Raw genomic sequence first — 1,153,433 nt, 5'->3', positions numbered from 1 at the left:
CCCTCCCCCACAGCACAAGCTATGATGCTGACTTCCTCCTCCCCATCTCTTGGACTTATCCTTTAAATATCTTCTCCTGATTTCTTTTGAGGAGCCAGGCTTTATTCTCATTTCCAGAACTTCATCCCTCATACATGAGTCTCTCAGATAAAACCTTGCCTGGTTCAACTGCAACTAGTGCTCCCTGATGAATTCTTTCCCTGGAAGGACAAAGAACCTCCTCCTTTGTGTCAGAGCCTATAACACAGGTATCCTGTCTCCAGTACATAGACTAGGTATCAACACTTACTAATCCAGGGCCAATCCTAGATACCTTGACACTGTTGCCCTCAAACAAAAGCAATCAGTTATTCCAACAACAAATAGGACTTATTTTTTATTAAGACACAAAACGCCAAAAGAGAGGGATAATGCAGCTATCATGAGGCCCACAAACACTTCCCTGAATCCAAGTCTAACACCCCCAACCATAAAAGCTCTGGAGAACCTCCCCCTCAACTGTGCTGCAAATGGAAACAGCATAGTTTCCTGTGGGAAATGTAAGGTAAGATGGGTCTGTAGTTTGCTGATTTACGCATGCGTGGCCACTCTCTTCTAGTCTCCCAATCTCATTTAAATAGGGGCTGAAATATGTTCACAACATAACAACTATAGACCCTGGTTTTTGGACAGAAGAGCTTATTTTTTCCCACCCAAATGTGGGTATGTGTACTCATTCCACCACCTGAATGAGCCTATCATTATATTTTTAAAAATCCTCCTGTTTTATAACATCACAGAATACTGGATTGAAGGGGATCGAGGATATCAAATAATCCTTGCTTTTACTGTATAGATTGGGAGATCAAAGCCAACAATAGTGATGTGACTATTTCTTAACCCCAAAGTGACATTAATGTACTAGAACCCCCTCCACAGGTGGTTTATGAAGAACATATTTAAAAGACTTTTATGATATCTATATAGATTATATAAAAAGTAATCTCAAGAAACCTCATAGAAGAGTAAAGGAATTAACATAAAAAAATGAAGCAGCTGTGGAGTACATGGGAAAGTCAAACATATTTTATTGCATTAGGCCAGAGGCTCCCAATCTTTCTTGCTTCCTAATGCCCTTAATGTCTCAGTCATTTTTCATGGCACTCTTGGGCAAAAAGAAACGCTTAGCTCAGTATATTAAGAAGATAGATCCAAACAACTTAGTAAGTATTTATGCCTTAACAACTTATCGGTTGTCTGAAGAAATAATACACATAAAATGAATGATAGAAAGAAATGTGTATTTCATTCTTAATTCTGGTAACAACTAAGTGGATGTGTGTACCAAATGCATGCTGCATAACTTCTCAAACTTTGGAATCAGATTTCATATTGCATTCCTTATTTCCTATTCTGTGACAATTTTCACACCACACTTGCTGTCTATCACAAATGCCAAAATAACAGATAGAGGATACCTGCCATTATTAGGAAGGTAGCATGATTTAACGTTAAAACAGAACTACTTCTAGCTAGTAGTTAACACAATATTCAATAAATATTAACTGTTACTATATTTTCTTGGAAATGTAAAATATTCCATAGTGCCCTTGAGAGTTCATTGTGGGGTCCAGGAGGGTCACCCTAGCACAGGGATTGTGATCCCCATTTCAAAGTCCTTGCTTTAATATTAGGTGAGAGTGGTGACAAAGAGATTTTAAATTCTCAAAACAAAGTCGTAACTGGTTCTTTTGTATTGTAATCTATTATGTAAAAAAAGGAAAAAAAAATACCCTCTTCTATCTTTAAGTTGCAATAAATTTCCTAACTGCCTGAAGAGTTGTCTTCAGGAATGGAGTGAGCCCAGATCTGGAACAAAACTCTGAAGTCATTTAATTAGATTCATATTGCATATTGCATTTTGTTTGTCTGTTTCCTTTTCTTTCTTTTTTTTTTTTTTTGATGATATTCCAAGCAGGAAGCAAGAAGCCAGTCTGTCAGATAAAGAACAATTTCTGTTGAATTCTTCATAATAAGTTAAAATATACTTCTCTAATGGTAGCATATTTGACACTCACAACACATATGAGGCAAAGACATAATCAGTATTTCTATTTGCTCAACCATTGTCTTATGATAATGGGAGTGAGGAGTCAATGCATCAATTGATAAATCAAAAGGTTTTATTGACTACTTTCCCTATATCAGCCTTATGCCAAAAACTTATATACTAAGTGCTGCAAAAGAAGTTATACACACATAAAACAATGTTATTACTTGAAGCAATAGCAGGTAGTAGCATTGCAGAACAATTAAAAAGTTGAACAACATATAATAACCTGACAAGTGTGCTGTGCTAACAATAAATAGAATGTGAGTTAATCCACAGAGAGATCAATGTGGCTGCAGTCATCCAGGAAGTTTTTGTGATAAGGTCACCAGGTGAGAATCTCAAGGGCATTCCAAGTTCATGTACCTAATTTTATCTGGAATAACTGGAAGAACTAAAAAGAATAAGAGCACCCTCTAGTTTAGTTTTGGTACCATTGCCATAAGCAGTTAACCCATGTACAAAATTAATTTTTCCATAATTATCTCTATGTACCAGTCAAAAAATTCTAACTGTAAGCAAATAGAATCAAATGAGTCTTCTTATTAACCTACTAAAAATATATTCAGCATTTAGGGCCTCCCCTGTGGCGCAGCGGTTGAGCGCTGGGTTGCGAAGCTGCCGGCAGCCTCTGCAGCGCTAGTTGGATCCCTGGCTGCTCCCCGGCCACCGGAGGAGGGTCCCACCTGGCACGCAGACCTCTCCTGCCGCCCGCTGCTCCCCTCAGCAGTGTACTTAGTCATTCTGCCTGCTCTGCTCCTTGCTCTGGCTCTGGTGAATTCTCTCACCCTCCCGAGCTTCTGACTGTACCCAGTGCTTGTATAAATAAATAAATAAAAATAAAATAAATCTTTAAAAATATATATATATATTCAGCATTTAACATAGCTACCATAGAGCAGGATTTTTACTATGGAGGATGAACAATAGGTGACAAAGGCAGATAAAAGAGAAATCCTGAAACTGGAACTTACTCCAATCAAATTTGGGTGAAATATCACATCTCAAATAGTAATGAAGGGTAATGTAGAATAGACAATCAGTTATTCCATGGACATTTTCAGACACACCCTTGCGACAGCCTCCAGGTGGGAATGTAGACAGTTATAAATGAGGCTTAAGTGGAGTATACATTTGGGTTCACCACCCCGAGGCTAGATTTTTAGGATTGGAGTATAAATTCTCCCTCTACCATTTGGAAAACAATGAATCCATTGTTTACACATGCACACTCATGCCCACGCACACACACACAACACACCTTATCAGTTACTCTAAGATGAGTAGATTACTTGCTCTCACCTTTTGAATATTATGTTTTCTACGGTTATATCCTGTGTGCCCACTTTCCTCTTCTCATTCTGCACTATCTCTTTGGCCATACCATCCACTTCCACAACTATGGCTGCTATCTAAAGTCTAGATATTAAATGAGATGAACACAACTTTTAATCCAATAACCTGACTAAATATTTGACATCTCCATATGGCAACTCAGTTTCATTTAGAATAAATCTGAGTTCATCACTTCCCCCTTAACTTGACCTTCTCTATATACCAGTGTATTTCCAGTCTTGTGAACGGGCATGATCTGTTCAGTCTCCCATCAGAAAAATTAGAGTCATCTCTGAGGTGCTTTTAGCCACATACAATCTCTTTCTGATTATATTTCCATTTACTTTTTCTACTTTCCTTCCTTTCTACCTTGCTCCCTCCCTTTGCTGCCCCTTCCTTCCATTTTTCCCTTCTACTGTCCTTTCCTCATTTTTCCCCTTTTCCTTTCTTCCTCCATTCTTTCTTTCTCTCTATACCTCCACATTCCCTTTCTTCCATTCTTTTATTTATTTTTAAAGATTTATTTATTTATACAAGCACTGGGTGCAGTCAGAAGCGCGGGAGGGTGAGAGAATTCACCAGAGCAAGAGCAGAGAGCAGAACAGGCAGACTGACGAAATACACTGCTGAGGGGAGCAGCAGGCGTGGCAGGATAGGTCTGTCACAACATGTGGGACTCTCGCCGGCAGCTGGGGATCGAGCCAGCGCTGCAGAGGCTGCGGGCAGCTTTGCAGCCCAGTGCTCAACAACTGCGCCACCAGGGGAGGCCCTCTTCTATTCTTTTAAAAATCAACTTTATTGAAATATAATATACAATAAACTAGACATTTAATGTACAATTTGATAAATTTGAACAGGATGCATACCCTCATGAAATCATCACCACAATCAAGATATTAGTTATATCCGTCACATCCGAAAGTTTTTTTGTGGTCATTTGTTTGCAGTAAGATACTTAACATGAGATTTATCCTCTGAACAAATGTTTACAAATGTCTAATGCAATATTGTTGACTACATGTACTATGTTATATAGCAGTTCTCAAACTAATTCATTTTGGGTAACTGAAACTATATGCCAATTGAATGATAACTGCCATTTTCCCATACTCCCAGCCACTGGTAACCAAAGTTCTATTCTGTGCTTTTATCAGTGAGATTATTTTAGGTCCTTCCTATGAATGGGAATCATACAGGATTTGTTCTTCTGGTATTGGTTTATTTCATTTAGAAAAATGTCCTTCAAGTTCACTCATATCACAAATGGCATAATTACTTTATTATTTTTTTTTATTTTGAAAGTTGAATAATACTTACTGTATACATATAACACCTTTTATCATATCATTGTTTCTGTAACTTAGCTATTGTGAACAAAGGTGCAATGAATATGGGAGCGCAGATATTTCTTGAAGATCCTGATTTTAATTCTTTTGGGTTTACAAGTGGGATTGTTGGATCATATGGTAGTTCTACTCCATAGTTTCCCTTATTGGAATGACCATTTTGTATTCCCAACAACAAATTTGAAGGGTTCCAATTTCTCACATCCTTGATAATGCTTGTTATCTCTTTTGTTGTTGGTTTTCTTTCTTTTCTCCTTTCTTTTTTTTTTTTTTTTTTTTTGATGATAGGCATTCTAACAGGTATGGGGTAGAATCACAGTGTGGTTCCAATTTGCAATTTTTTGATGAGTGATATTGAACTCCCTTTGCATGTACCTATTAGACATTTCTATGTTTTCTTTTCACAAATGTCTATTCAGGTTCTTAGCTCATTATTGAATTATTTGCTTTTATGCTATTGAGTTCTATGCATTCCTTACATATTTCATATATCACCCTTTCATTGGTAATGTGGTTTGCAAATATTTTCTCCCATTCTATAGATTGTCTTTCCATTTGTTGATTGTTAATTTGTTGTGCAGAAACATTTTAGTTTGATGTAATGCCATTTATCTATTTTTATTTAAGTTGTTTTTATTTTTGATATTTAATCCAAGAAATCATTCCCAAGATCAATGCCAAGTTATTTATCTCCTATTCTTTTTTTTTTTTAGAAGTCTTCAGTTTCATGACTTATGCTTATGTCTTTAAATGATTTTGAGTGTGTTTTTGTATCTGACAGAAGATAGTGGTCATTTTCATTCTTTTGCATGTAGATATGTAATTAAAAAAAAAACTTGTTAAACAGACTTTCTTTTCCTTCACTGTGCATTCTTGGCATCCTTGTCAAAGAGTAGTTGGCCATATATATGTGTGGCCTCTCTATTCCTGTTCCATATTCTGTCTTTATGACACTATTTCACTAATTTAATTGGCATAGCTTTGTAATATATCTTGAAATCTGAAAGTGTAATGCCTCCAACTTTGTTCTTTCTCAAACTCACTTTGACTATCCTGGGTCTTTGTGGTTTCATACAAATTTTGGAAAGTTTTTCCCCCATTTCTGTATAAAATTCTACTGGGATTTTAATAGGGATAGCATCAGGTCTGCAGATTTTTGGGTAGTTTAACTTTTGAAAGTAATATCTTAATAATATAAAAGTCTTCCAATCAATGAACATGAAATATATTTCCTTTTTTTATTCTTGTAAATTTCTTTCATTGAAAATTTGTAGTTTTTAGTGCACAAGTCTTTTGCCACCTTGGTAAAGTTTATTCCTAAGCATTTTAATATTTTTGATGCCAAAGAAGAAAAAACTTGAACAAAACAATAATGATCAGGAACTTGAATCAGTAATCAAAAAATGAAAACTCAAAGACCAGATGACTCTAATGGTGAATTCCATGAAACATTTAAGAAAAAAATTGCACCAGTTCTTCTCAATTGCTTCCAAACACTTGAACAAGGGAAAAACTTCACAGTCATTTTATGAGACTGTCATTACTCTGATACCAGAGCCAGACAAATACATTACAATTACTATTATTTTCATTACTATATTATTATTTTAAATAATAACTATTTAATATGTAGGCAATAGTTGCTTTTTCATATGTAACTATGTAAGGTTACTTGCTGGCAAATATTATTTGCCAAATATGACAAATATTACTTGCTGGCAAATATTATTTGCCAGATATGACAAATATTATTATTTGCTGCATATCTTTTGTTCTTTTTTAAAAAAACAAGCAAAGTATTAAAGGCAGAATTATTTCTAAAATTCAAATATTTGATTACTCCCCTGCCAATAATTTAAGATAACATCTGAAACTCACATACTTTTAATGCCCCTCCTCCACTCTTTCCTGCCCATCCTCAGATCTCTGGCATTCTTTCCCTTCCAAACTACTACCAGTGCCTTTACATAGATGGTTCTTTTTTCTATGAGTGATCTTTCCCACAGCATTTCACTCATTTTCTACTTAAAATTTTTTACTCCTGTTTAAAAAACTTAACTGATACCTATATTTCAGGTTATATGAGACATGCACATGCTAATTCTTTCTAACACTAAACCTAATCCACATTTATTTTTATACATTCTAGAGTATACAGGAGTGATATGGATAATGCAGAAGCAAAAGTTCCTCTGGGACCACAGGTATTTAAAAAAAGGTATTTGCTTCAGTGTGCATAGAAAGAAACTCTGTCAGGAAATCACAGAATTCTTAGGATATCCTTGGAAAAAAGGACAGGTCTCAGGAAATTGAGGAAAGGCAATGTATTTAGCAATGATCAAGAGTGAAATCTCCCAATTCAATTATAAAATTTGTATGAACAGTTATAAATATCCACCTAATAATAAAGAATCACAATATGGAAGAAAGAGACATTGAAATGAGGGAGAAGACAACAATTTACTATTCTAACTTAAGTAGTGAGGTGATATATCTCCTTATGATATATTTTCTTGGTTATTTATTTATATCACCCCATCCCCCACATCACACACACACACTCACACACATACTGTAATATTTGTTCCATAGAAGCAGATACCTACATAGTCTTAACTAACATCCTAGTTTTTTGTTTCATTTTCAGAGAAAGGCACATAATGAGGACTCAATATTTCAGTGAATAATAAGTGTTGTCAGTGTGGATACAAGATCATTAAGTATGGTTGTGCAGTATACAACCTGCTCAACCACCCACAAGAGGGTAAAGCATTAAAAAAATACAATCTTGTTTTATTACTATGATTTAATCTTTACAAGGGAGTTGTAGAGCTGTAGGGGTTGAGTAAGAGGCTTTTACTTGAACCAATTTCCCCCAGAGCTGAAGATTACATGACGTATTACCTTGGCAAAAACCTTGATCGCTCTTATATTAGAATGTTGCAGTGTTATATCTGCAGAATGACAGGGCAGGGGATAGTGGTTGATTTATTCAGGAAGATAATTTAATTACACTAATTATTTTCTTATGTAATTTAGTAACAATCAAGTTCTGTAATGACGATGTTCAACACTTTTAGCCTGAGAACCAGAAGACTGAAATTCATTGAGCAATTCATAATCTAGACATACCAAAGAGTGTATTTTTCTTTTTTCAAAAAAAGGAAAAAAAGATTTATTCATGCATAGGAGAACTGGGGGGTAGGCCAGAGGTGGGGAGGGGCAGGATTCACCAGAGACTGAGTGGGGAACAGAACAGGCAGGTTTACTGAAATACACCGAAAGGGGAATAGCAGGCGAGGCAGGAGATGTCTACTGCACGATATGTGGGCTAGCTCCCTGGCCAGAGATTGAAACTCAGGCCATAGTGGTGATAGCACTGAGACTTCACCGCTAGGCCATTAGGGAGGCCCAAGGAGTGTATTTTTCTATAAGCTTACCTGGTTTACGTTGACATAAGATTCTTCACTAAATCCAGTGTAACTCACTCAAGAAATACAATGTCAACTCCCGAGAGGAATTCTAAAACTTTAAAACAGATGAAATCCAAGTGTCACAGGATACTGATTACCAAATCATTCATATTTGAAAGAAGGAGGTATTTAGTGGATTAGGAGCTTGAGAGTCATTGGCATAAGGATGAAAGTTTTTACATGGAAAATATTTGGGCCATATGTCAGCAACAAAAAGTAACTAACCTCAATCACCATTTAGTAACATTTTCTAGAGGAAGGCATCTCTGGATCTGGTATTAAACAGTTATTGCTGCCTGTATGGTTTTGTACACATTGATTAAGTCCCACAAGTCCTAAATTTTACTTCTACCACACAAAGATAAAATAAAAATAACAGCATAGCATCTTCCCACCACACGTGACACGTGGAGCTCAAATGGTAAAACTATATGGCATAATATTAGAAGCTGCACCACATTTCTAAAAGATTTGAGAGATATTGAGTACCTAACTACACAGTAATACTCCAACTCACTTATTTTTTTATTTTTTTCACAACACAAACTGTTATGAAAACACAGTAAAAATCAAATAGAGTAAGAGATATATTAATAATATGTTTAAACCTATGACTTTCTCCTTTTACACATGAGGGACACTGAGGCTCAATGTGAATTTCTGTATGTAGGTTAACAAGCAGATCTTAAGGTTGTAAGTCTTCATACCTTCAAGTTCAATTCTATTAAATACTACATAACTTAAGTATTCCTTCTTGTTCCCTCTTTCCATCCCCCTCCATGTAGCATTTCTGTTGCTGTATCTGCATCCCTAGAGGCCTGAGCATCAGCAGTCACAGCTGGCAAGAGAGATTTCTATAAAGCATTTCAGGGTAAAAGGTGCTTCATCCACCTACAATGCTATCATTATCAGTCATCTCAGCAAAATCAGAGCTGAGCCTCCTTCCAGTGTGACAGCAGCTGCAAACTGCTGATATCCTCTTGATATGGATTTCTTGATCGTTAACCTAGAGTAAAATGTATATTGCTTTGATAAAAAAATGCATGTGGAAAAGCTTCTTATTTGAAGGATTAAAAGTAAAATCTGTTTTTGTTCTAATTTCCTTCTGTTCTATTTGAACAGCAGGAGCACAGACTTATTTTTACTCTATTTCTGCTCAGGGCAATGAGATTTTGATATTAAACAAATAAAAAGGAGATTTACTTTAAATATCCAGGCCTATCCCAAGAAACTAGAGCTATGACTAAGTGACATGAAAATTGGACATTGTTACATGAGATGCAACTCTAGATATTTTTTCCTTAATTGACTCAGCGACTGCAGAAAAGTTCATTTACTGTAATCAATATTACTTTACATTGTGCCTCAATCAAAAACTACTTTTCGTGGTCAATAGCGATTAGACAGATGGTCAGAAATGGCAGCATCAACAGTGATGAAACTCAAGATTTATACCTGCTGCTCTTCTAAAAAGAAAAAAAAATACATTGCAGAGAAACAGCTAATTGGATTATATCGAATTTGTAACCTTGCAAGAGGAGCAAGAATGGACTTTGGGGAAAAAGGTCAGAAATGCCACAGGTCAGGAAGCTGAGACAAAGAAAAAAAAATTCTCTATGCCTTTATCTGATGTCTTCTTATGTTAAGGAGATCTAATAAACAACATGAAAATCACTGAAGAATCATGAAGGACACAAAAGGGATAAAAATTGGTATTTTATAGTAATTTTTTAAAAATAGAAGAATTTTACTGGTGAAGGGATTTATGGATAGTTATTCTTGGTTTTCCTAAAGAACCTTAGTTGGTGAACAGTGGAAAGATAATAAGGAAAAGGAAATCATAGCAGGAGGCATACTAAACAGATGGCATGCCAACCCACTCTACTCTTGCACCTCTATCTGCTGTTTTGTCATTGGTTTTCTGATTCTTTTCTTTGATATTTTTAAAATTTTATTCAGTGATTTGGACCAGTGTTTCCAGGAAGACAGATTGCAGTGACACAGAGGAAAAGGTCACTAAGAGTTGTCAGAATCAAGACAGGATGAGTTAAGTCAAAGCCAAGAGGATTGTCACTGGAAGCTTGAGAAGCAGTAATAGCAGTGTCTGTGGAGCTGCAACAGAGGGAGGTAGAGGCTGACGAAGTGGCCTCATTAGCACAACTGACCAAATCTAAGATACAAAGACAAAGCAATCATAAATTACTAAGGTCCTAATCCTATGAATGGGAATCAAGATGAATTCTAGTGGATGCAGTTCTTATAAACTGGGATAATGCAGGGCACCAAGACTTGGGGAACAAACAAAAGATATACATGCACCACAAGCATCATTGACTTCCTCATTTCTTGGAAATGTATAACCCACAAACTAGCAGGCTCTCTATGGGTTAAAAAAAAAAAAAGCAAACCTGGAAACACCAAACTCTTCCTTTTGCCTTCTGCTTTGAGGTAGTTATTGGACTATATACAATGCTCATAAATACTCAAAAGCACAGCCTCCTTTCACTTGCTCAAGTGACACTTTCTTTGACCATTTCAGTTATCTGGCTTCTGAACTTGTCATACTTCTACTCCATTCTCTTCATGGTCTCAGAAGAATCTTCTGAAAATGTAATGAATTGAGTAGTAACATTCTTCTACCTAAACCTTTTGTGTGCTATAAATTCATTCAAAATTCCTAATGCCCTAGAAGGATCTGCCAGATACTCCCTCCACCATATAATCTTATCTTACACTCTTTTCACTGCCTCCCCCTTATAGTTCTCAAACACCAAAACCTCTTGACCTGTGTAACTCAATCCACCAACCTCCCTTCTCTCCCTTGCATTTACAACTTTCCCACGTGCCTGGGAGTTCATTAGACTCATTTTTACTTATCAAATGATTTATGAATATTTTTCCCTGAGAGAGATAAAATAATTTAAAAGACTTGAAGATTCCCTCCTGTATTTATCATATAAAATACACATTCATGGCCAGTCCTTCTTTATTCTTGGTAGAAAAGACTCACCAATGAGCTTCTGATGGGATTTTAGGAAGTCCTGAGAGGAAGGACAGAAGGGAGTGAGATGGAAAATGCACTACTATGTGTATTAGAGATAAGTATAGAAAATAGTCAGGGATACAGATAGGAATAAGAAACTAGAAAGACTATGGAAAGAGACTGTTGTCTATAGCAAGAGAAACCTAAAGAAATAATAAGAAGAAGGAATTACCAAAGTCAAATACCAGTGGGCCTTAAAAAGTCAAAGAGCAATTGCTGAATGTAATATAGTCACACAGAGCCAGTAAAAGTAAACAATTGAGTGAAAAATATTTTTTATAATGTTTTGAATTTGTTTATATGACATAGTAGGAAAATTAAATGCACTCATATCTGAATCTTTTTAAAAATTATGATTCTAAAATCTTTGACTAGTTATAAGATTCGTGTAGAGACCATGGTCTCATTGGCCCAAACCTCAGCTGCATTAACATTCTTCTCATGTCTGAAAGGAGTAAAATAGATATTAGTGCTTCAGGCAGGTTTGCTTTCCTTCAGTTGTGCTATTTGCTTTCTGCAATGCAGTGCCTTTCATGAATGATCTGTTGTCAAAAAAAAAAAAAAATCCTCTATGTACAATACACACATCCTTATTGAAAACAGGATGGGACTTTCACTGTTCTAGCTTCATTCAGGCATCTAGTACAAGCCTGCTGTTATCTTAAGCTTATTGTGTTCCTACCTTCTCACTTAACAATGACACAAAGATCCAATTTATTACTATCCGATAGGTGGGGGCATTTCTCTCTTTGAGGATACACACAAGTGTAAGAGACACAAATCGGTTTGCAGCACTTGTCACAGTCCACTGGAAGTTGAAGATGAATCAACAACAAAGAGGACATTTTAAATTATCATTTTGATTTCAATTTGCTGCTATGCCCACAAGTCTTTGTAAGTAATAGAGCAAATAAATAATCATTCTATAACAGGAAAACCTCCCATCCTTTACACAAACCAAAAGGTCTGTAACAGTTACTGGGGACTTAAATGGGACACAATTGTGAACTAAAAACCTTATCAAGCGGTACTAATATTCTCAGCATAAAACAGATCTCATATGATTTTTAACATTTCTTTATTCTGGCTTATTCTTTTACTGGACCATGAATCAAAGCAAAGTTTGGGGGTTATGTTTCTCTGTTATTAAAGTCTTAGGGAAACAAGATAAACACAGAATTTATGTAATTTCTAAATTGATTAACTTAGAACAAAATTAGAATACAAAAATATTTTCTAAACCAGAATAATGTTTCATTCCAATTCCAGTTATATGTAATATAATTAAGATAAACATATACATAGTGGTGTCTCTGTGTGTATAATAGGTATGTGTGTGTGTGTGTGTATGTATTTATAGGTACCACATGGAGATTAGCTATTTGAAAAATAAGTTTGAGAAGGTATACAATGGTGCATATTTTCCCCTTTTGCAACTTTTTTACATATGAAATAACATGCAAGCAGTTTCTTAAAGATCCTGGTACATTGTATTTAATAAATGTTCGCCAAAAGTTTTGAATACCACTCATTGTAAATGTAGAATGTAAATGAATCATTTCTTTTTTCCTTTGCAAATGGGCATTACAATACCCAATTTACAGCAGAAAGGAGGGAAACAGTAAAAATAATTTGTTTAAATGCATGAGCTAGATCACAGTGGAGGTACAGGACTCAAGATTTATACCCAAAGATTTGACATCTGACATGGGTTGAATTGTGTCTCCCCAAACAATATGTTTAAATCTTATCCCCTAGTACCACAGAATATGAACTCAGAAATAGGATGATTGCACAAGGCAATGATTAAGGACAAGATCCTTCCAGGGTAGGATGAGTCCTTAATCCAACATGACTGGTGTGTTCATAAGAAAGAGAGAGAGAAGCAAGGACAATGGCTCTGCCATAATGGAGACCAAAACTGGAGTGATGAGTGTACAGGCAAATGACACTAATTGCCAGCAATACCAGTAGCTAGAAGAAGGATGAGTCTTCCAGAGTAGGATGAGTCCTTAATCCAACATGACTGGTGTGTTCATAAGAAAGAGAGAGAGAAGCAAGGACAATGGCTCTGCCATAATGGAGACCAAAACTGGAGTGATGAGTGTACAGGCAAATGACACTAATTGCCAGCAATACCAGTAGCTAGAAGAAGCAAAAAATGGATAATCCCTCTACAGGTTTCAAAGAGAGTATGGTTCTGCTGACCCCTTGATTTAAGACTTTTGGCCTCTTCACCTATACGTTTTTCCAGGGACCATGATATTTGACCTAGCACTTTAAGAGAGAACATGTGTGTGCCAGGTGAAGTTAGTTTAAGGTCAGATTTCTGCTTTATTTCCTTCTGTTGGTCGAGATGAAGTTGTTAATGTGGTGTTGTTCGCATAACAATAAGCTCCCTATAGTTAACTTTAAACTATGGCTAGTTTATTTTAAGAATACACATAAGAGTAAGTAAAACAGGATCTCAACATTTTAGCCAAGGTTTAAGAAAACCCAGGTGAAGCCCAAACAACCAGGTTGAGAGAGAGCAGGAGCCATAACCAAACTAAGACACCTGAGCTCAGGTCAGGGATGCCATTTGGAATCCCAAGCAACTCTAGCAATCTTGAGAGCAGTGATTCTGAGTTTTTACTCTAACTCTCTTGTCATTCATTCAGTTCTGCCTGTGTGTCTATCCACTCATTTTTCTGGTAACAATTATTGACTTCCCCCCATATTTTTCTAACATAAGCTCCAGGAAAAGAGTCACACCAACTTCTCTAATAATCATCATTTACATTTGGGCAATATTTTTTTCTACCAAACCATAGCATAGGCTACTGGCCATCCTAGTCCATCCTTCCACGACAGTCCAGAAAAAAAAAATATAGTAAGTGGGGCATTCCTAGGAATGGCTATTCAGGTGACAGTCTTTCCAAAGGACATTTGTAACACTGTCATGAAGGTCTCATAATTATATTCTCTGGTTGCAATTGAAGGATAATTTTATATAGGCATAATTCTGTCAGCATCTTGCTTTTATATCGTGATTAGCTTTTCTTTTTAAGACAACTATAAGAACTGTGTGGCACCCATGGGGAACAGAGTTTTCTCGAGTCTCTCAGACCATTATTTATCATGACCTTCCAGCACAGGTGGCCTAGTAGATAGCATGTAGCCTTGAGATGTAGTCCCCATGTGCAGAGAGCAGTAAATATTATGTAACCTTGATGTATAATTTATACATCTAAAACACGCTTCTGTAACCTAGGCCTAAATTTGGCTCTGTGCCAACTTTGTCTATAAATCAAAAATACTAATATGACTCTTCAAGGGGGGCCACTTGCTGGCCACTTACTGAGTACAGAGTCACAGGTGCGGCTGGAGCACAGGGAGACTGCCGCTGCTGGATGCTGTCCCAGTTGCTACTATTGCTGCTGCCATCACTGCTGCTGCCATTGCTGTTTTGCTGCCATTGCTGCTAGGGATGAGGGGCACATGAGAGCCCTGGGGACTAAGAAAGCTGGAGGATGCCCTAGGGAGCCCCAGGGGCCCAAGGGGCAGGCTCACTGCCTGGCGGGAGGGGACTGCAACAGCTGGAGCCACTGGGCAGAGCTGCTCCCACCAGACCAGCTACACAGATCATGCAATTGCTGCCAGTGTATTAACCGTGGCTGTAATAAAGACCTTCTCCTGGCCCCACATGTGGACTTTGTGACCTGTCTTGCAGTTTGCTACAATGAGAACTGGGCAAACTTATAGCTGAGGTCCGGCAGACTGTGAGAAGGAAAATTTAGAATGCAATGAACTTGTGGTCAAAATATTAGTGAAAAACTTTGCAAGAGTCCAGGTTCAATAAAAGCAGAGATTGAAGTGGAACACAATGTTTTTTTGACCATCTGCTCCTTAGTGATTTCTCAGAGAATGTTATCCTAAATAGCATGCACAGATCACTTAAGTTATGCTGCCTTAATTATTGACTTTTATCCAGCTATCAGTACTGACAGGGGTGTGATGACTTAGACTCAGGATCACTCTACAATGGGAAAAAAAAACATGCAAAACCCCCAGCCATGGCATTCCTATCCATGATTTTTAATAGCTTGAGTTATATATTTTTTTTTCTTCAGAAAGCAAAGCATCAGACAGAACAACTTCCACAAAATGGCTAGCTAGAAATTAAGTATAGAGCATATCCAGTTTGCTTTAGGTAAAAGACATCTCCACATATTATTACCATCATCCTTCTACTTTACGTCTCTTTTTTTTCCTTTCAATTATGACACAACTCTGAATTCCAAAGGTTCTAATCCCTTATTATGAAGCCATTTTGGAGTGAGGAAGATGGAGAGCTGACAAGACCTGGGGTTCCTAGATCCCCAAATGCAATGATCAGTGGTCATAAAATAAAGACAGGCATCACCCATGCATTGTCTGTCTTGCATTTCAAACTGTCCTTTTAAATTAGAAAATACAAATATTCCTGAGCAATGGGTAAAACATAGCAGGTTGTTGTTTCTCTGGTTCCACTTTTCAACTCTGAGTGAGTTTCCTAATAGCACCTTTGACAAGTAACATGCTTTTCCACTTGTGATCAAAATCACTAAAAGAACAGGCAGCTCTCCTCTGTCACTGCTACCCCAGGAGAATATTTGTTTCCATTCCCAAATAAAATCATCTAAGGCCACAACTTAAAGGGAGATGTTTTATAATGAGTAATTACACCAAGATCATTTAATTAACCCTTCCTTGCCCTCAAATCTGATTTAACCTTCCCCAAAAGGAACATAATTGAAAATATAGGAAATCTATAGCAACAAATGACAAAACTGAAAGAGATATGCTTGTATGGTGTGTGATGGAAAAATGCACCTTGAGGGACACTGTCTGACCTTTTCAAGAAATCAGCAGTCATAATTATGTACTAGAAGCACACTGACTTTCCAAAGAGACTTAAGGAAGAAGAGAAAAAGGACAGCATGTTACAGTCAAATACACTTATCCTTCATTTACACTGAATATTTTCTGCAGTGGTAAGAGCCAGTCAGATGGAAAGCCTGGATTCAGATTTCTCATTGTTCAAGTTACCTAGCCCATCTTATGTGCCCTGTGATAATGGAGATTGTACTAGTTCCTAACCCATAAAGGATTGCAAAGATGAAATGCAGTACTGTATATAAAGCTCTGAACTGAGAGTCTGGCACATAGTTGACCCCTAAAAACTATTAACTCTTCAAGGTAAAGTATAGGAGCCACTTCCCTGGCACTGAAGGAATTTGTTACTTAATGCAGAGCATATGTATTCTAGGAGATGTCACTGGTTTCTTTAATGTGGTTATTTTATTTCAGTTGCTTAAATGTGAAAGCATTTTTCTCCACAACCACTGTCCATTTTGTTGTAATATTACACAGTTATTCTAGGTCATTTGTCCCCTAAAGTAGAAATATGGTGGACTTTCAATGAACAACAGAGATGACCTTTATCTCATCCAATCATGAAATTCATCAGCTATGGAAAGATTTAGTAGTTTTGTAAATTGAGAAAACTGGATAATTGTAGTCAAATAGATTTGGGTATAGCATCTCAATTTTTAGTAATATTAATATATGTACTTTCTATTTGGGTCTCTCTTCCTTTATTAAGTAGGATAATACCTACACAATAGCAATAATAAGATTATTAAATATATCATTAATATTTTTTATTTTGAAATAATATTCAACTAGAGAATTCTAAAAATATTTCCTTCACTCACTTCTCCTAATGTTAATACCTTACATAACCATAGTACAAAATAAGAAAGTTAACATTAATACAATTCAAATTTAGACACTTTTAACTAATACACAACATATTATTCAAATGTCATAAATTTCCCCACAGTCACCTTTTCCTGGTACAGGATTCAGTTCAATGTTCTGTATTACATTTAGTTGTTAAGTCTGTTTAGTGTTTTTCCATCTGAGGGAATTTCTCAGACTGTTTCATAATCTTGACCCTTTTGAGTAGCATTAGTTATATTAAGCTATTCCCTCAGTTTGGCTTTTTCTGATGTTTTCTCAGGATTCAATTGAGATTATGCATGTCCGGTAAGAATCACCCTTATCACTACATCATAACAAGAGGTAAATGAATTTGGTGAGTCTCATTACTGATGTTATTAATTTTGACCACTTGGTTAAAGTGGGGTCAGCTGGATTTTCACCACAGAATATTCACCACTTTCCCTTTGTAATTAATAATTTCTTAGGATATTTTGGCCCCGTCATATTTTTGCCCACTAATTTTATTATCACTAATAATCTAACAATTACAGTGATTACTGTATAAGGGTGATTTTTTCTTCATTAATTATGCTTATGAGTTGGAATTTTACTATAAGAAAGAGCTCTCCCTTCTCCCTTATTTATTCAGTGATTTTCTAATATCAATATGAACATGTACATTTATTCTGCAGGCTATAATTCATTACTATCATTATTCATTTGATTATTCAAACTGTCAAAGATTTGGTCTTTGAGAGTTACATCAGGTTAGCCCCTATGCTATTTGAACATTCTCCCTCCATATTTAGCTTACTTTCTCATAAAAAAATATTCCAGACTTAATTTCTCAATGGTTATTTTTTTCACCTTCAGTATTGGAATGAGTTGTTTCTCTTAGGAATACTACCTCACTTTGTAGGAGATTGACATGTAGAAATCATGGTCTAGATAGTAGGATATACTAATATGTACATCCAAGTCTTGATTTCTAAATCAAGAAAACAATCTATATATTTAATCTTCGTTAATGTGGTCACATAGATAGAGAGCCTCCATTCACACATGTATAATATTACATCCATTCGCCTTTATATATATCTAAAAAAACCCCACAAATTTAGAATGATCTGATCCGCTAAAGCAGGAATTTCTATGCAATACCAGTGTTCAATTGAATATTTTTCCTTTCTTTTTTTTAATATATTTTATTTTATATAATTCTTACATCATTTTTCATTTTTGCACAATGTATGCATTTTCATTTTGGTTATATTCCCCATACAATTCCCACCCCCCTTGTTTTGACCATAATCCCTCCTCTCCTCCCCCACCCCCCATAGTGTGTCTGTATTTCTCCTTTCTTGTCACTCCTTTTCCAACATTGAGAAATGTGGCTCCTCTTCATCACAATGTATTTATTTATTTGTTCAGTTCAAGTAGATAGACAAGGCTGTTTCATATGTACTAAACCATAGTCCGGTGAAAATTAAATTTATGAATAGACAATATTTTGTAGAATTACTTTTGTCTTCAGCCTTAGGGAAAATATAATCAAAAAGCTATTTTCCAAAGTTATTTCAATTAGCAATTTTCTTTCTCCACCCGGTGCAGTGTCCTTATGTCCCTCATTTGTAATAAATTTAGGTTAATTTGTTTATATTCCATTTTGGTTCCCCTGGCAATTTGTTTTATTTCATCCATCCATCCATTCATTTTTTTGTATGTTTTAAATTTCAGAACTATAACTTAAAAAAACTATACTCAGAGAAGTGTAGTGTGACGCCCCACTCATTCTTTTTCTCATTCCCATTCTCCCATATTTTTCATTCCAATCCCATCCTTTTCCTTGACGTCATCAATTTCCTTAGTTTTTAGTTTGTTCTTCCTATATTGCTTTTATACAAATGATCAGCTACATATTTTCTTAAAACTCCTTTATTTAAAAAAAATTATATAAGTACTGGGGTATAGGCCATATGCACAGGGGGGTGAGAGGATTCACCAGAGGCAGAGCAAGGAACAGAACAGGCAGATCTACTGAAATACACTGCTGAGAGGAGCAGCAGGTGAGACACAAGAGGTCTGCTGTGCCATGAGGGTTTCTTCCCAGCCAGCTCCACAGTACAGCAATCAACCACCTGTGCCACTAGGAAGGCCCCAAAACTCCCTTTTTTTCTTACATAAAGTTAGTATACTATACCTAACATGTGCTTTCTTTTATATCACTTAACCATATAACAAAAAAAAAAATATTTTTCTCACTTCATAGAGATCTTTCTCTTTTTTTTTTTTTTTTGACAGATGCATAGTTCTCTATTCTTATGATACACCAGACTTCACTTAATCCTTGTCCTATGTGTGGACATATAACAAATTTGCAATATCGTGCATATAAAAAAGAAAGCTGCAATTAATAATCGTGTGCAGGCATGTTTTAGTATTGATGGAAGTAGTATAACATTTTTAAGTTTCTGATGCAAAATAAACATTAGTCAACCCTTCCAAGCACATAGTAGACCTAATGCCTCACTTGAGTTACATTCTAGGAACAGCTTTTTATTGGTTGTACAGAACAAGAAAGAAAAAGAAATGTTGCAAGTTGAGAAAGCTTGGAAATCAGGAGACAATCCAGGCACAAATTTTACTTTGGTTAAATGTACCCTGACATAAAGAACCTGCAAGACCATTTGAATCAAGATGTTTTGGGAGAGGAAAATCAAAGTCAGAGGAAAGAGTCTGATGCCACATTAAGTGGGGTTCTTCACAGTGAGTGGAGAACAACATACTACTGTTAAAGTGTTACAAGGGATGCACATGACTCTTACTGCAGGAAGGCTGGCATCTGTGCTCTTTTTTTAAAAAATATAAATTTCTCCAAACTATTACTGATGGAAATGTAATAGACGGTGACTACAGAAAGTAAAGTGACAGCTTATTCACATTCTGACATTTCCTATAAATGCATCTAGGGCTTCTTAACCCACATTGCTCCGTTTGAGAATTCTCCCTTAAGACAATTCTTAAATTATTCTAACTCTAAATTTATGCATATTCAAAAGAATTATTTCTGCCTGTGTGATGTTTCCTTTTAACTTTGTCCTGGTTTTCTTTAAGTCGAAATGATAGTGAGACCATAGCTATAGTAAAAGAAAACTGAAAATTGTTGAAATTTCTTTATGGAATCAAAGCATACTTCCCACTATGTGAAAGAGGTGATTGAGGGCCTCCCTGGTGGTGCAAGGGGTTAAGACACAACCTATAAAGCTATCTGTAGCAACTGCAGCATGAGTTTGATCCCCGGCCAGGGAGGTGACCCACGTGGCACAGCAGACCTCTCCTGTCTCTCCTGCTGCTCCCCTCAGCAGTGTACTTCGGTCTATCTACCTGTTCTGTTCCCTTTTCTGTCTCTGGTGAATCCTTTCACCTCCCCCACATCTCTGGCCTATATCCCAGTACTTGTATGCATAAATAAATAAATCTTTTTTAAAAAGAGGTGATTGAGGTGCTAATAAATGCATTTATCATCTTTGTCCAAATTCCAAAATAATTGAAAGAAAGATGTAAGCATCATAAAGATAGATAATAAGCCAGCAGCTCAAACACTAAAGGAAAAAATTGAAACCAACAAACAGAAACCAGAAAATCCAGATTGGGAAGTGTGATTTAGTATCTGTGGTAGATTAATGTTGTTAATACCTCATCCCCATTACAGGAGAAGCAGGAAAATCAAAGGTTTCTCTCTTGTGGGGGTCTGTCTAGCAGAAACCAGAAGCTTCCTGCTGACTGGCTGAAAAGAGGAAAATAGAAGGGATGGAGCTGAGCACCCTCAGGGACTCTTTCCAAATTCATCAATCCAATAATTCTTCTTCCATTTGCAGGCTGATTAAAGATGAAGGGAGAAGCTAAGACCCTTCTACATGAATAAATTAATAGTGGGAAATTGTTCTCTAATATTGCAAGAAAACCTTCACCTCTGGGAAAATTACTGTCAATATACATTCTTCCAAGTGTTATTTTTATAACGAAGATGCATTTTTTCAAAAGCACAGTTTTTGCCTTATAACATGACCCTATGTTAAGACGTTGGGGTTTGTTATATATTTTTGCATGAATCATAGCCATCTGGGTCCCAACCTCAGAAGAATGCTTGGTAGCAAAGCTTTTGCAAGGGTCTTTACATCTTAATCCATGATAATTAAACACTCCAGACTCCTACTGCTTCTGTCTCTCTCTTTTTTTTGTTGTTGTTGTTTGTTTTTAATTTTTTGATTTTTTTTTAATCTAATGCTGCCTTTACCTCTTGAATTAATTATTCTTCAGAGCTCCTTAATTTGTTTGCTTCATGCAGGGATAGACAGGTACGAAATTTAATTAAATATCCTCTTGTCTAACAGCTGATGAAATCTTCAGTGCCAATGATTCTGAGGGTGTGTGTGTGTGTGTGTGTGTGTGTGTATGCGTGCATGCATGAGCTTATTCTTCCACAAGAAGACTGAAAGGAAGTAATGGCCTCTATATTTATTTTAATGGCTGGGTGGACTTTGCTTTGGAAAAAATCAGACTACAGCAACACAAAATCGACGTGCCATAGGGATCTAACTGGGTGATTTATCTGACAGTGCTCATAAGTGAATAGGGCCATGTCCTCGCCAAAACCTCTTTCCTTGGCTCTGTAGTAGATGTTGTACTTCAGGATCTTTTTCACTGTCCTTTGTGCTGATAGGGATGGACACAGCCCATTGCCTGCAAGGATATAGGAGACTGTTGGAGAGAATTGTGTTGGTACAAGAAGAACAAAATTATTACAAGAGCAAATATCTCGGAGAGGACAAGCAGTGAGTGATTGGGTTCTTGGCAAGCCTTTAAATATCATCGAGGAGGAGAAAGCACTCTTATGTTTTTAATCTTATGTACAACAAAATATAATTTCCAGCTTTTTATATCTAAAGTTACAGATGCTGTTTCTTTGTTTTAGTTTATTTTTTTTAAGTGTGCATGTTGTCATTGGGGAGATAATAGATAAGAAGAAGAAATATCAGATTTAAGATCCCTTGAAATGATCTCTAATATTTATTCAACAGATAATCATGTATTCTTGGAATATTAATTCATGGCTTATCACAGGTAGTCAAGTGTTTGATTACAAGCTATAAAGTATAAAATATGCTATGACACTTGCTCATTTTTCAAAAGCATATAATTTCTTAAAATAAGCCATTTCCTATTTTGAAATCCATAATTAAGTGGCCCTTGCATTTCTTCATTTCAATAATTAAGAGATTTTTTTTTTCCTATATCATAAAAGAAATACTGAAATTCTCAAAATGGTCATGGTTGTCCCTTCTGACACCTCTTTCTTCATTCACATGATGGTATTGCAGGATTCATAAACCATATGTCTTAAACATTATTTTCCTATGAATCACCTTGAGGACATATTCATCTACAATCACCCCCAGATCTTAGATATTTGTTGATTAACTAAAGCTTGCCTGAATCACCCAATTTTCCTTACTCATTGTAACTAGAAGTCGTCTTTCCTTGAAATCTTATGACCTGTGGCTAAACCTCACTGATAATATTTTTCACACATTGTCTATAATAAATATATTGGTGTGCTCCCTATTTCCTTTAATACACCTTTCTTAAGAATAGGGATTATGTCTTCAGTGCATTGTCATTTAAATTCAGCAATCATTTAACAAATTCCTGATCTCATATAACTTTTAGCTATCAGTGGGAAGGGAAAGATAGAAAAAAAAAGAAGCAAACATATTACTACATGGTAATAATTTTTGGGGGGATGAGGTACAGTAATACAGGCAGTAGTCTGAGAAGGAATAATACAGACAGTAGTCTGAGAAGGAGGAGGAGTTTCATGGGAGGAAAAATAGGCAGAAAGGTGGTTGAAGTTAGGAAGTCCTAACAGTTGAATAAAAAGAAAGGACAGATGATATCACTGTTGGGGATCAGTTTTGTGTGTGTGTGTGTGTGTGTGTGTGTGTTTGTTTTTTTTTGTTTTTGTTTTTAGAAATAGGCACAGAAATGGTTGTGAGCCCCTTACATAGTCATGAACTTGGACAATACACAACAAAGATAAACAAACAAAAATAGCTGGTGTATGTAGCTGAGGCATCATTAACGAATGGTACAATTTGGAGGTAAAGTTGAAGGGATCTTCTGATAGCAGATCAGGACAGTCCTGTGGACTTAAGCAGAGTTCAGTTTTCATTTTCAAAGATCATTCCAGATTCTGTGTAAAACAGGATTGAAAAAGAATCAGAATAAGAAGACTAGTTATGAAGAAAAGGCATTAGTTCAGGTAAAAATGGATGGGCCTTGGATACAGTGGACTGTAGCATTGAGGATAGAGTAATATGGGTGATTGAATAAAATGAAGGTGAAGGCTTCCTGGAATGAGAATATGACCCCATTTTGGAAGCCAGGAAAATCTTAGGCAACAATATCTTTACCCCTTACCTTACCCCAATCCTAACCCTAATTCTAACTAATATAATTTGGTAGTGCGCCGGCCCCCGGCCCTCCACACTTGCAGGCTCTAACAGGATTCTGCCATCCAAGCATAAAGAGAAAGCATGCTCATAGTGTGAAAGATCTTTAATAAAATGATATTTAATAGGCACTTTCTGAAGGAGAACCACAGGAAAGTGGAACAAGGAACCAGGCTAGTCTGGGATGAAAAAGGTAAAATAAAAATAAAATCAAGATAAAAACTGCCATTTTCAGCCTCCCCAGTGTCTCTCCAGCCCTTGTTTCTTCCATGTCCCCTAAGTCCCTGGTGCAAGTCTAAACTAAGAAGCAAGTGTACCCTCCTTCCCTTGTCTGTCTGCTCTATGTGTCTTTCCTCAGGTGACTCTTGCAAGTGTTCTGTATCTCGACCTGGCTGCTCAGCTCTGCCCCTCACCAGGCTGGGTAGAGGGAACATGGAACCTCCCCCTTTTAATGGAGGTTCCTCTGTTACAAAATTAAAGGAATAAACAGGGAAAGTATACTGAGGAAAGACCTTATTCTCTTTTGGATGTATTGATGTAGGCTTTATAAAGTTGTATGTTTTTAGACCTAGATCAAAGATTATGGAGCTTATTTAGAGCAGAAAGTACATACTCTATATCTCAACTAGTATTCCTACAAAAATGAACCTCTCCTCCCTCTTTTGTCCTGAGCACATTTGAACCAACGTATGAGAATCCAGGTAGACTCAAAGTTAAATATACTAGGACCAAAAGTATAGAAATTGAGAGAATCTGTATCTTATAAAAAGTCTCTAATTGCATCAGTTGTAAACCTTGAGTTAGCCTCCCCAGCACTCTAGAAGGATTCTTTTCTAATCAAAAAGTTTGTGCCACAGTAACCAATGAATCCTCTTAAGGTGAGGATCCATTAGTCTGGTGATTGAAAGCTAAAAATTCAGAAACCAGATTCAGTTTAACAGAGCACAAACTCTATTGTCTGACAAAGCAATGGATAAGGGAGAACTTGTTAAAAAAAAACTTCTCCCTGATTTTCACTCCCTGAGGGGTTCCCTTTAATTTGGGAGACTGGTACCTCACAAATACAGCACAGAGGCTCCACAGTCATAGGCAAGGTCTCCTCTTGCACCCAGCTTTCCTGCACACATTTTGGGAAATATTCTGCCTCATTTATACCACCTTAAATAATGGTTTCTCTAGTTAGCTATGAATCTTGCCTCCTCACAGTGAAATCTTCAGAAAAGCACAGCTTGGACTTAAAATAGCATTATACTCTTGGCCAATGTAAGATTATACAAATAGCTGGTGTTCACTATATGTTTGGATGTTCTACTAATGATAAAATCAGTCACTACCCCTTAAATGACTATTCTGTACCTTGACATGAAGGAAAATTACCTGATGAAGAAAACTTCACCAGGTAATTGCAAGTCATACCCAGATGGTTATTTTCTCTAGGACTGTGGCCGTGCCCTCCCACTCAGGAATCCTGACCTTTGTTCACTGATCTTATTTACATTGAGATTTTATGACAATTTTTCTCTGCCCAAGGGCAGTGACAGGTTGATATGCTAATAGCTGGCTCCTTCTTGTGCCTGCACTACTCTTCATTCCTAAGAAGAAAGATGCCCTGTCAGTAAAATATATTCTTATTTCTTTTGCATTATCCAGAAAGAATAAGATGAGCCAAGCCACTTAACGGCCTTAAAGCTGTAGCATTCAGCAACCCTGACCACTCTGCTCCTTTAGCCTGAGCTGAATGTGAACAGTGACCTCAAGGTGAAGATTTTCATTGGCCCTTCCTAAATGCCTAACCCTCCATTCCCCAAGGATCGTGACTGTTTGCTTTGCAAATAGAAATGCTAAAAGGTCTACTTATAAATTTATATTCAGTGACCCAGCAGAAAAATTTTGGCCAAGAATTTATTTATTTGGGTGAAGTTTCCAAGCTCTGAATCTGTTGGAGGGGTGTGAATAGCTGTGAAAGATGGTTCTGGCTTCCTAAAAGGCATTGCCCTCCACCCTCTGTCTCACCTTGTCAGGCACACTGTGCCCTGCTTTGAGCTGAAGGATGAGCAGCCCATTTACTGTGCTTTGGGATGGCGTGATGAGAATAAGCCCAGAGACGGAGAATTGTAAAGATGTTTTATTAATGTGTCCCTTGACTGTTCATTTGCTAAGGGTTTACAAATGCTTTATCAATTATTAATGATCTTGATACCTAGCTTTAAAAAAAATCCTTAAAGTTGGGAAGGATATGGGCATTGAATAATTCACATCCACTGCCACTTCTACTAAACTAATACCTTTTAACAGATAAGGCCAGAGTAATCTGGATTAAATTTGTTTATCTCTGGGTTTGTTTCCTTTTTACTGCTCTAAGAATAAGGACCCTACCTTGAAGAACAAGGCATGTCATCTTGTTGTTAATATTGGAAACCCAGAGCCAAGACGTTCATGGTTTCAGGCTAATGTTTCTCCTGACCTTGGGTAATGATTGGAAAGTCATTTAATAGGTCCCTTTTCTTGACATTTTCAGATTTCTCTGGCTTTATTCTGCTACTCATTTCTAAATGAATTATTGAAGATGAATTTAACCAGCCACCCATTACTTTGCACTTTTCCTTTTCTTCATATATCATCACTGGGAGCTGGCATTTTTTCTTGCAGATTGAAGCCATGACTAGTTCTGCATTCTGACACTCAGTAGACGTGATTTTTGATTTTTCACTACTTCACACTTCCTTTTTTTTAACCAAATGCAGTTAGAAATTAAAGAGCATTTTGCATTCCGTGTGTGTGTGTATGTGTGTGTTTATGTGTAGCTATGGAATTCTTCAGGGTCAAAAAGCATGGTACATATTCAGCAGATTAACTTCAAAAAAGAAGACATTTACAGTGCAGAAGCATTTAGAGTGGGCAATGATCATAGTCCATTCTCTGAGATGTGGAATGTGGACTTGGGAAAACTAAACTGACTATAAAAACTGATCTAGGTGAGCGCTGATCTGGGAAGTTCCATGACAATAGAATTATTACCAGAGAGCTAACTTATTTAAAATGGCATGGTAACAGTAGATCTTAAGGAAAAGGAAGAATTTGCAAAACAACCATTTTAAGTTTTTAGATATTGGGAGATCATTGAATCCCAATCAGTAGTGGGAGGTGTGAAGGTTTAAGATTCAACATGGTCAGGTAGAGGACTAAAAAGTGTTGACATGCTGACTTGTCTGGAATCCCTTCCAATAGACAAATGAATCTCAAGAAGATAATTCCACATTAGTACAATCTCCAATGCAAGGCAGAAGCACAGAGGTGTGGGTTGACTCATGACCCATCTAGAGCAGACTGCTGACACTGAGTCTGACATTCTCATTCCTCTGTGTCCATGTTGAAGTTATGCTCTGCACTAGAGTACTTGATCAAATTGCTCTTCACAGGAGTGCCTAGCCTAAAACTGCAGTTGATCTTCCTGAGTTGAGCCTTTGATTGCCAATAGTATCTCCAAAGGACTTTCTCATATCTCTACACGCATGCCGACTTTCTGTTAACACCCACTTCTTGCTAAACCAATAAAAATCTTTCCCAGCATGCCACATAACTTACAGACCTAGAGAGCCAACAATTACTCTTTAGGAGAAATGCCATTCTCAAGTGGCAGGGATGATCACGACTAAATTAAATGTGAAATCTTACAACATTCTGGGACCCAGACTGCTAGTATCAGTTCTGCTGTGGTGGGGATTGATTCTGGGAGACAGAAACTTTTTTAGCTAAGGTTTGAATTATAAAAATCAGCTACTAACTTGGCAAAGAGTGAAGTTTTGATGAACAGGGCTTTCTAGGAAGAAAAAGTAGAGCCTTAAAATAGAGACTGTGCTGTATTTTTTTTTTTATAATTTTCCTTTAATAAAAAACACGTAGTGGGGTAGAGAGGAGTGGATGTGGACAAATGACTTAACCATTGATTATGTGAAAAAGGATGGAGAAATTGCTTCTGAAAATTTACGTATGTATCCCAAACCAACAGTGGGCTAGTTCATGACTTGATTTGTACAATATTCTTGTCAGGTCTCTTTTTCTCTGAGTCTTACTTAGATTGAAACAAATGATGCACTTGTATTATTTTCCCTGAAGCCCTCTCAAAAATGTCTATCACAGAACAGTTGCCAAACTTTTCTTCCCAGTATCTGATTTTAATTGGCTCACCTCATGTCATTGAGAAATCACTTTGTTTGGAATTTCAAGATATCTTTTATTCCTGCTCACACAGATATAATTAATGTGTTCTGTGCTAAGACAGCAACAGAAAATGTAACTTTTTTCTTGTTCTGAAATTACTAGCTTAGTCCTGAGAATAAATGATGTACCTTTAAAATGATTGCTATTGAAAAGGAAATGTTTTCTGGATGAATTGAATTTTTATTTGTTTTTACTTGTATGATCTTTTACATCCCCAACTCTCATTCCATCACTGAATTATGAAACAGTGTGGAAAATTATTCCCTAAGTAGTGTTCCAGGCCCTGTCCCTTTATTTAGAAAGCACTTCGTCTAAACGATGTTAGAAAGATCCACTCATTCTTTCATTCATTCAACGAATATTTATTGAATGCGAACCATAGGCCAAATAGCCAGTCCAGCCCAGGTGACACAAAGATGGAAAGACAATGCCTCTTTCCTTGATGAGCTCTCCCTCTAGAAGAGATGACAGATACAAAGTTAAAAAAAAGTAACATCCATTATGATGAGCACTTGTGCAGATAACTGGGCAAACTCCCAGCATATTTTATTTTGCCTCAGGAACTCAGGAGCAGCTTCACCAGGGAATTAACTTTTAAAGATAGCCAAGTAAGGACAGTCACATCTAGCTGTAAGTTTAAAGTATATGTTTAAAATCAAATGGGAAAATAGTTAAAATTGTTTTTACATTAAGATAGTTAAAAAATATCTATTCAAGGGATTGAGTCTCAGTACTATGAAGCTATCTGCAGCCACTGCAGCACAGGTTCTATCCCTGCCCAGGGAGGTCACCCACATGGTGCAGCAGACCTTTCATGTCTCACCTGTTGCTCCCCTCAGCATGTATTGCAGTAGGTCCACCTGTTCTGCTCCCACTCTATTGAATCACCCCCTGCACCTCTGGCCTACACCCCAACTCTTGTATGATAAATAAATGAATCTTTAAGAATATATTTATTTAGAAATACTGATTAAATGAATTGCATCTGTGGTATTCATTGGGCTTAGAAAACATTATGAAGCAGATCCAAAGTATTTACCAGTTTTTTAAAAATTTTTATTTACTTATGTATACAAGCCCCAACTTTTTTTTTAATTTCTTTTTAAAATTAGGATTTTTGTCCAAAATTACCCTTATATTCTCTCTCTGACTATAACACTGAGGGATGTGGACTGGATCTCATTGCTTCTTTCTAGTCTTCTGCTCAAGGTTTATTCACACCTTTCTTCATTACCATAGCTTTATAAAAAAATCTGATAACTTTTCAGAAATTCTTAGCTGTTCATGGACTTCACTTTTCTGAATGAATTTCACAATTACATTATCTTGTCCTTAATTAAGTTCAGAAAGGACTTTAGGGGATAATATGTAATTAGATTGAACATATGAATAAAATGACTTAGAATTTATATTATTCATATATAGTTATATTATAACATCACATATCAATATCCTTCTTTAGGAAAATATATATATATTTCCATTTATTTAAAATATCTCTCAATTCATTCTTATGATTCTATTCTCTTCCATACTAGTTTCCTCTCTTTCACTTTCTTCTCTTTAGAAGTCCAGTGGAATATGGTAGAGGACTCTAGATGTCTTGGTGCTGGGTGTGGTGTGGTAACTTATATCTGAAGAGTTGTGAATCTCTACCCCTGAATCATGCAGGTGTAAACCAACATCACCTCAAAAAATAATAATAATAAAATTAAAATGTGAAGAAAATGTCTCTCATTTTCAGAGTCAACCTCACTTTTTAATAGAGTATGAGGTGTAAAAGATCTCTCTCTTAGCTCCTCCCCCAGATTTGTCAACAGCACTTTCTTCACACTGAAAAAAGGTCTACTCCTTGGTATCAAACTATTTGCTTTTCAAATTGAATATCTCAGAATAATAAATCATAAATGAAAGACCATGAATCAAAAATGCCATCTGAATACATCCTGTGTATTTTTTCTGAGCACAGCCTAAAAGTGACTGCTACATTAGAATGAATCATCAGATAATCAACACAAAAAGCCTCATTTATGTTCATTATTCATAGCGAAAGGCTGGCTTTAAGGTCTGATACACTTCAGAACTTTGGTTTACAGTGATAATAAAAACATTAAAAGATATGTCAAACCAACCCGAGTGTTCCCATCTCTGTATAAATGAGCTGAATCCTCCCTAAACTGACCTCAGACTCCTGAGCAGCCACCTGCTCAGCACTTACCTTCCAACCATTCTCCTTCCTTGGCTGTGCCCGTTTGAGTGTTCACTCTGTGCTTTCATTAAACAGGTCTGCTCCTCATTCAAACATTCAAGTAGTTCACCTTTTTTTGTTTTTTCAAGAGTCCAATCACACCCTACCACCTGACGACAGGGAGCAGGTGAATTCGGCCATATGCTCATTCATTCAAGGTCCACTGCATCTGCCACACTGTTCTTGGTACTGAAGGAAAATAAAGGGGGAGCAGACCAGGTCTCTGCCCATAAGAACTTAGACAAAAGGAAGTGGAAGAACACTATGTTTTTTTCAGGATTTATTTGTTCATACAAGAACTGGGGTACAGGCCAGAGGTGCGGGGGGTAAGAGGATTCACCAGAGACAGAGAGGGGAACAGAACAGGCAGACCGACTGAAGTACACTGCTGAGGGGAGTAGCGGGAAAGGCAGGAGAGGTCTGTTGTGCCATGTGGGTAGCTCCCTGCCTGGGGATTGAACTTGTGCTGCAGTGGCTGCAGATAGCTTTACAGTGCTGTGCTTAACACCTTGTACCACTAGGGAGGCCCCAGAAACTTTATACATGTAGATAGTTAAATGAAGAAACAGATGTCACAAGTTGGTACCAAGGGTTTCTCCCCTGCCCTATTCCTCAACAAACCACTGAATATTCAGGGTAACAAAAAGCACCTTGGAAATGAAGGATTGGGGAGAAAAGCATTGTCTTTATAGATGGGAGGGTTCTACTCCAGTTTTATTCTTACCATAAACAATTTCAGTAACTGAGAACAAGCATCCACCTGTCTATGGCTCTGTTTACTCATCAGTAAAATGAGAAAAATTTAGAAAATGGGGGCCTCCCCAGTGGCGCAGCGGTTGAGCGCTGGGTTGCGAAGCTGCCCGCGGCCTCTGCAGCGCCAGTTCGATCCCCGGCTGCTCCCCGGCCACCGGGGGAGGGTCCCACACAGCGCGCAGACCTCTCCTGCCGCCCGCTGCTCCCCTCAGCAGTGTACTTCGGTCCTTCTGCCTGCTCTGCTCCCCGCTCTGGCTCTGGTGAATTCTCTCACCCTCCCACGCTTCTGACTGTACCCAGTGCATGTATAAAACGAACAAGCAAACAAACAAACAAATAAATAAATAAAACATGCCTCTATTAAAAAAAAAAATTAGAAAATGGTTTCTAACTTTATCTAACTTGTCTTTTTATGACTCTGTGTGACTATATTGTAAAGGCAGTCACTGTAAAGAAAATAGAACCATTTGGTGTTGCATTCCTGACTATTAGTTCTATATTCAATAAATTATGGCTATGATGAACAATCTGATTAATGCTAAATCTAAATCTAGATATTCACTTAAGATAGTGAAATTAGGGCCTCCCTGGTGGAGAAGCGGGTTGAGTACAGCACTGTGAAGCTGTCCACAGCCTCTGCAGTGCGGGTTTGATACTGGCTCGCCTGCAAGGATCCCACATGGCACGGCAGACCTCTCCTGTTGTGCTGGCTGCTCCCTTCAGCAGTGTATTTCAGTCAGTCTGCCTGTTCTGCTCCCTGCTCTGTCTCTGGTGAATCCTCTCACCCTCCCATACCACTGGCCTGTACCCCAGCTCTTGTGTAAAAATAAATAAATCTTTAAAAAAAAGATAGTGAAATTATATTTGGAGTCTAATAACTGAAATGTAAATGTAAAGTGTGCACATGCAACACAAGAGGTTGAAAAATACTGTAAAAGATACAAGCTTTGAATTAATTAAACTGCCTTTATATAAAAGTGCTCACATTATATATATTACTAATTCAAAGTCTGCCTGTTTCTTTAAAATGACTTTTTTCAGAAAAATGAAAATGCCAGTGATTTCAAATGTCTTCTTGATATATCTCTATATTTTACAAAATAAATATTACTTTAGAAATAATACAAGATATGTTTAGTAATAAGATATGTGGTAATAAGATAAAATAAATTTAAATTATTTAAAAAATATTTTTGGGAAATGTTCTTGAACAGGTATCATCTCAGTAAACAGATATTGAGTTAGGCTTCTAAGTTTCTGGAACCACCACCACCCAAACCAGTGAGCAACCAATGAGTCTTCAGTTTTCAATTTATCCTTGTTCAGTCCATGCAGCACATGAAGTCTTGGATTTCTGGTCCTGACATCACTCCACTTAAGTTCAGTGTCTGTTCACATCCAGGTAACTGGACTGTAGAAATAACGCTGCTTGGGAAGGCAATCACAACAAAGTAAACACCTGTTGACTCAAGACCTGGAACCTGGCAATCATGGGTTTCTAATTCCTTCTCCTTGGAATGTGCATTATAGTCTTTCCCCTTGAATTGCTTTCCCTTTGCTTTCCCCATTCTTAGAAACTAATCCATAGATACTGCTTTGAGAAAATAATGTTGTGATGTGTAATGTGTTGTCGAGACTATCTAGACTGCATATGTCACTGAGCAGAGTTAAAATGTTTGCCATAAACTTTTGGGATTTGGTGGGGGGTTTTTCAGGGGTAAAAATTCTCTTACCTTGAGGCCCCACAAAACAAAATCTGGTAAAATTACCCATGGTTATTGTTAAAACTGACACCTACCAATTTGGAAACACCTGCGTCTTTCTCCCATCTATCTCTACTCTTCATGATGTGACCAGTTTCAGATTACACCTGGAACACTGCCAAGTTTGCACCCACACAAATGTGCACCTTTTTCTCCTACCTGTTTTTATAAGACATTTCTCTGAAGTACCCCCCCCAATCCTGTCTACAACCCCACCTCACACTATTAAATTGTATTAAATTGTAGCTCATTGACCAACAAAATTTTGCTCTATTAAACTGTAGCTCATTGACCAACAAAATTTTCTGTGTTTGAACTTCTTTTCTCATGACCTTAATTGACCCCTGTTGATCTTTGGGGGAACTAATTCCTTTATATCCTCTTTGATGATGATAGTTTATTTTCCCAAATCTTATCTCTCTCAACTAGCAATGAATCTAGCATCATCCTTGCTACCCATTGTTGCTTTTAGATCATTATCCTACCAATATAATATTAAAAGCCTATCCCTTCGAGGCTCCTGACATTCAGTTATATCATCCTTTTCTGTTCTCTATCAACATTTATCATGCCTCTGATAACTTGTTGTCATTCATCAAAATCACTACCTGGGAAAAGTTTCCTCCCCACTCCATGCTCTGATCGCCGAAAAAATATTAGCATCCATTTTCCTGACTCATCCAAACATGCCTCTTAGTTTTTAACTCATTTCCAAGGACATTCTGCCCCATACCTTAGCTATTTCATTATTCATAACTGCTCCACCTCCCAAACTCCATTTTAAACATCTTTTAACCACAGTCTTTTTCTTTATCCAGTTTTTTTCTTTTGCAACTACTACTACCACCCCTTTGAAAAGATCTCCTTCTGGATTACTCTAACTCTGAGACATTTCTAGTTTCTCCTCTTTCTCCATATCAGAAATTTTGAATATTGTCTTGACATGTGGACATCTGGAATAGTATCAAATGTCTCAACTTTTCCTTCAGCTAGTGGTGACTATATGAGTATAACAAGAAACTTCATGTAGTATTTCTAAAGGAAAGGTACATGCCTTGCTTGTCTTGTCCTCTTTCCATTATCTTAAAAAGCACACAATAACTGGACATGAAGCAACCCAGATTTCTCATGAAGGCACTTTGAGAATGAGAGCCGTATACAGCTGGTGAATCAGAAAGGGAGTTGGGAGGGCACATAAATAGTAAGACCTACTAGATTGTTCTTAAAAATATTGGATGTCTAGAGACAGGAAACTTCTCTCTCTTTTTTTTTTAATTTTTTTAAACTTTTTTTTTATAGAGGCATGTTTTTATTTTATTTGCTTGTTTATACATGCACTGGGTACAGTCAGAAGCGCGGGAGGGTGAGAGAATTCACCAGAGCCAGAGCGGGGAGCAGAGCAGGCAGAAGGACTGAAGTACACTGCTGAGGGGAGCAGCGGGAGGCAGGAGAGGTCTGCGCGCCATGTGGGACCCTCCTCTGGTGGCGGGGAGCAGCCGGGGATCGAACCGGTGCCGCAGAGGCCGCAGGCAGCTTTGCAACCCAGCGCTCAACTGCTGCGCCACCGAGGAGGCCCAGGAAACTTCTCTCTTAATTAAGCTACTATTGTTATCATTGTAGGCTTATTGTTGTGTAGTGTTGTTTTCTGCTTTGTTTTTGGTTACCTAACCATAGCTAATACACAAAATATCTACTCTGTGTCTATTTCTGAAGAGCAGATTATTCATTTGGGCAAAAGGCAAACAGCACAGAAGTTGATTTCCATTGTAAATTTATGACACAGTTTCACATGGTCCTTTAGCTCCACTCAAAAATCATACCATAGTTCTCCCATTAACTTACTTCATCACTCTTTAGGACTATTTCAAGTTAGCTCTACCTCCTCAGACTCTCCATTTACTTTTTTTTTTTTTAAGATTTATTTATTTATTTATACAAGCACTGGGTACAGTCAGAAGCGTGGGAGGGTGAGAGAATTCACCAGAGCCAGAGCAGGGAGCAGAGCAGGCAGAAGGACCGAAGTACACTGCTGAGGGGAGCAGTGGGTGGCAGGAGAGGTCTGCGCGCCATGTGGGACCCTCCTCCCGTGGCCGGGGAGCTGCTGGGGATTGAACCGGTGCAGCAGAGGCTGCGGGCAGCTTCGCAACCCAGAGCTCAACCGCTGCGCCACCGGGGAGGCCCTCTCCATTTACTTTTATCAACTTCTTATTTTACCAACAACATTAGACAGGAACTTTTCATTTTCAAGATGTCAAACTAAACTTACCTTATCTGTCATTCCTCTGTACAAGACTATTAACTCCAATTAACTTCTCAAGAGAAACTGCACTGCCAATTACTTCTTTTCTATTGTACACTCAGTATCTCAATCTTTAATGGATGTGTCCAATGTTTTATTGTTCTGTTGTTGACACGACAATTGTTGCTATTGTGTTAAGCATTTAAATCTTTCCCCTTTTAAAAAAAGAAAGGACACTCTCACTCAAATCTCATTGCTACCATTTTTTCCCTCTTTTGTCCTCTACCTGTCACTCTCATTTGGAGTCAAGTTTCTCCAAAGAGCTATTATGTATTTCTACAACTTCATCTCACTTTCTTTCTGATCTCCGCATACCAAGGATGGAAACTGTCCTACCATCCCATTGAAAGAGCTCTTACTAATGACACCATTGGAAGCCACATCACCAAGATCAACTCATATTTTTTATGCTCATCTTATTTGACCTCCTGGTAGCTTTAGGTGTTGGTGGCTACTTCATCCTCCTTGAAACATTATTTTCCCTTAGTTTTATTATCCAACACTACTTTTTTCTTCCTTCTACATTTTTGGAAACTTTCTATTACTTTGTATTCATCTATGAGGCATTAAACAATGGATTTCCTCAAGACATATTCCTAGTCAACCAAATTTACCACCTAAACTCAGATACACATAAATTTATATATCTAGAAAGACCCTCCAGATTTTCATAACCCATTAGAGTTACCTATGTCTCAATCCCTTGGAAAAAATGCTTAATACATGTTAAATGCGATGTAAGTATTAGCCATTGCTTGTTTGTATTTCTAGCTGCATGTTTGATATCTTATCTTGAACATGTCTTTAGAGTCATTATGCTCAAAATGAAATACATTTACACTATCATTTTTCATCTTTTTTCATCATTTCTCATTCAATAAGAACCACAATATACCTAATTGTACAAATCAGGAGCTTTGATGATTTCTGCTTATTAATTTAGCAAGCAAAAATATTGTAAACATCCCTTTACTTACCTCCATCTCAATCTTTACCCTTCCTATCCGGTCACTGTCTTCTTCTGCCTAACATTGCATATTGCCTAACCATTTACCCTAACTCTCTTATTCCACGTGTCATTTTGCATCAGAAGTAATCTTTAAAATAGCTTGTGGTACTCTCCTCCATGGTCATATACTCTTAAAAACTGTTGTTGTAAGATAAGAGTGAACACCATTTAGTGGCCAAGGCCTTGCTCCTCTGCTCTTCCTCACCATCAATTTTACTAACTGCCATTTACTTTCTTCTGGTTCATCTTAGTTTCCATGCCCAATCTTACCATATATCTTTGCACATGCAATTTTCTCTACCTGAGAAAGCTCAACTGCTTTACCTTGGTAATTCCTGCTTAGCTTAAAAAAGCCTTTTATATGCTCCTACTTGGACTAAGTTCCCCTGTTAAGAATCCAGAGCCCTGTGCACACATTTCATTAGTTAGCTTTTGCCATTACCTCAATTTCACATTTGTAAGAAAACTTGATTAATAAATGCCTTTTTTCAATACCCATGAAGGCAAAGGGTCTATTCATCTTTCTATAGAAGCTTTAGCAAAGTCTTTGGCACCTAGTTAGTGATCAACAAATATACACAGAATGGGTGAATGAGTACCTGCCTAATTAACTTATCTCCTATGAAGACTATTTGAGAAATTTTCAGCTATGTATTCTGTTTCTTTTTCTTTTAATTTTTTTTTCTTCTATGAAATCTCTAGCAAGCAAAGATTTTCAACATCATTTTATTGACCTCAAAGCTGAACTTAAAATTGGGTAACATTCTTTGTAAAAGACATAGAAGTATGAAAATAGTTGATGATTCATTATTTGAATTATGGGTATGTAAGGACATAGAAGTTGTCTATCTTTTTTGCTTGTACTTTTTTCCTTCCTTCTCAATATCAAAAGTATTTTCCTTTGAAGGGAAAAAAATGACTCTGAATGGGTGAGTCAAACATTTGTGTGAATGGTATGAGAAAGGCCATGAGGACTCTAATGCTTCAGGGAGTCCATAGAATCTTTAGAGAGAGTATATTTATGTATGTGTGTATATAGTGTGTATACACACATACAGACATATATATGATGCATTTACACTATATATATGTATATGTACATAGTGTAAAACCAGTGGCACCCTGCCCAGGACTTAGCTAGTTTTAGAAAGCATAGTACTGAATGAAATCCAGCAAAATCCAGCATTCTTATTTACCTAGCACGGAAATAGATTAGAAACAACACTTCTGGGAAATATTGGAAACAGGACTCCTACATATGATCAATTGCCAAATGAAGGATAAAACAATAAGCTCTAATCTTGAAGGAGGAACACTCAGTTCAAGCTGAGAAAAATCAAGAGATTTTGTTAAAGAAAGGTACTAGAGCTGGGCATTAATGGATAGCTTCTTGCCAGATTGAGAGAATTAGAATATTACAAGCATAAGTAGTGAGGAAAACACGAGTGAAATAGCATGATGTTTTTAAGAAACAGTAAGTTGCTAAGTCTGGCTCGATTCAGGAATTTACATGAGAGATCATGGATGATCTAAAGTTAGAAATAATTTTATTGATGAGTATCTATTAAATGTTTGACTAAGGTATTTTAGGGATATGAACTTAACTGAAATCATTGAAGAAAAAATAGGCAATGGATATAAAAAAATAGGAAATATTTCACCACATTTTCCACTAATATATGCTGGATAAATTGTGAAAGGAGGAAAAAACTAAAGTTTATTGATACGTATTATATATCAAATTACCATATTTCACATAGAAGATGACATTTCATAAATATGAAATGTAAATTAAAAATTATCAATTCTTTAAGGCCCACAAATGGCTATTTAGATTTGTTACCAGAGATCACAGACATATTAAGCAGTGGACAATTTGAACCTGGATATATAGAATAATAAAACCATATTCTTCTATAATTTATCACATCTTCAAATGGAAATGTATAGGGAGAGATGGAAATGGAATTTATATTATGAAATGCAAAATAGGAGAAAGAACAATGAAAAACTTGCTTTTTGTAATAAGAAAGTGATGTTTGATTTTAAGCATGTGAGACAGGATGTGATGGAGGAACCTGTCATTGAGTAGGTGTGAGACACAGCTGGTGGTCAGGACAAGTAAGTGGAGCTACTGAATTAGGAGTTGTATCTAATGACACCATTGTGAACTGTCCCAATTTCCTCCAGGGCCCACCACTGTGATAAATAATTGAAAAATCAGCTGTTGGACTAGATTTTCCTTGGGATATAGATCTCTTAAGTTGCCTCCTAACCAGGGATCATAATTAGTTAGTCATGATTAACCTCAAATTGGATATTTTGCTGATTTTGTTCTGATCTGTTGCTTTGTTTCTAATATCAAGACTCTTCTTTGCATGCAGTTCCAGTAACTGTGATCTGTTCTTGTTATGTGAAAGTATGTCCTGTCCAAAGGCTAGACAAGTGGGCCACAGCCTATCTTACTATTAGCAGTTTTATGTTAGTACAGAAGGGACATAAATGTTCATTTCCATCAGTATTTGAAATGCTACATTAGCTACATCTTAAAAAACAATAGGGCCTCCCCTGGTGGCGCAGCAGTTGAGCTCTGGCCTGCAAAGCTGCCCGCAGCCTCTGCAATGCCAGTTCGATCCCCGCCCACCAGCAAGGGTCCCACAAGGTATGACAGACCTCTCCTGCTCTTCCCACTGCTCCCCTCAGCAGTGTATTTCGTCACTCTGCCTGTTCTGTTCCCTGCTCTGGCTCTGGTAAATTCTCTCACCCTCCCGTGCTTCTGACTGTACCCAGAGTTTATATAAATAAATAAATATTAAAAAAATGAAAAACAATATAAAGCAAAAGACCCATGCACACACACAAGCACAAACATTCTTTTGACTGAACTCCACCCTATGTATCAAAAAGTTTTTATGTACAACAAAATACTTACAATTTCTATTTAAAGCAATGAGCAATTTAATCCTATGCTCTGATCAACAAGCAGTTGTAAGAAAGCATGGAGTAATGTTTAATTTAAATTGGAGAATGGGAGGCATGTCCAGGATGGGAAATTATAAGATTGAATTAAGAGGGAAGAGAGTGGGCACCAAATCCCTAATGTTCTCCTAGCATAATTCCAATCAGTCTAATATAGGGAGACATCACAGTTACTGCAGATGTCCTGGAAAATCCGACAACAATAGGATTCAGAATCATCCCTGTCTATAATTGAATAGGAGTGGACAACTTTTGTGTGGTGGCAAATTACAACCAGGACTTGGACAAATGTGAATCACATAGCTGTACCCTCGGAACTACCAGCATGATAGTTACACAGGTCATTTCATTAACCTTGAAATAACAGCACTTCGCATTTTATACAGTTGAAATTTTTGGACTCTGTACATTGGATTATGGTAGCACGTTTTCTGAAACCATCCTCAGTTTCTATTATTCTTTGACCCTCTGTAATCTGGTTTTACTCTCTCCCACTCACTGAAACTATTTTTGTTGAGGTCAACAATGATTACCATAGAGTTAAGACTGTACAAATTGGGCCTTCCCGGTGGCGCAGCGGTTGAGCGCTGGGTTGCAACGCTGCCCGCAGCCTCTGCAGTGCGGGTTCAATCCCCGGCTGCTCCCCGGCCACCAGAGGAGGGTCCCACATGGCGCGCAGACCTCTCCTGCCACCCGCTGCTCCCCTCAGCAGTGTACTTCAGTCCCTCTGCCTGCTCTGCTCCCCGCTCTGGTTCTGGTGAATTCTCCCACCCTCCCGTGCTTCTTACTGTACCCAGTGCTTGTATAAATAAATAAATAAATCTAAAAAAAAAAATTCTACCTCCTGAAAAATGACTTAAAAAAAAAAAGACTGTACAAATCATTTGTCTTTATTTTACTTGACCTGCATTCAATATATTTGACCATATCCTCTATTTCTGACACACTGTTTTATTGGCTTCCATGCAACATTCTGCTCTTTGCTTTATTTTCCTTTTTCCTCTAGGACCATATTTTCTCAAATTTCTTTGATGTTAGCTTCTTACATATGACTTCTAAAAGCTTGAGCCTCTCCGGCTCCTTTCCTAAATCCTCTGTGTCTTTGAATGACGATGTCATTCACCTCCATGGACTGAAATATTTTTGTTGATTATTTTCAAACGTATATATTTTTGTTGATTATTTTCAAACGTATATATCTAGCAAAGAGTTTTTTATTGAATTTTAAGATTGCATTTTGTTAAAAAAATAAAACAAGGCAATAGGACCCAAATTGGAATTACTTATTCAAAGTCCCACAACACCAAACCAATACTTAATTACAGTTTTAGTTTTTCCATAAATGAAATCTTAAACCAGTCAGTCAGGATTCTCCTGATCAGCACTAGTTAGATAATCTGCCTGATAGACCACTGCCATCTCCATGAGGAAAGTGACCTTGCAGTAAACAAACTACTTTTTTTACTTAGTATAACTTCCTTTTCCCTGCTCCCTTCTGCCTATAAAAAGCTTTTCATTTTATAAAGTTCCTTGGAACTTCTTTTTATCTGCTACATTGATGTTGCCCAATTTGAATCAAATTTTGCTCAAATACTTGTTTCTTTAAAGATTTATTTACTTATGCATATAAGAACTGGGGTTCAGGCCAGCAGCATGGGTGGTGAGAAGATTCAACAGAGACAGAGTGGGGAAGAGAACAGGTGGATTAACTGAAATACACTGCTGAGGGGAGCAGTGGACAAGTCAGGAGAGGTCTGCGGCGCCATGTGGGTAGCTCCTTGGCCAGGATCAAATTTGTGCTGCAGTGGCTGCATCTCAACCCTTTATGCAACCCCTTCATAGGTCGCGTCTTAACCCCTTGCGCCACCAGGGAGGCCCTCAAGTACTTTTAAAAATTTTAATATGCCTCAGTTTTTTAAAAAATAATATCTAATTGGCATCTGTACTTGGTTTTGTCATAAACACTTCAAATATTATTAAAACAAAACTTTATTATAAGGTTGTTTTCTCTCCCTCCCACTTGTCCCTGGAAATATCCCCCAACTTCTAAATTTTCTATTTCCTATTCTTAAGAGTGCTACTTTTAGAAACTAAGTAGCACTTAGTTTCTTTCTTGATGCTTTTCTCTCCCTTTTTTCTCTGTTCAACTAGTTTTCAATTTTCTGTTGTTTACATGTATACATTGTATTTCAGATTCATCTGCTTCCTTTATTTCCAAAAAACATTCTCTTAGTCAGGCTGCAGCCATTTCTTAGCTGAATGACTGCCACATGCTACCTACTGGTCTCTCAGATGACTTCTACTCCCCTCCATCTATTCTCCTCCACATAATAGCAAAAAAGGATCCTTTAAAGTGGGAACTTAAGTAATGTCATAAAACCGCTGAGTGGTTTCTCTTTCAACTCAAAATAAAACACAATGATTTTACCTTTCCCTCCATAATACTGTCTTAGAATTGAACCACTCGCCCATTTCTCTCTGAATGCCTTACCCACCATATTTTTTAAGTTCCTCTGACACACAAGGTCTTTGTCATCGCAGAACTTTTACTGCTATTTCTTTATTGCATGATTCTTCTGTTCTCCTGTCTTTAGGTTTCAAAACAAATGCCCCCTCCTCTAAACTTATTTCCATTATCATCTGTATTAAAGCCCTCCCCCCAGAACTTTTTATCTCAGCCTTTCATGTGTTTTATTATTAGCACATAAACTAGCACCATTGTTGACACCATCACTATTGTTGACATACATGATGGGTACATAGATACATTCTATAACTGAATTGTCAAAAGAGTTATAAGGGGCCTCCCCGGTGACGCAGCAGTTGAGCGCTGGGTTGCGAAGCTGCCCGCAGGCGCGCAGACCTCTCCTGCCACCAGACCTCTCCTGCCACCCGCTGCTCCCCTCAGCAGTGTACTTTGGTCCTTCTGCCTGCTCTGCTCCCTGTTCTGGCTCTGGTGAATTCTCTCACCCTCCCATGCTTCTCACTATACCCAGTGCTTGTATAAATAAATAAATACATCTTCTAAAAAAAGTTATAGAGAAAAATTAATAAGTATACTGTTATAGAGAAAAAAGTAGATACTCTTAGACAAGAGAATTTTGATCTATGATGTTTTCTTTAGAGGATAAGAGAATCAGACCAAAGGTCAAGAGATGAACTAGAAAAATTAGATTACAATTACCTTTGAGAATTTGTGTCAATCTTGTTTTCTCCATATGGTTTGACAGAGACTGGGGTAATATAATCTCTTTGGTCTGTAAGGCCTTGACGAGTGGACACCAAATCTTCACTTATTTCTTTTCTGGGAGAAAGTAGCTCATTGACATGGTTGCATTAAAAGGTTTGTGGTGTTAGATCCCATTAGTTGTGTGTTTTTATTCAAGTTATTTGATATTTTCAACCATGAAAATGTTCTCATTTATCTAGTAGGAATGATAATATCACTTGTCTCATAATCATCCTATAAAGAATGAAAAGCATGCATAAGTGTATATATCACAATGTCTTGCATATATTAAGCACTCAATAAATGTTATCAACCACTGATGTTATATTTGCAATTAAAACCTTACTCATGAATTAATCTAGCTCTTGCCAGGCAACAGACCCAGCCTTAGCTAAGACCAACTCTATGTCATCTCTCTCATTATCAAACAACAGCTCTCTCAAACTGTGGTGTGCATCAGAATCACACAAAGAGATTGTTTAAAATGCACATTCTTTGGATGAATGCCCAGTGATTCTTTCATAATAAATCTGGATAAGGCCCAGGAATGTGTGCTTATAATAAACACTACAGGTTTTCATTTATGAAGAAGATTTCATGATCTCATTTTGGAATAAGTTGGCATGGGCTAGATCTATTTTCAATTTGTATACGGCTAATGTTGTGGGATTGAGAATAAATATTTTTTTGCTAGTTTCATTTGAGAATAAACAGGGAGGAAATTTGTTAAAGGGAGACCTGCTGAAGAAAGTCACTGAGCATGGAAGTGTCAAAACAATCTCTCGCTCTCTCTTTCTCTGAATCTCTCTCTCTCTCTTTCTCCCTCACTCTCTCCCTCTCCCTCTGTCTCTCTCTGTTTTTTTTGTTTGTTTGTTCGTTTGTTTGTTTGTTTTTTATTTTCACTCATTGGTCCTTTTTACTCATACTGTGTGGATGGGAAATAACTACATCATTTATATAATCACAGAACTGGGAGAAAAATCTATCCATATTTGAAAGACAGCTGAAGGAATACTTCTTTTGTTGTGTGGCTAAATCTTCTATATAGGGCTCTTAGTCCTGGTGGGAGCCACAGTTGCACAAATCATGAATAGGCTGAATGGCAAATGGATCTTGGTAACATCCAAGATATCTATTTAGCTATTCAATCAATGCAATCTGTATTTTGCCAGCTCATTATCTGCACTATTGGTAACTATAACCAAGTGACAATAGGGAAAAAAAGTCTCATAGTCATATACCAAATATTTACTTTTTAAAAATATAAAACACAACAGTCCTTACCAAAAATACTATTTAAATCATGACTTTTGTAAATCACCACCTTCTCTCCTCAAGGTCATTTTCTTGTATTCATCCACAGACAGATTTAATTGAATCAGGGTTGAATGTCATATTTCTGCATCAACTTTATTTTTCAAAAAGATCAGATTTTGAGAGCATTTTTCAATGTATTTAGATGTCAAAATACTGCAACTTTAATTTGAAACCTGTATAATATAGGAAATTCTTTGTTCTCCAGCGCTTTCTTAAGAAACGAGATGCACATGTTTATACTCCTTTAGCAATCACTTTGTCTATTATCACAACGGTGTTTCGTGGGTGTCATTAATGCCCATCAAAATCTAACCTTCTACTTTCAATGTGAATTTCTGCCATCTCTTTTGAGTTTGATAGTAATGAATGCTTTCATTTTAAGTGCAATAGAATATTCATCCTCAGTAAAGATCAGAGTTTCTTTGTTCTATTTACATCAAATCTTTCCTCAATTGTTGCCATTTAGCTGCCAGTATAATTGCAGATGATACCCTGTGTCTGGCTCCCACAGAATTAAAAAAAAAAATGATTTAGCAGAAGCAATTGCTAGCTATCCTTACTTGCCTTGCTAGTAAGTCAACATTAAATTGAGAAGAGGTGCTCAGGTGAAAGTACTTCAAAAATGCTATACTCTGAGGGGTATTGCTTTTATTGCCTTCAGCAGCTGCAATAGAACTCAAGTCCCTGAACTATCTATCCTACTTCTATCTATCTATCCCAACTTCCCCACTGCTGACATTTCCTATAAACCCTATGACTCAAAATGAATCAGCATAACTTATCCTGAAGGTGCTGAGTCACTGATTTATTGCAATGCAATTAACTGAGTCTACAGTAATGGGATTGTTTATTTGATGAATATTTACTTATTCCATCATGTTCCAAGTATTATGCCACTACACACTGGGAATACAGCAGTGAAGAAGACATCTATGGTTATTACTGCCTGAAATTTAGTCTAGTATATATGACCCACGATTAAATAATTAATTATATTAAATTATTTTGGTAAATACTATATAATGAGTAATGAATTATTAGAAAAATTAAAGGGCAATCCTCCTTTATTTAGTTGATTAATGCAGATATTATAAGGAGAGTGATGGTAATGTTAAAGCTGGCTTTAGGTGTTGGGAAAATAGTAAAGTATTAGAAATTCAGAAAGAGAAAACCACATGGTCAAATCCTTGTGTAGGGTAAGGAAAAATATCAGGCTTTTCTGCCTTCCCGCCATCAGGAGAGATGATGGATCGTTGCAGTCCTGAATGCATGCCTGATGGTGGGCACCTGGAGTAGGGTGTGGGCATAGGTAGATGGGATTCACCTGGGCTGAGACAGGGCTTTTAAGGGTGGCGTCATGGGGACACCAGTAGAAGCCGAAAAAGAGAAGCCAAGAGAGAAGCAAGAAAAGCAGAAACCGAGAGAAGGCCGGAGAGCCCCTAGAGTGAAGACCTGCTGGCAGGCCTCCCAGCCCCCCAGTACCTCTGCCTGCCCTGTATCTGGTAATCCCAATAAAAGTCTGCAAAACCACTGAGGACTCTGACTCCTCCTTTACCCAGTCTGCTGGATCCTAGGAAACCTGCACCATGTCTATTCCTGCCTTTACAATTGGCGTAAGTCGGCAAGATGATCCATGCAGACGGGTATGGAGCCCTCTGAAGACCTGGAAGGACTAAGGAGTAACAGACTGTGTGCCTGTGACGATGCTGGAGGCATCATGGTGGTACAGGAGAGGGACAATGTCCACGAGCTACAGGACGAGACTTTGCGTGAAGGAGACGCCCGAGAGGACCAGCCAACGACCCCTGAGGCAGCAAGAATCATCGGCAAAGAGAGCACCAAGATTCAGAGCTTACCAGTGCTGATATAGGGAGAGGCCAACAGACTTGGACTAATGGACTTGGACTGACAATCCCGCCAGAAGGCGGAGGACCTTGCAGGTTGATGTGTGTAGGGTAAGGAAAAATGTCAGGCTTTTCTGCCCTCCCGCCATCAGGATAGATGATGGATCCTTGGGGTCCTGAATGCATGCCTGATGGCGGGCACCTGGAATAGGGTGTGGGCATAGGAAGATGGGATTCACCTGGGCTAAGACTGTGCTTTTTAAGGGCGGTGTCACGGGGACGCCAGCAGCTGCAGAAGCCGAAAGAGAAGCCGAGAGAGAAGCAGAGAAGCAGCAGCAGAAGCAGAGAACGCCAGAGAGCCCAGATAGAGTGAGGATTTGCTGGGGGCTGGGAGGCCTGCCAGCCTCCTGGTCCCCCAGCACCCCTGCCTGCCATATGCCTGGTGAACCCCAATAAAAGACCTGCAAAAAACCACTGAGGACTCTGACTCCTCCTTTACCCGGTCTGCATGGGATCAGAAAACCTGCACCATGTGTCTAGTTCTGCCCCTACAATTGGCGTAGTCAGCAGGATGATCCGTGCAGACGGGTATGGAGCCCTCCAAAGACCTGGAGGGACTAAGGAGTAGAAGACTGCCTATGACAACACCGGAGGCATCATGGTGACCCAGGAGATGGACAATGTCCAGGATCTACGGGATAAGACCTCGCCCAGAGGAGGAGAAGGAGACACCCAAGAGAACCAGCCAACAACACCCGAAAGGACCAGCCAAAGACCCCTGAGGCAGCAAGAATCATCGGCAAAGAGAGGACCAGTATTTGGAGCTTGCCAGTGCTGATTTAGGGAGAGGCCAAGAGACTTGGACTGATGGACTGACAATCCCGCCAGATGGCGGAGGACCTTGCAGGTTGATATGTTTTGGGACCCTGGGGGTGGAACAGTTTTGTTTGTAAACCCCAGGAGATGGTAATCTGGGGGTGGCCAGTGGGCCTTGATGGCCAAAAGCAGCCTGTGTATGCCCAGAAGCCAGGTGGAGGAGAAAAGCCAACTGGGAAGGCAAAAGCTGGTACTGATGCTAAGTTGAGAAGCCCTGAGTGGCTGTTAAGCAGCCTGAGTATGCTGAAGACCTGTGAGTTTCGTAAAATCACCTGTGGGTGATGCCCTGCTCATTCTTGAGTGAGGGTGAGGAGCTGAGGAACCTGTCCTTGGGGGATGGGTGGGGAACGTGACTTGGGGTGGAGCCCAAGATGCATGTAGAGTTTGGATCCCTGACCCATGTGCTTGTGCAGTGGGTTGGCCTGAGTGCAGGGGTCTGCGAGTCACATTGGTGGCTATGAAGGCCGAGTGTTGGAGTGACTGCAGACAGAAACCCTGAGGGTTTCAGTATAGAATTGCCAGTCCCAGAGTGAGTGCATCCTGGGGGTGGATGCTGTGTGTGGCTTATAGCCGAGACTACAGCCAGAGGTCAGGAAGCCTGATGGCTCCTGGTGTGTTCCAGTAGATGCCGTGAGTGATTCCCCTCCATTGTTTGATCAGTGTCTTCAGCAGCAGATTTGGTGGCTCATCTGCTGGTACCAATAATTGTCTTTTGCCACTAGATTGGGGCCCTGCCTGGATTTATTTGTGTTCTGTTGTATTTTATTGTTATATTGTGATGTATTTGCTTTTGTGGGCCATGGCTGCATTGTTTGTTTGCTAAGAAAATTGTGTATATGTAGATTGTATGGCAGAAAACCCTGAGGGGGTGGACTGTAGGGTAAGGAAAAATGTCAGGCGTTTCTGCCCTCCCGCCATCAGGATAGATGATGTATCTTTGCAGTCCTGAATGCATGCCTGATGGCGGGCACCTGGAATAGGGTGTGGGCATAGGTAGATGGGATTCACCTGGGCTGAGATGGAGCTTTTAAGGGTGGTGTCACGGGGACACCAGTAGAAGCCAAAAAAGAGAAGCCGAGAGAAGGCCAGAGGGCCCATAGAGTAAAGGCCTGCTGGGGGCTTGGAGGACTGCCAGCCTCCCAGCCCCCCAGTACCTCTGTCTGCCGTGTACCTGGTAATCCCAATAAAAACCTTCAAAACCGGGCCTCCCCGGTGGCGCAGTGGTTGAGCGCTGGGTTGCGAAGCTGCCCACAGTCTCTGCAGCGCCGGTTCGATCCCCAGCTGCTCCCCCGGCCACCGGAGGAGGGTCCCACATGGCTCACAGACCTCTCCTGCCACCCGCTGCTCCCCTCAGCAGTGTACTTTGGTCCTTCTGCCTGCTCTGCTCCCTGCTCTGGCTCTGGTGAATTCTCTCACCCTCCCGCGCTTCTGACTGTACCCAGTGCTTGTATAAACAAAACAAACAAATAAATAAATAAAAAAAAAACCTTCAAAACCACTGAGGACTCTAACTCCTCCTTTACCTGTTCTGCTGGATCCTAGAAAACCTGTACCGTGTCTATTCCTGCCTTTACACCTTGCAATGAGAAATTACAACATATTCAAAAGGAGTGCAATAATGGTGTAGCATAGAATATAAAAGTACATGCAGTTTGATAAGACACTCTATAGATAGATGAAAGCTAGATTTTGGAGGAATGACTTAAGAAGTTTGGGTGGCATATCAAGAAGGAGGTTAGGTAGATTAAGTGACATCATCATAAACTTGCTGTTAAAAAGATCATTGTGAAAAGAACCTAGAGGGTGACTGGGAACAGTCCAGGGCTAAATAGGTCAAATATTTATACTTGAGATGTGAAACACAGCAATTTGAAGTATTGAAGACATTTTTTCCCCACATGATAAGACTTGGGATGGAAGGGAAGACATTGAACCAGGAACTAACCTGAGTGCATAAGAAAGTAGATGCTAACAATGAGAATTATTACTAGAAGATAGAATAGCCAATAGTGGGAATTCAAAAGCATAAAGCTTTTTGAAAGAACAATGGGAGAAATAAAACTGACCCAGGATTGGGCAGACCACACCTCCATTCTTTGCATTAAGTGTTGAGCAGGAAAATAAGTATCTTCACTTAAGTCTACTGGAAAATACAAGAACCTCAAAAGAGAAACAAGTTTCTTTTAAAGCCAGAAGTTTTTGAATTTTTAGAAAATATATATGTTGCAGGTGCTAGGAAATGTTTCTAGTTCATCACAAATGACCTTTGGTAACTTTTTGGAGCAGTGCCCAAGTGTCTGTCATTTTTATAACATCCTGAACCCAACTTCCACAGCATAGCCATCTGGTCTACTGAGTCTGTCCCATGCAAGCTTGATTATTTTCTGCCAGGCAAATCCAACAAATGTGTTTTGAATTCTATGAAACCCAGATGCTGCTCAGGAATCATTCACTTCTCAACTGTCACTTGTTTCCCTTGTTATTCTTGTTATAATCACATCATTTACTAAAGTTGTTTTTTTTTTAATTTATTCAGCAGCTTTTAAACTATAAGCACCTCAAAGGCAGAGGCTGTGTATTATTTACCTTTATGTCTTCAGTGTTTAGCAAGTAGAAATTCTCAGTAAATATTTATTAAGTTAATTAATGAAACATGTTAAGGTAAGGTATCTTGTTCTATTAGGAAAGGAGCTGCGTCCATCTTTTTAGTAAAATTAATGATTTCCCATATTTCTGGCTAAGATAAAATATTATCTACCAAGTTTCCTCAGAATATTAGCTTTTAAAGGGAAGAAATTAATATCTCTCAATAGATTTTCTGCCAAGGTGAAGGGAAACACAGATTTGAGCTCACATTTCAACTAATCAATTGGCCACCAATCCCCACCACACCACTTTGGGAAGACTTCAAATTTCTTCCAGGCATGACAGGGAAAAGTAACATAATTGATTTGAGATCTGTGTCATTGGTTAAGAATTTGCAAGTGATAGCAATTGTCCCACATATTTTTCCATTCCTAATCTAGAACTTTTTAATATATATAAAAGGAACAGTTCTTGTGCCTGCAGCAGATACATTGGTTCTTTTCCAATTTTTTAAAAAATTTTTTAAAGATTTATTTATTTATACATACAAGAACTGGGGTACAGGCCAGAGTTGGGAGGCGTGAGAGGATTCACCAGAGACAGAGTGGGGAACAGAACAGCAGATTGACTGAAATACACTACTGAGGGTAGCAGCAGACGACTCTGGAAAAGTCTGCTGTGCCATGTGGGTAGCCCCCTGCCCAGGGATCCAACTAATGCTGCAGTGGCTGCAGGGAGCTTCATAGGTTGTGTCTTAACCCCTTGTGCCACCAGGGAGGCCCCTCATTTCCAATTTTAATAACATATGCACATTCCAACTCTTACTGATCTTTCCTTTGTAGAAGTTTCAAATTTTCCTTTGTACAATCTATGTTATCAATCATAATTTTGGCTCTGGGTTTATCTTGTTTCCTCACTACATTATAAGTATTATAAAAACATCTTCTTTTCAAGCCTCCCCTGGTGGCACAGGCAGTTGAGCGCAATGCTGTGAAGCTGTCCACAGCCTCTGCAGTGCTGGTTCGATCCCGGCCAGCTGGCAAGGGTCCCACATGGCACAGCACACCTCTTTTGCCTTGCCTGCTGCTCCCTGCAGCAGTGTACTTTGTCAGTCTGCCTGTTCTGTTCCCCACTCTGACTCTGGTGAATCCTCTCGCCCTCCTGCGCATCTGGCCTGTATCCCGGTTCTTGTATAAATAAATAAATCTCTTTTAAAAAATGCCTTCTTTCCCCAATTATTAACTATTTGACTTTGGCTACGGTAATGATATCGGTCAGCTATTCTTGCATGCCAAACCACTCCAGAACTCAGTGGACTGTAACAGCAAATATGAACATGATGTTCACATGCCCTTGGGTAAACAGGTGACTTTACATCAAGCTGCAGGACTGCAAGTTGACTGAGTTAACTTAGTTACAGAGGCTTCGCTCATCATATTCCCCATTCTTCTGAGACAAGGGGACTTCCAAAGTCACATTGTTCTTATAGCAATGGTAGAAGTCCAAGAAGAAGCTGTCTCTAATGCAGGAACACATTTCAAGCCTTTGCTTGGATTATCTCTAATAATGTCTCTTGGCCAAATCAAGTCCATTGCCAAGCTCCCCAACTATGAATTATCAAAAATATACTTTACCTACAGGGAGGGAGAGTGACTGTCTTCCTGAATCCAAACCCCTTTAAGGCTCATATACTCATAATTAAAAATAGTGATAACCTGCAATGCCTTAAGATTACTTTGTGACAATTGAGAAGGAAAATGCTAGCATATGATGGCATTCAGTAAATATTTGAAGTATTGAATTTGTTTTTCTACCCTCACAGTATATACAATGCATTTTACCTAGATGAATTTTAGAAATTTATTGGACTTTGATAGAGTTGGGATTTCCAGATTCTATCTTTGCCTAAGTTTATGACCTTAGGTAAAATTTCACAAAAAGTTCTTTTCATTTTATCTTGTGGTTAAGTTACAGATCTCAGACACACTACTTATTAAAGAATATTTTGGCATTCTCTGATAATTAAGTATATATGTGTTCATGTATATCATTCATGATGTTGCAAATATTCAAAACATTAGCTTCTAGCCAGACCTCAGCAATAAATATGTGGAAACTGTCATTTTCTAATTTGTTGATTTTAAACAAAAACGACTTTCCACTTAAGAGAGAGTACAATGAACTTTTCAGCTTTTCAGGCATCAATTTATGTAACACCATTAAGAGTCCCAAATTCAAAATCTTTGACATTGAAGCTTTATTTTTTGAAACTTTATAAATATAAATAAGTTCTCATGAAGTATTAATGCATCATTTCCAGGCCACAAGGGGAAAAAAAAAGTCATAACGAATAAAGTGATTCACAATATCTTCAAATCCATAATGAAAGAGCACATTAAAAAAATGCAATAATCAGAAAACTAAGTTATTACTTGCAGGGCATTATTCAATATTTTTTCTAAAAATGTAAAAAGTAAATATTTCCCAAACATCATACACACACAATGAAAGACACAGGAGTATACATTCTGATAGTGATGTTTCCAAGGAAAGCACATTCTGTGGAAAAGTTTCTTTCCCTAACATTTTAAAGGAAACGTTTTAAAGGAATGTTTAAAATGTTAACATTTTAAAGGAAAGTTCCCGGAAGGCAAGTGTGGGTCTTCTAATCCTGAGCAGCCTGTTCAGCCACTATTTTTGTTATCTACAGTTCTTTATTCCTTTACAAGGTCAGAACTGCCCAGTCAATGAATTATGTGAGCCCAACCCCACAAGGTGCCTCTCAAATCAACCAAGAGCAGAAAGTTTGATCACCCTGGGAAGGCTATGCCTCACGACATATGACCAAGAACACCCAGGTGGCCATTGACTATGTATGACAAGGGACCCTGGAAGCTGATCAGTGGAATGTCTTGTTGATAATATTGAAACCATGGCTTGGGATCTAAGGCTTTATCTCAATTATAATAGAGTCATCAAATAGATGAGAAGTGCCTGGAAGGCAGACTCACAACCCTTGATAATGTTAGATGACAGAGCAAATTTTCTAGTTTCACCCCTCCCTTTTCTTTTTCTCCTTCTTCCCTTTACAACTGATGCTGTATTATTATTCTATCAATAAAAATGCCAGGATCTTGCTCTGCTCTTCAGCAGCACCCTGCATCCTACATCTTGTTCCACAACTCCCACTTGTCAGTGCAGTGTTGTCAATGCAGCAGACAAGGGATTTCACTCTGGAATTATTATCCATTGCCTCTATTATATTTTTCACCTTTTTCTTGGGTGTACATGTATAAATTTTGTACCAGAGAAAAGCATTGGTAATGCTAATATTTTACTTGATATGTATTAGTATTCTAAATGTGTTAACTATACTTCATAACAATCTTAAGAGGTAAATACTATTAATATCCCCATTGTACAGATGGAATCACTAAGATACAGAATAAGTAACTTACTGAAAATAAAAACCTCAGTGTCAATGAATGGGATTAAAACGCAAGCTTTCTATCTATGCTGATAAGTTAATTTGGAATATGCCTACTTCATTAGGAAGTCTTTGTAATATAGTAAATACGGACATAGGTTTTAGAGTGAACAGATCTCAATTAAAATATCATTTCTACTATATGATTCTACAACCATGGACAACTTTCTTACATCTCTAAACCTCAGTTGTTTTTTATCCCCTGTATCAATGGAGAGTATATTTACTATAAAGGGTTATTAATGCAGTAAGGAAGTAAATTTAGCAGTATATTGGCATATGATACAGTGAAATTATTAATACCATTTAGTCTGAGCACCCAGGGAAATTAGAAGGTCATGCATCTAGTTATGGAAGTGAAATCTAGTCTAACTATTGGTTCAAAGTCCAACACTGTACATTCTGGAAATGGACACACTTCAGATGTCCCAGGGCAGCCATCAGGAAATGAGGTGACCAAGATGTGAGTCCTTACTTGTGCACCTAATAATCTGAGGTAATCCCAAAGCAGACACAGAGAGAGAAATAAAGGGGAAAATAAAATGGTCTAGTCACAAAGGATTTACAAAGGCAACTAGAGTGAGAGAGAGAAAGAGGGATAGATAAATTAATTGGCCATCCATCCTGCTAACATGGGATCCCATGTTAACAGGATGCTAACCAGGATGCAGTGGAGTCTGCAGTAGCCAGAAGAAAAAAATGGGACTCCAAGCACACAAGGGTCAATTATATACCAAGTTTGGCTAGTTGACTTTCTCCTCCTCCTCCCTATTTCTTCTGCCCAGGAAATCCTGCGTAACTATTCTGGGACTTCTGGTTTCAGGTGCCTGTATGTAGGTGGGGTGAGGAACATGGTATCTCACTTTTCACAGGCATTTCTTACATGATTTTATTAGGCAAGTTGACCCAGAAAGAAAGCATATTCCCTAACAATGTAGTTACATATTGTACAGGGTGACTAGGCTTTACAAATGCATCAGGATGCTTCAATGATCCTGCATACTGGTCTCACGATTTTTCCCCAATAGATCAGAAATACTATGTAAGAAAATAGTTACAACAAAATCAGATATCTTTGTGAGGGTTTTCCAATTAAAATTGGAGGGCTCGGTTAAGTTTACATCATTAATATCTGCAGTCCCATAGTACTTTTTTCTCCATTTTCAGTTCTAAATCCTAACATCATTAATCACTTAAGAATTTTGTGCATTTATAGATTTCCACTCCTCAGCATTCATCTGCTACTTTTCTGCTTAATATAAAATTATATCAAGCATATTTAAAAATCTGTCCCCAAATTATCAAGTTATCTTTTACCCTCTCAGGTATAATAGGACAAGATGTATGTATGATGGGCATATTCTTTTTAATGGTATTCGGAATCTTTGAAAGCTATTCAGACGTTGTAGCGTATAAACTATTGTGTGCCCTTCTTATGTGTACAGCACTAAATTTATTTATTTTGCATTTAATTTCCAAGAATTCAATTAGTGCAATCATACTGACAGTGGTTTTAAACATCTTTATTGTCTGCACAGAAAAGACCCTAAATGATGTTCTTTCAAGGCATATTTTTGATGACCTCCCTGAAGCTTTCTGCAAATATTTTCTCTACATTCTCCAAGTCTGATTTGATTTAGCCCCACAGCTTTAGAAATGTCCCTGAAACACATGGGGTATAACTCTAATCGATGATTCAGCACATTTCCATCACATAAAAATCAAATTTCCAGTGGCACCACTTACTCTTTATTGTACTGAGATCAATAGTTGGAGGAACCCTTAACCCAGCCTCATGCCCATCTCTCCAACATGTATTCAAAATATCAGTCCATAAATTCAATAGAAATATTAGGTTACAGGGGCATTCATGCTCAGAATAGCAAGATTTCTTGAGTTTGTGGAGTGTGCTTCCGACAAATTTCTCTCTAACTAACCAAAATCTTCCAGAAGGAAAATGCATTACAAAGCAGAATTCTCTGAGCCACTACAACTATGCGCAGTGAATGGATGGGCAGGGTGGGTTCTGGGATATTTTTAGGATATTACATCTCATTCCTTATCTACTTCGTTTACTGCAGGAAGTGACATTCTTGGATACATCCATATTCCTTATTTGCTGAACTTATTCAAATAACAGTTCCCATTGTTTGGTTTACAAACTGGCCCCCCATAGCATAGAAAGTGGGCAAAGATAAAACAAAGAGGCAGCCCCCTCCAGATCAGGAGATGGCAGTTTCAATAAGCAGGGGAACTTGGTAAGTTTGTCTTGAGAGTCTGCAAGATGAGTAAATCACATTAAGTGACCTCCAGAATCTTATTGTTTATATGGAGCTATTAATAGGGTTCAGTCCTGATAAATTCAGCAACACCTGACTCTTTCAAAGTTATATTCCTTGGGCCTCCCTGGTGGCATAAGGGGTTGAGCACCACACTATGAAGCAATCTGCAGCCTCTGTAGCATGCGTTCGATCCCTGGCCAGCCAGGGAGCAACCCACATGGAACAGCAGACCTCTCCTGACTCGCCCACTGCTCCCCTCTGCGGTGTACTTCGGTCAATCTGCCTGTTCTTTCCCCCACTCTGTCTCTGGTGAATCCTCTTATCCCCTGTATCTCTGGCTTGTACCCCAACTCTTGTATGCATAAATAAATGAATCTTTAAAAAAAATTACATTCCTTGAAATAGGTTTGGCAACAGTTGTGGAAAGGGAAAGAATGAGGAGCTTCTGATTAACCTACTCCCCCTACTCAATGATTGACCTTGAAGATTAAGCCAAAGTCATGTCTTCTCTAAACCCCCTCCAACATCCAATAAGGCTTATCTCTCTGTTACTGCATCAGAGTGGGATTTCTCAGCACCTTTCTAGAGGTGTTGCTACTCACTGAATAGATACTCAGAGCTAACTATTCACCTGGTCCTGCTTTTCTTTTTATTCCTGTATGTTTTATGTATTTCAAATAAATGTAACTACAAATCTTTTTAATGTCACACCTAAACGCTAAGAAAACATTTAATTAGACAAGAGGCATTTGACACAAGCTTTCAAAATACATAATGTTTGGAAGTGCCTTTGAAACTTTGGTTCTTAGAACAAAAGTGAAGCAATTTTAAATAAGTTTGCTTGGTAGATTTTAATGCTTTCTGATTTACATTGTTGTTTTTTTTTTTTGAAAAAAAAATGAAGGAAAGCAGACAGCATTTTGTTATGCTTTTTTTTCAAGCTAGTTCATTGGTAAGCAATATAAATCTAACAAGTTACATTCCCCCACCTCAAAAATAGACTTTGAATGAATTTTTACTGAACTTTATTCCAACTAAGATTCAACCAAAAAGCTGTTTTCTTAAGGCAGGAAAATTAGTATGAGAAGGAAGCTATCTTTTGTTTGTTGAGATTTATTTGATGAGCCATTTTGATTTTAGATTTTAAGGCATAAACAGTGGGGAGTAAGACCAAAAAAGAAGGCTCACTTGCTATGTATAATAAAATAAGGAATACAATGTAGTTTCTGAGTGTGGCCTATAAGACCAGATGGGAGCGCTCCATGGATGAGAAAAAAAAAGAAAGTGAAAATCAGTGATAAAGACCTGGGATGATTTACAAGAGACATGGTGTCAGAAGTCATGAGACATGCAGGAGATGGTGGCAAAGATGCCTGAGGGTTTCATAAGGAGCATGCTAACATTTAATGTCAAGTTAACTATACCATGATTCTGTGTAATCTCTGTCAAAATTTTTTATTTTCATCAAAAAGTTGACTATACATAACTGTCTGTGACTGGCATTTCAAAAAAATAAAACAGTATCTGTACCCCAAGTGCAACTTCGAGTAGAGCTAAAGTGTATGGGAGAGAAGAGGTGAGTCAAAATTAAATAAGAATTTATCAGAAACAGGAGGAAAGAAGAAAAAAATAAGATAGGTGAGTAAGTATATGTGGATTTCCAGAGGAAAATGAGATTCTGGGTTTCCTGCCAAAGATGGTATTATCCCAAAAAACTCATTTGCATATTAAAACAAAGTTTGGATAAGAAGACTACAGGGCTTGGGGACATATGAATTAATATACAAGGATGTTAATAGACCAGAGTCAGAATTTAAGGTTAAAAATGTAAGGGAAGCAGAATGAATTCCCTCTTTCTTTCCTTACCACTCCTTGCTTCTCCTCATCTCACCAAATTGCTGACTACTCTCAGCCTGATGTTTCTGAGAATTTTGGTCTTGGACATGATGGGAATTAAATGTCTAAATTGAAACCTCATGAAGTGGATTAGATGTGCAGTTCTACATGCTCTTTAACTTGTCCCTAGTCACCTGTCTACCTCCCTACACACACGCACACACACACATACACACATGCACACAACATACACACACACACCTCAAAAGCGCACTAGATTATTATACATATTCAAACTGAATATTTTAAAGAGAGAATTTTATATATCAAGTAATGAAATGGGTCTTGCAAATTAGACTGAGAAAACAGAAACAAATCTAAAAATCCACTCCTGACTTGGAATATAAGCAATTCAAAAATTGTGTTATATCAGGTTTGGGTTTCAAAAGTAATAATGTACACAGGGTGGAAAGGTTTTACTCATGAATCAAGGCAAACATGTGATGACCACAGTCTGAGTTTATTAGGGGAAATTCACACTACAATAAAATAATCATACAATTCAATTGGTACAGGTGGAAGAGACACAAACCTTTTGGCAAGGTTTAAAAAATGGTGACAGAACAGATCTCCCATTCTGGAGAATTCCTAGAAGCTGACCATCTGCAAGGAGGGGTAATTCACTTTTAGGAGCAAAATTTGCTACTGGGCCTCACCAAAACCTAGAAAAGTTCTCAGGACTACAGGCATGGAGTCTATCAGATTGGCTTAAATCAGGTACCTATATTTATAGCACTTTTTAGAGGCATATTATCAGGACCACCTGTTAATTTTAAATTTCAATTTAGGTGGAACTTCTTGGCACAGTCAGGTTGATCTGTTCTTCCTTTCACAAGTCTGCTTATCTATATCATCCTAAACAAGTGATTCATTTTCAACTGATAACTTGAAGTTCCTCTGTTTCAATCACCCTAACCTTTACATTAGGGTCATTCCATTGTCAATACATATAAAGTATTGATTAGTCAGTATCATTACACTATCAATACATATGCTATACGGTGCTACTGTTTCAGAAAACATACAGCTTCCATTCCTGCAAGCACCTGTTATGGTTATGAGACAAAAAAACACAATAATGTTAATTAACTTCATTTTTATGGGCCTATGGCTTAGCTTCATTTTCCTAATTTTGAAAGTGATCGATACACTGAGTTTTCAGAAGAAATGTACACATCTACTGAAAGAGACTTCTATAAGAACATTGTAAGAGTGCAAGAGAAATATCTCCTAATCTCTTTGGGTTCCTCTTGAGCTATTCATGCAAACGCATTAACAGGGAGATTAGTAGGAGAAACAGAACAAATTTATTTACATAAATATAAATAATTTACATTTAAAAAATTCTAGAGGAATTTCCTCTAATAAATTCTAGAGGAAATTGGACAGACCGTGTGTTTATATTCTGAGCTAACGAATGGGACAGGGACCTGAGGTGTCAGAGAGGTTGATTTTATAGGATGAAACACAGCCTTTAGACAGTTGTCCTGCCTTAAAATAGAATTATCATATATAAAGTAGATCATATAAAGTATGATTGTGAGTCTGGTAATCTTCATTATTTAAGGAATTAGTGACAGTTTGTTTTAAGACCCAGGGCCTTGACTGACCTTAGCTGTGCATGCAAGGGTGACATGTATTAGTAAAAGCTTACTTTTGATGTCTTAAAAAAAGTCAATCTGAACATTTTTGGATAGGCCTGTCCTTCAACATCTCTAAAAAAGTATTAAACATTTTAAGTGGCCAGGAAAATGGAATGATGCTTTTTAGTTAACTTACTTCTGTTTGGAAAGCATTCTGTTTGGTCTTTCTCATAATCAGCTAGAACTTTGTCCAGCAAGAACCTCAACCACAGATTTTACAAGCTGTAAGAGACTGCAGCATGCATATAGTACTGCATGGATACAAAAGAGATTCTACCATTTCTTTTTGTAACATTTTGGTCATATCAATTAACCTCTGAATTCTCCTTTTCTCATCTGGAAAACAATAGAATAATCAAGAATATTTTATGAGTAAAAATGCACAATCTTTTTTAAGTAATTTCTAACAAACAAATGAATAGCTTAGGATTCCAGTTAACTTAATTCTAGACAACCCTTCCAATCTAACTTCCTCATACTGCTGCCACCACCCTTGCACATCCTGGCTTCTGCCATTTATAATAATCTGCAAAGCCAAACAGCCTCATGGGCTATATACATTTTTAATGCTCAGGTCAAGAGTCTTACTTATGATGCCCTTTGAGAGTTTTGGCCCTCCTGCCCGGGGATCAAACTCGTGCTGCAGTGGCTATGTATTGCTTCATAGTACTAAGGCTTAAAACCTTGCACCACCAGGGAAGCCCCTCTAGAACTACTTTCCACAAGCTGTATATCTATTGTGTCATGTCTGCTTTTACTATATGTGCTTTTTTCGGTTTTGTGTGTTATTTGGGGTATTTTGATAGATTATTTTGAGAGTCTGGGAATGCTGAAACTTTTTCCCATTTAAATTAATGATAATTGCTTTATTTTACAACATTTGGACTTCATAGATATGTCCTGCTGTGGGGGATCTGTCTGTCTGATTTCCTCCTTACTGGTCTCCTCTTTAATGACTCTGCAATAGCAGCTACCTTCTTCAAGTACTTGCTATACAGCAGGGCCTATGCAATGAATTTTGCATCTCAACTGTGGTACCTCACAATTATTATCTTCAATTTATAGGTACAGAAAATACATAACTCCCACATTGATCAAGGAGTACTAAATTCTGCCTGATCTGACTCCAGACATCATTTCACATCCCCTTCCAAGTTCTTTATTAGTAATTTTATTATAATATATAATAATATGTGTTATCAGGGCCTCCCTGGTGGTGCAAGGGGTTAAGCACCACACTATGAAGCAATCTGCAGCCTCTGCAGCATGAGTTTGATCCCCTGCCGGCCAGGGAGAAGCCACGTGGCGTAGCAGACCTCTCCTGTCTCGCCCACTGCTCCCCTCAGCAGTGTATTTCAGTAAGTCTGCCTGTTCTGCTCCCCATTCTGTCTCTGGGGAATCCTCTCACCCCCCTACCCCCACATCTCTGGCCTGTACCCCAGCTCTTGTATGCATAAATGAATCAATATTAAAAAATATATATATACTAGTCCTTCAATAAATTCTCAAACTGATGTCAGAAGCTTTTTTCATCCCCTTTGAGAAGAAATTGAAGTGGAACATGGGGGTCCTGCTCTGGAGACTAGAATACATACAGGCCAATGGACTAGCCATGCCAGTTCTTTGGCATCCTGCCATAAGGTCATTGCCTGCAGTTTTGGTTTCCTAATGTCTTTGTTGCTCCTTAAAGCATTTTGTGTCTCTCTGTGCCTTGGCTTCTACCACTGTCTGCTCTCTGTGGATGTTCAATGTCCCATAATTGTGATCACTGTTCTTAGTAAGTCTGTGATTATACTTCCTGCTTCAACACTCTTCCAAAGTCTTCTGCTATTTCTATTACTCTGAATTGTGTTTCTACTATTTACCTCTAGTGTCACTCTTTCTCAGACCTACTGATTCCCCAGTGCCCATGGTTATACCAATTTGTTCTTTTCACTCCAAAGCTGCCCAAATGTAGGTGGCCTCGCCTGGTGTATGGGTCTTTCCAGTTTCTCTTTCTAGTGAGCCATATAGCCTTATGCAGAAAAATCAATGAGGCATGGCTATCAGAATAACTTGTGTAAACCTTTCAATATACAAATTCTTGTGTTCAGCCCTGGACCTATTAAATTGGAATCTCTGGAAATCAAATATCAGGAATGTGTATTTTTCAGATACTAGATAATACTGATGTCCACCCTTGGGTTACAACAACAACTCAGTTTTAATATTTCATATTTCCCTTCCAGGAATAGAATCTTCCCCTATTTAAGGTGTTTATCTTGTAAGAATTCTGTAGTATCAGGAAGAAATAGAAAAATGTGACTGCATCTAAAGCATAATAATAAGAATTTTCTGAAATGTATGGGCTACTTTACCCTGTCTTAGCATATTGTTCCAGTGAGTATCAAGACCTAGGCTACATTTTTGTTTTTAAACAAAAAAACAGAATTGGTGTAATCTGAAAAAGTATCCACAAGTATTTATTTTTATCCTGAATAATAGTTGTACAGATTTCTCAAAACCTTCAGAATTTATTGTTAATTGTTATTAATGGCAATTGATGACATGTTTTATGACTTCTGAGTAACTTATTTTCCCCTAAAAGATCAATGGGATTGAACCTAACACCATACCTTATACATGGAACAACTGTTGTTCCGTTAACCTGCCTTTTTGGGCATGGAAATTCGAAACAGGAAAAAATGGCTGGTGCCAAGAAAGCTGCTTGTGGAAGATGGAGAGAAAACATTAAATTTGTAAAGTGAAGAATTAATTTATAATTACAGCAGAACAAGCTGCATAAAGACATTGGCTTCTGCTTAATGGAATTTGTTTTTCCCTCAGTGCTCAAGTTGAAAACCTTTTCTTCTTACAAAAAGGCAGGATATTTATATAATACCTTCAACCACCGCATCCAAAGGCAGAACAGAGAAAACTGTCATTTAAAGGTAACCAGTAACAGTCATTCTGTAGTGAAGGCACCTGAATAAAATGGAGCCGTTAGCATAAAGTAGGAAATCAGAAGAAAGATAAATCGTGCTATGGTTTTACAACTGATGAAGAATATCTATCTTGAAATCCTGGATTTTTTGCAATTGCATATAGAGAGACTAAAGACTGCATTTATTTTAAAAGCTGCAGTCATGGAAATAGTCCATTTTGGCAAGAGCACAAAGAGCAGAGATAATTAACAAATGGCATAAAGTCAGAAAAAGGTCTCGAATGTACTAAAGCAAAGAGAATTCATTACAGATGCCCCTGACTGTAGATTTACCATATTATTAGTGGGCCAGATTCAACATCAACAAAGTACTGTGTAGTTTGCCTTTGCTTTTCTCCATGCATATTTAAGTTAATCACTTAGTAAACTGCATATTATTGATTTTATGGTGTTTTTTAAATCACCTTTTCTAATCAATTTTGTTGTTATCCATATACATTTTGAATAAAAAAAATGTTTATGGTTATACTGAATTGGGTGGACCTAATTAGCAGTTAAGCAGACTATAGGACTATAAGTGACAACCCTTATGGAATGGTGGCTGAGCATTGCCAGGTTTTGTTTTGTTTTCTTTCTGCCAAGGTAAATCCTCCAAGAAGGCAAACACCATACATGAGGAAGAAATCTTTCTGCAAATTTGTTCTGTCTTCTCTCCCGTCTCTCTCTAATTCCCTCCATCCATTTATTCTTCCTTCGTTCCTTTCTTCTCATCCCTCTTTAATGGCCTCCTCACCCTTCTATTCCTACCATAAACATAAATTGAGTGGCAAAAACAGTGCATACTTTACTTCTTTATTTTCTTCAATGCCTAGTGAAAAATGCCCAAGAACTATCATTCTTAGTAGGTTCCTGCTAAGAGTCCAGACTCAGCCTGGATTGATGTTCTTTGGTGCATAGCTTTGCTGAGTTGGACACACATGGCAGCGCTAAGATAACAGGATACTGAGATGATGCTGCCTGTTGAACTGAAATGAGGCAGCTGCAAGTAAGAAGGGAGACAAAAGCACTTTAAAGATGTACCGAAGCATGGAGATGGGCAATCTGGCATAGCGGGAGTTCCCAGGTAATAGTCGAAGCAGACAGAGAATGGCTCAATACTTAGAAATCGAAAACTAACCAAATGTCAGATGAATGTGAATCTATAGTAGCTGATGCTGAAACTTCCTAGGACATATTTTTTTAAATATGGAATACTCTTCTAGTTGTCAACATGTACAGCCCTTCCAGAATCACCATAGTGTCAATTTTAAAAAGGAAGGCAATTTGAAACATAGCTAAATATATTGCCCAAGTGGCTTTAATAAAAACTATGAGCTATAGTGCTTTAAAAAACATTGAGAAACAGCTGCCTTATTCTGTGAAGGGTGCTTTCAGTTTTTATTTTCCATGTAGAATACACCAGGTTGTGGCAGAACCTTAAATACTTGGTAAATGAATGACAAATATAGAACCTGTTAGATAGATAGATAGATAGATAGATAGATAGATAGATAGATAGATAGATAAACATACAGAGCAGATTGGGGTTATGGCCAGTATCCTGAAAATGCAGGCAGAATGGTATACTGCAAAATATATGAAGATTAGTTTGCAGGGACTAAGAAAGTATATGGATATAAGTCAATGAACTTGTGCCCTAAGGACAGGGCACAACGTGGAATACCACGCATGACAGTATGTGGTGTATGGTGACTTGTTTTCTTGATTATTTAGCTTTATGGTAAGTATTGAAATCAGAATAAGATCTCCAACTCTGTAATTCCTTAAAAAAAAAAAAATCTTTGATCATTGCATTGTTATCTACAGATTAAGTTCATCAAATTTTACAACAATGTCCACTAGCATTTGTTTGGGATTTGCATTGAAAAGTCTTGACCTTTTAGCAGCCAAACACATTTCTTACAGGTAAACAAGTTCCCTACTACTTCAGTTTTACATGAACTCCAACTTACCTTGACACACCGCTTTGAAAGCCTCAGGCAAGTACTGGCCCTAACATAGAAACACAGGCCTTTAGCTGTGAGCTTTCAGCTGCAAACTCATTGAGGAACATTTTCAGCTGCTTTGAAATCCCTGCAGTTAAAGTAACTTCTTTAAAAGAGAAAAGTGATACATTGGAAGTGAAGATCTTTATCACAGCACATTATTTTTTTTTATAAATCCATATCTTCAAGACTTTAAGAACTCAGTTTTCATAATTATTCAATAAATATAAACTGAAAGAAAAAATTCCACCAGAATCCCAGAAGCAGAAATGACATTACAATGCTAATACAGTCAGTAGGAGGCCACAGTAATCCAGATTATCATACATAACTGTCTCATGGAAACTAATTTGACTTTTATTGTGCTGCTAAATGAAATTATTACATGATCTATAGATTATTGAGCCCTGTGGCAATGCTTAAGAATGAGGCACTGAGCTGCATCTTTTACTTTGATGGTTGCAAGGTTTTAAAAGCACTTTACCCATTAAGAGTGAGTAAAGAAGACTATAATACTCAGAAACAACACAGTGACTAAATAAATTACTTGCCAGAAACCATAAGTATGGCAGAAATAATGCAGCAAACAAAGCATTTCCTCATTAACCATGTGCATCCTATGAAGACGAGCATTGAAAAGAACTCGCATGTGAGAGCTATATAATTATGAAGACAGGGTAAGTCCTCTGATGAGCATGCCTAGGACAATATCCCCAAATGATCCCTGCACAAACCCCTAATGGACTCTGAATGTTCTGGGGAATTTGTCATCTTACTTGATAATACTGGAAATAATATTACTAGCCATGAAAATTATGGCTTTGAAGCCACTGGAAATGGTGATCTGATTAAGAATATTGCTTATTTTCTAAACACAGTTTAGGACAAAAGAGAGAACATGTGTTTGGAGATAATAAAGTCATGGTTTAGCAATTACATTTGGTCATACCAGAATTACATTTAAATACTACAAGGAACATACTTCTTGTTACAGGAATTGGCATTTGAATCATAATTAATACATAACAGCAATGGTTTAAATTATTTAAAACAGTTTAGAACAGAACAACTGTGCTTTACATCATTACTAAAGTATTCACCACATTATTACTAGTGAGGTTTTTAATACCCTTGACTTTCCCACCTTGAATGCTCTGGTAGTTCAGGGTTTGTCCTGTTAGAAATGCCACCCTAAGCTTGACCCTCTCCTTGACCCAGGTTAACCACCTTATCAGCCATTGAGGCCCATTTATTGAATATTCAATTGACTACAATTTTCCACTACCACACGTTCTAAAACTACCTAGGTCACTTCCACGTCACTTCCACACTTTGTCCTATCAGTTTTTTGCTGTCTCATCTCAAGTGGCATATTTATTCTACTCCACTTTGCTCACCTGCTCCCATAGAAACATCTTAGACCTGGACATTACCTGAAATTGTTCAAACAAATTCAAAAATATCAACCTATAAATACAGCTTTCCCTTCTTCTGTTTTTTTCATTTATTCCTGCTCTAACCTCTTAGCTTATCTAGTTTTCCTGCACATTAAACACTTTGCATTCTTCAGACTCTAGCACTCTACTTTTTATCCAGCAAAGTCTCCACAGTTATGTTGACAATATCCTTTGCTCCATTGTTTCCATCAATACTTCCAGCCAACACTGGAAATATCCATTATCTTCTTTCTCCATAACTTCTCCCCAGCAGCCTAGAACTACTTATTACCAAAAAACAAGATGATTTCATGAACACTTAAAATCATCATCTTCAAGGACCTCCCCTGGTGGAGCAGGCAGTTGACCACAGCACCATAAAGCTGTTGGCAGCCTCTGCAGCACTGGTTCCATTCGATCCCGGCCGGCCAGTGAGGGTCCCTCATGGCACTGCAGACCTCTCCTGACTAGTCCCCTGCTCCCCTCAGCAGTGTATTTCAGTCAGTCTGCCTGTTCTGTTCCCCGCTTTGTCTGGTGAGTCCTCTCACCCTCCCGGCCATCTGGCCTGTTCTTGTATAAATACATAAATAAATCTTTAAAAGAAAAAATCATCAGCTTCAAAAGGACTCTCAGTATGTCTCTGTTTAGCTCATTCTACAACTATTGGGCTGTTGGAAAAGTTATGATGCATTTTTGCTTGAAATACATAGAAAGAATATGGCATGACTTTTCTGATAACCCAATAATATTTCACAATTTCTTCACTGTCCTTAACCCACCCTTTCTACCCTCTCACTGTAATTGTTCCCCGTTTTCCCAATGAGATCTATCTCATCTTTGTAATAATAAATATCAAATTGCCCCATTTACACCTATTCTAACCTCCTTTTCTCTGATCAAAAGAGACTCTATTCCACCACTCACCTAAGGCCAGACAGTCCACCCACCTGCTCATTGGCTCTCACCTGCTCAACACTTCTTACAAACTCTGAATATTGATATTTTCTCTCTGAATATTTAATTGCTTCTTCAACTCAAACCTTTTCTCTGATATTTAAACATGTTGAAGTATCTCCCATATTAATAAAAATTCTCCCTGGATTCCCAAACCTTTCAAAACCACATCCCTTCAGTATCCCTTCTTTCACTGACAAGCTTTTAATTCCATAGCACTCATGACTAATCTGCTACTCAGGCAAAAAAAATCTAGAATCTAGTATCTTTCTCAACTACTCACTGAAAGAACTATTACTGGAATCTTAGATAAAAATAGTGTTATTTGGCTTCTCAGCAACTCCTTCTTTCAAGACAGACATGCTCTTCCACTGGTCTCTGAAATGCCTTAGTTTAGTTTTCTTCCTGCCTCTCTAGTCACCCTGTACTTTGAAAATACGTCCTCTTCTATGTAGGCATTAAGTAATTTGAGTTCTTAAAGCTTATTATCTTAGCTTCCTTTCATTATACAATATTGCTGAGGAATTGTATGCTATCCCATGGCTTTTTAGTAGTATTAATATGGCAATGACCTTCAGTTCAATTCTTTCTGAGCTCCAGACTCACATATGCTACTGCCTACCCAGTACGTCTACCTGGAAACTTCAAATGTACTTTTTAAGTGCCGCATAACCAAAACTGATTCCATGATTCAGTGTCCACATGAGGCAGGGTGGGGCGGGTAACCTGATGTTTGTTATTTAAGTATTCTAACATCATCATTCATCCTGCTACGTAAACTAGAAAACTTGGTACAACCTTGACTCTCTCATTTCATCAATTTAGATTTTTCATTTGTTGCCAGTGTCCACTCAAAGCTTTTCACAATGAATATCTTTCAAATTCCACCCTTCTTTCCATTTTCATGCTCAGCAACCCAGCTCAAGTTGCCATCATCTCTTTACCTGAACTCTTATGTAACATATTATCATATCCTCCAAATCTATAATCCTTTCTTTAAAATAAAATTAAATTTGTTATCTGAAAATATAAATATGGTTGTGTCCCCCAAATTCCATGTCTGCCCAAAACCCTTAAGTGTTTTTTTTTTTTAATTAAAAAAAAAATTACTTATAGAAGAACTGGGGTATAGGCCAAAGGTGCCGGGGTGGGGTGAGGGGTGGGGGAGGGGGTTGTTAAGAAGATTCACCAAAGACAGAGCATGGAGCAGAACAGGCAGATCTACTGAAATACACTGCTGAGGAGAGCAGCTGGTAAGACAGGAGAGGTTTGCTGTGCCCTATGTGGGACCGGGGAGCGAACTCAGGATATGGCTATGATAATGCGCAGACTTAACCCCTAGGCCACCATGGAGGCCCCCCTTTAGTGTTTTCTTATTGCTCTAAATATAAGGAAAGCAGAAAGTCCTTATGGGACTATGGGACTAAGCTCCTGACCTGCTTTTAGACATTCTAGATATACTTTGCCTCTTCTCTGGAATCTTGCCACATTAGACCTCCTGAAATCCCTCAAATGTGCTGTTCTAGCATATGATATATGTTTGAGAGAAACAGAAATTTGATCTATGTATTTCCTACTATTACATTTACTTACTCTCTTTGTTAAACAGTAAATTCATAATCACTCTGACCTCTATTCAGCCACCAATCCTGAGAAAAACTCTCCCAGTGCTACAGGCCATACCAGATTCCTTTTCTTTTAAGAACCCACCTCTTTTTCTCACACACACGATTGCATTAGTTGCTTTAGTCTTCTCCTTTCTCATCTCTGCAACCCACAAAGTCAAATGCTCCACAAGACTTGGAACAAATCTGTATAGGATTTGCCTTTAGTAAGAAATTAATACCTATCTTTTGTTGAACACATAAGCAATTTTGAAGAACAGAAGAGCATGTCCAAAACATGAAAAAAAGTGTTTTTTCTTTATTCTATTGTTTATTATATTTTAATCAAGCAAAAATTTTTAGGATGACTTTTGTTTCTAGTTCTTAGAAGAAAATTAAATTCTTTATTTTTTTTTAACCTTGGTCCTTGGGCTTTTTATATTAATCCAGTGTACTATAACAACATTCTATCTCCCAAGCCACTTGATTGCCAATTCAAAACACACTATACCACAGCAGACAAGAGACCTTTTTTTGTAATAATAGTAACTTCCTTCTACAAAAATATTTTGTGTTCAATAATGACCATGTTCTTAAAAATGGAATTGAGATGATTTATATTTATTTAGCTCAGTAAATATCACACACTTACTATATATCATTGATTGTGAAAATTGAGAAATGAATAGAACAGATATTTTGTTGGAATATTAACGGAAAAGCTGGTAGTCCAGATTGAATGAGTTATATTTCAAATTATGACAATCATTTTATTGTAACATTTAATTACTCTGCCGTTTGAATTTCCTGGGCCCTTCAAAACACTTAAATAATAAATAATATTGAACAAGAGTGGACTCTTGATAGGGCAATCCATACCCACATTAATGAATTAAGTAAATTAGGGAGTCCTCAACAAAGATATACAAAATATTATACATCACTCACTAAAGGAAAATAAATATGACTTTAATGAATATTACTACTAGTCACTCACTCTTCAAAAGTCTTTAGTATAAAGTCTATATCACAGCCACACATTTTTAAATTATTGTTATTGTTATTACTACAAAGAATCAAGATGGGGGGTGTAGAAAATATAACAAATGTTCATAACATCATAAGCATGAAGCATAGCTCTTGTTTGCTTGAGTAAATATAATTTTGGCGAGAATAAGAAATTAAAGAACAAATGGTTTAAAAATTTCAATGTCAAACAATCTGAAAGAAATATATTACCTATTGAACGAGTCTTTCTCCTATCATTTGCTTCTACCACACCATATTCCTCGAAGCAGTGATCCCAACTTCTCCAGTTCTTACCCATAATGCTTTTAACATTGATTGAGACCTTGATATATGTTAGAGAGACACTGGACTGAGAGCTTTCAGTAGATCATCTCATTTAACTCTATAGAAAACTTACAAGCAGCATAGTTTTTATCCCATAATAGCAGTGAAGGAAACTGAGGTACAGATAAATTAACTTATTCAAGATCATATAGCCAGTAAGTCAGGTTTTAAAACCATTTTATCTGACTCCAGTATTCATAGTGCTCTTGCCAAAAAAAGTTCTTAAAAATGAATTTCAATTCATATAAATAAATAAAGCACAGATTTTAGAAGAAGGAAGTTAGGTAGTCTAGAAATCAAATAACAATAGATTTCAAACTGTAAAATGTTGGAGGGTTCACCATTATCCTCTTTCCCAGGGAAAAGAGGAAGTTTATCCTGATAAGATCAAAATGGTCTCTTTTAAATGATTTAGTGGATCAGAAAGCTCCAGTTGGGTTTTAGTAAGTACTTTTAGTTCCTCCCCTGCCCCCAACGAAGTTCTAACTGATTTTAAGGGAACTACATCATTCTTTCTAGACCTTCCCTATTTTTTTGTTAAAAAGACCATTTTTAACTTTTCTATAAATCTGCAGCTTATCTCCTGTGATGGGACATGGGGTGCATGTAGAGCAGTGCAGTTGTATAGGCCATAAGAGCTACAACATGGAGCAGATCACAGCCAAGAGATCTTGCACTTGAGCAGCTTGGTCGGGCCTTCATTAAAGGGTGCTCTCATGGGGTATGGAAAAGGCTTTCATCACAAAGAGGGTCAGTTCTGAAAAGGACAACTTGCTGGGAAGGAGAATGGGGAGGTGAGACCCAGGTGATCTGATACAGTTAACTGCTTATTCATTTTAGCTACTTCACTGACAAGTGCTGAGGTCTTCAGAGCAATCAAATTTGCTTCCCTTTTTATGTCTTTATGGTCAATGCTGAACTTCGTTTTGTGCTTACCAGCAAGCAGAAAGCAAAATGAATATTAATCTGCCAACCCTGTCCAGGCATTTGCATGTGTTCTCGTTAAATACTTGGTTGTTTTTGACAAACAAAACAAAACACACACGTGCACACACGAACACACACACACAAATGTTCATAGGTGTACTTTTAACTACGATCTCCTGGAAATGGTAGTTATGGGCTGCAGACTGAAGGAGGAAGGGAGAGAAAGACAGATGTCATGTTTACAAAGGAACACAATTATTCATATTGAATAGTCAGCTTCCTCCTTTAAAAAATGTCTGGGAGGGATTGGAGTCAAAATATGGGGAATATAAAAATAAAAAAAAATTATATTAAAAAAAATGTGCTTGATCTACCCTACCACAGGGATACTTTGATAATAAATAAGTGCGAGGTTTATTCTGTCCACCATTGTTTTCCCCTCTGTCTTCTTCTCAGGAGTGACAGAAAGGGAGAAGAAAGAATATGAGCATGCAGGGAGGGAAAGAGGAATAGAGAAGGGAGGAAGGCATGTATAGTGAGATGCTAAGAAAGACTTTCTAAAATTGAACAAGAAACAGGAGTTTAAGAATATAATTTATGGTGGTTGCTTATAAATATAAGTAAAATTAAAAACTGAAAGTGAAAGAATATATTAAATTGTGCAAAAGAAGAAAAATGGTAAATGAACAAAAACTTAAGAGAACTATAGGTACACCTGGCTATATAAATAGTGGTATAAACCTCTTGCTTCTAAATCTTGTTATGAATTGCATTAACAAAATACATGGACTGATGGATGATTGGAGGGATGGTTTGGTGAATAATAGTATATAAATAGAGTAAAACATCCATTGTAAATTTTAGTTAGAGTACAAAATTTTCCATTCTATTAATCCTTTCAACTTCTCCGTATATTTAGTTTTTGTCATTAATAAAATGTTGCTTTTTTAATGACACACAAAACAAAATTTAAAAATATGTAAAATAAAATCATTATGCTTCCTTGCCCTGAACAGGTGTTAATTTATGTCAGCCACGTACTCTTGTCTCAACAAAAGGCTCAAAAATTTACCCTCCTATTGTTGGTAAAGAAGCAATTCCAGAACTCAGAGGTCTTTTTCAGTGTTTGACTCCCTTTTCTGTTGTAATTTTGTTAACAGAGAGTCTTTCAATATTTCCATTTTAGAAACTTGCCTTAGAGGTTCTTACTATTTGTCTCCAAAATTGATTCTTGGTCTAAACACTACATAAAGTTCTTTGGCCTCAGGGAATAAATATTTAATTTTTCTATAAGATTTGAACATATCTATTTTAAACTTTGTTGTTGTTGTTTTGTAAGACACTTTAACATTTAAGACCTGCTGGTGAGAAGATTACTAGAGACCTCTCAGGATATCTGTATGTAGAGCAGAGGGGAGGCAGGGAGAAGAATTAATAGGAACATCTTCAAAGAAAATGAGGTTATTTGAAAGTGCTGATGTCTGTCAGAGAGTCACTTGGTCATATCCCTTTTGTTTTCAATTCCTGATTTCACTATTAATGGTGAGGGGCCTTTAGCAAACCATTTCAACAAAAATAAGTAAAACCCCTTTTTGTTATTAGGTTCTTACATAGTTAGGTTCAAACATCCAGTGATTCTTCCTTAATACTATACCTGAGTAAGGACTTTATGTATATTTTCTTCAACCCCACTTACTTTGAGATTCATTTTTATAAAATGAGAAATATGGGTTCCAGATAATCTATGATTTTATAAAGCTAACATTCTTTTAAATCACTAACAGACTGCAGTCAAAAATGCAGTAAAACCTCAGCCTTTTTCACATTTTCATTCACAGAATTGGGTGTCTGGAGATTTGTTATTATTGTTGCTTTGTTTCTTAAAAGATAAAGAGTTGAAAACCAGCTCAATAGCTCTTCAACTTTATCCTTAGTAGTCTCTACTTAGAAGTGGAGACTTAGAAGTTTTATCTGTTAAAGTTAAAAACTAAAATTGAGGAAAATGCTAGGACAAATAAAGCAGCAAGAACTGCCCATTGGCACCCCTGGCTTTGCTTAAGCAGTGTTAGGGGAGAAGATACATGTTTAAAGTGATAAAAGATACTCTTTGCAGACTCTTTCCTTCATTCCTATATTGTGGTGCTAAAGCCTAATGACTGTGTTGGACTAAAGGGCCTGGGAAGCTAATAACTTGATAATACCTAAAGTTCCTCACAAGGCAGTATAAATCTCCTCAATTAACCTCTATTTTAAAAACCAACCAGTAAATAAATAAATAAAAATAACTAGCTTTCCAAGGCATTAAGGAAACAAATTTGATATATCTTTTTTTGTTTTGTAAGAACTGAGAGAGGATGGGCCTCCCCCATGGCGCAAGGCATTAAGACAGCACTATGAAGCTATCCACAGCAACTGCAGCACAAGTTTGAACCCCGGCCAGGATGGTAGCCCAGATGGCACAGCAGACCTCTCCTGACTTGCCCACTGCTCCCCTCATCAGTGTGTTTCAGTGGATCTGCCTTTTCTGTTCCCCACTCCATCTCTGGTGAATCCTCTCGCCAACCCCCACATCTCTGGCCTGCACGTCATCAGCTCTTGTATGCATAAATAAATAAATATTTTTAAAAAGGAAAGGACAGGGCCTCCCCTAGTGGCCCAGGTGGTTGAGTGCCACGCTGTGAAACTGTCTACAGCCTGCAGCGCTGGTTTTATCTTGGCTGGCCAGGGCTGGCGAGGGTCCCACATGGCGTGCAGACCTCTCCTGTCTCACCCGCTGCTCCCCTCAGCAGTGTATTTCGTTAGTCTGCCTGTTCTGTTCCCTGCTCTGTCTCTGGTAAATCCTCTCACCCTCCCACATATCTGGCCTGTACCCCAGTTCTTGTATAAAGTAAATAAATAAAGTAAATAAAAAAATCCTTAAAAAAAAAAAAAGAAAGAAAGGACAGAGGGAGGGAGGCAGGGAGAAGTAGACATGGGAGTAGTTTAGACATGGATGTGGACAGGGAGGAAATTGTGTTCAGTCAATAGTGTATATCAACTCATATTAAGAACCTTATTTATGTTTCTATTATGAACCTAGAGATCCCACAGCTTAAGCATGTGAGTCCACAGTCCATTAAATGTGTGATGCCTGGGATTCAATTCTACCCTGCTCTAGTATAGGTATGATTGTTTATCTAGGAAACAACCATTTCTTAGATTTCATCTTACCTTCTAACTGAGATCATATCAGAGTTTCTTTTTTTTGAAGGATAAGATGTTGGCATTTATTTATTTATTTATACAAGCACTGGGTACAGTCAGAAGAGCGAGAGGGTGAGAGAATTCACCAGAGACAGTGCGGGGAGCAGAGCAGGCAGAGGGACCGAAGTACACTGCTGAGGGGAGCAGTGGGCGGCAGGAGAGGTCTGCGCGCCATGTGGGACCCTCCTCTGGTGGCCGGGGAGCAGCCGGGCATCGAACCCGCACTGCAGAGGCTGCGGGCAGCTTCGCAACCCAGCGCTCAACTGCTGCACCACCAGGGAGGCCCAGAGTTTCTTTTTTTTAATGAAATAGTGATATTTACATTTATTTTTGATTATTCCTTTAATTATGGTAGCATCAGGAGTCTCTCCAGCGGTCATCACCACCATAGGTTACCCACTACCAAATCACCCCTATCAGTTTCTTAGTTTTAGCATCTACCAAGTGGAAATAAGCAGACACTATAAGGCTTAATATATAATTCTAGCACATTTTGAAAGTTCTTGGGACAGGCAATGGAGAGAGACTCAGGAGATATAAGTTTTAGTCTCAGCTGTGACTCTTACTTCATTTGTCTTGGTAGGTTTTTTGTGTTTCTAGAGTTATAGTTTCAATATTGTTTAAATATGAAAATCAATAGTGTACTACAATGTTCTATCTTCAGAAGGCAATTATAGAGAAGTTGGGTAGATATGATGATAAGGACAATGATGAGGATGACTATTACTAACATCAATCAGGTACTTACATCATTTGAGCACTGCTAAATGCTTTAAGAATAATATTTCATGTATTCTCACAACCCCATATAGATGAGCATTCTAAGACATATTCTCACATTGGAGATGGTAGATGCCAGAACTTTCACTGATTCTTACAAATCTAGTTTTTTAACCTCTCAATCCCCTAAACCTTTTGAGATGTCAAAATAAACTGAGGTATATAAAAATACCTTATGAATTTTAAAACAAAATGTAAGTTTTAATTGCTATTTGGATCATCATTCACTAGTGTACACAAAATCTGGAGCAAGCTATCTGCCTTTTTTCCTGGTACATTTCAATCTTAATTGCTTCTACTCTCTAGTCATTTGAACTAGTCTGTTACTTACGTCATTTTGAACATATCTTTTTATTTCTTTGGATTCCAACAAAACCTTAGACATTGTTTTGCCCCACTATTGAAACTTTAGATTGGCATCTTTATTCTCAAATTGCAAACAAATTATAGGTAAATTGACATATGTTGTTTCCCTTATAATGATATGTGTTTGTTTGTTTTTAAGAATGAAAAGAGCAGGGCCTCCCCGGTGGCGCAGCGGTTGAGCGCTGGGTTGCGAAGCTGCCTGCGCCCGAGGAGCCGGTTCGATCCCCGGCTGCTCCCCGGCCACCGGAGGAGGGTCCCACATGGCGCGCAGACCTCTCCTGCCGCCCGCTGCTCCCCTCAGCAGTGTACTTCGGTCCTTCCGCCTGCTCTGCTCCCCGCTCTGGCTCTGGTGAATTCTCTCACCCTCCCGCGCTTCTGACTGTACCCAGTGCACGTATAAACAAAACAAACAAACAAATAAATAAATAAAATAAAACATGCCTCTATAAAAAAAAATGACTTTAAAAAAAAAAAAGAATGAAAAGAGCAAACATTAGTTGACAATCTCATGTTGCATTCTCATACAAGAGGTTTATTTGGAAGGACTCTTAGGGTAAACTGTGATGGAAATAAAGTGTAGGAAATACCATTAGTCAGAAGGAGAAAGTGAACTGCAGGGATGAAACTTTGGATTTTCCACACTTTGGACCATCCTTGGTAAGACCTTAGTTCTGCAACAGGGGAAAGCCCCATAAGGGAACTGAGTCCTGGGAGATGGTTGCCTGAAGTAGTTCCAGAGGTTGAGGAACTAGTTCCACAGTAAACTCTTATACAATCTTTCCTCCTGAAGTGGTGTTTACATGTGATGCATAGCACATCACAGGTTATGCCACCTGTTTACAGGAACACAAAACTTCACCTTAGAGCAAATGTTTGGCTAGAGAGCCAAAGGTTCTTTGAGTGACCTCCTTTAGTTATGCAAATAAAAGTTTAGTTATGGCCTCCACTACCACTGCTCTAGAGGATAAAGAATGGAACCCTTTATGACCTGGAAGACTTCTTTTCCAAATATGCTTTGATATACAAAAATGGTCACTTGATAAATTTGCTAATGATCATCTTGTTGGGAAGAACAGAAGCTCTTACCTCTCTCCTTTTGAAATTTAATACTACAAGAAGCCTGCTTCTATCTAGTGAGATGTTCCTAATTGAGGTCTGTTGGCAGGAATAGGACCACTAAGAGAATGCCAAAGGAGAACTTAGGACAAAAATGGCAAACTGGCCTGATAACCCAGGTTTTTTAATGGGAAATGAAAGATTGTACTCCAAATGTTTTACTCGAGATAAGGTTTAATGATGAATAAACCTTTGTTTTTTTCCTCTTGTTAATTTCCATTTGTGATAGGGTTCCTAGCCAAGAACTAAGAAGGATAGAAGTAAATTTTTGCTATGCAACAAGGCAATAGTTAAAAATGCAATTAGGAAATAAAAAAAAAATGTTGCTATTTTAAAAACTTAGGTGTCCTATAATGTGTACAGGGATGTAGACTAATCAGGCAGTGCAGCAGTGGGCAGGGATGATTAGAACTGGGTGAAACTAATGTTCACTGGTGGCATCTTAGGGCCTGTTCATGGCAATTTAAACATTCTTTTAATAAATATTTGTTAAGTGACTAGAACGTTCTAAGATTTCATCTGGACACTGGGAATACAGCAGCAACAAAACACATAATCTCTGTTGTTTAGGAGCTTAAATTCTAGTAGCAGAGGAAAAACAAATAAACCAAAGATATAACATGGTTTAAGGTAAAATATTTAGAATGATGGAATAAAGCGAAATATGTGTATCAAAAGTAGATAGAAAATTATACTCCTGACAATGACTCTCATGAGCAAACCTTAGATTCCTCTGAGCCCTCTTCTCAACTAACTTTAGCCCCTGTCCTTGAAAACCTACATCATCCAGTATCAACAAGAGTCCTGCTGCCAGTTAGTGAGAAACACTCACTAAATAACTTGTCACATTTTTGTGTCCTTTTTTTTTTAGTGTGAGCATTTTTCTTCAGTTTGAAAAGCCAGTTATATATATTGTACTATATTTGATAATTTATCCAATCCTCAGTTTTATGCATTATCATTGACATATGACATTATTAGGTTCAAGATATTTAACAGTGGTTGGACACAGATACATATTATAAATAATTGCCACAATTAATTTAATTAACATTCATTACCGCATACAGTTACAATTTTTCTTGTGATGAGAACTTTTAAGATTGCTCAGCACCCTTCAGATACATGATACAGTGTTATTAACTATAGTCACCTTACTGTTCATTATGTTCCCAGAAATTTTTTATCCTATAACTGGATTTGAACCTTTTGATCACCTTCATCCATTTTCTCCATCCCCACCTCCACCCTTAACAATCCACTAATCTGTTCTACATTTCTATGATTTAAGTTTTTTTAAATTTCTGCAGAAAGTTGAGATCATACACTATTTGTCTTTTACTGACTTATTTCCCTTAGGACATTCTATGTGTATACTGTGCTATTTAGGTTGGTAACTCATTAATTTTGAACACATTAGAAAAATGTACATTTTTACTTCCTTCCCCCACATTTTATATATTTTTATATTTCATGTTATATCTTTATATGTATCCTTTGACCAATTATTGTGACTTTACTTCTTTTACTATTTTTCCTTTTTGTCTTCATGCTTGCTTTTTAAAAAATTGATAAGCTAATTTTACTATATACTTACTTTTACAGTGAGCTATTTTCTTTTGTGTATTTTCTTATTAATATTATTTTTTTTCTTGTAAATGCTAAAAGATCAAATGCTTTAGACATTGAGGGACACATTCTCACATAATCTGTTTTAGTTTACAACCCTTTATACATTAAAGAAAAATTATTGGAATTCATTTGTACTTCAAGTGGTGAAACAGATCATGGATCTTAATACCAACAAAAAAATGATAAGCTGGAGAGTTTAAGTCTCCTTGAGAAAGATATGTTACTCAGTTAATAGGTCCAGTTTCATCTTCCCTGCTTCCTTTCTCACTCCAAGCTTAGATTAATATAACTATGAAAAATAATACAAAACCACTGAATATTTTATAGACCTGTGAAGGCTAGTCATTATATATGTTCCTGGATGTGCCTTATTCACAGCCATTTGCAGCTAATTATAAAAGAGCCTAGAGCTGTCTGCAGAGGGTAGGGTAGGTGGTAGGGTAGGAGGTAGGGAAGGAGGTAGGGAAATGGAAGGAGCCTTTAATTGTAATGGAGATGAAACTTTGTAAATATATATAAATATTTCAGAAGGTAGGATTAAAAGAAAAATCTGCTATAGCTTAATCCACTCTCCTAGAACATCTAATATAATGATTTGCATATAATATGTGCTCAAGGACCATTTGTTGAATAAAGACATACATGCAAGAATAAGCAATGGATATCATGTGGTTCTGAGAGATATTTTCTCCTGATTTTCCATCTAGGTGACAGACTCTGTTCTCAACATCTCTTATACCCTTTTCCATTTCATCCTTTCACTGCTTTCTATGTGGCCTCTCCCTAATGGAAAAAGAAAATTTGTATCTCCCTTTGTTCCAGGGATTGTTGTGATAGGTTTAGACATAAAAAAGACTGATGTAACAAGATAAAATGGGGTTTGATTATTTTACTGATTTTTTTTCCTTGTCTTGCGTTAGCAATATAATTTCAAGGTGGTCCAAGCAATATAATTTCAAGAGAATAAATTGCTTTAAATTATGCTATCTATTTCAAGCTGAGTTAAACTTCATTCCATGGTTAGCTAGTTGCTGTGTGGAAGTAAATACATTGTAGTTACTTTAATCTTCTTGCCATGTCTTCATGCAACAGAAGAGATAATTTATCAAGCTATGGAATAATACTGTTGAAAAGATCTGAGTCAGTTTTATTTTGTCTTTAGGAAATGTGGTACTTTTAGTGTTTCATGACTTCTTTTAGATCGTTTTCCTTATCTAAAATCTGAACAGTGATGGAGTCCTTATCTCTGCAACTTTCTTTCCCTGTGATAACTTACCATTCAACTCTTTCTCCAGCCCAGTGACAGTGTTCCCACGGCCCAGTCATCCAGCAGAATTCTTTGCCATATTTATGGAAAAAAAAAAGATATTTTGTGTTGAAAGGTGTCTTTATAGTATCTATATCCAGAGATTGTCAATCTATTTCTCTTGAAAATGACAAGCTAGAAGGACTTTCACCTTTCCATGGCTTTCAAAATATCATTGCCCTTTCATGATTACAGGAAATAATTTGCTATTTTTGGAGAAGAAACATGTTCCCTCTGTTCTCTTAGGGTCTTTGGTGGGTCTGAAATTAAACTGACAAAGAGAGATTAGCAGAAGAAAAGAATACACATGTATTTAATAAAAGTTTTATGTGAGGTGTAAAATTTATACAAAGTAAAGACCTGATAAATGATTGACCGAATATTTTTATGGTAAGTTTGATGAAGAGGCAGGAAGAAATATAAGAGGTCAAAGGGTATCAGAGAGCATAAGGTAGACATAGAAACTGTTGCTCAGTTTCTTCTTGGTGTCCCTGACTTTGGAGCTAAGTTGTTACTTTCTTCCAGATATAGCGAAGACATTTCTCACATGAAAGTTTGTGACCTATTTCAGGGGAGAAGAATGGGTCAAATGTCAGAGTGATTTCCTTGCATCTGCTGTTTTCTAAATCCCTCAGTCTAAAAAATAAAATAGGTTAAATGTAATGTGTCCTAAATCCTATCACTATCTCTGTGTTAAGGTTCATCCTTAAAAGTACCTCCTCAAAATGGTAGCTATGAATAGAGATGACCTCAGAAGTCAAGGAAATGAAGTTGTAATTAGAATGCACATATTCAGAACTTATCATAGTGCACAAATGCTTGTTAACTTTGTATACCAGTTGGTGATATGAAACCCTGAGCTCAGTTAAAAGGTTTGGGGTCGTGAAATCTATTGTTTTGTAAGAGAAATAATTTATGGGTGGAATTGGAAGGATGTTGAGCCATCTTCCTTTAGATCATGTGGTCTTGAAAGACATAATATCACACCCCAGAGGGGAAAAAAAAAACTGATTCTTGCCTGGTAAAACAAACAAACAAACAAACAAATAAATGCAATGAACATCATGGAGATGACAATTAACCCCATATAATACTACTAATAATGTATAATAATGACTTTTAATATATTTAGTACTCACTTTCTCTGTGTATACATATGTACTTAATATATAACAATATGCAAATATGAATTACAGAAGCAGACAGCATAGTTATATACTCCTCAAGATGTTCATAAGGCCTCTCCAGATGCTCAGAACCAGCATTTCCAAGATTTGTAACTGTGGCATGTGGATTATTTTGAACTGAGACCAAATGAGGCTGCTCATACTCATAAAAAACTTTTAACACTACCTTAACCATCTAGTGTGTTACAGGACACCTCAAGGGGAAACAAGGGTGACCTGGGTATCTTTACCAGCATGACAAGATCCAAAAAAAAAGCAGACACATAGAGAGAACTAAAGAAAAAAGTGATATATTTACAAGGGGAATTAGAAGAGGGAGAACAGATAGAAAGAAATAGAGGGCGAGTTAAATGGCTTGTATGTGCAAACAAGAGAACCAGGCCCAACTGCCTTCTCGGTTATATAGGTACACCTGGCTATCAACTCTGCCCCTAGTTCCCAGCAGATTCCCCTCTCAGGAAGTCCAGTTTATGGCCTACTGGGCACTGTAGTCCAAGTCCCTTGAAGTTTCCTCCTTGAGGGGATTGGGATGGAGTAGTAGAGTCTCTTTCAGATGTCACTTATTGGCTTGGAATTTACTCCTCACTATTTCTCTAACACCGAAAGAATGAAAATTGAGGGTGTTACCTAGAATTGGGATTTTTCCAGCAATAACTATTTTATGGGAGAAAACTCTTTATATGACAGGGCAAATGTCTAATTATAAAGCATGTGATCTCTGTCATGTAAGTCATGCTCTCCTTGTCATGTGAGTGCCCCTCTGCTCTCCTTGAAACCCCAGGGTCCTGTCCCATTCATTTCTTAGCTCAGGACATATACCCTCATTTTGCCCCCACTGGCTTTAGAATCTACATCTATAGAGATTCTCTACAGGTATATAATTAAACCTGTTCTTTACTCCTACTAATGTGTCTGATGTTAATTTGAATGTCCAGCCTGCCTGAGAAGAACCCAGAGAGTTAGAGGAAAATTTCCTTTCCATGCCTGTAGGTGTAATTAGGAAACCGTCTAAAAATGTAATCAAGGGAGAAAATAGAGGGAAAGATATTAAGAAACACTGCTTTAGATAAAAGACTGTAAGCATAATGTACAATTTTCTGGGGATTTTCATCCTGGTCCAGTAAACAAATTAACAAGCCATCTTCATAGTTTTCATCTTCTCTGCAAAATTCTGATGCCTGCAGGTAAATCAACCTTTCAATTCTTTTAACCCCACACTAATGACCATGGAGCTGAATAAAGATGATGTAAACAATGGGTTTGCATTTCTTTTTTTAAAGATTTATTTATGTATACAAGAACTGGGGTACAGGCCAGAGTTGTGGAGGGCGAGAGGATTCACCAGAGACAGAGTAGGGGACAGAACAGGCAGAATGACCGAAATACATTGCTGAGGGGAGCAGTGGGTGAATCAGGAGAGGTCTGCTTCACCATGTGGGTTGCTCCGTGGACAGTGATCGAACTGGTGCTACAGAGGCTGTGGATTGATTCATAGTGTGGTGCTTAACCCCTTTCGCCACAAGGGAGGCCCAGGTTTGCAATTTCTGTAGGGTATTCTTTTAAGGGTAGGAGTTTGGATCCTGCATTGCATTATTCTAACATCTTTGGATGGGGCAATTTAATGTCAGGACTAGTTTTATCAAGACTAGTTAAGTTGGTATTGATGACTTCCTGTTTCTGACTCAATTAAATAAATTCATATTTATGCTTATTCAAAATAGTTTTTATAGAATAAACTCTATTGAGTTCCTTCCCAGATTGAATGCTGACTTCACTTATCTAATAAGCCTTTTTCTAACTGTTTCTGAGGATTTATTTTTCAGTTAACAACCATAAAGTAATCTAGAGCAGAGAAAATTTGCTGAAAATTAAAAGAACCAAATTAAAATTGGGAGGGGTTAATCTGGGGTAAAATGAAAAGGAATAATTTTTCTAGAAAGTGATAGTGCACAACTCATTTTTAAGTTAGGGGCATAAATAAAAAAGACTAGCAAGTTAACCTAGTAGCTCCAAACTTATGGTTAGAGATGGCATTTACTAACAGTGCTTACTGGAAATAAAGTTTCTGTGATAGTTATGTAACAGGGTGGTCCCCAGGAAAGGGGGAGGTTTCCTGCCCCACCCAAGGGAGGGTGGAGCTGAGCAGGGAGCGAAGAAGCTGCAGAGGAGACTGAGGAAGGAAGGAAGCAGGATGGAGCCAGGAGACCTGGAGGAGGTGCGTGGAGCCTAGAGACATGTGAAGAAACTGTGCTTGTCTTTTGGTCGTGGACTGGGTGACACAGATGTGGGTGAGACCCATGGGGAGGTGACAATGGCAGCTTTTATCTTGATGTTGATTTTGCTCTTTTCCTTTCCGGCTTGTCTGGTTGTTTCTGACCCTTTGCTGTGGGTCCCCACTGGAAGATGCTTTAGACTTGTGGCAGGCTTTGGGGCCTTGCTCTGGGCCATTTCCATATGGATGGACTTTTAGCCACGAGGGGATGGGTAACTTTGGGTGCTTCATTTGGAAACTAGACTCTTTGCCTTACCTGTATTGGTTCCTAGTTTTATTAAAGTTCCTTCCCATTAAAGTCTCCTATGTTTTGTATTGATGCAGCAGATGGCAGAACCCATTTAGAATAGGCAGGTTTGCGGGGTTTGGGCTGCCCCTCTCCCTGTCCTATAACAGTTAGATAAAGAATTGATTAGGTAAAGAAAGTGAGAATTCAAACCTGGGAGGAAGTCTGACATTTTTTTACTCCCTGAGAGCTGTTTCAATAAATATGAGTTTGATTTAATTTATATAGGTTGGAATAGTGAGTTATTGACATTAAGAAAGTGACTGTCGTTTTTGGAGTCTGTGGGTTTGGAGTGCAGGGACCTTGGGTTCGCTCCGGGGAGGGTTTCCACAGAGCTCCCGTTTCAGTGAAACACGGGGAGTTTCCCAGGCAAGATTCTCCATGAGACAGAGACATCAGTTATATTCAAATGGCAGGTTTATTAGGAAAAGGACAGAAGAGTAAAAGACACTTGCATAGACACAAGCGGGAAAGAAGAGCTGCCCCGAAAGGGACAGGTTTGCTGAGAGAGGCCTGCATGGTTGCACGCAGGTGGCCTTGAGGAGGTCAGTGAGGAGAAGTCCTGGCAAGTACAGGTCACAGGCAGGCAGGGAGGCTGCTGTCCTGCAGAGGGAGAGAGTTGGTGAAAAGAAGAACCTGCATAGTCACAGGTGGGCAGTGGGAGTGCTGCCCCCAGCCAGTATAGAGACTGCACCAATACAGTCTTCTTCTCTGTGGGAGGGTCACTCCTTGTGAGCCTTCAGTTAGTTGCTGATTTTGAATCACTATGTAGAATCTGAAAGGGATAGGAGATTCCACAATGGGCTCAATCTCCATATCTTTACCTTTGGGGTCTGTTGGGCTCAATCTCCATATAGTTACCCTTGGGCCTGTGCTCTAGATACTACCTACAGCCATCAGATACCTGCTTGGATTTTATGCTTTGTAATCTAGGAGTTAGCACCTAAGGATCTTGGTTTCCATAGCTGTGTCACTGGCTATGTTAATTTCTTCTATCCCCACCTCCTTGTGTGAGCCAGGTTTCTGGTCTTGTGGTGCCTCCTTTTCAGTTTTTTTCTATTTCTGTCCTTCATAACTATTCTGGTTAGGAGGTGATGTAGTTTTGCATTGTGGGGTCCTTGGGTTCACTTTAGGAAAGGTTTCTCCAGAGCTCCCGTTTCAGCGGCACGCGGCAAGTTTCCCCAGGTGCGTTTCTCCAATAGACAGAGACATTAGTTATATTAAAAGAACAGGTTTATTAGGGAAAGGAAAAAGGACAGGTTTTGCTATGAGAGGCCTGCATGCTTGCTGGCAGGCAGCCTTGACAGTCATGGGCAGGCAGGAAGCTACTGCCCTGCATAGGGAGAGAGTTGGTGAAAAGAGGCACCTGCATAGTCACAGGTGGGCAGTGGGAGTGCTGCGCCCAGCCTGTGCAGAGACTGCGCTGATATAGTCCTTTTCTCTTTGGGAGGGGTCACTCCTCCATGGAGTGGCCTGCTTGTTGCTGATGCTGGGTAACAGGCAAAACTAGAAAGGGACCAGACATTCCATGTTGGGCCCAATCTCCCTATCTTTACCCTGTGTTCCACTCCCTATAGCATCTGATACTGTTTGGGTCTCCTGCCTTGTGATAAGGCCCTGGTGCCTAAGGGTCACGACCTCTACAGCTGGGTTAATGGTCATGTTATTCCCCTCGACCCCCACCTCCTTGTGTAAGTCAGGTTCTGGTCTTGTGAGGCCTCCTTTCCAGTTTTTCTGTTCTTGTCCTCCATCAGAGGGACTTCTATTTCTAAATTGCCTACACAGGAAGATATGCTGATAGGGGAAGGAAATGTGGGGTTTAGTCTCTTCCTTTGTAAAGAATGCCCTGCAGAAATGCAGAGGCAGGGTGCTGAGGGGTAAACTACAGACAGGCATTTGCTGCCTTCTGTCACCTGCGGCCTTGAATGCATGAGCCGCTTGGGAACTTGGGCTCAGGGTACACATATTTGATTGTGGACACCTGGAGTATGGTTCAGTCTGGTGTAAGTGTGCACACCTGAGCCTAGAGCCCTTCTCACACGGAGAAGGGCTGTGGTGGAGAACGGCTATGAGAGGGCCAGTAACCACAGAGAGGCAGGACTGCGAGATGACGTCAGAGAGAGCCCAAAAGAGGAAAGAGTAAGGGTTTGCTGGGGGCTGGGAGTTCTGTCAGTTTCCTGGCCCCTCTGCCCACTCTGTGCCTGCTTGTTGGCACTACAGGTACCCATTGTTAATTTTTTTAAATTATTTTTTAAAATCAGTCTCCATGGTCAGAAGAGCAGGTGAAAAGATTGGCTTTATCTGCAGGCATCAGATTTTGCATAGCTGTTTCAGACTTTCTGTCTATGAGGGTGGCTTTGGCGTCTTGCCTGCTAGATGAGGTTAGAGAGGGGTCTCCAGAAAACTTTGTGTGTTCACAACTTTATTCTTTAAGGTAATGGTGCCAGCTTGTCTTAAAGCCCACAGGATTTCTAGCTCCACAAGCCAAGGTGGCATGTGTTAGAAAAAGCCTCTGTTGGACATCTTGAGTACAGCCTTTTTAAATATTTTTGGAGAGGCCAGTTCTCCAGTTCCTTTCTCAATTTAATTTCTCAAGATGTTATAAGAATAAACATTCTCAAATTCAATGGTGGGCAAATACCTCCAGCTTGGGAATTTTAGGGTCGATGTTTCACTAAACATTGTCAGGAATGAGATGCTATTGATACCGGAATTGTCAGGCCTAGTCTCCCAGCCAGGAACAGATCCCAGGCTGCAGGGCAGCGCTGAGCCCCAGCCACTAGGCCCCCACGGGTTGGTGTCTCACGAAGCCGCAGCAGGAACTTCGCAGACGCTCAGGCAAGCAAGCGAGAAGAAGCAGTTTGTTTAGAGAAAGAAAAAGTTTATTGAGGAGAAAAAGAACAGAAATAAAGTGGGACTCCCAGGCCAGGGAACCAGGCCTGGGAGGGGCAAGGAAGCCAAAGTGAAGCAGTGTCTTAGGGAATATATACCTTTTTTCCCTCATTATTCTAAAGCTCCACCAGTTTCTTTGTGATTGGTTAGTTCTCTGCTGTCTCACTTAATTTGCTACTGAGTGGGGGATCTTCACATTCCTTATCCAACAGCTTTCTCTTTCCCCATTTGTTGCATCTTTATCTTTATGGCCCAGTCCTCTGGATAGGCATCCCTGCATTGAAGTTAAACAGCTGCCCTTCTAATGTGTCCATAAATTAAACCACTCTCCATTTCTCCAATCTCCGCCTCCCTTTACCACCTGAAGGAAACCAGGACTAGCATTAACATTGTCCTTGGTCCTGGGATGTTTGTTTTTCCTAGTGGAATGGGTTACTTTCCCTTGGTTGTCCTTATCTCTGAAGCCTCCCTAAATTCTTCAGAGGTCCCCTCCTGCACTGTCCCTAAAACTGCATAATCCCTAGCTTGCCCTGTGTCTCACTATGGTCTCCTTAAAAGCCAAAATATATTGCATTTGTAATTTTTTTTAAGATTTATTTATTTATGCATACAAGAACTGGGGTACAGGCCAGAGGTGCAGGGGGTGAGAGGATTCACGAGAGACAGTGGGGAACAGAACAGGTAGAAATACAATGCTACCAGCTACTTAATCATCACACTGTGGCAGATCTTTCTCCCCCTGTGACCAACAGTTCCCACCACCTTTATATTGATACTGAAGAATTGCAGGATAGAGGTTGAAAGAAATAATTCAGTAAATTAGATACAGAATACTTTTAATTGGCCATATTGTTCCTTGCATGTTAAATCATACAAGGTTATCCTTTAATAGCATTATCATAAATAAATAAATTCCATGCAAGTAAGGCTATTCATAAAACTTCACTCCTACTAACTCTAAAATTCTATCATTTATGATATAATGAATGGGAGAAATTAAGGATAATTATGAGAGATTTGCTTTAGAAATGTGAGCGATACAAATGAAAATTCGTGGGTGGACTAAGAAGTTGTTGCTTATAACTTTTGGAAAACTTTGTTAAAATCAAGTTGGAGCAGCTGTTAGCATTTACAAGATGATCGTATTTCAGAGGCTGATGAACTTTAGTTGCTGGAAGTATCACTGTGGCTGTAGCAAAGATGAATGCAGTGGAAACTGTTCTCATTCCTTCCCTGTGAATGCTTCCTGTCCTGAGGCTTCTCATGAGTAAGAAACAAGACCCCTTTTCATGGCACCAACCCTATTCAAAGTTGGCAGCAGGGAGTCAGGAAAGAGGCTCTCAGCTAGAGGAATTGCCTTTATCCCTCTGGGAAGCTGCAGCTCTTTGCAGGTGCTGAGAAGAAGGTGTGATTCTCACCTTTAATGAAATCCCTGAAACTTGAGGCTTTCCGTTAACATCTGGTTGCAAAAGAAAAACTCTTGGCAGACAACTTTCCTGCTGCCGGCTGGCTGGTTGGGTCAAAGGGACTTCCTGTTCTCCTCCCCAGTTAAGGTAGCTTTTGCAAATGGTTCAGTTTCATGCAGCCCAGCAGGGGGAAAGCAGGCAGCAGGAGCCAGCAACAAGTGTGGGAGACTCCTGACAGTTGGCTCCTGCCCTTCTTAGTCTGTGCCCTCTAATCAGGTAGCTGTTCAATTATGTCCAGTGAACCCTAGCTGAGCAATTAAAAAAGAAAACACTTCCTGAGAACGGCAGAGCTGGGAAAATTGATAAATTCACCTTTGCTTGTGACTCAAAGCACAGTATAAGCTGTTTAAATGTTACATGGAGCCATGACTTAGTTGAACTTTAAAGAGAGCTTACCCTACTCAAAAGGAAGGAGCTGAAATCTACACAGGGCAATAGGGAATTCCAAAACAATCATTACAATTCTCTCTCCCCCTCATTTTCTCTTCCCAGTAAAAACTGTGTCTTTCTGTATGGATGGCAGGTATTATTGCAGTTGCTCTGCATGGCTACTTTTCCTATATATAATATTTCATCCCTTCCCCCCACTGTATCTCTTTCCCCTTATTAATTAGCTTTGATTCTAGAACTGATTAAATGAAGGGTGGTTTGCTTGATCATTCCCTTTCTCTTCTCTTCTAGAAGTCTTTTCTGCTCCTCTCGCCTTTCTGATTTCTGTCCACTTCAAATCACCTCCATGTTTTTCAGTACAAAAAGCTCAAAAAGACAGAATGCAAGGAGGGCACAGAGGGCCTTGAACAAGCCAACCCATTACTGAGGAATGACTGGGCATTAAAGTAGGGACAAAAGATTGGAAATAACTTTTCCTACCACTGGGCCTGGTAATGGATATATTTGTGTTTTCAGGCCGAGTGCTATTATATTGTGTCAAAAATCTTTAGCTTAAAATATTCACCTTTGACTTAAGAGACACCTTGTCTAAAGCTATATTATTAGGAGAATTAATATTATCTCTTGATAATCCATTAATATCTGCCAAGAATGACTATATTCAAGATCAGTGCTCTCTATTTGCTGACACAAGATAATCATGGACTATTTGGGACAAAATGTGGACTAATCATCTTACTTCTGAGCCTCATAGTGTCATTTGTACAATGATGGGGGTTTAATCAGTTAATCTTTCAAAGTGTTTCTGCCTCTAATAGTCTATAATCCTCTATGTCACCATTTTGTGGTATTTTTTGACTGAGGTAATATGGGTTTAGAATATTGTGTATGATTCAGGGGTATAGGTTGATATTTCTTCAAATGGGTATTGCAGCACTATACCCCTATGTGTATATTTTAATGGCTATATAATGATCTCTCTTCTTAATCATCACAATTTACTCCATCAATAGATTCCTGTTGACCCTTTGGTTTGTTGAAACTTTTTACTCTTGTAAACAGCACTGGATTGGCCATCATTTTTGATACATCTTGCTTATTGTATAGTCAATTAGAAAAGTTTTGAGAAGAGGAAGTTGCTGGGTCAAATAGAAAGTGTGTTTTAAAGGTTGGTATCTTATGTGCCATCTGACTTGGATTTAGTAGTACATCTATACTATAATTGTTTTTTTTTTTTTTTTAAATAGAGGCATGTTTTTATTTATTTATTTATTTATTTGTTTGTTTGTTTTGTTTATACATGCACTGGGTACAGTCAGAAGCACGGGAGGGTGAGAGAATTCACCAGAGCCAGAGCGGGGAGCAGAGCAGGCAGAAGGACCGAAGTACACTGCTGAGGGGAGCAGCGGGCGGCAGGAGAGGTCTGCACGCCATGTGGGACCCTCCTCTGGTGGCCGGGGAGCAGCTGGGGATCGAACCGGCGCCGCAGAAGCCACGGGCAGCTTCGCAACCCAGCGCTCAACCGCTGCGCCACCGGGGAGGCCCTATACTATAATTGTTAATGAGTAACCCTTTGAACTTACTTTGTTTTTTGGTCAGTGAAACAGGCATATGATGAATAAATGGTTGAGTAACTTTGTCTACAGGCCTCAAATCACAGGGTACTGCTAGGTATCCTCCCACTTAGTTCACACACAGAATTAATCCTGGCAGTGGTAGTGTTATAGAGCAACCCCGATATTAAACGGGTTCCTGGCTGTGGGTCCTCACCCGTGCGCTTTAAAGGGACTTATGAATACTCTACTACAGACACACGCAAAAGGGTTAATAAAAGGTTTATTTACAAGAGAAAAAGAAATAAGGAAAATGTACAACTCAGGGAGAAGATAGGGAAATAAAGTCTTTAATGCATCCTACCCGATCCGACGACCTGGAAACCCAAAGTCACTCTCAGAGCTGACCGGATGCTCCGAGCTGGCTGAGAGCCCAAAAATGGAGAGCCCCCAAAGCCCACGTGTCTGCCTTTTGTATCCACCTGGCTGCTTAACCCCACCCTCAGGTCCCAGCCACCTTCCCTTTGGTGGTGATGGGATTTGGAGTTCCCAGTGTCTTTGGCTTTGACCTGGGGTGGGGGTGGAGTCCACAAAGCCTATATGGAATTTGCTTTGGGACTTCCTTTTCCCCCTAACAGTAGGAAGAGAGAACAAACCCAATAAATAATATTGAAGCTCAGAGACCATTTGCCAGCAGTATATACACTATCTAATATTTAAATCATTGTTAGTCCAGTTAAAAGTTGTCATTAATCTTTTCACATTAGTGACAGCCTAAAAGTTTGTCTTTCTTCAGACTGAAAGGAAGTTATGAATTCCACTGCAAAGGTTAACCCAAAAGTGCATGGAGTATACAGGGATGCATACACATGTGCATGCCCATGCGAGAACATGTAAGAATTACCTTATTTTTATCCACATACACTTCTCATTAGAAAATTTGCATCAGAAAATTTTTCTTCTCTGAAATTCAGCATTTGAATGATTACTCCCATTCTGATAAATATAAGACAATTACATTCCAGATTTTGAGAACTTTTGAAGATACAGTATCCAACTGCCATTTTGATTGTGATACAATTAATATGTAAAGATATAATCATATTAAACAAGAAGAAATTATTATATTGTAACAGGGTGGTCCCCAGGAAAGGGGGAGGTTCCCTGCCCCACCCAAGGGAGGGTGGAGCTGAGCAGGAAGAGGAGAAGCTGCAGAAGAGACTGAGGAAGGAAGCAGGATGGAGCCAGGAGACCTGGAGGAGGCGCATGGAGCCTAGAGACACGTGAAGAAACTGCACTTGTCTTTTGGTCATGGACTGGGTGACACAGATGTGGGTGAGACCCGTGGGGAGGTGACAATGGCAGCTTTTATCTGGATGTTGATTTTGCTCTTTTCCTTTTGGGCTTGTCTGGTTGTTTGTGACCCTTTTCTGTGGGTCCCCACTGGAAGATGCTTTAGACTTGTGGCAGGCTTTGGGGCCTTGTTCTGGGCCGATCCCATTTGGATGGAGTTTTACCCACGAGGGGATGGGTAACTTTGGGTGCTTCATTTAGAAACTAGACTCTTTGCCTTACCTGTATTGGTTCCTAGTTTTATTAAAGTTCCTTCCCATTAAAGTCTCATATGTTTTGTGTTGATGCGGCAGATGGCAGAACCCATTTAGAATAGGCAGGTTTGCGGGGTTTGGGCTGCCCCTCTCCCTGTCCTATAACAATATGACTTTGGATTGTGCCTGCGATAATTTTATGATCTTACAACCATAACGTTTCCTTCGCATTATGGATGTAAAAATCATCTGAGATATGTGTTTTTGCTCCTCTCCCTGTCTTACAACCCCTCTCACTGATCTATTGTTATTATCATGTCTTCCACAAAGAAGAACACAGCTTTTGAGTGGATAGGCTAGTGTTGGGGGTATAGATTAATCTTACTCAAATAGGTAGTTCTTAGGATGGTGGGAACTGACACATCGGCTCCCATATTGCCCATTATAATTGCATAGAAACATGCTTGGAATATCTCACTTTAACTACCATGTTCACATGAAAGATATAGGTCAATGTTGTTGGAGTAAATTTTCTGAAATAAATTCCCGTGATGATTAATGTGTGGCTTGTGCGTCCACACTGATTCAATAGTCTGACCTGTTATCAAAATGACTACTGATGCCTCTCAAAACAACTGGGAATGGACAATGGTCATCCACCTCCCTATGGACTCCCCACAGCAAGTATCTGTTAATGATATCACAGCAATAAGAGTTAGTCCCTCATGTAGCCATGAAGGTGAGATAAGTGAATTCTACAATAGAGAAAGTGTATGCCCAAACAAGAATGTCAGATCCCCCTTTCTCTACCATAAACATTATCTCCTTCAGAAATTATTGTTTATTAGTGTCACACTGAGGCATACAAGATGCTGCTGCTGAAGAGCCAGAGCTTTAGCTATCCTTCTATTTCTGAGCACAGAGTCCCATCTGTGTGGGAGTTGCATAGGGAGTGGAGCATGTAAGTGTCACAGTTATCTTTACTGCAGGTGCTCTTCATCTTTCCATATGTTTTCTTTTAACTGAATTTGATAAGAGTTCTAGAAGTTACTTCCCTATGTCAAGTTTCTTTGTGATTTAGTTGCTCCATCCTGAGTCTGCAGACACCATGGAAACTTCTAGACACACCCTTTACCTTTCCCTCTTTTCTTTTAACTATGTGACAATTGCCTATTTCCCCTTTCTACCACCAGAGATTATATATTCTTATCCATTAAAAAGCTAGTTGATATAAATATTATGTTTACATCTCCCAAAATGTATTCCCCAGATCATTGTGCATATGATATACATTTGAATTTATTTTTACAATGAATCCCTGCCTCCCCCCCAATCCAATTTATACATTCTGCCCACATTTGCATATAAAGGGAACTGAAAAATCCTGTGATGAAACTTGTTAAATTTTTTGGTACAACTTAGAGTTCACCAGTTTCTTTAACATTATGCAGAAATAACATTCCAAGGACCTTTCAAAACACTGCTATAGAAAGCCAAACAGAACATTGTAGAGCCACGTCACAAAGGTTTAGTTTCTAAGGACAGTGCATAAGGTGAGAATCCCCTGTGAAAAAAAGTATTTTAAATAATAGAATTTCACTCATTGTGGTGAGACACACAAATTAGGGGTGGCAGGAGAAAACTAAGACTGACAGATTCATATGTGTGATTACTTGCTCATCGGTGAATGCATGGTCACTGATGGAAACAGTGGGCCAGGTCACCAGGGATCTTAGATCAGTTTCACTCCATTTTTCTGATTAAACATATATGTTTGATACTTAATATGCTAAACAAGGATATGTTGCAAGCTTACTTTAGTCCTTTGGATAGTCAACATACCCCCCTTTTGTAAAAACATAGTTAATCTCACAAATCTCTTACATAGCCTTCTAAGATGTATTTGAAAACCAATCTTTGGCAGAATTGTGGAATTTAGAAATAGCATCACTTTTAGACTTCTATACTCCTCTTTTCAAAATTCAATTGCCCTCCTTAAGTGTTCATACTCTAGTGAAGAGAGTGGAGGATTTTGAATCAGAAGACCTGATGAGTCTTAGCTATGTCTTTCTTAGCTACATGAATTTGAATGAGACTTATAAATTCTCCCTGAACTTCAACTTCTTCATAAGGAAAAGAAATGACTGTTATTTTTTTGCCTCAGAGGATGGTAGAAAGAGAAGAGATAAATAAGGGAAAATGCCTTATGGATGTCCAAGGTTCATATAAATGTCATCTGTGTTTATTTTTCTTCAGTTATCTAGGGACCACCACCGTATTAATAATCCAACCTTGATCAAATGCCTAGGGAGTTCTCCATGTACAAAATTCTCTTTTCCCTATCTTCCATGGTTTAAATAAATATGCTTTGCTCCTTATTCAAGGTTAACCATGACCAAAAGAAGCAAGTTGAGGAAATGATGCAAATTCAGGTACAGTTATAATAAATAATTTAGCAGCATAAAAGGGTAGTATACTTTCGAGAACTGCCTTGAAAAACTTAAAGGCATGATGAAATTCAGAGCCACTGGGAAGCATGCAGGAGAGAGATTTCAGAATGCTAATTCCTGCCCTCCTCAAATCTCATTGCATAAATGACCTCTACTCAACACTCAGGCTCCTAGGGTAAGTGAGAGAAATACCCCTGGGGTATTCCACCCAGATGCAGCCTGTCTGTGGCTTGCAGACCATGAGAAATGCTCTATCTCAGCTTTGACCAAAGAAATCAAGTTCTCAGTTGTAAAACTTGTTGGTGTCAAGTTATAGATCATGAATAAGGTAACAAGATTCAGGAAGCATAGGAGGGATGTTTCTTTTTCATGTTCAAAGTTCAAGATTTGTCTATGTGTGTTTCTATTCATTAGAGAAATCAGTTATTGGCGTGCTACTCAGGCATTTGTTTTCCTTTTCACATTTGAGACCCATCCACCTCAAACATTAACCTTGGGACTCACCTTTCTTAGCTTCCAAATGACTGCTTCCAACTTTTCCCAAGTGCTTTGATTGTTCTGATAGATTGGAAGGTGCACTACTTAAAGTAAGCAGGTTGCAAAAATGTAGCTGTGAAAAAAATGATGTTTTTTGAAAAAAAAATTCCAGTTCCTTCCAAATATTCATTTCTCCAACTACTTCTATATTTTTCTTTTTTTACACAGGAAAAAACTTTTTAATCACCAAGATCACATATTTTTGTGCTCAGAGAAAATAACCTAACCCTCAAAATACTAATATAAACTTTAAATCTTATTTTCCTAACATTTTATCCAACTGGGAAATATATATTCTGGAAACATACCTCACTTCTACTGCTAGCCTGAGGAGAAGTGAGAGAATTTTCTTCAATATACTTTAAAATTCTGTGGAATTTTTTTTATTGGTTTGTTTAGTTGGTTGGTTTCTCTTTAGAAACGAAGCATTTTTTTTTCTTCTGAAGCAATGTACCTTATCAAAGCTGAAGTGCTTTTAACAAAGTTATAAGGTGACATCATTCATATGAGCCAAGTTCATGGTGCAGAGGATCATTCCTTATTCAGTACGAGAGTAGCACCGAATCATTCAACTTCTGAGTAAACCTATGTCTTGGATGTCTGCTTTTGAGGTCCTGAGCAGCTTAATCAAGCTATACCAGCTAAATTATAAGATTATCTAAATGAGTGTGACCTATAAGGAGATCTCATTTTAAATGTATCTTTAATCTGGGTCTCCCTGGTGGCACAAGGGGTTGAGATGCAACCTGTGAGGCTGTCCACAGCCACTGTGGCACAAGTTTGATCCCTGGACAGGGAGCTACTCACATGGTGTAACAGACCTCTCCTGACTCGCCCGCTGCTCTCCTCAGCAGTGTATTTCAGTCAGTCTGCCTGTTCTGTTTTCCACTCTGTCTCTGTTGAATACTCTTGCCCCCCCACCAACTCTGGCCTACACCTCAGTTCTTGTATGCATACATAAGTCTTTAAAAAATAAAAAATAAATGTATCTTTAATCCATATTTAAAAACTAAAACCAGATACAAACATGAAGTTATTTAGTAAGAATCTTTTCTTGAGAAGTTTATAAATTAATTGAGAAGAAAGAGAAAGGCAGATGTTACTAAACATAAAGCAAAAGTATGGTTTATATAAAATATCAACTGTCTGGTATCATTATTATCCAATATTGTTAAGAATGGAAAATTCTGCTTAAACACAATTGCTTTTGCTAAAGAGTTAACTCTCATTGGGTTCCAAGCAATAAATCCAAAATCCATTCTCTTGTTAATTTATTTCAGTATTATTCAACACAGTAGTACTGTATTTCTTCTGAAATGCCAATTACAAGAAAGTTATGATGAGAAGGATATCGGTTAATCAGTATTATAATGTTTGGTATAAAAATCATTTGGATCTGTGCTAAATCATAATATATGTTTCTATATGTGAGCATTGATATATGTGAAAATATAAAATGGCAGCAGCATATATGTCAATGCAGGAAATCAGTCCCTTTAAAGTATGTAGCTTCTAATTGGTTTAGAAACTGTAGCCACTTTCCAAATAAACTTATAATCTCCATGACATTTTGACTCATCTTCAATCTGGCTTAGTGATATTTCTGAAAACTCTTTTCCTTCACTGTGATTTTCCTCCCTAGTTGCCATGTTGTACTGTGTTTCTTGAGTTTGAAAAAATAGTGATTGCCTTTCCTACGTGAATGTCATACATACTACTCCCCTTTATTTTTCTATATCATTCTTGATGCAATTATAATATGACAAGCACCTGAGTAATGTAGTCATTAAACATCAAAGTGATTTAACTTTGATTGTTATAGCAATCCAGAAAGCTCTCTGAATCCAGTTTCTTGACAGCTCAGGACTTTAATGGCCATAAGGTTATCTTCTAGTTGTAGATGTAAATATGTGCCCAGCACTGCCAGTATTCTATGCATTACCTCTTTGAATGCCAATAGAAAACTATTATTCTTTTTCTACAGTGTCTGAGAAATAACAATATATGGAAACAGAGATAATAAATTAATAGAATGAGTATTTCCTTCCATTATCCAAAAAAGAGCTCTGAAATCTTATTTATAGTTCCTCATATATTTTCCTAATTTTGAAGGATGAGTAAACTTATTCAGGGTGTTTTGTTTTATCTTGAACAAGATCCAGGAAATAATTGGCCAGAGAGTGAAATGTTGGCATCATTGGCCTTGGCGTATTATTATATTGGTGCCTGGGCTCTAATTAGTACCATTCAAGGAGACCAGATGCATCCGCATAGGAGAGAGACCAAAGGGTAACATTGTATCAATGATACTCAATGCTGATGTGGATGTGTTCATTATGAGGAATAAAAAAAAAAAAATCTGCCAAGTGTGTAGTGAAATCACAAACTTCCATCTATCATAACAGAAAATGTCTTAACAAAGAAAAAAAAATAGAACATGTTCTCTGGAAAAGAGTAAAATCCTGTTCAAGGATAGAGCAGGGTTTAGTATCAGGGTTCCCTACCTCCTTATGAAATAAAACTCAAATCCACTGATGCTAGATAATATAAATCAAAGAAGTCAGAATTGTGAGAGGGGCTGTCTTCTGGATTCAGGAAGCAAAAGCTCCACCTGAAACTTATATGTTATAAACCAATGTTATTCCAATAAAAGTTAAAATTTTAAAAAGGAAACAAAATTTGATAAAAGAAAAACCATTTTTTTTAATCTTATTGCCTGGGAAACTGCAATCTCTATGTAAAGCACATCATATTTTCATTATTTCATTTTTCATTTCAACTCCTCACACACACCATGCTCCCCACCTTCCCTCTATAACATCTAGTAGCCTCAATTCTACAATCAGCCTTCTAGGTTTTATTATTGGCTTGGTTCTATCTGAGCCTTTGTTTTATTTCTCTATATTTCCCATATCAATCATTTAGTATGTAAAAGCATACATCAAAGACATTCCTAGAGCCTTAGTAGTGGGGGAAAAAGAAACAAAACACATCTTTGGTGACACATCTACCCTTTATTTCCTATATAACCTGTGGTATCAGTAAGATTTGAATTTGGCATTACTTTGTCTTCACTATCCTAGGTATACTTGGCAATTTTCTAATTTTCTGTCTATCCCCAGGGAAAGCTATTAGGTCCCCTGTTGAACTCATTAGCATTGCCCAGTAAATTAAATGTAGGAGACAGCTTGATAGGAACAAGAGTGCACTATTTGTTAATGAAGCATCTTACCGGAACAAGTTTTTACTAATCAGGCTAGGGAAAACAAAGTTATGTTCAGCAAAGTGCCCATGCAGGAGAGAAAAAGGGAAGGAATCATTGATTGTATAAGTGAGGAAGTAGTTGATATTCAGCTTAACCAGCAGGGATGGCACTCCTCAGCTGCATTTGTGCAGGTAGCCATGGCATATTTGGTAGACTGAAATGTGATTAGAACTCAGTCCATGAGAATGTGTTATTCAACTTGTTTAAATGGAGAATTGCCAAGACATGTTAGAGAAATTGAATTTTAAGGAAACAATAGTTTCTTAGTGACAATGAAAGGCAAAATTAAGGGGTTACAAACTCACATGGATTTTAATTCAGTTTCTGCTCATTTCTGACTGTATACTGCATCAGCCAGCTAATCAGTGTCCAATATTCCTCCCTCTAGGCTGCACGCGGTCTGTCCAACCTTCAAACTCCACAGTTTGGACATGTCACTCATCTGCTGAAAACCCTTTAGAGAGACCCATAACCTAAAGGATAAAGATCAAAATCCTTAGTCAAGCAGAGAAACCCCTATTAGACCTGGCACCAGATGACCTTTTCAGTTTTATCTCCTGCTGCTCTTTACCTTGAGCACTTGAGCATTAACTATACTAAACCTCCTTAGTTCTCCGAATTCATTCCACCCTATCATATATCAGGCCATTGTAGATGCTGATTTTTCTGTCTGTAATGACCATTAAAGTCCTCCTCACCTCTTTTATTACTGGTGAGTAATTACCCACCCTTAAGACTCAACTCTGATATGATCTTTTCTAAGTGTTCATGTATACATGTGTATGTGCACATATATGTATATGTAGACATCTTTACATATAATTGAGTACACATTTATGTATGTAGAAAAATTAATGTATATGCACATGCACATTTGTATGTTTATACATGTGTATATGTCTACCTATCTACACATGGACAAATATTCACACATGTGTATATGTACGGGTATATGTATATATACACATATGTTTGTATGTGATAATATGCAGGCACACCTATATGTATACATGTATATACCAATGTGTCCATGTCTGTGTATGAATATACATCTATATACTCACATGCAGAGACAGTTTTCATGTTGTACAATATTACAGGACCATAAAATGGTCATACACGCTAACATCAAGCAAAGTTCCATGTACTTTAAATTTTGTTATCAAAACATTAACAACTGTCAGTTTCAGTACAGAAAAAAAAATAAAGTAAAATTATTTAGTGCATTGTGATTAAAAGCATTAGGAACATTGAGATGAAAAATGTTTTTTTTCTTTATAGAAAAGGGAATGAGTATTTTGAACAGTGCTTTCCCCCTTATTCTCCTGGTATAACTTGTAACACAGGACAAGCATCTTTTCAATGCCTTGGCAAATTGCCACATTCCTTTCTTAGTTTGGATCAGCTTCCAACATTTTATTCTTTGCACTTTCAATGTCATCAGACATCTCCAAGGTTTTCTGTAATGTGATGTTTTTGGCCAGTGTCACCTCCTCTGGGATATCTTCATCCTTTTCATTACTATCTCTTTCCTCATTTATGTCGGCAAGTTTACATTTTTTGAGTTCTTCATATCTTGGGTCTCCCAAATGGCAGCAGTGTCAACATTTCCATAGATAGCTATTTTGTCTATAATTTTATTTAAGTTCAATTTGAATATCACTTCCAATGGCATCACGTTTCATTTCTTTGCAAAGATTTTACATTTGTTAGCCAACTCCTTTAATTATTCATACTTATAAAATGCCACACTAATTTGTAACTGGGAGACAAAGAGACAACACAGCTACATTCTTTGTTGTCTGTGCCTGGAGCAATCACTGGTAGATTTTAAAAGAATTGATGTATTTGTCACTGAACATGATGCACATCTGTTATTTATGTTATGATTTGTAAATGGAAGAGCTAAGAGTAAAGTGTGTCCTTCCTGCAATTACTCATATTTGATGCACAGTGTGTTGTGTTTGATGTGTTGGCCACTTGTTTCACCCCAGATACTCTGCAACTGAGCACTTGAGCTCAGCTTTTTTTCACATGAAAAAGAAATACAATTGTGGTTAGCTCGGCTCAAGCACTTGTCACTACCAGCCCCAAGTTTTCCTGTTACACCAATAAAATGGGATGCCAGATGATCTGCTTGACACCCACATGCATGCTTTCCAGTATGGAAACCAGTAGATAATTTTTTACCCATTCCCTTACTTATTGCAGTTTGTGCTCAGTAATTTGTGTTGTCCCTTACAGGACATCCCTGCGATACTAACTATCTCTTGTGCTGAACCAAAGGGCAAGATTTGGTGCCTAGTCCTCACTGCTAACACATTTGGATCTGGGAATCACAGGAAGTAGCAATGACTTTTCAATATCATCTCAGTGATTTCAAGATCTTTACTTGTGATCCACACATCACAAACTGGCTCCCTCTGTTAAAGTTTCTCATTTCAAGATAAATAATTCTGATTAGGGCAGTGTATGTAGCCCAGTGAACTCAATTCTGCTACTACCATGTTACCACTTTCATATTTTCACAACAGCAGATAAACAGGTAGGAAAGGTTCATTACTTTGGGGTAATAAATCCCCAATATATGTTTATAATTGATACAATTCCAATGTAGGAAATGAGGGGTACATTTGAAATGTGGGATTTACTGAAAAATATGATGTTTCTCTACCTAGAAATAATAACACAGAATTACTAGAACCATGACCCAATAGATGTGGGTTTTTCATCCTATATGCAAGCTATGATGCCAGTCAAACAGAACACAAGGCGGAGTCCCACTTTTTTGGAGCATATAGGACGAAGATGATGAAAATCAGCAACATACTCTGGGACAGCTTCAACACCACAGAGTATAGCTTGTTCAAAATCTCTTGAAGTAAGCCCTTTCAATGCCAGAGAGTATAGCTTGTTCAAAATCTCTTGAAGTAAGCCCTTTAAGATGTGTGGCTGGTTACATGTTTAAATTTGTACCTCTGTTCTTGAGGAAAAGGTGTGGGTTATCTTTTTCTGTTTAAAATGGAGACCACTGTTGTGGAATGGGAGCTGGTCTTTTTGGTCTTTTGTGCCATCACTTGTGGTATTCAGCTCAACGATATCCCTGTCATATTGGCTTTGCCCCCCTCGTTTTGGAGGGATTGTATTTCCTGATAAAAGAAAGGGCTGTTTTCTTTGGTGTCAGCTCTGCTTGCTGGAGAGACCTTGCTAAAATCTCCTTCAAAGAGGAAAATGTACTTGTCTTTACTTATCTTTTAGTATCTATTGTAGACATGTCTATTAGGTGTCAACTACTGTTTAAGTATTTAGACTATGAAGTCATTTGGACAAAATCACTTCTTTAAAAGAGTTACAGTTCAGTGTGTTGGGGGTGGGGATCAAGAGGGAGTGATAAAAGAGGAAATAAGACATAAGGAATATCAAAGTTTGCCTGGAAGTCATTAAAGACTTAAAGAGAAAGTGAAATTCCATGTAGAATTTGGAGAAGACTAGTAGATTTCCAAGCAGACAAGATGAACGATGTACTTTCAGACAGAAGGAGTAGAGGCACAAAGGCATGAAGGCATGCTAAACATGGTTTATTTGAGATAATGGCTAATAATTCAGAAAAAAACTGGACTGTGTGAAGGATAAGGTGAGAACTGAGATAATACTAGTAGCAGGGTCTTTGTGTTGTGCAAAGAAATGGAAACATTACCATGTGGTTTCAGTAGACATGAAGAAATTTTAAGCAAGAAACCAACATAAACTTGCTCTTTAGTCAAAAACTGCTCTCAGAATATGATGAGAAGGAGGAATTGGAAGTAGGAGGTCATTGCAATCTTCTAGCTAATAGATTATGAATGTCTCAAGTAGGCAGTGGTGATGCATATAAATGAGTGAATATTTGAAGATGATTTTTAAAGAAATATTTAAAATTATTTTAAAATTTTCTTATGTTATTTAAAAGGTAAAAACAATGCTGTTTGCTAATATTTTGGGTGGTAGAAAAGGGGGTAAGGAAGGATTAATCTAGGATGATTTTTACCTTTTTGGCTTCAGTAATGCATCGAGTTAGTGAATTCTAAAAATGAACTAAGGTTTTGTGACCTCAAGATTGGGCCTAGTGTGGACTTGGTTATTTTCAAATTTACTTTCGAATTATGCTTTCTTTAACTTTCTTTAAGACTGCTGCTATCCCACCACTCTGCAAACTGACTCCCATTGAGAAAGTCTGCGTGCACTAGCACAGTCCTCTTAAGGAATAATTTAAATCTTTCTTAAATATAAATGATTAAAAAATGTTCAGCAATAAGTGACTGTTCTCTGGCCTCAGAGCTTGGATTTCACATTTATGAATTGAGTGTTCGACCATCTGGACTTTCCACATGGATCCATTTGAAAAGGAGATTCCAATGGTTTACAATGCTAAATTAACTTGTTTCAAGGATCAAGCGACAGATTTCCTTCTCCTTGTCTATCTTGACAATTTCTTTGCATTTCATCTGTGTGCCTATTTGGGGAGAAATGCATTTTTCAATGTAATTCCTGACAGCCATATTTTTTAAGCTTCAGAGTGTTTTGCCTCCTGAGAACTTGAGTCACATTTGTTGATTTTGATTTATAGCTAATGTTTGGTACTCCACTCATGACTTTCACTTAACACACTTAATGAGCATCAGTTCTCACAGTGCCACATATGTGGTCTGAAAATGTAATTTACAGCCTCTCAATGATGGGAATATCACAACAAGAGCTTAGATCTCAGCAGGCAGCAGAGTAAACCAGACTGGGATGAGCTGGGATCCAGTAACTTCTTAGATGAGATTTCTATGGGTCGCATGGCCAGAGATGAACCTTCAGGTAGGTAATATGTGTCTATGTAGCCAGATAGCACTAGTATAACCACAAAGTTTCAAAAATCCAAATGTTATAATCAAAATGTCATGTTGAAATTTTATAAATTAAGAAATTAAAGGACAGGGCCTTCTTGGTGGCGCAGCGAGTTGAGCACAGCGCTGTGAAGCTGTCTAGCCTCTGCAGCGCCGGTTCGATTCCTGGTCTGCCAGGGAGATTCCCACATGGCACAGTAGACCTCTCCTGTCTCGCCCGCTGCTCCCCTCAGCAGTGTATTTTGGTCCTTCTGCCTGTTCTGCTCCCTGCTCTGTCTCTGGTGAATTCTCTCACCCTCCTGTGCCTCTGGCCTGTACCCCAGCTCTTGTATGCATAAAATAAATAAATCTTTAAAAAAAAAGAAATTAAAGGACATTTGAATTTAACAATTAGGTCATGTGTGAATATGACAGGTATTTCCAATAGATTGCAGAAGGAAGAAGCTATTGTCAATAGGTTGATGTAAGAGTGAAAGTAAAATGTACGGTAGTAGTTATAACTTTTCTTGGAAAAATTGTAGTGTGAAAGAGAGAAGAGGGGTAAGATCATGTTTTGATGATGTGATAAGGCAACAGGGGAAAGGGAGGATTTAACAGCAGTTTCTTGTGGGCAATCATGAATCTATTTTTAGTTTTAAGGGATAAGAGTCAGTAAAGAGAATATTTGAAGAGCAAAGACAGAATAGGGGAAAGGTGAATAGTGCTGAAGAAGTGGGGGAATAGTAGGCCCTTTCAGTGACACACATTTTGTATCCGGTGGTCAAGGAAAGGGTATAGGAATTTTGGGGATCTATGTGGAATTTCGTTTAGGAAGATATGTAGTTTGGTTACTGTGGAAAATCCCATGTACAGGATAAATTACTAACCATCGTTTCAGCATAGGAGTATTTTCTGGGGATACTCCTACAACAACCCAGTTGTCTGCTCATTGGGCATCATGGCATTAGAGTCAAGTCTGCAGGTTGTCTAGTGGCCCAAAGGTCTTGTGTGACTGGCACCAAAGTATGTGGGTGATAGAGTGGAAACAAAATGAGAAATGCATGAAGTCAGAAGCCAATCTTTGGGGAAATTCTTTAAATTCTCTGGCTTACGTATGAGAAAAGTTGAATATGATCCCAAAGATAATACTTTCTAAAATTTTATATGGCTTTATCAATGAGTTGTAAAAGTGATATTTATTTATTTATTTATTTATTTATTTATTTATTTATTTATTTATTTATTTTAAAGATTTATTTTATTTGTTTGTTTATTTATACAAGCACTGGGTACAGTCAGACGCGCGGGAGGGTGAGAGAATTCACCAGAGTCAGAGCGGGGAGCAGAGCAGGCAGAAGGGCCGAAGTACACTGCCGAGGGGAGCAGCGGGCGGCAGGAGAGGTCTGCGCGCCATGTGGGACCCTCGCCGGTGGCCGGGGAGCTGCTGGGGATTGAACCGGCGCTGCAGAGGCTGCGGACAGCTTCGCAACCCAGCGCTCAATCGCTGCGCCAAAAGTGATATTTAAAAAGTCCACCAGTGGCCTCTCTGGTGGCGCAGAGGTTGAGCGCTGGGCTGCAAAGCTGCCTGCATCCTCCACAGCGCCAGGTTCAATCCCGGATGCCAGCAAGGGTCCCACATGACATGCAGACCTCTCCTGCCGCCCGCTGCTCCCCTCAGCAGTGTGCTTCATCACTTCTTCATCACTGCTTCATCATCGTTCTGCTCCCTGCTCTGGCTCTGGTGAATTCTCTCACCTTCCCGTGCTTCTGACTGTACCCAGTGCTTATATAAATAAATAAACAAATCTTTAAAAAAATAAAATAAAAAAATAAAAAGCCCACCAGTAATTAAAGCACACACTTAGTCAATGATAATAAATTCAATTATCTATTTTTAGCTATAGAAAATTACATTTTAAAACCATTCTAAGAATTTTCAAGAGAGAATATAGCTAAAATATGTAGGATAAAAAGAATTCCAAAGTGTCCAGGAATGAATAAAAAAGTATGCCATTTTTCTGCGTTTTCTGATGGTGGTGCTATTTATCACATTTTAAATAGATAATTTTTGACATAGCTTTCTCTTTATATTCATTTTGAATGTAATATTTGTAATTTTGTAGTCTCTTCTCTCTTTTTTTTTAAACTAAGAGTGTTCCCCAAATTTAATATATTGTATAAAACCTGTATCCACTGTGGCAGGGGCCTGGGTGTCCAGGTCAGAGTAGGGGGGTCTCCAAATTTAAGACCTGGGGAGATGAGCCTGGTGGCAAACTAGCAAAAATGGAAGCCCTATTGCAAATTCCCAGACTCTGGGGGGAGTGCAAATAATATTTCTAGAGCATTTCTAATTTGCAGACACTGTCGTAGACACTTTATGTATGTGTGTTAGTTTTCTCAGTAATAATACCTGACCCTTAGTAAGCATTTACCCACTTATGATATGACAAGTACTATTTAGTGCATTTTATACACATTAGCCTGTTCAATCCTCACAACAAACCTGTGAGATAAGTACTGTTGATATTATCTCTTTGCTGATAGGAACTGAGAAGAGCTCTAATTAGTAATAGAGCCATGGTTCATACACTGGCTATTGTATTCAAACTACAACCTTAACCCCTATAGTACCATTGCCTCATAGTGACATTCACAAATCAGCTCTTTTGTTAACTATGTGGACATGCAAGATCAGATAATCAAAATGACTTGTTCAAGGAATGTTCCTTGTGATGGAGCTGAATTTGAAATTCTTCTGAGTAGTTTCAAAACCCATACATTTTTCTACTCTTCCAAACTGCCACTTATTAGAGCTAGTTGCTCTGTCCTCACCAGAAAATATCTAAATATTTTTATTTAGATATTTAAATATCTAAATACAAGCATCACAAGAACTCATGGGTCAGTTTATTGAAATTCATGAACAGTGAGCCCATTCCTGGCCTGGTAGTTAATCCTCCGATGGTAACTGGGTGAGGAGGTCAGGGAGACAATCCTGAAGCCCTGGGTGTGGACAAGGAGGACAGTGCCCTTGAGGATGTCACAGAAGGTCAGTTGGAGCAGAACAACTAGAGACTCCATGGAAAGCCAGCTCTGAGCCCAGAGGGAGGGGTCAATTCAGGTTACCCTTCAATGTAGCTGGAGCTTCAGAAATGCTGTGACCCTTTTATCTCACTATAAGAAAACAATGAGATAAATTGATTCTTGTTATTTTTATTTAAAAATTGCTTTCTATTTTGGGGAAATTTTTGTTGTTTGCTTGTTATTTATTTTTAATTTTTTTCTTTTTTAAAGATTTATTTATTTATGCATACAAGAACAGGCCAGAGGTGTGTAGGGGGGTGAGAGGATTCACCAGAGACAGAGTGGGAAACAGAACAGACTGAATGACTGAAATACACTGCTGAGGGGAGCAGTGGGTGAGGCAGGAGAGGTCTGCTGCGCCATGTGGGTAGGTCCCTGGCTGGGGATCGAACTCATGCTGCCGTGGCTGCAGATAGCTTCATGGGTTGTGTCTCAACCCCTTGTGCCACCAGGGAGGCCTCTGTTGGGTTATTTTTTAAGTGAGGGGACTAGTCATTCAAATCATCTAGGAAAATATTATCATCCATATAAGACAAAAAAAATTGAAAGTAACTTCTTGCTCCCTGAATTTTTATCACAGACAGTGCTTGCTAAGGCAAATGGTAGAAATATTTTTAAAGTATATTTGTAGTGCTATCAATAAAATGTATATTAATTTGATATGAATTAACAAGACTGTGTATTACCTAGGAGTTGTATTCTAGTTTGGGATACAGACATCCATAAATAAAAATTTTAAACAAGCACAATGCCCGTCACAAAACAAAGGAAGTCAGAGAAGGGGAAAGGGTGATAACTGAAAGTGAGACTTAATTTCAAAAGTTGAGCAGGACTAGACATTTTTTTTTTTTAAATACAAAGTGAGACTCATATTATCTAGAAAAGGGCACAGGGTAAAACAGAATGCTGTGATAGAGGGCTAATAGGTTTATTTTTGTTGGAGAACTGTGGCAAAATATATTTAGTAGTTATGTTGGTGTAGCTTTTGATGCCAAATTAGGAAGTCTGGACTTTATAAAATAGAGAACTACAAAAACTTAGAGATACCAGTAGCTGTGTGGCCTATTGTTTTAGGAAAATTGATTAGGTATCAATAGTCAGAGCTAATTGGAAAGTACATGAGACCCAGAAGAGAGATTAAATGCAGATTAAAATCCCATAGGATGGGGCCTCCCTGGTGGCACAAGGGGTTAGGATGCAACCTGTTAGGCTGTCTGCAGCCACTGCAGCAAGAGTTCGATCCCTGGCCCGGGACATACCCACATGGCACAGCAGACCTCTTCTGACCTGCCCGCTGTTCCCCTCAGCAGTGTATTTCAGTCCATCTGCCTGTTCTGTTCCCCATTCTCTCTCTGGTGAATCCTCTCACCCCCAACACCTCTGGCCTGTACCCCAGCTCTTATATGCATGAATAAATAAATCTTTTAAAAAATCCTGTAAGATATTATTAAAATTTTCCTATGAGTGATAATAATAGGCAGAAGTGAGATAGAGGTGGAATTCACAATTTATAAAAAAAAAAAAGACATAACTTTGACACTATACAATGTATACAATGTAGTTGGTTGAGTGAGGAAGCATGAAAGCATTTAGAGGTGGATACTATAGGTAGGATATACTTCAGCATTGAGAGAGAAAGAGAGAGACATTTTCAGCATTCCTGAAAGATATTTCCAGAAGTATCCAAGAGACTGTCTTTAAAGGTGCACTCTATGTGTTTTGGGACACTTAAAACTTTAAAACGTTATCCACTCTCTTTCCATCTTTCCTCTGGATCCAAGTTCGCCAATCAAATTTCTACTTTTTTTATTTGGTTTCCCATTCATACATATCAGGAAAGCACTAGCTGGAATTCATGAATACTACAGACTTGAAAAAGTACCATTCTTATAAATAAATCCTTGACATGCTTGTTTACATATTTCCTTTAAATTTGATTGTCTGTATGTATTTCATTGGTTCCAATTATCTTTGAGACTTAGACAAGACTGAGATTCTTAGACCAGCTCTACATAGTGCTCAGTTAACTGAGGCAGTCATTCTAATGGGTTCTGTCTTGGTGCTCATATGCCTGTGATGCAGTGTCCTTGCTTAGGCATGCATTTCACAGCACTCTCCTGGTTAAACTTCAGTCTCCTACAGAGAAGGGCTATGCCTGTTCTGGCTATGGTGTAACTTCTCTATTTCATTCTTGAAGTCTCAGTTGAGAAATCGAACTATCTCATAAAATAGTAGATACAATTTGATGATTTGGGTGACTACGATAAACAGTGTTATCCTGATGTATGCTCACATTTTGATTGTGATTAATAAAAACATTTAATTTATAAATACATGTGACTTTTCAAAAGGAAGATCTAAGAGAATAGTCTTGAAAGAGTCTATGGTTTACAGTCTTAAGCAGCTCACACTGAACCACATATTTTCTTTGTCTTCCAAATTATATAGTGATTATGAAAGTAATCAAAAGTTTTCCTACTTATTTAAAATTTCCCTATGGAAGTTTCCTGTATAATGAAAACAAATATTACCAGTAAGTTAGGATGATGGATATAGAGATACTAAAATGACCTATAGGCTTATAACTTAATGAAGTATAAATGAACATACTCAGGACTTATATTCAATGTTAGCAGACCATTAATCTATAATCATATGAAACCCTAAGCACATATTTCTTTTTCCCTTTATTTTCTTTCCCTTTCCTTCCTTTCTCCCCCTTTCTCTCTTTCTCTATGCTGGAATCTTTGATATACTACTTCATCGTTTCTGTATCTTGATTACATTTTACAATAAGAATCAGAAATCCCATATCATCCATGAGTGTAGAGAAGAGAAGATAGAAATGAAGGGGTGTGGATGTGTGTACATATTTGTGAGATTAAAAAGAAAACAGAACAGTATCTTAGGGAAATAGGCAATATCTCAAAAACCCAAACCCAGATGTAATCAGATTTCAATTCAATCTAGCATCTTTTCAAATACTTTGCATCTAATAACGGCAGAAATGGGAGTGCGTTACATCAAAATGACATATAGAAGGGGCTCACCCAGCTGGCAGACAGAGGCTCTTTAGTGCTTGGGATGGTGTTATTTAATGTGTTTACGACTATTGCTTAAGCATGTTCAGAATTTTATAACAGAGTTATGAATAGTACTTACTGTATCTTAATAAAACCACATCTGCATAAAAGGCATATGGAAAACGAATTCCCTCTGCACAGTTTACCCTAAATTACCAGTGTTAATGGATATCCCGAAATTTTATTGGAAAAGCAAATACTGGAAATGAAAGCAACGATGTACTTGTCGGGAAGGAAGTTTTGTCCTCAGATTTATTAGTGAGGAATATTTCAAATGAGCTTCTTATTATATAATTGCAAGACGATGACCTTGTTGTGAACTATGCTTGTAATGTGGCATTATTTCTCTCAGGCATCAGAGTGATAGAAACACCCTCTCCCATGATATGTGGCTTTGTGGATCCTTTCAAAGTAGAAACAGAGCAGAGGAAATGCACACTCTTTAATTTAGACAATAAAGCTAAGAATGGACTCAAGTGAAGGATGATTCCAGGGAGAGTCAGATGACCATGTACTTTATGGCAGAATGCTGAGAGATTTTTTTTAAGAGTATAACAAATGCAAGTAATTCTTGCTTATCTAAATGACTGTGGGGGGGGTAATATGCCCACAGATTGCTTTGTATATGTGGATCAGTTTGCATTTCTCAGTATTTCTTAGCTTCTGAATTTAGGAGGTTCCCTGTTTTGCTATAACTCTTTATTTTATGGCAGCAATTTTCATGCTTTTATAGCATTTTTATGACCCACTGAAAGGCCTCTTGGTACAATGTTTCACCTCAGATGCTGTCACAAAAGAATTCACAACAATAGGGAGAAGAACATCAGGGAATCCAACCTACCCCTGCCTTAGGCCTAAAGGATCATCCCCTAGGTATCCGAACTTACCCACAGCTAACTTGATTCTACTCAGTCCCCAAAACTTACAATGTCCAGGCTGGGCAGATATTGGGAGAGCCCTTGTTTTGAGTAGGTGAATCCATAACTTGAAGCCTCTATCTTAAGGTACCACATGAGAACCAAACTTCTGTGTTCAGTTCCTATCCACCTAACGTGTTCTCTTACATAATTTCAATGGAAAATTCTGTCCTCTCCTGAGACTAGACTCTTGCAGTATATTGTCAATCATTTGACTAAATTTCCCACTTACTTCTATCCATCTAGTTCTAACCAGTTTCCAGTGCTCCATATCCTGAAACTGAGCCCTATACTCTCAAACTGAATGAAACCCTATTTGAATTTACCCAAATCACTCTGAAATGTTCATGCCCAGTCCTAAGATTGCCTAGACACCCTTGATGCCATCTATACCTCATTTGACTCAGTCCTGATTTCCATCCCTACCCCTTATCCTTACCTCTAACAACTGTCAATCTTAGTACATTCTAAATATCATTCCAAGAGCATACTCTGACAGCTCACATAATTGAAAGTAGGTAGAAATTTATTTTTCAAAAGGAGAAAGGGATCATAGGGAAAAGATCTAAGACATTCCAAATGAATGGTGGTGGAATACAGGAAATAATTCTGCTTTATTCCTAGTTCCATTACTTTGGGCCTGAATAGTACTGTCTATGAAAGGAAGGGACTAGTAAGCCAATAACGTAATTACAAAACTTAGATAAGAAGCAGACTATATATGGAGAGCTCAGTTTTTCATTCATCCCTTCTCATTCCTAAATATTTAGTTGATTGCACATTAAAAGTTAGGATTTCAATTCTTGCCTTTGAACCTGATGTGGTCTGATTTCAAATGAACTTGAAAAGTCTACCAAGTTAAGCAAAAGTTAATTCAACACCAAGACAACTACATTGTTTTACTTCCCCACAATCTCCTTTCTACCCCCAACCCAATGCTTTAGTTATACCAAAACATTTCTTTTTTGTTCCCCACATACCAATCTCTATGCTTTTTAAAGATAATTTGCTTTTTGAAGATAATACTCTATTTCTGCAACTCTTTTTAACTCCATTCCTATTCAGGGAGCTCTATGAAGTAGTTTCTAAGACACCAAATCCCTGTTTCTATTGACAGAGTAAAATCATCTTCGCTTCAGAATGTTTACAAATTGGTATTATTTCACTGTGTGGTGGTGGGGGGTATTCAAATGAATAAGTAAATTACATTATGATAACATAGAAAAAATTCTAATCAATACTTAGAGTAGATTATGATGATAGTAAAGATTCAGTGCAGAGATGAGGCAGTAGTGAATTTGAAGGATTATTTTTATTTTTTAAGATTTATTTCTTTATGCATACTACAACTGGGATATAGGTCACAGGTGTGTGGGGGGTGAGAGGATTCAGCAGAGACAGAGTGGGGAGCAGAAAAGGTGGATCCACTGCAATACATTGCTGAGGGGAGCAGCAGGTGAGTCAGGAGAGATCTGCTGCACCATGTGTATATCTCCCTGGCCCAAGATCAAACTCGTGCTGCAGCAGCTGTGGATAGCTTCATAGGTTGCATTTTAACCCCTTGCACCACAAGGGAGGCCCTGAGGGATTTTTTTTAAATTTTTTTTTTTAAGATTTTGATATAAGAACCAGGGTACAGACCAGGTGTGTGGGAGGGTGATAGGATTCACCGGAGACAGAGTGGGGAACAGAACAGGCAGACTGAAGAAATACATTGCTGAGGGAAGCAGTGGGCAAGACAGGAGAGGTCTGCTTTGCCATGTGGGGTTTCTCTCAGGCCAGCCGGGATCAAACCCGCGCTGCAGAGGTTGCGGACAACTTCACAGTGCTGCGCTCAACCGCCTGGCCACCAGGGAGGCCTGAGGGATTATTTTGAAAGAAAGAATCAGCCATGCTATTTAATTTTCCATTTCATATACATGAATGTTCAGTACATTGTTTGAAATGTGTGAAAATAATCATCTTAGTGATATACATATATATGTGTGCATGCATACTTTTTATAAACATGCTATATACAAAATATGACACTTTAAAAATAATATTTTAAAGACTGTAATTACACAAGAAATAATGTGCAAAACTGAAAAAATAAAAGGCAAAATGTAATATAATTTGAATGATGTTTTATAAAGTCGTAATTGCCTATAAAAGTCAAAGGTCTGTCAGCTACACATGGACTTTCAGAGAGCTACTTAAAACTTGATTTATACCCTTAAATCATGGGTTTGTGGAAATACAAAGACATCCCCAGAATCTTTGCTCATTCCCATGGGCTCACGTGCTCCTCATCCAGCAACTACACATACAGATGGTCATTTTCAGCCTTCATCATCTCAGGTAAAATGCTCCATTCTTTTATCAGTTTCCATAAAATATCCCATTACACCAAGCAGTTTATGAGTTTCATTGCATTCACTGAAAATAAGCGGGGTGGTGACAGGGAGGACTTACACTGCATGTACTTGAGCTTCTGCCAATTCTCTTGACTTCCACAATCCCCCCTCCTCCACCCCTGTACCCCCTCCAACTCTCATCCTTCCTGTTGCCACTTGATAACCAGGCCCTGCCTAGGCATCAATTTTTTAAATAGGTAAATGTAAATTTATTTAATATATTTTTTACATCATTTTTCATTTTTGTACAATGTATGCATTTTCATCTTGTTATAGTCCCCATGAAATTCCCACCCGTGCACTATCACTGTGGTTCCTTGTGCTCTCCTCACCCTTGTTTTGATCCTACTCCCTTCTTGCCCCCTGCAGTATGTCTCTGGTTTATAGTTGCCTGTTGATTTTGATTTTCACTTCATTATAATTAAGTTTTTTTTTTCTTTCTTTCTTTTTTTGGTTTTTTAACATTTATTTATTTATTTATATAAGCACTGGATATAGTCAGAATCATGGGAGGATGAGAGAATTCATCAGAGCCAGAGCGGGGAACAGAACAGGCAGACTGACGAAGTACACTGCTGAGGGGAGCAGCGGGTGCCACAGGAGAGGTTTGCGTGCCATGTGGGACCCTCTCCTGGCAGCCAGGGATCGAACTGGCACTGCAGAGGCTGCGGGCAGCTTTGCAGCCCAGCGCTCAACTGCTGAGCTACCAGGGGAGGCCCAGTTTTTTTTCTTGATCCCTTATTTCGATCCTCTACACTCCTGCCATAAGGGAGACCATCCAGTATTTTTCTTTTTCTCTCTGGATCAATTTCTACCACAAGGAGCTGCAAATAAATTTATGTGTATATTGACTGTTACAGTAATAATTCATTCCCAACTAATTACACATATTTGCATAGATGAAAAGCAACTTAGGCATGTACCAAAATATTAATAGCACTTAATTTTTGTGGTAAATTTAAAAGTAATTTTACTTTTATTATTTATTCTGTACTTTCTATGCTTCCAAAGATGAACAAATGCTACTTTTTTTCATTATAAAGAATAAAAAGGATTTTTAAATGGAATCGTTTGTATCATGAGATGGTAATTCTCCTAAATTAGAGACTAGATCTTAATTTTAGGGACTATTTTAGAGGTAATGGTATAGGAGGGCCCTTCTAACTATAGAATTTTATGATTCAAGGGTTGTTGTTCAGATAAAATGATATAATGAAAATGAGGGTACTTTGAAAAGTACAAATCTCCATAAAAGTATACTATTATTTTGAAGCTTTGTAGTGCAGTGATAAGTATAATGCTCGTACTGAATATAATATAAACTTCAAGAATAGGATGAGATAGAAGTTTCAGGGTAGACATATAAGATAGTGTTTTAAATCCCAAATTTCATGTTCAAAAGACATACTATCTATTTTCTGTTTCTTTCCTTCCCTTCCCCCTTGAGTCTCTCCTTATTTTATCCTAGGGCAATAGGAAGAAAATAGGGGTAATGGGAATTTCATCTCATCATCATGGCAAATCTAAGAAAAGTAATTATTGTCATGTGATGTTTTATTTATGCCTGTAACGGCAAATATCTAATCTTTTGTTATGTCTTCTAGAGCTACTAATCTAATCCATTAATTGTGCATAACATTCAATATAAGGCAAACTGATACACAGATAAAAATTAAGGAAAGTAGAAAAAAATTTTGAGGAAAGTAGAGCCCAGAGATAAGAAGATAGGTAAATATTTTGGGTTAGAAAGGTAGTTAGCTTTTTTCCCCAATTGATTCACAAAGGATTAAAATCAAACAAATCTCTTGCTTCTTGGCCCTGAAAGTATTAGGAAGCTTTTTAAATAGGCTTTTGTTGTTTTGTTATATTTTATTTTTTTAGTTGTCTAAAAAAAATTAAATAGGGGATAAGGAAATAGGAAAAAAAATCAAAGAAAAAAATCCTTAAAAATACTAGGTCCTTGTCACCATTTTCATGGAGTGTCATCCATGAATATAAAACACATTTTCAGTTCTGTGAAACCTTAGCATTAAGATTATTGCACATTTTATTGGCCTTTTCTAGGCTCTGAAACTAGAAATTCATCTGCCTCTAACCTTTCCACCCAAGTCGACTTCATACATAAGTAAAGAGCAAGTTGAAATTACAGGGAGCTGTAAAGGAATAGAAGTTCTCCGCTTTCTTCTTTCAAAACCAATATTAAAATATATGAGGTGCAATTGTCAAACTAAAATATTGCCAGATGATTCATAAGGAATGAGTGGCCGGCAGGCTAGCCCGACTGCTCCCTTGCATTACCGATTAACGGATCTTTGGGAAGGGAAATGGTTATTTTCTATCCAAGTCAGACAGCAGTGAAGGTGGGGGCTAGAGGAAAGGGATGGGTGGGTGGGTAAAAGGGCCAGATGCTGAACACAAAAGGACATTAATGCCACTCAACACAGCATGTTCCAATGTTAAATTTTTTAGTAAACAGCTTATAAATAAAACCCCAATGGACTTAATTTCCCCTTCCCCAGTTTCTTATCTCTCCCACCTGCCCCCATCATATCATCTCCCCAAGGAGGAGCAGCATACCTGTCAGGCATCCTTTTAACTTATCAGGTACTTAACTCTAACTGAGGCACTCAGATATTATAGCTAAATGGATTCACACATTTGAGGGTAATATCTGCTTCTGTTCACTGAGCCATGGCATTGGTACCTAATTTGTTGCTTACAGTAGTCACAGTAGCACTGATTATTACAACCAGTCTGCATGGAAGGCAGGGGTTTGGGATAAGCATGTGACCCTGTTCCCACATGATTTGGCAAGCAGGGAAGTTTTTCCCTGAAAAATCCAAGACCAACATCTTTTTTAAAAATTTATTTATTTATTTATTTATTTGTTTGTTTGTTTATACATGCACTGGGTACAGTCAGAAGCGCGGGAGGGTGAGAGAATTCACCAGAGCCAGAGCTGGGAGCAGAGCAGGCAGAAGGACCGAAGTACACTGCTGAGGGGAGCAGCGGGCGGCAGGAGAGGTCTGCGCGCCATGTGGGACCCTCCTCTGGTGGCCGGGGAGCTGCCGGGGATCGAACCGGCGCCGCAGAGGCTGCGGGCAGCTTCGCAACCCAGCGCTCAACCTCTGCGCCACCGGGGAGGCCCCCAAGACCAACATCTTTTTGATTTATGTGATTGAGTTATAGCAGATATGTAGCTAGAGATGTAGTATATGGTAAACTTGAAAAGAGAGCAAAGGGGATATACAATTTTCTTCCTCTTCTTTAGAAATCCCAATACCACTTCTATGAGCATATCATGATTAATAGTATTTGAAGCTTTCACTTGCTGATTACTCTGCATTGGGTATACTCATTGATGTCTTCATTCATCAAATATTTTATGACTGATTATATAGTGCTAGCAACTGTCATTTAAGACTTTGATATTTGATTCTTATGAACATGGAAACTAAACTGAACATATCTATATGAATATAAAGGGGTGTGTGTGTGTGTATGTGTTTATATCTATATATACAGGGGATGAGGGAAGAAGACTATTCTGCTGGAAGTGGGAACTGTCAGGGTAAACTGGAGATTCTCATTGCATGAAGATCAGATAATATAATGACAGAGATAGTTAAGGTATATTGTAGTAATTGACCAATGTCAGATTTGGAATAGAATAAGAAAAGGTGTTGGTAGAAATTGTCCTTTGAAGTCTTGGGAATTTTACTACTTGAGAAAATCACTTTAGGGGAAAATAAATGTGGCATACATTTTAGTACAGGCACATTCATTAAATATCAGCATGAAGAATAATTTGAAAGGAACATTGTGTGGGATTAAAGAATTCTGTGACCTAATAAATGACAGAGAAATCATACTCTGAGTGTTTACAAAAAGAGAAAAAAAGAAACGCATGCTCCAAACCCCTTAAGCAGAATAAATAACCCTATTATGGAGGGGGAAGAGACCTTCTCCTTTCCAGCATGGTGATTGTTGAAGTGAGATTGGACATCAGTAACTAGAATAGTGTAGGTGATAACAGATAGAGAAGCAACAACAAACTCCAAAACCCCAAAGATCATACAGTAGGTGTAGGAATGGAATTACGGAGTTAGTAAGTTTGGAAAACACTGGGGAGAGTAGGCTTCTGAAGAGATCATAGCTGACAACAGGAACATGTAGCAACCCTCTTTCTATACAGGAGTTGTTCTTAACCCTGGCTACAGAGTATAATCACCCAAGAAGCTTTTTAAAAAGCACTGATGCTGGGCCTCCCTGATGGCTCAGGCGGTTGAGCGCCACACTGTGAAGCTGTCCTCAGGCTCTGCAGCACGGGTTCGATCTGGCCAGCTAGCGAGGGTCCCACATGGTGCGGCAGACTTCTCCTCTTGCCTGCTGCTCTCCTCAGCAGTGTATTTCATCAGTCTGCCTGTTCTGTTCCCCGCTCTGTCTCTGGTAAATCCTTTCACCCTCCTGTGCATCTGGCCTGTACCCCAGTTCTTGTATAAATAAATAAATCTTAAAAAAAAAAAGCACTGATGCCTGAGCCCTATCCTCAGGGATCCAGATTCAACTGGTCTGAGAGTTTAGAATGCTCAGGGGTTCTGATATGCAGTCAGATTTAAGAACCACTACCATAAAGAAAAGGAGGGACTTGGTGGGCTGGTTTAAGCAGTTAGGCCAGTAGGCACTGGGGCTCAAGACTGAGCCTGTCAGTACCTGCATCCACCAACATGAAGGCACTGCTTCAGGTTGCAGTGACTTAAGAAATACAATTTATACATAAGAGATCAAACACATACACACAATGTGTCTCCAGCCAGCATATCAACTAAAATCAAATCATGTTTTGTCCTATAATCCAACATATATGTGTGTATGTATGTATATATGTATGTATATATGCACATATATATATAAAATCTAAGATTTGTTTTGGATATATATATATAAGTTTCATTTGGATATATACATACACATAAATAAATATGTATATATATATATATACATACACACATAAATATATATATGCACACATACACATAAATATATTAATATGTTCTTAGTAAATTTGCTGGAGACCAGCTCCAGCTAGAAGTCCTGTCAGGGATCTCAGAAAGGAGAGGACAGAGTAAGTGAAGTTTTTTCGGAGGAAGTGAGGTAGACACACTCTCTCTGGTGCAAGTATCTCCTGCTGTGGGTCTCAGCAGGTCTTTATTTATACCTTAAGGCCAGCGGTGGGATTACATCAGCATAAGCATTGAAGCAGAGGGAAGACAATACATATTTTCTCATGATCATGTAAAGACTCCCTTGGCCTTACACCTGTAGGCCATTTTTTTTGTAACCTAAGAACAATTAGTTTCCTAGGTACAACTCATTTACTAGCATGATCAACAGCACAACATTTGGCAACATTTAAACTTTCCCAATTACAAACATGGGTGTAAAATTCCTATTCTATATCCAATTACTAAAATCAATCTATTTCCTAGCACTCAATTAACTTGGTTAATATATTAATTACTTCAAAGTGGTTTAAAACAATTCATCAGATCTACGTAAGTTCTACTGAAGTCTAACTCTTAACTAGAAATTCCTAACCTCCATATGGCCTGCGAATTATTGACCTCATACACCAGGAAATGCATTGTTGCCGCAATAAGCAGAATAAGGCCAAAGGGAAAAAAAACACATAAAAGTATACCAATTGGGCAGAAATTAAAAACTATTATTAGCAAGTGACACAGCTTTAAATATAGAAAATCTAATCTACAAATAAATTGCTAAAATAATTAAGTTTATAATGTTGCTGAATCAGTCAATAATTAAAGTTCAATTCTATTTCTAAATACCAGCAATACTAGCTAAAATAGAAATTTTGGGGGAACAAAAAAAAAAAAGGTACCTCCCAGATTAAGCTATGGTTTCCAAGCACAGCTGGTTCAGGGCAGCTTGTTCTCCATAGTTCTCAGGGCCAAAACATTTCTTTTCTAACTATACCTTAAACAATTTTTTACTTCTTTTGTGATAGTTCATGCTTAAGAACAATAAGCCAATTGTCACCTGGGTCCGAATTCGGTTTTCACATGCCAATTTATAACTAATTTACTTCAGCATTTACCAAGAACAGAGAGGAGAGCATTAGCAGGCATTGCCATGGAGACTCCCTAGTTCAGATCTTCTTTGGGAAGTGCAAGAATTCCCCTCTTCTGGGAAGTACAACTTTCCCTCTTGGGGGAGCACAGGAACTCTCTGCTTCTCAGGAGTCTCCCCCAATGCCAGGACCTTGTCAAGAGACAGCATGGGAGGCGCAGCCTGCCACATAAATTGATCCAAAAAATTGCCTGTTTCTTTACAATGAAGATAAAATACGTATGTGTTCCAGAAAGATTTCAAGAGAATTTTTAAAGACAGGAGGGAGTGAGTAGGGAAAGAGACTCAGGGGACAAACATCTGACAATGAGAATTTGATAAAAGAAAATATTTAATAGTTTATTTTAATTTCTTCTGATTTTGGAAATAGCATCCTTTCCAGGATGATTCTTTTTGCTACTTATTTAGTACCTGTATATCTCTTAAGGAGATGCCTCATTTAATGTGGGAAACACTAAAACCATGAACACAAGTGTATCTTGGGATACACTGCCTGCAGGATTAAATTTACACTTTTTGCTCTTTTTCTTGAATTAGTATGTTTTACCATTATCAAGAATCTTCTGCACATTCAGGATCACCCTAAGTCTAGTCAAAATATCCTCTTTTCTGTTATTTGGTCTCTAAAGACATTTAAAACAACTTATAAAAGACAATTGGGAATCCCTTCAAAATCAAATACAAAGTAGTCCAAGTTACAATAAAGAAAATTTGACAATATCTATGATAGAAAATCAATTGCTTTGTCCAACATTGCCTTCCCATGTCCATGTAAGATTTTCATGAACTGTAGGATTCCTATTTCAAAGGGAGAGACACTAAAGAGAACATCTGAGTTACTTACTAAAGATTTGCATTGGAACAAGAATAAGACATTAACATACTGGCTTTCTTGTGAAGTGAATGGCAAAGGTGACTGTTAAAAATCAGGAAAATCCATGAAGACATCAAGACAGTCATAGACAGTGAGAGCGCTCTCCCAGTTTTATCCTTCTATATGATTTGATCATGATGTGAAACTTATGGGCCTTAGTCCCAACATGGAGAAGTACCAGTTTTCTAATGTAACTGAAGTTCCAGTGACATGAATTTGTAAAGTTCTGAGCATAAAAAGTACTTAATATATAGATGATATTATTGATATCTATACTTATGTTTTATTATTGACAGAATCTATTTTCCCAAATACGTTCCCATAGCAGAACTATAAAAGTTTTAAAAGATGTCAAGAGAATGAACTTTGTGAGAGTAGGCATGGTAGTGTATATGTGTGAGAGACTGACTGAATATATAACAATATATTGCGATATGTTGTAGTGGGGAAATTCTTTCAGTTTCCTTATAATCTTAGCTGGATGTTAGAATATGAGAAACAAGAAGATTCTGTGATGCTGTTTCCTGCAAACAGAAAGCATGGTGATTGTACTGGGTACTAGATGCTGGAGGAGAGGGGCAGAGTCAGAGAGGTTAGTACTACAAAATTTTCTTCTTCTTTTTTTTTTTTTTTTTTACTAGTTTAAAACTTAACCTAAGCTGGGCCTCCCTGGCCGCGGCGGTTGAGCACTGGGTTGCGAAGCTGCCCGCAGCCTCTGCAGCGCTGGTTTGATCCCCGGCCACCAGAGGAGGGTCCCACATGGTGCACAGACCTCTCCTGCTACCCACTGCTCCCCTCAGCAGTGTACTTCGTCAGTCTGTCTGGTCTGCTCCCAGCTCTGGCTCTGGTGAATTCTCTCACCCTCTCGCTCTTCTGACTGTACCCAGTGCTTGTATAAATAAATAAATACATCTTAAAAAAAAAAAAAAACTTAAGCTAAAAGATGTACCTAAAATTCAACTGCTATTTCATGGTGTATGAGGTTAGAATCAGATTTCCAGGTGCCCCATCATTATTCCAAACTAAACAGACTTCTCTTTTAATAATTCAATTTTTTTCAAAGATTCACCTTATATGTCTTATCATTCAAATGCATGTACCTTATCTTTTCTATGAAAACTAAGGGCCTCTCTGTGGATGTCAATTTCTCACTGTGAAAGGCCCTAAGATGACCATGTCAGACTATTCAAACCAAGACATGAAATGGAGAGACTATTTGGGGCCTGGGTGTGAAACCTCCCAGTCATCATGATCACAAATTCCACTGAAATTATATCATATGTTTTCAAGTACAGCAAAGCAAAATATTTAATAACTAAAGTGGATGTGATTAGTGGTTTTGGGTTGTCTACTTAACTCTCCCATATTGAGGATCTAAGAGATGATAATTTTTTTAAAGATTTATTTATTTATGCATAAAAGAACTGGGGTATAGACCAGAGGTGCAGAGGGTGAGAGAATTCACCAGAGAGTGGGGAGCAGAGCAGGCAGATCTACTGAAATACACTGCTGAGGGGAGCAGTAGGTAAGACAGGAGAGGTCTGCTTTGCGGTGTGGGTTGCTCCCTGGCTGGCCGGGGATTTAACTTGTGTTGCAGTGTCTGGAGATAGCTTGATAGCACTGTGTCTTTAACCCCTGCACCACCAGGGAGACCCAAGAGATGATAATTTTGATGTAAGGTGAAAAGGAAAAATCAGATAAAATGGCCAAGTACTATTTATTTAGAAAATGAGGAAACATTTGATACCTTTTGATATTATTTTAAATCTTAAAATTTAATTTTTTGAATCCAATATCATATGCTTCTCAATCCAGTTAGCTAGACAGTGTTATGCTTGTTTACAATGCAGTGATTTAATTAAAGCCACACATCTCTGAGTTGGAATCCAGCACCTGGAGTGGTTTGGGGCATTTTGCTCCATCTCACACGCTGCCACCTGATTGCCCCAAAATTATTTGGAGTACTTTGCTTTCTAGACTGAAAAAGAAATAAAAGAAACTGAAATATGTGTATGACTTTGAGGTTTGAAGAAATGATTTTCTGTAGCACTTTCAACATAAACTGTATAGAATGAGTGCAAAGAGGAAACCACAACTGGAAAAAGAAGCTTAAAAGGTCAAATGGTTGGAGAGGGCAGCCAAGGGAAGCCATCTCAATTTTAGTGTGCTCTTGATATATGGATCTAAACACAATCTGAAAAGACTAACCTAATATCTCTCTGACCCAGAGTTGACCCAAACCCAATCCTAACTTGCAAAAGAAGGAAAGTTGAAGTTGAAGGTTTGAGGCCATCACTCTCCTAGTATATCTTAGGTGGAAAACATCAGCAAACCCGCCAAGAAAAGGATTACTAACTGAAAGTGAAGGAGCCCAAATAATAGATAGGAATAGTTTAGTTGAGCATAATAAAAGAGTGTGAGTTTAAATATTATAAATATGTTTTTAATTGGCAATGATTTTCTGTATATGAACACACACATGCATATGTATATATATCCATACACACATGCATGCTTGCCTGAGGAAAAGTGATAGAATATTGAGGCATGGTCAACTTTTCTCATAAGGAATCTGAAAATGCAAATTATGACTGACTATATTCTCCACAGAGAAAGAACCGATCTGTTGTTTGTATATACGTTTAATTGTGTATGAAGCACTACATGCATGAAAATATATGTCCATACGTGTGTGTAGATATATTTGTACATGTATGTGTGAATGAAAATTGACTTTTACATTTTTTCTTTCTTTCACTGGCAGATGAGACAAAGTGGAATGTAGGAATTTTCCACCTTTCGAAGTCTTGACAATTGCCATTTTCTTGAGAAAGTCTCTGAATTCTAAAAGACAGGTAGAGAATGTGTCTGATTTTGAGAAAAGCATTGTCTGTAATTAACACTTTTTAAGAGCAGCTGAGCAGGTAAAAATCAAAACAAAAATGTAAGACTTTAGAAATGATTAGCTAAGTGTGATTTTCAAGAGCTTATTTTTAAAAGTCCTAATACAATGCATAGCGTTTCTTGTATTTTCCCTATATCTCAAAATCAAAAACAATATGGATATAATATGTAGTTATATTTCCAAAAACTCTTAGAATTATTACTGTGTTTGATTCTCAAAAAACATTTGCGATGTTGCTAGAATGGTTGTTTTATCTTGTTTATGGATAGAAAGACTGAGGCACTACTCAGGATTATGACTTTCCTAATGTTACACAAAAACTAAGTGGCAGGGATTAGATTTTCTAATTTCTCTACCACAATACCCTAAGTACCTTCCATGGTTTCCATGATTTCTGTAAAGATCAATCCAAGATCCTTTATAAGGGGAGGTGATAACTATTTTTCCCTTCCATATTTTGTGTGAGCTTAACGACTCAATTATATATGGGTCAGAGGGACTGCCATTTTGTTGCTGCCTGGCATCCTCTTATTCCTTCTGCCTGAGATGAAAGCTTGATGCATTTGCTCAGCTCTTCTCTTCTATGGCTTAAGCAATGAAGAAAACATTACCCTAATCATACTCAATGTGTGCTATCTCTGGGCACAGCTGTTGTGTAGCCCTTCCAAGCTCTGTCATTAAGGAGTCTTACCAATGACAGTGCCCAATGAGAGCTGCAATGCCAGATAGTTGCCCTCTAATAACATCCATTTTTGCTTTCCTAGCCAATTCCAAAAAAAAAAAAAAATTAGAGCCTGTCGGGCAAGGTTTCTCAGTCCATAACTCTCCCTTTATTGCCACTTTCCCTCTTTCCCTTGAGGGGCAGTTTGTCAGCCAACTCCCAACTCCCAAGCATGGTCCATGGAGCAAAAGATTAAGCATGAACTGGGGTCAGTCTTTTTATCAAATGAGCCCAGAATTTGAGCAAAACGTAAGCCTCCAGAAGACAGATCTTTTTGGCAACCAGTCTACCAGTGAAGATGCCTGTTAGAAAAGCAACTGGTATCAGAGACTACAAATGGCAACCTGTTCTAGATGAAAGTTGCCCTCTTCTTGCTTAGTAAATTAATTAAAATTCATTGCTAGTGAGCTTTGAAGTTCATACTACTACCCTGCAATAGTAAGGTTGGAGTTGTCTGGAAGCAGGAATAGATGATGAAAATACATGATGATAATTAAAAACTTGATTTATAAAACAGTCATTTTTATTAACTTCTTTGAAAACATAAAGATAAAAATATAGGATTTCAGTCAGATTTTAGTTCAAATCTCAGCTCTGCTCTTTACTAGTTGTGTTACATAGAACAAATTATTAGCCTTCTTTAAACTCCAGTTTCTCTCTCTACAAATGTGAGTGGGTATGACTATCTTCTTAAGTTGTAGTTTGGATGACAATCTCTATACAATTAAGTTTTATGTATTATACATACAACACATACTTCATAGAATATCTCTCAGGAAAAGGTGGTTATTATTACTTATCACAACAGTTACATACTTTAGGATGTTTATCACTTAGCAATGAGAACAATGAGGCCCAGATTTTAGGAACTTGCCAAAGATTGCAGAGCTGAAAGAAAAAAGCCAAGATTCAAACATACCACTTAATATATAAACAATTAGTTTTGTCATTCTGGAAACTCAGAAACTGAACAGATAGCCCCAAATCAAAAGGAACAGCCACTTCTTCACGTTAGCTCTCTCTCTCTCTTTTTATTTTTACTCTGAATTGCATCAGATTTTAGTTCTTGGCTGAATGTAACTAGTATTTAACAGGTATGTTACAGAATGATGAGGTGATTGGTTTTGTGTAGTAGCAGCGAAGGAAAATCTAGAAGGTGGTGTAGAAGACCAAAGACACTCTGCATTCACTTTTACTTCATAGAACAAACTTAACTCTAAGAGAAATATCCCTTAAAGAAAAAAGTATAAGGAAGACCTAAACACATATGCCAATAGAGGGGGTTATAGGTATGGCATGAGGTCCATCTATCTGAATTACTTGGAGGAAAGAAGTGAATTAGATAGAAAAAGGTTAGCTATAGGTATTAGCAGCTGTACCTTAGAATCAATGCACTTTTATACAGTCTTGTTAACTATCCATTGACAAGCTAATATAGGACAGACTGTAATGAAACTTTTAGACTCTAAAATATACTTTCAAAAGGTTAGACTCCTTTAGCATATCAAAATGGCTTTCTGGTGAGAATTACTCTAGGATTCAGGAGGATAACAGGGCCTATTCCTTAGAGTCTAGTCTCCTGAATTCTTATCATGACTATGCTGTCATGCTTCAGTCTTGTCCTCCCATACCCAAGGGTATTAACCCTTACCTTGTGCAAAACATTATTTTAAGGGCTTTACATCCACATCACACTTGTAGAAGGTGATATTAATGCTATTCCCATAATAAAAGGAAAAACGTGAAGCACAGAAAAATATGCCATTTAACTAGTATCAAACAGCTAGAAAACAATGAAATTGCATTTAAGTTTATATGGCCTAGCTTAGGGAACATTCTTATATCAACACCTGTATATCTCATGTCAATTTTTCTCAAACTCTCTATGCCAAAGACTGTGTTTGTTTTGTTCTATAATATGATGTGAGCAAATACTTCTATAAACTACCACCACTAAAAGATATCCAAAATAGAAGTCCAAATTTAAATATCATTTGCTTCAACATGCATAACAATACTCTGTAAATTGCTATAAATCTCGAAACACTTTGTCCTTGCTTCTTACTTTCTTTATGTAATATGTTCCATTTCTGACTCCCCGACCACACTATGATTAGCACTGCTTTAGGCTTAGGTGACTGAGACTGGGCACATTTTGTATCTTTGATATGAGTCAAATTGGCTACTCTTGAACAAAGTCAACACTGATGCCCTTAATCCATAAGCCTGTGCTCTCTAGACAATTGAGCTAAAAAGTAATCTACTCTGATTAAGAAATTAATAAATAGAAGAAATCTGAAGAGCTGAAATTAGGATTTATTCCATGGTAAACTGGGGGGAAATGAGTATTCTAATGTATTAAATGATAAAACAAATTTTGCAAAATTTCTGTTTTTTAAGGACTGACAATTTCCTTTCCCCAATGTCTCCTTAATTTTAATGAGTATTGTATTTCCTCTCGTTTTCTTGTGACTCAAAGCAGGTGACATATTTCCTGAAAAGTGATAGATATCCAATAAGTGTTCGTGATAGAAAATTCATATTTATTTCAACAAATACTACTCATATTAAATGTCTAGGATGCCACCATATGCATACTCCACACTCTGATATTATATACTCTGTACCTGGTTGTTTAATGCTAACAGGAAAATATCACAGAAAACCACCCTAAGTGATGATTTATTCAAATAACGCAGGAGAGGTCAAGAAGGAAAGAGTTAAACTCAAAAATGTTTACCCCTTTGCTTAATTTAAAAAATCAAATATTTTAATATCCATGCCATAAATTTAATGATCATGTTATAATAACTTGGAGACTTGAAGTAGTGCATGATTGCTCACTTAATAAAGACTATCCTCATAATAAAGTTTTGTATAAATGTCTTTAAATCAAGAGCACCAAGTTTCATGTTAGTCTTCAAAAGTACAATTAGTCATTACTTTTCTAACAAATCATAAATATGAGTCATGCATAACATATGCATGAACATGCATATGAACATGCAGGTGTCAGCAAATTAATCTCAGTCCCCATTAAATGCTGAGGACTTAACTAGGTAGTGCTGGGATGGATAGGGATGGGAAAAGGATAAGAAAAAAAATTACAAAGCTGAGTTCTGGTCAAGTGGAATATGGTTGGGCTAGGAACACATGACACAATCAGCAATCATTATCTTCCTTTTGTACAGTAGCTCTCTGCCACAATCCATACTCCTACTCATCCTGTAATCTGGTGCAAGCAGACAGTTAAGGAAGAGAGCCTGGGTTTCATGAAGCTACATTGTTTACTTAGCCCACTCTGCAAGTCTTGCTGAATCAGAGCATAGGTGAATGTGGCATCACCATAGCTGATATAGTTTCTGTTTCTTACTATCAGAGTTTGAAACACATCCGAAATTTTAGAGATCTTGAGTATAACTTTCTGGTGGAGAAGAGAACTTCAACTAAACTTTTTGGAAAGCAATGGACATTGACCCCTACATCTTACTTCCTTGCTTTTCCTGCAATATAAGGTGAACAGCAGAATTTAGGATGCTTTTGGGTATATAAAACAGCATTATCTACGTTGTGTCCCCCCACCCACATGGTTTAATCCATAAAATTCACCTCTTTTTTGAGTTGGACTTTAACTTAGTCTTTCATCTTAACTCTGATAATCTATCAGAGTCAAAACAATCTACCCTCCTTCTCATAGTCATTAGAAATGTAAACATCTGTTTTCTCCGGGAACAATAATCACTTTTCTGAAGCTTCCCTTCTCTTTAAGGAATGTAAGAATTCCTCTCTACATTTTCTTTCTGAGGTGTTTAGTTTTGTATTTTCAGCATATATTCTACCACTTGGAACAGATGTCTTATTAACACCTTACCAATACCTCTTACTTCAAGTTACACTGAATCGTTCTATTTGTGATATAATATCCCTGAAGTACAGCAGAGACAAAGAAGCATGTTTACTGTGATGACTAAATGGATTAGGGAAGTATGTAAATCTATATAAATACACCCATATTAATGTGGCTATGTAGTAAAGAAAATAGGAGAGACATTCCTCCTGATAAAACTGATTTCAAGATGAAATATCCAACATAGGTTAGACTGGGTTGTGAAAACACATAAACTCCCATATTTTAGTGAGTATATAGAAAAATAGTTTTTTTTTCCCTTCTGCAAAATTAAGTGTGAAAGTCCCTGGCAATTCCCAGTCAAGAAATGACCCTGGGATCTAGGTATCTTTTCACTGCATGGTGCCATGATCACCCTGACAGATTTTCTCCAAGTTCAGGGAAACTAAGATCTGATTGTCCCAAGGCACCAGTAAATGTAATGAATTAACATCTTTCTTATGCCTCTACTAACTATGTACCATCCTGGAAAGAAATGAGGATATAATCATATGAAAAAATTTCTGTGGGCCTCAATTTGTTCAGACTTCAGCTGTGAAACACTGTATTCAGATCTCCCTGGAGTTCTCCACTATATCCATTGTATCCTACCATCCAAAAGAGAATATTGAAGATTGTTTCTCACATGTGATAACCTAGCCAGGGGCCAATGTGAAACCCTTTCATCTGATTTCTGTTGGTCATCAATCCCCTGCCTATTTGCTCATAGTACAGAAAATTCCCATGAAGAGGTAGTGTGTTTTATTTTTTTTTAGCATCTAACTAATCATTGCCTTAGATGCTACATAGGTTGCTTTTTAAAGTTTTATCTTACACATCATTTCTTCCTGGTAGATCATCTGGCCTAATTTATATAATGTACTTACATTGATGCTTGGGAACATCATAAATGCTGTAAGAGTGTTCTATTATTGTTGTTATGATTATAATCATTGATTTGCACTTTCAACAGTTTTATTACTACCATTATTATCTGACATGAACAACATGCTATTAGAAATATTCTCCAAGACTTTGTTCCTTGAGAAAGAAAGAAGTTCCTTTAGATAGCATCTCTTCTGTTAGTACATGGTTCTGGAATTGTTTGCCAATTTATCTAATTCTCAACTAAGGACATGGGAAGACCTTTCTATAAGAGATGAGAACTGTTTCACCAGGGGAGATGCTCAGGTGGCTCAAAGCTTCCATAACTGTGACAACAGAGGCCCCATCATAGAGACGAGACAGGGAGAGTAGGACCTTCCAGACCAGTGGTTGGGTACAGGTGCTGAGTATGGGTTTGGCACAGAGAGAAATTCTCACAAGCAAATTAAGCGAATTTGAGTAAGCAGTGCATTATAGAATATCTTCCTGTCATCACTGTTCTCTCCATGCTTTTTTAGTTCCCTGGATCTTTGGTAAATTTGTTGTTTATCCCTTCTTCAGTCAATGAAATTTCATTGTCCCACTAAAATCCCTAATTCCCCAAGAGACCCTTCCTACAAGCTTTAGTGCACTCTGGTTAACTCCCAAACCCTCAATCTCAAATGCCAGTCATGTGCTACTAACTACTGAGTAGGGACCTCCCTGTGCAACACAGAATAGCTTTTTATTGTTTTACTGTTCTCAATGACCCTACCCCTTCCCCAAGAAAGACAAAACTAAAAATGAACAAAACAAACCACATTTCTACATCTTAACTGTTCAAAGGCTGGAAGTTAGAGACAGAAATATCCTCTCACCTTACTATGTTTATTTTGTATTATTATTTTTTCTAAAAGTCCAATTATTCTGTAAGCATGGATTTAGTTAACACTGAAAGTGTCCCCATTTGACAGAAGTCAGTGAAGAAAATGAAGAGATGGCTTATAATTAGCTTTCCATAGAGAAAAGGCACAGGGTATATTTTAGAGAGCAGACATTCTCCAGGACACGAGTAGGTGTGTTTCTGCCTGGGAGACAAATGTGATAGTCCATTTCCTATGACAGCTGCAATTTCCTCAATGGACTGTTCTTTCCCCTAGCCTCTAATTACAATTTCACCCGTCCTTCAGTATCTGAGGTAAATGCCTTCTTCACCTTCTTCCCCTGCCCCTCCTGTAACTTTCATAGCACTTATCTCTCTCCTTTTTGCAACTTGAGCCCTCTACTACATTAGGGTTCTTTTGGGAATATGATTTGTATCAGATTCATTTCTGTATACCTCATAGTGATTAGGGCAAATTGGGACCTTAATAAATATTTTCCGATGACTGAAGCTCATGTCAGCAATACTGCCTGAAATGAGAGAGAACAAACAGATCCAGTGTGTAGATTTATCACAAAATAAAAGGTGAATTTGAAGGAGAGTTCTAAGATGCACATAGCATTACAATATAATTATATATGGATCTTCTCTGAGTGTGTATATTCTTCCCAAAATAATGAATTTATAATTTTCTATAGTAAAATATTTGAGTATCAAAATGTAGAGAGGTATTTTTTCTCTATGTCCAAAATGAATCCAAGAATTCTGTCAGTCCTATTATGTAGATTGTTAGTAATTAATGCATTGATACCTAAAGATTATCAAGAGGATGAAGTAAGACCACAAGCATGAGATAGAATAGAGGGACACATGACCTTCTTTATGTGTCTAAAGCCAAGTCTTTCCCTTCACATTTACAAATGTCACAACAAAATTTTATTGACTCCTGACTACATGCAGGTATTAGATGTTAAACATTTCAGGATATGGCTTGATGAATCAATCCTGCCCCAAAGGAACTTCTGTCTTATTTAAAAAGACCAAGGCAAATACAAAATAATAACAATGCATGAAGTTATATAACAAATGTCATATAAACAAAATGTTGAGAGGTCAGAGAAAGGGGAAATCATATCATTTTAGAGAAATCAGATAAAAAATCATATTAGATTTTTTTTGAGAGAAACCTTGAAATAGAAGAGAATTTGACTGAAAAATAAAATGATTCAACGTAGAGAACAGTTGACAAAGGAGCCAGCAGATCCAGCCCCAAAAAAAGAAGTCAAGCACAAAGTGCCAGGACTTTCATTATGTCAAAGAATTTTTGTGACAAACAAATCTTTTCATTCTGTTTAGTATATTGTGAATTTGTAGTCGTTCCTTGGCTTTATTCAGATATTTTATTTTTTTGAAGATCTATTTATTTATGCATATAAGAACTGGCGTGTAGGCCAGAGGTGCAGGGGTGAGAGGATTCACTAGAGACAGAGTGGGGAACAGAACAGACAAACTAACTGAAATACACTGCTGAGGGAAGCAGTGGGTGAGACAGGAGAGGTTTGCTGTGCCATGAGGCTTAGCTCCCTGGCCTGGGATAGAACTCACGTTGTAGTGGCTGGAGATAGCTTGATGGTCCTGTGTCTTTAACCCCTATGCTACCAAGGAGTCCTCTATTCAGATATTTTAACTCAATGTGAGTCTGTATGAGGGCTCCGGTTGGGGGGAGGGATTGGACTGTCCCTACCCAAGAATCATTGGTTTCAAGCTCATGTCTTGGGTTTTTCCATCTTTGCCAGTTCTCACCATTTCCTTTGCTTGGAATAATTATTGTCTTTGCCTGTGACTTCTCTGTGATTTAGGGGTTAACACCTATTTGGCTTGCTGCCAAACTTTGTTCCAAGCTTTCCCTTTGGAAAGGAAAATATCATATTTGCCTAATCCATTGTCATCCTAAACTGGGAAACCAGGAGTGAAATGATCACATAGACTAAATTCCAGTTATAAGGCAAAAGATAATTTTTGGGATGTATACATTAGGGACTCATTCTTACCTTAATGTAATCGAAAAGTGCCTTATATAATCATTTTTATTGTACAATTAGGTGTAACGTAACCAAAGCTTTCCTGTACTCACCCTATTATAGTCAAGATATAGAATGAAAGTAAACTAAAAATTACTAATTTTTTTAAATATTTTTTATTTTTATTTATTTGTTTATTTGTTTATTTATTTATTTATTTATACAAACACTGGGTACAATCAGAAGCGCGGGAGGGTGAGAGAATTCACCAGAGCCAGAGCGGGGAGCAGAGCAGGCAGAAGGACCGAAGTACACTGCTGAGGGGAGCAGCGGGCGGCAGGAGAGGTCTGCGCGCCACGTGGGAGCCTCCTCTGGTGGCCGGGGAGTAGCCGGGCATAGAACCAGCGCTGGGAAGCCTCGCAACCCAGCGCTCAACCGCTGCACCACCGGGGAGGCCCAAAAATTACTAATTTTTGTAATGGAAATATTAAGAGAGCTCTAGTTCATAATTATTTCCTAGTTTATTGTCAGTTATCTAATCTCTGGGAGTATAAATAGGGATGCATTATGAAATCATTCCCAATAAACTGTGATATATTTTAAATCCATGCCAATCCTGCCCTCTATCACAGCTGTGCTTTTTAGCATGCCCAAATGAAAGGAAATCAATGACTGATTCATTCCTGCTTGGTCTCCTTTGCTTAACCTGAACTTAAATATTAATTAATCATGGTAATAATGGTACATTATAATTATTAAGAGATGTAGAAAACACAGCAATCACTTACAGAAATTCTATTTCTTCCCCAACTGTTCTTTCCCTTGGGCCAGACAGCCAACCACCACACCATCTGTTATCATTCTTTTTCCTTCATTGCCTCATCCCCTTGTCCTTTTTCCAGGATATTCTGCCTTCATTCTTTGCCAGACATTTAACATGAGGCCCTCACAAAGAAAACAAGTTTAAGAGAGAAGAAGATAAGTCCTGCAATTTCATAAAGGTGGTTGTTGTTTTCTGCACTTAGTTGAAAAAATTAATTTTCTCTGTGCACCCACATCAGAGTTGTCTGTTTTAGCAGATAAGCTCCTTGGGAGCAGGGACCGTGTTTTTCTTAATTAGGTACAGGCTTTTTTAAAGCTTTTCATCCTGGACCAAGGTCTCAAGGTCCCTATAGGTACTCAATAAATATTAAACACAGGCAATCATTGTCTAATGGCATTTATTAAGCATCCCAATGCACATACTGCTGTTCAGAGAAAAGTTCAACAATCCAAGCCCTGCCAGGTAGGAATTTATGATGAAAAATGGACAGACCAATTCAGGATTGTACGAACATGCTAAAATTAAGGAAACATTTGGCATTGTGTTCATATACACAAAGAATTAGCATAGCTTTCTTAAGTAAATATTCACACTTTTTATTTTGGTTGGCTTTCAGTCAAACCAGTTATTTGTGTAGTAAAGCTCTAATTCTGTGACAAGTTTAGATAAATATATAGCATACTCCTTATATGAGACCTCACAACTTATTCATAATTATTTAAATGACTTATTTTGTAAAGAAGTTAATTGCCAACATAAATGCTGTGACATTTTACATGACAAGTTATATGAATAAATGGAATGTGGGAGTTAGGATTTGAATGGTCTTAAGCAAATGTTGAGCAGTTTTCTTTGTTAGAGCCAAACATAGTATTTTAAAATCTAATTATTTAGATTGTTTAATAATGTTAAACATTTTAATAAAAATATGAAACCATATTTTGAAGGAACCTATAATCTAACTGACAATGTGAATCAGATCTCTACCATATTACCTATCAAATAATTTTCTTTCAAAGATGAAAATTGTAAATACATAAGACCCAGAGTGACATTAGTCTCCAAAGTTACTTTGATCCTTTAGGATTGGAAAAGTCATTTACATGGCACCATAAGTTTTAAATCATTCAATAACCTTGAAGTCACTTGTAAACTAGTAGTGATTCATGTCCAAAAAATAACATTTCTAGTTGGGCTATGATTTTGCAGATATATATTATAAGTGAAGGCAAGTTGCTAAGATATTTTCCTAAACCTTTAAAGTATTGGTTGATTACTAGAAATTACCCACAAAAGCATTCCTTCATCTCTTCATTCACTCATTCATTTATTTATTAGACAAACACTATGCAATGTCTTTTGTACTATCTACACATTATTGGACAAAACAAACATAATTCCTGCTTCATGGAGCTTCCACTCTAATTAGAAAAGCAAACGAAGCAGGAAAGAGAGATAGGGCATGCTGAGAACTGGGAGTGTAATTTTAAATAGAGTGGTCAAAGCTTTATAGGGAAAATAAGATAGCATTGATTTGAAGACTGTGAGGGAGATAACCACAAGGATGTTTGAGAGATTGCTCCAGGATGAGTCAAATGCAGATGGAAGGGAAGCTTCTATGGCAAGTTGAAGAACTCAAAACAGCAACATGAGTAGAGAAAATAACTAAAATAATAAATAGGAGTCAATAGAAGCGGTTAACATACAGAGATGTGACAGGGGAGGGAGGGTTATGAAAAGAAGGGGACCAGATCCTATAATCTATGTAGGATTTTGGCCCTTAGAACAGATACAATGACTTAAATCTCTTTCACCTCAATAAACATAAGTAGGGTGAAAATAAGGATTTTTGCAGAGGTAGAAGGGGAGGTGACCTTTGAAGGATTTTGCTTAGAGTTGAGATATGAGCTGATTAGGATTTAACAAAATTACTCAGGCCGTTGTGTCAAAATAGTATTTAGAAGAACTAAGGTAAAAGTAGGAAAACAAATTAGGAGATAACTGGAACTATTTATGTGATAGACCATATTGATACAAATATGAGTAGAAATAGTGGAGATCATAAGAAGTAATAAATTTTTGTATCTATTCTGAATGTAGACCTAACAGTATTTCCTTATGAGAGAGGGAGAGAATCAAGAATGACTCCACATGTTTTGGCCCAAGGAACTAGAAGAATCAATTGTTATTCAATTAAATGGGGGAGACAGAGAGGAGCAGTTTTTAATGGAAACACCAGGGCCTCAATATTGGATATAATCAAGGTGAGATATCTAGTATTCAGAAAAAATAAAAAAAGCCAAATAGGCAGGTGGATGTGTGATTCTGGAGTTTAGGAAAGAGGTATAGCCTGGAAATGTAAATTTGGGTGCCAGTAGCATACATATGACATTTGAAGTATGAAGCTTGATAAAATTACCAGAGGAGTGAGTTCCAACAGATGATATTAAAAAATACATGTGGTTAGAGACATATTACTAAGATAATCTAAACTCAGTTTCTTCCAGGCGAACTGAAACTCATCAACATAACTTCTACAAATTCTAACATGTTATAGTTTGCTCTATTTTTTAAATATTGGAAATTTACTATCAAAATTATTTATAAAATTATTTTGCCTTTATGACAGTTTATTTGGGAAAAATGATACAATAAACATTCTTGATGTAGGTACAAAAATAAGGTTTTCCTCTAAAACAAGGAGAGATCTCCCTGAAATTTTAATATAAACATGAAAGTTTTAGAAAACCTCCCATTGTACTTGGAAGACAAACTTTAATCATTCTCCATAGGCGTTGTTTCCACTTTATTTTCTATGAGCAGATTAAGATATATAAAGTATATGTGTAATTAAATTTTGTAATAGTTGAAGGTTGATCAGACAATTAAATAAAGCAGCAGCTAACTGGTAGGAAAAATGGTTTCTGTAACTTTAGCGGACACATCACCCTGAATTGCTATGGTGTCTCTGTGGAATTTTGTCTTTATTTGAATCATGCAGTCCCTCTGTAGAGAGTCCCTTTAATTAAAAACTATTTTATTTAAGTAACTGGAGAGAGATCCTGGGAATGAAGGCAATAAAATTAAAATTCTTTTTTCATTACACATGTGTTTCTATGGGCAAATACGTGTATGTCTAGCACTCCCTGGTTCACATATGTAGATTTTCTTTAGTACAATAGCAGTTCACCTGTAAGCAGTTCTAAGAAAATATCTGACATAATCAACCTCCATTTTGGATATGATTTTTTTTGAGATTATTATAGACAAAATAAATTATTTTGAAGAAAGATCTTACATTTTCTTGGTGGTAATCAAGAAAATTTGACTTACTCCTTTTTGCTTAGCTCCCTGAAACCAAAGCTAGTACAGCTTTTAAATGAAAAGGTGTGAAGTTTTGTCAGGAAAGGCTTGCACATACAGTTGAGCTCAGTTACTGAGTGATTGTCAAGATGGCAAGCACAAGTACTAGATCCTTTCCATTTCCCTAGCTAAAAGCAAACAGAATTTTCTCTCACTGATATTGCTTCAGTAGGAACAGACTAAAGACTACAGTAAAATCAATAATATCATTTGAGAGACAGTATGTTAGAATGAGCACAATATTTGGAAGGGAAAAATAAGAATTAAATTCTGACTTGCTCTCTTATATCCTCTGTGTCTGAACAATTTATGTAACCTTCATGAACATCAGTCTTCCCACCTGGAACCCTGAAGAACTGTTGTTAAGCTAAAATAAAACGATATATGATATTGCTCTCTATGAAGTAGACAGTCACTGTATTACTCTCGCAATTTATAAATTCAAATTTTAACATTCTTCAAAGATAAACATCATAATAAAATTGTTCTTATTTGTACTTATAAACTTATACAAGAGTAGAATGTATCTATTTACCTAATTATCATCTTATTGTAATATTTGCATTAATAGTAGCAAAGATTTATTAGGTTATACGTTTGGATTTCTACATTTAGCTTAAGGTGTTTTTAGAAAAAATAACATACAACGACACTGCATTAAAAAGATAAGTTATTGTGTATGCAGAGGAGGAGAGAAACATTTTCAAAGGATAAATTCATGATATAAAAATATATTTGACATGGGCCTCCCCTGTGGAGCAGCAGGTTGAGCACAGCGCTGTGAAGCTATCTGCAGCCTTTGCAGCGCCAGTTCAATTCCTGGCCAGCCAGGGAGATTCCCACATGGCGTGTCAGACCTCTCCTGTCGCGCCCGCTGCTCCCCTCAGCAGTGTATTTTGGCCCTTCTGCCTGTTCTGTTTCCCATTCTCTCTCTGGTGAATCCTCTCACCCTCCCTCTCCTCTGGCCTATACCCCAGCTCTTGTATATATATATATATATATAATTTTTTTCTTTTTTTGGACAGGACATAAAAAGAGAAGAAAACCACAAGTAAGCAAAGTTATGTGTCCTTGTCTTTGAGATATATGCAATTGCTTGTCACATACCAGGCAAATTAATTAAAAACTGTAGAAATTACCAAATGTCTTGGAATAGACCACAGAGTTTTCAAAGTTAGAAGAGGTTACGTGAGCAAATCATGAGTCAAGAGAATTTGTCACTCAACTGCTGAACATCTATCTGGGAAATGCTTTTAGCTGACTTTTGAGTGAGTCCATTTTAATTCTATAGTTAATTAATTCAACCAAGGGGGAAAAAAATCAAATTTACTTGACACCAAGTCTTGAATGACTCCGATATGGAAAGGGCTTCATTGGTACTGTGCTCTCTTATAGAGGACCAAATATAATTAAAACTAAACTCAATATAAAGAAATTTTAGATGAAAAGTTTGTTCTGCCCCATGGGAGAAAGTGAAGTGTAATTGCATTGATAAATGTGTACTACTTTTATTTCCTGATTTAAAAAAAAATAGAAAATTTCCTTCTACAAACAAAAGTTGTCATATTACTAGTAAATATAGTAATTTAATAACATAAACTATTTCTATGAGGAATGAGAGTAAAATTTAGATTCATATGTTTTCTTGTGTATGTTCAATTATTCCTAATGCAGATTATTGTTATATTTAAATTTGAAACTATGAGGTTGATAAGAATATGTTGCATTTTATAGTTAAGTAGACACGGAGATGTTCCATGACTTTTTCCCCTGATATTAGTTTTCTATTACATAACAAATTATCTCAAAATGTACCAGTTTGAAACATTTATGATCTCAGACCTTTGATAATCAGGAATCCAGACTGATTCAGTCTCCTGTGAAGTTGTAACCAAACTGTTGCCCAAGGTGTAGACAATGAATACTGGACTAGGACTGTGCAATTCACTTCCAAACTCACTGGCATGGCCACTTCGCTGTTAGAATATGACCTCAGTTCTTAGATTTCTCCGTAAGATTGCTTACTCTATGGCTTTCCTTGGAGCATGCCATGAGAGAAAACAGAAAGTGGATAGAGAGAGATCGAGATCAAGGCAGATATGGTGGTGTCTTTTATAATCTCAAAAGTGACATAGTATCACTTTTTTTCATGTTGTATTGACCACACAGACCAAATCTGCTAAAATGTGGGGGGGAGGCTATACAAGCAGCTGAATAACAAGAGACCCCTGAGAATGTCCCCTCAATTTGTGTCCCATGATTAAAGGCATAATTTGTATAATTGCTGCCAATTCTATTGTAAGAATTAGGGAGAAAATTAATTCTATTTAGAAAGTATATGATTGCTCTGCATCCTAGAAGGCTAAAAGATTTAGAATCATCTAATTTGCTAATTTCTTTCTAATTTTTTTTCTTTTTTTCTTTTAAAGATTTATTTATTTTTATACAAGAACTGGGGTATAGGCCAGAGGCATGGGGGGTGAGAGGATTCACTACAGACAGATTGGGGAATGGAACAGGCAGACGGACCAAAGTACACTGCTGAAAGGAGCAGTGGGCAAGTCAGGACAAGTCTGCTTCACCATGTGGGTACCTCCCTGGCTGGCCTGGAATCAAACTGGCGCTGCAGAGACTGAAGATAGCTTCACAGTGCTGCATTCAACCAGTTGCACCACCCGGGAGGCCCTTTTTTTTTTTTTTTTTTTTGATGGCAGTATAATTCTAGGCATTTCTAAAAAGACGGACATATTTCAAGCCATGCAGATGTTCATGGAGACTCAAGTTGGGGGAAGAATAGGTAGTGCTTCCCAAGCATGCTAAGCTGAAAGAATTGCTTACTAATTGCTCCTAGTCTAGCATTGTGGAGGGAGAATATTAGAAGTGTTGGCATGGAGGATATTAGGTGAATTTGGAAAGTCCATTTCTTGCCCGTGATTGTATTAGCTCCAAATCATATAATATCCACAGACAAATTTCAGTTGGTAGATGTCTAATTTGCAAAAACTGTCAGAATAATATCAATACCCAGAACTTGGACTACAGGATTCCAGTAGCACTAGCTACTAAAATAGCAGTGTACTTACAGAAATTCTTAATGGTGTGGAGTTTTATGCTAGAAAGCAATTTTGGTCCTCCATGCCATTAGGATCCTTTGAGAACTTCTTTCTGGCTTCTACTCTCCTAGCATAATATTTTTACCTCAATTTATTCAGAATCAATCTCCTAAGGATCCTTATTTTATAACTTAAATTGTTTCAATTTACAGTGAAAACAAGGACTCCTGTGCTTAACCAGTAGATAATGAATAGTATATTTGGCTAGACTCTCTCAGTTTTATTCACTACATCAAATCACTTGGATATTAGTGGATCTACATCAGAGAACTTCTGTTAGAGGTCACTGTTTTTTTTATGGGGTTATTAGAAAAATTCAGTGTGTCCATGAAACCCTGAAAAACAGTGTAATCTCCCAATCCCCCCATTAAAAACCATTGTATCAAAGCTGGAAAGTCTTCACAGAAGCGAACCTCCTATGGGTACACATTTCTAGTATCATTGGAATTAAAGAGAATTTAAGGGAATATAATCAGACAGACCTGGTTAGTATGACAGATTAAATTCCAGGTCTCAATACCTTATACTAACAAATACTTCATGCTCACAGATGTGCAGTGCCTGTTGGTTTTGGGGAAAGTTCAGTTCTTCCTTATTTTCCAGGATCCAGGTTAAGAAGCAGCTACCACAGGGGCATATTCTTATTATGCTTGCATGCAGGACTGAAAGGGGACAAATAGTACATATACCTTTAAAGGGCCTCTGTGCAAATGTGCATGTCTTTGAAAAGGCAAAATTGAGATATAGTTAAGTCCAACATTATTGGGAAAGATTAATATAATCCTCCCACAGTTGTTAGCAAGTCAGAGATAAATATGTACTAAATAATAATGTAATTTGCCATAGGTAGGCAGTAATTAATAACTGCTGTGAAAAATCATATCAAGTACAAATTTTCATATAAGTAGATGTCAGTATTTGCCCTCAGGATAAAACCACAAGTCAAGTTTACTTCTCATAAAATAATTAGGAATTCTGTCACCAGAAACTCTCAAGCAGGTGCTAGTGTATATAAGGAGAATAGTATCCTACACAATTTTTTTCTGCCAAAAAGAACAGGGAAATCCAAACTCCAGAAGACAAGTTCCACACCTATCACAAAGTAGAACTTGCACTTAGAACAAATTCAGGGAAAAATCTGTCCTTGTGAAGACAGAAGACTTGTTTCATTTGGGGAAAAAAGTAAGAGACTATGGTGACAGTTCACGGGTGTCTCAGTGGTGGTAATTTTATGGAAATTATTACATCTGAGAGGAGAATGAATGACAAAGTAAAAAGTATATAAATAAAGAAATAAATAAATATATAACTTTTTTTCTTTCAATGAAAGAATGTAGATATGATATACTATCCCGTTCTCCACAGGAGCCTATACTTCTTATGATAATAAAACCAATCAGCTATGACTCTTTTCTTTGCCTGTTTGTCCTCTAAGGCAACGTAGTTGCTCAAGTTTTGCAAAGACAACCTGTCTTACCACAGATCTCCTCACTCACTCCTCCATTACACCAGGGCAAAGTCTGCATAATAGGAATTCTTGTTGACTGTCTAGGGAAATGGAGATTTGCCCCTAAAGTGAGAAAATGATCTCCAGGAACAAATAACTGGTCAAATCAGAATCTTATTCACAAAATTTTGAAAGAAAAAGTTTTATGATTATGACGGTTAAAAATCAATTCATAAGAATTAGTAAGGAAACAGTTAACAAGAAACATAAGATAATGAACTAAGTACACTTTAATTCTTAGATATCAGGTCATCTAACAGGAAGTAAAATGAGAGAGAAAGGGAGAAAGGAAGGGAATACAAGAAAGAAAAGAGAAAAGATAGGATGAAACTGCAAAAGCGCTATGAAGGAACAATAATCATAGTTATTAGAAGTTAAACTCTGTAACTTAATATTTGCAACTATCAAATCAGCAGGACTACAAAACAGAATGTTCACAGATTTTACACACAGACACAAACACACGCAGACACACACATACAGTTTGCCAAAAGAGCAAACCAAAGAAAGTATTTTTTTTTTTCAGATTGCCAAGAGGAGAATAAAAAAGCATAAAAACAATTTCTGAGATTATGAGACATTTAAGAGGTATGAGGTTATTTGTTATGAAGTCAATCTCACTAAACAGGGAAGACATTTGCAAAGTTTGGCATTGACAGTGAAAAAGGTGCTAAGCAATCAAATATCAAAAAGAAGTTATCTTGTCCACCAGAATGATGATTAGAAAAGCTTTAATAGGAGACTCTGGAGTAGAAAGTAGGAAGAACAAAGAGAAAAAGTCTTTCAAAGTGCTTAGAAAATAAATTGTCAGTCCGCAAGGAATTCATTGGTTTCAGAATCCTAAATTCCAATATATATGTGCTGTAATACAAGAAATCAATATTGTCAAAATTCTGAGGAATGATCATGAACACGATGATGATGTTGTTAAGCGCTATACCTTAGTGCTTATTTTATTCCTTGTTTTATTCCTGAATTTTATACTCAATACCTCCAATAATTTTAATATTTAGTAAGAAATGAAATCTCCTTTCCTGTTGACTAGATCTGGCAGCCATTGAGATTTATCCCTACCAAACACCAAAAAAAAAAAAAAAAAAAAAATTAAAGAAGTATGTAAACAATATTACAGATAATCCTCGGGTTTTCACAAGAAGTCCTGGGTGCCAATACTGAGCTGTTGCTCTCTCTTGCCCCTCAGGTCACTACAGCTGACCTTGCTATAGGACTCTGATTTTGTCACTGACCCTAAGCTCCATCTCTTATTTAGTTCTGCAGGGTGGCAGTAAAATACCGTTCCCACTGCTCCCCATGCTAATCTCTTAGAACGTGACAGTTGAAGGGCCTCCCCGGTGGTGCAGCGGGTTGAGTGCCTCTCTGAAGCTTTCTGCAGCCTCTGAAGCACGGGTTTGATTCCCGACCAGTCAGGGAGAAACCCACATGGTGCGGGAGACCTCTCCTGTCTCTCCTGCTGCTCCCCTCAGCAGTGTTCTTTGGTCCTTCTGCCTGTCATGCTCCCCACTCTGTATCTGGTGAATTCTCTCACCCTCCCATGCCTCTGACCTGTACAGTTCTTTTACAAATAAATAAAATCTTTTTTTTTTTTTTTTTTTATAGAGGCATGTTTTTATTTATTTATTATATTTGTTTGTTTGTTTTGTTTATACATGCGCTGGGTACAGTCAGAAGCGCGGGAGGGTGAGAGAATTCACCAGAGCCAGAGTGGGGAGCAGAGCAGGCAGAGGGACTGAAGTACACTGCTGAGGGGAGCAGCGGGTGGCAGGAGAGGTCTGCGCACCATGTGGGATCCTCCTCCGGTGGCCGGGGAGCAGCCGGGGATCGAACCGGCGCCGCAGAGGCCGCAGGCAGCTTCGCAACCCAGCGCTCAACCGCTGCGCCACCGGGGAGGCCCTACAAATAAATAAAATCTTAAAAAAAAGTGATAGTTGAAGAATTCTAAATTGAAACTTGTAGCAGAGGGAAATTTGCTGTTTCACTGATATCAAAAATGAAGATACTTTCTCCCTTAAACAAATAATGTAAAGCGCCTTGGAGATGATCAATTAATTAATCTGTGTTCAGAAAAAAATAATGTAACCTTCTCCCATTATAAAAACTAGATGATATTTTCTTGGAATTCATATTATTTATGACTTTGTTTTCATAGCAGAAGGTAAGAGAAACTTGTAGTTTAGAAGAAGGAGGCTTCCCTTTCTAACAGTAAAACTCTAAATTTGAGCATGACTTTCTTCATTTATTCTTTGTTAAACTTAGAAATTTTATTAATAACTCAGAATTTCAATCACTTTCAGACATAAAATGTGAATAACTCATAACTTGCAGAAGTATTGAAAGAATATGTGAAAAATGCTGTGGATTTAGGAAATCATGTTTTTATATTTCTAATTATTATTTTACTCTCAAAGGACTTGTGATTTTCCATGCAATTAGCATAGCTTAGAGAAAGATTTCTACAGAGTTGAGCACCTTTCCTATTTTGGCAGCCTGGTCAATAGGTAGATTTGTGAGCTAAGTGATAGGTCAATTTGTTGGCTGGTTGAATTATATTAAAATAATTTCACCACATTTCCCCAGAGAATTGATTATAAGGTTACAAGCTCATCAAAATCCTGTTCTGTGTAATAGAAGCTGATTGGGTTGAACTGTGGTAACTTAAAAAAAAACAGACTGCCAGGGGTCTCACAGAGCTGATTGGAGTTCTGCCCTCCTTTGCCCTCTGCTTCCTTTTACTTTTGACAACTGAAGATAACAGGGGAAATTGCGATCAAGTCCAGGAAAAGACAAGTTTTCTTCCTGCTAAGATTTGGCATGTTCAGGTGCCTCGTGGAGTCACCATAAATATTTGTAGGAATGTTCAAGATGGAGGCCACACCATCCCTTTCTCTACAGTGTCTGATAACTGAGATTCTAACATTACGATTCAAAGAATGTTCTTGTCAGAGTAGTTACTTGTTGGTAAATAAATGTTAGTTAGTAAAATATGACCTCAAAAAAAAGTGTTGCATAGTCAAGTCCCATAAACACTTCCCACTTAATTTCTTCATGAAATGGTGGTGAACAATTGCTCCTCCGCTGTTGTTTTTTCCATCTTTTTTTGGAAAAAAAGATATATTGTGTGGCCATTCCTTAAATTGTTTCCATATGGAGCACATCTCTGTGGACTCAACTTTTCAGCGTGACCCCTTGCAGTAAGTCATGCAGGAGCTGTGATGACTGCCGCAGAGCAATCTGCCCAGCAGGATTTGTCTCATGCGGCCTTGGGTTTCCAAAGGATTATTCTCCTAATCATATCTATTTTCTGTAAGCTCTTTAATCAGCCTTTAATCCTCCTTCCTTCCTTTGCTGGAGCTAATTAAATCATATAGGGGAGTGGGCAGTCTCCGCGATGTCTGCAGGATGGGACCCTGGGGATGTTGTTCTGGGTTTCTGGTTTCTGGATCAGAGAGCCCACTGCCAAAGCAGTGATGACCAGTTCATTGATCCCAACATGAGAACAGAGTTACCATAATCCTTTGAAGAAGATGAAATTCCTCTATCAGGGAAGAATATCCTTTCTGATCGAACAATCAATTTTGGGAATTACAATGAAACAGGGAAGGATTCCTAGCTAGTCTGCAGATCATTGAAATCAAGCTTGGTGGTAAAGGAGAGACTGATGTGGTAGCCAGATCATTGCCACATACCTTATCCCACAGAGAGATGTTGACAACACCAGTTACATCAAAAGATCGGGCAAGGCTTTGCTTCCACTATGATTCTTATACTGATCACCTACCCAGCCCTCTTATTATTCAGACTTTTTGTAAAATAATTATAATCCATGTAGCAGTTAATCATGATGTTCCTGATAACATTTCTTATTTCATTAGTTTGAATTATCTTTTAGTTTGACGTGTCTTTATTTGTTTTTTATCGGCATTATTCAGGTATTGACATGTATCTTTAAATGTTTTAATCTCATTTCTCAGTAACCAAGTTATGCAATTATTTATTTTCTCCTTATATTCTTTGGCTAATTACATATTCAAATTTCCAAGACCTGTGTAGATAGAATGATCCCTAACTAGAAAATCTCAATGTGTTACAATATATTACCACCAGGACATCAATTACATTCTGTCCATTTATGTATCAGTTGAACTTTTACTAATGTTAGTTTATTTTTCACTAAGTTCTTAATTTATTTTTCACTAAGTTCTAGGTGATAAGGCTGCCTTACAAAAGGCACTTGCTCAAAAGGATTTGACTCTCCAGTAGAGCAGTACCATCCAATAGAACTTTCTGGGATGATGGAATGGTGTATTATCTGTACTCTCCAATTAGACAACCATTACATGAGGCAATTGAGCACTTGAAAGGTGGCCAGTGTGACTGTGGAACAATATTCCTAATTTAATCTGATTTAAATTTAATTTACATAGTTCTAGCCCATTGACCAATGGGCTAAAATCTATCATTGGTGACTCCCGACACCCCTGTCTAAAAAAAAAAAGAGAGAGAGAACAGTTGCAAAATGCAGTTTAGTTTGCAAATAAAGCTGAAGTCTCTATTTTATTTCCTCACTGGCTATTTACAATGTGAACAGAAAAGCCAGTCATGGAGAAAAGGGAGCCCAACCAGGACCATTCTGGGGTCATAGAGCTGCAAGGGAGAGCACTGACTGTAAACAGCTAATGAGCTGGCACAGGAATTGCTCAGAGAGTGAGAGATGTGGAGATGAAAGAACATAGATTGAGTTGTTCAGTGGCATGGAGTGCCTGCCTAGAAAATAATTTAACCTTTGATAGTTCACTCTGGGGAATAGGGAAGAATGGATCTTACTTTGCAAAGAGAAGTGCTTTCTTGTAATGGATCCCCACGTTGAAATGGATAAACTAGCTAGTAGCTTTTAACTAGATTGCAGATAAATGGAAATGATTATAGAAAGCCACGCAAATTAGGCAGTAACTATAACATCCTCACTGACTCCCCACAGACACCTTTGGAAATACATTACCATCTGAGACAGTTCTGCTCATTTATTACTACCTTATTTGTATTCCCCTCCTTCCAGGATATGTCACACAGGATACTTATATAAAAAAAGCAGAACAAGACAATCAGGAGAACTTTTCAGCTCCTGCTGTTAACACTGTGACATAGAACAGCACTCTATTCTGGGGGACTTCCTGCAAAGGCTGGAGGCAGCTAATGTTAAAGTTTGTCATAAAACTGGTTTGGTGTTAGAAGGCTTTGTTGAAGCTAAGCAAAGTACTCTCCTGCTTGGGTGCCCCCTTTATTTCACCTCTATACCCAACTAGTATTGGGGTTTTGCCCAGCTTGTGGCTGAAAGATCAGAAATTTACATTGTACACACAGTGATTGCAAAGAAGGCATTATTGGTAGGATTGGCTTAAATGGTAATGCTCGGAAACTTAGATTTTGAATTGATATTGTGAAAGTGTACAAGTTATTGTATGTAAAAACCAGAAGGCAAACACAGTAATGAATTAGGTAGTACAAAAACCTACAATTGTTCCCTACGTTAATGTGTAATGTTGAAGCTTCCCTGAGCACATCAAGAGAAGCACTTTGGGGAAATTCTACTCAAGCTTCAGTTCTCAAAAGTCAGGTAGACTATTTTGTGTTAAACCATCGAAACGTATTGTAACATAATTAGAACTGTTCAGAGTTCTAGGGAAGAGTCTGTCAATTCTTCCTAGATTTCATTTTTAATTTGCCTCGGGAGCATAGGAGCCACTTCAGAGTATATTTAAATAGAGACAGTCTTACACAGGTAAGAATGCAAATATCCCTGCAAGGCTAAGTGGCGATGCTAAAATAAGCTGCTGTAGATATTTGTCAACTGATTTGAACTACACACTTGAGAAAGTTTGTTCTTTGGGGAGATAAATTTGAATCTTATAATTCCCTAATAATTCTTCCCCATTCCTAAATACATTACCAGTTTTTTTTTTAGCTTTAAGTTTGTTACATATTGGATCTTATGACTGAGTACCTAAACTCCCCGGCAAGTATTCACAAACACACACACACACACAGAAACCACTCACCAAGAGACAGGTACAACAATGTTCATAAAAGCACTATCTGGAAACAACCCAATGTCTATCACAAGTGAAATGAAGAAGTATAGTGTATTGATATAATGGGATACTATACAACAATGAAAACAACAACTCTGGCTTCGCAGAAGATGGATAAATATCACTATATCACTAAGATTGTTTACAAAGAGAACAAATACAAACTATTATGTATTTATCATTATACATATATAGTTTAAAAATAGACCATTTGGGAACTCGAGTCAAAATAGTAGTAGGAGTCACCCAGAGCTATTTGAAGTTATGGAAATTTAGAAGTATTTTATTTCATGATTCAAGCTTATATTGGTGCTTTCAGTTAGAAAAATTCACTTACCCATATACTAAGACTGGTGCACTACAATTTTTTATTTTGTACTCAGTGAAAATGTACTAAGCAAAACAAGCTAGCTTTTCATTTTATTTTTTAACTAAAAAAAAGTGAAGAAACTGAATTTGTGTTTTCATTGTTCTACTAAAGATTAGATAACATAAAAGCTTGTTTTGCATATTTCATTAAAGTTTTATAAATATAAAACAAAATTTAAAAAATCATAAACATAGTATTTAACGAATTCTTCGAGGCAGATATTCCCAAGTAACCAAAATAAAACAAGCAAAATTGTTATAAACTTATCCTTCAAAGGTATATGGATCTCTGAAAAGAAATATCTTATTCTTGATCCAATTCATGATTAATACTAAATGTTTATTATGCTTATTGTCTCACAGTCTTTTCCTGTGTCTATATGAAAAGGTAGTCAAAATGACAAAGAAGAAATGAATGTAAATTTTGTTCTTTGTAATTAGATACATATCAATAACTAATATTTCAAGCTGGTTTTGGTAAAGAAAAAAAACTGCTTAAAGATAGAAATCAGTTATTATGTTGGCTACCTGGACCTTTCAATGATCTCACCCAATTTTGTCATATATGGATAGCAATTAACTTTGTTAGTGAAATTCACTAGAGACTTGTATCTTACATCTAACCTGCCTAGCTATGTAATTCACTGGAGATATGTCTGATATAATACATCACATAAGCTTTTTACATTTTGATTTCATGAATCAAAATAATGCCTAGTCAATATTATAATATTGGTCAATATTATAATACATTATGTTTGCTTCTGTCTTTCTAACTTTTCATTATTCTCAATAATCAATTAATTGAACAATTGTGAATGCTGATATTATTCCTAGCACTATGATAACACAGTGATTTAACATAATTTCTCCCAAGGTATTTGCATGAGTTGGAAGGAATATAGACACATAATAACGAAATTCTTCACAAGAACATAAATGTGCTGTATAGAGAAGGGGGAAAACACAAGTTTCATAGACTGGATGCCCAACACTTTTCCCTAAAGTGATTATCTCCTTGGCAGAAAAAAAAAACACTACTAAGGCAAAAAGATCAAATTTTCCATGAAGTGAACTCTTCCTCAGGATTCTGTAAAGATATTTTCCATCATTAGAAGGGTTCAATTATTAATTCACTAAAAAATTTTAACGTGAAGTCCTTGATTCAAATAATGTGCCAAGTGAAAAGCAAAATATAACCAAAAAATGTGCTTTATGAAAATTTTAAGTAAAGCTAACTTCTATTCCTTATTGCTAAACTGAGCCAGAATTGTGTTTCTCTTATAGTTCTGTGCTCAATTTCAATTCTGTATGATGTTCTCATTTTATATAGCAGAAGCCAACTCTTACTATTTTAAGAGAAAGTAAAACAATTTTCCAGGAGAATCTAAATGGTTCAAAGAGGATTTCTCAAGGATTAAGAATGACTTAGAAAAAAAAATCAACAATTGATTCAGCTTCCAAGTCTTAGAAAGAAAGAGCAAGTTCACCCTATCAGGACAGTTCTGCTGCCTCTACAGTGCACTTCTCTGAAGGTTGAGCACTGTTGGTGTCATTCCAGTATACCTCTGCCATCATTAGCATACACCAATAACACCACAGGCATTGATTTTGCATCACATGCTCAAGACTCAAACCTGGATACAGTGCATCGCATAAACTTTGTGTGGAGGAAAGCTTACCAGCATCCAAGGCTAGGTCTTTACTGCTGAGGTGAAGAAAGATGGAGTACCTGTTTTTCAAGTAGTCATGCTGAGATACCAGCAATGCCTCCACCAAAGGGGCAAACAAACAAAAACCACAAAGAGGGCAAGCATCCCCATCCAAGAAAGGTAAAAGAATACCAAATAGAAAAGCAACTGCATCTTTTTAATCATAAAATGATCATAGATTGTATCTGCTTGTCCCATTTTTCTTTGCTACTGCTCTGTGATCAACTTGATGGTAATAAAAGCATTCGTGGTTGTATCTCCCAGTGGCTACCAAAATGTTTGAGTTTGGCAAACAATAGAAGCTCAATGACTGTTTTATGGGTAAATGGATGAAATGAAAACAACTATTGAATTAGTTCAAACCAGAACCAGTCCTTGCATAATTTGGTAAAATCTCAAAATATGCTTATAGCTGAATATGAACTAATCAGCATTTTATGAGATCCTACAAAGCAATATGCAAAAGACTAACATTTCAACAAAATGATCAAAATACTCAAAAGAAGAACCACAATGCACATATGAAAACTGGGTTAGGTACTATTAAAATGCAAAATAAAGGAAATACAGGATTGTCTGATTACCTGGAATCTAGCACAGATCAGAGTCAACATCATTTATACAATAACCATTTATGAATATTCAATTTATTGAATAAGGAAATGACATAATTATACTTTCAACCATAAAATGGGCAAAGAATGAAAACAAAAATCACCATAGCTAATATTTCAAGTCTGTGGTGAGAGGATAAATTGGTACAACCTTTATGGAAAACAATTTTGCAAAATATACTAAAACCTTTAGAAAGTTTAACTATTCACCCAACCTTTTATTTATGAAATTAGTGTTTAAAATTAACCAAAATGTACATATTTACATATAATATTCATTTCATGTTATTATTAATATTAATAACTTGTCACATAATTTAAATGCTGAAAGATTTTTGGAAAGATTCAATTAACACATGTAAGATAGAATATTATGCAACTATTAAAACTGATGTTATCAAATGATATTTTTTGTGAGATAATGATTACTCGGATAATGTTCACAGTGTGATGTTCAGCAGGGTAGAGATCAAGGTTAAAATATTATCCTAATTTTATAATACACAGACACACACTCAAAAATTAATAGAAAAATATGTCAAATATTAAACGAGAACATTATAAAGAGATTTAAAGCAGCTACTATTGCCATTTGTTGTTTTCTATTTTTCATATTTTAGTAATGTGTACCTGTTAAAAATTAGCAAACATCTTTTTACTTCATCCTAGCCTATCAAAATTCAGATACTAAACTGCCTTCATAGTTTTTCTATCATATCTTTCCCACCATCCCCTTTGCTATGCTTTTATTCTGTCCTTATTTAAATGGAAAGATTTAGGAAGTTCTACTCCAACATTCTAAGACCCACATATCCCTATAACAATTCTGTTCCTAATCACCAATTTCCATAACCAAAATGTGTCTTAGATATCCTCAACAATTGACAACTGTTTCCTCTCTTTTCATCCCCATATATCAACGACTTCTGAATTGCCATAGCAATGACCCTCCATTATTAACTAACTCCATAATGCTGATCAAACCATACAAGCACACTTCCTCGGAGTCAACATAAATACATACTCTCTAGAAACTGTGTTCCCCCTGCTGAAAGTATCTGTTCAACTAAGATAATCACTCAGCATCTCTCTTATTGAAAAGGCTAGAGATATTGTAGCTCTAAAGTCCATCCTTGGCTGCTCCAACCAATCGCAATGGACCAAGCAGTGCATACACATGGCTTGAGATTTGAAGAAAAACAAAAAGATACAATTCTCATTAGTAAATTTGATCTTGATAAAGATTATTCATTCTCTGTAGTAACTTTTTAATCATCTTTAGCAGTGTGCTCTATGAGATCTTTAAAAGGTACTGTCAGAACTTGGACTATGCCTAGGTTTGAATCCCCACTCTGTCACTTGCTATTTAAGTAATGTCTTGAGCAATTAATTTAACTGACCATTGCCTTCATTTTCCCATTTGTAATATGAACAAGATTAATGGAAACTATGTCATAGGGTTATTGTAAGGATAAAATATATGATTATGTGTAAAGTGCTTAGATTTAGCACATACTGCAGAAGTTGTAATTCTTTTACAGGTAGAATTACAATGCCTTGTTTATTTAGCATAACTCCATATCTTTAAATAATTGATCTTCTGAGGAACTGAGGAATAAAAAGCTCTGAATATCCGGTATCATATAAAGACTGAAATGGAATGTACTATTATTGGAAGAGTTAAGACACTTTGGAATACATGGGCTGTAGGCAATTTTCAGGAAGAAAAGAATAAGGAAAATCTTATGGCTGTCTAAAATAGTAAATGAGGGTATTTTCCTGATCTATGTATCATTCTAACTATGATAAAACATAGTCTTATTACCCCTCCAATGGGAGGATTTTTCCCCCTACAATTCAGAGAGCACTTTATTTATTTTTTATTTTTTAAATTGAAGTAACATTGGCTTACAACAATGTATGTGATTTAGAGGTATTATGGGCTTTACAACCTGGAAATTGGATGAGAGCCTGGGGTTTTAGGGACCTTAACAGTTAGGAGGTTTTCAATTCACAAACCCAAGGAAGGTCTATGAATTACACTAACTATGACAACATTGATAAATGAGTAGTATTAAAATTACTATCATATAAAATGGTAATGTACATTTGCTTTTCTCTTGGTTCAAGTACTTTTCCAAACATGGAGAGTTTGTTAAGACAAACTCATATGTCCTGCAATTTTTTATTCTGTGCTGTTACTTGTTCTGTTACTTGTAAGTAATATACTTATGAATTTCTGATTTTCATTAAGTCCATCATTCTTTCATTCAGTTCATATACAGTGCAGTTGACCTTTATCCATCCTCCTGTTAGATGCTTTTTCAAAGGTAATCTGAGGTTGGTTATTCTCTCAAGGGTTAATGATGAGATTCGTAGCAATGTTGACCTCTGAAGTACTAGTAAAGGTTTGGAGTCCACAGTCTTTAACCCTTTATTGAGTTGAAGAATTAGCTTTATTCATTTAAAATAAAATGTGAGGGCCTCCCTGTTGGCACAGGGGATTAAGTCTCAGCACTATGAAGCTATCGGCAGCCACTGCTGCATGGGTTCGATCCCCCTACCTACATGGTGCAGCAGACCTCTCCAATCTTGCCCACTGCTCCCCTCAGCAGTGTATTTCAGTCAGTCAGACTGTTCTGCTCCCTGCTGTGTGTCTGGTGAATCCTCTCAAACTCTCCCCCTCCTCCTGGCCCCTCTGGCCTACACCCTAGCTCTTGTATGCATAAATAAATCTTTAAAAAACAAACAAAAAAATATTTCATTTCACCTTTTTACAAGCAGATACTTCAGACCTCAATGCCTAGTAATATATTTTAAATCCTTAGTGTTTTTCTATTGTCATTACTTTATAGTGAAAATTTTCATTTTGTTTTTTCTCCCTATAGAAATTTTCACTGTGTTATTGACTTTTGTTTTGAATATATTTTTTCAACCTTTTACTCATAAAAGGGCTGAGGTAACTAAAATTCCAGCAGCTAGTAATAAGTGCTTCACAACAAATGATTTCAAAAATATTTTTTCTTATAAAAGTTGCATCAATTCATTTTGTAGTGTAAAATCAACATCTCTTCTTCCTTTATTTAGAAATGCAGCATTCAAGAATATGGGAAAATGTAACAAGATAAAAGCAGTTTTAGTGATGCCTCTTATGTACTATATGATCCTAATCGAGGACACACATACATATACACAAACACAGAGGCAAAACTACCCACATCATTCATTTAACTTTTGAGTAGTGAATTAAACTGTGACCTTTTAATTTAATCTTTCAAGACATGCATATATATATTAATTTTTATAATGAAATTTTATTTTATATTGGGAAATAAAGAGCATTTCACAAGGCATGCGTTAATAACGAGTAATATTTGCACAATGTCTTACAATTTACAGATCACTTTCATATAGTTTTGCTCAAACAATCCTATGGGAAAATCAGTAACTTTGGATTTGATTTTTCTCATACTCTCACTTCAACTTTTTGGCATGAATTTTAGATTGGCATTTTATTTTTACAAAGAAGGGAACCAGGGCTCAGAAACCCCTTGATAAAGTATCACAGCTTGAAAGTGGTTGCCACCAAAAATCGATGTACATCTAGCTCAGAAATCACTGGGATAGCATTCCACTCACATCCACCCTGTGCAGCTCCTGCATTCTCTACAGCTGTATCTCCTTTTGTTTTATTAGGACAACTTTTGCTGTTCCTCTATGTGCCAATCAGTTTGTCCAGATCAGTTTTGCTTTGACACCATACGCTTTGAACACCCATTTCTGACCCCTCTGCAGTAAATACTTCTACTGTCATGATCAGGCAAGTGCCTCCACCAGGGCCCACACAGCTCCCAGTTGATCCTGCATACTTAAGTCCAAAATACAGACAATGACCCTGCTGGCTCAAGAAGTCGTTCCAACTTCCACAACTGAATTTTAACACGTCTGTTGAAAATTATAGGCATACTTCCTGTTATTTTTGTGAAAGCTTTATGGGTACTTTTCTAGAAAACTCTAAATAATTGAGTAACACCTTGTTAATTCTATATTAAGGAAGTTATGAAAAAAAGAACTTTAAGTATATATTACCTGATATTTTATTTAAGAGCAATAAGACATTTAAGTCAACTAGGGAGAAATAGCTACTTCAAATTCATGCTGTTTTGAATAAAACTATATCAATTTAACAAGATTTTACTGCACAAAGAATGCTATTACTACATTCTTGCATACATTAGGGGAAGGTGTGTGGAATTATGATGGCATTGGCCAAATCTTCATCTTTGTTTCAAAGGTTCTGTGACATCTGTTACCTTCATTTAATTTATTTTGAGGTTTATTTTCTCACCACGACCCCCCCCAACTCAAAGCAGGCCTCCCTCAGTGATGTTTTTATTTTCCCTACCTGTTCTTTGTCCTAAGTGTGACCCTTAATCCAGTTCAAACCACAACCCATGAAGTCAAATTGCAAATACCTACTACAATTGGGGGCCCACTTCAAATATCCTTCCCACTGATGGGGCTCTGTAGTACCAAAAAACCTTCCTGCATTGCTGTTGCACATTCCTGTGCCTTAAATTTGAGGTTGGCCTCTATAGTGCCTGAACTTTGACTTCCTCCTGGGAGCTTTGATGCATATCTCATTTTCTCCTTGTCATATGTTGCCAGTTTTGGAGTTAGGTATAAATATTTCTGCTCAAGTTGAAATTACAACTCAATCCTGGCACTCTGACTTCTGTTTTGTGACAGTTCTCTCTTCCTATACCATCCTTCAGGAAGCATTAAAATGTCTGCAGTACAGGTAGTTGCCATGGGGTGAATTTGGGGTTTCTAAGTGGTTTTGCCACAAGCATCTTTGCTGCAAACAGTTTAATCACAAATATCTTCTTGAATAACTAATTGGATTTAAGGCAATTTTGCAGTAAAGGAGAAAAGAATTAAAAAGAGAAGAGGGCCATTCTGAAGGATATGGTGAAACATGAAAAATCAACAACAAAATTAAAAAGACAAAATGTAAATTATACAAATATAAATAGATTGCAAAAAATATGAAGTATTGAATATGTCTTAAAATGTATGTAGATTCAAGACAATAATGCATAAAGGACTGCTTTTCTTACAAATTTTACCTAACTAAACACTTGTCTTCCAAGTCTTTTGTTCACAATCGTCACAATGTTATATCCTTTTTTGTATTTTTTGGTGATCAAATTTACTAGAAGTATGAAATCAGAGTGTAGAGCCAGATCACCTATGATTTTACCAGATCATAATAACACATCAGTTATCATTATACCAATGGCTCTTATTTCATAATAGAGTAATGAAACCAAGCCTTCTATCATTATTTCTCTTTTATGGCAAAGTTCAGTACCTGGTAAGAAATGTTTGTGGCAAAAGATTTTGTGCAAGATACTTGTAGCAAAACTAACTAATTCAGAATTTTGGTGCATCGGCTACTGATCCATCTTAAAAGTAAATTCTCCTGCAGGAGAAGTGAAGAAAAAAGTGGTGGCTTCTCGAATTCAACCACTGTTCTTCAGGAAATTGTATTTGTAACTTAAAACACTCTTCTGCATCCATCATCTGAATATTCCTATAATGTAGGAAGTGTTTGCTAATCTGTTTCATAGATGGAAAAACTGAAATTCTGGAGTCTGAGTGGGTGACCTGAGGCCACATGAATATTTAGATAATAGCATCCGGTTATGTTGTCTTGAAGACTGTCTTCACTTTTTCCACTGTTGCATGCTTCAGGACTTAAGTCTTAAGATCTGGAACATGAAACAGAGCCCAAATGTCAAGATTCCTTAATCCAGACTTCCTGTCAGGGATAGTGAAAGGCTGAGCCAATAAAGCTGAACTAATGGGTCTCTTACTAAAAGCAAGAGTCTTTTCAGAAGGGAGAACTCATACAGTGGATCACAAACAACAGTAGAGAGAGAGCAGAGTCCATCCATGTGACCACACAGGAAGAATTGAATATATGGGAAGTTGGAAATAGAAAAAAGGGTGGAAATAGAGTAGGTAGAAAACATTAAAGTGCCATACAATTGTTTCAAAGACTAGAGAACAATTTCTTAAATTTGGGGTGTTGCTGTGACTTCCCTCTGTGTGAAGTCTTGGTACGTCTCTGGAGCTGGATAACCATCCAGACCATGACAACACTGATATGTGGCCCTCTCCCTCCCTTCATTTCCTATTTGTGCTTGAATCTCCTTTGTTCCTTCACTCTGTGTCATTAATGCTTATGTGTTCTGTTTTATCCTCTTTCTTCTGTACCAACTATGGCTTCTGAGGCTAACAATCAGTCCAAGATTTATGGGAACTTGACAAGCAAGACAGCATCTATTCTGATTCTAAAGCATTGTTTATGGGTCTTGTTTCCATTTTCCGAGTATAGGCTGCCAGTACCACCTGACATTCTTTGAGACCCAATCCTAATCCATGACAAACGCTAACCTGCTAACATTTTTTTATGAGCATGACAGATTTTATTTTGTATATTCCAAAACATTGTAAGCAAAAAGAAAAAAAAAGATTTTATTCAGTGTCAATTAATTTGAATGATTAGGTAGAAATAAAAAGTTTCCATGGTATATTTTGGTGATGACCACATATTTTAATATATGATTCTATATACAATCTCATGCTCTTCATTGGTGAGGTGAGTGCGAGCACCATATCACTCTGGAGCAACTTTTACAAGCTCTCCTGGGTGTAGATCCCAAAGCAGTACATGAAGTTTTACTACTGACGGAGTGTATCAGCATGTGTAGCTAACATGCAGAGAGGATAGTTCCTGACTCCTCATTTTGGGTCTGTGTGGACAATGGCTTCTACATAGAGAGCTGTGATTCAGAATTCCCATATGATACCCTTTGTAATATTTGAAAGAGAAACTTGACTCTTCTCTGATTTATGTTTTGTTAAAATTCAGCTATAAAACATTCAAGTTTTTATTCAGATATAATTGATATATAGCATTCTCTTAGCAGAGACTGTTCAGAGATGGTGTAATGAGTGAGTGCTCCAGGACTTCAGCTGTGAACACCTTTTGGTATTTGCCTCAATCTAAAGTATTATAGGCAGCTAATGACTTTGCTTAGCCATAAGGTCAAGGGCAGCATAGACAAGTCAATTGCCTGCATCATATCTCAATTTGTTCTTTATCAGTAATTCACCCAAATCTCCTCTCAAATAGCTATTTCCCAACTCAGTAGGAAATGCCTACACTACTCCTATGTTTCTCTTTTATTCTCCTGTGATAATCTTACTTACAGTTTATTTGTAGATATTTCCCCCACACCAGTCCCTGTCATGAAGCCCAACAATAACCTCATTAGAACAAAAGACACCGCTATCCTGGGAAATTCCAAGGGATTTATAACTTTGTGTCATGAACATAAGCCAAGGACGAAATACTGGAACAAAAGATGTTTCTCATCTTTTTTTTTTTTTTTTAGAAAATTACAAGGGTTTTAGGGGTTCTGTGCCAGGAACAAAGGGCAGATGTGTATGTATATTTTACTATTTACACCTGTGCTATATACTTCATGTAAGACCCCCCCTTGCCTCACCTTCTAAAGGAGGTGCAGGAAGTTATAGGCAGGACTTGAAAGGAAGATACAGAGCAATTCTAATCAGCAAAAGCTCTAGAAAATTTACTACCAATAGTCCTTCCCCAAATGAGGAAGTGCTGACAAAATATGCATATAAAATTCACATACTCACATGCATATGTCAAGGAAGTTTGTGCTATTTTTTCTCCTTTTTTGCTTTACCCTTTGTTTCATCTGTGGTCTCAGATTTGGTTAATTTGGACTGTAGCCATGTATCCTTAGTGTATGATTTTCTTTCACTGATGTTTCCAAAGGCTGTGATATTTGTTTCATCTTTTACTTTTGCAAACAAAACCTCTCACATTTATTGCTGAGATTTACTTTATTTTACCCTGCCTTTTGTTTCTTTACTTTTCTCCTCTATCCTAGCTGGTTAGAATTGGCAGCTGCTTTGCCCATTCCCAGGAGAAAATCCTGCAAAGCTAATGATGCTAGTAGGGGTTCCATTCATTGTAGGAAAATGTCAAACAAGGTACTTACACACTGGAATTGGCTAGAGAATGTGGCTGTACATTATTATTTAGAGTGGAGGTGGGGAAGGTAGGGCTGTCAATTTTTTGCATTTAAATGTCATTCTTGTCTATTTCATGGAGTTTTATGTCAGATGGAATATAACTGAGATTCAGCTAGTATGAGTTAATGGAGCTACTTATGGTACTAAATACCTTTCCCCCCCTTGTTTTCAGAAGTTATATAAAAATCTGGGCAGACTATTGAGAAATCTAAGTGCTTTTATGCCTTACACACTCACACACACACACACACACACTCTGTGTAGTCACTTGTGTCACTAACTGTATGGTTTATGTTGGAAGCAAATTGTGGATGTTGCCCCCAGGAAACCTATTACACAAGTTTACTTTCAGAAGAGTTGCATCCTTTTACCACATCATCTTACACAGTCTCTGCCTCATCTGTCTCCCCAGCTGCCTCCTTGTGCTCTCCCTGCTTGTATAGAAAATCTCTATCACTTCCCTTTTCTTCATATGAAGATGTGTCTAGTTGGTCCTTGGTGTGGACTGGACTGTGTTCTCCAACATACGTATGTTGAAGACTAAGCTCTAGTGTGACAATATCTGGAGATTGACCTTTTGGGAAGTAATTAAGGTTAAATGAGAACATAAGGGTGGCATCATAGCCATTAGGATTAATGTCCTTGAAAGAAGAGGGAGCAACACCACAGACTGTTCCTTCTCTATGTATGTATAGAGGAAAGGGCCATGGGAAGACTCAGAGAAGGCAGCCATCTCACAAGCCAGGAGGAGAGATCTCATTAAAATCCTGCCCTGCCACCACCTTGATCTTGAACTTAAACTTCCAAATGGGGAGAAATACATTTATATTGTTTAGGCAACCCATTCTGTGGTATTCTCTTATTGCAATTTACACAAACTAATACAGTACCAAGAATTCACCTTATAAATTATTTCCTCTCTTCTTGGGTATGCATGTATTTCATATAAAATGTTTATACTATTTTTTGCACTCAGAATTATTTTCAAATGTTTTTGTAATATTAAACTTGATTTTCAAAACACTACCCTTGAGAAATTTACCCAACTTCCTCTAAAGTTTGCATCATATGCAACACTAGTAAAATTATTTACATAAGAAAATTAACCTGATGTGATATTATTAAATAATCTATAGGCTTTATTCTAGTTTCACCTATATTTTTCAATGACTATCTCATTGATAGTTCTGGGTGTAATTCATGAGCTCCACATTGCATTTAATTTTTATGTATCCTTTTTCTTCAATTTGTAATAGTACCAGTTCTTATGTATCTCTCATGTACTTGATGCATTTGAAAAGTAATGGCAAGTGGGCCTCCCCGGTGGCGCAGTGGTTGAGCGCTGGGTTGCGTAGCTGCCCGCGGCCTCTGCGGCGCCGGTTCGATCCCCGGCTGCTCCCCAGCCACTGGAGGAGGGTCCCACATGGCGCGCAGACCTCTCCTGACGCCCGCTGCTCCCCTCAGCAGTGTGCTTCGGTCCTGCCTGCTCTGTTCCCCGCTCTGGCTCTGGTGAATTCTCTAGCCCTCCCGTGCTTCTGACTGTACCCAGTGCATATATAAACAAACCATCAAACAAACAAACAAATAAATAAATAAATAATATGCCTCTATAAAAAAAAATTAAACAAAAGAAAAATAATGGCAAGTTTTATACAATATCTTAAAATTTAGATCCCTTGATACTTACTGAGGATTAGATTAAGGTTATGCATTTTTTGTCAAGAATATGACATGATGACATTGTGACCTTCACAATACTTCATAAAGGGGAGCATGTGATATAGACATGTCTCATTTCTGGTGTTATTAACTTTGAGGCTTGGTTAAGGTAGCATCTGTTAAGAATCTTCACTTTTTTTTGAAGATTTATTTATTTTTGCATAGAGTAGCTGGGTATAGGCCAGAGGTATGGGGAGGTTAGAGGATTCACCAGAACAGAGTGGGGAGCAGAACAAGCAGATCCACTGAAACACACTGCTGAGGGGAGCAACAGGTGAGACAGGAGAGGTCTGCTGCACCATGTGGGTTAGCTCCCTGGCTGGGCATCGAACTCATGCTGTAGTGGCTGGTGATTGTTTGATAGTGCTGAGACTTTAACCCCTGTGTCACCAGGGAGGCCCTGTTTGTATAACTTGAAATTATACCAATATCCTTTTTTCATCATATTCTTGTTCAATAATTTTAGCATCCATAGGGACTCTTTTTTCTAAAAGATTTATTTATACATACAGGAGCTGAGGTACAGGACAGAGGTATGGGGTGAGGAGGTGGATAGAGGATTCACCAGAGACAGAATGGGGAACAGAACAGGCAGACTGACTGAAATATACTCATGAGGGGAACAGTGGGTGAGTTAGGAGCGGTCTACTGCACCATGTGGGTCACCTTCCTGGCTGGGGATTGAACTCATGCTACAGAGGCTGTGGATAGAGCTTCACAGTGCTGTGCTTAACCACTTATGCCTCCTGGGAGACCCCCCAACAGAGATTCTTGACTGTAACTATTCTTTTTTTTTATAGATATGGTTTTTTTTTTAAAGATTTATTTATTTATTCAAGCACTGGGTACAGTCAGAAGCACGGGAGGGTGAGAGAATTCACCAGAGCCGGAGCGGGGACCAGAGCAGGCAGAAGGACCGAAGTACACTTCTGAGGGGAGCAGCGGGTGGCAGGAGAGGTCTGCGCACCATGTGGGACCCTCCTCCGGTGGCTGGGGAACAGCCGGGGATCGAACCGGCGCTGTAGAGGCTGCGGGCAGCTTCACAACCCAGTGCTCAACCGCTGCGCCACTGGGGGAGGCCTGACTGTAACTATCCGTGACTGCAATTATCACTAGGAAAATACTGTAGTATGATAGTTTTCCCTATCCATTATTCCTCTACATCGTATAATTGGGATTCTTCCATAAGAAGTTACTTTTCCTTTGCCCTAATTTATTTATTCAATGATTTGTTTATATCAGCATGGTCTCATGGATATTTATTTTATTTTTTATGTTATAGTCTATTAGTGTTGAATTTTCTTGTTCAGACTGTCGCACATATGCACCCTGAGAGACCATCAGTTGGCTTCTATGTCCTTTCAGCATTGATGAAATTTTTTTTTAAGATTTATTTATTTATTTACACAAGCACTGGATATAGTCAGAAGCACGGGAGGGTGAGAGAATTCACCAGAGCCAGAGCAGGGAACACAACAGGCAGACTGATGAAATACACTGCTGAGTGGAGCAGCAGGTGTGACAGGAGAGGTCTGCTGTGCCATGTGGGACCCTTGCCAGCAGCTGGGGATCAATCAAATCGGTGCTGCAGAAGCTTTGGGCAGCTTTGCAGCTCAGCACTCAACTGTGACGCCACCAGGGGAGGCCCTGCTGCATTTTGTTTTAAGCACTTCCTTACATCCTGGCACCATATGATATTCCAGGATCATCTTGTATTTCTCTTGCCCCACTCCTGTAATCAATCATTTCTTCAATGAGCCCTACTTCTTTTCAATGAAAAATAATATTCAGAAACCAATATCTGGTTTTTCATTGTTACTGGAGTGTCCATGTCGGTGGGTCCTCATTTAGACAAAGATAGTGAAAATGTATGTATAGCTGTAGCATTTTTCATTTTCCCATTTTATTATCTGTAGCTTCTTTTTCCAACAGTAAGAAACCTAGCTTTCATTATCAACTGTGTATTTACTTATTCTCTCTCTTTCTTTGTGTGTGTGTATGTGTGTGTCTATAAGTGTGTATATGTGTTTTCATTTTATAACAGACATATCCTTATGAAAACCAACTTTACTAACAAGAATGCCATCTGAGTATACATTTGTTTTTGTTGTTTTCCTTGGCATTCTTTGATTATATGCTACAAGGAAAACAACAAAAAGAAATATATACTCAGATGGCATTCTTGTCTTCCAAAGGTATTTAGTAACTTTCATAATCCTTTTCTTTACTACTCCTTGAATTTAATTATATCATTCAAGTCATTCAAATATAAAATAGTCAATGTCATTACTTATACTTTGAAAATCATTGGCATCTCCTTAATGTCCTTGTTGATATTATTTATTTGTGGAGCATGTAAAACTTTACCAGAGCTAAACAATAAAGTATATATATTTTTTTAAAGATTTATTATTTATTTATACAAGCACTGGGTACAGTCAGAAGCACGGGAGGGTGAGAGAATTCACCAGAGCCAGACAGAGCCAGAGCGGGGAGCAGAGCAGGCAGAAGGACCGAAGTACACTGCTGAGGGGAGCAGCGGACGGTCTGCACGCCATGTGGGACCCTCCTCCAGTGGCCGGGGAGCAGCCGGGGATTGAACCGGCGCTGTAGAGGCTGCGGGCAGCTTCGCAACCCATCGCTCAACCGCTGCGCCACCGGGGAGGACCAATAAAGTATATTTAAAGAAATGTTGTCCTTCATCCTTTCTACACTATTTATGTTCTCCCACTCTAACCTGCCTCTCCTGTTATGTAACCTGTTTTATCAGTTTCTGGTTTATCCTTCCTCCACTTTGTTTTAGAAATGGTCATATACATGCATATTTTCTTTGATCTCTAGCTGTCTTATATACGCTATTGTCTAGTGTTCTTTTGCATTAATTTGCAAATATTTTTATCATAAATTTGGTTATATCTCCCAGTCATATATCTCACCATAGCTTATTAAATTGGAGACTAATAACCTGGTCTTTGGTGCCAGAAGGATTTGGGTTGGAACTCCGATCCTATCAAATTCTAACAGTGTGGTCCTGAGAAAAGTAACACTTCTACGTCTTAGTTTTCTTGTAAAATAGAGATGATATCGGTGTCTCTATTATGAGGATTAAATAAGCATTATATTTAAGACTCTTAAAATAGTGCTTGACATTTCATTAAGTGTTCAAGAAATGTTAATATTTTTAGAAATATGAAATGTATTGATTCAAAAACTATTACTTTGTAATTAGCTAACTTGTTATGGCTAGCAATTTTTTTTCTGACATAATTTCTTTTAAAATGAATATCAGCTTGATTGCATATAAGTAAATTTTCCCCAGCTAATTATATAAAATACAGAATTGATCTTATAGTAAATCTAGAAGAAAGTCCTCAACTCTGCCAATTCAAGTTGCAGTTAAGTGTGTGTGTGTGTGTTTTAAGTTCATATATTGCTTGTACTAGTCTTAATCTCTTTCATTTTTTACTGTAAATTAGTCAAGCATAATATGAGCTGTAATATTTGTTGCATTTCAAATTCCATTCAGGATCCCCTCAATATCAGAGAGAGTCATAAAGCCTCCCTCCGAACTAACTTCATGTTGCTATTTGCAACAACTAAATTAAGATCTTTGTGACTAATGTATTTTTTTGTACCCCAGAAGGTAATGGTAAAGTCACCTTTTGGTAAATTTTGGTTTGTTAATCATTTGCAGTTGGGCTATTGGAGTAATTTTATTAAGTCCTTATATGTAAATATGAATTGAGAATAGGTGGATCTTCTTATTCAAACTAATCAGTTTAATTTACCTTGCGCTTGAAAATTTTAACTCATTAATATTATTAATTGTCCAACATAGCTCATGCCTATGGTAGGTGCTAGAGGTAGAACAACAAAAAAGAAATGGGCCCTCCTTCAAAGACCTCACAGTTTAGTCATCTCCCAAAAGTTATTTGCATTGGTGGAACACTGTTAAAACTGGATATATCTTGTATGCTCTTTGAGCCAGCCAGAATCTTTCTGGGCCAATCAGAACTAGTTAGGTCCACTCAGAATGAATTTAACAGGTAGTCAATTAGAATAATCTTCTCAATCCTCCTTCACACTATGACTATGTTTTGAGTGACTCTTAGATGCAAGATCTGTTACAGTAAAGTCCTCACCCTCAGAATAGTTCACAAGGCAGATAACTAGGTCAATCAACTAAGTCTCTTATGTGGTAATAAATCGTATGGATGGAATTGATGAAATATATGGAAAATGCATGAGTTTGCTATTTTGCTAAGTCAGACTAACAACAAAGCTTAGAAACCTGACTGTAGAATTGAGGCTACCAGAGGGAAAGGGAACGTGGAGGAGAAGAAAACAAATTGGGTAGGGAACACAGTGGACTCTGGGGCTGGACTATGAATACTTTGGTAGTCATGTGGTGCAGTAACAGCACCTGAAGGAGGAGATCCTATACCTCTAAAGCACTAACAAAGTGTAAACTAAGAATACCTGAATTAAAAAAATAATAATTATAGAATTGGTTTAAGAAAGACCTCTCTGACAACAGATATCCAAGCAAATATTTACGATATTGAGGGATTGGGCTATGTAGAAATCTGGAGAAAATGACTCCCCCACAGAAAATTCAGAGGCCCAGAGTCAGAAGTATGCTTGACTTATTTCAGAATAACCAAGAAATCCAGGAGGAAGATAAAAGGCAAAAAAGAAGGTAAAAAGAAAAATTAGTCCATTTGGTAGTAAAGACCAGTTTTGTTTTTTATTATTTTAAAGATTTATTTATTTATGCATACATGATATGGGGTGCAGGCCAGAGGTATGGGGGGTGAAAGGACTCACCAGAGACAGAATGGGGAGCAGAACAGGCAGATTCACTGAAATACACTGCTGAGGGGAGCAGTGGGGCAAGGTCTACTCTGCCATGTGGATCACCTCCCTGACTGGGGATCAAACTCGTGCTGCAGTGGCTGTGGACAGCTTCATAGAGCTGCAGTCTTAACCCCTTGCACCAACAGGGAGGCCCCAAAGACCAGATTCTTATCTTTGAAGGTGTTGGAGGATTTTGAGCAGATGAAAGCTATCATATGACTTACAATATAGAATGATCACTTTGGCCATTATTCTAAGAATAGGTTTTAAATGTTTGTGGATAAAAGCAGGGGGATCTATTGAAGAATCCAGGTAAGGGAAATCCACACAAGAGATGACAGATCCTTGGACAAGGTTACAAGCAGTAAAGTGTTGAGGCTGTAGGTTTGTTAAAGTGTTTTGAATATAAACACAAAGAAAAGTCACGGGGGGTGTGCAAAAAGGAGAATGAGATTAAGGATGAATCTAATGTTTGGGTATGAACTTCTATAAAACTCAGGACTGAATCATTTATTATCTATTAAGTCTCCCAATATAGAAGTCATTCTCTCATCCTTTTGGGGACTCTATATTCCATTTTCCAAGAGATGAAAGAGAAATATGCTAAAATCAAAGAGCAGCAAAATTCACAATGTTCCAAATGGATTAAGGTCTTTTAGGTGTAACACCTTGGAGATTTCCTTACCTAGGGTGACTGAATTTTTTTTTAAAGATTTATTATTTTTTATTTATGGTTGGAAGAACTGGGGTGCAGGCCGGAGGAGTGGAGAGCTAGAGGATTCACCAGAGACAGAGTGGGGAGCAAAACAGGCAGATTTATGGAAATATACTGCTGAGGGGAATAGCAGGCAAGACAGGAGAGATCTGCTGTGCTATCTATGGGTTAACTCCCTGTCTGGGGATCGAACTCATGTTACAGTAGTGATAGCACTGAGACTTAACCCCCTATGCCACCAGGGAGGGCCGCCTATTTTTTGTTTTCTTATTCATTGCATTGGACATTTTTTGATTGTCAGAATGGGGTAGAAGTTCAAGCTAGATCAGTTCTAGGAAGCCCAGATCAAATCTGAGTCAGTGTGGTTCACACCCCCATGCTGCAAACTAATTCTCTTACTGTGTCCTCTTCAGGCTAGACATATGCTATACCTTACAACCACTTGAAAATGTTTCTTTATTGGACTACCTATCTTAGGATTTATTTGCATCTCAGGAAGAACCATGTTTGAGATTATAAAGCTGTCTAGAGTGTTTGCTAAAAATGAACTTTGGTCCATTTTCCATCAGGCCAGATGTTTCCTTCAATTATAGAGGACAGGAGTTTTGCTACCCAGGGGGTTTCACAAATTAGGAAGATTTGATGTTTCTTTGCCAATGGTGGAAATATATCAGGCATATCACTTTTAATTTTATTTCTAGAAGTGAATGTTTTCTGTATTCATTTAATTTTTATAGGCTATGCTTTTTTATTGTTGAGAATTCTCTGTATTTCTAGTATGAAATGTTGTGTTATTGTTTTCACTCCACAGTGTATCAAGTTCCCTGTATCCATCCAGGTTCTTAGAAAAATAATAAGACATTTGAAGAAATGAATTTATGTTAGCTTGGCCCCTACTGCACTGCTATGTGCATTTAAATGACCCTCAGGAATTATATGTATTAATAAAAATGAATTATTAATTCTGTCTTATAATTTAGTAGTTGAAGGCTGATTTCTTAAGTTTATTTTTAGAGAGAGGTTCCATTTAGAGCTATAGTGGGCACATTTAAATACACTAATTTCTGTTTCAAATCCTGCTTTTGGAGAAGGCAGCTCTAGTTGTAAATATTGCTGTAGAATCAAAAGAGGAAACAATAGATTTGATGGAGAAGGGTTCATGCAGCTAAGGAGAATTTTGACCTATGTTACTGGAAGCGGAGAGCAATCTTGAACCTTATTCCTGGGGGTTCTAGCAATTCACATAGATGGCATAAACCCAGTGATTTTGTCAGAACTTTATAGAAACGACAGTGATTATTTACACATGGACTCTTTTTGTCCATTAAAAGCTGCAGGTAAGCAGCACTCCCACAAGGATTTGGGGCCAGATTAACAAGGAACCATGTCTACTCCTTTTACTTCCCACACATGATTTAGCTAATTCAACACAGTTAATTCTGGTGGTTTTTGGTGAGAGCATTTGAAAAAATACTGGAGTTAGAGTGAGGAAACATAAATTAAATGGTGAAACAAGTGATGGGACACATTCACATTTGAAAAAAAAAAGTGGAGCTGGAGTAAGTGATTTTTAAAACAACTTCCAAATTTAAAAAAAAAATTTTGTATCCTTGTCTATCAGGAGATCACCAACATTTCAAATGACTATTTATAGACCAATGATAACACACATTACCTATGGTCAGTTTCTTTCTTTGTTGTCAAACAGGGAAGGTTATAATTTGTTCAGGATCCATGCTGCTCTCTAGCTCACAATCACATCTGACCTGGGATGTGGTTGAAGGCTTCCAGGAAGACCCTTACTAAATTAGGAGAATGCGCTACCAGGACCTGATTTATCTTTGACACAAGAGCAAATGTCTTTTAAATATAGACCTTGGTAATTTTTTAAAACAAGCTCTGAATTCAAAATTCAGAAGGAACTTGAGTGCAAAGTTAGAATATTTTTGTGGATATCCTTTTAGGAAAAGGAAAATTAATGAAAACATGCTTTCCTCAAATCACATAATTTAGGAGCACAAACTTCAGATATTAGAAATCTTTGACCCTAAGAGATTTATTTTGTAATTTCAAACTTGAGGTTTGGTGGGTTTGAAATGTTCTCATAATTGTTTGAAAATGCCTCCTTTAACCCTAGTTGTAAATGAAGTTCATCTACTGGTGTTAGGAAAGGCAAAGTGGTGGCTGATTATTGTTTATTTAACACCTAACCACATGGCAGACTTTGTTCAACTTCTACATTGTTATTTCAGTGGTCACTATGTGCTGGGCACTATAATAATAGCAGTACATACATATGTGGCACTTTCTATATGCCTGGGTAGTAAGTGGTTTATGTGTAAAAATTAATTTAGTCCTCTAAACAACCCTATAAGGAAGGTATTGTCACCATTGAGGGATGAGAAAACTGTGGTACAAAATAACTTTTCCAATGTCATACAATTTGTCAGTAGTCAAGCTGAGTTTTGAAACCAGCAATCTAGCTCTATAGTGTCTACCTTTTATTATGAAAACAACATAGCAGTTTCCTCAAGGCTTATCACATCCTAATTTAGCAGGGATTATCATTCTACTTTTAATATCAAGAAAGAGAGGAAGAGTTTGAGTAACTTGCACAAGGTTAAATAGTGGCTCAGCTAGGTCTATAAAGGACTTCAATTTTACTTTTTATTTTTACTACTGTATCAAAAGAAAATTAGAAGTGTGCATACTTTATTATTTGCTTAGATTCTCAGAATTAGATGACTCTGATTTCAGAAGGGTGTTGGTAAATGAAAGTCATGAAGTTGCATGCATAAGAGATCTGCCCCAAACCAGAAAAATCTTCAGATCATCAGAGCTTTGTAACTCATATTTCAGGTCCTGTAGTCAAGAATTCCAGTGTGAATTCAGCTCCATCATGGAAGAGCATGGAATCTTGGGTGAGTTACTCACACCTTCTAAATACTAAAGATATTTGAACATGGAACAGATTTTCAATTCAGGATCCAAGAAAATGGAGATTCTGCCATAGGAATTAGAATGTAAGATGATGATGTTGTCTTAAGTCTGTATTGAAAGGTCTGGAACTTAAACATAAGTAAGAAAGGAAAGAAAATATTAGAGATAAGATTTGCTTATTATTACAGAACTGAATCATTTCAGTAATGATTTTTTCTCTAGGTATCCTTAAAATCACCCTGGACTTTGGGTACATCTTATTCTAGAACTAACAGTCTGTGACACCTAGTATAAGCATTCATGGCTCCATCATTGAGGAGAGGACAGAGAACCAGTTAGATATTAAGCCCTATCGTAACGAAGAGGAAAGTAAAGTGAGGTTGGCTTTGAAATGGTGATAAAAAATGTTTCTCTCTATGCTTTTTTTTTTTCTGTTTCATAATATATTTACCATCCTAGCTAGAAAACTGGGCTAGGTGAACTGCCTACCCACCACCAACTAAATAATAACTAAAAAAAATGGCATTTTTATGAGCCTAATTATTGTTATGACTTTCATCACATTGATAACTACCAAAATGGTTGACTTCTCATAACTTGTCTCCCTAGAATGAGTTGTCATGTGTCTATAATTAGATTAGAAAATGTCTAGGTCAATCACCGAGTATTAATCAAGGGCCCTGCTCACAGCAATTACATGAAGACCTATCATGTGTTTCTTTAATAAGGTCTTCTGTTTGCTGAGAAATTCATGAAAACGTTGATCTAAGCTAGACCAGCACCACCCAGAAAAATCTAAATTTTCTCACTGGTATGATAGTCAAAAATGTATGTCAATGACAAGTAAGGAACAATTGCAGTTTAATAAATGCATCTGCATTTAAACAAGTTAATGATTATGAAAGGCAAATACACCTGCAGAGAGTGAGCTTGCCCGAACTTAAGGCAAATCACTTGCTTACCAACCTCAAGGCTGAAACGGATGAGTTTTCTTCTTTCTTAACATTTTCTCTATCTTGGGTAAGATCTGATTATCAAATGGTATATGTCCAAAACATGCCACAGCAAGAAAAATTAAGCTCCTACTCTGTTTCTTCTCTTCTTGGGAGTTTTACAGTTACCCATTAACACTTAGCAGAAACAGGTGACATGCCAGGTAGCTTGTGGTACTGAGACACATCTAGGCAGAGGCACTTGGGTTACCATAGGGGTCATTCCTAAACAATACTTTATTACAGTCAAAATGCTGGAAAGTAGTGTGACTCAGACTGCTTTATCGTGTTTATTGGGAACAGAGACTAACTGAGAGCAACTTGGATTAACATGAGAGGAGTTACAGGGTAATTAACTTCTTCCACATCACATGTAAGTATAATGTGTTAATAAAAAAGTAATCACACCTCCATTGTTTCTGCAGGTTCAGCTTAATTACATGGCAGTTAGAACTCTCTCCTTATTCATACTCAGCAAGGACTCCCTTTACCATCTGCTGATATTTAATTAATATACATTAAACGCCCTGCTCTATTATTAAATGTAATTTAACAACTTCCTCTGTACTCTAAATTTGGGGCAACATGAATGGAAGACATAATGAAAAGAAAATAGCATCTACTTCCCCTATTAAAATATTATAAACACATTTATCCCATATAACTTTATTTAATCCAATTTAGGAAATACATTTTTCACCTTAATAATAGAAATATTCTTAGAAGCTTTAGGAGTTCATAGTTTACTGACATCCAAGAAAGGATTTTCTTGGTGAGCAAAATCATCTGATTGAAAAGTAGCCCCCTGTTGATCCTATTTCAAAAGCCTGGGAATTTGAAGAATTGGCAGATGATTAGAAGGAAAACAGTGTATGCCTCTTCCCAATATTTCCAGTAAATTTTTAATGCTAAAATGTTATGATGTATAGAACTCAGAGGTGACTCGGGATGGCAACAGGGCTTAGAAGCTATAGTTGTCCTTGTTACAGAAATTCAGATGTGTTCAAGGTTTGCAGCTTAACTTACATGAGCTTAGCATTGTAAACTGAAGGATATTAAACCTTCAAGTTTCTGATTTCTAAGTGAGGAAACAGACTCACACATTGGCACCCCAAGATTTCATAGTTAGCTTACACCATGGCAAAGTAACAAATCCAACTCTTCAGGTTAGGGGGAACAGTCCCCTGCCACAGGTGCATGCAAGGAGGTAGTGTGGTCTAAAGAGAAATGAAAAGAATTTTAAAGTGAGCAGAGGTTAGTCTGCTTTTTGTTATTACACAGCAGTGGCAGTTTTAATGATAAAATTTTAATGATAAAATACTTCTCAAGGGACTATGGATCTTCCCAAGTCCCCCTCAACTCCTATTGATATGTCACGACCAGAGCTCCAGATTTAGTGATTAAGTCACAATTTGCAATGCCATGTCACCTACTATAAACTAACTTCTTACAAAAGGTTTATACTAACAATATTTCAAATGGGCTGCATTAGGTTTATCTGCATTTTAGGTATATCTGAGTTAATCCTAATGCAGATACCAGACTCTGCAGAGATGTACTATCTTTGCAGATATAACTCTCAGAGCAACTCCATACTGACTAGTAATTAAGAGGCAGGCAGGGGAAGTGTTTTGGGAATCCTTGAAAATTGAAAAACCCAGTGGTCATCGTAGCCATAGAGAGCAGAGTTGAGCTTAGCATGTAAGAAAAAGGGGTACTGGGGAATTGCTCCAGGATCCCAGCTATAAGCTCTGTAAAGACGCTACCTCTTTAGTTTTTTTTTTCACCCTTGATAAGTACATTTATTTTTTTAAATTAATATTTTATTTTATAAAATTCTTACATCATTTTTTCATTTTTGCACAATGTATGCATTTTCATTTTGGTTATATTCCTCGCACAATTGCAATCCCCCCACCCCTTATTTTGACTGGTCCAACCACTATGGAGAGCTGTGTGGAGATTTCTGGACCTACTAAACATAGAGCTTCCATATGATCCAGCAATTCCTCTCCTAGATATTTACCCAAAGGACACAGAAACATTAATTCCAAAGGGCACCTGCATCCCTATGTTTATAGCAGCACTCTTTACAATAGCTAAGCTTTGGAAACAGCCCAAATGCCCAAAAATAGATGACTGGATCAAGAAGATGTGGTCCATATACACAATGGAATATTACTCAGCAATCAAAAAAGATAAACACATGCAGTTTGCAGCAACATGGATGGAGCTAGAAGGGATCATGCTCAGCGAAGTAAGTCATAAAGAAAAAGAAAAATACCGGATGGTCTCACTCATAGCAGGAATTTAGAAAACCTAAATAAGGTACCAGGAAAAAGACTAATTAATGCCTCTTTAGTTTTTAGGAATGAAATAATGAGGAAATCTAACTATAGCGTATAGGGAATATCTTCCAAAGTTTCCATTTGTCAACCAAGCCACTACTCTCATAGACCACATTTGTCTCATAAACCCACATTGTAAAACATAACAAGAACAAACAGAAAATAATATCTGAGAATGAAATCACAGAAGGGCATTGCAGAATGAACCTAGAGGTGTGTGAGTATCACTCAGTCATTTTTAAGTAAGGTACAGAAATCCTGGGTGATAAGTTCCTTGTTTGCTGCTTTCTTCTGCATAGGACATTCAGCCAATAATGTGTGTATAGAGACATTGACTGGAATGAGTGTATTCCATTTTAAAATTTAATTTAACTTGCCTAAAGATGAACAACTGATAAGCTGAGGATCTGGGGCAGGATTCTGCTGTCATAATCTCAGATCCCTTTCTCTGACAGTGTCCTACAGTATCTCAATAAGTGGTTCCATGATCAACTCTCTGTCCAAAATAACCTAATCAACTATCCCCTACCCACCTCACTTGCTGAAACTACTTCAAACACACACATATACACACATATACAAAATATGTATATATAGGTATGTATACATTTATTATATGCCAGGCAATCTGTTAATTTAGTGGGATGTAACAGTGAACATGATTTGTAATATGAAAAAGAAGACAATCATAAATCACGGTTCAAGTATAGTGAGTATTGTAATGGGGATGCAGGGTGTATGATGCTATGAGAACTCATAACCCAGAAATGGATAATTAAGCTGAGGTCTAAATTATCAGCAGAAGTTAGTTAAATCAGACAAAAAGAAAAATTTGCGTGAATGCCCTGAAACCAAACTTTGTGGTACAAAGAATTAGAAGAATAATACATGTAAGAGATGATGATGACCTAAGTGGGTTTGGTAGCTATAGAACCACCAGTCATCAGTGAACATTGCTAGCAGGTATAAGTTATGGGAAAGGTCAAGGGTGAGCATTGGATTTGTACAGGTTCAACAGTCAGATACATCATGTCTCAGTTCTTCTAGTCTGCACACATGTGCAACACATCCCACCATACCTTATATTAAACATTCTTGTTTTCATGGTGAGTTCACAGGATGATCAGATATTCTTTATATCCCTAATACTTTGTTCAGTGTCCTTGATGTAGGTCACTCCAAGTTAATGTGTACTAAATGAAATTATTTTATCAGAACCTCTGTTCTACCAGGTGTTACAGAAAAAATAATTGGAATTAAATTGTTTGTATAAAGTCACATGATGAAAGAGCCATTCCTAATTTCTGGCTGGGATTCTCTTTGCAAAGTTCAAACTTATCTATCTAGTTCTGTAAATGGTTAAATGGTCAACTTTATTTTTTCATGAATTACCTTTCAAAAACTTTTTCCTTTGCCCAATTCCCAGCAAAATTAAAAGGCCCTTAGGATGAATAATTAAAAAGACATGAATGCCTGAAAATCTCAGTTGCCTCCTCATAGATGGTGAGGGGCGTATGTTCTCCTCATCATTGCAGCTGAAGCAATCTGTCAATCATCATTGACAAGACTAGCCAGCAAAAGTCGTCCTTGGGACCAGCCCTCCCTCACTTTCTTGCTACCTGCCCCACTAGAAATGTTCAGCAGATTTTTTGCTAACCCATTTCCAGTAGTAATACAAATGTATCCAGTCATCATGATTTCTGAGTTGCTTTTATTTTTTTATTTAGTTGTTTCTTTAAAAAAATTAAAAAGTAGGAAGTCGGCCATATAAAGGGAGAAAAATATCCAGTGGAAACATTAAACTGTAATTTCTGATAGCAGATTATAGCTCTGAGCTGGCTGTCCTCTGTGTTTGATTTCACAAGTGTGAAATTGAATGCATTGGCGTTTCCATCCTTAGAGAGCATTCCGCAGTTCCACCCTGCTAGCTGCGCAGTGCCTGTGTCCAGGACACAGTGAGGACTCAGCCCTGGCGTGGGCCAGTCTCCCGGGCCCCTGCATGAAGAAGCAGTGTATTGTCGGAGTCTGGTACATTTGTTGCCTTGCCGTATGTTTTTCTACCTGCATGGATATGACATCTGAAGGACTTCTAGAAAAAAAAAAAATTAAGATTTATTTATTTATGCATATAAGAACTGGTGTACAAGCCAGAGGTATGGGGGAGGTGAGAGGATTCACCAGAGACAGAGTGGGGAACAGAATAGGAGGATTGACTGAAATACACTGCTGAGGGGAGCAGCGGACTAGTTAGAAGAGGTCTGCTGCACCATGTGGGTAGCTCCCTGCCCCGCGATTGAACTCGTGCTGCAGAGGCTGCAAATAGCTTCATAGGTTGTGTCTTAACCCCTTGCACTACCAGGGAGGCCCTCTTCCTACTATTCTTATTACTTTCCTTGAATATAACCCAGAGTAGGATACATATTTTATGTCGTAGACTGATAAAATATGCAATGTGTGATAGTCTATTTGAATATATAAAACTGAAATGCTTCTTAAGCATATTATGGGATTCCATTTTCTATTCATTTTCTTTTTTTTTTTCCTCTTTATACTCTTTCTTTCCTTTTTTGTTTTTACTTTATTTTTGAAAATATGGCATGGCCAACTAATAGTTCCCATTTCTTAATTTTGGTAACACTGCCTTATGTCACCTTAATGAATATTCCTGAATATAAAAAAATCATTTTATAGTGAAAATTTATCATTTATAACCAAAAAAGAACTTGGACAGCATTTTGGAATTTTCCTGATGACTCTAGTTGAATGAAGTTCTTGACAAAAGACCAATATTGTTTTTAGACCAACTGACAGTAGGGGACATAAAGCAGGGAAAAAAATGGTTATCAATAACACTGGCTAGGCAACACCTGAACTAGTGAGTGCAATTCTGGTTAAACTACCTCAAGAATGATATAATGAAACTGGAGAGATTCCAAGGAAGACAAATGTGTCACCAGAGATATGGCGAAAAGGGGAGATGTGAGGACAGTGGTGCCCCCACAAAGGACTCAGGCTCCCGTGGCATCTGTCCCTTTCTGGCATCACCTTGCTTTGCAGGGAGTCTAGGATTCTATTAGCTGGATATTTTTTAGATCAGGTTTATTTGGGAATCAGTGAGTTCCCTTAATTTGAAAACCAAAGAGAACAATTACATGTATATCCCACAACTACACTGTCATGGTGCTGCCTTTAAGTTTCAGGCTATCACTTCTTAATACTGCTGTCCTTGAGAATAGTGTAGACTTGTGACCTTGACATGTTGGGATAGTGTTGTGAGTGCAATCGTCTCATACAGAGGTTCATTTTTTTCTTTATTAATGAAATACCTCTGGATAATTGTAGATGAATGTATAAACAGATCCACTCTCTATACCTGTTGTCATCAGCAATTTTAGACATAGGACAGTCCTCCCCCATTGTATCTCCCTTATTTTTTGCCTCTTGAGAAAGGATACAGAGTAAATTGTGCCAATGTTAAGACTTAAATTCTTAAATTCAAAGTAGTGATTCTTACATCAGTTTTGCTTTTTTTTTTTCTTCTAATTAAACCACTAACTTTGAGATCTCTAGTGAGAACAATTAAACAGGAATTGTGCTATGGACTGAATGTGTATTCTCAAAATTCATATGTGATGGTATTGTAGGGTCTTTATGAGGAAACTAGATTTAGAGGAATTCCAGAAGGTGGAGACCCCAGGAAGTGATTAGTGCCCTAATAAGGAGATAAAAGTACTAGATCCCATTCTCTCTTTCTACTGCTTCTCTCCTTCCTTCCCTTCCCACCCTCCCCCACTCCCTTTACTTCTTGCCCCCCCCACCTCTATCCATGTGAACATGTGAATACACGGAGAGAAGACTGCTGTCTACAAACCAGAAAGCAAGCTCTGCCCAAACTCTGAGTCTGCTGTGTATTTTTGCTGTAATAGCCCAAACTCACTAAGACAAACACTGTTTTGATTTAATTTGTATCTGGGGAAAAGTAACACATCACTTCTCACCCTCCATGATTGCTTTTACTTCCTTTTCTCAATTCCCTACTTCCCATATCTACAACAGAACACAAGCAAATAGGAACCCCTGGGTAGGAGATAGGTCACCTGACCACGTCTCAACATGGGCAGACAGAGGTAAAACAGGACAAGACTATGTTCGAGATCTCTTTGTTGTCTACCATCAACCTAACAATAATAATAAGTGTGGGCCTGAACAAATATTTGGGTCAAGGTAATTGTCTGGAGACTTTATTAATTGCTCCGGTTAATGGGCAATTATCAGATCACATCCAGATGCACTTGGCTTTCCCTTTTCCCTACTGGTACACATAATATAGAAACAAATTTTTCATTTAATATACTAATAGATTTGCTTTATCTTGTGTTTCACTGGGAATTTGTTTAACCAAGACTTCACTGATATGAACAGTTGTTTAAATTGAAAAATTGCAGCACCTTCCCCAACAACCTTGATACAAGTCTTATCTGTGCGTGAAAGTGACAAAAACATATCTTTTTGTTGAGGCAGTGTTGGGACGAGCCAAGCTACACAGAGATGCTATTTTATATGTAGGTTTGGAAAAAAAGAATAGTGTAGTTCCTTTCTGGGGGCTCACCTGATTGTCAGCACAAACTTGATGTGAATTTGTGACTCTTTCCCTTCCCTCTGAATCTAGATCAGCAGCCTGACCAGGGAGGGCATCAGACTTCATGAGTTTGATATTTGGTTTTAAGAAGGAAGAGGAGGATGGAAGCTAAGAATTTTTAAGTAGTATTTAACTTCTTGATCAAGTGAACATTTTTATAGGGGCATCTCTAATGTGTTTCATTGATAGATTTTTTTACATAACCACCATAGTTAAGTCTCAAGATAATGAAAGGAGAGATCCAAAAGAGGCACTCCTGCTAAAATAAACAGAAGTTCTTGTTTTTCAACATTTTGATTAAATTTTACAGATTTATCATTTATTTACAAAATCTATTTAATCCCAGGAGTGCAGCTTCACACCTTAATATATGCACATGCTTCACTCATCCACCCTCAAAATTCCAGCAGCACCACCCCATTACATTTATCAGCCCTACCCTTTCCTCCTTTTCTCCACTTCCCCCACCCCCAATAACCACCATATTTTTCAGAGTGTAAGAGTTATTTTTATTGTATTTTTATAGTTTATTTTCTTTGGTTATTTATATTCCACTAATGATTGAAACCATCCAGTAATTATCTTTCATTTTCTGATTTATTTCACTTAGCATAATCAACACAAAATCCATCGTATCATACAAATCATAATTTCATTTTTTTAAAATATCTAAGTAGCATTCTATTCTTTATACAGTCAATTTGTTTATCCGGCCACACACTGGTGGACATTTAGGTAGATTCCAGGTCTTAGCATAATGGTACTAAGAATGGGGGGGGGTATAAGTCATTTCATATTGGTGTTTTCATATTCTTCACATAGATACTTAGAAGTGGTATTTGTGGATCATATGGTATTTCAATTTTGAACTTTTTAAGGAATTTCCATACCATTTTCCATAGAGGCTGCACCAGTGTATAACCCCACCACCATAAGAAGTTTTTGAATTTCTTTTCATAAATAAGTACCACATTCTAGACCAAAACATACCACACATCCCTCACTTATCATTATAATTTTCCTTGTTATATATGATGGTGAAACAGGAAGGACCCACAGTGTAGAGAAGAGGAAGAATGCCTGTGTGTGTGTGTGTTGAAGTGGAGCCTGACTGTGTGCTTACATGTTAGAGAGAGAGATGGGGAAATAAAAGTTGTGGCATGTTTAGTTATTAAGGGCATAAGTGGCCACATTACTAGTCTATAAAATGTCTAGAGATGGATGAGAAATGCGCTTCAGGGAATCACAGCTGGTTTCCAAGAATGACACCGTGATATATGCACTAGGAACTAACCATTTTCAGAGAAATCATTTCATGGAAGCCTATTCCCTAGGTGGCCAAGAAAGAGTAGATTACTAAGGTTAAAAAGGGGGAGGGCAGGAGAAACATATTTTAGGTCCTATACAGTGTTTACGTCTCAGAAAGATCCAAATTTAAAAAAGAGAGAAATCAGTCTCTTTGATGGGAGGCTTTCAGAACAAGTGCAGATACTTCACTTCATTCACATGTAGAGTCCCTGGGCAGTCCCCAACAAATTCATTACTATGAGGTACTTTGAAATGCTTTCAATCTGCCAAAACCAAAAAAAAGTCTACACACACACACACACACACACACACACATATACATGCACACACACTGTTGTTTTATTTCGTAGTGCTTCCTTTCATCAGCCAAATCCCCCAAAGAGCTGGCTCCCCTTATTTATTTCCTGTACATGAATGGAATGTATCTCTATATAAAAGAATATAGTTACCAGCCTTTATACAATATGAGGAAACACTATGAATCTTAGTTCCTAATGGCTCACTCCTCACTCAGCTAGCCCTCAGCCCACAAGGCATTGGTAAAACATTACTTGTAAGGAAATGAAATTTTAAAAAGTCAGGAGAGGGAATGGCAGTAGCTAAAGACATCTAGTACCTATAGGCAAAGCTAAGGAATTCCACATGTGGCTCCTCATGGTGGCAGAATTAAATGCTTTTATAGCTTCAGAGCCTTGTCTTTGCTAAAATCCCTTCAATTTTTTGCCCGCGAGGATTCAGTTCAGCATAGGATTCTGTCAGCATAACATTGTCTTTCGGTTATCATGAGAAATGTTTAAGCTCCTTGGAGGGGATCAGTATTAAAGAGGATATCTTGACTCAAACATAGAGAATGAGGGCAAGTGCATTCCACACATGTCCCCAGGGCTCACTACTGAAGAAGATGCAAATATGATGCCCTCAGCTCTGGAGAATCTCATAATCCTCTCAACAGGACAAGACATCAGGGAGTTAAGCAGTGATGAAATGGCCACATGCACTGTTTGTTTTATTTGCATTGACTTTAGTTCATGAGATAAAATTTGCAGGTAAATAGTGTAAACATTTTGCAAATAAATAAACGTAGGCTTAGGGAAGTTAATTTATTTTTTCAGGATCACCCAGGTTGTAGAGAATGGAAGAATCAGAATTTTGTCACAGGTCTAAATAATTCTAAAGTTTGCCATTACATCATAAAGCCTCTCAAGTATCAAGCTTGAGAATGGGTACTGATTTCTTCTAAAACCACTTGGCAGTCACTCTCATCCTAGTAACATAATAAGAGAAAGACTTTCTGCTGAGTATTATGGACATAATTCTGTAACCACATTATCATGGAGGAGAAAGAAACAGCATGTGGAAATTGTAATGGGTATATAACAGATGCACACGCACACAAGAAAGGAAGAAAAAGCTCAGTAGGGGAATAGGAAAGAATAGAAGGATAGCCACAAAACTAAATTAGAAAGGTAAAGGAATAAAAATATCTGGAAAAACATTTCTGTCTGAAACTATTGAGATTTGAAGCGTAGCTAAGTGACTTGCCAATATGCTGGACCCTAAAGTACTTATAATGGCCCCAAAGCATCAGTGAATTAGTGCCTCCATGTCTGAGAACTCATTCCTTGCACTAAAAAGATGATAGTCATTTCTTGAGGAATGGGTTGAATACGTCTCCTCCAAAATGTGAGCAATAAACATTATCCTACCAAACAAGCCTTGGATAAGCATTAAAGGCAGTGAACTTCCAGACAAGTGTCTGGAGAGCTGTAAAGTATAGAGTCTTATCACTTAACTGTTAGCTCAGGTAAGCTTATGGCTAACATCCTCTTATAAAAGTTGAGAATCTGGAGAAGACATATCTGTGCTCTTAAGTCCACTCACTCTCTGCCTGCCAAAATGGTCACAATTCTCTCTAAAATGTAGCTTGCAGTGGTGATAGTCAAGCACCAAATAAACTGCATACCTGCCTGCATATCTTATAACTACAATCATTTAGGTCTGAAAATATTTAAAGCAGGAAAGTCTACATACTAGACATCATCATCATATATACATACATAGATACATATATTACAGTATATACATATACATGCATATATTACAATACATACATATATCACAATGTGTGCAATATGTACATGTATTACAATATATAGATCAATATACTTATACATATTTCAATAATACTCCCACAGACTCAGAGGTAGATTTACTGTGAAGCTAGTGAGGTTTAAGTCTTAACACTCCAATTTGCAGGATCCTTCTGAGGCTCTACAAAGTATCCTGAAAATGTGTGCAGTCTATAGTATTTGTTTCTTTGTTGCTTTGAACTGTGATTTGTTGTGATTTATTCTTGCCTAAACAAACATTCACAATTACACATGATTTTTTATTTTTATTTTTTTAAAGAAGGAATCCCCACATAGCATAAATAGCTCTGCATGAATTTTTCACCTTCAACCATTTAACTTCCTGGTAGACTCTGCAAGGTGAATTGTTTGAAAATATAAGCTTAGCTAATTAGATGAATTAACTCACTAAATGTAATTATTGATTTCAAATCACTTAAATATAAAGGACCATATATCAATCATTAAATTGGTTTTATAATAATTTTTCATTCATGTGGATAGGTGACAGAAAAGTCAGTTATCTATGAAAGTCCATCCTTCTTCCTGACAAAAAAATCTGTGCAATCTATGTGTAAGAGCATTAATGCATCATCTGTTTGCTCTCAGTAGTAAGGGGCATATTTCTATTTTATCCACTAATGAGTTGAGGTTATTAAGGTCAAGATAAGGAATGGAGGGAGAGAAACACATCTCCATTTTAAATTTCTGAAAATGGAATTAATATATGATATAGCTTCTCTAATATTGATAAAGATTTTAGATGAAGGGCCTGGCCTGGTGGCTCAGCGGTTAAGCGCTGGGCTGTGAAGCTTCCCGCAGCCTCTGCAGCGCCGCTTCAATTCCCGGACCCTGGCGAGGGTCCCACATGGCGCGCAGACCTCTCCTGCTGCCCGCTGCTGCCCTCAGTAGTGCACTTCATCAGTCTGCCTGTTCTGTTCCCCGCTCTAGCTCTGGTGAATTATCTCACCCTTTCTCACTTCTGAATGTACCCAGTGCTTGTATAAACAAATAAATGAAAGAATGAATGAATGAATAAACAAACAAATAAACAAACAAATAAATAAATAATGTTTCAAAAAAAAAAGATTTTAGATGAAGAATAACAAGTCAGTAATCAGAGCTTGAAATGTGCTCCTGCATGATACCTGACAAACAATTCATGTCCATAAAGACAATGACAGTGGGAAGGTCTGTAACAGCTGTGGCTTGTATTCCTCTGGCTGATTTCTAAGTACGGTGATAAATAGTGCCATTAATTGGGGTCAACAGCAATATAACTAAACATCAAGCTTGTTTTCTCTCTGTGTAGAATATTGGCCTTAACATAAGTAACACATGATCAATAAGAGAATTGGTATATGTTTTACATGAAATTTCTAATGAGTTAATATCCGTTAATTAGAATGAATAAGGTTTGCTCTCTTAAAAATATATATAAAAAAAGGTAAGTTCTACAATGGATTCTAGTAAGCCAGATCATATTCATAGAGGTAATAAGTGAAAGAATTGCAAGAATGTGTGTCCAAAAATATCCAGAGTTGTTTGGATAGATAGAAAAGCAGAAAATCAACCCCATATTTTTAATAATTGTTTAGTTTCCTTCTAATGATGTCAATAAGAAAATACTATCAGCACCTGATTGAAAAGTGGGCATGGTGTTATGAAATTCTGGCAAAGGGCCTACTTTGTGAAACTTGGCAAACCCAGCTCCTCTGTTTTCATTGGGACTCCCATCCCCATTGTGGCCATTCAAGGTCGATGGGTTTTAATACATATTGTATTTATAGCGGAGATTTTGTGTTATGAGATTTGAAAAAAAGAATAAATATCTTAGAATAAGTACTATTTTTCAGTATTAATCCATATTTTTTCACTTTGTTACTTGCTAACCCTTGTGAAAGTTGACTCTGTCTACAGTGAAAATCTGGGGCTTACTGAAGCTGTGAGGATAGACATGATTTTAGAGTATCAGCAATCTGCTGATAATGAATTGGAAGGGAAACCTTGTTTTCAAGGATGAGAAGGAAGTTTTACATTTTAATACTATTTATTGTATTTTTATTGTATATTTTTCTAATTATAAAAGTAGTGAGTTCCTTTGAAAAACCATATGGTTTTTAAAGTTATAATTGTCCATATTCCTACATCATAGGTAACTTCTTCAGATACTGATTCAATAGCTGGGAGAAAGGACCAGGACTTTTGTGGTTTTAATAAGTTCTTCAGGTAATTTTGAGCTATGCAAAATTTGAGAACCAATTTGAATTATACATGTTATCATATTTTTATTACATCATATATCATCAAATATGATTATATAGATTATATTTTGGTTGTATGATTATGATTACATAGACATACAAATATATAAAATGATATATAAACAGCCTATATTTTCACAAAATATTTCATGAATATATTTTCATTTCATTGGAAACTCTTTCAAGGCATGAAAATCAGTGATTTTCCATCATAGGAATTATCACAAAATTTAAAATATTTTCCTATTTTTATTATGTAAATGTATTCCAATTTCATGCTTACAAATTATGAAACAGTGAACTTTCTACATAGGTATATTTCAAACCTTCTGATAAATTTCTTCAGAGAGATCCTAGAAGTAATATTGCTGAATCAAAATATGTGCATTCTTTAAGTCTTTAAAACATGTTGATAAGGTATTTTCCAGAAATTATAATAATTTGTACTAGTAGTTATTATCATGCTATTGTGACCTCACTCTGCCAGCTTTGAAAGATAAAATTATTTTTATCATTGCTAATCTGTCGGTTGAATACTGTTATCTCTTTTTGTTCTATATTTGCATGTTTGAATAGAGAGATTAAATTTTATTTTTCTATGTTCATGAGTTGTTGGTGTTCTTCCTTTACTGCATTCTCTGTCCTTACCCTTTTCTAAGACAGAGTTAAAAGTCCTCAGACTACCAGGAAATATTGAAACTCTTTACTCTCGTAAGTCTAATGAGTGCAAATGGGTTCCCAGACAGTTACACCCTGATTATAATTTAAGGGTGTTCTCCAATCCAGAATATTCCTCTCCAAGCAAAAATGACAAGAGAATCAGTTCCCATGATCATTTTCCTTCCCTTGACCGCATGCTTCCATAGACAGGAGAAAAATCATGGCCATCCAGTTGTGTGAGTTCCTGGTGTGTGTATTCCTGGTGAGACTCTATAAGCTCTCCTAGAATATCCTCAGCTTTACCACCACAAGGTAGTTAAGAGACAGGTTATCACGATGAATCCCTTCAATCCCTCAAACCCTGTACACTACCATCACCACAGGGAACTCGACAGTCTCAGATTTTTTTCTGACTTTCCAGATTCTGCCAATGCCCCCCCACATATCCCCTAATCTAAACCCATCTCACCCCCTCTCTCAGTTCCTGACACCTTTCTTCTGTGTCTTGTAAGACTCAGGGCTCCCTCATCAACTCTGTCTCTTCTTTTATTTTAAGGCCCTTTTCTGAATGATTTGTTTTCATTTTGTGCTATTGGTTTCAGGGAGGAGATAACCGCTTTTCACCCACAGCTTGCTCTGCTGGTAGCTGCTTTATCTTGCACATACTTCATAATCTTGGGCCTAGTAGCTAATGAAATCATAAGTTCTAAAACTAGGAGACTAGAATGATAACTTTTCTAAAGTCTTTTCTCTTGGACACAAACAGCATTGCATCCATTGAGAAAGCAAAAGCTCTAGATCTTTAACTTTCCTTTCTCAGCCAGTCATCATCCAAGAAAGATGGTGCATGCTTGCCATGCATTTTAGCTTAAATGGCCAACTACTTCTTGTAGAAGACATTGATCCATATCTGACTATGTTCATCTGACCCAAAGTAGTGTTTGATACTGCAAATGGAGAGGATTCTGAGGTTGTCAGCTGGGTTTGGATTGCATTGGTAAATCTGTGAAATAAAGGTTTATGCTCAAGGATTACAAGCACACTGAAGGTTATATAAGCACTGGTGGATAAATAGTAGGAAGCTACATAACTGTAGTATCACATGTAGCAATGGGAAAAGAGAAGACTCGGCCTCTAGATCTCTTAGTTTCTGCCATGAGCTGTTTCAGCAACAAGTCTAACAATAAAATACCTCCAATTGTGCCTTGAAGAACCCCTTAGAGAAAAGTCCTCAGAACTTTAGGGTTCAGGTATGTTCTCATTTGTGCCATGTTATTCACAGTCACCCTCCTTGCCAGTCATTACAAAAATAATTTTAAAATAGAACAAATGTTAGCTAATAAACTCTTTTACATTTTACTTTTTAAAGATGATAATGGTAAAGTAGACAAATCTATATTAAAACTAAAATACAAAGCATCAAGAATGATACTATAAAGAGTAGAAAGGTGAAAAATAAAAAAAAATTAAAATTCCAAAAAAATTAAAAGGCTAAAAGTTAAAAATAATGAGACAAACAGATGAGATTTAAAATAAAATATAAAGAGCAAGAAGCAATTGAGATAAAAGGTTAACACCTGAAAGTAGGAAGAAAATAGATTAAGATAAAGGCTAAAACCTATGAGATAAAAAGTTAACTATATGAAAGAAAAAGTGAATTAAGGATCCAAAATAGAATGAGGAACGTAAAATGTAAAGTTGAAAAATGTTAAATTGAAAAAGAAGAGAGTATTAGGAGAAAAATGTTATTACCTGAAAATGGAAATAAAAATCTTGAATATTAGAGACACCAGCAAACTTAAAGGCATGGGAAAATACTCCAGAAGAAGAATTTGCTGATACATGTTTCTCAGCAGCACTTGTGGCATTTCTAGTCCTCCAGTTGAATTTGTCCTTTGAAGTAGAGGCCTCATTCAGAAACAGTATGGATGAAAATCTTTTCAATGAAGTAGCAACCTTGTCAGGGCCTAGCTCTTATTTGTATAAATTAACAACAGCATGAGTTCCAGGCTGATAAAAGCAGTAAACAGTTTGGCCTCCGGAAAAATTCTAGAAAAATAATCGTGGTATATATAGCCAACACTTACCTCATGCATCTGCCTATTGTGTCAGTTTGGAAAGCACTTCCCATGTGTTATTTCCTTTTGACCTTTATACCAACTTCATGAGTTTGACAGAGATAATTTGCTCTGTCAAGAAGAAACAGAATCCTAGAGATTGAAGGTTTGCAGTGGTAGGGAGTATGGAGTCAAATAACATTCTGCTATGCAGAGAGTATCTAGATCTTGTGAAGCTAAGAGAGAGAAAACTGTGTTAACATACGCATAACACCATGGGTACAACTTCAGGTGAATAAGTCTTTTACAATTTTTGCAGTGAAATCCATTTGCTCAAGGGAACCTCACTGAATTACCTTAGTGGGAAAGAACTCTGTGTTGGGGGCTCAGTGCCACTGCACTCTAATCCTTATCCTGGTTTCTGCTTGCCATGCCATGTTCAATCTATCCCCAAGCCATTCGTGTAGTCACCTAGTGACGTTGCCAAGGCAGGAAAGAAATGAGAATATTTGAATACAGTTGTGTTCTCTGGATTTTCACGGCCGTGGCATAAAAATATTTAGTGTAGGTGCTTTCTGAGCAGTGAACTGGCAAGGAAATGTAGTCCAGTGCTGTGAGCCTCGAAATCACCTTTCTGCCTACAAGAGGCTGCCCCAGTCTCGGGGACCTGAGGAGTCTGTAAATACCAAGGCCAGCAAAAGAATTATTGTTTCCTGTGCCATCATTAGAGAAATCTATCTTCTGTGGTGCTTTTTTAGACTGCACTGCAAAAGAGAGTTTTTGTTCTTGTTTTCCCTTGAATTTTAAAGGTGTGCACTTATTAACATGGGTCAGGAAAGCTCTTTGGATTTAAAAGAAGCACCATTGCTTGTTGATAATCAAGGCCTTTTAATGTTAAGAAAGCTCTGGAAGGAGTGGGCAAAGGCAGTCATTTTCTCTCCAGTCTCCAATGTCCATAATTCTGAATTTCCTAAATACTCTTGATTTTCCTTGCTCTTGAACTGCTGAAAGATAGAAGCAACTAGGCATGAAAGGGAAAAGTTAACAAGGGCAACAAAATAAAGATAGCAAGACATTATACGTAATAGAGAAAGACTCATAAGACAATTTTATGCGGAGTCAAAGCTTACTAAGAATAATAGGTAAGCCACGAATGTCATAGAAAAATATGAAGTTTCTCCCTTAACTCCTGTGTTGTGAACTCATGTTTCTGCTCTGCTCTGTTCTGACTTATACTCCTTTCTTTTTCTTCTTTACCTTTTATTTTCTATCTTCTTAAAGACTTTACTCATAGTGTCCTTGTAGGATCGTTATCTCCAGGAAGAAACAGCATGATATAACTGCATTCATTCATTCATCTTTCATTTAACAAAATTACAGAATGCCTGAAATGTGCCACTCTATTAGGTACTGAGATTGCTAATTAAAATGAATGCTTATCTTGAATGTATGCTCTGCGCAGTAAAATAGAATGTTATTTTAGAAAAGTAGACAAGAGCTGTTGGAAAGTGATGCTGGCCCAGGCTTGCTTCACGAAGTTAGCTGATGCTGCAATCAGCTGGTTGTAAATTCACTTCAAATACCATCTTCTTTCCCATGAATTGTATTTTTCATTTTCAGGAGGAAAACATGGTTGGATAGTTCTTGTATATCACTTTGTGTCCATTTCTCATTCACCCAAATAACAGCTTTATTGACATAAAAGTTATAACTGGCATCCATCCTGTACCTAATGTTAATTTCTCAAGGAAGCTTACATTTAGAGCTGAAGATAAAAGAGAAAAAAAATTGCCACATGAAGCACATCAGATTTTCCACCCAAATAAGATATGTAAATCAAAATAAATTTTAATCACCTTCAATTCTATTCATAAATCTCATCCTGCTAATAACCAACATTCAAAGATTTGGGACTGAGATTAGACTTCATTGGATTGTTAGATTATGACATAAATGTCAGAGAGGATCGAATGTGAGGCAGGCCAGAGGTTGATAGCTTCTCCTATACTCAGTTTCCTTAATGGAAAGGGATAGGGAGAAAAATAATCTTGATAAATAGTTTACATTCTGAATTGCCTTAAAAGAGCCTATTTACTATGGTTTGACAGGATTAGCTATTTTTTCAAGGATAAGGTGAGATCAGGGAGTTATGATGGTGCTGTGTTTCAAATGCCTCTGCAGCCCTTGCATTAATCTACCTGATGCTAACTGGAACTCTTCTTAGGAAGGAGAGACATAAAGGTAGCTTTTGTGCCTACTGATCTATTAACAAAATGCTAGAGAAGAAAACAGACCAATGAGGAATATCAAATTTGGAATGATCCTAACCTTATCCTTGTAAGGTTGCTCTAACACCTTATCTTCTTAGTGAGAACTCAGGCTCACTCTGGTGAACACCTGAGAACCAAAACCAATGTTAAAAGGGCATAATTCCCCCACACACACTGTAACTAAGATAAAGGACTATTGATCAAATTCATTCATAAGTCAAATATACTTTTGTCATCCACTACCCATCTTAGCAAACCAAAAAAATAAATAAATAAAAACCTGATTGAGTAAATAATTTTTTTCTGATAGTGATAAATAGATAACCTTCTTTATACTCATTAGTATAGCAAAGGGTACTTACATATCACCTAAGAATTGAAAGAAAAAAGAGAAATTCTTAATACTGTTTGTTTCTTGCTGGTTTGAAAAAATGTAATGGCGCTGGAAATACAGTCAAGTCGAATCAGGAGACTTTTGTTGTTCTTTCATGTTCTTTACTCAAGCACTGAAATGTTTCTTACAAGGACAGGTTCTGGAGGCTTAATTAGGGGAGGAGCTCAGCATGGGACATTTGTGTCTTAGTTGGATGCAAAATCTCACCTGATTTCCAACATTGTTCGATAATAAATATTTAACAGGAAGCCATGCAGAGATGGAAGGTATTCAAGTCAGAGGAAGATGTAGCACACCAGGCCAGTGGTTAAAGCAAATTACTACATTTTTCAATTGGAGGCAGCGGATTTATAAATGAACTGGCAGAAAAATTGAGCTACCTCCTAAAGAGCTTTGAGTCTGGAAGATGTTAATCCATCTGTAGGCCTCAATGCTTTCATTTAAATGTGTAGAACATATATTTTCATCTAAACATCTTAATTAAAAAAAAATTTTCATTAAACATTTTATTTACATTTTAACAGGTACAAATGTTTCATTTAAACATGCATAACATAAGAACATGTATAAACATATATAATATGAAAGGGGAAATTTAGACTTACAGATAATGGAGAGCAGAGACAGTTGAAATTTGGAAGAAGGGCTGTGTCTGTCACCTCCTACCACAAATAAAAGACCCTGAACTCTAAATCAAATGGGAGAATCCCTGCATCAGGTGATGTTCTTGTTGATCTCCTACTTTTTTTCAAAATCTTTTCAAACACCATTACTATCTGTTTGTCTCAACCACTTCATCATTACTCATTCAGCTATTTGAAGGATTTAGGATTTAACAGGGCTACCAAGGGGTCTAGTTGTTTTTAATATTGATGAAATGACAAACATGTAAATAATATATCAAGGGGAATTCTGGAAAAGTTGTTTGTAAAATGAATTTCCTGCTATATTTGAGTTTTCTTTAACATGTTTATGGAACTTTTGTCTTTAAGGCAACACTGTCTTGATTCCTATAAAAAGCAGGTCACCTTATATCTGTTTTGTATGCTAGATTTCTACTGATTAAATTTCCTCAAGCATGGAAAATGTAAATAAATACCAATAATAAAATTCATCTGAAATTTTCAAATGATGAAGCTCTTCATTTTCCTTCTAGCTTTCTTTCTTACAGCTCTTTACTCTTTCTTTCCCACACTTTACTCCTTAAAAGGGGCTGGAGTCTGATCCCTTGGGACCATTTTTCCTGAAGACAAAGGAAAAGAGAGCAGCCTCCAACCTCCTTCCCTCCTTGCCACCATCTCCTTTTTGACCACACCCCACAAGGGACCTAATTGTCTAACATGGGTTGTATGTAGCATATTCAGCTAAAGGAAGATTTATAGGAGATGGACACTTTCCAATTAAAATTTTGAGCTATACATGTATTCTGACAGACTCTTGTCAAATAGAATAACTTCTGTTCATTTAAATTAGAATCTTTCTCTCTTCCTTCTATTAAAAAAATAAATCACGGGCCTCCCCGGTGGCGCAGCGGTTGAGCGCTGGGTTGCGAAGCTGCCGGCGACCTCTGCGACGCCGGTTCGATCCCCGGCTGCTCCCTGGCCACCGGAGGAGGGTCCCACATGGTGCGCAGACCTCTCCTGCCGCCCGCTGCTCCCCTCAGCAGTGTACTTTGGTCCTTCTGCCTGCTCTGCTCCCCGCTCTGGCTCTGGTGAACTCTCTCACCCTCCCGCGCTTCTGACTGTACCCAGTGCATGTATAAACAAAACGAACAAACAAACAAACAAATAAATAAATAAAACATGCCTTTCCTGTATAAAAAAAAAATAAATAAATAAAAAATCACTCAATTCAGGTGACATTTGTGATCCTGTTCAGTGAATATTTAAACTTTTGTACTCTACTGACACTACTCTTTTTAGTTTTAAACACTGATTTATTGAGCATCTATACTCTCATTTTACACATATACTGAGTCAATATATTTATATTCCTCTCCCTCTCCCCATTTTCTCCCCTGTCACTCCCTCTCCACCTTCCCACTCCACTTTTGGATGCCTCAGATCCATGGTCAGTTTTCAAGGAGTGATTTAAGATTTTGTCATTGTCTAATCCTTTGAAGACTCGATATTTTTAAAGCATTAAATAATATGAAGGAGGCAGGCCAGGGAGCAACCCACATGGCACAGCCGACCTCTCCTGACTCACCTGCTGCTCCCCTCAGCAGTGTATTTCAGTCAATCTGCCTGCTCTGTTTTCCGCTCTGTATCTGGTGAATCCAGATACACTCCACCCACACACACCTCTGACTTGTACCCCAGCTCTTGTATGCATAAATAAATAAATCTTTTTAAAAAATAAATAATATGAAGGAAAAGCAATGATAGTAATACTAAAAATAATATTTTAAAGGATGCTATATATCAGACACTATTCTAGTAGTTCACATGTATTAACTCATTTAATATACATGACTGTCCTCTAAGATGAGGCAAATTGTCTTCATTTACATTAATGCAGGAAAAAACAGAAAAGTCGAGTTACTTGCCTGAGGATTGATGAACTGAAATTGGCAAAGGCAGCACTTGAACCTGTATATATACCATATCCAGAAGCCGTGTTCTTAATGAAATGAGATGAAGAAATGTAACTTTATTTATTTATTTATTTATTTTTAAAGATTTATTTATTTTTATGTATACAAGCACTGGGTACAGTCAGATGCGCGGGAGGGTGAGAGAATTCACCAGAGCCAGAGCCAGGAGCAGAGCAGGCAGAAGGACCGAAGTACACTGCTGAGGGGAGCAGCGGGCGGCAGCAGCGGGCCTACCCGGTGGCGCAGCGGTTGAGCACTGGGTTGCGAGGCTGCCCGCAGCCTCTGCAGGGCCTGTTCAATCCCCAGCAGCTCCCCGGCCACCGGAGGAGGGTCCCACATGGCGCGCAGACCTCTCCTGCCGCCCGCTGCTCCCCTCAGCAGTGTACTTCGGTCCTTCTGCCTATTCTGCTCCCTGCTCTGGCTCTGGTGAATTCTCTTACCCTCCCGTGCTTCTGACTGTACCCAGTGCTTGTATTAAAAAAAAAAAAAAAAAAAAAAAAAAATTAAAAAAAAAAGAGGAACTAAAGAAAAGAAGATTCCATTGAAACATAATTATTCTCATAAACCACTTGGCAGACAGTAAAAAAGCAGGTCTTCACAGTAATGGGATCCAAGAGATTCTAGAAAAGAAAATGTACACAGTGGTTAGAGATCTTTAAAATGTGCCTGTAATTGAAAGGGATGTACTTCTTCCATGGGAAGCTACTTTAATTGGAAAAGTTAGGGAAAAGTGGTCTTCAATTGAAGAGATAGTTTCTGTTGTGTTTATAATTTGGCTACTACCAAGATTCAGGTTCAACTATTTCCAGACTACTCTAAATAGGTTGTTTCTCTACCATCTATTCTCAGTAGAAGCCAGAGTAATCCTATTCAAATATAGATAAAAATCTTTGATTTTTATGTTTCAACTCCTCCAGTGACTTCTCATCTCCTGGGAGCAAAATCTAAACCTTTACCATAGACCACAAGCCCTTCCAATTTGATCCTCTCTCACGATGCTCAGACCCCCTGGCTGTGTTTCAAATCTTTCTGCCTCAGGACCTTTGTACCTGGCTTGGAATTCTATTTTCTCAAACATTAACAAGGCTCATTTTTTCCTCTTCTAATTGGTCTGTGCTCAAATGGTTCCTTATTTTGAGTCTCCCCTTACATGCCACCCTTTGCTGCTTCTTTTGTCATCTTTGGTTCATAACCTGCATCATCACCTGATATGTTGCACATCTATTTTCTTTTCCATTGTCTCTTCCCACAAGAATGCAAGCTTTATATTGACAGGTTTGCTTTGTGTTCTTCATTGTTGTATGCTCAGCATTTAAATAGTACCAGGCAGACAGTAGACATTCAGTAATATTTGTCAAATAAGCAAATATGTTAGATGTTGCTGAGATTTTGAATAATGGTTAATGAGATTGAAAGATGGGGGGAAGCCTATTGTATTAGTCTAGAGACTGTGGACTGACAGACCCTAGGCTAAATTCAGTCCTCAGTCATATTTTGTTTTATTTGCAATTTTCAACAATATTAATCAATATTTAAATATCAAGAGTGTTCACAAAATTCCAGAAGTCTAACTTTTTTTTCCCACAAACTGCAAAGATTTGGGATCCACTGGACCTACAGTGCCACATTTCAACAATCATCTAAACTTTAATGGCAGCTGTCCTTTTAAGGCCTGACCTGCCTTTTACAGTTTGCACACATGCCTACAACTATCTCCCTAACATCAAGCCCAAGTGTTATTTGCCATTTATCATGGCTATGGCACTGTTGTATGGATTAAGGTAGAGAAATATTTCTCCATACGCATGTCTCTGTCAACAGAAAGAAAACAAAGTACTAAGAGAGCCACATGATTCAAGATGATGGGAGAGAGTATATTTCTTTGTGGAAGTAAAGACATTCCTATATATTTAAAATGCCAACATTGGGCCACTAGCACCATATATATTACCTGTCTGACCCCTGTAATACTTGGGTTTACCAGACCTGCACTTGACATAAACAGAGAAAGGCAAGGAAATATGGTAGTTGGGTATAGCCTGTCCCTTGTTAATTTCACTTCAATGACCTTCTGATCAGTATGTGTCTGTATTGGTACCTTTATATTCACTTTTCATATTTGCATATTTTTCCACATTTCCTAAGTTTCTTTTGAGAAAAATTCTATATCTTAATTAATAGAATAAATCCATCATTTATTATCTAGAACCACACACCTCCAATACTGTTAAATGTTTTTTATGTATCAGTTAGCTCATTTAGTATTCCCAACAAACACACAGTAATAATAAGGAATATTCTATTTTATATGTAAGGAAACTGAGGGATAGATAGGAAAAAGTATCTTATCAATAGCATGAGAACTTGCAAATTGCAGGGACAGAATTTAAGGACAAATCTCTCTGGCTCTAAAATCCATGTTCTTTTTTTGAAAAAAAGATTTATCTATTTATGCATACAATAACTGGAGTACAGGCCAGAGATGCAGGGTGTGAGAGGATTCACCAGAGACAACATGGGAAACAGAACAGGCAGTAAAATCCATGTTCTTAAGTATCTCCCTGTTTACCTTCATTTGATCTTGCAGTAGAGTTTCACACTCTCTGCATTATTGACATTTTGAGGTGGGTATGTTATCCTACCCACCACAGGCTATTAATAGTATCCTTGGCCTCTAGCTACTAGATTCCAGTAATACTCTCGCCATCTCTATATGACAACCCACAATCTCTCCAAACAGCTAAATGTTCCCTGGGGTACAAAGTGACCCTTTATGGAGAACCACTATGCTAAAAGGAAAATAAAGTTTTTATGTCCCTTCTTGGCCACACTAGTTAAAAGGTTCAGAGAACTGCAATCAATCAAGGCCGCAATACTTTGAACTTAAATTTAGAAACAAACAAAAAAAATTAAAAATTTATTTATGCATATAAGAACTGGGGTACAGGCCAGAAGTGTGGGGGTGAGAGGATTCACCAGAGACAGAGTGAGGAACAGAGCAGGCAGATCGACTGAAATACACTGCTGAGGGGAGCAGTGGGTAAGTCAGTAGAGATCTGCTGCGCCATGTGGGTAGCTCCCTGGCCGGGGATCGAACTCGTGCTGTAGTGGCTGGGGATAGCTTCATAGGCTGCGTCTCAAACCTTTGTGCCACCGGACGGTCCCTAAAAATGTTTTCTAAAGAAAAATTTTTAAATGTCATTTCAAAATACAGCACACAGGCTAAGAATGACAGTCAAGAAAGGGACAGATGTATGGGCATTGTGACTGTCAGTCCAATCTCGTGAATTTCTGTTTTTCTCGTCATCATGATGTCATGTAAAGCAAAAACACTGACAGCACTGATCTTGGGTGGTTGAGAGACATGGTGACATGAATTGGAAAGTTAATAGAATCAAAAGAGCCAGATATACTAAAACAGAGTAGCAATGTACTAGCTACCTAGCTGGTTTTTAAAATATGTGTATTAATTGAAAACTAGTTGGATTTACATTTAAAAAGAATGAAAACATGAAACACGCTTTTGAAAATTTCACTTTGTGGAATAAACTTGTTTTTTCTGCTCTCTAAACACAAAGATAATATAAGAGCAAATGCTGACCTTCCTTGCCCTGCTTCACTTGAGAGCAGTCACTGCTGTCACTCAGTGCCTCTGCACAGAGCTGTCCGTAGCAGTGCTCTTCCCTGCAGAGTGCAGGCAGCGCGCTTCAGAGGCCTTGCTTCAGTAATATCTCAAGTGTTATTTCAGTTTGATTGAGCATTGGTAACTTCTGAATTTAGTATGTTATAAAATTTAGATTCAATAGGATATTTATATTTCATAAAAATAAATATTTGTTGAAATATCTAAAGGAAATTCTAGCTATAAAATAAGTAGAAAACAATTGATAGAAAAAAAGTGAAATATAGCTAAAGCTCCTTTTGTGTATGTATGTTTGAGTTTCCCTTTCCTTTTCTGAGGGAAGAATAATAGTATGTGTGTGGTTTAGAAAAATAACATTTATTACTGGAGAACTATTTGACAGGTAGAGTGTGTACAAAAGTGTGCTAAAGGGAAGCATAGTGGCTTGCATGTGATCCTTGCTTTTAAGTCACAGAGGCCATCTCAACCTGGCTTAATCATAAAGGGAACTTACTGGAAAGATTCTCAGGTGCTACATAAAGTCCAAGGACCTTATTAAAAACTAGGATTCTGGAAGATGCAAGTCCAAGCAACCTAGGATTGTTAGCAGCAGGAGTTCCCTAACCTTCCTCAGAGCTGAGCTGTTCACCTTCAGTTTTCAGCCTGGAGAATCTTGTTGGTACTTCCTAAGTCAGCTTCCAATCACTGGTGCACTCAGGTGTGTCCTAAGGGTCAGCATCCCATGGTGGGGGATGGCTAGAGGACTTATTTCTTGCTGGGAGAGGGGGAAGTTCCCAGTGAATAAAGTTTAAGTAGATATTCCAGTATCTATCTGGCTTTATGGTTTTTGTTTTTGTTTTTTTGTTTGTTTGTTTGTTTTTTTAGTTAAAGCAATAAACAAATGAAATATAGGGAGAAATAGGAACTCAGACACCACGGAAGTACAACACAGTGGTAAAGAGCACAGTCTCTAAGTCAGCCTTGTTCAAATTCTATCCTAGTTTCAAATTCTATCAGTCTGGTTCAAATTCTATTTTAGCCATGCCTAACTGTATGACCTTCAGCAACCACTTAACCTCTCTATACCTCAGTTTCTCCATCTGTAAAGAAAGACAGTAATCACATCTGACTTAGAGAGTTGTTCTGAGGATTAGATAAGCTAATATAGCTGAAGTATTTCTAGTGTCTGGTTCATAGTAAATGCTAGGTGTTTGCTAGTATTAAGTTGAAGATATAATGCAGATGTGGTTGGTTGGTCATGTGTAGTCTTTGTTATTACCCTTGCACAACTTTAGATCATACCAAGCCCAAATTTTTGGGTATTTTCTTCCCAAAATTTCCATCTCCACAATATATTTGTAGAGTTTATAGGTATTAGATAAGCAGATAGATGGATAAAGATAGGTGGATGGAGCTTTCATGGGAACAGAAAGAAAAAGATACATGCAGGGCCTACCCTGGTGGTACAGGTGGTTGAGTGCCGCACTGTGAAGCTGTCTGCAGCCTCTGCAGTGCTGGTTTGATCCTGGCCAGCCAGAGAGGGTCCCACATGGCATGGCAGACCTCTCCTATCATGCCTGCTGCTCCCCTCAGCAGTATATTTCATCAGTCTGCCTGTTTTGTTCCCTGCTCTGTCTCTGGTGAATCCTCTCACCCTCCCGTGCATCTGGCCTGTACCCTGGTTCTTGTATAAATAAATAAATAAATCTGTAAAAAAACAAAAAGATACACACAAATACACATACACACATTACTTTTGTACATGTGTCAAATGTTAATAAAATGCTTACTAGAGATCTCTAGTTTTTCCTCAAATTCCTCTCCTCCTGCAAATTGTGAGTTTCTTATTTTTCCTTATGTGGGCTTTGAAGACCCTTCTAACAACAGCAGCAATTTGAGCTGACTCCTATACCTACTCTGCAGAGGGGGTTAAAGAACTTGCCATATAGTCCTCACACCTTTCATGTGGGCCATTCAGTAGCCAGACACAAATCCAACAGGCCCTGTCCTATGCCGGGTGCAGAAAGAGGGAAAGGCAAGAAGCTGAGCATGAGAGATTTTGTGGCTAAGAAAATATAGATTTTACTCCTTTTTTTTTTAATTTTAAAACTGGGAGACATAGAAATACCATTTGAGGCCTGGTATAGGAGAGATAGAGAAAGAATATTTCAAGTTATCAAAAACAAATCAACTACAATGAACCTGAATGAAAAAAACAGTTACATTCTCTCATTTTGATGGGAATGTAAAGTTTAGAATGCAGAAACCTAGTGGGGATGTGAAGAGGGGAACTGGAGAAAGGTGGGGCCTCCAATTGCTGCTGCACAGTGTGGACTGAGGACCTAGTGATGGACACTCAAGGTTGGAATCACAGTTCTGGCCTTCAGCAGTTGTAAGTCTTCAGCAAATTACTTGATCATTTTCTGTCTTCATATTTTCACCTGTAAAATTGGTATAAAAATAACACAAAACTCATAGGGTAGTTCTGAGCATTAAATGATGAAATATATGTGCAGTGCTAAGAGCAGTGTCTACACATAGCAAGAACAAGCTATCATATAATGATTGTGATTCATTATGTTTATGGTGTCTTTCCATGAGACAAAAGATGTGGGTTGGAGCGGGGTGGGTGGGGGAGGGAATCTGGTAGAGAATCTGGTATTATAAAAGCCTGTAAAATACCAAAGTGGGTTAAGAGATGGGCATTTTTATCTGATACTTAAAGTTATAAAATAATATACTTGTATAGAGGTTTTTGTTATGATCCCAACAAATTATAAATAAAGCACTTTTCACCCCAGAGGATGAGGGGAAAGGGAACAAAAGGAGTAGGCCATGGTCAAGGAAAATGTGGGTTGAAGAAGACTCTCATCATTTTACTTCTCTGTGCCCAATGACCTTAGTGTGCTGTGACTCATGGCCTCAAACTCTGCATTCTAAAAGCACCTGTAGGGGGCAGCAGGAGTTGGATCCTCTGCCGACCAGGGAGGTGACCCACATGGCACAGCACACCTCTCCTGACTCGCCAGCTGCTCCCCTCAGCAGTGTGTTTCAGTCAATCTGCCTGTTCTGTTCCCCACTCTGTCTCTGGTGAATCCTCACACCCCTCACATCTCTGGCCTGTACCCCAGTGCTTGTGTGCATAAGTAAATAAATCTTTAAAAAATATATAAAAGCACCTGTAGGATCTGGTACAGGTGAATCACAGTTGTAAACAGACATGATGGCCCCCAAGCATAGTAATCTGTTTTCATCATCATCATGCCCCATTACTAGTTCAGTGCATGCTCAAGGCACTTTTGTTTAATAAAAGATTAGACACTACAGCAGGCATTTATTCTCTTAAACTGGTGAAGAATAGATTACCACCCACATTTACTGTCAATGAACTAAAGCTCAGAGATATGTTCTCCAGGATCACAAAACTGAGCAGTAGAACAAATTTAAGTTCTGACCTTTCTTCTGCTATAATGTTTTGCACCACTTTTTTTTTTTTTTTTCCTGGAAGGAAACAAATGAAAAGAAATGCCTCCCATTTTTTTCTATCGTAGGACAAAGTTAGTAGACTCACATTTCCGTTCCTGGAAAGTTCTTATACCCATCCAACTTTGCAATTTCCTTTCAATCTGGTTTTTACTCATTTTCTCCCCAGCTGTCAAACCACTCTCACTGAGTTCCTGAGACACACATGCTTTGCCTTTGCTCTTTTCCATTGCCTAGAGCAACTTCACCAGTGGTTTTTTTGGTCAAGCCTGCAGATGATTTATCCTCTCCTTAATCAGTGTAGCATATTCTTTGTGTCTCTATTAAAACTTTTTTAAATATTTTATTTATAAAATAACTGATGTGACTATTTTATCCTGAAAACTTCTTAACAAAAAGGATCTGCATCTTATACATCTCTGTGCTATTTAAGATATTTAGTTTCTGCAGCCTCTAACAGATAGTCTTGAACAAAAGGCATATCCAAGGACTGTTGACTCAGAGAATGAACCTTGTGGATTTTGTAGATGGAATTTCTACCAAATACCTTTTAAATACCCACCCACTTTAGTGTTTTAGGCTGAAACTTCAGTGACTCTTTCCCGAACCTTCTAACTTCAGTCACCCACAAATTCATTGCTGAAGAGGTATAAACTAATTCCTATATAAATCCCTTTAATCCAGGAATATTTATAATAGCTCCATTGTCCTGCCCAGATTCAACTTAATATAAGAAAAAAATGAGACATATCTCTAAGTGATATTTAAGATATGCAAATGTCTGCATGACCTCATATAGTATTTGAGTATGGAACATGCTAAATAACTAGTAATTAAAAGAATGAAGAGTCTTTCATTTAAAAAGATGTCATTATCGGGCCTCTCCGGTGGCGCAGCGGTTGAGCTCTGGGTTGCGAAGCTGCCCGCACCCTCTGCAGCGCCGGTTCGATCCCAGGCTGCTCCCTGGTTGCCCCCCAGCTGCTCCCCGGCTGCTCCCCGGCCACCGGAGGAGGGTCCCACATGGCGCGCAGACCTCTCCTGCCGCCTGCTGCTCCCCTAAGCAGTGTACCTTCTTAGCAGTGTACTTAGGTCCTTCTGCCTGCCCTGCTCCCCACTCTGGCTCTGGTGAATTCTCTCACCCTCCTGTGCTTCTGACTGTACCCAGTGCTTGTATAAATAAATAAATAAATAAATCTTAAAAAAAAAAAAAGATGTCATTATCAAATTTTAAAACTAGGTAAAATGCCTCAATCTCTATAGACTCTTCTATCTCCATAGACTTTTATTTTTATTCCTCCTTCAGCTGCCACCCATCAAGTTTTCAGTCCACCCTTTCTCTTTCCCCTTACTCATATTTGAACCACTAGCATTCACTCAGAACCCTTCCATTCTGGCCAGGACCCTTACCTCCTGTCGGCTCACTGTGACTTCCTTTTTAATATTATTTCTATAGAAAATGCATGATCTTTCCGAATGTTCTTTCCACTGAAAATGCAATGTATTCTCACACAGAGGCCAGCAGGATCTTTCCAAACCACAAATCTGATTATATCAGGCCCACACTTAACATAGTTAAATGTCTCCTAATTGCTTTCAGAATCCAATTCAATGTAATCTAACCCAAAAATTCTTAAATTGCCTTTCAAATCTCTTTATGATAGCTCTATTCTCCATGTAAAACACTCTTCCCCTCATCTCTATGCTTTCACTATCCCAATCCCCTTTATATATCCTTTATATATGTGTGTGTATGTGTAATTATATATATATGTATCTTTAATGATTTCTTATTATTTTCTATTTCATGTCATTTTTACATATTGCCGCTGTCCCTGATGTACTCCATCCCTATACACATTCACTCCTGTGTGTGCAGGAGACACATATCTTCCACTTCATTAATCTTCATGCTTCCAGTTTCAGTTTAAAACTCACTTCATCAGGAAAGCATTCCCTGATACCCCAATGAAGTCATGTTGCTGTGTTATGAGTTCTCAAAGAGCTTCATGAAAATATTTATCACAATTGCAATTAATTTACTTTTCTGTGATATTTTATCTCTCATTTTCACTTAAAGTTTCTTAAGGGAAGAAACAAATAATCTTATATTTAGATGCACTTTACATATTTAAATATTTTTGAATATATATATATATATATATATTCTTCATAGCAACAGCACAGTTCTTCATATGTATTTTGTAGTGTGGCTGTTGTCTGTGTCGTGGTCCAAGAGTGAGCTAGTGACAGTTCATCTTCAAGACAGAATATTAGAATAGGAGCGAATGTTAACATTTATCCCATCTTTGTTTTTCTAGAAAACATAATAACTTACTGACTTATCAGGAGCCCAGATCATGTAAGGTAGAGCGGAAAAATCATAAGAAATATAAAGCATGCTCATATCCTTAGATAACTTAAGCCAATGTTATTTGAAAGAAAAACTTTGTCTATGAAAGCAAATAAAGTTTTAAAATGAAGAGATAAAATTAGTGGTCTGGATTGAATTTATTATAGACATCCAGAGACCACCACATACAGATAATTCTGATGAAAAAATGTTGGAAGTATTGCCCAGATTTGTCTTGGGACAGCTGTGTGACATTGTCAGGGAAGAAATGTACCCCCTGAAAATGATCCCCATGTAACCTGTCTCCTTAATGTTTTACAAAATAAGCATGCCTGCCCATGCTGTAAGACAAGACTCTCACAGCTCCTACTGACTTTGAGATGAGCTATTTTATTTTACACAATGGAAAATACAATATCTATTCCATTACTAATTTAAGAAAAAGGCAGTATCTGGAAAAAGAACAATCCTTCTGACTAGGCTGAAAATCCAAACAAACCAAAAGTCACCCTTAGAAACCTCCACTGCTATTAAATGGATTATATTTATGTTTCATGCTTCATTTTTCCCTCCCAACTGAAACATTAAGAATTTCTCTAAACAATTGGGCCTATTTGTCTAACAATACTCTGATGGCTATATATCATTCTTTTGGACCTTGACCTCAGAGAAAGTATCTTTTTTTATTTTAACTTTTCACTTCAAAAGAGGCTAATATTACCAGAAAAGTCTGTTCAAGCTTAAAAATTAAATAGGCTCTACCAGGTTTGGTGAATCACATATATCCTGAGCATCCACTTGTTTGGTGAAAGAAAAAAATAAACAAACAAAAAAAGCAAAAATAGAAGTCCAGGAACCTAGGAACTGCCATATCCCCACACCCTCCAAAATAGTAACCTAAAAACAGTGTCCCTTCACTGGGAATATTGTAGTGGTTGGTGCCATCAAACAAGGGCTTTAAGGAATGTGATTTCTGTTTCATTTAGCTCACCAATTTGTTAGGTAAAATGCATTAAAAACATGATTATAGATTGTTGTAAGTATAAGCAGATGGTAATACCTATTTAGAGGTAGAATATAGTAGCAGTTCTTGGTACATGACATGCAAATATGGACTGAACAAATGCTTTTTTTTTTTTAGCCAAGTCAACAACTGTGATCTAATGCAGTTTGCCTTTAGTAGGCAAAGACTGCACTTCCACTTCACTGTCTAGGCTAAGACATAAGTGAAATCTCTAGCAAATTGTCTGGAGGACCTTGAAAATCTTGATATCCCAAAGAGATTACACTGCTTCATTACATTAAGGATAATTTTCCTAAGTTGGCCTGGTTATTTCTTGCCATTACCATTTATGCTTAAGTAAAACACATTTATATCAGAAGATGACGGGTAGACCCCAATGAAAATACTGTATTTGCCACACTGATGAAGTGGCTAATAGCCCACTGATAGGGGCATGTCCAAAATTCCTTTTAAAAAGTAGCAGATAAGTCTTTGTAATATTCATCCAATCTTAAAGAGGCATGGAGTTTGGACGGTCTGTATGCATTCTGGGAGACATTACGTGCCACATTTGGATGTATTGTATAAAATTCTGCTTGTTTTGAATGGGGTCTAGAGAAGAGAGGTCTGCAGCAATAGTAGAATGCATGCAGGTTGCCCAGCCATGCATTATGTAACCTAGTAGAGCCAATGGGGTTGGAGGTTACCTGTGGAAAATACAGGTGACTTGTAGAGACTCTGATTAGGGTCTCCAGGGTTTTCAAGTGAGATAATGCTTGTTCCTATAGATATATCTTTTCTTGAAAGAAGCTGCTAGGTTATTACTGGATTCAGTAGACATCTGAATTTGGGACATCTAGTGACTTTGCAACTCTTCAAGAAGTAGGTGCTATCTGATGTGCTGAATCATAATATCAGACAGTAAAGTCATCTTCAATTGAAAAACAGAAATATTATGTTTGTGACAAAATCTAAGAAGGTTCAAAATAAAATGAACAGGTGGATCAGATTCATTTAGCATCTGTTTTCTCTGTTGCCACACTTCCTCAACCCACACATAAGATCAGTAAACAGGAGAGAAAAAAGATATAGGTCTGGTTTATGGACATGTCTGACTAGTATGTGGTTCTGAGAGAGCAGGGCATAATTGCTACATTATAGTCCTATGAAGGTTGGCTCTGAAAAGAAATTCTGAAAACAAATCCTCCAAGTACAAAGAACTTCCAATAGAGCAAAGTGGTTATCCATTTTCTCGAAGAAACATGACTTGAGGTATAGATAAACATTGATTGATGGGCACTGGCTAATGGTTTTAGTGGTCAGAGACTTGGAACAGATGGAAAGATTGATGATATGGGAGATCTATGGAGATGTAAGTAGTTTTTATTTTTCCGAAGGAAGAGAATGCAAAGATACTTATAAATGTCCACAAGAAGGCACCTGTCCCAAGGGAGATAGAGAAGATGAGACATTTGCTAAATGTTAGGCAGCTTCTTTTCATCACCACCCCCACTTTTGGCAAATGACTCGTAATTTGTTTATTTTTTATTTTTTTTGTTTTTCTTTTAATTTTTAATTTTCTTTAAAACAATAATGCTCCCCCCACCCCCTCAAGTTGAGTCCCCATAGTATTTCCTTCCCCAAGTCACCTGTGCACCATCACCACAGTCTCCTGTTCTCCTCCCTCCCTCCCTCTGATTCCTCTCTCTCCTCCTCCCCTGCAGGATGTCTCTGATTTGTAATTGTCTGTTTTTGTTTGTTGTGTTTTGTACTGTTATTATTTTCTTTTTACACTGATGTCTTATTGGGTTCCCCTGTATTCCTGTTATAAGTGAAACCATCCAATGTTTTTCTTTTTCCTTCTGGCTTATTTCACTGAGCATAATTCCTTCTAGCTCCATCCACTTTGCTGTGAATGGCATGAGTTTATCTTTTTCGATTGCTGAATAATATTCCATTGTGGATATATGCCACATCTTCTTGATCCAGTCATCTATTTGAGGGCATTTGGGTTGTTTCCAGGTTTTACCTATTGTAAATAGTGCTGCAATAAACATAGGGGTACAGGTGTTCTTTTGAATAAATGTTTTTGTGTCCTTTGGGTAGATCCCCAGTAGTAGAATTGCTGGATCTCATGGTAGCTCCATTTCTAGTAGACTGAGGAACCTCCAGACAACTTTCCCCAGTGGTTGGACCAGTTTGCACTCCCACCAGCAAGGAAGGAGAGTTCCTTTTTCACCACATCCTCAAAATGGCACATAATTTAAAAGTGGTCAGAGTGAAAGAGATGCAGGATAGTCTCGAGCTCAGTCTATCACACTATGCCACTAGTGAATGCACAAATTGCCAATGGAAGAAATCAGCGCAAAGTACCCAGTATAGCATTATTACCTTTCCAAAAAGTGGCCATCTACATGGTGGCAGATTGATTACATTGGATCTGTCTTTATCACAGACTAGGCAGCAATATGTGTTTAATGGGATCTTGGATTAGAGTGCTGTTCTGCAAGATACACCATATGCCTTAAATATGTGGGCAATATGTACTTATGTCTGCCCATAGTAAAGTGAATTGGTTCTCGAAACAGGTATACCAGTGGGAGAGGGTATTTTCATTGTAATTTAAAAGTCTTAGTGGATTTCTACTTCTATTCCCCATTACTTCGGGACTACAGTGTGTTTGGAGGCTATAAATCCCATGATAGAGCTATTCTACTAAGGAATATAGTTACATTTCTGTTCAATTAAAAGTTGAATTTGGTTTTCGGTCATTGGGTTCCTCATATAGCTCACCCAATAGATATAGAAGAATTACTTTACTGATTGGGATGATCCATCCTTATCTGTATCTACTAAGAGAATTAGATAACTCAGGGACTTCCCTGAGATGTAGCAGTTTCACTCAAATGTTTCTTCAATAATCAAACTAATCAATAGGAAATCTGGATAATCAACAAAATCTGGACCACCAAGGACCCATATGCTATGCAAATAGTGGTCCTGGCAAAGACCATCATCCAAAAGAATTGCTGACAGAAAGCAAGGGAATCCTGACATTGGTGACCAAAACTGAAAGCTTTGATTTGTAATTTAGACCATATGAGCAGATATAGAATAAAGACAGTTGCATCTACATGTCATTTTGATTGTTTTACAACTCCCCTTTGCCTGTTTTTATTTAATACAGAGTGTATTAATAAGGGCTAGTGGTTGGGGCTTTGTGTGGAAATATGACTGAAATTATACAACTCTGTAATAGGATCACCAAAGGAAGTTTGTCCTCTGTGAGGGCCACGTGGTTATCTAGACAAAGAAACAAGAAAGGATGCTGAGGGTCAAACCAATGGACTATACTACATAACTCATTTTGCCAGAATTCATATCTGCCACTTTCATTCTCCATCTTTTCTATCCAGTTTTTTAGCTTAAGAAGGTTAAATTCTATAGACTGCTTAACCTGCCTTGTTTCTGTTTGTGTTCAGCCAATGATAGGCATCTGTGGGACATCACAAGGTTGAAGATTTATGCCCTTGCATATTTTCCTGTCAGATAAGTCAAGAAAAATTCCAAGTATTAGTTTATGTAGCTGCATACATAGATGGTGGCAGCTACACTCCTCAACTAAGGGTCTCATTTCCCCTCTACCAGCCCTCCCAGAGCTGTATCCCCCCTGAGGTCTGCTAACTATTCCCTGCCCATCCTTTCTAAGTGGATTAGTAACTACTTCATCAACTCCTGATAGTGTTTATAACCTTGTCAACATATTTGCAAGCAATTCTTTCCTTAGATGATCTTCAGTTATACCTTTTCAATGTGCCATTTATTTCCTGCTGTGTCTCTGACTTGAACAAGTTCCATGTGTCATCCATCCTGGAATTCTTTGTTTCTTTTTGGTTCTTGTTCTCTCTTGTCTCTAGAGTTCAGTTAGGTTGTTTAACTCTCCTGGTGGTTCATCCTCTAATCATACTGTTAAATATACTGTGCTTATGTTTCCTTCCTTAAACTGTAAACCCCGTACATGCAATGAATATTTCCATCTTCCGATCCTCATATCCCCAGCACCTCTTATACAACTTAGTATATAACAGGTACTCAGTCAGTGTCTGGAATAAATAATACCATGCCTTCAACTGCTTCATCCAGAAAACTGTTACTGAGAATACTTTTTTCATAAAAAGTTATGGTATAGCAGAAGTTGACAATTGAAATATTGGTACTGCTTTCATTAGACATATTTTCAAACAAACTGAAGTTACCCTGTTAGCTCCAAGGGCAAATGTGTCTCTACTTCCATGAAACCTGCAGGAAAAATAGAATACCTGATGGATATGGAATGTAGATGGGTTTCTGTAGTTTCTGGGCTTTCAGATTAGAGATAAAAAGCAGAAAGTGGACTTCTTACTCCGTTTTCAACATATAGAGTTTGTAAGTTGTGGATCTTCTCTTTACAATAAGAAAAATAACTGGGACATTCCTGGTGGCGCAGGGGTTAAAGACAGCACTATCAAGCTATTGCCAGCCAGTGCATCACTAGTTCAATCCCCTTCCAGCCAGGGAGCAACCCACATGGAGCAGCAGACCTCTCCTGCCTTACCCGCTGCTTCCCTCAGCAGTGTATTTTGGTATATCTGCCTGTTCTACACCCCACCCTCTCTGGTGCACCCACTCACCCCCCACATCTATGGCTTATACCCCAGTTCTTATATGCCTAAATAAATAAATCTTAAAAAAAAACTAACTGAACAAACTAAAAGTCAGTGTATTTTCTTGTAAACAGAAGAGAACTGAGTGTGTAGGACAAATGTCCAGTGTGAAATCTGGAGAGACAGGCAAGCCAAGATCATCTCTGCTTATCCAGAACAGAGGTGCCTGGAGTAAAGTAGGTCAGAACACTTAAAGTAAAAAGCTCCCAGAAGTTGAATTCTGAAAGGAGCCCCCAAAATTTTGTGAGCATTACCTTCAGAACCTACTAATTTCTCATGGTGAGGATCAAAGAAAAAAATCTTTTTTAGTGCCGGGGGTAAACAATAATTGTGAAATACATCTAAGAATATTCTTCACACTGTACTTCAAAAGACCTACTCTTATGAAAAGGTTTTACCAAAACCTCATCTAAAATGAAGGCAGGACACGATTGCCATTCCAGACCCTCTAGCTTTGCTATCTCATCTAAATAAGGAACAAAGCTATGAAAAGGGAGAGATACTTGTGAAAAACACAAACCCAGAGACCAAAGCCCTTGAAAGACTGAGAATAAATCCTGAGACTATAAAATGCTTTCTCTCCCTATCCACCACCACTCCCATTTGTGATAAAGATTTTCCATAACAAGCAGTAGAAAAGACCTTGCTCAACTTGATAAAGAACATCTACAAAAACTATAACTAGCATCATACTTAATGGTGAGGTACTGGACACTTTATCCCCTATGACAGTAGCAAGGCAATGATGTTCTTTTTCATCCCTATTTAGCGTAGTACAGGAAGTCCTACTTACTTCAGTCATACTAGAAAAATAATACATACAGGATACACTAAAATTGTCATTGTTCCAAGATGCCAGTGTTATCTATGTAGAAAATCCCAAAGGATAAACAAGAATACTCCTGAACCAATAAGCAAGTATGGCAAGGTTATAGGATAGCATGTTAATATGCTAAAATGAATTGATATATTATATGCCACAAATAAAGAGTTATAAATTAAGATAAAATAAAAAACACAAAGCACCAAAAATTAAATTCATAAATATAAATTTAACAGAACATGTGGAATATATGTGGAGAAAATCAAACTCAGATAGAAAAAGAATAAAGACTATCTGAATAAGTGAAGAGAGATTTTGTGTTCAGAGATTGGAATGCACACTATTATTAGGATGTCATTTTTTCCCCAACTTGATTCAGAGATTTAATACAATCCCAATCAAAATCCCTGGTAGGTATTTTGCAGATATTAGCATAAACTGATTTTAACATTTATATGGAAAGATAAATAACCAGCATAGCCAACACAATACTGAAGAAAAAGAGCATACAGAACGCATACTAACATGATTTTAAGACTCACTATAAAACTATAGTAGTCAACATATTGTAGCTTGGGTTGAAAAATATGTAAGCATGTGCCTAAGAGGAACCCGGGGTCCCGAAACTGTTAAGGACTGAATGTTATAGAAGAGGGTCCAGCTATCTGCACATACAAGGAAAAATAAAGCAGAGTTGTAGTGTGAAAGAATTTTTAATAGAATTGATGTACACAGAGAAATAGAAGAAAGGATTTCAAATAATAGATTCCCAGTAAAAATTTAAAAAATAAGGACATTTGCTCCTCTCATGGGCAAATGTCCAGCCAAACAAGCTCTGGCCCAAAGTTGGGCAGCTGAGGCTTGAAAGCTTACCATGATTCTAAGATTTCTTCTAGTGGTACCGTGGCAAAAGTGTTGGGTAGATCCCAGAGAAATGGGGCAGAAAGAAAGATCCCAAATGCAAAATATACCACATAATCTATCATGAGGTCAAAGTAATAACTGCCATCACCTCTAAAACATTACAGTCCTAGGAGTAGCTTTCTCCATATGTCTCTTATCTACATGCCTCTTTTCGAAATCTTTCCTCCAAGTACCTCCTCCATGTATCTCTCCCCAAAGTGTCTCTTCTTCAAGTATCTGTCCACATGTCTTCTGCCTCCTACATTCACCTCCATTTATATATCCAGCTTGTTCTGCCTAGCTGCCCCCATTCATAAAGTCAGACCCATGACATGCTAGGAACCTGTATCCACAGCTAGAGTGTGTAAGTGGGGGTGGGGAAATGTTCCTGTTTACTGAACTGTGATGATCCTCCCCCATTCTCTGAGATGCATTCTGTGATAAATAGACACATAGATCGATGGAACATAATAGTGACTCATCCAAAAAGAGTCAACCAAGGTTCTACAAAGCAGTATGGACAACTCAGTGGAGAAAAGATAGTCTTTTTTTTATTATAAATTTTATTTTTATATTCCCCATATAATTGCGACCCCCTTATTTTGACCCCAATACCTCCCCTCTCCGCACCCCACCCCCAATAGAGTGTCTCTGGTTCATAGTTGTTTGCTGATTTTGATTTTTACTTTCTTATAGTTGTTCTTTTTCCTGGTACCTTATTTAGGTTTTCTACATTCCTGCTATGAGTGAGACCATCTGGTATTTTTCTTTTTCTTTCTGACTTATTTTCCTGAGCATGATCCCTTCCAGCGCCATCCATGTTGCTGCAAATTGCATGTGTTTATCTTTTTTGAATGCTGAGTAATATTCCATGGTGTATATGTACCACATCTTCTTGATCCAGTCATCTATTTTTGGGCATTTGGGTTGTTTCCAAAGCTTAGCTATTGTAAACAGTGCTGCTATAAACATAGGGGTGCAGGTGCTCTTTGGAATTAATGTTTCTGTGTCCTTTGGGTAAATACCTAGGAGTGGAATTGCTGGATCATATGGAAGCTCTATGTTTAGTAGGTCCAGAAATCTCCACACAGCTCTCCATACTGGTTGGACCAGTTTGCACTCCCACCAACAGTGTAGAAGAGTTCCTTTTTCTCCGCAACCTCACCAACATTTGCTGTTGCTAGTTTTTTTTAATATGTGCCATTCTCACTGTTGTAGGATGGTATATCATGGTGGTTTTGATTTGCATTTCCCTGATTCCAAGTGATGTTGAACATTTTTTCATATGCCTGTTGGCCATTTGCATTTCCTCTTCAGAGAATTTTCTTTTTAGCTCTTCTGCCCATTTTTTTGACTGGATTATTTTCTTTGTTTTTGTTGAGTCTCATCAGCTCTTTGTAGATTTTTGTGATCAGTCCTTTATCATTAGTGTTGTGTGCAAAAATGTTCTCCCAGTCGGTGGGGTTTCTCTTTGTTTTTGTTATTGTTTCTTTTGCTGTGCAGAAGCTCTTTAATTTGATGTAGTCCCAGCTGTTTATCTTTGCCTTCACTATCACTGCTTTGGGTGATGTGTCTGTAAAGATGTCTTTGATGTGCATATCACATAGTGTTTCGCCTATATTTCCTTCTATGTATTTTAAGGTTTCAGGTCTTATGTCTAGTTCTTTAATGCATTTTGAGTTGTTTTTTGTGTATGGTGTGAGGTAGTGGTCAAGCTTCATTCTTTTGCATGTAGCAACCCAGTTTTCCCAGCACCATTTAATGAACAAACTTTCTTTGCTCCAATGCATATTCTTTGCTCCTTTGTCAAAGATTAGTTGACCATAAATCTGGGTGTTTATTTCTGGATTTTCTATTCGATTCCAATGGTCTGTGTGTCTGTTCTTGTTTCAATACCATGCAGTTTGATGATTATGGCTTTGTAGTATAGTTTGAAGTCTGGGAGTATGATGCCTCCATTCCCTTCTTTTTTTTTTTTTTTTTTTTCAGGAGAGCTTTGGCTATTTGGGGTTTTTGGTGATTCCATATGAATTTCATCAATAATTGTTCTATTTCTTTGAAGAATGACATTGAAATTTTGATTGGAATAGCATTGAATCTGTAGATTGCTTTTGGTAGGATGGCCATTTTAATAATGTTTATTCTTCCAATCCATGAGCAGGGGATGTCTTTCCATTTCTTTGTGTCTTCTTCTATTTCTTTTAACAGTGTTTTATAGTTTTCTTTGTATAGATCCTTTACCTTTTTTGTTAGATTTATTCCCAAGTATTTGATTATTTTTTTGGTTCTATAATAAAAGGGATTGTTTTTTTGATTTCTTCTTCTTCAGATTTATTGTTTGTGTATAGGAAGGCTACTGACTTTTGCGTGTTGATTTTGTATCCTGCCACTTTACTGAATTGATTGATGAGTTGAATTAGTTTTTCTGTGGAGTTTTTGGGGTTCTCTATGTATATTATCATATCATCTGCAAATAGTGATAGTTTGACTTCTTCTTTTCCTATTTGGATTCCTTGGATGTCTTTCTCTTGTCTTATTGCTCTGGCTAGGACTTCCAGTATTATATTGAAAAGCAGTGGTGAGAGTGGACATCCTTGTCTTGTTCCAGATCTTAATGGAATTGCTTTCAGCTTTTCACCATTGAGAATGATACTGGCTGTTGGCTTGTCATAGATGGCCTTTATGATGTTGAGGTATGTTCCTTGTATCCCAAGAATTTCAAGGGCTTTTATCATGAATGGGTGTTGCACTTTGTCGAAAGCTTTCTCAGCATATATTGATATTATCATATGGTTTTTATATTTCTTTTTGTTGATGTGCTGGATAACGTTGATTGTTTTAGGGATGTTGAACCTTCCTTGTGTCCCTGGAATGAATCCTACTTGGTCGTAGTGAATTATCTTATGGATACATTGGTGGATTCTGATAGCTAAAATTTTATTGAGGATTTTTGCATCAGTGTTCTTTAGGGAGATTGGCCTATAGTTTTCCTTTTTTGTGTTGTCCTTGTTCGGTTTTGGTATTAGTGTAATGTTGGCTTCATAGAACGTGTTTGGTATTATCCCTTCCTTCTCAATTTTTTGGAAGAGTTTGTGAAGGATAGGCACTAGTTCATCTCTGAATGTTTGGTAAAATTCATTTGTAAATCCATCAGGTCTTGGGCTTTAGTTTTTGGGGAGGTTTTTGATTACCATTTCAATTTCGCTAATTGTAATTGGTCTGTTTAGGTGTTCTATTTCTTCTTTATCTAGCTTTGGGTGATTGTAGAGTTGTAGGAATTTGTCCATCTCTTCTAGATTGTTAAACTTGTTTCCATATAACTGTTCATAGTAGTTACTGATTATTCTTTTGATTTCTGCTGTGTCCGTTGTGATTTCTCCTCTTTCATTGATGATCCTGTTTATTTGTGCTTTCTCCCTTTTTTCCTTTGTGAGCCTGGCTAGGGGTTTGTCTATTTTATTGATTTTTTTTAAGAACCAGCTCTTGGTTTCATTGATCTTTTGGATTGTTTTTTTAGTTTCCATTTCATTTATTTCTGCTTTGGTTTTTATTATTTCTTTTCTTCTACTGGTTTTGGGGTTTTTTTGTTGTTCTTTTTCTAGATCACTGAGCTTCGTGATTAGGTTATTTCTTTGAGTTCTTTCTTGTTTTTTTATGTGAGCCTCTATTGCTATATATTTTCCTCTTATTACTGCTTCTGCTGCATCCCATACATTTAGGAAATTGTTGTCCTCCTTGTCATTCAATTCAAAGAATTTTTTTAATTTCTTCTTTGATCTCCTCATTAGTCCAGTGGTTTTCCAGAAGTGTGGTTTTCAATCTCCATGAGGTAGGAGAGTTCCTTGCCTTCTTTTTATGATTTCTAGTTTGATGCCTTCATGGTCAGAAAAGATGGTTGGTATGATTTCAATCTTCATGTGTCTGTTGATGTTTGTCTGGTCCCAGTATGTGATCGATCCTGGAGTATGATCCGTGTGTGCTTGAGAAAAATGTGTACTCAGATTTTTGGAGGTTTAGTGTTCTATAGATGTCTATTAAGCCCAAGCGCTCTAGATCCTTATTTAGAGCTTTAGTGTCTTTACTCATTTTTTGTCTCGTTGATTTATCCATTATTGATAGTAGTGTGTTGAAGTCTCCCACTACGTATGTGTTTTCTCTGATGTCTGTTTTCAGAGATGACAATAGTTGTCTGATATATTTTGGTGCTCCTTCGTTTGGTGAATATATGTTAATGAGTGTTATTTCTTCTTGAAGTATTGTCCCCTTGATCATAATGTAGTGAGCGTTGTGGTCTCTTTTTATCTTTTTGAGTTTGAAATCTGTTTTATCTCATATAAGTATAGTTGTTCCTTCTTTCTTTTTTGGTCCATTTGCTTGTAGGATTGTTTTCCATCCTTTAACTTTGAGCCTATTTTTATCTTTTGTAGCTAAATGTGTTTCCTGGAGACAGCAAAAGGTTGGATTTTGTTTCTTAATCCAGCCTTCGACTCTGTGTCTTTTTATTGAAGAGTTTAGTCCATTTACATTTAGAGTTAACATTGATATGTTAGCATCTGTATTTGCCATTTTGCTTGTATTTCCTTTGATTTTATTTATTTATTATTTTAATAACTTTTTTTTTTTTTTGGCCTTCTTTCGTTGTTATTCGTCCCTCTGAGGTTCTGGCTTTAGGATTCCTTGTAGTATTTTTTGGAGTGGGGGTTTAGTCATAATGAAATTCCAGAGTTTCTGTTTGTCTGGGAAGGTCCTTATTCTTTCTTCATAGAGGAAGGAGAGCTTTGTGGGATAGAGTATTCTTGGTTGGCATCTGTTTTCTTGGAGTCTGTTGACTATGTGCTTCCACTCTCTCCTTGCCCATAGTGTTTCTTTGAAGTCTGATGTCAGTCTGATTGGTTTTCCTTTGAATGTTATCTGTTTCTTCCCTCTTGTCAGCTTCATTACTTTTCCTTGTCCTGGATTCTTGGGAGCTTTACTATTATGTGTCTTGCTGTATTTTACCTTTTGTCATGGAAGTTTGTTGTTCTTGCTTCTTGTATATCAATTTTCAGCTCCTTCTTCACGTTTGGGAAGTTCTCTTCAATTATCTCCTTGAATATTTTCTCTATTCCTACATCTCTCTCCTCTCCTTCTGGTATTCCTATAACTCTTATATTTCCTTTCCTCATAGAGTCAGATAGTTCCCGAAGTCTTTCTTCATTCTTTTTCCTTCGTACTTCTCTTTCCTTTTCTGTTTTGGTTCTTTTTATTTCTGTGTCTTCAAGAGTACTTATTCATTCTTCCATTTCATCTATTCTGCTTTCATTACTTTTCGCAGAGTTCTTTAGCACCTCCATTAATTCTTTGATCTCCTGCATTTCTTTTACTCCCTCTTTAGGGACTCAATTTCATTTTTCTGATCACCGATTATTTTTCCCTTATCATTGTTTTCCTTTATGATTTCTGTCAGTTTTTTTAATCATGGCAATTTTAAATTCTCTTTCTGGAAGGCTCAGAAGTTCTTCCAAGTTACTGTCATTGCAATCTAGGGGGTAATTTTCTTTTTGTGGTGTGCTTTTTTCCTGAGGAGTTGCTGGGTTGTGTGTGGTTTTTCTACTCCCTACTGTCTGTTTTCTAATTTGCCTTATGCATTGGGACACTGTGTTGCTGGTACTGGCCAGCCTCTTGAGCAAACTTCCCAGCTCACCTCTGGCTCTTCCAGGAGCCATCTGCTGGTTTCAAGCAGGCTTTACTGAAGAAAGGTCCCTGTTCTAAAAAGGTGATGTGTGTTCGCACTCCTCTGCTTGCCTGATCTGCCCAGGTCTTGGGTGCCCGCTCCCCTTCTGGGCTCAGACTGCAGGCCAGAAGGGGCCTGGCGTGGGTGAACTTCCCAGCTCACCTCTGGCTCCTCTGGGAGCCTTCTGCTGGTTTCAAGCAGTCTTTACTGAAGAAATGTCCCTTTTCTAAAATGGTGATGCGGGACGCACTCCCTGCACACCCGTTCTGCCGTGGCGATGGGTTCCCACTCCCCCTCTGGTCTGGGATGTAGGCCAGAAGGGGCCTGGAGTGGACAAACTTCCCAGCTCACCTCTGGCTCCTCTGGGAGCCTTCTGCTAGTTTCAAGCAGTCTTTATTAAAGAAATGTCCCTGTTCTAAAGTGGTGATGTGGGGACGTACTCCCTGTGCTCCCGGTCTGCCCCGGCGGTCTTCAAGAAAAGATAGTCTTTAAAGTAAATGATGTTAGAACAACTGGATGCCAAGTGCAAAGAAAAAAAAAAATTACTGTAGAGTAATGTCTTAAAACTTTCACAAGAATTAACTCAAAATGAATAAGACTAAATGCAAAATGCATACTATATTATTTCTAGACTAAATTAAGTGGAAATTCAGGTAACCTTAGAGTTGATGATGAGTTTTTAGATACACTGTCAAAAGTAAGATTGAAGAAGATATTAAGTAGACATTCTTAAAATAAATAACTTCACTACAATAAATAACGTCTGATCTGTAGAAAACATTGATAAGAGAATGGAGAGACAAGCCATAGGTTAGGAGACAATATTTACAAAACACATATCTGACAAGGATTTGTAGCCAAATATACCAATAACTATTTTTTTATTTTTATTTTTTTATTAGATAATAAATTTTATTGTTATATTCCCCATACAATTGCAGCCCCCCCATTCTGACCCCAATCCCTCCCCTCCCGCCCCCGCCCCCCTAAAAGTGTCTCTGGTTCATAGTTTTTTGTTGATTTTGATTTTCACTTTCTTATAGTTATTCATTTTCCTGGTCCCTTATTTAAGTTTTCTAGATTCCTGCTATGAGTGAGACCATCTGGTATTTTTCTTTTTCTTTTTGGCTTATTTCGCTGAGCATGATCCCTTCCAGCGCCATCCATGTTGCTGCAAATTGCATGTGTTTATCTTTTTTGAATGCTGAGTAATATTCCATGGTATATATGTACCACATCTTCTTGATCCAGTCATCTATTTTTGGGCATTTGGGTTGTTTCCAAAGCTTAGCTATTGTAAACAGTGCTGCTATAAACATAGGGGTGCAGGTGTTCTTTGGAATTGATGTTTCTGTGTCCTTTGGGTAAATACCTAGGGGTGGAATTACTGGATCATATGGAAGCTCTATGTTTAGTAGGTCCAGAAATCTCCACACAGCTTTCCACAGTGGTTGGACCAGTTTGCACTCCCATCAACAGTGCAGAAGAGTTCCTTTTTCTCCACACCCTCGCCAACACATGTTGTTGCTACTTTTTTTAATATGTGCCATTCTCACTGGTGTAAGATTATACCAATAACTATTGAAAATCACTAGTAAAAAATAAACAACCTTACTTTAAAATGGCATAATGTATTACACTATATGCATACCTGTGAAGAAGACACATAAATAACAAGCATATGAAAAGATGTTCATAAAGATATATACATGTGGGGCCTCTGTGATGGCACAAGGGGTCAAGAAGCAACACTATGAAGCTATTCGTAGCCACTGCAGCATGAGTTCAATCCCTGGCCAGGGAGGTGACCCACATGGCACAGCAGACCTCTCCTGTCTGGCTAGAGCAGTGTATTTCAGTCAATCTGCTGTTCTGTTCCCCACTCCGTCTCTGGCGAATCCTCTCACCCCCCCCACCTCTGGCCTGTACTCCAGTTCTTGTATGCATAAATAAATAAATCTTTTTTTTAAAAGATAGTGTACATATGTATACTAATCCATGCATAGGCATGCATCTATAAATATCCCTAAATGTAACAACTGCTACATTAAGTTAAGCAGGAGTGCCTACTCCAATCTCCAACTCATTTCCATCTTCACATGGATCATTCTAGTTTTTTTGGTAGGAATTTCAAGTTAAAATAACAAATTAGATACCACTAACATCTATGAGGATGGTAAAAATAAAAAAAAGAGCATACAATAAAAATATAAAAACAAATGCGGGCAAAAGTATGGAGCAATGGTGACTCACAATCAGTACTGATGGAAATACAAAATGGGCAGTCACATGGGAAGCTATATATCCATTTTATATGAAAACTATGTCCACACTAATAGCTGCATTTGAATATAATAGTTTTATTCATAGTTTCCAAAAATTGGAAGCAAACAAAATGTGCTTCAATGTGTTCATATATGAGCAAATTGTGATATACAATTGAATATTTTTCAGCAATAATAAGCGAACTGTCAAGCCACAAATACACTGGAATGAAAATTAACTACAAGTAAAAGAAGGTAACATCCTGTATTATTCCAATTATGTGACCATCTGAAAAAGGAAAACCAGTAAAAAAGGTAAACACTATTAAAAGATCACTTGTGCAGGGGTTTAAGGAAAGGAAAGCTAAAGGCAAATGAGTGAAGCATTGGGGGTTTTTAGGGTGGTGAAATTCTGCATGAAACTGTGATGCTGAATACATGACACTATACATCTGTCAAAACCCAAAAAACTTTACAATACTTAATGTATTCAAATTAAATAAACATCATTTGGAAGGTCAGGATAATCCCAGGATGGAATACAGAATGTGACAAAACAATCTAACTCTATTGCAAATGTATGAAACAAACTCACTATAAGGATAGAGAAAATTGCTGACATAAGTAACTATGGAAACAAACAGTATCTGTAAATTCAAAGGTAAAAGAAAGCACATATAAGAATTGTATTCTAGTTAATAAAATTGCCCCATGGGTATAAGGACTGATAATTCTGATACTTCCACTTGTATAGTGGAATTAGACAAAGGGTAATGAGTAGTTGGAGCCAGATTTCTCACTATTTGGTTGGAAAATTATAGATAGGGAAGGAAACTAAAATGATCCATGTGAAAATGCAAATGAATAGGAGATTAGAGTAGGACTCATGTTTAACTTAATATAGATTATTACATATAGGAATATTTATAGACACATGTCTATGCAAGGATTAGCATACACATGTATAGATCCTTTTTTTGTCAGTTAAGAGGACCTGGAGGCAAGGACATGGGGTAACAATAAGAACTCCTAGTTCCTAGACCTTGGTTTCTAATACTGTTCTTCAATAAAAGGGATGAGAGTAACTTTGAAAAACTAAGTTAGAAAATAGGCAAGATGGGACTCCCTAGTGGCGCAAGGGGTTAAGACGCAACCTGTGGCGCTCTCCGCACCCAGTGCAGCACGGATTTGATCTCCGGCCAGGGAGCTACCCACATGGCACAGCAGACCTCTCCTGACTCACTTGCTGCTCCCCTCAGCGGTATGTTTTGGTCAATCCACCTGTTCTGTTCCCTACTCTGTCTTTGCTGAATCCTCTCACTGCCTCCACACACCTCTGGCTTGTACCCCACTTCTTGTATGCAGAAATGAATAAAAATAAATCTTAAAAAAAAAGAAAACAGGCAAGATGAACCTGGGATTTCTTGAAGTGAGTGAAAGGAAGGAATTGCTCAAAAAAGAAACAAAAAACATAACAAAGGGCTATGTCAAAGGAATGTGGTAATCAACTGAAAAATCTCCCATTAACCAAAACTCAAACAATTTGAGCAAGAAAATAAAATGTTATTGGATTATAATCCAAAGCATAAAATAAATACCTGTGAATGCACACTGTCATAAATAACTGATTGTATAAATAAATAAATAGGGAAAAATTCCAAATAATTTATGAAGCTACTCTGCCCTCAAGGAGGTGTAGTATAATTCCTTATTCATTAAGTGTGGTTTATGTATTGATATTTCCTTTCAAAGAGTACAGAATGGAAGAGAGGGGTTGTGGGGAGAATAGTGATTGTGCAGTGGTGAAACCTGATGACACTAGTTCTGCCAGGTGATCAAGGTTCACATCAGCACTGATTATCATGTTGTTTGTATGTATGTTTGATATGATATGATGAAAATGGCACTTCATCTCTGCGTTTTTCCTCTCAAAAGCCCTGATATTGAATATGTCCAATCATGAGGAAAAGAACAGACAGATCACAATTAAGGTGTTTTCCACAAAATAACTGACAAATCCTCAAAAGTATCAAAGGTGTCAAAAAAAAAAAGGAAAGTCAGAGAAACTCTCATAGTCAAGAAGGGCCATTCTTAAGAAGAAATAACAATTCATCAGAATGTGGTATACTCAATGGAATCTTGGAAAAATAAAAGAACATTCCTGTAAAAATCTGGATAAAGTATGAAATTTGGTTAATTAATACAGAATAAGCAAATAGTTAACATCAGCAAATGGAATTCCACTTTTAAGCCTATATTCATGTTGATCTCCAAAAATGAAATGCTATAACCTCCTCCTTTAGTAATTTGAAGTTCATTCATTTGTTAAAGTTAAGGTAGGGAGCTATTTTTCTTCAATCCTGACCCTACTCTAATCTCCAATGATCTTTCACAATAAGGACTTAGAGTAAATGTCATGCCACTTAGCTATTATTTATATATTGTAACTTCCTGTCCATTCTGATAGCTACATCTTGGCTTCTTGAATGCTCTTAAGACAAGGGGCTCTGTTTTTTTAAACTTTCTATACAGGCCAATCATCTTTCAGTACAATTATGGGCTTAAGGTATATGGTAATAAAAATTTGTAGATTAATTCTTCAAAATCATAAGTGATGTCTGATGCCCAAGATATCTTTTCTGACCCAAGAGTGTTTTGAGATTTATAAAACTGGCAGGCAAACCAGCCCAAATGAATCTACAGTTGTTTAATAGCCAAAATATAAAATCTCAGCTCCTCACCCCATCAGAAACTGAATTCTGCAAACAGCTTTAATATGAACTCTGATATTCTTTTTTTTTTTGATTATTTATTTATGCAAGCACTGGATACAGTCAGAAGTGCGGGAGGGTGAGAGGATTCACCAGAGACAGAGCAGAGAGCAGAACAGGCAGACTAACGAAGTACACTGCTGAGGGGAGCAGCAGGCGGCAGGAGAGGTCTGCATGCCATGTGGGACCCTCGCCCAGCAGCAGGGGATCAAACCAGTGCTACAGAGGCTGGGGCAGCTTCGCAGTCCAGTGCTCAACCGCTGCACCACCTGGGAGGCCCTGAACTCTGATATTCTGTCCATTTATTTATACTCTGCTTCAACTAGAAGAAATCACTTATTTTATTGGAGGAAGGGACGTTTTGTGGATTTTCATAGTCGGTTCTACTTCTACACATTTAGAAGTGAACTTCACTCTACTCTAAACACTTCCTCAATAAAGCTACTCCATACTTTTCAGCTAGTAAGACTACAGTAACTCACTATGCCCTTCCATGTTATTTCAAATTGGTATAATTATATTTACTTATTCATCCCTACAACTGTGCTGTGAGATTCTCAGTAATAGGACTGTGTTTTTTGTCATCTTTATAACCACTGTAAATCACAGAATAGTTGGCACTTAATACATCTTCAAATGAGAACTTATTGATTGAGCAAATGAATGAATGAAAATGAATATAATGTGCAAGGAAAGAACATATGCTAGCAGGTATGATCCCCAATGGCCTAAAAATCCATAGAAAGTTGGCATTGTTGATATATTTCCTACAATATTCTACAAAATGCAAACTCTAAGAAGAAATGAAAATACTTGCTAACTTTTTCAGCAAAGGGTCTGAAGTGAAAGCACAGATATTCCATGGGAACTGTGTGGTAGACACCACCCTTATTCATTACATTATATTGTGTATTCCATATTACTTTATCTTCTATAATTCATCCAGATGGTTTGGTATGGGATGTGTTGTCCACTCATAAATTTTGAGTCAACTATTCTAAATAACAGATTACCTCTTGCAATTGAAAGTTGCCTTTGAAAGTTCTCTGTGTGTTATGAGTTTGAATTACCTGAGAATGTAACCCCCTCTCCTATAAACTTCCATCAAAGCAAATGGAATTTGTCAGTATACTGGTCAGGTGGCTGATACTAGACCTAGAAAAATCCTTGAGTAGATCACTGCTTTCAAGATGTCACTTAGTACCATATATTGGAAAGCAGGAAGCAGTTTCCCTTCATTTATTTAGCACTCATTTGGAAGGCACACCTATTGTGTGCAGGTATGATGCCAGACTAAGGGACGTTTTATATAACTGAAAATAGAGACCCAGACACGTATGCCAGATCAACCCAATTACCAAGCTTATTATTGGTAGAGACTAGAAGTCAAGTCTCTAAGATTTCCCCTTTCATTGCATTCTCTAGATATGAAAGGTATGGTGAAGTTTTCAAAGGAAAAACTTTTCTTTCTAGAATCCCCATGGTACTGAGTTTCCACCATGTGTTCCTTTAGGTGACTTCTCACTCAAATTGTCTTGTGAGAAGTAAGAAACTTATAATAAATCTGTAATACTTTAGACTAAGTTGATTCTTAAGTTAGAAAAAGTTGGAGCAGCATAGAAATACTGGACACCTGACAGAAAAATAGATAATAAAAAGCAAGAATAAAGAACAGAAAGGAAAGAAAATCTAGATGATGCACCAATGTAGACAGATGCCAGCTATCTCACAACTTTGCCTCAGGCCCACCAGGCCTGTCTCAGAATGTAGTAATCAGCTGGCTGAATTCTGAGCCCTTGGTTCCTCTGTCAGAAGGTTTCCCTGTGGCTTATAAACTTACTCCTTCTGTCTATGAGTAGGCAGATCTAGTGAAAAATCACCCATGACACAGGTTTGCTGCAGAATAACAGTTACTTCATGAATGTCCACCCTGAAGTCCAAAGAACAAAGACTATCCAGTGTTGATTGCCATGTTCTCCCTTGTTTTGGGTCAGAAACATTAGCAGGAAAAAAGGAAACTGAGAAAGGAGTTTTTTAATTGTCAAGACCAGAAGAAATTCTAGCAAGAATACAACCTTTCTGAAAGACAGCCAAAATATGACTAGCCTAGTGCTTGAATATTTTACCTACAGGTTGATTAGAAACACTAGGTAGACCCTGGGTGAAAGTAGAAAAGAGACATTCTAGACAGGCCAAAGGTCAAGCTTCATAGGATGGTGTTCGGGCAGGTGGCCATATGGGTGAGTACAGGCTATTTAGAAAAAATATAGAAGAGAAGGGAATAGGAAGGCTGATACTTTGCACCTAAGAATGCCATTTTTTCTCCAAGTTTTATATAGATGCCAGCCACTAACATCTAGGACCCCAAATGATGAGAATGAACCTACACTTTCTTATTCTGGAAGGTCACATAAGCTCCCAGTGTGAAACCTTGCTGCCAGTGTTCCTCTGCTTGAAGCATGTGGTACCAAAATGTGGTGACAGGAAAAGCTCCATCCATGTGAGGACGTTAACAAATCGATTTTGTGTGGCCCGGTCTGCCACTCGCACTCCAAGTCCCTATTTCAACACTGAAAGCACCTCCTCAGAAGAGTCTGGATACATTAGCAGTTCCTTCTTGAAGAACACAACAAGAAAGATGGATTGGATACCCTTTGGTGTCATTCCATTTAGAAATGAGAACCTGTCTCCTAAGGGAGAATCACTTGTCAAAGGGGAGAGAAGGTTTAGTCTTTGAATTGGAGACTGTGTTTGCTGTGAGTTTTCATTAGAAATATAATGCCAGACACTGAATTACAAACAAGCTGCAGGGTGTTTGGTATTCTAGTGATGTTAAACCTCTACTGTACTTCCCTTCTTATGCCTGTTTCCTTTTCTTTGGGCTGTTAATTGGGGACGAACTCAAACATGAATGTGTAGGAAAGTGCACATGAGTATATTCAGATAGCCATCAGTGAGATGCAAAATAGCAAGTGTTTGCAATTCTTGTTTGTCCTTCTTGTCTCTTTTCTTTCACCTCTCTCTCTACTTCCACTTGGTGCTTTTTAAACAAACTTTGGATATCATTTCATTTTGTCATAAATATTTCAGTGTAACTTGCCTTTGCATAAGATGTTTAATTCTAAAGATTTTTTTTTTTTTTTTTTTTTTTACTGGTCCAGATATGTTGGCTGGCTTTGCTGGAGATCAGACACTGCCTTATTAGATAGCAAACCCGCTTCTCTAGGTCCACAAGTCTTTCTCCATTGACCGGGACATGCCTACAATCATCTAATTTGGAAGCTCAGGAAATAGTTAGAGACAAAAGAAGTGATCTGGTCACTCTTTTAATCCCTTTGGCTGAGTTCAAGTTTCTATGGTTTGAGTAAGGGCAGGAAGTGAAGGGAATAATTTCCTTGTGAGACTGAGTCTTAGTGGGGTTAGGGTTAGTGCCAGAGGAGTTGTTCTGGGGGACACTGGGAATGCTAATCAAAATAAATACTCTTTGGGAGACTGTGTGTGAGATGGAGCTTGGCAGAAAGCCATTTTTCTGACTTCCACATGGAACTTACCAATACTCTGAGACTTACAGAGTAATTAGAAATGATATCATTGGCATTCTTAGGCATTTATCAAAGGTGGACTTTCAGCAGTTCCCTACCATTCATTCATTGTTTCTTTCATTTATTTAATGAAAAATAATGTATTACGTCCCTACTGTGCACTAAGAGTTGTTCATGTTAATGGAATCACAGTAGAGACAAGATAAAAAATGTATGCTCACACTTTAGAAGGGAACAGTAACAATATGTCCTAAATATACAATATAATGTCAGGTAGACAAATGCTATCACAGGGAATATAAGCCAATTTAAAAAGAGACTGACTTCAGGCTGAAAGCTACCTTTCACACTCATAGCTCTATGAGAAGATAACTTCGAGAAGAATCCTGAATAATATATGGGATAAGACATGTACTGGTGGGGCCTCCCTGGTGGCACAGTGGGTTGGGCATGGCACTGTGAGGCTGTCCATAGCCTCTGCACTGCGGGTTCGATTCCAGGCCGGCCAGGGAGCAGTGGTGCCCACATGGCACAGCAGGCCTCTCCTGTCACACCCGGTGCTCCCCTCAGCAGTGTTTTTTGGTCTGTCTGTCTGTTCTGATCCCCATTCTTTCTCTTGTGGGTCCTCTCGCCCTCCTTCTCCTCTGGCCTGTGCCCCAGTTCTTGTATAGAGATGGATAGATATTAAAAAAAAAAAATACCTGTACAGATGGTGAAAAACACCTAGATCAAATGAAAATTCCTTGAGATTTAAATATGGCTTGCAGGTCTGAGAAAAGGGGGAGAAAAAGGTCACTGTAGCTATGTATAGTGATCAAGAAGAATGATAGGAGACAAGACTAAGAGGCAATTTGGATCAATCTTGCTGGGCTCTGAAGACCACCATAATGAATACGATTGTTGTGCTCTGTGCAGGACCCTTCAGTGCTTCATGACAAGGGCACCATTCACTTCCTATGACACACAGATTGCCTACAAATAATTTGTGCAAGCAAAAGTTATAGGTCTATGGCTGAGAGTTTTGGCATTTTGAGATAACCAGTTTACAACTCTGTAAGTGATTCAGAGGCATATGATCATACCTCCTCAGATGTCAGTCTCCACACCACATCCACCACCAAGGCACACACAGTCCTCTACCAGAGAGCAAGTGTCCAATTCCTACTTTCTTTTCACCCATTCCACACCTCACCCCTCACAGTTTTCTAACAGACTAACAGTTTTAAGCAAGGATATAAGAAGATATGTTTAGATTTTTAAATGAAGTCTCTGGTTTCCATGTAGGCAAGTGAGTGCTGCAATCTAATGAAAACAGAAGCCTTACAAGAATCCATTTGAACAAATCTGCCAACAAACAAACAAACACCAAGAACAACAACAAAAAAATTGAAGCTGAATAATGAGGAAATACATAGATGTGCTTAGATTTAAGCTATATTATCAGATAAAGCTAATAGGACTTTCTGGGATGGATCAAGAGACTATGGATGTGAGGGAAAGGCACTCAGGCATTGGAGGTCTGGGAAATGAGGAGGTACCCTTTACCAAGATGGAAAAGAGTAGGTTTGGGAGTAACACAGATATTTTTAGTTGCTAACAAACCACTTTGTCTCCCTGTTCTCTTTCTTCTCCATCATTAATTTGTCTCCAACATCAATATTGATTTTTCTTAGAAATAATCAAATGCACAAACACATTTCCCATATCACAGCTGTCCCCTAGACCTTCCTGGATCTACAGGTTCTGGTCCTTACAGTCTGCATTTTAATGCTCAAGGGTTAGTTGGCTGCTTCTGGTTTGGGCCAGTGAGGAAAAGAAAAAGGAGTGGGTGGGGATAGTGACAGAGGCCAGGGACTGGAGGGGCAGAGGAATAAGGAAGGGGCAGGAACAGAGAAATAACACCATAACTTGAGTGGAATATAACATTTGAGTCCGAAGGTTTCTAAAAATAGGGAATATATCAGAGTCCATCCAGTTAAATGGAAATTTTTCCACACATTTCAAACAGAAGTGATTTAGCCAGGTAATGCAAGAGCTAAGACACAACAGGTGCAGGTGATGTAGCGCAGAAGTGGAGGCCACATGCTCGGGCAGATTCCTTGCTGCCCAGCTGTATGCACTAGGAATGCATTAATGCTGCCTCTTTCCTTGAGCAAAGTAAAGCCCCTGCACAGAACACAAACAAATTCATACTTGTGGTCTCCAGAGCACCACAAGATTGATTCAAATTGTCTTTTGCTCTATTCCTATCATTCTTAGCATTTGCAGCTACTGCTTCTTTCTGGCAAAAAGAGCAAAAGAAAGAATGATGTCACTAGAGTCACACATTTGCAGTCATTGGCAGGATCTGGAACCACAGCAATCATGTGTATTTGGGGCTGGAGCCAAAAAAATTCAGAGACCCTAATCAAAGGAATTTGATGAGAAACATTCAAGATTCTACTTACTGATGGTTACACATTGACTTGGAGAATCTCATAGGAGGCAGTGATTCTCTACAATATACGTACATATGAATCACTGAGGAGACTTTTGGAAACACCCGTGCCCAGACTGTACCCCAAAGTGATTAAATCAAGGCTTTGGCATTTTTAAAAAGATCCCCAGGTGATTTTAATGTGTAGCCAGAGTTGAGAAGCACTGCCCAAAATTATGGGCTCAAAACTGCCTGCAATGTTTGAATCCAGACCTAAGGTGTTCTTCGCAGCAATGGATGGTGAAAGCCCAGAACTGCTCTGTACCATTGAATTAATTTCCTTAATGACATAGGTTGCCTGAAAGTTCCATCCCTTTAATGCTGTTTTGAGGTTATGAGCTCCAAAGACAAAAAGCCCAGAAGCACCATTCTCTGTTTGCTTTCACCATAGCAGAATAATTAAGTAGTGTGGCTACCCACATGATGCAGAGAGACACATTTTCCAGGACGCTGTGGGTCACAGCTGAGAGAGGTAGAGGGCTGAGGCTAGCCACGTGTTGTGAGGAGTGAACACAGCTGATCTTTCCTCAAACCACTAAAATGCCTTTCAGAGTGGGTCATTTTTGTGCTTCTCTAATTTGGAATATATTATGTACCTCATAACCAGGGCTTCTCTTTCTGGAGCCTGAAACGTTTGTCACTTTTAAGGAATGGAAATCTTGAGTCTATGGATCAGAAATAAGCTCCTGGTCTTTTATTGAGAATCCTGCATTTCGGGTAAGTAATTTCCCCAAGCAGCTGGGATTTAGTCAGTGTTCTTAGTTATAATTAAATGATAAATCTTCACGTGGAAGGCATCCAACACCGAAGATGTCAGTACTATCAAAGTGGAATAGAGCACAAGATACATTTACCTAGGAAAATGATTCCACTTTGGAAAACTACATTCTCTTGTCAGAAGCCAGATGACAAGCAGTTACCTATGAACAGTCAATAACAAAAAGACTCTTTAGTGGCTCAAAATGGATCTTCCACACTCTGCATCCCTGCGGTTTGTGGAAATAATGAGTCGCCCCTGCCCTCCCTGGCTGACATTTCTTTATTGGCGTCAGTGTCCCTGAGGTCCACATAGGCTGAACACTCTGTGTTGATTTAGGGATGCTGTTGGGCCAGCTGGGAGAGGAAGAACATATGGGGGGACTCTCATGTGGCGCATAGTACATATCACCTCTCACTGCTATTACTTGTACTTTAAAATCTCTTCACTAAACAAGTGTTAATTAAATACCTTTTGTGGACTGTATTTGTACTAGGCAAGGTGGAAGGTATGACCCTGGCTGTGTCTGTTTTCATAACTTGTCTATTCAGGCAGTGAGAGTGCATTTAAGATGAAGGAAAGTGGAAAACATGAAGCTGATGATTCATTTTTTTTTTTCCAAATTGAACACGCTGTGACTCTGTTTACGTGTGTTTATACATATATATTTATATGTGTTTATATAGCACTATTTGATTCACTTTTGTAATTCCCTACGTCCTAGCACCCTACTTTAACTACCAGGAATATCTACCAAGCTATTGTTGACAATACATTATATGAATGCAATAATTAACTATGATCATTGGAAATGCAGGGTGTGAAAATGAAACATGGTAACTAACATATTGTAGGGCAAGGAAAAATGTCAGGCTTTTCTGCCCTCCCGCCATCACGATAGATGATGGATCCTTGCGGTCCTGAATGCATGCCTGATGGTGGGCACCTGGAGTAGGGTGTCGGCAGAGGTAGATGGGATTCACCTGGGCTGAGGAGGCCCCTAGATGATTGAATTTTATTAATGTATTTGTCTTTGTTTTCATCAACACCACACCAATTTTAGCTTTCCAAACCTCCTTGATATCAAATAGCATAGGAAACCACCAACATTTTCTTTTTTAAAAAACCACTATTCTTTTATAGTTCCTTTTGCTTTTTCACATAAGAAAATATTTGAATCAGTCTGTCATGTGCTATAAAAGAATCCTAGTAAGATTGTGTAAATCTGTAGATAAATTTGGAGAGAGTTGGCTATGTAACAATACTGAATTTTCCAATCTATAAGTATAGTGTATCTCCATTTTTTTAGATTTCATTTAATTCCTCTCAGCAATGCTATAATAATTTTCATCATACAAATCTTGCATATATTTTATTGCATTCATCTCAGCATTTAGTATTATAAAGGCACTTTTTTAATTTCTAATTTTTATTGCTGATATATAAAAATGCAAATGATTTTTATATATTAATCTATTAATCTTGAATTCTACATGTGTGCAAAACTTACTAGTTTTTGGTGCATTTTATGGGATTTTATATATAGATGATTATATTGTCTGTGAATAAACATGACTTTATATTTTCATTTACAATCTGTATGATTTTATTTCTTTTTCTTTCCAATATTGCACTGAATATGTCTCCAATGTAATATAAAGTAAGATTGTTGTGGTCGTAAATCTTTGTCTTGTTACTCATTGTTAAGGGGAAAACATTGAATCTTACACTATTAAGAATTTCACCTAAATTTTTCAAGAGGAAGTTTTGTCCCTGGTTTTCTAAGAGTTTTTACCTTGAATGAATGTTGAGTTTTGTTAAATGCTATTTTTTGCTCCATCTATTGACATCATATTATTGATTTTTTCTCCAGTCTGTCAGTAAAGTGAATTGTGTTGATTTTCAATGGATGAATAATAATCTTTGTGTTCATAGGATGAATCCCAATTGGTAATTATGTTGTTATATATAATACGTATTATATATGGTAGTGTACATATCTCTCTCTCTCTCTCTATATATATATATCTATATACAAGATGTCTATACATACATCACTTCTGTATATTATAGGATTCAGTATTCTAATAATTTTTGAGAATTTTTGTGTTCATTTTATTGAGGGATAGTGATTTGTAATTGTCTTTTTTGTAATGTTTTATGTAGGGTAAAGCTAGTATTTTTTTATTGTTTTAAGTATTGTATGTTTTAAGGTAATGATAATGATTTTAAGGTAATGGTAGCCTCATGAGTTTTGAAAGCATTTCATATTTTTCCACTGTGGGGAAAAATTATGTAAAATTGGTATTATTCCTGCAATTTGTGAATGAAGCCATAAGTATCTGGAATTTAAATTATTTCAAATAGATAAAAATATAAATGACTAATCTTTTTACCTGCTATTTCTTCAGTGACATGGGTAGTTTGTAGCTTTCCTACATTTGTCCATTTCATCTAAGTTGTTAAATTTATAGGCAAAAAGTGCTTTTTTTGTTTTTTAATATTACTGAAGTAACAATGAATTCTAATATGTAAATTTCCAGTGTGTATCATTAAAGATCAATATCTGTTTTTACTACATTAAGGTTCACTACTAAAACAGTCTATTTTTACCCTTCATCATACAGTTATCTCCTTTCATTCAGTTTAAGCAACCGCCCTTTTACCACTTCCCTTTTTATAACCATTAATTCAATCTTATGGTCAAAGTGTTCTTGGTTTTTCTAATTCTTTCATTTGTTTGATTTCTTCATATACCATATTTTCAATTTTCCCTTTTAATCTCTGAGTGTAAGACATTTAACAATGCTTCTTTTTTTATTATTTCTAGCATGCTAATTGGTGTCTCTCTTATGTTTCACATTTTATTGCTCTTTACCAGTATTGATCATTGATTATGTTCAATGTTATGATTGCAAATGGCTTCCTATTTGTTTCAATTCCATTTTTCTTTTCACTCCTTTTTTGGAATTTTTTATGAATTGACCTTATTTCCACTGTTAGCTTATTATTGCTACATCTTTCTAAAAATATTTTAATTGATTATCCTTGGATTTATAATATATAGATTTAGTTTATCATATTTTGCTTTCAAATATTTAGTCATTTCATACAAAGTATATCTTAAATCAGTGTAATTGTAATTTCTTTTGTTTTTGTTATTGTTGTCATATATTCTGCTTTTGTACATGTTATAACCCCACAACTTTTCATCACTTTTGCTGTATTTATTCAATTATATTTTGTGTGTTAAATATAAGGAACTAAAGTCTTTAAATATCCCTTTATTTTTGTTATTTCCAGAGCTCTTTATTTCTTTTCTAGATCCGTGTTTCTGTCTAATATCATATTTTTTCCACTTAAAAAATTTTCTTTAATATTTGTTATAGTGAATCTATTCAAAATCTGTTCAAAGGAACTTTCTTCTGATAGACTTTGTAGGATTTACTTTACAAATAGTTAATTCCTTTATTCCTAATATAGAAATCTAGGTTGACTTTAACTTTTATAGCTGCCACTCCATTGTCTTCTGTCTTACAAAGATTCTGACATGATGATGCTGACTGTGATTTTTATCTTTATTCATTTGTATGCTTTTGAATTTATGGTTTTAGTTTTCATAAGTTGGAAAATAGATATGCCTAATTACGTTTGTTTGCACTTTGGTTTTATGCTGTTTGTTTTGCAGAGCTGTGATCTTGGGTTCCATGGTTTGATCTTTCATTATCTTTGGAAAGTTCCCATATTTTATCTCTTCCAATAAAGGTAGAGTCCTCATTCTTCTCTGCTGTCCCTTCTAAGATCCCAGGTACTTGTATGTTAGACAAGTTAATACCAGTTCAAATATTGTGAGTACTCAGCAATATTTTTCCTCTTTATATTATTTCATTACTTTCTATTGATCTAGCTTTAGATTCCCTAATTCTTTCTCATTTGTTTCAAATCTACTAATCAGCTCTTTGAAAGAAAGCTTCTAATATTATTTTACAATTCTACCATTCAATTTGCCTCTTTCCTATTAGATATTACTCTTTGTTAAAACTTATTTGCTCATGGATATTGACCATGTTTATAGTAGATATATCCTACCAATTAGTTATTTATTTATTTTTAAAGACTTATTTTTTTATTTATACAAGAACCCAGTACAGTCTAGAGGTGCAGGAGGGTGAAAGGAGTCACCAGAGATAGAGCGGGGAACAGAACAGGCAGACTGACGAAAAACACTGCTGAAGGGAGCAGCAGGCGAGACAAGAGAGGTCTGCTGCACCATGTGCGACCCCCGACGGCTGGCCGGGATAGAACCGGCACTGCAGAGGCGGTGGACAGCTTAACAGTGCGGCGCTCAACTGCCTGTGCCACCAGAGGAGGCCCCAATCAGTTATTTATTAAACTACTGTCCGATGATCCTCACACCTGAGGTAACTCTAAGCCTGTTTCTATTGATTGTTTTTTTTTTTATGGACTATTGGTTGTTTAGGCTTTGGTTTGTTTTTTTAATTTTATTTTTTAGTGTGTGTATCTCATAAATTTTATTAGCTCAATCATTTTATATAGAAGAGTAGATATGTCATAAATAATACTTATCTCTGAAGATATTTCTTTCTCTTCCATGAGGCATTGGAGAAAAGAGTTGAGTTAACCTAGCCAGGATTGGACTAGTGTTAGGGTTTTGTTGTTGCTAAGGTTACCATTAGTGTACCACCAGCTACAAATTCCTGTTGTGGAAGACGGTCATTGTCATGTGCCTGGAGTCTTACTAGAATCTTGCGTGGAATACTGAAGAGTTTTTCTCACTATGCCTGCTTAAGCCATGGCATTTGGCCTTTCTACATGCCTGGATAACAGGGAATTCTCCACATTCCACTACCCCAGTGGCAGGCTGTTTTTTGATTGTCACTTAATGCTTCCCTGCTTGTGTCAGGGGCAAAGTAGGTATTCTGTGTTCCTGGTCCAGCCTTATTTATAGGCACACCCTCTATTGATAAGTCTCAGATGGAGGATTTTGTCAGCATTGCTGCCTCTCTTTCCTGTGACAACCAGACTTTGCTGTTTCTCCATGGTGGATCTTGTGCAGAGGAGTTTTTCCCCTCTCCCTCATTAGTGGGAAACCTCTAATATTAGATCTTCAAACTAAAACCCTTTCCTGTTTTTCCTCTGGAAATAGATTTTTCCCCCTCTTCTTTCACTGGAAAAAAATAAGATTCCCTGCCCTTCCCAAGAAGTTTAAAGTTCTTGCTTTGAATGAGCAAAGGGACTTGAAGAAATGTCTGATGTTTTATGCCTACTCTCCAGTAGCAGTCAGGTTGGTTTTTTATACCTACAGCACTGTGGTAGAATCTCTGGTATCCTGCTCTGCTTCCAATCTTTCTCGAGAATATATTAATGAGTCCATGAAAAATAGCTTGTAAATGAGGATGAAATTTTCTTGTGGATAGGATTCTTATGGGATCTATACTTTTATACTAACCTACACTAAACTATTCTTATTACAATATTAGTGGAGTTTTTTCTTACCCATTTTATGACAACTAGTGCTTCTTCTTCCCATCTCCATTAATGCCCTCTTCTGGAAAGATTCTGTCCTTGAGTTTTAGACTGCTTGGTTGCCCTATGTGTCAGTTTTGTGATCGGATCAAGAATGTTATGATTTTGTAAATTATCTTCTTATTGTTTTGATAGAAGTGATACATATTCTAGCTTTGCACATCTTGATCAAAAGCAAAACTCATCCATTTTCTTTTATGTTAAACCAATCAGGATTTTACCTACATTCCTCCAATGAAATAATCAAAATCATTAAATCATAATTAAAATTACAGCTAGGATATTTATGAAGCCAAGAAAGAAAGATACAACCTGAGAAAACATTTTTTTAAGATTATCTGTATTTCCTGGGAATTTTTCTTAGTTGCTAGAGGAGGACATAGAACCATATAAAGATATTTTTTAGGTTACCTCAGCACCTGTCACCAGCATCTGGTGGTCTGTGGATATGAAACGACATGTGCATGACACTTCACAGAGAGCTTCCCCCAAAAGGGAAGCTTTGCCTCCTTGGAACAGAAAGATACACTCAAGGGCTTCAGACGAAACTTCCAGGACCTTACATTAACCCCCACACCTTTAATCCAGTAATTAGGCATTATCAATACAAACCCTCACTGGTAATAAATCGGAGGAAAAGGATATTTTAACCCTGGGCCATCTGCTGCTCTTTAGTGCTTATAATTAAATATTTAGCTTCTTTTGGTCTAACTATACCTCTGCTTCCATATAACCTTCTTTCTTTCTGTGCCCAGTGGAAATGAACCCTTATCACCCTTTTCTGGGTCCCAGTGCTGCTTATTGTGGATTTCCAAATGTATGATGTCTCCTCTCGCTCCTTTTATTCCCTTTGTTATTTTTCATGTGAGTCATCAGAACCTTTTGGAATTTTTATCTCTAACTCATGCTGTAGAGTTTAAGAGTACATGGGCTCTTCCAGGGCCAAATTCTCTGTTAGGATCAACTCCCCACACTTCCATGGTTACACACTGTTCCCTCCACCAGACCTGCTGATTCATGGAACCCTTGCTTTTCTGATGCACATTAAGGTGATAGCCCACCACCCTTCCTCTCTTTCTCCTTCTTGTGTGCACATAGGTCCTCCTGCATTGACAGAATTTGCTCTGACTTCTTAAGAAGATCTTGTCTTTGTTTTCCCCGCCCTGTTGCAGCGTTTCAGGGAGGCACAGTGTCAACTTGTTGAGGCAGTTTTTTTATTATTGCCTTATCAACTTGGCCTCCCCTGGGAAAGGGAACCTGCTATTCATATTTGTGCTATTGAGGGCAATACTAAGATATGATTATGCTTCAAAGAGAGTGGCAGGTTTAATAGGCCCTAACCTGTGCGGGTTGTCTAGTTCTCCTTACTCTGACCCATTTTAAAGGATGACAGAAGTGAGGCATCCTCTCTGGAGACTGGTTGCATGTCCTTAGGTAGAACTCTTTGCAACCCAGCGTCTGTCTGATTTTCAGTTTCCTTATCTACAGCAGAGAACTATTACTTCACTCTGCCTCCACTGTATGATTGTTTTGATACCCAACTAAATGATGCTCATGAAAAATATAAATGTTGGGCCTCCCTGGTGGCGAAAGGGGTTAAGGACCACACTAGGAAGCAATCCACAGCCTCTGCAGCACGCGTTCAAGTTCGATCCCCGGCCGGCCAGGGAACAACCCACAGAGCGAGGCAGATCTCTCCTGCCTCACCTGCTGCTCCCCTCAGCAGTGTATTTCAGTCCGCCTGCTTGTTCTGTTTTCCACTCTTCTCTGGTGAATCCATTCACCACCACCCACCCCGCTCCCCCCACCCTGCGCCTCGGCCTGTACCCCAGCTCTTGTAAGCATGAATAAATAAATCTTTTTAAAAAAGAAAAATATAAATGTTTATTAGCACATAACTAGGAAGTATTTTTCTCTTTCATGCCTGTTTTTTATTTGACAAACAAAAAAATTTAGGAAAGCCGCACTGTCTTTTGCTCACTGCTAATATTCCTAGTACCTAAAACAGCACCTGATACCAGATGTCACTAAATATTTATTCTACATTAAATATTTGAGGAATAACAGCATTCAAAAAAGATACTTATGTCATTCACAGCAACATGGATAAAGCTAGAAGAAATGTTGCTCAGTGAAATAAGTCAGAAGGGAAAAGAAAATTATCTGATGGTTTCACTTATAGAAGGAATATAGGGGAACAAAATAAGGTATTCAGGAAAAAATAATAATACAAAAAACAACAAAACAAAAGCAGGCAATTATAAACCAGAGACATCCTGCAAGGGAGGCTGAGGGAGAGGGGTTAGAAGGAGGGAGTGAGGAGCACAGGGGACTGTGATGATGGTGCACATGTGCATTGGTGAAGGAAATTCTTTGGGGACTACGCCTGAGGGGGTGGGGGAAAAAACAAACATTGTTTAAAAATGAATAATGTTGTAAAATATATAGAAATAAAAAATAAAGTAATAGTTATTTGATTGGAAAAGATATTATCTGAGGAATAAATGTATGGAGGAGTGAAGGAGTAAGTTCAGCTTCCACCATGCAGTTGTTATGCCTGATATATAAGGCACATGTATGGAAAAGGAGAGAAAACAGGCATGACTACAGCCCAGTAGGATTTATAATTCATTGAAAATACAGACTGCTTATAGCAAGGAAACTGAGTTTGCCTCAAGTTAGATAGGAGTGAAAAAAAGAAAAATGATACAACAAATCCTAGATCTGAAATGAAGTGAACATTTGAAGCTGACAAAGTCATCTTGAGGGTCCAACTTTTTCTTTTCAGAGTGACCCCTGATGGCTACTTCTATTTTCCCTCTATTTTATTTTATTAAGATTTATTTATTTTTATACAAGAGCTGGGGTACAGGCCAGAGACATGGGAGGGTGAGAGGATTCACCAGAGACAGAGCGGGGAGCAGAACAGGCAGACTACCAAAATACACTGCTGAGGGCAGCAGCGGGAGTCAAACCCACACTACAGAGCCTGACGACAGTTTCAAAGCACTGCACTCAACCTGCTGCACCACCAGGGAGGCCCCTTCCTCTATTTTTAAACTCAACTTATGAAACTATATCTAGTGATTTTCATAATATTAATGCATCTCTCAAAGTAGTATTCTAGACGTTAATATTTGTTTCATGTGAAGTGGATGTTGGTGTTTAATAAGCCTGAAAAAAGTTAGGGTAAATAATGTTAAACAGGATATCATTGAATTTATAGATGAATTTGGTAAGGACTGACATCTTTGAATGATTAAGTCTTTCACTCATGAATATGTATATCACTCCACTTAGATCTCTTTAATTTCAATCAGCAATATGATGTAGCTTTTAGTGTAGGAGTCTTACACCATACATGTAAGTGTTTTTGTGTGTGGTGGTCTTTTATGTTATTTTAATTATTATTTTAGGTTAAATTTTCAGTAATTTGTTACTTGTATGTGGAAATACAACAGACTTTTGTATTTTGGTATTCTATCTTCTGACTTCATTATTTCTAATATTTTTGTAGATTCTTTGAGATTTCTATATAGATGATCATGAAATATGAGAAAAAATTAATTTGTTACATCCCAATATATTTACCTTTTTATTTTTTTTTTTTTGTTTTATCATATTGCATTGACTCAGAGAATTGGTACAATGTAGAATAAAATTGGTGGGAGAGATCATAGATTTAGCGTGCTTCGTGTTTTATCCATATATGTATTGTTAGTTGTGGGCATTTTTTTTTTTATGTGCTCATTGTCAGATTGAAGAAACATTCTTCTATTTCCAAGCTATTGAAAGTTTTTAGAATAAGTGTTGGATGGTGCCGAATATTATAGTGCATCTTACATGATGGTGATACGATTTTTCTTTTTTTCTGTTACTATGTCAAGTTGCTTTGCTTGTTTTTGAATATTAAACCAATTTTGCTTTTCTTCAGTAAGCACTACTTGCTTATAATATGTTTTATATATTCTAGTATTCAATACACACATATTAAATTTGGTGTGTCTTTGTCATGAGGGATTCTTTTAAAGATTCATTCATTTATGCATACAAGAGCTAAGGTGTAGGCCAGTGATGCGGGGAGTGAGAGAATTCACCAGAGACAGAGTGGGAGAGATGTGAGCAGAAATGGCAGATTGACTGAAATGCACTGTTTGAGGGGAGTAGCAGGCAAGTCAGGAGAGGTCTGCAGTTCCCTGCTCGGGGATCGAACTTGTGCTGCAGTGGCTGAGGATTGCTTCATAGCACTGAGACTTAACCCCTTGTGCCACTGAGGAGGTTACATGAGGCATGTTTTTATGGAACATATTGAGTTTTAGAATATCTTTGTCAGACTTTGATTTCACTCTTTTGCTGGCATAATCGAACAGTTTGGTATTTGTTTTCACCTCTGGTTTCTCAAAGTAGTTGTGTAAGATTGTTCGTATTGAATTCTTTAATGTTTATAAAATTCATTGCTATAACAATTTAGATCTGTAATTTTCTTTGTGGAAAGATTTTTGATAAATAATTGAATCATTTTAATGGATATATAAGTCTTCAGATTTTGTTTTATCTTTTACCACGTTTAGAAGGTTTTAATTTCAAGAAATGCATCCATTGTGTAAAGTTGTTAAATTTAGTGACATGAAATTGTTCATAATATTCCCTTAGTACATTTAAAATCTGTGCATCTATTCTGATATACCATATTTCACTGCTGGTAATTTATGTCTCTCACTCTCATAAAAGTCTACTTAGGGATGTATCAATTCTGTTAATATTTTCAAAGAAAGCATTTTTTACTTTATACTTTCCTCTGTTTTATTTTTCTTTTCTATTTCATGAATATGTGCTCCAATTTATATTGCTTCCTTGTTTTTAATTAAGTTATATTTACTTTGCTCTTCTAACTTCTTGGGGTGTACATGAGGTTCATTGATGTTAGACCTCTTCTATTTTCAAATATAACTATTTAATCCTATAAAATTTCCATTGTGCTTCATTCCATTAATTTTGATCTTTTATCTTTTCATTATCATTAGGTAGAACTATTTGCCAATATCCTTATGGTTTGTTTGGCCCATTAGGATTATATAGACATCTTATTATTTCTAATTTGTTTTTTTTTAAAGATTTATTTATATATGAGCCGGGGTACAGTCCAGATGCGCAGGAGGGTGAAAGGATTCACCAGAGACAGAGCAGGAAACAGAACAGGCAGACTGACGAAATACACTGCTGAGGGGAGCAGCGGGCGAGACAGGAGAGGTCTGCTCGCCATGCGGGTTGCTCCAAGGCCTGCAGGGATCCAGCCCGCACTGAAGATGCTGCAGACAGCTTCACAGCGTTGCACTCAACCGCCTGAGCCACCATGGAGGCCCTTATTTCTAATTTGTTATTAATTCTACTGTTATCAGAGAACAGTGTGCAAAATTTCAATCCTATAGCCATATTGAAATGTTCAAAACATTCACAATATTAAAACTTGTTTTATATTCTGTGTATTCTTGTACAGCGTTCTAAAAACTATAAATAATTCCATGAGGTATACCATGTTGTTTAGGGCATATATGGCCATACTAATTCTTTGTCCAGTTGTTTTTATCAATTTCCAATGAAATGCATAGATTTTCTATTACTATTACTTCTTTTTTTAAAGATTAATTGATTTATGCATACAAGAACTGAGGTACAGGTCAGCGGTGCAGGCAGTGAGAGGATTCACCAGCGACAAAGTGGGGAACAGAACAGGCAGATCTACTGAAATACACTGCTGAGGGGAGCAGCAGTGAGGCAGGAGAGGTCTGCTGCACTATGGGTCACTTCCTGGCTGGAGATCAAACTCGTGCTGCAGTGGCTGTGGATAGCTTCATGGGTTGTGTCTTAACCCCTTGCACCACCAGACCCCTACTATTACTTCTTTACTTCAGTCAATATTCACATTATATAGTTTAAAGCTCTATTCCCCATACATAGTTATGATTGTTATATTGTTTTAAAATGACATATTGACAATATCATAAAAAATCTTCTGTTTAAATATCATCTAATATACTTGGCCTTGAAGTCTGCCTTATCAGATATTAATACAGATTTCTGATGCTTACTGCTAGCATTTTATTTAAGAGAGCCACTCCAGCTCTCACACTTAACACTAGCATTGTGCACTTCTTTCTTTCCAACCTTTCTTAACTTTTTCTTAAGAATTTATTTTTTCAGGGGCCTCCCCTGTAGTGCAAGGGGTTAAGCGTCAGCATTATGCAATCTGCAGCTACTGCAGCATGAGTTTGATCCCTGGCCAGGGAGGTGACCCAGGTGGCACAGCAGACCTCTCTTGTCTCATCCACCGCTCCCCTCAGCAGTGTCTTTCAGTCAATCCTCCTGTTCTGTTCCCCATTCTGTCTCTGGTGAATTCTCTCACCTCTCATACCTCTGACCTACACCCTAGATTTTGTATGCATAAATAAATAAATCTTTTTTAAAAAATTTCACAAAAAGAATTTATTTTTTTCAGGTGTCCATCACTGAAAATAAACATGTATGTATTAAGTATACCTGAAACTTACATAATGCTATAATGCAATGTTCAATAATTTTTCAAACAAAATAGGATATAAAGACATACTACAGCCTGGGAGGAAGTACTTAGAAATCATATATCTAACACAGCATTTATATCTTGAATATATATGATTGTGTCAAAACTTAATAGTGCAAAAATTAAAAGAATAAAAATAGAAAATAGGCAAATGATGTGCGCAGCTTGTTACCAAAACAAAGGTATGTCATTGATGTTTTGATTTGTGTTTCCATGATGATATATGATGTGAAACATCTTTTCATATGCTTATTTTATGGATGGTTCCTTTGGTCTTTTATCTAAAAACTCATTGCTAATTCAAAATCATCCAGGTTTTATCTTATGTTATCTACTATGACTTGTTTAGTATTGAATTTTATATATGTCTGTGATCCAATTTTAGTTAATTTTTTGTGACAAGTGTAATGTCTATGTCTGGATTCTTTTTCTTTTTTTATTTTTTCAGGTGGATTTCCAGTTGTTCCACCTGTGTTTGTATCAAGGGTAGAATTATCTCATGATGTAGTCATGCTGCTCTTGTGAAATATGTACCTTATAGCAGATGTAATGTTATTAAAAGCTCCTTCTAAATCTCCTAGGGCTTGGCTATGTGCAGAGCTGGATCTTCAGGGCAGTTTCTGAAGGAAGAAAACATAGATAATCACACAAACTCTGCTGTATAACTATGGTTTTGCAGCTGTTCATGTTCCTTAACAGCCCCTGCACACATAAAGCCTCTGTCAAAATGGGATCAGCTTATTCTTCCACTTGAATACTCTTCAGAAACAAGAGTTTATCTTTTCACTGGCTTATGTTCTCAGGAGAAGAGATCAAATTTCACTGGGGATTAAATATGTTTAACAAATCAAATTATTTTTCCAGATAAGTTTGGATAGTCAATAGAAATGTTCTGTCAGTATAATTAACATGCCATTTTGAGCATTTCTTCTATTCTAGAAGTATAGGTAAACCTATTGGGGTCCACCCACAAAGCTTAATGAAATTTTAATACTAGTAATTACTCAATGCATGCTTACCACTTATTGAATCCATATTAAAATTCTATAGCCACATTTTTTTGCTTACAAAATGATAATCATTAACCAATAATAACATTTTTTCTAAGAAGCACCTTGCTGGAGTTTTATAAAGGTGGGTGCTCGCTTCAGATGGAACTAACTGAACTTTGGTTGGTGACTACTCTTCTAGGGAGAAATACTACGGTCTTTGAGAATAATTTAAGAAGCTAATTTTGTTTTGAGACAAGTATAAACCATCCAAATTGAGGGAGGAGGAAAGAGACTGATTATAATTCAGCATGAATCCTAGAAGTACACACTGAGGAAGAAATAATAAGGCATTTAAGTAGAAATAAGACCATTGCACCTTCAAAGGTACCTGGATTTCCAAAACTGACTGGATCGTTGAAAATAGACTCCATTTATTTACAGAGCTTCACTTTAGAAGTGAAAACAAACAAAGCTTGGATGTCCTTTCTTGATTCTAGTTCCTCAGTAAAGACTGAGCCTTCCTTAAATTTTGCCTCAAGACGGGGTTTTCACTGGACCACTCTCCCAACAGAAGTCAACACTCCTAATCAGCATTTCACTTAATCTAGTCCATTAAGCATTCAAGGCAATCAGAAGGCTAAATTACACAGAACAAACACCAGTGACTGGTGTACGTGTAATAGGAGGAGGAAATGTCCCTGGAGGGCAGAGAGTGGCAGGGCTGGTAATTTTGTGAATTGTATCATTAATAAAATATATTTTATTCTATTTGATGCTGACTTTAGGAAGGTTCTTATGTGATGATTACATTTTTAAGCAGGCAATTTTTTTTTATGGCTTTACCCAAGGCTAAAGGGAAATCTAATACAAAATTCAAAAAGACTTAGCTGAAATGCCCATTAAATTTTTAGTTGTGTCCTTTTAGGAGTTTTTAAGAGCTGTAAATTCAAAGCCTCCCAAGATGAAAAAAATAATTTTAACAATTGAGTGACTCATAATGGGGATCCTACTAAAGAAAAGCATAGTTCTGAAACACTGTAGAAGTTTTAATATTCCTGATAAATAATTTTGAAGAAAGTTTGGATTTAGAAAGAGTATAATGTTATTTTTGTTTAGAATGTTTTCAATTTAATTGAACAATAAATGTTTTGATCACATTTTATATCTCACAAACCTAAAAGTGTGCATTGCCATTAATTAATTACTTATAAAGTACTTAATCTGTATAATTATAGTTTTACTGAAATCAGTGCCTTCTAGTTTTAGAAATGGTGCAAAAAACGATATAGTAAACAACATTTAGAAGAATATAAACTTAGCACTGTCTCTAATTCCTAGCATGCAATAGATTTTAAGAATGAATGAAAAGAAAAAGTATGGATACTTGATAATTTCACTGCATTTCTAGAAGCAAACCTCGATAACACACAATTACTGTTTCATTTCAATCAATAATCATATTGGCACATATTGGTCTTTATACTTATCAATTCAATATTTAATGAGCTCTTTCTTTGTGCAAGATTGTGCTCCAGATACTCTCTCTCTCTCTTTTTTTTTAAGATTTATTTATGCAGGAACAAAGAGACTCTGGAGGAGACCTGCACACAGCCCCGGGCTGGCCGAACAGGGGCATTTCTTCAGTAAAGACTTCCTGAAACCAGCAGAAAGCTCCCTCAGAAGCCAGAGATGGCTCCTGGAAGAGCCAGAGGGGAGCGGAGAAGTTCACCCAAGATGCCGGCCAGTCCGAGCAACACAGTGTCCCAATGCATACGACAAATTAGAAAACAGACAGTAGGGAGTAGAAGAACCACACGCAACCTAGCAACTCCTCAAGAAAAAAGCACACCACAAAAAGAAAACCACCCCCCAAATTGCAACGACAGTAACTTGGAAGAACTTCTGAGCCTTCCAGAAAGAGAATTTAAAATTGCCGTGATTAAAAAAATGACAGAACTCATAAAGGAAAACAATGATCAGAAGAAGGAAATTGAGTCCCTAAAGAGGGAAGCAAAAGAAACGCAGGAGATCAAAGATTAATGGAGGAACTAAAGAACTCTGGGAAAAGCAATGAAAGCAGAATAGATGAAATGGAAGAACGAATAAGTACTCTTGAAGACACAGAAATAAAAAGAACCAAAACAGAAAAGGAAAGAGAAGTGCGAAGGAAAAAGAACCAAGAAAGACTTCGGGAATTATTTGACTCCATGAGGAAAGGAAATATAAGAGTTATAGGAATTCCAGAAGGAGAGGAGAGAGATGTAGGAACAGAGAAAATATTCCAGGAGATAATTGAAGAGAACTTCCCAAAAGCGAAGAAGGAGCTGAAAATTGATATACAAGAAGCAAGAAGAGCACCAAACTTCTACGACGAAAGGAAAAATACAGCAAGACACATAATAGTAAAGCTCCTAAGAATCCAGGACAAGGAAAAAATAATGAAGCTGACAAGAGGGAAGAAACAGATAACATTCAAAGGAAAACCAATCAGGCTGACATCAGACTTCTCTGAAGAAACACTACGGGCAAGGAGAGAGTGGAGGGACATAGTCAACAGACTCCAAGAAAACAGATGCCAACCAAGAATACTCTATCCCGCAAAGCTCTCCTTCCTCTATGAAGAAAGAATAAGGACCTTCCCAGACAAAGAGAAACTCTGGAATTTCATTACGACTAAACCCCCACTCCAAAAAATACTACAAGGAATCCTAAAGCCAGAACCTCAGAGGGACGAATAACAACGAAAGAAGGCCAAAAAAAAAAAAAAAGTTATTAAAAGAATAAATAAAATTAAAGGAAAGACAAACACAATGGCAAATACAAATGCTAACATATCAATATTAACTCTAAATGTAAATGAACTAAACTCTTCAATAAAAAGACACAGAGTTGCAGCCTGGATTAAGAAAAAAACCCAAACTTTTGCTGTCTCCAGGAAACACATTTAGCTACAAAAGATAAAAATAGGCTCAAAGTTAAAGGATGGAAAACAATCCTACAAGCAAATGGACCAAAAAAGAAAGCAGGAACAGCTATACTTATATCAGATAAAACAGACTTCAAACTCAAAAAAATAAAAAGAGACCGCAACGCTCACTACATTATGATCAAGGGGACAATACTTCAAGAAGAAATAACACTCATTAACATATACTCACCAAACGAAGGAGCACCAAAATATATCAGACAACTGTTGTCCTCTCTGAAAACAGACATCAGAGAAAACACATACGTAGTGGGAGACTTCAACACACCACTATCAACAATGGATAGATCAACAAGACAAAAAATAAGTAAAGAAACCAAAGCTCTAAATAAGGACCTAGAGCAATTAGGCTTAACAGATATCTATAGAACACTAAACCCCCAAAAAACGGAGTACACATTTTTCTCAAGCGCACACGGATCATTCTCCAGGATCGATCACATACTGGGGCACAAGACAAACATCAACAGATACACCAAGATTGAAATCATATCAACCATCTTTTCTGACCATGAAGGCATCAAACTAGAAATAAACCATAAAACCATAAAAAGGCAAGGAACTTTCCTACCTCATGGAGATTAAAAACCACACTACTGGAAGACCACTGGACTAATGAGGAGATCAAAGAAGAAATTAAAAAATTCTTTGAATTGAATGACAAGGAGGACACCAATATCCTAAATGTATGGGATGCAGCAAAAGCAGTAATAAGAGGAAAATATATAGCAATAGAAGCTCACATCAAGAAACAAGAAAGAACTCAAAGAAACAATCTAATCTCGAAGCTCAAAGATCTAGAAAAAGAACAACAAAAAAACCCCAAAACCAGTAGAAGAAAAGAAATAATAAAAACCAAAGCAGAAATAAATGAAATTGAAACTAAAAAACAATCCAAAAGATCAATGAAACCAAGAGCTGGTTCTTTGAAAAAATCAATAAAATAGACAAACCCCTAGCCAGGCTCACAAGGAAAAAAGGGAGAAAGCACAAATAAACAGGATCACAAATGAAAGAGGAGAAATCACAACGGACACAGCAGAAATCAAAAGAATAATCAGTAACTACTATGAACAGTTATATGGAAACAAGTTCAACAATCTAGAGGAGATGGACAAATTCCTACAACTCTACAATCACCCAAAGCTAGATAAAGAAGAAATAGAACACCTAAACAGACCAATTACAAGCAGTGAAATTGAAATGGTCATCAAAAACCTCCCCAAAAACAAAAGCCCAGGACCTGATGGATTTACAAATGAATTCTACCAAACATTCAGAGACGAATTAGTGCCTATCCTTCACAAACTCTTTCAAAAAGTTGAGAAGGAAGGGACAATACCAAACACGTTCTGTGAAGCCAACATTACACTAATACCAAAACCAAACAAGGACAACACAAAAAAGGAAAACTACAGGCCAATCTCCCTAATGAACACTGATGCAAAAATCCTCAATAAAATTTTAGCTATCAGAATCCAACAATGTATCCATAAGATAATTCAGCATGACCAAGTAGGATTCCAGGGACACAAGGATGGTTCAACATCCGCAAATCAATGAACGTTATCCAACACATCAACAAAAAGAAATATAAAAACCATATGATAATATCAATAGATGCTGAGAAAGCTTTTGACAAAGTGCAACACGCATTCGTGATAAAAGCCCTTGTAATTCTTGGGATACAAGGAACATACCTCAACATCATAAAGGCCATCTATGACAAGCCAACAGCCAGTATCATTCTCAATGATGAAAAGCTGAAAGCAATTCCATTAAGATCTGGAACAAGACAAGGATGTCACTCTCACCACTGCTCTTCAATATAATACTGGAAGTCCTAGCCAGAGCAATAAGACAACAGAAAGACATCCAAGGAATCCAAATAGGAAAAGAAGAAGTCAAACTATCACTATTTGCAGATGATATGATAATATACATAGAGAACCCCAAAAACTCCACAGAAAAACTAATTCAACTCATCAATCAGTTCAGTAAATTGGCAGGATACAAAATCAACACGCAAAAGTCAGTAGCCTTCCTATACACAAACAATAATTCTAAAGAAGAAGAAATCAAAAAAACCATCCCTTTTATTATTGAAACAAAAAAATCAAATATTTGGGAATAAATCTAACAAAAGAGGTAAAGGACCTATACAAAGAAAACTATAAAACACTGTTAAAAGAAATAGAAGAAGACACAAAGAAATGGAAAGACATCCCCTGCTCATGGATTGGAAGAATAAACATTATTAAAATGGCCATCCTACCAAAAGCAATCTACAGATTCAATGCTATTCCAATCAAAATTTCAATGTCATTCTTCAAAGAAATAGAACAATTATTGATGAAATTCATATGGAATCACAAAAAACCCCGAATAGCCAAAGCTCTCCTGAAAAAAAAAGAAGGGAATGGAGGCATTACACTCCCAGACTTCAAACTATACTACAAAGCCATAATCATCAAAACTGCATGGTATTGGAACAAGAACAGACACACAGACCAATGGATCAAATAGAAAATCCAGAAATAAACCCACAGATTTATGGTCAACTAATCTTTGACAAAGGAGCAAAGACTATGCATTGGAGCAAAGAAAGTTTGTTCAATAAATGGTGCTGGGAAAACTGGGTCGCTACATGCAAAAGAATGAAGCTTGACCACTACCTCACACCATACACAAAAATCAACTCAAAATGGATTAAAGAACTAGACATAAGACCTGAAACCATAAAATATATAGAAGGAAATATAGGCGAAACACTATGTGATTTGCACATCAAAGACATCTTTACAGACACATCACCCAAAGCAGTGATAGTGAAGGCGAAGATAAACAGCTGGGACTACATCAAATTAAAGAGCTTCTGCACAGCAAAAGAGATAATAACAAAAACAAAGAGAAACCCCACCAACTGGGAGAACATTTTTGCACACAACACTAATGATAAAGGACTGATCACAAAAATCTGCAGAGAGCTGATGAGACTCAACAACAACAAAGAAAATAATCCAGTCAAAAAATGGGCAGAAGAGCTAAAAAGAAACTTCTCTGAAGAGGAAATGCAAATGGCCAACAGGCATATGAAAAAATGTTCAACATCACTTGTCAACAGGGAAATGCAAATCAAAACTACCATGAGATACCATCTTACACCAGTGAGAATGGCACATATTAAAAAAACTAGCAACAACATGTGTTGGCGAGGGTGTGGAGAAAAAGGAACTCTTCTGCACTGTTGGTGGGAGTGCAAACTGGTCCAACCACTATGGAGAGCTGTGTGGAGATTTCTGGACCTACTAAACATACAGCTTCCATATGATCCAGCAATTCCACTCCTAGGTATTTACCCAAAGGACACAGAAACATCAATTCCAAAGAACACCTGCACCCCTATGTTTATAGCAGCACTATTTACAATAGCTAATCTTTGGAAACAACCCAAATGCACAAAAATAGATGACTGGATTAAAAAGATGTGGTACATATGTATCATGCAATATTACTCAGCATTCAAAAAAGATAAACACATGCAATTTGCAGCAACATGGATGGCGCTGGAAGGGATCATGCTCAGCGAAATAAGCCAAAAAGAAAAAGAAAAATAGCAGATGGTCTCACTCATAGCAGGAATCTCGAAAACTTATATAAGGGACCAGAAAAATGAATAAGAAAGTGAAAATCAAAATCAACAAAAAAACTATGAACCAGAGACACTTTTTGAGGGGTGAGGGGCGGGAGGGGAGGGATTGGGGTCAGAATGGGGGGGGTTGCAATTGTATGGGGAATATAAAAATAAAATTTATTTAAAAAAAAAAGATTTATTTATGCATGCAAGAAATGGGGTACAGGCCAGAGGTGCAGCAGTGGGTGATGGTGAGAGGATTCACAGCGTCAGAGTGGGGAACAGAACAGGCAAGTTGACTAAAATACACTGCTGAGGGAGCAGAGGTCATGTCAGGAAAGGTCTGCTGCACCATGTGGGTAACTCCCTGGCTGGGGATCAAACTCATGCTGCAGTGGCTGTGGGTAGCTTCATAGGTTGTGTCTTAACCCCTTGCACCACCAGGGACGCTCTCCTGATATTCTCTTTCTATCTCCCCTCCTCATCCCCTCCCCTCCCCTTTCCTCTCTTCTCCTCTCTCTCTCAGAGTTCCTAATCTATTAAGAAATAAACATTTGTTACCAAATACCTATAATATTACATGCAAAGAAAGCAACACTCAGGAATAATACCGTGTGGAGAAATAGACCTATGTCACATGTGAGTGTGGTAGCTAAGTGTACACTCTCTAGAATCAGAATATCTGGGTCAAAACTTAAGCTTGCCAACATGTTGTTTGACTTTTACCCTCTCTTGTTTTGGTTTTCTAATTCAAAAAAATGGGGGAAGAAGTTTTATCTCAATTGATTGTTATGAAAATTAAATTAGTACACATAAGATGCTTAATCTGACTTACTGTAAATCCTCAATAAATAATGCCTATTTAATTATTCAGCTCCTAAAATTATCTCATTATTTACACCTCGGACCTATTCGTTGAAAGCATTAATAGATGACCTTAATATATATTTGCTTTAAATGTGTGACTAAGAAAAACAAAAAACTATCTACAAATAGAACTGAGTGAGGAGGAGAAAAAACAGAGATAGGTAGATAGATAGATAGATAGATAGATAGATAGGCAGATTAGTGTGGTGGGCATTGATAAATTCTAAAAAGAAAAATAAGGGAGAGAAAGGATTAGAGATTTCAGAACATTCCAATTATAAATGAGACAATAATGGGAAAACTCACTGGTAATTTGTTGAAGTAAGGACCTGAAGTAGGGGAGGTAACAAGGTTCACAACTATCTGAGGAAGACATTCCATGAAATAGGAACATTACCCTAAAGTGTGTGTGTGCAATGTGTGTGTGTGGTGGGGGGGGCAGCAAGAAGTTCTGTGGTTAGAGGAAACAGTGAGGAGAGGTAATAGGAAAGGAAATTTGAGACTTAATAGGTGAGACTGATTTATAGAACCTTGTAGACTCCTCAAAATTTCTTTTTGAGCTTTACTTTGAGTTAGGTAAAAAGCTATTAGAGGGTTTGGGGCAAAAAGGTAGTACAATCTGACCCATTTGGTTGGCAGAGGTATGACCCATTTGGTTGGCAGACCCATTAGGTATGGCAGAGATAGAAAAAAGAAACAAATCATAAGATTATGGCAATAACTCAGAGGAGAGAAAACGGCTGCTTAGGAATGGAACTTATAGTAGGCGTTGTGATAATGAAGCATTCTGAATATATATTTTAATAAAGGCAACAAGCTTTCCTAAGTGATTTCCTGACAGATTTCCCTAAGCAACTGGGATACATGCTGTTGCCATTGTAGAGGGTCGGTTATTTTTATTTTTATTTTATTTTTTTAAATATTATTTATTTATACAAGCACTGGGTAAAGTCAGAAGCACGGGAGGGTGAGAGAATTCACCAGAGCCAGAGCGGAGAACAGAACAGGCAGACTGATGAAATACACTGCTGAGGGGAGCAGCGGGCGCGGCAGGAGAGGTCTGCGCGCCATGTGGGACCCTCACTGGTGGCCGGGTATCGAACCGGCGCTGCAGAGGCTGCGGGCAGCTTCACAGCCCAGCACTCAACTGCTGTGCCACCAGGGGAGGCCCGAGGGTAGGTTATTTTTAGAAGGTACAATCTTACATTTGGTTTGGGACAGATTATGTTTGAAATGCATACTTGTCAACAGAGGTGTGAGTATAATGGAGTTGGGGAGTTGAATATGTAAGTTGGAATTCATAGGAGAGAACCTGTCAACATACACATTTGGGATAGCATATACTACTTAAAATGAGGTTATTAGGGAATATCAGTAAATTAGAAGAATAAATACAAAGGTAGAGGTTCAAAGTCTGAGTCCTACATACCTTAAAAGACAAGGAGAGGAGGAACAAACCAGAAGAGGAAACAGAAGCAATAGCCAGTGAAGGAGAAGGGGAAAAAAAACATGTGATAACCTGGAAATCAAATAAAGGAAATATTTCCAAGAGGAAGGGAGTGGTTAATTCTTTATAATTGGTTATCTTATTTATAATTTTGAAAACTTGAAGCCAGTCAAGGTTTCTCTTACTAGATACATAGATAAATTATGTTATATCTAGACAATGGAATAGTTCTCCACTCTATAAAAAAAACAAGCCATCAGGTTCATCTGAAAAGGCTACATACTATATGATTCCAACTATAAAGCATTCTGGAAAAGACAATATTGTAGAGGCAGTAAAAAAAATCAATTGTTGCCAAGTGTTGGCAGAATGGGTGCTAGTGTATGGGGAGGGAGGAGTCAATAGGTGGGAGACAGGATATTTTGGGTACTGAGAACACTATATATAATACTATAATGATGGATACATATCACTATAAAATTTGTCCAAACCCATAGAATGCACAAGAGTGAATCCTCTATAAACTATGGAGTTTATAGTTGTAGATTCATCAGTGTAACAAAGGAACTCTGATTAGTGATGTTGATAATGGAGGAAACTATGCATGTGTGTACCAGGGGATTTATGGAGAATATCTGTTAACTTCCTAAAACTGCTTTAAAATAATTGTCAAAAATATTTTTTAAAGATTTATTTATTCATTTATACAAGAACTGGGGTACAGGCCACATGCACGGGTGGGTAAGAGGATTCACCAGAGATAGAGTGGGGAACAGAACAGGCAGACTGATGAAAAACACTGCTGAGGGGAGCAGCGGGTGAGACAGGAGAGGTCTGCCCCGCCATGTGGGACACTTGCCAGCTGGCCGGGATTGATCCAGCGCTGCAGAGACTGTGGACAGCTTCACAGCACTGTGCTCAACCGCCTGCACCACCAGGGGAGGCCCAAGAAAAACTATTATTATTATTTTTAAAAAATTAATTCATTTATTGATGCAAGCACTGGGTATAGTCAGAAGCACGGGAGAGTGAGAGAATTCACCAGAGCCAGAGGGGAGAGCAGAACAGGCAGATTGGTGAAGTACACTGCTGAGGAGAGCAGCGGGCCGCAGGAGTGGTCTGCACGCCATGTGGGACCCTCACCCGGTGGCCGGGGATCAAACCGGTGCTGCAGAGGCTGCAGGCAGCTTCACAGCCCAGCACTCAACTGCTGCGCCACTGGGGAGGCCCCCAAGAAAAATTATTAATGTTATTGGGTGAGGGTGAATTTCTGTAGTGATGCCCTTGAGAAGATGGGATGATTTCTAATCCTTGGAACAGCTATGATCATAAATGAGATAACAGAACATTGTGCAAGTTTAATTCTACTTGACTTTCTCAGAAAATTAAGAAGTAAGCTATAAACTGAGAGCATTTAAGAGAGAGGAGATGGCATGAAACATCTTTTTAAGAGGGTGCTACATTTTCATAAACTTTTAATAATTATAATGAGCTGTCTAGTATGCAGGGACTATCTGTCAAGGTAGCTGGTTATCTGAAATTGTTTTTTTCTATGGTTGCTTGGATAATTCAAAGACTCAGTTTTGCCACTGTACTGTTTGATGAAAACAAGGATTACTTCTTTGCATATGTAACTGACAACTATTTCAGTATTAGCACACAGTGGAAAGTTAATCAAAGTTTACAAAATCAGTAAATATTTTAGAACCTTATTATATTTGCACACACTGCTGCTTTGTACATATATATGTGTTGAGAGTGTGTGTGTCATGTTAGTCCCTGAACCCTTCCCAGCACTAATTATGCAGCTATATCCATGATATTCTGTTTTCCTCCTAAATTTAATAAAGAAATATGTTGTCTTTAGGGGGATATTTTTAATGATCCATGCCCTGTAAATATTCATATTTGAAGATAGTCTTTCTACTAATTTGTACCCTAGGGCAGAGATTCCAACTGTTTCTACTATAAAATCAGCATGAAGAATTCTGACATTGAAGAAAGAGCATAGTGTTTGAAATCAGGGAGACTGTAATTAGAAATCACAGTCCTAATTGGAAAACTATTTTGGCACTCTCATGACTGTGTCTGGAGGCTGGGATCACATACTCAATGAGATAGTATAGTGCAGTTCACAATTAGTATATAGTACGCAGTCAATAAATTATAGCTAAGGACCCCAGTACTTTAATATTGTTTTCTTGTTTATAAGACAAGTTCTCGTTAAAATTTGTCCAGTTGAAGACCACCAGTTATCTTGGACTATGTTTTGATCAAGGAAGAATCACTTGAGTAGAACCCCATTATTACATAGATTTAAGATAGTTGGGTGCCTGATGATTCAGGGGAAAAGAATATAGTCAAATCTTTGTGTGTTCTGAAGAAGGCCCATGATACTCAATGGATGATATTTAGACAGGGTGACACACTGAACATCAATGGGTATAAGTGTCTTCACTGAAACTACCGACGATTCTGAAAGTGTTTGAACAGAAAGAACATTTCATATGAGTGAACCACATAGCTTTGTCATGGTGGGACCAGCACTGTGCTGATTGGTGGGAACACAATCAATAGCAGCAGAATCCCTCCAGTGTGGATTCTTTATAGATTTCAATCTCTTGTTGAATCTCCCTGGCTTCACAGACAACTCTGCCAAACTGGCAAGTGAGATTCAAGTGAGTTTGAATTTGAAAACTGAAAAAACAAAAGGAAACTTTATTTGATAATATTCAGTGAATTAGTTCATTACAGTTACATTATTGACATTGTTGTTTTCATAACTTTATGATCATTATTGGGTGACAACTCCAAGGCAAAGCAAAATGTCCCACCTTTCCCTTGTTTTATGATTCCTTTGAGCACCAAATGTTTCTCTGAAGCATTTTTTTTTTTTCCCAGTTCTTTGGACTAAATTTCTGGACCCACATTCCTGCCAATTCTCAGTTAATTTTTCTACCCTCCTTTTCTTCCAGACTACTCCATGGGAAGTATAAATATCAGCTGGACATTTTCACTCTTGGAGAAAATGCCAACATGTCCCATCTTCCTAGAAAAGCCATGAGTTCGTAGTAGGTAGGTACCTTCTTATGCTTGATTTATGTTTCTCCATAACATCCAGCACAGTGAGTAGATTTATGATTGATGGATTAGTTAGTTGCAAAAACACTTTTTATAGTGGGCAGTGAACCCAGGAATGAAGAAAATTTGCTGTCACAGTTGGAATTTCCAATATCCCTGTGGTGCTAATCATGACTTCCCTGTTGCTTTACTTATTTGACATATCTATTTCTTATCAGCCTTCACCAAGCCCTACTGATGTTTCACTGTTCTTTATATTGACTTTCTTTGCTGCCTCTCCTACCCCCGAGAAAAAACATTCTGAAGATATTTTTTGTGTTGTGTTTAGGTGTGTAAAGCTCCATGTCTTTAAAAAATTAGAGTTTATATAAAGACCAAAAAGAACAAAAGTAGCTGGCATAAAAATTTTATTTGATAAATCCTTTTCCCAACACTAACATCACCTCTTTTGAACCTTTCCTCTTGCCTTTGTTATTCTATAACATAAACTATATTTAGTACCTTGGAATTTCTTCTTTCTTAAATGTGAAGAAAATGTTAATTGTGTCAAAGGCTAACAGTCATTTAATTACACTTTTAAAAGAATGTTAAATTCACTGAAAATATTTAACCACCAGGTGAACTTCAGTAAAGTAGCAAGATTAGGAAGTACAGTGTTCCAATTCAGTGAGCAGCAGGCTTGATTTAAAGAAAGTAAGTGAATGAAAGAGAAAATGTGATTAAAATGTCAATCCTTGCAATGGCCTATTACTTTTCCCAAAAATATGCTAATATGGTTCCACTAGCTGTTTGTGTCACTTATCTCCACCATACACTTTCATTTTTTTGGCAAGTTAGGCTGCTAATGCAGTCTTGCAAATAGTTTCTTACTCTTGAAGCAATGGTAAACCTTCAAATTTATGTAACTGTTATTTGACAACCAAGTGCTTGAATTTTCTGTCACAATTTAACCTCCTTCTAATAGAAATCTGAGTCCCAAAACTTGCAATCCAATACTTTCAACATGATGCTCTGCTTCAGATTCTTAATGGACTGAAAAAAATGATGTGGGTAATTGGGTAAATGGGATAGAAGGACTCAAAAGTTTTGGAGCTATAATAGCGTAAGAATCGATATCCAGATCAAGCCCAAGTTTTCGCAAAACAGATGCTCACCACCATGACTCTCACTCTGAAGATGCTTTCTGGTATTGGGCTCCACCGCATTGCCTATCACCTCCACACATTCTATCGTAATTCACCATCTCCAGATCTGTGTTTTTTAAGTCTTTGCTTTTATTATAGACTCACTTCAACCACTCAAAAATATATGTAGCTAGCACATTCTTTTTCCAGCTATCATATTAAGAAATGGGAGTAGAAAAATGAAATAGTTTATGGTTCTTTTTCTAAAAGGCTCACACAAGTGTCCAAACACATTCTTATAAAAAAAATGAAAGCCTGCATCATCAAGTACAATGGAATATAGAATTAACTAATTAGTAGGACATTCCAATAATTCTGAAAAGAGTGATCAATGTTTTTATGAAGGCAATAATAATGCTTATATAAAAGAGAAAAGATATTGAAGAGATATTTAGAGTTAAAAATTCACATAATTGACTTCCATTGGAATAGAATAAAGAAAGTTTCTGACTCAGGCTCCTGAGTGATTTATGATACCTTTAATAAAATTGAGAATATAGACGTAAGAGCAAGTTTCAGTAAAAATGTGTTGTTTGGGTGTGAATATTTTCAGATGGAGTTATTTATGGGATTACTCAGGCATTGAGTTTCTGCAAGCACTTAAATATAAATGTCCATAATTCAGGATAGAGTTTTGGTCTGAAATCTTGGACCAAGAATTATCAGTAGACAGGTGATAACATCAGTTGTATCTTTGTATGAGAAAAAGCATTGTACCCTTGTCACCCACATCAACCTGTAATTCTGTCATCTTCTGTGATTATTTTTCTAACCAATTCCTTTCCTACAGAGAGCATATCCTTTTCACTATTCCAACCCAGACTGTATGCATCTTTACCCCCATGCCTTTGTTCAGGTTGCTACTTCCAAAAAAGTCCTCTTCCTCCTCCTTTACTATCAACTTGTTATTTTCTTTTAAAATAACCCGGAGTGTCTCTTAGTCTGTTAACACTTTCATGCCCAGTTCAATCACTCATGTTTCTCACTACTTTTGAATGCCTATAAAATATACTGTCTATCTCAACTATTTCTGATATGTTTCTATTTCTATTTATGTTAGTTTATAACTTAATACACATATTCATTATATATGCAAATATTTTTCTACCTGTTTTTGCAAAATTATTATATTTGAATGGACTTGGTTATACCCTATAATTTCATGTGTTATTTACTATGTGAGTACATACAGGAATGCAATATTTACTGCCAGTTTTATAATGTACCTATTTTAATAATTACACTAATAATGCTTCCAAAACCTTTTAAAATTTGCTATGAATTTGAAATAACAATATTTGTGAAAAATATTTTGTAATTTTAAAGCATTTTATAAGTTTAAGATATTATTGTTTTAATTAGGTGATAAATATATGAGAATTATATACATTATCATATCCTCAACACATAATGAAAGATTATGAAAAAGTTTGGATCCACTGACATGACATTGTAGACCAGAATGTATAGAACCCTGCTTTGGAGTCTTAGCATATTGGCCTTTAAAAGTAGGACACCTGGGCCTCTCTGGCAGTTCAAGGGGTTGAAACGCAACCTATGAAGCTGTTCTCAGCCACTGCAGCATGATTTCGATCCCTGGCCAGGGGTTCTACCCACATGGTGCAGCAGACCTCTCCTGACTTGCCTGCTGGCCCCCTCAGCAGTGTATTTCAGTCAATCAGCAGTGTATTTCAGCCTTTTCTGGTACCCACTCTGTCCCTGGCAAATCCTCTCCCCACACCTCTGGCCTGTATCCCACTTCTAGTATGCATAAATAAATAAAAAAAGATTTATTAAGAGTAGGACACCTATTTTGAGATGAGGGAAATTTTTGTAAACAAGCAATCAGATTAAAAGACAATTGCAGGGCCTCCCCTGGTAGTGCAGGCGGTTGACACAGTGCTGTGAAGCTGTCCTCAGCCTCCTCAGAGTGGGTTTGATCCCAGCTGGCAGCTGAGATACCCATATGGCACGGCAGGCCTTTCCTGTCCCGCCTGCTGCTCCCCTCGGCAGTGTGTTTCCATCAGTCTGCCTGTTCTGTTCCTGGTGAATCCTCTCACCCTCCTGCACATCTGGCCTGTGCCTGGGTTCTTGTATGCATAAATAAATAATTTTTTTAAAAAAAGACAATTGCAGTTGCTCTGGAGAATATCATGTTACTCCCTCTGTAATGTCTCTAAAATTATGCTAAATACAGACAGTGCCCACTTGTATACATTCTTTAGCAATTATTTGGTCCTAGTAAACAACCTTAAAATAAGAAGAAAGTTGGAAGCTTACATTACCTGACTTATAAACTAATTGTAAAAATTATTTTTGATTTTTTTTATTTACACAATAGCTGGGGTACAGGCCAGAGGTGTGGGAGGGTGAGCGGATTCATTAGAGACAGAGTGGGGGGCAGAATAGGCAGATAGACCAAAAGCACTGCTGAGGAAAGTAGCAGGCGAGGCAGGAAAGGTTTGCCGCACCATGTGGGAATCTCCCTGGCCAGCTGGGAATCGAACTGGAGCTGCAGAGGCTGTGGACAGCTTTACAGCACTGTGTTCAACCGCCTGCACCACCGGGTAGGCCCCTAATTGTAAAATTTTAGTAATGAAGACAGGTGGTATTGACATCATGGTTGGAAAAAATAGGATAGAAGTGAATAAACCATTCAAAAGTAAATTCACATTCATATGCTAATTTTTATTAAAACAAAATGATAATTTATTGGAAATAGCTTTCAACAAATGGTGCTGAAAGAACTGGATAGCCCTATTTAAGAAATAAGCATCAATCCTTTCTTTGCAGCTTATACAAAAATTAAACTGAAGTTATATAAGCAAAATGTGAGAACTGAAAATCTAAAACTTACTAAAAATAAAGTAGAAAATCTTAACCTTTAGTTTTTCAAGATTTTTTAAAATTTTTTTAATTTTTATTTTTTTAATTTTTTTAAAAGATTTATTTATTTATTTATACAAACACTGGATACAGTCAGAAGCGTGGGAGGGTGAGAGAATCCACCAGAGCCAGACAGGGGAGCAGAACAGGTAGACTGATGAAGTACACTCTGAGGGGAGCAGCAGGCGCAGCAGGAGAGGTGTGTCGCGCCATGTGGGACCCCTGCCTGCGACCGGGGATCGAACCAGCTGTGGGCAGCTTTGCACCCAGTGCTCAACCGCTGTGCCACTGGGGAGGCGCCAAGAATATTTTTTTTAAATAGGACACAACTCTTATGGACTATAAATGCAAAACACAATATTAAGAATTGCATCAAAATTAAAATCCTTTTGCTCTTCAAAAGATACCATCAACCCAAAATGACAAGCCACAGCTTGGAGAAAATATTTGCAAAACGTATCTGAGAAAGGATTTGAGTTTAAATGAAGGTAAACTTATAATTCAATGACAAGAAGACAAACAACCCAATTTTTAAAAATAGGCAAAATAATTGAATACACATTTCACAGAGATATATGAATGGCAAATAAATGCTGGAAAAGATGTTTGATATCATTAGTCAGTAGGGAAGTACAAATTGTTATCATGATGAAGTTTTACTACATACCCAACAGAACAGCCAAATTAAAAAAAAAAAGAATGATCTTATCAATTGTTGGTAAGAATATGGGGTACAGTCATTACTGGTGGGCATGTAAAATGGTGCTACTACTCTGGAAAATCTTTAATAGTTTCTTAAAATGTTAAACTTACCAGCTGGTGTCACTTACATGTGGAATATAGACAAATAAAAACAATAACAAACCCTTGAAATTTGGCTGTAGAATTGAGGCTACCAGAAAGAGGGGCAGAGCAGTAGAGAGGAGGTACAATGGACTTGGTGGAAGACTGTGGGGCATTTGTGTTGGATGCAGTGTGTTACCTATAATTCTATAGAGTATGGCCCTATAACTAAATCATATACAATGTTGTAAATCAAAGTTAACACAAGAAACAAATATTGTGTATTAAAAAAGTTTTAAACAGACCATACCATGTAATCCAGATATTCCATTCCTAAATATTTGCCCAAAAGAACTAAATATATGTTCCCAAACAAAGATTTATGTATGAATGTCCACAACAGTTTCATTTGTAATGGGAAAAAAGAACCACTAAAATCAATCAATATATCCATCAATATGTAAATGGGTAAACAATTTACAATATATGCATACAATGGAACCTACTCAGCAATGAGAAGGAATAAACTATGGATACATACATTAATATGAACTCATCTCAAAGTAACTATGCAGATGAACAAAGCCAGATAACAAAGATTTTTATGTTTCTATTTATTTAAAATCTAGTGAAATCAAACTATAATGGCAAGCATCAGATCAATTTATTTAAAATCTAGTGAAATCAAACTATAATGGCAAGCATCAGATCAAAAACATCAGAGCAGGAGTAGGAGAAGAAGAAAAAGAAAAAGAAAGGAGTAGAAAAGAAGCATACAAACATTTTGGAGTATGATATGTTCATTATCTTGACTAGAATATGTATAGATAGATAAAAATTATCAAATTATGCAACTTACATACACATAGCTTTTCAAATGTCAACTCTACCTTAACAAAATTATTTAAAAAATAAAAGACTAAATGTCTACTGCAAACAAAAAATATATGCATTTTTGTACACTTTCTTAAGAAAATAGAAATCACCAGAACTTCTGCTATGTCCACCAACCACCATCTTTGCTTTGTTTTCTCTTATAGCCCCAGTTTCACATTTCATATTGTACTGAGTCAGTGGAGGAGCATCTATCTAGTGATCGAGTTTGGTGATGGAGGTGATTTCTTTATAAAATATCTTTTATCAAAAGAGAGAGAGAGAGAGAGAGAACCCAGGATGGCACAGGTGTGCCTCTCCAGCCTTGGGCACTGCCCACCAGAAACCAGGATGGCACTGTGTGTGGCGGAGAATTTTATTCTGCCTTCCTGTTCCTATAGAGCAGGAAGTATTTCCACTAGCATTGATTATATAATTTCACTGATTAAATTCCTTTTGTTAGGGACTGAACCTTTACTGGTATGTACTAGAAATTGCTCATCACGATAGACCTCTATGAGACACTTCTATCATCCCCTTTACAATGTGATTCTGCACCTTTTCCTGTCATCTGAAATTCCATTTTCTGATATGTATGTGTCCCTGGTACATCAATAGATTGTAGAGATACATCACATATACTACAATAATAGTTACAACTCTAAGTTACTGAGACAATCTGAGTTGTCTCAGTAAGCAATCTGAGTAAGCAATCTGACTTCAGTTCAGTTGAAGACTCAATGTGCCTTATGTTCATGGATGAAGGAAGTCAGCGTTCTTTGGAAGAAAAAAAAAAATCTTACCAAAAGGGAACAAGCAGCTTGCTCTGTCTGGGCCTCCTCAGTGTCATGCACTGAGACGATTACTTGCAGACTGAGGCAAGCATCAACCCTGACCAAGAGCATAACCCCAGCAAGTTCCAGTGATTCTAAGGTTAACCTTTCTGCATTTAACTAGGTATCAACTTTTTATACTTGTATAATCACTGAAATGTAGCTTCCCATAACACCTCTGCTAACAGCTTATTTAGTCCTAGGGTTTGATTGTCTGGATTTTCTTATTACATTTCAATTCAGTGCAATGAATATTCACAGAAACCTAGTGAATTGAATTTTGCATTGAATTATGTTAAATCAAGGGACTACTGTGATAAATACTGACCAAAATGTCACCAGTTCATAAAAACATAAATCTAAGAAACACATGGACTTTGACCTCAGTCAACCCATACGTAAAATGGGAGACTGACAACCAGCCTTCTTACCCAAGTTACATGCCTGTATTACTACTTCCAAAATCCCACACCAGGGACCATTTGGACTTCTTGAGTACTAGTCCACAACATGTGTTTTGCCAATCTTTCATCTTTGTTTGGATCCATCTTAGAGTTATCCTTTTAATTAATGGTAATGCAGACAGTTCCTGCCTTTTAATCTTCTCTACTAGCTTGCCACAAGTGTTCCAAAAATCTTTGCACCCAGGATTCTATGGGCTATGAAACTCTACCAAATATTAGCTGCAAGAAAACCATCATGGCTCACTTCAATTTTCAGATTTGTCATTCAATTACCAGAAATACTGGGGTGGCATCCAAAATATAAATATCAAGCATCAAGAGTTTGAAAGCCAGGCAGAGGCAAAAGTCATTAAAACAAAAATGTTTGTTTTACTCAGTGTTAAAACAGAAGGAGATGATTTGGCTATTCTAGAAAGAGAATGACCAAGAAAAACAATAATTTTCTAGTGGAGTAGAATCAGGCCTGATCTTTGACAAAGTAGAAGAAATGAAACTGTAAACATGAAATACCAAAGGAAATGCTGAAGGAGAGAATTATCTATGGCAGTTATTCCTGGAAAAGAGAGAAGGGGTTATGATATTGTGCATAGGAAAAAAAATTGCAAAGATAAACCACATAATTTTATGTTGTGATGGAGTATTCAGAGAGAAGGATGGAAATAACACGGGTATATTTTTGAGGTGTTACAGAAAGCAAGAAATTCAAATCAGAAGTTTTTAATTCTGCCAAAATAACAAGTGGGGTTAGAAACTTCAGGTGACATGTGTAAGGACGACAACCTTAGGAAATTAATAAGGTGTAGAAGTTGCTGTGGGGGATGCTTTCTTGCCTCCCCCACATGTAAATAAATAGATGGAGGATTGCTGAGCAGCCAGGAAGAACTTACTGTGTTTACTTTGCATGAAAGTGCAGTGGACCCAATTATTTTAGTTCTGTGACTTTCTTTGGCTACTGCTGACAACCCAGCAGAAAGAGTGGAGACAATGCTTGATGGGGTTATCCAGGGCTAGGGATCTATTATGTAGACTTGACAGAAAGTTGGAAGTTGTGGTGGAGAAATCTAAAATGTTAGAATGCTGTCACTGAATTGTCTTACCATGGGTTCTGCTTTATAAGAAGACAAGTTGACTCAGACTGAGTAGGAGGCTACAAGAACTGGATCGTTTCAGGGATTGTGGATTATGTAGCAGGTGAAAAGCATAGCAGCAGGAATATAGGATTAGAATAATAGCCTGATAAAAAAGTCATGGTCTCTCTCTCTCTCTCTCTCTCTCACACACACACACAAAAAAAAAAAAAAAATCACAGAGATCCCAACTGAATATCTCTCAGGCATACTTACTATTATGTGACTGAAATGGAAAGAATATAAGGGTCAAGACAAATATGAAATGGAGAAGAGAGGAGATGTGTGAGATACTACATTCATTGAGGAGATGAAGGGATGCCGAGAGGCAAATAGATGAATGTGGTCAGCATAGACCATCACATAATAATTCTAAAGAAAATGCCATAGAACCTCAAAAGTTAACAAGTTTTTGAGTGAAACCACTCTCTGGAAGTAACCATAGCATGAAAGAGGTTAACAATTTTCCGACCATCCATTTGCCTCAAGAATTGTTAAGGAGAGGAAACAAAGAAGCATTGGTAAGGAATCTAGAAAAAGTATTTCTTTGGGGAAAGTCAATTTTCAATTAAAGTTAAGAGATAGAAGGAAACCTAGTGGAAGTTTCAAATCATAAGAACATCTTTTTGCTTAAAATAACACAAAATTTCCGTATAGCACAATTAAAAGAAGCTAGAAAGAGATGGGGCATGTGGAAGGGTCTGATCTAGGAAGGGTCTGACCAGAAAATTAATCAGGTGTGTGCAGAAGACAGAAAGTGTTGCTCCTAAAACAGTAAGTGTTGATAGTTGACATGAAGGAAGTGTTGTTTAAGAATTAGATATTAGTTCTGTTCACCTCATGTGCTAAATTCATTATACTTTCCCATTACTTCTTAGGGAAAATACCTTAATATTGAAAATAAAAGAAATCATGGAGGGTTGGTAGAGAAAAAAGAAGATAAAATGTAATGTGAAAAAGAAATTTAGAATTCAGTCCTATGGTAAGGAAAGTGAATTTAATGAAGTAACCTGTCCAAATTTACTCAGCTTGGGAAAAAAGTTCATGTCTTTTAACCATACTGCCCCTAATTAACTGTCAATCAAAAGTCTCCTATTTTTGCCTCTTCTCTATTAGCTAGATATCTTTAATTTATTTTTCATCATTACCTGCTTTTTTTCTTCTATTATTATTATTGTTTATGGAAGTCAGAGCACTGGATTCTTCCACAGTCTCTTTATGGTGGGAAAACCTGCCTGGGGCTATAAGCTGGCTCTCTGCATGAGGTTTCATTTCTTTTCTCAAGTAGAACAGTCAAGTGAATCTTTGAATTTGAATTCAGGATTCTTGCATTTCCACTGACAATTCTGATCAAAATTCTATTTTATTAAAAGTATATACAGATATGGGATTTGCTTCGTGGCCTGCTCTATTTCATTTCTCATACTTTTTCTTTGTGGAATAGTATGTACTACATTAACATATTTTGCCACCGAAAAACATTTGAGCTTGATCACCTGAGTTCCTCCCTCTGGGTCTCTAAGTCATTCATTTATGAGATGAGGAAGTTGTAACAAACTATTCCTTGAGCCATAAAAGAAGATGCAAGCATTAGCTACACATTTTTCTCTTTGTTTGTTTCCCATGCTTTCCTCACAAAAGTACAGTGTCAGAGTTTTCTCCAAATTCCATGGTTCAGAATTCTGGTTAGTTCTAAAATGCATAACAGACAAAATCTATCTTAAAAGCATTCCACACTAACAAATCACCCTCAAGTTGTAGTTTATACCCAAAGAGACACAAGGTTTCAGTTATGCAAGATGAGTAATTCTGGAGATCTACCGTACAAGTGATATGACTATAACTCACAGTATTATGGTGTATACAGTTGGCTCTCTGTATGCACAAGCTCTGCATCCAAGGATTCCACCAACATTGAAAGGAAAATCTGTGCAATGTCATCAGGCCAAGACAGTTGCAATGGTTATATCTTCACTCATAATATAAAGACATATTTCTCTTGTCATTATTCCCTAAAAGATATAGTAAAACAGCTATTTATACAATAGTTACATTATATTAGGTATTAGAAGTAATGTAAAGATGATTTGAAGTTTAAGGGAGTATTAGGTAGGTTATATGCAAATGCTATGCTATTTTCCTTAAGAGACTTGAACATCTGAGAATTTTGTTATCTATGGGGGTTCTGAGATCAATCCCCTGCAGATACAGAGGGAGACTGTACTTGAAATTTGTTAAGAGGGTAAATCATGTGTGTTCCCACTACTCACTACAAAAGAAAAGGGGAAAAAGGAAAGAAAATGGTAACTATGTAAGGTGATAGATAATTAAATTGACATTGACAATTACTTAACGTGTGTGTGTGTGTATATATATGTATATATATATATGTATGTATGATATATATATATCTCAAAATATCAAGTCTTATATTTCAAATTTTATGACAACCCTGTGTCAAGAAATTTTATTCGTGACATATTTCCCATAGCATGTGCTCACTTCATGGTTCACAATATTTCAAAATTTTTCATTATTTTTACATCTGTTATTATAATCTGTGCTCTGTGATCATTGATGTAACTATTATAATTGTCTGAGGCTCCAGAAACCATATAAGATGTCCATATAAGATGACAAACTTAATAAATGTTCTTTGTGTTGTGACTGCTCCACTGAGCTGCCATACCTCATGTCTATTTCTCTCCTCTACCCTCCTCTTCACATGTCTCCTTATTCCCAAAATCACAACAATATTGGAATTAGGTCAATTGACATCCTATAATGCTCTCTAGGTGTTCAAGTGAAAGTGAGAGCCATACATCTCTCACTTAAATCTACAAATGATTAAATTTAATAAGGCATAGCAAAAGACAAACTAGGTTGAAAGCCAGGCTTTTTGCAAAAGCTAGCCGAATTGTGAATGCAAATGAAAAGTTCTTGAAGGAAATGTAAAATGGACTCCAGTAAACATATGGATAAGTAAACAAAACAGCCTTATTGATGACATGGAGAAAGTTTGAGTGGATTGAATAGAACATCAAACCAGCCACAATACTCCGTTAAGCCAAAGCCTAATCCAGACCTTAGCCCTAACTTCTTTAAGTCAATGAAGGCTAACATTGGTGAGGAAGCTGCTGCAGAAGAAAAGTTTGAAACCAGCTGAGATTAATTTATAAGGTTTAAGGGTAGAAGACACCTCCATAACATAACAGTACAGAGTGAAAATCAAGTTCTAATGTAAAAATTGTAACAAGTTATCCAGAAGATCTAGTTAAGATGAAGATGGCTGTACTAAACAACAAATTTTTTAAATAGAAAAAAACAGCTTTCTCTTGAAAGAAGATACCATCTAGCACTTTCATAGTTAGAGAGACATTAATGTGTAGCTTTAAAGATTCACAGGCTGACTCTCCCCTAAGGGGTTAATGCAATTGGTGACTTTAAATTGGAGCCAATAGTCATTTACTATTCAAAAAATGGTTGGGTCTTTAAGAATTATGCTAAATTTACTCTTCCTCTGCTCTGTAAATGGATCAAGAAAACTTGATGAAGGCACATCTGTTTACAACTGAATATTTGAAACTCTACTCCTGAGACGTACTGCTCAGAAAAAAACCCTTTCAAAATATTGCTGTTCATTGACAATGCACTGGTCAGCCAAGATTTCTGATGGTGATATACAACGAAATTAATGTTGTTTTATGTCTGCTAACATAACATTTGTTATGTGACCCATGGATCAAGGAATAATTTTAACATTCAGGTCTAAGTGAAGAATTACATCTTGTAAGTCTATAGAAAGTGATTCCTCTGATGGTTCTGGGCAAAGAAAATTTAAAATCTACTGGAAAATAATTCCCATGCTAGATGACACGAAAAACTATGATTCATGGCAGGAGGTCAAAATATCAACATTTGTAGGAAGTTGATTTCAAAATTCATGGATGAATTTGAGTTGTTCAAGGCTTTCAGTGAAGGAATTTACTCTAGATGTGCAAATGTGGTGAAAATAGCAAGAGAACTAGAATTGGTATGGGACCTGAAGATGCTGACTGAATTGCTGTATTGTCATGATCAAACGTTAACATTGAGGATTTTTTTTTTTTTTTGGATGAGCTAACACAGTGGTTCCTTTAGATAGGATCTACTTCTGTTGAAAATGTCATTTCAACATTGTTGAAATGACAACAGAAGGTTTGTATATTACAAAACTTATTTGATAAAGCAACAGCAGTGTGTGAGAGGATTGACTCCAATTTTGAAAAAAAATGAGTAAAATGCTATCAAGCAGTATCAGGTGCTATAGGGAAATGTTTCGTGAAAGGACTTAATAGATGTAGCAAACTTCACTGTCTTATTTTAAGAAATTGCTACAGCCACCCCACCTTCAGCAATCATCACCCTCATCGGTTGGCAGTCATAAATATAAAACAAGGCCCTTCACCTGCCAAAAGTTTATGACTCACTGAAGGCTCAGATGAAGGCTAGCACTTTTGAGCAATAAAGCATTTTTTTTAATTAAGATAGGAACATTATTTTTGGATATAATGCTATTGCATACATAATAGACTACACTGTAGTATTTTTATATGCACCAGGAAATCAAAACTTTGTGTTACCTGCTTTAGTGCAATATTCACTTTCTATTAGTAGTCTGGAAACCAACTCTCACGATTGCCAAGATAGTACCTGTATACCTAAATAAAGATGGGGGCAAAGTTGCTCATTAATACACAGTCTAATTTGAGCCTTAATGTATCTCAGATTAGTTTTCTTGTATGCAAACCCTCAGCATTCCAGGCTACTTTAATCACATTGCACATTCTATGAAGATTCTGGGTTGACCAGAAAGTGAAGTATTTAAACAAAACACTTTATAAGAAGGTAGAATGTAGTTTTGCTTACATAGGCCAAACAGTGGCTCTCTAGAACTTGAGGAGGTGGGGACGTACACTCCCCTATGTCTTCTTATTAAATAACTGATTAGTGGGGATTATTTGAAATATACACTAAGGGAAGTGGATAAGTAGCATTTAAATTTCATTCTTTACACATTTAATACATATAATAGCCAGTAATATTTCAATATTCTAGGTTTCAATATGTTAACATACTACTAAAATATTTATAATAATTTTCAGGTTCTCTTGTATTAGTTTTCATGTTATCTAAGGGAAAATAATTATTTTTAAACGATTATAAACAAAGAATATTTAAGATTCATAAACTCAAATCACTAGAGCCCATGAATTTAATTCTTTGATATGTATTTTCAAATTCTTGTGGATGGTGGTTGTTATTTATGGAGTTTGTTTCTTTTTACTTGTTTCTTTTTTTTTTGTCCTTTCATTTTAGACTGCAAAAATATATAGAATCTAAAAGTCATTTGTCCAATATGGAAATTGTTTTATTATATATTACAATAATATAAAAATAAAATTCATACCTAGTGTGTTTTTCCAGTGCTATATCACAGAAAATGCTCCCAGTAGCACTCTGCAAAAAGAGAGCTATGAAGGACATGTGAGAATAAAAATTACCTGCAAAATGTTGGATTTCATAGCATCTGTACAACAGAATTACCCCAAATTAACTCAAAATCATAAAACTCAGACAGCATGTCTGGATCTATGTTTTAGAATTTTCCTGAAGCTGCATCTTACCAATGGCCACTTTAATTTCCTTCATATATACTTTACCTATGGAGAGATAGAAACATATGCCAGGAGCCTGCCAAGGCAAATGGGTATGTCCTACCATCACTCATGCTGAAGTTAGTAGACTAAATAATCCATTTATATGTCTTCTCTGGATCCTTGTCATATAATATGTTCCCACAATAATTAATAAGTAGAAAAGTAGAACTACTGATTCTGGAACTGATTATCCACATTTGATTCTCCTGGAGACAAAGAGCTATGTGATTCCAAAGAAAGTACAAGACAGAGTGTCTGCCTCAGAAATCCTGAGAAATGGGCCTCCTCGGTGGTGCAACAGTTGAGTGCTGGGTTGCAAAGCTGCCCACAGCCTCTGCAGTGCCAGTTCGATCCCTGGCCACTAGGCGAGGGTCCCACATGGCGCGCATTCCTCTCCTGCTGCCCACTGCCTCCCTCAGCAGTGTACTTTGGCAGTCTGCCAGCTCTGCTATCCCCTCTGGCTCTGGTGAATTCTCTCACCCTTCCATGCTTCTGACTGTACCCAGTGCTTGTATAAATAAATAAATTAAAAAAAAAAAAGAAATCCTAAGAACTTTCAGAGTTCTGTTCAGAAATATCCTGAAAACCAGCTATGTCTCCTTCTCTGGGTCTGCAGATAAGCCTTTAACTTTGAAAAAATATATATAATTTTTTAAATGTTGTTTTGCTTAAGGTAATTTTCATTACTTTATATCCTTTCATTACCAAATTATCCCTGATGAAGACACCAAGCCTATGTTTAGTGATAATAACCACAATAGTAGATAACAATTTTGAGCATTACTCTGTGTCCCAGGTTCTATTCAAATAGAGTATTTATAAATAAAGAAACTAAGGCATAGAAAAGTTAAATCACTTATCGAAATCACAGTTAAGAAGTGGTAGAGGGCCTCCCTGGTGGCACAAGTGGTTAAGCACAGCACTGTGAAGCTGTCCACAGCCTGAAGCACAAGTGTGATCCCAGGCCGGCCAGGGACCTGCCCACATGGCTCAGGGGATTTCTCCTTTCTTGCCTGCTGCTTCCCTCAGTGGTGTATTTCAGTCAGTCTGCCTGTTCTGTTCCCCACTCTGTCTCTGGTGAGTTCTCTCACCCCCTGCACCTCTGGCCTGTACCCCAGCTCTTGTATGCATAAATAAGTCAATCTTTAACAAAAAAAAAAGTAGTGGTATAGCCAAGATTCAAACTTAAGAAGTCTAGACCATGAGTTTTAGCCACAATACTTGGATTTGTATTCACTAATGCTGAAAGCAGAAAATGGCTAGTCTGACAAATTCCAAAGTAGAGAGTTTGTAAAATAAGAAGTTATGGAAAGCAATAGGAATCTGAGAGAATCAGGTCTGGAGATGCCCAGGACCAATTGCAGTGATCAGAACACTCCATTTATCACCTGAAAAGTTAGTGAATCCTTACTTGGAGCAATGATGTGGAGTGGGGTATGAAAGGTGTGCCTGGTGGAGGTAAGAGAAATGCCTTTGCTTTTGTCTTTTAGTCTCTTAAGTAAAAGTTTATAAATTAAGGCACCAGCTGATATATATAAATCATTTACTGAGTGACTAGGTTCAGCAAGTTTTTACTTTCCTTGACAGATAATCAATTTAGATGTTTTGAACTATACTCTTTTTATTGCAAATAAACTCTGAGTATCACAGTGATTGGCAAAAATGAATGAATGAATGAATGAATGAATGAATGAATGAAAAATAAATTTTTATAATCAGGTAAATCCATCAGCTGAATTTGTCTTAGCACTTCATTATCAGCTCTGGCACAGACTAAGCGTTCTGCTACCTGAACAGATTTTTACAAAGATTCTGCCACCAGTCATGCTTCTAATTTCCTCCCCTTGACAAGAGACATAGGACGCGTTGTGGAGTATGGCTGATTTTTATCCACTGCATTAAGCAAAGCACCTTTTGTTACCTCAATTATACTCTGTTCCTTTGTGGGAAACACTTAGCATGACTTACAGTACCTGATCGTGCTTATTACCTTGCACTGTGTAAGTGGTAAAATATAAATAAATAAATAAATAAATAAATAAATAAATAAATAAAGATTAGATTGAAAGGGCCAGAAGTAATAAGGATGCAGAAAAGAAATCAGGAATGAATGGTAATAAGAGCACATGACCAGTGCCCAGTAGCTAAGTGTTGAGCCTTGGCAGTGCTCCCAGGCCCCCTCTTCACATGAAGGGAAAACAAATGTCTCTACATTCTAAGCAGTAGGAAACAAATCAGTGACCCTGCAGGGAGAAATGCTCCTGATTGCTCTGTACTTACATCTAGACGTGATAAGCAGATGAGTCAATATCATTGCAGAGTATTGGGGATACTTTACATGAGCATGAGCAAGTAAACACATAGGTTAGGCTATAGAAGATAAGATGGACAGATAGGTCTCTACAAAATGTTCACAGATGGAGGCTACTGAAAAATAGGATTCATGTTTCTTTTCACCAGTGAAGTCCACATGCTTCTTTAAATGTTGGAGACTGAAATTTTGGAAAAGCTGCTTGCACAACAATGTGTCACCCTCCAGATCCAGCTCCAGGAGTCTATTTTGCTAATTTGGGAATTTCCTGAGTGTTCACCCGGGGTTGTGAGCCTTCAAATACTGCAGTAATGGCCCCTTTTCATCAACTTGGCATTTTTTTCTGGCAATTATAGAGAACTATTCATCAATTTCATAGGTGGGGGGAGCAGATGTATTATACCAGGAAGTTTTATGATCTACAATTTCCTTATCTATTAGACTCTTCCGTCATTGATCTAGGTTAGGGATTCCAGAACATTAATGACTCTAAGAATCATTTGAAGAAGGGAAACTTTTTTACAAATTCCTAGGAGGCAACCTAGGATTGCTTCCATTTGTTCTGGGCATGGTTTGAGAATCTAGTTTCTTTTTATTATTATTATTTTATTTTATATATTTTTTACATCATTTTTCACTTTTGTACAATGTATGCATTTTCATCTCAGTTATAGTCCCCGGTGAAATTCCCACCACCCATTCACCCTGTGCACCCTCACCATAGTCCCTTATGCTCTTCCCATCCCTGTTTTGATCCTATACCTTTCTCCCCCCTGCAGAATGTCTCTGGTTTATAGTTGCCTGCTGATTTTTGCTTATTATAATTAACAATTATTTTAATTAAAATTAATAATTTTTCCTGATTCCCTTATTTGGATCCTCTACATTCCTCTTATAATATACTATTTTTTTTCTTTCTGGCTTATTTCACTGAGCATGATCCCTTCCAGTTCCATCCATGTTGCTGCAAATGGCATGAATCTACCTTTTTGATTGCTGAGTAATATTCCATTGTGTGTATATACCACATCTTCTTCACCCAGTCATCTATTTTTGAGCATTTGGGTTATTTCCAGGAATCTAGTTTCTTAAGAGTGACTCAATCACTTTCGATATAGGTACCGTAAGGACCACGTTTTGGGAAATAATCTCCGACCGGGTATGTTGGGCCCATTGCTTAGGAATAACTCTGACCTGAGTTCTGCATGATATAAATTTTGTCTTAGGTTCAGAGAATACCTAAAAAACAAAAGATGAATCAACAAGAGCATCTACCACACACCCATGGTGTATCTATCTCTGTGCATGCACTGGCTGTCCCTATAATGGGAAGCAAGTCTCATTTTTGATGCAAAAAAAAGAAATTCAAGGGAAGTTCCTAGGAAAATGGTGTTTCCTAACCTTTTACTTAGATCCATACATCCTAGTGGTCAGGGTGTCACTCATTTCCAATTATATAGCCAAGATTATTCAGAATTGTGGTGACTAATGTCTTGATTGAGATCTGCAGTTTCCAAACAGTAACCCTGTCCCTTTTGTTTATGGTCTGAAACTCCCAGAGAACAGTTCTCTCATTAAGGTTGTTTTTACTTAAAGTTGCAAGGCATATCAAAGATTTTGATATAGTTGTTGTTGCTGCTTTCAAGTCAGCAAAAGTTCTACTTTTGATGAACAATGTCTAAGACCCAAGAGCTAACCTGTGATTGCTTAGTTAGTTGCCAAAGACCTACATATCCTGCGGCTAAATTTGCTCACAAATAGGCCTACTGAAAAAAAAAAATCAAATCAAAATTGGTATTTTGTAAATGTTTCATGGTAAAATGAAGGAGATTTATTAGATTATGTAATTTCCTTCAAAAAAATCCTTCTATTTTCCCATACAATAACTCCCAAGTTTATACAGCCCATTGAACAAAGCCCCTAATGAAAGTATTTATGGAACCAAACCATGTATGAAACTCAAAACCAGCCCAATGAAGTGGGGAGGTGTCTTTTATGAAGCAGACCTTGTAATCAGTTAAGTTTTCAACCCCTGACTGCCTCTGAATTAATGGAAAGATGTTTTCCTTCTTACTAACCACCAACTCTTAATGCATTCTTTTCCTTTGGAATCTAAAATAAATAGGGATACATTTTTGACTCCTAAATTGATTAGATGTTTGACCAACATTTACAGACACTATCTGTTCGGACCTATGGGAATAATTTCTTTGTGAAATAAGTACTTACAAGTTGCCTTCTATTTGCCTGAAGTGATCCTTCCCCTTGAAGTGCGATGAGGTGACTAAATGTCAGTGCTGTTTCTTTGATGGCTGACAATGAGCCTTGCTCTGAGGGCAGTGGCCTAGTCCATTCTAGATGACATTCCCTAGTAATACATCATGTCTGACACTTAACCCTTTTACAACTCAGTGGAAATGCAGACCCCTGCTGTTTTAATGCCTGTGGGAGAATCAAATGTGCTCAGGGATGTAATCACTCCTTGTTAAGGGAAGACTTAAGCCTTCAAGTAGCCTGTTTTTTAATGTTTTTCAAAAGCTCACAGCTGAGTGTAGATAAACCTGTCAGTAAATTGCTTATATTAAAATTTAACTGTATTATTTTTGCAGAATAGTGGACCACTTCATGCAATTGACTTTCATTTACATCAAATATGGCAATATGAGAAGTAGAAGTCAAAGAAACAAAAACAGAATCTTGGAATAGTAAAATGTAATAGCAATTTGGGAATGAGGGTGTCTAATCTCATTTTACAGATGAGAAAATTAGATTTAGAGAGGAGTGTCGCTGCTCTTCAAATATATCACGCTGCTCAATGACTGGTTTTTCTAGCTCTGTATGGAAATTCCAACTCTCCATCTTCCACTTGACCAGCTTCTATACACTCTTAAGATACCAAAATCAGGCTGCAAGTCCACAGCACTGTTCTTATAATTGAACACTTGTTGAGCTCTTTAGAGACAGTGCTTTGATTACCTTTTTATTCTTAATTCCACTGCAATGCATTGCACAGAGAAGTTACTGAGAAAATCTGAGTGATTGCTCAAGGTCAGACATGTACCCATGAGAGAGCCACTGATTTGCTGGTGTTTTGTAACTCTGTCCAGCTAGTACTTTTTCTGCTTCATTATGTTAACCCAGAGATTGTAGAAGAACTGGCTTTCTCCATTACACTTCTCTTTTTATTAGGATACATCTGGAAATGGTTTGAAGTATTACCCAAAAAAATGGCCAGATGCATTTTTCTGTTTTCTATGGAAAACAGGAACAAAAATGAAAAAAAAAAAAAAAACCTTAAGCCTTTAACAGCTGCTTCTTCCACTTTCTATTTTGTGAAATTATTAACTAAACTGAACCATCTACCTAAGGAATTAATCAATTTTTCTGGACATCCTTCTTTAAAGTATCAGTATAAGAATTAAATGCAATTATGTTTCTAAAAGAGGGCAAAAAGTAGGCATTTTGTAGCAGTTACTTCTTTTCTGTCTTCCCCTATAATTTGACACTTTATAATTTCCAGCGTTTTATTTTTTTTTGAACATATATTATCTCACTTGAGTCTTATGTGCAGCTTTATAAGGTGTGCAGGAGAGATATTGCCCTCTAATTGTATACAAAGAAATTACATGTTTGAGATATGTTTCTGAGGAAATAAAATTAAATGTTTATTGCATTTTTCAGCACAGCATCCATCCACTTCCAAAAATCAAAGCTAAATATTTCCATGTGCTTTATAAGCTAAATACAAGTTCCCCCTCCCGAGGATACCTGAACTTCCCAACCGACTTACAAGAGGATCAAGTAGGACTCAGAAATAACCACAGTCCAGTCTGACAAGGACTGATTTGAGTCAGGTCTACTATCAATGGGATAAGATTATGAAGAATAGTACTGAAAAACATAAATCAAGGGGTCTCCCTGGTGGCACACGGGGTTAAGTCGCAGCACAATGAAGATATCCAGCCACTGCAACATGAGTTCGATCCTGGCCAGGGAGCTGATCCCCATGGCACAGCAGACCTCTTCTGTCTCCACCGCTGCTCCTCTCAGCAGTGTGTTTCAGTAGATCTGCCTGTTCTGCTTCCCACTCTGTCTCTGGTGAATTCTCTCACATACCCCACTCCCCTGCACCTCTGGCCTATACCCTAGCTCTTGTATGCATAAATAAATAAAATAGGGCCTCCCCGGTGGCGCAGCGGTTGAGCGCTGGGTTGCGAAGCTGCCCACAGCCTCTGCAGCACCGGTTCGATCCCTGGCTGCTCCCTGGCCACTGGAGGAGGGTTCCACATGGCGTGCAGACCTCTCCTGCCGCCCGCTGCACCCCTCAGCAGTGTACTTCGGTCCTTCAGCCTGCTCTGCTCCCCGCTCTGGCTCTGGTGAATTCTCTCACCCTCCCGTGCTTCTAACTGTACCCAGTGCTTGTATGTATGTATCAATCAATCTTTAAAAAAAAAAAAATCTGAATAAATAAATAAATAAAATCTTTAAAATATAAATATATAGAAATCAAATGAAAGTACATTTATCATTAATTTGTAAATGAAATATACAAACATAGCTTTCTATATACCACTGAGTCTTCAGGCAATGGACAATTTTTTTTCCCCTGAGTCAGTCAGTCTATCTCTAATCTTGTCAATTGTCTCAAAAATACATGGATAGTTGGTGTGTTAAACCCATTAAGGTTCTAATCATCCTTTGTATAACAAACAAGATAGTAAGATAGTAGCCAAATTGCTGTTGTACAGTGTTGCCCATGATTCCTTTAAGCAGCTGTAGGCAGCAGGAGTAAGTAAATGCTCATCTACCCTTTCAGCTAGACTTGCTACTGGTAAGTGGCCATTAAGCTATCCTGAAAGGGTTGTGAATGAACATGTGCTTGGGATATAATACACATTATTTGTTTTGTTGCTCAAACTATTTCAGCTTTGTTTAGTCCTCAGTTTTGAGTTTTCTGTAAACATTTGCTATATAGTCCCATGTAATGTTTGCTTTTACTGATTGTACTTTTGATGTCATATTCAGAAAATCATTGCCAAAACCAGTGTAAGGAGCTTGTTTCCTACTTTTCTTACAGGAGTTTTAGGGATTTGGGTCTTATGGTTAAGTCCTTAATTCATTTTAATTTTTTTTTAACGGTATAAGTTAGGAGTCTAATTTCACGCTCCTGCATGTGGTTATCAGGTTTTCCCATCACCATTTATTGAAGAGACTATTCTTTCCCCATTCAGTATTCTTAGCTCTTTTCTCAAATATTAGTTGGCTGTAGTGGGGGTCATATTTCTGCACTGTCAATTCTGTTTCATTAGTCTATATGTCTGTTTTTATGCCAGTGTTATATTTTGAATAATGTTTTGAATACTATAGCATTGTAACATAGTTGGAAATCAGGAAATGTGATGCCTCCTTTTTTTTCTGTAAAAAAATGCCTTTGACATTTTGATAGGGATTGCATTCTATTTGATCATTTGAAGCAGTATAGACTTTTTTTAAACAATATTAACTCCTGAGATCCATGAATTTTGTTTATATTTCCATTCATATCTTCTTCAGTTTCTTTCATCAATATGTTTTTTTCAGTGTATAGAATTTGTGTTTTGTTATTAAATTTTGTAATACTTTTTCCTAGGTATTTTATTATTTTTATCAATGCTGTGAATAAAGCTTTCTTTTTCAGAAGTTTAGTTGTTGTTATGTAGAAATGTAACTGATTTCTGTATGTTAGTTTTATATCCTGATAGCACTAAACTCATTAGTTCTAAAGGTATTTGGTGTTGTCTTTAGGATATATTCTATGTAAGCATATAACCTGTATCTTCATTTTTGATTTGGGTGCCTTTTATTTTTCTTGTTGAATGCACTAGCTAGAACTTCTAATATCATATTGATTAGGAATGGTTAGGATATACACTCTATCTTGTTCCTTATCTTAAAAGAACAGCTTTCAACTTTTCAATGGGCAGGATGTTGACTGAATTTGTCATATTTGGCCTATATTGTGTTGAGGTTTGTTTTTTCTATACTCAGTTTGGGGAGCAAGTTATCAAAAAGGATATTTATTTTGTGAAATGTCTTTCTGCATCTAAAACATGATCATATGATTTTTATCTTTCATCATATTAATGTGCAAACTATCAATTTGCATATGTTGAACCATTCTTTAATGTGGCTGCCACATAGAATTTCTTGCAATTATTATTCCATTTAAAAGTAAATTCTTATTCACTATTGCACTGAAAAAAATACTTTTTTTTTTTACTCTCCAAATATAATTTGAAGTCTACTCTTAACTTGAAAGACAAGATATTTATTTACAGAAGAAGCTAAATGTAGAAGTGAATCTTTCCATAATGGAGATTTCCCTTTGCAACTGGGCTTTAACTCATTTTATCTGAAGTAATTCAAAGACTTATTTAGAAGTTAAAGTAGCAATATATTCATTCCTATAGAAGAGTATTAATGATCGATCTTGACAAAAATATTCTAAAATATCTAAAAAATACTGAGATAATTTTGTGACTGGGAACTCTGTTCAAATTTTGGATACAAATACCAGGGGCATTTAGAGAGTTGATCAGTTCTCTTTAGGATTGCATAGGGACTGCTTTCCTTTATGATTTAGTTATATAAATTACTAAGTTCATAGATAGATGGTACAATGAAAAAAAAAAAAAAACTTTGTAACCTCATTTCTATGCCCTCAACTGTGAGAGTTGAGCATATGTGGAGATTATAAGATTGGAAAGGATATGGCAAACTTTATTTCCTTTTTTATTTTTAAATCTCTTTTTTTCCTTGTTCCTCCTTTTCTTTGCTATTACTATTCTAATCACTAAAAAATACTTCAATAAGAAAACGTGATTATTCAGCACTTGCTGTGGCAAAGGAGTAAGCCACTGTCACTTGCATTATGACAAACTCAGAGTCAGGCAGAGAAGGAAAGCTTTGAGTGCAAAAAAGAGAAGATTTGGACATCCCTGATGGGAGGCTATTGAATGAAGGAGCTGTAGGCGGATTAACTAGAAATGGGACTATTTATGAGATTAGTTATTGACTTTCTCTGATCGTTCCTAAATTGGAAGCAGGACAAAAATTAGGGAACCTGTCAGTTGTTAAACAATTTTGGCCATTTGGAATCAATTATTACAGAAAGTATTGTGCCTATTGGATTGTTACTACAGATAGCAATCTAATTTCCTGTAGGTCTGACTCAAAGAAGGCTGGTTTCCTGAATGGGTTGCTCAGATTGTAGCCATCTGTACAGTACAGTCTTACTACTTATAACATTTTCATGTTATAAGTAGTAAGACTTGAAATCTCCTTGAAATCTTTTTCTCTGTTTCTCCCTACTGCTTAATATTTGTGTATTTTCTTGGAGGTCAATAAGATTAGGTAATGGGCATGTGAAATGTGACTGCGGTTTAATGTTTAAGGGAACATTTTGTTCATTCACATCAAGTTCTTAATAGCTCTTGCCTTAAGGATAGAAAATTTGAGCAATTTTGTTTTCCAGAATATGCAATAGTATTCTTATGAACAAATATTAAATGTCATGCTTTTATTTGTCTATGTTCAAGTATAACATTGAAGTGCCTTTTTGTACAAGTTTCCTAGAAAAATAGAAAAATAAAATCTGAAAACATCATTCAGTATTTTCTAGAGGTGAAATTAAGCTGAACAAGTTAAATTTCTCTACGCTGGACTTGCCAACACATAAAACTATTTTGAGATGAGGCAGAAGAAAAAAAAAATGCATAGTTTCCAATGTGTTCCTCCACAATATTTAATATTTTCATTTTCAGAACTATAAATGGATCTTAAGTGCAGTCATTTGATCTAACAATTCCTCCTGCATGAAGATTCACTTAAAAAAAATTAGAGAGTATGGAAGTTTGATATCTTCTTGGAATATCACCAAGTAGATTGGTAAACCTATGTGAGCCAGTGAGTATCAAGAGAAAGAAACTCATTTAAATTAAAAGCTAGAGCCAATGTTTTTATAGGATACCAGCTCCTCTGTATTGAAGATCAATGATCCAAGTGAGGAATGTAGAAATATTTCATAGTCATTGAAGATATGCTAAATTTGAGGATAATACTTTATTATATAAAATTTATTTTTAATGGAATTTTTCCTTTCTTCTAGAATTTAAAAGCCAATTAGGCATTGATATCTTCAGCTCTAAACCCCTGTAGCAGTTTCTCTGATCCACTTTTCACCCAGCATTACAATGAGTCTGTCCAGAGGAAACGAATATTTCTGGATGTCTATAAGCCAATAAGGAAGGAGGCAGGTTAGACCCCAAATCACTACAGCCTCCTACTGAACCAATGTGTCCAAGAACAGCATTTTTGAAGGTGATCCAGCTGTGCAAACTGAATCATTGCTCACGGTAATTTTACTAATGCATCCCATCCTGAATTTAAAAAGCCTTATGAGTCACTCTGTATGGCCAGCTGCTTATATTATTAAGCAGAACATGAAAGCATTTACATACTTTGGCATAATCCATTGCTGGATCAACCAAATTAACTCCTACTTTTAAAACCCCTCAGACTTCACCTGGATAAAATTAATGGTCCTTTAATCAATAGAATATGCTGGCAAGTATAGAATTAAAATGTCAGTTGTTCTATTCCATATCATATTTTGTGTCTATCTTATTCATCCATGAAAGTAGTTAACCGCTACATATGAATTTGAAGGTGAACAAAGGACTAGGGTAAGTTGTCTAATATGCTAAAAAGATGCCCATGTGAGGATATAGAAATTTTCCTGGCATAGCTTAACAAGAGAGTATACTTCCATTAATTTAAGAAAGGCTATGAGTGAACTAAATACTCTCTAGATAATGCATTGAATCTAGAAAATTTTCAGTTTCATGAGAACCAGATTTATATGAGTTGTCTTAAAGTCTTTTTTTTTTTTAAAAGAAATAGCAATGTTATTGTGTTTGAAAAAAGGAAGCAACTTTTCCCAGGTAACAATAATATCTCTATTCCTGTGGCCATTTTCTACCTTTATGATCATCAGTCATCATTTACGGTACATGGCACTTTTTATCTTCAGAACATTTGAGGCATTTTATCAAATTGTCCACACATCACTAGGCGGCACAGCTGCCTATAACATCCTGGATATCACGCCGTACTTTTGAAAAGTGTCTTGGGATTTTATTTATTGAGTCATTAATGATAGGAACAGAACATCTCTATTTATCTTCATATCTAAAAGAACACACTCAGGCATTTGTCCAATACTTGAAAGTATTTGCTTATACTAATCTCAAGGAAAAGATGTGATTGTTTCCATATTGCATTTCTTTTGATCATGCATTGCTTTCTTGTGCCTTTTTTATGCTTGCTCTGTACCTGTAACATGCCATTATGCTGTGTCTCTTTAGTATTATCCCTGAACATTTCACACTCAGTGTTCATGAGATAATAATCTCATAGGAATAACACAGTTGAAAAGAGCATTTCATAATATTTAAACAAAATCAAATCATTTTAAAGTCAGATGGATCTTAAGGAATCACTCTATCACTTGCACAGATGCTTGAACATCTCTAGCAGTAGGTAGCTCATTTTCTTAGTAGCCTTTTGGGATGCTTGTTTCTGAAGTTTTGCAGGGACCAGAATATGCATGAATATGGACATGCATGAAAGGGCAAGGAATAACCTTGACCCTTTCAAGGTAGAAAGGTAAAACTGAGATATATACATAAAATCAGAACTTTTGTAGAATTACAGATTTAGGAAATGGTTATTCTAGGAAAAAAGTCAAGATACCAGAATAGAAATTATCACAGAAGTTTGTGTTTGTTTGTTTGGAGTCTTCTATTGTTTGTGTTATTTTGGCTTAGTTTTCATACTTGGGGGGATGGCAAATACCAAAGATTTAAAACATTCACATTTGATATGTAAATTTATTATACTTCACTGGTTTAAGAATACCTATGCCCAAGAAAATAAATAATGGTCTTTAACCAGTGACAACTTTGGGGAGCTTAACGTAAAGCACTAAACCTCTCACATTCCTCAAGCAAAACCAACTAGAATTTCCCTGACAACTCTCAATATCATCTCTTAAATCAAAAAAAAAACATGTAGCACATATAAGTAAATAATATATAAATGAGAGGGGGGCTATTGGAATTAAAGAACTCTAATATCTTTATTTTTCTTGAGGAAGGAGAGGTATGTATTAATTTTTGAATTTGAAAAGTAAAGTATTTGTGTTAAGACTTAAGGAAGGGCACTAATAAAATACAGGAGATATATAATATTAAATCAGCCATGGTATGTAGTAAAATAAATAAACTCTAAAAGAAGAGAAAAAGAGAAGTAAGTACCAAAAAGGAGGTAGGAAGTACCAAATTAAAGGAAGAAATAAATCTATTTATGATAAATATCAGTATAGGGAATTGCTTTATTGGGAGAATAGAAGACTTGAAGCATATACATTATTCTTCATTATTGAATATTGGTTCTTCATTATTGAATATACATTATTGAAATATACATTTCAAGTCAAGAAGACTTGAAAAAATATCTTAAAATAAACTTAATGAGACTGCGAAGAAGGAGAGAAGGCAGGTTGGCTGAGAATCTCTGAATGTAATGAAAAGCACAGTAATGATATACTGAGTTTTCTCTTTTGCTTCATATAATCCCTTAGCATTCAAGTACCTAGCAATCCAGAAACACTAAAAAGTAAAGAGAAAAAGCCCTGCCCCCAAACCTGATTTCAACTTAAAAAAACAAAAAGGGGACAACCTAGAAAGACAGAAAACTTTGAGATGTTAGCTACTCTATTCCAGTCAAACAGCACAGAATAAACTATGACCAAACTCCTACCCATGTCAGAAAAGTTCATAGGGGAACCTAGACCATGCTCATGATGCTTGGGAAGCTGTCCCAATACCCCCCTGGGGGTATGAGGGATGACCAAATGGGAGCTGAACTATTGTGTCCTTTTGACAGTAACAAGCTCTCACCCAAGAGATATCAGAGCAGACTTCATGGGGAGCCTGCAGGTCAGTACCCATCCAGCACTAGCAATCCCTGTCTGCTGGGGCAGTGTCCGAGGCAGCCTTGTGAAGTGTCAGGTCTTCCACCATTGCCCATAAGAAGGTGTTCCCATCCTCAGCTATCAGTGGTGGTGAGTGGCATCCATGGGCTTCTAACCCCACCTATTCTAATAAGGCAGTTTTTACTTTCCCCTGCAAATGCAATGTCAAAGTCAGTTTAAATAGAAGGTCTAAATAAAAACTAGAATCTTGTAATATAATATGAAAGTGCCCCAGATCAAAGGGGAAATCATTCATCACACCAAAAATCACAAGGTTCAAGCAGAATAAAAAAATATTATATATACTAAAAATACTAAAATAAAAAATACTATATATACTAAAAATGTTATATATATGAACAGATGTGTCAGAGAATTATCTGACAAAAGTTTTAAAAAGCTCCCACAAAAATTCTTTGGTACACAATTCTAAAAATTGCTGAAAAAAAATGGATATGAAAGTCATTGGTAAAGAAATAGAAAACATAAAGAAAAAGCAGAAAGAGTATTAGAAAAGAAAAAAAATAGAGTAACCAAAATATAGATGAATGGGCTTAACAACAAAAGTAGTGTAAGAGACAAGACCAATGAATTGGAGTTATCCAATCTGTGAGACAATTGATAGAAAATAAATGAATAAAAACAAACTGACAGACATAAGACATACAACAAAGTTACTTGAATATTTAAATTAATTAAGTAAAGAATTGAATCATCTGAATTAACATCCATGCTTTTTGAGTACCTGGTGGCTATGAGAAGGAAGGTAGGCTTGAAAAAGATCAAAATGAGGGACAAGGGTGATGGTGCACAGGTGAACTGGTGGTCGAAATTCTATGGGTACTACATCTCAGAAAAGAAAGCAAACATTGTAAAAAAAATGAACAGTGATGTAAAATATATATAAATAAATGCATTATATAATTAAAAATAGAAAAAATAGCAAATAGCTCAAGAAAATAGTGTATAAAATGTTCTAAGTTGGCAAGAGGTATAGACCTACAGACAAAGGAAGCTGAGTACAACCTCAAAGGAATAAACCCAAATCAATCCTTGCCAAAACACATTGAAGGAAAAGGAAAAAAAAATCTTAAAACACCACCAAAATATGGCACCTTTTCTATAGTCAAAAATTAACTAGAGAAGGTGGGCGGAGCAACATGGCGGCGAGGAGACGCTGCGAGTAAGATCTCCCATTAAAAAAAGTTAATAGGGAGGAAAAGCGGCAGGTCCCAGTGAGAACTGGGACACGGAAGATAAACGGACGACTCCAGCAAACTGCCCAAAGAAGAAAGTTGCCATAAAAGAGGACCAGAAGGGAGGGAAGCGCAGAACCCTGCTCCCCTCCCCCGCCCACAGAGGCGGCACTCTCCGACCAGCAGAGAGGAGGGAAACAACAAACCAAAACGGCCAACAAGAAAAACGGACGCAGCAAGTGGGACTGTGAGTGGAAAGGAACTATTTCAGCCACCACACCCCGTGAACGGGAGCTGAGGCGAAACCTGCAGGATCCGCCGCGGAGGTGAGCTCCAGGTGCCATTAAAGAGAGCCCAGCCCCCCAGGAGGAGACCAGCACCAGCACACAGCCCCGGCCGCCCAATAAGCTTGCGCGGAAAGTGGCGCGGATCCGGACCGGATCGCAGCTGCCCAGGTCCCCAGCGCCTGTGACCTAGGCTTGCGGGGAGACAGCGGAGGCCCTCCCTGAGTGAGCAGGAACAAGGCGCCCAGGCAGGGGAGCGGGATTCAAAAGGCGCCATTCCAGCGCCACTGATCTGGGCTACAGCCCGCTTCCTGGAACTGAGGGCTTTGGAACTGAGACCCGGGGCACGAAATTAGGGGCTGGGGTTCCCCACGACGGTGGGGCACAAGGCAGACACAGCACTCCAAAGCCATTGAGGTGTACCCTACCATCCCCGCTCTGCTCCCTGTCCCACGGGGTGGAAAATCAGCTCCCCAAGGGCTCTAGGAGAGATCTCTGGCGCCACCTAGCGACTTGAAGCCAGCACAGGCTACTGAAGGAGCTAGTGGCCAGCTGGGGAGTTAGCCCACACCGGGCCCCTTCCAAACAAGTAGTCTGAGCCCACAGGAAGAGCGAGCACCCACAGCCGGGGCAGACCAGGCGCGCAGAAGAGTGTGCCTGAGACCAGACGCGCAGGGAGTGTGTCCCACATCACCATCTTAGAACAGGGACATTTCTTCAGTAAAGACTACCTGCAGAAGGCTTCCTCAGGAGCCAGAGGTGAGCGGGGGAAGTTCGCCCACGCCAGACCCCCCCTGGCCTGCAGTCCAAGCCCAGAGGGGAGCAGGAACCCACCGCCGGGGCAGACCAGGCGCACAGGGGAGTGTGTCCCCACATCGGCATTTTAGAACAGGGACCTTTCTCCAGTAAAGGCTGCTTGAAACTGACAGATGACTCCTGGAAGAACCAGAGGGGAACAGAGAAGCCCACCCAAGATGCCGGCCAGTCCCAACAACACAGTGTCCCAACGCATACGGCAAAATAGAAAACAGACAGTAGGGAGGAGAAGAACCACACGCAACCTAGCAACTCTCCAGAGAAAAAGCACACCACAAAAAGAAAGCCAGCCTGCAGATTGCAACGACAATAACTTGGAAGAATTTCTGAGCCTTCCAGAAAGAGAATTTAAAATTGCCGTGATTAAAAAACTGACAGAAGTCATAAAGGAAAACAATGATAAGGGAAAAATAATCAACGATCAGAAGAATGCAATTGAGTCCCTAGAGAGGGAAAACAATGGTCAGAAGAAAGAAATTGAGTCCCTAAAGAGGGAAGTAAAAGAAATGCAGGAGATCAAAGAATTAATGGAAGAACTAAAGAATTCTGGGAAAAGCAATGAAAGCAGAATAGATGAAATGGAAGAACGAATAAGTAATCTTGAAGACACAGAAATAAAAAGAACCAAAACAGAAAAGGAAAGAGAAGTACGAAGGAAAAAGAACGAAGAAAGACTTCGGGAACTATCTGACTCCATGAGGAAAGGAAATATAAGAGTTATAGGAATACCAGAAGGAGAGGAGAGAGATGTAGGAACAGAGAAAATATTCAAAGAGATAATTGAAGAGAACTTCCCAAATGTGAAGAACGAGCTGAAAATTGATATACAAGAAGCAAGAAGAACACCAAACTTCCACGACGAAAGGAAAAATACAGCAAGACACATAATAGTAAAGCTCCCAAGAATCCAGGACAAGGAAAAAATAATGAAGCTGGCAAGAGGGAAGAAACAGATAACATTCAAAGGAAAACCAATCAGGCTGACATCAGACTTCTCCGAAGAAACACTACGGGCAAGGAGAGAGTGGAGGGACATAGTCAACAGACTCCAAGAAAACAGATGCCAACCAAGAATACCCTATCCCGCAAAGCTCTCCTTCCTCTTTGAAGAAAGAATATGGACCTTCCCAGACAAACAGAAACTCCGGAATTTCATTGCAACTAAACCCCCACTCCAAAAAATACTACAAGGAGTCCTAAAGCCAGAACCTCAGAGGGACGAATAACAATGAAAGAAGGCCAAAAAAAAAAAAAGTTATTAAAAGAATAAATAAATAAAATCAAAGGAAAGACAAACACAATGGCAAATACAGATGTTAACATATCAATATTAACTCTAAATGTAAATGGACTAAACTCTTCAATAAAAAGACACAGAGTTGCAGCCTGGATTAAGAAACAAAACCCAACCTTTTGCTGTCTCCAGGAAACACATTTAGCTACAAAAGATAAAAATAGGCTCAAAGTTAAAGGATGGAAAACAATCCTACAAGCAAATGGACCAAAAAAGAAAGCAGGAACAGCTATACTTATATCAGATAAAACAGATTTCAAACTCAAAAAGATAAAAAGAGACCCCAATGGTCACTACATTATGATCAAGGGGACAATACTTCAAGAAGAAATAACACTCATTAACATATACTCACCAAACGAAGGAGCACCAAAATATATCAGACAACTGTTGTCCTCTCTGAAAACAGACATCAGAGAAAACACATACGTAGTGGGAGACTTCAACACACCACTATCAACAATGGATAGATCAACAAGACAAAAAATAAGTAAAGAAACCAAAGCTCTAAATAAGGACCTAGAGCAATTAGGCTTAACAGACATCTATAGAACACTAAACCCCAAAAAAACGGAGTACACATTTTTCTCAAGCTCACACGGATCATTCTCCAGGATCAATCACATACTGGGGCACAAGACAAACATCAACAGATACACCAAGATTGAAATCATATCAACCATCTTTTCTGACCATGAAGGCATCAAACTAGAAATAAACCATAAAAAGAAGGCAAGGAACTTTCCTACCTCATGGAGATTAAAAACCACACTACTGGAAGACCATTGGACTAATGAGGAGATCAAAGAAGAAATTAAAAAATTTTTTGAATTGAACGACAAGGAGGACACCTTATCCTAAATGTATGGAATGCAGCAAAAGCAGTAATAAGAGGAAAATATATAGCAATAGAAGCTCACATCAAGAAACAAGAAAGAACGCAAAGAAACAACCTAATCTCGAAGCTCAAAGATCTAGAAAAAGAACAACAAAAAAACCCCAAAACCAGTAGAAGAAAAGAAATAATAAAAACCAAAGCAGAAATAAATGAAATTGAAACTAAAAAAACAATCCAAAAGATCAATGAAACCAAGAGCTGGTTCTTTGAAAAAATCAATAAAATAGACAAACCCCTAGCCAGGCTCACAAAGGAAAAAAGGGAGAAGGCACAAATAAACAGGATCATCAATGAAAGAGGAGAAATCACAACGGACACAGCAGAAATCAAAAGAATAATCAGTAACTACTATGAACAGTTATATGGAAACAAGTTTAACAATCTAGAGGAGATGGACAAATTCCTACAACTCTATAATCACCCAAAGCTAGATAAAGAAGAAATAGAACACCTAAACAGACCAATTACAATTAGCGAAATTGAAATGGTAATAAAAAACCTCCCCAAAAACAAAAGCCCAGGACCTGATGGATTTACAAATGAATTCTACCAAACATTCAGAGACGAATTAGTGCCTATCCTTCACAAACTCTTCCAAAAAATTGAGAAGGAAGGGACAATACCAAACACGTTTTATGAAGCCAACATTACACTAATACCAAAACCGAACAAGGACAACACAAAAAAGGAAAACTACAGGCCAATCTCCCTAATGAACACTGATGCAAAAATCCTCAATAAAATTTTAGCTATCAGAATCCAACAATGTATCCATAAGATAATTCACCACGACCAAGTTGGATTCATTCCAAGGGCACAAGGATGGTTCAACATCCGAAAATCAATCAACGTTATCCAACACATCAACAAAAAGAAATATAAAAACCATATGATAATATCAATAGATGCTGAGAAAGCTTTCGACAAAGTGCAACACCCATTCATGATAAAAGCCCTTGAAATTCTTGGGATACAAGGAACATACCTCAACATCATAAAGGCCATCTATGACAAGCCAACAGCCAGTATCATTCTCAATGGTGAAAAGCTGAAAGCAATTCCATTAAGATCTGGAACAAGACAAGGATGTCCACTCTCACCACTGCTTTTCAATATAATACTGGAAGTCCTAGCCAGAGCAATAAGACAAGAGAAAGACATCCAAGGAATCCAAATAGGAAAAGAAGAAGTCAAACTATCACTATTTGCAGATGATATGATAATATATATAGATAACCCCAAAAACTCCACAGAAAAACTAATTCAACTCATCAATCAATTCAGTAAAGTGGCAGGATACAAAATCAACACGCAAAAGTCAGTAGCCTTCCTATACACAAACAATAAATCTGAAGAAGAAGAAATCAAAAAGACCATCCCTTTTGTTATTGAAACAAAAAAAATCAAATATTTGGGAATAAATCTAACAAAAGAGGTAAAGGACCTATACAAAGAAAACTATAAAACACTGTTAAAAGAAATAGAAGAAGACACAAAGAAATGGAGAGACATCCCCTGCTCATGGATTGGAAGAATAAACATTATTAAAATGGCCATCCTTCCAAAAGCAATATACAGATTCAATGCTATTCCAATCAAAATTTCAATGTCATTCTTCAAAGAAATAGAACAATTATTGATGAAATTCATATGGAATCACAAAAAACCCCGAATAGCCAAAGCTCTCCTGAAAAAAAAAGAAGGGAATGGAGGCATCACACTCCCAGACTTCAAACTATACTACAAAGCCATAATCATCAAAACTGCATGGTATTGGAACAAGAACAGACATACAGACCAATGGAATCGAATAGAAAATCCAGAAATAAACCCACAGATTTGTGGTCAACTAATCTTTGACAAAGGAGCAAAGAATATGCATTGGAGCAAAGAAAGTTTGTTCAATAAATGGTGCTGGGAAAACTGGGTCGCTACATGCAAAAGAATGAAGCTTGACCACCACCTCACACCATACACAAAAATCAACTCAAAATGGATTAAAGAACTAGACATAAGACCTGAAACCATAAAATATATAGAAGGAAATATAGGCGAAACACTACGTGATTTGCACATCAAAGACATCTTTACAGACACATCACCCTAAGCAGTGATAGTGAAGGCAAAGATAAACAGCTGGGACTACATCAAATTAAAGAGCTTTTGCACAGCAAAAGAGACAATAACAAAAACAAAGAGAAACCCCACCAACTGGGAGAACATTTTTGCACCCAACACTAATGATAAAGGACTGATCACAAAAATCTGCAAAGAGCTGATGAGACTCAACAACAACAAAGAAAATAATCCAGTCAAAAAATGGGCAGAAGAGCTTAAAAGAAAGTTCTCTGAAGAGGAAATGCAAATGGCCAACAGGCATATGAAAAAATGTTCAACATCACTTGTCATCAGGGAAATGCAAATCAAAACTACCATGAGATACCATCTTACACCAGTGAGAATGGCACATATTAAAAAAACTAGCAACAACAAATGTTGGCGAGCGTGTGGAGAAAAAGGAACTCTTCTGCACTGTTGGTGGGAGTGCAAACTGGTCCAACCACTGTGGAAAGCTGTATGGAGATTTCTGGACCTACTAAACATAGAGCTTCCATATGATCCAGCAATTCCACTCCTAGGTATTTACCCAAAGGACACAGAAACATCAATTCCAAAGAGCACCTGCACCCCTATGTTTATAGCAGCACTGTTTACAATAGCTAAGCTTTGGAAACAACCCAAATGCCCAAAAATAGATGACTGGATCAAGAAGATGTGGTACATATATACCATGGAATATTACTCAGCATTCAAAAAAGATAAACACATGCAATTTGCAGCAACATGGATGGCGCTGGAAGGGATCATGCTCAGCGAAATAAGGCAGAACGAAAAAGAAAAATACCGGATGGTCTCACTCATAGCAGGAATCTAGAAAACTTAAATAAGGGACCAGGAAAATGAATAACTATAAGAAAGTGAAAATCAAAATCAACAAAAAACTATGAACCAGAGACACTTTTAGGGGGGCGGGGGTGGGAGGGGAGGGATTGGGGTCAGAATGGGGGGGCTGCAATTGTATGGGGAATATAACAATAAAATTTATAAAAAAAAAAAATTAACTAGAGTGACAGTGGATACCATGTCAGTTGTGTGTGCATTCAGACATGTAGATTTTGCTAGAGTGAGAGAGAAAATAAACCAGAAATTACATTTTGTGGCAAATGCTACAAATGACTTAAAAGGAGGGAATAGAAAATAGCATTCTAGGCAATGAAGAGCAAGAGTGAGAGTAGAATTCGGCATAAACTGGTGTAGTGAATGTAGTGCATGGCCCAGCACTTTCTGAAACTCCTTCCCAGGAACAATTTTCAGTTTGGCTTTCTTCAACTTTTCAAGATGTTGTGTCTGCCTACCATCTGGTCAGGCAGAAGGTGCTCAAGCCTCCCGGACATTGGCAGTGGAGGCTTCCTGGATGCTACAAAAAGTTTCTAGTCACTACTTACTATTCATGCCATCTGAATTCAAAAACATAGAAACAGTAGGATTTTCTAACACAAGTCACAGGAAAGAAACTCAAAACAGAGGGGTTTGATGGAACTTTGCATACCAGGAGCAGAATTCCAGAGTCACAGTCCTCATTCGGCCATGCCTGATGTTTTTATATGGACAGGCTATTGCCTGGTCTTGATAAAATACCCTTTTCTCTCTGGGAGGATGAAAAGCTTGGAAGTGGGAAATGACTTCAGAAATTCAGTGGCACAGCTCTGTTAGCAGCACAGCCAGATGTACAACAGGTTCCTACCTCTCCATGCAGTGTGCCACCACACTCTGTTCTGTTACACTTAAAACCTTCCTGGTCTCAGCTCCCAGAAACTTAAACTAGAATAAATATTAAGTAATCAGTTTAGTCTCTCCCATGTGCTTGCATGTATGTGCACACACACGCGTGTGTAGTATTTGTAAATATAAACTAAACCCATATTTTTTGGTAAATATGAGTGTAAAATAGTTGCCTAAATGCTGTGACTTCCTCAGAAGAACAGCTATCCATAGCCGGAAATGGTGATAGTCTATAAGATGAATCCAAGTACTTACAGTGTTTTTACTTCAATGTGTATTCCTAATTCTGATGAAGGCAGAGATAGTTAACTAGTAATTGCCTCAGGAAAATAAGACACACAGAACATTTTCTTTTTCAGATAATGTTGAGCATCTTTCCAGAGAAGAATAAGACTTGACAAGAGGGAAAAGCATGGGAGAGATTTGTTTTTAAGTGATCCAAACACCAACTGTCAGCCTCAAAAGGAAAATAATATGCAAGACAGAAATAAAAATGAATGGTGACTTAATAAGGACATTATTAGGAAGGGTACTGAGAATATTAACTCTTCCCCTTACATATTTGTCTCCTTTCCAGAATCAAGGCATAATCTGCACACAAGTACATATATCTAGCAAGACTTCAGAAAGAATGCATGTTTCTGAGATTTAATTTTTTTTTTCTACTTTAGCAACAAGTAATTTAAGTAAACATCATTTGACTCGACTAACTTCCCTGCCTTCTTGATTGCCTAGTGCGCTCATTTGACCTGACAGGCTTCATTTTACCTTTCCCAGGACCAGCATTTTCCAAAGTATCTTCTGTGAGTTCCATTAAAATTTCAAGATATGTCTCAGAAAAAATTAAGTATATTTGAGACATGTTGAAAGAAACAAAGCTAACTGTACATTTTCTTCAGCTTTTAACAAAATGAATTATATCTCCCAAACCCATCTGAGCACAGAACACCTTTATGTATAAAGAGAAATAACACTGTTTCTTGAAACATAACTAGGGAACTAAAAATCAAGTCAAAGGTATTCACGTCAAAGTGGACTATCAGACTACAATTCCTACAATCCCCTTGTAAAAGAAAAAATATGATTCTCATTTCTCCTTTCATGTTACAGAAATGTTCCATGGGATCTGAGTCTGATGTTATTTGCCACCAAGGGTGCAGTTCTGTGCTGTTATAATTTGTGCTCCTTTAAGAACACATCCTATTTTTCTCTTCTTCCTCCTCAAAGCTTGCTTCCCACAACATGACTTCCTAATCTAGCTTTAATATCATCCAGAGTCTACACCAGAGCAGTCATCATCAATATTCTGACCTTTTGCTTTTTTTCTTTTATATGATGTATCTTTTGATATTTATAAATGGCAAATTCTTGGTCAGGATAGAAAAATCACCAACATTCAGAAAATTAAAATAATTTGATCTGATACTGTCTAAAATTTCCTTAAAGTTTCCATTTGGTAATAAATGCTTGAGAATAACCAAGAAAATCATGAAACAAAGGAACAGGAATAAAGGCAGTACTGGAATTTGCCTTACCAGAAACCAGAATATAAAAAATCTTCTGTCATATAAGCAGTATGATAATGCACTAGAATAGGTTGGGAGATAATTGAAGCCAAATAGAAAGCCCCAAAATAGATCCATCGAAATATAGTAATTTAATAAGTGATAAAGAGGCATGTTAGTTCAATGGGAAAGATTGATTTGCTTTTTAAAAGGAAACATGGGATGTGCACATAGGGAAAAGTAAAAATGTATTCCCCCCCAAGTTATACAGATATAGAAAATGACAAATTAATGTAAAAATTAATTTAAAAAGAATAAAAGCTATGAAAAACAGGTATGCATCAATGAGAAAATAGTTACATTACTTTCTTATACCATATACAAAAATAAATTACAAATGGATTACACATTTGAATTTTTTTGGAGAAACAATAAATACCATAGAAGAAAATGTAGATTACATGTTTAAATCTAAAGAGGATAAATTTTTAAGTAAGGTGAGAAACTCAATCCTATTATAAATGAATGTTATAATATATAAATAAGTAAACTCTCACATGCCAAAATATGAATTAAAGAGTCAACAGTTGAATGATTGGCTTTGAAAAAATAAATCAGATGATACACCAAATGCTTATATTTGTAACACACAGGAATTCTTTAAAAATACAAGAAAAAGTGCAACCCCTATAGAAAAACTGGTAAAACTGGGAAAAAAACAATTCACAAAATAGAAAATTCTAGTGACAAAATAATATTAATTTCATAAATCTATCCTAACATGATCATAAAATATAATTTCATGCTATTATGACTATAGATATTTTTAGAAGAATATTTATTGTTGGCAGATATAAGAGATGGAAATGTAAATGGTTACTGCATTTATAGAATATGGAAATTACACTGTCAAGAACAATTAAAAGTAAACATACCATTTAACACTGAATTTCTGCTTTTGACTGCATTTCCTATTAGAAGAAAACCACAGTGCCTCTAAATGTATATATATAGAGACGATTACTGCAGAATTATTTGTCATGGCAAAAGTGCAAATAATTCTCTCTTCCATTAGGGAGTCTAAAGAAAAAAAAACACATGGATCCTACACTAATTATGAGAAGATTCCAGGTCAGCTAAAAAATCATAACTTTCCTGGATCTGTCTGCATTGATGGGTTCATTTAGATGTTCATTTTCATGGTACCTCATCAGATACTCATAAGAAATATTGGTAACAGGACAGAAATATCGGTAACACCACACACACACACACACACACACCTGCTTTTTTAGTGAAATTATGCAGGAGGGATTAGGTACCATTCTGTAGGACAGCCCAGAGCCTCATCATCCCTAAACCCCTTTGACATTTTTCTCCCTTAAAGCTAAAGCCTTCTGAGGAAGCTAATATATTATACCTGCAGGGTCTACATAAAGACTCAGGGTGACAGGTGGAAGTATAGAAGGAAAAAACAAAAGAAAACTATGCTGTTGGTGGAAAGGCAAAAATTAATGTGTCCCAGGCCCTTATCAGTGCCAGTAGAGGTTAATGACCACTGAGCACAATTTCCAAAAATCTCTTTTTCACAAGATTTTCCAGATACAAGGAAGGCTTGGGTAATGAGAGGAGAGACCAGACTGCTGAGAAAGTGCTGCCTTTGAGGCCAAGGCACAGGGACTGCGCCTGTGACAGAAGTTGGACAAGAATCACTGCCAACAGTCAGGCCAGTACCTAGTGAAGTGAACTTAGTTGAGCAGTGGGGTTGGGGTGCAGTGTGGACATGACTATCCTCAGCACCTGAGTGACCAGAGTGAAGGGCTGGAGCAAGAACTAAGAGCAGCCCTAACACGTGGTAGGGCCCTCACTAATGCAAGGTAACAGGTTAACACCTGATGTTTTTCATAGCAGTTTTATTGATATATAGCTCTTTATTGATATATAGCTCAGGACATACAATTCATCACTTTGAAGTATACAATTCAAAACTTTTAGTACATTTGCAGAGTTGTGCGGCCATCACCACTATCAATATTAGAACATTTTAATTACCCCAGAAAGACACTGTATCCTTTAGATATTACTTCCAATCCTCCCATTCCCCCAATCTTCAGGTCTTCACAAACACTAACCTACTTTCTGCCTCTCTCTAAGTAGAATCATAACATTTGTGGCCTTTGTTACTGTCTTCTTTCACTTAGCATAATAATATTTCAGGTTCATCTAAGTTATAGCATGTACCAGCACTTCATTAGTATTTATGGTTGGATAATATACCACATTTTATCTCATAGATTATATCCGTTCTAGTTGAGAATTATATCACATTGTGGTTTTGATTTGCATTTCCCTAATTATGTTGAATATTTTTGCATGTTTATTGTTTATTTACATGTATTTATTAGGAAAAAAGATCTATATAAATCGTCCATTTTTAATTGTTTTTTTATCTTTTTATTATTGAGTTGTAAGTTTATTTTATAGATTCTATGTACAATTCTCGTATTAGAAAGATGATTTGCAAATGCTCTCTCCCAATATTTAGGTCTTTTCACTTTCTATTTTTTCCCAGCTTTATTGAGCTATAATTAATATATGGCATTGTGTAAATTTCAGATAATGATTTTGACACATATATATTGTGAAATTTTCACCACAGTAAGACTAGTTAACAAATCCTTCGCCTTATATAATTATGATTTTGTGCTGCGTTATGTTCCTTCTTTACCCAATTTGTTTAGTGAATTTTCATGAAAGAATGTTTTATTTTGTCAAATGTCTTTTCTACATGCATTAAAATGATCATTTGTCTTTCATGCAATATATTAACATGGCATCTGATATATTGAGTTGCATATGTTGAACCATCCTTGTTTCCCAGGGAAAAATCCCACTGGATGATTGTGTATGATCTTTTTTAGTGCTGTTGAATTTGGTAACTAGTACTTGGTTGGATATGTTTGCACCTATATTTATAGGGATATTTATCTATAATTTTCTTTTCCTGCAGTGTCCTTATATGACTTATTTTTATTCTTTATGTACACATGTACACACATATACATAATCAACTATGTTGTAGCTATTATTATTTTGAATAAAGTGGTATCTGATACCAATTAAGAATATGAACACTAATCATATTTATTTTACCTTCACTTATCCCTTATATTCTTTCATTCCTTGTTGCAAGTTTCTTAGTTTCCTTCCCTCTAAAATACTTCTTAATATTTATTATCAAGCAAGTTTACTGGCAACAAGTTAGTTTATTTTTTATCACATATATTCTGTACTTCTCCATCATTTTCAAGGATAATTTTCCAGGATATTGCATTCTTGTAGAGTGCAGGGAGGTGTTTCATAATGCTTTAAATATTTCAGTCCACTCCCTTCTTATTTAAAGAGTTTCTGAGTAGAAGTTGGATGTAATTTTTGTATTTGCTCCTTTTTAAGCGAGGTGTTATGTCCCTAGGACTTCTATTATTTTCCTCTGACTTATTATCATTGATTTTCTGTATTCAGAATATGCTATGCTTACATATAGGTATTTTGGGCATTCACCCTGTTTGATGATCTCTGAGTTTCCTGGATCTGTCATTTAGTGTCTGACATTTATTTGGGGAAACTGTCCATTATTCTGTTTTTCAAATATTTATTACTCTTCTCTTTCTTTTCCTCCTGATATTTCCATTATGCACAAATTTATGTCTTTTGCAGCTGTTCCACAGTTCTTGGATAGTCTGTTCTTTTTTTTTTTTTTTTTTTCAATTTTGGAAGTTTCTATTGCAGTATCCTCAAGTTAAGAGATTCTTTCCCCAGCTATGTCCAGATTGCTAATATGCCCATCAGAGGCATTCTTCAGTTATGTTACAGTACTTTTGATCTACAATGTTTCTTTTGTTTTTTTTTTCCATATAAGTTCTGTCTCTACTTATATTAACCATCTGTTCTTGCATGCTGTCTACTTTATCCATGAGTGCCCTTAGCATATTAATCACAGTTATTTTAAATTCCTGTTATGACAGTTTCAATGACACTGCCATATCTGACAATGGTTCTGATGCTTGCTCTGTCTATTCAAATGGTGGTTTTGTCTTGTAGTGCGTTGTGTGAAGTTTTTCATGATATCCAGTCATGATGTGATGAATGGAAGAAAATGTTGCTGATAGACATTTAGTAATGTGGTGGTAAGATATCAGAGCAGGGGAAACGTTGTTTAGCCCTACTGTTAAGTCTAGTCTTTTAGTAAATCTTTCCCACTGGGGTCTGAACTCCATGAGCGCTTTTCAACAACCTTCCCTCAAAAATTAGGTGTTAGGTATACTAGGTTTGCAGCCCATTTTTTTTTAAAGGCAAAGTATATGGACAAATATCTTGCCAAATACAGATTTCACAGAATATAAAAAGGTAGTTCGTTCATATGTTAATAATTAGCCATTAGGGCAATATTAGTTAAAACTGTAATGAGTTGCCACTATACATTTAGAATGGCTAAAAGTTAAGAAAGATAATAAGGCTAACAATACTGAATGCTGGTGAAGATACACAGACACAAAAGCATTCATCTTTTGCCAGTAGGATTGTAAAATGGTACAACATTGAAAAACAATTTGGAAATTTCTTTTAAGATTAAATGTGTTCTTATCACAACTACCCAAAAATATCAGTACTAGGTATTATCCAAGAGAATTTAAAATATATGTTCACACAAATTCTCTGCATGAATGCTTATAAAAACTTTATTCTTAATTGCACAAGTCATAACCATCTAAGAGAAATAGACCACACTCAAAATAATGCAATATGTGTCAATCCATTTATATGACAGTCCATAAAAGGAAGTTATTATAACAGAGAAAATAGATGAAGGGTTGCTGAAGGTTGGGGAGAGAATTATCTGGGTGTGATAGAGCTTTTAATGGTGGTGGAAATATTCCACATTTTGATCATAGTGGTAATTTCACAATTATGCATATGTCAAAAGTTCGTAGAACTAAATATCTAAAAATGTTAAATTTGTTGTATGCAAAATATGCCAAAAAGTCTTAACTTTATCTAAAGTTAGTCATTAAAGAACAGAAAATTAAGTGAAACCTATGTATAAAGGAATTTCTGAATAAATTATGATACATCAGTATCACAAAATATATTGAGATATATATATATATATACTGATATATATCAGTTGACTCAAATAATTTCTACAAACCACTGAGTGGGAAATGCACTATGCAATAACAATATAAATGTAAATGTTGTTCCCCCCAAAAGCACTAAAATACTGATACATAAAAAATACTTATAATTTAAGAAAATTTTCTAGGAATAAAAGAGGATCTGGATATGCAAAATAATAAGCAAACTCTGCCCAGGAGCATTGTCACAAAATGACCAGTATTGAAACACACCCAAGTAAAGTCTGGGAAATACTCTGACACTAGCCAGGAAAAATGATGTGCCCACTTGTGATGGAGGGGTAGGAGAGGTGAAGGGCAGCTGACATGAGACTCCTCAAAGACTGATTCAAAGATAGAAGACAGTAAAGCAAGGTAAAATGGACAGAAATAGTGGTAGAAAAAGAATTGTTTTGTTTTCTCCATGAATGATAAATTTGGCAGAAAAAGAAATAAAGAATTTAGAAAGCTCAAAATAACATCAATAATTAAATGTCATATGTAGTGGGTACAGATCGAATTCTGTCATGAAAATGAAGGATTTATTTTTCCCTTGAAGTATTAATGAAACCTTCAAAAAAATTGAACCTATAATACGCCATAAAGAAAACTTTAATACTAGATCCAGAATAGAAGAAGTCGCAACTGTAGTCTCAGAGTATATTGCAATATAATTAGACATTCATATGGGGAAACAGAAACACTATCACTTTTCCCTTTAAAAATAGTTTTGTGTTAAAGAGAAAAATAAAAATAGAATTTACAGAACATCCAGAAATAATAATATATTACACATCAGATCTTATAGGATGTAACTAGAACTTTGTTTAGAAAGAAAAAAAAATTATGGTCTCAAATTAAAAGATTAAAAAAGAGATTGAGTGTCGAAATAAGAATGGATACAATTGGTAGAATTAATAAATTAATCCAGGAGCTCTTCTTGGAGAATAGAAAAAACAATCTCAAAGATGTAACTATGGATATAGATATCTATATATAAACATAAGACATTATATACATGTATATGTATATTTTTATACAACATTTCAGAAGGTTACATACTGTATAAGGTCATTAAACATTATTAAACAAAAGGGGGTGTATGTATTCAGTGTACTCTTATTTGATCATAAAATGTGATAAGGTCCTAATTATAGGACCATGAAAACATTAGGCTAATTGAAAGAAAAATAGGATTCTATGATGTCCCTTATATGAGGTACCTAGAATAGGCAGATTCTTAGGAAACAAGAAAGTGAATTAGATGTTGATGGGTACAGATTTTCTCTATTGGGGTGATGAAAATATTTTGAAAATCAGTAGCAGCAATGGTTGTACAACATTGAAATTAATACCACTGAACTCTAGTCTTAAAATAGTTTGGCTAATTTATGTTATTTTATGTTTATATTCTTGTTCATTTTTGTATAATATTTGATTTATCCCCTCAGGTATAATGCCCATAAAATTCCCACCCCCAGATCACCTGTGAACTGTCACCATAATGTCTTGTGTTCTTTCCTCCCCCTTTTTGACCCCTCTTATTCATTTTAAATATATCAATTGTTTGGTATATAACTATTTTTAAAAATCAAAATGGCAAAATTACAGAGCTGGGGAACAGATTAATTGCTATTGTGAATGGTAAGAGGTGCGTGACTATAAAAGAATATCATAGGGAGTCCCTTTCTGATGATTGACCAGTTCTGTATCCTGATTGTGAAGGCAGTACATGCATCTACACATGGAATTAAATTGTACAGAAATAGACACATACAAAACACATGTATAACCAAGATGAAAATGCATACATTGTGCAAAAATGAAAAATGATGTAAAAATATATAAAATAAAATATAAAAAATGCACATGCATGTAAGATTTTTAATATGAATAAAGCATTTAGTTAATAGTATCAGGCTAATGTGAAATTCAAGGTTTTGACATTTTACTAGTTACAAAAAATGTTGCCATTAAAGGAAACTTGGTGAAGGATATATAGGATTGCACTATATACATTTATATGTATATTTGTACAAATACACATGATAGAGAACTTTAATACCTGATATTTAATCAGTTTTGTTAAAAATTCCATTTGTACTGCTTTTTGTAACTTTTTTTAGGTAACATTGGTTTACAGTACTGTTTATGAATTGGGATATATGTTCATACCTCTTTTTTTAAAGATTTATTTATTTATGCAGACAAGAGCTGGGTACAGGCCACAGGTACAGGGGGTGAGAAGATTCACCAGAGACAGAGTGGGGAACAGAACAGGCAAAGTGGCTGAAGTACACTGCTGAGGGGAGTAGCAGGCAAGTCAGGAGAGATCTGCTGTGCCATGTGGGTAGCTCCCTGGCCAGCCTGGGATCAAACTGGTGTTGCAATGGCTGCAGATAGCATCATAGTTGCAACTTAACCCCTTGTGCCACCAGGTAGGCCCAGTTCATACATCTTGATATGTGCTATCACACCATGCCCACCACCAAAGCACCCATAATACTTCATCATAGAGCACTGTGCTCTCTTGCTACCTAACCCTACCCTTCTTCTCTAGTAGCTTCAACCCTGTATTCATATTTCTAGGGCTTGTTTTGGTTTATTTTTTACTCTTTCTTTGTTTTGTTTCTTTATATTCCACACATAAGTGAATAATCCAGTATTTGCCTTTCTCCCTATGACTTTTTTCACTTAACCTAATGTCCTGCAATTTCATCTACGTTTTGCAAATGGCAAGATTTCACTTTTTTTTAAAGATTTATTTCTATTTATGCAAACAAGAACTGGGGTACAGGCCAGAGCTACAGGGGAGGGGTGAGAGGATTTACCAGAGTGGAGAACAGAACAGGCAGATTGACTGAAATACACTGCTGAGAGGATCAGCTGTCAAAACAGGAGAGTTCTGCTGCACCATGTGGGTCACTTCTCTGGCCGGGAATTGAACTCGTATTACAATGGCTGCAGATAACTTCATAGTGTTGCATCTTAACTCCTTGCATCACTAGGGAGGCCCGATTTCACCTTCTTAATCCACTCATCTGTCTTTGGTTACTTCTGTTGTTTCCATAACTTGGTTATGTACGTAGTGCTACAATGAACATAGTAGTGTATAACTCCTTTGAATTAGATATTTTTGTATTCTTTAGTTAAATTCCAAGAAGTAGAATTGTTGGGTTATTTGGCAGATCTATTTTTAATATTTTAGAAACCTCCATACTCTTTTCAGTACAGACTGGACCAGGCTACACCTCACTAGAGTACAAGGGTTCCTTTGTCTCCACACCCTCGGCAACAAGTGTTGCTTATGGTCTTTTTGATATGGGCCATTCTCACAGGAATGAGATGCTATCTCACTATGGTTTTGATTTGCATTTCCCTGGTGTTAAGTGATGATGAGCATTTTTATCATGTGTCTGATGCCCACTGGCATGTTTTCTTTAGAGAAGTGTCTGTTTAGTTTTGCCCATTTTTTGATTGGGTTGTTTTCTATAGAGTTGTGTGAGTTCTCTGTATAGAGATACTAGCCCCTTGTTGAATGTATGATGTGCAGATATTTTCTATTTTTAAGAAAGATTTGTTTATTTATGCATACAAGAAATGAGATGTAGACCAGAGGTGGGTGGGGTGAGAGGATTCACCAGAGAGAGTGGGGAGCAAAACTACTGAACACACTGTTAAGGGGAGCAGCGGGTGGATTGAGCTTTTGTTGCAGTGGCTGCCAATTGCTTGATAACACTGTGTCTTTAACCCCTGCAGCACCAGTGAGGCTCAGATGTGCAGATGTTTTCTTCCATTCTGTAGGGTTTCTTCATTTCAATAATAATTTCACTGTACAGAAACTTAGTTTTTTGTTCCATTTGCTTTTATTCTCCTTTCTGTTGGAAGACATCCCTGAAGTCAGTGTCATAGAATGGCTTACCTATGTTTTCTTCTATGTATTTTACAGGTGTATAATTTTTATACACTTTTGTAGAGTTATAGTTGTTTTGGTGTATGAGGAAATAGATATCATATAACCTAAAACCAATGAAAAATAAGAGAAATAAAATATATAAAATATGAAACTATATAGAAGAAATAACCAAATGATCCTAGATTTAGGAAAATCTGTTTCTAAGAGTGTTTTCCTTCCAACTTAAAGAAGTGATTTTTGAATTAGATTGATAATTGGAGCTAGGAATATAATTTATTGATTCACATCTCAAAAGTGTGCATTTTTCCCTCCATGAGAAGCTGCTACATTCATGGATGGCACCACCATTTCTTAGCTATACATTGCAATAATCTTCCAGCTCATCTCTGATTCCATCTTATGTTCGCTATCACTCTACACACAATAGCTGGAGTAACCTTTTATAAATGTCAGTCCTATACATCTCTGAAAAAGTCCCTTTCCTATATTAAAATACAAAAAAAAAATCCCCTTGATTAGCTTTTATTTTTGTTTTTTGTTTCCATAACTTTTTAAATTTCATTTTTTCATAAATTATTGAGTCAATTTTCTTCCAAACAGTTCACAATATTATGCTAGATACACTTGTTAATTAAGACTCTCTGAACATATTTATTTTTGCTGTCATTTTCATTATATAGTAAATCTAATATACTCATCAATTTCTGAGTTATCTTGTAAAATTGGTCTATTTTAATTTGTGGATCATTACCATGTTATTTGATTCCTTATTTTCATTTTAATTTATAGTATGCCATAATACCTGGTAATATAAATCCTTTATACTTTTAATATTCAACAATTTTGAATATTAATTTTTGAATAGTAAATAACATTTTTGCATTATTCTCAACCATTTTACTTTCAAATAATTATTTATTCATGCTGTTAAGTCCCATAAAAGGTTGTTTTTAATTTTCAGTTAATTTGCAATAAACATAAAAGGTAAGTTGGTAACCATAAAATATTCCATTGTCTTGTCCAAGAATGAAGTGAGCCTATGGCTTCATTCCTGGTCATTTCAATATAGGCACATTATGATACTTCCATTACAGAGACTCTCACTTACTTAACCTTTTCTTCTCCCATGGTCTTATCTTCCTCCCTGCTTCATTCAGTTCTCCTGTAATGTTACCCTAGAACTCCTATTCTGATAATTGCATCTCTTCTGTATCTTCAATTTCAAGCACCACCTCCTATCTTTCCAATTCACTGCCTTTAAAACCCAACTCCAAAAGTTCTTATATCCTTAGATCTTTAATCTTTTCCCTTTCCTCTCATGCTCCCTATACCCTCACTATTTTCTGTACACAAATTAGAAACTATGTTCTCATTAAAGATATTTCTCTTTTATAGATAGACTCGATTCAGTGGCTTTTTCTCCATTGATCTTATCCTGGAGAATTTTAACTCTAATTAAATGTAATTCTCTTCCTTCTCTTACCAGGGCTCATGCAGTAAAATGTGCTGCCACCTGGCAAATCTACTGCATATTCCTTTTCTGTTCAGTTTCTGAATCCCCTGTTTTTCATACATCTGTTATAATCTCCAATCATCTTCCCCTTCCTTCTCACTTTCAACCAATGATTATGTTTTCTTTTTCATTAAGAGAATAGAAATAATTGGGAAAGGTATTTCACATACTGCTATCAGTACAACTTCTACTCATTTAAGTTTGTAGCCTGAGTCTGTCTTTCATTCAGTTTCTAGAACGCAACTGTTTCTGTGGCCACACAATGAGTATAAATATAACTATGAACTGAATGACATTCCCTCTTTTCTACCTAAAGACATTGCTTTTTATTGTCCCAGATTTCTCCCACATCACAAACTTCCCTTTTATATTCCCATCAAGAGATGTTTTCTTCCATGTTAAAAAAAAGCTAAGCTCTTTTATAATATATTAAGTCCATTTTCACCAAACATCTCATTTATCAGCTCTTCTTTCTAAAAAAAAAAAAAAGAAAAGAAAAAACAAAAAAACCCTTAAGAGTTGTCTCTATATATGATAACCAAATCTCTTCCCATTCATCTGTTCGTAATACTCCAATTATGTTTTAACCCACACATTCCATCACAAGATCTTATCAGTATCACTAAATATCTCAATATATTAAAAATTTAATGTTCTATCCTCAATTTACACAATCTATTGCCAGCATCCGACTGATTGATTTCATCCTCCACTTTGATTCACTTTTTTAGTCAGCTTCCAAGACAACATAGTTTCTGTTTTCCTCCTTACTCTACATGCTAGTCTCCTTCTCTATTTCGCCTTAATCTGTCCTCCAACCTCTAATGTAGGACTGTCTCAGTCGTCATTCTTGGGATACTTTTCCTTCTATATTCTTGACCTCTTCCAGTTCCAAGGGTTTTTGTTTGTCTTTTTTAGATTATATCGTATGATATTGCTGCTATTTTCAGCCCCAAATCTTCTATTATTGTCAGCTGTCTATGGTTCCATTCATATGGTGCTCTCAAGTAAGATGTCAATCCTAAATCCCAAACACGGTGGCCAAAAATACCTATTCAGCATCTCTCTTGGCTTTTTAATATATATTCTACATCAACTGTTAAGGACTGAACTTCTGCTCATTTTTGCCAAATCTCCTTTCTTCCTTCTTGGACCAACCCATCTAAACCAATGACAGTTTTCTTCTTTTAGTGCGCAAAGCAAAATTATTTGAGTCACCTTCGACTTTTGACATTTTCTTGTTCTACATATCCAGGGTACCAAAAAATCCTATTGGTCCTACCTTCAGAATATATATATATATCCCTTTTCCAACCAACTTTTCATGTCCCACTCTGTTTTCATTCTGGTATTAATCACAATCATCTTTCTGCTGGGTTTCTATAGTTACCTGCAAAGTCTCCCCAATTTTACTTTTATTCTCTACCATAAGTTTTCAGCAAAGCAGATACAGTCATTTTTTAAAGCATAAGTCAGATTATTTAATTTCCCTTCTCAACATCATAACTCAGAGTAAGCCAGTGTGTTGATTTTCAGGATCATACCTACCTGATTTCCACTGACCTCAACTCCTTACACTATTCCCCTTCCCTCATTGGGCTTCAATTTTGATATTTCTCTGATATTTCAGTTGGACAGTAGTATACTACTGTACCTACTTCAAGTCCTTTTTCAAATGTTAGATTTTTAATGAGTCACCCCTACTCTCTGCAATCCTAATGTTTTTTTTTTTCATTATTTCATAGCATTAGCCATCTTCTAGCACACAAAACACAATAGTTATTCATTGTATGTATAGCTCATTTTTTAATCTAACCCTATAAAAGTACAACCTCCAAGGTTGTCTGTTTTATTTATTGATTACATTCTAGATTGAATTTTAAAATATTGTCTAGTACACATTAGGCAATAAGTAGATATTCCTTCACCCCATAAATATATATATTAGTTAATTTCAAACCTATTACCTAAGTATTATTAGAAAAAGCCATGTGATGTACTTTCTATTGATTGAACTGAATATCCACCATACAAGGTCGATGCTATTTTGTTTCTTTAATACCACCAGATATCCTTAACTTAAACTATGAACAATCCTCACTTCCCCTTTATTTCTATCACATTCCATTTATGCTTCCTTATTTTTTCATTTAGACTCCACCATGGCTGTCTAAAGTCCCAGTTACTGATTGTGTTGACATCCATATTTAAACAGAAGTATCACCATATTTACACCCTTTAAAACCTATATGACAGGGCCTCCCCGGTGGCGCAGCGGTTGAGCGCTGGGTTGCGAAGCTGCCCGCGGCCTCTGCGGCGCCAGCTCGATCCCCGGCTGCTCCGCGGCCACCGGAGGAGGGTCCCACATGGCGCGCAGACCTCTCCTGCCGCCCGCTGCTCCCCTCAGCAGTGCACTTCGGTCCTTCTGCCTGCTCTGCTCCCTGCTCTGGCTCTGGGGAATTCTCTCACCCTCCCGCACTTCTGGCTGTGCCCACTGCTTGTATAAATAAATAAATCTTAAAAAAAAAAAATTAAAAAAAAATTATAATAAAAAAATAAAAAAAAATAAAACCTATATGACAATTCACAATATAAACTTCCTTTAATAACTACGGGTTCCCTAAACCTGCTTTTACCAGAGATGAAATTCTGTAACTGATTTTTTCCCTCTCCTTAAACTTTTTTTAGCTGACACACTAAATTGATGCAAGTCATGTGATACACTGGCATATGAATCTGCCATCCGTCTTGATACATCCCAATTCAATGTGTCAGCTGAATTCATTTTCAAAAGCCCTGCAGCTCCACAGAAATGCAGCTTTTGAAAGTCACATAAAAATAATAAAAGATTTCAGGTTGGATATTAACTTCTAAAACACCATAAGCAATAAAAGGGGTTCCTCAACATGAAGAGCTTTATACCTCTCCCTCCTAATTACACTTGCCACCCTACAATGATGGTCAGAATATGGTGAATCTATCTTGGACCTCTTCCAGGTTCTGTTTTTACAGTGACCCTGAAATATTTATTATAAAGTTATCCCAGTCATACATACAGACCTCAAAGCTGACTTAGAATATAGTTAATTGTAACAACAAACTGCTGTTCTACTTGCAGTAACAAAATCTCTCCAGCCATCCCAAATGTACTGTGTAACTGACAGATGTATGTTTCTTGATGTAATAGAAATATATTGTGAAATAAGTTATAACATCTTAAATATTCATTACTGGCTCTGGATTTAGTTACAAAGGGTCAGTCAGCATTTCTTTGTCAGAAAAAAAATGCTTCAAAGAAATGTTTTCATTCTATAATGGTTAATTTTATGTATCAACTTGATTAGACCATAGTACCCAGATATTTGGTCAAACACTAGTTAAGGTGTTACAATGGATGTATTTTTAAGATGAGATGGACTTTTTTTAATTTAAATTTTATTTTTATATTCCCCATACAATTACAACCCCCTTATTTTGACCCCAATCCCTCCTTTCCCCGCCCCCCCACCCCCTATTGAGTGTCTCTGGTTCATAGTTGTTTGTTGATTTTGATTTTTTCTCTCTTATAGTTATTCTTTATATTCCCCATACAATTTTTATGATTTTATATTCCCCATACAACTACAACCCCCTTATTTTGATCCCAATCCCTCCTTTCCCCACCTCCCACCCCCCATAGAGTGTCTCTGGTTCATAGTTGTTTGTTGATTTTGATATTTTCTCTCTTATAGTTATTCTTTTTCCTGGCCCCTTATTTAAGTTTTCTAGATTCCTGCTATAAGTGAGACCATCCGGTATTTTTCTTTTTCTTTCTGGCTTATTTCGCTGAGCATGTACATATACAACATGGAATATTACTCAGCATTCAAAAAAGATAAACACATGAAATTTGCAGCAACATGGATGGAGCTGGAAGGGATCATGCTCAGAGATTGACTTTTAAATCAGCAGACTTTGAGTAATGTGGATTCCCCCACACAATGTGAGTATTTGACAACCTCTGCAAAGTGAGCAGATACAGATATAGGGTTGCATAGAGCTATGGATACAGATATGCAGAACCAAAAGGAGATATGGACATACAGTGGTAGCATCTATTGGTTCTATTTCTCTGGAGAACTTTGACAAATACGTGTTTAATTCCACTAAGGAAAAAGTTCCAAATTTATATGAAGGGAGGTAAAAATTTGGTTTTGTTTTCCATTCCCCTCTTAACACTAAGTTTTTTATCAATAAACCAACCAAAAGTTAATTTGGTTATATTTTTTAATTAATTTATTTATTTATACAAGAACTGGGGTACAGGCCAGATGCACGGGAGGGTGAGAGAATTCACCAAAGACAGAGCAGGGAACAGAACAGACAGACTGATGAAATACACTACTGAGGGGAGCAGTGGGCATAACAGGAGAGGTCTGCCATGTGGGACCCTTGCCGGCCGGCTGGGATCAAACTGGCACTGCAGAGGCTGCAGACAGCTTCACAGTGCGGCGCTCAACTGCCTGCACCACCAGGGGAGTCCCCTAATTTGGTTATTATTAATAATCAATGCTCTTAAAAAGGAAAATATTTCCTAATTTGGGGTTACAAAAAATATATAACACTTGTCACTATGTTATATGTCATATATTTATAAGTTCTTTATTAAAGCCTCCCTAGTGGCCTAGGGGTTAAGTCTCAGTGCTACCACTGCAACAGCCTGAGTTCAATCCCTGGCTATAGAGTAATCTACATGGCACAGCAGACCTCTCCTGTCTGGCCTGCTGCTCCCCTTAGCAGTGTATTTCAGTAAACCTGCCTGTTCTGCTCCCCACTCTGTCTCTTACCCCCTCACCTCTGGTCTGTCTCCCAGTTCCTCTATATAAATATAAAAAATAAATAAAATTTAAAAAATAAAAAATAAAATTATTTATTAATATAGGTTATTAAGTATCTTTTTTCAGAATAATAGAGAATGCAATCCTTATTTGTTTTTATTTGTTTTTTTTTTTTGTTTGTTTGTTTGTTTTTTGTGAGACCCTCGCCAGAGGCAGGGGAACGAACCAGTGCTGCAGAGGCTGCAGGCAGCCTTGCAGCCCAGCGCTCAACCGCTGCGCCACCAGGGGAGGCCCTGCAATCCTTATTTGACATCCTAAAATATGTTTTCTTAATAAAAATGCTTGAAATGTTTGCTTGACATTTATTCTCTATTTTTTGTTTTGTTTTCCAAAATAACCCATATAGGAAAAATAGTCTGAAGTCCGAGCTTTCTCCCTTAGGGGTAGAGAGAAGAGAATGGCCCATTTGAGTTAAGTTTGTTGTTTCTAACCATTAGGAGATAAAATTTGGCCATCTTTGCTTTGTCCTCAGAAACTATAAGAACAAAAAATCATATAAAATATTTAAAATTTCTTTTTGAGCTATAGTTTAACAGAAAACTACAAGTCATCAATATAGAGCATGGTTGTTACAAATGTATCTGAGTTTGAATTTTAGTGTTAACACTTTCTAACCATGCAAAGTGAGGCAAGTTTTAATTTTCTCTGGACCTCTACCTCTCATCCATAATGAAAGAAAATAACTTATCTTTCCTATGTTATTGTGCCACTTAAGTGAGTTTAATGCATATAAAACTTCTAGAATATAATATAACATCAGTCCATTAGGTTAACATGTATAATTTGAGAGACTCTGGTTTGCCAGTAAAATTAGATGTGGTCTATATACACAGGACAACAATAATTCTATAATAATAATTTTTAAAAAATGAAATCCTGCATTTGCAACAATGTGGATAGACATAGAGCATATTATGCTTAGTGAGATGAGTCAAAGAGAAAAATAAATATTGTATGATTTCATTCATATATGGTATATAGAGAAAGCAAATGAATTAACTAAACCAGCTTTTAGACTATAAGACCAATCAATGGTTACCAGAATGGAAGGGGGAAAGGGGCTGGTGAATTGGATAATAGGGGACAATTGTTGGGTGAAGGATAGAACTGGGCTTTTGTAGATGTCTAGATACATACATGTTAAATATACATATTAAATTTTAACATATAGCTATATATACATTTTAAAGTTTTATCATGCAACTGAAACTACTTGTTATATGGTTACTTCAATTTTAAAAATCAGTTGAAATTAAATACATTTGAGTTCAGTATAATAAACAGAAATAGTTTCTAATTATTTGGTTTCATAACTTTTGTTCAGTCCATGTGTTTGAGCCTTTTGACTAATTAAAATGCAAATTCTGTATGTTCATGTAGTGAAGTTATCTATGTTATCACCTTATCTGTAATGTAGCTTTTTAATGGGGGTCCACTGATTTCTCATGATGATGGCAAGTAATCACCTCTCCTAGACAGAGGATGTCCTTCTGAGAATTTTTCTGAAAACATTACCCTTGGGTTTTCATCCCTTTTCTGCTACATTAGCAATCACTAATAGGGATATATTTAATTTTTTCTTCAAATTCATTTTTTAAAAAAATTCTGTAGAATACTTGAATATTTTTCATTGTTCTTGTACCTCTAATCCTACCCTTGTCATATTCATGAAGAGTTGCATTCTTCTTTGTCTTTATATTAACTTCAGCTAATCTCTTCTTTTGTTAATGTCTTCACATCATAATGTCCTATTGTTGGAAGCATTTTACTTCAGTTTCTCTTTAATTTTCATTTTGTTGTGTTTTGTACCTTTTTTCTAGTGGCAGAATATTAAATTAAAAACCACATTTGGTAGTTTTATATGAGTATATGAAACATTTAACAATTACCTGCTAAATACATTAATTGAATCTTTTTTTAGCACATATCTTCCCTATTGTCTCTTTAATTCATAAAATCAAACTAAATTAATATCCTCCACCAACTACAAGAGAGGAATAAATCTTCACCTTTTTCCCCACTGTATCATTTATACATAAGGTAATTGCCATATGGACATGTTAAAAATCACATCTAAAATTATATGTATGCAGATGTTCTGCAAATACTAGTTTTGGAGAAATATGTTTATTTTCAGAAAATCTGGAACTTCAGACACGTTCCATCTTTATTTAATAGAACAGTCCAAACCTTGCTAAAATTATAACTTTCATGATTGATTACATCATTGATCAAACCAAAGCTATTTTGGCGTTAACTTCAGCTAATCAAGCAGGTGTTCTCTATGGTCTAACTGACAGAAGAAAACTTTCTCCGCTGCTTGTGGACTAATCGGGATGTGTGTGGGGATTTTGTTAGTTTGGCTATTTTGTAAAAGCCTTTTTCAAAGCAGAAGAAGGAACAATCTTTTAAATTAAAAAAAAAATATATTATATATATGAGTTTCACATACCAGATAAGTGCTTTGGTACAATGAATTCGAATATACATAATCTGCATTCTTCTTTGAGTTGGTAAATATAAATCATTTTCTGATATTAATTTCAGTCCTGTTTTAAGGGAGCATATCTGACTCCCTTTCAGCGAAATATCAGCAATCCACTGAAAAATAAGCTACTCATAAACCAAGATCTGTACCTATATGTATAATTCAATCTCTTACTAAACCTTGGCTTGTCCAAGTAAAATGTCAATAAATATATTTTTTAATTTCTTACATCATTGTTCATTTTTATAAAATGGCAATATAGAAAGTTACATCCTAGCAGTATGCCAAACTTTGAGTGATTTACAATGAGAATCTCTTCAGTTACATCCACATAGAATTTACAGGATTCCTCCAATTAATTGTGCCTTATTTCCTTAACTTATAAGAGAATAAAAAGAGAAAGAAATAAAAGAAGAAAGAAATGGGAAAATCATAATCTTTGATCTGTCTTATACCTGAGAATCTCTCAAATTGAGATAGGGTCAAAATTTACCTTAAGAAGTGTGACATCAGAAGAAAAATTTAATTTTTGTTCTTCCGTAATGTTTTCACTAGTTCTGCTTTAAATAAACCCAAAAGATACTTAAGAACAGAAACTTAGTTGAGAAATATATAAGCATTCCCCTGTTCATTGCAGCATTATTCACAATGCCCAAGTTATGGAAACAACCTAAATGCCCATGGACAGATGAGTGGCTAAAGATGACCTATAAATGAATAATGGAATGCTATTCAACTGTCCAAAAGGGTGAAATCTGCCATGTGCAGCAACATGGATGAACCTTGAGTCTATTATGCATAAGTTAGATGGAGAAAGAAAGACATGGTTTCATTCAATGTAATATATAGAGAAACAAAGCTAAGAACAAAACAGGGATTTTGGGAAGAGTGGTGGGTAAATCGGATTAAAAAGGTGTCAAGTATGGGGCCTCCCTGGTGGTACGAGGGGTTAAGATGCAACTTATAAAGCTATCTGCAGCCACTGCAGCACAAGTTCAATTCCTGGCCAGGGAGCAACCCCCATGGCGCAGCAGATCTCTCCTGACTCACCTGCTGCTCCCTGTTAGCAGTGTATTTCAGTCTGTCTGCCTGTTCTGTTCCCCACTCTCTCTGGTGAATCCTCTTACCCCCCAGCACCTCTGGCTTACACCCTAGCTCTTGTATGCATAATTTTTTTTTTTTTAAAGAAAGTATGAAGGATGGAAACTAGACTTTTGGTGGTGAATTTAACTTTGTATATATAGATTTTGATGTATAATGATGCACACCTGAACCTTATATGTTACAGTCTGATGTACTTTAATAAAATAAAATATTTAAATAAACAACCCTAAAGGAACATTAGAAGTTATAAGTTGCGAAACATTTCAGCTTTAGAAGTTTAGAAGGAAAAGGGATTAATGTCCAATACTACCAAGGGTTGAACTTCAGGATAGAAAAGCTGAGGAAATACTTGTTTTGAGCCCTGGTTTGTTTTTAGCAGCAATGAGCAGATCAGCCTTGACTCTCCCCTCCCTACTTTCTGGCCCATGACCTGCTACTAATCTCTGTCCAGGTAAACCAGTCACAGCCAAAGAAAAGCGGTACTGATGACACCTACTGAAGACAATGCTGTTAATACCATACTAGAGCTTCATGTATTCTACTGATTATCTTTCCTTACATCACCTCACTTTTATCCTCTCAATAAAACTATAAAATGAGCATTATAATGTTGATCTCATAGCCAAGGGAATGAAGGCTCAAGGATCACATGATCTCCAGAGACTAAACAATTTGTAGGTGAGCTGGAATTCCAACCCCATCTTCAGATCTCAATTAGTAGTTCTTTCTCTATTCACCAGAGTGAAGAAGGTGACTCATAGAAATGACAGCGAAAGGTCAGAAAGGATAAGGGCTGAATAAGCTGCCATTTCTCCTTCCTGTGTGTGACAAATTCAGAATAATATATACAGGCCTACAGAGGCATTTACAAAGATATTTACAGATCCAAGATGCTGGATCTCTAAAGAGGGGAGAACATCTCCAGAGACAGTAACCTGGCCATGTGACAATTGTTTGTCTCCTGTATCCATGGAGAATGAAGGAGCAGTGATGAATTTATGCTCACAAACAACCATTGAAAATAACAAAAAGCCAAAACAATTTATTTTTGTGAGTGATCCTTGCCAGATGGGACAATTACTGACCTTTACTGAAGCCACAAAAATGTTGAGCTGTATACATCTGTGTTTCACCTTAGAAATTCACAATGAGAATTAATAACAGCTTTCTTGACAGTAGGAAGGGTGAAGGGACTTTGATTTTACAGCAGGGAATTGGCAAGCCATTACCATTTCTGAGGCTCTCATGCATTATGCTAGTGACACAATTTTCCAGAGTTAGGAAAAGCTGGCTTTTCTAAGTACTGGAAAGAAAGCTCCTTCCCAGGTAAATTTTCAGCTGCAGGCAAATCTAACCCACAATATCACTCTCTCCTTTTCACAGGGAGACCACAGACTGAGCTGGAAATAAAGGAGATCTCCTGAGGTCATCTGGTCCATGCCACAGCTGAGAAATAAGAATTGCCTCTAGTTCAAAACTTGGCCCAATTCATAGCCCTACCTCTTATCCATCAACCAAGTTGCCTAGAAAGCACAGTTCTGTATAGATTCTATAGAAATTCCCAAAGACAACCTCAACTAATTAACATAAGATTTAACCCATTCTGTCTTAGTCCCCCTGAAATTATTCCTCTTTCCCCCCCTTTCTAAAAAATATTCTAATCTTGTTCACTTGTAGAATGTGTGGACTTGTGTGTTATCTTGGGACATGAGTTTGTCTTCAAATACTAGTTCTCCTACATACTAGCCTCTCTTCTATACCTATTTAGTGGTGATAATGCCAATTGAATTTTAGAGTGATTGCGATTATAAGAATATGTATAAAACACTTAGCATATTGCCTAGCACATAGCAAGTGTTTAATAAGTAGTAACTCTACAAGCAGCATAGGAATATATGTATACCACAAAGAAAAATGAAGACTAAATAAATCTCATACACCTTTAAAAAAAGGGGAAAAAAAGAACTCCTAAAAAGATTAAGTCACAACTGAATTCTAATTCTTTTAAAATTCTTCTGAAAAATTTTTAATAGTTTTAGAAATATTGAATGGAGCTGTAGTACTGTAGAGACAGGAAGGACACAGAGCAGGTTTTCTATGATCCAGCAGACCGGGTAAAGGAGGAGTCAGAGTCCTCAGTGGTTTTTGCAGGTTTTTATTGGGATTACCAGGTACACGGCATGCAGGGGTGCTGGGGGGCCGGTAGGCTGGCAGGTCTCCCAGCCCCCAGCAGGTCTTCACTCTGGGCTCTCCGGCCTTCTCTCGGCTTCTGCTTCTCTTGCTTCTCTCTCGGCTTCTACTGGCTTCCCTGTGATGCCGCCCTTAAAAGCACAGTCTTGGCCCAGGTGAATCTCATCTACCTATGCCCACACCCTATTCCAGGTGCCCGCCATCAGGCATGCATTCAAGACCGCAAGGATCCATCATCTATCCTGATGGCGGGAGGGCAGAAAAGCCTGACATTTTTCCTTACCTTGCAAGTACTATGTTCATAGTCCAATTTACATCTCTTCCATCTGCTCAGTCCCATCCCGTACTCAATGTTAACTCTCCTAATTGAACTCGTTAATACTATTGACTTGGAGAAAGAAGGTAGCAGCCAATCAGGACATGGAAGGCAAGGATTTCTGCACATTGTCCTCTATAATTTAAGTTCTAAAATTTAAAGAACTCAAATGTCTTATAGACTCAATGGACGATTCATAGCAATGTCAGCTTGGTTTCCCATAGGGTAGAATTCAATGATATAATCACACATGTGGAATACAACTTCACATACTTGAAAAAGAGAGCAAAGCTAGAATGTATTCCTTGTTTGAAGTTAATTAAAGTGGTAGTGAAACAGCCCATAAAACACTGTCTATAGCCAACTAATTCTACCATAGTAAGGATGTTGATTTATTTTGCTTCTCGTGCATATATTTTTTCAAGGGATCTTTTTTTCCTTGAATTAAGAGAGACAATGGCTCTGCTACTCAAATAAACAAGAGTGCCTTTTTGTGTGTGAAAAACTACCAGGGGCACTTAAAAACAGATTTCAAGTGCTTACTGAAGGTCTTTTTAAAGGTGCTCACTTCAGGTTACAGAAAAAGGGATATCCTGGTATATCCTTCTATATTTTAGTCTTTAACCTTTAGATGTTCACATAATCAGTTAGAGAACGAGATTATTTGCCAGTGTTTTAAGGCCATCTGGGATATAAACGAGATGCAAGTCAGCTTTTTGCTATTTATCTCTTTATCTTTTGCTTCCTGCAACCATGAACAGAGTCTGATAGGTTATAAGTCTGTAGGTTTTTTTGAGCAGATATGTAAATATCCATCCCTGTTTTGTAACTTACTAAGGTAGTCACATTTTCTCTTTATATAATCCAGAAGAATCAAGCAACTGCTAGTTGTTTCTTCAACTATGAGCTGATTCTTCTTCCCAAATTTCATATCAAGAATTTTCTCTGAATTCTTTATAATATCAAGCCCAATGGCCTAAATTTTTTTTTTATATATCAAATGCAAATTTACTGAGACACATCAAGAGAATGTTTATAGTTACATGGCTAAAAAACATTACAGTAATCAAGTTCATAAAATTAGGGGGAAAAGCTGTATAACAAAATGGTCTTTCATAAACTATTAAATGAACATATGCTATAGACAAACCAATTTTATATTTGAAGCAGCTTATAGCACCAACATGTTGGCAGGACCAGTAGAGGAGTAGGCATTGGACTGAGGTATCTGAGAGCAGGCAGGGAGCTCAGCCATCATCTACTAAAATCCTCTCATTTTTCAGATGGTGAAATGGAGGCCCAGAGAGAGGAACTGCTTTGTCCAAAGTCACATGATACAGCGACACAGGATTGGCTAGAAAATGATCCGAGGCTAAAATCTAGGCCGCCCAATTTTAGGTAAGTGCTCTATTTTAATATACATATAATTCTATTTGAGTCAATGTAGTTTTTCTTATCAACAGGTCTACCATAGAAGAAACGAACACAACTCAAAAGAAACTGGGTTATTTATTTTACCAAGAAAGGACATGCACTAGAGTTCACTTCTTGGGGGACCTAAGTAGATTTTAAATCAAAATTCAGAGGAATCACTCAAATGATACTAGCTTAGTTGTAAATTGGTTGAGGAGAAGGCAGCTAGAGGGAAGGTTTGGCACATCCTCCATGATCTAACCTATGCCTAAAAATTACTAAATCATTGGTATTTTTTTTGATAGTTTAAAGATTAGTAAAACACAAAACAGTCCAAACAGAGAGGAAGCAAATCAGGTCTTTAAAAGATAAAAATGGCACTTCTGAATTGAATTAGGTAAGGAAATTTAAAAAATAGCTAGAACCTATGGCTTGTGAACTGCCTAGTATACAAAGTGTTTTCTCTACAAAAAACTGGAGTCATGAAGTTCTGTCTAGCAAATCTTATGGTCCTGAGGCCATTGGCCTAACTTTTTTCTTATTACCTTGCTAGCATTCACATTTGGAAATTACACACACACACACACACACACACACACACGGCATTGTGCTATGTGTTTTGTAGATGCTATTATTATTCCCATTTTATTGATGAGAAAATTATTGTTAAAGAGTTTTATCAACTTGATGAAAGCTGAATTGTAGGAACAAAACTGAAAGATAGCTCATTTATTCATTATTACACTGTGTTGCCTTAATCATTAAAATTATTCAAAATTATAAAGAGAGAAGAAATTTAGAGAATATTGAATCCAATTACTTCATTTTACATATGCACATGGGGGAAACTTAGTGAGATTAAATATTTGGCCAAAGGTTTCAAAGTTAGGCAGATCTAAATTAGAAACCATATAATCCAAAATCAAGTCTGCTCCTCATTTCACAATCTAGAATGAACAATCTACTACTGCCTAATTCAATTAAATTGAAAAACAGTTTTTCAATGCTTGTATTCATTGCTAATTGATTCTACCCTTTTCCTATTTTCCTATCCCTTTATCTCTCCTGTTCCCCTTATTTTCAAATGTTTCTGTCTTAGCCAATCTTCAATTCTCCACCTTTCCTCTATTCAGCCTCTCTCCAGCAGTACATGATGGTCTTGAACTCCTTTTCTTCTTGCTCTTGTCTGCTTTGACTGTGCTCATTGTCAGTTCTCCAAATTTTCTTTTCATATATATAACTGCCCTTTTTCAATCTCCCTCCTTAACTCTCCTCCTCTAGAACTCCTTATAATGTGTTGTCCCAAAACATTTCGTCCATGGTCTTCCAATCTTTATCTCAATCATTACTTTGTCTATACTGCCACCTTTATACTAATGATTCCTAAATCTGTAACTCCACCCTAATATTCAAACTAAACCTTAATACTACCTGCAGAATATTTCAGTCAGCATAAAGTATCCATAGAACACTAATTCAACATATCCAACCTGGAACTTGTTTTGTTTTGTTTTGTTTTTTTCTTTCCCTCAGACTTGCTTTTAAATTATTATTATTATTTTGGTACATAGCACTAATCATTACAGCATAAACTAGGCCAATTGTTTGCCGATATCCATCTTCTTCTGTTCCATAGTGTCATCCTGCTAGGCTAAATTTCTTGACTCTCGGAGGTTACATGGATCGTGTGACTGAGATCTGTCTAGTGGAATATGAGTGAAAGTAATATGCACATTCTTCTGACTCTGATCCCAAAGTCTTGTGAACTATTCCATTCTGTTTTTCTTTCTTACTTTACCTGTTGGAAAGAAAATAGACTCAACCTATGAAGATCCTGCAAGGTTTTTGGAATTCACAATGAAGGAGAATAAGTGCTTGTGTTACTTAATGGTTCAGAACTGGGCACTTATCTGTAAGCTCAAATTAGGATATGATTGGGTATAAAATGCATCATTATTGTGTTCAATCATGATTAACTGAGGTTATCACAGCAATGAGTTTACCCTGACCCATCACCAACCTTGCAAGTTTAGTCATTAATGACTTATTTACATATTCACAATCTCAGTTATTCTATGTACTTTTATCTCTTTATTTTTTACCACTATTGTCTCAATGTAATTGTTTCCATTTACTCTCATGTCTGCATGTATTTTACTAAAACTAGTACAATTTATTCTCAGTTATTCTTGACTTCAAATATCTTGTCAAATACAATTCCTCTACTGTCTTTCTTCCTAAAGTTAGGGCAATATCTAAAATATCAATGCTGGGCCTCCCTGGTGGCACTTCCCCAGTGGCGCAAGGGGTTAAGACGCAGCACTATGAAGCAATCTGCAGCCTCTGCAGCCAGAGTTGGATCCCTGGCCAGGGAGGTGACCCACATGGTGCCACAGACCTCTCCTGACTTGCCCATTGCTCCCCTCAGCAGTGTATTTCAGTCGATCCGCCTGTTCTGTTTCCCACTCTGTCTCTGGTGAATCCTCTCACCCTCCCACACCTCTGGTCTGTACACCTGTACACCTCTTGTATGCATAAATAAATCTTTAAAAAAATCAATGCTTAAAATAATTTTATGATCTTAGGTGATTGGTCAAAGGGCTATAATTCCAAAATCCTTATCATAACACTCAAGCATCTTTGAAAAATTTCTTCTTTGTTTTTGCCGCTCCAAATTTTTGAGCATTTTACTCAAGCTGTTCACTTCTTCCATAACTTTAAGAATTTTAATCTTTTTTGTTTTTTCTTCACTATCAAACTTCTAACATTCTTCAAGACCTAGAATAACATTCTCTATATATTTGCTCAATTCCAAGGTCAGGAACGATTCCTCTAAATTTTGTACATGTAACTGTTATATCACATTGCTAACCTTAGTTCTAAATATGCTACTATCATCACTCAAATCCAAATATCAAAATATTTTTCAAACATTTACTACTTCTTTAGCCCAAGTTTTTTACTTAAAGGAAGTAGCTAATAAATATTTGGCAAATGCTTAAGGAAATGGGAGAATATACATTATATAAAATGAAATATGTTAGCATTGTTTTCATTTGTGAAACACATTGCTAAAGACAAGTGTTTATAAAAATGGTTGATGGTATATTTTGATTTCAAAATGATTCTGCTTTCAAATTCCAATATTTTGGAATGACTTCTTTCTATATATCCCAATTCATCAAAGATATATTGTTATATTTTGTAGTATTCATTTATCTCAAATCTTGAAGAGGTTGTAGTTCAAAGCTGCCTTGCTCTCATATTTTATGACATATTTTAATTTTTTTCTTAGACTAAGAAGAATAAAATCATTTATCCTGGAAAATGCATAAGAGATCAAAGTAAGATACCTCTGAAGAGTACACTTAGGAATTAAGAGTAGTAATATTACTATATAATCACTACAATTCATATATCTTTTAAAGTCAAAAAAATCTGCCTGTGCTTTTCAAGACCATCAGTGATCATTCCTTCTTATAAACTCATAAAACAAGTTGCACCATTCATTTGTTAATGAACCAATACCTTATTTAATGTGCTGTATTGTTGCTTGCTACTATTATTTAATCTCCTATTATTTAATTTGAGTATTCATACATCTTACCTCCTTGCTAGATTTAAACTCTTTTTGCATAAAATTGTACTAGAAAATTAGTGGTATATTCCATATTCAAATAATAATTCAAATAATAAGGTAGTACTAGGAAATTAGTGGTATATTCCATCTTCAAATAATAATTCAAATAATAAAATTTTGCATTGCTTTGTTTTAATCCTTAGACTACACAATGAAATTTTGATGCTTATTATTATGCTATATTGGGGAATAGGGTTAATTTCTTTCCCTTAGTTTGACTAATTTAATTCCATGTTATATGTTTGGCCTTTGGTATCCATTACTTTTGTGATAGTGATGAAAACACTTAATTACAAGCCCAAAATACTTTGTGTAGTTGGATTATACAGGACTGTTTGGTGGGACAATATTAAAAGGAACCCATCTATGATTTATAATATTTTTCTCAGGACTTGAATGTTTAAGCATGCATGATTCTAGGCTTGGTTCTGGGAAATGACAAGAAAGGGAGGACAAGATTTACTCAGTGTTAATAATAATGGAGTTTAAATGCCAAGTCTGATTTTAACTCACATTTTTTACTATTCTGTGCCTTGGTATAGCCAGCTATTATTTCACACATTTCCTTGTCCATGTTTGTTATATACACTATTAAGAAGGAATTTGCTTTCTTCATGGCTATGTACTTGCCTCAGATTTTTAGGTTCTGATAGTATTTCAATGAGAAAGAATTGAAGGCAAATGAGGACCTGCAGCTAAATCCTTGAGACAATTTAATATAAATAAATGATTGTATGAATCATGTTTATATGGTGACAGTAAACCTGCTCCAACATCACATGTACATAAAAGAGAAGAAGAAATGATCTCTGTTCTTTACCATCAACGGGTAAAGAGCAACTGACTGGCTCCTGCTGGAAAATAACCTACCTGTCTTCTTCACCACCTATTTTGAATTTGGGAGGCAGGTAGCAAATGAAAGGGAAAGGGCTCAATCAGAAGCCGAGGAAAGAATTAAGCAGAGCTCTTCATAAAAAAAAAAAAAAAAAAAAGAGGAAGAAGAAGAAGAAAGATCATAAGGATCAGGATTGCTAGGTATCCCTCTTTTACCCATAACAACAAAACGGCAAGTGATTCTAATTACATTTGTAATGAAAAGTTAAGGAAGTATTGGTATTCCATTTTTCTTAATTTTCTGCAAAGCAACTCCATTGCACCATTAACACTGCCATAATGCTTTACTAAGCATCCAAGTATTCAATTGGCATCACCCTGCCTGGGGTGTGATATTTTGGAATGTCAGTTTACAACCTGCTCACTCTGGCCTCTGAAGTACCTAAGCCATTAAGTCTGCTTACAGAATGTAATTTTTATACATTTTTTAAAGATTTATTTATTATTTATACAAGCACTGGGTACAGTCAGAAGCGCGGGAGGGTGAGAGATTTCACCAGAGCGGGGAGCAGAACAGGCAGACTGACGAAGTACACTGCTGAGGGGAGCATCGGGCAGCAGGAGAGGTCTGCGCGCTCTGTGGGACCCTCACCCGGCAGCCAGGGATGGAACTGGCGCTGCAGAAGCTGCGGGCAGCTTCACAGCCCTGCGCTCAACCGCTGCGCCACCAGGGAGGCCTCAGAATGTAATTCTTTAATTGAATGCTCAGAGCTCATTGCCTCTAAGGAAGGCCAAACTTCCTTCCCCACTAACACCTTACACATGGAAAAACAAAAAGACTACTGCTACTCTTTCTAAGGGATGGGAATCTTCGTTAACATTTGTTAGTAACAAGGAACTTGAAATCGTCAGACATTTCTCTCCATTTAGTCTGCAAATCTTCTCACTGTCCTTTAATTTGTAACAGTTAATTCCCAGAAGCAGCACTAAACTAACATACGACGACAGCTTCTCCCTCAGCTCAGTTTGGGGAACATGCCCTCTTAGGTTCAAAATGATGTTCTCATGTCCTATCACCAGTTTCCTAGCAGTGAGGAACAACACAGACAAACTTAATGAAACCTGCCTTGAAGTCAATTTGCATTGGTCTGTTCCCTGCTCTTTGTTACCGATAGGTGGAGCTGCTGCAAAGCAGATCAATATATATAGAATGCCTAGAGGGCTGTGTTAGAAGCTGCTAAGACTATGCAGGCTGGCATATGCAGGCCAGCATATGCTGACAAGTAGCAGAGGGGCCAGCCTTAATTCTATCACCGAAAATGATGTTTATTCACTAAGCAGGAGACACCTCCAGAAATTAAAATAGGGTATTTGCATAGGACCCAAACTTTGACCTATACTTAAATAAATCTTGACTTTTCTTTAATAATTGTTAGATCTTCTCCTTAAATGACATTAACTATAATTTGGCTCATTAAGTGTTCTTAAATATTTGTACATTGCAATTCCTTCAGCAAGTACTAATATTACAATATTATTGTTATCAGTTTATATATAGGAAACAAGACTTCATTCTCTGTTCCCCTTACCTGGCACTGTATTTCGTGGGTTTATGAGAAATATCTAATGATGTATGTATCATGGTCAAGAACAGATGCTATGACTTCAGAAATCTGGCTGTCAGTATTGGCAGAAAAAATAAAAAATGTGTGTTTATATGTGTATATTTAGATATATGCATTTCTCTTCCCTACAAAATTCATTCAGGCTTATTCATCAATGCCTTTCCACATCTTGAAAGAGAAAATGCAGTTGTTTTATTGAAATGATGTGCCTGCAGTTAAAGTGAGGTTAAAAAAATAACAACAAATTGAAAATTATTCCTGTTCATCTGAAATACAAGTTGAGTTGCTGATCAGCTAAAGTGAAGTTGAAAGAAAGTAAATGCTAAGGCCAATAACTGCCCATTGCATGCTTGTCCTCCCCACAATTTCCCCACAATTGTGAGGATCATGAATGGATAAGTGATATTGGAACTCAGTGTCCTGAAATTATAATAATGTGATATAAAACTGTACAAACACTCCCAAATTCACAATACATCTCTGAATTTGTTGCTCCTTTGGAAAATAGTTCTAGACCATCCACAATTGACTCTGAATACTTTTGCTTATAATTCTGGTAAAGCATCAATTTCCAACGACATCCAACATAATTGTCCCCCAAATCATTCCCTTCCCTACGAGGCCATTTAACTGAACCAACTGCAGAGTCAGTGGCTGTACATTGTGTCTGATTAAGTGAAAACAACTAAGTATTAGTTTCATAAGCTTGGAAAACTGAATGGCATCAGGGTACAGAGCAGATAAGACAAGAAATAGTCCCCAGTAAAGTCAGTGCAACTCAATCTTAGCTGCAGTTGCATCACCAGTGAAGTTTATTTTTTACTCATATACTTTTTATATTGCTATTCATTCTCCTCTCAGGTGTAATCCATAAAATTGCCACCACCAAGATACCTGTGAACTGTCATCATTGTCTCTTGTCCTCATCCCTCCCATGTTTTGACCCTCTGTCTCCCCCTCCCCAGCTGAACATCTCCAATTTATTGTTTGCCTCCTACTTTTGTCTTTTTTTCCTAGATCCCTTGTTTGTTTTCCCTAAGTTCCTCCTATAAGTGAAACTATCCAATATTTTTCTCTTCCCTGCTGACTTGTTTCACTGAGCATAATCCCTTTCAGTTCCATCCATGTTGCTGCGAATGGCATGAGTTTATCTTTTTTGATTGCTGAAAAGTATTCCATTGTGTATACATGCCACATATTCTTCTTCCAGTCTTTCCAAGCTCAACCTTTCTAAGGGGGTCATCTTCCCAGGAATATGAATCAGCACATTCAGCTCTTGTTCGTGCATCTAAAACTTGGATTTTTGCATCATCGATTTCTGGGAAATACTAAGGTATTTCATCGGCCAAATGTCCATGATATATATTTTAAAATATCTTGTTTTGAGAAGTGTATCTCTTCTTATGTTAGGTAAATAATGTACTTTTACATAAGGGAAATGTGATAGAATCAGGGAAACTGCTTCCAATACCCATTCCACCTCCATTCAGGTGGAAACTTATTAAATGCATCAGTCCAACATCATGGAAATTAAATCACAAACTTTCTACTACTAAACATTAAGCTTGAAGTTGGCTACCAAGTATGATATTACATGTCTTGCCAAATAACATCTTTTAAACTAATTCACTTTTCTTTATATATATATGTATATATATAAATATAGTATCTTCTATTTCTAAAAATAAGAATACTTGAAATCCAGTTGAATCCATTTTTCCTTGATAGTATAAACACCTTTAAAGTCACCTTTCCTTCAATGCAGTGTCTCTTAGGTGACAAACAACAAGAAATTCCTCTATGTCTGATCTCCTTTTCACTTCTCCTTTTGCCCCAACTCTTCATTTTCCAAATTGGATTTTTTTTAAATAAGTAAACAAAGCAGGTGTTCGGATCCACTCTAATAGATTCCTGCTCACTTGCTATGGGAAGAGATTTAAGAAACATAGATCAGTAAAAGATTATAGTTTATTGAATTTTGCTTGAAAAACACATATTTTACGATATCAATTCTTAAGATTGATGACACATTAATTGGTCTCAATGAATTTTTATTAAGTTCTTAGTCAATGGGGTCAGATGAAATTTAAAACTGTAATTCTTTAAACTAGTTTATCTCAATCATAGAGCAATATTTTTAGTAGTACACATCACCCTAACATTCTCTTATTTATTGATATATACACAATTTTTTTCTCTTCCTACTAAATAATGAAATCATTATTTTAAGAAACTTGAATAATGCTTGATATGTGGTAGAGATTTATTTATTTATTTTTTAAAAGATTTATTTATTTATGCATACAAGTACAGGCCAGAGGTGTGGCAGGATGGGGCGGAGATGAGAGGATTTACCAGAGAGAGAGTGGGGAGCAAACAGGCAGATTGACTGAAATACTCTGCTCAGGAAAGCAGTGGGGGAGACAGGAGAGGTCTACTGCTCCATGTGGGTTTCTCCCTGGCCAGCTGGGGAAATGAACTCACTGTGGATAGCTTCATAGTGCTGTGCTTAATCCCTTGTGCCACCAGGGAGGCCCTGTGGTAGGAATTTAATAATTAAATATGATTAATAAGCAAACAAATATGGCCCAAACACTCTAGTATTGCAGATGGAAATAATATAAAGTTATTTTACCTTCATTCATTTTGGGTGGGAATGCAAAACTCTATAGCCTCTTTTGAAAAGAGTTTGCTAGTTTCTTGTAAAACTAAATATATTCCTATCATATATCCCAGCCTATCTGGTATGTAGCAGTCCCACTTCTAGGTGTTTATCCAAGTGAAGTGAAAACTTGTATTCACAAAAAAAAATGTATGCAAATGTTTAAAACAAATTTATTCATAATTGCTGAAAAGGAAACAACCAATGTCATTCAACAGTTAAGTGAATAAACAAACTGTGTTACACTACACTGTGGAGTATTACCCAGCAATAAAAAGGAGTAAAAAAAGAACTATTGACAAATCTTAGATTCATTCTGCTAAATGAAAGAAACTAGACACAAAAGGTTATATTGGTATCATCCATTTATATGACATTCTTGAGAAAGCAAAACTATAGGGATGCAAAACAGGTAAGTATTTAATTGGGGTATTTGAGGAGCAGAAGTGATCAAATGCAAAGAGAACACAGAGAAATTCACAGGGTTATAGAACTATTCTGTGTGGTTCTGTTGGGTTGTACACATGGCTCTGTGCTGTTTTCAGAACCCACAGACTATGCACCACAAAAGCGAACTTTACTAAGACAAACTGAAACAAGCAAACACATAAAAAATGTTGGGGAATCTCTGGTGGAATGCAGTCTCCTACAAATGAACCTAAGTTTGTTACAAAATGTATAAAATTGGGCCACTCTGGTGGCTCAAGGGGTTTAGACACAACCTATGAAGCTATCTGTAGTCATTGCAGCACCAGTTTCGATCCCAGGCCAGGGAGCTACCCACATAGAGCAGCAGACCTCTCCTGACTCACCCACTGCTCCCCTCAGCAGTGCACTTCAGTTAATCTGCCTGTTCCGTTCCCCACTCTGTCTCTGGTGAATCCTCTCACCCCCCCACACCTCTGGCCTGTACCCCCATTGTTGTTGTATGCATAAATAAATATTTAAAAAAAAAACCTAAAAAACAAAATGTATAAAATCACATGGAAGGGAGTGGAGCAAAAGTTGAGCTGCTCAAAGTAAATTTGTAAACAATGATTGGACAGGAAAATATATAACTAGTGATAAAAAAAGAACTGTGCATCAGTAGTATAGTGTGGTTGGTAAGTTTGGTTTTCAGGGGTACAGGTTAGCAATTCTGAAAACTAGTTTACATATGTACTAGAGTTTAATGAATTCATAAATGAAATGTAAATAATGGGAACCAGGTTAGTCATAGCCAGAGAAAGATGTGACAAAATCAAATGAAAGGTAAAAGATGGACTAGAAGTGGGTTTTCCATCTAATGCCCATTTTCGAAGGGAGTTAATGTCTACCTCCTATAAAGAGGAGTACCAGAGATTTCTGGAAATAAATAAAACCACACTGACAATTAATAAGTGTTATGCGAGCAATGTTTTAAAACTATTACATATTTTAGACATTATGTTCATACATGCACATATATATGCACATACATACATATATATGCAGATATATGTATGTATGTATACACACACACACACACACACACACACACACACACATATATATATATGTAGAGAGACGGAGAGTATGGTATGTGGGCATCTTGCAGCACCAGAAATTAAAGAGGTGGCATATTTAAAAGGCATAAGAGCTTCTAGTGGCCAAACATTGGGAAAATGTAAATAAGAAAATGCTGGATATAACATAATAACATAAACGTCCATGACATGCTGATATAAATGAATGACTAAATGAATAGATGGGGAAATGACAACTATTCCTTATAGAAGTATCTCAAATAATATATATATATATATATTTATATATATAGAAGGAAATAGAAAAGGACCACTAGACAACCATAGTAAATAATGGTTTCTTTCAAGATACATTAATAGATGCTAAAATTAGTGAACATAATGTCTAAAATATGTAATAGTTTTAAAACATTGCTTACATAACACTTATTAATTGCCAGTATGATTTTATCTATTTCCAGAAATCTCTGGCACTCTTCCTTATAGGAGGTAGACATTAATTCCCTTCTACTAAAATGGGCATTAGATGGAAAACTCACTTCTAATGGGCAGAATATGTGAAGGAAAAGATAATAACAGTAGCGAAACCTGGCAAACACCAGTTAATAAAGTGCTTGAGGCTAACATCACCAGTAATAAGTCACAATGATATCATGTACCCTCTGGTATAATGTGATGATAAGGGCACTTCATCTCCAGTATTTTTTCCTAAAATCCATAACCTCCACATTATCATAAGAAAGTCCAAGACAAATGTGACCCAAAGTACATTCTACAGAATAATTGTCCAGTACCCTTCAAAAATATCAAGGTCACATACAAAATATTAGAGAGCGAAAGGACTAAAGAAATTGTTAAAGATTGGTGGAGACTAAAGTGATATGATCACTAGATGCTATGTGGAATTCTGTATTAGTTGTTAGAACAGAAAAATTGGAACTATGCAAATAAACTCTGCAGTTTAGTTAACACTATTGTACCAATGTGAATTTCTCATTTTGGATAAATATCCATTATTATATATATGATGTCAGCATTAGACTAAACTGGAAGAAAGGTATATAGGAACTCTGTGTATTATCTTTAGAACACTTCTGTAATCTAAAATTATTTTAAAATAAAAGCTTCAAAGAGAAAATCAAGTTCAGTAGTTATATATATCAAATGGGTAGTGAAGACCACTGTAGTAAACATGGATGTTGTAACAGGGAGCAGATTTGAAATCCGGTGTTGAAGGTTGGTTAGGGTTTGGTGGCCTAGAGAATTAAGAAGGTGCAATGTGAATAGTTAAAGTAGCAGAGTCCCACCACTAGATGAGGGAAATAGTCCAACTCAATCTTGGGCTGGAGAATAATGGAAGGCATTGTTAGCAGGCCTGGCTTATTGCATAAACAATGTTTTTGTAATATACAGTTTATTTTCAATATTCATTTTTCTAAATGAAAACATCTTTAACCTTATCCTACATTGAAGTGAGTTTCTTACTATAATTTAGACATTATTTTATCATTTTTGTAGCTAATAAAGATGATGCTGGTTTTGATTTGGTTTGGAGCTTTTTTCCAGCTATCCATGAATTCATTAGTGACCCAAATGGTTGATAAAATATTTGTTTAAATCAGTGTCAGAGGCAGTTTATGTGGAGAAATTGAGAACATTCGGTCTTAAATGAACTTTTATTACTGACCTAGAACCTGGGAAATGATCAGGTTTCCCCAGATCACTAAGTTTTCTAGCAATTGTAAGTCAAAACTCCTTCCATGGGCTCCTGAGTCACTCTCCTCAGGTATTAATTTTTTCCTACAACATGTTTCCTACCCAAAGGTCTTGCTTCTCTCCTGGCACCTTTGGACCTGAGGAATTTGAGCCATCTTTGCTGGAAATGTTAGTAGTGTCTGTATATGATCTCACATTTCTCTTACTTAAGGAGTCTGCCTGTAATGATTGTGACATTGTATATTTTCATATCCCCTATAATTCCTGTCTAGATATCTTCCTCAGGCACTCAAGAGCCCTCTGTGGTCTTTAGTGAGGAACATCTTTTCTACTTCAAAATTTTGTGGGGGAAATACAAAGCTGGTCCTCTGGGGGGGTTGCATGCGACTTAGTTGAAGTTAGACTAATGATAAGAACTACAGAGGAAGAATGGAAACTAATTCCCTTCACTATCTTAGTTTTATTGACAATGTACATGCTACTGGCAAAGCGATTTCAAGTATCAATCATGCCATCCAAATGCAAATACACATTGACCCTCCTCATTGCAATCAGCGCTTATGCACATTCTCCCTCACACACAGCCCTTTACCTTCATTACTGGAAAATCAAAACTGGAAACAATTGTTTGCTTTTGGAGAGGAAAACTCATTCTTTTCTACTGGTAATGAAAAGGGTAAAGTGTGTTCATGCAACCTCTGTCTTCCGGGAATTCACTGTTGCCCAAACCAAGATCTTGCTGGTAAGGAATGACTGAGCTGGGCATGTTTTGAGGTGTGGCTTCATCAAATTTCATACTAAAATTGGACAATAGGAGACAGGTAACCCTAGAAAGTGAGCATATATCATGTGTTCCTTCCCTGACATGTGCTCAAAAATGCATAACTTTTCGTAATTCTACTTTTGTTCTCAAAATTAATTTTAGACTACTCCAGAGAGTACTGAAGATTAGCTCCTGCCTGACAAGAGTGCCTTATTGTAGAGGTTGGCAGGAAAACCTTTCCTAGAATGTGGACTTAATTAAACTGAAAATACAGAATGTTAAGGTTAAAACCTTAGCCTCACAATGTGGTTTGATCCAGCAAGGCGAGGGGGAACCCACAACTTTTAATGTGAGCAGAAAACAATGGTGCAAAAGAATGGGGATTTAATGCTAACAAGGGAGTCCCAGGGGCCAGAGCAAGTCTGGTAATTGTGACCAAAAGCTTTCAGCTTATCTGCCCTGTGGGCCTGCTCCTTGGCCCTGTGGGGAAGTTGCTGCATCCACTCTCTGAACAGCCTGGTTCCCCTTTCAGACCATGACATTTCTGTGGAGGTTCAAACAAAGGCTTGTTTTTAGAAGCCTGTTTTCTTCTGTGGGCATTTCATATGCTAAAGAGAAAGGCACCACCTCAGATTTTTCCTGGATTTTCTGTGCTAATGAATTTGCAGGCATGAATTTTCTTAACTCTTCTCAGATTCCAAATACTTTCTCCCTGGACCCCCCAACATCCCACCTTGAAATGCATTGGAACTAAGAAAGTTCCCTAAGAAAACAGACACAGGCCACTTTTTTATGCATGGTAGCAAACAGAAGTAAAAATTGTCTGCTCCTATTCATAAATTCTGTTTCATTTTAACAAGAAAGCATTCTCTCTCTCTCTCTCTCTCTCTCTCGCTCTCTCGCTCTCACTCTCTTTGTCTGTCTGTCTGTCTGTCTGTCTCTCTCTCTCTCTCTCACACACACACACACACACACACACACACTTGCAGAAATGTTCTTACTTTCAACCCATGATCAATAGGAGGATACAATGCTTAGGAAAGTTACAGACTGGGCCTCCTGCGTCAAGCTGGCACCAGAAACTCTGACAAAGCTTTTCCTGAAGGAACCATCCTAGTGATCAGCATGAAGTCGGCTTTCAGTCACCAAGAGAAAAAGCGAGTGAGGAATGACAAGGGGGAGTTGGTGCCCACACACTCACATCACCAGCTAAATCTTGTTTCAGGGTATTCTGACACAGTAGCTTGACATTAGATAAATAGAGACACAGGATGAGAAATCACTGAGGAAAATAATTGCACCTGGTAGAGAGGGATAGTCTGACATTTCTGGAACTGCAACCTTCTTCTCTAAGAAAGCTCTCTCTGGCATCAAAAAGTCTCAGAGTTAGTCATCTGATAAGATTAAGGAATTTTATTCTTTTTAAAAAAATAGTCAAACAAAAAATGTTAATAGGAAAACAAAACTGTGTTTTTTTTTTAACATCTCAGATGAGAAACTCAAAAATCAATTTACAAAGACTTGCTTTCCTTGTGATTTAGTAGCTCTGCAGATGAAAAATTCCCTTCTTTGACTTCAGTTTGTGCCCCAAACCTGAGAAGCAGCTCAGCTGATGTCCTGGAAAGCTCCCTTGTTAAGCTGAGGGTAAATGATGTCCAATTTTTTTTTTTTAATAAAGTGACACCTTCCATTTTCTCCTTCTTTATGCTTCATTAAATACAAGCAAGATTCTGCACTCAAGCGACTGTGTCATCTGGTTCTCTCCAGCCCAAGTACCCCCCTGAACAATTGCAAATAGATGACAATGCAATCATTTGCTTTCCTTTAAAAAATGTGATGATTTTGTTATCTGAACTCATTATGATTACCCTTAAAGTAATCAGTAATTACCCTCTTTTAATCTTTGTTTAGTTCTATCTTGGGTTAGGGCCAAAGGATCCACAAAGTCTGAGGAATGGGTATTCTCGCTCTTGTAACAATTTGTTCTGAAAGGTATCTTTTGATGTACACCCTCTCATCCCTTCCACTCTCATTTTTAATGGATGGTGTTTGTTTTAAAATGAGAAAGGGACCTCCAGAATCAGAAAGTCTCTACCTCTTAAAAGAAAGAAAAGATCTATGTATTGCACTCACACTCCATCAAATGTTATTTTGCTCTTTCCTGTAATAAGCGTCTGAGAGGCGTCACTGATTCCAAGTTAAAAGCAAGGAAATTGGTGTCCACAGGGTGTTTGGAATGCATGTATGGCCCAGCTGAGAGGTGGGACCCCACCCAAGCTTCTACCACTAAACCCTGCTGCATTGTGCCCCTTTCCAGCATCACTAAGTGGGTGGGTGAGAAATTGCAGAAAGATCTAGGAGGTCTGAAACTGAGCGTTTTTATGTTTGATTGCCTTTCAAGTGAAATATTAAACCTTTAAAAACAGCTTTTGTAGTATTTAAATGTCAGTATTTAATATTGGTGGGTTTTTTTATAAGCCCTAGTGAAAATCAGTTCATGTAAAATAATCTTTAGAAATTAATAAATGTGCATTCTTTTTAATTCCAAGAAAATTTGCGGCAACTTTGGTCCTTTTTAAGCATCTTTTTTTTTTTTTTTAAGTGTCAAGATAAGAAAAATGGCAGAGCTGAAAACCAGAAACTTAATAGAAAGAATCTGGCCCTTTAATTACCCATGCTGAATGGAATTTTAAAAGCACATCATGAATGATGAAAAATCTTCCTTTTCCTCTTGGGAAAATAAATCTATCTTATATTAGTAACAAGAGCAAGACATATTTTTAAATCATAACTATCTTTGTGTAAGGCATCAGCAAATACACTTAGATCTAAGGCAAAGAATCTTTTATCACCTACAAACATAAATATTATCTCCATGGTTTATCTTTAAATATAATCTTATTATATTTCCCTTAAAAATCCTACTCAGCCAACAAAATTTATGGATACTGTGAATTTAAATATCATCTATGAACAAATATATACAGTCCTAGTAAGTCTTAGAAGTATACATGCTGAAGTGTTATATAAGCAGATACTCACATATAAATAATCATTCATGTAAAATTTGCAGAAATATTGAAAGTTGCTCCTTATGAACTGTAAGGTCTTGGTTTCTCTAGGGCTCAGTTTCCCCCTTGGTGAAGATGTAAAATAGTGGTCCTGTTACCACATACTAGCATATCACCTCAGAGAGGAGGGGAAATGAGTGCTTAGCCCACTGCCCAGCAGAGAGGAGGCACTTAATAAATGTAAATTACTAATATTTTATTGTTGTCACTATTATTCAGAATCCTTGCCCATAAATAGCACCTCTAGCTCTGAATGAAGGTGTATAATCTTTTCTATGGAGAAGACTTCAAATTGTTATCAGATTTGCTTTGCCACCAAGACAACTAGGATGTAAAGCAAATAGATGTGCCTAATTGATGTGCCCTCATCTGAGCTCCTGACTCTTGTCAGATTTTATTCTGGATTAGCTCTTAATTCAACCTATGAAAAGAATCTCAGAATGATTGGTCTGTGCCAAGGTAGTAGAGAGTACATGCTTTCTTATAGGCTTTCTTGAGTTTATTTTGGACCAAGTTTGTTGGTAAAGAGAACAGATAATCTAAAATGTATCTCCTTCTCCTCACATCATTGGGTACCAGGGAACACCTCTGAAACTTTGCCAACACTAACCTGCCCTACAGAGAGAGATTCTGCATCCAATGACATGTGGGGTCCACTGACATCCTGTGCCTTTCTCCCTCTTCTGCTCAATCTGGTTTTTCACTTACTAATAGTTTCTTGGATTTAGCTATGGTTTCTCTCATATACAGCTTTTGTCATCCATTCTATATTTCACCATCTTAGTGTTCAACTCTGTTTTTGTGTTTTTTTTCCACCCCTGGGACTGAATAAGATTAATTGTTGCTGCTTCTCCAGCAAAGCAGCTAAAACCACCAGCTCCCAACAATCTTCACTTCTTTATTGGTATCATACCTGATATAGTGAAGTGGGTTTGCTGAATTCAAATCTAACATTTTATCCTTATTTTATTTGGGATTACTGTAAGAAGTCTTCATGAAACAAGATTTTGCATCTTCTACAAAGTTCTCTTTTGAAGGACTTGCCTATTATTAATCAAGAACTCTAATGAGAGGACTTATGTTAGGTTGTTTTGTGAAGAATTTGGTGCCAGACACTTTTCTAAATAATTTAAATGCAAGTTTTCTCAGGTTTTGAGAACAATATAATCTATTTGTTCATTTTATTGGCTCAATCTCTGGAAGTTCAGCCGAATATAAAATTAAGTGCATTTACGGGTGCATTGGTGAAGGAAACTCTATGGGGACTACACCTGAGGGGGTGGGGAGAAGTAAATATTGTTTAAAAATGAATGATGATATAAAAAATGAAAAAAAATCAAATATAAAAAAAGATTCAGTGCATTTAAGGTTAAGTACTTAATCTAAGTCACTATTCAATTTTTGTTCCATTTTTTATAAAATCACATATTTTTTGGAAAAACCAAGAAAAAAGTGAAAACCAAAGATTTTTTTATTGTTTTTCTGATATTTTGTGAAGTCACAAATCTTTTGAAGAAACCAAGAACAATATGACAATATGTTCTTTTTTTATTGTGAGACTAAAATTTTTTGTTGTTCTTACGATTTTTACATGGATTGGACATTGTATTAATATATCACACTTTCTCAATAAATAATGATTTATTTAATGCATGTGATAATACCTCTATACATACTTGGAAAAAGAAAAAACTATGTGAAAATGTGTAGAGAGAAAATCAAGCACTTAAAAAATCTATGTATTGTTATAGAGAGCCACTGATTTGGTATATTGGTATTTTAGTTTCATAGAGATATAAAAGTATAGTAATAGTCCACCTGTAAATAGTGATTTTTGCATAAGCCACAGGGCTAGATCTTAGGGAATGCAAAATGTATAATAAATAACACTTACTTAAAGGAAACCAGAGTTCTTTTTTATGTGGCTTAAACAAATTTCATCATTACCACACATGGTTGTGGGAATTGGCCAGGCCTGCCTGGGTGGTTTCACCTGGATGGCTCCTGCCACTGCAGTTGGATAGCCTGAGGCTAGAGTCATCTGGAAGATTTTCTTGCCTTCACTCTTTCTCTCTGTGCAGATTGCCCATATGAGTTCTTTCATGGCATCACAGTCTCTGAGTAGATGAATATCTCACATGGCAACTGGCATCCTGCAAGCAAGTGTACCAGGAACTTAAAAATCCTCTTCAGGGATAAAATGATAGTTTAATGAGCACCAATTCCCATGGCAAATATTATGAATCTATTTTATTTCATGCTTACAACAGGTCTGCAAGGTAAGTACCATATCCCTCTATTAAAAATGAAGAATCAGAGACTGAAAACTGTTACCTAATTGCATCAGTCCACACAGCTGTAAAATGGGCAATCCAGTTGCAGGCCATTGTATTCAATTCAATCCAGATCACTGTATCCAATTTAAAGCCAGGTTGTTCTCTTGATACAATCCATATTCTTTCTCCTATGCTGAGCCTTCTCTCATAAAATCATGAAAAATTAAATGGCAATACAAGAGATAAATAATAGTTCAATACACCACCCAAGGGATGGCATGAATCCCATGTGATTAATAGCCAAATTAAAGTACAGACTACGAGTTCTCTAGGAGTACAGCAGAGGGAAAATTCCTTATGATCGAGTATTTCTGAGGAGCTTTCTTAGAAGGGAAAAAGTGATCTAAGTACTAAAAAATTGCACAAACCGAAGCTAATTCAGCAAGTTATTAAACATTTTATTTTTTGTTTGTCAGAAATTTTTGTTCAAAATCTGAGGTTATATCTCTCCCTTACATATTGAAATTCCCTATCTGTAAAAGCAGAGCAGATAAAGTTTTCTTTAAGTGGCTTGCATAATAACTCTGTCTTCTAGATATTTTTGCTGATTTCCTTTTCACTGTATTAGATTATATAACCATTATTATTTAAGCCTAAAAGAGAGTCCAATATGCTGATTAAAGCAGGAAAAAAGGACTATTTCATTAGAAGAGGCAGTTATACTTCCCTTTGTGGAGAGAATGATGGCCGTAATGCTAAATTGACTGAGTATTTTCTCTACTGGTTGTGGAGAGAGAGAGGCCTCGTGCAATGCTAAAATACATTTCAAACTTTACCTTATGCCTCTTGGATGTATTACTGCCAAATTTAGAGCTTCATGCTTGTGTTGGCTCTTGTTTCCTACAGCAACCCCCCCTCCATAGTAAGAGCTCCAATGATAGAATATTCCAGCAAATACAGTTTCCAAAGAGAGAGAAATGACGCGTGCTCTTATGGGACATGCAGTGGATTCATCTTCATGCTGTTTAAATTGCCCAAATCAAGTAAAATGGATCCATGACAAATTAGGCAATGAAGCCCTGTGATGGGCTTGCAAGCTGGAGTTTCACAGAACTCTAGTGAGAGCTGACATCATTTGCAGAGTTGAGAGGAGTAAAGTTGCTTAGAGAAAATTTACATACTACTATAGTCCAAGTCATTTATTCTCATGATGCTTTTTATTTCTAGACTTAGGCATTACATAAGATTTCTGTGGCACCATCCAGCGTGTTTTGGGTTGATAAAAAGTTGAAATCAATGATACACTCAGGCATCTAGACTCTCAGTTCCTGGAGACAAAGCTAGAAACAAGACAACCAGATCCTTTTAGGTGTCCAAAGTAGTGTTTGCCAGCGTTGTATTTACTTGATCAATAAATGCTTTGTGAATGTTCCCATGCACACTTTATACTCACATAACATGGAGCTCTTGAAGTTGGTTTCATGCACAAGTCATGCTCTGTAACTTGCTTATGTCCTTTGTGCTCTCTTTCTTCACTTGCCTTCTTCCACATAGCTTCAAATTTCAGCTCAGATATTTTCTCCTCCGGGAAATTTTTCAAACCCCCATTCCACACCATGCACATTTCTATCATGTCATTTAAATAGCCCACTGGAGGCATATGTATATTATGTCAGCTCCAGAAACAGATTGAGAATAAAGATCATTTTTTCATTCATCCCGGCACCTCGTTGCCTAACTCCATGACTGACTTTGAGTTTGAGTTCAGCAGTTTTGTACTGAGCTGAAGGATGGTGATGAGACAGGAACTCAGAGAGGCAAAGGCAGAAACAAGGGAACTGGACCAGCCATGAGCCACCATTCCACATCCCATGGAAATGGTTGTTTGTAGAAGAATTTCATTCCAATTAAGCCCATGTTGTCTCTCAGAAGCATAATTCCATTTTGAAACTTTCTAGAGTTAAAAACTTCTAGAGAAAATATAATTGGGGGTTCTAACAATTAATTGAATTGGTTCTGCTTTCCTTAAGGATCATGGAGGAACTAACAGGGAAGAGAAAGAAGCTGATACAACCAGAGGGTTCCATGGGTCTTAGAATAAGAGTGGGGGTTTCTGATTTTCACCAGAGAAGCACCAAATGCATCTTCATGCTGATTAAATTGCTGAAATCAAGTAAAGTGTCTCACCAACAAATTAGGTAGTGAAGCCGTGTGATAGGTTTGCAAGCTTCACAGAACTCTCCATGTTTTTAAAACTAGAATGGAAAGCCAACAGAACGGAGTGATACCAAATGAAGGGGATGTGTTATCCCTGGCGCAGGAGAAGAGAGAGCAAGCCAGAGAGGTTAAGCATAAATGGAAAGGAATTTAGTTAATTTCCTAGAAGAATTGACACTATTTGAGATTTGCTTGGACATGCCAGACTTTAAACAGCCCCGGACTGAATGGATAGTGCAGCTGGCTGTCTTCAGTGCTTCCCAGAGACTAACAGCCCATGCTGGCCTGCTCCACAGCAGATCAGAAATGAAGAGGCCTCGGCTGTTGGCTGCTCCTGTGAATGATCCCAGCACCAATCAGCAGATCACAGTTTTATTTAAGGCCAGCAGGAAACAAAGCTGGTATCAGAGCCCCCTAAGGTTTTCTGATCAGCTTGGAAGACAGGGAGGCAATGGGATACAGCAGACAGTTCTCCAAAATCAGTGAACCGTTATTTGCATCTCCTTGGGGGATAGGAGATGGTGCCAACATGAAAGGACAGGAGGGCATTTCCTTCACTGTCAAGCTGTGAAGCCACTAGGAGCTTAGTCCTAGCCTCCTAGCTCCAATGTCATCTGAATCAGATCTGCAAAATGCTTCTTCTACAAAAGATGATACTAATGCTTTCCACTGAATCTAAAGGGAAAAGAGTCAAAGGTTGCTTCATCTTCCTCAGCCTAATCATGAGTGAATAGGATTCATGACCTTGGAATGAGTGAGGTTTTGGTTTCTGTAGGTCAAATCCAGTCCATGAGAGAAGGCATGTGGGTTGCCCTGAACTGTTGAGAGATGCTCAGAGGAGAGGAGAACAATGAATTGCAGTTCCCAACTGCATACTGAATGTTTCCTATTAGCTCACTAGCCTTTGCAGTAAATCAACTTACTCTCCATTACAATAGATGGCAATAGTGCATTACTTGTCAGCAACATGCTGCAATAATAAGGCTCTTTCAGACAGCCTCTCAAATACAGATTGTGATGTCTGTGGAGAAAATAGAACTGCTTTTTAAAAGAATCTGAGCAATAGCTCCATAATAAAGCCAGATCCAGTATTTCAACAGGAGGGTACCTCTATTTTCTTTCATTATGACAAGAAATTTATTGCAACATCATGATGAAAATTCATTATTTAATTGAAAACTATTTATGCAATGAAGTCCTATTTAGAAACAGAAACTCCAAATGTTCAAGGCCTGGAGAACTACTAGTTATCTAGTGGACTCTGGCATCAGCCTCAAGACTTGGCTTCAATGCCTGCCTCTGCAGCTGTGAGCTGTGTGACTACAGGTGGTTCACTTAGACTGCCCTCCTTACCTTCTATGTCTAATTAAGGTGATAATACCTTCTGCAGAGCATTGTGGGTTAAATGAGATAACATCCCTAACATACTACAACCATGTCCCTAATACAAGTATTTGGTAAATGTTATTTATTATCTTAAGTCCATTCTTTCAAGATTCTAAAGTTGTAAGGCCAGATGCTTCATTTAATTTAGGAAACTCTTGGGATGTCGGCTCCTATCTCAGACGCTTCCCCACAATCCAATATACAGTTGAATCTTTACATAATATTCCAGTGGGGTTGATTTTAGACCTTCCCAAAGGAAGAAATAAAGAGACCAAAGTCAGTTCATCCCCATTGGATTGACATCTGACAAAGAGTTGAAGTGGCTCTGAGGCATCACAGAAAACAGCTAAAAATCACATTGTCAGCCTGAAATGCATCAAAGCTATTTTCTGGCTAGAGACACCCTAGGGAGAATCCCCATTCAGCTTAGTCCATGCAGAATCACACTTGGCCCTGGCAGGATGGGAACAAACTTCACCATCCCATATGGTTCCTGGTTTGTAGTAAGTACTTGATGAGCGAGAAATAATGGCAGTAATAACCCCTCTTTACCCACAAACAGTACTCAGTTAGGGACAGCTGTCACCGCTATCACCACTGACACAGATCCTGATATTACTTTGTGCTAGGGAACACTTAAAGCTCCTCACTTTGCAGCTAATGAGGAGGCCAGCGCCATAGACATTGGGGAAGCCCGCCGACGGTGATGAGCACGCCCATCCCTACAAAGAGCTAATATAATCACTAATATGTAAGAACTAATATAATCACAGACAAAGAACTAATATAATCACTTCAAGTTACTTTCCTTTTGCTTAACTCCACTTCGTACTATCCAGATTCAGTTTCCTCTTGGATGGGTGATAAATAAGTTTCCTCTGGGATTTATTTGAAAATCTTCCTTATTTTAAATCTTCCTTTGGGAAGAAGTTCCAACTAGGAGATCTCATGGCTGGTTCTCCAAGAATGGTCTGTCATTGCTTTCAGCTGCATGAAGTCCTGTGCCACATGTCACATAATCCTTGAGTAATTTAGCTTCTTAGTGGTCAGTAGTATACTGTATCCCTGGGACAGAGGCTTATAAGAAATATGATATTGCTTTCAGTTATCTCATGGATTTAAGGCTGTATTGCAGGCTATATCTATGCAGAAGGAAGGTGGTTGGCATTAGAAGGCGCCACAACCCTCAGGATTTGAAAAAGTCCAGCCCAATATGGAGCTTTATTTTCTTGTGATTTATTACTGGTTCTCAATATTTTGGTTATCTAGGAGGACATAAAATGTCTGTGTCTGATTATTTCAAAGCAACTAGCAAGTCAAAGTGCAATGAGACGTTTTCTTCAGGGCAAACAATCCACAATGTGAGCAGTAAGTACTAAATCCCGAATCCTGACTCTTTTTAGTGTTTGTGTCTCTTGGTTGAACTTGGTCAGTGTCTCCATGGGTTTGACACTCACATGCCTTTTCTCATTTTCTTACTGTCATTTTGCACGAAAGATTGGGCTCATAGTAAAATGTTCTGAATCATAAAATCAGCTAGAAAATTTTCAAATGTGATCTTTTTACTTGTCACTTAAAATTGTTAGCCTGCATGAACCCAGTTCCATAAAATCATGACTAATATATAGAGAACATGTTGTCTATTACCTATATTCTAAAGAGAACTAAAGACAGAACTAAAGGCCTTAAAGTGATAACAGCAACTTCAATAAGTGTGTAGTTACTGTAGAAAGAGTATGAGTTCTGTGCTTTGATCATGGTTGCCTGTCTTCAGGCGAGAACTTCCCACCCACCCCTCAAATTACCTATCCTCTGAAAGCCTCCTTCCTCATCTCTAAAATGAGAATGATAATATTCCTATCTCATAGGGTTGTCATAATGATTAAATGAGCTAATCCACAAACGACACTTAGCATGGTGCCTCCAACGCATTAAGCTCTTAGTGAACATTACCCATGATGATTCCCATTTCACTTTGCGTTTTACTGAATGTTTCCGTGTGTGTGAACATATGGGATTTTCTCCCCCATTTCACTTTTTTTGTTCCTTATCCTGAAAGGAAAGGAATATTTGAGAAATGCATAAGTATCAGCAAGAGCAAGTTTTTATTGCCTTGTCAGTGTTCCACCCTAGAGGATGTACATATCCAAGACAAGAAATAGAATTTCCACAAGAAGATAAAAGCAAAAATGAGGACTCTTTTCAAAGGAGTAGAAAAGGAAGAAGGTGATCTCACCTGGGACAGAGGACTGTACTGAACTATCTTCTGGGAGCCTGTGGGAAGTGAACCTGTCATTGATTTGATGGAGCACCAAGAAAAACTATACAGATAGTATTTATATCATTGTTTGGTTTAACCATGTATTAGCAGTAGGTTTCTAGTAAGCACAGATTCTTTGGGTAATGAAAGAATGTAAGTATTATTTGGGCATTAAGAACACATAGGCAGGTTTACATAAACTAGTTCAACTGATCCCCTTCTTCACCCTTTGAGGTAGGTAGCTTTATCATGCACACGAATAGTTTAATCACCTGGGTGGAGTCACAATCATATTTTTAATGGTGATAAAATGAAACAAGAGATCTATCCTCTTGCCAAGTTTTCAAGTGAATAGTACAGTATTGTACTATAATTTTGCTTAACTATAAGCAAAATTCTGTACAGCAATCTCTGGACTTTTTCATTTTGCATCATAGAAATTCTGTGCACATGGGACACAATTCCTCATTTATTTCTCCCAATAGCATTTGGTAACCATCATTCTACTCTCTTTTTCATTGAGTTGCCTTAGTTAGATTCCTCAAAAAAATGCAATCATGCAGTATGTATCCTTCTGTAATTGGCTTATTTCATTTAACACCATGTCCTCAAGATTCATCTGTGTGGTAGCATATAGCAGGATTACCTTTGTATTCTGGTTGAATTACATTCTATTGTATGTATATACAATGTTTTCTTTGTCCATTTTTGAGACTCTAATGAAAATCTTCCTTAAGTAGAAGGTTTCTTCTTTGGAAAAGTTCTCATACATGTAAAATGGTACATGTACTCTCTAGTAGTCTATACATCACCTGAGGGTCATTCATAATTAGGAATAATGGAAAGAGCCAACATTTCTCCACTCAGAGACTGACCTCCTGTCTAAGCAGGTTCAAGTGCCAGAATAGATATACAGAGTGTCTTACTTGGCCAAGTGTTTTGCAAACATTATTACATATTTCATGTTATCTTCACAATATTCTATAAAAGAGAGAGCATCATCCCCATTTTATAGATGAAGAAACAGATATAAAAGATTTAGGTACTTTGATATTCAAGGTCCTAGAGCTTTTAAATCACAACCTCAGAATTTGAGCTCAAACCTACCTCGTTTAAATTAGCCTCTGTGCTTACTCCTGCACTGTATTAGCTGGGATTTCATAACAAATACCATAGGCTGTGCAGTTCAAACAACAGAAATTAATTTCTTACAGTTCTGGGTCTAGGAATCTACTAGATCAAGGCAAGATCAAGGTGATGGCCGATTCAGGCTTCCTGCAAAAGCCCTCTTCCTGGCTTTCTGCTCTCTGGTCTTCAAATGACAGTGAGAGTTCTCATGTTTCTTCCTCTTCTTATAAACCTGCCATATTAGGTCCCTTCCCTTATGACCTTAATATTTGGGCATTATATGTTTGATATTTGCTAAAGGGTAAATCCTAAAAGTTCTCATCACAGAATGAAATTCTAACTGTATGAGAGATGCTAGTTAAATGTAGTGTGGTAATCATTTTGTGATATACATATGTTAAATCACTGTTGTACATCTAAAACATATTTAATGTCATATACCCATTATATGTCAATAAAACTGGAAAACAAATCAACAAACCTTATGGTGAGAAAAGCTTTTACCTGGAGGGAATGACCTCCAACCTCATTATTTCAAAATCACTTAAAGCCTGGAATATATATCAATTTTTCCTCAGGCAAGAAATGTTAATTTAGCAAAAAAGATAAGGACATGATATAAAATTTAAAAAATAATCACAGGTCTATTTCCAGGTACAGTCACATTGAGGTCAGAGCTTCAATATAGGAGTATGTTGGGGTAGGGGGATAAATATTCAGTCATAACCTGCAATATTCCATATATATATATATATATATATATATATATATATATAAAAACATTCGGGTCTCTCATTCTACCAACATATCCCAAAGACTGTACACTTTTTTGTTGTTCAACCACTGAGAGGCATTTTTGTCTGGGTAATATTTGCATGCTTAAATGGTTGATTTCCCATCCCAAGAAACCCCATGCCTAGTTGATGGTATGCTCTGGACCTGCAAGAATGGTTTTCTTGCATACAGTCAGCTTGTGGTCTCCATAGGACAGGGCTGTTCACATGCTACTAATCTTGTGTCAACATCAATGTACCGTAAGAGTTTCAATATCTGAGACTGATGGGGCAAGTGAAGTCTTATATTTCTCTTCCCCCTGGGATGGCTTTTACTGGCTAGTGTTTGAGAATCTGTGCTCATGGGAATTCAGTGTAACTTCTGATTGTAATAAGACCAAGCTGTTATAGGGCAGCAGAGGGGAGCCTCTGGACCCAAGCCTTTCATTGTATAGTCACCCTTCCAGCCTCATCTACCCACTGGCTTAAGTTGACAGACATTTTTCTTTTTTCTTTTCACATAACATCTCCTGACATGCAGTCTCAGTGATCATTAACACTTCAAGAGATTCTCTCAAATTCAATGAGCCACTTCCATGAGAATTATTGAGTCTCCTTGCACACGTTCCCCAGAGATACTCTTCAGTGCTGACTTTTACTGTAAGGCAGGGGGGCCTCCTAATCACTTCTGCTTTTATAGACTATTTTTTAATACAGAACATGTAAATATACTTACTAGCTTATTTTTTAAATTTTATATCATGTCCTTATCTTTTTTGCTAAATTAACATTTCTTGCCTGAGGAAAAATTGATATATATTCCAGGCTTTAAGTGATTTTGAAATAATGAGGTTGGAGGTCATTCCCTCCAGGTAAAAGCTTTTCTCACCATAAGGTTTGTTGATTTGTTTTCCAGTTTTATTGACATATAATGGGTATATGACATTAAATATGTTTTAGATGTACAACAGTGATTTAACATATGTATATCACAAAATGATTACCACACTACATTTAACTAGCATCTCTCATACAGTTAGAATTTCATTCTGTGATGAGAACTTTTAGGATTTACCCTTTAGCAAATATCAAACATATAATATTGTAAATTATAATTCCATGCATATCTACTCAACTAATATTTGAAAAGGGGCTGGGAAAATTAGATATTCATGTGCAAAAGAATGGAACCAGACCCCTATCTTATGCCAACCTCAAAAATTAACTCTAACTTATTAAATGTAAGAGTTGAAATCATAAAACCCTAGATGATAACAAAGTGGGAAAAAAAATCCCTTGACTTTTGCTTGAAAATGATATTTCACATATGACACCTAAGGCACAAATAACAAAAACAAACAAAACAAGTGGGACTCTATCCCTACTTATTGTTTTATGAATAAAACAATAATATTATCATACCATAATTATATTAATTATATCAGATTACTAATTAATAACATACAATGATAGCTAATATTTATTTTGCCTTTGTTATATAAATAATATGTTAAACACTTAACATGACTTGTGGAATTTAATTCTCATAGCGAGGTCATTGCTATTGTTCCCCCCATTATGTAGATGAGGATTTTGAGGTTAAGAGAGTTTAGTGACTTGCTGAGTGACAGCCCAAAAGAGATGGGGCAATCAGGATTTGAACCAAGATGGATTCATACTACAGTCTCTATTTATATATTCATAGTGTTCAGTAACACATCATCTGATATCTGCCTTTTTGCCTTTTTTTTTTGTCTTTTATTTATTTTATTTCTCGCCCTTACACAGTAGAAACTGTTGGTTTGGTTTTGTTTAAAGATTTGATTTATTTCCGCATAGAAGAGCTGGGGGGTAGGCCAGAGGTGTGGGGGTGAGAGGGTTCACCAGAGACAGAGTGGGGAGCAGAATAGGTGGATCCACTGAAATACACTGCTGAGGAGAGCAGTGGGTGAGGCAGGAGAGGTCTGCTGCACCATGTGGGTAGCTCCCTGGCCAGAGATGGAACTTAGGCTGTCGTGGTATAGCACTGAGACTTAACCCCTAGGCCACCAGGGAGGCCTGAAACTGGTGTAAGTCTTCCATTTTTTGCACAAATATTTATTATGATCTATAAGTGTGTAAGTTCAATTTCAATTGAAAGAGAGAAAGCAATTTTAAATACAAGAGGAATTATTTTCTAAACACTCCCAGATTATTTTTTTCTCCACATCTAATGTGTTAAGTACAATCTCTCTATACTGCTTTCTTCTATAAAGCCTCTGTAGCTTTTTGTAGTTAACAACCCCAATTTTAAACTATGCAGTGCTGTGCAAAACAGTGTATAAGATGTTTTAAAGAGCACCTTGGGTAACTTCTGTAATGTTTGAATCTGAAATATTTCCCCCTAAACCCACAATTTTCTATATAGTCAAGCTGCTAAATTGTCTCTGAGAGGCAGAAATTACTCTGTTGATTTGATTTCCTTTGTTTTCTTAAGCAAGTATAAGATATTACTGATTTCTTTTTAATCTTACCATTATTGCCACATCTTCCTCCACTTTTGAAACTCTAGAACATTTTCAAAAACAAGTGCTTGCAGAAATATTAACTTTTGAGGAATGGGAAAAAGTTACATGCTCCACTATTTTAGTGTGCACTTTTAACCCTCTTCAAAAATGCTCTAGACCATGTTTGAAACCAAACAGCCGCAACAAACAGGCATCAAATAGCCAGAATTCAGCATCATTGTCTTCTTTCTATGCATCTTTGTCTCCTGCTTGTAAGCAGCTATTGCAAGACTGCCTGAAGGACCTCTGTTACATTTCTGTGTGCTAATAAGTCAATATAAAAAGACACAGATCAGGGGCCTCCCTGGTGACACAGGGATTAAGTCAGCACTATCAAGCTATCACCAGCCACTGCAGCATGAGTTCAATCCCCTGCCATGGAGCTAACCCACATGGCACAGCAGACCTCTCCTGATTCACACCCTGCTCCCCTCAGCAGTGCATTTCAGTCAGTCTGCCTGAAATGCTCCCCACTCTGTCTCTGGTAAATCCTCTCACCCTCTGCACCTCTGGCCTACACCCCAGGTCTTGTATGCATACATAAATAAAAATACATCTTTTTTTTCATTTTTTTAATTTATATATATTTTGCACCATTGTTCATTTTTAAACAATTTTTGCTTCCCCTGCCAGGTGTCAACCCATAGAATTTCCTTCACCAATGCACCTGTGCACCATCACCACAGTCCCCTGTGCTCCTCCCTCTCTCCCTCTGATTCCTCTCCCTCCACCTCCCCTGCAGGATGTCTCTGGTTTGTAATTGTCTGTTTGGTTTTTGTTTTGTTTGTTTTGTTGTGTTTTGTATTGTTGTTATTTTTTCCCCCATGTCTTATTCAGTTCCCCTATAGTCTTCCTATAAGTGAAACCAGCCGATATTTTTCTTTTTCCTTCTGACTTATTTCACTGAGCATAATTCCTTTTAGCTCCATCCATGTTGCTGCAAATGGCATTACTTTATTTTTTTTAATTGCTGAAGAGAATTCCATTGTGTATATATACCATGTCCTCTACAAAAAAAAAAAAAAAAAAAAAAAAAGGAATGGATCTTTGTGATATGAACATTTGTCATAGAAGCAACACTCCTTTTAGAAAAAAAAAAAAGATTTAGACTTTTACCTTCTATGGATCAGGTTATTTAAAACGGAAAGTGAAGAAGTAGTTAATGACTGGTTTATTCTCCTGAACCAGGACCATGACACAAGTCAAGGGAATATCAAATAGGGATAATTTCTCCTAGTTGCAGAGCTAGTAAAGCATTATGAGGATTTATGCCATTTTTTTAAATCACTGAGTCCAATGATTCAAGAGATTGAATTTGATTATGTACTTGCCAAAAAAAAAAAAAAATCTTTGGTTTGTATCTGGTGTTTTGTTTTCAAGGATACATCTATTCCACTGTAGGTCAGTCTGATTGATTGTATGCTTTGTACCTACCGGAAATGAAGTATCTCCCAGTATTTTGTGCTTTAGTCAGATTTTCTATGGAACTTGGTCAGCTTTTGAGTGTCTGTACAGCTATTTTCAAATTTTATGCTTCTTCACTCTCAGAGCTGGTTTATGATTTAGGTAGATGTTGCTTTTGTTCTATACAGTCTGATTTGGGATGTTTCAGGACAAAAAGGTAAGGATTTCATTGCAGTTTAAATTAGATGCCTATTAGGGAGTGAATGTCCATGCTCTTTTGTGAATAAAAACAAAGGCAACTTGAAATTTCTAATATAAAAACACATACATGTGGATACAACACAACACAGCCTGAAGTTGATATATAAACAAAATTCACTCTTTTTTTTAAGACAACTCTTTTTTTTTTTTTTAATATTTATTTATTTATACAAGCACTGGGTACAGTCAGAAGCGTGGGAGGGTGAGAGAATTCACCAGAGCCAGAGCGGGGAGCAGAGCAAGCAGAAGGACCAAAGTACACTGCTGAGAAAGTACACTGCTGAGGGGAGCAGCGGGCGGCAGGAGAGGTCTGTGCGCCATGTGGGACCCTCCTTCGGTGGCGGGGGAGCAATCGGGGATCGAACCGGCACTGCAGAGGCTGCAGTCAGCTTCACAACCCAGCGCACAACCACTGTGCCACCGGGGAGGCCCACAAAATTCACTCTTACAAGAAAACTTGGCTTTATTTAGATTAAAATAGAAAGAAATAGAATTTACTTTTTGAGTAATGATTCTTTTAATCCAAAATACTGTTTTTTTATATTCCTGAAATTATTTTCATATTGAAATAAATCATAGCAGTTCACCAAGTAATGAACTGAGTACCATCTACTAGCATCTTATGAAGAACTTTAGACTTTTGATAATATTTATGTAAATGCTCATAATTATGAAAAATAGCCAAGAAATTAATTTGTCCTTACTGCCTACTAAGCCTTCTCTTATATTTTTGTATAGATCTAGTGGAACAGACTGTGAGTTTCCTGTTTTTGTGGACAGTGTTTTAGGTGAAAGTGACAGAGCTAAGGCCCAGTAGTTTCAGCAAGGCCTTCTTGAGTATCATAGCATCTAAACATCCCTTGAATTCTGCCACTTCTAATTATATATGTAAATATGTTCAAATTACAACTTCAGAAAGTAATGTTCTTTCTAAAAATTCATCTCAAAAATCACAGTCATTCCATCTATTATTGTAACAAACTAGAAACTACCAAAAATTGCAATATAAACATAAATTAATTAGGAAATAAATATCATTTAGTAAAAAACAGATTATTTCTCATTTCCTTGAAACAGCAAGCTTCTTTAACATTCTCAAAAGTTAAGTCATCACCAGCATTTGATTTAGCTACAGCATTATACATAGCTGTTAAATAAAATGGCATATATTAATGATGATACCTTTTATAGCTTTGTCCACATGAGATCATTGGTGACCTTGGGAAACCAACTGCAAATCTTTATGTGTTAAGTAGAAGATTGTGATGAAATGAAGAAAACTGATATAATTTACTCATGCTTTTATTTTATTTTTTTTTTTTTAATTTTCTAGAGGCATGTCTTATTTATTTATCTATTTGTTTGTTTGTTTGGTTGGTTTATACATGCACTGGGTACAGTCAGAAGCCGGGAGGGTGAGAGAATTCACCAGAGCCAGAGCAGGGAGCAGAACAGGCAGAAGGACCGAAGTACACTGCTGAGTGGAGCAGCGGGCGGCAGGAGAGGTCTGCGCGCCATGTGGGACCCTCCTTCGGTGGCTGGGGAGCAGCCGGGGATCGAACCGGCGCCGCAGAGGCCGCGGGCAGCTTCGCAACCCAGCGCTCAACCGCTGCGCCACCTGGGAGGCCCTACTCATGCTTTTATTAAAATAATATTTATTACTCTTTTTACAAGTCTGAGTATATATGGTAAAGTAAGTTAAGTTCAAAGGACAGTTTTCTGATAAAATTTCTGCAGTTGGAAAGCTATTTTATTTTTATATATTTAATTTTGAAGTTTATTATTTGGAATAATAAAGGTGTATTTTTACAAGTAATACCTTCTTGTTGACATATATATATAATCAAACCCAGGTAAAAGTATAGTGTTGAGATAAGTCATCATTGACTCTGGTCTTTGCCTGTTGGCCTCCCAGTTGCAGCCATGTATATCATCTCTTGAATTTCTTTCTCATTATTTCTTTATGTAAAGCTGTCAGTTGTGTATATATGTCACCCAATTGTTCACTGCTGCCTTGTAGACCTTCAGTAATGTGGTGGTGACACTTCAAGAGGGGGATGTTCTATAGGTCAGGCCCTAGTCTCTTAGTGAGGCTATGCCATAGGACTGTGAACTTCACAAGGATTTCTGTTTATTCCTCCCCTTGTAAGTGGAAGAGGATGGCTAGAGTACACTGGAGTTGGGTATTACCCTTTCCCCAGGTTGGTTAGTTTCTAATGAAACACCAACTACTAACATTCTGGTTAACTAGTTGCTCCTGAGGGCTGATTCCACTATGATCACATTTTTAAAAAAATTACATGTCCTCTGCTATTGAAAAAAATTGCATTTTCACATGATTGCCACTAAAATCACACCTAGTATTGATTTGTTTTCTATTATGAACATTAGAAATTTTATTTATATCTTATGGTCTTCATGCATTTTCCTCTCTCTCCTTCCTATGCCTCTGTACTCTTAAATAAACTTATATTTCTATTTAATTTGCCAGCTGTAAATGCTATCTTTTACCTCCCAGCACTAACAGTGAGGCATCTATAGGTTTATTTCATTTGCATCCTCTCACTCTCTTCTATTCTTTTTGTTAGCTGTTTTCTTTCTCTGTTATCAAGCCATGTTGTATTTCCATATGATTCTGTTACCCTTATCCCCACATTTGTTTTAATTTTAGATGTAGCTAAATATATTCATTGCTCACCACCAGTCTTTTGCTAAACTTCCCCCAGTCATTTCTTGGCTGAATAAAACTCCTATAATCATTTCTTTAAGTAGAGCTTATGGAAAAAATATTCTCTGAACTTTCTATTTTAAACCTTTGCAGTTATTATGTGTGACCTTTTAAGGTTTACATGCTTAAAAGATATCTTGGCTACAAGTCTTCATACTCCAATTCAAGTATGACCGATCACACTTAGCAATTCAGCAACCCCAATTCCATACCACATAGTCTTCACTCTTGGCAGCTCCTTAATATGCTAACCCAGGATCTCTCCTTATATCCTCCCCATGCACCCACAAGTCTTGAAAATGTTTGTTGTCTAATCAACAGATTCATTGGGATGTACTTGCTTCTTTTGGTTAATGCCAGCTGAACTTTCTGGACTTAGCGTGATGAAAAGGAATCTGAAATGGTATTTTGTCTGAGGTAATAAGAGAGCACTATTTTTCATGCCACAATTGAAACAAAATGAGTTTAAAAAATAAAAAAAAGAATATATGACCTGGAAAATAGTCTTTGTTTTCCTTTCAGTGCCAGAGCTTACTTCATTATGTTAATTCCAGAGGGCCAGCAAAAGAAAGCTGACTTAAATTGAACAGTAATCCATAGTGAAATTGACTAATCCAGTTTCACTTATTACCTACTCTGTTAAATGCAAAAAGTAGTACATTAAATTGAAAATAACAAAAGAGAAAACAGTGTTCCTAAATTGCTAATACATTGAAAAGCCAAGTTCTTCTTCTATGAGGCGTGCATGTGGCATAAGGATGTGAGTGAAAATGGAAATTAGCAGCTTATTCTTAAAACAACCTGTATAAAAACCTATAAGATTTCAAGAGTAATCTTTAACTCAGAGAAACCAAGAACCATTTTTATCTGGCAAAACTAGACCCAAGCAAAGTACAAATGGCAATTAAGAATTTCATTAGGAAAAGCCATAAAACAATACAAATGATCATTATACTACATAATGAACTTCAGCTTTGTATTTACCAGAGGTAGCTCTGCATTCCTGTCACACCTCATAGAAGTTTTTGGCATGACAGGATGTTCTTAGCTACTGTCAGAATGCCAATTAAAAAGCATTTTCAAAAATATGGAAAAATATGTAACATTTGCTGTCATTTATCTAAAGAGGATAGGGATACCTCCAAGGTATACGTGTGTATGCTTGTGTTCATGCATGTGCACTATATACATATTTCCTACATATTCATATGCATGACATATTTGCTTATATGTTGAGGTTGCCTGTAGGTATCAGGTTGGAATAAGATAAAGGAAACAATTTCAACTGAACTTCTTCATTACTTTTTAGATGTACATATATACATTATTATAAGCATTTTAAAAGTGATCCTAAAAATTAAAAATTAAATGAAATAAGTAATTCAATGTTTGGTATAGCCAGTCAGAGGGAATATTCAAGAGATTTTAAATCAAAATCATTTGGCTGCACATCCATAGTGGGATAGGTCCCTAGGGAAACAAACTGCAAATTAAAAATAATGTAGAGGTTTCCAGTAATCATGTTTGTGGTGGTAATGCTGCATTATTGTTATGAGACTATTGTAAAATGTGAGATAAAGCAAATTAGTAATGCATTGGTGCTATTGATAACTAAGATTTTGGAAATGGGGTAAATGAAATACTGATGTGAGGTCAGTGACATTAAGCAAAATCTCTATAGTCCTGATTGTTAGTTGGGGTATAAATATAAATTCAAAATGCATCTAATTTTTAAATAATATATATTTGCTGGCTCTGTCCACTGGAAAGATCTAAAAACAATAAATAACTAAATAATATGGAGGAAAATACCAGGCATTTAACCTATAAAACTATACCTTAGGGTAACTCAAAAGTGATAAAGAGGGGCCTCCCTTGTGAGACAAAGGATTAAGTCTCAGCACTATGAATCCATGGGCAGCCAGTGCAGCAAGAGTTAGATCCCCTAATAGGAAGCTACCCACATGGTGTAGCAGACCTCTCCTGTCTTACCTGTTGCTCCCCTCAGCAGTGTATTTCAGTAGATCTGCCTGTTCTGCTCCCCACTCCGTCTCTGGTGAATCCTCTCACCCCCCTGCAGCTCTGACCTACACCTGAGCTCTTGTATGCAAAAATAAACAAATCTTTAAAAAAAAGTGATAAAAACAAAATTCTCTCGATAGAAGTATTCACACTAATGATTGAAGAAGGAATGACAGAATTGGAACATTATCCTGCTACAACCGCTAGTAAATGGATGCATCTAGTTAATAATTTTCAGTTGTTACTACTGTCAAAATGAGAGAGAAAATTAGAACTTATGTGCCATCACCTATTAAGTGATATGGCAATAAATAAATAAATCAGGCATGAATATGATAATTACATTTGTAATTATGAAATACAGAGAACAGCAGACTATTTTAGCATTATGAAGATGCAGGCCTCCCTGGTGGCCTAGGGGTTAAGTCTCAGTGCTATCCCCTGATGGCCTGAGTTCAATCCCTGCCAGGGAGCTAACCCATATATGGCACAGCAGACTTCTCCTGCCTCACCCTCTGTAACCCTTAGTAGTGGTTTTCAATAGATCTGCCTACTGTGCTCCCCACTGTCTCTGGTGAAACCTCTCACCACCGCCACCACCACCACACACATACCTCTTGCCTATATCCCTGTTTCTCTAAGTAAAAATAAATAAATAAAATCTTTTGGGAAAACAATTATGAAGATGAACTCTTCAATAAAGATTATGACATACTACTGTAAAAATGATGAAATTCTATAACAATAACCAAAAAATGTAAAAAAAAAAAAGAAATGGAGAATGAATCTATACTTTAGAATTTAAGTTAGAAGGTTTGTGACCGATTATAATGCAAGGTCCTTTTTTTGGATTCCAACTCTGTAAACAAGGAGTGAAAATAATATTGAATTTGTGAAAAGTGAGTGATATAATAGATGCTGACTATGCCCCAGGAACATTCCATCACTCTCTCAGAAGTCAGAGGCAACAATTTTTTAACATGCCAGCGTCTTCCTGAGTCTCTCTGTCTAAAGATGCTTTCTGACTCTGGGGACAGAGTACATATTCCAGGACATTGTTCTCAATGCAATGGAGGGAACAGAGGACAAATGTCCATTTTCCTTGACCTTCTATAAGACAATTCTGACATGTGCCTCACACAGTTTCTCTGCTTTTCACCCCATAGTAACTATTAACACACTCTTCAATGACTATCCTTCCCATCCATTTGCCCACTTCCTTCCATTCTTTTTTGTTTGTTTTTTACAAGATTTGCATGATTTCTTCGTTCTGCTTCTGTGTGCTACATTTCATAAAAACTAAATTTTTACTATGACCTCAAGTGAAACAGAAATCGAATCTAAAGTTGGGAACAAACTTGAATACATACTTATGTTTTAAGCATTCTTACACAATATAAAGTACAAATGGTTAAACATACAACATCATTTAAGGTTTAATAAGTACTGTTATTCTATCTGTGGCCCCATCCTTATTTTCCTCTCAGCTCTATAAATAGATGTTAAATGCACACCACCAGTCCTTTTCTCCAGTCTATTAAGATGAAACTCATCACCTCCCAACATAATTCATAATGGCTTACAAAATTTTTCCTTAAGGCCTGCTGTTTTGGGGGAGTCAGGCTAAGATGCCCAGACTAACCCAGGCCAGTCATTTTATGAAAATAACTTACTTTTAAATTTCCCTGCAGTGTGATTATAGGATTGATGTTATGATGTGAAAGGGGCTCCTTTTAGAGATGCTTTCTAAATAGTTTACAGATAAAATTATATGTTGTCTGGGATTTGTTTCAAAATAACTTGTGAGAGTATTACTGGGAAATTGGGTGGAGTTATAGATACACAAGATTGGTTCTGACTTGATAATTGGTCTAGTTATGTAATGGAGAAATGGAGGTTTATTATACCATTACCACTGTGTTATATGCATGTTTAATATTAATATTTCTGTAATAGACAGTTTTTTGAAATTAAGTCCACACTAAAGTATCTCCAGAAGTATTCCTAGAAAGTAGTAAAATTAGTTGTTCAATAAGGAGTAGGAGAGAGATGTTTCACCATATGTTTGTTTATTTATTTAATTGATGTAACATGGGCTTACAATACTGTACATGATTCAGAGATATATGATCATGATCAGATCTCTTCAGATGCTTGTTACCATGCCACATCCACCACCAAGGCATCCATACTCCTTCACCATGGCTCCTTCCCACCTTTATTCTCTATCCTCCCTCTCCCCCTCTGGTAGCTGCAATTCTACAGAAGTCAGAGTTCTAGAATTTGTTATGGTTTGGTTCTGACCATTTATTTTGTGTCTCTATATCCCACATAAAGTGAAACCATCTGGTGTTTTACTGTATATAATTTTAAAATACATAAAGACCAAGAGAAAGCACTACATTTTTTTTTAAATGGGAAAAAAATGTTATGTAATAATAATACAGCTACAGAGTTAGAAGAGAAAGTGAAAAACAGCATGATTGATCTCATCAGTTTCCTGCTTAAAAACCTTTTAAATGTAACCCTTTGGTCTAAATATCAAGATCAAAATCTTTAACCTGTCCTATAAGTCCCTACAAGATCTAGTTCATGTCCAGCTGTCAAGCTTTAGCTCTTTGTAACATGGCTCAAAACTCTCTAAACACAGTTTTGTTCTGTTTTTGGTTGGTTGGTTGGTTGGTTGGTTGGTTTTGGTTTTTTGTCAATATCTTTCTCTCTTCAAAGCCTTTGCATGGGCAATTCCCTCTCCCTTAGGGAAGCATTCTCTATTCCCAGATTGCCTTCATTTCATGTACACGCACACTACCCTATTCCACCAATTATCACAACTGTGATTTCATTATTTTTATATTACATGATAATGTGTATAGTAGTTGTGGTTCTAGTTTCCAAATCTAGCTATTTAAGAACCGTCTTTATTTAATGTCTCTTTCTCCCAGACTAGAAATTCATCTTAATGAGAACAGTACTCTATCACTGTCCCTTAGAAACTCCAGCATAAGGTAGGTGCTCACTCAATATTTATTGGATGAGTTATGATGAATGAAAGGATGAATGGATGGGTGGATAGATAAATTGAAGAACAAATAAGTAAATAAATGGACACATCCATAAATGGAATCATTCTAATTCTGACCTTTATTTTTAATGCCCAAAGATTTGACTTGACATGTGCTTGATCTTTGTATTCAATGTTTATGAAAACCTTTTTGTGTACTATAAATAAACAAGGGAAAATAATAAAATTGAAGCAGAAAACTCCAAACTGCATCCACCCTCTCCCCATGTTTTGAAATAAAATTTATTCTTTCAACTCATGGAGAGAACTCTAGCACCTGATTACAGCATAGGAATGTTAAGACATCACTGCACTATTACTATGGGCACTTATAAGTAATAATGCCAATCTAAGTACTTTGTAAATATGAAGGATTTTAAAATCAAATTTAATTTGTACTTTAAATAAGGTCAAAGTTAAAATAAACGTAAAAGCTATTCTTGAGCAAGAACATTTGTAGCAAGAGGCAAAAGCAGATGGTGGAATATATGTGGAAGGAGAGAAGGAGACCAGGTTGACTGATTTCCAATGGAATTCAGTCAACACATTTCTTTTAGCTCATTACATCTCATCTCTTCAAAATCAGTCTGTCCAACAGAAATGTAGCCTCCTCTGAATTCAAGAGGAGATCCTCATTGAAGTATCCTTCTGCTGCTTGTTTGTAGTGCATTTATTTTGTAACCAAGTCAACATTTCAAAATTGCAGCAATTTGGGCCATTCTGACAGCTTATATGCATTACTGCAGCATCCACCGGGAATCACTGTATCTATAAGAGAGAGACGTTGCTGTATCTGAAAGATGGCAATTTTAGAACAAATAGACTTCAGACCTCTATTTCATATGATCATAACATCTACATTTTTGTTATTTGTCTATTTTAAATATTTATTTATGCATACAAGAATTGGGGTACAGGTCAGAGGTGCAGGGGGTGAGAGGATTCACCAGAGACAGAGTGGGGAACAGAACAGGCAGATCTGCTGAAATACACTGCTGAGGAGAGTAGCGAGACAGGAGAGGTATGCTGCGCCATGCAGGTAGCTCTCTGGATGGCTGGGGACCAAACTCGTGCTGCAGTGGCTGCAGATAGCTTCATAGAGCTGTGCTTAACCCCTTGCACCATGAGGGAGGCCCTCATCTACATTTTTTTAAAAAGATTTATTTATTTATTTATACAAGCACTGGGTCCAGTCAGAAGCGCGGGAGGGTGAGAGAATTCACCAGAGCCAGAGTGGGGAACAGAACAGGCAGACTGACTGAAATACACTGCTGAGGGGAGCAGCGGACGCGGCAGGAGAGGTCTGTCACGCCATGTGGGACCCTCGTCAGTGGCCGGGGATCGAACCAGCGCTGCAGTGGCTGACAGGCAGCTTCACAGCCCAGCGCTCAACTGCTGCACCACCAGGGGAGGCCCCCTCATTTACATTTTTAATGTAATTCATTTCTTTTTTGAACTACCTTGCAAGATCAAGTTCACCTAACCAAGCAGGGATACTTAGGAGGAGAAGAGTCACATGCTGCTAACCCACATTATTCCACAATCATTCAGATGCACCATGTGGGTTGTTATTCCTGGTGGGCCTCTTTCCCCGCTATTGCCTCCTTCTTGCAGGGCAAGCAAGCAAACACCATCATTACTGAGGAAACATCTCAGTGTCCTGGTTGCTAGACCACATAGACTGCAGTTGACAGCAACTGTCTGGAAATGCCTACTGCCCTTAAACCAAGGTTCCCAAGAAGCTTGAGGAATATGACCTGGGATTCCATGCCTCTACTTTGGAAAAATATTCCTCACCCCAACTTTCCCCAGCTAGCTCCTTGTCCAGACCACTTGGAGGAAGCCCCCAGATGCGTTTTAAAATCTTACTTCTGGCTTCACTAGTATCACCACAATAGTCCTTCATTTTAATGTCTTTATTCAAATTAGGATCTTGATCTTAGGCTTACAGTGACTTCTTGCAATTGTATAACTTTCAAGTTTATTAAATCTTCAATTTTTCAAGATTCTGCTAAGATTAAACCTTGTCTTCTCAGGTGTTTGTGTGTCAAATTATGTCTCATTTAAATCCTTGCTTTTTATTTAATTGTTCAGAAAGCACAAAAGGTGTGAAGTTGATGTTTGAAAAGTAGGAGTTGCAGAGTGTCCATTGTCATTAAATTCCACCCACCTCCATTGTACAACTCCATTAACTGTCACTGTATTTGAGGTTTTTCAGCATGATGCCACCCAGACATATGGGGGAGATTTTTCCACAGGAACAACCTGAAACCAAAGCATTAATTAACAAGGAAATGCTAGCTGAATTCAAAAAAGGCTCAGTCACTCTGCATAACTAGAGTGCAGACCAGAGAAAAACTTCACAACAGCCAAAGGCAGGTCTTTTTAGCAGCAACACTGCCATTCTCACTTAACTCTCCACTGCACATTGATCGTTTGTCATTTTGATGAATTTTGCACCAACATTTGTGACTGTTCACCAGAGAATCATGCACACACATGAATTATTTTGTCAGAACTTTGCTTTCATGTCTTATTTGTATCATGATAATGGGATCAGGAAAGGAAATACAACCAAAACATCAATTGATACCATGGCAGAAAGGCAGTGCTAAACACTGGCTTGACTCAGCGTCAACATTTTTATACCATTGATTATATATAGATATGTGTGTTTATAAATAGCCATTTACATATTCATATAGTTTACACACATATATAGGGGGTGTGTATGTGTGTACAGAATAACTTTCTGGTAGTCATTAGACTTGCATTTTTATTGGCGTGTTCAATTCTGTACTGAGCACCTTGGAATGTTTTGCATCATTTAATTACATGCTGGTAATTAAATAACTACATTCAGGGAAAAAACACACCACCAAGCAGATGTCGTATACTCAAGGAATGTCATATTTATTCTAGAGATAAAAACAACTGTATTTGTTTAAAGTATGTATACTTAACATAGCCTTTCCTATGTTGTGCTTGTGTTTTTCTTTAAACTATTACATACTCTGTGTCGGGTGTGCTTTTCCCTTTCCAACCCTAAAAGCCTCTTCCAAGTTGTCAGTGAACCATGCCTTTTTTGCCCAGTCTGTAGCATGGTAATTAAAGGTCTGTAATGAGCAGGTCACTTCCACAGCCAATATGCAACAACCCTTCTCTCTCTTGTTTATTGATTTGAAGTTCACATTTCTCAAGAAACAGACCCTTCTCACACAAATATTATACATAATACTGTTCATTTAATTTATTTCTGCCAGGTGGCTTTGCTCTGACTTGTTTCTTAGCATTTGAAATTCTGCATTGTTTATTACCTTTTCTGAGTTCACTTTATCTGTGTCGTGGTTATCATGACAACCTTAAGGCAATACGGACACTGCCTGCCATGTGTTAAAAAAAATAAAAAAAAACAACTGGTTACATTTTCAGAAGTGTTTTTCCATAATTCAACAATAATGACATTGGCATTAGTGTTTAACATTGGTTAAATGCTGTGATGCATAAATGGTGCTCATTCTTTGGAATACTCAGGCAAGGACAATAGAATTACTTTATATTATTAGGTGAAAATCACACTGACCTGACATAACAAGAACACGTAAAAAGTTCCTTGTTGAAGGCCTCCTTGGTGGTTCAAGGGGTTATCTGCGGCTACTGTAGCATGGCATGAGTTCAATCCCCAGGCAGCCAGGCAGCTACCCACATGGTGCAGCAGACCGCTCCTGTCTCCGCCCGCTGCTCCCCTGAGCAGTGTACTTCAGTCGGTCTGCCTGTTCCGCTCCCCACTCTGTCTCTGGTGAATCCTCTCACCCCCTGCACCTCTGGCCTGTACCCCAGCTCTTGTATGCATAAATAAATAAATCTTTAAAAAAATTCATTGTTGGGCATCCCCTGGTGGCGCAGCGGTTGAGCTCTGGGCTGCGAAGCTGCCCACAGCCTCTGCAGCACTGGTTCGATCCCCGGCCACCGGCGAGGGTCCCACATGGCACGCAGACTCTCCTGCTGCCCGTTGCTCCCCTCAGCAATGTGTTTCGTCGGCTGCCTGCTCTGTTCCCCGCTCTGGCTCTGGCAAATTCTCTCACCCTTCCTGTACCCAGTGATTGTATAAATAAATAAATAAATCTTAAAAAAAAGTTTGGGAAAAAAATTCATTTTTGAAATAATTTTAAGCATAATATACATTAGATATAGCTTTGGTACAAACCTATCTGTAGTTTTGCTTTAATAATGAAATTGATGCAGCTGTATTTTTATATACAGTAGGATGTTTCCTTAAGGAACCCCCATCCTCCCTTAGGAATTGAGGTATGAAGCTGGAACGTGTTCTATCCTAACATTTTAGCACAAAAGAACCAACATATATTTTACATTAGTCATGAAAGGAAATATTTAAAAAATATAATTGTTCAACCGTGGTTGATATATGGTATATCTTCAAAATTATTATATATATTATTTGTTAGTGTCATAACAGCAGAATATTTGATGACTCAAACAATGGCAAAGGAAGGATACCGATGAATAAAAGGATTTGCTAGTGTTTTTATAATTTCTAAAATAGCCACTGTAGAGAATATTCATATTGACCAGCCTTAATATGGAGGAAAGAAACAAGAATGAAAAAAAAACAATTTCTTATGTTATGATAATTAGAGGTATCCCTCTAATTCATCTTCAGTTCTCATCATCAATTTTATATTTTAAAACAACCACTTTCTCCAGAATGGCATCGACTAATCAGAACTCTCCAGCATATACATTGCACATGACAGTCTCACAGCAACTGGTAGCACTATTTTTTAAGATATTCCTATTACTCATTGTAGTAATTGAGCTTTCTTGTCTGTCAGTTACACGTCAAGTTGGAATCATTTCAGGATAAACCACTGAAAATAAGTTTTTCAACCCAACAAGGTGAGATACAACTTTAAGTTACGCACATAAAGTGCAGATGACTACTGTAGCCATTCTTTAATTGAATGCCAACATTTTTGTGTCCAGTTTAACAAATTATTATTTTGGCTATTTGCTAGTAAACAAGAAGTTAGTGGAAATGCTTATAAATAACAAGGAAGTTTACAAAATAAAGACAGAATTTGGATTTTGGACTCTCAATTTATTTGTTCTAAAATTTGGTCATTTCAGAAAATTTTCTAATACCCTATATTTCCTGATGGCTTCACTTCATCAAAATCATCATCATCTCATTGTACAGACAACAGGGCCATCTCATGATTATTGGGGCTAATAGCACACATGCTTGCAAAGAAGTAAATATCTTTACAGCAATAGAGCCAGGGCATTAATTTATTTCTAATATAATGACTGTAAGTGCAAGGAATGGGGTTTCCCCAATGATGCAGCTTCAAATGTCTAAAAATATGTATTTTTGGCAACAGGATAATTTTATTTATGTAAAAATTAATAAATAGCAAATTTTTCAAATGAGTTTCCATCAAAATATAAGTTATGTCTCAGATATATTCTTTGTTGTTTTGCTTAAGGAGGCTGACCTCCACAGATCAGAATTCTTGCAGTGAGGAATTTACCGTGAATTTTTGTCACGTGATGTATCCTGTGATTATTTATACTTTTTAAATGCTTAGATAATTGACCATCACTGTTTTTATATTATCTGATATAATATCCTATCATTACTCTTTTAGAACCTAGAGAGTTGCACATATTAAATACAAACTTGAGTTATTTTCACTGGATAAAAAGCAAGAAGCCATTGCATATTAGGAGACCAGAAGGTAGAGTGTAATGGACACTCAGAAAGACTTACCTGTCACATAGTCTTCAAATAGCGGAGAGCAGAGAGAGCTCGTGAGCAAAGTCATGTAACAATTTGGTAGCAAAGTCATGAAAATTTAGAATTGTTGGGTTGTCTGTGAAAATAAGAATAACAGAGACATCCATAGTTCCTTATGCATCTTTCATTGAAAATTTAAAAGGAAGCCTTTATTCAAGGCATAAAATGTTAAAAATTCAGAAAGGTGGAAAATTAAAACACATTTGAGAGCTAGAATGAGGTTATTGGTTCAGGATATGGGTTCCAAAGTCAAGAAAATCATTTATTACTGTTTAAGCTACTTACTGAGTTTCAAATTTTAATTACTAAATTTAAATTTCTAGGGATTTACCTTAGTCCTTTTCAGTTTATAATTTGTACAAGGCAATATCCACTTATTTTTCAATTCAGTGATTCTACAAGTCAATGATTTTGAGAACATTTATGAGGTCATGTCACTATCATAACAATTCTGTTTAAACACTGAATTCCATGACCTCAAAATGTTACCTTATAGGTTTACCCCACTTCCAATTAGCCTACCTCATATTTCTATGCCAATAGTCTCTTTTCAAAACATACTGAAACCTTTTCCCTTTTTCACTGTAAAATTTCCTATTCCTTTCCCTGCCTTTGGATCTCTGCCAAACTCAAATGATGGCGATTAACACCCTTACTATAGCAAGATCTTCATAAATAGTATCTGTTCTCTTTTAGGTTATCTTCATCAAATTTTTTAATTGGTTAAGTGACTATTCAAACTTTTCTGCATTTTTGTGGTGCTTTTTTGTCTTATAAGTTTTAACTATTATTGAGTTATCCCCAATATGTCTATAATTAATGATATGATTTGAAAATGCCTTAATCTGGTCTATAACTCATTAATTTCATTTTCTACTGGTATCTTCTGAAAATCAAAAGTTTTACATTTTGATGAAGTTCAAATTTGGTAATTCTCATTTATGGATGTCTTTGGCGCAATAGCTTATTTACCCAAGATTACAAATATATTCTGTTTTCTTTCAGAGATATTAGAGTTTTAGCAATTATATTTATTTCTATAATGTATTTTGAGTTGATTTTTATGTATGGTGTGAGGTGACAGATCAAGTTGTTTATTTGGTTTTTGCTTTAGTATGCCGATTAATTTAGCAACATTGCTTAAAATTATATTTTTATTATTGAATATTGTTGGCACCTTTGTTAAAATTAATTGACTAAATGTGTGAGTATGTTTGTGGAGTGTCTATTTTGTTCTGTCTATATATCTACATTTATGCCAATACCATTCCATCTTAATTTATATTAATTTTTGAAAGCTGGCAGTGTTATTTCTCCTAATTTGTTCTTTTCCAAAATTGCTTGATATTTATAGGTTCTTTGCCTTCTCATATGCATTTTAGAATTAGCATGTTAATTTTTACAAGTAAACCTGTGGAATGTTCATAGGGATTATGTTGACTATGTAGACCCAATTGGGGAGAATTTTATTTTTAGATTGTTCATTGATAAATAAAACAAAAACTCGATTGCCTTTTTGTACGTTGGTGTTACATCCTGTAACCTTGTACTTAGTTATTAGTTCCAATAGATTGTTTTGTAAAATCCATAGATTTTGCATATAAGAGTAGGCCATCTGAATGATCCATCTTTTCCAATCCTTATGCATTTTTACATCTTATTTTATTGACTGTAACCTAAACTGCAATATTAAATAGAAATGGTAGAAGTAGATATCCTTTTGTTCTTTACATTAAGGGGCAAGAGTTTATTATATCTGCACTGTTACAATGATAACTATAGCTATCTATTAACAGTTTAAGGAAGTTCCTTTTCATTCGTACAATGTTGACATGCTAAATCCCAATACAGGATTTTGCAAAATTATTCTTTTTTTCTGTGGTAATCCATAAAATATGAATGTTACCCTTCCACCACTTTTTATATATTGATTTAATGGCATTCATATTGCTGTGCAACCATCACCACCATCCAACTCAAGAATTGTTTCACTTTTTCAAACTGATACTCTGTACCATTTAAAGAACAACTCCCGAATCTATCCTCTCCATAGTGCTCATCATAACTACCACTTTTTTTTTTCTGGCTCTATGAATTTGACAGTTGTAGGTATCTCTCAGAGCAAAATTATATATCTGTCCAGTGTGTTTGCCAATTTCACTTTGCAACATGTCTTTAAGATTCTTTTTTGTAAAGGCATCTGTCAGAATTTCAGTACTTTTAATTCTGAATAACATTCCATTATATGTTTATAGCATAATGTTTTATTCATTTGTCTGCCAACAGACATATAAGTGCATCTATCATTTACCTATTGTGAATATTGTTGATGTGATCATGAGTGTGCAAATAACCACTTGAGGTCAATGCTTTCAATTTGTTTTTTGAAGATTTATTTATTTTTATACGAGAACCAGGGTACAGCCCTGATGCGCAGGAGGGTGAGAGGATTCACTAGTGACAGAGTAGGGAACAGAACAGGCTGACTGATGAAATAAACAGCTGAGGGGAGCAGCAGGTGAGACAGGAGTGGTCTGCTTCACCATGTGGGATTTTTGCCAGCCTTCTGGGATCAAACCTGCGCTGCAGAGTCTGCGGACAGCTTCATAGTGCGGCGCTCAACCGCTTGCGCCACCAGGGAGGCCCAATGCTTTCAATTTTTTGTGTGTATACCCTGGAGTTGAATTACTGGATCAAATAGTAATTCTATTTTTAATATTTTTTAGGAACCACCATAGTGTTTTCCATAGCAGCTGCACCATTTTACAATAAGAATAAAGGAAGGAATAAAAGTTCCAGTTTCTCCACATCTTTTTTTTTTTAAATTTATTTTTAAGATTTATTTTTATTTATTTATACATGCACTGGGTAAAGTAAGAAGCGTGGGAGGGTGAGAGAATTCACCAGAGCCAGAGCGGGGAGCAGAGCAGGCAGAAGGACCGAGGTACACTGCTGAGGGGAGCAGCGGGTGGCAGGAGAGGTCTGCGCGCCATTTCTCCACATCTTTGCCAACAATTGTTATTTTCTATAATAAAAATACTGAAGAATGCAAACAAGTATCTCACTGTGACTTTGATTTGCATTTCCCTAATGATTAGTGATATTTAGCATTTTTCATTTACTTTTCAGTCATCTTAGTTTTCATTTAGAGAAATGTTTATTGAAATACTTTGTCCATTTTTGATGTTTGTTTTGTTATTGTTGAGTTGTAGAAATGACTTATCTATTCTGGACTTTAATCTCTTATGAGATATATGATTTGCAAAGAGTTTTTTTCATTCCATGTGATTTTCATTTTTTCATAACATCCTTTGATGCACAAACATTTTTAATTTAGTGAAGTCCAAATTTTCTACTTTTTTTCTTCTTCTTTTTTTTTCTGTGCTTTTAGTATAAATCATTGTCAAATCCAGTGTCATGAAACATTGCCACTATATTTCCTCCTAGGATTTTTATAGTTTTAGATCTTACATTTATGTTTTGGATCTTTGGAGTTTGTTTTTCCATATGGTATAAGGAAAGCATTCAGCTTCATTCTAAAGCATGTGGATAGACAATATATTTTCTCAGCACCCTTTGTTGGAAATATTGTCCTTTCTTCATTAAATGAAAGTAGCATCATTGTAGAAAAATCTTTTGACTGTATGTGTTTAGGGTTTGTTTCTGGGCCCTTTCTTCTACTTTATTGTTCTATAATCTGTTATATGCTAATACCATACTGTTTTGATAATGATAACTTTGTAGTGAGTGTTGAGGTCAGAAAATGTGAGCTCTCCTTTGTCAAGATTGTTTTGGCTACTTGGAGTCCCTTAAGAGTTTACTGATGCTCACTTGATCAGTTTCTATTGTTTATCTTTTTTCCCTGAATATAGGTCACGCATTCCTGTTTTATGCATGTTTCATAATTTTTGCTTAAGAATTAGAAATTTAAAATAATATATTGTAGAAATATCCCAGGAGCCGTTCATTTTCTTTTCTTCTTTTCTCTTTTTTTAAGAAATATGCTGCCTACTCATTAGTTAGAATTTGTCCTTGATTCTTTAGTGGTTAGTCATTGACTTGGAAAGAGTTTATATGCAGACACCTGAAGCCCATAAGACTGCCATCCTCGGCAGTTATATCTTTATGTAGGTTGGAGAACACATTTAAATTAATCAGTTCCCATGTTTCTGTGCCTTATATTTTTTCTGGATTCTCTGAAGTCTCCTTTGCTTCTGTATATACCTTTTCAATCAGGCAGGTATGTATGGAAAACTTATCTCTGCTCTCCTGTGGCTTTCACCTGCCCAACATTTCACATTAATTTCAGCCTGATTGTCTACTTGCCACAATCGGGACCTCAATCTTGGTTGAGCACAGTTGCAGGGGTTTCCCCTTCATTTCCTATGGAATTTGCCACTTAAAGCTGACATAGCTATAAGATATCACCCTGCCAAAAACTGAGTCTGCCTCTATGGCAGTAAATTGATAGGAATTTTGGCCAGTCATTTGTTTATAAAGCTACCATTCTGACTTATGAAGCAGAGGAAAGACAGGAGCTTCCACAAGCCAGAAGTTCAGACTCCCTCTGTTCTTACCTTCAAACTCTTTTCATTTTGTCTTCTTGATTTGTTTCATTTCCCCCCATTTTCAGAGCCTTGCAATGGTTCATATTATCCAGTTTTATTCGTTTTTTTTTTTCAGATAAGATTTACTGACACTCAATGCCTCCAGAGGTAGAAGTATGTCCTCTATCAAGTTTTTAATACTCTGAAATATTTGCCGTATTCTGTAGCCCACCAAGCCTACCAAGTTAGATAAAACAATATCTCTATTGATTGAATTCTGTTTTGTTTCTCAATTGTATTTTCAGAAATTCTGCCCTGCAAGTGTGTCTTCAGCTGCTTTGGGACAGCTATATCAACACTAACTGAACTATTCCTGTCTACTAATTTTGTGCTGGTTTAAAAGCATTTAAAGGATATGAAACACTTCTTGAAACAGAATAACCTATGACCATCCTTGTAGGTATGATCTCATCAGTTTCTTTTCATATTTATTTGTCTTTGTGTATGGCATCTTGTTTCTTGTCCATATGTTCAGTGAAGTATATATAAAGGGGTTATTGAATTTTTATTTAAAAATTGCAATATCCGTATTTCTGAGTATTGCAGTCCTTCAGTCAGTTGATTATGTTGATGACCTCTTATTGAGGCTTATTTCCTGGAATCTGTCAACCATCTTAAAAGCTCATATTTGTCTGAGTTCTATGCGGAAAAATTCCAGTGTTCAAGTGTTCATTCTCCAAAGCAAACATCATTTATTTTTTAATGCTACCTAGCCTGTAACACTGCCCATCTAGTGCCAGTTTATTGCATGCTTTTAATTTTCTGTATCCACAGAAATCATACAATTTTGACCTTCAAACCTATTTTCAGGAAGTCTTCTTATTTAAAATTCTTAGAAACATTTTAAAACTTAGATTGTAGGTCAAAAATATGAGGCTTCTTGTGACCTCTCTTTGTTGGCAAGTGGATATTTCTAGTCTACAATTCAGTTCAGTATTTTGAAGTTCTTTATGGATATCTAGATACTCTAAAGATCTCAAGTCCTATTCATTCCTTTCTGATGATCCAAGAATTTGTTTTATAGCCCCAAATTTATAGTTAAAATATAAGGCTCCAAGCTGTGGATCTTTCAACTCTTCAGAAACCACAGCCTTAGAGTAAGCTTACCATTCAGGTTCTCAGGTCTTTATTTTAATCTCTGCATTTCCCCCTTAGTTCGAAGGGAACTCAATTATGTTCTATAGTGAAGACTGGGATATTATATGTAATATTGTTTAGGTTCCTATTTTTGTTTCTGGTACCACCAGCAAAAATCTCCATTTTTTAAAATTTATTCATTGATATCTTAGTTTTTTTCTACATAAATAAATTGATACTATTTATTTTAATAAATAAAACAGTGGTTTACAACATTGTATAAAATTTGAAGGGAATAGGTTCCGACCCCTTCAGATGTATGTTACAACACCATATCCATCACTGAAACACCCAAATTGATCCATCATAGGCCATGGGAACTGCTCCCAGATGTAGGCCTATAGCACCCTACCCACTTTCCTCCCAAAAGCTTCAATTCTACAGCCAGATTTCAAGGGTTTGTTGGTTATATTTCTATTCGTTTGTTTCATTTCCATACCATATGAGCAAAATAATCTGGTATTTGTCTTTGTCCTTGTGACTTATTTCTCTTAATATAAGCCCCTCCAGTCCCATCCATGTTCATTTTCATTTTATCACAGAGTAGTATACCATTGTGTATATGTACTACATCTTCTTAATCTACTCATCTGCCTTTGGGCATTTTGATTGTTTTCATAACTTGATTATTATAGATAGTGCTACAGTAAACATGGGAGAGTATGTACCTCTTTTAAATTAGCACTTTTGCATTCTTCAGATAGATTCCTAGGAGTGGACTTGATGTGTCATATGGTAGATCAATTATAATTAAATTTCAAGAAAACTCCATGCTGTCTTCCATGTGGGCTAGACCAGTGTATGTTCTCACCAGCAATATACAAAGGTTCCCTTTTCTCTACACCCTTACCAACAGTTGTTGTTTCTGGACTTCCGGTATGTTGCATTATCTCAGCAATGCGGTCGTACCTCACTGTCCTTTTGATTTACATTTCTCTGATAAGTGATGAAAATCATTTTTTCATGTACCTGTTGGCCATCTGTATGTTTTCTTTGGAAAAGTGTTTATTTAACTCTGCCCATTTTTTGATCAGATTCTATTTTTTTTTTGAGTTGTTTAAAATCTTTGTAGATCTTGGACATTAGTCCTTTGTCAGACATGTGATGTATGTGATGTGTAAATAAAAATTTCTCAACTTTAGTCATCTTTAGAGTTTAGTTCTGAGATTTTCTATGTAAAAAACACTGCATATATAAAATATTTCTTCACAAGTCTCCTTTTAAATAAGTATAATTTTAAGATAATGTATTGTAATGGATGAATCATCCTGAAAATTGTTAAATGACTAGAGTGATAGCATTCTAGCTCATTCATAATTTTAACAAGAATGACAAATATTTTGCTTTATAATTCGGGTTCTGGGTTTGGAAAAATTACCAGGGTCTTATTCTTTATAGTTTAATAATTTTTAGTCATAATATATGCAAATACTAGTAATCTTTTAGCACCTATTGAGATGACTGCAAAGTTTCATGTATTCAAATATTGTAATACTTCTGTCAAGTAAATGACAGCTGTTATCATCTATAGGATCAGCAGTTTCAGGATGTCAACTCACTCCTCAGTTTGGGGTGGCAAGAAAGACTCCCATATTCCTCCACCAGCCCACTGTGCTTCCTTCCCTCTTTGTTCTTACCCCTTCTCAATCCCTTCTCCCCCTTGGTCTTTAGCTTTGTAGTCAGCTTTTAAGAATTAGATTTTAAGCTTGTCTTTATCTGATTCTGAGTTCAGATGCTTTATATTCCACATATTTTTTAAATATTTATTTATTTATGCATACTAGAGCTGGGGTAGAGGCCAGAGATGCGGGGGGTGAGAGGATTCTCCAGAGACAGAGTGGGGAACAGAACAGGCAGACTGACCATAAAGTACACTGCTGGGGGGAGCAAGCAGTGGGCGATTCAGGAGAGGTCTGTTGCACCATGTGGGTTGCTCCCTGGCCAGCCAGGGATCGAACTCATGCTACAGAGGCTGCTGATTGCTTCATAACGCAGTGCTTAACCCCTTACGCCACCAGGGAGTCCCGTCACATATTTTTAATAATTTATTTATTTATATAATTTATGTATTTTCTGTTTGACTTAGTTTCTTACAAAAGCACTAATGATAATCATGGCCTTCCGATGATCTCTCCTAGAACTAGATTGTCCATCTCTAGGAGCTGGTCCATGAATTGGTATGAAGTCATCCTTATACCTGACAAGATGAGTGGAATATGTGGTTGAATTAAATTGCAAATGGTACTCTCTTAAATTTTATTTTCATTAAAATACTACTTAACATGTAAAGCAGATCTTTTATCCTTCAAAATGCATGACAGCCATTTACTAATGAATGCTTTTAAATCTACTGCCTGAACCTTAAGATATAACAAATTATAAATTCATAGTTTTTAATTTTTTAATATATTTTGCTATAAAGGTGGAGAACTGGAAGAGGTTAGTAGGATTTGGACCAGAAAAATCAAAGCTTTCTTTGAATATTGGCAATGATTCTATTTATTAAGTTTACATTTTCTTTTTTCACTTCTGCCATTGGAATCATGTAAGAGTTAATTCAGTCCTGCTTTTAAAGCATCTACTAGAGTTGTCATGCTTCATTTAGTGACAGGGATTAATTTATAGTATCTATTCCAGTGTAGAATTTAAGGGAGCTGAAGGAAAAAGGAAAATGAGAGAAGAAAAGGAAAACAGAAATAAATTATATTGCCAAGTTGGTTTTATTTTACCTTTCAGAAAAGTTATTTATTTCTTAGTGATAGGTCGATGGCATTTGTCCAAATGCCTTGTTTCTCTTAAGGGTTCTCAGATAAGCCATACCCTAAATGTGTACATTTCTTTTTATCACAGTTTGTTCCAGAGGCCAATACTTCTTTCTTTTGTTTTGTTTTTATTTGTGGGGTGTGGGGAAGGGCAGAATTCTGGTGGTTCAAGCAGGGAATGTATTCCCTTCTAGCCTCCAACTTCTGCGTGCACATCTTGTCCTAACTCTACCTATCTATTGCTCAGAACAAAGGTTCTGGTGTAAGTAGGGCAGTGTTAGTGTAAAAAGATATCTGCTGAGCTTATTCATTACTGTTTACCGGAAACTCTGCATCAAACTCTACTTTTCCTGCTTTTCTGACTTGTTCTCATAGATGTTCCAGATCCCAGGAAATCAAAAACCTCCAGGTCTCATAATATGAATGAAGGGTTGGGAGGTTGAAATGTGAGTTTGTGTCACTTATCACATTTTCACTCTTGCTTCTATTCCTGACCAGAATCTCCAGGGTAATGGTTTCCCCAGGCCCTCAATCTATTTGGAGGGTGCTGTGTGGTATATTTCTGCGGTTTAGAGGACACTAATGGTAGTCACATGACTTTGAACTATAAATGTACTTCATTTGTCTTCAGATATCTTTTCCCTTGTCTTCTCTGTCTACCCAACAAGCACAGGGCCTCCTACCAGAACAGGTAAGAGGAACAAATGAATGAATGAATGATGCCCCATGCCAGGGTGTGAAAGGAGTCAGCAGACAAAACTAACCTGTGCAGTAAAAACCTGTTATAAATTCACATCCCACAAAAGGGATGTTTGGGAACATCCTCTATTAGTAAGAATCATGTTAATTTCCTCCCATCTCCTCATATGGAAAGATACAAAGCTACTACCAAGACCAGGAAATGCTGGTGTGCAAATTGTCACACTGTTTCTAATGCTAAATGTCAAAGTTAGGTCACTCATAGGTTGCACAGTTATGCTATTATCAGAGGCTACCTCCTTTTTGGGTTAACACATCATGGTTTATTATTTTTTGAAAGCACTAATACATTAATTTTATTGCCAAAGAATTGTTTGTTGTTAACATTTTTAAGTTCTTCCATTCATCTGTGTCAGCATCTGCAGCTGAAACGCCAAGATGCCTGATTTCAGGGAGAATTCCCAGTGTACAAAATGGGGAAGGCACATTTGCCATGTCAGGAAAAAGTTGTGTATTTGGAGTTTTATCTCAGTGCCCCGCTGCCCTTTTTAAACAAACGTATTGGACTTTTGCACTTTATTGCAGCTTCATAGCCCAATATCTAAAATAGACTTCTTTAATTTTGTGTGTGAGAGAGTTTACTTAACAAACGATCCCATATTGCCTTGAACAGGGAAGGTTGTTAACCAGGATCATTGTACACAGACAGAACACTGCGTGTGAACTACTCACATCACATCACTGGCTTTTAAAATCCTTCTCCCCCATCCAACCCCCACCCTGGCTTCCAGCGGATCCAAGAATCACAAGGGGCTGTAAGCACACCATGGTGAATGAAATTCAGCATGTTCTTTGTAAGTTGCATACATTTCTAAAATGTGCTCTTCTGATTGAACAAGACCTTCCTGGAGAAATGACTGGCACTGAGTATTCCCAGTGGAAATTTGCTTGTAGACTATCTCATTTAATTGCATTGTCAAGCTCACCAGTTGAAGTTACCAGCTGTTGCTCTTTTGTCCAGTTGATTTTTGGCCTTCCTCTATGTATTATCGTCATAGTATGATTAATAGAGACAGTGGATTTTATCAGAAACATCCTGCAGGGGCAGAGCTAGAAATAATTAATTAGGTCTTTAAAAATAGTAGTCAGGTTCAGAGAGGAGGAAAGCTACAATGTTAGCATCCCAGTGTGGGACGATTGACTCTAAGTCCCAAGCCTAGGAAAGGATTTGCAATCTAAAACAGGCCCTAGAAATTGAAAGAAAGATTTTTACAGAAGATATAGCTAAAATTGCCTATGCAGTTAAGAATGTTAGGTGTTAGAGGATGCATGCGTGTATTATGGAGTTCTTTTCAGCTCTTCTTCCCCTAAGTCTTCATTCGGTGATCCCAAGACCTTGTCTTCTTCCTTTCAGCTCTAGTTGTATTCTATTCCCAAAAGGCTTGTGATCCCTCGCTTTTGATGAAATTTTAAATGAATCACTTTCTGCTCCTTGGTTTAGGGGAGTCAGAAAATTTCTCCATGCTTTCTGAAAGTTTCTATGTCTAAGGTCCTTTCTCTTACTTCTCTCTGTTTTGTCTTTAGTAATCTGATTCAAAGTATATCCCTTCACCATTTTTCATAAGTAGTCACTCACTTCCATTGATGATTTGGGGTTCCGAGGAGAAAGGCCACATCTTAGCAAGCATAGATTCCCTCCAACTTCTTGACTCCTCTTTTTCTTCTCCATCTCCTAGAACAACAATTATTCCTCCTTACTCCTGTATGATATTTTTATCTTCTTTAACTTTTAGTTTGACTGAATATTTAATTTCTTTTTCTGCAGACAATTTTGCCAGTATAGCTTATCTGCAGGGAGGAGACATCCTAAGACTTCCAGTGAATGTGTGAAGCGGTGGACAGTACCAAACCCTATATATGTTGTGTTTTATCCTATACATAAACGCCTATTATAAAATAGAATTTATAAAGACGACAGTGAGAGATAAAAAACTATAACTAATAATAAAATAGAACAATGATAACAATATAATGTAATGAAAGTTTTGTGAATGTGGTCTCTCAAGATATCTTAGTATTTTTAGATCGTAGTTGTTCATGGGTAATTGAGATTGTGGAAAGAGAAACCTTGGATAAGGGAGGGGAAACTTTGTACAAAACTTACCTTACAAATTATAGTAAAGCCCTTTAAAATATTCATTATACTTGGAAGGATTTAGGTGACCATATCCAATCTCTATCTTCCCTGCTTCGGGTTTGACATGACTCAAATATTTTCTGTTTTGTAAGACAAAGTGACTAGGAGTTATTTAAAAAAAAAATACAAAAGAAGGAAATTCTGTCATTGAGACAAAAGGAATGGAACTTGAGGGCATCATGCTAAGTGAACTAATGTAACAATACAAAGACCAAAAATCATCTCCAATAACAGAGAACAGAACTAGAGAGGGGTGGGGAGAAATGGGTGAAAGAGATCAAGATATAAAATTGTCCAGTTACAAATAAATAAGCCTGGAGAAGTGATATACAGAATGGTGACTGTACTCTAAAATATTGTATATTTAAAAGTTGCTAAGAAAAAAAAAACTTAAACATTCTATGTGTGCATTGGATGTTAACTTATTGTAATGATCATTTCATAATATATACTTTTATCAAGTCATATGTTGTACACCTAAAACTAGTATAATGTTATGTATCCTTTATATCTCAACACTAAAAAAAGGTAATGAAAAAGGTAGAACTGTTCAACATCACTTGTCATCAGGGAAATGCAAATCAAAACTACCATGAGATACCATCTTACACCAGTGAGAATGGCACATATTAAAAAAACTAGCAACAACAAATGTTGGCGAGGTTGTGGAGAAAAAGGAACTCTCCTGCACTGTTGGTGGGAATGCAAACTGGTCCAACCACTATGGAGAGCTGTGTGGAGATTTCTGGACCTACTAAACATAGAGCTTCCATATGATCCAGCAATTCCACTCCTAGGTATTTACCCAAAGGACACAGAAACATCAATTCCAAAGAACACCTGCACCCCTATGTTTATAGCAGCACTATTTACAATAGCTAAGCTTTGGAAACAGCCCAAATGCCCAAAAATAGATGACTGGATCAAGAAGATGTGGTACATATATACCATGGAATATTACTCAGCATTCAAAAAAGATAAACACATGCAATTTGCAGCAACATGGATGGCGCTGGAAGGGATCATGCTCAGTGAAATAAGCCAAAAAGAAAAAGAAAAATACCGGATGGTCTCACTCATAGCAGGAATCTAGAAAACTTAAATAAGGGATCAGGAAAAAGAATAACTATAAGAAAGTGAAAATCAGGGCCTCCCCGGTGGCGCAGTGGTTGAGCGCTGGGTTGCGAAGCTGCCCGCGGCCTCTGCGGCGCCGGTTCGATCCCCGGCTGCTCCCCTGCCACCGGAGGAGGGTCCCACATGGTGCGCAGACCTCTCCTGCCGCCCGCTGCTCCCCTCAGCAGTGTACTTCGGTCCTTCTGCCTGTTCTGCTCCCTGCTCTGGCTCTGGTGAATTCTCTCACCCTCCCGCGCTTCTGACTGTACCCAGTGCATGTATAGAACAAACAAACAAACAAACAAACTAAATAAATAAAGCATGCCTCTATTAAAAAAAAAAAAAAAAAAAAGAAAGTGAAAATCAAAATCAACAAAAAAATATGAACCAGAGACACTTTTTGGGGGGTGGGCGCCGGGAGGGGAGGGATTGGGGTCAGAATGGGGCATGTGCAGTTGTATGGGGGAATATAAAAATGAAATTTATTATTTAATTAAAAAAAAGAGTGCTAAAATAAATAAATAAATAAATAAATAGCAAAAAAAATAAAAAAATAAGGTAGAACTGTTCTATTTCTTCACCTTTATGGATAAAGTGTTAGAAAATAAACATAATCAATTCTTAAAACAAGAAATTAAAAAGCTTGAAAATTTCTACATATTGAAATAATATTACCTGCTTATAGCTAATACTTGTAGGTATGCTATAAATCAAAATAATCTAAGTTACAATGTATTTATTATGTAATTGTCCCAGTTTCAGAATGATTGATTTCATTTCCAATTTGGTTGTACTGAATATTCAAAATTATAACTTACTAGTTGAAAATGATGGATCTTAAATAGGACTGATCTCAAAATCTGCTAGTCAAACACTCTCATTTTATAGATGGAAAAATTGAGACTGGCAGTTGTTGATTTGTCCCAGGTGATGCAGCAGGGTGGCGTCCCAGCCAGTTTCCTTCTACACACCTGCTCCTTGACCAGAAACGCTGATCATCAGCAGGCTACTCGATTCATTCCTCCTAATGTGTATAGATGTTTCCCTAAATGGAAAGGAATACAACTCATATATGTTTTAAAATAGGCAGCATTAGGTTAATATGTGTTATATCAATACGTTGAACATAATTATTAATAGCATATAATTAATAAATGGTGGATAATATGTGTGCGTGTGTGGGGGGGAGATACTGAGGATCCAAATTCTCCCAATCTAGTAGTTAAATAATTGTATGGAAGAGGAAGTGAGGTGTTTCTATCTCTGGAAAACCTGATTGAATGGACACTACCTCAACCTTCATCTTGGGTTTAGAACTGCACACATGGGTGTCTCATACTGATATTTAGTCATTTACACACGTTATCATGAGCAAATCACATCTACACTTGACCTGACCCTTCTCACCTGCTGCAGCAGGGATAGGTTCTGCTCTAATAAAAATAATAGACATGAAAGCCCCATTCCAGGAGTCGAGTATGCACCGCAGGTCCTTGCTTTCCCTCTTTCTCTCTTGTCATTGCAATTTTACTTCAGTTATTAACCTAATATTAGCTCATCTATTTCCTAGTTATTGTTTTCAAAAATGAAACTGTTTTTTTCTTTTGCTTCCCTCTGGGGATAGTAGTAATCCTTAAATACTATCTCGGAAACATAGTGATTTCTTTTTCTTTTCTTTTTAGAAAATACTCATTTGTGATAGAAGTACCACATAGTCTTGAAGAATAAAGAAAGTCAGAAAATGAATGACTATTTTCCAGAAGACAGGTAAGGCATATTTGGTAGATTAATTCTCAATTCACCTTCTCAGAGGAAAAGGACAAAACCCTCATTTACCAAGATTCTAAAGAGATTTTCAGGCAAGTCCCTACCTGGTCCCACATCAGTCTTTGCTGTGAAACATCCATTCCCTAGAGCTTGCTTTTTTTCACCAGGTCCCAAACCTTTCATTGAGCTGCAAGAAGCCTCCTGGAAACAATTGGCTCCTTTCCCTGACATTCACATGTCTGGTGGTACTCAGGAGAGGGATGGCATATGTGCTTATCAGGGAATCAATCATTCTACTTATCATCCCCTTGTTCTTCAGCAGAAAGCCAGTAGCACAATTACCTCATCCAGAACAATTACCTCACTTTAAACTGTTTATTCTCCAGAGAAAGGTGTTTTGGAGCAGGTAGCACTTTGGCAAGATAAATGGATTTTTTCAAATTACTTGTATCGATATTGAGTGTGGACAGTGGGAAAATGTTGGGAAACTTATCCTTCTTTCAAACCGCAACTTCATTTTCTTTTTGGGTCAACCAGGGAAAGGGAACTCTGACCATCTGAGTTCCAGTGCTATTTGTGGGGAGGAGGGCTCTCATTTTGTGCAGTGATGTAGAGCCCAGACTCAGGGATAATTCTCCAGAGATGTTCTTTGTTTGAAACTCTGTGTTTTTTTTTTTTTTTAGGATTTATTTATTTTTATAAAAGAGCTGGGGTACAGGTCAGAGGCGCAGGAGGGTGAGAGGATTCACCAGAGACAGAGCGGGGAGCAGAGCAGGCACATGGACCGAAGACACTGCTGAGGGGAGCAGCAGGCGAGACAGGAGAGGTCTGCCACACCATGTGGGAATCTCCCTGGCTGGTTTGGAACGGATCCTGCATTGCAGAGGCTGGGGACAGCTTCACAGCACTGTGCTCAACCCACTGTGCCATCGGGGAGGCCTGACATTCTGTCTTAAGGCATTTTTTCTTAAGTTACTCCTGCAAAGGAAGGGATAAGGCAAGTAGAAGTTACTTTCAAAAGCAAATAAATAAAGATTTGACTGTCTATTCAAAACAAACTACAGTTTTAAGACAATTCTTTCCCTTCTTGTTACAAAAACCCACTATGACTCTCTTTTACCCTGATAGTTAGAAGAAAGGCACTTCCCAGGGCCCAGAGTAAAACAAACAAAACAGGAATCATCAGAAGTGAGTGAGCTTTCTGAAAAGTTAGGGGATTGGGGGGTGGGGGGAGGGGGTGCCTCAGACCACAGACAAGGGGATTACTAGGGGAAACTAAAAAAATCCATTACCTACCCCTTAAAGCACCCAGGGCTGTAATCTCCCCACTTTTTTTTTTTTTTTTTAATATTTAGCATAGCAACAAAAATGGATTCAATCGCCTGATTGCTACCCCACTTGACCTTTAAGTCTTTCTTTTTTCTTGTGAATTTTTCAGGTGTGATGGCTGACCTGATGTTTAAAGACAAGGCAGAATCAAAAGGCTGAAAGTTGAAGGAAACAGGTTTCCTGGCAGCAGGAGAGAGTTAAGCCTCGGATGTGCCCACCTCTTGGTAAGTGCCTTGGCCTCCAAAAGGCCCGCGGCTTTTGCTACCACCTGAGGCAAGCAATTGCCTCCCCAGCCCTCACGCACGGCTTCCTTGCCCGGGGAAAGAGGAGGGACCTGGGGGCGCGGGCCGCCGCCGCGGGGCTCACCTGCGCCTCCAGCCCCGCGCGCCGGCCGCGGCCACCGCCCCTCCCGCCGCCCCGCCCCGGCCCGGCTCATTGGCTGGCGTGCGGAGGGGCGGAGAAGGGGCGGCCGCGGGGGTCTCATTAGCGATGCGGACTCCCTCCTCCGCCGGGTAGTCCAGACCCCAGCGGCGGCGGCGGAGCGCTGTGAGCCGCGCGGCGGGGACGGCGGGCGGCTCGGGCAGTGGCACGGGGACAGCGGTGGCCCGGCCGTGGGAGCGATGGGAGCGCGCGCTTCCTCCGGGAGCCCAGCCTGGGGCAGGTTAGAGCGCCTTGCCCGGCTGCAGTAGGGAGCGTCTGCGGAGCAGTCACTCGCTAAAGATCCCCGCGACCCCGTCATCTCAGCCCCTGCCTGTCCGTGCCTCTCCCGGGCTCCCGGGGCTTGGAAGAGGAACCGTACTCGTGAGCCGGGCCAGGAGCATGGGGAGAGCGGCCGCCGCGGGAGGACGCGATGGAGGGGCGCGCGGGTGGCTCCCCTGGCTGGGGTTCTGTCTTTGGGCGGCGGGAGCTGCGGCTGCCCGAGGTAAGCGCTGGGCAGAACCTGCGGAGGGGCAGGGAGCGAGGGAGCGAGGGAGCGAGGGAGCGCCCGCATGACTTAGCGGGACCCGCACCTATCGCGTTGGTTTTCCAAGTTGCGCCCTGCACCTCTCTGCGCGCCTAGCCCCACCGGGTGGAATTCGGGCGAAGGACCCCGGAGGGGCCACTGCCTCCCACCCCAAGTTTGCAGTCAGCCGCAATCCTACAGGTTGCTGTGACCGGGTCCCCTACCCTTTACTCTCTTGGCTGGCTCCATTTCCCAAGCCCTCCCCAATTGCTGCAGACTGGAGTACCTACCTCCTCACTCCAATCTCGCTCTCCCCTGTCATCTCCACTACCTTCCTGAGCGAGATCGTCCAGGGGTGGGTGCCCACAGTGTCCGAGACTTTCCAGGGAGCGGGCCCGCATGTTGGGAGTCTCTTAGGGCAGACTTGAAAAGAGAAGGTGCCTTTTCTCCTTCGGGGCGCAGCCTCCTAACTGGAGCCCCTTAGCTCTCCCCTAATCTGGTCACCACTCGGGCTTCGCTAGCCCGGGGTTCTTGGAAGAACTAGGTTGTCTTTCGTGGAGGCCGCATGTGCACCGGAGCTCGGGAGGGAGGGCTGTGTGCACCATCGGTGTTTAACTGCGCCTGCATTGCCGAGCCCAGATACGCGGTTGGCTGGAGGCCGCTCTCCAGACGTCTCTTTTCCCTACCCGGTTGCCCATTCTAGCTAGGAGTTAGCGGACGGGGTCCCCTTTGAGCTGCAGGGAAACCGCTGCTTTTTTTTTTTTTTCCCCTGACTTAGAAAACGTAGACCCCCCATTGGATTCTCGGGACTCCAGCAGAGTGAAATTTCTCAACTGGTTTAAGCTCCACCTTGAGTGAGGACTGGGGGCATCAACTTAATGATAAATTCCGCGGACTTGTGTCCAAGATTATCAGGGGCAATTTCAGACATAGCTTTGAATATTGTGGCTTTACGTTTGAAGTAATGCTGAAGCTTCTCCTTCCCGCTCATCTTGACCGTTCCCTTTCCCTGTGTGCCATCCATTCGGGTTAGAATATGTGATTGCATTATATGATTTACCTTCCGTTGGACTGGCGCGTGGGACTGCGCTGACCACCTCACCTTCTGCTCTGTTGGCAACACTGAACATATTCTGAGTAACGCGAGACAGAAGGGGTAGCGGTTGAGGAGTATCACAAAAGAACAATATAATTTTATTTTTATGAAAGCTAACGGTGTGTTAAAAGCAGTTGTGCTGCCTGGAAAGAATAATTTAAAAAAAATAAATGTAGAGAGAAGCTTTCCATTTTATGATCCTGTTCACTGACTATTTGCATTTCATTTCCTGAAAACTTTTTTTTTTTCTTTAATGGAGCAGGCTTTTTATAAAGCAGCAGAGATTTAAAAATGAACCTCTGTGATTGCACACACTGGATTATGGTGAAGCACAGTTCTTTCCCTTGCTGGAAGAAGCATAAGCTTCAGCCATTTAATTTACTACGGAGAGTGCCTCTTTGAAAAGTCAGCTGAGTTGTTTTTAATACACTGTTATGGGATAAAGTGGGCCTTTTCTTTTGTAAATGTTGATCTAAATATATGAGTCCCACTTACTAACAATGATTGACTTTATACATTGACCCCTTGGATTTTGGTTGGCGGAGTTGTCTTGAAGCCAGATCCAAACAAGAGGTGGGGGCATGCCAAAAGCATCTTGGATAGAGTTTTGCTGGCTGTGAAACTAAGGCTAGCACCTCTTGTCTGCAAGCTGTTCTTTAAAGGTCTCCTGGAAAACATACTATCCACTCTGCAGCTTATTTACAACAAATGCCTTGCACAGATCATAGTCATGTTCAAGAACATGGAGTGGAGTGGTAATTCTGATTAATATTTCCTGGTAATGTTTTACTTTCGGGGCATGAAGCCATTACCTTTAACATTTGTTGGGGATTCCTCAAGAGATGAGCAGTAAGCAGGATGTGAAATCTGTGAAGCCGCATGCACCTGGTTGTGGACAGGTGGACACAATGGAGTTTTATTAACAAAGGGTGTGTTTTGATGTTGCTTAAGTGCTCCCAGCCAGGCCAGGATGGTGCTGATTCAATAAAAGCTGGTAAATTGCACTCTTGGGGCATGCTGCCTGAGGAGTCCCACCAGACTGTGGTGCTGGTCCAAGGTTGTTCTCATTTATCCTAGTAAATAGTTTTTTTCCAAATGCTTTGGACCAAGGTATGCCACTTTAAGTATACAACAGGATGTATAGAATTGTGTCATTTACTTTGATGGTAAAGAATATCAAACGATCCAATAGCCTTTTCTTTACCATTAATTTGTTTCCAAAATGATTGCGTCAACTCTTTTTTTTTTTTTTTAATTTTCATTCTGTGAGCACTTGGTGAAAATTGGGAGGCGGAATTGGGAGGTGGTTTCAGAAAATTGGCTTTGCATAAGCTCCAAGAAGAAGATACTTGGGGAAGGGACTCCCTTAAGAAAACTATTAAGATGGTCCAAGAAGCATGGTTCTCATTCCCTCTTTTTGGCAAGACTTCCCTCTTTCGATTTGTGCTCTTGATTGGTGGCATACCTTACAGAAGGCACTCTGGTTCCATGATTATTCTATGTTTTAACACTTTCCAACTTAAAAGAAGGTTGTTTAAAAGTTATTCGTGACCTTCCAAGTGATAACTCGATCTTGATCATATTGTCATACGGATTTGTTTTTGTTCTTTGAGAAAAAGGAATATTGCTGTTGATCTGATTGTAATTCCTATATTGGACACTGGACATTGTCATAATATAACCAAGTCTAAAGGCAGGGAGGAGGGTGTGCTAGATTTGTTGAGTGTTCACAATTCCTTGCTTTTAAAAAATTCCCTGGATAATGAAATCTTCCTTACAGTAACTATATATATATATATATATATATATATAGTAAATGCATTTATGGCACGAGGAGGCTCATATGGTTTGTGCATACTTCAATTATCTGCCTAGTTTTAAATCTATAGTTATTTCATCCTTAGTGAACATTAATTGTACCTCCTCATTCTGTTCATTTTCCTTAAAAATTACCCCCTGTAGTGCTATGGGAAAGACACTTCTCTCATTTCCTGTCGAGTTTGTCTTTTTTGACTCTTGGGTCGTGCTCCCAGCTCCAACAGTTCAGTGGCATCTTCTTTTCCTGTCCAACACTGTGTTCTGCTCAAGTGATCTTTTAAGCACCGCGGTTTTAAAGAAGAGATGAATTGTTCCCACCTGGCCCTATAATGGCAGCGCTCACTACCTTTTCATAGCCATATTATGAAGAACAGTAATGCCCCCCTCCCCTCTCATACTTCCTTACTCTTTGAATGGGCCTCCTGTGAGTCTGTGGTTCTTTCAGCAGTACCCTGAGTGTGGGGAAAGCCCTGGAGACCAGAGGTTCTCTGAGTTCTCTCAGGCTGTAGGATAAAATTGGGTAGGGAGTTCCTGACCCTGCTGTCTGATCAGTTCGGGAAGGACTTTTCTCTTTCCCAAAGACTTGTCAGCTTGTTTTTAACTGCCCACCTCCTGCCAATGATAGTACTTACATTATTTCCAATCTTAAAGTCTTATCAAAGCCTTGGGTGTACAGATAGTATTTGATATGCTCCCCTTGTGCCTTTTTTTCTTTGTTAATATGCAGGCTTGAGAGCTAGACCACATGCATTAAAATCGAATCTCAAAGAGAGGTATAAAAAGAAAGATGTATTCCATAACATCCCCTTAAGGTGGTGGTGGCCTCTTAATGGACAAGCGAATATATTCACAGAGAGCCCAGCTGTGCCCTCCTTCTTGATTGCGCCTTTGCCATTAATCCTGATTGTTCCCTATTCCAAGCAGCACCACTTAACCAGCTTTATCATTGTATTTTTGTCTGTTCTCCTTATTCTGGTGACTTCATGAACTAACATCAGGACTGAATCACCACTGGGAACTTTACTGACATTCTCAGCTACACACTTTCTGTAAAGACACTTGCATCTGCTCGCTCCCTCACTTGCTAAATGGTCGATGTTGAGTTGAGAACTACCATCTTTTGGATACCACTCTTTATATTATGCTTATTCCCTAGGAGAAGGCATTTTTGAGACTTGTTTGAATAAGAAAAAATAGTAATTATTCTATGTGGTGTGTGCCATTCATGATTCAAAATGCTTTATATGTATAAACTCACTTAATCTGTTAGATAACACTAGGAGGTAAGTACTATTATTCTAATTTTTAAGAGAGGACAAGAAGGGCTTAGGGAGATTACATAACTTGCTCAAGGCCACAGTTACTTTATAATGGACCTAGACTTGAACTTTGCTTCTGGGACTCCAGACCTCACCACTAGGATAATTTTCTAAACTGCTGAAAATAAAGTGACCCTAGTATTTTGGTGACAGAGTGCTAAAATTATGTCTCTATGGCTATGAGAGTTATGAGGAATTTAGAGTAACTTAAATAAATCTGTAAATATGTTCAGATAAATCTCAGAGATTTATGTTGTATGAAAACAACCACCCTCTCACCATTCAGCTTAATATACTCTAGGATTGGAATCACACTTAAAATTCTGAATGCTGGTTTCTGATATGATAGCTTGCATTTTTTTTTTTCAATTTTGAATCTCAACAGAAAATATTACTCTGATTGAATACACCATGCATGGAATGGCAGATCCCAAGAGACTATTTGTTGCCTGTCTTGTATTTTTAGCCTTGTTTGCCAGGGAAATGTGGAGCATGAGATTTGAGAATAGATTGTTAACACCAGAGGCTGCTGTTTCTGCTGTTTTGGGTAGTCCTGCTGCTGCTCTTGTGAGGCAGATGGCTAGATTCATTTATAGAAAATAGATATTCGTTCTATTTTGCATTTCCACTTTGAAAAGAACTTTTAATTGTTTGTGCCACATTGCATCGTATGGCCTTATTGTTCACATACACATGCTGTGCGTAGATAATTTTCAGAATTAGGCGGATGTTAGCGTATTCAGTTTGGACTGCATTAGAAAGCTACTGTGAACTCGGCTGTGCTTTTGCAGGATTTCTTTGGAGAGTGGGTAATGTGTGCAGTGTGGTTTGTGCTCAACATCTCCCCCCACCTTGACCTTACAGAACTAGAACTCTGGCAGAAATCCTGGGGTTGTGTTTATGGGGCTAAAGTAGAAACAATCAGCATGCATTAAGTTTCTCAGATGATACCAGAACACTCCATAAAATAGGCATAAAATATTTCCTATTATTGTTTCTGAGAGAATGAGAGTAAGGTGAGACCTGCATACTAGTTCCCTCAATTTATACAAAATGATAAAACTGGAGAGCAAAATGTTGTCTTCTACATGTGCTCAGTGACAACTTTTCTTGATGCAGCTAATGATTTTCTGCCCCAAATTTCTGGTTTGTAAAATGGAAAACCACCCTCCTCCCCAGAAAGATAGATGCCTTGGCACATGTGTCCCTCCACTCCAACTGGCACCCTGAACACAGGAGGAATAATGGGAAAACAGTACTACATCAGAGCATGCAGCTTGAATAAGAGGGAGCTTTACAGATGATGCTTTGGTATGCCTTAAATTGAATATTGCAAATTTGCAATCAGGTAAGTCCAAGAGAAAAATGGCCTTATGCAGATAATCCAGAATCCAGAAGGTAGGTGACTGGCAGGCAGATGGAAGAAGCAAGAACACAAGAAGCCACCATGAAGAAATTATCCTGCCAATGTCAATGACCCAACCAAACACTGTTTTGCTTATTATTTGCAGATTTTGATAACTTACTAAAACAAATTTATTTACTAAATATTGGATGAGAAGGTATGACTCAATAAATTGTGGTGTGTTGTTTCAGAGTTGTTTGTAGGTGATAGGTGCCTTCTGTTAGCAGCAGTACTTACTCAGCAGTTACCATCTTTATTCAAATTTAATTGAATAGAATCTACTGGGAGAGGAGGGGAAACCAAATGCTCATGGGTTATGGAAGCTAAGCTGATAATATTTGAAACTCTCAAATCAATGCTTTTTGAATGTTAATTACATTTTAATCACTGCAGATCTTTCAAAAATGCACATTCTGGTTTAGTACATCTGGGGTGGGGCGGAAGAGGGGGCTGAGATTAATACTGCATTTCTGACAGATTTCCAGATGACCCAGTCCACAGACCACCTTTTGAGCAGCATTCCCACAAATGACTGTAATTCAAGTTTTGGTTTTTCTGTATTATTTCACTTGCAAGCCAGTGCGAAGAGGATTTCATTGTTAAGACAATGTTTAAAATGCCAATAGAAGAATAGGCAAACACAAATGTCAGTTCTAACTCAGCCAAACATACAATGACTCATAAAACTAATGGATATTCAGAAATCATTACTCCAATGTAATATAATGTCTTGCTTCAAGTATTTTGTTGTCGTTTTTGTTTTTTTGGCTAAGATTTTATGTTGCAGTACTCTAGCAGCTCACTTTAAGTATTTGTAAAGGTAGATGCTATAGTTTAACAGTCTTGAATTTTATTTTGACATAATTGAGGCTTAAGTCTGCATCTAATTAACATAATGCTATGAAGAGGGAATCTAGTTCCCCAGAAGATGAACAGTTTGACCAAAGTCAGATTTTTGTTGAATAAGAGGCTATTTATTGCATTGCTCCTTCATTGCGCTGTATCTCTTGACTAGAACTACCCTTAAAAATGATCCAGAGTTCAGGATAATGAGAAAACATGGCTATGTTTAATTAAGAGGTAGAATAGAAACAGTTGGTTAAAGAAACCCAGAGCAATGATCATATGGGGTTCTGATGCTCCCCCAAAACAGCTGGATCCTTGTTGTCACAACATGGAGTGGGACCTGGTGTTTGTCTGGTCTGTCTTTGCTGCAAGATTATCAGTACCTGGCAGGGCCTTTGGTGCTCAGTTACTTACTTGGCTGTTCTGCTCCAAATGCACATACTAAATAATATTCTTTACTCTAACCTTGAGATGGTAAACTCTAAATGTTACTGAGGCTAACATACCTAATATTAACTGAATATTGTGATAAAACACTCAGGAAAATTTAGTTGCTGGAAAAAAATTAAATAGCTATTAGAGGTTTTATGTTTCCTCAACTGATTATAAAACCTGTATGTCTAGATAGTCTATTCTAGAAAGATGATTAAGTGTGAGACATGCCATTATAATAGATAGTTTTAAATAATAATTCATTTGAATGGCACTGGAAGTTTTTAAGGTCCTTTCAACAGTCGTGATTGCTTTGTTTTTTCATATTCACCCTGATATTGAATAGATGATGAAATGAAGGTTTAGAGATTATTCAACCAAGGCCAGACAGGTGATGATAAATACACTATGTCTAGAAACTGAGTCTCTGAATAATTTCTAGGACTTTTGACTACTTTACCATGTAATTCTGTTTGTTATCAAATAGATTGATTGTTACTTAAGTTGACTAATACAACAGCAGCTCATGTGGTATTTGACGGGAGCAGTGGGTGCATGTGTGAAAGAAATGGAGAGAGAGATGAATAAGCATCTTGAGTGATACCTGTCTTGTGTTCCTGGTGTACCTGGTATTATGTTTCTCATGGTAATAGACACAAAGAACCCCCCCCCCACTTGGGAAAAGGACAGTTGGAAATATGTCAGGATTGGTTGAAGAAAAGTAAAATTGTGGATATATTAAAAATGGTATACTGTAGTATAAAATAAGTTATTTGTAAAATATTCTGAGGAATGTGCTAAGCCATGCTATTTTCTTAAAAACCAAAAGGATGAAATATTCATTAAAGGAAGTGAAATCACAAATTCGTTCTGATGCAGGTTTGTTTTTAAAGATGCAATTATGAACACCAAACACTTTATAGAGATATACTAGCTCCTCAATCTGCATAGCTTTCTGAATGCCTTGCCTTTATTATTAATTTCTCATGTATGTGCTTAATTTTTTCTTCTGTGTACAGTTATAAAACTAGATGAAAGTCTTTTAATTCGTATTTGAATAGACTAGTGTAGTGGCACAATGCAATTGGACTTCTAATAACAATTTTCATCAAAGTGTCTTTAGGAATTATCTTATTTTTGTAAGAGATGGGGAAAAATACAGGCCACAAAATAAAATTCTTTGTCAGAGAAATGTGTATTATTATTCTTTTGAAAGGAGTGGGGTAAAGTTTAACTATTCCTCTACATAAATAACCCTTATGTCTTCCTCAATCTTGAGATCAGAAGCTACAGTGATTGCTGGCAGCTTACATCAGGAAATTTCCAAAGCTGTTTTCTTTGAAAATAAAAAAAAAAGGCAAGCAGGAGGTTCACAGGTTTTTTCCTGTGTGAGATATGTGGGTGGGATGTGTTTGGGGTTAGTTTTAAAGAAAAATAGTTGAATAAAAGATACATCATTTTTTTTTTTTAAACTCACAGAAAAGAAATCCATTGGCTGTTTTCTAAGTTTTGCAGACACCAGAGAAGCACATACCCCTCTGGGCTTTGTGTGAAAAAATATCTTTGCCATATCACATCCTGCAGCTGAGAAGACCATCTCTGTTACAGCCAATTATTAAGAATTGTCAAGGTGATAAGTGCTGTAATGCATGATATCTGTGTGTATGTATTATATATTAGTGGAAAGTCATAGATCATCATTATAGCAAATTTATATCATTTAAATTCTATGCTCTTAATTTAAATGGCATTAATAACACTTACACTTGAGATGTAGACACAATTTTGACTAGAATGTCAGCTTCTTAATTCTGTTATTTCCATTTCCTTTTCTCTCCATGGTACCTCCCATCTAACACTCAATTCTCAGTTTTCTCTTCCGCCCTTTCTTTTAAGTCAAAACTTTCTTCATTTAAGCAGCCACGTGTGCTGGAAAGTTCAAGATCATGGAATCTTCATGTCACCTTTTCTCTGTTTCTTTTAATTTCTAAAATGAGAAGTGGCTAAATTATCTTACAAGGTCCTCCCCACTCTACCATTCTGTGATGCTCTCTATAGCTTTCAGTACCATGTATTCAAAGGGTTGTTATAATTTCAGGAAAAATGTCTTGCCAATTTAAGTAAAGTATCAAAACATTCAATAAAAAAATGCTCTGGAAATAGAATTTCCAGGATAGTTAGTGGGAATCCAGGAATGATGCTGGTATATCTTGGCTTACACATTTTTAAGAATGTACCAATAAAAGACACACAATTTAATGTATCGATTTCTTTTAAATCTGTGTTTGAAAACTACTACATCCATATACAGCTCTACAACAGAAGTAGGCTGAGCAGGTTCATTAGTGTCCCTTCTGGGACTCAGGGGGTGTTCAGTTGGGTACGTGGGTCCACAGTTGCAAGACAAACTTTTCTTTCTGTAATAGAAAACAGATGACTTGAAATTTCATGTTAAAATTTACAGATTTGAAATCTTCTATTTTAATACACCTTTGACTCAAAACTTACAGGAAATGGCACTTGGCTTCCAATTTGTCGTAAATGGAAGGTTTTCTCCCTTTTTGTCAAGAGATTAAGGGAATAGGGACACAGTTGATCATCCTCATTTTTAATAATTCCTTGAGCTTTGCATATAAAGCTTTTTCTAGGTTGTGGGTGAACATTCTCTAAAAACAGAAGACAAAAACAGTTAAATGGCCTTTTATTTACCATTTGATCTATACTGATTTGAGTTTCTTTGTGCTTCTATTTCCCACTTGAAAAAAAAAATCATAAAATTGTATTTCTAAAAAAGTTATGAAAGAGGGCCTCCCTGGAGGCTCAGGGGTTAAAGTCTCAGCTCTATCAAACTGTTGCCAGTCACTGCAGCACCATTTTGATCCCCGGCTAGGGAGCTAACCCACATGGTGCAGCAGACCTCTCCTGTCTTACCTGCTGTTCCCCTCAGCAGTGTATTTCAGTAGATCTGCCTGTTCTGCTCCCCATTCTGTCTCTGGTGAATCTTCTCACCCCCCTACACTTCTGGTTTACACACCAGTTCTATGAATAAATAAATAAAAATAAATCTTTAAAAAAAAGTTATGAAAGATTATAATGCTGAGTAGGACCCTACAATTTCTAGGCCAGAGCCAAATATCTCATGAACAACCAAGGCTTAGGTGAGCCACAAAACAGCTTGTCTTGTATGAACAGGTCATTTCTGTCTGTGTTTGCCCCCAGAGCCAGCTTCTTCACGTTCCTGGTGTTGTTCCTGCCTCCTTTCCTTTGCAGGCCTTTAGTAACAAAAGTAATCTATAGAGGCACAAAGGAATTCCAATGGAGGTTGTGAGAAAACTGAAGAATAGTCATAATTTTGTCTTTCTGTTTAAGGATGTTTTCCTTTTAATTAACATGTTTTATATGTTTTAAAATACATTTGAAATGGGGTAGAGTTTTCTTTTGTAGCATTGTTCTTAATCATAGATGTTGGCTGTGATTTGAGAGACTCAAGTTGGTACAGTGTAGTAGAGCTAATCAATATTGTAAAAGAGGTTTGCATTATAGTTTTTTTTTTTTTCCTTCGTGTGTGTCTATGTGTGTTTGGATGAAATTTGTTCCAATTACTCAATTTCTGTGTTCTCGGTAATAAATTTGTTTGGTATGAATCCTTTCTAAACATAATTATTTTTAAAAAATCTATATGTCAGAAAGAATAGATTCACTTCCCTTTCCACTAATACTATGTGATGTTACTGGCATGAGTTAGAACAGAAAACCTTATGCTTTACTCCAAGGAAATACTTGGAGCAGAGATTGAAATACAGCTACTAATTCTTACCAGATAAATATGTTGCTTCCAGTTTCTATATTTGCTTCTGTTTCAGTCTGGAATTTGATGAGTTGTGAGAAGTAACAGTCTCCAATTTGGAAGGTCAGCCCATAACTATTGTTAAGAGATGGAATTTTTCACCTCTGAGTTGACACTAAGCAAACGCTAGGTGGAGCAGATTTTAAATGTGTACAAGTGTTTGAGTTATGCTTCTTTGAAGAAAGCTTTTGATGTTGGCAGCAGTGCACCACAGATACCCTCCAAAGGCTATAAATCTGCATGTGAAGAGAGTGATTAGATAGAACTTTAAAAGCTTCAGTTGCTGTTTCTCAAGTACTTCTATTGTTCTTTGTTTTAAAGTGAATCCTGCATCTCTTATGGCTCTGATAACTTGCAAAGAGCCATTCCTGTGGTTGAGCTGGAGCTTATAAACCTGGTGACTCTGTCGTAATTATTATTCATGTCGAAGCCACCTTGCTGGGGAAGTGTTAGACATGCAGGCTGTGGAAACCTTCTGATTCTTGGAGATTAGGCGTCAAAATATTCAGGGTTTGGTTATTTTTAGCAGTTATCACTGAGGGATCTGTGTATGGTGGTCAGGTTTGAAATGCACATATCCCTGGTCATCACCCAAAGCCAGCTTGAAGAAGGCACACATTTCTAATATTGTTATGGAGGGTTAGGTGAGAAAATCATAGCTAGGTGCCTTGAAAATATGTGTGTATTCACTTTTTTCCCTTTATGTTTGAAACTACTGTTTAATACTTCACTGTTTAAAAAGTTTTATTGAAGCAAAGTGAAAGATGAGCATTTCATAATGAATGTAACAAAATACATGTGTGAAACTTAATTTGTGAGGAGAAACAGAATAAATCCGATGTTCTCTACTGACGCAGGACCTTCATTTCAGAACAATTAAGACAAAATCTGATGGGGAGGAGTCAGTTTTTTTTTTTTTTAAGTTCCTCCGGGTGATTTTCAGTATAAGAACCCTAGATTGAAAGCCACTGGTTTAATGGGTGCCTTGATTATGTATAAACATAGAAAATGATCTTTTTTTTTTTTTTTTTTTTTAGATTTGGAGAAGGTATTAGAAAATCACTATTATAACAGAAGTGAGAGATAAAGGTAGCTGCTCATGATTCACATCCTATTTCCCCACCCCCCCACCTCTCCTCCCTCCCCATCAGGCCTTATCTCTCTTGGTTGGACCTCAGATGACTGGCATGATGAAATTATTCCCTACTGGCATGACACATTTCAGCCTCTGGGAGCTTGACTTTTCCTGCTAGGATAGAACTGAGGTGTTAATAAAAGTGATGAGATTATATGGAGAGATACTATACTAAGGGAAAAGACTTTTAAGAACACAGGGTTAGAGGTGGTACTATATGTTTCTCTTTTGGGCAAAAGCAAAGGGTCCGCAAACAGATTCTCATTTTCCTTTAACCCTCATCTAATATCTTCTAGGTCTACAGTATAAATGATAGTCTCATGATTGGCTTAATAGTTCTGTACTGTTTTGGCCCAAAGAATGTAGGTGTCCTCTGATAGTGTGGGGTAGGGCTTCAGTCAGCCTCATCATTGTTGATTAAACAGGTAGGCAAGGCTAGTTGACAACCTTTGCAGTTGAAGGGAAATTCTTCATGAAGCAAGCATTTCCAATATTACTATTCTCATAGTGGCTAATGATGCCTTATTTATCTATAAACTCAAAATCAAGCTCTTTAAAACATTTTATGGTTTATTGTTGTATATGAATATATATAGTTAAAATCAAATTAAAAGGATATCTGAATATACCGTCATACATACCGAAGGAACACGATCAACCCTTGCTCATCTGTGTTTCTCCTTTATCCCTCCCTGCCTGTTCCCCTTTGGAGTACTCATGCTTGAACTTCATGCTTATTATTTCCTGGACTTTAAAAATAGTGTAAATGGGGCCTCCCTGGTGGTGCAAGCTGTTGAGCACCGCACTGTGAAGCTGTCTGCGGTCTCTGTGGAGCCGGCCGGGGAGAAACCCACATGGAGCAGCAGACCTCTCCTGTCTCACCCACTGCTCCCCTCAGCAGTGTATTTCAGTCCGTCTGCCTGTTCTGTTCCCCACTCTGTCTCTGGTTACTCCTCTCACCGTCCCATACATCTGGCCTGTACCCTGGTTCTTGTATAAATAAATAAATCTTTAAAAAAATAAAAATAATGTAAACAAATACTCCTAACATAATTCATTTTTGCTTCTTTTTGAAATAATTTGAGTCTCAATAGTCTTCAGTGATTGTTTCTCATACCCAATATTGTGTTTTTTCTATGTTGTAGCATGTAATATGTTGATTTACGTCCCTCAAGTACAGTATTCAATTCTGTGGTTAAACCACAACTGACTTATTTTTCTGTCAGTGAAATTTGCTGTCTGTAAAAATTGTCATTAAGATATCAGGTTTTTTTCCCATTATGTAAAGTGCTACTAGGAGCATGTGCAACTGTTTCTAATGGAGCATATTTTCAACTTTTTCTCATGTAGCTGAGAGTGGCTCACAGGACTTAGAGCATAAATGTGCTAAGTTTTCCAGATAATGTCGGATTGTTTTTCAGCAGCATATGAATTCCCATCACATTACATGGGTCAGCAGTTGATATATCCAGGTCTGGAGATTTCTGTATGGACTAACTTTCCATGTCCCTGATTATTGATGACGTTTGGCATCTTTCCATATATTTCACCCATTCATACTGCTTCTGTAAATCACTCAAGTATTTTGCTCATTTTTTTTCTATTTGTCTAACTGAATTACAGGTATTTTAAATATATGTAAGTATGTATGCATTCCTATGTGTATATTTGTAATAACCTTTAATGTGTTGTGATTGGAATTTCTTTTCTTACTTTTTTTTATACTGTGTGGTATTTTCTGATTAAGTGGAACTTTTAATATTACCTTCTCATGAACTATGAAAATGGACTAATTACATCAATTTTAATATAATCAATGTTATCAATTGTTTTATGCTTAGTTCTTATAAGTCACGCTTAGGAAATCCTTCCTAAATCTCATTAAATATATTGTCCTATATTTCTTCTAAAATTTTATTTTTCAGTCTTCACATTTTTAATACACCTAGAATAGATTTTTTTTTTGTATCTGTGCAGCGTTTGAGTTAGGGATTTAATTTCATTCTTTCATGTGAATAACCACTTTTTCCAGAACGATATATTAAGGGGTTTCTCTCCTCTAATGATCTGCAATCTCACCTTGGTAATATATGAATGTCTCAAATATGCATCGTGGGGATTTTTAGTCTCTTATTAAATGTTCTTCAAACCAGTTCCAGCAAAACTTTCTGGTTTCATTTCCTCCTGTCACTTCATATATCCCTACTCAACTGGACTTCTTACTAAGCCCCGAAACTGTCACAATTTCCTTTGTTGTAAACATTTTATACTTTACCTATAACTCATTTGCTGCCTTGTAAATGTTTTCAGGTATATGTACTTCTTTTGCTTGCTGTTACATGTAAACTTTTTGAAACAGGCAGCTATTTTATCTTTGATATTCTTGAACAGAATGTGATGTATGTTACTTAATAGGTATTTGGTAAGCTGTGGAATTTTGTTGGTGTTTGGAATCTCATTATATTTGCCCACCACCAACACTGAGATTTGTAGTTGAAATGCAATGACTGGGGCCACACAAGTAGGTGTTCCCTTGATTCTTTTCTTTTTTAAAAAAATATTTATTTATGCATACAAAAACTGGGGTAGAGGCCAGAGATATGGGGGGTGAGAGGATTCACCAGAAACAGAGTGGGGAACAGAACAGGCAGACTGACTGAAATACCCTGCTGAGGGGAGCAGTGGGTGAGATAGGTGAAGTCTGCTGTGCCATGTGGGTAGCTCCCTGGCCAGCTGGGGATGGAACTCTTGCTGCAGCGGCTGCGGACAGCTTTACAGTGCTGTGCTCAACTTTTTGTTCCAGCAGGGTGTCCCTGATTCTTTTATATCTTGCGTTCATTGTATAAAACTTCATTTTCCATCCCATGAGCAAAGGCCTGAACTCTAAGACACTGTCTAGAAATATCAACAGATATGAACACACATGTGGTAGGACCATACATCATAGGCCAGTTGAATCCATTACCAGCAGTGGTGTTCATACCCAGACCCTGAGCATTGCCAGGCACACTACCAATTCACATCTCTGTGCTTCCCTTTGTGCCCTTATTCAAGGGAACTGTCTTTCTGGGCTGCTGAACATGTACCCTCTCCTAGAGATGAATTCCTCTGTTTCCATTCCTTGATATCACTTTGTTACTTTGCTAATCAGATTTTATTTTATTTATTTATTTTTTAAAGATTTATTTGTTTATGCATACAAGAGCTGGAGTGCAGGCCAGAGATGGGGGTGGTGGTGAGAGGATTCACCAAAGACAGAGTGAGGAGCAGAACAGGCAGATCTACTGAAAGACACTGCCAAGGGGAGCGGCGGGCACAACAGGAGAGGTCTGCTGCGCCATGTGGGTCAACCCCCTGGCCAGAGATAGAACTTGTGCTGCAGCGGCTGCAGATAGCTTCATAGTGCTGTGTCTTAACCCCTTGCGCCACCAGGGAGGCCCTGATCTTATTTTAGTCCTTTTTTTTAATTTAAATATTTTATATAATTCTTACATCTTTTTTCATCTTTGCACAATGTATGAATTTTCATTTTGGTTATATTCCCCATACAATTGCACCCCCCCCGCCTTATTTTGACTCTAGTCTTCCTTTCCCTGCCCCTTCCCCCCCCACCAGTGTGTCTCTGGTTTATAGTTGCTTTTTGCTTTTGATTTTTACTTTGTATTGATTAATCTTTTTCCTGGTCTCTTATTTAGGTTTTCTGAATTCCTGCTATGAGTGAGACCATCCGGTATTTTTCTTTTTATTTTAGTCCTTTAAAAAAAATAAAAAATAAAAACCTCTCTCGATTTTTCCACCTGAGGAAAAAATTGTCAGGCAGTTTTCCACCCTACTGTGTCTCCTTAACACTTAACACAGGGCTATGTTAGGTTCCCAAGGTGCTCTAAAAGCAAAAATCCAACATGCAAAAACCCAAAACCTTCAAGTGAGCTTATAAAAGTTCTGGCATTCCACCATTTAGATGTAGAATTTGTTTAGGTGAGATCCTTGTATTGTTCCCATCTACTAAAAGATAAATTTATGGGAATGGTAATGCACATCCACAGTATTAGTTGTTATCACAGTAGTCTGAGTTAGCTAAAGTATTCCAAGGCTCTTTGTCAAAGAAATTTTGCTAGGAAAAAGAAAAAGCATGCTGGGATTCTGATTGGATGAAGGTTCATAGTTAGGAATTTGTATAATCAGAAAAGAATATAAAGGTCTAGGTATTTGACTTCAATATTTAAAAAGGGGCCTACTTTAAGAAAAGGAATAGAGATAATAGGACACCAGTTACAAATAAGTCAGGTTCAACGGATGCTCCTGGAAAACATCTTGATATGGTTACAGTTTGGGAGTGAACATTCAGGAGGATTAGTAAGGGTGCTCTTTGATGCATATCATGAAGGTAGGCTCTTAATATGTGTATCTTCTAACTGCTGCTGGAGGCTTCCAGGCAGGAAGACACTCTTAGTCCTTGGTGTGAGCCAATGGGAGTAACAGCAGAATTTTCTGGAGCCGGCACTCTTTTCTCCACCATAGAAGTCACTAGTAGATTTAATGGTTAAAATAGTGCAACTAAGAAGCCAAGAGGAGCTTTCTTCATGTTTATTCCAAGTAGTTTTTCAAATGATTTTTTTTTCTGAATTACAAAAATATTATGTGTTCATTAAATAGGGAAATATAAGGGAGTATTTAAGAGAACAGAAATTACTAATAGATATCTAAAATTAACCAGCTCAGGTAGATTCTCCAGATAGAAGCTTCTTCCTCCACCACGACACTGTTCTGCAGAGCTTTGCTGGTGCTTCCTACTCTCCAGCTTTTAGGAAGAGGTGCAACCAGTTACCCAAGACAAATCTAAATACTTAAGTTAGCTTTGCTGTTAATTTCTTTTCAAAGTGTTTACTACTTGGTATACAATTCTGACCATCTCTGTTACATAACTTCAGTGCTTTGGATAATATGAAAATCATTTGTGTTTTTTCAACAACCATTTATTCCAGGGATCTAGTAGAAACACTGTTTGGTAGGACCCCAAGATCATTGGCCACAAGCTCTTTAGAAGAGTTGTGTAGTAGTAATTTAGGTTACTTTTAGCACCAGCTGAGTAAAAAGCACCAAAATCATTTAAAAGAAAAAATCTGTCAATATGAGCATGGCACTTATGATTGGATACTACTTTGATACTTAGGGCAGAGATTTTTCAAATTAAAAAAGAAATTTTAGGTCTCCCAAGGCAGATTTGAAGGATGGTTTTCCTATCCTTGGTATGTTGCCATTTACAGGTTTTTAATCTTAGAATCAAAATGATCACACGTTGGCTAATATCTGCATTTGTGAATTTCATAGACTTAGATAAGAAGGAATACAGTTATTTAGACCACTTATTGTTTTTATGTGTGTGGAGGCTGTTTCAACTGTGATGAAGCCTGAGCAAAGAGGTAGCCAAGAACAATGACATTATGACATTAACTCAAATTCTATTCTGTATTTTTTTTCTTGAGGTTGGATGGAAATAAGCCATTATAAGGGAATTTTCATAGGCAAACTTAATTAAGATTAGAGCAATTGCTTTGCCAACTCCACTTCCACCTTCATCTCACTGATTTATTGATAAAATATATCTGCAGTAATTAAGATGTGGAAAAATCTGAAGGCTATATTTTTGACAAACTGACTTAACATGAAGATTTCATTTAATCCATCCCTTCACTACCACCATCTTTCCTAACCAAAATATTTACCTCTAAATTGAAGGCTCCTTTAATTCCTAACCTCTGTGTATGTGCATATCTAGCTGATAGTTATCTGTGTAGCAAGCTTAATGTCTTAAGTTTTTATAAAGCACCTTGATGACAGAGGCTTGTTTTATAAATCTCTGTGTATTTGTTGTTTGGTACATTTTAGTAGTTCTAGGAATAAATGAATAAATGAATGCATGGTTACCAAACACAGTGATATTTGCATGTTAACTGAGCTCCGACTTGATAATTATCTATCATGTGAGTATCTGTTATGTGTCAATCATTATGTTAGATGCTTAACATATGTGTACTTTAATTCTTAAAACAAACCAATAAGATAGGCATTACTGTTTGGCTTATAAGTAAGAAAATTAAAACTCAGTTACCAACTTCATGCAGGGATTTGAGCACAGGTTGGTTTAACTCCAACACATGTCTTTTTTCCTAGTACATCATGGTGTGAAGAAGAGTCATACAAACATACAGGGTTCTTTGGATATAATATTCCTTTTATAGTGGCAAAAGTTGGTCTTAAAAAGAGTTTCACCCACAACTTCCTAGTCACCAGTATGGTGCAGCAGGTATGTGTTGAAATACATTTTGTTTTTTGTTCTGTTTTTGGCTGTTGTCTCTGGTATCAGCAGTTTATAGATAATAGTTTTTCCCAATATTTGAATGTCTCTCAACACCAGTCCTTTTTTACCCTTTGTTAGTACAGACAGTGTGCTTGGATCATCCCTGGTCGACCAGCAGACCCATTCTTTTGGTCCTGTGCTCACTGGGGACTGGACCATAACTCACTTGGTTTTTGTTGGTTTGGGGTCTCATTGATGCTTCCTCTGCATCCAGGGGAAAATTGTGACAGTATGTCCGCTGCCACGGAGTCATTGTTAGCTTTGACTTTGCTTGTGGTAAAGATCATGCATTCATTGATGTCATACTAATAGTTGCTAATATTAATGATAGGCCAAATGATCACTGCAGGTAAAATTAGTAACCTGCCTTTGTAACTGGGTTTTTAATTGCCTAAGGCTCACTGAGATAAATTAACCCTGTAGTTGGGATATTCGGGCAGAGAAATTCACATGTATTTTGTCCATCCATGTAAAGTGCTGGCCAGATTATATTCCTTTTTTATTTAGTCCTCAAAAGGAAGAAACGGAGGATGAAGAGAAGAAAATAAAATTGGAAGGTATTAACTTTTCCTGGGTCATAAAGATTGCAAATCATGAGTCAGAATTAAACAAAACAAAACAACTCTTCAAAAAATGTTTGAGTGTATTTATTAAGTAAAACATGTATTACTTTTGAAAGAGGCACTGAAGACTTATGGTAGAAGACATTGTCTCTGCATTAGACAGTTTGAGTTAGATTTAGTTTTTAGCAATTATTTTAGCTTTTTAGGAAAATTATTTGTCCTCCTGTGTTTCCGTTTCCTCATCTGTAGAACAATACCACATGGGGGTATTGTCAAGATTAAGGAAATTAATAGATGCAAAATACTGAAAACAATTATCTACTATGTAAAAAATAACACATACTGTTCAATCTACATTTTTACTACTACTACTGTGTTTGAATCATTGTCCTACAAACTGAGGTCTAAAATGAAAACAACTATAACTGTCAAGGACCTTATAGTCCAGTGGGAGAGATGCCAGAATAGAAGTTTGAAAGCTTTGTGAGAAATGCAGGGAGTGACACACAGATACTCAGACAGCACTGCCAAGATCTCCCAAATCTTAGAAGATCGAGTTTGCCTAGAGGACAAGATAACTGAGCCAAGTGATACATTTCGAGTCAGAAGGTTTGGGGCACAGTTATTCAGGGAAGCACAAATAAGGGCAAGACCTCTTCCCCTTAAAAATGTTCTTTCTTCTGCCTGATTGGACTTGAGTGTACATTTCACAGAAGATAAAACCTTTCATTCCATGGGGTCTCACCTTGGGACAGGTGACTTGGTTTGTTTGGAAGTGTTAACTTCTGCCATCCAGTTCTTTCTCTACAGTAATTTGTCATGGTGGTGGGGGGAGAGAGGGAAGAAGCAGCAATTGTTTATTTATGAGTAAACTGGGCTTCTGAATGAAAAGAAAACCTACACATCAAACAGACCTTCAGAGAAGAGAGAGCAGGACATTCTGGTGGCAGTGGCCAGGATGGGAGGGGGTAAGGGGTGGACACAGGATTTACACTGTTGTCCAAAGTAGACATTAACACTAACAAGACATTCATCATCACGATAGTCGTCTGGAAAATATTTGGTTCCATTAGAAATAGATAACACAGAGATTTGACTGGAGGCTGATGCCCATGTTTTGTTTCCCAGCCCTGGACCCCAGGGTGCTGTATGTGTAGTTTAGATGCTCTGACTACCCCCCATCACACTGCTAGTTCATTGCTGCCTTTTCCAAGTGAACACTTTAGGCAGACTGATTTACTTTTTTCCCTCCTCTCTGAAATAGAGAAGTGCTCCTTAGCACTTTTACCCTTTGAAAATATAAAATCACTCAAGGGCTTTCATATTTTCAAAGGGCAGAAGCAACTTTAGCGAGAGAGAAGAGTGCAAAAAGCTGACTGATTTTTTTAAGTGCTATAATGAAAACATGTAGAAGACATATCCTCCGGGCCTGTGTGTGCACGCTGGTGAAAGGTGGACGAAGTAAGGAGGGCGAGAGGCAGAGAGGGGTGCAGACTCTGAAAGTGAGACAGCTTTTCTGTTGCTGGCATTTTATTTTTTTCCTTTTTAACTTACTAGAAAAGAAACAATCCTTATTTTTCCCCCCATGCTTACATGAGGGCACAGATAAATGGTATCCCTCAAGATTTTAATTGAGAAAAGGACAGCTTGCTTCTTTGACATTGATTTTCCAAATTGCTGACCCCTGAGAATGAAATCATAACCATCTGGAACTTGGCAGCGTTCTTCTCGAGTGAGTTTTGCCTTCAGAGTGACAGATATAGTTATGTCTTCTCAAAAATGCAGAGAGAACAGTTCACCTGTCAGGTGAGAAACAAATAACGAAGCTACCAGCCAGACCCATTATCTTAGCCCAGCACCACACCTGCGCAGAGCGGCCACCACTGGAGCAGTCCATCATTCGAAAGGGCCATATTTTACCCAATGAGGTGCTTACCACAGGCAGCTATAGAAATGATCTACTAACTTGTGCTTTGTTGGCAGTACTACATGATAGCTTTCTGTGCTAGATGGGCTGTTTGCCTCCTCCCCAAAGTACATATAGCAAAGCATTATCTGCAGGCAGGATTTTATTTATTTATGTTTATTATTAAATATAAACTTGAACAATGGCCTATGGAGTTTGTGGCAATTGTGATTCTTAAATGCCATTTGCCAGAAATGGTGTCTTCTTTTGGGTACCCTGGGGGTTACAGCAGCAATCAGCAGGCTGAGTAATCACCCTAGCCAGACCCTTGTTTTAGAAAGGCAACCAAGGTTCTGCTGGCTGTTTCTAGAATTAGTTTGGTTAGGATGTGATAGAGTATAAAACCCATAAATTATTTTGCCATTTCAGTGACTCAGTGGTATCACGATGATTTCTCTCTCTCTCTCTCTCTCTCTCTCTCTCATGCCTTTCTTCCATTTTTTAAAGAGGCTTCCTGAGTTACGCTCTTTCTTGAATTTACTGCAGAGAAGCAATTAATTGTGAAACTATGTAAGAGTTTATGATGCTGCTTCAGATGGACTTGCCCATCAAAGGGCCACTTAAAATTCATGCAGAGTAGCAAGTGTGAAGGAATACCTAAGACTCATAAATAAAGCAAACCTATCTTAATTTATTGCCAGTACCTTCTATACCCATTGAGCTATTTAGAACCCTGCACAATTGATGTTTCTTTCTTCCAGTTATTTCAGTAAAAAATGAACTCTATTTTATGCCACACAAGCATACTAATAAACCAGTGTTTTGCTGCTTATAAAGGCAAACTGTCACCTGTTAAAATATGTAACTGTCATAGAAAGATAAAAAAGGATCATTTAATAATGATGAACAATGTGCATGTGGCATAAATAGAATCCAAAAGGTAAACAGCAGTTTATTATGCTAGAGGCAGTCTGAGCTATTCCTCAATGGAGACCTCTCAGTGCTCATATTTGTACTCTTCCTTTTAAGGGAAATAGAACCTGGCTTAATAGTGATTCCTGTGTGTGTGTGTGTGTGTGTGAACACACGCGCACGGCTGTGTGTCCTTGCGCACGCTCACATATTACATAGGCTCATTCCTACTGGTTCAGAATATGCTGTGGTTCAGAGTATGTACTGTTGCTCTTTTCATGGAAGAAAAAATGGGTTTCAGACATATATTCTTAAATGGTGAGAAAAATCTTTAGTGTTCCATGTTATTGTTTTCTAGAGCTTTATAATAGGGAGTCTTTAGAAGTTTCATTTTGCTAGTAGGTTCAGGAAGAAAGCTGTTTTTAATTAAGCTCTTCAGCTGCCTTTTTTCAATGTTTGAAGCCAAATATATCTCCACTAGGAATATGTCTGATGCTACTAAATAAAAACTGTGCTAGCAAAAAAACTAAAAAGGGGTTTATTGTAGCTGTCTGTGTTTCTTGATCTCTTTTATTGACCTTTACCAATAATACCAGTAAGGTACGGCTTTGAAAACTCTCCTGACTTCCTTTATTATTAGGCAGTGGGGCACTGTTAAATTTGCATATCTGCACAGTAAATTTTAACAGTCCTTGGGGTTCTTTGGTTCTGATGCAACTAATAGGAGATTATAATGAAACTCTTTTGTTGCTTTAGTTAATAAAGACTTTGGTTGTCATATATTAAGCATCAGGGAATTAAAAACCAGAACACTTACCACCATAAGAATTTCTCATTTGGAGTCACTTCTTTCTCCTGTTTCTGGTTAGCATGTATTTACATTGACTAATGTCATGGAAACTACAATTATGGTTGGCTAAGTAAATATTGAATGTTTTAAAGTTTGTGTAAATATTTGCCCAGTAGACAGTGCTGACTTCTTAAATATTTGGCCTTTTATATTAGGCTCAATTTGAAATGATTTAAAAGCTTACTTAACTATTACACACAGCCATACCAGCTTTAAAAAACACCTTTCAGAACATAAAGTACTGTATAGTACAAAGCAGGTTTTTACCCAAATCAGATAAGCTAAGATTGTATTGGAAGAATCAAGAAAGGCCTCACTGGAAAACCAGAGTGAGCTAGTTTCTGGGATTGAGAACTAGACTTTGTGTCTTAGGTCCACATCAAAATGACCCCCTCACCACAAGGTATCTTTTTTTTATTTAAATATTTTATTTTATATAATTCTTACATCTTTTTTCATCTTCACACAATGTATGCATTTTCATTTTGGTTATATTCCCCCTACAATGTCACCCCCCCCCCTTATTTTGACTCTAGTCCTTCCTTTCCCTGCCTCTTCCCCTCCGCCCCCATAGTGTGTCTCTGGTTTATAGTTGCTTGTTGATTTTGATTTTTAGTTTGTATTGATTAGTCTTTTTCCTGGTCTCTTATTTCGGTTTTCTAAATTCCTGATATGAGTGAGATCATCCGGTATTTTTCTTTTTCTTTCTGACTTATTTCGCTGAGCATGATCCCTTCTAGCTCCATCCATTTTGCTGCAAACTGCATATATTTATCTTTTTTGATTGCTGAGTAATATTCCATTGTGTATGTATACCACATCTTCTTGACCCAGTCATCTATTTTTGGGCATTTGGGTTGCTTCCATAGCTTAGCTATTGTAAATAGTGCTGCTACAAACATAGGGATGCAGGGGCCTTTATCTAGAAGTTTTATTTTGCAATAAAGTGCTTAAAATAATTGTTTGTCAAAGTGATTTATAGACATAGACAAGGAATCACTTCATAAATTCAAGATAGAGTCCTAGAATACAGGATACTGGAGAAGATCCGGCACCTTTGCATATCCCAAAGATCAATTCATACTAAATATCTGAAATCTATGTCTAAATTTCTCATTTTTATTATTCCCCCAAAGTGACAGCAGTTCCCTGTTTTCCCTTTTTGAAAAATACTTATTTATACATGAACTGGGGTATAGGCCAGAGGCGTGGGAGGATGAGAGGATTCATGAGAGACAGTGCAGGGAGCAGAACAGGCAGAGGGATGAGGAGAGCAGCGGGCAACTCAGGAGAGGTCTGCTGCTCCATGTGGGAATCTCCCTGGCCAGCTGGGAATCAAACCGGTGCTGCAGAGCCTTCGAACAGCTTCACAGCGCTGCACTCATCCCGCTGCGCCACCAGGGAGGCACCCTTATTTTCCTTTAAGATACAATATAGAGTCCTTGATAATGTAATTTGGCCTCTGTCTACTCCTGTGGTTTCATCCCTCATCATTACCCATGGTATACTTTCCATCCCATCCACAGAAACACATGGACACATGTCACAGTTTCATGCCTCTGCACATGCTTTTTTCTAAGACCCAAATTTGCTGACTTCTTTGTTAGACTGATGAACTCCTGCATAGTAGTCTAAGTTCATTTCAAAGTCATGCACCACTGAAGTTCTACTACTTCCAAGGAGTAGAAGAAATCACTCCTTTCTGAAGCCAGTACTTAAAATAAGACTTTTTTTTGTATTAATGTGATTAATAGATTACTGATTTCTATAAATATATATTAAGCTTTAAGGAATTGTATTTTGTTTACCTGTTTATAACTTATCTTGAATAATTAGCGAATCACTATTTCACTTTTTAATTTGTAATGGGCATTTTCATTTAGCATAGCAGTGATGAAACACATATGTAACTTTGTGTGCAAATTTTACAGTTTAGGCTTTAAAAGAATATTTGAATATCAAGCTTTGATAATGGTGAGTAGATATGAGAATTTGAACCGAATAAGTGAACTAACATAGGAATGAGAATTAGCTGTTGATTTTTTTTTTTTTTTTTTAGTTCTTCGTATCCTCCCAGATGATAATCATTTGACCACTGGTATGTCTTTTTGCTATTGGTAAATTTTCTAGACATTAACTTTCTCATTTGACAAATGAGAGAAAATAATATTATCTTTTCTAATAAACCAGTGTTTTGCTGCTGAATGCAGACTCCAGTGGTGTAAAATTGCCACAGATTCATCTCAAAATGTCCAAATCTTTTGGGGGGATATAATTAATGGCATTATTCATTTTACTGCATATTTACCAGAAAAACAATGTTTTGTTTTTTTGAGATTAAAATAACATGAATCAGTTTTTATTTGGTCCACTGAAATGCATAATCAAATAATTTATGTGATTTATAAGATTTGGTGGCATTTTGGAGAGTGAAAACATGGGCTCATTTATGTCCAGCCACAGAATATACAGACCAAGTTTACAGCAAAATCTGTAGCTTATCGATTCATTGATCTACTTACTCAAGCACTGCAGATGTTACTGCAAATGAATCGAATGATAAAATTCTTCTACAGCCTTCAAAGTGGGGTTTGCAGTATGAGCTCTTGGGTTGCAGAAAATATCTTTTCTTGGTAAAATGTTTCAACTATATAAAAAGACAATGAATTTTTTATGAGTGATTATCCATAGAGGTCTGCAACAAACTTCATCAATACCTAGCTTTGTATTTAGAAGATAATAAGATGCAGAAAGTATTTTAAAAATATGAAAGCATGGGTGAGTTCTTCTACTTGCAGGATGTGGTCCATGAGATGGCCTAGGAGAAGTGTCCTTGACAGAACCCAGAGGCTTGCAGTGAACTCTGAAGTGAGATTCTAGTCTTAATTATCTGTGTTCAAATGGCTGATGACTCATAAACATATAGTACACTGAACACTGCTTTAATAGGCAAGTGTAGATAAAAACAGAAGAAAATGGCAGAGGTGAGCTTCTTTGGATCTACAGACTATTCTGTCTTCCATATTTTGAGGAAAAACAATAATAGTCAAATCAAGTTTGACAATAAGTCCACCAAATCATTCTATTTTGATTGCAGTTAATAATAACTCCTACCCTTAGTTTATATTAAGACTATTACTTGATCATTGTATAAATCTATTATCTAATTTATTAATGTATGGAACTATACTAATTAGTAGGGCATGTCAAATTCTTTTTTTTTCTTTTTTTTCCTTTTTTTTTTTTAGAATTCAGAGCAGGGTCAGGAAGCTTTTTCTGAAAAGAGGCCACCAGATTTGAAAAATTTTAAACTTTTGACCATAGGTTCTCAGTCATAACTACTCAACTTCATGGATGAAAGCAGCTATAGGCAATTCATTAATGATTGTGGGAGCCTGTATTTCAATAAACCTTATTTTATAAAAGCAGGCAGAAAGCTGCATCTGACCTGCTGGCTATAGTTTGCTTACCCCTGTGTTAGAGATTCTCTGCTTTGCTTAGGCAAAGTAACCTGAAGAGTTTTCAGACTTAGAGATGGATATCACATATTTTTTCTAAAATGAAATTGTTCCAAGCTTGGTGAACATCTCTGTGGTATGAGTGTCACTAGATTTCAAGCAAAGTTTTTGAAAAATGATATTTGATGTTTCTCATTATAAAAATGAGTGAAAACATAACTGATTAATAAATAACTTATACATGAGAAACTCATGATAAGATAAATAAAGCAAAAATAATGAAAGCTTTTTTTACACAGTGAATAAAAATGTACATAGATAAAAAGACACCCTTAATGGGAGAAGGTATTTACATATTTGACAACTGACAGGGCTTTAATATCCAAAATATATAAATGATAAAATTATACAATTTAACAATTCAACAGATAACTAAATTAATAAAAGAGCAGCAGATATGAATGGATAATTATCAAAGATAATAGTCATAAGGCCATAGACACATGACAACATGTCCATCACGATAAGGGAGATGCAGGCCAAAACCATAATGAGGTATCATCTCACACCTTTGAGAATGGTGGGTATTAAGTGGTGCATATTGAAAAAACCCCTAATAAAAAGTACTGGAAAGAATGAGGAGGAAGTGGAACCCTGTTTATACTGGAAGGGGGAGTGTAAACTGGTGCTGCCACTTTGGAAATTGATCTGGATATACCTTAAAAAACTAAAAATGGAAATGCCTTATAGTCCAGAAGTCCCATTCTAGGGTACTATCCACCCCCAAAATAATATGCTCCACAGTGTTTATTGCAGCATTATTTACAATAGCTAGGACATGGGAAACATCTCTTCTCACTCATAGAGGATTGGATCAAGAAGTAGTATATTCACACATTGGAATACTATTCATCCTTAAGAAAGACAACATGTTGCCATTTACAGCAACAGGGAATTTTATGTAGTAAAGCAAGACAGAATGACAAAGACAACCTATTGGACATTAGATACCAGATGTTTCAACATAGTAAAATACCTATAAAAACTAGAAGAAACAAATAAATGGAGTAAGTTTTCTGAGGTTAAAAGGGAGGAAGGAGAGAGAGAGGACCAAAGGAATAAAATGGATGGTGGTCGCAAGAGAAAACCCCAAAATCAAAATACCCAATGGTGAAAATGGGTTTTTTTGGGAGTGCATATATGCCTGATTAAAAAAAAAAACAAAACACTCTTCAGAGAACATTTAAAAAGGAAAGGATTATTAATTTATAATTTTGTTGCCAAATATCATTTGTGTTTCCTATAAATTCTTATGTCCACATAGAAAATTTAGAGGCAGCATTTTATAAACCTTCTTTAAATTCTTTCAAATAATAAAATTTTCAATGATTTACAATCTACTTGTTGAAAATATAAAATTTTATAAACCCACAAATATATGGATAGTTAAGTGGTAGCAAATGAGGCAAGAATATACATTAGAGAAAGGAGAATCTTTTCAATTAATGGTACTGGGAAAGCTGGACAGCCACATATGAAAGAAAGAAACTAAATCACCATCTTATACCTTACATAAAAATTAATTTTACGTGGATTAAAGACTTGGATGTCAAACCCAAAACCAGGAAATACATTGGAGATAACAAACACTGCAACTGAGAAAAGGTATGCAATGATAAAAGTTTGGCTACCACTGACCTGGAAGATGAAGCACAGACTCATCCATGACCTCTAGAACTCTGCAGCCTGACCTGAATCCAGTGAACCAAGATCCTTTGGTCTAGTTAGATACTAAGTGGCCCTGAACAACTGTCTTCTTTCAGCCTCCCAATTTGAGGTGCACTTTTGCCTTTTCCCATGGTAACCTATCCAGTCTTACCTGCCTTCCAAGGGCTCACTCATTCACTGATATCCAACTCAGATGTGCAGTTGTCTAAGATGCCATCCTTGACTACTTTTGCAAAATTCAATTTTCCTACTCTTTACTGTTTCCACTTCTTTACTATCAGTGTGTCCTGTAATCATTTATTCATTTATTTAATTTTCTCATTTATCTTTCCCAAAAGAGTTTAAGTTTACTAAAGCCAAGAGCAAGGTCTGTTTCATCGTTTTCATCTCAACTGGTTGGCACAATGCCAGCTGCAGCCCATTTCTGTCGCTGCTGTGCTTACTGTTACATCTGATGCCAGTTTTTGCATTGGGCACTGTGTTAATCCCTTGAGTAGATTATGATGTCCTCCCAACCCTGTCCCCCATTCCTGATTTCCCTTTCCATGGTAGTAGTTACTTAGTCACCTGCAGTCTGAAAATGTTACATACAATGAGAAATTTTGAGGCAGAGACCACATTCACATAACTTTTATTACAGAATATTTTTTATAATTGCCCTGTTATTAGTATTAATTTCTTCTTGTACCTAACTTATAAGTGAAATGTTATGTGTATGTATAGGAAACACATTAATGTAAGGTTTAGTGATATCTTTGGTTTCAGGCATCCATGGTGGGGTGGGTCTTGGAATACGATAGATTATGATGAACAATGAGTCTAATCTGTCAGACTGAGTCACAGGGTAGCTGAGGAGATTCAAAGGCCTGGTGATGCCTGTGGAGTGCAGACCTGTACCTGCTGTGCCAGGTAAAATCCTGGGTTCAGTATAGGTTTAATGGCACCTTCCAGCCATCAGCGTTTGAGAAGTCTCAATGGTACAGAATAAGATTTTAAGGTTTGGAGTCTGGGGGAAGAGATACTCTATTCTACCTTTTAATTTTCAGTGTTTTCTGGATGAAATAAACTAAGGTGAAGATGCAAATGAAATGGAAGTAACCTAAGAATTTTTCTTTCCACCAGACCTGGAATTTAGTACAATATCCCTCCCTAAGGAATTCTTTTTTCCTCTAGTAATTTTGCTGTCCAATTTGAAGCAAAATTTACCTACTGAATACATGAGTGTGGTCAGGTATACTCATTAAGTGATAAGCAGCCCATTTCTCAGGCTTTAGATTCAGGATGCATGTGGTGATGCTACTCACTGCTGCACCAAGTCACTGATGTCCTTCCAATAGCCATCTACCTTTAAAGGGACTCATTCACTGCTGATTTTCTGCAGATACCGACATTATGAGAAACTGTTTCCTGAATCTGGTTCTGGTTATATTGAGTTAATTTTAAGCCTTTGTTGACCCAGCTTTTGCCTTTTTCTTTAAATAGCCTTAATAATAACAACAATAATAATACAGCAGGCTGTCCTGCTTAATTAGTTATTATGACAAATTGATAGACTGTAATTATCTTTATTGTAGTGGTTGGCACAGTTTAGTATATTCTTCAAATTAAAAGTAAAACCTTGTATCCTGTCAGATCTTAAATTATAAGATCTAAGACAGAGCTGCTCTGTTCATTTATATTTTTATGAACCTCTTAGCTCTGTACAAGTGTCTAGCAGACACCTGCTTCATGGCCATTTAAAACAGTGGCTCATAATATACAGTAAATTTATAGGCAGTCATTTCTTACAGTTGCCAACTTATGGTACTGTACTTGTGACTGCAATAAAAAAATCACTATTTATTTCCTTAACTTTTAACATCAAATTGTGCCCCTAAGGCCCATTATGGGTATATTGCTGTATTACCGGGGATGACCTTCCGCCATTTCTCATCAGTAGAGCACATCTGTTTGGGGAAATTTTGTTTTTAAAAATATACACATGTCACAATAATCAGAATTGATTTTGTAGATAGTTTAATGAATTCTGCCCTGTACTTACATTATAAGAAAGTAACCATGTTTAAAGAGAGTATGAAAACTCTTTCAAATATTCATTCAACAGATAAATGTATTGAGTGTCCTTAGTTTTCTAGGTACTGGGCTATGATGGGCAGGGATCTTCCTTTAAGTGTTTCATCACATAGATACAGAGAATAGATTGCTGGCTTCCAGAATGGAGGGGGGTATGGGGATTGATGAAACGGGTGAAAGGGGATCAAGAGGTACAAATATCCAATTACAGAATAAATAAGTCATGGGGATGTAATCCTCCAACATGGGGTCGATTCTGTACAATGTGATAATATTGTATTGCAAATTTGAAAATTACTAATAATAGAAAGGAAATAGATTTATTGTGATCTTTTTACAATATGTACAAATGTTGAATCATTATGTTGAATAACTGAAACCGATGCAAGGCTTGTCAATTATTCTTTCAATAAACATAAGAAAAATAAAATAAATTATAACTCTAACGATAGGTTTTTAGAAGCGTTTGTGACTTTGCCATTGGTAAGAATATCATGGAAAACAGAATAAGGATGGAAGCTCTTTTTAGTTGCACGTGCAGTGTAGCTTTGGTGAGGTGTAACATATGGTCAATCTACCCACAACTGAAATAAAACTCCAGAAGAATACAGCAGCTGTGGAATGGAGTTAATGTTGTGCTGTTTTTGAAATTGTTGCATTTTCAGGAAAAATGGGAGGTTGAATTGCTGAGTGTTTATGCAGCCCTAAACAAAACTGAGGAATATTTTTTAAAAGTAAATATTACTTAAAGAATAATTACAGCCATCTAGCTGAAGACTGTCATGGTTTCCCCCCCCACCCCCCATTTAGAAAATTTTTCATTTTAAGTGACCATCACAGATTGGGTCCCCAGGGTGCAGACTGTATTGTGGATGGAGTTGGGAGTCAGCTCAGGTGGCAGTGAAGAGAGTGACACTGGCAGGGGAGAAGTTGATGGGCAATTTTCCTACAGCAGAGGTCTCATCTGACTGCACAGGAACTCAAAAATTAGTGGCCCTTTTGCCTTGTTCCATATTGAAGGAGGTGCCAACAACTTTAAATATAGTGCTTTGCCCCACTTTTTCTCCCCACGGTCACCAGACTTGCCTTGTCCATGGGAAGGGTATATTACTTTGAATAAGTGAGATTCTTTGAGTAAGAAATCAGCCCAGACTAGTTTGAAAGCCATGCAGCTAAATGCCTTGTGACTCCCCTGTGGAGTCACAGGGACCCTGTCAAGTTTGTTAGCTCAAGACAAGCTTCCACACTGGATTGCTATTTTCCTTTCAAAAACAGGTTTTATCAGTCAATAATTTAAAAGCATGCACTATATGAAGGCAAAAGCAAAATAGAAAGTGAGGTAGTAGTGTCTAATCTTCCAAGACATGAAAAGTAGTGTCCAATGAGTGCTGAGTGGTTAAGACTTCAGTACTTGCTGTTTAACCTTCATATAAACAGTAGGTATCTCTTTGAATTATATAGTGCCATGAAAGGCTCCAAGAAGTAATATAGCATGAGAAACTCTGGTCTAGAGCAATCATTGACAGAGGAGGGCTCAGGAAAATTCTCTTGGCCTCCACATGTCCAGTAACTGGGGAACACATGATTTTGTCCTAAGGAGGGAATCTTCAGGCATGTTTTTTATTGTTTGTGAGTTTTTAAAACTATATTATTTTTTTCTTTAGCTAACTTTGGTATATAATACTACATATGAATCAGAAGTATAGACTCATACCTCTTCAGATGTATGTTACACACCACACCTACCACCAAGGCAAACATCATCTTCCACCATCCTCACTATTATTTATATGACTGAACATCAGGTGTCTCATTAGCTTCCTGCCAGACATAAGTCTACAGATACAAAATCAAGCAAAATACCACCTTTAAAATTAAGCAACTAAAACCAGTTAAAATAATTATAGAAGAGGGATGAGGCCTGCGTCTCATCATCATTCAGCTGCTTTCCATCATGGAAGTGCACATACACCTTTGAGGAAATATGTAGGTTTCAAGATGGATCAGAAGATAAAATTTAAGCACTGACTGAAGTCCTTGCCCTAACATTGCAGTTGAAATCTTTACATTGGACTTTGTTAGGATGAAAGAGCTTGTAGGAGGCCTGTGGTAGACTTTAGTGACCCAGCTTCTCATTGTGGTTTATTTGATTTCTGTTGTGACAGTCTTGAGCTCTTCTGAGTTTCATTTCAGAATTGTTCCCTCTCCTCCATCCCCCAGTAAAGTTGAGGACAACTAATAACGAAAACTCAGCAAAAATATGTTCAGTTTAATTTTGATATTTCACTTTTATATCATAACTACTCTGGACTGATAATACTTGAAAATTTGCTATGTGACTGATGGGTATTTATTGATTTATGTAGATGTAATTGCTTCTCCATTGTAATCCTAGGTCAGAAAACACTGTCAGAAAGCTGGAAAATTTTGTTAAATGTTAATTTAACACACTTACTATAAATTTTATTTATAACTCTGGGAGAAGTACAGGGCTTAACAACCTAAAGCATTTCACTTTTCAATAGGTTTCCTAGTATCATTTTTATGCCTATTATGAACTTTTAATCTATTCATTGCAGGTTTTTTTAAACTTTCTCAGGAATGAGAACTCATTTATCTACTTCACTGACTGAGCATAATTATGGTTTGAATGGAGCTCACTTTAACCTTTGAGAATCCCAAATCTTGTCTATATAGTTCAAAAGAGCTTGTTGGTTACCATCTGGCATTTAAAGAATAAAATTCTTTTCCCAGTCATCAAAATATATAGGTTGCCTCTGATTATAATGTGAATGAAAGTCTTTAAAGACACCCTGCTGCAGGGGGACTACCAGAGTGAAAATACCTGTAATTAAATGGTTTCTTCCAATGATTTAAGCATCTCTAGAGAATGATTTGTCTTAAGAAGCCATGTCTAAGTCCAGCATGGCAGCAGGCATGTCCAAAGGAACTGAACTGTCACAAAAGGGAGAAAAAAATGATTGTCTAGCCAAATTGAATTTGTAATCTGTTTATCCAGCAAATGTTGGATGAGGTCTAGCCCCTCAGGTTTTCAGTGTGTGAGTGTGTTTGCATTCAGTCATGTGTGTGTCTAACATAGGTTTCAGCAACAGGTGATTATTTTGTGATAACCTGGAAAGAGAACTTTCAGATCTCATTGTTTTGTGATATACACCATTTTGTCCCTTGGTGACAGAGTCTGAAAATGACATGAATTCATTATTTATCACCTCATACAGGTCAACTGAGCAGCAACTTGACCACTTAAAAGTTGATTTGTTTGTATCTGATCCATTAAATACATATTTGAGTCATGGTAGCCAGCCAGATGAAATATTGGTTGTCAAAGTGATTTAATACATTGTCTAAAGTCCTTAAACTTTATCAATTCTAAAAATTTCTTTTTGATTAATATGTAATGCCATAGGAAAATAAATCTACACTCCTTCAGTCCCCTTCCTTATTTTGCTTTCTGAATTTTGACCCAATTTTTCTTCTTTCTCTTCTTCCGTAAGTTGTTTTTCTTATCATACCACCTCCCAAAGACACAAGGTAGAAGAGATCAAAATAGTTTCATAAATAGAAATCAGTGTCATTGTCACAAATCAATGTGGTAAAATATATCTTTCATACACAGGAATGTGACCTACTTTTCTTTTCTCTGTGGCAATATAATTGAAAGTTGGCATTTATTTTCTGAGATGTTTTTTTTTTCTTTTATTCATGTTTTATCTCTCTGAAATTATGCCTATTTATTTATTTTTGTTGTTATTTTCAGATCCCAGGTGATATTTTGCTGACATGTGTGAGTTTTAGGGTGTGGCTGGTATTAGAATCTTATTTCATCTTCACCATTGATTCTTAGTGTGACATTGATGAAATCAGTGTGCCACAGTTTACTCATCTGTAAAAGGGCATCCTGATGCTTATGTCCTAGGGTGTGAAGTAGTATATAAAGTACAAATGATTTGTCACTAACTGCAGTTTTGTTTGTATGCCTTCGATTTTATATAACTCTATCACACATCATATGCATATATGTATATTCTAAATAGTTTTCATTTGTACTTTTGATTTTATTTCTCATATATAGAAGCACTCTGTAAACAAAATATTAATAGTTTGAATTTGCTTCAAGTGATTCCTAAGGGATTAGGGATCTATGCCCAGAGAAATAGGATATTTGTGAGTTTTAATTGTATATTTTGGAAGGTGAGATGGATAGAAACTTTGTAGGACTTCCTTTGTCATTGAATAGATGGTCAACTTTTTTGTTAATGAGACAAGGAAATTGAAAATAAAAGCATTTTTATTGGCATTTTATAAAGGTTTCAATGTAATGCATACCCATATAATAATTCCTCTTAAAGAATTTTTCAGATTCTCTGAAAAAGTTCTCAATACAGGGGGTTACACTGAGTTGTTCCATAATAGTATGGCTATAATGCAGTAAACTTGCCTTCTGAGTTTTAAATCAAAAGTTGACATATAGTAATTCAAAGTTAGATTTGTGGATTGGATTTTTTTTTGGTCAGAATTGCTTCCTGGCCAGCAAGATTTAATTTAGACTGGAAGCTGATTAACAGAACCGATAAATAACCCTAAGAGTGTCTGTATTCTCCAGTGCATAGAGAAGTCATGTCAATGAGACCCATGTGACAAGTTCAAGCATTGTCCCGGTGGCAATGAGCTTTAGCCAGTGGATTAATGTGTATTTGAGCCATTGGGATGACTGCATGTTTTGAGATGGTTACATCCAGCTACCTTTAGCATGTACTATAAAACTTTCTCTGTATCTGCCTCTTCCCTCCTGTTTTGATTCTATATCTACTAATTTAGTTTTCTGAGTTATGATATTGTTTTCCATGTGGATCTGCATGCAGGAGAAGCCACGTGAGTCTTGCTTGATAAAGTAGAACATTTATCTTTCACTGTTTATTAATAAATTAGCATTGGAACTATAGGTTTCTCAGTTGTAAAGGAATCTATCCTTTTTAAAGATCAGTAAATGAATTGTGTATTATCACAGCCTTTTCACCATTAAGATGAGTTTTCAAGTTCTTTGTCTCTTCATAATTCTTTTTCCATGTCTGTCTACTCTGTTTTATGTTCATTATATACATATTGGTCATTCTGTGTAACCTGCCTTCATCATCATTTGCTTTCTTCTTTTAATCTTTTATCTCTTTATCCTTTCCTCTGAGTCTTGGGAGACTTTGTCCAAGCATTTACTTTACTGATTTGATTTTTTTTCCCATAATCCTGACTTCTACCCACTGTCTTCATTGTGGTCTCTAATTATGTAGGCTAAATGTTCTATTTTCCCCTGTTTTTGACTGCTTTTCTTTATGTCCCTTTACTCTCATTTTGTAGATACAATGTTTTTTCCCTGAGTTCTACTCAAAGATTAAATTTAAAATAAATTCTTCCATTTCTTGTAACAGTTTTTCTTAGGACGACAATTACTTTGTTGATTCAAAATTTTGCTTATGTATTGGAGGAAGGTCTATGCTTTTCAAAGGTTGACAATCATAATGTGTTCTTTCAGAAATGGTATTGAATTCTTTTCAAATTTCTCATTCTTAGGTGGAAGAAGGAGGGGAAATTTTAGAAATTCAGCAGCTTGAATAAGGTTGACCAGAACTGAAGGAAGTATGCCAGGCAGCTTGACCTATCTCTCAGTTTCTTTCTATATTTAGTGTGATATGCAGGAATTAGTTAGACTACTACCTCCTTCTTTAACCTGGTATGGTTTTTCTAATTAGCAACCAGCCAGGATCGTGCCCTATTCTTCCTGTGCAGTGATAGCTAGGTTTAATGTCGCTGTGTTGCCTGAAACCAGGTCCCTGCTCTGAGTGTCTTCTACATCTATGTGACACCCCTCCCCCAAAGACTCTGGGAAAGTCATATGGGTCACAATCACATCCACACTCATTGCCAGACCTCTTACTGTCAACTAGCAGGCATTAGGAAAATCAATTTTCTGTGATCATTTCTACAACCTTCCCAGCAACACATTTCCTTCACATTTAAGAATCTCTAACAGGTCATGCTTTCCTTAATTTGATTCCACCTGCATTTTATCTAGCAAAAAGTCTTTGAAGTTTCCAGCATGAAAATATAAGCAGATTATAACTTGTTTAAAAATATTCCAGTCGGGCCTCCCCTGGTGGCGCAGCAGTTGAGCTCTGGCCTGCGAAGCTGCCCGCAGCCTCTGCAGCGCCGTTTCGATCCCTGGCCACCGGCGAGGGTCCCACATGGTGTGCAGACCTCTCCTGTAGCCCGCTGCTCCCCTCAGCAGTGTACTCCTGTCCTTCTGCCTGTTCTGCTCCCCATTCTGGCTCTGGTGAATTCTCTCACCCTCCCACGCTTCTGACTGTACCCAGTGCTTGTATAAATAAATAAATAAACAAACAAATAAATAAATAAATAAATCTTTAAAAAAATATTCCAGTCATTGGTTATTTTAGTGGGTATCTGAGTTAGGGGATAGATAGAGTTAGGTGATAGATAATGAAAGGCCACACATAAGACTATGTGCTAACTAGAGAAACATAGTTTTTTAAAGATTTATTTATGCATACAAGAGTTGGGGTATAGGTTAGAGGTGCAGAGGGGTGAGAGGAATCACCAGAGACAGAGTGGGGAACAGAACAGGCAGATGGACTGAAATACTCTGCTAAGGGGAGCAGCAGGCCGGACAGGAGAGGTCTGCTGTGCCATGTGGGTAGCTCCCTGCCCGGGGATTAAACTCGTGCTGCAGTGGCTGCAGATAGCTTCCTAGTGTTGTGCTTAACCCCTTGCCCCACCAGGGAGGACCTGAGAAACAAATATTTTAATTAAGAAAAAAGTATTATTATTTTTTATTTTTATTTTTTTAAAAAGATTTCATTTATTTATACAACAACTGGGGTATAGGTCAGAGGCACGGGAGGCTGATAGAGAGAGCAAGGAGCAGAACAGGCAGACAGACTGAAGACACTACTGAAGGGAGCAGCGTGCGAGGCAGGAGAGGTCAGCCATGCCATGTGGGTTTCTCCCTAGCTGGCCAGGAATTGAACCCATGCTGCAGAGGCTGCGGACAGCTTCACAGCACGGCGCTCAACACTCTGCACCACCGGGGAGGCCCAAAAAGTATTATTATTTTTTTTTGAGGTAACATTGGTTTACAACACTGTATGTAATTTAGAGGCATAGGGTTATACCCTTCAGCTCTATGTTATCATGCCACACCTACCACCACGGCACTGAAAATCCTCCACCAAAGCCTACTGTCTTCCTTTTCCCTCCCGCTCTGGCACCTTCAGTTCCACAGTTAGTTTTCTATTGGTTAGATTGCAATAATGCACTGCTTGTTAAATTTTATGCAGTATGGTAGGTCTTAGTAATACTGCCAGAAGTGAGTGATTATCTGTACTAAGAAAGATGTAGGGTCTAGTGTCTTGAAGAAATCCAATGTTTGAGGTTTTCTGTGCTCACTGCTCTTCGTGTAGCTGGAGAGAGTCTGTAGAGCCTTAGCAGCATCCCTGTTGTCTGCCGAAATGCACAGAGAAAGGCAAGGATGTCTCCTGAATCCTAATGATGTCATGTAAATGCAAAGTCTCTACACTCACTCATTTCGTAATGACTGATGCTTTGAGTTAAAACATCATCCCTTGGGTGTTCTCAAAAGAGAAGGGTAAATGGTATTTGAGAGTTCACATCATTGTCCGTCTGTATAACCTGGTGGATTTGTATGGGCAGTATAGAAAGGTGATGTTGGGAATAAGAACCTGCTGTTTCTGAGATACTGTGATGAATTTGTTAACTCTTGAGAGGACATAAACATAATGTACATTTTGTGTGGGTGGCAGATAGTTCCCAAGTTGACTGACCCTTTGCAATGAAGAGAAAATTGGTCAGCATTGTCTTTTTGTCATAGGTCACCATGATAATTAGCCAGCACTGATCCCATATGTAGAGGAATTAGACCTCCAGGTTACTGTCACAGTCATCATTAAGGTGTGATTGTCACTCTGCCCTCCCCCCTTCATCCCAGCTACTTCCACCCATGGATATAAATGCTGCAATGAACATGTAGGAAACATCCTTGCTCTGCTGCACACAGACATTGGGGTAGAGCCAGGCTTGGTCTGTAGTTGGCATTGGTACTCCCATAGGCAAAAGGTCCTCAGTTTCCAACTAATTAGAGGAAATCTCAGCCAAAACAGAAGATGGGATCTATAGATTCAGTTTCCTAAACAAGATAAATTCAGGATTCTGAGTGTTGTTATAGTGGAAATTGAACTTAATCTTCCTGATCATGTTGTCAGTCTCAATTGTACTGTGCTACTTTTTTTTTTTTTAATAAAGGTTGATCTATATCCCTTTCTGGGGGAATTTTGAAGATCTTTTTGAGAAGACTTGATATTTAATCATCTAGTATTTAGTGAGAGAGTCCATTGTTTCCTTTGTTACGTATTAGATCCAGAGCTGACCTTTCTGCTATTTTTTCTACATCTGAATTGATCTGTGAAATTGTGTGTGTTTGTGTGTGTGTGTGTGTGTTGTATTTGTGGGGAACATAAGATTGTTTTTTTTTAAAGATTTATTTATGTATGTGTACAAGAACTGGGGTATAGGCCAGAGTTGTGGGGGGTGAGAGGAGTCACCAGAGACAGAGTAGAGACAGAACAGGCAGATTGACTGAAATGCACTGTTGAGACAGGAGAGGTCTACTGCACCATGTGGGTAGCTCCTTGGTCAGGGATCCAACTCATGCTGCAGAGGCTGCTGATAGCTTTGTAATGCTGAGACTTAACCCCTTGTGCCCCAGAGAGGTCCCCATTTGGGGACTTTTCTCCTGCTGTCAGCCAGAACAGAGTTTATGTTCATGTGGCAATACTTGCAGCACACTTGATAATTCTTAAAACAAGTTCCATCTTAAGAACAGGCAAATTCTAATTTAGTTATGTCCCCCCTTTTCATTTTCATTGCCACCTACTTTCCTCTTGCCTACCAGCCTGCTTTTAAGTGAACTTCTATCACTGATGTCTTTCTCTACCGATTAATCCTCCCCTGGGTTGCCAGATCAATCTTCCTAATGTTCATCACTAATAATATCTCCCATCTCAGATTCCCTCTCTGTTTCCCCACTGCCTAACAAATGAAGTTCCAAAACAATATTTATTGAAAGCATATGTGTTCCTGTCTCCCAACTCTTTTTATCTCTCAGCTTGATTCTTTATACCTGTCACTCTGGGCACAGAGGCTTCTGTCTTTGCTGCCCAAGTAGAATCTGCTCAGCTCCTCACCAGCTTACCAGGTCTTGCTGGCCCTCAGATCTTTGCTCTATGATCGCACTTCTGCATATCTTCTCCCTATGGGCAAACTCCTCTCTATGCCAAACCCCTTTTTTCTTGTTTCCCTGTCCACTCACTTGTGCTGGTGAAAATTTACCTCCTTCCTGACAATACTACATTTCCTCATTTTCTCTTTGCTCTCACTCTCCTGATTCAACAAAGGAGAGGGATTTCCATGGCTATCTCCATTGCTGTGTGTGGGTACAGCAAGGGTATCATTTATTGAAGACTCTCTACTGTGCCACTCTTTGTGAATACTTCTTGCACTAAATGAGGAATTGCAGCTCTTTGCTTCTATTTTTTGGTCAAACTTATCTTCATTGGAAACTGACATCACTATTACACTTTCCCTGAAGACACTTTTAGTGTCTGGGAAAAGGGTTCTTGTTGGGTGTTCCCCTGGAACATGCCTTATATTTGAGGTCTAAGCCTGTTTCACTGCTGCCCATGACCTTCATCTTCTTCACTGTTATGAGAAATAAATCGTGCTGTTCCTTTGATACTTCTTAGTGGGTATTATTTTCTCCATTTATAGATACTGCCTTCAGTAGTTTGGCAAGTGGTGTTATGATAGTAGCCTCCACTTAAGCATCCTCCTCACTTTTACTTTCTCTGCTTATGAATTACTTTTTTTTTAATGATTTTTTAAAAAGATTTATTTATTTATTTATACAAGCACTGGGTACAGTCAGAAGCACGGGAGGGTGAGAGAATTCACCAAAGCCAGAGTGGGGAACAGAACAGGCAGACTGATGAAATACACTGCTGAGGGGAGCAGCGGGCGGCAGGAGAGGTCTGCGCGCCATGTGGGACCCTCGCTGGTGGCGGGGGATAGAACCGGCGCTGCAGAGGCTGCGGGCAGCTTCGCAGCCCAGCGCTCAACCGCTGCGCCACCGGGGGAGGCCCCTTATGAATTACTTTTATATTACTTCTTGAATACCCACATTTAATGACCTGTTCCTTCACACATACTAGCTTATTCTTTTAAGTACTAAAATAAAGTATTATTTTCCATTGCTTAATATCTATTTAAGTAGGATTTAGTTATAAAGAGAAGTTCTAAGTCTCTAAAGACTCACAGCGATTTGAGGAGCTAGGAATTTGAAGTATTTTTTTTTACTTTTCTTAAAAGAAGAGGGGAAAAGCCTGTCATAGTTGGTATTTTAAAAGGGAATACCTCATAAAATAGTGACCTTTCTCTGAATACTATTGTTGATGTCACCTCAGCATCCATGATGATAGGAGGCATGCTCTGGACTTACTGGCCACCAGGCCTTTTGAACAATTTCATTGTATACTCTTCCCCTTCTTGTACCTGGGTACTGTTAAAGTTTTAGTTGGAAATTATGTAAACATAGTACAATAGTTACACTATATATAGGACATTACATCTGCGTGTATAGTATTGATATAACTAGCAGTTATAAGATATATACTTATACTATACAGCTCTGTGACTCTCTTTAATTAATATCATTTTAAATCATGGCCAAAAATGAATCATGAGGTCTTTTCAACCTTTTCACATGTGAGGTCTTTTCAACAAATAGGAGAGGTTGTGAGGGAATTGTTAGGTGAGGTTTTTGTGTTTTTGTCCCATGTTTATGATTTTGTATAAACACCTCTATGTTACTGAACTTGATATTTAAGAGAGTTTATAAAACTTGACTGGGCACAATAATTTCTGAGGGAAATTGGCTTCCAATATTTTTAAAACATGTGTTATTTCTGCACTGACCTTTATTTGGATACCCTAACAGATCAGAAGAAAGTAACATATTTCCTTCTTCTTATCCAGAATGGAGTAATAATACTGATCAACTAACTTAGATTAAAAATGTATATACATTAAAAATGTGTGTGTATATATATATATATATATATATTTAAATTTAGAATGAAGCACCTTGTGGTTGACTCTATTTTGAACAATCTTTTACTATATGGAGATATCAGTATGTTTTTATTAATACACTTTAAGTTGACAAAAATTTCTACATTTTATAAACTCTTTCCAGCTTGGCTAAAACTAATATTCCCAATTTCCATATGATCTACACACGCTTTATTCATTTGATGATTTAATATTTTGGGAAGTGATTTGGAAGGTTTCACTCTTGGGGTTATCAACTATAGAGAATGAGAATAAGAAAGTGGTATCCACAAAAAATGGAATAGTTCACAGAAAGAAAAGATAAAATGGTGAGATTCCTTTAAACAAGAAAACTGATATATAAGCAAAATTGAATTTCTAAATACAAGTTCAAAATATTCTAGTAAAAATGTTATAAAGATAGTTTGAATGCATTGAAGCAAAACTGCTCCATCTTATACAATAGAAAATAACTTTTAATTTGAGCCAATTTGCTCAATTCCCCCCCTTTGTTTAAGAGAGCATTACCTATTAGAGTAATGTCCCCATTATACAACTATAACGATTCATTTCTAATATACTAACATCATCGCTGACTCTAGTATGTCATTGACATTCAGCATTCTGCCTTCTCTTTAATGATGTCTGAGATGAAAGATGAAACATTCAACAACTCTGTGAGTGAAATGTGTTATGTTAAGTTGCAAATTAGTCTGTGGCTGAGGTTTTCAGATAAAGGTTGGAATCACCAGGAGAGGTTTAAATACTGAAGCCATGGCCACAACTTCCGAGATTCTTAATTAGGTGTACTAGAATGGTGCTCAGGCATAAAAGTATTTCTTAAGAGTTCCCTAGATCATGAAATTGTCTAGATTCTTAAAATAATAATAATAATAATAATAAAACTTGAAACATTTTATTTTTTTTTTTTAATTTTTTTTTTTTTAATTTTCTAGAGGCATGTCTTATTTATTTATCTATTTGTTTGTTTGTTTGTTTGGTTTATACATGCACTGGGTACAGTCAGAAGCCGGGAGGGTGAGAGAATTCACCAGAGCCAGAGCGGGGAGCAGAGCAGGCAGAAGGACCGAAGTACACTGCTGAGGGGAGCAGCGGGCGGCAGGAGAGGTCTACACGCCATGTGGGACCCTCCTCCGGTGGCCGGGGAGCAGCCGGGGATCGAACGGGCGCCGCAGAGGCCGCGGGCAGCTTCGCAACCCAGCGCTCAACCGCTGCGCCACCTGGGAGGCCCAAAACTTGAAACCTTTTAATAGGAAAAAATTCTACAGGTATAAAATGTCTTATTGGGAACAAATTCATTTTAATTTGATACACTTTTTAGTGAGAATGCCAACAGAAGTTTTGGTCTTGGCCAATTCTGTGAAGAAATAGAAAAAGACAAAGAACACATGAAACTATATCAACTATATTATGCTTTTTGCTAAAATAATTGTGCTGATTTTAGAAGTTACACATATTGAAGAATTTTAGACTAAGAGCATAAGTGGCTTTTATTAAACTAATAACAAAGACTTATTTGTTGAAAATATTCAAGTTGCAAAATATTTTTGTAACTAAAAAAATTGCACTATTTTTGGTGACATAGGTTTTCTTTGCACAAAATGGCAAAAATACCTCTTTTCTTTATCTCCACCATAATTATGTATTTTTAAAAAAAAATTAAAAAGATTTATTTATTTATTTATGCATACAAGATCTGGGGTACAGGCCAGAGATGCGAGGGGTGAGGATTCACCAGAGACAGAGTAGGGAACAGAACAGGTAGATTAATCAAAGTACACTGCTGAAAGGAACAGCGGGTGAGACAGGAGAGGTCTGCTGCGCCATGTGGGTTGCTCCCTGGCCGGCCGGGCATGGAACTCATGCTGCAGCGTATTGCTTCATAATATGGTGTGTAACGCCTTGTGCCACCAGGGAGGTTCCCATAATTATGTATTTAAACCTCAAATTTAATACAGTGTGTTGGAGATATAATATTTCCTGACAATTAAAGTTATTTGTATTAGTTATCATTGATAAGTAAAGCACATCTGTTTTTGATGTGCTTCTGTTGGCATTCTCAAAACTTCTGTTGGCATTCTCACTAAAAAGTGTATCAAATTAAAATGAATTTGTTCCCAATAAGACATTTTATACCTGTAGAATTTTTTCCTATTAAAAGGTTTCAAGTTTTATTATTATTATTATTATTATTATTATTATTATTATTAGATGGTGTCACATTAGATGGTGTCATTTGGGTTTTGACATATTGTAAAGTTAATACTATCAATAGTATCACTAATTTTGTAAACAATACTTTCAAATATGTGGCCAATGTACCCCAATATATAACTAGACAGTGATGAAATTGCTTGACAATAAGTATTGTTGTCAGCTTCATAGGTGAAGAAAAGGTCCTTGGATTTCCTCAGTCCAGTCCATACAGGAGGAGACCGATTCATCTTCAGGATTACAACTTTCCCTGGGTCTCCTAAGGAGAACTGTAGCATTCATGCTAGGAACTCTGTAGCAGAGTTAAGATAACCATTATCCCAAATGTTTGCTTATCATTTTGTTTAGAAGTTGAGAAGTAGTAATTGGTTTTAGATGAATATTTGTTGAGTCCTATGTTTCTGTAAATAAAATTGTGTTTTCTCCTAAGTGATGATAGATGAACCTGCGAGTCTTCCGGATAGTATTCCCTTTGCTATTGTGTGAGAGGGAAAAAAGATCAATTGATCATTTAGGTTTATTCAGGGATCTGGAGTTAACAATTTGTTTTTTTGATACAGAACCCATAATGGTAATGAAAATCACTGTTCTACATCAAATTGAACTTCTTATTGGGGAGACCTTCCCTGGTAAGACCCAGTGAAATGTGCTTTGCCTGGAGGAAAGTTAAATCCACTTAGGACTGGGGGATCCACAAGTCTGTTCTCTCTCATCAGTGAAAATGACGATGAGGCTATTAGCTTTGCCCAGCAGCTTCAATTCTGTTTAATCTACCTAGAGTTTATTGTTTGTAAGCCTCAAAGGTGAAAGCCTGGTGATTATACTGTTAGTAACTTTTATATAACATAAACTTAAGATACAACATTAGAAACAGAAACAATAGAAATAATGCCACAATTTAACGTGTGTGTCATTTCTAAAGAAAAAGATCAAAATAATAACCATTCATGGGATTCAAGAGTTTTATATAAAGATGAAAAAGCTGTTTCAGAGTTAGCAATTCCTGTAGCCTTCTGTAAAATGTGTCTTAGCAACTGTTAAAAGGCATTATCATCAGAAATAGGGCTGCATTTCATTCTGTCAAATATAACTGACATATAGGATTTTAAGGAAGTGTGACTAGAAGGCGTGTCAAAGCAATTGAAAGAAATAACCAAAGATCAGCTTCTTCTGACTACTCTTTGGGAGAGATTTCAGAAAAAAATCCCAAACCAATGTCCAGTACCCTAAGTGAAAACTAAGCTGTTCAGAATTATCATTCTTATGCTGAGAGCAAATAGTGTATAGGAATTTCACAGATCTTTATTATTGTATGATTTCACCAACCAACTCCTCAGAAAATAAGTACCATAAAGGAAAAGTCTCCATGAGTTGATGTTATATTCTTGGTAGTCTGAGCATCCTCTGGGGCTATTATCCAGCATGAGCAGGGGTCCCTAGAACTGTTTGTGGTAAAGCAGACTGGCTACTGCAGTTGAAAAGGAAACCAGGAAATCAAAAATCTTGGTTCTGGACACGACTTTACCTGTCCATGTAGTTGGCTCTTAAATATTTGGGTTATTGCTGGCCTCTGTTTGTTTGTGCTTAAATGACAGGGGTGATGGATTGTGTGAACTTCAAGGCCATTCTAACTCTCCTATAGCTTGATTCTAAATTTCATTTCTTCCATTTCACGCTTCCGTTTCTATATTGTGAGTTGTTGATCTTTGGCTAACCAAATATAGATGTAGCTCAGAATGACTTGTTTGCTGTGAAGAAAGTACAGTTTGAAGTCTAACTGGGTACTCATTTCATATTATTTATATAAACATATATATGTATACACGTATGCATTTATATAGTGTTAAATAGTTATAATATGCTTTATGATGTAATTATATTAACATAGCACCAATATCAAAATTATAATGTATATTACTATTAAAATATCTAATATATATAACTAAATATAAAATGTATATCCAGTTACACTTCAAACTAAACCTCATCTTTACAGAACTCAGAACTATATGCAGTTCGCTGAAATTCAGCAACACAAGAAGCATATATTTGTTATGATACTATAAACATTATTATATAATATTTAGGTATATTATGGTCTTGTAATTAAATAGTATATGTGATATACATAATATATAGTATAATATATAAGTAAACTAAAATATATATAACCTGATAATAATAGTGCAGTGAACCAAATCTGTTTGTAATATGTCAACAAGCATTGGATACTTACTTGAAATGATTGCTGTTATGAGAAGATTTGTGCAACTATTCCAAAAAGTATATATTTTCCCTAACACATCCATCCACTAATTTTTAGTTCCTGAGACCACCAGTTGTCTCTCTCCATTTTGGCAACCTAACTGAGTTTATGCTGTTTCTGTTTGGAAAGATTCATTAATTCTAAGTTGGCCAGTTCCTTGGGACATCTTGGAAAGTCAAAAGAGCTGGAAGGGGTTTTAACAACTCTCAAGTTCCAAATTCCTTTGTAACTAATACATTTTGGTTTCCCCTTATTCTTTTCCTGATTTGCTGTGTTTCCTCCCTTCACTAGTTTCCCATTTCTGAAGAAGAAACTAAAGTGTCCGAATTGCATGCAAGACATTTAAAAAGAATTTGTTCTGCATCTCTAATTACCTTTATCTATTATATTATGGTTTTACTCACTTTGCCAAATTGCATTGCTACAAAGCCCATTAGAGATTTAAAAAAACAGGATTAGTACATACTGCATATTCAGAACTTTAGTTATTAATTCATTTCTAGAAGAAAAATTTTGTTCCAGTTATTGTAGCATTTCAATATTGAACATTGGTCAAAGCTTTCAGAGATGGTTAGAAAGCAACTGAAATTTATTTTAAATAAATGAGTTGACTTTAGTCTAGTGTCAAAAATATCACCTCATATACCATAATGTTTACTGCAATACTTATATTTTAAACTCTAAGGGAAATCAGCAAATATTGCCATGCCGATTTGTGCTATTCAAAGTCAATCACATAATGGTATTGATATTAATAGATTCCTTAGAGTTGAGACTCCTATGTAAGAAATTAGTTGATTTAAAAACACTTCAATTTTTTAAGTCCTGGGAGAAACAGATGTCTGGATAATGACCATCAGTGGGAAGCATATGTTTGTCTCCATTTGGTTGAATCAACAAGGGTTGACCCCAGGCAATGTAGTGAAATGTAGCAGTAACCACTTCTATCTAACCACTTTCTCTGTTCGCTCCTATGAAAGTAAATGATTTATACCTTTCATTTTCCTTTTTTACTTAGAAAAAATGGTCATTGTTTGTCATGCAAGTGCTTCTTGCCTGTTTAATTAATTTTTAAGGAAACCGTAATTCTAAATTGCGACTTAACCAGCTTTCCCATTCAATGAATTGTAGGCACCTAGATATCAGAAAACATTTGACTAGGAGAGTAGAGGTTCTGAAATAATGTGTGTCCTGTGATTTGTAACTTTATTTCCAGTGATTTGAGTTGCAGAGGAAAGATGATTTAAATGATGGAACCATATTCCTTTAGGAGATTGTACCCCTAATTGGATGGCTGTCCTTCTACTAGGACATAGGCCCAACCTGTCCTCCCTATACCTACGACCAACTCCCTTCTTAATTCCTCTAGAGGACATACTGATGAGGATACATAGAAAGGTTACAATCCTTATTGGTCTAGTATTTAATAAGTTAATGTGATAGTTGTGAATTGTGTTCCCTAGCACTCTACCGTCAATTGTATTTTTAAAAAATATTTATTTATTTATGCATATAAGAGCTGGGGTATCGGCCAGAGGTGTGGGGGGTGAGGAGGATTCACCAGAGACAGAGTGGGGAACAGAACAGGCAGATGGACTGAAATACACTGCTGAGGGGAGCAGCGGGTGAGACAGGAGAGGTCTGCTGCGCCATGTGGATTAACTCCCTGGCCTTCCAGGAATCAAACTCGTGCCGTGCTGCAGTGGCTGTGGATAGCTTCACAGTGCTGCGACTTAACCCCTTGTGCCACCAGAGAGGCTCCCCATCAGTTGTATTTTTAAAAATTTTTCAACTTAAGTTTTAATATCTATACTCAGCAAGATGCTGACACCCTTGATTTATTCAATTTTATTCAGTTTTGGCAGCATCATGATTTCCATTGGATGGGTTCAGAAATTGGGGTGGCTTTTTTGGTGTTGGGAATAGAAGGCAGAACCCTGGTATTTCATCAGTGGAATCCCCCCCTTAGTTTCTCAGCTAGTGCTGGAGCTCCCTCTGATCAGTCCGGCAGATGCTGCTTCCAGGGTTGCCTTTCTGCAGGGCTCAGGCTCAGGCCAAGGGCCTCTTCTGCTGATCTGGAAGGTGCAGGTCTTAAGGGCAGCGTCCTCTCCCCAGAGCACCTTCCCACTGGCCTGGTTCTGCATACATGCAGGATCCAAGACCTGTTACTTACAGAAACACCCCCATAACCTGGTCCTTCCTAGTCATCTTGGGAGAGCCAACTTTTTTTTTTTTACATTTATTTATTTATTTATACAAGCACTGGGCACAGGCAGAAGCATGGGAGGGTGAGAGAGCTCGCCAGAGCAGGGAGCAGAACAGACAGACCGATGAAGTACACTGCTGAGGGGAGCAGCGGGCGGCAGGAGAGGTCTGCGAGCCATGTGGGACCCTCGCTCAGCGGTTGTGGATTCAAACGGCGCTGCAGAGGCTGAGGGCAGCTTTGCAGCCCAACACTCAACTGCTGCGCCACCAGCGGAGGCCCCTGGGAGAGCCAACTTTTGCTCCCAGTTGAGTCCAACTGTTCTTTCCACCCTTTACCATTTCCCCCTCACTTTACCTCTAAATTTTGGTTCTATGACCTCATTGAATTTGTGTTTAAAAACAAAACAAAAACAAAAACTGTTAGTTCTTACTTGTGACAAGAGAAGTTCCATTTCTCTTAGGTTTAAAGACTTGGTTGTTCTTTTTGTGTGTATAAGCTGGAGGGAGAGAGGGAGGGAGTTTCTATGGCACCGGAATAAAGGATGGTATCTCAGTTGATTATATTGTTTTCTATCTCTTTGTTAGTATATGTGCTGTTGAAGTGAGCACACTAACTCTTCATTAGAATAAAGATTGATTGCTTAGATTTTTAATGTTTTTGATTATCCCAGCTTCTTTGGATATAATAAGGAGGAAAGGAAGACTGCTTATAAAATGTGTATATAGAGACCAGGGTTCAGACATATTCAATGGCAACAGGGATTGCAGAATATAGCAATAAAATGAGGGAAAGAAAAATAGTGCAGAGTTCCAAGTACTTTCAGGAGGAAAAGTATTGGAAGGATGTGTTTGGGTAGTACTGGATGTTGAATTCTGGTATCTACTCTTCTTTTTTAATCTTAAGCCTGTTTTTTTTTAAAGATTTATTTATTTATTTATACAAGCACTGGGTACAGTCAGAAGCATGGGAGGGTGAGAGAATTCACCAGAGCCAGAGCAGGGAACAGAACAGGCAGACTGACGAAATACACTGCTGAGGGGAGCAGCAGGCATGGCAGGGAGAAGTCTGCGTGCCATGTGGGACCATCACTGCTGGCCGGGGATTGAACCGGCACTGCAGAGGCTGCACAGCCCAGCGCTCAACTGCTGCACCACTGGGGAGGCCCTGGTATCTACTCTTTTGAAGTGCTTCCTGGGAGAACTGATACTTGAGCATGAATAAAGCCATTAGACTGAAAGAGATAGGTGAAACAGAGTCATGCTTTTGAATAAAGAGAGTATCATCTCCATGTCTTGTTTATTTATTTTTACCCATTTGAAAATGTGTGCCTCTGCCCACTAGAGCTTCAGACTGGAGTGAGAAAACACCTCTGCTCTCAAACATTGAACACTTGTGCAAATAAGCTAGATCTGCCTAAAGCCAACCATAATATAGTGAGTTAAGTGCAGTCAAGATGGTGTGAGTGGGGGACTTCTAGAATACTTAGGGATACATAAAATGTAAATCTGTTCTGAGGAACTGGGATTTTAGCTAAAAGGGTGATAGGAAGGAAGGTATATCAGTAGATAGTAAAGTGTGGGGAGGTGTGATTGCAATAAAAAGGAGAGTGTGAACATGATTATACCATTTGTGAACTGAGCTTAGAATATTTGATAAGTGGCAAGTTCATGGATAGAATGAGTGACAGGAGGGTAGTAACCTGGTCTTTAGTCAGTGGGATTGCTTATAGTGAACCTAAACTCAAAGCTACCTGGTGAGATCCTTATAGAATCTTCCAAACGCATGAGCTTCATTTCACATTAGGAATTTATCAAATATTTGGATCTTGAGAGTGGTATGTTTAGACTACTGTGTCAGTACTTATTTCTTCCCTTCCTTTCTTCCCTTCTAGATGATTTCTGTGCTTTGTATAGGACATGGTAGAACAAAATTCAAAAGCATATGGTGCCTTACTCTGTTACACATTGTTGGTCGATATGCAAATTTTGGTGCAGTCCATGTGGAAAAAATGATGGCATTTCATAACAAATACAAATGCACTTACCTTTTGACTCACAATTCCTTTTCTAGGAATTTAAGAGGATATATATGAATGAGGTTTTTTTATTGCAATACTATTTGCAAGTGCAAAATAAGGAAATAATCTACATATGCTCACATCAGAGAATGGTTGAATAAGTCATGTTATAGTCACACAATGGAGTACTATACAGCTATAAAAAGTAATTTCAATGTCATGCTGTTATCATTGAAAATGATAATCACCACTTGTCAAACATCACAGTAATATTTGTAGCAAGACTGATCCACTGATGTACAGATGAGAATTTGTGAGGAAACAGGACATTTGTAAAGTCTTAAAGTGTCTCCTCCAAACTATTCATTAAATTCCATATGGAAAAACAGAACTTACAATGGGAAATTTTTGAGAGCACCATTTTCACAAAGCAATGAAAATTATTATCAGAAATAATAAGGCATCAGCATCATGTGTCCCTTAACAGGAAGCACTTAGAAGGGCCCAGTATCATTTGTGGTGTTCTTGCCCACAATATGTAACTTCAAATCTAATCTTGACAAACATCAGAAAAAAACATACTGAGTGGCACTGACTTTTTTTGTTGTTGTTGTTTTATTTTTTGTACCAGTGTCAAGGTCATGAAATATGAGGGGAGACTGAGGAGGACTAAGGAGTAGTTACAGCTCATTGCAATGTGGGATCCTGGATGGGCTCCTGCAACAATAGACATTCATGGGGGTAGCTGGTGAAATTCCAAGATCTGTATTTTAGTTAACAGTATTGTACCACTGTTAATTTCCTACTTTTCCAATTATATAATGATTTTAAGATATTAGCATTAGGGGAAGATGAGTGAAGAATATTTAGCAACTCTTTTTTAAAATATTTATTTTTATACAAGAGCTGTGGCACAGGCCAGAGGTGCGGCAGGTTGAGAGGATTCACCAGAGACAGAGCAGGGAGCAGAACAGGCAGACTGAATAAATACACTGCTGAGGGGACCAGCGGGCATGACAGGAGAGGTCTGTTGTGCCATGTGGGATTCTCGCCCTTTGGCCGGGATGGAACCCACACTGCAGAGGCTGCAGACAGCTTCATAGCGTGGCACTTAACCCACTGTGCCACCGGGGAGGCCCTATATAGCACCTCTTGAACAGTGTACAGTGTATGCTTAAAATTATTGAGAGAAGGGATTGGAAAAGACAAAGTTCTGGGAGATTAACTGAGAAATTCAGCTTTGATGAGAAAGCCATGAGTTAGAGATATCACTTGTTCCTGATCAAATGGGATGAGTGCTAAGGGGAGTTTGTGGGAGGCAGAAATGGTAGAAGGGTGGAATTTGACTCTTGTTAAATCACTTCAAATAAACTCAACAGCTTGCCCTTTTATTTGAAATATTTATTTGGCATTAAGTGGCTCAGTGGTGCCATTGGGTTTCAAGGAATGAGAGAAGCTCCAAATCTCCAAATAGAGTTGGGCTGAGAGCCAAATCTGGAAAATCCTTTAATGGGAGAAATGTAATCTCTCTACTATTTCCTTTTCTTAGGATTCTGGATATTTCCTGCATTATAAAAGGGGAAAGCTAAACCTAATGCAACTGAAACGTGATGCAACAAAATGACCTTATTACCAAAGGAAGAATTGTAGGGCTTGCTACCTATTTTCTTTTTTTCCAATGCTTTGCAACATCAGGGCTTTTAGAGCATTTGGAAAAGCTGTTTTCAAGAACGTTTTTTGTATGACCAGATACAAATAGTGGTAGGGTATGTGTGTGTGTGTGTGTGTGTGTGAAATTTCCAGAGGGGTGCTATCTTAGGCAGTATGAAAGATGAGATATTATTTTTAAATTCCTTTGCATCTGGGGGAACATGTATTAAATACTTGTGAATATTTTATTTTGTAACTTATTAGAAAAAAACCTAATGGCCTGGGAAATTCAGATTATTAGAATTTGCAGGCATTAAATGCTTAAGATAAATATTTTTCCTCTGTATTAGGTAGTAGAAATAATAGAAATGATCATTTATTAAATGATATTTGAGACACTAGGGAATACTCTTCATATTTGAACATTTTAATATTTATAAAACCTTACAGTATAGTTATTTAGTCTCCCATTTGATTGTCCAATAGAAACACAAACTATAAATGGAAGCCGCACATATGTAATTTTAAATTTGTTAACCACGCTAAAATGGGTAAGAAGAAATAGGTGAAATTAATTTAATAATATATATTAAACCCAGTTCACCTACAATGTGGCGTTCTCAACATATCATCTACATAAAGCAATATCAGTGAAATAGTTTATATTTTTATTAAATCTTTGAAATTGGAGTCTATTTATTAATAGTGCACATCTCCTTTTGGATACTAAATTTTCATTGAAAATACTTGATCTGTATTTTGATTTTATAACACACACAGTTGAAACAGTTGGTTCACAAACCCAAATTATTCCAACTTTCTTAAAAGTTGTTCCAATAACTAAATAGAATGTCTGCATTGAAATTTAAATTTTAATTAATTAAAGTGAAATAAAAGTTAAAATACAGTCCCTCCATCACAATCACAGCTTTCAGTGCTTGGAAGAAAATACATGACTGATAACTCTCATAGGAGAAACGGCAAGTTTAGAGAATTAAAATTAATCACCCGAGGCTTGAGAGCCCATAAGTGCTAGAAATGACATTTAATTCTGAGTTACCATGACTCAAAATTTCAGGATCTTAACTCTAACTTGTAGTATGAACAAGATTTTGCATAGCAGAAGTTGCATGGTAACGGGAGTTTGCTTACTTGAATGCATTTCCACCACTGCTTTCAATAATTGTACTTATGCTGTTGGACTAGAACGCCTCAAGTCAGCCGTTCACTGTGAAGCAGCTTGTTTATAAGCATAAGGAGGCAGGCCTTCCCAGAGCAACAAGCAAATGCACTTTCCAGCAAAAATGCTAATATATTTCTGAGTTAATCTCCATCCTGAGCACAAGGAAAGGAGAGCAGAAAATGCAAAAGGTCAATGGAAATCATTGTAGTCCCAAGGGTGGCTCTGTTTCACCAGGGGTCCCAAATTGTACTTTATTAACAGAGTTGTTTGTCCTTGTCTTAGTGCTTTTAATTTGTTTCCTGCATTTTGTGGTTCTTTCATGTTAAAAAAAAAAAAAAAAAAACAAAGGCTAGTAGAGGCTCACATTGATCTCCCAACAGAGGAGTTTGACTTCTAAAACAAGGGAAATCTAGACAAAATTCTTTGATTGGCAGTGGGAATTGCCATAGGCTTGATTTTTTTTTTCTCCCTCTTGTCTCACTAGAGAATCATTTTGATGTCTCATGTTTTTTTTTTTTTTTTTTCACTAATAATATGTTTAAAAGGCATAAGCACACTAGTTTCATTTCTTAATACTGGCCTGTTACAGACATGATTCCCAGGCAGGGCACTAGCTGGCTGGTAATTTGCATTTTTGACAGCAAGTTTTCCTTACTAGAAAAAAAAATGTGCTGGGCAGGCTATGACAATGCAAACAGAAAGTCTGTTTCTTGACTTTGACCTTTTTTGGATGGTAGATACTTGTTTTTTTATAGAGGGAAGGAAAAGAGTAAAGGAAGAGAAGTTGGATGACATGCCAACAATTTTAGTTAATTTTATAATAGTTTGATCTCTGTCAGACAATGTAAAATGAATCATAACCTAAAAGGAAATGACTTTAATGAAAATAGTTCAGGCATGTCATTTACACTGTGTGTGTGTGCGCGCGTGTGTGTGCACGCGCGTGCATGCATGTGTGTGTTCCTATTTCAGACAGAAACCCATTAAACAGGAAGAAAAGAATAGTGAATATTAAAAGCCTGTAGTAATTTTGTAAGCCAGTGTTTTGTTTTCTCTTTAGTTTTCTTTATGAAATGTTGGATGCAAATTATATGGGATAAAATAATTGTTCTCTCCCTGAACTATAGTCACAGTGTGACCTATTGGGTTTGCTCTATTTACTGTGTCTGCAGCATAATTATGAAGACTTAGCTGCTCTCCCAAATAGTTACAGATGTGGGAGAAAAATAAATTACTTTTGCATGCTAGCCCTGGAAGTCGTGCTGTTGTAATATAATGTAATCGGCCATGAACAAAAGAAAGTTATTATATTCATTTATATTAGTTTGAAAGCCACAGAAATGTATTATATTATTTTAGACTGAAGAATTGAAGCAGTGCCATTGATGATTTTTTCCCCCTCTCATCATGCAGCTTTTACTCTGAAGGTCATCTTCATGAAATGTGATAATTTCAACCTTTTCATTTTACTTAAGACATAAGCAAATTATGAGAGCTGTCATCAAATATTTGAAGACATATGGAAGGGGAGTTAGACTTGTCCAGTATGACTCCAGATGGGGAGAAATAGGATCAAGGGATGGAAGTGACAGGCAGACAGATTTTAATTGACTGTAAGGGAGAGCTATCATTGTCAGATCATTGTTAGAACTCTCTAGAAGTTCAGTGGGATTCCTTGAGAACTATTTTGTCCCCAATGTTGTATGCCCTACTTGTAGGTCTCTCCACTTTCAACCCAGATATTTTTCAAAGTTAGACAAGTGGATTTAAGGGGGTGGGGCAAGGAGTATCTAATGTATCTTTCCTTCCAAGGGAAACCCATGAACTCAGCCCTCTAGAGGGAGTCTGAGTTTGTAGCAAAATATAGTAGAATTTTGAGTGACTTACTTGGATGTCATGACACTTCAGGAAAAATCCTCCTGTCACTCTTCCCCAATTTATGTGTATAATTTTTTTAAGAGAGGATAGTAATATCTTTGCCTTTTACAGCATAAACAGGATTAGGTTATTGTGACTTTCTGTGAGACGTATTGATTGAATTGCTGAACTTTAATAAGTAAGCCCTTCTTCAACATAAATTGTTTTGTTCTTTGCCTAAAATGGGAAAAAATTGCAGCAAATTGTTTTAAACTACAGGGAGGAGTGAACATATAATGCAGGTTAGGCCAAAAAAAAAAATAAAAAACTTTGGAACGGGTGACAAATTTCGTGTGTGTATGTTGTTTCTTCATTTATCAGGTAGCTTTAAATATGTTGACACCTAATGGTCATCCTAGCACCTACTTACTTAAAAACAGTCACTGAATTTTTTCTCAGTTTCTCAGTTACCAGTTATATTTTCATGTTCGAAATATAGTTTTATAAGCATAATTTTAATAATTTTTTAAAGATTTATTTTTATTTATACAAGAACTGGGGCACAGGTCTGAGGCAACTGTGGGTGAGAGAATTCACCAGAGACAGAACGGGGAGCTGAGCAGGCAGACGGACCAAAGACACTGCTGAGGGGAAACAGTGGGTGAGACAGAAAAGGTCTGCCACACCATGTGGGTTTTTCCCTGGCAGGATGGGAATCGAACCCACGCTGCAGAGGCTGTGGACAGCTTCACAGTGCTGTGCTCACCATGCTGCACCATCATCGAGGCCCCATAATTTTAGAAATTTTTAAAAAGACTTATTTATTTATGGGTACAAGAACTGGGGTATAGGCCAGAGGTGTGGGGGGAGGGTAAGACGATTCACCAGAGACAGAATGAGGAGCAGAACAGGAAGATCTACTGAAATACACTGCTGAGGGGAGCAGCGGGTAAGGCAAGAGATGTCTGCTGTGCCATATGGGTTAGCTCCCTGGCTGGGGATCAAACTCATGTTATAGTGGCTGCTGGTAGATTGATAGTGCTGTGTCTTTAACCCCTGTGCCTCCAAGGAGGACCAATTTTAGTAATTTTTAAGGGGAATGTTGTTATAAATAAGTCTTACCATGTTAAAATTTTGTGATTTTGCCTGAATACCATGAAAGGTATTTATTTTCTCTCTCTCTCTGTCTCTCTCTCTCTCATGCTTGTACATGCACCCAAGAGTGGCAGGGGCTGCTTTCTTTTCTAAGATCTGAGTAAACTTCTTTAATTACTTAGGTTTTACAGTCTTAACGAAATGCTAGTAACTCTTGGTTGTTAACCAGCTTGGTTACTCTTATGAGTGAACCATGGAAAAACATTACTTTAGCTTTACAAAGGAAAGTTAGAGAAGAAAAATAAAAACAACTTTGTAATAAATCATCATAATGAATTATCTCTTTTACACTGAAGAATTTTACATTGACCATCTCCTTCACTTGGGATATACTTTTAGGACTGATATTTTTCAGAGTCTACAGTTTCTTAATGCTTGGAATAGTTTAAAATTGTTTACCTGGGAATTTGAAACATTATTGATATATGACATTCATTCTGTTGAGCTGTGGTCATTTTTAGTTTGTCATTTAAGAATTAATATTTACAGTTGAAAGACAATTTGGAAAATCTGAAATTTTGTTCCTAAAATGTATTCACAGTAGGAAAATAAAAATGAATGTGAATCTCATAGTTTAGAACTCAAGCATAGGACTTTCTTTTTCATTTGATGGATATTTAATGAGAATTATTCTGGAGTTAGGGATGGAACAATGGGTCTAGACAGGTAAGCTTTTGCTCTCTTGGAATTATCAGGCCAGATGGGGAGAGAGAATATGAACAAAGAAAGAGAGACTAAGAGATTGGGAATCAAAGAGAGGAGAGAGAAAAATAATTATTACATATTTTAGGGAGCCTGCATCATTAAATTAAATGATATACTTTGCATTAACTCTTTACTGCTAGCTGATTGTGGGTCAGCTGGGCATGATTCTTTATCTGCCTGGTGCTCTCTAATATGGGTTATGCAATTTCCCAAGGGATTTAGATCAGACATCATTAATCTAAGCAGCAGCAGATATTTTTCCATATTCCTCAGGATCTTGTGACCCTAACATTTGCCTGGTGAAAGTCACTAATGGATTCATGGGAAGACCTAAAAGTTTTTCTTTGGTTAAGTGAGGAACGGTTCAAGAGAGTGAAAAGAATGGGAGTCCAGTTAGTGTACACTCATTTAAATTGTGTTAGATTTAAATGCTGGAGCTTGAAGTACAAAGAAAAGGCAGTGCATCATCAGGTGCAGTATGCCTGGTTTAATTAACCTTGCATTTCCACTCATGCAGTCTATTGGGTAGGTGAGGAGAGAATGCTCTGGGTTAGAATTGACCTTGCTTTCTTGCACATGCATATGGAAATGCCATGCAGAGACTTTACAATTAATATTGATTCAATGTCAGAAGCACAACATTGATTGCAATGGAAAAGACTGTGGGAGGGAGTCCTGAAATGTTCATTTGGAATGTATGAAAGTGCAAGGTCTAATTATTGACTTGTGTGGAGCTATTGAGGGTATGTGCTGAGACCTGTGATAATCCACTTCTTAGAGCTACAGAGACAGCATTTTCAAACCACTTTGATTTTTCCTGTTTCCATTTGTACTAAAGAAGAAGGAAATGTTTTATGGTGGCAGCAATAGAGTTACCTATCTTAAGTCTTTCTTCCATTAACATTTGCATCCATGCTAAGTCTAAACATAGACAGCATGTATTTTCTTTCAGCAAAATGATTTTTGTGATCATGGGTATCTGTGAAAAGGGCATTCGATGATCAGCAAGTAAACTTATAACAAACAGACACAAATTCTTGTCAATGGAGGACATAATGCTGTGTTCTCACCTGAGATACTATTTTGTGACAGGAGTCCAAGGTCACTTACAGTGAAACAATAGACATGCAAACATGCTTTATGACCAAACAGTCCTGGGTTAACAACTACCACAGGGAGTCTAATTAGCAAATTTATTCATTTGGGCCCTATTTACACTTCTGCTGTCAACTCTAATTACTTATTTTTGAAATAAAAACTTTGGCCTTCTCTGTGGTCTCCTGTGCCTGTCAGTGAATGATAATCTGTTTGATTCTCCTCAGCTTTATTAGAATTTCACAGGTCTGCCATCTGGTAGTAGGAACGAGAGCTCAATCAATATTTACACATACATAATGACAATTCCTGAAAGGGGTGGTTTTGACTTACATGAACTTATATGGTTCATGTTTATACTGGAAGTATAAACATAGCCATGATTTGTGAATCAGTAAGAATTATTCCATGCCATGGATGTGGTTTTGTCTTTAACAGGAAGGAGACATTATACTGTAAAACTTACAGGACGTGAAACTTGTGCTTTCACTGATTGATGGGCCAGAGAGAGAGAGTGAAATTGAGTAGCTGACAGCTTGGAGCAACACTGGCCAGTGGGTAGCAGTGGCCAGATAGCCCTGTCTGTTTATATTTACCTAAGACTTGGTGTCTTCCAGAAAAACTGTTTTCCACTAGAGCATTGACTGAGAGCTGATCCCCTGCTCAACTGGGCCATCTCTTACTCCTCCACAGTGATCATTTCTGGGGTCTCCAAATGCTTGTAAAATTCCCCCACCATTTTTGAGATTGACAAGCAATAACATTTACCAATGAACAGAATTCCATTTCAAACTATAGATTTTGAAACTGAAATGTGACTCAAATTTATGACCTTGCTGTCGGGTGCCATGCATGTTTATAGAGTAGAAGGAACTGTAGTAAAAGCCCCCATGCTGTGGTAGCAGATGTGACAATGAGGTGCAGGGACTTCAGAGGAGCATTGGATGGCCTGGTTGTGGCTTCATGGGCTCAGGGACAATGGCCAGAGACACTGTATGTCATCCAGTCTTTCCCTTGTGGCTCATGCAAGTTCTTTTTAGTATTTGTGGGTCTTTTGTTGTGTTACCTGGGAAATAAGTGTCTGGTCATGTTGCGTGATCAATATGAATATCATTTAAATGTGAGTTTCTTTGAAAACAAACAAAAAACACTAAAAAGCATATTAATAAAAAAAGTTAATTGTGGGTAGATATTATTAGTGGCTTTTATAAGTTTTTCTGGACTGAAATACTGAAATTCATGTGAATCATTTCTCTCACATTTTTGCCAATTTATAGTTTTAAAATATAAATTTAGAATATTCTTAAACTTTAAAAGGTATAAAAATCTCCTAGGGAGCTTATTTAAATTAGAGTGTCTAAGGTTATAACCCTCAGAGATTACTATTGAGTGGTCCCAGTGTAGGGCCTGAAAAATTGCATAGACCACAATATTTCTGGGTAGTTCTGTTACAGATTATTTAAAAGCACTTTAGAAGTAATCAACCTATTTAGCATATTTTGAATTCTTGTTAATTGTAAATTGTAGTGATTGTTTTATGAGATGTTGTAAATCACAGTAGTGTTTTTAAATGAAATGTACATGAGGTTTTTTTGTTGTTGTTGTTAATGTTGGTTCTATTCAAAATTTTTCCAGTCTCTGCCTCTATTCTGATAATTTGGTTTTTATACTTGACACTACTCAGATATTCCATGACACTACTCAGATATTCCATGTGCCTTTTTTTCAAAAGCACACAATGCCATAGCTATTAATACTTAACTTTTCAATTTTGTTTGTGCTTGAGCTTCTGTTTGTTCTTATATCTTTAAAAAAAAAAAAACACCAAGACACATACAAAATTAATGAAAATGAGGAGTAGAAAGGAGTTATATAAAATACCTGAAGTTATTAGGTAGGTCTTCAAAAATTACAGCTAATTTGCAAAGCTCTGGAAAGTTAAAAAACTTTATATGTTCAGCAGTAAGAATGGAGTTCTTTAAAGAGTTTTTTTAAATAATAATTTTAAAAAAGAGGGAATGAAGAATGAAAAGAGAAAGAAGGAAACAAGAAACAAGAAAGTAAGACATATTGAATACTTATAGATTATAAATATATTTGCATATATGCTTGTCTTTGACTATATGTGAACTGTACCATGAATTCGTTTCAAATTTAATTCACTAAGATTTTCAGTTATCTATTGTGTAGGGAAGAAATTAGCATGGATGCATTTGTATGAATTACTAGCCCTGCTGCAACATAGTGCCACAGGTTGATTGTGGTTTGAACAACAGAAACTGATTTTCTCAAAGTTTTGGAGTCTAGAAATTTATGATCAAGCTAACTTAGGCTTGACTTCTTTGAAGCCTCTCTGCTTGCCTTGGAAATGGATGTCTGCTCACATGTATTCACATAGCCTTCCCTCTGTGGGTCCACATCCCCAGTAACTCTCATAAGGACCAATTGGAGTGAGCAGGACCCTACCAGTAAGATCTCATTTAATCCTTAGTTACCTCCTTCAAGTTGCCATTCAGATACAGTCACTGTGGGGTTGAGGGATTCAAAATCTGAATGGTGGGAGAGGGCACAATTAGCCTATAAAGTTGATAAAAAGGGCAAGTCAGAGTTACAGATTTTAAGATAAACAATTTAATAGACTATCTGACTAAGCCATTGTCTAATATGACTGAGTCAGTCTAATATGGCATATGGCAAATAATGTGATAAATTTAAACAGAGCCTGTGGAAACCTAGTAAATAACAAAGCTGTCATATGTCTCAGGAGGAAAGCTTCATGAAAAGTATTACATTCAAAACGGGTCTACAGTGCTGGATATGACTTCGTGAAAAGAAAACGGGGTGGGGAATTGAGGCAGGTTGCACACGGAGGATATATAGATATTTGGGCGTCTACAAGAGGAAGTGGTAGAAGTGGGAGTGTGTATAGGGAAACGGTGAGTCATGAACCTGGAAGGGTTATTTCACACAATGTTAGGAAAGGTCTTGATGTTGTTCTGAGCAATTGGACCATGAATGATGGTGTTCGTTTTGTGCAGAGGTCTCATGTGATCACTGGGTTGTGGGCCATGTAGTAATAATCAAAAGTTTAGACTCAGATGTTGGGTTTTATGTGATCCATGTTGGGTGAATCATTTCGCTTCAGAAATCTTTGGTTCTTCATCACTAAGATGGGGATAACAATTGCCCCTTCTTTGTGGGACTGTTGTGAGGACTAAATGAGATAATGCATGTAAAATGTTTGCCATACACCAAAGACACTGTACAAGTTTGAGTGGAGATAATTGTTTCATTTGGCAAATACCCAATAAATGTGTATGTTAGACAGGGTGCTCAAACTATGTTTAATTATGTTAATAAATTTGTATAGAATTTAAAATATGTTATCATATCTTCAGCACCAACATGCAAGGCAAGTGGATTGAGGAGTAAGATAGTAGATAGAATAGAGAGGGGACCCCAGGAGGCAAAGAACAGACAACCACTAATTCCAGAGTACAAGGAAGGGAACCTTAGGTTAGACCCTCTGGAATTAGTAGGGGATTTTTTAATCTGTCATATCAGCAATCCTCGTACAACACTTCTGATTCCACATTGGCATAATATATTTCCATCTGTTTCCTAGAGTAACAGGGAAAAAAAAAATTCTTCACTTTTTTTTTTAATTCCCTTATTCTTTTTATAATTTCAGGCTTTTATGCTAGTGCTGTACTCCATTCAATCAGTATTTCATCCTTGGAGGTAAAGTCATGTTTCCCAAACTAACATTGTTTTTCAATTAATTAAAATCCGTTAAGAACAATTTAATTGAATGCTGTCACAAGCACCATAAATCACTGTGATGCCTTGCTGTCATCACCCAGCTTCTCAAAACACCTCTTGTGGCAAGATCCGACACAGCTTATAGTAATATCTAAAATGTTTAACCAGGATGACATAATTGTCAAATATGTAATTGTGCTTTTACTGCCTGCAGCATTCACTACCACTTGAAAATGTCAGAAATTACTACTCTTGGCAAGTTGAACAATCAAATATATGTCCAGAATACATCCTCAGTCAAGATAAAAAAGCATCTCTTCTCCTTGGTAACTTGAAAGTTTAATGCCCTGTGTGTTAATAAGTGGCTGTCTGTGTGTTCACACCACTTTTCAAGTTTGGGGAAAATGGAGGTTCTTGGAGCCCATTCATGTGATTAGGAACTATTTGGTGCTGAAATTGGATAAAGGTTCTTTTGAAGGGAATGAGGATGGGTTTATCACACCAAGTTTTAATGTGCAGTACAGAATATATAGAATATATAGAATATATATTTATAAATATGTAGGTAAATATATAAAATATATTGAAGTATATATATATATATATATCTCACTGGGTATTAAAAATTTACAACAAATAATTTCAAATTTAAAATGAATTTTGGGCCTCCTTGGTGGCGCAGGCAGTTGAGCGCTGCACTGTGAAGCTGTCCGCAGCCTCTGCAGGGCGGTTGGATCCTGGCCAGCCGGCGAGGGTCCCACATGGCACAGCAGACCTCTCCTGCCTCGCCGGCTGCTCCCCTCAGCAGTGTATTTCATCAGTCTGCCTGTTCTGTTTCCCGCTCTGTCTTTGGTGAATCCTCTCACCCTCCCGCACATCTAGCCTGTACCCCGGTTCTTGTATAAAAATTAAAATAAATAAATCCTTAAAAAATTTTAAAATGAATTTTGACATGTTCAATGGGCTTCATGACAAATGATTAGCTTCTCAGAATACTTAAGGACTTAGTGACACCAGCTATCTTAGGAGGGATATAGATCATAATACAATTTGCTGATATCAAGGCAAGTGCTGAATTTTCCATCTATTTTAGCACATAGTATTTCAATGTAGGACAGTATTTTGTAATATAGTCTCACTAAATTTTCACTGCTGTCTAACATTTATTTATTCTTTTGCTATATAATCTAAATAGTCAAATTAGCCCTCTCTCCAACTTCTTTACCACCAGCAAAGTACCTAAATATGACCATATGCACTGATTTGGCAGTTTTCTATCTGATAGAAAGACAGTTCTATCAGATAGCTCGGTATGATATTAAAATAATTAAATAGGTTGTTTGAAAGGAACAATCAGTTCAAATTCAATGGAAATTTTTACATAAAGGGAGTCTACCAGTCACCACTAAAAGAGATATTAGTTCACATTTATTTTACTGAAGCTCCCCTCTGACATGTCATTAGTACGGACTGTGCTTTTCTTAAAATACAAGGATTGCAAGCTCATGTAAATTGTAAACATGGTATAACCATTCAAATATTTACCTAGAAGGATATAGTTCCTATAATATATTTTTCTTTGTCGTTGAATACAATAATGCTCTTTCATATAGTGATTTGCTCCTGTGATACTACATTTGACTGTGCTGAACTACAGTACAGAAAATATTTGAGCATATTGTAGACTGCACATCAAGTTTTCTCTTCCATGAAATGAAATAGAACCATGTCCCAAGTGATTGAAAATCACTGTAATTATCCTATTCCACATGGAAGTTTTGTGATTATTTGCAGAAAGAAAACCCAACAACCTTTCATGCTAGAGATGGGCAGATTCTTTTGATGGTTTTCCACTGAACTTTCCTCTAAGTGGGATACCTGACTGAGGATACCACTCATCAGATATTATTCTAGTTGTTTCTTTTGTTGCTCCCTCTGTACTTGAGGATGGACACAGGATAAAGCTGTACAGATCTAACTTCTGCCTCTGCCACTTAGAACCTATGTGGTTTTGGCAAAGTATAACCTTTTTATATACCAGTTTCTTTATATTTACCTAGTATACAATTAAAAAACAAATCTTATAGGATTGTTTTGAAGATTGAATGAGTTTATTTGTCTAATAAGCTTACATCACACCTAAAGAATAGTTAGAGCTCAGCAAATTTTACTATTACTATTATTATAACTTTTGCTAACATGAATGTGTTGAAATTAAGTACTATTCAATTTTTTGATGCTTCATTGAACAGGAGAAAAGTGTCAGAAGAATGGAAATGTTCTAATTTTCTAAACTGATGCGATATTTAAATTCTGAAAATAATAGATTATTACAATTTCTTCCTTGAAATATTCTGTCAAAATTACTAGACAGATGGCTTTCAAGCACTCAGAAATAACTGGTGGTCACTAACCATCAAAATGTGTTAATTAAAAGCAAAGTCCCTTCAAACTAGCCTAATCTGATTTTGGAAAGAGTTGCTGGATTATTGGAAGAAGTCATACTTCATATGGATTTCTGCACGGTGTTTGGACCCTTTCATTACATATTTTGATCAAAATGAAGAAACCTACATCAGGTAGAGTTAATAATTCGTAGTTTGATTACCAGGAGTGACTGTATTCTCAAGGGAAGTCTCTCATAGTTTACAAGAGGACTGTTACTTTGCTTACTTTCATTCACTGTTTATTTTTGTGGTTTCTATGAGGACCCAGAAAACATGTACATCAAATAAGTAGCAGCCATTTTGGAGAGGTAGCTAATGTTGGCGACAAATGTAAGTTTAAAAACCATAGGAGGACTGATAGTTAAAATGATTGAAGTAACATTTAATAGGAATACATACAATAAAATTTCAATTTACTTTTAAAAATTCAATAGTAAAGTGGTCAAAGCCTAATGGAAATTTTATTTAAAAGCATTTTGAACCTTTAAACCACAAATAATTTTCCTTTGGAGAGTCAGTGGTTAGATAATGTTGACTTAAATACTATGCTAAAAAAAAGCAATCTAAAGTAAGACAGTAACTAAGTATCTAACAGTGCATAGTCCCTATCCTCAAGAAGCTTGTGAAATTGTGTGGTTCACAAATCTGTAAGTAATTGCAGTTCAATGTGGAAATACCACAGTGAGAAAAGCATAAAATTCTTGAGAATTCTCAAAGGGAGGTTTTACACCACATAATGGTGATAGGAAGTGATATTCAAATGAGGATATTGTTGAACTAAGCAGATTGGGAGTTTGTAAAGTGAGGGTAAGAACAAAGGCCATCTAAGTTGATAAATCGTATAAAGTTCTAAAGATGTAAGCACCTGTATATTCCAGGATTGTAGTATTGGTGGTTCAAGTAAAGCTAAAAAGTGAGTTAGAGACTATTGAGCTATAATAAGCTTATATTGATAGCATTGAGCTATAATAGCTTATATTCATAGGTCCCTGATACCTTTAAAAGTGCTTTACATATGCTATCTCATTGAACTGTGTGTCCACTAGCTTTTGCTGCCTAATGAACGAATCCATAACTTAGTATCTTAAAACAACCACCATAACTCATAAGTCTAAGAATAGCAGGCTGGGTTTGGATCATGTTAGCTGAATTAGCTCACTTATCTGAGTTCAGCTGGCTGCTCTTCTTGTTTCAATGTTCTAGAATGCTCTCACACATCTGGTAATTGTTTTGCTTTTGGCTGGGGCAATGGAGATGATTTGAACCAGTGTCTCTGGTCATTCAGGCTCATTCACATGACACTCCAAGGGTTCCAAGATTAGCTAGTGGACAAAACTCAGTGCTCAAGGATGTTACAAAACTCTGCTAATGGCCAAAGAAAATCACAGGGTCAACCCAGAGTAAAGAATCAGAAATGACTCTACAACTTTAGATGGGTAAAACATTTTATGGTCAATTTTTTAATTTATTACAAATGAAAAAAATTTAAATGAGATAGGTCCCATTATTATCACTTCTAATTACCTCTCTGGCATAGAGAGATTGAACTTGGTCAAGGTCACAAGTAAGGCAGGTCTGTGACTTAGCAGAGAAAGTCTGATTCTTATCCACTGTGCTCTGCTATTTAGTGGAGAGGTGAGAAAGGTACAGACGAAGAAGAACATTTGATGCAGAAGTTGGGATTTTATGCTCAGGACACTGGATAGCCATTGAGGATGAAGATCAGAAGACTGACCTCATCAGCTCTAAAAATGAGAAAGATAAGTTAAGCTACATGATAGAGAATGGCTTATGGGAGGGCTATAATGGCAGTTGTCCAACAACTAGTGACTTCCTTAATCTAAGATCCTGATGGAAGATTAAGATAGTAGTGGCTAGTTATATAGTTGTAACTAAATTAAACAAATATTTGTTAAAAACTTTCATACAAATATGGCACTATTGATTAGGGTGTTAGTAGCTAAGGAAATTAGAGTTGTGGCCCATAACACATTTAGAAAAATACAATTACCTTGCATTTCTTAGTCAATAAGGAATAATTAAGTCAGATGATTCTTGTTGATATAAATAAATGATTGAATTTGCAATGGAGTTGTGAAAAGAACTTTAACAAATGCATTTTATATCTTGTAAAGATGGCAGTCTTCATTCTCTCTTAGTGAAACATATATAGTAGGTACTTATTCAGTGAATACAAAACTCCTTTGCAGTTGTACATCTGCCAAACTAACTCACAAGGTGTGAAAAAAATCTACTCAGCCTCTTAGAAAAATCAGATACATTGCCCTAACTATTCAAGAATGAAAAAGGGATTTTATTATCTAGATTTAGTGATTTCTACCTGCTTGATTTCTGGGATGGTTCTTGTGAGCCTGAATGCCTGAATGAAATGATTACAGATTTAATCGAGAGTATGATTATTTAGGTTAAATTTTTATTGAGCCTGCATTTCAGTGTGATGAGTAAATAAGGTCACAGATAATGCAGACTGTGGAGATTAGGGTTTTTTTTTTTCATTTATATTAATTTGCATTTTCAGGAAATATAATATTGGATGTGTTGGCATTATTAGGGCCACCAGAGGACATGCATTTTAATCACCTAGAGCATCCATGACAGTTACAGAGCCAATATTTGAAAGAAAATGAAGTCTTTTCAAGAAGAAAAATATCGGATGGTTTTACTTATAGCAGGAATATCGGGGAACCAAATAAGACATCAGTGTAAAAAAAATAATAACAGTACAAAACACAACAAAGCAAAAACAGACAATTATAAACCAGAGACATACTGCAGGGGATGCGGAGGAAGAGGGACCAGAGGGAGGGAGGGAGGAGCACAGGGGACTGTGGTAATGGTGCATGGGTGCCTTGGGGAAGGAAATTCTATGGGGACTCAATCTGAGGGGGTGGGGGAAGCAAATATTGTCTAAAAAAAGTTTAAAAAATGATAAATATGTAGTCCCAGCTGTTTATCTTTGTCTTCACTATCACTGCTTTGGGTGATGTGTCTGTAAAGATGTCTTTGATGTGCAAATCACGTAGTGTTTTGCCTATATTTCCTTCTATGTATTTTATGGTTTCAGGTCTTATGTCTAGTTCTTTAATCCATTTTGAGTTGATTTTTGTGTATGGTGTGAGGTAGTGGTCAAGCTTCATTCTTTTGCATGTAGCGACCCAGTTTTCCCAGCACCATTTATTGAACAAACTTTCTTTGCTCCAATGCATAGTCTTTGCTCCTTTGTCAAAGATTAGTTGACCATAAATCTGTGGGTTTATTTCTGGATTTTCTATTCGATTCCATTGGTCTGTATGTCTGTTCTTGTTCCAATACCATGCAGTTTTGATGATTATGGCTTTGTAGTATAGTTTGAAGTCTGGGAGTGTGATGCCTCCATTTCCTTCTTTTTTTTTCAGTAGAGCTTTGGCTATTCGGGGTTTTTTGTGATTCCATATGAATTTCATCAATAATTGTTCTATTTCTTTGAAGAATGCCATTGAGATTTTGATTGGAATAGCATTGAATCTGTATATTGCTTTTGGAAGGATGGCCATTTTAATAATGTTTATTCTTCCAATCCATGAGCAGGGTATGTCTTTCCATTTCTTTGTGTCTTCTTCTATTTCTTTTAACAGTGTCTTATAGTTTTCTTTGTATAGGTCCTTTACCTCTTTTGTTAGATTTATTCCCAAATATTTGATTTTTTTTGTTTCGATAATAAAAGGGGTGGTTTTTTTGATTTCTTCTTCTTCAGATTTATTGTTTGTGTATAGGAAGGCTATTGACTTTTGCGTGTTGATTTTGTATCCTGCCACTTTACTGAATTGATTGATGAGTTGAATTAGTTTTTCTGTGGAGATTTTGGGGTTCTCTATGTATATTATCATATCACCTGCAAATAGTGATAGTTTGACTTCTTCTTTTCCTATTTGGATTCCTTGGATGTCTTTCTCTTGTCTTATTGTTCTGGCTAGGACTTCCAGTATTATATTGAAAAGCAGTGGTGAGAGTGGACATCCTTGTCTTGTTCCAGATCTTAATGGAATTGCTTTCAGCTTTTCACTGTTGAGAATGATACTGGCTGTTGGCTTGTCATAGATGGCCTTTATGATGTTGAGGTATGTTCCTTGTATCCCAAGAATTTCAAGGGCTTTTATCATGAATGGGTGTTGCACTTTGTCGAAAGCTTTCTCAGCATCTATTGATATTATCATATGGTTTTTATATTTCTTTTTGTTGATGTGTTGGATAACGTTGATTGATTTTCGGATGTTAAACCATCCTTGTGCCCCTGGAATGAATCCAAATTGGTCGTGGTGAATTATCTTATGGATACATTGTTGGATTCTGATAGCTAAAATTTTATTGAGGATTTTTGCATCAGTGTTCATTAGGGAGATTGGCCTATAGTTTTCCTTTTTTGTGTTGTCCTTATTCGGTTTTGGTATTAGTGTAATATTGGCTTCATAGAACGTGTTTGGTATTGTCCCTTCCTTCTCAATTTTTTGGAAGAGTTTGTGAAGAATAGGCACTAATTCGTCTCTGAATGTTTGGTAGAATTCATTTGTAAATCCATCAGGTCCTGGGCTTTTGTTTTTGGGGAGGTTTTTGATTACCATTTCAATTTCGCTGCTTGTAATTGGTCTGTTTAGGTGTTCTATTTCTTCTTTATATAGCTTTGGGTGATTGTAGAGTTGTAGGAATTAAATTAAAGAGCTTCTGCATAGCAAAAGAGACAATAACAAAAACAAAGAGAAACCCCACCAACTGGGGGAGAACATTTTTGCACACAACACTAATGATAAAGGACTGATCACAAAAATCTGCAAAGAGCTGATGAGACTCAGCAACAACAAAGAAAATAATCCAGTCAAAAAATGGGCAGAAGAGCTAAAAAGAAACTTCTCTGAAGAGGAAATGCAAATGGCCAACAGACATATGAAAAAATGTTCAACATCACTTGTAATCAGGGAAATGCAAATCAAAACTACCATGAGATACCTTCTCACACCAGTGAGAATGGCACATATTAAAAAAACTAGCAACAACAAATGTTGGCGAGGGTGTGGAGAAAGAGGAACTCTTCTGCACTGTTGGTAGGAGTGCAAACTGGTCCAACCACTATGGAGAGCTGTGTGGAGATTTCTGGACCTACTAAACATAGAGCTTCCATATGATCCAGCAATTCCACTCCTAGGTATTTACCCAAAGGACACAGAAACATCAATTCCAAAGAGCACCTGCACCCCTATGTTTATAGCAGCACTGTTTACAATAGCTAAGCTTTGGAAACAGCCCAAATGCCCAAAAATAGATGACTGGATCAAGAAGATGTGGTACATATATACCATGGAATATTACTCAGCATTCAAAAAAGATAAACACATGCAATTTGCAGCAACATGGATGGCGCTGGAAGGGATCATGCTCAGCGAAATAAGCCAAAAAGAAAAAGAAAAATACTGGATGGTCTCACTCATAGCAGGAATCTAGAAAACTTAAATAAGGGACCAGGAAAATGAATATAAGAAAGTGAAAATCAAAATCAACAAAAAACTATGAACCAGAGACACTTTTTGGGGGGTGGGGGGCGGGAGGGGAAGGATTGGGGTCAGAATGGGGCGTTTGCAATTGTATGGGGGAATATAAAAATAAAATTTAATATTAAAAAAAAAGAATAAAGGTGACAAAGGAATAAAAAAAAAAGATTTATATGTGTCTTTATAAAACAATACTTGAACTTCAAAAAATATAAAATGAGGATTTTTGTTAGCGGCTACATTATCAATCATAATGTACTATGCTTCAATTCATAATATAAGTAATTTTAAATAAATTTAATTTTTAAATTAAAAAAAAAACAAAAACAAAAAAAATACATTCCGGTCATTTGCAGCAACATGGATAGAGCTAGAAGAGTTTATGCTCAGTGAAATAAGTCCAAAGGTAAAAGAAAAATATTGGCTGGTTTCACTTTTAGGAGAAATATAGGAAACCAAGCAAAAGATTAAAAAAAAAAAAAAAGACAAAACTTGCAGGCAAACTATAGATCTGAGGCATACAGCAAGGGAGGGAGCGAAAGGGGTCAAAATAGGAGAGGGAAGAGCATAGGGGACTATGATGATGGTTCACGGGTAATGTGGTGGTGGGAGATTTAGGGGTCTACACTGAGGGGAGAAATCAAACATTGTACAAAATGAACAATAATGTGTAAGAAAATAAAAAAGTTTAATCAATTAAAAAAAAAAACAAAGCTATGTGAAAGGAAATATACACAGCTATGTGAATGGAAATATAGTTTAAAGATGTACGTGTCCATATGTATAAAGATCTCCTTTGTTGTCTTTTTAACAATAAAACCAAAGTACTTCAAATGGATACCAAATTAGTAGCATTTACAGAATCTTAAAATAAATTATCTTTGAAAGAGCAAAAAAAAATGATAAATATTAAAATAAAATAAATAAAAAAATTTAAAAAAAGAAAATGAAGTATTTTCTGCATAAAATAAATGATCTGATTTTACAAGATAAGCTAACATCTCAATTTAAAGTTAGAGAATGCTAGAGCTTTGGGAATACCTTTATACAATGTGTTTTTCAACTTTTCCAATTTATGATTAAAGATATTGAGGTTCAGAACAGTTATTTAACATTTCTAAGGTTATGGGGCTAATTGTCAATAGAATTAGGAAAATAACACTACTTTTTAGTTCCTGTCCATTGTATCTTCCACCATCATCATATGTTATTTCAATGGTCCCTAGTAGCTATGATTAATTTGTCCCCAAATTTGGGTCAGAAGAGGATCGGTATGTACCTCTTATGGGTAAAATATAGAACTCTGTCCTTTTGATGATAGGGAACAACTCTTCTTGAGTAGTTGAGTGGGGACTGAAGATGTTTAAATGAGGGCAGATGATTTGTTTTGATCACCTAATAACAAGCTGACTTCACTGGCTACAAAGGATGTTATGATATTTGTCATCATCACAGGTATGCTTTTTAAGATTACTAGGTCAAAAATTAAATGATAATAGTATATCAGCATGAGCTGGATTAAGGATGCTGAATCACATCAATATCACTTGAAAAAAGACTATGGAATAGGAAGCAGAGGGCCCAGCTGCTCATTGCAGTACAATGGGAAATGTCACTGTCAGTCTAAATAGACATTCCTTTCCACCTATTAATTGTACTCTCCTGCTTCCTCCCACCTGTTAAGCTAGGTCGCTTGGTACCCTGGAGTTAGACATAGAGTAGGTGTTGATATCAATTATTCTCAAGTATTTCCTCATTCCAAGCTACTCTTGACTATGACAATTATGTTCACCATAGAATTGTTTGCTGCTGGGACAAGGTGACTTAGTATTGGCCTGTGAGTAACACACTTCCTGGTCAGTATGAGGGCGCAAATGCCAAAGATACTTCTAGTGACTGTCATCTTTTTTATTCAAGTTCTGCCTCTCCTCTTCTCTGGATGACATTCCTGCCCCAACTCCACCACATATATGAAAATACTTCTTAAAAATATTGTTGGATGAAAGAGACAATCTCTCTCTTTAGTGGAACTTTGTATGTTTCTTATCTGATTTTAGTTTGTAACTCTCAGAAAACAACCTAATTCCCTTTTTTCTCCCAGTTCCTGAAAAAAAAATTGCTTTTCTTAGCTGTCATTTTCATGTTCTGCCTCTAGGCTGGCTTAAGTTGGAGTTCAAATAGTGCATGCATGTCAAAATACTTTGACAGGGGTTTAGATGATGAGTATGTAAAGAGCAGTTATCTTCTTGGTGCTCAGTAAGGCTCCAGAAATACTAGCCTCCCTCACCCACCCTTAATAACAATGGCACTGACAGATCACATGTCTTGAAAGCTGTGTAAAAAGTAAGCACACAATAAATATACAAGTTCCTACAGTCGATACAAAAAAGGTAGACTCAGAAATCAGACATGAATTTGAATCAGGCCTCAATTCCTACCTAGTGTGTGACCTGGTGTAGGTTTCTCTGCATCTGATCCTATTTTTTTCATCTATAATATTTTAATGATACGTACCTTTTAGAATTGTTTCTGGATTTAAAACTATTTGGTATATTTAATGTTTTATTAGTGTAACTGTAATGTAAGATTTTAGTGATTATGTATTTCTCTTCCATATGAAAACTATAAATTGTTATTTAAAGCTGGAGTAAGTAGCTTTCCATTAGATTAGACTTCATTATCTTAAGCATTGTCAGATAAGTCTGAACACATATTAGGCTCTGCCCCTATGTGACACATTCTCAATAAAAATAAACATTTTGACCAGAAAGACTTGGAGCCTTAAGGGGCAAATGTGGGTTTCTAGAACAGCTGTAAGCACTCTATTCAGAGTGTATCTGTGTGTATAATATGCAAAAATTAATCTCCTGTAGTTTCACATAGCAGAAAATCTGTCCAAGTACATACTTAGAGAAAGACCTTGCCACCATTCATGAGCAACAGCCATCTATTCTTCCTATAGGTCTTTAGAAAGAGAAAGGATTCTATGTAGGATTTCATGACTATATGTTGTCTGCATGTAATACTTTAAGCTGACAAAGTATCTTAGAAATTGGGTGCACAAGTCTGGCCATAGTCTGGATTCCCCCACTGTATGAAGTGTACAACCACACTCTAACTTCCTATTAAAATATGCCCTTCAGGTCATTTAAATACCTCATTTAGGAAAACATGAACATTTCTCCTTCAGCCCCCCACTGGCCTCCACACTGTTAACTTGCTACAGTTTTCATACTGCATTTTTAATTTGCTCTTTTACTTGTCAGCCATCGAACACATTTTGTTTTTGTTGTTGCATAAGCAGCAGCCACAAACCTTGAGGGGCTGCATGTGAGGATGTTGAATGCTTGATTCAGTGTGTGCTTGAATAAAGGTCAGATTAATCTGTATTCCTTAATAGGATTGTTTATTTCCCTATGATATAATAGGTTCTTGTCTCTCTGAAATGTGTATTTCTCTTCAGACCATTCTACTATCACTTATTTTTCCATGAGCTTCTGTTTTTTGTTTGTTTGTTTGCTTTTGTTCTCATTTAAAATGCTGGTTGGCCATTGGCCAACAGACATATGAAAAAATGTTCAACATCACTTGTAATCAGGGAAATGCAAATCAAAACTACCATGAGATACCATCTTACACCAGTGAGAATGGCACATATTAAAAAAACTAGCAACAACAAATGTTGGCGAGGATGTGGAGAAAAAGGAACTCTTTTACACTGTTGGTGGGAGTGCAAACTGGTCCAACCACTGTGGAGAGCTGTGTGGAGATTTCTGGACCTACTAAACATAGAGCTTCCATATGATCCAGCAATTCCACTCCTAGGTATTTACCCAAAGGACACAGAAACATCAATTCCAAAGAACACCTGCACCCCTATGTTTATAGCAGCACTATTTACGATAGCTAAGCTTTGGAAACAGCCCAAATGCCCAAAAATAGATGACTGGATCAAGAAGATGTGGTACGTATATACCATGGAATATTACTCAGCATTCAAAAAAGATAAACACATGCAATTTGCAGCAACATGGATGGCGCTGGAAGGGATCATGCTCAGCGAAATAAGCCAAAAAGAAAAAGAAAAATACCAGATGGTCTCACTCATAGCAGGAATCTAGAAAACTTGAATAAGGGACCAGGAAAATGAATAACTATAAGAAAGTGAAAATCAAAATCAACAAAAAACTATGAACCAGAGACACTTTTTGGGGGGTGGGGGCCAGGAGGGGAGGGATTGGGGTCAGAATGGGGCATTTGCAATTGTATGGGGGAATATAAAAATAAAATTTATTATTTAAAAAAAATAAAATGATGGTTGGTTAAGAAAATCACTAGGCTCAATGAAATACATTTATTTCAATTCATATCATGAGGAACAAGACCATATATATATATATATATATATATATATATATATATATATGATTTTTTAAAGATTTATTTATACAAGAATTGGGGTACAGGCCAGATTTGCAGCAGGGTAAGAGGATTCACCAGAGACAGAGTGGGGAACAGAATAGGCAGACTGAGTGAAATACACTACTGAAGGGAGCAGCGGGTGTGACAGGAGAGGTCTGCCGTGCCTTGTGGGACCCTTGCTGGTTGGCCGGGATCGAACTGGCGCTGCAGAGGCTGAGGTCAGCTTCACAGCGCTGCCTCAACCGCCTGTGCCACCAGGGAAGGCCCACAAGACTACATTTTGATCATGAACTTCTGATATAACTGAAACTTTGTAAAATGACCAAATATTATATGTTTCTTCACCAATATTATGTTTCTTTCACTTTCTTCACTTTTTCTTCTCATGTTCATTTCACAAATATCAGTAGCACGTTAAGACCAAGGGTGAGTTACTCTATATTTCCTGTACCACTACATATTTTTAGGCAGTGGGCTATCATGATAGCAGTTCTTCCAAATTCTGCTCAATACACAAACCCTTGACAGAAAGCAGTCCCAGAATACCATGCAACCTTTCTATAAGTTCATGTGTACCTTCTCCTGTCCCCATGACTACAGGAGGTGTTGGTGTGTAAGTTTACCTCTATAGTAATTCAATAATATGCTGATAATAGGACCAGCCAACTTTATAGGCAAATCTGGGGAATGAAGCTGAAGTTGGGATTCCCTGGGTTACCAGGTCTCCATATCCTGAGTCCTGCTGGTGAAGTAATACTAGGCTCTTCCTTTTCTCTATCTTGAAATATCTCTCATTTCACTAACCCTTATGTTAATTATAATGGTGAAAATTTTAAGAAAATCTTTAAAACTTCAGGATGGATTTTTTTTTAAAGATTTAAAGGACTGATCACAAAAATCTACAAAGAGCTGATGAGACTGAACCAAAACAAAGGAAATAATCCAGTCAAAAAAAGTGCAGAAGAGCTAAAATGAAACTACTCCAAAGAGGAAATGCAAATGGCCAACAGGCATATGAAAAATGTTCAACATCACTTGTAATCAGGGAAATTCAAATCAAAACTACAATGAGATACCATCTTATAAACCAGTGAGAATGGCACATATTAAAAAAACTAGCAACAACAAATGTTGGTGAGGATGCGGAGAAAAAGGAACTCTCCTGAAAGGCTGGTGGGAGTGCAAACTGGTCCAACCACTATGGAGAGCTGTGTGGAGATTCCTCAACCTACTAAAGATAGAGCTTCCATATGATGCAGCAATTCCACACCTAGGTATTTACCCAAAGGACACAGAAACGTTAATTCCAAGGGCACCTGCACCCCTGTGGTTTATAGCAGCACTATTTACAATAGCTAACTTTGGAAACAACCCAAATGCCCAAAAATAGATGACTGGATCAAGAAGATGTGGTACATATACACAATGGAATATTACTCAGCAATCAAAAAAAGATAAACTCATGCCATTTGCAGCAACATGGATGGAGCTGGAAGGGCTCATGCTCAGCAAAATAAGTCAGAAAGAAAAAGAAAAATACTGGATGGTCTCACTCATAGCGGGAATCTAGAAAACCTAAATAAGGGACCAGGAAAAAGAATAACTGTAAGAAAGAAAAAATCAAAATCAACAAACAACTATAAACCAGAGACACACTGGGGCAGGGAAAGGAGGGTTTAGGGTCAAAATAAGGGAGGTGCAATTGTATGGGGAATATAAAAATAAAAAGATTTATTTATTTATACAAGAACTGGGGTACAGGCCAGACGCATGGGAGGGTGAGAGGATTCACCAGAGACAGAGTGGGGAACAGAACAGGCAGACTGATGAAATACACTGCTAAGGGGAGCGGCAGGTACCACAGGAGAGGTCTGCCGCACCCTGTGGGATCCTGGAGGCCGGCCGGGATCCAACCCGCGCTGCAGAGGCTGCGGACAGCCTCACAGTGTGGCGCTTAACCACTTGCGCCACCCAGGAGGCCCTAGATGGATATTTTTAAGCCCGTTTTGTAGGCAGGACTCTAAAACCCACGTTACTTACTTCACAAATTTCTTGTGAAATACCTGGTGCCTCAAGCATAGTATATGTTAGCTTTCCTTCTTAGTCCAGAATTTTTTAGGACAACTACGGATGAACTACACATTACCTTTATATGAGCAGATTCTGTTATTAACAATTAGCCCAATTAAAAAGGTTATTTATTTACTTGGTAAATGATTTTTTTCTTTTAAAGATGGCACAACTAACTATGACCTGTTCACTTCTCAGACATGCTAAATTCCAAATATTTAATACTTTTTATTCCTTATGCAAAGATTTGAGAACTGAGGGATTTTCTTTTCCTTTAAACTAGAAAACTTTTTTTTTTTTTCTCCCCTGGAAGAGTCTCTTATAAATTGACTAAGACAAGACATGTAAATCTTCATTTTACATAGTGACCATCATGGGATTAACTTTGGATCCATCCCTCTCACTTGTGGTCTCCCTCCCTGTGTCAGTCTGTTGCTTTCACATAATACATTTTTGGATTTCCCCAGGACACTAAATGAAACCTGTGCTTTAATCCCCTCTCCCACCCTGGCTTGTCAAAGAGGTCTTAATTATGGTGTGAATAGGGAATAAGAATGGCAGTATCCCTCATTTGCAATGCATGTTGTGTCTGCCTCTTTAAATAAAGTAAAGGTTAATATGTTGATTTCCTATTTATAGGTAACTTAATGCTTCTAATTTTTCCTAATCATGGCACAAGGTTTTGGCTCAGTACTACGATTTCTTAAATGATCTTTTTAAATCGTTATAATGATTTGATGAGTTTACTACTCTCCGAAGAGGTCGGATTGACAGGTTTAAAGAGACAAATCATACAGTACCTTTTTTTGCCACATAATATCTAGTTATAGCAGCAAGTCCTTCCATTAAGCAAGCTGTATTCATGAGTGATATATCGTTAGGCTTTTTTATTTTAGCAGAGGCATCTCTGCTTTGGCAATCTAGATTTAACAGTAGGATTAATATGACCTTCACATATATCAGAATAAAATCAGACAATATTTAATTTAAAAGCTGAGGTAATACTCTCCATCAGCGAAAATAGATATTAAGTCATCACATCATTTCCATTTCTGACATTAAAAAAAACCTCAACATTTTACTGTTTTCTCTTTCTACTTTCCTTATCCCATGAATTAAACTTCAGAAATGCCTTTCTTCTCCCAGTGTGAGACTTGGTGTGAGACCATTGTGAGGAAATAATCCCTATTAGGGTTTGCCTCAACAGAGTAGTCTTTATTTTCTGGAAAGGAACACTCTACCTAATTGGAGTCTTTATGTTTTTTGTTGAGTCTACTTGACACAACCTTTTCTCTGAGTCACTTGGCTTCTAAGGAAATATAGTATACCATCTTTAATGAGTTGCAAAATTACCTGTCTACCCACTTTCCAGTCTGCCCTTTACCACTATTGAGCAATAATAGAGAATATAAACTCTGAAATATATACATTTCTTTCAAGTAGAAATAAGTCTGAAGTTTCATTCATTTGTTCAGCCAGCATTATGTGAGCAGCTGCTTGTGACAAGCATTATTAGACATTGGAAATACTCTTATAAACACCAGCTCATATGATACATAGAGTGTGTGGAGCACAGTTTTAAGCATGATCACATAAACTAATCTAGTTTCCTTTCAAGCATTTATATGGGACAGATACTCTTATTATACCCATTTTAACAAAGAATAAATTAAAGTATAGAAAGTTTAAGTTACTGGCCTGGGAAGCTTCAGAGTGGTGGCACTCAGTCTGTACCCAAGCAGTATGTCTCCATAATCTATGCTATTATACTCGGTATACTTTTGCCTACTTATGCAAAGACGATAGGTAGCAAAGTCGCTGGCTTCAACAGGCTTCTAGGATGGCAAATGTTGTTATGGAAATGACCTGCTCAATGCTCTCGAGTGCTTCTATGTGTACAAGAGTTCTGAGCAAACATAAGAATAGTGATCAGTCATTTCATCACCTCTACATTAAATGGATGTTTACTGAGTACTTACTATGAACCCAGTACATAGAAGATATTGGAGACAAGAAAGAGGAATAATAAAAATCTTCTTCCCAATTTCATATGCAATTTGAGTTGTCCATTACATCATTTTCATCTTTTTTTTTCCTGTTAAAATATTTAAAATACGTAATGTAGCTATTTAAAAATTCTTCATAATTCTAAACTGCTGTGCAAATAGTTTTTCTTTTTATTATTGTTCGCTTTATTGAACAACTTTTCATGTGCCCTTCACCTAGGAAACTTCATTCATTTGTTAATTTAATTTATATTTTATCTTAATGATTAAACTTGGTGTTTGTGGTTATGAGTAAAAGACACATACTCAATTAAAATTTCAAAACTAATATTCAATATGAGATGGCCGTGTTGCTAAATGAAAATGAATATTATATGATGAAGGAAAGCTGCAATTTACTTGGATTTCTCTATCAAATTAGCAACTTGCTTGTTACATCAAATGAATGTTAATTAGCTTTCTGTGCTGCCAAAGGCAGCCCACACCTGTCCCAGGAAAGTGTGCGTAAAGCAGACTCATTTCTTTAAGGACTAGTCTTGGTCCCTTTCCTCTGGTTCTGACATGAGAAAGGAGCAGGGAGGATCATTGGCACATGCCAGGAATGGTGCTGTGTGATGTCACTCATCACCTCATTTATCCACAATAAGATATTTATGTTTCTAAAAGTAGGACAAATTTTAGAAAGACAGATATTCTAAATGAAGTGGGCTATTCCTAGCCAATGAAGAACTAAAATTGATAATGGCTAAGTAATGGGAAACCTTTGGAATCAGGGCTAAATCAGGTAAGTAGAATCTAGTAGGGAAATGAAAGTTATCTTTACCAATGAGTAAAGAATTGGGCTTGGAGATAAATGGTCAACCAGCTAATTTTCAACAGATGCATAAAACATACATCAAGTAGTTGGGAGTTGGGCCTCCTGGTGGCGCAGCGGTTGAGCACTGGGTTGCAAAGATGCCCGCAGCCTCTGCAGTGCCAGTTCAATCCTCGGCTGCCAGGCGAGGGTCCCACATGGTGCGCAGACCTCTCCTGCTGCTCACTGCTCCCCTCAGCAGTGTACTTCGTCAGTCTGCCTGCTCTGCTCTCCCCTCTGGCTCTGGTGAATTCTCTCACCTTACCGTGCTTCTGCCTGTACCCAGTGATTGTATAAATAAATAATAAATATTTTTTTTTAAAAAGAGGTTGAGAGTTGGAGATGAAAACAATAAATGTTCTGGTTATTATTTTTGAAGGGACTTGACTTGATAATGTTTCTTAAATGTTTCTAGGTTGAAAATCCTGAGACCACAATGAAAATTTAAGAGGCTCAAGCATGTTTTTGTTGTAAAGGCAGATAAATACAATTGCTAGGATAAGGGACACAGGCATAAAAGTCAGAGTGAAAAAATTTAGAATAACATGACAAGTGGGCAGAGGCAGAGGAGGATTAGGCAAGAGTCTGTGTTAAGTGATCAGGCATGAATGTGAGTCAGCAGAGGGAAGGAAAAATGTATTATTAGGAATACAGTGGCACAGTTCTATAATTCATTGGCCTGAACAGACATGATATTATGTGTTCCATTTGGGTATCAGAACATATTCTACTAGACCATATTCAGGGGAGACTCACCACCTGTGACTAAGGAATTTGAAAGCATGTGACTGTTGAAGGAAGGATGATGATGCTTCACACAAAGTGAGAGATTGACTTTCAGGTAGAAGAGGAAACAGGAAAGTAAGAATATCTGTTTATGCCCCCTGTGTTCTAGACCCTGTAATAAATAATAAAATCCCACAGTGAATCCTCACCACAAAGACCGTATAATGGTTCCTTAGGATGTAGTCAAGGAAATGCACTTGGCAGAGGCTGGGTTAACATGCTCATGGAAGCACATGAGCACCAGGGTTGTGCCGTGAACCTTATTGGGATCTTTTGATATTCAAAGTCCATATGCCTTACTTTAATTGCTCCATCCAAAGAAGTTAAAAATAAGAAAAATGGGTAGAAACTAGGATTTTATTTTAATTATTTTTTAAATGAGGAAGGACTTATTCAAACTAAAGAAAGTCATCCCCTTGGCTGGAATGTGGTAGGAGGGGATGTTCTAAGTCCTTCAAGAGCCTCTTCACCCCTGAAAGTGTGTTTCCTACTTTTAAGAATAAACCCAGATTGGGCATCACAGTGCAGAAGCAAACCAGAAGCTGAAGAGGTGCCTGAAGGTATATACATAAGGGATAGGTTGGGGAGGTGGTCAGGAATTAGAAGACTCAAAAGACTGGATGGGGAAGGCACCTCTGGTCGTTAGGAAGCAGAAGATCCACAGGATCCCAAGGGGCAGGGTTTAATGTGGAGAAGAAATCAGATTGAGCCATCAGTGATCCTCAGGTAAAGCCCTGTATTATCGGCAGTCCCCAGTGGGATGGGCATCAAGAGAGACTGAGAAAGAGGGAGAGAGAGAGAGATACAGTGCCGTTGGAGGATGGCAAGTATATAAATGTGTTTGACTCTTGGAAGTAGCATCACTTTAATTTGTTTTAAGGTTCAGCTGTGGTGGAGTTGTAATGAACATTGCTCCCACATGGATTTACTTGTTGGAGGGAAATTTGTCTGAATTAGTGGAAATGGTCACATATGTATTTCTAAGAAGGGCAAAACACTAAGGGTGTATTACCCAAGTGCCTTGGCAGAAAAATGAACAGGAAGAATCTCCTGTTAACATTAGACACCCACGGAGTTCTGAAACATATAGCTGTAATGATATTTTCTAAACCATGTTTCCCAAAGGCTATTTCAGTGATGAGTATACAGCTCACTCATGTAAAACTATGTAAATCCTATCAGTTAATTTTTACATGAACTAAATAGCCTTTCCAAATGATTATCACGATGGTCTTTACCCTGGAATGCTTTTGCTACGTGCATGCTTCCCACACGGCTCTGGCCTGTGCATGTAACTGGCATCAGTTCATCCCAATATCCTAAAAATTAAGAATATTTCCAATGTATGGGAAATTCCGTGCCTCTCACTAGTGTGTTTTTGGCAGAAAGACCATCAGTCTATACTTCTGTGACCACAAGGGAGGGCTGGCAGAGCTCCTGTGCCAGGGCAAGTGTTTCAACACTCTCTCCTGCATTTGTTATTCCGATGTCTCCTTTGAAAAAGAGGCTTGTCCATTGTAAGGAGGACCTGGGAGGTTGATCCCTAAACTGTTTAATTGACTGCAATTATTCTTTCTGAGCTTGGCACATCTGCATTTGTAGAACCATGAACTCTCTTCCACTCCACAATGATGAATTGAAGGTGACAGCCTCAGTCAAAGTTCTAAGCTCCCAGATGGTCAGTTGATTTTACAAGTACAGTGTTGTAAGAGTCATTTATCAGAAGTGTGAACCCAGAGATTTGGATGTTGAGGTGACAGCAGTGAGCCACACTACTTACAGAAATAACTCACATAAGATTAGGATAAGAAGGTCTTTGATAGAGGACAGTGAGTCCATTTGTTAAGCCTCAATTTATGGGATTGGAAGATTGGGGTAAGGAAAGGTTTCCATGGACATTTCTACTATTTCAGTGGCAGAATAGTTTCTTCCTTTCGGCTAGAATCATAGCAGCAAAGATTTGCATGAACCCAAATCTCAGTCTTACATAATGCAGGTGTATGTATTTGCAAAGGCATTTAAATCTGTTGAGAAAAGATACCTAGAAATCATTTTTAACAAATATTTACTTTTGTTGTTTTTTGGGGAAGGGGGGCTAATACTGTAATAGTAGTGGCATCAGTGATCATTTTGAAATCCCAGGATTATATTGGGTCAAATCCTTTTAGTCACAGACAATAGAGTCTGTGACAGAGATGCTCTTTAGACATGGAACTCTTTTGTCCTGCACAGCAAAGTAAAAATAAAACAGCGTTTGTCATTTGTGATGCTTTTTATTAATTAATTAAATTTTAATTGATATGTTTAAACATTGTCTTTGAGTAGTTGGCTTTAACTCTTGACATTCATTTCCTGGAAGGGACCCCAGCTCAGTTTATTTTTGTGACCAAATAGCTCCAGTCACATTAGTGACTAAAATTCATTTTTTCCTCCACTGTAATAATTATCCAAATTATACTTGAAAGACATGTCTATGGATCTTCCTTCTTGTAAACTTTATTTGGTATTGGGCCTCCTGATGTAGCATAGCAGATCCCAAGGCAGGAAGGACCAGAATTTGAGAGAAAATTTTAATATAACGGCTCAGACATCACATAAAATCTTAATAAAGTCAGATTGGCCCGATGTGTAAACTTCTTCCTAGGCAGTCAGTCTGCATCGAGAGCTGCATTTACTCTTTGAAGCCACAGGGGTGTCGTTCAGCATATTACCATTGAGGTGAACTGGTTCTTTCATAATACATTTTTGAAGTATTCTATTTTTGTTTCTTCCCCAATCACACATACACATACTCATTATACTCTCTTCTTTTTCTTTTTCTTGTATCTCCTTGTTCTTAACCCCTGCTTTAAATCATGCATTCCTGCAATAGTCTCTTATCTCAAATCCTTTTTCTAAGATACTGATGAATGAGTTCGTAGAGTTCCTTTACTCTTAAAGTCATCTTTTCTTCCATATATTCTTTCTCTTTTTTATTTTGTGAAGGATAGTAATTTTTTTTCCCTTTTTGGCCTGCTTAATCCCTCATATATACTGCATTGTCTAATCATCATTGGCACCAATAAAATGGATATGATTTCTCTCTCGTGCAGGAAATGGTACTTAATAACTTACAGTCAGAGCCAAAGTTTGATTTTGGAATTCCTCACTTTCCAAGTCCTATTTCTCTTCCATGCTGTAGTCCCCAGTACTTCTGCCCCTTTGCTGTCATATACAAGTCTATATATTTCTGATTACAAAAAAAGATAGGACTCTGTCAGCATGTAACTATAGGATAGGTAGAGAATACTCCCAAATTCCTGGTTTCTATGGGGGTGACATATTTGGCAAAAAACAAAAAAGTAGATATCAATTTTGAAAGTGAGCATTTAGAACAGAGTTCTAATAATACCAGAGAATATATAACCACCAAATACCAGTTTCTGCTAATAATGGTCAAAGTTCCATTCATTATTTTCCTTGGCATTGACCTCTTCCCTGAGTTTTTCTGTATATTTGAACATGACCAGTTTGTCTATTACACTAGATAGCCTAAACAAACAAATACATAAATTAGATAAAAAAATCTTTCCTTGAAGCCCAGATCATTTAACCTGAGAATGGCCTCATCCTAAAGAGAAAAAAAATGACTTCTATCCCATTTGAAATGACCCCCAGGCTTCCAGAATTGTTCTGATTTCACTCCATTCATTCTTTCTCTGCAGTGTTCACCTATTACCTGAATAGGTATGGGCCAGGCTTTTTTCAACTTGCAATAATAACTTGTAGTAATATATCCTAGGCACTGTACTGTGCAAGGCAGTAGCATTACCTCACTTGATTGTTCAAACAAAGGAAATAACTAAATCACAGTAACTTATCTGAGGTTTCACACCTGCTAAGGAAATTGTCTAAAGTCACAAAGATAGTAAGTACTGAAGCCAGGTACAAACGTGATTCTTCTGATACTTAGCCCCAATTGTTAAGCCTCATTCATATGGATTTCCATTGTCTAAGTTAATATTCGTCATATATGAATTGCTCAACAAATGCTTATTGAATGGAGAAAGAAGAGTAAGACTCCACTGGAACAAGCACCAGACTTTCAGTTAGAGATGAAATTTTGAGCTACATTTGTGACATTTTTAGCTTCGTGACCATAGTTATTAACATCACCTTTCTGGACTCCATTTTCTTCATCTGTAAAGTGAAGGGAAAGCATTAAATGAGCTCTAGGATCTCTGCTAAGCTCCAGCAAATAAAACCAAAAGTGGTGACTAGAGAAAATAATTCAAAACTGCTAGCTGATGCACCAGTTATTGGGCAAATAGCTATTGCATTATTCCAGTTGATCTTCAGCTCAGCCGTAGTGGTATAATTCCATTTAGATCCAATCTAGATACATTTTTGCAGGGCCTCTATCATTCTTCAGAATGTTTGAAAAACAAAATACATTTAGGCTTCTAACCCCTGAGTTTGGAAATCTGAAATATACATAAGATGATATGAATGAAGCTGACTTTGATTACCATACAGTGGCATAGCTGGGGGCTGCAATAAAAAAACCTATAAAATTGAAGTCGAGATGAACCATGACAGGCCTCCTTAATGTGTGGATGCTTTGGCTTTCAAGTGTATTCTTTCACTGTATTATACAAAATGTGAATAAAGTGATAAGTGAGTTTAAAAATAATTGTATAAGTGAGGTGCACTATGGCACCATAAAGCATTTTGCCCCAGGGAGATCAAAAATGTAAGCAGGGCCTCCCCGGTGGCGCAGCGGTTGAGCGCTGGGTTGCGAAGCTGCCTGCAGCCTCTGAAGCCGGTTCGATCCCCGGCTGCTCCCCGGCCACCAGAGGAGGGTCCCACATGGCGCGCAGACCTCTCCTGCCGCCCGCTGCTCCTCTCAGCAGTGTACTTCATCACTCTGCCTGTTCTACTCTCTGCTCTGGCTCTGGTGAATTCTCTCACCCTCCCGCGCTTCTGACTGTACCCAGTGCATGTATAAACCAAAACAAACAAACAAATAATAAATAAATAAATAAATAAGACATGCCTCTAGAAAATAAAAAAAAAAAAAAAAAAAAGTTAAAAAAAAAAAAATGTAAGCAGCCTCATTTCCTTTCTTTCCAGTGCTTTCTGAGTTTCTTAGAGTTGCTGTTGATGGGTTTGTCTGTTTGTTGTTTGTTAAATTAAGATGATCTTAATTTTTTTTAATAAGAATTGTTATCCAAAGGGGATTTCTTGAGGGGTAAAAATACAGGCAAAGAAATTGAGAAATAAAAGAGACAGGCAAAAGAGAAACAAGAACAAAAAACAAAAATGAGAGAGAGATATTCATAAACCTATCTATAAAGATATTTGAATAGTTTAAAGGCACAAGATAGTTATATAGGGGAGGCCACTGGACTGGCTTTAGGTGTAATGATCCAAAATAAATTTAAACACATAAGTTATGATTATGGCAGCTGCCTTCTCTAGCGGTTTACAAACCTCTGAGCTCCGCTGTTGGTTCTCCCCCACCCACAGTGGCTTGGATATCCAACAGATTTCTTTGCTCCCAGTCAAAGGTAGGCTGCTTCACCTTGCAGGTAGTCAAAGCCACCTGCTCCCAATGGACCTGTAGACTGAGAGTGAAGGCAAGAGCCACATGCACTCATCTTATCTGGCTCTTACATCATTTGTGCTACTTGTGTGTTGATTTGGTGCTTAACCAGAGAGAAAGCAACTTTAGCTTACATTACCCTTCAGTTTTGCTAATCTTTGAACATGGACCAAACTTTACAATCTAACCTGACTTACATAATTTTTTAAAAACTGTTTCTTATTTATTTGTTTGTTTTTATATTTAAAGGACAGATTTATTAGGGAAGGGATAAAACAGTGAAAGACACTTGCATAAACACAAGCGGGCAGAAAGAGCTGCCCCAGAAGGGACAGGTTTGCTAAGAGAAGCCTGCATGGTTGCAGGCAGGTGGCCTTGACAGGTCATGGGCAGACAGAAAGCTGCTGCCCTGCAGAGGGAGAGTTGGTGAAAAGAGGCCCCTCCATAGCCACAGGTGGGCAATGGGATTGCTGTTGTTTCTTTTTTATTTTGAACCAGTTGTTCTCATGAAGACAGATACTAAGAGAGAAATGAACACCAAATCAAAATAAGAATGAGAAATAAAATATAGTAAAGAATGATCTTTGGACTTAGCCTTACATTCAGCTTCTATTTCTATCTTTAGGATTTGTGAATAATATATACCACCTTTGTAGTGACTTGGGAAGAGGTGATGCCAGTATGTATAAGGTACAGCCTAGCATCAAACATTTGTTCAATATTTGGTAGTAATTGTTATTATCTTGTTTGCACATGATGCTTTCTTGCCTGAAGGTTGTAAACTCTTCTTCTGTAGGAATGACTCACTCTGAACCGTCTCATGTGTGGTCAGGCTTCAGAATAACTGGGGAAGGGCCTCTTCTGAGGGCCAGCATCATAAGCTTTTTATCAAACCTGAACATGCTAAAAAGGATGCTATTGTAGGCCAATACTAACATAGCAGCTCTTACAAATAATGATGGGAAATTTGGTTTCAGTCGCATCAAATTTGGATGCCTTTATTATTCTACTGTCACGCAGAAGTTCAGCTTTACTAAAAGCTCACTTTAAAAGTTCTTGATCTAATATTCTCCAGTGTAAATCTTACAGTTCTAGTGAGAATCATGGCAGTAACAAGAAGAAACAAATGTCTTTTGTTTTTTAGTAATGTAAGGTATTACTCAAAATACAAAAATTTCATCCTCTCTCTTCTTGTTGAACTTAGAGAGCTCTAAATAGGTAAATATAATTAAATATGAGTTCTGATAGTTGGAGCATTGTTATCAAGATTATCATTTAGCTTAAAAGCAAAAATATTGGTAATTGAATAATGCAATTAAATATGAGCAGCCATCAGTTATATAGAGGTAGATCACACTTTATTTTGGGACCTAGAAATTTGACAGTTCGGCCACAACTTTAGTGCTAAATGCACACCTCTGCTCATTCTCACTGTTAATGGCAGTGGAGTAAGAAGGAAGAGTCGGGACTGAAGTGCCAGGGCTAGGAAGAGAAAGTACTGAGTCTAACTCCAGCAATAACTGAGCTGACTTGGGTACCTCTCAGAGACCCACATCTTAGTTATTCTTCTGAGCAGGGTTAACATGCAGTTCTAATCAACTGCTTGCTGCTTAATTTTTCAATCCATGTGGGGAGAGGAGTATGTCACCATCTCTGATCTTCCTATAACAAGCTGCTCTGAAATCAAAAGTGTGTTTCCCATGTAGCCAAAGACAATTTAGTTTTAAATCCTTTACTTCCCAAATCCTTACTTAATTTTGTTTAACTTTTATATCTTCAGAAGCTGAAGATGAATATTTGTTTTGTCCATCTCCAACAAAAGCTATTAGTTATTCCAACAACAAAATGGGTGTACTAGGTAAAAAACAACAGAAAAGGGCAGATTGGAAAGTGCATGTCTCATAGTGAAACTCACATGCCTGGGATTACCCAGAACCTAAGACCTGAAAACCCCTAGCAGCTTCTGTGCCTTCTGTCTTCTGCTGTATAGAAACATGGTTTCCTATCAGAGATGCAAGTCATGTTGGGACCTGTATTTTGCTAATTGCACATGTGTAGAAACTCTCTTCTAGCTTCCTGACCTCATTTCAATAAGATTTCTGTAATTTCAGCCCTGATTTGGGGGGTAATCTCTTCCTGCAAGGTCACGTTTAGGACATAGGTTGCTTTACTATATTTAAAAATGTTAAAATTATGCCGTAACTTGTACACTGTTGTCCAGTGTTTAGATCTTAGAAACATAGGGAGAGCCTCAGATGCAGTCCTAAATGTTCTAAGTAAATTTACCATCAATACCAATTGGGATTTCTCTAACAGAGCATTTTACTCTGTAGGAGAACCTTTTTTGATAATTTTCTAACTTAATTTAATATGCAGTGTGTCATTATCATTTTTATGTAACTTCATAACCCAAGGGATTGGAATTGTAGACAGTGAAGAAAATAGATTAAAAGGATGTTTTTTTTTTTTTTTTTAAGTTCCACCTAAGCACAAAGTAAGTGTAGAGATGAGATCAGAGGCAGCTGGGAAAAGACAGAAGGGTCTTCAATGAAAACAGCGGCACAGTTTGGGGCATTCACTATAGGGGCGATTTGATCAAAACTAAAATTGTCTCTCAGGATTTTTCTTGCAGGGAAGTAACAAAATCACTAATTCAAACAACAGGCATCAATTAGCCCTTTATATCTTGTAGGGTAAAATAAATGATGTTATACTAAAGTAAAACTGAATTAAAGTATGTTTCTTTTTCTAAAAAGCCTTTTTATAATATCTGAGCCCATATACTCTGGTGGTTCACAGCATGGCTTTGGAGTTGGACTGCTCCATCTACCATATCTTTTTTATTTAGGTAAAATTAAGGTACAGTAGAATGCACATATTTAAAGTGCCTAGTTTGACTGAATTGTGATCTTTATAGTCATATGTGAAACTATCCCACTTAAGATAATAAACATACCAATCATCTCCAGTTGAACCCTATGAGTCCAGTACTCCTTAGTCTACACTCCTCTTCCAGGCAATCATTTATTTACTTAGTGTTATTATAGATTAATTTGTATTTTCTAGAAATGTGTACAAATGGAATAATACCATTTGCATTTGCTTGAATGTGAAATATTTGCATACTGATTAGCTAATGAAATCCATATAATGACAATCACCCTTTGAAATGATAGATTGAAATGAGAGATCTCAGGTTCTAAAAGACCATTCATATGTTGAAATGTATAAAATGTGTAATCAGTTTAATAACAATTAGTAAATATCTGCTTATATATTGAGAGTCAGTAATAAAAAGCACTCAGATAATGTAATTCTGGAGCTTCTCCTTTAGTTAGTGTAGTAACTGAGCAGTGTTCTCTAGGTTGAGAACTAAAAACACTTTTCTTATTAGCTGTGCTGCTTTGAGAGATAACATTTAACATCTGCCACTTAGAAGAATTAGTTCCCAGCTCAAAAATGTATGAGTCCATGTGACATATTTTGTAACAAGATACTTCTTTAACCATTCTGGCACCCCCTAAATATTCTAATATATTGAGTTGAAATCACTGTTAATTGTGCCTATGTGAGTTTTATGCTTGCTGAAGAAGTATAGTATTTGAGAGCACTTATGTGGGAGCCTAACTGGGTGTCTGAATTCAGTGCTGTGATCTTCTTGGTTTGAATGCTGAAAACCACCCAGATATCACCAGAGCTGGAGCTGAATTCTCCAGCTATCACCACTGACAGAGGGTCAGAGCTGAGCAGCTACCTTTCCCCCAGTATCTTGAAAGTTGCAGAGTGTGGATAGTGCACAGACATTATTCTTTCCTCATTACTGTGGAGTAAAGCTTGTATAACCTTTCCTGATGGTGCGGTTTTTCAAACACAAGGCCCAACTAGATACAGGGAAATAGTGATTTTTCTTCCCTTTTACCTTTGAGTTTTATCACTATTTTGAATATTCTTTTCTTCTCAGCACTGCCTTATTGGAAATGAACTACAATGCTGCACTTCAGTTGACACCTGCATTCTGTCTTTTTAGCTAACAGCTGGACCAACAGATGCCAGTGAACAATGGTTGGCCAATAACCCTCGAACTATTTTGTCATGGCAATCATTTGCATATTTCATATGTATTTATTGATATGTATAGCTGCTTTTCCCTGAGTAATATTCAAAATGCTGACCCCATCATAGGGGAGTAATGATTTAGAAATACTGCAGTGGTTATAAATTCTGATATAATACATCACAGACTTCAGCTGCTGAATTTTCTTAATGTTGTCTTTTTCAGAGGTACATTTGAGCAAACATCAATGTCTTTAATAAATTTAAATCCCAGTCCCCTTCCTCCTACCTCAACATCACCATCTAGCAGTGTGCAGGAAAGGATTTTGGATGGATGTTTTAAAAAATTGTTTCTAATATTTCTTCAATTAAAATTGAAGATTTTCTTTGAGGGTTCTTCAGAGGCAAGGGAAACTTATTTGGCAGTATTTTAGTCAGATTTGGCTTTTCTTCCCATTCTGATATAAGGAAGTAATGTTTGGAGTCACTTCTGACATTTTTATCTATACATTTAGGCTACTCAGTAGATCTGCCAGAACCAAACACATATGTTGACTTCAGCTTCCAATCATCAAGAAAGCAGTTCGCTTTTCCTACCGATTTAGGAGAAAATGCTCCAGTTTGTGGGCAATTCCTCTTAGAATTCCACTGTGGTATATAGCATACATTGAACTTTGTTTCCTTGGGTCATTGTTAGAATGCTTTCTCTCTGACTCAATTTCTGATCACCTTGGTTGGAAAAACTATAAAAACCTCATTCTATGCAAATATAGGAAAAACTGTATTATCTTTCCCTGTTCTCAACAACAAAAAAATCAAAGCAGATAGCTAAGAAGTCAATTTTCTATTTAATTTCAATATTTTCAATGTGGTAATCTTATTTTTAGTTATTACCGTCAATGGTGTAAATTATTAAAGATTTGTGTTTGTGATTATTTTTCACATCTGCATTATCCAAATTGATTGGCATGCAGTCAAAATTTAATTTTCTTCTTGCTTTCTCATTGCTTTAAAATGTTTGAAGAGCACAAATGATTATATTAAAATTTTTGTACAGTATTCATAATCAGAATGTTCAAGGAAACTCAAATTAAATGCCCCAACATTCATTCCTTGGTCTCCTGGAATGTCTGTGTTTTTTCTACCTAATTTCTGTGGAGTTCAATGATTATTATTATTTTTTTAAAGATTTTGTTTAATTTTATACAAGAGCTGGGGTACAGGCCAGAGGCATGGGAGGGTGAGAGGATTCAGCAGAGACAGACCAGGGAGCAGAACAGGCAGACGACAGAAATACACTGCTGAGGGGAGCAGTGGGCGTGACAGGAGAGGTCCGCGGCACCATGTGGGATTCTCGCCAGCCGGCCAAGATCGAACTCGCACTGTGGAGGCTGCGGACAGCTTTGCAGCAGGTTACTTAACCCGCTGCACCACTGTTGAGGTCCCCTTAAATGAGTATTTAACCCAAGGATAATGCATTCTCCTTTCAGATGTAAAACATTTTTACTGGAACATACTCTCACAAAATAAGCTTCCAAAAGCCAGTCTCCCAAAAGCGAAAATTGTCCAAATTTTCAAGTGTCCAATTCTCTAGTTTTTTAATTTTTTTTAAATGTTAAACAACTAATAACTGTTGACAGAAGTGACTTTTTGTCCAAAATTCAGTGATACCTTAAACTGCTCATTTGATCGTTTGGTTTCTGTTTGTTTGTGTGTGTGTGTGTGTATGTGTGTGTGTGTAAAACAAGAGATACAAATGAGATGATTTACACTAAAATATGGTTTGACTCCTTTGGATGGATTTGAGACTTTGGCCGTCTGAGCTAAAGAAATTCATTGGGTATGTAACTGATAGTCCGGTTTTTCAATAACCAAGGACAGTTTCTATTTGAGACCAGATTACTGAAGACCCACTGCAGGATTGGTTTGGGGCCAGAGGAGCAGAAGAAAATGTCTGGATGGGGAATAGTTTCTGTTTCCATCTCTGACTTCAATATACTTGTTTCTCGATCACTTGTTGGAGATATCACGGTTTCTTCATAGCTTTCACCATTGAAGCCTGCCCTCCTGTCCTCTGGCCCATCTGTCTTCTCCAGGTCCCAGCTTTGTCCTGCCTTGTGAAATGCACCCTGACCAGCCACTTCTACCCTGAGTCACATTCCCCGTCTTCACAGGATTAGGGCCTTGAAAGCCACCAGTCATCCCTTGCTAGATCCTCTTGATAACCCTCTGTTTGTCCCTTGGGGCTGCTTCTTACTTTCTGTTAAGGCATTTTACTGAATATCATTTTGTAAGGGCAAGTTCTTTCAATATAATGCTTTCCTGCCTGAAATAGCTTTCTGATAAACTAGTTGGAAGAGAAAAGAATGAGACATTAGAAAAGAGATAAGATACACCTAATAGTATCATATAGTGAAAAGTGTATTGCCATCAGCCTCTGACTCTAACTTTGAACTACAAAGTGCTTTGCAGAGATAAAAATGCATCTGCCCACCTCTCTTCTCCTTCCTTAACTGTATCCTTTCCAGTTTCCTTTCCTTTCTTCTTTCCTTCCTTCTGCAGCTATTGAGAGTCAACTGTTTTCTTACTAATGTGCTAGATCAAGGAGTAAAAAACAAACACACAACACTTTTTATTTTCTCAACCACCTAATATTATGAGTTCATGAAATAGTGTAAAAGAAAGAAATAGGCAAACAATCACTGTATGATGTCACCAGAGATAATCTGTATGGGTCGCTAATTTCCTCACTGGTATATTATCTATTCCGACAGTGAAGTCTTCACAGAGAAAGTGTTTTGAGTTGAGATTTGAAGGATAATTGAGAATTCTCCAGGGCTTTAAATGGTGTTGGAAATTCCAGGAAGGAGGAACACAGTATGCAGAGCATGAAAGTGTAAAAGTTTATGGAGACGTAGGAATCCTGGAGTGATTATATGCTGCTGAAGCATATAGTCGTTGTCAAAATAGAAAAAGGTATCCAATTGAAAGAAGACACCAGATGATGGAGAGAGAATTTTGAAATGAACCCTGGCCTGGTCCCATTCCCACAAAATGACTTCATCACAGTATATAGTATGGTTCTCTCACAGTATATAGTATACTTCTCTGTCTCATACCAGTAATACAAGTTTCTAAGTAGAAATGCCCTTGGGAATGCCTTCTTGCTGGGCATCCTGTGCAGGATATTGTGGAATAGTGTAAGCTGTCAAATGGTAGATGTGCAATACAGTACATGACTACACGCGGACTAGAGATGTTCTTATTCTGGGTTTTTTATTAGTGACTAATTGTTATAGTTACAATATGGTCACTGGTATGGTGCGTTTGAGGGTTTACATGGGTGTTACCAACTGTGGATGAAAACAATAAGGCAGCAGATGGGGTTTGAGAAAATGAGTATCTCTGCATGGTCAATGGGATGATTTGGGATTTTCCATTTGCAACTTTCAGAGAATTTCCCTGCTTTCTCTCAGACACCTCATTCCAGAATTTTTACCTCTCCCCTTGCCTTCACAATTTGGTTGTTTGAGACATACAATTGGGAGGACAAAAATAGAATATATGTAGGCTAATGTGCATGGATAATAAATAGGATTCTGATGTGATGAACCTAGAGTTGAGATTTATGTAATAGCCACATAAGGGAATCTAAAGATTATTGATTGACTATCGATCTTGAAGCTCAGGAGCCAAAAATTTCCAACCAGATGTTAGGTAGGTGAAAGTATTTTGGCTGAAAAACTATTCTTTTGGCACCTCCTTCCTTCCTGATATCTCCTTTTACCCAAAATATATTTTTAGGTGAATGGAATGGTTTTCTGAGTCTAATATTTCATAGTTTATAAACAGTTGATTTCAGAATGCAGAAATATACCTGACCTATGATTATTGTGATAAAAGCTACATGTGATTATTTACACAGTATGTTTTATGTTGACACAACAAAATCACAAAGATATCAATTTTTAGAAGCTATGACATTTAGAACAAGCCCCTGAATTTTACTACTATATAAACCCTATTGAAATGATTTAGAATTTTTCCATTATAATTTAGAAATTTTATAATTGCTCAAGTCTAATTATAACATTTTAAGACATTTATCAAACATTTTTAATTTAACCTAAAGAAAAAATAAAAAAAAAATGGGACTTAAATAAAACACAGTTATCTTTGAGTAGAGTTGCATATTGCAAGGATTTTTAATTCTGACTTGATGTGTTATGAAGTTAATTTCACAGGAATAAATGTAGTAAGCAGTACAGCCAAAACCAAAATGATGGTGTGGAAGGAGGAATGATCGCTATAGGCCTGACAGAATTAAAGCTGATTGAACTTGTCATTGGATAGTTTTGTACCCACTGAATTTACTTCCTCTATTTTTTTTTCCATTTTAATACATTTTCAACCTGTCATCTTGATATAACCTTTATAAAAATAGTCGAAAGTTGAGATGCTTAATAATCATGTAAATTAGGCAGAACAGACACATCTTTGATAGAAATAACTAACAGTAAAACACATTCTTAACAAATGGCTGGTGATGTCACAAATATTTTATAAAAATGAGATTAATAGTAAAACATGCAGCAGTCAGCTAATATTTAAAAAAATCATAGAAAACTCAGCTTTATGAGCAAAAACAGTTTTGGATAGATGGCTTATGCAATAAAATGTAGATTTTTTTCCCTCAGATTTTTATGTGTGGGGAGTATGGGCAAATGCTGAACACTTCAATTTTATAGTGGTCTAAATGGCATGCTTCAGAGTATCAGTACTGCAGAATAAAGTTTTTCTTCCAATCCCCCATCCCTGCATCTTTAGGACTCTTGACTATCAATCTTGTAACATTCTGAAAAATTTAACACCACCTTTCTTGGAATATTTAGGGCCCAGTGGAATCTTCTATATATTATACAATTTAATGAGCCAAGTCTGTGCTCTGATCTTTCTCTTTGATCTCAGATCTCAAGTAGTTCAGATTTTGTCTCTTGAACAAACAGAAAGAATGAAAGATGCCCTTATCCTCTGATACTCTTATACATTGAGCAAGTATGGAATGAATTTATAAAATTACTTGCCATTCACCTTGTTATTAAAAAATTGTTGAATATGACCTTTTGTGATAATGTGCGGGAAAAATAGTATCTTCAGATAAGTTGTTGGTAATCTGTGCTCTGCAGATAATGGGAGAAACAACTCCATAAAACCATTCATGGTTTGGTCTGTAAAATTTTAGTATCTATTGGAATAGTTGACTGCTCTGCTGAATTTATCAGTTACTAAGAAATACTAAAGATGTCTTGAACAGTGTTTTTTTTTTTTAAGATTTATTTATCCATTCATACAAGAACTGGGGTACAGGCCAGATGCATGGGATGGTGAGAGGATTCACCAGAGACAGAGCAGGGAACAGAACAGGCAGACTGACAAAATACACTGATGAGGGGAGCAGCGGGCAAGACAGGAGAGGTCTGCTGTGCCATGTGGGACCCTCGCTGGCCAGCCAGGATCGAGCTGGTGCTACAGAGGCTTTGGACAGCTTCACAGCGCTATGCTCAACTGCCTGTGCCACCAGGGGAGGCCCTCTAGAACAATGTTTTTTAACATTTTATTTTAAAGTGACATAAGTCATCAGCCTAAGGAAAATCTGAATACTTGCTAAAGGCCCACATTTCTGGTCATAGTCCTATTGCATCACCATCTCTTGGAATCTATATTCTCCATTTAGATTCCACAGTCATTAATATTTGCTAAGTGTCCTTTATGTCTTATCTCTTTTTATTTGTCACAGACTGGATGTAGTTTTTATTGCTGTTCTACTATTACAAAGTAAGCAGCAGACAATATCACACTTCATTTCTAATTGCTACAATAAAAGGATCATTTCAACAAGTACCTCTAGAAACATTTTATATAAGCTACAATTTGGGAATGAGGCCTTTGAGCAGGGATTCCCAACTGTAGCTTGCATCAGAAGCCCTGGTAGGTCATGTTAAAACACAGATTTTGCCCCACCCTTGGAGTTTCAGATTCGTTTTACCTGGGGTGAAGACTACAAAGCTGTAGTTTGAATAAGTTCCCAGGTAATACAGATGCTGTGGTTTGGTGACCACAACTGAGGAGGAGATTCACTGCTTATGTGGACTTTGTCTGGCCAACCATGCTGGACTTCTGGGCAGTGATGCTGGAAGTAAGTGAAAGGAAATTGGTTGATAAGTACCTAGAGACAAGGACCACTCAGAGCATCTTCCAGAGGTCCCCTGAAGCATTGGTCACCATGGTCCATGGTAACCTGTTCAGGTCTCTATAATATATTAGACTTTTTCTTTCCCTGGTTTTCTATTCTGGGTCTTTATGTACAGGCATTGCTAAGGTCCACTCATTCTCTTAGTGTCTCCAGACAATTCATCCCCAAATAACCAAATTTCACATAAATTCCCATCTCATAGTTTGTTTTGTGGGTCAGGGAAGACAGACAGTCTGTCCTGCTGGAACTTAAGTACCCTTGGGAAGATAAAGTGAACACTGAAAAAGCATTTATATAACAATTCAGACTTTTACTGATGCTTGCTGAAATATGCTTCTTATTTTATTAACAATGAATATTAATTACAGAGGAATTAGAAAATCCAGATAAAAATATCTGAGTCATCTAGCATCTAGAGGTAAATATGGTAGTAAAACCATACACCAGCATACAATCCTAGCTGTGACCCACTGTGTCCATTCTAAGAACCATGTTATATTCAGAAAAAAGTCATCCATCAATTGAGAGGAATTTCAGAGTAGCACAAGTTTCTTAGTTTCATTTCTTAGACTTATTAAGGGTTAAGGATGTGAAACTTGTTAATTCACTTCTAACATGACTTGTTCTGGTCATGCACATTTAGCTGGGTTCTTCCCTAATAAAACTCCTCCTGAAAAAAAATAATCCACCATTCCAAATTGTCATCACTTACTTAAATGCCCCTTTTCTTCCTAAATGTACACAATACTAGAGATCCAAAAGCCTGATTAGCTGGATTCTTCCTTGGAGTATTTGAAAGAGAAGGAGACTTCACAAGCTGATCCTCAGTCTCTCTTAAGTGGGGGTTCGGGGAGAAAATTCTGAAGACACTAATTGATGAATAATGTATTCTGTTGCACAGATATTTATAGCATGCATTATTTTCCTGTGACATTTTTTTTTTTCACTTAGCAGTGCATTATATACTTGGCTCTTTAATAGCTATGTATGCATAGCTATCATTACTATTGGATTTCATATATTCAATTAAGAATTTAATTTATTTGCCTATTCTCTTGCTAGATATGTATGGTATTTCCATTTTTTTCTCCTACTCCAAGTTGCTCTGCATACACATTTATGTACTGACTTGATAATTTCATTAGGACCATTTGTAGAAGTGGAATTAGTAGATCATAGATTAGTAGAAAAGAGATTGTACTTTTCAAATATTTTAATATATGTTACCAAATTATCTTCCAGCAATAAACAGGCATGGTGATTTTGCTAGGACATCAAAAACATTAGATTATTTCATTTTAATCTTTTTCAATCTGATATGTAAATAAAACTATGCAAGTGGATGAATTAGTGTGCAAATGAATTAATGAAAAATGATATCTTATAAAATCTGATTTCTTTTATTACAGTTAATATTGATTTTGGGGGTGTTTTCCAGTCCTCTTTTCACTAAGTGAATTGCTTATTTTTTCTCTCTCTAGCTTATTTTTTCATTGAGATTGTAGAATTGATGTCTTGTCAGAGTATACAAAAAAAAGTTATTCATGTGTTTGGGAAATATTTCTCAGTTTGGAGTTTTCCTTTTAACACATTAACATTTTACAGTGGCCCCTTGAAGAATTACAATTTAATGAACTACTTTGGTATCTTCTTTTCTTTTTTTTTTTTTTTTAAAGATTTCTTTATTTATTTATACAAGCACTGGGTACAGTCAAAAGCACAGGAGGGTGAGAGAATTCACCAGAGCCAGAGCAGGGAGCAGAACAGGCAGACTGACGAAGTGCACTACTGAGGGAAGCAGTGGGCATGGCGGAGAGGTCTTCGCGCCATGTGGGACACTTGCCAGGCAGCCAGAGATCGAACCAGTGCTGCAGAGGCTGCGGGCAGCTTAGCAGCCCAGTGCTCAACCTCTGTGCCACCAGGGGAGGACCTACTTTGGTATCTTCTTTGCTTAATGGTTTTATCTTTATTCTGTGGCTGCCCTAGGCATCAGTTCTTGTCACGGCACATGTGGTACCATCTCCCCTATGGGAGCCATCATTTATTTTTTAGAGTCTCAGAAACAAATCACTGTATACAATTCAACACAGCATTAACTGTTTTGAATATAATGAATTTATTTGCAAATTCCACCTAAGTAATACTTTTCTCATTCTCACGGTATTACACAAAACTTTCATGAAGAATTTATATGAAGATTTTATTAGGTTAATGTAACCCTATCAAAACTGGTGTTACTGACAATTCTGGAGAATTTCAGAGAGGGCTGACCAGAGTCAATTGGGGCAATTACTTCTTAGGGGGAACCAGTGACTTGAATGGTGAGGTGTGAATAGGTAGAGAGGTAGGAAAAGACAATTCTGGGTTGATTTCTGTAGCCTTAAGCAAGAAAAGCCTCTTCCAATTCAAAGCAAATAAAGTAAGTGGCTAGGCCAGGACACAGGCCAGCTGCTGGCCTTTAGGAGCAAGATGCTACTATGTGCATAAACACCTGAACTTCTAGACCTCTCTCTACACTCAAAGCCTGCAATGGCCTTGAGTCCTGGGTCTAACTTAACAGTGACATTACCCGATCTCCTTAATGATACTCAGAGCAGATTTTGCCCTCTTCTGTATCTTTATTTCAGCATTGACTCAGATAATCATTCTGTGTAACTGTAGAAGACTGCAAATGCTATGCCTTAATATGCTGAATAGCTGTGCAGGAATATAAATGATATTTATGAGGAAGTTGGTAGTGCTTTAAATATTGTGAAAATGCTGACTTTGACACATTGGGGATAATGATGCAGAAACACTAGGCTCTTTGTAAACTGTTTAATGGCAACAATTTTCTAAATCCAAGCAATCTACACTTCCCCATTTACAAGTTCATATCCAACTACTACAGTCTATAAAGAGGTTTTCTACACTGACTATTACTTTTCTGAATTGTCATTCAGTATTTGATTCTGTTTTTTTTTTAAAAAAAAAAAAACAGAAATGTTATAAGAAGCTTGAAGAAATATAACATTTTGTTCAAAATGTCATCTTGTTAACAGACACAAATTTTTTTTAAAGAGAGGAGATTTAAAAAATCTGAATTCATTTTCTTGTTATGTTAGTGTTTAATATCCTAGATAAATATTAATACTTATATGAGTAAGTTTGTGTGCTTGTATAGAGAAATAATATAAAGTTAATGTACACATGACTCTAGTCTGTAGAGTAATGCTTTTGCAGAAGTAAACGCCAAAAGTATTACACACTGCAACTCAATTGCATTTATGTTTCAAATATGGCAAAATTTAATCTATATGTTAACTTTCATATTTGCTACATTGTAGAGATTTACCTTAAAATGCACATTTTTTCCTGTGTGAGGTGAAAACAATTCTTGTAATCTTATTATATTTGATTTTTGCCAATGCTGTTTACATTTCATATTGCCTATATTTATACTTGTCCTGCTGTATCTTCATTTAGTGCATTTTGGGGGGAAATTTTTTCATGACTCCCTTAACTTACATCAAAAGAAAAAATAAGTTAACAAAAACTATCAGAAGTATGAGTATGAGAAAAATGCCTGTTAGAAAACATTTGAGGGCATCCCCATTGGTGCAGAGGGTTGAACTAAGCACTGTGAAGCTGATCACAGTCTCTGAAGCACGGGTTTGATTCCCAGCTGGCAAGGGAGAAACCCACATGGCGCAGCAGATTTCTGTCTCGCCCGCTGCTCCCCTCAGCAGTGTATTGCCATCAGTCTGCCTGTTCTGCTCCCTGCTCTGTTCTCTGGTGAATCCTCTCACCCTCCCATGCCTCTGCCTGAACCCTAGCTCTTGTATAAATAAAACAAATCTTATATAAAAAATTATAAAAAAAGAAAACATTTGAACCTGTCTAAAGAAACCTGGGCAGAAGTTCCCTACTGTGTGCCTAGTGTCCTAGGGATTATTTCTAGAAATAAAATTCTGCTGTTTTCTACTTGGACTCTGTATATATCACATGTCTCAATGTTAGTAACTTTCCCTGATTCCACTTTCATTTTCATTTAAAAAGAGAGATTTTTTTTTATTCAAGGTAGTAACTTTTATCATTTTTGACAGTGTAAGTCATGGGAAGAAAGTAAATGTAGCTGTGTCCTCAGAAACACAATATAACGACTTTATAGCTCTAGACATTGCTATAAACTTTTATTTTAAATGTTCTTCTGTGTGCTCACAAAAATTTAAAGGTTATGAAACACATATTATATATATTTTTTACCTCAAACACTGAATAAATACTCATGCATGAAAGTGCCTAATAAAATGGATAATGTCCAAAGGAAGGAACTGGAATTTTGTGATTCTAATGCAGACCTAGTGGAAAAAATTAAGTTACAAAGCAGAGTAGTCTCTTTGAGGGACATCACCCACCAACTGAAAGATAAAGAAAGATTTGCACATTTAATTTTTGGAGATTTTAGTGTCTGTTTTTTGTTCACCCTGACCTTTTGGGTCATGGTACATACTTCCTCTGGAGGAATTCTAAGACATTTTGATTGTGCTGAAATTCTTAAAAGAGAAAAAAACATTATGCGAGTTCAAAAACTTGTTTTACCTGTGTATTCTCTGGGGATAAAGAGAAATGAATTCTAGCTTGGGGAAAAATAGGTAAAAATTTTTCTGTGTAAACCATAATATTATCATTATACAAACTCACAGAAACTGACAGATCAACTTGGAAACAACCAGAGTGTGCAACTATGAGTGAGATTAGAGACTTTCACTGAAGTGTCCTAATGAACTGTATTTATAAAGAAAGTAGTGAAAACTTTTTAGGAAAGTAAATATTTTTTTTCCATGACTATGTTTAAAAGATAATATAAAACTGGTGATGTATGAATTCCAAGGTGTGTGTTCATGTTCAATCATACGTGATACTTTACTGCTCATTTTTAATATATGGGTTATATAAGTAACATATGGACTGTAGTTGGAGTAGGCTTAATTATAAAAAGAAAAGGGAGGATAATATAGATAGGAAGAATTTTATTGAGTATCTTAACTTCATGAAAAATATAAAACTGTGACAAAAAAATTTCTTTGTTTCCTTCCCTTCACCCTCCCCTCCCTATACTCCCTCCTCCTCTTATTTTTTTTGTAGAAAATTAATTAGGAACAAGGTCAGAAATTGTAATTTTTATTTTTTATATATCTTGTCCAGTTATCCTCCAGCAATAAATACACAGACTGGGTGATATTGCCAGAAAATTAGAAACCCAAGTGATGATAATGCTATTTTAATCTTTGTCAATTTGATAGACAAATAATAGCATATCTGATTTTCTCAATCACTATTAATTATTAATACTGATGCGTTTTTGCATCAATATTACACAGTCCTTTTCATTTCATTTTATGGATATGTATACATATATGTATATATTTATCTATATGTGTACTACTATTTCATTGTTTCTCCATATAGCCAATATTTTTTTTTAAATAATAAATTTTATTTTTATATTCCCCCATACAATTGCAAACGCCCATTCTGACCACCCCAATCCTTCCCCTCCCGCCCCCCACCCCCAAAAAAGTGTCTCTGGTTCATAGTTTTTTGTTGATTTTGATTTTCACTTTCTTATATTCATTTTCCTGGTCCCTTATTTAAGTTTTCTAGATTCCTGCTATGAGTGAGACCATCCGGTATTTTTCTTTTTCTTTTTGGCTTATTTCGCTGAGCATGATCCCTTCCAGCGCCATCCATGTTGCTGCAAATTTTTAAACTTAAATGTGCAGTATTTAATACAATTAAATATTAGATGGAAAATTTTGTATAATGGTCTTGAACATACAGTGGGATTATTTGCTCATTTTGACTATAGAGAGTAGAGTGTCACTGTTCTGAACTTTAATTTCTTTGTTAGAATTACAGTGAATGCAGCTTCCCTGCGAGGGCACGAAGCCCTCACTGTTCTGCCACAGACACTTTTTTTTTTTTTTTTTAATGTTCTGTGTGTCAGTTGTTGACTTTCATGGCAATGATTTTATCCTTTTATTTGTTTTCATTTCTGTAGAACAACATTGAATCTCTTCAGAGTAACACACTACATCAATGCAGACAAGACAATTTATACAGTAGAGCACCGTAGTCATTATTCTTTAGTTTAGGTTAATTGAAGCTTGGCAGAAGTTGAACTAAAATTAAGCAAATGTAAGAGAAATGCTTGCCACCATTTAAAGGATTATCAAGGACAACTTAATGTTTTGCAAAATGGCCTTTGAGGCTTGTAATGTGAAAGTGGCAGACAGACTGTACCAATGAGCTAGTTAAAATAATTGAAATTTTTGAAGCAGAACTAGGTTCTTTGTGGCAAAGGGCCCTAGCAGAGAGTGGTTGTATGAGCAGCTGTGCTAGCTCCTGAGACCCTCATCTGTCCATGCATGGAGGAGGTTTTGTTGGGTGTTTATTTACCATTCCATTTTAGAGGTGTTATCATCCAAACATCTATGCCATGTTTTGAGAAGGAGATGATTTACATTGTGTAAGGGAAACATAACTTTCACCAGTCATTTTTTGTCTGTCCGCAGTTTAATCAAAAAGCTCACTTTTGGCCACTTTTATTCCAAATGGCTTGCAGTCTTTTCAGATATCAGTGCAATTATTTTGTTAGAATCATCATCATTGGTCTCATTATTCCCCAGCATACTAAGCTCATTTTCTTAAATTTGTGACATGATTCCTTTATGATTTCCTTAGAAGATATTTGAATGGCATCATACTTAAACTCCAACATATTCCTACTTGTTTATCCCCCTCCTATGAGCCTTGACATGGTCATAGATAGGAATGTGAGAAATGAGCTATCTCTACACAGAGTGCTCCCTGAACTTTATGATCTCCTTACTAATTTGTGATATTTGCATGATGGTTGTAACTCTGTTGAGCTCTCTAGAATCCAATTTACAATTATGTTATATAGCCATGATGTTGACCAGGACAGTTTACTATGGGTTCATGAAAATCTAACATTAGCAAAGCTAAGAATAACCTATGATGAGAACTGTGTGCAAAGAAGAGATCTTTAGTTTTATTTTATTTTTTTATTTGGCATTCTAAAGATAACAGATGTAATGTTTATTTTATCAAGTTAAACAAGGTAAGACAAAGATGTACAAGGGCAAAGCCAATCATATTCCTTCACTCCTGTCTGTCCCAATTTTCCCACCTGATAAAACTGATATTGACAGCTTGATTTTTATCCTTAAATATTTTTTATTGCTTATGCATATATACTAAAGTAGATTTAATTCCCATGCCATTGGTGGTGGTGTTTTAGCAAAATAAAATCATTCTGCATATATTAATCTGTTTTGACTTTTTCTCTAACAACATATATAATGTCAAGTTGCTAGCGCAAGACATGTAGACAGTGGAGCAAAATTTAGGGGATGTCTAGAATTTTTTAGACACAGTTGGTAGAAATATAAGTTCGATAATTACCAAGTCTATTGAGTTGCATCTGGTCAGATGGATATGTAAATTATTAATTATCCAGTAAACATTTTCTTCATTTCTAGTACTCAAAGAAGTAGCAGTGGTTTTTGGAGCTTTAGATCATTCTCTGAAAATCAGTTTAGAGTTACTACGTTGAGATAACTCTCATCTAGTCATGAGAAAAGCAACTTTAACACAACAATAATGTATTATTTGTCTGTGATCAGAATGTCAAACATTAAAAGTTCTGATATTTCCAAAAATTGAGGAGGTAGAGAAAAAGAAACCCATGTACTCCTACCAGTAATATTTAGAAAACGCTTTTTCCATACTAAAAATGTAACTGAGAACAGACGCTCTCATGTGGTTTCATTTCAGCGTGTTAAAAATTGTGGAACATCAAATAATGTTGCTGGTGTACATTTTTATCTATTAGACATTAACTTTTGTCAGTTTAAAATTATTATTTAACTTATAAACAGCAACAAAAACATAGCATAACGTAAATGACATTTTTATGAAAAATAACTGCTTTGCAAAATGAAATTTAATATAAAATTATAGCATGATTTTATTTTATATTTTTAAAAAATATTTATTTATGCATACAGAAACTGGGGTATAGGCCAGAGGTGTGGAAGATGAGTGAATTCACTAGAGACTGAGTGGGGAACAGAGCAGGCAGACTGACTGAAACACACTGCTGAGGGGAGCATAAGCGAGTCAGGAGAGGTCTGCTGCGACATGTGGGTAGTTCCCTGGCAGGTGATTGAACTTGTGCTGCAGCGGCTGCAGATCGCTTCATAGGTTGCATCTCAACCCCTTGCAACCCTAAGGAGGCCCCATGACATGATTTTGCATTTTGCAAATCCCTCAATATTTGGCTTAATATGAGACATCTAATATCTATTTATGGATCAAATCTTTTGGGGTGTGTTGTTTTTGATTTCAGTGTATGAAGAATATCTGTCCCCTTAGTGATGTTTGCTTGAAAAGAAGTGAGAATTTTAGTATCCTTCTCAAATATTTATGTTTATTCTTTTTAATACTGTATCAAAATTCGGGAAATGGTTATATCGTGAAATTTAGTGACATCTAAATCTATATCAGAATTTTTATACTCTGTGTATGTTCTGTTAAATTGCATTTTGAATGAATTTTTATCCTGACATAATTTCATGTCATCATACAAATATCAAAAAATATTGCTTCCCTCATTTCTGCAGCTTTTCCAAGTGTTGACACATTTCATAATGCAATATAAAAATCTCTCATAAATATTAACACTGATTTCATCTGGAGAATCTTTGAACATTAGAAACTTACAAATTTTAAATTGGCAAATAAAGGTTTTCGACAATTCTAATTTCAATTGAAAACACAAATTTTGCCATTGGCAATATTATCAGTTGTTTTTATTTGGAAATGACAGTTCCACTGTTTACTTTCAATAAAATTTCTGTTGAGTACCCAATTTTAACAGTAAGTTTAATCTTCACAGTAAAACATGGTATTCCAAGAAAAAAAATTGAAAAGTAACTATAACTTAATTATGCAAAGGTTTTTCTAAATATCACCAGTCTAATTAAGTATACAGCACAAGGAATTTATGCATAATTTTTGACATTGAAAAGACATGTATTCAAGGGTGAAGGCCTAGTAAAAATAATGATTGTTGGTGTTTCATCAAGTTTCTGAGACTGATACATTTTTTCTGCTGCAAGTGTGTGGCTGTAAAAGACTTGCTACTTGAATTTGGTATCATAATTTCAGTTGTGCTAAGGTGCACTTAGTTTTACCCATTGTTGATTTTACAGCCACGGTACAATGTCCACACAACAATATGAGCAAAAAATAGCACTCTGAGAAAGTAAATAACAATACAAACCCACATCAAAAATGATAAAAATCGGGGCCTCCCTGGTGGCACAAGGGTTAAGATGAAACCTATGAAGCTATCCATAGCCACTGCAGCATGAGCTCGATCCCCAGCCAGGGAGCTACCCACATGTTGCAGCAAACCTCTCCTGACTTGCCCACTGCTCCCCTCAGCAGTGTATTTATGTCGATCCACTTATTCTGCTCCCCACTCTATCTCTGGTTAATCCTCTCATGCCCCACATCTCTGGCTGTACCCCAGTTCATGTATGCATAATTAAATCTTTAAAAATATGATAAAAATCTCATTTTATTTTTTTAAGATTTAGTTATTTATGCATAAAGGGCTGGGGTACAGGCCAGAGGTGCAGTGGGGAGGGGGCATGAGAAGATTCTGCAGAGACAGAGTGAGGTACAGAACAGGTAAACTGACTGAAATACACTGCTGAGGGGAGCAGCGGGCAAGTCAGGAGAGGTCTGCTGAGCCACGTGGGTAGTTCCCTGGCCGGGGATCAAACTCGTGCTGCAGAGGCTGTGGGTTGATTCATAGTGCTGTGCTTAAGAACTTATGCCACCAGGGAGGCCCCACAAACATTTTAATTACAAGTAAAGGAATGAGGAAAAGATGACTGCATGAATCTAAAAATCAGTATAAGTAAGAAAATAGTAACAATTAGGTCAGAAACAAATGAAATACAAAAACAGAAGGCATTATTAAAGATCAGTTAAACCAAGAAATGTTTTATTGAAAAATAAAACAAAATTGTCAATCCTGTATCTAGGGTCTCTTAGAAAAGAAAAGAGAAAATCCAAATGAAAATGAGTAAGGAAAGAGGTGAAATGCAAAGAAACTGGACAATTTTTTAAATTCATACAGTCTTCCAAGACTGAACCAGGATAAAATAGCTAACATATCAGTCCTATCATAAGTACAGGCATTCAAAGAGTAATGAAATTTGTCCCTTAATACAAAACCCAAGATCAAAAAGCTTTTCCAGCAAATTCTACCAAACTTTCAAAGAGAATCTAAATATAACCTACTCAACTCCTAAAAAAAAAAAAAAAAAAAATGAAGAAGGTGGAAAATTACCCAACATATACTATGAGGCCAATTTTATCCTGATCCCAAAGCCAAACAAGGGCAGTAAAACAAAAAAGTAAACAGTAGGCTGATATCTCTGATGGACATAAGTGTAAAAATCCTTAACAAAATATGAACACAACTGAATACAGCTATGTAGTAAGAGAATCAAGTAGATTTCATTCAAGGAACTCAAGTTAGCTCAACATGTGCAAATCTGTGTATGTTATTTACCATGTCAATAAAAAGGAGGATAAAAATCATATGATCATTTCAATAGATACTAAAAAACCACTCAGCTAGATTCAGTATCAATTTTGATAAAAAAGACCTCAACAAAATCAAAATAAACAGCACTTTTTGAAACATAATAAAAGCCATATAGCACAAATCCACAGCCAAAATCATATTCCTCATACTCAGGAAAAATAGATAGCATTTGCAGTAAGATCAGGAATAAGACAAGGATGTCCCCTGTAATCACTCTTGTTTAGCATAGAATCATAAGTCCTAACTGGAGCAACAAGGCAAGAAAACAACATAACAAGAGTCCAAGTTGTAAAAAGAGAAGTGAAATTATCACTGTTCACAAATGACACGATTATATACATAGCAAATTTGAAACACTTTACTAAAAATATTATTAGAAAAAAATAAATGAAAACATTATAGTGGTAGGATACACAAGGGCCTCCCTGGTGCCGTAAGGTGTTAAGACACAACCTATGAAGCTATCCAGAGCCACTGCAGCATGAGTTTGATCTCTGGCCAGGGATCTACACACATGGCACAGCAGACCTCTCCTGACTCCCCCGCTGCTCCCCTCAGCAGTGTATTTCAGTCAATCTGCCTGTTCTGTTCCCCACTGTCTCTGGTGAATCCTCTCAACCCCCTGCACCTCTGGTCTGTTTCCCAGCTCTTATATGCACAAATAAATAAATCTTTAAACAATATGAATATAAATAAAAATAATCAATACACAAAAATCAGTTGCATTTCTATATGTAAACAATGAATTAGACAAAAGAGAAATTAAGGAAACAATCCCATTTACAATCACACCACAAAGAATGAGATTACTGGGAGTAAGGAAAGGAGGTCAAATTCTGAAACTCTGAAAATGTTGAAACTCTGTTAAAAGAAATAAAAGAACACTAAAAGAAATATAATGATACCTTGTTTTCATAGATTGGAAGAATAAACATTCTTAAAATGGCCATTTTACTTAAAACTATTTATAGATTCTCAATACCCATCAAAATCCCAATGACTCTTTCAAGCAAACAGAACAAACACTTATAAAATTTGTATGTAACCACAAAGGCCCCAAATTGTCCAAGTGATCCTGATAGGAAAGGAAAAATGGAGGCATCACATTCCCTGACTTTAGACTATACTACATAGTAACATTAATCAAAACAGTATGATACTGGGGGAAAAACACAGAAACACAGGCAGTGGGACAGAATAGAAAGACATGTTAGTAGTAGTAGTAAAATTTCTATCACTTCCTAGATTCTCTGAAAAAGGATGGGAGGCCCAATTTTCTGTGAACTACATTTTGATAAATGCCTTAGAAAAATATATGACCTATTCTCAAATTAAATGCCCAAGAATATTTACAGTGTGTAATAATAAAATACTTAGAAATCATTCTAATGCCCATTATTTGAGGATAATCAAGTAAATTGTGGTGTAAGTAGTTACATAATAGCGTTGTATTTCAAGAGCTTAATGTTAGATGAAAGAAGAGAAAGACAAAACATTATAGCAACTTGATACTTCTAATAAAATGTTCATGAGTGTGTTTTTGCCTATTTTATACGTATTTCTATCGTAAATAAGTAAAAATGCCTAACACATACAAATGTATATTTATTTAATGAATAATTTCCATAGTAAATTTTAAGTAATGCAAAACTTAATGTAATTTTGAGAAAAGAGTGAGGGAATAATAAAGTCTTTCATCCTTCCCCATTTTTGATTTCACAATTTACTTATAGTTTAAAATGATTCTAATAGTGAGCTCAGGTTTTCCAAATAAATATTTTGCCGTAATTATATTGTAACAGTCAAATTTTCTGTCTTTCACCATGCTTTTATGTTTTCTTGGAAGTGAAATTTATAGTTCATGTAATAAACCATGAAATAAGGGAATTATGTTTAGAAAATATGTAAGAACATGGTGTCTTCTGTTTTTGAGTTTGTTTTGATATCTAATCTATGCGCCTTCTTTTTTCATGACCATAAATGCTTGCAAATTGTTGTGTTTATTGTACATTTTGTGGTTTTCCGCACAATTCCCCATATTTATTAAGTAGACAATGTTCAGATTCCATTCAATGGAAAAGGGAAAATTCTGAAAATTAATCTAAAAGGTTGTTTGAAACAGACATTTATATCTAGATGCTGCATGACTACATGTTATTCTGGTGAGGATATTTTTTTTGTTGGTTTAAAAATAGCTGTGTGCGTGTGTGAGTGTGTGTGTGTGTGTGTTGAAAATACTTAAACTATGTTTAAGTTCTTAGTGGTTGAAACTTCACTGTTGTAGGTATTTTTAACAGAAACCATATTTTCCAAATGCTGGAACTCATTTTTTTGCAAAAGAGCACCATTCTTTTCCTTTTTCTCTTGTCTGTCCCCCCTCCCTGCCTCAGTCTCTTCTTACATTGCTCATGAGCCTTTTAAACAATTACAACTTTTACTAATTTTACATATTTATTTTAATTTTAGAAGACCTGGGGTATAGGCCAGAGGTTTGCGGGAGGAGGATTGAGAGGATTCACCAGAGACAAAGTGGGGAGTAGAACAGACAGATTTACTGAAATACACTGCTAGGGCCGAGACAAGAGAGGTCTGTTATTCCATAACTGGGTTAGCTCCCTGGCTGGGATACATGTCAGACAGTGGCAGTGATGGCACTGAGAGTTAACCCCTAAGCTACCAGGGAAACCCCAGTTACAGCTTTTAATGATAGAACTGATCTCCACAGATATTTCTAAAATACCCTTGATTGGGCCTCCCTGGTGGCAAGGGGTTAAAGTCTCAAAACTATCAAGCTATCTGTTCCCAGCCACTGTGGCCTGAGTTCCAGCACTGCCCAGGGAGCTACCCCACATTGAGAAACAGACCTTTTCTGTCTCCCCCACAGTCCCCCTCAGTATTGTGTTTCAGTCAGTCTGCCTGTTCTGCTCCCCACTCTGTCTCGTTAATCCTCTCATCCCCCCGCACCTCTGTCCTACACCCCAGTTCTTGTATGCATAAATAAAAAAAAATCTTGACTGTGGAATTTAAAGACAGTAAACTCAGAACACTATATATCTAAAGGTACATTTATATATTTTAATTATACTTATTTTAATTATATAATGTAGCTAGACAGATAGATGTTTATTTTCTTTTTTTTTTTTTTTTGAGGTTTATTTATTTATATAAGAACCAGGGTACAGGCCAGATGCTTGGGTGGGTGAGAGGATTCACCAGAGACAGAGCAGGGAACAGAACAGGCAGACTTACGAAATACACTGCTGAGGGGAGCAGCGGGCAAGAGAGGAGAGGTCTGTTGTGCCATATGTGAATCTTCCTAGCCTTCCGGGAATCCAACCCACACTGCAGAGACTATGGACAGCTTCAGAGCACTGCACTTAACCCACTGCGCCATTGGGGAGGTCCAACCAGTGTAGATATTTTTAAGTCTCATACAGTAAGGAAGTCACACCACCAGGATAGTATCTTCTTTGCTAAATTAGGTAATTATAGTGAGGGCCATTCTACCTTTAGTGTTCTTGAAGGTTGTAGAAACAGACATCTGTTGTTCCTTATATAAAGACTGACAATTTTTATCCCATAGAAGGGAAAGTTTCATAGCTTTAAATAACTGCCACCTAAAATGGCAAAATTTACTAATTTTATTGTCCCATTGGAACAGTCATCAGACCATTGCCTAAAATGAGGAATGGTTTGTGTTATGGAATTGTACATGATAAGTTTTTAATTTAATCTTAATTTAATTTAATAATATTATTAAAGGTCAAGTTAAAATATAGAATTGCTACTTTTCCACTTTAAAGATTGACAAAGTAGTTAAAGTTTTATTATAACCAGTGTTGATATTGGCGAGTATGATAGAAAAGGTGTGCACATATACTGGGAAAATGGTAGAAGACAATTATCTAAGTAATCTGAAAATAGGCTAAATATCTAACATTAGAACATTATAGAAATATAAAAGTGTAGATGGTTTCATATAACTATTAAAATAGAGTGAAATTCTGTAGTTATTGATGCAGCAATATGTTATTATGTTAAATGAAATGATCAGGTTTGATTTTTGATTTAAAGATTACAGATATACTTGCATTGAAACAAAAGCAGGTAAGATACACACATAAGTAATAACTGTTGTTGTGATAGAGGAATTTCCAGCCATTTGGCTTTATTTAATTGTCCCATACCCTCATTTCAGACTTTTCATAGCAGTTATTTATTGTGAATATAATTTCATCCTGATGTTATTGAGGAATAATTGACAAATATAATTGTGTATATTTAAATGGCTTAACATAATTTTGCTATACATATATATCATGCAATGATTACTAAGATCAAGATAATTAACACATCCATCACCTCATATAATTAATTTTTTTGTGCATGTGATGTGAACACTTAAGATACACTCTTATGGAAAACATTTCTCAGAATATTAAAAATAGAGCTATCATGTGATCCAGCAGTTCAAATCCTAGGCATCTGCTTGAAGAATGCAAAAACATTAATTTGAAGGGATGGAAAGATTCACTCCTATGTATATTGTACCACTATTTACAACAGCCAAGTTGTGGAAGCATCCTAAAGGCCCGAGGAGAGATAAGTGGATTAAGGTTTGGTGTGTATATCTATGCAATGGAATACTATTCAGCTGTAAAAGAAAATGAATTCATGCTATTTGCACAATGTAGAAGAATTGGAGGAGCTTAGGCTAAACAAAATAAGCCAGAAGCAGACAACTACTGCATAGTTTTGTTCAAATATGGAATATAGAGAAATAAGGCAAGTCAGACATCAAACCTAAAACAAACCTTAGAAATCTGATTGTAAAACTGAGGCTATCACAGAGGGGGGAGAGAAGGGTGAAGAGTAAAGGCGGGAAAGGGCACAATGAACTATGGTGGGGTACTAGGGTGCCTTGGTGGAGGGTGCGATGTGGTACCATACACCTGTAAAGGAGAGGTCCTATATTTCTGAATCATATACAGTTGTAAACCTTACAGTGGTGTGAATTACCTTAATTTTAAAAATTATATATACAAATGCTGTATTCTTCAGCAACATTCAAGGGTCAAATACTGCATTTTTAATTACAGTATTAGTTCCAATGCAGGTGTATATGTAATTACAGTATTAATTAGATATTAGATCCTCAGAACTTCTCATAACTGAGTTTATATCCTTCGACCTCTGCATCCCCATTTACTCCTTAGTCTAGTCCCTGGCAATCACCAAGCTATTCTTTATTTCTGTAAAATCAGTTGTTGATTTTTTTAAGATTCCTCATATAAGTGATAATTATTATTAACATTATTTGTCTCTCTTTCTGGATTCTTTCATTTAGTATATTGCCCTCCATGTTGTAACAATTGACAGACTTCCCTTTGTTTTTATTGCTGTATGATATTTTTTTGCTGAACTCATGAGTGCATATGTCTCTTTGGGCTAATGATTTTATTTCCTTCATATGTATACCTGGACTTAGAATTGCTGGATCATGTGATAGTTCAAGTTTTAAGATTTTGAGCAACTATCATACTGCTTTTCATAGGTGTACCAATTTACATCTACAGCAAGTTTTTAAGAATTTCCTTTTCTGTACATCTACAGCAATACATATTATCATTTGTCGTTTTTGTAATAGCCATCCTAAAATATGAGATCATATATTGTGGTTTTGATTTGTATTTCTTCAGTTGTAAGTGAACTTGATCACCTTTTCCTGTGTCTCTTCATCATTTTTTTTTTTTTTACTTTTGTGTAGAAGAACTGGGGTGTACATATGCGAGAGGTGTGGCAGGTGAGAGAATTCACCAGAGACAGTGGGGAGCAGAACACACTGATTGATTGAAATACACTGTTAAGGGGAGCAGCAGGCAGGACAGGAGAGGTCTGCTGCATGATATGTAGGTTAGCTCCCTGGTCAGGGATCTAACTCAGGCTGTAGCAGTGATAGCTCTGAGACTGAAGCCCTAGGCTACCAGGGAGGCCCAGGCCATTTTTATGTCTTAAAAAAAAAATGCCTAGTCAGAGGTGCTTTGTCCATTTTTAATTGGATTATTTAATTTTTGCTATTGAGTTGTAGGAATTCTCTCTATATATTGGACATTCATCCATTATCAGAGATATGGCTTGCATATGGTTTCTCTCTTTTTGTAGGCCGCCTTTTTTTTTAAGTGTCTATTTATTTATTTATTTATTTATCTATCTATCTATCTATCTATTTATTTATTTATTTATACAAGCACTGGGTATAGTCAGAAGCTCGGGGGAGGGTGAGAGAATTCACCAGAGCCAGAACGGGGAACAGAACAGGCAGACTGACGAAGTACACTGCTGAGGGGAGCAGTGGGCGCCAGGAGAGGTCTGTGCACCAGGTGGGACCCTCGCCAGGCAGCCTGGGTTCGAACTGGTGCTGCAGAGGCTGCGGGCAGCTTCGCAACCCAGCACTCAACCACTGCACCACCGGGGAGGCTCCTGTAGGCCGCCTTTTTAATTCACTGTTTCCTTTGCTGTGTAAAAGCTCTTTGCATTGGTATTGTACAACAAGTTTTCAACTTTTGTTGCCTGTGTTTTTGTGTCTTACCCAAGAATTCATTGCCAACAACAAAGTCATAAAACTTTTACTCTGTTTTCTTCCAGTAGTCTTAATTTTCAGGTATTACAGTTTCAGTTTTATTTATTTATTTATAGAGGCATGTTTTATTTATTTGTTTGTTTGTTTTTCGTTTATACATGCACTGGGTACAGTCAGAAGCACGGGAGGGTGAGAGAATTCACTAGAGCCAGAGCAGGGAGCAGAGCAGGCAGAAGGACCTAAGTACACTGCTGAGGGGAGCAGCGGGCGGCAGGAGAGGTCTGCGTGCCATTTTGGACCCTCCTCTGGTAGCCGGGGAGCAGCCGGTGATCGAACCGGTGCCGGAGAGACCACGGGCAGCTTCGCAACCCAGCGCTCAACCGCTGCACCACTGGGGAGGCCCTACAGTTTCAGTTTTAATCCACGTTAATTTTTGTGAGTGGTGTAAAATTAGGGTCTGGTTTCCTTTCTTTTGTAAATTGTTATCTAGTTTGCCTAACTCCATTTTTTAGGGACTAACCTCCCTTTTTGTGTTTTTGACATCTTTGTCAAAATTTTATTGACTGTATATGTGTAGGTTTATTTCTGAACTCTGACCCTGTGCCTGGTTTTATGACTGTGTTTCCATAATATCAGCTAGAATGTCTCCTCTTTTCTTTTAAATTTTATTAATATGTGTCATCTCTGTTTTTTTTTTTTTTTAAAGATTTATTTATTTATTTATTTATTTATTTATACAAGTACTGGGTACAGTCAGAAGCACGGGAGGGTGAGAGACTTCACCAGAGTCAGAGCAGGGAGCAGAGCAAGCAGAGGGACTGAAGTACACTGCTGAGGGGAGCAGCAGGCGGCAGGAGAGGTCTGCGCGCCATGTGGGACCCTCCTCTGGTGGCCGGGAGCAGCTGGGGATTGAACTGGCGCTGCAGAGGCTGCGGGCAGCTTCGCAACCCAGCGCTCAACCTCTGGGCCGCCAGGGAGGCCCCATCTCTGTTTTTTTGATTAGTCTAGCAAACGTTTGCCAATTTTATGTTTTCAGAAAATGAGCTTTTAATTTTGTTGATCTTTTCTATTGTTTTCTAATCTCTGTTTTTTGTTTGCTCTTTATTAATTCTTCCTTTTATCTTTAGACATAATTTGTTCTTATTTTTCCATGAATTATGATGCTACACTGTTTATCTTTCCTTTTTCTTGATGTGGACATCACTGTAAACTTCCTCTTAGAACTTCTTTTGCTGTATTTTGTAAGCCCTTGTACGTAATGTTACATTGTTGTTTATTTCAAGATATGTATTTTTATTTCTCTTTTGAATTCTATGAAGAATTTGCTGTTTGGGAGTGTGTTGTTTGATTTTCATGTATTTATGAATTTTCCTGGTTTCCTTTTAAATTAATTTCTTGTTTTAACCATTGTATCAGAAAAGATACTTGGTAAGATTTCAATCATCTTAAATTTATTAAGACTTGTTTTGTGATCTAACATGTGATCTGTCCTGGAGAATGTTCTATGTCTGCTTAAGAATAATATGTATTCTTACATCATTCAATGGAATGTTCTATATATATACCTGGTAGGTCCATTAAATTAACTAATGTAGTATTTGTAGCTATGACCCTAAATACACAAGTTATTGGAGAAAAAAAATAATAAATTTAATTGTATTTAAGAAATTCTCATAGCTAAATTCCCACCAGCAAATTCCAAAGATGATTTGGAAAAATAAGCTTCAACTTCCTATCACTGCCAAAAGGTTAATTTCTTTAAAATTGAGAATCCCTTGAAGTCAACAGGAAAAAGACCAATAACTCAATAGAAAAGTAGACAAAAGCAGTGAGCCAAGGTTTCACAAAATGGAAGCATGGATGGCTCTTAATCATAAACAATATTTAGGATTACAAAATACTTCACACAGAAACACCATTTTTTATTGGCAAAAATGTTCCAAACATGTAATAATACCCTTAGCATGACTTTGGATAAATTTCATCATTGCTTTAGTATTGTAACTTTTTATAGGTTTTGTATTTAACTTCAATAGTTTCTATCAGGTAAAATTGACAGTTTTCATCTAAATTAACAATAAATACATCTTTTGACGTCCTGGAGATGTGAGACGTGCATATAGTAGTGAGTGGTGTCTGGAAGACCATGACTTTGCTATTCAGACAAAAAGACTGAAGTCATCTCATGTTCACCATGGAGTTCTGATTAAATCTAGAGGATTGTACTTTGCATTATTACTCTATATTTTAACAAGGTGCTTCTTGATATATTCATACGCTAAAAATCTGTCGAAGATATGTTGGGAGTGGAGATGATCTGGACAATGTAAAATGATTGTGTAAAAAAGGAAAGTTACATACATCTGTGTACCTACATTCATAAACATGTAGTTTTTCTATAAAATGTTCATATATGTATATAGGTATACATGGCATATGTGGTATGTATTTAAATATAATTGTATTAAAGCGTACGTATTTCATTGAATAAAATTTTCTACAGACATGAAGAAGAAACTGAATATACTTATTGTCTCCAGGGATTTGTACTATGTGATTAGAGATAGATTTAAAGTATAAATAAAATATGACTACCCACAGTTTGTTTCAGGTGTGTTCAGTAATTATTTGCAAGTTCGTATTAAATATAGTAAAATTCATTGGAATCAAGGAATAATATTATATTTTCACCTTCATAAAATTCTAAATCTTGTATAGCACTGCAAATAGGATAAAGCAAGTGGATTATTTCTTTCTGTGCTGATGTGTTTGGTTATTTTTTCTTTCTAATCTACAATTTCTTCTGATATATTAGGCAAAGTAAGGACAGTACTCAAATACATGAGTGACAGGCTGTCATTGGAAAAGCTCATTCTGAGAATTTTTATGAGTTTATGACATCTTTGTTAATAAGCACTTAAAATTAACATCTTACACGATGTTAGAAGAGTGGTGTAGTGAACTCCAATGCAACTTGGACTATTTCACATGCATCTGTCTTCAAGGTAATGGAGTCTTTCCTGCTATGCATAATTTATTTTATTTTGCCTAGTCTATGTAGTAACTATCTTCATTGGCCTGGTAATTTTTTATGTTGCTAATATGCTTTCACTGAGGTGAGGGGGAGGTTTTTTGATACTAAGGATTTTACTAATTTTTAGTTACAACCCTAAAAAGGTGGCCTTGTCTCCTTTTTCACTTACAGTTTCCTCCCAATTATTCATTGCTGTATAAAAATCTACCTCAAAATTGAGTGATTTCAAAACAACCGTTATGTTGCTCTTGGTTTTCTGGGTGAGGATTTGAGTATGGTCTCCTTTTATGGTTTGGTTTTGATCAGCTGCTGGGCCTGGAAAATCCTATCTAAGATGACTTTGAAGGATAGCCTCCTAAAGATGTTCAGAATAAGCTTTCCCCGGCCATGTCACTTTGGCAAGTAGATTGTTTTGAGTTGAGTTCAATCAGGGCTTTGTAGTCTCATGAGAAACTTTGGCCATTCTCTTGGATACCTAAAAGCATGAAAATCGGTGGTGTTACTTAGAATTTGTATTTTTACCAGAAAAAAAGCCTTCTAAGTGGAGTCATATATCTATATGGGAGGGCAAGCATCTATTATAGAGCATCTGTCCTTCATCATATGAGCTGCCCTCTTCTCATAATGTGAGTCACCCTCCTGTCCTCGAAGCCTAGTCTCTTATCCTCTTCCTCGGGATATGTATCACCATTGTACCCTGTTGGCTTTAGAATCTATATCCATGTAGATTGTCCATATGTGTGCAATTAAATTTGATCTTTTCTCCTACAAACTGTGTGATATGAATTTGTTTTGTTGACCCATTTGAACATGACCCAGAAGTATAATTGAAAATTTTGTTTCCATTTCTAGAACTCTGTCACTCAGATGTTCCACACTTTTAATATTTTGATTCTTTCCATGTGACCTATTGTCCTACTGGGCCTTTGCATGTACCTTGGGCTTCTCACATGATGCTATCAGAGTAGTCATTCTTTTTTCATGGCAGCTGGTTTCTAAGAGTGAATTTTCCAAGATACAGGTACTCAGAGATACCATTCTCTTTAGGACTGGTTCTGCAAAATGGCCTAGAATTATTTCTGCCATATTCCAATACTAATGCAGAAACAGAGTCTTCTCAGATTCAGGGGAGGGGATACAAACTCAATCTCTTATTGGGGGTCCTATCAAGGAATATGTGGCCAATATTTCACCCACCACAACTCTTTTTATTTGAAAACCTTGGGCAAAATCTTAAGGATACTATTGGGAAGTTTTGAATGTTGTCATTTGGTTCAAACCCCAAAGTGTACCTTGCTTCCTTGTTAGCAATTAACCTGTGCTTCTGTGCCACAGCAAAGCAACCGAATGTTCTGTACCTTATTAGGAACTAACTGCCCAGAAGGGAACTCTGGAAATTGAGTTCAGCCTCTGTCCTTTCTCTTAATCTAGCAATCTGCATCCTGACCCTCAGACTCAAAGTTATGTTTATTCTTTCCTCCACAAAGCCTTTTAAAAATAGCCTTTTCTGTCTTCCATCGTGGTATGTCAAGCAGATAGTGTGGCCTTTGAGAACCTTGTGATGCAATGCCACTGTTAAACAAGTCACTGGGGCTTATTTGCAATTCCTCAGCTTTCTTGTCATTCAGACAATGTAAAGACATATGCTTTGCACCTTACTTGTGTCTGTTCCCCCATCATCACGCACCTCCAGGAATGTGGTCAGTGTTCAGTACGTTAGTTCTAGACATGAATGGTGATTATATAATGTATTTTTTCCCTCTTTAAATTCTTGTCATCCTATCTATTTTTTATTTTCTACCCCCTTCACTACCTTCTCAGTGTGGGCTGTTATTGTGGTCATCCAAAATCTCCTAATTAATTCCTTGATACCAGTCTTTTCTCTTGTCTGTCCTCTTCATATCGCAGCTGAAGTGATCACACTAATGTGAAAATCTAATAATGTGATTTCCCTGCTTATGCTTCTTAATTGACTCTGTTGCCACTGGAATGAAGTCACATAACTTACAAGCCTCGGACTTGGCCCCTGTTATTCTCTAGCCTCCTTGAGATCTAGACTCCTCTTGCTGGATATTTCAGCTGAGTGGACTGTTTGAGTTCTCTTGGTGTGTTCTGCTGATTCTGATGCCCAGGCCTGTGCCCAGTGATGCCTGCACCTTTGCCTTTCTTCTCTCCCCCTTTACATTGCTCTCACCCCTAACAGTTTGAAGTCTCAGGCCACAGGGTAGTTTATTCCAGAAATCATTCCTGATCCTGATCGGTACCAGCAGGGTTAATTCCACTTCTGCATAAAAGAAAGAATGTGTCCCTATTTAGCCTTTTGTTTTTCCCATGATAAATGTCATCACCCACTAGTGCATTGTTTGATCTATATCTTTGCATAGATAGTGATAGAGCCTGAGTTTTTGAGTGCTATATTGCCAGTACCCAGCACAGTGCCTGGTATTTTCAAGACCTCACATAGAGATCACTTGTGTGAATAAGTAAAGCTAATAGTAAATATGCCTTGCATAATGGTTCCTTTGAGCAAAGCCTTTTAGCTCATTGTCATTGACAACATGCTTTTCCTGAACCTGAAGCTAGCTATTTTATTTTATTTCCATTGCTTTTTACCCTCCCCAACTCCCTGACTGCCTCTGTGACTCCTTTCCTCCCTCCCTCCCTTCTTCACCTCCTCTTTTCTTTCTCTCCTTCATAGTATTTGAATCTAAATGGTTGAGATTTCTATTTGACTGACTTGCAGACAAGTGCGAAATTACTGTATTTATAACAGCACCTTTCCATATTTATTTTATATTTGGAGCACTAGGAAATTTTTCTCAAACCCCCAGATCTTTGCTTACTATTCCATTATTTAAGAATAATTTCCCTGTTCTATGTCTCTATACCATGTATCTAAATCATAGTATGAAATCCATCTTTTCTTCAAGAATTTTTCTAATCTTTAAGCTGTTCTGTTCCAACTGTCTCTTTCATTGTGAAACATTTTTAGATATATGATATACCTTATTATGTCCAGTGACACACATGCTTCCCTACCTAAATAGTTTTAGGAACTGTTACTACATCTATCTTTTATATTTCTATGGAGCTGATACTGTGATAAATCTTTATTTGGTAAAGTGGAAACTGGATTTTTATATGCATAAGTTAAGAATTAACCTATTCACCTATGTTTATTGCAGCACTATATACAGTAGTCAAGTATGGAAACAATCTAAGTGCCCCAAATACAGAGGAGTGTTTTGGGAAAATGTGGTAAATGTATTCTATGGAATACTACTCAGCTATTGAAAATAAACTCATGCCATTTGCAACAACATGGTTGGAGCTGGAAGATATGCTGACCAAAATAAGTCAGATGGAGAAAGACAAATACTAGATGGTGTCACTTAAATGTAGAATTTGGAGAAACTAAGCAAAAGGTCAGATAAAGTCAAACCAATACCAAATCGTAGAAATTTGACTGTATAATTGAGGCTGTCAGAAGAATTGAAAGGGGAAGGGCTGAAAGAGGCAAGAATAAAGTGGGGAAGGTGCTGTCAATGGACTCTGGTGAAGGATTATGATTCTTTTGTTGGTGGGTGTGGTGTGGTAACAGTACCTGAAGAGGGAGATCCTATACCTCTAAAATACAACCAATTGTAAATCATATTGCCTCAGTTTAAAAAAATTGAAAAAATAATTAACCTCTTTAAAATCATGATTGCCCAACAAATGCTGGCGAGGGTGTGGAGAAAAAGGAACTCTTCTGCACTGTTGGTGGGAGTGCAAACTGGTCCAACCACTGTGGAGAGCTGTGTGGAGATTTCTGGACCTACTAAACATAGAGCTTCCATATGATCCAGCAATTCCACTCCTAGGTATTTACCCAAAGGACACAGAAACATCAATTCCAAAGAACACCTGCACCCCTATGTTTATAGCAGCACTGTTTACAATAGCTAAGCTTTGGAAACAACCCAAATGCCCAAAAATAGATGACTGGATCAAGAAGATGTGGTACATATATACCATGGAATATTACTCAGCATTCAAAAAAGATAAACACATGCAATTTGCAGCAACATGGATGACGCTGGAAGGGATCATGCTCAGCGAAATAAGCCAAAAAGAAAAAGAAAAATACCGGATGGTCTCACTCATAGCAGGAATCTAGAAAACTTAAATAAGGGACCAGGAAAATGAATAACTATAAGAAAGTGAAAATCAAAATCAACAAAAAACTATGAACCAGAGACACTTTTAGGGGGGCGGGGGCAGGAGGGGAGGGATTGAGGTCAGAATGGGGGGGCTGCAATTGTATGGGGAATATAACAATAAAATTTATAAAAATAAATAAATAAATAAATAAATAAATAAAATAAATAAAAATAAAAAAAAATAAAATCATGATTGCCTATAAATGTGTAAGTACGGGCATGGAAATGGACCTAGGAATTATAAACCTTTTTAAGTGGTAATTGTATTGTTTGCTGTATTTGTTAGCTTTTATGTTTAGCTAAATCCTGAACACCTTTGTGACCCTATTTTTTTTCCTTACACATGAACTGCTAACCATTCTCAAAAGAGAGATTCTTCATACAGTTACCTACTTCCATATGGTTGTCACATCAGGCATGAAAAGACTTTATAAACCCTATAGAATACAAATCCCTTAGCATGTATCTTTATTTGTGAACATTTACATCACATTATCCGAGTCTAATGTGGGGGGATCGTGGGTCCTATGGCACTCATATGTGAATTCTGATTCTTTGAGATAGGGTGTTCTGATTAATTGAATATTCTCACTAGTGAAGTTATCATTTATATAGTACACAGATTACCTCATTTGCAATGTATGCTACAATGTAGATTCCTATTTTATGGGCTTTGTTTTCTAGTCCCTTAGCATCGAGAACAGAAGTATATTTAAAGTATTCTCTCCATTACATTCATTAAGTGGATGTGTTTCTGATGATCTTATACGGTGATTCAGAAAGTAGTATAGGATCTGAAATTGTGAATACCAATTATCATTATACCTTAAAAGCTTAGACATGAAGGTTAATGGAGAGTTTCTGTACATTAACTGCCTCTGTGGTCACTTTCCTTTTTTTTCTGAGTTAGTTGAAATCATCGAGGTAGTGTGCAAGCTCAAATAATAATAAACTAGAAATCTGACTTATTCTAGAAGTTTGTTCATGTCCCTGCGCCATACTGAGTTCCTTTTCTGTCCTTGAAGACTCTATCTGCAGCACATTTATCAAGCTCGGGTCAGATGCTATGCTTATCTTACCATGTCCTTGTGTCAGTGTTGTCTCCTTTTTTCTGTCATGTGTAAATATGCATAGCCCTTCCTGACGGTTGGAACATGTTGGGTTCCTATAATTTGCATCAAAAGCTTTTTCTTTAGTAGGAAGTGGTTTAATTAGAGAATCTCTGTACCCTAAATTTTGTCAAATGCTTCTTTGAAAGCAGCCTTTGTGAGCTTCATTAAATCAGGTTTATGGAGGATATGGTCTTTGATCTTGGGCTTTGCTGAGCTGCTGATTGGCTTGATGTGCTGCTCGGCATATTCTCTGGAATGCTGAGTGTGTTCCAGAATTCTGTAATCTGTCTTGTTTAGTGCACTGTCTATAGGTTACCAGTCATTGCTTAGAAAGAAAATTGTCCTCTCTGTTCCTTGTGTCTGAAGTTTCACTGCAGCTGTGTTGTAAGTCAAGTGTGTGCATCTCTGAATTCAATCTATTAATTTCTGCTATCTGAGTACTTACTTCAGGAGTGTGGAAGACTATATGGACGTGGCGGTAGGTAGAAACTGTGGCGGCTATATTCATATTTCAAGAACTGGTATGAAATTGTCAATCTAGTTTATAAAAACTCAAACTATAGCTACAGACGATGGGTAATTTAAAACTGCTACTGTGTTTTCTGGTTGGCCTCCCCAGATGGGAGAACTGTGATTGGAACACTATTGCAAAATAGCTGTTGCTTTAGATAGCTTTGTTTTTATACAAGTCACTTTGGAAAAGATTTTTTTTTAAATATATATCCTCAAACATCAAAAGCACATTTGGGCTCATTTTTTAAAAAGGAAAATAAATTTAATGGATGCCAAAATATCTGAAAACTACTATACTTGCCAGGATTGTGATAATGGTATGTGGATAGTGGAGGAGTTTCAGGGTGGTAGTGCATATAAAAAGAGATTTCAATCCTCTGCATGATGAAATGGAAAGAGGTCTGGGCCAGGAATGAGGAGAACTGATGTCTGGTCTGGACCCTGTCTAGGAAGTCCACCTTACTTCCTTTCCTTATACAACTGTCTCTCTGATTATATCTACCCATTATTGAATAGAGGGGCTAAAATAGATGATTTCTAAGACTTATCTTTGAATCTGTTGACTGCTCATGATCTTAACACAGGCAATAGACAAGTAAAGAAATATACAGCACAGTTTCACCTTAAATGATCAGATTGAACAACCTCTACAGAAAACATTAGGACAAAAGTGACAACAGATTAGTCAGTTATCCCTGTGTCTTCAAGATGCCAACTGTGAATGCTTGGAAATCAGCATAATGTACTGATTTCTTTCAGGTGGGATATTGACTGTCATTGATGCCAGTAGCAGAGCACTAGTAGATATACAGAGGTGTGTGAGGATGGCATCGCTGCAGCCAGCAGTGTCTGTGCAGAAGGTAATTTTGGCTCTCAGAATCATTTTTGCAGCTTCTTTCATTCATCAGAGCTAAACTTTTCTAGTCTTGATCTGCATTCCCATTAGTGTGAGTCTTCACAACAACTTTAACTGACCATCTGTGTCAGATAATACATTTTTGTTAAGTTAGATATAAAATACTCTATAAAAAACAATCCAAATTAATAAAAGATATTCCCCAAAATACACAGTCACCATAAATTGTGTATATTTTATCTACACATAGTTCTTTGTATCTCTGAATTTGAAAATATTTCTACTTCATGATATGTTTCAATTAAAATGGGAAAACCCTTTTCTCTTAATGGAAAATAGCATACTGGTACATCTTGCAATCAACATTCTCTTAGAATTGCTGGATTATGGTAGTAACCCATATCACTAGGCATGATCTGAGTCCATTTATTCAGACGATATTTGTAATGAACTAGAGACAGAAAGCCTCCATCAGTATGTTTGGGGTGTGGGGTATTGAGCAATTTTGCTAAAAATAACCTTTTCACAAGTTGCAGTTGAGTTGAACATCTCATGACGCTGATCTCTAGCCCTGGCTTGCTTACTTTACTATCTAGTAAAAAGTGTTTTTATGGAATTAGAAATCTTTAAGCAAATAGATTTTCCTTTTTTTGCAAATGCACTTCTTTACAAGAAAATAGGTGTAAAGCACTTAGCCTAGAGCTTGACACAGAATAAATGGCAACCATAAAGTGCCTTCTTGGGTAAGAGCACTTTCTGGCTAAGTGCATGGATTTTACATTTTCGTATTTAGCCCACTGCGAGGGTAACCATCTCTCACCAGAGACAACGAAGGACCAAACTTCACTGTTTTATGCCAAGGATGAATTCATCTTACAAATGACTGAGCCACTCTGACAATGGAAATAATTCGGCTTTGAGGCTAGATTATTCTTGTATTTCTCATTGAGAAGCATTTTCAGATTTAGGAAAGAGTTGCAAAGCAATATTCCTGTAAACTCTTCTCTCAGGTTCACCTAACATTTTAAAACAGTGCAAATCATCATCATTGTGACAAAAGATTAACATCTGAAATATACTGTGTACTAAAAATAATTAACAATAAATATATAAACCTGATTAAGAAATGGGTAGAGAATCTAAACAGACAGGTCTCCCAAAAAGGCAACAGATGGCCAACAGGCACTTGGAAAGATGTTCATCATCTCTTATTAGGCAAATGCAAACCAAAACAACAGTGAGAGATCACCTCACCCTTGTGAGAATGGCTGTTATCCAAAATAAGACAATAAACAACAAATAATGGAAAGGATTTGGAGAGAATGAAAGAAACCTTTATACACTGTTGATAGTAGTGTAAATTGGTATAGTTATTCTAGAAGGCAATATGAAGATTTCTCAAAGAATTAAAAATAGAAATTTGATATTATCCAGTTATCCTACTTGTAACTAATTCTCTGAAAAAATACAAAACAATAATTTGAAGAAATATGGGCAATCCTGTTTTCATTGAAGTGTTATTTACAATAGCTATGGACTAGAAAGTACCTGAATTCCTATCATCTGGTGAATGGATAAAGATGTGAGCTAAACACACACATGCACACAATGTATGTATGCAACAGCATGGATGGACTTAGGTTTTATGCTTAGTGAATTGAGCAGTTGGAGAAGGTCAGCAATGTTTGATTTCACTCATGTGGTATATAGACTAAGCAAACTAAATAAAAGTAAACTTTCAGCTTTAAGACCAATTAGTGGTTACTAGAAGGAAACAAAGCGGTTGGATAAATCAGAACATGGGGATGATTACATGGTGAAGTATAGAAACTGCCTTTCTGTGCTGAACTTTGTGCTGTATATATACATGTATTGATTTCCAATGATGTGTACCTGAAACCTACAAAATATTACTTTAATTAAAAATTAGGCTGTGATCAATATCATCAATGAACTCCAATGTCATACAATTTTTATTGCAGAGATTAACACACTTGATGCTTTTAATTTTGTTGTCTCTAAGGTCTCTGTAACGACTCTCATGTCTCTTGTAAGAGTGTTGTAGAGGATACTTAAATGAACAATAATGTTTCAAAAGTTTAATCTTAATTGTAGATGACTAGCTGGATTTAGTTTGTCAACCCATGAAATCTACAGACCTTATCTTAAATTTGGCATATTTTCTACTGAAATCTTTCTGGTTCAGAGTCTAATCATAGGTCCCACCTTGCATGGAGTTGTCATATCTCCTTAGTTTCCATTAATTTGGAACAATTTCTCAGTTTTTATATTTAATACCCTCAAAATTTGTGAAGCATTATGGCCAATCATTTTGAAGGACATATGTCAAATCGGGCTCCCCTGACATTTTTTCATATTTACACATTGGGTGTACATTTTAGTTTAAAATGACAAAGAGATAATTTTGGAAGCTTCTCTGCATAGCTATCAGGAAGAACATTATGTTTCTTTACCCCCATATTGGTGAGGCTGACTTGAGTCATTTGGTTAACCTCTTATCTGCCAGGTTTTACCACCTAAGGTAATTCTTCCTCAATATGCAATTTAAAAGTTATTATTTTCCCCTTTGTAAGTATAATTTGAAATTATGTACTCATACTTTTGCCTATTAATTTTTATGTCTGTTTCTGATTCTTATATAGTTAGTATGATGTTATTTGCTATATGACTTTTTCCTTTCATTATTCCCTTTTCATTTATCAGTTGTATTTTACTGTAAAGATCTGCTTTCCCTCATTCCTTATTCATTCATTTGTATATATTCATATGAGATCATGGATCCTTGCTTTATACTTTGGCCTAAAATCTAGTCCTGACATTTATTTTGTTTCTCAGAAGTATCCCAAATTAGGCTTTTGGGAGACCCCTCTGATTGGTTGCTATAATGTTCCCATCATTTTAAAAGTAAGTTCTTGCTTATATATATTTTTAAAATTTATTTATTTATACAAGAACTGAGGTACAGGCCAGGTATGTGGGAGGGTGAGAGGATTCACCAGAGAGTAGGGAACAGAACAGGCAGACTGACAAAATACACTGCTGAGGGGAGCAGCGGGTGCAACAGGAGAGGTCTGCTGCATGCCATGTGGGACCCTTGCTGGCAGGCGGGGGATTGAACTGGCGCTACAGAGGCTGTGGACAGCTTCACAGCGTGGCACTCAACCACCTGCCCCACCAGGGGAGGCCCAAGTTCTTGCTTTTATGGCACCACAAGATGTTCCAAGCTCATCTAGTGCTTTCCCTGCCCTGCCTTGGAATCAGAGTACTTTGCCAAGTATTCCTGCTTCTTCTTTAAAAACCATGAACATAGAAATTAGGCATGTTATTGTTACTGGAGTGCCACTGGTTCCAGGCCCCCTCACCCAACAGAACTAGAAAATATATGCATGCAAGTTTACACACACTTGGATACACACACAAACATCTATGTCTATCAGTGTATTTATTACAGTTCATGTGTTCATACTGGTTCCTCCAATTTCAATCCAACCTAGCAGAAATCTAGTCTTTCTTATGCTTTATTTATAACTCCTTTCTTTCTCAGTAAGAAAGCTGACTCCCATTGTCTATGATATAATTACTTATTCGTAGCTTTGATATTGTGAACCTACACCCTTGTTAAACAAGCCTACTATTTGTGTGCATTTTTTGTGTGTGTTTTTAGCCTTAGATTATATAGTCAGCATATTATTTTCCAAGATTAAATAGTTTACCCCCAGACTTTAATTTGGTTATTCCATTCATTTGTAATAGTTATTTATTTGTTAGCATTTGTGTACCATCCTCCTATATACATTTGCTTAAATTATTTATTGTATTATATATGAAGCATCACCAAAGTTCTCAAGTTAGAACTCAATGAAAAGTTATACTCAGAAAACTGTCATTGCTCTGTGCCTTTTACCTCAATCCTGTTTTCTCATTTCTTTCCATTCTATTCGCACTTATGCCTTGGGTATAACTATTCTCATTATTGCTGAGTATATCCTTTCCAGGTTTTATTCTATAAAAGTGAGCAGATAATGGCTGTTTTTATACATGTCTCTGTATCCAGCAGTAGGACATTAATATGTATACTTTTTTTTATTGCAGCATTGTTTGTAATTGAAAAATATCGGAAAGAGTTTCTATGTTACACATAGGAGAGAGGTTGAATAAGCTATTGCACAGTGCACATCGACACAATGAAATGATATGCCATGGTAAGAAAAATGAAGAAGGTCTCTAAGAACTGATTTGGAGGTAATTCTGGGGTATATTGTTAAAATAAAAAATAAAAAGGTCATAAGGACTAGTTTTAAGAGAAGGTCCCAGCTGGAAGTCCCTGTAGCATGTCTTTTCCTATAACTACTTTTTGTCTAAAATTCTCTCAATGGGAGGTTATCTCTTTAATTTGCAGTTTTTCTGCAACAAAAAATAAACCAAATTCAAGGGATAACACAGTAACACAACTACCAGTCACTCTAAGTCAGTGAAGATGAAGACTTTGACAAATATCTTAGTTGAAGGTAGGTGGGAATAATTTCTGCAGATACCAGTTACTGGGAGAAAGCCTATTCCACTGAAGGGAACAGAATCTTGGTATTAAGTATAATTGATAGTTTTTTGTTTTATTTGTTTTCTAGACACAGCTAATTTTAAGAGTAGTCTGATTTGCATATGTTTTATGGCGGTTGGGGGTGGGGGTTGGGGTTATTGTTAATGAACAAGAAACAGTACAAAAACCCTGACTTAAAAATTGAAATGTTTCAACTAAGTTTATATTAATTAGGGAATGAAAAAAATGTTCTCAGTTTTTGGAAGGAAGCAAAAATAAAGAGTAAGTTAGACATGAACCTAACAAATAATGATTACATGTTTAGTCATAAGAAACTGAAAACAAACTTTGTGCCATTCTGCACCCTACTCACTACCCCCAACCCAAATACCATGAGTTTTGGTAGAGTGGGGGAGAGAGGGAAGAAAGGAGAGGTGATGCAATATGAACTCCTGAGTGCAGGGACAAAATGTAGTCATACTTGGAATTAAATTCCACTGTAATTACCTAATGGCATATATATATATATATATATATTTTTTTTTTTTTAATCTGGACCTCTTAGAGTGTGTGAGGACACACAGAAGATTGATTTGATTTTCTTTTCTCCTTTTTTTATCTTAACCCTTCCTCTGATACAGATGGTCATGAACTTCTGTTTCCCCTAGTGCTCTATCTCCACTTTGCCCTATGCGCTAACCCCCAAACACACATAGTCACCCTTATTCTGACTAATTGCACTAATTCTTTATGTCTCATTTAGATGTAATTTCTCGGGTAATTTCTTCCTGCCCTTTCAGAATTGGTGAGGATTTTCTGTTTTGTATTTGTTTTGTCAATCCATCTAGAAAACTGTACTGTATTGACTTACATAAGTGTTCACTTACCCTTCCTCTTTAAAAGTTGTGTCTGTCATATATATCATCATATCCATCCTAAAACAGTGTTCACCACCCACAAGACATTTACCAAGTGAATGAATTCCACTTGGTCCAGCATATAGTATGCTAGGTAATGTAAAACCTGAATCTTCCTTTCTCTGAGTAATTTAGAAGCTATGGATATAATTGGAAATGTATTGAAAAACAGTTAATAAAAGAAAACAGGGTTATGAAAGCATAATTACCATCATTTAAGATATATTACATATTCTACTTTGTCTCATGGTAGACAGCTTGATAAAAGCCTAATCATCTAAGATTAATGGAAATTATTTTCTTATTTCATGTCATAATAGAGATCATCATCCTAGTGCAATCTTCTTTGGTACAACTCCAAGTGGGATAAGATTAATAAAATAATTTGAAATGTGTAGCTATTTGACATGCCTGTAGTGGTTATAATTTAGTGGAAGTAACAACAGGCTGCACTTCTCTTGACTTAAAATTGTACTAATAATTTTGTTATTTCAAAACTTTGTAGAGCCTGCCACATACTGCTCTTCATTGTGAATCTTCTAGAGGATACAGTATTCAGCTTTTCCAGAATGATCAGGGAGCACCTTTTTTTTCTTCTCCCAACTGAGTACCTTCTAGAACTAGTGATTATGTCTGTCAGTCATTCTGTCTACCTGAATATCTCTCCATTTATCTATCCACCCACCTACCTATAGAAGCATGATTACTGCGTTCTTACCTCCTCCTCTCATTCCCCTGAATTGATGTCATTACACAATTCCTGTCTGCCATTAAACTTTCTTATAGTTTCTAATTTCTCATTTCTTCTTTAGCTATATATAGATGAAAAAGAAAATATGTTAAACATACTATACTTTGTCATCACAGCAGGGATCACACCCTTCTCACATGATAATCTGATCATAAATGAGTGATGTCAGTTGTGAATGTAGGAATGTATCACTGTATCCAGATATGCGAAAAAATAATTCTGGGAACCAAAAAATGATTGAACATGCATATCTCAACTTTGTAAACTTTAAAATACTTCAGTTATGTTTGTATAATAGTGTACAATAGAAAAAAGTAAATCAAAAATTATGGCATTCGTCAGAAACATCCATAAGACAAAATAGGCAAGAGGAAGGAATTTATAATGACAGTATATTGGGCTGCCTCTGCCTTGAAGTTTGCTTCTGCAGACTCTACTTAATCTCCTTGGCTTGTTTGACCAAATGAGCCAAACCAGTTCATCATTCTGTCATGTGGTGTGGGACACAGCAAAAAGGTTGCCAGTACATAAGTCATTTACAGTGCCCTTTGCTCCTTCCTTTCTCTCTACTTTATTTGTTTCTTCCATGTCTCTCTTCACATCTTTATACATTCCTCTGTTTTTAATTTATTAGCAGGCACGTTTCCCTTAAATTATGCTTGTGTACACAGGTACAATCTGACTTTTATTTTTAGGTGGAATTAGTAGTTTAATAATGTGGTAGAGCCCAAGAGAGAGCAAAACAATCAACTTATGTCCATTGAGTGACATATTTCCAAATGCCTGGGAAAAGTAAAAAGATATCTGAAAGCTGGTAGAGTTATAACAATAATTTTTTTAAAGAATTTTGCAAATATCTTTACAGTTCATTCATGAATACCTTAGTTGACATTCCCTGCTAAAAATAAAGGCATTTTACTAGGTAATGATCATACCATACCACACTCAAGAAATTTTCCATAAATGTAAATATTTGATATAAATTCATTTAGTGAAAGATATATATTTCAATTAAGATAATGTATAATTATATATTTTATATATAACATACATATTCAATATATATAACAATATATATTATGTATTTGTCTTGAAATGAATATTCATGCCCCCCCCAAATTTATATGTTGTAGGTCTAAACAGCTATGTGATGGTGTTTGAAGGTGACCTTTTGGAGATGATTGGATTAGATGAGGTCATGAGGGCTGGGCCCCTGTGATGGGAATAGTGCTCTTATAGGAGGAGAAGGCAGAGAGCTTGCTCTTTCTCCATGTGCATATCCTTAGGAAAGGCCTTGTGTGGAAACAGAAGGCAGTCTCTGTGAGCCAAGAAGAGAGAACTCAGCCACTCTGGTAACCAGTTCTGTCAATACTTCCAGTCTGTAGGTCGTGAAAAATCACCCAGTCTGCAGTATTTTGCTTTAGCAGCTTGAGTTTAAAAACACAATATTATAAGGTATATCACATAATTTATTATAATGTAATGTAGAAAATGTATTTAGGATACTATATCTTAGTTTTTCCTTAATTCATTTAATAATGCGAGAAGTTAAAGTTTAGATAATCACACTTGGCAATTAGATGTTGCAATGTAAGACCTGTCCCTCCCTAGAGGTTGAAGTTCTTAAGGTCAAGAGCCAGGTGCCATTCAGAAGTCTGGTGTTACTATTCTTTGTAGTCTCATCATCTAAGTAATGCTGAGTGGAGTATGGACAACATACTTTGAGCTATGTCTTGAATTAATTTAATAGCTAGAATGATGTTCCTTTAGCCACTTTTCAGAGCCTTTGAAATAGAATCCAAGCATATACACACTGCAGGGATAATGCTTTCATTTAGGTGGCAAACTCTAGTAGGGACTCCTTAACAAGATGGATTGCCTAGGTTCTTTGTTCCCTAGAATTTTAATGTATTCCTCAGATAAGGTCTTCTGTCATATTGTTTGTAAATCATGTGTCTCAGAAGTCTCTACCTCTTGGCCTGGTCCAGTGGTGTTGAGAGCTTGTGTATTTGACTGTTCTTTCCATAGACGTTGACCTCTTTGTTGGTAAGCAATTCCCTAGGAATAGGCATGATGGCTGCTGTGACATGGTTTTTAGCCAATTCTAATTTTGTCTTCATTTTCCCTAAGCATAAACTTTAATGAGCAGACATGTGTCTTTTGAGTTTTATAGTAAGGGTTTCATTAGATCTTGCTCTGCCATAATTCCCCGTGTGTTCAATAATCATTGTGTCAGTGGCAGATAGGAATGGAGAATTACAATCTACAGTCACAGTCCAGGTGGCAAATTTTTGTCTTTTAACTTCACATTTGTCTTTTAACTTCCTATATTTTTTCTTCTCACCTTGTGAATATTACAATAGTTTTCCCTTTCTTCTTTTTCCCTTCATTTATACCTGGAGAGCAAGTTAGTGATGAACTTTTAATCCAGAATTCCTAAGGCCCTAGCACATTGTTGTTGTTGGGTAGGAGGCTTTGTCTGATTAAATTATACCTGTGGTCTCTCTATCTCAAACCTAGTAAAATATGACCGTGATAATCTATAGTGTCGAATAAATGCCATGTATTAGCTATAGCTATTCATTTCCAAGGAGGGTTTTCAAATAGAAGATTAAAAAAAGCTTGGGTGCTCTGCCACGGCATATGGCAATGCTAAGATAAAGAAAAAATATAGTTTGTAGTAACAGATGGATTTGAACCACACTTGGATCTGTTGAACACTTTTAAATATTTAATTTACAATGAATCTTTAATATAACATTTAACTAAGTGTTCTGTCATATTCTTTTTAAATGTATGAAATCTTTTCAATGTAATTGTGTCTAGATGATTTCATAAGAATATTGAGTGCTTAAAATTAAAACCGTCATTGAAGAAAAAACAGTAATTTTCTCAAGATTTTTATGTTTTGCTTTTTATTTGTGCTGTTTAGAATGTTGTGTATTTTTTAACCGTCTGTCAGCCTCTTCTTTATTTCCTCTTAGTTTAAAAAAAAAGGAATCAAATAATGAAAGTAGTTTTTAGCCATAGAAATGAAACACACAAGCAAAGTCACGTTGAGACCATTGAACCCATAATGCTTATTGATGGGGAGCCAAGTTTTCTAACAATATAAGAAATTATGGTTGTAGCATAATCAGGGTTGCTATCCTTCAAGAAGATTGGCTAAATAAATAAAGTCAATGAGCAAGCGGGAAAACAGCCTTGTCAATCACATCTAAAGAAACCCAAGAAGTTCTGTAGAGTTACTTACAATGTACTTGTTAAAATATTCATACAAAATTTATTTTTAATTTTTTTCCAGAAAGCGTATTAGTAAAGATGGAGAGCATAGCAATTAAGATGTGTTCTGATTTGTACCTCATGCTGCTTTGCCATTGGATTGCTACATCTTAGTCATGATTGTAACACCTGGGTCCCATTAATGTGGAAGAGAGAAATGTAAAACAGTATGCCTACTTTCAGGCCAATACTTAAGCCGTTCCTTCCCTCGCATGTGATGATGTTCCCTATTTTGGCACCTGTTGGGCTGAAATTATCATTTTTTTAAAAAATATAGGTGATGTTAAAGATTTGCAAAGCACATCGAGCATTATTGCTGAAAACCATGCCTTTCTCTGGTAAACACCTGTATAAGAGGAAATAACAGTAATTGAAGGTCTGCCTTTCCTGGCTTGGTAAGAGGAACTTGAACCTATTTAGAGATTATTGTGCACTTAGAGCTGTCATCACTTTAGAAGATTCACAGTGGTGGGGAGGGAGGTGGAGTGGGGGGGATTGGTCCAGGTCCAATTCTTGAAGTCTGTATCTTTGTCCATCTCTCATACATCCCTTTATAATTCTGTATCCTAGAGGTGTTTTGTTTATTTTTAGTTTTATTTTGCCTCATGGTGTATCATAGTATTCTGCATAGTGTTCCATTACGAAATAGACATTCAATGTCATACACAAAGGCAATGCTTCTTCTTAAGTAGAACTTCCAGTCTTATAGTCTGTTGGGAAAGAACAACCAGGGAGGAACAGTGAATACTTTTCTAGCGGGGTAGGGAATGGAGAGACCAGCACATGTCGTCATCTACTCTTTGGAACTGTGCTCTTTACCTCAGACCTGAGTCTAGCTAACACTTCCCTCTCTCCACAACCTGACCAATTGAGAATGATGTGATAAGATGTACTACTTGATTTGGCTAATCACTATCTTTAGCTCTTTGATACTGCATTAATCTTGTAATTTTCAGGGGTTAATATTGTAGAATTTTACAGAGAAGCAGATGGGATATCTTTGAAGCTGAAATTTTAGAGCTTTAGAATGAAAAGTGCATAAGCACCTACCAAGTTTCATAATTGGTCAAATGGTCAGAATATTTTAATTTTACTTGTTCCACTCCTTTTTCTTTGGATTTGTCTCTTTGCCCACCCAGCCAATACCAGATTAGATAGTCCCACAGATCCAATGGCTTCATTTCTTTTGTGGGTCAGCTACACAGGACCTCAGTTCCCTCTGCCTGGTCTTTTTCCATTCTCATACCTGGGCTTACTTAGCCTTTCCAGTAGGATAGGCTGGCTTGTATTTCTTCAGTGGCTTCATACGTAAAAAATAATAACTTCACTAGTGTCTATTTTGATTCCAAAGGACATCAAATGGCAATGTTGTATTTCAGAAGAGTTTTACTTTTTATACAAATGGGAGTACAAAGTGAAATGAATTGTGAGTTATTTGTGCCCCACTGTTCAGTGACATTACCTCGCCATATGGTGCTACGCTGAATGATTTCAAACATATTGGGAAATGTTACCTACTCCACAGCACAATAGGCATTTCCTTAAAAAATACATGTAGCAATAAAGTATGGACATATTTATCCTCCTCTTCTCCTGACAGGCATATTCTTTAATACACCTTTTATTTTCTAGTTAATAAGCATTACATAATATGAGGCTTGTTGTGCTTGCACTGGGACATATTGTGAGCTGGTGAAGATTTAATTATTATCTCTAGTGCAGTAAAGACGACAATTCATGCAGTCCAGCGGCCTCCTGATACAGCAGATGAGGTTATTTTGAATTTACTCTGTCTTGAGAACAAATCAGTATTGTATATAGAATTGCTTACGCTGGATGGAAGCTACAGAGTTGATGGAAGAGACTCTAATGAATTGTCTACAGTTGTACTACATTTGAAAATTAAAACCTGAGAATTAACTCAAATTGTGAGTTGAAGCTCGTCTTTATATTTTTGATATCTTTATAGTAAGAAATTAATGTTAATGAATACATCAGCATCCTTATCTCAATGGACTATCTGGTTTTCAAAATTCAAACTGATCTTACCTGTTTTGCTGTGCTTCATTTTCCAAGTGGGTTGAGAATAATTCTGTCTTAAGGGATGGAATAAGCAAATGAATGAGTGATGTGGCTTGAAAGGCTATTTTTAAATGTAGTGGATTAGTTTTAAGTCATACTATGAGCTTTGCAAAGAAATCATGTTTGTTCTGTTTTTGGTGATATTCTAGTAGTTGTATGTACATCTTAAATGTATGTTAATGATATTGCATTTCAGTTGGGGAAATTAGTACTGAGACTTTGTTTTGCTTTAGCCATAAACTGCTCTGTGTTTTATCAGACAAGAAGTAATTCATTTAAATGATAATGGAAGGTATATATTTTTAAATAGTTTGTTTGGTGCTCTTAACCAAGTGCACATAGATAATGATGTAACATTAGGGGTAGAAATTTGCACTGGACAAAATAAGCTGGAGGAAAGAAACATTAGTGAGAATGATGTTTCAAGGTTATTTGTCCATTTCTGTTCGAATGAAAAAGTGCTTGATCACAGTCTCCTGAGGTGTTGCCAGAAGGTGACTAACAGTTTAGAGAATATATGCTGCTTTTCTGTACAAAAAAATCCCCATAGTTTAGTGGAGCTGTGTGTGTCCCAGACAGAGAACAATGCCAAAGGAGGATACTAGGAATTAGCACCCCTTTTCTCCCTTCCACTTCCTCCACCTACATTCACTTCCCTGTAGAACAAGCTCCCACATGCTTATTTATTATTGCTTTAATAGGACACAGTAAAGTCTCACTTCAATTATACTTAATCTTCCCTAATTCTACCTTCTAACAGAGATTGCAGGCGCAGAGTCTGGATCTTCACTGACTCAGATCCTTTGTGAGGGAAGTGGATCTGGGGACAGTTTGGGATTGTAGAGTTTTAGACATGAAACCTACTTCATTGCTGTGAATTACATTGAAAATTTAATGCTCACAATTTTTTTTAATATTCTTTGATGCTCTCCTAATAAGAAAGTAAGACTAGTTTTAATTAGTGAGTAGATCAAAATTTCATATATAAATGAAGCTTCTGAGAAAAATGAGCAATTGTGTTTTATTACAAGGAACAAAATGTGCTCATTGTGACCTCTCTATTGGCTGTTTTCAAAGTTATTTTTTTTATCATTTATAGTATAAAGATGGACTTTAGTTAATGATTATATTCAAATTATTAGAGACTGCAATGAATGGTTGAAAGTATTGAGATTATATCATGGGGCAAATACATGTTAACTGCAATCTAGGTTGGAAAAGAAATTCTAATTTAAATTTGAGTTTATACCATCTCTCCCAAACTAAAAGGTGAGGGAAAAAGGATCTGTAAGTTTGCTTTCTATATAAGAATATGAACCAAGGAACAACAGAGTTTGTGAAATATGAAATGACTGTTGTCAATACTTTGATAAAGGGACTGAGATAATTAGTATGAATCACCAAAGTGTCCCTTTCTAATGTCTCATGTATGAGCTTTGCCACTCTTGCTGGGTGCAGGGGAAAGAGAGAGAGAGAAAAGAGTGTGAAATGTCCCAGCTGTAGAAATTAGAGATGGTTTCTCACACTTGAACACTCATCTAATAAAAGCAACAATATGCATAGAAAAATAAGCCTGAGTTACAGTGCACATCATGAGCACTGTTGGCAAGCCAACACTTAAACAATAACAATAGTAACAAATAAGATTAATGGTGGTGGCTCTACAATCTATATTTAATTTTAACAGCAGAAATTCCATTTGTTAGAAATCACCGACATTTTAGAGAAAGCTATAGAATAAATAAAGGTCATTGAGAATTTTCTCCTCTAATCCAAACTATTGATTCAGCTGAATTTCATGGAGTCTGCAGTTCCTAAAGCTGTAGAAGAATGGCTTGGCAATTAAATTTGTCCCATTAGTTCAACTGCAGTTTTGAAAAGTGAAATTATATTTTTAATCCCTGTGGAGCAGGAATCTGTGGTGAAATCTCCAAAGCTGATCAATTTTAGGTTTCCTTTCAATGTGAAAATTCCAGGTAAATCCATCTCATTGCATTCTCCTATATCCTGAAGTTTAGGAGAAATGTGAGACATTCCCAGAAGTTAGATTGTGCTGAAGAAGTTTGTGCATTTTAATTACATTGTGCATTTTAATTACAAAAAAATGTATCAGTTTCAGTGGATTCTCACACTAGATAATGAAGTCTATGCAAAGCCTTCTACACTTTAGTTCTAACTTAGATCTATTGCTCTCCAGTGTGATATATACACTATGTAAGCAGTCTTCCTCTTCCTCTGCACCTGGTTCATAATATTCCATCAGCCAAAAAATCATTCCCACCCCAACAGTAGTCCATGTACTTCTCATCCTCGAGGGCTCAGCAAAAACCCTCACTTTCTCATAAAAATGCCCTGGTTGCCTCAGCTCATGAAGTCTTTTCTACTTGCCTTTTTTACTGGCCTTTGGTGAGTTTGGATTTTCATCCATTGAGCCCTTACTTCTGTTTATGTGTTTATTTTGTGTACCTTAGCATCATCTGCTCCAGGTGGATATGAGGCTTTCTGCAAAAGATGTGTTATTTCATTTTGTCTCCTGAAATCTTACACTGCATGGTGCCTAGTCTCCCCACAAAAACTTTTTGTTTGTCCGAATGGATCACTGTAGATCTTCATCCCCAAATTGTTTTTGGACAACCCCCCTCATCTGGGGCACAGTGTTCCTCTCATCTTTGTGATGGGGGAGGCTTTCTGGTAGGACCCTGACCCAGCTCATGTTTGGAGTGGCTGTTGTTCTGTGCTGTGGGGCACAGGTATCTTCTCTGCATTTCAAATCTTCCAGGATCTACTCAAGCCAGCTCCCAGACAGCACAGCCTCCTGCAGAGCGCAGCGGGAACACAGTGGCCAAGAGTGTGTGGTATGTCTCTGCAAGTCCTGGGCTTGGGTTATTAAAGCAGAGTGTACTGTAATTGTAGCACAGCGGGAAAGCTCCCCCTGTCACCTTCCTGCCTGCTGACCCCAGAGTCCTGCTAAGCAGGCTGGAATGTATTAGCAAACCACTCTAGGATTTGAGTCCCTTTGATTCATCTGCCCTTGTTCTCCTGTTTAGCTGTGTTTACATAGACAGGTGATACTCTGTATTAGAGGAGTCTCTGGGTGCGCCACGGGGAAGCATTCATCCATGTGGACACTGCTGGATCCCTGGGACATAGTGGGTCACTTTTGTGAAGTTTAGCAAAAGGGTTAATCTGAACTGTTTTATATGTTCTTTTTCTGAGTCTTTTCATTTGCTTTGAGGTTACAGTTAGTGTTCCCCAAGTTGTCCATTTCTATTGTATGTACCTGATTTCTGTTTTCCTTTTTATGAGGTACATTCTTTATGTGCTTACCATATTGCAAACATTTCTGTGTCATCCTGAACTTTGGTCACCTTTTTGAGCTCCTCCAGAGATCCTGAAGCTGTTGTGATTGTTGGAGCCCAGTGATGAGGTGATCATGAGCCCCTTCTGGCTCCACTGTCCAATCACTTCTCTTCATCTATATCTGTCACCCAACTTTTTTCTAAGAACTCTGTTGTGTAGATTAACATGCCAACTTCCTAACTCTCATTCCATTGTCTTCTTGATACAATGTCTTATGATACAATGTCTTCTTATGAGGACATGCACATGAGGTCCCTAAATACATCTTTCAGTTAGAAAGACCTATATTTGTACCATTGTTTAGCCAAAACAGGAAATTTTACCATCTAGTTAACTTTTCACTTGGTCTAAACCTACCGCTTTTCTACTACTACTTCCCTGGAGCTTCCACTCTCATGCATGGGTTCCAGGCAAAGCAAAGGGATATGAGAAAATCAGCCCAGTTCTGAAAAGAAAGGCAAGTCTTCCATTTTATCTGGTGATGCTCAGCACCATATTTGAGGCACTTGTGCTCTGGAATCAGTAGCTAGGCTCTATGTGTGCTGTTTATGCCGGTTTCTCTTGCCTGTCCCAGTCTCTACACCCAGGCATTTGCCTGACCTTCCTCTTTGAGACTGACTCTTGCTTGTGCCCTTGAACTACAAGTCTAGTTTGGTGATGAGTTCTCCCCTTACAGTTTGCCCCATCTCCAAGACCCTACCCAACCCTCTGTGTTTGCACACTCTGATGTTTCATGCTAAAGTGGCAAAGCATCCCTCCCTCAACCCCCATGCCTGGCTTCCGTGTTCATGGCTGTACTTGCTTGAGCCTGGCCTGATTTCTGGGTCTCACCCACCTTGGAAAGCACCACTCAGAACCTGGTGCATACTGTTAGTCATTTGTTTTTGAAGACATTCTACTAGGTTGGCTCATGGAACCATAGAGGGAGCTGAGAAGGTTGAGTATTTCTGTTACACACCTGGATTGGGATGGTGCTATAGGATGGTAGGGCACTGTGTGGAAGAAACGGTGAGGGACAGAGTGGGTATAACCTGGGCCTCCATGTTCCCAGTAAAATTGTCTTGTTCTTGTGCTTCATTGCAGCACTAAGAAATGAAAGGTCAAGTCCCCAGATGTGTCAGGTTGCAGATGTGGAGGGGCTCCAACAGGTCTCCTAGGAAGGGTTGTAGAAACAAGGAAAGAAGAAAATTCTCTGGTCTTTTTAGAGCTACCTTCCATGTCAAGGGGAATAGATGTTTCTTTTGATTTTCAGCATTGCTGATTGGGGAAATAGGAGTGATAACATTAGAGCTGTGGTCTCTTGGGCTGAGGAGAGAATAAAAGTCAGATAATTCAACCTACTTATTTGACAAGAGATGACTGAAGCTTGGGGTGATTTATGATGACTGAAGCTTGGGGTGATTTATGTGTCTTAGCAAGGTCACACCATTGCTTAGTGGGAATACCTGTTCTCAGTGTCATTTGCTATGACACTGTCCAAAATGTTTACTTACATTTCAGCTCATTTTCCACCGAACTATTAAAATAGCCACCTTCCTCTTTTCCCTCTTTTTGCAAATGGCATCACACCAGCTTCTTACTGCTCCAAGTTGGAGGCACAAACATCCTCTTTACGCTTTCTCTTTATACCCTGTCAATCACTAAGCCTGGTGGATTTTACCCTCTCTGGAGCTGTTGTTATCTGTTCTGGTCTTTCCGTTATCTTTGTATTCTATTTACTTGGCACTTAGGACTGCATGTCCCCAGAACAATTGCAGTAAGTCAGGGATTTCCTGACTTGCTGGGGCATCCTGCCTTAAAATCCCACTCCCAGATCCACCTACCAAATGCATGGCTGCATTTCTGTCTGTCTTATGCATCTTTGGTTATCCGAATCTCCCAGGAATCTCTGTTGCTTCAGCCTCTGAGACCCCAATTGGGGAAAACCAGTGACTTAATGAGGACAAATAGACACCATAACTTGCATTTATGTAAACAAAGGCTCATGTGAGGAGATACAAAGGGAATATTGAGGCTTCATAAAATTCAGTTTTCCTTTGCCTAGTAGGAGCCTAAACATTGTACATTTTGACATGTAAGACTCAGTGTTTTCAGTCATTAATGAGCATTAATGAAAAAATTGGCAAAACTATTCTAATTTAACAAGTGAATTCTAATTGTCCACATGAAGAAGGCTGCCATTTTAAAATACATTTATAGGGCCTCCCCAGTGGCACAGCGGTTGAGCGCTGGGTTGCGAAGCTGCCCGCAGCCTCTGCAGCCCCGGTTCGATCCCAGGCTGCTCCCCGGCCACCAGAGGATGGTCCCACATGGCGTGCAGACCTCTCCTGCCGCCTGCTGCTCCCCTCAGCAGTGTACTGCGCTCCTTCTGCCTGCTCTGCTCCCTGCTCTGGCTCTGGTGAATTCTCTCACCCTCCAGCATTTCTGACTGTACCCGGTGCTTGTATAAATAAATAAATAAATAAATAAATAAATAAATAAATAAATAAATAGTACATTTACATTGTATACTTCCATGCATTTTGTATACATATATACTTATATATCAATAAATATGTATGATTATATTTGAATATATTTTAATAAGGGGCACAGGGACACTCATGTTTGAAAGCAGGGTCTTGCTTTCTAATTTGTGATCTTTATTTAGAGAAATGCTGCAAGCTTTTCTTGAGGAAAAACATTGAAGGATTCTGTGTATGATTTTTATTAATATTGATTACACTTTTACTATAATTTCATGCTTATAAGCTTCTGGCTTCCAGATTAGGAAGTTGAAAGTAACACTTATTTGAACCTGATCTCTTAAAGCAGAAGTGAAAAGTTTACTGTAAAATTAAAAATCAGATGAAGGAGAAAGATATTGGATCTTACATATTTAGGAATGACATATATAGAACATTACAGCATTCCGTCAATCTGAGTATATCATGTGGATACTAATAGTATATATGCATGCATTTGAGTTGTAGTTCATAATTATGGTCAATGTACAGCAGTTTTTTTGTTCACCTTAGAAAGAATGGAATAAGCACTTCAGGTGAGTGATTTATCTAACATCACATTTCCCAGGACACTGCTGGCCATCTTCTTGCCCTAGACTGTAGAGATTACCTTCTAAGGACATGAAAAATATTCTCTAGATATCAAGTAGAAGGAAGGTATGTTAAATTTTGTGGATTCATAGAGAGGTGTATGTATGTATGTGTTATTTGGGGGAAAATGCAAGAAATAATTTTTGATAAATATGTCATTTGAATTAGTCTAATAATCAGCATTAAAAATCAGCTGCCTTTATGTTCCCAGTAAGAGGAAGCAGAAACTCAGGAATTAGAATGAGGTCTGTGTGCATTGACTGGGGTGATGGTGGACAATTGTAGAGCAAATGACACTTAAGTTTTGCCATTGGAGTCCAAATAGTTTATCTTGTTCCTTTTTTACCTCTCCTTGTTCCAGCACCCTGATTCCTGGGTGATTTATAGCCACAGACTTGCATTGGAGAGGAGCAGGCTGGCTCTGTTAACAGGTCCTGCTGGCTATTGCATCCCACAAACCTTCAGTCAGTCAGCCAGCGAGAGGAAGATCCTAATATAATCGGGGTCCTGCTTCCCAGTCTTCCATGGGACTGATCTGTGGGTTGTTACCGTGTTTTTTCACCATTATTATTTAGAGTGAGTACTTTAATTCAAGGGCAGATGATCTATATTTTTAAAGTTTCATTAAGTAGTCATTAGCATGATTTGTATCTTGTATCTTTATATTTCCCTGTCTACAGCACTGCCATTAGTTTAGATAGCGTTTATTAAATTCTTCACCTTACAAAGCTGCTATGGTAACATAAAATATTGAAGTTTTGCTCCTCTGATTCTAGCATAAAGCCTTATCACAAAGCATGTAGTCGCCCTGCACTTTGCACACTTGCCTGGGCATGATTTAACAGAGTTGGTGCTTCCTTTCCTCTTCATGCTTTCGTGTCACAGATTTCCGTTCCTTTTGTTTTGTGCCAGGATTTTCATTTCACATTAAACCTTCATTAACTTAAAAAGTAAGTGAATGTAGTACATCCCTGCCAGGATAGCCTGTTTGAAGTTTGGATATGATGTCAAAAATGAGTGTTGCAGTGTTTTGAAAGAATTCATTTGCCTTTTGGGATTTTAAACTAAGTTTGTAATTATGGATTTTTAAGTCAAGAGTTTCTGAAAACCTTGACATAACAGAAACAACATCAAGTGATCTCAAATAACCTTGATGAGTTCGACCAAGATAAAACCTGTCAAGGTTAAATGAAAGGCATCTAGAAATCTGAAAAATTTGAGGTTCTGTGTTTTCCCCTTCAGCCTTTCATGACTTTTTTTTTTTGTTTGTTTGTTTTTTGGATATGTCGCTTGGGCTTCTTATCGTCATTTATGTGTCTGTGATGTCCTTAAACAGAAAATAATAGAACATTGGAGAGACTTGCAGAATTGCCTCAAGTAATTTTTTGTAAGAGTAAACAGTATTTGTTCCTGGTCTTTCACTTCCACAATTGTGGACAGATATACTCCTTTTTATTTTTTTTATTTCAAAAACCGTAATGCTGGGGCCTCCCTGGTGGTGCAAGGGGTTAAGCCTCAGCACTATGAAGTAATCCACAGCTACTACAGCATGAGTTCAATCCCCTGCCAGAGAACTACCCACATTTTCAGCAGACCTCTCCTGTCTCACCCACTGCTCCCCTTAGCAGTGTATTTCAGTCCATCTGCCTGTTCTGTTCCCTACTCTGTCTCTGGTGAAGCCTCACATTCCCTGAACTTCTGCCCTGCACCCTAGCTCTAGTATGCATAAATAAATAACCAAAAAAAAAAAAAAGAAACAAAACCATAATGTTTCCTTATGATGATTTGGGATTTCAATAATATATTATTTACTTTAAAAAATAAAGTTTTCTTCCACCTTATAGTTTACTGACTAAAGTATCTTTCATATTGAGGCTAAGCTTTAATATTTCATTGGTAATAAATTCCAGAAGATGAGTAAGAATTGCAAAGAAGATTTTTGCTTTGTAGATTTATAGTGACTGTGTCTGGACTTGGTTCTTATTGTCATACCTCGGGAAAGACATTAACACCCTGTAGCTTTAACATTGCTTGTTTATGGAGTCCAGGATGCTGGTGGGGTTGTGCAAGCCTCTGCACTAGGGACTGTGCCATTGATGCTCCCATTAAAGTGTGTGTCTCTCTCTTTATATCCTTGGCCATGATGATTTCTCTAGTGTATAAATATCACTGATACTTTGTGAATATTTTCATCAGCTAGTTTTGACTGGAAGTACTAATAATTCTGTGCTAAGCTAAGGTTGTTGCATGGAAGCTTACTTGGAATATTTCCTGTTGGAAATTACCAGGGAAGAATGTGCATTTAGTGATGATTTGACAGCCCATTTCAATTGAAAGAATGTTCTCATATTAATGGTCAGATTTAAACAATTCAATAAGAGAATAATTTACCTTCATAGTGATTTTTCTGGGTGATGGAGGAAACTTTATCATAATAACATGATAAAGTTTGTCCGAAAATTTACTACTGATAAAACCACAGCCCAAGCTGGAATCTACATCTTTTTATTTCAGGGCAAGTGGTACTTCCATTAATCCATCAATCATAGAGAGAATAAAAATTATGAGGTAAGTTGAGAAATGCTATTGAAATTAGATAATTATATACCCATACCTTTCCTTTCATAGCGGAAAAACTGATGCTATCTGAGAGATTTCCTAGGGAAAAGAACTTTCAATAAGGGTTTGAAAGATGACTAGGTAGATGAAGAACATTTCATGCGGGGGGTGTATTGGGGGCAAAATCATGGTGATATGAATGACTGCAGCCTATGGTTTAATGGTGGAAAATGAGCGGGACAGGTGGGATTTAGAATAAATTACAGACAAAATCTTAATTTCCAGTTTATGACCTTGTTTTGTGCTTATAATGTCCTTAATTTTTTAATAAAGTTAAGTGCATCCTTCATGCGTGTGACAGCAATAAAAAAAAAAAAAACTAACTGTATTAAGACAACGTGTTTTAGAAAATTGTGGGTATGCTTATAAATTAACTCTGATTCCCACAGTATTTAGAAAAGGCAGTGCTTATAAATTAACTTTGATTCCCACAGTATTTACAATAGGCTGTGCACAAAGACTAGGGGCACAGTCGATATTTGATTTGACGTAAAATTTACCATAAATGTGGGGGCACCTGAATGCATGTGTTCAAACATGCCTTGCCTTATGTCCCAGTTTCTCCCTCCATCTTCCCCATTTAACTTGGAAATGGTTTGTGTTTTTCAACTCCACGCTGACAGAGTCAACCCTCTAAAAGGGCCTTCTGTTGTTAATGCCCATTTATTTGGTGGAACTTTGCTTTGGAATGAGTCTGCTTCCTTCCCTAAGCCCTTTTGGCTGCCTAATGAAATGCAGAACTCTAAATCAAAGTTACAGATGGTGGCAGTTACACAAACCAAACTGGGACAAAGAGAAGTAAGAGGTGAGCGATTGACCCACATTTATAGATTGTGCTAATTAGTTAGAGGGTAAACGTTGCAGTTTATTTCTTTCTCATTTTTTAACTTGACAGGCTGAGTGAAGATATTTGTCCCCCAAAAGGTTTATCTCCCTACTGTAAATGTAGGTCTGGGCTTTGGTGTGACTAAAATTTCACATCTCTAGGTCCCTGAGTTGCCTGCCATGCGGGTGTGTCTAGGCTCCCTGAAAAGTGTGGGATTTAGCTTTAGACTGAGTGAAAGGGCGGTAAATCATGTGGGAGCCCTTTCGGAGAGATGCTGGAGTTGAGGTGGTGAACAAAGTCTAGATCCTCCATGCCATGTGTTGAAAATGGACCCCCAGTGGTATTCTGAGATTGCCAGTGTGAAGTCAAAGAAGATGGTGGCAAGCAGCCAGGATCACAACACGCTGCTTCTTTAGTGAAATTCTCATGTCTTTGCCAGTGCTGTGGAATCATAGAAATTAAGATGGGAATGGTCTATTTGATTTCTTCCACTCCTTTTCGCGTTGCCAACCTGGGGATTGTTCCTTACAGTTGACTCTCTAGTTCTTTGTCCAGTCCACTTTTAAATGATACAAGTGATAAGGTATTGATCCTTACCAGGACTAAATTTCTTTTGATTAGTTCAAGCTGTCACTCTGCACACAAACTCATGTAGCTCCTTGTTAAGATTCTTACACCACCTGAAATCTACAAGCCACCAAATTTTCAACAAGGAAGGTTGTTCGATAAGACAGGGTCACACCAGTCTCTGTTCACATCCCTCTGCCAACCAATTTTCAACACAGACAATAGTATATAACTCTTCAGATTTATGTAAGTATTTAGCTAATATGAAGGGGCATTGTCTTTTTTCTTGCTGATAATTCATCTCATGTTTCACAATAATTTCTGGCCATATCCAGTTTGCAGTTTTAAATTGGTTATAGTAGATAACCTCAGTTTTACTTCTATGATGCAGTGATGTCTGTAATTTGTTTGTTTGATTAGTTTGTTTGATTAGTTCTCAGGTATATCTTGCAGCATGAACAATTTTTGTACAAACTCAACATTACAGAGGGGACTATTTTCTATTTGAAATGCCAGCCTAATTTAATCTTTTTATATTTCATCTTGTTGCTTCTTTCCAGTTTACCTTTTTTTTTTTAGTAAAATCATTCAAGGGGAAGAAGAATCATAAAGTCAACTGTCACTGATTTTCAAGCCATTTCAACCAAACTCTTCCAGAGCCTTGTATGTTCAAATTTAACTTTTGAATAAGGAAGTATTAAAATTGTTAGTTCAGAGCAGAAACATGTTATATCTTTCTTCAGGAGAAAACAAACACATGTGCACACATGCATACACACCTCACAATTGAAATGAGGAAATTACTCAGCTCCCAGAGCCTGTAAATCAATGACTTGCCTTTCTAACAACAGTTCCTTGTTTTTTAACTGGAAGGTTGAGTGATTTCTTCTGTTAATTATTTTTTTGTAAAAGGGGACTCAGTGCTGCTGAAAGGGAAATCGACTAAAAGTCTGTGGAGGGAAACAATGCCTAGGTTATAATTTCAGAAGAGCCATCACTGCATTGTTAACCAGACTCCAGCTGCATCAGGTGCACTGAATCTGTGACCTATGAAAAATTGGTTGGATTCCCCCCATTTATCTTGTTTGAGTAGTAAAGAAAATATAATTGAAGAAATGGCATTGAAGAGTATCCTGGGTTATTTGTTATCAAAGTGTCATGCAGGCTCTTTCCATTTTAAATTTAAGAAGTGGCTAAATCTGTGACAATGAAAAAGGGACAATTTGCATTTACATTCCCTTTGAAGGTTCTGGTAGAAAATGATATAAAGACTTATTATTTTTTTTAAATCAGAGACATTTTTGAAGTAGATGATGAAGAGTAGATGATTGAAAATGAAAAGTGACATATTAAATGTGAGTATTGTAATTTGTAAATAATGCATTGTGAAAAGCAATCCACCTCCATACACACCATAGCAGCTTCAACATCCTCTAGAACTCGTCAGAAATGCACATTGTCAGGCCCTCCAGGTCAATCTGATGTACTTGAAGTTTGGGAGACTCTGGCCAAAGTAGTTTGTATAGACAGACCCTTCTTTCCTCAGTCTTCAAATTACTTACTTCACCTGCTCAAAATGCTTCTCTCTGTTCATGCCACAAAATTTATTACCATCAAATAAATACTCTCAGCAAATACAAAGAAAACAGAGAGACAAATGGAATTGCTATTCAGTGTGTGGAGCCTGGAGCACATCATTGGTTATTTGCATCCTCAATTAAGGCCATTTGGTGACTGAGAGTTAATGGACACATATTTAACCTCTGTGATATTCAGCATGTTCATGTGGTAGGAGATGGATGATGCAAGAATCATTATATCCATCCTCATTTTGTGAGTGTGTATATTTAGAGATAGTGCCTGGGATCTAGTAAGTATGCAATACAAATCAGTTATTGTTGTAATCAATAACTTACAATAAAAAAACTTTGGAAGAGGTGACCTTTATTTTTAGTATTATAATACTGTATTAATAAATGTTATCTGACTTTTTTTTTTCTGGAAGCCAACTTAGATGATGCACACAATTAAGAAGAGACAGTATACAAGGATTCTGAAAAACTAGCAGATAAAAGTATAAGGAAAGGCCAAGAATGGGTGAGGGGTGATAGCAAAGAGGAATTTGTTCAAGTCCTTGTCAGGGATCAGTTCTATGTTTGAAGGAAGATTTGAAAATGAAAGCTAATCTTGAGCTCTTTAAACTGGCTTCTTTTCCTCAATTGCTGAGCTCATCATCTTGAGTTTGCCATGGGTTAGTATCTTCAACTTGTAGCTATAAAAGTGGTATGTTTCATGGATTCACAGCTCCAGGGATTGAAATCTAGTCTACCATCTTGCAATAGTAACCCAAATGTAAGAGTTGTAATGTCAAGTAGATTATAAGCAAGTTCACGGCAGGCTAGATTTTTGGGTGGGGTAAGTGCGAATACCAGTCTGTAGGCATAGTTACAGTTAATTCAATTCAAGGCAATCATTTGTTCTATGTGTCCTCCTCATGGACAGTGCTAGTGATACAAAGCTGTTTGAAAGGGGATCAATTCTGTCAGTATCCTAGTGTGTTATTTCCCTGAATGACTGTTCTCTTTTATTTGTCTGAATTTTTAAGTTTTAAGGCACTGGTTTGTTCCAGGTGTATTTGAATTAATTACCTTTTGAGGTAAAATTTAACTATTGAGAAGGAAGTCAGTGTTTAGAAATGAAAAGCTACAGGTCTCATGTTGAAAACCTAAGATTTCACTCAGTAAAAATGAGTCAGACTTTTTTTTTTTTCAGGAGACTTCAGCACCTCTTAGAGTGAATGGACAGATTCCTCTCACTAATACATTCAGAGTTCATGGTTGCATCTCTGAGTTGACAGACTGAGGACTGTTTGATGATCAGGTGAGAGAGAGAAAGAGAGAGAGAAGTTATTTCTTAACTGGATAGAAACAAGCTTCTTTACACATTGATTTGTGACTTTCAATACTGACTACATGTCAGAAACAGCAGTAGAATTTTCTTTACAAATACTGAAACTTGGATCCATTTCTACAGATTTTGACTTTGTGACTGATGTTTTGCCCTGGTGTTTAATAGATAGCTAGAATTGAATAACCCTGCATTATTCTCAGTTCCTGTGACTTAGGGCTTTTTAAAGATGTAAGAGAAAAAAACAAACTAGGTCACTGCTCTCAAATTTTAATGTGCTTGCCAATCACTTGGGCATCTTGTTAAAATGGGATGGGGTCTGGGACTCTTCATTTCTAAGCACTTGAAGGTGATGCAGTTGTAGATTCTTTGTCCATAAAGAATTAGATTATGATTTGCATTTTGGAAAATAATGCTATATTATGACTTTTTTTTAAAAGATTTATGTATTTATTTATACAAGCACTGGGTACAGTTAGAAGCGCGGGAGGGTGAGAGAATTCACCAGAGCCAGATCAGGGAGCAGAACAGGCAGAAGGACCAAAGTACACTGCTGAGGGGAGAAGCAGGCGGCAGGAGAGGGCTACCGTGCCATGTGGGACCCTCGCTGGCTGGGATCGAACCGGCGCTGCAGAGGCTGCGGACAGCTTCACAGCACGGCGCTCAACTGCCTGCGCCACCAGGGAGGTCCTATAATATAACTGTTAAGAGAATCTGATGCCCACTATTTAACTTACAAAATCCCATATCTTTCCCTTCCTATTATATAACAGAAAAGACTCTTGCAAGTTTTTAAATAATATTTTTCTCTCATTACATGATTAAATATATATTATTAAGCCTGAAAACTGCTTCCCAGTGTAGAAAGGATTTTGCAGCCACGGTTCACCTCCTTAATGGAATTCTAGAAGTTAATGTTCTGACAAAAAAACTCAGTCTTGTGGGGCAATATAGAGAGGCAATGAGAAGTTAAAGGAAATGAGAAAGAATATGTATGTTATAGTCAGATACAATTCTATCTATGTAATTATAACTATAATTATTGTTGCCTATTAAGAGATGATACCTACTTGTTATCCCTACCTATTAAGAGCATTACCTTAAAATTTGGTTTGAAAAAGCTTTGCACACATGGGAGTTTCATAATAAATAGTTGTTAATACTATCATTATTGGTGGCATTGGTCATGGTGTCATCAATGATGGTAATGCTCCTTTTTATAAGATTATTTTATCAGAATTTTCTCATTATTGGTAACAATGTAAAAAAATTCTGAAGAGGAAAATTCTGACAATAAAAATCTTTAAGGAGGATAAACATGAAATAGTATATATATTTTTTTAAAGCAGTCATAGTATTTTTGTTACATAAATATCCAAATGATATACTTTTCCTGTTCATTGATAATACTCTGGCATTTTGCTAATCCTAGCAAATTCTGTCTAAATTTACTGATGCATGTATTCCATTTTCAAATATCTCATTAGTTCCTCTTTGTGGAAAACCCAGTTCCAACTGACATTTATAATTTGGACATAATGGATTATAACTCTTCTTTATTATTATCAGAGCTGGTTAAACTAATGCATCAATCCACTCTCCTTATTGTTCTGAGAGAATTCAAAATAAAATAGTAAAAGAAAAAAAACTAACTTCTTCATGCAGAGAGGTAATTGACTTTTATAAAGATGCCCAATTGCTTTAAGGCATATGAGTCTTGTTTCTTGTGAAGTTGGAGCTCATGTGATTTAAGCCCTTTGATCTATGAATGGCAACCAGGCCCCTACTGGAGGGAATAAAAACTGGGAGAGAGATAAAAAGGATGTCATCTGCCCGAGGCATGGGTGGAACAGTCTTAAAGAAGACATTTGTAAAGAAACTGGGCTTGACTGTGGAGGTAAGACATTTGTTCAGCCTTAGCGTTGTGAAACCAAGAAGGTATGAAATGGGAGCAAAGGCTCCTACTGTTCTTTCCCAGATGGACCTAGAGACTTCTTTATCACCATTCCTCAGCTCCCTATTCAGTTCTTTAGGTCTGAGCAGCAGAAGCCATGCAGATTATTCTTTTAGAGATGGATTTACCATGGTATTGCCAACAAATAGATCTGAAAATTGAGTGTAGAATTAAAAAAGAAAAGAAAAGAAAAAAAGTGTGGTATTCAGTCATTGTACCTTTTTATTTTTATAATTCCATTGTATTTCCCCTCTCTGTTTAGCAGGCACCTATAGTAAACTCTGGGTCTGCTTTTCTTTACCTCTTTAAAGTCAGCAAAGTTGCATCTCTCTGAGTATATAAAGAAATGTCCAGTGATGCCAAAGGAAGAAATGTCCCATGTTATGTGTGACCTCCTCCAAAATAGGAAAGACTGTTGATTAAGCAAAGTAAATAAGGGAGGATATCAATTTGAGCAGTCTTACTGGCCTCTCATAAGCAGGAAAAAGAAGGTTTTTTTTTTTTTTTTTGAGGCAGGTTTTATAAGATGACATGCTGGTTAATGATTGGGCAGGAGGGTACAGTGAAGTTAGGATATGGATATGAGTATTGGTAAGCAAGCTTTTGCTTTTAATGATGGAGAAATAATATCTATATAGTGTGCTATTGTTGCCATAACAGATCACCATAGTCTTAGTGACTTAAGACAACACAGTTGTATTATTTCAGGATTCTGTAAATAGAAATATGGACTTGGGTCTCACAGGTCTCAAGGTGTCACTGTATCTGCATTCTTTTTTGGAGGCTTTTCTTAGAGATTCAATTTCCTTGAACTTGGCAGCTGCTAGAGGTTGCCCACACATCTTATCTAGTGACTCTCTTCCTTCATCCTCACAGTCAGCAAAGTTGCTTCTTTCTGATAAGTCTTTTTGAAGTTTTATCTCTATTTTCCCATTGCAAGTCACATCTACAAAACCCTTTTGCCATGTAGTGAAACGTATTCACAAATCCTGGGGATTATGTTGAGGACATCATGGGGGCTTACTATTTGGCTTATTGCATGGGAGATGGATTTCACAAATTGGAAAATCTTGTCTACTTCAGCCTTGGGCAACCAGAATGACCTCATGATCCAGGTCATGATACATGACCTCATGATGTGTGTGTGTGTATGTATGTATGCATATTTATTAATCTAGTTAGCACTGATGTGCATAAAATGAAAGAATTATTAAGTTTCTCCTTCTTGGAATAAGAATGCATATGAATGGGATCTATGTGTTATCATTCTTACAGCTTGTTCTCTTAAAAAGTCTTTTCTGTATTTTTTAAAAAAAAAAAAGTACTGTTCTTTGTATGCCAGTTAGCTTCAAGAAGACATGGGATACCTCCTCTAGATGATTATGCAAATGCAAGTAAAAGTCTGAATACCTACCTCTTCCTGCTTTTTATTCTCTGTCATCTCATGACTTCTTTGACACAATACTATTTCAAATTATCTTTACTGAGAAATGACTTGCATTTAGCTTTTTATATCACACTGTCATATAGATCATTCTCCTTCATGCTTTACATAAATTAGAATTCCTCCTTTCTTTCCAGCACATTGCAAATAATACTCAGCAAATTAAACACGTCAACAGCATAGTCTTTGCCTAATTTGAGAAGCACCAATGACACGTATAGATTTGAGTGTCCCATTTTAGTTACTGAAAATGAAAAGCACTTGTGATTCAGGGGCGACTCCTTCTCCCCTTGCCATTTCCATGAGGCCTTTCTTTCTACATGAATGCGGTGTTTTAAAAAATGCTTTGTATCTGTCAAAGAGGTATTTTTCTATGGTAGTTTTGAATTAGGTTGTAATAACTCACTGTAGAACTTAAACCAAGATGGTATCATTTTTAAACTTCCATGTCGCTAAGAGAAGAAAAAGCTTTCAATGTATACCTGTAGAGACACATTCTTCTTCTCCCTTCTCCTTCCCCCTAGTCCTGCTGTGTCTTTTTGATCTTTCTTCTCTCTTCACTCCCTCTCTCCTTACCTGCTTCCCCTCCCCCCCCATCCATTTCTCTTTCTCTCCTTTCTCTTCTCAGTCCTAAGAGTTTAAAATATGTGTATTTTAATAAACCACTTGATCACTCTATGACAAAAAGATTTGTATCATAAGAATAATTCTACCCAAGTAGAAGAAAATTATATGTATAAGGATATTTATATTATTATTTACATGATGAAAAATTAGAATGATTTCAATGCGCATCAATAGAATTGTCAAATAATTTATGAAAATAGTACATTACTGGGCCTCCCCTGGTGGCGCAGGTGGTTGAGTGCTGCGCTGTGAAGCTGTCCACAGTCTCTGCAGTGCTGGTTTAATCCCGGCCAGCCAGCGAGGGTCCCACATGGCGCAGCAGACCTCTCCTGTCTCACCCGCTGCTCCTCTCAGCAGTGTATTTCATCAGTCTGCCTGTTCTGTTTCCCGCTCTCTCTCTAGTGAATCCTCTCACCCTCCCGCACATCTGGCCTGAACCCCTGTTCTTGTATAAATAAATAAAAATCTTTTAAAAAAATAGTGCATTATTATGACTACCTGCTGACATGGAAAGCTGCAGAATAGTAGACCAATTTGTGTTATATTTGTAATGTTTCTTCATCTGGAACTATTTACAGAGTTATGAAAATGCAACATTTATGCACTAGTGATGTGTGCACATTTGTTTTTATGTATTTAATTTTAAATAATATAAAAGTCATGTAGCTATATTAATGCTGAGAAGAAGGATGTGGAAGAATATATTTAAATATTAAAATAATTAAACATAATTTTGGGGTAATGTTGGGAATTTTATTCACCTGCATAATTTGAAATTTATGATGAGCATTTATTTTTACCCTTTAAAGAAAGAAATAAGGAGACTGGTGAATTTGTGGTGTATAACATATACATCATTAAATCTCTATGAAGCAAACAAAAAAGAAAAAGAACTATGAGATTCTTCTACAAAAAATAGGGGGAGCAAACTAATATCAGTTTCTATGTCATTCATATAGCATGGAAATTAAGGAAATAGCAGGAGTTTTATGTAAGTATGAGGAGGTATTACTTCTGTAATTGCAAGAAATCTTGTCATTATAGTTGTCAGGTCACATTAGTCGTGAGAAAAGCACAAGGGACTATCTTTAGATCAAGGGTAGTGTAAATTGGTTTAATGTTCTTTTCATATCTCCAGAATCTAGCAGAGATCCTGATGCTTGTCACCTAACACATTTGTTGGATGAATAGACACATGGAGCAATGGGAATACCTAAGCCAACCTCAGCTTTCTTTGGCCAATATTTATTTGTTTTCCCTTTTAAGTGCTTGAGATGTTTACATTTGTACAAATGAGAAGCACAGGGGCTATTCTTCATTCTTCATAGAACTTGCGTAAAATCACATTGGATAATTCGAGTTGAGTGCTTTGGGAGCCTCTGGTCAGAAGGGACACCTTTCACTCAAATAGCGGTGTTTCCACTGTTAAGATCTTAAGGATTGATGCTGATTTCTAGTTTTGTTTTTTTTTTCTTTTTACTAGTATCTATCACTGTAACTTAGAATATCAGGACAGTTAATAATGCTATTTAATTATAAAAATGAGGAAGAGATAAATATTGCTTTGCCCTAAATATATAGCTATCAAAAATAGATGACTTCAACCAAATAAGGAATTTGTGAATTTGCAAGGTAAAAGACAACACTCATTCAAGTCATCTTTTCAACCTCATTTAAAAGAAAAAAAAGAAAAAGAAAGCTAGTCAGGAGAGACTGTGGGGTCAGCATTACAATATGATTACCCTAAAGCCTGGAAATTTTTGCCTCTTTTGCTAGATTTGTTGTTTTGTATTAAAATAATATTGTCTCTGGAGAACTTATTTTTAGATGTAATCCTAGAATATAAATCACTTTAAATGCATGGAGAGGTCATGAATAATCAACACACCATCACCTGTACCTGATCAAAATCCACTTCTCTGTGTTTAGATAGATTCAACTCCCTTAGTGTGCAGAATAGAAAGGCAATGGCTAATTCTTTATTTCCACAAGGTAAGAAAGCTTTTATTCAGAAGGGAACCCACAAACATTTCTCAGCCTTGACAATATTTCTTAGACATCAGCAAGTCCCCATCTCCCGCTTCTGTCACAACCACCATGCGTCTGTTTGGCTCACAGCTGGGGAATTTAACCTTGATCTTCAGCAAGCTGTAGAGCCATGGCAGGGGAACACTGGGAACTTTAACCTGAATTTCAAGAAAATGTTTTTGCCAGTAATTTCTTCTTTGGTGTGGTGACTTTATCTCCTTGGGAAAAGAAAGGAAGAGTATGAACATGTAAATATCAATTTGGAGAGCATTTATCATTTAGTATTTATTAGACTAAGTAGTCCCTGTATTCAGATCCCTGAAGTATTTATCCCATATTGTTCACTCTCACTTTTTGGCCTCTCATTATATTTTAGTTGTGAAATCCACATTTTGGCATTTGATCAGCATTTGGGGTCCTCAAGAACACCCTCTGGCATGATGACTCACTGGGAAAATTCACAGGATACAGCACTTAGTCTTCTTTATGGCAATGATGTATTGCAGGGAAAAGTACAGCAGGTCCTTGAATACCATCATTTTATTCAAGGTCATTTTGTTACAATGTTGATGAGGAAAAAAAAAATAAAACGATCGATTTCCTGCCAGCTCATTGTGTGGAGTTTGCTCGTTTTCCCCATGTCTTCATGGATTTTCTCTGAGCATTCCAGGTTCCTCCCATATCCCAAAGATGTACCTGTTAGGTTAATTGGGTTTCTAAATGACCCCTGTCTGTGTGAGTGTGCATCCTGTTTAGGGTTGGATCCTGCCTGATCGGCTCCACTTGCAGTCCTGAGCTGGAAAAAGTGGGTCGGAAAATAAATGAATGAAGAAATAGAAATGATTGTTTAATATTAGAAGGGATGAAAGTTATTTGAAATAAGTTTGGTGTTTTGTGATCAAATATATGCCGTAGTAATCCTTATTCATATCAATTATCCTATGGTAAAATTGGTTTTGTAATGGGTTGTTTCTACTTAAAGTTGCAGTTTCCAAGAAGATAGACACAATTAAGTGTCTTAATATAGACTTAATATACTGAGCAAATCCACAACAAAAAAAGATGCCTAGGGCTAAGTCCAGGGCAAATCAGGTAGGAACATCCCAAATTCTTAACTTCAAGTAAGGAACTGTGACCATATATGTAAGGTGAATCCAGTCAAGGAAGCTCAATAACATCTCAGTGCAAAGGATTTAAATAAATAAATATATATATATTTTTTTATTCATTTTAAAAATAAAATATATGTTTTATTTTTATAATTATAAAAATGAATAAACATATATTTATATATTTAAACATATATAAATGAATACATAAAATGAATAATGATATACATGCATATGCACATGCATATGTCTATATATTTTATATCATTATTCATTTTTTATACAATGTATGCTTTCTCCTCTCAGATATAGTCCCCCTAAAATCCCCACCACCAATTCATCCATAAACCATCACCATAGTCCCTGGTGCTCAGTGCAAAGGATTTTTATTAGATGTTGGTAAGGTAGACATATTCTACCTGTTATCAACCCAAATTCCAGAATCCCATAAGGGTAGCAGTTGTTCAACATAAACCTTATTGTTTATACACACAGTGTAGGCACGGTGAGCCATTAAATCAGTTCTGGGAATAGTGGGAACCTTCTGGAATCTAAATTCCCAGCGGCCAGTTAAGGTCCAACCTGGTAAACAGACCTTTTAAAATACAGCAATCTGGCCTGTTTTGTGAACCCATTTCTGCACAATCATGTATTAATTTACAATCTGCTCAACTTGCTTACCAGTGATATTGAAACTATATATGGCAGGCATTTCTTCAAAATTTTTATTGTTCCAAACATCTTGCTGAACAACAGTAAAGGCATTTCAATGATTTTTCTTCTCTGTTCCCTCATTCCAACATAAAAGCCTCTGCTGAGTATTTTTTTCCTCTCTAAGATGTGTCCTGAATCTGCCTGGTTTCCTTGGATCCCCTGCCATATTGAAGTTCAAGTCACTCTGATCTCTGGATGAGAAAACCACCATGACCTGCAAACTGGTTTCTGTGTTCAACATTAGCTTTTCACTAATCCATAAGCCACAAAGTGTGCTCTGAGATGGTTTCTTAAGCTTAAAGTGGACAACTTTATTTTACTTGAAATTCTTCATGACTTCATGTTGTTCATAAGATCAACTCCAAAGTAATTTAACCTTAGCTAACCCCAACCTGTCCAACACTACCTAGAACCATTCTCTGTTATTTTACAGTTGCACTGGCTGCATGGTGTCTTCAAACTCACCAAACTGCCTTCTATAGGCTTCCCACAAACTCCTTCATATTCCAGAAATGCTAGTGTGTGTTTTTTAATTTTTGAAAGATTTATTTATTCATGCATGTAAGAAGTGGGGTATGGGCCAGAGGTGTGGGGCAAGAGTGTGGTGAGAGGATTCACCAGAGACAGAGTGCGAAGCAGAACAGGCAGACTGACTAAAATACACTGCAGAGGGGAGCAGAAGGCAAGACAGGAGAGGTCTGCTGTCCCATGCGTGTAGTCCCTCGTGGGCCAGGGATCGAACTCATACTTTAGAGGTTGCAGAAAGCTTCACAGTGCTGTGCTTAACACGTTGCACCACCAGGGAAGCCCTTTAAAAAAAAAAAAAAAGAAAAAAATATATATATTCATTTAAACAAGAATCGGGGTATAGGCCAGATGCACGGGAGGGTGAGAGGATTCACCAGAGACTGAGCAGGGAACAGAACAGGGAGACTGATGAAATACACTGCTGAGGGAGCAGTGGGCGTGACAGGAGAGGTCTGCTGTGCCATGTGGGACCCTCGCTGGCCAGCCGGGATTGAACCGTTGCTGCAGAGGTTGCGGACATCTTCACAGTGCTGCGCTCAACCACCTGCACCACCAGGGGAGGCCCTTAAAATAATAAAAAAAAAATGGCTTTTCTCCTATTGTTAACCTAACATCTATTAATATGAGTGCTTATCTTAAAGTTGGAGTGACTGTATAATTTATCATTCAAACCAATAATTTTTTTAGAGTAAAAGGTAGGTTTTTTTTTTAATAATTTGTCCAGATCAATGATTATAGACTTCAATATGTTATTCTGCTAATGGGTCCTCCCTTGGAGTATCCTGTCTGGACCCCTCCTCTCTCTTGAACAAACTATCATTTTCCTAGTATCATAATAATTAATTATATACTAATTGATGTGACTAGTTGTGAAACATCTTTTATCTCCATTCTGCTGTGAAGTTTCACAAGTTCATCTGTGTGACACAGCCAACATCTAGTAGTGCTAGTACATATTTTATAAAATAGACTCTAAATTCATAATTGTATAATAGCAGTGCTTCTGAACAGGCATTTAAAAAAAAAATGTTTCCTCTTCATCCCACTGCTTAATTTTTTCCCCATACTGAGGTTATATTTAGTAATCTCTTCATTTAATTATTGGGCTTACTATTCAGTTGTTATCTATTGAACACATAATGAATTAACCTGGCCAGTTATTAGACTATTTCTCCTGTGCAAAAATGTTCAACCTTGCTTATGGTTTATATACATTATAAATAAATGGTCGTGTTCCAAATTTCATTTAGTTCTTTTTTTTTTTAAACAGGAGTACTATTCAATAAAGAGAAGAATTCTTTATGTATCAATTAATTTATTGCACCTTTGTAGGTATGAATTTTCTCTCATCTCCTAAAAGTAATCAAGCACAATATAGATTTCTCTAAACAGAGCAATAAACTCCAAAGACTGAGAAGATTCTTTGGCATTTTGCAGCCCTTGGTGGTGATCCAGACATTGCTGCCTTCTTTTTCTTCAGAGGCTTACACAATTCACATAGTTCTACAGTTTCTGGGTAGAATTCAAAGTTGTGGCTGAACAACTGTCAACCTGCACTTCTGACACCATATCCTCTAGAGAGTGAGAGCTTTCATTTTGTTTCAGATTCAACCCAAAGCCAAGGGTTTGCATATCAATGTGCTTATCATTTTTCAAACCACATATTTTCCACTCTCTTTGGAAATTTATTTATGTGCTGATGTCTACATCTGAGCATCACAAACTTCTATACATATCTATGTCAAAAGTTAGTAGATTTAACTTCTATGTATCTGTAAGGGATAAGAAAAACAGGAATTGGAATTGAGGCTGCTAACAAAGATTTTTCATTGCTCTTAATTCACTACACAATTTAAATTTTAATTGTGAAAGCTGGGCGTGGACATAGTTGATTGCCAACCCATGAGGGTTCCTTTTTGCCAAAAGAGCTTCTTCATCTACAGTGCTGAAAGATGCATTATGTGCTTGTACAAAAGCTCCAGCAGGAAATAAGCCTGTGGTACAATGGGACTTGAAGAGAAGTCTCTTTCCCTAACCTGAAAGGAGGTTTGGCAGACATTGGGCTAAAATGACTAATCCTTGCGCAGGCTGAGATCATCACCTGATTCATATCTAGAACAATTTAATGAGAAAACATGCCGAATGTTTCTGCACTTTTTATAATATTGCCTTGGATGAAGATATATTGCAAAGACCCTTTCAGAAGCCTTCAAAAGAAGCCAGCAAAGTCAGCATTACCCTGTGCAAGTACTGCCATCTTTTATGCTTACTTTCAACTGCTGGACTGTACTCTTAGTGAAATGTGAGAAATATTGATCTTAATTTTGCCTTGTAAATAATGGATTTAACCTAGAAAGCTCTTGCTCACTTGCATACCCAGGCACTCTCTGGTTAGTCTTTATATTATTGCTTTTTTATTTCATTATTCTTGCTCAAGGTGGATCATTAAAAGGTCCCACACTTCTGAGTGTTAAAACCTAATGTGTAAGGAAAGGAGTTTGCTGTGTTTATGCTCTGTTGAGGGACTTATAGAAAATTGAATCTTTATCTGATATTTCTAGCCTCTCCTATCCTTTTAAGGCAGAATTTGAAATTTATGCAAACTCTATGTTCTCATGAGGCACTAGGAAATCAATTTCCTTGTACCATTCACCAACTTGATCACAAATTCAACTGTGTGCTGATAATAATGACTTCTTATCTTGACTGTGCAAATGGAGGAGATTTTAGGGTTATATATTGGGAGTCTGATGACCATTCCTTTTATCATCACTACTCACTTTTCTGACCATCTTCCTTACCCTTACTATTCTTCCTTATTAAGTCCCAAAGAAGAGTGAGAGGCTGAGAACTATGATCTGTAAGAGACTGAATAAAGCTTGATATTCTCAAATCTTTGTGTGATTCATTCTTTGAGGGATTCTCCATGTTTGTAGCACACTAGATTGTAATGATCTAACCCTCACTCGTAGTGTTGCCCACTCTTGAAAAATTACTCCTGCATAATATTAATTTCCCTTATAGAACTGTCCTTTCCTTCTTGTATCACAGGTTCTGGTAGGTCATTGAAAAACAGGCTTTGTCAGGTCCTTGGAGTCAGGGAATACATGAGCTAACATTTGCTAATTTTTTGCTGTTCCCGCACCCTGTCATCCGTATTTATTAATTAGGCCAAGCCATCACATTATCCCATGTAAATCGTGAAGGTGAAAGCCAGAGCTATTTATGATGTGCTCACTTTGTGCTGAGGCTTGTCGGCCAGTCATCCTATGTCACCATGTCACATTTATAAAATGGCATTCAGATTACCTCCTTAGCAGTGATGTTGTGTTAACAGCTTTAAGTTGCTGCCTTCTCTGAGCAGTCTGGACAGCTGGAGGTGGTGCTGTATTCAGCCTGAAGTCTGGCTTTTAGAGCTGTGGTCCCCTTCACTTTTCCAGGAGCCATCTTGCTGCATCTTCTGTGTGGAAGACACTGCAGTAGGTACTGGGGTAAGCAGAGTCTTGAAAAGTACCCAGAAATTGAAGAATGTGAAGATACAGTCATGATGTTCTTTATGGTTGATGATGGGCTGCATATATGATGATACTTCTACTTGGCTGTATCATATAACCTAAGTGTGTAGTAGATATGTCATCTAAGTTTGTATGATTACACTTGATGGTGTTCACACTGTGATAAAATGCCTAATGACACATTTCTCTGAACGTGTTCCATCATTAAGTGACCCGTGACTGTACCTCCATGTCTTGAGTTCATTTACAATAAGAAGATTTCTGCTGTTCATGTGGAAGATTAGCTCAAAAAGGATCATCATCACTGTCTTCCGCTATCCTCTGAGAGACTAGACTGAGCTAATCGTCACTCCCAGCAGGGCAGAATGTCCTGTTCCTGCACTGTGCTCCCCTGTCCTCTCTCCATCTCTCCTACCAAATCTCGTGTCAGGCCAGCTCTCTCGTTTGCTTATGTGGAGATTACAGTGTGGGTGTTGCATGTGCTTCCTGCACTTGTTCCTCAAGCCTGAGGTCCTGCAGATGGTGTTTCCTTCTGCAGTCGTGCCTCCTTGGGGACTGGAGACAGCCAGTCAGAGGACAAGAAGTCCCTATAGCCTTTCTTGTGTTGAACACAAAAAGATAATTGTTCTGATAAGTGGTAAATTCTGGTAGTTCTATTAGAAAAACACAAGAATATGGTCAGAGGGGAGAGTTTATTTAACATAGTTAGAAATTTCTGGAAGAATATACCTCTTAATGATGTTGGCAGAGGCCAAGAGATCCATTTGGCATTGATTTCCATGTCTGAGATACATACTACCATCCTGGTGCCCAGCATTGGATTTAAGAAGGAAGAGAAGAAATGCTTGTTATAAAAGAAGTTCAGTTGTTGTCTATACTTTTGCTTCTCCAAGTATGGCCTGAGACCAACTTTTGCTTCTCAAAGTATGGCCTGATGTCAACAAAATTGACATCATCTGCTAGATTCTTAGAAATGCATATTCTCAGGTTCCACCCCAGCACTTTATCATGCTTAATAAAGCTGTAAATTTAAATCAAGTTTAAACTTTAAAATAAAGTTTACTCTGAATGTTAATAAGATTCCCCAGATGACTGTTCTGCACATTCAAGTTTGATAAGTATTGGGTCTATACTAATAATGCCTAAAGTGACTTCATATATAAAGCTCTTGATGCTTCAGCACTCTTATCAACAAAAATGAAAGTTTTAATAGCTCTTTAGCTACTGTAAATTATTTTTTAAATAATATATTTGATAGCCCTTATATAATCATAAAGCATTTTTTAAGAAAGTATGTGAACAGAGAACTGTGGAAACCAAGATTCAGAGAAGTCCTACAGGGAATCTCATTTCCAATACCTGCAGCTATTCCAACACAAGCATTATTATCTGTTTTCACCTAGATAATGGAGAAAGGAGAAGCAATTAAAAGACAAGTTTGGGAGTGTGTGGGGGATGGTATGTATAATAGAAATCAGGGGGTACATGGTCAGAGTATATTGGTTCCCCATGAAAACAAACAAGATAATATGTTGATTTGCTTTTTATTCTAGAGCCCGAGCAGGCAAAATCTTAGAGATATGTGTGGATTCATGGTGAGCCTGTAGTTCACATAGTTCTTGGTGTCAGATTTTATCAGCTGGCTTTAAATCGCTTAGACAGCTGACTGGGTGATGTCAATATGCATTGAAGCCTTATGTACCTCCTGATTTCTATTATGCATTCCATCCCCTGCCCGCTCCCAAACTTGTCTTTTAATTGCTCCTCCTTTCCCCAATGTTAAGTATGAAAAAAGTTGAAAAGAAATTCCCCCCATATTCTTTATTTTCATAAAGACACATGTTTACTTGGTGGTGAAGTTCCCCTACAGTTACACTGTTTCCAGGAGTTGACATTCTCTATTCACAACTTTTTTTACAGGTTCCAAAATCACATTATCACAGTTGATTTGTTTTCTAATTTTCAACTTCATTTCTAGTTACAACTCTGACCAGCTTTTAGCACCTCTCTCCTGTAGGAAAATATTATTGCATGTGGCTGTATATTTCCTTTTGTCTCACTAAGTTGGAGTATGTAAAAATATTATCAATATTAATATAATTTACTGAATTTAGAACCCTGACATATGTAACTCAAGGCTTTAGTTATATTCTAGGTTTTCATATTTAAATGGACAGAAAGGAAGGATAATTGAAAACTAAATGTTTTCTAAGTATTCAACATTTATGAATATAGCATTAATTCAGATAATGATGAAGTACAAATAATTTAGTGTGTTTAGTGAGATTTCACCTCTCCTTTCTATTTATCATACTTCAGGTTTGAAGGTTAAATAGTGCCTAAACAGGATAGACTAGAAATAACAAACTTTGATCCTCCAAATAATAATTACCTTTTATTTCTTAAAAGCATAATAACTGAATCCTCTCCAATACTATAAATTGAATGCTATGCCAAATGATGATAATTGATAAACTTTTATTATTTTTATCACTGCATAATGAGGTATTGATAAGTTACATATAGTCTTAAGAATTATAAGTATTTCGGTACCAAAATACATTGCTGAGGGGAGCAACAGGTGCGGCAGGAGAGGTCTGTCCACCATGTGGGACCCTCACCAGTGGGATTGAACCATTGCTGCTGAGGCTGCGGGCAGCTTCACAGCCCAGCCACTGCTTAACTGCTGCGCCACCAGGTGAGGCCCTAAATTTAACTTTCTAATAGGCAGAAACTGCTGTCTCATTATGGCTTTAACTTAAGTTTTTCTAATTCATGAAGATGAGAATATTTTAATAGTCTTATTTGGCATGTATGTCTTCTTTGGAGGAATGTCTGTTCAAATCTTTGCCCATTCTTAAATGGGGATTTTTAGTTTTGTTTTTTTTTTTATATAGTTGAATTTCGAGAGCTCTGTATATTCTGAATACGTGTGTTTGTTTTGTCTTTTACCAGATAAGTGATTTGAAAATATTTTCTCACAATCTGTGGCTTGTCTTCATTTTCTCAGCACTATATTAGAGTAAAAGTTGTTAATTCAATAAAGCCTGACTCAACAAGTTTTTCTTTTATGGTCATGCTGTTGATATCGTATCTAATTCCAGCATCATCAAACCTGATGCCATGTAGATTTTCACCCCTGTTTTCTTCTAGAAATGTTACAGTTTTATATTTTACATGTAGGCTTGAAATCCATTTGAATTAATTTTGGTATAAAGTATGATTTATATACATAGATTTAGTTTTTTCAGCATGTACTGTCTAGTTGATAGAGAATTATTTGTTGAAAAACTATCATTGGTCTACTGAGCTGCCTTTGTATTTTGCCAAAAATCAGTTGACTATTTGTGTGATTCTATTTCTGAGTTTTCTGATGTGGTCCATGGATTCTAGCTATCATTTCACCAATATTACATCCTCTTGATTACTGTTATTTTACAAATCTTAAATCTGGGTTATATATGTCTTTCAACTTTGTCAGCATTATTGATGTCAGAATTGTTGACTAATTAGTGTCTTTGACTTTCCATAAAAAATTTATATTCAGCATGTCAATATCTATAAGAAAAGTTGGGATGGGGATTTTGTTGAATATATAAGGAAAGTTGGGAGAATTGACATTGTAACAGTAATAAGTTACAATGAGAATAGGTGATTTTCCATTTGTGTAGGTCTAGGATATCTATTTTATTGTGGAGTGTTATTTAACTTGAGGATCTGCTTAATTCCCAAGAACAACTATTGTTCAGTACCTAATATGCATTCAAAGTGTATTATATATAGTAAGAGCTTAGCAAAAAAACTGATTTTACCTTTCCTTCTTATATGCAAGGGAATCCATTGGGGTAAAGGAAACTACACACTTTATTTTTGAAAGAGACAAAAGAAACCTTTATGGGGAATTCATCCAATGATTAATGAGCTCAGATGCCAAAATAAAGTTTTGGTAAAACACGGAGGAGTCTTCTACCTTTTTATTTTTTTTTTTTTAAAGATTTACTTTTTTTATTTATTTATACAAGCACTGGGTACAGTCAGAAGCACGGGAGGGTGAGAGAACCCACGGGAGGGTGAGAGAACCCACCAGAGCGGAGAGCAGAGCAGGCAGAAGGACCAAAGTACACTGCTGAGGGGAGCAGCGGGCGGCAGGAGAGGTCCGCGCACCATGTGGGACCCTCCTCTGGTGGCCGGGGAGCTGCTAGGGATCGAACCGGCGCTGCAGAGGCTGCGGGCAACTTCGCAACACAGCGTTCAACCTCTGCACCACCGGGGAGGCCCGGTGTCTTCTACCTTTGAAAATGAGAAGTCACCAAGTGGCTTTGTGTGGCAGGGTTAAGAGCTTATTTTCAAAAAACTTCCCCGTTCTTACCCAGTTATCACCTCAAGTCTGATGGGTAGTTTTTGGTTGTTATTAGGAACAATGGTATTGTGGAGTAGAAAGATAACCCAGAAACCATATCTTCCAGTGATTATCAGGTTGTTGTTGTTGTTTTTTCCTCTCATGGCATCTGTTTTTCCAATGATATACTCCCAAGAAAGACAGTGAAAACAGAGCTGCTCAGATTGAACTGGATTCTGCAGAGATATTTGAAAGCCTCATATCATTACAGTGATGACGAGAAAAAGGAGTCTCAAAGACATTATGTAACTTGTCCAAGGTTACACAACAAATTGATGTAGAAGCGTAAATAGAGTTCCCATCTTCTGATTCTTTGGACAAAGCTCCAGATGACTGCCTTTTCAGATTTCCCTCAAGCTCGCTTATATGTTTCTATGGGAACTGCGTGTTTCTTTTTTTTTTTTTATTTCCTTTGAACACTATACTGAGAAATGTAACCGGACTTTATCTTAGATTCGATATTTGAGTGGAGACGAGTATCTGGGATCTGTCCCTTCCCCCCTCATAATAAGATGCCCTCATTGATAGTGAAGTCTTCACTATCAAAATTTTATTATGTTATATTATTCCTGTAATCCACATGAAAATTACTGACAGAATGGAGAGAGAGAGATGACTGAAAACTGGTTATCAGGTTAGTTCTGGAGGCCTCCTGGTACCAGACAATGCTTTGGGCACCCTGGGCTTCCAAATGCTTCAGACCTTCAAAATGTGTTTATTAGTTGTTTTCAACTTTGGGTAAAATATCTACTGATAATTCAGAATGAATGAGAGCCATTCTGAGATTTGCAAGTTAAGCTACTTAAAGCTGTTGCATTTGTGTTTCCTTAAACCTATGAATTAGGATTTTCTTGATATTTTGCTAAGAAACAAGAAAACTGCAAAAATAAATTGCAATGAGTCTTGTATAAAACTACTAGTGTTGGGCCTCCCTGGTGGTGCATGGGTTAAAGACACAGTGCTATCAAGCTATCTCCAGCCAGGGAGCTAACCCACCCATCTCTCTCTGGTGATTCCTCTCATACCCTGCACTCTGTTCTATACCCCAGTTCATGTAGGCGTAAAAATAAATAAATCTTTAAAAGTAAAACTACCAATGCTGAGCCTCCCTGGTAGCGCAGGGGGTTAGGCACAGCACTATGAAGCAACCACAGCCTCTGCAGCACCAATTTGATCCCTGGCCAGCCAGGAAGCTACTGACATGGTGCAGCAGACCTCTCCTATCTCGCCCGCTGCTCCCCTCAGCAGTGTACTTCGGTCAATCTGCCTGTTCTTTTCCCCACTCTGTCTCCTGTGAATCCTCTCACCCCTCAAACTTCTGGCCTGTACCACAGCTCTTGTATACATAAATGAATAAATCTTAAAAAATAAAAAAAAACTACCAATATCATTCCTAATTTCAGATTTGCAGTATTATCTATTCCCTTCCCTTTCCCTCCCCTCCCCTAGGTATTTCTTATGAGCAGCAGTTTTGTGAATGCCATTTTGTAATGTATACTGAGTGTCCAGATCAGTACTAGCTCATGGGAGTCACTGCTCAGATTTTCTTATAAGTCCAATGATGGAATGAATCAACTTAGATCTCACGTAGAATGTCACCAAATTAGAGAAGTCCACTTTTGCTCCCTTTCCTGTAAACATAGTCCCTGTTACTTTTAATTTCACAAACCAGACTTATTTTTTTTAATTTAAATATCTAAATAGTGCTGGGATTATATTATATATATATTATATATTATATATGTTAATTTTCTCTCTTCTTCCTCTCCAGTATATTCAGGAAGGCAAGTACTAGCTTTGTTCTGTTCAGCAATACATACCCTTAGTACCTGCAGAGGTCCTTAATGGGTTCTATTAAAAAAGTGTTCCATGCATATTTCTTGATTGAGTGAATGAAATAATGCTTGTCTACTTGGAATGACTAATGACAGTGAAAGAAGAGATTATATGTCACCTGATGGACTGGCCTGTACCTGTGACGCTATGTAAGAATGGAAGGGGAAGAGGTAGGTAGTCTTCCATGTAACAGAACATCTTTTATTGAAAAAAATTTGTTATCTGCTATATTTTACTGTCTTGCTTGTCCTGATGATTTCATCCCTCTGTTACTTTATTGGTGTCTGCATTGCTTCTGGTAAATGTCTGGTGTTCTACTTTACATCTACTGAGTATAAATGCCTCAGGTATCTTGAATGCAGTATTGGCTGTTAAGTTCTCTGAGCTCCTGCCACCTGTCCTAGTTTTAGAACCCTCTGATGGTTAGGAATTTACTTAAATTGTCCCCACTGGCAGCAATAGGGATAAAGTGTTTTGCTCAGATTGGTGATATTTGCTTTGATCTAATCTTATGCTAAAAATTATAAGTGCTATTGTGTTAAGTAAAAACAAATGGTTTGGCAGAAATTTCTGAAATGTTCCCTCGGGCTAAGGAGTCTCAGTGTTTATTGACATGCCCTAGGTCCTTTGCTTTTTGTATGCAATGACAGAAAAAACATGAACTACAAATCAGAAACACCTGATTTCTAATCTCAAATACACATTCTGTATGACCTCAGACAGAATACTTAACCTCTTCATACCATTGTTTTGTCATCTTTAATATATCAAAATGGTGGCTTCCTTTTAGGACCGGGAATTTTAAAGAATGAGGGATACATGTAAATAAAATATTATGAGTTTTTTCAGAGGAAATCCTCATAATTAGATAAGACCTTGGTATATTTTCAATTCTTCTTGTTCTGATGAGTCTTTCCTACTGAGAACATCGCTCATTATCAGATAGGAGAAACTGCTCTGGCAAAAAACTGTTTATCATGCATAACTAGTTAAATGTTTATTCCAGCTCCCAAGACTAGTAATCTAGAAGCAGAACCAAACACTGATTCCTCTGAGAGCTGCAGAAAACTCTTTAGAGAGAAAGGCAGGTATGCAGTCTACAGAGACAGCATTATAACACATGTGAGGGTCTCAATGGATTCTTTTTCAGCACATAAAATGACTTGGTTCTATTGAATTTCACTGTCAAGGTAGTTTCTTGTTTACATTGTGCAACAACAAATGCACCATGTAGTAGATTAATGTTAGGAGCTGCATACAAAGTTGGCCATTACTGATTTGTTTACTTCGAAGAACAACCATGAATTACACTGTGCCATCAGTGCAAAGCCAGTGTACATTAGTTCTCCTTCCTGCCCTCTCCTTGCATCTTAGATTTCTGAAGATACCCTAATCGGTTTTCTAGCTAGAGGTTGTGATTTTCCTCTTCTTTCCTTCTTTTAGGTAAATTGGAGATGGGCATCTGGACAGTAGAGTTTTAATAGACTTTGGAAAAAAAAAAAAAAAAACCTTTCAGCTGTTTGTTTCCTCCCCTCCTAAATTCATTAAGTATATAACCAGAAGCTTCAAGCTACTGTTACTGGACAATCCCAGAGGGAAGTGGGATGGTGGGCATGAGTTCTCACCCCTTGCTTAAAGAAAAACTCAGGATAAGGGGCCTCCCCTGTGGTGCAGCGGGTTGAGCACAGCGCTGTGAAGCTGTCCACAGGCTCTTCAGCGTGAGTTTGATTCCAGGCCCACCAGGGAGCTACCCACCTGGCGCGACAGACCTCTCCTGTATTGTTCACTGCTCCCATCAGCAGTGCATTTTGGCTGTCTGCCTACTCTGCTCTCCACTCTGTTTCTGGTGAATCCTCTCATCCTCCCGTGCCTCTGGCCTGTACTCCAGCTCTTGTATAACAATAAATAAATCTTAAAAAAAAAAAAATAAAAGAATCCCCTACTGTAAAATAAATAAATAAATAAATAAAAACTCAGGATAAGACCCAAAAAAAAAGGCACACAAAGAAAGATTAATAAAAGGTTAATTTACAAGGGAAATAAAAAGAAAGGGAGGAGAGAGAGATTGCTGGAATGCCAAGTGCACAATGAAGGTAGGTAAAACCAAGTCCCCTCCAGGCCCACATGTGCTGGGTTTTATACCAAGCATGGTGGCGTAATGCCCAGAAATCAAGAAGGTAAGAGTCATGGCAGATTTATGTCTTGATGCAAGTTGTGGTCCTCAGTGCCTGGGATCTCTTTGGCATTGAGTTGGGGTGGAGTCTGTGAAACATTAGTGAACGGAGTTCAGTTAGGACATTGTCCTCCCTACACTACCAAGAGCCTTGTACTGTACCATTTTAAATATAAAAATAGCAGCATTGTAATGCTGATATGTATTAAATGGGCTAGTGATGATGATGATGGTGGTGGTAGTGGTGACAGCTCTGGTGTAGATGATGATGATGATGATGATGATGATTGCCCTTTCACATTCTGTCATCATCCAAGTCACATGACAAAATGTAAAAGGAGACAATTTGATCTTGATGAAAGGGTCTATCTACCCAGGGAACTTATAATGGTGTGCAAAGCCTGAAATACTTATTTCAAATTCCTCAAATCATCCATTCAACCTAGAGAATGGCTAAGATCTTTTTTCAAATGCCTTGTGAAAGTAGTGAGGCCAGACTAAGAAATCACAAATAGTGGAGGAAAGAGAAGCTACTTAAATCCATCTCTGAAATTGGTAGCAAAGTTGAATTTTTTTCCTAGTAGAATAAAGCTACAATTTTTCTGTAGTGTAGAATTTTATAGTTTCCTAGACTCTGTATTTTATATATATATATATATATATGTTAGTGCTGGCTGCACATTAGAATCATCACCAGGACTCTTAAAAAATACCTTTGTCCTTGAGTGACCCTCATATTCTTGGTTGAAATGGGGCTTTCAATGTGTTGTTTGCTTGTAAAGCTCCCCAGGTTGTTTAAAGGTTGACAACACCTGCTGTAGCATTAATCAATCCTACAAGCTCGATATTTCCCTGGCTCTATTAATCTTTCCTGAAGGTCTGCAGTCCAAAAGAGATCCAAGAACCTCTGATGAAATTGTGATTATCCGTCACTCAAAGGCAGGACCCATGTCTTTGTGTCCTGCTGAATACTTATGTCATATAGCTTGATGCATTAATGTTCAAAATGGTGACTACTTTGTTGTCATCTAATTATGTTATGTGATTTCTTATTTCCATCTCTTCTCAAGTGGTAGCCTTCTTTTTCTACCTTTAATATACTCTCATACTTTGTCCTACTAATTAAAAGAAAACTTCTACCCAGTTGTTAGTCCAGTATAGGTCTACCATGTTCTTATTTACCAATCTAAAACTCTGGAATGAAAACAAAAAGCCTGATTTACTATGATGATTTCATTTTTAAAAAGCCCTGGGCCTCCCTGGTCCCGCAAGGGGTTAAGCACTGCAATATGAAGCAATCCACAGCCTCTGCAGCATGAGTTTGATCCCTGGCAATCCAGGGATGGCATAGCAGACCTCTCCTGTCTTGCCCACTGCTCCCCTCAGCAGTGTATTTCAGTCAGTCTACCCGTTCTGTTCCCCACTTTATCTCTGGTGAATCCTCTCAACCCTCTTCATCTTTGGCCTGTACCCCAGCTCTTGTATGCATAAATAAATACATCTTTAAAAAAATAAAAATAAAAAGGGATACTTAAGAACCTAAACAAACAAAAAAAAGTTTATCATGTTGTTAGTGTGCCAACTTATGGATGCCCTGGAGCTCCAAACTTGTGTGCTCTAAAGGGGTCCTATCATCTGTGTGCACAAGGACGAAAGCATGCTTAGTGTGGAAGAACTTAAATAGGATTTGTGTGCATAAAGAGAGAGAAGACTTGATAATAGTTTCTAAATAAAACATCCAAACTTACCCATCTCCTCATGGGTAAATGCCCAGCCAAACAAGCATGGCCGAAAGTCGGGCTGCTGAGGCATGAAAGGTCACTGTTGCCTTTCTGACAGGGATTCATAAAATGGGGCAAAAGAGGCCAAATAAATCTGGGAGGAAATGAGCAAGAGTAAGGTACAAATTAATATAAAGTCTGTCGTGTCAGCCTCTCCAAGTTTCTCACCCAAGTGTCTCTTCCAAGTCTCTGTGAGTCATCTCCACATGTCTCCTTCACTTTTCTGAAGTCCCTGTGCAAGTTCAAAGCTGAGAAGCAAGCATGTCCTTTGTTCCCATGTGTCTCTCTTCTTATTTCTCCTCCTGAACCTGCCTGCCTTCCCTATTACAGAGCTTCACCTGGCTGCTCAACTCTGCCCCTCAGTGGGTGGAGCAGGGTATATTGTATCTCCTCATTTTCATGGCAATGCCTCTGAAGTTGAAATTTCAGAGGAGGTTGATCTTCTTGAAAAAATGATACATTATTTGTTTTGTCACATTGTACCACAATTTAATGCAAATGCTCACCTGAACAGAGGTCTTAGGACTTGCCTTTGAAGAAAATTTTCATTCATTTTCTTTCAGCTTTTTAAGGTCAGTTTTCCAAATTGTAATAATATCAGTCTTTTTCCAATCTCAGTAATGGACAAGGAAATATATGCCCTGGATTTTCAATAGGGAGGCTCGTTATTTTTCTCTTTCCCATGTCTTTTATTAGAAAATTATTTCTAATAACTGCCACAATGCTTAATGAAATTCAACTAAGAGTATAAATTTAAATTATCTCAGAAAGTTGCTTCAAGGTACATATGGCTAGACTTCATTTTAGATCCTTAAATCAGAATTTTGTTTGGGAAAGAGGAGCTTCAGGACATAGGTTACTATATTAAAACAAAAGTATTTGGGAGATTCTGCTTGAAATATTTTGTCTTTCCAAAATTAATCCAAACATGATCAGGGGATTTTTTGCTAATGGTTTTATGGTTGGTTTTTAAATCTATAATTGAGCTCAACAATTTTATAATATAACATAAATTTATAATGTAAATATGTTCTGACAAATCTTGCTTTATTTTTTTTTTTCCTAAATGGATAGCCAAGTGACTCAACATGACTAGGTAATTTTGATGTGAAGTGGATTAAGAAGAGAATTTCTAGACCTTCCCTGAAAATGCCATTCATTTGACTTAATTTTTTACAATTTACTTATTTATATATTAAATAAGCAATAAATTACATCATGAATTATTCAAAATCTTTTTAAAGGTTTTAAAGAAATCTTTTAAAGAATTATTTTAAAGAAGTCTTTCTGTCCACTGGCTGCTTAGTTTTCCACTAATTCCCAAAGCAAGCAATTTTTGGTTTCTAGAATATTCTTCATCTATATCCTTTTCTCTTAGGTAGCTATGTATCTAGCCTTTTACATGTTGAACATCTAATTTGTAGGTAATGTCCTCTCACTTAATAATGGAAATTAATAAGTTATTTAGAATTTCCAATCATCAGCTATTTATGTTACTTTCCTGGTTTTTGTGCCCACTTTTAGTTTTTAACATGTATTTTGAAAGGGACATCAACAGTTGTGAAGCCATAGATAGCTCCTTCTTTAAACTCTCTGTTTCCCTATCAACCATGTAAACTACATAAAATTTGGATTTTTTTTTAAAGCATCAAAACAGTATTGGAGCAGGGAGATAACTAAGCTGATATGGAAGGATCTAGTTTGATTTTTCTGGGATTATATCTTGCAAACAGTAAAGTACTGAACCAAGTAAAATTTTGTATTGTTAATACTGTTACCATCACCTTTAGATGATAAAAGATTTCAAGAAACTGAAAGGGTACCTTGCTATGTAGGTAGGTGGGTAGTTAGCTAGATAGGAAGGTTGATTTGGCCTAAAGATTATACCTGCCAGCTATGTTATTAGTTTAATTGCCAAATTTAAAAAGAAGGAGTAGATTTCAGGCACAGAAAGAAGATGTAGAAGGCATGGTAGAAAAACCATAGATAGTCCAGGAGGAAAAAAAAAAAAAAATTGGTTTCATGTTGTACTCCACTGATTTTTATTTTTATTTTATTTATTTTTTTGCACTTAAAAATGTCTCATTGAGAACATATTTGGATATGTTTTAGTCAGTATTTCATAAACAAGTTGATCTGTAAATGCCTGGTCAATGTAATATAAAAAATCACTAGTTATAAAAAGTAAACTTGAGATTGAGTCTAAAAATATCTAATTTGAGGGCTCCCCTGGTGGTACAAGGGGTTGGGAGGTTGGGACGCAACCTATGAAGCTGTCCGCAGCCACTGCATCACAAGTTCGATCCCGGGCCATGGAAATACCCACATGGCTCAGCAGACCTCTCCTGACTTGCCCACTGCTCCCCTCAGCAGTGTATTTCAGTCAATCTGCCTGTTTGTTCCCTACACTGTCTCTGGTGAATCCTTTCACTCCCCTGTACCTCTGGCTTGTACCTCAGTTCTTGTATGCATAAATAAATATTTTTTAAAAAATATCTAATTTGATAAATGTATGAAGAAAATACAGGTGACCTCACAATTTTTCTCTTTTCTGCTTTTTATCTTTAGTGTTTGGCATTCCTTTCTCATAGTAAGATTCAAGTAAAAAGTAACTGATTTTCTAAGGGGAGAGTCTAGATAACAATGAGTCTAGATAACAATGACATGCTATGGTTTGCCTCATTTGCCACAAATATCTTTTGAAAGTCAGCAGAATAGTAGATGGCAATATTTGTATAGTTTTTAATGTTCATGGTCTGACAAAAGCTCAATTATACTGCAGTGGAACTTGGTTATTTGAGGGTTCTTAAATGGACCATGTGAATGAGGGGTCTGCATGAAGGAGCAAACGTCCAGTCGTGGTTGAGGGGAAATGCCTACCGTGATTGCACATCAGATGGAGTAGGGCAGATGAGTGTGGGTTCTTGCAATGGGCTTGGATATACATTTTAAGTAGGATTGATGTGACTAAGGAGTGGGCTGTACAAATGATTTATTTTCTCCAGCAGAGCCATTTGAAAAAAGTTAGTGTGCAGAAAAGCAATATAACATGGAATGGATTAACCAGTATAGCTCTCCATTCTTATTTTGCTTGAAGTGACGGGTCAAACATATAGATTTTTTTAAAAAATGACAGAAGTCTAGGTGCTACACAAATGAACTTTCTCCTTTAAACATGCTAATGTCTTTTCATTTGCTTATTTATTATGACATGTACTTAACTTTTGGTTATTCAATCTTCCTGATAAAATTGAGACTATGTCTTTAGTTTCAAAGTCTTTCCCAAAGAGACACCCTGAGCACTTTATTTTTCTGCTTCCATACTTCTAAGCAAACCTACAAGACAATCATTATCACAGATTCACAGATGTGAGCGCATCCTGGGAAAAGTATTTGTGTGACACAGTAAATCAGTGGCGTGAAGACAATGTGGCTTTTGACTCCGATTCCTGGTTTTAATTATGCTTATTTTCAACTCCACTGAATAGTGCTTAGGTGAGCTATTTAAATGAGGTGAGTGTGTTCATTTCACCTCGAAAGCCATGAGCTATCCACCTTTCAGACACTGAGCCCACTGTAGAGAGATTGCTGAGGTTTGAAAATAGAGATGGGGATAGAAACATCTTGGAGCTAATTGGTTTTAAATATATATTTTTATTTAATTAAAAACATCTACCCTTTTCCTTTTACCTCTTTCTGCCCAGGGCTTATGTCAGTAGCATTCAAAAGTAATCTCAGTGGTTTATTATGGTAACCCCTGCCTCTCTTGGTTTGCTAACAGCAATCTTACAGCCTCCAGGGAGCAGTTGTTATCAGAGACTCAGCCTGTGCCTCGCAGGGCAATAGAGCCGCTGCTGACAGCATTTCATTTCATTTTCATTCCATCTGCAGGTGCCAGAAGCTTGCTTCATACTTGACATGTAAAGGCATTCCAGGCATATTGTTGTTAATCTCACTGTATATTAATGATGACTTAAAAGCCCCTCTTGCAGCATCTTTTCCTCATGCCATAGCCCCGTTACAAGGTGATTGAACAAGAAAGTATCTCTGTTGAATTGGACTTTAGCCTTTTGCTTTACTGTCTTTAAAACAAGACTGCCGTCCAAGGTCTGGTCTGAATTCCTGATTGTGCTGCAAAATAAAATAAAATAAAATAAAAGGGAAATTAATTGAAAGAACTATGTAAAGAAAGCTCCACCTGCATGACCAACCCCTGGCTCATCAAGAGCCTCGTTTTCTACACAAAACTAGTGTGGTGTAGACTTACACCTGCAGACTCCAGCACATTCAGCTCCTTCCTTTGACTCTACATTGTCTTAAAATTTGTGTTCTAAAATGTTTACAAATATCTAAAAGTTTTATTATTGAGTGAGGGTGTAGTTGAGTGTTGAAAGATGAGTTGGCAGAGGTGGGGGATAATATTTATCTATTTTTAAAGATTTTTTTTATTTATGCATGCAAGAACTGGGGGACAGTTCTTGGTACAAGAGGTGCAGGGGGTGAGAGGATTCACCAGAGAGAGAGTGGGGAACAGAACAGGCAGATTGACTGAAATACACTGCTGAGGGGCACAGCGGGTGATACAAGAGAATCTGCTGGGCCACGTGGGTCACCTGCCTGGCTGGGGATCGAATTTGTGCTGCAGTAGCTGTTGATTGCTTCATAATGCTGCAACTTAACTCCTTGCACCACGAGGGAGGCCCCAGGAATAATATTTAGTGACTGGTTTTGTGTGGGATTGTCCCGAGAACCTGTGGGGTAGTCAGTGACTTCTGCTGGCTTTTGGGTCTTTGAAAATCTGAACAAGTTCTTAGGGTGCATTGGCAGAAGCAGTCAGACATCTTGAAGAATCACTTATTAGTGGAAAATTCACAGCTCCATGTGATTCCTAAAATATAGCGCCAGGGTATCACAACAAACTGGCTTATTAATGCCTACTTTTAAACTGATGCAATTCTTCGGCAGCATCACCACTTTGTGTCAGTATGATCCAAATTGCATGTGGATTTCTGTGTGGCAAGAATGCTTGAGCTTCACAATTCATGCCTATTAAACCGCTGACTGGACTTCCTATGGGGAGGAATGTCTTTTATCTTTGTGGCCAACTGATGAAGAATCATTTCAGCCACTACTTTTTCTTTTTCTTTTTCTTTAAATAAGACTATAAACTTTTGTACTAGAAGCCTACAGTTCTTTTTTTAATCAATACATATAGAATTTAACAGTATTCACAAATGTAGTGAATAGCTCATATATAGCCTCTATATTAGAGATGTAAGAACAGAACTTACCTCCTAGGAATCTTCTCATTAGAATCACAAACATAACATTTTCTTATTTGTTTCCTCTTTATCAGTACTTTCCTGGTTCTTCATAAAGGTCATCACCAATGTGCTACTGACTATGTGAGCTGCCATATGAGGTATATTAAAGTAAGTTATGAAAATAGAACTCAGGACAGAGTGCCCACTACCTGCATTAATTTAATACAGTTAGTCTAGAGTCTGTCTAGAAACCACAACTCAAGAATTGTCTGGCAGATGCAATTGTGTAGACAGCTCACCCTTGGGGAGCCAGGGATGCTCTCTGTGCTTTTCTTTCTCGCTTAAGCCTGCAGTTTAGGACATAAGTGAGTGCAAAAGTCATATGGATGCCTTATTAATTAAATGCCTTAATACCAGTGTTTTGTTTTTTTTTTCCTGTTTTTCTGGAGAGACTGCTATTTCACTACCTTGAAGGGGAGTGTATATATTTCTTTTGTGCACTACTAGAGAAATGGTAGACCCGAGAGAGCTATAAAAATCACCATTAAATAAAATGTCTGACGAGGCAAGTAGGATATAGGTCAGAAATGATGTGTGGCTCCTTTGTTCTGGCATTACCCAAGATTGACTTAACTTATAGCTTGGTTGCCGCTGTCCTTCTTTGTGAAACTGGGCCTCGACTAACTGTAAAGGGAAAGCATCTCTCTTTTCCCCTTTTCTACCCTAGGTTGTGCCTTTCTTGCTTCAACACCACACACCCCCCCCCCAACCCATTTAGGGACTCTTTGCCTCAATGCATTTTTTTTAATATATACCAGAACCAGGGTATAGGCCAGAGGTGTGTGTGTGGGGGGGGGGGAGTGGGGAGATTCACCAGAGACAGAGTGGGGAATAGAACAGGCAGCCTGAAGAAATACACTGCTGAGGGGAACCGCAGGTGAGACAGGAGAGGTCTGCTGTGCCATGTGGGTATCTCCCTGGCCAGCCAGGATCAAATCCATGCTGCATAGGCCACGGACAGCTTCCTAGCGCTGCACTCAACCGCCTGCACCACCAGGGAGGTCCTGCCTCAATGCTTTACTTCTTTCACCCCCCCACCCCACCCCATCAACATCTGTTGTAAAGAAAGGTAAAAGGATATTAATGTTGACTTGAGTATGACTTGGTATTTTCTCAAAAACATAGTAGGAGTAGGTGAGGGAGCTATGGCATTTTGGGGTCAATCATGGCTTTTGGGCACATTTAACATGGCACAGGCCAAAATGCAATCTCCTCCACTCCTCTGTACTTAAAGAGGAGACATGCTCCACTCCCCCAGTCTGGCAAGGGGCATCAGCTGTGACCCCAGGGGCATCAGCTGCAACTAACTTGCTGTATTGTAAAGGGGAGAAGAGAATAAATGAGAGGAATTGGGTATATGTGTATATATCTACATCTATATCTGTATCTTTATATCGCCACTCTTCAGTTTAGATTTTGTCTAAGTTTTTCTTCATAGCTTTTAGAAATAGTGAAATATTGAAAATATTGAGAACCCTGAGATATAGCATATATACATATATGTGCATATACAGGTACATATATGACACACACAGCTATTACATGATACACATATTTTCTGCATTAGGCCTTTATGAATAAATTAATTTTTCTTGACATCCCCTGGAACACACAAGATAAAAACCAAACTCTGAACAGAGTGATATCCCTCTGCCTTCATCATGTCAATTCAGAGAACTGTTTTTTAACAATTACTTTTTGACTGTTATAGCACTACAATGAATTTGTTTGTGGTTAATTGAGTGTATATGTCCTGGAATTTTTTTGGTGTTTCAAGTACAGAGAGCCTCACCCTTCATGTGTTCTAAGCTGCTGCCAGTTGTAGCCAACCTCGATGTGGCCCCTTTCCTGTCAGCTTATGGCACATCATCACGGCGACAGTTGGACTGGTTTTAATGGGACTCTATGCAAACAGCAAAACAGAGAATGTGCAAATAAAAGTATTTCTGAAGTTGGTGAGGAGTGTGTTTCTTTGGGAACACTTTGTCTCAGTTGCTCTTTGTTTAGCTGAGCAGAATGTGTTTGAATTGGTCCTGTGTTGAAAGAGGCTTTGACTGTTCTCTAAAGAAACAACATTCTTCCGTTACCAATGAAGGACTCAAATCTTAGCTGCTGTTCTTGGTAGGCACCACTCATTGGATTCAGGCACTAATAAGTGGAAGAAATGTCTCAGTAATGAAATGACACAAGAGGACATGTCTTTCCATGAATGTGGTTTCGTTTCTCTGTAAATTTCATTATCTTTGCTCATAGAGAATTATTTTTTCATATTGGACTAAAACTAGTGCTGAGTTTTGCATACATGAAAATTTGAATGTGACTTGTCAGCCCTTAAAATAGCAATGATATTGGGGAGAAGTTTCCTATCATTTATATAGTACCTACTATATGCTATATATAGTACACTCATTTAATTTTTATAACAACTGTATGAGATATATGGTATTTCAGCTCTTTTACAATTTAGAATTGAGAAAAGTTTATTTAATAGTCTATCTCCAAAGTCCTCACTCTTTCTAGTTTGCCATGGCAGCATCACTGGAAATTAAAATGGCAAAGGGTACAAATGTCTTATTTTAGTGTCTCAAATATTGCACAAAGAAGGACACAAAGCCTCCCTGTTTTAGTGACTTGCCTCAAGTCATACTTACAAATTGAAGAGCTCTTGCTAGAGTTTGGGTCTTGTCATATAGTGTCAATACTGATCCCTGTCAAAGGAAGATTATCCATTTGCTTTTAAGAAAGTGCTACAGTGCACCTTAACTCATGGTATCTTAGTTCATTATATGGTAAGATGTAATTCCAGTTACACAGAGAGGAGTGCTTAGTCATTGAGTTGGTGAGACAAAAATGTATGAGATCATCCTTATTGAGTAGGACACCTCCTCAGAACTTACACCCTCACCCCTTTGGGAACCCCTGTCACCATAGGGGTGTGTCCTTAGGCACCTTCATAGGACCCGACAGCCATGTTGCACCTGCAGCTATATTCCTCACTACAGGCTCCTGACCTCCACTCCTGATAGTTCTCTCTGAAATATCCTCTCCCTCCCTGCTAAGTCAGCTGCTCTTACTCATGATGATCTCTTACCCACAAGTGCAGTTGTCTTCCTCTCTGATGAAACTGAACATTCTTCAGCTTAGAAGCCATGTAACTTTCCTTCCATTGATTAATGGACATGTGGAAATTTACCCAAATTTTTAATGTTTGGGTACAATAAATAGGAAAGTGCTTGATCCACTTTAGGCAAGTAGTAATTTAGCACCAAATTTATAATTATCATTAAAATTTTAATAGGTGCTATGTTTTGAAGAAAAACCCATCAGGAAATATCTCCTGAAGAATGGGAAACTGAAGGTAGCATCATTTGCACAGAAGTATGAGGAGGGTCTCTTGCTTTAAAATGAAACTAAAGTGCTTAAAATGCAGCTGAAATGAGTTGGATATAAATGTACACTAAGGGGTTTAAAAACAGAAAGAAGTAAATTGGCTATGGTTCTAAGGGAACTTGAGTGAGTTCCTTCTGTTATTTTGTATAGATAGTGAGATAAATGAATCAATGTATGTGAAACATCACTTTGAAAATATTGAAATCTATAGAAATGTAAGAGATAGCACATTTTTTAAAATAATTTTCCAGGTACCACCATTAAAAAATATAGAAAGGAACAAGAGCAAGCAATTTTAATGAAGTATTTTATTTAACACAGTCTATTGAACATATTATAATTTCAACATGTAATCGATATTTTACAATCTCTTTTTAGGACTGTGTTTAGGGAATCTGGTGTGTCTTTCACAAATACAACACTAAACAGTTTTGGATGAGCCATTTTTCATGTACTCAGCAAAGGGGACTACCATATTGGATATAGGGGATCAGTCTAGGAATGAACAACAAACCGTATGATTCTTGTGTGAGCTGCAAAATCATTTTAAAAGCTCAAAAAATAAGGTTCCCTAAACCACATTCAGGGATGTTTTGGCTTGATAAGTCTGGGACAGAGCCTGTTCATGAAACTCATGTGGTGATATGGAGGTAACTGATTCTTACTCCCAATGCTAACTGCTCTGCTTTTCTGGAGTAACTCAGTATATAACAAATTTATTTTTATGTAAGCAAGGGATTGGTGCATTACTGAAGGAAGCTTAAATTGTGAATACTCTAGGACTGGTGACTTTTTTTGCTTAACCCTTGATTGTCAGGTAGTAGTGGGATATTTGTTAGAACGTGGGTGGTACAGAAGAATTGAAACTGTCCTGTGCTGGCAAAGTCAAGTGCTGGGAACATTGTCTTCACTTTGCTTTAGCTTTGTGTAAAAGCCCATTACTTGATAACTCTCTGTGTAGAAATGGTCAGTAAAGTGGCAGAAATCTGGGAAAGTTCTATTTCAGCCCATGGCAAAATGCATTATTCTCTTAGCTAGCCTTTTAGCTTCTTGTTGCTTCTATTTATCCAGCCACAAAATGTGGTAAATGCTAATGCATACACTCTGCAGGACCCCCCGGGTTAAAACACTGCTGTGTTCAATATACCGTGTCACCTTAGGATTATGGTAAGCTACCCAGCATGTCTGTAAGTTAAGTAAGTTTTTATAGAAATTTGAACAAAGCTGTACTTTAGAAGGTCAAATTGACTAGCTTAAGGACAATACATTTCTTCAGGACTCTGCTTCTTCTCCCTCAGAGCCAATTGACTTTCTCCTATTTACTACTCCTTAAGCCATTTGCTTCTTTTTCTACCAGCCCTGCCCCTGCTTCCTTCAGAGGTGGGGAATTGGCAGGCTTTGAGTTTGTGAAGGTTTGCTTTTTTGGTTAAGTAACCGTGACCTGTTCTCTAATCCTCACAGGGTTGGAGGAAACCTAAAAGTCATCTAATTTAACCCCTATTCTAATTTTGAACACCCTTTTAAATAGTCTGACATTTAATCCAGTTTATTTTTTAACAACACCAACAATAGAAATTTTATCACCTCTGAAGCACTTCCTGTCATGTATCAACAGCTGACTTTCTGTTTTATTTAACTGAAATGTGTTTCTCCCTCTAACTTCTATCTACCCTTCAAAACTGAATAAATCATCTGAACATAACAACCCTTCAAAAATATTTGAAAATAAAGATTTTAGTCATGACTCCTCCTACCTCTAGCAATAGTTTCGAAACCACCTCCTTTCTCTTCTTTAGGTTAAGGGATTCTGAGTTCTTTCAAGTGTTGCTCAAAAACATGGTTCTAAGTTGCCTTATTCTCCTTTGAGTGAACTTCAAGGACTATGCCTCAAATGTGATACTTTAAATATAGTCTGACCAGCACAGATTATAAAAGATGGAAAAAATAATGAAAACAAAGCAGCAAGAGAAACCTATGTGAGGTTTTCTTTTTTTACTTAATAATCAGAGTTCATGATTAGAAAGTGCATTCCACTTCTTGCATTATTTTTGTGAAACCAAGTGGGTGACAAGGGACATCTTACCTTCACTAAATATTTCTGTATAGTATTGTACAAGAAGACTTATTTTGGAGTTAACTACATATACTTAGTAAAATATATTGTGATTGTCTCATCTAGGTGTCCACACTTGTATTTCTTGCCTGGAAGGCATATATATCTCTCAACTGTACCGTTCAATAACCTAAAACTATTAAAAATATGGTATTTTTAACTTCAGAGTTTTGTTGCCCCCACATTCCCCTTTTTGGTGTTTGAAATTAAACAGTGGGGAGATTTAGGCTGAATGTTTCAGGACCATTATAGTTAGCTAGACCTCTGAGCTGCACTCGGCTTTGCAGAGCTAACAGAGTACTTAATCCACATCATGGCCTGGACTCTAGGGTGTGTGCCCGTGGAAGGAATTTATTTACCAAATTAAAAGCACAGCAAGTAAAAGTTAAGGTATTATTTAAGCACCTTTATCGACTCCTATTCTGCTACTATTTACTAAATTTCTCACTGATGGAAGACGATGAATGAGTCGATTCTTGCAATCACTTGGCTCCACTAAAGGTGAAATACATCTTCCTTGATTTATTCCTCTTACATTGACAAAACAGCTTTTGGTAGAATTGGAGGTTATCCAGTTCTAGCTGAATATAGTATGTAGAATTCAGGGTGGGATTTTTCTTTCCCTTTTGAATTATTCTGTCAAACCTGCTCAATGAAACTACCTATAAAAAGATGCTGCCATGCTTGGGATTCAACACAGATCCTCACTCTGCTTGCTAAACTCTCTTTTTTCTTTTCTTCAATAGGTGTTTGTAAACACCTATTGCATGGGTGAACATTGAGCCTCAAAAATCTCACCTATGGCTATCTTGGGCAGCATCCACCCAGAGGGGAAAACAGTGATGTCAGGGGATTTTTTCAGATGACTTCAAGATGAAATTCCACTCACCAAGCTTCTCTTATAATCAAAAGTTATTTTTTTTTTCTCAGCAGATAGATGCCAAACAAAGCAGAGTGTCTTTGTCCAACATCAGACCTGAGAGACAAAGGGTATTTAGACTGTTCTTTGAAGAATGAGTAAGGATGATATAGTGGTAATCAAATGTGGGTAAAGTAGTGAGAACATTATCACAGTTTATTTCAAGTCAACTCTTTTCTAATCTGTGATCTCTGCCCTTCCTGGTATACTGACTAGGTTGGAGTAATTTATCCTTGGTTTCTTTGACAATTTTGCCCTTGCTGATAACCATCAATATGAAGTTAACCTGATTAATCCATGATCTTCTTTAGAATGCTCATTCATAAGGCACAAGCTTCTGGGATATACTTGAACTTTCATGGTAATAAAACTACAAGGCATTTTCTTAGGAACCTATGCATCTAAAACTAATTAATGTGGTAGGATTGATGACTATATCATAGAGTTGCAGCTTACAAACACTTTCAATAGCAAAATTTGTTTTCCAATTGAATCATTCAATTGGAAAGCCAATATGATACAGATAGAGGGAAACCCAGATTGAATTGAGTGTGGAGAGTACAGAATCCCTAGGCACTTATATGCTGAGAATTTTGCTCATGTGGCTTCTCCTTCATTTACTGATATAAATCGGAGGGATTAAAGGGTATTTCAAATCCTATTTTTAATCCTTCCTGTAGAATAATATTTAGTGCTCATCTGGCTCTCTTCTGCCCCCCTTTGGACATATTTATATAGTACAACATAAACATCTCACCTTATGCTGGTGTTCAGAAACTACCTAGGGGACACGCACACACACACACACACATACACACACACTCACACACACACACACACACACCCCTATACATTCTTGTTGTATATCCATGTATCTTACTGAATACATAAGATTAAATTAATAAGGTTGTGTTGAGCCCTTGGCCTTCAGGCACTCATCCTTCAGAGTTTTCTAAGGTACCTAGACTTGAGCAAACAAAAAAATAGATAACTGGATGGATGGAGAGAGGAGAGGGGAGGGGGGGAGAGGGAGGGAGAAGGAAGAAGGGAGAGGGGGGAGGGAGAAATCTGCAGTAGTAAGAAAGAGACAACTAGCTAATGAAAACATGACCCCTCCCTGGGAGGATAGTGACTATTTTCTTGACCATTTTCACTTTTTGTTAAAAGCTTTACTGCCTTAAAATATAGTAAATAAGCACTTGGAAAAGTAGGCAGTTTACAAAGAAATCTAATGTGATAATTGATTAGTCATTGAAAGAATGGGAGATGTTACTAAGCTAGTGTAAATCCATCTCGTAAAAGCATTTCCCCCATTTTGCTAGTTAAATGGAAAATATGGTAGCAATGAAAGAAAATATGTTGGCTATTTAATGCTTCGTTTACACTGTATAAAATACACATCATATCTGATTGTCAGTATGAATATGGACTGTTTTCAAAAACTGTATTTGTCCCATTTTTATCCCTTTCTTCTATAATTCAGAACTCAGTCAGAAACCATAGGAGTTACTATCTTAAGAACTCAAGGATTGTTGTGCCAGAGATTTTGAATTACAGATTTTTCAGAAATAAAAATGAACTGAAGTTTTAAATTTCAGCAATTAGTTGAAATTTTTCTTCAAGTAACCTGCTCTTCCTATATAATATTTCAGTAGATAATCTGAGTACAACTTACCGCTTAATATCTAGAGGAGACAAAGGGAAGCCTATTTTTAAAACAATGTCAATCCCCAAATTTTAGATACTTAAGCCACAACATCTCTTATACCATGACTTCAAAACCTTCTTGAGTTTATTATCTAATCATTATTCTTATTGTTTAAATATACTTTGGGGAAATAAATTTTATTGACTTACTTTACAAGGAATAAAATAATATGCCCCATTCATTTTATAAGGTCATCACAGTGTAATATATATGTAATAAACTATTCAATACATCTTTTTTTTTTTTAAGAAATGTTTGTCTCCCTTTTTGGCTCTAGTACTGTCCAAGGGTACTCTTTAGTGAGTTTTGACACCAGCATAGTCAAGATACAGAATTTTTCCATCAGCTACAAAAATGTAATGGTTTCACATTGTTGTCAATATACTTGCCCTAGCTCCCAGCCTAGAACAACTACTGATGCTATTTTTTGTCACTGTAGAGTACAATATTTTGTTTCAATTTTCCCTAAAAGTACATTTTGAATTTCAAGACCCTGGGTGTTTTGTATTTCACAAACATTGATAGAAAGAAAACTATAATAAAAATTATATTTAATTAGTTTTTCACACTGGAATATATAAAAATTATATGTACTCACATATGTACTTGTGTGTCTATAATGGGGTGTTTCTAAAGAAAAAATTGAAAATAGCAGCCTAAAATGTCTGTTGTGTCATCATTTTGAAATAAAACCAAACATTATAAATTTATATCAAATTATATTTGTTAGGAAGAAAAGTACAAGAATCTTAGCAAAGAGTAATACAGGTAGTTGTCCGAGGCTAGAAGCTGGGCAGGCATAGACTACAAAGTGAAACCAATGAAAGAAGTGTTATACTATTTTGATACTGTAGTTCATAGTTAGATTTCAGTCTACATTTTTATTTGTATGTTTGGTTTCCACACCAAAAAAAATGTAATATTTAATTTGAGAGTAATTTGTAAATTGTGCTTTTTCTTAAGTAATAATGTTGATGTTTTTCTTGAAATAAATGAGGCAACCTGCACAGCTTGTTAATTCTAGAGAAAGTAAACAAGTTTAGTATGTTATGATAAATGTTAAATAGAACAGTAAAAGGAATTTTATGACATTATATTTAGAAACTTTGATTTTAAATTAGTCTTTCTTCTGTATTATGCCACAGGTTATTAGGAGTATGGACTCAGGTGTTTGGATATCTGGCTTATAACTTTAGATCTGTAATGTACTAGCTCTGTGACCTGGGGCCAATTATTTAACCTTGGTGCACTTATGTATAAAATAGGGAAATTAATGTCAACCCTACATTATAGTGTTGGTAGAATTAAACATCCAGTCATATAAAATATTTAATATTTTATTCAGCACATGGACCTCTGCTATTACAACTGCCCTTACTACTTATAGTTTATAATTCTTTCAGTTTTGATAAGACAACATATTATGATAGTTCTAAAGACAGAAAAACTTGGAAATGCCCATCTGGAAGATCTCTAATTTTCATTCTCCAATTTTTTTTTTTTGAACATAATGATGTTTTATGAAATACTGCCTCCCTTCCTTACTCTAGTATTGTCCAAGGTTCTGAAAAGATACGTGTCCTTTTTTAATTTTCACATTGTCAATTATCCTGAATATTTTAATTCCAACTAGAGTCATGTTGGTTAGAGCGTCCTAGTGTTAATTTCTATGAAATTAATGTTTTCTGCTTGGCGATGGGAAGACTTTGGAAAGTGGGTCACTGGTGAGTTAAATAACAAACCATCTCTTATCTCATTTGTGTTGAAATCACATTTTGTATATTTTTCATATTTGCCTGGGAGTAAATGTTTCCAATTTCTCAATTCAATTTGCCAAATAGTTGGCTGTCCTGCCTGAGTTCTTTTGATCTGCAATCATATCCAAGGCCAAGGCAGCTTTGTCAAGTGCCAGCCACAATTAATTTCTTGAGATTGTAATAACGAATGTTTCACTTGGTTACACGGGTAAATAGTGAATTTTCAGTTAAACAAAAAACACAAATAAACAAAAGAATATCACAAATTATTTGTGATATCTCTGGAGGCCAGTGTCCATATCTTATACATTATTATATCATTGAAAATTAATACTGTTGGCACATATTAGGCACATACATTTTGATCTAACTGAATATTTAGTTGATTTCCAAAGCTGAGTCTGAAAGCTTAAATTTATCTTCATCTACCATCTTCTTTACATGAAGACTTAGATGATACATTTCCTTTGATAATGCCAATTTTCTCTAAAAATATCAAGAATCAATCCGTAGCATGAGTACTCTAATGCAGTAGTAAAGGCTAAGATGGCTCCATCTGGTCAGTATATGCACAGATACCTTGGAATCTTTTCTTTCATCTGAAAATGTTTATTTCCTTGGTCTGTTGGTTAAGGATATAATGTACCAACAGGCACATAAAAAAAAAAATGCTTATCACATATCATCAGAAAAATGCAAATCAAAACCACAATGAGATACCACCTCCCACCACAGGGAATGTCCTATATATCAAAAAGACCAGAAAGAACAAGTATTCATGAGGGTGTGGAGAAAAAGGAACCCCCTAATATACTGTTGGGAATATAAACTGGTCCATTCAGCACCTATGGAAAACAATACAGAGTTTCTCAAATTATTAAAAATAGATTTATGAAAACATCCAATATCCAACAATTTCACTCCTTGGAATATGTCGAAAGACTACAAAAATATATAAAAATTGCAGCTATATGTACTCCTGTGCTTACTGAAACACAGATTATGAAACTTGTCATTGTGCCCAATGACAGATGACTGGATAAAGATGGGTTATATATGCACATTGGGACACTATTTTCCTATTAAAAAAGATGAAATATGGGCCTCCCTTGTGACACAAGCGGTTAAGACACGCAATCTATGGAGCTGTCCCCAGCCACTGTGGCATTAGTTCAATTCCCCGCCATGGAGCTACCCACTAGTACAGCAGACTTCTCCTGACTCGCCTTCTGCTCCCCTCAGCAGTGTATTTCAGTCAATCTGCCCGTTCTGTTCCCCACTCTGTCTCTGGTGAATCCTCTGAATCCACCAGAATCCACCCCTGACACCTCTGACCTGTATCCCAGTTCTTGTATGCATAAATAAATAAAATCTTTAAAAAATGAAAATAAAAAAGATGAAGTCTTATCATTTATAACAACATGGATAGAATTGGATGGGATATGCTAAGCAAAATAAGTCAGAAGAAAGATCAATACTGGATGATTCTACTCATATCTGGAATATAAGGGAACAAAATGAAAGAACAGGAAAAAAATAAACAAAAATAAACCCTAGAAATATGAATGCAGAATTGAGGAAACCAGAAGGGGAAAGTAGAGTAGTTAGCAAAGGGGGAAGGAATGCTAGTGGTCTATGGTGGAAGAATTTGAGTGTTGTGGTAGCTTGGTTTGGTAACAAACATCTACAGAGGTGTGGACTTGTACTCTTGAGTCATATACAGTGTTATAAACCAATGTTATCTCAATATAAAATGTGAAAAACAAAACCACAAGTGCATCTACAACAAAATCATTGTAACATTGAACCATAAATTATCTACAAACTCTATCCAGATTTTCTAAAAATTCTTTCTTCATTTGTAACAGGAATGATATCTAAAAAGAAAAAAAAAACTAAATAAAAAATAGTATTTTATTAAAGTTTAATGGGATTAACTGCTATCAGTTCCCCCAACAAAAACATAATCAAAGGTTTACTCAATTTTGTTGTGAAAGACTGCTTTACAATAGTTGGATATTTTACTAGTGTAAAGTATGGACTTAAATGAATAGATTACCTATAAACAGTATATTAATATTTAATTTTTATATCTTTTTAATTGGTTTATAAGTCATCAGTACTTTAGGGCAATAAGAATAAAGAAAATACCTTTGTGAAATTTGTAATATAAAACAATGCTTGATTTTCTATCAATTAATTTTCTATCAATTAATTAAAATCAATTATTTTCATTGATAATTACCTTGTTTTCTAATTTATGTTAATTTACCAGTAAAGTAATATTGATGAAGCTATTTTTCTGTCCCCTCCTCTATTTTATGACATGTGTTTGTAGTAGATTCTATTATTCTCAACTTAATATAACATAGTTTCCTTTTTTCCTATATTAAAACTTTAATTATTTTTTACATTAAGTGATTAACACATATAAAATAATGGTAAGTTGGATATAATGTGCTAAATTCTGCTACTTGTTTTGGGAAAGTATATATTTTAGCCTTTATTGAAAAGCCTGATAAATTTTATGAAACCTTAGGATGGAATTGGCAGTAAAATAAATCTAATCAATTTCCTATGTTACCCATCCATAAAACTGAAATATGAATATAAATATCATACCATTTTAGTGAAAGTATAGCGAGTTTTACTAATAAGAAGCAATGGTACAATTTTAGAACTCAAAGACATCAGTTATTACCTTAGACTCACCCCAAAAAGAAAGCAGTTTTATTTTTGTAAGGGAGAGGATGTTGGAGATTAAGGATTGATTTAAAAAAATATTTCAGTTTTAAGCAATTTCTATTAATGACATCAATCATGTCCATTTACTTCTTACATGGAAATATAGTAAAAAACATTTACTTTCAGTTTTTCATACAATATTGACTTTTTAAATAAGAAGTGCTCTCACAGAAATAAAACTTTATTTTTTTCTTCTCCCTCTTCAGTGTTCTTTCGGCTTCCTCCTTGCTCATTGTTATTTCTAGCTATAATTCTTCACTGATTCTCTACTACAGTGCCATAATTTAATTTAGAAGTGGTACATATACCATTTATTAAGGAACATTTTAGTGATATAATTTATAATCATGGTAGGACCCTAAAACCTTTTATGAAATTTTTACTAGATTAAGTTCCAATAATCAAACCAAAATGCCTATGATGTATGTTGTAATATTTTCTTCTGGCAAATGATAGACTAAGTCCAATTATGCTATCAGTTATTAATGAAAAGACAGTAATCAGCTCTATGTCTATTATTCAAGTTATGCATATGCGTGTGTCTGTGTGTGATTTTTTGCTTTGTATTTTAGTACTCTTCATGATTCTTTTTATATTGATTAAAACTAAATTAAAAATAAATAATGAGGAACTTCAAAACTGGAAAGACTGTGGAGTGCTCTGTTTCTGAAGAGGTGCAATTATTTGGTGGCAATAATTTTGTTCTTATATGAGAGCTTCTCCAAATCATTTTATCTTTATCATTTTATCTTTATCTATATAGCTATATATAGCTATATAGCTATATGACTAGCTATATGGCAAGGTCTTAATTTCGTTTCAGAATATCTTAAATACTACAAACAGATTAATTCAAGAATATATAGTGAAGAATTAAATATGATTCATATATGAATGCAGATATTAAGGATTCATTCAGAAATAATGGAAAACTATGTTATAAATTTTCAGTGGCACCAAAACAGTGTTTTCACTCTTACATTCCAGGCATTCAGTTCTTTCATGCATTTGTAAAATAAAATCCAGCTGAAATGTGACTGACTTGGTAATAAATTTGTAATTCCTAAGAATTGGACATTATGGGTTGAATGACCTTGGAAGTTGTGTGACTATAGATAGTACAAAACAGTCATGTGTAATAAACATAATTCTATTGGGTGTATAATTATAATGTTTATTATAAGCATCTGAAACAGTGCAAAATTGTAATAAGAAGAAAAATACTTTTTCGGAGATAACATGAAAACATATCTAAATTCGAAGAAATGTAAAATCCAATTAACTGATATATTTAAGAGTTATGGGTAAGGCAATACAATAGAAAACTTCAATTCCAGGTGTTAGAACTCCCTTCTTTTGGGTTATAGAGTTATTGACATAGAAAGTAGAGTTGAGTTTTCTCTTGCCTTGAATTTCTGGTCATTTTGTGAGCAAAATCAACTCCTAAGTCACATTGGAAGGTTATGGGCTGAAATAATTATTTCTTTGGGAGAAAGCATTTATCAAGCATTGATTCCATCGTACTAATTGTGTATAAAAAAAGGGAGGTATAGAAATTTGTACTTAGACTATTTAAGAATATTTGGATTATTAGGTTAGCTTGTGACTCCAATTCTAAATTAATTATTCAAATTTGTAATTTGAATAATTAATGTGGAACCATTATTTTAAATTGAGTCTTAGGAAGCTTGTAAACATTGGCACACTTGATTTGTAAATTTTGCATTTCTTCACATTAGAGTTTTAGTATATTTGATTCTTTTTTTTTAAGATTTATTTTATTTATACAAGAACTGGGGTACAGGCCAGATGCGCGGGAGGGTGAGAGGAATCACCAGAGGCAGAGTGGGGAACAGAACAGGCAAATTGATGAAATACACTGCTGAGGGGAGCAGCGGGTGAGACAGGAGAGGTCTGCTGCACCATGAGGGATTCTCACCAGCCGCCTGGGATCGAGCCCATGCTGCAGAGGCTGTGGACAGCTTCACAGTGCGGTGCTCAACTGCCTGTGCCACCAGGGAGGCCCTAAGTATATCTGATTCTAACAACAAATTAATCACTCACTAAGGTCTATCAGTGGGGCTATTGAAGTATTCAAAAATATCAAATGTATAAATGGAGTCATAAATTTGAGAAGATGTTTATATACTTATAATGAAAACAAACATTATTTAAAACAACCTTGTAGATAATAAGTTTATTAGCTATATAATAGAAAATTAAGTTCATTTTGTTGTTTAAAAGTAAATATCAGGATTTGGAGCTTGTGTATTTTGTATTGAACTTCATAGAAACTAAATCAAAGCTCTCAATAGCCTTTTTTTTGGTAGTCAAAAATTACCTTTGAAGGCACCAAGAGAAAGTTTCTGGTATTTTCAACAATTATTATTCAGTTTGTTTACTGATAAACTCACTTGGAAGTCTTTGGAACTAATGTTGGATATTGCTATAAGAAAACCTAATGAAAAAACCTTTGTATGAGTCACATTAGGGGAGAATAAGAATGTGTTCAGTAGATCAGAAGGCAAATGTTTCTGGTAATTGTCAAATTCTTTAGGGACTATAACCTGAATGTAATGACTGCTAAGAGTCAGAATCCCAACTGTGTTTCAGGTTCCAGATATTTTTCTCTTCTTGAAAAATTTAAAGCTGAGTGGAATATGATCCTACATTGGGGAAAAAGGAAAGCATCTAGGAACTATTTTAAAATGCATGTTTAATAACGATATTTAAAAGTTGTTCAGTTTACTTACCATCAATTGCAATCATGGCTCTTCATTAAAAACATCTCATTTTCATGCTTGGTTATTCAAGGGGACAAAGCATGCCCTCATGTTCATAAGATGAATATTCCATATATAATCTTTAGTATACGAATCTATATGTATGACATGACTAGTAATTGTTTCCTTGAAAACCATCATATGTTGCCTGTGTCATTGACATCCTGATTCATCAATGTATTAAATTTCCTCTCCAGCAATAAGTGGATGTTATGTCTCTAAATACAGCCATAATGAAATAAAAATAAAATATATCATTTTAATGTGTGTAGAATGGTCAAAAAAGTTCTTTTCTAGTAATAGATACATGGTTATCTTCCCCTGTATCTGTCAATGTAAAACAGAATGAAACAACATCTAGAGATGATTTCCTAGTGAATACCCCCTTAATAATCTAGACCATTAAATGTGTTAGTATGCATTACAGTATTAAGCCTAGCCAATATTGTTCTCTGAATGATATTTTATTAGTTTCCTATAACTAGCCTCTCTTCCTCACCCTCTGTATCCTCTCTCTTCTGAATTATGCTTTGGAGTGGTGTCATTAGCCAATATCAAGTACACTTTAGAAAAGAGACTAATAGAAATTTGTCAGGTCTACTGTAAAGATGTTGTGATCTATGTTCATTCTATTAGTGTCCCTTCTGTGATTATGCTTATGGAAAAATATTTCCTGCTTTCTGGGTATAAAACCAGTTGGATTTCTTCTGGGAAGTTGTTTTTTCTTTTCTCTTCTTTTCTTATTTTATTATATATATATATATATTTATATCATTTTTTCATTTTTGCACAATGTATGCATTTTCATCTTGGTTATAGCCCTCATACAATTTCCACCCCCCCTTATTTTGACCATAATCCCTCCTACCCCTCCCTCAAGGTGTGTCTCTGGTTTATAGTTGCTTGTTGATTTTGATTTTTACTTTATTATAATTAGTCTTTTTCCTGGTCCCTTATTTAGGTTTTCTAAATTCCTTCTCTGAGAGACCATCTGGTATGTTTCTTTTTTTCTTTCTGGCTTATTTTGCTAAGAATGATCCCTTCCAGCTCTATCCATGTTGCTGCAAATGGCATGAGTTTATCTTTTTTGATTGCTGAGTAATATTCCTTATGTATATGTACCACATCTTCTTGATCCAGCCTTTTGGTCTGTAAAGTGATTAGCTTCCTCTGAGTGAAACCAGAATGTTAAATCATATGGTAAATAAGTCAATACTACAGTTGGTCTCCATTCTAATTTTCTACTTTGATTTTTTTTTTTTGGTATTTTTATTCCCATTTCATCACATTTAAATTATCTTGGTATATTCTATGGCCTGTTGTTACCCACCTTATATCCAGTTTTAAAACAGCAAAAAAAAAAAAGTCCATTGATTATTGGACAGACAGACAGTCTACCAGATATTCTAGAGGTTCTTAAGGAAACCTTGTTTGAAAGCAATATGACAGAATATGAAGACTGCTGGAGGCTTGACTTCAGATTGTCCTGGTTTTGAATTTTGCCTCCATTTAGTACTCATGTGACTTTGAATCACTTATGCAACCTCCCTGAGTTCCATGAACTCATTTGTAGAATGGCAATAAGGTGAGTTACGTTTTTAAACTTGTGTGAAAAATTAAAAAAAGATTAGGCTTGTAGAGTACCTTCGTAATTCCTCATAGCACACATGATTAGGATAACCTTAAAGTTTATCACTCAAACTGAGACTATTTTGAGCGTTAAATGGGGCACCATTAGTAATTATGCCAGTATAATCACCATGAAATCAAGCCTGTTCTGGACAAAGATGTAAGGTTACCTTGTATATAGGAAACTATAAATAAATAACTTTATACTCACATATTCTATCAAGCATCACTATATATATATATATATACATATATATATATATTCCATAGAATATTTGGCATAAGACAAATTATCTTTTGTTGCAGGCTCATACTGATCCTAACTTTCATATGGTTTTCTTTGGCAAAATATTCAGCAAATAGATTTAAATATAAAGTTGAAGTTCAGGTTAAACCTCTGATTATTGATCATCCAAGAGCAGGGGGCATTTATAAGTCATTTACCAGAATTAGGGTGTGAAGTTAGTCAAATATCAGGTAGTTCTGAGGTCAGATCTGACTTAAGAGACTTCGAGGTGAAGGTGGGAGTGAGGATAAAGGAAAGTCTGTTTCGGGAGAGAGGGATGCAAAGGCTGGAAATTGGACCTGATAAATTCTATCCCTGATTCAAATAATGATTTTGCCAAGCTGAGGGGCTACGGGACAGTTATTTAAACTCTCTGAGCTCCCCTCTCTGGATCTTATAATGTGGATAATAATGACTATCTCATCATTGCCTTAAAGCTTTGAAAAGAACTTAAAACAGTGTCTACTGCCCATCTGGCTGTCAATAAATAGTCATTATCATGGTGGCCCAGCACCATGACTGCATTCTGCAAGCTGATCTGGTGTGTGTCATTAATAAAATAAATAACATGAGAGTCACCTTTGCTTAATTTGCAGGAAACCTAAATATGGTAGGGATATTCTCAATTGACAGTTTCTCCCAGACAGATGTTTTCACCCTTTGCTGTTTACTGCTACTTGCCTGCCAGTGGGCGGCAACAGATGACAAAACAAATGAATGAATAGTATCAATATTTCATGCTTTTCTTCCCAAATCAACAAATTCCAAGAGTTTTACTACTTGGGCAAGTTTAAGAACCATTGTCTTGTTTTAGAACACTATTGCTGTTTTAGCAGAAGTCTTTGGAGGCTATGGAAAAGCAACTTTTTAATTTCTCAGGCTTCATTTTTGTGCCTGCAAAAGCAGTGGTTACACAAAAGTATATTTAAGTTCTCTGTCATTCCCAGGAAAAGTGTAATTTTCTAGATAAGGTAGGGAAAATGTCTTTTCCTATGTTGAAGATTAAAAGAAAAAAAAAAACTACAATATTACTGAATTCCTGACTGAACTAATGTATCAAACATCTTTGAGACTGGCATAATTTACATTTTGAAGATAAACAAAAGGAAATAGGGAATTATTTTCGGCTGTAGGGATATATATTCTATTGTACTCTGTAAGGATCTAAGGATCTAAAGGTCATGGCAGGTATTTTCAGAGTCAGTATTTCTACCTACCATTCAGCTCACTGTCTCCCCCCAGCCCAAGCCTGCTCCTTAATCCTCACTGTTTTCCCACCATAGTTGTCCGCAAGTTCAACTCCATCATTCTGGTGTCCTGTATTGCTAAGCAGTAGCAATAGGCCCCTGGGAACTCTGACTAACTCCATCCTTCCATCCTTTTGTTTTGGAGAAATGTGTCTTCATAGGTAAGAACTAAGCATCTCCAAACTGGCTTATCTGAGATCCTAAAAGCCCTCTGAATGTGTGTTGATGGTCTCATTTTCAAGTCCCCAGTGCATCATTGGAGCACATCACAAAAGCACAAATCACAGTTAGTGAGTGCATTCTTCCCAACTCAGTCATCCTGTGTCTCTCAGAAAGTACATCCACTGTTGGCAGCTTTTCATGGAGCCTGCGTTGTGGAAATAAATTGAAGCAAGAATTTTAAGATTTTTCTGTTTTCTGTTTTTGTTTTTTTGAAATTTTGAGGTTATAGCCACACAAATAGCCCTGTGACTACTTCTGTTGGTGGCTCCCTGCTTGTCTGCTCTCTTCAGACCTTTTTGTTAAAACTTAAACCACACATCAGTGTAAAAAAATAATAGCAGTGCAAAGCAAAAACAGACAATTATAAATCAGAGACATGCTGCAGGGGAGGAGGAGGGAGAGGGATCAGAGGGAGGGAGGGAGGAGCACAGGGGACTGAGTGATGGTGCACGGGTGCATTGGTGAAGGAAACTAAACTCTGTTTAAAAATGAACAATGTGAACAATGATGTAAAAAAAATAAATAAAAAATGAGAGATTAAAAAAAAAAAAAAACAACGTATACCACACTGACCAAGAAGCTCTTTGAATCTCACCTCCTCCATACAGCCTTTCCTGGAATTCTTGTTCTGGTTAAAGACAAGGCTTATTAATGCATGTGCAAGTGCTATGCAAATGTTAGTTGTTATTGCCAATTTTTATTTCTCCTAAACAACAACCACATAAAAAGTTTGTCACAAATTAATTTGTATATACCCTTTGATGAATGAGTGCTATTTTTGTCTTCCTAATATTGTCCCTGATTCATGTATTTTCAAATACATCATTCAGTGATTCTACATGGTGATCTTATCTCCATGACTGAACTCTAAATGCTCTGAAATGAAGACCAGGATCAGATTTTATCTTCTCCCTTAGCTAATTTTTAATAAGGGTCTGCTGTTTAGATGTTTTATAGAATGATGACTGGTGGAAGTTACGTATCCTTATGGCATGTCATCTCCTGGGAATTGACTACCAACTCTGCCATGAGCATATGAATTTCTTAAACAAGTAGATGGACATAAATTTAATACACATAATTTAATACATACAATTTTACTGACTTAACACATACACTTTATTTAATATAGATATATTTAATATTTACATATTTAATACATATTTAATACATACAATTCTGTGAATTTGTTCCCAAATTCACAGATAATGTGATATATTAAGGCCATACACTTATCTATTCCTTCATAATGTTTCCTTGTATGACTTTATTATTAATATTTTGTGCATGTGTGTGTTTAGAACAACTTAACATAAGATCTACCCACCTACCAAATTGTAAATATATAGTACAGTATTATCTGCTATAGCCAATATGGTGTATATTTTATATCCAGATTTTATTATCTTGAATGACAGAAATTTTGTGCCTTTTGACCATAATCTCACCATTCCCTACCCCTTAGCAACTGATAATGATCATTCTATTCCTTATTTCTCGATCAACTATTTTAGATTCCACATGTAAGTAATATCATATAGTTTTTATCTTTCTTTGTGTGACACATTTCACATAGCATAATATCTTCTGTGTCCACAAATGATTGCAAATGGCAATATGTCCATCTTTTAAAGGTCAATATTCCAATATCTGGATATATCATAGTTTCTTTAATCATTCATCTTTCAATGGTCATGTAATTTGATTACATACCCTGGCTATTGTCAATAACACAGCAAAGAATATAGGGGTGCAGATATCTCTATGAGATTCTAATTTTAATTATTTTGCATAAATACACAAAAGTAAGATTATTGGATCATAATATGTTAGTTCTGTTTTGAATTTTTTGATAAACTACTATATTGCTTTCCATAATGACTGCACCAGTTTACATTCTCACTAACAGTGCGCAAGGATTCTCTTTTCTCTACATTATTGTTAATACTTGTAACCTCTTCTCTTTTTGATAATAGCCATTATAACAGGTATGAGGTGATACACTATTATGATTTGGATTTGGATTTCTCTGATGATTCAGGATATTGAGCACCCTTTTATATACCTATTGATTATTTGTGTGCCTTCTTTGGAGAAATGTCTATGGAGATCCTGTGCCTAACTGTTAATTGGGTAATTTCCCCTTTGTCATTGAGCTTTATGAATATTTACCCCATCATATGTATGATTTGCAACTATTTTCTTTTATTGAATAGATTGCTTTTTACTTGTGTTAATTATTTCCTTTGCTGGGCAGAAAGATGTTAGTTTATTTTATTTTTTTTTGAAATTTTTAAATGTTTTTATTAAAGTTTTATATATTTATATTTTTTTTCCGCTTCACTTTCTTTTTTTTTAAATAATAAATTTTATTTTTATATTCCCCATACAATTGCAACCCCCCCCCATAAAAATGTATTATCACTTGTTTGTTTGTTGTTGTTTTTTGTCTGTGCTTTTGATATTACACGCAAAAAAACCCTTGCTTAAACCATTGTTAAAGAACCTTTTCCTTATTTTTTTTTTTTTTAAGCTTTATTTATACAAGCACTGGGTACAGTCAGAAGTGCGGGAGGGTGAGAGAATTCACCAGAGCCAGAGCGGGGAACAGAACAGGCAGGCTGACGAAGAAATACACTGCTGAGCGGAAGAGCAGGCACGGCAGGAGAGGTCTGTCGCACCATGTGGGACCCTCACCGGCGGCCGGGAATTGAACCGGTGCTGCAGAGGCTGAGGGCAGCTTTGCAGCCCAGCGCTCAAACGCTGCGCCACCAGGGGAGGCCCATCCTTATGTTTCCTTAGATAAATTTTACTGCTCTAAGTCTTAGGTTTAAGTCTTTGTTTTGAATTGATTTTTGCGTGATGTAAGATACAGTCCCGGTTTCATTATTTTGCTTGTGGATAATCCAGTTTTTCTAATAAGAGTTATTGAAGAGACTGTCTTTCCACATTCTAAATTTTTGGCAACTTTGATGAAAATTATTTGACCATGCAATCATGGGTATAAGTCTGAGTTCTTTATTCCATTCCATTATTCAATGTGCCAAATTTTTATTGCATTACTATGCTGTTTTGATTCCTGTAGCTCTGAAATGTAATTTGAAATCAGGAAGTGTGCTGCTTCAGCTTTGTTTATTATTGTCCATGTTTGGTTTCACATTTGAGGTTTTTAGTGGTTTCATAAGAATTTGAGAATTTATTCTTCTAGTTTTGTAAGAAATCTGTTAGAACTTTGATATAGACTATGTTGAATCAGAATGTATCTGTTTTTATAGACATTTAACAGTATTAATTCCATAACTATTAATTATTTCAGCCCATAAACTTGAATAACATTCCATTTATTAGTGTTTTCTTTCATTTCTTTCATAATGTCTTACAATTTTTTATTATACATACATTTCATATACTTGGTTAAATTTATTCATAATTTATCTTTTTTATTGTTTTACAAATGAGATAACTTTCATTCTTTTTCAGACCACCTATTGTCAGTATATATAAATGTGATTGGTTTTATATATTGATTTTTATATCCTACAGCTTCACTTAGTTTTTCATTGAGTCTTTTCTTTTTATATATATATATAAATATATATTTATTTATATTTATATATATATTATATATTTATATATTCTACTTTATATAATATTTATATATAAATATGTGTGTATATGTATATGTGTATATATACGTGCATATTTATTTATTTTATAAATATTTATTTATTTATGCATACAAGAGCTGGAGTGTAGGTCAGAGGTGCAGAGGGTGAGAGGATTCACCAGATACAGAGTGGGGAGCAGAACAGGCAGATTGACTGAAATACACTGCTGAGGGAAGCAGTAGGGAAGCAGTAGCAGTAGACCCACCATGTGGGTCACCTCCCTAGCTTGCTAGGGGTGGAACTCGTGCTGCAGGGGCTGCAGATAACTTCATAGTGCTGAGTCTTAACCCCTTGCACCACCAGGGAGGCCCTATTTAGAGTTTTCTATATAAAAATTTTTGTCACTTGTAAACAGCTAGACTTACTTCTTCCTTTCTAATTTGAATGCATTTTATTCTTTTACTTGCCTAATTGTGCCATCTAACACTTCAGTACCATTTTGAATAGAAGTCACGCGAGGGTGTCCTTGTTCCTGATTCTAGAGAGGAAAACCTTTCCTTTTTTTTTTTTTTTTTACTTTTGTGTATGATGTCATCTATGGAATTATGCATGGCCTTATGTTAGGGTTCTTTCATTATAGTTAATTTCGTCAGATGCTTTTTTTAAATGCTACCTTAAGTATTCACATGAATTAAATCTTCCTCACATGTGGCATATCACATGTATTGATTTATGTTTGTTGAACCATCCCTGTATCTCTGGAAACAATCCCATGTGATCATTTTTATATGAGCCTTTCAATAGGTTTTTTAACTTGGTGTTCTAGTATTTCACTGTGGATTCTTGAATCTATGTCAATTTTTTATCCTCAATTTTTGGAAAAGTTTGAGAAAGATTGGCTGCCTGTCTTCTTTACATGTTTGGTAGAATTCATGTGTAGACTTTTTGTGGGGGAATATCATTTTGATTACTGATTCAATCTCCTTCCCTATTGGTTAGTCAGATTTTCTATCACTACATGATTAAATCCTAGTAAGTTTCAAGCTTCTAGGAATTCATCCATTTCTTCCAAGCCATCTAATTTATTAGCATATAATTATTTGTGTCTCTTATAATTATTTGTTTTCCTGTAGTTTCAGTTATAATTTCTCATCTTTCATTTGAAATTTTATTTTTTCCATTCTCTCATTTCCATTTTTATTGTTGCTAAGGGTTTGCCAATTTATTTTATCCTTTCTAAAAAAAAAGCCTCATAATTTTATTAATATTTTCTAGTGTCTTTCATTTGTATCTGTCTGATTATTGTTTTCTGCTTTCTATTAGCTTTGGCTTAGCTTGTTCTCCTTTTCCTAGTTCCTCAAAGTATAAATTTAGATTGATTATTTGAGATTTTTTTAACCTTAATGTTCTCATTTATCACTACAAACTTCTGTTTTAGTATTGTTTTTGCTGTATCCTATATGTTTTATTATGTTGCTTCCTTTTTTTGTTGTTCTCAAGAATTTTTTTAATTTCACATTTCACTTCTTATTTCATTCCATTGGTTGCGGGTATTACATAGTCCTTTATGCTTTCATTTTTTATTTTTTTATCCTATGATGCATAATTTCAAATGATTTTTCTTCAAGTTCACAGAATCTTCTGTATGACTGAGTCTGCTGTGATAGTACTCTAATGATTTTTTTTTAATTTACTCATTGTATTCTTCAGCTCCATAATTTATTTTTTATGGATTTTGTTTCTTTGTTGAACTCATTATGATCATATATTGTTTTTATTGATATTGTTTATTTTATTATTATTTTATAGTTCCCAAATTTTAAGATTTCAAACTTAAAAAAAAATCAATGTATAGATGTCTATTTTGGGGGGATTGGCCATGAACATTTTATTTTTTTCCTTTGGTGCTGTCATATTTCATTGATTTTCCATGCTCCCTGAAGCCTTGAAGTGTTCTTTGAATATATGTGTTCTTTTTTCTTAGGAGGGTTTATAATAATTGGTAGCCTTCTCTTGCTCTTACAAATCCACTTGGATGCTAAGAGCCTCCCATTTATGTTCCTATGGCCATATCCTGAAGCCTTTTAGGTTGGACCTTGTCCAAACCCAGTAGAGCCTGCTGCCAATATCCGTGTGCTATATACAGAAGGTCACACAATCCATCTGCTTTGTACACTGTCTGTGGCGGAATGTAGAACACTGATCATGGGGTGGGAATGGTGTATTAGGATGATTGTCTACTAGTTGGGGAGTTAGTCTGTGAATGAAATGCCTCATGTGGCTGTGGGTAGGACTTATGGTGGACTTCTGATGTCTGCCAGTAAGAGCTGAGGTTAGTTCTTGAGATCTGTGCACCCATTGCTAAAAGCTGTGACTCCTTTCCCTACTCTTTGCTGTTGCTGCTTGATTCTACCATGCAGATTTCCCTGATGTTCTGGTGGGGGCAAGACAGAAAATAGGCATCCTGGTCAGTATTCTCCAAAGAATTCAGGTGCTCACTCTGCTATCACTTCATCCCATGGGAGAAATTATAGACTAAGGGGCTCTTTCTTAGTTCCTTTCTGAGCTCTATTGTCTTGATAGGAGTGACTCTGTGAAGTGGAAGTGTTCATATCCCTTTTCATCATCTCCATTCCGGGGGTTTCTTTTGATCCACCAAATTGCGAGAATCAGATTTGTACTCCAGGACTCTTTTAAAGATATTTTTGTCAATAAATGTTTGCTAAAAAAATCATTGTTTTTGTGGTGGATGAGTACTGGTACCACCAATTTCATTATTTTGCTGCCATACCAACAAAGCTTGGCCCATATTTCCATACAACTGGATTGTTGAGTTATTGCCCTTTGTAATTACTCTACTTATTTTCATTTCAAATGTAGCTGGAAGCAGAGAACCTCCAAAAGCAGTTTATTTCAGTCTTTTCCACATCCCCTACACACATTGTTTCTGGAGCTGTGAACTATTGGATATTCTGGAGCAGAAATAGGTTAGGAGATTCATTGAATAAGGAAGTATGTTAAGCACAGTTCATCGAATCTCAAAAGGTCTGCCTAAAGATAAAGATTGCTTTGATTTGGTTACAGTAAGACTGAGGTAAAGTGGGGTATCTATTTGGGCCAGCCTAGGACATGGGGATAAATTACTGAGAAGATACTTACTGTAGATTTTATATTAGATGTTACTTGTGTTACACAAAGAAGAATTAGTGCCATATGTAACAGATTTATTTGTCTGATCATTAATTATTCATTGAACATCCAGTAGAAATTTTTCAATGGCTTTGATAAGGTACCCTGCCAAGTGCCAGTAAAATTCTTATACTGGATCTGTTTGATTTATATAGTGTAACCAATGAGATTTTTTAGTTTCTTCTGTGTACCAGGTACATAATAGCATCTGTTGTGAGAACAAGGGCGTATGTATTATTTCTTGCTTATCCTCATGGTTTGACCACCATAAAATTTACCAATGAAAATCCTGTTCAAAAATCTTTTATGGCATTCAATAAAAAACCTGTTTGTGATGATAAAGATATCTGATATGTTTGTTGTAGCTACTGCAACCTTTATAAGAGAGCCAGGCCCTTTCAGACAAATAGCTGCCTTTGATTATAAATTACAACTCTATTGCACATTCACAGAAAAACATGCACACACAACTATATTTCCGCATATAAAGTAAATTACAGATATCATTTTTTTCAGGTGAGCCCCATTAGGCTCCATGAGGTTAAGCAACCTGCTTTCTGGATTAGTATAATTAGTAATGTGAGAGGAGAAAATTGACCCCATGGCTTTGGAATCCACATCATACATGTTCTTTTTACCATATCATGGATCCTAATCTGCTTATTTCTTTGACTGCTAAAACTGAAATAATTGCTTATTTGGCTAAGAATGGTTTACTCTTGTTAACAAATAGGAAATTCTAGAAACACCTGTAAAATATGTATATTCTGCATCTCTTCTTCAGGACACTTAGAGATTTCTGTGTTTGTGCTTGATTTGCTCTGTATGGCAATGAGGTATAGTATCTGGGGAGGAGTATGGGAATGATTCAGCAGGTGTCGCAATTTCAGCAGTTAGTGCTGGCAGGGGAAAGCAAGCAACGGAAGTTAGCCTGCTTAGACTGGAATAAATGAGAACAAGAAGGATAAGATGGGAATATAAAAGCTCACAACCAGTCATTGAATAGAAGAGACATTTTCTGACTCCATCTTGATACAAGTTGGTGTAAATAATGTTGGTGGGTTCAGTTCTTTGATAATTCTCAAAAGATAGATTATGAATTCCAGTGGGAATGTGCTACATATCTAGTTGTAATGAAGAAGGAAAGTGCTGCATGTTTGTATTCCAGATCTTTGCCTGCTCATGGTAATACCTTCACACTAGAAAGAATTCTGTTTTCTAACAAATTGTGATTAAAACTATAAAATTTACTTGTAATGAATTGATGCTTTCCAAAGTTATTCCCTTGAGGTCTGCTTATTGCCATAAAGTTAACCTCTGAGATGTAATGTAAAATTAGATTGCATATAAAAAGTCTTTAAGCAAATGAGGATTTGAAAGTGATCTATTAAATAAAGTAGAAGATCATCTTTCATCATAGAAATACAAACAGGAATTTTTCCTATATGTGGATCCTCTTCAAGAGATGTAAGAAAGGGTAACTTTCTTTGCTACTTGTAAGACAGAAATTGATGATATTGCATGTGTTTTTTAACCTTCATTTTCTTTTGTTTATTTTACTTTTAACTGAGGTTACATTGGGATATCCCCATCAGGTATTACCATCATAGTGCACCCACTACCAAATCACCCATATTCCACCACCACAGACCATTATGCTTCCTTCCCTCTTTGTTCTTATCCCCCTCCTTGGTGCTTCAATTTTGTAGTCAGCTTAAAGGGTTAGTTTTTCAGCTTGCCTTTATCTGACTATTACTTTATTTACTTTATATTCCACATAAGTGACACCATCCGGTATTCTCTTTTTCCTTCTGACTTATTTCACTTAGCATTATCCTTTCAGGCTCCATTCATGTTGCTTGCCATGGCATGAATTTATCTTTTAATCACTGAGTAGCATTCCATTGTGGAGATATGCCATATCTTCTTGATCCACTCACCTATTATTGAGCACTTAAGTTGTTTCTGTTCAGCTATAGTAAATAGTGTTGCAATAAACAAGGGAGTGCAAGTTTCCTCTCAAATTATTGTTTCTGAATTTTGGAGATGGATGCCTCGGAATGGAATTATTGGTTCATGTGGAAGTGTCTCAAAATATTGATCATGGGGCATCTTTTTTTATTTATTTTTTTAATTTTAATTTTATTTTTATAGTCCCCATACAATTGCAACCCCCTTATTTTGACCCCAATCCCTCCCTTCCCTGACCCCCACCCCCTATAGAGTGTCTCTGGTTCATAGTTGTTTGTTGATTTTGATTTTTAAATATACTACACACAAGCAGTGTTAACTATCATCATTATGTGTACATTACATTCCCAGTACTTAATTTACCTTATAACTTGAAGTTTGTTCCATTTACCCACCTTTGTCTAATTCTCCGAATCCCTACCCTTTGCTATAAACTCTTTTTTCTTTTTTTAATTTAATATAATTAAACTATAAACTCTTTTTTTTTAATTTAATATAATTCATATATATTTTACTCATTGTTTATTTTTGTACATTGATTTTCTTTCTCCTCTCAGGTGTAGTCCCCATAGCATTCCCACCAACAATTCACCACCCCACATGAACCATCACCATTGCCCCATGTGCTCTTCCTTCCCCTGTTTTTATCCCTCTCCCTCCCCCTACCCTGCAGAATATCTCTGGTTTATAGTTGCCTCTTAATTTTGTTGGTTTTTCAATTGTTATTTTTTTTCTGCTGATCCCTTATTTGCTCTCCATATATTTCTCCTATAACTGAAACCATCTGATAGTTTTCTTTTTCCTTCTAACTTATTTCACTGAGAATAATCCCTTCTAGCTCCGTCCATGTTGCTGCAAATGGCATGAACTTATCTTTTTGATTGCTGTATAGTATTTCATTGTGTGTATGTGTACCACATCTTCTTCATCCCCGCATCTTTTTTGGACATTTGGTTGTTTTCATATTTTACCTATTGTAAATAGTGCTTCAATAAACATAGGGGTGAAGGTATCCTTTTGAATTAGTGTTTTTGTGTTCTTTAGGTAGATTTCTATGAGTAACATTGCTGGGTCATATGGTAGCTCCATTTTTAGTAGTTTGAGGAAACTCCACGCAGCTTTCCTTAGTGGTTGGTCCATTTTGCATTCTTACCTGCAGCGTAGGAGAGTTTTTGTCTTTTTGTGATTTTATTCCTTACCTTATTCTGTTCTTCCTATTCATTCCTCTGTTGACTTTGGCTTGTAGTAGTGGGGTTTAGTAATAATGAATTTCTGGAGTTTCTGTTTGTCTGGGTAGGTCCTTATTTTTCCTTTATAGAGAAGAGAGAGCTTTGTGGGATAAAGTATTCTTGGTTGGCATTTGTTGACTTTATGAGTTTACTGAACATGTCACTTCTTTCTCTTCTTGCCTGTAGTGTTTCATCATAGAGGTATGATGTCAGCCTGATTGGTTTTCCTTCATAGGTTATCTGTTTCTTCCCCCTCGTCGGCTTCATTATTTTTTCCTGTCTTTAATGTTTCCTATTATGTGTCTTGCTGCAATTTCCCTTTCACTGTGGTAATTTGGTGTTCTTTAGCTTCCTGTATGTCTATTTTCATCTCCTTCTTCATACTCAGGAAGTTCTCTTTGATTATCTCCTTCAATAGTTTCTCAGTTCCTTGGTCTCTCTCCTCAACTTCTGGGATTCCTATAACTCTCATATTCCTTTCCTCATGATGTCAGAAAGTTCTCAAAGTGTTTCTTCTTTCTATGTCCTTTGTACTTCTCTTTCCCTTTCATTTTTGGTTCTTTTTATATCTGTATCTTCAGGAGCACCAATTTGTTCTTCCATTTCATCATTTCTGTTTCTGTTGCTTTTACCAGAGTTCTTTAACTCCTCAATTAATCTTTTAATATTCTGTGTTTCCTTTGTTTCCTTCTTTACTCAATTTCATTCCTCAGTTCATTAATTTTATTTCTCATATCATTCTTTTCCTTTTGTCTCCTTTAAAAAAAAAAGATAGATTTATTTGTTTGTTTGTTTGTTTGTTTGTTTATTTATTTATACAAGCACTGGGTACAGCCAGAAGCATGGGAGGGTGAGAGAATTCACCAGAGCCAGAGCGGGGAACAGAACAGGCACACTGACTTACTACACTGCTGAGGGGAGCAGTGGGCGGTAGGAGAGGTCTGCGTGCCATGTGGGACCCTCGCCAGCAGCCGGGGATCGAACTGGCACTGCAGAGGCTGTGGGCAGCCTCACAACCCATCACTCAACCGCTGCGCCACCGGGGAGGCCCTCCTTTTTGTCTTCTTTATGTTTTCTAATCATGGTGAGTCTAAATTCTCTACCTGGAAGACAGAGGATTTGAGTTCTTCCATATTATTGTTGTTGAGTTCTAGGGGATGATTTTCTTTTTGTGGTGTGTCCTTCCCCAAAGGGCTTATTTGGAGTTTTCCTTCTCCCTGTTGTTTGTTTTTTAATTTGTTCTATGCATTGGGCCACTGTGCCTCTGGTACTGGTGGGCATCTCTTTGGAGTGTTCCTTCTGGGATGTCAGGAATTGGTTACCAGACTGAGTCGGCACTGTTACATCAGACTCCACAAGGATAGTGATGCTGTAGATGGGTTGGCGGGTGCTGTTCCTGAAGATCACCAAGTCTCTGTATGCTGCTGCTCTCTTCCCCTGCATGCCTGTTGCAACCTTTGTTTGCTAAGTTGTTTTTCTACTCAGTCTTTCTACTGTCTTTCTACTCAGTTCCAGAAGGGGATTGTGCAGTTGCTAGCTTCCAACAGCCTCACAGCAGGTCAGACTTTCCTGGGACCTACAGTTATCCTTGATGGTGGAGCCCTCCCTCTTATACTCTGAAGAATTTTTCTTAACACATCTCTGAATAGTTATCCTCCTGCCAGATGACTGAGGTTGTAGTCATCACTGCATTCTCTTCTCTACTATCCTGTTGACATGAGGTTCTGTTGCAGCATTTGCTTTTGTGCTTACTTTTTGTATCTGCTATCTCTTCTAGTAAGCCATGTGATAAACACTTTGGAGGACTCAACTAAGTTCAATTTGCAAGTGCATTGAACTTAGGATTAGTGTAAACATTTAGTGCATGTTTACCTCCTGGAAAGTGATTGATTGGTCTGTTACATATTTTCCTCTTGTCATTGCAGAATTTCTTGTCTCCTGCCAAGTAATGCAATTATTACTTGTGTGTTTATGTGTGTGTAGTATATAGATGCATACACACAATCTTTGCCCAAATTCATTAATGTTTTTGGAAATCAAATCAGAAGTGGAAAAACTTTGGCTTAAGTAAACTAACCCTATGAGGGACAATACTAACAAAAATATAGGATATGTAGATACAAAATGGAAATGTCTGGACTGATATACTGAGAACACAAGTCTCATTGACTCCCAAGTTTCTGTTTTTTTTTTAGCTAGACCATGCTTCCTGTTAAGGCTACATCAGCATCCCAAGTCACCATAGTAATACAGCCTCATCAGAATTACCCTTATTGACTATATGGAAATGATAAAGAATTTTCATTTAGTCTTGATATAAAAAAAGTGGATACTATGTCTAGAAGTCTTGTTTATGCCTTTGACTTGTCATAATTAATATTGCCTTCTTTGTTCATTTTGAAAGTTCATAATTAATATTGCTTTCTTTGTTTCTTTTTGGCTAGGAAATTTTAAAGTTGTTTTAGCTACAATGATGGTTTTATCTTAGAGTCATATTATATCAATTAAATACAAAATATCTTGCTTGACTAGTGATGTGTACCTTAAGCCTCCTCCATTTTTTCTGTTATCCTCAGAGTATAGCTCCCCAGCTTCCTCCTCCTGTGCCAGCTCCAATATATCAGAGGTCCAGGACTCAGCTGGCCTTTCCTCCCTGACGCCTTGCATTCCCTGCTTTTCAATAAGCATAATTATTCGGAGGCTTCAGAAAGACTTTATGGCAAGTAATTAAACATAAAAATTGGAAAAAATAGAGTTAAAATTAATACATATGAAAAAATTTCAAAATGTCATGCAAATCTTAAAACTATTATCTGATATAGTAAAACATGAATAATTCTAGCTTTGCCAGCTACTAAAATATATAAAACATTTACTGTGTAATAAGTGTTATTTTGTAAATGTTAATTAATTTAAGTCTTATAACCATCCTGTATACCATTATTATTTTCATCATATAGATGATGAAATGGAAGTAATTTGTATACTTAGAAGGTGTCTAAATTGAGATTTAGCACAAGACAGTCTGACTCAGTAGTATATGATCTCATCTAGTACCTGGTAGTGTAAAATGTAGTCTCCCCTGTACAGGAACATTATCATTTGATAGCTTGCTGAATCAGAAACCCTTTGGATTGGCATACAGTTAGCCCAGTGAGTGAATTCATTGCACTCTACCATTTGCCTTCTCTAAGGGTATTTAACTCTTTGATCTCTACATTTAATTTTTGACGTTGTCTTAAAACAAAGCCTTAATATATCTATAGCATTTTTAAAAGATTTATTTATTTATGAATACAAGAGTTGGGATACAGGCCAGAGGTGTGTGTGGGGATGAGAGAGGATTCACCAGAGACAGAGTGGGGAATAGAACAGGCAGATTGACCTAAGTACACTGCTGAGGGGAGCAGTGGGCCAGTCAGGAGAGGTCTGCTCTGCCATGTGGGTTGCTCCCTGGTGGGCCGAGGATCAAACTTGTGCTGTAGAGGCTGCAGACAGCTTGATCGGTTGCGCCTTAATCACTTGCGTCACCAGGGAGGCCCCTATCTATAGTATTTTTAATGCATAATCAAAAGCTAGTTTAGAAAATTTGGGGAGTGCATAAAAATGTAGAGACTAAATACTTGGTGATTTATTTTATAATAATTATTGTGATCACAATTTTATAATTGGCTTGAATTCACTTTGTAGCTTGTGAACATGATTTTCTGTTATTGACAATTCTGACATACTATTTTAAAGGATTATACATTTTTAATATGCAGAAATTTTACTTGTATGTGAGGTTGCCTGTATTTTTTTAGTTTTCACATTATTGAGTTTTTTTGATGAAAGGTAATTTTAATGCCATATTACGTTGTCTTTACACTGTAAGCAATCTACAACTCAAAATTTTATAAACATTCACTTACTTTATGAATTTGGTCTTTACATTTATTTAGCCAGAATAGAATGTTTAAAATTGATATTAATTATAGAAGATCTAATTTTTAAAAACTAACAAAAATAAACACCAAAAAATAGTAATTTCATTAACCACATGTTATCAATTGTCCTGCCATTATATTCTTTTTAATTCTTTAAAAGTGACTAGTAAAATAAATGGGTTCTTTCAATACATTTTGGCTGAATAAAGGTACCTTGTTAGACCTCTCTAAATCTCAGTAATTTCCTGCCTTTACGTTGAAGATTTCTTTTCTCTATACCCTAACTTTGTAAATGGTGAAGTGTGGTATTTGTTGCTGTTATTTCTAAAAATATTTTAACTTACAGAGGAATCCCAACTTGTTCTCCATATCTTTTTTTTTTTAAAGATTTATTTATTTATTTATTTATACAAGCACTGGGTACAGTCAGAAGCACGGGAGGGTGAGAGAATTCACCAGAGCCAGAGCGGGGAACAGAACAGGCAGACCTACGAAGTACACTGCTGAGGGGAGCAGTGGGCATAGCAGGATATGTCTGCACGCCATGTGGGATCCTCGCCGGTGGCCAGGGATCAAACCAGCGCTGCAGAGGCTGTGGGCAGCTTCGCAGTCCAGGCGCTCAACAGCTGCACCACCAGGGGAGGCCCATTATTCTCCATATCTTATGCCTTTGTGCCCAAGACAGGGCATGTAATGGTCTATTTTGGTTAGAGTGCTTTGTCCTGGCAGAATTTTAAATGCCTGCAAGATTTTCTTTAGAGTAATTGGGGTCTAATGTTTGTGTACTTTTTAACAGTTTTATAAGCATGGACCTCTTTTATCTTTACTTAAAGACCCAGGGTATTATGGACAGGGATTTGTAACACCTACAAAGTGACTGTCATCACCACCAGTTTCCCCATCACCAAGATCATGGTCATTATCCTCAGGGATAAAAATGAACATTATGGTATGTTTACTTTGTGTCCGCCAGATAGTTCTAGGTACTCAAAATGTAGTAGTTTATTTAACTTGTATGAAAATTCTATGAAGTAGATATGGTTGTTTGTCACAATGGCGCAGAGATAAAGTACGTTGACTAAGGTCACATGGCAAAGAAGTGGAAGAGTGAAGTGTGTAGTGGACATACACATTTAGAATAAATGATTATCAGTAAATACCTACAAAATGCTTACGGAATGAACAAATTCCACTTTATATATGAAAATGTAACATTCATCAAGGTTGAGTCATTTGCTTAAGGACAGATAACTTGGGGTTCTGTAGATTCATGGTGCAGCCTACCCCTTTCTCATCATCATATCTGCAGGTGGACTTCAGTAATCTGTGCCTGGATACTCCCAGCATTTAGTGTAAGTTAACATGGAGACTTAGTTTTCATCTTTCCAAGGCGGTGCCATCTATATTTAATTATTCACCATTCCTGTATGAAGCTCCATGTTCTTCCCACCCCACGACCCCAAGCCCCTGTTTTTTCCACACTTTTCTCTGGCCTAGCACACTGCTTTTCCACTCTGTCCAGCCATTGATATTCTGTCCATTGTCCATGACTCAGTGAAGATGGCCATTCATTCATGAAGTACTTCGCAGCAGTCAACCTCTCCACTCTCTTGGTCTCTTCTCTCATATCCAGAATATTTTATATCTTGTTGATATTCCTTCATTAAATAATTATTTACTGATCACCCATTTGTCCCAAAACTATATGAAAATAGACATTTTGTGGGAGCTTTTATGTTATACAGTGTGGAACTAAGAGTTTACTTATGTAATTTAACTTTACATCATCATGGTATCATTATTTTCCCATCTCATTGCATCAAAAGCGCCATGAGAGATCATCATACCCTCTCTTCCAGTCTACCACCTCTGACATCTGGTCTAGTGCTTGTACTTAGTAGGTTGTTTAGTATATTTTAGTCCCATCAAAGTCCTCTCTGCATTATAAGAACAATCACTGCTATGTGTTGTCATTATAGGCTTTGGCCTTTTTGCCTGCAGTGTTGATCTATCATCTTGACTTATCCCTTCCTTGCAAGTATTCAATACATTGCTCTCTTTCAAAAATCAGTTTTCATTTATCTTCCTCCTCCTTAAAACCTTTTGAATTGTTTGAACCCTTAATGATTTCTTTCTATGAAATATTATTGTGCAGATTTCAGTTTGTGTTATTCTGGAACTATTTCTTGACCCATTTTTGTTAAGATTCTAGTATAGTAGATATGATATCTCAGCTAAATTTCAGGCTCCTTAAGGACAGAAAATGCAAATGTAACCTGTTTTTTATATAGTAAGTTGTATATAAGTGCTGAATAAATCTGGATTGACAAAATGCATGCTAATTCACATTCTATGACTCACTAAAATTCTATCCTTGTCACTCCAGTGTCTATTAGTTTATATATCCTGGGCTTTGCCCAGAGTATATTAGTACAATCTTCCACCAGTATAGCAAATATTCCCCAGTAAGATAGTCAATCATGAATTTAGTTGGGTTTTCTTGTCCTGGGTGCCAGAATCATTTATTTATTCATAGTATTAGTATCTATAATAATATCCACATTGGTTCTTTAACTTAGAACTTAGGAAGGCAAAAATGCTTCTGATTATGTCTAATGATCAACTATCAATTCTCCTGACATTTTATAGTATAGCTCAAGTACTATTATTATCTACATTCTCAAGGGAGAGCCATTTATATTTTATACAATATACTTAAAACCAAATGAAGATTAACTACAGCAGTTTCTGAAAGCAATCTCTGTTTTTCTCAGAAGATACTCATAATAATCTTTCTAACCTAGATATATAAGTAAATATAAGTAGTTCATTTAAATACTCCTATGTTCGTTTCAACACTATTTACAATGCCAACTCCAGAAACAACCTAAGTACACAAAACCACATGTGAATTGGGAAAATGTGGTATAGATACACAATGGATTATTACTCAGCTATTAAAAAATATAATCCTTGCTTTGCACAACAATATGGATATTACTGGAGGGGATTATGCTAAGTGAAATAAGTCAGAAGGAGAAAGATAAACACTGGGTGGTGTCCTTATGTGTGGAATACAGAGAAACAAAACAAAGAATCAAATAAAGACAAATTAGCAACAAACACTAGAAACTTGACTGTACAACTGATGTTACCAGAGAGGGGGCGGTGGAAAGAAGGGCGGGGGCCCAATGGATGATGATGGTGGACTATGGATATTTGGGTGGCTGTTAAGGTATGGTAACAACACCTAACAGGGGAGATCCTATACCTCTGAAATACAAACAATGCTGTAAACCAGTATTACCACAATAAAATAAATAATAGTTCATTGATTAGCAAAACTTTACCTATAAAATTTCTAGGTATCAGGGATGAGTTACAAACCCTTATAGGAGGAACTCTCCTGCACTGCTGGTGGGAGTGCAAACTGGTCCAACCACTATGGAGAGCTGTGTGGAGATTCCTCAATCTGCTAAAGATGGAGCTTCCATATGGTCCAGCAATTCCACTCCTAGGTATTGACCCAAAGGACACAGAATCATTAATTCAAAAGGGCACATGCACCCCTATGCTTATAGCAGTACTATTTACAATAGCTAAGGTATGGAAACAACCCAAATGCCCAAAAATTGATGACTGGATCAAGAAGATGTGGTACATATACTCCATGGAATATTACTCAGCAATCAAAAAAGATAAACTCATGCAATTTGCAGCAATATGGATGGAGTTGGATGGGATCCTGCTCAGCGAAATAAGCCAGAAAGAAAAATAAAAATACTGGATGGTCTCACTCATGGCAGGAATTTAGAAAACCTAAAGAAGGGACCAGTAAAAAGACTAATTATAATAAAGTAAAAATCAAAATAAGCAACTATAAACCAGAGACACACTATGGTGGGGAGGCAGAGCAGGGGGCGGACAGGAGTAGTATCAAAACAAAGGTGGGAATTGTATGAAGACTATAACCAAGATGAAAATGCATACATTGTGCAAAAATGAAAAATTATGTAAAAATATATAAAATAAAAAAATTTAAAAAACACAAAAAACCCAAAACAAAACAAAACAAAAACTTTATATGTTTCAAGGCTTCTAGACTTTACATGGTCCAGAGTGGTTGGCATGATCATCTCCACTTTATAAATGAAGAAACAGAGGTATATAGAGGGAAGATGACTTGCTCAAAGTCACATGGGTGGTTGTGCTAAGATTCCAGCTCCAAAGAAATGTTGTGGAGTTTTCATCTTCTCACACTCTTAATCACTGTGCTGTGTTGTGACTCTGGTCTCTGTATTCTTACTTGCATGTTCCAAAGTGCCTGTCCCTGCTGATGATGCTTCTTTCTTCCCTTGTCCTTAGAGTTAGATTTTAGTCTGTACGTGATGCTGAAAGTCTCTAGCTCTGTCACTGAGGGTTTGGTGACTTTGGGCTCTCTGGTAGTTTGGTAGTTGAATTCTTCAAACCCCTGCTTTTCCTGCACATTGTCATGTTGGGAGAAGAAATTGAAAGTTCTTTGATAAGGGAGGGAAAGGCATGTTCTACTGGGGATTTTTCTTTTGTAAAGCCCCTAACACTGCCTGTGAACCCCATTCCCTCATTCCTCATTCTCAAACAACGAACAGTAATTGAACACATTTGTTTAATTAAGGAGTTATATAAATGACTTCTCCCTATAGGGTGAGCTGTTTATGGACAAGGTAGGACCTATTCAATGCAAAGTGCAGAGCTCAGTGCCTGGCACATCACATAGCCACTGCTTAGTAAACATTCAGTGAATTAGTTTGGGAATCGATGTTGTGAGTCACAAGTGCACCATACAGATTTGTTAACTTAATTGCTGTGTGTGTGTGTATGTGAGAGAGAGAGAGAGAGAGAAGAAAAGAGAATTCTCATTTCCTTCATTAGGAAATGTTATCAAGCTCCTAATTACATGATGTTCTCTTAGTTACCACCCAAAGTTAGCTAGAATGAAATGTAGTAGTAGAAGCTTTCTTTGATTTCTTTAGGATTTAAAGCATAAAAACAGGGTTGCTGATGAATTTGCATGAGACATGCTACAAAGAAGGGCATTACATGGAAAAATAAATGGATATTACTGACTACCGTTCCATGAGCTGCAGGTATTTATTGTCCAAATGGACATATGTGAAAGGTTTCTAATGGAAAGATAACAGACTTATGGCCTCTTCAGATGGAGGCATTAGTATTCTGATCCAAGAGTTTCAGAGGCATTAGTTTACTTTGAATATTTTCATATCTTTTTACCACTGGGGCCTTTAGTATTGGAACAAATTGATGCCTAGAGTCTAAAAAAAGCTGTTTAGTGTGTGATAGTGGAAAATTAAATAATGCATTTGTCCTGCGGGCTTCTGGCTCTCACACTTATGCAAAATCAGTCCAATACCCACAGCCTCTTTTCTGAATGCCGGATGTCTTCATTGGAGAGTGAGGAAATCTATTTAATTACTGACCTCAAATGAATGGCATAAAGATGAAGTCACATTTTTAGATTTGAATTTCTCTTTCTGTATCCCATAGCATTTCTAGCATGGAAAACAGTGTGTTAACATCCTGAAATTCTAGGGTTCTGATTTAATCATTCACAGTGGTACTCCTCTGTGCACCATCTCCATCAACATGGAGATTGAAGACTTATGAAGCTGATGTATTATATTTTGAGGGCCCTAGAAAATAGCTGTGTTAAAGGGAATAGAAAACATTGGCAAGGTTAACGTGAAAGAGTGTGGCGCTGCCTATGAAAGATCAAAGTTGAAGCAATCTCTGGTCACACCAATCTAAATGATTAGCCTTTGAGAGCCTCCTTGCCTGCAGAGTCCTAAACACAGTTTAGAGAAGAGCAAATCAAATAAAGGAATAATTCTGTTTCTTTAGCATTTAGTTTTAAATGTCTATCAGGGGAACAGAGAAAAGAGAAGATAAAGTCCTCTGGCATTCTTTCAGTTAATTTTTTCTCCTAATTGCTGTTTGGCCTAGTTCTTTTTTTGTCTATATTCCCTCCTAGCAGGTCTCTTCGCTGCTTTGCATCTCAAGGGGGTAGCATATTCAGGACTCCACTTTCAAATGTGTGTTTCTAAAAGGCAGAACAAGACATCTGCCACCCACCCACTCTCCTGCCTACCAGGACTTTCCTCATCTTCCTTTAGCTGGAGTATAAAATTAACCTTCTGCCTACATACAGTAGAAGGGGCTGGCTTTGTTTTTTCTAAGCCATCGATTTATCCTGATGGCCCCCACCCCCATTTCTCCTAATGACAAAATAATAAAGAATCAGAGCATTAGAAGAAAGAATAAAAGAATGAACTGAACATGGTTCTTTTTAATTTTGTAGCATGTTGTAATTGCTCATTATACCTGAATCTTGAAGTCCTGGATTTTTTACTTTTGATCTGCAAGCTCCCAACATTCCCTCTTCTGCCTCAGTTTCTTCATGTTATCTAAAATAGCAGTGGAGAGGGAAAGATAACCTGTAGCCATGACTACTGCAACCCTCCCAGCCTGGATGGTCAGGGCGGCTCCTGATCTTAAAAGGGGTCACCCACAGTAGAAGCAAGCCAGCAAGAAGAGGCATTCTTTACCCCTAACTCAGAGATTCAGGAAGGGGATCAAAGCATACCACCCCAGTATTTGCCACTTTGACCTAGATATTATTTTGAGCTGGAGGCAATTAGAAAAACAAACCCAGGAAGAGCTCTCTGCCCTCCCGATCTGCCCAAAAGCAGTGCATGCATTTCCATTTGTGAAGGCTTTATAGAGCACTTTCATAAATCAGGCTTACTTCCTGTTCCCAGAGATTCGACTATAGCAGAGGCTAATTTTTATGGTCTCTAGAGACTTTAGATTTGCCGCAGTGAAAATTAATATATTGATAAAAGGTACCCTGCCACCACCTTTTCTGGCGTTTGTTTCAACCTCCTTTAAGATATAAAGTAATGATACTTTTAGAGTGGAGGTAAATGTTTGACCTCTCGAACCATAATTTTCTTCTATAAAATAAAAATTATAAAGTATAAATGAGTTTTCTAATATCTAGAACAAAGGAAAGGGTGACAGTTGAGAAATAAATATACAAAACAGCCTGGTATTTAGAGACTGTGCTTCCTAGCAGTTTAAGGTAAGCCTAATGGCCTGCATAATTCAGATACTTAGACTTTTTATTTTAAGGAAGAGAATCCATTTATCAAAAGAGGCAAGCATATTTCTAATTCCACTCCCTGGAAAGATTGTCATTAGAATATTAGGTAGCACTGGAATTCAATGGAACTGAAGCTTCCTCCCCTAATCCTTAGAGGGTGGGTTACTAGGCTATGGCTTTCTTTTGGCCAGCGATTCTCAAACTTGAGTGTGTAGCAGAATTAACTGGAGGCCTAGTGAAAATAGATTGTTGGGTCTCATTCCCAGAATTTCTGTATCTGTAGGTTTGTTTTGGAGCCTAGAATTTGCATTTCTGGATGTTGCTGATGTTGCTGGTTAAGGGGGCACCCCGCTATGATCCACTTTTGAGGATCTAAGAAGTGACAATAGTTAAGTGGGTTTCGGCAAAATTAGCTCCTGTTCATGGATGCCTAAGCAGCTTGGCATTCAGTTGCAGCACTTCACTCTACCTGGAATTCAGCAGTGTGTCCTGAAAGCACTAAAAACAAATGAACAGTGCTCTCACAGTATTCATTTCAGCGTGGCTTGTAACAGCATCACGTTGCTTAAAAGTTAGATGAGACAGGACCAGCCTGACCACAATGGGCTATGGGAGAAAGAGTTATTGACGTGATTGACCTTATATGTCAGAATATTTGTTAGCAGCCAAGAGTTGTTAAATCCAATAGCACCTCACTTCATTACTTAGAAATCTGGCCCTCAATGCTGCTCTCTTTAGTAGTATTCTCTGGTTGGTTAGAAAAAAGGACAATGGGAAAAACTGATTTATGGGATGGGTATTGGATCACTCTCTGTGGAATTAAAAGATCACATCCTCTAAACATGTACCTCACTTTTAACTTTCTTCTTAGCTGTCATTTATGCAATGAGTGATATGCCTCTCTATTTTACTTATGAGTCATTTAGACAATGTTTTGGGTTTTGGTTCATCATGTTTTTAATATATGTCCTTGAGCAAATTTGCTAATTGCCTCCAACTGGGCCTCACTGCATCCTCTGTTAAGGGGATACTAATGTCTACCCAATTAGGGTTGCTCTGAAGATTCAATTGTATAGTCTATATAAAATGGCCTGTAGAAAGTTGTTAATTTTCCTCCTTTTTATTTTCATGTCATTTGCTTTTATTAAATTACTTTGATCAAGTGACTCTTCCTGATTGCAGATATAATTGGACAGATTCTATTGTTTCATAATGGTTCAGGTTTCTTCAAGCCTCAGACTACAGGACTTCCCAGTTTATGGACTGGTAAATGTCAAGCTTGGACCACTTTCTTCCTTTATAATCTTTGCTTTGCTGTCTCAACAGTATGACAGTGCCAAAGACATGTCTACAACCACTGATGATCTTATGCCATTTATCATCATCAAAGCAACAAATTTGTTTATGTCTTTATAGTTTAGAAAGGTGCTGACAACTCCAGGTCCTTTATAACAGAACCAAATATTCCCCTTTGTTCATTTTTTATTTTATTTTTCAGTTATTCCCTGTATTTTAATATTTGCATATATTACATTATGTCCACCAACCACTATTAGTTTCCATCCACCATCATTGAATTGCCCTCCTTTATCTGTTTTGCCTGCTCCCATCTCCTTACCTACCAGTAACCTCCATTCTGTCATCAGTGTTTAAGGGCTTAGTTTTGTTTGTTCTTTGCTTTGTTTCTTTTTCTTACATATGGATAAGTCCAAATATCCCCCATTTTATTTTAAATTTTATTTTTATATTCCCCATACAATTACACCCCCTTATTTTGACCCCAAGCCCTCCTTTCCCTGTCCCCCCACCCTCCATAGAGTGTCTCTGGTTCATAGTTGTTTGTTGATTTTGATATTTTCTTTCTTATAGTTATTCTTTTTCCTGGTCCCTTATTTAAGTTTTCTGGATTCCTGCTATGAGTGAGACCATCCGGTATTTTTCTTTTTCTTTCTGGCTTATTTCGCTGAGCATGATCCCTTCAAATATCCCCCATTTTAAATGAGTCTGTCAAGATTATTTGTATTATCCTCACACCTTTGATTTGGGTACTATGGAGCAGGTGGCATATGGAGCTGAATTCTAAGTGAGTGAGATAGAAGAGGATTGAAATGGTTTCCACTGCCCCAATCCATGGAGAAAGGATGTGTCTGTGGGCAGTACTCTGCTGTTTTAATAAGTTTCCAGGGCTTTTACCCCTACCACCTGAATCATTTAGGAACCCAATGGGAAGAATTGACCTAGGACAATGATTGGATCTTATTTATTCTCTTATTCCCATACTTACCTAGTGTATGCACAGAACCAGCTCCATAATTATTTTTGAATGAAGGAGTTATTAAAATAACATTATGTCCTTAGAATTTCTACATAGCCCCAGGTGATCCAAATATCTCATGAAAGGTTGGCAAGTGATTTTTTTCCCAATATTCCAATTGGCATTAAAGCTTGGAACATCCTCTAAAGTCATTTTGAAGTGTTCTTAGTTGATCAACTAGCTCTTTAATGCATGGAGCTTGGAACATTATGGTGGTCACAGAAGAGCATAGCCACCTACTCTACCACCTTAACAATGTGCCTGAAGGTGCATTCCCTCTCCTGCTGAATATACTATTAACACAGGGCTGTGGAGATTGTCCAGGGCTACCTCCTTGTGTAAAGAGGAAGAAACTCACTGCCCTCTTGGGGAAAATATCTTTTCTGGCCCAGAAATGGCTACCAATACATTTTCCCTGATATTATAATAAATCCAGAAATGAGTTCTGTAATTTAGCACAAATAATCATCAGGATATGTTCCACAGAGAAGCACTGCTAATGATGGTTATTGACCCCGTCAGTTGCTTGCTGCTGAGAGCTCACCGTGATTGGTAGTTGAGTGGTCCCACCATTTCCCAAGGCCACCAGCAATGACCTATTGGCCATGGGAATCAGTCTCCCTTTACTTCAACTTGGAATCTTTAATTAATAGCATATAAAGGAAAACAAATAAGAAGGCTGGCATGAAAAGCCTTCACTTATGCCACTAAGGAAAACCAAGAAGCTGTTCTTAAATGGCCATACATTTCCAGATGGATGAGAACAGGTATACCAGCAGGGATACTGGAAATGGTTAGTGCATACCCAGGTCAGAGAGGTGCTCCAAAAGAAACCAGTGGAATAAAACAGTACCCATAGTCCTTAAAGCCAATGTGACTTATGCCTGCCTCAGATTTCATTGAACTTTCTTACTAATTCTTATACAAATAGTAACATTTCCATTAAATGAATATAAACATTTTTCTCCTCTGTTGTCTCTATTTTCTGTGATGCCCTTCCCACATCCTTTCACCTCCACTTCCAAACATGTACAAGAAAAACATTTAAGAAGATCCATGAGGCTATCTCAAGCAAAACAATTGGCTCATACATTAATAACTCATTTTTTTAAAGATTTATTTATGTATTTATTTATTTATACAAGCACTGCATACAGTAAGAAGCGCAGGAAGGTGAGAGGATTCACCAGAGCCAGAGCGAGGAACAGAACAGGCAGACTGACGAAATACACTGCTGAGGGGAGCAGTGGGCGAGACAGGAGAGGTCTATCGTACCATGTGAGACCGTTGCCGGCAGCTGGGGATCGAACCAGCGCTGCAGAGGCCGTGGGCAGCTTCGCATCCCAGTGCTCAACTGCTGCGCCACCAGGGGAGGCCCAATAACTCATTTTTTTTCCTTGTATTTTTGCAGGGTGCGGCATCAGGAGAGGGAGAATATTACCAAAGAGGCTAATTCGCGAAGAATTCAGGTTCCCTGTGGATGTCATCCTTTAGTTCCTTAGTGCAGATAAGAGCTGTTGTATTCCACTTTAGGGGTATCTTAGTCAGTTAGGTGAGGGTGGAGGATTTCAAACAATCATCATCATCCTCTAACCAGAAATGATAGTGTTGCCAATAACAAGGAGAAGCAGGCTAATGACATTTCAATTTTTAAATTCTTGGCTCCATTTTTCTTTCATGTTGAAATGTTATTGAAGTATAACTGCTTGTTGAACACACATTAATTTTGGAATTTGTGGTGAATCCAATCATACATAGCTGAATTTGCTGGGCTCACTGCACAAGCCTTTTGACATTTGAGGCCAAATGTTCAAATCACAAAGCTGAAGGTCGTGGCATGCATTAGACAGGAAAGAATTAAGAAGATGCATAGCCCCCATCGAGCACCATCTTTACAAACTTGTCACCATCACCAATGCATTATTTATCAGATCAGGAGAAGGAAATGTTTCTTTTTTTTTTTTTTTAACAGGACTCCTTATGGGGAAGGGTGGAGTCACTTATGGGAAAGCATCTTATTTCAAAACGAGACCCTTCATGTTATACTAATAAGCTTTCTGCTTTGATTTCTAACATGTTGTTGCATATGTTTTAGCGTGATTTTTTTTTTTTTTTGTCATCGGACTGTCCTTGTATTAGTGACAAACATTTGCATGAACATGGCTCATTAGGTCTTTTTAGACTTGCTGGAACTAACCTAGAGGGCTCTAAGAACTGGGATGTAGGTCAGAGGTGCGGGGGTGAAAGGATTCACCAGACAGGGTGGGGAGCAAAACAGGCAGATCTACTGAAATACACTGCTGAGGGCAGCAGGAGGCAAAATAGGAGAGATCTGATGCAGCATATGGATCAGCTCCATGGCAGGCCAGGGATCCAGCTAGTGCTGTAGTGACTGGCAGTTGCTTGATAGCACTGTCTTTAACCACGGAGCCAGCAGGGAGGCCCCTCCTTAAGTCTTCTACCTTGCAACTTAGAGCAGCTTTTGTCAGCCAGCGCCTCTCAGCAAGAGAGCTAGTTTCTAAATGATGTGGAAGTTGGAAGTGAAGAGAAAGGTAAAATAAGCTCACTTGTACATATGCAAACTTCACATTTATAAACTTGGGTTATCAAATTTTATATACTCCCAGAAAAGATAAGAGACTCTTAATTGGATAGTGAGATGGAAATACTGGCTCTGCGGCTTTAAGAGCAACAGCGAAGGGAAGGGTGTGTTTCCCTTTTTCAAAATATTCCAGAGTCGTGTTTTCCCTAGAAGAGGTTATACTCTCTCCCCAGAGAGACTTTTTTGACAGTTTGGGAGACATCAGTAGAGCAACTGAAGATTGCTCATGGAAATGTAGGTTAAAACAAAACTCCACATCAGGAAATATTCTAGATGCTGCAACATGAAATGCAAAGCTTAAACTTGTTAACTTGAAATTACACCAGGACCACAAAACCTCTGAAGCACACATGGCTTCATCAAATTACTCAAAATCCCCTGGGTGGATAAGGTTTAAACCAAGGAAATGCAATGGCTCTAGTGTTCAACCACAGTGCCAATTCATTTTTATTCATTGATTTTTGAGGGTATGTTTTATTTATCACTCCTGTATTCCCCCGCCCTCCCCCTTTTGTTTAGAGTGTGATACAAAGGTCCTTAAAGGTTTGAAAGTGGCTTATAGCCTTTGCTCTCAGAATAGAGACAATTTTCCTTATCTGCCTTTCTGGCTGCTTTTCTCTGCCTCTTGCTCTGCTCTGTGCTTGTGCACTTCAGGCTAATTTGGATCACCCTGCCTTTTACTCCAAAATGCATTCCGAAGACTCACTTGTCCTCACCATCAACTACTGTGAACCATGCTGTTTAAATTTTTCAGAAACTGTCTATCCTGTGGTCTATTTATTTCAAAAGCAAAATAGGAAATGTGATCTGGATGATTTTTATCATTTCCTCCTCAACAGGTCTTTATCTTATTATTATTCCACTTTGGTATTTAGGCGGATGAAGCAAATGAGATTCCTGTGCTGGGGATTGCTGTGTGTGACACTGTGTTTTGAGTGGGAGAGGGCATGGTGCTGAGTCTAGTATTCCTAGGTGGAGACTACACTATTGTTGACATGGTGAGGTAGCCACCTGGAAGTTAGCAGAAAGTTACAGTGACCATACTTATAGTAGCATTGATGGTGAGCTGGTTAAAGAATGGACACTCCGTGAAGGCTATGTGTTGTCATGTTTCATATTCTATTGTTCCCGTAGGTGACTGGGATGTTTTCATTCTAGAGCTGCCTATCTCTGGGTTTGTGGTCATACTTTTGTGTTACTTACTTTCTGAATATCCTGCTTCTGTGCTACATTCTGATGAAAGAGGAATGCTCAGGGTTGCATCTGGAAAGGGTCCATGAGCAGAAGCAAAGCTGGAGCTGTGCAGTGGTGGAGAACCCATTCATCACCTGGAGAAGGTGAAAAAATCCAATATACAGGGCCATTAATGGATCGTAACACGTAATAATAGCAATTCCATTCTAGCCCTGGAAGATGTGCATCCATCCTGCCCTTTGAATGTTGTTCACATATACCTGTTGGTGTTGTAGGCCCAAACATGGGGACTGAGTATTGTTACAAGCACATCTTGCAGAGATGCAGTCTCTATTAGCAGGAAGAAACACCGTTTCATTCCTCCTGGGGGCTACCAGCCTGCAGATGCTGGGGAGTCTGCTTCTAAGGGGGAGGAGAGATAACAGAAGTGGCAAACAGTCTGCTTTAGGTCATGACCTCTGTTCTGTGATAAGAATTGAAGTTAGACCTGGTCACCCTTGGTAAAATGCTATAATGTATGATGAACAATAAATAAACTAATACATTGCCCAGGAGACCAGAGAAGGATCTGCAGAAGCTTAAAAGGACCTGGCAGGGATTTTAGAAGTTCAGTAATCCAGCCATTTCATAATAAATGAGGAACTTGATGCTGTGGGTAGTGACATGAAATCTGTGTGTACTTTTTGGTATCCTGAGTGTGGTTTTAATGTTTAGAAATATTATTTAAGGGCTACTTTCATTTTGAATATTAATATCTGATTTATTAAAATTACAAATTTGAAGCCCCAGTTCTTTCTTAAGCCTTTGAATTCATTTTACAAATCTAATTACTCTTTTACTAAACCTAGCAACTTTGGCAATCTCTTAAAGGTTTTTTTTTTTTTACAACCTAGTTAATTAAATCACTTAAATATTTTAAACTGCACTTATAAATTTAATGTATTCAATTTTCTTTTTAAGTACTTAAATTGTCTAACAAATAAAATTTCCCATGTGCTTAAAATAACACTTGTAAATCTCATAAATTAAAGTTATAATACAGCGGATCTTAATTCTTCTGCATATTACAACATTATTTACAAATTTTGAGAAATTTTTTATAGTTACAAACTTAAAGATCCTGTCTTAGATATCCCATAATGTTGAAATCTTAAACAATTTGGTGCATTTAAAATGCCATCTAAATACATGATATTCTGAAATTTAGCAAAAGTAATTAGTAATATGTTGGGACAGATTTACCTTATTATTTCTGTACTTTATTATAAAACTCCTTGTGATTAAATAACAACTTCAGCCAATGAGAGGAACAAAAGTTGTACCAAGGGAAATGGACCTCCTCTCTTAACGTGCGTAAGTGGACCCCAAAGAAAGTTAAAATATAGAAAGTTGAAAAAACAGAAGAAACAACTTACTTCTTGCCGAATTTGTTGGTGCAATAAAATGAAAATTTCAGAATTTTAAAGAGGATTTGATTCTATAGCACCGATCTCAGTTTTAAATAATATCAGAACGATATTTCTTAATGTCTCTGCACAAAGTTGTAAACTTTTCCAGGCACGTTGCTAATGTGGATGCGATTTTCACTGCAAATGTTTATACACACACACACACATATGTTTGATATATATGCTTTTGATATATATGCTTATATATAAACATATAAGCATATATATCAAACACACACATATATATATTCTCATATCATTGTTTTTGGATTGTATTTGATTTTCTTACAAATGGTGCGTCTTCTACTCTGTACTGTCATAAACTTATGTAATACTTCCAGTACCTCTTAGAACTGGATAAATATTGAATTTGCATTCTAGACAAATGTTTCCTTCTTGGCAGGAACACAGTTTGCATAGGTAGATTTTAACATCATTTCTGATTAAGCGTGCATCTGTTAGGGCTTTGTGTGACTATGTCCCCACAAACTAGAATGACCACCCCTTATACCACAGGTGTACCCTTTCTCTGTGTGGCTGCTCACAGTCTCAGGATGTGTTTCCTTTATTGGAATTACTATCAGATTTTTTTTAATGAAAACAGTTACAAAAGAGAGTGAAAAGACAAATAGGAGAATTTTGCAAATCTGAAAAGTCTCTAAAACTAATATGGAGGTACAACTATTTTTAAAAGCTTGTTAGGGATCTCTTTTTCCACAGTGGTTAAGCCAGAGCCAGACTACCTGGCTTTGCCTTCTATTCTATCTCTCATGTGCATGACAAAAATCCTTCTTCCTTCAGGTAACTTGTCTAGAGGACAATAACAAGTCCCTAATGGACTATAAAATCCACTAGAATGAAGGTTTCATGAAGACGATAATTGTGCCTGTTTGTCTATAAATATATGGCTTACAAAAATAAATGTATATATATTCTCAGCACCTGGACTAGAACCTGAGTATTATATATGCTCAAAAAAAAAAAAAAAGAAAGAAAAAAGAAAACACAACAACACTAAATTAAATGTAAAGTGCATAAAGCAATGACTGGAATGTAGGAAATGTCCAATAGGTATTATTATGCTTTGGTGACGACATGTCCACATTCACTAACAGATTTCTAAGCTCATTTATTAGGAAATCATTGACTAATTATTCCTTTACCTTTATTAATTTGCAATATGCAATATTTCTAGAGGAGAGCTTGGCAAATCTGAGTTACTCTTGCACTTGGATGCTCAGGTTGTCATTTTCTGCATTTGTAGATTTTCTGGATTTGTCCTGCTCTTCTGATTTTTCAGTTTTCATTGTGCACTGTTTTCTTTCCTTTGTCTTAAGAGCCCTTCATTTTTTTGTGGCTCTCTCTTAGTCTTTTCCCTGTTGTAGGGTAAGGTAAAAGGTATCAGGCTTTTCTGCCCTCCCGCCATTAGGATAGATGAGGGAACCCTGTGGTCCTGAATGCATGCCGATGGCGGTCACCTGAAGTGGGTACACCTGAGCTGAGAGACTGGCCATTTAAGGGTGGTGTCACAGGGATGCCAGCAGCAGCAGAAGCCGAAAGATAAGCTGCGAAAGAAGTAGCAGAAGCCGAGAGAGAAGTAGAGAACGCCAGAGAGCCCAGATAGAGTGAAGACATGCTGGGGGCTAGGAGGCCTGACAGCCTCTCGGCCCCCCAGCACCCCTGCCTGCTGTGTACCTGGTAATCCCAATAAAAGACCTGCAAAAGCCACTGAGGACTCTGACTCCTCCTTTACCCGGTCTCCTGGATCAGAAAACCTGCACTGTGTCCATTCATGACCCTACACCTGTTTATTTCTTTTTGTGCATCCTTTGAGGAGGGGGTATTTTCATGTTTCATCTAATCTCTGGACTATCTTATTGACTCCTATAACTTTAAGTAAACCTATCTCTAGTGGCAAGCCTGCAGGCTGGTTAGGCAGACAGGCAAGGCAGGCATCTTCTAGGAGCTCTGGCGGCAACTAAACTCACCAGCCCCTCACAAATCTTTATTCTTTCTCTGATGTTCTTTTGTGGTCCCACCTCTCTCGGAGTCTCTGGTCCTCTCCTAGCTGTCCTCCATCTCCATCTATGAGTACACCGCCCCCACCTCCCTGACCTCTAGGCTCACACCCATGCACACATGCACTCCCACCCTCAGGTGTCCACAATCGGGCACGAGTGCCTCGTGCCCACGTACCCACAGCAACACAATCAAGCCCCCCACAAGCAACATCTAGAGTAAAACAACCAACATCGTAAAAAGCCCGATAAATTCCATCCTACACTATCTTTATCTCTGCTCCTGATCATCCCTTAAATTATAGAACTTCCACCTGCTTAATGTCTAAGGTTCCCAAACCCTGATAATAAAATACTATTTTTCTAACATTTGAAATTTGATTGTTGTCAGAATCCTTCCTTTCTCCCTCCAGGACACTGATAATAGAGTGTGGTTTGTTCTCCCTTTATAGTGTTTTTCACATCAAATATTGTCTTCACAGTTACCTGTCAATTCAGACATTTAACAGTAACCACCTGGGCTCTGTGGGTACCTTCTAGTTGGTCCCCTGCCTCCAGTAAGCACTGCCCTCAGTCCATGGTCTCTGCTGCTGCCAGGAGACAAGCTCTTCATGACAAGATCAAGTGGCATTTCTCCATGCTCACAGCCTCTGCTTAATCTCGGTTCTCATTTCCACTTTACATCTTTCCTAAGTTCCTGTTTGTCTTTGTGTGACTCCTAATGTCCCAGCCATTCTCTCCTTACCATGATGATTAGAATATTAGCCACCTCCTACTTAAGGAATCCTACTCTCTGAGACCTGTGAATATGTTTGGTTACATGGAAAAGAGGAATTAAGGACTTAAGGTAGAATTGAGGATGCAAATCAAATCACCTGAAATTAAAAAAGGACGAGACCCTGGATCTCAGGTGTGTCCAGTGTAATCACAAGCATCTTTATAAGTGGAGAAGGCACAGCAGGGCAGAAGGAATGTGTTTACAGGAGACCTGTGTGACGAGAGGTGAGGCTGACTCTGCAGTTACTTGCTTTGAAAACAGAAGAAGGGACCATGAGTCAAGGTATGTGGGAAGCTTCTAGACATGGAAAAAAGGCAAGGAGACAGATTCTCTCAGCATTTCTGGGAAGGGACACAGCCCTTCTGCTGTGATCTAGTCCAGTGATATCCATAATGATACAGGCTTCTAAACCACCGAACTGTAAGATAACACCCTTGTGTTTTTAGTGAACAAGTTTGTAAATCTTTGTAATAGCAGCAATAAGAAATGAGAACACTGCCTTTATGATCTGACTCCATTTCATATCATGCGGGGCACCAGTTTCCTCTTTACACTGACTTACTGAATTCTGATAAAGATTTCAAGGACTAGTGTAAATCGCACCTATATTAAGAGTTCCCAGAGTCTTGCAGTAAAGTTCATGTCTCTAATTCTGCCATACTTACCTGAAACCATGTGTCTTGATTAAGTGCTTCCTCTTTTTCACTAGAAAATTGTATGTATTTGGGGTCAGTGGGGGAAGGATTCAAGAGGAGGTGTCTTATCTTGGGTTGATTCATATTCAAATATTATTTCTTTGTATCCTCCCACAATATCTAATCCAAAAGCTTTCCATTGAAGCCTGTGCTTATAATTTTTTTAACTCATTAGTTTTATTAAAATTGTTTTATAACTGTAAAGGCCGGACTGGGCACAGTGCAGGTTTTCTGATCCCATGCAGACCGGGTAAAGGAGGAGTCAGAGTCCTCAGTAGTTTTGCAGGTTTTTTATTTGGGGTTCACCAGGCATATGGCAGGCAGGGGTGCTGGCCTCCCAGCCCCCAGCAAGTCTTCACTCTATCTGGGCTCTCTGGTGTTCTCTGCTTCTGCTTCGGCTTCTCTTTCAGGTTCTACTGCTGCTGCTGGTGCTGCTACTGGTGCTGCTGGTGTCCCCCCGTGACGCCGCCCTTAAAAGCACAGTCTTAGCTCAGCTGAATCCCATCTACCTATGCCCACACCCTATTCCAGGTGTCCGCCATCAGGCATGCATTCAGGACAAGGATCCATCATCTATCCTGATGGCGGAAGGGCAGAAAAGCCTGATATTTTCTTTACCCTACAGTCCACCCCCTCAGGGTTTTCTGCCATATAGTCTATACATACATATACAATTTTCTAAGCAAACAAACAATGCAGCCATGGCCCACAAAAGCAAATACATCAAATATAACAAAATACAACAAAACACAAATAAGTTCAGGCAGGGCCCCAACCAAGTGCAAAAGACAATTATTGGTACCAGCAGATAAGCCAACAAATCTGCTGCCGAAAGCACTGCTCATACGAGCGAGGGGAATCACTCACGGCATCTACTATATCACACCAGCAGCCGTCAGGCTTCCTGGCCTTCTCTGGCTGTAGTCTAGGCTACAAGGCACACACAGCATCCACCCCCAGCATGCACTAGCTCTGGGATTGGCAATTTTATTCTGTTGGGGGTAATCGCCAACCCTCAGGGTTTCTGTCTGGTCGCTCCAACACTCGGCCTTCATGGCCATCCATGCGACTCGCAGACCCCTGCACTCAAGCCAACCCACTACACAAGCACATGGGTTGGGGATCAAAACTCTACATTTGACTTGGGCTCCACCCCAAGCCACATTCCCCACCCGTCCCCCAAGGACAGGTTCCTCAGCTCCTCACCCTCGCTCAAGAATGAGCAGGGCATCACCCACAGGTGATTTTACGAGACTCACAGTTCTTCAGCATACCCAGGCTGCTTAACAGCTGCTTAGGGCTTCTCAACTTAGCATCAGTACCAGCTTTTGCTGCCTTAGTTGGCTTTTCTCCTCCACCTGGCTGCTGGGCATGCACAGGCTGCTTTTGGCCATCAAGGTCCACTGGCCACCCCCAGATTCCCATCTCCTGGGGTTTACAAACAAAACTGTTCCACCCCCAGGGTCCCAAAACATATCAACCTGCAAGGTCCTCCGCCTTCTGGCGGGATTGTCAGTCCAAGATCATCAGTTCATCAGTTGAAGTCCATTGGCCTCTCCTTGCTTCAGCAAGGGCCTGCTGCCTCAGGGGTCATTGGCTGGTCCTTTGGGGCGTCTCCTTCACGCCAGGTCTCGTCCTGTAGCTCGTGGAAGTTGTCCACCTTCTGTGCCACCATGGCGCCTCCAGCGTCATCAAAGGCAAACAGTCTGTTCTCCTTAGTCCCTCCAGGTCTTCGGAGGGCTCCAATACCCGTCTACATGGATCTTGCCGACTTACGCCAACTGTAAAGGCCGGACTGGGCACAGTGCAGGTTTTCTGATCCCATGCAGACCGGGTAAAGGAGGAGTCAGAGTCCTCAGTAGTTTTGCAGGTTTTTTATTTGGGGTTCACCAGGCATATGGCAGGCAGGGGTGCTGGCCTCCCAGCCCCCAGCAAGTCTTCACTCTATCTGGGCTCTCTGGTGTTCTCTGCTTCTGCTTCGGCTTCTCTTTCAGGTTCTACTGCTGCTGCTGGTGCTGCTACTGGTGCTGCTGGTGTCCCCCCGTGACGCCGCCCTTAAAAGCACAGTCTTAGCTCAGCTGAATCCCATCTACCTATGCCCACACCCTATTCCAGGTGTCCGCCATCAGGCATGCATTCAGGACAAGGATCCATCATCTATCCTGATGGCGGAAGGGCAGAAAAGCCTGATATTTTCTTTACCCTACAATAACATTATATAGGTTTCTGGTGTGATTATAAAATGATGTCTGTATATTATGCTACTTTAAGTTCATACTAGAAGTCTGAGTCTACCCTTCTCCATACAGTTGACACCTTTTACTGATTTACCAACACCTCCTTCCCACCCCCCCCCATGTCCCCATTCCCTCTGGTAACCACTTATTTGATCTTATAGGCTAAAAGTTTCTTTGTCTTATTTAGTTCATTTGTTAGCTTGGTTTTGGCACATACAACATTGAGTGAAATCATGCCTGTCTTTTTTTTTTTTAAAGATTTATTTATTTATGCATACAAGAACTGGGGTATAGGCCAGAGGTGTGGAGGGTGAGAGGATTCACCAGAGACTTAGTGGGGAACAGAACAGGTAGATTGACTGAAATACACTGCTGAGGGGAGCCGCAGGCAAGTCAGGAGAGGTCTGCTGCACATTTTGGGTCTCCTCCCTGGCCGGGGATTCAACTTGTTCTTCAGTGGCTGTGGATAACTTCATGGACTGCGTCTTAACCCCTTGTGCCACCAGTGAGGCCCTGTCTTTCTTTTTCTTTACTAAAAAATTACACCTTCCGGATCCATCCATATTGCTGTGAATTGTAGGATTTCATCTTTTTTCTTTTCATATGTGTACATATACCACATATACCACATCTGAATCCAGTCATCTGTTTATGGGCACTTAGATTGTTTCCAGCTGTTGGCTATTGTAAATAATGCTGCAGTAAACATGAGGGTACATAACTTTTGTATTAGTAGGAAAATTGAATTATGGAATTCTGTTTGTAATTTTTTGAGGAATCTCCATATTTATTTGCATAAAGATTACACCAATTTACATTCCCACCAATAGAATATAAGGGTTCTCATCTCAAAACAAATTGTAAAAATGCAACATTTTGGAAATAATGCTAAACATAGGCATCTTACGTGCCCACAAGATGGAGATATTTCCTTGAAAAAATAATTTCCATTATCCCAAGAGATCATTTCTCTTTGACCCCTTTCAAAATAGAAATTCAATTCTTTTTAATTGAAAATTAAAAAGTTGGAATCATATCAGTCCTGTATTTACAGTCATAGTTTTGGATTTTTTCATATATTGTATAATGAAAATGTCATTGACCAATTTAAAGATTGGTATGCACATCTATTAGGATAAAAAAAAAAGTTGCCTTGTAGAACTTTTGTAAATAGCACAACTGCATGATCTCAAGTGCAGGCTAGGCTAATGATGGATTGTGTTTCATTGATGGAGTTGCACATTTTCTGTGTCCCCTTTAGCAAGAGGTCAGGAGAAAATGGGGAAATTGTCTCACTAGCTGCAATTTAATTTCACTTTTTCTATTGGAATACAAATTAAAGTCAAGGTTTGCTCCAAGAGCCTCTCTGACAAGAGAAGGTATTCTAGGTCCTTTGAACATATATGAGTGTAATAAAATTAGTGTGTGAAGACAGTGGTGTCTTCTGAAGTTTCCTTTGACAAGTAGATTTTGAAACTGTGTTTAGAAATTCATATGCCCTCAATCAGTTTTTCCTTAAGAAATTATATTCCTTCCTTAAAAATTGCCGCTAACTCAAGTTCTGTTGTCTTTACATGAAGGAATGGATGCCTGGTTTCTAATTTCTGATGTCCTCTCCTGAGAACTCAGCTGAAACTACCTGTCCCTCTCTCCCCAGTGCCAAATTCATCATGGAACTGTGTTCTGGAAAGATGAGAAGAGGACATGTGGGAGGTGTGTGGACACACTGTGTTAGTTGGTTTCAAAGTAGGTGGATTGACAATTAGAAAGTGCAAGTTGAGCTATGAAGGCAGAGTCAAAAATAGTCTAAGTTCAGCTGAAATACTGGAGTTTGCTGGATCCATGCCTCTTAATGCTCAGAGTAATCCAGGGCCATTTTTTTCCTCTCTGAGAGCATTCAGTCATAAAGATACTATGACAGGCAAACACAATAAAAATAATCCAGCCTTCTTTGAGTACCTATCAATAACTGTCTCCAAATATTTAAAGAACTTTAAAATAGGAAAAGGAGGGGAAAAAATTCCACTTGGGCTGAAGCTAGACCCTGTGGGAGGATGTGGGTGGAAATTGAGTTATTTAATACAATATATTTTCTTACAATGAGGGCTGTGTAATCACAGTTTGTACTTTTGATAACTAAAGACTTTTATCAAAAGACTGGGTAATCACTTTTTAGGAAAGTTTAGGTAGGAAGTGTTATTAGATGACCTCTCTTACTTATTTTCTTACCAAATCTAAAAGTCTGTCCTTATTAAAAGGATTCTCTCATTCATTCCTATTCTCTCTCTCTCTTTCTCTCTCTCTCTCTTTCTCTCTCTCTCTCGCTCGCTCGCTCTCTCTCTCGCTTGCTCTCTCTTTCTCTCCTCCCCCCTCTCATTTCTGTGAGAAAAGTAAAGTATTAAGTGCCAACTTATCCCTGAAGTATAACAACCCCAGTTTAAATTATTAGAGTAGACTTTACCTACTGTTGACTTTAGACCTGTAAATCATCAACATCAAAATCAGGATAATCACTCCAGATGCAATGGTAGATGAGTCTGTGGAAGCATGTTTGTAGTATGGGGTTTGCCAATATTAGAGTAATGAATAATTGAGAACATATGAAAATGAAGCCTTGGGTAAATGGAGAGGGAAAGAGTTTTGACTGTCCCAGAGACAAAGAGAACCAGCCTTGTTATCAGTCAATAATTCTCTTGTTTTGCTTGCACTACTCCAGAAACAAAAATCTCCCTTCATGTTGGCTGACATAAATATCATGGTAAAAGTTGTGTTTCAGTGCACTTTTATTCCTATGAAGTAGAAATGAGTCATCAGATTGGCATATTACACCCCAGCTCCTTCGCACAGCTGGATCCCCGTGTTGATAGTGCTATTGCCAATGTGTCCTTGAGGGTTTGTTTTTATAAACATTCCTCTTCCTTTCAAGTTATGTTGTAACTTGAAATAGTTTCCAGCACTAACTGACTTATTACCTGACCAGTGGCATCAAATTGCCCTTGGATTTTTAATCTTGCAAAGTAACAGGAGTCATGTTTTTCTGTCATTTCTGACTAGCAGCTCCTCCTGACAAAGAAGGTGTGATTTTCATGGAACAGTGCTGATGACTTTTTAATTAGGTTTCATTTCTTCAGTGTGCTGCAGTAACAGGTGGTTTCGAAGAAAATTAGGGTGTGGGAGTACTTGGGAAATGGGAGCGCCCCTGTTAACTGGAGGGAGAAGAAATGGCAGAAGTGGCCAAAGAAGCTTCTGCAAAGAGAAAAAAAAGAGAATATTCGTGTCGTGCATGTGGAAAGTGGGAGTTGTGTAGGGTGGTAGCTGATAATATGGAATAATATATTATTATGCCTTTCTCAGCAAGTTAAAAGTGCTCGAGTGATGTGACAGGAGTTATTAGCCTCTCCTGATCAAAGAGAAAGCAAATTCTATGAACAAGATTCATTATCAGACTAGAATAGGTAAAGGTTTCTAATTATTAGGGGGATATATACTTGGATAAAGTTTGTAGCCAACTAAATGTGATTTAAAATTAGGCAATTCACTTAGGTAGTTTCCAGGAGGTTCATTTACTTCTGTGAAATGGGATTGATAATATCTAATCATATTATTTCTGTCATGCAAGCTTGATGGAATCACACATAGAAAGCACTTTGGTTACTACCCATCCAGATGTAGTATTCAATAAACAGACTTAAAAACTTTTCAGGGGCCTCCCCTGGTGGCGCAGTGGTTGAGTGCTAGGCTGCGAGGCTGCCCGCAGCCTCTGTGGTGCCCATTCATTCCCCGGCCATCGGTGAGGGTCCCATTAAAAATAAATAAATAAATCGATTAATTAATTAAATAATATTTTCAGGACCAAAGCTAAGGAACTTATTTGTTATCAAAAACAATGTCACTATTCTCTGGGACAGTTATATGGAGTACCTGTATTTGAAGGGGGAGAGCTTTGCAGACTTGATTTAATAATTTTGTTTCAGAATACCTTCTTAATATCACTTCTGTGCCTTACTTTACCTACCATTTCAGGAGCCTGAAAAAGACCAAATGCTCTCTTATTTCACAGAACTGCCGGGAAGGTAGATATTATGAATCGGTGTAATATTTCCATTCAACCAAAGAGAGCATTTGAAGGGAACTATAATGCATTTCCAAGAAGACCTGAATGATCAATATGAGGTTTTCTGCTCAAAATCGGATCTCCTGACCCCATTATTACATTTGTGACTGAAATGCATCACGTTTTGTGCCATAAGAGAAGAAGAAATGTCACAATATGGATAAGAGACTTAAGTATATGGCAGAAGTATTTTTGGAGTAGGAAATGAAAGAAGGAATTCTGAATTCCTTGTCCTTCTTGAATGCACAATGGGCATTGCATAACTGCTAAGTCACTCCTTATCTCTTGGGTATCACTGATAAAGGATGTTCTAAACATCGTGTTGGACAAATTGGTGGTCTAAGTAAATACTTATGGGACTTGATTTTTTTTTCATGACTTGCCAACAGAATATTAAAATCATGAACAGATATTTAGCCAAGAGCTAAGTATATAAAAATAAATACAAATAGTGGAGGAAACATACATATTAATATAATTATAATGAATTGAAACGTCTATATAGGTCTGCATAAAATGATTCAAAGTATAGGATGATAATGAGGATTTTTAGGGAAAGATTATTTTTTTAAAGATTTATTTATTTATTTATACAAGTACTGGGTATAGTCAGGAGTACTGGAGGGTGAGAGAATTCACCAGATTCAGAGCGGGGAGCAGAGCAGGCAGATGGAGCGAAGTACACTGCTGAGGGGTGCAGCGGGCGGCAGGAGAGGTCTGCGTGCCATGCAGGACCCTCCTCTGGTGGCCGGGGAGCAGCTGGGGACTGAACTGGCGCTGCAGAGGCCGTGGGCAGCTTCGCAACCCAGCACTCAACCGCTGCGCCACCAGGGAGGCCCAAGATTCTTACTTTAAATGTGCTTTTATGGCCATTGCATAACATGATAAATCTATGTATGTATTTACTGAACATTATTTCTGCTGGTTATGGCTCTTAGTCTGTGGAAAGTTCATCATGGAGTCTGATATTAAGGAGGTTATGGTCTATTTGGGGAAGGATAATATATAAACCTATAGACATAGTAGAAGGAATTAGCATAGGATCAGTGTGTCATTGTCTGGCAAAGTGTAACTGGCAGCATAGGTGAGAACCCCTTCCACCACCAAACCCTTGTATTTGTTATGTGTGTATCATACAAACATGACTTCATAGAGGTTAACCTCAAACTTTTCAACAACCCTTTGAGGTTGAGTTCCCATCTTATAACAACAAAAACTAACTCAAAGCTTTAGAGAAACGTCTCAAATTCACATAGCAAACTCTAGGGCTTCTAGCACCTGACCTCACATTTCCTGATTCCAGTGCCATGGAGCTGATTCCTTGATCACAGCTGTGTACCCAGCCCCCATGCCTTATATAAATTGTCTGAGGACTTTTTAGTGACCTGGCTCCGTATCTAGGGTGACAGACATCCTTATCTCACATTTTACATTTAGAACCCTCTGATGTCCAGGGAATGACCATTCAAAGATAGTCCCTAGGTAAATACATATATCTGTTGATTTGTTTTATGCTGTAGAAAGTTTAATTAAAAGAATTCACAAGGACCAGAAAATTGGGGAATTAGACAAAATATCATCTTCTTATTTCCTTCCCTGCAACTGAGGACACTATAAAGTTCATTGTATTTCAGCTAAGAAAGCATTCAATGAAGGCTCTTTTAGTTAAAATAAATTCTAACACCTTACAAGCCAACATGTAAACATTGTGGAAAAATATCATTTTTTTCTGTACCAATTCAATTTCTCCAGTGGACCTTAAAGCAATTAATACTAAAAGAAAAGTAGTAAAATCACCCAACTTATTCTTTAGCATTCTGTCTGGCTACATATTCTCTTATTAGTATGTATTCTTGTTCTTTCCTCCTTCATGACTAAGACTTAATTAAAATTCTAGGATCTAGCAATGTTATCATGATGCCATAGACAACAACCACATTTTTTTTTTTAAATGTTTTACTGAATGAATTAAACTCATAATGATAAACATATCTGCTGCCTGATGGCTATTGTAGAATGTGGTGTTCGGTGAGTATTTAAAGATCCACTGAGTTATGAAATGGAAAAGCTGCCATTAAAATGATACATATTTATGCCTTATTGTGAATTACAGCCAACTGTTTAATGGCTATATAAATTAAAACAAGTAAAGCTGTTGAATTTTCTTAGGCCCTATCTTTAAGGAATTAAGATATAAGAATAAAATCAAAAGAAACAGTAAGACCTCAAGAATGTAGTGTTTAAATGAAGTTTCCACTTAGGCAGAGACTAGGGATTCAATGTATTATAAGAAAGCAAAATAAACCTTGTGATTTGTATATTTAGACATGAAGATCTTCTCAGAAGAACACTCAACTATTCCCATAGATGAGAAGAGCTTCATAATGGAAAGTATACTTGATTGGGCTATAGTCTGGGGAATGGTCCCAATGCCAGAGTGAGCTGCAGGAGTTCAGAACCTGCACTGAGAATAGGGAGAGAATGTGCTGAGCACAAACTAGGAGAGCAGTCCACAAGTAGGAAATGTGAGTGATTCCTGGAGACCTGCGTGGGTTGGCAGGATGAGCAGTAAGTTAAGTAGTCTTAAGTTAGATGAATGGTGGAGTGGGAGGAAGCTAGAAAAATGACTAGAAAAAAGTTTCAAGAAAAGTAAGGCTTTTGATCTGAATACAAAGTGTCTTGGTTAGCAACCAGATGAATTGTAACCTTGTGTTTGTAATGGAAATTAAGAGACAGTTTGACAAGAATGATAGCTTACTAAGAGAGGTGATGTGGAAAATGGAGACCATTCTGGGACAATAAAAATAGGCCATGTGTTCTATCACCATAAAGTCCCTTAGTAAATAAGAAATTCTCCTAGAATAAAAATCGCCATCCTCGCAGTTAGTGCACATTAATTATTTCATAAGCATTCTATGTTTACTGCTCTTTGTTGCTCTTAGGAGCTAGCTGTGATCATTACATTGAAGTGTGGCATGATACTTCTCTCTCGCTTTTCCCCCTTGCCTCAAGGCCACATGTCGAGATGGTAACTTCACAATATATCAGGTTTATGGGTCCCTAATTCCTACATAGGAGGATTCCCCATTGATCTGCTTTGGATTTTATGTGAGCAAAGAATATTCTTTTGCTGTATTAGGATGCTGAGATTTCACTGCTTGTTGCAGTAGCTAAGAGGAAATTTCCTGATTAATAAAGTTGTACATAAGTCATTAGTGATCTGAACCAATATGTAATAGATAAAAGTCCTCCATAAGACCGAAGCATAAGCATCTCCTTAGGTGGGTGGAATTGATAATGTGAGATTCTGTAGGTGAGGTCATTCATCATGTAAATCATTTCAATTGTGGAGAACTGAATCTGTGAAGATGAAAACTGACTGAGTTCAATGTCCTTCCCTGAGGATCTAGGAGATTGAATTTGGGCTTTTAATATTTGGGGGACAGGAAAGAATATCCAGGAGCAATGAGAAGAGTGTTTGGTTGTTTTTTGATTTAGTTTTTTCTAAATATGAGGGAAAATGATAAAAGGGTTTAATTTAGGAGTCCACCTTAGTCCTATTAGTGACAGTCAAATGCAAGCACTCCACTGAGACAGTGGGAAACAGGAGGGTGAATTCTGGGACTGCCTTTCTATGACTTCTCCATGGTAGAACCCTACGTACACTGGTGGTCACATTCAGGCTCAAAAAGTGACTTAAAAGTGGCTAGCACTGCCACTCAGATCCTGGCTACCTGCTCCTCTGTGCTGGATCTGTCTCAGGACTTGAACTTTAGGCTTGCCTATGCTTCTGCACTTGTTGTGTAGGAACTTTGACCTTCTGTTCTGCATTTTGTTTTAATGAGGTAAGGACAAATTGGTCCAGGTTGTAATTTTCTAGTTCTTCTTTATGTTTTTAAGACATAGAGACCATTACTTATTCTTTATGTGGACTCTACAGACGTATCCCTATACCTGTTCTGAGCATGTGTGTGGAGTTTGCCATTTCATTCTCCAAGAAGTATCATTTCTTTATACTATAGAACATCTGTCAAACAGCAGCTGGCAGGTTCAAGGACCGTCATTTTCTACCACAATTTACAGAACACCTGCTGGGTGCTTGGCCTTAAATGAGCAGTGCAGTTATAAGATGGAAAGTTTTTTGAGGACAGTGTTTTAATCATTACCTTCCATCATGGGCACTATCTTGCACTCAGAGACCTCGATTAACATATCTTGCATTGATTTAAGGAGTGTTCATGTGAAAACTGTAGCAATACTCATTTCTGACTCAGGCCTGCTTGCTCTCTCATTATTGGGTCAGGACCAGTTTACTTGAATTACCTGTTAACAAGCTTCCAGTTGCTCTGCTGCAACACAAATTTTAAGAACCAGTGAGTTGGGCCATGAGCCTTCACAAGCATGCTGAACTAGTATGACATCAGCCACCAGGAAGAGGCACCTGAGATCTGGTCCTGACTGTGAAATCAAGCAGACACTTCAGTCTCTCTGGGTATTAGTTTAATCATCTAGCCACAGAGGTGTCTGGCTTACAAAGTTTTCTTCCAACTCTAAAATATAATGACTCTCTAATTTATCTTTCATTCATACCAACATTTCCCCAGATATGTGATTTGGAGTGTTTGGTATGAAGTCCCATAAGGAGAAAAAGATACCTTCTCACTAAGGAATTTGGTCCTCACTTGAAACCTTAGGGCAATCAGTGGGTGTCCTTGACACCTCTGAGGGGCGAGCACCTTTCTCCAAGCCTTTTCCTCTGTTACCTCCTGCCCTTCTTCTCGAGGGCCACTTGTGCCACATGAACCTCAAGGAAATCCAGACCTCTCCTAAAAATGAAGGTAGCCTCATCTACAGCAGTGCTTGTTTGTCTCCTCAAAGCTCAGGCTGGAAAAATAAATGAAGGGTTATGCATATGTATCTTTTCATTTCTTTCAAGCTTCACAGCCCAGGGCCTGGATGTTGGGTTGTGATGCTTTGATCGCCAGTTCTGCCATTAATATTGATTTCCATCCTGTTTGCCTCCCCCTCCTCCCAACCCTTTCCTAGAATTAGACCCCTTTCTCCACTGTCTGTTTGCATTCCTTCTGTGATCATCAGAGGAGGGTGTGCATGTGAATGTTTAGCAACCTCCGTTGCATTTACCAGGCAGACCCCTCGTGGGTCCTTCTGGTTTATCTGATGTGCAGTACTTGAAAAGATATTCCTTCTAATCTTCTAAGGTAATTTGCTTGTGCTTTAAAAGACATTTGCCTGCTTTTGTGACTCATTTCATTTAATTTTGAAGTTATCCCAGAGCCTAATTTTAATCTGTTCAAACCTTAGAATGTAGCCTTTTCTTCTCTCTCCTCCTTGGTCTTGGATGAGTTCAAGAATGTCCTTTTCATTTGCCGTGATAGTTTTCCGTAGTGTACATATTGCTTCTGTAAGCCTGAGACTCATGATATTTTATCTTCTCTTTTGAATTATTTTTCTTTCTCATCTGTAACATGTCATTTGGGTATTTACCTGCATAATTTCAAAGTCTGTATCACATCAGTGAAAATCAGCTTCTTTTCTCTTTCTTCACAGAATCATTATTATGCTGCTCATTGTTTAAAGTTGCCACTGCCAATGATGTTGTGTTTTTTTTTTTTGTTTTTTGTTTTTTGTTTTGTTTGTGTGTGTGTGTGTGTGTGTGTCAGAGAGAAATACTCTTGAATTTGTGTGTGTGAAGAAAATTTGAATGGAGCTCTTTGGACACCCAAAGACTACCTATTAGGCAACACGTAAAGAAAAAAAATACAAAAAGCTAAAATCTAGCTACATGGAGTCTCATGGACCTTGCACTTCACATTGCATTAGCATCTGCACATTCTATGAAACAGCCATAAATCAACACCCAGTGGTTACATTCACATACTCAAGGCAGCAGATAAAACATTGTATGCTTTGCTTGTACCAGGTCTTGAAGGCTTGTTGGTGATCTACTGAGAAAACTAATTGCCTCTTTTGTTAAGTTTCTATTTATGTTTTTCTCCAAAACCTGTGGCTTAGGAGTATGCTAATTTTTGAGTGTAATCATTGGTAAGCAAAGTAAATAATCATAGGGAATTTTGAATTCCACGCCAGAGTGCTGATAATATTAGTGAAAGTGGATACATAGCCTTATATGAATCAACAGATAATTCCAAGAAGAAACTGTATGCAGAGTGCTGGTTCTTGTATTTACAAAATCTCTTCCTTGTCATTGCCCTTGGATATTGATACATCTTAAGGCAATATTCAGAATATCTATTACGAAATGAAAAATCCAAGCTAATTAATACAGATGATTTTACTGTTTCAAAAGTTTTTGGATTTTTACATAGCTTATTTCACAATGTGAAGAAGTCAACACAGTGGCTGTAGTTTATTGAATTTCCAGCTTAGTTCTTTCAAGTTGGTGGCTAACAAACCATCAACTGGTTATCAGCAATCTCTAGGTTAGAAGCACACATGTAAAAGTCTCCTTTCTTCCAGCAACTTCTACAAAATGAGACTTGTTATTTAAAAAAAATGTATCATAGCACTATATTTTAATATTCTGAAAAACGTATAAGCAAACTTAGCTTTCAACATCTGTTCCCACAAGCATTCTTATTTCAAAACCCTGTGTTCTCCTAATCCTCGATACTTGGGGCTTAAAGACATGTGTTCATAAGGTAGCCACATTTTAAACAAAATACCTTGCTTTACTTATAAGCATGTATCTGTCTCTGGAAGGAGAATCAACACTGAATTTTGTTCCTTTGGTTTTATTTTAAATGTTTTTGAATATCAGATCTGAAACTGATGGTATTGAAATGTGTTAATAACATTAAACATTCTATGCTTTTTGATCAAGTGTGCAAGGTATCTGAGGAAGCAAAAAAGTCGAGTACAACATTCTTTAACCTGCTTTTAATTAGTTCATTAGGGATTTAAGGCTCTATTGGTTGAATTACACTGCAGTTCTCACTCGTAGCTATTGAGTTTATTTAAATTACATTTCAAACTAGTCATTGTAGAAGAGGGTTTTAAAAAATTTTCTGAGTGAAATAAAAGGCAGCTCTTTGGAGAACATGATGTCTTTGTAGAGTGAGAGACTTAGTGAAATTTTATTTGTCTTTGGAGCCCAGAAATAGGACTGTGGTTTATAGAAATATCTTCAGTACTGGATGCCTGCATTTTCTATGTCTAACTGATACTATTTGCTCTTAAAGGCTTTGAAGAGCTTTATCCCTGCCTTTTGATGGTGTGGACACACACAGAACCAGTAAGCCTGCTTTGCTTCAAACCTAGGGCAGAAATTCACCTGGAATTTCTAATAAATTATTTGTTAGTCTTGGAGAGTTTTAGATTCTCTAGGAAGTGAATTTTCTTTCTCTAGAGAAAAAATACGAAAGAGTTGAAATCTGTAATTGCTGTTCTCAGTATCTCATTACTGGGCCAAGAATGTCATATGACTGCAGCCTTCCATTAACAATATGCAAATTAAAATGTGGGGAATCCATCACTGTCCTCCAGATGCACTAACTCACCTCCACCAAGTGTGTCTAATAGTGATCACTGACAAACTACCATGGTCTCTGAGTTATCAGTGATTGCCCAACCGATATCATTTTAATCTCTAGTATTTTATTATGTTGTATCTCAATAATAAGTTATTAATTTAAACATAGACATAAGCTTTATAGACATGATCCTACTGTCTTGGCTCTTAAAGTTATGCAATTATATTGTTATAAACCTAACCTTTGAAGAAAAAGGAACTAAATTTATAAGCAATTATGTACAATTTGTCAGTTAATATATGAAAAATTCCATTAAGTTAAGTAAAAAAAGATCTGAACCAAATGAAACAAGCCTGAGGCATTTTGAAATACCTAGAAGAAAGTATTTTGTTTTGTTAGCCGTATGGTCAATGACATCAAGAACTCCTACTGGATTTTGAGAATTATTTTATTAGTTATTACAGAGATCTGAGCCTTTTTTCTTTGGAGTTCTTGAGAAATCTTAAAGAGATTTCTTGGTAAAGAAAGATAAAGACAAAACAGTTTTCATTGTTCAATTCTGGTTGATATAATACAAAACATAAATCATTATTAAACAATGTTTATTGAGGGTCTTTTGTACAGGAGGGCCTGGTTCAGATGGTCGGATGCTCAGTGAGTAGAATAGACATAGATCTCTGTCCCTCCAGGGTTTACATTCTAGCAGCAGTGGCACAAAGCATATAATAAACTCCATAATGAAGTGGATTATAGGAAAGGTTAAAAGGAGGTAAGTATGGTACAAAAAAAATAGAGCAAGATAAAGGAGATCAGGAGAGGTTGCTATTTACTTGGTCCTTACTTGAGACAGAACCTTTTGAAATTTAAATGGGGAAAGTTAGTAATGTAGATATCAAATAAGAACATTGCAGGCAGAGGGAAAAGTCCAGGATGACCTCTACAGTGGAGATGTAGAAAAGCTACTGGATTTGTAGAAAAATGCAAGGATAGTTGACAGGGGTAATAAATGGGAATGAGGAGTCACTTGAAGATTTTGATCAAAGTATAAAATGTTGTGATTTATCTCTGAAACCCATCACACTGGTTTCTGTCAGACTAGAAAGAAAGCAGTGGAACTAGTGTGTTATTACAACTATGTGCCAAAGCAAGAAATTGCTTTGATCAGGGTAGTAATAATGGATATAGTAAGAAACAGGTCCAATTTAGATGATTTTGAAGTGAGAGCCAATATGATTTCTGACAGATTGGATTTGGGATGTGAGGATAAGGAAAGTCTGTCAACTATGAGTCTAGACTTCTTGATCTGGCTCCTGCAAGGATAAAGCTATCCTGAACTGAGATGATGTAGGTCCAGAAGAGTATGTTTGTGTAGGGGTTTGGAATAAGGACTTCAGTTGTAGAAATGTGTAGTTTATGGTAATAAATCTCCAGGTAGAGATGTGGATTTTGTTTAATGCTCTATATTTTGTGAACTGAGGATCAGAGATGTTTATAGACTTTCAAGGGTCTCTGCAGCAAAGTTTCTTAGTTGATTTTGTGGATTAAATAATCTTCATTGAGGCTAACTGAATTTATTTGCTTCGTAACATATAAAGCTGTACACATATTTTATCAGGCAAATGTATTCTACCAGAAGAGGGGATTGACTTTAATATTGAATAAAGTACTCACAGCCCATTTGATGGGGCAGAGGCTTAGAGAGCAGAAGGCAAGGGATAATATCATCCTGTTCTTATCAGAGCCAAGGTCCTGTGTATTTGCTCTTAACTCTGCAATTAGTTCAGTGGATAAATATCCCAAAAATATAAGCAAAATCCCACCTTATACCTAGCTCTTCACCCACACATAGTTAACACTTGGAGCCATATTTGTAATATTAAACCATAGAATAAATACTCTACAACTCCTCATGTCCCTATATCGTATTGATCTATATTAGGTGTAAAATAAGAATTAATTTTTTTTCCTTTTTTAATGTAACATTGGAAAGCATATAAAACAACAGAATATCATGGGAAATTTCAGTTTTAGATCTCATCATCTCAAAAAAAACCACATAATTAAAAGTTATGTTCTAATTATGTTCATGCATATGCAATAATTGTAATAATTGGATTTTATTTTTATTTATTTATTTTTAGATTTCTTTATTTATTAAGCACAGGAGGGTGAGAGAATTCACCAGAGCCAGAGGGGAGAGCAGAGCAGGCAGACTGACGAAGTACACTGCTGAGGGGAGCAGCTGGCAGCAGGAAAGGTCTGTGTGCCATGTGGGACCCTCACCCGGCAGCCGGGGATCGAACCGGCTGCAGAGACTGCGGGCAGCTTCGCAACCCAGCGTTCAACTGCTGCACTACCGGGGAGGCCCATAATTGGATTTTCGATGAATGTGGATGGAACATTCTTAGTTTTTATTTATCTTTATAATATACTAGAATCTTTTTGTTTAGTTGGGTCATGTTTTTTATTTTTGTCTTGACTTAGTTCCTGCAAGGATCTCTGTAGCAGAACTTAGTTATAAATATTCCACTCTAACACTGTCCAGTTTCCAAGAGGAGTAGTGTTGATGATTAGCCCTCCATGCCTTTGTTTGTTGCTATATATAAAGAGGGAGTCAAAACTTTTTCCTGACAAATTAAGATTTGAAATGTGACGTCAAGTATATAATTTATGGTCCTTTCAGGATCTTACCTAATCAATTTTTGTTCACTGAATAGTGAATATCTCTCCAGGTCTACAGCTGTGGATGTATTGTTTTTAATACCCAAACAATATTTCATGTTATTAATTTACCATGACTTTTAAATTACTCTTCTATGCATGGGCAATCAAAATGATTTTACTTTTTTTGTATTGGATGTAGTGCTTGTAACACACTGTTACACACATACGGAGTAAGAACATAATAAATGCTAGCTGTTATGACTGACAGATTTTACACAGGTAGTAAGTGCTGGAGTCAAAGTCTGAGCACGTTTCTCTCCATCTTCTAAGCCAATGATCTAACATTGTTATCCAGGTTCTTCTATACTTCTTCCCTTCCACCCCCCCCACCCTTTTTTTTGTAACAGGTCTTGAGCATTAAGCTTTTCTTTAGATTTGAGACCTTCAGGTTGATCTACCCATATATACAATATTTCACACTAAATTTTGTTAACTTGAATTTTTCCTCCAAAGCTAGTTTGCACCTACATTAAAAAAAAAAAAAAAAAAAAAAACAATATTACCGGTATTCCTTTCCTCACCTGTGCCTAGAACCTTTTGATTACGCTGTACACTTTTAACACCTTCCTCTCCACATTCAGTAAATCACAAGAATATGCAGATTGGATTCCTCTCATCTCCCTCAAATACTTTGTTGTTGTTGTTGTTTTTCCTGCTTATCCTCACTTTTATCTTCCTAGTTAAAATATTTATGCCTTCAAGCCTAATCACATGCTTTTGTCTTCATATCATCAAATACAATATATCCTACCATATGCCAAATAAAACTATTAGAACATGCTTTATATATGTCACTTTCTGTCTAAAACAAGCTGCAAAGACACCATCTATGGATTAAAAGCCCCTAGGTCCTGGCATCCTAGTAGGAATTGTCATCAGTTTACTTCATAGCATCTTCAATCTAACATTTGGTTGCTGTGGCCTTTGGCTGTGATTTGAATGCTCTGTTACTGGGATCTGTACTTTCAAGGCAGAAGCTTAATTTTTAGATAATTCAGATTATGTTCAGGTTCTTACTAAACTGGAATTAAATATGCCTTTTATTGTTTTCTACACATTTTCCTTAATTTTGCTTTTTGAAGTTCCAGAATATGTCTGAGTTCTCTGAGACATAATTTTCAGATTTATAAAGAAGCAGTATCCCCATTCCATTTCTACAATAGATGCAACTGCCAGCATTTTTGTTGTTAATATAACAAACTTTCTAATTAATTTGCCATCTCCATCAGTCAGTTCTGGACACACTAAAAATTCCTTTAAAATATGGATCTTAGAATTGAGAACAGTTGTCTAAATGAGACTGGACAAACAAGAATTCATTTATTCACCAGAATTTTTGAAAGTAGTGTATATAGATTTAATTATCATGGGCCTCCCCGGTGGTGCAGGGGTTGAGTGCTCGGTTGCTAAGCTGCCTGCACCCTCTGCAGCGCCGGTTCCATACCCGGCTGCTCCCTGGCCACTGGAGGAGGGTCCCACATGGCGCGCAGACCTCTCCTGCCACCCGCTGCTCCCCTCAGCAGTGTACTTCGGTCCTTCTGCCTGCTCTGCTCCCCGCTCTGGCTCTGGTGAATTCTCTCACCCTCCCGTGCTTCTGACTGTACCCAGTACTTGTATAGATAGATAGATAGATAGATAGATAGATAGATAGATAGATAGATAGATAGATAGATAGATAGATAGATAGATATCGGTACTAGGTAACAATAAGAGAGAGGGATAGACAGACAGATATTAACCTCATAAAACTTAGGAGAGAGCACTAAAACACACATAAAATCTAAACATGGCTATAATTTGCAAAGTAACACCAGTTGTCATTAAGAGAAATCCTTTCAATTATTTAGTGCTGCTGTTCAGTCCCACATGAATTAAGACAGACACTACTATTCGAGACTTTTCAATCTTGGTGGACAGGCCTCCAGAACTCAGATTCCTACATTGAGAGTAAAACATGATAACAAATCTCTAATCATTGTGGATTTAGTAGGCTTTAATAGACCCTTCCTCCTGATTTCAAAGACATCACACAGCATGTGTTAGTATGGATGGTGGCTTAATTCAATGAATTTGTGTGTGTGCTAAGTTTACTTGCCTTGAAGGACAAAAGATATTCAATCATTGAATATCCTCAACCTCCAGTGAGTGGGGATGTGTGTGTATGTTTTGTGTGCATGCTGTGTATGTGTATGTGTGTAAAAGAGGTCAGTGGTTTTCTATTTCATACACTGCTCACAGACTAGTCCTTCTGAAGCATGGATTAAGTTGAGTCACCTATAATGGTGGCTTTTTCTGGGGGGCTGATTTGGCTTGAAAGATAGAAACTGACCTTGGAACTAGAGTATGTTTCATTTTTTTTATTTTTTTTTTTAAATTTTGTTAAAAATTTATTTATTTATTTATACAAGCACTGGATATAGGCGGAAGCGCAGGAGGGTAAAAGAATCCACCAGAGTCAGAGCGGGGAACAGAGCAGGCAGACTGATGAAATGCACTGCTGAGGGGAGCAGTGGGCACGGCAGGAGAGGTCTACACACCATGTAGGACCCTTGCCAATGGCCAGGGATCGAACTGGAGCTGCAGAGGCTGTGGGCAGCTCTGCAGCCCAGCGCTCAATCGCTGCACCACTGGGGAGGCCCTAAATTTGTTTCATTCTTAACAATATGCTTTTTCTGCAAAGATGAGCACCTTGATAATAGAGTGATACAATAGATATACCCCTCATTTATAGTAGCACGTAAATGTAAAGGCATTAAGTAATGTAGGGGATGAGAGAATTTTCTTTACCTACCCCCAGCCTCCATGGGGCAGAGGAGGTATTGATTCAAAAACACCATTCTTAGGAATAGTGGTTAAATCAATATATTAGCTTAGAATGAGTCTCAAGAACAGACACAAACATTTTAATTATTTTTTTTCTTTAGGCAGTTTCTCAGACTCTCTTCTGACATCAGAGACTCACGGTGTAGTTAACACAGGGCTGCTGTAGTAGAGATTCCAGGCAGGAAACTTGTGCTGCATCTAAATGTACAGACTTGGAGAGGGGCTGGCGAACTGGCCAATCGATAGACCGTCTCCAGAGGCCTAGCTGCAATTTACAATATAATCATATCTAGATAATGACCCTTAAGGGAAAGCTGAGTTCTTTTATCTCTGCCTATAATGAATTAAGCATATTTATGTTCAATCACCAAGACATCAATGTCAAGTTCCTTGTCAAAAGCCTATTAAGGGGGAAAGGAAAAAAAAAAAATAAAGGAAAACAACTTCCTGCAGAACCTCTCTCTTCTGTTTTTGTCTAAACCTTCCCAGAGTCAAAGCTGGCTGTTGCTTCTGCCCCACTCCTTGCGTTTCTACTGGGCCAACTGGTTGGCGATTCACACTAGACTCGCCAGTCTATCTTTACCTTCCCTCTGTCCCTCACCCCAATTTATGAGCAAGTTTTCTCATTTATGCTCAAAAATAGATTGGTATTCCCTTTCTTTTCTCCACCCTGTCTACCACTTCCTTGTGCTGAGTGACATTTCATTTCTGCTGTCACTAAAGCTCTTTCCTGACTGGTCACCCTACTCTCACCACTGAAGTCCCTGTAACTCCTGGAGAGGACAGCTTCTTAGGAGGTAAATTGGGCTACATCCCTCCCCTGCTGAGACCCTTTGATGACTGACATCACCCTGACACTGAAATGGATGCCACATCCTTCAAGGACCTGCACAGTTTGACTCCTGTCGCATCAGTATGGCCTTTTCTGTGTCATTCTTCCTTGTTTATCACTCAGTTTTCAGGACCTTCGACACAGGTATCTCTCTCCTGTCTTGGGACCAGATCGCCTTTTCCTCGCTTTGCACATTCTTCCTTGACCTTGCATAGCAGTTTCCCTCATATCTGTCCTTCAGATCTCAGTTGAAAGATCCCCCTTTTGGAGAGGTAATCCTGACCACCCTATTTAAAATATAGAGTCTTATTTGTATCATTCTATCTTGTTTCCTTCACATCATCCATTTCCAACATTTATTTTTGTTTGTTGTTTTACTCTTGGTTATTGTCCCATGATAAAAGATGCATTTTATGTGATTAGGAACCATGTGGGCTTTGTTCACTGTTGTTTTCCCAACCACCTAGCTCTATGTCTGAACACTGTTAGTGCTCAGTAGATAAATATTTACAGGTTGACAGACAACTTCAGTGGTGGAGGTGGTTATCTGCAGGAGGTGCCAGAGAGAATGAACTTGATGGTATGCCCCTATGGCAAAGCAGGCCAGGTTTGTTCCTGCCTCAGATTCTATGGAATATTTCTACTATAGCTACTTATGCAGATGAAACATACTCAATGTTGACCACAGCCTATCTTAAGGATAGGCAGTGCCCTATGTCATGATTTAGACAAGAGCCATCCCAGTGTTCTTGACTGTGCTCTTGACTTAACTGACATAGAGCGTAGCCTTCCACCAATAAGAGCTACCATGTTTGGAGGACAAACTACATGCCTGACACCTTGACAAACACTTTTGTCACTTGTTTAACAATCCTTGCTGGTTTGTATTCCCATTTCCATCTTCCATGGGGAAGCTGACAGAGGTTGGACCCCTTGTTCAACATTGACACAGCTAGCAGAGCCTATTGCAATATCTTTGCCACACTAATAAATATATTAACCTTAAATAAATGACTTCCTCTTTCAAACTATTTTATTTTTACTAAAGCAAGGATGCTGTGGCAATAACATCTAAGTTACCAACATACTATTTTATACAATTTCATTGCATTGGGTTAGTCCCTTTTACAACACAGAAATCCATAAATTCACAAAGACAACCCTCAGAAATGAAATGCACAGGGAACAGGGTAGGTGGGAGGGAAATTAGTGGTATAATTATTAAAGACTGATCCAATTGACACTTTGCCCTCAAGGTCTTTCATGTGTGCTGATGATCATAACTATAATAATTGCTTCTACATTGTCAAGTCTGAGTCCATGTTTGTTCCTGGAGCACCTTTAAGATAATCTTACTGAGAGATGACAAGATGACTAGTATATATTTCTCTTGAATGTGTTCATATTTACAAACTTGAAAATGAGTTAGGAATAAACCTAGTTTATCATAGTCTTACTTTATGCTATACAACATGAATTTGTATGGAATGTGTATGCTATACAACATGAATTTGTATTGAAAGTTTGGTAGTTATTACTCCATGATATGTTAGGAGATTTTATATTCTAGAGTCTACATTAATTTCCAGTGTGTAACCCACTTACCCAGCAGCTTTTGGTACCAACAAAATACCTTTAATCCCCCAAGTAGCAGTAGTAGTGAAAGTAAAGGCTTTGAAGACAGGCTTTTGCTTGTCAGTCTTGTACCCCTTTTACTAAGAGTGAGGCCTGAGCAAACTAGATTTTGCTGTAGGTGAATTTTTGGATCTGTAAGATGGAAATTATCAGAATGGAAGTGTTGTTCAAGAATCAAATGAAATAGTATATGCAAAGCCATAGTAGACTCTGGAGAGATCTTCCAGCAATGTCTCCTCACCGTGGACCCTCCTTGGCTAGTTCCTCCATGGTGCTGATTTCACCCATGCCTTTCTCCAATTGGGGGATAACATGGGGGGATAGCTGAGTATTCTCAATGCTTTAAATGTCATACTGCTTTTTTTTTCCTAGGCCGTAATTTACCTTTGACAGTGATGGATGATTATTCAGCTTTGCTTCATAGCAGTGCTGCCATATAAGGAGAGAGTGGCATATCAATGAGGAGTGCTGCTGTTTTAAATATGGGAAATATTTTCAGTAATTTCCTAATTAGCATGAGTAGATATAAAAGCCATTTGCTGAGCTCTGTGAGGAGTACTTTCTAATTCCCCTTATGCATACATGTGACTAAATTCCTCCTCAATAGTGATTCATCTAGCATACTGTCTAAGAGGATCTGTCCCCTAAACACATACCCAAGTACCCTGAAAATGAGCCATAAGTTCATTCCTGGTACCAATGTGACTTAAAGTGGACCCGAGGAGACATGTGAAATCTCATTCTGAGCTTCTCCTTCTGATAAATGAAAAAATGATCTTTGTCCTTTCTTATTCCATGCTAAACTTAAGAGAGTTGAGTCTGACAGCAAATTCAAACCTAGAGTCAAAGCATAACAGCAAAATAGTTAACTTAGTTTTCTTTGAGTCCTTATCTTCATTGACTGGTTTGAGATCAAAATCAGTGATATAATGTCTATGATTTGCCAGTTAACAATCAGGTAAGGAAAAGTAACTAAGTGTCTCTTTAAAACTATAATAGATAATGAAAAATGAATACCTACATTCATGAGTTCAGTATCATGATTGTCCATATTAAAGTACACATTTCCAATTTTTTTTAAAGATATATTTATGCATACAAGAACTGGGGTATAGGCCAGAGGTGTCGAGGGTGAGAGGATTCACCAGAGACAGAGTGGGGAGCAGAACAGGCAGATTGACTGAAATACAGTGCTGAGGGGAGCAGTGGGCGAGTCATGAGAGGTCTGCTGCGCCATGTGGGTAGCTCCCTGGCTGGCAAGGGATCAAATTGATGCTGCAGAGGCTTCAAATAGCTTCAATGCACGATGCTTAAACCCTTGCACCACCAGGAAGGCTAGAGACTTCTTTTCTTTTCTTTTTTTAAGATTTATTTCTTTATTCATACAAGCACCGGGTACATTCAGAAGTGCAAGAGGGTAAGAAAATTCACCAGAGCCAGAGCGGGGAACAGAACAGGCAGACTGATGAAATGCACTGCTGAGGGGAGCAGTGGGCGAGACAGGAGAGGTCTGCCGCACTATGTGGGACCCTTGCAGGCAGCCGGGGATCAAACTGGTGATGCAGAGGCTGCAGGCAGCTTCGAAGCCCAGCGCTCAACCACTGCGCCACCAGGGGAGGCCCCCGAGACTTATCTTCTAATGCTTTGTCTGATTGAACAGCTAAGAAAACCCAGCACCTTTCTCTGAGTCATATAACTAAATGCTCATGAGGTTGGAAACTAGTTTTTTTGAATGAATTAAAAATAAAGAAGTATAATTGCATTATAATGTATAAGTATCAGATGTACATCATTGAAAAATGTATTAAGTTCACCCCTAAAAGTTCAGTTTGATTTCTTCCATATATGGACACCAAGTCTTAAGACAGAACTCTTAAAACTAGATAATAGCAGAATTCTGGGGCACACTATCCAACTACAGGTCCTGATATTAAACTATGATTTAATGGATGATTTTTGTTATGCTTACTGCCTGAGGAACTTAAGTTCAGTGCTTTTTTCCCCCTAGAATGTAAGGATCATTAGTCAGCAGAGCCTGGACATTTTGTTGATATTGTAGTGACGCACTGCGTTCTACCTGTGCATATGCCTTAGGAAATTGAAATGATACTTGGGTAATTTTGTGTGTCAAGACTTGGGTGACTTTGTGTGTCATGGGTAACTTTGTGTATCAAGCATGTGATGGGACTACGGTGCCCAGATATTTGGTCAAGCATTCTAGATGTTTCTATGAAGGTTTTTGTTTGTTTGTTTTTTAATGAAACTGACATTAAATTGGTAGACTTTGAGTAATACTGATTGCCTCTCTTAATGTGGTTGGGCCTCATCTAATTATTTGAAAACTAAATAGTCTAAAGACCAGCCTGAACAAGAAAGAATTCTACCTCTGGACTCACATTGCAACTCTTCCCTGGGTCTTCATTCTGCTGGCCATCATAATGCAGAATTTGGACTTAACAGACCTTTATGGTCATGCCAGCCAATTGTCCTATTGGTTAAACTAAATCAATCCTCCCTTTCCCCCTCTTATACGTGCAAATATTATTGATTCTGTATTTCTGTACAGTCTTGAATAATACAGATTTTGATACAGGAAGGTAGGGTGCTACGGTAATAAGTACCAAAATTATGCAAATGGTTTTGAACCTAGGTAATGGATAGATCCTGGTAGAATCTTTGATGTACATGTTAGAGAAAGTGTATTTGTCTTAAGGGAGGGAATTGACAGAAATAATCACATTAAAGGTATTTGTAATGAAGCCTCTGATGAAAATGAAGAAGCTGTTGGATATTATAGGAGTAAAAATGTTATAGCATTTCAAGTATTTAACTGAATTGTGTTCTAATGTTTGGTGGAAGGTAGAATTTGGAAGTGATGACAATAGATATTTTGATAAAGAGAATGTTAGGAAAATAAAGTGTGGCCTGATTTCTCATGGCTGCTCAGGATAAACTTGTAAAGGTGAGAGACAAATTACAGATTTAGTAAGCAAAAAGAAATCAGAATATTAATATTTGTAAAACTCTGTCTATCCATGTTGCAACAGTTGAGAAAGCTATTCTGGAGTGAATATCAAGGGTATGACTGGACACTTATTTGATATATTGTGGGCATAACTGATGGATTCAGTGGGCTGACTTAGTAGAAGACACAAATAGAGGCAGGGATATACTACTGCTTGGACCAAAGGGGACTCTAGTAGGTTAAAAATGAAGGAAGGCTGTCATATTTCTCAACTTCTGCAGTATGGAACTGTGAGCTATCTGGTGATGAACTTGACATGACCTTGAACAATAGGGAAGATGGTTTATGAGGTTGGCAGAGCTGCCACTGCCAACATGGATCTATCAGTCATGTGAGCTCTGGGAATGGGACTGTCTCCTTCTTGGTTTCATTAGGACAAGTCCATGGTGTCAACAGTGCCACCCAGTATACCTGCATGGCAGCCACTATCCTGGCATCAAACCAAAGAGGATTGTTCTCAAATTATTCTTGAGCCTTAAGATCTAATGAAACATACATGGGTAAATTTTAGATTTTCTTGTAAGCCATGATTCCTTTCTCCTTTCCTGTTTCTCCTGAGGCCTGTTCCATCACTGCATGGAAGCAGATAACTTGTCTGGTATCACAATTTCATAATGGGAGGGGAATTTTGCCTCAGGATGAATGGTACTCAGGTCTCACCCATATTCTATTTAGATGAGAACTTGCCTATGATGCCAAAATGGATTAAGAAATTTGTGATCTGTTGGTATGTTGGTGAATGTGTTTTGTATGTGACAAGGACAAGAATTTTGACCTCCATCTTATGGATTGAATTGCTTCTCTCCAAAATTTATATATTAAAGTCCTGACCCACAGTACCTTTGAATGCGAATGTATTTGAAGATGGGATCTTTAAAGATGTGAGTTAATTAAGAAGAGGGCAATAGAGTGTACCTTAATTCAATTTATCTGGTGAGCTTATTCAGGAAGGAAGTTTGGGCCAATAGAGAGGTAACAGGGCTGCACATGCACAGGGTAAAGGCCATTGAGGACGCAGCAAGAAGGTTGCCACCTGCATGTCAAGGTCAGAGGCCTAGGAGAAACCAAACCCACAGATAACTTGCTCTTGGGCTTCTAGCCTCCAGGAACATGAGAAAATCATTTTTTAGGTCAACATGGCATTTTTCTATGGCTGTCTTATCACCTGTCACACCAATTCATTTAGCTAACCTTTTTGATTACATTACAAAGTAATGAGTGAGCTGCCTCTTAGATGTTTGGTTTCTTACAAACACGATGCTTTTGGTTATTACAAAACTTAAATGTTGCAGCCCAGGATAGTCTACCATCAGATATTTAAGCTGACTTATGATTATACTCATCTTTGATTATATTTATGTATATTTTCATGAATTTTTACATTTTCTACTATATATTTATAGTAGAAATTACATTTTCTACTGTAAAATGTACTATATTTAAAAATCTATATTTAATTTAATTAAATTTATTTAATTTAAATTTTTATATTTTCTACAATTTTTAATTTGTAGAATTAATAAATTTTGCCCAATTGAGAAAGAGAATGAGAGAGGGAGAGCAAAAGAGAGAGGTGTCACCATTCATACACAAACTTAAGACTTCACTTAAAATATAAACCCAGTGGAAAGTATATATTTATAATATTTATAATATATAAATATTATAATGTATTTATCACAATGCTTTCTTAAAATTGTGAGTTGGAGGTTATTTATAACCAGAGTTCCTTATTTAGCAACTTTATTTTTTTCCATTTAACTACTAGTATATGAGTACAGAAATTCCTTATTTATTTTACTTTAGTAAGGATTTTGGAGGCTCATAGAAATTTGTAGGTAACCAAAGTTTTATGTATCAATAGAGAAACAAATTTTATATAGCCTCCCCCGCTTTTTATTTTCCTAAATTCTCCTTAGCTATTCTTGGCTGTTTCTTTTCTTTCCACTCATATTCATCTTTCCTCTATTCCATTTCTAGTTTGGGGTGTTTGTGCATGTGTGTATGTATATTTTAATCACTGTGTACTTAAATAATTGTATTGGTCACAACTGTTTACAACCTAAGCACAAGCCAACTGTGGTTATAGGCCTAATTTTTAGTGCATGGACTTTGTAGCATTCACATTAGTTCTATTTTTTTAAGATTTATTTATGCATATAAAAGCTGGGGTACATGCCAGAGGTGTAGGGGTTGAGAGGATTAACCAGAGACAGCATGGGGAGCAGAACGGGTGGATCTATTGAAACATACTGCTGAGGGGAGTAGAGGGAGACACAGGAGAGGTCTGCTGCACCATGTGGGTCACCTCCCTGGCCGGGGATCGAACTCATGCTGCAGTAGTTGATGATAAATTCATAGTACAGAGAAGTAACCCCTTGCACCACCAGGGAGGCCCCCATATTAGATCTCAAGAGGCTACCAGTTGCTTGTTTACATTCCATTAGTGGAGGCTGATGAGTAAACCTTAGCTAAATAAAGTTTTTATAATCGTTATCAGCAAGAACATCTTTTCAGAAGGTATCTCTTCATTTTCCAAGCTTTATATGAAAGTGAAATAGGAGTGTTCTATATTAGAGAATATATGGTCATTTGCTTACCGTGTGCAATTTTTCAAAATTAACACTAACTGAATTAGGGGGATTGATTATTGAGATTGACGATGAATTGATTTTTTTTTTAAAGATTTATTTTATTTATTTATACAAGTACTGGTTACAGTCAGAAGCACGGGAGGGTGAGAGAATTCACCAGAGCGGGGAGCAGAACAGGCAGAGTGAGGAAATACACAGCTGAGGGGAGCAATGGGCGCAGCAGGAGAGGTCTGTTGCACCATGTGGGACCCTTGCAGGCGGCCGGGGAACGAACCAGCACTGAAGAGGCTGCAGGCAGCTTCGCAGCCCAGTGCTCAACCGCTGCACCACCAGGGGAGGCCCCTGAATTGATTTTTAATCATTGCTAACATGACAGACTTGACTTAATACAGTATGTATGTTTGAAAAATTAGATTCCACTTACACAAAATAATTATTTAAAGATAACTCAATACAAGATCATTATATCCCCATGTCCTTCATTTTTTTCTAATTTCTAAAAATAGCTATTTTGTTTCACTCTTACACAGAATATAGAGAAATCAATCAAAGAGTCGGACAACTCCAGACCATAATCAAACCCTAGAAATCTGACTGAAATATTGAGGTTCTGAGGGAAAGACAAAGGTAGAGAGGGAAGTAGGCAAGAGAGCAAAATGTACTCTGGTAGAGGACTATGGGGCCTTTGTGGTGGGCATGAAATGGGGACATTCAGCTGAAGAGATGACATCCTATATTTCTGAATTGCATGCAGTATTTTTTAAAAATATTTACTTATTTGTGCATGTAATAACTGGGGTACAGACCAGAGGTGCAGGAGGTGAGAGGATTCACCAGAAACAGAGTGGGAAACAGAACAGGCAGATTGACGGAAGTACACTGCTGCAGGGAACAGCAGGCGTGTCAGGAGAGGTCTGCTGCACCATGTGGGTAGCTCCCTGGCTGGCTGGGTATCGAACTTGTGCTGCAGAGGCTGGGACAGCTTCATAGGTTGTGTTTTAACCCCTTGCACCACCAGGGAGGCCCAGAATTGTATGCAGTATTATAGACCAAAGTTACCTTAACTTAAACAATATTTTGAAAAATTATCTATTTTGGGGCCTCTATGGTGGTGCAGGGGGTTAAGCACAGCACTGTGAAGCAATCCACAGACTCTGCAGCACAAGTTCAATCCGGAGCTGGCCAGAGAGCTACCCACATGGTGCAGCAGACCTCTCCTGATGCTCCCCTTGCTCCCTCAGCAGTGTATTTCAGTCAGTCTGCCTGTTCTGTTCCCCACTCTGTCTCTGGTGAACCCTCTCACCCCCGCACCTCTGGCCTGTATCCCAGATCTGGTATGCATAAATGGATTAAAAAAAAAAAAAAGAAAAAAAAATTATTTCAAGAAAGCGGCAAGACTCCTGAATATGTTTTTCTATGGGAATAGATCCATGACTCAAAGTCATTATTTTTGTTCCTGCTACCTCTAGAAGTAGTCTTTAGGGAATAACAAAATATTTTGTGATCCCAAATCCTTTGGCTTGATTTTCTTCTATCTTGCCATATGCTTCCAGTATTTAAACTACTTTTTCTTATTTATTCTGTTTGCAGGAACTGACTATCAACCATGAATATTACTGCCTTCATTTTATGTGGGAATGTTTATTAGTACTTTCTTATTTTTTTGGGGGGGGGCCAAGGGGCCTCTTCTTATCATTTTTGTAACCCTGTAAGAAGACAAGTGTGTGCCATTCAAATTCCTTTTGGTGAATGGTTTTGCATGAAGCAAGTGCTTGATAAATGATAATTATAACATCTCAAATATTTCTCTAATTTCTTTTTTTCTCCATTGTTTTCAAATACTGCACTTTTAAAAATTTCTTAGAGTCTAAATGTAAATCGGCAATTTTTATTTTGTACTATCTCATTTACCCAAGAATATGCTTCAAGTTAGGTCAAATGAAACCAGTAGTCCTGCCCTCAGAATTTAGAACTTTCTTTTGTCTGTTTTCTTTTAACTCTAACAAGATGTGAGTCAGAAGAAATACCTTAATTTCAAGAGGAGAAACATAGCTACTACTAGCATTTTCATTTTTAATGGAGGAAAAACTGGAGTTGAGCATCAGTTACTGATTGTTGGGGTCTCAGAAGCTGTCTCATGCCCCATCACGCTAAAAAGTTGCTCTTATCTGGACCTTAATTTCATTAATAATTAAGATTTGCTTCAATGAAGCCTGTGACCAAAAAAAAAAAAAAAAACAAAACAAGAACAACAAAACAGTTGGCTGTAGTTAAGCATCTGTTCCTAGTCTTGAAAACAGGGGGTGTGTTCAATCCATCCATCAAGAGGGGATTGTCTATGCTGTGTGTGTTATGAAATGTTGTGTCAACGTAGATCTGGAAGCAAGTTGGTTTAAAAACATTTCCTTATGCGATTGGTCCTATCTTTATAATTTCTAAATTTGCTCTTTGTGTTGAAGTTAGCTTTATATGTGTGCATAACAAAGCAAAAATAAATAAATCAACAAAAAATATCCAAATCCATAAGTGATATTATACCAGAAAGAGAGTTTAGTGTTGTATATGTAAAAGATAAATATCTAATATTTGGGTTTTTTTTTTTATTAAACAGAATGGTAAGTTTTTCTATATAAAATTTGGTTTCTACAATGGCTTTAATGGATAACTTTATGTGTTCTTTATTGATAAATTGCCTGCCACGTGTCTGTGAATAGGAGACACAGACTTTCCAGGCTTTACTAGACTATATCAGAAAAAGTTACTGAACCTGATGGGTGAACTTTTCACTTCGGAATATACATTAAAATATTTAGAAATTAATTTGGTTTTAGTTATTTTTATCTGACTACATTGAGAAAGAAGTTAAGTAAATTTTTACTTAGTAGATGGATTCCTTTAATAAAAGGGATGCTGAGAGAAGAGGCAAATTCTCTATATGACCCTTCTCATCTTCCCTTTCTTGATTTGTCTGCTCTAAATTTTTACATTTTTCTTTTAGTCAGCATTTTCTTTCCTGAACTCTAAACAAATTCACAAACTACCTTCTCTGTGAGATTATTAGCACTATTGTTAAAGTTAAATACACAGTTATGCTATTTGTGATAAGTGTCTAATTAAATTTTTGGCATGTCTTCAGAAAAATTTCTGAGTTTAGTTCAAAATACTTCTAAAAGAAAATACTATATTAACATGCTGCTATTCTCTGGCAGTATTTTGCATTATAATAAACTGTTTTTGACATGTTGGAATTATTTACCCTAATGACATATTATGTTATAGTGATATATCCTCAACTCCTGGTACCACTACACATATAACAATATTCGTGTTACTCTGAAAATTCTTGTGAGAAAGCCAGCTGTTATTATATTCATTTTACACATAGAAAACCTATGATCTCTAGAAAGAATTGATTTCCTAAGAATTACAGATAGATAGTATCCATGATGAAAAGCACTACTCTCCATTCAAATGTTCGCTATTTAAACCATTTATATACACTGGCAGAATTCTTGCATACACTGAGTCAAGTGCTTGCAATATTTATTCAGATGCAATTGTCGAGAATAATTCTGAAGAACCAGAATTTTGTTCCTATCCACAGCATCAAACTGTATGATTTTAGTTCATCTTTCAAATGTAGTTTAATTCTATTTTATAAAAAGGAATTTCCCTTTTTTTTTTTTTTTTTTTGTGGGACCCTCATTGGTGGCAAGGGATTGAACTGGTGATACAGAGGCTGCTGGCAGCCTAGCAACCCAGCGCTCACCACCCAGGGAAGGCCCTTCCCTTTGCTATTTTTAACTGGCCTCTATTTTTTAATTATTTTAAAATTCTTTGATAGAAGAATCTTAAAAACATAGCTTGGACTATTGTTCTGTCCATTCTTTCAGATTTTCCTCCTCTGTCTATTCTCTAGGGTTGTATACTTTGGACAATGGAATGACGCTCTGGGTATAGGCCCCAGTGAGACCCAGGGTTCTGCCCAAAGCATCAGAAGGAATGACTAAATTGGGGGTATATGCCTGACAGCTAATCTTATTGCCAAGTAATGTTTGGAAGCTTATTTTTAATCACAGAAAAAAGAGACAGAGGAATCTGGACTTGCCGTAGGTGCTGTCAAGCCTTGGAACAGAAGCACCAGGAGAAGTCAGTGTGTGTAGAGATAAGGAAAGTATGTCAAAACATTTTTTCTAGCAGAACTTTGGAAGAGTGTGAAGATTTCTGTTTGGTTGGCAGAGGCTCTTTCTATTAAATAAGAAAAAGGCCGTGATTTAGAGACAAACTTCAAGGTAATTTCTGCCTAATTTAAAGGAACTACAGCGTCACCATATTTCTATTTTGGCTGTTCTCTGGGCTGTTCTCTGAGACCAAGTAGCTTATTCACTTCAGTCCTCAATTTGCTTGCATTCAATGGAGAAAATTATTCTAGATGATTTTTTTAAAAGATTTATTTATTTATACAAGCACTGGATACAGACAGAAGCATGGGAGGGTGAGATAATTCACCAGAGCCAGAGCAGGGAGCAGAACAGGCAGACAGACAAAGTACCCTGCTGAGGGGAGTAGCGGACGCAGTACGAGAGGTCTGTGCACCATATGGGACCCTCGCCCAGTGGCCCGGGATAGAACTGATGCTCCAGAGGCTGCGGGCAGCTTCGCAACCCAGCGCTCAACCAGTGCGCCACCGGGGAGGTCCATGATTCTAGATGATTTGACAGGTGGATTAGGATAATATGCATGAGAGAGAAATTTTATTGAAGTAATAAGCAATAACCTTTTTGATTTCTCTATGAAGAAAGGAGTTTCTTACTGATTAAAAGTAGGTGTTGATAATAACTATCACATGCAGAAGTTATTTTTTAATCAATGATTAATGGCCAGGTACCATTCTAGGTACTGATGATATAATGGCCAGCAAGGGCAAAGGCATGTGTATTCCTTGTTGTCATGCCACTTACTTGGAGAAAGGAACAGCTATTAACCCCGGTCGTCCTAGTGGTGAATGTAATTACAAACTGGAATTAGTTTTCTGAAAGCAAGGATTGTGGTTCTATGAGAGCAGTAACCAATGGGGCTGACTTAGACTGAAGGGTTATTTCAGTTCCCCTCAAGGTAATCCTTGGACTGTTAAACAAAGGGCAAGTAGGAATCGAGCAAGTGATGATGGAATGGAAGCATCACAAATAAAAATGTGTAACTGACCCAAAAGAGAGGGGGTAAGGGGAGACTGGGGCAGAGCAGAACAATAGGAGACAGGTCAGTGGGACAGCCATGGTGCATCTTTTAGATCAATTTAAAGAATGTGGCCTTTATTCACATTTGAAAGCCAATAAAGCCTTCTACACAGAAAATATATGACTTAACAGTTTTTGTGGGCATCAGAATTGATGATCAGACAGGTAAAATAATTATTGTTGTAGTTAGGAAAAAGATGATCTCAATTTATATTAAGTAGAGCACAATAGAACTAAATGAATGAGAAATATTTTGGTAGTCTTCTTGCTGAAACTTAAGAATGGTTTCAAAAGGACATGAAGGGGGGAAACATGACTCTTATCTGTAAGAGTTTTGTTGAGATACAATTTATATATCATCACATTTAGTCATCTTAAAATGTACAGCTCACTAAAATTTGGTGTATTTTTAGAGTTGTGTTGTTGATATCACAGACTAATTTTAATATACTTTCAGAAAGAAACCTTATGCCAGTTTGTTTCAAAAGAAACTGTCAATTTAGTCACTCCCAATTTCTGTCTTTAGCCCTAGGCAATGGATAATCTACTTTTAATCTGATTTTCCATAATTGAACATTTCATGTAAATGGAGTCCTACCTGATGCTTTCTTTTTTGTCTGGCTTCATTTTATCAGCAAAATATTTGAGGTGCAACCACGTTGTAGTTTTTCTGTATAATTTGTACTTGGTAGGAACTTTCTCTATGAGATAGCGTGGGGTGAGCAGGTTTGGCAATAAGGGAAGGAGAAATGATGAGTTTGATTTTGAACCTGACAAGTTTGAGGTGTCATTTAGACATCTGGTGGAACTTTCTGCTTTAGAGATGGCAGTTGAAGTTCTGAGCATTGATAGAAGAAGAATAAAAGAAAAGATGATGGGTGAGCTGTGGGCCTTGGAGTTTTCCAACATTTTAATAGTTGAGTAAAGGATGGATTTGAAGGAAATCAGGAAGACATATCAATTAAAATAGGAAGACAAACGAGAAAAATGATGAGAACATTTCTACAAGAGTGTTGTTAGTGTTATCAAGTGATAACTTGTCAATTAAGTTGAGGGTTAAAAATTTCCATTGGAGTTATTTTTTTTTAAAGATTTATTTATTTATGCACACCAGAGCTGGGTTGTAGGCCAGAGCTACAGGGGATGAGAAGATTCACCAGAGACAGAGCGGGGAGCAGAACAGGTGGATTAACTGAAACACACTGCTGAAAGGAGCAGCGGGGCGAGACAAGAGAGGTCTACTATACTGTGTGGGTCAGCTCCCTGGCAGGGGATTGAACTCGTGCTGCAGTAGCTGCAGATTGCTTCATAGTGCTGAAACTTGACTCTTTGTGCCACCAGGGAGGCCCCATAGGAGTTATTTTAATTGAAGCCATTGGTGATGTTGGTGGGAGTTATGTTGGTTGAGTGATTCAAGGTTTAGTGAACTAAAGATTGTTTTAGAAGGAATTATGAATATGGGCTATCTTCTGTGAAGAATAGATAAGTAGTGGATTGAGGGGCTGCATGAAAACTTTTTTATTGTATCAGGGATTTTAGCACAGCTCAGGGTCAGGACAGGAAAACCGGAAAGCTGCATACAAGAAAGAAAAGCCAAATATGATAGGTGAGTGTCCTGGAGAGGAGAAGGAAGAGGCTCAAAGGAACAATTGAAGGAATAGGAAGATGATACCCTCTTCTGGGAAGAAATTGCAGGGCTGGGTGAACATGTGCTGATTTATGTCTGATTTGGGGACTCGCATTACAGCTGTCGACACATTTGCATTGACATGATTGACCAGTTTTTTTAAAGACCTAGTCACTAGGTACAATCCCACAGTGATGGTTAACTGTATAGAGGATCCACAAACCTGGCTTCATTTGCTTGAAACGAATAATTTAAACAAGAAATATGTGAATCATGCCATAGTTGAGAAAATTTAGTTTTTTAGAACTTAGCCTATATATTTTCATTACTTTCATTCCTGCACTCTTCTGTCCCTTGAGTAGAGCATGCTCCTCAAAATTTGCTTCCAAGCATTCAGCAATTTTTTGAATTTTTTTGCTTGAAAACAAACTCAACCAGCTCAGAGTAAAGCAGGATGTGAATAACACTGCAGTAAGCACCTCTAACACTTGAATCAGCAGTTGGCTCCTTCAAATCCCTTTACTTTAATCATGACAATTGATCTGCAAATCAAGTTGAGGGAAGAGCTTGGGGATTGGTTCAGACCAGTAACTTTCAGTAAATGAAATGTTTCTCTAGCTAAGAATAAACACCACACCACAGGTGCAATTATGATGAGGGCAGGATTTCAGTTTCATTTATTACCATTCTCCAGCCAGTATGTAGGTCCACATATTAGCAAACAATTCAGTCCAGAGGTCTGATAAACTCCTATATTAAGTCAATAATTGCACTTGTGAGGAAACTTGGGTTTGTTAAGTCATCCTTTGCAGCAGATTGAATAGTGGCCTCATGGTAGGTTAGTTTTCCCTCATGGATGTTTGTCTCTTTGATTCATCGTAACTTAACTGACCAAAATGACAGAAATCTTCTCACCAAACAAACCACATATGATTCAGTGACGGAGCCAATTTCAGTTGTTAGGAAAACTTGTTCTCTGGGGTGAAAACTCTTAAACAAATGTTGGAAATATATTTTAATTATGTCTGTCCTGGCATTATCTAGCCAGAGGAAGCAATTTTTGAGGCGCCCATTTAATCTCCCTTTGAAATTCTTGGTTATATTGCTCGATAGCTTTGGAGAAGTGTTGCTGGGAGGTAGAATGGGGCAAGGGAGAAGCTACAGGAGTTACAGGCTTTTTATAGGCAGCATGTAAAAGGCCTGTCTTCATCCCCAAGCAGGGCATTATTAATATGTAACAGTTAATACCCTATGTAGTGCTTCTCAGCTATTGCTCATTAGTGGGAGATTGCACGATATTGAAAAACATGGTGAATCATGCAGACTCAAACATCTCATTTTCACGTTCCCTCACCCCCCAATGTTTCATTAATGCTCATACTAGAAATGCAAAGTATCTGATATCCTAATTGGATTTTGTGTAAGTGAAAATATCAGCTTTGGAATGGGTAAATATTATCTTGTACCTCTCAAATGACATTTAACCATGTATTCTGTTCCTGCTTAGTTTTTTAAGAATTGTTTTTTCCCATGTTTTGGACTATATTAGGCTTATAAGATGTTAAATGATCCTGTCAGCCCCCTTATGTTCCTTGTCATGGTAATTTTAAGAACCAGTGTCCTTTGTAAAGCCCTTCCTGACATCTTTCTTTGCTCAACTTCTCATAGGTAGTACATATCAAGTCTTATTGGCTGAAGATGTTTCCATCTTGGCTTCCAGACTATGCACATCTTGAGGAATTGTTATTACCCTCATGGTTATAACTAAGCCTTACATACCACAGCTGCTCAGTAGATTACTGATTATTGACTGGATATCTGCATATGAATGAATCAATTAAAGCAAATTATCAGTCTATTGTAAAAATCACCAGATAGTGTCTACATGGAAGGGTGGAATAGGTAAATCTGACATTTAAAAAATGAGTTAGTGGGGCCTCCCTGGTGGCACAAGGGGTTAAGCACTGCACTGTGAGGCAATCCGCAGCCTCTGCAGAGGAGTTCGATCCCCGGACAGCCAGGGAGAAACCCATATGGCGTAGCAGACCTTTCCTATTTCGCCCGCTGCTCCCCTCGGCAGTGTATTTCAGTCAGTCTGCCTGTTCTGTTCCCTGCTCTGTCTCTGGTGAATCATCTCACCCCCCTGCATCTCTGGTCTGTACCCCAGTGTTTGTATGCATAAATAAATAAATCTTTAAAAAAATGAGTTAATGATAAAACCAATAAGTTCTATAATGGGGGTTTATAAAATTATTAAAATTATAAAGTACTGAATAAATGGGAGGCAGAGAGTAGCAAGACAGAGTTAGACATTTATTTAAGAATACAACTCTTAGGGGACTCCCTGGTGGTGCAGGGGGTTAAAGTCTCAGCACTATCAAGTTATCACCAGCCACTGGAGCTTGAGTTGGATCCCTGGTCAGGGAGGTGACCCAGATGGCACAGCAGACCTCTCCTGTCTCACCTGCTGCTCCCCTCAGCAGTGTGTTTCAGTAGATCAGCCTGTTCTGTTCCCCACTCTGTGTCTCGTGAATCCTCTCACCCCCTGCACTTCTGGCCTACACCCCATTCTTTTATGCATAAATAATTATTTTATAAAAAGAATACATCTCTTAGAGGTGCACCTCTGGAGACCCTACATGATGCTGTGTGGGAATATGCCTGATTGTGCACCAGTACTTAGAACATGTCCTGGTATACAGTAGGTGCTCAATAAATACCTGATGTCCAATGACTAAAAGCAGGTAGAAAGGCAGATGTGAAAGTGCCTTGTGCAGAAGTTTACACAGTTCACATATGGTCGTGGAGGCAGTGGAAAAAGCCTGTCCATAGAGGGGTTTAGTGTCAGAAATAAATTCTAAGGGCTCCAACTCTTCCAGGGGCTGCCTGACCAAGGTAAAAAGCAAAAGAGCCCTCAATAGCTAGTCTATAGCAAGTCTGTCCCCTAGGTGTTGCTTTTTGTGCTGATCGCTGCTTTCATTTTGGTTGCTGTAGGGAGATTTTTAAAAGGCAGAGAGCTTGCAAAAGTTACTCAGATGGACAGAGCCTCAGGGTGAAGGCAGTGGAGTGCTGAGAGGGAGGTAGAAAAGGGCTTTTCTTTGGGAAAAGTCTCCTTTTACCCAGAGCCAAAGCTTAACTCTGTCTCTTCTGTCTTGGTTTTTGAAGTCTCTCTAATAGGGAATACTGGCAGATACTGTGAAACAAATAGCCGGGAAGCTTTTCTAGTCCTGAGTAGTTGCAGCTAAAAAGAAAAAAAAAAAGAAAGAAAGAAAGTAAAAGAAAGTAAAAGACAAAAGTGAAGGAAGAAACAAAACTAAAAATTATCTCTGATTGCATTCAAAATCAAAATGAACTGTTTGAATTAAATGACCCCATTCTTACCATCATTAGGGTGTATTGAATGAATATAGAATTCCCACAGCAGGAAGTCTATGGTATTTTACCTATGAGCAAATATGAAACCTTGCTTTATTTGACAATTAACAAATAAAGCTTCCTGTATGTTTGAGGGACTGATTCATGTTTATTGAATGTGATTTCCTTTCTTTACCTCAGCATTAAATAAGTGTAGGAGACATGATTATTTGCTATAACTTTCATCCTACTTAATGTTTAAAATTTGAATGTTTTGTAAATATGTTTTAAAAAATGAAAGATGGATTCAAAATACAAAAAAGGGGCAATGGGATGACTCATTCTTTTTTGCTGGCAAGAAAGGAACTAGCTATCTTTGTTTTATGCATTTATTAATCTTCATTGGTAGTTATAAATGTGTTAGTTTCCCATAACCAAGTATAAACATGTGTTATGGGAAGCTACCCCTTCTCACTTTTTGCAGCATCTCACTGAAGTAAGGGCATACTGAGGTAGCTTATCTAAAGCACACAGAGGACCCGTTAGAGTCCCAGGGTGAGGATGAACTTAAGAGATGAGGACTATCCATAATGTTACCTTTCCTGTAAGTCATTGTCCTGTTGAACCTAAAGAATATGCGCTATTTCTATCTAAGCTGGTTGTCACATGTGTGAGCAAGATGAAATTTCAGTTGCCTTTAACCCTAGATGAAGTAGGAGCCCCAAACCTTCAAAATATTTAATAACACTGTTTAAATGTAGTATCTCAAAGAACACCTTCATGCTTTCTAAAACTGTACTGTATGTGCCTTTTGTGTGGATTCTCGCATTTGATTCTCACCATAACTCCATAGTGTGGATTCTACACATGGGAGAGACCCAGAAAACAGAGTAACTCCCTCTTTTCAACTTGGTTAACAGACAAGGAAACTCTATATAAGCTCCTTTTTCCTCAGAGTGTGCTCCATAGCTAGAGCTTGAGAATCAGTATCACATTGGAATTTTTAAAAAAATACAGAATTCTGGGGCCTCCCCTGGTGGCACAGCGGTTGAGTGCTGGGTTGCGAGGCTTCCCGCAGCCTCTGCTGCGCCAGTTCGATCCCCGGCCACCGGCAAGGGTCCCACCAAAAAAAAAAAAAAAACAGAATTCTGTGCCTTTCCCTTTCCCTAAAATGACTTAATCAAAATCTGCATTTTAATAAGATCCCTGGTGACTTGCAATGATGTCCCAATTCACAGAGCAGCGAAACAGGGACTCAAAATATTGTTGGCACCAAATTCCACACTCAGGTAAAATGAATTGCCCAAGGTCACACAGTTGGCAAGTGTCAGAGACAGTCTCTAACCCTAGCTCAAGAATGTATTTTACTTTGTGTTTTAGAGTCATGTTCTCTTATAGAGAAATTAAGAATGTTGAGTAGCATAGGTTTTTGTTAATTAGAATGCTTAAAGGCTGTGCTGGAAATTTCCTTAATAAGAAGGGAGTTAGAATCTTAATTTCCACTCCCACTCCTAGAATTCCTCCCTCTGAATCATCATCATGGAAGAGTGTGAATTGAAAGTACCTCCTGGTGCTATCTTAAGATCTAACGAAAGATGGTGGAGCAGGAAAAGAACATTAAATATAGCCACCTGCTATGCATGCAGAGTACCTAACACCATGTTTATTGACATTTAATATATATAATTTAAATTTCAGGAAACAGGCCTATATAGTAGGGAATAGTAGCTCTTGTGATTTTAACCCATGGTGACCTTTTCAGCTGGCCTTAGTTATAGGCCTTTAATTAAAGGCCAAGTGGTCTTAAGTTTCTATGAAGGCATCCTAGACAGGGAAGTAAGATAGAATGTCCATGAGAGTCCTTGTATGTGTCAGACTTGTATATGTCAGACTCTCTCTCTGATTGCAGTGAAGCATAATTACTGCTATATTCTCACTGTGTTTTGACATTGTAACACTGTTGTTTAGGAGCACTGACTCTGGAATTTGACTCTAGGTCAAATCCTGGAGCAGGTACCATCAGCTGTGTGACCTTGGGCAAGACACTTAACCTTTCTGTTTTGACCTTTATAATCTGGAAAAAATAGGAGTAGCAAGATGTTGGAAGACTGATTAGAGAATATGCTTAGACCTTGCCTATCACAGTTGCTCTGTGTTAGCTTTTAGATTTCAAGCCATTTTAGAGATAAATGGAAGGAAGTATTACATAGTTTCTTTGAGGCTATCCAGCTAATGTCCTACTAGTGTATGGTGGAGAATTCTCTAAGTGGGATGTGATGGATCTGTTCACTGTAAGAGAACAAAGGAAGGGAAGATAAGAAGGCATTTTGCCACAGGCTTAAATGTGCTGGGGAAGTTCCTGGATTCTGCCCACACTTACTGTTCTGTGGACTCCTATGTTCTCTCTGACATTAGAATAGAGAGTTCCAGACTTTGTGGTGCATCAGAGAGATCTGGGAGTGCATTGGAATGAGGATCCCTGAGCTCTGTCTCTAAAGTTATGATTTATTAAGTCTGGCATGGGACTCAGACATCTGAGTTCTGATGAATCCCTTCCCTGGTAGTAGCAGCTCTGTGTTGACTCTCTTTTCTATGCACGGGAAGATCACCCTTCCCCTCTCAGCACTCAGCTACTTCAGGAACCTCCAGTTTCTGGTGCAAATGCAGGAACAACTAGGCCAGATAACTATGGGCACCTAAAAGGAAGATGGGCCGTTGCTCTAGATGGGGTAAAGGGGTCATCCATGGGCATATTCAGAATGACCTTGGTCAAATTACTTGGAAACAGTGGATAAGGATATCAGGCCACTATGGAGATATTTTGGAGACAAGGAAAAGAAAATGGGTCCTCGTATAACTGAATGGTCAGAAGCTACTCTACTTGGCAGGCTTGCAGAAACTGAATCAGTTCAAAATAACAGCATGAGGGTCTGAGGAGTGCCAGGCAGGTCTAGAAGTTCCTGCTGACATGGAGGAGCAAATTCAAGTGAAATTGTTTTGAGATCAGGTCTGTGATGATGGTATAGACCATCAAAATACCACTAGGGGATTTGAGGTGAGAGTCACTGTGAAAAATAACCTCAACTCCATAGATGTGAGGGGGGTGAGTGGCAGCAAATTCAGTAGATGAAGAAACATATGGAACATATCATATTGGGGAATTTCCAGAATATTTGAGTCCCTCCAAATTTGCATAAGGGACTGCGTGCATGGCTTTGTTTTAAAACCTCAGCCTGTTACCCTCATCCTTGTAAGCAAGGAAAAGATTTTGTACAGTGGTTGGCTCCAGAGCCAGGCAGCCTGTGCTCAAATACCCACTACTCTGCTCTTTCCTGGGTGCATTGGGCAAGTTTCATAATCTGTGTGTTTCCTGACAGCCTCCAAGGACTGTTGTGAAAATTTACTAAGTTAATATACTGAAATCTTTCAAATAGTACTCACCATTGAGAAATTTCTTGATACTTGATATTGTCATTGTTTTAATTAATATGCTTTCTTCCAGCTTTAGTAGTAAAAAAAAAAAAAAGCCCTGACTCAGGATCTAAATTGTAAGGAAATGCATTATTTGATAAAGCCTACATTGCTAGTTTAGCAGTTCAATAAGGGTATCAGAAAATTGGATGTTTTTGATCTTTATATTTTAAGATCCTCAGTGAATTGCATATACTCAGGCTGATTCTACAAGTGATAATAGGATAGCTACAGTGGTTCTAGACATCATATCCAGATATCGTATTTTCGGCTAGAAGAAAAAGAAGTCCTTTTTTCTTGGGTGTATCTTTTATGAGAGGCCCAAAGTCCCCTAGCATATTGTCATTCACATCTTAATGGTTCAAATTGCTTCCTCTGCCTATTACTGCTGAGGCAAATGGAATTGAAATTGTCCTGATTGGCCTAAGAAATTGCAGGGCCTTCTAAAGGAGAGAAGTAGATAGGGTTTCTCTTCAAAAGGAGGAAGAGGTGAGTAAACAATCATCCACTAAAAATAGAGGATAACCATTCAGCATCAGAGAAAAGGAATCTGAGGTTCGAAGATTTAAATAGTTTGCTGAAGGTTACTCAGCTAGTAAACATTGAGTCAGTTTTTGAACCAAAGTGGTGGACTCTGAATCTCACCATGTTTAAGGCTTACAGCATAACTCACAACAAGATTCACAGAACTGTTTGCTTTGGATGGGTTATGCACCTGTTTAGGAGTTGAGAGCGATGATGAACATGGGGAGTATTATGGGAAGAAGATTCCAAAGTGGACAGATGGGCTCCAACACAGGCTGGTGATTCTGGAGGCATCTCAGAAATAAATCGGGAAGGACCTGTGAATCCTGAGCGGTACTAGTGCGACTCTGTGTGTTCAGGCTGGTAGGAAAGGCTGTCAACCTTCAGGAGTAAATGAATGGGCCATATTGCCTTAACGGATTTATAATGTCCTGGCTTTTCAGAATCATGTTTTACAGATGAAGCCATCTCCTGTGAAGGTGTTTGCCCAGGGCGAATCTTTTGGGCACCTCACCATCAGGGCTTCCCTTTTCATCAGTCCCTGTTACCAGACTCACCGTCAGGTAAAACACCCTGGTATTTGGTGTCACCAGAGGCAGTCTGTCCTTGACTGTGTAATTAAGAATGACTTCATGGCAAAGGCACTGGAGGACAATGACAAAGCAGTCTGGCAGATGGAGAAATTGTCATGGGTCTTGGTTCTGCATCCAGGATGCAGCAAGAAGAAAAAGCATAAACACCTTGCTTGGGGAACTGAGTGGTTGCAAGGGCTCTGGTTTAATGGAACAATGAAGGACCTGAAGACAGAAGCCCTTGCTTCGTCCCTCATGGCTCCTGAGATGGCAGATGTGCCACTTCATGTTCTTCCTCATAAAATAAGTGTGATAATGGCAACTCCCAGGACTATTATCAGAAATAAATAGGTTAGCACACCTGAGCATGCTTGGAAAGTTCGAAACTTTCACCTAGGAACTTCAGCACCTTGATATTCTGCTAATGTACTATTTGGACTCCAATGCATTCTCAGCATAGTGCCCTTGAAGGGTCTTTTGTTTGTTCTATTAAAAGTAATGGCTATTTTCTGATGCAGTGGGAAAGAAAACTTAAGACTCTGACCTAGGTCTACATCATTTCAATTTTTTTAATTATCCTCATCTGCTGAGGCCCTGACATTTTGACTTTATCAGAGAGCACCAGGAGTTTTCTAATGAGAAAGATTGTATTTCTCTTCAGAGAACTGTGAGCGACAAAGAGAGGGATAGTTTGCACCGAGCTACTGTCTTTGCGTCTTCTCTTGTAATTACTAAAGAGGCAAGTCAAGTGCGAGCTTTCCAAAAAAGACAAATTGCACATTTTTTGAAGTACCACTGGGAAGTAGAAACTGGCTTCATGTCTCTTCCAACTTCCTCTTCAAAAAGAGGATTTCAGGGAGGGAAATGTCAGGATGGCAGAAAACAAATTCTGATAGATTGCCAGGTGGCACCAGGGTAGGGGCTGTGCCTCCTGAATGCCAGCGAAACACTAAGCCCCTTAATTACACACACTGGTGATAAGCTTAGGCAGAGCTGAGAAGAGAGAGAGCATCAGAAAATAAAGATATACACTTTCCTTTAGATTCTAGAATGAACTGGAGGTATTTAGCAGAATCCTGTCATCTTCAGAAAATAAAATTGAGCTGTGTGCATACCTCAGATTTGATCTGGTAAGCCGGTTTTCAGAACTTAAATAGTAATTTGAATTTATTAATAATAGCTAATGTGCAATGGAAATACCAAATTGCTTGTTTTCTTTGATTCTTGCTACCACTTTTCAAGGTAGGTATAACTTTCATCTTAATAGAGAAGGAAGATATTAAGGCTTTGGAGGGCAAAGAGCTACAAATATGCATTTTTCACTTTCTCTTGACACATGCTCTTTCCCCACCAGCCTCTTTTTTGTTTTTAAGATTACTTATGCATACAAGAACCGGGGTGCAGGCCAGAGGTGTGGGGGGGTGAGAGGATTCACCAGAGAAGTGGGGAGCAGAACAGGCAGACTGAAATACACTGCTGAGGGGAGCAGTGGGAGTGGCAGGAGAGGTCTGCTGTGCCATGTAGGTCAGCTCCCTGGCTGGGGATTGAACTAGTGCTTCAGTGACTATTGATAGCTTCATAGTGCTGAGACTTAACTGCTTGTGCCACCAGGGAGGCCAGTAGGACAAAGGTTCTATACTCAAAAATTGTGTGTACCCATAATCAAAAATTGTGTGTACCCAGAAAGTGGTATATGGTGGAGTGCAGGGCAGGAGGGAATACCGGAATCTTAGAAACAGAACACATTCTTCATTTCCTGTTTCATCAAGGAAAATATTCATTGTGGTGGTAATAAGGGCAATAGGCCAGGCCTCAGCCTTTCCTGCGATATGCAGAGATTCACCAGGGCCATGAATATGTAGGAGGATCTAGGAAAGGGTACCTGTTACTGGAGCCCTGTAGCCAGGAAGGAAATACAGGGCTGATATAGGTCCCATACAAAAATTTTGGCTTATCTGACTTGTCCTACTGATGGAAGCAAGAGAGTAATTTTTTGTTGTTGTTTTTATCAATTGAGGCAAACGTGGTTCTTAGAGACCTTGGACATGACAAATGCTGGACTTTCTCCCTGATTTTCTTTCTCCCCTGACCTGGGTACTTTGCTTATCCTTTATGATGAGGTCTTATGTTGAAATACTACTACCAGATGTGTGTTTTATATTTTCACTCTGGTGGCCTGGTTATTCCCTCCTGGTTCTGAGTTGCTTAGGGGAAAACTAAAGCTTCATGGCTGATGTTGTGACAAATAGTGTCCAACATGCACCCCATGAGGTAGGTGGCCCTGAGCCCCAGAAAGAGATGGCCCCCCACCACCTTAGCCCTTCGCCCCCATCCCTATAAATTCCAATATTTACAGGTTTACTTGGTGAGATAAGACAGGCTCACAGTCTATAAGTTGGAATTAATCCCCTTATTTTCCTAAGGAGGTAATTTTTGCACATATTTTTCTGCTAGGTGTTTCAAATCAGTATAGCAGAACTTCCTCCTGATCACTTTACCTGGTCTGTGCTCTTTATACTATCAAGAACTTAGCAGTATAATTAATGTTACCAAAGATGACACACATAAATCAATGTGTTATTTTTTTAATGTCATACTTAAATTATTAATTTGTTATTGACAGGAACAAATGTACAGTAAAATTTACTCATTTGAACTAATTGAGGGAGAGGCCAATTACATAGCAAAGCCTCTATTAACTAGAACCCTACAAACAAGACTTCCATGAATTACTTTTTTGGTCTTCCTGCTTGGAAAATCAAACTTTTAGGGATTTTACTTCCAAGTGATTTCTAGTTTATACTAGGGCGATGCTTTTTTTAAAAAAATATTTGTTTATTTATGCAAGAACCGGGGTACAGGTCAGATGCACGGGAGGATGAGAGGATTCACTAGAGACAGAGCGGGGAACAGAACAGGCAGACTCACGAAATACACTGCTGAGGGGAGCAGCATGCAAGACAGGAGAGGTCTGCTTCGCCATGTGGGATTCTCGCCAGCCAGCCAGGATTGAATCCACACTGCAGAGGCTGTGGACAGCTTCACAGTGTGGCACTCAACCGCATGTGCCACCAAGGAGGCCCAAGGGTAGTACTTTTTTTTACTGACTCTTTCCCTGCCTACCTTCATGAAGTGCTGCAAGTCCTGACACACCAAGAAAAACTGAAATGGAGTTTGTAAAGGATGATGATCTGGGTTTCTGGCTGACATTCAGTAACCTGGACCCATGTGCCAAACTGTGTCAAGAACAAAAACAACAATTCTAATTTAATTATATTTTATATAATAATAAGCACTTTATGTGGTTTCACAACCACCTTAGGGAAGAAGTTCTGTGTTTACACATTTCCCTCTTTTATTTGTAAAAACAAACAGAGAGGCTTGGAGAGGATAAGTAGATTGCTAGAGCTCTCAGAGTAGGAAATGGTAGTTGGGGGATCTGATTTCAAGTCATCACACTCCAATGTTCATTTGATAACCACTACTAGAACCTTCTGAGCATTTAGTGATTCAAAAGAGAAAGAGACAGTCTTGAGGGCAATGGTTGCCTCCTCATCAGATGTATTTTAGCAGGACATGCACAATATAATAGCAGGAGTTCAAAAATTTGAAGAATGTTGAAGTTATATTTAGATTTTATTCCAATTAAGAAAGTCTGTAATTCTAACCAGATAACACTTCTCATCAAACATCTCACCTTTGTAGAATATCAACAGATGGAGGTTACACTTTAACAAAACAATTAAAATATAAAGCAGAAGTTTAAAAATGATGGTAATAACATTTCATATCATCAATCCAACAAAGTTGATTTACCTGTAACTATTAATAAAGGAAATCCTTTGATTCCATATAGGGTAGAGGCTACTGAAGCCTATGAAAAATGGGAGTCTTTTAACTAGCTTCAACAGTCTCCTCTTCCCACCCCCCATTATCTCAACATTTCCTAATTAAAATTTACATTAACATTTCCTTATTTGCTTGGTGAATTCACTCTTTATAGAAAACATGGAGCTATAGTAGCATAAAGTGTTGTGGTTTCTAAATGGTATTTAGGATGTGAAATATGTTTTACAATGTATTTGGCTGTTGAATTTGGGACCAAGTTTCAGGTGTTAGTGGACTACTATACCCCAATTTACCAGGCATTCTGAGGACTGTTACTCAGACTGATACTCACACAGAAAAAATGAATAAGGAAGGGTCTGTCTCCACACACGAGACTCTACAAGAGTAATCAAGCCTGCAGTTGCTTCATTAGTTACTTGAATGCATTTTCGTTAGTTCTTAGAAAGTTTTACCATTATCTATAAGAGAACTAATTAGATTTACTAAGAAGAATTTAAATTACATTTCTTCCCTTGCAAATTATTAGGTAGGGTTTCTGTATTCTGACCAGGAGCAATTTCTTGAACTTTAGAGGGAAACAAAATCTTGAAGAGAAACACTGGCAAATTATTTAAAGTGAGACATTTCAATCTTGTGACATCCCTTCTCTCTGCCCCACAAATCTGTGTGCTGAAGAACTGCTCTTTATAATGTCTCTGCCTCACAATTTCCCTTTATCATTCAAACTATAGTAGCTTTGTAGGGTGTTTTAAAATACCTTTTCAGCATCTTTTAAGATCTCTTTTAATACTCAATAGCACTAACTTAAGTTTTGAGACTTCAAGAGCATCTGGTTGCTTAGAATTTGTCAGGAACAAACTGGATACAAGTCCCTGCCTTTGTAATCTAACGTTGTAGTAGAGCAGACAGGAAATAAACAATGTTCATTATACATAAGAAACGGACCTAGAAAGTCAGGTGAAAAGTGCTATAGAAAAATTTGGCCAATAAGGATACAAGGAATGAGAATAAAGGGGAGTTCAAGTTGTCAGTTTGCAGGATTAAAATGGGTGGTCAGGGGAGGCCTTGGTGAAAATGTAGCATCTGAACTAATAGAGGAAGTTAAATTCAAGACTGTTCTGTCCAGGTGCTCCAAGGAGTGTGAGCTCACCCGGACTCCAGTGTTGCAAAGGCCAAAGCATGTTCTTGCTCTTCTTTTTCCCCTTTTTTCTCATCTCCTCCTGCTCACTGTGCTTTTCTACCTGCCCAAACTTCCCCCTCCCAATACACACTTTGTTCCACACTTACTTTCTGTAGTTCCTCTGGTAATACAGCCGTGCTCCCATCTCAGGAACTTTGCTCTTGCTACTTCCTGTGCTTGAAAAGTTCTTCCCTAAATATCCATAGAGGTGGTTTCTTCACCTTCTGTGTCCTTTGCCCTCCTAGGCCCTTCTTCTTTTATTTTTTTTAAGATTATTTTTTATTTATTTATACAAACACTGGGTACAGTCAGAAACCCAAACACTAGGTACAGTCAGAAGCGTGGGAGGGTGAGAGAATTCACCAGAGCCAGAACAAAACAGGCAGACTGATGAAATACACTGCTGAGGGGAGCAGTGGGCGGCAGGAGAGGTCTGCGCACCATGTGGGACCCTCGCCGGTGGCCGGGGATCGAACCAGCGCTGCAGAGGCTGTGGGCAACTTCGCAACACAGTGCTCAACCGCTGCGCCACCGGGGTGGCCCTTCCTAGGCCATTCTTAACCTCACTGTCATAAGTGTTTTCCTGATATTCCTAACCCCACTCCCTGCTGTGTTTTTCTCTGTTGCACTTTACCATCATCTAGTATGCTATATAATTTTAAAATGTTAAAAATGCCCAAGTTTTTAGCTTCTTGAAAGGAGTAAGTTTTTTTTTGTTTGTTTGTTTTTTGTTTTTTTTTTTCCTTTTGATCCCAAATGTTCTACTCCCAGCACAGGGAAGACACCAAAGAACTTGTTGAATGTTGTATGCATAAGGACTGTTGATCTGTTAAATAGACTCTTTTACAGTATATTTAAAGAGATTGCTTTTTAAAACTAAATAATGTATTAAATGCTTATATCATTTATTAACATTTTAAAGCTACTGCAAAAATATACTTCACTAATAGAGTGTGTAAAAATCCAGTAAATACGTGGAAATCGGTTATTACAAAAAAAGCCACCTAAGAAAAGTATTAGTGAAAAATGGGAAGGGGGAATCCTTCAAATAAAAGAAAGCTGAATTAACTTACTTGCAATTTGAAATTTCCATAGCAGAACCCTTCTTTCCCACCTGTCCCTCAACCAGCTCCATCCTGACTCTTGGCAATCACCTCAACTGTGATGGGCAAAGCCCTACTCGACAGAATGGTTGAGCAGTTCACCTGTGAGCCTGAAGCCCCAAGTGCTGGTGTGCAACCCTCTCTATCAATAACTCTCTGCAAACACTTTTAACCTCCCCATTTTGTCATGTACCCATGTGCCAGACTCTTACATCATTAGGGAGTGGGCAAATGAGGGCTTTTGTGAGAAACCATTAAAAGAACCATTATCAGAACACCAGAGTACTCCATCTCCACAGCACATGGCAGATGGAGTCACTGCAACCAAGAAGAGTTCATGCCCAACGTGGATTTCCAGTTATTTCCTTATAACTAGAGCACATCATGGTTGCTAGGAATGAGGTGATGACAGAAAGTGGCCTTTTGATCCTGGCATCCTGGCCTGAGAGATCTACTGACCGAGTTCAGCTTTCAACCTGGCTGTACTTTGAATTTTGCATTTCTTTGGGTTTTTATGTCTGAAAATATTTTCTCTTTCCTCTGTGGCAATTCATATACAAAGAAAATCAACATTTTAAAATTCAGATAAGCAAGAGTTCGTTTACAGTTGGAGATTTTGAACACACTGCTTTTGTGTGATAATATTTGAAATTTATTTCCACAAGTTATTGCACATTCATTTCTGGAGTTTTCATTGCAGAAAATTGCCAGAAGGAATGGATTTTGTCTTCTTCAGCTGGCAGAACAATTTTCCACCTGTCGCCCAAATATTTGATGAGAAGGATTATGTTGCTGGCTCTGAAAGTTTATACTGTGGATCCTTCAGAAGTGAGAGGGTCTAATGAAACTACTACCCTGATATCAGAGTCCAGTTTGCTAAAGTGACTGTGAAACTGTGGATGGATTTCCGGTGTTTAGGGCAATTTGCTTCAATCATATCTCTCTCTCTCTCTCTTTTCTCTCTCTCTCTCTCTCTCTCTCTCTCTCTCTCTCTCTCTCTCTCTCATGCTCACACTTCTCAACCTGCTGCATGGCAAATGACATCTTTCATCCTTTAAACTGTAACAGTATTCTTGTGTTCAGCAAAACTCTTGTGGCCTTGCCAAAGATCTGAATTAATTGCCTGAAATTATTGTTGTTCATCTTCCTGGTAAATGGAACCAAAAAGAAGCACTGGTGCATGGGTACAGATGAAATTGTCATTTGATTTCAGGTTCAAATAATTTACTGTCTCCTCTGAGTTTCGCTCCCACTGAAGTCTATGAGGGATATAACCACAGAGTCAGTACAGTCAACAGCAGCAGATTTCAAAAATCCATGCATAATGGCAGCAACCTTTTAAACTGTCAGAATAAATATAAAACCATTTTCCCCTTGTTTCTTCAAACACTTTATGAACATCATAAGTAATAATAACACTGCTGCTGTCAGAAGAATTTTTCTGAGGCATAGATTTTTACCATGCCGTATCAGGACCCTTCAGCAGCCTCAAGCAATAGCTAAGAATCTTGTGCTGGCATTCATGCCCCTGGCTAATGAGACCCTGATCAGGTTTTTCTATCTTATTCTCCACTACTGAATGGACCCTACCAAACAATTGTTTCCTTCATAGTCTTTGCAAACTTTCTAACCCCCATGCTTTTTTACATGCAATTTCTCCTCCTACTTACCTATAAAATTTAAATTTTATTTAACTATTATGACCTAATGCAAATTCTGTGAAACATGCACCTGGAAATATTGTCCTTCACAGACACTGTTTATGGAACTGTATGTTTCTTGTTCCCATCCCATAAAATCCTAAGATAAGACAGATTCTATTTAAAGACTATTTTGCTGTGCTGTTGTTAACGTAGATGCTGGATCAAGAAATAGCCTTGCTCCAAGCAGAATTCAGTTTTTTTCTTCTGAAAATCTGTTCTGAATTGTTCTTCCCCTAGCTCTTTACTGTCCCCTGACTGGTTACTTGCTGTTGGTTCACCATGCTAAGCCTGCAGTGTGTTCAGGGCTTTGTTAAAATTCTGGAAGCCACTGTGCTGATCCTCCATCACATTACCATCACATTACCAACTGAGGGAAGCAAAATGGCTTTCACTGTAGTTGCAACTAAGAAGCAGAATGAAATGCTTTTCGTGGGCCCTCAGCTGTTCTCTCTACTGCCCCTCCCTAACACCTTCCCCTTCAGGCTCAGCCTGTGGGCTCCTTTTCCATCCTGTGTCTTGGCACAAGGATATCTTGTGGATATCTTCATTTACTTACTTTGTGCTTTCCAAGAAGAAATGCACCACTTGGGAAATGACAGTGAGCAGCTGTGCAAGGAATCCCAGGTTGATCATAGCACATCTTTTTGGAGTGTTATTTTTACTTGAAAATGATGCCATTTTGCTCTTGTTTTTATGAGCTAGATATATCTTAAAGCAGAAGTAAAAGTTTGCCTGAATATTAAATGAAATTGATGATAACTATGAAAAATCTCATTTGTGGCCATGCTATTCGTGCACTCTTTAAGAGATCTGTATTCATTCTTTGCTGCCAATAAGGTTATTTAACAAGCATCAACTTAAAAGTTTCATGTTAATTTATCTTTTCTAGGCAGTATACTTTGTTTTCGCTTCCTTTTTTACCCCCAAGTTTTGTCTTCTCTTGTCTTCAAATCCAACGATACTGTCCCTTCTTCAGGAATCTTCAGAAATGTACCTTTCTGACTTCTCTGTAATAAGGCAGGTACAAGGTTTCAGAGCACCTAGAATATCCTGAAAACCTATTGAAAGAGTGTAGAGCCAGATGTATGGGGAGGGGGCAGGAGACTGGAATGGAAAGGAACTAATAAGTTCTTGCTAGTGAGATAGCAGTTCTACAGCAAAGCTTATCTTACCTTGGGGGACAGTTGGAAATAGGCATTATTTTTGTTGTGTCCTTTTACTTTTTAAAAGAGGGAAGTTATATTGGAAAGGTATCATTTGCTTGTTTATGTGGAGGACAGTGCTAGTTTGAAGCTAGAAGAAATTTAAAGGATAGAATACTTTGCTTTGAATTTTAGCCAGGGCCCTAGGAAGCCATGTGTTGGTAGGGAAGTTTAGGAATGTACTATTGTTAGCATTTCACAAAGCACAATGTAAAGTGTACACTTACTCACAATGCATTTCTTTGATTTGGGCTGGAACTTTCAAAATGCAATAGGGCTATATCAATAAGGTAATTATGGATTAATCACATTCTGATTATTGCCTCTAACAATTTTTTAAGATACAGAAAAATCAAATGCTCATAAACCTTTATTTAACCCTGATGATACTTAATTATTATATATTGCCAATTATTACATTGTAGTATTTTCCATATCTGCTTGATATATTTGTAATGGGATATAAAGAGCATAGATTAAAATTAAAGTGCCTTCCTTCCACATCATATTCATCTCTCTTCCCTTCCCCATCTTCATAAGAACAGCTTCTCTTAGTAATTTATAATTCTTCTACTATGTTTGTACTTATCACACATGCATATACTTGTAACTAATATTGCAGTACTTTGATTATTGAAAAAATATAAAAATGGAATCCTATAGATTTTATCTTTCTGTTACATGTCTCTTGTTTTTCCATGCAGCATAAATTAAGATTTATCCATGTTGGTAAATCAGAGGTTCCTTTTTTTTTTTTTTAAAGATTTATTAATTTATACAAGAACCAGGGTACAGGCCAGATGCATGGGAGGGTGAGAGGATTCACCAGAGACAGAGCGGGGAACAGAAACAGGCAGACTGATGAAATACACTGCTGTGGGGAGCAGCAGGCGAGACAGGAGAGGTCTATAGCACCATGTGGGACCCTCACCGGCTGGCCAGGATCAAACAGGCTATGCAGAGGCTGTGGACAGCTTCATAGCACTGAGCTCAACCGCCTGTGTCACCAGGGGAGGCACCAGTGGTTCCTTCTTACTGCAACATTGTATTCCAGCCCCATGATGAAACTATTTGATTTTTTGGTTTTACCATTAGGAGATGGGTATATTTTAGTTTCTCTTTAGAAAATATTTATGTATGCTTTCTTGGGGTAATATCCTAGTGGAAATGTCTATTGTGTCTCTAATTATTAAAAAGCATTGGGGAGAGGGCCTCCCCTGGTGACGCAGGCAGTTGAGCGCCATACTGTGAAGCTGTCTGCAGCCTCTGCAGCGCGGGTTCGATCCCGGCCGGCAAGGGTCCCACATGGCGCGGCAGACCTCTCCTGTCGTGCCCGCTGCTCCCCTCAGCAGTGTATTTTGTCAGTCTGCCTGTTAGTTCCCCACTCTGTCTCTGGTGAATCCTCTCACCCTCCCATGCCTCTGGCCTGTACCCCAGTTCTTTTATAAATAAATAAATAAAATCTTTAAAAAAATAAAAAAGAGCATTGGGGAGAATCATTATTTAACAAATACATTTTACTCCTTTAAATCACAAGGACTCCAAAGGAAGAAATGTAAAACTGGGTGTCGCTGATGTAGTGCAGCTTTCTGCCTACGATTATTGCTAAGTTTATGTTCTATCAGACTTTTTTTTTTTTTTTTTTGCCTAATCTAGCCTTTGAAAATATATCAGAGTATGATATCACAAATCTTTTTGGTTACACATTTTAATGGCTCAGAACACTAAATTTGGGAAGTGTTTCATAGCATTTGACCTAAAATCCTATTTGCATAATTGAAGCCCCTTTCTCTCTTGTTTTCTCCAGAAGTAATGAAGACCAGCTACTTATTTCCACTTTTAAAATAGAAGGGAAAAAATTCCCTTCTATTCTGTTGAGCTAATTTGAAATTCTTCTTTCCTTTCATCTGCAGGATTTCTTCCCTTAGGTCATTTGTGCCATTGTAATCCAGGCTTTTTCAGATGTATTCATATTTTGCTTAGTTCATAGTGCTTAAAACCAAAAAAAAAAAAAAAAAAAAAATACTATCTTATAATAGCCCTGGGCAAGACTGACAGGATTACCTCATAGTTTTTATAGATGACTTTTTATATCTATCTATCTATCTCTCCACCTATCTATCTTTGTATGTTTACCCCTCCCTTCCTCCCGGAAATATGTATTGTGTCCCTTCTATGTGAAACTTGCACATCTACTCTTGTATAAACAAGGAAATTCCTGAGTGGCTGAATTTTATTTAGCATGTATTTAGCATATTTAGCATATGGACTACTAGATGGATCTGTTATGTCTTTTGATAGTTGTGAAGGCAGCTCTTACTATTTAGGCATTCATTTAGTTGTTAAAGGTAGGTGATTATTCAGAGTATAATAAAGGTGATTATTTAGTGTCTACTAGAGGTGATTAATATTTAGAGTATACCAGAAGTTGTGTAAGGAATGTAGTAAAATACCAGAATTGTTGTCAACAGCAAAGCAAATCAAAATAAAATGAGCAGTCTAAATTGATTGCAGTTAAATAAGTAAATCATGATATTAATATATTCACACACTAGGATACGACAATGAAAATCTATGAACTTCAAACACATGCATTGGCACAGATGAATTTTTAAAAAAGTTTAGTGAAAAAATAAATTAGAGGAATAGAAATGGCTATTAAACATACGAGACATTGTCCATTAGCCATTAGGGAAATACAAATCTAAACTACAATGAAGATACTATTTCACATAAACTAGGGTGATTCTAGTCACAAATAAATATAATACCAAGTATGGCAATGTAGAGAAATTTGCCACTACATATATTATTGTTGAAAATGAAAACTGGTGGGCCTCCCCTTGTGGCGCAGTGGTTTCGCGCTGGGCTGCGAAGCTGCCCACAGCCTCTGCAGCGCCAGTTCCATCCCCAGCCACTGGCGAGGGTCCCACATGGTTGATAGACATGTCCTGCCGTGCTCGCTGCTCCCCTCAGCAGTGTATTTCATCACTCTGCCTGTTCTGTTCTCTGCTCTGGCTCTGGTGAATTCTCTTACCCTCCCGCACTTCTGACTGTACCCAGTGCTTGTATCAATAAATAAATAAATATTAAAAAAAAAATGAAAACTGGTATAACCACAATGGAAAAGAGTTAACTGTTCCACAGAGAGTGAAGTGTGATGTTACATTATAACTTAGCCAGTGTTACTCTTAGTTGTATGACCAAAACAAATGAAAACATATGTCCACACAAAACTTGTTCGCCAGTGTTTATAGCACTTTTCATACTAGTAAAATGTCCCTAATGTTCATCAATAGATGAATTGATAAACCAACTATTTTCTTTCCATTCATTGGGACATTGCTTGATAATAAAACACTGAGATATGTTACAACTTGGATGGATCTCAAAACATTATGGTTTTAAAGGAATACAGTCATAAATGATCAAACATATGATTTCATTTATATAAAATGTCCACAACAAGCAAATCCATAGATACAAAGTAGCCTAATGGTTGTTGGGGGAGGGACAAGAGGAATAACTATTAATAAGTACAGGATTTCTCTTTGGGGTAATGAAATGTTCCAAAATTATATTATAGTGATGGTTATAGAGTTATATGAATATCCCAAAACCATCAGATTATATGCTTTAAGTGGGTAAACTTTCTTATATGAGAATCAACTTAGCAATTTGTGCTTTAGGGTTGTGTGTCTATATGTTGGAAATATAAACATAATGGAAGAAATTATTTGAAAAGAAGAAAAATATCCAGCATAGAATATTGGGTGTTCACACTGAGTTTCAGGTAGAGGATCACATCAGAGTAAACTAGAGTGATGTTGCTGGGAATGTCTCCTTGTTGAATGGTGTATTCCTTTCATTTTTGTGCTTCATTTTTGACATTTACATTGCATTATTAGTCAGTGAGTCTTACTGAAAATTTTACATGTATCAAATACTGTATAATAAAAAGCTGAGTGCAGTCTCCTTTACTTTTTGAAGGAGATAATGTGCTTCATATCAGTGGGATGACATATGTTTGCTTATTTGTTCCCTCAGAAAGACTGGTAAGGAGAGACAAAGGGTGACAGCTTGTAGACGTACCCGTCACTTAGCCAAATATCAGTGCTTTTGGGGTTGTTTAAATCTGAATCCTTCCATATTAGAAATGGCGGAAATACAACTTTTTTTCTGAAATGGTGTTTTAGTTCTTTGTATTTTCCCCCTCTTAAAGAGAAAGTAGGCAGAGGAGAATTAGATGAGGTTAAAAAGTGACAAAACTGGGCCTCCCCGGTGGCGCAGCGGGTGAACGCTGGGTTGCGAAGCTGCCCGCGGCCTCTGCGGCGCTGGTTCGATCCCCAGCTGCTCCCTGGCCACCGGAGGAGGGTCCCACATGGCGCGCAGACCTCTCCTGCCGCCCGCTGCTCCCCTCAGCAGTGTACTTCGGTCCTTCTGCCTGCTCTGCTCCCCGCTCTGGCTCTGGTGAATTCTCTCACCCTCCCGCACTTCTGACTGTACCCAGTGCATGTATAAACAAAAACAAAGAAAGAAAAAAAGAAAGAAAAACATGCCTCTATATAAAAAAAATAAAAAAAATAAAAAGTGACAAAACTACATGTAGAGAAAAAATTACTTTTCTGAAAATGTTATCCAATTTAAATTGTTCTCCTGAAATTTAAATTTCTTTCATCTCTAGGGACATTAAAATAATGCTGCTATCCAACAAAGATTTTGCATAATTGACTTGACTGTTTTTATTTATTTATTAACAAAATCATGGAAAAGGATCATGTTTTAGGAAAGGCAGTAGTGCAGACAAAGAGAAACTAAAAAATAGACGATAACCTGAGCTAGTTTGGGGTGGGAGGGAGCAGGAGCTAAGAAAATGCAGTCTTCTCCATGGGCTCTGGTACAAATTAGGAACAGTTGACCCTTTAGTGGCTTGGTTGATAAGAATTTCATTTGAAATCCCATTTGAATCTTAAAAGATTGCATATTCATGGGTTATAAGATGATTCTTCCATCTGAAGTGATCCTATTGACCTCTTTTATATGTCTTCTGTTTTTATGTGCCCACTTTTTAAAATTGTAAAAGTTACATGGTATTTTAAGCACCTGCTTTAAGGTTGTTACACTCTTATCTAAATTGGGTCTCATCAGCACCTTAATGAACAAACTCTCTATAACCCAGCCTTAATCAAAATGTTTTTAAAAATTAGAGCAATGATTCAGCGATCAAGCTCTATGTGCTTCCTTCAGATATTAAACTTCAGATCCCCTGAGGAACAAGCCACGTGACTAAGTACTTAGAATTCATGACCCCAAGTTCCCCACCCTTTAAAAACACTACTCCCTACACAGCACTGCCTACTGACCCTAATAGCCTCATATAATATCTGCTAATTCTAAAAATTAACATTTATTTTTTTGTTTTGTTTTGCTCTGAGAGTACTTGGGCGATAAATGTGACAATGCTTTTGATAACTGGTGTTGTCCTTGCATATCTAAAATCTGATTTTAAGAATCACTTCTCATCAGTTATGCACCCACTTGGCAGTAATCTGATCGAAACTCAATTCTCCTAGTCTTTGATGAGCTCTCATGTGGAGCCAAATCTACATTCCCTCAAAGAGAGATGTTTCACTTGCCCTTTTTCTGATCAGTGGAACCCTCACAGAACTCCAAGAGCTTGTGAAGATGATTACAATGAGCTCTGTGATTTCAACCAATTCCTAAAATGCCTTGGGTTATTTTTACCCTGCAAGCTGTTTATGCAAAGAAAGGAAGTTTCATCTAGAAGGAAAGAAATAGTTTAAGGCAACTTTATATTAGTTTGTTTTTTTTTTTTTTTTTTGAATCTTGGTATTATATATAATCTACAGAAAGAGCTCTATTGGGCAGTGTTTAGCCTCCTTGTCTTAATTCTATCACTAACTTACTAAGTAAACCTAAACAAGTCAGTCTATGATAGGCATTTCTTGTCTGTAAAAGCTGAGTTGAATTGAATGATCTCTACAGTAACTTTAAGCATTAATATGCAAAAGTTCAAAAACTAGATTTTGGTCAATCTGGCCTTTTCTGACTTTTCATAACAAGGACAATCCTGCTGCCCATCTAAAAAGTCTTTCTTAGGCACTTTCTTAAAAATGCAGAATTATTTTGACTTTTTCCCATGTTCTAAAAATCAGTTTTTGAAAACTTGACTTACCAATTAATGATTATCTTTCCTATCCACCAACTTAACATAATAGAGTATATTAAATGAATCCAGGTGCATTTTGTTGACCTGCTTTTGTAACTTAAGACCTATTTTTACTTGTAATTGTGATAGTATTATTGTTCTAACTTATCTAGAACACTCAACCCCCCAAAAAACTATGTAAAAATATTAATATATCAGGAGGTGATTTTTGAGAAATGCCAGGCCTGATTATTCATTTGAAGGGTAGCATGGATAAATCTGGTTGGAGTTTCACAGTAACTTAAATTATTTTCAAATTCTCTAAAATTGAACAAACTCCTTCAACTCATTAACTTTTTTTGTTTTAATTGGGCAGAAAAGCAATGTGTTACTTTAAAAGTATTTAGCCATAGTAAAATCCAGATCAGCTATTAAAAAATAGCCTTTTTTTTTTCTCCCTGCCCTAGAGTATTCATAAGAGTCTACAAATACAGGCTGTTATTGTGTGTGTGTCCCAAATATAACTGGCATAATTATCTTCCTATTTGGCTCATTAAACATATTCTTCTGTGAATCATTGCAGTGTGACAGTGACCCAGCAGTGAAATAGGTCCTGTGGAACAAAGGAAAAAGCATGATTCTGTTGTAGTTGTTTTACCTTTAAGTCCATTGTTGTCAATTGAAAGCATTGCTTTCATGTATAATTAATCTCACTGAAGTCCAGTGTTTTCCACTTTTGAATAGAAAGTCAGTACTCTGCATTTGCGACAAGCCAGACTTTCAACCAGATCAGGGGTTGGGGGGGGGGGGCACATTTATCTTGAAGGTTTGTGTTGTTCCCAGCAGTCATAGGGAGAGCAGCACATTCTTCATAAAGTGGCTTCTTGAGTCCTTGGACACTCGAGTTATAATAAGAGTAGAGCTCTCCTCATCAATCTCTCATGGTTGTGTAAGACACACATAGCCTCAAAAACATTTAGTATCTTGGAAGCCTAGTGGATCCCTATCAATAGATCAGTGGATTCTTCTACCCAAGTTGTGGTTGTCAATTTGCCCTGTGGGTTAGTGGAAGTGAGGTGGGAATTACAGACCCAGGTAAACTGAGGAACAGTCAGTTCTTCTGTTGTTTGGTTTTGCACTTTTTAACATTTTAATCTCTACACAATTATTTCCAGAAATACTAATGTTGAGAAATGAAGCAATAATTTTCTCCCAAATGAAGAAAATCTTTCTACTTTCTATCATCCCAAAAAAAAGGAATTAACCAATGATAAATGCTTATCTCTCATGGATATCACAGATACTTTTTACTGCTTTTTTCTGGATAATCATTATCTCCTCACAAAATTTTTAATAACATATGTATGAACCCCCAGTTTGCTTCAGTAAGTGCTGCATATTGATGTATCAGATCTTTCCGTGTCCCCCAAGATTGCCTCTGTTTCAACCACATTGGCCTTCTCCCTGACCCTGACTGTTTCTGAGTGAGTAAATGATGGTTTTTATTCATCATGGGTCAAAACTTTCTGTCCTTTGCTTCTGTTCTCCTCATATCTTATAATGGGTTCTTCTTTGTAATAGTAATCTGGAAAAAAAAATTAAGAAATAAAATACACACTGCAAATTGCATTCTGAGAGATTTAGTAGTAAGCAGTTGCAGGCTCCTTGGCTACTATTTTTCTCTCTCTTTCAAATTGAAACTTTTTCTTCCCTACCCCTTTGCCTCAAGGACCTCCAAAGCTATCCCCTAGTCTTGCTAGTGGCAAATATATGTAGCAGATGAGCAAAGAGGTGTTTAGATTCAAATTGCTTGTATGTGATGATAACATTGTATTCCAGATTCCTTCCCCCAAAATAGACATCATCTAATCAGATTTACTGTGACTCCTGGAATCAACTGATCAGTTTTATAGTTGATATCATGTATCCCATGGAAAAACATCATTTCTTAGCCTCAGTTTGGTTTTTTGTTTTGTTTTCTGTCCTAGGACTTGCTATAGTGTGATGAAATAGTGATGTAGCACATCCATAGGGTTTTTCCAATGAACAACTTGTAATGTCTTGCTTGTCAGCTTTCTCTGACATTGTTGTGCCATTGTGTACTCCATTCTGTCAACTTTAAACACTGTCGTAACACTCATTTTTAGTGTCTTGACTTTGTTTTTGTTGTCTTCAGAGGTGGGTATTTGGTATGTGTTATTTCTACATTTTGGTTATGATGTTAAATCCTAGCTCTAATATAAATTATGAACACCATTGTTGGCCTACTGTTGTAGAACTCAGACTGATGGTTCTAGATTTACCAAAATAGCAATTCTAAATAAGTATAAGTTTATTCATTTCATTAACTCTGATTATTTCAATATATTTAATACTATAGCTGTAAAGTGTACTACCCCACTTTTAAGTAAAGATATCTGGAATTACTGTCTTCTTGGTACTTTACAGTGTCTTTGTTTCTCTAATTTAACATTTATCATGGCCACAGAAACTGAACTTAACTAGGAGAGCATTTTAGTCAAACTAGTTTTGGTATATACTAGGAATACAAAAAATACAGAAAAGATTCTGAAAATGGGGAAAAAGGATAATGTATTGATATTAATATCCATTTTTCCTCTCTATTCCCTATTAACAGGATAATTTCTTTTTTTTTTTTTTTTTTTTTTTGAAAGATAATTTTTGTATTATTTACATGATAAAAATACATGTACAGTCTGTTTCTCAATAGGGAGAATGTATATAAAGGGCTTAGTACAGAACCTAACAGGATAATTTCTATCTTCTCTGGACTCCTCATATCTTTACCTAAATGTTTCATTCCTCCTAGGGCACATTGAACCTTTGGATTGATGGTTTAATATCTTCCCTCCAAGTTTCAACTAGTATTGGTTGCATTTTTAATTTCATAACCTGTTCAGTAGTAACATGGGTGATTATCGATCTCCTGACCCAGACCCTCGGTGCCAACAAAATTATGTGCTTGCTGTAAGCCACTGATAGTGCAAGCTATCAACCTATTTATCATAAATAGCAAATTGGGATGGCCTAGCAGCATGCGCATGACTGTCTGATTCATATTCATTTATACATGGAGGTAGGGTGCTGAGATAGCTAAATAATTAAATCACATAATGCAATTAAACTTACTCTATTTGAGTGCTCTTTTTACCCCATTCTTCTTGCTGACAGTATGCATACCAGGTTTCACCCCAGTGCAATTAAGCTGATTAGGTAGTGCTAATCCACTCCAGTGTGTAGTAGGCTTTTTTGTTGTGTTGCTTCTTTTTTTAAGGTTTCATAAGTCAAATGCCAGATTTTTAAGGTCTGACTTGAGATCTTCAAATGATATATATAAAGCTCTTTATCAAACACATTACAACAAAGACAAATAGTCTTAATCCTCCAAGACTTTTTTGGGTTCCCAGAATTGGTCCCTGAGCTGTGATCTTAGATATGTGACCTTAGCTATGTGGAGGAGACAAGGGACTACAATTCTACTTTTCAGTATGTAGCCATTGATCACACTTGGCTGCTCCATATTAAAATCATATAAAATTAAAAATACAATTGTATTACAATTGCCACATTTCAAGTGCTCAGTGGCCATGTGTAGCTACCATTTTGGATAGAATGGATACTATACATTTTCATTCAGAAAGTTCTTTTGGACAGGCAAAACTATTAACATTTTCAGGGATTTCTGGAAGTGCTGCTTAAAAGACTTAGCCTTGCTTTACTATTTTTAACTTATAAATGAAACTATCTACAGAATGCAAATCTACATCTGTTTCATCTTTTATCCCTCCAGCCCTTAATTTTCCTTTAATAACATGCTACCAATCATTTCTCTTATATTTCTGTTTGCCTATTATATGTCACATATGTTCAAATACATTTATATACTTGAATGGACACAATACCCTAGCAGTGCAATATTATTCTGTTTTCATAGAACAATGTGGACAATAAGGTAGGTTAGAATATTGTTTAAGATCCTATAGCTAATAAGTAAGAGAACATGGATTTGAATCTAGTTCTAACTTCAAAGCCTAATCGGTTCCCTTGCATCAGGCTGCCTCTTGATAAAATATATCAGGGATGATATTTTGTGTTTCTAGAACAACTCAGTGTATATCTATTTCTGGCCATGTCAAGCATCCTCTCTAAGGACCGTAAGAAAATTAAGCCCCTTCTATTGTGCAAAGTCCACCTTTCAGTCAGGTGACAGTTAAATCAAATGAGGACACAGCTTCTATTGCTGGTCACTAGTGTCGTGTGGTGTATTGTCAGGCTTTACTAAATACCACAACCCAGCAGGCTCAACTAAATTTGTGTGTTAGGAAAAATAACAAAGGAGTTACAGGATTTCATATGAGCATCAAAATCTCATCCTCATATCAACAGCAGATGATTTCCTAAAGACAGACTTTATTGTGCAAAGAAGGTCATCTCATTAAGAAATAGTAGACAAACCCTCTTCCTTTTGCCTTTCTTTATGAATCTTTCACATAAAATATTGATTTATTTTTTAGAAAAGCTGTTGGTTCTTCCTTGCATAAGACCCTTTTTGTCTAGATCTAACCATTCTAGACAAAATTCTGTTGCTTTTTGGAATAGTAAAACAGATCTGTTGATTGCTATAACCCCAAAACCTTGCGATGTATCAAGGAATTAATGAATATATTAATGTAAAAAGTAAAGCACTATTGTATTATTTAACACAAAATACTAGAACAATGGAATCTATGCAGTCAAGTTATATTTTACTTAGTGACTATACAACTATATTCTTAAGAAGTAGAAACATAAAATAATTATGAATATGCAGTTCCTAAAAAATTAACTGTAATATTTGATAAACATGTTTTAATCTTCAGCTTTGCTAGTTAAGTACATATTAAGCCTTTAATATTCATTTTATCTATCAATTAAAAAATATCCCCAAATTATGTTAATGCTGATAAGATGAGGAAAATTGGTAAATTCCTAAAATGCCAGTGACTATGTCAATTTACATAGTCCTTCTGAAAATTAAGCTCTACATCATATCCCCTTAGTTCATATTTACTGCAATGGTAGTAGTCACAAAATTTCATCACACTTGTCATTTGTTTATTTAGATTCTGATATCCTTTTCCTTCATGAAACATATAGCCTACAGGAAAGTGCATTGATATGCATGCATATTGATTCTTGGATTTAGGGTACCTATGCCAAACAATAGGTCTGATAAGCTAATTTTTAGTAGAAGAAATTTAAGGGAATCTATGAAGGTTTTAGTAAACACGTGTACAGGCAGTTTAATGTATAGATCTGAATCTCCAGAGAGAGAACTTCACTGAAGATATAAATTTGGAATAATCAGGTTATAGATGATAAAAGGAGAATTATAATACCAATATAAAGCTAAAGTTTGGAGAGAAATGAAAATTAAGCAGCATGGAAATGGCAAGATCAAAACTGACATACCTTCTCTCAATCATTAATACTTGTTTTAATGAAAAATTAATACCTTGACAAAGTGAGATAACACACAACAAATATATGCCCCCAATGCACATAAAACACAAATATTAAATATGTGCCTAAAAGAGAAAGATGTGAATTAAATGTACCAAATTATTTGATATCAATCTCTGGAAATTTTGTGATAGTAGTATACAATTAAAAAAAGATATATAAATAGAACTATTTTGTAATTTAGTGTAATATCAAGCCATGATTTTTCAACAGAAAATACATCATAAAGTGTTACACTGTTATTTTCATTGTAATTTATTTTAACTAGAATGTTTACAAGTTACAAGGTCGTTGTAAGATATTACAAGATTAATAACACAAAAGTAATTTATAATTTAAATCTTTGTCCCATGGTGGAGGGTGGAGGGGAGGCAGCATAGTCTAGTAGGGAATACACTAGTCTACATGTCATCAAAGTGCTTTCAGCCAACTCTACTCCTTAGAATTTTTACAAATTGATTAATGTCTGAGGGCCTGGGTAATTTCTAACATAAGAAATTTGGTCGACTTTTTATCTAAGATGCACTCCCATTCTATTTTACCTGCATCCAGATATATACAAAATAATCAGAGTGTTTCATGTTCCAGGCAAATTAACCCACATGTTGAGATATGTGACTTAATGGTCACAATTGGAGTTTTTAAAATGCATCCTGATATCTAATAGAAGTGTATTTCTTTCAAAGGGAATTTAGTGTTTGTTCCTTATGCTTTTGTTTCCTCCCTTTTGTTTCTTCTTTTTTTGTCATAAAAAGATTGAAAGTCCCAGCTGTATTAGTGTGCAGAACATAAAACACAAAGCTCTTCCTGAAAGGTAATTTTCCAAGAATGAAAAATATGAGAATGGTGTTTGATTGTTTGGTTTTCTGTCATTCAATGTTGCATTAAAACAACCATTTTTCCATAACTATGAATGGCCTCACTCTTGAAAACTGTCAGCTACAAATGAAAAGTGTTAACACTTTGAAAGCAAAACCTTTCCCAAATCCCACTAGATTTTCAGATGAATTTGGAAACTAGTCAGGGGTACACATTTATACACAAATGTATCCATTGTTGGGGGGGGGAATTATAATATATAAGCTTCATTGCATCTACTATTTTCAACAAGATATTACCCTTTATATGTCTTAAAATTATTTTGATAAATCTTACAATCCATTCATCTCCATTTTTCCTTGGGACATATTTATTATTTAGTTTTTTGATTCATTAACTTTAATATAGTAGAAGACTAGAAAAAAGACACCGTAACGCAAAATCTAAAGAAGGGATTTGCCAAAATTTACAGAACCTTGTGTAAGTCTTCTCTGAAATATATATATCAATGTGTGGGATACTACTCAGCAATCAAAAAAGATAAACTTATGTCATTTGCAGCAACAGGGATGGAGCTTGAAGGGATTGTGTTGAGTGAAATAAGTCAGGGGAGAAAGATAAGTACTAGATGGTTTCACTTATATATGTTGGAATATAAAGAAACAAAACAAAAGATCAGACAAAGACGTATTTTGAAAGCTGACCATAGATATGAGAGATCCAGGAGGTTGAGGGCTGTGGGGGGTCAAAGGTAAAAAAAGGAGGAGGAGCATATTGGACTATGACTAAAGCTACCAGAATGGAATGTGGTGGTATCAGAGCAAAGAGGAGAGGGAGGTCCAAGAGGAGGCTTCCTAGGGCTTTGGTGGTGGATGCAGAAAAATAACATACACATGTACTGTGATGTAAACAACATGACTTCGATAAATACAACTTTCCAAAAAAATTATTAGGGACTTTTAATAACCTCCATAAATTTCACCAAAAAAAAAAAAAAGAAAAAATTAAGCAAAAAATTAAGTACAAATTTAATTAATCTATAATCCCTCACCTCTTAAGAAAATCACTGGTCTAGATTTGACATCTTACCTCAGCGTTTCTCTAGAGAAACTTAGGGAACAGTGATAGTGGTCTTATGCTAAAGATCGTACTTTGCTTGTTTCCATTAAAAGACATGGGCTGCCATCAATATTTGTATAAAATCTCTTGAGTTGGGCCTGATTTCAGAAATCAGGCTTACAGAGGACTCAACAAGAACTAAAACAATGGTTGCAATTAAAAAAATAAACAAACCAAAACAACAAAACACTTCACCTATGGCTTTGGGAGATATATCACCTGCAGTAGTGTGGCTGAAAGAATAATTCTGTCTTAAGAATTAAAACAAACTTAGTTTCTCTCAGCATATCCATATGAAATTACTTTAACCTTAGGTAATACAAATCAAGACAGTGATCTTTCTGTAAATGGGTTGTTACTATGTCTTCATCTTACAAAGCTGTCAATGAAAGGCATAGAAGCTGCAGATGTCAGAGTCAAGTAGTCAGTGGTTTAATACAAATCTCAAGGTAAACTGTTGGAAATGTGCAATCTAATAAAATTGATAGTTAGCTCTTCTCACTTTTCAACTTCCAGCTCATGCACTCGGGGCACATTTCGGCCTTCTCACATTTGCTGCAGTTATGTCTGCAGTACCATGACCTGGATTTATGACTTTTCCCATTGGTTCAACTCATCTATCCCAGCTGTATTGCAGCATGACCTCCCCTGTTATGCCTGCCACAAGCCTTTCTTTCCCCCAACCCCAAAGTTAGGCGTTCTCTCCTAGGTGCTTCTGGGTTTCTTTCTATATACTTCCAATATACTGCCAGCATATTTGGCATTGTTCTGTAATCATCTGTCCCCAATTTTAGCCTGTGAGTTCCTTGTGGATATGAGCCATGTCTTAGTTATCTTTGAATCCTGATTCATAGGCATGCACAAGTATGTCAATTTCAAAGACAATTGAATATGTTAAGGTACATTGGCAATTGGGGAATAATGAATATGCCTTTGTAAGCTATACTGAAATCTGAAGTGTCTTGTTTCAGGGACTAAGGAGGTCCCTTCAGATTTCTTTACATGTGTTGCGAGCATTATTTATCATCTTCCACTCTGCAGACTTTAAAATATGCTCATTGGATTAATAACTTAGGCAGATAATATCTTAGATCACATAGGTGAGTGAGCTATGCACATGCAGTGACATAAAACATTTTAAATTTTGTTAGAGGTTGGGAAGAGAGCAGAATAGTTTCTGAGTTTTTTTCCTTTTTAAGGACTTTTTTATTGGGGCCTAGGGAAAGAGTCTCTGTTTCATAAATTGCATTAAACATTTTGTTATGTAAAATTCCGGCTGTTCTGTCTTAAATGGTTACAGTGCTTCCCCTATCTAATTAAGTAAAGATATGAAAGCAAGTCACATTTACATAAACAAAACCAGAGAAGTTGAGTCTATCCTGTTACCTTGGATTATGTAAGTTGGTTTCCCTTTGAGCTCTGATTTGTATATTGTTCACTAACATTGAATGGGGTATAAAAAACTGGGTCTAACATGCATTGTTTTATTTAAATATTGTGGTTAGAGGGGTATTGTGGTTCATCTAAATATTGTAGTTAGTGTGAAATGCAGTTTGATAACTGTTATCTGATTAAAACAAAGTTTTAGGATCTGGCCAATGGTTTAGAAATCCATTGTGTATCATCACATTGCAGGGAACCTTGAGCATGGGGTATGGTATAACCATTCACTACATATTTATTGACTAGATAAATGTTTTCACAATGTGTTCTACATTTTTGATATAAATGAATTATACTGATGTACATGTGGGTTGCAAATGGTAAAGAAATGTTATGAACAGTAGTTCATATTATGAGGGCACCAGGGTGAAAACCAGAATAGTAACCAAAAAATTAAAATATAAGTATTAGGATAATATGTTTGGGACTGGAAATCATAGAGATCATAATTATAATTCTCTTTCCCTGTTCTTATTGCTGTCTATCCATGTAATGGTGCTAGAGGTGGCAGTAGTGGTGACACATATTTTTGTAACATTAGACCACTTACTATATTTTTTACATCTATTATCTCACTTTAACACCACAAAACTAACAAATCTGCCTTTTTTTAACATTTATTTTATTTATTTATACAAGCACTGGGTACAGTCAGAAGCGCTGGAGGGCGAGAGAATTCACCAGAGCCAGAGCAGAGAGCAGAACAGGCAGAAGGACCGTAGTACACTGCTGAGGGGAGCAGCAGGAAGCAGGAGAGGTCTGTGCGCCATGTGGGACCCTTGCCCGGCAGCCAGGGATTGAACTGGCGCTGCAGAGGCTGCAGGCAGCTTCGCAACCTAGCGCTCAACCTCTGCGCCACTGGGGAGGCCCCAAATCTGCCATTTTTTGGATTAAAAAAATGCAATCTCAGAATTAAACCCAAGCTTACCTAGATTTTACATTAGATTCTTGAATTCCAAAGTTCTTTTAAAAGATTTAGTCATTACTTTATGACAAGGTCAGATACAAATACAAACATTTTATACCTGTGAAAAGATATAGAAGAGAGAATAAAAGGAAAAGTATTTCAAATATTATCATCCCGGGAAAAATTACAAAAATAATTTAGAATTTCTGAAAACCTGTTGAAACTCCTTCATTTCCAGTTTAACCCATGGAATGCCTGCCTACTGTGCTGAGAGACCAGGGTTTTGGAAATCCTGCTTTGAAATGACTTAGGGCTCCCGTGTACCCAGTGCTGTCATAAATTGGACAGATCAAACGATCAAGTATTGGCAGTCCTGTATGACTAAATGTAACAAAATGACTGACCTCTGTCCCTTTTTCTTACTGAAATTCACCATTACCTGTCAGACTCCTGTATTTTAATTGGAGTTTTCACGGTTAAATATTCCTGCTTAAGATGAAACTATTTCCAAATGAAACTGGAAAAAAATTTTCTCATTCTGTCCTCAAACAAGATTTACTCTTGGATATCTATATCTATCTGACTTTGGTGAAGGTGCCTAATCCATTGAATATAAATAGTTGGGTCTGTGCTGTGCTGTTCTCCCAAAAATATTTTTCTCAAGACCTCTAGGTTGTGTCCATAACACAATATTTAAATATTTAATATTTTAATAAATATATTTCTCAAGGTCTCTAGGTTGTGTCCTGACCTGGGGGTCACAGTCGTGCTGCCAGTATAATGGAGTGATGTTTAAGATGCACAGGGTCCTTGATGGGGAGGTGCCACCTCGATGTTTTATCGTTTTATATTATCTGCTCATGGTTTTATTGAAAAGCACATTCTTGGCATAAGACTCTCAGTGCATTGTACTGTCATGCTCTAAGGATCCATTCTTCTGACCTGAAAAGGAATTGTGAGTCAGAGACTTGCATTCAGACTTGAGTCTGCATTTGCTGACTTTTACTGATGACCCAGTATTCTGGAAGACATTCAGAGCACTTTCTCAAATGTAAAATAGGGGCTGTCACTACCCACCTGAACGAGTCATGAAGCCTCAGTGACTTAATCCATATAAAGGCTGATTCCCGTAGCCTGTAATCATTCCAGAAATGGCAGCTCTTATTTTTACTTCCTGCTCACACAGTTTCCAAAACTTATTTTAGCTTACCAAAGTTCATTAACATGGATAGCAGTGGAATTAAGTGAAGCTTGGCGTGCTGGCTTTGTTTAAGAAGGATGATCTAGATTGGGGTCAAAATAAGGGGGTTGCAATTTTATGGGGAATATAGAAATAAAATTTATTAAAAAAAAAAAGAAGGAAGATCTAGTTGTACCATTGAGGAATGTTTTCTGCCAAAGACCACAACATCTGACTATAGTAGCTTAAATAAGTGGTGATTTAAATAGAAAATGTAGCAAATTATCTGAAGGTGGATGCCTCATGGTGTTAGTTCATCCTCTCAGTGTTGACAGAGCTGGCACCACTGTGCATCTCGTCTGCCTTTCCTCAACGATCTTCCCCCGTGAAGGCCGTAATGCAAGCAAAGAGGGACTAGAAAAGAATCTGTTTAGGACTCATTTGCTTTCATAGTTGTCACATGACCATTCCTGCCTGCAAAGAATTGCCATGACTTTTCCAGCTTCTTCCAAGAAAGTGCTTTGGGGAAAACAGTTGGCTGGGTCACTCACCCATTTATCCCACCAGTTCTTAGAACTTTTCTCTCTCTGAATTATAAATAATTTAACAGTCCCTTAAACATTACTGCTTCAATTCCTTTTTTCCTTTCCTTTTTGCTTGAATCCCCTGAGAGTCTCTTGGACAATTCAGCTCTAATCTACAGGGTGGATAGAGAAGGAGAGCTATCTAGGGTGAGAGGAAGGAAGGGGACTCTTGGTTCTGAGGAGTAAGGAAGGGGTATATTTCTGGAAGGCAGCTCCCTGGGAGTAATCCAGCCTTTCTGCTGTGAGGATGTATTGCTGGCCCTAAAGGTGAAGCATTGCTGGCCCTAAATTCAGACCTGAGTCCTGGAGGAAGATAGGGGAGGGAGAGGAGCATAGAGAACAGGGAAAGTTAGGTAAATAACATTCCCAACATCACTATAGGAAGAAGAAAAGAGAAAAATACATCCTACTTTTACTTTCACATTTCTTTATTGAGATGATGCAGATAACTGGTAATGTGTAAATATATACCTACTCTTTCACACCTTCCCACTGGTACCCTAATCAAATTTTCTTTATTTTCTTGACTCTTGGTCCTTTTCCTGTAGATATATGATTACGATATCACTTTGGTGATTGTTAAGATTCAGTATTACCTTCTGCCTTCTTCCCCCTGACCCCAGCTTTGTACATTAACATTGATTGATTCTTGATAGAGGTCCTTAAGATAGGGCACTTACCATCAGACTTTTACACTCCCTCCTGCTCAGAGTTCAGATGAAGGCTGAACATGTCACTTTATCTAAAGGACATATATTAAACTAGGAGGGAAACTTAATTCCTATTAGATCTCTCTGTGCTTTGTAAAATGGAGAGTTAAAACTTGATTCATCTAATGATCTGCTGCCTTTATTTGTCATTTTATTTATGCCAGAAAATGTCCCTTCACTATTTACTTAGAGATTGTTATTTATGACATTTCCCCCCTTTTCAGATAAGTCAAATATTCATGGCTTTGTTGCTAGTTAAAGAACAATGCTTCATTCAAAGTGTTAGCCTGTGGTTGTTAATTCAGGCTTTTGCAGCATGGTGGGGGATATAGACTTTATCAGCTGATCCTTTTATGCAATAATGAATTACTTTGAACAGAGCTCAAGCCCCTGATGACAATGTGGGCATTTGATGCCCATATAAAAATCTCTTAATACCTTTGTCATTTCCTCTAATGCATGGATTTACAAAAAGCCAGAGGGGACTTGGTATTTATTGAAGAGGGAAAGTGGCATGAGTAGTCAGTAACAAAATGAATTAATGTGTAATATATTTTATGAAGTCCATTGTAAATATAATTTAAAACATTAAAAAAACATTAAAAAGAAGAACCTTTGAGAGTCTATCGAAAACTGCTCTTGTTCCATGTGATACACATTTTCTGAGTGACTTTATTATACTTCTATGACAAACTGTTTGCTCTCTTACTATTTAGAATGTTTGTTTTACGATGATTTTTTGGTACTTAGCTACACATGAGTTACCTTTTCTATTATAACTGCATTTTAGAGCTTATAATGATGAAATCTTTGTTTGTGAGACTTTATTTCCCCCTTAAGTTGAGGTACTTAATGGAAATAAATCTGAAGAGAATCAAACTATTTATGTTCAATCCATCACAATAAACAAATAGTGTTTGTTTGTTTGTTTCCAGTGGCAAGAGGTCTATTTAATAGCTCAGCATTTTCTTCCTTACCTATACAAAATGTAACTGTCAGCAGTCATACCTCCTGTGCCCACTTACAGTTCTTAAAGGACATTAGCCATAATATGGTGAATTATGTTCACCTTTGACACTGCTCACTGACTTAGGTTATGGATTGGTGTGACTTAGGGGCTGTGTGAGTTCAGAATTATCCTGAAGGTGTACAGAAAGCCAGGTTAGGTCACAGGATAGATGTACCCTGTCTCCTAAATCTCTCCCAGTGACCTGGATTGTTCTCCCAAGTCTTCACTAGTTTCCTTTATCCAGCTTAGTCCTACAGACTGGTTTGCTTTGAGTAGAAACAAATCTTTTGAGGACACAATGGATCTTGGTTTTGAAATCCTTTTTACTTTGTTCTCTCTCTGGAATGGTCATTGGAAGGCTCAAGATCGCATTCCTCTTGATTGTCTCCTCCTTCCTCTGCAGTCATATCTTCCCTTGACTCAATGGGACTTAAGTCCATGATAATTGCAGTAAAAGAGCACTGAAGCAAAGGCCTTGGCTTTTCCTTTTCTTTTTATTGTGTTTCCTTTGCTCATGAGTTCCTTAAATTCAGGTGAAAATATCTAAATATTCCTTCCCTATGGAGAAAAAGCTGTGGGTCCTTAACTAAAATACACATCATAGTTATTTTAGTGATTTTAGTTCTTTGGCTTGGTATTGTGACTCATAGTATGGGGGGAGGGATGGGGAAGAGAATGATGGGCCAAAGGCCAACAGAACAAAGCAGAATTTGTGTTCATTTTAGAAGGAATGGAAAATTGGTGAATCTTTTGGAGGAAAACCTACCCAAGTTAGAATATCAGATAATCTCCAGAGTTTCATAGATAAAGGCGGACCATTTGGAACTTTTTGACATATCTTATGACTTAACACCTCCACCAATATCACCATTATTCACACATCTATGGAATAATACAACCTATTCCCATCATTATTTCAAAGTTTTGAGGCATCTTGGGGCCTCATTGAATCCTGTGATGTGACCATTTGCCAGAGTGAATCTGGGATTTAGCTCTTACCCCATAGATACATACATCCATTCTTTTAGCAAAGAAGCAGATTCACAACTGTAGTTTGAGGGGTCTCCTAGTCATCATTTTCACTTGTCCAGAAACCCTAGATGTGGGTCCCACTAAAGGTACCATTTTATGCTGGTGTTCACCCTCTGAAAGATAATTGATCTGCACAGGCCTTACAAGCATGCTGTATTAACATGATGCAAACTTTTCTGGCTCACATTTTTAGGAGCTTGTGTGGGATGTGCTTTGTGACCTGATGTTTGTGCTGCTATCATAGACTCTAATGTCCTCTTCAATTTCACAGAAACCGACAATGGTGAAGTCCTTCCTGATTCCATCCCCTCAGCTCCTGGGACACTGCCTCATTTCATTGAGGAACCAGATGATGCTTATATCATTAAGAGCAATCCCATTGCACTGAAGTGCAAAGCACGGCCAGCCATGCAGATATTTTTCAAATGCAATGGCGAGTGGGTCCATCAGGATGAGCACGTCTCTGAGGAGAGCCTGGATGAGAGTTCAGGTAAGAACATGAAGCAATCAGAGGGTGCTGTGGGAGCTCCCCAGATTCTCAGATCCCACCTTATTTGACTGAGGTCTTTTTTATATCATCCCAGAGATACACTATGCAGCTGGATCCTTTAAATATTTCCTTTTGTGGTCCCAATGTGGACATGGGATTTATTTTCTGCACTTTAACACCCAATTTTCTATTAAAGTTAAACCTCTCACTGGAAATAAAACTGGGCAATCGCTGTCTTTTTCTGAATTCTAAATTTTTTTAAGGCAAACCTTGCTTTCAAGCAGCATAATTTCAGTTTTTCCTGTTAGACATTATTCCTAAATACTTAATTCTTCACGGTGGTTGGGTTTTGGTAGTTTTATTTTTTATTATTTTTATTTTGTAATGACAGTTCAGATTGTCAAATACAAATAGGATCTCTAATATAAAATGATTTCAGGAACATATTGTCTAATTTGGCTGATGAAGGGAGATGAGAATAACAATCACAGTAACTAGTGTTTATTGAACACTTACTATGTGTCAAGCCATAGTTTGGCTTTTGACAATTATCTTGCTATCTAACATCCCTTGTGAGCAGATTATGCTATTATTGACTTCTTATAGATAAGTAAATTTAAGCTCAAAGAGATTAAATAAAGGATATGCTTCTGCTAGATCATTTGACTCAAATTTTTCAAAATTTACAGATATGTATATGTTGGTGTATAACAGAAGCAGCATGTGTTTTTGTACTTTGGCTCTGCAGACCACCCGAAAATTTAGCTTCATCCTAAGTCCAATCTTATTTCACCCTTGATTATTGATTTTGTTAGTCCTGATTTCCTCACTGGCTATCAGATTTCAGATAAGTCAATAAACCTGATAACAATTAGCCAATTACAAATCAGTTTAATTTATTTGTTGTATACCATGCTATGCAATACCCCAGTTTAAGCCTTTAGGAATATTCAAATTAGCGTCAGATAGTGACACTAATCTCCAGGGTATTATAATGACTGATGGGCATAAAATCAATGTACTTATAAGTCAAATACTTGTGAAGTTGTAGCAAATGTCTAAAGATAATTACTTTGGGGCCTCTCTGATGGCACAAGGGGTTAAGTCTCAGCACTATGAAGCTATAGGCAGCCACTGTAGCGGTGTACCAGTTCGATCCCCCGCCAGGGAGCTGACCCACATGGCACAGCAGACCTCTCCTGTCTCGCCTGCTGTTCCCCTCTGCAGTGTATTTCAGTCAGTCTACCTGTTCTGCTCCCCACTCTGTCTCTGGTGAATCCTCTCACCCACCCTGCACCTCTGGCCTTTACCCCAGTTCTTGTATGCATAAATAATTTTTTAAATGAAAAATAAAGATAATTGCTTTGTATATTGGAGGACTTAAAAAAAGAAAACATTTAAGTAGAACTATTGGAAAAGGTGTGGAAGTGACAGCATTTGAAAGGGACATTCATGAATATGTAATAATCGTAGTGGAATCTATACAATGTAATGGAATCTACAAAATATGGGGGAAAGAGGAATCTCAGTGGACCAAAGGCATAATATTAGCAAGTTAAATGTTCAGCAAGAAGTTTAGTTTGATTAGAATACCAAGTTGATGTAATAGAATAGCACTTAATATCTGGAAAACTTAGTTTTACTAAGTTTTACTGCTGCAAATGCCAGTATAAAGAGTTCTGTACTTAAATTTTATAGCTATTTTGCTGGTAGTAGGGATTAATTATACTGACATGTGGGAATGGAATGGGCTAGACTGTTGCTTCAGAGAATGAATTTGTCACAAGTGTTTGAAATGTTAAGGAGAAACAAGAATGAAAAAGTCAGGAGACTTGGATAATTCAGACAAGAGAAAGGTCTGCTTCTTGAGTAGTCACCGCAGAGACAAGCAGCAGGTATCTGGTATGGGAAGCACTTTAACCAATGGGACTTAATCATTGTTTGATTGAATTAACAGGATAGGGAAATAAAGATTAATCTTTTAAGATAAACAGAAGAATATAATGCAATAAATATAGTTACATTAACAATGAGAAAAGTCTTGAAATAATCATTTGGACAAGCTGAATTTGAAATTTCTGTTAATATATGGCTCAAGGGTGTGAAGGGACCCAAAATTGTTAAGGGATGCACTCTCTAAGGAGATTCAGCCATCAGCATGCACAAGGGCAGAGGTAATTTTTTAACAGGTTGTTTTTTTTTTTTTTTTTTTTTTTTTGCTTTTTTGCCTAGAGGAGAGAAAAAAAAAGGATCTTAAATACCTAGCCCCTTCTGGGCAAATTCCCATCTAAACAGGTTTGGCTCAAAGTGGGGCAACTGAGACCTGAAAAGTCACCACTTAGGCACTTCTGTCAAGGAATCACAGAGAGCAGTTAGGCAGGTCCTGGAAAATTGGCTACAAAAGGTGAGACTCAGCATTCAGAATAACCATCTCAATTTTTTTTCCCTTTCATCCCACTACGGATATGCTTTATTAATTTTTCCCAAATTCTTTTTTTTAATTTTTTAAAAATATATTTTTTTTATTTTTTACATCATTGTTCATTTTTAAACAATATTTGCTTTCCCCCACCCCCCTCAGGTGTAGTTCCCATAGAATTTCCTTCACCAATGCACCCGTGCACCATCACCGCAGTCCCCTGTGCTCCTCCCTCCCTCTCTCTCATTCCCCTCTTACTTCCTCCTCCCCTGCAGGCTTCCTCTGATTTATAAATGTCTGTTTTTGTTATATTATTATTTTCCCACACTGATGTCTTATTTGGTTCCCCAATATTCCTCCTATAAGTGAAACCATCCAATATTTTCTTTTTTCTTCTGACTTATTTCACTGAGCATAATTCCTTCTAGCTCCATCCACATTGTTGTGAATGGCATGAATTTATGTTTTTGATCGCTGAATAGTATTCCATTGTGTATATGTACCAAATCTTCTTGATCCAGTCATCTATTTTTGGGCATTTGGGTGGTTTCCAGGTTTTACCTATTGTAATATAGTGCTGCAATAAATACAGGGGTGCAGGTGTTCTTTTGAATCAATGTTCTGGGTAGATCCCTAGGAAAAGAATTGCTGTGTCATATGGTAGCTCCGTTTTTAGTAGACTGAGGAATCTCCACACAGCTTCCTATAGTGGTTGGACCAGTTGGCACTCCTACCAGCAATGCAGGAGAGTTCCTTTTTCACCACACCCTCACCAACATTTGTTGTTGCTAGTTTTTTTGGTATGTGCCATTCTCACTGGTGTAAGGTGGTATCTCAATGTGATTTTCATTTGCATTTTCCCGATTGTATGGATGTTGAACATTTTTTCATATGCCTGTTGGCCATTTGTATTTCCTCTTTATAAAAATGTTTTAAGTTTTTCTGCCCATTTCTTGACTGGATTGTTTACTTTGGTTTTGTTGAGTCCTGTGAGTTCTTTGTATATCTTTGTGATCAGTCCCATATAAAAAAAAAAACACATCAAAATAAATCCTGCAATTTTTTCTCCCAAGGACCAAGAAAAACTTTCACATATGTCTTTTCCAAGTACCTCTACCTGTCTCTCCTCCACACGTCTCCTCCCATGTACCTCCTCACATGTGTCTCCTTCCAGAAGTACGGGAGTGCATATCAGAACCAGAAAAGCAAGCAAGCGGGAGCACATGTGCTCGGTTATCAGCCAAACATGGCACTTATTCTGCCCCTGGTACCCCATGACCCCCCCATTCAGGAAGTCAGATTCATGGTGTGCTAGAGGAGATATCTTCAGAATGGAGATGGGGTTGAGCTTGTAAAAACATCAGGGGTGGAGGTCCTTCAGGTATCATTCATGGGCTCAGAGTTTGCTTTTCTTGGTTCTTCAAACATACTGATAGAATATGACGATGAAAGGTAGATCTAAACTTGGTAAGGTTCAGAGACAGAAAACTAGATTTGTTAAATATAAGTAAAGAATGAAGCCGTTGAGATAGAGTCCTTGAGAAAGGAAAAGGAAATGGTTCTATGGATACACCTCCTTAGGAGTCAGGGAGAGGAATTTCAGGTAAGCAAAGAAGAAAGATGTAGTATACTGTGTCTTAATTTATTTCAAACAGGTCGTAAGGTAATTATCTGTTTCTGGGAGTCAATAGAGGACAAAAAATTATATATATGAACAAAAAATTATATATATATATATAATTTGGAGGACAAAAATTATATATGTAAGAATATATATATATTAAACATATATATGAACACCATGCACATATATCATCGGTATGAACTAAACCTTTTACTGTTTTGAATCAACTGGGCTTGAAGTATAAATGCATTACCTCAAAAGGTAGAGAAACAGGTAAAACTGTATCACAATTCCCTATTCATTCCAGTTTGAGACTAGTATGAGTAAGGAAAAAAACAAAAACAAACTGTGCCTGCCTTACAGATGTCCTTCAAACTAAAAGCTTGCTTAGAATCAGGAAATTTAAATGTGAAAACTGAAAGGAATTGCAGGGATAACTTACCTCTATTTTACACATCAACAATCTTTAGTTGTAAGAAATACAACTGATTCATGGTACAGCTGTTTCTAGAACCCAGAACTCCTGATTTTCATTTCAGATATATTTCTTCATTACTGTAAACTACCTTTAGTACAGATTTCTCTGCCCTGCTTCCCCATTAAAAACTGGACAAATGATTGACATAGGATGCATATCAGTACCTGGCTCATCATTTTCTGTCATGAATCTGCTCAGTGTTTGTTTCCCAAATGTATAATCCTATAGTTATCCCATAGTAATTTCCTTATTCCTAATCATTCCTGCCATCTGTGGAAGAGCCAATCTCTTATTTTATGTTCTGTAGCTGGTAGTGTTACACAAACCAAAGATAGGCAGTTCTAGAATTCTAGGTCTCATTCCCTCCATTAAAGAGGAAAAATGGAGGGAAAGAAGATGGCATATTAAGTCTTGGTGTTAGGAAGGCTTCAGCTTTTGTGCTCCCAGATCTTGAGTGGACTTACATGCATAAACATGGTATTTGAATAGATGAAGTCAGAAATAATAGAGGAGTTTCTCTTATCTTTGCATGCAAAATTCAGAGAAAGATTCTGACATTTAAGAGAAGGCAACAAAGAGAACAGTATTTACCATATAAACAAAAACATCTTTAAAACAAAGGTAGGGCCTCCCCGGTGGCAGCCTCTGCAGCGCCGGTTCAATCCCTGGCCACCGGCGAAGGCCCCACATGGCACGCAGACCTCTTCTGCCACACCCGCTGCTCCCCTCGGCAGTGTGCTTCAGTCCTTCTGCCTTTTCTGCTCTCTGCTCTGGCTCTGATGAATTCTCTCACCCTCCCACACCTCTGACTGTACCCATTGCTTGTATGTATAAATAAATAAATCTTAAAGAAAAAAAAAAACTTAAAAAAAAAACATAGATGGGAGACAATGATGTATGATGTATATATAGTCAGTCCAGCTGGAAAGGACTCAAATACCAGAGGTTCAGTGAAGCAGTATGTTTTATCCATAGATGTCTCTGTCCTAGATTTTGCCCAGTAATGAACTCAAAATAGTGGAATCCCATTGGGTAAGCTGTTCTAAATGAGCAATAGGAAGGAAGAACATTGAGAAATTACCAGCCATTTTGTATTCCACTGCTAGAAAATCCTATGTCTTGTCTCACTTAAAGAACTCTTGATAAATATTGCAAGCCAATTTAACACTGTACCCTCTTGTAATTTCACAATATTCTGTTTTGTTATTGCTTCCCCCATTTAATTCCCTTAGTATTGCCTGGCAACTTCATGTCTTGCAGATAGCAGTGTTGATTACATTCTCTGCCTCCATGTAAGTCTCCCCCCTTGACTACCTTAAAAAAAAAAAAAAAAAAGACCAATGAAAGTCACAAATTTCAAAGGAACTGAGAAGAATAAAAATTCATACCTGAAAAAATCTGCAGAGATTTTATACCAGCTTTTTAAAATGCTGTTGAGAAAGAATTTAAATTTTAGGTTAGCTCTTTGAAAAGAATTTAATAAGCACAACCATTTCTTCCAAGTCATTTTGATTGAATCAATAGGAAAGAAATGTCTCTCCCTAAACAGTTTTCTTCTGGGTAGTTAATGAAAATCGCTGTCTACCACACACTGCAATTATGTTTCCTAAGCCCTGTATTAATAGTGGGATAGTGGAAACTGGAGCAAGATGAGTGGAGATATTATACCCAAAACCAATACATAAGTGCAATTAAGGTTGGAAACAAAATGGCCTCAGGTATTGAAAAATAGATGCATTACTATCCCTTGGGTTCTTCAGTTCTGAATCTGAGCACAGGACTTGACTACCTTTACAGACTTAATAGCTTTTGATTAGGTCTGTAAAATAATTCCTGTCGGTCCAGTGGGACAGCATGTCTCCAAGAGACCAAGGACAATGGGACCACATTTGACCAGAGGGAGAGAATTTTCTACGTTCGTTTAAGTTCTGTTGAGCATAACTGTTTATATATCTTTAGCCAACTACTTTCCATTTCTAAAATCCCAGAGAATTTTGATATTCTGGTTACTTATATAGCTTTTCTTCCTTCACAAAACTAATGAGAAATACATAGGGCCAGGGAGTGTTTGGAGTAGACACAGAAACTTTTGTATTTCCAAATTGGAAGCAATAAGTCCTTTCAGTTGTTAAAGGCTGCAAACCGCCTTCGGTCTTTCTGGTAATTTGGCCCCGTCATCTAACAGTTCAAATAAGAAGAAAAAGGATTGTGTGTTTTCATGCAATTTAGCTTGGGAAACCCAGTGCTAGAGTTCTTTCCTGCAAAAAGTACAATTTATTTGACATGAGTTACTGTGTTTGCACAGACATGGCTATACCTCTTAGTAATGTACACTTTCTGTTCTCTGCACAAGCCAAGGGATCTTCTTTCATTTGTTCTGCCTCATTTCATTTGGAAATATGGGAGCTCTTCTTTCTTGTGTTTTTCTTCTGTTAACATCTGGAGTTGAGAAGTAATCCCTGGGAATCATGCCCCTGATAAAAAGGTAGAGTGTCCAGTAACATGGAAATGAAGAACTTTAACATGACATATAAATAAGTGCATGTGCTCATGCACACACACACACACACATATACACACACACAAGAAAACGACAACCAGCAAGGCTCATCCTTGGCAATGAAGATAATATAGCCTGTGGGAAGCTTAAGTTATCAATAAGCTAAACCACTTCTTTATTGTTCAATAAAAACGGGAGTTCCCTTAACAACTCCAAGGCTCTTATCTTATTCTACCTTGGAGATATCGAACTCTAATGAGTGAAATAATGCTTATTCCAATGTGTTATGGGAAAAGTCTCAACTCCGGTAAACTAGTATTTTTCTTCTTAAAGAATATCATTTCAGGGATTTTGTTGTGTGTGATTTCCTTTTTAAACAACTAGAATCGCTCTCTGGGGATAAAAGGTTAATGGATTGTGTTGAGAAAAGGGAGAAGAGTAGAAATAAAAATGTATTAAATCTTTAAAGTTTATATCTAAGAACTTTTGCTGTGCTGGTGATGGGGATTTGAATATAGTATCTTCCAGAAAACCATTAATTTGATGTTACCTTCAATGATTCACAAATCACCAAGGTACATTTGGGAAGCATATATTTTAGACCACATAACACAGAAATAATCAATCTCTCAAGTGTTCCATTGACAGTTTGTGGGCTTAAAACTCACTTTTATAGAAACATTCTCCCACCTCACCCCAGATTTAATCTTACGCATCACTCTGCTTCTTAGAGAGGACTGACATATTCTTAAAAGGTTTTGGGAAAATAGTATGAATTCCTTCCTTAAACCTTGACAGAGTATGAAGGCCTTGTCTCTTGTGTCTCGTTTAATCTTTCCTGCAAAAATTTGGAGAGTATTTATACTCATTCCATCCTTAGCAGAGAGAGAGAGAGTGTAGCTAATCATTTTAAGTTATTTAGTAACAATTATTGATATTGACCAGAGATGTGTTCTAACTCTGGATTATTGACCAATAAGTTTGGACTTTTTCAGTCTTTTCTGTTTATACAGCATTCAGAAGTGTGCTGCTTTTTTTGAAGTGGAAATTAATAAGGATCTAAAATAAACTGAAGATTGTCTACTAGTTAAGGGCACGGGTATTAGTGCTAAATGGTGCATGTTTGAAACTTGGCTTTTCCTTCTGCAAACTTTTGGATAGATGTTACTTGGCTCCCATTCATCTTAGTTTCCCCTTGTGCAAAGTAACAGTCATGATTATATCTGCCATACAGAACTTTTGTGACATTCTAGAACCTAATGCTCATAATGCTTAGCCAAGGCCAGGCGTGTAGCAAGTGTCCAGTGTTAGCCTTCAAAGTGATGAATAGAAAATTTCTCTCTTTTTTTTTTTTTGATGGGGAATATGACTGGTGATTATACTTCAAAAAGCAAATAAGTGAACTTTTGCAATTGCAAAGAGATAAAAACTAATATAATTAATTTGTATGTACTTATCTTTCATAGAATAACACTTTTCTTGCCTGTGATTCCCTCATTTAGTTTACATTTAGGCTTTGTGTTATTCTCAGAGCCAGTGGTAGCACTGTGGGCGACACAGTTGTCTGATCTCTTTCCTGGCCTCAGGGCCTGATCTGATTTTAATGATTGCAGAAATGAAGCAGCAGGGTTGGAAATCATGACTGTCTCCCACAAAGCTGTGATTATGGTATTTGAATGAGTTCCATTTCCAGGGTTTTGCCCTTTAAGTACTTTGTCCATGCCCATGTCTGCCTTCTAAGTTTTTCCCCCCTTTCTGTTGTCCCCAAACGCTATCAAGTTAATTTGGTTTCCTCTGCCAGACACCTCTGTGCTGATTAATTCTAATCTCTGGTGTGGAAGAAACTGGAGAGCTTGGGAGTATTCAGAGATTCTGTACTTAAGACTGAACTGTGGTTCTTCTGAGCAATGCATGGAGTGGTTATTATCCAGGGAGAACTAAAGAGTATTCATTAGGCATAATACACATTCAAAGGATGATTCTTTTTTTTTAAATCAAAATACATGTTGCTAGGATGAAGTGGCAAAAGATATTTAGGCATAATTAAGAATCTGCCAGCAAAATGAAATATGATACTACCTTTTAATTATCTATATTTAATTCACTATTTTTAGTAGCACGTTGGCCTGAGGATACCTGAGCCCATGAAATGGAGGCACCATCCCATGAAAATTATTTCTGAGAACTCAGTTTTGAAACTAAGTACATGTTAGATTCATGCATCCATACCAGAGCCTTGCCCTAGAGACCAAGCTATATAATGGTCTCTGCAAAGGACTGGCAACTTGGTTCCCACTCGCATAGGCTGATGCTGTGGGGGGTCAGGAAACCCTCTCTGGGAGCTTGTGGTCTGCATTTCTCTGGTCACAGTAGTTGTCATACTACATTGTTGGAGCAGATTGGAAAATCTCCCCCTCTAGTCTATAAGCTCCGTGATGGCAGGAATCTTGGTCATCTGCTTCATCACAGTATCCTCGACACCAAGCACAGTGGCAGGCGCATGAGAGTTAGTACTCGATATAATTATTTTCAAATAATGTGTGTCCAAATTATCAAGATAATTTGATTTTCTCTACCAGACACTTTTGTGCTGATTAATTTAATCCCTGGTGTGGAAGAAAACAAAATGACATCTTTGATCTATTTCCTGTGGTACAGGACCTGCAGCAAAATAATAATAAAAAGAGAAATAATGATAACATGGTGTTAAGATGAAATAAAATAATATATGTGATGGCATTAATAAAAGTAAATGGCCATACAAATAGCATAATAAATATCAATGATGGTAATGGCAATATTATTCAAAATACAGGAGGACATCCCAGTGTTAAAGCTTATTTTCTAGACTCTGTCCCTGGACCAGTAATAGACAAGTGGAAAACATTATTTTTTGTAAGTAGTGGGCCCATTTTTTTCCTAGCTGGCTGGGATGTCTGTTTTCTCTCTTCCCAAGAGACAGTAGATGAGGAGAAACAACCTCAGAACTGCATCCAGGGATCAGAGCGGCTTCATCCCTAGGAAAATGCTGGTCCAGTAGGGAAGATTCTCAAATACAAGAGACAGTTGCTTTTCATGTATAATTTGCTCTTTTCCCTTTCCCAGAGAACTGAGTAAGGTTCTGTGCTGCTTATGGAATCATTTTGGAGTAGTTCTTTGGACCCTTCATCCTCAATCATGAAACATCACAGTGGGGGAAATTAGGTGTGGAGCAGGTCAAATACTGGGCTGGAATGGTCCAGGGAAATGGTTACAGAGACTAGGGTGAGAAAATATTTTAACCAAACCTCATTTGCTAATCTTGACCGCTTCTGTGCGGCTGGGCATATGAAATATGTCTTAGAGGAGGGAGAGTTCATCTCATTTCCCTTCTTGAATGTAGTTAATATGTTTAGCAAGCCAAGCATCTGACTATACAGAAGTTCCAAATGATGGAGGAACATAAAGCTGTGAGGGGTGCTGAGCATTGGAGAACTGTGTCAAATTCCTCCCCAAGTGCCCATCACCAGGTGTATTTGAGAACAGGTTGGCAACAATAGCCACGGCAGGATGCTACTGATGGGCTTTGTGAAAGTGTGATAACGAGCAGTAGATAAAAGGCATGGGAACAGCTGTTAGCAGGCACGGGGCTGCAGTTGGTGTGGTGCTGAATGTTAAATACTATTCCAGGATTCTTAATTTTCTGCAGAACAAATTAAGATTTTAGGCTATGACTGGAGTCCTTTTATTAAAAGTTGACCATAAGGAAGTTATTTTCAGTCTTTTTCTCCATTTTTTTGTCCCTATCTTCTAAATTTCCTTTCTTTGAACAGTGAAGCATAGGCCTTCAATTAGTTTGAAAATTCTCTAACTTTTAGTCTCCCAATAGGATTAGACCTGCTAAGAGTAACTAGTGTTTTCCATCTGATAAATAAGGGGATTACAGCAATAACTGCTGTCAGCATTTTTCTCATTTAAACAAATAAAGCTGACAAATGATGAAGTCCTGTGTGCTCTGTTATGCTTAGTACATGCAGGGCAATTACTCATCGGCTGCCAACATTAGTCTATCTACAACTAAAGCATCCAGCAGCCCAGAGAGCTTATTAGCATATGAGTCTCATAGTCATATTTTTATATTCCGTAAGACTCTACTCCATAACAAAGGCTGATGGTTATAATTTGCACAATAATTTAAAGGGTTGGACTTTTCCAGGCTTATTAGTTACACAAGATATCAGGTGCAATGCTGCTCTTATTTATGAGATGCCACCTTCTATTTGCCTGGAATGTTTGCTCCCCTGTAGCATTTCCTGTGAACAAGTTAGCTGTCCTCTCTTGAAATGTACAAGGAGATGGTTGTCTCTGTAATATGCTGTTGGATGAACTTCAGTGGGAGGTGGGCTGGAGGCTGAAAGAGAATAGCCTTCCATGGATGTTTCTGATGTGTCTCACGAGAGATAATATACTATTTGAAACAAAAATTTTAATCTTATTCAATAGTTATTTCGTAGAATAGAGAATAGAATAAAAGAGTTTTCCTGAAAGGAATAGTTGTAAGACTGAAGACCTCACACTTGGAGAAGGCCCAATCCAAAAAGAAATTACACTTTTAGGGAGATTGTTATGTCATGTGTGGCCTTCTAAAGAATCCTGCCACCCTGATTTTCCTGAAGGGAAAATGTATTCTATTTGGAAATAGGTGGTTTTATATTTGTTTTGCTTCTCCAATCCCATGAAGAGCCTCTGCAAAGGACTGGCAACTAAATCATGTTGAAATCATTACTTTTCTCAGTGGCAGCTAGTCTGAATGAGGAGTTGCAAAATTTCCGCACATTTAGTGGGGTAAGATCAGTAATGACCTTCATCGTAAAGGTCATGGTCTACTGCTTATTCATTCCAAAACAAGAGGTGACTGTCCATGTAGAATTGTCTTGATTTCTACTTTCTATATCAATGCTCTGACATCTTGGGATCTTCTTGCTGACTCTGCAGGACTGCCTTACTGAAGACTGATTCATAGAGATAGCTGAGAATTGGCCTGTGGTTGTGCCTTGCATATGCAGACTAACTGATTCACAACCTGTACCTCCAACCACTTCTGTAGAACTCTCAGATTCTGGGCAAGTATTCTCCAGTACCTGGTACCAGGATATGAGGAATAGTCATTATGTTCCATAGCCTGTTAGAATTATTCAAACTAGTCAGTTTATTTTTTTTTGTTTTTTTATATATTTTTTTTAATTTTTTACATCATTGTTCATTTTTGAAAAATATTTGCTTCTCTCCACCACTTCAGGTGTAGTCCCCATAGTTTCCTTCACCAATGCACCTGTGCACCATCACCTCAGTCCCCTGTGTTCCTCCCTCCCTTTCTCTGATCCCTCTCCCTCCTCCTCCCCTGCAGTATGTCTCTGATTTATAATTGTCCATTTTTGCTTTGTTGTGTTTTGTACTGTTATTTTTTACACCAATGTCTTATTTGGTTCCCCTATATCCCTGCTATAAGTGAAACCATCCAATATTTTTCTTTTTCCTTCTGACTTATTTCACTGAGCATAATTCCTTCTAGCTCCATCCATGTTGCTGCAAATGGCATGAGTTTATCTTTTTTGATTGCTGAATAATATTCCATTGTGTATATATGCCACATCTTCTTGTTCCAGTCTTCTATTTTTGGGCATTTGGGTTGTTTCCGGGTTTTACCTATTGTAAATAGTGCTGCAATAAACATAGGGGTACAGGTATTCTTTTGAATAAATGTTTTTGTGTCCTTTGGGTAGATCCCTAGGAGTGGAATTGCCGGGTCATATGGTAGCTCCATTTTTAGTAGACTGAGGGACCTCCAGATAGCTTTCCATAGTGGTTGGATCCAAACTAGTCAGTTTAAAACCTGCTTATCCTTCCTCTCCTATTCTTTCCTGTAGCAAGCACATTAAAGACTCTTATCCACATGCCCCCCCCCACTCCTTCTGCTTCCTGCCAGACCCTGTTGCTTCTTCCTGTGGCCCTGTGTGGCACACTATGCATTCTGTTTCTGTGGATATGTGAACATAACTTTCTTTTCCACTTATGCTTGTTGGACCCATACCTCATTAAAACTTATCTGAGGGGCCCTAAAAATGTCATGGCCCTAGATTAAATCATGGCTATTTCTGAGATTTGGAGACTCCCTGTTTAATAAACTAGATGATCCTGAACCATTTTGAGGCGATGCTTGTCTTCATTTGGAATAGCTTAGATATTCTTGTGCAGTAGAGACAGTGGGAAAAAATAGAATTGTTCCCCATTAGTTTGAACACATTTGTGACCTTTCAAGTTTATTGACTGTTTCTTAGGTGACCCTGATTTCCAAAGGGTGGCAGTATTCTATATTAACAGGCTTACCAGTCCTGTGCACGGGAGCTCTGGCACCTTCAACTTACCCTACCTCCCAGTGGGATTTGCTGTTCACTCCTGTTCTTTCACTATTCAAAGTTGATCATCCACCATTTGCCTCAAATCAAAGACAAAAATATAAAACAAGCCTTATTCTCTCCAGCCTAGTCCTGTATTGTTGTTTATTCAGCCTTACTTTCTGATCCCCGGGCTGGGCCTTCTCTCCTGTTTGCTTTCTGTCCTAACAGACCATTTTTTTTTTTGTCTTTATTCCACCTTTCTGTGATATTTCCCTCTTTCTTTACCTGCCAACTCCACCTTCTCCTTGCCCTGTCCTCCCACTCAGACTAGTTTTATTTAAGTACAAAAGACCAAAAAAAAAAAAAAAAAAAAAAGGCAGCAACAATAATATGAACAATAATAACCCTCTAAGGCTTCTTTCCTATTTGATGTGGGAGACAGTTTTCGACACTCATACATTCCTGTACTTTCCACAAATTGTGGAAATGTGAATTATCAACTGTCATCAAGATGCTTTTCTGTATGTGGGGCCTCCTACAAAATTAGGAAGTTACAGCTCCAATTGTACATGGTGATTTATGTGGTCATAAAATTATCTCATCACACCCTATAAATAACATGTTATTGATTGGCTCGAAGGAAATGTTTCCTCAACCTGACAAATCCTACACCTCCATTATTGTTCTTGAAATCCTGCCACTACCCACGATATAATCAGCTTCCACCTACAGCACCGAGCCTCTCTGGCACATTTAGGTTATGTGCCCTGTAGTCCTATTGAACTTAAAGGCAAAAACAGAGTTACACACTTAATTTTTCTTTAAAAGTTCTATGTGTTGGTCTTGTTTCCATAATTAAATATAAATATACCTAAAATGCAGAGACAAAAATGAATTGAGAGGTCCTGTGTGTTGAGCTGGGTTTGGTATAGACAGATCTGGGTTCAGGAACGTGGATCCCCCATTTACAGACTGTGTGATTGTGGATGAATGGCCTAGCTTCACTAAAGCCATCGTTCTCTCCTCTACAGAGTTGGAGATGCAGTGGCATATACTGCATCAGTCTGTTGTGGAAATGTAATAAGTGAATAGGTTAAAGGCTTATCATGATGGGGGCACTTAAGTGGAATTCAATAAGCATCATTCCTTTTGCACTCCCATGCTGCCTCTCTCTGAGCAAATGTGTCTTGGTTGGAGAAAGTGTGCTGACTGAGGCCTGCTGCCCTGCTTGTGATGCTTGAACTGAAATGGCCAGTGAGTGGTTTTCCTTTCATCCTTGACACTCTGTACAAGGTGACTATTCAGAGTTTTGGAAGAAATTCACACTCCCTAGTAAGAACTACAAAGCAAGTTGTCTAACCATTTAGAGGATGATGATGATGAGGAAGAAGGATAATGAATTAAATATCAACATCTTAGTTTTTATCTCATTTTACAGATGTGGTCTCCGATGCTCTTTCTATAAAAGTATTTCTTTTTTTACCTCCTTGTGTCATCCCTACCGAGGCCCTCCAGGGTTTGCCTCCCTAGGTCTCCTGGACAAACTTAATTCAATGTTCTGCATCAGGTTCGTTTTCTGAGCCTTTGAAGTTGGGGCTTTGGCCCTTCCAATAATTCCCACATGTTTGCTTTCTTCCTCTCTCTCCCAGGTGTAGGGGCATTAAAACCACCTGGAACTTTGTCTCTAAGGTTAGTATGTTGAAGCATCTTTAGCTTTAGAATCCCAGCAGTTAATTTGGTGCCACATTCCTTGTAGTCAATTTTACATGGAGAAGGCAAAGAAAAAAACACTATGTCAAGGTACCATCAGAACTATTATATTGTATTGGAGCTGCATTTGTTGGTAATACTTTACACTTGTTCTTTCCAGCCTCCTCAGCTGTTGGGATTTAATTAGCAGTAATATATTATTGTCAAAGTAATTAAAATCGCGCCTTGATTAAAAACAGAATTGTTTAATTAACAAGAAAAGGTTTGGCTAGCCTTAACTTTCTGTTTGAGACATGCAAAGGCCTCAGAGGACATGCTCTCTCTTCCCTATCAGGCTTGAAGGTCCGGGAGGTGTTTATCAACGTCACCAGGCAGCAGGTGGAGGATTTCCATGGGCCAGAGGATTATTGGTGCCAGTGTGTGGCGTGGAGCCACCTGGGGACCTCCAAGAGCAGGAAGGCCGCCGTGCGCATAGCCTGTGAGTACATTCTGGGTGACCTTGTCCTGTAGAAACACAGACAAGATTTACAGAGCGCTGAAGAGGGGCTTTGGACAGACCAGATGCTTCTGCAGAATGTAGATTTAGAGGACAGCAAGAAACTACCAGAGCTGTCTTTACCTCTACTAAATTTACTCTTTTAAAATTGTGTTTTAAATGTTTGATAATTTCCTCTGGAGTACAATCAGCAAATCAGTTTGGAGAAGAGATTCTGCCTAGATTGTGAGAGTGCAGGTGTCTCAACAATGCCAGGAAAACCTGCTCCTGAGAGAAAGAAACCACACAAATGGATCCTGCTGTTCATCATCAATGACAGAGTTCAAGGGGCATTGATGGGAAAAGTTGAGCAATGACTGTTTACCGTACTTTCCAGCAAATCTGCAAAAATAAGACATTAAAGGCATTAAGGATTTTTTTATAGCCTACTTTTAAAACTCTTTCCTCAGAACCTTAAAACATGGAAATGTGTTTTAAAACTGCATTTGTTTGACCCAAGTAAGGCTTAAAAAAAAAAAAAAAAGACCGTGGAAAAGAAAAAAAAAAAAGAAAGGAGATAGCTTTTCAGATGAGTCCAAGGATGTCTTTATCATATTTTGCCATCAATGTTTTTATAATCTCAAACATATTTATAAACACAAAAACTTCTTTCTCTTCCTTTAAAATCCCTCTCCCCTCCTCTTACCCTAGCCCAGTGGGTTGCTATAAAATCTCCTCTGTGTGTCCAAGAATGTATAAACCCCTTCAGAAGGAAATTGAGAGCTGGAGGGCAGAGATGGTTATTGTTGTTTTATTCAAATGCTGCCTTTTGAGAGTGCCATAAAGAATACGGGACAAGAGGGATTTATTTGAGGACTGCAGGAATTCTTCATAGCAGATGTCGATGGGTTAGGGATTAGGAATAGGAGCAAATTGCTATTTGCAGAGACATTTAAGTTTCGTAGGAAATGAAATCTTCCTCTCAAAATATGCATTTCACCTTCACTATACTGGCTATCTGGGAGGTCTTCCCCTGGGTGTTGGCCTGGGTCCTGACAGGCCAAGGAGAAGAGGCTGTTTGGTAAGCTGTGCTTTTGATGTAAGAGTCATGGAAAACATTTTTCCTACAGCTATTTAGTTAGTTAATTGTAGCCAACAAATTCTTTGACTTTATAGCACCAGGTCACCTGAGAGCATGATTTGTTTGTCTGTACTCTCTCTTAACACATCCAGCTCTCTGCTTCCTACATGTCTCAGAAAGGCTGGCCTCCTGGGTATTTGAACCTAGCAGGCCAAAACTGATTGTCCTCTAGGCTGTAGCTAAGGAAAAGAGAGGCAAGATAGCAAGGATGTTCAAAACATGTCCTTCAATTTCTTTCTTCCCAAAGTGGCTTTTCCTTTTCCTCTACTTCCTTTACTTTTCTGAAGCCTGCAACTCCATAATTGCCCTCATAATTACTGATTATCACTTGCATGCTAGAAAATTCTAGGGTTTTCTCCTTGGATACAAAGTTTGGCAAAGAATGGTTCAAACATCCTTTTAGTTTCCCATGATCCTTGGTCATGTATATTTTCCTTCTCCCTTCTAAGCACTTCTGTGCCAGTTACCCTGGCTTCTGCACCTTTGTTTCACATTTGTATCCCCTGATGGAGGAAAGCCTGGTCCCAGACACCTGTTGGTTTCCAGTTCTACTAATATTTAGTTTAGTGGCGTCTGTGTATTAATGACTTTGGTGAGAAGAGTGCCTACTTCATAGAACTATTGCAAGATTTAGAGGTATTATAACTTTGGAATTGATCGTCTTTGAAAGTGTAACTGGCACAGAGTTAACTCTCTTCACTTTATGCCATATTTGATCCTCCCAGCACTAGCATTATTCACTAGTAGGTGTGTTAATATCTACTGGATCTAACTGAACTGAAATAAAATTGTAGTGCCTTAGTCATTTTTCTGTAGATTATAGATTATGAATTCTTTAGAAATCCATTCTAAGACAGTCCAAGTTCTCCAACTCTTCCAGTCATGATAAGATCAAAGAAGATTAAAAATGAAAAATTCTTTTCTACCTCTTCCAACCTTTATGGAGTCATGAAATATTTTTGTGATAACTATCTTACTGATATCTTCAGCGATAGAATCATTTTATCATACCTGAATATGTACATAATTTTTTAAGAAAACCCTACAATATCTTTAAATCCTCTATTATGCAATTAATACACTCTACTAATATTTATAAAATATTTTTAATTTATTCTTACATAGCAAGTGACACATCCTTTAATTCATTTACAATTATTTATGTACATCAAGACATAATTTGCCATTAATTATTGCATTTGACTTGGGGACTGATGTACATTGAAATGTAAATTGAAAATTAACTATGTTGAATGTCATCAAAAGTAGGAAAAGACTGCCTTTAGGACCTTGTTTGGAATGCCTTTGATTTGCTTGTAGGGGAAATCACACTCCCCTCCCCCGCCTTTTTTTTTTTTTTTTAATAACTTTCATGTTTTGTTGAAATAAGAGCTTCTGGCTGCTATTTGCAAGCACTTCCCAGAAAATAGCACATTTCACATGAGGATAGTCTTTATTCCCAATAAATGAAAAGCCAAATTGGATATAATTGTCGCCATGTTTCTTCTTTTTAAGATTGGTTTTGGAAGAACTAAAAACATCTTAATGTGCTAAATAAGAATTTTGATAGATGAATGTAGCTTATGAATCTGATGACAATTGTCTTCAGGGGATTTTGCAAAATTAGTATCATTTATATATTAGTCATTACATTATTGCAATTCAACATCATAGCTCCTTATGATTCCTCCATTTAAGCAATGGTCCATTAAGATTTCAAATATTTCAAAACCGCATCAGGCAAAACCTTTCTGGCAGCTGGGCCATTCAGCTGAGGGGGAAATATTGACTGGTACCCTGCTATCATCACATTAGCTAATCTCTACAAAAACACCAGGAAACTGGCTGGCATGATATCACTTAGAGATCATTCCATTTTAAAGGGAAACAATATAAATGCAATTATTTAATTATTTATGAAAGTTATGTTTTCATGGAAAAGACCCATTTAGAATATTAGTTAAATATGCAGATTTCCTGGCTTCTGCATTAGGCCTGTTAGATCAGACCTTGGAGGAAGGTCAAGGGAAGTAATGTTTGTGTTAAGTTATCTGGGTAATTCTACAATCAGATAGCTTTGGAGTATCTTGCTCAGAAACAGTGTTTTTCAAGATTAACCTGCATGCAAATCGACTGGAATGCTATTAAAATGCAGATGATTCAATTAAAGTGATTCATTAGACCACTCCATGGTCTGAGATTCTATAGACTAACTGTATATGGTTCCTAGATGATGCCGATGCTTCCATAGGTCTGTGGACCATACCTTTAATAACAAGACCCTAGGTAAAAATTTTATGAAGCACTATTCGAGAAATGTTGACTTCACCCATTCATCCAGACTCATCATTTAACAGCTAAATAAAGTGATGTTCAGAAAGATTATGTGACCTGGCTGGCTGGTGGTAAACAGGGAACCAGACCTTAAATCCTTTTCATCCCTCCCTGAATGTTCTTGCTGATTAACCAGATTAATTCCTATTAGGTGGGAGTTTGAAAACCATCATAGAAAAAAAGTTCATGTGCATTTGAGTGTTACTTTGAAGAAAGTGATTGCTTTCTCTTTCTATAAATTGCATCCCTCCTCATGATCACATATATCTATGAACAATGTGTGTGTGTATCATGTGTAATATTGATACATTTTGATATGGACATGTGTATATGTACATATATAGATGTGCACACATACACATACATATATTTTATATATCATATATTTAAATCAGTACATATTTGCTATCTTAGTGGCCAACATACAACATGGACTCTATTTTAGGAGGACAAGTGTCTATCATCTTAAACTATTGTGTTTTCCTTACTAATTCCACACCCGGTGGCGCAGCGGTTGAGTGCTGGGCTGCGAGGCTGCCGGCAGCCTCTACAGTGCTGGTTTGATCCCCGGCCACCAGGCGAGAGTCCCACATGGGGTGCAGACCTCTCCTGCTGCCCGCTGCTCCCCTCAGCAGTGTATTTCATCGGTCTGCCTGTTCTGTTCCCCGCTCTGGCTCTGGTGAGTTCTCTCACCCTCCCACGCTTTTGACTACACCCAGTGCTTGTATAAATAAATGAATGAATCTTTAAAAAAAAATAATAATTCCACACTGTGTCCAAGAGGTGTTGACTGCTCACCCAAACTGACTGTCACTGGAAATCGCCGAGACCCCATTTCAAAAGTGATGTTATAAAGGTAAAAATAAATAAAGCCAACACATAACTAACTGCCTTCCCCCACCCCCCATTGGCAGAAGTCCATCTCTAGGGAGTGACTCCCGCAGGCTTCCTCTCATTTTTATGATTCAGTCAGGATGGAGGTAGATGGGCCACTGTGGCATCTGTTACTTGTGTTGCTGGATGGTTGTCAAAATTATTCGTAGTTGTTTATTTTCCTGGGTGAACATTTGGCTGCTTTGCCATTGCTTTGCTTTTCTATTTTTCTCCCTCTTCTTCATGTGCTTACAGAATGTCTTGTTTTGCCTGTGTCCTTAAGCCTTAGTCGGAAAGACCCTACTTGCCCGCTTGGGCCTTTCCTCCACTCTGGCAGTTGGAGTTAGGGGGGACAGGGAAAACAGTTGCCTATGAGAGTCACATGGCTTGGCGGCCTCTTGGAATAAGACAAAGCAAAGCTACTATTTTTTGTTTTTTAAAAAAGAAATCTATGAAGTAGGGTATATCCTGGATATAATTTTAATGTACTGCAAAGTACTGCTCATTTGAGACATGATTAAAAATACCCATGCGGTTGTGTCAACAATGACTAGAGAATCTCGTTTAAAAGCTATGAAACTCCTAACATAATTTTATAGGCCTGCTGTAAAAACATTGTTTTTTTTGTTTTGTTTTGTTTTTTTTTCGTTTTTTATGGGGGAGAAGTTGGTGGTATCTTCTGAAAATTATAAAAGAGAACTATCCAAGTAAACCTCCTTTCTGGGCCTCTGCTTCATGACTTTGACAAGTAATTTCACCTGCTAAAGACTGGCATAGCCCCCTCCTGACCATCAAATTAGATATTAAATGAAGTAAATATAAGTACACCTGCCTAATATTCAAATTCAGCCTTACCCTACATCTCCAGGCATACCTCACATCATGCCCAACTAAGTGTGCTGTGTCCCACTGAGAAACTCAGCTCAGATTCCAGCTATGGGACTCCTTTCCACTTTTTTAAAGTACCCAGCCTCCTCTGCAGCTCCCCTCCCCCCTCCCTGTACCCAAGGTCATCTTGTGTGCTCTCTTCTTTGTGAAACCTACTCTAGCAATCCTTTAAAGCTAGTTACTCCTGAGTCCTGGAAAAGACACACTCTCTAGCAGGTCCAGTTTCAAAATTGATAAAATCTAAATGTTCACTTTTGAATTCTCATGGCATTTATTAATACAATAGTTAGCACTTTCCTTCTGATACTTACTGTCATTTGCTCAGAATCATAAGTATTTTGAAGTTATTTGTAGATTCAGTTCCCTTATTAGATAGCAATCTGCTTTAAGTGTCAAGTGCATTACCCTCATTGTATTGACCTCTGAGCCTGCATTGAGCTTTATATATTCCCTTTGTTTCTGTGGGTTTGAGAAGCAATAAACATGTGAGCTATGGTTCCTTGAAAGGGCATTTGCTGGCTGTGTAACATGACTGTGCCATGGGGCTGCTGTGGCATCGGGCTACTTAGAGAATCCATAGCTCACAAGTAGTTCATTATAAGGATCATCTTTGTCCTCTGTGGCTTGTGCACAGCTCCTAATTATCTGCACTGCAATAAAGAAGAGGTCAGATGGCAATCAGAGTAAAACCATACTGCTCTGTGGTGTGTTGTGTGCAACTTTGAAAGAGCCAGAAGCTGCCATAGCTACCTGTTCTGTTTTCTTCCTCCCTTTTCAAAAGGTGAACATTTTTCTCAGGCAATGGAAAATATGTTCAGACCAAGCCTTAGCACTGGGTAGACATTATACAAAAGTTTGAAACCCTCTTTCCCTTCTCAATGGAAGAATGTCACCAAAGTCAAGAGGAAATCTTATTCTACTCTGCCAAATGTGAATCCTTTCTTTTAGACCCATAAGAATGAGTATGAGTCTGGGACATGGGAGTCTGGGCCTCCAGATGAAGCTGTGCCCTGCCTAAGTGTATCTTGCCAAGGAAGGACATGGGTGTGGTAGTGCAGCCTATACTGTGGCCAGGATGTGCACCTGGAATCTGGTTACCACTGCCTGAATGAAGGGGTTTATCCTGGCACAGAAGCTGTTTTCTAGTCACACTGTATGCTCAGTGATGTCCAGTGGATATAGAGTTGTGCCATAGGTTTGTGGAAGCAGGCCAGGGTATAAACTTTTGGGACCCAGTGCAAAATGAAAACATAGGTTTCCTTGCTGAGAAATGAAGAGTTTGAAGTCATCAATGTTAGAACTTTATATCAAATATGAGGCCTTGTGCTTTGTTCTATGCCCAAGAAGCCAGCCATGTGATGGTCTAGATCTTTCATATATGTAATTTGTGTACAAAAATGGAATAATTGACTTTAAAATGCTACAGACACATTACAACAGATTCCTTTTACAATTAGGGACAAAATTATTCTATTGTGATCCAAAGTTACAGGCAGCATCACAGAAGTTAAGTTTTAAGATGCCATATTTGGGGTTAAATTGACAACTAGAAATGCCCAATGGTGGAAATTTCTCCCTATGGCATACTTCTAGAAACTGTGCTTAGTCAAAGAAGGGATATATGTCTGAAGGGGATATATTCACAAAGGAATTACTGTATTAGGTGGGTAAATAAGTTGTATTCTGGAAAGGTTTCCTTGATTTTTTTTTTTTTTTGGTTGTTATTTTGCTGTAATTTTAGACCTTCAGAGAAGTTGCAAAACAGTGGAAAGAATTCTCTTATGACCTTTACTGAGAATCTTCTAATGTTAGCATTTACCATGTTGATTTTGGCATTGTCTCTGTTTGCTTATGTAGATATTTATGTGTAAACAATTATGGTGTGTTATCTGATGTGTTGAAGTTCCAGATGTGATTCCCTCTTCCTCAAGATACTTCAAAGTATATGTTTTTAAAATAGACATTTTCTGACATAATCTTAGTATACTTATAGATATTAACATTACTACAATATTATTATTTAATCTAGAATTCTTACTCACAATGTTATCAATTGCTTAGTAGTGTTCTTTATAACAATTGTAAAAAATAATTCTAGATTATGGATTACATTAAACTGTGAGGTCTTTTTAACCTCCTTTAATCTGGATAGTTCTCAGTCTTTCTTTGTAGTTCGTGACACTGAGTTTTTGATGCCTGAAGATCAGTCATTTTGTCTAATATCCCTTGATGTATTTTTTTTTAAATTTTTTAAAGATTTATTTATGCATACAAGAGCTGGGGTACAGGCCAGATGCGTTGGGGGTGAGAGGATTCACCAGAGACAGAGTGGGGAACAGAACAGGCAGACAGACTGAAATACACTGCTGAGAGGAGCAGTGAGCGAGACAGGAGAGGTCTGCTGCGTCATGTGGGTTGCTCCCTGGCCATTCAAGGATCAAACTCGTGCTGCAGAGGCTGTGGATAGCTTCATAGTGCTGTGCTTAACCCCTTGCACCACTAGGGAGGCTTGATTTAAACACATGAAAAAGAGACAGTAGCCACCTAGAATGGTCTCCTACTGGCCAAATCTGGGACAACTTGAGTATCAAAAGAAATCATTGTAAAGGATTATAAGTCATTACATAAGAATCTACCCTCATTTTTTAATTGAATTAATGAATATATAAATAAATGTAGAGCAAAGCAGATCTCTCCCTTAGTGTAAAATAATGAATAAATATAAAAGGAGTGACAGATGTTAAAGAATGATTTTCTATTTATATTAACCAAATCAGACTAGTATCATGGATGCTAAAACTGGTGGATGAAAGATTCAGTAGTAACAGGATGTTAACATCACCCAAGGTATCTCTCCCCAAGATACTTGCTTGTGGCAAGGGGGAATTAGTGACTTTGCAGTGGAAAATCCTGCCCTGTACCACTTTAATCTAGTGATTAGGAGTTGAGTCATAACCAATGGACAAATCAACATTATATGTCCCCTGATGATTTGGACTGAGGAGATAGCAACGTGTCAATGATATTCCTTCCAGAAATACCCCATCTATATTTAGCCATTAGAAAACATTGAGCAAACCTAAATTGAGGAACATTTTACATATCATGTCATTTTTAGCAATACGCATCTCAAAATGTCAGCCACGTGTGGAACACTGCCAGGATATTCTGGAGATATAAGAGCCACAAAATAGATGTGGTACATCTGCCTGGAAGCATCAATTATGTTCTCCCTTTAGGTCAGCAAAAAATAAACATGAATACAGTATGGCGCAGAGTGCAAATTTTTCTTGAACTGTGAAGACGAAGCTTGAAACTTCAAAGCCATTATGTACATATTGCATCTTTTTTAGACTCTACCCATACATACCTTGAGGAAGTGGACATATTTTCTGCCAGTCTAAGTGTCCTTTTGTAAGAAGTGTGAGGGGTGGGCCTTCCTGGTGGCGCAGGTAGTTGAGCACCATGCTTTGGAGCTGTCCGCAGCCTCTTCAGCACGGGTTCGATCCCAGCCAGGCAGCAAGAATCCCACATGGTGAAGCAGACCTCTCCTGTCTCACCCACTGCTCCCCTCAGCATTGTATTTCATCAGTCTGCCTGTTCTGTTCCCCATTCTGTCTCTGGTGAATCCTCTCACCCTCCTGCACATCTGCCCTGTACTCTGGGTCTTGTATAAAAATAAATAAATCTTTTAAAAAAATGGAAGTGTGAGGGGCAAGAAACTATGAGAGGTTGTGATTCTATGAGCATATTAGACGGAATGATATGGAATGGATATAAATTGAGCTACATTTTCTCAACATGTGCACAACTGGGTATACCAGCTTTCAAGATGGGAGCTATGAGGTGGAAATGCTTTATTTTATAGCATACCCTTCTGTGGATGATGAAAAAAATCCCCCAAAAAATATTTCTTTATGATTGCTATCTTTAACCATTATTTAACCAAGAAGATTTGTGAAATATAGCTACCATCTTTTCAAGAAACAATAGCTTAATTCAATCTACAATTCATGTGGTGAAATAAACTGAAATGTCCTGGAAAATGGCCATTTCTAGAAAAACTTCACTGAAAGTTTATTCAGAAAGAGGATAGATTTCACTTTGTCTTTTTTCTCCATCTAAAAAAATTGGATGAAAAATATACTCAATGAGCAAAAACCAGAAAACTTTGTTAGTGTTTGAATACTCTGAGTATAGTGATATTAGTCTCAAATTAGTTTCACATCTCTCTATCAGAAGCAGCATGAGAACAATATTTTACATTCTAGAAATGTAAGTGGCAAAGGAATGTTAACTTAGGTGTGGAAGTGTCATCCATCTATGAATATGTATCCTACTATGTTTTAGGTGGCACATAACATCCTTTCATTTGAAGAATTTATACTCTAGTGAGGGGATCTACTTACCAGCAAGACTTTTCAATGCAACATGGATAGTGCTAAGCACAATGTGTTTTAGAAGGCTAAGAGAAAATAAGATGCTGATCCTTGAGGTCTAAGATACATTTCCTGAGTCAATAGTAGAGCCAATTCCTATGGAAGAAGGAGGGCTAACACTTTAAAGAACATGTATTCCAGGTTAAAGAAAGAGCTTGAGTAAAAACACAGAACAATGTGACAGTAGGAACTACGTGGTAAAACAATGGGATGAGTCTCAGGGAGAAGGAGACCAGCCACACTCTGCAGGGTGTTCAGTCCTTAATAAGAACTTATATTGTCCCAGGATGTGGTTTGGAGAGCCACTGAAATGTCCTAAGTGAGTCAGCGATGTGCTCATATTTTTGAAACTACCTTCTTATTTATCACAGTCAGTGAGATTAAGGGGAATAACACTCAAGGAATCTGCTGATGAAGCCTGAAATTTTGCAAGCATGGTGTGGGTTAAAGAGGAAGACGCAAAGCTGAGGTTTCAGGAATGTGAAATTACGAGAGTTTTGACTGCTTGGATGTAAGTCAGAGTGGGGAGTAGGAGAAGTTGAACTGGGTAGTTCAACCCAGTTGGGATAGTCAGTGAACAGTTTTCATCATGCAGTTGTGTTTTTGAGCCCAAGCCCAGGGATCAGCATCAAACATTCAGAATTGAGAGTCATTGGTAATTAGGGGGTTGGAATAGTAGATCTCCACTGCTAGCTTTATGATGGATCTCTTTTTACAAAGAAATGCATTTTTATGAAGGAATAAATAGGCAGTAGTGGCAATATGATAAGAAAATTTGGGTGAGAGGTAAGAAGGGTCAGTTAGATTTGATAACATTAAGATCTTCATTGACCTGAGGTAGTGCCATCAGAGAGGGTGATAAGAGACTGTGGTGAATCTAGTAATTATTAGGACATTAATGTGGAGATGGTATGGAAAATCCTTTTCAAAAATTGGGTTAACTGGAGAAAGGCTACAGCAATAGCTCAAGTTAACCATTTGAAGAATCGATGATTTAATACAAGTGTGAAGATGAGATGGACTCATATTTTAAGAACTGATTGTGAAGGATTAGGAGCAACGGAAAGAGTGGTGGGTGAAGGAAATGTAAAAAGAAGCAGTTTGGATTCTGGACTCAATTTGGTAGCTTTGCTTTCCATTATAGTGTTCCCTAAAACCTGTGTGGGAGAATCACATGGGAAGTTCCTAGTGATTAAGATAAAAATGGGCCTCTCTCATGACCTGTGGAATCAATGAGATTCCATAGAAATCATGGGACCAAGGAAGGCTTTTGTGACTGCTGTTTTATATGTTTTCTCCTTCCTGCTGAACATATTATTTTCATTTTCCTTTACTCATCTCATCTTTAAATATTGTAGGTCTCCGTCTTGAAATATCTGCTCTCCTTAATCTACAGCCCATCTCTGGTATGAACCATCATTCTCTCTCTACTGTAATGACCTCCTCACTGCTTCCACTCTTGCCAATGTCAATTCCATTATCCACACAACAGCCACAATGATTATTTTATTTTACCTTTATTTAAGTAGCATTGGTTTATAAGATTAAGTGTCAGGTGTGCAACATTATATTACCACCAATAATCTAGATCCTATCCACCATTGGCCCCCTAACCTCCTTCTTCTCATAACTACTAAATCTAAGCCTTTGTTTTAGTTTGTTTGTTTATTTGCTTTGTTTCTTTATCTTTCACTCTTGAGTGAAATCATATAGTAATACCAACGCAGACCATGGTCTCTCGGATGAACTTTTCTCACTGGCGGTGCAGACTCTGTAGAAACTCACCAGTCTCACTGAGATCCACAGTAGTCCCCTTCAATATCCCAGCCACAGTGACTTGGTTTCTTAAAGACTTATTTTCTCTTCCTCTACTTATGATTGCCTGGATTCCAGAGTCATTTACCATGCTCTTCCTGCGAAGCATCCCCCAGACCTCTGAGTGATTGTTTCTTTCTTGCCGGCTTTAGTTTCACGTCTTGTTATTTGTTAGGTCTCTTTAGAAGATTTACTGTATAGTAATGATTTGACTACCCAGAAAAATGAACAGCTTCTAGCAAAAGTGATCTTTTAGATCCTTGCTGTTCTGGCAAAAGTGATTTAAGGTAACGCAAAATGCAATTTACCTACCTTCTACTCAGTTGCTGTTTGAGGCCAAGTAGGAGAAATGGGGTGCTTGATGTCCAGTGTTTACTGGATGCTGGACCTGGTTTGTCCTGATGAATCTTCCTGGCGCTGGGGTGACCTCAAGTGGGGGGACAATAAAAAATCTAACAATGCAGGTTAAATTTTTATTTTTCTTGCTGCTAGATTGACTTTTTTTTTGATTCTTCGTTTTTGTTTTTTTTTTCTCCCATTTCTCTCATGTACTAGTAGTAATGAGGTGGTAAGTATCGAAAGCCTAAAGTTCCTTAAAATTACTTTAAGGTTATTTTGAGGTCATTTCTTTTTAGCTTCACTGCAAGTCACAATCACTCTAACTTCCTGGGGGAGGGGGCGGAGGAAGGGGATTGGAATTAAAGTCAGTAATGAGTCTTCATGTCTGTGTTGTTCTTAAAACTTTGTCCCAATAATCAGGGGTTCATTTTGCCCTTGAGTGTTCATCAGGATGTTACTCCGCAGATGAGCTGCTTGAAGGGAATGTGGGGTGTAAGCAACATCAGGAATAGGAAGCTGATGATAGAAAGATGAACATGTAACCTTCCTATGTACTTCTTGAGAACGGAACTATCTCCTCTGGTCAACTAGGGCTGCATTTTTATTATCTCCGTCAAAAGCATTTGACTCAGTTGCTCTTTTTGCAATATTCCCATTAGCACAGAGGGAATACTAGTATTCTCAAACATGCAGAATGGGGAACTTACAGACATTTTGTCTCCATGGCTTTCACTGGAAAAATCATAGGAAGATATAAAATGTAAGCTGTTGGCATTATTTTAATTTGATTTAATGTCTAAAAAATACGGGAGCAGAGAATTTCTATATTTTCACCTGTAACCTTTCCCTATTGAAGATCATTGATATCTGGTATTTAGTTCAAACGTCAGCTGTCCTTTTCATATGACATAAACAAATCAATATAATCAACACATAAAAAGTGTCTTTGATGCAACTTGGAGAAAAAGTGAACCTCAGAAAACCATCCATAGATTTGGTTTCCCAGTCACTATGTCCTTCAAGAAAACCATCCTGAGTGATGTCTTAGGCAAAGATGGCCATGCCATATGCCCTCTGTCATACTTACTGGACCAAGAATGCACACCTAGGTGGTGAGCTGCCAATGAGTAGACTCGGTATGAGAGATTCAGTCAAGAAGGATTATAATAATTATGTACCAGTGGATTCCTACTCTCTGGTCTATGATCTGATCGTGAAAGAGAATCAGTAGTTGTAGTGGCAAATGAAAGTGAAGACACAGGGAAGGAAAGAGGTGGTGGTGGTGCTGAGCTATCAGAAGCCAAGAATAAATGTAAGCAACAGATAAGCAGAAGCTATTAAGACAGAATAAATCAAAAGGCAATTGGGGGCCTCCCCGTGGCGCAGCGGGTGAGCACTGGGTTGCGAAGCTGCCCTCAGCCTCTTCAGTGCCAGCTCGATCCCCGGCTGCCAGGTGAGGGTCCCACATGGCGCGTAGACCACTCCTGCCACCCGTTGCTCCCCTCAGCAGTGTATTTCATTGGTCTGCCTGTTCTGCTCCCCACTCTGGCTCTGGTGAATCCTCTCACCCTCCCGCGCTTCTGACTGTACCCAGTGCTTGTATAAATAAATAAATCTATTTTTTTTTAAAAGGCAATTAGTTAGGAGGGGTGGAGGTGACAGGAGCAACATCTGTGCTATGAGGGCTGTAATAACCAAGGTAATAGAATCACACGGTGTCACTTCGTCCCCGTTTGGCCATGCTACTATGTCCCTAGACCACTTGTCTTGTGCTCTTTGTTCTTCCTTTCCAGTTTGGTATATCTTGGACTCAAAATTTAGATCCCGTCTTCCTAATTTTCAATAAATCCTCAATTTTTGATGGAATCTGAATGATTTTTTTGTTCATGTTTTTGTAAACAAGAGGCCAAATAACCATGGAATGGATTGAGTTGGAAATAGCTCGATAGAGAGCATGTTAAATTAGTGCTTAAAGCATTTCATAAAGCTGCAGCTGTCTCCACCCACCCTAATATGCATGTGCCTTCCAAACACCACCGTTGCCTGACAAACTATGCTACTTGTTGTGAAAGGGATAATGACACATGGTGCTAGTTATAAAACGATTTATCGATAACAGCAATTTGCCAGCAGAAGAACTGTTGAACACAGGAGATCTAACAAAACCCCTAAGTTTTCAATGACCCTGCAAATCAGTCTTGAGGAGCCACTGCCCACATTGACATCTGCCAAATACCTTGATTTTCCAATAAGCAGAACCTGCTCATTGCCTAGCACTAAGATGGGCTCAGCCAGGCGTGGAAAGCCCTTGGGGTTCAGCCATGGTCAGAGGTGGTCCTCCCCATTACTGCTGCAAAATTCACTCAGCACTAGTCATACAGCTTACAAAGGATGTCACCCACATGTCCATGATGCATGGGAAGCTACACGTGAAATTGTGGTTTAGTGCCAGTTGTCCTTCATGGAGACACAGCAAAATCAGGGATCGAAGATCTAGAGGAAAGACATGAAAGGTAGGATCATCCTGTCATCAGTATGGATCATGGGTCAAAAAAATTGCAGAATTCATAGATTTACTGAAGTCAGAGGGTCTAAGGCAGGAGTGGCAAGAGAGACCTTTATAATGTGACAACTATAGGGAGACACTCACTGAGGAAAGAATTGACCTCACAGGAAGTATTTTATGTGCTGCTTTTAGGAACTGGAGTTAGTGGCTTCTCAAGCCATAACCCCAAATGGCAGGAGGATTGAGGCAGAACCAAATGGGGGCACAAAGCCTGACTTTCATTTTGGTGGTTTCCATCTGTTCTGCATTTCAACCAGACCCTTTATTACAACAAACAGTCTGTATTTGGCTATGTTACAAATTTCATTAATGTCTATTAAGTGAGGTTTGTTGTTTCTTTAGTAAGATATGGGTGGGAAAGATTCGGTGCTGATTTGAATAGTTGGACACCAATGGCACAAGGTACCATCCCCCTGAAATTTTAACAAATGACTATTAAAAAAAATGAGTATAATTTTTCACTGACTGATTTGGTTTGAATGAGTAAATTATTTTTATTTCATTGCATTAACTGCCAGAACTTTGAATGAGCCAATAACTCCCTGGTGTTGCTGAGCTGCAAAGAACTATTATTCGGAATTGAATTTTTATTGATTTTCTTGTGCTACAATGACTTTTCTAACATAGTAGCATGAAAGGAAAATGAGAAAAAGGCCAAATAGGGCGTGGGGTGAGGAAAGGGAGGCTGTTGCTTCCCATGCCCTAGCCCCAGATGGACTACTTATTGGCAGGTACTGCTGACTCTGGCTGATCCTGTTGCTGATTATATGATTCACAGGTTTGCCAACTACCTGGCTTCATAACCTTGCCCTCCTCTTCCCCTCTGCTTTCTTTGTTTCCAGACTTTTTAGGCCTTGTTGGCATTCTGCTGCAGAACTGAACAAGGCAAAGGGGTGAAGAAGGAGCAGAAGTAGACAGGTTAACTCTCAAAATTGGTCAGTGCTATTGCATATTAGTATCATTCAAGCCTACATGAGAATATGCAAATGTTACTTTAATATCATTGTTGTAGATTTATCCAGTAATGTTTCTGCTTTTCCTAGTCATTTTAACTATTGGAAATTTAGTTTTATATTTGCTCATGATAATCATTCCAATGAGTTGATATAGGAACTCAGATTCCATTCAACAAAAATTTTCCCAGTCCTAGTTTTCTCTGGAAAATAAAATTTTGTTCAATGGCACATTACATTTTATAAATTTATATAAGGATACCTTCATTTTCCATTTTTCTCCTTCTAATTATGGTAAGTTGTAGCACTCTAAAATTTTGTCTATTTCATCTACTGTTCAGCAGATATTTAGTGACTATTGTATACCCTCCCGGGAACCAGACAGGGAACCAAACAAATGAAATAATTTACCCTCATGTATACAGATTCCCATGATTAAAATCAAATTAGAGTATTTTAGAATTCAATAGATTGAAAAAAAAAATTGTTCTTCCTTAATAGACATTGTGTGAGTGAAACTTGGTACAATAAAATGATTTTTTTGAATGTTATTTTTTCTGACTATAAAAAGTAACCCACGTTCATCACAGAAATTGTGGAAAGAGCAAAAACATAGGAAGAAAGTAATTAATACACCTAAAGTCATCCAGTGGGAAATGTTTGAAATGTTGAATAATTTTTCTAGGGCCTTTTTTTTTAATAACATATATAGTAATCCCACATGATTTGCTATTTTAAAAATGTAAAATTATCAATTGTGAGATACACACATACACACACACAGAGTTTGGTTCCATCCCCTTATATAAAATAACTTGAAAGTTATTATCCTCCTTCTTCCAATAGACCATGTGAACGTAAGTGAGATTGCAAGGTGGAACTCTATTTATATTCCACCCTCTCAATATATATGAATAGAAGACTAAGTCTAATAAAAGAGAATCCTTATGTGATGTGATAGCTGTGGAAAGGAAGGTAGATAGGCAAATATTTTGCAGAGACAGCAAAATCCTGTTTAAAAAGTAAATGAGGTAAGAGTTTGTATTATATAGGCTCATGAAATGTTCTGCCTCTGGTTTCCCTTAGCTTTCTTTAAAAAATTGGGATACATTTTTGTGGAACTGCCTACTTCTCTGTCTCATCACCTATCCATATGCCTTTTAATTTCTTGTTTAATGTCTATCCATGCTGTTAATGTGTATACTGAAGTGGTCTATGTATAGTTCAGTAATGTAATCACACTGCCTGGCCTAACCCAAGGTCAGCAGCGTGAGTGAATGGAGGAGGCCGTTGCACCTTCACTAAAAACCAAAAGACACATTAAAAGGCCTACCTATTAAAACAGTCTTTAATATTTAGAAGTAGAAAGAGCTACCTATTAAAACTTTTTATTTAGCAACTTATTCAAACATTTATTTGCAATTTTAAATATTGAATTTTTGTAAATGTCTACATAGTACTCTGTTATATGAATGAACCAAATGATGTTAACCATTCTGTATTATTAAATACTCAGTTTGTTAGCATGTGTTCAGCATTATAAATGATTTGAGCATATCACTATCCTACATTTTCCATGTTGCAATCTAATAATTTTCTTAGAAAATTTTTGAATCATATAAATTATTATTCACAATCTTTACTAAGATATAGTTCATAATACCTTGGAATTATTGAACTATTTAAATTATACAATAAAGTGGCATTTGGTATATTCTCAGAATTGTGTAACCATCACCAGAGTAAAATTTTAGAATAATTTCATCACCCCAAAAAATAAAACCTTTCTCATTAAGCAGTAAAACTTCTTCCCTCCATTCACCTGCAGCCCTCAGGCAATCACTAGTCAACTTACTGTCTCTCTAGTACATATTCTACACATTTCATATAAATTGAATCATCAAATGTGTTGTCTTTTGTATCTGACCTTTCGTATTTAGAATAATGTTTTCAAAATCAACTTCTTTTTGTAGCATGCATCAGTAATGCATTACTTTTTATTGCCAAATAATATTCCATTGTATAAGAATACTGCATACTGTTGATTCATTCATTCATTACATAATGAACATGTAAATGAACTTTTAGAAAAATTTTGATACATATCTCAGTTCCTCAAGTTTACACATTTTCATTTTTAACAATATTTAACATGATATAATTATCCATACTCTTTCTAACACTAGAAATTCTTTAAAACAAAGACACAAAACAGCAACTACTTGGAAGAGTAAAAAACATAATGATGCTTCTTAAATGGATATTTCTTTAATAATTAATCATATTAGTGCTTCTAAATGTTAGCCATTCATCTCTTTTTAGATTTTGTTTTTGTGCCCTTTGTCATTTTATATTAAGATATTCATCATTCTCACATTGTTTCACAGTGTTCTTTATATATTAAGAGTGTAGGTCCTTTGGCTATAACTTGGCTTATAATGCTTTAGCAAATGTAATTTTTAATTTTGTCAGAACAATATTTATTAATCATTTCCTTAAGCATTCTTATGTTTTGGGTTTATAAAAAAGTCTTCCCATCCTTAAGATTCAATAATTATTTGTTACTACTGTGGTTTGAGGTAGAAAATATCTTTATTAAGATGGGATTTAGAATCTAAAAAATATTGGATTTATATTGGTATAAATTAACACATAGACCTGACTTTATTTTTTTCATCCTAATGCCTTTTCTCATTTAGTTTATGTCATTTTTATCATAGTGAATTATTATTTTATATGTCTTTGAAAATGGTCTGGTTTATAATTAATTTGTGTATCTGATTTATGACAAAACAACCCAATAATCATTATGCTTTCTAATAGGGCTTAATAATATCTGTGACCCTTATTAAGTCCTATTATACACTCAGTTCTCTTAAGAGGATTTTACACATATTAGTATTTAATACTCACCAAAACTTTAATAGGAATTACTATCTTTATTTTATAGATAAAGGAATTGAATCAAAGAGAAGATACTTTTTGAGTCAAGATGCCAAAAAGTATCCAGAATTCACAGATACTCAGCTTTCAGTTCCCAATATTAATCCTTCTAATCCATGAAATTGCTAGTTACTTCTATGTGTCTACTACAGAGAAATTTGTAGAATTAGTTTTACAATTTTCTTAATTGTGTTATATTCAAAATTGCAGCTTTTCTATATCTAGTCCCTTTCTTTTACTTTTTAAGTCCATTTTGCCTTGTATTCAGTGAGTTCTTTTGCAAGTTCAAATCATTTTTCAACTCTGAGAAGAATTACTGTTATCGATATTGAATTATCTTTTTTTTACTGCTTATTGCCCCCTTCTAAAATAAGTATTTAATATTGCATTTCCCTATCTAAACATTGTATTTTTATTTATTCCTTTATTTATTTTTATCATTTTATCATATTCAACATTTACTAAGGACACTGCCTGAATCAGATGTTGCAGTAGGCCCTGGAAATAGAAGGGTGAACATCTCAGACATAAAGCCCACTATCATAGAACTGATGATTTAGGAGAGGACAAAGACATGGTGTGAGTAATTATAAGAGCCCTATTAAATTTGAGTAAATTGGTTTCTGACCTATTGTTTCCTACCTCTAAAACCTCTGGTTTATAAATTTGCGAAGCTGGGCTGGAACTCTCTTGACATGTTGTGTCTCCTTGAGATGTTCCACCAATAGGGGTTCTAGAGAAGACTGGACTGATGGGAGAGGGAGAAAGAGCACCTCTTCCTACTCATGCTCTGTCCTGTCAGCATCACCAAAACAGAGCTTATTCGTACTGGAAATTATTTACTTTTTATTTTGAGCTTTTTTTTTTCCAAATATTTTAGGACGTATATCATTATGACCCTTTAGAGATGCCATCTCCAAGCTGGTGGGCACTCCATTTTCCAAGGTCTGGATCTTAACTGCTTGGGTTCCTCTCCCTAGGTCCTGTGCTACCAACACCAATACCCAGTGTCCTCTCCTTGGTCTGTGTTCTCTATCTAAAGTTGGAAATTCTATGACCTCTGTTTTCCCCCTTTATTCTCTACCCCCACCTAGAATGGGACCTGCTTCCTGCATTTCCCCTTTTGCATTTTTAGTTTTCCAATTCTTCAAATTGGTATTCCGTATAAAATTAGAGGGTTCTTTCTGATTTGCTGCCTGATTCCTGACTAATAAACATGACTTATTGTCTCTCTAGTTCAGTTGTATGCAATATTCAGTATACTGTTTACTGTCTCTATGGGGTGTGTGTGTGTGTGTGTGTGTGTTTCTAATTTAGCAGTAATATGTGTTTTTTCCCCTTGCATAGTGGCAGTTTTCTTGATCTCAGATTTTATCCTATTTATAACTCCCTACTGTAGTGTCTCAGTTGCTATTTCCTTTGACTTTAAATACTTAAATTAGAAGTTATCTAAAAACATCTCTTGTCTCATAGAGGAAGCCATTTAATTTCAGTTATATGGTCTGTCTCCTTCATTGGTGGTCTAATTCATTTTATATGTTTAGGGATGTTTTCCCAACTATTATAAGTTGTACAGGTACCTATTTTAATTCTTTCAAACCTTGGAAAAAACATAGGTAATTAAAAAAAGTACTGATTATTGTCAACTAGCAGCTAACTAGCTTGAATGACCCATGGTAAGAATCAGAGGTAGAACTGGAATCATGCACCTCTGTGTCTGACACTTTATTTCCATACATTTCAATATATTCACTAGTGACCTGGAATTTGGCTAGCTTTTTTGTTTGTCCTGTAGACATCAGAAATGCCAGTGTCCCTGATACTAGTTTTAGAATCACTTGTACTGGATTCATTCATACTGGGTTTTTCATTTTCTGTGATTCTGATTCCTGATTGGCTACCTGTTACCAGTTGATCCAATTGGTATTTGGTATGTGACAGTTGATATTTCACACCTCAGTTTTTCCCTACTCTATTGTCTTTTAATATTTCATTTTTATATATCTTCACACTGAAGAATAAGAGGTTGTATTGGTCTTCAATCTGACCCTGCCTATTATCACATTAGCTAGATTTTTCTCGATGTTTCTTGCATAGACAATAACCTTTCCTACATTTCAATATCAATATAGCATTTTTCTTTTTCATATGTCTACATCTCATTGAGTTCTTGGGAATGGGAAAAGAAAGTGACTTCATTCTATCTTTTCATCTTCCAATGCAGTTAATATAGTAGCATGTAGAGCTAACCATAAACTAATCATTTTGTTATTTTTTCCATTTCTACTGACAAAAGAAAGGAAATAGAAAAAGGAGAAAAATAGAAATTCTTACTATTAGTTTTCTGTGCTTTATCTGGTTGAATACAGATTATTTGGTGTTGTCAAAACTGCAATCATCATTTAACAGCACTGAGTAAGACTTCCTTTAGTAAACAAAGCAATCAAGGAAAAGAAAAAATATGGCAAATAAGCCAAACAAAATTAGCCATCAAGCACAATTCTTTCATTAGCAAATTGATGTCTTATGTCAGAGACTTTCATATTCTATGATAGATGAATTTTAATATAGTCCTAATGAATATATGAAAAGGGAATTTTGACTCAAGATTCTGTGTGGGAGATCAAAGGAGAAGTGATGTCCAGTTATACAGAAAATGTGAAATTTTTCATACTGGGGTTTAACTTCACCTATGATTTTGTCATCAAATAGGTGACTTTCATCATATTTGGAATTAAAAATTCCTAATGACAAGGGTTGTGGCAATTTAAGGTTCTCCAGTAGGAGGAGGTTGGCTTTGCAACATGGGAGACAGCAGAGATGGGTTGGTGGATCCTGCCACCTATCTGCAACACAAGATTTTTGGCATCATTTACACTCAATGACAATTTCTGAATATATAGTATTTACTGACAAAAGGCACCAGTTGCCTCTGGGAGGGAAAACGTTAAAAGTAAAATTCAGAAGGAAGTGAATACATGGGTTGCTATGCTTGTTATTCATTGAGTGTTTTTGACTTGCTAAAAGCAAGTTTAATGTATTTATACAATTTATAAAGATGTAACTGATGCTAAAGCTCTGCTCTTTACAGGGAACATATTTCATGTTATTGTAAGCACTAGAGAAAATTAAATCAATAAATCTACAACCTGTAATTTGAGATACCCAATTGAAGAAAAATACATTGTCAGGGAAGGGGGGGAATCATTCACACTGAAGAAGATTGTGAACCTGCCTTTGCTCTACTACCCTATGATTTCAAGTGATAGAAAGAATTAAGCTCCAACTCTAAAATTCTTTAACAATTCTCAAAAGAAACCAAGGCCAACTCCCTACTTTTTAGTTATTCATCTATTTAATATTATTATTTTTTACTTTTTACATCATTGTTCATTTTAAAAAAAAATATTGGCTTCCCCCACCCCCTCAGGTGTAGTCCCTATAGAGTTTCCGTCACCAATGCACCTGTGCACCATCACCTCAGTCCCCTGTGCTCCTCCTTCTGATCCCTCTCCCTCCTCTTCCCTTGAAGTATGTCTCTTGATTTATAATTGTCCCTTTTTACTTTGTTGTGTTTTGTACTGTTATTATTTTTTACACTGACGTCTTAATATGGTTCCACTATATTCCTGCTATAAATGAAACCATCCAATATTTTTCTTTTGCCTTCTGGCTTATTTCACTGAGCATAATTCCTTCTAGTTCCATCCATGTTGCTGCAAATGGCATGAGTTTATCTTTTTTGATTGCTGAATAATATTCCATTGTGTATATATGCCACATCTTCTTGATCCAGTCATCTATTTTTGGTCATTTGGGTATAATCAGGGAAATGCAAATTAAAACCACATTGAGATAACACCTTACACCAGTGAGAATGGCATATATCAAAAAAAACAAGCAACAACAAATGTTAGTGAGGATGTGGTGAAAAAGGAACTCTCCTGCATTGCTGGTGGGAGTGCCAACTGGTCCAACCACTATGGAAAGCTGTCTGGAGATTCCTCAGTCTACTAAAAATGGAGCTACCATATGACCACTCGTAGGCAATTCCACTCCTAGGGATCTACCCAAGGGACACAAACATTTATTGAAAAGAACACCTGTACACCTATGTTTATTGCTGCACTATTTACAACAGATAAAACCTGGAAACCACCTACATTTTTTTTTTTTTACAATTTTGATTTTAAGATTTATTTATTTATTTATACAAGCACTGGGTACAGTCAGAAGCACAGGAAGGTGAGAGAATTCACCAGAGCCAGAGAGGGGAGCAGAACAGGCAGACTGACCAAGAAGTACACTGCTGAGGGGAACAGCGGGTGGCAGGAGATGTAGGCACACCATGTGAGACCCTCACCGGGCGGCCTCACATCAAACCCACCCTGCCAAGGCTGCGGGCAGCTTTGCAGCCCAGCACTCAACCGCTGTGCCACCGGGGAGGCCCACAACATAATTTTTTTAAAGAAGTATATGCTCAAGCGGAAAGCCATGAAAATGAAGACACGAGAATGAAGCTCTTTCTCACTTTCTGAACTGTCCATGTCTTTCCCCCCCCACCCTCCAATAAAGCCTTTCTTGTTAGCAGCCAGGACTGGGCATCAGGAAACTTAGTGGATTTTTTCCCCATCACTGGCACTAATGCTGTCTGTGACCACTGCAAGCCAATTATCCTCTTCCAGCATCAACCTTCCATGTGTAAAAGGTTAATAGTGCAGCTTGTTTGCAGAGTGCTTGGAGGCTTCCATGAGGGGCACCATATAAATATCCAGCATTGCTGTTTGACTATAGGGTGTTTATTTTTTTTTAATTATATGTTTGGTTGGATAGGTTATAGATTTTGTTGTGCTTGAATGTCGCCCCTTCTCCCTGGTTACAAATAAAAGACTAACAGGTAATCTCACTCTATTACCATCTTCTAGAGCCCCCTAGAGGGTTAAGGAAATGGCAGAGGTTATAATTAATTATGCATTCTTTTGTTAATAAAAAAAGATCACATGTATCTTAACTGCATAATAGCTCTGGATGACAATTTACTAGGCCAAGTGTTTCATCACATGCTAAGCAGATAGTGCTGGTAAAGACTTATGAAGTTATGAGTTGTTTTTTCCTGCTCTTCCAGTAATTCTTTCATCCTTCACATCAATATAGAGCATTAGGGACAGTTTTGTTCAGGTTTATTTCAAATGGGCTTCCAAACATTTGGAAAAATGATGCTTTTATTCTGGAACTCCTGAAACAAGTGACTTGTGTATGTCTCTAGATGGTGACTTTAAACTCACTGTTTTATTATATTTGGAGCAAATGTGAATAATACTGGCCTTAGAGCAAATGTCATACATCTCATGCTTTTTTGCAGATTTACGGAAAAACTTTGAACAAGATCCACAGGGAAGGGAGGTTCCCATTGAAGGCATGATTGTGCTGCACTGCCGCCCCCCAGAGGGGGTCCCAGCTGCTGAGGTAAGACACTAAGACATGAGGGGGCGCTTAGGAGGAACCAGGTCTGTTCCCAAGAAGCTATAAGTTAAGTCAAAAGCTGGTATTCTTGCGTTCTGGACCCCACTGCTAATGAAGTCGCAAGAGGAAATTGTTGCCTGTCTACTTTCTCGTTACACCAAGCTTGTGCTAGGCAACCTGGGTAACATTTGGTCTATGTTGCATTTGGTGACATTCAGATCATTTAGGTGTTACCCTCTGTGTCCTTAACCAGTGACTATGGGTGCTCTGATATACACTCTGACTGTAGTCTATACCTGAGCTCTGACAGGCAAAGTCTCATGAAAAGATCATAGGGAAGGAGGTATGTCCAGTGCTGGGATTGCTGGGGTTACACTTAAACTCATTCTTCATCTGTTTATGGAACAAACACTTCCTGAGCATGTATTGTGTTTTAGGCACTGTACTGGCATCAGGGGTAAAGCCACAGGCCTTTGTTAACTTTCCTTCAAAAGAAAGTGCCTAGAATCCAGAGTTACTATGGATTTTTAGTTCTTTGTTTTGTAGAATGTGTACCATGCTATTAGGGTATAATTGCACTAGCACACTATGTGACAGGGAAGGTTTTCTGAATCTTTTGGCCTGTTAAAATGTTTTTTTTTAAGATTTATTTGTTTATGCATACAAGAACTGGGGTACAGGCCAGAGCTGTGGGGAGTGAGAGGATTCACCAGAGACAGAGTAGGGAACAGAACAGGAAGTTCGGCAGAAATACACTGCCGAGGGGAGCAGCAGGCTAGTCAAGAGAGGTCTGCTGTGCCATGTGGGTTGCTCCCTGGCTGGGGATCGAACTCATGCTGCAGTGGCTGCAGATAGCTTCATAGGTTGCATCTTAACCCCATGATTAATAATACTGTTATTAAGACAGTATGGGAAGGTGGCTCTGAAGTACAGCCTGTGAAGAGACACCTGGTAGAATGATTAGTTTATAAGCGTAGATCTAAATTAAGCAGTAGTTATAGATCTTCTCTGGGAAGCCAGAAAACTGTGCCTAGAATTATCATTTATTTACTGAGAAGTAGAGATAGTTAAAAAAAAAAAAAAAAGGAAGAAGAAAAGCTGGATTATTTACCTCATATTGTAGCTAAAATTACCATAGGGTTTTATATATTTTTAAATATTTATTTATATATGCATGAAAGAACTGGGGTACAGGCCAGAGGTGGGGGGTTGAGAGGATTCACCAGGGACCGACTGGGGAGCAGAACAGGGAGAGCTACTGAAATACACTGCTGAGGGGGTAATGGGGGAGACAGGAGAGGTCTACTGCACCATGTGGGTCACCTCCCTAGCCAGGGATCTAACTTGCGTTGCAGTGGCTGCAGATAGCTTCATAGTGTTGTGTCTTAACCCCTTTTGCCACCAGGGAGGTCCCAGGGTTTTATATTTGCAAAGACAAAGGGGTGAAGAAAATAAACGGGAAAAAAAAACTCCATACTCTTGCCTATTTAGACAGAAAGCACGCTGGGTGGACACTATTCGAAGCTCAAATGGCTCACAGAAATGAAGTAAACGGACTTGAAAATTAAAGAGAACATTCCATGCATGATATGAAATGATTAGAAAGGAAAATGCTTATTTTTAGATTTTTATCTAATGCGGAACGGAAAATTGTTTGAGCCTCTCTTGCCACCTTCTTGCTCCTTAAAGCTGTGCGCTAGTTTGCTGATTGGGGTAACAGCCAGCAGGGCATTAAGTGCCTGGGAGAGGTGTCAGTCTTGTTTAGGCCACTCCAGGCACTCCTGGGAGTTATCTGGTATCAGCAGTTTGTTACAGTCACTAGCCATCTCTTAAAATCCCAATTTCCAAGTGTTTCATGCACCAAAATGCCTCACCTCTGTCACACGTGCTGTGTGTACAGCGGGGCTTTCCTCTAAGCCCATGCTCGGTCACTACACCACCCTGGCGGCTTATGAGAGATGGAGGTGGGAGGGGAGGGTGTGTATTTATTAGCTTTCTGCCTACAGGAACCTCGTGTTCTCTAGGTATCTCGTATATTGATTTTTACAGCTGGAAGAGAACTTAGATATTTACCTGACACTGCCTTTACATTTTGGAGGCAAGAAAACTGATGCTCAGTTCTATCACTTCTCAAAGGTCTTGCACTCGGTGTAAGTCCGTGTTCTTATGGTATCCTGCATGGCCCAACGTCATCTGGCCTCCTGCTACCTCTAGCCCTCTACAGCCAGTTGGCATCCTCACTCAATGCCAGATCATGCTCCTACCTCACGGCTATTATGGATATGAGGACCCCTCTGCTGGAACATTCTTCCCTAGCTATAATGTTGCTTCACCCCTTCCTTAAGGGCTTGTTCAAATAGCAGCTGCTAAGTGAAACCTGCTATGGACACTGTTAAGAAAGTCATTTCTCTAGCCCAAACTTGCACTGTTAAATATCTTCTCTTCTTTATATTTCCTTCCCCCCAACTCCTGTCACAAACATACTGCATTTACTTTGCTTATTTTTGTCTGTTCCACTGGACATTAAACTCCGTGGGAATTTTTTTTTTTTTTATCACTGTCTTCCCAGAAAATAAATCAGTGTGTCCACATCCAGGTGCTCAATATATCTTTGTTGAATATTAATGAAAAGTAGTTTTCTGCTTACACCAATGAGTGGGGGATACCAGGAGCAGCCCCCCAACTAAACTTTGAAATCCATTAGAGTTTTGTTTATCTCCCATTCTGGGTACTAGTGACAAAAACTTCTTGACCTGCTCTGGGGATAAAATTTTACAAAAGGAAAAGAAAGAGAAAGCAAAGGAGAAAAGGTTCAAGAATGGGCAGTGTGTTGAGATAAAGGCAAAAGAGAAAATATGCTTTGATGTGCAAGTGCATCTTTGAGGGTGCACAACAGCACAACAGCACCCACACACTGAAGTTTCATCCTAGGGATGGCTGGGGATTGATGAATTACAAGAACTCTGAGGCCCTTGAGGGTCAAGGTTGGTAGAGGGGATTGTGTGAGGGAATGACTGACCACTAGACTAAGCAGCTCCTTCTGCCCCACCTGCTGGGAGAGGCCTGGACTTGGGTCGAAGCTTGGCAGCAGCTCTTTGCACATCCTCCATTTGTCTTTCTCTAACACCCTATATTTGAAGGCAAATGAGTTCTGCCTAGTGGCTCAATCCATTTTCCATCTTCATTCGCTTCTGATAGTGCTGTTCAGCTATAACCACAGGAGCAGAACAGGATGTGAAAAACTTTCAGGAGCAGCACAAGTCAAAGTCAGTGAAAACATAATTGGGGGAATTGTTGACCAGGGGAGGCAGACATATCACAAAGAAAGTCTGCTGCTTTTCTGGTCCTCACCCTCTTCCCAGATTTCTAATCTATATGTATTCCCTTCCTGCATTTGTTTCTAGGACTTCTGTGACAAATTAGCATAAAATGGAGACTTAAACCAGAGAAATGCATTTTCATACAATTCTAAAGGCCAGAAGTTTGAAATCAGGGTAGAAGCAGTGTTAGTTCTTTCCTGGGGCTCTAGAAGAGAATCTGACCGCGCTTCTTTCTTAGCTTATAGTTGCCAGCAATCTTTGTGTCCCTGGGCTTGTGAACTCATCTCTTCAGACTATAGTCTCTGCCTCTGTCTTCACATGACATTCTCCTCTTGATATCCCTGAATTCCCCTCTTCTTATAAGGACACAAATCACTGAATTAGAACATCTGTGAAGTCCCCTATTTCCAGATGTACTCACATGCTGTGGTTCCATGTGAGCATGAATTTGTGGGGGAGAGGGCACTGTTCAGCTCAGCACACTTCTCTTTCTTCCTTTGACATCATGTCACTCTTTTATTTTAATCATGTACATGTACTTAGGGATAAATTTCAGAGCCAGTCTCTGAAATTAAATAGAGGGCATTCCAAGGAACAGCTGGAGCTTTAGGATGGCTTCAAACAGAAATTCTGAGCTGAGGCGGAGGTGGGAGGGGCAGAAGCTTTGTTTTCTACATTCTGTATTATAGATGGATATGAAGAGTGTTTCAGCTGCATTGTGGGTTAAAAGGACTATTGTGGGTCCCTAACAAGCAATTTATAGCATTATTTTCATGTGGGGAAGCATCCCAGTTCCAAGCACTTGAATTATTTTAGAATTTCACTTCTTTATGAGTTGGATAGTACCTATATCTGTGCACTAATATTTACAACTCTTTTAGATTCAGCAACAACTTACACAGTAGCTATTACCATCTGCATCTGTGTTTTTGTTGGAGAAAGGCAGAATGAGAGGAGATACCTGAGAGAGAAAAGAGCAAAGACAGAGAAGGACATGGAACTGTTCATAAATTTGCATAGTTGGGGCATCCCAGGGTGGGGACCTCTGTCTTCAGTTCTTGGGGGCGTGTATCTCTGTGTCACTGACTTACAGAATCATGAGGATCCTCCAGTTAATGACTGTTCAGTATGGAGTTATTGGGAATGGTGCTTAGAAATCCATCAGTTATATAATTGTCACGTAATATATTATTAGTCAGCATTCTCTCTCCTCAGCAGACAATGTTGAACATCTCCACTTTACCACTCAGTCTGGTTCCCTTTCTGCCAACCGCCTGAGGGGCCCATGGGGTCATCCCTTGAAAGAATTGTAACTGGCAGGGAGACAGCTGGTTATGTCCTGCAGTGGCATAGGAGGGCTCCTACTAGGTACATGGAAAGGCACCATGAGAAGCAAATTCAAGTTATGTTTTCACGAGAAGTAGAAGTTTCTTCTCACCGCTATATAGAACTTTCTGGACAACTAATTTCTCTTTATGACCAGAGAAAAAGGTTTGTATAAGAAAACTGAGAGCTGCCTTGATAAATTGTTCTCATGTGCCAGACACTGTATTTAGTGATTTTCTGATATTTAAATTACTAATAGAGACCACTGTGAGATTTCAGAAAGCTATTAATGTTTTCAAGTCTGTCTTACAGGAACTTGTCCACGCTCTCAGATCACTAGGAAACTAATCTAACCTTAAAGCTCAGCTCTTTCTTTTCTCTAATAGATTCTTTTTTGTGTAAAAACTTTGTGGAGCTTGGAAGTCAAGGTCAGTGACAACACATCTACTGGCTGTGCTTCCACCTTTAGAAACATACTCTTTTGTGGTTAAAATCACTTCTAACTAATATGCTTACCCTCAATCTGTTGTTAATGCTGTTTCTTTGTTGGAAATAGGGACTCTAATGATAAAACTAAGGACAGAGGCTTTGGGAACTGGGGCTTTGGGGGCAAGGGGAAAGGGAGGAGTTAAGAAGCCCCAGGTCTGATGTTCTCCTAGAAGACAGGGGTCATCACATGACTAAAGCTACAGGGAGGAGGCGTTGGGGGAGAAGTAAGGGGACCTATAAAAGAGGAGTGAGAAGATTCAGGGTGATTTCTACCATCATTACAGCTTTTCCTACATTTGGCCATAACCTTGACAGATCTTGGTGTGAAGAAGGGCCCCAGACTTACTCTAATAAGTGCAAATGGATGTGTGTAAACTGGGATTCACTCCTTTAGATCCATCAGTGGGGTTGGGAAATGGTAAAAGCAGAACTGAGGCTTGTCAATATGGCACAAAATGAATAAAAGTTTGTTTGGAGTCAAACAGAGGGGTCAAACAAACCCAGGGTCAAGTCCTGACTACATCTTCTAGTACTGTGACTATAACCACTCATTTGCCACCCTGAACCTCTGATCCCCCATATGAAAATGGGAGCAATACTTTGCATATAGGATTGCTGTGAGGTGAAGAAAAATCCCTAAGCATATGTATAAAAAGGGGAAAAAAAGGCTTCTAAATTTTTTTTCCTCCTACTTCTGTCCTAAAGATCATGACCACAGATTCGCAAAGATATTATACACCCTTATGCTTGGGGAACTAGATTAAAACTTAAAGCATTTTCTAACAGTTCCAGCCTTGTGAAGGGTGCTGCTGAGAGCCCCACCCTTAGCCCCACCCTTAGCCCCGCCCCTTGCCCTACTCATTCTCCTTTTACCCCTAGCACTGCCTCTCTGATCTGCTCTCAGTTCTTGCCTTTCTAGTTCATCAAAGAACAATAACACTGAAAAACTTCTGCTTCCCTCTCTGTAGCTCAACACAGAGGGCATCAATGGCCACAGACAGAAGCTGATAACTCCTAGTATTTGTTCACCTCACCCCATTGAGGAAACTTATGAATTTTTTTTAATACTGTTACTAAAAACACTTTTTTAAAGAATGTGTTATGAATCTGAAGATCTCACCAGACTCATTAAGACTCTAGTTTGGATGAAATAATAAGGGCATATACTTTTATCAAAACACCTGAAATGTGAATGGAGGATAAAGCTTTTCTGAACTCCTGAGTTCATCCTAGATTTATATATTAGAAAAGTCACGTCACTAGAGTTACTTTTCACCCTAACCTTGGAGTAGTTCTAACTAAAGATAGCAACTTACAGTGTTTGGCACTTGTTGTTTAGCTAAAACCAATTTGTTCTTTTCAAAACAATTCATTATCCCACACTGCACTTTTTTATACTCCCCAATTAAATGGAAAATCTATCTTTCATAAAAGTTAGAAATTATGTCCAATGAAAATCAGACATTTTAATGGTTTTCCACAGATTAAAATTGTAGAGTTCTCAATAAACCCTGATTTACTGATGTTGGCTATAAAATGGTTATTGCTGTTAATAAAGCCTGTAAATCTTAACAGGTTATATTTGCCGTGGACAATAAAACTTGCCATAAAGGCTTAGTGTCTAAGGCTAATTCTGCTCACATCAAGGTAAACAGCCTTCTCAAAGTAATTCAGTGTCTTTGAGCATTAAGGCCCCAAAGCTAAGCAACTGACAGATCTAGCCTTGAGCCACTGCATGCCAGTCCCTATTCTTGTCTTTATCTCACCATGGATCAAGAAGGTGCAGGAATTAGAAAATTCAAGATCAATGGTCTTAGTCATGCATTGTAGATAAGGAGAAGGTTCTTCTCTTTGTGCTGGATACCAAATCTGCTTTGTCAATGGCTGATCCCTAAGTCAGAATGCTTGAATAACAAGTTGGGGAGGGTGGTCCCAGAGGTGTAAAAAAAGAATGGACTTAATGTGTTATAAAGTATGCAAATCATATAAATGTTAGAAGTCCAATTGTTGGGGGTAGGGATGGTGAGAGACTTTAGAAAATATTTCCCTTCCAGTTGCATGTGGAATTTAAGCTTTTTTTTATTTTTGAAAGCTCTGCAAAGGTTTGTACACTTGGTGGACATTTTTCATTTCCAATATTTGAGGATTTTTTTTTTTTTAAGGTTCCCTCACTAAGAAAAATAAAATGAGAAAAATCCTGCAGACTAGTCTGGCCTTTGTGTTTTGACCCCACTTGTAAGAGCTCCCACATAAGTTGGGAGGGGGAAGTTCACCTTCACACTTAGGGTGACCTTGTATGAAATCCTTCTCTGAAGACTATGGTGCTGGTGGGGTCCAGCTTTTAAGGGCCGCTAGAAATCCTGGACCATCCCAAGTCTCAATGTTGTGAACTATGTCGTGTTTGAACAGCAACTGTGTTCTGACTATCCCTTCCTCTACCAGGGGCTTAGACGTTGTTCCCAACTGCTGGGCAACCTGGCCAGACTCTTTGGCCCTTGTGAAGCTTCTGAGTGCTGTTAAGTATACGTGAAGAAATCTTGTGTAAACAAGCCAGAGCAGAGTTTGTTCTTTCAATCAACAACTCTGATGATTACGGGGCCTGTGCAGTGCTATACTGCTTTGAGGATGCCTTTGCCCATTGTATGAAAGTGGTCACTGGAACAAAACAAGTCACTGTGAAGGAAAGGTTATTTATGGGAAGTTAATCTCTTTTTTGCTTTATCTGTAAAATAAGGATGGGGACTCACAAGGCCCCAAGGTCCCTTTCATATCTCTAATTATTCCTAATGAGTAAATAGTAGAGTCTGCATATTATCTATGACTTGTTTTAATAGTTCTGCCCAGATGAGTGCCAGGCAGTTTGGAAGTCAGACCCCTTTGCCCTTCTCCCCAGTGAGGGTATTCTTAATGAACGGTTCATTTGTTTCAAATGTGTTCACTGGCATAAAACCCAGGAGAGAATCTTATGACATTGAACTGTTTAATACAAGAATCACTAGACTATTGTGTTTAACCTCAATCAAACAGACTATGAAATGAGGAATTTATTTAAAAAATAAGGTTCTTAATAATTCACTAGAGAACTGTTAAGTGAGGTGCTCAGGTTCTGAAGCAATGGACCTCAGGTATAAATAATTAATCTAATTTGGTGCAGCCAAAGCAGAGAGAATGTCTAATAGTCCAGATAAACCTTTGCTTTGAGGAGACTGACAATGAGGACCTTTGCAGAAAGCCACATTTGATTAGAATGTATAATATTGCAATAGAAACCTAATGGACTCTTAAGAAAAGGGAATGTTGAATTGGTTAAATACTAGTAATTAAGTGCCAGTAAATTACTTCCCTAAAAACATTCCTGCAAAAAAAAATTGCAATCGTGAGAGAGATGGGAAAATGAGGTTAATATAAGTTATTTAAAAAGTGAATGTCTGCAGCCCAAATACCCTCATCATTAATACTGGTTCTTAAGTAAATCTTATTAATGCGCTGACTTTTACCACCTCCCTATCTGAAAAGCTCTATTTCCTTACAGAGAAAAAAAAAAAGGATAGAAGACATCAAAAGCTTCTGATTTGTATTTATTTTCCTTTTTCTTTTTGTTCTGTGTTAGGGGGAGGATTGTGAAATATAAAAGATAGAATTACATTTTTTGAAGTCAGGCTAGAGACTGAAGAGGAGATGACAGCTTGTTTGGTTGCTGGTCCTGCCACCTCTTTCCTTTCTCTCTATGCGGGGTAAGGCCAGCTGTGTACACTCAGCCTTTGTTCTTTCTAAGCACTGCCTTCTAACCATGTTACCTGAGTTCTATCTTTATGTCCTCCTCACTCTTCCTTGAAGGGAATGCCCTTGACCACTTGCACAGTCCTGGAGGATCTGAAGTCAACCAATCTCTTATTGCTTCCCTGTATCAAAGCTGAATAGATCTTTCTTCTTAGAAATATCTAATTTAGTTGGTGTGAACTGTCAAGTAAGTGTAGCATCTCGTTCCTCCCACTAATATCTGATTTAATTGGTGTGAACTGTCAAGTGAGTGTAGCATCTCCTTCCTTCCTAAAGACTTAGAGCACATTGCTTTGAACATTTTTTTTTTTTTGTCTTTCCTTTCTGCCCCCCGCCCCCTTGTATCTAGCTTTTCAAGACTATATGTCCCATTTCGTCACATGCAATTCCCTTCAGGACAGGAAATGCAAATTCTACTTTGCAGTACCCTTTCCTGCCACCCATAGCAGATAATACACATGCAATCCACTTGGGAATTATCTGAGGAACATTAGTGATTTATCAGATAAATATTTGCATTGCGACTATGTCATACACAAAATAAACTCTTGAAATTATTACTTTAAAATTTGTAAGCATCTTCCTGTGTATTGATTTGATTCTGAAAGCTACCATTTCTGGCTATGCAAATAGAGCAGTTTCTCTGTTTTATAGAATCATTTACTCCATATATAAATTCATTGAGAAACTACAGTATAGCTGACATTTATCACATATACAACCTATGCCAAGCACTATTCATTGAATCCTCCCAACAAGTATCTTATAAGAGCTAATAATGTGCCAATTTTATGAATAAGAAAACTGAATCACAGAGAGGTGAAGTAACTTACTCCAGGGCACAGTTTCTATGAATGATTGAGTTAGTAACTGGATCCACACAATCCGACTTCAAATGAAACTCAGTCCGATAGTGTCTATGTGCTGGACATTGAATGCTTAACAGGCTGAATAAGACAGGAGTCCTTCTCTTAACTAGCTCGTCAGCTCATTCTGTGTGTATAGAGTGAAGAGCACTAAAATAATGATATACTTGAACACATATGTATGTACACATACATGCAAGCCTATTGTTTTTCCTCCTTGTTATTCGCATCTGTGATTCTAGGTCTGAACCTTATTGCTCCCCAATTGCAATTAAACCTTGTAATTTGATGGCATTGGAATCCGCATTGCATCAAGTTCTAGAGGTGGGTTGGTGCACTTAGTGACATGAATTGAACAAACTGATGGGATGGAGATATATCATTGACAAATATTCTCCTTATCCTTATTCTCCTGCCCCATTTTTTTTTTCTGGAAGGAAATCACACCCTTTATCCTTTCAGAAATGTAAAATTTGTATATTGTGCTTAAGGCTTCTCACATTGAGAAAAACAGAAAATGGATCAAGAGGGAAAGAGATTTAGAGGAAAAATCAGAAAGCCAGCAATCAATCAATCAGTGATAAAAAAAAGGTAAAGAAATGCACATATAGAAAGGAAATGTATGATTTCTAAATTAACATAATGAAGGCATAGAGCCATTTCTCCGTCCTGTGCCGCCTTACATAGTTTAGCGGCAATAAACACTCTTTATATCTTGAATTATGCAGAAGTAAAAGCAGTCTGGGCGCCTCCACGTAAGGAGCTGCAGTTCTGTAATTCAGCAGTAATGCTCCATACGCATGAATCAAGAACTCCATCCCCAGCCTGCTGAGGCAGCACAGATTTAATGTTGCTGTGAAGCACACAGCACACCATCCTGATTCACTTAGCAAATGCAGACCGCCTTTGTTTTTTAGGCAGAAGTTATTAAACCAAAAAGAAACAGCCACAACCCTTACAATAACTGTATCTCCTGGTAATCCTTTGCTGTAATTCCCAAATCCTAATTGCTGTCTGTATGGTCTGTCTGAGAGGAAATGTCATCTTTTGTATTGCCTTTCAATAGCAATTGACTGTGGGCAGCTAGATGGTACACCAGCATGATGGGCGATTTTGTCACATAACTGCTAATAATATAGAGTGTGCCCATTTCTTCTTCACGGGGTAGTTTGGAGACCTGCAGAACAAGCACCTGCCTATAGTTACTATTAAGATACACCCAGCTGATCTTATCACCATTTAGCTTCAGTTTCAGAATCTGCTGAAAGAATCCTACATGGCCTTTCATTGCTCTGCACGCTCTCCAGCTTCTCCACTCTGTAAAATCTTAAGGAGGTGTGATCTTCCCCTCGAAACACCTTAGATTCAGCAAACTAAGTACATTGAGTGAAGAGTGACTTATTGAAACTCCCCAAGCTTTGGTTTGTGTAAATTACAGTGACTTGCAGACTCCAGGTAACACACTCACCACCCTAGCTTAGCAGCTGCACAGCTCACATCCACACATAACTCAGATTCACTTGGTTACATCAGTTAAGCTTCTAAGAAAAACATCCAACATTCAGAGCCGAACAGCTGATAATCCCCTGCTGTGGTGAATTTTGATTTAAATATAACAGTCTCTCTTGGCTCTGGCTTAACTGACTTGGAACTGTTCTTTTAATTGTTGACTCAGTATTGGCTTCCAGATCTGGCTGTCAGTCCTCCCAACAGATTCTCTGTAGAGATGTGTTTATTAATCGTGTGTGATATTTCTCATCCTTGTGGACTGCCAGCACTGGCCCTTGCTCGTTACAAGTGATGGTTGAAACCTTGATTTTTGTGTGCAGGAACTGTCAGACTAGCAATTCATGTGCTGGCTCAACAGTATCATCTGAAGATCACCTTCAGGAGGCAGCTTTGGTATGCCCCAGTGGGGAAATGAAAGAATGGATATGCATAGTATCCTGCTGCTTGGCAGAACCAATACTGGCTCCTTGCTTCTTTGTGAGGCTAGGGGGTCAGTTTGATCTTTCCTTTCAACATTGTCATCTTGAAATTCCTTAGTTGCAGTATCAAGGAATTAAGTATCACAAGGATTTTTCACTGGTATGCAAATGTACAGTGCTATTGCTTAGTTGGTTATTTTTTTTGGGGGGGAGGGCTCTGAGGAAGAGCAACATTGTTTGCCTATAAATTAATGATAATAGTGTTCCTGGACACAAAAAGTAACCTACCAAATCATGCCAAATGGGAATGTTCTACTTTCAAATAGTGGGGAAACCCTGTACATGGCTATGAATATTGTATGTTGACCCAAAAACATGTCTCCTGGATAGTCATAGAACGCCCTTTCTCATTTTTATTTAAATTACTCAAGATATAGCCAACATTAATTGGTGTCATTGAGGAATAATGGTGATGAAAGATAAAGAAAAAGGATAGCAAGGCGATTGGGAGAAAAGACCTTGGAGGATGTGGGAGCTGACAAATGCTGGACTCTGTTTGTATGTCATTCATTCAGTTTTATGATCTGCCTCGATGATAGAATCCTTGTTAATGATCATCACTGTTATTTACCATATATTGACGATAGTATGTTGTACTCTCTGCTAGGCCCTTATGTCATCTTATTTCATTCTCTCAGCTGAGTCAGGTACTGTTATTTTTCATTTCACAAATTGGACACTGAGGCAAAGCTCCATAGACAATAGGGCCTTGTCCTCTTGAGACAACACTCCAAGGTAAATAATTTGATTATTTACCTCATACTACGTGCTTGGTAAAACAAGGGTATATTGAGACCCCAGCAAAGGTATATTGAGTTCACTGTCAGAGCCTTTATATTATATCACACAGCCTGCCCCTTGGTGCTGACCAGCTTAGTTGTACCTGATGATAATCAGAACACAATTTAGAGAAAATCCATGGACAATCTCTTACTTAGTCTAATACAGCTTTAATTTCTTACTATAGTCACACATCACTAATGATTGGGATACGTTCTGAGAAATTCTTTGTTAGGCTATTTTCTCATTGTGCAAACATGTAAGAGTGGGCAGCATCTCCTCAAACAATGTCATATTCTTCTATATCCTTTCATGATCACCTTGATGAGGAACAAAACAATCCCAGCCAACAATGATTAAAATGACATCCTCTGGGAACTGGGTTTTTTACATATCTTTCTACTTAAGGTCATAGTTTCTGAGAACCAATTGACAGCATGGACAATGTTAAGTGAGGACTTACTGTACAGACCTAAGTGGGATAGCCTCCATGTCTAGGTCCACACTATATGGGATGGCCATCTTGTTCTTCTGTGCTCTTTCTTCAGAGAGGTATTGCAATGCAGCTCATGTCTGTACGTTAATTCATAACTTCTTTGCCTCAAGGCATATAGCAATGAATGAGACATGACCTCTATCCTGACAAGCTAAGACATCTAATAAATGAACTACATATGTAAATAAGTATCTAAAATGGGATATGCTACTTATAATAATGAAAAAGGGATATGATAATTTCTGTAGACCAGGGTGTTCAGCCAAGACTTTGCAGAATATAATGTCCATACAGGTGTTGGAAGGATAAATAAGAGATCATCATGGTGGAAAGTGAAAACACTCAGAACACAAGATCAGTGTGTTTGGCCAAGAAGTACAGTTTTCTGTATGTTTGGAGAGATCCTAAAGAACAAACTGGAGAATCACTGAATTATAGACTCGGGGGGTGGTCAGGAGCCAGGTCAAAACAAAGTTTGTTGATCATTGTGAAAACTTGTGATATTTTTTGCTCACACGTGGTAGGATTTGATCCAGAGAAGTGAGATGCCAGATTTACCTGTTTTTTCATTGCCCATTTTATCTTTTAGTTCAAGGACCCAGTAGCTAGATTGTAATGGGGACTTTGTAGGACATTTTAAGTATGTTTATCTCTAGGCCATTGTTGTCAACTCACTAAAAATGATTTATTTATAAATAATTTTGAATTGCAGGAAAGTCATATGAATAAGAGCTCCACAGCTGGACCTACTTTCAACAGTGGCCTGCCAGGGACCGTGACTGCTGTCCTCAGTCTGCTGCCCCTGCTAGCAGCAGGCCTGTCTTTCCAAGCCCCCTTGCTCTTTTACCATGGCTGTCTCTGTAGTTGACAGAAGGAAGTGTAGCCTTGATTCTGCGGCCCCTAAGCACAAGGGCCTTGCTCTCCTGTTCTCTGCACCGACTAGCCAGTGAGTGTCTTCTCTTCCCCAACTCAGAACAGAGGCAGCAACTCCAGAGGGAGGTCAAAGATTGTTGTTACTGGGTGCCCCCTCACCACCCCATCACCTCTGTTCAGCACGGACTTCCCAAACTATTTACAGTTTATGAAGGTTCCCCCCACCCTCCACCCCCGCTCCCCCTTGGAACTTGCTTCGCACCCTTCTGGAAGTGTTCTGAGATCCTTTTATTTTCCAGTGACTTTGAACCCATTAGAGGCATGAGTGACTCTTCAGAGTTGTTTAGGTTTTTCATGAGAGCCTGGGTTCAGGGCAGACAAAGGACAGTGGAGTTGTCATTACAGTTTCCATCTTTTCATCCAGGCAATGCAGATATCCTCTCAAAGATTTTCCCCCTATGGCATCCATGGAAGTAGCTTTTGTTTTCTCTTGGATCACCTCTGTGATTCATCATGTGAAGTGAGCTGCTTCTCACAGTCTGCCCTCTCCCCATTGTTTCAATTACCCTTTGCATTTGCTTTTACCCTGAGTGCATTTGTTCAGTTGGGCTTATTCAATCAAGTCTCTCTGATGCTATTATAGCTTACCTTACCTACTGCATGGAAAGTGCTGGGGCCATTTTTCCTTTCATTTGCCTGCTTTAAAATCTGAAATTATGCTGTAATTCACTTCTATACCTGGACCTAATCATGCTCTTATAATTGGGTTTTTATCCCTGAGTTCCTGGCTCCCTGTTGGCCTCCCTGGCTCCCAGAAGTAATCCCTGAAGCAATTGAGAATAATTAGCTTCTATCAGAGATAATTCTCTCCCTTTTTTTCTGCTACTGGTCAGTCACTACTTAATTCTGATTTTGTCCAAGGAGCTCAGGTTAGGTAGGGTTCTCAACATCAACACTGTTGGTACTTGGGGCCAATACTCATTTTCTGGAAGGTCTGTCCTATAGGATACTTAGCAGAATCCTTGGTCTCTACCCACTAGGTGTTAGTAGCACTTCCATTTTCACATTCCAGCCTCCAGACATTGACAGATGTCACCCTGATTGAGAATCCCCCAAATAGTGTCTTTGCTTTGGGGAAGTATAGAATCCCACTAAGATCTGGACAGTGTCCAGTACAGTGGCTGCTTTTGTGTGGCATTAAGCCCAGGATCCACAGATAATTGTTAACATATGCCTGCTGGACTGTGGAGACTGTGCATATCTCTCTCTTTATGGCCATTCCTGAGAAGAGTTCCTGGCATGCACTGGGCACTCCACAGTTATAGACAGACAGAATTCTTAAAAGAATAGGCAAAAAGCTGAAATGAAAATGATTTAGGATTTGCTGAGTAATCAATGAGTTACATCTACTGGGTGGTCATGAGCTGAACTGTGAAGATGAGATGAATCATTCTAAGAGACAGAAAGAAAAATCAATATGAGAAATACAGTGCATCCAGCAGGTATAAGGTCTAGTCCCCAAACAATAACCATTGTCTACACTGTGCTTCTTCTCCTCAAATAGCATTAAACACATACACACAGAGACACTGCACAGCTATAATCCACATCACTAACATACCCAGCCCAGGGTCAAAAATACATAACTCCTATCAGGCCACCAAACAATATAAATGTCACTACTAAACCATATCAGAATCCCACGAGTTTCACAGCAGGGAGTACAACATAGTCCTACGGCATGTACCTCCGCCTCCATCCACTAGAGCAGTTCCTCCCAAAACCAAGGTGTACCTGTTATCCCGCAGCTCCACTTAACATGACTGCAGAGAAAATAGGACATGTTAAAGGTGGAAGGCCTTAATTCAACCCCATAACTGAGGTTATGAGTATCTATTTCCTTTTCCCAAAATTGAAAGAAAGGGCACTGGAAAAAGCCTTTTCGGGATTAATTGAAATCCAAGGAAGTCATTATTTACTCTAGGCATATTATTTAAGAGCTGGGATCTTTGAATCATCAAGCAGATGGGGTTCCATCTAATCCCCTCCTTTTATCAGCTGTATGGTGGTGGACAAATTTTTATAACCTTTCTGAACTTCAGGAGTATAGTGTAAAAAGTAGATAATAATACCTCCAAAGGACACTGTGAAAATTAATTTAAATGAGAGCTCTGTAACATTTGCTTTTGTTCCTAGCACACTAGCATAGCAAGTGGGTGGTGGTGGCAATAGTGGTGGTGGTAGTGGTAGAGACAATCCATCAATGCTTTATTTTTATTTTACTGTTCACAACACAAATTTGGGAGAACTATGTTCCACTCATATTGGAATATGTTCACATTGTTGATATGAGATTGTGTGGGGATTTGCATCTATTATTTTATTCTCTTCCTAATGCCTTTTGGTCTAATCTCATCCCCTCTCCAGTAGTAGCACATCATATTCCAGTCAGGGCCGATGCATTCTTTTGAACGATCATGATCTCTCTCAGTTCCAGAGATGTAGCAACTGTTGGCATCATGTTTTCTCCGTGACAAATCCATTTACTCTCAAAGTAAAACAATGAAGAATGTGAACAACTTGATTTTGTCATTGAAAGTGCTCTATACCAGTCAAGGTAGAAGATCCAGAATCAATATGACTAATGGATCTAAGCTCAAGTGATAGAGTCAGCAAAAAGGATAAATTATCACTCCCCTGCTTCTCCAATGATAGTCTCTGCTCCCTGTCTGATCTCTGATAGCCACCTCTGTGTTCTCCATCACACCTGTCAGGCCGATCACAAGCCAAGAGTGGAGACACCTTGGTCAATGCATCCATTGTGTCAAGGTTTGAGTCATTTTTATGTTTGTTTGTTCCCCTTATTACTTTCTTTTGCTGAGTAAAATCTCTATTACTTTGGGCTCAGGAATGGAAAATGCGCTGTGAATACCCGAGGCGTACATTTTATTTTATTTTTATTATTTTTTGTGATGACTTCATTATCCCCTGATGCCTGAGTTTTTCCCAAAATTGTTTTTCTCTTTTCCTCCTTCTCCAGCATCCTCCTCTTTGACTTTTCCTTTTATTTATTCCAGTTCCATGGGCGTGAGCTTATCTGTTCCTTGGCATTTCCCCTTCAGAGCAGTGAGTGACTCCACACTCTGTTGTCCCCCTGAAGAGAAAGGACTGGCTAAGGGTTGCCAACTATTATTTATTTTTCCTTCAGGGAAGTAGAACAATAATAATAGCCATTTGCCATAACCATTATTTTATTTCATAAAGGACATTGAATAGATATGTACAGTTCCAGAATTATAAATTTCAAATATGTAGCTTTATTAAAAAGTCATTATATTCTCATTTTTCCTCTACAAAACTAAAAAAGAATATCATAGATCTTGCCTTTTGTGAAGAAATGATAAAGGACCAGTTGTCTTCACTCAGACACTAGGAGATTGAGATATAGAAATAGTGCTAAAGAAAGCTTAGTAGAAGTAGAGTTGAAGATCTCCTTAGCTCTTTAATCAATTCCCACGCACTATTCTAATTTTTAGGAATTCCTTTCTTCACATTTTGTTGTGACACTAGTACTTTCCAGAAGAGATAATATTTTACATTGCTGTCAAAAACTGCAGGAGTTGATACACCATCAGAATTTGTCACGTCCATTGGGGCATCAAGGGAAGCTGATTAAAGTGTCACACTCTGGGTTGCCCTTGTGTGTTACTGGAGTGAATCTGACCAGGCTTTAAAGTGGAAACTGATACCACTCATTCACAAAGCACATGGCCTGTGATGATCGTTTTAGTTTTGTATTTGACTTGCAGTCTCAAACCAAAGGTCTGGGCCCTGGAATCAACAGATAGGAATCCACTCCTGATTTCTGACAACCACTGGCATCTGACAACCATCCTAGATCCTAGTGTGATCTACGATGGATTTCTTCCCCCTAAACTGATTACCTCACAGAAGTAAAAGCAATGATAATGCCCACCTCTAAATTATTCTAAATTTTAAATGAAAGGACATATGTAAGGATAACCAGTGCTCTGCTTGGCATATAACCTATTGGGACAAAACAAACAAACAAACAAACAAAAAAAAAACACCTTTCCTGATTCTTTTACATTCAACTGCAGCTCCAATTTAAAAATGAAAACCTGAGTGGGACATTGCAAAGTCATTCGCCAGTATCTCTTTTAATTAACTAATTGCTATGGTCCTTCCCCCTCCACAGTCAGCCAGCTGTTTTCAGTCACATTCCATATACGTATTTGACTACATAACCTCCTTGTTAATTTAGTCTTTAAAATAGGGCCTTTTCAATTATAGGAATGTTAATTATTATTTATCACCCCTTAATTATAATCTACAGCATGCTTATTTTGAACGTGCGTGTGTGCATGTGTGCGCACGCGCATGTCCATGCTGTAACCCAACCATCTATGAACTTCCGAAGTCTCTGGTAGCCTTATATCTGTTTTCCAATATCACCGTTTCATTTTCAGCCCTGACAGGGCATTCCGTGGTGATGAGCTGTACAGCTGCTTTACCGACAAACATAAACTTCCCTTGATTTTTGAGTGTTCTGCAGAGGTTGGTACAGTATTATAAAATATCTTTAAAACTCTATCACTTGGAAAAAAACATTAGAAATGTGCCTTATCGGTGCTCTTTTATCAAATGTTTAACACAGGGTTTGGCACTTTAATGGGTTCCCCTCGATGTTCTAGGGGATATCTACATAAACTCTGATGGTTTATTTACTACCTTAGCTTTTAATGGAAATGTAAAATAATTTCTCTTCTGGGCAGTACCAATTTCATGGCAAACACATCAACAAAATGTGAAATTCACATAAAACGCAAAGTTGCAAGTCTCACTAAAGCTGGGAGAGCAGTTGCTGTGTATTTTAGATGGGCTAGTGTATTTATGGTTCTTGTACACATACTGTAAAATGTAATGTGGCAGGATTGCGATATTGTAATAAAACAATGTGCTGCTTGCAGAAGAAAAAAAGAGGCTGGTGAATTATAGCAGTCATTGTACCTTGTTTCCCGTTATTGAAAATGGAGTATGATTATTAAATGCGTGCAGTGTGCATTTTACACACTTAGTTATAGATCTTGGTTTTTATGTGTGCCTGGAATATCAATATTTGCTTTACTTTTAAGGAACATTAGTTACAAATACAATAAGTGTGCTCCATTTTTCATTTAAGACATACCGGCTTCAGTTCTCAAGTCAGAGTGTGCAATATATGTCTCAATGATTATTGATCTAAAAATCCTGTTGAAAGTAAGCAAGACTGGTTTTGTAATAAGCAAACATGGTGCTGCGCTCCCAGAAACACATGAAACTGGAGTGAGCAGCAATAAATAAGAGTTTAATTAAATTGCTCCTTGGCAGATAGCAGGACTGTCTTTCAGCTTCAGTTTAGAGCCCGTGGGGTCTTTTTTTTTCCTCTTGATGTATGTAGGGCATTCTCATTAATATGAATGGGAACTGGAGGCTGGAACAGGGCAGCTGACCTCATGTCCCATTGTGTCTGCAAAACCACAGGGATTTCTCTCCCTTGGGCTGCTCAGATGAAAAACATGCTGAAAAGGAGGACATCTCACTGCTTAAGAACGTCTCGAGATATAAACTTCTTACAGTCCTCTCAGAGTATCTCGCAAGTACTAAAATAATAATCATCATATCTTAAAAGCCCATAAAAAGATCTCTATGTGTTTTGTGTAGGACTTAGTTTCAAATTGTAAGTATAACCAAAAGATTAAAATGTAGCCTCCCCTGGGAATTGAACTCTCTGATTAGCTATATGCATGTAGGTGATTACGATGCTTGGTAAACCATGGAAACCACGCTGCTAGGCTCAAAATGAATGAACATGATTAATTAGATTCTGTAAGGTGTTGCGTTTGTAGCAGGGCACACGTAGCCTTCAGCTCATTTGAGTTCAAAGCCATCTGAAAGATAGGAGTGCTTGAAAATGATTAAAGCCGAGCTAGCGAGGTCCACTTTCCACTGGCTGTTTTGCTGTTCCTTCCCCTAGAGCACAGGCAGGGAATATGTATCATCCAGGCATCCTGAGTGTGCTAGCAAAAGAGATACTTCATTATCTCCATACGAGTTCAAACATTTTCTAGGTAATATTATCAGGCAAAGTTACATATACATGTAGGGCCCAAATCTATATAAGAAACTGCCTCACTGGTTTGAAATTGCTTATGCTTTCTCCCAGACATCTGACCTGTTGGCACTGGACATGTTTTTACTGAGTAAAAATCTGCAGACAGACTCTGAGCACAGAGATGAACTCTCAATACTCATGACCTACTGTGTGCTAACTCAGTACTTACAATTTATTATGTGCCCCTCTCCCACCCACCCCTGCAACACCCTTCAACTACGAAATGGTGAGAGAGGGAGCGGTTTCACTCATCTTTCCAAATTCAGCACAGATGTGACCGAAATGTACTGAGGCATTTTAAAATGTGAAACAAACAAGTGAAAAAAACTCTCCATGCATTCCATCATGGTAGCCTCTTCTTCCCTAATTCTTTTCACCACTTTGTACATATCCTCCAAAATAAAACCAAATGACCTTTAATGTAGAGTTATGAGTTTTGAACAATAATGTTCATCCATAATCACCGGGCTTAATTAATCTGGTAATTTCTGCCCTAATTCGTTTGATTCATCATCTTATAATGACAGAGGAACAGGGAGGGCTGCAAATTCTTAACATACTCAGGGCATCTTTATTGTATTAATTTTTCACCATTTCCTTCATAGCAGCCATGCAGTCTTTTGTTTTGGCAAATAACTTATTATATGTGGGTCTTCTCGCTGAGAAAGCAGCCATCTTTACTTAGGAAAATTCAGCCCTTTTGTTTCTATGGAAAATAACCCATAATTTTCAAATAGTTCATTATAGGAAATCCCTAATGTAATTCTTTATTTAATAGTACTTTATTTATTTTTTAAAGCCCTCTTTTTATTTTTTTTGAAGAAAGTTCTGTTTATATGTGATACATATACCATATTCCATAGACTTTAAGGTGACATCAATTTTAAAGTGAACTATTTATATATACCACTAAAAAATCCACTTTTTCAGTTTGAATTTTATTGTCTTTCTAGCCTTAGTTTTTAAGTTGTTTTTTTTTAATTGAGATGGTAACTATGAAACATCCAATACCAAAGATGTTAATGTGAAAAATGTGCATGTATATTTTAGAATCAGCAAGATACATAATATTTATGCTACTCATCTTTGACATTTCTTTCCTTTTTCTTAACATTAACCTATAGAAATTTTGCAACTCCAGTAATTGTCTTTTAAGACATTCTCTACACTTAATGTTTTCAAAAATGGATTACATGTTAAATTAGTAGGTACTATGTCACTAGAGTGTGATAGGTTTTACAAGTTCAAAAAGAAGTTAGATTTATGAAGGGATAAAGAAAAAGCTTTGTTATTATGAGCACTATGAGGAGCTAGCTTAGTGCTGTATCACGGTATGAAACTTAGTCTTGATATAATTATTGCAGATATTCAACAGGATGGCCCCTTGTAGGAAAAAACCTGCATGTCTCGTGGAATTAGCAATTATCCTGAATAAAATCATAATACTCATTTAGACTTGTCCTAACCACCCCACTTTTATAGATAAGGAAATCAATCTCAAAATGCAAACAAATTCTGGTACTGTTTGGTACTCTGTCCAATGCCCACTATTTGGGGATTCTTATGGGTTGCTTTGGTGCAGAAATAGGGAACATATCCAGGATACAGTTTCTATCCAGAGCTTCTAACCCCTTGCCTTGTTTGTTTGCCATTTTTCTCCCAAAATCTCAGCACTGTTTCAATAGCATATCACTACCACCCACTCCCAAATAATAGCAGCAGTGTTTTGTGTTATTTGAAATCAAATTGTAGAAAGCTACTTGCATATGGGCACTTTACTACATTTCAAATTGCCCAATCATTCCATAATTAGAAAGGATATGCTTTCGTTTCACAAAAGCAAATGCATGGACTAGCACAAGCATAATCTATGCTCTAATGTATTGTCTGTTTGTCATCATTTTCCATTCCCCTCCAAGTCATGAAAGTATTGGATCATTTTGCAAGAGGTAATCCCATGTTTCCTAAACTCAGAGTTGGGTTACAATTTTGGATTGACCAAAAGTTGTTTGTTTCCCTGACTTTATTTTCCCTTTTTAAACTGAGCTTTTGGTTTCCTGTACTTTCTAAACCTGTAACCTCTTTATTAATTTTATCTTGAAATGACTACACTTGTATACTTGCAGATGGAAAAGGCTTTTATTTTCCAAACTGAAGTTGATTAATCCATGTAATGCATTTAATAAATTGCTTCCCTGACTACAGATGAACTCTGGACTTTTTACGCTGAACTTCATCTACTTATAGGAAATATTATGATATTGGAATTAGTTGGTAAAGACTATATTTAGCAACATGGTTCACATGAAAACCCTTGCATTCATTGATCTGCATTTTTTTTCTCCTACTTGTAATTATCTTGGTGCATGATCAGTCTATGATTAAGGATTAACCAGCACTTATTTGCATTCTAATCTGCCCTCATCTCAGAACATGAAGCTTGCTTCATGGATAGTTTACTATTCAGCCATCCACTGACCTTGCTTAGAACAGGTGAAATGGCAAAGTTAGATCTTAACAACGCCAAGCAGCTATGCCTTCTCTGCTTCTGCGTCAGCCAGCCAGGCCTATCACGACCCTCACATGTGTTTACTGGCGGTCTGGTTCTCAGAGTCCCTTCCCAAATTCTTGTCTTTGGTAATTTTCATATTTTTTGTTATAGTATTTTAGAACTGTACCCTTGATCCAATTTCTCTCCCTTATGTAGTGATTCTTAGGGGAAAAAAAAATAGCTAGTTAAATCTTCTCCATTTAGTTCACTGAACTGATTAAAGTGCTACCAAGCTATTCAGGGCCAGAATAGTTGATGAAGGGAAAAAATTCTGCAAGAATATTGCAGCCTCATCCCTAATTTAAGCCAGGCTTCTCCCAAAGGCATATTTTGGGACCTCAAGGATTCGAGAGCGCATGCTGATGTCTGTACAGTCCCTTCCGCCTGTAAGTGAAAGAAGTTTCTCTGCACGCTGGCTCTGCAGGCCCTGCTTAGTGGAGAGGCAGCATGTTGGAGCTGGAAGGGTTCTTGGGGATCGTGTGACCTGACCATCTTATTTTCTAGAAGATGAACTGAGTGCCAGAGAGGCCTAATGATTTAGGCAAAGTCACACCGCTGGACAGTGTGAGGGCAGCGACTTGACTCTGCCCTTCTGACTCCTAGTCGAAGGCTCTTTCAAGTGTGCCTGCTGGATGCTCGGCTGTCCATTGTTAGAAAGTCATTGACCCAGTTCCCTCAGTTACTAGGTGTCAGGCCTCATTTGTCTTTGTCACTACAGCACATGTACAGATGAGGGGAATTAGAGTTTATTGAAGCAGAAAAGTGCCTAAGATGTTCACTTCTATAGCAAGTCCTCGGAACTGATTCCACAAAGAAGGAAATTTGCCTGATCTTGCCAAAAGCTCTTGGCAATATATCTTCCCTCCTGAAACTCAGTTTCTTCACCTATAATAGGAGGATATTGATCATGACAATCCTCAGACCAGACCTTACAGGATTATGTGTAAGGATTGTTTACAGTTGTAGCATTGTGGAATCCTCATTCTATCAGTCTTGCCCTTTCTTCAACACATGTTTTAACATGATTTTGACTATCTTCTTACTTGATATGATTTTTATATTAGCCACAAGAGGGATTTCTCTGTATTTTTTTAATCCAATACCCTAATGATAAGGTGAATTCCTAACCAAGGTCTATGTAGGCCTTCGCTCTGCATTATTCACCGCCCATCAGGTGCATCATAAAACCTTGCTTTGCTTTGCAGACTCAAGTACAAAATCCTATTGCATTCCCACAGAGCAGTCAGGGCCCCCTCACACTAACACCAAGAACCAGCTGTAACCAAATATTTACTCTGATATCTGCATATACAAGCGAAATCAATGGCAAGTATGTAAACCCCACAATCCCGCCATTCCTGGACATGCATACCTTTGGGGCAGAAAAGTTTCCTTTTCCCACTATTTGGAGTGAAATTCAATCTCCTATCTTCATTTTTCCTTGAGATGTGAATGAGGGACTCTTGTATTATTTGGATAACAAATCTGTAACATGCCATCGATTCCCTGCATAACCTGGAACTGTTTTATGGAGTGACATAGAAATCTTTACTTTGTGGCATGTTTATGAAGGCTGAGGCAGGAGGCCTGGGGTGATTTGACCTTAAATCCATCAGATTGTCCTCCAGGACAGTTCAGCTCTTAGCCGAAGTATTAAAACAATTTCCACCAGTGTGGTCTCTTGCACGTGTTGCTGCTGCTCTGTAGTCATAGGTAAGAGGAGAAACAGATTCTTCTAGGAAGACCACTTCCTGAAGCCACAGCTGCCTCTCTTTGTGCTGCCTTGTCCTCTGCAGGCAGGCGTCCCTGTCCATGCATAACACATGGGAGCTTTGCTCTGGTGACCCAGACTTGCAAGGCCAACCTGCTCTTCCCAGTTGTTTCCACCTTACAGGCCAGTGGGCTCAGGCAAGAGAAAAGTCTAGGCCGACTTACTTCCCTACCACCAGGCTGTGTGTGGTCGAGCCTGCACCAATAGCCTTGTCTGTTTCTTAGCTAATGACCATGGTTTCTTTATACCTTCTTTCCTACTTCAAAACAATCCCTTGCCATCCCATGTCTCTACAAACTGCCTGCCAATTTATTTCTCACCTCCTTTATTTGGATACTTGCTTACATAGTCACTCCCTACAGAAGAGAATTTGGGTCTCAGGTTCCAGCATGCAATTGCCATAGTCTAGCACCCAGGTAATTCCCACCAAGACAATGTGTGTGGGGGGGGCCTTCTCTCCAAGGCTCTCTGCCTCCCTCCATCAGCACTATTGATAGCGGGGCCTGCAGCCTTGCTTACAATATTCTGATGTTCTTTGACATTCTGTTTGCCCCATGCATGTGCCTTGGTGTACAAAAAATTGCAATTATAGGGCCTCCCCGGTAGCGCAACGGTTGAGCGCTGGGTTGCGAAGCTGCCCGCAGCCTCTGCAGCTTTGATCCGGTTTGATCCCTGGATGCTTCCTGGCCACTGGAGGAGGGTCCCCCATGGCGCACAGACCTCTCCTGCCGCCCCTCCGCAGTGCACTTCGGTCTTTCTGCCTGCTCTGCTCCCCGCTCTGGCTCTGGTGAATTCTCTCACCCTCCCGCGCTTCTGACTGTACCCAGTATAAATAAAAATAAATAAATAAATCTTTAAAAAAAAATTGCAATTATAACTGCACAATATTTAGATAAATCAATAGTCTATCTTTACATGCTTGTTAACTTGCTGCCAGGTTCAAAACTTAAATACTCCTTTGTAAGTGGTCCCTCGAGTCCCATCTTTTCCTGACTTACAAAGACTTTTACTAAACTACAGCTAATAGTTCTAAGGACATTTGCACTTTCCAGTCCAATATTGAGCAATTTCTTTTAACCATTTTTGTTCTCAGAGATGAAAATTTCTTTCCTGTTTGGATCCCAGGTACAGCCATTAAAAAATCTGGTCAGAATGGCTGGAACTTCAGTTACCAGTGTCCATTGCAAATGTCAAGTCACACAGAGGCCTGGAGCAATGGGTCTAGGTGTTAGCAGATATTCTGAGGGGCACCCTGGGACTCCCAAACTTGGACGCTTTAAATGAATTCTGCCATCTGCCATATAAAGACAAAGCATATTCTTAATGTGTAAGATCTTTAACTGCATGAATGTACATAGAGAAGAGAAGGGATATAGTTTCCCAATGAAACACCCAAAGTTACCCATCCCCTCATGGGTAAGTGCCCAGTCATATAGGGTTGGCCCAAAGTAGGGTGGCTGAGGCCTGAAAGCTTGCTATAGGTCTAAACCCCAATCTGCAAGAAAAAGAAAGCAAAGTGGCAAAAGGAGAGAGGCAAGTCTGGGACAAAAGGAGCGAAATCAAAATAAAAATCAAGATAAAGTTGCCATTGCCAGCCTCCTCACATGTCTTTCACCCACATATATCTTTCAAGTGTCTTTATGTGTTTGAAATCCATTTCCCCCAAGTCCCCAGTACAAGTCCAAAGCTGAGAAGCAAGCACACACTTCACGTCTCTGCTCCACATGTCTCCTCCAAAGTATTCTCGAGCGTCCCGTTGCTGCTCAGCTTCATCCTTCAGCCCTTCACTACTTGGAGCAGGGAACATAGAAACTTCCCTTTTTAAGGAAATTCCTGTCTGGAATACAGGCAGCCATGTGTTCTCACACAGCCTGGATCAGGCATGAGGTGGAAAGTCACTTACTCACAGGTCAAAAACCACATAGCCAGGAAAGCTCATTGGGAAGGTAAAATGCTGGCAAGAGGACAGGTCAAATCCTGATTGTTGGCCTTAAACCAGTCTGTTAGAATTATAAAGAGCACAAGCTTTGCAGTAGAGAAAAAAGAAGAATAAAACTAGCACTTGACTTGAAATCTACCCCTTTGACCTATGTGATCTTTAGCTTTCAGAATCTCAGTAATCTCAGTCCAGATAATCGGCATATCTCTAGGTTGCTGCCAAATTTTAAAATCAGAATCCTTTGGAAAGCAGTTTAAACTTAGCCATTTTATGTTGAACTCCAAGACATTTTTCCAGAATCACATAGAATTTCCATTCAGTCAAAGGAAATGACTATGGCTCTCATTTTCCCTAGGAGCCAAGAAGCTTTTATGTTTTTACCTCTGTGTTAAACTGTAAACTAAACAAGGCAACACTCAAAGGAGTAGCAAAGGTTACAGAGTAGAAACAGTGGAACAAAACTCAGCCCTGCTAATGGGATCTCTAATGAGAAAGATTTGCATCACAAGATCCTGTGGCTCTGACTACAGAGTTCCTCTTAGAGTTATGGGAATTCATTTCCTGGGCCTTTGGTGACCTAGATGGGTCTATTTGATATAATTTAGAGTGTTTAGAAGTATACCAGAGTTTCAGGTATAGAGGGCAAGTTATTCAGTTTTCAAAGGTTACAAATACTGGTGCAAGAAAAAAGGTGATGTGATGGTAACTGTGATTTGTAAGTGCTTTTTGCATAATTATAAGGTAAATAAGGGAATAAATATGTGGGATTTCCCATTGGATCTTTCTAAAAATTATTCAAATCAGATTCAGAAATCATAGGAGAGTGTGATAAAATTTCTTTAAAAAATTCATCATTCAGATCACCAAAATTTATTTCTCATACATATTTGAACTTCATCCACAGTGTCTGGATCACAGCTCCCCCAAACTCTTGGACTTTTCTAAATTTTGAGAGTGATAAAGTTTATCTCTTTTTGTGCTAATAAGATAACTTTGGAGGAAGCACCTGAGGATAGGGGTTGATTGCCAGCATAACCACAGATTAGAGAAGTAGAAATTCCAACCCCACCCCAGCTGTCTAGGGAGGGTCTAAGAGCTGGAGATTCGTTCAGTTGCCAATGGCCAAGGAGTTGCTCAATCATGCCTATGTAATCAAGTCTTCAAAAAGTCCCAAAGAAGTAATTTTGAAGAGCTTCCAGGTTGTTGAAATTTTATGTAAATATCTGGGAAGGATGGCATGCTTGGAAGGCTAGGAAATTCCGTGTCTTTCCCCCATACACTGACCTGTACATCTCTTCCATCTTGCTATAGATGCATATATTCTAGTACCCTTTGTGATAAACCTGAGCTAGCCAGTAAATGATTTCCTGAGTTCTGTGTGCTATTCTAGCAAATTAATCAAACCTCAGGAGGGACTTTGGGAACCTGTTTTGTAGGAAGTAGGTCAGAACCACAGTTAATAGTCTGTACTTGCACCAGGCACCTGAAGTCAGAGTAGGATGTCACGAGAACCTCCAGTCTGTATTGGGTTAATCAGATGCACAGGTAACAGCCTGGATTTGTAGCTTGCATCTGAATTGGAGCACAGTTTTGGGAGTTTGAATCCTTAATCTGATGCCATCTCCAGGTAGACAGTGTCAGAATCTAGTGGGAGTCTCAAATGCCCTGCTAATGTCTAGGGAGACCTCCACATACACTCTCATTGGAAAATGAGGTGCAAGAAACCAAAAGACAAAAGCTTCATCAGATTATTTTGTTTTCTATTGTTTCCAATATCCTTCGGCATCATGACCTACATCCTGTTGTGGGCTCAGAGACCTCCTTTCTCTTCATCCTCTTGACCTTTCCCTTCCTCAGTCTCAGGTATCCAATTTGAGTATTTTGACCCAGGTGTTGCCTTTGGGTTGCGGAGATACATCTACACAGAGATACCTTCATTGCTTACACCCAGCATTTTCACAGAGAACAAAATCTTTTGACTTTGAAAAGGATGCACATTTCCTCTTAACCCATTCAGTGTTTGTCTTCCACTTTTTCTGTCACTCAATCCAAGGTCTGTTCACCTACCCAGGAAACCAGCTCTGCCTCTGAGGCAGTTCAGCTCTTAATAAGAAGTTGAACAGAAGTTATAATAACTCATTGCCTTGCCTGCTTGGAAAACATGATAATGCTCCTTGGTTGTAAGAAATCATTTTAACAACACTGACTGGTGGCAGTTCATTGATGAAGGCTTTGTGAAATCTGCTATAAATAGCACATGATGCATGTAGTAAAGGGTTCTTCTGTGTGGCATTTATTTATTTGTAATTTATATCCTGCCTACCTTCAGAAAAGGATCTGAGCTGGGTAACAATAAAAGACACAGAGACAATATGATTATTATGTATGTAGAAAGGTAAGATCAAAAATCATATGGAAAAGAAAAAGGAAAAGAGTTATATTTGCAGTGTTTTCCCTCCCCATCAAGAAAATAGAAGATTATGTCTTCAGCCTTCCATCTTAACAGACTCACCGAAGTGCACTGAAAAGGACACACACAATCCATCCCTCACAGAAATAAAAGAAGTAAAATTATGATGGACATAGGGAAGAAACAATATTTAGAAAATATAAATCTTAAAAGAACCTATTTTTGGCTGAGAGGAGTTACAGGGGAAGGCCACAGACTTAGCAAAACTACACAGTGATTATATTTTTACTGATCATTCGGAGTTCTGGTTACCTACTGTCTAATTCTACATTGCACTGGCCTAGAATTATACAGGAACTTTGATTTGTTCTATACTCATTTGGTTAGATCAGTTTCAGATGGGGGTGGGGAGAGCAAATAGCCTAACCATGAGTTTTTTACCAACAGGTAATAGTTTTTAGTTACTGAACATCTGTCAAAAAGGAGATGGTCAGTGTCCTAAAACTAAACAGAGGATGCATTCTTTCATTTAGGTCAGACTTTCTGAACATCAACATTATTGACATTTGGAGCCCAACACTGTTTGTCATGAGAGTTATCCTAGGTAATGTAGGATGTTTAGTTGCATGTTTGATCTCCACCCACTTGGTGCCAACAGAACCCCCACCCACCTTGGTTGTGCCAATCAGAATTGTGTCCAGATATTGACAAGTGATCCCCAAGTGGTGGACAAAATTGTCCCCATTGTAACCATTGATTTAGGTAAAAAGCCTGTACGCATACTTCCTGAGGTCTACCCCTGCAGTCTTCCTGCCTTCCCATGAAGAAAACTCTGAATAAGCCTCTAATTCAGCCAATGAAGAAGAAATGTTTGAAAAATAACAAGTTGAATTGCATTATGATCATACCCAAGTACATAGTATAATCAATTGCTATTAGTTTTCCAAGTAGAGGTGAAAATTACTATTTTTCTAAAGTGGTTCCTAATTAGTAGTCCATATTGTTTATACATAAAACAGTTGTATAATCTAAAGGAGTTGGAGTTTACTTATTTTGTCTTACTGGGGTATTAGGCCAGAGGTGGGGCGGGGGAGGGGTTAAGATGATTTACCATACACAGAGTGGGGAGCTGAACAGGCAGATTTACTGCAACACACTGTTAAAGGGAGCAGTGGGCAAGACAGGAGAGGTCTGCTGAGCCATATGTAGTTTAGCTACCTGGCTGGGATCAAACTTAGGCCATAGCAGTGAGAGCACTGAGACTTAACCCCTGGCCACCCAGGAGAACTATCTTACTTATATCTAACATCATACTCAACACAGGTTCAGTTGTCACACCAATCAAAAATATTATTTATTTTATTTTTTTAAAGATTTATTTATAGCAATTTTAAAATATTGTTTAAATGCCATGGAGAAGGCAAACTTCACAGGTACATAGAATAAATTTGTCTCTATGCAGTTCTACTTCGTCTTCCATCTAAAATTCCCTAAGTGCTTGTGGAATAACCTTTTATTTTTATGATATGTCTATGAAATTGAGAGGGAGTTTGTGATAATGAGCCCATTTTAGGGATGGATGAGAGAGGTGGGATTAGAGCTCATATTTTCATAGGTCTCTAATTGGCATGGGATCTTCTAGGATTGGAGAGTATCAGTCTATTAAAACCTGATGAAATAAACACATGATGATAATTTCTTAATGGAACAATTCAGACTACTCTATTGGCATGGGTGTCTCTTGGCGCTAATTGGAATTTTTCACAGGATTAAATCAAAGAGGAAATATGGCATGCACCATTTCCTCAAAGAGGCTTCTCCACTCTTGCCTGGTAATGAGGATGCTTTTAAGAGACACTTGCCCTCTGATGGTATTAATGAGCTGCTTTTTGAACTGTAAGGGTTTCTTCATTTTTTTTCTTTTTTTTTTTTTTTTTTTTGCCCCTGCTCTTTAGTCCCCATGAAGCAGCCAATCATCATACAGCATGGTGGACCATGTCTCTTTATCCCTTTATTATGTTCCTGATTCAGGTCCAGAGGGTACTGTCAGCCCTTGCCTTGGTTCAGTGTGTCTCAGAGACAATGCTCTCCAGCCTTGAGATGATTAGAAAGAAAAAGAATAAAATCTATGGATTATTTCATTCATATGTTTTTATTCTAAGAATTACATGAATGCCAATTAAAGGTTCTCATATGTTTCCATCATTAGAAAATGCAATTTTTTTTTTAGCCCTCAATAGTGAAAGAAGACATCTCATCTATATTTTCTGCACATGTTTTTGTGTTGAGAATAAACATGTGTTTTGTAGTGATTGAGCCATAATGCAGAGTTGCTTAAATACTAGGTTTTGAGAAAGAGGATCATGAGAATCAACTTAAATTGATGTAGTATATGCATGTAGAGATCAGTTTAGGAAAGAATACCCTTAATAAGAATTTAATGCCTACAAGCATATGTGGCTTATAATAGGTGTTCAGTTTGATTACATGAATGACAACTATAAAGGTAGACTATTTTCTTTATATTTTATTATTTTTGCTTTCTTATTTGTCCTCTAATAAGAAAGCACTGAAGTTACATGTAATATATCCCTAGAGTAGACCCAGTCACAGTATCAAGATTAAGTGAAAAGAAGTAAGTGAACTCTCTTAATTAACACTGTAGCTTATTAAAGCTTAGACCTGGTAGAAACAATCAAGGGCATATGAGTCGTACCTACTTTGGTGCATTTCATTTTTCTAATATTTGTTAAGTCTTCTGTAGGTGAGATTCACTTAAGGTTGTTACAGATATCATAAGTACACTCCACTTTGAATTGTATACCCCAAACAAACCTCAAGGATGAGGTAAAAAAAAAAAAAGTTTTCAAACATAAGTAAATAAGAGGGAGGGAAATGGAATTCTGAGAATGGTGGTGAATGGAATCCTTTCAAAGTTCCTCAATGTCACGACGTTGAAGATTCATCTACTCCCTGGCCTTTACCTTTCATATCCAGGTAAAATTATAATCTTCAACTCAGGATTGTAGAATGAAATCATAACAGCCCCTCAAGAGTGCATGTATGCAAAAGAATATAAATCAAACTAAGCATTAAGTTAGAACTTCTTGCTGGGATACTGTATGGCCTTGAGTGGCTTCCATTAAGGTTCTGGATTTTGATCTTTTGAAGATGACACAAGACTCTCCCAAAAGCTGGAAGCCCTGGTGTCAAGAATCTTAAGCATCTCCCCTTGTCTCAAAAACCTGCTTTGAGAAATAACCTAGGAGACTGCGGCCAAAGGTTAAAATTCTGCTCTGATTCTAAATATTTTTTTTCTTCCAAAATCGTAAGTCCCTGGAAGATCAGATACTTTCACATTTGTCATCTTTCCTTGAAGTTCCCTTGTATTCTTATCTATTGAAGTTCCTATTTAATCCATCAAAAATTTTAAACTATGCTCAAGCTCCTGTATATAAAGCAGAGAAATGTTTTCTATGGAAAAGATTTTTTAGGATAAGTTCCTGTTTTGTTTTGTTTTGTTTTCTCCTAGGTTTTGCTGAGACTTTTACACTTAACTCTGATATGCCTCCCCTATTTCTATGTGTTTCATTTTCATTCTCTCTCTAATATTACTTGTTAGTTCTATGTAATAAATGTAACTAACCTTTTAAAGCATGTCCTTTCTCTTGGTTTCTTTTCACTTAGGAGATGACCTTTTTGAGAAATATGAAATTGGATTATATTTGGGCCCAACATCTAGAACTGTAAAATGTTTAATGTGGACCCTCAAAATATAGGTTGGAGTTTAGGAAGTTTTTCAGAGACAAATATCTCACATTGCTGAGAGTATCTCACATTTGTCGTGAGTGTGTATGAACATATATGTATTTTTTTTCCTCCATATTCATCTCAGTTGATTTGAAGGCAAAATCTACTGCTAAGTAACATTTCCTAGCTGTCAGAACTATATCATCCATCTCTCGTTTCGGTTTTTGACCAGAGAGATTATGCTCTATGGCATACCTTACTGCCAATCCAGAAATAAAGATCCTCAACACTTGGGAAGATCAAGGTTGCTGGGATGGTGGACCCAAGCAGTTCTTTGCTAACTGTTTAAGTCAGGGGCCTTCAGGGGCATAATTATCTATCCCTTAGTGAGAACACATATAACCTCATTATAAAGTAATGCCAGCCTTCATTAGAGATTGAATCATATTCTACAATTTGTAATATTTTATGGCAATCAGTATAGCACATTCTATAGCATTTCATGCATGAAGAGAAAGAAAAAGAGAAGCTGAGACTCATTCTTGGGCTCCGTTCACAGAGCCTCTGTATAAATACTACTTTTTCAGGGTTGTTTGGGGAGACAGGAATGCAGTACCTCTTAGTAAACCTTAAAAACAACATTTTTTATCTGGCCCACCAGGCTCACACATCCCAATTCCAAGTGCTAGGAAATTTATATTGTAAACATAAAGCATTGGCACAATTTCATAGGGACCTTATTTCTCCGAGTCCTTCTGTGGATACATATGGTGGCGCCATCTCCCAACTTAATATCCTCTCAAACTCTCCAGGACATACGGTCAGGAGCGAGGAGTGGAATATGTCTGCAAAGCCCATTGCTGTTAGTTGGCTTACATTTTCAGTCTGACACTTAACTCTCCCCTTTCACATTAACCTCAGGAGTAACTTCTCCTCTGGGTGAGACTCTGATGTTACTCTTGGGGTTGATTTTCCCCTCCCAGATCTATAGAGATGGTGAATCCTATTGTAATATCCTCACATTAGTGTGATAATGAACAGGAGTACTGGTTCCTCACCTCCTTTCATGGCTGTTAAATTAAGCTTGTTATCTATGGAAGCTGGGTATTAATGAAAGCAGTGTTTAGAACTCAGGTCCTGGATCATGAGATTTTTCTTTCACTATATCTCTTCCCTTCATCCATATTTTACTAATAGCATATTTTATGTCCCATTTCTGAGTTCTTGTAGGTCTCTAGTCACAAAAATAATTAGAGTAAATTCCTTTCCTGAGATTTTTGTGTCTTCTTTCTTAAGCAAGTCTTCTACTAGACAACCCTAGTATTGTTCCTCTAACCCAATTAAGCCCAAGTCAGCTCATTCTCCATCGAATCAACAAGGAGAGGCAAAATCACAACAGATTGCTTCCTAGCTGAGTTCCTGACTCAAAGTACTTGTTAAATTTAAGTAGTACATGCTCCAAAGATTACTATAGAGTACTATTTTTTGGTCAGGTACAGATATAATTTTAATGAATTATTAAGCACCTATAAGACATTTTAATGAGGTACTAAGCTCAGAGAAGATACATTTCTGTGTAATTACAAAAATACCTCCTTTTTGTTTCTGAAAAGAAATTGTTTCCCTCTGCCCACCACTCCAAAAATAACCAAATATGTGTCCTTTGTTAAACAGTGTTAATGTCTTCTGTATGGTTATATATCTGAGGCTTAGACGCTTGCTAAGAAGAACATCCTTGATGAAAGGGACACCATAGATTCTGATCATCTTGTCTTTAGGAAAGAGTTATTAGACTTCCTTAGTCAGGGTTTCTTAGCCCCGGCATGATAGAAATTTTGGAACATTTTTTTGTTATGGGTGACCTTCCTGTGCACATTATAGGATGTTTGAGAGCATGTTTGAGAGCTTGTTTTACCATTTTAATTAGGCTATCTCAGAAAAAGGGAAACATGATAAAGAACACACTCCTGTCCTTTATCCTGGGACCTTCCTGTCCCTCAATCCTGTCTTCGATCTACTACATACCACAGTGCCTCCTTCCAGTTGTGACAAGCAAAAATATCTCAAGACATTACTAAATATCCCAGGGAGGCTGGGGTAAGTGTAAAAAGTCATCTGTCAATTGAGAACCCCTGCCCTAATTCTGTCCTCATCTCCTGAATCTCCTTCACGGATGCAGCTCATCCGTGTTTTAAAAGCTCTACTTCTGAGATTTACAAAGCATATTGATTCCTACATGATTTCAAAACCATTTACTGTCTTCTCCGCATCTAAACATGTTTTAGAATGCCAATAGATCAGTAAGGAGCATAGAGAAGAGAATAAGATCTTAGAGCTTGTTTTACCATTTTAATTAAGCTATCTCAGAAAAAGGGAAACATGATAAAGAACACACTCCTGTCCTTTATCCTGGGACCTTCCTGTCCCCCAATCTCTAATGCACCCCATCACTGCCCTCATCATACCTACAGGGAACAAGTGGAGACCAGTAAGGCTACTCAAGGTTTTGGGCCACTGGCTGTGTTTCTCACCAATTTAGTGGTTCACTCCCTCCACAAAACTCTAGAAACTGCAATGTATGAGGGGCCTTTTTAATTGCTAACAAATAATCAAAAAGCTAGGCTCTAGTGAGTTACAACTGCAACCTGTATTAAGTCAGGATGTTTTTGATCTCCTGGTCCTTTTTAGTAAGTATGGGAAGAAGGGCTCAAGTATAAAGGGTTAGCACAGAGAGAGAAAAGTTGCCTTTCTCCTGGGACTATCGCAAACATGTCCATGGTCATGCTTTGAGCACTTAAAGTAAGCTCTTATTTCTCATTAACACCACTGATGTCAGTAATTCATCAGCAGGAGAACAAGAAGTTTGTCGTTGCTCTAGCTGTGTTGGTTTATGCTGATTCAACATCTTCCCGTCTCCCTCCATTTCCCTAGATATTTATAAGACCTTGAGAATTAAAGTTGATTATAGGCCTCAGAATGGAAAGTTTCTCGTCACACTCAGTTCCTGGGTCCACAGCCCAACACCATGTTGAGCATGTATAAAGAACTCTGGGCTAATTGTATCAGAATGAAAAGAACTCAGTGAGTATTAAGTGTGCTCATGTTATAACCCTCACTCAGTGGTCAGCTTGGTAGCTGCCCTTATTGAGAAGGAGTGTCTCAGTTCTGTTTCAAGAACACATGGTATTTCTTCCTCATGCCATCACTTTGAAGGGTTATCGTTAATCACCTTTTTTTCCCAGTTAGAAGGGAGACTAAGTAAAATCTCCTAATGAGTCAAATCTTTTATGCCTGAAATTGCCAGTGACAGAGACACATCAAATCAGGACACTTGGCCCAGAGACTGGTGGAGTTCTGGGACTTTCAAAATAGCTGAAAGTAATATAATAAAACTCAGAGACTCTAAATAAAGATCTTTGTCTCTGTATTCCACACATCTGTTTTGAGCAATCTAATAACCAAAGCAACCAGAAAGTGACTTTTGGACAGGGTAATTCCAACCCCCCTCACCCCCAGCTATATCCAATGCCTCCCTGTTCTGGTGTTCTGAGAGTTCATGCACAAACACACTGCAGTCTGCCCATTTCCCCACCTCTTCCTGCAACAGGGTGGTCCCCAGGAAAGGGGGAGGTTCCCTGCCCCACCCAAGGGAGGGTGGAGCTGAGCAGGGAGAGGAGAAGCAGAAGAAGAGACTGAGGAAGGAAGCAGGAAGGAGCCAGGAGACCTGGAGGAGGCACATGGAGCCTAGAGACACTTGAAGACACGTGAAGAAGCTACGCTTGTCCTTGGTCGTGACCTTTTAAGTAAGCTCAATGCACGAATTATATTCTCACCCACATCTATGTCACCCCGTCCACGACCAAAAGACAAGCGCAGCTTCTTCACGTGTCTCTAGGCTCCATGTGCCTCCTCCAGGTCTCCTGGCTCCTTCCTGCTTCCTTCCTCAGTCTCTTCTTCTGCTTCTCCTCTCCCTGCTCAGCTCCACCCTCCCTTGGGTGGGTCAGGGAACCTCCACCTTTCCTGGGGACCACCCTGTTGCATTCCTGCTGCACAAGTCTGATTGTGTGATCTTAATGCAAGTGCCTGGTTCAGCCATCTTGGAGCCCCTGGACAAGCTTTCCTGAGCTAGCCAGAGGGGAATTGCCTCTAGATGGGTGAACAGAGCCCTTATTTGGGCTTAATTTACTGTTTTTGAAGAAGCTGAAGCAGCAGCCTGGTCTCTCTAATTAATCAATTATTGAATCCACTGGGCATGCATTGTGATCTGTTAGGAAGATGCATGCGTGCTGCCTGGCTTGCAGTTTTAGCCTCCACGTGAACCTTTCACAGAACAAGGAACAGCACTGGAGCAAAAAATGCATGAAAACTGTAAAATTCCTTGAATCTACTTGTAACATTTCCCCATCAAAAAATGTAAGTAAATTTTCACTTGGTTATAGTACTTCCACACTTCTCAGCACATATAATCAAGTGAAGTGAAAGTGTTTGAACTAGGACACTTTTAAGTAGATAACTATGTTCTTCAGAAAATCCAAAATGATAGGGCAAGAGAATTAAGTTATTATGGTATGTGTGTACATACATGCACATATATATTTATATATATGCACACACAGATCATTTAGAAATTATGCTTAGTATTCCTAAATTAAACCCATAGTATCTTCTGTCTGTTGAATTTAGCAGAGACTATTGACTTATGAGGTAAATGTAAATGATATTAGAACAACTTACCAAAAAAAAAAAAAGTAATATTTATATTTTCTTTAATGTAGGTCATTGGCACACAATTAAGAAAATGAAATACCTTCTGAACACTTACTATGTGTCACGTATTAGGTTTGGAAAAGGCAAACTAAAATCTCTCTGCTTTTAAACTCTCAGATCACTAGGTGTTAAGATGAGAAATAAGAGTTACCTGTGTACACTTGGAGAAATCAGAAGGAAAGCATTATAGTCTTTTTTTCTACTGGGTTGAAATATTCTTTTCAAAACTGGTGAGACATCAGAAATAGTTTGAATCAACAAAGTCTAAAGCCAAACAGAAAACACTGAAAGGTGGTTGTGAGCCAATTAAAACCAGATTCCCTTTATCTGTTTATTTTTTTCTTGATGCCATCTTTAATTTGGGCATTATTTAGCACTATGCTGCTCCAACCCAGTCACTGAAACACCCAGATTGTAAGCCCATGAGCACATGTAACGATTGGTATTTTTAAGTAATACACTGGGGGGAGGGGATTAAATAACCATATGACAGTTCTTAAAGGCTGTTACTTCTCCATCTACATATGCCTAAACCTCTGCTCCAAATATGGGCACATGTGTACATATAAATAAGTTTGATAGTTATAGTAAAAGATAGCTTGCACAGGTAGCAAAATAATGACAGTGGTTATCACTGAATGATGGGATCATTGGTGATTATTCTTTACTTTCTACATTTTTTACAATAAATGTGTTTTCAGTGAAAAAGAGCAGTATTAATTTTAAAACAATAACACTGACTTGATAAATATATTTAACCTAACATTATAAATGCGTATTTGCTTAGGTGGAAATGGAAAGTTGCTGGTGATATACTACATTTTTCTAGCATAACAGACCCAATACTTGCTTGTAGTTAGTATTCATCCAGGCATACTATCTAAATGTAACACATTTGTTAACCAATAATTGTATTTCTTCAAACATAGATACAACACTGAGTTCACTTATTCCCAGTGCAAACAGGAGGATGATTCATTAGCAGATCTTAATGATGTTTCTATCTGTCTGACTTCACCTGCATCTTAGAAACAAACAAACAAAAAAATGTATTCTTTGAATGTAACTATTTATCAAGAGAAAATGTCTTATATCTGCACCCTCCTGGTTAGCTATAACTCTAAACATAATCACATGTACACTGTATTGCTTTTATATGTAGTGCAGAAATATTCAACTTGCTGCTATAATAACAAATAAGGACCACACAAGCCAGTAGTGGAATGCAGTTTATTTCTTCAGACCATGATAAATTCATCAAGATGTGTTGTTATCAAAATTCCTGGCTTGGGGCTCCTGTGTGTGTGTGCATGTGTGTGTGTAAGAGAAACAGTGAGAGCACTTATGTGTTTATGCACATTCATTTATGTATCTTTAAGGAAACTTCAACTTTTTTTCCAAATTTCATTCAGCTTTTTTTTTTTAAAGATTTATTTATTTATTTATACAAGCACTGGGTACAGTCAAAAGTGCGAGAGGGTGAGAGAATTCACCAAGGCAGAGCAGGGAGCAGACAGGCAGACTGACAAAGTACACTGCTGAGGGGAGCAACAGACACGGCAGGAGAGGTCTGCGTGCCACATGGGACCCTCGCCTGGCGGCCAGGCATCGAATTGGCTCTGCAGATGCTGCGGGCAACTTCGCAGCCCAGTGCTCAACCTCAATGTCGCTGGGGAGGCCCTCATTCGGCTTTTTTAATGCTTAGTCTTTATGTTAAGGAGTAGGAGCCAGGCAAGAAGTTTGCTGGTTTATAGCATTAATTTTCTGTGATTATCATCCAGATTATAATCTTTGAAATGAGTGCTATACAAACAGATGTACTTTCAGTGGATTATACAAAAATACAATTGCCATATTTTATCTACAGTTGTCCTTTGCATGGTTTATCTATTGGCAATGTGCAGGCATTTCTGGTCAATTATAAATGAAGACAAACTAGAAATAAGTATAAACAGCAACTTTGGTCTTATTTTATCTTTTGATCCAGATTTGAGACAGCTGCTTACAGATGCAGTATTGAAGGTACAGTTTTGTTTCACAACTCTTTACTCCCCAAGTTAGCAAGATAAAGTAGTATTCCAAAGACAACTCAGATAATTGCTGTTCTCATTCCCATGAACTATGGTCAAGGGACCCAGAGTTACAGCAATAGTCAGGTCATTTATTTCTTACTAAAAAATAATTGAAGTCAACTGATGCCTATGCTGTACATGACTAGAAAGCATACCACACACACCTACTGAACTAGCTGGTGTCCCTTCTGCCAAGGGTGAATCATAGTTCAGCATCTGCAGAAAGGAAAAAAAAAAGAAAAGAAAAAAGAGTGGTGTTCCAATTAAATCAGGAAAAAAGCCAAAATAGCTCTTCTATATAGAAGGTGATTGTTCACTAGCTATTTTGTCTCGTTTAAAATACAAAATTATTCTGTAATTATGTAGAACTTGCAATAAAGTTCATCTTCTGAGTGGAAATACCATTGAGAGATGGGGCACATGCCCTACTCCCACAGTATTCTCACAGGCCTGAATCCTTAAATCAAAAATCTCCAGCTCCTTTAAAGCCAGTAAGAAGTGGCAGAGAATCAAGAGTTAAAGTGACAGCTTAGCAATAGTGAGGTCAAAATCTAACAATCTAAATTTATGCCATTGACAAATGCACTCTTTATACTTGGCATAATGTTTTGCCAAGGAGGTCTTTTGGGCAAGGTAAATACTGTGTCTGTAACCAAAAGATTATCATCTAAAATATCTAACACAATCAACAAGCAACTATAAACCAGAGACACACTACGGAGGTGGGGGGGGGGTGGGGGGGATACAGGGAAAGGAAGGACTAGAGTCAAAATAAGGTAGGGGGTACAATCGTATGGGGAATATAACCAAAATGAAAATGCATACATTGTGCAAAGATGAAAAAAGATGTAAGAATTATATAAAATAAAATATTTAAATAAATAAAATATCTAACACTGATTTCAGGCATCTATAAAAAGTACAACCAACTCTATAAGGTCTAATGAGGCAGGGTCATGTCAAGGACAAGACTTATGAGAGATGATATTGCATTTTTACACATACTAAGATGTAGCTTGTCTTTCAGATTATGTATGTTTTAGCGAAAGAGCAAAGGAAATGAATGGTGCCATTTCCTTAATCACATTTGTAAATCAGATTTTTAGAACCATTGGATGAGAATATTTCTGAAATGGGGAATTTCTCATATGGGGAACTATTGTAAAGCACAGGCAAGGGAAGGTGCTGACTTTCAACTGAGACCATGAAAAGTGAGATTAAGAAAACCAACCACTTTATTCACATTTAACAAAAAATTCCATAACAGCAGGAATTTAGAATAGTAACTGTTGGTGGTGGAGGCTCTGGTTCATACTCTGTTACTGACTGGATGTGAGCTTTATGGTCATTTAGGCTGTCCTATTCTTGCTGCTTCCTCTCCGAGGTACTATTAACTTACTGCGGGTGTCAAGAGCCTCCATTAGCTCCAGATAAAGCAGTTTCTAATGGGATAGATTGTTGCAAGCAGAAGTATTTTTACTTTTCTTTAATGATCACTATACTGGATTACAAAGTGGAGACACTGTAGAAAAGGATTGCTGTTTTTTTGATGCAGTACTGAACCAGCAGGGAGTTAGAATTTGCATTGCTTATGCACATGAACAGCTTTGCAAATCATGATGTTTTCAATGAGAATGACATACCTTATCAACAAGTAGGTGTTGATTTTGTTGTTATTGCTGTTTGCTTTGTTTCCTTTTTTTTGGACAATCTGTCTCTTTAAATTCCTTCAAGATCTTATATTCTAAGTTACCTGACAGGTTTTTGGCTCTGAGGTCCTGTGACTGACTGTATTCAAAAACTTTTCTATCAGGAATTGTGGGATGTTCATGTGGCCTGGCCCCTGTTGTATTATTTGGTGCAACAGAAGGCAGCGTGGTTTAAAGAAGGCACTGGGTGGGAACTAAAGACCTAAAACTTTATTTTTCATACATTTTTTTTATAAACAGGGTCAATCCATTTGGGATTTTCCTTGAAAACAGAATAGGTGAGCAGGAGTTCCCAAGAGCCAAGTCAGAACAGAATATTTGTGTGTAAATCTAGGGAGATAAGAAGACAAGCATAGCCAGATGGAGCTGAGGTTAGAAGTTGAGGGCCTCCCTGGTGGTGCAAGGAGTTAAGCACCACACTTTGAGGTGATCTACAGCCTCTGCAGCACTGGTTCGATCCCCAGACAGCCAGAGAGAAGCCCACATGGCAAAGCAGAACTCTCCTGCCTCGCCCACTGCTCCCCTCGGCAGTGTATTTCGGTCAGTCTGCCTGTTCTGTTCCCCGCTCTGTCTCTGGTGGATCCTCTCACCCCCTGCATCTTGGCCTATACCCCAGCTTTTATATATGCATAAATAAATAAATCTAAAAAAAAAAGAACTTGAGTCATTATAAAAGGTGCCCGAATGAAGGGAAAGATAAAAGGAGGAAATGGAGAGAGAGTAAAGAAGTGATTGTGGCTGAAAGAACAGAGCTAGGAACTAGATTTGGAAAGACTGAGATTGTTGTGCCCAAGATCAGCAGACTCGGTGAGCATGGCCTCCAAGAATCCAAAGACAGTCGATGCAAACACAAAAGGGAGTTTATTACAGACTCGAATCTGGGCTCATGGCCCCTACGAACGCAGTGGCAGATATCGAGAGCCCCGAACAGAGGAAGCAGAGGTCTTAAATAGGGTCATAAGCAGGCACAAATTTTGAAACAAGCTGGCAATTACTCATTGGCTACTACAAAGGCATTTTGGCGTGTGCGGTTACAGTTTCAAACTGATTATGGATAGGACTGCCCTCATTGGCTGCTGGGGGGTTCTGCTTTTTCATCATGAAGTGGAGTGAGGTTTGTGTCTGTTGAAACTATCTCCGGAATGCGGCTGTACAAGGACTAACACATCAAGGTGGAGGATATACAAAATGGCGAAACCTCGGCTAAACTTGGTTCCACAGAGATCCGATAGTTTGAGAAATCTAATTCTGCCTATGTCACATCAATCAGATTATGCTTTCTTTTTTTTGAATTAAAATCATCACCACTTGGTGTTTAAATTTTAACTTGCCTATAAGTATCAATGTTCCACTCAACCTCCACCAAACAACCCATGCCGATGCCTTATTTTCTACTTCTCCATCCCCTTCAATCCTCCCCTTCACTGTCCCTTCCCCCATCCTCTCTGGTAAACAGTAAATATTTTCACTAAGTCTAAGATTTGTTATTGCTGTATTTTATCAGTGTATTTTTTGGCTATTGATATCTACACAGATAAGTGAAACAATCTGATACCTGTCTTTCACTTTCTGACTTATTTCAGGAAGCATAATTTCCTCAAGGTCCATCCATTTGTCCCAAATGCCACTATTTCACCTTTTATTAATAGCTGAGTTATATTCCATTGAGTATATCTACCACAATTTCTTCATCTAGTCCTCAGTCACATAGGTTAGTACCATGACTTGGCACTTTTGGATACGCTGATATGAGCATAGGAGTACATAGTCTCTTCACATTAGAGTTCTTATTTTTTATATATATATATATATATATATATATATATTTTCGAGGTAAATTCCTAACAGACTTATAACTGGATCATACAGTATTTCCATTTTTATTTTCTTAAGAAATTTTCATACTATTTTACATAGATGCTGCATCAACTTGCATAAGAGTAAATAATGTATAGCTTAAGCTTGAATATGAGTAACAAAGCTCACCTAACAGTTTCAATGAGCCACCCCTGTTGTATGAGCCACCCCTCCCCCTAGATACATACACATACAAACACTTGTAGTCCCTTTCTATTCCCATGTAATATACTTCAATTTTGAAATTTGGGTGAACCATTCCATTATCTGTAGTTTTTTTCTATCGTACCATATGGATGCATTCCTAAGCAATGTTTTTTTTTTTCAGTTATGTCATATGACTTTTTATGATTGTGATTCCTCCAAGAAGATATGCGTAATTCCAGTATGTTCCTGATAACTGTGTTCTGTTCTGCTACTTGAATATGTTACAATTTATGTAGTCATTCTCTTCATTAAGGACTGTTGGGTTGTATCCAGGGTTTAGATATAATATATGCAAACAATGCTGTTATTTCTACTCTGGACATGTTTCCCTTGCGGAAGTGTGGGAGTTTCTCTGGGGTACATACACGGCAATAAGATAACAAATTTTGCATATTAAACTTGACCATGCAGTGCCAAATTATGTATTATACAGTGCTTATATAAAATCAGACTTTCTCTAGCCAAACTCTGTGATACTTTGTATTTTTACACCTTTAATTTTTGGCCCCTGAGCATGGAGGCAAAATAGTATGTTATGAAAGTTAATAATTAGGCATGCAATTAAGGAGTCAACTAGTTAAAGTTCACCAAAAGAGTATGGACATAGGCATTGCTCCTCAGAATCAGTGACTTATAATCATTGTAGCAATATCTTGTATTTCTGTTCATGTTCCAATGACTATGCCTTGCTTTCTTAAATTAAGACACTACTTACTATATTGCTCATACAAAATGACGATTTAATTTTCTCTTTTCTCTCTTAGTTCAAACATGTATACTTTTTAGAACATCCCTGTCTTTCCAATACAGTTATACATTTTGTTAGATTATCATTTGATATTTATGTTATGACTGTGTAAGTTAATCACTTATGAGCAAGATATGTGTAAATTTTATTACATAATATTTTGTTTTCCTTGGAGTAATTATTATGTTTTTAGATTTGCTTAATTTTCTATGAGATTATCAGTCATTCTGCCCTTCACATTTTTTCCAGTTATGAAAATCTTTTATTGCCTATTCAATCTTATTAGACATTGAATATTTAGTGAATGTTATCATCTTGAAGAAATCTTTCTTCTAGCCTCTTTATCACTGTTATCTGGACTAATCTCTCGCTAGGCTCGACTATACTGCTATGATCTCCTGTGGCTCTAAATTGAATTTGTTCACTGAATGTTTTTAAGATCTTTATGTTTTTTTTTGGTGCTCCTCAGTTTCACTCTGAGGATTGTTTTTTCATTTATCTTGTTTGAGATCCATTGATCTTCTTAAGTCTGAGGATTGGTGTCATTCATTAATTCTAGTACATGTTTGACTATTATTTTTTTCAAAGTTACCACTCCAATATTGTATATATTCTCTGTTAGAACTCAAGACTAGAGACATATTATACCAATGCTTCTCAATTTCAGCCAACCAGAAAAAAAATCATCTGGAGGAACTGTTCTAGAAGAAATTCTTACCACATGGCAGACCTATGTTGTGTCTTGACAATATGCTATTAATCTGTGGACCACACTAGGGCTAAACTGCTTCAGACATTCTCACTTTTCTTTGTATCTTAACCACTTACTCATATATGTCATTTTATTTTTTCATTTTCCATGCTAATCTGCATTGAGTTTCTTGATATGTATGTGTCAATTTATAAACTCTGTCATAATTTTATAATTTTAGCTTTATTCTTCTGAGTTGTACATTTGACCCTTTTTATCTCTGTAAGTTCTATTCGTTTCTATTTCCATTTCCTGATCAATTTTAATAGAAATTCTCATGTGTTATACTTTCATATATTGTTATTTTTAATTATGTTGAGACTTTCATAGTTAATTAAATATCAATCTCACAAATCTATATTTTAGTTTTTGTTTCCACAGATTCACTCATAGGACTTGATTCCTTGTATACTTATTTTTGTTTAGTGATGCACGCGTTGTTTTTTGGAATTCACATACAGCATTCTTTGTGACCCATGGCTGGAATGTATTTCTCTAGAGAATATTTGTCAATTAATTCTGTAAGTCACTTAGGAACACTACTCATTTGTAATTAATTTTTCCCTGAGATTTTCCTTATAATATGAATCCTGGCCTCATTCTTTGGAAAATGAACTTTGGGCCAGCAAATTCTCAAGAGGGAATTTTTGCCTTCCCTGCCCTACTTACCGTCAACCCCTAGAATAGGCCAGTTTGCTGCGGACCTTGTTTTTTCTAGTGCATCTTCTATGTGTCTTTGCCTGCTATTGGTACCGATTTTGCACAAGGAGGCCTTTGATCACCTCCTACTCTACCTGATGCCAGGCATTGTCCTGGTATGTGTGTGTGAAGCCTGTCCCAGGAAATGGGAGGTGCCCCAGTAGAACATCTAGGCTTACTTGGCTAGAAAACTCATTGAGATGCCTCACCTTTAATTGGCTTTCTTAATCACCAACCTAGTCATCTTTTTAAAGAGATTTTCTTTTTTTAATTCAGATATTATCTAGCATTTTAGTTGTTCTATACTAGTAAGGATTTCTTTGCACTGCTCTGTTATATTTACAGAATCAGTATTCACAGATTTTTTCTTTTTTGGCAAAACCGGATATATCATTCCATGGTGTAAATCACTACCTTCAGTGAATATACTGAGACAAAAATTGCAGATTAGTTCTGTGATTTCAAATAACTTGTGTCACTTCCTTGTTCCCAGTTTTCTCAGATCAAAAGCAAGGGAATTGAACTAAATGGACTCTAATTCTCTTCCATCTCTAAAATCCTATGACTTGAAGGTGTTGAAAATGATGCACAAGATATACTATTTAGGGTGGAAGATAGATTAAACTACTGAATGTACTAGGATATTCAACTGAAATAAGTGGTCACATATAGTATACTTGTTCATAAAATTCAACTATTTCAGTTTTATTTTTCCAAGCAAGAAAAACATAATATTTTGAGTTTTTTTCAGCATGCTTCAAATAGTAATTTTTTTAGAGTTCATTGAATTAACAGTTGTTTCATTTGGATTCTAAAAAGCTATCATTCTCTCTTAAATTGGGTTTTCATATTCTTCTGGTTTTAGCCAATTATCATATGGATATTAGCCAAAAACATTGTCATCATCTCTTATGGAGATGAAAGTCTCCTGGTTCTATAACAAGTATCATGTACATTGTCTTCTCAGTTGGTGATATTGGGCGAGTGCCCATTTCTTTAGGGTATATAATTGGTATCCAAGGAGTCATGCATAGAAATAATGGACTTTGTAACGATCTCCTTGACTCCTTTTGTACTTCAACTGCTCTATTAGAATAACATTGATTATTTTGATACTTACTCATAATAAGAAGCAATATGATCATCATTTTATTTTTTAATTTTTTTTAAAGATTTATTTATGCATACAAGAGCTGGGGTGCAGTCCTGGAGGTGTGGGAGGTGTGAGGAGATTCACCAGAGATAGAGTGGGGGGCAGAACAGGCAGACTGACTGAAATACACTGCTGAGGGGAGTAGCAGACAAGACAGGAGAGGTCTGCTGTGCCATGTGGGTCACCAACCTGGCCAGGGATCAAACACATGCTGCAGTGACTGCGGATAGCTTCATAGTCTGACACTTAACCCCATGCGCCACCAGGGAGGCCCATGATCATCATTTTAATAATGACTATTTCATAAGAAACAGATATTAGGGAGCTCCAGACATAAATTTCATTCCTTTAAGAAGTTTCCGGTTTAGTTGAGGATATAGAATTTATGAAAAAGATGATGCTAATTCCCAGTTTAGGGTATAGACAGTAAGTGCTTAAGAAATTTTGAGAAGGAAGGTAAAATAGTCTGATAAAGAGATCATTATGTGCAGGGCAATTCTCCAAGATAGCCTGGCATAAACAGAAGAAAAGATGCCAGTGGCCAAATAAACAGCTTCACTGTGTAGACTTTTGCAAAGAATTCATCAGTTTTGCCAGATATAACTTTGTATTTTAAATTTCAATAGTAGAACAAAGGCTTCAACTTTATTTCTATAAAATACTATCCAAATGTGCATGGAGTAATAAATTGAGCACTATTCCTAACGCATTAGCTGTTCAGTAAAAAGAACATACTGCAATTTTCAAGTTATACTTATGTAATCTAAGGATGAGCCTTCCCCTCGAGAGTCTCCTTCTTCCCTAAGTCTCCTTCTTCCCTTCTTCCCAGACAGAATCTGTCTCATGTCCTTCCAGAGCCACACAGCTATGCAGCCAGCTGACATGCAGGTGGCAAAACCTCTCCTCATATGCCCTTCTCTAGCATGAGTCATAATTTATTTTACTTCCAGGCTCTTGAAACAGCTGCAGGACAGTACTTCAGTGCAAAGGATGTGTGGTTAGCAGGATGCACTTAATTCATTGTCTCTAATCTTCATTCTTCCCAGGTCAGCCAAGCAAAACTTGGTCTCCTGGTGGCACAGGGGTTGAAGTCTCAGTGCTGTCAAGCACTTGCCAGTCACTGCAGCCTGGGTTGGATTCCCAGACCTCTCCTATCTCACCCACTGCTCCCCTAGGCAGTGTGTTTTAGTGGATCCGACTGTTCTGCTCCTCACTTTGTCTCTGGTGAATCCTCTAACCCCTCACACCTCTGGCCTGCACCCCACTTTTGAATGCATAAATGAGTGAAATAAGTCTTTAAAAAAATAAAGTCTATGATGTTTCACTGAGACATTAATGATTAATGAAAAGGGAATTCTACCAGAGAAAGCAAAAAATTTGACATGGTAGATTACATGTGATTTTTTCCCTGTCATTCATTCAAGTGAAAAGTCACAAGGTTTCTGTTTTTGAATATACCCCATGTCCTATCTTTTCTTGTTCTTCTCCCATTCTATCCTCAGGTTAGGTCCTGGGGAGAGCCACTTCCTTTGAACTTGCTTAATGCAAACTTTTCCTCTTTTTGGGAGTGCTGTCTCTCACTGTTGGGTTTGGCCTGGACCCAAAATTAATCTTCTCCATATTTTTGCAATAATAGTATATCCCCCAGGGTGTGAAATGTTTGCACTAGACCGCACAGGGGAAGCCATAGCAGCACAGTGCAGAGTGGAGTCTGGTGCTGTAGTTTTTCAATCTCTGTGAAAGAGTAAAGTACATGTCTTCTCATTTTTCTTAACTTCCAACAGCTTTTTAATAATAAAACAATAGGCAGACACATACATTTCTCCCAAAACTTATTTATGAATTTTCTGTTATGGTAGTCTGGTAACAGTCAGCACTTAACTATAGGTAGGTAGGTAGATAGGTAGATAGATAGATAGATAGATAGATAGATAGATAGATAGATAGATAGATATGCTAGACAATATATTATCTATTATATATATTATACTATCTTTCTAATAATGTAACATATAAGTTAATATGTATTATAATATATATGACATATTGGATGGTATCTTAACCATGGGAAAGTAGCTTAACCTTATGCATTATATACATATTTACTAATAATAAAACAAGTTGAACTTTTATTACTCTTTGTACACAAAGACCTGACTGAAAGTTTGAAAATACTGATAATTTTTCAGTTATTTGCAGTTTGGGCCAGATTGGCTTCTTAGGTATAGTATGTACTTACATGTAGTATGTGCTTACACTAATCTCCATATGCAAAAGAGGGTAGTGTGGAGGTTTATAGTCCTTATCCAAGAAACCTGGAGGGTCAAGTTCCAATTTTAAATAGTAATTATTGAACATTTCTAATATTTTACTGATACTATGAGACCTTCATCAAGTTTGAAATCAGGAGAGGGGAATTTTTCACCTTTAAAAAAAGGATTTGGGCCAACCAGGTACCCTATTACAACTTTGTAAGCAAAATGAAAATTTAGACAAAACTTGGAAAAGTCAGACAGTAAGACAAGAAAGGTTTGAAATAAAATGTTCTAAGTTATTAGCACCAGAGACATAATAACTACACTGTAGGAAGATATCTCAACATTATAGGTGAGTTAACAAGTGTACTTTTTTTAATATCATTCTAATTCTTCATAGAACCCACATCTGCGTAGGTTGATTTTCTTCCTCCCTGGAGCTGAAACACAAATTACATAGCTTCCACAGATTAATGACCTTTAAGAGGTCAAAATGTTACAAAATGAAGAAAGAACTTCATTTTGTCTGTATGGGAAATTATTGATTTTAAAACATTTTAAAAACTGTAACTAGAAGTATGTTATATCTGCAAAAGATATTGTATGAGTGATGTCTATTCACTATAGGTGTGTCAGCATTCACCCATCAACATTTAGAAAACTGCTTTAGTTGGAATTAAAATTATAATCTTTTCCCCTCAAATATGCTGTTGCATCTTTGAAGTCAGTGAATACATCTTTTTCTCTTTTCTATCCCACTTAACACAGAACAAAGTATAGTACATGCATAGATGCTCTACAAATAGATATGTTGGTGGTCTGAGAGTACCCAGATGTTGCATGATATTATGAAATAACATTTCAAATGGGTAGGATTAGATGGGGGGAAAGAAAGTGACCTTTAGGAAAGATTCATAAATGAAATATTTTTTAAATATCCAATTGCGTAGAAAAATGGAAGTCAGTATGACAGTCCATGTGGCCCTGGGATTAAGATAAATCATCAATGAAGATAAGAGATAGGATGGCAAGGTTGCACTAGCTGAATGGTTAAAATTATGTTATGCTGTGCATTTTTATTACACTTTGTTGTTTGTTTTCCTTCCTTGGGCCTTAGGAATAGAAGTAGAAGCTGATTTATGAGTTGAGAGTCAGTGCAGAGTGTCAGATTTCTATAATGAGATTATATATTAAATCTAATGAAGGGAAAATATGCTTACCCAAACCAAATGACAGCAGCATGATTAAACGACTCAAGATCCCTCGATGGATTTGTTTAGACAATATCGCAGGTAAAGTGACCTCCTCTTCTGCTAGGTTTGTGATCAATTCTGTGAAATGAAGATTTATGTCTTTTATTATTCTGATGACATAACAATATGATCATAGAAGCAAACATGAACAAGATGGAAGTAGTAGCCAAGTGATATGGTGTGGATATGGAGTAGGTTTGTTTCGATTAATCATCTATGTTACATTGTATGGTGACTCCCAAATTCCTCAGAGCACTTCACTTATGCACTTCTGTTTATTCCTTAACTAGGATCTTCAGGGTACATTTCTGCAAGCACACACAGCATGTGTGGACATATAACCACATGCCTACACAGACTTGGAGGTATGAGTTCATGCACTATCTTGAAGGTGACAGTGACTTAAATAGATATTGTCCTCAAAGCATATGCATGCCCAACAAGAATGGTTGGGCACATTGGAGGCTGCACATTGCTGAGGCAATGGTGAGAGCATTATGAAGGCCTTGGTGGTAACTGGACTTTCACAGGGTCAAGAGTTGAAAGGTTTGATAGATACAGGTTCTGTGTGTACCAGCACCAATACCACCACCCATTCTTGAGAAAAAGAAAGAATGAATAGAGTTAGAGTAGCACTTAATCCTGTGGAAGAAAAATTTGCATAAATGATGAAAACAACCATTGATGGGGTGATTTAAAGATTTCATTTTTTAAAACCGCCACTCATATCTACCAGCTTTCATTTTCCCATTCTTGATTGAAATTCCACTACTGCAGAGTCATTTCTTAGATTAAACCTTTTGCCACAATTACAATGCAAATATCCACGGGGCTATGACATTTATGTACACACCAAATAATTATCTTCAGATCCTATTTCTGTGGGCAGAACACAACAGAAGGAGAATGATTGAGAAACATGGGACAGAGAGAGAAAGGGTGAAACAATAAATGTAGAAGAAAAGGGTTTGCCCATATTGTGTTTTTTGCCTAGAGCCAACTATGGAAAATGAAGACTGATGCATGGTTTTCTCTTAGTAGCTTTCTCCTCTCTCTTTTAGTGCCTCCACTGCTGTTTTCTCCTTTAATATTCATGTGTCTGAGGTCTGTGATCTGTAACCGAGACTTCATGGTATTTAGCGTTGCCACATGCAGATACTTTTAAGAGTTACTGCATTAAAGATCATTTTCTCCTGGAGCATTCTGTACTTGCTGGTGGTGTTTATCACCCAGCGTTTAGTTCTGATCCCAGTAATGTATGCAGAACCGAAGACACCCCTTCATCACTCCGATCCTTCTGGGAGTTAGTATATATTGTAAAAGAGGGGAAATGGGAAAGAAGGAAGATGGGGGGCAAAAAGGAGGGAGCAGAGTTGCTCTCTCTCTCTCTCACTCTTTCTCTGTATATATATAGATATCGAGAGAGAGAGAGCAAGTGAGCTCGCTGGAGAGCCTGAACGAAATCCATTGAGATAAAATAATGCCATGGACTAGACAGTCAGGGAGGAGGCTTGGGAATAGATGGATTCCCTCCTCTTGGGGCTGCCTATTTGCAGCAGATTCTGGCAGGAAACCACCAAATCTCTCACTCTGCCTAGGTTTTCCGTTCTCTTATTGCATGAAATGAGCCCAGAGTAAGCCACCATTCTCCTCCCCCTACAAATCTCCAAATCCTGAGGTGTGTATTTAGGAGTTCTGAGGATCCTAGGTAATCATAGAGATAGTGAAAAGATGACTTAGAAATTTCTCTCGAACCCTTTTCAAGTTAAACACCACAAAGCATAGCACTTTGCACAGAGTTGCTGCAGACAGGAAATGTCTATGAAACTCACTGGCAGAGAGAAGCTGGTGTAAAAGGTGCTGACGTACTGTATGTAGTGGTTGACACGGTGAGATTCCTTTGCTGACAACAGAGAAAACTTGGGGCCTAGAATCTAATTTTGGTGAGGCATGTACATTCTTGTGTCTTCCTTGTTTCTGGTTTAATTTTAATTAAAGTTTTGTAATTGTTTTTTTCTAATTAAAAAAAATTAATTATAAAATTTGTTGTGGTTTAATTTTTAAAATTTAGTTGCTTCTGGTTTGTTTCTCATTAAAATCCATGAGGAGTATTTGTGGATGAAGCCCTATATTTTCAGAGTTTAATGGAGAGAAACCACAGAAAGACCCCAGAACCCCTCACCAGAAGGCATCATCTGCTTTATGAACTACTGCAACTTCAATAAAGCACAGGGCCTGCCTTGACTCTTCCATCCAGGCAGTAACTCTCACTACAGATGGGCCAGCCAAACCACGTCTTATTATAGAACCCATTTTCACTTATTGGCCTTAATACTGCTAAATCTTCTTATTTACCATTTATTTTACGTATGTTTCTGCCTACACTTGTGCTGCTTTAGACTCTGTGTTTGTTCCCTGAGCTGCCACACATCATTACCTTAGATTCTAGAACTACCTTTGACAAGATCGGGAAGTCTGAGGAGGCCTGGGCCAGTCCTTTGGACACGCAGCACCCCCAGCCTTCTTGCTGGCCAGAAGAAGCACTTATGTCCAGTTGTCTGTCCTTGTCATGCTGTGGTTTACCGCTTTTCTGAAACCACTCTCAGTCACAAGTGCACATCATTTACTTAAGCAACTAAGTGCTGCTGTTAGCTTATGATTTCCTTGATTCCTTAGTGCACCCAGCAGTGAAACCAGTGGCTCTTCTGACTGTGAGGGTGCCTTTGGCTTTTTTCCAGTTTCATGGCACTTCCCTTCTGCCCCTCCAGATTCTGTGGCTAAGGCTCTAGCATCAGTTCGCCAACACTATTTTCTCACAGGAAAAAGGACAAAGGGTTGCAAAACACATTTTCTGCTGCCAGGACTGATTACTCTCATAAACGTGTATCAATTCCAGTGCTTTCTCTTTATAAGCTGCATAGGAAGCATGCGTCTTTGAATCTCTTGCTTTGAGCAGAGTCAAAGGAAACTAAACAAAAGCTTTTTAAAATGTGCACAGTAGTTAAGACCAATTTAAGTGAAAATGGGTTCTATAATAAGACGTGGTCTGGCAGGCCCATCTGTAGTTAGAGTTACCGCCTGGATGGAAGAGTCAAGGCTGGCCCTGTGCTTTATTGAAGTTGCAGTAGTTCATAAAGCAGATGATGCCCTCTGGTGATAACACATTACCGCCGAGGTTGATAGGGATTGCAGATGTGTGGATGAGAAAGTGAACAACTACACTCGGTCTGTGATTGTGGGAAATATATGAGCTTGTACGAGATGAGTCTTGGTTTAAAGCAAAATACATACTTACAGGGAGAGGGAAAGAGTCTTTGTCTCCGGAGTTCTGAAAGGGAGGGGAGATACAGAACCTAGAACAGGTTCTACCAAATTCTCCCTACAAACATTTATCATTTCCCTGTGATCATTTCTACACAAGCAAATCCAGGCTAAAAATGAACAGCTCTAAAAAGGAAGCGAAGTCCAATGGTCAAATGTAAGTTTGGTGGAATGGGGGAGGCTAGCCCCTGCATCTGTTCTAGGGAGCCATCGAGGGGATTTGCTACTTACCAACCAATGTGAACCTAAAAAGGTGGGCTTGGGCCACTGATGCACACCAGGAACAGCGCAGAGCAGAGGAAACAGAGCTGAGCCGACACTCACGTAGTCTGAGACTGCCCAGAGCATAGCAGAAAATGACTGTGTGATCCTCTTAGCACCTCCTGGTCAAACAACCTTCCTGTCCTTACTCCAGTTCATAGTATTCTAAAGACAGATCCAACCAAATCACATTTTGCTGATCTTAATCACTAGAGAGACTGACACTACTGACTGTTCTCCCAGCTGTGGCCTGTTTGATGGTTTGAGCCACTTGGCCTAACAACTTGAGTCTTTGTGACAAGTTAAAACTCCACAGGGAAATAAGGAAGGTGTTGGCTTTTAGTACTCATTTCTCTAAGTCTGTCTAGACCACACGGGTGCTGGTGGTGGTGAGGAGGGTGGAGTGGAGTGCAGTGGCGAGGGTGAAATGTGTAGATGTGAGCAAGACACAAAAAGAGAAGACAGGAAGAGAGAGAATTTTTTTTCAAAATCGGGCAAAGAATTGGGTCATGATTTTTCCTAAATATAATGCCTTCACTTCTACCCCAGGCACTATAAGCACTTTGTAAAATGACTAAAAGAAGTATCGAGTGGTTGTTTTGAAGTATACTGTGTACATTTATAAAATGCAGATGAGAAGTGGTTGGCTTACTAATGAAGGGTAAAAAAACTGTCTAGTAACTTTTATATGTAACATAAGCACGTTTTATATACTGGAAAGGACAGACTATAAGAAACTGAGTTGTGACCATCAGCCAGATGTTGACTTTTTTTATATTAAACTAGTTACAGTTTTATCCAATATCCAGAAATGATTGATTGTTCTCCTCCAGGAGAACAACATATCAGATATGCTTCTGATGTTTGTGCCCTCCACTTACTGACCACAATTGAAAGTCAGAGGTACTTAAAGGGCAAAGTAGCCTCATCTCAACTCAACAATTATAAAGTTATTTTATGGTTTGACCTATAAAGTTATCACCACCAACTTGAAGCCCCAAAACAAGTATTGTTTCCATCAATGGTTATTCTACAGTGACTGTTGTAAAATGCACTTTATTCTCAAACCAGAAACACCACTCGTTGAGTGTTGCTGGGAGGTTTGTTTTGCTAGATGGGTGAAAACTTCTCCCAGCACATCAGTGAAAATGCATGCAAGAGAAGCACTTGACCTTGAAAGTCCTGGACCCCTTGTTTTTGTTAAGGGTACAATTTGCCCAAGGGAGGAACTTCTGAGTCATGCGTATGTCCTTAGTTCTTTCATTCACCCTGGCTGTCACTCAGTGATTACTGTGCTGCAAATTCTATTTATTCTACATTGTCTGCTATCATCACTGAACAGCTTTATTCAGGACCTCACCATTTTTCACCCTGAGCAGAGTAATGATGTCTGATCTGTCCTCTCTAGTTCACGTTGTCAACTGTCATCTTCTACACTGGTGCCAGAATGGTTTATGAAAACAAAGTTCCTTTCTGTGACTCCTTAGTACCTTTAGGCTTGAGTTTGAATTCCTTCAGTGCAGGGCCCCTATTTAATCTAACACTGTTCTGGTATTGTGTTTTTGCACTACTGAGTTTTCACTGTAAGTGAACCCATGAAACTACATGTTCCTGGAATCTGCTACCACATCACATTAATTTGTTGCTTTACACTTTAACAAAAATCCTTTCATCCACAATTTCATTTTCAACCTCCTAAAATGCCCTGCGAAGTAGGGGGAAAGTAGGTGCCGTTTTTCTCATTTTACAGAGGAAGAATAGGGGATTGACTACACACTGATTTAATAGGTGAGTATAACCCAGACTCTTGATAATCTTGATAATCTTTATGTAGATTATAGAATTTATGAATTACCTGTGGAGAAAATGCAAGGCATACTTTTATGGTCTGGTATCCTACTGTTCTTCTGAAACCCACGTCCAGCTGATTCTTTATGAACTGCATAATCATTTAAGATGTACATATTTACATTTATTTTTCCAAAAAAATAAAATATTTAATTTCAGAGTTGGTTATTTTTTTTTCTTTTTTGACAATTCTAATAATGACTTTTCTTTGTGGAATGTGTTATTAGGGACTAATGCTCCAAGCTCCTGAGAAAAATCTATAATCTCCTCTTTTTCCAAATAAGTAATATGGAAAGTTGGACTTCTCAAGGTCAATAAACCGCCAAACATGTTACATACAGGCAGCTGTAAAGTCATAAAACCATGATGGATAGGAGTGGGGAGAACTGTGGACTCATCTGTACATTGCATAGGAAACAGGTGTCTCCCCTAGTGATATTAATGGGATATTGTAAACTCATTTTAGTACCAGAATTTAAATTAAAAGGGAAGGAGGGGTTTTGGAGGAGAGGCTCTTGAAAAATCTCATTTTCAGCAAGTTAAAAAAAAAGTCACAAAGGCAATTTAGTTTATTTTTTAAACATTCCCTGTAGTGTTGTGAAGACCAAACAACAGCTTTGAGCTAGTTCATAAAAACCAAAATGTAAAAAAGAGGAGGATAAAAACTGGATAGGAACAAATAGGAAACCGTCCAACTTAATTGACCAGGCTGATTAAAATGAGAAATATAAACACCCTCCCCAAATGAGGAACTGTAGGATATGCAAAGTCATTTCTTCAAATTCCTCCTGGAATGTTTGCAACCCATGATACTACCTGTGTTATTTAAAAAATAAAAGCCAAAATGAAAAACCCAATTTTACTAATGGAATTGTAGTCAACTGAGTTTAACTGTGACATATGAAAGTAATATAATTTCATTTAAATTTCCCTCAATGGGTTTAGAGGTTAAAGTTTTAGTACAGTGACTCATTATCCATGATGTACAATGTGTTGATATTATGCAAAAATTAAGAAGTTTTCTAAGATCACTAGGTAAGAACAGTTATAAAGATAAAATGTTGTGTGTGACAATCAGCCTGCTAGTCATTTAGAAATAGATTGTTTTTCTAGTTAATATATTAGTTGATGGAAGAGAAAGATAGGCAATTTTGAGGGAATTTGTTTACTTCTTAGAGACTAGAAGTATTAGAATTGTGTTGTTTTTTTTTTTTCCTTCAAGCTTGGGAACACGTAAATAAAAATAGCTCCCCCCCACACTTCCAGTTTATTAGCATGATGTACATTGTAGAAAGTAGGGTAGACTAGATTATGATAAGGTAGCAAACAACCTAGAAACCTCAGTGGCTTAAAACAACAAAGATTTATTTCTCTCTCATGACTCAACCAAACTAAAAAGAGACCAAAAGATGCAACCGTGCTTATAAAGGAGAGAGTCAGAATTATTTTATAAATACCTCATAGTAACTGAGGAACCCATCAAGAAGATTACTGAAAATTCTACCATGTAACATTTGGTTAACTACCTTCCGTGTGTGTGTGTATGTGTGCGTGTATGTGTGTGTATGTACACACATACACACACGTGTGTTTAAATGTAGAAATGATACAAATACAGTTTGTGATCTACTTTGTTTACACTCAATATTGTCTCATGTACACATTCTATTAAGATGCAAATACATTTATTTTTATAATTTTATAATATTTCATTGAGTAATCATGCATAATGGGCTTGATCTATTAATGAACATTTAGGCTATTTTCAGTTTCTTCATTATTATAAACAAGGCTGTAGTGAACATCTTAATACTAATCTCTCTAGATTTCTATTATTCCACTGGAATAATAAGTGGAAATTTACATTAAATTCTATCAGTAATTTCACTTTTGTTTAAAACTTGCAATATTGCCCCACAGAAGAGATGTGCTAATTTAAACTATCACAAAAAGAAATTGTAAACATCTAGTTCTTTGTAACCCTGCATAATTTCAATTTTTGCCATGGTCATAGGCTCAGTGAATTCCTATTTTAAGATGATAAGGTTCAAATGCTTTAATATCTGACAAGTAAGAAAAGCATCTATCCCTTCCTTATTTCTGTAAGAAGGAATCTAAATCCAGTTCCACATGTTAAACTTGAAGTATCTTTGAAACATACAAAAGTAGATGCTTAGTGGGGATCAAAATATAAGAGACTGTAACTCAAGAAAATCAATGAACTATATAGTTCATCAATTTGGGAGTATTTTATGTCTCATGGTGAATGGCACATTAGTCTGATAGGGAGACGTGGTATGGTTAGAGGTAGAGATGGGCATAGTCCTGAGACCTGAAGAAATATGAAAATGCCAACAAAAGAAACAGAACAGGAGTGACCAGAAAGGCACAAAGAAAGTGGGGCTATAAAAAGCAGAGAGAGAGTATATTCAATAATGGTCTTGAAAGTCAAGTAAGGACTCAAAAGCGTGTGCATTGAATGTAGCCTCTTGGACATCAGATCACTGATGACCAGCAGAATGCTGAGAATGTTTGTATCTTTGATGCTTAGTTTTGTTTTGGTTTTAATTGTGAAAGTGAGGTTGATGATGTCCACCCCATCAAGAGGTGTAATGTATGGAAGAATCTGCAATAGCATGGAGGCTTAGTGTGTCATCTATACAGTAAATAGTTCTTCTCACTTTCCTTCTCTTCTCCCTCTCCCATCTCCCCAGACCTCTCATCCTTTGTAACAGTAAAATCCATTGTGTTTCCTACTCTATACCATTTTGTCTTTGTTAATAATGGGCTATTTTTTGAGCACCTCTTTAATGTTTATTTCCTTAAGTGCTGGGCACGAATCTAATAAATAATCTTAGCCAATTAAATTGAATTGCCTTTCAGATCTGAAATTTGGAGACTGAATCTGTTGCCTCTTTCACAAAATGTTTGATTCTCCCATACTCTTTTCAGGTTGACAATAGTTAACAAGGCAACAGGTTCTATTTATAATGAGAAGGCAAAATGAAAGCAACATGAATAGCAGTGGGTAACCGTTGCAAAACAGCACTACATTTCTGCACAAAGAACTTTTGTTTAAAGCAGGTAATGACAGACTTAGTCACAGTTTTATTCCTAATCAATATTTTGGGAGAGAATACAAGCGCTGATGTGAATTACTCTCTTAGATTTAAAAGCACTATCTGAACCACTGATCTAGAGAAATTATCCATATAAGTCTTTAGACCTTGAAGTTGGTTATTTTGCAGTTGTGTTATTATATTTAGCATGATTTTTCCCCCTTTTCTTTAGGGCATGTATATTTTCTTCTTTTATGGTGGCTTTGTGTCTCTCAGCTGAAAGGACACTTGTATGGGGTGTACAGTAATCAAAGGGACGGAAGATGAATGAGTGTAGAGTCTTTTTGTTAAAGCACCATTAACTCAGCAGCATCTACCTGGAATGTAGATGCACTTTGCTGATTTCATTTTGATAATGCTGTAAGCTGGTCTCTGATAATTGCCTTCTGTAATTGGAACAAATTTATGATTATGCTAATGCATTCTCAGCCTCCCAATATATAGAAGCTGAGCTAATCCATATCTGTCCCTGATTTTCCTTTATAGATCATTACATGATTAGCCTCTCACTATGTCTGTTCTGTTCTCAACAGATTTGATTTCTCAAATGGCATGTGTATATGTATGTATGATATGCATTTATTTATCTTTTTCTTACTGTATGTAACTGAGATACCAGCTTTTAAAACCAGTCTGTGATAAGAACATTTAAGATTTTTAATGTGTTGATCCTTAATAAGATGGCTATTTTCTCAGCACAGGAGCATGTATTACATGGTAGCAGGGAATAAAAACAAGAACTGCTAATTAATATCACCTCACCACAACCTTAAAACCTTATTTACATGCCAGAGATTATGGGAGGAAACGTGAATACAGAGATAGTTTTGAGTCTCTGAACGAAAACTCTTTATAATCTTGCTAGAGGTTGTCCCATCCTCAAATAATCCCTTTAAATGAAATGGCACCTTACACTGTTTTAGATCATTCTTTGTGATATCAAGCCTTGGAAGCTTCTCCTAGGTGTTGCTTCATCAAAGATTCAAAACCAGGATTCTATTTCCTCTAGCAGATGGGAACCTGCACAGGTAGAATTAGCAAAGAGCAAGATCAGACACACTATCAGAAACACAGCTAAAGAGGGAATGGCAGTAGGAGCCCCTACAAATCATCTTTTGATTGCATCTCTCTCCCCATTCTTATATTTATGTTTCATCTGTTGAAGTTTCTTTTCCCTCTGATCATCGTTCTTCCAAATGCTTTACATTAATGTAAAGATATCTCATTCTTCGCTCATGGTACTGTTACAGTTCCAGTAAAGAATGGATCTGGGTGTTCATGTTCCAGAGACCATTTTCCTGTCAAAACGAATTAAAAAAAATAAATAACACGAGACTCCACCAGAGTTTCATAACTGAAACAGAGAAGTTAAAGGACAATACTGCTCTGACAAGAGACACACTGTCAGAACATAAAGTTCCATAATCAGAATCCAGGCTTCTACAGACATACTCGTGCCTGTCACTCCATTCAGCATCCAGTAGTGTGATTCTGTCTGTGATCACTAGATTCCTGTCATCTACCTGGTTCTGCTGCTGTGGCTTCACAATTAAGCTGAATTTCTGCTTTCTTTTGTGATGCATAATCAGATAAATGAGACTATCTTGAAGAAACTGCAGTGTAGGTGGCTTTAAAATCAATCTATAGAGTCTGGGAAGAAAAGGAAAGACAAAGAGGGAACATGATAGGACTGTTATAAATAACTTGAAGGAAATATTATCAAGGAGAGAGCAGAGGACAGGTGACATCTAATCTGAAAGTGGCAAAGCAAGTAATGCCCTAAACTAATACTGGCAGATAATATGTTCCAGAATGTGAAGAGTGTCGTCATGTAGCCAATGGTTAAATTCCAGTTAAAACTAACTGAAGAATAACAATTCAGCTAATGGGAAATGTTAAATTTGAGTAAGTTTTTTTTTTTTAATCTCTAGTAATCCTGGCCACATTCTGAACATCCTGACCTGTTAATATAATCAGAATGTATGCCTTCAAGTGAGTGCTGTCATTTAAACCATGCCCCTGGGAAACTATACACTTACTCTAACAATGTTGCTTTTGTCAAGATAATTTTTGCAACTCTCATATAAAAATGATCATAAAATCAACAAATATGTTTTCAAAATTATCATCAATGGTGATATTCCTCCATATTTCAATACAATTTTGTAAATAACATAGTTATCCCACCCAAAGCTAGCATATGATATGGATGACTGAGCACAGTGGTTAACGACTAATATGGGAGTTGACCTCGGGCAAGGCACTTAATATCTGTTTCTTTATCTGGAAAATGGGCAGGGAAGGGTAATAAAAATGGTATCAATTGCATAGATATGTTTCAAGGATTAAACTAACACATGCATATTGTTTAAGAGTACTTGACACATAGTGATTGCTAAAGAAAGACTACACTCTAATTTTTAGGCTGAAAAATCCATTTGATTTAAATCATGATCTGATTTAAAGTGAATGAGGAATTTCTTGGGGTTGGAAGTCCAGAGGCTTCCTGTTCCTGTGGAACCCTGTCTTTACTTCTGCCTGGTTTGTACTATCCCCTGCCTCCTGTCCTTGAGTGCCATTGCAGCTTAATCTCTCACCAGCTAGAATGTTCCTTCTCTCTGTTCACTCACACAAATCCACTTATTTTGTAAGATGGCAACTTTACAAAACATTTGGGAGGTTATATGGGAAGTGACCACATTGTGTACTTGGGGACCTTCCAAAGCTACCTCACAAACCCCCTATGAGAGCCCTGCTATCTTCACCCAGGCTTACTGGATAAGATCGCCTTTTCAGGCTATCCTTATTTGTACTGGGGACTAGACTATTTATTATACTTGCTTAATTCATACCTTGAGTGAGTAAATGTAGTTCATCTTGAGACCATATGTAGCCACTATGAAATATTAGTTATTCCCAGAGTGTGAGCACACTTCAGAGCTTCTACAGGTTCCATTCTGACCATCACAGTTAAGCCAATATCTCAATAAAGCAAGCCATATGAAGTTTTGTCTTCCAAGTGCATTTAAAAAGCTATATTTAAACCATAGTCTATAACGTGTGCATAGCATTATGTAAAAAAAAAAAAAAAGAAAAGAAAAATGCACATGGCTTTATTAAAGCGAGACGTGTGACTTCAGTCCACCTGGAACACTTAAAAGGTCATTATAGTTATTAATTTCCCTAATTTCAATATTTTTGTGTCTCAGGGAATAGAGAAGCCCTAAGAGTGGGAGAGAGATGGAGAAAATCTGTCAGTAATCAGAGCACACACTCTTGAGAAATAGTCCAACATTTATATAGGGACACAATTCATGGCACCCCCAGACAAATACAATAATAACATTAAAGACCATGGATCATAGATCATCATAATAGATATAATAACTACTAAAAAATTTAAGACATTGTGAGAATTATCAAAATGGGACACACAGATATAAAGTGAACACACGCTGTTTGAAAAAATGGTTCAGAGTTTGAAGCAGGATTGCCCCATCCTTCAAATTCTAAAAGCTGCAATGTCTGCAAAGTGAAATAAAGCAAAGTGAAATAAAACAAAGCACATATGTATATTTAAGAACAACTACACCAAAAAAAATGTATCTCTTCTAGATCACATCTATATTCAATCTAGGATCTAAAGCAAAGAATAATACTCCTTGACCCTATCCCTAAAAATGCAGTTTAAATTTCATTGTGGGTATATGTAAATCATACCAGTCTCTAATTTGCAAATACATCACTTTAGTTAGAACATTTATTCCACACTTATTCTCAGAAGTAGGTTCTCTGCAAGATATAAGATTATTTAAAATATTCATATTCTTAAGGAACTTGCTAAATGAGCAACACAGAAAGAAAATGATCACAGGCAATAAGTAGATGGATTGAGGGTTCAAAACTTATAAATCTGAGGTTACATCTAAAATACATATGAGCAACTCAATTTTACATGGACTTTAGCAAATCCCAAGAGAAGACTGGAATTGAGAGGTAGGATACTTGGTAGATAACATCACCAAATAGCCCTCATTGGCTTTTTCTGTGGGCTATAAAGGGAGAGTTCCAAATGGATACTATCTAAAATTTAAAGGATAAGAGGTTTGTGAATTGTAAAGGAAAAGAGATGGTCAATTAAAATGGTTTACTTCGCATTCTTTTTTTGTTTCCAAATGGTTATAGCACCCTGACCTTCTCATTCTCTTTAGAATATTAAGAACAAGAAAAATATGAGAGTCCTGACATATATTGCATGATAGACATAAACATTTAGGTGTGAGGTCTGTGCTTATACGTATGTAGATTCCTTTGTTGAAAGGTCAGGAGAAGTAAATGTTAGCACTCATGAAAACATTTTCAAATGTAACCCAGGTCTCAGATAATATAAACTCCCACAAACCATCATTCCATAACTCTTCCAAAGGTGGTCGTCTCCCTATCTGATCACACCATGTGCCTTTTGGTGAGAAAATCTATAGGCTTAACACTTTCATACCTTCTGTCCCCAGTGAACCAGAATGACTGATCAGGAAACCTGCTGTCTGGCATGAAATCTAATTGTCTTTGATGGTCTGCTTTTCCAGATTTGTTTATAAACTGGAAAAATCTACAAATTGCAGACCATCTGTACATAACACTATGCTAATGAGTGCCGGCATCCTGCAAATCCATAAGCTCATTACCTCTAAATAACTAGTTTTTTCACATGCTCCTAACTGGGATTATCCATCTAAACCAAATAAGTAGCAACCTGATGAAGAATTATTTCTCTGAGGGGTAAATGCCTCCAACAACCTTCTGGAATATGAAACCTCTCTTTCAAAAAAATGACCTGTTAGCCTGAGGTCATTTGGATCAGTGATACAAATGCCCCTTACTTAGCCTCCAGGTGATCAATGTATCGATCTTCTAATGAAAATTTGAAAACTTGTATTGCTTTTGGTAAGAACTTAATTTGGACTTCTCAGTGTTGGCAATTCCTTGTAAAATAATTTCTGAACTCAGTGTACATGTCCTTATATTTGCAGAATACGGTATATAAATCCAAAAGTCATTTGTTGCTAGTCAATCATTTCCATGAGAAAGCCTTGGGGCAATGCCAACATTCTAGTATGGCGGGGAGGCAGGTTTAATGAAAAGGAATTAACTTCAGTGAAGGACAGTGAGCTCCTCTTTCTTATGCTGTTCACTAGGGCCAGAAAATTGGTGCATCACAGTTTCTGTGGGGCAGAGGGGGTAAATCTATTTCTGGCTTATGCAATATTTTGCTTGGCCCTCATGAAATAGTAGTATTTAACAAATGAGCTATCACAACATTAGAATCAAGAAATGTTACATTAAAATATCCATTCTTGTCTTCTCATGAAAAATGAAAGATCTGGTTACACTGGTAACTATAGTCAGAACCCCAACTGTAGCTGCACATTTGCACAAGTCACGTGGCCTACGTTTTATCACAATTATCACCACTTCTGGGTGTTGCCTATTGCTAAGGCTAAGTACTGTGTGCATCTGAAGACCACTATTATACATTAAAAGCAAAAGAGATTTTTAAGCAAAAATGAATTCATTCTCATTTTTCTTTGTATTTTTCAAAAATATTCATGCTTCTGAAGTGGTAAAGTAAAATGAGACAGAGATATATTTTTTAAGAAAAATGAAAGTGAGCTTATTCTTTCTTGGAAATGAAGAACAGCCTCTTGTCTTTAATATGCAGGCGGTGCATGCTGATGCCTTGCACCCAGCATCACTTCAGTAATTTATGTTACCTCCCTGGCCCCCAGGAACATTTGAGTTTGCAACTGCTGGTGTAGAAAATGCTTTTTTTCTCTCTTATTTATTAAACTATTCTACATTAGGAGCACTTAGCTCATCAAAAATGTTTTAAAATTTCTCTAAGTGACAAAAGCATAAATCTAAGAGCAATTTGTCACTTTTATAAGCTCAGAAAATACCAAACTGATTTCCTCATAAAGATACTGTCATCAGTTAAATGGATAAACTATTAGGTTACAAATAAAAAACACCCACACTTAAGAGTCTACTGATGTGCAAGTTGTTTACAGCCATAACTGGACTGATGGGTTTTAGTCATGACACCATAAACACCAATGTTAGGCTTGTGTGTTTTTCAAGCTATGATCCAGAAAGATCCAGGCATAGACTGTGTATGTCCACAGTACATGTGAGTTGGCAGGGGCAGAATGTATGTCAAGGCCAAGTTGTGGTGGTGCAGGTTATGTACTGAGCAACTCCAGGGGACATGATTTACTTAGAGAGGATATAAATGATCTCTCCTGAAGTTATGCAAAAGTGTCTCTGGATGTACCCAACTTAGGTAGCTCAGGACCTGTCACATTGTTGTTCTGATACCCTCACTTCTGCATCAGTTAAAAGATCTTTCCCCAGTTGTCCATTTTTCATTTTGGGACTTCAGGTCAGTTTTAAATATAGGAAATATTTTATGGTTATATATAAATTTGAAAACCACTGTGCTACATGGCAAGTAAAAGATATTTTTTAAGCTAAAGGTAATTCTTTCAGATTACTAAATAGCTTTTCCTTGCATGCGCCACAATTAACTACCAGGAAGAAAAGAATAGCCATCCCTCATCTTCTTTTAAAACCTTTGCAAACAAACTGCATTTTCTCCCAATCGTTTTTGAAGCATATATATGACTTTTTTTTTGTTTTAAAAATTAATAACCCAAAATATACATCTCGCATTGTAACTCTTGTGTATTATGAACTTTTTCTTTGTTTACTGCTTGAAACCATAACTTCATAACTTTTTTTAAAAAGATTTATTTATGCATACAAGAGCTGGGGAACAGGCCAGAGGTGTGGGGGGTGAGAGGATTCACCAGAGACAGAGTGGGGAACAGAAAAGGCAGATTGACCAAAGTACATTGCTGAGGGGAGCAGCAGGTGAGTCAGGAGAGGTCTGCTGCGCCACATGGGTTGCTCCCTGGCCAGCTGGGGATCGAACTCATGCTGCAGTGGCTGCAGACAACTTCACAGGTCACCACCAGGGAGGCCCAACTTCATAACTCTTAATGCCAGCATAATATTAAATTATATTGTTGAATCACACTGAGTTTAAACAAAGCTCTGTTGTGTAGCATGTAGCTTTGGCATTCCTTCTGTTTTTCTTCTTCTTTTTTTTTTTTTTTTTGCTATCAATTCATTGTGGTTAAATCCTTATTTGTGGCCCTAATACTTTCCTGTTGTAAATTCCGGCAGCGTAATAAGAAGAACAAAAGGCATTACCACCTTTAAAATTATCAGATGATCATGAGTCCAGGAAGAAAACTAAAGCCAAATGCAGGGCATGAAGGGGGCTTGCTATATTAGACAAGTTTGTTAAGTCAGACTCTCTGAGGAAGTAACATTTGATCTGAATGAAAGAATGAAAAGTGGGATTGAATCTGGGGATAACTGTAGGAACGCTCTTCCAGGAGGAGGAATCAGGAAGTGTTCTGGCCCTGAGGTAGAACTTGCTTTGAACTTTCTGGGACTGGAAGGAGTTTAGTAGGGCTGGAGTACAGTGACCAGGGGCAACCTGGAAGGGCTTGCGGGGTTGTTCTAAGTGGGATTTGAATCCATTGAAGGATTTTGAGCTAGAAAGTGGCATGATCTGATCCCCTTGTGAATGATAAACTGCAGTGCAAGAATAGAAGCACTGACAGTTAACAGGCAATTGTGAAGTTTCCAGAAAGGAGATAATGGTAGAGTAGTAATCGCAGAATTGCCCCATGTTCTACAAGGTCAGCAAGAACTAAACAACCACAGGAAGAAAACTCTGTGTGTGTGTGTGTGTGTGTGTGTATATGTGTGTATACATATATATATACACATATATACACATATATACATATATATACATATATACATATGTGTATATACATAAATATGTGTGTATAATTTTAATCCTTGCTATTTTGGTGGGAAAACTTCATTTTATTATTAATTTTTTATGATTAGTGGTGTAGAATATTCAAATGTTTAATTGCATATATTCTTTTTTTCTTCAACAAATTCTATATTCAACTTTATGCCATATTACCTAGGATGGAATATTATAATCCATTTACATGGGAGGTTGAGCTATTCCGATTATTTTTCAGATCACGGTATTATCAACTTTGTATCTATTAACTTCATAACAAGTATTTTCCCAATTTGTTGGCCACTTAATTTTGTGTATGAATTCATTTTATTTAAGTTTTCAATTTAAAACTTGTACTTGGTGATTGTGGCTTTAATTTCCTCTGGGCCTAGATTCTATGAGGAATGTTCTTTCTGATTTCCAGGTGCTGGGGCATCCTCGGTTTCTGTCTCCAGGACACTGTCCTCAGGGCTCTTTCTGACTCTCTGTTCTTTAGGAATAATTTACTTATGAACTGGGGCTAGACTTCCCTGCTTCCTGACCAGCTGTTTGGGAGGTGGGGAGGGGGTTGTATGAAAAAGAAGACAACTGAAGTTGAGACATAAGGAAACAGTTTTCTAGATGCTAAAAATAGCAAGAGTAAGGAACTAATCACTTGAAAAACAGGCCAATTTACATTCTGAATTTCTGAAAGGGTGGGGTTGTTGTCCATTCCTACTTTAAGCAGACACTTTGTTCTTTCTGGTGAATTAGTAGTGATAGTAATTTTGAAAATTCAATGCTATTGGCTCTATAATAAGCATTTATCCCGGATATTGGTAACAGTGTTACTCCCTGATCTTTCTTTGTTTCCAATTTATCCATTAAAATGTAAGATGCATAAAAGAAGAAATAAAGATGATTTTGTTCATCTCTCCTTTCCCAGCTCTCTGAATAATCTCTGACATTCAATAAATATTAGAGTATTTTCCATGTGACTAAATGGATGAGTAAAATGGGCAATGTTAGGGGGGAATCTAGGATATTTTGTCCTAGACTGGTGGTCAGTGCATTATAAAATTCTCTGGTGTCCTGCTTTGTCAGAACAGTGCTTTTGTCTGTGGGTAACTATTAGGACTATTAGTGGTACTAACATACTAGAGGGTAGTGAGGCCTTAAGGGAATCAAGGGGCCCCATGTCAGGCCTGCTATCTCCCCGCCCTGCTCCACAGAGCATTTTCAGCTCTTGATGTGTTAAAGCACTTCCCACATCTCCTCTCCTGGCATCCTTGTCTTTCCTGAAATTGACTTCTTCTAGGGTAGATTTTAGATGACTAATGAATTTTGGTAGTCCAAACTTGCGGCAATGGGGTGGCACTTGGGTAAATATCCAAGGTCATTATAGGTTTCCTTTCTGATACATCCCTTTATAATAGAGACCAACAAATCCTTATTAAACTATATGGTTACATAACAGATGTCACTTGTTTATTGTGATAAATTAGAATTCTTTAGATTTAAACATGCAATGAGGCATTTTATTCTAAAGCCAACTTTCAATTATCTGTGCTAATGGTAGGAGCAGTGTGATGAAAGTCCCCGTTATGGGTATGCTCCTGTGTGGTGAGATCTCTTTGTTGCAGTCCCTGTCATTGATTTCTTTTTTTTAAAGACATTTATTTATGCATACAAGAAATGGGGTACAGGCCAGAGATGCAGGGGGGTGAGAGGATTCACCAGACAAAGTGGGGAGCAAAACAGGCAGACTGACTGAAATACACTGCTGAGGGGAGCAGCAGGCAAGACAGGAGAGGTCTGCTGCTCCATGTGTGTAGCTCCCTGCCCGGGGATTGAACTCATGCTGCAGAGGCTGCAGATTGCTTTTTAGTGCTGTGCTTAACCCCTTGCACCACCAGGGAGGCCCCCTGGCATTGATTTCTGAATTGAATTAGGGTGTTTGTGTCTGTTAAATTACTGTGTTTAACAAATGTTGAGAAATAGAGCTAACTGGTTATCAGACAAGAGGTGTGCCAATATGGCACTAGAGATTGAAGATGTGTAGATGTAGATGCAAAAGACGAAGTAAGGAAGGGAAGTATGTAAAGTAGGGCAAAAACTGGCCTCTTTTGTGAAATAGGGGAACCAGAAGTATAGTATACCTCAACATGGGGAAGATGTTCATTTAGGGGCCAGAAGATTCCACCTGTGTCTTTTTCAAGTGGTCAAAGACAGGATTAGGATGAAAACAGAAAGAGGACAGGTTCTCCAGGAGCAAACCAGAGAAAACAAACCAGAGATGTAGTAACCTTCACTCAGAGAATATGAGAAGTTCACCCAGAAGAGAAGTTGGGGGCCTAACCCAGCCTATATGCCTGTTGAATCATTGAAAGAGTAACATTAATTGAAAATAGATTTTCAAAGCCAGGGAACACTGAAATTTGAATTTATGTGTCTATGATTGCCCAAGTATGTATTACTTTGGCCTTTTATACATTCCGACACCTATTAAAAGTCATTTAAATGCAGTCATATTGACTTGAAACCTTGTTTGACAATGTAATATTCCCTCAGCACAAAGCAGAAGTTCTGCATGTATGTGTGGATTTTCTGAGCTCTATTTTGAACCAGTTATTGAAATATCATCACCATCAGAATTGTAAAAATGAATTATACTGAAATGACCTAATTGCAGTCACCTCTTTTCTATTGCATATTTAGAAAATGGGTCTATTCAGTAGGATGTTTGTGTTCTTTTCCTACCTCCAGTTTATTGACTTGTGTATCAATTTCCAGAATACATCAACTTTATTTAAAAAGAATGGGTTATGGAAAAAGAAAAAAAATCATTACTATCTTGCTATGTTAGTTATGTTTCTCTCCCATACTCCAGAACTGCTTGCCTCCGAATAGCAGTTTTTTTTTTTTCTAATGACTTGTAAATATTCCTTTCTTCTTATAGGTAGAATGGCTAAAAAATGAAGAGCCCATTGACTCTGAACAGGATGAGAACATTGACACGAGGGCTGACCACAATCTCATTATCAGGCAGGCACGGCTCTCAGACTCAGGGAATTATACCTGCATGGCAGCCAACATCGTGGCCAAGAGGAGGAGTCTGTCTGCCACAGTGGTGGTTTATGGTAAGACCAGCCCAAAAGCCAAGAGTGGATGGGGAGGATGGAAAGCAGAGAAGTTGAGGGATGTGTATTTTATTAACGCTTCAACATTGCCAGCTGTAGGACCTGGGTAGTCATTCCCCACAGCGCTCTCCTGCCTTCCCCCATGTGGCAGGTGAGCACACATCCCTGTTGCTTTTAATGTGTTTGATTTTCCACTCAATATTGGACTTCTGTGAGATAGTCTGGTGACATTTCCAATCTCTCTCTCTTAAAAATAATTTAATAAGTTGTTTACTTTCTTCTGTTGTATTTATATTTAAAAAGAATTGAGGCGGGCAACTTGTGCATCTCACCCCTCACAAAACCAACATCAACCCCATCTTCCTAAGTCCTGCTCTTGGTATTTCCTCTCCTTGCATAGAAATCCACCAAAAACAAACATTACTATTTGCTAATATCTCAGGTATTGTATAAAAGAAATCCCCAGCTATTTTGGTAAAGGCATCCCCTTCCACAATAGGAGGACCTTGGGAATTATTTTTGAAGCACTGAAAGTAATAGAAATTCATATGCTGATATTCTTTCTTTTTACTCTGGATTTTCAAGTGCTTTAGAGATATGTTGATGATTTCTTCCTGTTTTTTTAATAATTTCCCTGCAAAAAACAATCCTGTGTCCCTCCTAAAGCAAATGAGTAGACTGAGGCACAGAGATGAGGTAACCCCACTATTGCCTCACAATGAAGCAGCCAGTGGGGGTCCACACGGTCTTGGTCTCTTGGTCCCTGGATGCCCAACTCACAACACCTGGCACAGTGGCTTGCACATAGTAGGCAATCAGTAAAAACCTCTCTCCTTTTTTTCTCCCCTCCCCATTTTTCTCTCTCAGTGAATGGAGGCTGGTCTTCCTGGACAGAGTGGTCAGCCTGCAATGTTCGCTGTGGTAGAGGATGGCAGAAACGTTCCCGGACCTGCACCAACCCAGCTCCTCTCAATGGTGGGGCCTTTTGTGAGGGAATGTCAGTGCAGAAAATAACCTGCACTTCTCTCTGTCCTGGTGAGATATATGTAGATTCCCTTTTCCCTTCTGATCCACCAACAGTATTAAGCTGGTGTGAAGCGATTAATATAGCCTTCCTTCCCAAAGTTACCCTCTCCCCAGTGCTTAGAATGGGACCTTTGTCCAAAATGCTAATAATCAATAACAAAGTGGGTGAAAAAAAACCTCTGTGCAGTGTTCGCGGGCATTTTTTTTTTTTTTTTTTTTGGTCATATATGGATGACCCTGGACACTCACCATCAATATACCAAATGCTTCAAAATAGTTTTATACTCCCAGTGTTTGCTTGGGCTGAGTCATTCCCTTCTCTCCTTGGGTTCTCCCATGTTGTGACATTCATTGGTACAATATCTAGCAGGGATGAAGTGAGTTGTCTATGAGCACATAGCAGGTACCAAAAATCCGACCCTTTCTTCTCAATTATCAGTCAACTAACATTTCCATCTCTAGCTTCGTATTTATTTTCAATACAATTTTCAGAGATTGTATAGTACCACAGCAGTTTATATTTCACATTTGGTTTATGCTTGCTTCCCTTTATGGATAGATGCATTTACCAAATATGTTTTTTTTTTTTAAGTTCTAAAACTGACTTTAATGCAATTTATACAATGGGAAATGGATGAGTTCGGAGATGACTTTATTTATGGAAAGCATATCCTCCCACGGTGAAATAAATTGATCCTGGGTCTCATGCAGTATAAAATTTTAACTCCAAGGACACTGAGCTTGAGCCTTGTGTCTTTAAAATTTTGACTATATTTCCACACAAATTAAGGTGAGGTTCTCAGCAGCAGCATATTCTTGGAATTCCATTTTGAACTTGTATTTTTCAAACATTTATTGAGTGCCTACTATGTGCCAGGTACTGTGCAAAGTTCTAACACATGTGTGATGTCACTTAAGTCTGTGTTGTGAGTTGTTATTATCCCTTGGCTGAAATGGTAAAGTGAAGCTAACTGACTTACCCGGGGTTGCTCAGCCAATAAGTTCACAGAAGCAAAACAAGGACTCAGACATTTTGCTTCAAATTCATTCATTTTGATACTGCCCTATTCTTGACTAATTGCTCTAGATTACAAATTGAAATATCTTAAATAACCCACTTATGCATGGTTGGACTATTCCTCAGAGGTAATGGGACAATTGCCTCAAACATCTGCCATAATCTCTAGGGTTGACTTTTTTTAGTGGAATTAAATTCAGTTTGTTCATTTCTATACACAGCAGCAATCCATGACCCAAGAAATTCTATTTATGTAAGTCTTGGTATCTTGGGGTTTGAATGACCTGTTTTAGCTTAATACTATCAATATATATGGGTTTAACTTTTTATTGTTTAGGGGCTTTAGGGCTTAAAGATAGTTCATTCTACTCTCTGTTCTAACTGTCAACCCACAAAGAAGTGGTGATTACCAATGGTTACTGCATGTAGTTTATCTGTCCATCTAAGATGCACTTGGGCATGAAAGACTGGGAAAGAATGAATAATGACATTATTAGCCGACCCAGGGGCACTGGTAATTCAAATGCTTGCCTAAATTCAGTAATTGGGCTCATCCTGAAATAGCAAGAGAATTATACCACTGTTTTTGTTAGATAATTTCTTTAGGAAAGAAACCTTGGAGAGAAGATAAATGAATATGATTTTATTTTTGTTGTGATGGTGATTTCTTTAAAATCCAGCTCTAAGAACAGCAGTCCTGGGGTGAATCTCCTGACAGCTCTCTAGTTCATTCTAATGATGGTTCCTCTTGTTTTCTTTTGAAGTGGATGGGAGCTGGGAAGTATGGAGTGAATGGTCGGTCTGCAGTCCAGAGTGTGAGCACTTGAGGATCCGAGAGTGCACCGCCCCGCCCCCGCGAAACGGGGGCAAATTCTGTGAAGGTCTAAGCCAAGAATCCGAAAACTGCACAGATGGACTCTGCATTCTAGGTAACACCTTCTGTGTCTTTCCATAATCTGAAAAGAAATGTGGCCATTCATTTGGTTAAATAAGTTAAAGGAAAATCACCAAAAGCAAAATGAAAAACATGGAAAAGTAGACAAGTACATTTTTTAAGTAGAGGTGGAGTTACGTTAAATATTTACTCAAATATTTGCTCATGGTAATTTCCATTTTGTGTATACATCTATATAATCTTACCTAACCAGGTAAGATTTTGAAATTAAACAAAATGTTTAAGGCTTTTTAGCTTAGCAATTCTTTTTTAATAGCCACCATTTATAGTTTGGTGAAACTGTGAGATGTTTAACCATATGCTGATTTTTCTCCCAAGAATTTTGTAGCATTATGAAACATTTTAACAATTTTCTGGGGCAAGGGCATGTATGGTGACTATTATCTTGTAAGTGGGGGTACAAGAAAGATACCTTCATGCCTTTGCATGAAGTCAGTCTGGCTGAGCAGGAAATGGAGTGTTTTCATTTCAAAACTCTGGAACCTTTGCTTTATTCCTGAGATTACATCACTGCCATCTCCAGGTAAGTGCCACTGTACGAGAGGATCAAACAGTGACATTAAGCTTAAATTTGGTGTTATCCTCTTGCTAACTTTGTGTTACTAAATAAGTAATTAGCTGTTTAACTTCTCTGACCGTAAGTAGAAATGATGTGGTTTATTCATGGTTATATTGTCAAAAAATCACGAACAAGCATATTTGAATATTCCATGATACAGAGTAGGCATTCTCTAAAGATTAATTCCATTCAGATAAGCTAAGGTGCATTGATTTTTACTAGATCCTTAAAAAATAGGATATGCAGGGCATATTTATTCTGTAGAACTAGGTTGCCTATTGGAAAACATTCAATGCAAATAATGTAGCTCAATAGTTTGTTGCTTTTTATTTGGGAAGATGACAATATTAAGGCAGTAATCGAAGTTGAATGTATTTTTTTGCAACAGTATGTGTGCCCTTAAAAGCAAGTATATCAAACATGCTAATTGCTGAATTTTCAAAATAAATTTACATGATGAATACATGAAATAAGGCATCTGATAATGCCTTTATTTGCTCAATAGAATTACTCTTATCCTGTTGAAATCAAATATAAGGGACTGTAATAGAAGACAACCTAGCTACCACTTTCAGATGAAAGGACTGTGCCTCCTAATAATTATATTCTAACTATTTGTCTTTCTCCTTCCAAATAGTAGAGAAACTTAAACCTCTGCTATTGATTTTGTGTTAAGGATATGCACTTCTGACCATCCTCGACTATCAGAGTTTTAATTATGATTTTTTTTTGATAGTTAGAACTGTGAATTTGATACCTTCCAGTGAGCCATTGACAATATACTTTGCTTCTGGTTGAATTTTAGACAATCATAGTAATAACCTTCTCTATCAACCACCAATTAGATTTGCACTTAGGGAAAATCTGTGATTCTTGAAGACAATAATAATCATGTATTTGATAGCAATTCTTTGAGATAACAGGCATTCATCAGTTGAGTAAAAAAGATCTATTTAGAGGTGAAAAATATTCATCACTGAGAATGTGCTGGACAGTCTAGAACCAAATTCTAAAAATCTGAGATGCTATTAGGCAGGATTCTCCAAAGAAATAACAAAAGCAGTAGGATGCATGTGTGTACATGTATACCACACAGCTATATAAAAGAATTATTATAAGGTGTTGACTTAAGATTCTGACAAGTTGAAAACCTGCTGTACTTGATACCCCAGTTAAAAAAAAAAAAAAAAAAAACTATTAGGAGAAGTCCCTCTTGCTTAGGGAGAGGCCGGTCTTCTACAGATAAGGCCCACCCACCCATACTATGGAGGCAAATCTGTTTTTCTCAGTCTGTCAATTTAAATGTCCGTCTCATTCAAAAACACCCCCACAGAATCATGTTCTATCAAATATTTAAGCATTTGATGGCCCAGTCAGGTTGACTCATAAAAAATTAGTCATCACAGATACATAGGTGCTTGTGAAGTTTGGTTGCTTTAAGCAATTCATTGGCTTACCGAATGAACATCTCCTATGGGTGTTGACAATGTGTAGTTGTAGTCTCAGCCTGTGTAGTTTGATGAGTATTCTCTTTTCATTTTCCTGTAAACAATAAGGTTGAACACATTCTAAGCCATATTCACTGTTACATCCCTCACCACCACTCTGAGTTTAAAATGCTAAGTGAAACTTTTATGCAATTTATTCCTCTTCTATCCATTCCCCTATTCTCTCTTTTCTCTCTTCTAGTTAAAAGCCTCGGTCTTTCTAGCATTCTTTGCTTCCATAGTATACATATTCAAATGTCTGGCTTGATGGCTTCAGTGATAAAGCTTTGAGGGAAAAAAAGCAGTATCTAATAAATTCACCTCTGTGATCTCAATCATGGGGAAGGTGTGTGTTTATAAGAACCCAACACCATGATGTATTCTGCCCTTTTAGACTAGAGTGGCTACCAATGTCAACAAAAATAACATTTTACCATCTTTGCAAGAAGCAGTGACCAGCAATCTAGTTAAATGATGCCAGTATCACTCTGTGGTTTGCTGTTGGAGTGATCTTGGTGAAGCTAGCTGTGCTGTCAGGATACAACTCCAGTGAAGTCTGGACTTGATTAAAATAGCATTTGGTAACAGCTTTATGGAGCAGTAGCTTTGTGAAGGATCTAGGTCATGTTACAGCTTGGGAATTTCCTTCATCCTAATATTTTCCCTTTTTCCCAACTTCTCTTAGAGACTTAGCAATGACATTGCTTAGCTCTTGGATGACCTACAATTCAGGTTGTATTTAGCTTTCAACAAGGCATCTGAATTTCACTTGTTGCCCCCTGGCTTCATCTCTCCTATAGATGGAGCTGCTAGCTCTGAATGATCACTTTAATACTTCAGTGTGATGTTGCTTGGCTAGTTGTGACTACAGCAGAGAATCTGTAGTGTACTCTGTCACAGATGACCACACCTAAATGCTCTCAACAAGAATATGAATGCCCTCAAGACTGGTAAGAGTAATATTAGGTAATTTTTGCCAAGACCAGTTAGTCCTGGTATCCATATAGTAAGCATAGACATCCAATGCCTTTATGCTAGAACATGTGTTTGCTAGAAAGATAATATGCTATGATCATATAGATACACATTTTTTAAACGTATATACCAGACATATAATTTTCTGGCCAATGTCCTTTCTCCTTATTGAACTTAGCTGCCACAGTGCTCTGGGCATTGTGGCCAAAGCTAAATAGCACACACATGCTGCATCAACAGGAACAAAAGGGCAAAAATGGTGGCTATGTAGCTTGGTTCTGAGGAATATGTGAAACCCCTGTTCTTTCTCCCTTTATTCCAGCAGATATAAAAACTAAGGGCTTTGGCTTGAGAAGATTAAATAGATCTGCTTCTGGGGGGATTAGTGCCTAGATGTGTAGTGAGACTAAAGCCAGAGAAATGCCAAGGGGCCTGAAAAAGAGAGGAAATCTTCAAGGCTGAGCTACCTGAGAGCTAATCCGTTCTTCCTGTCAAGATGTAAGATAGGTCAGTCCAACATTGACAGTTCAAAAACCAAAACATAGTAAAATAGTACTTTTTTTTTTTTATCAATATACCCATCAGAAGTGAAAACAAAGTTTGAATTGACACTTTAGAAACCGCATCAAGGATAAAGAAATCCCTGAGCTACAGCTAAATCTAGCCACATTGTCTATTGAATCATTTACTTCAATGACCTAAAGGAAGCACCTGAAAAGGTGAACCTGTAATCATATCAAAGTAAAGGTTGCCTTGTTAAGCTTTTCTCCTGGATCCTCTAAGCCTCATTATCCATTACAATAATTACCAGGGTCCCTTTCCTGTCTTCCCCCAGGGTGAGTAAAAGGATTTTCATTCTGGCATAGGCTCAATAAAAGTCGTACTTTTTTTGCTGGTAGTTTACAGAATGCCTATTTTACATTTAAGGTTATAATGGATGGATGTCCCTTTACCAAAACAAAAATACATCATTTCCTTTCTTTGGTGAGAATCAGGAATCATACGTGACTCATTCTTAAACTTTTTGTTGGATAAGTTCACCTTTCAGAGCCAGCTGCACTGCACAATTGCATAAATATACTAAGGTATATAGCATAGCAAAGATCTGAAAATGACATGAGCAAGATAAAATGCTCATACAATGCATCCTTAAATTGTCTGTCAGGAAGTCTCCTCCTGCTTGCTAATATTCCCTAATAGAGTTAATATTAAGACACACTTAATCATATTCTATTTATAGGAGCACCTACTATATACTATGGACAAAGATTTTCCTACAGATACCTGGTAGTTGCCTTTCTGCATAATAATTGATTAATTCAGAGTTGCCTTCCTGTACACCACATAGCAAATGTGAATATTGCAGGCCCAAAGGAGTAATAAGAATGTAGATAGATTTGGATACATATGGTGTCATTAACAGCTTAACAGTGATCTCTCCCCCATGCCCCAGTAAGCATTTTCCCAATTTAAGACCAGTGAGTAACAAGCTTTAAAGAGACAAGGTAAAAGGGTTCACTACGAAGATTCCATTGTGCTTAATTAAAAACAACAAAAAGTATCTTAGTGAAAGCACAGTTCTACAAAGCTTTAACTGTCATTTTTGTGCCTTGTGATAAGGCTTCATTTGAGTGCTGTATCATGAGTAGAACTGAGCATAAAGAGGATAAAGACCATAAAATTTCTCCCCTTTGTTATTCAGCCTCTATAGACTTCTCAACTTTTATGCCTTGTTAATAAGATAAAAACATCTGATTGTCTTTTCAACATAATCCCTCTTTCAAATGAGCATTGGCCTTCATCCAAAGGCACATGATAGATATGTATTTCCTAAGCCATTAAAAATATGTGCCTCTCTTATCAACCAGCTCAGAAACATACATTTTGCCATCCAGGAAATTTTCTATCACCATCTTCTCTATTTCCTCATGGACCTGTGCATAGTCGTAACAGAGTAATCTCGGTAAAATCCTTCCTCACTTAGAGAAATCAAGGCAGTTATTCTACCTGTTTTTCTCTTCCATCCATTGTTTCCTTCTCCTCTTCCCTCCTCCCCCTACATATTTCAACATGTACTTTTACAATCTGCTTACATTCTGTCAGTGAAATTGGACAGGAAGTACTATGTTGTGCTTTAGAAACATGATCTCTGGAAGATTGTTTATCTCCGGCACATCTTGTTAACTTGGTTCATTTTGTGAGAGGAATTGAAATAAAACACCTCCACTGTAAATAGGAGGGACTTTGAAATTAAATTTGGGCAGCTGGAGAGCAGGATACATTACCACCACATCCCATTACTTTAGCAAGAGAGGAAACAATACCTCAGGAAAACTAAACAAACAGATTTTTAAAAACATTTCTTAAGCAAGTGAAATTTTAGCCATTGCAAAGAAGAAATATTTTGTAAATGCCATTCCCAAGAAGCACAGAGAAGGCAACCATTTTGAACTGAGAGTTGTCACTTGGTACAGAGATTGAACTTCCAGGAGGCCTGGTCAAGATGGGCCTGGGTTGATTTGGCATCAGAGTTGAAATGGTTTATTGTTGTTTTGAAAGATTAGAAATGGACATGAGCCTAGCACTGAGAGACTATAGGATTTGAACATTTATCCCATAGCTAAAGAGCAGGTTATCTGGCCTCTGGGGTCACATGGCACAAGTTTGAATTTTGATTGCAAGTTTCTTAATTAGTTTGCCTCTAAAATAAGTTTTCTAGGGCTCTTTTTGAGAAAGAAATGAGAGAATCCACTTAACATTCATGGTAAGCACTGCATTTGTATAAATAAATTTTGTGTATTCTAGTGAAGGGATTCCTGTGGCCAAACAAAAGGTGTTTCCTGTGCCTGCAAAAGTATTAACAGGATAATATTTTAGATAGCTTGCTAAAACATACTCTAATATACTATGCCTAATGAAGTAAAATGTGTTTAATTGTTATTAAAATTCATAAAAGACACAAATTGCATTCTTAATGCAAACCAGTTCTGAGCAGAAATCTGAGATATGCCAACTATTGTAGAAAAACAGTTTAGGAGGACCCTAACAATTCATGAGGTTTTGTAAACTCTGTATCTGAGCAAAGTATCAGTACCTTTTCCCGGAACTCCTGATTAGTGGAATGAGCCACTCTTGATTTTTCCCAACTTCCTTTGTAGCAGGAATTTGGTCCTGAGAAGGAGACACAACAAAGTCATCCATATGGTCACTACCAGTTCCAGAATTCTATGATTCTAGCCACTAGTTGAATGTAATTCAAGGGGATGATCCAGGAGACATGCCCTCACAACACTGAGAACAGGATCCATCCCTCCTTTTATAAAATGCACACATTCCAAAGACCTCATCAGAACATGTAATATTTATAAAGCAATTATAATTTGTCAACACGAACTCAAACATCTTTTCTCACTGAAAAAGAAATCCAGCATTCACACGACTGGACGACAGAGCAGTTGGTAGAGCCGAGGCTTGCCCGTCTGCACCCAGCTGCCCGGACGGATGGCGTTTGTGACCTGCCTGGTACTTCCCTTTCTCCACACCCCCAGAGTAGCCCTTCTGCCTTTAATTTTTTATGGTTAATAGATTTGGCTGTAATTATACACATGTTCCTTCCAAGGTGTCTTCTAGTCAAGTAGTTTCCCATATTTAGGCTTCCTGTCATATAAAACAAACTATCCCCATTTCATTGGCCCTGTGAATTCCAAATTCTACTTCTGCAGTATATTTAATCAGGATTCCACAGTACAAAACCCTGGGCATGAAATATTAGTCTGGACTAGAGAAAGATTTAATGTCTGAGATCATAGAGTGGTCCAGCTATAAAAGAAATGGCAAGAACCCAATCAGGGAAGTGATTTAAAACTGAGTAATCTACTCCAGGACAAAATTCAGTGGCCTCTGGGGTGTGCTGAACTAAGAGAATTAATAGAGATAGAGAAAACTTCTTTGTTTTGATTATACCTTTTTTCCCTTAAATTACAGTTGAAATACATGTGTCTTTTCAAGAGCATTGAGAAAGGTGATATATGAAATGAAGATGTTAACATCATCAGTGGCATTAGCATTAACCCTGGCCTTACCCTTTCTCCAGAGAAGTGTCAGTATTAGAAAAAGAAAAGACCTGGCCTTGTGTACATGTGTTTGGTAGAGGACAATGTTAGTGTTCAATGGAATGGAAAATTGCCATGATCATTTAGAAAGATATCATGGTGTGGTAGAAAGGGTTCTGAACCAGAAGTCTCGGGCTTTATTTAGTTCAGGTGTTTCATTAATTAGCATGTGACCTTGAGCAAAGCTCTCTGGAGCCTGTGCTTCATGGCCATATCCATAAAAGCGTGATGGTGTAAGCTTCATTGCAGTAAAACAAGTTGAAATCATTTTAACTTTACATCTTAAGTGTAGCTCGTATGTGTATGCTTCTTTATGTGTATACTTATGCATTTTGTACATTATATAAATACTTAATATCACTGGTATTTTCTCAAGGCCTGAAGGAAGAGACATTTAATGAAGTGATGTTATTCAAGGTCCTGTTACATATATATACACATATAAAATATGAAAATACGACTAATAGCAGTGCTTTTGGAATTTAGCCTATTTGAATAATTGTAATACATTCACACCTAAAATTAAACCATTTAGATGATTTTTGTGCAGAAGGGAGGGGGACAACTTTTAGATATGAAACAAATGCAACCCCCAAACATATGCTACGCCAAGAAAGCTGGTTTCCAGACTTACCTTGGAACTAAGTCAACAAATCAGGCATCTAGTATTCACTCCAGTCCCTTCACTGAGAAGCCACAGCATTCTGGGGATTCATACAGAACATAGGAAGTTTATGAACCCTGACTTTATAATGCTTGTAATTGAAATTACATACAAGGCTTAGCAGCACTCATTCATTCAACAGATATTTATCGAATACTTACTGTATATTCCATTTACTATTCTAGATACTGAGGATTGGTAGAGAACACATATATAGACTATGTTCAATTACCTTAGATAAATTTCTGCCTAACCTGATAACTAAAGGTTAAAAAAAAAAATCTTACAATCAAGGGATCATAATCTTTCTCTTTAGGCAGTTGGTTATTTTTTTTTTTTTGCATGTGTAAGACAGGACTGATAACCTCACTATACTATATCAGTTGCTAAGTGCTCAGTAAACTTCATTATAATAATAACCATTACAAATCTCTCTACCTTATGCTTTGTTATGAAACTGAAGGGACAACCCTGGAGACAGCAGGAAGCCACCAGCCTTTCTCAAGGCTGATGCTTACACTGATAGGATGTTTTTAAATAATTGCCTTAGGGTAAGGGAGGTGATAGTCATGACAGTAATGGATAGGATTATCCCTAAGCTTCAATTATAGACTTTGGATGCTTTTATTCAGTTTTGAACATGTGTGTGTGTATAATATGTACACACTATGTATTTCTATTGTGAATGGAAGAAAGGGAAGCAAAGCCAAATAATTCATAGGAGAAGGAAATCATTTGCATCTTTCCTTGAGCAGAGTTGCAAACATTGCATTTTATCAGTCTGAGGCCAGTTTCTGATAAGAAAGTCTTTGTAGGTACATGCTAAGGGTGGTTTCTGTAAACCAAGGGCACATTTTACTTTGTGTAGTCATCATACAAACTAATACATATAGAACCAAAGGGAGCATACATAACAAAGATGACATGAAATCTAGAAATGGAAATGATTTTGCACAAAAATGAAATATGCAAATGCCATTAGTGAGCATAGTTGTTATGGACAGTGATTTTGTAGGAAATGCAGAGGACATTCCTAGGAGGAGATGTCAAATTTGAAAGAAGGAAAAGGTTTGGTGGGGGGCGTGGGTTGAGTTGGTGGAGACTACAACTCCTAATGCACACTAAGCATGTGCTTTGGCTGAGGAGCAATCTGGAAGGTCATTGTCATCAGCAGTGATATCCATGGACCATCTGCTATAGAATCCATCTAATTTCTCCTAATTAACATGATGGGATCTTGAACAATTCATAGGTGAGAGATGTCAATTCAGTCTTAGAATTTCTCTAATTACTCAGATATCTCTGGGGAGACCAGTGATTTCTTGAACAGACATTAACAACTAGAAAACCCTAGGAGGAATCTCTACAAATGTCTTTTATGGATGTGCTCAGAGCACATTTTAAGAGTCAATAGATCTTGTGATGGTCTATAGGATGGAAAGGGTTGGGGGGCAGGAAGCAAGAATTTAACACAATAACATGTGGGAGTAAATGTTTCTAAACTGTAATTTCTGAGAAGGGTCTTCTAAAAATCAGTGAGAATGCTAAGCTAAAAAGGCTAAAAAATTAGATATAGACTGTTTTATGTGCTTTCAGTTTTTTTGTGTGTATAATCATTGCGAGAATTTTAAGGTATATACTCTAAAGAGGTGATGGTTGTTTTTCTGCACGTTCTACTGTCTAAAAGGATGCATGTTTTATACCCAGAGAATAGAACAGACTCACCACTTGTCATCTTCAGTGTCTGCCTGACAGACACATCACAGTGGTGTTACCAATGCAAAGCAGGCTTCCTGTTTACCTAATTATCTGCCAGTGCTAATACAAGGCAGAGCTGCCAGGTCCTGGGATTTCTTACAGCCTTGGATAGCATTCAGCGGACAGAACACAGGTCCTTAATTATTTCTGGTTATGGAGAAGAAGGAAGGCAAGAATAAATGAAACACAGTAATTATCATTAACTTCAACTACTTTTCTAGCAAATCCTTTTCTAGCAATCAGTAAATAGTCAAGTAGATAGATTTCAATTTCATACCCTTCTCCCCCACTCCTGGTTTCTGTGATTTTCTGGTTGTGGTGCCAATTATTTATGAATTAATCATTTAAATATGATTTACATGCTAGGGACCCATACTGACAGTGATAACAAAATATAAAATCAAATGAACACTTATGAAGTCATTAATTTGTGGAATGAAAATTTCTACATTGTATTTTTAATGGCTGGGGAAAAAATGAACTGTCCAGAGAAGGGAGAGATCCTTGCAAATGGAGTACTCACCAAAGATTTCATGAAGGAATAAGAAATTAGGTGTGCCTTGGAGACAGGACATTCTTATGCAGAAGGCTTATCCATTGGAGAAAGGCAACTGAAGGAAAGACTACAGCACAGGCAAAGGCACTGAGGTGAGCCTGGAGAGTAAATGGATTGTACTAGAATGCAAATTTGTCATATTTGATGTTGTGGTACCAGTTAATAGAAGATTGGAAAGACAGGCAGAGCAGTTGGCCATGACTCAGAGGTGATGGAAAATCATGATAGATTACTTTGTGCTGATTCCATGAATAAGGAAATAGCAGAGAAAATTGACTATTCCCGAGACTTCAGAGTCAGCAATGAAGTAATTTAAGATTACAAAGAATGCAGAGGGTAAATAAAAATAAACAACTACCATTTTTTTTATTGGATGAAAAAGATTTCAAAGGATATACTCAATGAAGAGGGAAACAGTAATTGTCTTTGGAGGTAGAAATATAGAAAATGACTGGTTTTGTGCATAAAGAATGATAAACATGAACTTTTGTAACATGTTTGAGTAGCTGCCTGGGAGAAGAGCTGCTGATGGGGCTTACTGTCCTGGTGTCTTTCACTCCATATTGAGTGGTTCCATGACTGAGTCCATGAATACCTATGGTATTCAACATAATTTCACCACCCAAATACTACTCTTAATGTTGTTATAAATACAAATCTAGGTATTCAACCTATGCATAGTATTCAAAACCCATAGGTCAAAGAGCAGCCCCTGTCCAATCAGTCTGTGGGTTGGAATATAACCCACCTGTCCAGGTACCATCTTCTCAGACCCACTCTCTTCAAACCCAGCTTGTGGGCTGTTTGCAGTTGGCCAAACTTGTTCCCTGGCAGAAAAAGGATAAGGCTGGATGTGGGTGGGTGGGTGGGTGGATGAGAGGGTAGGGGTGCAGCTATAAATAATGTCTAAGAACAATGGATACCATGGAAATGTTTTGGCAGCAAAGCATGTAACAAAGGAAGCAAAAAAAAATTAAAGGTAGAAAGGAAATGAATCACTACCAAAAATAGAAAGATTTCTTTCATGTAAATATATACCTCTATACGCATAAATAGTGATAGCAATATTTGCAAAGACAAAAAGCAATTACTGTGGAACACTATATAAAAGACAACTTTGTATATTTTTATAGTAATGGATCATTTTTATCAATTTCATGGAGTTTCCTGCTTTTTATATATAAGCATATATGTGTACACATAATCTTACATATATAAAATCATGAAGGAGTGAAATCCTAGATTTGTATATATAACTTAACATTAAAAGTAGTATTTTGGTGGAAAATTATGTTTTTGTCTTTTCACTTACCTGTATATTGTTAATTTTGGGATTCAGTAGCTATTGTGTAGTAACTTTGTAAATAATTAGAATGATTTTAAAGGAAAATATAAATTAAACTGTAACACAGACTTAAGAAGAGTTTTTGTAATTACTTATCAATTTCCATTTACCCAGAAAGTACCTCTCAGAGTCAAGTCAGACTGTGGGAAAGGACTGTGATTTTTTTCCTACCTAAAACTCAGCTACCACTGGCAGCAAAATTTTATTCTGCTTTTTGCAGAATACAGGAGGGAAACATGTGGGCCTATTTGGATACCATAACTACCCCAAAGTATCTTAGGGGAGCAGACTGAGTTGAGGACACAGAGCCCCAGATTTGTTGCCAGGAAGTGGTGGTACTTTCATTAATCACAAAAATATATACCTCAATCAAGAGCTCTGGAGTGGTGCCCAGCATAGGTATATTCTTTTAAAACTCCTCAGGGGAGTCTAATCTGTAGCCAACATTAAGAACCAGGGTCATACTGGATCAATTTTGTAAGGGACCATTCACACAGTGTCAGAAGTAAAATGGAAAGTGAAGAGGACTTGGTTGCCCAAGGCCAAATGGATGTGTGACCCAGAGACTTGTGAGAAAATGATCCTGCCAACAGAATGGAAGAACATGGAGTGTAGGTGAGCATTCTTTGCAAAAGATAGTGAGGGTCGTGATCGCCCTTTCTCTTGTGAATGTTAGAAAAAGCTCTGATCAGACATTTCAAGCTGGGGATATGCTCTGATAGCTGTTCGTTTTTAGGATACTGGTTTTACCCAAAGGCCAATTTTGATGCTGATTCCAGGACACTTAATCTTTCTTCATCTCCATGAGAGGATTCACACTGACACACAAGATGTGCTGGGCTCAGCACAGCATCCTGTGGTGGAGCAGTGGACCCTGGAGTAGCATTTACTCTGCATTTAGGAAATTGTTTCAATCAGGTTTGTGTGGAATCCTGTGAGTGTTACTGTGTAGATTTATAGTGGGTGAGAGCTGAGGACCAAAGAGGTCTTCCAGTCCTTGCCCTTCTTTTTCCATTACCAGGAAGCTGAAGTTTTGACCTTTGCCCTTGGTCTCATAAAGCAGAGACCAGGAATGGACATGAGTTTAAGTCACATTCAAGTACCTTGAAATTCACTAGACTTTCTAATTTGGATTTGTGACATGTCTGCAAGCAATTGCACAAAGTCTTTCTTTTACTCTAAAGAAGTATTATGATCATTTTCATATCATGTCAAAATTATAATATTGATTAGCTACCACTTATTGATGCTGAGCATGTGCTAGCCCTTCCCCACATGGCTTCACCTTTATCATCTGATTCTCAGTTCTAGTCTTCAAGGCTGTCATTTTTGCCCATTTTACTGTGGAGAACACTGAGGTCACCCTAATAGGATGAAACCTCTTAATATCTAAATCCATCTCTAACCTTGAGAGGAGGCAATAATCCCATGGTGCCCAACCACCCACACAGATGACACTGGGAAGCCCGACATGCCCTCCTCTTTGTCTCGAGACTTTCGCTCCATTCATTCTTCAGAACTGTACACACTATAACTACCACCCTGAGATTTTCATTGCCTGGCTGTATTAGATTTATTTTTCAGGAGAGAAGTTATATCTCACCTGTTTTTAATGGATTTTCATTTTGCTACCCGGCGTAATCTTCATTCCTGTGCTTTAAAGGAAGAAAATGCTGTTCAGCTCAGCCGGCACTCCAAGCAGCTGTTCTGCATGTCTCTCTGTGTAGCTGTAGCAATGCATCACTTTCAGATGTCTTAGCCTAGCCTTGGCCTGCCAGCATTGTTGTGCCCATGCCAGACACTTTCAGATAGCATGCCATAAGCAAAAACTCAAGTTAAAATGACTTTAGTGGATTTAACCTAATTCTTCTGTGCATTAGCATCTGGACTTTGGGAAGTGCCACCTGCTCTCAGGGAAGCTCGTGGCACTGATTCTCTACCATAAGGAGAATCCAAGTGTCTGTTTTAAGAAAACTGTAAAAATCAGAATATGACTGTATCAACTTGAACAAATTATAATCTTTTATGAGGATTGTTCACTTTAAGATTTGCCAGAAATTACCCTTTGCCAGTTAACATTCCCCTTGTATTGAAAAAAGATGATAGCCCATTTGCCAGGGTGTGATTGACACAAAATAAATCAGGTGGTAAGGCACACAGGAGCTGAATTTAAAGCATACTGCAAGGGCTTTCTGTCAAAGTCAGTTCAAGTTCAGGAATGGGTTCAGGTCAGAGATAGACCCTGCTATATTCCTAGTACATCCTGGACTATCTACTTGCGAGGGGTAACAGTGTAGGCAGTCAGATAATATATAGGATGTTCCCAAATGTGTGCTGGGCTAGATTTGATTGAGTTAAAAACAATCCAAATGACAGTGTCTCACCCCTGCTGCCTCGCCCCCAGGCAGAGGGAGAAGAGAGCTGCACACCAACCTTTCAGGGCCCCCCCCCCACCCTTGTCCTCTGACACTGTTCCGTCTGTACCTGACAAGGGCTAAGAGGGATGCAGCACCACATGATTTGTCTGGACCCTTAACATGGTGTCTTCGGGTGTCTGATTTATACTGGATTGGGGCTGAGGCAGGGGAGTGGGGAATAGAGGGACTTAGTGTACAATGAAGTAGGACACAGGTGACAAGTCTTGTAGCGATTTGCAAGATATTTGGTGATGCGGTAGGGGAGGGCAGATGGAGGGCAATGGAAGAATTGATAAAAAAAAAAAAAGCCCACCTGACTCCTATGACTCTGCTTGCCTGAGGATCTTTTCTATTTCTCTACCTCCTCTGACCACTGCATTGCTAAATACTATGATTATAAAATGACACCTCACACTGTATAATTTCATTCATATGTGTGTGGTACATAAAAAAGCAAAACAAATGAGCTACATGCAACTAAAATTCTTAAACTATAAGACTATAGTGTTCTCAGAAGGGAAGGGGACAGGAGATAGGTAAGTGAGGTAAAAGGTGTCCATTGTGTGGTGAAGGGTGGAGCTAGACTTTTAAAGGTGAATTAAATGTAGAATATACACACATACAGTGCTTTATAACAATGCACTCCTGAAACATATGTTCTAATGCAGTGTTACTTCAATACAAAATGAAATACAACCTTAAATTAAGTGATAATTTTTCATTAAGAGCAGTCAGATACATTTTAACAGATAATAGATTTGTGAAACAAAATAATGATAATACCAACCTCCAACACACAATACAGCCCCCATACTCAATAAGAATGGATTTACCATTTGGAATAGTTTGGAACTTTTACTGAGATCATGAGAACTGGAAACCAATGCAGGATCCCTTTAAATATTTATTCAGGAGTTCATTTTTCTATCCTATATAGTGAAATAGCATCTCTTACCTGTGCAGTCTTCTGGCTGTAGATATATAAAAAGGCACGCTATAGGCTCACTGCTCCCAGCATGCTGATACGAATCTAGCAAATGCAACAGAAGCTCTGGGAAGCCTGAGGGAAAAGGAAAAGGGGGGGGAGTGAAAATATTCAAGAGAAAATATTTCAAGAGGAAAAAACATTAGCATGAAAAGGAAGACTATGGACTATGTAGTCCATATCGCCTGAGAAAACGTTTCCTTTACAGAGGTAGACATGAAGTGATGTAGGAAATATATCTGCTCCATGTAAATTTATTAAATGCAACTTTTTTTTTCTCTTTCTTTCTTTTAGATAAAAAACCTCTTCATGAGATAAAACCCCAAAGTAAGTTATTTTTCCTCTTGTGCCTATCATTTACTCTCATATTTGCTGCCTTACTGTTGTATTTGTTTAGGAGCTGAACAGCATTGAAGTTTCTTTGAAAGACCCAGGCTGTTTGGGGGCTCTCCTCATTGGGTTTGGAGTCACATATCAGATTTAAATCCAAACGACATATGCACACCCCTCCATTCCCTCTGAGTAAAAGTAAATCTATCTTCTTGATTTTGCCTGCCTAAAGGTCCATTTCTCTACAAAAATCGAGGATTCTTCTGAGGAGATTTATAGTGTTAAAATTAATAAATATTTGTCAGTACCTGCATGCGTGTGAGCAGCCTTGGGCAGAGCCCGACTCCATGCTAAGAGGAGGAGGAGGGACGCTTGAGATGCAAACCGTGGTAACTGGGTAGGTTAGGAATGAGCGTTCCCCACTGAGCTGCATTGCGGACTGAAAATGTTGGCATCTTTCTGGCTTGAGATATCTCTACACAGCCTTGCTTTCTGGGGAGGCCTTGACATAATCCCTCTGCATCCGGTAGTTGTGCGGAAAGGGGCGGTTTTAATGGCTGGCAGCTCAGCTTTGGCCACTGTGGTTGTCAACCTTGGCTGAACTTTAGAGTCACCTAAAAGCCTTTTGAAAATCTCAATTCCCAGACCAGTGAAATCAGAATGGGGTGGGGGGTGGGGGTGAGGTTAGAATCCAGACAGCCCTAATTTAAAGCTTTTTAAAAATACCAGATTTATCAAAGTATATCATGCATCATCTTTTATTAACTTACATATAATACAGTTGGATGAGTTTTCACCAATACTGTCTTGAAACCATCTCCACAGTCTAGATAAAATATTTGCATCACCCTGAAACATTCCTACAGGGATCCCTATTTTTAAAACTTCTCAAGTAATTCCAATGTTCAACTTGTATCAAAAACCAGTGTCTGAGAAAAATGTTTCTCCAAAGGTGGATCAAAGACCACAAACCTCAGGATCTTGGGATGGGGGTGCTTATAAAATATTCCCCATCTCAGAATCCCTGGCAGGGGAAGGACTCCAGAAAACCTGCATTTTAGTATGTTCCCCTATTGAACAATTAGCTGTGAACTTAATGTAGTTTATATGCACATATTGATTCTCAATGAGGCACACCTGAAACTTATGTGATGTTATAATGCAATGTTACTTCAATTAAAAAGATATGTCCCCCAAATGATTCTCAAGCACTCAGAAATATGTAAATCGTGTAAGGGAAACATTGAGATAGAAAGTGCCAGCAATTGCAACTCTAAGCAGTAAGAGGTTTGGACAGCTGCCTGGCTGGTTTTGTTTGTAAAACTTGTGGGAAATGCCCCTTGTCTGTGTCTTCCATTTTAGTATCAAATGAATGGCTTTTGATCTTTTAAATCCTCGGGTATTACAACTCATATCTTGGGAGAGGTCACAGTTCTTGTTAGCCACCTTCTTTGAAAAAATTAAGACCTTGTGAGGAAAGAGATAGCGTGGGAGAAAAGAGACATAAGAGAAAAAGCCAGTATATGTATTATGTGCAGACTTGCTTCAGACAAGCATGAGATAAAAAATATCTTTACTTACAGTCCGAGAACTTTGCACAACAAAAAGCAAACTTTATGAGCAGCAACAAAATGAATCAGTGGTACTTAGATAACAGAGCTAAACTAAGAAATCCCTCTGTTACCTAAGTAACCTACTTGCTTTTGAATTCATAAGAATAACATACTTGCTTTTGAATTCATAAGATGGACAGTGGGGATGCCTGGGTGTGCATGTGTGTGTGTGTGTATGTGGGAATGTTGATACAGTTGAGTCACTGAGTATTTGCTTTGTGCCTGAGTCAAGATATCAGGGTGATGGGTGACTTAAGTAGATGCTCAGCCTCCTCCTAGTCACAGACACCGTGCTGTTTCTGGGGTGGCCAATGGAAGAGTTACTAAGAAATGCCGGTGTGTTTTTTAAAAATTAATTTCACGCTTAGTTTGTGAGTCCTATGCCATTCTAATTTGGTTACATCTGTACTTCCAGCCGTAAACCCCACAGTAGCTATTGCTAGTCCTCAGGGACTCCTGAATTAGTTTTTGCTTGGGGTTCTCGCTCCTGAACACCATGCTTAATTGCTGGATACTGCAACGGAATCGCTTAAACTGTTTTAATTTGTGATTTCCTAAAAATAAAACCCTAACAGAATCAATGTGATTGCAAAAGGCTCCCAGAGGAATCCGATCGGGATTCTGTAAGCTGCATGGTTAGGAGTGCATTATACAAAAGCAGGCGGTGGTTGCTCAGTGAAAGAGGGGCTTAGTTTAAGACTACATGAATCATCACTGATGCAAAATCAAAGTCAATTATGAAGATAATTGAGAAACAACCTGTTCCTATATATAGTTGTACACATGATCCTCTGCAAGGCCTGGTGATGGAAAGCATCGCCGCGTGCCTCACTCGCTGTCCTTTGTGAGCAGGTGGGACACGGAGCCAGCTCCGAGTTTCAGGGAGGTGTCACAGAAAGTGAAGCCTTAAGATATCTGTTGGCAAATCATAATGACAAACTGGGGAAAATATGTGCGCTGCATAGCTCATGAAAGCACTTATTGTAAATGAGATAATTTAATCAATTACGTTTCCTAATGTACTAAACCGAATGTTTCATTTTCTGCTTCTGCACATCTTAAATTATCTTCAGGTGCTTTATGAGATTTAATCATAGTTAATAGAAACTTCATTACCATCAAATGTGCTTTCAATAAATGTTGTGTAACAATGTCAGGAGGTGCAGTAAAATATAGTAGGTTCTGAATGGCAAACACGCACCCCCAGAGTCAGACTGGAAAATGGTTACATTCAGACAATGAGATTACCTGGAGGCTTGGAGCTAAGGCTCTCCGAGAGGTGAGGAGCTTCTGAGGAGGGGCTAGGTCAGCCAGTTCACCTTGAGGGTAAAAGGATTTAGCTTCCTCCTAGAAAGTAACTCAGAATTGCATATTCTCTCTCCTTCCTACATAGCATCTTTGTACTCAACAGAGATGAATGCTAAGTGTCAGTCCAGTTAATTGTCCCAGACTCCCAGATAGCTGACTCTAGAACTTTCATTACCAGTTGAATATCTTCCAATAACCTTAATCTCAACTTTTTCAAAATCAAATTCATCCTTATCTTCCCCGTTCTTAATCCAGTCTCACATTTTCTTTAGTTCATTGAATACTATACCATTGATTTGATTTTCTGGGTCTGAAATCTGGGCAACCTCCTTGATCTCTTTATCTTCTTCCTCTATTCTCTTGCTCAACATGAACAAATCATTTCAATCTGATATTCTAGCACCTAGATAAATGTCAAGTTCATCAGCTTCTCTCCATCTTCATGTTACTTATACCCATCCCTCTATTCATCCAACAGCTATTTAATGAGTCCTTACCAAATGTCCGGAAGTGTTTTAGGTGGTGGAACACTAAGTGAAACAGATAGACCTCTAAGGTAACAAAAATTATAGGTTTCTGTGAGGGGAGATGGAATTGAAGAATCCAAAAAATGTACAGTGCTCAGTGCCCTGGAGCTGGTGATAATTGAGAAAATAAATAGAGCAAGGTAAAGGGCTCAGGCAGAGTTGGAAGGAGCACTTCTTTTTTATGTAAGGTGTTCAATGAAGCTCTCTATTAAAGTGATGCTTAAGAAGAGACCCAAAGAAAAACAAGGAAACAAATATTCTGAACATCTGTGGGATAGTAATCTAGGCAGAGGGAACAGCAGGATGCCATGGCTGGGAGGGTGGGAGCTTCCTTAATGTCTCTGAGGTATAGCAAGGCAGTCAGCCTATCTGCAGGAGAGTAGCAACGGCAAGGGCCATACTAGCTGTAGTCAGAAATTGAAGTGAAGGGGGACACTGCCAAGTCTACTACAGGCCTTTATAGGGATTTTGACTTTGGAAAGCATGGGAGCCATTGAATTTTTTGTTCATAGTGACCTAATATTCACATGGTCTAATAAATTCAAACATAAATTCTACCTGTAAACATACAGGTAGCCAGAACACAAGCATAGAATCTTGTTACAATGATCCACTGTGACTATATATGACAATCTAGGCTATAACAACACATAGACTATTATAATAAGCTAGATTTGTGATGATTGTGGCTTGAGCCAAGTAGATAGCATTACAAATGATGAAAATAGGCCCTATTCTGGTTATCTTTTGAAGGCAGAGTCAAAAGGATTTGCTAATGGCTTGGGTATAGAGTATGAAAAGAAAACTTTTAGCAATGATTCTATAATTTTGGCTTTGCAATTAGAAGAATGGACTTGCTTTTGCTGATATGGGAGAAGTTTGGAAAGCAAATCTAGAGGAAAATTCAAGAATTCAGTATTACAAATGTTAAATTTGAGATACTTATTAAATATCTAACTAGAGGGGTTAAGTAGGCTGTTGAATATATGTGAATGGAGGCCAGTGGAGGGTTCTGACTGATGACAAATCTGCAGTTTGTCAGTGTCCAGAAAATATGTAAAGTCATTAGAGTGGAATGAGCTCACCAGATAGGCATAAATAGAGAAGAGATCTGAAGTTTGAACTTTGAAGGACATCAGCCTTTAAACATATGGGAGGCCAGAGATCACTACAGAGGAGATAGAAATGTATCATTTCCAGGGAAAAACCAAAAGAAAGGAAAATGATGTCTCCGAAGAGAAGTGTCAACATTCAGTCCATCTTCCTTCCTAATTGCATCCCTCTATCCAGTTACCCAACATAAATTTATCTGCTCTTTGTAAAACATAAATTTTGGCCACATAACCTCTCTGATTAAACCTCTTTAATAGCTTGCCATTATTTTTAAGATAAAGTCCAAGGTGCTTAATATGTATAGGTTCTGGTCTCATTTTTCTTTTCTTAAACTTACCAGCTTCTCTTTAGATATCAGCTTAATAATTACATATTTTTCTTAACACTGTCTCACCACTGTATATTCTTTTTTTTTTTAAGATTTATTTTATACAAGAAATGGGGTACAGGTCAGAAGCGTGGGGGGGGGGGTGAGAGAATTCACCAGAGCCAGAGTGGGGAGCAGAACAGGCAGACTGAGCGAAAACACTGCTGAGGGGAGCAGCAGGCGAGGCAGGAGAGGTCTGCCGCATCTTGTGGGGTTCTCCCCCACTGGCGGGGAATCGAACCGGCGCTGCAGAGGCTGTGGACAGCTTCGCAGTGCGGTGCTCAACCACTGTGCCACCGGGGAGGCCCCACTGTATATTCTTCAGCCAAACAAAACTTCTTCCTTTTCTAAATAGTCTATGCCCATTTTCCCATTTTGGCATATAGTGTCTTACATATTCTGTTAGTTCTGCCTGAAAGCGCTCTTCCTTCCCCTAATCCTTAATCTTTCATTCTTCTCAGTAAGGTGTCACTTCTATAAGGCTTCTGCTACTCATCCCCCAAATCTGGGTTATGTCATTTACTCTCGTGTAATAAGGCCAAACATCAAGCTATTTTCCTATTTCTGTATTGCCATTGCCTTTATACTGCCTGGACTCCTTCCCTGGCAGACATAATTCCTGTCAGCTGATAGGCAGTATTGAGCTTGTTCATCATTACGCCTGTAGCATTCACCATTGTGCAAGGTATGCATTAGATGTTCAACAAATATTTGCTTAGCGTGGTCTTAAATCATCCTGCTAACACCTCATGGGCTTTTGATAAGGCAAAAATAAGGAATTTCTTTCTATATCTTCATTTTTATTCACATAGATTTATATTGTACAGTTATTCCATATAGCCTTAGCTCAGTGACATGCAGAAGAAAAGTAAGAAATATTTCTTCCCAACAACTTCAGCACAAGATCGATGATGACAGATAATTTGAGCAAAGAGAAAAAGGAAACAATGAACACCAATTATGTGAAAGCGACAAGGTTAAAACCCAAAATATAGGCTTGTAAGAATGATTTCCATCAATGAAGGGCCTGAATGTGTCCTCCTAGTATGAAAACTAGGTTGATTTTTCTCCTCACCAACATACAGTCCATTCTACTTCTTTTCCAAGAACATACTGGCTTCACCCATAATGAGTAATATGGAATGTGGAAATAGTTGGGAGGTTTTTTGATCTTCACAGGCTTAGGGAACTCCCCAGTGAGATGTACACTGGCAACTTAGAGATTTTTTTTCAAACTGGGTAGACTTGAATGATGCCTTAAACCACCCCCGCCTCAATAGATTTGTCTGTCTTTGTGCCATATCTTTAAATTCTCAACAGACTCCCAGGATTTTTCCAAGCTAACATTATTAGAGTTCTGGCACCAGAGTTGATCTAGCCATGCTTTAAAACATCTTTTTTTTTTCTTTTTTGCGCATCATTTTCCTCATCTCCTGCTGATTATTTTCAATTACATAAATACAGCACTTCCCACAAATTGCATGACTTGCTTTGTCCTTCATTCCCTACTGTGAATCAATTCATCCCATATATATGTGTAACATTAGCAATTTTCTTCACCCTGCAATTTCTTATTTAATTTGTATCCCATCATCAGTGCACCCCTTCTCTTACTACCATTTCAGTAACATCATTGAATCTTCCCTTAATGGACATAACAGGGTTTTGTTCATTAAATATTACCTCAGAACAAAGAATAGGTGATAGACCAGTATGTTCTTCAGCATCAGAATAACCCAGGGTACTTCTTAAGGATGTGAATTTACAGATTGTGTCTCACTATCTGTTTGTGTATTCAAAGTTTATAGAGCCAATATCTTCAGCTTTCAAAATAGAGAAATAAAGTGAAGTTGTTTTCTCAGGGACCAGAGTTCAAATCCTGTTCTTTTCTATTCCATCTCCCATTTTCACTTTTTCTTTATGTCTGATAGGAATAAATCTAATTCTTTTGCAGACCAAAGGTAGCATCCCTGACACAGAGAACCCTTGGTTATATTTGATTTTCAGGGGTGGCGCAGGGGTCAAAGTCTCAGTGCTGTCACCAGCCACTGCGGATACCCAGCCAGGGAGGTGACCCACATGGCACAGTAGACCTCTCCTGTCTCACCTGCTCCTCCCCTCAGCAGTGCATTTCAGTAGATCTGCCTGTTTTGCTCCCCACTCTGTCTCTGGTGAATCCTCTCACCCCTCAGCACCTCTGCCCTACACTGTGGTTCTTGTATGCATACAAGAGCTAGAGTACAGGCCAGAGTTGTGGGGGGTGAGAGTATTCACCAGAGATAGAGTGGGGAACATAACAGGCAGACTGACTGAAATACACTGCTGAGGGGAGCAGCGGGTGAGACAGGAGAGATCTGCTTCACCATGTGGTTTCTCCCCGGCTGACCGGGGATCAAACTTGTGCTGCAGAGGCTGCAGATTGCTTTATAGTGTGGTGCTTAACACCCTGCACCACCAGGGAGGCCAATCTTAAAAAAAAAAAAAAATTGATTTTCATGAACAATGAACACACTTTTAGTCTGAGTATTCCCAAATACTGCATAGGAACCATTTATACCAAAATTATTCATTGTTGATCTAAAATTCAAATGAAACTGCAACACTTATTAGCTAAATCTAGCAACTTTACTTAAAAGAAGGAATAAAACATGTCTGAATGTGCACTATCAAGAAAATATTTCACAAAATAGATAACCTTTATTGTCACTCTTAGATGAATGGTTAGAATTGAAACAGCTATTGAAGTGGAGAGCCTTTCAGTAGGGGAAAAAAAGTCCAGGGAATCTGAGCCAGAAAAGTTCTGCTTAAGTACAAAATCTACTTGAAAAAAAGTGAATAATTGGATTTGGCCACAGAAAGTGTTCATATAGTGAAAAGTAAGAGGAAGCAGTTGATAAATGGGATGGGGCTGAGAACACGGTATTCTTGAACCAATGATGAATCTGGTCATAGTGGACTCAACACACACAGAGAGGCACTGAATGGATTGGAGTGGGAGTACCAGAGCTGTGTTTAAAGATAATAATCCAGGATGAAACCATTCAGAGTGATCAAAGACTGACCTCATGGGTACTAGATAGAATGGAATGTAGAATATGGGTGTCAACTGGGGTATCTTCTGTTGAAACTGAGGAGAAGCACTGGAGATACCTTGAAGATGATGGGGTGAGTGGCTTGGGAGGAGGAGGTCAATGGATACAATGAAAGATGATACTAGATTTCAAACCTGGTGGCTGGTGGTGTCATTACTAAAAAAGCAGAATTCAAAAGGAGAAAATATGTAAGATCAGAATGAAGACAAATTTGAGGTGTTAGCACAACATGCAGTGGTTTTGTCCTGCAAGCAGGAAGGGAATATGGGATGAGGTCTTTAGACAGTAGATAAGGCAGGAGATCTTGATTTGAGACCGTTGGGCATCAAGGGAGAGTTAAGTTAGCGCTGTCCTTGTGTGAGTGATTATCCAATTAGATGAGCAGAGAGAAAGGAGTAAGAGAAAGTTCAGCCAAATGGACTGAACTGTAAAGCCCATTTATAAAACTAGGAGAATGAGGGGTGTTACTAAACAATAAGATAGGAGCTGATAGAAAAATCAAATCTAAGGGAACTCTTCCCCCCAAAAGGTGAATTGGCTATTCTTGTGTTTTGCTGCAGCACAGTGGGAAAGAATAAGACAAAGGACACTACTGTTGATGCAGTGATTACAAAACTCCTTCAAGAGCGATCAGTGCTTTGAGCAAAAGATAGAAGGGTAAGAGAATGATCAAATGATAAAGAAATAGTGGATTAATTAAATAATATACAGCCTGTCAATATACTAGGCAGAGTAAAAAGACAAGAAGTAGGTCTGTAGGTTCTGATAAGGAAAGCTTTACAAGATTTACATATTAAAAAAACACAAGCAAAGGAAAATACAATGATGCCTTTAAGGTAAAGAGAAAAAAATGCAGGACATTTATTTTTTTTGGAACAGTCTCAAAAATGCTATTGAATGAGTGGTCACTTTTGAAGAAGCATTAAATGAAAAATATTTTCTCTTTGTATTGCATAACTTTTTATATGTCCTAAAACCTTTTCTCATCTAATATGAGTATTCTAATCATTCATTCATCTTAATGGACATAGAAGCTAACTGGTTAGGGAAATTATGGAACATATATTAAGCAATGTTTACTGTTAAAAAGTGCTTTATGTTCTTTTAAACAAAGATCGGAGAATTCAGTGGATATAAAGAAGACTGCATCTCTGAGAAACTGATTGGAGAACTAGTTGGGAAGGATGTGGGCAGAGACGATTGGGGCATGAGAATATGTGTATATAGGCAGAGGGTAGACTCATGTGTAGAGGAAAAGTTTGAAGATGCAAGATCAAGAGAGAATAATGAGCCCTTGCCTCTATGGAGACAGGGGGGAGCTGCATCAGCTGGCCTGACACAGAAGAGGAACAGGGAAAAGGAAAGGAAAAATGTGTGAAGGAGCAGGGGAATTTTGAGCTGTACGCTCACATAGGATGGTCTCCATTTTTTTTTCAACTAGAAAGAGAAGCAGGTGAGAAGTAGAGGTATTAAAGAAACAAAGTTCAGAGTAAATGCTTTGATGAACAATATTAAGTGGTCATAGGATATGAATGAAAAAATTATTCTACTCTAAGAAGGCACAGGTGAGGTTATCAGGTTTTGCTGAGAACAGCTAGTGCAGTTGGTAATTTCCTCCAGCACAGCAAGTTACCTGGGTACAGGTGCACAGAGAGAAGTGAGGCAGCAACACCTTGTGATGGTTATGCAGCTCAGGAACAAAGAGAGATGAGTGTTCAAACCTTGGTTTTGCCATTTTCTGGTTAAGTTTCTTATTTATCTGAACCTACGTCATCATCTATAAAAGGAAATACACACGTCATAGAATTGGGCATGAGGTGAGATTGAGAATGCAGTCACATCTCTAGTTCTCAGAGGAGCAAGCACAAGCTTAGTGCTGGGCTCCTGGGTCACCGTTGTTATTATGAGGAAGTTGGGCAGTGTGATCAGGGAGAGAGCCAGACCTCCTAAGACTGAATCCCAGCTCAGCTACTTAGCCAATCTGTAGGCTTTCAGCATTGCAAGTAATTTCCTTACCTCAGTTTACACATCTCAATGGGGAAATTTTTAAGATTTATTTATTTATTTATACAAGCACTGGGAACAGTCAGAAGCATGAGAGGGTGAGAGAATTCACCAAAGCCAGAGCAGGGAACAGAACAGGCAGACTGACGATACACTGCTGAGGGGAGCAACGGGCGGAAGGAGAGATCTGCATGCCATGTGGGACCCTCACCCGGCGGCCAGGGATCAAACCAGAGCTGCAGAGGCTGCAGGCAGCTTCACAACCCAGCGCTCAACCACTGCGCCACTGGGGAGGCCCTCAATGGGGAAATTTTTACAAGGTTTTGGGGAGAATTATAATGAGTTCATAAGCATAAGATGCTAAAGCTGCATCTGGCTTAGAGTAAATGCTACTTAAGAATGTGCTGTTGTCACTGATTATAACAATGAAGCCAACCCCACCCCCCATGCTACAGTAATAAGGTTAATGAGGATGGGAAATTGGAAAAGCTAAGATACAGATTGGTCAAGGGGTTATGAGATCCCAAGCAACGCAAATATAATTGAAATTGCTGCAACTATGGTTGATCATAGCAGACAATTTCAAAGCTATTTTCTGAAGTGTTAAAGTAAGTTGTTTCTCGATGGCAGCAAGTATAAACAACTAACAATAACTTGTCATGTTTCAGGCTGCAATAAAATATTTTGGTATATTACTCTATTTTCAGCACTACCCATGCAGGGGAAGGATGAAAGGGGGCTAAGGTGGCTAAGGTGGTTGCCTGGTCTTTTATGGGACTCCAGCACAGTAGCCGACTGATTAGTTTTTCCTCTCAGCCTTCTCATCGTGAATTTTCGTGGGTATTTTTTTAGTAAATCACTCTCATATAGGACAATTTGCTTTTTTCCCCCTTGAAATGGGAGCAGTGTTCATTCTACAATATCTAATAGGACATAAAACAGAATATCATATTTGGAAAAGCATTGTAACATGCCTTCCCTAATTCTGTGAGCTATCTAATCCTGTGAAATAGATTCAAATCTGATAAAGTCTTAACATAGGCATTGAGTTAAATTTTTATTAACAGGTGGCACCAGTGTCTTTCAGATGGGAGTCATGTAGACAAAGAAAAGCTAAGGAAGAACCCTGTTAGTCTTTTGAGGATAGTGTTTGTTATAAATGACTAGGTGTGATTACAATTCATGAAGCCATCGAACTTCGTAATACCCGTTCCTTGAACTATGAAGTTCGAAGGAGCTTTGAAAGGTCATTCAGCTTTCTCATCAGTTTTGACCGAAAAATAACTGCAGACTATTGTAAAGTCGTGATGTTTTTTAGGGACTTTTTGAAAGGAGATTTTACAATCTCCCGTAGAAATATAGCATAGGTTTTTTAACAACCCTCATTGTAGAAAAGGTCATTTTAATATCTAGCCAGAGTCCCAATTGCTATAATAAAAGGCCACATCCTCCTTTTCAATTCTTTAGAGATGGTCAAGAGTTGGTTACTAGCATCACCATAAATGAAACACCTCATCCAGCACCTACTAGGGGTCTGTTCTCTTCTTCCTGCATTAAATATACGAAGGCACTAGACAGCTCTCTCCTCTCCAGGCTAAAGGAACCCATAAACACTTTCTCTCCAGGGTCCTGCTTTTCAAATCTGTACAGCCTTTCTCTGCAGTTTGTCCACACTCTTTCCAGCTGTGCACATATTCCTCAGTTTGACTCATTTGGAACACATGAGATTTCTTAGTTCTTTTCTTTTTTCCTTAACCCATAGATTGTATACAATTTTTTTCTACCACATACTGGGTTCTACCAAACTTTTCCTGAAGATTTTATGACTCTTGGATAAAATAAAATAGGGATGAATTAATAGGAAAGATATTAATAACATTGATATGTAAAACTTTGCTTATGAAACCAAAAATCAGAGAAAAGTATAAATCCTGTGTCCAGAAAGCAAGCAGAACTTCCTGATCAGTTACAGGGTTCAATGCTTTTGTTCAAAATCACTTCAAGCAAACAAACCAGTAACACGTGTATGTATGTTATGTATGTATAAATGTAAGTGAAAAGAATGTCCTTGCAATAGGGCTTTTAAAATCAGCCTCACAATGCAATTGCTTTAATACCTCAGTTTGAGGCCAGGCAAGTAATCAGTAAATAGTTACACCAATGATTTGTACATTTCTGGGGGAAATTAGAGAGACTTTACTATTTTGGAAGCATTTAGAGCAGTTGCGGAGATTGCATTGGCATTCAGATAATTAACAGTAAAAAGAATGATCCAAAAATGACTTCCAGGAACAAAAAGTGATGTGAGAGTTTTAAGACTATAGGTGGCTAGAATGGCCAAGACAGTCACTTGATTGGCGGAGGACCTTGAGCTGGCTCCTCTCCAATGTGCAGATAGAGATAGACAAGACCTAGAGACTAGTGTAAGGAGTGGATGCCAGTGACTTTTGCAAAAGGTACTGGGACTTCCTCTGGAAATTAATGACAAGTGAATTTGGGGAGTACAGCAATGCACCAAAGGAGACTATGACAGGCATACATAGAGAGAGCTGTAAAAGCCTAGAACTACCGCAACTATGTCGCCCCACGGGTGCTGCCGTTCCCCTTGTAAGGTGTGGTAGTGGCTTCTAATGTTCTTCTGACAAGACTTGAGTTGTCTTTATGTACTTGAACACACACTCACCCCTGTTGTGAGGATTCTGGGGTACCCCCATGTCAAGTGCTCACAAACACACATCTCCTCAGCTCTATCGACCCCTGCCTGAAACCAAAGAAGAAACTATGGAACTAAACGTTTTCTGAGATTGGCTCTAAAAACATCTAAGAAAGAGACTCCATTACAACATTTTTAACACAGAAATCTTTACAGGGAAAACCACCTTACTTTCCTAAAATGGAAGTTTAGAAATGAGGTATGAGAAAAAAGAATGAGATGATAAATTAAAAGGTAGAGAAAAGAGCAAAAATTAAAAGAAGCATAGTGACCCAACTTTAGTAAAATTTGAGGTGTGAGTAAAGGTGTCTCATTGAATCTCTTGAGATATATACAGGTAGCTCTGAATACGTATGTCTACCTCTGTAGCTACACCTGAAAATGCCAGGATCTTACTGCCTTGTCTATTGCTTTTTAGAAAAACAAAAACAACCAAGAATATGAACTAAGTATTAATTCATCCATATGTCCTCATTCCCAAATTCTCAACAAATCTTTGTTGAATTAATGAAATCATTAGATCCTGAATTTTCAAAATCTAGGAAAAAACTGTTGTAAAAATATATACCATGGTTGCCTTTATGTAGGGGACCACTGATTTGTCTTTTAGATCAGACCATCTGATCAGCGTGATCCTTGTAAGGATGTTGTACTGCCTTACAATGGAGATCTCTCTATCCTATCACCAAAGTCCCTATACCCATTAAAAATATCTACAAGCCAGTACTTCATTCTCTTGACTTAATAGAAATCCTGAAAATCTTCCTGGGTAAAGGAAACACACTGAGCCATAGTAAAAATTTAAACTTCAGTCTGAAGGCATATATAGAGGGCTTTCCCAAAAATAGCATTTGTATTTGGCAGGAGAATGAACATTCTGGCTGTGAGTGTGTAAATGGAAAGGGCTAGATGGGAATCCACTCCTTTTCCCTGCTACTCAGTTTTGCCTCAGCATGTTCATGTTCACTGATGTCCATTTTCAGAAATATTTTTGTTCTGGACCTCCCTTTGTTAGTGCTTGGGAAGTCTGAAAGGTGTCTCTCTCTCTACTTTGCCAATTCAGCAACAGAGCAGCTGCATTCAGTACTCTGCCAGGCTGTTTCTCTGTATGTGCTCAGTTGCTGAGCAGGTGTGTTCTCCCCAGATACACCTTTGAGGATGATAGTATCATTAGTCAGCAGTGCCCAAGGAACTGGAGACAAGGGGGAAAGGCTAATTGGTTTCAATCCAAAGTTCTGTATTGCTCCTGGTAGCCTGGCTTGCTGCATCTGTGTCCTCTCTCCACTTGGTGTATTATTATTTCCTCCAAGGAACTTAATTGAGGGAGGGTGAGAGCATAAAGGGGATGACAGGTTGACACTGAAACTTTGGGTTGGTGTCGTGTCAGTCAGAACACTCATGGCTCTGGGTGGTCAGAGAAGACCACCATAGATGGTCCCTCCCTCTCCCATCTGGACCATCATGAAGGTGGAAATGAAGCCTAAGTCTCAACACCTTGTAGACTGCTGTGCTTATTAAAAGTGTCTGATAATCCTCTGACCTTTTAGAAACTTAGACGGTTGTGTTCTCCCTTGAGAATTATTTTTATGTGTTTACTGCCCAATTACTGAACTGGTTCTGCTTGATTTCCTCATTCACTCTTTAATTTGGTAACACTTTATTTTACAGCCCACTAACTTCATTGAAAATAAATTCACTTTACTTGTATGATTAGCATTACTCACTTGATAACATAAGTACCATATCAGGATATGGGAAATGCCTAGTAAGTGCCATACAATTACAAGGCATATATACAATGCATTTATTTTACCTTCTAAACCCAACACAGGATGACAGAGTACAGATCTCCCTAGGCTTTGATGGGGTTACTTCCCAATCAGCCCATCATAGGTTGAAAACTATCCTAAATTGAAAATGTCCTTAATACACTAATCCTACCAGATATCATCTTAGCCTAACCCACCTTAGACATGCTCAGAACAGTTACTTTAACCTACAGCTGGGCAAGCTCATCTAACAAGCCCTTTTCATAGTAAAGTCTTAAATAAGGAATTTATCAAATAGTGTGATTGAAATAAAAAAGTCCAAATGCTAAATTCTACTATCACTTATGGAACATGGTAAAGTTGAAACGCCACAAGTAGGGGGCCATCTAATTACTTTTGAATCTTTTACCACATAATCTGTAAGGGGATTAATTAGCTGAGTCAAGACTTGCCACCTTTCTTTTCCAAAAACTTCCAAGGATTATATTGCCTTTAAGATTATGTAGTTTGGGATAAATCTCATGCTGAATTGTAGTGTCCACTGTAAGTCTCTTCAGGAATGAACCATATCTAATGTATATCTAGCAAATGAGTTGGAAAGCATCTGCAACATACCTCGGGGGAATGGGATATACCCACATTCTAAATTCAAACTAACGCTCTTATTTTTGCTTTGCCCATGCATTCAATAGGATGGAGTAGGAGAGGTATGGGAGAAACAGCATGTGACCTCTTAGAGACCAGCCCTCTTCCACCAAAACAAATAAAGACAAAAAATGCATTAGAGTCTAGTATTGAATTGATGCTGGAATACATTTTCCATATAAGAGCGAGCACCTAGGACCAAGACCTCTATATATCACAACAAAAAATCCTCATAATGATTGTCTCTATCCTAAACTGTTATTGTCAGTGCCCTCTTAAACTGAATCATGTATGACCAAAAAAGTCCATATTTGTGAGTTCTGGTCTTCTCTCTCTCTTGCCCATAGACCATGTGTTACCTTCTCTAGACAGCTCTCTGTGAATGCATGTGCACCAGGTCATAAACATGCAGAGCAGTTCACCCATAGTTATCATTGTATGTGGATCTCATGTCATCCCTCAAAAATAAACTTTGCAGGTAAAATGACTTTCTAAAAGAAGTAAATTAAGGGGTTGTCTATTTCTTTATAACAAGTATATTCTTTACATGGTAAACTACCTTAATGCAGTTAAATATTTAATTAGCATCCCTTTGATTTATCAAGGTATTTTAGAAACCTGATTATTATGTGAAAGGGAATGCAACTTGTGTCTATCTATGGGTCATATCCTCTGTGCAGTAGCTCCAAAAATCCAATAGCATTTCATTTTCTCTCAGGGTGGTTCTTTGCCTCCATCCCCATGTTGGCCATTTAGGATTTCTCTTGTGTCTTTCAGGCATTGAGAATGCCAGCGACATTGCTCTGTACTCGGGCTTGGGTGCTGCTGTCGTGGCCGTGGCGGTCCTGGTCATTGGCGTCACCCTGTATAGACGGAGCCAGAGCGACTATGGCGTGGACGTGATTGACTCTTCTGCATTGACAGGTGGCTTCCAGACCTTCAACTTCAAAACAGTCCGTCCAGGTCAGCGGCGTAGTTTCCCCCAATACCTCGTCCTCAGGCCATAGCCTACTCTCACACAGGACCCCAGTTCTCATTGGTCTTGTGTGAAGGTAGCTCTTGGCTCTGGGAGCCGCTGCCAAATTTTATTCAACATCAGGAAAGCAGCATCAGTGGAGTGGTCTGCTTAAATCCTTGACTTTGAGGACAAATGGATCTCAACTTATCACCTTATCATTTTAAGTAAAGCATTTTCATTTTTGATGTGTAGTAAGCTTAACAAGGATTTTATCTCAGATTATACAACTTTCTCCTTTAACAAGCCTGCTTTGTTGATGTATTTCATTTAGTTCTCTAAAATACTGATTATTCAAGGCTGAGAACCAACTACTATACCACAACCTCCCAGGCATATTTACTACACTATTTATTAGGTAGAATTATTTTTGTTACTTCTATTTTAAATAAGTAAAAGGACTTCAGAGGATATATGATGAGTCAGATAGTCAAGGGAAAAATGAAATTCCCAGCCTAAATGACTCTCAGCTGTTGCCAAGTCAAAGCAATCTTTTGTAGTGGGGGAAAGAAAATCTATCATGTCAAACTATAGCAATACTCATTTTCAAAACAGTCATTTAATTCTCTTATATGAACCAAGTCTATTCCCGATTGTGAGATAGTGATGAGGCATACAAGGCTCTTTTAGAAAAAAATGAAACTGTCTCTCTAAGGAGGATAAAGTTTTCTACCTTGACCCTCATCATCAATACCATCACCTTTATTTCTGTTTGTTGCGTGTAAGTTGCACCTGTAACACCAGATAAGAAGTCATCACACTGCTTGGCAGAGACAGGTCCTGGAAACTCAAACACACTAGAAACTGGGAGATGCCTGCGTGATAAAATATTTTGTTGTTTGTCACTCACTTTTGGGCATCAAAGTGGCAGGTCTGAGTCTACTCAGTCTCAGGGACACTTCTCAATTTGGGTATATAGATTAGTATACAGGATTTCATTAGAAATAAACTTAATGAAGGAAATAGAGTAGCATGAGAGGTGCATGCATAAATCCACAGACAGATCCATTTCAGTCCAAAATTAGTCCATTCTTCTCAGTCTTAAAATTTTAGCTATATAATGAGGTTACTGTCATCCACCTCAAAGAATTCTTGTGAGGATGATATTACCTAGAATAACATAGTTATCAGCCCTTGCTATAGGATGCTGCTCAGTGCAGTGAATATTATTCTAGAAGCTGGTTGTTTCCTCCTCCTTGGCATAGGTACAATGTGTTCCATAGAGCAGCAGGTAAGAGGGTGAGTCCCTCGCCCAAACATTTGTGGAATGCTGACTTGCAAAAATTAAAGGCATCTTTTGCTTATGGGATTTTTAGAGCTTACTTGTATTATGAAACTCAAAGAGAAGACTGTGTAGTCTTTTCAAATTTATTTTCCTGTTTAATTTTTGAATGTGTTAACCAAGGACATAAGCAAAAATCTTTATTAAGATGCTCCTCTATTGGGCCTCCCTGGTGGCGTAGCTGTTGAGCGCTGGGTTGCGAGGCTTCCTGTAGCCTCTGCAGCGCCAATTCAATCCCCAGCTGCTCCCTGGCCACCGGAGGAGGGTCCCGCATGGCGCGCAGACCTTTCCTGCCGCCCGCTGCTCCCCTCAGCAGTGTACTTCGGTCCTTCTGCCTGCTCCCCGCTCTGGTGAATTCTCTCACCCTCCTGCGCTTCTGACTGTACCCAGTGCTTGTATAAATAAATAAATTAATTTAAAAAAAAGGAATAAGAGGAAAAAATAGCTAAATTAAAAAAAAAAGATGTTCCTCTATTATGACACCTCATATTGAAGGAGATCTGGTTTTTCACTTCCACTATCTTAGAGACATCTATCCCTTCTTCAGCAAATATAGTCAGTGTCCCAGGAAGGTTTTACAGTGATACTTGTAAGTAGAATGCCATCCTTAGTGTAGATCAGGGACTTAAAAGGATTTCTAAGGAGAAACCTGGGAAAACAGGTAATTGACCCTAATCAGACTTGAATCAAGTCGGCACCAACTTTCTGCAATTTTGACTCTATCACACGTTCCTACTTTTATGCTTTCTTGGACTCACAAAAGCTAGGAACATCTTTCGAGTGTAGTCAAAAATTAAATGTGAGAAGGTGAAGGCTTGAGACAAAATAACCATGAAACCAGATTTAAGATTTTTCAGATCTCAGTATAAATTGTTCAAACTCTTTTTAGACATCAGCTAGTTCTTGAGTCCCACTTTTTACTTGAGAAGGCCATGGCCAAGAGCAAATTCGGTACCTGTAAAACTCAGTGCAGTTCCATTAAAAGCACAACCCCCTGATTGTGCTCATGCCTTGGCACAAGAGCCTCACACATGGAAAAATGCTATCATCAAGGAGTCTCTCTGGCCACAAGGTTATTTCATCTCATTCTGAACTCTATGCTTTTGGATTCTTAGAATGTTAGAACGAGAGGTGGAAAAGTCAGGGTTATAGGTTCCCTGCCCGTTTTGCTACAAAATTATGAAAATAGAAAAATACAGGCTAATAGGACCTAGAATTGCAAGACTTTCAGACATATCATACTTTAAACATTTTTGTCAAGCCCCAAAGGAAAATTGTTTTATATGGTTTGAGTTTCAATTTGAGATGTCACATTGATGGACTGATATGGGTGGGAGGTTTGGGATTCAGGGTTATTTTGTTATTTACTAATAAATGAGATTACTTCATCACAAGAAAATATCACAGCATTTCTTTTTAATATTTGGCTTGGAAAAAATTGGTAAGCGCCAACAGATGAGAAAGTCCAATTTCTCATGATTTTGTAAATATTTTTTTAAAATTCATTTTAAGATGGAAAGGAAGCAGTTCTCCGTGGCTTCCTACATAGAATCTGAGTCTCTCATCATCCCTTGTGGGGCCTCCTCCCCTCGCAGAGTGACATATGCGTTATTAGCGCAAATTGGCTGCTCAGACAGGGAGCGATTCATAAAGCCCCTGACCCTTTTGCTCTGAGGACAAATTATTTCCTCCCCCGGCTCCAAAACCTGCCCAGAATTCCACGTGATGTGCTGGCACTGACACAGCTCCCATTATAAACGGCACTACCTAGTCACCACGCTGTGTCATCTCTTGCCATTTAGAATGAACAGATGTTATTTTTGCTCCAAAATGGATTGAAAAACATCTTTTTTTTTTTTAAAGCTTCCCTTTGCCAGTTAAAGTAATCACATAAACGTAATACCTGAGTTAGTTGCCTGACAGAGTGCCAGAAATACTTGTTTTGAAAAGGTAGCGTGCAAGGAACTCTGGGAAGCAAATGATTTGAGTCAACCACTTTCAGAGAAATGACAATAAAAGGCAGAGCTCCCCGTTCCAAGGCTCTAGTCACTGGTGACCAGCCCGTTGGGGCTGTCCCAGAAACTCTGGTGGCCTGCACGGCTTGTTCTGTCATGAGCAGCTGGCAAGTACACAGGAGGGGCTGCACAGAGTAGAGGCAGATGAAGAGAGAGTAACTGTGATGACTTAGTTTCTGAATGACAGATCAGTATTCTTTTACCAGGTAACTCCCTGCTCTTGAATCCCTCCATGCAACCAGACCTGACAGTGAGCCGAACATACAGCGGGCCCATCTGCCTCCAGGATCCCCTGGACAAAGAACTCATGACAGAATCCTCGCTCTTTAACCCTTTGTCGGACATCAAAGTCAAAGTCCAGAGCTCCTTCATGGTTTCCCTCGGAGTGTCTGAAAGAGCTGAGTTCCATGGCAAGAATCATTCCGGGACTTTCCCCCATGGAAACAACCGCAGCTTTAGTACAATGCACCCCAGAAATAAAACACCCTACATCCAAAACCTCTCATCACTCCCCACAAGGACAGAACTGAGAACGACAGGTGTCTTTGGCCATTTAGGAGGACGCTTAGTAATGCCAAATACAGGTGGGTGGTGTGTGTTGGTGTATTTTCCAGCCTTTGTTCAAACCTTTTGTATTTATACAATTGCATCTGCCAGTCTTTCATAAGATGTTTACCATCCCCTGTCAGAGCAAAATACCAGACCCATCAGCCCTTGATTTACAAAACAAAGTAAACCAGGACCAATACTGGTTAGATTTTGCAGTCTTCATCTCAGTATGGACTGAATACTGACTGCATTTAATGCTGGGTTAGAGTTGACAGCCATGTTTGTTCAGAAGGCTTGGGTAGTCCCCAGAGTCAAGCCCCTTTGAGATATATTTTCTAAAATATGATCAGAAAGCCCTGTTAGTGTTCTTTACCATGACCAGAAAATACCATGTTTATAGCCAAGTATGGTTTATGTGCTGGTATGTAATTTAGTAAAATGATACCCAATCAGATTTCCTCAGTTACTGCAAAAATAAATACTGTCAGTGTCCTTAGACCTTGCTATAATGTTACTTTATGATGAGCAATGGAAAGGTTTACTATGACATTACTCTGGAATTCAAACTTCAGTTCCGGAGCTATAACATAAATCCAATTAGTTCCCCAGTATGTCCCCCATTGGTTGGAAGGGAGCTTTATTTGATGTTTTGACAAGGATACATAAGGATGTACAGCCCAGATACCTTTTAAGATGACATTCTATCTGTGGATTAGTCTTCACAATTGCCATCTGAGACTGAACTGGATGACAGAGAGGGCGATCTCTCCTTTGATCTCTAGGCAAGGAAAACTAGGGGGTGTTCTGTATCATGGCTGAGAGGGCAAAGAACAAGTGTCATTAAACAGCAGGTTAGCACCAAGTTAGGACCATCATGGAGGGCCTTGGCAGAATTTTCTCTAGGGTAGATCTTACCAACCTCTCCAAATTGAACATTTTATCTTGTAAAATGAAATCTGTAACAGGACTAGTCTGATGCTACCATCCCAGCTAACTGAAATGCTAGTAGCTTAGTGATTTGAGACTGCAATTTATTTCCAGTTAATGAATGCTGTCTCATTCTTCTACATCAGTCACTTCCTTAAAAACTTTTTTCACACAAATGATCCTCAGAGGCAGCCCTAATAATGATTTTGTTTTCTACATTTCCAATTCTCTAAATCATCCTTGGTCATTGTTTTAAGACTTGGTAAAGATCTTCATTTAAATATGTATGAATGTCAATGTGTGATGTAATCCTCCCTGGCAGATAGGAGACTTTACTGTTGAACAAGGGAGTCATTACAAAGTACCCTTCTTGTAAAAACCTAAATACTGGGAACTGTGGGTTCCAGAAAAAAGAAATAGTACAAGACACTGAGTCTTGCTGCCATTTCAGCGAGACTAAGCTATACACACCTGAATCATAAAAGCTCATTGCACATTGATATTTTATGCATGGGCTAGATGCATAACCCTCCACTCTCTTATTTTGGCACTAAGGAGGCTCTCTGGATAGTTATTGGTTGAATAACTTCTCATCTTCATTTGTTAAGAGTGTGTATATGTGTTTGTTTATGCATATGTGGAGGAAATGCCAAGATCATCCTATTCTTTGGGTATATTTGTTTAACATTCATCCAGGAGTGTGAGATGAAAGATTTTTCTATTTCTTCCCTTCTGAGTTGAGAAGCACGTGTGGTGAAAACTCAAAGTTCTGATGACAATGATTCCCAAACAGTTACTTTGTGAAGGGGCATGCTCTAAGCTAACATGAAGCCCCAAACAGGATTGGAGTTGTTCACCGGGAATGAGTTTAATGAAAAATAAGTGTGGGGAATTGAAACATATGTTCTGTTATTTGCCTAACATAAATGTAAAATATGCCCTAAGGAGATAAAATATAAAGAAGCAAGGCACAGAAATTAGATTGTTCAAATGACATCCATCCCAAATAATTGAATGGTACCTGACAATAAAGATTTGGGTGACCCACACTATAGAAATCATTTATTATGTAAAATATGCAACAAGAAACTCAGGTGGTGCTGTTGTCATATCAAAAGGCTGTCGGGGCAGCAGGTAGAGTTTAGGGGAGAATACATTTCTAAAATGAGTTTCTTTAGAGGACCATGAACAGAAAGATGCTCCACAGTGCCTTTCAGTCTTCATAAAATATACCACCACCAATACTACCACACCCTATTCCCTTCCCCACACACACAAATACACCCCTTGCCTCTATGTTTGCCTACTTTCAGACTTCACACACAATTTGCAAACTTGGGCTGGGGAAGAGTAATCTTACAATGTCTTATAGGAAAATGAAATAATTTAAAATGATGAGGATTCTTTAGATTCAGATCAAATTTAGGTGTATTATGAATAACTTTTTTAATCTAAATGCAGGGAATTAAATGGACTTGAAAGGGATGAATGTGACCTGTTCTACAGACAGCATTTCTCAGAAGTCACTCATACTTATTCTGATTCGGGCTGAGAGTTGACCAGCTGGTCCTGATCTACAGAATACAGCCTGTCTCAAAGCCTAGTTTTGATTTTATTAAAGAGTTTTGAATCATATTCATATATTCATTTTTCAGTTTTTGGAGTGCCAGGCCTTGTTCAAGGTGTTATCCACGTAACACAGCATTACTACCTCTTTATTGTTGCTAGGCAGTTTATGATTTCCTCTATTTGAAGGTTTAGAAGAGGCAAACTAATCTAATGTGAGAAAGAAAATAGCTGGTTTTGGGGGTTGGCAGTTGAGGGATTGCCTTCTACAGGGCACAAGGAAACTTTTTGATGGTAGAAATGTTCTACAACTGAAGGCAATGAGTTTCATGTGAAAAGTCTACATTTTCCAAAAACTCAGTCTGTACACTTGAAGTGGGTACATTCCATTGCATGTGACTTTTACATCAATAAAGGAAAACACAGGAAAAGAAAAACGGGAGTACAATAAAGTGATTGCTATGGGTTAATGGCCTAAGATGGCCCAGTGGCAGCTTCCTGCACTTCTGTGTTGAAGGAAGGACTGAATGTCTCTGTTGTCCTAGAGTGTCTTACAGAGAGGTAACAGAGAAAGTTCTCTATCACACTATGGATACGTATCCCCCAGGTTGACATCCTGTGTATTATGACATCTGCTCAACAGCAGGGGAGGATATAATGAAGGCCACTTCATTTAGCAACTACCTTTAAGGAAGAATAGGAAATGATAGGCATAGCCTGGTCAGATGCCCTTAAGTATGGCAATTGCAGTTCCTCTACTATTGATGTTAAGGTCCAGAATATAAATGGATACCATTGCTGAAAAGCTCTAAGCAAGATTTGCATGTGCCTCATTCTTAGTACTAGTGAAAGGTACTCATGCTAACTAGCATATTACTATATATAATATAGTATGTATATATATTATACATGTGCTTCTATTATATGTACTATAGTACATATATACTACATATATGTACTTCTGTATATAGTACACATATATATAATGAACATATATAATGCTCATAAGTGTGAATCACAAATAACTTGTTTTGCAATGTGTCTTGCATTCCTTGATTCCATAGCAAGCTAACAGGTACACAGAAGGATATCAGTAAAGCCATCTCTAGATTTAAATTATCAGAAACCTGAAAGGTTTCTGTGTGGCTACATTAGCGCTAATGAAAGGAAAAGTTGAAAGTTGTACTATTCAAAGAAAAAGAGGATGCCCTGAGATTTTATTTTGGAAGGATCTTACTGTGTCTCCATTTCATTTCTATTTATAAATAAGAAGCTACATTAAAGAGAATCTCTGCCCTTTCTAGACTCTTTTCTCTTGGTCAGAGTGAAATATTTACTTCACAGCATTCAAGATGAGAGTGTGGACGTTTCAAATGAATGCATTGCGATGTGCTTTGCTATGCTTTCTCTCCCTGCATAATACGATTTTATTGAAGTAAGGCTACTGGGTTTTCTTTTTCAATTTGACATTGGCATAAATATGGTAAAATCACCTTTAACCTTTTCTAGCTTCTGTTTACAAAGAGAGGACTAAATAGAAGGAATGTAAGAATGATCTGTAAGCTTCCTAAGATTCTCAATGTTGTTATTCTTTCTTGACAAAATAGATCATTCTATTAACTGCCTCCCAGATTTACTTCCAGATGCACAATTTGTAAGATAATTTGGTATGAAGCTCTAGCATCATCCCAGATACCCTTTCAGGAAACCTATGGGAAGAGACACAATAGAGAAATACTTAAAATTTTGAAGTAGGTTAGCTGATACATCATTACACTCTTTATGTTCTCAGATATATTTAATATTGCCAGGTCTCAGGACACACAATCTTGTAAGATAATTAAACAAATGCTAGGAAAATATTACAGGAAAAAAAAACTAGTTTGAGTGCAGTTGAGAAATATATCCTTTTGTTGTTGTTGTTAAGAAGTGATGTTTTCTCTGTTATTATCTTGGATTTTATAAAACTTCCAAAGATCATGATTTCATAAATTGCTAGGAGGACCTTTTTTATGAGCATCTGTGCGGAACTCAAGTGTTTCAAGGTAATTGGGAAATCTTTGAATAAACTTTTTTTTTTTTTTTTCTGATTTAGGAGTGAGTTTGCTCATACCACACGGCGCCATCCCGGAGGAGAACTCTTGGGAGATTTATATGTCCATCAACCAAGGTGAACCCAGGTGAGAGACAGAAGGATAGCATATAAACATGACACCTAAATATGGAATGCAGCTCCTCCAGGAAGTCTGAAGTTATTAAAATTATATGACATGGAGATTGTGTAAGGCGAGAGTGAGCTACTTGACTATAGAGAAGGAAAACTCTCTTGCAAAAGTATTGGCTTGAATGAAAAACACAGCTCTGCCTTATTAGATATAACTAACCTAAGTTATCTCACCGACCAATAAATACAAAATAGTGATTCCCAGGCAAGTCATAAGCACATACTCCATAAATGTTCACTAAATCACAGTCTTGCAACAGAGTGCCTGGAGGCACTCTTAGATCCTAGGCATTATTCAAATGCAGAGAATGCTTGACCTGTGACTTTGTAAGGGCAATAGAAGACCAGACATAAGCTGAGAGACCTTTTCTTAGGCAGCTTTCCTCAATGTAAAAACAGTCTACACTTAATAGCTTTCAGATCTGACAGGCTTTAGCAGCATTCAATCTAATTACATGAACAAATATACAAATCTTGTTACATACTCTTAATGAAAGCAGTTGGTTATTTTCTTAGCACAACTATACTATTTGCGGAAATGTGGCCTTCCTCCACACAAGATAAACCTAACTCTGCTTTCGAAAGCAATTTCTCTCATAAACTGGATATATACCTCTGGCATTTTCAGTCACAACATCTTGGTTATTTTAGAATAGATTTTTTTTGTTGTTGTTGTTAGCAAAGAACACGTGAAGGAAAGACACTGAAAGAAAAAACAGCCAGAAAACAGATGGTTCGAAAAGATGTTGATAGTCATTTCCATAAAAGGATTTGTTGGTGCCCAATGGTTTTAATTTTCTGTTCTTGGGGCTTGAAAGGAATGTAAGGAAAGTTGCTAGTTGGCTGCTGGTGAGTCTCTTAGTGGATCTGCATGTGGGCTGTGCTGTTTCATGTTATTTCCTTAGTATTATTGAGCTACCTCTTTACCTATGTACCTGGAAGATAGGGCAAACTGAGGCTCAGAGATTTTTGAAAGGTTTACTCAAAAATCTTAGTTAAGCAGACCTAAAAATGGCATTTGCAGGATGAGAGTTACCATTTTTTTTTTAATCCCTCTGATTTATAGAAACATAACTGCTTAATATTGAGGTTATGGTCAACTATACATTTGCTTATAAACACATGATCTTGCAAACATCTAGAAGGAGGCAGAATCCAGTCAGCCATATCTAAATCTGACGTCCTGGATACCACCACCTCTGCATGCTCCCCCCGTCATCACTAATTGATCCACTGTATCTATGTCTAGACATAGTATCTGTCCCCTTCTCATTATGTGAGAGCCCACCAGAGCTGTTCACATTTCAAAGGCATCTAATTTACAACTTACCTCAGCCCCAATCTCTTACAGAAGCTGCTTAGAAAGGTCGGAACTAGAAAGTGCCAAAGGACATCAGGTATATAAAGACTTCGATGACTGAGACAGATTGCAGTAGTCAAATAAGAGAAAGTCATAAAAACTCACCAGAATCCACATATCTTAAAAGACAAATTTGACTTGATGCAGCCATCCCCTGGACCACTTCTAGCTTTTCATGTTCCCTGTTAACCAACTGCTTCAACCACCTGAATCTCAGGTGCAAGATTATTATGGTTCCCGAGGAAAGTAGGGAGAAACAGAAACAGTTCAATCAAGACTTCAGATATCTGAGCACTGTACTTCCTTGTCTAGTAAATGGAGGAGAAAATAAAATTGTTGAAGGCACACACACCTTTTTAGGTTGTTCTAACCTTTCACATGTCCCTGTCTCTCAAGGAATTGACTGCTACTGGGCTCTGGCCCATTTAGCTTCCTCAGAAGTCCTCACTTGCCTTTGAGCAGCACCAAACTACTGCCAAAACATTAAAATAGAAAAGGTCTTACTGCTTTTTTAAGTTCAGGTGAATTTCTTTCCATCTCTTCTTGGATCCAAGTTCTTCAACTTTGAATCCAGTCATTAATCTGGAGTTCATTTATGTAGCTATTTAGAGGCATCCTGTGTTTGAAATATCAGCTGAAAGCCCATTTTCATCTTGTGCTGTCATTCTGAACTTGTGCTCAGAATAAGGTCAATCTTCCTCAAATTCAAAGAGCTGGAGCAACACTGCTGCCCTTCATTTTTGCCTCCACACACAGAGAAGTACAGTGGGATCCTCCAAACATCATCTTTCATTTTCCCCATCGGTAATGCACTTTGGTTACTCCTTTCTGGGTTCCACCCTGGTGTAGCTGGATAATGATTTAGTGGAACTGTAATTGATATCACTGATCCACATTCTGTACCCAGTTCCCAGGGACATGGCTATATGGAATGAACCACAGATTTCAAATAACTCACTGTGTTCAAATAGTGTCAGGTTGTTATATTTTGATGCCATTTTAAGTGAGGTTGCTCATTGTCTGAAGGTACCCCATCTCCTTTGTGAGATCTATGTGCATTCCTAGAAGTTTCTAGGAGGACATTCTATACTTAATGCAAAGTGACATGTCGTCACTCAATATCCCTACTCTGTTGACACTTTCAGACTGGACCAGCCATCTTAATGAATCTTTTCAACCTGCTCCAGCAGTCTAGAACTTTGGTTGGTACAATGCTTAAGAAAATTTCCCTGCCTATTTTTTGTACATATATACTTAATTGGGTTGCTAGAAGTGGGGGGGAGCTTTGCATCCTAGAAAAAGTAACAATTACATTCCTATATTTCAGTGTAATTTGCAAAGTGATTTAATGTACATTTGACTCCAAATCTACCCCAGGTTTTGCCACAGACAGAAGCAGTGGGGAGTTTCATGCACCAAGGATCACTCACTCACAAAGCAGAGGACACTGAGTACTATCACCAAAAAGGAACTAGACACATCCCCCACCCAAGGGCAATGGCAAGAAATTGTAGCTGCCAGAGTATTTGCTGAAGCCCTTGGGCTCCTCCTGGATCAAGGATATTTACACAGCAAACATAATGCCAAAAGTTGCATCCTTTATTACAAACCCCCATGGTGGGGAGGAAACCATTCTCCCCAAAGCTAGTCTCTTTTCTCAGACTTTAATTTGAAAAACTCTTGGTTTGTCTGATTTTTTGGGGGGTGGAGGGATTAGGGGAGGGTGGTTTGCAAGTCTTCATCCTTTCTAATCAGGTTTTAATACAATTTTTATAAAATTAAGGTATTTAAACAAGGAAATTAAAAAAAATCAACTGTCTCAGATTCCACAGGCATTATAATAAGAAAATGATATTGATGTTGCACTATCTTCCCACTATGCATCTCCCAGCTCTCTTTCTGCAACCCTCCCCTTGCAGTGGTTAGAGAGTAAAGAACTGGACCAGAAAATTATTAGATGGAGTTTTCTTCTGAGAAGCAATAAAATGAAACCAAAGGCAAACATTCATTTCTTTTTCCAATTACATTGTCATGTGGATATTCCTGACCAAATGGTTAGACTAGAATTGGAAATCTAAGTAATCTTCTTGAAGAATTTACAAAAGCACACTTATTTTGCAATTTGGAATCACATGGGATATTTCATTTCTTTCTTGCTATCAAATAGTGTGGTCTGCCCAGTGGCTACATCATCTTGGGGTGCAGATCGGGAAGGTAATTAGGTGATCTTATGAAACATTATTTAAGGTGTTTAAGGTGCAGTGGTTTTAATAGCAAAGTATAAAATAAGATCAATACAAGACTAGGAAGATAGAAGCAGCAGCTCTGGGCGATGGAAGCAAGAAGGTAGACTGTTTTCCAGAAGAGTTGTAGCTGAACCTTGCAGTATAGGCTCCTCCTGTAGAAGGGCTTCATGTGACTTTTGCTCTACAGCAGCAAGGGCAACACCCACATTACAGAATCATAAATATGCACACACACATTGGCTTCCCTCTGCCATTGTGCCTAATAGAGGACCTAAGCACAGACATGTGCTCAGACTGTCCAGGAACACCTCATTGCAGAAGAATGTGAACAAAATGTGTCTGTATCATTATGCTCATCAAAATGGAGTTCTAATGAAACAAATCAGTAGTGAATTATTCTTTATGTCAAAGCACACATCTGATCATTCTAAAATATCTTATTTGAATAAAATGAAACTGCTACATTTTTCCTGGGGCATCTGAAGGCTGATTTTTTAGAAGGCAAGAGATCCCTGCCAACCAGGCTACTGCAGTTAGTGTCATGGTCCCTGTCAAAATCTTGTCTCTTGGACGCCAAATAAGAGCACCTGCCTTCAGCTCTACCCTGACACCAGGTGACCTCAGGACAGTTCCAGAGGGGAGCCATCCTGACTACAAACGTCTGGCCTGCTCTGCATCTCTGTTCACCTTCTCCAGCTTGAAGGATTAAGTTTTGTCTCAAGTCATCTCCCAGCTCAGGCTAAATATACTGCATTTGAGTATATTTGGTGTAGAGGCAATGTAGATATTTCTAGAATCATTTTCACAGTTGATATTATGAGCTAAATTCAGTTAATAATTATTAAGTGCTAAATGTATTCAGTATCATGGGCCAAGATGAATAGGATCTCTTACACCTTAGATTATCTCTGGTGGAGGTGAGGGTTGGAGGAGGCAGGTTGTCCATATGTATTAGGATGGTGTTTGAGGACACAGTGAACTTTTTCTGTAATTTTTTGAAATTGACAGAGCTCCAAGCTGACTAGGAAAACAAACAAACAAACAAACATAGAACTTAGTAACCCAACACCTTAATTTCAGGTATTTGCCAATTACCTTGCCACAGCTCATGTTGCTGCCTCCCTCAGGGCCTGCTGAGAAGCATCATTTTGTCAGAATGGCCACTCCCCCAGCCACTCATACAATGCTCCCTCCCTCTCCCTACTGACAAAAGAATGGGATTTGAAGAAAAGTGACATCTTGGAAGAGTACACTTTAAAAAAATGTGTTCCTGCCAGAGAGTAACCTTAAGAGAATTACTAATAAAATGTGCGTCATCTGCAGGAAGTGAACCATGATCCTTAATTTTCTCCTCCTTCCTTTGTTCACTTTATTCCATGCTACTGGGGAGTGGGAGTGAGTGAGGGGGTTGTTGAGAAGAGAGAGCATGCTGTTAAAGCCAAGTAGAAAGAGAGGTAAACAGTACTTCCATAATTTCCACGTCCCTATATATCCCAAGAGATAGAGAAGATGAACTCTAGTCAGGAACTGGGACCAGACAGGTGAAATGAAAAACAGATTTGCCAGCAGCCACTTCAATGTGAGGCTCAGAGGGCAGAGGCAGGTGTGGTGAGCTGAGAACTAGTCAGCAGATGGACCTGAAACCCACATGTAATTACAGATGCTCAGGGGCAACTCTTTGCCATCCAGTCACCTGCACCCTCTGTCAGTGAGTACTTCTAGAGTCATGGACCATCTATACTTAATCCATTAACAATTATCTTAAGATAACAAGTCATCAGGATGCAGAAACATTAATTCCAAAGAGCACCTGAACCCCTATGTTTATAGCAGCACTATTTACAATAGCTAAGCTTTGGAAACAGCCCAAATGCCCAAAAATAGATGACTGGATCAAGAAGATGTGGTACATATACACAATGGAATATTACTCAGCAGTCAAAAAAGATAAACACATGCAATTTGCAGCAACATGGATGGAACTGGAAGGGCTCATGCTCAGCGAAATAAGCCAGAAAGAAAAAGAAAAATACCGGATGGTCTCACTCATAGTAGAAATCTAGAAAACCTAAATAAGGGACCAGGAAAAAGAATAACTATAAGAAAGAAAAAATCAAAATCAACAAACAATTATGAACCAGAGACACACTATGAGGGTAGAGGGTGGGAAAAGGAGGGATTTGGGTCAAAATAAGGGGGTTGCAATTGTATGGGGAATATAAAAATAAAATTAAAAAATGATAACAAGTCATCCAAGATAAAGATGGCCATATTACCATAGGTAGTTAAAGAGAAAATGTGGTTTTCCTTCTCTTTCTGCCACAATATCATAGGTGTAATCTCATGGAGGAAGGCCTATACAAGGGAGCACACGGCCTGTTCCCTCCTCTCCAGTCCAAGAATCTAGAGCCTCATGTGCAAATGTGCACTTGCATGAGTGTGCACACATGTGTCTGTGTGCATGAATGCTGGGGCTGGGGTTGGAATTTTGAGCCAGATTAAGAATCAAGTTTTTAAATGAAAAAAAAAAAAATGAATCCTAAACAAGATATTAAACTGTTTTGATGACTAAATGTTATACTAAAATGTTATAGAATCACAATGAAAGGTCTTCAAGGGATCTTGGTACTATGGACAGTTCCACTAAGCACAATTATTAGCAATTACTAAAATAATTACAACCACTTAATAGCACAATAAAGTAAACCCAGTTACTTAAATGAATAATTATACCATAATGTGATACATGTGGTGACAAAGACACACAAATGTTCACTATTAATGAGGGATAAACCCTATCTAAAGGATCAGGGGAAGTTTCATGGAGGAAGTAACATTTGACTCAAAGAGAATATTATGTTCAAAAGGCACAGATCTATAAATAGCATTGTGTCTTGGAACTAAGAAAATCAGAACAAAATATGGTAGAAGAATGTAAGGAAAAGGTTTTAAAAAATAAGCAAGGACAACACCATGTAGAGTACTTTTGCCTCCTAGAGAAAATTAAAATTTGTTAGTGACTAGGGATTGATGAGGCTTAAAAATTAGGAGACCTGAGCATATTCACATTTTAGATATATAATCCTCCACTTCATGTTCACTGTCTGCCCAAGTTCAAGTCTTCATCCTGCCAGGGCTTTCTGTGAGTACATTGAACATGTGCCTCATATTGCCTGGCACAATTATTTATAGTGCCCCTTTTCACCCTCGAAAGTATGTCAATTTGTACAGTAAATTATAGTCACTCTACTTTGGAGTGGCCTTGTTTCTAGTTGTGAACATTTTAAATCCTTTCTCTAATCCTACATTGCTGTCGGTAGGAAGTTTTGAAAGAGATTTGGGGAGGAACTCAGAGAGAGAGAGAGAGAGTAAGAGAGAGAGTGTGTGTGTGTGTGTTAATGTGGTGAAAGAGATGAAGGAGTGGAAGATAATTCCCAGAATAGTGACTTGGGAACTGATGATTAATTAGTAGGGAGACATTTGCCAGCAGAGGGTCACCTGAGAGTTTGTCATAGTTGCTCCAGGAGCAACTTTGGGTTTATTTCCTGGGAATAAATACAGGTCTGTCTTTGACTTACAAAAGGAGGGGTAGGAAGAACACTGATTAAAGAAAAACTAAAAAAAAATAAAGGCTAATATAATTTATAACCAAGAAAAACGATGACTGCTAAATCAAATGACATTGGAACTAAAACTAACAGCAAGACTTCACCATCTTGGGAAGAGACTATGCTTGCTGCTTTCCCTCACACAAAGAAAAACCTGCTGGCTTCCTTTGTTTTCTTTGCCTTCCTAGCTAGATAAGAAGCTGCCAATCCTGGTGTTCACTGAAGTGAATTGATCATGTATATAACTTGTCAGGAAAGTATTGCCCACCTAGGGGTTGGCATCCCATGAGAAAGAATTATCAGAAGTGAGATGGTGTAGTAAAGTGATAAGAACACAAGGAGGCAGAAGATCTGAGTTCTAATCCCCCTTGCTACTTATAGACTGTATGACCATTTCTTTCTCTAGGCCTCAATTTTATCTTCTATCAATTTTGTCTATTAACTGCATTCTAGGATTTTAGCGAAGGCGACAAAATGACTTTATACCCTTAGCTAGCATATGGGAAGTCCTGTGTGCAAACCACTACAATATGGTTTGGATTGATGGCAACATCAAAAAACCAGAAACTGCAGGTGGGGCTAGAAATGGTAAACACAGTCACTAAGCCAGCTCTAGAAGTGAAAAATCCAACAGCTGTAGCAAGCATCAGACTGCTATAGGAAGTATCCAGAGGCACAGAGCAGAGGTGGGATATGGAGATGGAGGACCCTTGCAGAAAAATCACTGGTCCTTACATATAAGCCTAATCATACCCTAGAAGTAATTAATTTATCAATAGATAACAATTCCACAAAGGAATGAACCCTCCCCAAATGAACACTATCAGCAGCCCTCCTGCCTATGATTATGCAGGTGTTTCTTTTCATAAACCCCTTCCCTTTACAAAACAGCAGCAGCCACTCTTCCTGCCCACTTGTGTCTGTGCAAGCATCTTCTCCCTTTTTTTTTGAAATATAGTGAACTTGCCCTTTGGATATAATCAAAAAAATTAAAGTCAAGAACCTTGTGAAGGCATAAAGGACTCCTTATGCCAGGTCCTCTGCATCCACCTCCACATCTCATAACATTCTGGCCTATGATTTATACCTTAAAGGTACAATGTATGGATCCAAATTTAAAGTCTCTGTGAGCTTACAATATGAAGTGATTGCAGTGGCCCAGAAGAGTCTTTGATTAAAGATGCAATGGACAAGATAACAATGGTTTGTGGATGTTAAGAGAAATGAATGGAAAAGTGTGCTCCAGGTGAGTTGGTATGTAGGTATTTAGAGATCAATGACCTGTCTAGTTGGGCAGGTGGTGTATGCCACCTTGAACAAGCTTTAAGACTATTCACTTTGCCAGACTTTTCTTGGTAGTGATGGAGAGAAACACATTGTGTTTCTGTTGAATGGTGCTTCATGGATTTGGATCCAGTTTATTGCTTTGAGTTTTAGAAAATTTAATGGGAAGTATCAAACTGATAGCACATACCTTTCCCTCTGAGGAGATCTGGCATTAATTAATTCTATAACAGCCACAGGGAACTGCTGAGGAGATACGTTCCCTAAGTAACAAAGACTTTTTTTTGCTAGTGCAAGGGGAGTAAATTGCTGCCATTTGGGAGACATTAATTCGTGCAGGCTACCAGTGCCATGCAGTGTAATAAAAGGGGCAATTTATCAAATGGTATCTTAATGGCCTAGAAGGGTTAATGCACCTTTAGCTGAAGATTGTGCTCTTTTCTGCAGTCAAATCATGATGGTTTCTTCACAAAGTCATTTAAGTTAGAATAGAACACCATTACCCCCAAAAGTGAGGAGAAGAAGGGAGAAATAGAGAAAGAGGAGGAAAACAGGAGGGGAGGAATTCTCCCACTGTATTTTATGATCTGCTTTTTTTTGGAAAAGAGACTTTCCCTACACCATGTTCTTCACCACCCCATCCACCTCACACTCCCTTGGTTACAAACACCCATAAATAAAAATTGCCAGCATTTTAATCAAAGCAAATTTACAGCCTACGTGAACTCACAATGTGAAGTGATTACAGTGGTCCAGGGGAGTCTTTAATTAAAGATGCCATTGACAAGATAACAATGGTTTGTGAATGTTGTTAATAGACCTGAAGGGAAGCCGCACCTTTGTTCCATAAGAGGAAAGTCATTGGTTCATGAGTTTGATTGCACATTGTAAAGGAACACCACATACTGTAATTATTTTTATTTGTATGTGCCATCTCTTTTATTACCCATGCGCCGAGTAGAAATAACCTGTCCAATTAAGATATTTAATATATATCATCCTTTCCACTTCACTTAGTTATAGCCTAATAAAAATGCCTGGAGAATACACTAGCCCACACACAGGCTGCCTCCACGCTTTCTAAGACAACTCACACAGTCCACTGAAAACCTGCATGACCCCCTTCCTCACTCGCCCTTGGTTATAATCTTTAAGACAAACCATAACAACTTTCCAGGACCCCATAAAAGTGTATGAACATAAAGAGCTTCACTTTGGAAATTCAGGTGGGGTGCTGGCAGCTGAAGCAAAGAAAATAATCCAATAGTGACACAACATCTCAGTCCAATGATGAGGTGGGTGTCTGGGAGACAGCGGTGAGTCAAGAGGCAACAGCAGAGGGTTTGAAGGTTCTAATTTTAAAGTGAATAAGCCAGGAAAAGGCTGCTAGTAGACAGAATTGTCCCTCCAAAAATATCTATATCCCATTCCTGGAACTCATGAGTATCTTACTTTACATGGCAGAGTGTGCAGATGTGATTAAGGTTAGGAATCCTGAAAAGGAGAGCTTAGTCTGGGTTGTGCAAGAGAGCCCAATGTTGGGATCCTTCTAAGAGGAAGGCAGCAGTATCAGAGGCACATCAGGGATGAAGATGCACAACTGCTTGCTCACAGGTGGCAGAAGGGAGCCCCAGACAAGGACACAGGCAGCCTCTTGAAATTAGAAAAGGCCGGGAAATGGATTTCCCCCTAGAGCTTCCAGAAGGCTCACAGCCCTGCTGACTCTTCCGTTTTAATTCAGTGAGACGTCTAACCTACAAAACTGAGATAATAAATTTGTGTTGTGTTAAGTCAGTAAGACTGTGGCCTGGCAATAGCAACAAACCACGCACGTCTCTATGGTGACCACTGTGGACCTCAGGCTTTCTCCTGTGGCTATAACTACAATTTCAGCAACTCCTATAAGAACATTTTACCTTAGAAATTCCAGGTTTGGGTGATTTTGTCCAGGGAGCGTCTGTTCCTTCCACTGTCCAACACATGTGTCCTACAGCCACCACCACAAACAGGTCCCAGTTGTGCCACAGTGTGACCTTGTCCTGGTCACTTCAGCCTCTGTTATACCTTTCTGTTTCCTCATCTGTACAATGAGGTATTTTCCCAGGCTGAAATGAAATGAGGCTCAGCCTTCCTCCAGAGAAGGCTATTTTCCCATTCAAGATGTAAATGAATCAACAACTTAATGGATATGAAAAATGTCACAGCAGCAATCTGCGTAGATCCACGCTCCTCCCTTCCTGCACCATCTTTCACTTTAAAGCCCTTTCACTGAGCCATCATTCCGCTTCTCCTAGTAAACAAGCTAAATGCGAACCTGACACTGCATGAAAGATGAGGCTTAAATTGTGTCTAGGAACTGGTGATTTACACATGATTTGTGATTCCTTTAGTATATTAATTGGTAAACACCCTATGAATGTGCGTGTAAACTAAAGCCGTTTAACATATGCAAACAGTTTAATCTCTCAGTGTGGTGTTGCTCAAATTTCAGCAAACTCAGATATTCATTCCAGTGTGTATGTAATTCCCCTCCCACCCCAGCCCCCCTTGTGCCATCTCCCATCCTGTGATCCTATTTCAGATAATACCGAGTCGGTGACCTAGATCTTTAAACCCTTTAATAGCAGCGCCATATGCTTCTCTCCTCAGTGAATTGTGCTCATTGCATGTTGTGATCCACTGTACTGACTGCTCCTTTCCTCGCCCCGCTAATGGAATATAATGGCTGGATGAGCTGTAACGTTACTTCCAGTTACTGCTAATCAACCTCCCAACCTGACATCTTGCTTATTAGTACATATGCTGCTTAGTCAATGGGATGTAGAGAGTCTCTGTGCAGTGGCAGCATACCATTTAATGGTATTCAAACCATAGTGGTAGCGTCCATTAACAAATGCTTATGATAGAGCATTGAAACTAGACCATTATCCACATTCCCTTTCTGAAACCTACCCTGTCTATATTTCACAAGCCACCAAGCCCCACTGTGTGAAGTGTTACTTTGGATATTTTCCCCCAAGAACACTTCCCAAATGCTAATGTTGCATTTAGGAAATGCAGTATAGTATAAAATTCAGGTTCCTGGGGCTTAACCCTGAAATCCTGAATCAGAATTTTCATTGGTGGTATCTAAGAGTATAATTTTAAATCAACTACCCAAGGAATTCTGAATTACAGAATTCTGAATTGCAGTCTTAGGACTACCTAAAAGCTAATAGAGGAAACTATTAAAGAAGATTTTACTTAGCTTTATTCTTTTCTTCTATTTTGCTCCTCATTCCTCTTCTCCCTTTCCAGAAGTTATTATTTTAAAATTGTATGTATCAGTTGCTAGAGTTAAAGCCCTCAGGAGACCTGGTCATGGTATTGGGGTTGGCTGAAAGCCAAGATGGCTTTAAAGGGTTAGTCACTAGTGGAGCCTCTGTGGGTATCATTTTTTCTGAGCTGCAGTCAGCTGTCTGACCCAAGGAAAACAACAGAAACAATAAACCCCAAATCCTGATTTTTTTAGCCACAGTAATGTTAGCACACTAGGTAAATATATGGGGCTTTAATGAAAAGAGAAAGAGTAATAGTTAAGCCTATGCATCTCCTTGAGTAGAAAAGCTGTAGGAGGCTAAAGCTACCTTGCTTTCTGAGCTCTAATTTTAAGACTAAATACAGTTTCCATCTATCTGCCTTTTATGTCTATTCCATTAAAATATGATTTAATTGTGTATCGACCCAGGGCCTGGCATAGTAAAACTATCATTACTCTCCTGCCTGCATTCTTGAGTGAAACTCTAGGTAAAGGTGACCAAACCTACATTAATCTATAATATGGACCATAAGGAGGAAATGAGGGAACAATAATTACCAAGCAGAGCACAGCAAACAAAACAACGAGTATCAAATCACAAAATACAGAGTTAGTTGTTTTGCTGAAGAAAGTGACTCATTACAAGTCTAGAATCAGGTCAAGAAATGTTAAGCACCAAAACCCAATGTGTCCAGATACACCCCCCAATTTGCTGTGGTTGGCAGTTGTCACCTCGTGTCTGAGCTTCCTTAGCATATCTTATGTAGGAGTGAGTGTGCAGGTGGGCACTGCAGAAAGCCAGTTACTATGCGTGAGATCTGGACCATCTCCTCAGCACCACCATCACCCCCCAACCCACACAATGTTTTTGCAGTTGTCAGTCACCCACTGATTTCCTTGTAAGAATCTGGAAAAATTCTCCCTGGGCCTCTCTCGTTCATTCATTCGGTCATTCAAAAATTGTATTTTTCACTCATTTCAAACTTATGGAAAAGTGACAAAAACAATGTAAAGAATTCCCAGCTATCTCACACCGAGATTTGCAAAACTTAATGTTACATTTGTTCTTCTCTCTTTGCATATATGTAAGTACATGTGTATGTATACATGTGTGTATGTTTATACTTATGTGTATATATGCTGTATACACACAAATAGAATACACTTAAACACAAACACTTTTTTACCCTTAGATATTTCTTCATTGAGGTTAACCTAAACATAAGAAATTTTCTCACATAAACACAGCACAATTATCAAACAAAAATCAGGAAACAAACACTGGTACTATACTAGTTTCTATTCCACAGGCTTATTTATATTTCACCTACTATCCAGATAATGTTCCTCCCAGCAAATGAAAATCCAAGTCCATTCATAGCATTCTATTGTCATGGAACTTGAGTCTCCATTTATCTGGATCAGTTTCTGGGTCAGTCTTTGTATTTCAAAATTCTGGCCTGGGCCTCCCCAGTGGCGCAGAGGTTGAGCGTTGGGTTGCGAAGCTGCCCGCAGCCTCTGCAGCACTGGTATAATCCCCGGCTGCTGCCCGGCCACCAGAGGAGGGTCCTACATGGCACGCAGACCTCTCCTGCCGCCCACTGCTCCCCTCAGCAGTGTACTGCGCTCCTTCTGCCTGCTCTGCTCCCTGCTCTGGCTCTGGTGAATTCTCTCACCCCCCCGCGCTTCTGACTGTGCCCAGTGCTTGTATAGATAAATAAAAAAAAAAAAAAAAAAAGAAACATTGCAAGTTTAAAAAAAAAAATTCTGGCCAACATTAGTGTTGGCAGATCAGTTACTTTACAGAATATTCCTCAGTTTGGGTTTGTCTGATACAGCCTTTTGGTTAAATGCATGTTGTGTTTTGTTGGCAGGAATGATACAGAAGTAATGCTGAACACTTTTCACTGTCATATCAGACAGTACATGCTGCCCATTCATCCCATTACTGGAAATGTTAATTTTGATAACTTTGTTAGATTGTGTCTGCCAAAGTTCTCCACTATAAAGTAATATTTATCGTTTACAAATATTTTGAGGGAAGATAATTTGAAACTATAGTCATCTTAGTCTTCAATCTTTCACTAAATAGATAAGGATCCATTCATAACTTTTCACTGAATCAAGCATTAATAGGATACTTGCTAAATGACTATACATTTATTAGTTTTTATTTTTCTTTCACAAAAGGGTTTTTCATTCTTATTCATTCATTCATTATATCTGTATGTTTCATAGGTCCTTAATTTTATTCAGTGTGTTATAATCCTTTACTACCATTATTTACATTGATGATCAAATGTTCCAGAATTGCTCAGTGGGAACCACTTTCAAATATTTTTAAGTGTTTACAACCTGTATGTATGTGTGTGTGTGTATATATATATATATATATATATATATATATATTAGGCACTGGAGATACAACGATGAACAAAACAGGGAAAAATATACCTGGTCTAATAGAGCTGCATTCAGTTTGTGAGAGGAAAAAAAAAAATGGAAGCAAATGGTATAGTACATTAGGAAGCAATAAGCATTATGGAGAAAAAGAAAAGCAAAGATCAGCCTTTGGTGTAGGCAATGTTGTAATTATTTTGCTTAGGCAGGGTCAGGAGAGCCTCATTGCTAGGCATTATTTGAGCAAAGACCTGGGGGTATGGAGGAACTAGTAGTGTGGCTTCTAGAGGAAAACTCTCCCAGGCAGCACTGAGCACTCCAGAGCTGAACAGCTGCATTTCCTTGAGGTGGGAATCAGTTGGTGCTGGTGGGATTCTTCTGGTTGCTGAGTAAAGACAGACTGTGGGAGGCAAGGATGAGAGTGAGGAGACCAGTATCTCCCACGGTGCCTTAAATGTCCATAGTGCACATGCCTCAGGATTTGACATGTTAAGGTATATACCCTCACTCTGTGAGCACAGTGTAGGTGCTTTTTATGCTGCATTTCTTAACTCTCAAAACAATCTTAGAGTAGGTGTTATGTTCCATGTGAGAAAAGTGAGGCTCAGAAATGCTTCGGGGGTGGGGGGAGTCCAATGGACTGTGTTGGAGGACTTTGGTGGTGGACATGGTGTGGCAACATACGTTTGAAGAGCTGTGAACCTGTACCTAAGACATATACAGTGCTGTAAACAAGCATTACCTCAGAAAGAAAAATAGCATTTTCTTTTCATTAAAAAAATAAATTCTTGGGCTTCTCCATTTGCCATACTGCCTGATTTTCGTGACAGAGAAATGATCAGTCAAGGGACATGACATTGTGGATGATTCCATAAAGAGCAGTGATGACTCTAGGGAGAGTTTAGGATTTCTGTTGCCCACTCCATTTGTTCTCTGCAGCTATTCTTCTGCTCTAGTATTTTCTGCCAATTAAAAAGGGTTAACCATGTGGTTAACTAAAAGAGGTCTTATTTCTTTCCAGATCTGCAAGGAAAATGTCCCCGTGATGTTTATGTCTGTGTCTGTGTGTAAAGCACGTATATATTGGGGGGGGGGGGAGATAGCGGCACATCAAGTCTGCAAAGCTGAAGCATCGGGGACTCCCCCAACCCAGAACCATCAGTGGTGTGGTATGAGCATTTGAATTCACATCCACGTTTCCATACAATTGTTCAACAAACCACCTGGTTATGCAGACCTAGCTCTTAAATTATTGATCTTTTTATGCCCATAAGCATTCATAAACATGCTCAGCATATATATGTGGAGAGAGAGAGAACAGAATGAAAAATTTAAGTAGCAAAAGTCCCGTGCAGGCAGATTTTCCCATCTGCACTAGGGTGTGTAATGTGCCAAGGTGGTTTATATGATGGTCCTGAAATCACTGCTGGTATTAATTCACAGTTATTATTAGCTCACAGCAATTTTAGAAAAATGTGTTGCTTCGCCCCCACCCCACCCCCTCAGCCCCCCAGCAGGAACATGAAGTCTTCCTTATCATATTTTCTGTAACGTAGAAACTTTTATGCCACCCATGTTTTCCTGACAAACCATCTTTGGCCAGATCCATTTGTCCAGACCCCAGCCACCTGCCTGTCCTCAAATGTCTTAATCTACAGCCGTGACAACACTCAGGATATGTTTGTTTGCCCTGTATTTCTTTGGAATGCACAAGAGCCAGCAATTTGGCCGAAAATCCCAGGGAGGAAAGCACATTTTGTCACAGATAGCAGGATCCATGCATCCAAAATTTAGGGTCATTTGATGACCGTCACTTTATGACCTTATGCTGCAAAACCTGCCCCCTCAGGTATGTGAAGAACTTTAATATTTGTAAATCTCCCTGATCGCCACAGATACGAAGTAGAAATAAAGGGCGAAGTATTATTAATTATGTGGGGGAAAGTGGATTGATAAAGTTTGTTCCTCAGCAGAGAGACCTACAGTCACAGACACTTTTCACAGGGGGAGGATTAGCTATAAATCTTGATTTCCTTTGCACTTATGAAATGCCCAATGCCGGTTTAATGCAGCCCTCCCACTCCACACTCTGCCCCTGACTCTTAATGCTGTTGAAGTTTTTATCAAGCCGAACCTCGCTATTCACAATGCACAATGTGAGAGTTCATCTAATTAGCCGATTTCAGTTCATTTGGCATTAAATAATTCCCCAAATTCCCATATGTTTGAACAATATGGTCAACAAGGGAGAGGGTTCTCTGAAAGCAATTAAATAGTTCTTTTAGGAGAGCTTGTCATCGGTCACTCATAAGCATCCCTGTCTGAGATGAACGCGGGTGCCAACTCCCTGGGCAGTACCTCACCCTCCCTAATGGCCACTGGCAGGCGTCCACATGCAGACCGCCACTTCCTGCTAGCTTTAGCTCACAGCAGGGTTTGACATTTTCTTCCAGCCTTAGGTATTTTGTTCTAGGTTGCTTAGAGAGCATTTGTTATTCCTAACATGCTACTTTCCAATCCCTCTCTCCTGGCTGGCCTGTCCTGCTTAGAGGTAAAGGCAGACATATTTCCCATGGATTCTAGGCTTTGCTTGTGTGGGAAGAATTGTCAACTTTTGACCATGGTTGTCGGTGTGGAACACTGAATTTTCTGAAGGCATCTTCAGTGTTCCCTGGAAGGGGGAGGCAGTGCAGTAATGCTCAGTCTATGTTAAAAACAGTAGATGTAAGAGGCTCCTGTTCAGTTATATGCCTTGAGTGTTATTGCAGCAGCAAATTATAGATAATAAGCTAGAGTGTGACTGTTTAACTTGAGAGAACAGGTGATATCAACAAGCAGTTCAGAAATATCTTGCTAGATAGAATCATAGAAAAACTGTACAAGATCATAGAAAAAGTGGTATATTTCAGAACTTAATTTTACCTTTATCTTGCTCAAGGGTTGTTTTTTTGACATATATGAATGCCCTTCCTAGGTGAGGTGAGGGAAAACTTAATAATACCAATCCTCACTCTAATGTAACACTGTTCTTGGAGAGTCCTGAATTACTTCATTGACTATATTCTGACTCTCTACAATTCTTACAAGTGAAAATCCAAAAGGAAAAAAAAAAAGATCAAATTTTGTTCTAAAGCATGGAAGTAGTAGGTGAAAAGTAAGTAGACTTCTGGGTTCTTCTGACTGCTGTCCTACACTGAAACAGAGATTAGAATCAAAAGATAAAGGCATGAAAGGGGGAGGCATTCAAGGAAGTGGTATCATCTCCATTTAGTTAAGTTTCATTCTTATCTGTTTTATGACTTTGTCTTCCCATTGTAAATAATTCACAATACAGAGAAATCTAAATACCAATGTCTGGTGAAATACTTTTAAATTGGGATCTAAAATAGGAAAGAGTTGGGAGATCTATATTTATAGATTTGATTTCTGCACATGGTAATGGTCTACTGTAACCTGTACATTTGTGAACTGGTAGAAGGTAAATATTTACAAACCCAGGCATGTTAGAATGTGTTTTTGTTCCATAATTTGTTTTCTCACTTTACTTTCCAGCATTAAAAATATTTGTGGAATGTGTGACTGGCAGAAAGGAATCTGATGGAAAGGTTACCAGAATGGTCATTTCCCTAAACATTTTGGCTTTGGTCATTGGTAATGTTACCATCAAGATTATGGACTCAAGGGGTGGGTGGGCGGGTGGAGGGGTGGAGTTTGGGGTGTGTGTATGTGTGTGTGTGTACGCGTGTGTGTGCATGTGCACCACACCAGCCAGGTCTTTTCTTTCGTCTGTTCTGCCCTATAATTCTGAACCATTTGTCACTTTGTTTGTAAAAGCCTAGGTTTGACATCTGGGCTCACATGCAGTCTGTCGCTGGACTGGTTCAGGTCACATGCCTGTCATCACAGCAGCCCACTGCTTTGGTGCACCACCAAAAGGGAATCCTGGGAAGGAATTTTGCTCAGCCTGGAACTAAATTGTTATACCAACATGTCCCCTCCTTTACATGCTTCTCTTTCCTCCTTTGCCCACTATAAAGCCTGCAGTCAGATGGATCCGAGGTGCTCCTGAGTCCTGAAGTCACCTGCGGTCCCCCAGATATGATTGTCACCACTCCCTTTGCATTGACCATTCCACACTGTGCGGATGTCAGTTCAGAGCACTGGAACATACACTTAAAGAAGAGGACGCAGCAGGGCAAGTGGGAGGTGAGACCATATTCTTCCTTTTTAAAAAAGCAGTATTTGGAATAGACTTGTAGTAGTGAGCTGAATATATGCATATACTGATGCATAAATCATGCACACCTGAAACCTATGTGGTGTTATGAGTCAATATGACTTTAAAATTTAAAAAAAAATAATAAAATTGAAAATAGGATTTGGGTCCCACCAATGGGATAGATTGAACTTTACTCTCTCTTAAGACAGTGAGCCAGCTGGGAAATTTGTGAGCATTATCTTGCTTTTTCAGAGGGTTGATGGCACAAGTCTTACAACATCCTCAAGGCACTGGCTAGTGTTTGTCCATGTCATGGAAAAGAGAGGCGAGAGGAGGGTTTTTGTTTGAATTTAGAAATCAGCTGTAACCCACATAGACTTGTGTTCTCAAGGACAGTCTTTGGCATGTGAAACTGACTCTTCAGTGCTCTAGGGCCACATCCCTATGTGAATTGACTTTCGTCTGAGGCCTCTGTATGGTTAGGGAGGAGGTTCAGTTAGGCTGTGTTCATAAAAGAAATCATCGTATCTGTTTTTGCCATCAGAGGAATTATAACAATGAAGTGTTCACCAACATGGTAGTGCTCAGTGTATTTTGGTAAATGAGTGAATGCATTGGACATGATTCTGCATCTTTCCCTGTGTATATGAGTCCAGGAAAAGAGATATACACTGCAAGGAGAGAACAAGAGAGAGACATGAAAAGAGCCTACATGAGAGGATGGTAACAAGGGAGATAGTCACAGCAAAGAAAGGTTGCAGTGGAATTACTATTTTAAGTGAAACCTGTGCTTTATCTGTCTGATAGGGATTTCTTTTATGTCCATCTGAAGTCAGTTTGCATGAAAGCAGGTGAATTATCTTGCTGGAACAGGTCATTGTGTTCCAACTAGTCCTGAGATTTTACCTCCCAGGTGGAGCTCCGGGCAAAAGGAGTAAAAGGAAAATCATGTTTCTTCAGGAGAAAAAAAAATTCCCAGTTGCTACAGTGGATTACATTTACCCTGTCTTGAAACTATGTCTATTGTCTTTGTTGGAAATACATTATTATTTATTCAGTTGAAGTACAACCATAAGCAAATTTCCTGGGGCATGAAGTTCCATGGATTTCATAAAGGGACCAGGTTTTGGTCTCCTTTCCATTATGTTTGCTTTGCCTTGATTTTTGCCACTTTAGTTTTTCTTCTCAGCACTTCCTCACAATCTTTTATATCCAGAAGGTATTATATTTATGCTTTATCAAACCAGTCACACATACGGAAGTTCTTGTCAGAGAGAGTGAGATATTCTAGTATATCTTATCCAAACCATTTACATAATGGTCCTTTGTGAATGCTTTTGGGAAAAGAAAAAAGAAAATATTTGAAAGAAAATATGTATTACACCTATGGATATGGAAGAGATCAGAAATAGACTTTAAAAAATGTGAAAGTTTGCTTTACTGATGTTAATGTTCAAGACATGATTTTTTTTAAGTTTGACATTGAACAAATTAATTGAAAATGGTAGAAATTTCTAAGCAGTGTTAGAGTCTGTTAAGTAGAATTCTAACACCTGGAATATAGCCTATTGTGATAGAAGAGTGATATTGTTTAACACCAAGAAAATTAAGGCAATAAAAGTGTTCTGTTTTTTATGCTTGATTGTTTATTCACATATGTAGGGAGTGGCTGTAAATATGTATGTCCTTGCAAAGTAATTAGATCACATCTTCGTTCCAAGTCGAGAGTTTAACATAAATTTTCTCAACAGGAAGTGATGTCAGTGGAGGATGAATCCACATCCTGTTACTGCCTTTTGGATCCCTTTGCATGCCATGTGCTCCTCGACAGCTTTGGGACCTATGCCCTCACTGGAGAACCAATCACAGACTGTGCTGTGAAGCAACTCAAGGTGGCAGTCTTTGGCTGCATGTCCTGTAACTCTCTGGATTACAACTTGAGAGTGTACTGTGTAGACAATACCCCCTGTGCATTTCAGGTCAGCCTTTTTCCTAAAATTCTTTTGGTGTCATGAAAGCACAGGGTTACCTAAATATCAACATCAATGGACAATTCTATTGAAGGGGCTCTGGAAAATTAACCCACACCACTGACTTGTTGGGGATGCCTATCTTGAAGCAAAGCTATGATAGCATATGTACAATAACGCAGTGATTCCTGAGAATATGAGGGGAGAGAATCATTAACACATGTAGAGAACATTGTGTTATATTAAATTGACTATGATAGTTGATAATTGGTCAGATTTTCATGATTATAAAAGTACTTATATTTTAAACAGAATTTTGTAAATTATAAAAATTACTAGGCATAATTACAAAACTTATAGAAGTCAGGATTTAGAAAACAGATAACCAGTTGCAATAGAGGCATTGGAGAAGAGCCTCTGAGAACTCTTTGTAAACCGTCATGGCTGGATCTTACACCTGGATGAGCAAAAGAAAAAGATTTACCTTGTCAGGAATGGAGAAATGGCCTGAGTCAAGGAACAATAGTGATTTGATATGCTGAGGGCACAAAAGTTTGCTTATTATGAATGAGAAAATTGTTTGACTCAACTGAAGGTTATAGTTAGGGAAAAACAATTATAAATCACACCTATCAGCAGACAGTCGTTATATCCCGGACACATAGTCTATTAATTATTAGGGCTACTAAGGCAGAGACAGTTCAAGGTTCCTTTCCATTTTTGGTACTTTTAATCATGTAAGATTCATTTTAAATTAGCTACTCAGGAAGAGTACAAGTTTATTAATAGCAGAAAGGATAATGCAGAAGTGCCTGTGTAAGCTCTGCCCATAGATAAATAGCATAGCTCTCCTGACACACCTCATTCCAGATCCCTGCTATTCCAGTCCTGGATCATTAAGTATATTATGCAGAACATTTCCTCAGTAACTAGCTTTTAAGACACTGAGCTGGAAAAACTCATGTTTACCAATAGAAAAGATACAATGACCTAAATCCTGAACATAAGCCAGTAAGGGTGACACAGTGCCAATCTATGTTCCCCAGCCTTCCCTCTCTATCTCTTAGGTGATATGAAGTCATCATGAAGGGCACTCTTAATATTTAGCAGCTTATAAAATGGGCTTTGTGGGAACTAAAGGGTAACTACAGTAGAGAAATCTGGCAAACACTAACTCATCAAGTGATCAAGGTTAACTTAAATAGTAATAGGACGTGTAGACAGCATGTACTTCTGATATGATGTGATGAAAATGGCATTTAAATTCTGTGAGATTTCTCTCAAGAACCCATAAACCCAGATAAATGAGAAAATATCAAATTCTAATGGGGGGCATCTTACAGTATGCCCAACTGTCCATGTCATCAAGAACAAGGCGAGTCTGAGAAATTGTCATAGCCAAGAGGAGCCTCAGGAGACATTATAATTAGACTGTATTGTGGTATCCAGATAGGATCTTGCAACAAACAGAAAACTAACCTTAGATTAAAAAAAATAAGGAAATCAGAGTCAAGCATGGACTTTAGTAATAATGACTCAACATTGGTTCATTAATTTTAGCAAACGTACCATACTAATGTAAGATGTTATTGATAGAAGAAACATGCGAATTCTGTATTATCTTATAATTTTTCTATGAATCCAAAACTGTTCTAAAATAGACTGTTCAACAATGGATTATGGTGAAGGACATGCTTTGGTGGTGAGAGTGCTGTGGTGACTGCACCCATGGGATGGGGTTGGGGGAATCTCCTATATTGTCAAAACACTAGCAAGAATGTAAAGTAATGATACCTCAATTAACAATTAACAGTTAAAAATAAAATAGAATATTTTATCAAAAACAAAGGGCTTTTTTCATAGGATTGAGATTTTATAAAGATCTTGAGTGTATATAGCTCTACTTCATCCTATGATTGCCATTTTATATTTCACCTACTTTCTCCACCTGCAATAAGAGGGATTCTCCAAGACAAAATATATAACAGCAATCAGAAGAATGAATTGAGATATGTACCATGACTCAAGTTGCATGTTTAGTAATTCAGCCAGGTTTTGATGGTTGCATTAAATGGAGTAAACACCAGAAGGGCTGTGGAGGCATTCTAGTCTCTAGGTTCATGAGCAACCTGCTGCCACTTAGCGTGAGGATGAGTGTCTGTTCAGCACAACCACCTTGGAAGTCAGCCCTCCTAACCAGCCCTTATATTTCTTTAAATAATGATCTCACTGCCGATGTATATACCAGTGAGTTAGACATTTGCCTAAAGAGTTCATTCTAAGTCACTTTCAGATCATCTATTTTCATTCCTGTTGATTGCTACCAGACTCTACAACAGCTCAACTGTTCACAGATGAATCTGAATTGCAACGAAGTTGTGAAAATGAGGCCCTAAGCACAGCTTTTCAAACCACTCTCCATTCTGTGGGTAATATACTCTTCTTAGTCAATGCTAGGGAAAGTGGTTTTCTCCCTCTAATTGAATCCAAATATCCTTATCGTTTAGAGATATTACTTAAAACTCTTTAATTTCTCCATAGAGAAATGTTTTCCAGTGAAAATACCTTTGGCCCCATATGTCATAATCTATTCCTGGCGATTCTTTCCTGTCCTATTATGTCAAACATAGCTGATTTATTATTGACAGGATGTATGTGACAGCTGTCATGAGCAGCAAAGGCCACACTTCCCCCAAGGGGTTCTAAGACATCATCAGACTTGGTTGGATAACATTTCCAACTGAGAGATAGATTAAAACATGACTTGTACATTTTCTGTGTATTTACTCCCCAGCCCTAGTCAGAGTTTTGTTTCTGAAAGGGATCTTGCTCTCTGGATTTTTACCTTATGAAATAAATATATTCAAGACCTTCTGCAGAGGATCATTTAAACCACCATCATCTCCCAAATCATCTATGTGCTATTTTTCATGACTTCTTATGTGGCATTTAATTAGAGGGGAAAATTATATAGTTACTAACCCATTAAAACTGTTCCACTTTAAGAAAGCCTTAGCAACAGTTCACTTTTTGAACCTCTTAAAGACTTCACACATTAATATTAGCTCCAACAACTTGTGTGGTTATGAGCTGAAAATATTATATGCAGTGATGACTCATTTTCAGTAACTCTGATAGAACTCTGACTTCTTAATCAAAAATAATATGTAGTTTTTCACGAAGCATTTCTGCAGAAATTGCCTATCCTGGAACTTGCCTCTGCTATCACTGTAATGAAAATGTTTGTCATGATTTGGAAATAGACACAAACATGGCTGTGACAGTTACGATATTTATTGTAGTGCAGCCTTCATATCTCAAAGAAACCATAACAAATATGTGTCCCACTAGAACTGTGCTCTTAACCAAGAAGAAAACCTGATTAGAGGCCACAGTTCCATCTTTCAGTTCATTCATGTCTCACTGGGAAATGATGTCACATAAAATACATAAAAGCCCACCCTTTACAAGAAAATCTGGAAAGAGAGTTTCCAGACCCTATTTGCTACCCTCTTAGAACTAGGAGAGAGTCCAGCAATATAATGGTGCCACCAGAAAAAATATTCCTTCAGAGGATTTTCGTAATTAAGCATTCTCTATTTTTAGTCACACCCTCCTTCCCTATACTGTCTGCAGAGTTAACTTGGCTTGCTTTTCAACTGCTCTGCAGATATTTTATCAGAAATATAGTAGCAGCTTCTTTGAATGACAAAATACCTCATAATACCTTGGTAAGATAGTTTCAGTTTTTTTTAAGATTTGTTCTGATAAAATATATCAAAAACTATTTCTATGGATAAGTAAATCAGCTGTTTTTAAAAATAAAATTGCTACCTGTCTGAAGGTGAGAAAAGGGTAAGAAGAGAAGCAAATGACTTCTTATCCTTCCTGCTTCTGAGTTCCTGTAATAATTAAAGCTGCCATTTTAGTTTATTTGATATCACCTCCTTTGATGAATTCAAAGTGAAAGTTGAGGAACAGTACCAATTTCAAACCTAGTTTTGATTATCGTGTTTTATTAATACACAGACTCAGAGCTCTAACAGACCTTGACACAGGAAAGTACAAAATGAAGCACTGCCCTATCTTACAAAGAAAAAAGAAAAAAGAAAACACTCATTTATTTCTCTGAGATTCCCAGATCTCCTATTCAGTACCTCTCGGTACTCATCACTTACTTGGCATTAATGTGGATTTAGAATCTAATTTCAAAGGATTTCCTCCAGATGTAGTTCTTGTGTTTATCAATAATGCAACCTTGGGAAATACTGTTCACATAAAGCATTTAAAGGAAACCGCCATGGCGACATAATGTCTGTTAGTGTGTATACATGCGTCTGCTGCGCATGAGCACATGCTTAAGTTCAAACAGTTTTGTCTCATAAATATGTAAATTCAGCCTGCCTGTTTTAGTATCCCTGAAGCACACCTGAATATTGCTGCCTGTCTCATTAAATCAGCATAAAGAGCTCAGTGGGGCACGAAGCACAAGTTTCTCTTGGCCACAACTCCTAGGACCAGATGACTAGCAACTCCCAGTGTGAAATGATGAAGTAGAGAGACTAGAAAAAACACCAACCAGAAAGCCTTAAGTGTACACTGTGCAAGAAATGGGCCAGACCCTATTTTCTCATTTAATTAATGTAGGCAATATTTTCACAATAGACCCAGGATTGGAACAGAAGGCTCTTGTCATATAGAAGGCAGACAGAAAAGATCAAGTGATTATCAGGCCTCTCTTGGAGTGATCTGTCCACATGAGTGACTCAGAACTAGCTCAGCAGAGCTGTTGGTATCACTCATTTCCAACTGGACTGGGCATCAGGATCACTGAGAACTGTTGGCACCACAGATGCCCAGCTCGGCCACTGAGATCCATCCAATAAGTGAAGGGCATAACTGGGAATTCTAGTTTAAGTACAATTTATTCTATTTGGAGATTTTACAGTTCAGACTCAGGAGTTTATTCAACTCTCAAACCATTTGTACCTCTATAAACATAAATACAATGATTACATCACTATTAGGCTTCTTAATTTTAATAATTCATTGTTTTGTTACAGAACTATAATTGCTTTATATTTTGTGCAAGAGTACAAGACACTTAATTGCATCTAGTTGCTTCAATATGTAGAGATTAAAGTAAGCTAAGCTAAAAAAGCAAAAATTAATCGTAATAGTATTTAAATGTGAAACCCTCAAACACATGAATTGAAAAGGTATCATTTCCTTCTGTGATAATTATAAGTAGATATCATTTTCTAAAACTCCTGATGCCTTCACTCTGCATTTCAGGGATTGCTTAGACAGCATGTATAACCCTAGGCAATACACACTGACTTGTGTCATCTTTACAAATATCTTGCACCAATAAAAAATTATTTATGGTACAGAGTTAATAGCAGTCTGACCTTCAGATGACAAAAAAAAAAAAAAGTCAAGCATAGCCTAGCTTAGGCAAACAGAGGGAAATGTAGTAGAGAATGTGCTAGACCATGAGCAAGTTGTCCTGTTGGAGTCTTAAGTCTCTCTAATCAGATAGCTTTATGTAAATAAGGAGGGGGCAGATAAGGAGAGGGAAGGAAGAGTATCTCCATGTTTTCATCTGTAAATAAAGCACTTAGTGTCTTAAACTATAACTTCCCTGCTGGAGTGATGATTCTGTATAGTTTCTAAATATTATAATAGCCTAACTCTACAAAAGCAATGCATAACCTTGAACAAGTCACTTCCTCTAGTGATTCAGTGTACTTCTCTGTACAAGCAGGCAAGTTAGGTTTAAAGAAAAGGGGAACATTAATAGAGAGCCAATTAAATATACTTTGAAATGCCAACAACTTTATTTGATGGCTTTGATATGGTATTAATAAGCATGTTTCCTATTTGCACTGGATTTTAACCTTGCTCTAGAATTGCAAAAAAAAAGCTTACTATATTATGCTAATTATTTTGCTTGGCTATAAATAAATCCAAGCAAAGAACTGAGCCCCCCCCCCCCCAAAATAAGTAAGTTGCCCAAGATCACATGGAAACATGATTAGAATCCTATGCTTCTATTCTTGGTTTACAAGATTAGTAGTCTCTTGAGTATATGTAACCCCCCCAAAAAAAATCCTTAGTCACCTTAAAGCCTAAGCAACACTACTTTCAAAGAAAATACAAAGCTCTAGCATGGCAACCAAGAATTAATGATTTGACCTCTACCCTACATTATTATCATCTCCAGTCACTCACTCTCCACCCTAACCTCCTACCCCTTCTCTGACTGGTCTCAGTGCCTTTGTGCATCCCTTAATCCTCTGGAATGTCCTCTCCCTCCTTATAGTGTGACTAACCTTTGTATTTACTTCAAGGTTCTGCCAAAATATCATGGCCTCGGTTAACTCCTTGGCTTCCTTCCTGCCTCTCCTCTCATCGGGGTTAGGCTCCCTCTGGCTTGCCCTAACCTCCCAGGCATTTATATATGGTAATCCTCAGATATCAAAATATAGTCATAGTTCTGCTACTCTACCCTCTCACTAAACCATGAGCTCCTTGGTGGCAGAGACTGTTTCATTTCTCTACACCCAGAATCCAACTCCAGCACAACTACTGTGGCCATTCACCAAACCGCCAAAGAAACCAGACCAGCATTTGAAATGAATCCCCTTCGCTCCCTCCACCCTGCCTCTTTCCCTTCACATATTCAGCGCCCATCAGACCCCAGCTACCATGTCATTGTGCCCCCTCTTACATCTACAACATTAAGATTACCTAACACTATACCATTCTGTACAGTAATTGCTAACCACAGGGGGATATTTGAAATAATTAAAAAATTTCAATTATTTAGTCTAACCACAACTCACAAGCAAAAGCCTCTGTGGCCAGTGGGAACCTTATTGCACAGGGTAGATACAGAACATTTCCACCATCACAAAGTTTAACACTGACCTCAGGGTTGAAGACACACCCCTCCCATCAGTAAGACAGAAATGCTAGAGAAAATGACATTGAAAGTAAACCATTTAGGGCCTCCCCGGTGGTGCAGCGGTTGAGCGCTAGGCTGTAAAGCTGCCCGTGGCCTCTGCAGTGCCTGTTGGACCCTGGGCACGGGCAAGGGTCCCACATGGAGCGCAGACCTCTCCTGCTGCGCCCGCTGCTCCCCTCAGCTGTGTATTTCATCAGTCTATTCTACTCCCCTGTCTGGCTCTGGTGTGTTCTCTCACCCTCCCGTGCTTCTGATTGTACCCAGTGCTTGTATAAATGAATAAATAGATCTTTAAAAAAAAAAAAGAAACTAAACCATTTTGTCCCGAGAAACGACACTGGCAACCTGTTAATGGCTTAAGTGTACATGGAAGGTAAAAGCTGAACAGCTGCTTCTTGGTCAGAAATACTTTTATTAATGTTTTTCTATACATAGAAAAGAGATGTTAAGGTTAACTGAAATTAGTTTTACTCCCTGATAAATGTAGGTTTTAGTATATTTTTATAAATCTATGTGCCTTCCTTCTTACAAGTTTTTTTAGAATCTAGAAAGATTATAAGATACAATTAAAGGATTTCAGTTTTCTTATTTAGCCTATCTCTGCAAGGATAAATATCTCTGTCAATTAATGGCAATCTTAAAAATGGATTTAGGAAGATCTGTTATCTCCATTAATAATAAAACCCTCACACCAACAATAAACATTTTAGAGAATTCATATCTATTACTTCATTTATTCTATCTTCTCTCCAATATGATTTTAAACACTACAAATTTGGAACCAATTAAATGATTTACTCAATAGAATATGTATGAATTGTGTTTGTATTACATATAAAGATTTCTGAGTGAAAGATACAGGAGAATCTATCTGAATTTGATTGCTTTTTTTCTGAGCTGAAACTTGATAAACTTTTTTCTTGGCCTTTTGGCATAATAATGTTTATGAACATTACCATAAATAAGCATGACATATGCACTCTGTCACATTTATTTTAAGCCAAGGAATAAATGTTGGATAATGCCTGAGTGATGAAAAAGTGAAACCAGATTGAAGTTGGAGGCAGGGAGGTGATCAGGGGAGAAGGGGCTTTTTTCTACCTTTATTGTGACACATGATATGTCAGGTTAAGTCAGATACATCCCTTGATTATAATCATATCAAAATGAAATTTATACAAAAGTGAAAACACAATGTTACAATTTACTTTACTTGGGGCACAGGAAGTTTAAAGTTTTAAAGAAATGCATAGAGTTTTTAAAAGACTAAGCAACACGAGTAATGAAGAACAATTATTTCTTTCTCATGAAATACTTATCACTCAGCAGTTTCTAGACCCTAGTCCTGAGTTTTACCAACATGGATGTGTTAAAGAATTATGTTTGTCTATTTCTGGGAGATACATGCTCGTGAACATATATTCCCATAGAAAGGTGATGTATAAAAAATTAGATATGTTATGGTTGTTCCTCTTTTTTTCCCCTCTCCTATAGGAAGTGGTTTCAGATGAAAGGCATCAAGGTGGACAGTTACTGGAAGAACCAAAGTTGCTGCATTTCAAAGGGAATACTTTTAGTCTACAGATCTCTGTCCTTGATATACCCCCATTCCTCTGGAGAATTAAACCATTCACTGCATGCCAGGTACTGGCAAGTGGGTTTCTAATAGAAATAACTTTGTTTTCTGATGAAGGTACTCCTGATGTTCCTACTTCTTCAAAAGTATGGATTTAATCTCAAAACTGTCACAGAAATTTAATGGTTTGGACTACACACAGGGAATGAAATCTGTCTTAAGTTCACAAGCTACTAACAGGTGGGGCAAAGGGTGCTTGCATGTCAGGTAATGACAATTCTCTCTCCTGTTTTAATTGTTTCTCTATGTAAGTTGAAGATGGTAATTTAACAACTTAGAGGAATGTCTGTTTGGTTTTTTAATTAAAATCAACACATTAGGATACATCATTTAATCATGTTCTGCAATGAGTGAACTGGATGTTAGTGAGAAACCTTTTAAGGGTAATGGTTTTAAGTCTAGAGTACTGGTGGCTGATAAGTGGGGGCAAGAGTTTTTATATGAATATATCAAATGTATAAGATGGGAAGAAGAAATTGTAAATTGAGAGGCAAAAAATGAATACATAACGATATTTATATGTTATTGTTCATCTATAGTTACAGAACGACTTAGGATCTGCTAGGGCCATTTTTAGGGATTTTGAGTAGTCACTTAATGCAAAAAGATCTCCTACCAATTTGTGACCCTCCCATTGAATCCTTTGGAAATAGCCAGTTTTGATAAGTATTTTATCATAAGCCAGCTGGTATGCTATAGTTTTTTAGCATCATCTGTGCTTCAAAATCTAGAACATTTCCTTATCTCTGGAAAAGGTTCTGGTGGATTCCTATTGATATGGAATCATGTGAGGCTTTCAAACATCTTTGTTCTGATCATTAAGCATAACTTTCATAGTCCTGTGGATTATTTTTTTTTAACTTTCCCATCCTTGCAGCGTTCATTTTTTTAAAATGCACAAGGTATGCCTGCTTGTCAGAAGGAAACAAGCTAAATCACAGGATGAAGGTGACAAAAGTTGAATGACCAGCCTTTTCAACTTAAAAAATTCAGAATTTTCTTCTATTTCTTTTAACAATGTCTTATAGTTCTCATTGTTTTGGTCCTTTACTTCTGTTAAGTTTACTAGGTATTTAATTTTGTTACAATTGTGGCTGGGATTGCTTTCTTGATTTCTTTCTCTTCTAACCAAATTAGACAAGACCTCATTCTCCTGTTTTGTTTTGTTTTTTTAAAGATTTATTTATTTATATAACCAAGCACTGGGTACAGTCAGAAGTGCGGGAGGGTGAGAGAATTCACCAGAGCCAGAACAGGGAGCAAAACAGACAGACTGACGAAATACACTGCTGAGGGGAGCAGCGGGTGCAGCAGGAGAGGTCTGCGTGCCATGTGGGACCCTCACGAGCGGCCGGGGATTGAATTGGTGCTGCAGAGGCTGCGGGCAGCTTTGCAGCCCAGCACTCAACTGCTGCACCACTGGGGAGGCCCTCATTCTCCTATTTTTCATGCTTCTCCTTACTTTGGGAATTGCTCCCTTTAATACAATTTTAGTGCTTTCAAAGCAACACGGTCATCTCTTGGCATTTTCACCTCATGTTTTCTATGAATAAATTGATTGTTTAGGATGTTCTAGACCTAGATGTCTGTTTCCCAGTAAAGAGTATTCAAAATTTTTAGCCCAAATTGAACTTCAGTGTATTATTAGAACAATTCTTGATAGTCATACAAATTTATATTAATCTCTATAGGTTAGAAGGGTCTAACTTCATTAGATCTAATGGAAGTAACTCAGTCCTGAGTAACTGAATTTTAATGTTTGGAGATGAAATAATGTGGGAGAACCATTTCCCTGCAGCTGCACTTAAACAATTATTCCAACACCAAGATTCCAAAAGAGTTCCATGGAGAAAGGGCTTGGGGAGGTAAGTGCCTGCTGACCTCCAAGTCAAAGGGCATTTGGCTTGCAAGGAAATCCAGCAAACTTTCCTGTTGGGTGGGTTTGATTGTGTGGAGGCTGTGAACATGTTCAAATATTTGCCTTCTGTAAGTGAGCATAATTTGAGTCTTGGAAAACTGAGAAATAATTTAATTTTCTCTGCACCAGGAAGTTGCTACCAAGTTTTTGGATTCCTCTTCATTTTTCTTACCCACAAATGGTTTTCAGCTCTTTTCCTCCTTTCTCTTCACCACCCCCATGACCCATCCCTTGCCCTGTCATGACTGAAATCCCCCGGCTTATATATTGTGCTTGTCTCCGGGGCCATGCTGTGTTTGCTCTAAGCATCAGATGTAAGCATTTTGGAAAGGATTTGTGTTCAGCCAGCTTGAACCTCATGTAGAACATTATGTGCACTGACAAACTTGATGTGGATAACAACAAATGGTTCCTTGTTAGGACTTGGTTAAAAACTAATAGAGAGCTACTATGGAGACAGAAAATCTCACTAATCTTAATGTAATTTTAGGTATCTCCAACTAGCAAAGCTCTTTGTCATTTTCCAAGGCTGCATGTATAAATCTTATTTTCTATCCTTTTCTTTGAGGTCAAATCAGACTGGGAATGAGCATATTCCAAATGGTGTACAAACCTACTCTTTCAAGAAACTCTCCTCTTTTCTGCTGAAAGAGCTGGAATTTCCCAGAAAGATTTAGATCTGAGAGATATCCAGTGCATGGAATATTTTCCCTATTAGGCTGTATAAGGTTTTTAGAATGGTGAGAGTTCAAGGTTGGATCCACCAGAACCTATATATAGGGAGACTAACTCAAGTTTAAATCATGTTGGTTGAGTTTCTGAAGGATTATAACTTATGGAGTAATAAGCTATAGTCCTCACTCCCTGTGAAGTCAGGAGTGACATGTGAGAAGAGAACACATGATTTCTTAGATCAGGATACAGTAACACCCATCACCATTCATTAAAAAAAAAAAAAAAAAAAAGAGGCCCATAGTAATGGTACTCCCCAAATAAACAATTACTTATTCCCCCTTTTCTTTATTCACAGGTTAAAATGTCCACCACCTTAGGGCTATGCTATTGTCCCCTCTGCAGATTTTGCAAATTTCCTCTAGGAGGTAAATGATTCTGCTCTCAATAGGTGACTGAAACTTGAGCTCCACAATCACAGATTTCTTTATTTCTTGCTGATTGTGGGATGGAGAAGCTATAATAAACAGTATACAATAAAATATTAATTTATTTTTTTAAATCCAACAAAACAAAGTCGGGCTGTCACCTCCCTAGGATAAAAGCAGCTGTCTTTCCAGCATGCTATGTGTGTGGAGAACCCAGTGTCTGTCTCCTGCTAGGATGTGATTTACATTCTCTCCATCTGCTAGGAGCCTAATTATAATGGGAATCAAAATGAAAACATTTCCGGAATTCTTTAAACACCCATAACTTTGCTATACTTTGTCCTCCCATATTACTTTTCACATAATTCTTCTCAGCTCAGTGAGCATCTTGGTGGTGTATTTTTTTTTCTTGAATAAATAAAAGCAAAGATGATTGCCCTGAAAACACTAATCACAGTGCTTCTAATTCCATTATTTTAAAATGTTTTATTGAGAACTATTGGCAGCTGCTACTTAAGTCAACAAAAAATATTCTTTTGGTACTGTCTTAAAATCAGATTTTTAAAATGTTTTGATTGTGTGCAGTATGATGGAAAGAGAAAAAGAGAATTCTGTGTGTGTCGAGTCTCATGTCTGTCTGCAATGAAAGATTATCTCTGCAGTGGGCATTGCTTCTTTACCTTTCTTCCAGTGTTTTCAGGAGAAAATATAAGAAATTTAGCAAGTGATACTAGAGAAGATTTGTTTCAATGAATGGTCAGTGACATTTTTGTTAAGAAGGTAAGCACTTGTCAAGGATTCAAATCCACTTCTGGAGTTCAAGACTTCAAACTTGATTTCAACTCTATCTGGCCATGAAGTCCAGAACTTTTAATATACTTTAATGACTCAAATTTCAGTTCTAGAAAACAAAAACTTCTTGAATTATCATTGTTAGGCAAAATTACTTTAGGAAAAAGCTCCTGTTAACCACAAAGCCTTATATTAGGAGTTGCTTTCATTGAATGGGACAGTACTACATGACGGTGGTTTGGGAGTTTACTCAAAGCCTATTAAACTCAGCATGCAATACAGATGGAGCATTAGATAACAGAAGCTCCAGGTTTCCCTCTCTAGTCTAGCCCTGATACCCTCATCAGCTCCAAGTAGTAGAGACTGAAGATAGATTGGTAAGTTACTATAATTAGCTAAAGTGATACGAGAGGAGGTCAGTAATTGAGGTAGGAGATAGGAGAAGAATGACAATGACATTGGACCATGGTGGAAGACTGTGTGCTTTGGTGGTGGAAGTGCTACAGTGACTGCAACTGAGGGGCGGGGGGAATCCTATACTGTTAAAATACTAACAGGAATGTAAAACAGAACTTCAATAAAAATAATTACTACCTCTGAGTTAGAAAAAAAAAAAAAAACACGACAATGAACAAGAAATAAGGATAAAAGGTAGACTTGCCTGAAAAAAGTAAAGGCCAAATAAGATTATTTTTAAAGATTCAGGGTCTCGTATCAGTGATCATACAATAAATGCTAGATATGTAACTATTGGATTCTTCCACAGAGAGAATCCAGTTGGTCTGTGTGAGCAGATGAGACCTTGAAAGTTTCAGCAGGCAGATAGAGAAGTGCTGGAGGCTGAGATTTAATGTAAGGATTACCCAGTTTACAAAATGGTAGGAAGCTTCAGAAAGAGAACCTTTCAAAGGATCAGACTAGACAAGGAGAAAAGGCAGAACTTATAAACACATATTACTGCCTTTATAGGGTGAAGCATTTGGGGTAGGTAAAAAGTATGAGTATTTCAGGGAAAATACCTTCCTCTAAAGTTTGCTGAGGAGCTATACCAATCAGAAGTGCCCTCTGCTACAGTGTCTCCCACAAAAGGAAGAAAGAAAAGTGCATAAGTGAAACTGAATAGGAGCCAGAGGCAAAGAGGCACCATTAAATGGACCTTCTCCCTGGAGATATAAACAAGTTGTGGCCCAGCCTAGTGCTTCCCTCAAGGCTGCCCCTAGGGCCTCCCTAATGGCACAAAGTGTTAAGTCTCAGCACTATGAAGCTATCTGCAGCGACTGCAGCACAAGTTCAATCCCTGGCCAGGGAGCTAATCCACATGATGCAGCAGACCTCTTGTGTCTCGTCCGCTGCTTCCCTCAGCAGTGTATTTTAGTAGATCTGCCTGTTCTGCAACTCACTGCCTCTGGTGAATCCTAAGCCCCCTGCACTTCTGACCTATACCCCAACTCTTGTATGCATAATTTTTTTTTTTTTATAAAAAAGGCTGCCCCTAACAGAGAGCCTCCTTTCAGAATTCTCCTGCTCATGTTAGTTTTTGAAATAACTTCAAATCCACTTGAAATCCAGAAGCCTCTCGAAAGCTCACATGTACAGTCAGGTGACATCTTTGGATCAGCCTGCTGACACTAGAGGAGCCGGGAGGACCTCCACTGTATCTGAACTTTTCAAGTTCAGCATAAACGTCTCTTACTGACAGAATGGACATGTGAACCTCCTGCTGACAAGAAAGTCTATGGAATGTAGCTTTCAGGATTCCAGCCCCTGCCATGTAGGGTAGAACTGAGAATAGTCAGGATGAGGTTGCAGACTAATTGCTTACATCTTGCAAAGGAGTTAAGTCAATGAAATGGCACAGAGTGTCATACATATAGGCCTTCTCAGAATCCTAATCTTTTCTTGATTCAGGATTAAGATCAAACAAAACAGATAAAACCAAAAGTGGTGTGTGTGTGTGTGTGTGATGTATGTATGTCATTTTGCAGCAGGTATCATTTTTGTGTGGCTACTTTGGCAACATTGTGTTCTGTCATGTTCTGAGTGTGTAGTGTGGGCATAAGTTCTGGTCAGTCCCTGAGTTTTCATTTATAGGAAGCTATCATCCTACCCCTGGCTTAGGTAGAAGAATGGCCCGTAGGCATCTTCTGAAGAATATTTTTCAAGTGGAAAAAAATGAACACTTGATGGTATGCTTTCTAATTGTGTGTGTCACGAACTGAAATCTGAGCTCTTGCAGTGTGGTTTGGAATTCATGTTATCAATTGGAATTGACATTAATTACTTTTGTGCTGCTTTGGCATATGCTGGAACATTATTTCTACAACAATTCTACCAAAGTCACTTAGGCAATTATCTCTGCTGCGATCAGCGTCATCATCATCATAATTATTGCTATTAAGTCTCTCCTGTTCTCCGCGCATCTCAGCCTGACTCCGCATACCATACCCTCCCTCCTCTCCCCTGCAGGAAGTCCCCTTCTCCCGCGTGTGGTGCAGCAACCGGCAGCCCCTGCACTGTGCCTTCTCCCTGGAGCGCTACACGCCCACCACCACCCAGCTGTCCTGCAAGATCTGCATCCGGCAGCTCAAAGGCCATGAGCAGATTCTTCAAGTGCAGACGTCAATTCTAGAGGTGAGCCTTTGATCTTCAAAGTGGTTTGACCTGGTTTCTCAAGGACCGTTAGAATAATATACCTATCTAGGTGGTGCGGTGCAGGTTCTGAAAGAGCTACAGAATGATACTAAGTCTTTTAATCCTCATGAATGATAAAGGGAAAATGAAATTTTTCCCAGGTGGAGGATTGAACTAGCTTCCCACTGACAAGAACTTAACCCCTCAGAATGGAGACTCTGTGGTGGGACCTTCGGGAAAGGAATTGCTACAGGTTTTTTATACACAAAACCACAGTCTAACTGTCATTGTAGGCTTAGGCTACCAATTGAAATCCATTATCGTCTGACAATACCATTGAGACGCAGACCATAAAAGGCACAAGGTCACCATTAGCCTCTTTTTCTGATGGTTCTGACTAGTTTTCCTAGTTAGTTACCCCATGGGTGTTATTTTATCAAGGTCTTGATTCCTTATTGTCTTATAATTTCTCATACTCTCTAGGGTTCTGCACACCCCCACTTCCATTTAACCTAGATTCATTAATACAATAAGATCACATAGATACAAATTTCATTTTACCAAGTAAGGAAATGGAAGTGCAAAAAGGGAAAGGACCTGCCCAAGGTTGTATCACTATTGAAAAGCAGAGTTAGAATGAGTATCAAAGGATAATTCACTTGGTCTCTGCAATGACCCATTAATCCTAAACCACTGAATGAATTCATGTCTTTGGATTGAATTTATAGAGTAGACAATGTAATGTGGGGTTATGTAGGATTATGAATGTTTATGTGGGGATACATGAGGGAGTAGCTGAAGGGTAGAATCATGTGAGACATTTGTTTAGCAAATCTAAAATAATGCCTGGCTAATTTAGAAAATACTTATTGGTCACCTAGAGAATATATTAATATATATGTATATAGATATATACACACAGTTGGCATATAAACATATAAATAATATGTTCATTTAGGCTTGACAGAAGGTTTAACACACTTTATATATACATGGAACTCAATTTCCGGTTGTTTTTTTTTTCTTTGAAAACTCTTAGTCTTATAGCATTATTACTTCCTTCCATTCTCATTTCAATTCATTGTTTATGCAAAATGAGTATTGCTAATTCCCCAAATAGTTTTTCTGGAGAGCGAATGGCTTTCCAAAGCATTGTGCCTTAAAATTGATAGCTGTCTTAACTGACATGTTTATACAGTATTTGCATTCATTATTGCCAATTAGCATTATGCGCTAAAGTAGCTTTGATAGGGAAGGTAGATCCAGTGCATCCTGGGGTAAGATATTTTTAGAGTATCTTTATTGAACAGTCATGGCATATTTAACAGAGTACATTTCAAAGTAAAATAAAAATTGTAGGAAAGTTTTAAAATAAAAACAAAAGGAAACTCTAAAAAGAGCTGGTATTCAAGGTAAGCATGAAGAGGCAGAACTTAAAGATGCCTCTGATGCAAATTGCCCTAAAAATGTTAACAGATCAACCAAAGAACTGCAGATTTTAAAGGTTTTTTTGTTTTGTTTTGTTTTTTTATTTATTTTTTTTTTTACTTGTGTCACTGAGTTTCTTTTTTTTTTTTTTTTTTTTACTGAATAATGTGCTTATATTGCCTGTTTTTATCATATATCAGGGCACAAAAAAAACTTTTCTCCCCATGCATCACTCCCATTTATAGATTTTTCTTTTTTTTTTTCTTTTTTTTTTAATTAATAAATTTTATTTTTATATTCCCTATACAATTGCAATCCCCCCATTCTGACCCCAATCCCTCCCCTCCCGCCCTCCACCCCCCAAAAAGTGTCTCTGGTTCATAGTTTTTGTTGATTTTGATTTTTCACTTTCTTACAGTTATTCATTTTCCTGGTCCCTTATTTAAGTTTTCTAGATCCCTGCTATGAGTGAGACCATCCGGTATTTTTCTTTTTCTTTTTGGCTTATTTCACTGAGCATGATCCCTTCCAGCGTCATCCATGTTGCTGCAAATTGCATGTGTTTATCTTTTTTGAATGCTGAGTAATATTCCATGGTATATATGTACCACATCTTCTTGATCCAGTCATCTATTTTTGGGCATTTGGGCTGTTTCCAAAGCTTAGCTATTGTAAACAGTGCTGCTATAAACATAGGGGTGCAGGTGTTCTTTGGAATTGATGTTTCTGTGTTCTTTGGGTAAATACCTAGGAGTGGAATTGCTGGATCATATGGAAGCTCTATGTTTAGTAGGTCCAGAAATCTCCACACAGCTCTCCATAGTGGTTGGACCAGTTTGCACTCCCACCAACAGTGCAGAAGAGTTCCTTTTTCTCCACAACCTCGCCAACATTTGTTGTTGCTAGTTTTTTTAATATGTGCCATTCTCACTGGTGTAAGATGGTATCTCATGGTAGTTTTGATTTGCATTTCCCTGATTGCAAGTGAGGTTGAACATTTTTTCATATGCCTGTTGACCATTCGCATTTCCTCTTCAGAGAAGTTTCTTTTTAGTTCCTCTGTCCATTTTTAAAAAAAAAAAATGTTTTGTTTTTTTAAGCACTCAATATTGAGGATCAACTTTGGCTATTATAGCATATTTGTGTAAAAGGATTGTGCGAAGATTGGTACTTCCTAGCACTTTGCCACTTGCTTAAATAAATTCTGGAGGTGCATAGAAGATAATGAGCTAGTACACACAATCTTAGCCTTTGCCCTCTAATTCTTTTAACAATACTTCACAACTCACTTTGAAATGCTTTGAAAAAGATGACATCATAGCAGCTCTTGATAATAGGAGGCAAGTATCAGAACAATATTTAGATATTCATTGATGGGCTCTATTCATCCAGTTTGTAGGCTACTGCATTTTAGATTTTCTATTAATCCTTCTGATCCTGTCAAAAATCTTGTTTTTTTCTTTACTATTTCAAATACTACTGTTGGAAATCAGCCAGTGCATATCCATCTTTGTCACAAACCATCTTTCTTAGACAAATCTGATTCATTTTCTATGTCTGAAGAAAATAGCATTTGAAAACTACTATATTGCAGGTATCACTACATATGCTTTCATATACAACAATGACAAAGCTATGGATTAAGTACTATATGAGTCCAACTTTATGTGCTTAAGCCATTTAAAAGAGATTGGCTTTCTTGTCTAAAACCATAGAGATAACAGGATGAAGAACAGGGTTCCTAACTGAGATACCTGACCTCCAGATCAAAGTCTGGATTCCCACACTACTCTATTTTAGGATTCCAAACAAGGTCTGATGTATCAATCCTAACGATGGACCTTGACTATAATATAGACCTTCTGTGTGGGGACTGAGGTGCTTGAGATGAACATCACAGTACTAGCAATCTTGCCTTGAGTATGAAAACTGGGAATTTCTTTCCTCAAGACCGTAGAAGTATGGGATGTAAACTATTTGTGTGGTGGCCTAGAATATGTGTTCATTTGAAAGATGTTCAAGAATAGAACAGCTTTCCTACATGTAGATTTGCCTGTAGATTCAATCTTGAATCTTGATCCTTGATTGAATCTTGAGTGATGATCACCCAAGGTCTTTCCAACCTTGAGACAGTCTCACTCCTGGAAAAGCATACCTTTAGTGATCTTAGTAGTGAATATTTTTCCCCTAAAAATGACTTGGTTTTTGTAGAACAAGTGAAGGCACAGAAAGTGTTGAGAAATTGCAATTACCTGGGGAAGTGGCAGGATATAGTCTAGAGATCAGCTATTAAAGGAGATCATACTGCATAGCCCTGGACTAAAAGAGATTGCATTACATTATCTTAATAAGTTAGTAGTAGGATTTTAATAATTAAAAATATGGAAATGAAACTTGTGAAGTGTTTAATAGATGTGTTTAGATTATTTTTATTCCCCTTTCCCTCAAGCAAACAAAGAAAATACCTATATGTTTAGGCACAAAATTCCCACCTTACTTTAATGAACTATCTTAGTATCACTATTTCATGAATTCAGCAATGGCACTATAAAAAATAATACATATTATATGCAAAATAATATTGATTTTAAATATCTAAATCAGTGCAGTAACTATGCTCTTGAAGGCATTTGATTCTTTTCCATTCAGCTTCACATCCATCATATCTAATCATGCCTCTTATCTGAGTTGTTTTCCAAGTAAATACCATCTCCATATCATTCACAGTTAAAATTGTTTCAGTGATCAAGATAATATATCTTCTCTTTTCTTTACAGTGGCCATTACTGTGTCAGTCTTTAGAAGCAGGTGGATTCCCCTTAAAATTAACCCAATTCAATGGCCTCATGATGACAATCAATTGTTACTGTATAAAGTGACAATATCACCAGTGTAAAAACTGTGGACTAAAGCAAAATCATTATGCTAAAATTGAAGAGAAGAATCCTGAGTATTTTATCATTCCTTATTAAGGCAACATCATTAAAGAATCTATGGTTTGGTAAAAAATACTTAAATTGGAATCTTACATGGTCCAATTTCCCTTCAAGCAATTTTCTTTTTTACCAAAAGTGGTAGAAGTTGGAGGATGATTAGTCTGTTACAAAATGGACAGAATACTTGGGATTTCTCATTGATTTACAACTCCCAAGCTATCCAGGTAGCAGCAGCTTATCTCAGATGTGCAGAGCATGAAAATCTACTGTTGCTCTGCATATTTAATTTAAACAATCAGAAAATGTGATGTATCTACAGGATTCTTATTACTTGGCCCAGATGTCTTTTAGAATGCATCATAAATGTTACATAAAGTGTCATCCTTATGTATGGAAAATATTTAAAATTGAAAACTTTGTGAGGGAAACAGAGGCACTTGTTAAAGTGTGCTAAATGGAGGAAATTGTTCTAGAGTCAGTCTTGTAGAATATTTTATTCATCCTTAAATTACACTATCCTGTGCAGCTTTTTTCTTAACATATTATATATCAATGTGGTCTTTCTGCCCACAGTAAAATCAGCTTGGTCAACTTAGTTAATTCAAAGATGCCATGCGGACATCTAGAAGCCAGTTCTCTGTCTATTGCAAATCTCTAGCTTGGATATTTTCAGCTACATTTTCAAGCCACCTTTTGTCAGATTAACATATTTTGGTGTCATTTTACAATGACAGCTACCATGTTATCATGCATAGAAATCCTTTTTTACTCGGTATAGTTTCTACCATCCTTTAAAAGAATACTGTCCTTCCTTAAGTTAGGCAATATTTAAGGAAATCATTCCTTTTGGTATGCATTTTTAAAGGCTAGATGAAATTTTATGAACTATGATATAAATGATGTTATCTGTAACTTATTTTATGTAATAAGAAGCCTGAGTTGGTTTATTTTATAACCATTAATATAAGAAAGAGGAATTGTCCACTATCTACCTGAAATCACCTTAACCACTTAATTTCTATTCAATCAATAGCTACCCAGCCATTAAGACCCACTCAAATGGCTCTTCCATGAAGCTCCTTTTACTCAATTCCTGAAGCAAAGTGATAATACCACTCAGAGAGCATTTTTTTCATAACCACCCCACTCTGGATTTCTTGTTACTTGTCTCAAAGCAAGTAGCACAGTGATATCAGAATTCAGGTTTCAGCTGTGTCATCTATCTCGATAACTTTTACCAAATTTTATAACCTCTGAGCAATCTAAATGAATGCCAAAATGTTTCTGTTCAGGAAACAGCGGCTGAGAAGAGGTCATACAGCATCCATGATCACACGGAGCTAGGAATGGTAGGTTCATACTCTAAAACAAGTTCTTCCTGACTCTAAAACCCCTGCTTTTTATATTACAACTTGCTAATCCCAAATACTGGAAGAACTTGGATGTACATTGTTCCAGGCAATAGAACTAAAATCAGTAAAGTAGAATATATTCAAAATGAAAATGTGTACTTTGCATTTCTGATAAAAAGATATATATGCAGCATTTTTCAAATGCATTTGGCCATTGAACACCTTCTTATAACATCATCTGAGTTACTCTCTGAAATGACAATTTGAGGCATTGTGTTTCTAAAGTACAACCCTCAAAATTTTACCGTGTTAGAAACATCAATTCCAAAGAGCACCTGCACCCCTATGTTTATAGCAGCACTATTTACAATAGCTAAGCTTTGGAAACAACCCAAATGCCCAAAAATAGATGACTGGATCAAGAAGATGTGGTACATATACACCATGGAATATTACTCAGCATTCAAAAAAGATAAACACATGCAATTTGCAGCAACATGGATGGCTCTGGAAGGGATCATGCTCAGCGAAATAAGCCAGAAAGAAAAAGAAAAATACCGGATGGTCTCACTCATAGCAGGAATCTAGAAAACTTAAATAAGGGACTAGGAAAATGAATAACTATAAGAATGTGAAAATTAAAATCAACAAACAACTATGAACCAGAGACACTCTATGGGGGGTGGGGGGGGAAAGAGAGGGATTGGAGTCAAAATTAGGGAGTTGTAATTGTATGGGGAATATAAAAATAAAATTTATTTAAAAAAATCGCCGTGTTATATGGTTACAGAAAGCCAAAACACAGCATCAACCATTAATAAGATCTCTATATGAACCAGTTTTCTCAACTAACAGATTTCGGAAGGAATAATGTGTATCGAGAGTGAAGAGTAAAGCTATGCAGCCTGAGCACTAGCTGAGGAGGACTGTCATGGCTGTGATGCCCACATACGATGGATGAAGATTGGGAAATGAGTCAAGGCAGATGACAGGGTACTCAGGAAGGGTGTGTGTTGACTAACTGGACAATACGTTATGTTCCTAATGTAAAGGACAGTGTTTTGGGGTTTAAAATGCCCTAGCTAGATTTTTTAGCCCAATCTCAGCTTTGAAGTTCTAATTTCCCTTTAATTAGATTTCTTTTGCTGCATAACAGATTACCACAAATTTAACAGCATATATCAACATGTTTATTGGTTCACATTTCTTGCCACTACTGGACTGTTGCCCTTCTCTGATCTGCATCTCACAAAACTGAAATCAAGGTGGTGGCCGTGTACACACACATTCTCATCTGCAGCTCAGAGTCCTTTCCAAGCATATTGAGGTTATTGACACAAACTAGTTCCTTGTACCCATAAGACTAAAAATCCCCATTTTTTTTAAATTTATTTTTGTGTAGAAGAACTGGGATGTAGGCCAGAGGTGTGAGGGTGAGAGGATTCACCAGAGACAGAGTGGGGAACAGAACAGGCAGATCTACTGAAATACACTGCTGAGGGGAGCAGTAGGGCGAGATAGGAGAGGTCTGCTGCACCATATGTGGGTTAGCTTCCTGACCAGGGATCGAACTCAGGCTGCTGTGGTGATAGCACTAAGACTTAACACCTAGGCCCCCATTATTTTTTTATTAGTGTTGAACAGGGGTCACTCTCAGAATCCTCAGGTCAAAAGATATACCCCTATTTATAGTACACAGCACGGTCATTTGCTTACTTCCAGACTACCTGGAGAGACACCTCCAGATTACAGTTCCTCCTCTCTCTTAAGGGCCACTTGATCAGGTGAGGCACACCCAGGAAAATCTCTTGATAAATTCATTACCAGCTGATTAGCGACCATAATTACATTTGCAGCAATCCTTGTGTCTTGTAACACGTAATCACTGGGGTAACTCAAATCCTTTTCAGGCCTTAAATTCTACTTGTCCACAAAAATTAGCAATCACTCCAGTCTATCGGATTCCTGTGTTAGTAACACGTTGGATATGACAACCTAATAGCTATGATGTACTAAAGAAACAAATCCTCACTAGACATACTAATCAGAGGCAGGTTGAGCAGGTAGCAGGCAGAAGCTCTCTGGCCTGCACCATTGCAAGGTAAGTCTAGTTCTCACTACTGCTCAAGATTGGCTCATATTTTTACCGGAACAATTGAATTATGAGCCAAGAGAAAAATATTTACTGTAGAATCACACATCTCTAGGACTGGGGAAAGACATACTTTCAGATGATCACCAATCAATTCCCCTCAGTAGCTTTCCTGACAAGTGGCTTCTTCCTACCATCTCCTTTGATCAGCCCATGACTTTTGGTCAGTTAGAACTATAAGGGGGTCACTCCTTGCATTGAATTAAAATATGTCATTTGGTAGTTTCTTTTGTTGATTCTATATCTATCCTGAGAGCCCAAAAAAGTCAATCCTTTTCATACCTGATATCTCTCTGGATTTTGGATGCTGAAGATTTGTCTCTCCTGACTAGAAAACTGTGGTGAATATCACATTCACAATTTACTAAGCTACTAGATAAGTTATTTACTATTTTAGGAGGGGGAATTATCAGTGTGTTTTATAGAGTCCATCATAACAGGCAAATATCTTGTACATGTGTGTTAACACAAATTTTCTTTAAAAATAAGAGCACAAGGGACTAGGGAGATGGTGGTGCAGGGGTGAACTGTTGGTGGAAATTCTATGGGGACTACACCTGAGAAAAGAAAGCAAACATTGTAATAAAATTTAAAAAATGATGTAAAATATATATAAATAACTTTGTTGACCAGTAAATTCCTTCCAGTTGGATTTGATCATGTTTTCCTTTTTTTTTTTTTTTATAGAGTGAAAGAGAAACTATCACTTTCTTTGCACAAGAGGACAGCAGTTTTCCTGCCCAGACTGGCCCTAAAGCCTTCAAAATTCCCTACTCCATTAGACAACGAATTTGTGCTACATTTGATACTCCCAATGCCAAAGGCAAGGACTGGCAGATGTTAGCACAGAAAAACAGCATCAACAGGTAATCAGGGGCACCTTCTGAAAGGATTTTATGAGTAAAGCTTTGAAAAATAAAGTGGTATGGGTGTATCCACATGGTTTCCAGGCCCTGCTAACTTTATGGATTGCTCTGACCATACTTCCTGTGAGGTCAAGTTAGTGGAAAAAGGGCAAGAATATGACATCATGTGGGGCATTTCCTGCCATCTCAGTTTTCTTTTGTGGCAATATGGAAAAATCCTCTTTGATCCTGGTCCCATCTCCAGGTTTGTTCATTGGAACCCCCAAAATGGGGGATTAGTCAGTGTCAACCTGTCACTTGAAAGGGATCCCAGAGGAGTGTTGAGCCAGTGACACAAACAAAACAGCAGCTTTCTCATACCAGCTCCCTCCCATCAGAAAACCTTCAGCATTACATATCCCTTCATGGGGTCATGCTCAGTCTGCAAAACTGAGTACCTCAATGCAAAAAAGGAAGTTTAAGGATGATAACTCAAGTCAGAAGGCAGAAAGCATAAAATAAGCAAAAGGTTTACCTAGGCACTGTGAGAGAGTACACTGCTCAACCCGCCACTACTATTGTGCTAACACTGGGGTTGAGCTGAGAATAGAAGAGAGTGTGATAACAAGCTTTGCTACTCTATGCGAGAGAGACAGGGGTGATGCTTTCCAGAGGAGCACTGGTAGGACAGGCAGGTTTGGCTTCAGCTGAAGGGATAACTAGCAGTGAGAAGGTATTGACAAATAATAACCCTACTGTATGACACAGAATGATTAGGTAGAATCTTGCCAGAACGTTTCATCTCCCTTTCCTTTTGGTACCATTTTTTTCCTTTTGAAGCAAAAACTATTTTCTTACCATTTGACTTGCTCTGTCATTTCCATTTTTTTGTCCTTTATTCTCACAGACATCCTACCTGACTTTCTTCTCTGAAAGGGAAGGTGCATGTCTGCCAAGAAAGGGTAGAGGGCTGCTCCCCGTTTCTAGGAATCCAGAATCTGAGAACCAAAGGCCCAACTAGAAAATAGTCAGGCTCAGAGAAAAAAATCAAGAGAGGAGTATCCAGCAAGAAAAAACTTGGCTTTCAGAAACAGGCAGACCCCCCAAAATAGATACATTCTTGAAAAGGGATATATTGAATATAAAAGAATACAAAAATGTCTGTCTGTACAGAGGTGAGGGGAAATTAAGTTGAGTATTTCCAGCCACTTTGACAAAGGATGAGAGGTCTTATTTATAGCCCATGAACACCATGACTATGTCAAATTCATTTTCTGATACACATGGAAACTGGCACGAAAAACAAACCCAGAGAATGGAATTGGGTTTAAAAAAGAAAAATAAAGGAGCAGCATTGGGCAAGACTAGCCTCCCTAAACACATCACTTACAGCCAGTGTTTCCTTTTCTACCAATGCAATTCATAGATTTCAAACTACATTAACTCTAATCCATAATGGCTCTGAGAGTTTATGATTTTTAATTCACCATTTACAAGAAAATAACTGCCACCAAAACATCTGTGTACCCATGGACACTATCGTTAATTTACTGAATGAGAGTGTACATGTTCCTGCTTGTTCCGTTTTATTCTCCATTTACAGTAGACAAAAGGAACTACAGATGTGCAGCAAACTCTACAGTTGCAGATCTTGCACAGTAAGGAAATGCATTTCCTAATGGGGAACTTAGGTGATGCACCCCTTCTGTCTGGGCCTTATGACTGCTGTGGAGCCGACCAGCCCCTCTAGTCTTCAGGGTCATAAAACCTGGGCACTAGGGTGCCTGTATATGTTTGGTTTTATGCCCCCAACATCCCAGTATCTCCAGGAAAGCCTAAATTTATCTGACATAAGAAATTCAAACAACCTACTTCATGGCAGTAACAAAAGGCCCAGAAAATGTGGCTTTCCAGTAAATCTTAGTTACTCCCTGGTATTACCCTAATTAGTCGCCAGTAAGGATAGCATGGTCACATGTATTCTACTGTCTTTAAATCTTACTGAAGGCAAATATTTTGAAAAAGTTAAGTAAGATTTAAAGACAGCAGAATAAGCCAGTAAATAGTTTATGCCGCATGGGATCTATTGCAAGTACTCAGCAACCATCTTACTCTGCTTCTGTAGGGGGAAAGCAGCCAGAGAAAAATGCATAGATACGTTAGAGTCCAATAAAGCTTATTCACAAAAAAACAGGCAATGATTCCTATTTGGCCTACAATACATAGTCTGTTGGCTCTCCCACCCCCAGTTTAAATGAGTTGTTCAGTAAAAAATTGATAGGATCGTGTTACTTCAGTCCAAGGAACCCCTGGAGATGAGCTTCTTACTCAGCTCTGCATCCACACCTCTTGGGCAGGGACACAGGATGAGGCCTTTTCTGCAGTCTGATGTGGCTCCAGTAGAGACAGACACCAAAACATTCAGAGATGCAGGATAGAAGAGGCTGCTAAAAATGACCTTGTACTGTGTTGGCTAAATCACATTCTTACTTTGGAGGAACTGTCAAATTCCTGTTATGCTTTCATTACTAGATCAAAATTCTCTGTCTTTCATGGAAAGAAACACATGTGACAAAGATGAAGGGGTTTTTCAGATATAATTTGTCACATCTTCCTATTGTGCAATTCCAAATCACTGACTTTCCTCTCTTATGGTTATAAATAACATCGTATGGAACTAAGCAGCAGTGTGTGTGAGGTGCACATCTGACTTGGTCAGTGTGCCAATATTTTGGGGTAAGAAAGCAGTTCCATGGTTTGAGATTTCATCAACTCTGGGATTGCATCATCAAGAGAGTGATGATCACAAAACACAAAGTCCCTCTTTCTGTTCATAAACTCACCTACCTTGATTTACCTGACTTTTCCTGTCCTTTCAATTTCCAAAAATATTATGAAGCTAGTAAAGCAACAGTCTTCAAGTCATGAGTTTTTAAAGGGAATGAAGAAAAACATTTGCTTTCATTTTATTGCCAGTGAAAATGTTCTCCTACCCTCCTTTTGGTAAAACGCAAATGTCACTGATGATAATCTGCCTTTTTGCCAAACAAGTTTCTACTTAGATCTGAATAGGAGAGAAAAGACATGGAATATAAAGTTAAAGCTTAACAATCGATGAGAATGTGAGAAATGTCAGCGGTGTGTGCTGGAAGGCAGCAACACAGGTGGCCTTGCCACTTGTCTGGCATATGGATCATACTAAATAAGCTGCACAGCCTAGCAAAGAATGTCATGGATAACAGTTGCAGTGATATATTCTGTGAGCAAACTTTGACAATCACTTAGAGTTCATACTTGCTGCATTTCAAAGCTGAGACTGACTATAAATTCAACTGCAGTAACTCTAAGGTTCTTGGCCACATGAAACTGGTAAGTGGGTTGGGCTAAGTCAAGAACTGATCACATAAGGAGCAAATAGTAGGGAGTACTGATGAAGACTAAACTAATTAATTTCAAAAGCTAACTTCTTCGGCTACAAAGACTCTCTCCCATATAAACCTTACTGCATTTTTTATGACAGTTGAACACACCTAAAGTGTACCATCAATTTAGGGAAAATGCAACAAAATTTTCATGAACAAAAGACATGAATTTTTTTTCATTGGAATGTATATCTGGCCTTAAAAACTTGCCTTCTGATAAACAGAATTGATTTGAATGAGCACTAAAGGATTTTGAAAGTTGGTCTCAAAGGAAAATAGGTTACATTACTGACATTAAGGAAGATCTTGGGTCTTTTCCTGAGGTCTTACTACCTGACATTCTACTACTAGATCATTCTACATTTAGGCTTCATGATTTGCATATTCCAGAAACCCTTATGAAAACATAGGCAGCTTGACCAAGTTGCTATGGGAACAGATGCAGGATAAAGTTCATGAGATATGGAAGGATGAATAGAAGGGAAGCAGCCAGAAGGAAAAAAAGGGATTCCAAAATGGAAAGCAGATAAGCTATGTCTTATTAATAATAAACTTGTTTGGAAATTTGCAAGTACTGCAGGGAAACATGTTTTTGATTGGTCAGCTCATTAAAATAGTGCAAATATATCTCAGACATTAGTGTTCCCAGGATATGGTGTAGAAATATGGCCGACAACCAGTGTTGTAACAGTTTGTTTTTCCACCAAATCTTTTAACATAACCTCTAATGAGAAACAGCATCTTTTCTGTTGAGGTCATAACCTTTCATTCCCTTTGTCTACCCTCTTTATTGGACATTGGATGGGAAGGAAAAAGTGAAATGGTTACAGGGCATTAAGAAGGGACAGAGGAAGTCACAAGCTTATTAATCTCCTTTTTATAAATGTTAAGAATTCTCTAGAAGAGGAACAGTCCCAGTGCCAGCTTTCTCTTGGAGTAAAGGAAGAAGGCAGGCAGAAAGAAAGGGGGAAAAGATGAATTCAAAATATGGGAAAAATCTGCATCACAAGCAGATCACTAACGATGGTCCCTCAGTGACTGCTGGAGACAAGATATTTTCATTTCTGTGATTTGGGACTTACTATGACTACATCAAACTAAGTTTTCTTCCTTGGTTCTACAGACTGGAGACTAAATAACACATTTTAACCTATGCACCTGAATAGTAAAAAATGGATGTGAACTGCCATTTCCAAGAAAACAATCTTCTGGCACTTCTAAGGAGAATTCAGACATGGGGTGGAGGGTTGGGTAGAGTCTTGGAGACAAAGTAAGATTTTCTGATTCTGACCCAAGGGTCATATGCAGGTCTGAAGTTTGATGAGTCCTTATAATGAAGTCAGAGGGACAACACAGAAAAGTGGTGGGTACATGAGCTTTATTCCTTCTGCATCAATTACTCTTGAAACCATCTGCTACTATGAAGCTAAAAACAGGTAGCCAGGAGCAAGGTTAGCCATGAACAGTCTATACAGGTCTTGGGAGTGGCAGGTGTCCATCTGCATCCTCAGGAAAGTATGGAAAAGAAACTTTTTACATCCCTTCATGAGATGCAAAGTCACACTTGCACTGTGAGTTCCAGGGGTGGTGGCAAGGGACATCACATTCCTTCTAGGCAAGAGATTGAGTTTGTGCTATGTTTTAAGGAATCAGTTTTCCCCTTTAAACTAATACAGTTCTCAAAATGATGGACATCCCAAGGTCCCTTTATAGCCTAAATAATCCCCTGCACAAGTGCTGTCTCAGGCAGTATTCACAATGTCAGTCTGCTGAAACATGGTGTTTTCAGAATTTGAGAAAATGAAATTACACCTAATACTTTAGTGTCCTTTAAGTGATTAACTGTTTCTTTTCAATTATTTAAATTATGTGTTTGAATGAAACACCTATTGACTAGTTTGCAAAGTGAGAGGGATTCATATCCCTGCCTCCCCTCATTCAGGGTCAACACTGTGGTCATTTCTCTTAGAACCATTGCTGGTCATTGCACTTTCCCCTCAAGATGCCTAAATGTGCCTCAGGTAATTAATAAGGAGAATTAATGTAAACAAGTCCTCTTTTTAATGATCTGTACCAACTAAAAGAAGACTAGAGACTTGATTTTGTAGGTCTCTTTGCCTTTCATTTCCAAATAGAAGAGACAGTCAGAGGCTGAAGAATTGAAAGCAGGGTCTTACCACTGGCCTTTCTCTTCTGCCAACTCACAGGCAGTGCTCTAGTCTCTAGATTGTTTTCCCACTTTTTCCAAAGAAGCATCAATCTTTGCCGTGTCCCTTTTTCAGAGCCAAATAAAGGAATAGGCAAAAAGAAATAGTAGGAGCAGAATTTTATTGCAAAATTATTAAACTCAAAGAATCAATGAACCACTTTTAGGGCAAGCCTGAGTGAACTCTCAGCATGTTCTCAGATTTATATCTCCCTTTTGGGTTCTCCACACCAACCTCCTTTCATTGGAGGGCACAGGGGGCAACAGGTAGAGGGTACATTATGGTGTCTTTTGTTTAGTCTTTAGAAAATGAAACACTGAATTGCTTTATCCTGAAAGCTGCTTCACTGTTTGAGTACCCAGTGAGGTTGAAGTTTGAGGATGAAAGCTTGATGAATGGGCCAAATGCTTATGGTGTGTCCAATTACTGTTGTTCAGTATAAACGGTTTTTCTCTTCTATTTGCATTTAAAGAACCATATGGAGGGCTGGTTTTGGTCACATAAGAGGCTTTCATTAAATGAGACAATTACGATGATAGCAGGGATATTAATATTTTTTCATTATGACTATGTTTCAATTCCCCATTTGGTACTATACATGAGGATTATGCACTGTTCTTGTAATGATTTTCCCAGTTTATTACAGGCAGCTTAACTTAATTTTTACTTTTTATGCTGCCAACCTACACAGAAAGAAGATATTTTTAATATAGGCTTTTTAATTGCCTAAAAAATAGAAAACCTGATTTAGAAGTAAGTGGCAACATTTTGTTGACCACAAACTTACTGCCACCAGTTACAGGTGCAGCAAATTCCCTCATATTTCAAAGGGTTGGGTGAAATTCTAAATTTTGACTGGAATTATGCCTTGTACCTGGTGTGAGATGTCTTTATGCCAAGGGTGTTAGGCTGCAGCTCATATGTGGTCCCTGCTCTATTTTGAAAGGAAATTTGTTCTCATAATTAGTCCTAAGAGGAGCTGACAGCTGGTGAATTGGCATAATGGCCCCCTCATTGCATGGTTCTGTGTAAGGGAATTAAAAGCTTTGTTATCTGGAATTCTGAAGGAAAGGAACTCCCTTAGAGGCTACATACAGTCCAGCAGAACCCCAAACACTGAGGCCCCAGGTCTGTGGAATGTGCCCTCTGTAACTCAGTGTATTTCTCCAGTATAAGACAGCGTGGCCCTGCCTGCCTCCTTTCCTCTTATCTAATCTCTTTGTTAACTGACAGGGAATTGTGACATCTAAATCTTCTGAGACTTAGCACTTGGATAGAGCTTTCAAGCACTAAAGAAAGGGTAGAATCTCTAAATTTACATTGAATGGACACCAGCTACTGAAGAGCCTATGTTGCAGCTGTGCTTAAAGATCTTATAAGACATAATTTTATCATGGCCCCTCAAGTGTACTCTCCCTCTTTGTACCCAGAAAAGGAAACAAGAAGGCTTGTTTCTATTCTCCATTCTAACCTAATTTTCATTTTTAGTTTAACATGATTAGTTTGAAGCTATATTTTGAAAGCTGGGATTCTCGGTAACAATTTGCTATTCCACCATTTTAAGTAGGCCTGTGACTGGCTAGTGAAATTGCTAAGGTAAAGATGCATGATCTCGGTTCTGCCCTGCCTTCCACATAAAGCAGAGTTTTTGTTTTTTTGTTTTTGTTTTTTTTTTAAAGATTTATTTATTTATTTATACAATCACTGGGTACAGTCAGAAGCACGGGAGGGTGAGAGAATTCACCAGATTCAGAGCGGGGAGCAGAATAGGCAGAGTGACGAAGTACACTGCTCAGGGGAGCAGCAGGTGGCAGGAGGGGTCTGCGTGCCATGCGGGACCCTCCTCTGGTGGCCGGAGATCCAACCTGCGCCACGGAGGCTCCTGGCAGCTTTGCAACCCAGCGCTCAACAGCTGCACCACCGGGGAGACCCCACATAAAGCAGAGTTTTAATTGAGGATAAGGGTGGAGAGTGGGAATCTCAGAAAGATATAATTAATCATGAAGTTGTCACAAACCCGACCTGCTACTCAGGTGAATAGGAAGCATGTAGATATCTTTATGCCACCAAAAATAAAAACATAAGCTTGGTTTCCAAATCACCTCAGAATCAGAATTTGAAAATACTGAAAACCTTTCCCTGAAATTCAGTCATAAAAAGTAACAATTTGAAGCACCTAAGACTAATGTTGCAAACATTTACCTTTTAATACATTTTTCAAAGAGAAAAAAAAAATAAGTTTGAGACATCTCACCTGAATATTCACGATTATTGCTTTTACTAATGTTCTCACTTTGTTTCCAAAAAAAGGGAGAAAGACACTCAGGAAATCACTGAACATCAATAATTGCTATGAATTCTATTCTGTTGTGTGGCCAATGTTCCCTGGACTGTGTGTGCATTTATTGGTGCCTCAATGGGCACAGAATAGAATCATAATTTCAAAAGGGCAGTGTGTAGATAGCCACATGGATACAAGTGTACCAATTTTCAGACATTCAAAAGAGTTCCCTGTACATGTAACAATAACATAGTTCAACTATCTTTGAATAATACCCTATTGCATTAGGATTTTAGATGTGCATATTATCCTGCTGTAAATAGATTTAAATATAGTCTAATAGGCTGTCTATAGTTCTCACAAAGCTGATTGTATCACTTTAATATGGCCGAGGTGCTCTGATATGCATCTAGTAAAATTAAGTGGAATTTGAGATGTGTATGTTTTATGTTGATTGTGCTTATTGCAAAAAAATAAGTCTGAACCATGCTTTGGGGAGTACATTTCATTTGCTAAGATACGTTCAGAGGCCTATGCCAAATAAGTTACATTTTTGCATTTTGATCATTTAGCTTCCTTTAGCCCTGAGTGTGTATTCTACAAATCAGGACATCTGCAGGACTTTTTCAGAACCAAGCAGCTGACAGGGGTCATTCTCCTCCGGGGTTGCACCTCTTCCTCTAAACAGGGGTATTTGTAGTACCGCCTCACCCCACTGATTCATTTGCAAGTGGTCGAAGATCCACCACAACTTCTAAACCATCTGTGTGTCTCTCTAAGTTTTACTATTACATCTTCATGCCCAGGTCTTCCTGTCATGTCTTGAAATGTTAAAGATCCCAAACGCTGCTTATCCAGGATAAGCAACTTGGACCCTCTAAGTACACATTTTCAAATATAGCACAAAACAGAAAGTTCAGCCTCATTCTCTCACTTAGCTACTATCTCTCAAACTAGTTGGGTAACTTATAAGAGTATCAAGAGTGAGCACTAAGGTGCACAGCCAAATCAGGCCACCCAGACTTTTTTGCATTTGTTTAATGGCAGGGGAAGTATATTGTATGACATGCAAAACCCATCACAGTGGAATTTCAGTGTCTCTAAAGTTTCATTGTAACACAGCCACGTTCATTCACTCACATGTTGTCTAAAGCTGCTTTCCCACAATCAGCAGAATTGAGTAACTTCTGTTGAGACCATATGTGGCTCCAAGAATATTTACTGTCCAGTCTCTACAGAAATAGTCAACCCCCAATATAGAAAAAAGGGTAACTCTGGAGTTAACAGAATCACAAAGATTCTAGTTTCTTTCATAGGAGACCAGTCCATTATTGTTTGATAGCAAATAAGAAATATAAACCCTTAAGAAAATGATGAGAAATCTTTGCTTTTATTGTGGTGCTTGCTGTCATGATGTCTCTTTTTTGAAACAATAGGAGACACAAAGCATTATTTATCCATGCCAGGAAATAATGTATGTCTGTGGTCATTTTTCTCATAAGGTATATGAACAGTTCACTCAGAGACCACTCCACTTGTCTCTCAGTTTGCCTCATTCCTTAAGTTTGTGTCCTGCCTGATGCTAGTTGGAGTAGGACAGTTTGTTGATAGATCCTCAGCTATCCCCTCTTCCCCTACAAACATCTCTACATAATCAAAAATAAGTGGCAAAATTTAAAACAAAGATCTGAAATAAGGGGAATTAGGATTCCCCTTCAGCTACTCAAGTAAGATCTGCTTTCCCATTTGTTAGTGTAAAAATAAAGAATTTATTAGATTCTAATATGAGCAGGGAGGGGGATAGGCAGAAGGAAAGATGACAAAACTTGAAAGATTATTAAGCTGACTTTCTCTTTCTCAATTAATGATTCAGATACAGTGGAAAATATAAACAGTACACTGAATCTTACGCTATTTGGCAATCGACTGGCTTGAATAGTCCCTTAAGACCTTTGAACAAAATAACACTTTATTCATTCAGATTTATTGTGTATGTGCTGATTTTAAATGATAATGTGCCTGTAAAAGCTTGTCTTCTTTTCCAAGTGTTTGTCCCTATGTGAGTCTACTTTGTGATTCTTATACTTGGCGTGAATGATGAAAAATAGTACCATCCTCAAAATAGGCAATTTTTGGTTGACTCTGGAAAATCTTTAACTCACTTTTTCCAACAGTGACATTTCTATCCCTGTTGCAAAAGCATCTATGAAAAACTGACCTTTAATCCTTTGTGTTGTCTTAGTTTCATCATTATAAAGTTATTGTCTAAAAGGTTACCATTTGTTTTCAGTGAAGATCCCTATCTTCTGGGAAAAAAGCTCCTAGCAATCAATTACTCAGTCAAAAGTTATTGAATAAATACCTGTCACAGTTTTATGATAAGTACTGTTGCCAAATGAGAAAATTGTTAGCAAGGATCTTTCCCCTTTAGGTATCTGCCATTACACTGGAAAGGCAAAGATCATGCATATAAAATCTAAAAGCATTTATTCATATGAAATTTTAAGCACATGCATAGAAAGAGCTTAGAGAAGTGAATCATTTTGAGCAAAAAGAGATGAGAATTGAACCAAGCACTGTAGGACTGTAGAATCTTGATAAACAGAGACAAGAGCATTCTTAGAGAAATTACATTGAATAAAAACAAAAAGCAAAGCATTACTTAAGTCAGCATTAATGGCTCAAAGAGCAAAAGAAGAATATATATATATAGCCATATGTTTTCCCATAGCTAGGTTGAAGCCAGAACAAGGAAGTCATCTGCAACAAGTAGGTACCTGATGATTAAACAAATAGAATATAGAGTATATTAGAAAGTTTGGAGATAGTTATAAGACTTTTGTTAGTATGGTAATTATACTACTATAAGTATGAATGGAAAAGGGTAAAGATGAGGAGTCTGTCAAAAGAAACAAAGAGTCAAAAATAAATGTCCTGGGCGTCCCTGGTGTCGCAAGGGGTTAAGTCTCAGCACTATGAAGCTATCCGCAGCCACTGTGACAAGAGTTTGATCCCTGGCCAGGGAGCTAACCCACATGGCACAGCAGACCTCTCCTCTCTCCCCACTGTTCCCCTCAGCAGTGTATTTCAGTAGATCTGCCTGTTCTGTTCCCCACTCTGTCTCTGGTGAATCCTCTCACCCCCACATCTCTGGCCTATATACCCCAGTTCTTGAATGCATAAATATTTTTTTTTTTAAATTTCCTGGAGTGACGATGAGAATGATGGTTACAATTACTGGAATACTTGTTACAGTTCCAGTTTGGATAGATGGAGATATCAATTTCTGATACACTGAGTTATAGAGATCTATAAGTAGGTCATATTAACCTGTAAGATTGGAGGTACAGATTTAGATACTTTGTCCACTAGGAATTGGTAACTACTCTGTTTAGTATATGACCCACTGAGGAAGGAAGGAAGAAGAAATTAGATAAATCTTGACAGTTCTATGTTCACCAAGGGAGAGAGAAAAAGGGGAAATCAGATATTTTTAAAAATAGAAGTTCCATCATCACACAAGTTAATGGTGTTTTTCAAGGGGATTGCTCTAGAAACACTCACACACCCCATACTCACAAGGAATGCAAGGAGGGGATTAAGGAAAGCCTGGGAGGATAAGGTCTCTTCCAAATACAGTTTTAAGTGAATACTGAAACACTAATTAGATTGTCCCAGTCTCATGTGTTAGTGGGGCTTTCTGCTCCTATTGTAATAAAATCCATTACAATTCATCATTAATTCCTTTACAGGATTTGTATTTGTTCCTTTATTTGTATTTTCATTTTTGTTGTCATTCTTTTTAATCTGTCTAGGAATTTATCTTATTTTGCTACACAAAGTAGCCCATCTGCTGTCATTTTGAACCTGTGGGAAGCTCGTCATCAGCACGATGGTGACCTTGACTCCCTGGCCTGTGCCCTTGAAGAGATTGGGAGGACACACACAAAACTCTCGAACATTACAGAATCCCAGCTCGATGAACCCGACTTCAACTATAGCAGGCAAAACGGACTCTAGTCCACCTCGTCTCCTGAGAGTGACTGCCAGCTTCAGGACATTTGCTTTAAATGGGAAAGAAAGAGGCAGTTTTCTGCCGGTGGGATTTGGGGAATTCAGCCTTCATTCACAATCAGTGAGAACCCCTGGTTGAAGAAACTGCATTTTATATAGGTGAAATATGTTAATAGGGCAAAGTACAAGTTCTCTTAACTATCAGAGGGCTCTACTGTCTCCTCTGATGAATCCACACTGGGGTTAACATTTGATGAATTCCTCAGATTTGAAGTGGCAAGGAAAAAGAGCAAGTCATAGCTAGATAGCAGTGACTGTGGGGAAAATGAGCTACAATAAAGCTGGGAAGGCAGAGAATGAAGAACTGCATGTTTTGTAACAGGTTTTTAATGATGTGGCCCAAAGGGCCAGCTGATTCTGTGACCAGATTGTCAGTGTTTTCTACCAACTGGCATCCGTGATGTTGGCAATCATAAAACTGGCTTAGAAGTGAGATATGGTTGCCAACTTATTTGTGTAACTTCAACAACATTAAGGAGAGCACTTAGAGTTTAGGATCTGAGTACATCACACCAGCACCAATACCCTATCTATCCTAGCCACTCAATGGAAATAAGACTTAGAGGTAAGATAGACTACAAACCAGTCCTTGCAGTATCTTCCATTTTCTTTTTCTGCTAGAGGCAAGTCTACTCACATTCTTTCTTCCCCTTCCTTACCCACTACAGTAGAGGTTTCTAGGAGCATAATCAGATTGTTAAGTATGGAAAAGTATTTCTTCTAATTGAACAAAGATGGACCACCTTATTCCAGTTAAGTCACTCAAACTGCAAAGTGAGTTTATAACAAAGCTATGCTATAGATTTGAAGACAAAGAGACCAAGTCAGGTCCATGGAAACTTACAAAGTGCTGATGTCACAAATAAGCTGCAATTCTAGGATGTATTTGATCCAGTTTCCCCCAAATCATTGTTATATGGGGAAAAGCGTTTTACTATACTTTTCAATTCAGATTCTTGAAGTTTTCTAGTATTTTGGTACTGTTATCACCAAATCTGTGTAGGGCTATAGTTCATCCTCCTTTTGCCTCTTGGGGAATTGGCAGATAGTCTTTGCTCTAGTGACACCCCAGTATATAGATATATACTCTACCACCATGTCCCAGACACCACATGCATTGTTGAGGGAGCCCTCAAGCTCCGATTACAAGCTCACCAATGATGCTTTCTCCACAGGACCATTCTTACATGGTTTTGTTTTAAATGAGAGATAATGAGATTGTAGAGAATTAAATTCCACAGTAAATTATGACTCCCCCGATCATAACATTTCATCTTTTCTCCTATTAAATCCTTTTTGAAAAGATCACCCAGTAGACTTAAGACAGACAGAGCTTCTCCTGCTTGTCTTCTGGTCGTTGTTTGAATTAGCTGTCCACAATCAGGACAACCAAGGCCAAGGACATAGATAAACCACAAGGCAAATCAGCTAGTTAGATATCAATTATGCTAGAGTAAAATTGAAATAGTCAGGGAATGAGAGAGGTGGGGAGTACTTGGCAGTGGGGATATGATCAGTTTTTTTTTTTTTTTAATGGTCAGTTTTTTAAAACAAAGTTTTTGCAAATCTCAAGTTATAAAACAATGTTGTAAATCTCCACCTAAGTGATAAAGACCTAAATATTGGTTGGATTATGATACTATGGTTAAGGCATTGAAAAATTTGAATGTGTTGGTCATTTTCTCTAGTGTGTGGTATATATGGTCTCCTATATTTGATAGAAGGCTTTGCTACATGAAATTAAAAAGCATCTTGCTTTTCTCAGGAACCAAAGGCATATTATATGGAATGAAAAAAATCCTCTTGGAACTACCAAACTTATTTTCAAAATACCATATCTAGATCAGGTAAACATCCTTTTGCCAGTGTGTTCAATTTATTTCTTCTAGGGATCAATGGGAAGCATGAAAGTGTAAATCATTTAACATCCCTGATATAATTTCTGGAATAGAAAGAAGTAGATGGTCAACCTCCCAAAATAAATTATAGAGTGGATTAGCATGGGTGGTGTACAGAAGGAATCTGCATTAACTGTTGGATAAGAATTTATAGAAATCACAGTATAGAGCTTTAGTTAGTATCCATCTTGGAGGATTTTATTTTTAAACCATCTTACCCTTTTTTCTTCTTCCCTTCTAATTGGTTTCATAAGTTTCTTTTTTTTCTGTGCATCCACACAGATTAATTTTAGAGTTTAAGACAAATGAAAACTTATTTTCCCTAGAGTAAATCTAGATTATTTCAGGTGAGATTATCATCAATTTCTGAGTGTCTAGAATTTGCTCCCACAGATTTTTCTTGGGGTTGTCCTATTGAATGACAAAGGAAGCAAATTAACATGATTCACCTGTGATTTCAGCACAAGGTTCAAATACTTCATTTTGCTCATTCTTTACATTTATCTTATTTCTGCTAGTATCCCACATAGGATTTCTACAGAAATGTATGAAATCCTGTGGACATTGCATGTTTATATCACACAGTATTTTACAATAGAATTCCAAAGAGAACCCATGTTTGTGAGATTTATGGGCCAAGGTGTATGTATGTATGTTTGTGGTAGAAGGAGCGTGAAGTTGCAGGTCATACAGACTTAGTGGGCATTTGAACTTAGGGTTACTCTCTGTGACTCAAGCCCTTACTCTGTTTTAGTATTAGCCCACTCCCACATAGATACCCGTCTAGAAAGAGATTTACTACCAAGCGGAAAACTTCAAAGTCTTAGTGCAAAATGAACCAAGAAATTAAAAGTGGCCTTTAATAACTTGGTAGGTTAATTTTTTTACAAAATATTCCACTTAATGCCAAATCTTTCGGTCCTCAAAGGTATTTAAGTCTAATAGTCATGCTTTAATCATGACTTAAAATTATGCCACCAAAATGGTGCACTTCACAGCTTCCCCAAATTGCAGCATCATAAAGTTAATTTACAGTTTTTATAACATTGCTTGTGCAGTCTTACTGGTTTACATTAAAATCTTTTAAGCCAAAAGAAGTTCACTTTATGAATTTAAATGCAAACTTCATTTACCGGTGCAGAAAGTGTCATAAAACTCAGATGTACTCCCACAAAAATTTTATTGACTTTTTTGTAAGAGATGAATAGGAATCGACACAGTTCTCTTTAAAGAGGGGAACTATCCTCATTGCTATCCCCATTGTTATCTTGTGTGATGCTCCCTATATTTTCCTTTCAGTTGGCTTTAGGAGGGGACATTAAGCAAATCACTAAAACAGGGTTCTCTTTGGATTAAAAGTTTTAGATTTATTGCAAGTATTTTCGTAGACAATTTCTGAACATTATTTGGTTTTAAGATAGTATCCTCTGCTTGCCAAACTTCTGGCAAAATACATGAATTTCAAGATGTTACATTATCTTTTGATGAATTTTTTTGTTTTTCTTTTTATTGTTTTTCAATTCCTTAGACCCTCTGTAAAGGTGTTGACTAATATAGCTATCAGATGTATTGAAGGTGAAGTTCTTCCAGAGGTCTTTGTTCCAGATCTGTGAAGGTCACAGGAAACATATGGAGGCACTGAGAAATCTGCTTCTCAGGCCCATTGTGTGGCTCATTTCCATTAATTTTCCTCATGAAACATTGCAAAGTTCTGAATCCTTAGTAACTCCCATTATCGGGACTAGAGGTAACATGCACAGCAAATGGGAGAGCAAAATGTTGTCCTACAGATATGACAAAATTTTATTAGCCCTTTGGTGTTGTTGCCATAGCGCTGTATTTGAAAATCGATGCTTTAGCCAAAAGTTGAATGGCCACTGTTTCCGCAGTTTCCACTGTTTTGTCTGCATAGAATTTTCCTGAACTACAAGCAAAAATGTGTTTTGTCAAATGTCACAAAGTGAAGATGTTACTACTCTTAGATGTGTTGCATATTTCGTTTTTACTTTACAAACTCTTTCAAAAGCTGCAGTTATAAAGCTGTTTGGCTGTATTGACAGCATGTGGTGTTTTTCGCAAAAGCAATTCTAGGAGAGCCAGTGTCTACCTCAGACCCCTCATATCCCCACTCCAGGGGTGACAACAAGATCTGAATGGTTATTTGTATGCTGTATTTTTTCAAAAGATAAAAGGGGATGCAAATCAGACCTGGCCATTAGTCACTAGTGTGTAGTACTGTGATCTGAAGTAGGAAATTTAACTCACATAGAATAATTGTGGTTTTTGAAGCAGCTACTTTGCTTTTTTCCTTTTGCTGTGAAGATCATAGATTTGGAATGTCCTCATGAGGTGGGCCTAAGACAGTAACAAAAACTTTCATGTCTTAGAATCTACCCTCCATCTGAACCCAAAGATATAAAAAGGCAGTAAGCTTCATGTTTAGGCCTAAACTTAAAAATTTCCTCCTCTGCCCCTAATATTGAGTTTGGTAAGGGGTACAACTTTCTTCCCCCCAAAAGTTATAGCCTTGAATTATGAAAGTGATCACTAAATTTGATAATGTAAATTTTTACGAGAATGGAAATGTTCAATTCTTTACAAAAGGCATGACAATGAAAATGTCCTTTTGCTTCAAATTTTGCTAACCTCAAAAAAAATTTACATACAAATTCCAGAACTGAATTATACAATTCCCTTAAAACCTGACAGATAACAGTAGATTGGGAGAGATTTAACAATGATTCTGTTGAATCATGAAAAGGGATTTTTGAGGGGTGTTTATAAAAAAAAAAAATCATGCCTTATGACCCCATTACTGAAACACAGACATTACAAAATCAGAAAACATATCTAATAATTCTGATATCCCTCCATTAATGAGTTCTGGTGATGGTGAAGAGAGATCACCCTTTACCAGGAGGCTTTGATCTAAACCTCATTAGAGGGAAACTTTAAAATTTTCAATTAGAAACCCTCTCCAAGCTTTGTCTTGTAAGAACTAGGTTGGCCACTCCCATTCGAAACTCTTTATGAAGGGAGGGGGGAGGGGAAGTCAGTCTGTGGGAATTTTCTGGTCAGGAAAACAATTTTCTCCCCTTTTCTAAATTGGAATAAAGACTTACTTAAAATCTCTCATTTTTCATAATTGTTTCTAATTGATAGAGGCAATCCAGTAAGTCTTGACCTAGAAATATTGCAAATACAAGCAATTAGAGTAAAACTGGCTTATTCTCCTGACCCAAACTCTATGAATAATTGTTTACTTTCACTTCTGTATGGAGGAATTTTAAAACAGATTTCATTTTGTTCTGTTTATTTTGGGAAGGTGCGTGGGGGGGAGGGTGTTCTTTCAAGTGATTCATATCTCAAAACCCATACCACTCTCAACTTTTATTTGATGTATTCAAAGCTGGAAAAAAAAAAAAAGCAAAACTGAACACTAATTTGACATGAAGCTGAAGGAGTGAGCAAGCCAGAGCTGAGAGTTTAAATAAAGCATGGCCTTGGCTTCATACCACACTTTTTGTGCCTTGTATTATCAATGTAAATTCTGAATGTTGTACAGTAAATACTTGGATGGACTTCTTAGAAAAGGCTGCACTGGCTTCTTTTTCAGCACATGTACATATCTATAAATATATATACATATATATTTGGTAATGCCAAACAGCTGTGTTATATTGTATTGAACAAAATGAACAGTTTGGATGTTTTATGTAGAGTTTGCAAAAAAAAAAAAAAACTGGATGGTAACAGACTTTTCAAGATAAATGTACAGAAGTAAATTGCCGCATATCAGTTATTTATGAATAAAGAGTCTTTTATTGACATTTTAGGATATTCCATGAGTGGAACTTTGACATACCAAATCCCAGTGAGGACCTGTTTTGCACACTTCCTGCCAGCCACACCCTAACAGGAGCTGGAATGACTGCCATGTCAAAGATAATTTACAAATACCTGTTAACATATTGAACCTGATTTCTCCTTCCGGCCACATGGATGAGAAACTCACTTTGAAGATGAGATTATCACCTCACATTCCCACCCCACCAACATATACAGGTGCACATATGCTCATACACACACCTGTCTTTGGGTTACAGTTTTATATATCTGAGATAATCTGTCATACCATCCATGGGCTGCTATTCACCTTGTTCATCAAAATGCTGGAGTTATTTTTACAGACTGCGTAGAAAATTTACTGCCAATCCATGGGGAAATGTTAAGAAAATAAGTACAAAGTTGCACATCTCAAATGCATTTTGACTGATTAAATCTATTTTGAAATGTTTTTTAAAAAAATGCTAGACGCTCCCAAGAATTTAATCATAACTACTAAAAGCTGGTCAGAGCCAGTTTAAACAATATGAACTACTCAGAGGTGGTTGCAGATCTCTTTAAACTAGTTATAAGTTAAAAGGTCAATGTATATTTAATGTTTTCCAGAATACCATTTCCATAGAAATATTTTTTAATTGTTGAGAAACTATGAATAAGATACTAGATTTCTAAAAGTCTTATGAGTACAATACATCTCATGCTTATGACGTATCTCTCTGAGGGGAATCTATGCGCCACTTCCTGAACTTTCGACCACGTCACTTTTTTCAGATCTTATGGGACTAGCAGCATGGGTACAAATACCCACAAAAGTAACTAAGTGGTCCCCACTGCCCTTTTGACCATATGAAGTTTGGCAATCTAAAACTGAGTAAAATATATGTAAGTTACTGGCAAAATAAGAGTTGTTTCTAATTAACTTAAATTAGGGAAATCAATATGGTTAGCCAAACATTTCAGAATCTTCGAATAGTTAAGAGCAAATAAATCCAATTTGAACTGGTCAAAACAGATTTTAACTTAGAAAGGCTGTGATTGGCATAAAGATCCAGTTTTAACTACCTTGTCTTGGTGAAAACAGACCAGCTTAAACCTGTAATAAAATTTCCAAACCTATCTCATTAGGAACTAATTCTGAGTGGATAAAAGTACTATCCAACATTGTTAAAATTTGGCCAAACTTATAATGGGGGCTATTCATTCAAAAACTAATAATTTGTTATATAGTACATGCTAGAATCTGGGCTCAACTCTGTATTCTGATGTATTTATATCAGGCAATATACTTAACATTTCTATTTCTACAACATAGAGATGATAGAATTTTAGATTCTTTCCAAAATCTGATGATTGAAGGGGAAAAACCTTTAGCCCATTGTATGGTACTTAGTAAACATACATTGTGTTTTGAATTTTTATCTCACTTTAGAGAGGCAGCATGCATAGTAGTTAATGTGTTGGAGAACAGAGGCTGGAATAATTCTAGTCTTATTCTCTGAACACTTGACCTTTAAAAATCAAGAAATCTTGAAAGAAGATCATCATATCAAGAACACAGGTCCCAAAGTAAATGTTCAAGATATAGTATGATGTCTCAACACACATTCAACTGTCCTTGGCTCATTCTGGTTCTGAGCTGAGACATCGTAAAACATTCCTTATATTAACATAGTTAAGTGACAATGGGTCAAAGATGTACTTAATTTTACTATCTAATATTTAAAAGGTTTTAAGGAAATAAAGCATTACTACCTCTGAAAATAGCTTAGAAAAAGACTCAAATAAGGTCCCATAATTCCATCCACATAGAATGATTTTAGATAACTCAAGTGATTGAGACAAATACATATTTAAAGGGTATCACTAAGCAATAGCTTTAAATGACTGCTTTCCTGGTGCAGACAATGCATAACATGACAAATGAACATGAGAGTTATCTGGGTACAATCACCTGTTGTGTGCCAGAAGCTCTGCTACCAATTAGGTATTCATAAATAAAAGTCACTGACTCAGCCTTCAAGACAATCACACTGCATCAAGAAATTATTATTCCATCAAGCAAGTCTTGTGAAAGGGGTGAGCACAGGTAGTTAAGGGAGAGTAAAGGAGGAACATTGAAAGCAGGTTCTATTGTGTGAGGGAAAAGCTCCAAGGACAAGTTTCCACTTGGCTAAGATTTATAGATGTCATATAATATAGCTATTTTATAGTAATACTGTATAACAAATGCCATCATTTGTAACTTCAAGTCCCAAGTTAAAAAAAAAAAAAAGTTATTCTCACAAATATATTGGGCAACTGAGAGGTCCTCCTGATGGGAGGTTTGGCTTGGGTGGCCTTTATAGAGGTTTCTTTCATGGGAGAACACTCAAAGTCTTTAACACAATAGTCAATACCTTTTGAACACATTCAATATGCTAGGTACTTTACATGGATTCACTCAGCAACCAAATTAAGAATTAGTATTACTTATATTTTGTAAATAGAAACACTGAAGAAAAGAGAAGTTATGCTAAATGTACATTTTTACTTACTTGGCCAAGGCTATTGTTCACAAAATTTTCCAAATATTTATTACCCACTAATTCCTAGAGAATAAGCATGTTGCATCATCTCAGTTTACATTTTGTAATTCACTTTTCTTTGTATGAGATAAATTGGGTTCCTCATCCTAAATTAGTATAGGTTTTCTTCGATTTTTCCCCCCTCACTTATCCATCTGCAAATTTCTTATTGCTAAACAATGACCAACCCATGGCAACCTTTGTAACATTTCAATTCTTGCCCATGAATGCTGATTCATGTTCCTCTTGAGCTAGTAAAAAATACACCCTCAAACTGAGGAATGAGTTATAATTTTATTCAACCTTATAAAGACTGCTTTTAAAAGATGAAGGGATCTTTTCAAGAAATGAAATTGATTGTATCAAATAACCTTACTCTGTGCCCAGAGAAAAATTCAATATATCCTTCCTTTCAAAGGGGTGAGTGCTGGGAGTCCAGCCACAGATAAGATGTCGTGCAAGTAAGTAGAAAAGGCTCTGAGCAGGTTAAAAAGGCACTAACTTAAAAAAGCTGTGATCTTAGGTCTCAGGCCTGCTAGTGGAGTCACCAATTTATTTTACTTTTAGAGTCGCCATTTCCAAATCTGTTAAATCAACATCATGAGTATCTTGTTCAATTTCCTATATTTGGCTACAGCAGGGATCACAAATATTATAAAAACATTTTACATTCTAATACATATTATACAGTATTTTAGTATAATGAGAACTGTAGTGACTGTCAATCGTACATGAAAGATCAGAAATTCATACTTTTAGATCAAATTGTTAGACATGCAGAAAAAAAGTGTTCTTTCATGTCCTCTGATCCCTAGGTTGAATAATTTAGTCAGGATGCCCAGAGAACCAGGGACAGTCTCTTCCTACCATCAACTCTAAAATTCCAAATACTTTTAAGATCATAAATATGATTGTGTTCTTGATAATATCATAAGCAAAATTTATATAAAATGATTCAGTCCACTATATATTTGTTATCACTGAAAGAAGAGTTAATGCTTCTATTTTGCTTTTATGGGTCTGAATTATAAATACTTTTGTTGTCCTTTTCAATCTTGACAAAAAGAAAACAATTTACCATTTTATTGCACCTTCTATTGACTATTTTACCCAGGAGTTGAGTTTATTAAAAATAATATTTATTGATTACTACTCAGGAGGACTTATACTAGTCAGTGAGTTTACAATAGTAAACAAAAAATTAAATATCCCACTTGTACAGAGAGTTAATTCTTATGTAGGGGGACCGAAAAGATCAACAAATACAGAGTAAGTTAGACACACAGGGAAGAGGAATGGGGTGTCTATAAGGTGGTTTGAGGATGTATATTTTTTAAGACTTATTTATTTATGAAGACAAGAACTGGTGTATAGGCCAGAGGTGTGGAAGGTGAGAGGGTTTACCAGAGACAGTGGGGAGCAGAACAGGCCGATGAAATACACTGCTGAGGGGAGCAGTGGGCAAGTCAGAAGAGGTCTGCTGTTCCATGTGGGCTGTAGCTTCCTGGCCTGGCATTGAACTGGCATTGCAGTGGCTGTGATAGCTTGATAGGGCTGTGTCTTTAACCACTGCACCACCAGGGAGGCCAAGGATGTATTTTATTTTAATTTTAATTTACTTTTTAAAAAATTTTTAAAAAATGTTTTAAAAGATTTATTTATGCATACAAGAGCTGGCGTACAGGCCAGAGATGCAGCGGGTGAGAGGATTCACCGGAGACAGAATGGGGAATAGAGCAGGCAGGTTGACTGAAGTACACTGCTGAGGGGAGCAGCGGGCGAGTCAGGAGAGGTCTTCTGCACCTTGTGGGTTTTTCCCTGGCTGGCCGGGGATTGAACTCATGCTGCAGAGGCTGCGAATTGCTTCATAGTGTGGTGCTTAACTCCCTGCACCACCAGGAAGGCCCTTTTTAAAATTTATCTATTATTTATGCATATAAGAACTGGGGTACAGGCCAGAGGTGTGGGGGGTGAGAGAACTCACCAGAGACAGAGTGGGGAACAGAACAGGCAGACTAACTGAAATACACTGCTGAGGGGAGCAACAGGCACAGCAGAAGTCTGCTGCAACATGTGGGTAGCTCCCTGGCCAGGGATCGAACTAGTGCTGCAGAGGCCATGGATAGCTTCATAGGTTGCATCTTAACCCCTTGTGCCACCAGGGAGGGCCCCAAGGATGTATTTTTAAATAGGATTATCAGATAAGGAATCACTGAAAATGTGATTGACAGACTAAAGACCTGAAAGAGAAAGCAGAGTGACACAAGAAGACTCCTGGAAGAGGAAAATTCAAAGCAGAGAAAAGCAATTTCTTTTTTTTTTTTTTTTTTTTTTCAATTCAAGAACCGGGGTAGAGGACAAATGTGCAGGAGGGTGAGAGGATTCATCAGAGACAGAGCAGGGAACAGAACAGGCAGACTGACCGAAATACACTGCCGAGGGGAACAGTGGGTGAGACAAAAGAGGTCTGCTTCGCCATGTGGGATTCTCGCCGGCCTGCGGGGATCGAACCCACGCAGCAGAAGCTGCGGACAGTTTCACAGTGAGGTGCTCAACTGCCTGTGCCACCAGGGAGGCCCCAGAAGAAAGCAATTTCAAAGGTCCGAAGAGAAGTGTGCCAGTTCTACAGAAGGGAAGATCCATGTGACTGCAGCAGTGTGAGTGAAGAACTCTCAGGGTGGGATCATATAGAATCTTACAGGGTTAGGTTTCTGATTTGTGTGAAATTGGAAAATAGTGGAGGAATTTGAGAAATGTTGGCAAAAATCACATTGGTGACCTAAGAATATGTGATACTGGGGGAAGGGTAGAAGGAAGGAGGTCACTACTTCAGTTATGGTATGTAATGGTTGGTTCAGGGAGTTTGCAATAGAGGCAATGAAAGGAGTTTGAATGATAGATATATTCTGATGGTAGAGCTGGCAGAATTTACTTTGTATGGATGGATATTGTGAAAGGAGGAAAAATATCAATGATTCCATGGTTTTGGTCCAAGCAACCAAACACAAAGATGCCATACCTTTATTAAAAACAGGTTTTCTTTCATGGAGGAAGGAGACCAAGAATTATGTTTGATTATGTTTTATGTGTGTTAAGTTCAAAATATGCAAGTGAAAGTTAGTTGAACATGACAGCTGAATTGAGAAGAAAGGTATACATTTGGTAGTTGTCAAAATATAGATGGTAAAAATCATGAAATGGCACCAAGCCCCAGGGTGCTTGAACACAGATCTGCAGAGATGAGAAGGAATCTATATTTAATTTGAAACAGTAGCCAGTCAGGTAGAAGGAACATCAGGATAATGTTTTCTAAGCAACTCAAAGTATGACAAAATAGAAAGTGTGACCAACTGCCAAATGCTGCTGACAGGTCAAGTAGGATGAGGATTAGTAAATCAAGTAGGATAAGGATTAATAATGGACTTTGGGATTTAACAATGTGTAAATGCTTTATAATTGTGACAAGATCAGTTTAGATGAAATAGCAGGGGCAAATATATTTAAGGTGTATTCAGAAAAAAAGGGGAATGTAAAGTGAGACAGCAAGTATGATCAAAGAAACAAATATGTGAAGAACTGGCAAAAAATGGATTTGTACTAAGAATGGTAGATGGTGAAAAAATAACAAGGTTTCTTTATATACAACATCTTTGCCCTAAACATCTTCTGCCTCTGGTGGCAAGGATGTCTCCCTTCCTCCTGGTAGTGGGAGGGTACCGTTGACACAGGAGGTTTTTCTCCTGATTTCAAGAAAGGCGGGAGTGGGAGGGTGATCAGAGTATAATAGTCTTGCTTCTATTTTCTAAGTTTCAGATTAAGAAATTCAATATGCCAAGATGCCATATTTTGGAATAGCATATCCTGATCCCATCAAGACTAAAAGCACTGGAGAGGGATTTTACAAATTGGGGAATAATAGATGGATCAATACACAGCCTCTCCTGAGGGTCATAATCCAGGAGAGGGAAGGCATGGGCCTCGTTTGATTAACAACAGCAGAAATAAAGGACATAAGAATAGTGTTTAAAACTGAGTAAGTTGATTGGATAAAAGTTCATTATGTTTATCTAGTTACTCATACAATTAGACATGTATTATCTGTTGTGTCTAGAAGCTTTTCTCAAAGTTTGGTGAAAGAATGATATGTTTATTTAAACAAAACAGAAATGGAACAGAGGAAAAAAGTATTTAGCCAAAGGTTAGTTATGAAGATAGTAGCAAGTTTAAACCAGGTCTTATAGGGTGCTAGTTCTATTTTAAAAATAACAAAATATTATTTTGATGTCTTCATTTTAACCACACTATATAAAGAACAAAAAGTCTTATGTCAAGGGCAGAATTTGGTGTTTTTAACAAGGTAGACCACCCAGGCACATACAGATTAAAAAGTCCAACCAATGGTAGCATCCTAGGTCTGCAAGTCTGAGCTCCCAGATAGGCTTTCCAATAGTTCTGCTCATCACAGGCTTCTGGGAGTTCAGTACTTTCATTTTAAGGAGAAGTCAGCAACCCTGACAAATTGGGAACAATCAAAATATGTAAGAGTTGGTCAAGACACATTTGTACTCTCGAGGCTTCCTTCCTGGTGCAAAAGAAATTAATACATAAGAAAAAGTGCCTTGGAAAGGAATCTATTCCTATATCTGAAAGAATTTTGTAGTGAATATATTGATACAAAAATTTACTGTTAAATGAAAATGTTTTCCCTAAAGTAAAATCATCTCACATGCCAATGTAAGATGAATGATTTTTAAAGATTTATTCAGTCCATTCATTAATAAACTAATGTTAGCATGTTACCAAAAAAGAAGCTAAAAACAGCTATGCACACAGATACATATACACACGCAAACACAAATGGAAATTCTAAAATGCAAATAAAGGCAGATAGACATTCAAAATAGTGGTTATCTTCTCTACAAAATAGAACTGAATTGTATCTTCATGTGTATTGCTATAGAAGACGACCATTTTAATGACTCCCATTTTGCTAAAGTTTAGCTTCTTTCCCCACACAGAAAGAATGCAATCAAGTCAGTAGAAATCAGTCAAGGAGCACAACCCTGTGGAATCAAATAACCTCCAAAGGGTCAGGCAACACCAACGCTTCACTGAAAAGACATTCAAGTACTTCTTTATCCCACATTCAAGTTTTTGACAACTTTTTCTTGACAACACTCAATATATCTTAGAAATCTGTTGGGAGTCTTTCATTTGTGTGTCATCTCTCAACATTTCAAGTTTTGTTTTTTTCTAAGAGTTAGCCCATTTCCCACTTTTGCCACCAACATCAATAACTCACTATCAAAGACACTAGGGGAAAATAAAAGTTGTTTGCTATCTTCTTCTATCCCAATCCTTGCCTAAATCTAACTGCCAATCCTGAACATGTCTCAGGATTCCTTTCCCTAATTACTATGAAGTGTTGCCTGGGGGGTGGGAGGATGTTAAAAAATGTCTATTTCAATGTGTGAGAGGCTTCATCTATCACTGACATATATGGATTCCCTAGTTTTCTTTCTTATTTTTCTCCCACATTCCATATAATTAGACACAGGGGGACTTAAATATTTGTCTTCAGTTATTTGAAAGCCTGTTATATGGAAAGACAAATTAGACCAGTTCTTCTTGGTCTCAAGAGGTAGAACAAAAACCAATTCTGCTGAAACTATAAGGACACGTTTTTTTAAATTCCTTATTGTGAACATAGTTTTTACAGCGCTGCCCAAATCTAGGATGAGCTTTTAAGGAATCTTAAAGGTCACTAGTAATTCTGATCCATACCTTTCATTGAAACATGGAAACAGTGTCAAACCTTGTTGGTTGAAATAATTTCCTAGTTTCAGAAAGGCTAACCTCATATACCCCACTCAGAATTTTTCCTCTCTTTCCGTTCAGATTGATTCTTGGTTCCTTCCACTATCCAGATATTTATTCCCTAGTGCTGGAGAGCAAAATATTTTGGGAAAGCCAGATTATAAACATCAGGTTTTATGGGCCAGGTTTCTGTGGAAAATACTCAACCCTCTTACTCTGATAGCAAAGCACTCACAGACCCGATGTCAATAAATGAGTCTGGTTCTGTTCCAATAAAACTTATTTATGGTCACATGGAAATTTTGACTTTGATGTGAATTTTGTGTATTGCATAAATTTCAATTATTTTTCAACCATTTAGAATTTTTAAGAGTATTCTTAGATCACAAGTCATATATAAGCAGGTGGTAGGTTGGATTTGGCCAAGGACCATTATTTGCCTACCCCTGCCCTTGAATCCCATTGCAGACAGAAGGGAGGGTCAACTAATCTGAAGGGCACAATTAGAATCATTGACCTCTCAAGTGAGACCCTGAAGACTAAGAATCTGCTGAGATTTGGGGAGAAATCAATGCCTTAATGAAGTCTTCATATTTGATGTTTTTATCTAAAAGAACAATTTTGAAAAGTGGCTTCATTTGAAGATCTAATGATAGGTGTGCATATTTTTAACATACCACCTAAGTAGGGTTTAACAAAGACACCTAAGTAGGGAAGTAGGAAGGAGTACTAAACAAAACTCTTTGAGGCTAATCATCTCTAGAGTAGCAAGCAGTCATTCTACACTTGAGGCTTCTTTGGGATAAACTACTGTTCATTCTGCCTCACAATAAAGTTCAACCACTCTGTCACCACATTATTGCCTTATAAAACCTAAGCATCCCTTTCTATTATATCCATTTCAGGCTTAAAGTATAATAGATTACAATAAAGACTCTCTTTATAGGCTTTGTTTAAAAGATTATTTCCCAGTCCATTTGGTAGTACTTATGTTAATATCATCAAGGCAGGTTCCCAAAGGGTAGTAACAAAAAATTTCAATAGTACTTACAAGATTTCCTCAAAGGGACGTTCTGGTGACAGCTTTTCATTTTGAAGGAACTAGTACAAGGGGCAGTTCTAAAGTATTTATCTCTGCTTTTACCTATTTGTTTTAATATGGGATGCTTCATCCATCAGTGACATGTACCAATTCCCCTATTTTTCTTTCTTTCTGTTTTTTTCTTTCATTTCAATATAATTAGACTCAGGGGAACTTGGTATTTGTCTTCAAATATTTGAAAGTCTGTCACATGGAAGAGGGATTAGACTAGTCCTGCCTAGTCCCAGCGGTAGAACAAGGACCAAGTCTGCAAAAACTACAAAGGTATTTCTTTTTTATTATTACTTATAGTGAATATAATTTTTACAGAACTATCCAAAATCAGGATGAACTCTGAATTTCAAGTCACTGAAGGTGCTCATACAGAGACAGACCACCACTTGTAAAGGGAATTCAAATATCAATATCCTGAAACACTTAGAATTACAAGTTTAAGATTCTGTGAGTCAATAAATTGTTGACCATCACATACTGTAATAGCAGCTCCATGACCTGACTCCTTAATATTGTTGACTAGCACACTGAAGTCTATATATTTAATACTTTTAATGATATGATCTATAAGTAGATATATTTTATAAAGGAAAATACTAAGACCTAGACATTAAAAAACTTGCCTTAAATTACTCAGTTCTATATTTGAATCTATATCTACCTGACACTAGGATCCAGGCTCTTAAAACTAAGCTTCTTCTTCATAGCAATGGTATGCGTTGAACTTTTAGGGACCTGATTTTTGGTCCACCATAGCTTTTAATCTATGATAGACAACAGTAAATGATACAGTTTATATACACAAAATGCTATTGAAATGAATGCATCAGCACATTTACATCACGAGAACATGTTGCGTGGAAAAAGAAGTTTGCAGAATATTTATATGTAACAACACTATTGACATAAATTAAAAAACATGTAAAATAAAACCACAAATCAGGCTACATACATGAATAGAGATAAGACATATCCAGAGGTTTAAAAATAATTACCTCTGAGGAGCAAGGGGAAAGAATGAAACTGAAGTTAAAGGGGATTAAACTACACCTATGTGATATTTTGATCCTATAAAAAATAAATGATAGGTTTTTAAAAGTAGGTATACATATTTTCTGTATTTATTGATTCTTCCGTAAACTACATATAATTATGATACATTTAAAGCAGAAAGTTCAGCAGCAGATTAAGTACATATTAGACTCCAACTCTGCCATCTCCAACATCTACAAAAATGATAGGACAAGAATAGCCCATAAATCAGTGAAGACAGGAACAGGAGGAAAGGATCAATGAGCAGTGAGGAGAAGTGGAGGAATGATAATTGAAGCAGTGTACCTGAAATAGTTGAACCCTGAACTTATAGATGAGTCTACAATTAAAAATGAAATGCTTGGAGAGGGGCGGAGCAACATGGCGGCGAGGAGACGCTGCGAGTAAGATCTCCCATTAAAAAAAGTTAATAGGGAGGAAAAGCGGCAGGTCCCAGTGAGAACTGTGACACGGAAGATAAACTGACGACTCCATCAAACTGCCCAAAGAAGAAAGTTGCCATAAAAGAGGACCAGAAGGGAGGGAAGCGCAGAACCCTGCTCCCCTCCCCCGCCCACAGAGGCGGCACTCTCCGACCGGCAGAGAGGAGGGAAGCAACAAACCAAAACGGCCAACAAAAAAAACGGACGCAGCAAGTGGGACTGTGAGTGGAAAGGAACTATTTCAGCCACCACACCCCGTGAACGGGAGCTGTGGAGAACCCTGCAGGATCCGCCGCTGAGGTGAGCTCCAGGCGCCATTAAAGAGAGCCCCGCCCCCCAGGAGGAGACCAGCACCAGCACACAGCCCTGGCCGCCCTGTAAGCTTGCACAGAAAGCGGCACGCTGATCCAGATTGGATGGCAGCTGCCCAGGTCCCCGCGCCTGTGACCTAGGCTTGCGGGGAGACCGCGGAGGCCCTCCCTGAGTGAGCAGGAACAAGGCGCCCAGGCAGGGAAGCAGGATTCAAAAGGCGCCATTCCCGCGCCACTGATCTGGGCTACAGCCCGCGTCCTGGAACTGAGGGCTTTGGAACTGAGACCCGGGGCACGAAATTAGGGGTGGGGGTTCCCCACGACGGTGGGGCACAAGGCAGACACAGCACCCCAAAGCCGTTGAGGTGTACCCTACCATCCCCGCTCTGCTCCCTGTCCCACGGGGTGGAAAATCAGCTCCCCAAGGGCTCTAGGAGAGATCTCTGGCGCCACCTAGCGACTTGACCCCAGCACAGGCTACTGAAGGAGCTAGTGGCCAGCTGGGGACTTAGCCCACACCGGGCCCCTTCCGAACAAGTAGTCTGAGCCCACAGGGAGAGCGAGCACCCACAGCCGGGGCAGACCAGGCGCGCAGAAGAGTGTGCCTGAGACCAGACACGCAGGGAGTGTGTCCCACATCACCATTTTAGAACAGGGACATTTCTTCAGTAAAGACTACCTGCAGAAGGCTTCCTCAGGAGCCAGAGGTGAGCGGGGGAAGTTCGCCCACGCCAGACCCCCTCTGGCCTGCAGTCCAAGCCCAGAGGGGGAGCAGGAACCCACCGCCGGGGCAGACCAGGCGCACAGGGAAGTGTGTCCCCACATCGGCATTTTAGAACAGGGACCTTTCTCCAGTAAAGACTGCTTGAAACTGACAGATGACTCCTGGAGGAACCAGAGGGGAACAGAGAAGCCCACCCAAGATGCCGGCCAGTCCCAACAACACAGTGTCCCAACGCATACGGCAAATTAGAAAACAGACAGTAGGGAGGAGAAGAACCACACGCAACCTAGCAACTCTCCAGAGAAAAAGCACACCACAAAAAGAAAACCAGCCCCCAGATTGAAACGACAATAACTTGGAAGAATTTCTAAGCCTTCCAGAAAGAATTTAAAATTGCCGTGATTAAAAAACTGACAGAAGTCATAAAGGAAAACAATGATAAGGGAAAAATAATCAACGATCAGAAGAATGCAATTGAGTCCCTAAAGAGGGAAGTAAAAGAAATGCAGATCAAAGAATTAGTGGAAGAACTAAAGAATTCTGGGAAAAGCAATGAAAGCAGAATTGATGAAATGGAAGAACGAATAAGTGCTCTTGAAGACACAGAAATAAAAAGAACCAAAACAGAAAAGGAAAGAGAAGTACGAAGGAAAAAGAATGAAGAAAGACTTCAGGAACTATCTGACTCCATGAGGAAAGGAAATATAAGAGTTATAGGAATACCAGAAGGAGAGGAGAGAGAAGTAGGAACAGAGAAAATATTCAAAGAGATAATTGAAGAGAACTTCCCAAATGTGAAGAAGGAGCTGAAAATTGATATACAAGAAGCAAGAAGAACACCAAACTTCCACGACAAAAGAAAAAATACAGCAAGACACATAATAGTAAAGCTCCCAAGAATCCAGGACAAGGAAAAAATAATGAAGCTGGCAAGAGGGAAGAAACAGATAACATTCAAAGGAAAGCCAATCAGGCTGACATCAGACTTCTCCGAAGAAACACTACGGGCAAGGAGAGAGTGGAGGGACATAGTCAACAGACTCCAAGAAAACAGATGCCAACCAAGAATACTCTATCCCGCAAAGCTCTCCTTCCTCTTTGAAGAAAGAATATGGACCTTCCCAGAAAAACAGAAACTCCAGAATTTCATTGCATCTAAACCCCCACTCCAAAAAATACTACAAGGAGTCCTAAAGCCAGAACCTCAGAGGGACGAATAACAATGAAAGAAGGCCAAAAAAAAAAAAAGTTATTAAAAGAATAAATAAATAAAATCAAAGGAAAGACAAACACAATGGCAAATACAGATGTTAACATATCAATATTAACTCTAAATGTAAATGGACTAAACTCTTCAATAAAAAGACACAGAGCTGCAGCCTGGATTAAGAAAAAAACCCAACCTTTTGCTGTCTCCAGGAAACACATTTAGCTACAAAAGATAAAAATAGGCTCAAAGTTAAAGGATGGAAAACAATCCTACAAGCAAATGGACCAAAAAAGAAAGCAGGGACAGCTATACTTATATCAGATAAAACAGATTTCAAACTCAAAAAGATAAAAAGAGACCGCAATGGTCACTACATTATGATCAAGGGGACAATACTTCAAGAAGAAATAACACTCATTAACATATACCCACCAAACGAAGGAGCACCAAAATATATCAGACAACTGTTGTCCTCTCTGAAAACAGACATCAGAGAAAACACATACGTAGTGGGAGACTTCAACACACCACTATCAACAATGGATAGATCAACAAGACAAAAAATAAGTAAAGAAACCAAAGCTCTAAATAAGGACCTAGAGCAATTGGGCTTAACAGACATCTATAGAACACTAAACCCCAAAAAAACAGAGTACACATTTTTCTCAAGCGCACACGGATCATTCTCCAGGATCGATCACATACTGGGGCACAAGACAAACATCAACAGATACACCAAGATTGAAATCATATCAACCATCTTTTCTGACCATGAAGGCATCAAACTAGAAATAAACCATAAAAAGAAGGCAAGGAACTTGCCTTCCACACTACTGGAAGACCACTGGACTAATGAGGAGATCAAAGAAGAAATTAAAAAATTCTTTGAATTGAACGACAAGGAGGACACCAATATCCTAAATGTATGGGATTCAGCAAAAGCAGTAATAAGAGGAAAATATATAGCAATAGATGCTCACATCAAGAAACAAGAAAGAACTCAAAGAAACAACCTAATCTCAAAGCTCAAAGATCTAGAAAAAGAACAACAAAAAAACCCCAAAACCAGTAGAAGAAACGAAATAATAAAAACCAAAGCAGAAATAAATGAAATTGAAACTAAAAAAACAATCCAAAAGATCAATGAAACCAAGAGCTGGTTCTTTGAAAAAAATCAATAAAATAGACAAACCCCTAGCCAGGCTCACAAAGGAAAAAAGGGAGAAAGCACAAATAAACAGGATCATCAATGAAAGAGGAGAAATCACAACGGACACAGCAGAAATCAAAAGAATAATCAGTAACTACTATGAACAGTTATATGGAAACAAGTTTAACAATCTAGAGGAGATGGACAAATTCCTACAACTCTACAATCACCCAAAGCTAGATAAAGAAGAAATAGAACACCTAAACAGACCAATTACACGCAGCAAAATTGAAATGGTCATCAAAAACCTCCCCAAAAACAAAAGCCCAAGACCTGATGGATTTACAAATGAATTCTACCAAACATTCAGAGACGAATTAGTGCCTATCCTTCACAAACTCTTCCAAAAAATTGAGAAGGAAAGGACAATACCAAACACGTTTTATGAAGCCAACATTACACTAATACCAAAACCGAACAAGGACAACACAAAAAAGGAAAACTACAGGCCAATCTCCTTAATGAACACTGATGCAAAAATCCTCAATAAAATTTTAGCTATCAGAATCCAACAATGTTTCCATAAGATAATTCACCACGACCAAGTAGGATTCATTCCAGGGACACAAGGATGGTTTAACATCCGAAAATCAATCAACGTTATCCAACACATCAACAAAAAGAAATATAAAAACCATATGATAATATCAATAGATGCTGAGAAAGCTTTCGACAAAGTGCAACACCCATTCATGATAAAAGCCCTTGAAATTCTTGGGATACAAGGAACATACCTCAACATCATAAAGGCCATCTATGACAAGCCAACAGCCAGTATCATTCTCAATGGTGAAAAGCTGAAAGCAATTCCATTAAGATCTGGAACAAGACAAGGATGTCCACTCTCACCACTGCTTTCAATATAATACTGGAAGTCCTAGCCAGGGCAATAAGACAAGAGAAAGACATCCAAGGAATCCAAATAGGAAAAGAAGAAGTCAAACTATCACTATTTGCAGACGATATGATATTATACATAGAGAACCCCAAAAACGCCACAGAAAAGCTAATTCAACTCATCAATCAGTTCAGTAAAGTGGCAGGATACAAAATCAACACACAAAAGTCAGTAGCCTTCCTATACACAAACAATAAATCTGAAGAAGAAGAAATCAAAAAAAACATCCCTTTTGTTATTGAAACAAAAAAAATCAAATATTTGGAATAAATCTAACAAAAGAGGTAAAGGACCTATACAAAGAAAACTATAAAACACTGTTAAAAGAAATAGAAGAAGACACAAAGAAATGGAGAGACATCCCCTGCTCATGGATTGGAAGAATAAACATTATTAAAATGGCCATCCTTCCAAAAGCAATATACAGATTCAATGCTATTCCAATCAAAATTTCAATGTCATTCTTCAAAGAAATAGAACAATTATTGATGAAATTCATATGGAATCACAAAAAACCCCGAATAGCCAAAGCTCTCCTGAAAAAAAAAGAAGGGAATGGAGGCATCAGACTCCCAGACTTCAAACTATACTACAAAGCCATAATCATCAAAACTGCATGGTATTGGAACAAGAACAGACATACAGACCAATGGAATCGAATAGAAAATCCAGAAATAAACCCACAGATTTATGGTCAACTAATCTTTGACAAAGGAGCAAAGAATATGCATTGGAGCAAAGAAAGTTTGTTCAATAAATGGTGCTGGGAAAACTGGGTCGCTACATGCAAAAGAATGAAGCTTGACCACCACCTCACACCATACACAAAAATCAACTCAAAATGGATTAAAGAACTAGACATAAGACCTGAAACCATAAAATATATAGAAGGAAATATAGGCGAAACACTACGTGATTTGCACATCAAAGACATCTTTACAGACACATCACCCAAAGCAGTGATAGTGAAGGCAAAGATAAACAGCTGGGACTACATCAAATTAAAGAGCTTCTGCACAGCAAAAGAGACAATAACAAAAACAAAGAGAAACCCCACCAACTGGGAGAACATTTTTGCACCCAACACTAATGATAAAGGACTGATCACAAAAATCTACAAAGAGCTGATGAGACTCAACAACAAAGAAAATAATCCAGTCAAAAAATGGGCAGAAGAGCTAAAAAGAAACTTCTCTGAAGAGGAAATGCAAATGGCCAACAGGCATATGAAAAAATGTTCAACATCGCTTGTCATCAGGGAAATGCAAATCAATACTACAATGAAATACCATCTTACACCAGTGAGAATGGCACATATTAAAAAAACTAGCAACAACAAATGTTGGCGAGGGTGTGGAGAAAAAGGAACTCTTCTGCACTGTTGGTGGGAGTGCAAACTGGTCCAACCACTGTGGAAAGCTGTGTGGAGATTTCTGGACCTACTAAACATAGAGCTTCCATATGATCCAGCAATTCCACTCCTAGGTATTTACCCAAAGGACACAGAAACATCAATTCCAAAGAACACCTGCACCCCTATATTTATAGCAGCACTGTTTACAATAGCTAAGCTTTGGAAACAACCCAAATGCCCAAAAATAGATGACTGGATCAAGAAGATGTGGTACATATATACCATGGAATATTACTCAGCATTCAAAAAAGATAAACACATGCAATTTGCAGCAACATGGATGGCGCTGGAAGGGATCATGCTCAGCGAAATAAGCCAAAAAGAAAAAGAAAAATACCGGATGGTCTCACTCATAGCAGGAATCTAGAAAACTTAAATAAGGGACCAGGAAAATGAATATAAGAAAGTGAAAATCAAAATCAACAAAAAACTATGAACCAGAGACACTTTTAGGGGGGCGGGGGCGGGAGGGGAGGGATTGGGGTCAGAATGGGGGGGCTGCAATTGTATGGGGAATATAACAATAAAATTTATAAAAAAAAAAATACAAAACAAAACTACCATGAGATACCATCTTGCACCAATGAGAATGGCACATAGTAAAAAAACTAGCAACAACAAATGTTGGCAAATATGTGGAGAAAAAGGAACTCTCCTGCACTGTTGGTGGGAGTGCAAACTGGTCCAACCACTATGGAGAGCTGTGTGGAGATTTCTGGACCTACTAAACATAGATTTTCCATGTGATCCAGCAATTCCACTCCTAGGTATTTACCCAAAGGACACAGAAACATCAATTCCAAAGAGCACCTGCACCCCTATGTTTATAGCAGCACTATTTACAATAGCTAAGCTTTGGAAACAACCCAAATGCCCAAAAATAGATGACTGGATCAAGAAGATGTGGTACATATACACCATGGAATATTACTCAGCATTCAAAAAAGATAAACACATGCAATTTGCAGCAACATGGATGGCGCTGGAAGGGATCATGCTCAGCGAAATAAGCCAGAAAGAAAAAGAAAAATACCGGATGGTCTCACTCATAGCAGGAATCTAGAAAACTTAAATAAGGGACCAGGAAAATGAATAACTATAAGAAAGTGAAAATCAAAATCAACAAAAAACTATGAACCAGAGACACTCTATGGGGGGTGGGGGCAGGGAGGGGAGGGATTGGGGTCAAAATAAGAGGACTGCAATTGTATGGGGAATATAAAAATAAATTTTATTTAAAAAAAATAAAAAAATAAATATGAAATGCTTGGTAATCATATGCAGAAGCTGAACCCTGTATGTTATACATTTTATAAATTTATATCATTAGTTCAAAAAGTTGAGTGCCTAATATCTACCAAGTGTTGCTAAGAGTGTAGAAATGCAGTGAACAAAGAGTAAAGGTAGGGATCTAAATCAGTTAGCAAGCAGGATTGATTCTTTAAAACAGGCTTTAACAATTGTAGATAGAAGATAGGCTAGGTCAACCCGATTATGCAACCATGAAGCAGTTGACAATTCAGAGAGCTTTTGAATATGGTTGTGAGAGCTCATATACTTCATTTAAAAACAATAGAAAGTCAGTGTTGACCAGGCATTTGAGGAAAATATCCCAAAAACCAAAAGAACCAAAAACATGAACTAATGTTAAAACAGAAAAAAATAACTGAGGAGAAAAAAGGGGGGAATGAAGACAAAAGCTAAAAATAAAAACATCTTAATGAAAAATAAAAATAAAAAATAAAAACACCTAAAAGCATCTATAGTATTTTTAATGGGATTAAGAAATGCAACTCAAAAACACAAAAAGTCTATATGAAAAAGAATCAGAACAAAACAGACCTGAGAGCCTAAAATGGCATCAAAATTGAAAAATTCTATATAAATACTGATAATAGTTTCAATTTTATGATTAGGAAACTCACAAATAGTGTAACAAGAAATGAATATTAGATGAGAAAATATGAGATTATTAAAGAAAATTGGTATTTTGATATTGGTGAAAAATTGGTGAAAATTGGTATTCAAATATTAGCAATCCAAAGAGAACATAAAAGAGAAGGAATTTAATGAACAAGCATGACATATTGTGAACACTTATAAAATACTGAAAGAAAATAAAAGATCTACAATTAGAAATGTTACTTTGAAATTTCAGGACACTTTAATTACAAATTCTGAAATGTTTGGGAGAAGGAGGGGAGGGACAACAGAATTTAAGAATATCATTAGTCTTTATTCTAAGGGAAATGATAATCTGAAATTCTATACCTAGCAAAGCTATCATTAAAATGGAAGAAAAATATTTTCAAACAGGAAAAAAATTTCAATATTTTCTTTTCTTAGAAAGTCCAGGAAGATACACATTTGAAAGCAGGAAGGAACAAAACAAATGTAAAGGATTTCCCAGAATAATAGCAAGAATTTTAAATGACAGCTATGTTCAAGCTTAGAGAATACCAATCAGAATTAGAATAGGAAATTTGTACCTTCCAGAAATAGCCCCATAAAAATGAAAGACCAAAGGACCTCCCCTGTTGGCACAGCAGTTGAGTGCTGGGCTGTGAAGTTGCCCACAGCTTCTGCAGCGCCGGTTCGAACCCCAGCTGCTGGCGAGGGTCCCACATGGCGAGACAGACCTCCCCTGCTCTGCCCACTGTTCCCCTCAGCAGTGTGTTTCATCAGTCTGCCTGTTCTGTTCCCCACTCTGGCTCTGGTGAATTCTCTCACTCTCCATGCCTCTGACTGTACCCAGTGCTTGCATAAATAAATAAATCTTTAAAAAAAAAAAATGAAAGACCAAAACCTATTATGTTTGAACACATTCTGGGGATATATTCAAATCTGTTGGAGACACTGGAGATAAAGGTGTAACTGATAGAGATAACTAAGCTAATTAAAACATGGTCATGAAGGACCTCAGAAATTAACATTCTACAAGAAGGAAATGTGTTTGTGATATACTACATGGCTCAGCTGGGAATGATTGTTTCCTAGTCTGAGTATAAAAATACCGAAGGGCACGCTGTTGAGCACAGCGCTGTGAAGCTGTCTGCAGCCTCTGCTGCGCTAGTTCCATCCGGCTGGGTAGGGTCCCACAAGGCGCAGCAGACCTCTCCTGTCTCGCCTGCTGCTCCCCTCAGCAGTGTCTTTCATCAGTTTGCCTGTTCTGTTCTCCGCTCTGCCTCTGGTGAATCCTCTCACCCTCATGCAGATCTGGCCTGTACCCCAGTTCTTGTATAAATAAATAATCTTTAAAAAAAATCTAATACTGAGCTAACAAAAATGTGGCAGAACTATATTGAAAAAATAATAACTATATTGAGTGAATAGTGTATTTCTGAGTAGTTGTCGTGTGTACATATGTCCTTGTGTATGTGTTTCTGTAATTCAGTGTATTGTCAAGTATTTAAGAAAACTAAGTTCTCATTTTCCCCAGTACAAATTCAATGGAGTCAACATAAAACTTAAAAAACAAACAAACAAAAAAATCAAGTATGATTAGTGTAAAATAGTATTTACAAGTACAGAATAAATATAAAAAACATAGCTAAGAAAGTTACGAGGTTTCCTCAAGGAGCTAGATTAAGGAGTCAATAGAATGAAGAAAATGAAACCAATGTAGGACTAGACAATGAAGCATTTTCATAAAAAGATTTCCATGGCAAAGATAATCTGTGATAGATTTAGTGCCTAATTGAAGTGGAATACCCCAAATCATGTGTTTGTTTACTTTTAACTAAATAATGGCTAAAAAATAACTTTGTGGGCCTCCCTGTGAAGCTGTTGGCAGCCTCTGCAGCGTGGGTTTGATCCAGGCCTGCTGGCAAGACTCCCACGTGGCGAACCTCTCCTGTCTCGCCCGCTGCTCCCCTCAACAGTGTACGTCAGTCTGCCTGTTCTGTTCCCTGCTTTGTCTCTGGTGAATCCTCTCACCCTCCCCCCCAATCTGGAATGTACCCAAGTTCTTGTATAAATAAATCTTAAAAAAAAAAACAACTGTAATAATATCAATACAATTAAAAATCTTGATTTGTGGAACACAAACCAGCATGAGGTCAAAGGTGGACTGTATGATCATCTTTGTTTCAGATTTTGCATGATTCAATGCCAGGAAAACTTTTACAGATGTAATTCAAATTATTCCCAATATCCACGGTGCTCTTAGGATTTTTTACTGATTGAAAATATACTATTGGTAGCTGCCTTTCCTGACACATAGAAGATTCAATGTAAGTCAGATCAGTGATGTAACATTTCTTCAGGCTGTGCTAGCTCAGGCAAGTCAGAGCTGGAATAACAGAAAGAAAGAAAGATCAATTGCCTTAAATCACATGGAGTTATAATCCCAAAACACAACAACCAAGTATATCATACATCAAGCATTTCTATTCCGAATTAAAAAAAAAAAAAAAGTCTATCAAGCTCTGGAAGGTATAGGCTCAGGATAGAAACATGAACTGTGAAAAGATTAGATCATTCAAAACAAATTTCCTATGTTCTTCCTATAGCACCAGCTTTGTTAAGAAGCACAGAAGGAATAGGAGACACAGGCCCTGCCCTCATGACACATGCAGTCTGTCCAGGAAGACATGGTTAGCAAGCATAAAATTTAAAGAAAGGACTTGGAAACTCTCATAATGAATAATACAATTAAAAGCAAACTTGTGTGACAGAGGTCTCAGAGCAAGGGGATTAGGGTCAGGAGAATGGATAGAGGATAGAGAAAGTATCCTTGAGTGAGGCATTGAGAATTGGGACTGCCAGGAAGGGAGCTGAATTAGTTTAGACACTTGAGTTGGAAACAATCACATTATGTTTGGCATAATCACATTATGTTTACTTTTCAACTACTCTAGAGTCTGGGTGTGTTTCCCTGCCCATCCTTTATAAAGCTTTTCTACAGAAGACTATATCCACATCATTTTCCTGATACCCTCCAGCCGCTACATGGTAGAAAATATTGACCAATGTTGTCTTTTAAAATTTCCTTTACTGCAAGAGGGACATTTTAAATTAAAGTCCTCTCCCTGGTAAAATTATCACTTGCTCATTCAGTAGAAAGCAGGGGGTGGTGGTGGGGGTTGGAAGTAAAGAAAGCACTTGAAAATGACTGGCCTTTAATTTTAAACAAACTCGGGGGGAACTAATCACATTTGGGGGTTTCATATTTCTAATGAGGTATTTCCATGAGCAGTCTGTGCCACTACTTGCCCCAAGACTTTTTGGGAAAATTCTGTTGAAACTACATCTCTGAGACTGTTCTAGGTGCCCATGGACCTTTATGACATTCCCCCAACTTCCCACTGCTCATCTTTTCAGAGCTGGGAGAAGTCACAGAGAGATAAAGTAGTTCTAATTTCAGACAAGCCGAGTAGAGAGGAGAAAGATGTGCTGTTCTCGCAACCATTTCAGTCCATGTATGCTTTGGTTCTAAAGGCTGTCGTTTAAACTCTCTAGGCTTAGTTAGGAATGGGTTGCAGATAAAAAGGTAAAAAAAAAAAAAATAAGATTTACAGAGAGCCCTCTGTCATACCAATTATTTTAAAGATATTTGCAAGGATTAGTGATCAAGTGGCTTTTGTGTTGTTCTCCTGATAGCCAGATTAACTGGGTGAACATATTTTAGATGGAATACTTGTCTGAGTTTGTAGTTGTTCTAACTTTTTTTTGGGGGGGGGCTCTCGCTGGCAGCCGGGGAACGAACCGGTGCTGCAGAGACTGTGGGCAGCCTCGCAGCCCGGCGCCACCAGGGGAGGCCCTGTTCTAACTTTTAACCCACTGTGAGCCCACTCTGAACTACAAGGTTCCCCAAGTTGCCTCACAAGTATGGACCGTTTCCCTGTCTTTGCTTTCGCAAGTTAGTAATCTAATTTAGGCACACCATGTCAGAACCTACTTGGGTTTTCTGGTCTGCTTATGGACTAGCCAGGTGCCTTACGTGTAAGGCTAGACTGCCTACCAAAAAAGCAAAGCTGTATATTAGCTTTTCTTTAAAAGTGAAACCCTTAACCCCAGAAACTCTAGTTACAGGAATTATTATTGTTTCAATTATTAAGTTTAGTGGGGCCATTGGGAGCAGGGGTAACAGGGGTGTTTCTAAAGACTTGAGTAAAATCTACCACACAGAAGGCAAAATCCTGCAACACAAAGCAACGGCGCAAAAGAGACCATCAGAGAAGGGGCGTAACATAAGCCAAAGGAAGATTCCAGAAAATACACAACACACATACTCAAGCAGGACGAATAGTCAATTTGATACCAATTCTAATGTGTGGGGGTTTTATCCCACACCACTAGGCAATTGTCTGACACCCACCGAGTCCTACAATTCAACTCACTTCTGACACTAGTAGGAGATAGTGTCGGATCCCACAAGGCAAGAGCACAGCCCCAGTAGACTGGCTCAACACACTCACATTTCAGAAAACATTTGCAAGTCTAGGTCAGCGCAGTGCTTCTGACCAAACAGGTATCCATCCATCAGAGCTTCCCGAGACCTGCGGCTCGGATTTTTTTAAGTTGCTAGAATGGCTCACAAACAAAGAAAAAATTTACTTACTAGATTGCTGGTTTCTTATCAAATGATGTCGTTCAGGAACAGTCAGATGAAAGAGAGGCCTGGGGCAAGGTGCGGGGAAAGTGTGCAGCGCTTTCATGCTGCTGGTGGCTTGGAACACGCCTTCTCCCCAGAATTCCATATATTCACCAACCTGGAAGAGCGCCTGGTTGGACCTTTTGGGCTTTTATAGTGGCTTCACTACACACATGTGGTTGATTACATCATTGCCCGCAAGTGCCTGAACTCAAGCTTCAGAAAGTTTCAACCCTCATCACCTGTTAGGCTCCACGGGCAACCTGCCCCCAGCCTTGGGTGCTTTTTCAAAGTTATATTAATGTAATAATAATAATAAAAAAAAAACCCTCTTCACCGGAAATGCCAAAGGTTTTAGGAGATCTGTGCCAGAAACTGTATGAAGACCAAATATATATTTATTACAAATTATAGCATCATAAAGATAAAATAAGAAGTACCCCGTTTATTAAATCTTAATGACAATCTCACCAGACTAGATTAGAGCAGGGGAAAGCCAATGATGAAGTACTGAGACACTAACAGTGGGGTTGGAGGTGTTATCTGAGAACACCTGGACTATGCTTCTTCAGGTTTTGTAGAACAAGTCCATGAAGATACAGGATTGTGTCTCAGAGAGTGGGGGGCAGAGAGTCAGCGCAGTAACTCTAACAGAGAGTTTTAAAAGATCTTAATGGCATTTTAATGGGGAAGCTGTTTATGAAATAGAAAAAAGAACTATCTACTTAAGGAATTTCAAATTAGTTTTTCCAAGATCCTGGTTTATGGAAATGGTAAATGTGGGTCTGTGTTCCCACCCCATCCCTCTTACTAGAAGTCTGAGCTTGGGCAAGCTACTCAGCCTTCCTATAAGTATATTTCTCTTCAATAATTTAAGGAAAATAATAGCACATACCTCACCAACGCTTGTTTAATTTAAAGACCAAATAAGTGATGTATAAAGTGCCTAGCACAGTGACTGGCATATACCAAAAGCTCAACAAATTTTAGTTATTATTAGGTCTAGGAATTACCCAGGAATTACAGTGTGGTTTTCTTTCTCCCTCTTTATGGTTCCCTACATATAATTTAAAGACAGGATTACATCTGTGATGTAAAGGCAGAGATTTCTAACAGAATTATGTTTTTATTAATGTAGAGTTGAACATCAATTTAGGGTGAAATTAGAGCTAATTTTGGGAATTTTTCTCCTAAGACTTCTGTTGTTTGATCACAATTTTTCCAAGCAGAATTCTGGTTCTAGAAGCCAAAGTAACAGGATTCTTATCACACCTATGTACTTCCTCATCACATAATATTATAAAACCTACTTTCCTCCTATGATCTCAACTTCCCTATCAGCATAATGAGAGTATCAAGAATCCTGCTTTATCTATAAATTGTTTTGAGGATTTAATATAACAATATATTCAAAAGTGAGAACATGTGGTCTGCTGAGCACAGCTACATCATATCTTGCAAGATGAGAAACCTTATTTTCTCTGTCTTGAGGTGTTCAGAAAACATTTTAACATAATTTTTATTTTTGTTAAATACATGTACATAATTGAAAAAAGATCAAATGATCTATAACACTCATGCTAATGATAAATTGTAGTTTCCTACCATACCCTTATTTACTCATTAGAAATAGACATTTTTAATGCTTTCAATTTTCTTCTATTTACTTCCATGTTTCTAAATATCATTGCTATTTAAATTTGCAGTTTTAGACCTTTTTTAAATATCCTTGATAAAAGATGAGAATTTAACTCTTACTCTACAACTTCCATATAACTTTTGTCACTACCTCATCATCCCAATATTATTTATTTATTTATTAAGATTTATTTATGCATATAAGAATTGGGGTACAGGCCAGAGATGGAGGGGGTGAGAGGATTCACCAAGGACAGAGTGGGGAACAGAACAGGCAGACTGACTGAAATACACTGCTGAAAGGAACAACAGGTGAGACAGGAGAGTTCTGCTGTACCATGTGGGTCAGCTCCCTGGCTAGCTGGGATCAAACTCATGCTGCAGAGGCTGCACATAGTTTCATAGTTTAACCCCTGTGCCACCAGGGAGGCACCCAATATTATTTATTAATTAATTACATATTCAACATTTACAACTGAGCCAAGTGGGGTAATATATTAATTTTTTCTTCTTGTAATACCGTTTATTTTCCCTGGAGTTAAAAATGTCTCAATTTTTTTCCCTTTGGGTGATTTGGTATTAAAATCTACATTATTGATTTACTTTACACTTAGTCTTTCTTTATTCTCCATTAAATGTCTACCCACTGTCTTCATTGATATTTTGAATCTTAATTTCAACATTTCATTTCCTTTGAGTAGCTGTTAGTGTCTCATGATGATCATCTTTGAAAAATGTGTGCACATTTAACATCTAGAAGGAATATTTTGAGATTTTTTTCAAAATTTATTTATTTATTTATGCACAGAAGAAAGGGGGTGTAGGCCAAAGGTATAGGGGGTGAGAGATTTCACCAGAGACAGAATGGGGAACAGAACAGGTGGATCGACTGAAATACACCGCTGAGGGGAGCAGTGGGAGAAAGCAGATGTCTGCTGCACCATGTGGGTCAGCTCCCTGGCCTGGGCTCCAACACGGGCCATGGTGTGCCCTCACAGTGACAGCACTGGGACTTACCCTCTAAGCCACCAGGGAGGCCCGCAGAAGGAATATTTTGAATAACCAATACTAGTATGACCCGATCACACATATCTTTTTTAATATGTAGAGGAAGGGGGTGGAACAGAAAGGCTACGAGGGGGCCAGGGCACCAGCAGTGAAGAAGTTGTATCCCCATGTTTGATAGACTTACTGCAAGGTAAGGTCAAAAAGTATCAGGCTTTTCTGCCCTCCTGCCATTAGGAATGATGATGGAACCCTGCGGTCCTGAATGCATCCTGATGGTGGGCACCTGGAGTAGAGGTGGGCCTATGTAGGTGGGATACACTTGGGCTAAGACTGGGCTTATAAGGGTGGCATCATGGGGATGCCAGCAGAGTGAAAGAGGACGACAAGGAAGAGAAACAGCAGAGAATTAGAGGCCATGAGAGAATACCAGAGAGCCCAGCAAGAGTAAAGATTTGCTGGGAACTGGGAGGCCTGCCAGCCTCCCGGTCCCCCAGCACCGCTGCCTGCAGGGTACCTGGTAAAACTCAATAAAAGCTTGAAAAAGCCACTGAGGGCTCCAAGACTGTCCTTTACTCCATCTGTGGGAACATAGAAAACCTGCTCTGGCCGTTCCTGCCGCTACACTTGCTCTGTCTAGTTCCACTGAAGGGTTCTTTATGCTTGTGAAAATACCAAAGGAGAGCGCATTAGTCAGGTTTGAGATGGAAAAGCCTAGAATGAACAATAAATAGGTCCTGCCTTTAAAGCTAAAAGTGAAATTAATTTAATTTCTCTCAGAAGATTTCTCTTCACAGGTGAATGATATTGCTGCTTCTCACACAGGCACACATCTGCATGCATGCCCAAACTTACCTCTATATTCAGAGAGTTGAAATAGACCAATAGACCTGATTTTGGCCAGTTGAGTAAGAATTCATTCTGAATCTTGTCTCTTTACTTCTATAGCAGTGTAGTTCCCAGAAGTAAGAGAGTAGAATGAAATAGGTGAAAGAGGCTAACATTAAAATGGTTTTGGTTTCCTGATATCCATGCAGGTACATTTAGACATATAAAAAAATCTTTAAACTGTCTATTTGTACAGAATAGACAGTCAGTATTTTCCTTGATTGCATTTTTGGTTGGATTTGATAAATGTGAGAATGCAACATCTCCATGGTCAATATTGACATGAGTGTCCGGCTGAGGTTCAACATCACACAGCTAGGGTTTGTGCTTCCCCTTGTTTAGTCTGGATCTGAAAATAGCATTTAGTGAATGTGCAGACCCATCACTTAATCTTGGGACTAGCTAATTCCAGATTCACTTGCTCCCATTCATTTGCTTTCCCTCTAATTCTTCCCTCCCTCATCTAGTACTGGTTCCAACAGGCCACAACCCAGGAAATGCAAGTGTGGGGTTAAGAAAACATTTAATTTACCCCCTCCCGGCTTTCCCCATTAAGGATAACCACAATCTATGATTTGCCTTGGATCCAGCATCCAATGAGCCTGAGTATAAACCCTGGCCACAACTGGGATTCACAGTAACATGGGATTGAGTAGAGTCAGAGAGAAACATGATTGCAGAGAAGGACTATAGGGTAGTCAGGGAAAACATCAACATAGGGAGGGAAGGAGCCTGGCCCAATAATAAGGGCTAAGTTGGAGGAAACAGAATTTCTAAGTACACTGAGACATCTCAGTTCTGCTCTCTGAGAGTGATTCAACTCCCTAAAGTGGAGGGGTCTTGTGTTAAACTTCTAATGACTATTTGGGGCTAGTGGCAAGCATTAATCATTCCCTACCTCGCCAGTAAAATTAGGGCCCAATTATGGCCAGTAAAATTATGATGCCAAAAACCTGGAGGACAGAATTTCCTTACAAGATAGAACGAGATGGATATCAGATATCTGGAAAGAAGAAAGAATTTCAAGCAGCAAAAAGGGAGCACAGTAGCCCAAATGTCTGAGAACAGAGTGTGCATTTGGGTGGTTGAATGGAGGATAAAATTGAAATGAATGAAAGGTAAGGAAATCAACACCATCCACTTTGAACAGGTGTAGGTGATATCTGTGGGGGTAAGACTAAAGCACAGCAGGCTGGTAAGAAATGCAGAGGCATAGTCAAGTGCCCCAAATAATGTAAAAATATGTTCCATGTCTCGATTATAACTCTCTTTGAATACCTGGAGAAACACAATACACTTCTTCAGCAGGAGGAGATTATCAATCCTATGAATATAGGGTCTGATACTACAAGAATCTGATTTAGGACCCATAAACTGGTGAGCTTAGGGGGCTTTAGGAGCTTACATATTTACTTATACAGAAACCCACATAAGTATATATACACTATATATTTATACCCATTACACATATATCTCACATATAATAAAAACTAGACTGTTTTAAATATGACCCTCATCTAAACCAAAGACTAATGTTTGCTTTATAAACTAAAATCATAAAAATTTAAGAAATGGCAGTATATACACACAAATATCAAATATATGATCCTTCTTTCACAAATAAATCATGTCCAAGAGGAACCAAAAGCATGTACTGCTTGAAAGGAAAATAGCAGTGATACTTTTTCTCCAGAAGTTTTCATATTATATGTTTTTTATAGGTAATATTAAAATAAAATATCGAGAGGAATTTGGTTTGGCTCTTGCCCTCACCCCAGCGATATGTCCTTTAGGCCTCTCTCTAGTAAATAGTTCCCACCATATGGTGCCAGCAAATGAGTGTTATTTCCATTTTAATGAAGTGGATACAAAGAACTGAACTGACAAACATACTAACAGCCTAAATAGCTAACAATACATTAGCTTTTCAGCCTGTGTAAGTCACACTATGAACTCCTGGGTTCCCTGCCCAGTCTCAGTCCCAGGGATCCAGGCTTGCTAATTGTTCCCATCAGGCTGCTTTCTGGCCACAGGCAACCAGGCACCAGGGAGAGCCACTCGGCTGTTGTCTTCTATGTCTCCCTTTGTAATTGGGTGCATCTTGAGGAAATCTGGGAAGCTGGGCGATAGCTTCCCCTTCCCTTCTGGTGAGATAATCAGCTCATTAAATCTAAATGTGAAGGGCATTTTATTATGAAGAGTCAAATTCAAAGATTTACTTACCCATTTTTCACCTACTCCCCCCTCCTGCTTATTCCTTTGTATTCACTAATGGCCTTTCTCTAAGTTATATAATCCTGTCACGGGTATAAAAATATCACTCCAAGACTGCTCACTTGGCCTAAATCATTCAGCCGTTAGCAGTGACAGGGCGGATGTAGGAACCTCACTGGAGGCAGGGGGACAGCTGTCCTACTCTCACTCGTTGTCACTGGGCTAAGAAATGCTGAGATTTTAATAAGATCATAAAACAGAGTGACATGGACTGGCATGAGAGGTAGTTTTCATTAGCATTCAGAATGCCAGGGATAATAAATTAGAGCAATTGAGCAGAAATGGGCAATTTGATTATTCAACATTTTTCAACCCCAGCCCAAGCAGCTGGACCTGGAGTCAGGCTGCTGACTGCTCCCCATGCACTCAGGCTGGCGGGGCACAGGTGAATGCACAGCCATCATTTTCTCCCACCCTGACTCTGGGAGTGAGAGCCTTGGATGGCGTCTACATGCTTGGTGAGTATGAATTGATGATCGAGAGGAGGGAGTGTTCATATATCTTTGCAGTGGAGGTGGCAGAGTTTGACTGGCTGACTTTCTTTTATTGCAACGGGCCTAGTCTGATTGAGGGAACGCTGGCGCAGAGCAACTTGAGGGGAGCCCCTGCACGCACAGCAATTTACATTCCTGGCAGAGGGGCTCTCTGTCAACGTGGTTTTCCTCTAGAAAATCTACTATAGTGTGAGACTAACCTTTAATTTATTCAGTTGGGCTATGGGACTGAGGGCCAACATTTTCAGAACTGTTATAAAACTATATAAATATGTGTGTGTATGTATGTACATATAATAAATTGTAGACCTGTGTATGAATTGATTAGCTCAGACAGTATCATAAACAATCGCATAATTTTATATTTAATATGTCACAGGATCATTTGAGCCACTATAACATTCTTACTATGTACTTGTGCTTCGTGCTTTTTTTTTTCCCATTGGTTGTCTATTAAAAAGAACTATAAGCTTAAAATTTCTATTTATAAGAAGGTAGATGAGTAGTTCTTGGAGAATGGATGACGGTCTTTTCCTTCAATATTCTCACAGACATCTTTGAGGAAATCTGAAGGCACATTTAGAGTGACATCATGGTTTTGAGTATCTCACTGACGAAGTTTGGTTTTGGTGTCTTGTTTTCTTGACACCACGCGTCTCGCAGTAAATGCAGGTATGATATGTCACGTGGTCCTGTTGCTTTTGAGTGGAAGGCCTTTTGATTTTCTTAATTTGTTATATCATTAATGTTAGATACTTGATTTCACACCCTGCGATTATAGAGGGGTCTCATATTCTTAGCTTAAGTAGTAGAGAAACTCAAAAAGTTCAGTGAAATCTAAAACCTTATCAACTCAACCATAGAGAGTCTACATAATGAAGAACTGTCATCCTTCAGAGCCTTTTTTGGTGAAGTATCAGTATGTGAGTATGTATGTATGTATAAACACACACATGAATTTACATGCAAATTAACCTTACTTTTGAAGAGATTTAACTGGGAGACTATTCACTTATCAAGTGACCATAAAAAATACATTTTGGAACTACTCTTTGAAGCTATTTTAGTAGTCATATTATAAAAATTAGCAGTACTATTACAAGTTAAATTGTACCTTATATTAACCAAATATTTATTTCTTATATTTATCCTTCCCTTTTTGTTTCTTTCTTTTTTAAAAAAAAAAGATTTATTTATTTATATAAGCACAGGGTACAGTCAGAAGCGCGGGAGGGTGAGAGGATTCACCAGAGCCAGAGTGGGGACTAGAACAGGCAGAGTGATGAAGAAATACACTGCTGAGGGGAGCAGTGGGCAAGACAGGAGAGGTCTGTCGCACCATGTGCGACCTTTGCCCGGCGGCTGGGGATCAAACCGGAGCTGCAGAGGCTGTGGGCAGCTTTGCAGCCCAGAGCTCAACCACTCTGCCACCAGGGAGGCCCCCTCTTTTAGTTAATATTGTTTCCTTTTGTTCTCACAATTCTTCAGTCGGCAGCCTAAAGGGATTCACAGAAGGTGTGTCCTGGGGCAGAAGGAAAATCAAGAGACTCAAGAAGAACCTTGGAAACAGGATTGGGAAGTGACAGGCACTGGGGATCTGCATGAGGTTGTGAAGTGGAGAAGAGTATGAACAGCACAAGCAGGTTTGTATTGGAATATTAAAGAGATGGGCTCTGAAGTTCAGAGTTAAGTTCAAATTCTGATTTGAGAACTCACAGCAGGATGATTTTGATGAAGTTTACTTCTGAGATGGGTTTACTTGATTATTCAATAACCATTTAATCACATCATGGGGATACAGTTGAGTGTTTATTATGTGTGTAGTACATAAAGTGACCCCAGGTTACCGAGTTTGGATCCCTTTTCTCTTCTGCCCATACTCATTCTTGGTGATTTTATGTAGTTTCAGGCCTTGCAATATCAGTAGTTTGCAGATGGTATCCTTGTTCATATCTCTAATACAGATCTCTCCTCGGAACTCCAAACTTGTATATTGAATTGTTCAGCAGATGCCTCCTCTGGGATGTCTTATAGGGATCTAAAATATCCCCAAATTAATTCTTCATCTCTATTCATTTGGCAACCTTGCTCCTCCTGTAGTCATCATCACTTGGGGCAAAGCCCAGCTTTCCTTTCCTCAGGTCAGAATCCTGAGAGGCATCCTTGACTTCTTACCTTTTCTCAAACTCCAAATCCAACTCATTTGTAATACTTTAGGGTCTAACTTCAAAATAATTCCAGAATCCAGTCACTTCTCAATATCTCTTCTACTAACAGTCAAACTGACACAGCTGATATTTATAGAATTCTTCACCAAACAACAGAAGAGTGTACAAGCTTTTCAATTGACCCTGAAACATTTACCAAGATAGATCCTACACTGGGACATAAAACATATTCTAACCATCATTACCTCAAGTCTGAGGCACTAGACAGCTTCCATTACTCCCCCTGATCTACTATCTACCATACTTGTTGTCTTGTGCCCTGGAGGCAAACTGGTGTGGGGAATCAAAGATTGATAAAGCTTTTCTCTCAAGGGCTAGACAGTAAATAAGGCTTTACAGGGCAAAGCCTCCACAGTTATTGAAAGCATGACTGTATTCCAATAAAACTTTCTTTCAGAAATAGGCCACAGACCTGATTTGGCCTGATGGACACATTGTGCCAACACTGGACTCCAGCAAGGATTTCCCTCGTCTTGAGAATTCTATTGGTTGGTCAATGGGAAACATTAGCAAGAAATGAGAGGAAGAAAGGCGAGAAGGTTGATATATGTATTCCACAGGCACATGCATGGAAACTATGCCTTGAATCCACTTCTCAAATTAACTCTCAGCTTGTTACAAGGTGGATCTCAGTGAAAGGGGGAGGAATATTATAGTTCAATGAATGGACGTCATTTTCCCTGTACCCACTTACATGGAGCTTCCTTGGACTACAACTCCAAAGTCTTTGAAATGGACTTTCCAAATGGGGGCATCTGGGAATGAGAAAGGTGGATATATATTGGTGGCAGAGCAAAGAAGGAGGGGAGATACTTGGAGGAGACATGGGGAGTATAGGGAGAAGATACTTAGAGGAGATACACTTGGAGAAGAAACATGTGGAGAAGTTGTTCTGGTCCTGGCAGAGACAATGGCAGCTATTATTTCGATCTGGTGGTAGATTCTGTAGGTCATTTTGAATTTTATATCTCTCCTTCTGTCCCAGTTCTCTGGGATCTTCCTAGCCCCTTTCTTCTGGTTCCCTGCCAGAAAATGCCTTAGGCTTGTGGCAAGATTTCTAGCCTCAGCCACCTCATTTCAGTCTGAGCCTGTTTGACTGGGGTTTTGCCCACAAGTGGATGAATAATTTTCAGAGCACTATTAGAAACCAACACCCCCCACCCCCCTCCTCTCTTTTTCTCTCTCTCACCCCATTCCCTCCCTCCTTCCACAAACCAAAGATCTTTTGTACCAAGATCTTTCTTTGCCTGTGTGTGTGCAGATGGCCAGACTGATAGAACATGCACCCCTAATAGCTTGGGGTCCCTGGGTACTCCTTGGTCATGTGCATATAATCTAATATATCAGTCAGGATCCCAGAGGAAGGTACTAGCTCCCATCAAGCAATCCAATCCATGCAGTACTGTCTATAGTTAGATTCTTATAACAACTTTCTGCCTCACTCTTTTAGGTTTAGCTAGACCAGGAACAGTAATTGCTCTGTTCTTTGTGGCTTAACATTCTGTTCGTTGTTTTATAAGTCCCTTTACTAAATTATTTATTAAAAGACTCAATTTTGTGTGCTACTGCATCCTCTGTGATCCTGACTGATAGGCTATAGCAATAGCCCAATGCCTACCCTACCAACTGCACCACTCTATTTTTAATTAATTTATTTTTTTTTTTAGGAAAAAAGGTAACTTTATTGTCTTTTTATATTTTATTTTATATATTTTTACATCATTTTCCATTCTGCATAATGTGTGCACTTTCATCCTGGCTATATTCCCCATACAATTCCCCCCCCCCTTATAGTAAACCTAAGCCCTCCCCCTCTTCCCCCCATACTGTGTCTTTGGTTTATAGTTGCTTGTTGATTTTGCTTTTTACTATAATAAGTCTTTTCTCTGGTCCCTTATTTAGGTTTTCTATTCCTGCTCTGAGTGAGACCATCCTGTATTTTTCTTTTTCTTTCTGACTTATTTTGCTGAGCATGATCCCTTCCAACTTCATCCATGATGCTGCAAATTGCATGAGTTTATCTTTTTTGATTGCTGAGCAATATTCCGTTGTGTATATGTACCACAGCTTCTTGATCCAGTCATCTATTTTTGAGCATTTTGGGTTGTTTACATAACTTACCTGTGTAAATAGTGCTGCTATAAACATAGAGGTGCAGGTGTCCTTTTGAATTAATGATTCTGTGTCCTCAAGGTAAATACCTAGGAGTGGAATTGCTGGATCATATGGAAGCTCCATCTTTAGCAGGTTGAGGAATCTCCACACAGCTTTCCATAGTGGTTGGACAAGTTTGCACCCCACAGGCAGTGCAGAAGAGTTCCTTTTTCTCCAGATTGTCACCAAAATTTGTTGTAGCTAGTTTTTTTTTTTTTTTAATATGTGCCATTCTCATTGGTGTAAGATGGTATTTCATTGTAGTATTGATTTGCATTTCCCTGATTACAAGTGATGTTGAACATTTTTTCATATGCCTGTTGGCCATTTGCATTTCCTCTTTTGAGAAGTTTCTTTTTAGCTCTTCTGCCCATTTTTTGGACTAGATTATTTACTTTGTTTTTGTTGAGTCTCATCAGTTCTTTGTAGATTTTTGTGATCAGTCCTTTATCATTAGTGTTGGGTGCAAAAATGTTCTCCCAGTCAGTGGGGTTTCTCTTTGTTTTTGTTATTGTCTCTTTTGCTGTGCAGAAGCTCTTTAATTTGATGTAGTCCCAGCTGTTTATCTTTGCCTTCACTATCACTGCTTTGGGTGATGTATCTGTAAAGATGTCTTTGATGTGCAAATCATGTAGTGTTTTGCCTATATTTCCTTCGATATAGTTTATGGTTTCAGGTCTTATGTCTAGTTCTTTAATCCATTTTGAGTTGGTTTTTGTATGAGGTAGTAGTCAAGCTTCATTCTTTTGCATGTAGCAACCCAGTTTTCCCAGCACCATTTATTGAACAAACTTTCTTTGCTCCATTGCATATACTTTGCTCCTTTGTCAAAGATTAGTTGGCCATAAATCTGTGGGCTTATTTCTGGATTTTCTAAAAAAAAAATCAAATACTTACAAATAAACCTAGCAAAAGAGGTAAAAGACCTATACAAAGAATACTATAAAACACTGTTAAAAGAAATAGAAAAAGACACAAAGAAATGGAAAGACATTCCCTGCTCATGGATTGGAATAATTAACATTATCAAAATGTCCATCCTACCAAAAGCAATTTACAGATTCAGTGCTATTACAATGAAAATTTCAATGACATTCTTCAAAGAAATAGAACAAATGTTGATGAAATTCATATGGAGCCACCAAAAACCTTGAATAACCAAAGCTCTCCTTAAAAAAAAAAAAAAAAAAAAAAGGGAATGGAAGCATCACACTCCCAGATTTCAAACTATACTACAAAGCCATAATAATCAAAAATGCATGGTATTGCATCACTCTATTTTTAACACAGCAGAAGAATAATCCTAAGACTATAAGTGTCATGTCATGTGTTCATCTGCTGTAACTCCAAGGAGTCTGAGTTATTGCCATCATCATTGCAATGGTCTGTAAAGCTATGATTTGCCCTGACTCTGTATTATGTTTCACTTAATTTCTTTTTTTTTTAAAGATTTATTTATTTATTTATACAAGAGCTGGGGTACAGGCCAGAGACAAGGGGGTTGGTGAGAGGAATCACCAGAGACAGAGCAGGGAACAGAACAGCAGACTAACTGAAATACACTGCTGAGGGGAGCAGGGAGTGAGACAGGAGAGGTCTGTGGTATCTTGTGGGTTGCTTCCTGGCCTGCCAGGGATCGAACTCATGCTGTAGTGGCTGCAAATTGCTTCATAGTGTGGTGCTTAACCCCTTGTGCCACCAGGGAGGCCCCCACTTCATTTCTTTCTATTCTTTCCTCACTTCACTCCAGGCTCATTAGCTTCCTCACAAATTCTGAAACAACAGGGTTTCTCCTATCTTAGGGTATCTACATTGGCTGCTTCTCCTCCAGCCAGAAATGTTCTTCCAAATATTCTTCCCCTACCATGTGGTTACTCTTTCACCTTGCTCAAAAGCCAAGAAGCCTTCATTTAAAATTTTGTATCTTCCCTCCCCCTTCATTCTCAAGCCTACCTTCCCAGCTCTATTTTATATAACACTAGATTCTAACATTCTCTATATATTACCCATTGCTTCCTATCTCTCATCCCACTACAATGAAGCTCTATGAGAGCCGGAATTTTGGTCTCTTGACTCTTCCAATAGCATAGGCACTCAAAACCTGCTCATTAAATGAATATTAGTTATTTGTATAAAGTGATCTGAACTTACAGTTGGGAAACCTGGTCTGGAATACAGGTTCTGCATCATTTTTCCATCTTTCCTTTCTTCCCTCTTTCCCTCCCTCCCTTTCTTCCTCTGATAGCCCTTGAAATGAGTGTTTTTATAAGTGTACAGAAAAATTAACAGAAATGTAAATTTAACAAAATTCAACAGTATTCTCACCTCTTTAGCCTTTCCATGTAGATTTCAATATTTAATGTTCTTTTCCAAATATTGTTCATACGTAGATACAAATCTTTAAATTATAAACATAACATAGGTACTATTTTTGTATTTCAATTTTGGCATAATTTTTCCACAATGAAAATGGCCTTTTTTTCCAATGAATATATAAAACATACTTCTTGAAATATAAATGAACAGCATACAAAGTATGGAAAGGAAATAAGAGCTAGTATAATCTCACCACCTCAGATTCCAGCATCAATCAGCATTTTAAGGACCATTCTAACATGCATTTCCTTAGATATCTGTATGTGCATATGTATATTTTAACCAAAAGAGGACTGAATGATTTTATTTTTATTGCTAGATCTGTTTAAAAATAAATGAAAATGCAACTTCTCTAACCAGGATACATATTAATCTGATTTATAACATTTTATCCCTAACTTTCTCTGATTTCTTCATTTCCAAGTTGAGATAATATTTATTTTCTAAAAGGAAGCAGTGTAATCACTCTCAAACTTTAGTATTTTGGACTATTTTAAAGTAAAAATGAAATTACTGCAAACCCTGAGTACTCACGTTAGTTATTTTGTTAAAATGTTACTTAATATAATAACATGTAAATTGATATGTTTCCTCTGTTTATGCCTCTCATGTAAAAACAAAGTTAAGTGTATAAATTAAATTTGAAAGCAACACTGTAAAATCAATAAAATTCAAATTAATAACATTAATTTAATATGATGCATGATACTATCTTGAAGCTAAATTACTAATGTTTGGTTTAAAGATTGAAATGATACAGCCTCAAGTTTTGGCCTATATCTAATTTCTTTCAGTATTTTTATTTCAATAATACAGAAAATGTTAATTTGTAATTGTGTTTTACAAATTAGTATTAATACCTTTAAGGCATTGTTGGCTAGTGCAAATTAATCAGGCCACAGACTTAATCAACACTGCCACCAATCAATTCATGATTGCAAATTTTAATGAAGTTTCATTCTGTAAAGTTGTCTTATTCAATTAAAGATACCGGTAATCTTAGCTTTGTTCCAATATTGAAGTCTCTTTACAAATGGTATTTTTCACTAGGATTAAGAATAGATGTAGTCACCACTTCATTTTCCCACCACCTACTGTTAACTAAGCTGATGTAGGGAGGCGGGCACCAGCACGGGCTGAGAGCCTGCCCTCTTAGATGCATGCAATTGCAGGGCTTGTGCTGGCTCCATGTCCTTATACTTTTCCCTATTTAGGTCAAAGTAAAATAATACTGCTTTTAAAGGTGTTCCCTGACATTATTTGGTTATCTTTTGGCAGGAATATTTTCATAAACATAAATTTGGAGTTTAAGTTACATGGTTATGTAATAGTATAATCCTCAGAGAAAGGGGAGGTTCCAGGTTCCCCATCCCACTTTAAGGAAGGGAGGAATTGGGCAGGAGGGTGAAGCTAGAAAAGACTCGGGGCACAGGAAGAGGGGGTGAAGAGTAAGCTTGGGGGAGGACATGGAGCAGAGAGACACGTGAAGAAGCTGCTTACTTCTCAGCCTTGGACTTGTACCAGAGACTTGGGGGACAGGAAAGCAGATGCTTGAGAGAGACAGAGTTGTGGGTGAGTGACCCTTTGGGAGGCTGACAATGGCAGCCTTTATCTTGATTTTGATTTTGCTCTTTTCCTTCCAGACTTGTCTGGCACCTTCTGCCCCTTTTCTAGGGGACCAAAAGGTGCCTTAGACTTGTGGTAAGTTTTTGTGGCCCCGCTTTAGGCCAACCCTGTTTGGCTGGGCATTTACCCACAAAGGGATGGATAACTTTGGGTGTTTAATTGGAAACTATTTTTTTTTAAAGATTTATTTTTATTTATTTATACATGCACTGGGTATAGTCAGAAGTGCGGGAGGGTGAGAGAATTCACCAGAGTCAGAGCGGGGAGCAGAGCAGGCAGAAGGACCGAAGTACACTGCTGAGGGGAGCAGCGGGCAGCAGTCTGCGTGCCATGTGGGACCCTCCTCCGGTGGGCGGGGAGCAGCCGGGGATCGAACCGGCGCTGCAGAGGCTGTGGGCAGCTTCGAACCCAGCACTCAACCGCTGCGCCACCGGGGAGGCCCTAATTGGAAACTATTTTAACTATATTCTTTCTCTTTTCTCTATTTCACACTAAATGTATTATTGCACACTATTTGTATTACATTTCTTCTCCATTGAAGGTCTTAAACACTAAGAGTTTGTATGTCTTGATGCAGCAAATGGCGGAACCCATTTAAAGCAGGCAGGTTTGGGGACCTTGGGGTGCTGCTCAGCCTGCCCCCTAACAGTTATGTTTGGTTTTAAGGCAAAATGATAATAAAGGTCTTTATGTGTTTCATGTAGACTATCACTGTTGCTGAATACAAAATGTACACATTTTCTTAAAGATCTCACTGACTTGAAGGAATAGGAATTCTGTCCTCTAGATGCAAAAAACAGATAAAATGGGTTTCAGAATCTACATGATCCTAGACTCAAATCATAGCTTCCCAACTTATAAGCCATACATAACTTGGGCAATTTACTTAACATTTCTGAGCCTCATTTCCATTATTTGTTAAATGATAATCCTTCCCACTATTCACATGAGAAAATCAACAGTGTGGAGCTGTGGAGAGGACTTAATAAATTGAGACAGACCAAGTGCAGGGCAGATCTAAGTGTTATGAAACTTAGTTGTCATTACAAACACTGCAGCTGGTAGAGCTTCTAGCCCCAGGGAAAAAGCCTCAACAGTTCCTTTACCAAGTTCCTAAATCACTGCAATGAATAGGTGATTATAGACTTAATCACCAGGCAGATATTAAGACCTAATTTTAAAGCCACAACATTACATAACTTTCCAACAAGCAAGGGGATAATCTTTTTGCAGATGACCAGCCCCTGATCTAATAGATGCATTTTTCTTTTCTAAGGTTAAGACCCAAACTCAATCCAGAGACAGCGGGCCAGTTAAATATGCATTCGAATTATTTGCAATGCTCTCAAGGAGCAGTGTTCAGGGCAGAGGAGGATACAAGGCAATTAAAAAACTTTTGTGGATGATTAAGTGTTGAAACACATGCTGTGAACAGCTTTCTATATCCAAGGGAAGTAAAAATAAGAACCAGTGTTGATTGTGATGGCTTCCTCATAAAAAGTAGCTTTTAATTCATTCAGTAGATATTTATTCAGACCTGATATTTTTTCCCACGCTCTTGGAACTTCTGGGAGGTGATGGTAGTAGTACACTGGAGAAGAACATACACAGACACATGAACACAACACACAAGGAGATGTGCCATTTTTCCCAAAAGCTACTAAATGCTGCGGTGGGGTTGAGAGAAGTTCCATTTGTGCATTCGTTTTAAATAAACCAAATTTTCTCTTTATTTTTTCATCTTTTTTTTTTTTTTTTTTTTATGCAGAGTGCACTGTGAGGAACATGGATTTACTCAGGCTCTTTTTCACCTTCCCATTGCCACCTGCAGCTTTCCTTTCCTTTCAGGTTTCATCGCCCAGACCATACTGTGGTAATGTAAGAGTGCTTAGGAGTGTGAGAAGGGGTGTGCACATATATAAATATGGACACCTGGTCCGAGAAACAGGATTAAAAAAGAGATCACAAGTGAGAGGGCAGAGATCATGGGAGAGTGCAGAGACCGTGGGGCTGGGAGGCCCGGTTACTATCTGCCTGGGTATCCCTGATTCAGTATTAAAGGCTTATTGGTGGGCCTCCCCGGTGGCACAGTGGTTGAGCGCTGGGTTGCGAAGCTGCCTGCAGCCTCTGCAACGCCGGTTCGATCCCCGGGGCTTGATCCCTGGCCGCCGGGCGAGGGTCCCACATGGCGCGACTAGACCTTTCCTGCTGCCCACTGCTCCCCTCAGCAGTGTACTTTATCACCCTGCCTTTTCTACTCTCTGTTCTGGCTCTGGTGAATTCTCACACCCTCCCACGCCTCTGACTGTACCCAGTGCTTGTATTAATAAATAAATAAATCTTAAAAAAAAAAAAAAGAAAACCAGCTTGCCCTCCAAAAAAAAAAAAAAAAAAAAAAAAAAAGGCTTATTGGCTATACCGAAGGCTCCAAGATTATTTTCCATTTGCCTGAATCAACTGTGAACCTGCCCGCCTAGGATGGTTGCCCTAACATGTATTTACTACTTTCCCAGACCGTTTGAATTTTTCCAGGGTAATATCTTAGATGGATTATTACTTTAAGTCGGGATCCTTTCTGATGCCCAGTAAGAGTTTCATGTGGATGGGTCATGATAAGTCAATGTGCAGTATAGCCTGGACCTGACACTGAGCTACGGAAGAATCTACTCTCCTTCTTTGTGATGACTGAAAGTTTGCTTTTGTCTTAGAATGCACACTTCCTGAGTCAGTGAAGGGAATGAGCAAGTTAAAAAAAAAAAAACTAGGGTAGATTAAAAAAAAAAAGGATAAGGGAGCTGAATATAAATTGCCAGGGGAGGCTGGAAAGCAAGAACTGACACTCACTGTGTTATCCATGTAGTAACAGGGGCCTCTAAACCCGGCATCAGCTGACGACAGTGTGCTGTAAGCCAGGGATTAGATCCAGTGCCAGAACAAAAAAATATTCCTTTCTGTCCCCACTGGAACTCTGGCCACCTACTGACATTATTTCCATTATCTCTTCTTCCATGAGGCCACCTGGCCACTGCCAAGCTTTTCTCAGCTGACACTGTTGATTGTGTTTATTCAAAGTCCTCTGCCTGTCTTGTTCTGCCTCAGCGTCCCCCCCCACTGAGCTGTGTGGGACTGTAGAGCTTTATGACTTTCCTTTCAACAGCTGGCAGCTACAAATTAACTTTTTGACTTCATTAGGCTAATATGTTGAATTATCCCTAATTTGGAGCACCTGAAGTATTCCCCTCTACCTCGCCCTCCCCGCCAACCAGCTTCTCTCATCAATCAGGAGCTGAGTAGGAGGGAAGCAGCATATGGAGCCTCAGGCAGGTTTGGTCAGAGCCCTAAGTGTGTTTTTACATCCCGTCAGACGACTGTGGGGTGCAGACCATTCCCATCACCACACGCTACACCTGCGTTCAGGCCTGCATGGAGACCAGGTGCCATCGCACTTGCAAGATAAGTGTCCCTTTGCTTTGGAGCATGTGCCACTCCCATCTGGATGGTTTAGTTCAGAGTCGTCTTTGGCACTGGCACAGCTCCCTTTGATTTCCTCCAGCATATCCAGCAAGTCAAATGAACTGGGACAGCATTCCCCCTCACCTCCTCCCCATTTTCTGGGGAACTGGAAGGCTGAAAGCTTTCACTTCCCTTACAAAAGCAGTGAGAAATGAAAACAAAAACAAAACAAATGTTATCATCTTTCTCAAATCACACCTGCATCTACTAACAGGGGTTCCTGGCTAACTCCCTTTCAGCTGGATTTCCTTAAAGCCCCCAAATAGTGCAGCACAGTCCATAAAGTTGAACAAAGATCTTCCCACTATCTTGGCAGGCTCAAGTGCCAATTTTCTTCCCAGAGAGTTTTCCCTAGAGGGCAGTGAAGGAAACCAGCACAAACAGAACTCTTAAAATCTCTTTTGGATCCATGGTGCTCTGCTCCCTGCAGTGTTAGCGGATAAAGCTCTTTTCATCATGTCTCTCCTGGAACCTCCCCTCCCTAAAAGCTTGGCCTGGAGAATGAGGCTGGGAGATGAACAGAGAGATAAACAAGATTTGCTGGAACAAAAAAGCTAAGACATCCCTGACTTAAATCTTATAAGGGGAGTTACACTTTGTAAAAGCAATTCAGATGCACTTTGTACATGGAGCAGTAGAGGAAAGTTTCTTAGAGATAGAATTGGAGCATAGGAAGTGAACATCAATGCCAGAACCTAAAACTGGGTATTTTGGTGCCCCTAGGTTTTGTTTTCTACTTTATCACTTAGACGGCAGGTCACCTAGTGTCCTAATTCTCCTAGGACAATCCTTGCTTACACCTGCTGTCCCAACATAATTTTAATTAATTAATTTATTTATTTTTACATCATTCATTTTTGTACAATGTTTGATTTCTCCTCTCATGTTTTGTCCCCATAAAATTACCACCACTGAGACATTTGTGAACCATCACCATTTTTAGTATGACTTTCTTCCCTTTCCAAAAATATCCCAAATAGGACAACAAATTATAAAGCCACCCTATTTTCTATTAATTTTCCTGTGACCATTTAGCCAGTCTCCTAACTCAAGATGATAGGTGGACTGGATCAGCTGCTTTTTGAGAATTTACATTAACGTTATAATGCTATCAAATGCTATGGGAACTCTCACATTTCGAGCCTTCTTTTATTTTCTTTTTAAAAAGATTTATTTATTTATGCATGCAAGCACTGGGGTACAGGCCAGAGGTGTGGGGGGTGAGAGGTTTCACCAGAGACAGAGTGGGGAACAGAACAAGCAGACTGAAATATACTGCTGAGGGGAGCAGTGGGAGAGGCAGGAGAGGTCTGCTGTGCCATGTGGGTAGCACCCTGGCCGGGGATCAAACTCGTGCTTCAGTGGCTATGGATAGCTTCATAGTGCTGTGCTTAACCCCTTGTGCCACCAGGGAGGCCCACAGCCTTATTTTCTGTTATTTTTCCCCTCATTTGGAAAAAAAAAAGTGATCTAGATGCTGTGTATTAGAAAGTGTAGCATTTGGAGTGATACAGACTCAAGTTTTAATCTCCTTGTGGACTATTTAACTTTGATTAAGTACATTTAGTTCTTTTTGTTCCTCATTGTCATCTAAAAATATGAAAATAATTATAGCTATCTTAAGAGACATGAAGATACTGTCCCATGGAACCCAGAAGGATGACTCTGAATATGAGTTAGAGCTGACTGCAAGGTCTATATTAGCAGGTGCAGCTGCCCAGGGGCCCTAGTCACAAGTGGGCAGCCTCAGAGTAATAGGGAAACAGGCATCTGGTCAAACATTTCTCTCTACCAAAATAAGTATGTTATTTTGAACAAGGAAGTCCATTTCCTCCTCTAGGTTTTACCTAGGTTTTGCCTATATTGTAATTACTTTTTTTCATGGCAAAATTAAGTAATGCTGATGAAAATCTTTACAAATTCTGAAGGTTACATGGACATCTAATATCATTTCCTGGATTCTTTGTCAGTCCTGTTTTGGAGAGCATTCCTACATGGTGTGATAAGAAGACTGATGAAAATTGCAGGAAACTTGAGAATGAGGATGCTGGTCTTTGAAGCCCCAAGATGAGCCAACAGTGAGCTGTGCACTCAAGTTAGTGGGTAAAGGTACATACACAGGCCAACTGATCAATGACAGGATGGACTTCCAAGTGATTGCAGACAGCATGTCCTCTTGGTATGGCTGACACTATAATTACCCAAGAGCCACCTTCTCTTATTTTTGCTAACAGAGCCTGATTTTAAGATAGAAGGAGACACCTTTATCCCATTGGAAATTAGCCACAAGGAGTGGGTATCTCGGCTGAAGTCAGACATGATGATCCCATTCTCTTGTGACAGTGATCATCCCAGGTATAGGTCAAGCCCCAATTATGATCAATGAGATGTAATGTAAGGTTTGGGAGATAGGAGACTTCAACTTCCAGGATAAAAAGACAGATCCCATTTAGGAATATGTCCTGACCCCACGCCCCATTTCTATTTCCTGCCTTGACTTCATTGAAAAAGGAGTTCCGTAGACTTCTTGCAATCAAAAGACCACAGGCATGAGGATGAGCAAACAGAATGATGAAGACAGTCCCACTGCCAGTATTGAAATCCTGATCAGCCCAGGAGAGTCTTCCACTAGTTTCCTTAAAGGAGAAAATAAATATATTTGAGTTATTTGTTCCACTCTTAGACATGCAGCCAGAGGCATTCCTAAGTGACACATCCCCATAAATTAGAATAATATTAATTAATTTAGAGAGTTCTTTAGAGTTTCCTTTTTGACTGTCAATTAGCAGTTTGGTCAAACACCATGCTTGGATCCTGCAAAGAATAAAAAAATATACCAGCTATTGATAGGCCTCTTGCATCTTTTTAAACATATATTACTACTTACTCGCAAAGTTAAATGTGGGTATTATAGGATAGCAAAGACATGGAAATTTTAGATTCTTAATCAGTGGGTGAAAAAAGTCTTGGTGTGATTAAAGTATGAAATGTAACTCACTCAATTCGTATAAACATTTTGAGTTTGTATTTCCAGAGAACAGAATTCTCTATGTCTCGAGAGTACATAATATGCTTATAAAAACTAAGAGTTAAAAATAATAAAAATGAGACTTGAAAAACCACATGGGTTTCCCTGTCAGTGGTAGTTCCATTTTTATGTGTCAGGATTAATATTTCACACATACCAGCTCATTAAAAAAAATAACCTTGGAACACTATGTCAGGTAGAGATTTTTTTTAAAGATGTGCTGGAAATTATGCAGCCATAAAGAGCATTCCCACTAATTATCTTGGCACTCACGTTATGCTGACCGGTTTGTCATCAAGTTGGGGGTGGCAGAGTAGAAAACCCCCTCCATGTCATCTCATTCATTGCTTTGCTCCATTTTCTCTCAAGCTCATTTACTCAACACTCACATTTATGTAAAAGAGGGTAATGAGGTAGCCAAATGTTATAGGGGGTACAAAGGGCTTTTGGATGATGAGAGCATTGGTAACTAGGGAGGCCAGCCTCAGGCTATCTGAAATTGAAATTTGGGGCTAAATTATTAACTCAACCTGAGTACATGCAGTTTTATGGCAAGTTTGTCTCCTTTGGGATTGATATCATGTAGTCTGACACAAAAGAATCTCTAGATATGTTAGGGGAAAAAAATAAGATACAAGACATTGTTGCATTTGGAGGGCCAAACAGAAAGGGGACAGTGGGACACCCACTATGGAAACTTTCCTCAAGATGTGCTTTTTTTTTTTTTTTTTTTTTTTATAGAGGCATGCTTTATTTATTTGTTTGCTGGTTTGTTTGTTTGTTTTGTTTATACAAGCACTGGGTACAGTCAGAAGCGCGGGAGGGTGAGAGAATTCACCAGAGCCAGAGCGGGGAGCAGAGCAGGCAGAAGGACCGAAGTACACTGCTGAGGGGAGCAGCGGGCGGCAGGAGAGGTCTGCACGCCATGTGGGACCCTCCTCTGGTGGCCGGGGAGCAGCCGGGGATCGAACCGGCGCCGCAGAGGCCGCGCGCAGTTTCGCAACCCAGCGCTCAACCGCTGCGCCACCGGGGAGGCCCAAGATGTGCTTTTATATTTTGAGCTCTAAAATGCATGGACCCGTGTACAGTCTTAGAGATTAACAATGATCTTGCATATAGTTATATGTGCAAACATATAGACATCTGTTCCACAGTTAGTCTCCTTATGATTCCTTCCAAAGTCAGCCAGGGTCTAGGGTCTGCTCAGGAGCAGAACAAGGCCCTGAATGGACTCATGACTGTAATTTTCTTTTACTTACTTTTTTGGCATTACAGAACCAGGAAAATTAAGATCATTTTCCAGATTTATGTTTAGATATTGGTGGGATATTTATCTATATTTTCTATGAGTATATTCAAGGGAATGGTCTTAAGGGAAAAAAATCCCAAAGAATGATAGTGAATAAACCAGAAGAGGATACCTGGGAGACATTAGTAGATTGACCCCTACACAAGAGCACATATCTCTTGTGTAGACTGAACAGCAATGCAAATCTGGGCATAATCTGAGACAGATCAGAATGAATGTAGAAAATAGAATTCCATTTTTCTCCTAACCATGTTTCCTTTATAGAATTGAATACTATACTTGATTATGTTTCACAATAGACATAACATATTAGAAGATAAGAGGACATTAAACTGATTAGAAGAATTAAGGGATTGCTATAAGATGGTCAACTAAAATCTTTATACACTTTTTCACTCTATATAGAGTGGAAAGTCATGGCTATATCATGACTGATTGAGGACCATTCTGAGGCTGGAAATAGTGATTTAGCAATATCTGTAAATTAAAATGCTAAAAAATCAGACAAAGGATTCCTCTGTACGCTTGAAGAAGCCAGGGTTTTAGCGGTCTTTTCAATGTCATACAGAGGCCATGCTAGAATCTTGGTCTTGGGATTTGTGCTCCAGTGGATTTGAAATTCCCCACAGTGCTCTGTGAACTGTGGAATGAGGTAAATGAGTTAAATGATCCCTAGGTTCTGTTTCAGCTATCTGTTATGACAGAGCCAGCTTATCATCTATGACAGATTATTGATAAGGGTCACCTCTGTCCACTACCAGTGTAGATTGTGAGGTGCTTACTCTACTGTTTTTTTTTTTTTTTTTGGCAAGAGATTCTTGGTGATTTTCTTTTCTAAGAATTTGTTCTCTCACCAGTTGAGACATAGCACAGAGTGAAAGACAAGACCTTCCCCCTAACACAATCAAGACAAATAAAGGCATATAAAAACAAAAAAGAGCCTTCTCTATATAAGTTAAAGGAAAAAGTAACTTTCAGCTACATGTTCCTTTCCCCACTTCTCCAGAAAGGCAGCCAAAGCTGAAGGACAGGCATGCTGAGCTTTATAACTAAAGGCACCTACAATTGGCTCCAAATTCTAACCCCCTATCTAAATCTCACAACTCAAATCCTAAGTCAAAATAAACTGCATTGGTCTTCCCACAAATGCCCATTCTCATACTCTTTAAACCTCTGACAGTACTCCTTACTCTAATTTTCTTTTCAGCATCAGGAGATTATATGGTCGACAATTTCACAGGGGAAAAAAAACAACCACATGTGAACCTCAGTTTACCACTGCCAAATCTTCAAACCTTATGCCCAACTTCTGTTTTTCTGTTTTTTGTTTTTTTTTTAACCTACGGACATCCATGTTCTCCAGAGAGAGAATCATTGTGTCCATTATGGGGTAGTTTCCTACTAGTTAGTTGTTCATTTATTTTACTGGATTTTTAACATTATCTTTTAGATCATTGCAAGTAGGATTAAAAATTTAATTCATTATAAAAATACCCTCTCACAATCCAACTCTCTTGATAAGCATGATATTTACCTAGAGTATAGAGTACATTTACTTTTGAAGGTAGGTAATTACATGATTGGCTGTATATAATTTTCCTCTTAATTAAAGTGTTTTGGAGCAAGGACTGGGCTTGTTTAATTTATTATTGAATATTTAGTGCTAGCAGTGTCTGACCCAAAGTAGGAAGATATCCAATAATTTATTGAAAATTGATCAATAAGTGAACAAATCAAGGAATGTATGTGTAATACTCCCCCGACTCTTTAGTTATCTTGTTCCTTCTCTCGCCCCTCTTTTTCTCATCCAAATCCTACCTATCATCTATTGTTAGTCGAATGAATTATATCACATTGCCCACGTTCTCCTGTACCAGAAGAATTCCCTGAGTTTTCCAAGAGGAAACACTGCACCACTTCAGAGCACTCATTATAGGAATTGTTTGGTGCCTTTCACTCTAGGAGCTTGTGTTAGTGAATCCTCTAGCAAAATACTGATTGCTCATTAGGATAGGTCAATTCAGTGACTTCATGTGATTTCCCAAGAAAACAACTTTGAATAGGGAAAGTGCTCAGTAAGTGCCAAGAAAATCAATTCATTCATTTGTTCAGTTACCCAGGAACTACACGTAGAATTCCCATCAAGGCCCAGGCAACTGCTAGAATAAAATGGTTAATAAGACATGATATCTGTCTTTACAAAACTGACATGGTGTATGTTTATTGCAGCTCTATTTACAATAACCAAGATGTGGAAACAACCCAAATGCCCCACATAGATGAATGGATCAAAATATTGTGGTATATTTATACAATGGAATACTACTCAGCAATCAAAAAAGACAAACTCATGACATTTGTGACAACATGGATGGAGCTGGAAGGGATTATGCTAGCCAAAATTAGTCAGAAGGAAAAAGATAAAATACTGGATGGCCTCACTTACATGTAGAATATACATAGACCAAACAAAATATCAAGAAAAAGTCAAAATTAGAAAGCTGACCATAGAACTGAGCTATACAGCAAAGGAAGGGGCAGGGAGAGGAGCAAAACAGAGGAGGGATGAACACAAGGGAATATGGTGATGAAACAGTGGTGGGAGAACTAAAAGGATCACAAAAATGTGAGAAAAAAATATTTAAAAAAAAATGATGTAGTAGTGAAAAGTTTACAGGCCAGGCAATTGTATTTATGTGATAACTATTGGAATAACAAGCTTGTTGGATTCAGTGAAGACATCTAGGAGAAAGGGATATTTGAATTGAGTCTTAAAGGTTGAGTAGAAATTGCCAAGAGCTGAGGAAGCAGAAGGAAAAGCACTGAAAGCTCCAATGTGATCCAAAGCCTGAACAACTCAGGGAACAACAGGGCATGGTGGAGACAAATAGGATAGTGGCGGAGTTTGAGTTAGATGCTCACTGGCTTTTTTGAAGACAAAGGGGACCCACCACAGTGGAGGGTTAGATAACTGGGTTTGTGTTTTAGAAAATTCTCTCTGGTTAAAAGAGTGAAAGCATTGGGCATCTGGTGGTGCAGGTGGTTGAACGCAGCACTATGAAGCTGTCCACAGCCTCTGCAGTGCGGGTTCAATCCCAGCCGGCCGGTAAGAATTCCACATGGCACCGCAGACCTCTCCTGTCTTGCCCGCTACTCCGCTCAGCAGTGTATTTCTTCAGTCTGCCTGTTCTGTTCCCCACTCTGTCTCTGGTGAATCCTCTCACCCTCCCGTACATCTGACCTGTATCCCAATTCTTGTATGTATGAGTAAATAAATATTTTAAAAAAAGTGAAAGCATTAATAAATGGGGAAAAAAAGTAACCAACACAAAGGTGGACTTCATGGTAAAATGTAGAAGTTAAACACCCTTCTTCTCGGATTTCTCTCTGTGCTCTGTGTGTATATATTTTCTGGGATTTACCATTTAACCCTGAGATAAAGTGCATTGTTCATCCTGTCCTTTGGTCATTTTTTTTTTCCTGTGAGACTTTAATAGTTTTCTCAGCTTGTTTAGAATTAATGAGGCAAATGTCCTCAATCAAGAAGCAATTTAAGAACATGCTGCTAATTTCAATGAGTTCTGTAAATGAACTAATTTAATACCAGTTGACCTTTTTATTTAAGGAGAATGATTTGTGGTGGTATTTTCCTGATTTGTGCCTGTAAGCCTTGACAGTATAAATGGGCATCCTGAGCCCAGGGGTAAATATTAATCATGGGAGAAGGTGGGGGGGCACTCTCCTAGGTAAGAGGAAGGTGTCTTTTAAAAGGAAGGTCTTGAGTATGTTTATTATAACAAAAAAATGTTGATTGCATGAAATTTTACTTATTTGATGGTATAGACCAGGCACCAAGATACTGAGGGATATGGGATTTTAACCATGCCCTAAAGAATTGCTATGCTAGCTTTAAAAAAAAAAATTAGGGCCTCCCCTGGTGGCGCAGCAGTGGAGCACTGGGCTGCGAAGCTGCCCACAGCCTCTGCAGTGCTGTTTCTATCCTGGCCGCAAGGGTCCCACATACTGTGACAGACCTCTCCTGCTGTGCCCGCTGCTCCCCTCAGCAGTGTATTTTGTCAGTCTGCCTGTTCCGTTCCCCTCTCTGGCTCTGGTGAATTCTCTCACCCTCCCGTGTTTATGCCTGTACCCAGTGTTTGTATAAATAAATAAATAAATCTTAAAAATAAAATTAAAACTCTAGAGTTGGGATGGCAGCAACATTTTCTTTTTTAGTTTATTTATTAGCATAAAGGAAAATCTCACTTACTGAATAAAACTTCAGTACTCTATGTGATAGTTTCTGACCCTGCCATTTCTCCTACTTTTACCATTTAATCTAGTGAAGGACCAGTCTTACTGTAGCATAGTCTCTAAGAGCAAGATATCAGTAGGAATGTATCTTTCCCTGAAGATTTTGTCTAAAGGGTTTTCCCTTAAACCAGCCAATTTATAGGTTTACAAACAAGGAGAACATTTGACAATGTCATCATACCATTAAAGGGATAAAATATTATTTCTGCCAATGAAGCAATTTCCATTTAATAGGAAAGTATTGTTCTATGTATGGTTTGGTATATTGTTGAATCAAGTCTGAATCTGCATCTTTTGAGAGCCTGGTAAACTCATTCTTCTTTAAAAAGCCAAGGGAAGGAGAAATAGACTGATAAAATCAGAGTAGGGTAGATTTTTTTTTTCTTCTAAAAAAACACTAATCATAAGGAAATGATTAATAAATGACCACATTAAAATTAGGATCTCCTATTCATATTAAATGATACCATAAACAGATCAAAAAGGTAAGTTACAAAGTGAGCAAATAATTTTGTCACATATAGCACTGCCACAGGCTTATATCAAGAGTAAAAACAGAATTTTAGAAAAATGGCCAAAAGTCTTGAATAAGCACCTTGAGAAAGAGGAAATCCAAATGTCAATGAGTACTTGAAAAGGAGCTCAAGTCCCTTAGCAATCAGGGAGAAACAAATTAAGCTATTAGATGCCATTATAGACCAACCAGATTGGCAAAAATTAACAAATTGAACAATGCCATAATGGTTGCCTGAACCATGAAAAATCAGAGACTCTATTGACGTGGGTAAAAGTATATTACAGTCAGCTGGGAAGTATGTTGGCACCTCCAAAAGTTGAAGGTACATGTTACCTCAGTATTGAAGATAAATGTGACTTAGTATTTCTGCTCCAAAGTAAGAAAGCTATGCATGTGTTTGCTTATGTGCTTTTTCCCTTTAAAAATCTGGGTGAGTTTTGTTTACTTTCATTTGAATTCTAGAGTAGGGTAGTAGAGAACCAGGGAGCAAATAAGAGACATTTGCCAAAAAGATAGAGGGGGGTGAGGAGGAAGGATGGAAGATGTTTTGTGAGAATTAGCAAAATGAGTTCTTAATGAAGAAACAGAAATAAGTTTAGATTTTAATATCCAGCAAACCAGATAATTTTCTTTATTTTTAATGGGATACTAAGAAGGATGTAGAATTATTAAATTAAATTATATGCCGTATCCTAAATGGTGCCCAAAAATTTGGGAAAGAATTGATGAACTTTCATTCATGTTGGATCTAGAAAAAAGGTCACATTTATTTATCACTTAGTAAGTACAATCCCTTCTACGTGTGAAATCTTATAAAATCATCATAACCCAAAATTTAACTCTAAAGCTAAACTCTATAAAGCAATATTCGTAATTTACAAAAGTTGACACTAAGGAAAAAGTAAAGTTTACAGGATTATAAAACTTGTTAGTGGTAGAGCCAGAATTCAAATGTAGGTCCTTGTTTCCTGTTAAATAAAATATACAGGTGATTCTGAGTTATAGGTCAAAACCATATGATGAAGAAAAACTTAGCTGGAATACTTTAAAACCCAGCCTCCAACCCCTAACACCCAAAATAGTCAGAACAATTTCTTTTGTGTTACTTATAAAAGTACTAACTCTTAGCATGACTCCTCCTACCCTCTCTTCTGATTAATGAGGTTAGGGGGGGAGACTATTTTTGCCTGTGGAGAATAAGAGAAAAAACAAAAAAAGCAGCTTTTGGCCCTCTCCCTTTTTTATCATCTTGTTTTTAATTCTATCACCCACTGTGCCTCTCCAAGTGGAGCAGAAACATAGGAGGAATTCACCATTGTTGAACAGATTATCTTCAGGAAAAGGGATATATACTGAGGTGGACAAGACAGGTCAATGTAGAATTTTCCTGAGCTTTTAAAGATAGTTATATAGGGCCTCTCTGGTGGTGCAAGTGTTAGACACACAACCCTATCAAGCTATCCCCAGCCACTGCAGCATGAGTTCAAGTTCAATCCCCAGCTGGCCAGGGAGCTAAACCACATGGCGCAGCAGACCTCTTCTGTCTCACCCACTGCTCCCCTCAGCAGCGCATTTCAGTAGATCTGCCTGTTCTGCTCCCCACTCTGTCTCTGGTGAATTCTCTCACCACCCCCTGCACCTCTTGCTTATACCCCGATTCTTGTTTGCATAAATAATCTTTAAAAAAAGAGAGTTATATATATATAAAAATATCTCTATATACATATCTACATATACATTCATTTATCTAGCTATATCAATTCATCTATATTCAGAGGCATATTTATATCTCCTTTATGTACCTGTTAGAGTCCCAGAATCTGCTTCAGTTTTGTCTATGACTTCTGAGTTGGTTTTTACTAGCTCAGTTGTTTCTTCCAGGTCCTACATATACTCGACCTACAGGTTGTGTAGCCATAGCAAAGCCCACATTTTGTTATGGTATTCTGAACCCAGATAACCTAATAGAGGAATTATTCTTGCTCTGGAATAAAAGCTTAGAAACAACTGTGCCAAATAATGCAGAAGAAAAAACATATTTTTTATTTATTTGACAATTTTTTTAATACACCAAATGTTTTCACTTACCCATTGTGTTGTTGGGTCCTAGATCCAATTCCAATAGGTGTGTGGAGCCTTCCCCACACCAACAAGCAATTCTCAGACACTAGCAGTGCATTCAATAATTCAAATAAATTCTGACACTACCTACCCCCAGAGATAGCATCAGCTTCCCTAGGTTGAGATCAGTCTCTCAAGGTTGCTTGCCCTCCATTTCAGATGCTGGCTGTGAGCCCCAGACAGTTCTGAGCTTCTCACCAAGTAGTTATCAATCAGAATTTCTGATGAACCCCTCCCCTTCAGAACAGCACACAGGACTCAGGAAACCCACTAGATCACCAAATCACCAATTTATTATAAAGGATAGAACTGAGAAAGACCAGATAGAGGAGATGGGTAGGGCAAGGTATAGGGAAAAGGCACAGAGCATCCATGTCCCCTCCATGTATGCCAGTCTCCCACAAATCTTCATGTTCACCAACTCAGAAGCTCCTTGACCTCAACCTTCACTCATTCTCCCTCCTAGTAGATCTGGGGGTGGAACAAGTTCTATTTCTGTTGATTTCCCTGGCAACTATCTCCCTCCCCAGGTACTTTCTAAAAGTCACTTCATTCACATAACAAAAGATCACTTTAACACACTCTACACTTAGAAGATTCCCAGCCTTTGGGGACTGCAGTCAGGAATTGTGGATTAAGACCAAATATGTACAAGAAATGTATATATTTAGGTCATCTGAATAAGCAATATGTATTCTGAATAAATTATAATATCACATCCAAGTTCCCTGATCCCAAACTCGTTTAAAACATCATGCTAAGGGGCCTCCCCGGTGGCGCAGCGGTTGAGCGCTGGGTTGCAAACCTTCCCGCGGCCTCTACGGCGCCGGTTCTATCCCCGGCTGCTCCCCGCCCACCGGAGGAGGGTCCCACATGGCGTGCAGACCTCTCCTGCCGCCCGCTGCTCCTCTCAGCAGTGTACTTCGGTCCTTCTGCCTGTTCTGCTCCCTGCTCTGGCTCTGGTGAATTCTCTCACCCTCCCGCGCTTCTGACTGTACCCAGTGCATGTGTAAACAAAACAAACAAACAAATAAATAAATAAACATGCCTCTATAAAAATAAAAAAATAAATAAATAAAACATCATGCTAAGAAGCTAAGAAAACAATCACTGAAACAAAAAGACACCCTGCCTATTAGGTGATAATATTTGTGCATCATACATCTATCCTGAGATCCATAAGGAACTCATCCATCCAAACATGAAGACAAAGAACCCAAGCAAAAAACAATATTTAAGTAAACACTTCTCCAAAGAAGACATACAGATGGCCAATAGGCACATGAAAAAAATGTTTATCATTTATTTTCAGGAAAACAAAAATCAAAACCACAAAGAGATACTACTTCACATCTGTCAGAATGACATAAATCAAAAAGACCAGAAATAACAGGGGTTGACAAAGGTGTAGAGAAAAAGAACTTGTGTATTCTGTTGTTGGAAATGTAGAGTAGTCCAGTCCCTATGGAAAAGAGTATGGAAGTTTCTTAAAACATTAAAAATAGATCTACTATATGATTCAGCAATCCCACTGCTGGGTTTCTACCCAAGTAATGCTAAAACACTAATTCAAAGAGATTTATGCACTTCTATGCCCGTGGCATCACAGTACTTATAATAATCAAGCTATGGAAACAACCTAAGTGCCCAAGTACTGATGAATGAGTAAAGATGTGGTGTATATAAACAATGGAACTACTCAGCTATAAAAAAATGAAAGATTTGCAACAACATGGATGGAACTGGAGGGAATTATGTGCAGTGAAATGTTAGAGGGAGAAAGACGAGTAACAGATGATCTTACTCATATGTGGAATATAAAGAAACAAAGCAAAGGAATAGACAAAATCAAACCAAAAGAAACCTTTGAAGTCTGACAGCAGAACTGAGGTTACCAGAAAGGGTGAGGAGGGGTGGGAAGTAAAGGGGGGCGGGCACCCAACGGACAATGGTGGAGAATTAACAAAGTTTTGGGGGTGGGTGGAGTGCAAGAACATTTGAAGAGATGTGAACCTACACACTTAAAACATACACAGTGTTGCAAACCAACATTACCTCTTTAAAAATACTTTCATTGATGGGCCTCCCTGGTGGCGCAGCAGTTGAGCACTGGGTTGCAAAGCTGCCCGCAGCCTCTGTGGCGCCAGTTTGATCCCCGGCTGCTCCCTGGCCACCAGAGGAGAGTCCTGCATGGCGCGCAGACCTCTCCTGCCGCCCGCTGCTCCCCTCAGCAGTGTCCTTCGGTCCTTCTGCCTGCTCTGCTCCCTGCTCTGTCTCTGGTGAATTCTCTCACCCTCCCGCGCTTCTGACTGTACCCAGTGCTTGTATAAATAAATAAATCTTTAAAAAAAATACTTTCATTGAAAAATAATATAAAGTAATAACATATAGCATCTTGCTAAGTATTATGAGAGATATAATATAGATACAAGAGAGTTCTTGTTCTTAGGAAGCACTCAAACAAGAGGGTAACTAAGGCACTTTGGGCAGTATGTTAACCAGATGACCATAAAATGTGAAGATTTTTTCAAGCCAACATTGGTGAGGATGTAAAATGTATACATTGAGCATCAACTTAATACTGCCATGGTTCTTTCCCCTTTGTTGGACAATTCAGCTATCTTTAAAGTAACACACATCAAACTGAAAGCAATAACTGTGGATGACAGAAAATTGTTAGAAACATCATTTTAACTATGATTCAACTGTGGAAATCATCTAACCCATGTCCTTTATCAAGGAGTGTGTACCAAGTGGGTTATTTGGAGATGCATTTTACTTTTCAGGAGCATGAATGGAAACCTTTCAGGGGAAATATATCTAGTCCCTCTGTCTTAATGTGCTCTGATTATTCATGTTGAGTCTGAGCTTCAGAACAATAGAAAGATTTCAGCTACTTCTGTTTGTCAAACTTGAGTCAGGTATTAGAAATGCATATACTCAGAAGTTAGTAACATCTAAAGAATGAAAAATAAAGGGAGGGCATAGGAGTATAAAAGTAAAAAGAAAGGTATGTCTCATTTTGGGATCTTAACATATTTTGCTTGAGGCCTTAGAATGATCTTTCTTTGAAGGGTGATTTCACAGAGAAGATAGAAAATGACATATCGGTGACATGACTATTTTATATTTTGTCCAAATTTTACTAGGGTTGCTAAGATCCAACTGATTTCTATTCCCTTACATTATTTTTTTCATCAACTTCTTCTAGCTATAAACTTCATTTCTATGTATCTCATTAATCTCCATTAGTCAAACCGAAAGAGCAATATCCATTTATCTATTTCCAAAGGAAATTGCTATATCAATGATATAATGGAATTTCACCAATAAAGTAATACCCTGAGTTCTTTAGGGAGAGGGGAAAAAAAAACAACTTTATAGGTCGTCTCAATTTTTCTGTGGCTTTAAATTTGGCTATGTTCACCTAAAAATGTTTACAATACACTTATATTTTGTATTTATTGCAGCATTCCATATGCCTCTCGTTTCTTAATGTGGGGGGAAATCTAAGTGAACACTTGACTGCTGAAGGCCATCTGGTGTTGGTGGGGTGTAACAACATGTTAATGTGAAAGATTTGGACATGTGTTTTGGGTTATTCTGCTTTCTAGTGTGTGTTTTGAATCAAGTTGTCTCCAGGAGTGCAAAGGTGGGAGTTTGTCCGTTGGCCCTTTTTTACCTCTGCAAACTCAGAGTAGTTATGGTGCCTTTTTGGTATTGTTTTTATTGTGTTATGATATAATTCTTATGTATTTATATTTGACTTCAGTATATACTTAAACTACCATTTGACAATGGGTATGTCTGATAATTTGAGACTTTGTAATGCATTTTTACAACATTGTGCAAAATTTTGTTTCAGAACACCCTGGTAAGTTGCTCCATTTCCATACTTACTCTGTTCTGCTCTTTCTTTATGCTACATTTCACAAAAAGCAGAAATACCAAGATAGCTGAGATTAATCTAAAGTCCTCCTTCCACCCCATACTATGGAACTCTGCCTATGGAACTATGGAACTCTGCCATTCTTGGGTTTGTGGAGCTTTTGGAGTGTGAAGAAAATCATCATAAACTCTTCTGGCTTCTTCTAGGCTGGCAAGTAATCAAACAAGCATCAGACAGATTGATAAGAGAAAGAAACCTGGAGAAGTTTAATAATAACATGTTTGCCTCCTGTTTGTACAGGAGAGAACCAGCATGACTGAATAACTTGCCACATGGCTTCAGATGCCTTATTAAATAGTCCAGTAAAGACAAAGGAAGTTGGGGGAGGAGTAGAAAAGAAAAAGGCCAGTTTACTAAGAGCCACAATAAATAAAGTTATGCAGTAAGTTCTACCTTCTCCATTAAAAAGAGGTAAGTCTTCCAAGTAGCATGATGGAAACACCTTTACAGAGAGAAGTTAACATGTACATGTCTTTTTTTAAAAGCAGTCTTTACTCACCCTTAAAGCCCCTCCCATGAAACCATATTTTGCTTGGGCCTTTCTGGTGGCACAGGGGTTAATGATGGTGCTATCAAGCTACTGCCAGCCACTGCAGAATAAGTTCGATCCCTGGCCACCCATGGAGCAACCTACACAGCACAAGAGGCCTCTCCTGCCTTGTCAGCCGCTCCCCTCAGCAGCATATCTCAGTCAATCACCTGTTCTGTTCCCCACTCTCTCTGGTGAATCCGCTCACCCTTGGCACTGCTGGCTTACACCCCAGTTCTTGTATGCATAAATAAATGAATATTAAAAAAAAGAAATCAATCTTTTGCTGAAATGGCATAATTTAGGATGACAGATTTTGGCCTTCCCCTGAGTCATAATTGTCTCTTGGGATCAAGGGCTCTTTCATATCCTCTAAGTCAAGAGGGAGAAGGGGAAAGTTTATGCGCTTTAAAATAACAGAGTGGATAATTCTCTAGTGACAGCAATGTGCAATGAAGAATCCAAATGCAGCAATCGTGGGAGGAAAGTTGCAGGAAATGACAACATGCTTATTTTACATGTTTTAATATGGTCAATACCAGAGCCATAAAACAGATCAGTCATCCTTTACTTTGGTGAACATTTTTTTTTTTAAAAGCAGAAATGATAACTGCAGAACTTCTCATATGTGACTGCTTAAAATGGGAACAAATGAACTCATGCAGTTGCTCTCATCTTGTTCGTTCATAAACCCAAAAGGATTCACTCAGGACAGATTTCTATAAAGAAGTGAGTTGGAATTTAAATGAACCTGAAATTAACATGACTCATTGGCAATTGCTATCACTCTCAGTGTAGTGAATGTCGCAAATGATTTACTCAGTTTTGGGGAATAACTTTGGTCACCTAAACAGTTCTTTTCAATGCTTTATGCTTTGGGCTTATAAATACTGAAAGGATGATGGAGGGGCCTAGTGATAAGGGAGTGGATTTGGGGGCATCTCTCTTTTGGTCTTGGCCTCCCACTGAGCATTCTGGAGAATGTGAATGGATCCTTTAGCTAATTTAAGATGTAAGGCAGAAAAATTATTGAGGATCTAGGTTGTGACCTCCCCTTTTGGATGATCTTGTTAAATTTCTTAATGCCTCAGATTTGCCTAGGAAGCAGGAGATAAAATGGCAAGTGAGAAAATGATAAAAATATTTTTTAAAAATTGTGACTATTCTCTAATGGCTGGTGCTACTAGAAGTAAAGCATTTTGCTATGAAAATGGATGGGATGCTTTCTGCCTTGCTGGAATGTCAGGAAATGTAATTCATTAGTGGTTTGAAAAGTGCTTCAAGTTAATGGAATAAAAGGCACTGGAGAAATTTGAACTAATATTATTAAAAATGAAAAATTGCAACAGAGAAACTTACTTCCCCCAGAACTCAGACATCAATACCAGTTCTAATATTGCTAAGACAACCAGTTTGAAAAGGGAAAATGCCAGTCGCTCATCTGGACATTTCATCTGAATGTTTCTAAATTACCAATTTGACTAATTTTGTTTTTTCAGCGAATTGTATAATTTTACTTCTCTAAAAGTCTAAATTCATATTCATATTTGGAATACAACAGGTTTAAATCCTCATTACATGGTATAAATTCTTCTCTTTCACTACCTGTTCTTTTGAAACTCCATCTTGATGTATAATGCCACAGATATATTCCAACTTCTCCCCATACAGTCCTTCAAAAATCCTGTTTCAGATGAACACATGCCCTCATTTTTAGAGACTGTTATATGCACAATATTGCCATAGTAATTAAGATGGGACGTTTGCAAAATAAATGTAGTGGATAGAGGCATTTCTGCAGGTTTCTGAGAATATGAGACACATTATTGTTCACATTTAGTTTTCCCACAATAATGTTGGTTGGGAATTAATGAACACAATTAGGGCTTTTTGATATGGTAAACCTTTGAAACTATTCATTATTCTGTTAACAGAATCTTACTAATTTTCTTCTAAATTAATGTACTCCTGTTGTGATGTAGATTATGTTTTATAATGCAACTCAGTCAGCTTTCACTTTCCTTCCTTTGTTTATTGATTTCAGTTTCTTTGTTCTTTGTGTCATTCAGGTGAGTAATAAGCTAGAGTAACTTTCAATAATCTTTTATCGAAGAGACATACTTTATCTGAATGATAATAGTTTAACATCGCATCTCCCTTTTAATTTAAGGTATTATCCAAAAGCAAAGACCAAAGTTGCATTTCTTAAATTCACATACTAAAGTCCTTTTGAAGTAGTAAAGGTGGTCAGAACTCCCCCCTTTCTTTTGAAAATTATACTTCATGTCCTCTGTCAAGACTCTTAACACAATTCATATTTTGTCATTACTTAGTGATGCAATGTAAAATGCCAGCAGCAGCCAAAGAATGTGAACATTAGAGTGTGTAGACATATATTATATTAGTGCTTCTGGGTGAATTACCCAGCAAGTCCTTATGGGGAGCAAAGGTTAAGTATTTCCCTTTCATAAAACTTAAATCTGGATGAACTACTCTGACTTAATGTAAAACAGAGTAGGGTCATTCTAATTCACAAATATTTGTGCTAACAATATTTTATTATTATTATTATTACTACTATATTGTTATATCTCAGCTCCTGCTAAAGACCTTTCTCATTAATGGCATTGAAATTCAGACTGGATTCAGAGTGAATTAAGGAAATAAATGACTGCTTACAATGTCCTTTTTGTCAGCGGTGGAGGGAATGCATTCAAACTGACCCTTCGAGGAGATATTTTCTTACTCTTTACTTATCTTTTTAAATTAAAAAAAATCATTTACTCATTGGTCATTTCCTTTCCCCCCTTAAGTATTCTCTTGTTTTTTTTCTTTTTCCCTCTTTCATCTTGTCATAGGACAGGGAGAGGGGCAGTCCAAACCTCGCAAACCTGCCTATTCTAAATGGGTTCTGCCATCCGCCGCATCAATACAAAACATGAGACTTTAATGGGAAGAAACTTTAATAAAACTAGGAAACAATACAGGTAAGGCAAAGAGTCTAGTTTCTAAATGAAGCACCCAAAGTTACCCGTCCCCTCGTGGGTAAAAGTCCATCCATATGGGAATGGCCCAGCACAAGGCCCCAAAGCCTGCCACAAGTCTAAAGCATCTTCCAGTGGGGACCCACAGAAAAGGGTCAGAAACAACCAGACAAGCCCGGAAGGAAAAGAGCAAAATCAACATCAAGATAAAAACCGCCATTGTCACCATGGGTCTCACCCACATCTGTGTCACCCAGTCCACGACCAAAAAGACAAGCGCAGTTTCTTCATTTGTCTCTAGGCTCCATGCGCCTCCTCCAGGTCTCCTGGCTCCATCCTGCTGCCTTCCTTCCTCAGTCTCTTCTGCAGCTTCTCCTCTTCCTGCTCAGCTCCACCCTTCCTTGGGTGGGGCAGGGAACCTCCCCCTTTCCTGGGGACCACCCTGTTACAATCCCCCCTTTTAATTTTTATTCCGCCATGTCTATGGTGGCACAGATCTCAGGGTGTAGTCTTAGGAGACAGTCTTTTTTTTTTTCCAACGTCTATGGGCACCATGTTTACCAATTTGTCAATCACTGGAGGTCAAGACGGTTAGACACAAGGACATACAGACAGACAACATATAGACACAAAGAGCTCTTTAGTTACCATTCATCACACGTGGGATATCCCATACAACTGCTGTTTGTCTGATAGGCCAAAGTAACAATAAAAAAAAAAACAAGCAGAAAAAAAAAAACTTCAAAGTAAAAAAAAAAACAAAAGTTGATAGGAAATAACAAAATCAAGATTAAAAACCTTTCTATGTAAAAAAAAATACTGTCAGCATATGCATGATCCTAGATGTTATTTCACATCTCCTAAACTTTGAAAGGAAGAGATTGGTTAGAGCATGTTAGTTTTTTTTTTTCCTCAGGGTTTCTTCAGGAAAAAAAAAACGAGTTCTTGGGTATCCTGCAACAATAACTGGAAAAGAAGTCAGTAACATTCAAGTTTCTTTCTGTTTCTTAAATAAGTATCTCAATCTTCAATGGGTTCACAAGACCAATGGGACTTTGTCTCTGGGTCAATTCCTTCTGGCGCTTTCTTAACTCTGGAATGATGTACCCAGGGTTTTATACCTGCAAGTTTCAGAGAAGTATGTGTGCTTAGCAAAACGTCATATGGACCAGTCCATTTTTCTGACAGCTGGTTTTGGGCATCCCCACTCTGCCAGGTCTTCAGTAAGACCTGATCTCCAGGTTTGAAGGGATGCAATGGTTGATCAGGAGGCATAGAGATTCTCAAGGTTGCAAAGTTATGAATTACTGCCAGAACCTCCTGGATGTGTTTCACATATTGTGTGATCCGGCAATCTTGAGCTATTTCTGGATTGGCTTTTAGAACTGAGGCCTGGAAGGGTCTTCCAAACACAATTTCAAAGGGGCTTAATTGTAGCCCACTTCTAGGAGCCACTCTTATGCGGAGGAGGGCAAGGGATAGTACCTGGTCCCAACGAAGCTGTGTTTCTTGGCACAGTTTTGCCAAGGTTTTCTTTAAGGTGTGGTTCATTTTCTCCGTTTGTCCGGAAGACTGCGGTCTCTGTGCAGCATGCAATTTCCAGTTGGACCACTCTGTTACAATCTTTTTTCTTGGGTGGGGAAAATAAAACACAACAAATTTTTCTGCATATTAATACAAAAGATGACAACCGCCAAGTTCAAACCTTGAGAAATCTTTGCAGAATTTCCTCTACAAGTTTTTTTTTTTTTAAAGACTTATTTATTTATTTATTTGTTTGTTTGTTTGTTTGTTTGTTTATATAAGCATTGGGTACAGTCAGAAGCGCGGGAGGGAGAGAATTCACCAGAGCCAGAGGCTGGGAGCAGCAGGGGAGCAGCAGGGCAGCAGGAGAGATCTGCGTGCCATGTGGGACCCTGTGGGACCCTGTGGGACCCTGTGGGACCCTCGCCCTGTGGTCGGGGATTGAACCAGTGCTGCAGAGGCTGTGGGCAGCTTCGCAGCCCAGCGCCCAGCGCTCAACCTCTGTAGCACTGGGGAGTTCCCCCTCTACAAGGTTTTTAAACAGCTAGATCTGTGGGTGCAGATATAGGTGTGTCTATCCATTTAGACAGATTTAATGCCTCTGATCTCTTATATCCAATCAAATCGGAGTTCAGTTTAAATGAAAAGTCCACAGAGGATGATTTTAATGCACTATTAAAGGTAACTAAGCTTTGTTAGTGCACATTTTATAAATGTGACTTTTAGTAAGGATCCAGAAAATTAAATTTATAGGCATCTTGGAATGTTTCCTTGTGGCCTTTGCATCTTTTCTTTTATGTGGTGATCTCCAAAGACACCATATGAATGCTGGAAATACCAAGTGAAGAGTCAGAGAAGATGGGAGGAGAGAGACTTTGAAGCATGGCGTTTTGAAACCTTGTTCAAGAGGCTGATAGTGAGATTAAATTGAATTGATTTACACAAAAATTGGATACACAGTACCAAATAAAATGTCAAATGCAGGGGAAGAATTACAAAATCTGTAGGCACAATAATTATACCAAGGAATAATAATGGTTTTCACAGCAAGGGGCTAAATGATTCTGACTTTAGCTTATTTACCTCTGTAGTAGAACAGAAATTAAGGACCAGTGAAAGAAGTCTATTACCTCATATTACATTTGATAAACTTGAGAAACCTGGTACTATTAGAATTTTTCTGAGCAAAGCTAAAAGGCTGGACTAAGAAATACAATGATTACCTGTGTGTCTAGAGACTTACACATTTCAGAGTTTTTTCACTCCCATGTTTTTAATTAATATTCTCAATTATTTTGAAATGCAGGTAATGAAAGTATCCCATTTCAATAGATGAGAATAATAACACAAAGCAGGCAAGTGCAATTTTTTTTTTCACTTTACTAATACAACTATATGACCATCTCAACCTATGTTTACTTAGTATAGGTTGGTTTTGAAAATGGTATCTACATGTAAACTTCTCTCTTTAAGGGCTTCTCCCAGGAATATCTAATCTCCTTATTTCTTTTCAGTGGAGAAGGAAGAACTTAAAATCTGCATACCTTTTGTTTTCTGTGTCTTCCTCAGTAAACTCCCTATAGAACTTGTAGGGAGTTCTTTTGCCCCAAATTCTTTTGCTGCAGTCAAGCAAGATGGCATCTGCAGCCATGTGGGAGGTTACTCAGTCAGGCTGGGTGTCTCCCACGTACACAGGAGGTTATACCTGTTATTATTAAGCTCCTCAGGGCTTTTTTCTCTTACAATTTGTCTGAAGCTTGTTTGATTATCTGACACCCCAAAAAACCCAAAGAGGTTCAGGATGGTTTACTTTGTGCCCTGACAGAAATAATTGCCTCAGAAATGGGAACCACTGCAGATTTATGAACAAAAAAATATCGAGATCAAATTGTGTCTGGGAAAATACACAGAATGACTTGGAGGAGGTAGTAAGTAGTTCCTAGGAGTGGCAAGAGACCATATCAATGGGATATTGGATGAAAGAAAAGGATGGGGTGCTTTTGAAAAGCCTATAAATGAAAAATCCCAAATGTGCTGAAAGTATACCTGGTTGGAAAAATGAGGGAATCAGTTTTGGTATATGTACCTAGGGCTTACTCTAAGTTGACAGATACACTGTAGATTTTGCAGGCACTGACATTTAAAAATTCATTTATCACAAGTTCAGAGAGCTAAATCTTTCATTAGTAATCATTATGATGGAAACTCAACTCTACTCCTTCAGAAGCAAATTATCTTGAAGATAGAATAAATACCCGAATAAACTCTAGTTTTACTAATTTGAAATCTATGATTACTTGAATAGGGTCTATTAGTTGGAAATTCTGTACCATCTGTAGAAAATAATTATTCCTCAGGCAAATTACTAATAAAGGCAGACCAGCATTGTCCCCAAAATCTCAAGAAAATTAATTGTTTTCACATATTATGAAACAATTTAAACAACAGCCACTGGCTTATGATTAATGTTAAAAAAATACAAGTTTCATTAATATAACAGCGAGAACATTTCACAGTCTCCCATTGGAAAGAGTTGAATTCTATAACATTATATAGGTGCTTAAAATGACATTGAAATTTTTATATTTTGTAGATTTCATTTCTCCCTAATTCTTCTAAGTAAATGTAAATTTACTGAAACTGCAAATTTATATATTAAATTCATAAAATATTTTGATTTTTTTCCTAAATTCACATATACTGGGAATCCTATATTTAAGCAACGCTAACAAGTTTATGCAAGTTTAGATTATCTCCAGAAAGTTTTAACTGAATCTAATTTACATAGATATGTTTTCTATTGTGGGATGCTATGACAAGAAAGTAAAGCAAGCTGCTGACCTTTAGGATTGGTTAATTCATTTTACCTTACATAATTTTGTTCCCCCAATAAAATGTAGCTCTTATAGAACCCTAAAGCCATGCTGATTTGCCCTACCTGGAGAATCTCTGCAAATGTGGGGTCTTAATCATAGAACCCTAGGGGTCAGTGGCAAATTAATGTGTGCTTACCCCATTTATAAATGACTTTTCGATTCCTGCTTGCTTGCATGTGGAATTAGTTTACAGGAACACTGAAAGTCAGAAAGACTGACATCATGGAAAAAGAAGTCCACCTTCTTGTTTGGTGATGTTTCTTGGGTTTAAAGGATAATTTTTTACATGTATTATAGAAGGAAGTATGAAAGGCAGCTCTTTTTTTTTTTTTTTCAATGATCCTCAAGGTGGGAGTCCCAATTCACTATGCCCATCACGTGCACATTCTTGATCTAACCGCTGATGCACTCTGCTGCAGTTCTATTGAATAAAACAAGTGTTTGTTATAGCAGTTTGGTGATGGGCAGGTTAAGCAATTCTGTATTAAAAAGTAATGTTGACTTGTTTCTTCATGAGTAAAGCAAGGCTTTTGTCTGAATGTCATTCTTATCCTATAGAAACATCTATACATCTGCTTGTTAAAATATTGGAGAATAATTTTATTTTCTCATTTATTTATTTCAAGCTTTATTCTTGGCTATCGCTTTTGGTCTGATCCTGAAAAAAATGTTACATATATGATCACGTGGATGTTCACACTAGATGCCTATTATTCCTTGTAGAATCTAAAATGGAATCATCCATTAATTTGGGCTTAACTTCTTGCCTTATTTTAAACTTAACCAGGACATTTTATAAAACCATGATATGTTGTCAGAAATGGCCTCCATATCAAACTTTACCTTGTCAAAATAATTTTATCATTTATAAATATTTCAGTGAAAACCAAAGACTGCTTATAAATGATTGATTCTGAAGAGTTCACTGACCTTTCCTGTGAATCCTTTTATTAAAATTAGAGTATCCCATCCTAAATCTCACCATTAATTGTTAATAATGTGGTGATTGAAATGTAGATTTTCTAAAACATGAGAAATTAAATTGGCAGTTATGATGATATATTGAAATTAAGGAGAGTCATTATAGTTCAAAGCTCATCCTCAAGCTTCACACTATACTAAAGTGGTGTTTTGGTTCTAAATTAAATCAGGCCACACTTTATACCTGCAAGTATTCTACGTTATACAGAGAAGTTCAGGAACAACGAGGTAAAAGAACAGTTGGTGAGGTTGGAAATGAGCATGAATGGGTTATTTATGCCATCTGTTCAGTTGAACCATTTCTTTTCTTTGTTAAAACACGACATTATTATTTCAGGTGGGCATATAAAAATATTTATCACTTAATCAATTAACACATGGTAACAACATGAAACATTTGATATTAGAGAGATTCAGTTGAGGATACAGGACTGAATTATATCTTAAGAAGTAGTCTGGGCCTCCCCTGGTGGCACAGCGGTTGAGCGCTGGGCTGCGAAGCTGCCCGCAGCCTCTGCAGTGCCGGTTCAATCCCTGGCCGCAGGCGAGGATCCCACATGGTGCACAGACTTCTCCTGCCACGCTCGCTGCTCCCCTCAGCAGTGTATTTCGTCAGTCTATCTGTTCTGTTCCCTGCTCTGGCTCTGGTGAATTCTCTCACCCTCCCGTGCTTCTGACTGTACCCAGTGCTTGTATAAATAAATAAATAGATAGATAGATAGATAGATAGATAGATAGATAGATAGATAGATAGATAAATAAATAAATCTTAAAAAAAAGTAGTCTGCCTTACTTTCTCCATTATAAGAAAAACATATTAAAAAATACTCTTTTTATACTTTCCAAATTCTCTACATAAACACATATTGTTTTTATGAAAAACACTGAAAATAAAAGAAAGAAATTAGAAAACAAACCCCACCAGTCATAGACATTTTATTTTTTTTTGTTTCTTTTCTTTTTTTTTTTAGATTTATTTATTTATGCATACAAGAGCTGGGGGGTGAGAGATGCAGGAGATGAGAGGATTCACCAGAGATAGAGTGGGAACAGAGCAGGCAGACTGACTGAAATACATTGCTAAGGGGAGCAATGGGTGAGACAGGAGAGGTCTGCTGAGCCATGTGGGTTTTTCTCTGGCCAGCCGGGGATTGAACTTATGCTGCAGAGGCCGCAGATTGCTTCACAATGAGGTGCTTAACCCCTTGCACCACCAGGGAGGCCCCATAGACAATATTTTGAAGAGCATATTTCCTTTTAGCTTTTCCTATACTTAAATTTTACACTTTACTTGAGCCAACACATATATGTAGGGCGTTGCTGTGAGTTAGGTACTGAGAGCAGAACAGAATAGTAAGAGAGAGATTCTGTTCTGTAGAAACTTATAGTCTAGTTAGAAAGATAAACCATTACCTACCTTATAAAATAAAAAATAGTCCTGCTGAATGGGTGCTATAGATAAATCCATTGTGGCAAGAGTTTGAAGATGACTGGTGATTAGAAGATCCTTCATGGAGACAGTGTCCTCTTTAGATTAGAGCAGCAAGTTATAGGCTGTATACATAATATCCCACAAGGTTCCCAAGTCTCCTGTGTATACTATAAGGGCTTGAGGAATTAACTGTCTCTATGACAGATGTTCTTGGGGCCTGTACTCTCCCCTTCATACATATAATTGACTTCCAAACCCAAGCACCCACAATTCTTTTCCTGAGGATGCTCATGCAAATGGCGCAGGCCAGAAATATTGGGAGTTAATATCCCAGTTGAAGCAGTCTTCAGCAATTGCCTGACAAGGGAAGGTAGAGAGATACTTGGGTCCCTCAGCTCTCATACAAAATATCTCTGAAGCATAACCTACCCTGTCTTCCAGAATTTCTCAGTGGGATTGAAGTTCAGTTTACAACTGTAGTTACAGGCTTAATAGCACACTCTTTATTGCATCTCTTTCACTTTCCCATACCTCTGCGATATTTTTTTCCTGGAATAACCTTCCAGATAAACAACTTGTACTTGAATCTCTGACTAAGGGTCAACTCTCGGGAATCCAAACAAAGATAGTAACCTCATCAGCTTCCTACCACCGACTTATTTTTTGCCTCCTCTAGCTTATTGTAGAAAACTCTAAAGATGTAGTACAAGATCATTCGGTAGCATCCCTGACTGCTAAATATGTTTTCACAGATTGAAGGCATGTTTGTGGTCATGATATCCAATTACCTTCTAGCAAATGCTGTTTGTACTCTGCCTGTATATCCTTGGTCCACTCTAGAGAATATTATCCTATGCTCAACTCTCCGTGTTCTGGTGGTGAAGCATGCTCGGTCCACATGTGATAAGGCCAATGATCCCAGGAGAAACTGGCAAGAAATAAGGGACAGGTATTGAGGATAAAAGATACTGTTGGCCACTTCTGAGGAGTGATCATCTCAGAGCACCTGCAGTAGGATATATTTTCAGTTTTTCCACAGAGTTTACTCATCAACTGATACTCTTTTCTGTTCCTTGCTTGTGCTCAAAGTACTATTTTCAAACCCTTGATCGAGGTGAGCTCTGAAGGAACTCAAACTGGAACTCTTTCATTATAGAGAAGAAACTGTGACTGAGGAAGTGAAAGCCACTTGTGAATCAGTCTGTGTACTTTTGTTAGATGGCAAAGATTATGGTATATAGTTTACATCAACATTTTGTCGCTTAAATATTTCATTATACTTGAAATCACACAAACACTTTAAAATAATAAGATCCCATCATGTAAAAAAAAAAACAAACTTGCTTTACTTCTCCAGTTTCAAGGTTGATGTATCTGAGAATTATGAAAACTCATCAAAGGGAAAACACCAGAGAAACTCCTGATTTCACCTGAACTGAAGATATTCAGTTGCATTTATAAATGTCAATGTCCAGCCTCTTCTGCATGTATTTATGAACACCAGATGGGCTTTTTTTGAATGATAACACAGTAAAATAATGGCAACACATTAAGGTCATTAAGGGAAGACTGTGTGGAATTTATGATCAGTGGACTGCCATTTATGCAATCAACTAGGATCCATAAACTACAAGATAATCTGACATTGATTTGATTTCTGATCTGAGGGAATGTATTGGAACCTCTACATCTGTAGACATGCAGTGTTTCCAAGATCTTTTCCATTGCTGCCCATTTTTGTCCCTTTGATGATCATTTCCACTGCATTATTCAGGGATCAAATTAATTGCTAACTGCTAGGTTTCCTGAGCACAGTCAGTTAATGCATAAGCCTGTTTACTGTGTGCCAGATGGTTTCACAGTTACTGGGGAAGGCACAAATATCAACAAAACAGTGTCTTCTGTGCAAAACTCTGCCACCAAACAGTTCTGTACAGTGGTCATCTGAAGCAATGGAACTTGGAGAAGAGGAAAGCTTCTGAAGTAGTTGTTGGTTATTTCTTTCCTTGAAAACCAAGCAGGTCTATAAATGCCCCATTCTCTAGTTCCAACAATCTTTGTGACAAAGAAGGACATATTTCTAAATTATTTTTAAAATGGGTCCTACTCTTGTGTTGCTGTAGATGATAGAGTACTGGGGCAAGAGAGATATGGGTTAAAAGGGATGGTGTCAGGAAGTTTGCAAAGTGAGAAGGGGCAGAGCAGGGGCAGATGGGACTCTGGAGGTAATTCTATTAGAAGCCCTAGCAAGGTTTGGTTTAGGGCATTCGGAGACTATATTCTGGTCTAAATCCTCCTCTGCTGAAATCTATAATGACTGAAGGTGTTTTTCCTTGTTTGGGTTGTATTCCAATACCGTTCATTGGATATAATGACTGAGAGACACTCACATAGCAGTGCTGTCAGAGTGACAAATACATTTAGATTCTTGCCAGTTGTGCTCCCGATGGCTGATGTGTTTCTCCAGAGCTGTCACCTGACCGGTATGCTTCTGCTGCTCAAGATGGAATCACCACTGCAGAATCATTCTGAGAAGCCACTTACTGATTTTTCATATTTAAAGAAAAAAGAAAGTGGAATGAAGTCGCTGTTCCTGAATGAAGCTGCAAGTGACTGGATATAGGACTGCTTGTGAATTAGCCCTAACTCTATCAAAATCAGCAAATACCATCTTAAGAATGTTAGGTTTCTCCTTTAGGTTAAAGACTTGGAAGCTCAAGCAAAAGTACAAGTATGTAAGCATGTTGCCTGGAGGGGGACAACACTAAACTCTTATAAACCATTAACATGTACATGCAAATTAGATTATTACAATCACCACAGCACTGTAGCAAAATGTTTGGGGGCTGGAGAGGAAGGAAAGCAGAATTTATCAGGAGTTAGAGGGAGCTCTGACAGTGGGCAATGGGAGGACACTGTGAAATTTGGGGAAGTGACTCCAATTAGGGTCAGGGAAGGCAGGAAGAAAGCATCCCCAAGGGCACACTTTACTTCCTTCACAATATATCCCTTAAAGGGTCTTTTTTGCATCACAAAGGATTCTGTTCTATGTCTCAAACATTATAGATGAGTCCATGAATATTGATGAATGATGATGAAGCAGGTCTCTGGGAGATTTGAAAAGCCATTACTTGATCAGATAAGGGAATAGAAAGACAGTTAACTTTACTACTTTGAAATTACCTTCTAGACAAAACATCAGGAAGTCCTTAAAATTAAAGTTATATTTATGCATTTGTAATTTGAATAATTCTTTCAATTCAGGAAATAAATGAAAATTTGTCATCTTTCAGCTACTAAATAAAGAAAAGTTGATGACTAACACCCTAAATTTCATCCTGATAGTTTTGTTGAACTCGGCACTAGAAATTCATCTACATTCAAAGGATTGATTGCAGAGCTTAATTTCGTCAATACGAACCCAACAGTTTAAGAAGAGGGTTGAGTTAAATATTGCATAGGGCTTGTCAGTTCTGACACTTGAAAATCTAGTGGAACACAAACAGAATGAAATGACTTTCCTTTTCTTTTTCTTTCTCTCTTGCTTTCTTTTTTCTTCTTCCTCCCTCCCTCCCTTCCTTCCTTGCAATGTAAGTTGTTTTTTCTGATATGTAAGCTTTCCTTTCATGTTAGTGATTTTATGTCTCCTCCTTTCTCGTACATACTTCTTTTTGTAGATGGCAGAAAGAGGATTTATGTTATCAGTAATGGCTACTATGAAGACCTGACTATTCCTCTCTTTTGATAAATTTAACTATTATTATCTAAGTACCACAATACAAATATATGAATTGTACCTAACTTAATAGTTTGGATGTTATTTTTTAAAAATATGACTTGAGGAAAAAGTAATTCACTGAGAAAATCAAACTACTGGGTCTATAGATTTAAGTGGGAAAAATAAACTTTGACTCTTAGGACAAGAGGTGACATTTTCAAAGTTTGACAAATGAGAGTTGAACCAAGTAAACAGTCTTTATTGCTTAGTGATTTTTATTGCTCTTTAGGATCTCCTAAAATCAGCAGGTTCTATCTGTTCTAGCTAATGGTTGCAGAGGAGAAAGCAAATTGATACAAGGCAAAAAATGATATCTTCGGGCTTCCTTTTCACACCATTTTCTGTGATTTTATAGAAGCTGGTAATTCACAAGTAGAAGTTATTCCAAACAGGCACTTCCCCATAAAGCATCAGAGTTTTGAGTTTCATATGCCCTCACAATTTTAAAGTGGGGCACAAAGAAGTCAAAAGTTTTCATAACATTTGAGAGTTTCAGGAGCATTTATTTTTTAAGTCAGTGCTTAGTTGCTGGGATTTTATAAAACCTGGAGAAATAGATTCTTAATTGCTTTTCAGTATTATACTGACTACAACTAGAAACATGTCAAAGATGTGTTAGTTAGTGATGTTGAGGGCCATTAGCTCTAAAACCCCACCATGATCTGACTGTAACCTTTACCTTGATAATCTGTGTGTAGTGTACAAATGCAGTCATGCTGATCCTCAGAGGACAGTCCCCGTCTTGCGATTTAATACTGAAAAACATTTCATCCCATAATTGGTCAAATGTAAGAAAATAAATATGTTTTTGAAAAGTCCAATCTTTGCTTGTAGAGGTTTAAAAATGATCTGCAATTTTAATATCACTCACATCCATGGCATAAGAATTTAATTCCTCTACCAATGGTATAAAACACAGTTCTTAAAGATTCCCAGGAGAATCAGTACTTTCTCAGAAGAAACAGTTTAAGTTTACGAGGCTTAGCAATATTGAGAAGCTTGGACCAGATAATGGATTAGTTATGAGCATAGATCACATCTCCAGCAATTAGCTGTTCTTTCTGGAAATTTAGAGAGTAAAGAAAGGAAATTGAGTTATTTTCCTAAAAACTGCATTGTTAAAATATTCTACCAACCACTTCAGTTATGGGATTCTGTTGTGCTGTTTAATACCCCAAATTTAAATATACTACTAATATAAATTGGGGGAGAATAAACAAAAGAAGATTATTATTAGTTGAATGTACAGCCTAGATCTTTTAAAATAACAAATGAATTTTTATAGCAATATCTTAAAAATATTATCATCCATATCTTACAGATAGAGAAAAACTAACTTAGACTCATGAAGTGTGTATGTATGTGCAGACTTAGCTGGGAAGTCAACATCTCTCCATTTCACTGTAGAGTTTACCAAAATATGGCAAATGATGGTGGGCCCCAAATCTGTAGCTTCATTGTTAAAGTAATTGGGTTTGGAGTGAAACATGAGCCTCTGCTTTCTAAAAATATATGAAGAGAAGGAGCAACAGATCCAGAGAACAGACATTTCCTAGCAAGCCCTGAAACTACTAACATTACAGGACATCATTTCAGGATATTCCAAGATGAACAAAGATGATTAAGAAATCAAATGGAAGCACAGAGAAGGATTTCATATATTCCCAATATGGTTCCACTAGAGAGAAAGAGAGAGAGAGAGAGAGAGAGAGAGAGAGAGAGAGAGAGAGAGCGAGCGAGCGAGCGAGAGAATATGATTCTTTTAACCCTTTGATTCGATAAGGCTCTGGGACTATATAGAAATTAAAAATATCCCAGGAGTGTGGTAAATCGGCTCAGAAGAAAATAAAGGATGAAAACAGAGTTGACACTGCCAAGTAGTACGTTAAATAGAACAGAAAAACCTTAAGAAGGGAAGTGAAAATAAGGGAGTTTTCCAATACAAGTTAACTTTACATTGTATTTGTTGTTAAAATGGGCTTCTGTAACAGGTGGCTGAAGCCAATGACTGTTACAGGCAGCACCCTCTGGAACGGGGTGCTAGTGAGAATAACCCCAGGCACAATACAAAGTATTGGTGGGGGTGAAGATTCTGGTAAGAATCAAGGGACTGCAGAAACTGTCCCCAGGATTCAGCATTCAGGATGTCAGTGTTTTCAGATCTTCAGTGATTCTGGGGTCAGCCATTTCTGCCCCTACCCTGCCGATCTTCCAGAAGGCTGTTACCAACCTTTAAAGGATGTGGAGAGGCCTCCAGCAACCAACCTCAGAGAAGAAAAGGCTTTACAGGTGGCTGAGCAATTGAAACTGTTCCCAGCTTTGTGGCTGCTATAGCCTGGAAGGAAAAGGCCAAGTTGCAGAGCTGGGTACCTTGCTGAGCTGTGTGCCTTGCTGAGCTGCGGGAGTGTGGTCATTTGTTGGGTTGTTTGGCTGCTGCAGCTGCTGTTTTGAATGTTGATTGTCTAGTGCTGTGCTGGGGCATCTCAGCAGCTCCAGTGATCATCTCCTGTTGTGTGTTCTGCTACCTTCGTGAGTTGGATCCCAGTCTATAGTCTGGCTCCAGGCCTACAGTGGCAGGAAGACACCTCTTGGGATCCTTTGGGTACAAGAATTTAAGACACTGGACACTATTTCAGGTGAGGTAAATGGCCATTTGTGGCCTCAGTGACTCTTTGTTTTCCATTGTTTGTTAAATAAATCCCATTATTGTTGTTCTCTGAACCTGAGCACTCTTGCAAGTGTGTGTGCAGGGGACATACTCAGACAGTGATTGGTAAGCTATTTGGGCACTATTCTTGGCCAGATTTAGCATCCCTTGCTGCTCTGTATCACCACCAGATTATCTTAGAGAACCAAGCAAATGTGTGTGACTCTTAGATCCTTTCCTAGTTGACTTGGTATGTATCGTAGACATACTTTTCCAGACCTCTGGTTTGACAGGAGTGAGCAAATAGATTAACAAATATCACCTACTCATTATGATAAAATTCTCTGAACACGATAACTACCAACACCTACAAAGTGACAAGGTTAATCCACCACTTTTAGGCTGAATTGAGAAAACTACATGAAAGACCCAAATATCAGTGGTAGGTGACAATCTTTCTCTTTAGCTTTAGGAAAATAAGGAAAGAAAGGAAGGGGAGGAGGTAATGCTGTTATGTTACAGATCAAGTCTGACAGAGAGAACACAATCCTGTGACATAGCATTCAAGTGCTAGGATCAGAGGCAAGATTCATATATTCTGCAAAATGGCTTAGTTCAGTCATTCAGTGAATCAGCACATTCCCTTAAGACACAGAACAGTTGGCAGATGAAGTAAGCTCTTTGCTGATGTCTTTGCCTGTAGCACTCATGATAATCTTGTCAACAATGTGAGTATAACAAATTGCATCTGCCTATTTTTTTGCTTTTTTCTAAAGGTGAGAGAAGATATTTAACTTGAGGTCCACCCTCACTTTCCTGTTCAGCCTGCAAACCTTTTCTGTGTAGTTCTCAGATCAAGGTAGTTATAGCAGGCCTGGAACATTGCCAAATGTGGTATGCAAAGAAATTGGGTTTCTCAGAGAGAGCAGTGGTGAAAAAACAAACAAGCAAACAACATGTGAATTTAGATTCCCTTGAATGGACAAAGGAATATGTTTTTATAATTTATTATTTATGTAATCTCTCCCCATAAGTGTATGTGTGTGTGTGCACACTGTAATCGAAAGCTTTACTTGAGTGCTGCCTTAAGGTATTGTAACTCCTTCACGGTCACATGCTAGTCAAACTTCCAGTCAACTTTAAATGGCATATCAGCTTTCTCAAAACCACAGGTAGCTGTAGGCCCCCTAAGTCTACAGCAGACATGTAGGAAAGGAGAGCTGGTTGACAAAGAAGGAAGAAGGTAGGCGCAGTTTAATCTTTCAGCAGGAGTTCTTGAAAAAGTCTTCATGTAAATATAAGAAATTAAAAATGATGAATTCATTCCCACCTTTTTTTTTCAGGAGGGTTTTGGCTATTAGGGTTTTTGGTGGCTCCACATGAATTTCATTAATATTTTTTCTATCTCTTTGAAGAATGACATTGAAATTTTAATTGGAATAACATTGAATCTGTAGATTGCTTTTGGTAGGATGGCCATTTTGATGATGTTAATTCTTCCAATCCATGAGCAGGGGATGTCTTTCCATTTCTTTGTGTCTACTTCTACTTCTATTTCTTTTAACAGTGTTTTACAGTTTTATTTGTATAGGTCCTTTACTTCTTTTGTTAGTTTTTTTTCCCCAAGTATTTGATTTTTCTTTTTTTCAATAATAAAAGGAATGATTTTCTTGAGTTCTTCTTCAGATTTATTGTTTGTGTATAGGAAGGCTACTGATTTTTGCATGTTGATTTTGTATCCTGCCACTTTACTAAACTGATTGATTAGTTTAATTAGTTTTTCTGTGGAGTTTTTGGAGTTTTCTATGTATATTATCATATCATCCACAAATAGTGATAATTTGACTTCTTCCCTGCCTATTTGGATTCCTTGTATGTCTTTCTCTTCTCTTATTGCTCTGTCTAGGACTTCTAGTATTATGTTGAAAAGCAGTGGTGAGAGTGGACATCCTTGTTCCAGATCTTAATGGGAATGCTTTCAGCTTTTCACCATTGAGAATGATATTGCCTGTGGGCTTGTAATATATGGCCTTTATGATGCTGAGCTATGTTCCTTGTATCACGAGAATTTCAAGGGCCTTTATCATAAATGAGTGTTGTACTTTGTCGAATGCTTTCTCAGCATCTATGGATATTATCATATGGTTTTTATATTCCTTTTTGTTGATGTGTTGGATTACATTGATTGATTTTCAGATGTTGAACCATCCTTGTGCCCCTGGAATAAATCCTACTCGGTTGTGGTGAATTATCTTGTGGATGCATTGTTGGATTCTGTTGGTAAGGATTTTGTTGAGGATTTTTGCATCAGTGCCCATTAGAGATTGGCCAGATTTCAAACTATATACAAAACCATAATAATCAAAACTGCGGGCCTCCCCTAGTGGCACAGCAGTTGAACACTGGGCTGCTAAGCTGCCCACAGCCTCTGCAGTGCCGGTTTGATCCCCGGCTGCCGAACCCCAGCTCCCGGCGAGGGTCCCACATGGTGCAATAGACCTCTCCTGCCGTGCCCGCTGTTCCCCTCAGCAGTGTACTTCTTCGTCAGCCTGCCTGTTCTGTTCCCTGCTCTGGCTCTGGTGAATTCTCTCACCCTCCCGCACTTCTGACTGTACCCAGTGCTAGTATAAATAAATAAATAAATAGATAGATAGATAGATAGATAAATCTTTAAAATAAATAAATAATCAAAACTGCATGGTATTGTAACAAGAACAGACATGTGGACCAATGGAACCTAATAAAAAACCCAGAAATAAACCCACAGATTTATGGTCAACTAATTTTTGACAAAGGAGCAAAGACTATGCATTGGAGCAAAGAAAGTTTGTTCATTAAATGGTGCTGGGAAAACTGGGTCACTACATGCAAAAGAATGAAGCTTGACTGCTACGTCACACCATACACAAAAACCAATTCAAAATGGATTAAAGAACTAGACATAAGACCTGAAACCATAAAATATATAGAAGGAAATATAGGCAAAACACTACATGACATGCACCTCAAAGACATCTTTACAGACACATCACCCAAAGCAGTGATAGTGAAGGCCAAGATAAACAGCTGGGACTACATCAAATTAAAGAGCTTCTGCACAGCAAAAGAGACAATAACCAAAACAAAGAGAAACCCCACCAACTGGGAGAATATTTTTGCACAAAACACTAATGATAAAGGACTGATCACAAAAATCTACAAAAAGCTGACAAGACTCAACAAAAACAAAGAAAATAATCCAGTCAAAAAATGGGTAGAAGAGCTAAAAAGAAACTTCTCCAAAGAGGAAATGCAAATGGCCAACAGGCATATAAAAAATGTTCAACATCACTTGGAATCAGGGAAATGCAAATCAAAACTACAATGAGATACCATCTTACACCAGTGAGAATGGCACATATTAAAAAAAAAAAAAAACTAGCAACAACAAAAGTTGGCGAGGTTGTGGAGAAAAAGGAAACTCTCCTGCACTGCTTGTGGGAGTGCAAACTGGTCAAATCACTATGGAAAGCTGTGTGGAGAGTCCTCAAACTGCTAAAGATGGAGCTTCCATATGATCCAGCAATTCCACTCCTAGGTATTTACCCAAATGGCACAGAAACATTAATTCCAAAGGGCACCTGCACCCCTATGTTGATAGCAGCACTATTTTCAATAGCTTAGCTTTGGAAACATCCCTAATGCCCAAAAATAGATGACTGGATCAAGAAGATGTGGTACATATACACCACGGAATATTACTCAGCAATCAATAAAGATAAACTCATGCAATTTGCAGCAACATGGATGAAGCTGGAAGGGCTCATGCTCAGTGAAATAAGCCAGAAAGAAAAAGAAAAATACTGGATGATCTCACTCATAGCAGGAATCTAGAAAACCTAAATAAGCGACCAGGAAAAAGGATAAATATAAGAAAGAAAAAATCAAAATCAACAAAACAACTATGAAACGGAGTTTAGAACCATTCTCGTGGTGAGAATGTAAGGAGAATTGACCCTATGGGTGAGGGAGGGTGAGAGCAGGACACAAAGAGGGAAGAGGGCCTCGTGGACTATGGTGGAGGATCTGGGTGCCCTTAGGTAGGTGTGATATGGTAACAAATATCTGAAGAGGGTGACCCTGTGCCTCTGAACACATATAGTGTGTAAACTGATGTTGCCTCAATAGAAAAGGTACAATAATGAGGGAAAAAGACAATGCAAAAAGTCAAATGTCTCCTTCATCCATCACTGACCTCGTGGTGAGAATGGGGAGGGCGGGGAAAGGAGAGATTGGGGTGAAAATAAGGGGGGTGCAACTGTATGGGGAATATAAAAATTAAAAAAAAGAAATTAAAAATGTTGTGGAAAAAGAATCAGTCACAGCAAAAGATAAGAATGAGTATTTCCAAAAGGGGAATATTCAAAAAGAAGGGGGTGTGACTTATGGGTGTTAAAATGACTTTCCAATTAGAATGAGGTCTACTGGCCCATGCCAGAAATGACACTGTCAGCTATCCCAGTTGGGGAGGTGATCTTCTTCACTGTGTGAAACCACAGGCTTTTGGAGTTGAAAAAAATTAGAGAAAATCTCTGTGGAATTTCTTAACTATTTTGATTATTTTGATTGTCCATGACCATACAACAAGGAGACATACTTATGAGTAATGGTGATTCACTAAGATAGTAATTCAAGAGTGTGTGTGTGTGTGTGTGTTTGGAAGAACACATAAAAGGCCTTAAAGAGGCATTCAGAACATCTGCATTTTGGAGATGTGTGATTTGATAGTATTTCCCAGGTACGAAGTGATGATTTTCTTTCTCAGTCCTTTGGGATTGAGATTGATCAGCAGTTTTCAAATCACGTATGCATCAAAATCATGAGGAGGGCTTGCAAAAAAACAGGTTGCTTGCCTCCATTCCTAGAGTTTCTAATTCAGTATTTTTGAGGAAGAGCCCAGAAATTTACATTTCTATCAAATTTATAGAGGATACTGATACTGCAGTCCAAATGGATCATTATAGAGTATGTATTTATTTTCTCTCCACATTTTTAGATGAGTAATCTAGAAACCTCAATACAAATAAATGGCTACAGGAGTTTTGATTCCCATTCCATGCCCCCTGATGCAAATCAAAGTGGTGTTTAGAAAGAAGATCTTTCTCAAGATTGTCCCTAGCAGGGCTGTCAATCATTCACAGCTAACCAGAACTTAGGTCAAATGGATTCCAGTCCGGAGACACCACCATTCCAGAGTTTGCTTAATAGATCTTTTGTATTGATGTTTTTCACCACAAATAGCTCTCTTTGGCATGTTGAGAAACTTGTTTACATTAGCCAGTTTCCCCCTCCATTTTAGTTATTTAAAATGAAGGTTTATTTTTTTTTCATCTTAAAAATAGTATTTGTGCATATTGAAAATACAAAAATGGAGAGAAGAAAATAATAACTTTTATTTTATCATCCAGAGAATCATAGTCAATATTTTAAAGATTTTGATGTTTTGTTTAATAGAGTTATATAAGGCTTTTCCCTTAAGTCTTTTGTTAGCACCATACACTAAAGAAAATAAAATGGCAAATAGATCCCTTGATTCCTATATTCATATGAACATATAGTTCACACACATACAATTTACTCATTAAAATATATAATTTAGTGGCTTTAAGATTTTCAGAGTTGAAGCATCACTATACCTAATTTTAGAACTTTTCATCACCCCAAAGCCTCACTCCAGTAGTTACCCCCAACCCCTTTCTTCTTCTTTTCTCCCCAACCCTCTAATCTTGGGAAACTACCAAGCTTTCTATCTCAATGGATTTGCCAGTCATGACATATGACACAAATGGAAACATTCAGTATCTTTCATGACTATCTCCTTTCACTTAAACTAATGTTTTCAAGATTTGGCCATATTGTAGCAGCTATCAGTACTTGATTAGTTTTTGACTGTTGAATAATATCCCATTGCATAGCTTTATATATATATATATATATATATATATATATATTTAAAGATTTATTTATTTATTTATACAAGCACTGGGTACAGTCAGAAGTGCGCGGGAGGGTGAAAGAATTCACCAGAGCCAGAGCAGGGAGCAGAGCAGGCAGAAGGACCGAAGTACACTGCTGAGGAGAGCAGCGGGCAGCAGGAGAGGTCTGCGCGCCATGCGGGACCCTCCTCCGGTGGCCGGGGAGCAGCCGGGGATCGAACCAGTGCTGCAGAGGCTGCGAGCAGTTTCGCAACCCAGCGCTCAACCGCTGCGCCACCAGGGAGGCCCACATAGCTTTATATTTTTTTATTTATCTGTTCACCTGTCAATGAACAATTGGGTTGTTTTCACTTCTAAACTATTGTGAGCAATACTACTTTAAACATTTGGGTACAATTTTTTGTGTGGATGCATATTTTCTATTTTCTTGGATATATGTGGAGGAGTGAAATTCCTATAAGATATAATTACTCTATTCTTAATGTTTTAAGGAGCTATCAAACTATTTTCCAAAGCAGCTGCACCATTTTATATCCCATATAAACAATGTACAGGGCTTTTAATTTTCCACATCCTTGCCAACGCTTGTTATCGGACTGTCTGAGTATGGACATGTTAGTGATGTGAAGTGGTGCTCGTTGTGGTTTTCACTGAATTTCTCTAATAACTAATGATGTTGAACATCAATTCATATGCTTCTGATGATTTATTTAACTTTTATTGAGAATTGCTCATGCAGATTCTTTGACTGCTTGTAAATTTGATTATGTATACTTTGATGAATGAATTATGGTTCTTTATACATTCTGAATACAATTCCCTTATAAATTATGTGCAAACATTTCCCCCATTTTCTGGGCATTTGGGCTCTCTTATCATTTTTTTTAAAAGTGGTCTTGTCTTTTCTCTCTCCTTTTTTATTGACTTGATCTAACTTGTACTGTCAGATCTTTAATTTTTAGAGACAATAGAAGTCTCTTTGCATCTATTATATTTTTTACTTTGTAAGTATGATTACTATGCTATGTGGTGCACAATTATTAAAAAAAAATTATCTTCTTTATGAAGTGTCACTTTCAGCATCAAAAAGTGCCCTTGGACTCTAGTCACCACAAGCCAGACTGCAAAATTCCCACACCACACCATAAGCCCTGTGCTGCTGAGAGGAGCTGGCAGCTCCACCCACATGCAGAGTTGAAGCAGCAGACCAAAGACATTGGGGGTGGTGGTGGTTTGAGGCAAGCAATGCAATCTATTTAGCCAGCTACTGCTATGTTATTTAACTGAGCCAAACAATTGAACTGTATTTATGTCAGTTAAATAGCCCTGCACACTGTGCCAAGCCAACATAACTGGCAGTCATGTACATTTCATATAAAGAACACAACCTGAGTGTCTATGGGACAGCCAGAAGGGACTGAACTCCTTAACTTCATGAGACATCATATGCATCAGATCAATCCTTCAAGACTAGGAGAGGCAGAAGAGTTACTCAAAACTAATATATAGAGGCAAACACAGAGAATCAACAGAATGGGGAAGTAGAGGTACAAGAATGAAAGAGCAAGACAAAAGCCCAGAAAAGAACCTTAAAGAAATGGATATAAGCAAACTACCTGATCAAGTGGCTCAAAGTAATGACCATGAAGATCCTCACCAAACTTGGAAGAAGAAAGGACAAACCAGAAAACTTAAGGAAGATCAAAACAGAGGTTATAGGATGAAGAACACAATAATAGAACTGAAAAATATAACATAGGGGTCAAAGAGGAGACAGAATGAAGTATGGGACCAAATAAGTGAGTTGGAAGAAAAGCAATAGAACTTGCCCAAGCAGATGAGCACAATGAAAAAAAGAATTATAAAAAGCTACAGTACTTTAAAAGACCTCTAGGACAACATCCAGGGGAAGAAAGAGAAATATGTCTAGAAAAAATACATAGAGCATATAATGATCAAAAATTTCCCTAATTTGGGAAAGGAAACAAGTATCCAGGTACAGGAAACCCAGAGAATTCCAAATAAGAGGAACTCAAAAAGATCCATATGAAGACACATTGTGGTTAAAATGACAAGGGTTAAAGATAAAGAAAGGACCTTAAAAGCAGCAAGAAAAGAACATACACAAGGGAAAACCTGTAAGGTTATCAGGGGAGTTTTTAAAGAAACTTTAGAGGCCTCAGAAGAGAGTGTCAAGATATACTCAAAGTGTTAAAAGGAAGGAAAAAAAAATCTTCCGGCAAAAATTCTATATCTGGCAAGGTTAACATTCAGAATTTAAAATAGAGCTTCCCATATCAGCAAAAGCTAAAGGAATTCATCACCACTAAATTGGACTTACAAAAAATGTAAAAGAGACTTCTTTAAAAAATAATACTAACATCAAGAAAACATAAAAAACCTCACTAGAAAAGGTAAATATATAGCAAAACTAGTGAATCAATCACGTATAAAGGAGACATGAAGATCAAAGAAAAAACTAGTAAAGTTAACTAAAGTCATAGTAATTGGCTAAGGGATTCATATAAGATAAAGATGTAAGGGCCTCCCTGGTGGCGCAGCAGTTGAGCTCTGGGCTGCAAAGCTGCCTGCAGCCTCTGCAGCACCAGTTCAATCCCTGGCCGCAGGCAAGGATCCCACATGGTGCACAGACCTCTCCTGCCATGCCCGCTGCTCCCCTCAGCAGTGTACTTCGTCAGTCTGCCTTTTCTGCTCTCCGCTTTGGCTCTGGTGAGTTCTCTCACACTCCCGCGCTTCTGGCTGTGCCCAGTGCTTGTATAAATAAATAAATAAATCTTTAAAAAAAAAAAAGATAAAGATGTAACATGAGATACCAAAAATATAAAATGGGGAGGGAGCAAATTTTAATGTTTTGCAATGCTTTCAAATATAAGCAATTATCAAACCAAAATAAAACAGTATTCACATAGGATGTTATGTCTGAACCTCATGGTAGCTGCAAAGCAAAAACTTATAGTATACACACAAAAGAAAGTAAAAATGGAACCTAATCATGCCTAAAGGTAAGAGGAAAAAAATAAGAAGAAAGAAACAGACAGCTGATATAAACATCTGTGTACAGGTTTCTATGTGAACCTAAGTTTCCAACTTTTTTGGATAAATATCAAGGAGCAGGATTGCTGGATCATATGGCAAGAGCATGTTTACTTATGTAAGAAACTTCCAAAATATCCTCTGACGTGCGGGCACCATTTGCTTTCCCACCAGCAATGAATCAGCGCTCCAAATCCTTTCCAGTATTTAGTGTTGTATCAGTATTTTGCATTTAGGTCGTTCTGCTAGGTGTGCAGTAGTATCTCATTGTGGTTTCAATTTGCATCTCCCTAATGAAATACAGCATGAATAGATTTTCATATGCTTATTTGCCATCTGTATATCTTTTTTGGTTAAGTATCTGTTAAGGTCTATGGCCAGTTTTTTAGTCAGGATTTTGTTTTCTTACAATTTGTGGTAAGCTTTTGAATTTCAGAACTTCAAAAATTTTCTCTTTGCTTCTTTTTCTATAGAAAAGGTTGTTTCTTGCCACCTATGTTCTCTCTCCAAGAACGTGTTTTTGATGACTAAGCCTACAAACTGCACATAATACTTTTAAGTTCTTTCCCGGTGATACACTGATTAACCTGTACATTTTTTTAATATTTAATTTTTAGAAATTTTAGACTTAAGAATGACTAAGTATCTCTAATGAAATATTGAGATCACTAGAAGGTCCCTCATTGGCTTCACTTTTCTGTCTTAATTGTGGTTTTTCTTACTTTATGTGCTGTGAAACAGGGTGGGACTGGAACCTGAGAAATGGTGCACTGAGATTTGGCCTATTTTCTGTTTTTATTTTTTTTAATTTTATTTATAGTTATTTTGAAGTTTGAATTATTCTGAGGACATGGGTTTTTTAGTAGACTTATCTTTTTCTTTTTATTACTTTATATGGTTTTGTGGAGGAAATCTTGGGGGATGGGAAATTAGGTAATCACTATCATCTTCAGCTAACAGAAAGTCCTGGATGGTTACTAAAACAAAGGTTACAGGGCCTCCCTGGTGGCTCAAGGGGTTAAGTCTCAGCACTATCAAGCTATCTCTAGCCACTGCAGCAAGAGTTTGATCCCTGGCCTGGGAAGAAGCAACCCGCATGGCTCAGCAGACCTCCCCTGGCTTGCCTGATGCTCCACTCTGCAGTGTATTTCAGTAGATCTGCCTGTTCTGTTCCCCACTCTGTCTCTGATGAATCCTCTCATCAACTGCATCTCTGTCCTACACCCCAGTTCTTGTATGCATAAATAAAATAAATCTTTTAAAAAAACAGGTTACAATACTGATTATTAAAGCACTTCTGGAGTTTCTGATTTAGTAGGATTGGAGGTGGAACCTCAGAATTTGCATTTCAAACAAATTCCCAGATGATGTTGATGGTGCTCATCTGGGAAGCACACATGCAAAGCCACTTTTCCTGGAGCAAAAGCAGCCATTGTAGAAACCGAAGCAAGGCGAAAGGGTCATCTATACACGGGAATATGCACCTGACCTCAGTTCATATATTTCTTGATCTGATGGTTCCAACTGGCATGGCCTCAGAAAAAAATTGTGGCCAAATTATATTGGAAATTTAAACTATGAAATTATGATAGTGAGGCTGAAATAGCAACTAAAACTGGAATCATAGTTAAGAGGTCAGTGGAGAGATACTATTAGAACTGAGAGTTTGGGCCTCCCTGGTGGCGCAGGTGGTTGAGTGCCACACTGTGAAGCTGTCCGCAGCCTCCCCAGCGTGGGTTCTATCTTGGCCGCCTGGCATGAATCCCACATGGTGAAGCAGACCTCTCCTGTCTTTCCCACTGCTCCCCTCAGCAGTGTATTTCCTCAGTCTGGCTGTTCTGTTCCCCGCTCTGTCTCTGGTGAATCCTCTTACCCTCCCGTGCATCTGGACTGTACCCCAGTTCTTGTATAAATAAAATAAATCTTAAACAAAAAAAAAAGGAACTCAGAGTTTGAGGGAACAGGCATACAAAAAGAGAAGCCAAGATGGAGACCCATTTTAAAGTAATGATGAAGGCTTTGAAGAAAGTGAAGTGGAATTATGTAAGGGAAAGTGGTACAGATATAGTATTGAGCAATGAGGCAGACAACTTGAGATTTGCATAAATAAAAAAAGGCCTTCTGAAGGGTGACATTTGATTTTTGAGCTGAGGAATGAAAGATAAGCCATTGTTGGTTAAGCAAAAATTAGGAAAATTCCAGAGGAATACCAAGTGGGGATGTTCTGATTAGGACTATAAATAGTAAAAATGGTAGCTTTGAATTGGCATCTTTATAGCTCTATGACCAAAAGCCAAAATGTCACTTTGTACTAATTTCTACTTGAAAAATACTGGAGTAAGGCATCTAATTGTTTGATTTGATGGTCCATGTGTCTATCACCAAATTTATAACTGTGGACAGGAGGATGAGTCTTATCTGAAGAAGAAGGAGGAGACATGCAATACTCATTGGGGATATGTTGGAAGCCAAGTAAGTAGCCACTCCAGTTTGCTTCTATTACATTATCTCTAAGCTTCTCCATGTATCTGAGTATATAAACACACATGCATATTTTCCTATATCAACAATTTGAAAAATGTCCTTGCTTACAATTACATAATATCATTATCTCTCTCTCTCACTATGCATGTTTGTTTATGTAATGTCATATACACATATATCTCTCTCTCTACATGTATCTGTGTGTGAGTGTGTGTGTGTATTTTCCTATATGTACAAGCATACTCACAAGAGTCCCCACTGGAGAAAAATTAAAATCCTATCCACCTTCTACACTCATTTTCAAATTTAATCAGATCCAAATACATTCCTAATGATTTTGTTTTGTAATCTTTGGGCTAAAATTTAAAATTGCAAGCATCTTTAATGTCACCAATTTAACAAGTATGTAAAAAATAGGGATATTGTATTAAAAACTCCATTGTAGATTGAGTTATTTTTTTTTTCTTTTTGTAGAGTTTTATGAATTCTTTGAAGATCTTAGAATTCCAGGCCCTTTTCAGATGTATGGTAGGCAAATATTTTCTCAAAAGGAGATGCACAGTCAATAGGCACATGAAAAAATGTTCATCATCACTTACCATCAGGGAAATATAACTCAAAATTATAATGAGATACAACCTCACACATGAGAAAATGGGGTATATTAAAAAAATAGACAAGTGTTGGTGAGGATGTGGAGAAAAAGGAATACTTGTATTCTGTTGGAGGGAATGTAGATTGGTTCGGCCTATACAGAAAAGAGCATGGAATTTTTTAAAAATATTAAAATTAGATCTACCATGTGATCCAGCAACTCCACTCCTAGCAGAAGAATACAAAAATACTAATTAGAAGGGATATAAACATTCCTATGGTCATCGCAGCACTATTTATGATAGCCAAATTATGGAAACAAACTAAGTACCCAAGGACTGATGAGTGAGTAAAGAAGATGTGGTATTTATATAAAATCAAATACTACTCATCTAGATTAAAAAAAAAAATCATTGACATTTGTGACAACATAGATCAAACTGCAGAGGACTATGCTAAACAAATTAAATTAAGACAAAGACAAATACTGGATGATGTCACTATATGTGGAATAAACAGGAAAAAAGCAAAAGTTCAGATAAAACCAAACCAATAACACACACTAGAAATATGAGAGTGGAATTGAACCTACCAGAGAGGAATGGGGAGGGGCATAATGGACTATGGTGGAGGACTGCTGGTGCCTTGGTGGTAAGTGTGATGTAATAACACACAACTAATAGGGGTGATCCTACACCTCTAAATCATATACAGTGTTGTAAACCAATGTTACATTAATAAAAAAAAAGACACTCCCTCCACAACTCCATTGTAGACAAGGGGTTCTGGAAAAGCAGTATTTGATATCATATCCTGCAGTCTAGGAAACACACACACTTTGTTGAAGTAATCTGGTCAATATCAGTTTTTGTTCTTTGGAAGAATTTCTCTTTATCATTCATGACTAATAAGGAACACAGAGAGGGATTTCCTATTAGTGACCATTCTCCTTTAGCTGACACTTTATTATTGGCACATTTATATACACTCAGAAGTTGTCTGAAATAAGGTGAAAATTAAAGGATATCCTGGCTGAGTGGGTGGTAAGCTTAAAGAGTGAGAAATCTCAGCTATGTTTAATTTACCACTGTTCTATTTTAGCAAACCTTGGTTCACCAAAGTAATGGCTATTTCTCTTAATAATCAGTGGGAGATGATAGCTGTTGAAATGTATGATACAATAAATAAAATAACAAAATAAAAAAGAAGAGTAGAAATATTTCTTGAATATTCATAACTTAGGCATTAGGACTTGCTATTCATGAACCTATTTCTTTTGTTTTTTTCATGAAACAATTTCTACATTCAGTCTTTGAATATTGATTATGCCTCTTAAAGAAAAAAAAATTTGAAACAAATCCTTTTTTATTTTTCTTAACCAAATTTAATGAATCCTTACTTACAGATCTCTCGCGGGGAAAAAATAAGCTCACCAACTCAGAATCCTATAAAAACCTATAAAAAGGAAAAAGAAAATTATCTACAAAAATTGATTCTAGGGACCCTAGGTAAGTTTTGTAAAATGCACATAAAATACACAAAGTTAATATAGTAATTTATCAAGATAAATAAGATGTTAAAAGACTTTGAATACCAAATATATTTTCTTTCCAAGTAGCTATTTATTTATATTGTCATCAATAGCTCTGATGTTTGCCCAGTGATTTTCAGAATTTGTAGACATAAAATCATATTTTGTAATGATATTCTATACAAACTCCCAATGAATAAAACAAAATAAAGCATACTTATTAGTAAATTTTATAAGTATAAATACATAAATTCAAATTTATAGCTTCTACTTGTAAAGCTAATCTAAAAGTAGCCAAGTATAATGCACTGGTAATCTTCAGTATGCTAAATGTTTATATAATGCATTTGAATAGACATGTATCCTTTTTAATTGAAATTTTAAGTTAGTTTGAAATAAAGAAAAATGAAGCTTGAATCATTATGGAACCTATAAACACCTCTGAACAATAAACATAGTGTAAATGGCACATTCTATTCAGTTAGCAAGTTTCTGTGAAGCAGAAACTATATTGGATTAATATTTTTAACCAAAAAATTGTCTTCCTGTAGTTTCTTAAAGTACAAGTTACTGTCAGAGCAATTAGTCACTTTTTAAAATTTAAGTGTGACTCCGAAACCCATCAGTGAATAAGTATGTCTTGTGGATGCCCAGCAATCACTGAGCAAAGGTTCCATCATATTTTCCTTCCAACATGTTAAATGTCAATTCATGAAGGAGTTTATTTGTTAACCTGTATGAACAAGCCTGGTTGCCCATGTGTATGTAGGTAACTGGAACTCTGAGTGGTATGTGTGGGGAAGGATATATTTAGACAGTCACTGATAAAATGTAAAGCAAGACATCCATAATCTTCTAGTAGGGAAAAATTTGGACAAATATCAGACCATTAAATACCTGAAATATTTTCACTCTGTGAGATATTTTCCCAAAAGGGGATGATGGTAAATCTTAATAAATTATAACAAAATAAACATGATTTACAACTGGCTGAAGTATTAGGACGCCTGTGTTAGAATTCAGATTGTTCCGATTAGCTATGTGACCATGGAAGTGATTCCATTCTCAGTGTCCCCTCCTTTTGATTTGCATAATAAGATTGCTTAACAATCAGTGGGTCTCAGTAGGAATCATCTTGTTTCTCTAAAGATGCTGATTCCTGGGAATCATCCAACACCAAACAAATCAGAACTTCTGGAGCTGAAGACAGATTTTGGAATTTGCTATTTTTTTCCAGGTCATTCTGATATACCACAAGGATTTGGAACCACTGCTCCACTTAAAATCTTGTTCTAGTTGATGATGAAGGTCCTCTTCCTTATCAGGTTCTCCTCTTTAATTTCAGCATAGTGTTTCCTGAACTTAAGTGTGCACTAAATTACAGATGTGTATTAAAACACAGGTGCTGGATCCCATCCCCAGAGTTTCTGATTCAGGAGGTCAGAGGTGTTGTCCCACACTTAGCATTTCTATCTAACAAGTTTATAGATGATGCTAATGCTGCTGGTCTAGGGACTGAAATTTGATAACTAGTGTTCTAGTCCTTGGCTAACCCAGGACTATTCCATGAGGCATAAGAGGGTATATATATATTCTATTTAGCACCATAATTTTCAGCTTGTAAGCATATACTGAGATCATCTCATCAACACTTCATTTTGCAGCTGGAAATAAAGTGAGACCCAGAGAACTGAAGTAATTGACAAGGGCATGGTTAGAATGAATCACTGTCCCCTGTATTTCTTCCACTGTTTCAGAGAAGGAAAAGAATTTTTGTTCCCTAAAGAATTGTTATCAGGGACAACAATCTTATGAATAAATAATTAGTTAATGAGAGCTGCATTTAACGATTACCTCTTATGTCTCAGACACTGCTTTAGATACATCTTCATTGTCAAAACTAAAATTAATGAGGGCTTCTTATGTGCTAGACACTGCTCTAAGTGACTTTATATGTTTTAATCCATTTAAAATCTTCACAGAAACTCTCTGAGGTAAATGATATTAGCATCCCTATCTAACCCATGAGGAACTGAAACAGAGGAGATTAAATAACTTGGTGGAAGTCACAGATCCAAACTCAGACACTCGATCACACAGTATTGTTCTTTCTTCTTGCTTAATCCTCAATGACAATATCACAGGATAATTATTAGTATTCTTCATTTTACAGCTGATCAGACAAGGTCAGAGACTATATAATTTGTTTAAATTAGCTTGCTTGCTAACAGAAGTTGTTAAAACTTGATAACTTCAAAATCCTGACTTTTCTCACTAGATTAATTCCTTCATCTGTGAATGGACATGTTAACGTTAGAATCAGGCAGGTTATGCCAAAACATGAAATTGGGCAAGCTAGACTTGCTTGGTTATCTTTGGATAAAAAACAAGTATGCCACCTTTCTATTTTCTATTGCTGATAACACTAGACAGTGATGTAAACAGATCATTGCTGATAAGTTCTTTTCCTCTTCCTGTTCATTAGCTTTTCTTAACACAGCTTGTCCCAGACATCTCTCCTCCTGTTCAGCTTCCATGGGCCATGTGTCTAACACAGCTGGAGGGTGAGTCACATTGACTTGATGACTTTCCTTTGCTTCACAGGTTTTTCTTCTTCTCTTACTAAAATTGGGTTTCCATTATTAACCGAGCAGTGATTCTTGAATGTCTACTATATTCCTGGCCCATACTAAATATTACTGGGATAGAAAACACTAAGTCCTTGCCTTTATTGTCTTCATAGTTGGGGCTTCTGGTTGGGAATCAACAGAAATTAATAAATAAAACAAAGCTAATCAGGGCAATGAAGACAATCAGAATGAGATACTCTATTACATAAAGTGTTCTGCATCCAGTATAGAAAATATGTGCAAAGGAATTTGAAAACTAAGAAATTGTGTAATATGGAATTATCATCTGAAAAGCCTTCACAGAGGTATTAGACATTGATGAAAAATGGTGAAGTAGGTGGTATCAGTAATGATCTTTGAAATGATACATAAAGAGGGAGGAGAGAGAGGTTATTTCACTAGGAGGGGAAAACATGAGGAAAGTGTATAGATGTGGAGTAAGGCAAAACACTATCACGTCATTTGGTTTAGGCATTAACTAAGCTATGCTGGAGAAATATAACAAGAAAATAGATCAACAAAATGGGATGCATGGCCCTATAGCTGATTGCCATTCTGCAGAGAGGTGTGCTTGATGTTTTTACAATAAGAGCTTAAGAAGAATCCCATAAGCAGGAGAAAAACACTTTGAACTTTGGCAGTCACTGCTTATTGAGAGACAATTCTTTATGGGTCTTTCACATTTCTGCACATCTTGCAAAGTGACACATTGACTGACCTTTGTTCAAATGATCTTTTTAAGATGTTTATATAGCAAACAGCCTTAGGAGATAGAGTGTCTGTCTCTGAAGCAAAAGACAGTTTTCATTTAAGCCTTGGATGGTAAAGAGACTATTTCCCTCCAGAATAATGGGTAAACATGCTTATGTCCATTACAGAAAATTGGGTTAATAAAGCTCTGGGTTTTTCTCCTGGAATGCAATTCACTGCATGTGAAGATACTGTATGTCCCTTTTTATGTTATCATGTAGGAATAATAGCCTGGGTAACTAGAACAAATGTTTTTACTCTGACTAGTAGTATTACTATGAGCAACAAACTGCCCTTTGTCTCTGCTTTAATGGTTTTATTTCCTCTGCCAGCTTCCATGAAAAAGCAGCAGATTAACTTGATAGCTTGTAAGTAAAGTAAAATTTCATATCTTTCACAGTTTTAGGGATGTACATCTATGCAATTATGAAATTTAGAGCCTCTATGATCAGAATCCAGACAATTTTTTTAGATATTCACTGATTCCTCTGAGAAAAGGGAAAGCAAGACGTGTATTGCCTATGAAGAAATAACGGTCACAGCGGAACTGCCTTATGGCTTTGTCCTTCCTTTATCCTATTATGCCAACCTTTGATCTATTTGAAGATGACAGTGGAAGGTCTCAGAATTTTTTGCAGTGGGATTTGGCAGCTCTAGGGGAGTTTAGCATCTTTGAGAAGATTTCCCTGAGATAAACAAAATCCTACAGAAAACACATATAAGACAGTGAATAATACCTGGACTCTTAATACTCCAGAAAGGGTTTTAGTACTGATGAAGGTAATCCATTGAAGAATTAGATACTTTTCCACCAAGACTTAGATAAATTCTTGTGATCAGCCCTCTTGTCCTAGAAATTCCCTCATTCTTTGTATTTAATCAGGTTAGAATTTACAAGGTGTCCCCATGACAACAGCGCATCAAGTGCCCAGGATTAAGTTGGACTCATTATAATAAAGGGCATACTGTCACATAAGAATAGACATATAGATCAATGAAATAAAATCAAAAGTCCAGAAATAAACTCTCATATTTATGGACAACATATATTCAATATGGGTAAAGAAATGATTTGATGAAGGAAAGAGTGGTCTTTTAGAAAGTGCTTTGGCAATGGTTATTCATGTGTAAAAGAACTGGACCCTTGCCTTATATATAAGCAAAAAATAACTCAAGTGGGTTGTAGATGTGAAGAGCTGGAATTTCAAAACTCTTAGAAACAAATCATGGCAGCAAGTCTTCATGACCTTGGGCTAGACAAAGATTTCTTAGATATATCTTCAAAAGGAAAAAAAAGAAAAGATAAAATGGACTTTATGAAATTTTCTTTTTTGCATTTCCAAGAATACCATAGGAAAATGAAAATAAAAAGGCAACTCACAGAATGGGATGAGATATTTGCAAATATCTGATGAACAATTTTCATCTAGAATATATAAGGTATGTTTACAACTCAATAATTAAAGAATATATTCCTCAATTAAAAATGTGTAAAGGATATGAATGTATATTTACCCAAAGAAGATATATAAGCACAATAAAAAGTACACAAAATGATATTCATTAGTCATTATCATTAATCATTCAGAAAAATGCAAATCAAAACCACAATTAGATACAACTTCATACTCATAAGGAAGGCTATGATCAAAAATGCAGAAAATTACAAAGATTGGTAAACAGGTAGAGAAATGAAAGTCTTCATACAAATGCTGCTGGGACAGTAAATGGTACAACTGATTTGAAAAACAGTTTGGTAGCTCCTTCCGGATCTGAATAGTAAGTTACCATATGACTCAACAATTCCTCACCTAGTTGTATATTGAAGAATATTAAAAACACATGTCCACACAAAAACTGGTACATATCACAGCAGCTTTCTTCATCATAACTAAAAAGTAGAAACAACTGAAATGTCCCTCAGTTGATGAATGGATAAACAAAATATGGTATTCCTATAATAGAACATTTAGTTATAGAAAAGAATGAAGTACTGAGACATTGTCTAACATTAATGCATCCTGCCAGGGAAGTGAGGGAGCAGAGAACTGGGAATCACTGCTAACAAGTACACAGTTTCCCTTTGGGGTGATGGAAATGTTCTGGAATTAGATAGTAGTAAATGCACAACATTGTGAATCTACTAAAAACCACTGAATCGTGCACTTTAAAATGGTGAATTTTATGTTGTGTGAATTATATACTGCTAATAAAAAATTGCAAAAAAGTTACATGGCTGAACCTAGAAATCATTATGTTAACTGAAAGAAGCCAGACACAAAAGGCCACACAGTACATGATTCTGTTTATGGGAATGTCCATAAGCAAATCTGTACAGACACAAAGCAAATTATCAGTTGCCAGGTGCATGGAGTAGGACCGTGGTGGTGGATGAGTAGTGACTGCTGATGTGTTGGAAGATTACTGGGGAAGGGGAGGGAAATAAAGAAAAATTTGAAAATTGATTATGGTAATGGTTGCACAGCTCTATGAATATATGAAAAACCTTGAATAATGTATTTTAGAAAAGTAAATTTTATGGCATGTGAATTATATCTCAATAAATCTATTATAAAAGGGACAATAATTATACCTATTTAAGGAAAAGAAAGTTCACAGAGTTCTCATACATAATGATATTGTTTAATAAATCTTTATATCCTGTTATCTAGACCAAAAAGAAAACAAAGGTGCTACTTGTGGATTTTAAGATCAAGGCTGTCAGGAGATGAAAGCCCCACCAGCCTTGCAAAGTTGAAACAGATGAGCTTTGGGTGGGTAATAAAAACTAAAATTTCATTTAGTTGTCACAAGCAGCCACTATATTGCTCAAAACTGAAACTAAACATATCTCGGGGTAGTGGCCACCGAATCCCTTTATCCTTTTTATTCAACAATGTTAAGAAGACATTGATGAGAGGCAGGAGTGAGGTCTCCTGGTCCCCAAAGAGTACCAAAGGCCATTCAAAATAATGCAAGCATGCTAGGGAATTTCTGGGATGGGAGATACTTAAACTCTTAAGGTTTTGGTAGATGCAGGCATCCAAGATTCCACTCACCTGAACTCAGGAGCACCTGAATTCAACTCATGGATTTTGTGATATGTTGGTGGAAAGGAAAAATAGCGTGGGCCTTGTGGGTGGGACTCTGCAAATATTCAATGACTGATGCTGCTGTTATACTTGGATACATGGGAAGAACGGATGTATTAGATACTTTTACTTCTCTGTTCTATAAATGCCAGAGAGGATTATTATGATCAGAAATTTTTGTTTGTAGAGAGGTATATTGGGTGTGCTTTCAACTACAAATCTCTATGGCAAGATTTTGCCAACTGGAATCTCCAACAAAGGGACCCAGCCAACTTCTACCAGGAAGTGCTCCTTGGAAATTGAGAACTATTGCCTCCCTTTGGAAAAGCAGCAATTATTTTGCTTTGGGGCCTTGTCATAACTAAATCCTTAGTTTGTGGAGAATCTGATACTCTATAGCCTACTTCTATCTTGGGGTGGATCAATTTGTACTTACTAGCCGACAAGATGATAATTACCAAAAAGTCTCATTTTTCGTTCGGAATTGTTTATTTGAGAATGTAGAAGACCTGGCCCGGCAGTATCACAGTTTCCCATGAAAAAATGACAGCTATTACATTTGGGGGGAACTCCACCTGAACTCTACTGCCTGCAGCAATGCAACTGGCTTAATAGGGCTCTTGATTTCCAGACTTTCTCCAGAATGCTTGGCCCTGGTTAACAGATGATTTGGCTAAGCTAACACTTGAAGGCATCCCCTGTGCGGCTGTACCAGTTAAATAGCAGTGAAAATGCATCTGGTTGCTTCATTCAGTGGACAGAACATAGGGCTGTTCTCAAAGCTCTGGCTAACAACTGCCTTCAAGAACTTTGTTATAAAATATATATTTTACTGATTCTTGAGCTGTTGCCTATAGTCTAGCTGTTTAGTCTGCCACTTGGAAAACCAGAGACAGGTAGAATAAAGATATCCTTTGGGTAAAATTAAAGGCACCCTTTGGAGGAGATTAAAGGCACTTTTGGGACTGCTGATTGAGCCAATCTGTGTTGTTTACAAAGATGCCCATGGTAAGGGCCTGTTTTCTGATGACACCAATTGTAATCAAGCTTCTCATGGAACCTGTACAACACAAATCATCATATCATACCAGACACAGCAAAACACTGACCATCATGGAGTGGGGACAAAGGACACTACATTATTGATTCTGGTAACTGCATTCTACCCATCCAATAGCCAACTTAGCAACCCCATGTGGTCTTTGTGTTGCGTTGTGTTAGACCCCATGTGGTCTAATAGCATTGTATATTCAGAGCATTTTTGAACTTAAATGTGGTGCAGTTTTCTGCATTTTATTGCAACAACCACTCAACCATGAATTGATAACAGTGATGCTTGACTGACTTTCCACATTCCTTATCATAGACAGGCATAAGACATCACTGCACTGGGAATGGCCACATCAAAACCAAGTGAACAAAGATTTCTGAACTTCCCTCCCTCCGTTACCTACTCCACCTCTCAATAAAGAAATTTGGTCACTGGATGAATTGTTTCTAGAGAGAGATCATCTTATTTCAACTGTTGCCAGGGTAATGATCAGGATGAAATGAGTTGGATGTAATATATTTAGAAAACATGACCATTATTGGGCTTGATGTTTTTTTTCTTTGCCCTAATGACATCCACAGGTCAATCCAGCTGACCCACCTTCTGAATAACAGCCAAGTTGTAGACACAACCTAAGTGTCCAAGGACAGAAATGTGGATTAAGAAGATGTGGTATATATACATGGGAATACACCCAGCTATAAAAAGATAAATTCTTGCCATTTGCAGCAACATGGATCAAGCTGGATGGGATTATGCTAAATGAAAGAATTCAGAAAGAAAAAGGCTTTTCCCTCACTTTTATTTAGAACATAGAGAAACAAAAGGTTAGACAAAACCAAACCAATAACAAACACTAGAAATATGACTATAGAACTGAAGGTACCAGATGGGGAGGGGTTAGGGTAAAAAGCAAAATATGGAGGGTCCCAGTGGATTATGGTGGAGAACTATGAGTAGCTTGGTGGTAGGTGAGGTGTGGTAACTTACATCTGAATGGGTGTGATCCTATACATCTGAATCATATCCAGTGTTATAAACCAATGTTAACTCAAAAATAAGTAGACTGTGATGGATTCTGTGGTTTGTTAAGCTCTCAGTTGATCTGGTATCCTGGGATGCATGTTTGAGGTTACCACTGCAGAGTGACCTCATCTTGATGCTTGGAGTCCTGTTAATAGTGTCTTTCTCAAATGCTGTTTGAGACAAATTGAATAGATTTGGCCTCATTCTCTGCTGGTCAGATTATACTGAGTAGGCATTGACATAGTATACTCTCAGGAAATTCACCAGAAGCAGGGATGACATAGAAGTGTGAAGTGGAATTTGTTGTGAGACAATTGTCCATGGTGTCTTGAAACTCTGTACAACTATGAAGCAAGGCATTGACAGCCCTCTGTTCTAGACTTGCATAGTAAACATCCTTGAAGTGTAGAGATTGTGTCTTCCTTCACAGCAAAGGTCAGACTTACTTACAATCTTGGGAGACAGAAATAGTATTTCAATTTGGACTAAGGATAGATATGGCTTCTGATCACTACAAAATTTCCCTGAGCTCAGGGAATGTGGTAATGGAACCTACCCTGTGTGGTGGTTACATCCGACCCTCTTCATGTCACTGTCAGAATCAGCATAAATACTAATTAAAAGTAATAACTTAGAATGCTGTGAATAATAAACATTCTTTATCTCTGACATAAGGAGTCTTATGTTTTCTGCAAGCAAATCCACAAAAATGTACCAGACTAACTTGTTAGCATGCAAATAGAGTAAAATCTCTCAGCTCTTGATATTGCTTAGAGGAGTAACATGATAGAACTTGAAAGAGCACTGATCAAATGAAGACTAATCACACTAAAACTTCTGATACCTGGCCAGGTATATCTTTTTGGCATAGGAAGAAGAGTGATTTTGGGGGCAATGCAGAGCAAACCCATAGAGCAAACAACATCCATTATCTGCTTGGGCTGGCAGTAAAGAGACTGACAATGGGGAGCTCATGAAGATCATTATGCCAGAAAAACTTTGATGAAAGCAGTTGGCTAAGGTACATTAATCTGTTAGTATTTTATAAAATGGACTGTGAATCAATGAAATAAATACAATTCAACTAACACTGAACACCTACGAGGTACAAAGCTACTAAGCTGGGTTCTGAAGTGATGCAGAGATGAGCAAGATGAAAATGAGAGAACTTATACTTGGAGTGGAAAATTGTTGTATAGAAGTAAAAATTAAAATATATTAAGTAAATTATATAAACATTATAAAAATAAAGAGATGGAAGTAATAAGGGATTAGAAATGTCAGAGAAAGGAAGTTCAGTGAAGTTTTTTTGTTTGTTTGTTTTAGCATGGCTCATGTATCTGAATTCCATATCTCTAGTTTGTAAGTTCCCAGAAGAAAGTGAATGGACAAGCCTCTCCATGATGAAAGTCAAAGGAGGGATCTGAGAGGATATCCATTATGTAATCTACTAAACACCACCAAGCCTTGTGGCACAGATTCAGATTTATACAATTTATTTCTTATGGTTAGAGATCACTCTTCATCATTCATTTAGAAAACATTATTGTTTTGGAGATGGGTAGATGAGAAATGGAGAGAAATGAAGAAACTGGATTTAAGAAAAAGAGGAGGCATATGAAGAAAAAACATCCTTCATCCTCTTATGTAGGGATCTAGTTCGGTGCTTAAACTTACGAACATGGAGTCAGAAGTGACATTCCTGATTTCCCCTTCAGGATCGTTCATAGCAAAACAAAGGTATCTTCAAATAATCCCTTCACTAGAACGATCATAATGAATTTACTCCCACACATTTGCACATATAGAATGTATTTTTTTAAAAAGTTTATACATTTGAACAAAACCTTTAAGAGGTAGCTTTAGCTGCTAGAAAACTATTTAATTCCCAATTTATGCTTTTACTCTAGCAAGATACGTCTGTGGGACCACTTACAGGGTGGTTGTAGTGTTAACCAGAGTTAAAAATGTGTGAAAGACGGGCCTCCTCTGGTGGCGCAGTGGTTGAGCGCTGGGCTGAGAGGCTGCCCGCAGCCTCTGCAGCGCCGGTTCGATCCCCGGCTGCTCCCTGGCCACCGGAGGAGGGTCCCACATGGCGCGCAGACCTCTCCTGCCACCCGCTGCTCCCCTCGGCAGTGTACTTCGGTCCTTCTGCCTGTTCTTCTCCCTGGCTCTGGTGAATTCTCTTGCCCTCCCGCACTTCTGACTGTACCCAGTGCTTGTATAAGTAAATAAATAAATAATAAATCAATAAAAGTGCCTTCTAATCGGCCTTGGACTGTATTTGAACTTAAAAAAAAAATGTGTGAAAGACACTTGGTAAATGGTAAAATAGCGGACATCATTAAAAATCTATTTGTCTATTTATCTGTTTGTTCCAGAAAGAAATTACGGCCTATTATTTATATTTCTATTAATAGTTGGTTATCTACCTTTTGACAAAGAGCTAAGTAACTCATACTATTCATTAACATTTATTCTAACTACTTTCTCTGCCCAAAATCCTCACACAGAGGTTAGAGAGGCCTTTGGGAAGACATGTCTTTAAAATATTAGTCTCTAAAAATGTTACCCTTTAAAAATATTTGTTAAGCCTTTCCCAAACTTAGTAGTTTTTTCTCTGATAAATCCTTTTCCTTTTCATAATACATTTCTATCTGAGAATAGAAAGGCAGCTGAAAAAAAAAAATTACTCTCAGAGATAAACATTACTGACACTACTGCACATATACTTAGTCTTTTTTCTAAAGATCATACAAATTGTTTGAGAGTCTGTTTTTTATTTTTGTTCACTGAACGTGTCATGAACATTTTTTCAAGTTCACATTTCTCAGAAACATAATTTTTAAACTACAAATTATTATGTAGTGTTACATTTGGATTTAGCACCAATTCAATTTTTTATTTTATTGCTTTTTTTCTTTAGGTAGTATAAACAATTTTACTTAATTAGTTAAAAATACGTTTACCACATGATACAACTATCCTAATGCCTAGTTATTTACCTAAGAGAAATGGAAACATCTGTCCATACACAGACATCTATATGCCTAATCATAACAGTGTACTGTAATACTTCACACTGAAAATGACCCAAATGTCCATCAACAGGTGAATGAAAAAACAAAATGACATATACATGCAATGTAATGCTACTCATCAATAAAAGAAATAAATTACATACAACGTGTATGAATCTCAAAATCATTTTGCAGCCTGAAAGAATCCAACCACATGTAATATGTGCTGTGTGGTTCTATTTACATATAATTCTATAGAATGCAAAGTCCCTCACATGACAGCAGTTGTTTGAGGGAAGGGTGGAAGGACATATCCCTTAGATTCCTAAGGGATATGAGGAACCTCTATTGGAGTTGAAGGCAATGTTCAATATCTTCATTTTTCCAATTATTTGAAAAATTCATTGAGTAGAAATACAAACCAAAATTCATTGAGTTGTACACTTTAATTATATATATATATATATATATAGTGTACATAAACAATACTTCAACAAACTAATTTAAAAACTCTATAACTTGGGATGAAAAATAATGTGTTGATATGTGATGACCAACTGAGATCATAAAATCTACTTCTAGGGGCCTCTGTGGTGGCCTAGGGGTTAAGTCTCAATGCTATTGCCATGATAGCTATATGGCCTGAGTTTGATCCTTGGCCAGGGAGCGACCCATATGGTGCACCAGACCTCTCCTGTCTCTCCCACTGTTCCCCTCAGCAGTGTGTTTCAGTCAATCTGCCTGTTCTGTTCCCTACTCTGTCTCTGGTGGATCCTCTCAACCCCCAGCACCTCTGACCTACACTCCATTTCTTCTACACAAAAATAAATAAGATCTAAAATATAAATAAAATCTGCTTTTATGAAATTCTTTTGTTTTTAGTTTATTCGTCTTGTTTCTTTATGTGCCCCATATGAATAAAATAATATGGTGTTTAATCTTCCTCTGCCTGACTTATCTCACTAAGCTAATACCATGTTGTTGCATGCAAATGGCAGTTTCAACTTTCCTTTTTTGTATCGCTGAGCAGTGTTCCACTGTAAGTATACTATATCTTCTTTATCCAATAACCTGTTGATGAGTACTTAAGTTATTTCCAGCTCATGGCTGTTGTAAATAATGTTTTAATGAACTTTTTTTTTTCTGGATACATTAGCAGAATTAATTCATTTCTAGACAGTGTTTGATTATTGGAATTAGTGCTTATAGAATTAAAGGCAAGAAAGGGATTCACATGTCGGACTATCTATTGTTTGCCATTGGGTCAGAACCCAGTAAATAGAGTCCTCTTGGAGTTGTTTAAGTTGTTGTACAACTCAAACTTCCCAGTCATTTAAGTTGTTGTACAACTCAAAAGCTTGAGCAAGTTTATATAGCTCAGGAAACTGGCAATGGAGATCTGGACAATTTCGTTTGTACTTGGTCATATGATGAGCAACAATCAGAAACTGGGCTAAGGGCCCAGCAGATCCCATGTCTGTGATGTCCCACCTGGCTCTCTCCATTTCTGACTTCACAAACATCACTAAAATGTGGAAGATGCTAAAATATCCAGGCCCTGTGCCTCTTCAGTTTTTTGTTGCCACAGAAAATATTTGTTATAAATGATAACATGTGATTCAGTAGCAGGAGCACAGATATTGGGAATGGTTTCAAATATATGGCTTTGAACAAGTAAATTCATATCTTTGTGACTGATTGGGGTAGCAAGATTTATCTTTTGAGGTTGCTGTGTGATAAAATATGCAAATAGTTGCAATACCTATTAAAATATTAGGTAAATATTAGCTTTTTTCCCAATTAAAAAAAAAGTGAACAAGAATAAGTCCCTGTGTTCCAAAATATATTGTTTTTGTATCTTATGCTACGGAACTTGTTGGAAAATATTTTGTAAACTGGCATGCTCTACATATCTGAAATACCATTACTATATTTCTGTTTGCATCCTATTTGACCTGGATCAAAGTTAGTTTCTCAGTAACAAACTGGAAGTCTATAGTGGTTGATTGATAAAATGTAAACAGAGAAGTATTCAAATACTTCAGTTGGTGCCAGGATGCCAAACTGAGCACACATATATGTGAAAGATCTCTGGTATGCCCAGATAATTACCTTGATGGTGCCAGTTCCTGATGTTGGCAGTAGTTTAGTGTCATTGAGAAAATTCTGAAACAGAGCCAGGCAATCCTATTTAAGGAAGAGGGTTGTTGGATGAAATATATTCATAAAAGAAGTAGTGATTATGGTTTCTAGCAAAGAGGAAACTTCAAGAAAACCAGGCTAGAAAAAAAACAGCATTTCCTTCCCCTTGATAACAAGGGCCATGTTGATAGCGACTGTGAATTTGGAACAGCTAACCTGCTGTTAACAAAATGCTTACATGGTCTGCAAAGCTGGGAAGAAAACCAGAGAGCCTATTTCCTAAGGGACAATGAGCAAGCCAACACTCTCTCTCCAGAACCTCACGACAGCTTGGGAAATCTCTGAAGTTACCTTGTATTTTTGGAAAGTGGGAAGCAAAAAAAAAAAAAAAAAATCCTGGGAAACTATCCAAGTTTTAAAAACATCTTTTCTCTTCGTGGCCCTCCTGCTGTGATTTCAACTTTCCGCAAAGAAGGACAATCAATAGTTATTTTTAGATATTTAACACACCATGAGATTGGTAATTAACCAAGGCAATGTTTCTGAGAATAGCTTGCTTCTATATATGAAGGTAATATTTGCAGGAGGGTGTTTCTTCCCTACAGAAAATGCTCATTAGCACATTGCAGACTTTAAGCCCTATCAGCTACATACAGTTTTCTGAATTGCTGCAAATTATTTATCTTGCCCCCACCCCGATATGACAGCATGAAAGAGAAGGGACCAGGAAACCTGATCAAGTGAATATGGCTAAAGAAGGTGTCCATGTGAAGAACCAAATCATTTCCTTCCACTTTTGGAATAAAATGTAAGACTGAGAAATACACAGAGGAAAAAAGAGATAATAGTTTGTAAACTGTTCTGATAGCAGGTGAAAGAAAAATAAGATAATCTATGGGCCATTACATTTGGGAACAATACAAAAGAGGGAGCACTCTAGCAAGACTATCACACTTCTTTTATTCTAAACAAGCTTATAGGAAATAACAAAGATGATTATTCATGTTTAATAAGCATCAAGCTGATCCCTTATTTATATGCTCTTTGAAGATGCAATCTTTTAAAACAGTGTTATTCCCCCCACCCACCCCCATGGAGAGTGGGAGGTAGGCGCTCCATAATTCCACATATTTTTTGTGAGAACCCAGCCATTTTCTTATGATTACAAGATCTACTTCAGAGACATGGAGTCTATGGGAGAGAGATGCCAGGACATTAGCACATTGTGAACATCTGACCCCTGATTTGGAGAAATTATGAAAAATTAATGGGTGCAGATGTGCCCATCTTGCAATGGACAGATGTTCACGTTCCACACCATTTAGAATTCCCTGGCGTGTTTGACTACAGGATGATGAATACAATGGCTAAATAATTTGGGATCAGCAAAGTGCTAGAAAAACAAAAGTCTATGCTAGAGGATGACCACATTGTTCTGCATCAACAGACAGTGGAATAACCAAGAGCATGCTGTTGGGATGGAGATGCTTTCATCTGGGGCAGACATTACACTCAAATTGAGCTGGAAAACTGACTCATGCACTGACCTCAGCAGATGATGAGTCACATTTAAATGTCTAGCTGGAGTCAAGGACAGGTGAAAGTTATGTGGCTATATATTTAATTTGGTGACCTCTGGCTACCTTCCACTGAAATTAATTAATCTAACACATTTTATAGTTAGAGTAGGCTATACTTCTGTACCCATATGTCCTGGATTGATTTTCAGAAGGTATTATGTAACCTACAGATATTATGCAATGTCCTTTTTCAATAAACATATACTTTTTTCCTTGTATAACCTTTGCAAATGTATGTAAAAATTAAAGTACTATGAAAACATTAGTACCTATTTGTTTAAACACAACATGTTGAAAATCTCTGTCATTCAATAAGACTTTGGTGACTTCTAACTATATGTCAGGAATGTGGTGAGAAGGACAATAGTTATACAATATGCAACATCTAATAATGAATGAACAACATGATATTGATAGGTAATCAAAATGATATATAATTATATATTATCTAAACTCATATCTTGGTGTATTTCATATATAACTATTACATATATACAGCTACTTAAATTCATATATACTAAGGGCCTCCCTGGTGGTGCAGCCAGTTGAGCGCCATGCTGTGAAGCTGTCTGCAGCCTCTGCAGTGCCGGTTCAATCCCTGGCCAGCCTGGGAGATACCCACACGGTGTGGCAGGCCTCTCCTGCCTTGGTCTGTCTTCGGTCTGTCTGCCTGTTCTGTACCCCGCTCTGTCTCTGGTGAATACTCTCACCCTCCCATTCCTCTGGCCTGTACTCCAGTTCTTGTATAAATAAATCTTTTAAAAAATCATATATACTAATATGTATGATGTTGATATATTGTTGGGCTCTTCAACCCCTAGTTATAGAATTTTGGTCACTATATATTAAATTTCTGAAAGACTTCAGAAAAAAAGAAAAACAGGATGTGAAATAAACATCACTATTTGGAAGAGGAAAGGTGGAGAAGTGTGCTATAAGTATGAGTGAAATGAACAGTCTGTATGGAGAAAGCCTGAAGAAGGCTCAGTAATTAAGAACAGCCTCATGTCTATTTTGGGTGTCAGGAGAACGTAGTATCTTTAGGAATAAGAGGTCACTGGACATTCAACTTCAAACTGTTAGTGCCTTAACAAAGGAGCCACACTGATTAAATGAAATATAGGGAATAACTCAACCCTAGGCAATCCTAGGTATGAATGTGTCCCCTTGGATAAGGCAGTGAATTGAGTCCATATCTTAGATGCTGAATTTGGCATGCCACCTGGGTCAAGGGCTCTATCCCCTGATTGTGTCCAAACAGAGCACTAGTATAAAGGAAGATAAAATACTTTAGACATCTCAGAAGAAGTCACTTGAGAAAAAACAAATCTTGGGAAATAGTAGCTATATTTAAAGGTTAATTAAAGAAAATAAACATCATATCTTACGAACAGATACACTTGCTGGTGAGATAATAACAATTTGTAGTTATTCCACTAAAACAGAAAGAACAAGGGCCTCCCTGGTGGTGCAGGGGTTAAAGACAGCACTATCAAGCTATCGCCAGCCACTGCAGGAGGAGTTCAATCCCCAGCCAGGCAGGGAGCAACCCACATGGCACCGCAGACCTCTCCTGCCTTGCCTGCTGCTCCCCTCAGCAATATATTTCAGTACATCTGCCTATTCTGCTCCAAATTCTCTCTGGTGAATCATCTCACCCCCCATACCTCTGGCTTACACCCCAGTTCTTCTATGCATAAATAAATAAATCTTTAAAAATAAATAAATAAATAAAACAGTAAGAACCGGAAAGATGATATTAAGCAATGCAGGGAATTAGAATAAAGTAGAAATGGCATAAATAAAGACTTGAAGAATAGAGACTGTTATAAAACAATATTTGGACTCCACTTCCTTTAAAATAGGACATACACCACTCTAACAGGAAAGATTTATGAGCCAAACTGTCCAAAAGAGAGAAGCAGAATGAATTAAGGACTGTAGATCCCTTTCAGGAATGAAATCTCATGACACTAAGGAAAGTAAAGCCCATATTTCTCCTTACATTTCTCAAGTCATGTAATCTAAAGTTTGATCTCCCTTCAATCCTCTTGTCAATATCTCATAACATCCTCCTTTATTTTGTTCACAGCAACCATGTTTATCTGAAAAGATCCAGTTAATTTTGTTTAGTTACTATAATAGAATAGTGGCTCCTCCCCCATAAGTATTTACAATCAAGGAGGAGAGACCTGGCCATTACCTTCTCTGCATAAAATGCTTGCTACATCTATAGTAGGTGCTCAATAAATATTTGTGGAGAAATAGAACTATACATTGCAGTTGCTAAAATGATGTTGGATATAAGGTAGGATGGGATGAGAAAATAGGATCCTCTCTTTCTCTTAATTTCTAAACTACTGACTTCAGAAAAGGCTTTTAGGAATTACTTCAAGTTTCTGCTGCTCTTTTGCAATGAGACAGAGGGCAGAGCAGTAGCAATTGTGCCACTGATTGAAAACTCAGGCACTGTATAGGTTAGCCCTTCCTCAGGTTTCTTGAAGACCATTAGGTACCTTCTGGTCTGATCCTTTTTACTCGAGGAATTGGCTGCCTTTCCTGATATTATTTTTTTTTCTCTTCTATGCTTGTCCAACGTGGCACTTATACTTTAATGCCTTATAGATAAAATGCTCTCTGTCAGTCTGCACTTCTCATGCCTGGAGAAAGTTTTACTGCTTCATAAAATCCTGTAATGCCCCACTGTTTAAAAGAGATCTATCACTCTATCAGTGGGTCTTTATGGGCTCTGTGTATATTTTTTTGCAATGCAAGGTTGGCTCCTGAAGCAAAAAAGGGACAGAGATAAATGTGGTCCGTGTGTGCTAACGAATGTCAAGAATTCAGCTCAATTTATACTGAGATGGTACTAAATAGCTAAAGCAAATTGTAGAATATCTCACAGGAAACAGCACTGAGCACCAGTAAGGAAAGGTAATATAAGATTTCCCATTCTTATGGTTACAGGAAGACAACTATTTTGTTCAGTGGTTTGGGCTAGAGAATCTTGCTGGCTGCTGTGTTTCAATGCTTTCCCTCCTGACAGATGCTGAGAGGCCTGATGCTTGTCGGGTTTAGTTGGTAGAAGGGGGACATTGGGCATGACTTGCCTCCTTTCACCTGTTCTACACCCATCTGCAAGGAGAGTTGTTGAATTTCACCCATGAAGTGCAGTTCTCTAATCTGTCGTTTTGGGACTGGGTTACCACAAGCTGGTAGAATTCTGTAAGGTGATGGTTATGTGAGTGTGTACGTGTGTGTGTGTGTGATCATACATATAGATGTGTGCCACCAGGGCTACATCTGTATCTGTGTGTTAGTACTTGCGCAGTGTTGTCCAGATGGTGGGGAGGCTCTTAAATTGTTTCTTCCATGTGTGGTGCTGCTGAATCACTGCCTATTGTGTCTTGATGTATGCCTTAATTTCCTCTCCATCAAGGCATGGGCAGTGAGAAGATGCAAACAGCATTGTCTGTGTTGTGCCCAGGTGTAGGGATGATCCAATTCCCTGTCGATGGGGGCTGGGGTCAGTGGGGCAGGTAAGGCTACTCCCAACCTTCTACCAATAGCCAGTCCTCTCCCCATCCCTCTATGATGGTGCTCCAATCCTTGCATGCAGAAGCTTACAGGGAGTAAATGAGCATCTGTTTCAGCACTGCTGAACAATTTGTTGTGTTAGGTTCGGAAAGTATTTACTAAGTAGTTTATTTACGCTCTGTGCTTTGATAACAACTATGATGAATAAACATACAGCAACAGTCACTGGAAATGGGAGCTGATGCAAGGGTACTTGTGTAATTTAAACCAAATAATGCAAACAAATAGTACAGAAAACTGGCAAACAGGAAGCAGGCAGCTTCTCCAGGGATGAACCCTTAAAATTTGATCCATTAAAAAAACTTTCTGCATCTATCTCTGCAGCTGGTAAACGTATATTGAGCAAAATGTATATGGGGGGCCAGCTGCTTCTCCTACCCAGGAAAGGGGGTCAAAAAAACAAAGTCTAAAATTCTAAAATCTGCCATCAGCAGTTCATTTTTTGACATTTAAAGATGTGATATGAAAAAGGAAAGAGAATGCAATCTCTTGTTATTGAGATCAGAAACCCCCACCCATTCCCAATGCAACCTTCCAAAGAGGCCCTCTTAAAAGGTAGGTGATGGGAAGGAGAAAGCAAAAGTAAGGAGGAAGGGATGGTGTGTGCAAGTAAATGCACTGATCCCATACTCATTGTGTTGTGTGTGCTTGTTCCTAAGTCTTATTTCCTTCCTTTGGAAAACAAAAGTTGTATGTAGTAGTGATGGTAACAGTGGTGATGGTGATGGTGTGTGTGTGTATGTTATATTTATATGTGTGATATATATATACACACACACATATATTATAAATCAAGAGAGAGAAGGGATTAAGGAAAGGTTATCTTATGTAATTGTCAAGATTGTATCAAGAGAGATGCTGTGTGTGCAAGGACTTTGTGAGCTGTTATGCTTCACAAGTGAGTCACTCATCATTAGGTGGGAGTGTCAACTCAAATGAAAAGTGACAGGTGGGAACTTGACTCAGGTACAGGTGATGCACACAGGACAAGCACTGAAGAGGAAGATCTCCTTCCTATGAGCATGTAGGAGGAACTGCTTTGTCCTGATCCTCTTTATGCAGTGTTCTCCCCACTCCTCAAAGACCCAACAAAAGGTTGGGGCCCAGAAAAACATAGCTATTATTACTAGTTCTGAAATTTAAATAAATACCTGTATCCTCTGCAAAGCAGGATCAGACCCTCTGCTATGGGTCACTCTGATATGGTACAGAACCAATGACTTTGAAACAAAAGTATTACTTTCCAGCCCTAACTATAGTTATCAAAGCACAGAATGCAATCTGACCATAGAGGAGGCCAGAATCCAAAAAGCAAAAGCTGCTATTTTTATATCAAACTGTCAGAGTAAGGGGTGGGGGACTTTTCCTTCATATCAGTGGGCTCAATCCTGGTTGCTGGATGTCAAAGAAGATACAACACAACTGGAGCATCCATTTTTGCCAGAGGACCAGCTGTCACTGAGAAGGATCAAAAATTTGCAGTGGAAAGTGTGAGTCAGTAAGTGCTGAGCTTGCCATCCTATTACATTGGGTCTGACTGGGTAGAGGCTTTCTGGGGATGCTCTTTCTATCTACATCCCAGGAGAAGGTTCCCATCTCTGTGTTTGGTTTCTGCCCTGAATCCAGCTTGTTTGCTGGCTCTTCTGAATAGCTGGAGCCCAGCTCAATTCTGTGACTTAGTTCCTCTCTCTCTCTCTCTCTCTCTCTCTCTCTCTCTCTCTCTCTCTCTCAAACTCTTTCTGATAATACCTTTAGTTTGGCTGGGGGCCCAGTTTATTAAAGACATTCTCCATGTAACAAGATGACTTTTCTTTCTTGAATTTTCAATAAGTAAACACACTGAAAAAATTGTTGCTGCTAGAAAGTGTTCTGCTTCTCCTAGTGTGCTGGTTTGATTTTTTCCCCTTTTTAACTAAAGAGATTCATTTATTATAGATTCCCCCAAACAAAGAATTTGCTAAAATAGTGAAGTTTAAGAATTCTGATCCTAAATGAAATTGGTATTTGGGGGAGATCATGTTCTTTGGGGAGAAGCTCATTAATGGAAGCTGAAGGATGAGTAAAATCGAGACATAATTTCAATTATTTTTCTGGTCTGTTGGACTACTCTGGGAGTTCAATGATTAAAAAAAGAAGTGTTAATTTAGGAGAAAATTTGTGGGTCTCTATTCTAAAGCAAAGCTGCCTTAAATACCAGGTGACAAAATGTAGCTCAGAGTGAGAGAGAAAGATACTCTCTCTGCTTCTGCACAGAACCCCAACTCTGCTTTGGTTCTTGAGAAATGGCAGCTTGAGGGCCATAGAAGCCACATCCCTGACTCAACTATTGTGCTTCTTGTCAGAGTTTGAGCAGTGGTGATGGGGAGACTTCAAGGGTGTGACAAGTGGGAACTAGAGAAGAAGAGGGCATGTGTGGTGATACTTGTTGCTGAATGATTGGTCTTCGGGCACGTGTGAAGTACCACGTTGGAAACAAGCAGGAAAAAACCCGTAATGACACTCATCAGAAGGAACAAACATTCTCTTATGCAAGAGGAATTGTGCAAAGAGGAAATTGGATGCATCTAGAATCACAATTCTGCCACCTGTCTTATGAAGGATTGCTGCTGTTTGGTGAATCCTACTCCTCATTACATAGGACATTTAAATTGTCAGCACCAATTTTTATCTAGCACAAGTCTGCCTTGGACATTAGTTGATCCCTGATAAGCATTTCTAAAGGAGTAATTCCTTGAGCCCTTGGCAACATTTAGTCCCTTTTCTTGGGTTAAAGCTTATGGAATCATGATATGAAGAAATTTGGTGATAGAATTGGAAATATTCAAGAGATTATAGATTTGGGAACTGCCATGCTAAAGGAGATAAACGGTGAAAAAGAAAGTCAAGGCAAAAGGTAATATAATAACACATCTATAAAATAGCCAGGTGATTGGATAAGATGGATATAGATTTACCAAAGCATAGGCTAAGACAATTATGGGGCTTCATTTAAAATTTCTTAAAGGCAAGTAAGAGAAAATAGTCAGTGCGTATTTCACTAGCATTATTAGTAATAAGCAATTTGCCAAAAACTTTACTGAGGTTTTAGACATTATCATTTTTGCCAGTTCTGAAAATATATTTAAAAGTGTTACGGTCATTAGTGTAAAAGGTTATGATCTTGCAATATCCTTAACTTCTAAGGTTGATGTCATTGAAAGATAGCCATGTTCTTCCACTCAGCCTATTACTGTGACTTAATATAGTATTGGCTGGATGAACCATAAAGAGAGTCAGACTTGTTGCTTACAACTGCTAGAAATCTTTTTCTACAGTATTTTAATTTGACCATAATCTTTCAAATAACAAAGGGATTAATTTCTTTATGAATAAAATGTGTTGAAACAAACTAAATTCCTTTAGAATTGAGCAAACATATGTTGGTCATATTAATTCAACATTCTTTAAACATGTTTTTAAGTTTCCAAGAAATACTGTTTTGAAATGTTAGAATTTCAATCTAACAAACATCTATTGATCCCTTACTATCTTCTAGCTATATTTTTGTGCTAGAAATGTAAAGTTAAATATGACAAGGCTCCTATCCTTAGAACACTTAGAGTTGTTGCTTCTAGATAAAGTGCTCAGAAATGTTTTTATGCCACCATTGAATGTACTTCTAATTGTCTCTAGAGATCTACAAATACAAATATGATGTTACGGGCTCTTAAGGCATTTCATTAAATGTCTCACCTCCTATTAATTCCCAGTCTCCTCTTCCAGAAATGCTTGTACCATCACTTTGGGGGATCTTTCCAGTCATAAGACCTAAATTGCTAAGCTGATGCTAAAGAATATCAGTTGAGTCATATTCGTGTCCGAAGTGGGGCAGAGAATGGTAAATTTAAGATGTCTTGGAGGGGAGAGAATAAGAAAAATAGTTCCTGCGAAGGAAGGGAGGAAAGACAGAATAGTGAAAAGGAAGGAGTGAGGAAGAAAAGAAGGAAAAAAGGAAGGGAAGGAGGAAGGAATGAAAGGAGGGAAGAAATATGTCTTATTTGGTACAGTTCTGGGTGTTGGCAATACTTAATGAAGATGTCCTTCAGAACTCCCATTGTTGTTAGCAAAAATAAATTTAGATGATAACCCTAAAATTTAGTATCTATGTAAAACAGAAAATCAATCTGATGTTATAACCAAGAAATACCAACAATGTTGACACAGCTACATTAGTATTTAAAACATTATGATTGCATTTTTTTTTTAGTTTGAAATACAATTGTGGGAAGTTTAAAACTAAATCTGGCTTACATAAAAGGAAGTCCTGTCAAGTTAGCATCCTGAATTCCACTTAAGATTCAGGAGGTCTCAGAACAACATATATTGGAATTTAATAAAACTAAACCACATTTTTTTTTACTAAGTACTCTTATATGACAAGGAAAGAAATGATTATTAACACAAGAGGAGAATGGTGAAATTGGAAGTGATCAGAAATAGGACCATTGTATTAACCATTCCTAAATTCTTGTACTAGTTTCATTATGTAAATTATTGAGACAATAGATTAGAATCCCTATTGTTTCCTAGGGCTGTGATATACTTAGCCAAGAGAGGAAGAAGTTGAACTTCTGCAGTTAATATATACCTGTAGCTTAGAAGGAAATGGGACTGGAGAGTATTTTCTAGATAGACTGAATGGAGAGGCCTTCATATTGTTATTTTATGAGTAATTACTAGAATTACGAGCAACTCTAAAATTCTAAATAGTAATATATTATCCTTTTGTTAACACTGAAGAAGTTCATTTCTCTAAAATAAACAGTTGGTTAGGTGAAAAAAACACCTTATTACCAGTTCATGCTGTTTTTGCTCTACCATTTTCTCTCCTTTTGTCCCAGTCTGGATGCATAAGATTTACCCATACATGCTGAAAATTATTTCTATAGATACAATAACAATTGATGAGCTCCTTGTGGTTTTGTGCAAGGTTTATCAGAAGGAGAAACCAATTTTATTACACAAATTCTTAGACACAGTTGTTTGTACCACATGCTCATCTATGAAAAGAAAATGTGTTGATGGGACACTGTGGATGCTATTATCTGTGTTGTCACTTAATACAGTGTGGGCACAGTCATGTCTCATCCAGCAGGGACGCAGCATTCAGGCCAGAAATCACCCAAGGAGTGCGAGTGCTGGCTCAAAGAGTTCAATCAACATTAATCCTTGAATATTACTTAGCAAGTTTATGGGGAAGAAAATGTGATTAATCCATGTAAAAGGGGAAAAAAATAACCCCATTTCTCAACTGAGGGGGAAAATTTCTTTGAGCATAAACAGATTGCACTATTTATACATGAAATATTTTCTGCATCTATAAACTTACCATGCTCAAGTATTCTAATTAATCGTGGTGGTTGCCAGGGAAACCAAACTAACTCAATTATAGGTCTGCAGGAAGGTACAGTGTATTTATGACTAAGAAGCAGGTACTCTTCTGTGCAAAAACTAAAACTGAGCAGATGCTTAAAGATTTTTAAATGTTCCAGAGAACACAGTATTATCTGGATGGATTTCCTTAAAGATTGTCTTGAATTTTTTTCTTTATAACAACCTGGTTTGGTGACATGTACTATGAATGTGATAGATTAAGAAGAGGTAATTAGAAACACGGTCAGCAAAAAACATAAGAAATGGCTGAATTAGGAGAGCATGATTTCCTCAGAAACAGAGGCTCTATATAACATTTGCATTTGACTACCTTTCTTAGTCACTAGCTGAGGTCTAAATAATACAAGAAATAAGAGGGAGCAGAAAACAGTGAAAAAAAAATTTAAAATGTGATTAGCTGAAATAACTGTTAGAGGACTGTGGAGCACTGATGACATTTCCACATTTCCTGCACTACAGGACCCAGGAATGTTCACATTTTCTCTTCTAAAAACCTGTTGTCCTATAGAGATCCTAAACAATATATATAAAGAACAAGTAGCAAGATAAATAACAGGAGGGTGAGGGGGCAAATCAAATAAGGTTTGAGAATGTTTCTAATTTTTGATACTAATTAAGTAGAGTTATAATTATCAAAACCTATTGCTTTAGCATTATAACTCACATGATCTCTGGTATTTACTCACTAAATTATTATAATCTATAATTAGAGTTTAAAAACCTGAAAGCTATGTAATCATAGTCCACAATGTATCTTATTTGTCATGTAAGCAAATTATAGTACTTTTATGTGACTCAGTTGATGATGTATCCATCCATCCACCCATCCATTCATCCATCCATCCATCCATCCATCCATCCATCCATCCATCCATCCATCCATCCATCTGCCTGCCCACCCAACCATTCAGCAAATCTATTCAATTTAAAATTATTTATTGAGTTACTATTCTGTATTTGACTCTATGTTAGATCTTGGGTATACAATATCGAACATAATTTCTACCCTTAGAGAAGTTAAAATAGGAAGACAAATCATAAGCTAATAATTATAGAAACAAATGTTAAACAAATTATAAATTTATGAACTCTTGTAAAAGCTTGACAGGGACTCAAATCTCAATTTACTATGTGCCTCCATGAAAAATCTATCCTCTGGGTGAATTGCTATTTTAACCATTGTATTTATTATTTACATTTCCACAGGCTATCATTGCTTTAAAGCATTCCTTTTTATATTATTTATATGCTCTTGTTATCTTTTGATTACTGTTATATTCTTTCTGCATCTTTTTAAAAATTTAAGGTGTCTCACTTTTTTAAATTTTTGGTTACAAAGGAAATACATCCATTTTATTGTATTTGGAATACAGAATTTTAAAAAATCATTTTGAAATGAGAAAATGACTATTTCAATCTTTTCCTCCTCATTAAAAATTTGAGATATATTCCATATTTTGTTTAAGAACTGAGCTGTTTCAAGATTGAGACTTAAAATTTGTGACACTTAGTCTATTTTTGTTTGTACTCTTAAGATGCACTTCTGTTGGGTCTTCACTGAGAGTCTGAGATGTTTATCAGGGGATTGGTAATTGGTGGACCTCAAAAATATTTTTGTTACTCCATCCAATAAAAATGCCAACAGTTCTGTTAACTTTCCCATTTTCCTAGTCACTGATTTCTCCTTAATTACTTTTTCATTTTGGTTTAGATCCATGATAAATCCAGGGAAAGACATTTGTTACCATAGCCTTCTCTTTGTAATTCCAAGCCTTTAAGCCCTGGCTGTTATAGTAATGCCATAAAACCATTAGGCACAATTATAAAAAAAAAATGTCAAGGTTTTCTAGTTTTTGTCAGATGACTGTTGGTTTGCAACAGATTCCTCCATTATCAGGAGAAAAAAATTCTCCATTTTTAATTGTCATCTTCCTAAATTTCAATATTTACTTAAGTTTTCTTGACAGGGTTGGGATCATTTGCAACTTCCCACCTCTTGGTGTTATTTCATTCATGGTATGTCATAACTTTAAATATGTTTTTGATTTCATCAAGATTCATCATTCATTGATATGTTACCAAAAATATTTTTAAGGTGGCTTTTTGATAATCTCCATGGTAGCTAGTTTTTAGAACTGAACAATGATTGGGGTCTAAATTTTTGATCACATTTTACTCAAGTTGTTTGATAGCTATTTATATTTGTTTTGAATTCCTAACCTGTATTCATTCTCAAATATCTAATACACTTCTGTTTCTACGTAAGATCACTGCTGACTATGGACGGCCATCCTTGACAAATGCATAAATCTACCTAGTTTCAGGACAGTTTTCCATTGTACTACCGCCTCACCTGAAAACAAAAGTGCTGTTCAATAGGGAAAATAAAAAATGAGTTTTAGCAACTTTGGTATTTGATTGACTTTCCAGGTCTTTCAGAAGGGTTTCTGTGATCATTTTTTTCTAAAGGAAGAGAAATAAAAAACGAATCCTGGATGTTGTTGATATACTGTGACACAAGCAGAGTGCCTATGATAGCTCCTTATTCCAAGCATAATATCTGGAAAGGAGACATATTCTGTGCAGCTTGACCAACTTGGCTTGACAGCATATCACACAGTGCCTTTGACAGCACCGAGGATTGGAAAATGGAATTGCAACTATCACGCATCGAGTTATGCTTTAACATTTAGTTATAAAGGCCATGTCATGCCCTCAGAGATCCAGCAGGAGTATTAGGCCTGACATTTTGAATTTCAAATGCAAATTGGAATATCCAACCCAAACGAGGAAAGGACAATGTGTGTAAATGGACTAAGTTCAAAATACAGAAATGGTGCCTGGGTTAGGCCCATCAAGTTTCCCAAAGACTCTTGTTTTACTCTATTATCTACTTAACTGAAGAAGAATTCCAATTAATATATCTAAGTCATATCTCAGTAACACCAACTATTTTTACTTGCTGAGAGATTGTTGCTCTCACCTCTCCAAAAAGTAGAAGTGCATTACAACACACTAATCTATATTATTGCAGATTTTTTCTAATGGTATTCAAATCTTTCCAATATTATTACCTATATTAAATATGTTTATATATTTCAAAGCCCTAAAATTAACCTGTTGCCACCATTTCTCATTTTAATTGAGTGCCTTGCCTCCAAATACACTGTGAGGAAGTGATAGAGCTGGGCCTAGAGACTGTCTGATTTCCATTTTCACTCTTTTTGCTCCCACTTCAGAACATTATATTACTGCTTGCCACATACAAAGTAGTTATGATGAGAAATAGAGAAAACATATAGTTTAGTTGAAACAATGAATCTGTTCTTTTTTTAATAAGCACAGGAGTGTATGTGTGTTTGTGCGTGTGTTTGCATAGGAGATAAGAATTGGTTGATAAATACATGGCTTTAACAGTAGGCTTTAGTCTTTAGAAACGTCATTACGTTCTCAGTGATCTTTTTTTTTTAAAGATTTATTTATTTATGCATACAAGAGCTGGGGTACAGGCTAGAGGTGTGGGGGGTGAGAGGATTCACCAGGGACAGAGTGGGGAACAGAACAAGAAGACTGACTGAAATACACTGCTGAGGGGAGCAGTGGGCAAGCCAGGAGAGGTCTGCTGCACCATGTGGGTAGCTCCCTGGCCAGGGATCGAACTCGTGCTGCAGTGGCTGCGGATAGCTTCATTGGTTGTGTCTTAACCTCTTGTGCCACCAAGGAGGCCCTCGGTGATCTTTTTAAAACACAACCTTGCTGAAATTCCTTTCCTACTTAAATAACTTTAAGTCCAACTTTTGTAACACAGAGAACAACTGCTGACCCCCCTCTTCTTCCTCCTTGCAGTTCCAAGTGGTCATCACATCAGAGCTGTGACGTTATTTGCCCATCTATCTAGAATATTCTCCTTGTTTCTTGTCCTTTGCCTGGCTAACTCCTTCTCCTTCATCTGTTTTCTGCTGTTTCCACTAAGGGATATTTTGTGAGTCCCAGATTTAAATCAGATTCACCTTCTATGTTTTCAAGTATGTAGTACTTGTCTTTCCATAGGCATTGCAATAGGCACTGGTATAACCTATTTGTTGGTCTTTATTTTCCATTATTTTCTCTACGCCATGTATGTAGGATCTGTGTCTATCTTGTTCTTTGTTTTATTTCTGACATTTAACACACTGCCTGGCATTTAGCAGACACTATTTCTCTGAAGTATGAGTGTATAAAAACCATGATCACACCGAGAAAGACCTTCAATGAGCAAAGACCTTCAGAAGAACAAATTTATCACTAATATTATCAATTATATACCAGCCATTTTCTATCCAATATCTCTGTTAATGCTTTTTTATGCAAAAATAATCTTATTATTGTTTTACTGAGCAACATTCAGTGTCCCTGCTATGTTAAAGCCAGATATGGTCATGTGAAATGACCGCAGAAATGACAAGTGGGGCTTGGATGAAGTGGCTTCATGAAACTGATCAAGATTGGCTTATCATGTAATTGGTCACTGCCATGTTTCGAAAAGAACATTTCTGTAACCCAAACCACAGGTGCTATTGAACAGAGTCCCAGCTAACTTAAGCTCAGTGAGAAATAGATTCATCTGTTATTGTCAACCATGAATACATGGGTGAGAAGTAGACATTTTGGTTATTGTAAATCAATAGGATATTTGTGTATATGTTACAAAAGCATGCCACAATCTATGCTGACTGATAGAGAGCCCTCAATCTAGTTCAAGTGCAGGGGAATTACATGAAAGGATTCAGCAAGGAATCTTAGGCCCCTCATAGACTAGAATCAAAAGCACTTAGTTTTACTAGAATAGTAAACTAAAAAGTCAGGAACTGGTGTTATTTTATTCATATTTTAAGATTGTACAGACTCTCACATTCTTATTCTCTCTGCGTGTCTATTCCTTTTTTTCCCTTCCTTGATAAACTATATACTTACTAATCATAAAAATGTCTCAGATGGGAAAGATCTCCAGTCCTTATCTCCATATGATCTTCTAGTTCAGAATCCACAACCAATTGTAAACCCCAGTTTCTCTGAGATGTACTTATGGTTTTAGTGCATTTTTGAACGAGGTGATAAGCTATATGTCACTGGTAGTCAGCATCACTGGTTACTGGTTTAAAACTTGTCTACTACTTGTGTTTCTGAGGGCTTGTGCCAGGGAGTGGTAGTTCAGTAATAAGCTATGCTGTATAAAACATGCCTGCATGGGACAGCAAAGTCTATGTGGTAAGGTTCAGAGTTTTACAAAAAGAAGAGGTGTCTTAAAATGTGTCAATTTGCTACATTGGTTTTATTTTATTTCTTTATTTAAGATTTATTTATTGTTATACAAGAGCCGGGGTGCAATCCAAAGCACAGGAGGGTGAGAGTATTCACCAGAGGCAAAGCAGGGAGTAGAATAGCCAGATGACAGAAATACACAGCTGAGGAGAGGTCTGTCGCGCCATGTGGGCTACTCGCCGGCCTGGCTGGGATTGAACCCGCACTGCAGAGGCTGCAGACAGCTTCACAGCATGGCACTCGACCCACTGTGCCACCTGGGAGGCCCCTGCCACACTGGTTTTATGACAAAAATATTATTATCGGTATTATCATTATCATAAATTCAGATTATGCAAATAAAAGCAACAAGCTAACCTGGCTAAAATTGCATACTAATAAGGGCAGAGCGTATTACAATTAAAATCTTGGTGTGTTTCCTTGACCCCAAATTTTATGCTCTGCAGTAAGTATTCTAAATTATCTCAAAAGTTTGAAGAGTGCGGGCCTCCCCGGTGGTGCAGCGGTTGAGCGCTGGGTTTCGAGGTTGCCCGCAGCCTCTGCAGTTCCGGTTCAATCCCTGGCCGCCGGGCGAGGGTCCCACATGGCGCGCAGACCTCTCCTGCCGTGCCCGCTGCTCCCTTCAGCAGTGTACTTCGGTCCTTCTGCCTGTTCTGCTCCCCCCTCTGGCTCTGGTGAATTCTCTCACCCTCCTGCGCTTCTGACTGTACCCAGTGTTTGTATAAATAAATAAATAAATCTTAAAAAAATTAAAATAAAATAATGGTATTTAAAAAACAAAAAAACAAACAAACAAAAAGTTTGAAGAGTGCCCATCAGTGAAACACGGATAGATAACTATAGAAAAAATAAAATTAAAAATATTTAAATGTGTAATGGATGGGTTTATTTTTAGAAGAGTGGTATAGTTGTTATATATTCTATGGGAAAAGAGTTTTAGGTTTTCTTCCTAACCTATTTTTCTAATATTTTATTGTGAAAAATTTTAAACACACAGAATTTGAGTGACTAGCCCTATATTAAACCCAGCTTCTAAAATTTTCACCTTTCTATATCCTGGTTTTATCACATATGTATTCATCCATCTAAATTTTGAAGCATTTCAAAGTAAGTTGCTTGGTTCACTTTCTTCAAAGACTTGTTTGGTGGAATCTGTCAAAAATATTTTCTTAAGAGATCTCTAAGTCCTTCATATGTACGGTGACCAGCAGCAGTATTGGATCACCTGAGATTTTGTTAGAAATACAGAATCTGGGCCTCCCCTGGTGGCACAGCAGTTGAGCGCTGGGCCGTGAAGCTGCCCGCAGCCTCTGCAGGCTGGTTCGAACCCCGGCAGCTGGCGAGGGTCCCACATGGTGGGCAGATCTCTACTGCAGTGCCCACTGCTCCCCTTAGCAGTGTGTTTCGTCAGTCTGCCTGTTCTGTTCCCGGTTCTGGCTCTAGTGAATTCTCTCACCCTCCCACACTTCTGACTATACACGGTGCTTGTATAAATAAATAAATCTTAAAAAAAAACAAGAAATACAGAATCTTAGACCCTACTCTAGATCTAGATCTATTAAATTATAAGCTGCGATTTTCAGGTGAACTGTGTGTGTAGTAAATATTGAGAAACACCAATATCACTGATTCCAGTGAACAATAAGAATCTGTAAGTATTCTGTTAAACAAGGTGTTTCATTATATGCTTCTTCCACTTGGACAGGAAGACATCTGAATCTCAAGGTTTTCACCTCTGGCATGGGCAAAACAAAACCTACTGTGCAGAGTTGTTATAAAGATCAGTTGTGATCATTTGTGGAGCAGGATCTTGGCATAGGTATTTGTTTCCATATGCAAAGTCATGACTTACAGGCACAAAAGCAGTGGCATCCAATTCAATAGTTTCCCCAAATTGTTCTAAGTATGTTTTGTATTATTACCCAGTTTTATAGAAAATGATGGGGAGAAGAGACGGAACAGAGTTTGAAGTTAGATAAGATTAAATGCCTGGGTAGCTAAAAGCAGGGGTCTGGGCTGCATGTGGAGGGAGAAAATGGAGTTCTGAGTGAGTCCTGAGGCTAAATAGAAGTGAGAAAGGTAAATTTCATTGTTATTTACAGTTAAGATTTACTGAGATGGGGGCAGACAATGTGGTAGGTCACTGATTTAGGGACACCAAAGAATTCACAGAAAGTGTGGAAATGACCAAGTGACTTGATAGTGGGATTTACCGGAAATTTGCAAACATTTGTTGAATGAATATTAACCATCAAATCAAGCACAGATTCTTTGCTGATTGAAACAACAGACATAAGGATAGGGGGCAATATATGTCATGTTTGAACTGTGAGCTAGAAATGGGAGGAAAAAGAACTAGATCACAAAGTCCAAGAGCTCAGGGCACAAGGAAGAGAGAGACATTGCAGAGTGACAAAATTCAGAGCAATCCTCTCAGCCTTTCCAGGGCAAATGCTTGCCTTAGGGTAGTACCACCATATTCAAGAGCCCCCAGGCAAAATCACTGTAGATTTCCCTAGTATCATTACTCAACTCTGTATCACACCAGCACTACTTAATTCTACAAAACCCACATTGAGCTTCCAGAATTGGATTGAAGTACTTCTAGTGACTTATTCCTTTGACCTAACTTAACCTCCTTGTTCAGTCATCGCTCTCTGTCTCTCTGTCCTCTTTCCTCTAACCCCCTTAAAGTAAAGGCTTAAAGAAGCCAGAGGAAGGCTTCACAAGTCTTTCCTTTACAGGTCAGAAAGCTAGTATAAACATTAGAGTCAAGCTAAACCTTTTCTGGTTCTCTGCTTCAGCTTCTTAGTGGTATCATCATATTTGTATGTTTATGATGTCCTAAATGTTTTAGGCACCTTCTCAAAAGTATCACCTGATAAATGCTTTCTTTCTGCCAGATGTTCCTCTTTCTCATCAGCAGTTAAGGATGCTATTTTTAGCCAGGGCTGAGTTTTATCTTTCCACAGCAGGGCTGTTGCTTCAGTTCCTTTTCTTTTACTTTGCTTCCATTTGTTAAAAAAAAAAAAAAATAGACTCATTTCAAAAAATCTCCAAAGATGCCTTCAGCAAATTTCAACGCTATTTCTTCCTAGTCACCTAAATAGAATAGGCCAAAGAATGTAGCCTTTAGACATTCTCTTAAAGGTTAGTGTTTGATTTGTGGAAAACAATCTGAACTGTAGTGATTTAAAGTAGAAAAAAATTCTAAACCATCCAAGGATTGAATATTTTTGTTTTAAAAGGAAAGGAATGAGGGATCAACAGGCAATGGGAAAAAAAGTTAGATACAAATTTTTAGCATAAATGAAATTTATCTTCTATAGCAAATGAATGCTGTAGGGTAAGTAAAAAAGTATCAGGCTGTTCTGCCCTCCCGCCATTAGATTAGTGAATGGGCCTCCCCTGGTGGTGCAGGTGGTTGAGTGCAGTGCTGTGAAGCTGTTTGCAGCCTCTGCAGTGCCAGTTCAATCCCGGCTGGCTGGCAAGGGTCCCACATGGTGCGGCAGACCTCTCCTGTTGCGCCCGCTGCTCCCCTCAGCAGTGTCTTTCGTCAGTCTGCCTGTTCTGCTCCCTATTGGCTCTGATGAATCCTTTCACCCTCCCACACATCTGGCCTGTACCCTGGTTCTTGTATAAATAAATAAATCTTTATAAAAAAAGATTAGTGAGGATCTCTACGGTCCTGAATGCATGCCTGATGGTAGACACCTGGAGTGGGGTGTGGGCATGCGTAAGTGGACACACCCAGGCTGAAAGACTGGGCTTATAAGGGCTGCATCACAAGAAGCCAGAGTGCCAAACAGAACCACCAGAAGGAGAATAAGCAAGAGTGAGAATGAGAACACAAGAGAACGCCGGAAAGTCCAGAAAGAGTGAAGATTTGCTGGGGACTGGTAGGCTGGAAGGCCTCCCAGCTCCCAGGCACCCCTGCCTGCTGTGTTCCTGGTAAACTCAATAAAATCCTGAAAAAGCCATGAAGAGCTTCAGGTCTCTCCTTTACCCATCTGCATAGGACCATAGAGATCCTGCCCTATGCCTTCCTGCCACTACAAATGCTAATTTCAAAGTAGGTTATTTTATGCTATCCCATACCATAAATAATTAACAGGGTAAAAACAGGTATATGGGAAGGTTTCCAATTTTCAGTCTCATTCTCCAACCTCTCCTACACCATTCTGCTTGGGTACTGGTACTTAGGACTGTATTTATATGCTTCCATATCTTCTGACTTGAAGTTGGATCTGGTGGATGGGAGACATCAGCTGAGTGTATTAGATGAAAAGGAGACACAGGTATGGACATTTACACTCCAGGCTCTTTTTTTTTCTACAAGGCAAACTCTGATTGGCTAAATCCCTTAATTGAAGGTCACAACTATTGTTGGGCAGCTTTGTCTTACAGCTCTGTAATCTCTATTAGTAGTCTGGCATCTGATTTCTTCCCTTGCTTATTTGGATGTGGGCTTGATAACAACATCTCCCTGTACCTGACTCCTTTATTTTAACTTACCCAAATTTTCTATTTGTTTTTCCTAGGTGCTTTCCTCTATAGCATTTATATTCATTCATTCATTCATTCATTCATTCATCAACTATTTCATTGATTCTCTTATTAAATAAATATTTTCCAAGTGCTATGTGCTATTCTGGGGCTTAAGAATGTAAACACTGAGTAAAGCAACAATTTCTATCCTTATGGAAATTTGGTCTATTCAGCAGAGACCAGACATGATATCACACAGTAGCTAAACTATATTATGTTAGAAGGTGGAAAGTGCTATGTACTAAAGCAACGGAGAGAGGAGAGAGAGAATGCTTGTGTTTAGGAAGGGTCAGGTTGTCATTTTTTAATAGGGTGGTTAGGAAAGCTCACACTGAGTAGGTGGCATCTGGGTTAAGATTGTAGGAGATGAGGGGCCTCCCCAGTGGTGCAGTGGTTGAGCGCTGGGTTGCGAAGCTGCCTGCAGCCTCTGCAGCACTGGTTTGATCCCCGGCCGCCGGGTGAGGGTCCCAAATGGCACGCAGACCTCTCCTGCCGCCCGCTGCTCCCCTCAGCAGTGTATTTCATCAGTCTGCCTGTTCTGTTCCCTGCTCTGGCTCTGGTGAATTCTCTCACCCTCCCGTGCTTCTGACTGTAAATAAGTAAGTAAATAAATAAATAAATAAATAACCATCGTGTTTCTGAAATCTAACATTAAAAAAAAAGATTAAAAAAAAAGATTGTAGGAGATGAGAAAAACAAAGCAGATATATAGGAAATTATAGTAGGAGAGGAAGAAACAGTATCTGCGAAGGCTTGAAGGTCCGGGAATACACAGATGGCTAAGGATAGCGTTGTTAAATAAAATGAGAGGGTGGGAAAGTATTTAGATATGAGTTCTGAGAAATTAGGGGATTCCAGGTTGTAGTGGGCAAATAGACCATTAGAAGGACTTTGACCTCTACCTTGAAAAAGTAATGGAGCCATTGATTGCAAGGTAGTGAGCAAAAGAACAGCACATTAAACTTTATTAAAAAAATAGTCTGAATGTTGTATTGAGAATAGTCGATAAATAAGGAAGAGTATGGGATCAGGGAGGCCAATTAGGGAGGTATTGCAATAGTCAAATGGAGAAATTATGGTGCAAGGACTTGGAACAAGGAGGTGACGGGAGAAAATGAAAAATGCTTTCTGAGTAGACTCTGGAAAGAAGCACTTGACAGATATACTGAGCATGGATACCACATGTGTATAGACTGATGGGCCCAATGCTTGTGTCTCCTGAGAAATGCACACTTTCAAATCTGATTCCGCGACATGATGTTATTAGGAGTTAGGGCCTCTGGTAGGTGATCGGGTATTAAGGACACAATCTTCGTGAACAGAAAAGTGTCCTTATCAAATAACCTCCTGAGAGTTCTCTGACACCTCTGTTGTGTGAGGACACAAAGAGAAGGGGGCCATCTATGAAGCAGGAAGCAGGTTTTTGCCTGGCCTGCCACCCTTTGATCTTGATATTCCCAGGCTCCAGAACCATGAGAAGTAAGTTGATAAATCTGTTTTTATAAGCCATTGGTGGTTTGTTATGTTGTAGCAGTCAAAATGGACTAAGACTATATGGAAGAGCTTTGAGAAAAAAAAAAAAAATCCAGAGCTTTTACTTTAAATGTTTTTTCTTCCCTATGGCAGTGGGAGGCCCTGACATAGAGTCCCATTCAACTTCCTTTCCAAAACACTCCTGGTGCAGAGATAACTCATGAAAGAACCATCAATGGTAAGTGAATTCTACTGACAGCCAGCCAGGAAATTGGCCAGGCCGACAACAGTTCACAGATCCATTTCTTGGGAAGCACAGGCAGCATCGCCTTGTAAATCAGAGCATCTTGGAACCCAAGTGGACTTTGGAAGAAGTGTATTATTTTGTTTAGGAAACTGAAACACTGAGAGCTCATGTGCATGCCAAAGCAATGCAGTGACTAACAACTGTCTAGGTTCAAATTTAGGCACATCTAATTCCAAAGCAGGGCTTTCCAATCAAGCAGCATTTCAGAACCTCACCTCCTAAAAGATGCTTCAGGGATGACAAAAGCAATACAGTGTTCCCCACCAAATAATAAAAGAAATTAAAATTCAGGCACAAATAGCCCACTCTTTGGACTAACTGTTTACATCTCCTTCCCTGATGAACAGACCTGAAGATGGAGATTCGTCTGCAGGTATTCTATAAGGTAGAAATCTGGCAATAACCCTGCAGGGGAATGGAGGGAGTAGGATCAGGCAGGAGGAGAAGCTCACTTGCCATGTGGAATAGCAGAGCAGTCCTCAGCTGATCCCACTGGGAGAACAGAGTGGGGACAGTACTTCAGGGTTGTCTCTGACTGAGGAAAATGAAAACCTTGGCTCTTGTATCCTTATATCAACCAATCATTAGCTGAAAGATGTTTTTAGTGAAGAGTATAATCTTGGGCATGTTGGCACCCCATGCTGGAGGGAAATTCTTGGGAGAGGGACACAGATGTGAGCCAGCAGTCTTAGCTGAGCAAGTGAATGTTTCTGCCCTGAGAGGGTTCTGGAAGTGAACTATAGCAACAAAATGAAGCTGAGCAGGGTCAGGTAGCTCAGAGAGACAGTAGAATTTATGTAGGTGATGAGGAAAAGGAGGACAGGAATGCTGAAAAGGTGGTAGGGTCAATGGTCTGTTCAGCAAACCAGAGGTTATAAGGTGAAAAAAAAGGAAAGGCAACATATGGAGAGTGGAGGATTATAATTGAGATTTTGAAAGCTTCTTTCTCAGATCCTAACATGACCATTTGTTCTAAAGATTGACTCACTCAATCAGAAAGTCTTGACATATATCAAATTACTTGCCAAGTGAAAGCTCTTCTACATGTACCAGTGTATAATTCTATTAGAATTGTATGCATTTAAACACACCCACATATACAATTTTAAGACTGTGAAGGTTACAATCATTTTTACTCCAGCACTGGTGACAAATTACATTGAAAAGTTTGATGATAACTAGTTCAGCAGTTTTCAAATTATCTCAGTGGAAATAAATGGTGTTTTTGCATCAGAAGCAGCTATCACCATTTCTTTCAAAATCTAGTTAAAATGTGGATATTAAAGCACAAGCAATAAAATATTCTTCTTTGTCTTTCTATACTTCAAAAGGCAATTCTGTTACTTTCTGGTCTCTGAAGTTCTTTTCATCACAATTAAAATGGAGGGGTTCCTTAGCAAGGAAAACTTTGAAAAATAAATGGAAGTTTGTAGTGTTCACTTGCCAAATAAGTTTGCAGACTTTTAAACTCCAACTAGAATATGCTTTATTAAGAATGTCAATTTTTCATACATTTGCAGAAGAAATTTGCTATCTTTAACTAAATTTTGAAGGTTGCCAGAATAATTCATGATAGAATAGCTGTTTATACAGAAACATACAACAATATTGTGAAGTTTAATGAAAATTAGAGGCTGAATAGAATATTTAAACAATTTCTTTCTTAGATGTAGATATTTCCTACAACCCAGTAAGTTTTTATTTAAAAAAATCTATTTATCCAGCTGAACCTGAACATGTGCACACAAGTTTGCATATAAACAGCTCTATTCTAGATATATTTAGGTAAACCTCACTGCTTGACTGTTTTTAGAACCTGTGAACACCAACAGGTAGATGAACAGATCAACAAATTAATCATAAGAGAAATAAAAATCAGAACCATAGTGAATTATCATTTCACACCAATCAAAATGGTGATTAAGAGACATAACAGGGTCTCCCTGGTGGCGCAGGCAGTTGAGCACTGTCCGCAGCCTCTGCAGCACAGGTTCAATCCGGCCGGCCGGCGAGAATCCCACATAGCACAGTAGACCTCTCCTGCCTTGCCTGCTGCTCCCCTCAGCAGCGTATTTTGTCAGTCTGCCTGTTCTGCTCCCCACTCTGTCTCTGTGGATCCTCTCACCCTCCCCACATCTGGACTGTACCCTGGTTCTTGTATAAATAAATAAATCTTTAAAAAAAAAGATATAACAAGTCCTGGTGAGCATGTAAAGTTGAAGGAACACTTATGCACTATTGGTAGGAATGACAATTTTACAGCCACTATGGGAAATAGTATGGAGGTACTTCAAAAAATTAAAAATAGAACTACTGTACAATCAAGCAATTCCACATCTGGGTAGTTATCTAAAGAAAATGAAAAACTAACTCAAAAAGATAAGCTACATCTTAGGCTCACTGCACCATAATACAATAGCCAAGATATGGAAACAATCTAAGTGTCCATCAACAGATGAACAGATAAAGAAACATGGCTTATACATACAAGGGAATATTATGCAACAACATGGATGAACCTTGATAGCACTATGCTAAATGAACTAAGTCAGACAGAGAAAGATAAATATCATATGATCTCACTTACAAGTGGAATCTTAAATACATAAAACCAAACAAAAAAGCAAATGTATAGAGAAATATATAGCAAATATACAGAGAACAGATTGATGTTTGTTAGAGATGGAAGGTGCAAATAGGTGCAGAGGTTAAAAAGGATAGAAACTTCTGATTATAATATAAATAAGTCATGGGGGCATAATGTGCCACATGATGACTAATAATACTGTGTTATGTATTTGAAAGTTCCTAAGAGAATAAATGTTAAACATTCTCCTCACATACATACAAATTTTGTAACTATGGTTGGTGACAGATTTAACTGGAACATATTTGCAATGACCATTTCTTAATATATACAAATATTGAATTATTATGTTGTAGACCTAAAACTGATATCATGGCAATTATATCACAATTAAAAAGATTATTAAGTTACCTTTATACTTCATACTTTCAAAAATAAGTCTAACAAAAACATAAATGCTTTTTTTTTTTAACATGTAACATATGCTACTGTGCTTGTGAGGCTGAAATAGGTCAAGAAAATAGGTAATAGAAATTTTTCTTTGTATTAAATTATTTTCTGTTAGTTTTTTTATTTTTAACACATTACAACATAGTGGCTGAAACCAACAAAAATTCTTACAGTTCTTGAGGTCAGAATCCCAAATGGGTCAGCAGGAATGTGGTCTTTCTGAAGGCGCTGGAGGAGATTCTGTTTCCTTGCCAACATTTGCTATTTTTTTGTCTTTTTGATAATAGCCATTCTAACAGATGTGAGGTCTTTTGTGGTTCTATACACATTTTAGGACTGTTTGTTCTATTTCTGTGAAAAATACCATTGGAATATTGATAGGGCTGCATTGAATCATAGATTGCTTCTGGTACTATGGAAATTTTAGTAATATTAATTCTTTCAATCTGTGAGCAAGGAAGATCTTTCCATTTTTGACACATGAATTTCAGGAGACACAAACATTCAGTCCACAATAATTATTTAAGCCTCTTTTAGATGAGCATTCTGTTACTTTCAGACAAAAGATTTCTTTAACATTTAAACTCTACTTTCTTCAATATTCACCATATAAATTGAATGCAAATCTTTTACAGTTTGGTTCATTTACAATGGATTTTCTAACATTTAATATATCTTTTTCAAGAGTAAGGGAATGAATGTAAATCTTGGTCTAAGTTTAGTTGAGAGAGGAGAGAGAGAGAATCATTAATCTCAAATTTCAGAGTTCTATTAATTCAGATTATGATTTCATATAATTTTCAGTTGTCTCAACCCTTAGTTGGCATTTAATGAGTTTGCCATTGATTCTTTAATATTTGCTTATCTGTCATTCATCTGTCATGCAATTATGTAGTGGATTGTTGGGATTCAAATGTATGATCTCACTCCTGCTCTTAGATCTAGATCTAGTTGCTCTTTTTTAAGATTTACCCATTTTTTTCTAGTATGTTCTAGTATTCTTGAATTTAGATTTAAATTGTTCCAAATATGTAATTTTCCTGCCAGTCTGAGATGATCCACAGATGTGATGAATTTCTCCTTTTTTATTTTAATCACATCATCTTTGAAGAGTCTTGTGTTATTCCATGTGTATTCTCCCTTAAAGTTCATAATGGTCTAGTCATTCAACTGGCTATAAATTTAAATAAATGTATAAGAATCCCAATCAGACTAGATTACCTTTAAAAGGACCAAAATTCACTCATCAACGCCAGGTGTTGAGAAGGTGGAACATCTGATTTCTGGTAGGGCCCAATAAAATTTTTAATGTGTTGGTCATTCTTCTTGCATGCATGTTAGCATAACTTGTGAAGCCTTTATAAAATTGCTTCACCCTAAACCAAGTGAGTCAGAAACTTCAAGTGTTAGCTCAAGGCACTGATATTTTTAGGAAGCTCCTCTGAAAATTCTAATATATTATTTCAAACCAATGATTTATCTAATAATTATTATATGACGGACTCAAATTCTTTTATCAAGTCTATATAAAGTTATAATACATTAGATATAATTCGTTAGTTTTTCACCATCATATTTTGTTTTTATTTGTAGTGTATATAAGAATTTGCCTCTCCTTTTACACAATAATATAATATTTAGTTTGTTCCCTGTAATAAAGAATAAGTACCTTCCATAAAGTTGCTACTTAATACAAGATTAAATAGAACTAAAAATGAAGTTTATGAACCAGGATTGGAATCAATTTGCCCATTCTTGGAGTGGTCATCTAATTTTTGTACTGTTTTTATTTTGCTTTTAGTGATAACACATCTGTTTTTGGAATTTATTTTCTTGTTGGTTTTTCTGGATGGCCTTCTCTTAAAGGATCTTTTCATATTTTATTTTTATTTCTTTGCTTGTGATTCCAGCCTGCTGCAAAGTTTATGGGGAAGGGTGGTGGGGTGAGAACAGAGATTAGCCTGTGTTTGGCAGACATATTATTGAAGAGAGAGAATTTTACCATGTCTAATGTTATATTTATATAGTCCTGGTATTTATATAGTGGGAATAAGGATTATATACTTGTTAAGAATCATTTTTGGCCATAGAAATTACAGTATCAGTATTTGCTAGCAAAAGGAAAAGTAATACAGGCTACCAGAATATAGCAGAAAGTTATAGAGATATAGAGTAGGGTAAGTCCAGAATGAATTATTTTTGGTGATTGAGTTATAACTAGTTGATGCTCTTCTGGCTTTCTATATTTTTGATATTACTGCTCCAAACATCTGATTATATAGAGAAATCCTCTAGAATAGATAGTCTGACATAAAATGTGGAGTAAACAAAATTCAACATAGTCCTGAAAATCACTGAAATTTGTCCTCATGTTGAAATCAGTTGAGTTCTATAATTAAAGGACTTGCCTTATAATTATTGAAGAAGTTGATGTCATCAAGTTTGACTTCTTAGATTTACATAGTGTGAGATTTTTGTTTACTTTAAAAGGTCAGAATAACAATGTTGGAATATACCATTGGAGGATAACCTCTCTGTCCTTGTTTTTTCATTAAAATGAGGAAATTAAAACAGATGAATGACTTGTCTAGGGTCATATACTTAAAAGCATTGTCAGAATTCAATCAGAATTTTCAGATTTGTTACCAATCTACATTATTTGGTTTGCTTTTAGAAAAGAGAAGAGATTTCAAAAGGACATACATAATTCTTTGTTTAGTTAACAAAACCCTCTTATAATTCCTCAGTAACTTATCACTTCCTTTCCTCTCTAGATTTGATGTTTGATTAAATTGTGAGATTACTGAAAATATTCTTATCCCCAGCACAAAAATTCATATTATTCAAATTAAATCACTCACATGACAAGACAGTGTTTCTTTCATTGCTGGACTTTCTATGAATATAAACAATAACATTGTAGGAATTTCATGAATGGCAACTTTTGGGACCATGGGTTATAACTAAAGTCATGACAATCTTTTTCCATGAGGTTCACTGTATATGACAAATAACCAAACAACTTTTAAAGGATAACTTTCAAGATAATTTTTGAGTATTAGGCAATCCTGATGAGAAAAGTTATAATTATTCAGTAAAAATGCATATATTTCATAAAATTTTCATGCCTGTTTCAAGTGATATAAGTGAAACGTCTGATTTAAACCAAGGTTATTTATTTATTTTTTGGAAGCAGCATGATACAATAGAAAGACCAAGAAATTTGAAGTCAGACTTACTTCAGTAATCAAATTTTGATACTGTCACTTTTCCATCTGTATTACATTAGGATAATTGCTTGACTTTTCAAGTTTTACTTTCCTTATATTTCAGTTGAAGATAAAAAAAAATATTAGCTTCTTTTCTATGGGAGAGTTCAAAAAATGAGTTGATCTAATTTCAACTTATTTTTCTACCCATTTCCATTTTATACATATAGGCTTGCTGTCAGAACAAGTTTCAGTGCCTTCAAAGGGGTAGAAGGAGGGTTAGCTACTGCTCTCTAAAACTTAGTCCTTTTTCTATGGAGCTAGGCTGACAACAAATGTATTCTTTGTTTAATAAAATAGAGAAGAAAGCATCTTCTTAAAAATTAATGACCTTTTCACAGTGACACCTAACTCAATCAATATATTCACTAGCTACTTGCCATGTAGTTACCTAAGTCATTTGAAAATGCATAGAAAGAATGCCTGATTTCCTAAAATTCAAGGGGGAACCCAGACAAAGCCTAGGGGAATCTCTTTGTTGAAGAGACAGAGCTGCAAGTTTGGAGTAAAACCACTAAAGTCTATAGGACAGAATACCAGAGAGGCGAGAAATGCATGGAAAATAAGTACAGAGAGTTGCAGAGGGTTCCTCTTAGGTATACAGTGGGGTACTAATGAAAACATGCCTTTGAGGAAACTACACAAATTTGGGGGGAAATTCATTTGAAAAGATTAGAAATAACAGTATCTGGCAGCTACAAAGAACCAGAAATAATATAGTAATAGAAATTATTAAAATTGAGAAACAGAGAAAAGAAAACAAGAAAAAGTAACAAAAATGAGTATTAGCTATTTGTGAGACAATGTCAAAAGCCTAGTAGTCATGAAAGCAAAGTTTCCCAAAAGGTGAAGAGATGGGTAAGTGGACAAGCAGAAAAAATGACAGAAGAGAGAGTGGCCCAAGTTTTCAAATTTTATGGAAACTATGGACCAGCAGATCCACAAGGTTTAACTAATGCCAGTACAAGAAGCATGAATAAAACTAAACTATGAAAGATCATAATCAAATGAGCCATAATCAAATGGTGCTATAGAGAATATCTTAAAAGGAGTTAGAGAAAAGAGAAGTTTTGTATAGAATAACAAAAATTAGAATGAGAGCAAATTTCTCATTGGAAACAAATCAAGTGAGATAATAGTGAAGCAACACTTTTAAAGCATGGATAGAAATAAATTAAATAATTGAAGAAAGAATGGAAAGAAGGAAGGTGGGAGGGAGGGAGGAGGGAGGCTACTTTAGATATTTTTTGTAAATATTTTATTTTATATATTCTTACATCATTTTTTCATTTTTGCACAATGCATGCATTTTCATTTTGGTTATATTCCCCATACATATGCACCCCCCCCTTATTTGACCCTAGTCCTTCTTCCCTCCAACCCCCCGTCCACATAGCGTGTCAAGGTTGTGGAGAAAAAGGAACTCTCCTGCACTGTTGGTGGGAGTGCAAACTGGCCCAACCACTATGGAGAGCTGTGTGGAATGTGTGGAGATTTCTTGACCTACTAAAGATAGAGCTTCCATATGATCCAGCAATTCCACTGCTAGGTATTTACCCAAATGACACAGAAACATTAATTCCAAAGGGCACCTGCACCCCTATGTTTATAGCAGCACTATTTACAATAGCTAAGCTATGGAAACAACCCAAATACCTAAAAATAGATGACTGGATCAAGAAGATGTGGTACATATATACACAATGGAATATTACTCAGTAATCAAAAAAGATAAACACATGCAGTTTGCAGCAACATGGATAGAGCTAGAAGGGATCATGCTCAGTGAAATAAGTCAAAAAGAAAAAAAAAAATACTGGATGGTCTCACTCACAGCAGGAATTTAGAAAACCTAAATAAAGGACCAGGAAAAAGACCAATTAATACAAAGTAAAAATCAAAATCAACAAGCAACTATAAACCAGAGATACTTTAGGTATTTTAAAGGAAATCGTTCTGGCAGAAAGGAAATGATAGGCAATGGAAATATGGGGTTTAAACAAAGGAATGAAAACCACTGAAAATGTTAACCACATACATGGATAAATATAAAATATTTATTAAATATCTTTAAAGGATAATTTAAGCTATTTAATAAAAAAGAGCATATGGCTCATAATTTGCGAGATTAAAACATGATTATAATTTTGCAAAAGTCAGGAGACAAAATATGGAAGTTTGAAATTGTAAGGTTCATAAAAGTTGATAAAGTGTTAGAATATCACATGAAGATAAACTATGACAAATTAAAATTATATACTAAAAGAGAGCCTGCAGAATGGGAGAAAATACTTGCAAATCATGTATCAGATGAGGCGTTAATATTAAAAATAGACAAAGAACTCATACAACTCAAAGGGAAAATAATCTGATTAAAAAAGTGGCATAGGAACAGTATAGACATTTTTTCAAAGATGACATAAAGATGACCAATTGTTATCATCTGGGCAATAAAACATACCTTAACAAATTTAAATTAATTTTTGTCATATAAATTCTGATTTCTGACCAAAACAGAATTTAATTACAATTCAATCACAGAAGAATCTAGATTCTAAATATCATGTGGCACTGAGAAGGATTTCTGCCTAAACAACTTTGAGAAATAACAATGGTAGAAAACAAACAACTTTGTTAACAGAACAAAGTATAGGATAAAATAGAATAGATATTTGAGAAATAAATTCATACCTGTATGGACAACTAGTATTTAACAAAGGTACAAAACTAATTGTGTAAACACAATGCTGCAACAATTGTATATCTATAGGCATAAACGAGAAAATAATAATATTACATAATCAACATCATATGGAAAACTATTAGCTAAAATGAAGCATAAATCTAGATGTAAGACTTAAAATGCTAGCATTTCCTGAAGAACACTACTGTAATTCTGGACTTGTCAAACTTTTTGTAGATATGACACCAACAACACAGTCTGAAAAATTAAAAAAAAAATGTATATTGAATTTAATTAAAATTAAAAACTGCTCCTGAAAAGACAGTGTTAAGAGAATTAAAAGAGAAGTCACAAACTGGAAAAAATATTTGGAAATCAAATATATTATGGACTTGAATCCAGAATATCTAAAGAACTTTCAGGACTAATAAGTAAACCAAAATAGGCAAAAGATAGGAAAAGATACTTCATCAAAGAAGACATAGAGACAGCAAATAATCACTAACACCATCATTCTTTTGGGAAATGCAAGTGAAAATACAATGATACTCGATCACATATCTATTAGAGATCACATATCTATTAGATATCTATTAGATATCACATATCTATTAGAGTGGATAAAATTATAGACTGGCCATATGGAAATTTGGCAGTGGTGTGGGAGTATTACAATCCCTATACATAACCGATAATAGCATAAAATAATATAACCACTTTGGAAAAATTAGGTGTTTTCCCAAAAGTTAGGCACACATTGACCGTATGACCCAGATGTTTAATTTCTAGTCATTATCCTTAGAAAAAAAGGAAGCATATATCCATAGCAGCTTTATTTATTTATTTTTAATTTATTTTATTTTTTGCATAGAAGAACTAGAGTGTAGGCCAGAGGTGCAGGGGTTGGGGGGGGTGAGAAGATTTAACAGAGACAGAGTGGGGAGCAGAACAGGTTGATTTACTGAAAGACACTGCTAAGAGTAGCATCAGGCAAGACAAGAGAGGTCTGCTGTGCCGTATGTGGGTTAGCTCCCTGGATGAGGATCGAACTCAGGCTGCTGTGGTGATAGTGCTGAGACTTAACCACTAGGCCACCAAGTAGGCTCCCGTAGCACCTTTATTTATAATAGACAAACCCTGACACCAACTGAAATGTCCATCAACATATGAATAGAAAAACTGTGCTATCTGTACAACATGGAATACTATTCAATGATAAAAAAAAAATGATCTATTGATATACACAACAGGGATGAATCTCAAAATAATTATATTGAAAGAAGAACAAAATGAACACACACTATATGATTCTATTTATATAGGATACTAGAAAATGCACACCAATCTATGGTGACAGAAAGCTCAGTGTTATCCTGGATGAGGGCAAGGTCGGGTGGCATGAAAGGAAAACACTAGAAAGGGGATACTAGGAAAATTTTGAGTGCTGGTGGATATCAAGGCGGTGTTTATTTCCGGGATATATATGTGAACACATCAAATTTTGCAATTTAAAGATACGTGATTTCTTTTCTGTCAATTAAAAAAGAAAAAAAACACCACCCACCATACATACACACAGTAATGACAAAAAATAAATGCCGAAACACCACAGCAGTTTTATGAAGTTACAGTTTTATTGTACTTTGACCACATAAAGCCCATGAAGCTTATAAAATTTTCACATATTTCATTTAATCTTTATAATGGTCAATGACATTCTGCATACTGAGTTTCCAACTCCCTTCCCCATTTTAATCTCACAAATATGCACAAAACTTGGAATCCTAATTCTCTGAGGCATATCTATGAAATCAGCATGTAATAGATCAAAGCAAAGGTATGCAAGATTCCCTATCAGAGTTGGGAATGTTTCCAGGTAGACACTTGATTGCAATTAAAAAAAAAAATCTACCTGATTGAATTATTAAGGAACAGACATCTAGGCAAAACATCATCTTTGTAGCCACCTCTGGCAGTAACCACTAAGTGTTATCCAGTAGAGAAAACGCCAAAGAACTTGACCCATCCAATTATTGTTTTGTATGTATCCTTATTAGAGGATGGGTTTATAGGTCTGAGCATTTTGTAATCAAATATCTGGAATCAGATAATTAAATGTTCTGCCTATTCAGAAAGCACCCATGTAATAATAATCTGCTTCTCCATGGACCCTGCCTTCAGAGCCAGAGAACTCCAGGGTCCCTTGGTAGTTAGAGTTTCCACTTTAAATTAAGCAGAGAATCTCAGGAGTTAGACCTCAGTCTCTATGTACATGGCTAATGTGAAGTTTGTCTGGAAAGACTGAGTCTTCTCCTGGCCACTGAACCTGCAAGATGAAGAGTGGAAGTTTCTAACACTGTCAGAATACAACTTTGTGGGGATCTTACTACAGCAATCAAGCAGCCATTTCTATGAAAACTTTCTTTGGCTATATTCCTCCTGTTTTACAAGGTCCACAATCAAGAGTTATAGCCATTTTCACAGCTGAAAAAACTGAGACTCAGTGATGTTTTATTTCTTGCCCAAGTTTACCCAATTGATTAAGGATAAAGCTTAGCATCCTATCCAGGACATCTGCCTCCAAGACCAACCCTGTCTTTATTGCTTCCTGGTAATAAAATGTGCTCAATATCAAATGATTTAATTTTATCATACCTGTAGGCTCCCTGTAGGTTCTGGGAGAAGACCCGGAGACTGATGATTGGCTGATGCAGGCATAGCAGAGAGGAAAGATTTCTTAAGATGCACCTACCAAGTGAAATAAGGACAATTAAATCTTAAATTGTCAGCCTAAATCCTGCTTTTCTAACAGTGAAAGCATCTATTGCCAAGATAAATTCATTCAGATTCAGTGGATCTCTGCTTTGACGCAGGATTAATGTATGTGCACGTATGTGCTCCATCTGTCCCACGTACACAAATGGTGTGACCAGGTGAATGTTCATGATTCTCTTTAGACATTGTTGGTGATTGGAAATGATTTTACTTCGGTAGCAATTGCTGAGTTGGAGTCTGCCTGGGAATTAGTCCATGCCTCACCCGCATGGATGAGTCTCATGGGCCGGGATTATCAGGCTTAGTTTAGCAGCTAGTTCCATTACAGTTCATTTTATGTGACTGGAAGTCTCAGGGGGCCCAGAGGGCCCTGCTAAGGCATTCAGGAAATGGCAGGCTGGTTGGTTTCTCTGTGAAAGGGGGGAGTCAGGCGATTTTTTTTTTCCATTGTGCTAAAGCTGAGATAATTAAAAATGACAGAGTTAATCTGTTGTTGGGATCAGTGTGGCGGTTGGTTATTTCTGCACATTTAAGGATGACAACCTCACCTCAGACTGCCTTCTTCCCACATGGAATTGTCAGCACTTACCTTGCTAAATAATATGCTTTGCAAAGATCTACTCTTGACTCACTGTCCAAGGGTGGTCAGGAGCTGACATTTTAAAAGGAAGTAGGGACAAAGAAGTCTTTAGTGAAAGGAAGGAATAAACCCTCAAAGTAATTAGCATTTACTTAAAGGTCTTAATTTCTTGAGGGCACAATCAATATTCTTTGCATTTTTGTATCATGGAAGAATAACTGATATGTAGTAGATGCTCAATTAATATAAACAATATTCTATGGAAGCATGAATTTTAAAAGAAAGCCAAATCAGAAGTCAGGGTTGTAAGAATTTTGTTTCATGATTTTGTGGTAACAGTGTCCAACTCCATCCCACCTCATTATGACTTAATACCCCTAAGACTACTTAATTTACAATAGTTAATGGCTCAATTAACAATATCAAGCTTGTTCTGGGTAGCTATATTTATTTATATAGTTATATATTTATTTACATATTTTATGTGTATAAAAATTTATATATTGACTTTTTAAAGCAATGAGTGAAGCACTGAAAATCTAAGAAGGAATCGATCTTGGCAGAATTTCTTATAGTGGGAATAATTTCCAATTTATCGAGGCCTAAATTAGATTTATGTCTTTAAGATCATACCTCTTGGTCTCTAGGTTTTGGCTTTATTTAAAAACTCTCTAAGGTATATTAATAAAATTTGTCCCTTAGCCATCTTAACTATTTGAATCAGATTATGTATATATATCTATTGGGCTGTCAGAAAAGTCATGACATATTTTTTCTGTGTTTTCTATGCAAAAATGTGTCATGCCTTTTCTGACAACCCAATATTACTTTTTCTTATATTTTATGCTATTTTCACAATATTTTGATATCACTGTTGAATTTATACTTTTTAATAACAATTCCTCCACTGTAAGTTGTTTTCCCTGTACATTCACCTTCTTATATTTTTATATTGTTCAATTATTGTTACTATCAACAATAATTATATGTGTGCTATATAATTAAATTACAGATATAATTAAATTAGGTCTATATGATACTAATGCTTTGTAATATTTTAAAGTGTTTATAAATTGTTACTTATGATACCTTAAAATTTCATATATGTCCATACATGTGCACACACATAATATATAAATATATTCAATGTTTACTTTAACCTGTAAGAATGCTCTGAGCATTGCTATAAAATTTTGAATCTGAGATTACAGGGACACAGAATATTTTATAGAGAGTAAAGTATCTGATGAGACTACTTATTTGAGACTTCAGAGACAGAGAAGGTAAACTTTTTGATTTTGTGCTTGATAGTAGTTTTGAATTGTTGAAAAGTGAAGAGAATATCTAAGGTGTTTCCATACATATAATTTCACCTGGAAGCAGTTCAAATCATCTCTAAAAATAATGTGTTAAAATGTTTTATTTTTTCTTAGTAATGTAGACAGAAAGCAAAACACAAAGAAATAAAAGAAATATGAGGGCTCCTTACAAAACTAATGGTTTATATGGAAAAAAACTGTTTATGCAACATACTTTATTTTTGGTTTTGTACTACTATATATCAGATATGTAGTAGTGTTTTGATGACTGTTAAAAAGATTAAAACACAGACTTTAACTCAAGAGATTTACTGTCCAGTAGGAGGGATAGAACAAATATAAAAATATATTTAGTAATAGAATTTGATATTTATAATAAAAGAGATCTAAATAAAGTGTTACAGAATTTGAAAGGTAAAGAAAACATGTAATATCAAAATTTTCATTGAGCAAATGGTCTACTAAATAAAGTTTACAGACATAAAATATCAACTGCTATCTAGTCAACATTAATATTTTTTAAATACCAAGGAAAGTCTGACACCTCCATTACTCTTAATATTTGTAATTCCAGATGGCTCCATAAAGAAGACATGATAGAATGTGAAGTATACATGTGTGTATGTGTGTGTGTGCTTGCATGTGTGTATACCATGGAGAAATGTGACTTCAGGATATTTGCAGATGACATCTGATTACAATCTTGTCCATGTTCATGTCTTTAAATAACCACATATACCAACTTGCTTCCCCACCAACAGTATATAAGAGTTCTTCCCACTCTTGGTGTGAATACAAGTTGGTGCAGCTTCTTTGGAAAATGGAATAGAGATTTATTAATAAAATAACAGAAATTCCTTATGATCCAGAAATACCTCTTTTGGGTGCTTATTCAAATAAAATGAAAACTATAATGTGTAAGATTTAGCTAAGCCTATTCTATAGAAGCATCATCTAAATTGCCAAGTTATAGAACCAACCTAAGTCCCCTTCAACAGAATAAAGAAATCGTGGAATACATAATCAATGGAGTACTACACAGTTGTGAAAAAGATGAAATAGTAGCATTTGGTATAAAATGGATGAAACTTGGGGTGATTATGTTAAGTGAAAGATTTTAGATGATTTCACTCATGTGGGGAATATAAATAATCAAAAATTAAAAATATACAAGCAAAATGAAGAAGGAATAAATCTTAAACTCAGTGAAGGAATGTAATGGTTATGAGACTGAATGGGGGAGGGAAGCAGGGATGGCTGAAGGAGGGAGATGGGGTACTGGCATGAGTGGTTTAGAGCAGGGTGAGTAGAGCATCAAAAAATGAATAATAAAAAAATTACAATAACCACAGATAATAATAATGAGGATATATCAGAAAAAAATACTTATATTAATGACTACCTTCCCTGTATTATTAGCCCTTTGTGTGCTTTTTCTTTGGAGAGTGCAATAAAAATTTTAGTAATATTGATTGGTACTGTTAATGACAGGTTATAATAACAAATCAGGCATCATTTTCCTATCATAAGAGTATACTAAATTTTTAAGATTTTTCAATAACAATATGATAATAAATGCATACTTTACTATTATCACGAGTCAACATATTGTGACAATAATATATAAAAGTAATCTCTGCTTGATAAAAAGATTTAGTAACAGAAAACAATAAATAGAGGGAACATTAACACAAAATAAATGCCAAATAAAAAACATTAAATGCTGAAATATGAAACCACAACATGTATTAAGAAAAGCTATTCTTAAAATGGTATTTAAAAACACAAAAACATTCATTTCCCTGATAGCCTTAATCTTTGCTTCACAACAATATTGCAGCTATAGAAGAATTTCTTAGATTGTTCATTAGTATCCAAATTTTTAAGTTCCTCCAGACTTATTTTCAAGTTGAACACTAACATAGCTATTGTTTAATGTAAGTTTCTTTTCTATTTTTTAGTTTAAAGGTATTCTGTCCACTGTCCCAATTTTGGTTTTGCAATGAAATCCACATTACTTTTATTAATTCAGATCAAAGTTTTTGATTTTGTGTTGAATGGTCTACAACAACCTGTTCTTAGTCTGTTTAAGTGTTTATATTGAACTGTAGTCCACAGTTCAAACACTGGAAAACATCAGTGAATAATTTATAGCAAAACAATATGACTTTGGATTTCCTAGCAAACCTAATAATATTGCACATAATCATATGTTTAAAATTGTCAAATTAAAGATTTTTCATCCAAACTCCTTATATTTTTGAAGAGTGATTTTTGAACAAAGTATGCATGAATAAATGTAATAATTGTTTTTTATTTATAAGAACAACTCACCCTTGTCAGGGTACAGGGCCACAGATCCACATTTGCAATATTACAAGAGCTACAGGGAATACTGACTGATGAGATGGGACTGTGAGCACTTCTCTCCTAAGTATTCCTGTCTCAGTTGAAAGAAACATTGAATTTAGCCTTCCATTCTGTGTGTCCATGTCTGCATTTCTTGTTCAGGCTTGTCATTTGATGTCAGTGGATTCCTTCAAACCAGCAGTCTCTATGATTGTGCAGCTTTAATTCTCACAGGAGGATTATGTTCCCTTTCTTGTTTTTCTGAACTCAAGAGTCATTTTTCTTGGGATTCAGGAAAACAAATTTCCTGAGAAATAAGGGAAGGAATTTCTAGGTGGAAATCATAACTTTTACAAAAAACTTCCCATGTCCAATTTCACTCTCGATCATGTCATATTCATAGTTATTTTCTAAAAGTAGAAATAATTTCTATTTGTCTAAAATAGATGTCTTCCTGTTGTTGAATTGTCTTTAATGGCTTCCCCATTGCTTTGAGGGTAAAAACCAAATCCTTAAAATGGTCTGTTAAGTCCCCTGTAAACCTTGCTAGTCTCTTATCATTCTATTCTTTCTCTCAGCTTCAGTGTTACACTCAAGTTATACAGGGATCCTTCTAGATAATTCCATGTTACTCCTGTCACAGAACTTTGCACGTACTGTTCCCTGCATTTGAAAATCTTTCTTGAGATTCATCTTTCTAATCTCACTTTAAATGAAATCTCTTTAAGTGATGATTATTTCAGTTAAGTCACACTTCTTTGTTAAATGTTCTTTGAATCTATCTTCTTTTCTACAAACATTTAGCTCACTTCAGAATTATTTGGTAATTTTTGTGGGGCTGCATGGTGAGGAACACATAGCACATAGAGGAACTTAAAACATCTGAATGAGTGCTCAATGAAAAGTATATGGCTCAGGAAGAAGAATCATATGATAAATGTGACAGGACTTGTGGTCCTGTCAGATTGTGCTTAAAAAAAAAATCAATAAAATAATGAGTATCTATTAAACACCTGGCACTATACTAATATCTGCAATACATGAATGAACAAAACTACAACAAAATTCCCATGCTGATTAGCACTTATACATTCTCATGAGAGACTACTTCAATGTGAAAAATTGGTAAGTACATATAGTATGTTGGTTGGTGATAAGTATGATGGAAAAAACAGGAAAGGAAGGATAGCAAATTTTGGGAGGATGATAATTATACACTTGTAAAGGTTGCTCAGGAAATTTCACTGAAGTTGGCAAAGGTGGAAAGTCCTAAAAGAGGTCAGGAAGTGGTGCTATACAGGTATCTGGGATAAGTGTATTCTAGGCAGGACCTTGAGGTGGGATGATGCCCAGAATGTTTAGACAATAGCAAGAAAGTCAGAGTGGCTGGAGGAGAGTGAATGAGGTGGGGAATAGGAATAGACAAGCTTAGCAGGTGAGGACAGGGTGATGTAGGACCATATAGATTATTGCCAGTGAGATATGAAGGCATTATAGGATTTTGAGTAGAGTTGTGACTTGTTTTATATAATTAGCCAGACAACGTTTGTTCCTATGTTGAAAATAAGTAGCAGTAGGTTTATCAGAGAGCCAAGGGGATTTGTAAGCTACTGTAATAATCTCAGTAACCATTCATGGTAAATAGTTCAAGGATCAGTATCAGCAGGAGAAGAGGTAAGAACTGGTTGGATTCTGGGTATAATTTAAAATTAAACTAATAATATTTGCTGCCGAATAGGACATAGGCTATGGGAAGAAGAACAATCAAGGGTGATTAATATTTGCAATTAATTCAATGGAAAAAATGAAGATCATTACTTGTAGGGGTGGAGAGGGAGGTTGTGAGACTGTGGGCTTGGATAAGGGGACACTAGGAACCTTGGCTAGAAATTGATAATTTGAGATGTCTGGAATCAATATAAGAAAAGATGTTGAATAGGTAATAGGGTAAGTCTGAAGTTCAAGAAATAGGTGGACCTGAAGATAATAATCTGTGAGTTAACAGTATATGGATTGTATTTATAGCCGTGAGACTGACTGATGTATTTAAGCGAATAATATGGAAAAGAAAAGAAATCTAAGAGCTGAGGTCTAGCATTTTAATAATAGGGATTGTGGTGGGGCCTCCCTGGTGGTTCAAGGGGTTAAGCACCACACTACGAAGCCATCCACACCCTCTGCAGCACAAGTTTGATCCCCGGCTGGCCAGGATGCAACCCACGTGGCACAGCAGACCTTTTCTGACTTGCTCGCTGCTCCCCTCAGCAGTATACTTTGGTCAATCTGCCTGTTCTGTTCCCTACTCTGTCTCTGGTGAATTCTCTCACCCCACACATCTCTGGCTTGTACCGCAGCTCTTGTACGCATAAATAAAAATAAATCTTTAAAAAATAGGGTTTGCGGAGATGAAAGACAAACTAGTAAAGAGCCTGTGTAGGAACCAAAGAAGTGTAAGGGAAACCTGGGAAGTGATTGGAGGTTTGGCTAACCCAGTACTCTTACTTTGAGAAAAGACCATGTCTTTTGATCTCAGCTAGTTGGCAAAGAATCATTTTTTTATATCAAGTGCACAATTACTTCTTGATTCTGCTGATAGATGCATCAGTGCTGACAGAGGAGCACACCACTCTGAGGTTCACCCTTGACCCATAACAATGGATATTCAAAGAAAGGCTGCTGAGGGCCTCCCTGGTGGTGCAAGGGGTTAAGCACCACACTATGAAGCAATTTACTGACTCTGCAGCAGGAGTTCGATACCAGCCAGCCAGGGAGAAACCCACATGGCACAGCAGACCTCTCCTGAGTCACCTGCTGCTCCCCTCAGCAGTGTATTTCAGTCCATCTGCCTGTTCTGTTCCCCACTTTGTCTCTGGTGGATCCTCTCACCCCCCTTATCTCTGGCCTGCACCCAAGATATTGTATGCATAAATAAATAAATCTTTAAAAAAAAAAAGAAAGGCTGCTGAGCTCAGGGACTGGTTGGTCCCTTTTGAGTTCTGTTGCTAAAAGTTCAAGGCTAATCAAGAGATAGTTTTCTTAATATGAAATAAAAATATGCATTTGAATGAATGCAATTAGATGATTTGTAAGAGAATTGCTGAACATATACTATTTTACCCTGTATTATTTGAAAGACATTACCTTTCTAGATTAGCTAACCTTTTTTTTTTTTTTTTGGAGGGGGAGGAGAGAGAATGCAGAAAGCAATTAATATATTTGATCCTGAGAAGAAACTTCTCTCACTGGTGCGGGTAGGTGACATTCTACAACAGCAGGTCAGGTTTAAATTCTTATTCAAACTGCCTTCTCTTAAATCACCTTGTGTGTTTATAATTCACATTATTGAAATTTTCTGTGACCTTCAGATATTATTTTTTCAGATTTTTTTGTATAGAGAAATAATGATAAGCATCTTAATGTGAGATGCAGTACAGGAAAGTCCCTTTCCTTTGGTTTGGGATAAAAGTCTAGATTATTTTAGAGGCACACTGATGTTATCATAACTGTTAAAACTGGGACCAAAGGGCCTCCCTCGTGGTGCAAGGGGTTAAGTATTGCACTGAGAAGCTATCCACAGCCTCTGCAGCATGAGTTAGATCCCTAGCTGGCCAGGGAGCTACCCATATGGCACAGCAGACCTCTCCTGTCCTGCCCGCTGCTGCCCTCAGCAGGGTACTTCAGTCAATCAGCCTATTCTGTTCCCCACTCTGTCTCTGTTGAATCCTCTCACCCTCCGGACCTCTGGCATGTTCCCCATTTCTTGTATGCATAAATAAATCTTTAAAAAATAAATAAAACTGGGACCAAAAATAGTTTAAAGTATGGACTTTAAAGTTAATAGTTCAAGTCTAAGAACTGTAGCTGAATATACTGTTCTTTCTCTTTAGGACTCCAAGGAACCTAGCATTAGTCTAGGTTCATATCCTGATCCTGATACTTATATTTGAATTATCAGGATAGTCAATTAATGCCTCTAAGGCTTGACTATCATTTATTGTTTATGTTAAATTCCATAGCACAAAATAGATATTCTACAAAGTTGAATATGGTGATTTATAGTCAGTCTGGCCACACTGTGTCAAAGAATAAATGATAAAAACAGAATCAATTCAAAATTTTGGAGATCTAAAAATTAAAGGGAGGGTCAAAAACAGTTCAGACAGTACTTAATGCTGTGATTTCATAGCTGGTCATTTCCTGCAGGGGTGGTGGAGCAGACAGCATGCAGGCAGTTGGAATAGTTGGTAAAGGAAGGAAACATGGTGGGGGCGATTGGGCAGCAGGTTTATGGGGTGCATATGAGGGAACAACCCTGAAATAAGTATTCTAATTGGCAGTAAGAATCAATCGTAATGGCAACTAACAGGCATACAGGAAACCTATCTTCAGTTCATCATCACTCCATTTTGTATTACTGTCCTCATTTTAGAGATGAAGAAGGTCAAGGTATTTAAGTGGTACAGTCAAGGTCACTCAGGGAATGAAACAGTTGAGCTGGATGTAGATTCTAGGAAGGGCTTACACTTTTTCTTTCAAAGTTGATTTAAAAAAAGAATGGCATTGAGAGAAGAATGTAAAGTCGATGGCTGACAACTGAATAAGCACAGTACCCTAGGAATATATAAATATTTCTTGTAGAACAGTCACTGAAAATATGTTAAGAGCACAAGGCCACCTTTAGCTGGCAGCAAAACAACAGCAAAAATCATTTGGAAAAAGGCTACAGTACCATCAAGTCCTGTGTGTGACTAACACTTATTTGCTTCCTCCTGAGGCATAGAGGAGTGAGAGGGAAGAGCTGAGAGTGAATGAAAATGTATCTTACAATCAAATGAAATATTTTGGGCCCAGAGCCCAAAAAAACAAAAATTCTATGAACAAATTATTTTTTCAGGTGCCTAAATTTAGCTTGCTCATTTTTACTTTTTTCCATAATCTTCATCATCTGCAAAATGAGGACTTTTGACCAAATAATCTCTAGGTTCCTTCTGCGCTCTCAAATTTCATGACTCTACTCGATTTGTTAGCTAAAGGGTGGAAAGAGAGACTTTAACTTTCAGTAGAGAATTTCTATTTCATCAGAAAGATAAAACAGCATTGGCCTTGACTGAGTAATTCTCCATACAAAATAGTTTCCTCTTTGTACTTTATGGCAGCACATCAGGAAAAGATCTTAAAAAATTCTCCAAAAAATAATAAAAAAGTTCACTAATGTGTGGAATATAAAGTAACTAAACTAAGAGTCAGATAAAGACAATCTTAAAAACTAACTTTTGATAGCTGACTATAGAACTGAAGCACCGGGCGGGGGGGAGGGAGCACAATGGGCTATAGTGGTGGACTATGGGTGATCTGGAGGTGGGTGCACTATGGTGGAAATCCCTGATCAGGGTATCTAACAATGAATTAAGTTAAAAAATTCAGGCTAGATAAGTATAAAAGATACATATAACATCAATTCTCAGAATCCTAATCCTAGGTTGGAAAGAATCATGAGCATATTTTAAAATTAGGAACCAATAAGAATTTCTGTATAATGAAAATCATCTAACTTCAATCTTAAATAGTCTGTTTAACTTGACAATTCTTGCGGTAGTTTGGTACTGGAACAGTTGATTATATTGCAAAATTAATCAATAGATTCACAACACCAAATGTATAAGTGTAAGGGAATTTTACAAACATTTTTAAAATACTGACTTTCTTGGTCCAAGAAGAGTTCATCACAAGCTCTACTATTCCTGATTTAGACTTTGTGTATACATGCCTGCAACCAAAGTGGGCATGCATTGTTTCATAGTTGAGGAGGGAGGTGAAGATGAACTGGTTGAAACAGTTTCAATCAATCTCATTTCTAAGCAAAATTTGAGTCACGTTATAATAAGAAGATTAATTTAAAAAATAGAGGATTATGTTAAATTCACAGAAGGAAAAAAAATATGTGCATAATTCTTCATATAATCATTTGATGAGCTTCGCTAACATTTCAAAATATCAGAAAATTTAGAGCTGTTCATCTGACAATATTTAGCTGACATAACTGATTTTGATATTGTGTTACACTCAAATTGCATATGAAGGGATTTTTCTCAGTTACCTTCGGGGATATAAGAAACAGATTTTAAAATGAACTAATTGGCAACGATTGTAAGAGGCAATTGCTCAGGAGCATATAAATTACCGTGTTTTATAATGACTTACACAAGGCTGAAATAATTTAGAATATCATAGCAAGAAGCTAAATCTCAGTGGAGTTTTTTAAATTTTTTTTTAACATCTAAGGATTTCCAGTCTATGTGGAAAAGAGGATTCCATTTCCTAAAGAGACTATAGTAAGTGTGTGAGTTTAAGAGCAAAGTTACTTGTGTAGCTCAGCTGGTTTTTCCTGGAACTTATTACTATATAAATTGAAAATGACTGTATGCATTTTAGAAAAACATCATGTAATCCTGAAGGAGCACCTTCCAACAACTGTGTGGGTTTATGAAGTTCATTTCAGTGGGTTAGCAGTTGTTTATGAAACAGCGATTTATAAAGTACATGTTGCATGACTATAAAGGAAGAAAAGAATGGTTCAGAAAAAAAAGTAAATGCTGTTTCTCAAGGATCAATTAGGACACGATTATGAATATATGAACAAGATACAGAAAAATGGAGTAACAAATATAAATAATGTGACCTGGGCTGTGACTATGAGTGTTGAGGAATGTCAAGGTTAAGGAGGTCAAGATTAGGCTCAATTAGTGATGGAAGTTTCCTGCTGGGGACAAATCTTAACTGGTTAGGCTGTGGAGTTAACTCAGGATTTATATAGTTTGAGGAGAGTCATAAGGGAAATCCAGGCAGATAAGGATGAATAAAGTAATGTACTATTTACTTATTCATTCAAAAAAAATTGCCAAGGGTAGTCCTAAGTGCCAACAATGATGAATAAAACAATAAAAAAACACTTTGCTCATAGTTTACATTTCATAAAAATAAAATGAATAACTTGTCAGATGATGACAAATGATATGGAGAAAATAAAACAGAAAAGATGATTTGGCACTATTTGAGGAACAACTCTAAATAAGGTAATTACAGGTCTCATTTGAAATGTACCATTTGAATAAGATCTGAAGGAGATGAGGAGGAATAGCATGGAGAATTGAGACCAGTGTACTTCAGCATGACGATCAGACCCAGAATAGAATCATTGCTAGTATGTTTGGACAAGCGTGGACAGGGAGAGGTGACTCAAGCAGAATAAATGAAAAGGAGAACTGTGCGAGTTGAGGTAAATGATAAAAGCCAGATTCTGTAGGACCATGTGGGTCATTTTAAGTATTAAAGTTTTATTCAGGTGAGATAGGGAGTCACTGGAGAATTAAAACAGAGAACTGATGTGAACCTGACTTAATGTTAAACAGGATTAATCTGAAAGATGTGCTGAGAGTAGATTACAGGGTGCAGAGTAGAAGGGAGCTATAGGTGAGAAGTTAGCTGCTGAGATAATCCAGGAAAGAGAGTGTGTTAGCTTGGACCACAGTGGTAGTTGTGGAGCTGGTGAAAAGCGGGCAAATTTAGAATTTAGTAGATTTAGTAGATTTGCTGATACATTAAAAGTGTGAGAAGTAGGAGGAAAGAAATAATGGAGAGGAAGAGAGAATATGAGTGAGAGTTAATGTGGATGAACAGGAACGGTTGAGTTGCCATTGATTGAAATAAGGGAAACTATAGATATAGTAAGACTTAGGTAAAGATCAAATGTTAAGATTTAACATAAGTTAATGATACTTATTAGACATTTAAGTAAAGAAATAGTTACATATGCATCTAGCACAAGGGAGGAACCACATAAAGGAGATAATAAACTTGGCAGTTGAAAGTGCACATTATATTTAAAACCTTGAGATTACATGAGGCCACTAGGGGATTGAGCATAGATTTAAAAAAAAATGAGGCATGAACTCTAGAACTACAAAGCTTTGAGGTGGGAGAAATGATTTGAAAGTGGTACCTGTTATTGAAAACAAGTAGCTAGTTATGGGCAGGAAAAAAACCCTGGAATTCAAATAAAGAAAGTGTTGCAATGAGTATGGACAGATCAGTTATGCCCAATATTACTGTAAGTTAAAAAGCTGAAGGCTATGAATTTTTCATTGATTCTCTAAGTAGAGTTTATTGGTAGTTGAAAGCCTAGACAAATTCTGATTATAGAAACATAGTCATCATCTTCCTATAGCATTATTTCCTTAGGTATAATATGGTTTCAATACCAATTATAAAATAGCTTCAGACTTCTGGTAATTTATCAATTCTTTCAAAAAGTGGGACTTAATACCATTCTTCTTAAGTTGGACCTAGACAGTGATTTGCTTCTGATCTATGTGACAGAAGAGAAACCACGTGATGTCAGTTAGGACATCCTAACTGGCATCCTCCTGGACTTGACTGAAACCTCATGAGATAGTGTGAGCCAGAACTACCCACCTAAAACCACACCTGAATTTATGACTCACAGAAGCTGTGAGATAATACATATTTGTTTTTTAAAGTGTTGGGATAACTTGTTATGTGGGAATAAATAGCAAATATAGATTTAGTACCTGAAAATGAAGGCTGTTATAAATACCATCAAATGTGGAGTGTTTTTGGAATTAAATAGTGAGGAAAACTGGAAGGAATTTGAAGAGAATGATATGAGAGCTTAAGTACCTTAAACAGATTATTCCTAAAAATTGGGAATTTTGGGCCTCCCTAGTGTCGCAGGCGGTTGAGTGCCGCACTGTGAAGCTGTCTGCAGCCTCTGCAGTGCGGGTTCAATTCTGTCCGGCCTAAGAGAATCCCACATGACACAGCAGACCTCTCCTGTCTCACCCACTGCTCCCCTCAGCAGTGTATTTCATCAGTCTGCCTGTTCTGTTCCCTGCTCTGCCTCTGATGAATCCTCTCACCCTCCTGCACATCTATCTTGCCTGTACTCTGGTTCTTGTATAAATAAATATTTAAAAAAAAAAGTTGGGTATTTTGAGAAGATTGCTAGCTACTAAGACACAAATGAAAATAAGGACTATCTTATTAGAAATGGAAAGTATCTTTGTTATGTAGGGGTAGGCAGTTTAGCAACAATGTCGTGTACAAAATATGGAAAGTTGGAAATGACAATGAGCTGAGTGAAGGTAATGTAATTCCATACAGAATGTTGAAGATGCTGCTTATTTCCTTCCTTCTGCTTATAGTGAAATGTGAGAGGAGAGATAAGCTTATGAAGATTTGCTAAACAAAAAGAAGCTAGTGTTCAGCTTTAAAAATCACCAGTTTTTCCAGATGGTAAAAGATGCTAAAATTAAGAAATAGCTTCTGTACAAATATCAAATCAAGAACTCTGCCAGGTCTAATGTTGAAGAGCAGAGGTGTGGCTATAAAATCTCTTATTAAGATTTCAGAAGGATCAAAAGTGCTGTCATAGAATACCATTGATTTGGGGGTGGGGGTTGGGGGGAAGGCTCTCTAAAGACCTGTATGTCTTAGAGCACCTTTAATCATAAACTGTGGCTTCTGAGATGTATAACAACCTGCCTCTCAGCAGAAGTCCTACATAGAGAAGAACTTACCTTGAATTATAGGTGTAGATATATCTAATGAATTGGAACTCAATTTTATTCACAGGAGACCCACAAATATTTTTTTTTAAAGAATTATGTCATCAGAAATAATGTCAGCTTGGATTGAAAGGGACAGAGGTAGTATTAGATAGGAAGAGGCTATTAACATACACCTCTCCTCTACTCACAAAGATGGGGTTATGAAAACTACTCAGGAATCTGCCACCTGGGAGAGGGCTCTCACCAAAATTCAACCACGTGGCACCCTGATCCTGGACTTCCAACCTCCAAAACTGTTTGATAGAATTTACCAATGTGGTCAAAAGGGTCTGCGTGGTATTTAATGGAAAACTGTGAATTTCTTCTATGGTGGAAGATGCCACAAAAAATTTTCCTTGACAAGGCAACAGTCAAACTGTTACGGTCAACTATTGTCTAAATAAGTTAAAACTTACATAGAAAACCAAAAAGTTCATTGAAAATAGGAAACAAAATACCTCTTTTGATTACTGTGACCACTGCTGAGTACATGGACTAGCAAAACTATTCAACAGTGTTTCTTTGAGCCTGGAATAGTTGAGCAGTTTCTCCATCTCTTGGATCATGAGTGTGAAAAGGAGATTCCTTTCTTCTCTCCCAAGTGGATCAGATAACAGTTAATTAGAGGGAGACTACACCCAGAGAGTCCTGGAGCTTAGAGAGAAATTGGAAGTCCCCTTGACATGGGAGATCAATATAGACTGTGACAGAGAGATGGAGACAGTGGAGAATTATCCTTCATTAAAGTGGATGGAGAAAAGTGCCAGGAAGCTCTGGTCTGAGGCAAGGGTAACAGAAGCAACCATCAGCCCAGTCTGTAGCCCTAGGGAGGGAAGAGCTGCATGGTATGGAAACTCACACTATTGACTCAGGGGAAACATGTGCAGAGGAACTAGCTGGAATGCACGCCACAGGCTATTTGTTACAATAAATACAGTGTGTTGGATTGCACCCCTTCCTCACCCTTTGGGATTAGTTCTGACCTTGTGAAGCACACTGAAAGTGCTTACACTATAGAGTCTCCCAGAGAAGAGCGAAATATATCTGCAGTACCACAATAAGAGCCAGCCCTTCCCCACACTAGCACTGGCACCAGTGCTGCACAAAACTCCCACTACCCCTGACTCAACAACTGTAAGAGCAGGTCTTCGTACCTGAAGAAACCAGGAGAGGCAAAAAAAACCCCTAAAACTATCTGGGACCTCATACATGAGTAATAAATCTTCTCCTGACCTCAAAAAACAAAACAAACAAACAAACAAAAACTAGAATCAAATAAAACCACAGTGCCACCTGCTAGAAAATAAAAAAGCAGTTCAACTCTCTAAGTTATGGTGCAGATTTTTTTTTTTAAATAGGGAAATCTGAAGCAGCAGAATTAGCAGACAAAAAATACATACACATGGTACCTTAAGATATCAAGGGAATATGATATCACAAGGAGAGAATAATTCTCTAGACTCCAAGCACAAAGAAATGGAAAATTTTTATCTCTGCATCAGGTACAGTCATAAAAAATTCATAAAAAAGAAAATCAAAGAGATAGGGAAAATGCAGAAAGGTAAGTCAAGGCACTACAAGAAAACTCAGAAAAGCTAATCAAAGAGATACACATTATTATAAAAAACACAAATGAATGACCTGAGAAACAAAATCAATGAAAGTAGAAATTAAGGCTATTAATAATAACAGATTAAGGATGCAAAATATTCAATAGATGAGATTTTAAAATTCTAGAAAAAGCAATGGAAGCAGAATAGAGATTAAATTAGTGATCTTAAAAACAGTAATGCACAGTAGATAGTAGAAGAGAGAGATGTATGAATTTTTAAAAGAATGAAGAAATATTTTGAACACTACCCAAACATGATGAAAGACAACATGTGGTTAATGGGTAAACTCAAAGGGGAAGAGAAAGAGGGGTCCAGAGAGCTTATTCAAAGGAATAATAGAGGAAAATTTACCAAACATGGGGAAAGGAAATATATAAGTCCATCAAATTAAAAGGACAGCTAGTTATCTAAATGCAATGAGACATACACCACGGCACATATTCATGAAACTACCAAGCATTCAAGACAAAGAAACAAAGTTGAAGGTGGCTAGGGGGAAGAAGAGAGTTACCTTTTAGGCTTTCATCAGATGTTTCAACAGAAATGCTATGAGCATCAAGAGAAAGGAATGATATAAAATACTCAAAGATAATAATGGCTAACTAAGAATATCATATCCTGAAATATTCTCTTTCAGATATGAAGGAGAAATGAAGGTTTTCCCAGACATAAGTTGGAGAAGTTGAAGGAGTTTGCCAACTCTAGACCTGCACATTAAGAAATACTGAAAACAGCTCCAGTATTTAAATCAAAGTGATGAAAGTCCACAAATAATTGCACAAGAAAACAGAACCAGAGTATTAAAGCTAAAATGAGAGTAGCAAGATGTTGGATACCAGTAATCACCTTAATGTCAGTGAACTGAACTCACCAATCAAAGGGCACAGAGTGGCAGGCTGGCTCAGCAAACACGACAAGAAGCCAAAAGCCAGACGGAATCATTAGAAATGGCACCCTTCATGAGCCCTGGAATTATGCCTTGGCTCCCCTCACACATGCACATACACCAGGGAGAGACTGGAGGGATCAGAGCTCCTGAGAGTCTGCAGGGAGGTGTTGAATCTTGCAGTGGTTATCTGTTGGTACATAACAGTTGGTCTCACAACTTTGTGGTTTAAAGCAACAAAAATGTATTATTTTTTTCATTTTGGTAGATCATATATTTGAATAGTTTTGGCTGAGGATGGTTCATGAAGTAGAAGCGACAATATCAGTTGAGGCTTCAGCACTCTGCAATCTTGACTAAAGCTGCACATGAACTGCTTCTAAGTTCACTCAGTGGTGTTCGCCTGAAGGTCTCAGTTCTCACTCCATAAAGCTGCTTGAGTGTCCTTGTAATATGGCAGTTGCCTTTCCTCAGGCAAGCAATCCAAAAGAAAGAAAAAAGAGGAAGCTACATGCCTTTTATGACCTCATCACAGAAGTCACACTCTGTCACTTCCACCTAACTCCGTTATAAATGAGTCACTAAGTTCCGACACTCAAGAAGGAGTATTAAGACACATCAAGAATTCACAAGAATGTTTTTAAAACAATGCATTTTTTACTCTGGTCACAACTTATATTTCTGTAGCATACAAGATATATTTACTGTCCTCCCAAGAACACGTTTAATGACTGAAATCCAGGACGTTGTCATATAAATGAAATCAAGGAATGAACATAACTTCTCAGACATATTCCTCAAGTACAGCTCCTTAAGTATTTTAAAGGAGGATCCCAGGTAGTGTTTTGATGCTTACTATTGATTTGATTCTACTGTACTGTATGCTGACTTCTTAACACATTTAAATTCAATATGAACATCCTGTTTAAGTCTTCATTCTAGGATTATTTTTACATAGTGTTTTCTTAATGTTAAACTTTAGGAGGAATGGTAAGATTATTTTAAGATTGGATATTAGACCTGGGTAATGCAACGTGTGTTGATTGACGATAGGATCCCTCAGTACACACATTTCTAACTATCTGATCAGGACTGGAGAGAGACTTCAAGTGCATTAAAAGCCACTAACAAGGAAAGCCCTGACTTAAAAGGGTAAATCATGGGGTTCTTACAAACGTACTTTGTTGGGGTCATTATTACTTTGTACATTTGAATACAGGCACACCACCTGAGAAGAAAAAAAAAAAAAAGATTTGGAAGCTTTCCTGGGGAAACTAGCTCTCTAGATGGATCATAGAGCAAAGGGAGAGAGTGACTTGAATCTATTTCTGGGGTGGAAAGTTTGTGGGGGAAGGGGAGGACAGTAGGATAGTAGAATAAATGAGGACAGTTGTTAGAAGCCACCAAATGCTGACACGTGCTTTGATTTAATATGGGAATGATAGGAAGGTATTATGTTCCAAACCAGGAAGGAGGAAATAGGCAATTAGAGCACAGGATTGGTCTGGGGAGAGGAATAGCTACTGCCAAATTAATTCATTTGCTTCGGGAATAAGAGACTGCTGGTGAGACACTGGCTCTAAGGAGGGCTTGTTGTAAAGAGATAATTTCCAGGCCCAGAGTTGAAGACATGAGTCTTTAAAAATAACCCCACCATCCTCTACTATTGTTCTCTAAATTTCCTGGGTCTCCAGCCTTCCCTGAGTGGTCTAGTATCACAGACGTGCTTAGCCTGTTCTGTCTATGCGGTGTAAGACTGAGAAGCACAAATCAGGCCAACACCATGGAAAGATAGTCTTAAACCCAGATACTAAAAGACAAGCTGCATCTCTCATTGTTTTGCTCTCCTTCGGCGAGGACTCTAGAGTACACGTTGAATAATAACTATGCAAGAAATTACCAGCATGAGTCAGCCTTATTACAGATGAACAGTTCGTCACTAATGTATTTAACTCAAGTTCTTGTTCTAATGAATTAACTGCATTTAAGTGGCCTGCAGCTGAGAACTTGTTTTGGGAAAATGGCTTGGGTACAAATCCCATCTGTAATCACCCCTGTAAAACATTTAGTACTTGTGCAATATTTAAATCAAGGATTCATTTCAATCCCATTGTCAGAACATCTTAAAGGAATATAAACGTCTTGTGATTTTTAAAAATATATCACAACCATCAATGCATGCAGATGACCATTAGGGATAAGTAAAAACAAATGTAAAAGGCCTCTATAATTGGGATCTATTTTCCCATTCGGGCTGTGAATGCTATATCCCTGTGCAGTTTGATTACTGTGCCAGAGAAAAGGAGGCACAAAATTACATTGTAGAATGTTCTAAATTCTGTAAAGTCTAATAACTATTATTTGATTTATCCAAGGTGTATGGAAAGGAGCTACATATGTCTAAAGTGATTCTTGGGAGTTAATATCAGAAATGCCATAAGATCATCTAATGTGCAGTTCATCATGCAGTAATTTGAGCAGCATTTAGGAGCCTCCTGTCACTTCCTGGAAGGAAAGCCTATAAATAAACACTGTTTAAAGTGCTTTGTCTATGAGCTAACAATGTCAAGGATGTCTAGAGAGAGTCAAAGGTTCTCTAAGAACCCACAGCTAATTCCTTTGGTCAGGAAGCAGAGACACAGTTCTCACTTGAACTCGCTGTAAGAGGGTCCGGTCAGGCTCTGCTGGCCTTGAGTTTAAAAAGGACTTTCTGCAATGAACCTGAAGTTTCAATAATACACAGAAATGTAGATGTTACTTGTAGGGTAAGGAAAAATATCAGGCTTTTCTGCCCTCCCACCATCAGGATAGATGATGGATCCTTGCGGTCCTGAATGCATGCCTTTTGGCTGGCACCTGGAATAAGGTGTGGGCATAGGTAGATGGGATTCACCTGGGCTAAGACTGTGCTTTTAAGGGCGGTGTCACGGGGATGCAAGGAGCAGCAGAAGCCGAAAAAGAGAAGCTGAGAGAGAAGCAAGAAAAGCAGAAACCGAGAGAAGGCCAGAGAGCCCATAGAGTGAAGACCTGCTGGGGGCTGGGAGCCTCCCAGCCCCCCAGTACCTCTGCCTGCCAGAAAATTGTACAAATTTTAATTTCAGTATGTTAAAAGAGAAGTCTGTAACTTGTATGGTGTCCAGAGATGAAAAAAGAGAGATGGTGAAAAGGTAGGGAAAATAATAGTTCCTAAAAAGGTAGAGGACTGAGATATTTTCTGAAGATGGTAACCAGAAAGTTCTTTAAAATTTATCTATCTGCGGGCCTCCCCAGTGGCACAGCGGTTGAGCGCTGGGTTGTGAAGCTGCCTGCAGCCTCTGCAGTGCCAGTTCGATCGCCAGCTGCTGGGTGAGGGTCCCACAAGGCGCTCAGACCTCTCCTGCTGCCCGCTGCTCCCCTCAGCAGTGTACTTCATCAGTCTGCTTGTTCTGTTCCCCACTCTGGCTCTGGTGAATTCTCTCACCCTCCCATGCTTCTGACTGTACCCAGTGCTTGTATAAATAAATAAATCTTTAAAAAAAAAAAAAAAGAAAACTGACAAGAAAAAAAATTGATCTATCTTCTATGGCAAATATCTTAAGGATAGATTGAAAAGTTGTACTAGAAATTGTATATACTATATTTGAATTTAGATAGAGCACAAGAAAAATGTGTTCTCTGGTTTGAAAGCTTTTCAAATGTAGGAGGTCACTGGCAATGATAGGGATTTCCCCTCACCCCCAACAGCTTGTTGTTTGAAAATTACTTGTATCAGTGTGAGAACTGGCACTCACTGGGCCATTCCCACAATTAGCCTGTGATCTTAGTTCAGTCTTGGTAAAATTTCCTCTAGATACTGATGCATATTCCTTACCAGCAGTTCATTAGTTGTGATCGTTTCTTTCCTAGTCCTGTCCAGAGGGGAAACTTTTTCTATTGAGTCTTCACCTACCTGACATCATATTAGATTCAGATCTTCTGATGTAGCTGTACAAAGTATGGAACACTGAGATTCTGCAGATGTATTCTCATTCAGCCCCAGTCCTGTATTTCTGAACACCAATCTCCTTCATTTTACATACTGTCGAATAGCAGCACAAACATCTTTAACCTACTGGCCAACTAAATTTCCTTTCTGACTATACTTGCTAAGGAGATAAGTCACACAGCCTGCAAAAGAAGTAGTGATTAATTCTGCTACCCTTCATAACTGAACTTTCACCAAGGTAAAGATCTTTTGACAAGATCATTAATGTGATTAATCTAACATTTGTAATACGTGTCAGGATGATCCTGAATAAATCTTTCTTTCTTTCTTTCTTTCTTTCTTTCTTTCTTTCTTTCTTTCTTTCTTTCTTTCTTTCTTTCTTTCTTTCTTTCTTTCTTTCTTTCTTTCTTTCTTTCTTTCTTTCTTTCTTTCTTTCTTTCTTTCTTTCTTTCTTTCTTTCTTTCTTTCTTTCTTTCTTTTCTTTCTTTCTTTCTTTCTTTCTTTCTTTCTTTCTTTCTTTCTTTCTTTCTTTCTTTCTTTCTTTCTTTCTTTCTTTCTTTCTTTCTTTCTTTCTTTCTTTCTTTTTCTTTTCTTTTCTTTTCTTTCTTTCTTTCTTTCTTTCTTTCTTTCTTTCTTTCTTTCTTTCTTTCTTTCTTTCTTTCTTTCTTTCTTTCTTTCTTTCTTTCTTTCTTTCTTTCTTTCTTTCTTTCTTTCTTTCTTTCTTTCTTTCTTTCTTTCTTTCTTTCTTTCCTTCCTTCCTTCCTTCCTTCCTTCCTTCCTTCCTTCCTTCCTTCCTTCCTTCCTTCCTTCCTTCCTTCCTTCCTCCCTCCCTCCCTCCCTCCCTCCCTCCCTCCCTCCCTCCCTTCCTTCCTTCCTTCCTTCCTCTCTCTCTTTTCTCTCTCTCTTTTCTCTCTCTCTTTTCTCTCTCTCTTTTCTCTCTCCCTTTTCTCTCTCCCTCCTTCCTTCCTTCCTTTCTTCCTCTCTCTCTTTCTTCATTTATTTATTCATGCAAGAACTGGGTACAGGTCAGAGGTGTGGGGGGGGGTAAGAGAATTCACCAGAGACAGAGTGGGACACAGAACAGGCAGACTGACTGAAATACACTGACTAGGGGAGCAGTGGGCGAGTCAGGGAGGTCTGCTGCACCATGTGGGTAGCTCCCTGGCAGGCCGGGGATGGAACTCCTGCTGCAGTGGCTGTGGATAGCTTCATAGGTTGTGTCTTAACCCCTTTGCACCACCAGGGAGGCCCAGTATATATGCATTTATACAACATTTCTGAATGAATGAATGAAAGTGTTTTAAAAGTAGTGTTTTAAATACACAAATGACTCTCAAATCACATTCAGTGGTAAAACATGTATATTGGTTGTTACCTTGATTTCTGTCTTTTCTCAGTAGGTCACCAAAGCATTTTGAATTCAGTAAAGAATGTTTTCTCCATCTTGAATTGGTAATCAATGCTACCTTCCATCTACCCAAAAACCATGAACCACAGTAATCAAGAATATATGCCTACCATTGAAGAATTACGATAGTGCAAGTATAATTCTCTAAATAATGAATCAAAGACTCCCACTGTATCTACTGTATCTTATTGAATCACTGCACATTTTAAACTGCTCTGTGGTGTGTTTAACAAATCTTTAACCATGTCCCAAAGAATTACTCATAATTTAGTCTGAAACACTTAGCAATTTCATAAAGTTTTGCATTCTGGCTCTAAAGTGAACCTTTAGAACAGAACTGAAATGTTAAATGTGTGTAGAAGTGATATGAATTCATACATTGCTAAACGTTTTTATACTTCTTTCCACATAACCCATTAATGCTTTCTTCTTGCACGGCCATTACCTTTTGTTGTAGGCAACAGATATTAAGCCCCTTGCTGCTCTTTGTAATGAAGCCTATATATACCATAGCATAAAAGAAGCTATTGTAGAAGAAGCTTTTACAGATGCCTCGTTGGTATCTTGGACTGGCTGAATATTACCGTTAATAACCTTGCTGGGGTAGAATTCAGAATGTCAAGGAAATTGAACTGTCATTGCTTGCTGGCTAGGCAAAATCACCCATACTAATTGGAAGGATAAATTATTTTAGGGAACAGGATAAAAGCTAGAAGTTGTCATGAAATCATGTGTCAAACAACCAGGGAAGCTGATTCTCTCTTCTATTTCCCTTGTCTGTTTCCCTTTCTATGACCTATTCATTTTCTGCCTCAGCTTCCTCAACAAAATTCACATTGCTTTCACCCCCTCCTAGTCCAGCTTCCTTTCCTGAGGTGTTGATTGTCAGCAGATCCAGCCCCTCCGACTGGACGCACCTGTTCCTTTTGTTTCTGCTCCATGCAGACAAGTTCACTGAAGAGGAGTAGGAGTAATGAGAATTATGACTGAGATCCGTCCCATTGTTCTATATCCATCTACTGCACAGCTTGCTTCTAGTGCATTAATCTGCAATCTTAATTTAGAAAACATCTCATGTTTGTCTCTGGGAAGAAAAGTTTACGGCAAAAGGAAATACTGGAAAACTTTTTTTATGGGATTTTACACAAGGTTGTGAAAACACTTTAGTCTCTTAACATAAGGTGGCGTATTTAACTTAGTATATTCATTTTCTGCTGCTTCAGAGTAACTGACATTTCTTTACTTCACAGCTCTGTGGGTCAGGAGCCTGGGCATGGCTGAACTGAGCCCTCCGCTCACAGAGCTACAATAAGAGTGTGGCTCTAGTTCATGCCCTCATCATTTATCGAGTCTATGGAAATAGCCTCTTAGCTGCTCTTTCTGTATTTACCATTGCCAGAATGCTGTGTATAAACTAAAACATAGCACCATGCCACTACTGCAGGACTTTCAATAATTTCCCTTTGCCCCCAAACAGAAGACCATCTTTAGCATCGTATGCAGCCCTGTCTACATACATGTCTCCAGCTGTGCTCCAGCCTGACTCCATCATTCCCAATCTCCCTTTCCCATTTGCTGCTACTGAATGTCACGTCAGCCTCAATTTTGTGGAAGAAGGTAGTATTTGTTCAAAATGTGTGTTGTCACACCCTCTAAGAGAATCATGCTTCTCTTCTCTATCATGTTAGGCTGGGTCATGTGACTTTTTTGCCAACAAAATATGGATGAAAGTGACAATGGCTACTTCAAACAAAAATCTTTAAGAAACACCAAATGATTTTGCCATTTATTCTTTTTCTCTTTGCCCTGAGGCCATTATGTCCCAGATGAGGACTGCACCTTCTGCTTGGGTCCCCAAATGAAGAGGATGTAGAACACAGCTACAGTGAATGAACAAAGCTACAGTGAATGAACAATGAAAATCAATGTGAATGAGAAATAAACCTTTATTGTAAATCATTAAAGTCTGGAGGTTGTTTGCTAATCTAGTATCATCTAAGGAAATCTGACTAATATGAAAATTGGTGACTTCATTAAAAATGAACTAAAATACGTAGCTTTGTTTTATGGACCACTACTGGGTGTGGTGAAACTGAGGAAATATGTTCACATGCATAATACTTTAATGTGAACAAAATGATGATTTGTGCTTTCTTAAACTTCCGTAAGGTCCTTGGGGGCGGGAATTTCATTTTGTTACTCATTTTTGTGTTCTGAAAGCACTGAGTACATTGTATATGATGGATGTTCAATAAATATTTGGCATAATTAGCTTATTCCCATTATAATATATATTACAGTCTATATACATCTTTGTTTTCTTTTTTATTTGCTTCCTCCCAAAAATGGAAGGCAAGTTCCAAGAAGGAAGGAAGTTTGCCTATCTTGTTTACAGCTATATCACTAGTATTTTGAATAGTGCCTGGCACTTAAATCTTTGCGACATGACTGAATAATATATGTAAAACTATTTTGCATGTTGTGGGTACTCAGAAAAAAATACATCTGGGATAGGTACAAGTTCATATGTGTAAGACAAGGGTTAATTTCCTTCCAAATCAGCTTCTCTTTCTATTTATAGAGAAGAAAATTCCATGCAAGAAGAACACATTTTGGGACTCGAGAAATATCCATCAGAAAAGTTGCATAATCATTGCTATTCCTCTCTGGGTAGATTTTTTAATCTAATGCAGCATAAAAAAGTGTCTCATTGAATGACATAAAGCATTATCCAAAGCACAGAGGGTATCTTAGAAGGTAGGTTTAGACATACTGTAATATGATTACATTGTTTTGAAGTTTCATTACTTTTCATCTGAATGAATATGAAGCCTAGAATATTAATACAATGAAGACTGGCAGTTGATGACCTTATGAAAGCTGCTCCAAGCTGCTGCTAAAACATGGGCTGTGGTACTTCCAAATTTCAGTCGTTTGTAGGTGTCTTGTCTATAATCAAGTCTTGCAAGTGAAAGTGCTTGAATAGTTCTCTGGTCATTGTTATTCAAGGCCATCACCTACCATTGTCTGCAATCTTAAATGGTCTGTCTCATCTATCAAACCTCCCCTTCCTAAACTCACAGTATCTGGAAGATCAACAAAGCATGTAAAATCAGCACTTTACTCAGTCCTTGAGAGGTCTTGCTTCTGACATGATGCAAGTTCTGCCTTTCCGGCCACTCCCCAAGGCAATTTATAGTCCATTCTGCATTTGACTTTTGCAAATACCTTCCCTTCAATATGATCAAGACCCCTGGGGTCAAAAGGTGAAAGGGTTTGAGAAATGCCAATTCCTTTTTTGATACCTTGGTGCCTGAGTGCCAAGTGGAAGATTTAATACCAACTCTATTCCTCTGATGCATATGACAATATAATATCCTCTAATTGCATCTGTTATGTCTTTGTACAAGGAGGAAAAATATTCTTTACAGCAGGACTACAAAATTACACACATTACAAGTGAATATTCAGGTATTAAAATAGGTTTTTGTGCTTGTTAGGGAAAAGAAGAAGCTGGAAATTGTTTTTGTTTTTATTTGGTATTCCATCTACCATGGGGCAGAAGGGACTGGATTGAGGGATTTTACAGGTGTTTAAAATTATATGGCTTGTGGATATTTGACAGGAATGCCATGGGATGGTGATGTAAAAGTTCCTTCAAGTAAACAATGAATAAATCCATGCTACATCATCCTTAGTGACTTTAAAGGGAAAATTAAAGGGTGATTGAATTGCCTGTTTTAAACCAGCATTTGGTTTGCTTTTTACTGCATTTAGCCATCCAAAGTTGACCAGAGAGGTGCTAAATCCATGTAGCATTTAGTTAAGTACATTTTGTTAATATATGAAACAATCTGGCTGCAAAGCTGTCCAAATCTGACCATTTGCATTGCGAGGGTAGAAGCTGTGTCATTTGCAGAGTCCCAGACCCCCAATGGCCACTAAGTAAATATTAACTGTATGTAACTGAAAGTGGCTCTGAATCACAAAAAATAAAACAATTTATTAAACATCCACCTGTCTTTTCACCACGGTAAGAGTCATTTCCTTGACTTGTGCTTCTGAAGAATTCATCATTTTCAGTAGTGGAACAGACCAGCTGATAAATGGTGATGGACACATAAACAAATCAGTAGTTTTTGTTTTATGGGAAATTGCTACTGCCATGTTCATCAGACATGTCTTTGTAAAGTGATTCCTGCCCAATTTTCCTCATGGAAAAGCAGATGACAGTACTCGTATTTGGATACCTGAATCAAACATATTATTTCCCTAAAACAGGGCATTCCAGATGGGGATGAAGCTTACTATCTTGGTCACACATGTTCTGAATCAACAAATCCAGTTAGAATAGTGCCCTGACATATTGCTCTCCCCCCACCATGGTGTCTAACAAATCTTGCAAAATGTCTGCTAACTTATGTTTTTATTTTTTTATTATTTTTTAAAGATTTATTTATTTATTTATACAAGCACTGGGTACAGTCAGAAGCGCGGGAGGGTGAGAAAATTCACCAGAGCCAGAGCGGGGAGCAGAGCAGGCTGAAGGACCGAGGTACACTGCTGAGGGGAGCAGCGGGTGGCAGGAGAGGTCTGCGTGCCATGTGGGACCCTCCTCCAGTGGCCAGGAGCAGCCGGGGATCGAACCAGCGCTGCAGAGGCTGCGGGTAGCTTCACAACCCAGCGCTCAACTGCTGCGCCACCGGGGAGGCCCTAACTTATATTTTTAATTAAAGACTATATTGTATAACACATACACACAACACATAAAAGTAACATCAGAAATACCTAGTTTGGACTGAGTTCAGCCTTAGCTTTCAGATCTACACAGAAACACATAATATGCTAAGAAGGGAAGAAATATGGTTCTTGTTTGTGCTCTCTTGGTCCTGGCAGGACTGAACAGTAATAGAATATGCAGAACTCTATACACATTTTTCTTGGGTTTACTATGAAAAACATTAGGGTAGAGCTAAGTGGCAGAAAGAAATGTCACAAGTTTTACAAGTAATAATTAAAGTCATGTTTTTGTGTCTGTGATGGGTGAGAATATCAATTAGTAATCTCAGAGAAATAGGGGACAATGATTCCACCCAACCTCAGTGCTTTCCCTCATCTTTCTTGGCCAAAACTGAAAATGATTAAATTGCAAATTAAGAGCTTTCACACTCAAAATCGATAATTAACTCTGTTATATAGTCTATTTGAAACCATTGGGAAATTAATTGGTTTCCCTGTACTCACCATAGCCAGACTAAATCTATGATATCTGAAATGAAAATCTATGTATAAAAAAGCTTTCAGTGTTTTCCTTTTGCATCAAAAATAAAAGTACAAGATTATTTGCATGGTGAACAAGATCTTTCTAATATATATTCATACATAAATCCACCTCTTGACTGTTTGACTTTGCTGCTTTATGAAATAAGTACAAAGATTAAAGTTCAGACCTCAAATTGTCATGTCTCCTACTATAACCCGGTCCAGACAAAACAACAAAGTAAACTCAGTATGTCCTTGGTGCTTCCTTTCCTTCCAGAGTTCCACCTGAGACATATCCCCTGTTGCCTAGGTTGACCCATTCTTGTAATGAAGTGCTCACTTTTAGCTATCAATTTGATACAATAACAAGGTATAAAAGAATCAAAGACTTTTAGGACCAGAAGGGAAATTAGAGACAATCAGGCCCCTCATTTTTAGATGAGGTTATTGAAGTTTAGAAACCTAATGACAGCTAGTAGCAGAGTCGAGATTAGACCCTGTGTCTCCTAACTCTGGGACCAGCGTGGCAGTCACATAAGGCCCGGTGTGACAGCAGGGCTAAGTACTCCTACTAATTTTACTAAGTCAAAAGGATTTAGTATTTCACTTTGTTCTATTTCAGATCTGTCTGAACACATCTGTATTAGTCTTCAGAATATTAAACATCTCACTTTCTGCTAATAGTTTTGAACGGTCCATCTGCTGTTGTTTCATTTTTTCAACACACACACACACACACAATACATACTGGGAAGTATACTAGGCATGGAAAAAAAAAGACATGTATATTTTATACTCTGAGTTAATTTGGAAGGAAAAAAATGGAGAAAATGTTTTAGATCAGTTTGGAAGTAATGTGTTGGTCTGCTAATCCTAAGCGGCCTGTCTGGCCCCATTTTTGTAAGTTATGGTTCCTGGAACACCCAAGGGGCTGTTGACTGATGCATAAACTTACTCATGACTTATACATCACAAGGCATGATCAGGAATGCCCAGGGATAGGGTGTGGGGGGCGTTTACTGATGTATAACAAGGGGCCCCAGAATTTGATCAGTGGAATGCCTTGTTGATAGGATTCTAACCATGGCTGAGGATCTAAATCTTGATTTCAATTACAATACCAAGTCATCAAGCAAATGAGAAGTGCCTTGGGGGCAGACTTAGGACCCCTGAAACTATAGATGATATAGCACATTTTCCAGTTTCACCCTACCCATTTCTCTTTGTCCTCCTTCTACTTACAACTGCTACTGGATAATTCTTTTAAGAATAAAATGGCCAGGATCTTTTACTTTCAGCAGCATCCTGCATCCTACAGTTTGTTGCATGACTCCTGTTTGTCAGTGTGGTTATTTTCAACGCAACAGTATTGGGGGTAAGAAATTGAATGAATGTGTCATGAGATATATTTTAATTTTTTTCAGTAGAAAAGATGTGGTTTTCTGTGTAGCAAAATGATATAGTTGGAGGTGGGAGGAAGAGGAGGACCTGTTTTGAAGACTGAGAAAAAGCACATTAGGACTGAATTAAAGGATGATCAAGCAGAGGTGAGATTCTCATGCTTTCTTACCTATAACAGGATAAAAAGAATATTTCATTGTAAAGTCAAATACATTGATATTGGAATGCTATGTACACTGCCAAAGCAATTCCAATGTATAATCATGTAACAAAGAACTCCTTTAAAAGCTTGAGAGAATGCATTGAAATGTTTAGTCATGAGTTCCAAACAGATGAGAGAGGAAAAGAATTCAGGAGATTTATCAGACAGTAGAAGAAAAAGGAGTCAGGATCTGGAATAAGAGCTTCAAGGAGCTGAGAAAGGGTGTGGTGGAAAGATAGAGAATTATTATCTAAAAAAAGGGGGCTTTCAGAAGTTTGAGATGATGGAAAATTATGGTTCCGAGAATGGCTCATTGAACTGGAGTAATGGTGAAACACATTTGAGCAGAGGAATTCATGAAACTACACAGAAGAACACTGAATAGGCCATTAATGTGACCTGGACACATGACGCAACATTAAGAACACAATGAGTGACCTAGAAGTTGGTGGATGTCAGCTAGGGCAGGAAGACATTACATTTATCTATATATCAGTCTTTGTACTTAGAAATAGGAAATGAGGTCAAGATGAGCTATATTCTATAACACATGAGTAAAAAAAATAAACAACATATTTTAAGCTAGTGATTACTGATATAAAATAATGGAATTTAGCATGACTGCACGAGGGACAACTCCTTAAGGAGGTAACATCTGAGCTGAAGCATGAGAAGCTAGGCATGCTAAGACCTGCAGAAAACATTCCAGGCAGAGGGGCAAAAGTGGACAATTTACCTGAGGCAGGAAAGGATCTGACCAGCATGTAATGAATGTGGCTGAGGCTGATAGGAAGATAAGATCTGAAGATAAGATAAGATAAGATCTCTGAAGATAAGATCTCTTTGCCCATGATAAGGAATTTATGTCATTCTAAGTACAATTGGGAGGCACCTTAGTGACTTCCAGTAGAGGAAATTAACTTCAAAGTAGGGAAGAGTATTGAACAAGAAATAAAAGGTCATATTTTCAAAATGACAAATGAAAACCAAGAGAATGTTGTGTCTTCTGCTGGTTCCAAGATACTGAGAGAGGGAAAAGGAAAGGAAATCTAGAGATATAGAATTGGGAGTCAATATTAGCTCCCTATAACCTTCTTTGTTAAAAAAAAAAAGTTATTTATGCATACAAGAGCTGGGGTACAGGACAGAGGTGTGGGGGGTGAGAGGATTCACCGGGAACAGAACAGGCAGCTCGTCTGAAATACACTGCTGAGGGGAACAGCAGGCAAGTCAGGAGAGGTCTGCTGCGCCATGTGGTTGTTCCCTGGCCGGCCACGGGTATTGAACTCATGCTGCAGAGGCTGTGGATTGCTTCATAGTGAGCTGCTTAATCCCTTGTGCCACCAGGGAGGCCCTCCCTATAATCTTCTTCAGTGTAGAGAGTTTCCAGCAAATCAATAACAATTCAGCCTGCATTTGCTGACTATGACAGTGCAAGCAAGAGGCAAAAAGGGATACTGGCTTGCTAGCAGTCCATAAAACAGCAAATGACAGGGGGAAGCATAGACAAGGGAAATCATATCACTGCTGATGAAACCCCAAAAGGTTCCTACCTTTTGTGGACCAATGGCTGCGGGCTGGGCCAGGAGCACATTCCTGAGTCAAAGGGAAGAAAAGTCTCTTAGTCAAGGTCTCTGAGAAGGAGGCATCTGAATGGAGCACCTGGGATAGGAATGGAGACTTGGATAAACATGGGCGAATCCTTGACTGCAAATCTCTCCAGAAAACATTGGTTCTGAATCTATTCTGGATTGGGCAGAGGAGCTATTCCCTCTGAGGCCTGACAGAAAGCCTTGTGGGGTCTAAGGAGTTACACATAGGATTTCGGCCTGGAACCAGATTCCTCAGTGAGAAATATATTTCTTAGTTCAGATGGAAAGGAAAACCCAAAACATGAGAAGAAGGGAGATATTTAATGATACATTGGTATGACTGAATCACTAAAATGGACTCTTCTGTGGGCAAAAGAAGGGCTGTTTCTGTCAAGTTTAGGGTCTACTGGGTACAGGCCTTGACTTTCTGTGAGAACCGCATTAAATGTTTAGTTTTTTAAAAGGACTTCCTCATTTGATTCCCTGGTATCAGCTCAGTTATGACAAATGCTCAATTCACAATACACATCAATGAATTGTGACTCTGGCCTCTAATGCTGATGACAGCTTTTGGGAGAGAGCTTTGACCTTTGCAGCACTGATCTACAGAACAGACTTTACGGTAAAATTAGCTGGATCTCAAAGTCAAATGCCTTTCATAACCAGGTAGACAGGTGAGGTAAATGTATAAGATACATGGAAGAGATGTGGGGCAAGGAAATGTGGAGGACAGTAACATCTGTGATCTGCCTCAGGGCACTTAAATTTAAGAAAAACAACAACAGAAACTAGAAAGCAAAAGAAAACAATGTTGCTCACTTTGCTGTCTGGAGACTGCACTGTAGAACTCATCACCCTAATGCTGATCTCTGAAAACTCGCTAAAATAAAAGTCTTTAAAAATAAACACTTTGGTTTATAGTTGCTTGTTGATTTTGATTTTTACTTTATTATAATTAGTCGTTTTCCTGGTCCCTTATTTAGGTTTTCTAAATTACTGCTATGAGTGAGACCATCTGGTATTTTTCTTTTTCTTTCTGGCTTATTTTGCTGAGCATGATCCCTTCCAGCTCCATCCATTTTGCTGAAAATTGCATCAGTTTATCTTTTTTGATTGCTGAGTAATATTCCATGTGTGTATGGAGGGAGTAGGAGCAAAACAAGGGGGTGCTGGGAATTGTATGGAGACTATAACCAAGATGAAAATGCATACATTGAGCAAAAATGAAAAATGATGTAAAAATATATAAAATTAAAAAGATAAAAAATGATGTAAAATATATATAAATAAAAAAACTTAAAAATAATAAAAAAAAACACTTGCTAAATCTCAGGGTACACTAAGCTCTTCCTCTGTTCATCTTCCCTTCTTTCCCTTTTCCTCCCTTTCTCCCTCTGCCCCATACTTTCCTTACCTTTCCTTCTTTCATTAATTCATACATTCACTATTTTTTGAGCATCTAGACAAGGTATTCTTGGAAGTGCTGAAGACACCACCATATGCAAAACAGACAAAAATCCCTGCTTTCACAGAGGTTACATTTTTGAGAGGCAAGCACCAGCATGAATAATATAGCATACTGGATGACTGTAATAAGAATGGAGAAAGTACAGCAAGAAATTGATAGGAAATGTGGAGGATGTAAGAGGTCTCCATTTTCTCAGAGGGAAAGTTCTCCATTTAATTTTTTTTTTAATTTTTTTTAAAGATTTATTTATTTATTTATACAAGCGCTGGGTAGAGTCAGAAGCATGGGAGGGTGAGAGAATTCACCAGAGCCAGAGCGGGAAACAGAAAAGGTAGAAAGACCGATGTACACTGCTGAGGGGAGCAGTGGGAGGCAGGAGAGCTCTGTGCGCCATGTGGGTTGCTCCGAGGCCGGCGGTGATCGAACTAGCGCTGCAGAGGCTGCGAGCAGCCTCACAGCCCAGCGCTCAACCGCCTGTGCCACCAGGGAGGCCCTATTTTTACTTTTTTAAGATTTATTTATTTATTTATTTATTTATTTATTTATTTATTTATTTATTTATACAAAGACTGGGTACAGTCAGAAGAGCAGGAAAGAATTCACCAGAGGCAAAAGGGAGAGCAGAGCAGGCAGACTGAAGAAGTACACTGCTGAGGGGAGCAGCTGGTGAAAGGCAAGGTCTACGCACCATGTGGGACCCTCACCAGTGGCCGGGGATCGAACTGGTGCTGCAGAGGCTGTGGGCAGCTTCGCAGCCCAGTGATCAACCACTGCCCATCAGGGGAGGTCCCGGAGGTCTCCATTTTAAATGTAGTTGTTGTGCCTCCCCTGTGGTGCAGGTGGTTGAGTGCCACACCGTGAAGCTGTCCACAGCCTCTACAGCATGGGTTCGATCCCAGCCAGCCAGCGAGAATCCCACATGGCACTGCAGACCTCTCCTACCTTGCCTGCTGCTCCCCTCAGCAGTGTATTTCAGTCAATCCGCCTGTTCTGTTCCCCGCTCTGTTTCTGGTAAATTCTCTCACCCTCCCGAGCATCTGACTTGTACCCCAGTTCTTGTATAAATAAATAAATAAATCTTTAAACAAACAAAAATAAATAAATAAATAAATAAATAAATATAATTGTTAGAGACAATTTCACAGAGAAGGTGACTTCAGAGGAAAAACTAAGAAGGGGATAAGTTATGAGACTCAGAAGAAATGCATCTGATGGAGGAATGCAAGGTCTCCACCATGCTTGAGGTCCCAGGAGTGGCATGCTTGAACAGCAGTCAGAATGAAAGCATGAAGGAAGCTGAGTGAGTGAGGGATAAGAAGATGAAGTTAGAGAGGTTGGAGAAGACCAGATCATGTGTGACTTTGGGGACAATTGTAAACACTTTAAGATTTGATGAGAAGTTGGAAAGTGCTTCGGGGTTTTGAGTATATCTGACCTACATTTTAACAGGGTAATTCTTGTTGGGAATAAAAGACTGATGGGGGAAAAAAGTGTTAGCAGAGGGACTAATGATGAAGCAATTAAAATAATCCAACCATGAGATGCTGGCATTTTTTGTTTTTGGTTGAGTTGATAAGAGCTAGTCAGATTCAGGAAATTTTTTTTTTTTTTTTTTTTTAGTATTTTTGTTCTTTCGCTTTAACTAAAATGGGGATGGTCAGAGGGCTGCAAGTTTAGGAAGGATGATGAGTAAGTCATTCAGTTTTTATTGAACTTTAAGTTTGAGCACACACATCTATAGTGATATTGCCATATCTTTGAAACTTCAACTAACCTGTAGAGGCCAAATGCCAAGAGATGATGTTATTCATTGAGCCTTATGTCACCAAAGATGCCTGTATTTACCCATCAATGGCATAACTTCAAGTACATTCTATTATAACTGCTTCCTCTAAGGTGAACAGAGAAAACTAATTGTTGTCAAATAAACCTAATGCTCCTGTCTTGACTGTTACTATGACTTTGACTTTCTTTTTATATGACTTTCTTTTTATATGTAACATTATTCTCTATAATGTTCACATTCATTGAACTTATAAGGGAATAAATAGTAGATTGTTTTCTCTCTTACCTCGATACCACCAGTCTCCTACACCCAAAATAAGTAAAAAACAGTATAAGATGACATATACTGCATTCAAGGACATGCTTTGGCATTTGTAGGCACAGAAATAGTATCTTCAAGATCAAGGATAACAAACCCTGCTTTCACCTTGATTTTCAGCATATCGCATTATGGATAATAGAAAGCATGCTGAGGTAAAATGCATTCTGGGTAAGATGTCAAGAGATCAGGAGTCTGGTGCAAAATGACTGACGGTGTGCAGTCTTTCTCATCTTGGACCACATAAGCAAAAGGGGGAAGGAAAAGAAGCAGATAACTTCTAAGATCCTACAGGCTTAAAAATCTGAGGGTAGGTGACAGTTTGACCCCTCCCCAAGAAAACCTAGGCATTTCAGCAAAAAGCTCAAACCCACCAAGTGAGTTCGATAAAGCCTTAGATACTATTTTGGAGATGGTTAAGAAACACTTTAAAAAATAGTCTTGTGGGGCCTCCCCTGGTGGTGTAGGCGGTTGAGCGCCGCGCTGTGAAGCTGTCCGCAGCCTGCAACACCGGTTCGATCCTGGCCATCCAGCAAGGGTCCCACATGGTGTGGCAGACCTCTCGGGTCGCTCCTGCTGCTCCCCTCAACAGTGTGTTTCAGTCAGTCTGCCCACTCTGTTCCCAGCTCTGTCTCTGGTGAATCCTCTCACCCTCCCGCACATCTGGCCTGTACCCCTGTTCTTGTATAAAAACAAATAAATAAATCTTTAAAGAAAATAGTCTTGTGGATGATTTTTCTTACCTCACATTAAATCACAGAGACTTTGTGGTTCACTCACTCTGTGGCTGTTCTACTTCTATTCCTCCTGTGTCCTCATTCGAGGTCAAGATCATGTGATGCTTTTTGCCTTTCCTACTCTGGAGTTCTGGAAGCAGCCACTGAGACTTCCCAGAAAAGATGACTCTCCCAACTCTCACTCCTAGAAAAGGTATTGGAATGTCTGTGGGTCCACAGTTGTGGTTTTGTTACCTATGTGGAACAACCTGCTTTTTTCTCATTTTGAAAAAACAAAGTCAAACACACAAAAACAAACCCTGCTGTCAAGAAGGACTAACGTGGATTCATTCATGGAGAGTGTTACCATGGTCACCAAGAGAGACCAAGTAGGACTTGCGATCAGTAGTGTTTGGATCAGTGGTCCCACAGCAGAGTCGTGGGCCATGGCCAAGGCCCACAGGGATAATGTTGAGATATGAGGAGACTGTGCCTGGGTACATCAAATATCAAACAAGTAATGCTCTGTGCCATATATTGCATATTTAAATAAATATTTTGCTATTTATATTCTTTCACTTAATAGCTTCCCAAACTGTGCTATAGAAAAGGACAGGCAGATGACAGTCACCTCTTAAAGTGGAGAAACTGAAGTTAGGTGGTTTAGATTAAAAGTACTCAGTTTGTGGTCCACCACTATGGAGAGTTGTGTGGAGATTTCTTGACCTACTAAACATAGAGCTTCCATATGATCCAGCAATTCCACTCCTAGGTATTTACCCAAAGGACACAGAAACATCAATTCCAAAGAGCACCTGCACCCCTATGTTTATAGTAGCACTATTTACAATAGCTAAGCTTTGGAAATAGCCCAAATGCCCAAAAATAGATGACTGGATCAAGAAGATGTGGTACATATACACCATGAAATATTACTCAGCATTCAAAAAAGATAAACACATGCAATTTGCAGCAACATGGATGGCACTGGAAGGGATCATGCTCAGCGAAATAAGACAGAAAGTAAAAGAAAAATACCGGATGGTCTCACTCATAGCAGGAATCTAGAAAACTTAAATAAGGGACCAGGAAAATGAATAACTATAAGAAAGTGAAAATCAAAATCAACAAAAAACTATGAACCAGAGACACTATTTGGGGGTTGGGGGGCTGGAGGGGAGGGATTGGGGTCAGAATGGGGGGGTTGCAATTGCCCCGCTTGGTAGTCTGACCAGTTTGAACAGCAAAGGAGTCTGGTTAAGCTAGTCTAGCTAGTGTCCAGGAGGAAAATGAGAGCAGTTTGGGTGAGCACATAGCAGCATCTGCCATAGTCAGTAAGAGACCACAGGGCATGCGGCCATCTGGGTGCTTTTTGCCTTGGACTTCTTCACCCTTGCTCCTGTCACTCCTTGACCCGATTCTAGTTTTAGTTTGTTCAATTCTTCAGGATAGGGAACATCCCTAGGAGAGAGGACATCTTATGAAATCCCATTTATTTCACCATCTACCAAGTCATTCTAAAAGTCACAGCTCCTCTCAAGAGGATTTAAGAAACAGTGAGATAACAGAGAAGCAAAATGAGCTCTGACCATATCTGGGAATTTGAATTCTGACAGGGACACCTCAATGCCATGAGTCTGTCATTACTCTATTAAGTTTTGTGATAATGATTTAACAGAATTCTAGCAAGGTATTTTGCCCAGTTCTGTGATTCGTAGATAGGAACTATAGAAGATGAGAGTAAGAAAAAACCCTTCTTGCCATTCCCACCCCAGTACTGACTTAGTGACAGGGGCGTGCAGGCAATTCACAAATGCAGGCCCGGATCACCTGGCTTACTTTCCCCATGTTTCTGTGTTCCCGGTACTCCCCCAAACTGGAGGGCTCCCTCCTGTGCTCTCTCTTCTGCTGCCCAGTTTCAGGTCTCATGCAGGTGTGTATAATTTTACCCAAGGCTTTCTCTAACCCGTAGTTTCTCCTAATTTGTAACATGGCCAACTTTCCTTTTTCACTGGTTTTAAAGAGCTCTGGGACTCCAAGAATGAAAGTAGGGTATTCAGAGAAGTAGGATAGAGGGGTTGGGGGCATATATGCTTTTATGTTTTCTCAGGAGGAACCATCTTGTTTTTGCCACAGGTGAATGAAGACCATTTTAATTTTCACTAGCCTTTGGCAGCTGGACAAATGATTACCTGCACAGTCTGAGACGATTTAAGGAATCTGGCCTTTTCTTTTTTGCCTGAGTCCAGCTCTGGCATTTATTCTCTGTTACAAAGTTAACAGGGGGAGGATATTTTACTCCATCACCCTGTGCAAAGCAAGAGGAATCTCTATCTCTCTTGGGACTTTAGTTTTCATGGGGTCTGTCAGGCTGCCTCTGCTCTGATTGATTCAAATGACAACATTACTGTTTTTATTATTATTAGAAACAACAACAATCTCAAATCCTTTCCATTATTTTTTCATAAGTTCTAGGACTTAGTCTTCTTGTTGCTGAGCCTCTGATGTTAAAATAACATTCACCCTGAAGCTTTCATCAAATTTTCAGAACAGCTTTATTATTATTTTTTTATTATAAATTCTATTTTTATATTCCCCAGACAATTGCGACCCCCTTATTTTGACCACAAAATCCTTCCTCTCCCTGCCCCCCCCCCCCCATAGAGTGACTCTGGTTCATAGTTGTTTGTTGATTTTGATTTTTACTCTCTTATAGTTATTCTTTTTCCTGGTCCCTTATTTAAGTTTTCTAGATTCCTGCTATGAGTGAGACCATCCGGTATTTTTCTTTTTCTTTCTGGCTTATTTCGCTGAGCATGATCCCTTCCAGCGCCATCCATGTTGCTGCAAATTGCATGTGTTTATCTTTTTTGAATGCTGAGTAATATTCCATGGTGTATATGTACCACATCTTCTTGATCCAGTCATCCATTTTGGGGGATTTGGGTTGTTTCCAAAGCTTAGCTATTGTAAATAGTGCTGCTATAAACATAGGGGTGCAGGTGCTCTTTGGAATTGATGTTTCTGTGTCCTTTGGGTAAATACCTAGGAGTGGAATTGCTGGATCATATGGAAGCTCTATGTTTAGTAGGTCCAGAAATCTCCACACAGCTCTCCATAGTGGCTGGACCAGTTTGCACTCTCACCAACAGTGCAGGAGAGTTCCTTTTTCTCCACATCCTCGCCAATATTTGTTGTTGCTAGTTTTTTTAATATGTGCCATTCTCACTGGTGTAAGATGGTATCTCATTGTAGTTTTGATTTGCATTTCCCTGATTACAAGTGATGTTGAGCATTTTTTCATAAGTCTGTTGGTCATTTGCATTTCCTCTTCAGAGAAGTTTCTTTTTAGCTCTTCTGCCCATTTTTTCACTGGATTATTTTCTTTGTTTGTGTTGAGTCTCATCAGCTCTTTGCAGATTTTTGTGATCAGTCCTTTATCATTAGTGTTGGGTGCAAAAATGTTCTCCCAGTTGGTGGGGTTTCTCTTTGTTTTTGTTATTGTCTCTTTTGCTGTGCAGAAGTTCTTTAATTTGATGTAGTCCCAGCTGTTTATCTTTGCCTTCACTATCACTGCTTTGGGTGATGTGTCTGTAAATACGTCTTTGAGGTACATATCATGTAGTGTTTCGCCTATATTTCCTTCTATGTATTTTATGGTTTCAGGTCTTATGTCTAGTTCTTTAATTCATTTTGAGTTGGTTTTTGTATATGGTGTGAATTAGTAGTCAAGCTTCATTCTTTTGCATGTAGCAACCCAGTTTTCCCAGCACCATTTCTTGAAAAAACTTTCTTTGCTCCATTGCATATTCTTTGCTCCTTTGTCAAAGATTAGTTGACCATAAATCTGTGGGTTTATTTCTGGATTTTCTATTTGATTCCATTGGTCTGTATGTCTGTTCTTGTTCCAATAACATGCAGTTTTGATAATTATGGCTTTGTAGTATAGTTTGAAGTCTGGGCATGTGATGCCTCCATTTTCCTTCTATTTTTTTCAGGAGAGCTTTGGTTATTCGGGGTTTTTGGTGATTTCATATGAATTTCATCAATAATTGTTCTATTTCTTAGAGGAATGACATTGAAATATTGATTGGAATAGCATTGAATCTGTATATTGCTTTTGGTAGGATGGCCATTTTAATAATGTTTATTCTTCCAATCCATGAGCAGGGGATGTCTTTCCATTTCTTTGTGTCTTCTTTTATTTCTTTTAACAGTGTTTTATAGTTTTTTTTGTATAGGTCTTTTACCTCTTCTGTTGGATTAATTCCCAAGTATTTGATTTTTTTTTTGTTTCAATAATAAAAGGGATGTTTTTTTTTATTTCTTCTTCTTCAGATTTATTGTTTGTGTGTAGGAAGGCTACTGACTTTTTCGTGTTGATTTTGTATCCTGCCACTTTACTGAACTGATTGATGAGTTGAATTAGTTTTTCTGTGGAGTTTTTGGGGTTCTCTATGTATGTTATCATATCATCTGCAAATAGTGACAGTTTTACTTCTTTTTTTCCTATTTGAATTCCTTGTATATCTTTCTCTTGTCTTATTGCTCTGGCTAGGACTTCCAGTATTATATTGAAAAGCAGTGGTGAAGTGGACATCCTTGTCTTGTTCCAGATCTTAATGGAATTGCTTTCAGCTTTTCACCATTGAGAATGATACTGGCTGTTGGCTTGTCTTATATGGCCTTTATGATTTTGAGGTATGTTCCTTGTATCCCAAGAATTTCAAGGGCTTTTATCATGAATGGGTGTTACACTCATCAAAAGCTTTCTCAGTATCTATTGATATTATCATATGGTTTTTATATTTCTTTTTGTTGATGTGTTGGATAACGTTGATTGATTTTCGGATGATGAACCATCCTTGTGTCCCTGGAATGAATCCTACTTGGTCGTGGTGAATTATCTTATGGATACATTGTTGGATTCTGATAGCTAAAATTTTATTGAGGCTTTTTGCATCAGTGTTCATTAGGGAGATTGGCCTGTAGTTTTCTTTTTTTGTGTTGTCCTTGTTTGGTTTTGGTATTAGTATAATGTTGGCTTCATAGAACGTGTTTGGTATTATCCCTTTATTCTCAATTGTTTGGAAGAGTTTGTGAAGGATAGGCACTAGTTCGTCTCTGAATGTTTGGTAGAATTCACTTGTAAATCCATCAAGTCCTGGGCATTTGTTTTTGGGGAGGTTTTTGATTACCATTTCAATTTCACTGCTTGTAATTGGTCTGTTTAGCTGTTCTATTTCTTCTTTATCTAGCTTTGGGTGACTGTAGAGTTGTAGGAATTTGTCCATCTCCTCTAGATTGTTGAACTTGTTTCCATATAACTGTTCATAGTAGTTACTGATTATTCTTTTGAATTCTGCTGTGTCAGTTGTGATTTCTCCTCTTTCATTTATGATCCTGCTTATCTGTGCTTTCTCCCTTTTTTCCTTTGTGAACCTGGCTAGGGGTTTGTCTATTTTATTTATTTTTTCGAAGAACCAGCTCTTGGTTTCATTGATCTTTTGGATTGTTTTTTTAGTTTCAATTTCATTTATTTCTGCTTTGGTTTTTATTATTTCTTTTCTTCTACTGGTTTTGAGGTTTTTTTGTTGTTTTTTTTTCTAGATCTTTGAGCTTTGAGATTAGGTTGTTTCTTTGAATTCTTTCTTGTTTCTTGAGCCTCTATTGCTATATATTTTCCTCTTATTACTGCTTTTGCTGCATCCCATACATTTAGGAAATTGGTGTCCTCCTTGTCATTCAATTCAAAGAATTTTTTAATTTCTTCTTTGATCTCCTCATTAGTCCAGTGGTCTTCCAGAAGTGTGGTTTTCAATCTCTATGAGGTAGGAGAGCCCCTCGCCTTCTTTTTATGGTTTATTTCTAGTCTGATGCCTTTGTGGTCAGAAAAGATGGTTGGTATGATTTCAATCTTGGTGTATCTGTTGATGTTTGTCCTGTGTCCCAGTATGTGATCGATCTTGGAGAATGATCCATGTGCGCTTGAGAAAATTGTGTACTCAGATTTTTTTGGGTTTAGTGTTCTATAGATGTCTGTTAAGCCCAAGTGCTCTAGATTCTTATTTAGAGCTTTAGTGTCTTTACTTATTTTCTGTCTCTTTGATCTATCCATTGTTGATAGTGGTGTATTGAAGTCTCCCACTACGTATGTGTTTTCTCTCATGTCTGTTTTCATAGATGACAATAGTTGTCTGATATATTTTGGTGCTCCTTCGTTTGGTGAATATATGTTAATGATTGTTATTTCTTCTTGAAGTATTGTCCCCTTGATCATAATGTAGTGACCGTTGGGGTCTCTTTTTATCTTTTTGAGTTTGAAATCTGTTTTATCTCATATAAGTATAGCTGTTCCTGCTTTCTTTTTTGGTCCATCAGCTTGTAGGATTGTTTTCCATCCTTTAACTTTGAGTCTATTTTTATCTTTTATAGCTAAATATGTTTCCTGGAGACAGCAAAAGGTTGGGTTTTGTTTCTTAATCCAGCCTGCAACTCTGTGTCTTTATATTGAAGAGTTTAGTCCATTTACATTTAGAGTTAATATTGATATGTTAGCATCTGTATTTGCCATTATGTTTGTCTTTCCTTTGATTTTATTTATTTATTCTTTTAATAACTTTTTTATTTTTGGCCTTCTTTCATTGTTAATCGTCCCTCTGAAGTTCTGGCTTTAGGACTCCTTGTAGTATTTTTTGGAGTGGGGGTTTAGTCGTAATGACATTCCAGAGTTTCTGTTTGTCTGGGAAGGTCCTTATACTTTCTTCATAGAGGAAGCAGAGTTTTGCGGGATAGAGTATTCTTGGTTGGCATCAGTTTTCTTGGAGTCTGTTGACGATGTCCCTCCACTCTCTCCTTGCCTGTAGTGTTTCTTCAGAGAAGTCTGATGTCAGCCTGATTGGTTTTCCTTTGAATGTTGTCTGTTTCTTCCCTCTTGTCTGCTTCATTATTTTTACCTTGTCCTGGATTCTTGGGAGCTTTACTATTATGTGTCTTGCTGTATTTTTCCTTTCGTCGTGGAAGTTTGGTGTTCTTTCTTCTTGTATATCAATTTTCAGCTCCTTCTTCATGTTTGGGAAGTTCTCTTCAATTATCTCCCTGAATATTTTCTCTGTTCCTACATCTCTCTCCTCTCCTTCTGGGATTCCTATAACTCTTATATTTCCTTTCCTCATGGAGTCAGATAGTTCCCAAAGTCTTTCTTCAGTCTTTTTCCTTTGTACTTCTCTTTCCTTTTCTGTTTTGGTTCTTTTTATTTCTGTGTCTTCAAGAATACTTATTTGTTCTTCCATTTCATCTATTCTGCTTTCATTGCTTTTCCCAGAGGTCTTTAGCTCCTCCATTAATTCTTTGATCTCCTGCATTTCTTTTACTTCCCTCTTTAGGGACTCAATTGCATTCTTCTGATCGTTGATTATTTTTTCCTTATCATTGTTTTCCTTTATGACTTCTGTCAGTTTTTTAATCACGGCAATTTTAAATTTTCTTTCTGGAAGGCTCAGTAATTATTCCAAGTTACTGTTGTTGCAATCTGGGGGGTGGTTTTCTTTTTGTGGTGTGCTTTTTTCCTGAGGAGTTGCTGGGTTGCGTGTGGTTTTTCTATTCCCTACTGTCTGTTTTCTAATTTGCCATATGCATTGGGACATTTTGTTGCTGGTACTGGCCGGCATCTTGGACGAACTTCCCAGCTCACCTCTGTCTCCCTCAGGAGCCATCTGCCAGTTTCAAGCAGGCTTTACTGACGAAAGGTCCCTGCAGAACAGCTTTATTATTTTTAACCCATTGCCACTGGTGCCTCCCCTGGCTTGCCATGTTGAGGCTCAGGTCAGGAAAGTATCAGATCCTCTAGGTGGGCATAATTTAATCATTTCCTCTCTTACTCAAGAAGAAGAAGATCAGCTTCCAGGACACTGGAGTTTGAAGAAACAACCTTGACACCTTGAGGAGTTAAGTGAAACATGTTTTTCCCACTGCCAGTTTCTGTTCTTAACTGGTTAGAGACAAACTTGTGAAGCGGGCAAATTTTCTTTGGTCTTCCATGCGAAGGGCCCATCAGGTTGACTTTGAGATGATCCCATTTTTCTCCACAGCCCATTTCTCAGTTCTATCAAACTCAGCAAGTATCAATTTTCATCTTTCAGACACATCTCTTTGTCCTCTGGGACAAAGATATTCTTATCATCCATAACTTTTAAGACCTCAAAGTCTAGTGAGAAAAACGACAGACTGAAATTATTTTGTGCAAGTTACCAAAGGCTCACTTCAAGGTAAGATGAGAACATTGGTCAGAACAATGGATTCTGCCTGGTAGCTCAGAGAAGGCACTCCAGAGTGCAGACAGCCCACCTGGGCACTTAGAGATGAAAAGGAAGCAGGAAAGGGCATCTGGATGAGGGAACAGCATGTATAAGGTGAGATATGAAGAGGATAAGGTACTTCGAGAAAATCTAAAGCCCTATCCTTTAACAAAACCCACTCAATAAAATCAATTTCCTTTAATGTAGACCAGTGGTTCTCAATGCAATTTTACAGCCCAGGGACACGTGAGAAATGAGGCCCATCTGTGGTGAAAGTGACTCTGTGATTTGTGGCATCTCTGAGTATATTTGTATCTCAGCAGGAAGCAGAATCATGGAATGCAGTTTAGACAAATCCCCAGACCTTCACTAGTTGAGAATCATAAGCATGGAAGCTCTCATGCAAGGGTGTTCTTACCTTCCCTTAGTAAATTTATTATTTAAAAACTGTGATACAATAAAAATAAAAATTTCAAAACAGTGAAATGAGAAATCTTTTTAAGAGAGAGAGGGATAGGGGTAGATAACTTTCTCATGTGTTTAAAATATATCCTTATAAATAAGCAATGACTCTACTAGCAGTTCCTATGAAGGATTATTTTCTTTTAAAGATTCATCTCCAAGTTCATACTTTTGGATAGCATTCTTAAACAACTATATGATGAACAATGGGGGTTAGAAATCTTTTAAGGTAAATTATTACATTCCTAATAACCAGTGGATAAAGCAGAAACAATATTCTAGAGGAGTCAGCTTGGTATCATTCTCAATTGAAATGAAGATTTTTCTCTCATTTGCCTCAACTCTGTATAAATAAATCACATCTTCCCCAGGAGATTCATTACCATATGGAAGAACTGAAGCAGAGGGAATAATCAGAGTAGGATAGATAAAGATGTCCCAAAATATGAAGGTCTCTGGAACATTCCTTTTTTATGTTGTTCATGGCATGAGTGTAGGAGCTACAAAATGATCAGACGGTAAATTTAGAACCAATAAAAAGGAGACACTTCACAGGGCATGTAGTTTGCTTGTGGGAATCTCTGACATAGAAGGTCAAGGAATTAAATACCGAAGTTGGATTTATACTAGACCTGACTTTTTTATGGCCAATACAACATTTATTGGTATGCTAAGATAAAGTTAATCAAGTCTTGGGCTTCACAGTGGGGAAGCAAAGATTACCTCTCAAGAGTTAGAAAAGGGATCTTACACAGAAGCACAACCTACACACTCACACAATCATTTAGTTTTCTCTCCTCTCTGGAGGTTTTTAGAAGTTCAGGTGATAAACCCATGGACTTTTAAAGAGAAAAATGAACATTATTTGGAAGTTATCCCATTTTCTGGGGTATATTATACAAGAATTTTCTTTTTAAACAATTTATCATGAGGCAAAAAGTAAACCTTAATTCTGCACTTAATTCTTTGGATAGTCAAGGATGATATTCCAAATTTTTTGACTCTTTTATATTAGGATGTCATACATTTTTGGGTGGATTAATGGTTCAATTGGTCTTCCATGTGAAGGGCCCATCAGGTTGACTTTGAGATGATCCCATTTTTCTCCACAGCCCATTTCTCAGTGCTAAAGATTATAAATGCTAAGATTTATAGTCTATTATCTTCTAAGTATGTTCTTAATTATTAATGACCATTTTAGAGGGTGGTGTTAATGTGTTGTCAAGTTTACAATCTGTGAAACTGTAGGTCAGTATTGGGAGAGGAACAATCAATTTATAGTTTGGATTTTCAAAAATATATAAAAAGTATCATCATATGACTAATTATGAATTACTTTGAGCCCAATGTTTCAAAGTTAGATTAACTGGATTCGAGACATAGTAGACAGAAGAGGTTCAAGGGAGCACCTAGTGAGTAGTCTAATGTGACGAGAAACCAAAGCAGGTTCACATCCTGATTCTGACCCTTAGTCTTCATATAATCTTGACCAATAATTCACCTTCTCTTTATGTCAGTATATTTCTCTATTAAATGGGGCTTTTAAAAGTCAATTTTTAAAGGGCTAAAGATTAGGCTTAATAAATTATTCTCAGTAAGGATAATTTTGTCCCTCCTGTGAGAAGTTGATAGTATCTTGAGATATTTTTGTCACAAGGGGGAGGAGATGCTTCTGGCATCTAATGGCTAGAATTCAGGTTCCATGCTAAGCATACGACAATGCAAAGTTCAGTGTTCCATCTAACCCCATGAGTGATTATCTAGTCTAAAATGTTGATAGTGGGCCTCCCTGGTGGCACAAGGAGTTAAAACACAACCTATGAAGCTGTCCATGGCCTCTGCAGCATGAGTTTGATCCCCGGCTGGCCAGGGAGCAACACATAAGGCGCAGCAGACCTCTCCTGACTCACCCACTGCTCCCCTCAGCAGTGTATTTCAGTCAGTCTGCCTGTTCTGTTCCCCACTCTGTCTCTGGTGAATCCTCTCACCCCTTACACGTCTGGCCTGTACCCCAGATCTTGTATGCATAAATAAATAAAACTTTTTAAAAAATGTTGATAGTGCTGAATTTGAGAAGCCTTGAACTTTATTTATTTGAAGTGACTAGAATCAGACCTAGGAAAAATAAAGAATGTTAACTTTCTTGTTTCTTGTTCAGTTAGAGGATTAAACTGAATTGTGTGCCACCCCTACTGCTCCATTTATATGTTGAAAACTTAGCTTCCAGTACCCCAGAATATAACTGTATTTGGACATGAAGTCTTTAATGAGATGATTAAGTTAAAATGATGGCTTTTGGGTAGGCCCTAATCCAATATGACTAGACTTACAACAGAGAGAAACAGCAGGGGCTCTTGCTTACAAGAGAAAGACCGTGCAGGGACACAGGAGACGGCAGCATCTAAAACGGTGGAGAAATTTCTCAGAGGAAACCAAACCCGTCGACATGTTGATAATAGACTTCAGCCTCTAGAACTGTGAGAAAATAAAGTTTTCTATGGCTTAAGGTACCTAAACCACGTTATGGTAGCCTTAGGAAACGACCATAGTAACAACTATTGTTATTTTTATTAAGAAATTATTTGATTTTGGAAAACATTACCACAAAACTCAGACCTCTGTATTGGTACTCTGTTAGCTTATAGCCCTGTGAGCAAAAGAGTAAGATGGTAAAAACACTTAAGAAGAAGAAATGTTTAGCCAGGGAAATGACATAGTTTAGCCTTAGCAGTAAGACTTTATCCAGAACTAATGCAGGTAATATTTTTTGAGAATTTATTTATATTACTTGTGTCCAAACTGACCAGGATCTGACACTGGATCTTGTTGGTGTCTCCTGATGTCACAGATTTCCAAAGTGAGATTCAAACAGGACCAAAGCCAGCAAAGGAAAGTTCTTATGAAAAGCTGATTTTTTCGGTCCAAGCACTGTGTGGAGCCCCAATCCAAAAGGAAGTAGATCTCAGATACCAGGTATAAGTGGGGAGAATGCCAGTAACAGTGAACACTAGGTGATGTTCACTTCATGAAGATGAAGCATTGCTGCTGTCACCATTGTGCTCATATGCAGTCAGAAAGAAGTGATAACTATGGTTATCCATGGGTCAAGAGGAGAACATAAAACTTGTGCAGGTCTCACTCTCATTTTACTAAACATTGAGTGGAGACTGCTAAGGACAATATGAACCATGTGGCATTAATGACAATGTAAAAAGGCATCCCTTTTAATAGACTTGGGCATTCACATTCTTATTCAAATGGACTCTTTGAAAAGCTTGGAATGGTAGCAGCTTGCTCTAGCAAGCAAAGTCCAGCCCTGGAGGTCCACTCCTCCAGGTGTCCTTGTGCACTGACTTAGAATGCTAAGACAGTTTATTTCCAAGGTTTCTTGCTGCTCTAACAATCTCAGTTTACTAGTGAAGACATTGAGATCAAGAGAAGTGAAGTGCCAATTTCAAAAACAACTAGTTAGTCATGTGAGGGGCCTCAGGATGAAAATATGATTTCTAGTACATGACTTTCCTACTATACCATATACAAGGCACCAATTCTGGAGGATCTTCTTAGGGAAGAATCAAGATATAAGGAGCTACCAAAAATTCCACCTCTCTTCTGGGACATTCTTTATTTCTTTGTTCTCATCATCCTAATCATATCTACCATGTTTTGGGCCCCTCTTCTCCCTCTGCCTTCAGACTCAGGTGTATTCATGAAGAAGGGATTATAACGCAGAAATATTTTCAATATGAAATAAATTCACAGTATAGATTGCTATTTTGAATTTACTTAAGAGGACTAAAGTGTGGAATTTAAATCTTAACCAAATCTAGTTCTCTTTTAATAAGAGAACACTAGAATAAATTATATAGGTGCAGTGATAAAGTCAAATGAGAGTTTGAAAAGAAGTGGAGGAGGAAAGATGCTACCATTTGATAACAGAATTGAGTAGAATGTGTTAACTATCAAAAATATTAAATATCAGTAAAAAATTAAATATTTGTCACCACATAAGTCTTAGGCCAAGACTGACTTTGTTTGCTTACTATTTATGATAGACAAGCTACCTATTATCTCAAAATCTCTATTTCTTCAACTTTAAAATGGGATAATGATATATAAAACCTTATTCTTATAAAAAATGGTGAAAAACATATCTAATTTACCTAGCAGGTAATATGTACTGTTGAGTAGTGAGGTAGTTGCAAAAATTCCCCCTGTATCCACAACCTTTCGGAGGGAACATTGCAGGTTTTCCTGTCCAATCAGGAGTCTAATTCCCACCTGATGAATTGAGCCTTGACCTGTGATTTGCTTCAGTTTCTACTTAAAGTCTTAGCTTGGTTTCTTGGACCCTCAGATGAAAAGTAAAGATTCCTCGACAAATGTTCTGGAAAATAAAATAAATGTAGCCCAGTTACCACCATCTCTCCCCCCAACAGGCAAACACCCCTGCTCTCCATGCTGCCTTGCTGACATGTATTCTGAATGTGCAGGGTGTCTAGCCAAGGCCAGAGAAACACCAGATGAAAACAACTTAAATGACCAAACCACGGAAGTGTGAGCTAAAGAGATGATGTTATTTTAATCCACTATGATTCGGGGTTATCTATTATGAAGCAATAATGAACTGATGTAAGGAGTATTTTTATAAGAGTGTTTAAATTATCAAGGACATTACCTTAAGTTTAAGCTACTTTAGGCATCATGATTTCCACTCACACACAAAGGAGATCTGGAGAATTTTCTTTTCCAAAGCATAGAGCATGCTTACACAGAATTTTTAATTCTCTCTGAAAGCATTGGTTTTATCAAAAAATGTCAGGAAATAACTTCAATAAACAACTACAGCAAAGAATAGGTACAAATGATAGCAAAATAGCTGGATCTCCCTGCTGTTTCTTGCAAAAATGGTTCCTTTTAAAAAGACTTAGAGAAAGATTTGAAAGAGTAGGGAAATTATTATAGAAATGATTTCATGATAGTCTAGGGCTTTCAGTTATTAATTACCCACTCCTACTTTCTCTTTTTTTTCTCTCTCTCTTTCTAGATGCCTCCCTCCCCTCCACAGAGTCACTCTCTCCCCTGGCACCAGGTTTTTCAAGGGCAGGCAATAGACTATGGTACTCTTTACCCTTCTTCTCCAGAAAACACTATCAGCCTCAGGCTACCCATTGTTCCAAAATGTTGTCTGTTTAGTCCTAGTGTCAAAAACAAGTTCATTTATCCCACTGGACCCTGACCTCTGCATCTGCAGATGAGCTCTGACAGAGTGCAGCCTGGCCCCTGTCTCAGAATGAGGCTCCATGAGGAAGCTGTGCTGTGGTGCAACTACCAGATGTCTGCCTAATGGGCGAACTGGGTATGATTTGCAAACAGACAGAGATGGAGACTCTTGAAAGCAGTTTGCTTTGGCTCTCACTGGGAAACAAGGGTCCAGACATCACAGAGGACTGAAAAATTAGGTCACATGTGATGGGAACTTGAACAGAGGCAACTGTTGCTTTTTATATCTGTGTTTATAGATTTTTTTTTCTGTAGAAATAGCTTTCAAGAACAGCAGGCGTGAGGAAGTTTGGCAGAAGAGAAAGTATCTTATTTCTTTTCAGCAAATTGCTCCTGGATATATCTTTGGCTAGATGCCGGACCAAAGACACCTGCCAATTTCACCTTAGCTTTTCATAAAAAAAAAAAAAAGTCATGAATGAGAGTACTGTATTATATATCATCTCAAATTCAATCCAAGTAATCCACACACAAGAGATCAAAGAGGCTATCTCCCCCAATTATTCCACATAGTTAAAAATATTTCACTAAAATTTAAAATAAATTTACATTGGGGGGATATAAACTATCAGAGAATTAAAGAACAAATCATATTAAAGAACAAATCATTAAATGGGCTGAAAGATCCTAGTATTTTACAGATTGAGAAAGTGAGATCCAAGGCCTGCCTGGTGGTGCAAGGGGTTAAGATGCGACCTATAAAACTATCCACAGCCACTGCAGCACGAGTTTGATCCCTGGGCAGGAGTTACCCACATGGTGCAGCAGACCTCTCCTGACTTGCCCATTGCTCCCCTCAGTAGTGTATTTCAGCCAGTCTGCCTGTTCTGTTCCCCACTCTGTCTCTGGTGAATCCTCTCACCCCCCAACCCCCGCATCTCTGGCCTGTACCCGAGCTCTTGTATGCATAAATAATAAAAATGCATAAATCTTTTAAAAAAAAAAGGAAACTGAGGTCCAAACAGTTGAAGATGCAGAGCAAATGCCTTCTGCTAGAAAAGCACATCAATTTAGAATCTGGGGTTGGACAAAGTTAATTATGTAAATTGGAACACAGCAAATTAATTTCTCACCTATTTTGTTGACAAGTGCATTTATTAAGTTGTATAAATAACATCTCGAATTTCTTCTCTTCATCTACTTTTCATTTCTAATACCACTAAATGAATGTTCTAAATATTCAATAATTAATTTTAAATTAACAATCTATTGCAGAAACCATCCCATAAAGTAAATTCTACATTTCAGTGTGTGAGTGTGTACATCACTAGTCCCTGACTGCTGGCTCTAAAGTTAAAATTCTTCAATTATTAGAAGGATGAACTTATCTACAAATTCTAACATCATTTCTTAAAACCTACACAAAGTCATGCACATTCATTTCCTTCTAAACCCACAGAATGAACCAAATATGCTGCTGGATTAGGACTTACTGTGGAACTGATCCTCATAGTGGTACAAGGTCCTGTGTGACCTAGTTTTTGTCTATATTTCCAACTTGATTCCTTGCCACCGTTTCTGTTTCAGTTCCTGGAGCCCATCAACGGCCTTAACATTCAGGGCTTTTTGTGCTTGCTATTCCCACTACCCAGAAAGCTCTTCCCCATCCACATCAGAAGACTAGCTTCTTCTTACCTTTCAGACATTGGTTTGCACACTTTTGTCTGAGAGTGGCTTCTCAGCTAGGATCTCCAAACTTCCCCTGCCTAAAATTTCTACCATGGCAATCTGTTGTTATACTTTTTAGCCCTTAACACAGTTGCTCCCTAACCATGGTGAATTTGCCCTCCAAAATACATTTGGCAGTATTTGGAGACATTAGTCATGTTGGTCAGGAGGGGAGGGCTTTCTTCGCTCATATGGTAGCTGAAGGCCAAGGGTGCTGCTGACATCTTCCAGTGAACAGCAAAGTGTCCTCAGCAAAGCATTTTCTGGCCCAAAATACCAAAAATGCCAAGGCTGAGAAACCCTGACTAAAAACAGTGTTTAACCACGTTAATCTATTTGTTTGTTCTTTTGCTTTTCTATTGTACTCCTTTCACTAAATTGCAAACCAAAAGAGGCAAAGAGGGTGGCTTTCTTTCTCAGCATCCTGTAGCCCACACCTCATCCAGCACATGGTATGTAGCTCAATAAGTATTTGTTGAGAAAAGAACGATGTAGTCACATTTAAGGACAAAGCCATGGCTGACAGTCTTTCAAGGCAAAAATAGGAAAAGGCCATAAAGAAAGAATTTATCCTAAATTAGCAGGAGGCAATATTCTATGAGACATCAATGAAATTATTGTTCTAAAAATTTAAGACATCTCCTTGGGATTGGATATGTAATCTTTCTGACCATGAGAAGATATGTGAACAAAATGCTAAGCAGATCTATGCTGGTTTGAGGGATAGATTGGTCAAGATGGCTCAGCCTGCAGAGACAATGTAGCTGAAATTGTCATTAAAACCAGAGGCAGAGCTTTAGCAATCCTTCAAGGTTGCTTAAAATATTTTGATCATGAACTGATGCTATTAATTTTTTGAATATGCATTCAAGTAAATGCATATATATTTATTTATAAATTATATAAATATAACACTGGCATTAACTTATATCATAAAGAACTAAATTCACTTAGGTTGAATTGTATTAGGAAACCACCTAAGTAACATTCATTGATAGTGGATCTAAGTCCATAGTTCAAATGAATTTCTTGATAATTTCTAAAAATTCTGTAATTTTGTAAACTTATTACATTTTCTATTGTTTTCCCTTCGTAAAATTTACAAAGAGAATATGCAGGATGTGCATATTGTCAGCTTAATCAATTTGTGTTGGTCCTTTGTACTTGCATTATCATCTATAAACAGTGATGCTTTTATTCAGCAATATATTAAGCTAGTTGTACATTTTTTGATAATAAGTTTGGTTAATATTAGTCAAAAATTTATAAATTCACTTATATAAACCACACTTGGGCAAATATAAACTGCAAAATATTGTAACACCCTAAAAACAAAGAGAATGCCACTACTAATCCACTTGGGTGGCAGAATCCTATTTCCTTTGGGTCCTTCATACACTTACACTGTATATAACATACCACCCCATAAAAGTAGGGGAAAATGATAGTGAGCTAATGTAACTCCATACATAATGTCTTTATTGTCCATGAACTAAAGAAATATTGAATTGAAGGTTAACATTTTCCTTCTAAACTCCTAGTGGGTTATCTACAGTCCAGAATGTGTGAACAGATCCCATCAATGACTTGGGGGACAGACAAGATCAACATTGTGTTCTTTGACCAGGGGTATAGTTTCTGAGGGAGAACTCAGATAACACAGAACCCTAGGGTTGATACAAAATATGTTTAACATGACATGTAAATATTTTGAGCTCTTAGAGAGTACGGGGAATGATCTATTTCTTTCTGAAATTATGGAACCTGGCACTAACAAAGTTCAATTAAGACTCCTAGAATGAATGAATGAATGAATGAATGAATGAATGAATTGACACAAGAAGAGATATCTGCAGTCAGCAACTTTTGAGGCTCAAGGATGTATGTTTCCAAAAGAGGAAAAAAATACAAATCAATGTGGAGGAAACAAGAATGAAGCCCATCGGTTTTTTTTCTGTTTCTTTTTATTCACCTCTATCTACCTCTGCCTCTATATAATTTCCCTAAGTCTTACAGACTATCTCAGGTAGGAAATGAAAAAATTTAGAAAACACTAATGCCTTTATGAATTGCAAGAAATATTATTTGACAAAACAAAAACTAAACAAAGAAACACAATAGTCTTATTATTTCCAGTAAATTCTGGCCTTAGAATATCTTCATTACTAGAATTGTTTAACTGTGTCAAGATTCTTAATTCAGATAAAACAATAGTCTGATAATTAAGTTCTTGTTCATTGTAGGAGTAAATAAACCAATGAACTTTCAAGTTCTGCTTCTGAGTTTAACAATCTTGGGGAAGATTGACCAGTGAGGCAGACACAATTATTTTGAATGGACATGGGCAGGAACAGGAACACTAAGATAACTAAGTTTCAAGTCATATAATTGGACTTCTATGATTGGCATGGTTCCAGTCTTCTTTTCTCAAAAGTACCTTGAGATTGGGACATATTTTTTAAAAGTTTCACCAGGAATCCAGCACAATTGTGCTAGTTAGGAGGGACTGCTAAGTTTCATTCTATCATCAGCCACAATTAACTTAGAGGAAATGCATGATCTTATAAATAACCTATCCTAGGGTCAGCATGGGGGAAAGAAGATTACACAGTTGGTGCCTCTTCATCTCTACCCATTATAACCCTTAAATAAGTCTCTTTCCCTTGGTGCGAGAGTTTGTGTAAAGGAGGTTCAATGTGGCAGGACAATGTTGAGGAGACTGGGAGGAATGTGATAAACATTCCCTCTGTTGTCTCACTAATCCAAGGTCATTTAGAGCATTATGTCAAACTGTCAACTCCAGCAGCATTTTAAATATCCTAAGAGTGTCTTTCCCCACCCTCACCCCCTTGTTGGCAAATACTTCCCTTTTGCTTTTTGCTCAAGCCTCAAAATAAAGAAATCCTTTGCATATTTTATTTTATTTTTTAAAAGATTTATTTATTTATGCATACAAGAACTGGGGTATAGGCCAGAGATGTGTGGGGGCAGTGAGAGGATTCACCAGAGACAGAGCGGGGAACAGAATAGGGAGATTGACTGAAATACGCTGCTGAGGAGAGCAGGGGGCAAGAAAGGAGAGGTCTGCTGTACCATGTGTGTTACCTCCCTGGCGGGGATCAAACTCATGCTGCAGTAGGTGCCCATTGCTTCATAGTGCTGATGCTTAACCCCTTGTGCCACCAAGGAGGCCCCTTGGCCATACGCAGACCCTATGTAGGTGCCTATTTAGGGGCTGCTGCAGAACTGTTTTCCTGATTGAGGCAATTGCCATTTAGCACCAGAACAGACCTGTCATGGTACCAGCTATGTCTCTCTGGTGCTGCAACTATATATAGAATTTGCTCATTACCTGTTTGTGTTACATGATCTGATGGGAAATTATGAGTCCAGTTGCTAACACCTGTGTTATACACAAAAGAATTAGAGTCTTGATCAATGAAGTATTCACAGATGCTCTGAAATTTGTACTCAGTAGGTGATTCCTATTATCCTCCACAAATAGAAATTGTAAAACACAAGATTATTAAAATATATAAAAGATTTGATTCAGTGAACTATCAGCTGGAGGAATCAAATGTGAGTTGAAGTTGGGGGAGAGAGCAGGGAGAATATAAGGTAGAAACTCTTAAATATAAGAAAATGACAGCAATTTCTGTCTTAACCTCTTCAGCTCTGGTTGCTAAGTTACCATGACATACCACTGTGTGTGCTTTTCAGTTTTTGGTCTTGGGCCTGACAGTTTGATTAATTCTCTGGAGTGCAAAATCTGCACATTGAATATTTAAAAATTACACACGCATGCACACACACACACACCCACTCACCCAGCACCCCATTATTGCTTCTGATTTATAAAATCTGTTTTATAATTAAATTGACATATGTAGGTGGCAACCTAAAATGACACTTCATTTTTAGTAGAGAAAATCTGCTACTATGTGATGCTTCTTGAAATTTTCCATTAACTGTACCACAGTTCATTCTTCCCTAATAGCAGGCATTTCCCCCCTCTAATGTGTGCATATAACCCTTGACTTCATGCCTAAGGAAAATAGAAAAATAAGACAAGTGTTATTTAACAGTTGTCATTGCTTTTCCTTCTTTGTATGTCTTACTTGCTGTGTGATTGAGTTCAAAGGTGTCCATAAATATTACTGTAAGCTGGCTGTGGGTTGTCAGATTTATCTCTAAGAGAACATGTCAGTGTCAACTCGCTAGACCAACCGTGGCTCAAAATCCCAAGGCATTGCATTGAAAATAATGTGGAAAAAAAAAGAAAACATTTTTTTAAAAGTCTACAAAAAATGGTTTCTATGTCATACTGTTGTCTTGTGCTTTACCATTTGGGTGCAGTGGTCCTACGGTCAGAAGAAATATTGCATCCCTCACCCAGCCTGTGTGTGTACTTTTATATCTTTGACTTTTGAAACAAAAGTGATAAGTTAAAATTTGTATCACTTAAGGGACCGATCACAAAGATCTACAAAAAACTGACAAAACTCAACAAAAACAAGGTAAATAACCCAGTCAAAAATGGGCAGAAGAGCTAAAAAGACACTTCTCCAAAGAGGAAATGTAAATGGCCAATAGGCATACAAAAAAATATTCAACATCATTTGTAATCAGGGAAATGCAAATCAAAAACCACAATGAAATATCCCTTTACATCAGTGAGAAGGGCACATATTTAAAAAACTAGCAACAACAAATGTTGGTGAGGATGTGGAGAAAAAGGAACTCTCTTACACTGCTGGTGGGAATGCAAATTGGTCCAACCGCTATGGAAAGATTTATGGAGCTTCCTCCAACTGCTAAAAATGGAGCTTCCATATGATTCAGCAATTCCACTCCTAGGTATGTACACAAAGGATGCCAAAACTTTAATTCAAAAGGACACCTGCACCCCTATATTTATTGCAGCACTATTTACAATAGGTAAGCTGTGGAAACAACCCAAATGCCCCAAAATGGATGACTGGATCAAGAAGATGTGGTGCATATACACAATGGAATATTACTCAGCAATCAAAAAAGATAAACTCATGCCATTCAGTGCAGCAACATGGATGGAGCTGGACGGGATCATGCTCAGTTAAATAAGCCAGAAAGAAAAAGGAAAATAGGGCATCCCCTGGTGGCGCAGTGAGCCCTGGGCTGTGAAGCTGCCCACAGCCTCTACGTGCAGGTTCGATCCCCGGCTGCTGGCGAGGGTCCCACATGGTGCAACAGACCTCTCCTGCCGTGCCCGCTGCTCCCCTCAGCAGTATATTTCATCAGTCTGCCTGCTCTGTTCCCCACTCTGGCTCTGGTGAATTCTCTCACCCTCCCGTGCTTCTGACTGTACCCAGTGCCTGTATGAATGAATAAATAAATCTTAAAAAAAAAAAAAAAAGAAAAAGGAAACTACCAGACGGTTTCACTTATAGGAGGAATGTAGAGGATTCAAATAAGGGATCAGGAAAAAAAATGTAATTATAATAAATTAAAAATCAACAGGCAACTATAAACCAGAGATATTCTGCAGGGATGGAGGAGGGAGTTGGATCAAAACAGAGGTGGGAAAAGCAAAAGGGACTCTGGTGATGGTACATGGGTGAATTTGTGGTGGGAATTCCAAGGGGACTATACTGGAGATGATAAAGTGTACATTGTGCAAAAATGAAGAATGATGTAAATATATATATATATAAATTCTTATCAGTAAAATGAAGTGCATTTTTATAACTATGATAAGAAAAGGATTCCTGTTGAAAGGTATATAATCTGTAATTCAATGAGGCATTTAATTACAATGGAGCATTACCACTGCTACATTGCTATCCAAACTCTAGCGTCAGATATCTAGAAAAGAGCTAGAGAAGTTAGACTCTAAGGCTCTGTTATGAGGTACAAAGAGAAATCAGATTAATTCTTCGGTTGCTCTTCTGACCAAGGAGTGGTTGCTAAGGTCTAAAAATGTTCTATAAGACTGTAAACCTACTATATCTATTCTTCTTCCTGCCACACCAACAAAAGTTCACTCCTGCTATTAAAATCCAATTCTGTTGTTTGTGTTACGGATCCCATTTCTTCTCAACCTTCTAAGAGGTTATGGATCCAAGGTCTCTCTTTCTTCCTTTGTATTCCTACAGTATCTGTTGTAATTTCACCTCTTTCATTTCTCATTCCTTTTATTTGGATTTCTCTGATCATTTTATAAGGCCAACATTACCCTTGTCCAAAACTAGAGATAACACATTAAAAGAAAATGATAGACCAATATCTTTGATGAACATATATGCAAAATGTCTCAACAAAGTCTAAGTCAGAGACTCCCTGGTGGTGCAAGGGGTTGAGCACAGCACTGTCCCAGCCTCTGTAACATGAGTTCGATCCCTGGCCAGCCAGGGAGTAACCTACATGGCACAGCAGACCTCTCCTGCCTTTCCCACGCTCCCCTCAGCAGTGTATTTTGGTCAGTCTGCCTGTTCTGCTCCCCACTGTCTCAGGTGAATCTGTTCATCCTGAACACTTCTGGCCTATTCCCCAGTTCTTATATGCATAACTAAATAAATCTTTTAAAAAAAATCTAAGTCAATGTATTGCAGCACTACATTAAGAAAATGATATAACATGACCAAGTGGGATTCCTCCAAAAACCACAAGGATAGTTCAACAAATGCAAGTCAATCAGAGTCATTCAACCAAAAAGAAAGATAAAACCACACAATAATTTCAATAGATGCTGAAAGAGCATCTGACAAGTTTCAATATACATTTATGATAAAAACACTCAAAAAATGGGAGTAAAAGGAACATATTTCAACATAATAAAGGCCATGTTGCACAAAAAATGCCAGTTGAAGTTATAAGGTTCTAAATGAAAATTTTTCCACTGAAATATTGCTGGTCATTTTTGAAAAATACTATATACCATATTCTGTTATTTTAGTTTCTGATTTAATAAATACAAGTTTGAGCAAGCTGACTGCAGAACTGAACTGAAGCACCCAGAGGTGGTAGGAGGGAACAGAGGGCTAAGAACAAAAAGAGAAGGAAACACAATATCTATATGGTGGTGGTGGACTATGGGTGATTTGGTATTAGGTGTACTATGGTGGTAATACCTGATGGGTCTATCTAAATATTATCTTGAGCTAAAAACCTAACTGAGAAACTAAATAAATTAATTAAAATGTAAACATAGCATTTATAAAAAATATATTTTAAAATAATTCATGTTAAAATTCTTGTGTATCTGGATTATCATTTTTATCATCAGTTTGGATCATTTTTATCATCATCGTCATCATCATCATCATCACCATCATCATCATTATTGGTTTTTAAACTTCCAAATCTTACTAATCTTTAACTTTTTCTCTAGTCTAATAATTTGAATGCTGTGTTCAAAAGTTGGTATTGTTGAAAGTCTAACAAAATATATTAAAGTTTTTGGTTCAGAATATTTCATTTACAATGTCATTTGACAGAAAATAGTATTTTATTACGTGTTTTTTAGACTAAGGATAATATTTACATCAATTTGTATAGTGAAAAAAAATCACAAGTGAACTATAGTGACTATACAGCAGTTAACACTCTTTATTTATTTATTTATACATGCACTAGGTACAGTCAGAAGCTCAGGAGGGTGAGAGTCAGAGCACGGAACAGAACAGGCAGACTGATGAAATACACTGCTGAGGGGAGCAGGGGCCATGGCAGGAGAGGTCTGCGCACCATGTGGGACCCTTGCTGGTGGCCAGGGATCAAACCGGCGCTGCAGAGGCTGCGAGCAGCTTCGCAGCCCAGTGCTCAACCACTGCACCACTGGGGAGGCCCAGCAGTTAACATTCTTGAGAGATAGTATTTTACTCCATGGTATGCTCATTTAACCTAAACAATTTTGTGATTTGGTGTAATATAAATAAATTCTATCATAAAGTAAAATGCTATCCTTTTCATAAAAATTCAATCCTATCATAAGTAAATATTTTATGCTACAAATAAGGAGAAAAGATTGTTTAGGCCAGTTTCTCTAAATAAAAAGCTCTAACACACTGGAAACGGATTTGGGCCTGTGTACCTCATTTAGCTTTCTTTTTTTTTTTTTTTTTTGTCATCTAGAGGAAGAATCAAAATGCAATCAGTAATGAGAAACATCTAAAATTCACCTTTGTAGGTGAATGGATCTGCCTTTCTAAGGAAGGAAGGGAACAATGAAGCTAGGAAAAAAGGAAAATCAAAGAGGATGGAGTCCATAAAAATGATCTGCAATATAAACCAGAATTTAAGCTGAAGAAGAAAAAGGTACTACTGAAATTTATTCATAACTGGACTCAGAAGTAAATTTCAGTAATTATGTGATTTGAATACTCAAAAAAACTCATAAGAACAGACTCCAAAATTAGAGATGAGAGTTGATAAAAAAAAAATAGAAAACTGATTTAAAAGGTGCTGATTGAGAGACAGAAATAAAGAGAACTGAAAGAGATAAAGCAAACCTGCATCACAAGTAAAAGTGCAATAGGATAATTTAATCAGTATTAATTGCAATAAAGAGCAGAATCAACACTGAATTATATATACTGAATTGTGGATGCAACACTGCAAATATTTTTCCAAAAATATAACTAAGAAAGGAATCAATAGGGGAGAATATGCACGGGGAAGACAGAGATTAGAAATTAGAGAAACAGATAAGTAATATTCCATGAGAAGACACTAGAATAGATGAATGAGAAGAAATAAATCCATAAAGTAAATTTTCTCAAGCTTAAGAGAGACTTAAGCTGGAAATCAAAATAGCTACCAAGCAAAATTAGCAAAACAAGATGCATGTGTAAACATATCTTGCAAAAGTACTAAACTTAAAAAAGGAACCACTCCCACCCACCATCATGTTTTTCTCTTCCAAACTTATTTTCTGCATTGGATTCTTTCCTTTGCATTCTTTCCATTTGTTCATATAGAGGCCCCAGGAAATAAGAACAGGGAAAGTAAGGGAGTGAAGAAGGCAAAGTAGGAGGAAAGAGATGAGACGGGGAAATATTAACTCAGAAAGATTTCCTAGAATTTAAAATTCCCTGGCACCTGTATACCATCTTGGTTTGCAAACCAACCAGATGGGTGCAGAGCTCACCAGGGTGCTTACTCGGTGATATTGCATCCAAAGCACCCTACCCACCACCTCTCTGACCTCTAAATTGAGTAATCAACTAGATTACTTAAGCTTGTAGTAGGTTAACCCCATGACTGTGTGGAGAAACCTTTTCCCAGGATGTAATAGAAGATTCCACCAAAGAGTATATTTAACTTATGAACCAAGAATCTAGAGGCTAAAATATTTTAGTAACTGTGAGTTTAAAGACGTAGACTCCTGACTCAGGGCCTTGAACCCCAAAAAGTAGAAAGGCAACTGGCAAATTTGAGTTGCTAACCTGGCACAGGTATAATGAAAGGAAGATCAACTTATGACTGAGACAATAATAGGAATTATAATAAAGCCAATGGAGAGCCCATGATGCCCCGAGAGCACTGATGTGCCCACCTGGCAGGCATGGTGACAGTCTTAAAGATGGCTATTGTGATCCTTATGGTGCAAACTAGCATTGGCATGACCCATTAAGAGTTTTAGATCAATTCATTACCTCCAATTATTTCAATCAGCTAGGCAGCAGAAATTGGAAAATGAAACTTTTATTCACCATAGACCTTTACAGAAAAATACTTGGCAGAAGATACCATTAATATGGAGATGATAGAGGCAAAGAAATTACAGTATAATAGATGGAGAGATGCCTTATAACATAATTATTCCTCTAGATGATTTTAGACTTGGTTATAAAGTTACCTACAACATTTTTTTTTAAGATTTATATATTTATTTATACAAGCACTGGGTACAGTCAGAAGTGCGGAAGGGTGAGAGAATTCACCAGAGCCAGTGCAGGGAGCAGAACAGGCAGAAGCACCGAAGTACACTGCTGAGGGGAGCAGTGGGCGGCAGGAGAAGTCTGTGCGCCTTGTGGGACCCTTGCCCGGTGGCCGGGGATCGAACCGGTGCTGTAGAGGCTGCGGACAGCTTCGCAACCAGGCGCTCAACCGCTGTGCCACTGGGGAGGCCCACCTACAACATTCTTGACCCAAAGTGAATCTGATACCTGGAGTACACCTAAAAGGGAAATTTGAAGATTTTATTGGACTTTCTAGTATCCTACAGTCAAGCTGAGTGGCCTCTAGTTTGAAGAAAGATTCCAAGGGGAGATATTTGGTTTCCAACATATCTGAAGTAGAAAAGTTACTACAAAAGGAACAAGAGTAATGACGATATCTGCTGTGGTAGCCAACATTGGGAAGAAGTTGTGAAGACACACTCAATTTAGTATAGCAAACAAACAAACAAAGAAAAAGATGGAAAGTGTTGAAGGAGTGTGATAGCTAAGTTTTTTGACAAAGACGGAAACATCATGAAATGAGAGTGAGGAGATCCTAGAAAAAGGAATGTTTAAACAAGTAGGGGAATTCTTTCCACTCCTGTCTAAGTTTCGCTAATGGATTATCTCATCTTAAGAAAATAATTAGCCTTCCATGAAATAGAACTCTTGGTTAAGGCAAAACTCTTATTCTTCCCTTTCCTAATATTTTCACGCAAAAGTCAAATACAGTGGTGTGGACAAATTGCCACAGCCTTAGGGTTTGAAGAAAAAACATCTATAAAAGAGGAGAACAGAGAAGAAAAATTGAGAATAAAGTGGTAATTCCATTGGTAGTCCAAAGGGTGGAAAAAAGACCAAAACAAGTAACCTAAAAGGAAAAGTAGGAAAAGATAACAAGATTTCATATTTGAACTCTAGACAAAGAAATATGAGGAATGTATCTTCTTCAAGCAGAGGAGACTAGATTGTGAATATAAAAATAAGATGAGAGAGTATACAAAACTGAGCACCACCTCTTCCCCAGAACTCTGGAACATTCTAGAACAGTACTATGCAATATGGTAGTTGCCACCACCTACATGCAGTCATTAAAGTTAGCAAATTAATCAAATTTAATTTACAATAATCACATTTTACATATTCAATAGCCACATGTAACTACTTTTACTATATTAGATGGTACAGATATAGAATATTTCCATTATCACAGAAAGTTCTATTGGATAGCCTTATCTTAGAGCAAATAAAAAAAAAATCTGTCCAGACAGGATTAATAAAAGCATGGGTATAAAGAGTAAATACTGAGGAATCAAGGTTACCATGGTATCAGTTTTCTCATATATAAACCTGAGTGTCGGAAGAGAAGTCAGTTAGAGCTCACCTGAAAACAAGAGGAAAGTTCTCATATGAACATGATCAGAAAGTATATTGTTTATTTGCACTTTGCTGGGGGGAAAACTGTTTAAACATGTCTTCTGGATAAATTAGCTAAATGAAAACAAAGAATTTAATAATGGGATAACTTGGGTATGAAAACAGAGTGAACCTCAAAACTAGCTAAACATAGCACTAAGACTAAAGCATTATTGTAAATACGGGCAGAAAAAACTAAATGTCAAGAAAAACTTTTGGCAAAGGAGAACCATAATGTGAACAACATTGAGTACCTATATTATGTTCCTATACTGTCAGCTTTTTTTTAGAGTGTGTATAGTAAATTGGTGAAGAGGGTGAAGGTTGAATAATTGCACACTATTTTCCTAATAATGTATAGGTGGGAAGCACTAATGATTTCTTTTGTTACTGATATGTTGAGATAGTTTTTTACTCTAGGTATTTGAGAGTATGTATTGTTAGAATACAGTGTATACATTGTTAGGATACAGTGTATACATTGATAAAAAAAACTGTAAAATAAACAAAAGGAAGCATAAAAACTAAAAGCATAAGAAATATTTATGACATGTCACCTTTTAGAGGCCAAAGATTTACATCAGTTAGAACAACCTAACACACATATAACTATAGAGAACAGAAAATTAACAGTTTTTACAAAATTTATATAGTCTTATAAACAAATTTCAGCAAATTGGGACAAAGATTTATCAGGTAATACCAACTAAAACAATACTGAATCTTGTGCATGCGCCAAGAGAGAACTCAATTTCAGAAGCAATAACTGGACAAAGATGATAATTTGATTTTGATGAAGAGTTTCATGATTAAGATAAATTTATGATCCTTGTTAAACCAAATAATATAGAAAATAAATATATCCAATGAATTATTTAAAACATGTAATGAACATGTGATAAAACACAGGGGTTTTTAAGACATCTTTTAGATTTTGAGAGGTCATTTGGGGAAAAGATAAGAACAAATCACTAATTCACTGAATTACAAATATTTCTTGAATATGCATAGCATTTTTTCAGGCTCTCATATAATCATGAAAAGGACAAATATAGCCCTTTTACTTTGGACTTAATGTATATGGGAAAGCAGATTCATAAAGATGCATCAATACCTAGGGTGTGTACTAAGAATATCATGCATAAAAAGTAAAAATCCAGGATCAGAGGGCTTCAATGGTGCATTTTCGCAACTATTCAAAGATGTAATACCCATACTTCTCAAATTTTCCCAAAAAAATGAAAAAGAGGAAAGACTTTCTAACTCCTTGCAAGAGGCCAGCATAACACTGACACCAAACCAGACAAGGACAACACGAAAATAGAAAATTACAGGTCAATATTTCTGATGAACAATGATATAAAAATCCTATTCAAAATATTAGCAAATTGAATTCAATAATACACTAAAAAGATCATACACCACACCAAGCAAGATTTATTCCAGAGACGCAAGGATGACTCAACATATACAAATTCATCAACATATACAAATTCATCAGTGTGATTCACCAAATCAAGAAAATGAAAGAAAAAATCATGATCATCTCAGTAGATGTTATAAATAGAAAGATATATCATGTTTCTCAAAGGAGGAGACCCAATTATGGGAAGAAATCAATTCTCACCACATTATTCTGTACTTCAAAGAAAAGGAAAATATCTAACAGGATTTATGGGGTGGGAGTTTAGAGTTTATTGGCGAAGTTATTTAAAAATTCTACCAGGAACAATTTGGTGAGAAGAATGCATTCAACTATAAGCAAATTTAATTTTTATGTTTACAAGTGTAGTGTTCTCCAGTTAAGGACTCCAGCGATGCACCCACAGGATGTGTATTGTAAAAGAGCTATTATCAGATTTGGGCTATGGCTGGAAGGGAGGGTGAATCTAAGAAAAAAAGTTCATTCTGGATTGAATACTGTCAGAAAATGGGGACAATTATGTAATGAATATCTTAATAAATCTTAGGTATTGGGAGAACCAGTGAGACATAAACTGTCATTGATAAAACAAAAAAGGTAGTTTTCACTCATGTTAAACAGGAGAGAGGGGTGTTTGGTATTTTGTGGAATTCACAGAATAGTGACTCTGTTTCAAATATATGAAGTGGTCTTGCCTCACTTTATCATGGTTTCACAATGACTTGTCTGAAGTTGCTTTTTTGTAGACTATTTATGTCCAAGAAGAGAACAGCATAGCCTAACTTTCAGTGCCTGGCCTACTTTTAATAACTCTGAGGTCTGCTTGTAAATGTCAGGCTTGTTCCTGGATTTCAGAAGCTGCTACTTTTCTTTCTCACAATCATATTTGGATGAATTCTAAGATTGTTTCCACTTTTTAAGTGAGCTTTAAATTTCTTGTTCTTCTGCTTTTCTGACTTCTTGAAGCTATGTACCTTGATTTTATTCTAGTAGTAGTTACCCTTCAAAAAAATTTTTTTAAAGATTTATTTATTTATTTATACATACAAGCACTGGGTACAGTCAGAAGCGTGGGAGGGTGAGAGAATTCACCAGAGCCAGAGCGAGGAGCAGAGCAGGCAGAAGGAGCGAAGTACACTGCTGAGGGGAGCAGCGGGCGGCAGGAGAGGTTTGCGTGCCATGTGGGACCCTCCTTCGGTGGCTGGGGAGCAGCTAGGGATCGAACCGGCGCTGCAGAGGCTGCGGGCAGCTTTGCAACCCAGCGCTCAACCGCTGCGCCACCAGGAAGGCCCTACCCTTCAAAATTTTAACATACTTGACCTAAAAACCTTGTTGGATAACACCTCTATTCTCTTGTAGATTGACACCTGAGCTTTGGAATATGATGTAATTTCTCATGTTATTGCTTCTATTTTATTTACATCTCATCTTTTAACACAGTAGATTTTATCATTTGTAATACTGTAAGTAAGCAATCCTTATTTAAATTCTACCAGAATATTTCCTAATTTTTTATTGATGCTTTTTGCACACGCCTACTTTTTCCTGGTTACATATTTTTTTCCTATTAACTTCTTTTTGGAGTTTCTTTTACAAGGAATTTGTAATGGGGAATTGACTTTTCACTCTGCATAACACTCTGAAGAGTCATCTAAATTGTGTGTTTCAGTAGTTTATTTCTGTGTCATATTTCTGGGTATGGATATACCACAGGTTATTGAATAATCACTTGTTGAAGAGCATCTACATGTTTTCAGTTTTAGGCTATTATAATTAACGTTGCTATAAACATTTGTGCACAAGTATTTCTGTGCTGACACATTTTTATTTCTTTGGAGTAACTGCCTCAGAATGTAACTATTAGTTCTATAGCAATTAACAATTAGTTCTTTTTTGTGAAACTGCCAGGTTGTATAGGTCAAAATTGGTTTAGTTGTTCTAGTTTCTTCTCTTTTCATATAAATTTTATAATAATCTTCACCAGCTGTATAAGTAATCTTTTGGTATTTCAACAGAAATATCATTAAACTTGAATATAATTTTGGGGAGAAATAGTATCTTTAACATATCAAAATTGTATCTTTCTAAAAAGTTTTCATTTTTTTTCTTTTTTATCCTTTCCTAATTATTGCAGCATCTAGATTGACCAGAGTGGCTAAAATGTATATCCTTGCCTTGTGCATGAACTTAAGGAAAAGCATTTAGTGTTTCATCACTAAGAGTTTAACAATAGGTATTTTATAGATACTATTGTTGGCAATTGAGGTCATTCCTTCCTAGTCCTCAAAATGAATACTCAATTTTTCTAGGTGTTCTTATCTAAATGAATGTTGAATTTTGACAGCTATTTTTAAAAAAAAATAATCAAATCTGTTAACAGATTTGATCATACGAATTTTCTTTTTTGAGCATTTTTTTGTGAATTATATTAGTTGACTGTCTCATGTTGGAACAGTCTTGTCTTCTTGGTCATGGTACATAATTCCTTTTATATAGTGGTTTTTTTTTTTTACCAATATTTTGTCATAGAATTTTGCTTACCTTCATGAGGGGTATTTGTCTACAGTTTATCTATACAGTCTTTGCCTGGTTTTAGAATCACGGTAATACCAGTTTCATAAAGAAGGTAGAAATTATTTTCCCCTTTTCTATGACATTACATACAATTAATATTAATCCTCTTCAAAGCTTTCATTACGACTTCCCAGTGAAACTATCTGGGCAGGGAGAATTCTATTGGGGGGATTTAAAATTAAAAACACACTTTCCTTGCTAGTTATGTGACTGTTCAAATTATCCATCCTGTATTGAATGAACTATGTGTTTTTAGAAGACAAAATTCTTTCCCCCTCCCATCCTGCTTTTGAGTTCTTCTATTGTTTATTTTAGTTATTGTATTTTTCATTTTTTAGCTTATATTTAGTTCATACATATATTTATTTTTTCCTTTGCTGAGACAATTTCATTGCAGAGACTTTGTACTGCTTCATTTGTCTCAAGCATGTTTGTGGTTGTTTATTGAAGCATTTTAATGTTGGCCACTTTAAAATCTCAATTAGATAATTCTAACACATGCCATCTGAGTGGTGGCCTTTATCATGAGGTGGAAGCCATCCAAGTGTCCAGGTGCAGATGAATGGACAAATACAATGAAGTATCACCTAGTCTTTAGAAGGATTGAGTTTTTGACATATACTTCAACGTGGATGAATCTTCAAGACATTATATTTAGAGAAATAAGCCAGTTGCAGAAAGATAAATACTGTCTGATGCCTCTTACATGAGGTTTCAAAGTAGTAGAAATTACAGTAACAGAGAGTAGAATAGTGGTTTCTGGGACCTGGGGGAATGAGGAAAGCGGGAATTTACTGCTTCATGTTCTGGAGTTAGATGGTGGTATTGATTGCATAGAATGTGAATATACTTAATGTTACAGATTGCACAGTTATAAATGCTAAATGTTGCTATATATATTTACCACAATAAAAAATATACAAGAAATTCATATAAGTATAGTCAAATTGCTAGAGCAGTTATTATTAATATAGTTATTAACTTCCAAGTATATGGAAGTGTCAAACCACAGAGACAAATGTTTTGCATAATATTATACAATTAATGATAATAGGGACTAAGCTTCACCTCCCACTTTCTAATCAAAATCCACTTTCTTTTCTAGAAATATAAAACATTTTATAAGCCCACTACAGGGCTCAAAATAAGCCCAGGCTTATCATTCTAAGATCACTGAACAAAACAACTGGTGGTTTAGAGGAGATAATGAAATCTATCTTCATGAATAAGTCATGTGCACGTCAAGAACATCTAATTGGTAATATCTATAATCCTAAAAGGTAACTACTAATGATCTGATGCATAGTATTTGTTTCTTATAAATTGTATTGTTAGTTTTCTCGTATAATCTTGAGTGGGTTTGTTTTTGGTGTTGAGATCAGCAATTCTGGATGGCTCTTCCATCATTGCCAAAAGTACAGAGATACAGAGAAATTGCTCTTGTGTTTGTGTTGCTTTTCATCTCTATGTTCTGTTTAAACTAGTGGATGGAACTTGATAAATATGCGTATGTGTGTATGTGTGTATATATATATGTATATGCATACATACATATATATAGTCTGTGTTTTTTATATTTGCAAAATATTTTCATATTTATCTTGGTTAATATATACTTATACATCCTGTATGTGAAGGTAGGCAAAGGATGAGATAGAGGAAGGAAGAAATGAGAAGAGGGTTTGGATCTGTTTTGGATCTGTTTTGGTTTGAGAGTTTACTCATCACAACACAGACCTTAGACAGCACTCGTCTTGAGAAATGCTGGCAAATTTTCAGACAGAGAGAAAAATAAGGAAATGATAATGCTGGCCCTTCAATGATGAAGGAATATAGTTTTGAATTTAAGTGCAAATTTATGTGCTGTTAATCAAAAGCAGACATATAAGGTATCAATTGGGTTACTGGATAAATCTTTAGCACTTGTGTGTAAACTATCAAGATTTCATTACAAAGACCACAACATAACACAACCTAAGATACAATATTCTAATTGAAATAAAGAACTATCATTGTTACAGATCAAATTATACAGCTATTGTTAAAATTACTAAATATTTTTCCTTAATGTAGACATTAACTTTTATGTAAAATTTAAACCTGATATTGCCTAATCTAATTAGGTCAAATAGACAAAAAGGAAACTAATCAGTTAGCAAAGTCAAATCAGTTAGCAATCTGGTTACCACTGGGAGAGGCTATCACTGAAGACTACAGGCTTATCAACTTTAAATAATATACATAGTGTTTTTTTAGTCTTTACCTCAGCTTCTGAGGACCTATCCTAGGGGTAAGATAGGTCCTGGAAATCAGGCAGATATTAGACCTGGGGATCCAAGGATTAAATAGGACTAAATCCTGACTTCATTCAAAATCATAATTTTTATGTTCTTTTGAGTTACTCTCCCACAGTTACTCTTATGGTCAAGGAATTGCTTATTTTCTCCCTCTAGCCCCAGTTCCAAATAGATACAGAATAAATGTTAGGAAGAAAAGGAAGATAAAAAGAATGAAAACTTAATTCTAAAGCTTAGAGATTTGTTGAATAGACACACCTTCAAAGAAGATGTACATATGTAAATAAGCACATGAAAAAAAAAATTAACATCATTTTTATCAGGAAAATGCAAATCAAAACACAATGAGCTATTATCTCATACTGCTGAATATGGCCTATATTAAAAAGACCAAAAGCAGCAAGGATTAGTGAGAAAAAGAAAAAAAGGAAAAGGAAAATGAGAAAAGGAAAGAAAAACATCCTACACTATTGTTGGGAATGTAAATTGGTGTAGTCTCTATGAAAATAGTATGGGAGTCCTTCAAAAAATTAAAACTAAAACTACATTATGATCCAGATTCCACTTATAGGTATCTAAAAAAAAATGAAAATACTAATAAAGAAATTTTATTTCTATGTTCATTGAAGTATTATTCATAATAATCAAGATATAGAAGTGTCTATTGATGGATGGATGAATAAAGATGTGGTATATATACACAATGGAATACTACACTGTTATAAAAAAGAAAATCCTGGGCCTCCCCTGGTGGCGCAGCGGTTGAGCGCTGGGTTGTGAGGCTGCCCGCAGCCTTTGCAGCGCCAGTTTGATCCCCAGCCATCGGTGAGGGTCCCACAAAAAAAAAAAAAAAAGAAAATCCTAATATCCCTGGATGGAATTTGAGGTGATTATACTAAATGAAATGAGTCAGAAGAAGAAACACAAATACTTGTTGATTTCACCCACTTGTGAAATATTAGAGAAACAAAACAAAGGAACAGACAAAATAAAACAAAAACAAAGCCTTAGATTCTGAAAGCAGAACTGAGATTACCAAATTGGAAGAAGAAGTGGGAGTAAGGTAGTCCAATAGAGGAGGTCCAGTGGGCTGTGGTGGAAGGTGATCACTACTTTGGTGTGAATACAGTGTGGCAACATACATTTGAAAAAGTGAAATGTGACCCTGTACTTCTAAAATATTTGCAGTTTTGAAAACTATTATTGCCTCAATTTGAAAAAAAAAGGCTGAGAGATTTGTTAAGGTGAAAAAGGAAAATGTATGCATGTAAAGATAATGCAGTATAATAAGCAGTGGTGGGATATTTAGAGATTTAGAACAAATATTGGGGAAATAAAGTTTCAGGAAAAATCTAACCCTTGGTATTGAGGAGTTCAAGACACAAACTTAATCATTATAACTAAAGAATGTGGCAAGAATCCAAGTATTGGGAATCTTATTACCAAGGACAAAAAGACTCCATGGTGAGATTGACCTACAGGGTTAGCTAGTGAGTTACTGTCTTTAAAGTAAGTCATATGTGCCTTATTGGGGATGAACATTATTCTCAGAGAGTAGGCAGAGCTTGATCTCTTGGCAGGATTTCAGGAATCATATTGAAGTTATATTTGTGGAAGCAGAGAGATGGATTAAAAAAAATAAAGACAAGAGAAGGAAAATGAGGTCATTTTCAGGTGATGTAAAGTAGGTTTAGTTTGTGATTTTGAAATTTCCAGATTTCCAAGTATGAACTTTGTCTTTCCAGGGTGGTTGTTTCAGAGTTTAGCTCAAATGAAAAGAGAGTTTTTGGCTTTTGGGATTCATCTTAGAGACTGAGGGAGAGCATTTGTTTAGGAATAATATCTTCCAGTATTAATTTTAAAAACTGAAAATGTCTGGGTGCCTATTTCCATGAATGAGTCTTAATTTTTTCAGGTGTATGTAGTACTACCCTAAATGGCTATTCGCATATATCCCAGATTGACTTTTCATGTTACAACAGTTAACATAAGCCATTGAATGTGGGTATTTATCCAGATCTAGTATGTGAACATTTAGGGGTTTGCTCAAAAGTCCCTTACACTGAAATCTTTTCTGGGCACTGATTTGGGCTAAACACACACAGGGCAAACTTGCTCCTGAGACAGAGATGCCAGGCTGAGTCTGATAAAAGATTTACTGCAGAATGTTTAGAATCACTGAGCTTTGTTATGAAATTATTATAGCCCTTCCCACAGGGATACAATGATTTATAACCTACCAATAGACAAGAGTGTTTAACTCTGTTCCCATTAATTGATTGAACAATTTACTTTTTGCTTTATGCTCACACCTGCTCTTGATCAAAGCTGGTTCATATTCTGCCCTTGGCTATTGCATCATGCTGTATTAATGGTTTATTGGTTCCACTGTGCCTATAACACAGCAGAGTTTATGATGTTTAATAAAATGACATGGCTAAATACTCTCTTGGCTTGGAATTGTCTTTTTATCAAATTAATATCATGATGTGGGTTTTCCTTCCACTTCAGAATTGCCAATTTCTGCAAAAGTCTGCCACATAATACTTTAAATACTCTAACAGTATTCCTTCAATATGTGAGAAGGGGGGAAGTGCTTTCTAGTAAATCCATGTTCTTTGCCACTTACTTCCATCAGCTAAGACACATCATCAGGTGTCTCCCAGGAGGGAGAACGTGACTGAATGGATATTAGTTTAGGCATCTCTACATATCTTTCTCCTTGAATTCAGGCATTATTTAGGATAGAATGGGAATGTTTCACTCTGAGGAACACACTGGGCATGGTGGAGACCTCTGTCTGAAACAAGAAGTCAGATAATCTAAGAGAGCACACAGCAAAACAAAAATTCTATTATGCAATGGGATGCAACCTAGCTGAGGTAGATTGTCTTGTTTCTCTAAGGAAACCTTGGTAACTTAGAAAACCTTCTCTTAGGCTATTATTAGAGTAACATGGGAAGTCACTATGCTATTTTGCTTCTAGGAATAGCAAACATTTATTGAAATTTTTCTATAGGCTATCCTATAGTACTATATTAAGAATTAACAACATGAGTTCTGGAGTCAGGCTACTTGAGGAAAATCCAAACTGAACAAGCCTGGTATTCTGGGACTCAGATTTCTCTGTAAATTGGGTAAAATAATATATAGTCTAGGTGTTGAGGTATAAATGGACTAAAGGCAGTAAAACTCTAAGAATGGTGCTTGACTATTAATAAACACTCTGCAAATGTTACCAGTTATTCTTATCATCATAATAACATTAAGTTGTAGGTACTTTAACTCTTTTTATGGATGACAAAGAAAAGTATCCTATATATAGAAAGATGGAAGATGGAAAGGATGAATAGATAGCACTGGGAGTTTTCTTGGTGGTGACTAAATCAGATTAGTTGTTTAGAACATTTTTTCAAATTAATTGTTCAGTTTAATATATTACCTCACTATTAATAAATGTTCAACAAATAGTATTGTCATAAAAATTACTTAGATGTTTGACAAATAGCATTGACAAATAGCATTAACTTTGCATTACTATTATTTTTCTTTGTTCTTGGCTTATACAAAGTCAGCCAACTAGGTTATGTGTCCAAAAATTGCATTCATAATCTTAGCAAAAATATCTGAAAATATGTATTTGAGGGAGAAAGCAAGAAGACCAGGTCATCATCAAACAGAAAATAAACCATTTAAAAGAGACTCTGCTAATGAAAATTATATTCAACAAAAAATTTAATGATTTTTAATTGTAAGATTATAATGTCAAAACAAACAAACCAAAAATACGAGTGGATAATGTCAAGTACATGCTTTTCTCCCTTCCTGCAGTGTTCTTATTCTGGCTCTTCAATTGACTGGCTCTTATTTATCTTCAACTTAAATGTCACTTCATCAAAGTGGTCTTATCTGACTTTCTTTTCAAAGTTGCCTCCCTTTTTCAGGGAATTGGCTAGTCCACATGGTGCCTTTGGGCAAATTGGAAAAAAAAAAAAAACAGTCCTTCAAAACTCTTTACTTATACTATTAGAAAATGATCTTAACATAGCAATTTAGATGAACAAGACACTTTACTGCCATCTCCTGGAAACAATTTGTAATAAATATGCAAATCTGCAATGTCCATGACATGAATGGCACCTTCTAGGGTCATGTTATGCAAAACACGCACAACTAAACACAGCATTCTTACAACCATTTTCCTTTATAACAGCATCCAGGAGGGCAGGGACCATGTCTCTCTTATTCACTGCTTTGTTATCAGTACATAACAGAGTACCCATCTCATTGTAGGTGCTCAATATATATTGGTTAAATGAATAAATTAATGACTCAAAATTCCTTATCTCTATTTAATCTATTGGCCTAACTTATTTATTCATATATAGATGAATGCAGTAGTAAGCAGAAAATATAAATCTCCAATAGTCACAGAACTATAAAGTATGGTGTCTTAAATACAGTAGAAAAAAAAATGATAACTACTCATTGAATGAAACAAAAGCCTTGATTTTCAAGAATTATGAATTATTTGAAACATAGACCTGGTCTTTATGAAATTAAAATCTAATAGGAATGATCACAATAACTTAATTTTCTTTGGTTTCAGGATAAGAGTTGGGATATTGGAGACAAGTATGAGTGGTTTTGAAGCTTTGCTTTTTGGGAGTATGGCTTTGAGAATTTAGAGTCACCAGTTTTGAAACTATTCTTTGGCCAAAGTCTTTTTAACCTTCTTGAGTCTCAGTTTATGTGCTTATAAAAGAAGTTATATGGGTGAGTATTTTTAGTGTATGTTAGATTATGTGTCAATATAGCCTCTAAACATTGTGAAATAGGCATCTCCATAAAAAAGGGAGGTTCTGTGTTTGCTATCCCATTTTTAATGTGTGGTGAACCTGAGTGGTGAGGGGAAGCTTGAGACACCAAAGAGAGCAGGAGGGGGGAGACACATGGAACAAAGAGACACATGGAGAAAAAAGGAGTTCTTGCTTCTCTGATTTGGATTTGTATCAGGGGCTTGGGGGACTTGGAGGAGATATGTGGAGTTGAGACACTTAGAGATACTTGAAAGAGGCAGAGGTGAAAATGCAGACAATGACAGCCTTTATATTGATTTGTACTTTAATTTTGCTCCTTTCATTCCAGGCATGCCTGGCCCCTATTAACCCTCCTCTATTGCCCATCAGAAGGTGCGTTAGACTTGTGGCAGGCTTTCGGGACTCAGTGGCTTTGCTTTGGGTCAGCCCTGTTGGCTGGACATTTACCCAGGAGGGGATGGGCAACTTTGGCTATTTCATTGTGAAACTGTATTCTTTCTCTTCTTCTCTCTCTTTGAACAATCATTCTATTAAAGATCTTTTGCACTGGAACATACTTTGTTTTTATGTTGTGGATGGCTTTGAGGGTACAAGGATGCCCCTCAGTCTGCCTGCTAACAATTACCCTGAGTTGAGAAACCTGTTAAAAATTATCTCTGTAAGATTCTTTAGACCTTAAGAGTCTATGAACATTATACTTTGTTGTAATCTGGTTTTTACATCTATTAAAAGGGAAGTAATGCCACATGCCTTTCGCTAGCTTGTTATGAATTTGGTAGATATATGTGATGACATCCTGGTGCAGGCTAAGCAATCTTGAGCTCCTCTGGCTAATTTAACTAACACAGTAATTTCCAGAGTCACGATCTGTCGATTGTGTCAAGTATGAGTATTGGCCGCCTACTCCTTGTGACATTAATGAAATAATCAACTCATGCTTGTATGAGCAAAAGATGGTTGTAAATTTGTAATTTGAAACATGGAAAGTTACATTAGTCAGTATCTATTTATCAAATGGTATTTAGAACAGAAAGACTTAAATGCAGAGACTGGATATATAGATGATAGAAGAACTGAAAACCAAAAACTGGCAGTAAGGCTACTCAGAAGGAAGTCAGGAAGAACAAAGACAGGTGGTGGCACTGATGGAGTCAAATGTCAGGAGGTTACGGCTGAAGTTACAACCAAGACAGGTATGTTCAGTGAATATACAACTTCCTTTCCCACCCCCCCTTACTTATCAAGATATAATTGACATACAACATTATGTAAATTTAGGGTGTACAATGTGATGATTTTATACATTTATATAGTATGAAAAATGTATCATATAGTTAGTTGAGCAGCTCAATCATTTCACATACTTCGCATAATTACCTTCTGTTTTTATTTTTTTTGGTGGCAAGAGCATTTAGGATGTTCTCTCTTAGAAACTTCAAGTATAATACAACACAATTGGTCCCCTGTATCCATAAGTTCTGCATCACAGTTTCAACCATTGAAGGGTGGAAAATACTACATAGTTAGGCTTACTGTATTTGCATTCACAAGGTACATGTATAGACTTTTTTCCTTGTCATTATTCTCTAAACAATACAGTAGAACTACTACTTGCATTGCATTTATATTGTATTAGGTATTACAAGTAATCTAGAGATGATTTAAAGTACAATAGTGGATATGCATAGCTTACTTCCAAATAACACACTATGTTAGTTAAGGGATTTGAGCATCTACAGATTTTCATAGCTATAGAAAGTTCTGTAACCAATGTCCTGCAAATACTAGGGTGTGACTGCATCATTAACTGCAGTGATCGTGCTGTACATTAGATCCCTAGAACTTCTCTTAAAACTAGAAGTTTATACTCTTTGACCAATATGTCCTATTTTCCCCATCCCAGTCCTATTCTAAGCTCTATTTCTGAGTCCAGCTTTTCTTTTTTTTTATTTTTTTTAAGATTTATTTATTTATTTATATGAGCACTGGGTACAATCAGAAGCGAGGGAGGGTGAGAGAATTCACCAGAGCTAGAGTGGGGAGCAGAACAGGCAGACTGACGAAGTACACTGCTGAGGGGAGCAGTGGGTGGCAGGAGAGGTCTGTGCACCATGTGGGACCCTCGCCAGTGGCCAGGGATAGAACCGGCGCTGCAGAGGCTGCGGGCAGCCTCGCAGCCCAGCACTCAACCACTGTGCCACCAGGGAGGCCCAAGAGTCCAGCTTTTCTACAACAGATTCCACATATAAATGAGATCATGCAGTGTTAGTGTTTGTCTATCAGTGTTTTTTTTTTTTCACTTAACATAATATCCTCAAGTTCCATCCAAATTTCCACAAATGACAGGATCGCCTCCACTTTCTCAACAATAGAATATGTACATTATACAACTTTTTATATATTTATCTATTGGCATTTCCACATTGATGTTTCCACATATCACATCTCTATACGGTTTAACAATCGGTTATTGTGAATAATGCTCAATTAACATGCGTATACATGTATTTTTTGAGATTTTGATTTCATTTCCTTTGGATAAATACCTAGAAGTGAGATTGCTGGATCATATTTTTAACATCTTGAGGAAACTTTATACTATTTTCCATAGTAACTGTATCAATTTACATTCCCATAAGCTGTGCACAAGGGCTGTTTTTTCTCCACATACTTGTCAACACTTATCTATTTGGTGATAGTTATCCTGACAGGTATAAGGTGGTATCTCAGAATTTTGATTGGCACTTCCTGTTGATAAGTGATGTTGAGAATGTTCTCATGTACCCATTGGCCATTTTTATATATTCTTTCGAGATCTATCAACTCAGGTTCTCTGACCATCTTTTAATCTGATTGTTTGCTTTCTTTGCTATTGAGTCATATGAATTCATTTTCTATTTTGAATATAAATCACTTACCAGACAGATAATTGCAAATGTCTTCTCCATTCCATCGATAGGCTGCCTTTTTGTTTATGGTTTACCTTGCTATATAGAGCTTTATAGTGTAATATAGTCTCACTTATTTTTGCTTTTGTTGTTTGTGCTTTTGGTAACACATCTAAAAAAACTGTTCTCAAGACCAATATCTTTTTTCTATTTTTTTTGGTAGCTTTATGGATTCAGGTCTTATGTTTAAGTTTTTTCAGCCATTTTGAGCTAATTTTTGTGGGTAGCATCATTAGCTATTACATTCTATTTATGCACAAGAAGTCTATTCTCATTGGCAGCCAAGGTTCTAGAAGACTCAAACAGATGTCTTGCTTAATGTTTATGAACATCACCCACAGATGATAGAACCCATTCCTGGAAATTCTTCCAAATGATTTGGTTGGAGCCTAGGAATCCGTAACTTTAATATACTTTTCAGGCAATCCTGATGCAGTCCAATCCACACAAAGCCATTTGGAAATCACCAAAGTAGGCATGAAATGATTAAAATGTAATGTTCTGACTCACTGTTTTTATGATGGAATGCAGGGAATTTCATGAACTGTAAATAGGGGGAGATCAATTTTCAGTTACTGTTCTAGTAGATCTTGAAATAGAGCTCTCTAAAAGAAGTTTTACACCACTTCTCAACATCACAGTACATCAAGAAAGTAGAGACGAAAGAGAATGCAAAGCTTAGGACAAAAGAATTCTGATCCTATAGGCACTGTCTGTCACCTAGGACTCTGGTCAATTTTCCTGAGGCTGAAACACTGTTTCTAAGATTATTTTGAAAAGACTAAGAACTCTGCATGGTTAGTGAACAAGGACTCTGAAATAAGAAGCAGATGCTTCTGAGATTATGTGGGACAGGAACAATGAGTAGTAATCAGAAGTGGGTCCACACTGGACCAAAATGGTTCTAACCCCATGACTGGATATTTTTCTAATCAGTATTTTAGTGAAAAGAAACTAGAATTTGGTCAAAACTTTAAACATTTTAAGTAATTATATATAATAGAAATTATATATAAAAGAAATCTGATTATACAAGATATTTCCAAATATTGGTCTGATTATTGTTAATAAATTATTTTGTCTTTGAACCATAGCATTGGCCATTATGAAATTAAAATGATCACAACTAGTAGATATGATCACAACTTAATTCTATTTGGTTTTCAGGATAAGAATGTAGCTATTTGAGATAAGAACTAGAGTGATTTTGAAGTCTTGCTTTAAGGAAGTACAGTTTTGAAAGTTGGGAGTCACAGTACTTGGGACCTATGCTTTGGCCAAAGTCTTCTAATATTTTTGAATCTCAGTTTATGCACTTATAAAATAAGATTTTGGGTGACACAGCATTCTTTGGAAAAGTGGGGTACAAAATTACACATGCTTCATGAATATAATAACATGAAATTACTCCATTCACAGGGAAGTTGGGGTGGGTGAAGACCTAAAAATAATCACAATTGTTTAAAATGGTGATTTTTTTTTTGAGGAAAGGAACTATATATGGCATTTATTTTTATAGCATTTTGTGTCACAGATTTTATTTAATATAATTATTTTCATTTAAAATGAATAGTTACTAAAGGTATTGGTAGAACACTGAAAGAAAAATATTTTCTGTGGCAGAGAATGACAACTGAAAGTATAAATTTTTAGTATCACCAATTAATATCTTGTAGAATTATCTCAAGGTCCCTTCCATAATCTGTTGTAGGAACAGAGAACTTCAGAGGCAAAAATGACCATACTTTGACTTTCCAGGAGGGTATGGTATAAGCGGAAAAGTTGACCAACGGGGAAAATTGTGACTAAAATTGTGGATTTGGGGTATTTGACCAGGAAAGGAAGGAAGTGAAGTCAGAAGACTGATAGATTCTTTGTTACTTTGGTCTTCTCAGATGAAGTAAAATGTGGGTGAACAAGCAAGGGTTCAAAACTTGTAATGGTAAAAGGTAAGCTATCCAAATTCAAATTTTCTACGGTGTATGAATTCTGATGATTACACTCTGTGGTTGTGACCCAAAACTGAGCTGCTGAGTCAAGTGCTATGTTAAAGTCATTGGAGGTCTAAGTTAATCAGTGCTAAAAATATTTAATCTAGACAATTTAAATTAATGGGAATCCAAATTACTAACAGATATGAAGAGATATTTGAAAACAGGTGAGTATCTAATAACAATTAGAAAATTACCTAATTATCAATTATTGATTGGATGTGGAAAGAGAACTTTCAATTATGAAAAGTATTTTTTAAAAAAGTTGAGAAAGTAACATTATCAAAATGGCCATCCTACCAAAAGCAATCTACAGATTCAATGCTATTCCAATTAAAATTTCAATGTCATTCTTCAAAGAAATAGAAAAAATATTGATGAAATACATATGGAGCCACCAAAAACCCCAAAAGCCAAAACCCTTCTGAAAAAAAAAAAAAAAAAAAAAAAAAAAGGGAATGGAGGCATCACACTCCCAGATTTCAAACTATAATACAAAGCCATAATCATCAAAACTTATGGTACTGGAACAAGAACTGACAAACGGACCAATGGATCCAAATAGAAAACCCAGAAATAAACCCACAGATGTATAGTCAACTAATCTTTGACAAAGGAGCAAAGACTATGCACTGGAGCAAAGAAAGTTTGTTCAGTAAATGGTGCTGGGAAAACTAGGTTGCTACATGCAAAAGAATGAAACTTGACTGCTACCTCACACCATACACAAAAACCAACTCAAAATGGATTAAAGAACTAGACATAAGACCTGAAACCATAAAATATATAGAAGGAAATATAGGCAAAACACTACATGACATGCACCTCATAGACATCTTTACAGCACATCACCCAAAACAGTGATAGTGAAGGCAAAGATAAACAGCTGGGACTACATCAAATTAAAGAGCTTCTGCACAGCAAAAGAGACAATAACCAAAACAAAGAGAAACCCCACCAACTGGGCGAAAAATTTTGCACACAGCATTAATGATAAAGGACTGATCACAAAAGAGCTGATGAGACTCAACAAAAACTACAACAAATGTTGGCGAGGATGTGGAGAAAAAAGAACTCTCCTGCACTGCTTGTGGGAGTGCAAACTGTTCCAACCACTATGGAAAACTGTGTGGAGATTCCTCAACTTACTAAAGATAGAGTTTCCATATGATCCAGCAATTCCACACCTAAGTATTTATCCAAAGGACAGAGAAACATTAATTCCAAAGGGCACCTGCACCACTATGTTTATAGCAGCACTATTTACAATTGCTAAGCTTTGGAAACAACCCAAATGCCCAAAAGTAGATGACTGGATCAAGAAGATATGGTACATATACACAATGGAATATTACTCAGCTATCAAAAAAGATAAACTCATGCAATTTGCAGCAACATGGATGGCACTGGAAGGGCTCATGCTCAGCGAAATAAGCCAGAAAGAAAAAGAAAAATACAGGATGGTCTCACTCATAGCAGGAACCACAAACCAGAGACACACTTTGGGGGTGGGGGAGAGATGAAGGATTGGGGCCAAAATAAGGAGGGTGCAATTGTATGGGGAATAAATAAATAAATAAATAAATAAATAAATAAATAAATAAATAAATAAAATAATTAAAAAAATAAAAAGTTGAAAAAGTGCTGCCAAAAAAAAAATACCAAAAACATTGCACATAGAAAAGATGTGAAGCCCTCACTTCAGAAATTTCATTTATACTTTTAGTCAGCCTTAATCACTCACTTCTGTGCTCTTATAGTAGCTGCAACATCTACTTAACATAGATGAAATATATGTATTTGTCTATATGTTTCTTAAACATACTATAAATCCTTGGCTTCAGAGACTTTGCTTTTATATTGTCAAAATATTGCATGCTGTTTGGCATATTATCGTTGCTCAATAGATAGTTCTGTTATACGAATATTTTTGCTGAAAAGTTGCTAAAGTCTATATTTCTGTAGCTTGCAATCTAAGAGTCAATCATTCAAAATGAATAGTTTTACATTTTCAATCATACAATATATTCAAGCATAAGTAGAGGCTTACTAGTTGGAAATTGAAAGGACATACTGACAACTGGTTGAGAACCAAATGGATTTATATGCTTTTTCCAAGCTTATAGGTTCTATGAGTCTATAACAACTACTTGTTTGCTTCTCTTTATGTCTTAATGTGGTCACTGATCCCATCATTTCTCAGTATACACTGTACAGTTACAAAACTTTCAATTACTAATAGCACATCTTATTATAAAATTATAGAACCTCAGGTTTTTAAAGTACATTAAATGTAACCTTATCCAAGAGGCTATCTGAAAACTTCCAAGTTACAGAAAAGAAACCAAAGAACTGACAGCCTTATACCTTCCAACTTTTATTTATTTATTTATTTTAAAGATTTATTTATTTATTTATACAAGCACTGGGTATAGTCAGAAGCGTGGGAGGGCGTGAGAATTCACCAGAGCCAGAGCAGGGAACAGAACAGGCAACTGATGAAATACACTGCTGAGGGGAGCTGCGGGTGTAGCAGGAGAGGTCTGTCATGCCATGTGGGACCCTTGCCAGCGGCCAGGGATCAGACCAGCACTGCAGAGGCTGTGGGCAGCTTCGCAGCCCAGTGATGAACCACTGTGCCACCAGGGGAGGCCCCCTTCCAACTTTTAAAGGGAAGCTGAGACACTTATTCATTTATGTGAATTCTTTTCAGTAAAATATTTAAAACTAATTTAAAATAAAAAATGAATCTCTACTACACTAATATAAAACAAAAAATGAAAATTGAAAATAAAATACTCAGACTGTAAAGTACCCCACAATCTACACATTCGCAAAAGATTTTCTGTATTAAATCAGTTTACTCTTGACCCACTTGCACTTGTTTTCTTACCAGAGGGCATCCAAGCTGCACTGTCCAGCAGTTCTCTATTTCATGTGACCCACTTTCTAGCCCCTGTCCCATAACTGTGAATTATATTAGCAGAACCAAACTCACTTTCTTCCTCATTCTTAGATTTTCAGATTCATAAAAAAAAGTCTTTTTCTAATTAAGGCTTGGTTTTTAAAGAGAATACACATTTTCATAATGTGAACCATGGAATGTCATTTTCATATTTGTTTCTTTCATGTTGGACCTGGTACAGTCAGAGTGCAGAGGATTCAGATTAGCTTTGGGAGTGTGATACTCTGAACAAGTCCTCAACGAAGAGTTTGATAAATATAGCTTCTAATATTGTTTCTGTCATTTCTTAGCAACATGAACTTGTTCAAGTCCCTCAGCTCCATTGAGTTTTCATTTTCTCATATGCAAAGTGGAAGAGATGCTAATAAAGGATTGTTATAAGGATTATATGGGGTCTTATATAAGAATGTACTAAGAAAACCATTTTACTGAAACAGAGGGCATTATCATGATTGATGCCTTTAATATTTAAATCTAAATATGCCTTTGAATGTCTTTTGTTCTGCTGAAAATTCTTTTTTTTTTTTCTTTCTTTTCTATCTTCTAGACTAGAATTAACAAAAGGCCATATAAAAAATCTGAAAGCAGGGTCAGGTTTTAATAGAAAATGTTGATCTGATACAATATTTTCCTCAATATTTCCTATAATATATATTCATTGAGTATTTATGGTGAGTCAGAAGTTCTTTTCTCATCACTGGCATGAATAAACCAGGAAAAGAACTTTCTCTCATGGAACTTATATTTCTAATTAAGGATCATAAACATGTAACAAGGAAAAATATAACTTAATGTAGTTTTTTAGTTTTAAGGTAAAATAATGATACGGGAATAGAAAATGATAACAAGAGAAAGAGGAGTTCTTAAATAACATGGCCTATAGAGAACCTCTCAGAGGAAAGCACAGTTGAACAAAGATAAGACTCAGAGTCAGGAAGAAACCATGAAGGTGTTGGGAGAATGTGTTACAGACAGAGGAAGTGACAGATTCAAAACATCAAAAGCAAGGATAAGCTTGGTATACACAATGAGCATAAAACAAGAACACTGTTAGTAGAATAAAATGAGAGAGGAGAAAGGTAGAAGATATGGTAGAAGAATTGGGAAGAAATGGATCATGTAGAGTCCTGTGGTCACAGTTTGAATAGTGATCAATTGTGTGGATTTTGTTTGGAAGACTATCTGATTTGAATACAGTATCATCATCTCAGCTCCCTATGTACTAGGAATGCTGGTTTTTTTTTTTTTTTTGAGGTAACATTTGTTTATAATATTGTATAAGTTTAAAGTGTACAGATAATACTTCAGTGTTTGTATATATTACATTATGATCCACACCAAATATCTTATTGCAATCCCCAACTTTAAAATTGACCCCCTTTATTCATTTTAGCCACTTCTCATCCCACTACCACTCTGGTAAACCACCGTTATATTAGAATGTAAGAGCTTGATTTTGTTTTGTTTGTTCATTTGCTTCGTTTTGTTATCTTTCACTTATCAGTGAAATCACATGGCTTTTGTGTTTCTCCATCTGATATTTCACATAGTATAATCCCCTTAAGGTCCATTTATATTATTGAGAATGGCAAGATTTCATCTTTTTTTATAGATGAGTTGTATTCCACTGTGTATATATACCACATCTACATCCAGCCATCTGCAAATGAGTGCTTAGATTGTTTCTATATCTTGGCTATTGTTAACACAGCAAAAAACACACAAGTGCATGTATCTTTTTGAAACTGTGTTTTCATATTCTTCGGACAAAGACGAAGTAGTCTTGATTTTAAGGGGAGAGCAGTAAAGAAAGAAGAGCTGTATAGGGAAGGTGTACTTGATTATAACTAGAGTTGTAGCAATAGAGGTAGTGTGAAGTGATAAGATTTAGATAGAATATATCATGAAGGTAGAACCCATAGTACTTCCTGGTTTACATGTAAGCATGGGGAAAGAAATATTATAGGAAATTTGGAGATTTTATGATATACTTACAAGTTGAATGCTATTGCCATTAAATGCGATGGGATTCCCAGAAAAAAAGCACATTGTATGGAAAATAAAAATAAAAAGATGAATTTCAGACATGTGATGTGTTAAATTTGAGGTTCTTATTAGACAGTCAAGTGGGGATATCAAACAGGAAGCTAGATTTTTGCATCTAGCACTGAGGGATAAGGCCTGGGCTAGTGAAACAGATAGTATTTAAAACCACAGAACTGGTAAGGGGAGTAAGTGTTCCTAGAGAAGAGAAAGGAGACAAAGATCCTTGAGCACTAGTTGGTCAAGAAGAGGAGAAGAAACAGCAAAGCGATCATGGAAGGACCAGTCAGGGTAGTAAGAGAAAAACCAGAAAAGCAAAATGAAAAGTAAGGAACAATCAAATGTATCAAATGCTCCGGACCAGTGAAGTAAAATAATGTTTGAAAATTAACGTGGCATTAGCAAAATGGAGTTTCTTAGGGTCATTGAAAGAGGAATTTAAATTAAGTACTGGTATAAAATCCTGATTAGGACCTCGCTGGTGGCACAGGGGTTAAAGACACAGCACTGTCAAGCTAGTCACTGCAGCATGAGTTCGATCCCAGCAGGCCAGGGAACTACCCACTTGGTGCAGCAGACCTGTCCTGTCTTGCCTGCCGCTCCCCTCAACAGTTTATTGCAGTAGATTCTCCTGTTCTGCTTCCCAGACTGTCTCTGGTGAATCTTCTCACCTCCCTCGCACCTCTGGCCCACACCCCAGCTCTTATATGCATAAATAAATAAATCTTTAAAAAATAATAAAGTCCTGATAAGAGTAGGACAAAAAAAGAATGAGTTGAGAGAAACACGGGGAGAGTGACTACAGACAATGTGTTTGGGCTTTTTTGTTTCTATAAATAATAGCAGAGTAATGGCAGCAGCTGATGGGTTAAGTGGCTCTGGACTCTGTCTCTGTTCATACAGACTGAGTAAAGAAGATAGAAGGATACTAATCAAGGACATGATAAGATTGATGAGTAAGAGTTATACCAGCGATTTCAGAATCTAGGAATCTGTTTCATGAAACTAAATGTGATTAAACCTATGTTTATAAGCAAATGTGAACTATCTTATTTTAATCTTGAGTGGAACACTTGAGAGCTTCCTCCCTGGTCAGTGGTCTGCATAATAATCATAATGTTCTGAGGTTTAATGAGTTTGTTTCTAGAATTAAAGGGAAAGCATATAGACTTTCACTACTAAGTACACTGTTAACTATAGTTTCAAATCCCACCCCAGCCACCTTTCAGGGTGAAGAATTTCCCCTCTACAACTAGTTTTTCAGAGATTTTTTTAATCTTAAAATCTCTGTTGGAATTTTCTAAGTGCTTTCCATCCAGCTATTGTGATAACTGTGTGCTTCTGTTCTTTGAAGTGAATACACTTATTTTGAAATGTTAAAATAACTTTAGATAAATGACATTTAAACATAATGTACTATCCCTTTTAGGTATTACTGAATTTGATTTGCTAAACTTTTTAAATTATTTTTCCATTTAGAATTATCTTCAGTGTTTGCTAGGATTCCTCAGTGAATTTATCTAAATCTGGAGTTCAAATAATCTGAGGTTTTTAAATTATAAATTCAGTTTGTTCAATAGATATAGAGCTATTTAAGTTATCCATTTCTACTCAGGTCAGCTTTTCCAGTGTGTCTTGCTTCGCAGTTGCTATTTCATGTAAGTTGTCATCTGTAAAGGCATACCTACTTTAGAATTACCTTAATATCTGAGGAATTTTTAGTAATGTCACCTTTCTCATTCCCAACAATGACAACTGTGTCTTCCTTTTCCTGATCACTCTGGATAGAGGTTTGGGTTTTCTGATGATCTCAAATAGCCAACTTTTAGTTTTGTTGTTTTCCTGTAATGTTTTGCTAGTTCCTATTTTATTGTTTTTTGTTCTGATCTTTCTTTTGCTTCACTGTTTCTCAATGTTTATCTTTTCACTGTAGAGCTGAGTTTATTATGTTGAAGTCTTTCTTCTTTTTCAATACAGTGTAAAGCTATAAATTTCCCTCTAACTACTGTTTTATATACAACTCACATGTTATAACGTGTAATATTTTCATTTTCACTCAGGAAAAATGCTTTCTAATTTCTCTGTTGATTGCTACTTTGACAAACAAACTATCCATATTCCAAATATTTGGGGAATTTCCAGATACCTTTCTGTTATTTAGTCACAATTTAATTCATTTTATTTGGCTCCATTTTGTACTAAAGTAACCTGATGCACGGAGAATAGGCTATATGTCTTCCTTTTGCCTCTGAAGATTCATTCTTTAATATTCACTTTGATTGAAGCCTTGGGAGGTAATCTGAATAGATTGCAACCATGCACTCTCTTTTGTCTTTGCATTTGTCTTTACTTTTGTTTTTCTCAGTGGGAAGTACTGCCAGGAGAATTGAGGGTAATAACTCCCCTAGCACTCTCCTTAGAGGGACACAACTCCTAGATGCGTCCTTTGAACAAAGATCAATCAGCAAGTTCCAAAAAGCTTTTCCTGCTTCTCATTTATGATGACTGCTCACTGTTCTTGAGTGAGTCAAGGAATCAACCCTATAATTGCTAGTCTCTTAACAGTGCACTATCTCTTAGGGGTTGTAAAATGCCTCTTTACTAAATTTCCTCAAATTACCCCAGTTTGATTATGCCATCTGCTTTCTCCTAGGGCCCTGACTGATATATAGAGAGGACAGTGAAGGGTGAAAAAACTGTTCCTAGGAGCTAATAGGAGAAACAACTCATATATCCTACAACCTAATGTTCATTGTCTTTAATGTGTCTGTGTCAAATGAGTGAAATAGACATTAATGGCTATAGGCATACCAACATGAGAACAAGAGCATCAAAGAACAAATCCATTCTAAGTCTCTGTCTGATTTGGAAATACTTTACATATTTCCTTCACATAGAAAGCTCTTTTCTATATTGCGAAGTAGGAAATAGGAAGACTTTCCATAAGAAGTGAAGTTCAGTCAGGCATTCAAAAATATAGAATGTATTTGAATAGACAGAGATGTGGATGAAGTCATAGGCTGACCTGAAAATTGTTCTCTAATTGTTTAACATATATGCTCTGTTTCCCTAAATTTGTGAATTTCATGAAAAGGCTCACGATAGCACTATATGATTGATTCCTCCCACGGAGGATGGGAGACACCTTTTGGAAAAGCCCAAAAGGCTTGAATTAGTGCAAGGGTAGGCTGCTTTGGCAACTGCTTTAAGGAAATGGAATCAAAGTTGTCCTGAAAAGTAGGATGAAAATACAAAGAAATTACAATTATAGGTGACATGAAGAGTCAAGTATCAAAGCAGTGATATCAACCTCATATTCAAAAAGGAGATTTGAGTTAAGAGCAGAGACGATCCATAATATATTGATAAGAAGATTACAAGGTGCAATGACTCAAGGAGTTCAGGTCATACACTGAAAAAAAACACAAACTTTTGAATACTCTTCATTAATAACTACTGTCCAAGAAGCCATGAAAAGACACTTAAAATATATCATAGGGGCAGGTGGAAGTTAAGTGAAGACTTCCATAGACAACATACAAATTCTACTAGATTATTCTTCTGGACTGAAATGAATTCAGTTTACAAGCTATCAGATATTGAGACTAAATGGAGTTAAGTTTGGGGAAGGGTTGTGGTAAGAGAGAAATACATGTCAGTGATGAACAGTTATCTTGAAAATGTGCTGAAATGTGGACTCAAAAAAATGGGTCATGATTTTGTTAACCATTATGAGGCAAAAGCAGGCTAACATACATGAGTGTTTCAGGTGAGCTAATAGTTTTGAACCCTTTAAAACTTACCCAACATTATTTTTTGAAGAAGTGAGGGCAACTGTTTTAATGGGGAAGGACCAAGAAAGATGGCTGCTGAAGTTAACACTAAGTTTTTCTTTTTGCTTCACAGAGTTCAACTTTCCTCTTAAATTGCACTCCCCACTCTTCAACCTAAAAACTTCCCGATAACAATTCCTCTTCCTTCTTAAGAGGAAAATCTTTAATTCCCTTCCTATTATTATTCAAGCTTGCTCCTTAGATATAGTAATCTATTTCCTGTATGACATTCAGATTTTCCTCAAAAAGAAAGGTTTCTACTCTAGATATCACTTATTAATTTGTCTGTTCCAGTGTTAATATACACTTTTAAAATAACTGCAGTATCACCATTAATTTTGATACATGCCAAGTGTACATGTCTTCTTTTCTAGCTCTCTTTAGATGTATCCTGATTTTCAAAGCCTGGTTAGGACTTAGATTGGAGTTCCATTATATCTAGATATCAATTTGAGGTGAATTGAAATCTCCATGATATATTTCTATCACAAATGTAAACTCCCTTCCAATTACTTAGATCTACTTGAATGTCTCTCAGAGGAATTTTATAATTTTTTTGCTCTCAGGCTGTATACATCTTTGGTTAGATTTATTCCTCAATATTTTACAGTGTTATTTGCTATGTTAATATCTTTATTTAAAAATTTACATTTTCTTGATATTTGTTAACTGATGTATAGAAATACAATAGAATTTTATGTTTTGCTATTTCAAATATTGCCCAATTTTCCTACTTGTAATAACATATCATCTGCAAGCACTACAGTTCAATTTCTTCCTTTCCAAGCCTTTTATTTTTACATTTTTTTCTTCTCTTATTCCACTGGCTAGGAAACTGTATATATATTTCCTGCAAGACAAAACAACCTCCTCCGATACACTGAAGATAAATACGGAATATTCATAGAATTGATGTAAGGATAGAAAACTTTTCCTTAATGGCACATCAAAACAACAATTCATAGGGCCTCCCTGGTGGCGCAAGAAGTTAAGCACCTCACTATGAAGCAATTTGCAGCCTCTGCAGCATGAGCTCCATCCCTGGCCAGCCAGGGAGCAACCCACATGGCACAGCAGTCCTCTCCTGACTTGCCTATTGCTCCCCTCAGCAGTGTATTTCAGTCTGCCTGTCCTCTTCCCCACTCTGTCTCTGGTGAATCCTCTCACCCCCCGCATCTCTGGCCTATACCCCAGCTCTTGTTTGTATAAATAATCTTTAAAAAAACAACTATTCATAAAAGAAATTCATTTATATTAAAACTTCTTATAATTCAAAGAGAGGTTAAAGAATGTGAAAAAAGTTATAAATAGGAAAGAATATATATGTCACATATAAAATTCACAAAGGATTGTCACTATATTTTCAGTGGATCGAAAACTTTTACAACACAATATTAAGATGAGAAAATTTTCATTTCACTGGAGAAAAGAATTCACAGCTAATCACAATATTTAAAGACATTCAACTTCATCAGTGATGGGGAAAATACAAAATTAGACTATAAAGACTTCAGATATTTTACTTATTCCATTAATAGAAATTTTGGATGTCTAAAAATACTGAATTTTAAAGAGACTGTAGATTAATAGGATCACTTGTCAGTTGTTGGCAGGGTATAAATTGGGATGACATCTTTGGACATTATGATATTATCTTGGAAAGTTGAACAGTTACATATCTTATAACCCAACAACTCAGCTTTAGTATACACCCAAGAAAAATGTTGTGCAAGATCTGAACAAAAACATTTACTGAACTCCATTCATGATAGTAAGAATCCAGAAACAATCTTAGGAGAATGAATATATACAAAAATGCGACCATTAGAGAGTAGTGTCCTTAATCAACCTCATGTATTCACTATGACATGAACCTTACTGATTTAATGGCAAAAAAAAAAAAAATCCAGTTCCTAAAGACTGTAAACAGCATATTTTTTAAATAAATATTTAATAACAAATAAAATTAAATAACATATTTAGGCATACATATATATTTCTAGAACTACTGAATATTAAAGGGAATGATAAGTAAAAAATTGGGGTTTATATTTATATTAGGGGATGTATGTATATGTGTGTGTATATATGTATACATGATAAATGTAACATATATACATTTATACTGACATTTATCAGTATAAATGTCATATATTACATTTTAGGGAGGCATTTTTATTAGGAAAAGGGGAAAAGAGAAAAAGAGAGGCACCTGCATAGACACAGTCAGGCAGAGGGGGATTGTACACATTTGGAGGTGAAAGGTGAATGGGATTAAGAGGAACATATAAATTGCTAAAAAGTTATTGTCAGAGTTCTAATTACTGGTTTGCATGGTGCATTTTGAGTGCTTTTATATTATTAAAATTAATAAATTAACTAAATGTCATATATGGATCATAATGACAGGTTATCATGAACTAAGGAGTGTAATTAATCTAATTCTGTACACCTGAGGCTAAAATCATATTTAATAGGGATACTTATGAGCTGAAATTAATTACTCTGCAGGACCTCTCAGGGACTAGAGTGTAAGGATGAAGAGAAAAGAAAAGTACTTTAGTGACAAGTACCATGGCAATGCATTGATGCCTGGATAAACACATTTCCTCTCAAGCAAACTGCAGGATGTATCTTTCTTAGTCACTGTTGGCCTAAGATTAGCCAAAATTATGTATTTCTTATTCAAAGCCTCATAGAATTTCACTGTTAATATGGACCCTAGGTTTCATCCACTCTAATAATTAAGACTCTGATAGTTGTTGAATTATGTGACCTTTCCTTTACCTTAACTACTTTAATACTTTTTATCAGTCATTTTTCTTCCAGAACTTTGGTCTTATGGTGATATATAATTTAGCTTTGGAATGTGATGGTAATGTCTTCTGGATTTTCCTGGTTATTTATTTTAGTAAGGTTGTAGTTAATATATTTTCCTATTTCAAGTATAACCCACAGCACATTTCCTATCAGGACCATATAATTTTTGTTAAAACCACACTGCTAGGAACAGAGGACAGGGGAAGGGAGGAGGGGCAAAGTATAGCACCGAGAGTCAAGAATCAAGGGTCATTTGAAGTGGAAAGGATAGGAGAGGTCCTAAAAATGAGAAAATTGAGGAAAAGAGAGGTGAAAACAATGATCTAAAATGACTCAGCCAGTTAATTGATTAATTCAAAGGGCTGTTTGTTGTGGCTAGTTGCAGAGCCAGATCCAGAAGCCAATTTCTCTAGGCTTTGGACTAATGCATTTCCTATTTCACACTGCTCTTCACTGGCCACTTATGTCCAGAGAGGAAACCGTTGTTAGTTTGTTTCATGAATGCCTAGAATTTCCTACTGTATACCTACTAACTCTTCACAATTCTCAGCCACAGGAGAGGAATCAGTTTACTTCTAAATCTCCTAAACCTATTGCTTGAAAGAGGTATCTCAGTTTCTGTTGCTAAAGGACACGAGAAGGGTTGTCACTAGGCTCACACACAGGGTTGCACTGAGGTTCTCCAAGCCACCTGAATCTCTGCCAGTGGGGGAAGTGAAGCCATGCAGGCTGGCGGGGAGGCTGGGGGTGGTAGATGATAGACAAAGCATTCTTGTGGGATGGTGTAGACAGAACATTAGATTTCTTGAGTGCTCCCCCGTGCCTACCCTGGGGTGACTCCTTACCCACCTTTAACCTAAGATTCATAAAATAAATTACCTAGTATATTAATTTTATCAAATAGTCACTTGAATTTGTTTTCTTTGAAATGTATCTTCCTTTCAGTTGGTTTCTTTGCAGTCTGCCTTTTAATTAAACTCCTAATATATCTATTTAAGACCTCCCCAGACTGATTAATCAAGTACACCAGGAAACCGAAATTCCATCATAAAACTGTTACTAATGTGTGAGGGGGGATTATTAAATTGCTGTTTTATTACCAAAATTGACAAAGATCAGTGATGAAGAGTGAGCATACTGGAGTCGCGTGGCAACACGCTCATCTAATTAATGAAGTGACAGTTTTATGCTGTGAAGTAGCAAAAGGACTTGACAAGACTCATGGCTTTTCTCATTGACTCGAACAGCTGGAATGATGTTTCTTAACATTCTCACAAGATTTGGCAGTAATATATTACCCTTGTCACACTTACAGAAGAAGGGAGGGGCAATTAAATTCTGTTCCCACTGTTAGTAAATCCCAATAGGAAGACAATGCTGAGGCCTGATTATTTCCCACTTTATCTAGCTACCGCCAGCCACCATTCACTGCAATGAGATATCTCTATGGTGAATCTTCTAGTCTTTTGGGTATCTACTGAGGGGGGATGAAGGGAACTCAATGGGAATAGACATTAATTTTTCCAAGGAGAAAGGAAATAAAAGCATAAGGCACTGACACACACTTGCTAATGATACTGAAATCATAAATGAAATTAAAAAGAGAAAACTGGGATTTATTCTGAATTAACTAGACATGACTACTATTAGTAATAAAAGTTTTTAGTGACAACAAAAATTATGTCTTTATCAGAATAAAAGACAGGTGATTTAATGCTTTTTTCAGGTTTTTGTTTTTTTTTTTTTAAGTATACATTATCTGGCTGCTTTTGTTGTTTAGCCAAACATTTGGACTTCTATGTGTGTTGATTCTGCTCAGATAGTCAAAGGAGATCAGATGGATTTGAGAACTGTGTCTCTCTTGAGTCTAAGAGAGTCCTCCAGAGATCAGATAAAATACAGTCTGCTCATTTCTGGCATTATAAACTTCCAGAAAAGCAGGCCACATTGCACTACAAAGGCAATCTTGCTTCTGATATTCAGATATTCTAGTCTTTCAATATTTCCCTTCCAAACATCTTCTATTAAATTACAAAGAAAGAAAAAAAGCTATGTTTCCCTTCCAGGGATTTCCTTGGTTCATGTGGTGGGTCCAGACTCTGGTTTCAATCAGCTTTAAACTGAAGGTTAGGTGTGTGAAATTTGGTCCTGAAAACTAACTTTTATTTTGAAGGTAAATGGCTATAAATGTAAATTTAAACTCCCTGTGGGGCTGCTTGGCTGAGCAGGATTTCTGGACTTGGCATAGCTCAGTGGTAATTATCTAGACTTGAACACAGTTTTTGTTTCAAGGGGAAAGACATTTGGCAGCCACCCCTGCAGGCTCTAAAAGGCCACATCTTTTTTTTTTTTCTCCCAGAGATGCCAAAACCTCTAATTTCCAGACGTAAAATGTTAATGCTTTTTTTCTCACCCATATCATGGACACCCCCCCCCTTCCTGCCCCCAACCCTACCCTGGCTTTGAGGAATAGGTATGGCTTTTTCTGGAACACTGTGATCACAGAAAACACAGAGCTTACACCTTGGCAGACTGTCTGTCAGAGCCAGTGTATCATTTAGGTCAGCCCACGTTGGGTGCCTTTGAAGTCTCTAAAGCCGAAAGTGTTTCACTTGAAGGGATAAACCAGAGTGACTCAAGCAAATGACACCTAAGCTTTCTGTACAACCCACTGTAAAGATTCATCTCGTTTTCTTCTTGAGGCAGCAAGAGGAGCAACAAAGGCAGCTTTTTAAAGTATCAGGTGTGTGCCAAGTGGTGTGCTCACAGTGCGGAGAGATTCCCAAACTGCAAGACACACCACTTGACTGGGCAATGGCATGTCCCAAACCAGCTGAGTATGATTTCCAGGCCTGATAGAGGCAATCAAAAACTGACGTGCATGCGTACTTGCACGCGCGCGCGGGCGTGAGAGAGAGAGAGAGAGAGAGAGAGAGAGAGAGAGAGAGAAAGAGCTAATGTGCTAGCTTGCAAGGGAAGGAAGGAGGGGCAGAGGAGGGAAAGAACATGGCGTACTCATTTATTCCTTTAGCCAACAATGCACTGGTATCTCAAGATTTAAAGATGACTAATATACTGCCCTCATTCTCAAGGACCACATAAATGGAGAAAACATCCAACAAAGAGCTCATTCATTTTTTTCAACAAATATGTTTTGAATGCTTACTATAAGTCAAGCAGTCTGCAGTAAGATGGGGATATAATGCTAAGATGCTCAATATGGTCCTTACCTTTATGTGTTTATAATCATGCACTCATTCATAAGAACAGTTCAGAGTTCTAAGTACAAAACTGTAGTTAAGTTTTGGATCAACCGGTATTCAAGTCTTAGTTTTTCAATGTGCTTCCTATAGGTATAGACAAGATACTAAAATCTGTAAGACTTGCCTTTTTTTTTGGAAAATTTGGATTGATACTATGTACCTTGCAAGTGCTATCATGATTAAAAGAAGTAATATAAGTACAACATTTATTGCAGTGTGTCATATATACTCTAAATGTTCAGTAAATAGCTATTTATAGATATAACTGGGGATTTTTATTTCAGAGGCATGTATGATAGTATATCAGTGGGACATTCAAACTAGATGACTATTACTGACAGCCTTAACTGGACTTGAAAGGCAAGAGGCGTTAAGGAGAAGAGGAGCAGTATGTGCAGAGGCCCAGAGGTCGGAGAAGGCAGCATGTGACCCTAGGACTAGAAGACAGGCTGCTTGGCAGTGCAGAATTGGGTGAAATTGGAAAGCTGGTACCTGTATATGGAAGGCCTATTATGATTTATTGAGAAATCTGTTTTTTTTTTATCTTGAAGTTAATGAAAAATCATTAGATAGTAATTATAGAAACATTTCTTGAAGGAAATTGCTTGAACAAAGTGTTGATTGATGAGTAGGATTCAGGCTGACAAAAACCTGCATGGAAGTAGAGGACAAGCAGGTACAAGTGCTCAGAAGTCATAGACATGAACGCTACATTTACAGGACTCAATCAGCTGGAAAGTGTTTTGGCTCTGATTTCTCTTGGAGCACTCTTAGGAGGCCATTGTCTTAACTAATGATTTCTGAAGGGGTTTAGAGTTAGAGCTGCTAAGAGTGTGGCAAGGATCAATCCCAGTACATTTCCTTCTTTAAATTATTTATAAGGATATGATCTTCTATCTTTAAGAATCTTTTCTTTTTCTTTTGGGAAATAAAGATAACTCATGTGTTTATTGTCATATAATCCTAGCCCATATTTGCCTAAGGAATCTTAGATGTTTTTAATTTTAATCTTTTAATTTTAATGTTAATATTTTTTGATGACTCTCCCTGCACTAGAGATAGATAAGAAAATGTTTCCTGGACACAAAATCAGTCACCTCATTTGACATGCCTGGTGTTCTCGTGTACTTGAGATCACTATGTGTTGTCAGATAGCACATCTCCTGAGAATGGATTATTCTGCTCTCCTTTTTCTCTGACTTTCATGGTAATGTATTTTTTTCTCAAATGTTATTAGATAGATGAACTTATAGCATGAGGTTAAAAAGAATATCTGGAAGGGGAGGCAAACATCATATTAATTAGCCTCAATTATTCCTCCTGTTTTAGCCTCTTTCCCACCATGGCCATCCGAGGTAGCCGAGGCCTCCAGGTCCTGAGCTCTGCTCAGGTCCAAGTGCTCCTTGTTGTCTTGTCTCTGTAGTCACCCATCACACAGGATCCCGATTTTTCTGCTGTGTGAAGGAAGTTGCCACCTAGTCACTAATTCCTATCTTCTGGAAAATAATTGACTTCTGCTTTTTCTGATGTCATTGTTCATCAATTCTTTGTCTTTGTGGCTTTATGATTTAGGGGATTGTAGAAGGGAGAAGAGGTAAATGCACATGTACCATTTACCTTAGAAGGATGTTATTGTTTTTTTTTCAAGATTCATGTATTTATGCATACAAGAACTGGGGTACAGGCCAGAGGTGCGGGGGCAGTGAGAGGATTCACCAGAGACAGAGTGGGTAACAGAACAGGCAGACCAACTGTAACACACTGCTGAGGGGAGCAGTGGGTGAGTCAGGAGAGGTCTGCTGCACCATGTGGGTTGCTGCCTGGCTGGGGATCGAACTCGACCAGCAGTGGCTGCGGACAGCTTCATAAGTTGCATCTCAACCCATTGTGCCACTAGGGAGGCCCCCATATGTTACTGTTTTAAAGACTTACCAATACTTTGATTTTAAATCACTAAAATAATTCATTGATTCTGCACAAAGATACTCGAAGGCCAGTGCTCAACATAAAAATGTTTAAAGCCCTGAGATAAGCAAAAGGGGATCAATAGAAAAGTGCCACAAACTTTCTCTGGGTCTGCATAAAGGAGAGTGGAGATGGGGAGAAAGAGCTCTGAGATCTTGGAACTTCCAGAGGCCCATTATTAAAAATCTGTGTGTCTTATATTCAGACCTAATTTTCTGAAAACAAAGGCATGCTACCTATATGTGTTATATAGGTAGGAATCTATGATTATTCTGTTGGTTATTTTATGTGCTTTGGAATCTATTTGCTGGTTGGATATAGGAGTAAGATCCTTATATTTTGGTATTTATGCAAAAAATACAGGCAAACTTAGATGCTGACAGAACCAAGGAGTCAGCTCTGAATGTGGTCCCCATCACTATTTACTTTCCATGGCAAGTGTCAATACTGGTCAATACTGTCAACTTCATATTTTATTGTAATTCATCTTACAGCTTTTACTTTTCCTGCATAGGAGTCTTAGTAAATAAGAACTGACTGGTATTAGTGATAACCTACTATCTTCAACTTTACTACTCTTTTCAATGATGGTTTAATAGGTAGGAAGGGGTTTCCCAAACCCTCCATTTTATCTTCCTTTTGGTCACATTCTTTCCCAGAAGGTCTCTTCTACAGCCCTGCAAATAAATATCAGTGGGGTCTGGCCTCATCATTCATGTCCAGACATGCCTGTATGTTTAATTAAAGTTGTCACTCTGTTACACAGATCATGCTATTGGGTTTGTTAATTATGTTCAGTGACAGCAGCTAAAGTTGATGTTTTACATTTTTTTTTTTTAATACCTGGGGAGGCATTGTGGCATAATGGAAAGAGTGCTGGATTTAGTATCAGAGATGGACCTAAGTGACCTAGAAAAAACTCTTATCTCTTATTGCCATATTTTCAAAGTTTTGATATTATCTAATATCTAGGCATATTTTCATTTCTAATATCCTATAATTTTATGAAACAGGAGTCACATCTGTATATAAGCATTATTCCAGGAATTTTAGCTATGACTATATTTCTCATTGGAATCAGAAATATGAATGGGCTTGAAGTATTTAGAGAACATTAAAAGGGGGAGATTTAAGGTCAGTTTTTAACCCCAAAATTCTAGGAACTTTTGTAGAAATTTATTACCTGATAAAATGACAGATACAGGACATCGACTTTTCACCATTATGATCATTGTTATGTTTAAGTTGCTGTGTTGCTTCTCTATGGTGAAGTCAAATACATCAATCATGAAGATCTTCCTGATTAGCACAATCCTATCATTCACATTCCCCCATTCTTCAGATGCAAATAACTTCTGTTACTTCTGACTCTAAACATAGTCTTAAAAATATTCATTTTTGAGTATATATTACCTCATATATTTTACTGGGAATCCTATTCTAAAATCAAGCCTTGCTCATTTTGGAAAACACTTTTGTTTCTTTTTAGTACAGTGTCTAAACATACTACATATTCACAAATAAGTGGAGGATTCTTTTTATTGATAAAAAGATGATTGTAATTTGGACAATTGTCTATAGTCTAATGTTAGTCCATAAAATTTTTGTAATGAGAGAAGTACAATAATTGAGAAGAAATGATAGAAACTTATAGCAACAATATTACTGTACATGTGTTTAATACAATGATCTCATTGAGTGTGGAATGATATATTTTGTATCCTGACCTTGTATCCCACAAAGTTTTTAAAAATCTCTGACCATTACTTACTGCCTTTTGTCAGATTCATTGGGATCTACATACTTTCTACTCAGTTGTGTCATTGACAAAGTTTTATTTTTTCTTTTATTCATTTGTTCTTTTTCAATCTGTATGCTTTCTGTTTGTGTTTATTTTTTACCCATTGCCTAAAATTTCCAAGATAATGTTGAATAGAAATGGTAAGATGGGGTAGCCTTGCCTCAGTCTCTATCTAGAGAGACATAATTCTGTCTTTCACCATTATATATGACATTATCTATAGGTTTTACCATAGATATCACAGATTAAGGAAATTTCCTTCCAGTCCAATTTCACTGGGAATTATTGTTGTAAGTGGATGTCAAATTTGTTAAATACTTTTTCATTGAAATTATCCTATGATTGTTCACATATGCACATATTTCTGGCTTTAATTTCCTAAACGTATGTCAGGGATATCTATACCTGTGTTCATGAGGAACAATGGATTGTAGTTTCTCTCATTGTAATCCTTGTCTGGTTTTGGAATTGGCACAGCACTAGTCTCACAAAATCAACTGAGGGATATTTCGCCTTCTTCTATGTTCTGAAATAGGTAATGGGAAATTGGTATTAATTATTTTTTAAATATTGAATAAAGTTCACCTGTGTCATAATCGGGGTCTAGAATTTCTTTGTGGGATTTTTAGTCTAAGGCTTCAAATTTTAAAATTAAACACAGTACTACTTTTACTCATTTAGTGAGCTTGGTAGTTTTGTATTTTTGGAATTTTTGCACATCATCAATGGCATTTACTTTTTTTCATAAGGTTATTCATAATAGTCACTTATATTTTTAATATTTTTAGGATCTGTATTGAAGGCCTTGTCACATTCCTGATTTTGATTATTTGTGTTATCCCTATTTTCTTTATTATTCTGGCTAGTATTTTCAATTTTGCTACCATTTTCAAAAAATCAAAATCGGTTCAATCAGTACTGGTTATTTATTTTGTTTCCTACTTCATTGCCACTACTTTATTGTTTCCTTTCTTTACTATTGTCTCATTTTCTATAATTCTTTTTTTGTAGTTTCTTTAATGTTTACAATATACATTTAAACATATCACAGTCTACTTTCAATTAATTTATGCTACTTCATATATAATCAAGAAACATAAAACAACTAGCACCCGTATGCTCTGCTTTTTAATATGCCTGTTGTAGGGCCTCCCCAGTGGCGCAGCGGTTGAGCGCTGGGTTGCGAAGCTGCCTGCGGCCTCTGCGGCGCCGGGAGCCGGTTCGATCCCCGTCTGCTCCCCAGCCACCAGAGGAGGGTCCCACATGGCGCGCAGACCTCTCCTGCCGCCCGCTGCTCCCCTCAGCAGTGTACTTCCGGTCCTTCTGCCTGCTCTGCTCCCCGCTCTGGCTTTGGTGAATTCTCTCACCTTCCCGCGCTTCTGACTGTACCCAGTGCATGTATAAACAAAAACAAACAAATAAATAAAATAAATAAACATGCCTCTATTAAAAAAAAATAATATGCCTGTTGTAAATCCCATTATATATTTTTATGATTTTTTTAAGCCATCAACTACTTTTCAAAGATATTAATTTTTTTGAAAAATTTTTTAATAGTCACCCTTATATTATTCCTCTACTTTGAGTAAAAGCTAATTTTTATCTGGCATTATTTTCTTTTAGCTTGAAAGACTTCTGTATCATTTTTTGTGTTGTAAGTCTGCTGGAGATATATTTTCTCAGTTTTATTTGTCTGAAAACAATTTCACTTTTATTTTTGAAATATTTTTTCTTGAGTTTAGAATTCTCGGTAGACCATTTTATTTCTTTCAGCATTTGAAGATATTGCTTCATTGGCTTCTAGCTCGCATAGTTTTTCAGGAGAAGTCTGGTAAAATTTTATTCTTTGTTCCTTTGTATTTAATGTTCTTTTTTCCCCCTGAAAGCTTTTAAGATGCCCTATTTATCTTATGTCTTCAAGAAGTTGATTACTCTGTTTCTCTGCTTCGTTTGTATTGATATTTTCAGTTCAGTGAGTTCTAAGTGTTCATCAAGTGAAAAAAATTGGCCACTATTGTGTCAATTAATTTTTCTCTGACCTTCCTTCTTTTCTGAAACTCCAAATACATGCTCCTTAGATTACTTTGTATTGCCTCACATGTCACTGATTTTCTTCTGCTTATTTTTTTTCCTTTCAGTCATTTTCTCCCATACTGATTAATTTGAAATTGGTTAGTTTTTATTGCTATGTCTTTAAATTCATTGATCTTTCTTATATAGTGTACAATCACTAATTCCACCTAATGTTTGTTTTTATTTTATATATTTCATTTATAGTCATGAGTGAGTTTTTATGAGCTATTTTTGTATATTCCATTTCTTTCCACATCATATTCACATTTTCAGCTACCTTATCTGTCTCATGGAACATATTTATGATAGGTGTTTAGGCATACTTTTCTGCTATCTATGTCATTTGATGGTCTTTTTTAACTGATTTTCTATTGCTTTGGAGTTATATTTTCACAAATCTTGGCAAATTTGGTGATTTTTTTGTGTGGATGCTAGAAAAAAAATAATTCTGTTTTGGGAAGTCAGAGTTTCTTAAACACCTTTGATTCATGTTTGTTTTTTGGAACTCAGATAAGTTACTTTGGAGCAGATAAATAATTTTGAAGATTGTTAGAGTAGGCCTTGAGCATTCTTTTCTCTGGGTTAGTTTATACCCACTATTAAGACAATACTTTTGAGGACTCCATTTAATGTATATTATTTTTTTCCACACTCCAGACTTATGGGAACAAACCTATTCACAGTCCTCTTTAGGAATTCTTTATTTGGCCTATTTTTTCCCCCCGTGACTCTTCTTCCAGTCTTGGATAATTCCTTGGTATGCATGTGTAGAGCAGTTATCAGTCAAAGACATGAAGGCACCTACTATAAATATCTGCATTTCTCACTCAAAGTCGTCCCAAGGGAAGATGTAGTCACTTCTGTTGGCATCCCCCCTCACACATTCTAGCATTGTTGTCCTCCATTTAGTCTAATAATTATTTCTTCTGCAGACTCATAGAGACTCCTAAGCTGTCTATGTTTAGATTTCTCTTCCTAAGAGAAGAGAAACTGTCACTAAACCTAAGTAGAACTAACCTCTTTTTATTTCATTTTTTTCAGAACTCAAATCTGTGCTGTCTCTTTTTCAATGCCTGAAAACTCAAAATACATTTCAAATATTGTTTCTAGTTTTCTAGTTGTTAAAGTGCAAAGAATAAATGTGGCTCCTATTATCCCACTGTTGCCTGGGGAAAAAAAAAAAAAAAAAACAACTCCTGAATGGAATATAGACTAATAGACTAAAGAGAATCTGTGAATCTGTGATCAATTGGAAAACAAAATAACATCAACAATAAAATTTATAATTACTGGTCCTTCACCATAGAGCAACATCATTCAATAGAACTTTTTTTTTTAAGATTTATTTATTTATGCATACAAGAGCTGGGGTACAGGCCAGAGATGTGGGGGGTTGAGAGGATTCATCAGGGACAGAGTGGGGAACAGAACAGGCAGACTGACTGAAATACACTGCTGAGGGGAGCAGTGGGCGAGACAGGAGAGGTCTGCTCACCATGTGGTTTGCTCCCTGGCCGGCAGGGGATCAAACTCGTGCTGCAGAGGCTGCAAATTATTTCATAGTGCTGTGCTTAACCTCTTGTGCCACCAGGGAGGCCCTCAATAGAACTTTTTAAGACAATGAAAATGGTCATTGTTATCTGCAATAAACATTAGCAGATATGTGGCTATTTCAGGTCACTGAACACTAAAATATGTCTATGTCTTTTAATTCTATCTTAAATTTTAGTAAATTTCAATAAAAATAGGTAGTTAGTTGTTACTCTAAAGGACCATTCAGATTGAACACCATTAGAAAAATGTTAATAAGGCTGGAACAGAAACAATATAGGTTAAAGAAAATAAGTGTAGTTTGAAAATAAGAGATGGTGTTTCTTTAGGTATAGCAAGATTAGAATGTGTGCTTAAAGTTTTGCTTCAAGAAGATGTGGTACATATATACCATGGAATATTACTCAGCATTCAAAAAAAGATAAACACATGCAATTTGCAGCAACATGGATGGCACTGGAAGGGATCATGCTCAGCGAAATAAGCCAGGAAGAAAAAGAAAAATACCGGATGGTCTCATTCATAGCAGGAATCTAGAAAACTTAAGTAAGGGACCAGGAAAATGAATAACTATAAGAAAGTGAAAATCAAAATCAACAAAAAACTATGAACCAGAGACACTTTTTGGGGGGGTGGGGGTGGGAGGGGAGGGATTGGGGTCAGAATGGGGGGGTTGCAATTGTATGGGGGAATATAAAAATAAAATTTATTATTAAAAAAAAAGGAGGATAGTACAATTAGAGAAGACATTGTGACATATTATAGTAAGGGCTGCATTAAATCAATTCATGCTTCCAAAAATACTTTGGAAAAGATAATGAAAGACTTGTGTTAGTCATTGCTGCCAATATTATTTTCCTAGTGAACCGAGGTTACGATTAGCAATTGGAGATGGATACACATGTGAATAGGGACATCTGTCTCAATTCCAGTCTTCTCTGCCATGTAGCACTCATAGGGATTTCTAAATCCCCATGAGACAGGAGAGTTTATGATAGCTCTTATGTGCCCCAAATTGTATAAGAAGGTAATAGTTAAATTAATCAAGGATAGCACCTCTTCTAGGTTACTAGGAGACCCAATATTTTTCTAGCATGGAGCAGAGAAGACAAGCTAGCACCTATTGAACTAGCCTTTTATAGTTATCTGGTATAATTCACTAACCATAATGGCACCAATACCTGAAACTTTATTACTGAATTTCAAATATTGAGAGACCAGCATGTCAGGAACCCTTCCTTGTATGTAAATTGTCATGGCAATTGATGATCTCTGGGTGTGGAAAATGTAGGAATATTTCCAGAAAATTGTATGAGTCTGCTATAATTCCAGGTTAAACTAGAGTCAAAGAATCCATTCTTCCTGCTGGATGTTGAATTATATTTGACTGTCTGCATGGATACTTTATTTCCTGGTTATCATTCCAAAAAAGTCCTTACATGATTGACCTATTTTTATGGGCCAGGTAATTAAAGAGATAGTACATAAATTGCATTGCACATTTGTTTCTACCATGAAGCACATATAATTCACTGAAAGATACATAAATGTATATGTTTTTATTAGTCACTATCAGGATATCTTACAGCTTTGCTTGCTTATACCTCATTTAGCAGAAGTTTTCATCAGAAATATGATACAGTTGTGTTTTTCTTGAAAATGATTGTCTTTAACATATAAAATCTGGACAACAGACATCAGTTACTGGATTGTAAAATAACATTAGAGACTCCAGAGTAATTCCAAATAGGTTACAAGGGCAATGGAAGTAGTAGAAAAAGCACTGTAACAAATTCTTTCACATAATGGAACATATACAAATCACAAGGAACTCTTAAGAAGAAAAGGTGGGGAGGTAGGGCCTCCCTGGTGGCACAAGGGGTTAAGACACAACCTATGAAGCTATCTGCAGCCCATGCAGCATGAGTTTGATCCCCAGCCAGGGAACTACACACATGGCGCAGCAGACCTCTCCTGACTCACCCCCTGATCCCCTCAGCAGTGTATTTCAGTCATTTCTCCTGTTCTGTTCCCCACTCTGTCTCTGGTGAATCATCTCACCCCCATACACACTCTAGCCTGTACCCTGGTTCTTGTATGTGTAAATAAATAAATCCTAAAATAAAGTGGGGAGATAGACTCAGCAGAACATAGAAGACTGGGGACTAGAGTCACGTGGTAGGAATAATGACACAGGAACCAAGAGTATGAACTTAGATGGAGGTTCAATTCTTGGCTTTTGGATATGGATTCTATGATCTTGGGCTGGCATCTAAAAGAGGCAAGTAATACTTTATGCCTCTAATAGCTTTATAAAAATCAAATGAGTTAAAATGTGTGTACGTCCAGGCTTATACATTCAGATTTGTATTCAGTTATGGCTGGTGGGCCCATCCTGCTGCAGGGCTTTTGTGTGAAAGTGGAGCTTCAGGAGAGGCAGGAAAGGCTACACATTCTAAGGCAAGAAAGAGCCTATATCACAAATTTTGTTTAAGGAGCAGAAGGAAATGTTAGATTGGAGTAGATGGCTGGGTAGAGATTTCAGGACCACACATTTTTTCTATCAGAGCCCTTATGAACCTAGTTCTGAGTCTTTGGATATGGGCTGCAATGTGCAAAGAAAAGTCTAGATTCACTGGTTGAATACTGAGAGCATAAGACTTACTTTGCTGTAACTATTTATTGTACCTGTGCCAATGAATAGTGTTTCCGTCCTTCGGATTCCTACTAGAGCATGTTGTGATGCAAAAAATCATAGCATCTTGAATTGTGAGGCTGACCAATGCATATATGGAAATACAAGAACGTCGTCATACTGTGGTAGCTTCACAGTCTGCAACCTGTCGGCTAGTAGTGGGGATGAAGCTTATTTTCAATACCTTCAGTAAGAGAAGAGCAAAATGGTGGGCATCACCAGCAGCTGTGAAGATGTTCATTGGCAGATGTGTGACATCCACACTGGAGGCTCAGTATTGATTTACGGGTAGAAATTTTGAAGACAACTTAATTTACCATCATGTCCTCACTTTTAGATGTAGGTAGGTGAAACCTAGTGAATGTGAGGGCACAGAAGGACATGACATCTTGGTAAGGAAACAGAGTAAGGAATCAATCACTATTATTGCCTTCCTCTTTTCTTCCTAGACACGCACACACATGGACAGCAGAGTCAGAGACAAAAGTATTTTCCCTTAATTCCTTTTCTGTTGCTTAAGCTACCCAGGAGATTTCCCTTTTGGGGATATTAAAAAGTATTTTGTTTGTTTATGAAGTCGCAGAATTTAAACAGATCTGTAGGCCAAGGCAGCTGAGGAAGTGGGGCAAAACCAGGTCTGCACTTTGCTTTTGCCCTTCCCCAGCTGTATGGCCTCAGCAAGTTATTTAATCAGTCAAGACTCAGTTTTCTTGTTTGTAAAAGAGGGCTTACAGATTTCCAAGGTCTTTTCTCTTTCTGACATTCTGTGAGCTCCTCTACATTCTAGTTTCTGATTCTGTCAGGGATTCTTCAATAAGTGCCAAAAGGGGTTACAGTGAAGTTTGTGGTATTCACAGAAAACTGCTCTGATGATGTAGGCAATCTGTAGGGAGCAACAGAGCTCAGTGAATAGCAAGGAAAACAGTTTGACCAAAACTGAATGTTCTTTGTGGGTAATAATAAGAGCTATGACTACAAATATGAACTTATCCAGTCCCAGCTACAGGCCTATTCCCACATGGACTAAGTTATCTGACTGAGTGGGACTGGGGCTCATCCCAAGAATTCTGCCTACACTTTCAGACAAAGCAAGCAATGACTGCGTGATTTTTACTTCTGTGTAGAGCAGATGCTTGGCATTTCTACGTAGTAATAGTAGTAATAATAACCATTTATTGAGTGCCTGAATCAGTCACACATCCAAAGTACTTTACATTCATTTTCTCATTTAGTTCTCATAACACTCTAGGAGTGGGATTCATTGCATTACAGCTTCTACAAAAGACGAAATCATAGCTCAGACATTTACTGTCAAAATTCACACAATTGGTAAGTAGTGGAGACAAGATTTGAATCTGAATCTGTTTTGCCCCCCAATGCTAGACTTGCAGGTAGAACCCTTTAAGCCCATGCTGGCAGAGCTGCAGGTTGGCACGCCATGCAGAGCAGGACATGGCAGAGTCTTTGGGCAGCTTAATAGTAAATGAATTAATCAAAAATAATTAAACATCTCAAGCATATTAAACACAAAATAACTAGGACGTGGTTGGATCTCCGCATGAATTCCTCCTGATGAAGCACTTTCTGCTGTGACAGAAATAAAATAAAATCTCTCGATAATGCGAAGCATATACAGCAATTAATTCTACATTTATATGGTCTTTTTTTTTGAACTGTATTTTAATTTTTTAAAGCATCATTTTAATATCTGTGCTATAACTGATAATTATTTTGGGAAGGGGGCAGGAACAAGAGGGTTTTAGTGGCAACACAAACAATTTTTAATGTAACAGCTGCAAGGCATAAATCAACCATGTGCCAAGAGCCCTGTAGCCTGTCAGAGGGAAGATAGTCTGTAGCGTGTTCCTCCCATTTTGGGTTCACTAGTTTGGGTCTACTCAAAGTTGATTGTGGCCAAAGGTCACCTTCACTTGATAACTCCTTGGTGGCCTTAGTAAATGAATAGTGGACTTATCGAATTTCCTCCTGGGCAGCCACCCAGGACTAATTCTGAAGATTTTTATTGCAAAGGGAGGACCCGTCTTGGCATAGACACTCTCTGTGTCTCCTCAGTGTAGACCATGGCTAGTTATTATTATTGTTATTATATTATTATCATTTTATTCATTGAGGGCATGAAATAGAACACTGATTGGAACAAAACAAGCACGACAGCTTTAGCTGCTGTTGCTCAGGATGGCTGGAGGCAAGCACAGGGAGGTGTATGAAATTCATTCCTCCTTTTCCACACATCACCTAATCATACTTCAAAGTCCATTTCAGGTACTGGCTCACCATAAAATTGTAAGCCCAAGATGTCCCATGAATTCCAATTGCCTCTTCTGTCTACAATACTCAATATTTAATACTCTCACTTTGGATATTCAAATAGGAAAGAACACATAGGACATTAAAATCTCCCAAAGACTCATTGACTCATGAAACTTGGCTGAATATATGCCTTTGGATGCCCTAATTTGGACAACCATGTTTTCCTCCAAGGAGTCCTTTCCTGAGGCCCTCCTTAATATACCAAGTCTAGAGCCTCCCTGGTGGTGCAAGGGGTTAAGATGCAACCTATGAAGGTATCCTCAGCCACTGCAGCACGATTTCGATCTCCAACCAGAGAGATACCCACATGGCCCAGCAGACCATTCCTGACTCTCCCGCTGCTCCCCTCAGCAGTGTATTTCAGTCAATCTGCCTGTTCTGTTCCCCACTCTGTCTCTGGTGAATCCTCTGACCCCGCCCCACATACACACACCTCTGCCCTGTATCCCAGTTCTTGTATGCATAAATAAATCTTAAAAAAAAAAACTGTATCAAGTCTACAAGTTGCCTCAGCAACCATACACACCTGCATCCTTACTCTGAGCATAGGTAAAACACCATAGAAGAGGTAGGTATATATTTTCTCAGGTTACCTCCTTAATTATCCACCCTGCTTAGTATCCTTATGTTCTTCCAAGAGACAAGCAGAACAGTAACTGATTAGCCAATTAACTTTACATTTAAATTTGTAATCTCCTGGATATTTTCCCATCATAGCTCTGCTCTTCAATCTATTTTCTAACCCCAAATAGATGTTTGTTCCTAATTATTATGACATTGGTTCTTCCCACATTTTCATCTTTCTATCCTAGATTCTTGGACCAGTGTATGTAATGAAGTCCTATGATTTACCTTGAACCAAAAACCTATCCTACTCAAGTATCTCTCCCACAGGTGACTTTTCAACCGGAGACAGTGTGTACTTATAGTAGGTACCTGGGCATATCCCATGAGTCTATGGGTAAGAAATGGTGTATAGCCATCACAGTTAAGAAGAGCTAATGATGTTTAATAAATACTGGTGGAATCAACTGGATAAATTAGTGCTTCTATGAGCAATTCTCCCCATTCTTCCCATTTGGCTCCCTGGACCACTTGGGAAATGCCAGGCCATCTCTTACCAAAAAAATAAATATTCCTGATTCAACTACCTAATTCTGAGCTCAGTTGCCACCTGCCTACCAATTACTTTATGATACAACAGAAGTTCTCAGCTGACTGTGTAGTATGTATTTTTTCTACCTCTGCACCTGGCTGTAAGAAATACTCACATTGTTTAATTTCTCTAAATCAAATTAGTTCTGAGTTTGTGCCCATACTAGTCATGGTTGGGAGAAATTTAAACTCAGTAATAGCTTTGGAGACAGGTGGCTTATGTGAGTGTACAAAAATGGAAGAAATGTTCTTCAGTCTTCACTCCACTCTTGTTGTCTCTGACATGTACAATTTTCAAATTCATATGCTCCACATACAATATGCAGACCTGTTACTACTCCAGTTCAATTGCAGGGATCTTAATGTAGTCTGGGTTCTTATCAACAGACATATGGGGCTGGTCCAGAGTACTGTGAGGGAATTAACCAAAACTCTTTCTTTCCAGTCTTTATAAATCTTTTCCTTCTCTAGAATAAGTCATTTTGTCATTCTATTTTTAACTCCCTAATTATTTTGCTATTCCTTATTTTCAGGGAAGATCTTGTTAGGCAGGGTTGCATATACCTTTCAATTCAGGACACTTCAAGGGTAGAATAAATGCAATAACTACAGTAGGAAAACAGACATAAACCAGGGCATATGATTAACCATGTATAGCCCTCCCCTCATAGGTTTTTGGAAGCAAAATGTTCATTTCTTTTTCCAGAGGTGAGAATAAAGAAAGAAGATGCTGCCATTAGTTTGCCTTTTCCAGTAACTATTACATTTGATTGTATTAGATCAAAATCAATAATCTTTCTGGGAAGGTTATTCTTCTCTGCTAGTACATGCATGAACAGAGCAAGAGAGTGGCAATACCTTCTTGATCACGAAGATCTATCAAAACTACCTTACAGGATGTTGAGATAAAGTGTCTCAGAGTAGACCACCATGGAGCAAATGGATATAAGCCTATAATGTGAACTTATTCTGCCCAGTCGCTGCCTTTTTCCTTTGCTTTATTGCCATGAATAGAGATGTAGAGGTTATTGCACTGTGCAGTGAAGCTGATGCTTAAATACAAGTCCAAATACAGCTCAGCTGAGATGCTCTCAGATTCAGAGCATTCAGAGGCCAAAAATGCAGAAGTCCTCTACTCCCAAAAGCCATTAAGAGAGAGTTTCAGGCACTCACACTTTCATTTTAACAGCATAAAGCCTCCAGTTTAGGAGTTTAAATCCGTCTCCAAGGTGAACCTCGGAAGGTGGCAGAAGTGTAGCTATTATTATAGCAATTTGTTTCCTACAAACAGCAGCCCCCAGGTGGAGAAATGAGAGTAGTTTTACCTTGCTTTTTTTCTTCTAGATTATTTTTTCCCTAGTCCCTACAATGCCACCTCTGCAAGGACAGAGCAGACTATTCCTGCCCCTGCCATACTGAGGACAGCCCAGCATCTATTGGTCACTGCAGAAACCTTGTCTCTCCCCAATGGGCGATTAGACATTTTGAGAACAGAGAATGTCAATTCTCAATCAAAAGATACAGAGAAACTCATTATCCTACAAAAAGAACAAAGAAAAAGTCAGAACCCACACTCCTCTTCAACATCAGAATGATTTCTGATTCATTCTGATGACACTTTGGAGGTGAAGAGTTAGCTCCATTGCTTTTGTGAATCTAGACTTTGCTTTTTAGGGCTCTAAAAATATGTCTACATTTCCTTTGTTTACAGACTATAAAAATCAGGTAACTTCCCATGTTGCCTGAGAGATAAAAAATATATTTTGTTTTTTGCTTTTAATATCCAGACATCAAAAAAATCATATTTTCTCAGATTCTTATTTGGAGTCTGCTATTTTTTTTTCTTCTCATCTCTAACAGAGGGGAAAAAAGGTAAGGTATATTAACAGGAACATTTTACTTCCTTGTAATTAAAAATATTCAAGAGGAATTTTCCATATTTCAAGGAAAGAGTGTTAAATCTGAGCCAGGGGAGGGGAGCAGACAGGGTGGTGCCAGGCTTTATTTCCCTAGCCTGTAACAGGGAGTATGAAAAATATCGATTTGCTCCTGAGAGATGCTGGAGCAACTTAATTAAAGTTGTTTAAGTACTTTGGAATCCTTTGATGGAAAGGAGCATATAAAAGTGTAATGTGCTTTAATTTAACGTGAACTTTTCAGAAACCCGAAGGAGGCCTTTTCACACCCCCACCCCATTTCAAAACAATATGCTCACCAAGATATCTTTTCAATATCCATGTATATTTGGTTGTGATAAATATAGTCCCTGACCTTTAACAGATGTAAAAGTGAAAACACAGAGAAATTGGACACGCTGTGATGGCTATCGCCTATTTTACAGAGCCTCTCAGCATATTGATTGACTGGAAGACACTTCTGAGAGCTGGAATATGACTTTTAATAAATCCATTCCATTGGGGGAGGAGTGTACGGGCTTCTAAGACCCTACACAAGATAAGTCACATGAAGCAAAGACAGAAATAGTCAATAAACCTAAGTTTGTGACAAGAGGTGAGCGGGAAGCCTGCATGACTTTTGTCACGGGGTAGCTAAGGTCCATTCTTGATCCTTTACACAATGGAAAGCACATTTATCCCCCTAATAAAAGGCTCTGAAGGGATATGCTTAGCTGATGCTTCCAGGAGAAAGTTGGTCTTCTATCAGCAAGTAAGTATGAAATTCACTGGTGATGCCTTGACTTAGTCCCAGGTGTTATCAGGATGCGACCGACACACTGTTCTTTCACACGGCCACCCCAAGTTGTCTTGATGGCATCTGCCTGCCCGACAAAGTTGTTGACCCTCTGACTCTTCACACTTCCCCAAGGGAGACCTGTACTCACTTCCATACTCAATAAAAGTATCCTTTCCTGCAGGTCAGGTCCTGACTGTACTTCTTGATTGAGTTATAGTGGAAAACCATTTGGAGTTTTTGCAAGGGCATCTATTTCTTATGCAACACCCTGTATTACCACAGATTTAACAGAAAAAAAAAAATCCCAAAGCTGTTTAAACTTTGTACTATGAAGGAGAGAGGAAGAAGGGGTTTGGCAGGGAGGAGGAAGTTTTATTTGTGTGCCTCAGTGATAATGAGTGAGAGAGGCTAGAGTGAGTACAGTCACACATTGGGCTGAAGACAGAATAAGGGAAGTGGATTCCACTCTTTCATTGGTCGTTTCCTTCCTTGACTTTTCTTCTAAGTAAGGGAAATTGCAGCTGTAAGCTCACAGGTGCCCATTTATTTTTGAAGCAATCTCAGCCTTCCCTGTCTGATAGGATTTGCTCTGATAGTTTACCTTTTAAAAATCCCTCATGCTACTGTCATTGCAACTCTAGTCTGCCAGGTTTTCATTCTTACCTCTATTTTGGCATCTACCTTCATTTTGGGATTTGAACAGAGCTTTTTAGCATTTCAGTATTGATTTCCTCATCGAAAGGGATTTGACCATTCCTCTAGTCTCGGAAACCCTGCTTATCTCTCATGAGTATCTCATCCCAGATTCTACTTACAGAACCCCAAACTGACCTCGTACCACGATCAGTTATCCACGGCAATTCACTTTTGAAAGGGATTAATATGAGCAAGTGTTATTTGAAATTAATGCTATTACTGCAGCCTTGGACATTTAAATAGGCATTCAATGTCTTTACTCTTAATTCCTGCCATGATTGTTCAGACAATACCATTTCAGCTCCCCATATAAGAGTAGAATCTTCCTTAAACTCAAGTCAAGTGATGATCTGGAATCCTGCTTCCTATATAATTGGATTTTCTTAGTTTTTTTTTTTCTTTCAGAAACTATGTGATTTCTTATTCAAGTTAGTGCTTTCATACTTTATAACTGCTGAAAGGTATTCTATATAATAAATATTTCATAACTTGTGTATCTATTGATATTAGGTTATTACAGATTTTGTCTAATATAAAAATTCCTATTATCAATATCTTTATACATATGTTTATATTTCTGTGTACTATTTCAGTAAGATACACACCTGGAGATTAAACTATTGTGTTATAGGATATAAATATTTGAATGGATACTGCCAAATGGCCTTCCTCAAAGGTTATATCAGTACTGTTGCTGGAAAAACAGTTAGAAGAATACGGACTTTGAGCTTGTTTTTCCACTACTTCCACTACTGCTTCCCCTAGATGTTGTCAATCTGTTCCCTTCTTCAGATCTCAACTAAAATGTGGCCCTCCCTAAGAAACTTTCCCTGATTGCTAGAGTAATGTGACCTCTCTTCACTTTCTCTCACTCTGACATACTTGCCTTCTCCACAGCACTAATTTCTAATTGAAATTACCGAAGCAGATTATTTAGTTTTATGCATGTGTTCTTCCCTATCTTTCTCTGTACTGGAATACCTACTTCTGGGGGGAAGGGATTCTGCTTATATCGTTAGCACCTAGAATAAAGACAGGCACATGGGAAGCACTCAAAAAAAAAAAAAAAAAAAAAAAACCTAATGAATGACTAGTTTCTCCATAGCCTTACTAACACACTTTATTCATTTATCAAACACATTAAGAGCATATATTGACTGTTATAATTACTTTACATAATTTAATCGATAGTCATGACAACCATATGAGGATATGGAGTACTGTTACTATCTCTATTATACAGATAAGAACAGGCCATGCTATTGTTAAAGACAAAGGCAGTACACACACACACACACACACACACACATTTTGGAAACTTAGTGCCATAGGAATATCTGTAAAAGTCTTTGGCATAAAAACTTGCTAGATTCTACAAACAATCTTTGTATTATAAGACAGGTAGAAGCTTAATTAAATCCATAGGCAAGTTGGAATATGGGGAAAATAATTTATATGAGGACCCATTTACTAAAATGTTCAGCTTTCAGCATAATGGGATTTCAATTGCTCAGAAGAGTTGTTTCTTCCACTGAGAAAGGTCTGGCCCCACATATAAATCACAGGGAATATAAAAAAGGTGTTCCCAGCTGCACCCCCCTTTGAGATTTCCCAGATATTTTCCATGCATAGGAATTAATAAATAAGTTGGCTTTTATACAACATTGCTGGGTCAATAAACAAACACAAATCTAGAGACAGGTTCTGTCAGCAAATGTATGCAATTCTTATGTAAATCGATGCAAACCATTAATAATAAAATGTAAAATGTGGTGAGAAAAACGAGAATACCTGCCTTTTTTAAACTACATATTTGTTGTTCTTCAAGCCATAATTAAATTTATTTTTTACAGAAAAGTTCCGTTTTCCTCACAGTGTCATAAGTAAATGGAGTGATTGTTATCTCTTGGGATTTAAAATATATAAACAATATTAGGCTTACTTTGAGTTAAAACAAAAAAGGGAAACAAGAAATAAAACAAAATTCAGAAAATTTCAGATGAGTAAACAGGATTTTATTAGTAATTTGAATCAGATATTTGGAGAAAAAATGTAGGCATTTATCAGTACAAATATATACACAATTTTGTTATTATGTAGTATAGGAGAAATGTTTTCATAAATTGAATTTATCTTGAATGATATATATGTGTGTGTGTGTGTGTGTGTCTCCATCCCTACCTGTTGAGTATAGACTCTTGAGTATGTCCTGAATATGTCTGCCTTTATGCCAGAATAAAAAAATACATATAAGATGTTTAGAGTATATGAATTTCAGTACACAATTTCAGACAGTTATAAAATAGGGAAAAAATCTAAATCTATTTAATTTCTCTCTTGAGTCATTTTCCTGCAGTACTGGCAAGAAATTCAAGTTGAGTACATCTGGGGTGTTCTAGTCTGCTCCCATAAGTCATGCCATATGCAATTTTGAGGCACCCAAGAATCCTATGAGGTTGGGGACTCTGGTACATAAGTGCTTATCTTTGACCTTGTTGGCAGGCTTCTGGGGAATCCTGGTCCAGCCACTCTAGGAGTCACAGACCTCTCTTTCCCTGAGCATCCAAGAGAATGCTTTTATAATATGGAGAAGTATCATGATTTTATCCCGAAGGTTGGCTCTGATAATATGATCTCTGGTTCAAAAATCTTCCCTGGTTTTCATTACTAAGGAAATTTATTCCTCAGGTATTTCAAATTGCCCATATTAATCCAAATATGACCTTTAAGAGTTTTTCTTTGCTTAATTCCTGTATGTCTCTTGTGCTACAACTAGACTGAAAAACAAGTTAACATAATGCTGTTCTTTTCCCCTCTTGTTTCATGCAGTTCCTTCAACCAGAAAAGCCCTCTCTTCCCTTTATATGGATTTCTAAATGACCAAAAACTGTCTATCCTTTAAAGTCCAGGTGCCATGCTGTTTTCTTCATAAATAAGTCCCCTACTCAAGGGAACACTAGCTGCAAGAAAAGGAATAACAAAACCCAAAATGGAGATGAGTTCATGGTTGGTACAAAAAAACCAAACAGGATGGAAAATTAGTGTGGGGATAAAGGCAAATGTGAGGTAAAGGCATAATCCCTTAATACATATCAGAATGTGAGTAAATGGGACTTAATGCACCAGGAATTCTCCACCATAGTTCACTGAGCACTCCTCCCAACTTTACGCTGCCTTTTCCCCTCCCTCTATGCCACTTCTTGGAGTCTCAGTTCTGTAGTTAGAGTCAAGGATTTATTTTGCTTTGTTTTTGTCTGTTCCTTTATATTCCTCTTTATATTCCACATGAGTAGAATAATCTAGTACTTATAGGCTTATTTACTTTGCATAATCCCCTACCATTCAATTCATGGTGTTGCTAATGTTTAGATAGCTTTTTTTTTTTAATGTGGAAAGCTGAGTAGTATTCCATTATTTATATATACCACATCTTCTTTATCCATTCCTCTGTCCTTGGGCACTTAGTATGCTTCCATAACTTGGCTATTGTAAATAGTGCTGCAAAGAATATAGGAGTATGTGCATCCCTTCAGATTACTGTTTTTGTATTCATCAAGTAGAAACCTAGGAGAAGGATTTCTGGTTCATATGTAGATAAACTTTTAATATTTTGAGAATGTCAATACTCATTTCCAAAGAATCCAGATTATTTACATTTCCACTGACCGTGTAGGTGCTTCCACACTCTCTCCAACACTTGTTGCTTCTGTCCTTTTTGATATGGGCATTTCTCACAGGTGTGAGGTGGTATCTCATTGCACAGACCACGCATTTTAAGCATGGAGACATCAAGGTATTGAAATCCAGGATGATGGCAAAGCCACCAAAGCACTGACACAAAAAGTTCAGACAGCTGAGCCTGGTGTAATAAACATGGTTGGCAATTTCTATATGAAACAATGAAGTTCTGAAGCCACCTGACATTACATATCAATACAGCACATGCTAACTAGACAGCAAGTTTCAATATTTCTTATTTCAGCTCTGGGTGTACAATGACACTGTAGATGTTTAAGTGAAGAACGAGGGGCCCAACCCTGGGCTTATCAACCAAAGTCTATAAGTGTAATCAGCATGAGGTTAGAATTGTCCATGAGACCTAAATCATCCCTACACTGGGAACAAATATGATTATTATATTTACCTTTGTTAAAGAAAAATAGGAGGAAAACATAATATTACTGCAAGATATGGAAGCTACATTAAGAGTCTACCCTGTCTGCTTTAATGATGTGTCAGAACCTTCCTTATTAACTAACCTGTGAATGATCATGATTTACTTATGAGATATTTGTGGTGGATCTGGAAAGAAGCAATATGATGAGTGAAGTCACTGTTGTTAATTTTCAAAAATTATTCATTTGTATGTTTTAATTTTTTAATTGTTTGGCACTTTCCCCCTACCTATTCATAAAAGGAGACCTGTCCAAATCATTTAGTAAATAGTTCTTTCTATTAGTGTTATTTCTGTTCAAGGATATTCCAATAGAAATCTTTCAAAACACATATTTAGAAAATTTCCTTCCTCCCCTGGCACCCCGAAAGGCAATGTGGTATAAATTTGCTTCCATTCTGTCATCTTCTAGTAAAATATTTCTCCCCTTATTTTGGAATAAAATGTCCTAATGTTTCTGGGTATCATGATTCTAACAGTTTTCACAGGCCATTAGTACACTGGACTGAAGTAAATTATGAATGCTATTATCATTTTTTCAGTGATATCATAACTTGGAAGGAGAGAACCCTTAAAAGAGAGGCTTATAATGAAGTAGATTGTGAGAATCCTCTAAATTCTCCTAAAGTGACCAGAATGTCTTCTAAGAGGGGGCATGCCTTACCTTCCGGGTGCAAGGAGTGGGAGGGGTGAACACTGCTCCACAGATATCACCCATGCTTTGGTGCTTCACAGCTGTGCAAAATCTTTCCCAGTACCACATTCAGCTCTCTATTTCAATTACTTGGTTTTAGGCCTTTGCCCAGAAGAACAGACCACTAGGTCAGAGAATGTGGCCCTTCAGCTGGTACCTGGCTCACCTCCTCTGGGCCCAACAGACCCAAGCACAAGTCCCCATACCTTTGTCTACTGGACCTTAGTGGCTCACGGTTCTTGTTGCAAAATGACTGTGTCTGTCCCTGACAGCAATGTCACATCTGACCTAATTTCAATTCCATTTTCCCTTTGCGACTAGAATTGGAAAATGAGCAGTCCAGAGGTAAGTATATTCCAGTAATTTAGGATGGTGATAGGGTACCTGCTTCTTGAACATACCAATACTTTAGAAATTGCATCCTCTTATTTATTTGTGTATTTTGTAAAGAATAAAGTTATTGAAAGGGGGAAAAAAAAACACCACCCCTTCTACCTTATGACCTTCTTCCTCTGTCTGAAAGAACTAAAGAAAACTGAGAGACAAATTAAGGGATGGTCCAGTAATATATGGCTTGCTTTCCTGCCCTCTCTTTGCTATAAATGCTACATCGATTATAGCACTTGAAGTGTTGGCACATTCAGCAATACAAGCATCACCATGATTTGATATTTAACTTGCAGGAATGGAGCCCAGATCTTTTTCTCTCCCTGTTTTTCCCCCTCCATGTGTTTACTGAAATAGGAAGTGTCATAACCAGCTTGTCTGTTTACTTTCAATTCATTGTTTTGGGAAGAATAAGGAGAAAACTGACTAGCATTCAGAATAGCAGTCAAGAAAAGCATGTCTTTTTTTCCTTTTACATATCAACTTGCTTAATCAGAGCATTTGTCCTTTGATGTATTATTATTATTTCTCTCTATGGGAATTGATTTGCAATGTTACCTAATCAGTGTGGTTCCAATTTTAATCTTGGAGCTGAGTAATAAATATAAGACATTAATTTCCATAAGCCATATATATTTGAAAGCTTCATTTACATAGTGAGCAATTTAGACCTATAAATTCTAATGTGTTTTTATTCCTTTTGGGTTACTGTTTGCATAACCTTTTTATAGCTCTGGCAAACCATAATGCTGCCCAACGCTGACAAATTTCTTGCTGTTGTCCAATGCATAAAAATGTGTTTTAAGTAACTCTCTTATACTCCTTCTGAAATTTTTCTTCTTTCTCACTCACTGTTGAGGGCAATTCCCTTTTAGGAGCTGAATAATTCCATTTCCCCGCCTACAATTTCAGTACCTCATTTGGCAGTTTTCTCTAGCCTACATGGTATATGGTTCTGATAAAGCTGGCACCAGTACAACCCCATTTATCCCAGGCAACACTGCTCAACTTTAAGAAAAGTGCAGACTCAGCTGAAGTAATACCACCCTTGTCTCTTAAGAGGTCAGGAGTGTGAAACTGAGTTCTCTTAACATATGCCTGAGTTTTTTTCAAGGTGATAAAAGAATGGATTGAAAATGTTAAAATGGATCATCCTATTTCAGAAAAAAGAAAAAAGAAAATGTGTGTGCATATGGAGAGAAAAAGAGAGAAGTTTCACACAAAATAGTACTCTCCTTTAGTAGTTTATACATGCTTAGTTTCAAATATTTTTTTGCTTTATATAAAATACTTTGAGCCTAATCTAATAGCATCCTAAGTGTAAATACTATAGATTTTAATAAACTTTCACATTGACTATCACATTTGATCTTTACAATATTTCCATAAGTTACTATTTTCAAGTTAAAGATAAGGAACTTAAAGAACATATATTTTGAATTTATGTTGCCATTGACATAAAGGGAATACTTATTGGCTTTATCTGGAATATAGGAGGGACTGAAATATGCACTTGTTTATTCATGAATAGTCATTAAGATGTAGTCATCTTTTTATAAGGGCACAGTAAATGTTTCCTTGGTTACCTAAGCCTTTGAACCTGGGGGAAGATGAATTAGAGCTCAGACAGAAAAGTAGACTGACTCCTGCCCTAACTGTGCTCTCTTGTGATTTGACCCAAGCCACTGCCCTGACTAGTCCAGGTGAGTAGTGAACCAAAATCATTAGCTGCTGCTTCACAAACGAGGTGAAATAAATTAAGAGTCTCAACTCAGTTCCTAAAAAAAAAAAAAAAAAAAAAAAAAACCACAAAGTCCACACTCCCTACCTCTGTTGGGCAGTACGAGTGGTCAAAGATTAATTGGTACAGGAATAGAACATGCACTGCTCCCCCAGAGTAGGATAGATGTAGGCTGAAAAGGATGCTGGCTGTGTGTTGCAGGGATGGCAGTGGGGATGCAGCTCAGAAGTAAAAACAAATGCTGCCAGTGAGGACGCTAAGCTTCTGGTCTGCCCATGGCACCACCTTCCTGGTGATGACTGGAAGAGAAATGCTGACTCGGTGCTTCCTTGCATGAGTTGGTGAAGGAAGTAGGGCTTTCAGAGTCAGACACACCTGGGTTGCAATTCTTGCTGCTCCACTTACCAGTCGAAGGAGCTAGGGCATGCTGCTTAACCTTTCTGAGCCTCAGCTTGAAAAATAGATTTTAAGAGAATAGTAGCATTCTACTTCTGAGTAACAAATGACAAATCTCAAAGCCACACCTATTTATTAGCTCACAGTTTCTATAAGTCAGAAGTCCATGAACAGATGGTTTTCATGGCCCTGAAACCAAGATGTTGACCAGGACTGTGCTCCTCATCTGGTACTTAGGATCTCCTTCCAAGCTCACAGAATTCATTTCCTTACAGTTGTAGCCCCGAGGTTCTCATTTCCCTGCTAGCTTTTGATCTTGAGCTGCTCTTAGCAACTAGGAACTACCTGCAGTTCCTTGCCCTGTGGTCTCTAAGGAGAGTTCAAAAGGTGGATGTTTGCATTTTCCAAGACAGACTTGTTTAAATGATATGGACTATGGAGAAGCAACTCAATATTTCACCCAAAAAAACTGGTCTTGACACTTTGAAGCCTATCTACTATGATTCAGGACATCTTAGGGATTCATGTTTATAACTTTAACCAATATTCACTTTTTAACAACTCACAAATTTATATTTACAGTCAGACCACTTTGAGTTCCTGGAACTCTATCTCCAAATGCATGCTGGGCATTTATACTTGTGTGTTACCGAAACTTTTCAACTAAACATGTTGTAAATGGAACTGTACTCCCAAATCATTTCCTTCCTGCATAATTTCAGTCAATGAATATATTGTGTTCTCCTCAAATTTCCAAAACTAAAAACATAAGAATCATTCATTTTAGAATCTTCTCCCTCCTACTTCCCTTGCCCAGTGGTAAAATCATATAAATTCTATTTCCTGAATATGTTAAGTCTCCCTTTTTTGTCTGTGCTAACTGGTCCCTTATTCCTACCTGGGCTACTATAAAAGTGTATTACTAATTAGGCTCCCCAATGCCAGGTTTTCCAATCATTCTGCATTACATTGACCAGGTTGTTTTTCAAGAGCATAAATCTGATCCTGTCTCTTTCAGCTTTCAATGACTCTAATTGATGCTAAGTTGTTCAACTTCTATTTCTGGTATCTGGCTATACATGAATCTCCACACATAGGGTAATTTATCTTTAAAAAACTTTTGAGGTATAATTTGCATAAGATAAAACACACAGATGAATTTTGACAAATATATATTTGTGAAACCACTCTCCAATTAAGATATAAAACATCAAAGTTATATATATATATATATTTTTTTAAAGATTTATTTATTTATTTATTTATACAAGCTCTGGGTACAGTCAGAAGCGCGGGAGGGTGAGAGAATTCACCAGAGTCAGAGCAGAGGGCAGAGCAGACAGACTGAAGAAGTACACTGCTGAGGAGAGCAGCAGGTGGCAGGAGAGGTCTGCCCACCATGTGGGACCCTCACCCAGTGGCCTGGGATCGAACTCGCGCTGCAGAGGCTGCAGGCAGCTTCTCAACCCAGCGCTCAACCACTGCGCCACTGGGGAGGCCCATCAAAGTTATATTTTTAAAAACAAATCATGTTATGTGACTTGTCTTAGCTCTCAAATGCCTCCCATCACAGAATGAAATTTAATTCCCCTTCTCACTTATGTGTCATAGAGATAAGATTGCCCACTTATGCAACTTTTCTTACTACCTCCCACCACCGCTCACATGGTGCATAACTTGTGGCCATTCCTAGTTATCCCAGATATCCTAAAATCCTCTCTGCCTCTGCCTAGAGTACTTCTCATTGCTCTCCCCTCACTTCCTTCAGGTCTTTTGAAGACCAATAAATTCTTGTTTAAATGACTTGATTTAGGGGAGTTTTCTTAATCACTCTGCTTAAAACTGCATCCACATCTCAGTCCATCCTACATGTATCACCTTCTAAAACAATTGTATATGTCCGTTTGTTTATGTACTTGCATTAGAATGGGGAAGACTTTGGATATTCTGCCATATCCCAATGTTCAGATGGTGGTTGAGAATAACTCCTCAATATTTGTGAATGAAAAATAACAAATTCTAAATTCTACAGCATGGCATAAAAGAAACTTCATGACATGTTTTTGCCTTATTTTTCACTTGCATATTCTACTGTCCATGGTCTCTAAGCTTTAGTTAGTTTCAACTACTTGCAGTTCCCTAGAGACACAGATTTCCCTTTCCCTCCGAGCACATGTTCTCGTGGTTCCTGGAATGTCTGTTCCCTTGACTAGCTTCCAAAGCCTTGTCCCTTCTCAGCTTGAGTTGCTTCCTCTGTGAACACCTTCCTGACTCCTTCATCACACTGAGGTCTTCCCTGTTCCCTGCATCTCCTTTACACACTCTTTTTAGAATACCTCCCAGAATGCCCAGTAAGCATTCTAGAAACTTATACAGTGTTGTTCTATTTCTTAAGCACTTTGAGAATACTGATATATCTTGTCAGCTTTGTATCATCAGTCATCAGCCAGTTTATGAATAAGCTTTTTCTTAAAAGAAAATGACCAAAGAATAAGAAGATAGAATGGTGAGAGATAGGTAAGAAGGAAGGAAGAAAAGGGAAGCACTAGATAATAAAAGCAAAATATATACAAAATGAAATATGAAGATTTGAATTCAGTTCCTCAAATACAAAGAAAGCAAGGATCAGCAAAATAATTAGATTTAAATCTATGATTATTCTAAGTTATTCAATTTGGGGCTTATTTACATTCAGTATTTTCAAATTCTTCAAACAGAAGGTGTTTACATGTTTGTGTGTGTGTGTATGTGTGTGTGATTGTGTTTCTGAAGGGAGAGAAGATTGTAGTGGTTTAAATGTAAACCCACAATATGTTTAAGTACTAGCAAATGGTACACACATCTGTATGATATTTATTGCTCAAAAAATCAATTCTCTATTTTTTATGTAAATGATGGGAAACATTCACAACATTGTCAAATAGGAAAATAATCTTCTGATGTATGAAACCCAATACAACCTCTGATTTTTCCTCATTTCTGCTTGATTTATTCCTTCCTTGACCAATCTCTTTTTTGAAGCTGAACAGACCAAGATGAGTGGAAAGAAGGCTAAAGGGATGGTTGTATTAATTATGTTTTTTATTTTCTGTAATTTATGAGGCTTTGGCGTCCTGCTATCCAGAGAGAGACTGCCTGTAGGAAGGCTGGTTAATTCCAAGAGAGAAAAGGATGCTTGTGAGCAGACCTTTCACATGCAAACCAATCAATTCAAAGCTCCCACCCCAACTTCCTCCTCCATCTATCTCTCACACCAAATCAATATTTCCCTGCCCTAAATCATCCCAGAGTGAGGTACCAGATAACTAGAGACCATCCTATGGCACAGAACCTGATGAAATTATTTAAATTGCTCAATCCTGAACTTGGCTACCCTACTTTCACCATTCCCTCCCAAGGAAATCACAATCAAACTCTGGGCCATGCTTTCTACTTTGCTCCTTCTGCCCACTGACCAACCTGTGTACTTTGCCTTCTCTTGGAACTGTGACTAATAAAACTTTAAATGGCATTGACCTCTATGTGTAATCACTTTGTAAATTAAAGTCAATCCCTATGAATTAAATTCCTAGAATAATCAAGATAGTGGTTCAAAATGGAGTCAATAATAAATGATAATAATTTGATTAATTCTAATTAGCAGTACTCTGCATGTCACTTTCCCAAGAATCACTTATAATAGTATCATACCCCCAAAATCAAGAATTGTCCATAATATTAATTATACTACAATGCAGGGGCCTATGAGTGAAAGAAATGGAGGAATTCCTTGGGGAATGCAGCAATACTTCTTCACATCATTCTCTGGAACAGTACTTTGGGCAAAATCCATTTAAATTGTTCTCAGCCATCATAGTTGTTTTCCTAAATCATAAAATTCCCATTATGAAATAAACCCTGACATCAACTTGATTAGTAAGATCATAAATCTTAAGAGTAGCATGCATGCTTTAAACTGCAGTTTTTTAAGTCACAATAATAGATTCTATTATTTCCCCTACCTACTGCAGTAATTAGATATTATTTCAATGTACTGCCAATAGTTGGCAGTATTTTTTTAATGCATATAAAAGAATCATAGGCTTAAAACTATTGAACAAGATTTTTATGGGCCCAGTGGAAATATATTAAGTATTAATTTTATTGATTAATTTTCAATTTGATTTTATGGGAACAAAATCATTCATAGTCTTTACTTGTAAATTTATATACTATCATTTACATACTACTTTATTTGAGTCTTTACAAGTATGGGTACATCTATATATAGATAAGTAGTTAGTTGTATTTCTTGGACATGATTTTAAAAGGAGTTTTCTATTCTAAATTAAGAGCTCTGTAATAAAGACTTTTCTTTGGACCGCATTTATGAAATTTCATAAAATAAATAAATATTCATCAGTAGCCTGCTGTTAAATGGGCTATTGCTTCAGGAAATTCTATGGGCATTAGTGCAGAGTTGGGGATTGCAATTTTCTCCTTTGTAACTAGTTTGCTCATGTTTCTGAAGAAAAAAATGTTCCCTGCTTCTAATCAGACACAATACCAGTTTTCAGAATTTCCATTCATAATGAAGCCTACCTTCAGTAGACCAATTTTGTCCGAGTTTGGATCTCAGCTTTGCCTTTTGTTTGTGAGTGAGCTTGGTCTTCTATCATCTGTAAAGGAGGAGGTTAAAATTAATGATTTCTAAGGTTCTTTCAATTACTAACCTAACAAAAACATACAATTGTGGAATTGTATAACATAACTGTCTAGGCTATATATGTATAAATAGAAATAGAAGAGGTAATTTTATCACTGTGTTACTCAGACACATTTATCCACTAACTCATTCATTCAATCACTCATTTAACAAACAATTGAGTAGTATACACTAGATATGATACATAAGCAATATATGCTCATTGCTATGGAAATGACCTCTTTACCTCCCCACCAAATATTCATAAAAAAACATTATAAATAAATCTTTAAAAAAGTACCATTATATGGCCAGATTATTTGCTGTGAATTCCATGAATGCCATTCCAGTCAACATACATAAAGAAGTCATTAAATAACCAGTCATCTTGGTGGGATTAGAAAAGTTGTTAAATGATGTTAAAAAAATTATCTTTCACTCTTATTCAACTTAATTTCCTTGAGAAGTACATCCATGAGAAACTAATGAGTATACATGTTAAAAAATGTTTTTGTGTAGAATTGTTTTTATGATGAAGGTGACTGAACAATTGAATAAAATTCCAAGTTAATTGATCAAATCTTTTGTTGAAGATTTTTTCTAAGACAGAATGGGTTTCTAATGGTTTGAAATATTGTGAAATGAAGCTCATTCTGATGAAGGTTATCAATACAACAAAATTATCATGCTTAAACAATAATTATAATTATCTTTGTACTCTGGATCCTTGATTCAGGTACACCCAATCCAAAATCAGTTTCAAGATACAGACATGCAACCAATGAATATGATTAGAAAGGAAGATTTTAAAAATGTCTTATTTGTGAATCACAAACACAGCACCTCATAAATTCTGTTCTCATTCCCTGAGAATAGATAATCCCATAGTGATTCTTTTTTTATAGTTAAAAATCAGAGTTGAAGTAACATGACACCAACCCCATTGCTTGTCCATTGTTCTGGGATTCATTTCACACACACACACACAACACACACATACATGAAAAAGCAAGGTACATATCAAGCAGAGTGACCCACTTTGCCCATTAACAGATGACAAGGTCTGTAGTAGAATAGACGCTGGAGAGAAGTCTAAGCCAACAGACTGACAAAATATTCAATGTGTTCCAAAATCCTGATCACCAGGACAAGAGCTAGAATAGCTAATGCACAAGCAGGCTCAATTAACCCTAATTAGTTCAGAGTCAGGCTACAAAAGACTTAATTAGCAGTTATTAGGTGCTGCTCAGAAAAGGAGCATAAATAATGGTTGGTAGCAAGCTGTGTTTAAGAGTTTCCTGACTGAGTGATGAGCACACACACACAAAACACACACACAACACCCACACACAACATACACACAGAGAAATTGATGTTCCTCCAACCTCCTTTGGGGATTAAGTATAAATTTATAATATGGGTTTTGACTTTAATTTATTCAGAGTGGATCATTGATTTTTTTTTTTTTCTGGATGAATCAGATACTTTAGGAGAGGAGTCTGAAAGTTTAATTCTAATGATATAATGGTTATATTCTACCACAAAAAAAATAACATCTGCTATTGGGATGGTGGATAGCTAGCAGGATGCAGAGGGATAAATGAAAGGTTGTCCTAGAACATTTCAAAAGTCAGCCTTTGGATGGTGTCTCATAGAAGAAAACAAGGGAAATGTTGGACCCAGATCAGGATATCCTAAGATGTGCCAAAATGGCATATGGATTATTTTGAATTAAAGATATAGTTGGTAAGTGAATGATACCTTAAACCTCTGTTTCTCCAATTTTCCCTGACCCTTAATTTTTTAAATGAAAATATAGTAAGATAAAATAAAAATATAAACTTGGAAAATAAATTTTATTGTTTGTCAATAAAAAATGTTTCATACCTGTCTCCTTCAGTAGGAAAACGTAATGGCAGCATCATGATTTAAAACAAAGAAATGCCTGTGTGGTAAATACAGTGATCTTCAAATAGTATTACTTCTTTGTCTAAAATTTGAACTGACTGTTTTGGTCATTTTCTAGGTTCCATGTATGATACGACTCCATAGGCACAAAATTAAATTCTTTTTTTCTAACTAATCTCTCTGTGTTAATTTATCATTGTAACTTGCTATTCTTCTTGGGCCAGCCAAGGGAACCAAAATAAGTGAGGGGAAGATCTTCCTAAATTCTGTCCTACTCCCAAATAACAGAGGGAAAGTTAATGTGTAAAGATAGCAGGGACATTGAGTTACAATGAGCATATGATAAGCTAGAGATGGGACCTACTTGGTGACGCAAGAGGTTAAGACGCAACCTATGAAGGTATCCACAGCCACTGAAGCACAAGTTCCATCCCCAGCCAGGGAGCTACCCACATGGCACAGCAGACCTCTCCTGACTCACCTGCTGCTCCCCTCAAAAGTGTAATTCAGTCAATCTACCTGTTCTGTTCTCCACTCTGTTGCTGGTGAATGCTCTCACCCCCCACACCTCTGGCTTGTACCCCAGTTCTTGTATGCATACATAAATAAATCTTTAAAAAAATAAGTAAGCTAGGGACTAGTATCAACTGATTTGTCTAAACTTGAGTCATTGCTATATATCAGATGGACTACCTTCAACACAGAGGAACACAAATACTCCCTCCTTTTATCTTCGGTTATTCACCAACATATTTCTCACAGGAGCTGGAAGACTATATAAGGAGCCCCTACTGACTTCACAGTAAAACTATTTTAATCAAAAAGACACAATGAACAGATTGTGAAAAAAATAAAATAAAACAACCCAGAAGTAAAACGAATGTGATACACCAGTCTCTTTCCACTAGTCTCTCTTTCTCTCTCTCCCTGCCCCCACCACATGCGAACACCCACACTTTTTATGACACTCTTTAAGAATAAGCATTCTTAAAAATAATTTTTATACCTCAGAGAAGTAAAAAAATATATAATATGCCTCTTAAATTATAAGGTATTCTGCACAGATATGGGTTTGAGCTGTATTAAGCCAGAAGTTCGCTTTAGAACACTACAGTGTCCTTACATTTTGATGCATGCTTGTTATCTCTATTTAACAGGAATATAAATGTTAGTGCTCATAAAGCTATTCAGGCATGTCGTAAATTATTTTATAGATGAATATTATTTGTAGGTATATGTAAACACAAGAGCTGTCTTTTAAGACAATATTTTAACCAATCATTAATTTCAAATAATAGCTACATTCCTCTTTTAAAAAAAAATGTGAAATGACCACTTAGGAAGAATGGAAGCTTAGTAGTCTTCTACTGCCAGGTAACAACTTATCAAAAACTCAGCACCCTATAACAATACTCATTTATTAGCTCAGAGTTCTATAGGTCAGAAGCTCAGGATGACGTGGCTGAACTCTCAAAAGGTCAAACACAAGGTCAGGCTGTTGTGTGAGGATTACTCGCTTCTCCCAGAGACCTCCCACATTCCTTGGCCCTACCATCTTCAGTTCATAGTGGTACACCAAGTCCTTCTCAAACTTTGAATGTCTCTGACTTCTCTTTCTACTCCTCTCGTTAGAGAAAACTCACTGCTTTCACAAGTCCCGTTTGGTAGGAGCAGGCTCACTTGAATAATGTGCCTTTGACTAACTCAAAGTGAACTGATGAACAACACAATTACCTCTTAAAATCATCTTTGTCATGTAGCAGAATGTAGTCACAGGCATGATATCTCACCATGTTCATAGTTTAGGAATTAGCCTCTGCCATACCTGCATTCAAACTTAGGTCCCTGCTGGAGGTAGAGGCTAAGAGGGTACCCAGATGCCAGGGATTGGGAAAATAGGTAGCTGAACACATAGCCATGGCCCAGAGAGCAGAGGGAGGAGGCTAGAAGCCTCCCACACATGTCCCCTTGTGCTCTGTAAGTCGGTTGACTGACTTAAAACACACAGATTCAAAGATTATTAAGAATTTAAGATGGGGGGGCCTCCCCTGGTGGCGGAGCGGTTGAGCGCTAGGTTGTGAGGCTGCCCACAGCCTCTGTAGCACCAGTGTGAGCCCCGGCCACCAGCGAGGGTCCCACCAAAAAAAAAAAAAAAAAAACACATAAAGAACTTAAGATGGCAACTAAAGAATAGTAAACCCCACTAGGAATCTTCCTTTTGAGTGAAAGACCTTGTGAGAACGTGCTTATCATGTGTACAAGGTAGCTGGCCCTGGAATAAAGCACTGCTTGCATTTTTTTAATAGTAGTAGTATTTTGTGGCCATCAGACACTTAGTATGTACAATGCCTAGTTGCTTCAAAATACATGTCTGTTTCTTTTTTGGAGAGATGGACTTAAGAAAGAGAACTGACACCATAGCAGCTTTCATTCAATGAGTCTGCTCCACAGAGCTGTCTATAAGAACTCTGAACTATTGACTCAAAGTATCTCTTCTCATGGTGGAAGTTACATTGACATGTTCCATGGAATATGCAAAACTCCCTTCTTTTTCCACTTTTTTTATGTTTTGATTGTTTTGAATATTGTTCTAACTCCCTAGCTGGAAAATCTGGCTTGTTTCACCATCACTGAAATTAATTAAAAATAAATCAACTTGAAACTTATATTTAAGTACTTCTTTTTTTTACCTTATCACACAATTCAAATTCCATTTTATTACAGAATACGTTATGAAAATTGCACATAGTTTTCCATTTGTTTTTCTTCCTTTGCTGTCAGAGCTACTATAGGTGGGACAAACTTACTCCCAAGGAAACTAATAAAGTGAATTGTTCTTGCAATTATATATTATTTTCCTGTTATGTACAATTCTTTCTAGGTACGTAAAGCAAGGTGATTGACTAATTTATGAAGCCAGAGTTCTGTCTTATTTTGAGCTGTGAGTATTCAACAACCACTAAATTTTTTTTGACAAGACTGTTTAAAGAGTGATCTGACTGAATCATAAGACCACCCTCCAAAAAAGAAAAATCAACATATGCTTTGTTCTATGTGGAGAAAAATCCCATCATCCACAAAAAGAGAAAGGGAATAAAAATCAACACAATTATTTTTAAGTGCTTAAGAGTGGTAAACTGAGGAAAAAATGACATGTGTTAGAAATAGACAGATCTGGGCTCTTGGCTAATATATAATATATCAAAGGACAACAGTGACAGCAGAAAGTGGATCTAGTCATCTACAGGGGGTCCATGACCATGTTCACACTCTAAAAGTCACACAGCTGGAAAATTCTCTAGTCTAGTGTTTGATTTCCAGAGTACAACAGCAGACCTCCTTGTCATCAAGAGACCAAAGTGTCAATACAACCTTAAGTCAATTCTATTCTTTAGGTGATAAGAGGTTTGCTTAAACAAATCTGGCCGTATTTCTGAATGCATGACTTTGCTCTAAATAGTTTTAGTGAAACGCTTGAGATTTCCAAACAGTAAGCAGGTTCGGATCCTAATTCTTGTAAGCTAGTGGATCAACACCATTGAACTTAATTCTGTTGGAGGAACAACCTCCAAGCCAGTCCTATGGGGCCAAAGTGGCCACTGTCCCTGGGCTTCCTGCTCCTGCCGATGGCTACGCTCAATGCCAGCTGGGCCATTAGGCACTGCTGCTGCTGGATTCAAAAGCAACCACACGCGCACACACACACACACACACACACACACACACACACACTCCTCTCCAAACCATTTTGCTGGGTACCCACTAGTACCTTGGCTAGCTCCATAGGAAGGACAGAGCTTTCTATCCACCCTCTGACTTCCTGTATGGTCACTGTTAGGATGGAGGGGTGGAGCATAGCTAAGATGTAATCTTTAAAACAGCAGAGGAAGACTGGTTTCTTTATTTCCATTGACTTCCAATTCACAGCAGACAGATAGCTGCACTTTTATCCACCTGTGTCTGGGTTCTGCTTGCTCTCTGGTCTCAAATCGATGGGGAACCACCCTCTTCACAGTGCAGCTCCTGCTTGAACTCCAGTCATGGACAGCCACCATTTTGCCACAGCCATAAACCTTCATCTTGGATCCTGGTCTCTGTTCAATGAACAACCACCATCTTGCCACTTGCAGTTTTGGTTTGGACCCTTGTCTCTGCTCAAGCAATTCTATCTGGGTAGGACAGATGGCATCTTGCAATGTTCAGGCCAATAATTTTTCTTTCCTTGTTTTCTCTCTCTCTTGTTTCTTTCCTTTACTATCTGTGTAAATACAGTGTTTTTGTTTCTCTCTGTGTGTCTGCTTTTGGGTTGTGTCTTGCACACTTAAGTACACCAGAGAGCACCTGCTAATTGAGCCATCCCCATTTCTCTAGATTTGCCCAACTTCAATTCAAATCTACCATTTGTAGATTGCCTTATATGGGGAAAGTATTATGCCATGTATTACACCAAATCATGTGGTCGATTTAGCAGGTGGACATTTCACTTTGTGACTTAGGGCAAGGCACCTAAATGCTCTAAGCAAGGAGGTTCTCATGTACACCAAAGTAAGAATAATTACATAGTGGTTGTCTTATTTTGTGTTTTCCTGGAAGTGGGTTCCAAATTAAGTACTGAGTATGAATAGTTTACTTGCAAAATGATCCCAGAAACACTGGGAAGGGAGCAAGGAGAAGAGGAAACCAAAAATAGTTAATGAAGGATAGATGAGGAAGTAAGTTACCACTGTTATACATTGGGCAAAGACTGCTTTTCAAAGTATGGGTCATGGTCAAAAAGCATTGGGATCATCTGGGCATTGGTTAGAACAGCAAATTCTCAAGTACACTCTAGATCTACTGAATAAAGAACTCTGCTTATGAGCTCAGCAATGTGGTCCAATAAGCTATGCAGGTGATTTTAATGATCCCTCAAATTTGAGAAGTTGATGAGCTAGAGAACTCTAGGAAAAGGTGCCAAACATCTGTCTCAGAGATCAAAAGGTGACTGGGATATTATACACCAATCCCATCAGTCATTGCTGAGGACTTTTGGAAATAACTATTGTTATTTAATATTTTAATATTTTTAATATTTAATATTGTTACTTAATATTGGAAATTACAATAGTTATTTTCAATAACAATAGGAGTATTGGAAATAACAAATAACAATAGGAGTATTGGAAATAAACATTAATTCTGCAACACTTTGGCCTGTGGTACCCTAGGGCAGAGTGGAATCCATGGTAACTCTTCACAAAGAGATGTTGGTCTTGGCAACTGGAAGTCTTAAGAGCATTACAATTTCCAGGCCCAAGGACATATGGGTTGGATGGCTGCTATTATGGTATCTTAAGGATTAAGAAAATGCACTGAAGGTCATAGTGATATAATGAATGGAAAACAAAAGCCCACTGTATATTAAAATATAAGGCTGAAACAAATATTAAGAAGTTGTAATCCTTCCCCATAAAAAGTAGAGAGTTTACAAAGAGCTAGGATGCAGACTTATAAGTAGAATCTCAGGCAATGCAATATATGCACAGGTAATGGAAGTGCAGGAGGGAGAGAGCTTATCGGACTTGAAGGGATAGAAAGATGGTCATGAATCAATGGCATCTGAGAGTGGAGAGGCTGCCTTCCTTGGCAGGCTGAGTTGAAACAAGAGGGGTGATTGAATTATGAAGAACACGAATCGCTGTGTTAACTGCTGCATCATCACTGGAACTTAAATGTCTATTGTCTCTGTAAGTCTAAGCTGCACGTATTCATTAACAAAATGGAAGTAACTTCCACAGCTAACAAATGTGAAATGTAAGGGTGTTAAAGGTTAGTGTTTCTTTGCCACTTTACATCTCCAACAGCCTCACCAGCAATTTTCTAGGAAAGAATTGAGGCATACTAGTTTAAAAAGCACAAAATGATGTTTCCAACTGCTGCACAGATGTGCTGCTTTCCTGGGATTGTATGGAAATAAGAAAGTGCTGACAATTTATTTAGTAGCATTTTTACCATTTTAACATATCTTTTATTATCTTAGGCAGAGCTGTCGATATTTACTGTGAGGGTTCTGCACATATATATCTAAAAATTTCTTTTGAAGAGGAAGGTGAAGAGGAGTGAAAATGAATTGAGTAGAAAGAATATAGAATTACTTTTTTTTTGAAGATTTTGTTATTGGGACCCCAGATCTCACAGAAAAATACATCTATCCTGCCTACTCTATTTTATAGATTTCATGGGTATCTATCTGCCCTGCTAAAACTACTTTATGGGCCTAAATTTGGTGTCTGCCTCCCCACCTTCACTCACCCCCAAAGAGAAGGTGATTGGAGATGGGATCATTGAGAGGTCATCTTTGTGTCATGAGGATGGAGCACTCATCAATGGGATTAGTGCCCTTATGGGAAAAGAGACAACAGAGATAATCTCTCTACTATGGGAGGATACAACGAGAAGGTAGTTGACAGGAAACCAAGAAGAGTATGTTCAGACATATCTATCTTCTGGCACTGTGATCTTGGCTTCTCTGTTTCTAAAACTATGAGTACTAAATGTTTGTTGTTCAAGTGACACATTCTGGAATTTTGCTAGAGTAGCTAGAGCAGAGTAAGGTTACCACCACCCCCTTAGGTTTTAATTCCTCTTCAGGCACACCATGTTTCATTGTATCTCTGATGATTCCCTCTCTTTTCCCAATTGTGGGGAAAATGATCCCCCATTATCCATACAGTGGAACCTTCTACCTCTAATGAAGAGGACTTTTATATTTCCTTTTTGTTTCTGAGTCCTTGAGAATATTAGTTAGAATAAAGCTATATGAAGGGAAAATTGAATTAGTAATGACATATTTAAACAATGGTAAAGGGGAGAAACTTAAAATATTTAGAGATCAAGAAAGAAAATGGCACAGCTTTTGGGGTTTTCCTCACTTTTCCAAGGGGCATGGCTATTTACCTACAGAACATCTATTAATAGAACTTCATAGATTGACTCAAATAGTTGGTGAGTTCCTGAGAGATTTCCTGTTTTAAAGCTTTATGTGTTGAAAGTATTTAGTGGTGGTGAATCTCAGGGTATGAATGTGCAATACTAGAGGTACTAGTCATATCCATGCTATACTCTTTCTGTGCAAGTGGGTTTGCCAATACTGGATTAAACAAATTATGGATAAATAAACAATGTTATAAACTAAGAGGCAAAGTTCTGGGGATGATTGACAAGACATTGCAAAACACCTTCTTCATTAGCTCAAAATTAAACATTATGCTAAGATTCTTAATTGTATATAAAGCATGTAAATGTCAACTGCTTGACTCACTGGTCACCTTTTATGCTGATTTAGTATTTCATGAAGAATTGAAAAGGTGCTTGATCATTACTCAGTGGGGAAGTAAATCAAAACCACAATGAGTTATCACATTACACTTGATAGAATGGCTATTATATATATATATGTGTGTGTATATATAAAGACAAAAGAGTAGTAGGGTGGTTTCTAGGAGCTAGGGTTTGGGTGAAATGGGATTATGCTGACCAAAGTATATAAACTTACAGTTATGCAATGAATAAGTTCTAGGGATCTAATATAAAAATTAAAAGCATGGTGATTTTAGTTAGTAATGATACGTACTGGGATTGCTAAGAGAACAGATATTAAATGTTCTCACCACACATAAAAAACAAAGGTAATTATGTGAGATGATAAAGGTGTAAAGTCATGTAATTGTGGAAATCATTTTGCAAAAATGTGTATCAAATCAACATGTTGTATACCTTAAATCTTAATATTATATCAATTTAAAGCTTAAAAATAATTTTTGCCTATAATGATCTATTGATAGTTGTATAAAGGGTAAAGCTAGAAAATATACTATGTGATAAATGGTAAGTAGTATATAAATATATGCATTTAGTTCACTAAATTGCAGGAGAGAAGTATGAGAGAAAGGGATCATTTTAACATTAAAGATAGTCTTGCAGGGTTAGGAATTTAACAAATAATAAGTTTCATTAGCTAATGCAATGTATTTAACAGGGAAAACTTAAATGTGGAAGGTGTAAGGTATGTGTCTACCTGGTTTCCTGAACAGGCAGTTGTAGTAAGAACTGGGTACTAATTTACATGACATAAGACTTTATGGAAGCAAGACCAGTCAACACTTAGTCACTTTTCTTAGGCTGTATTAGGAACTGATCTATTTAATGTACAGTGTAACTCAAGTTATAAAATTTTAAACAGGATACAAATTTTATCCTTTTTTCTTTCATGGATACTCATAAAAATATTCCCTTTGCTGTTAATGAAATTTCTAACTCAACTGAAATACGCAATATGCAATACTGCCTGCCATACAAATTTAGTTATTACTATTACAATAAGGTCACTTACAGTCCACATTTAAGCAACACTAATATGTTGCCAAGGCTAGAAAAAAGAAATGAATTCTTTGCAAACCTGACCCTTAGCTCATCCTGTTACATTTAGCTCATCCTGTTACATTTACATACCATGACATATCTTTAACATATGGGACATGTCTAAATTCTGACCTATTGTTATAGCTATCTATTGCCATAAAACAAGTTTTCCAAGTATAGGGAATTAAAACAGCAATATGTTGCAGGCTCATTTTGTGAGTGGGCTGAGCTCACAGGGACTCCTCTTGCCTAAAGTCATTCACATAGTTGGATTCAGATGGCAGAGAGGGACCTAACTGGGCTGGATGTCCATGATAGTTTTTTTTTTTTAATTTTGGGTTTTATACATTTTTTATTAAATATTTATTTTTTTCACTTTTTTTATTTTTATATTCCCCATTCAATTGCAACCCCGATTTTGAACCCAATCCCTCCCCCCACCAAAGAGTGTCTCTGGTTCATAGTTGTTTGTTGATTTTGATTTTTTTCTTTCTTATAGTTATTCTTTTTCCTGGTCCATATTTAGGTTTTCTAGATTCCTGTTATGAGTGAGACCATTCAGTATTTTTCTTTTTCTTTCTGGCTTATTTCGCTGAGCATGATCCCTTCCAGCTCCATCCATGTTGCTGCAAATTGTATGTGTTTATCTTTTTTGAATGCTGAGTAATATTCCATTGTGTGTATGTACCACATCTTCTTGATCCAGTCATCTATTTTTGGGCATTTGGGTAAATTGGAACCAGAACAGATACACAGACCAATGGAACTGAATCGAAAACCCAGAAATAAGCCCACAGATCTATGGTCAACTAATCTTTGACAAAGGAGCAAAGAATATGCACTGGAGCAAAGAAAGTTTGTTCAATAAATGGTTCTGGGAAAACTGGGTCACTACATGCAAAAGAATGAAGTTCGACTACTACCTAACACCACGCACAAAAAACCAACTTAAAATAGATTAAAGAACTAGACATAAGACCAGAAACCATAAAATATATAGAAGGAAATATAGGCAAAACACTACATGACATGCACCTCAAAGACATCTTTACAGACACATCACACAAAGCAGTGATAGTGAAGGCAAAGATCAACAGCTGGGGCTATATCAAATTAAAGACCTTCTGCACAGCAAAAGAGACAATAACCAAAATAAAGAGAAACCCCACCAACTGGGAGAAAATTTTTGCACCCAACACTAATGATAAAGGACTGATCACAAAAATCTACAAAGAGCTGATGAGACTCAACAAAAACAAAGAAAATAATCCAGTCAAAAAATGGGCAGACGAGCTAAAAAGAAACTTCTCCAAAGAGGAAATGTAAATGGCCACCAGGCATATGAAAAAATGTTCAATGTCACTTGCAATCAGGGAAATGCAAATCAAAACTACAATGAGATACCATCTCACACTAGTGAGAATGGTACATATTAAAAAAACTAGCAACAACAAATGTTGGTGAGGATGTGGAGAGAAAGGAACTCTCCTGCACTGCTGGTGGGAGTGCAAACTGGTCCAACCACTGTGGAAAGCTGTGTGGAGATTCCTCAACCTACTAAAGATAGAGCTTCTATATATTCCAGCAATTCCACTCCTAGGTATTTACCCAAAGGACACAGAAACATTAATTTCAAAGAGCACCTGCACCCCTATGTTTATAGCAGCACAATTTACAATAGCTAAGCTTTGGAAACAATCCATGATAGCTCTTTAACTCACAGTTCCTGCACCTTATTGGGGAATCTCAGAACAGAGAAAACTGAAGATTTCTCTATAGTGATAGAGACTCTCCATTTAGCAGACTAGTTTGGTTTTCTTTACAGCATGGAGATCTCAATATAGACTTCTTGTATGGTAACTGGTTCTTCCTTGACCACATAATACTAAGAGATCAATGTAAAAATATCATAGCTGTCTTTATGACTTACTTTCAAAATTAACATGACATCACTACACAGGAAATGATATTGCAATGCATGATTCACTGGGGAATCCACCTTTTAAGACTATTGACCACACTAGTCATGTACACTCTGAAATATGATAATGTCTGCCTCTGGTAGACTCTTGTTATAGTAAATCAATCTGGTAATCAACAAGTATTGAGAATCATCTTTCAAAAGAGTAACTATATTAATAATTTGAAATCTGAATCAGAGTTAAAGCAGTTTGGCAAATTAATAGCTCTTAATAATATGCAATATGCTAGAGACCATGCTGAATACTAATAAATTCTAGTAGATGAGAGGTGTAGATAAATGAAGAAATTGAAACTCAGAAGACTTGAATGATATAGTAAGGATTGATTTCTCCAAAGACAGAAAAATCAGCTAACCATATAATGCAGTAACACCAGGAGCATCTGTGTAAATTGAGACCTAAGTGTTTACCATAATGTGTTCTATAGACTGATGCTGAAATTTTGAGAGATGGATTTGTAGTATGTATTAAAAAATTCCTTATACTATCTCTTAAAACCTCAAGCAAGAATATGTTTTCCAAGTTCTAGATGGCAAAAGTTCTCATATTTAGGGAGCACCAGAATCACCTGGAGGATTGACTAAAACAGATAGCTGGACCAAATGCCAGAGTTTTTGATTCAGTAGGCCTGGGATACGGATGGTGAGTACTTTCATTTGTCAGCTTCTGAGGTCATGTTTTTACTGCTGTTAAGGGTACAGCATTTTATGAATCACAGCTATCTGGTTATCCACAATGTAGAACAGTGGTTACAAGTACAGATGCAGAGTCATAGGCAAAAGAGAGGTGTGAATATTAAACATGTTACTTAATATTTCCAGATTAGTTTCTGGGTCTTTATTATGAAGATAATTAATAGTAACTTCTGGGTAGGACTGGTGTGTTGATGATATAGAACAAGAGATCAATAAATGATAAACATACTAATTATTATATTTCTGTAAGAGAAATAGTTGTATTCTTATATATTTTACCAGAGGGATTAATCCATGCTGTCTGTAATAACATATTCTAGATTCCCTGTTTTCATTTTCCATACTACATGGCTGACCACTGTGAACACTTGCCTTTCTCTGTTCCCCTCAGGAGAGAAGAAACAATAGAATTTTCAGATGCTCTGTTTTCTCCCTTATACAAAGTACATAAAATCCAGCAACTAATTACTTAAAATAATCTACAGACTCAAAAATAAATTTTTCTGTTTTCAAGTTAAACTCCTCCTGGGACTATTATCAAAGCAGAATTAGTCTTGCCTTAGCTGAGCTTTGCAGGACGCCCTTATAATGCCTCAGCAATCAAAATGTAATTATAAAATGGGGAAGTTTCAGCTGCAGAATATTATTTTCTATTCATTGTGAACTACAATAGTCAAGCATGCAGTTGCATTAAGATAACACACTAAATTCCATGTCACACATCAAGCTGTGTGGTCAAGTATAGGGCAATAGTTCACAACAAAAAAATCCCAATAATAGATAAATCACAACGTGTTTCTTCCTAACCCTTGCTTCTTCAATAACATGATTCTTGCTGTAAGGCTTCTAGAAATGAATAGGATGAAAATGTAATCATTTTGTTTTCACTGGAACATTACTTCATCCATTAAGTTATATCCAACATCTTTCTGTTCCTTAGTTTACTTATCCAAACTAGATTAACATTTTTCAACAGCTTTTTATATAATATTATTACAATGAGAAGCTCAGTAGAAATCTTCCCTGTAGTCAAAAAAAAAAAAATCAGGAAATATTTCAAACTCTCCCTTCATCTTCAAGAGTCAAGACACATATTAGGCTTTGTAAGACTTTGAGAATTTGTATTGTAAGGCAACTAGTGTTTTCCAACTCTAATAGACCATGAATATTTTGTAGCAATGAATTTCCAAAGGATATGCTTCTTTGGGGAATCCTGCTCAAAGATATAATTGACTCAGAGTGGATTGTAAAAGTTCATGAAATGCCAACCAAGGATTCTTTATCTAGCACACAATTATCCTTCAAAAATTAGGCATAATGAAGGCATTCATAGATTAACAAACACTAAGGGAATATTTTGCTAGTGCATTTGTCCTACAAGAAATTTCTTTAGTCTGAAAGAAAATGACACCAGGTGTGAAATCAAATACACAAAAGGAAATGAAGAGCAGGAAAATATAGATGAGTGGATAAATGTAAAATACTCTCACTGTATATTTTTGGTTTTCTCATAATTTCTTTAAAATATCCATATGACTGTTTAAAGTACTGATTGTTCTCACAGCATATACAGATATGATTTATATATAGATATACATGACAACAATAGCACAAAGGGGGGCATGGAGTTATATTTTACTAGAATTAGTTCAGTATGTATCTGTAATAGATTGTGATAAATTAGGTAGAGGAGTAGGGAACATGGTGTAGGGTAAATGTTGTAAGGCTTTTCTGCCCTCCCGCCATTAGAACTGAATGCGGTCCTGAATGCATGCCTGATGGTGGGCACCTGGAGTGGGGTGTGGGCATATGTAGGTGGGTACACCTGGGCTCATAAGGACAGCATCATGGGATGCCAGAAGAATGGAACAACCAGAAGAAGAGAGAAGCAAAAGAGAGGAACAGAGAGCAGAAGAAAACAAGCAAAGAGAAAGAATAGCAGAAAAGAAAGAACAAGGCCATGAGAGAATGCCTGAGAGCCCAGAAAGAGTGAAGACTTGCTGGGGGCTGGGAGGCCTGCCAGCCTCCTGCCCCCCACCCCCAACACCCCTGCCTGCTGTGTACCTGGTAAACTCAATAAAAGCCTAAAAAAGCCACTGAGGGTTCCAGGACTCTCCTTTACCCTTCTGCTCGGATCATAGAGAACCAGCAATGTGCCTTCCTGCCACTACACATGGGTAGATGCTGGACAGAGAATAAAAAGCCACAGTTATGAGGAATAAGTAAATCTAGTGATCTAATATATAACTATGTCTAATACAATATAATACTATAGTTTATTGAGTCACCACACACTCTAAAAGTTTAACTATATAAGGATGGAAATGTTAATTAGCTTGACTGCAGTAATAATTTTACTATGTATATCAAAACGTCACACTGTATACCTTAAATATATACAATTTTTTGAATATTGATAATTTTATTCTTTTTATTTAATTGGTAACATTGGTTTACAGTGTTGTATATGATTTAGAGGTATAGGATCTCCCCCTTCAAAGAACTTACCACACCGTACCCACCACAGAAACACCCATAGTCCTCTACCATAACCATTGTGAACCATTGTGTTCTCTTCTCTCTCCCCACACTCTGGTAGCCACAATTCTACAGTCATATTTCTATGTGATGTTAAGCAATTTTTTATTGCTTATTTGTACATCTGTATATCTTCTTTGGAGAAGTGCCTATTAAGTTCTTGTGCTCACTTCATGACTGGGTTCTTTGCTTTCTTCTGGTTGAGTTGTATGAGTTTTTTTGTAGATCTTGAATATCAGCTCTGTGTTACATTAATGGTGTGCAGATATTTTCTCCCACTCAGTAATGTATCTTTTAGTTTTAGTAATAACCTCTTTGCCTGTTCAGACACTTTTTATTTTGAAATAGTTAAAATTGCCTATATTACTTTTTTATTTTTTGACTATTAGAGATGAATCCTCAGAGATATCAGAGAAGGCTATGTCTTAGAATGTTTGTGCCCATTTTTTGCTTTATGTATATTTATGGTTTAAAATCTTATATTCAGAATTTTATCTATTTTGAACTATTTTTTGTGTATGGTATGAGACAGTAGTCTAGCTTTATTTTTCTTTTCTTTTGCAGGCAGCTGTCCAGTTTTCCCAACACTATTTACTAAAGAAGATTTTCTCTCTCCAGTGTGTATTCTATTGGCTCATTTGTTGGATATTAACTGTTCATATAGGTGTGTGATTATTTCAGGGTTCACAATTCTATTCCATTTTTTTTTGTTCCAGCACCATAATGGTTTTCTTCCAGTACCATACTATTTTGATTATTATAGCTCTGTAATATACTTTGATGTCTGGGAATGTGATTACCCCATTATTTCTCTTTATTTTTTATCAGGATAGCTTTTTTTTTTCAGGGGTTTTTTTTGGTTCCATATTAAATAATTAAGTAATGTTTGTTCTATATTTTTGAAGAATGCCATTAGGATCTTTAATAGGAATTACATTGAATCTGTGTTGGGTGAAATTTCATTTTAACAATGTTATCTTCCAACCATGAATGGGGAGTATCTTTCCATTTCTTTGTATTGTCTTCTATTTCTTACAACAATGTCTTAGGGTTTTCATTGTACATCTACTATGCATTCTTTGTTAAGTTTAACTGACTTTGGGCCTCCCCAGTGGCACAGTGCCTGTTGAGTGCTGGGTTGCAAAGCTGCCCACAGCCTCTGCAGCGCTGGTTCAATCCCTGGCTGCTCCCTGGCCACCGGAGGGGGGTCTCACATGGTGCGCAGACCTCTGCTGTCGCCCACTGCTCACCTCAGCAGTGTCTTTGGTCCTTCTGCCTGCTCTGCTTCCCGCTCTGGCTCTGGTGAATTCTCTCACTCTCCTGCGCTTCTGACTGTACCCAGTGCTTGTATAAATAAATAAATAAATATTAAAAAAAATAGCACATTAAACCTTAAAAAAAAAAGTTTAACTGACTTTAACTTCATCTCTGGAGACCCTGTCCACCTGGCTCTCCACAGAACTTTCACATGTTTTGCTCCACAATTAGATACATACTAAGCATCTCTGCTACCCCCCTCCTTCCCCAGAACTACCCTATCACAGTTTTAACCAGTTTCTACCTTAACCACATTCTTCAGGTGCCTTTTGCCATACCACTCAAATTTAATTATGTAGAGCTGAATTTCCTCAGTGTTTCTTCTGTCTCACTTAGTTAGCATTGGTCTCTAATGTCCAGGAGATGCTCTAGTTTCACCCCAAGTCATGGGATCTTTTGAGCCCAGTGCCTATCTGACTACTTTTTATCATTCTCCCAGGAGAAAAGCAGGGGATCTCCTCTAATGCCATCCTCCCCCATAAAACATTATATGCAATTTTATTTTTAAAAAGGTTTATGTTGCAATACCTAGTGCAAACCACTTTGAAAATTGTGTCAAAAAATCAGGGCCTCTGTGGTGGCACAGGGGTTGAGACACAACCTATGAAGCAATCCGCTGGCTCTGCAGCACGAGTTCGATTCCCGGCCAGCCAGGGAGCAACCCACATGGCGCAGCAGACCTCTCCTGACTCGCCCGCTTCTCTCCTCAGCAGTGTATTTCAGTCAACCTGCCTGTTCTGTTCCCCACTCTATCTCTGGTGAATCCTCTCACTCCCCATACCTCTGGCCTGTACCCCAGTTCTTGTACGCATAAATAAAAAAATTTAAAAAAAGAAAATTGAGTCAAAAAATCAGAGCTAGAATTTCATTGGAGTAATTAAATGGTTTACTAAAAGTATTGATTTAACACAAAAATGCAGTGAAGGAGGAATAATGGAACAATGACAACAAGAATATGAGAGACATGTAGAAAACAAACAGAAAGATAACAGATACAAATCCAACAATATTAATAATTGGATTAAGGAAGAATGCACCAAAGATGACATTTAAAATACACAAATCATCAGACTAGACAAGAAAAGGTAAGATTTAATTATATGCTCTGTATAGCAGATACAGTCTTGACTTAAAGACACAGAGAAGTTGAACATTAAAGGATATAAAAAGATACATCACTCAAGTAGTAACCAGAAAAGAGCTAAAATATCTATATTAAAAATGATAATGGAAAAGGCTTATTTTAAAATATTTGTTTATATAAATGATAGAAAATACATTTTTGCAGATATGAAGCATATTGAAAATTGTGATATTATTTTAAAATGTACAAGGGGATACAGTACATTTTATATTTTTTTATTAGTGGCTGCGGAAGTAAAAATGTTTGAGGCCTTTTCTTCTACACAAACTCTGATGTTATATGGAAAAATTAAGTTTCAAAGGATTTTGACTTACCCAAAATCACACAATTTCCAATAAATTATTAGAAGTAATGCTTTCTTGCTCCTATTTCTTGCCCATTTTAAAGAACCATAGAATAATAAAGTTCATGGACTTTAGAGCCCCATTTAAAAAAAAAAAATTCTAACTTCAAGCCTTGCTAGCTATGTGACCTTGTGGAGTTTTCTTAATTTCTCTGTGCTCTGTGATTTTATCTGTAAAATGGGAATAATAATGATAGATATCTCATAGGAATTTTGTGAGGTAATGCATGTAGAATACTTAGAACAATGTGTGGTACAAGATAAGTACTCAATAAATGTAAATAATTTTTATTCAGGACTTTGGAATGTTCCAGTAAATGTGCTACAGATAAATCATTATCACATCTGCCAGCACATTTCCACAGTGCTGGCACAGATTTTAGAGCTCCTGACTCAGATGTGGAATCTACATCTGGACATCAAGTCATTTTAACAGTCAGCATTAGATTGAGTTGCAAAGAAGCAGCACTGAAGGGAAAACCTTGCTAACAAGACAAAATGTGCTGAACTTAGCAGCTTTGCCTGTTATTGCTGATGAAAGGGAGACTGTGCAAAATGTGAGATGTGGGACACACAGAGGAATGTCTGTATGATGCACATAAGTTATTCTTGCTGGGAGACTAGAAGTGGAACACTAGGTCAGCAGGATGGCCAGATGGTAACTCACTGACCTTAGAAATTCTCTTTATATAAACATTTTTTCCCAGCCCTCTACTCCCCATTTTCCTTCCTGAACTCTCTGTACATGACTCCCCCAGGCACACACAGCATTCTCTTGCCTTTGTGTCTTTCTCACATGGATCACTTGTTCTGGAATGTCTCCTACTCACTTGATACTTTTCCTCTCCCACCTCTTGCACCCTGCTTAATAGAGTGGAATTCACTCAATTGATGACTTAATAGTCCTGAACACCGAGATATGCACTTAGGATACAAATTCACATAATTTCAGAATTAAGTTTCAGAGGGTATCTTTATCACACTTTATAATGATGTCTATAATAAAGGCAGGCAAGTTCTATAAAAACAAGGGTGTCCCAACCAGTATAGGGACAATCAATAGATACATCCCGAATGGTTTAGTGAGTTGTTATTAATTCCACAAAGAAGGAGAAGAAACAAAGGCAAAACACATATAGAGGTGAAGAGGAGAGAGTGGCATCCTCCATAGAGTTGGAGAATAGAGTACTTGGTGGGAAAGTAAATTAAAGTGAAATTGGAAAAGCAGGAATGAGTTAGGTCATGAAGGAACTTAGAATGGAATACCTTGCTAAGGAATTTGAATTTTACAGGATGCTGTAAAGCCCATAAGGAATTTTCAGCAGTACAATAATTTGATCATATTATCTTTTCAGAAAAAAAAAATCAACAGAAACATGAAGAATGGATGGAATAGAAGATTGGGGTAAGAATGGAGTTAAACATTTATTTAGGGGGGTACTGAAGGACCTCGATAAGGAGAAGATGAGGGGCTGATCTAAGGCAATAATGGTGATAAAAAGAACAGGAAATTAAATTGAGAGACACTCAAGGAAAAACCAGTTTTTCTGGAGATCTAATAGGAAATGTGAGATGAGGTAGCAAGCAGAATGCAGGATGGTGCTCAAGAGTTTGGCTTTTATACCTGCACAATTGATGGCATCACTCTCCCAAGAGTATACATAAAAAATGGGATAAGGTGA

At 37.4% G+C, this 1,153,433-nt stretch overlaps 1 protein-coding gene across 6 annotated transcripts; it reads left to right on the top strand.

The window, feature by feature from the left end:
• Window positions 1-365,505: 365,505 nt before the first annotated feature.
• UNC5D (unc-5 netrin receptor D) lies at window positions 365,506-871,370 on the top strand (the record flags this gene model as incomplete). 6 transcript variants are annotated; one of them, XM_084231865.1, is made up of 18 exons in its annotated part: window positions 365,506-365,608; window positions 663,138-663,356; window positions 678,799-678,942; window positions 702,593-702,696; window positions 772,057-772,237; window positions 773,105-773,272; window positions 775,046-775,210; window positions 790,389-790,421; window positions 805,623-805,637; window positions 806,353-806,538; window positions 810,094-810,471; window positions 815,025-815,109; window positions 833,387-833,555; window positions 835,320-835,547; window positions 844,003-844,152; window positions 850,421-850,585; window positions 859,141-859,319; window positions 871,024-871,370. In XM_084231865.1, 18 exons carry the CDS (start codon window positions 365,506-365,508, stop codon window positions 871,226-871,228), a joined length of 2,877 nt encoding a protein of 958 aa, XP_084087991.1. In that variant the 3' UTR covers window positions 871,229-871,370. The 6 variants fall into 6 exon arrangements, with proteins under 6 accessions (XP_084087991.1, XP_084087993.1, XP_084087992.1 ...); XM_084231867.1 differs by lacking the exon at window positions 805,623-805,637 and having other exon boundaries at window positions 806,353-806,499; XM_084231866.1 differs by lacking the exon at window positions 805,623-805,637.
• Between the last annotated feature and the right edge of the window lie 282,063 nt (window positions 871,371-1,153,433).

The sequence above is a fragment of the Talpa europaea genome (genome assembly GCF_964194135.1).
Source record: "Talpa europaea genome assembly, chromosome: 4".
NCBI lineage: Eukaryota > Metazoa > Chordata > Mammalia > Eulipotyphla > Talpidae > Talpa > Talpa europaea.
Note: the sequence above shows the minus strand (reverse complement) of the source record. Positions and strands in the feature narration are given on the sequence as shown.